At 43.3% G+C, this 1,145,799-nt stretch overlaps 6 protein-coding genes and 6 long non-coding RNA genes across 32 annotated transcripts; 8 read left to right on the plus strand and 4 right to left on the minus strand.

The window, feature by feature from the left end:
* The first annotated feature begins 203,471 nt into the window (after nucleotides 1-203,471).
* LOC307199361 lies at nucleotides 203,472-234,136 on the plus strand. Its single transcript, XR_013831925.1, has 3 exons — nucleotides 203,472-203,693; nucleotides 221,088-221,209; nucleotides 234,025-234,136. It is a non-coding gene; the product is annotated as an uncharacterized lncRNA (long non-coding RNA).
* A 17,253-nt stretch (nucleotides 234,137-251,389) lies between these two features.
* DPP6 (dipeptidyl peptidase like 6) lies at nucleotides 251,390-757,490 on the plus strand. Of its 7 annotated transcripts, XR_013831809.1 has the most exons (27): nucleotides 398,853-399,341; nucleotides 594,602-594,716; nucleotides 600,042-600,140; nucleotides 623,280-623,374; nucleotides 624,244-624,318; nucleotides 655,256-655,308; nucleotides 670,775-670,856; nucleotides 685,967-686,087; nucleotides 714,577-714,731; nucleotides 715,710-715,807; nucleotides 719,916-720,039; nucleotides 721,099-721,137; nucleotides 723,326-723,433; nucleotides 724,593-724,684; nucleotides 725,830-725,877; nucleotides 727,584-727,702; nucleotides 739,085-739,132; nucleotides 742,457-742,555; nucleotides 743,936-744,005; nucleotides 749,045-749,239; nucleotides 749,537-749,591; nucleotides 750,803-750,914; nucleotides 751,623-751,681; nucleotides 752,360-752,432; nucleotides 752,546-752,619; nucleotides 754,689-755,857; nucleotides 756,330-757,490. XR_013831809.1 is itself a non-coding variant. In XM_079946663.1 (26 exons), the coding sequence occupies exons 1-26, from the start codon at nucleotides 251,426-251,428 to the stop codon at nucleotides 754,833-754,835; spliced, it is 2,415 nt and encodes an 804-aa protein (XP_079802789.1). In that variant the 5' UTR covers nucleotides 251,390-251,425; the 3' UTR covers nucleotides 754,836-757,490. The 7 variants fall into 7 exon arrangements, 6 of the variants coding, with proteins under 6 accessions (XP_079802789.1, XP_079802791.1, XP_079802788.1 ...); XM_079946663.1 differs by lacking the exon at nucleotides 398,853-399,341 and adding an exon at nucleotides 251,390-251,485 and having other exon boundaries at nucleotides 754,689-757,490; XM_079946665.1 differs by lacking the exon at nucleotides 398,853-399,341 and adding an exon at nucleotides 310,247-310,717 and having other exon boundaries at nucleotides 754,689-757,490.
* Nucleotides 756,756-769,548, minus strand: LOC307199385. 2 transcript variants are annotated; one of them, XR_013831954.1, is made up of 3 exons: nucleotides 769,469-769,548; nucleotides 757,990-758,058; nucleotides 756,756-757,593 (listed from the first exon to the last, which is right to left on the minus strand). It is a non-coding gene; the product is annotated as an uncharacterized lncRNA (long non-coding RNA). The 2 variants fall into 2 exon arrangements; XR_013831955.1 differs by lacking the exon at nucleotides 769,469-769,548 and having other exon boundaries at nucleotides 757,990-758,862.
* Nucleotides 769,549-769,553: 5 nt separating this feature from the next.
* On the plus strand, nucleotides 769,554-776,767 carry LOC307199306. The gene is made up of 3 exons (XR_013831842.1): nucleotides 769,554-769,654; nucleotides 774,012-774,111; nucleotides 776,056-776,767. It is a non-coding gene; the product is annotated as an uncharacterized lncRNA (long non-coding RNA).
* Nucleotides 776,768-777,287: 520 nt separating this feature from the next.
* PAXIP1 (PAX interacting protein 1) lies at nucleotides 777,288-803,466 on the minus strand. Its single transcript, XM_079996429.1, has 21 exons — nucleotides 803,234-803,466; nucleotides 800,990-801,124; nucleotides 799,896-799,939; nucleotides 798,663-798,726; nucleotides 798,439-798,552; nucleotides 796,470-797,090; nucleotides 794,393-795,143; nucleotides 793,356-793,450; nucleotides 792,799-792,894; nucleotides 791,838-791,975; nucleotides 790,742-790,863; nucleotides 789,661-789,845; nucleotides 789,155-789,198; nucleotides 788,343-788,410; nucleotides 787,278-787,380; nucleotides 783,584-783,752; nucleotides 782,635-782,735; nucleotides 780,388-780,522; nucleotides 780,222-780,297; nucleotides 778,318-778,382; nucleotides 777,288-777,678 (listed from the first exon to the last, which is right to left on the minus strand). Exons 1-21 carry the CDS (start codon nucleotides 803,324-803,326, stop codon nucleotides 777,667-777,669), a joined length of 3,231 nt encoding a protein of 1,076 aa, XP_079852555.1. The 5' UTR covers nucleotides 803,327-803,466; the 3' UTR covers nucleotides 777,288-777,666.
* On the plus strand, nucleotides 777,685-790,937 carry LOC307199327. Of its 2 annotated transcripts, XR_013831877.1 has the most exons (4): nucleotides 777,685-777,826; nucleotides 777,943-778,067; nucleotides 778,478-778,537; nucleotides 790,751-790,937. It is a non-coding gene; the product is annotated as an uncharacterized lncRNA (long non-coding RNA). The 2 variants fall into 2 exon arrangements; XR_013831878.1 differs by lacking the exon at nucleotides 777,943-778,067.
* A 2,837-nt stretch (nucleotides 803,467-806,303) lies between the features above and the next one.
* HTR5A (5-hydroxytryptamine receptor 5A) lies at nucleotides 806,304-832,766 on the plus strand. 3 transcript variants are annotated; one of them, XM_079947008.1, is made up of 3 exons: nucleotides 806,304-806,658; nucleotides 825,042-826,319; nucleotides 832,368-832,766. In XM_079947008.1, the coding sequence occupies exons 2-3, from the start codon at nucleotides 825,576-825,578 to the stop codon at nucleotides 832,698-832,700; spliced, it is 1,077 nt and encodes a 358-aa protein (XP_079803134.1). In that variant the 5' UTR covers nucleotides 806,304-806,658; nucleotides 825,042-825,575; the 3' UTR covers nucleotides 832,701-832,766. The 3 variants fall into 3 exon arrangements, with proteins under 3 accessions (XP_079803134.1, XP_079803133.1, XP_079803132.1); XM_079947007.1 differs by lacking the exon at nucleotides 806,304-806,658 and adding an exon at nucleotides 823,026-823,864; XM_079947006.1 differs by lacking the exon at nucleotides 806,304-806,658 and adding an exon at nucleotides 823,026-823,338.
* A 112,078-nt stretch (nucleotides 832,767-944,844) lies between these two features.
* On the plus strand, nucleotides 944,845-958,016 carry INSIG1 (insulin induced gene 1). 2 transcript variants are annotated; one of them, XM_079947024.1, is made up of 6 exons: nucleotides 944,845-945,017; nucleotides 948,195-948,601; nucleotides 951,578-951,702; nucleotides 953,408-953,574; nucleotides 954,134-954,233; nucleotides 955,019-958,016. In XM_079947024.1, the coding sequence occupies exons 1-6, from the start codon at nucleotides 944,860-944,862 to the stop codon at nucleotides 955,046-955,048; spliced, it is 987 nt and encodes a 328-aa protein (XP_079803150.1). In that variant the 5' UTR covers nucleotides 944,845-944,859; the 3' UTR covers nucleotides 955,049-958,016. The 2 variants fall into 2 exon arrangements, with proteins under 2 accessions (XP_079803150.1, XP_079803151.1); XM_079947025.1 differs by having other exon boundaries at nucleotides 945,011-945,149.
* Nucleotides 958,017-958,597: 581 nt separating this feature from the next.
* Nucleotides 958,598-1,055,613, minus strand: LOC307199337. 3 transcript variants are annotated; one of them, XR_013831894.1, is made up of 4 exons: nucleotides 1,055,546-1,055,613; nucleotides 1,048,076-1,048,169; nucleotides 1,046,501-1,046,782; nucleotides 958,598-958,918 (listed from the first exon to the last, which is right to left on the minus strand). It is a non-coding gene; the product is annotated as an uncharacterized lncRNA (long non-coding RNA). The 3 variants fall into 3 exon arrangements; XR_013831895.1 differs by lacking the exon at nucleotides 1,055,546-1,055,613 and adding an exon at nucleotides 1,055,021-1,055,357; XR_013831896.1 differs by lacking the exons at nucleotides 958,598-958,918; nucleotides 1,055,546-1,055,613 and adding exons at nucleotides 960,481-960,710; nucleotides 1,055,021-1,055,357.
* EN2 (engrailed homeobox 2) lies at nucleotides 1,022,957-1,029,549 on the plus strand. Of its 2 annotated transcripts, XM_079948121.1 has the most exons (3): nucleotides 1,022,957-1,023,029; nucleotides 1,023,339-1,024,596; nucleotides 1,027,376-1,029,549. In XM_079948121.1, the coding sequence occupies exons 2-3, from the start codon at nucleotides 1,023,975-1,023,977 to the stop codon at nucleotides 1,027,690-1,027,692; spliced, it is 939 nt and encodes a 312-aa protein (XP_079804247.1). In that variant the 5' UTR covers nucleotides 1,022,957-1,023,029; nucleotides 1,023,339-1,023,974; the 3' UTR covers nucleotides 1,027,693-1,029,549. The 2 variants fall into 2 exon arrangements, with proteins under 2 accessions (XP_079804247.1, XP_079804246.1); XM_079948120.1 differs by lacking the exon at nucleotides 1,022,957-1,023,029 and having other exon boundaries at nucleotides 1,023,285-1,024,596.
* LOC307199343 lies at nucleotides 1,046,777-1,075,187 on the plus strand. 4 transcript variants are annotated; one of them, XR_013831903.1, is made up of 5 exons: nucleotides 1,046,777-1,047,536; nucleotides 1,049,239-1,049,327; nucleotides 1,066,949-1,067,134; nucleotides 1,072,305-1,072,408; nucleotides 1,074,911-1,075,187. It is a non-coding gene; the product is annotated as an uncharacterized lncRNA (long non-coding RNA). The 4 variants fall into 4 exon arrangements; XR_013831904.1 differs by having other exon boundaries at nucleotides 1,066,949-1,067,055; XR_013831905.1 differs by lacking the exon at nucleotides 1,074,911-1,075,187 and adding an exon at nucleotides 1,073,661-1,073,986.
* Nucleotides 1,075,188-1,075,858: 671 nt separating this feature from the next.
* Nucleotides 1,075,859-1,140,374, minus strand: CNPY1 (canopy FGF signaling regulator 1). 4 transcript variants are annotated; one of them, XM_079947084.1, is made up of 6 exons: nucleotides 1,140,204-1,140,374; nucleotides 1,134,516-1,134,637; nucleotides 1,111,081-1,111,196; nucleotides 1,086,685-1,086,888; nucleotides 1,084,930-1,085,026; nucleotides 1,075,859-1,078,899 (listed from the first exon to the last, which is right to left on the minus strand). In XM_079947084.1, exons 2-6 carry the CDS (start codon nucleotides 1,134,619-1,134,621, stop codon nucleotides 1,078,862-1,078,864), a joined length of 561 nt encoding a protein of 186 aa, XP_079803210.1. In that variant the 5' UTR covers nucleotides 1,134,622-1,134,637; nucleotides 1,140,204-1,140,374; the 3' UTR covers nucleotides 1,075,859-1,078,861. The 4 variants fall into 4 exon arrangements, with proteins under 4 accessions (XP_079803210.1, XP_079803209.1, XP_079803211.1 ...); XM_079947083.1 differs by having other exon boundaries at nucleotides 1,140,200-1,140,374; XM_079947085.1 differs by lacking the exons at nucleotides 1,111,081-1,111,196; nucleotides 1,134,516-1,134,637; nucleotides 1,140,204-1,140,374 and adding an exon at nucleotides 1,087,471-1,087,729.
* Nucleotides 1,140,375-1,145,799: the final 5,425 nt, after the last annotated feature.

Consider the following 1,145,799-nt stretch of genomic DNA (forward strand, 5'->3'; position numbering starts at 1 on the left):
CAACATCTTCAGGTCGGGCTAGGAAATATTCCTTGTCTGAAACTCAGCAGACCGTGCTGAGTATTTTACCGTATTTTTTGCTCTATAAGACTCACTTTTTCCCTCCTAAAAAGTAAGGGGAAATGTGTGTGCATCTTATGGAGCGAATGCAGGCTGCGCAGCTATTGCTGAAGCCAGAACAGCAAGAGGGATTGCTGCTTTCACTGCACAGCGATCCCTCTTGCTGTTCTGGCTTCTGAGATTCAGAATATTTTTTTTCTTGTTTTCCTCCTCCAAACTAGGTGCGTCTTGTGGTCTGGTGCGTCTTATAGAGCGAAAAATACGGTAATATTCTGTTGGAAGTCACCCAGAGTGGCTGGGGAAACCCAGCCAGATGGGTGGGGTATAAATAATACATCATCATCATCATCATCATCATCATTATTATTATTATTATTAGCTGGATGGGCCAATGGCTTGATTTGGTACAAGGCAGCCTCCTAAGTAAGAGGCGATGACTCAGAAAGCACCTAGTTCAAATCACTGCCTTTAACTAGGGGGTAAGCCACTCTCTCTCAGACTCATTAACAAATACCTTGCAGCAGGGATGGGGAACCTGTGACCCTCTAAACCAGGCTTCCTCAAACTCGGCCCTCCAGATGTTTTTGGCCTACAACTCCCATGATCCCTAGCTAGCAGGACCAGTGGTCAGGGATGATGGGAACTGTCATCTCAAAAACATCTGGAGGGCTGAGTTTGAGGAAGCCTGCTCTAAATGTTGTTGGATTCCAACTCCTGCCAGCCCCAGCCAGCCTGGTCTATGGTCAGGTATGTTGAGAACTGTAGTCCAACAATACCTGGAGGGCAGCAGATTCTCCATCCCTGCATTTACAGGGTTGCATTGAAAGGGCAATATACCGTGGTGCCCCGCAAGACGAATGCCTCGCAAGACGGAAAACCCACTAGACGAAAGGGTTTTCCGTTTTGGAGGTGCTTCGCAAAACGAATTTCCTATGGGCTTGCTTCGCAAGACGAAAATGTCTTGCGAGTTCCTGAGGGTTTTTTTTCCTTCCCCCCCTTTTTCTAAGCCGCTAAGCCGCTTATCTGCTTATCCGCTTATCCGCTAAGCCGCTAAAAGCCGCTAATAGCGCTAATAGCACTAATCCGCTAAGCCGTCAATGGGCTTGCTTCGCAAGACGAAAAAACCGCTAGATGAAGAGACTCGCGGAACGGATTAATTTCGTCTTGCGAGGCACCACTGTACTATTCTTCCTCTTATGCTACCAGTTTATGCACAATGTTCATGGGTGGGTGTGGCTGCTGATATGCATATCCATGTCCTCTATTCAACTCTCGTTAACAGAACCATTTGGACCTCTGGAAGTAGTTCTCTATAGTCTTCTGGCTATAATTCAAATTACTGGTTGGCCTCTGCATTTTCACAGTCCCATTCCACTTATTTCCGCCATGTTGGATCATGTGGGATAAAGCAAGGGTATGCTCGAAACACTACCTCCTGTGCACCTGGGTTCAAACTGCAAGAGCATGTAGCCAGCGATTTCCAGGGATTGTTCTCAAGCATTGGTGTGCCCTTCCTTTTGCATTTATTTCAAATATAAAAGTATCCAATTGATCACCATTGACAAATCTTACACAGATCTGAGCTCCTCGGTATTTTATTCTCCCATCTAATTTCATGGCTCTGGCACACAATTAATAATTAACTCCTGCAAATAAGTGGCCTTTTACCATGTTCATTATACTTCCCATTGCAATGGAATTCGTGCAGCCTTAATCAACAGACTCTTTTTATTTTGACATTACAGGGCTGTGCATGGACTTGCCTCAAAGAAGGAATACTTGACAAGGGCCTGGTTGGTTGATTTTGCTGGATCAACATTATATAATAGAGTGGGCGATGGACAGGAACTTCGGTCACTAGGATAGGAGGACATGAGAGTCTTCAATGCCTGGGACTGATGGTGCTCAATGTGGGATGGAACAAAGTAGGATGACATCCTAGGCCTTTTTAGCCAGACCTAAAACCATCCCACTTTCTTTCAACAGACAACCATCTGGCCTCATTTGCAACCAAAGCACCCCACATCCTTTCCCCAGGTTTTGGGGTGTCCCTGTCCTTCTCCGTGTCCTAGCTGAAAGGGGCACTTGCTTTTGCACCTGTCTTCTTTCTCTGGGCCACAGAAGCCAGTGTGGTGTAGTGGTTAAGAGTGGTAGACTCGTAATCTGGTGAACCGGGTTCGATTCCCTGCTCCTCCACATGCAGCTGCTGGGTGACCTTGGGCCAGTCACACTTCTCTGAAGTCTCTCAGCCTCACTCACCTCACAGAGTGTTTGTTGTGGGGGAGGAAGGGAACAGAGAATGTTAGCCACTTTGAGACTCCTTTGGGTAGTGATAAAGTGGGATATCAAACCCAAACTCTTCAAGCACACCTGTCTTCTCTCTCTGGGCAGCGTGGCGATGCAACACAGAGGAGGGGACACACCTATACAAGACGGTTGAAACCTCCTATGTGCCTCAATGTTCACTGCTGATGTTGGCTGCTTCTTCTACTTCTCTTTCTGTATGCCATTTCTTCATACTTTCTAAAAAGTCTATGAGAAAAGTCAGCAAAGAAAACAGAAGTGTCAAACACAACTGTTTGGTATTTCTTTTTGGATTTCTTCTGTGCACAAGAGATTCAATACAATACAACACAACATGCATCTCTCACATTAGTGTTCAGTTTGTGTGCCATTATCCAAGCTCTTGCACATAAAATAAAGCCATTCCACATATCATAAAAGTCACCCGATTGCTTATTGATTCTGTGTGCTTTAATTTTATTATTCAGTTTCTCCATCAATGTGGCAAACCACAATTGCTGGTACCAGTCTAACATCAAATCACCTGACCTGGACTCCCAGTGCTTGACTAGCATTAGTATGACAATGCTATTAGTATGACAATGTTCAATACCAGATTGTGATTTTTGTCCCCCACCCAAAAGAAGTGCTTGTGAAAATTTGCCAGCATTTTAGTGTGACTGTCTCCTAATTGACACATATTTTTTTTTAATGCAATGCTGCATAGTGTACACATCTGCACACTTGCAGCCTTGGTTACAACTTCTTATAAAGACAGGGACTTGCAGCAACATTGCAATGTCAGCCTTTCGCTATTGAAATCGGGAAGGTCAGGGGAAGCATTGCAGATTCAGCTTTTCTTTGGTCCAACACCATACTTTTAAAGTGATGGGAAAGGAAGCCAAACTTCTGAGCTGAGGAATTCATTCAGCAAGTTCTCCCCTTCATCACAATCAAACCAGATTTCTATTAAACCCCTCTCTATGCTTGACTGCTCATGCTCCAGTGGCTGTTTCCAACAATTACATCAAAATTGGCCTTTTTCTCTTCTCCTCCAGTCTTCTTTGCGATGACCCTTCTAATCAGTACAATATCCGCTGGATATAACTAACTGCAGTCCACACACTTAATCTTAAAATGTAATTAAAACAAAGGAGTGTGAAATGAAAGCCCATCAGACAGAAAATCACAGAATTCACTCAAAGAGGCTGTGCCTTTCGCTCAGGGAATGTAAATGTGCGTGGTTATGGAAAGGGCATCTACAGCTAGTTACAAGGCCAGCAGCAAAGCTTTTAACAAACTCTTTTGAAGTTGCAGGTGTCTTAATTTCGCCTGTTTTTCAATCAAAAAGAAGACAGCTCTTATTTGGGAGAGCTTGCCTTTCCACCACTCTTTCCTGGCACAGCCTGAGCTTTAAAGCTCTGTGTTAAAGCACACTTTCTTTTGCTCAGTCAGAGGAAATGGCAATCTGCAGGAAACCCAAATTGATGTTTGCTCTGATTGAGGGTTAAAAAGCAGGTTTATACGATGAAAGCTCCAGGGTGAACAAACCCCAAATATTCGTGTGCATGCACACTTCTTCAGATACACTGAAACAGAAGTCACCAGACCCTTCTATATAGTGAGATGGTGGGGAGGGGTATTACTCAGAAGAGTGGTGGGATTGGGTGATTGGCAGATAGATGTGATGAGCCTGTTGACGACTCTTAACGACTGCAATAGGTCTTACAGGAAAAAGCAAGGGGTGGGAAGGTGAAAAATGGCTTTGTCATGTATAATGAGATAAGAATCTAAGAGAAGCTGCTGAATTGCAACTTATTACCAAACTTAAAACCATGGAGAGACCTGATCTGAACAAAGACATTGGATTCTTATCTCATTATACATGACAAAGCCATTTTTCACCTTCCCACCCCTTGCTTTTTCCTGTAAGACCTATTGCAGTCGTCACCTATTGCAGAAGTCACCTATTGTGACTTCTGTTTCAGTGTATCTGAAGAAGTGTGCATGCACACGAAAGCTCATACCAAGAACTAACTCAGTTGGTCTTTAAGGTGCTACTGGAAGGAATTTTTTTATTTTGTTGACTATGGCAGACCAACACGGCTACCTATCTGTAACCCAAATATTCGGAAACAGAGCTTTCTAAGTGTGGACCTGTGTCTGGAAAGAACAGGGCAAAAGTGTGGGTAAGCCCCCAACTATTTTTGTTGGTGTTTTGATAATTTGGTTAAAGAATAAAATGAGACTTTCCTGGATGCCTAGATCCAGGTTTGGGGCAAGTACTCTTTGATGAGAGAGCCCCACAATATATTTAAAACCAAAAAACATGCAGCAATGTAAAGCATGGCAACATAGGGTGTTAAACCTTTAAAATACCCCCTTCTAAATTCTTTCCAAAATTTCTCACTTCCCCTTAGCACAGAGACCACACATTTCTATTCCTAAATGATTCCCTACCCAGAGGCCCCTTCCAGTCTCATCAGGAGAGTGTAATGTTGGCTAAACGGCTCAGGACCGTAATACCTCAAGAAGAAGAAGAGTTTGGATTTGATATCCCGCTTTATCACTACCCGAAGGAGTCTCAAAGCGGCTAACATTCTCCTTTTCCTTCCTCCCCCACAACAAACACTCTGTGAGGTGAGTGGGGCTGAGAAACTTCAAAGAAGTGTGACTGGCCCAAGGTCACCCAGCAGCTGCATGCGGAGGAGCGGAGATGCAAACCCGGTTCCCCAGATTACGAGTCCACCAATCTTAACCACTACACCACACTGGCTCTCCTCAAGGACCGCCTCTTTCCATATGAACCTACCCAGACCCTGAGGTCATCTTCTGAGGCCCTCCTTCGTGTGCCGCCTCCTCGAGAGGTGCGGAGGGTGGCAACACAAGAACAGGGCCTTATCTGCAGTGGCTCCCCATCTGTGGAATGCTCTCCCCAGGGAAGTTCGCCTGGCGCCTTCATTATACAGTTTTAGGCGCCAGGCAAAAACATTCCTTTTTAAACAGGCCTTTGGTTGTACTGATCAACATCCCATATCCTTTTAAAATGTGGCTTTTTGGGGGGTGTTATTGCTTTTATTTTTATTTTATACACTGTGATCTTTTTATGTGAACTACCCTGAGACCTCCAGGTATAGGGCAGTATATAAATTCAATTAATCACCACCACCACCATCATCCCAGCTCAAAGCAAAACAGTCTGAGGATATCCCCAGCTTCTCCACCCAAAGACAAAATAAGGACTGGTTCACCAGGGGCAGATAACAAAAGCAAAAGGAGCGGGCCCAGGAAACTAAGATAATAGGAGTGTATACAGTACAAGTCCTTTTCACTTTATCCTTTCTCTTGCCATAAGATCTACCTTTGGCCTACCAGCGGTGGACACCAGCAGGCTCATTCTGCAATGTCTGAGGAGTTCAATTTCTTCCAGAGAAACTGCTTGCAGAGTAATTTCTTCCAGAGTAACTCAGTGAACACGTGAGGACATGTGGAAGATGGACAACTGTGCTTACACAACTTCCCTCACAAATGAAAGGCCCCAGTCAGTGAGAAGAGAAGTTCCCAGGCAAAAGTTCAGTAGCCTGCCTTGTTTTGATGTAACTTCCACATCGCCGGGAAACACCAGGAACAGAAGGTGTCATCTTGAGCCTGCTCTGGATTTACGAAAGCAGTAAACCTTATTCTGCAGGGTGGCAAAAGGTGAATCGCCATTAAAGCGAATGACCTGGACTCCAAAAGGAGCCTGTCAGGAAAAGAATTGGAAACCTGAAGCGGCTGATCCCCAAATTACAGCTACAAGATTGCTTTGAAAGGGGGAAAGCCCAGAGGCAGAGGCAGAGGTGAAAAGGCGCCGTGTGTGAGGATTGCAAGGCAGATCCTTCTATTACTTGGCCTGCAAAAAAGAAAAGAGAGTGGGGAAGTTTTAGAAAACCATTAACAGTGATTTAAGTCATGAGCATCAGTGTCTGCTAGACAAAGTGAAATGAGCAGGTATGGCCAGGCCCTCCAACATTTCTCCAATGAATATGGGGGCATCCTATTCCACAATAATAATAATAATAATAATTTTATTATTTATACCCTGCCCATCTGACTGGGCTGCCCCAGCCACTCTGGGTGGCTTCCTACATATATAAAAAAACAGTTTAATGTCTTCTAAAGGTTGTATAGTTACTTATCTCCTTGGCTTGGACATCACATGACTCTATTCCCTTCAACATTTCTCCAGTGAAAACAGGGACGTCCTAAGGAAGAGTGGGACATTCCAGGATAAAATCAGAAATTGGGACGGCTTCTGTAAATCTGGGACTGTCCCTGGGAAATAGTGGACCCTTGGAGGGACTGGGTATGGCACTCACCTAAATGTGTGGCACTGCTAGACCTAGAGCAGGGATGGGGTCCAGTTATTGAGGGACCACAACGCCTGTCATTCCTGACCTTTGGCCATGCTGGATGACTCCAATGGAATTTTTAGTCCCACAACACCTGGAGGACCACAGGCCGCAGATTTCCCATCCTGACCTAGAGAGAAATCAACAAGTCATCTAATCTAAACATCCGGCTTCAGACAAAGAAACTCATATCTACTACCCTGTGACAGATGCCTGTCCAATCCTTATCTGTAACTATTCAGGCAATAAATCCTGCAGCTTGCCGAAACAGTTTGTTCCACAGATTACCTTTGCAATGATGACATGTCTCACCAGGCTAGGGATGGGGGAATATAATTTTCATTCAGTTGTCATGGAAAGGCAAACTTACCTAACTGGGGTGCCTTACCAATGTGGGGTTTCCCAGTCTTGATGTGTATTTTATAATATTTATAAAGCATTTAGAGGGTTTCTTTAAATGTAAGCAGTATATTTCTGGTCGCTTTGAGATTCCTACTGGGAAGCGATTCATAAATAAGATTAATACCACCACCAAGAATAATACTAAAATGAATAAAAAGCCTTCTTTCCTTCCAGGGAGACTCACCTGCAAGCATGCCTTCTCACATTTTGCTGTCCTTTTATTCACCTGGGCTTTTAATGCCTGCTAGACCTTTGCGGGTGGCGCTGTGAGTTAAACCACTGAGCCTAGGGCTTGCCAATCAGAATGTCGGCGGTTCGAATCCCCGCAACAGGGTGAGCTCCCATTGCTTGATCCCAGCTCCTGCCAACCTAGCAATTCAAAAGCATGAAGTGCAAGTAGATAAATAGGTACTGTTCTGGTGGGAAGGTAAACGGCGTTTCCGTGTGCTGCTCTGGTTCTCCAGAAGCAGCTTAGTCATGCTGGCCACATGACCCAGAAGCTGTACGCTGGCTCCCACGGCCAGTAAAGCGAGATGAGGGCCGCAACCCCAGAGTCATCCGCGACTGGACCTAACGGTCAGGGGTCCCTTTACCTTTACCTAGACCTCTGCTGCTGCTCTTTTAAAAACCTGCCCGCAGCTCCTTTGCATTTTCATTTTTAAAAAATGGATTTTAATTCTGGGCTATAAGCTTTGGGAACTGTAAAACTGAAAGGTGGAGGTAGCAAACATTTTATTAAATAGATACATTTCGCTTGATCCTCTCAGAATATGCTTAGACCAGCCTTACAAAAAACAAAACAGCCTATCCTAGATTCCCACACACAGCCACAAAGGGATGGTCCCATGTTTAGTGGAGCTCTGGCCAAGTGGCCTTTGGCGATCACCTTCCTATGGTGGTGGGCTCCTCTTTCAGTCCAGTTCCAGAGTATGAAACCTCCTCTACATGGTCACATAAGTGCCTTTCCTCCCTGTCACAGGTAAACTGGGTGAGTAACTAGCCAGTAGCAGCACCTGTGTTGGTGGTGGAGCTGAGGATTCACCCTCCTGAAACAGGCACCTGTGCTGCTTACCTGGAAGGGGCGGAGTGGCGATGTCAAGGCCAAGTAGATGCTCTGGTGGGAGCACTGGATTAGCAGTGATGTTCCTAAGGCAGCCGTGTGCGTCACCACCCAACCCAGCCCTGATCAGGAGAGTAGCAGCTATCCCTAAGAAAGGGTCAGGAGAGCAGTTGCATCTGTACCGGGCTGTTTACCAGCTTGCCTTCTGTTCTTGCCAGCAATTGTAGACTGTTGGCTCAGTTCCACTGAGCACCTCACGTTAGAGGATGCTGTTGTTTTTCCAGTGGGGCTTACTTCTGACCTGCAATTCTCACAGAGTGCCTCGGTTCAACAGCATTTCAAATGGATATTCCAAGCCCCTGCTTTCAGATGAATAATATGCATATAAACGGCAAATTGTTATAATGAGCAGAACTGATGCAAAGCCAATGGCGTGTCACACAATGCGGTTTTATTCCCAGCTAATTTTCAGGAATTGCACAAGATGTTATACACCATTCTCTGTGCAGATGAATTACCTGATCCTGAAGTGAACCCAATGCGATTTGTAGATTTAAGAAAAATAAAAAAACCCTTGTATTTTAAATTTCTGAAATGTACATTATTATTACACTGGTTAAACAACAAATGTACAACAAATACTACAAATAAAAATATTGCCAAGTTCAACATTTCTTTTAGCAGTTCATAAAGTCAGATTTATAGGCTAGTCCTGTTTGTTTGTTTCAGGTCTTCTCTGGCAAATCAATTTTCGAAAATGCTCTTTCCTTAAGTGGCCCATCACCTATCAAAAATATTTATGTCCATTAGGAAATATACTTGATTACATCTCTAGTAAACTGGACACAGTGGCAGCAGGTTGCTAAATAGACTTCCTTCTGCTTTGCCCTGAAGATGTAAATGTTAAGGTGATTTCTTTCATTCTCTGGTCTGGAGTTTTTCAATGCTTATTCCAGTGTGGCACTCTCCACCTGTCGTGGACTGCAAATCCCATAAATCCTGATCGTTGGCCGTACTGACTGAGCCTGATGCAAGTTGCAGCCTACAACATCTGGAAGACAGTCTCTTAAAGCAATTTCCCCCAGAAGTTTTTGTATGCAGTGTTACTGAGTATTCACCCTTACTGTATTACCAACAATCTTGAAAATCTATGCATTCTGAATCACCTCTCAAGTGCTTTCAGATTGGCCTCATCTACATTATTGAGTTTTTGGCTGCTTTTGTTTGCTTTGCTTTATGAAAGTTTATACCAACTGTAGAGGCGATTTGCATACGGATAAGCCAAGAGTGTTTGTGGAAAGTTTGCTGGTATAAATATTTTATTATCATTAAGTGTCAGCTCTCCCTTTAACAAGGCTACTTAACTATTGTGCAAAACTAAATATTGCATCAAGGTACACCAGGGAGCTGGGCCAGAATTAGGGTGTGTGTTTTTTTTTTAAAAAAAAGTTTTGCAAAAAGACAAGAATTTGTGCAGATACATAATTTCTTATTGTTTGAAGTAATTAAGCACATGGTGCAAGTGAGCAATCTGATGAAGATTCTATGGAGGCTTTTAAGCAGAAGTTGCATGCCATCTGTCATGTAAGCTTTCATTGAGATTCCTGCATTGCAACATGTTGGACCAAATGACCCTAGGAACCCCTTCCAATTCTACAGTTTTGTGATTGCACAATTCTAAGAAGGTCTGTTTTAAGCAAGCTTATGCTTGTGAACTTTCATGACTGCAAAGTTGTGTTATATAACAACAACAACAACAGTAGTTTATTATTTCTACCCCGCCCACCTTGGCTGGGTTTCCAACAGAAGGTTGGAAGGTTGGGCGGCTTCCAACAGGAGGTTAAAAATACATTAAAACTTTAAGGATTAAAATATTAATAAAGGAGAAGAGGATAGTAAATGAAAGGAGTTAATATTATTAGAAATATGAATTTGGAGAACTGTTATAAGGTGATATAATGAAATTCAGTTAGAGGGGATTCAAGAAAGTCAGTTATCAATGTAATGAGAATTAGGTAGATGAAGAAATAATTTTTCTTTGTGTTTAGTTTATTGTAGTGTAATGTGTTTTTCTTTGTTGTGTGGTTTTTTTATGTCATTTTTGTGATAAATGTGGAAAATCAATAACATTTTTGAAAAAAAATACCTTAAAACATCAGTCATTAAAAACATGTGCATAGACTGGGTCAGTTTGTACACCCGTAATAAGCTAGACCATCTGTTACCTAGATATGTCAGAAAATGAACCATGTTTTTATCTGCTATTGCTGAGAGAAGAGCTAAAGACAAGCTACCTTTGAATAGCATGAGCATGAATAATAGATCAAACATCCTCAAATTTTCTGGATCCAGAAGAAACTGTTATGGGTACCACAACATGTCCATTTCTCAGAAGAAAAACTGACAGTGCTCAGAACCTTCCTGAATCAGGCAAAACACCTGACCCTATGCCAAAACAAACACAGACAAACCCCCCAAAAAACTTCAGGCATTCTGCTCCCACAAACAAGCAACCCCTCAACCAAAAAATATAAAAAGCCCCAAACCCCTAAAAAATGGTGGCTTGGGGGGGGGAGAGGGGTCTTGGTGGGCACCAAGAGCACCATGTTGGGGACCTCAGCAGTATATGATACTTATAACAGTAGGTGATTCATTTTTTAGCTTTACAGTGGAACCTTGGTTCTTGAACAGCTTAGTTGACAAACGAATCGGCTCCTGAACTATGAAAACCCAGAAGTAAGTGCTCCAGTTTTTGAATGTTTTTCGGAAGCCGAACGTCCAACACGGCTTCCACTTGAGCTCAGGAAGCTCCTGCAGCCAATCAGAAGCCGTGCCTTGGTTTTTGAATGGTTTTGGGAGTCGAATGGACTTCTAGAATGGATTAAGTTCAAGAACCAAGGTTCCACTGTACTCCATTAGCTTATTTGGAGTTGATTTTTATTCACCATTGGCAGATAGTGTACTGCTTATGTAAGTAAGATCTGTTTGCTTTGCTTGACTCAACTGCTTTGCTTTTTCGAAAACAGTTGCCACCTCAAGGTCTAGGGTGATCTAGTGCTGGGGTGAGGGCCCCCCCCCACCTAGGGCTGCATTGTCCAGTGCACTCCAGCTCCCACCATCCATGTACAGTCAATAGTAGGGGCCATGTCTATTTGGAATCAGGCTCTAAGGAGCCAGAGTGAGACCACTCCCAGCCTCATGGCTGCAGGTTGTGGAAGAATGGGCTTCGCCACTGAATTTGTGGCTCCAGGTTTGTGTGCAGCATTCACTGCAAACCTTCGAAGAAAGTGAAGCATTAAAAATGGCATCTTGCCCCTGTAATGTTCACATTAATGTGATTTAATTAATTTTTATGGTACATTATATAACCTCATGCGTCAAAGTCGCACAAGTACAGTAATAAGGCAAGTGGAGTAGAAGGCATTTGAAATACTTCATACGTGTAGCCCCCATTTTTGGAAGCTTGCTCGTAATTCATGTCTTTGCACATGGTAGTTCTCAAGGAGTGGTGAGTCTCCTTTAAAATTATTGAATGAATACTCATTCTCTCCCCTTCTGTGCTTTTAATTAATTTTGCCACTCCTCTATCCTCCCTTATTTACATTCGATTTGTTCTCTTTTTACAATCAGGCAGCTGATTGTAAACAAAAGGTATGCAATGACTGGCTTGGAGAAAGAAAGCAGATTCTGAACTATGAGGGTTACTGATTTTTCTAAAAATGCTCAGGATTCTGAACAAGATGCTTGACTCATAGCAAACGTCACAACTTTGTAAGGTTTTGCGGTTAGGCATTGTTTGACCTTATGATGGGGGAGGGGAGGTGTGGCCATCACCTGCCCCTCCAAGCTTAAGGGTATTTCGTTAAAGGAATCTGGGGGTGTTCCTCTTGTCTGAAGCCCGGGGCGGGGCTAGGGCCATGACAAGACCCCGATGGGAACATCTGGGGGAGCTTGAGTTGATCTAAATCGATGGGGCTCCCCTTTCTGGTGGTTTAGCCTTACTGGACTTCCTGCGCAGTGGGCAGGAGTCAGATATAGTTGGGTCCATTCAATGCCTAAGCCAATACCGCTCACAGTCTGTAATCAATAAAGTTGTGGCCAAAATTTGCCCAATAACATAATATCTGTGTCCTGGTGGACAAGGGGGTGGTTGCAGGGTCTCAACACGCAAATACTTTCTAACCGTAAGAGCAGTTTGACCATGGAACAGTCTCCCTTGGGAGGTTGTGGATTCTCCTTCCTTGGAGGTTTTTAAGCGGAGGTTGGATGGGCATCTGCCATGGATGCAGAGATTCCTGCGTTACAGGGGTTGGACTAGATGGCCCTCAGGGTCCCTTCCAACCTCTACAATTCTATGTTCTATGATTCTATCACTGCACTACTAGATACTAGTGCATGGGTATAGGTTGATGTGTGGATACTTTGAAACCAGTAGGAGAAACCAGTAGGAGAACACTTCAATCTCCCAGGACATTCTATACAAGATCTCAAAGTAGCTGTTCTATTACAAAGGAATTTCAGAAATAGACTGGAAAGAGAAGCTGCTGAATTGCAACTTATTACCAAACTTAAAACCATGGAGAGACCTGGTCTTAACAAAGACATTGGATTCTTATCTCATTATACATGACAAAGCCATTTTTCACCTTCTCACCCCTTGCTTTTTCCTGTAAGACCTATTGCAGTCGTTAAGAGTCGTCAACAGGCTCATCACAGCTATCTGCCAATCACCCATTCCCACCACCCTTCTGTGTAATACCCCTCCCCACCTTCTCACTATATAGAAGGGTCTGGTGACTTCTGTTTCAGTGTATCTGAAGAAGTGTGCATGCACACGAAAGCTCATACCTAGAACTAACTTAGTTGGTCTTTAAGGTGCTACTGGAAGGAATTTTTTTTCTTTTATTTTGTTTTGACTATGGCAGACCAACACGGCTACCTACCTGTAACTGGATACTTTGAGACTGTCTTGCTTTTCTTCTGCCTGTCCTCACCTTCTTCAAGGAATAAATATTCACATGAACAGCATCTCTTTTTACTTGTTGGGGGAAAATGTGAATAAATGTATGAAGGCAGTCAATAATTCATTTATCCTGAAACTTGCAGACCTAAAATGGCTCAGAAACCAAAGCTATGATCCTAGGTAGTCTTAATAAAGAGCAAGTCACATTGACCTCAGAAAGGCCAGGCAAGAAGCATTGCTTGGGCATAAAATTGCATTCAATAAGTGGCTACCAATGTTATTTTGCAGTTTTCTCATACAGCATATGGCACAAAGTAGTCGTTTCAAAAAGAGACTGCTGGGTGGCTATTAAGTGAAATGCGAGCAGATGTGTTTTAACCATAGAATTACAGCTTTATTATTTTCATTTTCATTTTAACGGTTGCATAATAAGCTGGTAAGCAGCCAGAATTATTTAAGTACTGACATTCTATCTACCTATAAGTTATATTTTTAAACTTCCAGGCTGTTTTAGCACTTTTTTTTTTAACAACATCTACTGTTGCTGCTTCAAAAACAAAACACACAAAAAAACACACCACATGTTTCTAAGGTTGGCTTTCCCAACTCAATCCTGGCAGAGAACATTCAGCTGCAATTAAATATTATCTGCATAATATATTTGCACACACAAACACTGGGGACCAATCCCTTGCGCAAGCTGAGTATTGGAAGATTCAGAACAGACAAAAAGAAGGACTTTTTCACACAGAGCACAGTTAGACTGGGGGATTTGCTAGAACACGACGGCCGCCAATTTGGATGGCTTTAAAAGAGGACTGGACAAATTCATGGAGGAGAAAGCTATCCACAGCTGTTCGCCACAATGGCTGTGTTCTGCCTCTGATCTATGAGGCAGTATGCCTCTGTATGGCAGCTGCTGGGAATCACAAGTGCAGAACGTACTGTTGTGCTCACGTCCTGCTTGCAGACTTCCCACTAGAGCAGCGGTTCTCAACCTGTGGGTCCCCAGATGTTGTTGGACTACAGCTCCCATCATCCCTGAGCTCTGGCCTTTCTAGCTAGGGGTGATGGGAGTTGTAGTCCAATAACATCTGGGGACCCACAGGTTGAGAAAGGCTGCACTAGGGCATCTGGTCGGCTACTGTGAGAACAGCATGCTGGACTGGATGGGCCATTGGCCTGATCCAGCAGCAGGCTCTTCTTATGATGGCTTCTTCCCAGTCAGAAGACTATTCCAGAGGGGTCTTGATGTTAGTTTCTGTTTGCCACTGTGCAGTGCTTTGGAGTTACAAGACTCTGTTTACATTCCACACTTCCATACTGTTGGAAGTCTCACGGGAGGCAGATGTGATGTTTACTGGTTTCCTGTGCCTTTGTTTCGGTTGCTCTCGGCTCTCACTTGTTAAACAAGAGACAATTGTTTAACAACCAGCTATGATAAACAGGCATTCACTAACCATAAAGAAACATCCTTTTCCCACCACCATCCCTCACCTCCCACCCCACCCTGTGCTAGACTTCCGATCAAAAGGAAGTATGTGCGGGATTAAATGTGGGTATGTATGAATATTTTTAAGGACTGTATGAAATGTATGTTTGTTTGTATATCCGTAATATGTATGTATAAATGTATTAATGTTGAATTATCTCAATAAATTTTAAAAATAATAATAAATTACTTTTTTAAAAAAAACCCAAACAAACCATAAAGAAACATCAGCCTTTGCCATTCTTTTGTTTGACAAAGGATATGGCCAGAGGGCCTGGCGCAGGCTGACCCGCTCTCCATAACAATATGATTCTTAATTTTTTATTTATCTATATTATATAGTGCCATAAAGCCTTTTAAATGCGTGGCCGTGGTGACCTTCTGTGAGAGATGGTCTTCCTCTTTGGGACTGAAAGGGGTAGGGAGGCTATAAATATTTTGTAGAATCCTAGAGTTGGGACGCAGGTGGCGCTGTGGGTTAAAGCCTCAGCGCCTAGGGCTTGCCGATCGAAAGGTTGGCGGTTCGAATCCCTGCGGCGGGGTGCGCTCCCGCTGCTCGGTCCCAGCGCCTGCCAACCTAGCAGTTCGAAAGCACCTCCGGGTGCAAGTAGATAAATAGGGACCGCTTACCAGCGGGAAGGTAAACGGTGTTTCCGTGTGCGGCTCTGGCTCGCCAGAGCAGCGATGTCACGCTGGCCACGTGACCCGGAAGTGTCTCTGGACAGCGCTGGCCCCTGGCCTCTTAAGTGAGATGGGCGCACAACCCCAGAGTCTGTCAAGACTGGCCCATACGGGCAGGGGTACCTTTACCTTTACCTAGAGTTGGAAGGCACCACCCAAGAGTCATCTGGTCCAATCCCCTTTCAATGCAGGAATCTCAACTAAAGCACCCAAGACCATCCAACCTCTGCTTAAAAACATCCAAGGAAGGAGAGTCCACCACCTCCCGAGGGAGACCATTCCACTGCTGAACAGCTCTTACTGTCAGAAAGTCCTTCCTGAAGTTTAGTCTGTGCGAACGATCAGGGAGGCAGGAGAGGATATATTGTTCATTAATATCCCTCCTAACTTGCGCTAGTAAGTTCCTTTACTTAGCAGAGTTTCACATTCCCTTTTTAAACACACAGCGGTAGCTGGTTGCAGGCTTGTGTAAGCCTCTCACCATTTGGTTCCTGATAAGTTCCCTTAAAAAGGTAAAGGGACCCCTGACCATTAGGTCCAGTCGTGGCCGACTCTGGGGTTGCGGCGCTCATCTCAGTTTATTGGCCGAGGGAGAAGGTGTACAGCTTCCGGGTCATGTGGCCAGCATGACTAAGCTGCTTCTGGCGAACCAGAGCAGCACACGGAAATGCCATTTACCTTCCCGCCGGAGCGGTACCTATTTATCTACTTGCACTTTGACGTGCTTTCGAACTGCTAGGTTGGCAGGAGCAAGGAGTGAGCAACGGGAGCTCACCCCGTCACGGGGATATCCCTCTTAAAAGAATAAACACGCCACAATCTTGTGTAAAGTATATAAAAGTAGTTTACTCACATTCAGTCCACAGTTGGATCCCTGAAGGCAGACTTAGTTACAAAGTATATACATGTGGAGCTATCCCATATGGGGATAATTTTTTTTTTTATAAAATATTTATTAAAATTTTCCAAAATAATACATTGTAAAACAAAAAGAGAAAACAACAAAAATACAAAAATAGAAAAGTAAAACAAATAAAAACACATAGAATTTCCATTTACTTATTTTCTTTTACTTATTTTCTTGACCTCCCCACACCTCCCATTTCTGTATTCAAATTCAAATTTTTATTTCAGCAAGTCCTTTCAACCTTATTTTTTAACTTAATAATTTCTTTTAATATGTTATTATTTAACTTTCTCTCTTTCATCCATTTCCTCGATTCATTTTTGCTTAATCTTCTATATCTAATCATTTTCCCTATATATCCTTCCAGCCTTATTTTCATTTAATTTAGTTCATTTTAAAAACCACTTTTACTTTATCCAATCTTAACTCTCATCCAGACTTATACTTCAATACTTGTTCTTAAACCATTTCTCTAAGGTCGACCAAAATTCCCTTCCACGAATTTCCCAATTATCATACAAATAACAAGACAAAAAGAAAAACAAGTTATAATTATATACCCTTTAAGTTCCCAATTTCTATTCCACCCATGCCCCCTTCCCGGTTTCAGTCCCCAACATGTGTCCATCCGTCTCAATATACAATCAGCCTGGAGATCTTAAGTCCGAGGCTCTTAATTCTCTCTCACTTCCTCTCTGCCGGTCTTTTTGATAGTCCTTAATATTGAAAACCAAATCTCGGGGAAGCTCCGGCCCAACAGGATCCACTTTACTTCCATCCAGGCCTTCATACTTAAGGATAAAGCCTATGGGGTATTCCAGATCTTGTTTCATACTCCTTTCAAATCCAAATGTCCCCAAAGCTCCATCTTCCACCTTAATCAAATTTGTAATCCTTAGGTCTTCAGATCTCCACATAAGGAGATCTCTCCACTTTTCTCTCTCCAATTCAGGCCGGACTTTCCACATCAGATTTTTATTTTCCTTTGTTGCCATCATGTCAGGCCTCGAATTACAGTTCTCCTTTAACATCTGCAAAATTACAGCTCCCCCTTCCTTTTCTTCAGGGACAACATATATCTCCTTCTCCAAATTCTCAAAGCTCTCAGATTCCTCTATTTGTCCAGTTGAGTAGGCTTCCTGCGTCAGATCCTTGTCCTTATCAAATTCAATGAAGGTATTCACTGTTAAATCCAAAGTTGTAGCATTTGTAGCCAAAACATCAATTTGACCTTGCAACTTTCCCAAGAGAACAAATGCTCTGTTCAGTTCAGCCTGTTTTTTTCCTCCACCAGCCATTCTTTGTAATGTCCCAAAACCCCCTCTAGGGGGTTTTAGTTCCTTGATGTTACTTTCAGCACAAATCCAAAAGTCCAGTTAGTTTGTATCAACTCTTCCTTTTTCAGGAACAAATTGTAACAAAATGTAACCAGCAGAAGCAACAGAAACAAAGTCCTCTTTTTATGTCTTGACAGCTAGCTTGACAGCTGTCAAGATCTTCTTTACCTCATCGCCAGGCTCTCGTGGAACACTCCCAGGTCCGGAAGTCTCTCCATATGGGGATAATCTCAGTGTCCTCTGTTGGCTAGAAGCCAACAGAGCATCTCCAGCTAAAAAGCTGCTCCAACGACGGAGGAAGTCAAAAAGAGAGAGGGTGGCAGCATGCCTTGTCCTTTTGTTACCTGGACAGGTAAGGTCACGCCCACCTCTAGTCACATGCAAAGCAAGTATGTCCCAGCCAGGAGGAAACAGGAAGTTTTTGACTGGCTGGACCAAACATTCCCCTGCATGTCCACTCTAGGAAAATAAGGAATGTTGTACTTGACTGCTACTTATGTATCACATCCCACATAGTCAGAATCTCCTTTCTTGTAGCTTGAAGCCATTGGTGCAAGTCCTGCTCTCCTGAGCAGGAGAAAACAAGCCTGCTCCATCTTCCATGTGACAGCCCGATCTTTGAAAAGAATCTATCGTCCTCTTGGGTATGGCAGTGCTGACGTAGAACTCATCTGCTCTGATGGACTTTCAGTATTTTGAACACCTCTGCTTATGCAAACGAATGGTTGCACAGTCCTCAATCTGCTGCCCCATCCATGGAAGATAATGCACATTAGAGAGATAAGGGCCATTTCTGTGTGTGGTTGAGAAACATTGGTAGTCATCTTGTTTACCTTTGAAAAAACCGCAAGCTATTGTATGGTTTCTTCTGTTTGGCTCTCATTATGAGAAAAAATCCCCCAATTTCTTCAACATTTCCTTCCTTTAAAGGGAAACTCTTTCTCACCCAATCAGGCTTCCTGATTGCCTCTCTAACAGCATAATACAGAATGCTTCCCATTACATTAATTAGAATGAAGGCCGGTAAAGGACAGTAATGAAGAATAAAAGAGCATGAATACAAAACACACATTGGCTATCCCCCCCCCCCCAGTTAAGATTAAATTAAATGTGAAATTCAAATCAATAAATTGTGTTTATATCTATATCTATATCTATATCTATATCTATATCATCTATATCTATATCTATATCTATCTATCTATCTATCTATCTATCTATCTATCATCTATCTATCATCTCACAACTTATTGATTTGAATTTCACATTTAATTTTATATATATATATAATTTAATATGTATATATTATCCATTATCTAGTACAGTGGTACCTGTGGTTATGTACTTAATTCGTTCCGGAGGTCCGTTCTTAACCTGAAACTGTTCTTAACCTGAAGCACCACTTTAGCTAATGGGGCCTCCTGCTGCTGCCACGCTGCCAGAGCACGATTTCTGTTCTCATCCTGAAGCAAAGTTCTTAACCCGAGGTAATATTTCTGGGTTAGCAGAGTCTGTAACCTGAAGTGTCTGTAACCTGAAGCATATGTAACCCAAGGTACCACTGTAATAGGGCAGTATATTCTAATGCAAGTTTTCCCATACAGACAAAATAATGACCATGGAATGATCCGGAATTATCTGACTTTTAATTTACACTGAGTACTAAATGGCGTTGCTTTTGCTTTATGCTCCAAATGTGTGGGATGCCACCCTCACTTCCAGACATAATGGATATGTGATCATTGGCTCTCGGTGGATGATTGAATTATTGCTGCTGCTTTATTCATCCCTTGAGATTTCTGGTTCCTCAAAGGTTTCCAGATTCAGTTGGAAACTCAGAACAAGGGCACATGAATCCTGCTAATGACAGATAGCATGGCTGTTTCCAAATGCACTGGATTTATTTCAGTGTCAAGAACAAGGTGATAAAATAGTCCACTTCTTTCATGCACCTGTTTGTGCATAGAAAACAGGCATGGGGAACAGACTCTCAGAACATGTTTATTCCAGGAGCCTTTTAATGATTAATTTCTGTTGTATGCTGACTTGTTTTATTTCTTATAAACTGCTTTTTAAAATGTGAGTTATTGTTATTTTGTGTTTTTAATGATTTTATTGCTGCATTAGTAAGCTGCCTTGTAGATTCTTTTTTTTAAGCCAGAATACAAATGTGTAAAATTATTAACAAAAATAAGTTTTGAAATATGCTGCTAGGCTGCAGTTCCCAGACTTCTTTGTGGGAAACAGTGACAGTTAACATGGTGTAAACCCTGACATACATTTAATAATAATAATAATAATAATAATAATAATAATAATAATAATAATAATTTTTTTTTTGTATCCTGCCCTCCCCGGCCAAAGCCAGGCTCAGAGCGGCTAACAACAAGTAAAAATAGCACAGTGTACATAAAATCACACAGTCAATTAATTAAAATACATTCTAAAATCAATTCAGAATCAAATTAATGGCAACCATTGGGTTAGAGTTCTATGAGGATTACAGAAGGAGAGAGGGGGTCAGACTGTGCCTTGGCCAAAGGCCTGGCAGAACAGCTCCATCTTGCAGGCCCTGCGGAAAGATGTCAAGTCCCGCAGGGCCCTAGTCTCTTGTGACAGAGCGTTCCACCAGATCGGGGCATATCCACCCCGTTGGCATAATTGACACCATGGAAGAGGAGTAGAGCTTACCCTTTGATTACCAAAGGATCCTGGGTGAAATCCTAGCATCTCCAGAAATGGCTAGGAAAGATTCCCTGTCTTAAATGCTGGTCTGCTTCCAGTCGGTGTTGACAAATACAGGGTTAGATGGACCAATGGCCTGGTTCAATATAAAGATGGCTCTCAATGCTTCTGTGACAAACTACTTCAGCAAGAGTTGGAGGTGGGTAAATTAGGGCACGAATGGCATTTCATTGTACCTTGGACGATAAAGAGACTCCGCTCTCTCATTGTAGAATCTTATTGTTGCAACCGGATTCTGAGCCTCCAGAAAATTTGCTGTCAGAAGAAAGGGAAAATGAACTAAACAAAGAAATACCTTCATGAAAAGGCTCAGGCTACTGTATCCGAGATTCTGAGTTGGGAAATAGCATCTTCAGAAAATCCATTATACTCTAATGATCCATAACAACATAAGAGCCTCTTTTGTATAAGAGACAATAGCCTCACAATAGTCTCGTATCAGGACAGACAGCATCTTCTGCTGAAGTGTACTGAGCCTATCTGAATTCGGAGGGAAGAGTTGAAGCAGACATTCTGAATTTGCTTGCTGCTAAGAATGAATTGATCTGGTGTCTGTTTTTATGAGAAAATTGCATCCAGAGGTGACAATTCAGCTGCAACTGCTGTGTGTGTGTGTGTGTGTGTGTGTGTGTGTGTTCCTGCCTTCCCTCCTATGGTGAAACTGGGATGTAGACAAAATAAATGCAATCGCTGAAAACCGATGTTGAATTTCCAGTGGGAAAAGGGCCTTATTTGGTCCTGGAACAGCTTTCTAAGGGATCCTCAGTTGGTGGCATTTTTGGGGTCCTTTTTTGGTCACAAAAGCCACATCCACCCAACTTTATGCTTCCTGAGCCTTTGTTTTTAAACCCATGCTTTTAACTTGGGTTTGGCTGTAATGGTTGAATTCATAATGTAGCGATATTTCCTGAGTGTTCATAAGTCGGTCATTTGAGGACTTGCCCCCAAAGCACCTGATCAGACTTCTTGTTTCCTGTGCGCCAGGGGATGGACGCCTCTGCTATTGGAACCATTCTGGAAATCAATAAAAACATTATTATTTTAAAGAAGAAGAAAGAAAAGCACCTGATCAAAGGAGGTCCAAAGGCCTGGAGGTTATTGCATAACTCTGTCTTAGAGGCTATTGAGAATAAAGTGGTTGGATGGTCATCTGTTGTGGATGCTTTAGTTCAGGCATGTCCAACAAGTAGATCACTGGACATCTGTGGTAGATCACTGGTTAGATCAGTGGCTCCCCCCAAAGAAGCTGAACAACTTTGGCTCCCCTAAAAGAAGCTCAACATTTTTTCAGCAACTGTGACCTGAACCCCAACAAACAGGGCTTTCCTTCCTACAAAATGCTCAACAACTTTGACCTGAACCCCTCAAAAGGGGGTAGATCACTGCCAGTTTTTAACTCTGTTGAGTAGATCTCAGTCTCTTGGGAGTTGGCCACCCCTGCATTAATTGAGATTCCTGCTGACCTCAGGGTTTCTTCCAGCTCTACAGTTCTATGATTCTATTCTATGAATAAACCACTTCTGGAAATCTGGAAGTTTAGCTTTCATTTCTGTGTTAATTGTACATGCAGCAGCCATGCCCCCACTCTCTGCAATTTTGGCTGGGATGGATGCTTGTGGAAGATGGATCTGGCCCACATGGCCCCATAGACCCCACACACTTTGTTCATCCCCCTCTCTCTGTGCATAGAGGGGTTGTCTTAGTTTCCCCAACCCCAGAAAGCAGGTCTTTCAGCAAAAACAAGAAAGAGACAGTACTAGCTTTATGCACCCTGGCACTCTCCATATTGATTGGGGCTGATAGGAGTTGTAGTCCTGAACATCTGGAGGGCACCGGGTTGGCGAAGGCTGATTTATACTAAGCAGAGGAAAACCACGCTCATTATGCCAATGCAGCCCATTAATTACAGAACACAATTCTCCTCTGTTCCACATCATCTACCCAACTAATGCTGCTGCTTATTGCTACCTAGAAATATTTTGTTAATTACAGTGAGGTTTACATTAGTTTTAGGTCACATGGTTTCAGTTTAATCTATGTCCCACCCACCCCCACTCCCCACAGAAAGTGATTTTAGTAGATAATGGTACCTGAGAAGCACAATGCCGGCCTGGGGAGAGCTCATTATCCTCTTCCCAATTTATGATAATTTCACAAGTCATTAAATCTATTTACGCCTCCATGCTGTTACATTGTTCTTTGAGTCTCTCTTTATTTTCCTATTGTCAATAACATCTCTCTCCCCATAGCCCCCCAGTCTACAAACACTGGAAGACAAAAGTTCCTCCAGCAGCTGTTTACAATGTACGCAGTGCTCGAAAAAACGAGATTCACAGCTTGTTACTCACAAAAGCCAAATGGCCCTTCAGTCTAGCCACTCCAGGGGAAACTCAGTTTCTGTCTCTTCCTGAATCTATTTTTGTCAACAAAGTAATCCTATGGATCAGGCCTGCCCAGCATGACCTGATGGAACCAAATGCAGCCCTCTGGTAATCCTATCCCCAAAGCTACTGGGCAGAAGACCTTTTGTTTTGCCAACAAACCAACCAACCAGGCCATTATCAGCCTTTCGTTTCTTCAGTGACCCACCCCAGCGACAGAATTTGCCTTCTTGCAGTGAGGGAACTGCCAGAAGGCTCTTGCTGCTGAACCTCAGTGTCTGGGCAGAATGATGGGGGTGGAGACGCTCCTTCAGGTATACTGGACCGAGGCCGTTTAGGACTTTAAAGGTCAGCACCAACACTTTGAATTGTGCCCGGAAACATACTGGGAGCCAATGTAGGTCTTTCAAGACCAGTGTTATGTGGACTCGGCGGCCGCCCCCAGTCACCAGTCTAGCTGCCGCATTCTGGATTAGTTGTAGTTTCCAGGTCACCTTCAAAGGTAGCCCCACAAAGAGCTCATTGCGGCAGTCCAAGCAGGAGATAATCAGAGCATGCACCACTCTGGCGAGACAGTCTGCAGGCAGTTGGGCCTCAGCCAGCGTACCAGGTGGTGCTGGTAAACAGCTGCCCTGGACACAGAATTGACCTGTGCCTCCATGGACAGCTGTGAGTCCAAAATGACTCCCAGGCTGTGCACCTGGTCCTTCAGGGGCACAGTTACCCCATTCAGGACCAGGGAGTCCTCCACACCTGCCTGCCCCCTATCCCTCCAAAACAGTACTTCTGTCTTGTCAGGATTCAGCCTCAATCTGTTAGCCGCCATCCATCCTCCATCCATTCGGGGGGGGGGGGGGTCTGCTGCTCAAAAAACTCATAACAATACATTCATATGAGAGCCTGCGTGGTGCAGTGGTTAAGAGCGGTGGACTTGTAATCTGGGGAACCAGGTTCACGTCTCCGCTCCTCCACATGCAGCTGCTGGGTGACTTTGGGTCAGTCACACTTCTCTGAAGTCTCTCAGCCCCACTCACCTCACAGAGTGTTTGTTGTGGGGAAGGAAGGGAAAGGAGAATGTTAGCCACTTTGAGACTCCTCCTCCTTCTCCTCCTCCTCCTCCTCCTCCTTTTCAGTGACAGTGAAAAAGGCACACAAAATCTTGCTATGTGAGGGTTGTTTTTCATTTTTAATGACTTAAAGTGAGCCCTATTATTATTATTTTATTTTGGGGGATGAAAGATTTGGCTTATATAGGCTATAACAATTGAACGCTTAAAAAACAACAACAACTTACAGTGATATTAAAAAGCTGTCACTCCCCAAATAGTAAGATAAGCTGCCTAGCTTCAAGGAGCCCAAGTCATGAATGGTGAATACACCAGAACTATATTTTCAGCCAGATGGATGAAAATTTACTTATTTATTTCTATGGACATTCCAAATGAGATTAGTGGTATACAAATAATTTAATGAATTAATATATTCTTATCCAGCAAATAGCATTTCCTTTATTACTTGCATTGCCTTCAATTCAGTATATATGTATACACAATAACATTTTCCCATTACTGCATTTACTTTGAGTTAGTTAATGTTTATGCATCAGACAACATTTCAATAAATTGAAGTCAGCGGCTGCAGAGCAAGTGAGCGAGGGCGGGAATCAATTTTCTAAACCCCAGGAACCTGTGCGGGTAATTGGAAATAGTTGCTGGATATTCCTTTTGCAGTCATTATTTTGAAGATTAGCCCAGGTTATTAGGTTTGATTAAAGGATTTTAGATCTGTCTTGTTCAAGAGCTGGGGATTTAAGCAATAAGGAGCTTTCGTCTCTGGTGTGTCCCAGAGTTTATCAGTTCTGTACTGCAGGACATTGATTACGCACTCATTGTTGTAAAACATGCCAATTTCATTCATTCATTTGCAGCTTTCAGATCAGCCGGGATTATTTAGCCTGCTGGGTGATATAATTACCTGACAATTTCACTCATGTGGAGCATTAACCGTTACATCTTGGTGAGATCAAAGACCAAACCTTACCTGACTTGTTACTTCCAGTAGAAACCATTGAGGTGCCCATTTAGTCAATAATTGGGCAATGTAATTGTGGATGCATTGCTTATGGGAAGATGGCAAGGGATATGCCAGTTTGGGCGAAGGGAGTTTCCCCACTTTCTTGCATTCTGCTTCAATTCATTTTCAGCACCTCTGTGATTTCCAAAGCACCAGCTGCTGGAAGGCTAAGGATGGATTTTAATAGCTTTTGATAATCTGATTTTCCCTCACCCCACCTCAGAGGTTCAAGGTTCCTAACAATATTTCTACGTTTACCGTATTTTTCGCACCATAGGATGCACTTTCCCCCTCCTAAATAGCAAGGGAAAATGTGTGTGCGTCCTATGGAGCGAATGCAGGGGGGAGGCAGGCAGGAAAAGCCCCCAAGAGCCACACACAAGCTTCGTGCGCTCTTGCGGGCTTTTCCCCAGGAGGGAGAAGGGACTGACTGGCCACATCAGTCCCTTCTCCCTCCTCGGGGAAAAGTCCCCAAGAGGCGCCCCCTTTAAAGGCTGCACTCGTGTAAGCAGCTCCTCTCCCACTTTCCTGCTTCAAAGCAACTACGGAGGAGGGAAGGAAGGGGACCATGGATCCTCCGCTGCTGACGGCTGCAGTGGATTCCCTCCTCCGTGATTGCTTTGAAGCAGGAAAGCGGGAGGGGAGCAGCTTACACTTGTGTAAGCAGCTCGTCTCCTACTTTCCTGCTTCAAAGCAATCATGGAGGAGGGAAGGAAAGGGACCATGGATCCTCCACTGCTTGCGGCTGCAGCAGATTCCCTCCTCCTGGGCTCCCTTTGAAGCAGCAAAGTGGTAAGCAGCTCCTCTCCCACTTTCCTGCTTCAAAGTGGAGGGAATCCACTGCAGTTGCGAGCAGAGGATCCATGGCTCCGCTTCCTTCCCTCGAAGCAGGGTGCGGGGGTGCAGGGGGGAAAGACGGCAGGAAATAGATGCCGGGCAGGAAGACACAACCACACTTTGACCACTGAAAGTCCACCCCAGCCTTCCCAGATTTCCACTGAGACAGCCAGGCTAATCTTGATGGCCATAAGTCTGGCTCAGCATTATTAACTGGACTTAGATAAGCCACGGTTCCCCTTACTACCTTCCTCTGAGGCTCGATTTAAAGCAGCAAAGCGGACAGGAGCCGCCCACTTTGCTGCTTTAAATAGTTTAGTGCAACATTTTATTCAGAATATTTTTTTCCGTATTTTCCTCCTCTAAAAACTAGGTGCGCCCTATGGTCAGGTGCGCCCTATGGAGCGAAAAATATGGTAATTAATTTTCACAACAATCCTATGAGGTGCATCACTCTTAATCCCACTTTACAGATTGGAAGTTTGACAGGTTCTTAGACAAACAACTGATCACATGGTGAGACCATGCTTGGAATACTAGACTTGTTCACATGCTTCACTGAACTCAGGTACCAGCCACCTCTGCACATGTGCACATGTTTGTGTGAAAGAGTGATTTGTACAGGTCAGCTATTGTGTACCCAGCAGTGATACCAATACAACAGCAAAAATACCTATCAAGACATTATTGTAATGAAAAGCCTAATAACAACAAATTTCACAATGGAACCTCACCATCCAAAGAAACATAATCCTATTTTGTACATTCATTTTAGAACAGGCAATATAAATAATTAAAACACATATCAATTGATATATTTTTTATTAAAATACATAAACACCAGTCAGCTGTGACGAATTTTTCCAGTGCATGGCCAGCTATCAATAAATATTATAACTAGCAACACAATCCTCAAAAGTGGTTGGGGGTGTGGCTAGTGGGCACTGTGCATCCTGACCCGCCCCTCCACACATCAATTTACATATAATTAGATGCATGTCAAGACCTTCCTTTGCACTCTTATTCACTGCTGAAATGTCGCTACGACTAACACGTGTAACTTTTCCTATTTCCTGTGGTGTTATCTTCCTTTTGCTTTAGGTCCCTTGGCTTTTGACCACGAGTTCATCCTTTCCCCTTCCCTCAGTTCTTCTAAAAAAATAAAAATCAAAGCACTAAAAACCCTTCATCCCATATTCTTTTTATTCCCTGAGGTGAGTTTATAATTCATGCAGCCTATTAATTTTGTGTTGTATCATGCTTGGCTTATCTCCCTTCAAACAACTCATTTGCAGTAGCTGCAGTCAAAGCCGGCTATTAAACTTTCTGGTGCTGGCTCTAATTTAAAAAGGCTTGGAGGCAGATTCAGCAGAAAAGTACTTCCGTAGCAAATAACCCATGGGAGTTGTGTGTGTCTCTTTGGTTCCATGGCCAAAGGCTACTTATTATTCCAAGGCTGTGTGGTATGTGAGGTTGTTTGGAGAGTAACCTTTCTCTGTCTCCATCCACACAGTTATATTGGCAAAAGTATTCTAGCCAAGCTTCTGCTTGGGCATAGAAGGCAGGATTCAAAACAGCAAATTGCATGCCCAGGCACTGCTGCCCTCCAGCGCCCTGACTTTAACATTTAAGAACCAGACAGACACCATAGATTGGGTTGAATAAGGCCAGAACTTTATTGATTACAGAAGTCAGTGGTTTGGCATAGGCATTGGGTCTAACCATTAAACCACCAGTGCACCTGCTGGCAGTACATGAAGGGATCGACTCCAGCAAGGAGGTCCTATGACTTACACCAAATAGGATCGTCCCCACATGATCACTGTTTTGAGGACTGCTAGCCCCCATCTAGGGACGCAGGTGGTGCTGTGGGTTAAACCACAGAGCCTAGGACTTGCCGATCAGAAGGTCGGCGGTTTGAATCCCAGCGACGAGGTGAGCTCCCGTTGCTCGGTCCCTGCTCCTGCCAACCTAGCAGTTCGAAGGCACATCAAAATGCAAGTAGATAAATAGGTACCGCTCTGGTGGGAAGGTAAACAGCATTTCCGTGTGCTGCTCTGGTTCGCCAGAAGAGGCTAAGTCATGCCGGCCACATGACTTGGAAGCTGTATGCCGGCTCCCTCAGCCAATAAAGCGAGATGAGCGCCGCAACCCCAGAGTCGGTCATGACTGGACCTAATGGTTAGGGGTCCCTTTACCTTTACCTTAGTCCCCATCTGGGTGTCCAGACAGAAGCACCTCTTCCCAGATGCCTTTAATGGGATGCCCCTTTCCTTCGGAGGGGCAGGCAGAGGCTTACAACCTCCCCTCCAACCAAGACAAAGGCCAACCCAATGCCAAACTGCCAAAGTTGTGACAATTGCTATGAGGTTGGCAAAAACCCCAGACCGGGCCAATTTAGTCTGGAGGAAAATTCCTCCCTGGCCCTGAATATGGTGACCATCAATCTCCATTGCAAGGTTAGGCAAAATAACACAGAAAATGCAAGGGAGATTGGGCGGGGGAACTGCACAGAAGGGGAGAGGTGAGCCTCCTTAAATGTTTTGGACACAGACCCAAGTGAAGCTCAGTTGGGACTGCCCCTAGCAAGTGTCTACCTCTTAGGCTGCTGGCCATTGGCCAACTCAGCTGGCAGATTTACAAACCACTTCCTGACCAACAGGGAGGGCTGTTTTGGTTCCCCATCAGTCAGGAAGCTTTCTCGTGCAGTTGCTGCGTTGGAAAGCATGGAGACAAAGTGGCCAGCCTGCAATGCCGTCGCACCCAAAATGCGGCAAGAAGACACACTTGGGGTGCATTCAGACATGGGGATGGTTGCATTGGTTTTCCTGATTATAACGCTAGCACTTTTAGCTCAGAAACCATTGTTTGTTTTCACATATTGTTACAGAAAGTGCAAATTAGGTAGGTTCATCTTTAAGTGTGGAATCAAATCCCCCCCCCCCAACCTGCTAGTCATTGTAGACAACTGGATGGACCAACTAGACAACTGGATGGACCAACTAGACAACTAGACGGACAACTAGATGGAGTTGTTGCAAGGCAACTTTGTCTGTTCCAGTGGAGACATTACCACTTCCAACACATAGAGGGTAAATGTAGACTGTTGGGTTGTATTATTGAAATGCAAGGCAGCTTTCGGTAGATTAGCTTTGCATTCATAAAAATTCCCAGTGAACAGTACTGACGGTAAATCACGCGCATGTTGTGCTATCTGCTGCTCTAAAAATTAAATCCGTGCCACACAGAATGTGTTTGACTGTTTTATAGCCATTACATCCGGCCCCTTTGCAATGTTCTCATAAAAGGTGCTCCATAAATTTTATATAGTCTTCTATTGTATTATGTTTTATTGTAATAATTCAGGCTCTAATGAAAGTTCTCCCTCTTCTAAGCAGGGTTAGAATGCACAGGTGCAATTCTAGTAAAAATATATATGTATTCCTGAAAATTGCCACATTCCATGTACTCAATAGCATTGATTTTCCTTTTTTTACTGTAAGACCTGCAAAGGGAAAGTGTTTTAAAAGGTTATATTGGGGGAGCACCGGGGCCCATGGTCGATTCTTTTTCTAAAAATATTTTTCTTTCTTAGAAAAAGTTCTTAGAGAAATAAATATGGGTTAGGAGCGTTTCCTTCCTACATGCGACTCTAGATGTGCAGAAAGAATCCTAGTCACCAGCTTCTTCCTCCACTTCTCTCCTCCCTGCTATCGGTCCTGAGCTAGATGTGCAATTAAAGTGAGAGTTTTATCGGGAACATTATTAACGCGAATGAGCTTCCATGCATTTTGCCAGCAAGGCAGCTGGCCTTGGGGTGCCTGGTCTGCTGACGCTGCATGCACAGAATCTCATTTTTCATTCCAATCTTGATAAGAACTTTTATGGGGGAACAATGCATGGTTTGTAATTGTTGTTGGCATCTGTCTGTCTTGAGAGACAATGGAGTATACCTCTGGGGGTAGTGTCAAACCTCTGCATTAGGAGCACTGAAGTGATCTCTCTGGGGTGGAAGCTGTGGCAGTGTGTGTGGAGGTTGTGGGCTGCCAAGACAACAAGAACCACCCCCCTCGGTCTCGCTGAAACCACAACACAAAAGAAAACTTATTTTTGCTTATTTTGTTGTGGATGTGGCAAAGTGGTCCAAAGGAAAGGAGAGTGATACGTTTGGTATCAGCTTGGCTGCAGGGTTTATAAATAATAATAATAATAATAATAATAATAATAATAATAATAATAATAATAATATTTTATTATTTATACACCGCCCATCTGGCTGGGTCTCCCCAGCCACTCTGGGCGGCTTCCAACAGAATATCAAAATAAAATAACCTATTAAACATTAAAAGCTTCCCTAAACAGGGCTGCCTTCAGATGTCTTCTAAAAGTCTGGTAGTTGTTTTTCCCTTTGACATCTGGTGGGAGGGTGTTCCACAGGGCAGGTGCCACTACCGAGAAGGCCCTCTGCCTGGTTCCCTGTAACTTGGCTTCTCGCAGCGAGGGAACCGCCAGAAGGCCCTCGGCGCTGGACCTCAGTGTCCGGGCAGAACGATGGGGGTGGAGATGCTCCTTCAGGTATACTGGACTGGTTTGGCAGAAGAAGGCATACAAGATGCCATCCAACCATTTTAGGGACTCCTCTCCGGATTTGTGGAGGGTTAACCCTTAGCCTTTTCTTCTCCCAAATATATCCCACAAGGCAGTATAAGTTTAGGATCAGTTTTCCTTCTCCTACATGGGTTACCTTCCCTGGTTGACAAGCTCCATCTACCCCTCACTACCCTCTAGAGCACATGCAGAAATCACCTTCTTGACACCTATAATTTTGGAATATTTTGGGGTGGATAGGATTAAGAGGGAAGAGTCACAGTAAGGCTGGGAATTATTCCTTGCCTGAAACCGAGGAGATCCTGCTGCAGGCCAATGTAGATACTGGATTAGATGAACCAATAGTCTGACTCAGTACATATCCTCTTCCTACGGGATTCTTCTTCCAGCCTGTTTTTCTAAAACAATCCACGGTGCTTAGTATTTATATTCTCACTGCTCCTGCATTCTTTGCTGCTTATCGGAAGTTTCCACCCTTGTCAGCCGTTTTAATCACAGTGATGAAACTGGATTAAGTCTCCTTAAATATGCTAATATTCTGACAGGCCACAAAAATGGGCTTGTAATAAATGATTCAGAAGCTAAGGTAGCTGACTCAACCTCACGCAGCTGCACCTGATTAGCTTTGATATTTCTGCTTGTCAAGTACATTAGAGCGCCACTTACTTTGCCTGCTAACCAAGGCATCCTTTTGGTTACAGCAGATTTATTTCACATCCTTTGCAAATCGCGCCACTGTCCTTCTGCCCTTGTGAAGGTGCCTTTTGAAATACGGCATCGCAAACCGGGCCTAATTGCATTTCACATAAGTTGTGTTGCCTAGGTATGCTGTCCATCAGACAACCAGGTGAAAGGCTGGGGAAGATTAGGCAACTGAGCAGGAGGTTCATAAAAGAAGGAATTAGCAAATTATATAGACTGCACTTCTGCACATACTTGGCAGGGAAAAGTCCTATTGAATTCCGTGAGACTTACTCTGAGCGGAGAGACGTGGGACTGCATTGATAGCCTCTGTTGGATATTAAAATAAGTTGATCAGTGAGCTGCCAGACAAAAGGAGCTGTGGTTAAAATGACTTCTTGATTAAAAGTACAGGATTTTACCTTGACATGATGTCACTTACCTCACCCCCATCCCACCAGTCAGTGTTCCTGGATGTCCCACAATGAGGACAAAGGTGGGGGAAGAAAGTCAAAAGGCCATAATGACCCCTGCCATGTTATCAGCTTGAGATCTCCCCATATAACTGCCCTTCAGGAAAACTAGCACTTGGGTATGAACCATGTACATAACAGGATGGTGTATGAACTGTCCATATCTCGGTCACGATATGAGAATGAGCTCCCTGCTTTGGTGCCCAGGAATTCAATGCAATCAGTTACAGTGCAATATAAAAGCTCAGCAGATTTTGCCTTCATTTGCTCGGGATTTTCACTCCTCAATACTCCTGAGGACGGACGGCTGATTTAGTGCTGAGGCGTTTACAAAGGTTCAGTAGGAGAATTGCCATGAGTATGAATTATGGTCTGCCTCTTGCACCAGGCTGTTAATAGGTCACTATGCCCAAAGAACCAAGGCCCAGATTTTCTTCATTGCCAAAACATGTGCTGCACAGATTTTCATTGCCGATGGCCACCTATATGCTTGAATTTTTCTTTTTGAGACAAGGGCAGCCTGAGGGGGTGCAGACAGCTCCCAAGTGCTGTAGCTACAGAAAGTGGAACTGATAGCAAAAGGAGCTTGAAAACACACAGTGCAATATGGGATGCCAGCTTTAAAGTGGCAAAAAGGACCCAGCTCCAACAGCTGGATCTGTTTTGCCACTTCAAAGCTGGCATCCTGTATTGCATTGTGTGGCTTCAAGCTGTCACACAGAATCTAAGCTGACTTGGAGACAGGCAGTCCAAAACACAGGAAGTCGGCTTACACACAGTTACCATAGCTGTCAACGTTTCCCTTTTTTAAAGGGAAATTCACTTATTCCGAATAGGATTCCTCGCAAGAAAAGGGAAAAGTTGACAGCTATGACAGTTACTGGGACACAGGTGGTGCTGTGGGTTAAACCACAGAGCCTAGGACTTGCCGATCAAAAGGTTGGCGGTTCGAATCCCCACGACGGGGTGAGCTCCCGTTGCAAGGTCCCTGCTCCTGCCAACCTAGCAGTTTGAAAGCACGTCAAAGTGCAAGTAGATAAATAGGTACCACTCCAGCGGGAAGGTAAACGGCGTTTCTGTGTGCTGTTCTGGTTCGCCAGAAGCGGCTTAGTCATGCTGGCCACATGACCCGGAAGCTGTACGCCGGCTCCCTTGGCCAATAAAGCGAGATGAGCGCTGCAACCCCAGAGTCGGCCACGACTGGACCCAATGGTCAGGGGTCCCTTTCCCTTTCCCTTTATGACAGTTACAACATTGGCCCATCTAGTTCAGTATTTCCTGCTCCATGTGTGTGTGTGGGGGGGACCCTTTGGCCCTCCAGACGCTGCTGAACTACAACTCCCATCATCCTTGGCCATTGGCCACATTTGCTGGGGTGGATGGGTGTTGAAGTTCAGCAAGAGTTGGCAGGCCAAATGTTCCCCACGCCAGGACTACCCTGACTGCCTGCAGCTCCCCTGTTTCAGACAGAGTTCTCTCTCTGCCCTTCCTGGAGATGCTGAGGATTAAACCTTGGAGCTTCTGAATGCAAGGCAGATGCTCTACCACTGAGCTATGGTCCTTCCATAGAAGTGCTTGGCTACTGCGGAATCAGACCAAATATTTATCCATCCATACGTTCCTGTGTTGAGCACTGGCCAATCAGATGCTTCTGAGCAACCCCACAGCTATCTGTGAAGGAAACAACAGTCCACCCTTGCTGTGGTATTTAGAGAGTAGGGGTGTGTGTGTGTGTGTCAATTTAATCAGTAAAGCCCAGAGTTAAGGTAAGACTAGAAGGACGCGGGTGGCTCTGTGGTCTAAACCACAGAGCCTAGGACTTGCCAATCAGAAGGTTGCCGGTTCATATCCCCGTGATGAGGTGAGCTCCCATTGCTTGGTCCCTGCTCCTGCCAACCTAGCAGTTCAAAAGCACGTCAAAGTGCAAGTAGATAAATAGGTACCGCTCCGGTGGGAAGGTAAACGGCATTTCCGTGCGTTGCTCTGGTTCGCCAGAAGCGGCTTAGTTATGTCGGCCACATGAACCAGAAAGCTGTTTGTGGACAAACACTGGCTCCCTCAGCCAGTAAAGTGAGATGAGAGCTGCAACCCCAGAGTCGTTCGCGACTGGACCTAACGGTCAGGGGTCCCTTTATCTTTACCTTTAAGGTAAGACTTGCTAAAAAGAAATGCAGCTAATTTTGCTTCAGATTTGTTATAACAGAAAATGAAAAATGAAGCATTAAAGGTGACTTTGAAAACAAATAAATAGGGTGGTAGCTTTTCTTGCTCAAATCAAAGTGATTGCACACTTTCTTCAGCATGTTTAAATGGTGCCAAAATGCCCACATACATCCTTGACCACTGAGCTGTCCAAAGTGCTGAAGTTCTTCATAGACTATGAGTAAGTTCTGTTGAGTACAGTGGTACCTTGGTTTACGAACTTAATCCGTTCCGGAAGTCCATTCTTAAACCAAAGCATTCTTAAACCAAGGCATGCTTTCCCATAACAGCAAGGGACTCAATTTACAAATGGAACACACTCAACAGGAAGCGAAACATGTTCTGCTTCCAAGGCAAAGTTCACAAACCAAAACACCTACTTCTGGGTTTGCAGCGTTCTTAAGCCAAGTTGTTCATAAACTAAGCTGTTCTTAAACCAAGGTACCACTGTAGTGTGTATGGGGATCAGGGCAGGGCACCTCTTTAAGGCCAAGGGCTGCATTCCCTTCTGGGCTACCTCTGAGAGGGCCTTTATCAGTGGTGTTGGTGGCACAGGGGCAGAAGTGGGCAATGGATGTGAACTTTACCTTTGTACAGTAGGCTCGTTTGTACAAACACCCTCCCTCTATCCTCTGTTCAGATAATCAGGAGGCATTATTAGAGCTCAAGGACACAATCCAGCCAGCCAAAGACATTCAAGTAGGGTGTGACTGAAGAGTGGGTGTTGAACATGCGGCAGAGGAGGCTTTCCTCTGTATGTTGGGTTGCATGTCTCCCTGCTATGTAGAAGGTCTGACCTAAGAAAGACAAATTCTCTCTGTTTATTTTCCCAAAAATTATATACTGTTTTTGTTCTGTTTTGCTCAGTAATGTGTTGTCAGGGCTTTTGTCTCTGGACTCCACCTGCATTATTTAAATGACTTTGCTAATGCTGGAAAGAGTCCTGAGAGTCAGACAGGTGCTTGGAGGGCTGCATTTGAGCTTCCCCACCCCACCCTAGATGTTTATTATAACATGTTGGCATGGATATGAGGCAGAAAAATATTATGGTGGGAATTATTTGGATCCACAGACAGGGTGCACAACACAGGGCTGCCTTGAATTCCCCCCCCCCTTACATACCTCTGAACACACTAAGGTGTATTCCCTTTGCTGATGGTGTTTTAATTAGAGTACAGCTCAGTGCCTTTTTTTAAAAAGCACAGCAAACAGGGTGAGAAGGCAGCAATTTAAAATGAAAGACAATTAACAGCAATCAGCAGCAGCTGCACCAAATCAATCAAGCAGCCGCCCCTCTTCTTTCCTACACAATTAGTGCCAGCTGTAGCAAAATGCAATAATAAAAGGTAATTGGGGAGAAGGAAAACAAACGTTTTAAAAAGCTGCACACCTTTATGCTCTTAAGGGTTTGTTGTTTTAAAAAGAATTAATCAATATCACCTTCTACACCAGTCTTTGGGAAGGAAGAGCAACAGCCACTTCTCCGCTTGGTCGTATGTGTATTCACGTGACGTGCTCCCTCCTTGACGCTTGGTCTTTGCGGAATTATTTGTTTATATTCTAGGGCACTTTTGGGTTCGCTCTTCAACCAAGCCCCCTGCCCCCACCACTCAGAACTCCTTACATAAAAATGGGCTTGCAATCTAAAACGTGACACAAAACTATAGGGAGAGGGAAGAAGGAAAATACTGAAAGCATTGTTTTTCCCTTACATTTGCAGTGTTTGATTTGCACTGGCTTGATTCTGCAGTCAGGCCATTAGCAGTGAACCCATCCTTTGTCACTGCTTCCAGTTTTTCAGTGTCGTTCCCCCAAGATCAGTGGTTCTCAAAGGGAGCGGCAGGAGAGGATGGCAAGTGTGGTGGGAAGATTCAAGGACAGCCAGTATTATACTTTTGGGAATGATTCTTGTCCTACTCTAGCTGCATTTTAGTTCTGCATTTAATACTATTCTTCCACATAGATTGGTGCGATTTTGGTTTTAAACGCAGTGTAAGACCGAACAACGGGAGCTCACCCTGTCACAGGGATTCGAACCGCCGACCTTCTGATCAGAGCCTAGGACTTGCTGATCAGAAGGTCGCGGTTCGAATCCCCGCAATGGGGTGAGCTTCCATTGCTTAGTTCCTGCTCCTGCCAACCTAGCAGTTTGAAAGCACATCAAAGTGCAAGTAGATAAATAGGTACCGCTCCAGCAGGAAGGTAAACGGTGTTTCTTTGTGCTGCTCTGGTTTGCCAGAAGTGGCTTAGTCATGCTGGCCACATGACCCAGAAGCTGTACGCCGGCTCCCTCGGCCAATAAAGCGAGATGAGCACCGCAACCCCAGAGTTGGTCACAACTGGACCTAATGGTCAGAGGTCCCTTTACCTTTACCTAAGGAGTCTCTATGGGAGTATATTGTATTTAAAAATGGGGTATCAGTGTTTTTAGGGGGCTAACCAGGTTGGGATAGCTGGGATAGCAGGCTTGTTGGTTTTTGAATGTCTTATGTAGATTTTTTCAGTTTCGTTGTTCTGTGTGGGACAATGACAATAAAGATTATTCTTATCGTATCGTATCGTATCATTGTTAGATACTTTCTGGATGCCCCATGATCATATTCATAAAGTAGTTGTGTTCTGTGTTATAAATCAAGCAGGCCACTACAGCAGCTGCCTCACCATCCATGTCTCCTGGTCCTACGTACATGTGAGACAGCACTTGGGCTTCTCCCTCAAAACACCCTCACAAATCCCCGTTTTCAAGTCCTGATCATGAGCTTCCAGAGGTTGCAACCAGCAAAACAGAACTGCTGCTGGCTCCTAACTCTTTCCCAACTCACTTCCTTGTTCAGCCTGGCTTCTGAAAGGCCCTTTCAGACAGATTTCTGTCAGTGGTCCCAGCAGTAATTCTGCAGTGTGGTGGGTGCAGGGAAGCAGTTGGGAGAACGAAATAACAAATGGATTAAAGATTCATAGTGTGTGCCTGTTTTTCTTTTTTTAAGGCTCTCATCATCTGAAATGCATCCAATAGAGTCCAATTAGAACCCCTCCCACATCTTTGTATGGCTTCCAAAATCTCGTTAACGCCGAGCCCTGGTCAATTGTGATGGCTTTATATAATAAGATCATTGAGAAATAATTATGCATGTGTTGCTGATGTAGAGGAAATCCAGGAAACGGCAATACATATAGCTGCCGAGGGATTGCTGCTGGCTGAATTCTTGGAAACAGAAGTCAGAGAACATTGAGAGTAATTCATTACCAAATGGACCTCATTGTCATTAGAAGGTTATACATATACAGCTGCCCTTTGTGTTTCAAGGCGGGTCTGCTTCCTGAAAAAAAGACATCTGAAGGAGCTCTTTCTGTCTGGAAGAGAAAAAGAAGCACAATTTCTGCCTGCTTCTCCAATTGACTTCTGATGGTCGTTGTTGGAAACTATTGTTTAAGAGAAATCGATGGAGAAAAGGTGGGTTTTCAGTATCTTTCTGGGGGACCTGTAGTGTGGAAAGGAGGAGACAGTGGGGATCCTGGCATGGTGCAAATGCATGAATTGGCTCCACTGGTGCATTTGCACCATTGCGGGTGGCGCTGTGGGTTAAACCACAGAGCCTAGGACTTGCCGATCAGAAGATTGGTGGTTCGAATCCCTGCAATGGGGTGAGCTCCCATTGCTCGGTCCCTGTTCCTGCCAACCTAGCAGTTCGAAAGCACGTCAAAGTGCATGTAGATAAATAGGTACCGCTCTGGTGGGAAGGTAAATGGCGTTTCCATGTGCTGCTCTGGTTCTCCAGAAGTGGCTTAGTCATGCTGGCCACATGACCTGGAAGCTGTCTGCGGACAAACGCCGGCTCCCTTGGCCTGTAAAGCGAGATGAGCGGCACAACCCCATAGTCGTCCGTGACTGGACCTAACGGTTTGCTTTGCTGCCTCTCCACTCCCACCTGCAGGGAAGCCACTGCTGTGAATGTGCTCTCCACCAGGCTTAAGCCCCTTCTGTCATCCACAAGGACAACCAGTGCTGTTTATGCCCCCACCCCAACCCAAAGAAACAGGCCAGAACCATTCTCTGGGTTGGCTGACATGCCCACGGCTACTTACTTCAGCACCAGAGAACAGGAAGGCCACCATCAGCACCATAAAAATGGGTTCGCCTCAGCCCAGCTTCATAGGTTTCTATGTGAGTTGCTAAGAGGAGTCTCTCCACAAAGTATTGCAGCATCACAGACGATGCCACAAGGACATCTCCACTCAAGTGTTATTCTTTTGTGAGCTTTTGATGACATTTTTTCTAAACAAAATGAAGCTAGGCCACTCTTCTTGGATGGGAGCACAATAGCTGCCTCCTTTTTCTTCCCATCTTCTTCGCTGTTGTTTGATGTTCCTTCTTAGATAGAAAGGGATCGCTGGGAATGCGCAACTAAAAAAGTAAAAATCAAAACAACATATTTCTCTCTCTGCAACAAAGAATACAGGACTATTTTATTTCAAAACTTTCAAGTGCCTCTTTGCCGATGTGCCTTAGTTTTCTTTCTTTTTAAAGCTCTCAGCAATCCTGAAAATCAGGACACACACTAGAACAAGTCAAATGTCATTGTTTGAGAGGGTATATATGTTACTCACTTGGTGTGCTTCCTGCAAATAAGTCACTTACCTCTTCCTTGCATACTTTTTATGGCTCCAGCTAAATTCTCATTTTTCCTGTATCAACTGGGGATATATAAAGGTCCCATTGATTGATTCAAACCATCAGTCCATCTAGGCAAGTAACCTCATGAGTAACAGCAGAGTTTAAGCTGCTAGCCAGGGGTGGCAAAGCGGGGTGGTAGGTTGTGGAGAGTCTGAGGGGCCAAATAAAAAGTCTTGGAGGGCCAAATTCAATCCAGCTTTCCCAATCTCACTGCCAGAGGACCTGAATTTGAATCACTTGGGATGTATCTAACTTTTCTATGATCCTTTAATGAATGCAACCCTTCAGCAAAGGCGCCATTTTTAGGATCCTGGAAGAAAGAGGATAGTTTCTTGAAAGTGCAACATTTAGTTGCCATCACTCAGCTGAATGTTGGGATTACTGCAAACATTACCTCTGGGGACAAACAGCAACCCAGGAGGTGATGATTTTCCGCAGGAAACTAATTTATGACTCAAATCAGAAGCATGTCCCAGATTTGAGGCCACACTGCTGCTTTCCCCCCCAAAATATAAGTGTCCAATGTAAGCATGCTTTTAAATACAGTTGTACCTTGGTTGCTGAATGCCCTGAAACTCGGACGTTTTGGCTCCCTAATGATCAAAACCCAGAAGTGACTGTTCTGGTTTTCGAATGTTCTTTTGGAAGCTAAATGTCCGACGGGGCTTCTACGGCTTCCAATTGGCTGCAGGAGCTTCCTGCAGCCAATGAGAAGCTGCAAATTGGAAAGTCGAATGCTTTGGAAGTCAAACGGACTTCCGGAACAGATTCCGTTCGACTTCCAAGGTACGACTGTAAATGTAGTAGGTTTGGACCTTACTGTCACTGGTAGAAGAAAAGACCATTATGCTAAATGTTTCTTTGCTGTGCTACAAAAGTTGGGTGCCACTACAGCTCTCTGCCGAGTGGTAGCAAGATTCTAGGGGGTTCCAGGCACTCACACAGGGTCTGTGTTCCTTTGGATATTCGAGACACAGTGGAGACCGTAGCTTTAAGAAATTTGGTTTATTCACCTATTTACAACTTCCATCTGCATGGAGTCCAGAAGAAGAAGAGGAGGAGGAGGAGGAGGAGGAGGAGGAGTTTGGATTTGATATCCCGCTTTATCACTACCTGAAGGAGTCTCAAAGTGGCTAACATTCTCCTTTTCCTTCCTCCCCGACAACAAACACCCTGTGAGGTGAGTGGGGCGGAGAGACTTCAAAGAAGTGTGACTAGCCCAAGGTCACCCAGCAGCTGCATGTGGAAGAGCGGAGAGCGGAGACCCAGTTCACCAGATTATGAGTCTACCGCTCTTAACCACTACACCACACTGGCTCTGGAGTCCAGATGTTGCAGCATGGTCATTTCAAGAGGGGTTTGTTCCCCACAGCTCTGGAGTCAAAGGCATACTTTCCAATCAGCCTTCAGCCAGCCTGCCCAAGATGGATCCTAATATTTCTTCTCCCCAGCACACCTTGCTAAAGACTCTCCCTTTCCTGTCACCTTACACCCAGTTTCAGCTGGATCCAGTTAGGTGTTATTTTTGATATCATCTTCTTTAAAATGTTTGTGCAAATCAGCTTATTTTCCTCTTTGGGGTTTGCACAAGAGAGACTACGTGTGTGTGTGTGTATGTGCATGGGTGAGTTTGTGTATACACATGCTGAGAGTGAGGGTTATATCTGCAAAATCTTTTGGGTTGTTGTTGGTTTTTTTTTGCAGCAATGGTAAGGCAGTTTTACAGCCCCGCTATGGGAAAAACATTGTGCACACCTTGATTTGTGAGATATATATCTAAGATTCAGTACAGTTATTCATACCAGTCAGTTCACAGTGCCCAATAAACTCTCAATTCTGCCTCATTTATATTGTTGAGTGAGGTAGCCCTATGATCTTCTAACATTAAACTACAACATCCCATGAATAAGGGACAATCTGTGCACGAAGAATTAGCAGTCGAGTAGAGAAGTAATTAAACGTTGCAGATTGGGGTGATGAAAGTGTAACAGTCTGAATGGGGTTGGGAAAGGGCATGGAAATGTTTTGATGGAACTACTCTTTAATCATCTAGGAGCTGATGATATGGTGGTGGGGTGCCCAGGATCTAAGACCTTCATCTTAGAGCCAAGACTGTGTAGGTCAAGGAAACAACAGTTAAGCTGCTGACACAACCAAGAAGTAATAAGGGCTTCTGCCTAAATCGATCATATTAATGCTTCTTAATTAGCCGGGTATCAGGTTATAACTCATTTTTATGGGAACCACACAGAAACTACAAGTTGATTTATACATTATTATCCCAACAAGGGGAAGATTTGCCTTCGGCAGGGCTGGCCCAAGACATTTTGGCACCTGAGGCAAACCCACAAAATGGCCGCCAACACTGGGTGGGTGCTGAGCCCAGGAGACCCCTTAGGGCAGCCCCTGCCATTTTCTCCCTAGGGATAGAGGGAGACCAGGAACACTCCCAGTTTGCCAAGAGGTTGCCATAGAGGCAGAATTAGAAGGGCTGCCAAGGAGGCAGCCTACAACGAGTATAGCAGCAGCAGGCAAGGCCAGTTCTGCTGCCCTGTGGTTCCTGCTACCTGAGGTGGTTACTTCATGGGTGGGCCGACTCTGGCCTTTGGTATATTGCATTTGTTTCTGAGCATGTTCACAGTTATTTAGGTGCACTCTTCCCACCTTGGATCAAATCTATGCTTCCAGGTGCCATAAGAAAGCTGCTGAGATAGTGCAGGATAGTGCACACCCTGGAAATGATCTCTTTCAGCTTCTGCCTTCTGGAAGAAGGTACAGGGTTATAAAGACTAGGACTAGCTGCCCGAGAAACAGTTTCTATCCAAATGCAATTTTGGTTTTAAACACAGTGTAAGGAGTCTCTGTGGGAGTATTTTGTATTTAATTATGGGGTACCAGAGTTTTCAGGGGGTTAACCAAGCTGGGATAGCAGGCTTGTTGGTTTTTGAAGGTCTGATGTAGATTTGTTCAATTTTGTTGCTCTGTATGGGACAATGACAATAAAGATTATCGTATTGTATCGTATTTGGGGATGCATGGTCCTTCTCAGGCATAGGCATGGAGAAAGTAACATGATAACATAGATATAGCATATCTTGTGTGATTCAGATTCATTTCTGCTTTGGTGAAGCATTTTTTAAAAGATGTCACAGTTGCGGAAATTGTTGCACATAAGCAAGAATGTTCATATGGGGAATAACACAGTCAGATGAAAACGTATAGATAGATTGGCTTTTGGCACTCAAATGCCCCAAAGTTTTGTGGGTTTGCACTGGAATGCAAAAGTTGAGGGACAGAAATGTTGCTGCTTGGCAGTCACATAGGCATTTTAGCTCAGTTTTAGCTAAATGTCCCCATGGGACTGATGGAAGTCATGGCTTTTGTGGTAACTTATATTATTATATGATGATGATGATGATGATGATTTCAGTTGGTATTTGATAGTCATGGACAGGATGGGATTAGTTTTATAATTTTAACATATTATTATTAGGGATAGAGGGACATGTCTTTTTCACTTCTCTCTGTTTCTCATTTTTCCAGTCTTAAATCCAATTCTTCACATTTCGCAGCAATTTTCAGATCTTTTATTTAACTGTACGAAAATTCACCAGCAATTTAGCGTGAATTTCTCTTAACAATGCACCTTTTGCATGCAGTTTTGACCGATGTACACATTTTGACCGATGTACACATTTTGGCAAGCATTTTCCCCAATGCAATATACTTTAGTTTGTTACTATCACCAACAAAATCATTTTTATTCACACTTATATGGATTTTTAAAAACACTGGTTGGGAAGCTGCATAGCAAAAATGGGATAAGTGTGACTTTCCAAGGATAGCTGTGTTTCAGTTCATATATTGTATCAGAAGGCAGAGCCTAGGTGATCTTGCGCCCCTGGCAGAACCATCTAGATTGCGCCCCCTAGCCACTGACAAATTAGCTCTTCTTTCCACCTCTCCTCCACCCCCTTCAATTCACCCTCTATTTAAAACCTCTTCTTATGAGGCAATAATCAATATATTTATTTATGGACATATTTGTAGCCGATTTTGTGTCCCCCCGCTTGCCTGCGCTCCTGGCGGGGGCCCACCTCGCCACCCCTTAGCTCCAGCCCTGTCAGAAGGTGCAAATTTGATAGTTTCAGCTTCAAATGAGACATGAATTGGATTCCACTCCTTCCCTAATTTTTATTCATCCACCCCCAAGTCCTTGGGATGTGGGGGTGGGCTAAAAAGGAAAGAAGCAGAAGAACAAGTGCACTACTTCAAAATGCTCAATGCACAGAGAAATTGCTTTGCATTCTATCAAGTCCTTTGCACTGTAACCAGATCTGGTACAGAGTAGACTAAATTTTCTCCATGAAATGTGTGTTAAAGAAACCACATACCTTAGGGAAGAAGAAGTTCATAAATGCAGCCGTAGAAAGTGTTAGGAATAAACATTTTTAAAAAGAAAGAAAGAAAGAAAGAAATAAGTATGTCAACAGTAGTTTGATTTGATTTGGAATGAGAAATCATGCAGACTGTTAAGAAGCTATGTTTTATTTAAGCCATGCCAAACATTTGAGGACCATGATAGCACACCTTGCCTGATCATTTATTTATTTTACTTATTTCAGCACCAGCATACATATGTTAAAACTCAGTGATTATACTTAAGCTCCAGGCATGTTACCAGATTTTCTTTTTAAAGTTTAATCAAGCCACAGCAAGGAAATAAAATAATTCCAAAACAATTCTAAAAAATGTCCTTGCTGTGGCAAGTGCTCCCCACCTGTCAGGAGTCAGTGTGAAAGACGCAAGGCTCTGTTGTCAGTGAAGTTAACTCTCTTTATTTAAGGAAATGACATACAACTCAGCAACACTTCCCAGCAGGTCTTGCCCCTACGGAGCAGTTGCCAGGACTGAAAGTCCTTGCCGTCCACTCTTTCTAAGGCTCCTCCTCTCCCAGATGTTTCCCAAGCAGTCTCAATTTGCATCTGTGCACCTCTGGTCTCTGTTCTGCCCTCCTCGTTTTTCTGCATGTTCTTGGAGACCAGGGTGGAGGGGAGATTGTCACAGCAGGAGAGGGAGACTCCCTGGATTTTTCAGCAGTCTCTTGACCCCTCTCCACTGCTTCAGCCTCAGAGTCTGAACTGCTCCCTGTCACTGGCTCTTCCTGCTCACTAAACTCTGTTGCCTCTTCAGCATCTAGTCTTTCCTCCCAAGCCTCTCCCTCTGTCCTCTCCTTAGTGTCCCCTGGCTCTGAGCCTTCCTCCTCTGGGGTTCCCCTTGGGGGTTCACTGGCTAGTGCCTCCCACCACTCCTGGTGTCAGAGACCAGGCTGAGGAGTACTGCTCTGATGAGGAATGGTGGCAGCCTCCCCCTCCCCCTGCTCCTGACCAGGATACTGAAGCTGCCCAGGAGCAGTGGAGCAGTATAGATTTGGAACAGTGGTTTGCAGAGGGACATACTTCTGAAGACAAAAGTTGGGATGAACTTGGGTGGTGAACAGGAAAGCGAAGAAGAACTGGAAGAGAGAGAGAGCTAACAGACTCACTCTCACTGTGAGGTGTCCAGCCTACCAGTACAAGGTCAGGTAGAGAAGATTAGGTGGCTACACAAAAAGCACAGTGGTTGCGACATCAGGTTGCAAGACGGAGGTAACGGGGGGGGGGGAAGTGGGTGGAAACCTTAATTGGGAACACCTTCATTCCAAGAATGGCTGCTTTGTTCTTTTGCTGTGATCATTAAAGACTCTTTAAATGGTAAGCAACTCTTTTCACTTTGTCCTGCTTATCTACGGCCAAATGGGGGGAGGAAGCCGGGTCCCTGAAGCCTGACACTTGGTCATTATGCATAGAACAGTTAACATATGAAACCCTACAATTATATTAAAATTTCCATTCTCCCTCTCCATGCCCCAACCTTCAGAGTTTGCCAGGTACATAGACTGGAGGTGTGAAGGTTCATCATGACATGATAGAGCTCCACTTGGCAAGCATACCTTTGTGTTTGTGCTGGTCCCGGGGGGCGGGGGGTTTACTATGAGGCATGGTCAGAGTCTGGTCCTGGGCCAAGGGTCTGGAGACTGTCCACCAAGGGCGAAGCGGGGTCCAAAGCAAGAAGCCAGGCGTGGTCGGGAACTCCGGAAAAACAGGTCTGGGTGCTGGCAGAAACAGGTTTCCAACGTCATTGCTCCCGCAACCTGGGACTGGGCTGACTGGCCTTTATCTCCTCTGGGGCCTAGGGTGGTCCCGGCCCCCAGGAGACCCGCCTCTCCTGGCCTTAAGGCGAGCACTCCTCCTGAGAGAACCTAGTTCCCTCCGCCTCTCTGCCCTGAGCCTCTGCAGCTCAGGAGAGGATGGAGGGTTACTGGACCCAGAGGCAGCCTCACCTTCTCCTGACAGAGCTGGGAGAGGAGCACCTGCAGGCAATGGGTCCTCAATCACCTCCAGAGCCAGAGTGGATTCATCTGGTGTCTGCTCCTGAGGATCTGGCACAGGTGCAGGCCCTTCAGATTCAAGGCCCTGCCCCGGCTCAGCCGGCCCTGGAGGTGGGGACTCCTGTGCAGGCTGGGATTCCTCCAGTTCAGCCTCTGAATCAGATTCCCAGGCCATCACAGTGTTACAGCCAGCATGTACAGCTCACTCATCGTGTGGAGCCCATTCATATTGTCATCAGCATCCCTCTGGCAAAACTACCTAAATCTCTGTATCCTGGTCCTTAATGAAGGGCTTTCTAAGGGATTGAGTCTGACTGCAACGTCTAGGATCCAAAGCAGCCCATGTGCAAAGGGGAAAGACACAACTCTGGGGTAGACTAGCATATCCCTACCACCTCCAGTTAGAAGGATCTCAGATTTCAGGAGAGCAGCTGCCCATCAGAGTAGACATTACAGGGATAGATGGACAAATAGCTCTCTATTACACAATACACTTCTGTGCATGCACAGCTGAAATGTGCTCTTTTTAAAAAACTACACATGGTATTTATTGGATTTTTTTCGATACAAAAAGAAGTAGTATATATGGCTAGATGCCATCAATGACAAGATAAATTAATCTTAGCAAGGAAAATAATGCATAAAGCAATTGCTAAAGGAACATCATGAAACAAAACAAAACAAAATAAGGAAATGGAGCATAGATTCCTTTCACGTTCAGTTGTGGCAAGCAAAATACATTGTGGAACAAGTAAAAGGAGGTTCTCCATTATAAAGTGTTTCATCGCACAACACTAAGAGGGCAGTAAATAATATTAATAAGGACAGCAAGGTAGAGATATTGTAATGTAGTCATCCAATAACATCCCTCCCTAAAGATGCACAAGTAGGGGGGAGGGTGATTTTGAGGGGCCTTTGGAGGGGTAGAGTGTTCTCCATTATTGGGTTCCATTTTGGATGGTCCACAGACATTTAAGGCTGCTTTTTAGGGTTTAGTCATTTATTTATAAAAGTAACTTACTTACTTATTTACATAATCAATTGTCATATCATGTAAAAGATCAAGGTGGTGTATAAAACTATATAAAGACACACCAAGACTTATCATACCCTGCAAAACAGTACAAAACAATCATTAAAATGAATGGGAGGACTTAAAATAATGTAAACAGAATAGCCCGAATCTCTGCTGGAAGAGAGAGCAGAGCTCTGCCTCATGGGACCAGCAACACTAAATGCCTGAGATTTAGTTGAGGCCGTTTGGGCCTCTATAACATGGAGGACAACCAACAGCACTCCTTCAGGTGGTCTCACTGATTGAGATAGGTGGTCCTCAAGATACCCTGCACCCAAGTGGTTCAGGACTTTCTTCATACTAATACAAGAGCTTTGAACATGGCTTGATAGCATACAGGTAGCCAGTGCAGATCTCACATATTATCAGCCATCTTCCGCACATCAGCAGTCTAGCTGCTGCATCCTGCACAACTTGAGTTCCTGGATCAGGTCCAAGGTCAGCTTATCCTTCCTGCCTTTCAGATTGATAATGTGAAGTAGGGCAAGGGTGAGTCTCCTCCCCGTTGGCACTCTGGGCTGGGCAGAAAGGAGATGAAGAGGAAAATTGCCCAGTTTAGTCTTCCTCCCCATTGTAACAATGTGGGACCCGGCCTGTCCCAGTGCCACCATATTGCAATGGATCAACAGGGAGGAAATCTTTTGACTGAAGGCAACCATCACGGCTGCTGCGAAGGGTGACTCCTCAATGTCTATCTTCAGTTTCTGCAATGAAAGAAAGAGGATTATCCTAAAACTGCATCAGCTGTCTTAAATATGATTTATATATGTCATAAAGCAAGAACAAACTTGCCATAAAGTTGTATAGCATCCCACTCTTGAGAGAGCAATAATTGTAATGCTAAGGCGTCTGAGAGTATTCATTATTATAACTGGATTATACATATGAATAATTTTAGGGGCAACTAGTAAAACATTTGTTTGCATGCTTGTTTATTGCCCATATATTTTACTTGTGGGGGCGATAAGTCTACACTTGTCTTTTTAAAAATTAAATCTGATGGCCATTCATCTCTTATTAAAAATGTTTATGTGCCATAATTTATGCAGTTGTCACCTCAGTATTCGCATAATGAAAAAATATTGCGCTTGATTAATCTTCCCATATTCTCCAGTTAAGCAATGGTACATAAGTGCGTGGGCAATCTCACACTGTGCAGTAAAATGCAAATTAATCAAGGCTTTTAACAATGGTGTTTTGAACGTATGGATCCTAAATGAGACGGCTGCAGTTTGCTTGCAAACCAAAGCTACTGTCAGCAGAACTTTTTTCTTTTCTTTTGAAGACAAATAGCAGGCTGCAACTGAGGAGCACTAGGAACACAAATTGTAATTTAGAAGTAGCATTTGTTTTCATGTGGAGGTCTGTTCCCCTGGACTGGTGGTACAGGTGAGAGCCTGTGCTTCTGGGCTCAGCCTGCCTGTGTACTTGGACAACCTGTCTGAGGCATGAACCGTCTGGCAAGAATGAGGGCTGACATCATTTCTGGGCATGGGAAGCAATGTGTCATGTCATCGGTTGGCTTGCTTTTATATCAATCAGAACATAAGAAGAGCCCTGTTGGATCAGGCCACAGGGCTGCATTATCCTTTGATCTGTTATCACAGTGACCAACTAGATCTCCCAATGTCAGGGCCTGGACTGAGGAGGAATGGTGAGGACTGCCCCCCCTTCTCCTGAACTTTCCCAAGAACAGGAGGAAAGTATAGATTTAGAACAGTGGTTTGCAGAAGGGCATAGTTCAGAGGCTGCAGACGGCAGAAGCTGGGAAATATTGGAAGAGGAACAGCAAGAGGAAGGAGAAGCACCAGGGGAGAGACAGCTGACAGACTCAGTGTCCTTGGAAAGCATTCCTGAACCTCCCTCTCCCAGGACCAGGTGGGCATTGAGGGTATTAGCACAGAGAGCTCAGAGGCAGAAAGCTCAGATTAACTGCTGCAGGAGTGATGTCGAATAGGGGAGACGTAGGGGGGTGGGACTTTACTTGGAGCAACGCCATTATTAGGGAAGGCTGCATTCCTTCGTTGTTCTCTCTGAATTATTGAATAAAATGCTTGCTAAGAACTTTTATTGTTTTGCTGATTGTGGGCGGCCACCATGGGAGGGATCTGATTTCCCAAAGCCTGATACCCAATGGGAGGCTTGCAAAGAGAACCTGAGCGTAACAGCACTCACCCTGCCAGTTAGTCCGAGCAACAGCAGAGGTCAAACACAGCTGCCATGGCCAGTAGCTACTGATAGCCTTATCCTCCGTGAATTCCTCTAATCCTCTTTGAAACCCATCCGAGTTGGTGACTATCACACATCTGTCACACAAGCTGCAAAGCTGGCTGTATATTAGGGCTGGACCAAATGGGCAAGGACAATTAATCAGTTGTTTCGCCCACCCTGACATTGTTTCAGTAAATTTCCAGGGTTTAAGTGAATCTTTTCTGTGGTAGGAAGAGAACCAGAGCAATCTCCATGCCTGCTCCACACCCACCCACCCAATTCTGAGATGCTTTTTGAATTTTGGAAAGTTCAAGATGGTCATCACAATGAAATCGGCTCCTTTTTTTTGCTGACCATTGGGGGCTGGCATTGCAACGGACAGATGTTGAAATACAATGTGTGTGTGGGCTTCTCATTCTCCACTCTCAGGAGCTAAAGAATTGAAGCAGGCTTGTTAGAAACATAAAGTCAGAGTGTGCCAATCCGTGCCACCCTATTTTTAATGTTTGGATTTGTTTATTTTATTTAAAAAATAATTGAAGCATGTCTACCCCGCAAAACACAAAGATACTTCATTTGAATGTTTAATGCCATTCTGCACATTTTCTCCCTTAGTTTACACCGTGAGTATAGGAACTGCTATGACTGCTCCAGGCATGCCATGTTTATTTCAATATAAAAGCAGTGGAGCTGTATCATTGAATTTAGGAATGCTTAAGCTAAGGATGGCTACAGACTCCTTAACATTCACCTTGCAGTATCTTACATTTCTGGTAGGAAGAGAGAAACTGCAGTCACACACCTCATCTGTTACTGTTTGTAGGGCGAGCAGCCTTGCTAATCACTTTTCCTTCAACTATTAATTCTGCAAGAATCTCTGCATAAGGTTATGTCAGTGTGGCCATAAATCAGATCAGCAAGAAATCAATGAACACCAAAGCCAGGTAAAACTGGACTTATTGAGCTATTTAATGATGCCCAGGTTTCTTGCATATTGCTGAAAATAGGAATCTCATAACTGAAGTATACAATGATTATAAAACTAGTTATACAAAAAAAGAAAGAAAAAGAGAATTTTGCATAATAGACTAAAATTAGCATTTGTAACAAACAGACACATCTCAATAATAAAACAATAATAAAATCCATCACAAAATCATTTTAAACTTATGAAAATTGGTTGGCGCCCAGTGTCTAGGCAACCATTTCCCCCGAATTGGTACTATGATTAGTCTTCAGTATTTTTCCAATATCAGTTCTGCTACTCCTAACAAAAACCTGTGTGTCTGTCTGTCTATCTATCTATCTATCTATCTATCTATCTATCTATCTATCTAATCTATCTATCATCTATCTATCTATCTATCTATCTATCTATCTATCTATCTATCTATATCTATATCTATATCTATATCTATATCTATATCTATATCTATATCTATATCTAATCTATCATCTGTCTGTCTGTCTGTCTGTCTGTCTGTCTATCTATCTATCATCTATCTATCATCTATCTATCATCTATCTATCTATCTATCTATCTATCTATCTCTATCTATCATCACAGGTTTCCTGAACCTTGGCCCTCCAGATGTTTCAAGACTACAATTCCCATCATCCCTGACCACTGGTCCTGCTAGCTAGGGATCATGGGAGTTGTAGGCCAAAAACATCTGGAGGGCCGAGGTTGAGGAAGCCTGATCTATCAGCTCCTTCGAGAAATATTCACAGAGCAATCAAAACTGCAGTCTACCCTATTGGAGGGGTATGAGTGGAGCAGAGATGTCTCTCCACTCAGCCCAGTCTGACTCCACCAAATCGGCTGGCAAGGAGTGCCCCAATGTACTCACCCATACAGCAGGCACTTGGATATCACTGGCTGCCCCATTTCTGGCAACCAGCAGCACATTTCAGGGGCAGGGCTGGGCTGGGACTGTATCGTTTGCATTCTGAGCTGCTGCTGCTGTTATCCTATGATGGCAACATGCCTGATCCAGGCCTCTTTGCTTTGCGAGCCGGGGAGCTGGTGCAGCGAAGTGGCATGTTTGTCCTGCCTCCACCTTCTACCCTGGCAGTGAGGCTGTGGTGCTGGCTGCATTGCTCCATGAAGTCCTAGCATTGCTGGCCAGGGTTTAGGGTTGCAAGTCCAGGGTTTAGGGTTGCAAGTCCAGGGTTTAGGGTTGCCTGTTCCTGGAGAACAGGCGAAGTTCCTGGAGAACAGGCGAAGTCCCGGCAGACTGGAGGAGGGCAAATGTTGTCCCTATTTTCAAAAAGGGGAAAAGAGAGGACCCAAATAATTACCGCCCAGTCAGTCTGACATCAATACCAGGGAAGATTCTGGAGCAGATCATTAAGCAAACAGTCTGTGAGCACCTAGAAAGGAATGCTGTGATCACCAATAGTCAGCATGGATTTCTGAAAAATAAGTCATGTCAGACTAACCTGATCTCGTTTTTTGACAGAATTACAAGCCTGGTAGATGAAGGGAACGCAGTGGATGTAACCTACCTTGATTTCAGCAAGGCATTTGACAAGGTGCCCCATGATATTCTTGTAAAGAAGCTGGTAAAATGCGGTCTTGACTATGCTACCACTCAGTGGATTTGTAACTGGCTGACTGACCAAGGAGTCTTGGTTGACCACAAACTTGACATGAGCCAACAGTGTGACGCGGCAGCTAAAAAAGCCAATGCAATTCTGGGCTGCATCAATAGGAGTATAGCATCTAGATCAAGGGAAGTAATAGTGCCACTGTATTCTGCTCTGGTCAGACCTCACCTGGAGTACTGTGTCCAGTTCTGGGCACCACAGTTCAAGAAGGACACTGGCAAACTGGAACGTGTCCAGAGGAGGGCAACCAAAATGGTCAAAGGCCTGGAAATGATGCCTTATGAGGAACGGCTAAGGGAGCTGGGCATGTTTAGCCTGGAGAAGAGGAGGTTAAGGGGTGATATGATAGCCATGTTCAAATATATAAAAGGATGTCACATAGAGGAGGGAGAAAGGTTGTTTTCTGCTGCTCCAGAGAAGCGGTCACGGAGCAATGGTTCCAAACTACAAGAAAGAAGATTCCACCTAAACATTAGGAAGAACTTCCTGACAGTAAGAGCTGTTCGACAGTGGAATTTGCTGCCAAGGAGTGTGGTGGAGTCTCCTTCTTTGGAGGTCTTTAAGCAGAGGCTTGACAACCATATGTCAGGAGTGCTCTGATGGTGTTTCCTGCTTGGCAGGGGGTTGGACTCGATGGCCCTTGTGGTCTCTTCCAACTCTAGGATTCTATGATTCTATGATTCTAAGTCCCACCATGCCACCCCCAGCTTTTTAACCTCTTGTTAACAAGTGGGCATTAAAATAAATCGCTAAACACAGCAACGTTTTGCAGGCTGAATTATGTCAACATCTACTTTTTCAAGAGTAAGTGTACAGGTGGTCTGGAAGAACTGATCCATAACTTGCAACAAGCCCTTGTAACGGAGAACAATATCCATTCTATTTGCATTGCTTGGGACAGAGAAACAAAGAATAAGCGAGGTCCTTGTTACTGGTAAAGTGGAAACTGAGGTACTGCCACAGTATTCATCCTTAATCTGCCTGGTGCAGAAATCCAAGCCTTGTTATCTATAGTCCCCCATTTTAATGTGTTTTTAATTGCCTATTCAAATGCACCTATTGCAATTAAGGAGAAAATATATTTCCTTTTGAAAAATGTATGAGCTTTGCAATTAGAAGTAATTGCCCTTGTTAATTAAAAAGTGCTCCTTTATTTTCTGTTGATCGTATTCCCCCCCCACCCCTGTATTAAAAGAGTAGTTAATGGCTTTGGAAATTCCATTACAGGGCAGGTTTTGCCCTTGCAAGCCTTTATAAGGTTGGTGCAAAGGCTCAGTATCATTCTTGAGCTCCAAAAACGTGGCTTGGGAAATCTACGTAATTTATGGTCAATTTGGCCTCATTCAAAGGTATCCCTTAATCTCAGGAGTCCTTAGTCTTCAGCAACATTGCATCCATTTTGTTGTTTTTGAATGCAAGCAGTGTTAGCAGAGTTATTTAGATGCAGTCGGAGTCTAGAGAGAAAAGAAACTGTTAATATTTTACTGGGTAAACTGAAGAAAAACAGTACATAATGCAAGGCGAAATAATAAAGAAAGACAAAAACGCTCTGTTTACTTGTTTATGGCAGGCCTTGTTGATAGTAGGAAGAGACACAAAGGTGAAAGGTTATTGGGAAATGATTTATAATGAGTTTAAAAAATGTTTAAAGTGATGATTCCCAAGAAACCTGAGGCCTTTCTGTTATGTATAATTTGACCAGAGCTTCCAAAGGAATTGTTTAATTTGTTTATGTATGCTATGGCAGCGGCAAAAATAGTCTACCCACAAAAATGGGAAGACGAGGAAGTCCCAACGAAAGAAGAATGGCTTATGAAGATGATGGAATATGCTGAGATGGCTACACTAATGGTGAGAATTAAAGGTATTAGAAATAAGGAATGGTGTAGATTACGTGGTGCTTCACTCTGTGGATCCTTAGAAATATGACATTAAGGAATTCATTTTGAACCCTGATTACCATTGTTACATGGTGTAAATAAGGTGTGACACCCAATGTAACAAGCAGAGTATTGTTGTCAAATTCAAACTACTAAATCAATGACTCCCTTCTGAATAATAATAATAATAATAATAATAATAATAATAATTTTTTATTTATACCCCGCCCTCCCCAGCCAAGGCCGGGCTCAGAGCGGCTTACAAACAATAATAAAAACAAGAAGAATGATTACAAGTTAAAAACAAAAATAAAATACAACATTAAAATAATGGAACATTAAAATATTAAAATGTAGCCTCATCGCAGAAGGAGAAGGAAAAGAAGAAAAGAGAGAGAGAGAGAGAGAGAGAGAGAGAGGGAGGGAATCAAATTGGCTCCAAGCCAAAGACCAGGCGGAACAACTCTGTCTTACAGGCCCTGCGGAAAGAAATCAGATCCTGCAGGATCCTGGTCTCATGAGGCAGAGCGTTCCACCAGGCCGGAGCCAGAGTTGAAAAGGCCCTGGCTCTGGTCGAAGCCAATCTAACTTCCTTAGGGCCCGGGACCACTAGGGTGTTGTTATTTATGGACCTTGAGGCTCTCCGTGGGGCATACCAGGAGAGGCGGTCCCGTAGGTACGAGGGTCCTAGGCCATGAGGGGCTTTAAAGGTCAAAAGCAGCACCTTAAATCTGACCCTGTACTCCACCGGGAGCCAGTGCAGCTTGAAAAGCACTGGGTGAATATGCTCCCATGGCAGAGACCCCGTGAGGAGCCTCACTGCAGCATTCTGTACCCGCTGGAGTTTCTGGGACAGCTTCAAGGGCAGCCCCGCATAGAGCGAAATACAGTAGTCAAGCCTGGAGATGACCGTCGCATGGATCATGAATAAGAAAGCATTAATGGCCTTACCCTAGTATGGGAAGTTGTGTACAATATTTTGCAAGCTAAAGTCAATTATTTGATTTGCCATCTTCCACACTATGTATCTTCAATACAGTTTTGCAAACTGCCTTTAAATTGATCATCTTCAATCTGGGAAACTGTGCTTGCATTTGATTTAGTTGTATCTTTCCAGGTAAGAGTGCTGTCAGTCACAGGCTTATTCTCCAGTGGAGGCAGCTAAAGGGTTTTAAAGACTTTAATTGGGGCAACTATCTTTGAACTTGAGGAGATCAATACCCAAGAACTGTGGGTGTCCAATATCCATGCAGGCTTATTAGAATTGAATTAGATGTAGGAGGTGGATGTTTTACCTGGGAAAACAAACACATATCTGATTTTATCACTGAGAGCCGGAGCGATGATCTGGAATATATATAACCCCACCTTGCCCTCTCCTGAAGAAAGACAAGGGAGCCTTATGCTCATCTCTCTTCCCATTACCACATTCTCTCATTAATGATTAAGAAATTGTTACGGCCGAGTATGTGCAATATAGTCTTAAAGGTCAGATCAACCATTCAGTTTCTCGTGGAAAGAATGGCACTAATCGTTTCTTTACACCCACAACACCAGTAATGGATCACAGACCATTGCCCTGAATATGAAGATGCATCTTCACCATGACAAATCATTAATGACGCTCATTGTTTGCAAACTGGTACATTCTGCCACTGGATGAAACACAATACAAGCTGCAACAGATCATCCTGTTCCATGTCCCCTGCTCTACTCCCTCCCCACTTGCATTTGGCTAGTTTTCTAAAGGATAGCACAGACTCAGGGATAGCTCAGAAAACACTGTGCTATCACTTACCTTTGTGTGCCTTGTTCAGGATTCTGCTGCTATAATTAGAGATAAGTATGTTCTCATAGACAAAACAAATCTTTCCACCTACTGAATGGGTGCACAGTGCAATGGAGCCCTATCGTACCACCACCAGGACTTGCATTCAGGAAACGATGAGAACATATGGACAATGAGAGCAGCTTATCCACCTGTAGAAGACACTGTGTCCCTCTGATCCTCCTGTGCTTTCTTCTACCCCTTGTTTGTGTGTGAGGAATGTACAAAGGGGTGTGGATGGAAAGGTTCCTCTGGCTTCTTCTGTTCTGCTCATGGAGTCACTGAACTATTGTGGCCATTGCATTATTTACAGAGCTCCATCAACATGCTTGGGTGCTTTACTAAAGATTTATAAGCAGAAGACAAAAGACAGGTTGAAATCTACGTTTTGACCATAGGGAAGACAATGGAGAAAGGAGGAGGGAAGGAAGAGGAAGGATAGCAGTGAGGTGTTGTAATGTTGGATTCAGGCCGTGGTGGAGCAGGGTTCAAAAGTCCTCTCAACCATGGAGCTTCTTGGGATACCTTGGGCCAGTCACCACCTCTAACTGAGTTGCCTAGAGCAGGGGTCAGCAACCTTTTTCAGCCATGGACTGGTCCACCATCCCATAGATTGGGCCAGACTCTATTTTGGAAAAAAATATGAATGAATTCCTATGCCCCACCAATAACCCAGAGATGCATTTGAAATAACAGCACACATTCTACTCATGTAAAAACACCAGGCAGGCCCCACAAATAACCCAGAGATGCATTTTAAATAAAAGGACACATTCCACTCATGTAAAAACACACAGATTCCTGGACCGTCTGCGGGCCAGATTGAGAAGGCCCCAGGCCTTAGGTTGCCTACCCCTGGCCTAAAGCGTGGTGTTGATAACGCCAAGGTTGCAAGTTTGATCCCTGTATGGGATCATAGCGGGTTGAACTAGATGGTCCTCAGAGTCCCTTGGACTTTACAATTCTATGATTCTATGATCTACCTCACAAAGTTGTTGTAAAGATAAAAGGAAGGTGGAGTTGTGTATAGGGCCTTGGATTATTTCCTAGAATGACAGGTTAAAAATGCACTTGATAATAATAGCAAGGCTTGAATGTGAACAAGTGCTAGCACACACTTGAAACGTGATCGGAGGAGGGCAACCAAGATGATCAACGGTCTGGAAACCAAGCCTTATGAGGAACCATTGAGGGAGCTGGGTATATTTAGCCTGGTAAAGAGGAGATAAGTAAATCTGCTCTGTCTTTCAGAATGTTGTTTGTCTGTGGACCCCTTTTAAGGTATTTTCTTTTGCATGATGGCGCCCAAGATCAAGGAGCAGGTTTTCATCTATGTTTAGATACAGTTGGGAGCCATTTTGAATCAAGATGGTGGACAAAATCTTTCAAAACTGCTCAGATTTTTTTTGTTTCATGGAGTTCCCAAGCAATGCCAGGTTTGAGGCTCCTAGTGGCACAAGGATTTCTTTCACAAAAGGCCCAATAAACCACCTGATTATGTTGCTTGGGACTGCAAAACAGGAGGATTGTCAAGTACAGTGTACACGGGTCTGGCTTGGTGGTTCTAGCTGGAGTATATAGTAAATATACTGTAAATATGGTGCATGAATGTGTGTGATGGGGAGGTTTGTGGCATGAATAGCCTAGCTTTGCTTCAGGTGGTTGAATTTGATATCTATTGACCTCTGTGAATCTGTGATTCTATCTACCTATATTAATACAATATCCTCAATCAGTATATCTGAGTAGATTTTTTGGGATAGGAAGACAGAAATTGATTAACCTCTGTGATTAACAACTTCAGTGTTAGCAGGTTAAAATACGTTGATTTAAGTCAAATTTTAATTGGAATTGCAAAGTCTGAACTTTTCATTTTCTTATTTTTATTGCATCGATCCAGAAGATGTCTTATATATATTATATTTTTATTAGTTTTCAAATACAAAAACAAATGTATACATTCCATACATCTTAATTACATCTTACTTCTCTTTTTTGACTTCCCTCAATTTGTCTGCATTCCTTCCTATTGTTACTTTTTACACATTTCTGCCGTTTTAACCCTTTCCCCTCACAGAGCTTCCTTAAAGCTTACAAACGTAATTTTATTATCACTCAGTTTTTGCATATATTGGATAAACTTTTCCCAATCTTCTGTAAATCTTTGATATCTCGATTCCGGATCCTTCCTGTCATTCTGTCCAGTTCTGCATAATCCATCATTTTAGTTCTCCATTCTTCTATCGTAGGTAATTCCTCCTGTTTCCATTTCTGGGCCATCAATATTCTTGCTGCTGTCACTGCATATAAAAATAACTTCTTTTCTTTCTTGTAATGCCTAGTAAAAATGCTTCTGGTTTCTTAACAAATGTATATTTCAACATTTTCTTCAATTCATTATAAATCATTTCCCAAAAGCATTTTACCTTCTTACATTCCCACCACATATGAAAAAAGGTACCTTCTTTTTCTTTACATTTCCAACATTTGTTACTTATCTTATACATTTTTGCTAACTTCACAGGTGTTACATACCATTGGTACATCATTTTCATAACATTTTCTTTTATAACTGTGCATGCAGTGAATCTTAAACCATCTTTCCAAAGTCTTTCCCAATCCTCCATTTGAATATTATGCCCTATATCTTTGGCCCAGTCGATCATAACTGATTTTACCTCCTCATCCTTCGTACACCATTACAGTAATATCTTATACATTTTTGCTAAATTCTTATAATCATTATTCAATATTTCTGTCTGAAATTTTGATTCTTTGTCAGCAAAACCCCTCTGATTTAAATCTTTTATAAACATCTCATTAATCTGAAAATAATGCAGCCAGTCATTCACATAGTCCTTAACTTCTTCAAATGGTCTCATTTTCCATTTTCCTACACTTTTACACATTAATTTCTCATATGTCACCCAACCCCCTGTCATATTGACTTTCTTCACACTTATCGCCTCCAACGACAACAACCAATATGGAGTTTTTTGTTCCAACAAGTTTTTATATCTTTCCCACACTTCAATCAAAGACCTTCTTATAATGTGATTTTCAAAACCTTTATGTACTCGTCTCTTGTCATACCACAAATACGCGTGCCACCCAAATCTATTATCAAAACCTTCAAGATCTAACACATCCGTGTCTTCTAATTTCATCCATTCCTTCAACCAACAAAGGCAAGATGCTTCGTAATACAATTTCAAGTCTGGCAGGGCGAAGCCTCCTCTTTCTTTTGCGTCCGTCAATATCTTAAATTTTATCCTTGGCTTCTTACCCTGCCAGATATACCTTGAAATTTCTCGTTGCCAATTTTTAAAAATCGCTGCCCCTTTGATTACTGGAACTGTTTGAAACAAGAATAACATCTTCAGTAGCACATTCATTTTTATCGTTGCAATTCTTCCCCAAAATGACAATTTCATTCTTCCCCACACCTCTAAGTCCCTTTTGATCTTATTCCATGTTGGAATATAATTATTCTGAAACAAGTCAATACTCCTGGGGGTTAACCAAACTCCTAAATATTTAACTTTCTTTACCACTTCTATTTCAGTTTGCTGCTGTAATCTGTTTACATTCTCCAAATCTATATTTTTAGTAATTGCTTTAGTTTTTTTCTTATTCAGAATGAATCCTGCCAACTGACCAAACTGGTCCATTTCTTTCAACACTTCTGTTACCGTGTTCATGGGGTCTTCCAAAGTTAATGCTAAGTCATCTGCAAAGGTTTTAACCTTAAATTCTTCTCTACCCACCGTTACCCCTTTTATCTGATCATTACTTCTAATTGCCCTTAAAAACACTTCCAGGACCGTGATAAATAACAGAGGTGATAGAGGACATCCTTGTCTTGTTCCCTTAGTTATCTTTATATTTTCCGTCATCACATTATTAACTATTAATTTAGCTCTTTGATCCATATATATAGCCTTAATACCATTTAAAAACGATTGTCCCACCTCCATCATTTCAAAATTCTTTAACATAAATTCCCAAGAAGATGTCTTAAAGATAATTTTCTGAACAATTGATTTTCCTTTTTTATTTGGTTGATTATGTCAATGTACTTTGCAAACAACCTCATATGATCACCTATACAGAAACACTGTATTGATCTTAATTGTAAATGATAAGGGTCAAGTTGCTGAGAATCTCCTCCATTATTTGTTTAGCCTTCCTGTTTATGAAAGTGATAGAACAATTAATTAAATGAGATTTTGACTGTTGTGAGCTGCTTGTCTCTGCAAGTGAAAACAGAATATTTACTTGTTTGTCTCATAACACGTGTAATGTGAAATGTGCTCATTTTTTGCTGTTAGAATGGCTAAACCCCATTAGAAATTCTAATATGCAAACGGATAATGAGAGCATAATGAAAATTGGTTAGGTTCCCCGTTTAGAGAAGCTTTTAATGTTTGAAGCATTACTGTATTTTAATATTTTGTTGGAAGCTGCCCAGAGTGGCTGGGGAAGTCCAGCCAGATAGGCGGGGTATAAATAAATAAATAAATAATAATAATAATAATAATAATAATAATAATAATAATAATAATAATAATTATTATTATTATTATTTTATTTTTGATGCCTTTTGCTGCCTTTCTAAAGTGATTTTCCTTCCTTCCTTCATTTCTTCTACCATAACCTATTGTTTTGGGGTTCCTTGCTTGCCTCATGGCAACAACACATGAACTAGGAGTTCCTTCTGCAGTGGTTCAGTTAAGTAACTTTTTGACTCTGGAGTTTGTGTGTGTGTGGTGCTCTTTAGAAGATAATGTGCATTGTTTCACTTCAAAATGTGATAAGCATCATCCCTATTTGTTTGCCCATTCCACTCCTGCTCATTCTGCTGATTGAGGCCCTGCGCACCTGCCCCAAGGAGCAAAAAGAGTAATTAAAAAAAAAAATATGGAAATCATGCATAGGCCCTTTGCTATAGCATGATCTGAAACTTAGCTTTAGATAGACCTTGCAGAATTGCTTTGTTTAAAAATATCACTGCAGCTAAAAAGGATGTGTTAAATGGAGAATGGGTATAAAGGCTAGCCACTGGACGTGTTGATCAGACATGATGGAAGATTTGCATGAGTGAATATCATTAACTGTGGATTTTGTATATGTACTGTCTGGTCGGTGTGCAGTCTCTAAATGATTTTGTGGAACATGTACAACTTGACAGCATCAAACAGACAATTTCATACATTTCCCACTCTCTGCACATTTTTTTCTTGGATGCTACCCACATTTGTTGATCAGCCTGTGAAATATTTACATTCTCCATCACCACTTAGCGATGGCGCAGATTGATTGGACAATGCGCCCAGTTCCCTGTTCATGCTACTAACAGACACATAACTTTTTCCAAAGCCTTTGGGTGTGCACAATGGCTAGTGCCATTATCAATTCTTCATTTCACTCACACTATCCCCCAAATTTACATTACACACGGCAACATTCTGGCTGCTTCTGTATAGACTTGTGACACAAAGGGAAGGGGGAACCAGCAACTTGAGTGACTGACTTTCTGATGTGCTGTGAACAATATGCCCTGATCCAGACATAGAGAGAATGGTTCAATCAGGAGTTCCTAACATGCAACAAATTTGGACCATGGTTTGTGGCCAAAAAAATCACACATCCAATTTTGCTGCCGCTGGTTGCTGCTGCTGCTGTCATCTGCAGTACTGGCCAAGCAACAAAATCAATAGCTTTCTTGAGCTCTTAGAGGGAAGACATCATACTTTGGCTTCAAGACTTGTATTTGACTTGGTGGGTCAGAAGTTGTGCAGACTTCTAGTACAGAGTTTGGTAGCCACTGCATAGTGAGGGAAGGTCCTTTCCTTATATTCTGCATCAGGAATGTATTGGGGCTCAAAAAACCCCACCTGGTTGTTTTTCTGACCTGCTGGCAACAGTTGATGGCCATGCCCCTAGTAGGCTGTAGTGCATAGCTGATGTATTCAGCTTGATAGATCATAAGAAGCCATATTGGAATCTTCCCAAGTAACTGCTTTCCAAAAAGTAGGCTAATAGAAACCGCCAGAAACCAGCAGAAACCATCACCACCCTGACCCATATCCATTTAAATGTTAGCGATTTTTTGAAACTGTGCAAAAGAATATGTTTGTCACGTAAATCTTATGCAAGGAGTTGCCGTCATGAACGATAACAGCAGCACTGCTAATATATGCAAGGAAGTGGTTTGCTTAAGAACTATAGCAGAAAAGTCAGCAAGCAAGATAATTTATGGCAAAGTGAAGTCATTTTATCGATTACTGCAGAAGGAACACATTTGCTTTCTCAAGCAAAATATGTTTTTTCGGTGTTTTGAGATAGAAAGGTATTTCTGTGGTGTACGTTTTTCTATGAAAACCCCCCAGCAGTTGTATAGAAATCAAAGTTTGTCACAGGAGGCCAATTATATGTAGTGTCCAAACAGAAGAACTTGGGAGGAATGAAAATGTACCGGTACATCATGTCACTTAAAATACACACACAGCCTTGGTACTTACAAATATATTAAATGGGTTCATTGTTGGATACTGAGTATGGTAAGCCTTCACTAACCAGATGGAAGTGATGTTATTAGAAGCAGCACAGGGCTGTAATAATAAACTATATAATACAGCTACTCTTTTTAGGTTGGTGCTATTATCACAGGTATTCTGTTCTGTATTTTTGTCCTCCCCCCAACTTTCTTGAGTAGCCACAAGGTGGCAGATGAGCTACAAAGATAGCAAAATGGTGGGGGGAGACACAGCGATTTATAGTGAATATATATATTACAGATGCATTTATCTACTTCACTTTCCCCCCCTACTTGTGGGTGGGGGTGGAAGAAGAACCTTCTCTTTTAAATCAGAACATGAACCCAGCAAATACGTACTACAGTCCATCAGTTCTAGTGAAATTGCTGGTGCAGAGTTTCTCTGCATAGATATTTCAAGAGGTATCAATTGTTGGAAGAAAAAAAATTGCATGTGATTTTCTGCTTTTCAACGAGAGGGGAATTGAACTGCCCTGGCTATCAGCAGAATACAAGGAAAGTGTGACTACAGATCCCTTCTGTGGTCTCCCAGGAGTCCGTTTTGTGACCTTTCTAGTGTCCTTCATGCTTCAAATTCATCACCATTGAGATATTTTCTGGTGGGGGTGACATATTACCATAGAAGGCAAGACGTCTGGGGACCATTGTGGGTGCTTCTGAAAGCTATGCAGCAAGCCATTGATGAATGTTCTGCATCAAAAAAAAAAAAAAAAAAAAAGGGGGGGGGGAGATCCTAGATCCTAGATCCTAGAGCAAGACACAGAAAGTTTTTGTCTTTACGATGGCTAGTAGCCTCTAGCCTTTTCAGCGATGGTCCAAACAGGCATTTTAGGAACCAGTTCTTAATGTTTTACAATATATTGGTGAAAGTGCTGCTGTTGCAATCTTCCAGCTTAGAACAGGTCACATCACACCAGATGAAAACCAATGGAACGGGTCACCTGTTGATAGTTTTATAGTAGACATAATACATTTCATTGGCAATTCACCATGAAAGAGTGCTATGCAAGCTAAAGATGCGCTGATTTTGTGCATGCTGTGAAGTTGTCTGGTGGTTGCATTTTCACGTGCAGATCTTGATTTCTTAATGCTTGTCCCCACTTTAGCATACCAGAGAACAATCTGGAAGGCACCAACCCCCTTCCCTCTCAGCCTGTACACGACCACCAGTTATTGCTGCCATGAATGGCCACTGTGCTTACTTTGTGTGCCTAAACTACTGTCACAGATGGTACTTTTTGGGGAAGCTTTTTGTTGCCATTTGACTTCCATTTTTACATTTCCCCCCTCTCCACCTGCGTGTGTACATAAACACACACATACTGCGTACACATAAATCTGCAAATTTAGTATAATCCTCCATGCACCTGATGAAGTGGACACTGGACACAAACGCTTGTTCCTTAATAAACTTACAAGTTTTTAATATGTGACAAGACACTTTTCAGTTTTGCTTCAAGAGGCCAACATGACTACAGTGGTACCGCTGGATGTGAATGGGATCCGTTCCAGAGCCCCATTCTCACCCTGAAGCGAATGTAACATGTGACTGTGTGTGCACAGGTTGCGTTTCGCCGCTTCCACGCGTGTGAGTGATGTCATTTTGAGCGTCTGTGCATGTGTGAGTGGCAAAACCCGGAAGTAATGCGTTCCATTACTTCCGGGTCGCTGTGGAGTGCAACCCGAAAACACTTAACCTGAAGCGTATTCATCCCAAGGTATGACTGTACTCTTCTAGAAGTCTCTTGGAAGCAGCGGAGGAGCATATGCCCATGCTTCTCAGGGTGGGCGTGCTCCCGAGGGGGGCGTGGTGCAGAGGGTGGCCTCCCAGGCATGGGATAGCCACTCAGGTGCCCAGAGCGGCGTGCGCACCCTGCATGCAGGGATGGAGCAAGCCACTCATGTCGGACATTCGGTGTGCTGCCTGCCCATGACTTCCAAGCCTCCCCCAAGCTGTCAAAATGAAAGGGGAAGGGGGGAGTGTCGCTGGCAAAGCAGCACAGCTCCCCCCCTTACCCTGATGGCTTGGGGTAGGCTTGGGAGTTGTGGGCGGGTGGCGCGCCAAATGTTACCCCCCTCAGTGAGGGCACCCGGGGCAGTCTGCCCCCACTGCTCCCCTTCCTATGCCCCTGCTTGGAAGACGTATTTGTAGCCCAGTACAGTCTTACCTCATGTTGTGTCCACTTCAGGTTGCGTTTTTTCGGGTTGTGGACTGCCGAAACCTGGAAGTACCAGAACAGGTTACTACTGGGTTTCGGCAGTCGCGCATGCACAGAAGTGCTAAATCGCACTTTGCGCATGTGCTAATCATGCTTTGAGCATGATCAGAAATGCCGAATCGCAACCCGTGCGACGGGTCTGCACGGATCACGTTCGCAACCCGAGCGTCCACTGTATAATGTGTCCAATGCTATACATTCTTCAAATGTTTTTAAATGGCTCCTTCATGCTTTGGGCAGATTTCAGTGCTCCATCCCTCTGCCTGCCACTTAAAAGCTGCACTGGAGAACTGCGTGAAAAGTAGGCAAATGAACGAACCTTCATTGCAATGGAAAGCCTAGAGGGGAGGCTCCAGAAGAAATCACAAAGACCCCGCTTGCCATATTGGTCAGCTTAGCCTAGGAAAGATGCCTTCACCTGGTCCATCCAGTCTCTTTTGCCTTAACAGGTGTTCAACTTCAAGGCCTCACTCAGGGCTTCTTCCCATCAGCTCCAACCTGACCCTTTTAACTGGAGATGCTGTGGAAGTGAACTTGAGGCTCTGCCCCTGAGCCACGGCTCTTCTCTTAATGCAGTTACTGCAAGGACAAAAATGTAAGGTTGAAACTGACCCCAAACTGGGCATTGCTGCTGCTTGATTACCCTTCTAGCAAAATGTGCACTTGGAGGATAGGAAATTGTCTAGAGAGCTTATTCTCTAGAGAATAATGCAAACAGCACATCTAATGCTGCCTGCTTCCAGGTGCAAAAGGTGAATATTGCAATTACTAGGAAGCACTGAAGAGGCATTTCTGTGAAATATTGCCAAGAGCTGCAAATTCCCCCTTCTTCTGTCACGCATCTGTATGGCATTTGTATGTAAAGAGAGCTATTTTTTCCTAGTATCTCTTTACTCATTTTCTCTGTACATTCCACACATGATTTAACATGGTATTATCATCACAGTTCTCCATTCCAACTTGTCAGCAAGTCATCACATTTGAGTGTAGTCCTCCAGACAAGTTCTTAGCCAGGGCTTAGCCAGGAATCCTTTCAGTTTCAGAAATGATCTGCTCATTATGCAGTAGACAGGACAAAGTTTGATTGGTTTCTTCTCTATGTGGCACTTTCTGCCTCATTCCTCTTATATGATTTAGACGGCCTGTTCCTACCTACACTTTTCTTCCAACTCCACTCAAAGGTGCAAGTCTTATGGTTGTATGCTTCAACCTATCATTTATCCGTCATTTTAGGATGATGAACTTTTCTGTGTCTGCATTGCCATGTGGTCCTGGAAACTTTGGATCTCTGTTGTGTGGCAGATCTTGCATGGGTTCACTCAAGAAAAAGAATATTCATCTGTGCTCCAAATGTCCCCCCCCAAAAAAAAACCCCTGCCTCACACCTTAGAGGGGGTCCAGTGACTCCCTCAAAGACCTAAGTTAGGGCTAGCCCATCCATGAGGTAGACTGAGGCAAGTATTTTGGTTGGTGGAATCCCACAGGGGTGGTACTTCTGTGGGAGCTACGTCCACCCCTTCTGCCAGAGAAGTTGCAGCTTCCAACAAGATGTCACCACAGCTGCCCCTTCTCCTTACTTCTCCCATGGCAGGGGGAGACCTGCCCCCATCACTGTTGCTGCCAGATAAGCAAGGAGAATTGACTACAGCTTCTAGCAAGATTTTGTAGAGCTCTTGTGAGATCATGCTGGAACCCAGAAGCCACAGCCACGTGACCCCATAAGCAAGGCTTCAGGAGGGGGTAGTGGTAGGGCAGTGGGTTTGTTTGTGTGGCACCTTCCCACCTCAGGCAGTGAAATGGGATGGGCTACCCCTGACTAAGGTCTTTGGTTGCTGATGAGAAGTACATTAGGGTAAGGAGAGATGTGATATCCTGAGCCTGCAAGCTTCATGAGGGATATGCTTCATTATGGAGACAACGTCTGTGGGCAACAAGCAAACGTTTATGTAAGAGCTGGACACTGAGGTCCTCCTCCAAGAGTCTTCTGGTGGTTCCCTCACTGCGAGAAGTGAGGTTACAGGGAACCAGGCAGAAGGCCTTTTCAGTAGTGGTGCCCTCCCTGTGGAACACCCTTCCATCAGATGTCAAGGAAATGAACAACTGTCTGACTTTTAGAAGACATCTGAAGGCAGCCTATATTGGGAGGTTTTTAATGTTTGATTTTTCATTATGTTTTATATGTATATGTTTTTAATGTTTGATGTTTCTTTTTTTAATAAATGATATTTATTAAATTTTCCATTTTAACAATCCAATCAAACCACATTAAACATTCCAAATTATACAATAATCAAACAATCCACATGTTATGCCAAATTATAAATTTTTAGGTGGACTTCCCATGCTCTGAGGTTGGGGGGTGTGTGTGTGTTTTCTAATCATCTCATATTTCTGCTGCTTTTCGTAGTCATTTCAGATAGTTCCCATAAGTCACTCTGGTGTTAATCCTTCATTGTTTTCAACAGCCTCTGAGTTCGTCCAGCAAGCGAGATAAATCAAAACAGTGTGTTTCTGTGTGGGTTCTTATGTCTTTAATGTTTGATGTTTCATTGTGTTTTATATGTATATGTTTTATATCATTATGTTTTTAATATTTGATGTGTCATTATGTTTTATATGTTTATATATGTTTTATTTCCCCAGAGTGGCTGGGGAAACCCAGCCAGATGGGTGGGATAGAAATAATAAAATTATTATTATTATTAAAAGTAGAGGCCAGTCACTTAAGAAAGGGGTGGATCAACTCTGAGGCTGCCTAAATCTGCTTGTTTGTGACTCAATGGCTCCTTGATCTGCCAGCTTAGCTCCCAGAAACACTCTTTTCAAGAATGCTAGCAGTCTTGACACATTGTGCAGTGATATTATCATGTTAGACATGACACCATAAACAAGTTCTGAGGCCCTGATGATGAAGCTCATCTCACCCATTCCTTGAGCCTTCTAAATAACTTCTAATGGAACAAAATTATATGATTCTGTTGTTCAAAATGGAGCTTGAGTCTGGTCCACTCTTCTAGAACCGAGTTCCGTCATTTAACTAGGTCAGGAGTCCTCTTCCACCTATGCTTTTATGTTGAGATATTGGTAAGAGGCTTCCTACAAGCTCAGTCCATCACCCATCACAATCTCTTCTGTTTCTTAGGACAATTGTCGGGGAAATTGCGATTCTTCCTAATTTGTTCAACACACAGAGAGAAAACCTTGTATCCTGAGAAGCCTTGCTGTAATGACTCAGAATATATATGTTGCCTTTCTCCAGAGTATTTATGTGAGGGGATTGATTTGGGCTTCTTAATATAGTTAGTGTCTAATCACAGGTCCTTAGAGTAGAAACAGAAATAATAATGAAGTAGCACAAATTAAAAATGCCAGTTGTATTAATGTAAATGTTAATAACAGTGGTGCGGCTTGCTTTCCTTTTAGCTAGATAATTAAACAACAATTTATTTTCTTGTGTTGTGGAAGCCTTTATACCCTGCATAGTTCATTGCTGTGCTTTGATTATGGGATTTCTTATCTGATCTGCTTGTTTGCGACAAGAAAGATGGATCCTGGGGCACTCTTTAAAAAGAGGGAGAAAGAAATTAAGGGCTAAATCTGTATCCCACTCTCTAGTCATAAAATCAGTACAATTTTTATAAACAAACTCGTTCATAAATAATTTAAATGGTACTAATTAAAAACATTTTATTCCCAGATAGTAGGTTGACGGCAAAGGTTTTTGTTTGTTTGTTTAGCCACTCCTTTATTCTGTTACCTAATGCATGGTAGTCAATGAAAGCATTTCATATTTGCATGTTTAAAGTTGAACAGGCAAAGAGCTTGGATGCCATGTTGTGGTGGCTTCCTGGCTCCTTTTAACTTCCACTTTTATGTACGCTGCCCAATTTCCTCAAATATTTAAGTGCCAAGTATGAAATGTACAAAACAGTTGTGTCCAAAGGTCTGGCAGCCTATTCCACCCCCCCCCCATTTTCACACACACTATTAAGCTTTGTAGCCGCCATCAGCCCACCTGCCCGCCCCAAATCCTGTGGTATGGTGGTACATTTTGGAGTGCAGGAATTTGTTGTGGCAGCCTTTGCAGCCATGTCTCTGAGGAAAGTCTAAAAACGCAGATAGCTATGTAGATCTATTACTTATAGATAGATAGACAGACAGACAGACACAGAGACACAGACACAGACACAGACAGACACAGAGACACAGACAGACACACACACACACACACACACACACACACACACACACACACACACACACACACTTTGCTATGGCAAAGAGCCGAAGGGAAATGCTGACCTTATATCCTTTCCTGGCTCTTGCCACCAGGTGCTGTGAGTTACCAATCGGCCTCACCTGTGCGGCCGCGCCTTGCCTCTTCAGAACAAACTTAGCAAGGCCCCAGTCCTGCAAAGGCCTACTGGTCACAGGGCCTGGCTCCTGCATGCACTCCTGACACACACATTTCTGTCAGTCACTGAGTTCCCTGTGTGACCTTGAGCTAACTATTGTGTCCACCTCATAAGGTTATTCTTAAAAGGATAAAGTGGGTGCCCCAGATGTAAACATACTGTCATTGCTCCTGCTCTGAAAAAACTCCCAGAGCTGCATTCTTTTGTGTCCCCCCTCCACTGCAAACAGTTAATCTCACCAGTGATCCTGCAGTCCATAGCTTCGCACTTTCTTAGGTTCTCTGCTCTTAGGGTTTGAATGCATTGCTTTTAAGGTTTCAAAATTCTGGACGCTGCCACAAAGGCCCATAGAGAAGACATCTGAATCGCAAGGTGCAAGTTCGCTCTGGCTCATCTTGCAAATCTGTTAGGCTTTGAGGGGGTGTTGTGAGCGTTCAACAGAAGTGTTTGATTTCTGAGCTGGTCCCTTAACTTTCCCCAAAGAGGAAAAAAGCCTTCCTATGGGGAAGGTGGGCAGATGAACAAGCAAATAGAGGGTTCACTACAGGAGAAGACCTGTAAAGGCTTCTGCGTAGTTGCAAATGATGTTCAGAGTATTGTTTTCCTGCCAGGGATAAAGGGACTTGTAGTAAAAATAACCCAACTGACATTCGGAGGAATGCTGCAAGCCACAATGAAGGCAGAATGTGGTCATCATAGCAAGAAGCCATTGATAGCTTTATTGTCTTTCTGTGAATTTGTCCAATTATCTTTTAAAGTTGGTTGCCATCACTACATCTTGTGAGAACAGATTCCATGGTTTCGTTACATACTATGGGAAGAAGATATTTCTTTTGTCAGTCCGGAATCTTCCAACATTCAATGTAATTGAATGTCCCTGAGTTCTAGTGCTATGAGAGAGAGAGAGAGAGAGAGAGAGAGAGAGAGAGGAGGAAACTTCCTTAAATTCAGTTTCTCCACACATGTATAGAACTGCAGTATTAGTTATTGGTTTATCAGTCTTCCCCTTGCCCTGTGTAGAAATGACCAATATCGACATCAAAATCAGGATTTGAAAAGAAAAATGGTCAGATCTTGAATACTTTAAATGACCAGTTTTGGAATTCACTTCAAGGATCCTGCAAGCTGCACTTAAACTGAAGATTGTATCATTTATAAACATGTCTAAAGTTAATTTCACAGCTCTGTGCTTACACACACACACACACACACACACACACACACACTGTTCTAAGCACCCACAGGCAAGTTCTAATAAAGCAGGTGGATATACAATTACAGTCTAGTTGTTAGATCCGGGTGCTTTTGGAAGAAACTGATTTTCTGGATCCATTTCAGTTGGGGTTTAGGCCCGGTTTTGGTACAGAAACTGCTTTGGTCAACCTGTGTCGAGAAAGACAAGGGAAACATGTCCCTGTTAATTCTTATTGACCTCTCAGTGTCTTTCAATACCATTGACCATGGTACCCTTCTGGAGCGACTATCTAAACTAGGGGAGGGTGGCACCACTTTGCCCCTTCAATGTGGGGTTCTGCAAGTCTCAATCCTATCTGCTATGTTGTTTAACATCCACCTGAAACTGTTGAGAGGGGTTATCCGGAAGTTTGCAGTACATTGTCAATAGTATGCTGATGAAACTCAGCTGTATTTCTCATCTACATCTGCAGCTGAGGCAGTGGAAATGCTGGACCAGTGTCTTGCCTCGGTAATGGACTGGATGAGAGCCAACAAACTGAAGCTCAATCCAGATAAGACTGAAGCACTGTTAGTGGGTGGTTCCCTAGACTGCATGGGTGGGAGATCACCTGCTCTTGATGGGGTTACACTTCCTCTGAAGGAGCAGGTTCATCGCTTGGGGGTACTCCTGGATACTTTGCTGTCACTTGAGGCTCAGGTGGCATCAGTGACCCGGCGTGCCTCCCACCAGCTTTGGTTGGTGGCCCAGCTATGCCCCTATCTGGACAGGGATAGCCAAATTACTGTTCTCTGTGGTCTGGTAACCTCAAGGTTAGATTACTGCAATGCGTTCTATGTAGGGCTGCCCCTGCCTCTGAAGACAGTTTGGAGATTTCAGCTAGTGTAGAATTCAGCGGTTGGGTTGCTCACTGGAGCAAGACAGTTGGAGCATATTACACCGATCCTGGTCTGACTGCAATGGCCACCAATTAGTTTCTGGGCCCAATTCAAAGTGGTGGTTTTGACCTATAAAGCCTTAAACGGCTCAGTACTGTAATACCTGGGACCGCCTCTTTCCATATGAAACTACCCTAGTTCCATAGGAAACTACTACACTGAGATCATCTTCTGAGGCCCTCCTTCGTGTGCCACCTCCTTGAGAGTTCTAGAGGGTGGCGACATGAGAATGGGCCTTCTCCACAGTGTTTCCCTATCTGTGGAATGCTCTCTCAGGGAAGTTTATCTGGAACCTTCGTTATACACCTTTAGGCACCAGTCAAAAATGCTCATTTTTAACCAGGCCTTTGTTGATTTGATTGACATTCTATGCCCTTTTAAAATGTGGGGTGTTTTTTTAAGGGGGGGAGGGCGTTATTAGGTTGTTTCTTTTCTTTTGATTATGTATTTTGTGGTTTTTAATTTTGATTTTATTCTGTGAACCACCCTGAGATTTCTGGGTATAGGGCGGTATATAAATTCAAATAATAACAATAACAATAACAATAATAATAATAATGGTTGATTTCAGCTCAGACATAGAAATTTTCTGACCTCCATAGTAAAACGAGCTCAGAAAGCAACAACATGGTATACAGCTAATTTTCCCTGGGAAATGTTATTATTACTATGGGGCAGATGGGGCTTGTCAACCTGGGATGGTAGCCTATCTAGGAGAAACAAAACTCTGAGCCTAAACCTCCACTTGCCTTGCAGCTATACTTACTCATGAGAAAGGTTTTGAGAGTAAACCCTGGGGAGCAGTCTGAACCCTCTGCCTTGCCTTCATTGCTACCTTCACTGCCACTAAGTAGGCTCAATGATACGCCCTCACTAGTGTTCAATCGCATTCGATCAGAGTTTCTTTCATTCATCTTCAAGTTGCCTCCCAGCTTGTTTCCTCACCCTAAGCTCGAGGATATCAGGGAGCCAAGTGGGCTCCATGAAGTGGGAGAGGACACTCAGGAGTGATCATGTCAATGGTCCCAGCCATCCTGATATTTCACAGGTCGGCCAGGGCTCTGACAGGAGCACTGGAAAATCCCACCCCCCAAGCTCTGTCGGCTCAGGCAGGGAGACTGCTGGGCAGCAAGGCAGGTGGTAAACCAGCAGAATCCCTAACCTGTCCTGATTGCCCACTGCCAGGAAAACACAGTCTAAATCCCCCCTCAATTGGAGAGAGAGAGAGAGAGAGAGAGAGAGAGAGAGAGAGAGAGAATCTCTATAGAATACTGCAACTTCCTTTCCCCAACCCTCAAACCTACCCTGATGCTGCCCCAAGTACATACATGGGCACAGCTGGGTAAGACCAACCCCACCCTGTTTACTACCCAGGTCTTAGTGATACAGACCACACTGGCTTCCTCATCCAGAATGGCTGGGACAATCCAGTCAAATGAGAGGGGAACAACCACCACCACCACCACCACCACCACCACAACAACAACAACAACAGATGTGGGAAGTCTTCCTCAAACCTGACCTGGCATTCAACAACAGCAGCCACAGACCTGAGGGCTGGCTGATATGACAATTGGGATTCCTAGGGTTGGAGGAGTGGTTGGCACACCAACTTCCTGTGCCATGTGCCCCTTTCTGGCCTGCCCACCCCTCCCCCACCACCCCTCCCCTTGCCCAGAACCAGTGAAATTGATGTCACCCCTGCTCTCCCCAGCTCCTCTTTCTCCAGGCACATCTTACATCTCTTAATCTGAAAAACAACAAAACCGCCAGATCTTAAAACACGTAAGTTAGCAGCCTCAGCCTTTGTAGCTGGAGTCAGTCCAGGCCCTGCCCTCCCAGGCCAGGTGGAAAAGGTTTGCAACACAGGGATCATGTCCTCCAGGATGCACAGCCAAGTTGATCTATTCTTGACTGGGGATGCTGGGAGATGGATAGGAACTTGTGTTACAAATCAAAGGGTGCAAATAATCACCCAGCTAAAACTTCAGCACCAGCCATAAAATCACTGCAGGGAAAACAAAATGAGCTGCTACACTGGCTATCAGCTGGAAATAAAACCTCCCACAGTCTCTGTGGTGGTCATTAGAAGATAGAATGAAATGAATTGTCACCATATGATATGCTTCCCTGGTTGACAGTCTTGTAACACTTGAGCAGAATGCGCAAGAATCTGAGACCTACAAGAAACTGAGCCTTTCGCTTCAAAACAAAATAGAGTTCAGCACTCAAATACACTGGTTTGCTCCAAGGATCGCACCTTTAGCCACAGTTGCAAGCCAAGACAGCTTTGCTTGTACGTTCCCTGTTGATTCTTGAAGAACTGGAGGAGCAAGTGGCCACATGTTCTCATTCTATTGCTACAATGCATTTTTGCATGAGCAATGCTTGGATACTTCGGGGAGGGTGGGGGAGGAGATTGTACTCAGTCCACCAATATACAGCAGAATTTGCCCCTCCCTGAGATGGACTGATTTAAGTAAAATATGTGGGGGAAAGATAGACTTCTGTGCGATAGAGACAGAGACCAGAATTTAGAGAGATCTCACTGAAGTGTCTGAAATACCCTAGAAGAGAATTAAGAGATCCACTCAAAATCTTCTTGCTGGGAAAGAGTGATATCAATCTCTGCAGGTCTTTCCTAGCATATATCCCTTCCCTCTTCATCAGGCCAGTCAATTTTAGACCCTGTATTAATGGAGAAAGGCCTTTAGATGGCTGTGTGTATAACTTTAGATGTGACGTGAGCATCCTTAATTACACACATTCCTGGTAACCACCCCTTGACTATGACATGTTTTTTTCTAAATTAAGAAAGCTGGACTCTGGCATGTCCATACTGTCTTGGAACTCAAGGCAGCCAATTTGTGGTTCCAAGGCAGTCACACATTCAGGCATTGACCAGACACGGACCTGCTTAGCTTCAGCTATCTATCTCCCTTATACTGAGCCAGACCATTGGTCCAGCTAGCTCAGAATTGTCTACACTGATGGCAGAAGCTCTTCATGGTTTCAGACAAGGGAGAGTTTCCCAGCTTTACCAGGAGATGCTGAGAATTAAAGCCAGGACCTTCGGCCTGCAATGCTGAGGCTTTACCACTAAGCAGGCTTCCCATTCTACACACTCAGGTGAAAAAGTTGCATATGAAGTAACCCAAAGCATTGCCAAGAAGAACAAGAGTGGTTTGCTAGAGAGCCTGCTTTTTTTTTTTAACACCACTCTGCTGAATGATTTCATTGCTTTCCTTTCTGCCTTTCTGCGAATGTCTCTAATAAAATCATAGGCTGCCTTTGCCCTTGTCTTCTTCAAAGTGTTTACATAATATGCCCTTTAAAACACACACACAGAATGAAACCCTGCAGCAAGAGGCTACTTCTATTGTTCACATCGGATCTGTATTCTCCTCATCTTTTTCCAATACCCCTTTCCAAAGCCCAGGATTAACAAGCTGCTAAACTCTTTGATTTTTTTTTTTTTATGTTGGTGAGGCAAAGCCTCCATTGTTCAGGAGGCACTCTAACAGAGTGTGAAATAATAATGTGATGCTACAGAAACAATATTAGGAGTCGATGATTAGAGGCACCCGAGCCCTTGCTCTTAATTGGATCGTTACAAATGAAACTCACGGACCATTAAAAGGGCATCAAATATGGTGGCTACCATTATTGCGCGAGCTGTTTTTGGCAAGGACAAATTGTTCATTAAGACCATATGATGACTCTAAGTAGGGGTCGTTAAAACCAAATTCTGTTATAATGGCAGTGTTCTTTGGGGCACAGTTAATTGGTCTCTTCGTCTTCCATGAAGATTGTCTTTCAATCTCTCTGTGTCACAGACCTGTCTCATTGCTTGGATATCTCCAAGAAGCCAGGTTGTTGTCCCTCACTTATTCTCACACAAGTATATATTTTTCTTGCAAAAGAAGTAGCTGCACAAATGAATGCAATGGCTTCTATAGGAAAACTCAGCAATCCTCTTTAGTCTGATGTGAAGGCTTCATTGCACCTAATGGAGTTCCATTGTTCTGCTCATCCGTCCACATCTGAGCTTTCAAAGGAGGCACATGCAGAAGTTCCTAGTGAAGAGCAGCAATTCCTCTTCCCAGCCATCACACCAGCCAACCCTGACCCACACATAAATGGAAAGATGAGAAAACGAGCACAGATACTTCAATATTTGCAGATATCTCGATTGCATCCTCATAATAAACCTCAAGGAAATAATAATAATAATAATAATAATAATAATAATAATAATAATAATAATAATTTATTTATACCCCGCACATCTGGCTGGGTTTCCCCAGCCACTCTGGGCGGCTTCCAACAGAACACTAAAATACAATAACCTATTAAACATTAAAAGCTTCCCTAAACAGGGCTGCCTTTAGATGTCTTCTAAAAGTTTGGTAGTTATCTTTCTCTTTGACATCTGGTGGGAGGGTGTTCCACAGGGAGGGCGCCACTACCGAGAAGGCCCTCTGCCTGGTTCCCTGTAACTTGGCTTCTTGCAGTGAGGGAACCGCCAGAAGGCACTCGGCGCTGGACCTCAGTGTCCGGGAAGAACGATGGGGGTGGAGATGCTCCTTCAGGTATACTGGACCGAGGCCATTTAGGACTTTAAAGGTCAGCACCAACACTTTGAATTGTGCTCGGAAACGTACTGGGAGCCAGTGTAGGTCTTTCAAGACCGGTGTTATATGGTCTCGGTGGCCGCTCCCAGTCACCAGTCTAGCCGCCACATTTTAGATTAACTGTAGTTTCCGGGTCACCTTCAAAGGTAGCCCCACATAGAGTGCATTGCAGTAGTCCAAGCGAGAGATAACCAGAGCATGCACCACTCTGGCGAGACAGTCCGCGGGCAGGTAAGGTCTCAGCCTGCATACCAGATGGAGCTGGTAAACAGCTGCCCTGGAAACAGAATTGACCTGTGCCTCCATGGACAGCTATGAGTCTAGAATGACTCCCAGGCTGCGCATCTGATCCTTCAGGGGCACAGTTACCCCATTCAGGACCAGGGAGTCCTCCACACCTGCCCGCCTCCTGTCCCCCCAAAACAGTACTTCTGTCTTGTCAGGATTCAACCTCAATCTGTTGTATTATATTATATTAATACAATACAATACAATACAATACAATACAATACAATACAATACAATACAATACAATACAATACAATACTACAATATAATATACAATTTTCTATTTGATCTGGCCCTTCCTTTAGATGCCCAAGTGGTCTCAGTGGCATGAAGCGCCTTTCATAGAATCATAGAATCATAGAATCATAGAATCATAGAATCATAGAGTTGGAAGAGACCACAAGGGCCATCGAGTCCAACCCCCTGCCAAGCAGGAAACACCATCAGAGCACTCCTGACATATGGTTGTCAAGCCTCTGCTTAAAGACCTCCAAAGAAGGAGACTCCACCACACTCCTTGGCAGCAATGTCGAACAGCTCTTACTGTCAGGAAGTTCTTCCTAATGTTTAGGTGGAATCTTCTTTCTTGTAGTTTGGAACCATTGCTCCGTGTCCGCTTCTCTGGAGCAGCAGAAAACAACCTTTCTCCCTCCTCTATGTGACATCCTTTTATATATTTGAACATGGCTATCATATCACCCCTTAACCTCCTCTTCTCCAGGCTAAACATGCCCAGCTCCCTTAGCCGTTCCTCATAAGGCATCGTTTCCAGGCCTTTGACCATTTTGGTTGCCCTCCTCTGGACACGTTCCAGTTTGCCAGTGTCCTTCTTGAACTGTGGTGCCCAGAACTGGACACAGTACTCCAGGTGAGGTCTGACCAGAGCAGAATACAGTGGCACTATTACTTCCCTTGATCTAGATGCTATACTCCTATTGATGCAGCCCAGAATTGCATTGGCTTTTTTAGCTGCCGTGTCACACTGTTGGCTCATGTCAAGTTTGTGGTCAACCAAGACTCCTAGATCCTTTTCACATGTACTGCTCTCAAGCCAGGTGTCACCCATCTTGTATTTGTGCCTCTCATTTTTTTTGCCCAAGTGCAATACTTTACATTTCTCCCTGTTAAAATTCATCTTGTTTGTTTTGGCCCAGTTCTCTAATCTGTCAAGGTCGTTTTGAAGTGTGATCCTGTCCTCTGGGGTGTTAGCCACCCCTCCCAGTTTGGTGTCATCTGCAAATTTGATCAGGATGTCCTTGAGTCCATCATCCAAGTCGTTGATAAAGATGTTGAATAAGACCGGGCCCAAGACAGAACCCTGTGGCACCCCACTAGTCACTCTTCTCCAGGATGAAGAGGAACCACTGATGAGCACCCTTTGGGTTCGGTCAGTCAGCCAGTTACAAATCCACTGAGTTGTAGCATAGTCAAGTCCGCATTTTACCAGCTTCTTTACAAGAATATCATGGGGCACCTTGTCAAATGCCTTGCTGAAATCAAGGTAGGCTACATCCACTGCGTTCCCTTCATCTACCAGGCTTGTAATTCTGTCAAAAAATGAGATCAGGTTAGTCTGACATGACTTATTTTTCAGAAATCCATGCTGACTATTGGTGATCACAGTATTCCTTTCTAGGTGCTCACAGACTGTTTGCTTAATGATCTGCTCCAGAATCTTCCCTGTTATTGATGTCAGACTGACTGGGCGGTAATTATTTGGGTCCTCTCTTTTCCCCTTTTTGAAAATAGGGACAACATTTGCCCTCCTCCAGTCTACCGGGACTTCGCCTGTTCTCCAGGAATACTCAAAGATGACTGCCAGTGGTTCTGAGATCACATCTGCCAGTTCTTTTAATACTCTTGGATGCAGTTCATCTGGCCCTGGAGACTTGAATACATCTAAACTAGCCAAGTATTCTTGTACTATCTCCTTAGTTATTCTGGGCTGTGTTTCCTCTGCTGAATCATTTGCTCCAAATTCTTCAGGTCGGGCATTGTTTTCTTTATCGGAGAAGACTGAGGCAAAGAAGGCATTGAGGAGTTCAGCCCTTTCTGTGTCCCCTGTTTGCATTTCACCATCTTCTCCTCTGAGTGACCCCACTGCTTCTTTCTTCTTCCTTTTGCTACGAACATACCCATAAAAGCCTTTTTTGTTGCTTTTAACCTCTCTAGCAAGCCTGAGTTCATTCTGTGCTTTAGCTTTTCTGACTTTGTGTCTACACGTGCTGGCTATTTGTTTGAATTCCTCTTTGGTGGTTTCCCCCCTTTTCCATTTTTTGTACACATCCTTTTTTAATCTTAACTCAGTTAAAAGTTCTTTAGATAGCCACCCTGGCTTCTTTAGGCACCTTCCATGTTTCCGTCTCATTGGTATTGCCTGAAGTTGTGCTTTTACTATCTCCCTCTTAACAAACTCCCAGCCATCATGAACTCCCTTTCCTTTTAGTATTACTGTCCATGGGATCTCACCCAGCACTTCCCTAAGTTTTATGAAGTCGGCTTTCTTAAAGTCAAGAAATTGAGTCATAGTATGCTTGGCTGCTCCTTTCCGCTGTATAGTAAACTTCAGAAGAGCATGATCACTTGCGCCTAATGATCCTTCCACTTCTACCCCACTAACCAGGTCATCAACATTGGTTAGGACCAGATCTAAAATGGCTGTTCCTCTTGTTGCTTCTCCCACTTTCTGGACAACGAAGTTGTCTGCAAGGCCAGTGAGGAATCTGTTTGACCTTATGCTCTTGGCTGAGTTTGACATCCAGCAAATATCCGGGTAATTGAAGTCCCCCATTACTACTGTCTCCCTTCCTTTTGCATGCTTGGCCATCTGTTCCAGGAAGGCATCATCTATGTCCTCCGTTTGCCTTGGGGATCTATAGTAAACTCCCACAATGAGGTCCCTGTTATTCTTCTCTCCCTTAATTTTGACCCAAATCAATTCATTAATTTTGACCCTTTTCACCAGAAAAGGATAATGCACCAGTTCCAGCCTCTGTTGGACACTATTCTACACAATTCTACACTCACATGATTCTATGAAAGTCTTGCTGCTGTATTTTATGTCTGTTAACCTACAACAAGTTGGGCCCCTGTACTTCACCCTGACTACAGGTGTTCCCTCGCAGGAAGCTTAGAAACTGCAGGTGGTACAAAATTCAACTGCTGTGCTACTAACTGGAATCAGGCATGTGTTATGCAACTTGAAAGTCTTAAAACAACTGTATTATCTCTTGGTCGGTTTCCTGGCTTAATTTAAGTTCTTCACATTTAAACTCTTAAATATGGAACCCGAAGGCAACCTGAAGGACCACCGTTCCCCTTATGAACCAGCCCATAAGGGGAACCAGCCCACTGTTCCCCTTATGAACCAGCCCATTATGAACCAGCCTGGGAGAAGAGGAACAGTTTTGCCTGGTACCTAACAATGTGTAACAAAGGTGCTAGGCGAGTCTCCCTGGAGAGAGCATTCCACAAATGGGGAGCCATACAGAAAAGGCCAGTTCTTGTGTTGCCACTCTCTGGACCTCTCATGAAGGAGGCACATGAAGAAGGGCCTCAGATGATGATTGCAGTGTCCAGGTTTGTTCATATGGGGAGAGGCAGTCCTTGAGCACTTCCCTGCTCTCCAGATGGGTGAGGTATTAATAATAATAATAATAATAATAATAATAATAATAATAATAATTTCCCAAAGGAGTCTTCCTATGCGCATGTACCTGGGAGCAAAGCCCTCTGAATTCAATCAGTCTTCTCTCTGAGTAGACCAGTGGTGTCCAAACTTTTTTCAAATAGGGCCAGATTTGATGAAGTGAAGGGCCGTGGGGGCCGGCCAGAGTTGTTGACCTTCTTTTTTAGGATTGAAGTTGTTGAGCTTTTAGCCCAGGAAATAAACTGCCACAGGGGTGAGATTAAACCGACCGATGGACTGGATTAGGCCCCCAAAACAGACTTTGGACATGCCTGGAATAGACATTCCTAGGATTGCAATGTTCATGTATGATTATATTGTTTTCATTTCGAGCTGATGTGAGAACTCTTACATACTAAATGTGGAGACGGAGGATAGAACTCAAGCAAGCCAACATATCAAATGGCACCATCAAGGCTTAAGATGGAAATGACACTGGGAACAATCCACTCATAAATGCTGCTGGGGAAGCTCCACTGAAATGGGTGGAAGAGCTTAGGACAAATAGCCTATGAAAGCTATTGCTGTATCTGCTCTTTTGAAAGTTCATTACTCAGTATAAAGCTGCCTTTCCTACCCAGTGCCTTCCAGATCTTTTAGACTCCAGCTCCCTTCAGCCCCAGACAGCATTTATATTTTATTGGGTTTTATTGGATTGTTTTTATCTTGTTCTGAGCTGCCTTGCCAGTGTTGTAATTAAAGGCAGTATAAAGAAGTCAAACAAATATGTAGATAAATAACAGTAAGAAAATCCACTGCACTCTTGTTTGCATTGATCTTCCCATGCCAGAGAATGGCAGCATTATATTATATTGCTAATTATATTACATAACTCGGTTGGGTCAGTTTTTATTGGCCCAGACACTGTCACCGTGCTGTAATGATAACGCTCCGTTATGTTGCCGTGGTTCATTGTTTGCAAGCCGCTTTGGGATTCATTTGAATGGAAAGTGGCGCAGAAATACATTCAATTAAATCAAATCAGCTCATTACGGCTGTGCCTGCTGACTCTCCTGACCTTAAAAGGAGATCAGGTCGATGGAGGAGAAAGCAATGACTCTCCATCTCTTAGCTCAAGACCTCATGCTGAATTTGAATGCTACAGCAAGTGGAAAGTTGGCCCAGCCATGCCCAGCTACTCTTAGCAGTTTGCTTCATAAATCCCTCCTAGCATGAATGCAGAATAACTGAGGAGGCAACAGGTTTTTCCTTCTTGGGTTTGCGCTTGCTCCTTTGGTGGTTTGACAAATTGTTTTGTTACCAGAGCAAGCCGTCGGTGCTTTGCTCGTGCCTCTGTACACTCTGAAATCTAATATTTGTAATTACTCCCAATTATCTCTCATGATGACATAGGTCATTGTAGCCTGGGAGACTTATTGATGTCACACTACTTGCTGGCTGCTCATGGAAAAATAAAGCGAAATAAAACAAATTAAATAGCTCCTTTTGTTACTGATCTACTTGGCTCATGGCACTGAGTTTCCTTTACTGTTGGTGGACTAGTGGTGTTTTCTTTGAGGAATGCTGAAGAGATGCAGCCATTTCTTAGCGCAGGGAGTCTGGCGGAAGAACTATGTCCTTTTCTTTGCAGCCAGGGATTCTGCTCACGCAGATAAGTAGCCTTGTCACACTCACTGCTGCTGCTGATGAAAGGCTGTTACAACTTTAGCTTGCAAAAGCAAAAATATTTTGGTTGCTCTCTCTGGAGCCCTCTCTCCTTTCCTTGTTTCCAAGAAAAGAAATCCTGTTAAAGGGGAAACACTGAAAAATAATCCCGAATTTAAGGGAGAGGTCAGTAAAAGCTGAGCTGAGAGAATTGGCTCTGGAAAGTTCTCTTTTCCTGTCTTCTTTTGGGCGTCTGCCTTTGACAACTGCCACTGATCAACATGGAGCAGCTTGTGAACCCATATCTCAGCCAGCTAATTTCACTGTATGACCCTAGATCAGGCATAGGCAAACTCGTCCCTCCAGATGTTTTGGGACTACAACTCCCATCATCCCTAGCTAACAGGACCAGTGGTCAGGGATGATGGGAGTTGTAGTCCCAAAACATCTGGAGGGCTGAGTTTGCCTATGCCTGATCTAGCATTTAGGGGTGAATTAAGTTTTCTCACAAAGCACCAGAATTCAGGGTCACCATCATCCCTCACCGGTGCTTCAGAAATCCCCGAGCACCCCTTGAAAATAGTTTCCATAACTGTTTACCCTTCACAGAGCTACAGTTCCCAACACCCTCAACAAACCACAATTCCCAGGATTCTTAGTGGAAGGAGAATGTGCTTTAAATGTATTGTATGTAAACAGCCTTAGATGGCCCAGCCAAGCTAGTAAGTTGCAGAGAAGATTGAGATGGGATGCACATCTAAACAGATAGGTCCAAAATGACAGAGAAAGATAAGTGACTTCACTACATTAAATTGGCTCTTTCTGCTGAGTAGTTGGCATGTTTTCCAGCAGGATTTGGTTAAAGAAAAAGGAAGGAAGGAAACCTTTTCCTTCCAGCTCTAACTTGAGCTGTAATTGATCCCAAGAGTAAAACAGAATTAATCTCTGAACAAAACACAATTATGGTAAGTATTTTGGAAAATTTAATGACTCTGCCCTTGGGAATCCACTGCTGTTAGAAGTGATCTAATTCGTAATAGGCCTATTAGGCCTAATTCGGTAAAAGAAAGGGGCTGTTAAGGAGATAAATAATGCTTTGATTCTCATAACAAAACAGGCTTTAATTTTTACCATTAAAATAAATTCACCAAGGGATATGTTCTTCCCTAAACTATAGTTACTTAATCCAGACCTTGATCTTTGCCTTGATACATGCAAATCTATGTTTTATCCTTAAATATGCCCTGAGTCCAGTCAGGATTAAAAGTGGGCAGTACTTCATAGTTCCAATTGTCAAAAAAAGGTTTGGCAGACACAGATGGTCTACCAAGAAGTTGGCTGAAGTCCTAGTTCCACTGATGAAGTTCCTGGAATCAGAAGAACATCTGGTACTGGGTATAATCATTGATGCACAAGAAACTGAGGTGGTGCTCCAGAAACTGCTAAAGGGCAGGAAAGTACAAGAAGGGAGCAGCTGGAGGATATGACTTGTGGTTTCAATAGTCTCTACACTAATACATAGAGTATGGGAAACAAGCAAGATGAATTTGAGCTCTTAATAATGCTTTAGTTGAGATTCCTGCATTGCAGGGTGTTGGACAAGACCCTCGGGGTCCTTTCCAACTCTACAATTCTGCGAATCTGTATTGTAGACCAGCCTTGAATGGGCAATACAGATAGCATAGAGATAAACAAGAGTAGCACCCAGCCCTCACTTCCTCCTTCTATGTGAATGGTGCTAGGATTACAAAGCAGCTGAGAAAGCCACGCTAACCCTACATCTCTGTGGGACAATTGACCTCTGTGCCAGTATTGGTGAACATGCTCCATAAACAGTCACAATTTGACCCAGTTAATTTTGCAAAGGGTTGTTGTTGTTTAGTCGTGTCCGACTCTTTGTGACCCCATGCAACAGAGCACGCCAGGCACTCCTGTCTTCCACTGCCTCCCAGTCCATCAAAACTTTAATGCTAGTCATACAACCAGGGGCACCAAAAACACCAGAAAAGGAGATAGTTGTTGACTCACAGCTTGGTGAGGCTTGCCACATGCATTTGGGACCATGCGCCGCCTTCAGCTTTGCCAGGCCACCTCAAACACACAAGAAATGGTATTTGCATCACTGTGCCAAAAGCTGAATCCTGCTGGTGCCAGCAGACACAAACAGGATTGCAAAAGCACTCGGGGCCAAAGTGTGTCAGCTTTCTCTGTGGTTACTACACAAACATCCAGATGGTTGTGTGAATATGTCCCAAGCCAGCCTTTCAGTAAGTGCACATTTTCCACTTCACCACTGTGGCCTGCCCCACCCTAAAATGTAGTGGCACCCATGTTGGGAGGGTGGCGCTGCTACACCACAGCAGCTGCTACTTGAGAAAAAATGGCCAAAGCACCTAAGAGGGCAAAGGGCTCCACGAAACCCCTGCTGCTGTTTACACTGGGAGAAATAGGGTTAAAGAGCCCTTTGCCTGTGTCTCAGCTGAGCAGAACAAAGTGGCTGCAGGAAATGACAACAGGTTTGGCTGTCTGGAGCTACACTGGGCGACACGTGGGAATATGCTGGGAGCAAAGCTTAGCCCTTGAGCAGCCAGATGTGTCTCCTACCCCTTGTTCCATCCATCTCATCCCTTGGGTTTAATTCTGGAAAGTTTTATAACCCAAATTACCCTTCTCCTTAGTATTTGTTTCTCAATCCCTGTATGTATTTTCCCCATCGTGTTTACGCTTTTCAAAATGTTTTGTTAATGGAGATACTATTCTATTATTCAGGATGTTGCTTCTGTATTCTCCTATTCTCTTTCAACTTCTTGTTTTTCCCCAACATCCCCCCTCCTCATCACAGAGGCATCCTATAATCTGTCTGTCTTATATGTTGTGAAGTGTCTTAAAAATCACTTTCTTCCATCTACTAGGTTTATAAAATGATTCATTGGTAGTTTGCCAAGAACAGGTTTGTTTGATGCATTAAAAAAAACAAAACCCAAACAGAAAATTGACTTTTGGAGATTGTGATCCTGGCAAATTGTGTAGTTTTCCATGTGTTGAAAGATACATCACTGTGGACAAAAATATCCTTATTAGGCTGGAGGGAAATCTACGGGAAAGAAGAGAAGAGAAAATAAAAGAAGTTATGCAGATAAGGAAGGTTTGGTTCTGTGCATCTAATAGCTGTGTAGAAGAGGGAATTTTGTTTGTCATGGCAAATAGTAAATCTTCCTTGAATTTCCCTAATGCTTCTTATGGGCCAACAGAGCTGTTCTCTTGCCTCAGCCTCATGTTTTCTGAGGTCATAGAGAAAAAGGGGAGCACTTAAAGGAGAAGATTCGCCTAGATGAGGGAAGCCTATCTCTCTCTCGAACTTACTGGTTTTCTCTGCAACTGTTCTCCTGAGTCCATTACCCCACCACACCCAACCAGTTCCATGCAGAAAGCATTAGAGGGAAGAACTGGCAGAGATGCAGAAGCATTCAGAAAACATTCCTGCCAATTGTCTCCTGAAAATGCATGATGTGGAAACCAGGCCTGAGCCTTAAATAGAACTGCAGCTTCCTTTGAGCAACAAGGTCCATCTCTGACGAGTGGCGCTTCTACTCTTAAAGGTGTCCAGCCTGCTGTAGGAGGCACTGATTCTGGTGGCACAAAGGAGGCCAGGGTTCCATGATGGCTTCTGATCTGGAGACAATGCAACCCTCAGGAGCATTCAGAAAGGCACTGGTGCCAGGGGCTCCTCTGCTGCTGAAACTCTGAAGGGTCTTGTCTATAGGCTCCCTGCTGACACTTGACCTTGATCTCTTGACGCCAGCCCTGTATTGTAGCAGCACCTGAAGGTCCCATGTTTACATGGCAAACAACTAAGGAGGCTTGAAGTACCAGCCTCCAACTTTTCAAGCTTTGATCCAGGGAGCCAGGTTCAAATTATTTCTTTGCTATGCTGCATAACCAGTAATAAAGGCTTTCCTAGTGAGAGATTATTCTTCTGTAGGTGTAACTGAGTGTATAATTTGAAGATGAAAGAGTTGCACACTTGATTGACTGCAGCAGCTTTCCCTCCCAAGCACAGCATTACACTGCCATCTCCATGACCTTTATTTTTACTGCACAAGGTAGCCCTTTAATTCATGGCTGGCTCACTCCTTTGCTACTTACAATTTCATGCCATCTTCAGAGCAGGCTTCAAGTTGCCTTCCAGTTCTATTCCTGAGCCCTCTCATTGGCGCAGTCCACAGGTAGTGATTCTTAGATGAATAACTTAATTGATTCAGGGCTGAGAAACAATTAATTTCTTAAAAGTCAGGATTCAACATAAACCTGTTCAGAGAGAAACAGGTGGAGAAAAGGAGACTGTTATGGGCTGTAGGGAAGTTATTGGAGGGCTAAAATCAATTCCATGTAGGTCATAAATTGGCGTTTCTCAGAGTGGCTTTCAATTGCTACCTGGAGGCAATGGTACCTGAGTCTTCAACTAAATAGACATTGCTGCTGCCTCCTAGAATTCTGCTCAAATGAACTTTTTAACCTTTTCTCCTCCTGCAGTTTGTGGCTGAAAAAACAGCCTGCCCAGGCTGTCACACTCTAGGCAAGAAAAAGAAATCTGTGTGTGATTTTCATAACAAAAACACACCCTGGAGGTTAGGACTAGGAAGCCCTCACCCTTGCTCTCCTTGTGGGTCTTCCACTTTGGACTGCAGCCTCTACATCTGCATTTCATTTATCACACACACAGAACTTCAAAGAAAAACTGTAACTCTATGTCTCATGCAGTTTGGCCCTAGGGTTGGAGACAGGCCATAGTTTTCAACAAAGCTGGAAGAAATAAGAGAGTGGCATGTCTCACCCCTCATTCCTGTTATCCTGATACTATTTCCCTGGTTTCACAGCCCTAAAAGCACCCACAAAACCTGTTAAACCCAGAGGATATAGTAGAACTGAAAAATGGTGTGTGCTTTCTATGGGCAACAATCTGTATATCATCAACCCCCTTCAACTTCCCAGGTGTGGGGCGGGGTGGAAGATACTCTATTTCATGCCTAAGTAAGCATAGCAGCGGCTGAGTTCCATGTCTCTAAAATGCAGCAAGTAATCAACCACCTGTATTATTGCAAGCACCCGCCTTTCGTGCCATATTGTTTTCCTGCATTTTATTATTGTGATGAGAGTACCTTCAGTGCAAGAATAGAACCTGTGCAAGGTGCAGTTCAAGAAATTCCAGCGGCAAGCATTTAAAGTATGGATACTGCAAAGTGGTTCTATACCACTTTAACTATTGCAGATGTCCCCAAGAACTCCTAGTAGCTGTCCTTTGCTTTAGGGTGCTGAAAATCTCTGTCCTTCCCTTGCAGATCTAGAGATCCAGGGTTTTCTGAGGGAAAGGGAAGACGATTAAACCAGTTTCAGCCTGTAATGCAACCATTCCATTGTTAACTGCATGTTTTCCAACATTCTTCAAGGACCTCACGGTTCTTCCCCCACTTCCCCTGTCATGGCAACCTTGTAAGGTAGGCAGGGTTGGGGGGGGGCAGGCCCAAGGAGTGAGCTTCTTACTGAGTGGGGATTTGGCTGCAAGTCTCTCTGGTTGCTCAATATGCAACGAGTAGTAAGCATTTTTAAACCACTTACTTTTTGTATGTGAAAAATGACTAACAATCTGAGACTCCCCTTTACAGTTTTGCCTCAATCCCATTTTCTCCTCTATTAACTTCATGCATATCTTTGTTCCACTCTTTTTCTTGGAAAAACTGAGACTTTATGAGATGACCTAGGGCTCATTTAGAAACATTTCCTGCTGTGCCTGATCTCCCTATGTTCTACACACACACACACACACACACACAGAGAGAGAGAGAGAGAGAGAGAGAGAGAGAGAAACAGATACACATATTACTATACTATATTATGTTGTTGTTGTTTAGTCGTTTAGTCGTGTCCGACTCTTCGTGACCCCATGGACCAGAGCACGCCAGGCACTTCTGTCTTCATACTATACTATACATATACACATTTATAATATGTTGTTACAGAGCATCCCATAATTTAAAAACTCCCCCCCCCCCCACCCTATGATTCTTTGCCCCATTTAGGGAGAAGCAATGCAGACTTTAGCCGCCTGTCACAAACATTGCTGATATGACACTGGGAGCAACTCCCTTGATTTGTGTTAAGATGACAAGATGGTCTATGTTGGTTCACATTGGGGTTAGAACCAGTGCATTCTATTTATGTTTACCAGAAATATGTGTTAGTCTTAATGCCCCCAGCTAGCATGTAAGGAAGCTTGGAGGAAAGCACTTGATTTAATAAATAGATACCTGAAAAACTATAGGCAACCATTCAGCGTGAAGTTGTTTGCCTTGCCATCCTGAACAAAATTTCACATATTTCTCCTATCACAACAAAGCTGAGGATGTAATTTTTATTGTGGAGGGAAACTGTGCAGTTTTTAATAGGACACACACACATAGCTGCTTCTTCAGCTTTCACCCTGTCCTTAAACTGAATTCCAGGGAAAGCTTCACCTGTTGAATTTCCGCTCACCACCTGTGAAAAGGGTAGAACAGATGGAGCCCCCAAGCCATTCTCCACCTCGCTTGCTCATCTGTGATGGCAACCGTGATGGAAGGGGGTACTTTCATGCTGTCACGATTTGGGGACACGAATCAATCACATACCAGAAAAACCACCATTAAAGTTGATTTGGAAGTCTTCTGTAACGAACTCATTTCCCCCCCAAACACCAGACTTCTTGCAATAAGAAACATGACGGTGAATTGTGCTGGAAAATGTGGGGCAGATTTGCTTTCATGCAATGCCATCTAATGTCCCACAAAGAAATGAGAAGGAATGCTAACTGTATGGCTAACATAATCTACTCTTGCTGCAAGCAAATCAAGATGAATGCCCCAAAAGAGGTGGTCTGGAAGCACCCTAGCCGCTGATCAGTAGTGGGTGATGTGGTTGGGTGCCACTCTTTGCCTGAGCTGTGGTTGGTCATGTTGCTGCTGCTCACCGGGAAGTAGAGTTATGAAAGATATCATCATCATCATCATCATCATCATCAATCACCATCATCATCATCATCTATTATTTATACCCCACCCATCTGGCTGGGTCTCCCCAGCCACCCTGGGCAGCTTCCAACAAAGTATTAAAATACAGTGGTCTGTTAAACATTAAAAGCTTCCCTAAACAGGACTGCCTTCAGATGTCTTCTAAAAGTCTGGTAGTTGTTCTTCCCTTTGACATCTGATGGGAGGGCGTTCCACAGGGTGGGTGCCACTACCAAGAAGGCCCTCTGCCTGGTTCCCTATAACTTGGCTTCTCGCAGTGAGGGAACTGCCAGAAGGCCCTCGGCGCTGGACCTCAGTGTCTGGGTTGAACGATGGGGGTGGAGACGCTCCTTCAGGTATACAGGACCGAGGCCATTTAGGGCTTTAAAGGTCAGCACCAACACTTTGAATTCGGTACTGGATGGGGAGGTGGGGGAGGCAGGAGTGCGGATTGGCTCTGTTTGTATATTTGCACTGCATTGATCTCACCGTCAACTCCTGGAGCTACTTCGGATTCAGCTCCCAGTCTGTGGGGCTGGCTCCTTGGAAGACTGCAGGCTTCATCCCTTTCCCTTCCCAAACAAACTCCCTATTGAAAAAGCAGCTGACCTGTCTGTGTATTTGCTTACTGTTGTGCAGAGGGACACAACAAAAGAGGGCACAAGGCAAACCCCAGAATGGCAGGCGTGTTTTGTGTGTAATACCATTTCCTGGGGATCTCATTTCTGTAACTCTGTGTCTGCAGCGCACAGTATCAAATGTTCTATCAGGTGAACAAGCACTCAGGGATGTTCACTGAGAGCCTGAGATAGTCACAGAGGGAAATATTTCATTAGCTGTTCAACTAAGTAGGATTTATTTCTGAAGGATACTTCATGGCTGATGTAGTTTAATTAGGGATTTCAATAGTGGCCAATTGGGATTAGAACACACACACCCTTTTCAGTTCATTCTGATTCCCCCCCTAGAGCCCCTTGATTGCAATTAAAGGAAAAGGGCTTATAGTCACAGGCAACCATGAAGATTTATTGGGTGATAAGTCAGAATGAAATTCCATGTATCTGTGTGTGCACATGCTTGTTCACCTGTTTGTAAAATCCTAGACCTTTCATCTGGTGATTGGCTTCTGGGATTGTAAGTGACAGCCATGTGCTCTGCTAGTCCACAGTGCATAAAGATGTTCTGGGATCTGTGAAATGTAAGCAAAGTTTACATTTAAATTCCCAGTGTATCTCCGTAAGCTGCTATATGATAAATATTTGATCAGTCTGAGATCAATAAAGCTCATATCCTATCTGCTGAGGTCTTTATAAAGGAGCATTGCCTTGGGAATAAAGACCATTGCTGTTTGTTTACATACTTTAATTTATGTGGCAATCCATCTGCAATCAATTTACCTGACTGCACAAGTCTACATATATGTCATCACAATCAGTTGTTCTGGCACAGAACCCTGGGCAAGACTTTATTATTATTATTGTTATTGTTATTATTATTACTGAAAGCATTTGCAAAATAAACCCCTGACAGCTTAGAAGTATAAAATATGTAATAAAAGATCATGGCAGGCACAGCAGTAATGAAGCAGATGAAATAATAAAACATGAGATTATAAAGGCAACAGTTGAAACCACAACATAACCAGCAGATAACTGAGACTCCAGTATACTTAAAGGGCATTAAAGGCATCTGAGAACAGGACTGGCTTTGACTGGCACCTAAAAGACCTTTGTGAAGGGAATTCCATAAATGGGTGCCACCACTGAAAAGGTTCTTTCTTCTGTGGTCACCCACGGTGCTTAAATGGTAGGCAGGTTCATAGGGTAGAAAGTGGATCTTTAGATACCCAGGTCATTTAGGGCTCTGAAGTTCAAAACCAGCACTTTGAATTGAGCATACTAGCAACACTTAAACTAGGAAGCAGACCAGCAATCAGCTATTTCAGTACTGTTGTAGGTATAGTATGGATGCAGCAGGAAAACCATATTACAATACAAGCAAAAGGGTGTGTGTGTATGTGCGCGCGTGTAATTTTTTTAAAAAAATGTTTGGTGCTTGCAAGAATCTACTATGCAGCCGAGAGGACAAACATGTCAAAACTTAATCACAGCGCACCTAGAGATGTTCATTTTTGAGTATTCAGCATTTGAATCAAGTAAGGAAAAGAAAATTATACGTTAGCAATATGACATATGATGTTCTTTCCATGGAAGCAACTCACAGATCCTTCGTATATGGGAATCCAGCTTCTTTTAACAGGAGATGTCATGGATTAACTCTGAGGCATCCTGTTTGCAAAGCATGGGTTCAACCCTGACCTCTGGTCATTGCTTTCGGAAGCACCTTGTGGAATTCTGTTTGTGAATAACTGCTGCCTTTCACCTCCCCCATTAGATTATATCTCTTACCATTTTATTTTCAGGAACATGTTTTGAATGGATAGAAATCCTTGCACACAAGAATTCAAAAGCATACTTGTGCCACAAAGCCTTCTGTTTCTCAGTGGCTTAGAGATGGCGGGGAAATCAAATGCCTTCGAAAGAGAAGAATAGCAACCTCCAAACTCGGATCGAAATGTCAGGGACTTGAGAGCGACTTGGATCCCAGGGATTGTGTTTGTTTCCTCCTTCTCTGCTGCTTACCCAGCTGTGAAGATCTGACAGGCAGTCAGGCACCCTGGGGGATACCCCTGGAGCAATCAGTTTCAATAGACACCAGTAGAACATCAGCAAACATGCGCCAGTCACTGCTCTCTCTGATGAGGCCTGTTCCCAAATGGCAGCTCCCAAAATCAGAGAAGACAGCACAACACAGACCAAAGGGAGCCACAGTATGGGGCCTGAGGGGCTGTCAGAGTCAGAGTAAATGGAGGAAATTATTTTTGTTTGTTTTTTAAGGGAGAGAAACTCTAATAGAGATTTGAGGGCAAGCAGAGGAGGGGACCAAGACAGCTGTTGGTCTGTGAGGGGGAGTAATACAGTTGCATCTGGTGCAACTGTTGGAAATGCAACTACAGAGATCTTTATTTGAAAAAAATTCTGTGTGCAACTTAAGTGTTGATTCTGTTAGTGTTACAGTCAACTAGCCAAGAGGGAGATGGGTGCTCTGATTGGTTGTGTAGTTCTGAGGATGTTTTCCTCTTCTTGTTTTGTTGCTGTGTGGTTGTCTCCTTGCTATGTACAAGGTCTCTCTGTTCCTTCCTCCTCAAATTATACATTTTTTTTGTTTAGTCTCCTCAGTAAAGTGCTACTAGGATTTATTTTTTCTCTGGACTCCATCTGCATTATTTTAGTGACTTTGCTAGCAACAGCACGGTGCCTGTCCATGTACCCAGTAGCAACCAACTGCTATTAGGTTCCTCTCCTGCTATTAGCTCCATCAGAAGCCATCTCACCGGATTGTATCTTATGAAAAGAGGACATAGCAAGGTCTCCTCCGTTGGCTTAGCTAGAAAGGCTAAAATTTGGTTTCACTCCTGTAGCCATTCTACCTCTTTAATTTGCAGCTATAAGTTTCTGAGGCTGGTGAACACTTACGCAATGAAGTAACTTTACTCACTCCTGCTTAGATTCTCGTTTACCAATAACACACCCACCGACATTCTGTAGGTGAAAATATGTCTGTCCTAATGATTCTCCTATTGTTATACAATGCTCCACCCTCTCCAGTGTCTCCATTTATACCTGTATGGATTTAAAGGCCAAGGGGGTGAATGGTTCTTTTGGTTCAAAATGTTAGGAAAAAAGATAATTGTCCTACAATTTGTTATCCAGTATTTATCCAAGCAACTGGAGCCAATGAAATGGCTGACTGTGCACAGGGAGTACTTTGATGTTTCTAAGTATGCATTTACCTTGATGCGTAAAAGATATCAGGTTTATTGACCCACCCACTCACTTAGAAATCCGACATCCCTGGGAAGGGATCTAAACCAGGCATAGGCAAACTTAGCCCTCCAGATGTTTTGGGACTACAATTCCCACAATCCCTGACAACTGGTCCTGTTAGCTAGGGATCATGGGAGTCGTAGTCCCAAAACATCTGGAGGGCCGAGTTTGCCTATGCCTGATCTTAACCCTGCTTGATAAACAACAATAGCAACTTATCTACTAAAAACCCCTGATATAGCCAAAAACGTCAGTAGAGACAGAAGAGCAACTGTGATCTTGCTGGGACAAGGAACAAATTAAAGACCACAGGGGAAGAGCCACAGGATCCCAAGGAGTGGTTTTCTATTGAATCAGACCATTGGTCTCTCTGGCTTAGTACTGGCCAGTGGCTCTTCAGTGTTTTAGATAGCAGACACTTCCAACTCTCTTCGTAAACCTCTTTGATGGTTCTTTAAACAACAACAACAACAAAGTGGCGTATAAATTTTATGAAATAAGGAAACAATAAAACCTGGAGAGGCTGAGCATTGAAAACGAAACCTTCTGAGTGCATCTGGAAACCAAGCCTTATGAGGAACGGCTGAAGGAGCTGGGTATGTTTAGCCTAGAAAAGAGGAGAGTGAGAGAAGATGTGATAGACATCTGAATGGCTGTCACATGGAAGATGGAGCAAGCTTGTTTTCTCCTTCCCTGAAGGGTAGGGCCCGAACCAATGGATTCAAGTTACAAGGAAGGAGGCTCTGACTACACCTCAGGCAGAACTTTCCAACTCTACAAATCTATGGTTCTATCACCTGCTCCCCTGCCTTTTAAATACTGGTAAATATGACTAGTCAAGCTGTATGTGTACTGTGATAGGAATTTTGAGGTCTTAGATATATGGTAATGTTCATAACCGCACGTACATAGATCAGCACAGGAAGACCGACCTGAAGACATTTTGATTCCTAAACTGAGCAAATGTTTTCTCTGCAAGGTCAAAGTGGAAAAGCCTCCCCATTGTCTTTTCCTTCACAAATCCTGTCTTAAGGGTATGTCTGTGTTTGAATAAGGTGTGAGCCTGTGACATGGCCCAGGAACTAAGAATTTATCACTACAAAAGACTGGCCAGGCTCCCCAGGCAATCCAATCAAGTAACCTGCCAGACAGGAGATAAACAAGGACAAGAGAAAAACAACATTTAAATTTCTGTTTAGACCACCTTTTCTGTGATGTAGGTATGATGTATCTGAGGGGTGGTCTTCGGTTACACCCCTTCTGTGATGTATGTATGCTGTTTCTGGGGGTGGTCTTGATCTACAGGGTGGCAATTTCAAAAGTCTTTATAAGGCCTTGCACACCATTTTTCTGGGTCCCCTTTCCTGCGTGTGAGGGGAGTACCCTGTTGCAACAGATCAACAAAGATCAAGCTTACTTGCTGCTTTGCTTCTCAATATTCTCTGGTTGGCCTCTGTTATTCTCTCCTACCAATAGGGAACCTATGTAAGGACTCTATATGGGCTCTTGGATACCCCATAAGGGAAAAGGGCAATTTTTGTTTACAACAGTACAAGCCCAATCTCACCTGGAACAGCTGCAGTAGTGAGGCATCTAATCATAAGCCTGCATTTTTATTGAGGCCTGATCAGGGCCTGTATTTTAAAATGAGCTTAAAGATCTTCAAATGTTTCATGCCAGGCAGAAGAGCAGCTGCCTAAGAACCTTGGCAAAATGTTTTTCCTCCTAGACAAGGGGGCCCCCTGATTTATAGCAGAAAATAATTCTCAAAGTCAAAGGGAATTACAGGCTGACAGCCAAGGTTACACTGACCCTACATATTACAGAAGATAAAAAAGCAGAGAAAAACATAATTAAGAGTGGGTAAATAGTAAAATAAAACCATGTGCCTCCCATTAAACTTAAGCCATATTTTCCTAAGGTTCAAAGGTCAAGAGCAATGGAAAAGCATCTAGCTGGCAGAAAGGAAGAGAGTATTTTGGGAAGTCTTTTTCTAAAGTTGTTTCTTTCTTAAACTGAGATCCTTTTAAGATTTCTTTTCCTTTTAAAAGGTTATTTATGTTATGTATTAAATATATTGGCTTAAATGTAATTATGCAAAGGAATTAGAAGCTAAGAAATGTTAAATCCTTATGCTAGATTCTTATTTCATATACTTGGAAGAGATCACAGGGGCCATCAGCCACCAGCCTAGCCCCCCCCCCCCTGCCAAGCAGGAAACATCATTAGAGCACTGGTTGTCAGGCCTTTGTTTAAAAGACCTTCAAGAGAAGGAGATCTTTCAATGATGATCCTTGACATCTGTTTAAGATAAAAATTTAAGATTAAACCATTTGTTTTGGAGGGCAATAGGGCGAGGTGAGCTGGTAATTAAGGTTCCTTGTTGAGACACATGTAAGATATATTACTACTTATTTGTCATTTATAGATAGAAGAATATATAGCTTTTTGTTTCCCATAAAAGGGCAAAAGGAAATGGGTGTATCTTTTGTGATTGGTTCTAGCAAACAGCCAATAGGAATTTCAACCAGGCTGATTGGACAGAGGCAGCCACAGGAGGAGCAAGGGGGCTGGATTAAGGAAATATAAGTGCTGGCCAGAATGGCAGGAGGCCAGGCCAGAGCTTGGTAACCATATACCACTGTGCCTCATATTTATTTGTCTGACAAATAAATTATTATTTTAATTTCTCTATTGCTGCATTGAATATTTCATTCCAGCTAAGCGTTAACCACAAGCAGGGTGCTACAGTAGCCCAGGACGCAGACTGAGAAGGTTCCAGCAGGACTTCTGCCTCTTTAAGAGCTCTTCCTAGCAGGCCAGCAACCAGCAGGCTCAGCTCTTCCCATCACTGCAGCTGCACTATAAGTAATACCAATCAATCTCTCTCTTGATGCAATGCTAATAGGAAAAGGGGATAAAATTGCTAATATGATATGGAGCTGTTATTTTGATGTAATAGGCCATTTAGGACAAAATTGCTATAGATTTTCTGTCTTTCACCTGATCCATTTCCTTTCTTGTGAGGAGAAAGAGCTAGGAAGGAAAGCTGGCGTATTCTGGTTATACAACTGCCACAGCACTTAGAAACTTCTGCCGCTGTAATGGAAGACACTTGGAATCATTCACTTTTAAATAGCCGTTACCTATTACTTTCACGTTTGTTTCCTGTTACTGTTAGCAAAGCATCCATTTGGTAACCACGGCTCAAATCCTGTGTGCAAACAGCAGCAGGGTGTTTACTATTAGCCAGGGATCAATAGTGCTTGCTCTGACCCTCCTCCCTGCACCTTACTTTTGCTGTTTTGTTTAGCAACAAAACCCTGGTATAAAACCAGACCAATCCCAGAGGCAGTTTTAGGGTAGTGTGACCAATTCTGCCACACTGGGTGCCACGTTGCAGGGGGTGCCACAACAATGCCGAATTTTAGCATCTCACAGGGTCGCCACTGAAATGTGAGAGCTCAGCGTGTGGCACTGCCAAGCCTGTCCTCTGGCCTTGTCCCTAAGATGAAGATGATTTATTTATTTAAATTCTACATATCCCGCCCATCTGGCTGGGTTTCTCCAGCCACTCTGGGCGGCTTCCAACAGAATATTAAAATACAATAGTCTATTAAACATTAAAAGCTCCCCTAAACAGGGCTGCCTTCAGATGTCTTCTAAAAGTCAGGTAGTTGTTCTTCTCTTTGACATCTGGTGGGAGGGCGTTTGACACTACCGAGAAGGCCCTCTGCCTGGTTCCCTGTAGCTTTGCTTCTCGCAGTGAGGGAACCACCAGAAGACCCTCGGTGCTGGACCTCAGGGTCCGGGCAGAACGATGGGGGTGGAGACGCTCCTTCAGGGATACTGGGCCGAGGCCAGATTGAGGGGGCTCAGGGCTCAATGACACCATCATGCCATGCGCTCAGGCCCTGTGACATGCACACATGACATCAGCATGCTTCACGATGTGCTGACGTCACTTGCACATTCCGTGGGGCATACTGCCATGTCTTGCCACCACAAAACTTTTTGGAAGGAGGCGCTTCATTTAAAATGTTGGAGGAGTTCTGGCCCCCTGCCCCTCCTACTTGGCACTGGTGACTTCTAGTAACTGCACCAAATGGAAGCTGAGGTATCTTTGCACAATGCCCCATGATCTGCCATCTTTCTCTCCACCCCAATTCATTCATTCATTCATTCATTCATTCATTCATTCATTCATTTGACTTATTAGTCACTTGTCACCCAAAGGTCTCCTAGCGATTTACAGCAAGAAAAGATATACAATACATATTACCATAGTGAGGGGAGTGGAGGGAATCATATAATATATTAATGTTTCATATATCATAACATCAATTAAAATAAGGTAAAGGTAAAGGTACCCCTGCCCGTACGGGCCAGTCTTGACAGACTCTGGGGTTGTGCGCCCATCTCACTTAAGAGGCCAGGGGCCAGCGCTGTCCGGAGACACATCCGGGTCACGTGGCCAGCGTGACAAAGCTGCATCTGGCGAGCCAGAGCTGCACACGGAAACGCCGTTTACCTTCCTGCTGGTAAGCGGTCCCTATTTATCTACTTGCACCTGGAGGTGCTTTCGAACTGCTAGGTTGGCAGGCGCTGGGACCGAGCAGCGGGAGCGCACCCCGCCGCAGGGATTCGAACCGCCGACCTTTCGATCGGCAAGCCCTAGGCGCTGAGGCTTTAACCCACAGCGCCACCTGCGTCCCAGTCAATTAAAATAACCACACTCAAATAATAAGCGAAGCAGTACTCAGTCCCACTAAGTAACAAATAAACAAAAATAAACAAAACCACAACCTCCCCTTAATCCAAAAATCATTTGCATCAAACCAATAATTTCCCCCCTTTAACACCCTCCCATTCAATTCTCCCACAGTTCCATCATGCTTAGCAACACAGGAAGAAGCTATGTTATATATGTTTTAATGTATTTTTAATCTTTTGCTGGAAGCTGCCCAGAGCGACTGGGGAAACCCAGCCAGATGGGCGGGGAATAAATAATAAATTGTTGTTGTTGTTGTTGTTGTTGTTTTATTATTATTATTATTATTATTATTATTATTATTATACTAAGCCGGACGACTGGGCCATCTGGAGGTTGTTGATTTGCTTTCTGCTTCTTTCACCAAAACGTTTGGCAACTCCAATGTTTGTTCTACCACAGACCTGGTGGGCTTGAAGCTAGTTGCCAGTGAGTGCCATCCACTGAGAACCTATTATACAGCTGGCAGATGTTAAACTGTGCTTCTCTGCTGTTTGGATTTGTCTGACGGAAGAAAAATAAAACAGATGGAAGCTGGTGGTTTGTTTTTCCAGCAGTTGGCTGCATAATTCAGATGTGGGTGTGCATGTAAGAGAGAGAGAGAGAGAGAGAGAGAGAGAGAATTCATATGTAAAGAGATATGGATATAAAATGTCAATGACTTTTTAATGGCTGGTGTGTGATTCACCTACGCAGCATCTGTGAGTGCAGTGGTGCCCTTGAGGTCTTCGCTTGGTGCCTTTAATATGATGGCCACCTTTGTCAAGAGATGGGTGGGTGGGTTTACCTTCTCTCCTCTGAAAAATACATAGAACTGAAGGAGGAAGTTAGATGAGCAACATTCCTTCTCACTTCCTTCAGCTATGTGTGTTTTTCAGTTTGGCACCTGAGAGAGGGGGAATGGTGTGTGAGACAGAAAGTTAGAGAGGCAAGAGCAGACCTTGGTAATATGCTACCCTGTACAAGGCCATTTGACACTCTCCTCCCAGCCCTTGCTGTGCTGGCTTAAGCTAGGCTTTGGGAAGGAGAAGTGAGGCTCTGGCAGAGACCTAGAGCCCCTCTGTGTCCTTTCTAAAGCCCTTAAGCACTTGTCCAGCTTTGGGAAGGAGAAAGGACACTCTGGGACCCTGTCAGAGCCATCACACTCCACACTGCCCTAAATCTGCCAGAGAGAGAGGGGGGGCATGGGTACACATGCACACACACACACACACACACACACACAGTGAATACAATGGATCCCCCTTGAAATTGCATATTCTTTTCCATGGGTCCACCCCCTCCCATCAAATCTCAGAGCATGTCCATCTCCATTGATGCTACAGTAAAAATTGCAGAGCTGGTAACACACACAAAAGTCTGTATCTTGAATTCAATCCACATTAGAGACATTAAGAAATTGTCTTATACCGAATCAGGCCATCTAGCTCAGCAAGCTTGGGTCGAAGGCAGCAGCCAGTCATGGCCTCTGGTCTATTGTTGCAGCCTCTTGCGGCCAGTCCTGCATGGACTTCTCCCTTCCTTCTTGTTCCCAGAACAGCTTGCCAAAAAACCACAACCCTCCACGTAGAAGGACAACTTTTTCTGGTGTGACATCATGCCCATGTTGCCGTGGCAACCTCCCCCTTGGTTACCGTAGGGTCTTTGTCTTGTAGATTCCATTTGCAATGGGTTAATGGCAGAGCCACCATCTCCCTCTGACCCTTTTTATGGCAAACCCTGCCTGTCAACTCTGATTAAACCAGCACACAAGAATCTAGAGGAGAATACCTGGCACCAGGAATCTGGGGATCCCTTTTCCCCACTAACTCATAACAATATTATCCATCCCACTGGAACCTGAAATATGGTGGTTTTGTGCTGCATTGGTTGGGGACATGGTGAAGGTCTATAAGTCATGTCTTTGCTGTACATCCATTGGGGGATAACGGGTTTTCTCCACAGTAACTATCCTCCCTGTTGGGTCTCGCCTATTATTGCAGGCATGGGAAGGAGATCAAGAGCTGTCCTTGGTCCTGCTGTGAAGTTTTGCTCTCGTTTCTCTAAGATAAACATTTCTTTTCTTTTTGTCTTACTCTCTAAGCCACTCTGAACCCTAATATTTTCATCATTGCATTTTTATTCCACCTTTCCCCAGAAAGCCCAGATTCCCCCCCCCTTTTATTCTCACAACAACCCTGAGAGGTAGGCTAGGCTGAGAGAGAATGATTGGCTTGTGGTCACAAAGGGTTTTTTTTTTTGGTGGAGTGGGGATATGTGCTTGGATTGCTCAGGTCAAAATCTAGCACTCTACTCACAACACCACACTAGCTCTCAAACATGAAGGTATTTGTAGTTCATCGAGATGATACAATGTTGGTTACCGCCAATCTAGTTTATATAACTAGGAATTAAAGGTAGGTGGGAAGCATAGGAAGAGATCCATAGCCAAGATACTTCAACATTAATTGATTGATTGATTGATTGATTGATTGATTGACTGAATACCTGATTTATAGATGGCCTTACTGGGTATGTTTACATTTTAGGTTTCATTTCAGATTTTCCTCCTTTTCCTCAGAACATATACTAAAACAAAGGACGGCAGTGGCAATGATATGAAATATGGTATGTTGATGTGGGTTGGAGGAATTTATAGCTGGAAAAGAGAGAGAGCAAGATCTTTCATATAACTCCTTTCTGCCCCAGATAAAACCTGCATATAGAACTCTGTTATTACATTATTCCAAAACAGGAGAGTGGTTGGCTTCTATCACCGTCATTGTGTTCTAACCTACTCATTCTGGAAAATTGTTTTGCTACTGAGAGTGTAATGGTCCAAGAGGAGATAATTATTTTCTCTCCCCGTCTCCCATATCTCCTCTGCAGATGTGAAAGAGAGGAGTTTTGGCAGACGATTTACAGGCTCCACAGCACCCCAGCCTTCAGCAGTAAACATCCTTGTATACCACGGAGGGAGACATGATCTACAGCTTTCATAAGCCCTAAACTGTAGACCTCCACGAATGCTTAACAAATGCTGAATGTGCTCCATTGTATTTATGGAGATTCAAGAAAACGCTGCGTATTTAATTGAAAATTAAGCAATGTTCTCTTATAAATAAGATTTGCATTGACATTTATCCTTAAATAATGCATTATTGTAACATCTGCTCCCATTATCCCAGGGAAATTTTAGAACTCTCTGCTGTTTATATAAATAATCATCACCTCACTTGGTGGCAGTTTACTGTCAACATTTGCATCTTTTCATGCTGTGTTTTTGTCTAAATCGTGACAGCGCTGGCAAGTGGTGTCGGTCGCAAGACCGTTAATATTAATGAAACTGTCAATAACATCATGAGGTGCGTGTTATTCCATTTTATTGATCTGCCGTGCAGAATCTAAAATTAAAACAAAACCACTAATAAAAATGGGTACCTAGGCAGATCAAATCGTTGCCTTCAGTACATTGATCGTAGTAGATATGGGGTCACAGCAACGCTAAACATTAAAAGAAATCCTATACCACTTTAAGAGAATTCTGGGAACTGTAGTCCATTAAGGGTGTTGGCCTCACAGAGCTACAGTTCCCAACACCCTTAGCAAACAGCAGTTCCCAGGACTCTCCATGACTGTTAAAGTGATGGAAGAGTGCTTTAGATTGTATGCTGTGGATGTGACCTTTGCTAAATGAAATGACGTAATAGTCTAAGTTTCTCAGGGGCAGTCTATTCCATGGCCAATGACAGCTGGAAGTGATATGATGGAGCCATTGCTGCCTTTGTGTAAATATACTTTCCTATCCCCTTAGGACGCGGGTGGCGCTGTGGGTAAAACCTCAGCACCTAGGACTTGCCGATCGATCGTCAGGTCGGCGGTTCGAATCCTCGCGGCGGGGTGTGCTCCTGTTGCTCGGTCCCAGCGCCTGCCAACCTAGCAGTTCGAAAGCACCCCCGAGTGCAAGTAGATAAATAGGGACCGCTTACTAGCGGGAAGGTAAACAGCATTTCCGTGTGCTGCGCTGGCTCGCCAGATGCAGCTTGTCACACTGGCCAAGTGACCCGGAAGTGTCTTCGCACAGCGCTGGCCCCCAGCCTCTTAAGCGAGATGGGCGCACAACCCCAGAGTCGGACACGACTGGCCCGTATGGGCAAGGGTACCTTTACCTTTACCTTTTTATCCCCTTGCCCCCACAATCTCTGATCAAACAGGTTTCCATGGCTGATTTGAGAATTTACTATTACTATTATTATTAGTAGTAGTAGTACCCCACCCATCTGACAGGGTTGCCCCAGCCACTCTGGGTAGATATGGGTGGGATGGGGTGTATCTGGGATGTACAAAGAAGTGAGAATGTGAGCAAATGCAGATTGTACCTTCCTGTGTTTTTCCTGACCCCAATATTTGGGCTGAAGAGAAGATTTTATCTAAAGCCAAGAGAAGGTGGGGTGGAAACTGTTGCCTATTTCTTTGTCTTCTATGCCCAGACCTTCAGCGAATGGAGAGAGCGTAGGGACTGACACGCTCAAGGAAGAAGGCCTTCTAAGATAAACGAGGAAGAACTGAAAAAATGAAGTGAGGCTGGGAGGCTTTAAAGAACTGAGAAGCAAGCAATAAAATATTGAAACACACTACAATAAGCAGAATAATGTTCCGATTTTGATGAACATTATTCAGATTTTATGAACCCCTGCAGGTTACTTGAATAGCTTGGCATTGCTCGTTGCTGGTTATGTTTAAGGCTGGAGCAACGAGCCGTAGCCAAATTTAGACCTGGACAGCTCTGTGTCCCTGTCCGCCTGGCCCCTGATGGGTTTGGATGCTCTAGTCTGCAACCGGCAGGAAGAACTGTTGCATGCTGAGCCAAGGAAAGGGGGTGGGGAGACATTAACCCCCCCCTCGGAACAAAGCTTTGCCTAAAAGGAGTGCACAATTTGTCTGGAAGAATAAACGTTCTTCCTAATGACAGTTCAGCAGAAAATAAAATGTGTGCTGCTGACTCCACTAGGTCATCATCAGCTGAAAATCGCCATCAAATCCCAGCAGGGTTTGAGAATAGAGGAAAGGCAGCATGAAATATTGATCAGAGGGAGATTTGCCTCTCTTGTAGGAAACTTTATTTTCAAAGCAGAGCACCTTCATGATTTCAAAGGGAGGTGTAACCCTTGAAGAGAAGCTGATTGCAGTCGGGAGTTGCTGGGAAACTGCTCTGAAGGGCTGGGCAAGACTAGCTGTGACTGGCTTTGGGAAAGGCCTGAGACTCGGTTTCTTTCAGGAAACCTTCATCTCTTTCAAGGGGTTCTGTGATGACCCAGAGTCTTCTGAAACATTCTTTTGATCGCAATGGAAATCACGGTGGAGATAAAGTTTTGATGTAATCCTTTGCTGATCTGAAATAATAGGTGTCCATTTACCTAGGCAGAGACATTTCCCCTTTTCCAGACTTGCATGCTATAACTTTTTGTTGTTTTTTAATGAATAAACATACCATTGGCTCCATAATTTGGACTCCATACGAGCACAACGCCCAATAAGATTCTGGGATTCAGCTGACTGTAAGAAGCTAAAAAAACTAATTTTAAAACTAGAGAAAAGCTGAAATTGGCAGGTGCACCCATCGCTGCCACCCCACAGTGAGTTTTAGAGACGCTTTGCCATGGTCCCCAACCTGGGAAGGTGTCCCAGACTGTAGCTTTTTCTTTCTTTCTTTTATCTTTTTTTTATAAAAACAAATCTCTAGCCCTTGGGTTACATTTCTTTTCGTCATGTCACAACCTCACAGCAACCAGTTTGTGGGTGGCTCTCACAGCACACTCAGAGCTTCCAGGTGTTCCTATTTTCCAGGGACAGTCCCAGATTTACAGAAGCTGTCCTGGTTTCTAATTTGATCCCGAAATCTACCATTTTTCCTTAGGACACCCCTATTTTCATCAGAGAGATGTTGGGGGGTTATGGAGTTATGTGACCCCCAGAGCCAAGGAGATAAGTAACTATACAACCTTTAGAAGACATCTGAAGGCAGCCCTGTATAGGGATGGAGTAAAATGTCCCTATTTTCATTGGAGAAATGTTGAATTTTCTCCTATTTTCATTGGAGAAATTAAAAATGTGCCCACTGTCTCCAAAAAGCTTGTTGACTCCTGCTTTAGAAGATGGAGAAATATATTAGCTCAGCTTCAAACAGGGATTAAAACTGTTTTTATTTTTAAAGTGGAGATAGTTGCTGAAACCATTAAAAGTGCACATGTGTGAGTGAAGGGAGCCCCAAACAGCTGTTTGGTGACATTTGTATGGTTATTAAGCCATTGCTGGTTTTCATCTATTAACAATATACAGCGAACAACACAAACAGAGTCATATACTGTTGGAAGATCAGTGGTTTTAGGCTTCCCACATAAAAGAGAATATAATTGCTCTGAGACTGCAACTGCATTTTAGCTTTTACTCTAGAGAGCACAAACAGTTCTATTATATTTTTGGCTACAATGAAGAATGAAGAGAAGGATTTGCCATTAAGAGCACCGTTGATCAACTAGGAAGGAGGAAATTGTGGTAAAGACTGATTGAGGAACCCAGTTCAGAGGTTTTGACACAGGGCAAGAAGTCTAGGGCTGTGATTCGAATTTGTGAAATGGACGCAGTAATTAGAGGAGAAACAGTTTTGTGTTGCTGAATCATTTCACCCATTTGTCAGGATGTTTACTTGGGAGTAAGTCCAGGGGTTTACTTCTGACCCCCCCCCCCCAAAAAAAAGGTGGCATGGGATATATTTTAAAACATTTGTATCTGCTTTTAAATAAAGCACATTGGTTTTTTTGCAGAACATTTTATTTATTTCTTTAAATAAAAGAAATCCAAACATATCGTAGCATTTCAGGCTTAAAAATTTGCGTTGAATGGCAGGCTATTACTTTTTAACAAGCCTACTTCCATCGCTGCCCTTTCTTTTGGAGTAGTTTTTAACACGGCACCTCTTGAATTAAATAAACTGCTGGAGGTACAATCTGCTGGCTCCACTCACGTGGGCACAAGCAGCCCTCCACATTTAAACTGGGCCTTGAAACAAACAGGCAGCCAACATAATTGGTACAAAATTGGTGTAATGTGTTCCGAATGCTTAATCCCCTACAGGCGTTCTTGCTGCCACATTCTACACTGATTCCCAGCCATCTTTAAAGGACAGAATGCATTACAATAACCCAACCTGGATATGGTGGAAGAACACGAACTGGGCTCAGTTTCTCCAGGTAGGGTGACAGCTGACAAACCGGTCAAAGCTGGTGAAAAGCAGAATTAGCCATTGAAGCAGCCTGCACCTCCTTTGAGAAAGCTGAGTCCAGCTTTTTGGGTGGAAAAAGGTGAATTTGAGATGCTTGGGATTGAAGATTGAGAAAACAACACCAGGCAGATTGAGAGAACAGCTGGGCATTAATGCAAACAGAGGTTATCCTTGAGTACATACTTTGACTATTTTGAATAATTATCATATACATAATTGGCTTAGACAGAAAAACGGAAGTCCTTCTTATTTCTTTTCTTCTTTTTACCATCTTCCCTTTCTATGATCTCCAATTCTTGATTTCTTTCTGTTAATCCTATGTACATTTATGCTTTGTTTTTTGAAGTCCCTATATGCAGAATTCATCATGCGAAAGGCTGGGCTGGATAAATCCCAAGCCAGAATTAAGATTGCCAGAAGAAATATCAACAACTTCGGATATGCAGATGACACAACCTTGATGGCAGAAAGTGAGGAGGAATTAAAGAACCTTTTAATGAGGGTAAAAGAGGAGAGTGCAAAATATGGTCTGAAGCTCGACATCAAAAAAACGAAGATCATGGCCACTGGGCCCATCACCTCCTGGCAAGGGAAAGAAATGGAGGCAGTGAGAGATTTTACTTTCTTGGGCTCCATGATCACTGCAGATGGTGACAGCAGTCACAAAATTAAAAGACGCCTGCTTCTTGGGAGAAAAGCAATGACAAACCTAGACAGCATCTTAAAAATCAGAGACATCACCTTGCCAACAAAGGTCCGTATAGTTAAAGCCATAGTTTTCCCAGTAGTGATGTATGGAAATGAGAGCTGGACCATAAAGAAGGCTGATCACCAAAGAATTGATGCTTTTGAATTATGGTGCTGGAGGAGACTCTTGAGAGTCCCATGGACTGCAAGAAGATCAAACCTTTCCATTCTTAAGGAAATCAGCCCTGAGTGCTCACTGGAAGGACAGATCCTGAAGCTGAGGCTCCAATACTTTGGCCACCTTATGAGAAGAGAAGACTCCCTGGAAAAGACCCTGATGTTGGGAAAGATGGAGGGCACAAGGAGAAGGGGACGACAGAGGGCGAGATGGTTGGATAGTGTTCTCGAAGCTACCAGCATGAGTTTGACCAAACTGCGGGAGGCAGCGGAAGACAGGAGTGCCTGGCGTGCTCTGGTCCATGGGGTCACGAAGAGTCGGACACAACTGAATGACTAAACAACAACAATCTTAGATTAGCGAAGATACAAACATGAAGGTGATGGATGGAAGATGCAGGGCCCTGTGTGAGAGGCAGGACAGAGAGAATTTCCCAGGGTAGAAGGCTGGCAAAAGAGGTGGAAACTCTGAGGTGAAAGGGTTTCTCTTCTGTGTGTGGAAAAGGGGGCCTTGTATTCTCCTTTTCTCTTCTTTTTCTTCCTTATTTTCTTCTGTTTATTATTCTTGCTTTTTTCTTACCCCCCCCCCAGATTAGTTTGGCATTTTTCATATTTTATGTTGAAAACTTTAAATAAAAATTAATTATAAAAAAGAAGAGAATGCTGAGTCCAGAAGCTCCCCAGACTAGGTAAGTATTCAATGTCTGTTTGTAGTAAATGGGATCATCTTAATAGATGGTCCTGGTTGCGGGCAAGCTCTCAACCTGGTTCCCCCCACCCTGGCGTGGGTGGAGCTATCGCACGCACGCCGGGGTGGCACCACAATCACCCAGGACTATTGCCCAATCATGTCAAAGGGTGATAGTGAGGGAAAGTGTAAAAGCAGCAGCGCAACGTGAGCTTGGTTCCTGCTTCGCATTGCTGAACATCCGGCCACCCTCCCTTTAATTTAGATCCTTTGGCCTTGCTCTGGACTTTGGTTGGTTTCTATACATTTCCGAGCACAATTCAAAGTGTTGGTGCTGACCTTTAAAGCCCTAAACGGCCTCAGTCCTGTATACCTGAAGGAGCGTCCCCACCCCCATCATTCAGCCCGGACACTGAGATCCAGAACCGAGGGCCTTCTGGTGATTCCCTCCTTGCGAGAAGTGAGGTTACAGGGAACCAGAGGGCCTTCTCGGTAGTGGCGCCCGCCCTGTGGAACGCCCTCCCTTCAGATGTGAAGGAAATAAGCAGCTATCTTCTTTTTAAAAGACATCTGAAGGCAGCCCTGTTTAGGGAAGTTTTTTATATTTAATGCTGTATTGTTTTTAACACTCGATTGGGAGCCGCCCAGAGTGGCTGGGGAAATTCAGCCAGATGGGCGGGGTATAAATAATAAATTATTATTATTATTATTATTATTGGTTGCCCGGCTTGAGTCAGGGGCCGGGTAGGAATTTTTTCCATTTGGCAAATTGTCTCGGGCCACTTGGTTTTTGCCTACCTCTTAGCAATCATCACAACTTTGTAAGGTTTGGCGGTTAGGCATTGGCTTATGGTGAATGGGGGAGAGGAGGTCGGCCATCGCCTGCCCCTCCAGTGTCAAGGGTATTCTGCTAAAGGAAGCTGGGACCTGGTTCCTGTCCGAAGTCTTCTTGAAGGGTGAGGGCCATACCAGGCCGCTGGGAACACCAGGGGAGATGCAGGTGGGTTCCCCCGAAGCAATTTCCCTTTGGGTGGTTTACCCTTACAGACTTCTGCAAAGCTGGCAGGAGTCAGATATAGTCTTCCCAATGCCTAAGCCAATACCAATACCAATACAGTGGTGCCTCGCAAGACGAAATTAATCCGTTCCGTGAGTCTCTTCGTATAGCGGTTTTTTTGTCTTGCGAAGCAAGCCCATTGACAGCTTAGCGGATTAGCGCTATTAGCGGTTAGCGGCTTTTAGCGGCTTATCAGTTTAGCGGATCAGCTGATAAGCGGCTTAGCGGCTTAGAAGAAGCGGGAAAAAAACCCGCAGGAACTCGCAAGACATTTTCGTCTTGCGAAGCAAGCCCATAGGGAAATTCGTTTTGCAAAGCGCCTCCAAAACGGAAAACCCTTTCGTCTAGCGGGTTTTCCGTCTTGCGAGGCATTCGTCTTGCGAGGCACCACTGTACCACTCTCATTCCTGTAATCAATAAAGTTGTGGCCAAATTTTTGCCCCAAAACCTTAAACAAAATATCCGTGTCTGTGTGAATTTATTTATCTTAATTGGGGGTCAACTTGAGGGTCTTGCCACGCAACATCATCGCACCTCAACAGGAGGACAAGTCATGTATGCCGTTACACACCTCTGCTGGAAACAAACTTGGTGGCATTTGAACTGGAAAGCTCATAAAGGCAGGCAGACACACACTACAGATTTGCTTGCAGTCAAGATTAAACAAAGTAAATGCCAGGCATGTGCACATACCCAGTAACACCAGTCTTGGTGAGTGTTTCTGGCTCAATAAATGGACTTCCCCACCCCCTTTTAAAATGGAATCTAGTCATGCCAAGGTGCTCAAACCTCAATCAGCGTGACTCAAACCCGGTTTGTTACATTCCTATCTATATAATTGGCTATTATGTTCTGACAAAGCACCGGGTTGTGATTATAGGACAAAACTCCTCCTTTTAAATGGGAGATCCTGTGATTTTCCTTTGTTAAATGTTGGCAACTACTGCAGGATTGATCAATATGGGCTCATTCCCCGCAATTTATGAAACTTTTGCCCAAATAAAGCTTTCATTGGCTGAACTGTTTACAGCCGGGCTGCCAATTTCCTCCACTTTTGTTTTGCCATATTTCTTTCCAGAGCAGAAGGACTCTAAATTTTTAAATTCTGATCAATGAAATAACATGCCTCTGAAGTGCTGTGCAAGCATTTGCCAGCATGATGTGTATTTCTAAACAGTTCCAGGCAGTCAAAGATATAATCTGCTCGGATTCAGAGCTGAGAATGTGATGCATCCGAGCGCCGTGTTTACCCTCTATGTGCAGGGAAATGTACAATGTTTGAATTTAAATTCTTGTTCCCATCAACAAGTGGTAAAGGGAAGATCTCGCAATAGAATTTCTGACTTAGTTAGAAGGAGGAAAATTAATCTCAAACCCAATGGCAGGGCAATTCATTCATCAGTTTATTCCCCAATCAATCAGCCAACCCACACTCTCCAAACTGCAGGGGAAAGATGGGGGTGAAATTCTACTGAGTTTGCACTTAAAAGCAAAACAAGTCAATCCACTCTTTCGGAAACAATATGCAAACCAAAACACAGCCACTGTTTGAACTTTGCATTTATCTGAATTTTGCAATGCAGTTCTCCAGCCAAGTACTGCATATAGAAGTACTTATACTAGGGGGAAAGTGTGTGTATAAATACACGTATCAGTGAAGATAGCATGAAAAATGCATTATGTTGGGGGAACATGCAGCATAAGGAAGCCACGTACTACAGGGCAAGGCATTCTGTTCCTATAGGGTCTTTTGCTAGTCTGAGGGCTCTTCTTTAACAGTGGGCTTTTCCCACCTGTGTATGAGGGAGGTCTCAGGGGAAGTCCAAAGTTTGCAGAAGTACAAAGAAACCCAAAATCATGAAGTGGAGGTGGCGGCGGCGGCAGTGGGGCAGAACCTAAGGAAGGAGGAGATAAAAAATAGCCTAATGGAGGGCAGAGCAGGGCCTGGAGGACAGTGTGATTTAATGGCTAGAGAACGTGCACATTTTTTTTTCAGAAAAAGAGGGCTAAAAGCATGAAAAATGTTATGTCTAGTTTGTCCCTGTGAGCCCCTCTAGCTTGGAAGATCTCCAGCTTGACTGCAACTGCTGAAAAGAATCTCTCAGTGGCCAATCAAAATTAATCCTAAAAAAAGGAAAAAGTAGAATATTAAATTAGATGTAAGCAGAGACCAATTAGGCTTAGAATTTGTATATTCTATTTTACATGAAGAACACCAGGAAATTGTTGGGAGCTTGTTCATATGAAAAGGAAAATTATAAAGGTGTCAATCAGCAAGCTATTTGGAGTGTTTCAAGTCAGCCAACAGCCGATGTCTCCTAATTGATAAATACCACCAGGGCACATTTGGAGAATGGTAAATACATCTGTGGTTGTCCATCTTCCAAAGCAAGGAACTTGAAAAGCCACTGCTGTAATGAGAAGATTTATGCCTTTCTGTGCTTTCCATCTACCTAAAACAAATTAATGTCATGCTGCTGCTGCAATAATGGAAGTAATCAGGGAAATGTTAATCAAGGAGAATATAACACTCTGAAGCAGTCTGAGAAATGAATTACCTTAAATGAATGTTTGAACTGGGTAATAATTTCATTGCAAGATTTGCAAATGAGGAACTCGACAGACACTTTATTTATGTATCCATCTATCTTGTCATTAATGAGTGCAATTAATGTGCTTCAGAATGGATCTTGCCAGCTCCCAAAGATCATGGGTGTTTAGAATCACGTGCCTGGCCCCTTGACTCTCCATGTGGCATGGACTGAATTTCCTTAGGGATGCTTAAAGTAGTCATGTCTGGATGCATTGTCCAATTGTATTCAGAATCTGCATGCCTGCACAGGCATATTTCTAGACAGCCCCGGCATGTGCACTGTTTGCATCAGTTAAATGTTGCCAATTCTGCATGCGCCACCACCGTCAATTAAGGACGTTGGGCAGTCTGCACAGAAAGGCAACGATAGCTACTCCTGCCTTATCCTATCAGACAGGAGGCCTGTCCCATATGACCACTGCCTGTCAAAGTCTGCCACTCCCACCCCAGTCATCTGGTTTGATTTCTTACCACAAGCTGCATTTCAAAGCAACGTGACCCTGAAGACAAAAATAGCAGCAGAGAAGAACACGGAGGCCTATTTGGCAAAGCATATCCCAGCCCAGTCACCCTTGAGTTTTAAAATCATATTAAGAAAGAATAGCTATTATGCCCTTTCAAGCTGTAGTCCTGTCCTCTGCCTACCTGAATATCTGTTACATTCTGGTGCATTCTGATAGTGCAGATGACCAGAGGTCAGGCAAGCACTGCCTCCCCCACCATGATGACCGCTATTGATTACACTGCCAATCTCTCACCCCCCTGCCCACCAGCCTGGAAAAGAATATAGGAGGGTTCGCTTTCAACTAAAGCATCTTGGGGGGGGGGGGGTGAGGTTGCAAGACATATTAATAGCTTCCCGGTAAATTAGGGCTGGCTGGGTGTGACAATGATCGTTCTGAAGCTGTTTCAGTTACATCAAAATGGTTTTCGCCAAAAATTGATGAACTGGAGCAAACCATTTTAATGGGAATGGAAGAACTTTGAAATGATTGCTGCCATTTCAAGCCAGCTCCAGCTCCTCGAGGAGATATTAATATTCTCACAGTGATGCACTGAACATTAAACATCTATACGTTTACGACTTGTAAATGCTAAAAAATGTGCTTTTGAGAATGGTTAAGAAATATATGTTTCGAAATTAATGTCCTCAAAATGTACCAGAAGAGGACTCACTGGGAACATCGTGGACCTTCTGCCTTGGTGCGAGATGCACAACGGACCACTTGCTCACTTAATTTAAAACCCACATGCCTGTAAACTGTTCAGAGATTTTTATTGTATCAAGCAGCGTAATTATGATTTTTTAAATAAATAATTAAAATAAAATAAAAACAATGGGCTCGGTGTACAATTCCAGCTGTATACACAAAAGGTCCCAAGTTGAACCCTTGGCATCCGGGTAGTGGTAGCAAAGATCCCTACCTGAAATTCTGAAGAGCTGCTGCCAGTCTGTGTGGGCAGTATTGAACTATATGAACCCATTGTCTAATGTTGAACAATATGCAGCATGGCCAGAACAGAATGCATAGGAATCCTGAGCCATCAGAGCTCATGTACCAGCAGGTTGACACAGACGCGATCCTTTTATACCTTGTACTGAATGTAGGGAGAACAGGACAGAGCTTAGAGACATAACCCTGCTCTCTTCTTCCCTTCAGTGTGAAGGGAAGGTGTGAAAGGCATCAGCACGGTTTTCTTGAACTTCGTCTATGCCATGGTCACATCCTTAAAAGGTAAAGGTACCCCTGCCCGTACGGTGCTAGTCTTGACAGACTCTGGGGTTGTGCGCCCATCTCACTTAAGAGGCCAGGGGCCAGCGCTGTCCGGAGACACTTCCGGGTCACGTGGCCAGCGTGACATCGCTGCTCTGGCGAGCCAGAGCCGCACACGGAAACGCCGTTTGCCTTCCCGCTGGTAAGCGGTCCCTATTTATCTACTTGCACCCGGAGGTGCTTTCGAACTGCTAGGTTGGCAGGCGCTGGGACCGAGCAGCGGGAGCGCACCCCGCCGCAGGGATTCGAACCGCCGACCTTTCGATCGGCAAGTCCTAGGCGCTGAGGCTTTAACCCACAGCGCCACCTGCGTCCCCTCTGGTCACATCCTTACCATATATTTAAAGCACCCTGCTTTCCCCAGAGAGTCCTGGGAACTGTGGTTTGTTAAGGGAATTGTAGCTCTGTGAGGGGTCTGCTACATTTCCCAAGACTTTTGGGGAAAGCCATGTGCTTTAAATGTATGGTGTGTGTGTGTGTGTGTGACCTTAACGGCAGTGGACAACTTTCTGGGCTCTAGACCAGACAGTGTATGAAGAAAACCATACCCTTCAATATTTCTCCAATGAAAATAGGGACGCCTTGTTCCATAATGATAATTTTACTATTTATATCCCACACATCTTATTGGGTTGCCCCAGTCACTCTGGGCAGCTTCCAGCATATCTAAAAACATAATAAAACATTAAACATTTAAAAAGCTTCCCTATGCAGGATTGCCTTCAGATGGCTTGGGGGGGTCAGATAACTCCATACCCTCCAACATTTTTCCAGTGGAAAAAGGGACATCCTAAGGAAAAGCAGGGATGCGGGTGACACTGTATTCTAAACCACAGAGCCTAGGACTTGCCAATCAGAAGGTCGGCGGTTCGAATCCCTGTGACAGGGTGAGCTCCCGTTGCTCGGTCCCTGCTCCTGCCCACCTAGCAGTTCGAAAGCACATCAAGTGCAAGTAGATAAATAGGTACCACTCCGGTGGGAAGGGAAATGCCATTTCCGTGCTCTGCTCTGGTTCGCCAGAAGCGGCTTTGTCATGCTGGCCACATGACCCGGAAGCTGTCTGCGGACAAACGCCGGCTCCCTCAGCCAGTAAAGCAAGGTGAGCGCCGCAACCGCAGAGTTGTCCATGACTGGATCTAATGTTCAGGGGTCCCTTTACCTTTACCTTTAAGGAAAAGTGGGACATTCCAGGATCAAATCAGAAACCAGGATGGCTTCTCTAAATCAGGGATGTCCCTAGAAAATAGGGACACTTGGAGGGTCTGGGAAAACATAAAAGGGAATATGGCATGGGGACGGGGTGGTCAGTGAGTAGGATCAACAAGTTCCATCACCGAATGCTATAAGATGGTTGTATCCTTTAAACTCTCCTGTTCATTTATTTTTGTCAAGAGCTAAAGGGTACAGAGACCCAGGCAGTCATCCTTGTGATAGCTTTAGTGTTTCATTTTCAGAGCATTTGTTTAACTACAAAAGTTAAGATGATTTGTGGGGAAATATCTTATAAGGAATAATCATCTCTGCCGCACAATCCCATTTTTAATACTTGCCATTTCCCCCCTCAAGGCACTCTCCCTCTCATCCAGAGGTTTAGCAAAAGCTATTAAAATTGGCATGAAGCTGTGTCGAGGTAAGTAATGTGGATGTGTATAAAAAGCCCAGCAGAAATATACGAAATTTAATATGCTGTGCTTTTTTAAAAAACCCACCCACTTTCAATTCTAATACTTTGTTCTTTTTTTTAATTAAGTGACATAATTAAGTATTAATGTAATCAGGCATTTGTGCAAAATGACTCTTTGCCTCTTAATATTTCTTGCTGCACATACACAAATCTAATCATTTTTCCAGGACACGCAAAACACAGAAGTTTTTATCTTTTGGTGTTCTATGAATCAATACAGTTTTCATTCTGAATTCCATTTCAGTGACTTATGGCCCGATCATAAAATTTGTTGCAGCAAAAATTGAATCTATTTGCTGAGATGTTTGTTGTCCGCTATGTCAGACTGAGAACAATGGCACAAAGCAGGATGCTAAACTTGTGTTGCTTGATAGGTGTGAGGGTAACAGTGAAAATGCAGACAGATGCGCCAATGCTGAACTATTAATGTTTCCACACATAAGCTATGCATTGTTTTTATTGGAAATAAGTCCCCCTGGGACTTCAAAGTGAGCATGTACAAAGTCTTAAAGCTAGCTTGGTCCTATTAATCCAATGTAGCTATGACTGTGCAAACGGGGCTGGCAGGTCCTTAGCTTGCGCCTTCATTTTGAAACCCAGACCCCCAAGTGAGCCTACAACAAGTTGTTTGAAGGACCTTCTGTACCCAGATGAACCTGCCCAAGCCTTAAGATGGGCCTCTGAGATCCTGTTCACAGGCCTGCCATCCAGAGCCTTCAGACTGGTGGACATTAGCGACAGTGCCTTCTTGGTAGTGGCCTTGTATCTTTGGAACTCTCTCCACAATGAAGCACATACGCCCCCATTTTCATTAGTTTTTTTTTAAAAACAGACCTTAAGACGTTATTTGCTCGAACCACATTCTATTAAGAGTGCTGCAAGTTGAAGGGCTTCCTCCTGAAAGGGCAAATGTCAGTATTCTAAATTAAAACAAAAGGGATAAATATTAGTGTCCCCTCCCTCCACTGATAGCATCACCTGCCCATCTTCTGACTCTCTTCCTCCACAGTTAGAATCATAGAATCATAGAATCATAGAGTTGGAAGAGACCACAAGGGCCATCGAGTCCAACCCCCTGCCAAGTAGGAAACACCATCAGAGCACTCCTGACATATGGTTGTCAAGCCTCTGCTTAAAGACCTCCAAAGAAGGAGACTCCTTCTTTGGAGTTGCTTGTGATGGGACTCTTTTTGTCACATTTGTGAAGCCTCCCATTGAAATTAGTGGTTGTTCTGCTCATGACATAGGCCCCATCCACACTATTCACTTAAAGCAGTGTCATTCCACTTCACACAGCCATGACTTCCCCCAAAGAATCTTGGGAACTGTAGTTTAGGATGCTGAGAGTTGCTAGGAGAACACTATTCCCCTTACAGAGCTACAATCCCCCAAGTGGCTTAAGCATCGATCCCTCTTCCTAAGAAACCCTTAACGTTTATTGCGATTGCCCTTCTCCTGAGTAGTACTTGTCCCTCTTGGTGGGTGATACCTGGAATATCATTATTATGTTACTGGAATTCCAAGCCTGTTTTCCTTTCTATGAATCAATTTGCATTCTTGGCTACAGTTGTGGTCTTTGTTGTCGTAAACCACTTTGAATGGGCTTTGCCTGGGAAAGCACCATATAAATCCTTTAAAATTAATTTCCCCATTGCAGATAGGCATGCAGTTGGAGAGATTGCATCATACACTGGTAGGAGATGTCGGGGGAGGCTGGGAAACATCAAGGTGCATGAAAATGTAGATCCGGAATCTTTTTTTACGGTTGTGTAATGATCTAAACCACTGAGCCTAGGGCTTGCTGATTGGAAGGTCAGAGGTTCGAATCCCCACAATGGGGTGAGCTCCCATTGCTCACTCCCTGTTCCTGCCCACCTAGCAGTTCGCAAGCACATCAAGTGCAATTAGATAAATAGGTACCGCTCCCGCGGGAAGGTAAATGGTGTTTCCGTGCCCTGCTCTGGTTTTTCCAGAAGCAGCTTCGCCGTGCTGGCCATATGACCCGGAAAAACTCTCTGTGGACAAACATTGGTTCCCTTGGCCAGTAAAGCTAGATGAGCGCCGCAACCCCAGAGTCGTTCACGACTGGACTTAACTGTCAGGGGTCCTTTACCTTTTTAATGATCTCATTCTCCATCAACTGTATTGAACTGCCCACTCTTCATTCACTATCAAAGACGCCTTGACTATTTACTTGTGTATTTAGCTAAAGTAATGCAAATCCCAGAGAGTACAAAGTGCAGGCATTACACACAAATGGGGCACAGAGGTGTCCCCCACTCCCTTGCATTGTGCATATGTTATGTACTGAGTCAATTAGGATCCAAACTGCAGCAGTCTGATTGGTCCTAGAACAATAGGATCCAAAAGGCAGCAGTCTGATTGGTCCTAGAACAATAGGATTCAGAATGCAGCAGTCTGATTGGTCCTAGAACAATGCAGCAGTATGATTGGTTGGCAGGAACCACCCAGTCATGCTCCAGATTGAAGTGAATCCACAACCTGATTGGCTTACAGTAGAATTCCGGAATTAGCCAATCATGTGCAGCCCATTGTGTAAATAATGTATATAAAGCAAATACTTTGAGGGGACATTCATTCCTCCTCACCACTATGAGCTGAATAAAGAGCATGAAATCACTTTGCGACTCTGAGTATATTTCAGCATAGCTATTTTCAGTAGCATTCATGCCACCACAGCCAAGAAGAAGAGTTTGGATTTGATATCCCGCTTTATCACTACCCTAAGGAGCCTCAAAGTGGCTAACATTCTCCTTTTCCCTTCTTCCCCCACAACAAACACTCTGTGAGGTGAGTGAGGCTGAGAGACTTCAGAGATAAGTGTGACTAGCCCAAGGTCACCCAGCAGCTGCATGTGGAGGAGCAGAGACGTGAACACGGTTCACCAGATTACGAGTCTACCACTCTTAACCACTACACCACACTGGCTCTCAAGACTACAGTTCCCTCCAGCACTGCAAATGTTCAGGGATGATGGCAGTTGTAGTCCAACAGCATCTGAAGGAACCTGAGTTGCCCATCGCTGGACTTTACAGACATGTGTACACAAGTGTTGAAAGAGAAATGCATGGCCACCCACATTTTACTGTTTCTGCTGCAGGAAACACCAGTGCAATGTCAATGGGTCGCCTTCTCTCAGCTCCTTGTAAAGAACCAGTGTAGTGTGTGGTTGGAATGTTGGGAGACCAGGGTTCAAATCCCCATTTGGATGGCATTGGGCCAGTCACCGCCTCTCAGCCTAACCTACCTCACAGGGTTGTTGTGGAAAGCGAGAACCGTGCATGTCACCTTGAGCTCCTTCCAGAAAAAGCCAAAGGCTTCACAATTGTTGGAGCGAGACACGTCTGATTCCCCTAACTCTCCCTTGACATCTCTGTATTAAGGATGCAGCACCAAAACCAGGGGGATGGTGTCGCCCATTTGTTACTTTCCTGAGGCACCACGGGATCAGGAAATAAAAGCACGTACAGAAGACTCTGCAAGCATAATTTAACATTCCCATATGACTGCCTCAATGGATACCTGCAAATGAGGCAGCTCCCTCTCCCTCAGCTTAATATCACAGCTCTCTTGGAAGCATCCAACTCAGAGAAGCTACCGGAAGGTAATCTAGCAAGCCTACCTTTACCACAGGGATATTTATAAGGAAGTAACACATAAATTAGACCCACCTTTAGTAGGTCTATAAATATGCTTCAAGGCGTAGACACCAAGGCGTCTCCACCTCCGCTAATCTGCAATATGTGATCTGATGTCTGCAGTTATTTTCAAACATCCTATTTCTGGCTTCACAAAGGACCAAGGGTCACTTGTGGAGACGATCATAAGGTGGGGAGAGTGTTGTCTGATGAGGCATTGGCTTGACATTGGATAACAGAGGTCAGTTTTCACAACCTTGGTTGACCTTTGGACCAGTCATGTTGGATACTCTCCAGCCAATGTTTGTACATTGGTTAGAGTCCTAGAGGAAGGTTGAAGAGACTCACATTTAAACTCACACTCAGTTATAAAGCTCTCTCTCTCTCTCTTTTTCTCTCTCTCTTTCTCTCTCTTTCTCTCTCTTCTCTCTCTCAGTGACCATGCTCTCTCAGTATGCCAAGTCATTCTGAGTGCCTTGGATGAAGGCATTTGTGATATCACTGTGCCTTCATTTGCAAGGGGTGATTAACCTGTGGCCCCTCAGATGTTGCAGGATGACAAGTCCCATCACCCCTGACTATTGTCCATGCAGTCTGAGGCTAACTGGAACTGGGATCCATCAACACCTGGATTCTCCACCCCTGTCATAGGCTGTTGCATGACATGTCAACAAAATTAGCTACTGTATATGTAAAACATTTGCCAGGAAGGCAGAGCTGACTCTAGCCAGCAAATATCAAATGGTTAACATGCAATTCAGCCTTCCCCAATCTGGTGCTCTCCAAAATTTTTGGGAGGGAGGTACTACAACTCCCATCATCCCTTCCATTGACCATTCTGGATGGGGCTGATGGGAACTGCAGTGCAATCACATCTGGAGGGCCGCATCAGGTATGGCTGCCTACTTTACATGATCATCACCAAAGTCCTACATAAGAAGATAATCGTTAGGACAGGCAATAGGCAAGACTTGCTAACCACCACAGCAGCACCGACTCCAGGTTGGGCAGCAGGGGGGGTGTTCAGGACCAGGCCACCAGGATAAGGCACTCATGGCAGATAGGCAGGGAGTGGTGAGACTTATTGGGGAGGGAAATGCTTGTGAAAATTGTAGCAGCAGAATCTGAGATTGTCAGGGATCCATTGTCAGGAATTCCTCACCAGACTTTGCACGGGAGCAGGCCACAGATGCTGAATCAGGTAAGATAACAGGCTTGGCTGCAGTGTTCCAAAGTAAATTTGCTGCACCCCTTTCTGGGTATATTGCAAGCCTGGCTTTCCTTTACACTTTGGATTCTGCAGTTCAAGGGACTTGCATATTTGTCTCCAAGGCCCTCATTTGTCTCCAAGGCCCGTCACTTTCAAAGTTTAATTATAAGTCTCCATGACCCCAAGCTGAGAAGGTAAATGTAAATTTCATGGCAATGCAAATGCAGAATTCCGATTTCATGCTGGAAGGAAGAAGAAAGGATTGAGGAACCTGATCTAATTTCCAGGCCTTTCCTGAACTAATAGATCTGATCTGATTTGGGCCTCACTGTTACAGCATCTGCGCCTATCAAGTCATCACGATTTCCTGTGCCTTTTCCTGAAAGTGCCCCCTTCCCTATCCTTTCGAACCAATTCAATTTCTGATCCTCTGTGGCTTCCTCTCAGGTCTCTAATCCAATCTGTCAGTACAGTGGTACCTCGGGTTAAGAACTTAATTTGTTCTGGAGGTCTGTTCTTAACCTGAAACTGTTCTTAACCTGAAGCATCACTTTAGCTAATGGGGTCTCCTGCTGCTGCTGCGCCGCCGGAGCACGATTTCTGTTCTCATCCTGAAGCAAAGTTCTTAACCCAAGGTACTATTTCTGGGTTAGCGGAGTCTGTAACCTGAAGCGTATGTAACCCGAGGTACCACTGTACCTTCCTACCCGGTTGGATATCATGGCTCTTTGAAGCAGAGCAGGTAAACCTTTCCTGTGGCTTTTCCTACCTGTCATATTTATGCACTCTGCTCATCTCCCCATATGAGCCGCAGGAACATCTGGTCGCACTGTAGGAGCTGAGCTGGATAGCGCTCCATTGCTCCAACTGCAGCTTCTAGAGATCAATTTTTAAAGAATGAATGGATGTTATTCATTCTCCCTGCTGTCAGGGCTGCTCCCACTATCTTTCAGACTGCCTGCTGAAATCCTGGCATTGTGCTTAGCTGGCATCTTTGTGCATTTGCATTCACACTACTGACTGGCAGGAAACAGAATGTCAGCTGAGTAGGACTGGGCTGACCCCTGTGCTGTGCATCGCACAGATTAAGACGAATATGAGAGCCTCGTCATCAGATTGGCTCTGTATGGAGGACGGGTATAAGGATTTCCCTCCCACCTTCTCCCACCAACAAGCAATGGGGGCAGAAGTGGTAGCCCATCGGCCATCGCCTTGGGCACTTCCACCGCCTGAGGCAGCTGCTTCACCCCGCCTCATGAGTGGGCCGGCTCTGAAGCTAGCCTACTCCTCAAAGATAAAACTGTTTTAACATTGTGTTTTAACATTGTTGTGACCCACCCTGGGACTTTTTGGTGAAAGTCGGATAATCAATCCATCTCCGTCATCCTTCACATGCATTACCTGGCAGGTAAGATGCAGCAGGTGGCATTTTGGGAAGTGGTACCCTGGCAGTGGCTTGCTGCCCCCACAGAGACTTCCCTGGTGCCTTTTTTTTTGGGTGGTGCTGGGATTGTTGTTTAAGTGCCAGGTTAAATACCTCTTTTTAATTTCCCTGGCTTCCTACATATTTTTAAATTATTGGTTTTAATTCTCTGCTGCCTGAAGGTTTTTTTTAAGCAGCAATAGATCCGCCCCCGTCCACATGTTTATAACTGCATTTTAATGCTCATCTTGCTGTTGCAAAATTCCTGGAGCAGATAGCCTCTGTCATTAGGTGCCATACAAATATGGTAAACATAAAGATGAATAGATAGATAAATAGATAAAAGGACAGACTTCAAAACACAAGGAAGTTGTCCCAGATGACTTATAGTTGAATTTGACTGACACAAATGTTAAGATTTTAAGCTACATGTTTATACAATTGCTGCTTGCCAAAAGTCACCTTTGATTTGAAATTTGCTGTTTGATGTACCAGTTACATACGTTTCTGCAGTGATTGCAAAAGCACCAGTCAGAGCTGGGGATGATTGCACCGATAGATGTTAAAGGTTACAAAAAATGTCTCCAGCAATCTAATCAATGTGGGCAGCCTTAAGGGCCAATTTATACTTTACTTTTTAAATCTCTGTAGAAAAAGCATATGAATTTCAGTAGCAAAACTATGTGTGCTTCTAGCATACTGTTCTCCCTCTTTTTATGTTTTAGGGTAACTTCTCTATTGCTGTTTTATCAGATGTGCCGTATTTTCTATTGCAGTTTTATTGTTCTTAGCCTTTGGTTTTTAGCTGCCTTTGCGGGGTTCTCATTTGTGAGAAGAAAAGTGGGTAGAAATATTTAAGTAAATAAATAAAGCAAGCAACACATTTATTGCCTTAAGTGATGCATGTACTTTTACATGCGTCTCTCCAGCTATAAATACAGAAGCATGAAGCTGGTCCTTCCGATTCACCAGTCCCCTGTTTATCCTGGGGAAATCTAGCTGTTATAAACAAGTATGTGCCATTCACAATATTTAAACTCACTCCCATTTTTTGTATGCAGTTTTTTAAAAAGCGAAGTGTAGATTGTGGTGATGACTTGTGTATCTGGCTCTATATCCCTCCCCCGCAAATTATAGACTAAATGCATCACCTTGTTTATTTGTTTAACTTCATTTGCCACAAAGGATGGGCAAATCCTGTCAATTTCAATTTATTTCAATTTAGCTTTTATTTAGAAATTCAGACAATTTTACCAAGATGTGTTACCATGTAAACTGATAGCATGGAGTAGGAACTCTATCAAAGAAAATAAAAGAAGTATCCAGTCTTTGTTTGGTTATTCTCTGAAATTCTCTATGCTAATATGTCACAAACAATAGTAAAATCTGCAAGCCCATTCACTTGCCAGAACCAACAGCTAACCTGGCTGTCTAGTGGATGGCATTCTGCTCTGAAAAAGTCTCCCCCACCCTTTTGGCTCCACTACATTAGCAAGCCAAGCTCAGGGCAGCTAATAAGATAGCAAAAGACCCTATTTAGGCAGCAAGGTCCCTCTTGAATAGCTGCTGTTTGAATTGTGTTGTGCTAATGAATCTTCCGCAAGTACCTGAAGAGCATGCCAACTTTTCCCGATGACTTTGCATGTTTTCTGAATTGCTACCTCCTCCAGAGACTCGGGGAGCTTAGCTGCTTAATGACAGGAAATCAGTTTTGTCCCCCCCCCCCCCCCCGTTTTCTTCTGTAGTTTTCAATTATTTGCAAACCTGCAGCTTCCCTTGGGGAAACCCCTTTGGAAAGAAAAACCAAATAATGTTTACTGAGTCATTAATGTTGAGTTGATAACTGTGGAAACCCTGACTGTCTGTATTACAGATCCCAGGAGATAGGAACATAAGCCAACCCAAAAATCTTTCACTTGTTTCAATATTGTCAATCATTCAGAGGTCTGTGGACACAGTTTTAAAACCACATCTTGAGGTGGAAAGAAACTGATCAGCATAGGCAATCATAAGTGGTGATAGGAGGAGAAAACATTAAATACAGGAAAGATTTTAGTAAGAAAAAATGAACCGTTTTGAGGTAGATGGAAGTCTACAACAAGTAAATACGAAAAGAGATTCAATCCATATGGAAGGTATTATTTACGAGAAATACTAATATAGGAATGAATTGTATTGAATAGTATCTAATAAAAGATACATAAGGACATTTGTGTGTGTGTGTTTATTTTTTGTTTTCATAGAATCATAGAATCATAGAGTTGGAAGAGACCACAAGGGAGACCACAAGTTTTGTTTTTCTTTTTTAGAAAATGCATGTTCTTGTCATTATTTAAGTGTTATCTTTTTTCCTTTCTTGAATATAATGTAGAGATGTAAGGTTTTTCCGAGTTTGATATTATTTGATTTGGTCATTGTTATTTGAGTCATACAGAAGTTATCAATGTATGTATTTGTTACCTATGCATTATTTGTATATTTGTATATTTTGAAATAAAAATGTAATAATAATAATAAAAGGAGGTGCCTGGGTGGAGATGCCTGCGTCAGCAACACTGGACTTCATGCCTGCTCTTTTATGTCCATTAAACCTTCCTTGCCATCATCTTCCAGCACAAACTGTTCTGTATTCATGCCCCGAAGAAGCTCCTTATGCAGCTCTGATCCACGACAGCCAGAGCACACTATTTTAAAAGCAGCCTTGCATTCTAGCTGACAAGCATCTACTTCCATAAAGCTAAAAGCATTAACATAGGTGAGAGTGTGAAGTGCACACAGGTGCCTCCCAGCACTGCTTGCTGTTCTTGATATTCTTGCTGTATTTTTTGTCTGATGCCTGCTGCTTGAGTCAATGTGCCTTGGGTTGCGCTATGACCAGAACACTGGGCATTTACAAGACTGTACCCAGGCGCTGTGGGTTAAACCACAGAGCCTAGGACTTGCTGATCAGAAGGTCAGCGGTTTGAATCCCCGCGATGGAGTGAGCTCCCGTTGCTCTGTCCTTGCTCCTGCCAACCTAGCAGTTTGAAAGCACGTCAAAGTGCAAGTAGATAAATAGGTACCGCTTCGGCGGGTAGGTAAACAGCGTTTCCGTGCGCTGCTCTGGTTCGCCAGAAGCGGCTTAGTCATGCTGGCCACATGACCTGGAAGCTGTATACCGGCTCCCTCGGCCAATAAAGCGAGATGAGCGCCGCAACCCCAGAGTCGGTCACAACTGGACCTAATGGTCAGGGGTCCCTTTACCTTTACCTTTACCTTTACACAGACCTAGGGCACTCTGGGCAGGAGAAAGAGAAATCGGCATCAGAGATCAGCATCTTTGAAGTCTTCCCACGAGCAAGAACATCCTGGTTACACAAGCAATGACTAGAGCAGGGGTTGGCAACCTGTGGCCCATGGGGGTCATTTAACCAGCTTATGGGCCCCCGCCGCCTGCTCGGGGACCCCCGCTGCCCACTCGGTCGGCTCCCATGCGCCGCGCTAAACCGGCGCGGGGCACATCGAGGACCGCCTTCCATGATACTGGCCAGCTTCCCATTGGCTGCAGGAAGCTCCTGCAGCCAATGGGAAGCTGCGCAAGCCTCCTCTGCGCCGGAAGGAGCGCCAGAAATAGTGTTTGTGCATGCGCTCGTGCGCATGAACTCCAGCCCACCACGGCATCTGTGGGACCGTGAACCGGCCCAAGCCAGAAAAACTTTGCCCACCCCTGGACTAGAGCAAGGAGATGAAGCAGCATCGTTAATTTGCTATCTGCTCATGCTCAGGTGTGCAACCTGATTCCTTGCAGGTGCCAGCGGACTCCAGCTCCCATCATCGTCGTCTAGTGTAGGCTCAGGCTGATGGAAGTTGTAGTCCAAGAAGTTTGAAAGTCACCAGTTTGGGGAACGCTGTGGGGTTTGTTTGTTTTTTTAAGTATAAAATAAAATGCAAAACTGCATTGAATATTACGGTAACAGCAGGAGAGACAATCATTCTTAAAATGCAGATCCATAAAACCAACCCAAAGCAGACAGGATTTTTTTCTTAAGGAGATTAAAAAAACAACACCAATCTAGTGGTGGCCCATCTGTATCCCACCTAGGGAAGGTATTCCAAAGATAGCAGGGTCACCACAAAGAAGGCCCTTCATGTGATACTCACTAACCTAATAATAATAATAATAATAATAATAATAATAATAATAAATTTTATTTATATCCCACCCTCCCCAGCCAAAGCGTGGCTCAGGGCTGCTAACAACAATAAAATAGTACAACATTCTAAAATCATTTCATTATAAAATTAATTCAACTCAAATTGATGGCAACCATTAGGCTAAAGTTCTGTGAAGATTGCCAAAGGAGGGAGTCAGGCTGTGCCCCAACCAAAGGCCTGGTGGAACAGCTCTGTCTTGCAGGCCCTGCGGAAAGATGTCAAGTCCTGCAGGGCCCTAGTCTCTTGTGACAGAGCGTTCCACCAGATTGGCACCACAGCTGAAAAAGCCCTGGCTCTAATAACTCCTCCTAGTGTACCAGAAGACCTCCAATGATGATCTTAAGTTATGGTGAGGTACATATGGGTATAAGCAGTCCATCAGATACCCTTTTCACTCCCCTGAAGGAATCTAATGACTCTGCTCTTCCCCAAGACTGTTTATGTACAGTTTTCATAACTGATTTCTGTAATATCTCTCCCCCTTGAATTTTTTTTTTGAGAAACTCCTTACTCCCTTGTCTTGTTGCGCCTCCATCCCTTACAAGGTTGTCTTTGGATTGTTGTTTTGGGGTTTTAACACTCACCCAGAAAGTAGTCCCTTTCTCCAGGTCCACTTCTCCAGGTAAACCTGGCCATATCAACAGGTAATGCTGTGAGGATGAGCACTCCAGACCCGCAGGAAAGAAAGACCCAGTGAGGGGGACCATGTAGGTATGTTTTGAGAACAGACCACAGTGTGTACAATTTAAAAAGCAAAAATAAATAAAACCCCAACAAGCTAGACTATGATGTTTCTGGGCAATGAATCAAGAATTTCTAGGGGAAATGCAACGATTTTCACACACATAGAGATTACAGGAGACTGGAGGCACAGTGCCCCCTATAGGCAAACTAGCAGTGCTGTGCTAATCTGATACCTGACTCTCTTGGTGTGTTTTTTTAATTGATGGAAGTGGTATTCCAGTTTACAAGAGGGCTCTCTCCCTCTCCTCTTTCTCCCCCCTCCTCCCCGTATACACACATTTTGCTTACTGGCCCTTTGAAGAGCCACCATCCAAACCTTTACCTCTTTTTAACATCACCAGCCCCTTCTCTTTTTCTAAAAACGAAGTAATCCACTTTTAAGACAGCATTGTAATTTGATCTGTATTGAGATTTTGAATTCGTAGAGCTGGAGAGTATTTACCTCTGAAATTAAAATTCTCTGCAGAAATAAGATCTTTCTTGAGGCCACAGGAACATAGGAAGCTTTTTGTATTTCTCCAAAACATAGGGTTTCCCCAAGCATGCAAATACCTTGCTTTTGAGCATGAGTGGTGCTGTTACATAAGCAACACCACTCTCCCATAGAAGGTGGGAAACAGAGGGAAATGACCTATTCTTTTCAAACTGTTATGACTGTGGTCAAGTTGTGGGCCGATGCAGCATAAGTCAGTGTAGCCGCCACTTCATCTCTTCACTCCTACTTTCCTTATTCTCCATGTTTCATATTGTAACTTCCCCCTATGTCTAAGCAGGGCAGTGCCTCTCAAAGCTGCCTAGCTGGAAGACTTACCTGTAACTGCAGGCAAGCTGCTCTGAGCAATTTGTGCGAAGAGCGGGGTCAAAAGGTGCGACAGGTTTTCTTTAGATGTAAGTTTGTGATGTGCTTTTCAAAGGCAGCTTCCTTGATGCACAAAAGTTTCAGAGAGGGGTTCCTATTTTTTTATCAGGCCAAGACGTGCGTTAGAAATAGTTCATTCAATGTGTGACAGTTTGTGGTTGGAACATTTAAGGCCAACTTCTTTGTGTTGATGATATTTAATTCACCTTCATTAAGTTCGCAAGCATTTTACTTACTTTTATCTTGCTATGTTAGTTGCTCTGCTTTCTCCAAATCCTGAGAGGAAGGTCACTTCCTCCCACATTCTGGGCTCTGAGAGAAGAAAGGAGCTGGAAGGTCCGTGTCAATAACTGCTTTAGGAAATGCATACTGTATTTGGAAAGGTTAATCCACTTGGCAGTACTTCTTCTTCCCCTGAGGCCAGAATTGAAAGTTTCACATCTTTTGAAGTCTTCTGCAAGGATTATAAGTTCCCAGTGGCAAGGCTTTTCAGTTAACACTGCACAGCAGAATTGGGTGATTTCGTTTAATCATTTAAATGTGGACTTCAAAAAACTGCAAACTTTCCTAAATTGTCCCGGGAATCTGATACTTTAATTTGCTAGCAAAGTTTAGTTCAAGAGATCAAGCAATATGGTGATTTGATTTATTATGGGAGTTTAACCAAGAGACCGAAGGTGTTGATAATTTGATTTTATTCCCAAACTGCAAAGTGTCCAGAACCTGACACATTCCTCTTAGCAGAATGTGGACTCTAATACAGTGAACTTTGGGGGAATCTCAGTTATTCACTAACTTCATTAAGAGTCAAGTTCCATGTCCTCATTAGGTGCTAAGAAGAAAAAAAAGTTGAGAATTGTGAAAGCAATTAGCTTAGAGAGCTTCAGAAGATAAGAAAGGATAGTTTTTCACATGTTGCTGAATCCAACGCATGTAGGAATAACCTTACTGTGTTCAATGAGGCTTGTTCACAGGTATGTGTGTACTGGATTACAACTTTACATTGTAAGGTGTTTCCTATAGTCCTTCATCCCGCTCCTTCTGTTCAACTATAATCCTGAGATATTATGACTTTCAATCTTACTTTTGTAAGCTGTGAAAAGTAATGATGATAATGGCACGAAAGCTAGACGGGATGTTTCTTTTATAGTCTGGCAGGCTATTATACACAATAAGATCAGTATTGTGTCCAGTACTGATAAAGGCTAATGCATTGCTTCTTATTTCTCAGGGGAAGTAGACCCCTGTCATGCACAAATTAAGTGTCCTTGCTGGGTGGATGATAGAAAAGCTTAACCAGCCTGCATTGCACATGTTGGCCTAGTCTCAGATTGGCATTCTGGCTTCCGGTTTTAACAAGCCTCCCATTCCATTCTGGGGAATCAGCAAAGCTGTCCTGGCTTTGAGGTATTCTGTGTTTGTCACACAACAGAAGAGCCCCGTCACATCTTTTCCCCTGAGCATGGTGTTCCAGAATGTGACTGTGTACTGTGTCCGTCTGCTTGATCCCTTGTTTTATCCAACTGAAGTGTTCATCGGCGTGGTTTACTCAGCAGAGAATGTGGTTGCTTAGCTGCAGCTGCATGACATCACATTACCTTTCTCCTGTTGAGAAAGTCTTCTCACAAGCCCCTGCATCTTGCCCTTTGTACAACAGTCATTCATTCATAGAACCATGAGGGTGAGCATGGTTTTGCTGGTCACAAAGATTTTCCTTTTTAAAAGGTGGGATGCTTGTTCTGAAGGAGCATCTCCACCCCCATTGTTCAGCCCGGACACTGAGGTCCAGCTCTGAGGGCCTTCTGGCAGTTCCCTCACTGCGAGAAGTGAGGTTACAGGGAACCAGGCAGAGGGCCTTCTCGGTGGTGGCGCCTGCCCTGTGGAACGCCTTCCCATCTGATGTCAAGTAAATAAACAACTATCTGACTTTTATAATAATAATAATAATAATAATAATAATAATAATAATAATAATAATAATATCTTTATTGTCATTGCCCCCTCTTGGGGACAACGAAATTACTTGGCTGCTCCATCCACCCAGGTAGGGCACTCCACTCAAAATCAGAACAACTATAAAAACACTAATTAAAACAATATCGTATAATACAGCAAGGAAGATTAGATGACTTTCAAAGTCCAGGTTTCCCATTCAGGGCCGAGATCGCTCTGGAGAAGAAGCTGTTCTTGAGACGGCTCGTTCTTGTCTTCATCGTCCTGTATCTCCGTCCCGACGGCAGGAGCTCGAAGAGACAGTGACCAGGATGTGATGCATCTTTTACTATGTCCAGTGCCTTCCTATGGCACCTTGTGGTATAAATCTGCTCTAAGGTGGAGAGTGGGCAGCCAACAATGCTCTCTGCTGCCTTCACAACTCTGCACAACACCATCCTGTCCTGGGTAGTACAGCTTCCGTACCACACACATAAGCCATAAGTGAGCACGCTCTCAATGGCACAGTGATAGAAGGCAAGCAGCAGTTTCTGCGGAAGATGGTTTTTCCTTAGGATTCTCAAAAAGTACAGTCTCTGCTGCGCCTTCTTCACAAGCCCCCTTGTGTTGACACTCCAGGACAGATCCTCTTGTAATTCAATACCCAAAAATCTGAACGTTGTTACCCTCTCCACACAGACCCCATCAATCAAAAGTGGCTGGACATTGCTCTTCTGTCTCCTGAAGTCCACCACAAGCTCCTTTGTCTTCCTTGTATTTATGAGCAAGTTGTTAGCTCTGCACCACTCTGTCAGCTGCTCCACCTCATCTCTATAGTCCGTTTCACCCTCCCTTTCAGAGATGAGCCCAATCACGGTTGTGTCATCTGCAAATTTGACAACCCTATTACTAGGGTGAGCAGTGACACAATCGTACGTGTAGAGAATATAAAGGAGCGGACTAAGTATGCATCCCTGTGGTGTTCCTGTGTTAGTCTTAAGTGTATTAGAGGTATAAGGGCCCAACCGAACCCTCTGGGTGCGGTCTGACAGAAAGTCCAATATCCACCCACAAAGTGATAACGGAAGCCCCAGATCTTCCAGTTTAGACATCAGACGTTGTGGTAGAATGGTATTAAATGCCGAGCTGAAATCTAAAAAAAGCAGTCTGGCATAACCCCCCCGCTGCTCCAAATGTGCAAGAGCGGCATGGAGGGCAATCGCCACAGCGTCCTCTGTCGATCTTTTAGAAGACATCTGAAGGCAGCCCTATTTAGAGAAGTTTTTAATGTTTCATGTTTTATTGTGTTTTTAATATTCCGTTGGGAGCCACCCAGAGAGGCTGGGGAAACCCAGTCAGATGGGCAGGGTATAAATTATTATTATTATTATTATTATTATTTGAGGAAAGTTGAACGTCAGATTCAGATGCAATTTGAGTTTGCTGCTGTCCTTGTTTCTTCTTTTGAAGAACCATGTATTTTAAAACAATGAGGGCTAGTAGCTTTTCAGTCTGACTCTGAAATTTCATTTTTCCTATTATGATACAATGCCATATAGTTTCTCTTTGCGAAACCTATTTTCCTAAACTATAAGCCTTCTTTACATCTTTCCAGGCTGCAAGCCTACACTCACTTACTACAGGGGACAAAGCCCCATTGAACTAAATGGGGCTTCTGCTTAGGCACACATAGGATTTCACAGTTCAGCCCTACTTTTGTACTCATGGTTATGGACAGATATATGGGGTGGGGGTGTGCACACACATAACAGAAATAAATAAATGAGGCACACCCAAGTACCTAAACGGCAGATTGAAAAATATTAATTTAAAAACATGAATTATTAAGCATCCATTTGGAGCACTGGCAACAGTTACTACCATATACATAATTTATTTGCTTCTTTAAAAACTAAGAACTGGATGAAGGTGCAAGACGAGGAGGTTAATAAATCCCAGATTTTATCCAAGTCCCTGAAACACCCCTCTTCGTTTGAGAAACTTTGTTCTGTTAGAACAAAACGCAGCTTAATTTTGAACAGCAAGTGCAGAAATATGGAATTCTATCAGGTGATTACTCTTCACCACTTACCATCCATCTTTGACTTGCTGATTGACAATTTCTACTGTCTCCCTTAAGCATCTGAGAGATGAGCAAGATGCAAGTTTTTGATTCCTTTCCTAGACAACATTATAATAAGTGCAGAACTTTTCTTAATTCCTGGCACTGCTGTCCTTTAAGAGGTAAATTCATGCCTCCTGTAGGCAGGAACAGATCTTAGCAACACAAGAAGCTAGGTGACTTCTACAGAGCCAGATCATTGGTACATCTGCCTCAGTATTGCCTGACTAGCAGCAATTTCTCCAGGGTTTTGTTATTTTATTTATTTATTGATTTGATTTATATACCGCCCTTCATCATAAGATCTCAAGGCAGTTCACAGAATAAAATACAGAATAAGAACAAGTAAATAATTAAAACAAAACAACAATACAATAACACCCCCTTCCCATAGACAGATTTAAAGACTGTAGAATATTAATCAGCCAAAGGCCTAGTTGAAGAGGAATGGGGTTTTTTTTTGCCTGATGCCTTAATATATGTAACGAAGCTGCCAGGCAAGCCTTCCTGGGGAGAGCATTCCACAAATGGGGAGCCACCACAGAGAAGGCCCTTTCTCGTGTTGTCAGCCTCCAGACCTAACGTGGAGGAGGCACATGAAAAAGGGCCTCAGATGATGAACACAGAGTCCAGGACAGTTTATATGGAGAGAGGCAGCCCTTGCGATATTACGATCCTGAGCCATTTAAGGCTTTATAGGTCAAAAGCAGCACTTTGAATTGGGCCCTGAAACTAATTGGCAGCCAGTGCAGTTGGGCCAGGATCAGTGTAACATGTTCAAACCATCTTGCCCCAGTGAGCAAGGTTTTTAGACAAACCTAGACAGCATCTTAAAAAGCAGAGACATCACCTTGCCAACAAAGGCCCATATAGTTAAAGCTATGGTTTTCCCATTAGTGATGTATGGAAGTGAGAGCTGGACCATAAAGAAGGCTGATCGCCGAAGAATGGATGCTTTTGAATTATGGTGCTGGAGGAGACGCTTGAGAGTCCCATGAACTGCAAGAAGATCAAACCTCTCCATTCTGAAGGAAATCAGCCCTGAGTGCTCACTGGAAGGACAGATCCTGAAGCTGATGAGGCTCCAATACTTTGTCCACCTCATGAGAAGAGAAGACTCCCTGGAAAAGACCCTTATGTTGGGAATGATGGAGGGCACAAGGAGAAGGGGACGACAGAGGACGAGATGGTTGGACAGCATGAGTTTGACCAAACTGTGGGAGCCAGTGGAAGACAGGAGTGCCTGGCATGCTCTGGTCCACGGGGTCACAAAGAGTCTGACACAACTAAACGACTAAACAACAACAACAATTTCAGCTCTGAAACACGAGGGAAGGAACCTGGACATTTTGCATACAAAGGCAATGTTCTACCACTGAATGGTAGTAATCTCAGTCAATGACTTTGCCTAGCCTTGCTATTTGAAATCCAAATGACACTCTCCAAGGTTTCCCACCAGATCAGATATGCTGGACCATAATTTATTTATTTTTGCTGGAGATTGCTCAAGTGTCTGAAACTGCCCTTTGTTCAGAGGTAGGATGGATCATTCTAGAGCCACATATGGGCAAACCACTATGGCCTTGTTCAAAACACTTACCACCACGATGGCCATGCAAATAATATGTGCAGTGCAAACTCATTACCTCTTTGAGGAGAAGCTGCTTGGCTGCACTTGATTTGTACAGGCCACATCTAATGATCTTTAATGTCATAATCCCGCGATCTACAAGCTGGTGTTTCTTTAGTATGCAAAAAGAGCTGCATTTTTCTTTAAGTGGAAGGATAGAAACCTTGATTTTAGGGCTTTTCTGGGAACCAAAGCAAAGGAGAAAGCTGCTGAAAGTGTTGGCAAAATGATGTACCAATGACAAAGAGGTAAAGAATACCCGCAACCCACAAGTGCCTTTCATCAAACCCTTCCCAATCAATATAACACTAAACGTAATCCAGACCGCAAGGGTAAAAATAACGCATTCAAGATCACTTAGGAAACTGGGCTAAAAATAAAGATTAGCTTTTAGTACTGTTTAGAGGGCTTTGCTTTAAAAAGAATTAAAAAAAAAAAAGAATAAATGGAGAGAAGCTTAGTGGCCCAGCAGCTAATATCCCCCAAGGGATCTCTGTTTGTTAAACAAAACTTAATGGGAAAATGAGTGCAAGTGCAGATGAGAATTGCCATTTTCTTCTGCAGTCCGATTCATTTGCATTGCTTATCATTGGATAGTCCTCTCTAACAGATAGATATAGCTACAGATGACACATGCACACAGTAGAGCAATGGCCTCATTAAAATGCAATGCTTGATGCATGTGTGTGTGTGTGTGTGTGTGTGTGTATATATATATATCATTAGGTCCAGTCGTCACCAACTCTGGGGTTGCGGCGCTCATCTCGCTTTATTGGCCAAGGGAGCCGGCGTACAGCTTCCGTGGCCAGCATGACTAAGCCGCTTCTGGTGAACCAGAGCAGCGCATGGAAACGCCATTTACCTTCCCGCCAGAGTGGTACCTATTTATCTACTTGCACTTTGATGTGCTTTCGAACTGCTAGGTTGGCAGGAGCAGGGACCGAGCAATGGGAGCTCACCCCATCACAGGGATTTGAACCGCCGACCTTCTGATCAGCAAGTCCTAGGCTCTGTGGTTTAACCCACAGTGCCACCCTTCCTTTACTATATAGTATATAAAATCACACATTATTTTTTTTAAAAAAAAACATTTGCAGAGTTCTATAAGCAAGGCAAATTCAGGCATGCTGCCCCACTGGAGAGGCAGTAAATACAATGGAGGGGTTAGAAGCAAAGAAGGAAGGTGAAATGATCGAAGCAGAATGTGAACAAGTTGCAGCTGCATGCATTTAGGCATCATTTCTCTTAAGGATGTTACATGCTCCAGATGTCCTTATTTACTGGCAACAGATACGGCTGGCAGATTGGCAGCCAAACCTAACAAATGCATATTCTTGCTAGTTGGCATGAGAAGGGGCTAAAACTACAGAGCTGTATTGCTGAGAGGCAAATACTCAGACCATAAAAATACAATTGGTAGAGAGGACTCTGTGTGATGCATGTTCCTCTCTCTCTCTCTCTTACTTGGACATGCCTCCTCTTGCTCCAGCTTTAGGTACATTCCTGAAGTTGGTTATACTGTAAATATAAGTATTGTGCCTGCATAGTTTTTACTGCTGCTGCCATTGCTGTGAACTAATGCAAGATTATAAGTAAGTAAATTATATTTTAAAACTTACTTTCCAAGTTGTTGCCTGATCAGAGGGGGTGGCGGGGGGCAGCGAGGGGTGGCTAGGGTCACATCATGGGGGCAGCACTTACTATGGAGCCTGCAGCGCACCCAAGCCACTGCATCTCTCCTGGGAGTGACGCAGTGGCTTTCAGAGTCAGGGTTGGACCAAGCTGATAAAGCTCATCATCCTCTGGTCGAGTCCTCCAGAATCGCCTCTGACGTGATTGATGACCTGAGCCACTGATAAGGCTCCAGGCACATCCCATTCAGCAGAGAATCCAAAACAGCATGCGGAAGTGATGAGATTTATGGCTACATTGCTATGCTTTCTTACTACGCAGACAGCAAAGAAAAATACATCCTCTCTCTGTGAGAGCAGAGAGCAACTGAAACAAAGGAACAAAGGAACAGGAAGCCAGTAAACATCAAATCCGTCTCCTGTCTTCTGTGAGACTTCCAACAGCCTGGAAGGTCTCTGGAATGTAAACAGAGTCTTATGACTCTAAGCAGCTGCACAGTGGCAAAACAGAAACTAACAGTGGCTGGGGCGCCTGCAGGCTCTATGTTGCCCGAAATGGCAGTGTGGGGCTTGCGTCTGCTGCCGCCTCCCCACACCCAATGAGCGACTTGCCCCACCCCCATGGGCGGCTCGTCCCGCCCCCAGGCACAGAGCACATGCGCCGCCCCAGGCGCCCGAGTGGCTAGCTACACCACTGTGCCTAATTCCTTGTAAAGCAGGGTAGGAAATGGGAGACAGTTTACTCCATAGCTGGACTTGCTCAAAACAAGGCTTTCCAGCCTATTTCCCATGCTTATAATTTTTTTGCGGCCAAGGATGGGATTTTGAAACTGTTCAAACCACACATGTGCACCTGGAGGGATGAATTCCAATTAATATATCCTCTACTACCCATTAAAATCCATCCCACATTCTGGACATTGTTTCTGATTAACTGTTGCCTATATGATACCCTTGCTTTTCCTAGTGGGGAAACCTTGTTCATATTTGATGTCAGTTGCTACAGTTATCATTTTTCAGAGTCATCTAGTCTCTAGTGTACATGTAAGTAAATGCATGGGCATGGGCAGTAAACCACCATGCAGTGCACAGTCTGGGCAAAAGACCCTGGAGGGCAATAATAGGGTTGCCATATTTCAAAAAGAGCTTCTTCTTCTTCTTCTTCTTCTTCTTCTTCTTCTTCTTCTTCTTCTTCTTCTTCTCCTCCTCCTCCTCCTCCTCCTCCTCCTCCTCCTCCTCCTCCAAACTTTTATTAAGCATTACAAGTACAATAAAACATCCACAGTGAAAATCTCGACAGAAAAGTTTTTAGGCTTTTTTGGCCAAACCGCAAAAGGAAAATTGACAAAAACGACACTGGACATTTAGCCGATTTCCGCCCGCACTGCTTTTGACTGCGGTATTCCGAGTATGTCCAGGAAATTCTGGACATATGGCAACCCTAGGCAGTAATATTTTCCTAACACAACTTTAAGCATAGCAACCCTTATTCCACTGACCATTTAATCAGTGCACAACAGTAATAAATGAGAATGGGAGACAAAATTGGCTGAGATTATATTTGACATGGATATAGGAAGAATGTTCCATGTTTAGGGTTTGAACTGCAATGAGGACTATAACTGCAACAAGGTATTGCAGTACAGGGTATTGCTACAAAGTATTCCCATCAGCCATTTTTTTCTTTCAGGATGGTCCATTCCATTACCCCTCTCATCTAGTTTCCCACTTTTCCTCTAGTCAGGCAGCATTCCATGGCCACTGATCATACTCAATCTTCAGTGAACTTATTTGGGATCACCCCCCCCCCACTTTAGGGTCAGCACAGGGCCTTCTTGGTGGTGGTTCCCCATTTGTGGAATGACCTCCCATGTGAATTGCACCTGTCCCCCTCTTTATTAACTATAAGGAGGGATTTTAAAACACTCCTGTTTACCCAGGCATTTGATGACTGAAAGTTTCCATTCCTGGAAACCTAGAAATTATCAGCTGTGAGAGTACGTGACTGCTTTTTGTTGTTTTTAGATATGTTACTTTACTTATCTTGTATTGTTTTAAGGCTGATGTGTTTTCCACCCTGGGCTCCTTTTGAAGGAAGGATAGGATAGCAATTACTTGTGCATTTTTGCAAACCTTCCAGTTCCTCCATGCCTGCTGAAATCTCCTTGTTATGCACGGATAAGATTTTGAGTACATGAGGAGTGGCAATTGCTCACCTCTGAATGTTGGAAATAGAGATACTTGTCTTCAAATAATTTATCTGGTTATGTTCTGATCATGTATACACCAGGGTGAACCCCTCCCACTGTTGTAAATAGAACCAATGTTTTTCTAGTGTCAGCTCATCACAGTGTTTCTCAGTGGAACGGCTGAATCGGCTTTTCATTTTGATTTATGGAGATAAATGCAAGCTAATTCATTTAGTCAATGGCGTACACTTTGGGTATATGATGTCAAATCTCACTCCCAACCCTGGCAAAAAAAAGCAACGGGTTACTTTTCTCAAGCTCATTATAGCTGAGTGACTATCCAAGAACACAGGTCTGCATGCTTAATATTTCCCCCCTCGTTCTGCTGCAAATGTTGATTGGCTTCCTTTGTAAAATGCTGTATCATTTAAGCAGATTGTTTTCACCATCTTATCCCATGGAGCTTCCTGATTCAGAGCTCTTTATCTAAAGCCAAGCTATCTCATCCCACTCATTCAAGGAACTCTTATCACTTGCCGCGTGAATGAAGTTATCTTTATAAGCCCCCATTTTTGCAAAAGACCCAGCACTGAAATATATCCCATTTAAGTTATATGCCAAATTGCATTGTCTTATGCTAATATATGGCTGGATGGTAATAAATAATCAATGTGCCAAACTGAAAGGGGATGCTTCAGAATCTATTTAAATGATTGCCAGCAGTTCTTGAGAGAGCAACAATTCTGCATAGCTTGGAGGAGGAGGCATAAAATCTGCTGGTGTGCACAGTTTGCCGTTTGAGTGCTCATTTCTGCCTTCCTGTTTGAAACAGACATTATGTAAAACATTCTAGTAATCCCCCCCTTCGGTCTGAACGGAGTTTAAACTGCACATACACAGGGCTTCAGTGATCAACCCTCACTTCCCCCAGCAAACATTGTTCTGTTCTTCCAGCACATATCCATATAACTGTTTATCAATATCTATATGTTGTTGTTGTTTAGTCGTGTCCGACTCTTTGTGACCCCATGGACCAGAGCAAGCCAGGCACTCCTGTCTTCCACTGCCTCCCGCAGTTTGGTCAGACTCATGTTTGTAGCTTCGAGAACACTGTCCAACCATCTCGTCCTCTGTCGTCCCCTTCTTCTTGTGCCCTCCATCTTTCCCAACATCAGGGTCTTTTCCAGGGAGTCTTCTCTTCTCATGAGGTGGCCAAAGTATTGGAGCCTCAGCTTCAGCTCCTTCCAGTGAGCACTCAGGGCTGATTTCCTTCAGAATGGATAGGTTTGATCTTCTTGCAGTCCATGGGACTCTCAAGAGTCTCCTCCAGCACCAGAATTCAAAAGCATCAATTCTTTGGCGATCAGCCTTCTTTATGGTCCAGCTCTCATTTTCATACATCACTACTGGGGAAACTTTATACGGCTTTAACTATACGGACCTTTGTTGGTAAGGTGATGTCTCCGCTTTTTAAGATGCTGTCTAGGTTTGGCATCGCCTTTCTCCCAAGGAGGAGGCGTCTTTTAATTTCGTGACTGCTGTCACCATCTGCAGTGATCATGGAGCCCAAGAAAGTAAAATCTGTCACTGCTTCCATTTCTTCCACTTCTATTTGCCAGGAGGTGATGGGACCAGTGACCATGATCTTCGTTTTTTTGATGTTGAGCTTCAGACTATATTTTGCGCTCTCCTCTTTCACCCTCATTAAAAGGTTCTTTAATTCCTCCTCACTTTCTGCCATCAAGGTTGTGTCCTCTGCATATCTGAGGTTGTTGATATTTCTTCCGGCGATCTTAATTCTGGCTTGGGATTCATCCAGCCCAGCCTTTTGCATGATGAATTCTGCATATAAGTTAAATAAGCAGGGAGACAAGATACAGCCTTGCCGTACTCCTTTCCCAATTTTGAACCAATCAGTTGTTCCATATCCACTTCTAACTGTAGCTTCTGTCTGTAGCAGACAGATGAGGTGATCAGGCACTCCCATTTCTTTAAGAACTTGCCATAGTTTGCTGTGGTCGACACAGTCAAAGGCTTTTGTATAGTCATAGTATATCTATATAGTACAGCCCATTTGATATATAGATCGAACGTGAAACACAAAGATACTGTGATCAAATTTTTTATGGATGTCTCTTAGCCTCAGTTTCCCACTTGGAAACTGGCAATCATTTTATGGGTCTACCTTACAGTGTTGCTGCTGAACAAACATAATGAATACTACTAATGAGTGTAATGCATTATGATGGCACTTTAAAAAGCTGGGGCTTCCCCTAAAGAATTCTGGGAGCTGTCCTTTGTTAAGGGTGCTGAAAGTGAAACCACCTATTCCCCTTGCAGAGCTACAATTTCCAGAGCTCCCTGTGAAGGATTGTTTCTTTAAAGCCCTGTAGCTTTGGGAATAGGGGTCTCTGAACAACACTGTGAACCCCTAATGAACTACAACTCCCAGAGATATTTGAGGAATGTTAAAAGATGTATCCTAGTGCTTTAAATGTGTGGAGGGAATGTGGCCACAGTGTAGTTTTTCAGTATTAGGATTGTTTAATATTTATAATCCTGGAATCGTATTTCCTGTGTTTGAATTATTTTTTTTCCCATTAACTGGGTTTTGTACGGTTTTTTAAATAATAAAAAAACATGTTGCACATAATCCATTTTGTGTAGCAGCTTAAATCCCACAACAGCTATGTGTCTGCATATTTTCTGTAAATGGAGTATCCATGTCTGTTTGCTGCCACAAAAACAACAAAGTATCTTGTGTCACTATAAGGACTAACAAATATTATTTTGGCATAAATTTTCATGGTTTACATTCCATACATCTGATCCCTAATAAAGGTTGCAATCCTAACCCTATTTACCTGGGAGTAAGTCCCAGTAAGGGACGCGGGTGGCACTGTGGGTAAAAGCCTCAGCACCTAGGACTTGCCGATTGAAAGGTCGGCGGTTTGAATCCCTGCGGCGGGGTGCGCTCCCGTCGCTCGGTCCCAGCGCCTGCCAACCTAGCAGTTCGAAAGCACCCCCGGGTGCAAGTAGATAAATAGGGACTGCTTACTAGCAGGAAGGTAAACGGTGTTCCGTGTGCTGCGCTGGCTCGCCAGATGCAGCTTGTCACGCTGGCCACATGACCCGGAAGTGTCTGCGGACAGCGCTGGCTCCCGGCCTCTAGAGTGAGATGAGCGCACAACCCTAGAGTCTGTCAAGACTGGCCCGTATGGGCAGGGGTACCTTTACCCTTTTAAGCCCCATTGAACCCCATGGGACTTATTTCAGTGTAGTCATAGGAATTGGTGCTACAAGACTCTTTGTTATGTCTGAACATGTATAGTTTAATTGAAAAATAAATGAAATATAAATTAATTAAGCACCTGGTATAATATTGTTAATATAATTGACAGAATTACTGGAATGCATGTATCTTTGAAACCTTTTTGGCAACACATGTGGAATCAATAAATAATAGACAGAATCAGCTTTATTTTATATGATTCTGAATGCTAAATATGTGGGAATACCAGAGCTTTTCCCCCAGCTGGAACTCAGTTCCGGCACCTCTCAGGTGGGCACCATTGCCATTATAAGAGAACACGGTGAGTTCTGGCACTTTTTCTTCCAGAAAAATAGCACTGAGAAATACTATCAATAGAAACATGAATATGCAACTGCAGCTAAATTATCAAATTATGTTTGAGCCAGGCAAAAGTGTAACAGTTTTAATGAAACATTTATTAATTTCTGGAACAACAAAGCAACAAATGTAAATTTATTTTAGACTCTCAGTAATACATTCCGTGGTCAAGGAAATCTCTGTTCCTTCTTGCAATCCATGTTTAATTTACACTTTTCTTTTAAAAAATTGCTCTTGTGGACAAAAGGCTATTATCTTAACGTATGTGGAACCAATGTGCCTTATGAATATTTAAGTGTTCGAAGTAGGTCATATCATAACCTCTAAAAGCAGTAAACTTTGAAATAACCCTGTGACATAGGCCAGCATTTATATTCTACCCTAATAAAATTAGCTTGCAATCTGCATGCCCAGATGAGAACAGGGCACAACACAATGGCAGGACACTTGTTTTGCATGCAGAAGATCCAAAGCTCAATGCCAGGAAGGGCTGGGCAAGGCTCATGCCTGAACCCAGTTAGTGTGGCCCAGAACATTTGGCCCTGCAGCTGTTTTTGGACTACAGCCCTTGTGTAGACAATACTGAGCTCCGTGGCCTTAAGCCACACTGGCACCACACATCTGAAGTACTATTCTACTGCTTTAAGCAATCATGGCTTCCCCTCAAAGAATCCTGAGAACTGTAGTTTGTTGTTAGGAGACCCTATTCCTTTTACACAGTTACAGTTCTCAAACAATAAATCCCTTTTCCCAGGGAGCTTTCGGAACTGTAGTTCCATAAGAGGAATAGGGGTCTCCTAACAAGCAAGGCATAGCCTTATCTTTCATGAATAATAATAATAATAGTAATAGTTGTTGTTGTTGTTGTATCCCACCCATCTGCTGGTTTGCCCCAGCAGCTTCTGGCAGCTTCCAACAAAATATACAAAAACATAACAGAACATCACACATTAAAAACTTTCCCCATGCAGGGCTGCCTTCTGATATCTATGGAAGGTCCAATCCCCTTTAAAAGTTGCCTAAGTTGGTTGTCATCACATCTTATGATAGCAAATTCCAAATGTCTAACTATGTGTGGAGTGAAAAAGCTCTTTGTGTTCATTGGGTGACCCCCAGATTCTCATATTGTGAGAAAGGGAGAACATTTCAGGTTAATAGCTTGTAGAGAAGTGCCATCGTAATCAATCAGCAATCAATTAGCATCAAAGGCCTTTCTTTATACATAAAATGACATATGCCACCTAAGTCTTAGAGATAGCAGGTTGTCTAATGCCATTGTATAAGTTGTGGGTGGGCTGAAATTTGGAACCAGGGACTTTCAGCTCTTAATTTAGACTCTTCACAAGCACTGCACACACATCTGAGGCAGCCCATTCATGCGGCCGTTTCCTTGGTCTGGTGGCAATATAAACTCTCTTACCCTATACTTCCAACATGGCGTGTGCTTTGGATCAAACATTGCATGACAAGTGTGGGGAAATGTCACTTTTAAAGCAGCCCTCTGTGCTGAATACTATGGTGACAGTTGTTTAGATGAATACATTGTTGTTGTTGTTAAGCTGTTAAGCATGAGCCCTTAAGTGAGACTAAGCACAGCAGCCTTGCTTATATAATTGCACATGATGCGCTGACATAATTATTGCTTTTTCATGAAAACTGTGTGCAGTCATGCACTAAGTAAAATTCCACCTTGGTTATTTCAGAATTACATTCTGAATGAGCTTTAGCTCAGCTTTTACACCTCCCCTCTTCTGTGAAGGAGCTTTACAAAGTGTAATTTACTAACTCATACACAGTTTATAATTATCGCTTTCCCCTGATAAAATGCTTGTAATAAAAAAGTGTTGTGCTTCTTAATTTGTCCAGCCTGAGATTGGGATGGTGGCAGGATCAGGTGAGGATGAGGATGGAATTAATATTTCCTATGGGTGAATGGCTGTTATGTACTGAGTTGAATAGGATGCAAAAGGCAGCAGTCTGATTGGTCCTAGAACAACAGGTTTCAGAATGCAGCAGTCTGATTGGTCCACAGGAGCCACCCAATCCAGCTCCAGGTGGAAGTGAATCCACAAACTGATTGGCCTACAGGAGAATCCCAGAATTAGCCAATCACGTGGGGCCCATTGTGTAAATAATGTATATAAAGCAGACATTCTGGGGGAACTTCCATTCCTCCTCACCACTATGAGCTGAATAAAGAGCATGAAATCCACTCTCGACTCCGACAGAGCTTTTTGTGGACTAAATATTTAGGCTGGATACAAGCATAATTGCACAAAGGTGAGCAAAGAGATGCTTGATGAATTTGGTCTTTATGAATTTCAGTATGAACCAACCTGATCTGTACATGCCCTGGGAATGCAAAGGGTGCTTTTAGAATAATGTATGGAAATGCCCTCAAATATACTCTGACTGCCTTTTCAGTCTGAGACACTCCAACACTTCCTGGAGTATGTCTGAGGGTTTTTCTGAGTACATCTGAGGGGTTGAGTAGCATAAGAATGTGCGTATGTGAGAAAGGGGTGTGGTATCAAGGAGGCATTTAATCTTCAAATATTCACAGATATCCATGTGCAATAGTGTCTGTTTATGTCTCAGAATCTGCATTCTATACTCATGTATGAAGCATAGAACTAAAACATGAAAAGGTCATAGCTATGTCTGATGAATAATCACATTCAATGGATGTTTGACAGTTATGATTACATGCCAGTTGGTTTCTTCTTGACCTTGTAAAACATGAGGCCCAAGATGATATTCACAATTCTATGAGACATTTATTTATTTATTTATTACATCTCTATAGCAGCCATTAGCTCAGTTCTCTGGAGGATTAATGTTATTAAAAATAAATTTTAAAAAATGCAAGATTAAGACGTTTTAAATCAAAACCAAACTCCAATTATAAATGCACAGGAGACGGAATTCTTCTTGTAGGCTAGGATTCTACAACAGCTCCAGTGCATTGTGGGTATTGAGAAGTGGGAAGCCTACTCACTGATGAGAACTTACCTGCCAAAGTTCGTCTATCATTAGGAATTTTCATGCAACACTACTGTGCTTGTCATTGGGTTGGTTGGTTAAGGATGACGCTGAGCAGCCCAAAGAAATTTCTGCATCACATAAGCAACATACTTCTGTTTACACTGCACACTGAATTCCTCTTGGAAATGTGGTTTCACAGGACCAGATATGACACTAAAATGTTTGCCTGATGAGGCACATCTTTCTTCTAAGCTGAAAACTAACAACGTAATTCACACCATGCCTCTTATTAGAAATATTAATGCTCTCAGACAAGCAGAATTCTATGCTCAGTCTCTAAATTAAACTGTTAATTAGAAAACCAACAGACCATATCATCTACGTTGATTGACAGAATAAAATCAGTCATTAACAACTGATAAATCACTCCACTGTGTTTTTTTATAGTGAATATTTTTAACTGATGTGCATTGTGCCATTCAGCTACCTGGGCTAGTTTATGTTAAGAATAAAACTTGAGAAGTATTATTTACTGTTTGTAATAACAACCTCTCCTACTCCAAACCTTGCTGTAAATAAGAGAAATAATATGAGCTCAGCTAACCGCTATCTCTCACTGACTAGATAATGAGAAAAATACCTGCATTTGGGTAGATAACTCACATTTATCCCTCCAATTAGGTGTAGAAATCAGAATTTTTAATCCCGTCATGGTGCAGAACGGATTATAGTCTTAATTTTTAATTGCATTGTCTTTAAATCCTGATTATGTGATTCACTGTACAGACAGATATTTAGGATCTAGTGCTATAATTGTAGTACCAGCCTGTGCCATTAAATGAGTATCCAAAGCAGATTTAAATTATTATACCGGCACAGTTGTGCGCCAGCAGTAGTAAAGGTGTTTTAAAACAGGGAGATTTAGAGTGATTAATCTACATCAACAAGAGACAGCATCTTAAAAAGCAGAGATATCACTTTGCCAACAAAGGTCCATATAGTTAAAGCCATGGTTTTCCCAGTAGTGATGTATGGAAGTGAGAGCTGGACCATAAAGAAGGCTGATCACCGAAGAATTGATGCTTTTGAATTCTGGTGCTGGAGGAGACTCTTGAGAGTCCCATGGACTGCAAGAAGATCAAACGTATCCATCCTTAAGGAAATCAGCCCTGAGTGCTCACTGGAAGGACAGATCATGAAGTTGAGGCTCCAATACTTTGGCCACCTCATGAGAAGAGAAGATTCCCTGGAAAAGACCCTGATTTTGGGAAAGATGGAGGGCACAAGGAGAAGGGGACTACAGAGGACGAGATGGCTGGATAGTGTTTGCGAAGCTACAAACATGAGCCTGACCAAACTGCGGGAGGCAGTGGAAGACAGGAGTGCCTGGCATGCTCTGGTTCATGGGGTCACGAAGAGTCGGACACAACTAAACGACTAAACAACAACAACAACAATCTACATCAGCCTCCTGCTAACCTTATGTTCTCCAGATATTTTGGAGTACAGTTCCCACTGTCCCTGACCATTGACCATGCTGGCTAGAGTTGATGAGGATGCTAGGCCAAAACATCTGGGAGACACCAGCTGGGGGAAAACTGATCTACATGATTCAGTAGTCATGTGGACTCCTTGCTTCTTCACATAGGCTAATGAAAGCAATGAAATAGACTGGTTCCCATAGGATTATTCTTCATAGGGGTCTTTCCTTCACATACCTTAAATGCTGGACAAAGCTGCTAGTCTCAGAGGATCTAAACATATATGCAAAACCCCTTGATTGGAGGATCATAGGCTTTCCTGGCCATCATGACATCTATGGGTCTATCTCAGATCACCTTGAGTTTAGTCTACATATGTTGCTGGCCATGTTGTTCTTCATCTGGTCTGGGCAATATGACAATGTTTGGGAGAGATTTCTGTAATGTCAAGGATGGATCATTGTCTGATACTGTCTCCTGATTTTTTGAGCTAGCTGCCCCCACTGCTCAACACATCAAACCGGATTTCAGGTTGCTCTGGGATAATTTCCTGATGGTGGCTGGTGTTCCTGTCAGCAACATGGTTAATCCCACTTGCAGCTTGGTTTATGTATAAATTTTATTTATTTTCTTAAAATTCAGGTGCTGCCTTTCTTCTGCCATGGAACCTGATGTGCAGGTGCTTACCCACCCAGGCACTGATGAGATGCTGACCTGCTTAGCTTCAGCAAGGAGGTGGCCTCATGTATTACTTAATTTGTGAATTTTGCTGCTCTGTGATAAAAGCGCGATATAAATATATTACATAAATAAGTAAATACATCAAAGTAGACTCAGCCAATTGAAATGCTCACTCAGATGCAATAGGCTCCTTGATTTTTTTTGGCGGGGGGGGGGGGACTTTAGAGACAATGCAACAAGTGAGGGAGACAAGCAAAAAACAAATGAAGGAAAACTGAGAATGAGTCTGACTAAGGTGGAATCTACACACATATAAAAACGCTGTGAAAATGCTTTTTAAAAAAATGTTTTGAAAAATGTATTGGATTTTGTATCACCACATTTGTACATTGCACTTTACAACACATTTTAAACATTTTATTTGCTGAGTCGTAAATATTGGCTAGATCCTGTGAGAAGGTCTTTTCAGTGGTGGCAATGGTGGCAAAGAAGACTTACTACTTTTACACCACCCTTGTGTTTATGAGTGCAGTCCAGTGGAACTTTTCTGAGCATTCCTTTTTATCTTGATTCCCAGGAAGACTCAGCTGAGTCTTCAGCAGTCTTCTGTAGCTCTTTTGTTAAACACTTCAGAGTGAAAATCACTCACATTTCCTCTGACTGAGTCTTTGGTTTAGATACAGTGCAAATTCTGAATGGTCCCACAGCAGCACTGAGTAAGGATGGGTTTCAGTTCCTGCAACAATGTGGATACAGGATGGTTGAAGAGGACTGGCCTGCAACCCATCTGATTGACTCTAGGCCTATAAAGAAAAGAAAAAAAGTACTCAGGGGCAAACATGGCCTGTAATTATATCATCCCTGGTTCCACACCACCTGATCTCTCAAAAGCTATATTCTTGAGAAGATGTGTATTCTTAACAGTTCTTCAAAACAAGTGTCAAATTAACCGTTATTCATGAACTGTGATGCTGAACTTAGAGGGCTTTTATCTTCCTTGACTGTTATCTTAAGCATTCAGTGCTTAATGTAGGTCACTGTTAATCCTTAAATTTCTTAAACTTGATTACGGTTTTCTTTATCAACATAGCAATTCTTTTCTGTACCTAATTTTAATCGTTAGAGGAATGAACACCCACATTCCCCCACTCTTATTCGCACAGGGTTTGGCAACCCTGGAAGTTCAGAATTTATTGATCAACACCTTGCTAAGAATTTTAATGCAACCACAAGGGCACCATGAACATTATGGCTCTGATCTTTTGCATTTGCAATGGATATACACAGCAAATGAGGTTAACCTTGACTTTGGTCCTTCCATCATTCCTTAGGAAAATAAATGAAATTATGTTGACTTTGCAGAGTTGTTCCCAGTCATTTTTGTTGTTGTTCAGTGTTCTTGTACTCATGGATGTCATTCTAATTAAATTCCTAGACTGACAGCTTCCAAATGAGGGAACTTAGCATTGCATTTGTAAGTGACTACAAAATGAAAGTCCATTAAAACAATCATTAGCTTCAACAGCACAACTGCCATTCAGTGTTTTGTATTAGATTTTGGCAAATATAGGACTGAGCATAGGGTTATTTTATGGTTAGGTGTTGATCCACCATGTGGACATATTCTGCATTAGACCATGTTCTTGTCTGGAGTGTTACAGGGCAACAAACAGGAGGGACTTACATTTTTTTCCCCACAGAAAACTAACTTCACCAATACACAGCCTTGCATAATTTTTCAGTCTTGCCGAGGTTATATAATAATAATAATAATAATAATAATAATAATTTATTATTTATACCCTGCCCATCTGGCTGAGTTTCCCCAGCCACTCTGGGGGGCTTCCAATCAAGTGTTAACAACAATACAGCATTAAATATTAAAAACTTCCCTAAACAGGGCTGCCTTCAGATGTCTTTTAAAGAAAAGATAGCTGCTTATTTCCTTCACATCTGAAGGGAGGGTGTTCCACAGGGTGGGTGCCACTACCAAGAAGGCCCTCTGTCTGGTTCCCTGTAACCTCACTTCTCGCAAAGAGGGAACCGCCAGAAGGCCCTCGGTGCTGGATCTCAGTGTCCGGGCTGAACAATGGGGGTGGAGACGCTCTTCAGGTATACAGTACCGAGGCCATTTAGGGCTTTAAAGGTCAGCACCAACACTTTGAATTGTGCTCGGAAATGTACTGGGAGCCAATGCAGATCTCTCAGGACCGGTGTTATGTGATCCCGGTGGCCACTCCCAGTCTGTTCTTATATACTTGAGTACCACTGTGTTTTTTTGGATATTTATTTATTTGTTTTTTCAGTCTGTCTACTTCAGAGCTAGCCCGCCCATGATGCAAGGTGAGGTAACCACCTCAGGTAGCAGGATCCATTTGGGCAGCAGATCTAAGATGTAGATCTTTATTCCTCTCTTGTTCCTTCTTTTTTTGGCAGGGAGGTGGGGCAACATTTTGTGGTTTGCCTCAGGTGCCAGAATGTATTGGGACAGCCCTGGCTTACCTGCTGCTGGCATCTTATGTTGTGATTTCCTGTAATGGTTCTAGGGGTTGCTCGTGCGTAAGTCGTCGCCACACCTGGCTGAGTTACCTGGGTGAACCCGATTCTGTCCGGACAGCCACTCACCCATGGCTGTCTCAGTCGCTGGCAGAATCCGTCAGTGGGCATTTCTTGAACTTCTTCCAGCAAAGAAGCTCTTTGACGCCTAGTCTCCGCCTATTCTTCCTGCGCGGAAGCCTTCTGCGCAGGGAGGGTGTGGGCAGCGGAGGACCCGTGCTCTCCCCCCTGGTCTCCGGCGAGGAGTCATGGAGCCACCTCGCCAATTCCCCCATCTGCCCCCCTTCTCCACTGGTGTTACGCTGATTTCCCTCCCCAATAGCTGGGCTGCTTCTCTCCCTCCTGGGACACTCTCCGTAATCCCTCTGGAGCCCTCCCTCTCCCTCTGGCTCCGATGGCAGTTCCCTGACATTTCCTTTGCAAGATCCATTTTGGTGGTGAAACTTTGCACCACTTCCTGTAAGATGGAACAACTGTAAAAGGGTTAGTCTGGACTCCTCGAAAGGGACTGTGTGATCTTTATGGTTTAGTCACCGTTAGCAGGAAACTGGTATATCTCCTGTCTGCGTGTGTGTGTGTGTGTGTGTGTGTGTGTGTGTGTGACTTTATTAAGCAAACCTTCATACTCCTCTGATTCTGAACATAAGATCAAGACAAGTTCAGTTTATCTAACAGTTTAGTAAGTACAAAGGATGGAAGAAAGTGAAGATTTCTAGATTCAAGGAACTAAAAAATTGCTACATAAGGATTTTCTTGCTGGAAAGGGAGCTGTTAGAATTGGTCTTGGTTGGGTGTGCTTGTATAATAAAGGGCTGCAATTGGATTTAGAAAGTGTGGAAGTCTGAATAAAATTGGATTAGGTTGGTTTTAGTGGTCCAGAAAATAGAACCTTACATCAATAAATGGCCCTGCCTTGTAGCTGGTAAGTTGTCTAGTTCCCTTGGGTTTTCAGAGCTAGAGCAGAGGTCTAACAGGGATGTCACCAAATAAATCATTCTTATAGTCAGTGATTCCTGTCCGAGCCATAATGTGTAGAATGACTTTCCCTATGGATCAGCGCATTATGTATTACAGTATGTATTGCCATTCTCCAACTTAGTGGCCATCAGGAATGTGGAAAAGAGGTGTGGAAACTTTTAATGTGTGACAGTAGTGGTCATTCATTGCAGTGGCAAAAAATAATACAGCTGATTAACATTCAGTGGCTTTATTAATGTGTTTATGGGAGTGGGTTATTGGTTTTTTGTTGTGTTCTGTATTCTCATTTTGTGTTTTCCTGTTGAGAGGTATTCTTGCATCTTCAGATGAAGGGTGGTATACAAATTTAATTAATTACTTAATTAGTTAGTTAGTTAATAATATTACTAATCCATGTGCCAGGCATTTATCACATTATAGTGTCTACTTATATATTTTTATTCTGTCCATTTGAGACAGTCCATTCATCATCAAGTGATCAAAACAACCAGCCGTTGCATTTGAAATGATAATAAAAGCGGTTTGTTTTGTTCAAGACCTGCTATCTTTTGTTAAATTCCTGTCCCATCACACATTCAAGATATCTCTATACCAATGTATATGAGAATGATGTAACATGCGTATGGGAATAGATACCAAGTCAGGACTTTAGGGCTGGGGGGGGGGACTGGGAATAGAGAAGTCCAACTGCTGCAAAATGAGTCTTGTGAACTGAATGATTTATTGGCCATAAAACCTAGATTGCAACATTCTAGCTACGGCTTTGGAACGTTTTCAACATTCTTGCATTTTCCAGATGAATCCTTGAGAAAACAAGGAGCGTTTATTTGTGAACATCATTTTCCCATTCTTCTTGGAACTTGGTTTTAATATTTTAGTTTTTGAAAAGACCTAATTGTAAAAGCGTTTTTCACCCTATGCCCACCTGAATTGAAAATAAATCTCAGGAGATGCCGACATGCATCAGAAGGCAAATAAATAAAGGCAGCATATTAAAAATTATGACCGAGGGAACCTTATTGGGGAAAAAATAACAAAGAGCTGAGAAATGACCTGCCATTGTTTAATGTGGTCCCTAACTCATATTGTTGAATTGAATGCTCTTTTTGATGTAAATCTATCATTTTTAATGAAACCCACACCACTCTGGGATCTTGGAATGCTGCAGGGGCTGTAAAGCTAACAAACAGCAACAATAATCATTATGATAAAATATGGCCAATTGTGCTAAGTAAAAAGTTTTGTCTGCATAAGATCTGGGTTCTACTGGCACAACGCCAAACCAAGTTTTTAATCCCGTGCCTGAAAAGAAATGGAATATAATTATTGTTCCACCAAGCCTTTGGCCAGGGCACAGCCTGACTCCCTCCTTCACAGAACTCTAGCCCAATGGTTGCCATCAATTTGATTTGAATTAATTTTATAATGAAATGATTTTAGAATTTTTTAATAATATTTTTTTATTAATTTTAACATATAAATTATGAAATGTACCACAAAACCTATCACTTATACAATCTTTTTAGACTTCCATCGGCACCTCTGATGAACCACCGTTTTAACCACTTCTTATGCGTTTCTTAACTTTATATTGCCTTTACATCTCTTAACAAATCATCTTCCCCCTTGTCCATTTTTACAATACTTCTAATAATACTCCTCACAAAACTTCTTGCAACCCTACAAACGTCGTCTGTTCTCCACAATTACTTTTCAAATAATCCGTAGATTTACTCCAGTCTTCCGTGAATTTCTGGTCTCATCTCGCCGGTTTCAAATCCTTCCTGTTAGTTTATCTAATTCTGCATAGTCCATTAACTTCATCCTCCAAAATGATTTTAGAATGTTGTATTATTTTATTGTTGTTAGCCGCCCTGAGCCCGGCTTCGGCTGGGGAGGGCAGGATATAAATAAAAATTTATTATTATTATGAAAAACACAGGCGCCATTCATTACATTGCCTTTCTGGTGGTGGCATCATTGCTTAAATGACTAGGTCATGTCAGAGCTGCTCATTCTGAAGCTCCTCCCTTCACCAGTATCACTGGTATCACCAGTAACTCCATGCCCTCCAACATTTCTCCAATGAAAATAGGGCTGTCCATGTCCTAAGGAAAAATGAGACATTCTGGGATCAAATCAGAAACCAGGATAGATTCTGTAAATCTGGGACTGTCCCTGGAAAACAGGGACACTTAAAGGGCCTGTGATTTATTGTTAAACCACTCTGGTTTAACTCTATGAGGTGAAGTTCCCAGGATTCTCTGGGGGAAACAATTCCTGTTTAAATTAGTATAATAGTTCTTTAAATGTTTGGGGCAGATGTGGCCTTAGTGCAAGAAAGGGTGGCACTGGTCTCAGTGTATGGACATACCTTGGGTACAACTTGATGTAATTCCAGTGGGTTAGCTGTGTGTTCCTGCAATGCAAACCCTGGCTAAGCAGAGCTGGATTGTAAGAGAATGGTGGAACCATGGCTGTTTTATAGGGCCCATTGTTCTTGTTGGCTGGGAACGAAGGTGGAGGGCAATCAGGCTCAGTTCAAGCCCAGTGCTGCCAGATGATGGCAGAAATACAATAAAAAACACCTTGAAATGATAAAAGAAGCCCACCAAATAGCTCAATGAAGATTGAGTAGGCTCAATGGCAATGGAAGGCTGATTGACTGTTGGTGGTAGAAAAGGGGAAGGAAGAGGGATGGGATGGAGTAATCGGGAACTTGAAGAGCAGCACTACATTCTGCAACACTCCCACTTATTTTATGTACATTAAAGGTAAAGGTAAAGGTACCCCTGCCCGTACGGGCCAGTCTTGACAGACTCTGGGGTTGTGCGCCCATCTCACTTAAGAGGCCAGGGGCCAGCGCTGTCCGGAGACACTTCCGGGTCACGTGGCCAGCGTGACAAAGCTGCATCTGGCGAGCCAGAGCCGCACACGGAAACGCCGTTTACCTTCCCGCTGGTAAGCGGTCCCTATTTATCTACTTGCACCCGGAGGTGCTTTCGAACTGCTAGGTTGGCAGGCGCTGGGACCGAGCAGCGGGAGCGCACCCCGCCGCAGGGATTCGAACCGCCGACCTTTCAATCGGCAAGTCCTAGGCGCTGAGGCTTTAACCCACAGCGCCACCTGCGTCCCAATATTATGTACATTATGTACATTACTTATTATGTACATTACTTATGCCTTTATTATGGGATGTCCGCTGCTGTATATTTTACCCACCTAACTAGCTAAATAAATAAAAGAATGTCATTGTCTTAAATGAAAGGAAAGCATTAAAATTAAAATGAAGAATAAAGATAGAACAGGTTCTGATATGCAATTCGTATTATACCGCCTAACTCTGAAATTGAACGGAAGGTAACCAATTATCTGCAAAGAAGCTTTTACACAAAATCCCCTAATGCAATTTAATATAGAAGCTTGGTTTTCCCATTATGATTGAATCCCAATTACTTCTTAACCATTCATCAGTGGAAAACTTTTCTGCACACTTCCAGTTTTCAGCAATTAATAATTTAGCAGAGAAAATCAACCACCATATTAATTCTCTATTCACTCTGTGTGTGTGTGTGTGTGTGTGTGTGTGTGTGTGTGTGTGTGTGTGATGTCTTTCCTTCTCCCAAGTATTAATAGAGCAATTTCATGCCTTTTTAACTAACTTTTTTGCTTAGTGATTGTGAGGGTGGAAAAGTTGCTGTAGCATATTATGGAGTTCTCAGCATCTTTTATAGAAAGTATAATAGCAAGCAGTTTTTGTGAGCGTAGCCTACAATGCTTACAGCTAAACGGTTTTCAAACTTTTTAAAAAATGAACAATACTAAGTTTTTTAAAACTAAAAAACTTGGTAGAGGGGGGAATAAAACTCCCAGAATGTTTCTTATGCCATTGTTCGATCTTTCCCACACTTGAGTCTCCAGATGTTTTGGGACTACAACTCCCATCATCCCTAGCTAGTAGGACCAGTGGTCAGGGATGATGGGAATTGTAGTCCCAAAACAGCTAGAGACGCATATTAGGGAAACCCTGTGCTACCCTAACTGGCAGCAGCTCTCCCAGTCTTACCTGGAGATGCTGGGGATTAAACCTTGGACCTTCTGCATGCCAAGCACATGCTCCCTCACTGAGCTACAATCTCTTTGCCAATGTAAGCAGAATTTCCACAGGCTTTAACATACTGCATACTTTACCTCATGCTCTTGCCATTCTGTCCTGGCTAACTATCTTCTTGGGGTGAATAGAGACAAGCCACTTTTTCTCCTTCTGGAAACACTGGCTTTGAGTCACTTCCTACTACAGTGGTACCTCGAGTTACAAACACCTCAGGTTACAAACACCTCAGGTTACAACCTCTGCTAACCTGGAAGAGTTACCTTGAGCTGAGAACTTTGCCCCAGGATGAGAACGGAAATCGTGTGCCGGCGGCGCAGCAGCCGCAAGAGGCCCCATTAGCGAAAGCACACCTCTAGTTAAGAACAGTTTCAGGTTAAGAACGGACCTCCGGAACGAATTAAGTTCGTAACTAGAGGTACCAATGTATTGCAAAAAGGGTGCCACATTGCATTCCCATAAGTGATAGGGAATTTCAGGGTTGCCCTCATAAATCATAGAATTGGAAGCAACCTCGGAGGTCATCTAGTCCCATGCCCTGCAATGCAGAAATCTCAGCTAAATAAACGAGACGTAACCAGCTGTGTTCTTAGATAAATAAGGTATACTATTCATTGTATCAAATTGTAAATTTCAACAGAAGTAACTCATAAAGTTCAACAAACGAACAAAGCAGAAGACCCAGTGGATCAGATCATTCTCTAGTCAGTTCATGCATAAGGTCCAACCGTGTAATGGATGAATGGACGAACCTGTCTGTTCATAAAGTTTCAAACCGTCCACATGAAAGTTTGTTACAGTTCCACAAAATCCTTTCGCAGAGTCTAAGACAAGGATTTCCGGAATATTGGCCTTGTTTGGCCGTCTTGGGCTTCATCAGTAGTTAAAGCTCATATGTGATATTACAGGACAGTGGCTCTTATGGCATAGTAGTAGCTGCGGTCTGATGAAGCCCAGGACGGCGAAACAAAGCCAATATTCTGGAAATCCACCCAGCCTTTGCTTAAAAACCTCCAAGGCAGTCCATCAAACAGCTCTTACTGCCATAAAGTTCTTTCTGATGCTTAGCTGGAATCTGCTTCTTGCAACTTTTGCAGACTGCTGGTGTCCTTTAAAAAGGTAAAGGTACCCCTGCCCGTACGGGCCAGTCTTGACAGACTCTGGGGTTGTGCGCCCATCTCACTTAAGAGGCCAGGGGCCAGCGCTGTCCGGAGACACTTCCGGGTCACGTGGCCAGCATGACATCGCTGCTCTGGCCAGAGCCAGAGCCAGAGCCAGAGCCGCACACGGAAACGCCGTTTACCTTCCCGCTGGTAAGCGGTCCCTATTTATCTACTTGCACCCGGAGGTGCTTTCGAACTGCTAGGTTGGCAGGCGCTGGGACCGAGCAGCGGGAGCGCACCCCGCCGCAGGGATTCGAACCGCCGACCTTTCGATCGGCAAGCCCTAGGCACTGAGGCTTTTACCCACAGCGCCACCTGCGTCCCATGCTGGTGTCCTTTAGCACCTCCTTATTTAGGAAAAACATAGGCAGGGCAGTTTGGAAGCAAGCAGACCGTTGAAGCAGGCAGCAGAATGGCTAATCCTGCACGAGATTCCCAGAGATGAAACTCTGTGTAACCTTGCACTGAGCATTCAGTTCATGCCAACTAAATTCCAATGTTTTCATCTGATTCGCCCCTCCCAAATTCAGACTGCAACCAAGTAGCATGGAGTGGCTTTCCAGGAGCCCTCCAGTATGACACCATTTAACCTCTCAACATCTTTATGATGTAGGAAATCTGGTGTTCTTAATCACATTTTTACAAATGGAGCACTGTATGTGGGAGATAGCAGCTTGCCCAAGGCCATTCAGTTAGTGCACAACCAAGCTGGGATTTATTTGAGTCCTGATTTCAGAGTCCTTTACTCCAGCTTGGAGCATGCCAATTACATACAGCTATTTATAAGCATGAAAAGGTTCTCCATTATGTTAAATCCCTTAAACTGGCTGATGCTTTGATCATGCCTAATCTCTCATTGGTCCCCCGCCCCATTTACTTCCTTGCCTGCTCATGAGTTCCTTGGCAACTTTAAGAATCTCCATGATCTTTCTAAGCAAAATGTTTCTTGGTACATCCTTGCCCGTAAGTCTATTTTCTTCAATTACTCCAATGTTTAATGATCTCTCAAGCAAACCTCCACTAGAGAGAAAGCACAGCTCTGAGACTTTTTGTTTTTTCCAGATTAGGAGCAATGATATAATCTATTGGAGCAAGAGGACAGGAGGCTCTGGCAAATGAATGAGATGATAGTTTGTGCAGGAGCAGCTAGTGCCATAGAGCCACCCTTCTGATAGTCACATCAATGCCACTTACCTGGACAGCATGTGAGCAGGATAAAGTGCTGGTGAGCTCAGGGCTGCACAGGTACACCAGCGAAGCCAATCAGGCACTCCCATTCAGTGGCGTAGCGTGGGTTGTCAGCACCTGGGGCAAGGCAAGTAATTTGCGCCCCCTAACCTGTGGATTTGCGCCCCCTAACCCTAACCCCCAGATGTTGCGCCCAGTGCGGCCGGCCCCCCTGCACCCCCACGCTACACCACTGCTCCCATTGGTGAATCCATGCAGCTCAAACTCATCACAGCCCCGCCCCTGCACTATCCAGGTAACTAGCAGTGGCACTGTTGTTGGGACAGTGGCTCTGCAGCAATGCCCCATCAAGCCATCAGCACCTGTGTTTTTGATGCATTAGCACAGAGGAAGTCAGAAAAGGAGGAGATTTATCAAGCTGGGTACTTCTTTTCTTTTATGGGGTTCCTGCTTCATGCTAGCAGTTTAAATTATAAAACTTCAATGCAAGATGCTTTGCACTGCTAATTAATTAAAGGCTAAATTTCATCAGGTCGAAAATCTTTTATTAAAGCGGAGTGTGTTTAGCAACTTAAAAGCTTTGCAGTCAGAAGTATCACTGAGTTCAATGGAGCTTACTCCCAGGTAACTGTGCCCGGGATTGCTGTCATGCAGGTGCCAATAAACTGGATAATATATACTAAATACGGATGCTTTTACTGTGCATGTGTGTATATCTATGGGGCTCCTCCTTGTTGCTCACTCTGTTGGCCAACCTTCCACCACTCATCTCTGCCCCTGTAAGACCCTAAACCTTCTCATTCCTCTCTCATGCAACTACTAAGGCCCCCTTTCACCTTCCCCTGTGTTAAAGACTACAGCTCCCATCATCCCCGATCACTGGCCGTGCTAGCTGGGGCTGATGAGAATTGTAGCCCAAATCATCTGAAAACACCAGATTGATGAAGGCTGCTGTAGACACTTTCTCCTGGCCTTGTGCTCCCACCTCTAATAGAGCCTACACAACAACAGTCCCCCCAACCTGGTGCCTTCCAGATTTCTTGGACAACCACTCTCAACAGCCCCGGCTACCACGGTCAACAGTCAGATAGAAATCCAGTGAGATTTGGAGGGCAGCAACTGGGGAAGGCTGTTTTACAGCCATTCAAGTGAGCTCATTGCCAAACTGAGATTATTAATTCTATATACTGATAGAAGCAGAGGGAACCTACGCTGGTATTTCTATGGTGTTACATGGTTGTTAACAATTACTGAAATAACATATCGCACTCTGAGCACTTAGGAGAAATTCCATTAAAATGCCAAATGCTATTTTAATATCCCAAAATAGTTACATTCTGTCACCTCTTTTTCACCTCTCCTGCCACCAGCATGTTGAATGAAGAATGGTTAAAAACATTTATTTCACATTTCCATGGCATTTTCCACATTGAGTGCTCTCAATTATCTCCACGGAGCAAAGTGTGAAATGGTTGGAAGTGAGAGTCAAGAAATTGGTCCAGAAGCTTTTGTTCAAGCCCACCATCCTGATTTGTGAAGCATTGCATTAGAAATACACCACAGTCAATAACATCATTTCAAGGCTCAGTAGCATCTTAGCTCTCCTAGAAGGAATGTGTGACATTTATGAATAGGGGTATTGAAGGACTGCATTATTTCTGAAAGCCACCTGATTTCATGAGCCAAAGTACCTCTCCTTTGCCCATTGATTAAAGTTCTGCTTTCTCTAGTGATGACGGATTTCATTTTATTTTGTTGGCAAATGAAATAGTCATTTCCTCCACGTAATTCTCCCTAGTCCTACAGGCAAGGCCAGTCCCCAGTCCCAGGGAAAACCAAAACCCACCATTTACCTTTCCAAGCACATCTGTTCCCATTCCCTCTTTAGTCCCCCCCCATTTATGAATTTAATTTATTTGCACTATTTATACCCCACACCTTCAACACAGATATGTTACCTTAGCAGCTAACAGACACGCAAGAAAATAAGTCCAGTATTATACTGCTGCTCATAAGAATTGTTAACAGGCATGGCCAGCACAGTGGGGTGGTGCTGTGGGGGTCACACCCACACAATACCGGCATCGCTGCCACAAACTGGGACAGTGCAGGGGCAGGCAGGGAAGTGGCAAAGTTGGGGCAGCATGGGCACACTGGAAGGAGCCCCAGATTGGCTGCGTCAGTGCACTTGCAAAACATCAACCCTGCACTATCCTGGTAAGCAGTGGTGACACCAGTTTCAGGAAGGTGGCTTCAGGAACTACCCCATGGCACTGGCAGTGCCATGGGCCTCTTTGTTTTGTCAGGATCTGGTGTAGTTTGGCAGCCCCAGGTAGGTGAGGATGAGAGGAAGGAGGTAAAGCAGGAGCAGTATGGGTCTGTCAAAGGCTGGAGGACACAGGCTCTCTCCATTTTGACTCCAAGTGTCCGTGTCCTGGCTCTATGAAGAACTCAAACTCAAGGTGAGGTTTCTACCGAAATCTCTACTGCTCAAAGTGAAGCATAGGAGAGCTGCATAGCTCAGTTGGTTAGAGCGTGGTGCTGATGATGCCAAAGTTGCAGTTTCAATTCCCTGTATGGTGTGGGAATGTTCAGGGTGGCAGGAGAGGATATATTTATTAATATCCTTCCTAACCTGTGCTAGGAAGTTCCTTTACTTAGCAGAGTTTACATTCCCCTTCTCACGCACAGCAGAAATCTGGTTGCAGGCTCGTAAGAACCTCTTACTATTATGCAATTCAATCTTCCTCATTGAATTGTATGTTCCTGGTAAGATCCCTTTTTAAATCCCTCCTAAAAGACTAAAGACACCACCGTCTTATTCATAAGCAATAAAAACAAAGTTTACTCACGATCAGGCAGAGCACAGTGTGATCCCTGAAGGCAGGCTTTAGGCTTAAAGTTACAAACTTATACTAACAGGTTTACCCCATAAGGGAGATGATCCAGGAGACTGCTTGGCTGGCAGCCAGCCGTTCATTCCAGGAAGTTTGCAGGATGAAAAAAAGATGGAAAAGAGAGAGAGAGAGTGGCAGCATGCCTTGTCCTTTTACCAGGTCTGGAAAGGTCACGCCCACTCACAAGTCACATGCAAGGAAGGATGCTCCAGGCCAGGAGGAAGAGGAAGTTTCGACTGGCTGGACCAAACATTCCTTTGCATGTCCACTCTAGGAAAACAAGGAATGTTGTACTTGACTGCTCTCAGAGGATTACATCCACATATGGGGCAGCTACACATTCCTGCATTGCAGGGGGTTGGATGAGATGATCTTCAGGGTCCCTTCTAGCTTCACAATTCTATGATTCTATGATGGTTCAAAGGCACAGCAGATGCTGCCCATGGCTACACAAGCACAGACACTGATCCAACAGCAACACACACCCTGCAACCCTGTTATAAGGGGAAAGGGTGGGCACAACTTAACATGGCAAATGGTTCTAATCCTTAGACCAGGCAAGCAACTTAGCACTTTCCCAAGAAGGCTGAGCTAGTCCCATCAGTTCACGCCTCCCTGACCTGGGCAACAGGTTTTACTGCCTCCTCTGAGGCAGGTGGGGAAGATGGGGTAACCTTATGTCAGGTTTAGTGCTTCTCCCACACAAGACATGGAACGCTGGCAGTTTAAGTAAGGTAAAGGTAAAGGAACCCCTGGCCATTAGGTCCAGTCGTTGCCGACTCTGGGGTTGCGGTGCTCATCTTGCTTTATTGGCCGAGGGAGCCGGCGTACAGCTTCCGGGTCATGTGGCCAGCATGACTAAGCCACTTCTGGAGAACCAGAGCAGTGCATGGAAACGCCGTTTACCTTCCCGCCGGAGCGGTATCTATTTATCTAATTGCACTTTGACGTGCTTTCGAACTGCTAGGTGGGTAGGAGCAGGGACTGAGCAACAGGAGCTCACCCCGTCGCGGGGATTCGAACCACCAACCTTCTGATCGGCAAGTCCTAGGTACGCACGTCCCAGCAGTTTAAGTAGCTGAAGTTTATTTCTCAATAACAGGCTTACAGCAGTCCAAGCTTCCACAACTCATCCTTCGCCATCGGAGTCAGTTGACTTGACTGGCTTCTGACCCCTCCCAAGGCCAGATATATGCCACGTCCTCACCCCCTGCTGACCTGCCTCTGCTCTAATCGCTTGCTCTGCCTACTTCTTGGTGACTCAGGTGCAGCCAATTCCTCTTCCTCTGGAGATTCCTCTCTGCTGGGTGTGTCCCTGACACCTTATGGCTTTCCTAAAGGCTCCTTCACTCTGTATGGCTCAGTCACCCTATAGGTTGCCAAAAGGTCATGCAATATTCTGGTCCATCTTCATTTCACTAAGTGGATTGTGGGCTGTGCATCACTCCTTTGACGACACTAGAAAGCTTGAACGGAATGGAATAGCTTGGAGTTATTGTGGGTTGTTTTGTGTTTTTCATTGCAGCAGATGCAATGGGAGAGGAGAGAAAGCAGAGAAGATAGAACCTTCTCTCTGCAGCTTGGTTAGGTGTGGGAGAAAGCAGGTGTGCCTGAGGTCATGTCTGCCTAAGCTAAGTGGGTCTCTGTGTCCATATATTTTTATCAAAGGGGCAAACAGCAAATTCCTGAGTCGGGGTATCAATTGGGGAAAGAATGAAGCCCTCTCTCCACACTGTGGTCCTGATCCAGAACAGAGACCCCTAGAGGCTTCTATATGCAAAACCTTTAAAGAGATTGCATTACATTCATGCTTCCCTAGCCATCTTAATCTAATGCACAGTTTGACCTAATGCACACTTTGTCACCATGGCAGCTAATGCATATTTATAGTTTTAGATGCAAAATACTTGGGCTTTTTACATACCCCCTTTCTTTTCAAAGCTAACATTTTTTCAACGGGTTGCTTGCATTTCCCTGAAAGCTTATGTTTGGTTCGTAAGCATATTTTGCAAGGGGACGGAACTGTTTGATCAACACTTATTTTAGTTATGCTTTTTTTTTAAAAAAAAAAGTAGATTATTTAATAAGATCTAATATTCACTAGGAACTGGATGCACTAATTCAATGAACAGTAATTAAATACTAATGACCAGCTGTCACAAATTTGCAGTGTAATGTTAGTTTGTTAGATTATTGGTTTTTAATGATAGCAGCATTTGAATTTGAATCTGTTCAGTCATTAAAAGTTTATCCAAGCGTTGACTTCAGCTTGAAAGCTAAGCTAACAAAACTTAAGCTTTGGGCAAATGCCCCTGTGACACTTCAAACTTTTTGATAGCACTCTGAATATTAATATATATATCCAGACTCTCCAATTGTATGTGTATTGTGTTATATAATAATATGCCATTTTATCATCATCATCATCATCATTATCATTATTTTAATTAGTATTATGTTTTGCTTTCAGTATATGTCCTGCTTTTCATAAAATATGAATACCCATAAAACACTATCACTCTACTAATTAAAACTATGTAAGTATGATAAGCAGCATCCAATTCACAGTACTACAATTAAAACTATAAAACAGCAGTATTAGATAAAAACAACTCTAAAAACAGCAAAGTAGTAAACATTAAGGTCCTCTTTGAATTGGTAGGTTTTCAAAGACCACCTAAGGGCCAAACCATATGCCAATGTATTTTTTTAAAAATGTGAAAAGTTAGCTTCAACTGACTATTATTATTATTCTCCCCAGTCTGGAACCAGCTTGTTCCTTTTGCCCTTAAACTCTTCTGTAAGGATCATCTTCCTATCTCTTGGCTTCCTAACTCCCTGTTGTTGTCAAGACAGGATTCAAATGTCATTAAAGTCTTTGACTCTCTCTGCCTATTATACACCCCCATTCTGCTCTTTCTTATGCTGGTTGAACAAGCAATCCTGTCAAAAACCACAGGAGAGTCCATGCCTACTGAATGCTCATCTTCTATGAAATAGATATGATAACATTGACACTAGTCAACGAGTACAATATCATCCCTTGCTTAAAAGCATTGGTCTTGAACAGAGAGCACAATAGGAGAAAAGATACCATCACAGATTTGAACAGATGTCATACAGATGCCGAGAGGAGCATTTTTAGCTTAGAATTTCTTTACTCCTTCCACTGCAAGACACGTCTCAGTCTCTCTATGTAGTACTGTGGTTTTCAAAGTTCAAGATAATTTAACATCATCATAATTTTGGTGCTAAAAATGTACACAGCCTTGCATGCCCCATTTTTCAGATGCTTTCAGTTACTCTTACAACCTGCCTGAATACTATATGTTGCTACTGAAGTGCACAGAATCTTGAATGCCAAAGGGGTGCTTCCCTTTCACATAGGGTTGCTGCCACCTGGCCATTTTTCACCCAGATAGTGTGGGACAGCCTTCAGCAATTAGGGGCCATCCAGAGGTTTTGAACCACAACTCCCATCAGCCCCAGCTCTTCAGTTCCTTTTTCACCCATTTCTGTTCTCAGGGAGTTGGCTATGTGGTTCAAATTCCAAGCTCATCTCTCCAGGAGCAAATGACTGGTGTAGAATAGGGAGTCAGTAGGGAACTCATTTTACCTCAAGGTAAAATCTTCCTGGGGTCACATGATAGGGAGGGAGGGGCCAAAGTCAAGCATGGATGTGGCTGGAGGCAAAAATCCCAATAAGTTGGCAGAGAAACAGGTGTGACTCTTACCTTTGTGCAGCAAGTTATTTTCCAGTCTTGCAACAGCCAACAAGCGCTTTCTACATGCACACACAACACATTCCACCATCAAGGGATGTAAGAGGCAATCTCACAATTTAAGGATGTTTCCAGCTCAATACAATCATTCAAGCAGCACGTGAAGTGTGGAGAGAGGATGGACTGGGAAGAGGACTGGAGAACAGCCTTCTGCCTTTGTGCCTGAGATTTCCCACCAGTTCCAAAGAGAAGAGAAACTCAATCCAAGGCACATTAATATTCCTTCCAGCCTTTCAAAGACATCTTTTATGCCCCTGGGCTTATTTTCCCATTGTTTTTCTGTTATTTCACAGGCAAGGGGCACTATATGTGCTGACAACTCACCTCCCAGCTACACAGTTTTCTTCCATTTATCTTCGTTTTTGGTTTTAACACCCTCTTGCGGTCCTTGAGAATGTGCTTATCTTTCCATCCAATTTGCCTGCAGCGGGTGACTGTTGAGTTATATCCACTATCATGCTTCACAGTAATCTTTCCTTCCCCCTCTTTCCTTTCCTTTTTTTTTTTTTTACAGTAGTGAAATATCTTGAAAGATGGACACATTAATCAGAGTAAAGAATCTTTGCAAAGGTCATTAGGAAACAAGAGCTCAGCCACCTAAATTGGTTTTCTCACAGCCTGGCAATTAAGGTACAAGCCAGAGAAACATCAAAGCAGCTGCTCTCGCCACAGTGATGAAATGAACGGTTCTTGAGGAGCTAATAATTGGCCTCTTTTATCTACTTATTAAATAGATTATCACTGTCTTATTTTTATATCATCCTTGTGCCACTTTCTCATCAATAAAAAGGGATTTAGATAAAATACAGAGGAACCGATTTCTAAAGACCACCATGTTATGATCTGTAGAAGTTATTTGGCCCATAACCTGTTAGATGTGGGCCCTCCATCTGTTGTTGACACTACACCACACACGGACCAGTGTGATCAGCAATGTGTGCACAGCCCCAGCAGAGTCTTCCAGCAGTTCATCAGTTTTCCTGCTTTCCAGTGGTCAGCCTTTTCCATCCCCACCAATTTTTTTTGGTGAAAATAGGGACGTCCTATTTCATCATCATCATTTTACTATTTATAACCCACGCATCTGACTGGGTTGCCCCAGCCACTCTGCGTGGCTTCCAACATATATAAAAACATAATAAAACTTTAAACATTAAAAAACCTCCCCCACACAGGGCTGCCTTCAGATGTCTTCCAAAGGTTGTATCTCCTTGGCTCGGGGGTTGCATAACGCCCATACCCCTCAACATTTCTTTGATGAAAACAGGGGTGTCCTAAGGAAAAATGGGACATTCCAGGATCAATTCAGAAACCAGGACAGCTTCTGTAAATCCGGGACTGTCCCTGGAAAATAGGGACACTTGAAGGGTCTTGCTTTTCCAAAGTTCCGGGTTAAGAAAACCCCTTTCCTACTCAGTTTATTTAGAGCATAAAGTGTTTAATGCATGCCCTCCAAGTGTCCCAATTTTCCAGGGACAGTCCCAGAATTACAAAAGCCACCCTGGCTTCTGATTTGACCAGCTTAGGAAAGGTCAGTGTTTAGTGAAAATGGCTAGAGGCCTTACCTCTTCACCAGTGTCTACAGCACCAGTTCCCTATAGAATTGTTTGTTATCTGTGTGATGTTTGTGTGTCACTGCTTTTTGGTAAAAAAAAAGAGGTGCCAGTACTTTACTCATACTATGAAAAGTGCTGTTGGTGCCTCCCCAAAATGGCCGACATGGACAGCAAAAGGACAGGTGCTGGTGAGCACTGTCAACAAACACACTGTATGTATGTATGTATGTATGTATGTATGTATGTATGTGCCATCTATCTATCTATCATCTATCTATCTATCCATCTATCCAGTGGCGTAGCGTGGGTTGTCAGCACCCGGGGCGAGGCAAGTAATTTGCGCCCCCTAACCCGTGGATTTGCGCCCCCTAACCCTAACCCCCAGGTGTTGCGCCCGGTGCGGCCGGCCCCCCTGCACCCCCCACGCTACGCCACTGTATCTATCTATCCATCTATCCATCTATCCATATCTATATCTATATCTATATCTATATCTATATCTATATCTATATCTACCATCTACCATCTACCATCTACCATCTACCATCTACCTATCTACCATCTACCTATCTACCTATCTACCTATCTATCTATCTATCTATCTATCTATCTATCATCTATCTATCTATCTATCATCTATCCAGCTATCATCTCATACATGCTAGCATATAAGACTACAAGGATCAGAGGACTCAAGCCCATGTCTCCAGAAATGCGTTAGGCTAACATGCCATGAGATTATTTGTTGTTTTTCTATTTAGACTTTGATCACTACCAAACAGAACAAACTTTTTCATAGAAAAGAGTTGGGTTGTGTGTGAGTTTGGGAGGGGGCTGTTTGCTTGTACAGAATCTCCAGCTAATTTAAAGTATCTTCTTTGACAACACAGGTGGGCGCAGCTTGCATTTCAACCCTGAATACCTGCAGTATCGCTCGATCAGTTCAGATTCTGAAACTGTATAACCTTAACACCTTTTTTTTTTTTTTTTTTTTTGCTCACAGGGCTTGTAATAACATTGAAACTTCTCCATCGTGCCAGAAAATGCATCCTTTCTAGTTGGGTGAGCATAAAAGCGTATTACACCTCCAAGGCTGCTTAAACTGGCAATCGTGAACATTCTGGACAGTTGTCTCCTGGCTGCACTTCCAGGCTCTGCAGGTGTAATAAAAAGTGCACAGCTCCTTTCATTCATTTGCCTCCTGGGTATGAAAGATGGCTTCCTAACAATAGATCCTCACTCTGGCTGGGGATATATGGTTAAATCTTCAGCCAGGGGTGTGTAGGCAAGTTATTGTACACTGTGTAAACTTGATTGATCGTGTACTTTGCAAGGAAAGGACACAATACTCTTGCAGAATGCGAACATATTAAGCTGCCTCATACTATCAGATCATTGTTCCATTCAGCTCTCTACTGTTCCCTGGCTTCGGGAAGTTATCCAAGATCCCAAGCAGAGTGAAGGCTTTCCCATACCTGCTCTCGGAGACCTTATAACTAGAGATCTGGGATTAAACCTTGGGATCCCCCTGGGCAGACAAAGCAGATGCCCAACCCCTAATCTGTGGGCCCTCTCCAAGACCTGCAGAATCAAGCCAAGGCATGCAAAAAACAGCGATGTGTGAGAAATGTGTATAACTTGCGCAAAAAAGGCACCAATGAAAGACTGCAGTGTTAAGTATAATTGTACACTGAAATGGAAAATAATTCTGTATGTGTACTGCTGAAAGCATGGTATGGAAACTTGCACTGAATCTAAACATTAGAACAGCAGAGTGCCTAACAAGTTCATGATTAGTGTGATTGTATCTCTGTTAGATGTGTGTTTAACTTAGATCACATGAAGTATTCAGTTACAAGTCTCCAATTTGGGGGTGTCAGCTAGGTTTTTGTTCTGAAGCACTAGAGAAGTAAGGATGTGCAAATGATTCTCCAGGAGAACACAGCCTCAAGCTAATGGAGTCTGTGCTGGAGAAGCAGGGCTTTGATTTCAGCTCTGGATGAAGTTATTTCATATTTCTAAGATGTTTCGCCTGTGCTGGGATCAGCACATGATATTACGCAATTATCTGAACGTACCATTATTTGTTTTATGTTTGTTTTGAAGCAAGTTCAGGTAGTAAAGCTTTTAAACCATATTTTTGGACTGGACAATGTTTATTTCAAGAAGAGTCTGTTTTTATTTATTCTATTGCTTCCTAATCCACAATATGAAGTCACACAGAAATCCTGGCTGAATTTTTATGTAAGCATAGAAAGGCCCAGCAGGTTTAAGTCCCTTGCCTTAGAATGCAGCAATAAAAAAGGTCATTTGAGGAGCCAACTATGTAATGATAATCAATCTACATATAATAATAATATAATAATAATTTATTATTTATACCCCGCCCATCTGGCTGAGTTTCCCCAGCCACTCTGGGCGGCTCCCAATCAGTGTTAAAAACAGTACAGCATTACATATTAAAAACTTCCCTGAACAGGGCTGCCTTAAGATGTCTTCTGAATGTCAGGTAATTCTTTATCTCTTTGACATCTGATGGGAGGGCGCCACTACCGAGAAGGCCCTCTGTCTGGTTCCCTGTAGCCTCACTTCTCGCAATGAGGGAACCGCCAGAAGGCCCTCGGCGCTGGATCTCAGTGTCCGGGCTGAACGATGGGGGTGGAGACGCTCCTTCAGGTATACAGGACTGAGGCCGTTTAGGGCTTTAAAGGTCAGCACCAACACTTTGAATCGTGCTCGGAAACGTACTGGGAGCCAGTGCAGATCTCTCAGAACCGGTGTTATGTGGTCCCAGCGGCCACTCCCAGTCACCAGTCTAGCTGCCGCATTCTGGATTAATTGCAGTTTCCGGGTCACCTTCAAAGGTAGCCCCACGTAGAGCGTGTTGCAGTAGTCCAAGCGTGAGATAACCAGAGCATGCACCACTCTGGCGAGACAGTCCGCGGGACGGTAGGGTCTTATTTTTTTTTTATTTTTTATAAATATTTATTGAGATTTTTTAAAATACAAAATGCAAAAATAATAAACAATATAACATGGATCATAACACATTTTTCAGAACTTCTTTGGACTCCCTCGCGTCTCCCACTCCCACTTACATCGTTGTAAATTTTTTCCAGCAATTTATCATCTTGTTTATATTCTTAAATTTTATTCAGTTAATTTAATCTATTCTCCACAAATTTATGTTTCCCTCAATCTCACTTATCGTCAAGTTCAATCTAATTCAGTGGTAGGCAATTATTTATGATCTAGCATCCTTCTTAGCATTCAACCAAATTACAATACTTTTGTAGATAAATCTTGAATTTCTTCCAGTCTTCTTCAACCCTCTCTTCTCCCAGGTCTCGGATTCTGCCAGTCATCTCGGCCAGTTGCATATAGTCCATCAGCTGCATCTGCCATTCTTCCAGTGTGGGTAGATCTTGAGTTTTCCAGCTCTTGGCAATGAGTATCCTTGCTGCCGTTGTTGCATACATAAAAAATGTTCGGTCCTTCTTTAACACCTTCTGGCCGACAATGCCCAGAAGGAAGGCCTCTGGTTTCTTAGTAAAGGTATACTTAAATACCTTTTTCAACTCATTATAAATCATTTCCCAGAAGGCCTTCACTCTAGGGCAAGTCCACCAGAGGTGAAAGAATGTTCCTTCATGTTCTTTACATTTCCAACATTTATTATCAGACAAATGGTATATTTTGGCAAGTTTAACTGGGGTCATGTACCATCTATATATCATTTTCATTACATTTTCCTTCAAAGCATTGCATGCAGTGAAGTTCAGCCCAGTGGTCCACAACCTTTCCCAGTCCTCAAACATAATATTATGCCCAATATCCTGAGCCCACTTTATCATAACCGATTTAACCATTTCGTCTTGTGTATTCCATTTCAGCAGCAAGTTATACATTCTTGATAAAACCTCAGTTTTTGGCTCTAACAATTCTGTTTCCAACTTCGATTTCTCCACCTGGAACCCTAGCTTTTTGTCATTTTTAAAAACTTCTTTAATCTGAGCGTAATGTAACCAGTCTCGCACTTTATCCTTCATTTTCTCCAAACTCTGCAATTTCCAATTGTCTCCATCTTTTTCTAATATTTCCCAATATTTTGGCCAGTTGGCCTCCATATTGAGTCTTTTTCGGGCCTTAGCTTCCAGAGGTGAAAGCCACCTCGGAGTTTTATTTTCCAATAAGTCTTTGTATTTTGTCCAGACTTTAAAAACTGCTTTCCTGACAATATGGTTCTTAAAGACCTTATTAATCTTAACCTTATCGTACCATAGATATGCATGCCAACCAAAGGCATTATTAAACCCTTCCAAGTCCAATACGTCAGTGTCCTCAAGAAGTAGCCAGTCTTTTAGCCAGCAAAAGGCTGCGGCTTCATAATACAACTTTAGGTCTGGCAGGGCAAAGCCCCCTCTTTCTTTCGCATCAGTTAGTATCTTGAACTTAATTCTGGGCTTTTTGCCCTGCCAGACAAATCTAGATATATCTCTCTGCCACTTCCGGAAACACTCTGTCTTGTCCACAATCTGCAATGTTTGAAACAAAAACAACATCTTTGGCAATACATTCATCTTAACAGCAGCGATTCGGCCTAACAGAGAAAGCTTCAATTTTGTCCAGCTATCCAAATCTCTCTTAATTTCAGACCAACATTTTTCATAATTATCCTTAAATAGACTCAGATTTTTTGCTGTTATATTTACCCCTAGGTACTTTACTTTTTTAACCACAGTTAGTTCCGTTTCTCTCTGAAACTGTTCCGACTCTACATCTGTCAGATTTTTCCCCAACACCTTAGTTTTCTGTTTATTTAGTTTAAATCCTGCCACCCGACCAAAATCTTGAATCAGTTGTAATACTCTTTTTGTACTAGATTCTGGCTCCTGCAGGGTCAAAACTAGGTCATCTGCAAAAGCTTTAAGTTTATATTGTTTCACTCCGACCTGAATCCCTTCCACCAACCGGTCCCCTCTAATCATATTCAAGAGCACCTCCAGAACTGATATAAATAACAAAGGGGAAATCGGGCAGCCTTGTCGTGTTCCTTTTTCAATTTTAAACTCTTCAGTGACCACATTGTTTACTATCAATTTAGCCTTTTGTTCTGAATATATTGCATCAATCCCATTCTCAAAACCCCGACCCACTCCCATTTCTTTTAAATTTCCCTTCATAAATTTCCAAGAGATATTATCAAAGGCCTTCTCCGCATCTATAAAGATTAACACTGCTTTTGTATTTATATCAATTTGCAAAAGTTCCAAAATGTCAATAATGTTCCTTGTATTAGCAAACATGTGTCTACCTGGGAGAAAGCCTGCCTGATCTTTATGAATTACTTCATTTAGAACTTTTTTAAATCTACTTGCCAAAACATCTGCAAAGATTTTGTAATCCACATTTAAAAGGGAGATGGGACGGTAGTTCTTAAGTTGTGTCTTTTCAGCTTCCGATTTTGGTATCAATGTGATGAAAGCTTCCTTCCACGATTCCGGCGCCCTCCTCCCCTCCATAATTTCATTGCTAACCTCCATCAGTGGTTGAATCAAATGGTCTTTTAATATCTTATAATACTTGGAGGTTAGCCCGTCTGGCCCTGGAGATTTGCCCGGTTTCATGTTTTGAATGGCTTGTTCAATTTCTTGACATGTTATTTTACTGTTCAGGAGAGATCTATTTTCTTGTGACAGCCTTTTAAGTCCATTTTTCTCCAAAAATTGTTTTATCTCATCCTCATTCTGCGGCCCTTGAGTATATAATTTTTTGAAGTATTTCTGGAAACACTTTCTAATCTCCGTGGGGTTCTGAATATTTCTTCCTTCAATTTCCAAATTTGTAACTGTATTCAATTTTTGTCTCTTCTTCAACTGCCAAGCTAGCAGTTTCCCACATTTGTTTGCCGATTCAAAAGTTTTTTGTTTCATTAATTTAATCTTCCACTCTATTTCCTGATTTATCAGTTTAGAATATTGTGCTTGATAGAGTTTGATTTCTCTCAAGATCGGCAGGGACTTCGGGTTTGATCTTAACTTCTTCTCCAATTCTTTTATTTTCTCCAAAATCTTATCTTTTCTGTCATTTTGTTTCCTCTTCCTTGCCACGTTCTGTTGTATCAAGAACCCCCTCATCACAGCTTTACTTGCATCCCAAATAATTCTTTTTTCCACCGCAGTGTTCATATTTATCTCAAAGTAATCCTTCAATGCTTTCTGGGCCTTCTTAGTAATCTCCTGATCTCTGAACAGATTGTCATTCATCTTCCATCTAAAGGAGCCAGTTGGTAATAGTATCATATCCATTTTCAATGCATTATGGTCGGAGCAGGTTTTTGGGCAGATTTCCACCTTTCTGACCTTCGGTGCCAGACCTCTAGTTATCCATATTTGGTCGATTCTTGTCCAAGTCAGCTGAGCTTCAGAGAAGAATGTTCCTTCTTTTCCCAAGGGATTCTTCGTTCTCCAAATATCTATCCAGTCCATATTGTCAGTCATTTCAAAAAAGGTCTTTGGTAGTCTGCCATCTTTAGTGACATTCTGGCTTTGTGACTTATCCATATTTGTTGATACAACCCCGTTCATATCTCCCATCATGATGATGTTGTCATAATCCAGATGTTCCAGCATAGTCTCATGCAACTTCTTGAAAAATTCCGACTTCCCTTCATTTGGTGCATAAATTCCTAATATCAGAATCTTTTCTCCTTGATGTTGTATTTCGATTGCCAAAATTCTTCCATATTCATCTTTAAATAAGAATTTGGGTGACAGGCTCTCTTTTGCATATATCACCACGCCTCTCTTCTTTACTTTGTCTGAAGATATAAATTCCTGACCAAGTCTTTTGTTTATTAGTACTTTCCGATGGAGCCTAGTCACATGTGTTTCTTGTAAGCAAATAATGTCCAATTGTTCCTTTTTCAATATATGAAAAATTTTCCTTCTTTTTTCCGGAATGTTACAGCCATTTATATTCCAACTCAAAAGTTGCAGAGACATCCTGGATAAGTCTGGTTATTTTTCTAGGGGTAGTACCTTGTTCGCTGGGTCTTCAGAATCCGAGGGTGCAGGCACCTCTGGTACTACAGGCCCCGAGGGTAATTCCAGTCCTTTTTGAAGGTCCTCTCCGTACGCAATCAGAAATTTGTCTCTATCTTCCAGTGATCTGATTTTAATCTTCTTCCCTCTAAAAGTAAAAGATAATCCTTGAGGAAAGTCCCACCTGAAGATAATTGTGTTGCTCCTTAACAGTCTTGTTAGTTCCAAATAGTCAGCTCTAAGATCCAACAGTTGTTTAGGAATATCCTTAAAAATTTCAATTCTTTTATCCAGAATGTCCAGTGACTTTCCGTAATGTAAGCCCAAAATCTTATCCCTTTCCTCCTTTGATCTCAATATTATTAAACAGTCTCTGGGCTTCTCTCTCTTTATAAGTCTTCCAAGTCTGAAAGCTGATGTAATTTTGAAGTCCTTTTCCTCTAGGTTCCAAAACTTGGAAAATTCTTTAGTCAGGAACTCAGCTAAGTTGCCTTCTTCCACCTCTGGTATCGACCTTATCCTTAAATTAGTCTGTCTATTCTGTAGTTCTATCATAGAAAGATAGGTCTGGTGTTCACCTACTTGTTTGCTGAGTGGTCTTACCTCTTTCTCTAAATTTCCCAATCTTTGGCTGGTATCTTCAGCCAATTTCCGATTTTCACCTGCAGTCTCCTTCAGTTCTCCAATTGCTTGCACATTTTGTGCAACTTGTCCAGTTAGTCTATTTAAACATTCAGTATTTTGTTCAATTTTAGCTGTTTGTTGATCAGCTTTTTTATCCAAAGATTCCACTTTTTTTTCCAAAGATTCCAGTTTTTCAAGAATTTTCTCTAAAGTAGAGCTGATTCCTCCTGAGGCCATCTCTTCCAATTGAAATTCCTCAGTTTCTGCCCTTGGCAGAAAAGCAGCTTCTTTCTCAGAAGTCAGAGTAGGCAAAGTAAGCACAGTAGGCACAGATGATCTACGTGCCTGGGAGACTGCGGTTAGAGTTGTTTGTCTGGTTCTCGGTCCCTTTCTTCTTGCGCCACTCATTCCAGAGTTATCTAAAATTCAAGGTCAAGCTGAGTTGTTCCCATGAGAGAAACAGCGGCCCAGATGGTAATAATCAAACAGGAGGCCGGGAAAGGGAAAGTAAAACAATGTCACTGCTATTAATCCCAAATCCTCTAGGGGGAACTTAAAATGTCTTTAGAAAAGAAGACAAATTTCCATAAAAATATTGTAATCCCATTTAATGTCCGAGAGCCTTCAATAAGGTAATTTTTAGCAGAGTTAGTGTTTAAAAAGTCACAGTGTTTCAGTGTTTCAGACAGTGCTTGCTGGTATTCCAAAAGATGCTTCAAAGTAACCAGTTCAAACTCCCTCAGATTGTTTCAAAGTTTAAGTTCAAAAGTATCCAGCCCTGCAAGCTGGCTACTCAATTACTCAGGCAGTTCCAGCACCTGGGTTTCTTGCTTTAATTGTAATCCAAATAGAAGAAAGGTATCAAAGTCCACATAAAAGTCATATAATCAATTACTTAGAGTCCTTATTCAGCTTAAAAATAATTTCCATGGATGCCCAGATCTGTTAGGTTAAAAGTTCACTCTTTGCCTCCACTCCTCCGGCTCTTTGCTTAATAATTCAATGACAGCGGAAGACGGACTTCCTATTTTTCGTCACTCCGCTTTCAGCCAAATTAAATACTTAAAGTCCCGAAACTTTTAAAGTCCGTTTACTCACGGGTTGTTGTTTTCCGAATCTGTAGTTTAGGAAGAAAGGACAGCGCTCACCGACAGCAGCAACGCGGCTTCACTCCGCCGATTGCGGAACGATCCTCAGCGCCGCAACCCCCTCCGCGGTCCGGAGCCCCTTACGGGGCTCCTTCAACGTTTTGGGGGCTGCTCCTGGCGCCCGCCGGACCCCAAGACCACAGGCTTCTGCTGCCTGTGGTTTTCCTGAATGGGTCCCCGCTTCGCCGCAGCGGGAGACCCTTTTTCGGCGGAGCTTCCCTTTCCCGACTAGGAAAGGGCAGCCATTGCCGTTCGCGCCGCCTCCGGAAGTCCGGGACGGTAGGGTCTTAGCCTGCATACCAGGTGGAGCTGGTAGACAGCTGCCCTGGACACAGAGTTAACCTGCGCCTCCATGGACAGCTGTGAGTCCAAAATTACTCCCAGGCTGCACACCTGGTCCTTCAGGGGCACAGTTACCCCATTCAGGACCAGGGAATCCTCCACACCTGCCCGCCTCCTGTCCCCCAAAAACAGTACTTCTGTCTTGTCAGGATTCAACCTCAATCTGTTAGCCGCCATCCAACCATGCACACATACTTCTCTGAGCTTTGTTTGTACAGTCATAGCCAATGCATTTGAAGCCAATGCTAATCCCCTCCCTTTTTTGAAAATTGCAGTCACCTTAGCTCCCTCCACAGTGACTGCCAGCAGGCCAAAATGGCTGCCTACTGATTGATAGCCTCCACAGTGACTGCCACTGTGGAGGCTATCAATCAGTAGGAGGTCATTTTAACCTCCAAAATAATCATGCAGATAAACAGGAGGAGGAGTTATGCTGCTGACTCAGACAAGCTTCAATGAAAACGACCGTTTGACAACCAGGAAGGTGCTGTTTTGCCTGATGCAAGGCACTGCAGCCAAATATGCTCATGTTCCTATTTTAATGTAAACATGACTTCCCCTACCCCTGATGAACAGGCTATTTATTTAAGTATTTACTTTAGCACTTTACATCCTCACTTTCAAAATGGTGTGTTCTTAAGGGGGCTTACAGTTAATATGAGAACAGGAGAACAGCTGATACCCTTTAGAAAATATTGGCTAGGCTATCCCTTTCCCTACAGAAATTCTGCTTCATGGAGCTTTAAATCTGAATGTGGCTCTTTAAATTTTAATTTAGTTCTTTGAAGGTTGTGCAACCTTTCTGTAGCTGTGGAACAAATATGAGCGTGGTGGGTGGGGTCCCCATATACATGCTACGGATGCAATGAATCATATATAATTGTAGAGTTGGAAGGGGCCACAAGGGTCATCTAGTCCAACCCCTGGCAACGCAGAAATCTTTTGCCCAATGTGGAGCTCAAACGCTTGACCCTGAGATTAAGTGTCTCGTGATCTACTGACTGAGCTATCTATCATATAGCACCAAAATGACCCAAACTGAGAAATCTTTAGGTGTTTGTTCCTGATGTTGTTGTTTAGTCATTTAGTCATGTCCAACTCTTCGTGACCCCATGGATCAGAGCATATGAAGCACTCCTGTCTTCCACTGCCTCCCGCAGTTTGGTCAAACTCATGTTGGTAGCTTCAAGAACACTGTCGAACCATCTCGTCTTCTGTTGTCCCCTTCTCCTTGTGCCCTCAATCTTTCCCAACATCAGGGTCTTTTCCAGGGAGTCTTCTCTTCTCATGAGGTGGCCAAAGTATTGGAGCCTCAGCTTCAGGATCTGTCCTTCCAGTGAGCACTCAGGGCTCATTTCCTTAAGAATGGATAAGGTTGATTTTCTTGCAGTCCATGGGACTCTCAAGGGTCTCCTCTAGCACCATAATTCAAAAGCATCAATTCTTCGGTGATTAGCCTTCTTTATGGTCCAGCTCTCACTTACATACATCACTACTGGGAAAACCATAGCTATAACTATACGGACCTTTGTTGGCAAGGTGATGTCTCTGCTTTTTAAGATGCTGTCTAGGTTTGTCATTGCTTTTCTCCCAAGAAACAGGCATCTTTTACTTTTGTGACTGCTGTCACCATCTGCACTGATCATGGAACCCAAGATTAATGTTCATGTATCAGGAACCCATAGTTCCTGATACATGAACATTATTTGTCCTTTGTAACCATTTGATAACAGCCGGATTGAATCTGCATTTTTCTTTTTACAAGGGAATTCACATGGCCATCTCTAGGTAGTGGGAAGTAGGCCTTAAATTCTACTAAATTTTAAACAGCGTTCTTAAAATCTAATCTGGGGTCTTGACAATCTCTCCCTTCCATGTTCTTTCAGCAGAAGGCTGCGTGCCTTTAGTGCCGCCATCATAGCTTTCAGAGCATGGTGACTTTTATTTGAATGCCATGATAAAGTGTCACACAATACATGCTGAAATAATTATTGATGCTCCATTTCCCTCAGAAAATCCCATTACACCTGACTTCAAAAGACAAGGCTTCATCAGATATGCTGAGATGGTTATGTACTGCCAATAAATCCCATGTCTAATAGTGCTTCCCTCTCTCTTTTTAAATTGAAGTCTAAATTATTATTTCAATTTGTATTGTGAAATGGCATTTTTGCACCCGCACACCTCACATAAATATGTGCTGTTCAGAGGCCAAGTGAAGTCAAGGGATAAAAGTTAAGCTTTATATTGTCATTTACTAGAATCCAAGCTTGTCATTGGCTTTCTGTCACAGACTTTAATGGCAAAGTTCCAGGCTCTTTTCTCAATTATTCCAATGTAAATGGAAACAACTTCATTACTTATTATTGCTTTTGTTCCTTTAGCCCCTTGATTGCTAATGAAATGAATTCTGCTACCATGGATTCAAACATCAGATTATTTTAACATGAATTTATCTACCATCTTTCTGCAAGTGCACTCAAGGCCATTTTGAGTAAGGGCTCCCCCAAACTGATTTGCACCCTCACAGCATCTGATCAGCTTGACAAACAGATCAAGCTCAAGAAGCACCTGAGCAGCTCACCGCACATTTAGGCAAAAGGATTGCCTTATACAGGAATCACCTGTTCCCCCATCCGGGGGGAGGGGAATCACTGACTTTCCCCCATCCTAGCTGAGATCCACAAGCAAAGTCAGATTAAGACCAAATTAATCCCAGCAGGATTTGACAACAACAACAACAACAACAACAACAACAAAAACAACAATAAAAAAATTATTTGTACCCCGCCCATCTGGCTGGGTTTCCCCAGCCACTCTGGATGGCTTCCAACAAGGGTTAAAAATACATCAAAATGACACACATTAAAAACTTCCCTGAACATGGCTGCCTTCAGATGTCTTGCAAATGTCAAGTAGTTGTTTATCTCTTTGACATCTGATGGGAGGGTGTTCCACAGGGTGGGTACCACTACCGAGAAGGCCCTCTGCCTGGTTCCCTGTAGCTTTGCTTCTCGCCAGAAGGCCCTCAGCACTGGACCTCAGTGTCCGGCCAGAATGATGGGGGTGGAGACGCTCCTTCAGGTATACTGGTAAGCAGGAAATAATAATTATTAATACTACTAATAATAAATTATTTATTTATTATTTTTACCCTGCCCATCTGGCTAGGTTTTCCCAGCCACTCTGGGCGGCTTCCAGCAAAATACTAAAATACAACAATTCATCAAATATTAAAAGCTTCCCTAAACATATTAAAAGTATTCCCTAAAATGCTACCTGTCAGGATCTGGTACCTGAAATGCTACCTGTAAACCCTCCTCTAGCTGCCTCTCTGACAGCTGCCTTTCAAACAGACCCACAGGGATGCACAGGACACAGGAAGTTGCCTCATACCAAGTCAGGCCCAGTGGTCTATGTATCTGAGCACTGTCTACATTGACTGGCAGCAGTTACACAGGGTTTGAGGCATCCCTGCTTGGAAAGGCCAGGGTTAGATCCTGGGACTTTCTGCAAAACCCTTTCCCTCTTCTTAGGATCTCTGCTCGACCATTTCATTCTCTGCTGCAGGAAATAGCAGGGGGCTGATGGAACTATGCTCCCATAGAAGAGTTGTAAATTTGTGAGATACTTCTTGCAAGGCACAGAAACAGCTTTTCACTTGTGCAAAGTTATTTAAGACTCACAATTGGATTTTGGAAAGAGCAGAGAAATGAAATAATCTTTTGTTTTTAAGAGAAGAAAGAGAAAATGAACACTCTGCATTTAGGAGCAAAAAGTCCCTTCTTAAAATATTGATAAAAATAATTGTCAACGGTGTGACTATAGAGCTTTTAACGTGTGTTCCTCTGGTCCTTTGTTCTCCACTAAGAGATTTATTTTTGCCCAGGACAGATTGTATTATGAAGATAAAAGCACTAGGAGGAAAAGCAATACAAATAATGGGCAGACAACAAACAGAGGAAATGGCACTTTTTGGATAGTTATCTTGCCTGGGCACTGCACTGTGCATTTGATCAGCTCCTCCCTCCCCCGCCCCTCTGCTTGGGTCACTAAAATAATAATAATCCACTCTTCTCACTAGCAGTGCATGCTTTTGTGCCTTGTCAGGCCTGATAAAGGCACATACAATGGACTGCTCTGTGGTCATCTGTCAGTTGGTGCTGGCATGGTAAATATTAGCTCATGCCCAGTGAATAGTCATTGATGCAGACCTAAACCAGCAAGATGCTTCAACGAAGATAGACTGATACTAGGTGCCCCCAGGACATCTAAGATGCATATACATCAACCATATAAACATATGTAAAGTACACATACAGTACACCCTAACAAATAGTACTGGGAAGTGTTGTTTGCCCCTCACAGAGCTATAAACTACAGTTCCCACAATTCTTTGTTTTTTTAGGGGGAGGAATGCTTCAACTTGGGGTTCCTTCCAACTCTATGATTCTATTAAATGTATGGTGAGTATACAGTTTTAGTCTTAAGGCACACATGGCACAGCAATTTGTTCTTACCTGTGCTGGTCCGGGGGGGGGGGGGGGGTTACCGTGAGGCATGGTCAGAGTCCGGTCCTGGGTCACGGGTCTAGAGACAGTCCACACAGGGTGAAGCGGGATCCGAATCAAGAAGCCGGGTGTGGTCAGGAACTCTAGAAGAACAGGACCTGGTGCTGGCAGAAGCAGGTTTCCAGCGACGTTGCTCCCGCAACCTGGGACTGGGCTGACTGGCCTTTATCTTCTCTGAGGCCAGGGGCAGTCCCAGCCCCCAGGTGACCCACCTCTTCTGGCCTTAAGGCGAGCACTCCTCCTGGGAGAAACCAGTTCCCTCCGCCTCTCTGCCCTGAGCCTCTGCAGCTCAGGAGAGGCTGGAGGGTTACTGGACCCAGGGGGAGACTCACCTTCCCCTGACAGGGCTAGAAGAGGCGCACCTGTAGGCAATGTGTCCTCAATCACCCCCGGAGCCAGAGTGGATTCACCTGGTGCCTGCTCCTGAGGATCCGGCACAGGTGCAGGCGCTTCAGATTCAAGCCTCTGCCCCAGCTGAGCCGGCCCTGGAGGCGGGGACTCCTCTGCAGGCCGGGATTCCTCCGGTTCAGCCTCTGAATCGGATTCTCAGGCCATCACATTACCAAAATAATAACCCGGTTTGCATGACACAGTAAACTATGGTTTGCTTGGTCTGTCCATACGTGCAGGATCCCAGAGAGGAGCATGCAGCTGCTTTGCTACTCCCTGGTCCTTAGCCTCTCCTGTGTCACATGCAACATGTCTCCCAAACTGGGGCTTGTGGTTTTGATCTTGTTGGTTTCTGCTTTCTTCACTGTGCAGCGAAGTGCTTGTCACGAGACAGGTGTTTACATTCCACAGTCAGCGTACTGTTGGGTTTCCCACGGGAAAGGGAGACTGGATGTGACGTACACTGGTTTCCTGTTTTTCACAGTTCTCTCGGTGCTTCCGAAGAGAGAGGTTGCTTCTCTGCTCTCGCAGAGGCAAGATGCATGTATGTAATCTCTCAGCATTGAAGTGTAAATAAAGTAGATTAAAGTATGTGGCACGTACTACTCATCCTTCCGCTGTGCAGAAGAGCCTGCAAATACAACAGATCTGTCCTCACCAACCGCAAGCTGTAGCCAAGGTTTGACCTTGTGATTAGTGAGCAGGGTGCTGAGTCAGGAGCCTACGTATGGATGATGTGCAAAGCCAAACTTTAGCTTAACTCAGTGTTGCACAGGAGCAAAAGGGGCTCATGAGGAGCAAAGCAGCTGCAAGCATCTCTTTGGGAGCCCACGGCTTTATGCTGTCCCAGCAAACCCTGGTTTGGCTGAACCCTGTTGTACTTACCAGGTCTACCTATCAGGGTAGTTTGCATTTTGTGTGTGTGTCATTGTAAAGAGGTAGATGTACAGGAGAACATTCAAACACTCAATTCCCCCCTCCCTGAAGTATCTCAAGCATACATTCTGGCAAAGGGGCTGCAAGTATCTCTCTGGGAGTCCGCACACTAGCACAGTCTTTATAAACCACAGTTTGGCTTACCATTTTGTGCACACTAGGCTTATATGTCAAGGCAATTTGTGTCTTTTAGAGACGCATTCTCCTTGCCCCCTGCAGTCTCCCAAATATACATGCTGCCAACAGATCCATCAGATGGTATCATCTTCTGATTGTGTCTCTTTAGAAGATCTTAAATGAAGCCTGGGAGGGTTTTATTTTTAACCACTGCGGTTTGGTAATTGACGACGAGATCTCCTGTTTGGGAATGTTCAAACCCAAGGTGTGTCATTTCTAGATGCGTAATACTGACTGATCCATTAATGCATAAAAACTATAGCCAGAGTTTTGTGGTTTGGAGATGAGACAAGAAGGCTGACCTGCTTTAGAAAGCACATTGTTGTACCATTAGAATAGAGGGACATATTTAAAAAGGTTGACATGAGAAACCAATAAATGCCTTCAGAGCCAATCCTACCACTAGGTACACATAGGTGGTGTCAGGGACTGGGCAGAGGAGGAATGGTGGAGACCACCTCCCCAGCCTGACCCTTTCAGAGAAGAAGAAGACAGGGGTTGGAGGGAGGTCACCGCTCAGAGGCAGATGAGGGGGAAAGATGGGAAATAATGGGAGAGGAGGAGGAGGAAAAAGAAGCACCAGGAGGGTAACAGCTGACGGACACAGTGTCTTTAGAAAGCATTCCAGACCCCCCCTAACCCAGCAAGCCTTGAAAGTAGGAGAGCAAAGAGCTCAGAAGCAAAGGGCCCTCAGTGCCACCCACAGGGGGAGATGATAATAATGACGAATGAGGAAGTGGGAGAAAATAGGGGTGGAGAGTCACTCAGAACAATGCCATTATCCCAAGAGGCTGTGTTCCAAGCCTCTCTCCGTAAATATTGAATAAAAAGCAGATGATAAGAACTCTTCCTTGACTTGTACATTCCTGGCAACTGGCCGTGGGAGTTGCTTACTGCCACCTGATAGGTGCATAGCTTATTGCAGGAGGCCACATTGAGTGAGCTGAGTATTGCACGGGTGCTATTCCAGCATGCATCCATCACATTTTGGGGATCGGTGGAAGTTATGGGCACATGGTGATTGAATCCAGGAAAGAGCATCCAATTGGCAGTTGAGTCCAGTGGTTCCAGGAAACCTTAAGGGAATAAATATAGACTGCTTCCAAGTATAGAAACTCCATTTAGCACCTAATAGAGATAGGTTGTTGTTGTTGTTGTTGTTGTTGTTGTTGTTGTTGTTGTTGTTGTTGTATTATGTATAGAAAGCTAATAGCTTTGTACTGAGAAAGCCATCTTAGCTGGGGGACACACTACAATCACATGCCAAAATGCCTGGCTTTGAATTAGGGGATGCAGTACTATCAATTTACTTTTTTTAAAAAAATAATATTTATTAAGTTTTTAACAAAAAAAGGATTACAAAACAGTGAACAATAAACAAAGAACACACAAAGAAAATACAAAAACCAAAATTTAACGTAAAAAGAAAAAAGAAAAAAGAAAAATCCCTCTTTCTAATATCTTACCACTCATTTACTTATTTTCATGACTTCCTCACACCTCCCTTTTTTGTATTCCATTCTGCAGTACTATCAATTTACTGGACACAACAATTTCAGAACCAAAGTTAGGAAGGAGTGACAGAACCTCCTGGCCCAAATCCTGCCACAGGATCAAAAAATGCAACCATTCCTCGTGTTGGTTTTGACCAATTGGCAGAACCCACAGCCTTTTCGATAAAGAGAAACACACTGAATTGTTAAGCTGAAGACAGTTAAAAATATCTAGCCAATCCCAACAGGAGGACTGGGGCCCTGTTACTGTAAAGCACGAGAGCCAGTGTGATATACTGGATGGGGATACCAGACTCTAGGAATGGGGAGATCTAGGTTCAAATCACTGCTCAGCCATCAAGCTCACTAGGTACCCTCGGACCATTCACTCCATGTCACCCTAATTTAGCTCACAGGGTAGTTGCAATGATAAAATGCAAAGGGAGAACCATCTACGCCACCTCAAGCATAGGAACAGTTTCAAAGAAGCTACTTATAGCAGAGGTCAAAAAAGGCAACACCCACAGAAGTTCCCTTTCCTGCCCTACTACCCCTGGTCCTATCACAAGGCAGAGAGAAGCCACCACCCCAGGCATCTGATTTGGGGTATGATGGTTTGCAAGGTTAAGTTAGTGCATATTTCTGCTGATCAGGAGGAGAGGTGGCCGTGCGGTTTCTGCTTCAGATGCCCAAATAAAGGTGGCTGGCCTTAGACACAAGGCACCTTGGAGGCTGGCACCATTTGCTACTCAGCCTCCAGCAGCAAAATGTCTTGAGATGCCCTGCTAGTCAGTCACCCTGCTTAAGAGATGTAGAGGGGTGAGAAAACATGGAATAACAGGCCTGTGGTTGTCAAACTGTGTTCAGGTGACACCCAGGGGGTGCCTGGCAGGGGGAAGCTTATCGGAGCCTGCAGTTCCTCAGTGAGAAGACAGCAGAAACAGATATGCTCCTGTGAAAGGCAGGCCACCTGTTTATTACTGAACCGCTGCAATGCACAGGTGCAGAGGACCGTTGGCTGTGCTGCAGGGTAGATTTATAATTCATACAGAGCAAGTCTGGTGCCCTGAGCAAACTGAGGGTGCCCTGAATAAACACGTCCTCCAGAACCTCACCCCTGGCAACAGGCCACAAATTTTGTGGCAGATGCTGGAAGGGGCTCACTGGCAGAGCAGAAAGTGTCCCCCGAAAGCAGAAGGTTTGAAAACTGGACTAGGCAAGTTGGCTTCCTTATTTACACACACACACCTTGTTTTGTTGCCAGTGGCACACAGATGTCCTCATAGCTTCTCTACGCAGATAGGCTGGAAAACCTTTGACTATCATTAAACATTTGTTCCAGTTTCTTCCCCAGCACTCCCTCATCAGGAATATTTTCTCTTGGTTTCTTACCACATTTCCCCATCTCTTTTGTGACTCATTTCCTTCGGCTTTGCTTCTCTGCCCCACTGTCAGCAAATAAGAAGCCTTCTTTATTTTAAAGCTATGTTTCATTGTGAGCATTGTTTCGTCTGCATTGTTTTCAACATCTGCCTCGAATTGCTTTGTTTAGCGGAAGCCCCCTCTCTCCCCCACACCCCTTCTAGCTTAGCTCTGTGCTCATCTCAACGACCGATTCTTTAGGGATGTTGCCTCCTCCTGCCTCATATGCTTCGGCTTTCACGTGATTGCTCGTTATCTCTGCAATTCAGTTTTCCTCTGTGTGCATTTTCTGTGTGCAGTAGAACATCTTCCTCTTTCATTTGTAGCTTTGTGGAGTACTTATCCCCCTGCCCATTTGCAGAAAAGTTTACATTGTGGTTGTCAATACCCGTTTTCTCTCCTCCATCATCTTCTGCTTTTTATTCATCTGCTCCCATCCTATTTTTGGTCTCTTCTTATCACTCTGGAGTTATTTGTTCTCTTATTATAGTGCATTTCCAATCCTCATTTCTCTTTCCTCTCATTTTGTATCATTTTTTCCCCATTTTGTTTTGCAGCTTTTCTGTGAGCTTCAGTACTGTATTCAATCCCTTTAGCTGGAACACTTTTTATCTTTGATTGCCATCACACCTGAAAGAAGACTAGAGACAAACTTATGGGGAAACAGGTTATGTTTATTAAACGTAACAAATTAGAGGATCTGCAATCAGCCAAATTAACCAGTTAACTATGATTGGGCAGGTGAATTGAAATAAATGGTAGCAGATTCTGTCCCTCCCATATCCTGCACAGGTTTACAGCTAGATGCTAAAGACAGGTTTAGGAAGAATCCTACCTCCCTGCTGCATACATCCTGGGGGTGTGAGACTCCATGGCCCCACCAGCCAGCGTTCACCCCTGTGAGATTGCCAGGCCTAAAGGGCATGTCCAGGACCCACAAAGGCATTGGCCAATGGTAGGTGATTAAGGAGAACCCTTGACTCCAAATGGCTCAGGTATTCAACAAACCATTTCTGAAATCCTGTCACCTGCCTGGACAAAATGCCACTGGGCCAAATTAAGAGAAGTGTGAAACAGGCAAAAAGAGGTAGTTCTTACTTTTTCACACTCTAAAAAGGCAACTTTCTAGGATTGAAAAAGTAAGCTGTGCCTCCCATTTTTGTTCAGGGAGAAGAAAGGTCTCTAAGCTCCATGTGAGAACTTACTTTGGAAGCCCTGCTCTACTCCTTATGCACACCTCTATTTTTGTTTGCCGTACTCTAGAAATCCGCCATCATTGCTACTTCAAATGTTGCTGCTTGAAGGATGGAAACTGTTATTTTTGCTTTCAGATTGTTCCAATTTCTCTCCCTTGCCTGCTCTGTAATTCCTTTGTGCAAGGCTGACTGCATAGTTAATCAGCATTTCCTTACACAGCTGTCAAAAAATCCAGGATAGTGATCATCTTTAATCAGCGTACCAGGCTGGTATATGTGGCAATAGAAACTGGAGGGGTTTTTAAGCATTAAAGAGTTGCATTCATGTAACGCAGTCACTGTGTGTTGCTGGGAGGTCCTGTGCGGCAGGGATGTTGACAGAGGTGGCAAAAGAATGACTTGCTGAAGAGGAAAAGATTGACAGCTTTGTCCTGTGTTCCTGCTTATCGGCTGGTAGTTCCGCTGTCGAGAGCCTGTGCCTTAGAATCAGCCTCCCTTTTAAAGGGAAAGGCCTGTGGCTAAATTGCAGATAAGATGAGCACATGGTTTGCCTGCATAAGGTCCCGGGTTCTATCCCGGATATTTCCAGCCTTTGTCAACTTGGCAGCCTCTGGAGGTCTTGGACTACAAGGCTCATCTCCCCAGCCAGCAAAGAGGTAGGAAACATCTACAGGACATATGAAAAATTTAGAGGCAGGTGATGGGTGAGCTAATGAGCCACCAGTAGCCAGGGGTGGAATATCCCTAGAGCAGGCATAGCCAACACACTGCTCTTGTTGATAGGAATGCTAGCTGGAGCAAGGGAAACCAGTAATGATCTGTATCTCTGGAGTATCAGCTCTACTGATAGGGGCTGGAGCTCAGCAACATATGGAAGGTCACATATTCCTCCTTCTTAGTCCAGGCTGAGAGCACTTGGCTGATCCAGCAGTGAGAATGTAAATGAGGCTCAGATGCCTAAGACTCTCCGTCTGATAATTTTCATGGAATCATAGAAGTATAGAGTCGGAAGGGACCTGAACTGGTGCAATGCAGGAATCTCAGCTAAAACAATCATTACAGATGGCCGTCCAGCCTCTGCTCAAAAACCTCCAAGGAGGGAGAGTTTTGTTTGTTTGTTTAACAAGATTTATATGCCATTTAATAATATATATATATATTTTAAAAAAAAACCCTCAAAGTGGTTTACATAAAGCAGTATCATTATTGTGGGCCTTGATTTATTAATTGCCTTCCTAAAGGCAGTTTCTGTATATGATAACTAAAAACATACGAAACAACAAATACCTTTAAAACAACACTACAAAAATATTCATTATAAAATACAGTTTTTAAAAACAAGTGGTCATAAAATTCGTCGTAATGTAGATAAAATTGCAAATGTATGTAGTAAAGGTTACACTTCTGTGTAGGCTTTCCTGTTTTATTTATTAATCATTTAATAAGCACCCATAAGGCGGACCCAAGGCATGTTGCTGACCCCATAGTCCCATGGCTGCTTCCTAGGAATCCTTGCAATGTCACAGATGAAGTGGTGGCACAGCTCTTGGGTCAAGTGTGCAGCTGGGGGTCATATGAGCATTGTGCCCTCAGCATCCTCTGGGTCAGAGCAATTGTCAGGTCACATAGTAGTTAAATTGTGCGTCTTATAATATATACTTGGGATTCTCATGTGGTTGGGTTGGCCTTGAGCATGGATGAAGCCAAGCTGAACAGGGCTGCCTAATAATAATAATAATAATAATAATAATAATAATAATAATAATTTATTATTTATACCCCGCCCATCTGGCTGGGCCTCCCCAGCCACTCTGGGTGGCTTCCATAGAAACCAAAAATACAGTAAAATATCACACGTTAAAAACTTCCCTGCCTTAAGATGTCTTCTGAATGTCAGGTAGTTGTTTATCGCTTTGACATCTGCTGGAAGGGCGTTCCACAGGGCGGGTGCCATTACCGAGAAGGCCCTCTGCCTGGTTCCCTGTAGCTTTGCTTCTCGCAATGAGGGAACCGCCAGAAGGCCTTCGGCGCTGGACCTCAGCGTCCGGGCAGAATGATGGGGGTGGAGACGCTCCTTCAGGTATACTGGACCGAGGCTGCCTAAAGGTGCAGAGTGGCTACTAACTGGCCAAGCCAGCCAGATAATGAAGGTGAACTCAAGAGAGTCAGCAAGTAAGCAGAGAAGGATGGCAATTGATCTCTCAGTCTCCAAAGGATCAGCCCAAGAACAATGGCTTTAAACCTCATAGAGATACAGGCTGAGCGTTAGGTAAAGTTCCTTATTGCAGCTGTTTAGCATTTGAACAATAAACTAGCTAAGGTGGTTGTGGAATATCTTTTCCTAGACTTTGTTTTTAAAAATTGGGCAGGCGCCTGTTCCGAAGGTTTGGGGTACAGGATAACTTGCTCTAAGGCAGATGCTTGCAGCTATAAGAAATAGTCTGCCCCTCGCTGTCTGTGAGCAATGCCTTTCCCCCTTGCCACTAAATCCCAAATAGAACTGGATAAAATGGATGAAGGATGTCCATCAATATATGGTGTGGAGGGGGTGGATTTATGAGCGACGTATTGCAATTGATAAGTAGCACCATCTGTAAATGTGAAAAGCTATAATTGCTTGGAATAAGTCAGCTAATGATATAATGAGATCGGTCATTATACATCAGCCACTTTTGCTCTCCATAAGGGCAGCCCTTCTTTCACACGGTAGCATTTTCTATTGCATCACTAAGCAACCCTGTAAAAATAGATCAGTTAGCAGGCAGATCTAAGTACAATAGTACTATTATTAAAGGTAAACAGAGCTTCAGAAATTATTTATTGACAATGATGTCTGTTCCTTGGGGGTGAGGGTGGGGAGAGAAACAAATCTTTCTACAATGATGAAATATAAACTTTTTGTTGCATTTATTGGAGGGTTCAGAAAGAGGAGCTGGGTCATTTTAAAGTTTTAGTGGCACCATAAAATGAACCTCTGAGATTTGACTGTTCTCATCCATCAGTAGCTTTACTATCAAACCTGTTAACCTTTCTTAATAGCAGCACGGCCCAATTTCTCATGCACAGATCACATCATAGAATGAGTGAGGCCTTTGCTTCTCACCATAAAGACCCAAAGTACCTTCGGTATGCTAAACCAAATAATCTATGGCTCACATCAAAGACTTCCTGAGGGCTGCTGCCCAAGCCTATAAATCTTTCAAAATTATTCTAACAATCAGATATTTTTGCAGGACAGGATGACATAGCAAGGAAGGAAGGTTTCCCTCCACACTAGAAGTTGCACTCCTTCCCTGGCAGTTCCTGATCTATGCAGGGATCAATTTTCCAACACATTGTTCAGGTCAGAGAGAGGAGAAATATACAGGTCTATGCAGCGCTGGATTTAGGGCAGTGAAGTCGGTTCTGCTGCTGAGCTGAGGAGGCACAAAATTGAGAAGCCCATAATGAGAAGCCCATAATGGAAAAGATCCATTTGGAGGCGCCAAATTTTGGCCTCACACAGTGGACATATTACGAAAGACTACTGTCAGAGCTGCCTCTAGGTCCCAGCTTACAGAGGACCAACGCTAGGTTGTAGTTATGTACAAAAGTCTTTATTGAGGTTCAGTTTCCATTTTAAAGCCGCAGTGCGCAGCTCTACGTCTCAACCCTAGACCGGCGAAGTCCCGTCTGAGTCTCCGCCCCTTCCACACCAGTTTAAGACTCTCGCTTTGCTCCACCTCTTCCTAAGTTCCTTTCTCCTCTGGGCCCTCCTGCCTGCTAGGGTTTCATCCTTTCTGGACTCCTCTGACGCTGACCCTGATGATTCTTCCCCCTCCTTCCGGCGGGCTTTAGGACCTGGTTCCCTATCCGGGCTACCTTCTGTGCCACTCGCCTGTACATTTGAACTTGGCGCGCGCGCCCAGCCTGCAACTTTCCTCTTGACCGTTCCCTCGCTCTCCGATGGAGGCGTGGCCACCCCTGACTCATCTTCTCTCGCTGCTGGTGAATATGTGGGCTCTGATACCTGGGACTCCTCCCCCCCACTACGCTCTGGTGGGGAAGCTGGTCCTGATTTCCAACTGCTGCTCTGGGAGTCCCCGCTGGCCCCTTGTTTCTGGGGTGTCCCCCTTGGGTCCCCCCTTGCCCTGCCCATCGGCGCCCCCTTCTGTGAATCTTCCGATTCGCTGGAGAGGCTCACGGAATCTATCGGGCTGCTGTCATCCTCTCCTACGCTGCCCTCGGATTGCTCCCCCTCGCTCTCCATCTCCTCTCCTCCCTGCGCTCCCGCTGAGTCCCTGACATCCATCCCCCCCTCGAAGCCCCCCCTTCCCCCCTCCCCCTCTTCTGGCGTGGGTTCCGGGTGCTCCAATGCTGTGGGGGTGCATGCCGGATACAGTTCTTCCCCCCTGGCTTGCTGCCAGTCCGTGACGGGTACATCAACGTCGATCTCCTCCTCTTCCATCTCTTTGCCGGTGTGCTCGAACCCAGGGTCCTCCCCCAACCCGTCCATGCCCTCCTGTCCCCCCATTTCCTTTGGGGAGTCTGCGTGCCAGGGCCCTCTTAGCAGTCTCCTGCACCACTCCTCCTCGGGTTGAGTGTCCCACCAATAAGAGCGTTCCGTACCCAAGTCTGAGATCGACCCCTCCGGCGAGGTAGTCTCTGGAGCCGTCTCCTCAGCCGAGGAGAACCCCTGAAACGTACTGGCTGATAGTGTGGGGGTGAAAAGATATTCGTCAAAATAATCCTCCGGCATGGGCCTGTGTGGGAAAAGTGCGTGGAACTCGTCTTTGAGGTAGTGCTCCTCCACCGCATAGTACGGCACCCAGCTGTTGGCGCTGGCCGGGGCACCTTCCCTTGCGAGGAGATATTCAACCCCCTCTTCCCCCCATCTTGAGTCCAAAATCTCCGTTACCTCGTTGAGTGGCTCCGCCCTCGGCGACCCCCCTGTCGTGGGTGCGTCTCTAAGCGGACTAGGAGCTGTCCCTGGCTCCTGAAACCCGTGAGGTGCCTTGTAGGGCTTTAGCACCGATCTATGAAAGACCGGGTGCATTCTGGAACCCTCCGGTAGTGTCAAACGGAAGGCCACTGGGTTGATCTGTGCCTCGACAAGGTAAGGGCCTAGCTGCTTGTGTCCTAGCTTCTTCTTAGCTGAGGATCTGGCCGGCACTGCCTGGGCTGCTAACCAGACCCAGTCCCCTACCCGTATGTCCTCCCCAACTCTTCTGTGTTTGTCTGCCTGCATCTTGTATACGTGTTTTGCTAGTTCTAACTGCCTACGGAGCTGTTCATGGACCTCCTGTAACTCCTCTGCCAATGCCTCTGCTCCCTGCGGCTCCCCCTCCCCCTCTTTCTCTAAGCCCGGGAAGGTCCTGGGATGTCGCCCATTGTTGGCGAAAAACGGTGTCACCCCCGTGGACACGTGTTGTGTGTTGTTGTAGGCAAACTCGGCCAGCGGCAGGTAGTCCACCCAGGTCGAGGGCTGCTGGTTAGCGTAGCATCTCAGGTACTGCTGCATGATGGCGTTGACCCTCTCCGCTTGTCCGTTGGTCTGCGGGTGTCTTGCCGACGCTAGGTTGACCTTGACGTTCAGGATCCCCATCAGCTTCTGCCAGAAACTCGAGATGAACTGGCGCCCCCGGTCGGACAGGATAGACCGTGGCAGGCCGTGCACCTTGAACACGTGGTCTATGAACAGCTTGGCTGTCTGTTCCGCTGTGGCCACCTTCGCGCAAGGAATGAAGTGCGCCATCTTGGTGAACATGTCGACTACCACGAGTACTGCTGTTTTGCCCCTCGAGCTGGGCAGATCAGTGACAAAGTCCAAGGCCACCCTCTCCCACGGTTCGGACGGGGTCTGTAGCGGTTCCAACAGTCCCGCCGGCGGTCTGTGTACTGGCTTGGCCCTTTGGCATGTGTCGCACCTCGTGACGTAATCCGCGACTTCTCCCCGCATCTTGGGCCACCAAAAGTCTCTGGCTACTAATTCCACCGTCTTGTCCTTGCCGAAATGTCCGGCGCTGGGTGCGTCGTGTAGCTGTTGCAGTACTCTCGCGCGGAGTTCATCTCCCGGCACGTAGATGGCCCCCTTGCGGAGGAGCAGTCCGTCGCGTATCTGGAACTTGTCGTCCTTCGCTGTGCCGCTGCGCACCTCCTCCATCTTGGATCGTGCGAAGGAATCTGTTCGCAGCTCGCGCCGTATTGCTTCCAGGTCCACGGTGGCCGAAGCGCATGCCCACGCCTTAGGTGCGAAAATGTGTTTGGCCGCTACCGGTGCTGCTTCCTCCAGATACTGCGGCTTCCTGGATAGCGCATCAGCCATGATGTTGTTGTCTCCGGGGATATATTCTATCCTGAAGTCAAAATCCGCAAAGAACTCCGCCCAGCGGATGTGCCTCTGGTTTAGGAACCGCGCCGTGCGCCAGTATTCCAGGTTCTTATGGTCCGTGCGAACTTGCACCGTGTGTTTGGCTCCGATGAGGAAGTGCCGCCACGCCTTGAAGGCTGCATGAATGGCCAGCAACTCTCTGTCCCAGATGGTGTAGTTCTGCTCCGACTTGCTGAGTTTCCTGGAGTAGAAAGCACACGGCCTCCAATCCCCTTGCGGGTCTTGCTGCAACAGGACTGCCCCCACGGCTCTGTCGGAGGCATCCGTCTCCACCCTCATGGGTCTGCTGGGGTTCACATGTAGCAGTTGTTCCTCGGAAGCGAAAAGACGCTTGAGTTTCTGAAAAGACTGCTCCGCCTGCTCTGTCCAGATGAACTTCTTCTTCTTGGAGCTGAGGGTGTCCGTGATGGCCGCCATCTGCATAGCGAAACCCTTGATGAACTTGCGATAAAAGTTAGCAAAGCCGACAAACTTCTGGACCTCCTTCCGATTGCGCGGGCTTTTCCAGTCCAGTACTGATCGTACCTTGGCGCTGTCCATGGCGATTCCCTTATCGGACAGCTTGTAGTCCAGGAAATCCACCTCCGTCATGTCGAACTGGCACTTCTCCAGTTTGGCGTAAAGCCTGTGCTCCCGTAGTCTTTGCAGGACTTCCTTGACATCTCTCTCGTGAGCCTCCTGCGTTTCCGAGAAGATCAGAATGTCGTCCAGGAAGCAGACGCACTTCTTGTAGAGGAGCCCCGCTAACACGTGATGCATGAAGGCTTGGAAGCAGTGGGAGCCATTTTGTAAACCGAAGGGCATAACCCTATACTCATAGGTGCCCAAGGGCGTAAACATGGCCGTCTTCCACTCGTCGCCCTCCCGCATGCGTATAAGGTTGTACGCCCCTCGTAGATCCAACTTGGTGAATATGCGTCCCTTCCTCACCGTCGCGAGCAAGTCATCGATCTTGGGCATCGGGAAAGCCGTGGGCTTGGTTTTCGAGTTTAAGATTCTGAAATCAACTACCAGCCTCTTTTGGGGCGTGTCTTTTTTCTTCACAAAGAACACAGGACTGCCCCCCACTGCTTTGGATTCTCGGATGAATCCCCGCTTCAAATTGTGATCTATGAACTCCCTGAGCTCTTGCAGTTCGTCTTCAGACATGGAATACAGTTTTCCGGTCGGCAGCGTCGCCCCCGGCAGGAGGTCAATCTTGCAGTCGTAGGGTCTGTGGGGAGGCAGCTTGTCCGCTTCCTTCTCGCAGAAGACCTCCAAAAACGCCTTGTACTTGTCGGGTACCGCTTGCAGCATGCCCAGTTGTAGCTGTGGGTCATCCTCTTGCCCCTCGTCCTCCTGGTTAGTCATGATGCAATGTTCTGCACAGTAGGAGGAGCAGAAGGTCAATTTACGCTGGTACCATGCCAATGCCGGGCTGTGCCTGTCCAACCAGCTCATGCCCAACACTATGGGCATGTCTGACAGTTGGGTGACATTGAAGCTGATGACTTCGCGGTGATTTCCAATTCGCATCACCATTGGCGGCGTTTGCTGTACCACCTGTCCCCCCAGCAATTCTCTTCCATCGACTGTCACCACTTTTAGGGGCATCGTGGCAGGCAGGAGCGCTATGCTATGTTGCTTGATGAACTCCACTCCTATAAAGTCTGCATTGCTACCAGAGTCAATAGTAATAGGGACTTCCATGGTGAGCCCATTGGGAAGCTGGAGTGTTGCTGTGAGCTGCACCACTGGTTTGGGCGGGAGGGGGTCTGTGGGCTGTAAGATTCCTGGGGACTGCTTCACTGACTCGTCTGGCTGGGCCCCAGTGGCTCTGCTTCCAGCCAGACTTCGTCGTTTCCCTGCTGTGGTTCTCTCTGCTGAACTGCTTCTGTTACTTTTGCTGAGGCTGCATTGTGCTTGTGGAGCCTCTGGGGGCACACTTTTGCCATATACTGAGCACTTTCGCAGATGTAACACTTCCTGTTCCCTCTAGGAGGCTTCACTTTGGCTGCTCCTGGTGCTAGGGCTCTGGTTGCTGACTGAGCCTTGGCACCACCTATCTCCATCGGCTCCTCTCCCCCTCCCAGTGGAGGCGTGGATTGAGCACGCGCTGAGTCTCTGGGAACGAAAGGAGGTGCTCTTGCTGGTGTGCGTCCCCAACGCCCTTCGTCTTTGCTCCAGGGACGTTCTTCCAGCCGCACACCAATCGTCAGCGCTTTCTGGACCACTTCTTGAGTGCTCCGTGGTCTCTCCCCCCTTGCGATTTCGTCTTTCACAGCCCCATTCAGCCCCTCCCAGAACAGGTCTCTGACGTCCGCTGAATCTTTTTCCCATCCCAGCGCGTTGACCAATGCAAAAAAGCGGGAATGATATTGCCTTACAGTGGCTCTGCCTTGTTTCAAACCATGAATCTCTCTTCTAGCGACATCCACATCTATCTCTGATAAAAAACAAGCGTCCATTGCCTTAATGAAGGCTTTTGCGTTTTGGAGGGCTGGATCATTATCTCTCCACAGATTGCGCAACCACGCTTTAGCTTCTCCATGGAGATGCGTTAGTATGAAGCCTACTTTCTCCTGCTCATCTCTAAAGTCCTTCTCCAGCAACTTTAGCGCAAAAACTACGTCTGCTCTGAAGTTAGGATATTGCTGCAGACTCCCATCAAAATGAGACACAAGGCTCCCTCCTCTCTTCCCGAGCCCAATCCCCTCTGATTTGGCTCCCGGTAGCCCCTGTTTAGTCAACATTTCCAACCTGACTTGCAGATCCTTGCAGACAGCATCTGATTCCTCTTCTCTCCTCCTGGCCGCTAGTATTTCTGTGTTAAGTTGTGTCATGGCGTTTTGCAGAGCTGCCAGTTGTTCTTCGGTAGTCATCTTGTGCTGCTTTTGTGAGCTCGCGAAGCACCAATCTTCGCCCCTCGCTGCGTCCTCTCACGTTGCGAGGTTCTTTGACGAGACGGGACTTACTGTCAGAGCTGCCTCTAGGTCCCAGCTCACAGAGGACCAACGCTAGGCTGTAGTTATGTACAAAAGTCTTTATTGAGGTTCAGTTTCCATTTTAAAGCCGCAGCGCGCAGCTCTACGTCTCAACCCTAGACCGGCGAAGTCCCGTCTGAGTCTCCGCCCCTTCCACACCAGTTTAAGACTCTCGCTTTGCTCCACCTCTTCCTAAGTTCCTTTCTCCTCTGGGCCCTCCTGCCCGCTAGGGTTTCATCCTTTCTGGACTCCTCTGACGCTGACCCTGATGATTCTTCCCCCTCCTTCCGGCGGGCTTTAGGACCTGGTTCCCTATCCGGGCTACCTTCTGTGCCGCTCACCTGTACATTTGAACTTGGCGCGCGCGCCCAGCCTGCAACTTTCCTCTTGACCGTTCCCTCGCTCTCCGATGGAGGCGTGGCCACCCCTGACTCATCTTCTCTCGCTGCTGGTGAATATGTGGGCTCTGATACCTGGGACTCCTCCCCCCCACTACGCTCTGGTGGGGAAGCTGGTCCTGATTTCCAACTGCTGCTCTGGGAGTCCCCGCTGGCCCCTTGTTTCTGGGGTGTCCCCCTTGGGTCCCCCCTTGCCCTGCCCATCGGCGCCCCCTTCTGTGAATCTTCCGATTCGCTGGAGAGGCTCACGGAATCTATCGGGCTGCTGTCATCCTCTCCTATGCTGCCCTCGGATTGCTCCCCCTCGCTCTCCATCTCCTCTCCTCCCTGCGCTCCCACTGAGTCCCTGACAACTACCCAAGTCTGTAAGTCAGAGCAGGGCTTTCAACGTGGCTGCTCCTGTTCTGTGGAACAGCATTCCTGGCGAGATGCAACAGGCACCCACTGTTTCCACTTTCTGGAAGAGACTACTTCTTCACCAGGGCCATCATTAGCAAATTTAGTTTAGTTGCTCCCAAATTTTTTAGGGGAGGAGGAGAACTCAAAGTTGTTGAGCTTTTCGGGGAGGAAAATCATTCACCTGTAACAACGGTGCAGAGGAAAAAACTGCAGGAATATTTGACACTACAGAGTAACACAGTGGCAAAGGGGTGGGCGGTGACTTTCGCTCCATTGCTTTTCACTGCCACCGATCAAGGGGGACCGGTATACAGTAGGCATACATTTGGCACCCCTCAGAATTCAGCATGCTTCCAAGGAATTGGGGGCATTTGGCAAGCCCCCAGCTGGCTCCAGCCTACCAGCTGATAGCTGAGCAATCTCCATTTCTTGGCTCAGCATGAAACAGCGACCCGCAGCTTCAGAAGCCTTCAGAAGCTGGAGCATGCTGTAATCAGCAGAGTAATTAACACGCAACAGAAGGGCAGATAGAGGTTGTGTAAAACATATTTACACAGGACAAAGGAAAAAACATGTCTTCTTCCTTTCGTGTCCAAGAGCAAGCAGCCTAACCAAAAGCTATAGACCCAACCGGAAGTTCCCAGCAAGCTGTGCTGGAGTGTAAACAGACATGTGACATACAGCAATTCCACACATCTGTTAAGGTGGAACGGAACATCAATATCCTAAAACCTTGTACCCCCAGGTAAAGATGGCCCTGTTCTTCACACAGAGCTAGTTAAACTATAGAACTAGCTCCCACATGAGGCAGCAATGTCCAGCAACTTGGATGGCTTTAGGATTAGTCAAATTCATGGAGGACAGAGGGCTCTCGAAGGCTACTAGCCATGATGCCTACATTCTGCTTGTACAGCAGGAGGCAGCAATGCTTTTGAATATCAGTTGCTAGAAGCCACAGCAGGGGAAAGTGTGCTTATGTTCAGGTCTTGCTTGTAGGTTTCCTACAGGTATCTGGTTGGCCACTGCGAGAAAAGGATGCTTCCCTCGATGGGCTACTGGCCTAATCCAGCAGGCTCTTCTTATGGAAACAATTGAAGACATTTTTCTTCCAACAGGCTTTTCCAGAGGGATAAATGGGTCCTTGCCATGGGCAAGTTTAGTTTTTAATGATTCAGCTGTGTGTGGTTGTGTTTAGCAGTTTTTATGGTACATTTGCCTGAAACAATTGTATAGGTGATTAATAAAAAAATCATCAGGAATACTTTACATATTATGTGCCTGCATATATGAAAATGTGGTGTAGGAATCTGACCTTGGTGCGAAGTCTTTCCATCAACTGGCTGAAAAAGAAAATCATTTTCTGTATTAAGGTAAAGGTAAAGGTACCCCTGCCCGTACGGGCCAGTCTTGACAGACTCTGGGGTTGTGTGCACATCTCACTCAAGAGGCCGGGGGCCAGCGCTGTCCACAGACACTTCCGGGTCACGTGGCCAGCGTGACATTGCTGCTCTGGCGAGCCAGAGCCGCACACGGAAACGCCGTTTACCTTCCCGCTAGTAAGCGGTCCCTATTTATCTACTTGCACCCTGGGGTGCTTTCGAACTGCTAGGTTGGCAGGCGCTGGGACCGAGCAGCGGGAGCGCACCCCGCCACAGGGATTCGAACCGCCGACCTTTCGATCGGCAAGCCCTAGGTGCTGAGGCTTTTACCCACAGCGCCACCCACGTCCCATTTTCTGTATTACTCACCCCTAATAAGCCACACAGCACAATTCTTTCTATGATAACCTAAACTATTGTTTTGGGATAATCTCTGCAACTAGACAGAACAATTGTCCTGTACCTGAAAGGCTTGTTCCACTATATATACACACAAGGACAAAAGTGATGTCCTTGAATCCTTTGTCCCATAATTTAGATCCAATCTTTTAAAAGAGGTTGGGCGCCATTATACTATTGAAATCCTATTAGTCTGCAATGTCAAGGGTGAGATGGAGCTTAGATAGATTGTACAAACACAAATCTCCATTTTTCTTAGTGCAATTAACTCCCCTACACTCCACCTTCCTGTGAAGAAGGCAAACGCCTTGATGAAGTACCAAGAAAATGCAACATTATTTAGCACCCTTCATTGGCACGGAGGCATGGTCTGAAGGTGCAAAGTATATGGCAGCGTTTCTGAAACTAAGCAGTGTGGTCAGTGCCTGGATGGAAGCTCAAAGTATGCCCTATGCCTCAGGCAGCAAAAATCTTAGGCTAATCTTGGCTAATTCACTCCTAGTCTTGCAGGTGGTCCACCTCAAATTCTACAATCTGAATAAATGGTGTAAAAAAACGAGGTTGTTTTTTTCTTTTCATGCTAATTTTTTCCAGTTTAAAGGGTGTGATATTATATTATGTGGAATTGGTCATCACAAAATCATATAACTGAAGAGTTGAAGGGAACCCAAGGGTCATTGAGTTCAACCCCATGCAATGCAGAAATCTCAGCTAGATCATACAGGACAGTCAACCTCTACTTAGAAACCTCCAGGGAAGTCTACAAACTCCCAAGGTGGCTGAACAGCTCTTACTGTCTGAAAGTTTTTTCCGTATGTTTAGTCAGAATTTCCTTTCTTGTAACTGAAAGCCATTGGTTCAAGTCCTACCCTCCAGGGCAGGATATGACAAACATGCTGCCTCCTCCATCTAAAAGCCCTTGAGATATTTGAAGATGGCTATCATATCTCCCCTCAGCCTCCTCTTTTCCAGGCTAAACATAGAATCATAGAATCATAGAATCGTAGAGTTGGAAGAGACCACAAGGGCCATCGAGTCCAACTCCCTGCCAAGCAGGAAACACCATCAGAGCACTCCTGACATATGGTTGTCAAGCCTCTGCTTAAAGACCTCCAAAGAAGGAGACTCCACCACACTCCTTGGCAGCAAATTCCACTGTCAAACAGCTCTTACTGTCAGGAAGTTCTTCCTAATGTTTAGGTGGAATCTTCTTTCTTGTAGTTTGGATCCATTGCTCCGTGTCCACTTCTCTGGAGCAGCAGAAAACAACCTTTCTCCCTCCTCTATGTGACATCCTTTTATATATTTGAACATGGCTATCATATCACCCCTTAACCTCCTCTTCTCCAGGCTAAACATGCCCAGCTCCCTTAGCCGTTCCTCATAAGGCATCGTTTCCAGGCCTTTGACCATTTTGGTTGCCCTCCTCTGGACACGTTCCAGTTTGTCAGTGTCCTTCTTGAACTGTGGTGCCCAGAACTGGACACAGTACTCCAGGTGAGGTCTGACCAGAGCAGAATACAGTGGCACTATTACTTCCCTTGATCTAGATGCTGTACTCCTATTGATGCAGCCCAGAATTGCATTGGCTTTTTTAGCTGCCGCGTCACACTGTTGGCTCATGTCAAGTTTGTGGTCAACCAAGACTCCTAGATCCTTTTCACATGTACTGCTCTCAAGCCAGGTGTCACCTATCTTGTATTTGTGCCTCTCATTTTTTTTTGCCCAAGTGCAATACTTTACATTTCTCCCTGTTAAAATTCATCTTGTTTGTTTTGGCCCAGTTCTCTAATCTGTCAAGGTCGTTTTGAAGTGTGATCCTGTCCTCTGGGGTCCTTCAACCATTCCTTCAACCATTCCTCATAAGGCTTGGTTTCCAGACCCTTGATCATCTTGGTTGCCCTACTCTGCACCCATGCCAGCTTGTCAACATCCTTCTTAAATTGTGGTGCCCAGAATTGGACACAGTATTCCAGGTGTGGTTTGACCAAGGAAGAATAGAGTGGGACTATCGCTTCCCTTGATCTGGACACTAAACTTCAGCTTTGTCACCTTCTGCAGTAGCACTGGGACTCCCACCTTCACCACAACTGGATAAGGACATTCATCACAAACCCTTAAGCAGTGAGTGTAGTGGTTATAACATAACAGAAAACAATGTTACAGAATATCAGAACTATTCCACCCACATTTATCATTAGGAAAGGGCCATGGATCAGGGTTAGAGCATCTGTCCTCCAAGCAGAACATACCAGGTTCAATCCCTGGCGTCTCCAGGTACGGCTGGGAGAGAACTCTGTCTGAGATCCTGGAGATCCGCTGTCAACCAGTGTAAATAATACCAAGCTATATGGACTTTACTTGTGATGATTAGTCATAAACGGAACTCAGTAACTTTAGAATCTGTGCTGAGTGATGGGGATTTGGGGCTAATTCTGCCTTCTGGAAATTATGACTTAAATGGATTAACAATGTAATTCTCTGACCTCAAGCAGTACGATCCCTTAGCTCCATTACTTTCCTGTCTATAACTAGATTACTACAGTTGCACATGGTTCTGACAGTTATTGAACAGAGCTTCTTGTCTAATCAGTGCATCTGTTGCTACCCAAATGGAGTGATGTTTCACTAATTCTGAAAATTTTGACTTAAACATCAGTCTTACCGAGCCAGCCAGGCTTACTTAAAAATCAATGGATCAACAAGCAGACAGCATATTAATTTATTTTGAGAAGTATTTAATCTTGTCACTGTACTATTGCCAGTGCAGAAAAGAAAAATGAGCTGTGTATCTTGGCTCCCATGAATGAAAAATGAAATTTATAAGCAGCACTATTAGCCAATGCCAGAGACAACCAACCTGGGACCCTATAGTTTTTCATATGATGATGATGATGATGATGATGCCATTTTTTCTTTAAAATACTGGCTTTAAAAAAATGGTGTTTTGCAACAGTCTAAATTTTAAAAGTTTTCATTTTCAAACGGTCACAGTTTGTCATAAGGTTATTTTGAGCACAAGAAAGTCACATCAATCTTTAGGCATATATGAGCAGCAAGTTTTTTAATACTGAATATTAATTGCATGGTCTCTGTCTATTTGCTGAGTATTTGTAAATAGGAGTTTCACATCTGCCTGCTTCCACTTGGTTCTGCTTGAATATTTACAGATAAAACAAATATTACAGAGATCTATAATATTACCATAAATCTCCAGTGCTGTCTCATTCAAAAAGCAATTCTATACACATCTTCTCAATTCAGTTTAATAGGACTTACTTGCAGGTAAGTGTGTTTAAAATTGCAGCTTGAACCCTTAAATGCTGTTGTTGGAACTTATCAGTGCTCTGTGAAATATGAAGCCTATCAATATTCAGTATCTGATTATTTTCAATAGCTGGGTTAGCATGGTATTTAGTTTTCAATAGCAATTGACAGTCAGCATGTAAATTTATTAGTATTCATTACCTGACAGGATCTGAAAGATGACATGCAGTGGTATATAGGGTTTGACAACTAGCAGTTGCTGAGATTACCTGTTTATTGCCCACCAAAATCAAAACAATCAAGAGATACCAGCCAGTCTAAATTGCTTAGGTTTCGAAGTTAAATATTACATTAAAATTTGAAAATGGAAATTTGGGAAGGCATTTTTAAAAGTGAATATTCTTTTCTAGTGGACCTTGCTTCAGGTTTGGTGGTAGTTCAGAATCTCTGTCCCTCTGTCTGTGTCGCTGTTGTTCCCTGATTCATGAATGCAAACCTGTAAGAGTTGGGGCTGCACCTTCCCCCTGCTCTATTGTAAACACTTTACAGTTTCTTGGAAGGAGAAGGAGAAGGAAAATACGTGTTTTCATGTTGTGCAGAATCTTCTATGAAGTGGCTGTCACAACTTCAAAAGTTGTAAATGTTCCTTTCATGTTCACACCTAACTGACTATATCGGGAAGGAATTTATCTCTGTAAAAACTGTGTGGTGATGAGTTGGTTAATGTAACTACTCAAATAGATATATCATCATGAAATGTTCCTCAGATTAGTGATAGATATAGATATAGATCGATCGATCGATCGATCGATCGATAGATAGATAGATAGATGATAGATAGATAGATAGATAGATAGATAGATGATAGATTATAGATATATAGACCCTCCATATCTACATGCATTCTCTTCCTTGCTACAGACTTTCTGCAAAGAAAGCTTGCAGAAATATAGAATTTGTGCAGCTCTCTGGCCATAAATCTCAGAATTATAACATCATGAATTAACTTCAGTTCCTGTGTGGAATTCCGGAGCACAAAATATTATGAAATAGACAAAAAACAAAAACAAAAAACTGCTAGTTGAATCAAGTTCCAAAGTACAGCACAGCATAGAGAACGGGTCTTTTAACAAACGTCCCCTTTACATACAAATTTAATTACATCTTGGTATTCTGCATAAAGGAATAGCTACTCAGTGAGTCTCACCTTTATAGCATTCTAATACAATGAATCTCCAATGTGAAATACTGTTAACGATTTGTATAAAATTTCAATATTTTTAGTGCAGCGGTAAATCAAATTTTATTTCTGTACTTGAATTTCAGGGAAATATATTATCAACGGGTTGTAAAGTAGGCAGGATTTGAAGAGCCATTTCATTGGTCCATAATGAATTTTTGTGTCCATGACAACCCTGGTCGAAACTTATTAGCCAAAGTTCCCTCCCTCTTATCAAGGTGCTCATTAAATATTTTTACAATTTACTGGTTGGAAAGCTGTTTTGATTATTTTGCAAATGGCCATTTGAAAGACTGCAAGGCTGCAAAGATCAATTATAGCTTAAAGTGATGATGGATTCTCTCTGAAGGTGTCCTCTGTTGGAGAACTATCCAGTCCAAGTCTAGATTAACGGTAAGGAACCATAAGAAGGCAGAGGAGGAGCCTTGAAGCTATCCCTCAACCATTATTTTGCAGCACCAGATCCTCAGACTGAAGAGGCACATAGCTCATGCCTTCCCCAATGTGGTGGAATTTCTTTCATTTCTACTTGAATTATAGTCCTTATTTCTACATTTGCATCTATACGTATAAATTGTCATATATTCTCATTTTATGCAACTTGGTGTCCCATTTTGTCCTAATGTTTTCGTAATGTAAACCCTCTTTTTTTTTCTTTTTCTTTTTTTGCAATGCCGTATGGAAGTGAGAGCTGGACCATAAAGAAGGCTGATCGCCGAAGAATTGATGCTTTTGAATTATGGTGCTGGAGGAGACTCTTGAGAGTCCCATGGACTGCAAGAAGATCAAACCTATCCATTCTGAAGGAAATCAGCCCTGAGTGCTCACTGGAAGGACAGATCCTGAAGCTGAGGCTCCAATACTTTGGCCACCTCATGAGAAGAGAAGACTCCCTGGAAAAGACCCTGATGTTGGGAAAGATGGAGGGCACAAGGAGAAGGGGACGACAGAGGATGAGATGGTTGGATAGTGTTCTCTAAGCTACCAGCATGAGTTTGACCAAATTGCGGGAGGCAGTGGAAGACAGGAGTGCCTGGTGTGCTCTGGTCCATGGGGTCACGAAGAGTCGGACATGACTAAATGACTAAACAATAACCAGACAAAACAACAACCAGACACCATTGAGGTAGACTTGAAGGGCAACCTGCTCCCATTTTGAGATGATTAAGGTTGCATGAATTTGAGCAAAAACGTCTGCAGACCAACATTTTCTGTACTGGCTGTTGCTCCTCTATCATTCCTGATCTTGCCATAACATATCTGTGGAAAAGGCCATGTGATGCAAACATGTGAGTGTTGGGTCTGAATGTGATAAATCCAGCTTCAAAACCCGGCGGAGCTATGGAATTGCCTTGGCCAAGGCATCGTCTTTCATCCTACCCTACCTCACAGGGTTCTTGAGGGACTAAAACAGTTATCCTAGCTCCTTGGCGAAAGGATGGGCAGATATATGTTAAGCAAGCAGATTTTCTTTTTCTTTTCAAAGGTACGAGTTCCTGGGCTGCCTGGACCCTAGGAAGGCCACTCTGGGGCTCTCTGTGCCCAAGTAAATGGGTAACAAAATGATAGTAAATAATGATGAACTAGCCCAAAGCACAATCTGTCTCCTACCCCAATGCACACCCCTGCTTCTTCCATGCAGATAAATCAGCTTAAATGTTCTTGCCCTTGGCACCTTCACTTTACACATTGCCTCTTGCATTTTTCTATCACCATATGCCAGCCTGGCATGTTGCCCACTCAGAAGCAACTTATATACCCTTGCCCCTAGGTAAGCAGAGTCTTCATATCGTAAGAAACCTTCTGGTACCTCGAGGTTACCTTTCCTCTTTGCCTTGCTGTTTTACATGTGGCTGATTTTGCTGTAGGGAATGAAGGCAGATGTAATAGCTCCCCCCACCCTAAAAAATAAGAAAGAATAAAAAAGAATTGGGAGATCACTGGTTATTTTGAGCATATAATTATTCTGCTCTCCTAAATCAAAATAAGAGCCATGTAAACACAGGTAGGGAACACCATTGCAGTGATATTCTGCAAGCACAGCACCTGAACATTGAACCATTGTACTGGTATTTTTTTAGAAGGATTGGGTTGGGGGCAGAATTGGATGAAATTCGCAGGAACGGTCACCTCTTCTGAGCATACGAATCCTTTAAAAAACCAGCAGGATAGTGGCAATGATAATTCCACAAAGGCAGTCATTGCAATTTTGGCATGGATGAGAAGGGAAGCTCGTGTTTTGTGAGCAAATGGTCAGAAAACTGCAAAGATTGCCAACAAATAGGTCCAGGGACTTCGGTGCCAGGCATCTTTAAAGTTGATTTGGCAGGGTGGGGGAGCCTCAAAAGGAATTTACAAGAGATTCCCCACCCCCGCCCTCTCCCCATCTTGGTACTGTATTTGTTCTTCCTCCCCATCCCTCTGCCCAGTTTGACTTCTGCCACCTCATATAGCTGCTTCTTCTTCTTCTTCTTCTTCTTCTTCTTCTTCTTCTTCTTCTTCTTCTTCTTCTTCTTCTTTTTCCTCATTCTGCCTGGACACTGAGGTCCAGCGCCAAGGGCCTTCTGGCAGTTCCCTCGCTGAGAGAAGCCAAGTTACAGGGAACCGGGCAGAGGGCCTTCTCAGTAGTGGCACCTGCCCTGTGGAACGCCCTCCCACCAGATGTCAAAGAGAAAAATAATTTACCAAACTTTTAGAAGACATCTGAAGGCAGCCCTGTTTAGGGAAGCTTTTAATGTTTAATAGGTTATTGTATTTTAGTGTTTTGTTGGAAGCTGCCCAGAGTGGCTGGGGAAACCCAGCCAGATGGGCAGGGTATGTATAAATAAATAAATAAATAAATAAATAAATAAATAATCTTCTTCTTCTTCTTCTTCTTCTTCTTCTTCTTCTTCTTCTTCTTCTTCACTCGTAGCCAAGTAAGAGTGTTTTCCATAAACACGGTTTTAACAATGAGTCTGTAGGTGACTGTGGAGGCCAATTCTGGATCCACACGTCCTTCCACAGTGGGCACATCCTGCTTTGCCACTGACAAAACTCCCAGTTCAGCTCAGCATTCATTCGAGTCAGATGTAAAACCCTCCTATTAACTATCTGGGATCGCACATGCATACAGAGTTTTAAATCAGGGTTTCTGAATCTCTACCAGTTTCTGAAGATTATTTCTCACAGATTAACGGACTATCCAAGAATAATGCAACAATGAATCAAACTGAAGCCAGAGAAGAAAAGCACACCAATGTCATTGCACTGCTGCTAAAGCCAGCTGTGCAGGAGAGCATGAGCTGAGTGAAATAATGTTTATGCGCTTTGATACTATAAATCCTCCTCAAGCTCTCCGGGAAAAACTGAATGTCATCCTTCCCATCTGTTACAGTCTGGTACAGAATGACCCAGTCCTCTAAGGGCTCCTGATTACCTGCCCCCAGTTGCAGCTGCTTCCTAGGAGACCTCCTTGATTTCGGCTATTTAGGCTAAATGAAACAGCGTTTCCGTGCGCTGCTCTGGTTCGCCAGAAGCGGCTTAGTCATGCTGGCCACATGACCCGGAAGCTGTACGCCGGCTCCCTCAGCCAGTAAAGAGAGATGAGCGCCGCAACCCCAGAGTCGTCCACGACTGGACCTAATGGTCAGGGGTCCCTTTACCTTTTAGGCTAAAAGAACCTTAAGAACAGGGCAAAACAATGTTTTAAGATCAGTGAATTTGTAGAGCAGCCCCTATGCAACAACAGGCAGAGGGTTAAGGCTGCCACCTTTTCTCCATGCCTTTAAGAGCAGTTTGAGCTCAGCAAATTTGGGAGATGTGGTTTCCGATCTAGGCACTGACCAGAGTCAGCAAGGTGACAGACTCATGTGCTGTCAGATCACATAGCATATGATAGAGAATTGTGGTCAGATGCTGATCATTCAGGAAAGTACAGGATGAACATGAAATCCACCCAGGAGATACAAAGCTTTCAGGGCTTGAGACTACTACTACTACTACTATTATTATTATCACCATCATTGTCATTGTCATTATTATTCTACTGATCTACTTAAAACTAAATACATATATAATGTTGTTGTTGTTGTTTAGTCGTTTAGTCGTGTCCGACTCTTCGTGACCCCATGGACCAGAGAACGCCAGGCACTCCTGTCCTCCATTGCCCCCCACAGCTTGGTCAGACTCATGCTGGTAACCTCGAAAACACTATCCAACCATCTCGTCCTCTGTCGCCCCCTTCTCCTTGTGCCCTCCATCTTTCCCAACATCAGGGTCTTCTCCAGGGAGTCTTCTCTTCTCATCAGGTGGCCAAAGTACTGGAGCCTCAGCTTCACAATCTGTCCTTCCAGTGAGCACTCAGGGCTGATTTCCTTCAGAATGGAGAGGTTTGATCTTCTTGCAGTCCATGGGACTCTCAAGAGTCTTCTCCTGCACCATAATTCAAAAGCATCAATTCTTCGGCGATCAGCCTTCTTTATGGTCCAGCTCTCACTTCCATACATCACTACTGGGAAAACCATAGCTTTAACTATACGGACCTTTGTTGGCAAGGTGATGTCTCTACTTCTCAAGATGCTGTCTAGGCCTGTCATTGCCCTTCTCCCAAGAAGCAGGCGTCTTTTAATTTCGTGGCTGCTGTCACCATCTGCAGTGATCATGGAGCCCAAGAAAGTAAAATCTCTCACTGCCTCCATTTCTTCCCCTTCTATTTGCCAGGAGGTGATGGGACCAGTAGCCATGATCTTCGTTTTTTTGATGTTGAGCTTCAGACCATATTTTGCACTCTCCTCTTTCACCCTCAATAAAAGGTTCTTTAATTCCTCCTCACTTTCTGCCATCAAGGTTGTGTCATCTGCATATCTGAGGTTGTTGATATTTCTTCCGGCAATCTTAATTCCGGCTAGGGATTCATCCAGCCCAGCCTTTCGCATGATGAATTCTGCATATAAGTTAAATAAGCAGGGAGACAAAATGCAGCCTTGTCGTACTCCTTTCCCAATTTGGAACCAGTCAGTTGTTCCATATCCAGTTCTAACTCTAGCTTCTTGTCCCACATAGAGATTTCTCAGGAGACAGATGAGGTGATCAGGCACTCCCATTTCTGTAAGAACTTGCCATAGTTTGCCATGGTCGACACAGTCAAAGGCTTTTGCATAGTCAATGAAGCAGAAGTAAATGTCTTTCTGGAACTCTCTAGCTTTCTCCATAATCCAGCGCATGTTTGCAATTTGGTCTCTGGTTCCTCTGCCTCTTCTAAATCCAGCTTGCACTTCTGGGAGTTCTCGGTCCACATACTGCTTGAGCCTTCCTTGTAGAATTTTAAGCATAACCTTGCTAGCATGAGAAATTAGTGCAATTGTGCGATAGTTGGAGCATTCTTTGGCACTGCCCTTCTTTGGGATTGGGATGTAGACTGATCTTCTCCAATCTTCTGGCCACTGCTGAGTTTTCCAAACTTGCTGGCATATTGAGTGTAGCACCTTAACAGCATCATCTTTTAAAATTTTAAATAGTTCAGCTGGAATACCATCACTTCCACTGGCCTTGTTATTTGCAGTGCTTTCTAAGGCCCATTTGACTTCACTCTCCAGGATGTCTGGCTCAAGGTCAGCAACCACACTACCTGAGGTCTATGAGACATCCGTTTCTTTCTGGTATAATTCCTCTGTGTATTCTTGCCACCTCTTCTTGATGTCTTCTGCTTCTGTTAGGTCCTTTCCACTTTTGTCCTTTATTATGGAAATCTTTGTACGAAATGTTCCTTTCATATCTCCAACTTTCTTGAACAGATCTCTGGTTCTTCCCATTCTATTGCTTTCCTCTATTTCTTTGCATTGCTTGTTTAAGAAGGTCTTCTTGTCTCTCCTTGCTATTCTTTGGAAATCTGCATTCAATTTCCTGTATGTTTCACGATCTCCCTTGCATTTTGCTTGCCTTCTCTCCCCCGCTATTTGTACGGCCTCATTGGACAGCCACTTTGCTTTCTTGCATTTCCTTTTCATTGGGATGGTTTTCGTTGCTGCCTCCTGTATAATGTTACGAGCCTCCATCCATAGTTCTTCAGGCACTCTGTCCACCAAATCTAAATCCTTAAACCTGTTCCTCACTTCCACTGTGTATTCATAAGGGATTTGACTTAGATTGTATCTTACCGGCCCAGTGGTTTTTCCTACTTTCTTCAGTTTAAGCTTGAATTTTGCTATAAGAAGCTGATGATCTGAGCCACAGTCAGCTCCAGGTCTTGTTTTTGCTGACTGTATAGAGCTTCTCCATCTTTGGCTGCAGAGAATATAATCAATCTGATTTCGATGCTGCCCATCTGGTGATGTCCATGTGTAGAGTCGTCTCTTGTGTTGTTGGAAAAGCGTGTTTGTGATGACCAGCTTGTTCTCTTGACAGAACTCTATTAGCCTTTGCCCTGCTTCGTTTTGATCTCCAAGGCCAAACTTGCCAGTTGTTCCTTTTATCTCTTGACTCCCTACTTTAGCATTCCAATCCCCTATAATGAGAAGAACATCCTTCTTTGGTGTCACTTCTATAAGGTGTTGTAAGTCTTCATAGAATTGGTCAATTTCAGTTTCTTCAGCACCAGTAGTTGGTGCATAAACTTGGATTACTGTGATGTTAAAAGGTCTGCCTTGGATTCGTATCGAGATCATTCTATCATTTTTGAGATTGCATCCCAGTACAGCTTTTGCCACTCTTTTGTTGACTATGAGGGCCACTCCATTTCTTTTACGGGTTTCTTGCCCACAGTAGTAGATATGATGGTCATCCGAACTGAATTCACCCATTCCCGTCCATTTTAGTTCACTGATGCCCAGGATGTCAATATTTATTCTTGCCATCTCATTTTTGACCACCTCCAACTTACCCATGTTCATGGTTCTTACATTCCAGGTTCCTATGCAATATTTTTCTTTACAGCATTGGACTTTCCTTTCGCTTCCAGGCATATCCGCAACTGAGCGTCCTTTCGGCTTTGGCCCAGCCGCTTCATCAGCTCTGGATCTACTTGTACTTGCCCTCCGCTCTTCCCCAGTAGCATGTTGGACGCCTTCCGACCTGAGGGGCTCATCTTCCAGCGTCATAACTTTTATATGCCTGTTGTCTTTGTCCATGGAGTTTTCTTGGCAGGGATATACTGGAGTGGCTTGCCGGTTCCTCCTCCAGGTGGATCACGTTTGGTCAAAACTCTCCACTATGACCTGTTCATCTTGGGTGCCCTGCTCGGCATAGTTCATAGCTTCTCTGAGTTCTTCAAGCCCCTTCGCCATGGCAAGGCAGTGATCCATGAAGGGGACATATATAATATGTTACTTTAAAACATACAAATAATTACAATAAAATCAGCATGACACCACTCCTTTAATTAAAAGCAGTCAGTTCCCAAAAACTTAGTCCATGCATAGGCAAACTCGGTCCTCCAGATGTTTTGGGACTACAACTCCCATCATCCCTAGCTAACAGAAACCATTGGTCAGGGATGATGGGAATTGTAGTCTCAAAGCATCTGGAGGGCCAAGCTTGCCTATGCCTGGCTTACTCATTCTCAGAGGGCCAGCCCTACTGTTGGACAGAGGAAGGAAGCTGCTGCAAGCTGCTGATTCACCCAGCAGCGTCACAAAAGAGTACTTTATTTTATTTATTTATTTTTACTGCCAGGGAGGGGAAGAGTCTTTCTGCCTCAGGTGCAAAAATCACTTGACCAGTTTGCTGAAGGGTCATTTGCTGCTCCACTTCAGGCAGCAAAATGTCTTGAGGGTAGCTCTACACTTCCTGTGTTTGTCTTTATGGAAATGACCGCTTGGTAAATCCTGTTTGCTGAAGACACTTTCTCTTTCTGCGCACGCAGAAGGCAAAAGGCAAAGCTGGCATCAAAACGAATGGGTTAGCCAGGCAGGTAAGATTCAATATGAGTTGCTTGTCTTTAGGATCTAAACGAGCTTTGCTTACAAGGGCTCATCCTCTATTTCCCCAATTAGCATTAGGAGTGAAGCCAGGCAAACAGGGGAGGATGCAAATGGCTTAGCTGGGATTTCTCAAGCACAGCTCAGTGTCACTCAAAAGTGCCTTTAACCATCTCTGTTACAGGACTGAGATTTCCTGATCTTATAGTGCGGGTGAGATTTATTTCTCTTTGAAACAATCTCTCACTTTACTGTGGATGTATCACTATGGATCTGGATAAAACTATTGATGAAAGGAACAACAACTTGCAGGGACAGCATGACTACAGTCTGGAGTCAGATAAGCATGGTGACCATTCTCAGTTGAAACAGCTGGTGACAGCACAATCATCCTAGCCTTGCTATGGTAATTGACTCCTCCTAACGTGACTACTCTTCTGAATTGTCATTGTGCTTATCTTGAATACAATTAGGCTTGATAAAGACTCACTGAAATAAATGGACATAAGTTATTTTATTTATTTATTAAATTTCTATGCTGTGCTTCACCCGAAGATCACAGTGTGGTTTATGATTTAACCCCCCCCCAACCAATACATAACACAGTACAAACAGAACAATACTTAAAAGCCTACCCTAGAGATCCACCAGGAAACAGAATTAAATAAAACTTTGGTTTTTATGCTCATGGGATTGTAAGGGACAAGGAGCATATCAGCAGATGTGATGGGTGTGTAATTATGTATGCAAGTTCTTGGAAGCGGGTTGTAATGGAGATTGACATTATTGTTGGCAAACTGATGACCTTTGATGCTAAGCATCTTATACATTTTTGATGGTGCCAATGTTGACCTTACTTCTCAAGAATTATTTCTATATCTGTTGGTTGCTGCTCATCTAGTGATCTCTCAAGTGTGGAAAAAGTTCACATATTTATTTATTTATTCTTGCAATCTGCAATTCAGACTAAGTTTAGCAAAGTTAACTTCCATTGAAATCAATGGGACTTCATTTAGTCTTGGCTAACTTGCCCCATTGATTTCAGTGAAACCTTAGCTTAGCTTGGATCCAACCCCATGTTTCAAAATCCCTGCACTGTTTGACATCCCTACCAAAGTTGAATAATATGAACACACCCCTTTCCCAAATTCTGACTATTGTTTGGTAGTATTAGATGAAGCCTTGCAGCGGGATAATGGACAGCCTACTGAGAGTTTGTGTTATGCTTCCTTTACATTAGTGTTGATTGATAAAGTTGCATAAGAACTCCAGATATGCTGCCAATTGTTTTATTGCTGCTTTAAATTTGGCTAAAGGCGTGGGAGGAAGATGCTTTGCATGACAAGCCATTAATCTAAGCCATCACTCACCATGCAGAAACTCTGATTCTTTTTACACCAGCCTGCTGCAAACTCTCCCAAAATTAGTCACAATCAATGACCATGGGTGGGTAATAGACATGTCATCAATCAATGATTCTCCCAGGGGTAGACTATTGATGAAACTTAGTACTGTGTACTGTGCACCAGGTAGAGTTCTCACTTCTCTGATTTACCAAGGAAGTAAAACAATCGTGATGAATGAAGCAGTGGGGAGGACATAAGTGGCATTTGTCTATATGAACCCTATGGGTTCTTGGAAGGCCAGAAAGAAACTGTGAGACTGATACCGCCAGTAAGATAGCAAACACATAACAAAGACTTGACTATATTATTCCCAGGTGCATTTGATAATAGAAAGTAAGTGTGTGTGATGTGTACATATGTATGGATGTGTGTGTCAGAGTGTGTGTTGATGTTGCCCTGATTGCTTTTTGCAACCATCATCTGGCTCTTGGAATCATGGCCATGAAGGAATATGGCCCTCAAGCTGAAAAGGTTCCCTATCTCTGTTTGTGATTGTGGTAATGTAGGGCCCTGACCACAATGCGTCTGAGGAAGGCAGCAAAAGCATTTTAACATTTGTGGGTGTCCCCACCCTTAGCCACTAAGTTGTTTTTCCTAACTTATAAAAACCAAGGGCAGGCCAATGCTTCTGGCAATGCATTTCAGTTCCTTTGTGTGTGAAAAAGCCTGTCTTGGCTTTGGGAGGTAATAAATAAACAAACTGATACTTTGTCCCCTAAGCCTCCTCAAATATTTCCTTGGGAAGAAAATTACTTTCATCTGTTCTGAGTAGGTTGTTCTAGTGAAAGATAGACCTATTTGCATGAAAATAAGTGTCCTTGTTGTTGTGGCTAACCCTACTGAGAATCTTGTCTAATGCCACAGTTGAAGCAAAGTTCACGAGCGGTTCTCTGCAATGACAGGGTTATGATTATCTCCGTAGAATTACCTATTTATTTATGAGCTTGGGTTATTTCATCTTAAGTAAATATACTTGACAGTTGCTGTTGTTTGTTTGGATTATAAAAAATCCATTTCTGCTGGTAAGGTGGATTCTGAGTTAATCCTGGAAGCCCTCAGAAGTTAATATTCTCAGTGTATTCCTTTCTTCACCAACTGCGCTCCCGGTCTTCTTGACACAGAGCTCACCCAGACATTTATAATGAAAGTTGTGCTTGACTGTCACAATCCTGTGCAAGCACAGAAAAATCACAGAATGTGGCACTGGATGCAGAATGGAACTCTGGGGACATGGCAACATTTCTATACAAATAGTCACAATCACCCTTTATCCCACTGGTAGCAATAATGAATTCTTCGTGTCACACCTAGAGACCTCCACTCCACTTGTCGATGTTATTCTCGAAATATCATCACATTCTTCTCTGTGCATCATCACAGCATATGCCAGAGAGTCGGCTTTGTTTTTAGTTACGTTCCCCCCACCTTTTTAATCCAATGCTCCACCGCAGATTTCTGTGTTTCAAAATAGAGAAGAAATGGAGGTGTTAGAATCAGCATAGTTTATTGAACGTAAATGCTATGTGTGATTCATCTGTATAAACAAAGCTTGCAAGGAAAAATGTGGAAGGCTCCTGTGGGTGTTTTCATTTGTGAGATGCTAAGCTCTGAAGTGGTTCATTGTTTTCTACCTAGAAAAAGAAAAATGTAATCTTTTACTTTAGGGCCAGGATAGGGACTCTCCAGATGTTTTTGAACTTCCTGCCGGCATGTTCAGTAGTCAAGAATGAAAGGGGACTGAGTATGACAGATCACTGATTCTTCACTCCGTGTATGTGTGTGTGTTAATTAGAAAAGGCTGGGGTCAGTACTTTAGCCCAGCTTGGTTGTATATCCTGGCTACAAAACTCAGGGTAGAAACTCCATGGCACTTTATAGTTTACAACAGGTATCCCCAACCTTTGGGCCTCCAGATGTTTAGGACTACAATTCCCATCATCCCTGACCACTGGTCCTGTTAGCTAGGGATCATGGGAGTTGTAGGCCAAAACATCTGGAGAGCCACAGGTTGGGGATGCCTGGTTTACAACTTCCAAATTTATTTTGCTTTTTCTAGAATTTGCTATTTTACCTCTTGAATGCTTCAGAAAACAGCTTACCACCTCAAGCACTTGTAATTACGCTCCCTATCCTATCCGCTTCTCTTCTGTTACTTTCATATTCTTATCCATCACAAGCTAGGTTCTGGGGAGTAAGGAAACAACTCACACTTGCAGAGACACCAACCGTGAAGTTGTATATATATCAGGGCTAGCCAATAGGGTTTCCTCCAGATGTTGTTGAACTACAACCCCACTACCACCATCTGTGGCCATTGGCCATACGGGTGGGGGCAGCTAGGACTACCATGAGGCTACCCCAGAGAGGACTACCATGAGCTGTAAATCCTACTGAGTTCATTAGGGCTAACTTCCTGATAAGTCTGCATACGACTGCAACCTAAAGCAGATTATAGGATCATTAAGGACGATCTCTCTGAAGATAAGAAGATCATTAATCTCCAGAAATGAAATGTTTGGCCATTTGACCACACATTTTGGGGGGGCGGGGACACTATTGCTTTTTTTTAAAAAAATGGACACCACAAATGTCTGGACAATCTCTATATTTCTCTATATTGTTGCATGCCACCCCAATCTCTGAGCATTGTGAGATTCCATGGGTTCCAGGCGCTTACCATGTTTCCTTCAGCATGAGACACAATGGAGGCTGTGGTGTCTTTAAGATACGTGGTTTATTTACATATACAGTCGTACCTTGGAAGTTGAACAGCTTAGTTCTCGAATGTTTTGGCTCCCAAATGCCGCAAACCCGGAAGTGACTATTCTGGTTTGCGAACTATTTTTGGAAGCTGAACGTCCAGCGGGGCTTCCACGGCTTCTGATTGGCTGCAGGAGCTTCCTGCAGCTGATCAGAAGCCATGCTTTGGTTTCTGAATGTTTTGGAAGTTCCGTTCGACTTCCAGAACGGATTCCGTTTGGCTTCCAAGGTACGACTGTATACACAACCTGATCCTATGATGGAGAGGCTCACAGCATTAAAAACCTTGCTTCCCTGGGTAGTTCTCTCCACTTTGACTAGGATCTGCAAAACCCAGTTCTCCCTCTGCAAAGTGGGAGGTATGGTTTGTAAGAAGATTAGGCATCACTACCCTCAGGCCTAGTCAAAATGGGCTGGTTTTTATAAATGTTTTCTGTAGCATTAAAATGCACCCCAGTGTTGTTGTTGTTGTTGTTTTGGGGTGGGGAGTGGTGTCTACTGCTCTCACACTCTCAGTCAGCTTTGTTTTTCCTCAGTAAAGTTCTTACACAGCACAATCTGGTATGCAGTGCTGTGATATCATCACTTCCTCGGTGTTCACTGATTGCCTGGATTAACATCAGGAAAGCAACATAACTAGAGGTGGGGTTGCAATATTTTGAAGAGCAAAAAAGAGGACACATTCTACTTTTAACTATAGATCTCTATGACAACTCTCATTTTACATACCCATGAAAGAGAGGGTGTGTCCTGGAAAAGGAGGACATATGGCAACCCTATAAGGAGGACAAACAAATAGTGGAAAACAGGCAAAAACAAACAAACAAGCGGATCTCACCACCATTCGGGAAGGAATTTTAGGTGAACATTTTAACTCCTCATCAGTGTATTTTCAACTCAAAAGGGAAGAATATTCTACCCAGCCCTAATTTCAAATGCTTCTGTAATGAAATGGAAAACTACAAAGTACTCAGATATCCATTAAGCTCCCAACACAATTCTTCAGTTGCTAATTAAAATAATAAGAAGACACAGTCATGGAGCTGAAACGCATTAGCAGAGATCTTTAAAAATTAGCTAGAGCTTGAAACAGAAAATCCCTTCTGTGCCTGCTTGTAAAAGACTGGCTGATAAATGTTTACAAGGAATCAACACGGGACGGACACCTTGGTTGATATTGTTTGTGCCACCATCATGTACAATGATGCTGGAATCCAGGTTTTTCCAGGTTTGTAAATTACGCTGGGCCCCAGCAGATGAGTATGAGCTTCAAAATGGGACTCCAAAGTCATATCTTATATGGCAAATATAATTAAGGATGCATAAACACAGTGCAATTGGTCCTGGAACGAAGTATTGAAAACAGGAATCACAGAACAAATATGCACAGGTGCTGATTGCCAAGAAAAGAGAATTGGGAGGAGGCAATGAAATCAAATTCTGTCTAGTGCTGAAGAGAGTTTCTGAAGCTTTATTAACGAAAGCACACCATTGAGCTCACCTAATATGCACTAAATCAAAGGAGATTATAATAAGCAGCACTGCTGTATAAAGGCACCGGTTCTAGGTCACCTAGAAAAACTCTCGCTTTGCAACACCTTGGAAATAATACACCGTATTTTTCGTTCTATAAGATGCACCAGACCACAAGATGCACCTAGTTTTTGGAGGAGGAAAACAAGAAAAAAATATGCTGAATCTCAGAAGCCAGAACAACAAGAGGGATCGCTGTGCAGTGAAAGCAGCAATCTCTCTTGCTGTTCTGGTTCCTGTGATAGCTGCGCAGCCTGCATTCACTCCATAAGATGCACACACATTTCCCCTTACTTTTTAGGAGGGAAAAAGTGAGTCTTATAGAGCAAAAAATACGGTAGTTCACAGTTTGGCACAAGCAGGCACCTGAAACACTTGCGAATGTTGAACAAAGCAATTGAAAGGGAGTTGTGTGTAAGTGTTTTTATTATTATTATATCTTAATTGCCCCAAGACTGCATGGTTAATAAAGTTGAAGGGCATTCTCCTCAATCAGTATTGATGAAACACCTCAAAACCAACAGTCCCTGTAGGCTCAATAACAGACAGGGGAAAGGCATTCCATTCAGTAAGCTCTACTTCAAAGAGAAGCCTGCACTGCAGGAGAAGAGGGTGGAATCACTGCAAATAAAGATACAGTGGTGCCTCGCAAGACGAAATTAATTCGTTCCGCGAGTTTTTTTGTCTTGTGATTTTTTTGTCTTGCAAAGCACGGACTTTGGAAAAGCTTCAAAAATCACCAAAGTCTTCAAAAACCTCAAAAAAGGCTATCACACCGCGTGCTATGAGTTGCTCCTCGAAGTGAATGCACGGTTTTAAGAAAAAGGAAACAAACTTGCAAGACAAAGGAAACAAACTTGCAAGACGTTTTCGTCTTGCGAAGCAAGCCCATAGGGAAATCCGTCTTGCGAAGCAACTCAAAAAACGGAAAACTCTTTCGTTTTGCGAGTTTTTCGTCTTACGAGGCATTCGTCTTGCGAGGTACCACTGTACATCAGTTCTGCATGTTGCGTGTGAGAGAAGTGTGCAACTGGAGGTTCCCAACAGGGGACAGCTGGCGGTCATGCAACTGTGAAAAGCACACACCAGTGGTTGACAAACCACTGGACAAGGGAGATCAGCAGTGTGGAGACCCCAGAAACAGGAGGCAGGAACTGTGGGTAGGCGGGCATAGGGGTTGTGTTTTACTATTTTATCCAGGGTGCCCCGAAGCCTTCTGTTAACAGAGTCCAGTGGTTGGCCTTGTCCCCATTGTGCCACCCCACCTCCGAATGGGTGAAATCCCATGGGAGAGGCACCATTGGCCTTCCCCTTTGACGTCAGGGGCTAGCAGGATGCTGAGGAATGTGTAATGGGGAAAGGGGAGGCTGGAGTTGGACTCAGAGAAAGGGGGGCAGTGGTTTGTAGGGGCCTGTACCAGCCAAGAAGCAAGAGTTGGAGGCAGGGGAAGGTCAGAGCTAGAGGGTGGAGTGCAGGGTGGGTTGGAAGAAGGGGAGGAAGAGGCAGGTAGGGCAAGTGAAGGGTCAGGTGCTTCCCCCACCTTCTTCATCACTGTATCCCAGATCTAGGAGGGAACTGAAAAGGGAGGAGCAGAGGAAGTTTCCATGCAGATGCAGTCTCTATGTGCTGGTCCGGGGGGGAGGTTACCGTGGGGCGAGGTCCAGGACCTGAGTTGAGGGTCGGCAGACAGTTCTCCTTGGGCAAAGTGGGGTCCACAGTGGGGAGCCGGGCAAGGACAGGAACTCTGGGGGAAACAGGACTGGATGCTGTCCGAAACAGCTCATCAACGACGTTGCTCCCGCAACCTGGGACCGGGCTGACTGGCCTTTATCTTCTCTGAGGCCAGGGGCGGTCCCGGCCCCCAGGAGACCCGCCTCTCCTGGCCTTAAGGCGAGCACTCCTCCTGGGAGAAACCAGTTCCCTTCGCCTCTCTGCCCTGAGCCTCTGCAGTTCAGGAGAGGCTGAAGGGTTACTGGGCCCAGGGGGAGACTCACCTGCAGGCACTGAGTCCTCAACCACCTCTGGAGCCAGAGTGGATTCACCTGGTGCCTGCTCCTGAGGATCCAGAACAGGTGCAGGTGCTTCAGAATCAAGGCCCTGCCCCAGTTCAGCCGGCCCTGGAGGCGGGGACTCCTGTGCAGGCTGGGATTCCTCCGGTTCAGCCTCTGAATCGGATTCCCAGGCCATCACACTCTAGCTGCCCATCAAGTAAACTGGTGGGGGTGGGAATGGTCCCCTGCGGCTGCAACTGCTCCATAGAGCGTGGACCTGGGAATAGCTGCCTAGCTGTCAGATTGATGCGTGTAGATGCCCAGAGCTGTAGAAGCGACTGTGTTGTTTTTGACAGTAAATACTTAACTATCTGCTGTGCGCATTCCTTTGACTGGGAAGCACCCTTGACAGTTGGGCTCAGATCATACATCTCTCGGATTGCAAAGGAGCCACTCTGCCATCCAGGTATCCTAGGAGAGGCATGGGGGGGGGGGAGAGTCGCAGTGGAGCATATCCCATGAATAAATCAGGCTTGACATTAGAGGAGCCGTATGAAGTGGAGATGCATCAGAATCAGCAACCACACCACTCATTCCATGCCATGATATATATTTTTTGCTCTTTTAAGAACACTTTTTGTTTATTTATTTCACAAAAGTTTATACCCCACCCAAAGCAGTTTACAAAAGAATACCTCAATAAACTACCAGTAAAAAAAAAGTTTTAAGAAACTATTCAAAACAAGAAAAAATAATTAAAATAAAAAATAAGCTAAAAACTGGGGCAGTTCAGCCAGCAGAGCACGAGACTCTTTATCTTAGGGTCATGGGTTCAAGCCCCACATTGGACAGAAGATTCCTGCATTACAGGGGATTGGATTAGATGACCCCTGTGGTCCCTTTCTGTACACCCTTGTACAGCCCACGTCGTCAGCGCCTGCATGGGTTGGGTGTTGGGAGCACCTTCTCCGACCTTCCAATCACAGGTACGTAGGAACAGCAACACAGCATTCCTGAGGAATAGGTCCTGGTGCAGTGGACTCACATTTGCTCATGTGAGCACCTCAAATGCAGCAGAGTAATGGCAACAAAGCTGTGGAGGTTTCGTTGCATACCTAATTTATTTCTTCTAATTAAACACATAAAAGAACATAACAAACATGTATGAGACAAACAGCTCTGTCATACTGCCATCTTGTCTCTAGACAGCTCAAAGAAGAACCAAACAGTACTAGGGACAGAAGTCTGGAAGAGTAGCTTCTGCTCCAACCTTTCTCTCAGACAGAAAGTGAAACAAACATGATCTGGTGACCTTGCAATGGGAGGGATGAAAATACTGACAGTCCCTTCCAATTCTACAGTTGTATGATTCTACGTTGCATGTATGAAAACATACGGCAACATTCTGCGTGTTTGGAAAATGCTTTTAGCTGGCCGCAAAAGAGTACAGTGAAGGAGCCTGCCTGACGTCAGTAGGCAATGGGTTCCAGTTGGTGCAGCCACGCTAAAAGATCAGTTTCTTATGAATCCAGAACGAGTGTTCTGTGTCACCTGCAACCGTGCCAACCTGCAAGGCAATCTTGCAGGTCATCTGGTCCCAAGCTGTTAAGGGCTTTATATACTGATTGTAAAGGGATGCGGGTGGCGCTGTGGGTTAAACCACAGAGCCTAGGACTTGTGGATCAGAAGGTCGGCAGTTCAAATCCCCGCAAGGGGTGAGCTCTCGTTGCTCGGTCCCTGCTCCTGCCAACCTAGCAGTTGGAAAGCACGTCAAAGTGCAAGTAGATAAATAGGTACCGCTCCGGCGGGAAGGTAAACGGCGTTTCCGTGCGCTGCTCTTGTTCACCGGAAGCGGCTTAGTCATGTTGGCCACATGACCCAGAAGCTGTACGCTGGCTCCCTTGGCCAATAAAGCGAGATGAGCGCCGCAACCCCATAGTCGGCCACAACTGGACCTAATGGTCAGGGGTCCCTTTACCTTTATACAGATTGTAACACCTTGAGCTTGACATAGTAGCATAGTAAACTGCTCCATGTCTAGTCAGATCATTGATCCATCTAACTCAGTACTGTCTGCATGAACTGGTAGTAGCTCTCTGGGGTTTAAAAGAGGCGTCTTTCGCATCTCTAACTGGAGATACCAGGAACTGAGCTTGCACTGTGTTGCTAAGCCAAAACCCTTTCCCCTGTTGCACACTCCCTCATTAAGGGACCTGCCTCCTTCTCTCAACCCCAGCGATATGTTCAGAAAGCAGACAAGTCTATTTGCGGGCTCATTCCCAAAGTATTCCCCATTCTTACTTTCTGGGCTCTAATTGCATTTCAGATTGTGTGTATACATCACTAATATTCTGTATCTTCATTTTCTGGCCTGTGTAGTAATTGAGCATTCAGTCATTGTTCTGCCCTCTTTTCTGTCAACACTTATTAAAATGAAGCAATTAGCTATTGTCTTAAATGGAGTTTAGAGGTATGGCTCATTAGTTTTAGGCTCATTACAATTAACAGAGATGATAAATGTAAAATCCCTTTATTGCGGGCCCCTGTGCAGGAAAGTTGCAAGGCTTGATTATCTTGCGTAAATGTTAATTCAGCACAGAGTGCGCTGGAAGTAGCGTTTTCTGCTGGGCCTGCTTGCTTTATGGGGGGGGGGGGAATGGTTCTGTAACACAAATGCTATTAAAAGTACTAAATCTCAGGTCCTCCTTGCCAGGGCTAATGTGCACATGGCAACCAAAATTCCATGTGCTGTACTTGGGGATTGGGAAGAAATTCAGTTTAGTTTTAATTTTATTGTGAACCTCCTCACTTCCTGAAATGAGGCATGGGCCAAAAACACAGCTATCCTTCGAAACATGAACTTTCTTGGCTTTTGCAATGCAGCTCTCAGGCCAAAAAAATATGTGAGTGCAAATATGTACATAAGGGGAAAGGGAGCATTTTAAAAGATTATATTTGTGCAGTGGAGGGCACAGAAAAAAGCATTGCATTAGGGTACGATTGCCATATTTCAAAAAGTGAAAATCCAGAAACAAATTCCGGATATGCCTGGAAGATCCTAGATGTATCGTAGCCCAACATTGCTTGCAAAAATCTCTATGCTAGGAGATACGACCACTAAAATCCTGATGAAAATTTGTGAGAACTTTTAAAAAATAAAACAAAATCACAAACTAGTGAGGAAATGTGGGTGATGGAATTAAGACTGGAGAAATGAGAAACTGAGACAAACACTGTTAAGTTGTGGGTGAACATATCAGACGACACAGCGATTCTTCAAACAGCTCTTGTTTATTCAGAGGCCAGAACAGAACTGAACTGAAGAGCTCAGTCTGCCTGCTTATATAGAGCTCCAGTACAATGTTACTGTAGCAACTTTCTAAAACTATCCAATCACTGAACGTCACTTTCGATCCTTCATTTGCATACAAACTATCCAATCACTGAACATCACTTTTGATCCTTCTTTTGCATAACTATCTACAGTATCCCCCTGCTGGCCCAGGGTGAGAACTTCAGTACATAACAAACACGACTGGCACATTTGTCCATTCCTAACTGCTAAGACTTATATTTGAGTCTTCTGGCGGCATTCAGTCTTTTTTATCTCCCACTTTATTCTTTGCTCTAATTACTCTGCATTCTATTTTCTGTTATTTTATTTTTTAAAAAACTGAATTATTTTGTGGTGGTTTTTTTTTTGCAGTGTTCTTGCATAATATTGCAGGTTATTCGTTTATAGGATTAAACTGGTTCCTGGGTATACCAATGCAAAATGTCTACCTTGATCTCCTGAGTTATTTGGAGCAGATTAGCAAGGCTTTCTTGTCTCAATATTTTAAGTACTTACTACCCATTTTTGGAGCCTTCATTGAAAGCCTTTTTGGCTGAAGGGTCAGGATATAAATCCTGAAAGGAGAGAGAGAGAGAGAGAGAGAGAGAGAGAGAGAGAGAGAGAGAGAGACGGAAGCATAAGAGTCTACTAGATCAGTCCTACGGCCCCTCTAGACCTGTTCTCACAGTGGCCAACCAGATGCCTATAGAAAATCTGAAAGTAAATTAGTAATACCAGGCTGCTCCCCCCCCCGCCTTTTCTAAACCAGACTGCTGTTCAAATGTGGTTTCAGATCTTGGTTAGCAAAGTGACATTAAGCCACAGCTCCCCATTTCAGGTATAAGGTGGAAACATGGCTTTAAAAGTCCAGGACAGGAGTGCCAAAGCTGGCAAACAAGGGGAGGATGGGGTAGAAAGTACAGTGGTACCTCAGGTTAAGTACTTAATTCGTTCCAGAGGTCTGTTCTTAACCTGAAACTGTTCTTAACCTGAAGCACCACTTTAGCTAATGGGGCCTCCTGCTGTCGCCGTGCCGCCAGAGCAAGATTTCTGTTCTCATCCTGAAGCAACGTTCTTAACCTGAAGCACTATTTCTGGGTTAGCGGAGTCTGTAACCTGAAGCATATGTAACCTGAAGCGTATGTAACCCGAGGTGCCACTGTATAGGTCCAGAGCTCAGACGTTATGTCTGAAACAGAAGGAAGCAGGTAAACTGACAGTATGTAAAGGATGCATATATTGATTTGCATAATTTATAGGGCTGCAACTCGATTAACTGAATATTCATGTGAGTTTTAGCTGGTGAATCTAGCACACCGTTCCCATCCATTTGCATACAGATAAAAACAGTATTCCTGGAATGAAAAAGCCTAGGAGCCTAGGAAGCTGCCTTATACTGAGCCAGATGACTGGTCCATCTACCTTAGTATTGTCTACACGGACCGGCAGAGGCTCTTCGGAACTTTCAGGCAGGGATCTTTCCCAGCCTTACCTAGAGATGCCTTGGGCCCCCTCAAAATTTTCAAGGAGGGGCCCCACAGCAACGTGTACACGCTGTTCGTTCACACCACCCAGCATGCTCACTTCGCTCACACATGCTGCACAAGCCACAGTGTGCACACAACACGCAAGCGCGCCTTGTGGCGTGTGCACATGATGCGAGCAAGTCACATGGCGCAAGCCCCCTCAATCATGGGGGCATGCAGGTTTGCCTGTGTGTGTCATAGCTGTCAACTTACAGATTTGAAAATAAGGGATCAGCAGCCTCGAAAATAAGGGATCAGCAGCCACAATAAGGGATCAACAATTACTTTGATAAAATACATATTTTGTTGCATGCAAATGGCTTTAGATACCTATTAGGTCCATAAATTACCATATAGCATATATTCAACAACAACAACAAAACCAGCAACAATTTGTTGTTGACAAAGGACAGCTGGACATAGAAAGGGCCCCATTACCTTCAGTAGCTTAAGGGACATTATCAATAAGGGACAGCAGCGGGACATGGCGCTGGGATAAGGGACTGTCCCGCCAAATAAGGGACGCTTGACAGCTATGGTGTTTGTGTGTGTGTGTGTGCGTGTGTGTGTGTGTACACACACTCCAATTTAATCGTCTTTATACTTATACTTAAAGTACTCTATCCCAATGCAACAAAATAGGCCTCTTAACTTGATTTTCTGAAAGAACTAAGCAGTGCTGAAGATGTGAATGAGATTTGCATATTTTCACGTTAACGTTTCTGGCTGCAATCTTGCCTACATTAAGGCTTCCTAAATCTCAGCAAAGTCTCTGAGATTTAAGCAGTCAAACTGTGCTCTGGGTTACAACCAATTCCTCATTTCTATAGCACTGGTACAGTGCAATTCCGCTGCAGATCCATAACAATCTCTGTGTGGTGCATTTAACCAGGAACGACAGTCACAAGGCCACCCACAAAGTTTAATTGCTGAGCATGGATTAGAGCCTAAGGCTGCAATCCTAAACACACTGATGGGAAAGTCAGACCCGTTTGCATCCCTTATACCAGCTCAGACTCTTGGTCCTTTTGCCCAGTATTGTCTATCTTGGCTTGGGTCAGCAGCTACCCAGAGGCTCCATTAGACAAAAGTCTTTCCCAGCACCTGCTCCCTGCCTCTTTTAACTAGAGATGCCAGGGCTTAAATTTCTGCAGGCGAAGGATGTGCTCTACTACTGAGTGTTGGCTGCTTCCTCTAACGTGGAGTCCTTCTTTTTCCCTAGTGCCTGGGTTTGTCTGGAAATTGAACCCAGGACTTCTCACATCCATAGTGAGTAGCATGCCCCTAGATGAACAAATGGGATTTACTTCTGAGTAGTAGGGTGGCGATGTGTCCTACTTTGCAGAGGACAGCCCTCTGTTTGAAGCTCTCCTCTCACGAGCAGGAGCCTGGCAATTGGCCATCAGTATAGTGAGAGAGAGATGACAGCTATTATTTCCAGTGCTATTTTTCTAGGAAAGAGGATGCTGGAACTCACTATGAACACCTCCCTTGTTCTCTTATAATGGCACCCACCTGAGAGGTTCCAGAACAGCTGGTGACTCCCAGCTGACAAAAAGCCCTGCTTATTTCTAAGTTTGCCCAAAAAGCACTGGTTATTTCTAAAGTACCATGTGCAAATCTCTTGCAAATTGGTGACATCTTTTGTCTGCTTTTCTTTTGGTGGTAATAATCCTTTTTTTTATTATTTTTTGGAGGCAATACAAAATGAGCCACCTTACCTTTATGTTCCATGTGATTTGCAGAAGATTCTGATCATGCTTTTTCGGATGTAATATTTGAGCTGTAGTGAATAGACTCCACTTCAGAGCAGATATTAGCCATTTGAGCTGGTCAAATATTCCCTCCTCCTCAAAGACAACTCTGTACAAATATTTACCTTTCAAAAGGTAAATTGCTTTGAGCACAATTGCTTTTCCTGGCTGCTGCATTGCTGGCACTTTTTCAAATGAGTGTTCCCACCCAAACAGGACTCACATAGTGAATGGGGTATTAATTGCAATGCTATGGAGAGTTCACTTGCACCACTCAACGTGTCACTGAGAGCAAGTGATGGCAATTGAAAGCAGGTGTAAGTGAGGGCAAAATGATTGAAGCAGTGCAGAAGGTTCAAAAAAACAGTAGAGAATAGCCACAGTTCCTGCTAATGATGAATACTGGCTCTGCCAGAATTTGACCTTCCGTAGCTAGTGAAAAGGCAGATTTAGACATATTTAGAGCATCAAAGCATCGTTGCGTTGTTTCAATTATGCATTAGCCTCGACTTTCTACAGGGTCTATTCAAGCACTCAGTACTGAAGTGGACAGCCTGATAGCTTTGAATTGCTATGTGCTTTTGTGAACTCCTAAGAGCTTGTCCCGGGGGACGCAGGTGGCGCTGTGGGTTAAAGCCTCAGCGCCTAGGACTTGCCGATTGAAAGGTCGGCGGTTGAATCCCTGTGGCGGGGTGCGCTCCCGCTGCTCGGTCCCAGCGCCTGCCAACCTAGCAGTTCGAAAGCACCTCCGGGTGCAAGTAGATAAATAGGGACCGCTTACCAGCGGGAAGGTAAACGGCGTTTCCGTGTGCAGCTCTGGCTCTGGCTCTGGCTCTGGCCAGAGCAGCGATGTCACGCTGGCCACGTGACCCGGAAGTGTCTCCGGACAGCGCTGGCCCCTGGCCTCTTAAGTGAGATGGGCGCACAACCCCAGAGTCTGTCAAGACTGGCCCGTACGGGCAGGGGTACCTTTACCTTTACCTAAGAGCTTGTCCCATAGGTATGTGTGCACAACAGTCTTCTAAGAACATGTCTGTTTAATGCAGGCCCGTGCCTGGGTTTGTTGCATCATTATCAGATAATGCTGTTTCTTGAGATGTGTATTGTCCATTACAGTATTCTGTGTGCAAGACTAATGGAATGTAGCCCTGATGGTGGGGGATGTCCCCCCCCCAATGGAAAGGAACTGGAACATGGTGGACATTTCAGAAAAACACATAACTAAAAGGCCCTTTTTATAGCCATAAGTACCAGAGGTACTGAAAAATGATCTTGGTTGCTGGGATCCAACTGCTGCATCCTCACTGGAAACATGATCCTTGATCATGTTTAAGCCCAGTAGCAGAAGCTGAGCCTTTGGTCATTCCCAAAAGCAAAGGCATCATCTATTGCTTCATCATCTCCAAGGCTGCCATTGGCTCCCACTTCTAATAATAATTTGTTATTGGATTTTGTATTTTCCTTATACTTCTGATTTCCCAAGCTCTTCTAGCTCAAGCCAGTCCCAATGCTGATCGTTTATGCTGAGCAAGTGTGGACATCTCAGCCCCAATTCGTCTGATCCTGTCCACCATAAAAAAAATTAATGAGTGCCCCATTCCTTCCCTTATATAAAATGCAGACTAAATTGTTGGTACCTCTTTGATCCATGATCAACCTCTGAAGCAATGCAGAACCCTTTCCTCTTTGCTGGGAATCCTCTTTGTACCAAGTGAACGAAAGTCCCCAGAGCCAGTTTCACCTGTAAGCTTCCACCTGACATGTCCTGTGTTGACTACAGAATGCATTTCTGAATGCCCTGGGAGTTCCTCCCCTTCCCTGCCTCTTGCACAGGGTGACTAAGGAATGTATTTCAACAGATATAAACAAGAGCCTTCTTTTTTATTTATCATTACCAAAATATAAAGACAAAAACACAACACAGGCAAATTTACAGCATGTAACCGCTAACAGAAGGTAATGTTCTGGAAAAGAGGAGCCCCTGGCTCTGTGTGGGTGGCAAGAGTTTTCAGGCAAAAGACTTATCGCACCCCTTCCAGAAAGGGAGCTGTGTTATGTCTGTTGCAGCAGAAGCAAGAACACATTTATTATGGCCCAAGCTTTTATGGACTAAAGTCCATTTCATCAGATGCATGAAATATTGTCAGATGCATGGTTATCCCTCTGGAGCAGTTTTAGGGGAGAGGGGGCTCCAGCAGGGAGGAATCACTGAAAACCTGCTTCCTTCTCCACTCCACTGATGGAAGTCTTACCGTCAGCCAAGTGACACTCCGGCACACAGTGCTTTATCCCAATTCAAGCCACATTCATCTCTTCATAATATTTGCATGCTGCTTTCCCACAAAACCAAATCATGCTCAAAGGAAACAGGAAAGCATTTCAAACAAACATTGCAAAAACAACTTCATAATAACATAGCAAAACAATAGAAAATATAATAATGTGCAATAGAAACCACCCCACATTGCAATACTATTGATATAAATAACATGATACATTCAATTGCAAAAACAACAAGGGAGCGTTGCAGTTTCACCTTAGTCCAAGAAACAGCCTTCTTAGGATGTTGCTCACAGTCCCTCTCCTGCAGCAGCTACAGGTGCGGACACTGAACCACTTGATGAATCGCAATTCAGTAGTTTATGGACACAAGGTGCACAAGACCTTATGCTCTGATATATTTCAGGGCTGGGGAATTTCAGGCTCTGAAGCCAAATGCTGCCGTCCAGGCTTTTCTGCCTGCCCCTTGGGACTCTCCCCAGGCCAGGCCACACCCCTCATGGGCCTGGCTCCACCTGCTTGTCCTTGAAATGTGATCATGCCTCTTACTTGAGGTGGTGTAGTGGTAAAGAGCAGTAGACTCGTAATCTGGTGAATCAGGTTCGATTCCCCGCTCCTCCACATGCAGTTGCTGGGTGGCCTTGGGCCAGTCACACTTCTCTGAAGTCTCTCAGCCCCACTCACCTCACAGAGTATTTGTTGGGGGGAAGGAAGGGAAAGGAGAATGTTAGCCGCTTTGAGACTCCTTCAGGTAGTGATAAAGCGGGATATCAAATCCAAACTCCTCCTCTTCTACTTGCCAGATGGAGAAAAGTGTGTACAGAAACCTCTGGATTAAACATGGGTCGAATGTAGTTTACGTACAAAGGGAAGAATTGCACCTGTTGCTCCAGCCACTTCTTGCCACTAGCCATACCAACTACAGGTATGTGGCCCCTGGAAGCTTGCCTGTGTTGGAATGTGGCCCTTGAGCTGAGAAAGATTCCCCCCTCCTTGATATATTTGTTAGTCATAAGATGTACAAGACTCTTGCCAGATTTGCTGCACCAGGGCAACCCCCCTGGAGATAATTCCTATAGATATTTATTTCACTCCTGAGAGTTTCTTTTCCTTGCACGTCTGCCTTATTCTTTTCATATGCAGATGCCAGGAACTACTTTGTTATTATAATAGCCCACATGTGCTGTATTTACAATATATCCCCATACAAATGGGATCCACTGATTTGCAGGATTAGATGGTGACCCTGCTTCATATCCCCTTCTAAACCAAGCGAGTGAAAATCATTACCGACTATCCGTGAGATGTCCAAAGGGAATTGAGTCTTAGCAGCCTCATCTGAGTCCCTAATGTACTCTAATCCCTAAACAGGAAGGTTGAGTTGCATTGATATGACGCAACACTCTGGATAAGTAGGGAGATCGCAGAGGCAGAGGACTTGCAGAGCAAATCCTACATCTCTTGTGGAATATATTTAATCAAATGAAGGAGAAAAGCAGCGGCAGTAATTCACTTTTCCTGCAATGTTTCTGCAAACTGCCGTGATTGAAATAGAAGGGAATGTTGGCTTCTCCCCCCTCCCTCTTTTCTGATCTGACTCTCACAGGGCCATTTCACACTTTGCACAGGGCAAACCCGGGTCTGCCACAGTCAGCCAATCCTAGTTTCATAACAACTGTGTTTATATATGTGGCTGCATACACATCATACATTTAATGCATATTTAAAGCACAAACCACCACCCCTATCCTGGAAACTGCAGTTTGTAATTTTACTCTGTGGGAGTTAAACTACAGTTCCCAGGATTATTTGCATGGTTATGTGCTTTGAATGTGCTTTACAGTGTGTACACAGTCTATGTTTGTCTATAGACCCTTGCAGATTGTCTATTAAGCATTCATTCTGATTTGCTTACAAAAGCTTATGGAGAGGTAAGATTATGTCTGATCTTTTCTTCTTCTTGATCATTCATTCTGATTTGTTTGCATGGTGTTTATTTGACTATGAGGCTGCATTTATCCCGATTTGCCTGTGGAGAGTGTTCACACATCTTCCTGTTAGTCATTTGCTCACCCTATAACTTTTCAATGCATTTCCCCATCACTTTCCAAACTGCAAAAAGTCCAGCTTTTTAAAATGTAGATTTGTTGTGCTAGGACAACAGAGCACCTTAATCCACTTCAAATGCACAGACTGAAAGCTCTGGTGTGCACTATTGCAAATATTAATATTGCACATCTTGAAGCAACTGGATGCATAAAAACTGACCGCTTTTTGACCGAAGCATTGTCCAGACCCATTAGATATTATTCAAAACTTTACTTGCAGAACTTTCTTCAAAATAGAACACAAACATCAAAGATGCATCCAAATAATTCCATACAATTTCTTGTGCTGTCCAGCAAAGGCTCAGCATTTTAAAAATAAAATTAAATTCCAAATTGACCTATAAACAAAGGTGTCTCTCCTTACAGCCTCCATTTTGCCTGAAGTTGCATGCTCTTGGAGTGAGTTCAGTTATCACATCGTACTCTCACAGAGGCTGAGAATAAAGACTAAAGGCAACTATAGATTTGCAACCAAATACCCTTGTTCCCTGATCTAAGGTTAAACACTCACATGTTATCTACCAGAGAACAACAACAGTTAGTTATCAACCCATTAAGGAACTCAGAGACCACTTCTTGCTTTTCTTTAGTTTCAAGGGTATTTTCCAATGTCAAACCTTTCAGCAATACACATAGCTATCCCCCTTTCAGTGTCAGTTAAATAATTACACTCTACGTGTGCTCGGATCCCTCCTGCAAAATATTGACAGTCGGATGGCACTATGTGTTTGTCAGGATCTTTCCCCACCAACAGCTCTTTTCCAGGACTTTTGATAATGTTGTTTTGCTGTCTGTGTTCTACAAAAGCTTCCTTCTGCTGTTCTTGGAGTGGAGGGGAGACTTTTGTGCATTTTTCTAAATTCCATATATGTTTATGTGAAAGTGTCCATGTTATAATCTAATATTTACTTATTCTTATTCTTTTGAAATATGCTGCAAGTCATTTGTGTAACAAGCAACTAACTAGTTTTATAAACATATAAATAAATTTCAATTTTTGCCTTTTAAGATGGGCATTACATGCCACATTTTTCATTATTTTATATTTCACCTTAAAATATTGCTGTAAGCTGCCCTGAGCACTGTGCATGCCGTGGGAGGGGAGGACATAAATAGTCTGAAACAGGCATTAAATAGTCTGTGAAGAGGCTCAAAAGCTTAAATTGAAAGAGAGAAAACTGCAAACTGATCTAAATTTTCCCAAGTAAGGCTAGCAAAATATCTCAGCAGGGAAGGGGGAGTTGTTCACATATCGCAATCTGGGACCCACTGAAAACATGGAGGTTCTTTCCATAGTCACGGCTAGGCTCTTAGCATCCCCTTTCTCCTTCCTACCACCACTGGGTTTATATTTGAGAGTCTGCTGCTGGTGAAGAAATTATCCATATCGTGTGAACAGCTGGCGTACCCTTCTGGAACTAGAGATGCTGTTAGCACCTAAAGGGGAAATTGGAAGCAAATTTAGATGCACCTGCTTAAGGAAAAATACCCCAGGATTTGCAGGGTTTGGGGCATTCCACTAAAATTAATGAAAATTTTCAGGAAGTTCTGCATATCTCTTTGACTATACAGGAAGGCTCCAGCATTAATGATTCCCCCCCCCCCTGCATTCTTTCCCTAGAATTGTTCTCTTTTGAGGCAGGAACAGGATGCTGTTCCATGGCATATATTGCTGCTCCACTGCATGTTTGTTTGGGTTTATTTTATTTTTTTTGCTCTGTATCAGATCCAAGATTATCTGCCTCCATCTGCTATCTATCTATTTTGGCAACATGACCCGTACATCACCCTGCTTTTCTTTTACTTCCTAGACCAGCTTTCTTCCATTCAGCGTCTGATGCTTCTCTCTCTTTCTAAAAGAAAAAAAAATACACCATAAATTCCCCACAAGCCATGGAAGAAGCATGCTAGAAAGGATGATGTGGAAAAGGGGAGGACCAGACTCTCCCATATAAGCAACAAAGTGTAATGTGGAATAAGTTACCTAAGATGGATTTTGCAGAAATCTGGGAGAATACATGGGGTGGTGAAGGAACTTTAGGGCAGACCATGCACATCTGCAACAAGAAAAAATGTTTTAAAAAATTAAAAGAGGCAAATTTGCTCTGGATCTTAGTTAGCAGGCCCTAGCATTGCTGAACTTTATTATATTTGTTTCATTAAATTTGTAGCCCACCCCTCTTCACAAAAGTCTCCAGGACAGCAGACATAATGGTAATTTTTTAAAAATACAGTTAAAACTAAAATACAGTAAAAACAATTATAGCATTTCTAAAACTGTTTAAAACATCTTTAAAACAATAAAACACAGCAGAAAATCTAAATCAAATTTAAGAACAAATGTAACCCAAACACTTGTTTAGTTGGTCTGGCAAAATTCAGCAGGAATCATTGCAAACTGGGCCACTGAACGTCTTCCTAGACATGTGCTCTCTTAAGTCCTGTTTATTTCAAAGGAATGAATATGCAACAAGCTGTCTCTGGCTTATCGTTTTTCTGCTTAAATGTCTGCTCTTTTTGCTTGTGTCTTCTTTTGATGGCGGAGGTGAATAAGTGATTAGGCATCAACAGTAATCAGAAACAAATTGTCAAGTGTGTTTCTCGGAGCAGGGTGTGTGTGTCTGTGTGTGCGCGCACGCATGCGATCAATTAACCCCCCCTGCACATTCATGCAAACAGCATTGCAATGCTGCTTTGTGGGTACCTGCGCATCACTTGGGTGAAAACATTTTGCTTTCCTCTCTTGCTCTCTGGCTTTTCATTTCACCTCCCACCAGCATCTGCATTCTCTGAAAAGTTTGAAAGCGCAATTGTAGCCTCTCTCTCTCTCTCTCTCTCTCTCTCTCTCTCTCTCTCTGCAGATAAGGCGGATGGATGTGCTAGAGAGAGGGAGGGAGAGAAGGTAAACAGTGCTGTGACTTGCTCAGTCAGAAAATCCCCCCCTCCCCTTTCACAATACAAGGATAAATAAGTTAATTGTCATTACCTGGGGAGAAACATCTTTTGCACAGGGCCTCCCTCCTGCTTCTATTCATACGGAGCATCTTTTGCCAGAATGTGGAATATAACCTGTCACTGCTTTTTCTTTGTAGTATGAAGAGTATGTTAATAAAAGGGAGCAATTCTCCAGACACAGCTGCTGTATATCCACCACTTGCTTGTGCTGGTGGCCTGTTTCATGGGAGGGTACTGGCATCCCCAGCAGGCCAGCCTAAGCTTTCAATGACACTTACTGAACTGGGGACAGACGTTTCATGGCTGGAGGATCACAGCCCATGACCTCCATGCACCCTGCCCAAGCTTGTGGTCCAGGAATGTCACTTAGGTGCTGCTAATGCAGATGGATGCCAACAGTTTCTCCCCTGGTCCTTATTTTAAAAGGGGTTAATCTCCTCTCTGTTTCCCTGCTCCAATCTTTCTTGGTTGTTCGTTGTCTCTGTAGCTGCTTCTTGAATACTTACGGCTTTATCAAGGCCCTGTAGATGCACAAGAGAGCCTCTCAAGGATGATCTTCAGTCAATTATTATACATTGTGACTGATTAGGGAAAGGTAAGAAAGAGTTTAGATATCTCGTATCCTCCACAGCAGGAGAATTTCTCATCTTGCCTTTCCACCAATGAGCTCAAGGCAGCAGTGTTCAGTAGAAGTTTCTACTCTTTCCCTTTTGGAGAAATTTAAGTAGGGTGTGGTCTTGATTGGTGGTGATCTTCATCATACCTTCCAACATTTCTACGATGAAAATAGGGACATCCCATTCCATAATGATAATTTTACTATTTCTACTCCCAACACCTTACCATGTTACCCCAGCCACTCTGGGCAAATTCCAACATATACAAAAACATAATAAAACATTAAACACTTAAAGAACTTCCATATACAGTGGTACCTCAGGTTAAGAACTTAATTCGTTCTGGAGGTCTGTTCTTAACCTGAAACTGTTCTTAACCTGAAGCACCACTTTAGCTAATGAGGCCTCCTGCTGCCGCCGTGCCACCGGAGCACAATTTCTGTTCTCATCCTGAAGCAAAGTTCTTAACCCGAGGTACTATTTCTGGGTTAGTGGAGTCTGTAACCTGAAGTGTCTGTAACCTGAAGCGTCTGTAACCTGAGGTACCACTGTACAGGACTGCCTTCAAATGGCTTGGGGGTCGGATAACTACATACCCTCCAACATTTCTCCAATGAAGATAGGGGCATCCTAAGGAAAAATGGGACATTCCAGAACTGAATCAGAAACTGGGACATCCCTGGAAAATAGGGACGCTTTATATGTCATGAGGGTTTGGACAGGAAGGGCCAGGAAGCCCTGATTTCTCCATCTAGGGAGTGCAAATTTGCAAATCTTTTAGTCTCTCATGGCTTGATGGCAGGTGAGACAGCCTGATGGTCCTGGTTTCACTTACTGTTCCTCTCACTATGGGTCCCTTTCCAGAAAGGATTATGCCCTATTCTTTCCAGGAGGGCTTGAAGGAGTCCTGGGTAGGCCTTAGGAAGATCTTGGACCATGCACTGGTAATAATTAACCTTTTGATTCTGGGCACTGTGGCCAGTGAACTATAACACTAATGCGTCCATGCACACACAAACATCTCCATCTCTAGGGAAATAACCTGGCCTCTTTAAATTAATTACATAAATGTACAAGGCTGTAGAATATTTTCAGGTTTGAAGTTGTCAGGAGTTGATACACCTCAGCTGGATGTAGACTGGCAAGGATTAACAGCCATTATCTTTCTGGACAAATGAAAGTTCCCATAATTCTTTGGGATGATACTGCTTTTAAGGTATAGTGCAGATGAGGCCTATGGTTCTGTGTCTGTATGGTGAGGTTTTTTATGTTCCCTCACATAAAAAGCTCCCTCTGTGTAAAAAACAAACAAACCCCTAGCACCTCTGGGAGAGGATTACATTAACTTCATCCTTTTCCCACACATATGTGCTATGTTTGCTAAAATGTTGATTTAATCATTATTATTATACATAATCATACATAATTAATCAGGATTATTGTACATAATTATATGTAAATCGTAACTACAACACATTAATTCCTACCACTATGTGTTAGAAAACTTACACTTATTAGAAATATAAATCTGAGGTAAGGAACAATTTCCAGGGCATAAAATGTTAAGACTTCTCTTAAATATTAAAACATGGTACCATTAAAAACACAGATGCTTTTTAGACAGCATTAATATTTACCTATAATACACTAAACGTAAAATGCTGTCGTTTGCATATCATACTAAGGACACCAGCAACTTAATTCTAATTCCATCTGTGAACGCTTGTAAAACCAACTACAAATGCGACTTCCAAACATATATTGTGTATTTCTTTAATTTAAAGACTACATTTCACATTATAATAAAGGGAATGGATTGCCACTTCCTACAGTTTTCTTAGCATTCCAAAAAACACTTAAAGGCATTCCAGTCCCATTCGGCTCGATTTATTCTGTCTGTTTTCCTTTTTTGTTACCCAAGGAGACTGTGCAATTTTGCTCAACGTTACTAACATCAAGGGGGTCAAGGAGGGGCAATGGGAGGTGGGGGAAGGCACATCTACTGACATACCCCAAGCCCTGCTGGTTTGTGCCAACCAAGGCAGAAGACATGGCTGTGGGAGATCTATGAAATTATCCCACTAGAAGGTTTCAGGATCTGTAAGAATCCTGGGAGCTGCTCCCTCTGACACGAACCCCTCCGCCCCGGATAACTTCCACATCTGACTGCTGAACTGGCAGAGCAGGTAATATCATTTGCTTGTGGCAGGTATATGGCAGATAACTATTTTAGCAGGCAACCATTTCCATTGCCACTAATGAAACCATACACATATTACGTATTAATTTTTAAGTATCAGTTGGGTGATTGGTTGCATTGTTACCAAGGAATATTGCGGCTATTACTTCCAAATAAACATGCGTAGAATCAAGCTTTCAACTAACTAGCTTCAACTAACTTCACATAGTCTTGCAAGACCAACTCTGCATGTGGCTGCTGTAAAGGGGTATTATTAAGTCCCTGGAGCATTTTAAAAATTAACTTCTTGCCTATTTAAGATAGAATTTTTAAGATAGCATTATAAAGCTTAAAACACAACAAGGTTTAGTTTTAATAGCATAATGGCAAAGACTAACTCAAAGTATTATTATTATTATTTCAATTTATATACCGTCTGAAACCCCTTTGCATCTGCATCATCATTATTTTTTGCTACGCTGCCATATCATAAAATATCAGGACAGTGTATAGTGTTAAAAACAGAACACAATAAAAACATTATAAAATAAAAAATTATAAAATAAAAATACAGTGGTACCTTGGGTTATGAACTTAATTTGTTCCGGAGGTCCGTTCTTAACCTGAAACTGTTCTTAACCTGAGACACCACTCCAGCTAATGGGGCTTCCTGCTGCCACCGCCACGCGATTTCTGTTCTCATCCTGAGGTAAAGTTCTTAACGCGAGGTACTATTTCTGGGTTAGCAGAGTCTGTAACCTGAAGCATCTGTAACCCGAGTTACCACTGTACATAAAATGTTTAAGGTGACTGGCTAATCAAATTGAAAATTAACAGCTAAAAATGCCTATTGGGGTAAAAAGGTATTTAAGAGATGCCTGAAAGTCCACAGCAAGGAAGCCTGCCAAATCTCTGCTGGAAGAGTGCGTCCCACAGAAGAGAAGAAGAAGAAGAAGAAGAAGAGTTTTGGATTTGATATCCCGCTTTATCACTACCTGAAGGAGTCTCAAAGCGGCTAACATTCTCCTTTTCCCTTCCTCCCCCACAACAAACACTCTGTGAGGTGAGTGAGGCTAAGAGACTTCAGAGAAGTGTGACTAGCCCAAGGTCATCCAGCAGCTGCATGTGGAGCAGTGGAGATGCAAACCCGATTCACCAGATTACGAGTCTACCACTCTTAACCAGAAGGGACCAACAACACTAAATGCCCAACTTCTAACTGAGGCCCTGCAATGTGGGGAACAACTGACAGCACTCCTCTGGATGATCTCAGTGATTATACGGGTTCAGGTGGTCCTTAAGATATGCTAGGACTAAGTTGTTCAAGGCTTTGTATATCAACACAAAGACATTGAACTTGGCCCGGTAGCATATGCAGATGTTTTAGCAGAGGTGTCCCATGCTGCCGGCTGTTTGCTTCCGACAGCAGTCTAGCCCAGAGCTTTCCAAACTTTTCACGTTAGTAACACACTTTTTTAGACATGCATCATTTCACAACACAGCAATTCAGTTTTGCTAGCAAACTGGAGGTTAAACTGACCCCTTTCAGCCGCAGGAGGAGCGCCGGGAGCATTTGCAGCTGACACACTAACGTGTTGCGACACACAGTTTGGAAAGCTCTGGTCTAGCCACTGAATTCTGCACCAGCTGGAGTTTCCAGACCAGGCACAAGGGCATCTCCACATAAATGTGACTGACCTATGTGAAGTGCTGTAAATGCTCTGAACATATTTTATAGATGTCAAGTATTTTTGCCCCCAGTTATTCTACAAAGCATTTGCAAATGAAGCTGCAAATCAAAAGGGCAGCTGTCTAGATCACGCAGCACCTAAAATCAAGATACTGTAGGTTTCAGCCTTTGCAGAATAGGGCCCAGTCGCTGAAGGACTAATGAATTACAGAGGCACAATTTTTGAAAGTTCAGCAATATGATATTCATAAATACGGAAAGTGTTCTTAATTAGTCTAAACCCCTCAAGGACTCCATGCAGAAAAGAATAGGCAGAGTAGGAATAAATTTAATTAATTAAGCAGTGGGACTACAGGAATTGGAGGCATAAACAATTCAAAACTACTATTGTAATTGTAATGGTTACAGTGACAATTTTTAGTGCATTGAACTCTTACACAGAATTGCAATTACAGTGTCATCAATCTTTTTTAAAATAATAAAATAAAATAAGTGAACCACCTTTTTAGCCGTATGTGACTACATTCCACTCCCCACACAGGCTGGAATTCTGATGTCACTTTTCAAAATACAGAGATAGAGGGCAAAGATCCATGTAGGACAAAACTAAGAAACAAGGTGGAACAGGCCAAATGCTTATCTGGTCCATTAACCTGTTCTCACATTGGGAGCCTGCAAGAAGGAACTGAGAACAGCAGAATTCTCACTGTTTGTTATACCCGGAAACTGGCTTTCAGAAGGAGACCACAGGTCTCGTGGCTAGTAGCTACTGAAAGCCTTATTCTCCATTAACCTGTCAAACATCCTTTTAAAGTGATCCAAGTCGGTGGCCATTGATACATCCCATGGAGAAAATCCCATAGTCTGCACTGAGTGACGTTTGTTGGCTAAGAAATGTAACATTTCAGCAAATTACATGAGAACCCAGAAAGGACTCTGTTGGATGAGGCCAAAGGTCTTTCTAGGAGTTTCCCCACTGTTATCTCCCTGCGAATTGTATCCTAGTTTCATATTGCATGTAGCCATTCAAGATTAGCAACCATTATCTTCCATTAATGAAGAGGATGGTCCTCCATTCCTACATTTTGCCTTCACAGTGAGACTCAGGATCCCATCCTTCTGTCACTGGGTTAGAGAAAAGGAAAGATGCAGTTTCCATACTGCATATAAAGCATATGACTTGTTGGGTCCCCTGCTAGGTTTTTTTTTTTTTTAATATTTAGAGCTATCATCTAATTATGCCTAATGCAACATTTTGAGGAAAATGCTGAGATTTTGCCTTGGGCAAAGTAGGTAATGAAGGGGGGGGGGAACCAGAGAAGGCTAGCCCATACACCTCCAAGGGAATGTTCACATTTTCACCTTAGAAAGCAATAAGTCTGATTTTACCATTGTGCTGAAAAATATTCCCTCCTCCTCCCCCCAAATCACCACATGTTCCCCAATGCAGGGGGCATTTATTTATTTCTTTATACTGCCTTTCATCTGAGGATAACAGAGTGGTGCTGTTTTTAACTCATCCGTAGCTGATGTGCGCTTGTAGCATTGAACTCACCTGTGAATCGTTCAACAGTAACAGTGGTTACCTGGATATGACATTGCAGGGAAATACTAGTGGGCATCAGGTACATATCTGAGCATGTGCAATCTGACTGCCCTTCTTGTGCCTGTGCTCTGGAGAGGCTTTTTGAATTTGGTCCTTTCACTCCCACAATGACATCATCACTGTAGGACCCCTCCCCCCCCCCCCACAGCAGAAGAGGTGGCTTTGGTAAAGGGGCTCACAAGGAATAATAATAATAATAATAATAATAATAATAATAATAATAATAATTTATTATTTTTACCCTGTGCATCTGGCAGGGTTTTCCCAGCCACTCTGGGCAGCTTCCAACAAAAGATTAAAAATACATTAAAACAGGGCCGGATTTAGGTTTGATGAGGCCACAAGCTACTGAAGGGCCCTTTATATGTCCAGCTGTCCTTTGGCAACAACAAATTGCCGCTGTTTTGTGTGTTGAATATATGCTATATGGTAATTTATGGACCTAGTAGATATCTAAAGCCATTTGCACATAACAAATAGGAGCCTACACAACACACAACACTGTTACTGTATGTAGGTTTTTTTTTTTTTTATCTTATATTTTGGAAATGTACATCCAGGGTTTTTTTCCTTTAATTTTTTTGGGGGGGCACAAGAGAGTGGGGCACTAAACTATAGCTTGTTTAGCTTATACATAATCTGGCGCTTCATTAAAACATCAGTCATAAAAAACTTTCCTAAACAGGGTTGCCTTCAGATGTCTTCTAAATGTCAGATAGTTGTTTATTTCCTTGACATCTGATGGGAGGGTGTTTCACAGGGTGGGCGCCACTACCGAGAAGGCCCTCTGCCTGGCTCCTTGTAACTTCGCTTCTTGCAGTGAGGAAACCACCAGAAGGCCCTCTGCGCTGGACCTCCATGTCTGGGTTGAACAACGGGGGCAGGGGAGACGCTCCTTCTGGTATACTTAAAGGTGTAGGGTTGCCATATTTTGAAGAGCAAAAAAAAAGGACACATTTGCCAACTTCTACTTTTAACTATGGATCTCTCCGATGACTCTACCCATGAAAAAGAGAACGTGTTGAGGAAAAAAAGGACACATGGCAACCCTAAATTGCATGGGCTTGTGGTTTCTAATTGCTGTAAAGTTGGTTTGAAAGGGGGGGGGCAGAAACAGGATGTGCGCAGACATTACTAAGAACGCTGTGTGAACATGGCTTTAAAATGCAACACTAGAAACACATTAAATGTAAGTGTGAACATACTCTAAGTAAGGAGGCAACTATTTCAAAACCCTCAGTCAAGGGCTGGGGGTGGGGTGGGGGGATATCTGAAGAATTTGAGCTAAAAGGGAACTGGTCCAAAGCTTCAGATTAATTGGAACTTGCACAGGAGAGGGGGGAGTTAGTAGTTAGCTCTCATTACCTATTGCATATCCTTTGTTTTGTATCTAATCAAATTTTTTGCTCAGCTTAAATCCCCAACTGTTGTCTCGTCTCTTCATTGTGGGCGTCGCGGTGCAGAGCGCTAATTGAGAACACTCATGCCCATTCCATGCATCATCTAAAGCAGCTTATGAAAAATATGTTTCCGAATAAAGCAATTAGTCTGTTGCTGGAGCTCTACCTCAGCTTTCTTTGTTGTCTCGAATTGCCAATGACAATTTTAGCTATGGAAAATGTTATATGAAAAATTTTAGGCTGGAAGCTGGGGCCATTTCCTTTTTAATATTAATTAGAATTAGATACTATCTGCTCCTTTCCCACACCATCATTTGGATGTGTTCCCCTGAATGCTTTATACATCTTAATGCAAATTAGTCTTTATTGATCTCTGGTGCCTGGGAAGAAATCAAGATTGAATTTTGTGTAAAGCAGCTGCTGTTTAGGGAGCTGATACTCTGAAATCAGCAAGTGTTATGGATAAGGATGCAGATGAACCAAACCTGATCTTCTACAGAATGCATCTGCAAGGGGTTTCTTTCCTTTAATACACAGGAATAGATGAACAGATGAGAGAGAAAGTGCAAATTCATCTCTTCTTTCCATTTCAAAATAGCAAGTAACAATGCGACACTTGATTAATTCCACTGATAATATAATGGACTTTTCAGAGATGATCACTACATTTAACTCACCAGGAAGGGGAGGCACTGTCTGCATTTCTTATAATAGCTTCCATTCTCTGTTCTAGTTCTTTGCAACTTAATGCTGAACACCTTTATAAAATACCCTTAACCCTCCCACAGTCTATAGAAAGGCTCCATCTTCCAGGTGCCTTTGAATTAGTCAAGAAATGTTGTTTCTGACTTGCTGTAATTCTGAACTTTGTGAGCTTTTGCAAAATGGGTTTAGTGAATCGTGAAGCGTTACAATGCATATATAATAAACACAAGCACAATAAAGAACCAAGCCAATGACAGAATTCATTCACATAATAATACCTCCATAGGTCTTAAATAATTTGTAGATAAACATTTGCATGCATACCTGCAGAGTATGCATAGCTATGAATATTAGCAATGATAATTGCAAATGCATACCTACAGAAATTGGAGCAAATTCGACATGCACAATGTTCTAAACAAATGAGATAAAAGCCAGAACAATTCTTAGTGTATCATTATTATTTTTCTTCCATTTCAGAAATGAGACCATTCAGGAATCCAACACCCAGGGAGAAATTTGGATGTGAAGAACTTTGAAAGCATCCCTGCTAAGGTTGAACAGCAGATTTTCTGTTGTGTTTACAGAGGCTACCTAATTTAATACCTAACTGATTTGCAGTTTTTTTTAAAAAAGGCACTGGGTTTTGGGGTTAGTTACAATTCTTAATGTCAAAATCTTGTATTCTGTCATCTTTTAAAAAGCCTCAGTGGTAAGCCACACTTCTTGTTGCTTTCTGCACTACAGAAGAAAAAAGTCAATAGTATCTCTTAAGATAATTATGAGATAAATTATGTACAACCCAATGCAATTTGTACCACACTCTGCAGAGTAAAATACTTAAGATACACGGAAGGCAATGTATTTCTCTGCAATTATTGCATGCATTATGTGGTAGCATATAGGATATTACAGCTAGAAGGGAGTCTTAAAGGCCAAAGGTTATTGCTCCTACCCAGTATATGAAAAATGAGGATTAATTATAGCCCAACAGATTTGTATTGGGAATCCATTCCTGAGTGAGTGCAATTGCTTATGGAACCAAAATGGTGCCACCCTTTGACCAGATGGAGGGATCAGGCTTAGGGGAGCCCCCAGATTTTCAGAGGTACAGACCTATTTAGCGGGGGAGAGCTATAGGAGCCCCCACCTCAACAGTCCTGTGAAGACTGAAGAAGTGTGCTTCCTTGGCTAGAGAAGCTGAGTCTGGCATGTCTGGAAGGGAGGTGATGGGAGGCGAGAGCCTGAGTCTACTTTGGAGAGTGGATCTCCATATTTTAACCAGCTGGGACCTGCCCAGGATATAGCATGTATTGGAGCTCAGAATCTGCTACCCCCATCTTGCTGCAACCCTCCACAGGGTCCTCAAGGTCTCCAAGCTTCTCTGACCATCCCTCCATGACAGGACTCAAGACATGCTGGCAAAGATATGTTAGCAAAACAGCTAAAACCAGGTGTGGTCATGGGTACGTGGGCAGCATGAAGGAAGAAGACAGTTGCACTGTATCTTACGGCCTCCATGGCCATGCCCCTGTCAATGGTAGCTTGAAACCTGATGCAAAAAGAAGTCCCTTCCACTGACTTTAAAAAGCTGCCCTACCCACATTGCCACATAGTCAGCATTCAATCGCAGTGCACCACTGCCACAATTCAATATGACAGTCTGTGCTACATGAGACTATGGGTTGTACCCAAACCAGCATGAAGTCATGGTTTTGTCGGCACAAGGTTTTCCACTTGTACAACAGTGCAGATCTGTTCTAGGGGTCCCCAGACTCCCTGGGACAGTGTTGAGGAGAGTGCAGGGCATGGGCGGGTAGGAGAGGGGAAAAGTCCTGTTGCACAAATGAAAATCCTTGTGCTAATGGGATACATACGTTAGCTGGATACTGCCCAACACCTCTCTTCACAAGGTTGCATTTTGGTGATAGGTTTTTGTTTTTTTAAAAAAAAAGCAAGCAAGCAAATATACAAAATACATTCTGCACAGAATAGCCTGACCTTAACAACAAATGAAACTGAATGCATTGCATACACCTCTCTGCCTAGGATGCTAACAGGGTACCTTGACTTGGCATTCTGGGACTTCCGGGTTGGCGCCATCGCCGAATGGCGGACTCCCTCCGAGCTCCGGAGGGAGCCTGCTCGGCAGGGGCTGGGTTCTACCGCGTCGGCGTCGCGGGGACCCTCAAAAACCATGGGCGCTGAAACCCATGGGCATGGTGACTCGGCGGGCACCGTTTGCGCCCCCCGACTCACGAAGGAGCCTTTTTAAAGGCTACGGAGTGGGTGCCGGGGGGGTGTGTGGTGCTATGAGTCCTCCGCTTCCCCTGCCGAGCGAAGCCGCATGCCATTTGGCGGAGAGCGCTGACTTCTTCTATTGAAAATTCGGATTAAAAGAACAACCCGTGAGTAATTGGAAACTGGACTTAAAAAGGGAAAAGATTTTAAATTTTAAATTCGGAGCGAGCGGGGGAGGTGCAAAAAGGAAGTCAGCCTCCCCCCTGTCGTAGAGGAGTCAAAGCAAAGGATTTAACAACTAAGATCGAGTGCTACCTAAGTTTGATAAAGTTATTAATTTCACGATGGAAAATTATAAGACTGGGCTGGAGGAGAAAAGTAGAACCTGAGCTAAAATGCAACCCCCCCCCCGGGAACCGGGAGCGGACCGTGAGAGTGCCGGGAGAGGAGAAACAGAGGCTTTGACAGCTGTCAAAGGAGCTGTCAAAGCTGAAGAATAAAAAAAAGAGAACTTTGTTACGAGGACTTTGCCGGTTACATTTGTTACAAATTAGATATAAATTGTTTAAAACAAGGAATAACAAGCTATTTTGACTGTTGGGTGTGATCTGGAAGGAAACTGAGTTATTATAATCCCTCTAGAGGGGCTGTGGGACATTACAAGCATTGCTGGTATGGAATTTGAATTGGACTTTTTATCTCCTGGGAAACTGCAGAAATGGAACACTATTTTGTCTACAGAGGTCTCTACACTAAAGGAGACAATAGACTTATCTATTGAAGAATGGAAGGGACTTGACGTAAAGTTTTGTTCCTGAATAACAAAGCCTCTGTAGGGGATTTAGAAGCTTTTGGAATTGGAACATTTTTGCAGGAGAGCAGGAAAAGAAATTGGAGAAAAGTGAGGAGAGAGAATAATAAGAATAATATGAACAACAAGAATTGGATAAAGCTGGAAGTGGGTACATTTGGGACATCCAGATTTGAAAGGTCTAAAGAAATAAAATTGGAGTTTTTACTCTTAAATATAGAGATCTGGATGGAAGAAATGGTCCTTTTTGAGATAAAGTCTTTCCAAGATTGGATGTTCGAAATTAAAGATGATCTAAAAGACGGCAAAGACTATTAAAAAGACGGCAAAGTGGACTTGGCAAGGATCTCGGCCTAGATGTGGGATCTCCAGGACGACAACAGGCATTGATGGACATTGGGGAACGCAATCGGAAAAGGGGGGAGGGAAATTTGGAATCCAAAGGGTGTTAAATTATACTTTATTCTTTTTTCTATTTTCTTTTAATTTAATTTGTTCTGCATATTTAAAAGGGGAACTCGTGGAAGGGAGCGAGGTCGATTTTTAGGGGAGGGAAAAACATTTTTAACATTGGGTTAATTGTAATAAGTTTAAAATTTGGGGTAAGAACTTGTTGAATTTATTTGAAGGAATTGGAATACAAGAGGGGGTGGGGAGGGGAAGTCCTGGAAGGATGTTAATGAAAATAAGGATATAAAACTTCTTTCTTTTTTCTTTTTTTTCATTTTTCTGTTATATTTGAAAATGTTCAATAAATATTATTAAAAAAAAATGACTTGGCATTCTGGACACACCCAACTCTTCCCTATTTAAGTTGACCAGCTAAGTATATTTATACTCTACCTTTCAGCCAAGATTAGCTCCTGGAGCAGCTTACAATGAAGGTAATTCCACAAGATGTGTATATGTGTGGCATGGTGTGGTTAGATAAGCAGTAGGGGTGATCTAAGGCACTTTCCCAGCTATTTATGCTCTTGTATTTGTGATCAAGTTGATCTTTCTATAGCGACATGCCCTAGCAGTTGCATTGCATTTTCATCTTCTTTCCAGGCAACAAATGATATAATTGCGTTTTTTTGCTTTTTTTGTTTAAAAAAAGACAGCATCTGCAATGATAAAATACAGTCTCCAGCAGATGGCAGGATTAGGACTCTCAAATTTTATGACCAACTTTTTCATATCTTCTTGTATCATATTCATGACACACACACAGGATCCAGAGTCCAAACTGCTTTTTACTTTCCATCAGAGATTAAGATTTCTAGTCTCAGAAGCAGAGAACCCCACTTCATAAATACCCCAATCCCGCTAGAAACAATATATGTGTTTTCTGTGCATGTGCCCCAAACTCAGCAGAGGGCCCTGCATGCACACCAATACCATGCAAATGGATCCTGCCTGATATAGCAGCTGGCGCTGTGCATATGGAGCCCTTTCAAGGAGGTTGAACCATACCAGAGATCAGGTGTTTGAGAGGAAGAGGAGATTGCATCTAGATCCTCCTGCTCCCTGTCTGACAGCTGATCAAAAGGACTTCAGTCTTTTTTCAAAGGGCTATTTATGCATTCTTTTGGACTGAAATGCTAATGTTCCTTTATGTGCCTCCAATCGTTCCTTGCCAGCTGTGACTAACCTGGAGAGATCTTATGTGCCCTGCGCGTGCTATCAGGTGGGGGACAGAGTTTGGTCATCAGCAGTGCTTTTTCTAGGGTACTCAAGGGTTCACAGTACTGGCACCTCCCCCCCCCCCATGTTAAAAGCGTGGCGCTTACTGTAACAACTTTATGGTGAGTACCGGAACCTTGTTTTCTTTAAAAGAAAAGCATTGGTCATCAGAAAACAGTCACATGGTCCCTATTGGTTGCTGGGGTTGGTATAATTTGTCCCACAGGCTAGTTAAGCTAGTTGGTAGATCTTTTACGATTACATGTCAGTAGATTTGCGTGAGCCTTGGGATTGAGGCGACTGAGCATTAATCCCCAGGAAAGGGTTTATAAAGTGAAAGGTATTTTATCAGCAAAATATATTACACTATGAACATTAGCTAAATTTAGTACAAACCGCTGGGAATGTTTCTTGTGCAAACCCTACTAAAGTAAATCAAAGCTGAGCAATAACATTATTGCAATTCAGTGGGGCTTGCTTGAGATAAATTCCAGGTGGCGCCTGAGATCACTGGTCTGTGTGGTTCAGTGCTGTCATCTCTAACTGCCAGTAATTTTTGTCATGTATGTGGCAGAGGGTTTTCCATAGCCATCTCTATAGGAGCCTTTAAGTGAAAGTACCAACCAGCAACTTTATACGTGCAAAAGCTTGTGCTCTTGCACTGGTACTTTACACGGCACATGCTTAAACTATGGAAGTTTCTCCCACAAGATGTGGTGTTGGCCACCAACTGGCTTTAAGCAAGAGAATGAGACAAATTTATAAAGAATGTGGCTGCTCATCATGATGGCTACAAGGCCGGCTCACAAGGCAAGGGGAAGTGCAGGATCCACAGGGGCAGCAGATACCAACGTAGATCTTTATTCCCCCCTTGTGATAGTTTTTTCACAGATCTTCACTCACCCCTTCTTACCTGGCATGGATGGAGGGTGCCATTTTGTGGTTCACATCAGGTGCCAAAATGCCTTGGGCTGGCCCTGGATGGCTATATACCACCTCAGCTAACAGAGACCTACTAATCGCTGTAAGTACTCACTCTTGGCTCTGGGCACACCCACCTCTGCCATGCAGCCCCCAACAGATTGCCCTTGCAGAAATGCATCCCTTAATGGGAAGGGTGGGGGGATAACATTTTGGATAATGATGAAAAAGAAAAGAATCCAAAACCTGCTCCATATTTTTGAATAACAGTAATGAAAAACATCAAACCTAGGTTTTCATCAAAAGGCTTTAAATAATTCTTTATAAGAGCATTGCTTTGGAACTCTGGTGCTTTATTTATCTGTGTATAGTATTTAGATTTATTACTCACCCTATCACTGGGGCTCAGGATGAATTACTACATTTTAAAAAGGTTAGACATCAAATATTCAAAAACGAAATGATCTTGCATGCATTCAATTCTCTGTGTAAACAATAGATGGAAAAGGCCTTTCTTAGCTTCCAGAAAATGCTCAGACTTTAGTGAATCTTCTGGGTTTCAAAACTGTTGAGGGACAAATGAGAATATCCATGTCTATGACAGGGGTGTGCATCAGTTCTATATGGGGGCCAAATAATTAGGTGAATCAGGATAATTCAGGGGTCTTATCCACCTTGTGCAATGTCAATACTCCACCACCAGCCAGATCAGGACTCCTCTAAAGCCTTGTCTTTCTGTTGCTGTGGGGTTTTTTCCTGTATGTTTTGTACCTTATAGTGCAAAACAGCTGGGATAGCTCATGAGACTTTTAATCTTAGGTTGTGGGTTCAAGCCCCACCTTGAGCGAAAATTTCCTGCATTGCACGGGGTTGGACTAGATGACCTGCGTGGTCCCTTCCAACTCCAAAAGGACCTGTGTGTCATTCATCATGCATCAGTTGGATGATCCTAAAATGGTCACCACCTGTACAATTCAATTCAATTCAATTCAATTCAATTCAATTCAATTCAATTCAATTCAATTCAATATAATACAATCCCTAGAGCTTTCCAGCTCTCTGTAGGAAACATTCTAGACCAGACCTTACCAAACTTTTCAAGTTGGTGACACATTTTTTGGTCATGCATCATTTCAACACACAGTAATTTGGTTTTATTGGAGGTTAAACTAACTGGAGGCTAAACTAACCCTTTCCTGCCCTGGAAGGAGTGCAGGGAGCGTTTGTGCGATACATCTACACACCACAGCCAACACACTGTGTCGTAACACACAGTTTGGAAAGCTATGTTCTAGACAGTCTCACATTGTAAACTCTATTGGAAGCCTGTACGGCCTAGTACTGGAAAGGCTGGTGTGAAACAGCAAAGGTTTTTTTAATGCACGAGCAAGAATTTACATGACTTGGCCACTTAATAATTATTTTAAGGTAAGAAAGAGAAAGGGATAAACCCCCTCTTCCTCAAAGATATGAAACAATGATGGATAATGGAGGAAAGTGAATCTCCTGAAAAATCTCCTGTACCTACTTGTCTGAAATTCTAGATGAGCTCTCATGCCTGCAAATTTCATACACTTTAGGCAACGGGGGGTGGGTGGGTTACAACAATTTTTAGATTTCCATTTTTAGATTCCCATTCCCATAGTGAATGGGAATACAGACTGAGGTGGAGAAAGCAGAGGGTGATTCAGAAACAAACTGGACCTCACAGATAAAAGAAAAATATTGGGGCCTGTGCCCACTCTTAGTAAATGCCATCATTATTTGGTCACAGCTCACCAAATATATTGGAACAGCATCTAACAAGAATGCAGTTTTATGGTAGGTAGGTCTTAAACAGGACTAACCATAATTTCTTAACACTATGGACGTGATTCTATGAAATGTGTTCTGATGGCATTCCTGAACAAATCCTAAACAAATATCAAGGCCAACACCTAAAACTTCTCCATAGGTATTTTTTAAAATAAAATATTTGTAGGCTGACTTTATAGGTGCCTATACTTTATAGGTACATCTCATGGAAGCCAGTTCAAATAATAATAATTCAATACAATATCTATAATACATGATATATAAACACAACATAATTCTACAATACCCTCAAAGTTACTAAGCCCTCAGGAATAAAAAAACCCAGATCCAGCTCAACTATGCCATAGCTCAAGCCTGAGTTACTAGTTGCTCAGAAATTCTTGATTTATAGATCATGCCTGCTGTTAAAAAAAATCACCCAAAGCAGCACAGAAGCAACAATAAAACAGGATTAGACTAGACCAGTTGTAGAGGAACTTAACATGTCCAGGGGCACATTAATCTTCAACAGCATAAGAACGTATCCCCCCCAAAGAGATGTGGGACTAGATGTGGGGCTACCTGGTATGACAATTACCAACAATTTTAGACTGTTTGGCTATGGTTGGAAGTCATAGACTTGAGGCCATCAGCCAAATATACTCTCTCTCCCTGTTTGTCATCAGAAAGCAGGATGACAATGGGTTCAGGCAGCACCTGATGTTGTGTACTTGGGATTCCTTCCAACCATAGGCAATATAAATGGGAACTAAGTTATAAAAACAGGAAATGGCTGAAGTCCTCTGTGACTCATATTCAACAGGCAAGCTAGCTGTTTTGGTTTGGGATGTAAAAGCCACCCCTGGTATCATACAGGTTATTTGGACATTCAAAGAATGTGAGTAGGAATAATGCTTAGAGCAGGTGTGGAGAACCTTTGCCACTCCAGATGTTGCTAAATGACAACTCCTGTCATCCCTGGCCATGCTTGCTGGGGAAATGGGAGTTGTTGGCTAACAACATCTGGAGGTTCAAAGGCTCCCCACACCTGGTGTAGAGGGAACATGTGGAGCACACACCAGCCTTGCTCCCAATGTTCCCATTGGCTAAATCCCCTCACTCTCAATCGGAGGGGGAATGATTTGTGTATTCAGATGAGCATAGTCCCCATAGTCAGGGTTCTCAATGTGTTTAGCTAAAAGTGCAATTAATTTTCATCCTGCTCCTCCCAAAGAATGAGCAAAGGTCAGAGGTGAAGCTGTGGAGGGGATATTGAGGGCTGCTGGCATGTTTTCACACTCGGTTTCTAAACCCTTGATTAGGGATCATATTTCTCTTAAAAAATATACGAAAGACAGCAGCTTACATTTAGGAGGCCGTTCAGCACCTGGGACAGTTCCAGCAGCAGCAGAGGTGAAAGCTAGCATTATTTTAAACCCAGGGGTCAGCAAACTTTTTCAGCAGGTGGCCGGTCTACTGTCCCTCAGACCTTGTGGGGGACCAGACTATATTTTGACAAGAAAAAAGAATGAATTCCTTTGCCCCACAAATAACCCAGAGATGCATTTTAAATAAAATCACACATTCTACTCATGTAAAAACACGTTGATTCCTAGACTATCCACGGGCTGGATTTAGAAGGCGATTGGGCCACATCCAGCCTCCGGCGCCTTAGTTTGCCTGCCCATGTTTTAAACAAATCTGTGTATGATTTTTAAAGCTTTCATATAGGCTGAGTTTAACTTGTGCTCTAGCCATTGATCCTGTTGCTCCATTCTTGCTGGGTTCCAGTGGGGTATGCATTTCCTTACTGGTGGGAAATGAAGCTTTGGTGCCATTATATTGTTCCACCAAGGAACAATATGTTTCCGAACACAATTCAAAGCGTTGGTGCTGACCTTTAAAGCCCTAAAGGGCCTTGGTCCAGTATACCTGAAGGAGCATCTCCACCATGGTTCAGCCAGGATGCTGAGGTCCTGCTCTGAGGACCTTCTGGTGGTTCCCTCACTGCGAGAAGTGAGGTTACAGGGAACCAGGCAGAGGGCCTTCTTGGTAGTGGCACCCTCCTTGTGGAACGCCCTCCCATCAATGTCAAGGAAATAAACAACTATCTGACATTTAGAATACATCTGAAGGCAGCCCTGTTTAGGGAAATTTTTAATGTTTGATCTTTTATTGTGCTTTTAATAGTCTGTTGGGAGCTGCCCAGAGTGGCTGGGGAAACCTAGTCAGATGGGCAGGGTATAAATGAAAAATTTATCATCATCATCATCATTTTACTACCTGATGTCAAATCTAGTCCCTGACAATACCACAACAGCTATAGACTATTGAGAAAGTTCGCTCAGAAAGTTCGCTCGTTATATTTCCCTAAGGATTCTGGAAGCCATCTTGTTCCATGAGGTTCTGGAAGTGACCCAGCTAAACTGAAACCTAAATGATAAATAATATAACTTTTCCAGTCTAACACAAACCATGGAACAGATTTGCTTTTCCTTTAAAGTTTTATGATTGTGTAATAATTTATGCTATTATTTCATCCTTTTGAATTATATAGTGCTAAGGACTCATCACTTGTAAAATTATACTAAAAAACCCACAAAAAACCCACACTCAAATGACTCAAGAGCTAGAAACTATACTAACAGCTAACATGTTATTTTCTAAAATATTTAAAGAAATGGGCATTTTCTTCAGAAATCTTTCAAGATTTTGGAATACGTGCTCTTTTATGATATGATTTATTTATATGTTCCTCCTCTGGCCCCCAGGCCAGGTGGTGAGCAATATATTCAAACAAAAGAAAGATGCATTAAGAATGCAACACACATAATCAATCAATCCAAACCATAAATGATAGCAAAATCACCAAATACCCGCCAGTCACATTGGACATGTGTACATGAGGTCCATGCGTGTTCATACCATAATTGCAGCTCACCAGGATCCCATGAAACAGGCAGCTCTGCTTTTATATAAGTTCTGAGTTTTCTTGGGGCTGTTATATATAATTCTAGCTGATCCTTGAACTCTCTCTTGTAAAATGTTCCTTGCCTCTGCTTTAATATTGCTTTTAGCTGAGCCGATGTAAAACCCTTTTCACAAAATATAATGCCTTAGGATGTTTGCAAGACAAGGTATTCTAGAGAGCACTTTTCTGCTCTGCTCTCTTGCACTTTGCTGTTCAGCCAGCCTGTGATAATTGATAAATTATTCTACTTCTTCTCCTTTTGCCTGTATGGGCTGATCCAAACAGCAGTCAGTTTTTCAAGCAACCTGTGAGTGATATTTATGTGATCGGAACTAAGGAAGACCATTTGCCCATCTAAATCAATATTGTCTGCCATAATTGACAGCAGTTCTCCCAAGTGTTCAGAGAGGAGTTTTTTTCAGCCCTACCCAGAAAAGCTGGGAATTGCAGCTGCTACTTCAGCTTCTTCTTCTTCCTAATAATAATAGCAATAGTAATGATAATGATAATAATTCCATTTATGAATTGCTTCCCATGAGGCATGTCAAAGCATTTCACAATATACAAACAGTTACAGTTAAAACAATTGCATATATAAAACCATTTTTAAAAACCACACACACACACACACACACACACACACACACACACACTAAAACAACAACAGCACAGACATAAAATCAATTCATATTCAATCCAGAAACTAACTGGAATAAAGATTGCCATTTACAAGGCTTGTTAAAAGAGAAATGTTTTCAGCACAGGCACCCAAAAGCAATAGAGAATGTGCCTGGATGATATATAATAGAAGGGAGTTCTTTCTACATGTGAAGTTGTTGCTCTTCCAATGAGCTAAAAGGCTCATGAGAAAGCTCAGTCATTTTGGGATCTGCCTCACCTCCTTAGATTCCTTACCCTGAAAATATTGAACCTTGTTGAAGAGGGACAAGCTTGGAAGACTGAGCTGAACAAAAACCTCCTCATACTGCTCTGAAGATGTCTGATACTTCCTAAAGTTATATAATGGCTTGTAGCACTTGCTTTATACCCTTAATCTGCATATACATTTTAACAGCAATCCTATACATCAGGGGTGTCAAACTTCCAAGAGACTCCAATCTACCCCCACTATAAATAAATTGTCAGTGATTTACCCATTGGATTGACCAAAGTTGTTGAACTTTTTTTTTTTTTTTTGAGGAGACTGACCAGAGTTGTTGAGCTTAGGGAAAGAGGCCAGAGTTGTTCAGTTGTTCAATTTTTTTATGTTGCTCAAGGAAGATCACCAGGGACATCCTGCGATCGACTAGACCGTGATCGACTGGTTGGACAGGCCTGCTATACATGATTATTCAGAATCAGAACGGTAGGATTAGGCATGAGGGAATATTGCTGTTGCCCACAGGGTTTGCCTGCGGGGCAATGGTATGCTTGAACCCCATGCACACCATGTCTTGTTAAAAGCAGGGTTTTTCCCTATAAAATAATTAGCTTCTACCATAATTAAGCCTGTGGGGAGAAAGAGGGCAGTGAGGAGAGGAGAGGTGGCATTGAGACTTACACTGCAAGACTTTGGGACATTGTCTAGCCTGAAGCCTCATGAGACCCAAGACTTGCCTTTGAACTTTGTGACGAAAAGTGTGAAAGGGCCTGTGCCTAAGCTAAACAGCGCTCTGGGCAGACTTCTGCCATGTGCACAAGCATATGGTCTGAACGTCATGATGCCCTGCAGTCTAGCATCATTGGCTTTCCTAATAAAAGGCAACTCTCCAGTTTCCAAAGCTCCCTAGTTTTCTAAATACAAAGTCAAAGCTAAAGAACCTTGTCAGAAAATCAAAGTCAAATACAAACCTGTGAAAGGATGTGCTTGTGTAAGCAAGGAAGCCTGCAGATATGAGGATAAGGTATCCCTGGTTGCACCTGCCTTTTTTATAGGAGTTGTTAACTATAGATAAAGAAAATGGATGATTTTAAAAAGCAGGTGCCCATGATAAATATGGGAGAGACACACACCCCGCCCTGAGTATTGGAGGTGGCACGATAAAAACATCACTACTCATAGTGTATTCCCTCATTCTACTATCACACAGATTTTGATAGTAGGGTTTCGAAGTGTTTCAAAAACACCTGTCTGACCGGAACTCACAACGGGGTTCTTTTACCAGGGTTTGTGTTGCTCGGCATGCACCAAGGTTAAAAATGCCTCTCTGGCGATTTCCAGCTCTTTTAAAAGCATTTTCTGTCTCTAGCTTATATTGTGTTGTGATCAATATTATGACTATTTGGGAGGATTGGAGAACCGTTATGTACTCTCAAGGCATGGATATATTTAATTATGCCTGAGCCTTAAGTACGACACCAGCCAATTAATGTTTATTCCTTTCAGGAATGGGTGTGGGGGACCCTTTTGAGTCGGCATTCTCTCGTGGGCAACCATCCAGAGGCTGCATGCTGGTGAAGGGGAAGAGCTAGCGTGAAAAGTAGGCAGAGCAATGGATACAGCTCTTGACTTGTGCAGCAGGCTATCCAGTCACAGAAAAGCTGGCTTCTGGACTTAAGCCCCTCCATCCATTTAAGAAAGAGCCATTGTCACAGTTCACAGACACATTCCTGTCTAGCAAAAAATAAGGCCCAGGGTAGAGCCAGTGGGGTGTGTTGCCTCAGCACAGTCCTGAGGACCACATTTGGCCGCTGAGGTTCATTACCTCTGTCTTTCACTGTCCCATATCACATTGCAGAGTTAAGGCTACTATTCTAAACATCAAGGGCAAGGCCTTGTTCAGCTTCTCATTTCCTATTGTGATTGTTGTAGCCTTATGACTTAACCCAGCATGCACAACAGGCATGGGGGACCTTTACCTGTCCAGAAAATGCTAATCATCCCTGGCTGTTGGCCATTCTGACTGGATTTGATGGGTGTTCCTGTCCAACAACACTAGGAGGGCCACGGGATTCCCTACCACTGATGTACAGCCTGATTCCATAAATACCTACTCAGAAGCAAACCCCATTTAGCTGAGAGTAAGCCACAAAGCGCTAAGTGCGAATTCATTTTCTCAGCCATAATGGCTATCCTGCCCGCCCTTGAAGGCATATTGTATTTGCTTCTTCATGGTCAACAACCTCAACCAAATAATATTTTTTTTAAGATGTGCTGCTCACAAAGTCCTGTGGCTTGATTTACTGCCACGTAACCACCTTGCTCAGTAAAGTATGGATACCAAACCACTAAACTATGAGTCCAGAGCAGCATACTTTAAATCTTGGGTGATGGCAGATAACTAAGATCCGACAACACTGTGTACAAAGAAGGGAGGAACCGCCAAATTTATGGCACAGTCTTTCAGTTTGTGTATCCCACCACTGGATTTATTGGTCAAAGTGTAGTTGCTCGGGTATTACTGAGACTAATAATACTTTCCCAGAAGAGATTGACAGTCATGGAAGGCTTTGACAAAGCCCCCTTGTTTATGAGTAGTTCCTCTGTTGAATATTCTCATAATCACTATTGTCTCTGGAGATGTTTGGGAATATGAAGTGGTGGATGTTGTGAAGATATAGTAATTTGAATATATATATTTAAGTGTGTAATACACTGTTCACAAAAAAGAGGACGGCCCATCATGGGCCCATCACTCAAACTATGGTGAATAAATGAGGTGGGGCAGATTCTGTTTGGATGGAGAATCAAGCCCCAGTTGTGTGAATTGACCAAGGTTTTCATGTGAAACTTATGTTTTCTTTTAACAAGTTATAGCAGGCATGGAAACATGAAACTGTAGAGTTGGAAGGGAACCTGAGGATCATCTAGTCCAAGCTGCTGCAATGCAGTAATATGCAGCTGTCCCATATGGGGATCAAACCTGAAACCTTGACATTACTAGTACCCTGCTCTAACCAATTGGGCTATCCAGGCATGGCTAAATATTTCCAGCCTTTCATGCCATACCCAGTGGTTTTACCTTACAAAGAGATAATTTCAAGGTGAAAATTAGCTTATTTATTTAGAAGTAAATTTCACCAAGCTGGATGCAATTTTGCTCACTAGTAAGTGTGCTTAGTGCAGCCTAGAGAGAACTTTCCAACTGTAAAAGCACTTTCTGCCCCAAGCTATCAAGGGACTTTTGAGTCAGCAACTGATGAGTTGAGTTGGCATCTGTCTGTATTGGGGGACAATGGCAACTTGAATGTTTTAGTTATGGGAAGTCAAGGTACTGTATTCTTTTTAACTCAACTTTTCAACTCAGCTCTTCAAATTGACACTTATTCTTCTCAACTGGAAAAAAAGGCATTTTGTGGGCAGTTCAGAGCAGGCATTACCAACCTGGTGTCCATAGATGCATATATTTGCTACAAAGGCCTTCTCCCTTCCCCTTGCAAAAATCATGCTTGAAAGAAGCATTCTACTGCAGCTAGTAGAATAGGTTGTGGTATGTGCTTGGTTGTTATGTGTATGTGACACAACAGTTTTTCTGCTTTACAAATTTGCCTGTGGGCCCCAAAAGATTGACAACCCCTGGCTTACTCTCAAAAAAAAAAAAAAGGAAAAAGGTTCAATGTTTTGTGGTGTTGGCGGGGTTGGAAAGGGTTCTATGCTCTCATGGTGAGGGAACGCAAAGGAGAATGGGATTCCCATGCAGGAGTGCTAAACAGGGCATTTCAGCAGATGCAGTTTGTCATCTAGGGTTTAGAAAATCTGCTGCCATTAGGGCAACCATCTGGGAAAAGAGGATTTCTGTTCTTTCAGTGGTTGCACAGAAGATGCAGCTTTTCCTCAAGAATCGTCCACAGAGTATGACATACTGAGTTAACAAAATCATGACAAGGTAGAAATGTGGGCACTGGCTGGAATGGGGCACAGTGTGACCTGGTGTGTGTGTGTGTGTGTGTGTGTATTAGGGGTCACAAGGGTATTTAACAATACGTTATTATGCACGCATACTTGGAAATAAGACCCACCACTGCCCCATTAATCAGAATTACTCCTAAATAAGGGTGCAGGCAAAAGAATGTGACATACTTTATGAAGCGTTGCTAAACCTGGCACCAGGAGGGAAAACTCTTGCTTGTGACAGGATGTGCCTACCTACATCTCATATTCTGCATAATGCTTGTGACAGGAGCCTTCTCTCTCTTTCACAACTGATCACCCTGCAGTACCATCACCAGGCCTTGCAGGATGCACCTGTGTGGACATGGGAAGTCAGTGAGGAGATGCAAAGGAGCCTCTGGGCAATACTGAGTGAGTGGAGAACATGCCAGTCTTGATAACTGCCACACAGCTGTTAAAAGTACAGGACCCTCTGTTTGGGTGCCATATTGGTATTCCTGCCCCCCTGCATTTTTAAATGAAAGGGACCTTCTGGAACAATATACATGGAAAGCTTCCTTTTACAGAGTCCATCTAGTTCAGTCTTGTCTTCACGGGCTGGGAGTGACTCTCCAGGGTTTCAGATAGGGGAGATACCAGGGATCGAACCTATAGGACCTTCTGCATACAAAGCAGGTGTTCTACCCCTTTGTTGTTGTCGTTTAGTTGTGTCGGACTCTTCGTGACCCCATGGACCAGAGCACGCCAGGCACTCCTGTCTTCCACTGCCCCCCGCAGTTTGGTCAGACTCATGCTGGTAGCTCTGAGAACACTGTCCAACCATCTCTTCCTCTGTCGTCCCCTTCTCCTTGTGCCCTCCATCTTTCCCAACATCAGGGTCTTTTCCAGGGAGTCTTCTCTTCTCATGAGGGGGCCAAAGTATTGGAGCCTCAGCTTCAGGATCTGTCCTTCCAGTGAGCACTCAGGGCTGATTTCCTTCAGAATGGAGAGGTTTGATCTTCTTGCAGTCCATGGGACTCTCAAGAGTCTCCTCCAGCACCATAATTCAAAAGCACCAATTCTTCGGTTATCAGCCTTCTTTATGGTCCAGCTCTCACTTCCATACATCACTACTGGGAAAACCACGGCTTTAACTACTGTATACGGACCTTAGTTGGCAAGGTGATGTCTCTGCTTTTTAAGATGCTGTCCAGGTTTGTCATTGCTTTTCTCCCAAAAAGCAGGCGTCTTTTAATTTCGTGACTGCTGTCACCAACTGCAGTGATCATGGAGCCCAAGAAAGTAAAATCTCTACCCCTTAGCTAGAGCTCTTCGCAAAATCCAGCTCTGCGCATGCTTGCAGGTTTCAAAAACCTGTTGCCACGCGCACACGTATCTGGGAATACCAAATCCCATTGAGCCCAGCAGCATTTATTCTAATGCAACCCTGCATAAGAAAAGCACGCTATAAGTCTTTGGAAAGTGTGCTGGAAAAGATTAATAAATAAGATTTGCATGGGCCAGCATGGGAGGGCTGAGTGCATGCGCGGGTTCTAGTTCTTAGGGCAGGTGGCCAATGTAGCCCGAGGAAATTTCTTCCTGAACTCGGTTGTCTCTGCTCCTCGTCCCGCCTCGGCGCCGTCTCGCTTGACTCTGGCCAGCGCTGGGTCTGTCGCGCGCGAGCCGCTCATTGAGGAATTCCTCCCGCGGGGAGGGCTGGAAACCCAGAGAAAAGGGCGGGAGAGTTCGAGGGAGAGTGCGCGCGCACACACACACACACGCACGCATTAAAGTAGATAGGAAAGGGCTGGCTGTACAGTAGCAGCTGCTGATGTTCCCACTAATATCGCCTCAGCCCGTCTCCCTCCCGCGCGCGCCTTTGGCAGAGGCGCCGCCGCCTGGCAAGGAGGGAGCCTCGCGCGCGTGCCGCCGCCTCCTCCTGACAGTCCCGAGGAAGCAGCCTCGCCTCAGAGGCAGCGGCGGAGGGAGGGAGAGCGAGTGAGTGAGAGGCAGCGCCCCAAGCTGAGAGAACCGCCCGCCGGGGGGGGGGCACACTTGTTTAACCCTCAGAGCTTCCGCGGACATAAAGACTCCTGTCTGGGGCGTATTTTATTTTTAAGAGGAGGCGGAAATGGCGCTGCCCCGAGGGTGGGAAATGGGCCCATTTTCTTGAAGAGCGTTCCTGAGGCGCACGTTTCTGGGCCTCAGCTCGGCTTCCTGAGGAGACGAAGGCAGCAGCTCGTCTCTCCCCCCCCCCCCCCTCGTTCCCCTCCAAAACTTCTGTCATTGGTCCCTGTGGAGGTTAATCTCCCCGCCACCTCCACCCCCACCCCAAAGAGCCGGCAAGCCGTTTTGCTGGGCGAAAGAGCCCCCTTTCCCTGCAGTTCTGAGGGACGACTCGCTCCCTCGTGCCAGAGAGCGCCTCCGGTTTTTCCATTCCCGGCGCGCTGAAAGCGTGCGGCTCTCCCTTCGGGCTCGAGGAGGCAGCTCGGCGGCGGCTGCGCCGGTTGCGACTGCAGATTCCTCCACGGGGTGGTCACGTTAGACGGCGAGAGAAGGAAGGAAGGGCTGAGGGCCAGCAGCTCTCCCGCGAGGAGAAGAAAGCGCGCCGGGAAAACTTTGGAGCAGCGCGCGCACCTCCCCCCCCCCCCCAAGCGAACTTGCCGAGATGAACCAGACGGCCGGAGTCTCCAACAGCGTCCGCTGCCCCAGCGGCAAAGGAGCCAAGGTAGGGGGGCAGCGTTGCCTTGGGAAAGTTGTGGTGCAAAGGCAGGCGAGCGAGGTTAGCGGGCGGGGGGGGGGGGAGAGAGGAAGGAGGGCCGCCGCCCGCCGCGTAATGGTCTTCTTGGCCGCTGCCACCTTCTTTGCGGGACGGCGCAGGGCTTCTACGCCGCCGCCCTGCTGTTTCGCCTGCAGTTTGGGCTCGCCTTTGCCAGAATGTGTTCGGGTACCGCGCAGGTCGGGATTCTCTGCCTGCGCGCGGTCGGGGCGGGGGGGGGGGGAACGCCTGTAGCCGTAGCGCGTAAAACAGCAGTGTCAGGGGCGGGGTGTGTGTGTGTGTGTGTCTTCGAATCGATTCCTCGTGGAGAGTTTGGAAGAGCAGACCGGGCAACCCCAAGATCAGTGGGCAGTGGCGTAGCGTGGGGGGTGCAGGGGGGGGGCCCGGGCGCACCGGGCGCAACATCTGGGGGTTAGGGTTAGGGGGCGCAAATCCACGGGTTAGGGGGCGCAAATCCATGGGTTAGGGGGCGCAAATTACTTGCCTTGCCCCGGGTGCTGACAACCCACGCTACGCCACTGTCAGTGGGCGACCCGAATTCGGAAGCTTCTGGGGGTGTTTTTGTTGCTAGGGGTGGGGCTCCTTGCCTTTTAGGACTGGACACCCCTCTCCCCCTCCCCCACTTTGTGCAGAGCACGCTCGCCTTCCACCAATCTGTTTGCGATCATTTACTAAACCAGCCGATTCAAGGGGGGAACCTTGAAATCGATACATCGCCTACATGAGAACACATGTAATAGTGGAGGCTCAAAGAAAACGACCCTTGGGGTTTTCTGCTTGAGTGTGAGCAGAGGACGGTCTAAGACGTGCAAGCGCCTTATCTGTGCAATTAGAGGTGTGCTTCATCTTATAATCGGGGCTTTGTTGCACGGCACGATTGCAAGCACCCGTTTCTGGTTCCCTAGTTAACTTCTGAAAGTTCAGCATCCTGGTTTGCAATGGAGCGCTCTCTGCGTTCGTGCACATATACCACATCATGTAATGAATTGTTGTCAAGCTTCATCTAGCCTTCTCATCTTCCAAGTCCCATGACTGGACAGAATCCGTATTCACACCGTTAGTTCTGCTCCTCGGAGTGTAATCCTCTGCACTTTTACTCTGCTGAAAATCTCAGAGGTAGCGGAATCTTAAGCCCTGTTAAGGAGGGAAGAAATGCATTGTATTAATTTACACCTTTTAAAATCTTGGGCTGGGGGCATTAATGCTTCCAGGCTTGCAAGGCAGTGTAAGCAAAGCTATTCCTGTCTAACTCAAAAGTTATTGTTGCACTTCCTGCTCAAGCAAGAAGTGGGGTTAAAGTTTGAGTCCCAAAGCCACATTTCCCTACCTGAAGGCATTCCATACTGAAGTCCTAACCCCATTTACCTAAGAACAAGCCCTCTTGAATTCTGTAGTACTTACTTCTGAGTAGGCACAGCTAGGATTGCCGTGTTATTTTTGTGCCCCGCCATCCATTTTTGAAAGCCAAGGCCTAACCCTGGAATAAATGATGAACATATGAAAGTGTACATCTCCCTTGTCACTGAGGCAACTGAGAGCTCCCATAAACTGGGATTAGGGAAGGTGCTTCCAAACTGAAGGTGATACTGGCATCTGTTTTTATGTATGTATTAAGCACGGTGTATAATTTAGTCCTCAGCCAAAGATGATAGTGCTAGCCAATAGTTTTGCACCTGTGTTCCCCCCCACCCCAATATCCACATGCAACCCACTGCTGTTGAGAGAATGCACACAGCCTTCAAAAAAACACCAACAAGGTAGCCTTGGTGGTCACCTTTTAAAAGTTAGACTTTGCTGCTGGTCTAAAGTTAAATGCATTTTGGATGTTTGCTTTAAATGTTATTGTTATGCTAACTGTAAGGCATGTTGAGAGAAGTCTGCTTTGAAAAGTGTCATATAAAATAAAATAAGCAAACAGAAATGCAAAGATAATACAAGCAGAACCTCACTACAAGGGTCAGGTCTGTGGCGTCTAAAGCAGCCTTCCCTTCCCCAGCCTGGTGCCCGCCAGAGGTTTTGGACCACAACTCCCATCAGCCATCAGCTGGGGCTGATGGGAGTTGTAGTCCAAAACTTCTGGAACGCACGAGGTTGGGGAAGGCTATTCTAAAGCGTTTAATAACTGTATATAAAAAGAAAGCTAAAGAGAGACTGAAATGGTGCAGTTAAATTACCTGCCACCATTCTTATCACAGGTCATACATACAAAATGGATATATTTATCCAAAATAAGAAATAGGAGCTGAATGCTATTCACATTAGCAAGCCACAAGACAGGTGTAGTTGTTGCGCTATCTGGGAAAACGAACTGCAATTTCATTAGTACACAACATTTGCCTTGGAATGCTGGAAAAGTGGCAATGCCTCTTCAAATGGAACACAACATGCCCCTTTTTGTTGATATTCCTGGCTAGCTACCAGACAGTTGTTGGATGTGTAAGACATTTCACCATCTTTAGGTTAGATCTCAGCACCTGAAGAGAGCTTTATGAGTCTTGAAAGCTTGTGACTCTTGAACAATTTTGATAGTCAAAGGAGAGAAACAGAGGGAAAGCATTATGTGCCTCTCATTTTGTGAGCCTAGAACACTATTCTGATACTTCCACCCATCCCAGAAAAAGGCAGGTTCTGCTCAGTAAGTCATACTCATAGCTAACACATGCACACACACACACTTTTGGTATTTCTTCATTGCTCTGTATAAAAATATTTAGTTACAGTGACACTGTAACATTTATTACTTCAAGTGTGGTCCCATTGTTTATTTTTAAACTTCCTACAAATAGAAATATGATGTTGGGAATAACTCTTGTGTAACTTTATTGAAGAAGCTCATTTTGGTACATAGGGGAGCATTCTGAGTTTTGCAGTCTAGGAAAGCAGTTGTCATGCAGTTGACAGTTTGGCTTTGGATATTTTTTGATGATCATGGTATGTTTAAATATGCAAATACACAAACTTAAATAATAATTTGATCAGTAACTCTTGATGTGAGTAAAACTCATGAACTCCCTTCCCTCTTTTCAAGACAAAACCAGAACTATTAAAATAGTTAGGTTTGCAATACTTAGCAAACCTAAACTTAACTCTGCTACGCTAAGAACATTAAATATATTATGCATAGCTTGGTTCATAAAATGGTACTGTTTGGTATGTTTATGAAATTTATAAAGACAAGTTCCTTCAAAAGGCAAAAATAGGAATTACAGATGCATACTTATTTCATTTTATATAATTTATACACTGCTTGATTGTAAAAAAACAAAACAAAACCTTCGAAGTGGTTTACAAACAATAAAACAACAATGATGTAATATATAACTGGTGTTAGAGATGAAGCTATTTTGTGTGTGTTTTCCACCAGCATCAAACTTCATGTTGTGTGAAAATTGGGGTTGGCTTACTGAAGTAGGCTTCAGTGCTCTACAGGTGGAGTTGCTAGCTTTCTGCCTTTCCCAGCCCACTCCTGCCTTATTCCCCCCCATCTGTGTTATTTAATTCTTTTGCAGAAATAAGATAGGCAAAACCTTGCTTTCCATTCACTGGGAAGCTGCAGCAGCTAAGCACTATGTCGCATACTTTTTTTGTGTTTGTACAAGTCCCCAGGGCCAGTTTCTAATGTCATAGATGGCTGGGGCGGGGATGACCACTGTCTGGGACCTTAGGATGAATAAGAGTCTGTTTATAATAATAACAACAGAACACAGTGAAGCATCCCAATTTGCTATGCAGTGTAGCAACTTAAAGTTCAATGAAAGATTGTTTGAGAAGAGTCATAGTAGTCATGGCTTAAATGTCAGCATTCCAATTGAATTTGTTAAGTGAACGATTAAATCCCTACAACAGCTGCTTCTACAAACGCCCTAGCTAGTTACAATTTCTATTGAAAAAGTGGTTTACTTCCTCCCCCTTTTATAATTTAAGATACTTAATTAAAGACAAAAGCTTTCTGTATGACTGAATTTGCTGCAAAGAAGCCTGTCAAAGTTCAGAAATAATACCATACAGCAAAGGACTGAAAACAAAAAGAGATGATCCAGAATGAGTAAGAGAATGAATACTGTAGATATCATTGTTGGGTGGTTCTGCACCACAGAACAGAAAACAGCTATTTTCCAACCAGCCCACACTGCTTTCATAATGGATTGAGCACATCTGTACACCTACTGTCCTAATTCTCCATTTGTTCCAACCTATCACTGGAATCTCAAGTAGCTTCTTGGCTAGAAGTGTTAATACCCAGCTTAGACTAGTTCTGCCCTTGAAGACTGTCCAGAGGCTGTAGCTTGTGCAGAATTCAGATGCTGGGTTGGTGAATGGAGGCAGCATGAGAGGATAATGCATCACTGGTCCTGAATGCACTGCCCTGGCTGCCAGTGAACCCAATTCACGGTGTTAGCACTAGCACATAAAGCCCTTGGGACTCAAATACCTACAAATGTCTTCCCCAGTATCAGACATCTTGGACTCTATGGTTTGCAAGTAAGGCCTTGATGGTGGTGTCACCATTGGGCTTTCCCAGTTGGCATTGACCCCATGACAGAAGCTTTTAAGTGTTGATTCCCTATTTGTGCAATGATCTCCCTAGTGAGGTGCATCTATCGCTATCCTTATTAACTCTCAGGAAGAATCTGAAAACATTCTAGTTTGCCCGGGCAATTGGTGGCTAAAGAATATTGTTTATAGTTGTAACTGCTTTTAGAATATTTTTAATTAACTATTAAACTATGGTTTAATTAACTATTAAACTATGGTTTTTTCCCTTAAGAAAAAAAATGTGGATGAGTTTGCTATCCTGGACACCTTCAGGAGGAAGTTCAGGATATAAATTCAACAATTAACATACTAAAATTCCCATCCCACCAAATAGATCCATCATAAGAACCCTTGGACGTGAATAACAATAAAATTGGGATCAAAGCATACATACTAGAACAACAACACAGCAAAGCAGCAAGGCTATGCCATGAGAAAAGTGCCAAGGCAAGGGATGATGATTATGATAATTATAATTTTATTATTTATACCCTACCCATCTGGCTGGACCTCCCCAGCCACTCTGGGCTGTTGGGATATCAGTGTCACTGCAGCCCCTATTTGAAAAGCTGCAGGCAACTCTCTCTCTCTCTATAAGTACCAGCTCTGCAATGGACCCTTAAGAATTGCCTGGGCGAGTCTCCTTGAGTAGGCTTGTGGTTCTCAGCATCCAGTCATGATAACTTCTCTTTATTTATTGGTGTGCACTGCAGTATATCACCCATGCTTTTTTATATTGACTGCAAGCACAACCATAATGTATTACCTGTGGAGGCTAAAGTAAATGACAGACGGAGCCAACTAATTCTAGTTTTGTCTCTATTCCCCTCCCTGCTGTTCTACAAGGGGCAACACCAAGACTATGGAGGAGGGTGCTGATGGCCAGTGCTGCTTCCTAGACTAAGGCAGTAGACAGGTGGGGGCTCACTGAAGGCAGGCTGAACTTGGTGGAGTGGTGCCCAACTTGCCCTAGTGGACCATCCTCCCACTTTTACACAGATCTTAAGGAGCAATAGGTCTCTCTTGCCAGGGTAATATACTCTTTTGCAGGCCCAGTAAGGCATTCAGGATGTCTGCTTCTGGAGCACAGCAGAGCAAAGAAAGGCGCAATTATATTTATTTCTTGTACCTGTTATCTTCCAGCGGGGAAATTCTTCTGCATTACAATGAAAAAAATGCACAATAAAATGTTTGGGGGGGCACAGAGATGATATATTGTAGGCAACCATGGGGAAATGGATTTGTGAGTGAGAAGCGTCTGGATCAGCACTGGGAAGGGTGTGTGGTAGATGCTATGCCCATCTCTCAATCCACCTCCAGCTCACTGTCGTCCTGCTTTCCAAGCTTTGAAGAGCAAGTGGCAGATTTGGCATTTTCTTGAGAGCTGGACTTATAACCTTCTTTTTAAAGACCCAGGGCTGAATGTTCATTTGAGGCATCCCTTAATTTATTTGAAAGCACTGGCGATGTCTTATTTTTGGGTCTGATATTGCTACCCACAATGCCCTTTCTCAGATTTCTACTTCGTTGGACTCTAAGGAGTTGCTTGATGCATTACATTATTGGCATTTGTTATTTATTAAATGTCTATACTGCCCTTAAAACCAAGGATCACAGGTAGTTTACAATATAAAAATACATACTGCAGGGACAAACAAAAACAATATCACCACCCTTTATTTATTTATTTATAAAGTAACACCACCCCCAGTACACTCCGTCCTATCCTTCCTCCAGAGATAACTGCGTCTCATTGGTCCCCTCCATTCTACCAGGCTTCCATTATGGCAACTATATCTGTGCTCTCTAGCTTTCCCGTCTTGGTTTGTAGGCTTCTAGTATTTGCATAAGAGCACCTATACACAGCATCTCTCTCCAAATGTGTCTGACACATGTATCTTTCCCTAATGCACTTTGGCCTCTTTTGAATCACTGTCATATCCTACTGTACTTTTATTGCCTACTTCTACCTCTCTCCTATTTTAACAGTCATAAACATTTCCATCCTTGTCTTTTAGGGATGATTTTGTCCAGAACTAAATGCTCGTCAGTGCCTATCAACTTTCTCAGAATGATTAGTTTAAAAGCTGCTCTACCATCTCTCTCTCTCTCTCTCTCTCTAAGCACTAACAGTCTGGTTCCATCCTAGTTCACGTGAAATGTTTTGAATTGGGAAGGAGGGAATCCCTACCATGAGAGCGAAATAACAGACCTGTCACTCGGACTTGCTACAGAGTTTCCTTCGCTCCTTCTGACAACTGTGACTAATACTAATGACTTTTGTGAGTGGTTCTTGCAAGCTCATTTTATTTCACACTTTATGATTGCGTTCCAGCAATTCTCTGTTCTGCTGCCAGACCTCCCCATTACCTTGTAGGAGAGCAGTGCGTGATTCTTTCTTTAAAATTCTAGCCCATTCTAACCCAATTGCTTGGGGGCAGGTAACCACAATCTAACTGAGAATGCTGGGTACTTTTTCCCCACCCCCTGAAAAAGAAAAACTGTTCTTGGCAGTTCAGTTAGATTGAACTTGGTTACTTGGCAGTTTGCTTTTTTAATTTTTTAAAAAGGAAAGTTTTTAAAAGAAAGTATTAGCATCTGACAGCTGTGAACACCTGTGTGATCAAAGCATACCGTATTTTTTGCTCTATAAGACTCACTTTTTCCCTCCTAAAAAGTAAGGGGAAATGTGTGTGCGTCTTATGGAACGAATGCAGGCTGCACAGCTATCCCAGAAGCCAGAACAGCAAGAGGGATTGCTGCTTTCACTGCGCAGCAATCCCTCTTGCTGTTCTGGCTTCTGAGATTCAGAATATTTTTTTTCTTGTTTTCCTCCTCCAAAAACTAGGTGCGTCTTGTGGTCTGGTGCGTCTTATAGAGCGAAAAATACGGGTACCTTGTAAATCTAAAAGGCTCATAATCTAATCTGATACAGTACGAAGTTGCCCTCTTTCTAATGGACACCTGATACAGACTCCCCCTCCTTAGCAACATAAGACTGAACCTTAAAAAATAATAATTTCTCAACCTCACCTGCCCATCATCTTTAAAGAGAGTTGATGCTTGGAGGGATTGCTTGAAAATGGGCGAAGGTTGTTAGGGTGTGTGTTTATCTTCAACCCATAAATCTTGCTCTCTGTACATGCACCATGGAAGCTTCAGTAAAGCTGTTAAGCCCACCAACACAAAACACTTGTTTTAAGCAGAGTTGTTCTACTTGGCACACATAAAACAAACACTCCATAGTTACACACTATATAGTGGTACCTTGGTTCTCAACCTTAATCCATTCTGGGAGTCCATTCAACTCCTGAGACTGTTTGAAATCCAAGGCGTGGCTTTCGATTGGCTGCAGAAGCTTCCTGCACTCAAGCGGAAGCCGCGTTGGATGTTCGGCTTCCGAAAGACGTTTGCAGACCGGAACACTTATTTCCGGGTTTGCGGTGTTTGGGAGCCAATTTGTTTGGGAGCCAAGCCGTTCGAGTACCAAGGTACCACTATATACAGGTTACAAGAAGGCTTTTCTCCTTCTGGTCCAAGAGGGGTTTCTGTACTCCAGTGTTCACTTGCGAGTTCTAAGACAATTTGCACAGAGTTCTGCAACAACTTAGAGTCTTGAAGTCTGGCAACTCTCCAAGTCTTCTTCTCAGATGAGCTCTTCTCAAAGTGTTCAGATAACTCCACAGTTCTGCCACAACCCCCTTTTTCCTGATAATGACCAGTGGCCCATTTCCAACAACTTACAACGTGCTGAAATCTGGGTCCTTTTATACACAAAGTTAAATGGCTAACTGTGCTCAGTAACACTAATAAGGAAGTCACCAGATTCAGCCAGGTACATACTGGGAATAAGGCAGCTCTTTCCTCGCAATAGAATTAACCTGATAACTGCTTTCCTTAGCAAAGCTTGCTCCTTTTTCTAGCATTGGGGAAAGGAAGCTCAAGGGTTTGCTCTACTGCCTATCCAGCTAGGGGATTATGTTCTCCCTTCCTGCACTGTACTGTAAACTGCAGCACAGGATGGGAAGTGAGAAGAGGATTGCCCAGTAATAGGGTGGCATTTGCTTCTGTCCTAGCAATCTCACTCTTGGAGTGACTATCCTTATTCTCTTGTGCCTTACAGCATTGGTTGGAAGAACTATACAGTCAATGTAATGTTATATCTTAAGTTTATGTTGGGCTCACACAGTTTTGCATACAAAATACCGTATGTACAATCCCAGACAATTTCCAGTTAGAGCTGTGAATGACTCTTGCCTGAAAACCTGGACAGCTGCTTCTTGTCAGCATAAGCAAGGCTGAGCAAGATAGACTAATGTTCTGGCTTGGCATAAGACAACTTTCTGTGTTCCTCGCAAACCGGATTCTAGATAGTTAGTAATCTGGTTATTTGTATTGAGTTGGAATTGTTTCCAGGCTGAGACACTTGTTATATTTGAAGGTAGTTGGTGTGATTCTGTTTTTCCCCAAACCGTTGATGTGTTGAAGATGACTGTCATCAATATGTTCAGGTATCCTAAGCTGTTCGTGGTCTGATCATGATTCTGGGAATTATTTGCAAGGTTACATAGTTTCTTAATAGAAGCATCCTTCTTGTGCTGTTACTGGCATCTCTTGACTAGCAGTGCCGTCACTTCTATTGAAGTCAACAGAAGGAAACAAACTCAGTACAGTGGTACCTCAGGTTACATACGCTTCAGGTTACAGACTCTGCTAACCCAGAAATATTACCTCGGGTTAAGAACTTTGCTTCAGGATGAGAACAGAAATCGTGCTCCGGCGGCGCAGCAGCAGCAGGAGGCCCCATTAGCTAAAGTGGTGCTTCAGGTTAAGAACAGTTTCAGGTTAAGTACAGACCTCTGGAACGAATTAAGTACTTAACCTGAGGTACCCCTGTATTTGCAGCTGCCAAGCCTCTCCAATACAGATAGAAGGCTTGAAAGAAAGGCAGAGCCTTCTCTCATTTGCACTGTTGCATGCAGAACTTAACAATGGGAGAGATGAATTAAGTACTTAACCCGAGGTACCACTGTACCATAGTCCATGTTCTGTATTTTAAGTAAAAGGATATCTGAAGGAAAATATGCAGGAAAATTATGATCCCCATAATGATGTAATTTATACAATATGTGGTACTTGTTGAATGTGGGCCAGAACCTGGAGTTCAAATTGTTTTAAGGGAAATGATTTCTACCAATATCATCCTGTGTTTCCCGTGTGACTTGAACACAGCCTGCTTGGTAAAACTTGCAGCCAGCCTCTCCCAACTATCTTTCCCATTGCCAGCTCTTCTCTTCTCTTCTCTCCACTCTCACTTTTTTTGTAGTAACAGATAGCAGAAATAGGTGGCCCTTGAGGTTTCAGCTGGGTTCCAGTCTGTTATGTGAACCATAAATTCAGTTGGTGCCTGTTCGTTCCAGGGAAGCTAGCTGTCAAACACACAAATGCCACTATTATGTTGGTTTTCAGTCATTCAAATAGTACTTAAAAACAGTGTTCAGTGAACTGTAATTTTGCCTGTGAACAGACTGTTCCCCTTATTGTACATATCCAGATCATATCTATTTGATATTGGAGATAAGGATGAGGTCTATAAGTCCAAATACAGTTTTGGTTGTGTTCTGACTTTTGGTTGTGTTCAGACATAAGTCCAAATACAGTTTTGGTTGTGTTCTGACTTTTATTTTTGGGTAGTGATCTTTACTGCTGGTTTTCATCTTTAATGAGAGCTAAACACATAGTAAAATTTTATTGGATGTTCCCATTTAAAAAATCAAGTTAAATTTGGTGCTTTAAAAACCAGGCAGAGTCACTGAATAGTGCTTCTCTAGCACATATTATAAAACTTTAAAAAACACACAGGGTATAATGTAGTTGCCCTCTACTGATGTTTGACCTCAAAACAGCAATTTAGAAATGAGCAGTGCATTATCTGAATATCAATGTTGCTGTACTCTAGGATGTGTGACAGCAAAGTTAAGAAAAGCCTTACTTTTTCTCTGTGTTAGTATTAGCAGAACAATTAATTTGGTTGCCATATGACTTTATTCTGATCCCTAATCTCCCGTGATTGAATTGTGAAATGTGGCTCTGCATTGTAAGAGCACAGCACTGCATAAACTAGCTTGGAATCAAAACCAGCCAAGCTAAGGCATTCTAATCTGGGTCTTTCAACTTTTATATGGAATTCAGTTGTGATACCCTTGTACTGGTTACATTTGTGCTGGACAAAATCTTGAGTGTGTGTAGAGTTGCAAAAGAGGAATAGCAGTGTTAATATTAAGCATTATTGGGTGTTTGGGGAGGGGGTAGTAACTCTGGTGGGGGAACACATCATGCTCCTTCTGAGGTAGTTTGCCCACCTTTGGTCCCCATCCTGCACACGGCTCTCACCTGTGGCTCCTAGAAGGTGTTAGCATGTGATAGCAGTCAAACCACGGGAAATGGCTTCAGCTGGCTGGCTAAACCAGGTGAGGGCAGTCAATGGGTCTCAGAAGTAAACCCTACACAAATCCAGAGTGGATTCCCTAAGATGGTTGGATGGTGCCTTTATGTACTTCCTTCCAGCAACTCCTGCAGCCAAGCTGGTGCCAAACGTATTTCTCTGCTTTCCTTTGGACCACATCAGCCAGGCCGAGAGGGGGGTCTTGTCATCTGGGCAGCCCAGAACCTCCATACACATTGCCCAGGCTTGCACCCTAGGGAGATCACTTTGGCACTGCTAATGCAGTGGTTTTACTTCATCCCTGGAGGTGCAGCCCATTGCCTCTTAAGACATATGGGTCCCAGCAACAATAGATCTGTGTGGGAGAGAAGGAAGCAACTTTATAATTTATCCTTGCTTCTAGCTAGATAAATTTAATCAGAACCTATCCTAGTCTAATCTAAACACATTTTTTAAAAAAATCAAAATTATGTTCTGCTTAGTAGTAAATAAAACCTATAAGTAGTTTGTCAAGAATAAAACCAATAATTAAAATTGTCGATAAAAAGCAACACTAGAAAAGCAACCCTTATGTTTCCCTTCCCTTATGGTCTTGATCTATCAGCTACTTTTTAAATGAGGCTGCATTTTAAATTGCATTTTAACCTGTATTTTAAATTGGTTCCCCCCCTCCCCTATTATGTTTTTACTGTGATTTTATTGGTGTCAGCCTCCCTGAGCCCTGCTCTGGCTGGGGAGGGCAGGATATAAATAAATTTTTTTATTATTATTTGTAGTAGTAGTAGTAGTAGTAGTAGTAGTCGTATTAGAAACAGTTTAACCCCCCCAAATGAATAAAACCAACCTTTAAAAATATACATTGGAGGCTTCAATTATAGATTCAAACACATGCCAACTTTACATACTACCTTTACATCTGCTTGCTAGCTGGCAACAAGCAGGATTCGTGTTCCCACCATGAAGTCTCATTTACATTGTGCTTTGAAGGTAAGAAACAGCAGGAGTCTCTCCCATTGTTAAGTTCTGCATGCAATAGTGCAAATGAGAGAAGGCTCTGCCTTTCTTTCAAGCCCTCTATCTGTATTGGAGAGGGTTGGCAGCTGCAAATAAATGGTTAGCTAATAAGCAAGGCTAATGTTTTGTGTACTAGTCCTCTTGGTATCCATGCTTGCCTACCTATGCATGGAACTGTAACTGGAAGACTAATGTGCAAACAGGGCTGGTCCTTCATTGGACAGAGACATCCCTGTGTCTTGATTCTGTTTCTGAAGGTTTACCTTTGCATGGGTCTCCTCATCAAAGGTAAAGGTGCTCACTTCATAAGCCTGCCCAGACACTTATGTACATTTTTTTTTACAGATGAGATTTTTGAGTTTAAGCCTGTGAGGAGAGTTCCTTAAAGGTTGCAATTGAAAGAATTGCCGCAGCATTCATTTGTGGTAATATATGAAGCGAGCTATTTCTTACATTTGCACCAGAATTTACTGCTTCATTGCAGCCTTGGAATCAAGTAGAATTTATGAAGTCCTCATTTTATCTCCATATATATATATATATATATATATATATATATATATATATATAAATATATCTTGTTTTCAACACCAGAGGACATAGATATTGGCCTCCTTACATTCAGTATCTTCTTGCTATAGTTGTGTTTTCTGTGTAGTGAAATAGTTTCAGAACATGTTCCAGCGAAGCCTGGGAAACTTACCTTGCATAAGCTCAGTTGATCAGTAACAGCGTATACCCTCTCTGAAAGACAGCTTATGTATTGCTACTAATCTTTCCTGGCAGGGCCAAGTCAGTTGCATTCTAAGGTGACTCTTGGTACCTACAAGCTGATAGGGAGCCTCATCAGATGTGGCCAGTGTCTCATGTCAATGCACACATTCAGGAGTACTTTGGCCCATCAGTCAATATAGACAAGTGCCTTGGCACTCCCCAGCCAAGGAAAGCATATGTCTGATGGTTAACTCTTTGCGTGGACAGGCTCTGGAGCCAATTGACGATTCCCAGGTAAGATCCTCCCCCTATTGTGTGGGCAGGTAGTCCCTCCCCCCACCTGGCTCATCACTTTGGCAACGCCTCCCCAGCCGGGATTGGACAACTGACTGAGGTAGGCAGAGACCTCCAGGTATCCCACCTGGGGGGAGGCGAAGCCAAGCCTGTGCGAATGGTGCCACATAGGGTCCGGGGGGCTGTGCGCGACCATGCAAAGGGCGCCCCCCATTTAATGTGGGGAGTGGTCATTATTGACAAGAAAAGGACTTTTACAGCAGCTTCCACAGTGCTCTGGATATGCATGCTGCTATCCTCCAGGCAGTGGTCTACAGATTGAGGCCCTGCAGCACAGCTGCAGAAACATGGAGACCCTGCCCACCCCCTGTTGGCTTATGTATCCACTCCTGATGGGTTACATACCTATAGTCTTAGACTTCCCCTATACAGAAGTTGCTGCTGCTCTTCCTGCTTTAAGCCCCTCCTGGTTCTAGGAGATAGCGGGGAAGTGGGGAGTCTATTGACCTGTCTGTTGGCTGAACAGCTTCTTCTTCTTCTGCCACATCTGGTGCACCTCCATTGCTTACTGCCCCGACTCTCCCCTCTGTCTTGGCTCTCGTCTAGCAGGTGGTGTCAGTCTCCATATATCACTGACCCCATCTCCTGGATCACTCTCCTGGTCCCCTGCCTCCACCTCACACTCTTTGGAGCCCTGCCAGTCCCTGGCAACAAGTTTTCCTTGGGGTAAGGCTGAGTTGTGATTTGTATTGGTAGTTTGCTAGGAAAGGTAATTCTGGTGCAAAAAGCAGAAATACCATGCTCAATTCCAGTAAAAGTTCATGGTAGTAAGTGTAACATCTTGTGTGCTAATGAGCATGGACAATTGCCCTCTTTTCCCAAAAAAGTAGGAATCGTCAAGTTTATGGAAGGACCGAGTAATGAAGGGCCATGTTCTTTGTGCTTAAGCTTTAGTGATTGTAGAAAAACCTCAATAGCCGGCAACACCTTTAAATTATAGCTTTTAGAGACATTAACACTTTTCATAACTTTTCATTCTGGCTTTGAAATCTGAACCCAAGACACGATAGAAAACCAGCAACTGGTCACGAATAATTGCATTATCATTCCCAGTGTGTGGTGGAGCTTGCTTCAGAATTTTAAAAGTGGGTGAAAAAGATTGCTTTGATATCTTAAAAGTGGGGATTATTAAATGAATGGGGTAGCAATTAATTAAAATCTTCAAAGCTTTAGCTTGTAGAAACTTAGTAAATCCTGAGGGGAGGACTCGGCAGCTATTTTTTTAAACATGTAACTAGGAAACCAATATTCTTTTATTTGAACTATGGACATCGATAAATTGAGTATTCAAAAGAAGAACATAAAGGGATTAAAACATGAAAGAAGGGGCAATGGCTGGCTGCTGTGGTGGAGAGAATTAGAAGGAGAAGGTTAATAGATTTATTGATGATGGCAGCAACATTTCCTTGTATGGCAAGGAGTATTAAATATTTTGACCCTCTCTTTTGTCCATACTATTCCAATGTGGCTTCCAACTCATATTTTAAAAACCCGATTAGTATTATTTTGAATTAACTCTTCACAAAACACCGCAGGAGATAGCATTACTACTACCTGCCAGAGTAGGCTGGATGAACCTGTGGTCTGACAGCTTATTTTGTTCAGTTGACTAATACAGTAAGGTATTTGTCCACATATTTGTCCAAATGTGCCCCAGTAATTAAGGATGAGCTGACATCCAAACTCATGCCTTCCTATACGTAAAGGTAAAGGGACCCCTGACCATTAGTTGCAGTCGTGGCCAACTCTGGGGTTGCGGCGCTCATCTCGCTTTATTGGCCAAGGGAGCCAGTGTACAGCTTCCGAGTCATGTACCTATTTATCTACTTGCACTTTGACATGCTTTCGAACTGCTAGGTTGGCAGGAGCAGGGACCGAGCAACAGGAGCTCACCCCGTCATGGGGATTCGAACCGCCGACCTTCTGATCGGCAAGTCTTAGGCTTTGTGGTTTAACACAGTACTTAAAAGACTGCTAAAGCCACATATTCACAGCAAACTTCTCCATAAAGAAATGGGGCTGCTTTGGACAAGTCAGTTCCTCTAAGTCAAACTTTCCCACTTGTAGAACATGAATAATAAATGGCTTGCATCATGGGCTGGTTGTGAAAAGGAGGAATATTAACAGGATTATAAAATACGCCGCACATATAAATAGGCCAAGATCTAAGGATCTGCCAAACTACTCTGTGTACTCGGGAGATTTTTTGGACTTGTGTTATTTTAAATAATAGTTCCCAAGCTATGTAGGAAACTTTAAGAAAAAGAAAGAAAAATGGAGTAGAATTTCAGAAAGTATTTTGCATTACAGCACAGTGGTAGAGAGCCTGCTGTTCAAATGAAGAAAAGTTTTTGTTTTTTTTTTTTAAATCCCACAAGGCCAAGTACAAGCTCTTGGGTGAACCTAAAGTAGCTTCTTGGATCCTGGCCACGGCTGGTAATTAGCTGCACACAAGTCCTGTGTTTAGCATAAGCACTGTCATTATTGGATAATACTGAAACCTGAAGGCAGAATGGTTAAATATGCAGCAAAGCTATTTTCCAGATTCTTATGCATATGCTGCTCAGGAGAAGAGGAGCTCCTGGCCATATGCAGCAGATGGGAGATTCCAGGAAAGAGACTTATTGTACCCGTTTCAGAAAGGTAGCTGTGTTAAAGTCTATTGCAGCAAAAAAATAACACCTTAAATGCTTTTTTTTTTTTTTTTTTTTTTAAAGCATAAGCTTTCATGGGCCCCTTTATCAGATGAATGGACTCTGGTCCATGAAAGCCCATGCCATAATAAATTTGTTTGACTTTAAGGTGCCACCATATTCTTTAGTTGTCTTTATTGTGTGCCATGTCCTTTAGAGCAACTGCTAGAAACAATACAGAATTGGCCTTGTTTATGGTGAAACAGATGGACTTCAAATATTTTCACACTGCAGCATCAAAGAAGAGGCATAGAAACTGTGTCCCTGACCTAGTATGAAGGATAGGGAGGATATTAAAATCCCACGAGGAAGTGGAAGTGCGTCTAATGCTCACACTGGTTCTCTTTTAGAAGAATGTGTATGGAGTCTCCTTCACTAATAGTAAATACTTGATCTGATCTGATTTCTGTCCTTTCCAACAGCAGAGGATTTTTGTTGTTGTTAAAATAGGAAGGAGCTGGTGACTGACATGTGCAAACATGATTCAGAAAATGTGTGTTAAAGTTTACAGAGCAAACTAAACTGAAGAGCTTCCTCAGGCAAGGGTGCAGTTCTGAAGGCAGGCCCTTGGAATACAGGTGCAGTTGGTCAGGACCTGCAGTTAATGGAAGATGCATTTTAAGCCATTCCTAGATAAGTAGTCGGAGGGACGCGGGTGCTGCTGTGGGTTAAACCACAGAGCCTAGGACTTGCTGATCAGAAGGTCGGCGGTTCAAATCCCCACGACAGGGTGAGCTCCCATTGCTCGGTCCCTGCTCCTGCCAACCTAGCAGTTCGAAAGCACGTCAAAGTGCAAGTAGATAAATAGGTACCGCTCTGGCGGGAAGTTAAATGGCATTTCCGTGCGCTGCTCTGGTTCGCCAGAAGCTGCTTAGTCATGCTGGCCACATGACCCGGAAGCTGTATGCCGGCTCCCTTGGCCAGTAAAGTGAGATGAGCGCTGCAACCCCAGAGTCGGTCACGACTGGACCTAATGGTCAGGGGTCCCTTTACCTTTACCTAGATAAGTAGTCAGGTAGCAGAAGATGGGAAGGACTTCTGCTGTGAGTTGCTTCCAGTTAGAGATGGCAAGACTGGGCAAAGCCTGAGTTGGTATAATCCAGAGCAGCAGCTGATTCATATACCCATTTCTGCTGCTTTATAATTAGGGTTCCAAGTTTTAATTTGGATAAGTCAACTAAAAGTTCAGAGTTAGGTATTAATCTTGATGGGGCTTCAGGTATTATGAGCACATGCCTTCTTCTTTACATCAGTAAAGATAAGTTTAAGAATGCCTTTTAACAATAAATAGAAAACTCAAAATAGCCTTTGAGAAAATTCAATTGCATTTGTGGTAGAGAAGCTTCCCCACTAATAATTTGTGCATTAATCTAAAAGAAGGTGAGTGGAGAAAAGAGCCAGACATGGGACAGATACTTGGTTATAGGTCATTCTTATGTAAGCTTACTTGAAACCAAGTTTCCATGAGTTCTAGAGGATTTACACATATGCAACTGTGTCTAGGATTAAGACTTTCACTCTTCCTGCCACATGTTTTCTCTTCGAGGGGGTTGGGTGCCTGCAGCCCTTAAGACTTGCATTTCAGTATGTCAGAAAGGCACCTGTATTGTTTTGGTGGTCATGAACATCAAAAGTCAATCAACTATTAGCTTATAAGTGGATATTGCTAACCTAAAAGTCTTGTAATGGGTTTGCAGGTCTCCTTGTGATAGAGGTGTCCATGGTGCTGAAACTGTAATCAGAACACACTGTTGCAGTCTTAACTACACTTTAGGGCATCAGATCAGACCTCTCATTTCTCAAATAAGGGTCACTGTGGATAGTATGAAGCAACAAGGTTAGGTTAAGGCTACTTCAAGCACTGCTGTGGTTAACAGAGGCTGCTTTAATCTCCATGTCCCAATGGTCTAGTGAGCAGGCCAGCTATACACACTTTATACTTGTTTTTGGCACTACTTCCATTTTTCCTTCAGCCCTTGGCTAGGGGAGAGGCCAGAATTAAGGGCTGTATGTTTATTTGGGTTGAGGTAATAACAAGCTTGCTGTTCTCATACTTTCCAGTAGGCACAATTAGAAGGTTTTTTTAAAACCAAGAATAGGATCTAATAGGTTAAAAAAATAATAGTAGAACAGTACTTTATTTTCTAAAGGGGCTGCAGAGAGCTTGCCACCTGTAGGACTAATTTGACTTGCAAGGTAGAGGAGTATTTTTTCCTTTTCATACAGTTTGAATTTGAGCTAGTCTACAAAGGACAACACTTTAGCCAACATGATGGTGATGTCAAGGGGTCTGACAGGCAGCACCTGCCAAAGTGGCCAGATCAGCTCCTCACTCCTGTTCTAAAACAATCAAGAAGCTAACCATCCTACAGAAGATCATTGAAGAGAGTCCTAATCACACATGTAGGGTTACTCAATGTAGATTTGCTGTTGGATGGTCAAAAGGTGTGACAAAGAATAGGGGTACAGTACTACATATTTATGGTGTGTGAGCCCAGAGGGACTTGAAATGACAGGTTGCCAGGTGCCACTGGTCGGTTGACTTGCTTGTAGACAGGAAATCACCCTTAACATTTTTTGGAACCCAGGGATGAGCCTGGAATGGTGTTAATTAAAAAGTAGTTTGCTTGGACCAAATCAGGAATGGGGAGACAATTGTCCTCCAGATGTTTATGTAACAAAATTTATATATGACTTGATTGTAACAAAACATAATTGTGGTTTAGAAATATTACAATCATAAATGAAAAACATATTTGGAAACCTCATTTTGTACTGTATTGGCTTATTGCCAGCTATATTTCTTTTACCCCTACTGTGCTCTAGCAGCCCTCTTCTCCCACTGTCAATTCTGTTGCTAAAGTGGTATTGTTGAGCAGCCTTCGCCATCAGAAATCCTCCTGAAGTTGTGATCCACTCTTTGGCAACTCAAGCCTTGATAGTTTTACAGGTGCATCACTAATACAGCACACAATAGTGTGCACACGGATTTTGAAAAAATATATTCTTGGCTCATCAAAGCATTTCCTGAATGTTAGCATTGATTTGTGCTTTGGCTGGAGGCACTAGCCAAATTAAAACTGCATTTAATGCTGAGTATGTACAGTGTTGCATTTGCTAAAGACTGACTTTCAGTGCTATGCATAATCCTAATGTCTAAGACAAGAAGCACTTGTGACCCCTAATGCGCATTCACGTTGCAGGGGCAAGGAAGCTCTGGTTCTCCAGCTGTTTCAGAACTCCAATTCCCATCACTCCTGACTATTGGCTATGCTGTCTGAGGCAGATGGCAATTGAGAGTCCAACAATATGTGGAGGGCCACATACAGTGTTTCCCTACCTTGATATAGAGCTAAAATTTAGATAAGGTAACTTCTCATTGACAAGCTTTGGTGGGTGGGAAATTACAGGAAAGTCACTATATATAGCTTTCCCCCACATGGGTGTCCTAAGGAACTTTTAAGCGGAAGAAGCATATGATATTAATGTGCTGCTCAGATAATAATGAATGGAATATGAGAGAACTTTGGGGTGACTCTCTCCTCACCTCCTGTAAGTCTTTGCTTCCATATTGGCGATGGACAGATACAGGTCTGTCTCATCTCCCACAGCTTACGTAAATGCAAATCCACATGTAACTCACAATGAACTTGTGCTTGTCTCTTGCATATATTCTTCAGAGCAACCAGGACAATACAAGGTGACATTGCACCATCAATGTATATATCAATGACCATAGAATCATAGAATTGTATAGTTGGAAGGGACCCCAAGGGTCTTTGATGCTGATGATCTTTCTGTCATCTGTGTACCATATGGACATAAATCTGTTAGAGTGTACATTAGTGTTTTCTTTCTTTAACGTGGCAGCAGGGAGTCCCTTCAACCTCCTAGGGTCTCTCAACACAGCATCAGCCTCTTCCACAAGTAGCCATACTGAGATAATTATGAGGACATGTGCATATAGCTTGCTTTTGTGTGTAAACACCTGTTGATTTAGTAACAGATTAGGTTTAATATTTACACCCTGTGGATCTATTACAATAACTTTCAAAGCAGCCAATATCTCTCAAAGCTACATTAAAAGAACAGGAAACTTCCAAGAACTTCCTGAAACCATGCACAGAGAGAGACAAGGACAAAGCAAACTCTTTTTGTAAAGCACCTTCTTGGGGGGGGGGAGGGTAGAATGATGGGACACACTGAGATGCCCTTTCAAATCCAAAGTGGGTCAGTGAGGGTCCTCTGGCAGGAAGCATTCAGTTCACTTGGGTATTGCTTGTTGGAGGACAAAGGCACCAGCTGCCTCAATAATATATTTCTGCCTAGAAGACAATGACGTCTGTCCAGGTACTTCAGGTACACAGCACAGTTTGTGAGCTTAGTAATTTCAACACCACTTGCATTCAGTGGGTATACCTTTTCTGTTAATGGTGAACTGCACGAGCGGGAACCAGAAAAAAGGGGGTGCATTCCCGCCCGCAGGCTGCTTAAATGTTGCATTCCACACCCCCTGGCTGCCTGGATTGGTTGGCCTAGGGAGAGGACTCCCTATGATGTGGGGGCTAGCCACACCCCTGCGCACAGGGTGAGATTGTGTCCATCCTGCTACAACATTTCCCCAGGGAAGGGAAATGGCTCTCTGAATACATGAGCTGCATCAGAATGGTACTTAAGCTCCGAAAAGTTGGCTGCTCAGCAGTATGGTGAGTGTTAGAAAGGGAAAGTGTGAGATTCCAGTTCTGAAGCAGCTATCATGCTTGCCAGTGCCCCAGGCAGTCAACATTAGGGACTTGAAGTCCGTATCTAACATGACATCTCACAAAATTGATTTACATGACAAAATCCTGAACCGCATGAACTCCTGAGTCCTAGTTTAAGTCCTCTAAGAATCTGGCCCTTTGACTTTTCTTAATATGGCTTTGCTATCTGGGATTCATGGTAGCACTTTGGTTTCTGTTATAATCTCCCAGTGGGCTTGATTTTTTTTCTTGGCATGTCTGTTGCAATTAAATATGTAATATCCTTTGGACTTGGCATGGAGAAAAGTAATTAATCAGATCTTGATGTTGGTGAGGCTGCTAAGCTGTGGCCAGGTGTCACAAATTAGTTTCTGAAGCCATGACAAATGGGATGAACACCTTCTTGCACTATCCTTCTCTGTTTCTTTTACTTTATTAAGTGTACAAGATACTGGTGAGCATACATGATTCTCTGTGAAAAGGTTCAGTAAAACCAGATGTCCTGCTTACGATATTTACGTAAACTGGAAAGTGGGGGACTGACAAGTACAGACCTTCCAAGTCTCCTCCTTTTCCAAGGACAGTCCTGGATTTACAGAAGCCGTCTCATTTTCTAATTTAGTCCCAGAATGTCCTGCTTTTCCTTTGGATGTTGGCCTTAGAGTTGGCCACCCCGCTCTAGTGGAATGGAGATTCCCACCCCCCACCCCCACCCCCTGCAGCCTCTCACTCTCAAAATCCTCTTGGGAGTTGGGGGGGACCCTCCAGAGAAGATTCTGGCTGTGCATAGAGATTGGCTTTTCTAGTATAGAGATTGGCTTTTCTAGTTTTTAAATGGCCTGACAAACTCATGAACAATCAATATCAGTAGCTGTAAACCAAGTAGCGCTCTTCTCTAAACTTTAGACCCTTGGAAATCATGCCAAGAAACGAGAGTACTCTAATATTGCCCATGTGCGTTTTGATTTTTTTTTATATAAATATTTTTATTAATTTCCAATTTTTAACAGAAACAAAAAACAACAGAGAAAACAAACAAACAAAAAACTCATATTTTCATAACCTTATTTTCATAACCCTCTTTTCCCGGACTTCCCCATACCTTTCCCTTTTTGCATCCTTAGTTTAGTACCATTATTCAGCAACCTATCTTACCCAATTAAATAAAAATTTGTCCTCTTTCTCTATTCCACCCTAAATTTTAAACCCAATTATCGCTGCAATTCTACGTCTTCTTTTCCCTCAGCATTTTAACACTCCTCAGTTTTATAATAATTCTTAAGATACATCTTAAATTTCTTCCAATCTTCTTCCACAGTCTCTTTCTCTTGGTCGCGGATTCTGCCGGTCATTTCTGCCAGTCCCATAAAGTCAATCACTTTCGCCTGCCATTCCTCCAGCGTGGGTAGCTCTTGTGTCTTCCAATACTTTGCTAGAAGAATCCTTGCTGCCGTAGTAGCGTACAAAAGAAATTCTTATCCTTCTTCGGCACCAACTGGCCGACCATACCCAAGAGAAATGCCTCTGGTTTCTTGTTAAAGGTGCACTTAAGCACTTTCTTAATTTCATTATAAATCATTTCCCAGAAGGCCTTAATCTTTGGGCAGGTCCACCAAAGGTGGAAAAAGGTACCCTCAGTCTCTTTACATTTCCAGCATTTGTTATTGGGCAAATGGTAAATCTTCGCAAGCTTGACTGGGGTCATGTACCACCTATAAATCATTTTCATAATGTTTTCTCGTAAGGCATTGCATGCCGTAAATTTAATACCTGTGGTCCATAACTGCTCCCAGTCAGCAAACATAATGTCATGACCTATGTCCTGTGCCCATTTAACCATAGCAGACTTCACTGTCTCATCTATTGTATTCCACTTCAACAGCAAGTTGTACATTCTTGATAAATTCTTAGTATTGGGTTCTAACAATTCTGTTTCCAATTTCGATTTCTCCACCTGGAAACCAATTTTCCTGTCTTGTTTGAAAGCCTCCGTTATTTGAAAATAATGGAGCCAATCTCGTACCTTGGACTTTATTTTCTCATAACTTTGTAATTTAAATTCACCACCTTCTTGTTCTAAAATCTCAGAGTATTTCGGCCAATTGGTTGTCATATTAAGTTTCTTTACTTCCTTAGCCTCCATAGGTGAAAGCCACCTGGGAGTTCTGTTTTCCAGTAAATCTTTATACCGTATCCATACATTATATAGTGCTTTCCTGACAATATGATTTTTGAAACCCTTATACACTTTAACCTTGTCATACCAGATATATGCATGCCAACCAAAATTATTGTCAAATCCTTCCAAATCTAGAATGTCTGCATTTTCAAGAAGTAGCCAATCTTTTAACCAGCAGAAAGCTGCCGATTCATAGTAAAGTCTTAAGTCCGGCAGGGCAAACCCCCCTCTTTCTTTAGAGTCGGTAAGTATCTTAAACTTAATTCTGGGCTTTTTGCCCTGCCAGACAAATTTAGATATGTCTTTCTGCCACTTCTTGAAACAGTCCAGTTTATCAACAATTTGTAATGTCTGAAACAAAAATAACATTCTAGGCAATACATTCATTTTGATCACAGCAATTCGACCTAACAAGGAAAGCTTCAGGTTTGACCATATTTCTAAATCTTTCTTTATCTCAGTCCAGCACTTGTCATAGTTGTCCTTAAATAAGTTCACATTCTTAGATGTCATGTTAATCCCCAGGTATTTTACACTCTTTGCCACCACTAACCCAGTTTCCTCTTGGAATCTTTCCCTTTCAACATTTGTTAAGTTCTTTTCCAATACCTTGGTTTTTTGTTTATTCAACTTAAATCCTGCGACCTGGCCAAATACTTGAATTAATTCCAAAGCTCTTTTGGTACTAGTGTCTGGCTCTTGCAAGGTCAGTACTAAGTCATCTGCAAAGGCCTTTAATTTGTAATGTCTGGCTCCGACCTGAATCCCTTTTACCAGCTGATCTCCCCTAATCATATTTAACAGGACCTCCAGGACCGATATAAAAAGTAATGGGGATATTGGGCACCCCTGACGTGTCCCTTTTTCTATAGATAGTTCATCCATAACCACATTATTTACAATTAACTTCGCCTTTTGCTCAGAATAAATTGCACTTATACCATTTTCAAACCTTTGGCCTACCCCCATCCCATGGAGATTCTTTTTCATAAATTTCCAAGATATATTGTCAAAGGCTTTCTCCGCGTCCACAAAAATTAAAACTGCCTTCGTATTAATGTTCACTGTCAGCATTTCTATAATGTCAATTATATTCCTTACATTAGTAGATATATGCCTACCCGGGAGAAAGCCTGCCTGGTCTTTATGAATCTCCTCCACCAGCACCTTCTTTAGTCTTTTTGCCAAAATGTCTGCAAAAATTTTGTAATCCACATTAAGTAGTGATATAGGGCGGTAGTTCTTGATCTGTTTTTTATCAACCTCAGTCTTTGGTATAAGTGTGATGAAGGCTTCTTTCCACGTCTCAGGTGCCCTTTTCCCCTCTAATATCTCGTTGCAAACCTCCTTAAGTGGCTGAATTATCCAGTCTTTCAAAGCTTTGTAATATCTGGAGGTTAGTCCATCTGGCCCTGGAGATTTCCCCAATTGCATGTTTTGAATGGCACCCTCGATTTCTTGTTCAGTTATTTTCTCATTTAAAAACGCTGTACTTTGTTGCGAAATTTTTTGTAATCCATATTTCTTAAGAAATTCTTCAATATCTCTTTCGTTTTCCGGCCCTTGTGCATACAGTCTTCTGAAATAGCTCTGAAAACAGTTACTGATCTCATTTGGTTTCGAAATATTCTTTCCATCTACCTCCAAACTTGTAACTGTGTTCAATTTCAATCTCTTCTTCAATTGCCATGACAGGAGTTTCCCACATTTATCTGCCGATTCAAATGTCTTTTGTCTCATTCGTTTAATTTTCCATTCAATCTCCTGATTCATCAATTCCATATATTGCTTCTGATACAGTTTGATTTGTCTCAAGATCTCATGTGACTTTGGGTTGGATCTCAGTTTCTTTTCACTGTCTTTTATCCTTTCCAAAATTTTATCTTTCTTCTCCTGTTGTTTCCTCCTTTTCAAGGAGTTCTGCTGTATCAAGAAACCCCTCATCACGGCCTTGCTTGCGTCCCAGATCACTCGTTTCTCCACTTCTGTCCTTAGATTTATCTCAAAATAGTCCTTCAAAGTCTTTTGGGCCTTTTGGTACACCTCTGGATCTTTAAATAGGGTGTCATTCATTCTCCATCTGAAAGAGCCAGCTGTTGTTGTTCTCATTTCCATCTTTACTGCATTGTGGTCGGAGCATGTCTTTGGGCAGATTTCCACTTTCTTTATCTTAGGAGCCATCCCACTAGTAATCCATATTTGATCTATTATTGTCCAGGTCATCTGTGATTCTGAAAAGAATGTTCCCTCCCTCTCGAGAGGATTTCTTATTCTCCAAATGTCGATCAAGTCCAAGTTGTCAGTCATTTCAAAAAAAGTCTTAGGTAGTCTCCCGTCCTTGGAGATCACCTGTCTTTGCGCTTTGTCCATGTTTGTAGAGACAACCCCGTTCATATCGCCTAATAAAATCACCTTGTAATCCAGATAATTTGTTAATGTCTCATGTAATTTCTTATAAAATTCTGCCTTCCCTTCATTTGGTGCATAAATTCCAAATATCAATTTTTTTTCTCCTTGGATCTGTATCTCAATTGCCAAGATTCTGCCCTGTTCATCTTTAAAAATCTGTCTTGGAGCCAATTTCTCTTTTGCGTATATCACCACTCCTCTTTTCTTGACTTTATCTGATGAAATGAATTCTTGTCCCAATCTTTTATTTATAAGAAGTCTTCTGTGTGCTCTTGTCACGTGGGTTTCTTGTAAACAAATCAGATCCAATTGTTCTTTCTTCAAAATATGAAAAACCTCACGCCTTTTCCTGGGAAGGTTCAGTCCATTACAATTCCAAGTTAAGATTTTCAGAGACATTGTTAATTAGTTACCTCCAACTGCACCCTGCAGCTGTTCTTCGTCCGTTGGTGATTTGAGTCCAAATGTCAAGTTCCCCAGGTCTGTGTCTGCAGTTGAATTGAGGACCCCTTTCACCAGGTCTTCTCCGTATATATGTAGGAACTGTTCTTTATCTTGTATAGTTTTTATCTTGACTTTCTTTCCTTGGAAGTTGAAAGACAAACCCTGTGGAAATTCCCACCTGAAGGGTACGTTGTTCTTTTTCAGCAGGTCCACCAGAGTCTTGAACTGAGTTCTCACCTCCAAAATGTATTTTGGAATATCCCTGTAGATTTGCACAGAGACGTTTTGAATCTGAAGTGTTTTCTGGTAATGCAAATTAAGTATCTTGTCTCTCTCCTCTTTCGACCTCAATGTAATCAGGCAATCCCTTGGAATCTTCCTGCCTTGCCTTCTACCCAATCTGAAGGCGGTTGTAATCTCAAATTCTGTTCCCTCTAGATTTTCCTGCCAAAAGTCTGAAATTTCTTTTGTGAGAAAGTCCACTAGGTTGTCCCCCTCACTCTCAGGAACCAACCTAAGTCTTAAGTTCTTCTCCTTACGCTGCATGTCCCATAAAGAAAGGGTCGCCTCATGCTGGTCAAGCCTCCTACAAACAGGAACTAAATTTTCCTGTGTAGATTCCGCAGTAGATTTAGCCTCTTCTGCAATTTTCCTTATTGTGGCGTTCTCCTCTACCAACTGTTGTATAATCTGTGTATTAGACGTTACGCTCTTCGTGTTTAATTCCAATTTTGCCGTTAGATCTGCCAATTGCTTGGTATTTTCTGTACTCTGTTTATTCAGTCTTTCTAAAGATTCATTTATCTTCAATAATGCCTGCGTCACTGACTCCATGAATGCACTTATTCCCTTTTCCTGTCCACCTGGGCCTGTTGGCAATAGTCCTGATAAAGAGCCCCTTTTCTTTTGTGCTGCCTTAGCCTTGGATCTTGTTGCTATCTCATCTACAGGGCCGCTCATGTCCCAAGGTCGTTCTCACAGGAACGGGTTTGAATGGAAAAAGCCAGTGACTAACAATCGTGTTGCAACTGTTACTTCCAGCCCTCTAGAGGGAGCTGAGACCTTCAAAACAGCAAAGAAACAATGAATCCAAAAGTCCTCAGAGGGAAAAGTTACTAAAAACTTCTCTCAGCCTTTTAGTTGCAACCATATAATTTTTACAAAGTCTCAATAAATTGTAGCAAGTAAAGTCTCCTCTTTGCAATGTCTTTGACAGCTCCCTGTCAAAATGTATCACTCAGGCAGTCCGTTCCCAAGGATAGAGTCTGCGGTAGATTGTCCTTTAAAAAGTTTCCCTGCAGGTTTCCTTTCTTTTTCACCCCCCCCCCCCGTTCCTGCTCCCTAGGGGGGAGGACTTAAATCAATGCTGGGGTTGATCCTTTTTTTTTAAAATTCCCTTAAAAGATATCAATTGCAGCTTACCAAGTCCGTTGCTTTAGCAATCATGCAATCTGGGGAAGGCAGACTTCCTTTGTTTACCGTCCCCACTTTCGGCCGAATTTTAAAAGAAGTTGAATTTAAAGTCCCGAAAGGGTTGCCAATCCTACTCACGGGAATCTCTTTCAGTCCAAATAACAGGAAGAAGTCAGCGCTCTCCGCTAATGGCGATGCGGCTTCACTCCGCGAGCTGGGTAGCGACTCTCAGCTCAGCGCTCCCCCGATGCTCCTCCGGAGCCTTTAAAAAGGCTCTTTCGCAGTAAAAGGGGGCGCAAACGATGCCCACCGAGTCTCCTTGTTCACAGGCTTCCGCGCCTGTGATTTTAGGGGTCCCCGCTTCGCCGCAGCGGTCAGACCCGAACTCGCGGAGCAGCTCTCTCTCCGGAGAACGGAGAGCGAGCCGCCATTAGCGCCGGCGCCAACCGGAAGTCCCGCCCATGTGCGTTTTGAATGCTGCTTCTTTAGCATGCAAAAGCCTGTTCCCACATGCCAATATTTTACAAGGGGTTCCTCCCCTAAATGAAGGGAAAGAGACTTTGTGCTGGCCACCTGGCAATGGCTTTTTCCACCTGCCTTGCCCCACCCTCCAGCCCCAGGAGCCTTTCCCAGACCATGATTTTTAAGAACAGCAGAAGTGGCTGGGAAGAGAGAAGAGGAGCTCAGGGATTTTTTTAAAAAAATAATTTTATAAGTTGTGTGTCTTTTGTTTCTCAATTTAATCCTTTTACATGGTTTTGTATGTATTGTGGTATTTTATGTATTGTGATGCTGTTATTTTTATTTACTATAGCTTAGTAATTATTTATAGGGATGCAGGTGGTGCTGTGGGTTAAACTACAGAGCCTAGGACTTGCCGATCAGAAGGTTGGTGGTTCAAATATCTGTGACGGGGTGAGCTCCCGTTGCTCAGCCCCTGCTCCTGCCAACCTAGCAGTTCGAAAGCACATCAAAGTGCAAGTAAATAAATAGGTACCATTCTGGTGGGAAGGTAAACAGCGTTTCTGTGCACTGCTCTGGTTTGCTAGAAGCGGCTTTGTCATGCTGGCCACATGACCCAGAAGCTGTACATCAGCTCCCTCGGCCAATAAAGCGAGATGAGCGCTGCAACCCCAGAGTCGGCCACAACTGGACCTAATGGTCAGGGGTCCCTTTACCTTTAGTAATTATTTACAGTATTGTAATTGGTGAATTTATGTTTAATTATTTGCTGATATTTTATTTTATTTTGTACTATTATATTTTAATGGCTTATTGGATATTACTTTAATTGTTACATGTTGCAGGCAGTTTTCTAACCATAGACTTATGTCAGTTGTAGAAAACCTGTGTGTCTATATGTTGTTAGACTTCCAGTTCCTCCCATTAGCCCCACCAGCATGGCCAGTAGACAAAGATGATGGGAGTTGTAGACCAGCAACACCTGGAGCTTCACAGGGCCTTGATTCCTGCTTTAGGATTTCAAGTGGTGTATTCCGATATTGGCTAATTTTGCTGACACCATACTGGTATCTTCCATTATTATTTCCTAAGAGTGAGTCTATAGAATCTAAATTATTTTATGTGAATCAATGGACTAGACTTACTGTTGCATTAGTGTAAACAGAAACTATCTTCCACCCTTCCACGTAAGATCTTGGGAAGGTCAAGTTCTCATTATCTTAATTTGCAAGAGTGCTTCTGTTGCCCCTATGATGAGCATAAGAAGGGAAGGATTTATATTGCCGCTGGTTGTGCTGAGCTAAACTTCATATTCAGCATTCGCACAGCAAACCTGCAAGTGGACACTGGTTTTCATCCTTAACATGTTATGATTTCTGTCATGGGAGTGATTTGCAGGTTAAATAATTTGCACATTGTAGCTGATACTGCAGAAAATTTGGTATCAATGATTATTTCCCTGTGTTGTCTTCGACCACAGGGTGTTGCTGTTACCATGTGTGCACCCCCCTCCTTTCCTTCTACAAATTTGCAACTGCTGTGCTTTTCCTTGATGTAGAAATGTCTGGCAATAAAAGCCTATCGCTCGGTGATTTTGTAGACAGTGTGCTTACTCTATATAAGTGTTTGCTCAGTATTGTTGTGGTGTGTGAGCTGAATTTTAAACCACTCCGGGAATCGTTGAATGGTGTAGAAGCTCCTTCTGCGCCAAAAGATGGGAATTGCTTACGTGTGGGATGGGAAAATGTCATATGCTGATCTGCACAAGCATGGCCCACAGCAGAGTCTGCAGAAATGGGGAGAGTCTTTGTTGCCTGCACTGTGGCTTCACGTTACAAGGCTGTTCACAGAACTCTCTCATTAGCCTTACTCTCCCTTTTCACTGGTCCCAAATCGCTCCATAAAAATCTCAGTATTCTTTTCATTAGTAGCATGGAAAACGTCCATTGAATTTTCTTGAAGTAACTGGTATGGAGATGTTTGGAGATTAGCCTCGATGGAAAAACTAACCCATAATGTCAGATAAGTCAAGGGTCGGTCTAAACTTGGTACATTTATATATGTATGGCTTCCATTTCTCACATTTTATCTGTTGCTCATCTGTGGGTCCGAAACAACCCAGCCTTTGCAGATTTCTGGAGAGGTTTGATAAAATAATGTGATCCCCTTTTTTCACATTCATTATTTTTGTCTTCCCTATATATCTATTAGTTTATGGAACAAATTGCAAGAGGTCTCTATTTATTTTGTTTTAATTACTGTTTATGCACTATTCAGATTGTAGAACACTCAATATAATACTTTTTTTTTAAGTGCCCGAGAAGGCTTTGCATAGGGGCTGGGGGAACCTGTGGCCACTAGATGCTGCTGGACTACAACTCCCATAATTCATGAACATTGGCCATGCTTGTTGGAGCTAACAGGAGTTAGGAGTCAATATCAGGAAGGCCAAGTTGCCATAGGATTGCAGCCTTGTAATGTTTACATTGACTATTTACAGTCCATGCTTCTGGGTTCTCATTTTCAAACCCTGCCTTCCCTTCCCTGAAAATATCTCCTAAATTCCTACTAGTGGATACATAATTAACATTAACGTGAAGGTTTGAGACTTGAAACTTCCTGAAATTTGTTTGTTCATTTATTTGTTTATTTATGGAGTGGTTTTAAACCACTTGACCAAAAAAGATTCTAGAGCTTCTTATGTGCAGTCTATTATAAAGAAAAGGCAGTCCCTATTCACAGGCTAGCAATCTCTCCATGATAAATTTATCCTGAAATCATGGACCCATCCAAATAAATATTTAGACACAGTGAATAGTCTGTCCCATATTTAGATATGGGAGGTCTGCAGTTTAATTCCTGTTTGGGCTGTGATTATGTGGCCTTCTTCAGATGTGGTGGGGTGGTTATGAGACTCCATTCTTATTTGTTTATGGGAATATTTTATGACAATGAGCAATTCATCCTGGTTTGCTTGTGAGGTGTTTGTCTTTCGGTTTACTGTTTCTGCATTCCACACTGCTCAATGCGTCTTGCTGTCACTTTCCTAACCTCAAAAAGTCTGTTTCTTTTTTTTAATATGGATTTGTTGCAGTAAGGTGATAGAGCACTTTATTTTCTGCAAATTGAATCCCTCCCACAAAATGCTGACAGTCTGGAGGCACAATTTGGCAGCGCACATAAAGCCCACTTTGTGCAACTTCTTGCTGTGTTAACTAATTTCATCTTACATGTTGAAACTTCTGATCACAGCTATTGATCAAATACTGCATTGGCAAACAAGTGTTGTGATTTAACCTTTTGAAGAAAGAGGAAGAAAGGATTTTAGGTGTTGCTGTTTTTACCTGTAACAGATCCATAACTTCCATGCATCTATTTATTTGCTCTGTCAATGAGGTAGCCTTGATCACTGTTGATCATCATGACACAGTTTTGCTGACAGTCATTCAGTTTGCAGGCTGTGGAAAATAGGCTCTACCATGTCATGTGTTGGAGATATATATATATATAGCAACTGGGATATGGGGTGGGGCTATAAAAAACTGAATATGCTATACTGGGTTTCAAGTACTGACTTGGAATTTGCAGACCTGCTAAATAATAATAATATTTTTAACAAAGCAATGTTTGATTTGGTAATTTCAACAGATGTCACAGCTGGTTTTCAGCTGTGAAACTGGTATCACAACTGTGATAGGTGGTTAGTAATTGGTTCTTTTTCTGAGACTGCTATTTATGCTTCCCTTGCTTCTGCAATTTACCTTTCAGTCATTTTTAAAGTGTTATGTATTCAATGGTGAGCAAGAGAAATTGCAATTTTAGACTATGAACCCCAACTGGCTGACTAAGGTAAATGCAGGAAGCCTAGACATTTGAATGTTAAAAATGTATCTTAAGATGTATGTATTTAATAGCACATTGCTTGAAGGAAACAAACTACATTGCAGTTTCCCTTCTCAATGAGTTTTTTTCCTCATTAAAAACTAAGATAAGGATCATAGTTTCCTAAAAGTCAGGAATCCATAAATAGTCTCTGCAGTGAAACAACTGTTGCAGTTCTGCTTTACCGTAGGGAGGGGCAATCAGCAGATTCTTGTACGCACAAAAGTTTCTTAGTCTAGCATCTGTTACTTTAAATTCTACCTCTGTTGTTGTGCATGCTTTTTATACCTTGTGGCAGCTGCTGTTAGCTATCCTGCTCAAGGCCTGCACCTGGAATCTAAGCACTGTGAAATGCACTTAGCAGAGGTGTTTGGCATGCTGCATGCACCAGGCATAGGCAAACTTGGCCCTCCAGATGTTTTGGGACTACAATTCCCATCATCCCTGACCACTGGTCCTGTTAGCTAGGGATGATGGGAGATGTAGTCCCAAAACATCTGGAGGGCCGAGTTTGCCTATGCCTGGCATACACTGTTCCTTGTTCATACAAAGTCACAAGTGGGGAGAGGGCTGTTGTGCTTTTGTGGGCTTCTCGTTGGCATCTGGTTGGCCACTGTGAGTCCAGTTGGCTGGACTAGATGAACTTTTGGCCTGATCCTGCAGGGCTGTTCTTAAGGTCCTAACAATTGGGCTTCTTCAAAAAATCTGGAGTCTCATAAATTAATAGAAAGTTAGATCTGATTTACCATAGTTGATAATATCAAAGTCTTGACCATAGCCACTCATACTTATCCTTGTCCAATACTTTCATATAGTAGTCCTAGAATTACTGTAATTCTGGTGGATATTTTATGCTTGAAATATTATTATTTCCCCCTTTTTACCAGCAGTAACAAGGGAATTGAGAGGAGCTGCCTTGAATACAGAGCCATTAGGGAAATACTTGCCTATGTGTGCCTTCCTCTCCTGCCCAAATAACTTTGAGCAAGCTTTGAAATCAAAATTCATATTTCAGAACCCAGAGGGGATGTTGTATTGGTTTTGAACATGCCTTCAGGGAACTGTGCATCCTTAAAGCAATGAATGAATTTTTTTTCTTCCATCAATGTAGCTCTTCAGTGTGACAGAAATAATGTGGTGACTTTGTTCAATAAATTATCTAGACTTAATAATTCAGTGTGTTACCAAATGGAAACTGAAGATGGAGCTCTGTGGTTGAGAAGTTTTCCATTGTACAGGTTAGAGATGGGTTCAAAAGACAAAAGAAAACAACAACCTTTAATCAATAAACTAGAAAAAAAGCAATGGACTCAGGTGTGGACTTGCTACTTAATATGATAAAAAGTCAGGTCCTAAAATATAACACTAAAAGGGCTAGTCTCACCTGTCTTGGGAAGGAATTTTGTAAATGGAGTGCTGCCACCAAAAAATCCTTCTCCAATTTGCACCCCTCTTGGCAGTGTAGGAATGTGAATGTGCAGCAGGGCTTCCAAAGTTGTCTGCAAACTGATAGGCAAGGCTCATGGGGGAAGAGACAGTCTTTAAAACATATGGGTCCCAGTCTACTTACAGCTTTGTTGATAATAACCAACACTTTGAACAGGACCTAGAAATGAACTGGAAGCCAGTGCAATTTAAACAAGGCAGGTGATAATGCTCAGAAAATAAGACACCACAATTTTTTCTGACCACAACTCTTTATTTGCATCAGCTGTATTTTCTAGTGGTTCTCAGGAACAGCTGCATGAAGAGTGTTTTGCAGTCATCCAAGGTGTGTGTAGATCCATTTTCTGCCCTACTTCCCCACAATCAGAAATGCATAAATGATGGCTATCATTAGAACAACAGACACAATTCACAATATAGAACACTTCTAAATCTGCAAAATATTGTGGTGTTAATAAACAACATGGATAAATATTTCCTTTTATTTGCTTATGCTATTGAGACACGAGCAAAATGTCTGAAATTTAAAAAAATGTAGTTACTCAAGAGAGAATGATGTGAGATGGGTGGTGTGATGTAGACAATGGATGAGATAGTAGCCAACTTGAGAACATAATATGAGAATATAAGAAGAGCCTGTTAGATCAGGTCCATGACCCATCTAGTCCAGCATCCTGTTCTCACAGTGGCCAACCAGACACCTGTGGGAAACGCTCAAGCAGGAGCACTCTTATGGCATGTGAGAAGGCTGCCTGGAAAGCAAGGGAGAGTTGCAGAGGGTGAGGGCAGATCTGGGGTTCCCCCACGCCCTGGCAGGCAGAGCCCATGCCCATGCCAATCACTTGCTGTCACTATGAAAGTTGACCCTGCAAATGAAAATTCAAACCCGGCCATGTGGGGCTTGAATTTACTGCTTATTACTCATGAGGAGCTCAGTAGCACAGCCATTCCCACAAGGCTTGCTTTCGCCATGTATGGCTGTGACACTTAAGCCCCCTTGCCAATGAGCAACCAGGAACACACTTGAAGGCTCCTGACTCTGCACGTCTCTATCTGCCCCACACCTGATGTCAGTTGTGGGGCAATGAGTGTGGTTTTAGCCTGTCTTGCAGGCTAAACTGTGGAGAGTCTGAACCTCCAATCCCTTTAAGTTGGCTCCTGATCCAAGGCCGTTAAGAGGTAAGCGTGTAACGACCTTTCTCTAACTCAAATGAAAATGGTCCTCACAAAGCGTGTGTTAATGCACAGTGTGATCTGAATCTAAAGCTTCATTCTGTGATTCCGAGAGAATATTTTATTCGGCTCCTTCTCCCTCTCTCTCTTGCATAAATTTCTTTGGGGGCTATTGAAACTCTCCACGGATGCCTTTATCACACTGATCAGCCAGTTGGCTCTAGGACTTATGTTCAATACATTTATGATGTGCTCCTGTTGTAGCAAAAGAGACCTTGGCAATTTCTGACTCTTAATTACAAGAAAATATCTGACAGCAGCCCCCCCCCCAAATCTCCCACCACTCCTCCCTACAAATTAGTTGTCATTCTTCTTTTCAAGGCATGGCAATGAACTTGTCAGAGTATGAATATGCATCTTGAATCCAGCTTGATCACAAATCTGTAATAAGCAGCCTAAAATAGACTGGTGTAAACAGAAATATGAAACTTCTGACATGTGTCCTCAAACTGAGGATAGGGAACCCCCCCTTCTTGTTCTCTTGGGGATATTGAGCTGGGAGGCTGCATGCTGGTGGTGCTTGTGGCTGGAGCAAAAATGGTTGAATCACTCCTTATTTCTCTCTGACCCAACTCATTTTCCTTCCTTGCTAGTCTCTCTCTCTCTCTCTCTCTCTCTCTCTCTCTCTCTCCCTCCCTCCCTCCCTCCCTCCCTCCCTCTCTTTCCCTCTCCCTCTCCCTCTCCCTCTCCCCCCCCCAAGTTTGCCATGCACATGAAATTAGGGCAAGATCCATATACAGTGGTACCTCGGGTTACATACGCTTCATGTTACATACGCTTCAGGTTACAGACTAACCCAGAAATAGTACCTCAGGTTAAGAACTTTGCTTCAGGATGAGAACAGAAATCGTGCAGCGGCGGCGCGGCAGCAGCAGGAGGCCCCATTAGCTAAAGTGGTGCTTCAGGTTAAGAACAGTTTCAGGTTAAGAATGAACCTCTGGAACAAATTAAGTACTTAACTCGAGGTACCACTGTATGTCCTTTGAGCCTCTCCTGACTTAAATTCTTGGGATTTGATATTCTTCTTAAGGCACTGTGCCATAAATAGCCAATCAAAATTTCCGATAATCTGGAACATGGATATGGAATATTATTCCCACTCAGCTTGCCCACTTGGCCCTGTTGGGATGACTGTTCGAGGTTTCAGGAATCATAGTTAATGATGCCATGAAATGTGCTCCTCCCATCACCCTCTCACATGTCCTCACAAGGACTCTTACTATATCTCAACTTGTGATCTTGGTTAGGGTTATGGTGGCTGCCACAAGCAACTTCAAAAGCTTTCTAATTTTACCCAAGTGGTTTTTCTGAACGTATCCCAAAGGAAGGAGGGTCAAAGATTTCAAAAGCCTCTGAAAATTTTCACTATACTGGCCCCAATATTCGTTACCGTAAACTCATATAAATTAGTAATAAACTCTATTTTTTAAAAATGTTGTGGGTCACCATTCTTAAATATGAGAAGATATTACTTATTTTTGTAGCTGAAGCCATTACAGGAAATACTACAAGTTGCTGACATGTATGGCCTCCTTTCAGGCATTCTAAGCTTATTAGACTTTGAGATAGCATTTCACAACATGTAATATTACATTTTAAAGCATGAGTTTTGTGCCAATCACACTGCTGCCTGTCTGCTCAAATGTGTCTCTTGGTATGCCAAACTACATTCGGACTCCTTGTTCTCGCTATGTAACCAGCACCATGAATGTCAAATGGAGAAAATCCTTTACAGTCATGCAATTCCAGTCTATGCACTCCGCCATAGTTGTATGAAGAGAGTGTTTGCCCATGCGTGGATGTAATGTTCTTAAAGGTTTACTCCACTACTTACTGGTTTGCCCAATCTACAAGGACTTAAGAGCAGCCTTGGTCAGAGATTTAAATCTCCCAGTTGAGAGATGGATTCGGTATCTGATTAACTCTTTAATGGGACAGGTTACCCTACACTTCTGTAGGGTGGTCTGTTTTGCCTTTAGAGCAGCAATTTTAAAGAGAAAAGTTTGTAGGGAAGTTTTGAGTTTAGGGAGAATTTAGCTTATCTATCAGAATTCTGTTCTATGTATTCCGGTTTTTGTAATGTCTTTAGCTACACAAATAGATAATATTTGTTTGTTCTGTTCTTAAATAATGAATTGTCTTAATTCAATTTTATCACTTACATGTCAGCATTCCACCTGAGGTTCAAAGTAAATACTTGACTTGAGGTCAGGTTTGAATGACCCTCAATATACCGTATTTTTCTGTGTATAACACGCCCCCTATTTTTGGAGACTCCAAATTAAGAAAATGAGAGATTGCCCAGGGTTGTTGAGGTTTTTTTTTTTTGGGGGGGGGGGAATGCCCAGACTTCTTGATCTTCTTTGGGGGGGGGGGATTGCCGGCAATCATTCACATGCCTGACCACAGCTGCCAATCACACGCCTCACATAAGAAAAGAATCGTCTGCCCGATCACCGCCAGCAACCACAAATCGCCCGCCCAATTGCTGCAACAACACCCAACCCCAAACAGCCCTTGGCCACATACACCAATCACATGGCCAGTCCCCGCTGTATATATCCTACTTGTAGCTGCCAACAATCGCCCACAACCCCTATGCACTTATACCTGTGTATAAGTAAAGGTAAAGGGACCCCTGACCATTAGGTCCAGTTGTGGCCGACTCTGGGGTTGCGGCGCTCATCTCGCTTTATTGGCCGAGGGAGCTGGCGTACAGCTTCCGGGTCATGTGGCCAGCATGACTAAGCCGCTTCTGGTGAACCAGAGCAGCACACGGAAACGCCGTTTACCTTTCCGCCGGAGCGGTACCTATTTATTTACTTGCACTTTGACGTGCTTTTGAACTGCTAGGTTGGCAGGAGCAGGGACCGAACAACGGGAGCTCATCCCATCGTGGGGATTCGAACCACCGACCTTCTGATCGGCAAGCCCTAGGCTCTGTGGTTTAACCCACAGCGCCACCAGCGTCCCTACCTGTGTATAAGACGACCCCTAATTTTTAACAATATTTAATAATAAAAAACCCTCGTCTTAGACACGGAAAAATATGGTAACTGCTTTGAAGCTCCTAAAATATTCCCACTATGTGTTCATCTTGTCATGTTAGCAAGCAATACCAACAGTACCAGCTAAGAAAACAAAAAGATTAAGGAGGGAAGGAGCAACAACAATATCAGCTGAACTAAGTTCCTTCCACTTAAAGTCTGTCTTTACACTTTTTGGGAAACAGGAATACAACAAATATCAAGCAGAAACTGATAGAAGATAGCTGAATAAGCCAGGGTAAAAAAAGCAGAAACAAATGGTTGTCTATATCAAGGTAAATGTAAGAATGAATGTAACTTATATTTTCATTCTCTCTGTTAATAGTTCTATGAGATAAGGTAACAATCCAGTCGTGTAGCAAATACTACTGGGCAGGCTGCTTAGGCAGCAAAAAAATTTCCCAAGTACATTTACACTAACTGAAATGATGCATTAAGTACTAGTGCAGAGATTTCTGGGATTGACCTAATCCCCCATCCCAATGTCCACAACAGGGCAGAACGTGGAAGGAAGGCAATTTTTATGATTCTCCGTTCATCCTTCAGATTTGCAGACATCCCCCCCCCCCAAAAAAAAAAAATCTTCACATAGTGATGAGAGGTGTTTAGAGGAGGTGGCGAAGGACACATAGCTGAAAACTGCTTCCCCTTCCCATTTTGCAGATGGGTGTCCTCCATTTTTGGAAGAATAAACAGTTGGACACCAACCAGTACACTGTAATTATTTACAACAATTGTATACTGCCCAATAACTTAATGTACTCTGAGCAGTGAACAGTAAAACTTACAAGCCATAATACATATTTTTTAAAACAAGTAATCACAGTAAAATAGAAATAAAATATCCACCAGCAAGCCATGTACTACAGCATAAAAAAAGTGAGTGAAGAGTTTAATTGACTGGCATGTACTTCAAGGCACTGGGAATTTAACAGAAGTATTGTCTAAGCCTATGCAGAAGCTAATGATGGGGTTGTATGGTGCCATCTCTGTGTGCAGAAAACAGGTAATAAAACAGGTAATATGAAGTCCAGAAAACCTAAAATTCCAAAGGGTAGAGAAAGGGAATGGTAGGGCCTGGCACAAAAGAAGAGAGACAATATATGGTTGTTTCAGTTAGATGTGTTTATGTTTAGTTGCAGTAAGACAAATGCAACATGAAAACAACCTAAATTCTCCTGCTAAATTCTCCCTCTAACAAACTTCCTCCATTCTGTTCTAAATAAAAGCTTCTCTTCTGTTGCAAACCCTTTTAAGAAATTAATTGTACATTTCACTCTCTAATGTAAACAAATGTGAAGTACACTTATCTTCTGTGTTTGTCTCTGCAGTTGAGACTTTCATTTATTACGTTTTCATCCTATATTTATCTAGCACAGTGCTCTGTTCTGAAATCAAACAGCTCTTATGGTGACAGAGCCATCTGGAGGTGGCAGAAACTCTCTAACTGAATTTTTTTTTGTTTGACTTCCTATTTATAAAACGTTTGTCTCACACACATTTATGGCCCATAAAATACACACCATGTGTTTTTCTTTAATATCAGATTTCTTATAAATAGTAATTATGGGCTAGAATCCAAAGCATTGCCTTGGCTTATGCATGGGCTCACATTAGCTTAGCAGAGCCATTTCACTGATCCATTGAAAAGCTGCCATAACACAAAGTGCTTTTTAAACTCTTACTCAGTGTCAAAAGCACTTTGTCATACACCTTGCTAGGAGTGAGGGCGTGTTGGTCCTTGACTTAATATTTTGCATCACAGTTCTCTGCATTGCATTTATTTAATATATACTGTACCTTAATCAGCTGACATCTGGGGGTGTGTGTGTGTATAGTATAAACAAACATTCCAGTTAGGACATTATCAATAAAACCCCATACCAATTACACTAAACAGAAGAGCAGGAAAAGCACTATAATGCAAACCGCCAGTATTTAAAATGCAGAGTGGGCTTTACACTGCTGGGAACAAAATAGACAACTAAGAAAATACCATTTCTTGCATAACGACGGGGCTTCCTCTGCACATCTTAATACACAGGCAGCCTGGTAAAGGGAAAGTTTCTCCATCAGGTGTTTAGGTATATATTAAGTTGTGTAGGCCTTTATTAGTCAATACCAGGCATCCCCAAACTCAGGCCTCCAGATGTTTTGGGACTACAACTCCCATCATACCTAGCTAGCAGGACCAGTGGTCAGGGATGATGGGAACTGTAGTCCCAGTACAGCTGGAGGGTCGAGTTTGGGGATGCCTGGTGAATACTATCACATTAAATTTCCCTTAGAAGTATGTAGGCAGCCAGTATAAATTCTTCAGAACTGGTGTTACACGATTCTGGCCATAGTGAACCTTGCTATACTGTGCATGTTCCCCAGCAAATTGAGAACTTGTTACACATGCTGTAGTGACCTCCTGCTTAGGCTACTGTAGGTAGGGCTCATCGCTGTACCAGGAATATCATTTTCTCTCTTTCTCTCTCAGCACCATTTCTATCCCTTTAACATCTTGCCTGAAGAAGAGTTTGCAAAACTTCACTTGACTTAGGTTTGGGTCTTACATCGCTACACTGTCACATCAATTCATTCATTCGTTCATACAATTTATTTGTCGCTTGTCAATTTGTTTTGTTTGTGCTTGGTTCTAATACAGCTGCACTGCAGTGTCTGGGGTGTTGTTGTTGTTGTTGTTGTGTGTGCCATCAGAAATTGTCCTGGGCATCTTGCCTTGAGAGCCTTGGGTCCTGGGTCTGGAACTTAACCTAGTGAGCTTACGGGGATTGTTTGCACACTCAAACCCTCAGAGGCACAGAAGGAAACAGCACTGTCCAACGCTGGTTAAATTGGATAGATGTTGGTGTGGAATGCTGAAAACACTTATTTGAGGCATGGCTATGGCATGTCCTCTGAGATTTTCCTTTTTTGGTTGGAAATGATTGCTCGTTTCAGCTTTGACTTGGAGAAATCCTTGATATTTGTGAATGCTTAAGCACTCTCAAATTATATTGCTGTGGTGTGGAGACAGCAAAAGTGGATTTTGTGAGCCCTTATGGTGGCTTACCGGCAACTGACTTATACCGCAAAGCTGGGAGGATGAACACCCACCATTTACTATCCAATGGTTTCAGGTTCTCAGTGCCCTTTTTGAGTTTGAATGCAGTTTCATTTAGACACCTCTTTGGCCTGCCTATATTAATTCATATGTTTGAAACAGGATCGAGGGGATATTTTTTATTGCCACTGCTCAGTTAGCAGTAGTTCTTTGTTTTTGTTTTTGAATCCCTGTACTGTATAGGGAAGTTTTTAATGTTTCATGTCTCACTGTGCTTTTATGTCTTGTTGTAAGCTGCCCACAGTGTGGCTGGGGCAACCCAGTCAGATGGGCGGGGTACAAATATTATTTTCACAAATGATCATTATCTTAATTATAATTCCTGCTTGTTTGTTTTCTCTCTCTTTCAATTGCAAAGAAAAAAGAAAATGAGAATGAGAATGACAACAAGAAAACTCTGGCACTTGCAACTGGCAGAGGTTGGGGAAGCCTCTGGTTTTATCATGTCTGGTGTAAATACTAGAAAGCTGACTATATGCATGCCTGGCTTCATTTTCTCCCAACTCAAGCTGCAGATCTTGGAATGTGGTTGGTGGGTGGGTATGGGCATCCATGAATGTAGGTCAACAAGTCTAGGTGCTAATGAATTTTTGTCCATTTCACAAAACTTATATTCCACTTGCCATCGGATCAGGGGTGGGAAACAGAGGGACAGTCATGTTACAGGGAGCCTCTGAAAATCTTGCGAAGCAGTTCTTCCGCTGATGAGGAAAGCCCCACCTCCAGTTGGGAAGAGGTAAAAGGACCTGAGGATGCTGCAGGAAGCCTTAGCACCGCTCCTGGCCAAGCTGGCCAGGAGGGAAGCACGCCCCTTCCGTTGCCCACCCTGCGCAGAGGTCTAAAGCACAAAGGGGAAGGAAAAGGCTGGGAGTAAGAGACTTTTATGTTGGGGGAGGTCCAGGAAACAACTACTCCCGGATTCTGCTAGCGATTGAGGCAGACATGAACTTGTGGCTCTGCACTGTAAATAGTTTGCACCAAAATAAAACCTGCAAAAGACAGGTCTGAGTCCTGCCTGGTTACTCACGAGCAAGCACCATTGCCATCTGACACCACTTGATTGTAAAGTGGTGTACAAAAGGATAGAACAATTAAAATATCAGTAAAAGAAACCCCAAAACCCCATTACAACAACTATTTGAAACATTTTTTTTGGGGGGGGAACAATTAAAATCAACAAAGCTAAAAACTAGATTTAAACACCTGTCAGTGTTCTACCTGTCTGTATAGGCTTGCCTTAAACAAAAATGTTTTCTACAGGCACCAAAAAGAGTACAGGGAAGGCATCTGTCGGGTGCTAATAAGCAAGGAGTTCCAAAGTGTGTTGCCAAACTGAAAGATTGATTTCTTACAAGTGCAGAACGAAGCAGTTGAGTGGGCGTAAGGGGCAAGGGGCTCTCACTAGCGAACTGAACCCAAGCTGAACACCTTCAACTTGGCCAGGTAGCAAATTGGCAGCCAGTGCAGCTCTCTGAGTGTAGGTGTTATATGCTGATGGATCTCACCAGAACCTAGAGGAGCGTTATGGATAATGACATGACATGCTTAGTAATTTCAATGTTTAAGGCACTGCAGCAGCTGGTAAAGCCCAAGGTGTTAGAAAGCTATTAAAACGTAGAACCAGATCATGACCAAATTAGCTCAGAGGCTTCTCATTGCCATATTCAAATCACTGTGGTTAAATCCCGATATCTGGCAATCTTAGGGTGTGTGTGTGGGTGTGGGTGTGTGTGTGAGAGAGAGATGCTTCTCACATTAGGGTTGTCATTATAACTTGATACCTTGGATACAAGCAATAGCTACTTCAATATAGCCACCATAGTTAGAGGAGGTTTCTTATCTCATGAATGCAGTAGTTATCACTGAGAGGAATGCTGGGATGTGATAAGCTTAATACTTGATAACTACAACTTCACCTGGTTGGGAGATCTCACCCCAAGGAGGATTCATGCTAGCAAACATACAAAAGGGCTTATTCTAGTGTGTTTTCTGCAGCAGGTAACTGATCAGCAGGTAACTGATGATTGGTGTATGATACCTCTGTGTGTGTGTGTGTGTGTGTATTCATTCTAGCAATCAAACGATATCATCTCCATTAGCATGTGGAGAAAGGATGGATGCATACTTTCAGATGGTGTTTTCTTGAACACAGAGCATGCAAGCTTTCAGTTATGGGGAGCGGGGAACAGTTACCAGCAAAGCCTTTGGTTATATTTCCCCATATGTTGGTGGTGGCATCTTTCAGGATTGCTTTTGTGCATTTGCAATTACAATTTGCTGTAAAAGCTAAGATGTATTTTAGCCATTGGCTTGGGGTGTGGAATAGAGACACACTTGTTTTGGTGCACTCAAGGGTTTGCTAGGGAAGCTGGATGGGGGGGTTTGATCTCTGATGCAAATGCACTGTTATTGTGGTGGTGGTGGTGGTGGTGTTATTATTATTATGAAACAGTTCTTGCATTGTTTGATTTTGAAACGAATTCCTGTTTTCTTTGTTGTAAGTTGCTTTCAGCATGATACTTTTTGTGGATAAGCAGCATACAAATAAAATCATTGAATGGCAGAGTTGGAAGGGGCCTCCGAGGGTCATCTAGTCCAACCCCTTGCATCTTCAAAATACTTAAGTGTGTGTCTCTGAGTGGATAAGGTAGCAACATATGTGTTACTCCTGGATGTAGCTGAAATTTGAAAAGAGAGAACTCGAGAGGACCCCTCACCTTTTTAAAAGAAGTGTTTTGAAGGGAGAATAAGTGAAGGCAGGGTGGAAGTAACTAGCCTAAAAGAAAAGTTCACTCGAGACTTGAAACGTTTCAAGGGATAACTTTCATTTGCTCTAAGCAAGGTCAAATAAATGAAAGAAACTGATGGCATATAAAATAACTGAAGCTTCCTAGAGAACAAAAAGCTTTTTAAGAAGGAGGGCAAAAAGCCTTTAATTCTCAGATCTCAGAACTTCACTTTTTTTTCTAGGTCAGTCAACTTACTGGTATGTTCAAATTCTTGAGTTTAAAATAATCTTGGGCACGTCTCTAATCAGGTTCAGGGGATACAAAACCTAATTGGGATCCAGTTCTCAGGGCTGTAAGTAGTGCTGTGGGAAAATCTGTCTTCCCGGTTTCTTAAAAGTTTTCTTTGAAAAGGTATTCCATTTTTGTGCCTCATTCTCAGGCGGTTGAGCTTGGTTCCATGTGCATTCCTTTTCAGGAAACATTTACTCTAGGAAATTCCTGGCTACCAGCACTTCCTGATCTGAGGAAGGCTCATGGGTGATTTTATTGAATTGCATTAATTGTTTTGTTGAATTCGCTGTTGTTTGCTTTATATGTTGTTGTGTTTGATATTACAGTGATTGCAGTGGTTTTGTTTCTTTAAATGCTGTTGTGATTATCATGAGCTGCTTTGAGCTCAGCATTTCTTGTTGGAAAAGCAGGATGAAATAATATTAAATCAACTCAACTCTTAATCTTCCACAAATTGCACCAAATCCATTCAGTAGTACAGTTAAGTAGTAATAGATTTTGGACTTTCGGCACAATTTTTCTCACTGCACAGGAAGCACTGATGGGAAGAGAGGAAATGGAATTTTCCTTCTATAATCTTTGTCTCAGCCGTGTCAACATTTTTTTTTAATGCAATACATATTTAGAGATTAATGTAAAACACTTCTGATTAGTTTGTTGGAGATGACAGAATGCTTGCTGCGTTAAGTCTTGTCACTCAGGAAATGATGGATCAGATAAGAAATTTGGACAGACAGCACGATGCCTTCAAGAGGGGGCGGTCGGTGATTTGAGAGGTTGATGAAGACCATACCGCTGCCTTAATTGAAGGATGGAAGTGACAGCTTTGTGAGCTGCTAGACGGAAACCCAGCAGCTGAGAGCTGCCCATATTTGTAAGGAAAGATGCCATACCTTGTAACTCCATCTCACTATCAGTGGACCACTTGGAGGTTACCTGTGAGATCCTTTAGTTTTTTTAAAGTATCGTTATTCAGGATACAGTTTGCTGCTCTGAGATCTAACAGGTGGGCTAAGCGAAATGTGGAAGGTAGTAGCTCAGAGGTGGAACATGTGCTTTGCATCCAGAATGTCCCAGGTCCAATCCCCAGTATCTCCAGGCAGGACTAGGAATGCTGAAACTATGGGCTGGGTCCTGCCTAAAACCCTAGACAGCTGCTTCCAGTCAGAGTGGACAGTTGGCATCCCCAACCTTCGGCCCTCCAGAGGTTTTGGACTACATTCCCATCATCCCTGACCACTGGTACTGTTAGCTAGGAATTATGGGAGTTGTAGGCCAAAACATCTGGAGGGCCACAGGTTGGGGATGGCTGAGTTAGATGGACTAATGGTCTGATTCTGTGTTCCTAAGATGACATTGTCAATTATATAAGCTGATACCTTAAATTATAAAGCATAATAGATGATAAAATAAGCAATATTATATGTTTTCATTGTATTTATATTCATGTGTATTTAGATAATTCAAATCTAATATAGCAGTATAAAGACCATGGTGAAATAAAACATATTGTTCTTAATGAGACAAAATTACTTTGCATCGAGTTTCCTTGCCATCTTCACCCTTCAGATTTGTAGGTTGTAATAATTTTTAACTGGGTTTCCTGACAGTTGTGATTAATGCTGATACATTTTGCTGTAAGATAAGATGCAGTATATTTGCCAGGTGTCTGTATTGGCTATTGGATAAAAGATAAATATGCAAAACAGTTGCTTGTTCTGACTTCCAGGGTGAACACACACAGAGAGAATATGCAGACTGAGTTTGCCCTCTGCTGGTTTGCCACGTTAATATCCTGGCATAATGACCATTTTGAAAATAAACTAAAACCACCAACAAAACCTAGTATCAATATACTTGCTTAGAGGAGGATAACATAGGTATTTCTTAGATTTTGGTTGCTTATAAAAATGTAGTATGGCACATGACTTAATTTTATTAATGTTGTATGTCTCTACTTGATTTGAAATTCTATTTACATATAAAATTTTACATATAAAATTGTTCCGACTGCTTTTACTGTTGGCATTTTTTATTGTTAAAATAACTTTGAGGTGCAGGAGGTGAACCAGAAGTGCAAATAAATAGATATTTAAAGGGAACGGTCTTTTTACCATATCAAGGGCCCTGGTATCAACTGAAAGATAGCTTATATTGCACCAGTTTTTAGCTAAACCTGCTACTCGGCATATGCAAAGACAATAAGACAAACTAAACTTGTTCACTAGACACATACAACTTCTTCCTGCTTTTAATAATCGAAATGGCACCATTGTGTGTGTGTGTGTGTGTGTGTGTGTGAGAGAGAGAGAGAGAGAGAGAGAGAGAGAGAAATTGCAGCTTACATTGTATAAAAATAAATTGAATCACATCTCCCAAGGTTTAACAATTCCAACATTCATTAAAACACTAAAGTAATGAATTACAGGCAATGACTGATTTACATGTGTCCAATTGATGTATGCCTGGGCACATCACGGTGACCCGGAAGTGGCGGTGTAACAGGCTTATGTGTGTTCCCAGTGTTAGAAACTCGGGTATATAACCTAGGTGCCAAATAGCACCTTGAATCTAGGTAGGTTGCATTAACCACAGCAGATTGTCTATTCACCAGGGGATTGGACTAAATGACCTTTGGGATCACTTCCAATGCTCCACTTCTACAATTCTCTGATCTCAACTACATTGCTTGACTGTTGCCTTGCTCTTACAACAAATCACTTGTCCCAGTGCAAGAAGGAGAAACACACAGGGTGAAAATGGAAATGGTATTAACGATGGACTAAGACAGAGGTTTTACAACTGTGGTTGCCAGCCTGGTTCCAAGAAATCTCCACATAGTTGCAATTGGACTTGCACCAGTAGCAAAATGTGCCTGGTGCATTGTGAACACTGCATGCTCCGCCATCACATGTGATGGCGCGGAATGCAACCCCTGCATAAATTGTGGGGTTGCTTGTCTTAAAACTTTTAGTAAAAATGGCAGTTTGCTGTTGGATGTAGAATGACAGCTGTGCAGTTGAAGGATAGTTATACTTGGTCAATGAATTGTGCACTGGAACCCCTTTTTTCAGTGAAGGTGCTTGGACAAATATCAGTCAATAATTCTGTTCCTAGAACCTTGGTCTGCAGCAAATTTGTAAAGCATGGACACCATGCATGCATTCTGTCCTCGCATTACAGAGGGGCAATTGAAGTACAAAACCACTTCCCCATGCCTGCCTAGTTTTTGTCTTGAGAGCCGTTATTATCCCCTGAATTACGCACATTGTTTAGAAAGCAGTGCCTAATTTTATTTTAGTCATGCTTCCTATCAAATGTAGGAAAAATACATTCATATCCCTTATTGCATTAGGGTAGCCATGAAATGAGTACACAGGAAATGCACAGGAGGGAATAAATGTCTCCTCCTTTGGTCATAGTCTTCCTTCATATCTATTTTTTTTTCATTCCACACAAATTCACACACAAAAAAGTTGCCAGCTGGAAAATGCAATGGACTGAGCATTTGTTCTGAAAGAGTGAATCACAATCTAGGGACACAAATAGTAAGACCAGAAGTGGAGCCTGTGACCTTCCAGACGTTGGATCCTCATCATCATCTCCCCAGCCCATGTGCCCAATGGCCACTGATGATGGGAAATGTAGTCCCACAAGATCCAGGAACCAAAGATTGTGAAAGGCTTTTCTAGAGAGTATTTGACCTTGCCTGAGCATTTCCAGTGAATTACTATTGGATAATAAAGGTAAAGGTAAAGCGACCCCTGACAATTAAGTCCAGTCGCGAACGACTTTGGGGTTGCGGCGCTCATATCGCTTTACAGGCCGAGGGAGCCGGCATTTGTCCGTTTCTGCAGACAGTTTTTCTGGGTCATGTGGCCAGCATGACTAAGCCGTTTCTGGCGAAACCAGAGCAGCGCACGGAAATGCCATTTACCTTCCCGCCGGAGCGGTACCTATTTATCTACTTGCACAATGATGTGCTTTCAAACTGCTAGGTTGGCAGGAGCTCACCCTGTTGTGGGGATTTGAACTGCCGACCTTTCGATTGGCAAGCCCAAGCGGCACAGTGGTTTAACCCACAGCGCAACCTGCGTCCCTTATTGGATAATAGTAGAGAGCAATTTAACGTGGATGTTATCTGCCACTATTAATGCTCTCATGGAGAAGCTCCAGACAGGCTTCCAAGGGAAAACCAGAATTCTTTAGAATGCAGCATGAGAACTAGTAGATTATACACTAGTGCTAGTTTAGACTATTCCCTCCACCCCCTGATCAGGTGGAGCTAAGTCACACTGCGCAGTTTGCAGTTTCTCGCTATAGAAAAGCAACAGCCGACTGGTGCAGTCATTTGCTTTTTTTATTGCACATTGTTTTCAAATATATTTTAAAATGTAACCAAATAATCCCACATGTGTGAATAATGTACATGTTATCCAAATGTATAGGGCTTTTGCTTTAGAAACAGATTTATCCTGGAAGCATAAATGTAAATTTGTGATTCATAAACTTGGAATGAAACTAGCTCTTCTGTCTTTGTAACTCCTCCTAATTTCTTATTCTAAGGGTTGGTTTTTTGTATCTGTTCCATTTCCCCATATTTGCATGATGTCATTGCCACCCATCTTTAAACATTGTTAAAGCATGTTCTTTGAAATAAGACACTTACTACATTTTAATACAGGGGAAATCCATGCCCACAGAAGCATACCCTCTAATGTGGGGTCAAGGGACCTGTGGCTGTCATTGGACTCCAGTACCCAACATCCTTGACCATTAGCTATGCTGTCTGGGGCTGATGTGAGTTGGAGTCTGAAAATAGCTAGATGGCAACAGGTTCCCCAGCCCCTGCCGTAATCATACCTCTGCCGCATTAACACTGTGCTGTGTGTATATGTGAGCCTGCACAGTTTCAGCCTCTTCTCCAGCACTGGTCATTTCTCCTGCTCAGTTGTGGATGGCACAGTGAGACTGTGGCACTTACCTGGTCTCTCTCTGGCTGAGTTGCCTGTTGTATACAATGATGGAGAAAACAAAGCAGTGCAGACACACAAGTGGAGCCAGTACAGTGCTCCTGCCAGCACATTTACATCACACCAACATTGCTGTTTCCATCCCCTCCCTTTCATGGTAGGCAGCCAGGTAAGTGGTGCAACCCCACTGTGTGTCGTACACTGCTGCACCTGTTCTGGCCTGACTCCAGCACTTGCATCCTTCCTCTTGCAATCCCAGTGGGGTGAAGTTCCAGGAGACCTATTGCTCTGATCCTCCAGTATGGTTGGTTGTGATCCATATACCTTGTGTTGCCTTTGAGTACAGGGATCAGCCTGTATGCTCCTCTGCACATACATTCACCATAGCATTTGAATTACTTCCTGGAAGATGCAAACATCTATCATTTAAATTTAAAAAAGGCTCCAGTATGAGATCAGTCACAAATGTTGTATCTGTCTATTTGGGCAGCAATGCCTGAAGGCCAAACTAGATGTGAAGTTGGAAGATCTCAATATTTTTTTCTAATAACAAATGTAAATGGGGGTATAGTTTTTGTATTGGTGTCATGGGGCTGGGAGTCTGGGGGGCATGGAAATTGCTACTTATCCTATGGGACAAAACAGACAGATAACTCCATGGCACTTGTAACGGTTTGCTCTGAGCAAACAGTAGCTTTTAGATAGGGTTTTAATCAAGAAAATTGTTTAATTTCCCTGGTCCCATGGCCTTCAGTCTTTTGAGACTTACCACCTGATATGAATTAGTCTTGATACCCTATGAGTTCTGTTTAGCAAAATCCTACCTGCTCTCCAAGTATGGTTACAGGAATAGTTGTAATGGGCAATTTATACAGTCGGGTGTCTGCAAAACCAAAAGAGGCAGGGCAGGAAAGATGTGGAAGGAAAAAACTCACCATTAAGGTAAAGGCAGATGTTGCATCCTACATTAGGTTTATTCTTATGCAATTGTTTTGTGGCCTTTTTTGGCAAGGGAGCTGTCTTGAACGAAGCATTACATAAATATTTTTAACCAGCAAAATGTGACAGGGAAGTCGTGATGTTTTAATGGAAACTTAAACAAATCCCCTGCAATTTCACAGAAAAATGTTCTAAACATAGGCGGAAACTGTTCCTTCTGGACTAGAGTTTGGCTGTGAATGGATGGGAATTGGCAGGCATTGAAATCATCTGAAGATATACTGCATAATATCTACAGTACAGCAAAACAAAAACTGTACTGAATTCTGCAGACTTCAGATGGAGCTGTCCGAGAGCAAAGTGTGCTGCATTCACCAGCCTCTCCTGAAATGATTTTTTAATGATGTGCTGCTGATGTTAATGAGCATCCCTTGATGAGATATCAATTTGTGCTAATAGTAAATAATGTCTTTAGGATACTTTGAAGGGCACAGTCAACCAGCATATCCGGAGTACTAAAGCACCCTTACTTCTTTGTTTGCTAAAGCATCAATCTCTTAGGGTAGGAAGATGAAACAGTTGTTGTTCTTTAAATAGTAGTTTGAGGGTAGAGCCGTAGGAAACAGCCACAATAGGTTAGCAGTGGTATGCTCTGAAATCATGGCATTGAGTGAACACAACAAGCAGTGGGCTGGAGTTGCTACGCAGAAATTGTTACACAGGTTAGCCTTTCCCTCTTTGTCTAGCACAGGCATAGGCAAAGTCGGCCCTCCAGATGTTTTGGGACTACAACTCCCATCATCCCTAGGTAAAAGGACCCAGTGGTCAGGGATGATGGGAGTTGTAGTCCCAAAACATCTGGAGGGCTGAGTTTGCTTGTGCCTGGTCTAGCACAAGGGTGGGTAAACATTTCCAGTCAGAGGCCTGCATTCCATAAAAGCCTTGCCATCAGTGTTCAAAATTAACCAGTTGTCAGGTTGCTTTTTGTGACTCAGCAGTTGTGACCAAGTTGAGATGGTTTGTATGGTTTGCGACCAAGATCTTCCTCCTCCTGAGCTGAAGAAGAGGGGACCTTTCCGTTGTTGTATGAACTGCATACAGGTTGTTTCCAAGCAGTGTTAGAAACTGGGACAGAAAAGCTAGTAGCCAAATGGCACCTGGGTTCTGGGCGCCAAAACAGATTGTCTAGTTGCCATTTGGGGGTGCATGCACACAAAACCTTATACCAAGTACAAACATAGTTGGTATCTAAGGTGCTACTGGACAATTTTTTCACATATTTTGACTGCGTCAGACCAACACATCTACCTACCTGCTTAATTTGGTGTTTGCAATAAAAATATTGGTACCACACTTCAGTTTTCAAAACACTCTACTCTTTATTGTTAATCTCCTTAACATAATGTCTATCTTTAACATATGTTTTGAGGCTTCAAAACACATGCATTGCAGTAATCCTTGACTTTTTGAGGTGCTCTCAAATGGAGATTCTTTAGGCGCAAAATGTGCCTGGCGCCCTGCTAATTTTGAACCCCTGCAAACATACTGTTTCAAATAAGCTCTTTCACACAGTTAAATGGATTGCTTCTTTCTTGCGAGAGAAGCAGGAGGGTATATCTGGCTGTTCAAAGAATCACTTTGGAGAAACGCCCTTTAAACTGGTGCATATTCTACAAAATATTACGGCAGGGACAATGCCCTAAGCATTCATGGATTTGCATCATGATGATGATAATAATAATAATAATTCATTATTTATATCCCATCCATCTAACTGGGTTGCCCCGACCACTCTAGGCGACTTCCAACAGAGTATAAAAACACAACTATGCATTATTTGCTGCTAAAAGCTCCTAACAGTTGAATGCTCTCACACATTTGTAGGCTCTTTATACCTGGAATTTCTATAGGATGAGGCCATTCTTCTGTGCATCCTTCCAGCCTCCGCTGTGCATGTTAGCTCAGCCAGACAATTATAACCCTCAGGAGTGTTGTCTGATGTCTAGGATCTTAGAACAGCATAATGGACTTCCAGAATTGCTATCATTATTTCTGTGCATCGGCAGGCAATTCATTGCTATTTTATCCACATTGCAGGCTCTTGATGATTAAGAATTGGGTATACCTCACCTTGGAAAAGAGCATGGGAGATGTTTACTTTCCCCCCAATAGAATCCATATTAAAGGAAATAGCACTCAATTGTGTATTCAGCTAGTACCTATAATCATCGTTGCTATTCAATCCAGCTTTAAATAAACGATCTGAAGCTGTAGCATCTATTTAGAATTGTATTCAGGACATAACTGCAGGACAGATCACTATTGCCAGCAAATCTGATCCCTTTTCCTTTCATTATTTTTATTTCTTGAAGATTTAGCTCACTATCCAATCTCTGCAGTGTTCACAATTAAATTCTTGTGGCTCACAATTAATTAAAACCAATATCTAAGATGCTATCATAAAATGAACTGAAAATTTGTTACTCATGCTTTTCTCAACCTGGTACTCTCCAGATGTTTTGGAATACAATTCCCAGCATCCTTGACAGTCTGCCACTCTGGCTGGGACTTATGGGAGTCATGCTCCAAAATACAGTGGTACCTTGGTTTGCAAACTTAATCTGTTCTGGAAGTCCGTTCTTAAACCGAAGCGTTCTTAAACCAAGGCATGCTTTCCCATAGCAGCGGGGGACTCAATTCACAGGAAGCAAAACATGTGCTGCTTCCAAGGCAAAGTTCACAATCCAAAACACCTACTTCTGGGTTTGCAGTGTTCTTAATCCAAGTTGTTCATAAACTAAGCTGTTCTTAAACCAAGGTACCACTGTATCTGGAAGATGTCAGGTTGGGGAGGGCTGCTGTAAAATATCAGTACTTGCCTGGATGAAGAGGATTTTGTCAGTTTTCTAGAAGTCTTGAATTTCTCTAACTTGGTAAAGCCATGGGGAGAGTGTAGCCACTGAGTGGACCATGGACTCTTGGAAGGGAGGACCATCTGAAGTAGGACAAAGGAAGCATGAGGAGCAACATCCGGGGAAAGGCATTCCTTCAAGTTAAGTTAAATTTTGTATAGCGGTTTATCTGACACCCACAGTGTGAAACAGTGGCCTTCCCTGGTCTTTAGTCCAGAGAGGGCTGGCTTCAAATCCCTGCCTGGCCACAAGATCCAAGGCCTAACCTACCTCAAAGGGTGGTTTGCAAGGATAAAAGGAAGAGGAAAGAGACCATGTATGCTACTATGGACTTTGGGGAGGAAATATTAGAGGAAAAGGTAATAAATAAAGGCTTTTCTCCTTTTGAGTGTATTACACATTGTTTGCTGTACACTTAAAAGTTAATATTGTGGCCATCTCTCATTTGTCTACCCCTTGCTTGAATTCACTAAGTAGCCTTCTGGAAGGCTCAGAGGCCAATAAAAGTTGATTGCTGATGCAGTTCTTGCAAGAATTGGGCAGTGAGTTTGAATATTTTGGCTCTTAAGCTGTCATTGATGGTGAGGTGTTGACTCATTTCTGGTATGCTCCAAGTCCCCCCCCCCTTTTCTTTTCTTAAGAACAATTGAAATAATGGATTGGGGAAAGTGACAAAGCAGAATAGGGCCGTTTGGGGTATTAAATCAATCATGTCACTTTTCAAGACATCAGTTGCTGGTGGAAGACAACTGATGTCTTGAAAAGTGACATGATTGATTTAATACCCCAAACGGCCCTATTCTGTTAAGAATACACAGGTGTGTGTGTGTGGGGGGGGAACAGGACGATGGCCAATAACCCCATCCTCCAAACATGCTAGCCTCCAGAAGTTGTTAGGCTCTGCTTTCCACCAGTCCCAGCTTGCATGCCCAAAGGCAGTTGGACAACTTCTGGAATGCACCATGAACAGAATCTGAGCATGTCATTTTTTTTTTGTCCATAGGCTTGTCTGGATGGGCAGGAAGTGGAGGGAGGCCAATCAGTGAAATTTTACACATTCCTGAAACTCAAAATGTGTCACATATATGGTATTTTGGTGGGTATGCTACACCATCTGTTGAAATCATGGGTGGGGATTTGTAGTACAAAGTTCTAAACTTATTTTCCTGCCTTAGGCCTCATCTGCACTATGCATTTAAAACAGTATTATACCACTTTAATGCCCCAGCTGCAACAAAACTGTAACTCTTCAATGGTTTGACTTCACCCTCAGAGAGAGCTGCGCTTTGCATTGTCACCCGAGACAGATGGATGCCAACTAAATACTACTTTAAACAGTCATGGCATACTCCAAAATCCCAGAGTTGTTAGGAAAGCCCTATTCCACCCCAAGATGGCTGCAATTCCCAGATTCCCCTGGCAAGATGAATGGATTGTTACTGAGAATTGTAGCTCTGTGAGGGCAATGGGGTCTTCTAACAACTCTTGGCACCCTTAACAAACTATACCTCCCAGGATTCTTTGGTGGGGGGAAGCTATAATTGCTGAAAGTGGTATAATAACCACTTTATGTGTATCTTGCACATAGGGTCTTTGCTTTGTCTTCCTCTCAAGTCATGGGTCTCTCCCCCATCCCTGCTTAAGGGTATGAGCTATGAAGTTCTTGATTCAATGTAGAAGGATAGATATACAAATGGTCTGACTGTTACTTGAGCTTTAGACTTTCTCTTCCTCTCCCCCCCCCCCCCGCAAATGTAATGTAGGGATAATTCTGGACTAGTTAAACCTTACTGTGTTATTGTAAGAAAATAAAAAAGGGAAATAACAATTGTGATGACAAGTTATTGATGCCTAAAAATTATCTCAGGCTTTAGTTGCAAATGCCAGACATTGTGTTGTGGAATGCAAAGGGTAGAGTATCCAGTTGTGAGAAGCGGAAGAGACATTTGTAGAGAGAGAATGCTTTGGCCCAAACGGAAAAGAGAATCTTAAACACAATGACAAACATCTAGATAGATAGATTGATGGATGGGGTTAAAAGTGATAGCAAGTACTTGCCAGCAGCCTGGAGATTAGAACAAAATTCTTTTTAATCATAGCAATTGCTACTGCAGTGCCAAAACCACATTAAATTAAGTGAAATAAGATACAACCAATGACTCCATTAGAAATAAACCAGGGTGGGGGTGGGGTAGGGAGAAGAGGTAGAAGACCTACGGCATGTGTTATGCAAAAGCATGCAGGGAGCAAAAGAATACAAATTTGCTAAAATGTTTTATGTGGTTGAGGTTACTAGGAGACTACCTTTCTTACAGTGGTATTTACGTTGGCGCATTCACTACATGGTATGTAGCTGTGTTTGCTCTTGTGCGCCCATTGTTGGCTGTTTCATTATATTTCCCCCACCTTTCTGTCAAGGGGCTCACGGTGACTTACAGGTCTCTTACTCCCAGCTACTGGTATTAGAGGTAGAACATATCCATCATAGCTATATTCTCCATGATTTTGCCTAATCCCCAAGTCCAAGTTGGTGGCCAGGCTAGGGCTGTGCAATAAATTGCACAGTACCAGTATGTGTAGAACATTGTGATAAGTGTTTCAACAAGGCAATATACCTGTGAACAAAAGGTGGAGACTTAACAGCTTCCCAGGGGGTGTCTCTAGCTATGTTTGCTCTCTCCTTTCTCCCTCCTAACCCATGAAAAATGACAGTAAGTCCTCACATAAACCAGCAAACTCTTTCGGCTTCACCAGTATCTTTTCACTTAAGAGCTCAGCTAATTATGCAGAGCCTGCTAACATTCCAGGAGGATAGACAAAGAGGCAATGTGGTGTTTATGTTGGTTCCATAATAATAATAATAATTAATAATAATAATAATAATTTATACCCTGCCCATTTGGCTGGGCTTCCGCAGCCACTCTGGGCGGCTTCCAACAAAATATTAAAATACAGTAATGCATCAAACAATAAAAGCTTCCCTAAACAGGGCTGTCTTCAGATGTCTTCTAAAAGTCTGGTAGTTGTTGTTCTCTTTGACATCCGGTGGGATGTCCACAGGGTGGGTGCCACTACCGAGAAGGCCCTCTGCCTGGTTCCCTGTAACTTGGCTTCTTGCAGTGAGGGAACTGCCAGAAGGCCCTCTGTGCTGGACCTCATATTAAAAAGGAAGAATTTTTAAAAAAAAATTGAAAGGAGACTACCTGTTTGTTTGTTTGCTTGCTTGCTTGCCCTCCCTCCCTTTGATAAAAAGGTAGAGACTGGTGGTATGGGGACTTCTGGGGGAGCCCTTCTGGGGAGGGGATGGAGGGGAGACGATTTATCTGCCTGCCTTATGCTGAAATGGGAGGTTAGGTACTGTGTGAGAATGGTGGTGAGGGTGTTTTTCGGTAAGCAGTGCAAGGAAATGTGTGTCTACTCACAAGCAAGCCCTATTGAATTCAATGAGGCTTACTCCCAGGAAAGTTGTTGTTGTTTAGTCGTTTAGTCATGTCCGTCTATTCGTGACCCCATGGACCAGAGCACGCCAGGCACTCCTGTCTTCCACTGCCTCCTTCAGTTTGGTCAAACTCATGCTGGTAGCTTCGAGAACACTATCCAACCATCTTGTCCTCTGCCGTCCCCTTCTCCTTGTGCCCTCCATCTTTCCCAACATCAGGGTCTTTTCCAGGGAGTCTTCTCTTCTCATGAGGTGGCCAAAGTATTGGAGCCTCAGCTTCACGATCTGTCCTTCCAGTGGGCACTCAGGAAAGTAGAAGTAAGTTTAGTTGAATTCAGTGGGGCTTATGCATGTATAGATTCCACTTAGAGCTCTGAGTTGGGAAGAAGATGCAACTTGACTTGTAAATCACTTAAACTACTGATAAATTAGTTGAAAATATATTAGATATAATATATGGAAGTTTATTTAATATTTTTTATTAAAACTACTACTTCCCTTGCATTTTAAGGCCTTTCACCTTGTCAAAGCCCTCTGCTGTTGTGGGTAAGTTTGGTGCACCCTCTATCACCAGAGTGGCTGGGGAAACCCAGCCAGATGGGTGGGTTATAAATAATAAAATTATTATTATTATTATTTATTAATGAGGTGTGGCAGGACCCTCTGCTGCTGTGGGGAGGCCCAGGAAGACCCTCCGCCACTGCAGACATATATTGTGATATATCGAGATGTTGTGATATTTAGCTGGTGATATACTGTGATGTTGAAAACCAGATACCTCCCAGCTCTAGTGGCCACACCACATATTTTGGTACTGAATTCCATAATTTAACCACATGCCGTGTGAAGAAGTGCTTCTTTTTGTCTGTCCTGAATGGTCCGCCAAAAACTTCATTGGATGACTCCACTGGGGAATTGTGAGAGAAGAAGAAAAACTCTCTTCCACTTTCAAAAGAAGACAGTGAATCAAAATTACTGTACTGTAGTTTCATGTTGATTGGTTTCAACAAAGTTTATCTCAGTTTGGCTCTTCTTGGAGGGAGTTGGTCTACAAGGCTCTTAAGCCAATGTATATCGTTGTCATGAACTCTCATGTGACATTGCTAACTCTAATAAGGAAGTGAAAAAGAGAGAACATTCATCTTCTAAGTGATAAGTTCATATGTTTTATCACATCAGAAGGGCAGACCATTTCCTGTGGTTTTATGCACACAGATTTGGGTCAAAAATGCACTTTGGTTACTCTGTTGATTCAACCCCCTCCCCCCCCCCCAATTTTCTGATTTCAGTAGGACCACTTGATTGCAGCTGCTCAAGATTTTGTGACGGTTGGGAAGTGGTTTTACTGTTAAAGATGATCAGGTGTTTTTTTTTTTCATCTGGAAGGTTGACTGAAAACTAAGCTTTAGGCCGGGGGACCTGTGGCCCTTCAGCTCTTGTTGATAAAAACTCCCATCATGCATGACCATTAGCTGTGCTGGCTGTGGCTGATGGGAATAGGAGTCATGTTTTGACTGGACTTGAGTCCAACTGAGGACTAGTCTAGGGGTTTCCCATCTCTGATTTAGGTGACAAGTTTGCAAGCTTTTTTGTGAAAAAATGTTAATACCATAAACCTACCCAAGTGTGTTATGATTTTAAACTCTCGGCCAACCTTTCTCCTCTAAGCTTCTAGCAGAGAATATAGTTTTAAAAATAAATAAAACTAAAGCCCTCCTCTGCGAGGCTAAGTGTGGTCCCGCAATTATCTCTTGCAAATCAGTCGCTTGTTTTCCTACCTTCTTGGCTCAGTTACATGCCAAACAGCTAAAGGACCCAAATACACTTTCAAGGGTAAGTGAATTGTGTGCGTGCGCGCTGCAACAGGGGAGCTGTAAGTCGCGTGTCCTCCCATTTGCTGGCGGCGCCTGAAGGGGAAAAGAAAACTGCAGTCGAAACGTCTTCTCCTCGCAGCATTTTCTAGCTATTGGCGTGACTAGACTATCAAATGAACCCCGCTTTGTTTTTAAGGAGAACAGAGCGCGCTTTTGAATAGCTGGACGCTCAGAGAGTGTGGACAGGGGAGGAATAAGGGCAGGAGCAAAGCGATACGCGCGCTTTCCAGCCCTATCGATGACTTCCTAGCTGGGGGCGGCGGCGGGGGGGGGAGTGGAAGAACTCAAAGAGCGACCGCAAGACCATGGTGGTGATTGATGAATGGAAGGGATTACAGAAGCAGCAGGGCATCCTGGGAAGATGGGGAGGGAAGACTGAACAGTGCGTGCTGTAGCAGCAGCTTGTGTGTGCGCAAAGGTGAAGTGGGTCTAGAGACAGGGTTTAGGGTGTGTCTCCGGAGCAGCTGGGAAAGGCCTGTGAGCACCGTGTGTGTGTGTAGGTGTGTGTCCCGGAAATGCAACAACAAAGAGGGATCCTGGAAGTGGGCGTGGCAAGCAGCTCCAAAGGGATCCGAACTAATTCTTGTTAGAATGAAGGGAGGAATCAGACAGGGATGCTGCGGGAGAGCAAAGTGGGGCGGAGAGGCAGCGTAGCAAAGATGTGGCTCAGGAGTAACTGGAACAGCATCTTACCCGGGGAGTTTGTAGGGAGGGCTGGCGGCGCACGGGCACCTCGGGAAGGGTGCTGCGGAGAAAGTGCCACGCCTCTTTCCCTCCCGGGCGGTGGGGACAGCAGCAGCTGATTTAGATGCAGACCCAAACGAGTGCAACCATGGAAACGTAGCGGGTGTCCCATAGTAACCTGCAACAACAACGTTATTGATACCAGTCCTTCCCTCTCTCCTCGCTTGCAGCAGACGTGGCCCCGCTTGCTCCTGGCTGTTCGCTCCCAGGCTGATCAGGGCGGCCAGGGAAGACAGAGGAGGAAAACCGCGATGGAGGGGGGCGCTCCTGCACCTAGTGTCCTAGTGTCAGCTTCATGTGCAGAAAAAAGGGGGTTTGTATCTTCTTCCCTGGCATGACACTCCTCAGGGTGCAAATGCATAAATAGAAATGCGTTCGGAGAAGAGTCAACCCATACATACATCACCCTTTTTATTCTTTCCATCCGAAAATCTGCTTAACCTTGATTAAAAAATAAATAAAAAGCAGCGGCTCTCATTTCTTTCTGCCGATGTCTGTGGTCTGTGAAAGAGAAAGAGAAGAAAGCGTTTAGCACGTGCACCGAGGCAAGCCTCACCAGATTATCACGACAGCGACGCTTTCCTTCCTCGCGACAGCGGTGTGTGTTTGTGATGTGGCGGCGAGTGTGCGATAGGGAACGAGCTTCCTCTCTCTCCTTCTCCCCCCCCCCCGCCAATGTTTACTCAGAGTTCTCGCAGGACGTGATTCAAAGCTGGGCATCTCCCTCTTTTTCTTCCCCTTAAATATTTCTGGAGTCTTTGTTGCAAGGGGAATGGGGAGAGCGGAAGAATGATGAGGACGGCGGGTACCACTACAACCCCACCAAAAAAAAATCCCATGTGAATGTTTTTTTTTTTTTTAAAGGGCGTTGAGCTTAAATGAGGGGGGGGGGAAAGGGGTTGGAAATCAGAACTCTTTTCCCTCCTCCCCGCTCCCGTTTCCTCCCCCCCTCCCCACGAATAAACATCTCCTCGCAAGTGTAAAAAGCCGAGCTTCCTGACTAAAGTGACCAAGCCGATGGATTATTAAGTAGTAAGCCTGTATTGTAAGGAGACTGGCAGGCACGCGCTTTCCATCAGCACCGTCTCCCCATCCAAAGGCAAAATGAAGGAGAAAGCAATGATTAAAACCGCTAAAATGCAAGGCAACATGATGGTAAGTGACGACGACTCCCGCCGCCGCCTGCGCCTCAGTAACTCCGGGGCGTCTTTTCTCGGCGTTTGTTTGATACTATATATATATGCAGTGCTTCTTCTTAGGGGAAGCGTGATCTGGGCAGTCCACAGGATCTCCCCCACGCCTTTTGCATTTGGAGCCCACCTCCTTAAATACTAGATGGGTCTGCCTAAGGTGGATCCCCCCCCCCAAACCGGATGGCGATGATCTTTGTCTGTGTAGATGCTTCTATTGTGGGCTTGGAAACCCATTCTCTCTATATATTTATATCAAGATTGATGGAATATATAAATATTCTATCTAGCTATCGTAACGGGGAATATGGGAGAAGCAGAGTGCGCGGAGGTTGAACTTGAACCTCAGGATTTGAAAGATCTTGCTTCTTCCTCGCCCCCACCTGCTTACTCCTCCTCCCAGTCTATTGTTTCCAGTTTGATAAGCGCTCTGGCTGTTCCTGTTTTTTCCCCACCCTCTCTCTCTCTCACTCGGACTTGGCGGAAGGTACAAAGCGAAGGGTTCAGTGCCTGGTCTCAGGTGGCAGCGCCGAACTCTTCCCCGGGGATTACAAGATGTCTGGAGGTGTTGAATTTTGGGGGAATTGAAACCAAGATCAGCAGCAGCGCCTCGTTGACAACTTTGACAACTTGAGCACCGGAGTGTGTGTGTGTGGGGGGGGGTCTTCCTCCCCACCTCCCGTTTTCTGCCTTTATTTTAAGCAACAATTCTCCCTTCCTTCCTTCCTTCCCAATCCCCCTCCCTCCCATCTATTTATTCTTGGTCGGGTACTTTTTTTTAGCAATAAAATTTGCTGAGTTCTCCTGGGGAAGCGCCGGATGCCATCTTGGCGCTGATGGAAACGCGTTTGTTTTGCCTTCCTTCGATCGAGGGAGGGTTTGGTTTGTTTAGTGGTTCGTTGCGGGGGGGTGTGTGTGTGCTTTATGGGCTGTACTGGCTGTGGGTATGCTGATGGGATTTTTGTGAGAGTGTGTGCCCTTGTGGCTGTCTGGCTTGTTTGGTGGCACGTGATGTCTCCATAGGTGATATGTTTCTTTTAACTTAATAAAAAATTATTGATGTTTTTTATATAAACACTTAGAAATTACCTGTTAGTAGCTGCTTTTTTCGGTAAACTATCTTGCACGCTCATTACTTAGGAAATGGCTAATGCTTAAGTGAAAGGTGTGCGTGCGTGCTTGGAGGTCGGCCTCTGTCTCTTCTGAGGTACTTAAATACAGCGATTCAAGTACTTTGCGTCCTTTCAGCGAAGCCCCTGTTGGTGACTCACAATCCTCTTCTTTTTTTTGTTGTTGCTCTTTCTAGCACAATCGTGCTCGCTGCCTACCCCCCTTTCTTTCAACAGGAAGGTGCAGTACTATGTGACCTGCGAATCCAACGAAGGGGACTGAACAGGAAGTTATGGAATCAGTTTTCAAAATGGAACATTGCATTAAACATGACTGCTGCCGTCTCTATTGTCAATCCTTCGCAAAATTCTTGAAACAGAGGTTCTTCTGCTTAGGATTTCTCCCACCTACCCTTTCCCTCTCTAAAGGTCACTATAGCTTCTTTTGACTTGGCTGTGACTAAAAGAACAGCTAGCCTGCTTGACATGCTTTCCAGCTGATTATGCTGCAGCCTTAGCCTGATTTGCATGTACAATGTTGCAGTATTAATAAAGAGAAACCTATTGCTCATTATGTTTTAATGAACTCTTTAAAGGGAAGGAATAGGTTTCTCTGCTCCTGCTGAAGAAACTGATCTGTATTATTTCTGGCAGGGGTTTCCTCTTTCCCTGTTAGTTGCCATAAGTTCTGCTAGGTGCTAGAGTGGAACAGATCAACACACTTAATTCTAGGTCACATAGTGAATGAACTAGGAACATAGCTGTAGAGCAAGAGCTAAGCACTACCCGATCAATTTCTTTCATTGAAATCAGTGCTAAAACTGGCTGCGATCCACAGACACCATTAATTCCACAGTTGTCTGTTCTGAAGTCTTGTGGGGCTGTTCTGAGTGCGTGCAGATGTCTCGACTTTAGTGGAGATCTGTTCAGCCAAAATTGTTGAGTCACAGGTCTGGAGTACTGACACTTAGCTTTAAATATTACCCCTGATTTGTCTGTTACGCTTTGTCTTCGTTAGTAAGTATTGTATTGGTTGTAAGGGGAGTTGGTGTTTGGCCATTGCAACCTGTAATCTGGTTTGTAGCAACACGTGTCCTAATGCATTTGAGCACTACTAATGGACAGTTGGAAAACATAAGACATAATAGCTCTGCTCAATGATGTTTTCAAGGTACTGTGCTGCTGGTTTAATTTTGAAAGGGCATTTTGCCATGGAATCTATTCTTTGTTAATGTTGACATTTCCAAAGTGGCTAGACTAGGAGGAGAGAGCCTTTCTTTCCAGCCTAAGGGCCACATTGAATGCTGGGCAACCTTCAAGGGGACACATGCCAGTGGCACTAGACCCCAAAGTGGGCAGAGCAATAGATGTGTCTCTTACTTTGTACAGTAGCCTACATTTCAGCCATGGCAAAGCTATACACTTCTATGTCCCCCCCCCCACAAGCACGCACAAGCAATTTCCGCATCCAGGGAAGCAGCGAATGTTCAAGGCCACATTCCAGTTAGGGAAAGGCACTTGAGGAGGGTGAGACAGAGCCAGTAAGGAGACCTGGCCAGAGGTGAGTCCTGGGGAGAGACATCAAATTTGGTCTGTAGGCCAAAGGTATCCAACACATGCCTTGGGCCATTGTGTTTCCGTTCTACGCCATTCTGAACTTTACTCATTCCTGTTGCCCACTTAACAAAACTTTCTTCTTCCTTTTGTAAAACAACAACAACAACAACAACACACTCACTAACAATTGTGCCCTTCCAGGATTTTTCTTATAGACATATGTCATAGTACATTTATCTTGAAAAAAGTTGATAGGCAAAATTACAGCAGAGATTTGGTCTATCAGCAATGCTCCAGTTACTCTGTGCAATGTTTGGTGGCAGGTGATGAACTGCTTTTCTCAGGGGTGGGGGTGGGGTCCCTCCAAATTCTAAAGTGTGTATCCGTCTTTCATTCATAAACACACTGCTACCTGCTTGATTGTGGAAAGTAATCAAACAGCTTTCGGGTGGTATTCCTATGAGCAATTTGATTGTAAGTTTCCTGACAACTTGCTGTGTATTTATTGATCTCTTTCTCTCATTGAAAGGTTCTTGTTAAATTGAACTATTTCATTCATGTGTGAAAGACAGCCTATGAAAACTCTGTAATGCAGCCTGTTGTCTTGTTATGAAAACCCTGTAACTATATTTCAGTGCCCCTACACCTTTCTGATGTCTTAAGTTTTTTAATTAAACCAGCTTTTGTAAAAACTAGACCTTGTGACACACGGATAAAAGTTGCATTTATTTTTGGTTCCCCCTCCCCCCTCACACACATATTGTGCAGCCTGGAAAAGCTTCTATTTTTACTCTGTTGCATTCCTCATTCATCAAACTAGCAGAGGGAATATCATGAAGGAGGCAAAGCTCCCAGGCACTCTGAGTATGTCAGTTCATTATTTCAGTTGAATGCTTTGGTAAGTGGCATAGGTTTGCTTCCATATAATCACTTATTTTTTAAAATAAATTTGCATATGCTTCAAATGGAGAACATAAATAGCTCCATAATTGCTGTGTTGTGGTAGAGACTATTCTGTTGCATAGCTCAGGTTGCAACCTGATACACCACATGCCTGGGACTAAGTCTAATTGAACTCAATCTAGCTTACTCCTGAGTGGACATGGACTCTTACTTCTCTCTGTGTGTGTTTATAGGATCGAACTGCCATTGGTGCTACTTGGGACTAAGGCTGTGTACACACTCCTGTTTATTCTGCATTCAGTTCACTCCCACGGCTGGTTTGTGATACCATGTACACAATCCACACATATCCTGCAGTTCCTTGAGAAATACTGTGTTTTGATATGTTCCCCCTTCTGCCAAAACACTTTCTATTCAATTTGAAAATGTAACCATATGTATGAAGTCTGTGCCCATTCACCGCCCACTGGTGTAGACAGACAGATGGGCAACTTGGAAATAGTAAAACCGTAGAATGGTATGGTTGGAAGGGACCCCAAGGGCCAACCCCCTTCAATGCTAAAACTTCTGTTTTAAAAACCTCCCATGAAGGACATACATCCAACAATGTGATGTGTGCAATGACATGCAAATGTGTTTTGAGTACGTAGCCCAACTGTTGGGTGGGAGAATTATGTGCATAAAAAACTCGCCCTAAAAGAAAGAAAAATGCAGAAGCTTCACTCCACCCTACAGCAAGAGATCCCAGACATGCCGAAGTGATTTGAGTAGTGAAATTTAAGAAGTGTTTGATTGCTCTCGAGTAAGCATATGTGTTTCCTTTAATCGGTTGTGCTAGGCACTGTTTTCATTTTTACTCTTTTTTATACAAATTTTTATTAGTTTTTTTAACATACCATGTCAACAGTAGTTAAACATATTTTTTACATCTTATTCAATATTTTGACTTCCATCAGTCCAGTCTAAAAATTTTCCAATCTAATCTCTTAGTATACATTTCTTATTTTCCCTGTTACATTTAAAACTCATAACCAATATCTCTATTCTTTATCTATTTTGTAGCACTTCATATATTTCTCCCTACAAAACTTCTTGTAATCCTACTAGCGTAATTTGATGATTACAATTGCTCTTCAAATAGTTCATATACTTCTTCCAATCTTCTGTAAATCTCCGTTCCCGCAGGTTTCGAATCCTTCCTGTCATTTTGTCCAATTCTGCATAGTCCATTATTTTCATCTGCCATTCTTCTTTAATCAGAATTTCTTCTTGCTTCCATTTCTGGGCTAACAATACTTTTGCCGGTTTTCATTTTTACTCTTAGTGGGTCTGGCAACTGTGGATTTTGAGAAATGCAGGGAGGCAGATATAAGGCTGCCACTAGCCACAATGCCTATGCTCTTTCCCCATGTTCAGAGGCAGTAATGCTTCTGAATACTAGTTCTGAATACTAGTAGGGGTAGGGGTAGGGGTAGGGGTAGGGGTAGGGGTAGGGGTAGGGGTAGAGAGTGCTCTTGTGCTTGGCGCCTCCTTATGTGTTGCCTACAGGCATCTGGGTGGCTGTTGCGAGGACAGGATGCTGGACTAGATGGGCCATTGGTCTGATCCAGCCAGCTCCTCTTGTGTACTTACGTTCATCTAACCTCAGTTCCTAGATTAGGGGTTGGTTCCTTCCCTATCTCTATAATTATGCTCATAGTTCAATCCATGGAATTGTTAGCAATGAGGAAGCAAATACTTGTAAAAATAATAATAATAGATGGCCACTGAATACATTTACATAGAGTATTACTGACTTTTTCTTTGTTTAAATCAGAGTGATCAAGAACAAGAGGAGCTTGTACTTGGATCCTTGATGTTGTGGGAAATTATCGGGGTGTGAGGATTTTGGTTTCCCCCCTGTATATAATGGGGCACAGAACCTATGTCCCTCCTGATGTCGTTGGGCTCCAACTCCCATCAGCCCCAGGCAACATTGTGAATGGTGAGGGACGATGGGAGTTGTAATCAAGCAACATATGGTGGGCCAGAGGATCCCCACCCCTGGCTTATAGTTTTGGGCTGGGGTGTTTTCCATGCCGTCGTCTCCATTGAAGCTTCACTACTGCCAGTGGTACCCAACATGATGCCCACCAGATGTTGCTGGGCTTCAGCTGTCATCCTCCCCAGTCAGCATGGCCCAAGATGGTTACTTAGAGCCGTAGTGCAGCAACAATTGCAGAACATCTTGTGCCTACCTCTTGCCTAAGGTAAGGGTGATTTCCCTGAGATTTAATGTTCAGTTTCCTAACTTCTCTGAGTTGATTTCTTGCTGAATATCACTGTAATATATAACTACTAATCTCGGGAGAACTCGTGAACAATTGCTCACTTACTTCATTTTCATATTTTTTCAAACATTTAAAACTGTTGCCGTTGTTCCTCCACTTCAGACGGCCCTTTTGGTATAACTTAAATGCTCCCTGTTCAGCTTTTGCATTTTAGATACTCTTTTTTGTCAATGTGATCATCTTCCTTTAATTTGACTGTGGGTAAATTTAATTTAGGGACGCAGGTGGCGCTGTGGGTTAAAGCCTCAGCGCCTAGGGCTTGCCGATCGAAAGGTCGGCGGTTCGAATCCCTGCGGCGGGGTGCGCTCCCGCTGCTCGGTCCCAGCACCTGCCAACCTAGCAGTTCGAAAGCACCTCCGGGTGCAAGTAGATAAATAGGGACCGCTTACCAGCGGGAAGGTAAACGGCGTTTCCGTGTGCGGCTCTGGCTCGCCAGAGCAGCGATGTCACGCTGGCCACGTGACCCGGAAGTGTCTCCGGACAGCGCTGGCCCCTGGCCTCTTAAGTGAGATGGGCGCACAACCCCAGAGTCTGTCAAGACTGGCCCGTACGGGCAGGGGTACCTTTACCTTTACCTTTACCTTAAATTTAATTCAGGAAAGTAGGCAGTTTTTTGTGCTTGATAACTGGAAGGCCTTCATGTTGACAGTGGACATCTCCACTTGCATACATATTCTCTTGCACACATGCACACCACAAGGAGGAGCCAGTTACGATTTGTGTGGTGAGATGAGTATTACGATGGTAATAAACCCTACGTGACCAAATACTATCCTTTCTGACATTTTTGCAATTCAATGAGCCACACTTCCAAAAAGGCACAATTGCACTGGAATTTATGCAGTTGTATCTACTTGTAATGAGTTATGAGTTTGGCACACAAAGAGGGAATACTTTTACTGAAGTGAAACAGACTTAATTGAGGTCAGAATTTAGCCTAATGGCTTGTCTCTCTTTCAGTTAAAGGCATCTCTCCAAACTGTGAGCTGGTAGAATGGCAGTTACTACAGAGAGTGCATTCATTCCCAGTGCTTTCAAGTAAAAAATTTGGTGTAGCTATTCCATCACTCCTACTTCTGGTAACACACGAAACTGTACTGGTTCTTTGGTTCCTGAATCTTACTATTTTGGTTAACTGTAAAGAGGGGACGCAGGTGGTGCTGTGGGTAAAAGCCTCAGTGCCTAGGGCTTGCCGATCGAAAGGTCGGCGGTTCGAATCCCTGCGGCGGGGTGCGCTCCCGTCGTTCGGTCCCAGCGCCTGCCAACCTAGCAGTTCGAAAGCACCCCCGGGTGCAAGTAGATAAATAGGGACCGCTTACAAGCGGGAAGGTAAGCGGCGTTTCCGTGTGCGGCTCTGGCTCTGGCTCTGGCTCTGGCCAGAGCAGCGATGTCACGCTGGCCACGTGACCCGGAAGTGTCTCCGGACAGCGCTGGCCCCCGGCCTCTTGAGTGAGATGGGCGCACAACCCCAGAGTCTGTCAAGACTGGCCCGTACGGGCAGGGGTACCTTTACCTTTTTAAAGGGCAAATAGGGACAGCATTCTAGTTCTTGTGAGTTCTCATTTTCTAGGGCTTCTGTCCAACTTACGGTTGCATCTCCTATTGCGGTTGCTAAATAAATATTAAATGGGCAGAAATCCTGTAGAATTTAAGGAAGCTGTGCACGAATATGATGGGTCATTAGTCTTCTTTTAGCTTAATTTGGGAGCCTTTCCCCCTCCTTACTATCTTGCCTTATCTAATGTAAATATTAAGTCCTTTTCACGAGGTCCTAGGATTTTATTTTTTATATGATGCCTAGGATGCCAGCATTTAAATAAACATTGCATTATGATAAAAGTAATGCAAACTGATCAACTCAAGCCATATCTTAGTGATGGTAGCTTAGGAATTCTAGCTGTATAATTGGTTATCTTGGATTAACAGCCCCATGCTAATTTCCACTAGGTTCCAATCTACTTGAATTCAAAACCTACTTGAATTTTCTTTTGTGGGAGGTAATTGTTTTCTTTACATTATTGTATAAAGGGCAACCAGGATACCCAGAACTGATTTACATATTCACTTATAATTCTCATTCTCAGATAAGATGTTATTTTTTGCCAAATCCTGAATTTTGTTAAGTCATTATTTCCATTCTTTCCTTGCAAGTCTTTGTATGTATGTATGTATATATGTATGTATGTATGTATGTATGTATGTGTTGTTGTTTGTCTGTTTTGATTCCAGTATCAAGAAAACAGCACCAGAGTTGCCCTCTGGGTACAGGCAACATTTTTTGTAGGCGACTCGGGGATTAATGGCAAAGGCTATGTGACTACATAATGATTGTTTCAGGTCTTGATTATATTGTTGATACCGGGCTCAGATTCCATCTAGATTACACACTGAATAATGTAGTTGATTCTGTGTTTATGACCTGTGAGAACATATAAATAATCTTTATAATGGCCTATTTTTTTTAAGTTCCATTATTCTCCAAAGATTGTATAAAATGTTTGAATTCATTATCTTGTGGCTTTAATGGCTAATGATGATTGAATAGTGGGGAAAATATGGGGTTGGTTTTTCTTTCATTGTGCATGAAGAAACATTACCCCATCCCATTCTATTTCCTAATCACATGGAATCTTACAACAGAACACCAAAAAATCGATTAGCTGTGCCCTGTTACCTTTAATAGGACTCCACAAATTCCAGAATTAAGACAAGTCATATAGTAAGCCAGGGCTTTGTTTCAACCGGAACTCACAGGATCTCAGTTCCAGCACCTCTCATTGTGGGTGCCATTGCCATTATAAGAGAACAAGAGAGGTGTTTGTGGTGAGTTCCGGCACCTCTTTTACTAGAAAAATAGCACTGAGTCAGACATGACAGTATGCATTTCTTACACCTTACACTTACATTTCTTAGAAAACACTAGATACAATCATCGTATGTTGGATATAAACTGAATACAATCATTGCAAAATATTTCTGGGATTATTTGATGACTGAGAGGTGCATTTCTCATATGACACCCCCACCCCCAACATATCTCACTAGTTAAGACTTCTTGGAAATACTTGTACACTGTGACTCTGCTGGTTGTACATTTGCTAGTTGTACACTTGCTTTTTGTAACATCTCTTATTGCTTCCCCTTTGCTCCTTTTGCACTCTGCATCGTGCTTGGCTGTTCCATGGAGTTACATTAGGCAGGTTTGAGCTTAGCATATTGGCCACTTTCTTTCCACCCAAATAGCTCGTATGAGAACAGTTCCTTGCAATTACACTAATTGTTTCAGCTATGCAAAAGAACACGTGGGCGATAACATCCGAAAACTGCACAAGAGGCCTGTCCACTGTGGTATTTGTGCCATTTTGAGTTGTACATATGTTTGCACAGGCTGTGGAAATCAGGACATCCCCCCCCCCCCCTTTGACATGATTCCAATATTCAGTTGGGTAATGCATCAGTGTGGAAAACGAAGGGCAGTCGCATTGCACTGTGGTGAGGAACCTAAGGCTTAGGGACTGAATGTGGCCATCCAGGGATCTTTATCCAACCCATGGAATGGTCCTTAAGCCAAACTCTCCTTCCCACACTGGTCTTGCTCTGAACCCTACTTGAGTGTTGTTGTTTACATTTGTTATGTTTGTAATGATGTAATTTTTTATATGTTGTAAGCCGCCTCGAGCATGGTTTTAACTTTGGAAAGGTGGCGTACAAATAAAATGATTGATTGATTGATAATTCCTCTTGCTTACTTGGATGTGTAGGGGTGTGTGTGTGTGTGTGTGTGTGTGTAGAAATAACTGTGCAAAGGTAAGAGACACATCCATTTTTGCCTTTAGCCCTGCCCACCACCTGTATGTAGTCCCCCGAATATGCAGAACATACCCCTTGGGTTGTTTACAAATAACACATCAACAAACCCAGTTTTGCTATAGAGTATGTTTGGCTATTGCCCCTCTCACAATGCCTGTTTTCTGTATTCATGATTTATATTTTTGGAGTATTGGCATCCATCTGTTTCAGAAGACAATGGAGGAGTGTGACTTTTGGGGGTGAAGTCAAACTGTTGGTTGGGTGCAGCACCTGCTGTGGCTGTAGAGACTGATATGGGAGAGACATTTTGTTGTTGTTGTTGCAGTTGGGGCAAATGAAGGCGTCTGGTTGTGCTGCTGCAGATGCACCAAGGAGTTTCTCCTCTCTGTGCTCCTCGCAGTGGTCATTCCTTAAGATTTCATATTTGGTGTGCACCTAAGAACAATATGTGGAACACCCTTCAAATCTGGGTGAAATTGGGTGAAGGGTTGATGCCCACATGAAAATGGAAGGGGAATTTTTTTGAAATGGCACTTCATCATTATTTCTTTACTACATATTTATTGACTAGGCTTCCTATAAGAGATAAAACAACCACAACATCCCGTGGGTGGGTTTGGTTAGCTTTTCCCTCCTCCTCCTCCTCCTCCAGCAATGAAAACCTAATTACGAGAGCATGAAAAATGCTTTTGCCTTCTTATAATATGCTCTGGGGGCTGGAAATTATTTTTGTGAGGATTTGGTAGGTAGAATAAATATTTGGATGGAAGAACTGTTTCTTTTAATGAACTGTATATACTCATGCTGTTAAAATAACATTTTGCAGGAAGTTTGGCAAAAATAATTATTCACAATTTGGAAAAAAGTAAATAAAATAAAAACACCAAAGACTAGATCTTGGAAAGTTTGCAAAATATACTAGGGAAAAAAATTCAGTGCAAGACTATAAATAGCTACCCACATTTTAGTAAGAGTCCCTTCCAAGTGGCCAGGATATGCCATCCACACTGCTATTTGTCCCATGATTTTCTTCTGTAGTCCCACTTTCCCCAGGAATAACCAACGATTACTAGCGGGAAGGTAAACGGCGTTCCGTGTGCTGCAGCTTGTCACGTTGGCCACGTGACCCGGAAGTTTCTGTGGACAGCACTGGCTCCCGGCCTCTAGAGTGAGATGAGTGCACAACCCTAGAGTCTGTCAAGACTGGCCCGTACGGGCAGGGGTACCTTTACCTTTTTACTGCTGTATTGGAACAAACATTGATTGGGCTTTTTTTGGCAGATTGATGTTCATTCCAATTCAGCAGTAAACAGTGGGTTTTCCTTGGGAAAGTAGAAGGGCAAAAACAACAAAACAAAACAAAACAAAACAAAAACACCTATTGGGCCTGTGGCAGGAAATCACATGACAAGCAGAAGAGATCACATAACAAATGAAAGTGTGGACGAGCCCTTGTTTCTTCTTTCAGCCATGTGCATGTACTAAGGCTGGGCGATATCTGGTTTTCAGCATTGCAATGTAACACCCACTAAACATTGCAATATATTGATATATCATGATGTCTTAAATAAGGATGGAACTATGTAGAGGTGGATTGTGGACTGATTAACCCTTGCTGGTGCTACGTAGTTGTCCTTGTACAACCCAGTTGCTGTATTACAGGAGGGAATCACTGATGGCAGCCTCTGCATCCTCAGAAGAGTTCAGGCCACCTCGCGCCTTAACTGTAGGAGCATTGCTGGGCAGTCGCTCATAGGATCAGACTGCATGAATTTCTAGTTAGCTGAAACTGTAACTTAAGAAGAAAATGCACCATAGACACAATAGTCTAATGCTAATCTGCCCTTCTGTATTTAGAGCTTTCTAAATAGCATCCACTGCTAAATTTGTGGTGTTAAATATTCTGATGGATTGTTTAAGCTTGCATTTATCCTCTTCAAAGCATTGGTTTTTGCCCTATCTGCCTTGGATAAATGCAACTTCCCTCTGCTATTACTTGTTTACCTTCCCCCACCGTTATCATGATTTTCACTAAACTTTAATATCTTGCTTCATTTTTTGTCTGTAAGCCCCACTTTGCAGGGATCTTATTCACCATAGTTCTAATACACTGTGGCCTTTCTCTCTCTCTCTTTTAAAAAAGAATTTAATAGTACTAATGTTAAGGAGACTGTACTAATATTAATGAGACAGCCTGGTTAAACACTTTTCAGGGAGAGTAATTAGTCTGAGCCAGCATGTCCTTGTAGGCGGGAAGCAGAGATGGTGTGAAGTATATCAAATTAGTTTCAGTGGACATTGTAAGACACTTATCTGGAAGCAAAAGTGATTCATGCTGGTGACATGAAGCAGGGGGAGATTTATATAAATGATGCTCTGGACATTCATCAATTCCTATTTAAATAGGAACCGAAACCTGAACCAAAACCCATAGCTTTAATTTTCTCCGCCCCCAAAGCTGAACTATTGTTTAGAACCCTTTGTTGAACCTGAATCAGAAGAGGACCCTAAAAACAGTTCTTGGGTTATTCGTTTTAAATACTGTAAGCATTTGTATGAAAAGAGAATGGTGTTAATGGTGTCAACAACCAGAGTGAATCGCGAACATCGCACACTAAATTTGGGAGGATGTTGCATATTTTGGCTTGGTTTTTGCACTCCACCCCATTCCCCAAACGGTGCAAGATTCCAGGGGTTCCAGGCATTTACCCAGGGTCCATGATTCCTTTTGTAAATGAGGCACAGAGGAGACTGTGGTGCCTTTGCGATCTATGGTTTATTTACACACATACACAACCTGAACCTGCGATGGAAGGGTTCAGAGCATCAACATTCCAAAAGGGTCTTGCTTCTTCCTATAGCGACAGCCTTTGGATTCAAACAAAAAACCAAACACTGCCCTCAAACACTGTTCTGACTAGCTCTCCAGCTTGCTGCTTTTCTTCTAGGCCGCATCACAACTGGGGGCTCACCTGCACTGCCATTTGTCCCACAATTCCTAGTTATGGGTCTGAAAGGTTTTAGTTTTGACCTGCTGCTTTCTGGAGGAAAACCCACTGTTTACTGCAGAATTGGACTGGAAGTCAATCCACAGAAAAGTCCATTGACATTTTGTTCCGATTCAGTACGAAACAGTGGGGTTTACCTGGAAAAACTGCAGGACAGAATTAAAACCTCTCAGACCTGGGCCTAGAAATCATGAGACAAAGTGAAGTATGGAAGGGTCTTAAGACTCATGTTTAACATGTGTTAGACCACAGCCCTGAGATCCTTTTCATATATACCACTGCCCAGCCTGGTATCCTCAGTGTGTAGCTGTGCATACTTTGCCTAAATGTATAGATTCTGTTAACAGTAAAATGTATTTGTGTTTTACGTTTTTTTAAATGTATTGTAACATGTTTGGAGACCTTTGCATAACAAATGATTAACAAGTTTCATAACAATAAATGCAGAATTTTGTAACTGTGTCTGCTGAATGTAACTGCTAGTTTCATCCCTGTTTTCTGTTCTATCAAGGTTATTTGGATTTTCTTCCAGTCTTCCGAGGTGTTGGCTATCCCTCCCAATTTGTGTCATCTGCAGATTTAATAAGGATTCCCTCCACTCCATGAGTCATTGATAAAAATGATTGTGAACCCTACTCAAAACCTCTGTCCAGTTTGATTAATGGAAGATGCTGAGTACTATTTTCCAGCCACCTGCGAACCCAGCTGGCACTGCCATCATCTACCTTGCATTTAACCAGTTTGCTAACCAAAATATTGTGGGGGATTTTGCCAAATGCTTTGCTGAAAGCAAGCTTAAACTATGTCCGTAGCATTCCCACAGTCCACTAAACTGAGAGAGGAGATCAATCTGACAGTAGTTATTCTTGAAAATCCACAGTGGTTTGTACTAATTATCTTGATAACTGATTATTATACACATTAATCTTATGTAACCTGCTGTAGTTTACTCCTTGCCTCGATCTCAGGGGCGGGGGGGGGGGGGAGCGGTGAGCAGGATATGTCTCTAGTTCTTCGGCATCTATTCCATTTTCCAGGATTTGTACAGGTAGACAGTGTTCCTTCGTATCCCTAAGGTGCAGTTCGTCTGGCCCTGAGCTCACTCAGCTAGGCATTTCCTGACCAACTTTTTAACTGGAGTCCTGACCTCTTGGCAGCCATGCTGCTTATGAGAGGTTGAAGTTTCCTTCTTTGGGAGAAGAGGAAGCAAAGCAGGAGCTGAGCAGTTCACCATCCTTACTGAGCAGCAGGTCTACCATTATCCTTAGTCTTCCTCCTACTTTCAGCACACCTGGAAAATCCCTTATTGTCATTCTTGGTATCCTTTGGCATCCTGAGCTTTAGTTCTCCTGACCTTGTCCCTACAAGCCAAGGCTCTTTGTCTGTATTTGTCATTGGCTGCCTGTCCCTTCCTTACATTTGTTCTACATGTCTTTAAAAAAAAAACAAAAAACCCAACCCAAACAGCTCATTACAAAGCTTTTTGTGCAGCCACATTGAGTTTTCTTAAAAACGCCTCCCATTTTTCTTTCTTATTGGAATTTTTTGTGGTAGTGCTTTCATTGACAACCTTCATCAAGACTATTCTCCTTCTCCACTATTGTGTCCAGTCATGAAATTCTGCCTGGAATTCCTATGTGTTTATTTCAAATCAGTTTTCCTTTTGATTGACTGAGACATGAAATTGTCTGTATAAAACAGCTTCTGCAGACTGAATGTCTCCAATGCACCTTTGGCCTCTGACACAATACTATGAAATGGAGGCGTTTTGTGCATCCAGTAATGTACAGAAACGCGTGTGTGAATTGGCTTGTAGAAAATTGTCTTAATTCACAAACTGACTACTACAGTTATTTAACAGGCATTCAGTGCCAGCAGGCACTGAGGGGAGCACAAGAAGCAACACAGATCCTGCCTAGGGAATTTACAGTCTGCCAAAGATACTGGGCAAAGAGGCTGAATGAGTCGGAAGTGGAAGATCTGCGAGGATTAAGGGGGTAGTTAGAGCAGGGGTGGGAATCCTGGGGTCTTCAGATTCTGTTGGACTACAGCTTCCATCATCCTCAGCCAGTATAGTACATGCTCAAGGATGATGGGAGTTGTAGTCCAACAACATCTAGAGGGTACATCTCTTGGTTAAAGCATTGTCCAACTGGTGGGCTGGCACCTATTGCACTGCAACCCAGCCTAAGGTGGGTCATAACAGCCTGGGGTTCCCAGGCCTTTTAAAGCTATGCTATATGGTCTTGCAACAGATTATTTCTGCTGGATTTTAAATGCTGTTTTGCTTCTTATGCTGGTTTTTCATCATTAAATTGAATTAATTCGTTGAACGAGTTTTGATTGTGTGTTGTCTTTAACTCTGTGTGAACCAGACTTTGTTGACTGGGCAGCGAATAAATGTTCTAAAAATAAATAAAATGGTTTTGAAAAATTAAGAACCAGGTCACCAAATGGTTGCTTTGGCTGAAGGTGGGTCTTAGGCCTGAAAAGTTTGAAGACTACTAGGTTAGAGCGAGGTTAGCTGGCAATGGTAAAGGTGAAGTGATTGAATAGTCAATTCCCCTACCCATTAGGTTAACTTTGAATAGTTGATCAAGATTAGTTCAAACTGTAGGTTGATACTGTACAGGTTAATGATGCTTTGGATTAATAACTACATGGTATGTTAAATGTATTTGTACTGAATGCTGATATTGAAGACAGAGGCAGAGCATCTCAGCAGGAAAATCTTATCAGGCAAGGGCAGAAAACTGAGTTGGAATTTGCTTGAAATAAACAAGGCACTTGTCAAGCAAATATTTGTGCAAAGGATGTTCAGTCTGATTTCAAACCCATTTGATGGTCTCTGTGTAAACAACACTGGGCTGATCTGTTCAAGCAGCTGAACGTGTAGTTGGAAAAGTTTTGCTAGAGCCTGCAGTGGAAGTTGCTTTAGCCTTCTCTCGTAAGAGTTTTGCTATTGATTTAATAGGTTTTCTGAACTCTGACCTATGCAGGGAAGCGTCTGCTTGCATTAGACCCAAGGGCTAAAATCATTAACTATCTGGAAACACAAATGTTTCAGCGCATGCTCCGTATTGACTTGTAATTTGTATTTTGTCCTGGGCAGATTTGGCATTTGCAACGGTTATTAGCATTTTCTGAACAAATTTTGCTGCTGTTTGGAAAACTTGCTGCGTTGCAGAGCATGGGCTTTATCCCATTAATATGGAGTACAGTACTATTTCATGTATGGATTTAGAAGCAATGCAGATTAAGGGCTCATCCAGACTTTCTTTTGTGCCACACTTGCCAGGCAAAGGCCTGCACTTTCCACGTCTGTCTGTGTGGGTATTTTTCATCCTGTCACTTTCCCCAAGAAAACCCACTGGTTATACCACTGAATTGAAACAAACAGCAGCTGGGGTTTCTGTGGATTACAGTGGTACCTCGGGTTAATAACTTAATTCGTTCTGGAGGTCCATTCTTAACCTGAAATTGTTCTTAACCTGAGGTACCACTTTAGCTAACGGGGCCTGCAGCGCTACCGCTGCGCGATTTCTGTTCTCATCCTGAAGCAAAGTTCTTAACCCGAGGTACTATTTCTGGGTTAGCGGAGCCTGTAACCTGAAGCATCTGTAACCTGAAGCGTCTGTAACCTGAGGTACCACTGTACCATTTGTTCCAGTTCAGTGGTAAATAGTGGGTTTTCCTGGGGGAAGCAGTGGGAGAAAGAAGAAACAGCTTGGACCTGGAAAGCATGTTGCAAAAGGAAGTCTGGAGAAGCACTTAGTTCGTGGGCACTGTTCCCTACCCAGTGGCGTAGCGTGGGGGGTGCAGGGGGGGCCGGCCGCACCGGGCACAACATCTGGGGGTTAGGGTTAGGGGGCGCAAATCCACGGGTTAGGGGGCGCAAATTACTTGCCTTGCCCTGGGTGCTGACAACCCACGCTACGCCCCTGTCCCTACTCAGATTTTTATTTGCCACGCATCAGATTTCCCCATGAATTTGTGTGGTCACCTGCTGCTGTCTCCTTGAAGCGCCACCCTAAGCAAGCCAATCAAACTGAAGCAGGGAGCTTCAGTGTGCAAGGCAGCTGGTAATCATCCAGCCTCTGTTTGTTTTTGAGATGAACCACGTCAACCACATACATATAATATAAAAACTACCAAAAATTTCCATTATGGGAATTAACTCTTTAAAATGTTCTTAGTTTATCCATTTGTTGTGTGAGAAATTTAATGAATTGGTACTTTGGAGAATACATGGATTTTTAAAAAAAAATTTGGATGAAAGATGCTGTATAAATGCAAATGATTACTCTTCTCAAATTCCCGTTCCTTTTAATTATCCCATTTTAGCTATGAGACTGTGATTGTGGTGGGACAGTATGGAAGTACAACAAAAACAGTTGCGGGTTATGCAAGGCGAAAGTTTTATTAAACAACAGGAATTTGCTGACCAATCTAGGAAACAGGACAGTCAACACAGCCTTCACTTTGTAGGAAAGACCACTCCACACTTTGGAAAACTGTGACCTTTTCTGGTTTTGAGAATGCATTTGGCTTCAAATTTAAATTAAACACATTGGCCTGCTTAAACACATTCTACTGAGCATTAGTTTACATTTGTCAACAAATAAAGAATGCAAACATCAATAAACTAAGGGACAATGTGGTGTAGTGGATGCTGTATTGCAGCACTTCTCAAATTTCCCATCACTGCAGGCCACCTAGAAATTGGTGGATGTCTTGACGGGCTCCTCAATAAACTTTTTTTTTGTTCTACAGAGTGAAGCACATAACTCACACTTTCATAACATGTTTTCCCTTCTATGCCAGCATGATTGTCAAAACTACTGCCACCAGAGCCTTGTTAACTTGCTTGGCTACTCAGGTCCTGGCCAGAATGGCCCCAATATCTGCTGTCAAGAGGGGAGGGAGGAAATCAAGTGTGGGGCAAAGTACAATAACTATTGATTGCTCAACAGCTTTTCCACTGACCAGCTGAATGGAGGTCGTGGACCACAATGGGATGAAGCAAAGCACAAACCACAATAGTCCTTTTGAGATTGTCTGTCTATGTATACCGGGTTCACCAAAAGAGAAAAATAGTTTTGCTCCCTTTCCAGAGGACTGCACCAACTCTTCAGTGCTGAAGAGCCATGTCTGGCAACCCACACTATTACTACTACTACTACTACTACTACTACTACTACTACTATTACCTAGATGGAATACTTCCTAGAAGCCCTACTTATGCAGCCTTGAGTTCCATGACAGAAGAAAGTCAGTATGTGTGTATATTCATCCCCTGGCAGTTTCATTTATTTGTTCCCTTATCCCTCTCTGCTGTCAACATTCAGATAAAAAAAATATCAGGGCAGAGTTCTGCTTTGTTCTAAACTTACTCTGTAAAAGCGCCCTGGTCACTGCCCACATTATATACAAAATAAATAATTGGTCGGCCAGCCACCTCAGATATTTCATTTCACTTTCAAACCTTTCTATATTACTATACACAAGGCAGTTTACAACCTGAAGAAGCAACAAAATAAACAGCAAAGATAATACAGCTAATAATCTGATCCAATAGGAAAATGTCACAATAAAAACATAACTCAACATAATATATCATAATGTGTTTTACAACTCCCCTCTTTGAAAACGTGTGTGTGTGGGGGGGGGGGCAGGGAATATCAATCTGGGCTTTGTGCTTAAAGTGGTGCCTTGAATGTGCATCAGAAATTTTCATCCCATCAGTGTATTAAATTGTGTGCTGAACCCGCCCCCCCCCCACTTTAAAAATGTGTGTGGTATTCAGACTTGAAGCATAGAACTGTGTCCTACATGTAAGTACCAAATCTCATTGAGAACCCAGGCACAGAGTGCACCCCCGCCACCGGACAGAAGATTAGTGTACTGATAGGAAAACAGATTGAAACAGAAACTTTATGGGATTAAAAATTGGCCACAACTTTATTGATAAGAGATGGAGGTAGGCTTTGTCTCAGGCATTGGGTGTATATCCTGAATTTGCCCTTGTCCTAAAAGCAGGAATTTTTATCAGGGTTGTGGTTGGGTTAAGGACCATCTCAAGATGCAGGTCAACTGAGCTGGACCCCTCCAGGCTACTATTGGAAGTTCTGTGGCTCATCTGTGCTCCACTTGACTTCAGGACAGAACTTCTACCCAGACCCCTTTACTGTGATATTGTGCCTGCATGGGGTTGGAGTGATGCACCAAGTCACCCACCACACCCGAAACTAGACTAAGGATTCCACACAATGCCTTATCCATCGAAGGTTGTGATGATTGTTATGAGGAAGGCAAAACCCTCAAAACAGGTCCAATTTGTTTGGAGGCAAATTCTTTCCCGGCCTCAAATACTGTGAACATTTTGAACCACATCAGAGTCTAAGAGCCACAGAACAAAGAGAACGGATTATAGGGTGGGCAGGAGGGTGGGGCCAAGTGAAGACTTCTGCACTCTGGTCCACCGCTCTTGCCAGGACTACTTAATTGGCCAGTTTAAATGCAAGCCCCTGTGGCTGGCCAAGGCGATTCCAATGGCCAACTGCAGGGGAAATGGTTTCCTCCATGCCCCAAGGAGAAAAGCTGGGCCAGGCCGCAACTGCCACCCCCTTGGAACTCGGTGAGCAACCCTTCTGCAATGTCACTGTCCAAGAGAGGAATAAAGAAATGGAATGCTGCATGGACTGTTTAGACCAGAGGCCTTAACTTACCTTCAGCCAGAGCCAGGGAAACTATAGCACTTCAGCTCAGTCTAGCTAGCATACCCAGTTGCCAAGGATGATGGGAGTTGTAGTTCCTTAACATTAAAAGTTCACAGGTTTTTGAAAATTGCATAAGCCATGAAATTCAGTGAAAATTATTGGTTTAAATGTGTATCTGAAGAAGTGTGCATGCACACGAAAGCTCATACTAATGACAAACTTAGTTGGTCTCTAAGCTGCTACTGGAAGGAATTTTTTTATTTTGTTTTGACTACAGCAGACCAACACGGCAGGCTACCTACCTGTAACTAGAATTATTGGTTTAAGACACTTTCTAGAATTAGGACTATAGTTTGCTAGTCTATATCACGCCCCCCCCCCAACCATCCAGGTAGGTTCAGGACATGTAATTTAAAGAAAAGGGATCGTGAGCACTCTTTCTCACTAATACAATATCTCAGTTCCACCCCCACCCTTGAAATTATACATCAGAGTAGAGATGATACAGTATTTCTGCTGAACTGAGTCCTTAGTGTATTAGAGCTGCTATTGCAGAAAGCAGATTACTTACTGATCACTGCTTTATTGCAGGCTGTGGGAGGATTTTGAAGTGACCCCCCATTTTTTTTTAATTAAAGTTGTTTATTACTTATTCATTAAGGCCATCTTTAATCTGCTGCTAGCATGCATAGGCAGCCTTTCCAGTAGTGTTTTTTATTATTAAAAAAATTGCTAACATACAAATGGCTATCAATAAAGGAAGCCTTCATCATGGAGGAGGCTGGGGGGCTGACATGCATTAATAGTGCTATTATCCCCAGGAAGCAAAAAAAAAAAAAAAAAAGGCTATTAATGTATTTCACTGCAACCAGCAGTAATGATTTTCCATGGAAGTAATGATTCAAAAGTGTCCTCTTGCCACCCTAGGGGAAATCATGACACTTTGTCACATCAAACATCTCATTCAGATACCTTGGTAGTTTTTGCGGGTGGGGACAGTCATTCTGTCATGTAGGGCTGCATTCCCCCAAACTGGTGGCCTCCACCCAAAAAGAATATGCTTTGAATTATCATTTCAGTATTTACAACTTCCACATGCAAGGAATTGATTTCCTGACCTTGAATTCAAACTGTTATTGTAGTAACAAAGATACGTTTTAGCTAGTTCACTTCCAACAGATGCTAAAGATGGGAGAAAGTAAGTATGAGCTATGTTTTCATTTCCAGCTGATGCTTGGGGCATGAATGAACTGAAGGAAGGCTAGAAGCATGTTACAATACAAAACAAAACAAAACAAAACAAAACAAAACAAAACAAAACAAAACAAAACAAAACAAAACAAAACACCATAGCAACTTGTATATACAAGTCACATTGGAAACCATCAATGAAGGTTGTAAGTTTTCCTCCATTTAATGCCTTGGATTATCATGGATAATAGTAGTTTTCTGTAAAGCCAGCAGAAGAGGAGTTACAAAATACAAGGCCCACAAGATACATATGTTAATAATGCAATAATGATACACTATTAATGCAATCTCTTAATTCCTAAAAAAATAACTTTTTTTCTATAGGAGGTAAAGGAGATAAAACCCTTAGTTAACACCATGTAGCCAACTTGATTGAGGGCGAGTCCTTTTCATCAAACACTCAGCATATCATAGAATCATAAAATTGTATAGTTGGAAGGGGCCACAAGGGTCATCTAGTCCAACCCCCTGCAGTGCAGGAATCTTTCACCCACCGTGGGGCTTGAACCCACGACCCTGGGATTAAGAGTCTCATGCTCTCCTGACTGAGCTATCCAGCCTCAAGGCAAAGCTAGAAATGTGAGGCCATTGCATAGATGTCAAACATATGTTTGCTACATTCATACATACAGCCTTTCTCTTTCCACAAGCATGGAATACATGCGGCAGAGAAGTACATCAACCCAGGGATGAGTAGATTCCTTTAGTTCTGATCCATTATTTCATAGTTCTTTGGTTCTGCTCCGGTTTCCATACAGCAAGAAAGTAGAATTTGGGAATGTCCTTGGTAAACCTGTAAAAGATGTTGTGTTCATTCTTTTGATGTATAAATAGTTGAGAGCCCAAGAAAGAGAGAGACTTTTTTGTTGTTGTTGCCTTTCCAAGGTCTGAAACATAAAGTAAAATGTAAGACAGCAAATCTTGAATAGAAAATATCTTGAATAGAAAATAATAATTGCTTTGCTCTGAAATTTTACACACACACACACTGATTTCCTGCGGACACTCTGGAAATATAACCCTAGAGGAATGCCAGAATCTTTGGAGAAATTGAGTAGATCTTTGTAATCATCCTCACATGCTGGTTGGGACTTTTCGGTGCTTTCGGTTCTGCTGATTGAAACTCCAAGGTTCTGATTCAGATAATTGGTTGTTGGGTTTTTGTAGGTGTTAAGGGTTTACTTTGGATTTAAGGCAGCTGAGAGATTTTAAATTCCACTTTACAGCTGAATTGCTTGGGGAGGGAAAAAAACCCTCTCTGAAAATTTTTTTTTGTGTGTCTGGGTTTGGGGTTAATTTCCTGATAGAAATTGTCAACACACTTTATAGAGGATGGACTACTGGTGACTGGAATTCATAACAGGTACAGACAAGAACATCAGATACCTGGGGAAAGAGTTTGGCTTCTCAATAATGTGGCAGATCACTTCTGAGGAATCTGAAGTTACTCAGGAGAGAGAGGTGCAAATATACTGACTGTCTCCGGCCAATGGCTCTTCATCCCCAAAGTATTTGTAACTCTGAAATTGTACAGCATTTCATTTGATGTACAGGTGCATTGCTTAGCACTTACCTCAAAACATGAATTACTTTACCCTTTTTGTTACTGTATTCTTGTGGAGTGCTGTTTAAAATAATTATCCTGTCATTTGTAACTGAGGCTCTCAGTGGCTATAAGTGCAAGCAGCTTCGCTCCACAGTTTAATATTGTATCCTGCATGCATAAATACTTCACAGCCATATTTTTCTCCCATATAAATTGGAACTTTCTAATATGCTGTTCCTGAACATTTATTATAGCTCCGAGCAATGCATTTCAATTGGTTTTACAAACATTTTTATGGAGATACCCTGAAGAGCAAAGTCTAAACAATTGGTTTGTAGATTTTTAGTATCTCAATTATTTTCTTCCACAAAGACCCAATATTCAGTAGAAAATACATAAAGCATATTTGCGTTTCAGGCTGGCTATTAAAGTTGGAGGAAATTTATGGGGAGAAGAGGAGAAAAAGCTGAGTCAGTTATCTCACTGTGGTTGGGATATTGCTGATTTGATTTGCAGTTATCGTAGGAGCACAGAAATTGGCATATATTATCCTTGTCTCATTTTCTAGCTCCTATAATAACCAATATCTAACATTATGCAACATTAGGAAATGGACAGAATAAACCTCTTCAGTGTATCATGATGCTGATCTCTGCTGTTTATAGAGTTTTCAGACTGTATAAAAGGTCACTGTTCATACTAACCAGCCTAGTGAAGCTTTTCTTCCTGAATGTGACCTCTAGGTGATTTGCCACATGATGGCAGAATAGGGCTGTGTAAATTGGGGTCAGGAATCACTGGGAACAAAGGTGTGTCCTGGGTACTTCAGCATCCTCTCTTTATGAACTAGAACAAGTGTGTGCAGAAGGTAGACTGGGTGAATTGCCACAGATGGACAAGCATTTCTAACTTCAAACCATAGCAGCAACAAAATTCCTATTTATCTGCAAAATTTGGGCTGTTGAAATGAAGAAAGCTAACCACACACAGAGAGAGACAGACAGACAGACAGACAGACAGACAGACAGAGACTGACTGACTGACTTTAACTCCATTTCATTTCTGGTACTGAAAACAAATGTCTAGGCTCAAGATGTGCTGAAAAACACAGAGTTCTCTCATTATGACTCTGTGAGTCTGGTTGGAGGACTGTGAGTGCTTGACTCTGGTTGGTGGACTGTGGGGGTCTAGGAAAAGAACAAAGTAGATCTCACAAGCCTGAAGTCTGTCCACCCCGGCCGGTCTAAAGATTGATTTTCAGACAGAACATTGACTTAGCCAACACTCAGGAATTGCTGTTTGGCAAGCCTCATTAATTGTTATTAGACATATGAAGTATGGTGACAAACAGGGGTATTAAAATGACATTTATATTTGGTAGGAGGAGGGGGTCTGGTGAAAGCATTCTTCAGTATATGAACACACCAAATGTGGAATTATGTGCCTCTTGAAATGTTCTCCATTTTCATCGTAAAAGGGCTGTGAAACCTTCCTTATTTCATTGGGCTTTTGAGATTTCTCCCTAGAGCAATTTTCACAACAAGGTGGTTCATTTTGTAGTTAGTTATTGGCTTTTTAATTTTTAAGTTGGTTTTATTATTGTAGTGTTTGTTTATAACCACCTATATTGCAAGATAGAACACATGCTGGAAAAGCAGATTGTATGTATCTTTTTTCCTATAAAGCAGTAAATGACCACAGGGTAACTGGAAACCTGTAATAATCGGGTTGTTCAAAGTCTTCATTTCAAATTGAGTGTCTTGTGCTTGTATACATTGCTTTCTCCCTCATTTTTAATTATTAGCACACAGCAATGCTTTTTACATGTTTTGATATTGTGCTAATGATGCATCTGTTACCCATGGTTGGATTTTTGTATAGGCAGTTTGAGTAATGACGTAGGAGTGTGTTTCAATCACTTCATGTATACTATCTCAGTAATTCTTACAATTGTGCAATAGGTCTGTCTTATCCATGTTTTACTTGCGGAGCAGTGGAGCAACAGTGACTTGCTTAAGGCTATTTAGTGAGTACATGACTGAACCAGGATATTAACCTCATCTTCTTGGGTTGCATGCTTTAGAGACTGCATGCTGTCCCCCCTCATCTTTTGGAACTCTATTGTGAAAGAGGTAGACCCACATGACCCCATTTATATCAATTTTTAAATGGACCTTAAAACCTCTTCTGCCTAATTGAGGTATTCATTGACACATTTTTAGCTTGCTGTTTTTAGTTTCAAATTGGATTGTTGTTGTTGTTTTTCAACCCCTGTTTTAGCCAGTTTTTATAAACTACTTCTTGAGAGCTTTGACCTGGAAGGTGACATGAATCCCACAAGTACGATACAGACTTCATTTGCGTGCACAGTGATTGCATATGGGAGAATGTGGTATTACAGTGACAGTATATAAACTCCCAGCTTATATACATTCATTTAGAATATATTTGTAAAGTCTTCACTCATGCAGCTGTGCATGGAGAGATCCCTCTCTCCCTGTGATGGATCCTCCTGTTCCAGAGTTCCTCATTGGGTGGAGAGAGCCCTCCATTGTGTACATGCAGTAGCAGCTTCCAGGAGCTGCAGTTATTGCAGATGCTGACCAGAGCATCCTCACATGCCCCCATATAATGCCATTCATGAAAGAACTTCACTGGCTGCCATTATGCTACCAGGCCATATTTAAGGTTCTTCTATTGACTTATAAAGTCCTAAACAACATGGGACCCAGCTACCTGAGGGAGCATCTTCCCCCATACTGAGCTGCCGAGCCACTGATATCAGCTAATGAGGGCTGTCCAGGTGTGGCACAGCCTGCTGAAGTCTATTTTGTGGAGACAAGGAGAAGAGTTTTTTTTTTCCTTCAGTGGCTTCCTCCCTATGAAATCATCTCCCTTTTTAGTTGCGGCAGGAACTGTTGGTTTAGGCAACTCCTGCAAACAGATCCTTTGCCCCAGACCTCCTCTGGCTTTTAGTACCATTTGGTTTAATTTTTTTGTCAGGTGGGACATTTTGCCGTTTTGTACTTCAGTGGCTGGTGTGGTGGGGCTGTGCCTCTTACTTGACCTTTCTGTGCCAACCTCACTGCTGCTGCACCCTTCTCCATCCAGGTTTTCTTCAGTGACTCATCTGGACAAAGATCAGGTGACTGGCAGAACCCCACCTTGCTATCCACTGCTGGTTCTGTGTGTGGAGTTTATTGTTGGGTTTTGAATGCTATTGCTGTATACCAGGGGTCAGCAACCTTTTTTAGCTGTGGGCCAGTCCACCATCCCTCAGACCATGTAGTGGGCCGGGCTATATTTTTTTTGGGGGGGGGGGGGGGACTGAACGAATTCCTATGCCTCACAAATAACCCAGAGATGCATTTTAAATAAAAGCACACATTCTACTCATGTAAAAACACGCTGATTCCCAGACCATCCGTGGGCCGGATTTAGAAGGCGATTGGGCTGCATCCGGCCCACGGGCCTTAGGTTGCCTACCCCTGCTGTATACCATATTGGGATTTTATGGCAGGCAGCATAAAATACACATGTAAATAAACAAACAAAGTTTTAGAATTATCTTTAAAAGTGAAATGTCTGAAAATGTCTTGGTATTTGAAAAGGTGCAACTGCGAAGAGAAAAAATAAAAAAATCTAACCATTGGGGTTAGAGTTCCTTTCCTAACAGTTTGTTCCCATTTTTAAAACGAGGACATAAAATGTGACCATTAGAGAACCAGTTTATTATTATTTTCCATATGCTTACACAAGGAGCAGAAATAAATGTATTTTGGGGTGTGTGTTTTTAGGAAGAGTCACAAAATTTATTCAATAGAATGCCCTAAACTTCTTAAGTCCCCTGCTAGGCCTAAATTTCCAATGTGTTTTCTTTATTGTTATCCCTCTATCATTTGCACTGTGTCTAATACATTATTGGAAGCATGCAAGTAAATTTAATTTCCGTACCAGCTGTGGTCTCTTCCTTTTGGCACACTTTGATTGTGTGCCTGTGTTCAGAATTAAAATAGAAATGGCTTTTCACGGTGTCTTCCTGATCTGAGGGATTCTGCTAAGTACAGTACTGAGCGACAGAATGGCAGAGGGTCTGGTTGAGTCAGGAAGGGATTGCATCCCCAAGACACGTCTGCCTGCCCACACATAATGTGGGTTTTATAACTGTGGTAGATAGTAAGACAGGGGAGGGCACACCTGCACAGGTGATGGTAGAATCATGAGCGTTCGTGGCTCTGGTCCAGCCACAGCTTTTCTCTTAGCATCGGCTCACGGTGGAAGAAGTCTTGGACAGAGATGCTTGGAATAGCCGAGGAGGACCATTGAAAACTGATGTGGATATACGGAAAACTGAACTTAAGATTGGAAAAATGAGAACCCAAGATCAACTGATTTGCCCACCCCTACTCTTAACACGGGACGTGGGTGGCGCTGTGGGTTAAACCACAGAGCCTAGGACTTGCCGATCAGAAGGTCGGCGGTTTGAATCCCCTCAACAGGGTGAGCTCCTGTTGCTCGGTCCCTGCTCCTGTCAACCTAGCAGTTCGAAATCACGTCAAACTGCAAGTAGATAAATAGGTACTGCTCCAGTGGGAAGGTAAACGGCGTTTCTGTGCTCTGGTTCGCCAGAAGCGGCTTAGTCATGCTGCCCACATGAGCTGGAAGCTGTATGCCGGCTCCCTCGGCTAATAAAGCAAGATGAGCGCCACAACCCCAGAGTCGGTCACGACTGGACCTAATGGTCAGGGGTCCCTTTACCTTTACGCTTAACACATTTTTAATGGTATATGCCTAGAGGCAAGTGTAAATTATGAAAGCAACAAACCTGCATTTGCAGACAGGTTCCTTTTAGGAGTTGTGACTGGGAGTGTGACTCTGTGTTGAATGTAGCAAACTTGGAAAGTCTCTGTGTGCCTCTGAGTATTGAAAATCACTCAGTGACGAAAGCAAAATTAAAATCTGGCTGATTTTATTTTTGGTGACGGTGGGGAGGCATTAAAAGCTAACTCCCATTGACTTATAAGGCAGCCCAGGGAATGGGGAAGCTAGCTCCCACATCTTCCTTTGAAAAATCCCTTTTGAGCTACAAAGCTGGTGATAATCTCTAAATATTGACTCTTGCATAAAATCTTAGTATGGTTTGCTGAACAAAGCCAAATGGAAAGCGTGGAACACAGAGCCAGGCAGGCCAGCCTATCTGATTGCTGTAGATACGTGGATGGAGGTTGGCTTACAAGGATTATATTTCCAGTGATAAATGTCTGTGAAGGCTGATTTCCCAAGACACAAAATAAACCTTTTTTTTAAAAAAAAAAAATGAAATAAAATCCTACTGAAAATAAAATGCACAGATAGGCAAAGGGAGAAAAATCATGACTCTGTGTCATGGCTGGGTCTTGGTTAACTGTTGTTAAATGATGCCCCTAGAGGTCTCTGCAAGTGTCAATGGTTGAAATGACATTCTCAGATAGATGTTTGCTGCTGAAAAAGTATATAACTGGAAATGTCTATGTCAATTCCAGTTTTTAGTATCTCTCCCCCCCCCTGACTCCCCCGGAAATGTTACTTTACCAGTTTTGTTGCCTGAAATGTTCCATTGCATGTGGCAGCAGTGAAGTATTTATTTGGTTGGTTATTAATAACACTTGCGTGCCACTCCATAACACAAGGTTCTCTGGGTGGCTTACAATAAACAATTATTTTATATATCTATATGCAGCTCTCCAGTGGAATGGTTCCCCAAACAGTAAACAACAAGACAAAATCAAATCAAAATCAGCTTGGTGCCACAGATCGATCATAAAAGAAATGATAAAAACCTGCAATTAGGACAGCAGATTTGAACAATTAAAACTCAATAAGCCTCAGAGAATAAAAATGTATTGCTTGGCACCAACAAGGCAGCAATGTAGGCGCCAAGTAATCTTCTCTGCAGAGAGAATTTCACAGATGAGTCATAATTGAAAAGGCCCTTTCTCCGGGTACAAACCATCTTGCCTCACAACGCAGGTGCACTCAGAGGACAGCCTCGCTTCTTGTTCTCAATGCATGTGTTAATTGATGTGCTCTACTGTACAATGGACAGCTTCTGACATCCTTGCATTTCTAGCACCCAATAATTCTTCCAACAGGAACTCTGAGCTGCCTCCTTGTGGTTCCCACACAGGATGCTATATAGCTGGAGAACTTGCCATGGGTTTTGGACCATTCTTGAGTCATTCACAGAACAAATGCAAAAATTCTGGGGAGGGGAGGAAAGGACAGTTTAAATTTGATGCACAGGCAAAAAACACACGTGTTATGTTGGAACATTACTGTAATGAGAGGTTAACGATGAACAAGTAAAAGAGGTAATGATTAAATGGGCTATGGACATAGGTAAAACTATTGAATTTTCATCGTGGGGAAAATTATGGATGGAAAGTTGGAAATTTACGACTTGTGAAGTGACAAAGGAAAATCTAATAAAGATGTTTTACAGATGGTATTTAACACCAACCAAAATATGTAAAATGTATTTAAAAAAATCAGATCTGTGTTGGAGGTGTAGTCAAGTAGAGGGGACACTCATATATATGTGGTGGACAGGTGATAAAATTAAAGGCTTCTGGGATATGGTGTATGAAGAGCTAAAGAAAATGTTTAAACAAAACTTTGTTAAGAAAACACTGAAATACAGAGAAGTTAGTTTCAATTAGGAATAATGAACTGTTGTGAGATTGACAGAAGCCCAAAGAACGAACGAACAAAAAACAAGAAAAAAATGAAATATTTAAGAAATGTCAGTTTATTAAGAAAATGGATGACACAGAAGAGGTAATTGTTTAAAACATATGTGTTTGATCTGTAAAGTATTAGTTTAATAATGAATGACTTAATGTCATTTTATTTAAGATTTTCTTTTTTCTTTATTAAGATTTAACTGTATCAGTGTATGATATTTATGTTTCTTCTTTTTCTTTTTTCTTTTTTCTTTTCTTTTTTCTTTTTTGTAATCTTTCTTAATTTCTTTTTTCTTTTTCAAGTTTGTCAGATTTGATTTGTATGTATTTGCAACAAAACAAAAACAAAAAGAAAAAAAGCTTTTTCTTGGGGATATTAGATACAGATATAGCCAGAGTTAATAAGAAAATATTCCTTTACACTACAGGGGCTGCGAGAACACTAATTGCTGAAATTTGGGAAAAAGAAACAATACCAACAAAAAAAGAGTGACAAGATAAAACTATTTGACTGTATTGAATTGGCTAGATTGACAGAAGGCATTAGGGGTCAGCCCAAGCAAAATTTTCAAAAAGAATGAGGAAAATGTAGAGAATGCCTTAAAAAGCAGTGCCCTCTAATTAATACTTGGACTAGTTTGATTAACTCCTGCAAAATAAATTATGGTATAAAAGTTAAAAACAGAAAGAAAATGGGGTAATAATGAATTAAGAAGGTGGCAGTTTACCAAAAATGAAAAGAGAACTGTGTTGAAGATGAAGGAAGTCAACTGGAAGAAAAGAAGAATTGAAATATGATACAGTACTGTATACATATATTGTTGACTATTTGATCTGTGTAAATTTCCGTATGCTACTATGTTTTATTTGTATTTCTTTGATTGTGTATTATTATTTTTATGTTTAGTTTTATGAGTATGTGTGTATGTGATGTAAAATTTTATATATATATAACACATGTTAATGTCTTTAGTAGAAGGTAGGGAAGCTATTGATCTAAGAATCTCTGTGTTGAGCAGAAGAAAGCAAAGAGGCAGCTACACACCAACAAAACTGGGCATATTGATTTCACAGATGGAGAAACCTTGTTTTTCAATTCTTCTTTAACACTCTCATTTTTGCACTTGGAAAAAAAGATTCCACTGAAGGAGGTTTATCCTGTTACTGGTGTAGCATCAGGAGAATGACATCAGGGATGTGTTGTAAACAGGCTGCCAGTCATGTTCTGGAAAGAGAGAGAGAGGGGGGGGGTAGACAAACCTCACAAAACAGCTAGTGAATTAGCAAAATACATTCTCCCCTCCCTTCCACACACAATCAGGACCCAGAGTGGGCTAATTAAATCCCACAATCAACAAGAGGCTGCAGATGCACAAGCTCACTTCAGCTTGGCAAATCCTTCTAATTCAAAACTCTTAAGGCTTTTCAGGGAGTGTGATTTGTGTTTTAAAGGCTAAGCACGTTAATCTCTCCTACATGCATCATATAATTTAATCTTATTAAAAGGAAATCCACTAAACATCCTGTTTTCCCTATCAAAACTTCCCCGTATAAGCAGCTATGTGCAATGAGCGGTAAAGGTACACTCACCACCTGTGTAAAATCAAAATACAAAGCCACTCTCGCAGAAGTAATGTATGTTGAATATACTGCAGTTGCTTCTTTTCCTCTTGTGTGGTGCCTATCTACCATGCTATCTCATCATAACTGTGTTGCTGCTAAGGTTTGGCTTAACATGTTTGCAGAACTTCGGTTATCCCCTGCCACTATGAGCAATAAGCAGGCATTGTGGGATATGTAGTCCAGCAATACCTGGAGGGCCAAAGGTTTTCTAAGCTGTTGCAGTCCAGCTCCACTTATCCATATGTCCTGGGGAAAGTGAAAATATTTACATAATAAAATGTGCACGCACTCAGGTAAATGAGGATGTTCTTATAAGGAGAGTCATAGTGCCCTGGGCCTACATGAGCTTCACATAGGCTTGCTTAATTCAATACAATTTTGGGTGGTTATGTGTTATTCATGTGAAAACTAATTTATTACACAACTTTTTCGGCAGAGGTCCCACACTTATGGAGCTCTCTCCCCTAGAAAGATTTAGGATTATTCTTTTTTAAGTACTGTAAAACTCTTTTTTTAAAAAACAGGTTGTTTTTATTAATTTCTGCTGCTTTTTTTTAAGTGCAGCCAATGTTTTAACTGCTGTTGTTCAGTTTTAAGGGGGTGCAGTGTGATTTTAATTGGATGGTTAGTTTATTATACTTTACAAAACTGCTTTTGTTAATTGTGCCCTAAAATGTGGTGTACAGTATATATACACCAGTTATAAATAAATACAGCCTTTTAAAAATCAAGCCTGTGCCCATTAATACAGGCAAACATTCCTGTGGGGGGAAGCGGGGACCACAAACAGTAGGGTTGGCGCCATCGCCGAATGGGTTGGCGCCATCGCCGAATGGCGGACTCCCTCCGAGCTCCGGAGGGAGCCTGCTGGGCAGGGGTTGGGTCCCGCCGCGCCGGCGACGCGGGGACCCTCAAAAACCATGGGCGGTGATGCCCATGGACTTGGTGACTCGGCGGGCACCGTTTGTGCCCCCGACCCGCGAAGGAGCCTTTTTAAAGGCTGCGGAGCGGGTGACGGGGGGGGGGGTGTGGTGCTATGAGTCCACTGCTTCCCCTGCCTAGCGAAGCCGCATGCCATTCGACGGAGAGCACCGACTTCTTTTTTTGAAAATTTGGATTAAAAAGAACAACCCGTGAGTAAATTTATCGGACTTAAAAGGAAAAATTTGCTTTACGAATTCGGAGCGAGCGGGGGAGGTGCAAAAAGGAAGTCCGCCCCCCCCCTGTTGTAGATGTTTTAACGCAAGGATTTGACAACTAAGATTGAGAGAAGAATCTGTTTATTTGAAAAAAGTTATTAACTTCACGAAGGGAAATTACAAGTAATTGTGCTGGAGGAGAAGAGTGGTTTGTGAGAACTAAAGTGTAACCCCCCGGGAACCGGGAGCGATCCGTTATGAGAGACTTGTGAAGAGATATAGAAATTTTGACAGCTGTCAAAGTAGCTGTCAAAGTGGGAGAATAAAAGAGAACTTTGTTACGATGACTTTGCTGGTTAGATTCGTTACAATTTGGATATAAATTACTGAAAACAAGGGCAACAAGTTAATTTGACTTTTGGGTGTGATCTGGAAGGAAACTAAGTTATCATAATACCTCTAGAGGGAGTTCTGGGACATTGCAAGAATGGCAGCAAGTGGAAAAATACTCATGGAATTGAACAGGACTTTTTATCTCCTGGGAAAGCTGCAAAAACGAAGCATTATTTTGTCTACAGAGGTCTCTACACTAAAGGAGACAATGGATTTATCTATTGAAGAAAGGAAGGGACTTGACGTAAGTTTGTGTTCCTGAACAAATAAAGCCTCTGTAGAGGAACTAGAAGTTTTTGAATTAGAAGGTTTTTGCAGCGGAACAGGAAAAGAAACCTGAGGAATAAGAACTGGACTAAGCTCGAAGTTGGAACATTTGGGACATCCAGACTTTAAAAGGATCAAGAAACAGAACTTGAGTTATACTCTTAAATATAGAGGTCTGGATGGAAGAAGAATGATCTTTTCTGAGAGTTTCTTTAAGATTGGGCCTTCTGAAATTAAAGACTACCAAAAAGACGGCAAAGTGGAATCGAGAGAGATTTAGACATGGACGTGGGATCTCCAGGCCGGCAGTAGACAGATGGATGGATTTTGGGGATCGAAACCGGGAAAGGGGGGAGGGAGATTTGGAACCCAAAGGCTGTAAAATTATATCTTTTTATTTTCTCTTGTTTTATTTTGTGTGACAAAAAAGGGGAATTCGTGGAAGGGAACTGGGGTCGATCTTAGGGAAGTACAAAAAAATATAAAGAGAAATGGTTATACAAAATAAACTAAATTTGAATAATGGGCTAATTATAATTATAATAAGGTTCTAAAATTTGGGGTAAGAATTTGTGGAACTAATCTAATGGAAATGGAATACAAGGGGGGGAGGGGTGGGGAAGTCCTGGAAAGATGTTAATGAAAGCAAGGTCTTAAATGCAAATTTTATCTTTTTCTTTTTTCTTTTTTCCTTTTTTATTCTGGATTTTTTGGAAATTTTAATAAATATCATTAAAAAAAAATGAATGGCAGCCATTGACAAAAACAACAACAAATGTCAATCGACTTCCATCTGTGACCAAATAGTTTCTAGTTGACATGCAGCATATGCTGAGAACACTGATGCCATTATTTCTCAGCCATTGCATTCAGTTTATTCTTAATACGTACAACTAAAAATAGAATCTCCTTTTTCTAACAGGATTGCATTGCTGACTCTACATTAGTAGAAATGTCGGATGTCTTGTCAGATTTCCCCACACTCTATGTATTCAAACATTTCAGCTTTTCTTGCCATATTTCAGTTAGGTCACATACGAATTTGACGTTGTTCCTTCCAACTGAATGCTCTAATTTGTCAAACCCATCATGCATATATATATATATATATATATATATATATATATATATATATTCTTATCTTATACAATGTTTTGGACTTCCATCAGCCACATCTGAAGTTTTTTCAATCTTTATCACTTTGTCTACATTTCTTAATTTCTCTATTACTTTTAATCGTCCAACTCTCTTCATAGTCTTCATTGCAATATTTCGCACAGTCCTCCTTACAAAACTTCTTGCAGTCCTACTAGCGTAATCTCTTTATTACAATTGCTTTTCAGATAGTTCAAATATTTACTCCAGTCCTCTAAGAATCTCTGGTCCCGCAGGTTTCGGATCCTTCCTGTCATCTTATCTAATTCTGCATAGTCCATTAATTTCATTTGCCACTCTTCTTTCGTGGGTAGTTCTCATCATGCATTTTCACCCTCCAGAGTGTTTTGTTTCCTTCCAATTTTGTTCGAATAATAAACACACACCCAGCTTATTCACCCATGCCATTTTGGAAGGTGTTAAATATTTAGGGTGGCCACTGGAAACTTCCAGCTGATGAGGCTGGAAAGAACTGGCATCTGTTTCATAGTGTTCTATGCCTAGGCAGCATTCTGAAATAAGGACTTTTCACCAAGTTCTATGTTACACCATGATGTAATGTATTAAGGCTCCCCCGGTTCTCACTATTGATTAAAGACTCGCTGACCATTTTTCTAGCTCACACATTCATTTCAGCACTGTAAACACTGGCACAGGGCAGTGTAAGGGTTAAACAGGCTGGGAAACAAAATCCAGACCACAGAAAGGAAAACACACAACTAGTTTTGTTCACCGATGTAGAACTACAAGTGCAATAAAGGCTATTAGTTATTTACTGCTTCCCATGAAGCATCCTAAAGCGACCAACCCCCAAAATACATTAACAATAAACACATATATAAAAATAAATTGAAGTCCAATGGAGGCACCCAAGAGATAGAGACAGTGCCCATCCTAAATGTAATGGGATGATGTTTCAAAGAAGGAACTTAGGCATCCTACACTGCTGTGAATTTGCCCATAAGAATTCAACCACCATAGCTGATAACTCCCAAACAGCAATGATTCATTGCATCTTCTGGACAGCTGTAACAAAAGAGGATGACCCGTGTCTCTCGTTCTCAGGTGGAAACAAGATCTAGACCTCTCCCAGTAAGTCCAAAGTGAGGCTTCACTGATGGGACAGGCAGAGCATCCTTGAATCCACCCCCCCCCCGAATTATTTTTTAAAACATTGTCACTTTGTCTTCAATCAATAAAACTCAGGCTAATTGCCTTAGATAGTTCTCTCTTAGAAGTCCCCCTTCTGCCAGCTGTTCTTTCATGCTATTTTCAGCAAAACCAGCAGAATCAAGCTACTCCCTGTGCTATCCTGCAATAATAGTATCCTAATCAACAGGTTGACAAAAATTCAGCCTCATGTCCTGTTGCCACAGTTATATATAGATCTTAAGCTATATCTACCCTTTAGTAATTTTCCGTTCCACTTCCTCACAGATGATGTCCTCCAGTCCTTCTCTTCATGCTCATGTTCATGGCCACCTGGTAATGCCAACAGTGGCTAAATTATATATATTTGTCTCATCGCCTCCCTCTCTATTCACTGTAACAAAGCCAGCATGGAATTCACATGTGTTTCGCAATAACTCCACTGTAGTTATGAGACACGGGTGGCGCTGTGGGTTAAACCACTGTGCTGCTTGGGCTTGCTGATCAAAAAGTTGGTGGTTCGAATCCCCACGATGGGGTGAGCTCCCATTGCTCGGTCCCTGCTCCTGCCAACCTAGCAGTTCGAAAGCATACAGTGCAAGTAGATAAATAGGTACCACTCCGGCGGGAAGGTAAATGGTGTTTCCATGCACTTCTCTGGTTTCACCAGAAGTGGCTTAGTCATGCTGGCCACATGACCCGGAAAAACTGACAGCTCCCTCGGCCTGTAAAGCGAGATGAGCGCCGCAACCCCAGAGTCGTTCGCGACTGGACTTAATTGTCAGGGGTCCCTTTACCTTTTAGATAGGCTGGCTACTTACACATGTGTCTCCAAAAAGAGAATGTGTTAGCAAAAAGAGGACACGGATTTGCTTAATGTTTGAATATGCTATAGTTTATATGCGTTTGTGCAAATTTAGAAATAGTTGCTACAGTCAAGTAGAAACACATTTCACTGAAGTGGGAGATAGATGTGACCGAACTGTGATCAGGTGGTTTGTATGTTTCATTAACCTGCTGTCTGGTTAATGGTCAATTTCAAGGCCCCCTGAGCACCCTCATTATGGTTCTTTAAACTAGACTTGGAATATAGGAGTGCCATTTGTAAAATAAGAAATATGGCCTCTCTAAACGGTATATGAGGGGGCTGCTTTCTTGGTAACATAACATGTATAAATCTAACCACAGAAGGCGGCACAGGTGCTGAAGTCTGACCTCTGTCATCCAATGACTCAGGCAAGGTTCAACACAAAAACTAATCAGAACACCACAGCCAGCAATGTGAGGGGTCTACTTACTTATTAGTACCTGCCATCCCCAGTGCTACACTGCATCCCTACCATTTCAAGTTCATGAATAAATTTTGTGAATTATCTGGAGTGGGGAAATTCATTGGAAACAATGTCCTATAAACCTATTCTGTGTTATATCTCTGAAGTATTTTTTTTATCCCCCACCTTTCAAACTCAAAAACTGAGTCACTCAAGGTCATTACCAGTAGTCAGCTCTGTCGGTTTATTTATTTATTTATTTTTAGTTTCATCAAGGCTTAACTTTGGCACTTCTTTGCAAATGCGCAATATCAAAATGCAGGCTCTGGACCTGTGAAATGATTATGATAATAAGGAGACTACATTAATTTCAGCAAGTGGAGAGGTACTTACTTGTGAACAAATCAGGACTGAAGTAATCTCCCATATGCCGGGAATTAGGGGCAAGCTTTTTTAGTACAGAGGATGGGATTTTTGTAGTTAGGTTTTATCCCCACTTCTTTTGTGGGGGCTGTTCTCACACGGACACTTTACGGCTGTATCCTCTACTGAATGCACTACTGCTTAAAGGTTTTGTACATTTCTGGATGCTGATTTGCTGCTTCAAATTGCTCTTGGAAGATCTAACAGTAGCTTATTGCTAGTTCTCCTGGGTTGATTGAAGGAGACAGCTCAAACTGTTCAGGAGAAAGGTGTAACTAGTTCTGTTCCCTTGGGCAGAAACAATTAGGTGGCATCTCCTTTTTTCAAAAGGCTGCCGTGCAGTCCCTTACTCAACTGAAAGGTTGCTGCTGCTTTTTTCTTCTCAGCCTGTGGACAAAGCAGATGGGAATTTACGTAGCAGTATCAATTAAAGCAGGAGTCATCTAGTTCATTGCTTACTCCTGAGCATCCAAGAGGTGAAAGGAGACGGGGAAAAGGCAGCTAAAAGAGGAAAAATCTAAACTGAAAAACTGCAGTTGCTGCTAAGCATCTCCCAGAGAGGCTAAGCCAAATGCATCTGATCACTCAACTCCCAAGTACTGTTAGTTGCCATGAAGCTTATTGTATCTGTCTGCAAACTTACCAGTCTTTAAAAAGCCATTTTCAGTTTGAGTGTAGGAATGAAGTATTTTACTGCTAAATCTTAGAGTGGAACTAAGCTACTTTGAGCCACAGTTGCTTTCCACACATGGCCTTTTCCTGAGGTGGGCAGGTCACTCGCCTGTCGCCGCCTGCCTTCTTGTCCCCAAAGCCAGATCTCTGTAAGGTAGCCGTGCATCCGACTTTACAGAGGAGTTGTCTCTCTGTCAGAGGGCATCCTTTCTCTTTAATATTGCATAAGTCCACTTTAAAGAAAAAGAAGCACAAGGGGAGAGAGCCTTGAAATTGGCCAGTTAACATTTAGCATCTCAGACAGCAGACACAAAGGTCAGCAGATCACAGTCTTCCACACTATGGCACAATGTATTCTGTTCTATTTGAATTACAGTTATTTAATCTCGACAATTCATATACCACTAAATTGTGGTCATCTCTAACCTAGTGCACAAACAACTCTGCACAGAAAGGATAAAAATCAGTCAAAATATCAGAATTAAGGAGGTACAAGGGTGATCATGGGAAGGAGAAGCTATCTTCTCTGCAAGGCAACCAGCTTTTGTTTTGCCTCTGAGTAAAACAGGCAGAAGAAGATAAAATAACAAGCAGGATTTGCCCAAAATATGGAAGGCTGCTCAGTTCCTTTCGTCCTACATGACATTGGTCACTAGGACCATTTTTAATGATGACAGTGGCTACCTGAAACTCCTGTGATTTATAAATATTTGGGGGCTGGGCGGGCAGAGGGAGAATGCATTTTAAAAATATCAGTCTGGCATTCAGAATGCCACATGATACCCCACTCTGCGCCTTGCATTTTTAAAGAGATGCTGGAAGGCTTAGCAGTAGTCCAATAGAAAAGCCAAGGGATTGATAACAGTTCGAATGGCAGCTCTGACGGCGATTACTTCTGCACTTTAGAGAAAGTCTCTTAGGAAGACAAGGCTGCAAGATCAAGTTATTAAAGATTACTTTGGCAGTGATTGACAAGAGCACCCTGCAGACATCGCCACAGGTAGGAATCCTTTTGGATCTAGAGGTGGCTGAAGCACCAAGTTTATTTAAAGGTAAAGGTAAAGGTACCCCTGCCCGTACGGGCCAGTCTTGACAGACTCTGGGGTTGTGCGCCCATCTCACTTAAGAGGCCAGGGGCCAGCGCTGTCCGGAGACACTTCCGGGTCACGTGGCCAGCGTGACAAAGCTGCATCTGGCGAGCCAGAGCCGCACACGGAAACGCCGTTTACCTTCCCGCTGGTAAGCGGTCCCTATTTATCTACTTGCACCCGGAGGTGCTTTCGAACTGCTAGGTTGGCAGGCGCTGGGACCGAGCAGCGGGAGCGCACCCCGCCGCAGGGATTGGAACCGCCGACCTTTCGATCGGCAAGCCCTAGGCGCTGAGGCTTTAACCCACAGCGCCACCTGCGTCCCACCAAGTTTATTTAGGGACCTTTAATTTTTTATTTTAAAAGGAAAAAAAAAATGTTGATGTCTACAAATGTGATTCACAAACCAAGTAAGCCAGAAGAATGCTTGGTCTTATTTATTTAATCTTAGTCTGAACCACCATTCACTGAGTGAAGCAGTAGAATGGTTCCATCCTTTAGACCAATATTAAAACAGCATAATAATCAAAACAACCATCAGAACCGAGTACAGAACTCAAGAAAATCCAGGTAATAAGAAAACTTCAGTTCAGCTTCAAGTCTGGCCTGTGGTCCATCTAGTTCAGTATTGTCAACACTGACTGGCAGTGGCTCTGCAGGGTTTCAGGAAGGACCAAATGAAGGAGAAGCTTTCCCACAGCTCTACCTGGAAGGACAATGAACTGAACCAAGGATCTCTTGCATGCAAATCACTGAGCTACAGACCTCCCACAATTGACAAAACCAAGTAAGCAAGAACATGACAACAGTTTTTACAGTCCATGTGAACAACGGTTGTACAGTCTAAAACTATGGAAGCTAGTGTATTTCCTTTTAAACCAGATGTGCTGGAGGAGACTCTTGAGTGTCCCATGGACCGCAAGAAGATCAAACCTACCCATTCTTAAGGAAATCAGCCCTGAGTGCTCACTGGAAGGACAGATCCTGAAGCTGAGGCTCCAATACTTTGGCCACCTCATGAGAAGAGAAGACTCCCTGGAAAAGACCCTGATGTTGGGAAAGATTGAGGGCACAAGGAGAAGGGGACGACAGAGGATGAGATGGCTGGACAGTGTTCTCGAAGCTACCAACATGAGTTTGACCAAACTGTGGGAGGCAGTGGAAGACAGGAGTGCTTGGCGTGCTCTGGTCCATGGGGTCACAAAGTCGGACATGACAACAATATTACCTGAAAGTGGCTATCTAGACACGATGGGGCTATTATGCATTCTAAAGATACTGACCTACCAGAGTAGTCTGGAGAGGAACCTCAGGGGTAAAACCCTTTGTATGCAGAAGTTTCTGGGTTCAAAACCAGGTACCTTCAGATGCAAGGATCAAGTTGCGGGTGGTATGAAAGACATTTGATTGTGATCTTGGCGAGCAGCTGCTAGTCACTGTAGACTAGGGGTGGGGAAACTGTGGCCCTCCATATCTTGCTTGATTCCAACTCCCATCGTACTTTATCTTTGGCTATGCTAGCTGCAGCTGATGAGAACTGGAATTGGAGAACATCTGGGTGGCCACAGGTTTCCCACACCTGTAATTGACAGCACTGGGCTAGATGCACCAAGGAACTTAGTCTAAGGCAGCTTCATATGTTCATAATGGGCATGCTTTCCTTCTTCAGAATAGCACAACTGTGAGGGTAGAGATAATTGGGAATGGCCAGTCAATTTGTTATGCACCAAGCTGCTAATGTGTCAATTTGTTCTGATGAATGAACCGTGCGAGGGTCCTGTCCTGTGTGAGACTAAGTGAGCAGAGCCATTTGAAATATAAGGCACTCAAATACCATAGCAATTCAACATGCCAAATAAGTAATACAAAACTGGAAAAATCAAGTTTGTATTATAATTATGATTATCCTTTCCCCATTCAATACGGCTTCATTTAATGGGCAGCTTATATGCATAAAAAGCATAGGATAACTGGGTATTAAAATAAATATATTTCTCTTTGGGTGGAATAGCTCATAAAACTGATGATGAGTTTTATTCTGTCGGAGATATTTTTTTCCCCATGCTGCATTTGTGCCTCATCTGGAATGTGTTGGTTGGTTGTTTGGAGGCGGAAAGTATTTTGTGAAAGGGTTGTGGTTTTATGTTTTGCAATGTTTCATTCAAATGTTACACATGAGATTACTTTGATAGATTGTGCCTTCTGCAAATGTTGCTCTTGAAGTTCAGTTTTGTTTCATATTAAGGAATATGATTTATTTTATCGCATTTATATATTGCTTTTATTCTATGAGGGAACTCACGGAGCTGTATATCAGTTTCCCAGGTAGTCTCACATACAGTTACTGACCAGACCTAGACCAGGTTAGCTTCAGCAAGCTTGCAGCACCATGTCCCTTTGTGCTATACCCTGAGGCTGTATTTCTGTCAACCACATACAGTGGCATAAATTTTATAATCCTTGTGAATTCTTCTTTAAAGCTATATATAAGAGGAAGCACATACTCTTTAGAAAAGTAACAATTGGTATTGTGTTTTGAAAGTAGCCGTTGCAAATTTTGGGAGTGGAAGATTTCGGACACCACATGGTGGAACAGAGTCTCAAACAAGCTCTCCCAAGCTTACATTCCCAGCATGTTCACACTCCTCTCTCGGTGACGTCTATGCTGGCTTGATCATGGCCGCAGAATGGAAGATGGCAGGATCCCCAGGTCTGTTGGCAGACCAACTCTGTGTTACAAAGATGTTTGCAAATGAGAAGCCTGGCAGCATCAATCCCGCTGTGTGAAAATCCCTTGCAGACGAGCACAGTGCTTAGAGACAGACAGTCAGGTCGTGGATCCACAGCAGTGGCCAGAGGAGGAGCGCAGAGAGAAGAAATGGCATGGTGCATCTGCATCAGCAGAACCAGACGCCTTCATCTCTCCCAGCTACAACAAAACATGTCTCTCCCATATCTGTCTCTAAAGCCATAACAGGCGCTGTAACTCTCCAATGGTTTGACTTGACTCCCAAAGGCACACTCCTCCACTGTCTTCCGAGACAGATGCCAGTTTACAACAAAATATATTATTGTGGTCAGGCCGACTGAGCCATGCCTTTTGAGGCAGGGCTTTGAATCCCTGGGGTTGAAAACCTTTTAGGAACACAGGAAGCTGCCTTATACTGAGTCAGACAATTGTTCCATCTAATTCTGTATTGCTTACACTGACCAGAAGCAGGTTATCAGGATTTCAGAGAACAGTCTCTCCTCCCTGAGCTATGGCCCCTCCCTGATCTATTCCTAGCTATCTGACAAATTCCTTAATTTGCATCCAGACCCGATTCTTCCTATTGAAAGATAGAGACGAATAAGAACAAATCCTGATCCTAGTGCACCTATTGTTCTGGAAAACAAGTGAAAGTAATTCCTTTCAGATCTTAGTGTGCTACACATGTTTTCTGTATGACCCAAGTAATGCATTGTGCAGTGCGAGTTCGCTCTAGCCATGATAGCCTGGTATCATGCAAGCAAGAGGGCAGTATTGAACTATATGACAGCTCTATAATTTGCATTCACACCTGTTCTGTTACTGAAATAGATAAATCAAGAGGAATTTACCTTGGTCCTTGTACTATTTTACAAAATGTTTCTAGAGTAGGGCTTTCACCCCACCCTTTATTACAGCACCACAACTCACTACAGAAAGAATTGCTGTGACATTTATTGAGATCAAAGGAAAACACCGTGGTATCTACTCATTTCAGCTGAAAACAATAAACAGTAATATTTTGTTAAGTTTTTATTTTGCAAATGAGACAAAGTACAGCTATTAAGGAGTAATTAAGCTCCACCTTCTGCCCACCTCCGAACATCCAGCAAGCTTATAGCTCCCCTTCATTTACCAGTGACAATGTGTGGTTTTCAAGAATTAAAGAATTAAAAGTAAGAAAGAGCAAAACTAGAAATAAGCCTGCTTCTGAGAGCTGCTTCCCACAAGACTATTTTCCTGTATACATTGCTATTATTGGCTGCTGAAAACCACAGGAGTGGAGAATGCCTGAGCTCTACTTTAGAGTTTCCCACAGGATAACCACCATGAGAGCAGGATCCTGGCTTAGGTGGGCCAGCAGGCGCTTCTTGCATTCTTACCATTTAAAGAACACATATTATGTAGGAAACATGCATGGCAAAACATTTGGGCTGCATGGTAAACTTGATGGGAATTCATTGCCAGTTGTGGCTTCCTGCTGCCTGTATACAACTGAGAACAGACAAGTGTCTGCATTGCATGCTACAAAAGTGTGGTAACCTGTGTAGGAAACCTTCCTATGAAAACAGCAGTCACTTTTGTGGTACTTCATAAGGACTAGCAAACTGTTGTGGCACAAGCTTTCATGGGACAAAGCCCACTTCATTGGATACATGGAGCATTTCTCAAGTTGACAGGTGTGTGTGCACATAGCTGTGGACTCTGCAATGTAGAGTAAAATATATATCTGCTTAGGAAAATATTATGAAAATGGTATACAGATGGTATATCACTCCCGTAAAATTAGCAAAAATGTATAAGACATGTAACAAATGTTGGAAGTGTAAGGAGAGGGAAGGGACATTTTATCATATGTGGTGGGAGTGTAAGAAAGTAAAAGGCTTCTGGGAAATGATATATAATGAGTTGAAAAGGATGTTTAAATACACGTTTGTGAAGAAACCAGAAGCCTTTTTGTTAGGAATTACAGGAAGAGAAATTAATAGAAGTGATTATAAACTTTTTCAATATGCGGTGACTGCGGCAAGAATTTTAATGGCTCAAAAATGGAAACAAGAAGAATTACCAACATTGGAAGAATGGAGACGGAAATTGATGGACTTTGCTGAACTAGATAAACTGACAGGAAAAATTAGATACCAGAAAGATCACAAGTTCACACAGGACTGGAGAAAGTTTACGATTTATCTGGAAAATATTTGTGATGAACAGACAATGCTAGTTGGATTTAAAGAGGCTTTGTGATGAGAAAGGGTATTGTGAGAGGGATAAGAGTTGTAAAGATTTATTAACTGGCAATACAATTATAAAGGAAATATGAAATAAATATAAAATTATGAGGATTGTGGAGGGAGCGGGGGGAAGTCCAAAAGAATTTGGCATTATATTGGATATGAATGTGTCATTTAAATTTGTAAAAGAAAATTTTTCTAAAAAATTAATTAAAAAAACATAATATATATATATCTGCTTGCCAGCGTAGGATAGTGCATCATACATCTGGAGACGTGGACTCTGTTTCATGAAAACTTTATGCCATAATAAATTTGCTAGTCTGCATGGTCCCACGAGGCATTTAGTCTGTTTGCAGCAAAACCTGCAAGCACAACTACCTTTCTGGAAATGTTCTTGCATGAAGCTGCTTTCAGAGGTGTCTTGAGTGCATTTGGAGGCGGTTAGGAAGTTGGTCTAAATTGCCACCTGAGTACATCTTCAAACCCATCATAATATGGAACCAACTGGTAACCCTCCAACCTTTCTGAGAAACTCAAGCTCAAAAAGATATACTGACTGTAAAGGTAAAGGGACCCCTGACCATTAGGTCCAGTCACGGATGACTCTGGGGTTGCGGCGCTCATCTTGCTTTATTGGCTGAGGGAGCCGGCGTACAGCTTCCGGGTCATGTGGCCAGCAGGACTAAGCTGCTTCTGGCGAACCAGAGCAGCGCACGGAAATGGCGTTTACCTTCCCACCAGAGCGGTACCTGTTTATCTACTTGCACTTTGGCGTGGTTTCGAATTGCTAGGTTGGCAGGAGATACTGACTGTAGCAATATCCTATTTGGTTATCCCCCATTGATAATGCACTACCCATAGCAGAGACTTAACTGAAATGTTAATGGTGAGTATCCTGCCCACTCCTTCTGATATATAAGAGGCACACCCCTATATTGCAACAGTGATATTTTCTCACCTGCTCAACAGTTTATTTAAATCTATTTGTTATTTCAGCACTTTGAAAAGGAAAGACCTAGTGACTTGCTAGTCTCCCTCCCTCCCCCTTTCTCCTTCCTTGTAGCATTGATTTGTTGTCTTATTTAAATACAGAGTTCAGTATTCAGGTATGTAAGTGCAACATAAATAAAATGGCATACCCAGCAGAGCCAGAGGGGCTATCTCTTCCTGGGAGCTGAAATAATTTACGACAGGCTAAGGCAACAGCATAAATATTGTTGGGGGTTTATCACAACCAAAGACTATAAGCCGCACTTGGAGCCGGTGGGCTTGGGGAAGAGGAGAAAAGAGAGAAGGGGGAGAGACGGTGGGTGGGTTGTAAAATAGCTAGCTAGCTAGATATCACAGAGAGAATTTGCAGAGCTAAGTTGGGGTGAAGCGAGCAGTTGTGCCTGTAAGTGGCTTGATTTCATCTTTGTGCAAACCATTCACAAAAATTTCCTGTGGACTTGCTATTGGGAAGGAGTGGGAGAGAGGTTACTTTATCTTGGTGTTACAAAGCCCTGGAGGAAGAGGAGCAAAACCACATATGAGAAAGATGTTGGATTATTTGGGCATGATTTCCTAATGGAAAGGAGAAGGCATGCTGAGTGCAAGAGAGGATCCAGAAGCTTTTTGTGTGGTGGAAAGGCAGAGCATGGCTTTGATCTGATTTAAGAGTAAAAGGGGATCTCTTGTCATTTTTGCCACCATGTCAATGATGATATCAGCGCACCAAAAAGTGACCACTACTACCAGCACCACCTTTTCTTCAGCAGCCTCTGCCATCAGTAAACTGGTAGGTAACTGTTCTTCCATTGGTTTGCATGTTTCCAAGGCACTACATCCAGAAATGTCCCTGTTGAAACAAATAAATAAATGTTGCAAAATAAATTCTGTGTTCTCTGCAGTCTTAAGAATGCATATCCTGAATGCATGGGTGTTTCCTTTGGTCTGCATAGAGTTGTAGTAACCGAGTGCACGTTACACAGAGTTAAAACTTTTCTCTTTTTTCGTTAAACTTGTGGGGGTTTTTGCCTTTGCATTTTCGCATTTGCTGATGTCTGTAGTGTTGCACAGGAAAATACAGCAGCAGTTTGGGATGGGTGGCGGAGGGGGGAGTGGGTGTGGTGGGCATGAGAGAGAAAAGCCAGGGGAAAGGAACTTTGCTAGAGACACAGGAATTATTCAAAATTCAATTTGTGTTTAAGTGCATGCTAATAAGGTGGAGGACAGAGTAGGAGCGAGGAGCTCGCAAGAACATCATGAAGGAATAAATTAATTTCTAGGCTGCAGTTGTTCTGTTTCAGCTCAGCTACAAATTACTATGGAAATTCATTTTCCCCCTCCCCCTTTTCTTTCCTTCCCCATTCTCTTTTTCTCTCTCCTCCCAAGGCTTTAAAACGAGGAGTCAGCTGAAATTTAGTGCATGATGTATAGAGGTGTGCTGAGCAACTGGAGAGGGGAGGTGGGGAGAGCAGGGAGAGATGAATTACTCAATTCATTTAAACTAACAACAGCAACAGCCTTCTTTTTGTTGTAAAGCTCTGGATCAGCAATTTTGCTCTGTACTTCTGCAAGGCTGCTGCTGCTGCTGCTTTGGCGGGTGGGGAAATCATTCCTTTTAAACATGCACACACCCTGGAAACAAAACCACAGAGAGGGGGCTTCTCATCCTTTGTGATACAAGAGCATGCACACGTATGCAAGCACACACATCGTCGATTTGGGGCTCCTCTCTTCTCATGCAACATACGTAAGGCAGAGAGGCATATATAGCTTTTCTTTGAAACCTCTGCTGTCTTCTCTAACAGCTCTGCCAGCAATTTAGCTCCTGGGTTTCTGAAGTCAATTACAGTCTTCCTTTCTCACCTGATAAATCATCAACCCAAACCTATTTGTTTGAGGCGCCAGCCCTAGCCTCCAGTCTGGAGGCTGCTAGGAAAAGATCTGAGGCGCACTCAGGACAGGAGGGCCCAGGGTCACATAGCAGGAAATCAGGACCCAAGGACTGGCCAATCCATCAGAAGGCGGCACTGCGGTGAGTAGTCCTTTGGCCAAGTCCTAAATCACTTCACCAAACACCACTCCCCTAGACCTAAAGCCCAGCACCTTTATTGACTGCATCACCACTTAATTAATATTGATTGCTCCTTTGGATCAGGCTAGGGGAGCACAGCCTTTGCCTTTAAACTGAAAGGTCACCCCATCCATGCACCCTCCCTTGTACTTCCCCTTTACATTTGGACACACATTTCCCATCTCTCTTTGCAGCAGGCTAAGCTGGAGGCTAGTACAAAGGAACTCTCCAGAGCCGCATTTGCTGCAGGGATATATTAATCCTTTCCTTACCTGCTGTTTCTGTGAAATGAACCCCCAGGGGCATATTTTTTTAAAAAAGCTTCCCTTGGCAAAGTAGTTCACAGCCAATAATTTGAAATTACACTGAGGTAGGCAGATAGATGATTTGACAAAAATCATTGCCAGTGTATTTGTGTCGCTGCAGTGCAGCCTAAAACGTGGTTATTGTCTCTCTTTACTCTAGTAATATCCCCTGCTATCAGCAGGTTTGCTTTATTACTCTTGCAGCTAATAAAATATTTTTCTATTGAAGGGGGAGAGGAGGGATTTCTTTCCCAGATCACTCTCCTGCTACCTGGTATAGATCTGAAAGTTCCTTACTTCCAGAAGTTGCATTTGTCACCTGCAGGTCTAATTGCAAACCAAACCAAACCAAACCAAACCAAACCAAACCAAACCAAACCAAACCAAACCATTGGATTTAAAAATACAGTGGTACCTCGGGTTAAGAACTTAATTCATTCTGGAGGTCCATTCTTAACCTGAAACTGTTCTTAACCTGAGGTACCACTTTAGCTAATGGGGCCTCCCGCTGCCGCCGTGCGATTTCTGTTCTCATCCTGAAGCAAAGTTCTTAACCCGAGGTACTATTTCTGGATTAGCGGAGTCTGTAACCTGAAGTGTCTGTAACCTGAAGCGTCTGTAACCTGAGGTACCACTGTACCATTTTAACCACTGTACTTCCCAAGTGAAAGCTAGCAGGTAGGTTTGTCAGAGGCAAAAGTAGCATGGCGGCGGGGGGGGGGCGCAGAGCATTTTCCAAGTTAATTTCTCCCTTGTACACAGAGCTGATTCAAAGCTATTTCCTGTGGGCACATGGTTCACTCCTCACATGACTGTAGTTTTGGAATGCATATTACAACTTGCTTGTTGGAAATGTTACCTTATGACAGAATGTATCTGCAAGTGGAAAGTTTAAAAATTGATGAGGCATGTTTTAGCATTCAGCCCAGGAAAGCAAAGCTTTATAAACAACACTGACTTTGTTTTTAATGAAGGTATGTATTTTGTTTGCTACCAAATGATGTGAGCTACACTTTTGCAAGCAAACCACCTTAAACCACAACTACTCATGAATATTAGCAAAGGGGGCTTTGTATTGATTTATAGATTGGATTTATTCCCATCCTTTCAGAGCTAGGATGGTTTCCAAACAGGGAGTCATACAAAACACTAACATAACGTTTCAACATTAAACATCAGTAAAAACAGAATAGGAGCAGAGAGAAAAGGTGCAGCTTAAAAGCCAAACACATGATATTGAGTACCATTTACAGCATGAGAGAACTGGATGGACTTTTGCCTACCAGGTGGATAGGCTGAAGAGACACAGCTTAGGTGCCAACACAAAAAAAGGCACTACTTTCTTTAATTAGGTAAAGGGTAAAGGGACCCCTGACAGTTAAGTCCAGTCACAAACAACTCTGGGGTTGTGGCGCTCATCTCGCTTTACAGGCCAAGGGAACCGGCGTTTGTCCGCTCTGCAGACAGTTTTTCTGGGTCATGTGGCCAGCATGACTAAGCCGCTTCTGACGACACCAGAGCAGCGCATGGAAACGCCGTTTACCTTCCTACCGGAGCGGTACCTATTAATCTACTTGCACTTTTTGGCGTGCTTTTGAACTGCTAGGTTGGCAGGAGCAGGGACCGAGCAACAGGAGCTCACCCCATCACGGGGATTTGAACTGCCAACCTTTTGATCGGCAAGCCCTAGGCTCTGTGGTTTAGACCACAGTGCCACCCGCGTCCCACTTTTGTAATTACCCACCCTCTAAAGGTGTCTCTAAAGGTGAGGACACAGAGAACAGCATCTGATGGTGTTCTCACTTGATGGACAGATTCATGATGACAGACTGCATATTTCATTTCTGTCAAATAAATCAATGGGAGCTATCCATTCTGTGGGAGGAGCTAAATTGAGTGCATACAGGAACACAGTCAACTGGAGGCAAATTACTGCACTAGATAACTGTGGTCATTCATACTGAGGGTAGGAGGAAGGTTTTCCGCCTTGTTGATTATATCCCCTTTATGTTCCATGTTATGTGGAACTGTGAAGCAGGTTCTAACTGTTAGAAAGTCAAGCCACAAAATAATAATGCATGACATGTGTGTAGTGCCTTAGATTGTTCAAAGCAATTTGCATACTTTCTCAGTAAGTCTTGCACCAGTCCTGTAAGCATTGATTCCATTATTGTGGGTTGCCGGGAAGCCGTGAGAGACTTCAGATTTGTCTGAGAGAGATAGCACCTTGTCTAAGACCAGTTTGTGAGTTTGCTGGAGTGGTAGGGCTTCTGGAGTACTGCCTTCAGGTTACTAACTTCTGTTTTTTTTTTTTTAATAATATTTATTAACTTTCCAACAATTTAAACACTACAAACAACAAAAAGGAAAAAAAAATACAATACAATACAAAAACACTACCTAACACAAACACATTAAGCTAACAGAACAGAACAAAACAAAAACAATTTAAAACACATCAAACAATTTCAATATCTTATCTTTCATTCACTTATTTCAGCAACCTCCTCACACCTCCCTTTTTGTATTCCACTTCTATTAATTGTTTCAGCAATTCCTTTCCATCTTCCTCCGTTTTCTATCCTATAATTTTCTTAACACATTTTAATCTTATTTTTCCCTTTAATACTCTATTAATCTGTTTATATTTGATTCCTTATAGCATTTCTACTAAAGCCATATAACTTCATTCTAACATTTTTCTAACATTCATTAATTTTACAGTATTTCTTTAAATAGTCTTTAAACTTTTTCCAGTCTTCTTCCACCGACTCTTCTCCCTGGTCTCGGATTCTGCCAGTCATTTCCGCCAATTCCATATAGTCCATCAACTTCATCTGCCATTCTTCCCGGGTGGGTAAATCTTGTGTCTTCCAGTACTTCGCAATGAGTATCCTTGCTGCTGTTGTTGCATACATAAAAAAAGTTCTATCCTTCTTTGGCACCAATTGGCTGACAGGTTACTAACTTTTGGATGCAAACAGAGTGCTTGTCTAATGTTTCAGTAAAGGCATCACTGCTGCATATTTGCAAATGCAAAATAAGTATTTTGCTTCTGTATGAGAAAGTAAAGGTGGATGCGCATGAAGAAAGGACAAAATTGACTGCCATCCTCACCGGAAACAGTGAATTCAGAGACACATGCTTTGCTTTTGCCACAGTTGTTTTTTCCTGCTGCATTAATGTAAATTTCTCATAGGGAAGTCAATGAGAGCACTGATCTCTGTTGGAAATGGAGGTGGTAAGAACTGTGCAGGGCTCTGTACAAAAGGTGGAGAGCAACACAGAGAAGGATTGTGTTTCTCAGCCCTTGTCACACAGAACTTCTGTGTTTATGCTCTCTACAGTGGAGGAGGGACACTGCACCAGGACGAATTGTGACTAAAAGACAAGCTATTAGGCAAGCACTTCTTAAGAAAAGAAACAAATATTTCATCTCATGAGATTTTGAGTTGACATTATATGCATTAGGCCATGCCTGGGTAATGTGTAGAAATGCTTTTTAATAATATTTGATGGCACATTTAATTATTTTGATGGTGATACGAGACCTGTCAAGGTATTATCTATTGCACAGCTGTGAACAACTATTGGATGTTATTTATCATTAGTAATTGTCATATTGGTCCCAGTGAACATGAGACGCAAAATCATGTTGTTGTTTGCTTGTCTTTTATAAGACTTGCTTCTGGATGTAATGGAGTAGGATGATAAATTATTACGTGGGGGGGGGGGGCTGGTTTCATTCAGCTTGTTTTGAGAAATCATTGTGTGTATTGAGAATAAATGTTCAGTTCTTAATATATTATGTACTTCCCCAACATATTATTTATCGATTAAAATGTGTTGCCATTGCTAGAATTTTGTACTGGCCAATTAGAAATAAGGAAAATAATAGAGACCGGGAGCTAAACAAAATTAATTAAAATTTATTACAGATTCAAATTCTGCTGAAACAGAATTTAATTCTGTGATCTGTATGAATTATGCAAACATGCATACTTTACATAATTGCATTAAATATGCATTATTCTCAAAGAGATACACAGAGCACTTTTGCTAGGCCCGTTGTGTTCATCATAAGAAATCATGCACATGTACAATATGCACTTGCTTTTACCCATCAGCTTCTGAGACTTCACCAGACATTTGACCACACACTTTGAAATCTTTCCTTGTAGTCTTAAGGACTAGAAACTTTTAAAGGCTGAGAATGAGATTGTTAGGTTCTTGTGGTATGATCATAGAATATATATATAGTCCTAGAAATAGATTTGAAGACCGATATGAGCATTTGATATGGATGTCTGACTGGAGTACTGTACATATAGTCACTACATAAAATATGCTTCAGAGCACCTGAACTGCATGAGGGGGAAAGATAATTCCAGTTCCATGTAAAAAATTGCAGCAGAGAAAAAACCTCTCCCAACAGCAGACTGCGCCATTAGATAAAAAATAGCTCCATGCTAGATACGTCAATATTGATTTAGGGAGACAATTTGTGTAACCGACTGCAGCAAGTAGAGAAAGTCTTTCAGAAAAATGAACTTACTTTGCTAGCTTTCTTTGAAGTCTTCCCATCTGTTTGAAGAAGACAAGTCTACAAACCTGTTAAGTCAGGGATAGAGGTTCAAAAAGGCTAGCTCCTCAGGAACGTAAGAATGGTTCTCCTTGGTCAAAGCGTCAATTTTGTCCAGTATCCCATTGTAAATGGTGACTCTCCCAGTACTTCTAGGATGTCAATAGGTGGATCAAGAACACAGTCCCCTCCATTGTTTGCTGTTCAGCAGCTAATATTCCAAGGCACACATCTCTGAACTTGAAAAATAACATATGAAGCTGTCTTATACAGAGCCATGCTAGTCCTTTCAGCTGTGTATACTTTGTTCTGATTTTTTTATTTTTGTTATTAGTTTACCAATATACCCCCACTAATAGCCAAATTATTTCACTTCCCAGCTGTTGTTTTCTCACATCGTGGCTTGGGGCAGATTTGAATCTCAAAGTTTCTCAGAGGTCCTATCTCTCCATCCCTTACTTTGATGTATTGGAACAGGCAGCAGTCTGCTAGAAACCATTCTGTCTCACTAGTAAAACATGCTGCAGATCTTTGCTATTTCCCCCTCAGCCTAGGAAAAGGTGGGCAGTTTTCAAAAGATTTGATACTCCCTTCCAACTCCCAGAATCTCTGCAGCATTCTTATCACAGCCCCCAAATTCTTTTTCTTCCAGCATGAGATGTATGGCCCAATTAAACTTTATCTTAGATTACATTCTGTCAGTAGCACACACAAATCTCACTCTCTTTTTCCTTGTCTGTTGTTTTTAAACAGAGGTGAGGGGAATTACTCTCTCTTTCCAACACAGTCGTACTTGAGCTCCCCTCCCCCTCCTTTCTTCATTTCAGATCACACACAGTTTCCATTTTTGCTTGCTAATAGCTATACTACTCAATGTCCCTTCTTCACCTGTAAATATCTTTTTATCTTATATTCTGGAGAGGGTTGCTGAATCATAAATATATAAAAGAAGCTTAGAATAAACAAACCACAGGCTTCCCTCTCCCCAACTGACTCTCACACCAAATAAAATCTAATCTCAGTTCAAACCTTTGATTCATGTAGCTGGTATATTTGACAGTATGTTGTTGCAACCCTTTCCCATCACATGCCAGTATTTCAAAGCCAATTAAATATCCAATTAAACAGAGAGTCCCTGCTTCTTAATGGCGGCGTAGGACGGTTTTCGCTAGGCGAAGTGCTTTTGCACTCGGCGCTTCCCTTTCCATTCCAGAGTGAGAGCCAGGTACAGAGACGGACTGAGAGTGAAGCCTATTCCCCATCACTGGTGGAAATTTGCAAGGATGATTTACCCTCTGCTATTCTTCTTTTTCATTTGCCAATGATCCCCCGCTGTTGTGGGAGCTGCCTCCATTAAGGCAGGTGGGACCGGAAGCCATAGCTTGTTCTTATTGACAACTGTCAAATAGGTCTTTCTTGGCCTATTATTCAAGGAAATTCCAAGGACTGAACCCTGTCCTTCATTCATGCCACGCATGAGCTATAAGTTCTTTTAGTGCAGCTTCCAGATGTGTGTGTTTAGATTTGTTGTATTGCACCCTTGTCCTACACATGTGTACTATAATGCCATCTGTGTCAGGCTGATGGGGGAAGCTGTGGTTTATGTAGCAATAATGCTTTCAGGGCTGCCCATGCTATGCAACATCCTGCTCTCTCTGGCACCATGAAGGGAACAATACATGAAGGTAGGAATTGGCTTCTGGATGATGCAGCAAGACTAGTATTCATATTTGCAGCAGGGAAGGAGGTTCATTTCAGCTCTTCCTAAGGCAGAGTTAGCACTATCTAACTAATGCTTCAGGCAGCTAAATATCTTGGGTTGACATTGAATATCTTCTAGCATAAGCAAAAGAGGGGGCGGGGACAATTGCTGCTACCTGGTTGGTGACAGGGTCTTTTCAGTGGTGGGTCCCCAGTTTTTTTATGCCCTCCCTGTTTACCCAGGCATCTGATGGCTGAAAGTTTCTGTCCCTGGAACAGAAATTATTAGCTCTGAGAGTGTGTGATTGCTTTTGGATATTTTGTTGTTTCACTGCTATTGTGCTCTTTTTAAGACCCATGTTCTTGTTGATCGGGGAGGATGGTGTACACATTTCAGCAACACTTTTGAGAACAAGGTTTAGCCAGCCCGCTCCCCACCAGTTTTGTTCCTTAAAGCATAGAGAGTATGTTCCCAAGTGTTTCTTCATGCCTTTTTACTAGCTCAACAACATTTCCCCCCAAAGCATGAAATTGGGAGAGATGACTGTGGCTTGCATTTTTGTCCTTCTCCCCACAAAGCAAGGATCAAACAGCTTGTGCTGCTTCTGGCTACATTGTATGAAGTTTTATATTGTGGACATAGTTAGAATCACTTTTCAACTTGGCTCTGTCTGCCTATGAAGTGCAGTGGAAACTAATTTGGCTGCCATTACAGGGTCTCATTGGCTGTACCTTTCCAACAGTCAGTTACAGAGGAGGAAGAATATAAAATTGGGACAGTACAATTAATAAGCAATAAAAATGGAAAGCAATTGTGAATCATTTGTGTGGGATACTTCTGTAGAAAACATGAAATTGTGTTTTCTGAGGCAAAAAGTTTCAGTACTTGCAAATGAGGTACAGCTTGACAAATGATGTACAGCTCCTATTAAAATTGTGGCTGCACAGTCTTGAATTATCCTGTTTTACATCCCAAACCATACTTTTTGTCTAGAAGGGACACAGATTATGCTCATTAATTGAATGTCACAACTGGTTTCAAATTCATATTCAAATTTCCCCTTGACTGAGCCTAAGACTAGGCCCTGACTCCAGCTGCAAAAGCTGAGGCTGCCGAAGAGTCCAGAGACCATCTTGGCTGTGAGTTCTGGAAGACCTGCTGCCTGCCTGGCAGGCCTTTCCCCACCTGACTTGGTAGGGTGGGGCCTTGACTGACTCCAACTACAAAAAGCTGAGGGTGCTGGGCTTGAGCTGGGATAATGTTTAGGGGGTCTTGTTTTGTGGAGTGGTCTTGCTATTCTTCTTCTTCTTCTTCTTCTTCTTCTTCTTCTTCTTCTTCTTCTTCTTCTTCTTATGGTATTCTTATGATTTATGTGGAAAGTGTTCAGTTTGGTTTTGTACTTTTTGATGTTTATTATTTCCACTTTTGCTATGTTTGTAATTATGTAATTTTTAAATAAATTGTCAGGTACCTTGAATATGATTTAGCTTTGGAAAGGGGGCATACAAATAAAATGACTGATTGATTGATCGATAAGTGAATGATTATAATAATACTTCAGCATTCATATGCTGTGTGTTTTACATATACAAATGTTTCACAGATGTTTATCTCAGTGATCCTTAATTCCACCCCCTCTGCATGGGACACTGTTGTTTTCTCCATATTCACAAGCTTAGTGATACTGGTTTATGACAGGCATAGGCAAACTCGGCCCTCCAGATGTTTTGGGACTACAACTCCCATCATCCCTAGCTAACAGGACCAGTGGTCAGGGTTGATGGGAATTGTAGTCTCAAAACATCTGGAGGGCTGAGTTTGCCTATGCCTGGTTTACAAAGCCCTTAGCACAGGGAATCTCTTACCCAGAGACTTTTTGATGCATGGCTCACTCTGTTTGCCATCACATTACACTACCTCTGGATTATTATGCAGTATATTTCTCTAGCTGAATGCTGAAATGAAAGGTAGCTATTCTCTCACACATGTGTGCATGCACCTATGTGCACATTAAAGTAGGGTCTAGATTGGTTAGAAAGATAGTGCCATGGTGGTGGGCTAATCCAATGAAAAACCAAACCTGTTCTCTGCTTTCCTGATGAAATTCTGTTTCTGCATAAAGGTGTTCTAAAATGAGGCACTTTGCTCTCCTTCCCAGTCCTCCCTACACCCGGTTTCCTGTGGAATTCTTAATGTGGCGTTTGTGCAGTGGAAATTGGAATGAAATCACAGAAGTCAGTGTTTCCGAACTATATTAAGGCTTTTGATTGAGGTGCTTGAAGTACATGGGTTCCCCTCCTTGTTTCTGCAGTGCTGTGCATAATGAGGCAGAGAGATCTCTGTGTATTGGAGAAGCGCAAACAGTGAATATAGCACTTATTCAGTCAAAAATTATATGAAAACATTGTGTGTGTGAAATCTTGCTTATCTACTCATTCCTCAAAGATTCTTGCTATCCATTTTGAAAGCATGCAGGCTAAGCACAGAACCATCATGAGAACCCATGTGATATTACTACCAGCAACACAATACCATGCAATAAATATAAAATGCTAAGAATTAAAAAGCTGCAGTCATTCATTTCTTTTGCAGCTATTGGCTAGAGCACTTGAAGGCATGAGGTTTCCTTCTTGATGAGCGTAGGTGGAATATTGCCTACATATCTCTTTTTTGTCTTAGAAAGTTCAAGGACTGGAGACATATAATGTGTGTGTGTGTGTGTGTGTATTGCACACTCGCAATTCTCATCAGTGCATAACTTTCTCTACCATGGCACAGACTTCCAGGGAAATTGTGTATGTATGTGGGTTCTTCTGAAAGTTAGTCAGCCACTGTTTCATCAATGATATGAATACTCTGCATCCACCCTAGAAATTTTCCCCTAAGCCTGTAATAGTTGCCAATTCCTCAGCATTGCATGTCTGCCCAGTCAGGAGTGCAGAAATGTTGTGGGTGGTTGTTTTTTTTGGGGGGGCGGGGAGTGAGTCCCAGGTCTTTTGTGCCAGCCGCTAGGTCTCGCTTCCACCATTTTTAAAATCACAAATGATCAGGGTGCATTGCAAAATTATTTTGAGGATGCATAGCTGATCATGGATACAAAGCACAGACCAAGTGAATAATCGTTGCTGTGGAGATGGAGAGGAGGTAAACCTGGTTGTGACAATGCAAATGCCATAAGCCAAGGGTGATAAACCTTTCTGGAGCGAAGGGCCACATTACTCCAGCGGAAAGCTGTTGAGGGCCACATTCCAGTAGTGGGTGTGTTCAGACCCACACACACAGTCACACACACTCATACACACATGCACAAAGCTATTTACCATAGAAAGAGAGGCATATATTTAATTCTTCATAGACTTTTTAAAAAAGGCACATATATATATGCTCCAACATCTTTATCTGTCCTTACTGAGTAAAAAGTGGGCAAGTCTCAGTAATCCCAGCTAAAGAACATGAATAAGGTCAATGCGCAGCAGAACTGCAAGTCTTATCCTTGCAGCTATGGATATCCTCAAACGTCAGAATGCAATTGTATTCTAAAAATTGCATGCATACAGTTACAAGCTGTGTAGACTACTTCCTGCAAGAAACACAAGCCTATTGAAGCATTTCCCCCCTCTGCTTAAAGTTTTTGCAGAGAAGGGAGCTGCAATTACACTTTTTGCACAACATCAAAACTTTTAGTCTCTGCTGAGCAGCTGTTGGGACCCAGAGGACTGGATGAAATCTTGACTGTTGGCAGGTGTTGCTTGGGGGTTATGCACTCCTCTTATAGGCCATCAAAGATTAGTGATGGAGCAATATGACAGACAGCTGGAGGAAGGCAAAAGGAACTAAGCTTGCTGCTAGAAAGTTATCAGCCTGCCTGCTTTGACAACAGACCTCCATTATGGCTGCCCCAATTTACCAAATGAGGAAATGAAACCTTCAGTGAATACCAGTGATTGTGCACCTCAGACTGATAAGATGGAAGTGACTTCTTCATTCAGTAATAATAAAAAATCCATCTCCATGCTTCCTGGTCCAACCAAGCCTGCAAAAAAGGTTTGAACACATGTCCCCAGTCATGGCATCTATTTCTTTAATATTTTATTTACCATAATTCTATGGCTGTCCATTAACATATGTTCTCTGGGAGGTGTACAGAACAAAAATAAAATAAAATACAGTAATAAAATAGAATGCAGTCTAAAACTTTTTCTATCTAGAACCAGAAAATTAAAAAAAAATAAAAAAAAATTCCTTCCAGTAGCACCTTAAAGACCAACTAAGTTAGTTCTTGGTATGAGCTTTCGTGTGCATGCACACTTCTTCAGATACCTGAAGAAGAATCTGAAGAAGTGTGCATGCACACGAAAGCTCATACCAAGAACTAACTTAGTTGGTCTTTAAGGTGCTACTGGAAGGAATTATTTTTATTTTGTTTTGACTATGGCAGACCAACACGGCTACCTATCTGTAACAGAAAATTAAAAACAGTGATAAAACTCATGATCTAAGATGAAGGTAAACTCAGCCTTGAAATATGTTCTAAAGGCTTTTGAAAGGCCTTGGTGAACGGGAAGGTCATCACCTGGTGCTGATATGACCATAGAGAAGGTACCCAGAAGAGCCTTTCCAGAGAGGTGATTCTGTAGCTGGGGTGACACCACTGAGAAGGCCCTCTCCCTTGTAACTACCCATTTCACTTCACTTAGCAGAGGCATATAGAGCTGGGTTTATGAAAAGGATCTTTATGTCTGTGTATGTAAATAGGGAAGGAAGAGATCTTTCATACTGGGCCAAAGTTGTTAAGGGGACTCAGCTGTGTAGCCAGTTCCTGTCATAAGCACTGTTTGAAGATAGTGGTGATCAGTTATTTGGCAGTGACTTCAAGTCTGGCTTGGATTGGGTTGGATCTTTCTTTGCAGCATGGCTAGAACTCACATTGCTCTGCAAAGGAAAAATGACATCATGGCTTGTTGGAAGTCAGAGAACTCCCTATCTCTGAGTTAAGGATTTTAAAGCACTTTAAATCGAGTCATCCGACACACTGAGACTGCATATGCACCATGCAAAGGACTTTAAAAATGCATCTCTTTCAAGAATCTGGGAGCTGTAGTTTATTGCTCACAGAGCTGCAGTTCTCAGCACCCTTAAGAAGCTATAGTTCTCAGAATTCTTTTGGTGTGGGGGAAATGTGCCATAACCGTATGGTCTGTGCTGCTAATAATGGAGTGGTGTGGTATAATCCAGATTGCCCTACTACCTTCTGCATAAAAGTTGCTTCTGTTCCAGGAACAGGTCAGGAAGATATAGTTGCTTAATAGCATTTCATGATTATATTATAATTTTTCTGAACAAGCGGTCCAGTATTTCATCAGTCTCTAATTAATGAGCCTTATGACACCAGTACATACCTTGGTTCTCGAACAGCTTAGTTGCCGAACTAAGTGTTCCGGTTTGCAAATGTTTTTCGGATGCCAAACATCCAACACAGCTTCTGCTTGACTGCAGGAAGCTCCTGCAGACAATCGGAAGCCACGCCTTGGTTTTCTAATGGTTTTGGGAATCGAATGGACTCCCGGGAAAATATTAAGTTCGAGAACCAAGGTACCACTGTAATTGTTAATTGGTCTGGAGGGAGGACAATTATTATTTTTTAATGTTTTAAGAAAGTATATTTCTTGTAATCAAGCACCGATGTACCAAACTTTGTACAATGGTTGTCATTAACTGTTATGGAAAAAAAATTAAAAGGACGCATAAATATGCAGTCATGTTTTATTTATGGAAAGGGGGCTTTTAGCCCTACTAAATATCATATTTTTTATTTCTGTTTCTTAGCTTTTTAAAAATAAAACGTTTAATTATACAAAACAAACATTCCTAATGCATAAAAATATATAGTAGTTCTTTGGCATTTAGAAAGCCCATTATGATGCCCACAAAGAGTCCGCTTTTGTTGTTTTTTGAGTGCTTATCTTTTCAAATGAATATTTGATCATGCAAAACAAAGGAACCTAAGGGATATTAAGAATGATTACATGGACACACCAATCATTATTAGACATTGTAGAAGACCTCTTTGTTGACCTCACATTCTCGTATCTCAGTTTTGAATATTTAATTTTTTGTAATACAGTGATAGGTTATGAAAAAGAGGCTGTTAAGGCAATATAAGAAAAATAACATAGAAATGTTTAATTATTAAGAGCCTGCTTTTTTGTAGCCATGCACACACTACATTTATAAAGGAAATGTGCAAATTAAAGTTTGTATATATGCTACAGTATCATAAATGATATTTAATTTCAATGGTTTTAAGTGCTGCTAGTTGTTGCTGAATTGTGCTACAAATTAGACTAACCCCACCCCCACCCCAAAATAAAACACCCTAGCACAAATTGGTTAAACAACTCCGTTCCTGGTTTCTTCATCCTTCCGGGCCCACTAATGTGGCAGCCTGCGTGTAGCCTTGGGCAGGCCAAACTGCATTGACTGCCTCTGCCCCAGCGGCCACATATACAGTTAGCTTGCAATTTAGCCATTTTTAACTTGCTTGAATTCAACTTTAGGTGTCTGGCCAAAAAATAAAAGGGTGCGAGCACCCGGGGGGCAGCTGCACTACCCACGGAAGAACATTTGAAGGCACAGGGAGAGAGTGTGTTTTGAGTATGTGCGCTATCCCTGGGATGTGTGTAAGTTGAGAATTACCTGTACAACATAAACACCTACAGGAATACAGGTACACACTCAGTGATTCCCTTCCTGCCGATGTCTGTGGCATGCATGCAGATGGCAGGGGGTTGAGCTAATCAAGAATGTGTGATGCCAGCGGGTGGGATTAGACAGTGCTGCTCATGCATTGATAGGACACATGTGTGGTTTGCCAGAATAGGGATTGTTCCATTGTCTGATTAAGCATCTTCATGATAGGTTCATATGTACATACGTAAAGTTATTTAATCGCAACAATTCATATACCGCTAAATTGTGGTCATCTTTAACCTAGTGTAACTGTGCAGCTCTGCACAGTAAGGATAAAAATCAGTCAAAATATCAGAATTAAGGAGGTACAAGGGTGTTCATGGGAAGGAGAAATTCTCTTCTCTGCAAGGCCACCAGCTTTTATTTTGAGTAAAACAGGCAGAAGAAGATAAAATAACAAGCAGGATTTGCCCAGAATATGGAAGGCTGCTTAGTTCCTTCAGTCCTACATGGCACTGGTCACTCAGAGCATTTTTAAAGATGACAGTGGCTACCTGAAACTCCTGTGATTTATAAAAATTTGGGGGGTGGGTGGGCAGAGGAAGAATGCATTTTAAAAATATCAGTCTGGCATTCAGAATGCCATATGCTACCCCACTCTAACCCAAGGTGCTTGTAACCTGAAGTACCACTGTATAGTGAGTAGCTATAAACCACATTGATATGAATAAATCTTACTTCCTCAGACTTTTCTTCTTGTTGTATGTATGCAAGCTTTTCTGCCTAAGCTATGTGCCATATTCTTTCAGGCCATTCCCAAATTGTCAGCCCCTTGGCATCCTTCCAAAATTTCACAATTTCCCTCTTGGTGGCAGCTAGAAATGTTTAAAATCAAAGTCTTTGTTTACCAAGTTGTCACTAGGAGAGATAAGTAGTGAAAGTGTAGCCAATGTCTGTGCGGCTTTAATGTTCTGTTTAGTTATACCCGATGTAATTTGAAAAATGTGTTTCCCAAGAGTTCCCAGCCTTGTCACATTGCCATATGTGGCTTCCAATGTATTTGTCACAGTAAGATAGTCTAGTATTAAATGCCTTGCATTCACACTCACTAAAGATTAAAAGGCAGAGTAATTTTGACTGAATAATAAAACACATAAAATAAAAGTTTTTTTTTTAAAAAAAACCCTCAAATGGGTCCTGCAATTAGCAGTACCTCTGAGCATGTATAGCAGCACCTTGGGGAAGGAGGTTTTTGGTGCTCATAATTCCTCTAAAAAACAAGGTAAGGAAGCTCTGCCATCTGTCAGCATGAGAAAGAGAGCCTGTCATCTGGTGATTGGGGGTTGGACAGCTGGTTGGAGTTGGATGGTCAGAAAGCTGGGGGAAACCGTAATTGTATTCTGTAACCTCCCAAAGTTACCTAGTGTAGGAAATACTGGAGTTAAAAAGCAGTTTGTATTGATTGTCTTGCATGTTCTCGGCTTCCTGGAGTGGGACACCATTGGATATATTGGGTAAGGGAAGATGGGTGGCTGTAGACAGACAACATTAATGCTTTATAAAACTGCTCCCTGCAAGTGGTCCCCAGCTTTTAATATTCATTCTTCTGGTCACAGCCTGCCTATGATCTTTCCTTATAGTGATGAAGTTGACAAGATGCTTTAAAATTGCCCTTCCTTCTCTGTAGAGCTGAAACGGACCTTTCAAGGTTTGCTGTCCACCTAGAGTGGGGGTAGCTTGTCTGATTTCTCAGTGGAGCGATTCACATTTCCCTGCTAAAAATGCTTCCATTTCACAGCTCCTCTTTTTAGCTAGAGATAATGTGCAATAAATGCTGAACTTCTCATGACTGGTGGCTGGGTATGCAAACGTTGCACAAGCTTGTGGGAGGAGATGCACACAACCACACAGATGATATTAGGAAATGTCCTATGGAAATAGACCAGGGTTGGGGAACCCCTGGTCTTTCAGGTGATGTTGAACTCAATAGTCCCTGGCTATGAGATGTGCTTGCTGGTGCTGATGGGTGTTGGAGCCCAATAACACCTAGAGCAGGCTTCCTCAAATTCGGCCCTCCAAATGTTTTGGGCCTACAACTCCCATCATCCCTAGCTAATAGGACTAGTGGTCAGGGATGATGGGAATTGTAGTCTCAAAACATCTGGAGGGCCGAGTTTGAGGAAGCCTGATCTAGAGGGCCGTCCATGGAAGATGGATATATATATATAGATATAGATATATATAGACACACACACTTCCTTTTCCCAATAATAATGAGGTCTGGGGGGGGGGGAGGGAGTGTGAGAGATATGAAGATATTCCTCTTAAAAGGAACCTGAAAGTCTTCACTTGGACAGAGCAGCTTTTTCCCCAAGAGTTCACATCAGATATCTGCATGCAACTCCTTAAACATGCATCTTCTATCAAATACTTATATTTTTATATCCACAGGAGGCTTGCAGTGGTGGTTAGCATAATTGACAAAAGAAGATTAGGCTCAATGGGTGGGATGGTGGAAGGAGAACAAGTGTATATGCAGTAGTCATTGACCATCTTAGTTATGGATCCATATTTAGCAGAAGTTTAACTCTTAATTATTGTGAAATCACTGCAAACAATAATGTTCCTTCCCAAACTGCTTGTGAGTTTTCTCTGTGGTATCTGACTGGACACTTATTAGAGACAGAATTCTGGCTGGATGGACCTTTGCTATAAAGCCAGTCTGGGAATTTTGAATTTTATTGAAGCTTAGGTTTCAGCCCTTCACACAGTTATATAAGCATCAAGTTTAATGAGTTCAGTTAGGTCTGAAGCACATATAAGTGGAAGCAGAATTATTCTGCAGCCCATTCTTTTTGGTCTTTTTCCAGTCTGATTTTCATGCTAGTTCAGATTGCTAGGAAGGAAATGAGGAACCACAGGGCATATCTCATGCATCCAGCTTCCAAGGCACTAATGAGTAGCATGGAATTGGTTCCAATTTCTTTCTCCATCACTCCCTCCTCTCCCTTGCTTGGTTAGGAAATATTTAATGCCTGCCATCTGGAGGGAAAAAAATGTGTGGGGGAAGAAGCTGTTAAATAGATTGGGAGATTAGGGGCTGCACAAAAAAAAGGGATTTATAAATGGAAGTTTCTTTGGAGATGGAGATGCGAGGGGTCTGGTTTGGGGAGACAGCACGCTTCCCACTATATCACTCACCCACAAGCAAGCATGCCAGGCTACAAAACAAAAGAGCAACCATAACTGTGCTTACTGTTTCCGTAGCATTTTTTTCCTGCACACATTACCCAAACCAGCTGCATATGTGTCAGTTTCCTGGATTCAGGCCTTTAATGTCTGTTATCAGTTGGAAAACAGAACAAATTGCCTTTAAAAACACACATAATATATAGAGTAAAAAACTGAGGCTTGGCTGCAAATATCCTGCTGTGCAAATGGGGAGTCAGACTTCCTTCTCTGTTTGTCTCCAAATAAGAGCTGAGGGAACTGCCAGCACAGGACTGCAGGTAGGGGAAAATAACACATGTACACCTGTCACATATGAGTGGAAGAATCTTCTATTTACTTAGTGGGATCTTGGATCTAAGCATAAGGGTATAGTTTGGGAAATAAATCCTATTAAACTGAATGGGACTTAGGCTTAGGACTGCATTGTGAATCTGTTAGTCACCTTTCTATTCAAGCTAAGTGTTCCCTAATATTTGTTAGATGAAAGTCCTAACTTCCAAATGCTGCCAGACACAGACTCACAATGTAGCGATTTACATCAGGCATAGAAGCATATTTTGGAAATAAGCGGTAATAATAAGTTTACCACAGGTTCAGAAAAAGTGGGAGAATATTTCAAGCACATAGGACACTGTTACTGACATTGAAGTGATCATTCTTGAACAGAAGACCTTCAGAGGGAGACTTTAGCATGAAACTGCTGAATTATAAGATAAAGTTCACCAATGCCAGGTGGTTTGTGTTACTATCACCAGTGGTTTTTTTGAATGAACACTGTAATTATATTACATAGATATTTCTCTGGCTCTAACATTTGTTAGACTTTAAGGGTCCTCAAACACCTTGGTGGATTTTGCTGCCACAAAATTGGTTATCTCACTGGAAAGTGTTACTGATGCTGCTTAATTAATTTTTTAAAAACATATATAATCAGTGTATATAAAGCTTTAAAAATTATCAATAATACACAGGGGGGGGGGGAATCAGAAAATAGTAAGAACAAATATACATTACTAAATTATGGCTGTGGGTAGGCTTGCTGAACTAAAAAGAAAAGTTTCCGCAAGCATCTAAAACAGTACATTGAGGGCATTTTCCTAGTGTTAATTGCCAGGGAGTTCTATAGTATAGGTGCTGCCACACTGAAATATTGACTCCTAAAAAAACATTATCTGGCACTTGCAGAAGTTCAGGTTTTGCAGATCAAAGCAGTCAAGTAGGCACCTATGCAACAAGACATTTCTTTCAAGAAGGATGGTAAAACCTTGAATGTGGCTCAGTAAGAAATCGGCAGCTAGTGCAGAGGGTATAATATTCTGCCCTGGACAACTTTGGTGGAAGGTGTAGGGTGCGAGTCAAACAAATACAAACAAGCTGCTAAGATCTCTTGCCTGTCTGCTGTCATGCCATAGCATTCTGCACCAACTGAACTTTCCACACCAACCGCACAGGGCGGTCCACATAGAGTGCCCTGCAGTAATTCAATTTTGTAATTACCAGTATCTGGACTGCTGTGGTCAGCTTATTCCAGTTCAGGAACAGCTGCAGCTGTCATGCCCACTTAACCAAGTTTAAGCAACTGGAAGAGATTTACAAGATTTCATGTTTCTTCCTTTCTGGAACATGAGTCTCCTTCACCCCAGTGGCTAACCGCATTTACCTGTTACATCAACAATCGCAAAGTGGTCAGTGCTCCCAAGTTCTGAAAGCTGTTTCAAAAGTGTGCATCAGTTTTTAAGCTCTTCCAACCTGCACTTGACCTTTAGGGTATGTTGAAATATCAATATTTTATTTTATTTATTTATTTATTTATTTTAGGGAGAAGCTGTGCAACTTTCTGGTTGCATAATTAATGCAGTTATTTTCTCCCACATTTTATCCCATACTCTTCTAACAGTGTAGTTCCATAATTAATTCATCAAGAGAGGATTTTTTGTGTGGAGGGGGGGAAGAACCTTTCAATAAATCACAAGAATGAACTTCATACATTCATTGATAGGAGCAGACTTAGGGCAGACTTCGGTGTTCATTTTTATTCATATTTGCAGGGTTTTTGGTGTGTTTAATTGGTGCTTTTTCCAGTATATACTCACAAGTGACACTATCTGCTGGTTAGTAACATGCTGCCATATAACACATCTAGAATAAATGCACACATCACTTCAACCCCACCCAATCCCTAGTGTTGAGGACTGAAATTGTATCTTGGATTCTCTTTGTATGCTTGTGTGCACTATCATAACAATAAGCCCCCCCCCCAAGTGTGATCATATTGTGACTGTACAAACTTTTTTAAAAAAACCGATTTAATACAAAACAAAGGCCTGCTTTATTGAAAAGTGTGCTGAATTGTACTTGATTTACCTGCACTTAAGTAAATGCTGCAAGAGTGGTTTTTCAAACTGCTCTGTCTGTGTCCACAGAGTTGTGCTGCAGTTGATCTGTCTTTTGAAATGGTGTCAGGAAAAGCATCAATTGCCAGAGTGTGCTGCTCTCATCAAAGGCCTTTAAAAAGCTCTTTATCAACACTTATGCTTGAAACCTAGAGGGCATCAGCAGATTGATTGTCAGTATGTCAAATGGCAAAATTGGCATCCTGTTTGCATAATACGGATAGATTGCACTTAAGCTTAATATAATTCTGTATTTATGCTAATAAACAATGTGCATCAAAAATATGCAAAAGCACAAATAAAATAAATAGATCCAGGATCTGATTTAATAGGAGCTTATATAAAGATCTTCAAGGGCAGGTCACTGAATTTGATACGCCCAGGTGACAGCTGTGGCCATTAGCCTCCATTACATCTGTAAGTGGCATCTCCTGACTAGAAGAGGCTGCCCTAGAAAGTGGTAAAGCCATGGTCAATGGAAAGAGCTGGGGTCTTGAAATCTATTGGGTGGAGAGAGAGTATTTTTCAGCTTCTCCTGTGTGAGCCTTACTGAACTGCACACATGCCAACTTCAATACAGTAGGCCAAGGTGGATGCTTTTATTTATTCTTTGCCTGTCTCCCTTCCAGGCCACCATGGTTGGTGAGAATGTAGCAGAGTCTGCCTACCCCTTATGTGGTCAATGATGACAGCACCCCCAATAGTGAGAAGAAGAGTTGTCCCTCCACCACCCACACTTAACAGTCGCTGTGAGATTGCACCTCACAAGTCAGGATATAGCCATTTCAGCTGTTCTAAGGAGAGGGTTTGTAGAGAAACTAGAGTATGGGTTGAGGAATTATCTTGCTCATTCTCTCAAATTTTCCTCATGTCCCTTTCAGTTTGCATGAAATTGTGCCCAAGCTTTCAATGGGCTTTCAATGTCACAAGCAGCACATGGAAGCATGCTTGGAAACTAATCTGAAACTTTTTGCAACAGAAGAATAATATTATTTTGCAACAGAAGAATAATATGCTCTTAAGAAGAAGGGGGGAAAAAAGCCAACAAAATGGCTTCAGCATTATGGGTCAGCTGAAGTTTCTGAATGTTTTCCCAAGATGGCCCTTGTAGAGCACATTACAGTAAACCAGGGATAGGGAGACTGCGGCTTTCCCAATGGACTCTCAGCCAGCATAGCCAATGACTAGGGATGATGGGAGTTGTAGTCCAATGATAGCTGGGGGTGCAAAAGTTCCTTGCCCCTGCAAGAAACCAACCAAGATGTCATGACAGTATGTGCTGTGCATTAACAGTTCTGCCTGTGCACTAGATTCAAAGAAATTACTAACACCAGTGGAGGATAGAAACATCCCTTTAATTCCACCTTCACAGGACTTGTAACTTCTAATACTTGGATGTACTAGGAGAACTAGTTCATCTACAGATGCATCAAGAGCACTGGGCCCCACTTTTCTCTCTCAGATTATATCCAGGGCAAATCAGGGTGAAATGGCAGCAGAGATGGCCCAGAGTATCTAATTGAAAACATGATTTTATTCTGCCCGCCCCCCTCCCAAAGGAAGGCCACCATTTTAAGAGACGTGGTTGTGCATTATCTTTAAATGCCCAAATTGACCACGTTTGTCGGTAGGAGCTAAGAATGCTTCACACTTCATAGAATGCAGCTGCGTCAGTTGTGTTTTCTAAATAGACAACCTAGATTGTGTCATTCCAAAACCATCTTGTTAATACACAGCAGATAGTGTGTGACAGTGATAAAAAAAAACCAGTATGTCTAAGCTTTCCATGGAAAGGTATTTTATAAATATTTCTCAAGCTCCAGGCAAACTGGAGGTGGGGAAGAGAAAACACAACTCCCGCCTGCTGCACCTTCTATAATACTATTATCTGTAGACAAAATCAAGGTGAACTCAAGACCATCAAATACAGTGCTGCAGGAAGAAATTCATGATGAGAATATGAATTTAGGCTGTAAGGAAACTGCATCTCTCTGAAAAGAAAGCCAGAAAATGAAATGAGTTTGGTTTCCAAAGTGGTTTGTTTTGCCTATGCACACAAAATAGAATTTAAATGGCACGCCCGACTAAAAATGGAGTGGATCACTACTCCTGTGCTTCAGTCTCCATTTGGATTTGAGGTGCATGTCACAACTGCTTAAAGGGAATATTTCACATTGGTTTTTCAGTATTTATTAGGGAACATTAAATGTGTCTGCAACTTATAAATATGAGGGGTGAGGAGATTGTACTGTGCTTCCAGCTAGATAGATACAAAGTCTCCTGTGCACTCTTGCTTTTGAACATGGTTGTCCTTGCCAGGAGTTGAGGAAGCAGCCTCCTTGGGCAGCAGATTCCAGAAGCAGTGCCTTTTTCTTGCCTTCTAATCTCTGTGAGCTGTATTGCATATTCAAACCAGACCTGGAAATTCAGGATTCATTGTGCCTGTTGCTCAAGGCTTGACCTAGAGCAAGGATAGTCAATTCCCATCATCCCTGACCAGCATGGTCATTGGTCAAGGATGGTTGGAGTCATAATCCCACAAGATCTGGAGGGCACCAAATTGGCTGCTCCTGAGCAACAGTCTAAACTACAGTGGGCAGAAGACTCTGTTGTGTTGATCAAGCAGAAGGGCAGAAGACCAGTCCCATGGTGTTTGTATAAGGCCTGGGCAATCTATAGCCTTGAACTGCCAACCACAGACAGGAGTTGAAACTGCACATCCTTAGTTCCACCTGTTTCTGAAGAAGCCTCTGATCCCTATTCACTAAAACCACCATTGCTCAGGTCATGTCTCTCTAACACAAGCATGGACTGCTTTTCAGTGTTAAGAATTAAGCCATTCAGATACATGGATGGTTTGAGGAATTTAGCTCAAATGTTGTGGTAGGGGAATTGCTTCTCAGTGGAGACTTGACACCATTCCAGCAGAAGACAGAGTGTTTTTCTATCTGGTTGAACTGGCTCAAAGCTAAGTTGTTTTAATAAAAATAGGCAGCAGCTAAGTGTGCATAAGAGGGGTCAATTAATTTGGAAAGCAGAATTCCATCACCCCCAAAGGGGGGCTACAGAGACGACCTTCCCCTTCTCTTGCATGTGTCCTGTGATTAAATATTGCCCATTCATACAATACTCTTAAGTCAATGGAGACATACACTAAAACAAATTTTTACTAAAATGTTGGGGATTTTTACAACTTCAGGCTGAAAGTTTTACTATAGATTACCAAGGAGGTTGGCATACAGAAGACTTACTGTGCTATTCTTCAAAACCTCTGCGGGCAATATTTGATATTGATCTAGCCACAGTCTGCAAAGAAATTAAACCATCTCTGCTTATTGCAGTTCTTTTCTCATAAACCCATCTGTGGCCAACAAAATATGGAGCTCTATTAAACCCAGTGTTCCTGATGGTCACATTTTTAAAAAAGAAAAAAACCTTGGGAAGCTAACTCTTTCTCCCTAACATTGGCTGTATACATACTAACCTGTCTGTAGCATAAAAACTTAGTTTTTCTGCAATCCAGAATCATTTATGTTCTAGCTCCTACCATGTGCAAGAGTGGGTGCAGTTACTTGAAAACTCTCTCCTTGATTAGGTTATCCACACCTTTTACTCCCTGCACATGCTCCAGGTGAATGAAGAAACAAGTGGTGATTGTGATATTGGTATACACACATATATAGAAAGTCACTGGGCAGGTGTGTATACACAAACACCCACACCTACTGCCAGAACCACCTACATCTGTTTTCAAATGGACACACTGCAGAGTTATGCAGAATCAATCTGCAATTAATGTTTATTTTTGGAATGAAACCAGTTTCTCAATAAGCTCTTTTCAGGGGCAAAATAATATGCAACAGTAGACCTAGATTGTGTGTGGACTATGTAGAAAAGACAAGTACTGTACTCAGTTTCTATTGATTCTAGGATGAAATGTCATGTGACCATAATTCCTTCGTCTTTTAGCAGAAAGATAAAAGGCGCGGAGTTCCACCATTGTAAGTATGGTGAAACACTTTCCCTTTTATCTTGCTGTTAAAAGACTAAAGAATCTATAGTTTCTTAGATCACACGGCTCTAGTTCAAGATTGCACATTCAGCAAATTTAACACCTTAAAGTAGACTTTGTTCTGTATCGCATACTTGATTCGTCCCACCCTCACCTGCTCTAATGTGAGTGATACCCACTGTTAGTCATGCCCAGTGCAGACCTATTGAAATCAGTGGATTTCAGAAAATCACCCTCTCAGTTCTGCAAACTGATATGTCTTCGCTCGGAGCAATTATATGACAGATTAAGCATTTACCATTTCTCTTCAGGACCCTGGACAGCACACAGCACACTTTTGTCCTTGCTATAGTTATGCTCAGATATTTAACTGTAGTAGCATAAAAAATGTTCTCAGCAAATCCCCCGTGTTCTTTTGGGCAAGCTGAGGCTTTCCTTTGTGCAGGTGATAGCATGTGCAAAAATAATGTACATGGATATAGCTCAAGGTCTAATTATAATTAGCTAAAGTAAAAAAGGCACATCCTAGAAAGTCAGTCTTGCTGACCTGAAATCAAACCTGAAATCGAAATAAAATTAAAATGGCTGTGGAAGATGCTAAAATGTAGGGCTTGTGAATTAAGGGTGAGGAAATTCCATAGTTGCCCAGCTGTGGAAGCTGCAACAGATGGCTATTGGAGCCATCGTTGTTTTTTAAATAAATGTGCTGCAGGTCAGCTTTGCCACTTCCTTGTTCCCTGCAGTGCATACACCCCATTCACTGGGTTTGTGATTAGAATCTATTCTAGGGGTGGCACCCATTAAGTCTTCCATCAGCACCCACAAAGCCTGAGCACCCCCACTGCCCCTTTGGTAATGAAGTTGGGCAGGGTTGCTTTTCTCTCTCTTGAAGAGTGCATTAGAGCTGAAGGAGGAAACTGGAAGAGTGCTGCTCTTTCCCACTTCCTCTCTCGCCTTGATGTGCTTTTCAATGCTCAGCTAAATTCTGTGGACCCACCTTTTACCCTGATCCCTTGGAAAAGCAAAGTTGCTATATTCACCTTTTCTGTCCCTTGGTTGGTAGGTCTCATCTGTGGGAGGAGAAAGAGAAAGGAATAGAGGGGAGGTGGAGCACAGGCAACTTGCTCAACAGTTCACATGTGCCCATTGGCTTGAAAGGATTGGTGACCCCCATGGTCTAGTTTAGACCTTGGGTTTAATTGCATGCAAAGGGGAGTCAGTTGAACAGGGTTAACTACATGGCACAGCCAGGAAGGAACAAAGGAAGGACAGTTAGACACTGCCACCCCTAACTTCCTTTTCCACTTCAGCCACTCATCCATTCTCTGCATGACCTAACTTGACATTAAGATGGTATTTTTAGCAATGTCCTCTTGGATTTTTGACCATCATGGTGGCATGAGAGTTGTTGTTTCCCTTGGTTCCTCTTTTGCTTCATTTTTGCCTTGCTAGATAAATGGTTCTGTGTAGTACACTGAGACATTGGATGAAAAATAGTTTAATACCAAAGTTTTAAAGATAAACTATGACTACAGTGTTATTATTCCCCCCATTGGGGATTTAATACTTTGGGCCCATGTGGGAGGTCTGGATTTTGTTGTTGATGATGATCATGCTTCTTTTCCTTTAAATGAGTTGTTAAAAATATAATTAAACTTCATATCTGAGCATTAATTATGGATGGGGAAGTTAGGCGATTAGCAAAGGGCAGCCTATCATGTTTATGAATTATAAATGTCTTATAAATTAGAGCCTGAAAGCAATGAAAATGCTGATAAGTAATAAAAAGGGAAAACATTATTTCCTTTCTAAGATTAGCTCATGTAATTTTTTTCCCTCCCCACCCACTGAGTGGTACTGCTTGAGAAATGTCCCTGTTTTCAATCCGGTTTCAAGTACCAGCTTCCACCATCAAATAAACACATTTTAGTTTGGGTTCAAATGCCAACTCTCCTCTGGAGTCATCCGGTGCTCTTGCTTCACTTTGCTTCAGTTCACTAATCTGTAAAATGGGGGAAGATTTAGAGTGCACGACTCACTAAAATATTTTAGGAATAACTGAAACTTACCATGTTTTAAGTTAAGGAATATGTAACCTGACAAACTGCTGGCATCATCACAGAATTGTACATTTCATGATGAAGAGCTCACCATGAGGTGTGATACTGGAACCCTTGGACAACCTTTGCAGCCAATAGAGGGAAGGGGTAACAAAACATAATGGGAATGGGGAACCTGTGGACTGCCAGACATTTTTGGACTTCAATTCCCATCAGCCCCAGCCCCCATGGCCATTGGGAATGATGGGAGTTGGACTCCAGCAACATCTAGAGGGTCACAAGTTCCTCATCCTGGCATTAGAAGAATAGAAGAATAAATACGTTTTATGCTTTCATAGCCTTATGACTTCATACTCCAGGAATAGAGAAGGCCTCTTTTCTACAAATGAGAAGAGCAAAGAGCAATACAACACTTCAGATTCATGTTTATAGCTGTGTTAGCTAACCACATTGGTTGTCTTAAGCGAGATTTGGTGCTCTCCGTTCTTTCAAATTCACGGTGCCTTGAGTAGAAGTTATGCCGTGCATTGTGCTGAAAATGTGCAGTGAATTTATCAACTAATTTGGCCTTCTGCATTATGATTTCTAAAGTAGCTTGGCAACTAACAATAAGCGTGCAGTCAAGGGCAGCTAGTAATGTAGCTCCATAGATTCAAATTCCTGCTTAGCCATTAAACTCATTGTGTGATCTTGGCAGAGGGAGATAAAATAAATACACACACTAAATAAATAAATACTCATCGTAGTCATGTAGAGTAAAACCCTGCTCTGGTGGCTACTGCATGCATAGGGGGTTCCATAGGAAGCTGCAAGCTAGTTGATGTAGCCTTCAGTGAGCTACAGAAATATATCCACACAACAAATTTGTACTAGTTCTATTCCTCTTTAAGTGTCCTGGCATTGATCCCCACAGAGAATTTCAGGAATTATAATTTGGTGAGGGTGCTGAGAATTCTCTTCTGGGGAACTAGCCTTCCTTGCAGATACACAGTTCAAAGAGTTATCTGCTTAGAGTGACTGGTATGAAATCTGTAGTGTGAATATGCATTTCGTTTCTCCAGACAACAATTAAGATCAAAAGAAGTGATCAAATCCTTAAATGTCAGTCACCATAAAGAAGGCAAGAATACTTTTCAGCACAAATGCATCGTCAGTGGGCAAGCTATTTAATGTGCTGACATTAGATTGATCTTGGTCACATTAGGAGACCAGAATAATGATGCCATTTGCTTTTTAAATGGTAGGAGCACTGAAACTTTAAGAGCTAACAAATGCTAAAAATGCCTATCACTAATGCCTTCCATTACTTAACTGATCATCCTTGTGTGAGTGTCCATTTATTTTTATAGTACCTTTTGCAAATTAAACTATATGTTTCTGGCCATGAGATGGCGTGAATAGTGAAGAGTTTTTGAAAATAACCCTTCACATTTTGAACCAGAGTTCTCTCCCCCCTCCCATTTTCATGTACACTCCTGTGTCTTTAAAATATTTATAGACTGCCTTTTAATAAAATCTTTTGAAGTCATTTACAAAAGGAGCAAACCAATAAGAAAATAAGATAAACCAGCACGCAGATAAAATGGACATGGGATGCACTAAGTAAGAGTCATCAAAAGACGTTAATAAACGACAACAGAGGAGAGTAGTTTGAGTGGCAATAAAACAGTTAATAAAAGCTACTGTGTTGTTTTTTGTTTTTTGTTAAACCTATTGTCTTTCCTATGTGAGATGCAATAAAACATAACTATAATTACAAGGATAAATAGCCAAAGCAAATTAATCAGCTGTGTGAGTTGCCTTAATAGCGGAGGATGCATCATGTTTTATTATAATGACCTTTTATGTAATCAGTTCTGTTTACGACATTGCTTGGGATCGTTTGTTAATTGTGTCACCTGTGTGATTCTTAAAGTTTTATCTGGATGTATTGTGTTAAATCTTGATTCATTGAAATAGGTAGTGCATTTCTGAGGTAATTTTTCTAGTCTCTTCCCATCCATTTGTTTTTCTAGGGGAGAAGTAGGACGCATAATCATAACAACAGCAGTGTGCAAATGATTAAAGACAGATGCAAAACACCTAGCTGAGGACAATGAAGTAAAGGCGGAAGAACACTGAGAAAACAGTGTTATTTTAAACCCTTACCTTCACCTTTCAGTCACGTTACCTGCCACTGCTGCAGGCAATCTCCTCTTGTTTTCCCATCTTGTCCTCTTTAACATTCTGTATTTCTTGAGAGTGCAATGTTAGATGGTTTATTATACTTTATTGTGCTTCAGGAAATGCAGATTACTAATTGGCCCAGTCCTGTGCTCTGGTGTGCCCTGGTGTTGTCTTGCTTTGCATTCTGAGGGTGGATATGATCTGTTTCCCTGATGCTTGCAGAGTGTTTGCACTGAGAGAACATTGAATGTTCTTTTGAAAGCAAGAAAGGCAGAGAGGGCTAGTGGCTTAGCAACGGGAATAACTCAAGTGAGAAGGTTGACGTTGGAGCTGCTCACTTACCTCCTGCCCTTCTTCTTTCCCGAATTCCATCCTCTTTCAAACAAGTCCTAAGCTTCATGAATCTGAAGAAGCCAAAATGAGAGGCATGACGTATCTGCTGTGGTGAGCAAAGCAACGAAGCGTGGTTCTCACCTTTGAGCATGACCACTGAGTCCTTGCTTTGCACAATTATAGGGGAGTGAGACACTCAGCTAACTTGTGCTATTGCTATACTGCTTTATATTCAGGCATGTTGTGTAAGAGGGGGATTTTTATCTCCCGTCCCCCATATGGGACTTGCAATATGGGTTCAGGGCTCCTACTGGTACATAGAACTTGACACAGGGAGAATTTTAGTTTCACGTTTTGGAAAGATGGATAGAAGAATCTTTCCGTGTTCTATTTCTCATGCACATGCTGCCCTACTCTCTCTTTGGCCTACATCCCATGAGAGATGATATCCTTGGGAGTGGAGTTTTCATACTGAGCACATGTAAAATTGGTTTCAAATTTACAGGTAGGGTCCTGCAACAGAATGTTTCTGCGTGGGGCGCTTATGCATTTTGTTCCCTTCTCCACCCCAGTTTTCCAGTCTACTCTGTAACAGCATTCCTTGTTCAGTCTAGGCACGATTGGTCCTTATTGAAATCTTGTTGCGTTTTGTGGGGAGGCAGGGGGGGAATATGAACATGCTGGTGCCCAACCCCAGCTACATTAATTTCTTAGATTTCTTCATTGATCTCTATAGGCAGTGGTTACTGCCGTCCCTCTGGAAATAGCTTTGCAGTGTGGAACAGGAAATGACCTGTTAGACACCAAGATGGTTCTCTCTGTGCTTTTAAATCTATGTGTCTCTTCCTCCATTCTCGCTTTTCCATCCTCTTTTAACCAAGCCCCTTCCATCTGGGTTACAGCTTCCCTCTCTCCATAGCCAGCATTGTGGTCACTGAAAATGCTTAGTCCTTGCTCATCTGGTTTTTTCTTTGCGGGGTGGGCAGGGCTTAGGGTTTGCTTCATATAAATTTTTGCACTTCCACAAAAGAAAGGCATTCTCCTGGATTTTGTAATACCTCTTTCTTGTCTTTGACTGTTGTGTTTTTGACTACATGAGGCACAGTTCTTAAATAACTGAATCAGAATTAGAATATAGATTCAAGGTGGGCATGTTTGCATAGATAAAATGCAAATTATTGTGCTTTAGTAAAAATTGAATGCTTCCAATAAATTCTGTCACAATCCTCAGAAAGGCAACTGCCCCCAGAACCCTGAAGAACCAGATTCAGAACTTGCTTAGATATAGTCTAGGTGCACCATTGGTCTTGGATGAACAAACCCCAATTTCCCCTTTAAAGCAAATCCTCTTAAGAATCTCTTAGCACATTCAAAGTCATCTCTGGAACTTATCCTGTAATATGTTTTAATAAGATCATCACTCCATCAGGGTTGGGGAACCTTTGGTCCTCCAGGTGTTAAAGGTAAAGGGACCCCTGACCATTAGGTCCAGTCGTCGTGGCTGACTCTGGGGTTGCGGTGCTCATCTCGCTTTATTGGCCAAGGGAGCCAGCGTACAGCTTCTGGGTCATGTGGCCAGCATGACTAAGCTGCTTCTGGTGAACCAGAGCAGCGCACGGAAACGCCGTTTACCTTCCCGTTGGAGCGGTACCTATTTATCTACTTGCACTTTGACGTGCTTTCGAACTGCTAGGTTGGCAGGAGCAGGGACTGAGCAACGGGAGCTCACCCCTTGCGGGGATTTGAACCGCCAACCTTCTGATCGGCAAGTCTTAGGCTCTGTGGTTTAACCCACAGCGCCACCCACATCCCTCCAGGTGTTGCTGAACTACAATTCCCATTAGAAAGCATGGCCAATAGCCATGGATTATGGGAGTTGCTTTGGGTGTTTTCTCCTCCTCCTTGGTGTAGTTTGTACATCTTCCCTGTTTCTGTGCAAAGATAGATGCACTAAGCAGTTTGGAAGATAACTGAGACAATATAAGCAGTGTGCACTTGCCCTGTCACCATAGCTTCTGCAAAACTGTTGCCTTGTGTGCTTGTACTTCATATTTTGTGCCATTTATTTATGCCTATCCGTAGGGACTCATGCTGTGGGTTTTTCCTGCTTCTGGCAGACACTATTCAGATGTCCCATTGCCACAGAATTGCTGCCAGCAAAAAAAGGCTGTAATAGCAAACATTTTGTTTTGTGGGATTCAGAGGAAATGCTTGCATGCAGCCTGAGTTTGAATTTGTGATCAGCTACTGCAGATCTTGCGACAATGGTCCTCCGTTTTTGGGAGAATCCTGAAAATTCCCCTCTTACTCAAAACGACAACACATGGACAGCTCAGCCAGCAAGAAATGCCTCCTGATTTAAATTCTTCTTACCTGAACCTGCCTTGCTCAGAACGTTTGTTTGCTGAGAGCATTTTTCATTCTAAATGTTAGGGGCATAAATTGGCTGAATTAACTACTGCAGTGCAATTCTGCATGGAAAGAAGCGTAGAAAAGATAATCTTTGTGTTCAAATTTAGGAACTACAGGAGCACCCTCCAGTGGCGATGCTAATCTGTATGTACAGTTTTCAGTAGTACGTTTTAGAGGGGTGAAAATAAGATTTTTTTTTAATTTATCCATACTGACCTTAAATACTTGTGTTCTTCTTTTTTTTAAGGTTTATTTGAAAGAGAGGGACCAAAGCTCAGTGGTAAAACAGATGCTTTACATGCAAGAATTTCGCTTTACACCCAGCTTCAGTCCCCTAGAATTTCTAATTAAAAGGATCTCAAGTAGCAGGTGATGGGAGATATTTCTGCCTGAGACGTTGGAGAGCTGCTTTGGAGAGCAGGCAAAGCTGGCAAAACAATCAAAGATGAACCAACAGTGTGTTAAGACAGCCTCCCATGAAAGTAGCTGTTGTGGAGCCTGGGGCATTTTTCATGTGAAGCCTGTTATTAGAAATTGTTGCTTGTGGAGTTGTAGACCTAAGGCTGAAATCCTCAACACACTAATAATAATAATAATAATAAATTTATTATTTATACCCCGCCTATCTGGCTGGGTTTCCCCAGCCACTCTGGGCAACTTCCAACAAAATATCAAAATACAATGGTCTGTCAAACATTAAAAGCTTCCCTAAACAGGGCTGCCTTCAGATGTCTTCTAAAAGTCTGGTAGTTGTTCTTCTCTTTGACATCTGGTGGGAGGGCGTTCCATAGGGTGGGTGCCACTACCAAGAAGGTCCTCTGCCTGGTTCCCTATAACTTGGCTTCTCGCAGTGAGGGAACCACCAGAAGGCCCTTGGCCCTGGACCTCAGTGTCCAGGCAGAATGATGGAGGTGGAGACGCTCCTTCAGGTATACTGGGCCAAGGCCATTTAGGGCTTTAAAGGTCAGCACCAACACTTTGAATTGTGCTCGGAAACGTACTGGAAGCCAATGTAGGTCTGGTGTTATGTGGTCTCGGCGGCCGCTCGGCGGCCGCTCCCAGCCACCAGTCTAGCTGCCGCATTCTGGATTAGTTGTAGTTTCCGGGTCACCTTCAAAGCCCCACGTAGAGTGCATTGCAGTAGTCCAAGTGAGAGATAACTAGAGCATGCACCACTCTGGCGAGACAGTCCGTGGGCAGGTAAGTACCAGCCTGCGTACCAGATGGAGCTAATAAACAGCTGCCCTGGACACAGAATTGACCAGCGCCTCCATGGACAGCTGTGAGTTGGTCCGTTGGTCCATCTAGCTGTGCACTGTCTATGATGACTGGCAACAGCTCTTCAGCATTACAGACATCCCTACCTGGAGATGCTGGTAATTGAACCTGGGACTCCTTGAATAATTATGCATAGGATTTCACTGCAGGTGCAATGCAGGAGACTATGCATCCCACCACTTCTGTGCAAGGATGAAATGTGATACTGCCTACAGTACCTGTCCCTATGAGAAGTCAAGCCAGAAAGGTGTTTCTTCTTTTTTAAAAAGCAAGTTATCTGACCCTAATGAGTCTGAAGATAGGTTTGCCTGTGTATGGGCAGGATCTCAGAAACCCAAACAGGTGACTGGATTAGACTTTATATTGGCCTGAATATCTTCACCCTCTGGATAACTAGCAAAAACAGAATAGAGTAAGCAGACTTGGTTAATTTGCATAATTTGTGTGTTGCAGAATTCAGCTGTTTCTTGCTGTGGAATTTAGGTTCCCTTGTGGATGAGTTTTAAGTGGGACAAGGCAAGAGGGGAGAATAGCACAGAGCTGTAACTGTGCCTTTAGTGAAACAGATCTGCAATTTTTGTTCTTTTCAGTTAGCTGTTCCATCAAACTTCAGCAGTGCTGCACCATGTTGTGATGCCGTGGTGAGTTCAAAAGAAAAGAATTCAGAAGTTGTTTAGGTAACAGACTTCAAGGGTACCCAAAGCAAATGATAGAAAGACGGAAGCCTTAAATGGTTTACTCCCTTTACTTATGCAAAACTGTAATTCTGGTTTTCTTAAAAAGACCTCATGTTCTACTTCATAAACAGCAAATATGTGTGTATGAAATACTTCTGTTCCCTCCATACCTGCCATGATCCACCTAATGTTTTCTGCTGTGCCTTCAAGGACAGAAAATTTGTAGTCAGTGACTCATAAATTCTAGACTACATTCTGAAGGACATATTCTTTTAGTATCAATTAATTAATGTATAATAAACATCACTGTCTACTTTTTTGCCCAACACCCAGAGTAGAATCACTCTGCTGGTCTATAACCATAAACATCTTGCAAAAGTAAAATGAGGCTCATTTCCCCATTTATCACTCCAATTATGTGAACAACAGGGTAGATACAATGTGCTGGGAGGGTTAAATCATTTTATGAATGAAAGCAGTGTGATGGAGAATATGTTTGTGTAGGCTTTGGTTACTTCTCCCTCCCTGGTTTCTCTTCGCTGTAGTAGTACTGATGCGTAACAAGCTGTGTTGTGAGGGCCAACAGATGTTTGCTACTATGAAGGGCTAGCTTTTCTGCCACCCTCCCAGAATGCCAAAGTATGGACATTTGGTCCTGACATCCTCAGCTGAAGACACTTCTTTTTGTAAATCACTGCTATGACAGCGAGTATATCTTTGCATAGCCACCAGAATTATAAATTCAAAATTTAGGAAGAGCTTTTTATCCACATTACCTGACATTTTCAGGTATTTTGATATTCTCTCATTAGATGTCTCAAGTTCTCTCTGTCTCAAAAGAAAAGAAAAGAAAAGAAAAGAAAAGAAAAGAAAAGAAAAGAAAAGAAAAGAAAAGAAACTTCTTCCCAGAAGTTGAGAGTCCAGTTTAAATTACAGTGCAAATCCATGGTCCTGGATATACCACTGCATTGAAATGGTCCTTAGATCACTTCCAGAAAACGCTCAAACTCAGACTTCTCTGGGCACTTATTAAGAATTCCTGTCTGCACTGTATGGATTTAACATATAGAAAGAATAATTAAGGAAGTGTTCTTGGCAGTTTTGAGACATTGTTTTCAGAACATAAGTGGGGAGGCAGTGTCTAAGGCATATAACATCCCTTCCCAACCTGGTGCCCTCCAGATGTTTTGGATTACAGCTTCCACCAGCTGTATGGTCAGTGATGTTTAGAGTTGTAGTTCAACAATACCTTGAGGGCATGAGGTTGGGGAAAGCTACTATACATTTTTTTTTAAGACATTGAGGGTTTTGCAGTGTTAGATCAATCAATGAAGTTTGGCTACAGGATTAAGGATAATGAACTTTGCTGTGAGCAACAATAAAAGTGAAGGTGACATGGGATAAGGGCGAGGGTGACATTTGATGATTCATGTACTGCTTTGGCCACAAAGAACAAAGTTGTGCAAAAATGTTCTAACATGTGTAATCTCAGATGGCCAGAAAAGCAAGATAACTGCTACACAAGCTGAATCTAAAGGGTAAACAACTATTTCAGCAACGTGTTCCAATATTGCTTTGAACTTTTCTGTAGTATTCCAATACGTTCGAGGAAGTTAGTCTCTGAGCTTTGTCTGACAATTGCTATATAAATATTATGCACTTTGTAATGTGTTCAGAGGACTCTCATATGTTTGAGGCCTCTCCCAGGTACAGTTGTACCTTTGAAGTCGAACGGAATCCGTTCTTGAAGTCTGTTCGACTTCCAAAATGTTTGAAAACCAAAGCATGGCTTCTGATTGACTTCAGGAAGCTCCTGCAACCAATCGGAAGCTGCAAAAGCCCTGTCAGTAAAAGGCGAAAGATTTATACGATCTGAGGTGAAACCAGAGTGTTGGTCAGAAGTGAAAAAAGATCTTGAAATTTGGACAAACTTGAAACTTTCCTTACTGGGTAGAATTGCTGTTATCAAAATGAATGTATTGCCAAGAATGTTGTTTTTGTTTCAGACGCTACAAATCATTGACAAAATGGACTGTTTTGAGAAGTGGCAAAAAGAAATTTCTAGATTTGTCTGGCAGGGCAAAAAGCCCAGAATAAAATACAAAATTCTTACTGACGCAAAGGAAAGAGGGGGGTTTGCCCTGCCGGACTTCAAGTTATATTATGAAGCAGCAGCTTTTTGCTGGTTGAAGGATTGGCTACTTCTTGAAAACACGGATATTTTGGATTTGGAAGGATATGATAACGTTTTTGGGTGGCATGCATACTTGTGGTACGGTAAGGCTAAAGTGTACAAGACATTTAAAAACCATATTGTCAGGAAAGCATTGTTTAATGTCTGGATGAAATACAAAGATTTATTGGAAAATAAAACCCCTAGGTGGCTCTCACCTATGGAAGCAAAGGCCTTAAAAAAGCTTAATATGGAATCTAACTGGCCAAAATATTGGGAAATTCTGGAGCAGGAGGGAGATAAAATAAAATTGCAAAGTTATGAGAAACTTAAGGATAAGGTGCGAGACTGGTTACATTATTTTCAAATAAGAGAGGCCTATCATTTGGACAGGAAAATTGGTTTCCAGGTGGAAAAATCAAAGTTGGAAACAGAATTGTTAGAACCCAATGCTAAGATATTGTCGAGAATGTATAACTTGCTGTTGAAGTGGAATACTGAGGATGAAACGGTAAAATCTGCTATGATAAAATGGGCACAAGACGTTGGTCATAACATTATGTTTGTTGACTGGGAACAGTTGTGGACCACCGGTATGAAATTCACGGCATGTAATGCCTTAAGAGAGAATATTATGAAAATGATATATAGGTGGTACATGACCCCAGTCAAACTTGCAAAAATCTACCATTTGCCCGATAATAAATGTTGGAAATGCAAAGAAACTGAAGGGACATTCTTTCACCTTTGGTGGACGTGCCCAAGGATCAAGGCTTTCTGGGAGATGATTTATAATGAACTGAAAAAGGTATTTAAGTATACCTTCTTGAAGAAACCAGAGGCCTTTCTTCTGGGCATGGTCGGCCAATTGGTGCCAAAGAAGGATAGAACTTTCTTTATGTACGCTACAGCAGCAGCAAGAATACTCATCGCAAAGTATTGGAAGACACAAGATCTACCCACTCTGGAAGAATGGCAGATGCAAGTAATAGACTATATGGAACTGGCTGAAATGACCGGCAGAATTCGAGATCAAGGAGAAGAGCAGGTGGAAGAGGACTGGAAGAAGTTTAAAGTCTATCTACAAAAACACTGTAAAATCTTTGAATGTTGAGGACATTGAAAAGGAAAGAAGGGGTTCTAGTGACTGAGTTAAATAAGAGCACAAAGGGAGGGATCAAGAATCAAAATGAACAAAGATTGAGCTTGCTGAACTAATTATTAAATAGAATACAAGATCGGGAGGCGGGTGGAAGTAAGGAAAATAAGGTTTTGAAGGTTATAATTGGAAAGTGAGGGATTTTTTTTTTGTTTTTATATGTTAAAATCTCCTTTTTTCTCTTTTTTTTTTGTCTATGTTTTCTTTTCTTTTGTAATGTTTGTGAAAATTTTTCTTTTTGTAATGTTTGTGAAAATTTGCTTTTTTGTTCTTTTTTGTGAAAAATGCAATAAAAATTATTTAAAAAAAAAAAAAAAAAAAAAAAGCAAAAGCCCTGTCAGACATTTGGCTTCCAAAAATCGTTCAAAAACCAGAACACTCACTTCTGGGTTTCATTTGTTCAGGAGCCGATTTGTTCAGGAGCCAAGGCGTTCGAGATCCAAGGTACAACTCTACTTGGAATAAAGAGGAGCCTCAGACGTGAAACAAAAGTTGTATTGTGGTTAGATTTCCACAACAGTAGGTTGAAGACCATCCTTCGGCACCAATGGCACCATGTTCAGCAGGACTAGTCGTATTGACAAATGGGCTAATGGATGAAAGGTGAAGGCTTTTAAATAGTTTTCCTGATGGCTAGAAAGGCTTGCTAGTATTTAAAGGGGCAATTTGGAGCAGCTTGCGGGCCATTTGGGAGTATATTCTTGTTGCCCCAATTTTGTGCATGATAGAGTTATGCCATCAATACTGAGGCATATTAGTTTTATTAGATTGTCAATTTAGTACATGTGTTTCCCCTGTAAAAAAACAAGGGGGGAAAAGAAAGCTCTTTACTAAGTCAGAACGATGAAAACAGGAAGCACATTTGGATCCATCCAGCTGCTTAGCTAGATGAATTCAATCTGTTCCCTCTGATATTAATTTTTATGCAATAAACAAGGCAACACCTCATTGCCAAGTTCAGAATTAGATAGAGGCATAAATTGCCCAGAAAGAGAACACACAAAGCTTTCTATTCTGTTTTCTATGCTTGTAGTTAGTCACTGTGTAAAATAATCATGGAAATTGGAGAGAGAATTCTGGTGGGTTTTATTTTCCTATCTGTTATTTTTGGCAAGCCTTGTTCAAAAAGTGAGGGGTGAGTTTGCATTTAATTTTGCAGTCAGTCTGTAGGGTTGGGATGTATCATTCCCCTGTTCCCATGCAGCTTGGTGATCTTGTGCCCCTGACAGAATCATCCAGTTTGTGCCCCCTAGCCACGGACAAATTAGCTCTTCTTTCCACCTCTCCTTCAACCTATAAATATTTATAGTTGATTTTGCACCCCCCCTCACCTGTGCCCCTGGTGGTGGCCCACTTCGCCATCCCCTAGCTACGGCCCTGCTCCCATGTCAGTTAGATGGCAGCCCAGGCTTTAAGGCTGAAATCATAAACACACTTGTTAGTCTCTAATAAGGAATGGGAAATAAGAAAAGAACAATTTAAATAAGGTGCAATGGGAGAAATTGGTGCAAATTACCATTGCATTATTTAGGGGACGCGGGTGGCGCTGTGGGTTAATTCACAGAGCCCAGGACTTGCCGATCAGAAGGTCGGCGGTTCGAATCCCCACGACGGGGTGAGCTCCCGTTGCTCAGTCCCTGCTCCTGCCAACCTAGTAGTTCGAAAGCTCATCAAAGTGCAAGTAGATAAATAGGTACCACTCCAGCGGGAAGGTAAATGGTGTTTCTGTGTACTTCTCTGGTTCGCCAGAGCGGCTTAGTCATGCTGCCACATGACCCGGCTCCCTCAGCCAATAAAGCGAGATGAGCGCCGCAACCCCAGAGTCAGCCATGACTGGACTTAATGGTCAGGGGTCCCTATACCTTTACATTTACCTTTACCATTGTGTTAGTGTGTAAGCCTGTTTTGAGCATATTGGAACTCATTTCAGAATAAACATGCATAGAATTGCACTGTAAATTACTTTTACAGAAGGAATCCAAAGAAGGAGGGACCGTTAAGTTGATGATGGATTGGGGGACCATTGGGGAAGACAGAGTGAGAGACAGACATTTATGGGGTAAAATGCAAGGAGAAGTTGGGAGAAGGAGAAGCTCGTGTGCAATTCTTTCTGACCGCAATCAGGATCTTGGATGAAAATAATCTTTTGGATTGTGCCCTGCATTAACTATGACCTTTCTAAAATGTAGATTTTGCATGTCACAGACCAAAATATCTTGGCCCAGCCCTGCAGGAAACAAATGGAAGAAACTAGTACATATACCAGAATGTTTGCTTTTATGCAACTGAAAATCCCCAAATGTTATTAATTCTGATCCAGACTTTATTGTGCTTAAAATAAAGAACTTCATAAGAAGATCCTTGTGGAGTTTGGACTTACAACATTTGTACCCTCTGCGAGGGTGAGGAACTGATTAAGATGGTCCACCGCTGGAGATTTGTGGATCCTGGGGGATTCCTGAGTGCTCTGGGGACAAAGCAGATGATTCTGGGAAGGATCTCATCTTGTTATGGAATGGCTAATGTGGAGGGTTGGTGACACGATTGCTCCTGAGTGCACTCTCCACTTCTATTCTAGAGAGCTATGGGCAGTGAAATAGATAGGATGGCTAGAGCACTGGTGTTGTAGATCTTGGTCCAAGGCCATCTGAGCACTGATTAGAGAGCATCATTGCACCTACCATGTGGCAATAAGGGCAGTGAAGCAGCACATCTTCTCAAATGAGTCCACCTTGCCCTGCCTTAAGCTTATTGGCTGACACCTTTCTTTGCATGTTATTTCCTAGAGGAAGTTTGCTGTGTTTATATAAAGGAAATGGCCTTTGCTCTGATGCCACCATGACTTTGAAATGTCTCTCTCAGGGAAGTATGATTGACACTGTCCCTTTTGGGTGAAAATAGCAAGTTATGGCATAGAAGGTGCCAAAGGTCATTTCAAGTCCTTTTTCAACCCACAGAGCCAGGACCATCCATATCCCTTTATTTATTTGACTTTTTAATCCCAGCTTTTTGCCAAGGAGCTCGAGGTGAGGTACATAAGTTCTCCCCTTCCTCATTTAATGCCCGCAACTACCGCGTGATGTAGCTTGGGCTGAGAGGCAGCAACTGACCCCAGGTCATCCAGTGAGGCTCATGGCTGAGTGGGGATCTGAACCCTGGTTTCCCAAGTGCTAGTCTGATACTCTGACCACTACAACATGCTGCCATAAGTTATCCTATGCAACTCAGACCATACTATGCACAACCAGAGGCATCTGTTACTGTGCAGGGAGGTACAGTGGTACCTTGGGTTACATACGCTTCAGGTTACATACGCTTCAGGTTACAGTCTCTGCTAACCCAGAAATAGTGCTTCAGGCTAAGCACTTTGCTTCAGGATGAGAACAGAAATCGTGCTCCGGTGGCACGGCAGCAGCAGGAGGCCCCATTAGCTAAAGTGGTGCTTCAGGTTAAGAACAGTTTCAGGTTAAGTACGGACCTCCGGAACGAATTAAGTACTTAACCTGAGGTACCACTGTACCTGCACATCAAATAGTGACAGATGACCTCAGCAAATAAGCAATGCTATGCACTAGGGAGAGTCGATGGACTTCCCTCCTGTAATCTTGTTCACCTAGAGAAATATTGTTGGGTTTTTTGCAAGGAGTGGGGTGGTGGAGTTGCTTGCAAAAGTTCCCATTTGTCATTCAGTTGGGAGTAGATCTAGCTGGCTAGAACTGTGTGTGCACAGCAGCACCCGAGTTACTTGGGAAATGAAAGGCTCCACCGTTAAGCGTGAGATTTTAGCTCTGAAAATCTGCCCCCTTTAAGACATTGCCTTCCACCTCTGACTCTTGGAAGCAGAAAATGAGTGACAGCCAAGGGTTATAATTCTATAATTGCCTCTGGCTGCATCAAACAATTCAGTCCTTGGCACTGTCTGGGAAAGGAAATCTGAGGTAGATGGGCCATTGGTCTGAATTACCATGGCAGGTCCCCTTCTCTAATTAAATGATTAAGAGGCTTCCAGCTCCAGATGAGCCTTGCATTTTCAGCTCAGTGTGGAATGAGGCATAGAACTGTAGAATAAGAAAGAACCTCTTGGATTTAGGTGCAGGAGAAAATAAGGAAGACTGCAGTTGTAGCCATGGCTCTGCCTTCCACTTCGTTTGTTTTACTAAAAAGATTGTTGCGTTCAAAGGCACATGTAGAGGCTAATTAGAGTTGCGGGTAAAATAAGGAGAGCTGCAAGCTTTAATTCTCAGATTATTGACTTAATATGGCCTTTAAGTCAAGAGTTTTTTGAGTGTAGGGCTGACTTGCATTCATAGGTGACCCCATGAACAGTGCTTTCCCATTGCTGCTGCAGTATTGTCCCTCCATTTATAGTTGGAAAATTGTTTTTCTGGGATCTAGTGCCTTCTTTAAGAAAGTTCAGGGTTAGAGCGAGGTGTGAGCCCTGTGCTTCTACACAAAAACGCAACAATATTTTATTCACTGGCCCTCTTCAGCCAAAATGCTTTTTATTATTATTAAATGAAGGGTATGACAAGAATTCCTCACCAGTGTGTAGTCTGTTCAAGGCACAGCCACGAATCAATCTCATGGGCCAGTGGACTGTGGAAACTTGCAGTGGTTTATGTTTAGGTGACAGTCTGTGCACCTTGTGATGGGATGCCTGACTTAATACTTCGGAGAGTCACAAGTTGACTTTCTAGCTTTCTTTTAATTAAATGTCAAGACCTGAGCTCTGAAGATCAAAATGATCGTTCCTTTCTTTCAACTTCAGAAAGCAGGACTGCAGGGGCCCCTCCTGAGGGGCTGGTACTCCGTTTTCTTCTAAATGTTATGGCTTCCATCACCAGCTTTGAAGGTTGCAGCAAAACCAGCAGTTTGCGGGGAGGGGGGGGGGTCGTTGGAGTGCAAAGAGGGAAAACGCTCCGTCATTAAGCAGCTTGTTTTGAGGAAGGAATTTTGCAGTGACGAGCAAATAAAATGTAAGAGGCTTACAACAACTGATATCATAGAACCATATTGCTGGGCGTTCTTTTTATTTGAAAAGGAAGACAAAGTTCAAGGTGGGGGGGGAGATCATTTTTTATTCTATCGGTCAGATTTTATTACGATACTTTTCTAGTGTCTCTCTGTGTGAGAGAGAGCATGAGAGAGAATCACACACTTGCGCATTCTGTAAACAGGAAAGACGTTCGCATCCAAGGGGCCAACTTGCGAACTTAATTTTCATTTCCTTACAAACAACAACGTATGCAGGAGGCGCCAAGCAGAATGAAGGTCGAAGCTTGTGTGTGTAACTGATATCTCGGGCTGTTTTCCTTCTCTCCGTGACTCCTGACTCTTAAAACAATAAAATAAAGATCATAAGCATCTGTTGCTATGGAAACCCAGCAGCAAGACCGGGGGAAGGCCTGGGAGTGGGCGCCCTTTTTCTCTCCAAGTAACCTCGTTAGCTGCCCATCGCAGGACCAGTCGCGCCCCCAGTGCCCTGCGCGTCCCCGGCTTCATTAGCCCCGAGAGACCATCCGTTAAGTACTGGGTGCCCAGCTTGCTGCTGCCCAAAGCCAGAGTCTCTCTCCTCAGCGGCTAAACTGCAGCCGCGCAGGAAAAGAGGGCAGAGCCTCTTAATCTGTTTTACCCGCCGCTGCTGCCAGCACCCTCGCGGGTCCCAGTATCCCCAGCGGCGGGCTCTGGGCTGGAGGTTCCTCCGTCTCGCATTTTGTTTATTCCAGAGGATTACTCCTGGAGAAACAGTTTGCTTGTGTTTCCACAGAGGGGCGCTGAAGCACGTTTTAATGCAGCAAAATGAATTAAGAGCGAAATATTACGAGGCACTTTGGTTGATTAAACAAGCGAGTTGTGGGGAGGAGGAAGCTGGGGGGGGGGGAGAGGAGAGAGAAGAGAGGAAAATTGGGGGACAAGAGAGGATGAGGAGGAAAGCCGCTCTGGAAAATCCCTGATGCCCCAAGGACCGGTTCCGCGTCTTGGAGGGAAGGGACCCGGTTAATTCCCTCTTGCCAGAGATCAAAAGACAGGCATTAGACACCGAAACAAAGCTGCGGGCTTTGGGTTGTGGCTCTGCCTCCCCTCCTCTGTGTTGCCTTTTAAGCCCCCCCCCGACCCACCCCCTTCAAGCCCTGCTTGGCCAGTGACTCCCAACCTTACCCCCTTGCTTCTGGTTCCCTTTTCAAGTTCTCCAAGGGGAAGGAGACTCAAGCCCCGCTCCCCAGGAAAGCCTTACAGAGAAAGCAGCAGCAGCAGCAATCTCCTCCCTCCTTGGTGCGCGCCTCGGATTCCTCTTCCTTCTCCAGGGCGAGCGGCGTGCTCGCAAGGAGGTCTCTCCCCTCCTGGTGTTTCCATCGCCCCCCGCCCGGCCCCTGATCGCGCGCACAACACCCTCGCCACCCCTCCCCACCCGCCGCCACTTTCGCCTCTCGGACGCGGCCGGCATGAGACCTCGCAGGCGGCTGCTCCGTCGCCTCCGGGCGAGCCAGCCAAGCCCCCTTTCCCTCCACACCCCCATCTACCGCTAATTCCGCTCGGCTCCGCCATCTGGGGACATCTTTTTTTCCTTCTCTCTCTCTCTCTCTCTCTCTCTCCCTTTTAGAGGAGGGGGTGTGAAAGCAGGATCTCTTCCGGATTGTACGGCGTTCCTCAAGCGGGGGCTCCCCGGCGTGTGTATATGTGTGTTTTGGGTTATTCCATCAACTATTCTCTCACCCCCCACCCCGCCTGGGTTTTCTCCTAATGCTGTTGAAGGAAGAGGCAGCGCGAGGGAGGGAGCGCGCGCTTCGCCAGCTCCACTGATCTGTTATTGAGGAGGGCTTGACTCGACGTGGTAGAAGGCGATCCGAGGCTAGGGGAAAAGAGAGCGAGGCGGCGCAGGCTCCAAATCTGCCGATTACAAACAGCCTCTCCTTATATGCATGGATAGTAATAATAGTAATTAATTAAAGAGAGGGAGTGAGAGAATACCTCCCCCTCTCCGTCCTGGATTGACTGAATGGCTTCCTTGTACCAGAGATTCGGCGGGAAGATCAACACCTCCAGATCTTTCCCGGTGACTCCCGAGGCGAGTCACCTGCTGGGTCCCCAATGCGCCGAAGAGGACAGTTCCGCGGCGGCGGCGGCCGCGGCCAACGCAGCCGGCGGAGAAGGGAAAGCGTCGCGTCCATTGCAACAAGACAACCCCCGACCCCGCTTCCAATACCAAGCGAGGAGGAGTGACTGCGAGGAAGAAGATGTAAGCCAGCCCCTGCCTACCTGGGTTGGGTGACGCTCGGTGGATGAGGGTTCGGGGTTGCTGCTGCTGCTCCCCATCCTTTTCCTTTTTTGGAATGGTGTCCTATTTTCCTTTTGTCTGGGTCGCGTTGTGATGCCTGCTCCCCCCCCACACCCGGGTGTTTTGTTTTGGCTCATCCCCTCCATATGGGATTCGAGGAGGTGATGTGCGCGCAGCCTCTGGGGCTGCCCGAGTGGCCGTGCGCGGGGGGCGCGTTCCAGCACCTGCCACAAGTAGCGCGGGAGCTCGTGGGTCTTTAGGAGGGGAGTCCTTAGCTGCCTCGATGGACACGTGTGTGTGTGTGTGTGTGTGTGTGAGTGAGAGAGAGAGAGAGAGAGAGAGAGAGATCTTTCCCTGTCTTCTGAACCTACTTTCTGCTGCCAGCCACCACTCTTCCGCTTCTTTTGTCTAAAAAAATAAGAAACCCTGTGGGTTTTAATTACGTTGTGCACCTCAGAAAGGGAATTCCGCTCTCCCTTTCGAGAGTGAAGATATGGTGGAGACACATCCCCCCATTGATCTGAATTGGCCATAAACTTCCGGGGGGGGGGGAAGGCAGTCCCACTGAACTCAGCAGCAGCACAGAGTCAAAATGCAGACGGCTCGGGCTGTTTCCTACCAAACTGCCCTTGTAGGTTGTTAGGAAATTCTTCAGTTCTTCCGGTGATAACTTTTTCTCGCCCCTTGTCGAAGCCTCCAGCTTCTCTTCCTCCGCCCTTTGCTGCTTTAAAACTGCCAAGAAACAAAGCAGGGAACTGGAAGGCTATATTAAGCTCCAAGGAGGTGCTGAAGTGTAAATTGGAGCAAACACGTTTCCCTTCCTCTTCCTCTCTCTCTCCCCACCCTCCGCCCCACCATCCCCTCTTTCCTGCTGATGGGAGCAGAGATTTCAAAGAGTTTGTATTTGCATATTGCCTTAGTAACGAGTGACTCATCCAGGGTACTTGCTTGACTGCTTGGGGTTGATGATGGCGCGAACGGGGAGGGGAAAAAAAGTTAAAATCCTCTTGGATTGATTTGGAAGAAGAGAATTAGACAGGTTGTGTACCATCGCCACCGTTAGCCTGTAGTGATGCCCTTATTATTAGGTTTCCTATTCAGATGCAGCTCCGTGGTAGTGTGTGTGTCTTTGTGCATGTTAAATAAATGTGTAACTTAAAAGTTTTTTCGGGGGTGGGCGGCGGCGCACCATAATGACTCTTCGCGTCTGAGGTTGTTTCGCTCCATCCGCGAGGAATACGTATTTCTCAGCATTGTTTCATCTGAAGTTTCCATTAGAGCTGCAGCTGTGCTCAGCCTTTAATTATAGAAGTCACTAGTAATTATCACAAACTGGTGATTGCCTGGAACTTGGTGGGGGCAGGAGAAAAACAATTCCTTTCGGCTTCGCTCACTTAAGATCCCCGTGGAGAGAGAGATTGCCAAGGAAAGTCGTAGGATTTTCTTTTGTGCCTGTTTATTTCCTGATCGAGAACGTGTTTTGTGGGAGGTAGCGCGAGGGATGGGCTTCTCTTTTCCCCTCCTCCCAGCAAGGAGATAAGCACAAAATTCATGGAAAGAGTCCACAGAGGAGGAGGGTCTGTTTCCTAAGAACCAGTAGATGTAAAAGGGGAGTTAACTTCCACTACCTTAAAAAAAGGATCCTAAAGCTAAATCCTATTTAGTATCACTGTAATATTTAGTGGAGGGTAAAGAAAGATCTAAATTTAATTAACTCGGAATCCCAGGGGTTATCCTTTTGAAACAAAACGATGAAAATGTTTTTGTGTTTGTCTGACGGCTGTCCATCCTATCTCAGGCTTTAACCACTAGATGGCGGCATGATAAAGCAAAGAAATGACTTTTTTAAAAGGAAAGAAAGGAAAGGTACTGTATATCCCTCCACTGACTGTTTCTCCCTGTTTCTCTCTCTCTCTGTAATACTTTGCTTGAAGCTTATGTTTTTTCCACCCCAGCCCCAGTTCTGAATATGACAGATGTCTGGAGCTGTCTCTGATAATCAAAAACTGTAGCACAAATAGTTGATTTATCGTGTGCATGACATTTTTGTTGACACTACTTATCCTCCCAAGTTGCTTCATTAAGGCTGAGATTTTGAACACATTTACTAGTGAGTAAGACCTGTTGAGCAGGCACACACACACCTCTCACCTAGTCTATTCCTTCCATTTCCTAATAGTCTACTGAACTGTAGAAAGAAAAGGAATCAGAGCATGAAACACAATTTCCCTGAAGGCTTAAAAACAATATGGTGGGAATTAATTTTAAGCTGTATTTTAAGCCGTATTTTCATTAACTGTTTGTTGTTGTTGTTGTTTTTTCTATTACATTTTATTGTAATTTATATTTGGTGTTAGCCGCCCTGAGTCTGGCCCTGGCTGGGGAGGGCTGGGTATGAATAAAATTTTATTCTTATTTATTAATGAGCATATGCACCCTCCTTTACTCCTATAGTCACAGATATAACAACTGTATACTAGATGGTTAGCTGCTTCTGTCTGGTTTTACCCTAGTCGCTGTTTCAGCTCTTCCCCAAAGTTAACAAATTCTAGGATCTGGGAGACAAAAGCAGACCTACATGTCTTCAGAATATGTTGCATTAACATTCAAATTGTGGGTAGAGGGGTATAGAAAGTGTAGAGCCAGGCTTTTGAAAATAGAACACTCCAACATATAAGCTTATAAGAAGTTTAGATAAAGTGGGAGCTATTTAGAGTTACAACATGTATTAATCTGGCAGGGTTAGGATGAAGTCATTTTATTTTTTAAAGAGCTGTTTAAGTGTTCAAGTGCTAAGTGACAGCAATGTGGAAATCCTGTGTTTTTCTTCCTGTCTCCAATCATTCTGAAAAGTGCTTCTCTTGGGGAGCTGTCTCAGGTACTGAAACCTTTCCAGCTCTATCACTGGGAGATCTTGCTTGCTGGCATACTTTGCATTGGGTCATTTAAAGGGAACTGGCGGCTTTATTGGCCTTCAGTGGCTTGCTGTCAGCTAGTGAAGAGTGTTCAGCTTATGAGCCAAGGCAGGATTTCTGACCTTGGCAACTGGTAAAAAATGGCAAAGAACAGAAATCAAAGTTCTTCCTTGCAAAAGCAGTGCTCAGAATAGTGATCCTAGCAAGGACTTTTAAACGTAGATTTAATGTAAATTAGTGCCAATTTTAACATTAAGAGGGAAGGAAAGGTGATGTGCAACAATAAAAGCAGCTAAATGATGTGCAGAGATCTGTGATTTTGGTAGGTTTCTACAGAATCTGCTTTGCACAGTAGCTGGAAATCCTGGCTGCTGAAAATCCTGCTAAATCCTGCTAATATTGTATGCAATGATGCTTGATAACTGGCTGCTCTGTTGGTGATTGCATTATGAACCCCTTTCTAGAAGGATTAGACTTCTAATATAAATTTCCTATTAAAGGCTAAAATTGGGTAAGGGAGCTCTTGTTTTTAATGAGAGCATTCCCATAAAAGTGGGTGAGCATTTGTCACACAGGTTCAGCCCAATTAAAATATATTGAGACTGATATTTAACTTTGAATATACAGGTTCTACTTCATATAAGGGAACACCTTAAGAGTACATTGTTCCACAAAATGCCCTGTTCACTAGCTCAGTATTTGTTCAATTCACTGAGTTTTTTAAAAAGAGCCCCCCCCCCCCCATGATTAAGACATTTAAAAATACATCTGCAATAAGTATTGGGTTAGGATGCCTAGAGCAGGCATGACCAAACTCAGCCCTCCAGCTGTTTTGGGACTACAGTTCCCATCATCCCTGACCACTGGTCCTGTTAGCTAGGGATGATGGGAGTTGTAGTCCCCAAACAGCTGGAGGGCCACGTTTGGCCATGCCTGGCCTAGAGCATGGTCCCTTCTTTGTTTTGTTACACCAGAGGTATGTGAACCACTGGCTCATGCCCTGGGGACATCCCCATCCAGCATGCAGCATCTCCTCCTTGTAGCAGCTACACATTATTTTTTTGATTGTAATTCCATTATATGTTGGCATAAAAAGTACCCCGAACAGTGAGAGAGAGACACGGGAACCCATTTGTTTATTTCATTTATATCCCACCCTTTTCTCCAGTGATCTCAAGGTGACATACATGATTGCCCCACTTCTTATTTAATCCCTGTGAGGTCGGTTGGGCTGAGAGGCGGTGACTGGCCCAAGGTCACTCAATGAGTTTCATGGCTGAGGGGGGATTTGAAACCTGGTCCACCAGATCCCAGTCTAGCCCTCTAACCACTACAACACATTGTCTTGTTCATCATTTGTGCCCTGCTATCTAGCCTTTCTCACATGGCGCACCTGGAGAGCAAGTTGGCATAATTGCTGTCAGTGTGAGCTAGGACGTTCCCAGTTATTTTATTTTATTCTGTTTTTTATTTGTGCTCTCTTTCCTTCTGTGGTGTAGTGGTTAAGAGTGGTGGATCGTAATCTGGTGAACCGGGTTCGATTCCCCGCTCCTCCACATGCAGCTGGGTGACCTTGGGCTAGTCACACTTCTTTGAAGTCTCTCAGCCTCACAGTGTTTGTTGTGGGAGAGGAAGGGAAAGGAGGTTGTTAGCCGCTTTGAGACTACTTAGGGTAGTGATAAAGCAGGATATCAAATCCAAACTACTACTCCTCCTCCTCCTCCTCCTCCTCCTCCTCCTCCTCCTCCTCCTCCTCCTCCTCTTCTTCTTCTTCTTCTTCTTCTTCTTCTTCTTCGCACTCCAATGAGTTGTACATGACTATCCTCCTTTATCTTCACAGCCACCTTGTTATGTTACTCCCACTCCCCAATTTCTATCCTCATAACTAATCTGTGAAGTAGGTTAGGTTGAGAGGGAGTGACTGGTTGAAGGCGAGCTTCATAGCTGATTTGAGACTTGAACTCATCTACCCACCCCTGCTCATTCATAGTCTGCACCACAGTGGCTTGTAAGAATTATTATTTTTTAAAAAAATTGCTAGCTTTGCAAGGAAGCTTATAATAGTAGCTAAAACAGATTCAATGGTGGGCAAAAAAGAGAGGAAAAAATGAAGCAGCACCCGGACTGAAAAATAAACCAGCTGTCTGACCACAACAAAGGCCAGATGTTAGAGATTTGTTTTGCACTCTTCTTTCTCCCCCACGGAAAATTGATAAGAGAAAATAATGCAGCATCACAGGCGTTCATTTCACAGTCTTGGAGAGGTAATTGATGTAAAGGCTCAAGCAGTTCTTACTTTGTGAGAGACTGGAGTCTGAAGTATGGCCTGCAAAGGTGATAGCGGCCAGCATGAGAGAAAGGAAAAAGAAAGGTGCACCTTTGTGATATGCGAAACCCAGGCTCACTAGGCAGCCATTAGGCAAAGCCATCATTATCTCAGCTATGGTCTTATCTCCTTCTCTCCCCCCCCCCCCACCTGAGAGAATAATGCCAGTCTATTTGTTGTAAGGATACTAATAACAAACTTAGTTGGTCTCTAAGGTGCTATTGGAAGGATTTTTTTTTTATTGAGGTACTGTAATGCCTGTGATTCTAAAATTCTAAAAAGTTATATAAATGGTAAGCAGTATGAAGCTTTGTATGGCACAACACGTTGTATGGCACAACACGTTCACTTCAAAACTTGGGAGACTGCAAATACACATACTGTATGTGCAAAACATTCTCTCTTAGTTGCAGACCTGCCTGCCCAGATTAATTGATATGGATATGATATAGTATCTGGTGAAGAAATGTGAAGTAACTGCAGAACAGTGTAACAGGAGAACATTAATTTATAATTTTGGCAGCACACTCATACTTTTTCCTTTTGAGATTAATGTTTTCCATATTGGAATATAGTCTAATGGTTTTCTCGATATTGGCTTTGAACATTCCCCCCCCCCCCATGAAACAGAGCTTTTTTTCTGTTGCTTTCCCCAGCTTACTTTTCTTTGTGGTCAGGGTGATTAATGAGCTTAATTTCTGCAGGCAACTGCCAAAGGTGCTGAGTAAGATGTACATGCTGATTGTGTATAACCCTGTTACTTTTAATTACTGGGATGATAATAATGCATTAATCAAGTGCACGAGAAATTCAGCACTTCTCTCTAATGCAAAATATTGATTAATTTCATAAAACATTGAGAATAAAAGTGATAATCACAGTAATCCTTTACAATTAAATTCACAATGATAAGTTATTTCTGTTAAAGGGGATTGAATGTCAGAGATCAGGTCTATAAAGTTAGCCAAATACTTCAGCCTTCTCTTATTCATCATTTGGTATAATCTGCTCTTTTACTGCTGTGGGGATTTTCCCTGAGGAAAATATGGTCCAAAAATACAGTATTTTTGTGGCCTCTTCTAAAACTGGGGGACTGCTGATTGGCATAGGGCCACAGAAGATAAGAAGCTGATGATGACCTGGATAAGATTGGCCTTCATTTCTGCACTCTTTTAGGGCCAGTTGGATGGGATATTATGTGTATCTTTGCATTGAACATATAGGTTTTTTCTTCTAAAAATGCTAATACCATCAGCTGCATGTATGTATTTATAAATATTGGGATCATGGCCAGTATGGAGTGGAAATTTAACCTCCTCCTCCTCCTCTCAAAGCAAATGGGATTTCCCATGGGACTATAGCAGGAGTGGAAATGTTTACATCCCTGCTAGGCTTGCTGGCTGAACAGGAATTATAAACTTCCCCAGCAGATGCTCCTTATATTGCACCACACCTGTGAATCTGACGCTAGTTACATTTAATGTATGGTAACGTCCTGTCCAGTTTGGCCCTTACCTTTGCATACATAGTTGGCAATAGCTATCAAAAGCTATAATAATGTGAAACTAAGTAGCCACTCTAATAGCGCTTCCGCTCCTTCTAATAATGAACTCGGGTGCCAAGTGCTAATGAGTTTGAAGTTAATTCAGTATTGCATAACAGTGTATGATAACACGAAGCCATCTGGCCCCAAACGGCTAGTGAGAATACAGCACATGGAATGAGGTCCCATTCCAAGATGCCACTGGCTACCAGTTGATGAAAACTACTGATGTGGGAAAGGTCATAGCTCGGTGGCAGAGCACATGCTCTGCATGTAGAAGATTCCAGGTTCAATCACTGTTGTGTCTAGGGAGTTCTGCTGAAACCCCTGGGGACAGCGGTGGACTTTGGGCTCTCAAATTCCAGTGGCATCCTGTGTAGCGCTAAAATTCAGCCCCCCCCCCTTGCTCCGTTCTACAGCATTGTTGTGGCTCCCACTGCAGAACGGCACCCGGTGCAGCCAAACCAGTCATGCTATCCTAAAACTGCCTCTGCTGGGAAACCACAGATAGTCACTGTCAGCAATCCTGAGCCAGATGGGCCTTCCTAGGTTCCTAATTGTAATGGAGATTAAATTTCACTAAGGAAAGTGGGGCCACTTTTGCTAAGCGCTGATTATAACCGATTGGCAGAACACTTCCGCTTGGGCTGCATTTCCATATATTTGTTCCTCGTTTAGCAGGGCCATCCCGGGACCCTTTGCCACAGTAGCCAAAATGTCCTCCATGCCACCGCCACCACCCACAGATCCAGTAGCAGTGAGGGCAACAGCAGCTCTGTGTCAAAGGTGTGGTCAGCCCCAGCAGGGCTGGCAGTGGCACAGTGGCAAGGGAAGGGTTTAGATCTGCCACCTGAGCCAAATGGCTTCACCTCGCGTCATGCACAAGTTGTCCCTTTAACTGTGGATATTTTACACTCGCTTATAAAAGCGGTTTCTTGCTTTGAGGCTTAAAGAGATGGGCAGGTTATGAATCAAAGAAATAGCTGCCAATAGCTCAGGCTGTTGATTGGGGGTGTTTTAAAGCAGACTTTAAAGTCAAAGTTGTGTAGACTGTGTAGGTCCTAAAAATGTGTAATGTGAAACATTTAGGATGCCAAGAGAAAAAAGACTGCTCGCTGCTTTGGAGTTAAGCATTGTTCTACAGTGCTGGGTTTTATCGGGTTCCATACAAGAGACTGCAGTGCCCAGCAGATCCTCTCACACATAGCCACCTCCCCTCCCAGTGTCAGCAGAGAGTCAGGTGGCCGTGTGGAGAACCAAAGACCCTGCAGAGTGAAAGAGCCCTGACCCAACAACCAGCCAGGAGAGGAAGCAAGCCAGTTCTAGAACTGCATGGGTCTGAGCCTGTGTAGCGCTCAGGCAGTGGCCAATTCCTCTCCTCTTCCATTCAGCTGCACTACAGTGGCAAGAAAATGTAAGTTATATATGATGGTGATTTAGAGGCCATTAGTGGGTTCTCTAGTGGGGCATATGCCCTGGTAGGCAACTTTGCTACTCCCTAACCCCAGGCATGATTTTTTTTTTAAAAAAAGTTTTGGCCTGGACATTTGAGCAACCTAAGTAGGTCATTCATTTTCTGAACTATTTATTTTTTTAAAAAAGCATTTTGAAGCAAGACCCTGATCAACACTTATTATAGTGGTCTGAAAGCTAGGATAACTGGTTTAATATCATAACCGAATTATGCCTGGCATTGTGGAAGTCCCATTGTGCTTAATGTACTTAAGCTTTCAAGTAAAGGTGTATAAGATAGAAGTCACTGGTATCACTTCTGCTTCCAAGGCCCTCTGAATAGCTTCCTTTTCCTTCATGCAGCCTCTTTCTGTGCAAAAAAGTATAGCCTGCACTTTACTTTCCAACTGTGTTGTTATCCGATCTTCATTTAACTTCCTTCGCTGCCCTCTGTTTCAGCTTAAAATCATCCTCACCTTGCCTCCTCCAGCTTTATTTTGACCCTGGAATCTGCCCTCTTCTGCCTGATTAGCCCATATATGGTGCTCAGGTTAACTAGCCTTCTAGGACAACATACTGTAATGTTACTGACTTCACCAATAATCTGTCTCACCAGACATTCCTCTCTGTAGTGGTAAAACTCAGTGGCAGAGCAGTAGAGATCAGCAAGCAAACTGTAGTCAACATTGGATGAAGTCAAGTCTTTCCGCCACTCAAAATCAATTTCATGGTCATGTTTCTTTGTTGGCTTAAAAATAGCACACCTGTTCATGCAAATCTTTGTACAGTAATAGTAATTAGGTCTTTATTATTTGCAATCTCTAAAAATGGTTGTGTGTTTTTTTGCAACTCTTATTTTAAGCATGCATACACACACCTCACCCTGTGAGAAGCTAACTTGTCTATGCAGTGGTTGCACAGCACATCCTAGCAATGGGTCCCCAAGTTAAATAAAATATAATATGCAGACTTTACCTTGTACTGGCAGGAGAACATAGGAAGGAAATATGGTCACCCCCAGGCAGAAGCAAATTGGAATGTTCTTCAAAATTCATTTTTCAGCAGATTGAAGGAATGATTATGGACAAAGTGTAAGTGTTAGCAACCTGGCATTCAAGGGTCTGAGAGTGATTCTTGGGGAAATTGCAAGGAAGATGCAGGTTTTATGAAGGACAATAAGAAAATACTTCCCTCAGGCTAGCAGTCTGCTGCAGTAAGCATCTATATTTTCAGTAAACAATCAAGAATAAAAAAATACACATAAAGGATATGAAACATTTGCATTGGCACATCTCTCTGTAGCACTGATGTAGCATCCTTGCAAATGGCATCATAACCTCTTTATTTGAATATTTACTAGATGGCTCAGCAACTGTATTAGTATTAAGGAGAAAAATCTTCTGAATTTGAAGCAGTGCCATGAGATGCTTCTGTCTCCACAGAGATCCACAGAATCGTAGAATCTTAGAGTTGGAAGGGACCTCAAGGGTCATCCATCCCAACCCCTCCATGTAGGAATCTCAGCTAAAGCATTCATGTCAGATGGCCACCCAACCTCTGCTTAAAAACCTCCAAGGGAGGAGAGTCCACCACCTATTGGGAGTCTGTCCCCTGGTTCAACAGGTCTTATCATCAGAAAGTTTTTCCAAATGTTTAGTCAGTGTCCCCTTTCTTGAACTTGAAGCCATTGGTTTGAGTCCTACCCTCCAGGTCAGGAGAAAACAAGCATGCTCCCTCCTCCATGTGACAGCCCTTAACATATCTGATGATGGCTATCATATCTCCTCTCAGTCTCCTTTTTTCCAGCTTGAACATACCCAGCTTCTTCAAGTGCTCCTCATAAGGCTTAATTTCCAGACCCTTGATCATGGCTTAACATGAACAAGCAAACATACAGGCTCCCAGAGAGAAGATTGCAGCTGCTTTGCTCCTCTATTGGTTTTGTTTTAGCATGTTATCCAAAGCTAGGCTCCTGTTTTAGCTCTCACCAGACATACCATGAGATGTAACAAAGGTTTTAAAGCTCATGGTTTGTCTGGGAGAGCTAAACCATGAGCCTAGGTTTGGATGACATGCTGAGTCAAACCGTGCCTTAGGTGGGTCCTTTAGGCCAAATTAATTAAGACTTGCCTTTGGGAATGAGGCCAAGGTCCATTTAGTCTAAGAAGGCCCACATTCTGTTCCCATCTTCTTCCATGCATGGAGATTCCATTTAGTCTTCATGGCTAATAGCTATTGATAGACCTATTTGAAGTGAATTTGTCTAATCCCTATTTAAAAAGCCATCTAAGCTACTGACTGTCACTAGTAGTGAAATGCAACACAGCATTATTCTTCAGTGCCCAGAAAAACGAGAGTGATAGAAAACTAGTTACAGAGTTAAGATTATAGAGATTTTGTTTGTTTGTTATGTAACAGGATTTTTATACTGCACAGTCATTGTAACCTCTACATAAAATATACATTAGAAATACTGATAAGATCAGATGTTAGAAACAAGCTGACCTAAAAAAAATCATAATAGAAATAAAATCAGTTATAACACACATTATGAAATAAAATTACATATTAAAAGACAATGCACACTGGAGAGAAATAGCACTTCTCTTAACCTTCAGAACTGATGTACCCCTGATGTAACTTCTTTTTAATACGGGTTAAGAAGCTTTCCCCAATCCTTAATCTGAGATAACCACTGTATATTGTTTATAAGTATATAAGTTTATAAGTATTGCAGATGATGCTAGTCTTTCTCTTCCCTTCCTTGCATGCTACGTAGTTCAGGGGTGCTCAGAAGCTACATTAGGATCAACTGGTTGATCTCTGCGCATAGATGGCCAGGAGTTTCTCACTTGTCTAACAATGGCAATAACGCTATTACTCCTGCAAAACTATAGTGCTAAAGTGAAGGAAAGCGGTGGGGGGTGGGGTAAGCAAGCATAGCTGAAGAGTAGACCCATTGAAATGAATGGAATTGAGTTAGTCCTGTCTGTTAATTTCAATGGGTGTACTCCGAGTAGAATTTGCATTGGATACAATCCTAGGAGTGGATTTTTGTGTGGAAAATAACATATTCCTGATCTTTAATTTTTTTAATTCCAAGCCCACATCCATCCCATACATTTAAAGAACTATTATGTCATTTTAACAGCCATGGCTCCCCTCCAAAGAATCCTGGGAACTGTAGTTTGTTAAGGGTGCTGAGAGTCGTCAGAAAACCCTTATCCCCCTCACATTTCCCAGAGTCCCCTGGGGAGAGAGATTAATTGTTGAAACCACTCTAGGAATAATTCGTTAATACTGAAGCTGTGTTGATAACAGGATCCCAGATGACGCGCCCCTTCCCTAGATGAAATAAGCTTCAGTATTAATACAGCCCTGCAACCCTAACCTGACTTTCCTGGGAGTAAGCTTCACTGAATTCAATAAAACTTACTTCATTGTTAGGAAGGCAACAAAAACCAGCTAGTTTTTTTTTGCCTTACACACTAGGTGGGCGAAAGGTTTCTCCATCTGTTACAGCAAGTCAGGTCTGGGAACTGATAATCACTCTAAATACAAGCGTTCTTTTATCTAACAAGAGCTAATAAGCATCTGCTGTTTGGAAAATGTCAGATAGAGCCAAAGTGCATGCAATTAGATAAGGATAATATAGCAGATAGCGAGGACATGCATGCTGCTGCTTTTCCCCTAACCCCACCCCCTTGTAGAAGTGTTCTGTTACAAAAGCAAGTGGCTTTCTGGCTCTTCAGCACAGGGCCAGAGATTGTCAGAGATGGAAACAAGAGCTAATGTGATGAAGTGACAAGGTTAGTCTTGGGGGAACATGCAGGCTGTACTTTTCAGGCACTTGATGGATGGAGGGTTGCCTGGGCTACAAGTCGGATATTTATAGGGTTAGAGAAAGTCGAGGAGGAATGAAATTGCAAAAGATTAAGAATATATCTCTGGCAGCATACGTGTCCTTTCTTCAAGTTATAAATGATAAATTTGGAGTTGTGGTGTCACCTTATTGTCATTGCTCATCTTGGGTCAACTGGTAGCTCTCTGGTTCCCAGGAAAATCACTGCAAACAAGTTTTGCTTCTTCACTTCTCAACTTTGTATGCTCATGGATCTTTCCAAAACTGGAAATGTGCCAAAACCAAACAAACCCCAGTATATGGAAAGGACATGAATTTGAAATTATCAGCGATTTTCACTGTGCACAAAATGGTGCGTGCTTGCAATTACCATACAATTAATGGCAAACTAGACAACTCGACCAATGTCCAGGCTTTTGTTATCTAAATAACAGCAATGGGGTGGAGTTTTAGAGTCTAGACCCATAGAAGGTGCAGGTGGGTGGGAAGGGGAAGGTTTAACTCTTTTTTTCTCCCTACTATGTTCCAGACAATGCCCATCTAAGTTGCATTTCAAGAAGTTGCATTGCCAGGTTTGTTTGTTCTGGTTGAAGACAATAAGCAAATTGTTTGTCACCACAGCTGTTAACACTAAAACAAGAAAAGACAAGGACGCTCTGTGCCATTAAAATACTTTACTATCTTGGTTAAACTGGTTTAAGGTGAAACTGCAAGAGCGGATGGAATTTAGATCCTACTGAGTCTTCTCTTTCTTATCCCCTGCTACCTGGATATACCCTAACTTTTATACCTAATATATATCCATTGAAGGGAGGAGGACGATGACTATGTGCTCCTGTTGCATTAATCCATGTTACAAGAACCCCCTGTTTACTTGATGATCTGAACTTTTAGGAGGAATACAATATTCAAGAAGGCCCAGAGCTGTAAGAGGGACTTCACTGCCAGCTCCTTATCCTGTGATTTATTGTAAATTAGATAGTGCTGCATTGTGCATCTGGAGTTCGCTCTCAATATTCCCCAAAGGATTCTTCTCTTGTTAAAAAGCACAGTGTGCCTTTCCAACCTGAGAAAGCCCTAATTTAATTTGAAAGTCGTTATTTTGCATTTCTTTCATTTGATCTGCCTACTGGCAAACCGTAAAATTTCTCTTTGCTCTGCTGGAGTTCAATAGGAGACAATTTCTGTAACTTCATAAAGGGATTGATTAAAAACACTCCAAGTGTATATTATCAGAGAGTATTCTGAAGGAGGGGGTGGGGGAAATCTCATTCACCAGGCTTTCTGTAATATTATGAGGTTATATAGCCATGGGTTGAATTAGAGATTACTAAGGGTTTGTAAGGGAAGGTGATGGTTATCAAAATCCAAAGCTTGAAACCTGCACATTTGTGTGGTGCAGGGAGAATTCTAAGCCTTCTGTCAGTGGATTTATGGTCAATTTACATACCTGAATCCAGAGCCACGAATTTAAACAGCCTCTGCTGCACTTCCATTCCCCCTTTCAAATTTATTTAGTTTGTGATCATCAGGGCCATTTCACTTGTTGCCTGAGAAATGACTAAAATGATTTTGTTATAAAGGTAAAAATAACAAACATGTAAATGTGGATACTTAGGTTAAAAACAACATACAAGCTTGACTTTCTGGCAAACAAAATCCAGACATTCTGAGATTTCATGCTAAACTACTGGAAAGTAGACATTTCTGCAACTGTTGCCTCTTCAAGTAGTCCTAAAGTCTCAAGGAATTTCCAGATGTAATTGAAGAAACAAATGAAGGGTTGTTGTTGTTTTTTTGGTAAGGTGAAGTGAAAATACAGCAAGATTTTGGTTCAAATCACAGCGAGTGTTGTTTTCTTGGACATTTTTGTCTCTGTAGCCATGTTTTCCCCCGTAATCACCATGCTGTAGGCTCTAGAGTCTAGACTATTAATCATGCTTTGTCAGATTTACCAGCAGGTTGACAGTATTTCTCAGAAATTTCTCTGTGTGGTCTTTTCCTCTGGGACAAATGCTGCTCTTGTCAGGCATGTTCTTCAGTGTGGTGAAAGAAATCTTGACCACAAAGATGTTTTGCATGTTTTCCATGCCTTGTCTTTCCATAGTTCTGTATGAGCAGAATTTTGATCTCTGGACATTCCCTTCATTTATCCCTCCAGTGTGTTAAGAGAACTGAGTGTACTGTATAGGTCTGTGGGATGTTCGCTTTAATGTAGAGATCCTTCTCTTGCTTTCAGTTATGTGTTAACCTTTATTATTCTATCTGCTTCTAGAGCTCTCTGACGATCCAGCCCTCTGTTAATTATAGCTGGGCTTAGGTGACTCAGTGCTGGGCACTCTTGTTAAGTTTTTGTTTTAAAGTTGTGCTTCTGTACTCCTGTCCAGAATTGTGTCCTGCGGCATCAGAATGCAAATGCAGAGACCCAAAATACATTTCCCTGCATTGAGTGTACCCTATTTCTAATAATGAGCTTGCAATTGAAATTACAGATAGGTAGCCGTGTTGGTCTGCCATAGTCAAAACAAAAAAATTCCTTCCAGTAGCACCTTAAAGACCAACTAAGTCAGTTCTTGGTATCTGAAGAAGTATCTTCAGGTATCTGAAGAAGTGTGCATGCACACGAAAGCTCATACCAAGAACTGACTTAGTTGGTCTTTAAGGTGCTACTGGAAGGAATTCTTTTGTTATGCAGTTGAAATGTCAGCCTACAGGCAGCACCTGATGCTTTAAGCTGATGCAGAACACACCATTTTTTTTTAAAATGGAGGAACTTATTTAGTCTGAGGACTACATTCCCTCATAGACAATCTTCTGAGATCCACATGCCAGCAGTGTGCAGGGCTTAGAGGTAAAAGTGGCTTGAGCAATGAACAAGACTCTTAATTTTCTAAAGCAGGATGCATTCCAACCAAGCAGAAGTCAAAGGTTTCCATACCCATCCCATGCCTTTAAAACATGCAAATAAAGGTATCACCTAGTATGCATGCGTCAGTGCACACATGCATGTTCAATACTCGTTGATTTGTGGAGTCAATATGTGGGTTGCATGTGTGACAGACTTCCATGCGACCCAGTCACTGTTATTTTAGTTGCAATGTGCCATTCAGCCACAAGTCGTGATGTGCTAAGTGTCTGAGTGACATGCTTTTGTGATGAACCAGGCCTAAGAATGGATTCAGGATGTTCAACATTATCACCATCACTTTTATTTATATCATGCCTATTTCCCTGATAGGAACTGTGATTCATGGCAGGCGGTGGCTGCTGAAGCTCAGGCTCAATGGCCTGGGTCTGCACCAAGCCAAGATGGTCTCTCATGACAGGTGGGAAAAGGCCTGCAAGGCAGGGAGCAGGTTTTCCAGGAATCACAGCCAAGATGGTGTTTAGTTCAATATAGCAGGAAGGCTTTGCAGAGAGGTGGGAGAGTAGGATGAAAGCATGCCAGATGTGCCAAATGACTAATTTGTAATGCAGCTGCTTGGGAATATGGGAAATGAGCAAATTCATCCTTTAAAAGTGTAACATGAGCTCTGTCGGATCTGGTCAGAACAAGAAGCTCCCTCCTGGATAGTGTAAGAACATTTTACCCAATAGTCAGGAATAAATTGCCCACCTTCAGTGTGTATATCAGCAAAGTGTCCCTTAAACTGACAGAGAGAGCCATCTTGGCAAAGTACTTATTTTGATAGTTGCTCTTTATGATGACTGCTGGGAAATGCTCTGTTCTAGTATCTGCTTGGTGACAATTTATGTACTTGGGGAAACAGGAGCACTCAGATAAAGACGGGAATTGTTTGGGAACCGGGAGAAACAGACTCAAAGCTTTGCCAGGCACTGAACCGGGAGAAACAGACTCAAAGCTTTGCCAGGCACTGAAGAATCATAGAGATTTGGAAGAGAATAATTTGTAAATGCTGATGGGCTGCAGCAACATTACTCTCATACCCTACTCCTTGTACCAAAAGAATCACATCTTCATGAGAGGCACACATAGAAAAGACGCTAGCAATGTGTGAACAACCTCTCCCCCCCTGCTCTCACATCTTGTTTGGGCTGCTAATTACAAGCTTCCTCTGCAAATTTTTTTTTGGGGGAGGGTTAATTGGCCTGTAATGTTTTGGCACATGAGTTCTTGCATTGTCATTGTGGAAACAAAGTGCAGAGAGAGCCACACCTGGTTCATTGTGCACCAGCCATGATGCCTTGATTGGCTGCTGGAAACTGGAGCAGGTGGAGATGCCAGAAGCTCTGCCAGTTCTGACTGTGTCATAATTCATTTTCATTTCTCCAGAGTCTGGAAGTTACCCAGCTTTTCATCTGGCCATATTTCTGGAGTGCTTCATGGGCACATGTGTCATCAAGACCTTCCAGAACTTGCAAATGGGTTTGATGGGTTTGTGCTGAAGGACACACTGAATGGGATGCTAGCAAAAATTGTGCTAGCTGAATGGACAGGTGTGAGTTGCACACACACACACACACACACACACACACACACTTCTGAATGAAGGGATTCCCATTTCATGGCTCATTGAGCTTTCTTTTAAATAAATACAGTGGCACATCACCTTAAACCACAATTAAACGAAACTATGGCTTGAAGGTGGACACACAGCTAAACTGCTGCCTTTCTGCCAGAAGCCAAGCCATCATCTAGATTAGTGATGGGCTTCAAGTCAAAGCAAAGCCAAGAACATACAACAACAGGACCATGGACAGCTCTAAAGGGATTCTGCAGGTGGAAGCATTCTGCTAAGTGAGCTAGCCACAGATGCTATGTCTGCAGAGAGCTGAATCCAATTGAAGCCCTGATGTAGGCTGAGCAGGCCTGGAGTGTGGTGGGCTCTGCAACCCTGGAGAAGCTAGGTGCATGGCTAATGGGCCCTCACTTTATTCTTCAGTCTTTAGTTTCTGTGCTGCTTGGGAGCTGGGAGATACTGCAAGAGATTAATCCTCTCAGTCAGAGGATGGTAGCAGGGCTGTGTCCTCTGGTCAGGAGGCCCTTCATTAAGGTACTATTGGCTCTTCATCTGTGGAAATAGCTTGAACCTCACCCTCACCAGAGTCCTCTACTGTGCACTGCAAGGTCCCTAGGTCATGGCACTGATCTTTGAGTATGTTTGGCGTAACAGTAATGGAACAGTGGGAGGCTTCTACAAATGTACTTTCCAGTGGTATAATTCTATGATTCGGTGTATAAGTGCCCACTTCGTTGGCTTCCCATATTTTCAGTTAAAACTCAGGCATAAATCAAGACTCTCTGAAAAGCTGATGTCCGAATGTGCGCTTAAGGCTGCTTTCCTCCATGCATTTACTAGAGAGTTAGTTTTCTTGAACTTAGTAGGCCTTCCATAAAAACAAGTGCTTGAAATGCATGGGAAGAGATGCGTGCCAAAGGCTAACTTGTGCCTAATACCGCACAACTTGCAGCTGGTTCTGCCTGCAGCTATAATAAACTTAAAAACAGCACATGCATAAAGTTCTGCATCTGTTACCATAATTTCCATCCTTTCTCCCTGAAATGGTCCAAATTAGATTGCCAATAATGATTACACAATGCTAATTGTGCTCCTGTTCCTTGCATGTTTACCAAGGACAATTTGTGCATTTGTCTCTGATGCTGTTCTTCCTTGCTTCCTTTGATTCTTAACACTTCTTCCTGTTCACTGCCTTCTTTGCTTTTAAAATGTTTCCCAAGTCATAATATCCCACATCTTCTGCCAACCCACCCACCAGTTTGCAAACTCATCACATTTTGATCTTCTTTTACCCTTGCTTTTAAACAGGCATATAATCACAAAACCCAAAAGAGCCTGGCTTTACCATTCCTGTCTGCAATGCAAAGCTGCAGTAGCAGCAAAAGTGGTTCAAACATTACATTGGGTGATACTCGTACCTTCCTGCACTCGTACAAGTGAGGGATACAATGCATAGTGTGAGCTGTGAATATTAGGACCTCAGCTGCAGGTTCTTTTGTTGTCTCAGGTGCTCCAAAATGCCTTGTGTGCGACTGGGAATGGAAGTGAACTGTTGACCTTTCCTTCTTATTAGATCGTACATTGCCACTGCTGAAATCTATGAAGTCCAAGGGCACCTATTATTGGTATTGAGAATAAAAATCCAATTAGGATCAGTTTGTTTGCTCAAAATGCAGACATTTATGAACAGACCCTATGCGGATAATGACATTATATGGGTGGCACTGGATTTACTTGCATCTGTGTGGAGCCAGGACTTTTTTGTTACTGTTCCATTCTTATTTGAGAGAGATGTTAATATTCTTGCCTTCTTTTTGGATTAGTGTGTCTTCCATAGCCTTCCATAACAGGCCCAGCACCACAACTGGTTAAGGATGTGTGAAGTACCATTCCCACCAGAATCCAGGTTAGAACCATATTTTTGGGTGCAGGCAGAAGCATTTCCATAACGCACCCAAACCCAGTGCTTTATGACGTAAGTCCAGCACCATCACTCTACTCTTTTAGACAACTGCTGAAAACTTTTCTCTTTTGTCAGGCTCATCCAGACATGTGATTTGGTTATGTTTGTTCTTAAATTTGTTTTAGTTTTAGTGTTCCATTCTATTTAGATGCTTTTAATGGAATTAAAAATGTTTCAAATATGTTTTGCTTTCATTTTTAATTGTATTTTGTAACACAGAAGTATTTATTGCCCTGGACTCCTTTGGGAGGAAGGGTGGGGTATAAATGTAGCAAATAAACAAACCTCACCTGGGTGTTCCTCCATGCCTGTGAGACTCCAGGGTCAGGGTTCATGCTTAGGTAGTCATTCTGAACTTCAAATAGCAGAGCTGAGCAATTCCACCCATTCCTACAACCAGCATGGTTGGCAGAACTCTATGATAATGCTTCCCCAGAGCTACTTGCACTTCATAAGTACTGGCTTCCCAATCCTTTGGTTAGTACCCAAGCATTGCAATTAGACTTAAGGAAACTGCTGTCTGGATATACCCTTAAAACACTACACATGTTTACTGTTTAGTACAGTGGTACCTCTGGTGGCGCTGTGGGTTAAATCACAGAGCCTAGGACTTGCTGATCAGAAGGTCAGCGGTGAGCTCCCATTGCTCGGTCCCTGCTCCTGCCAACCTAGAAGTTCAAAAGCACGTCAAAGTACAAGTAGATAAATAAATAGGTACCGCTCCGGCTGGAAGGTAAACGGCGTTTCCGTGCGCCGCTCTGGTTTGCCAGAAGCGGCTTAGTCATGCTGGCCACATGACCCAGAAGCTGTATGCCGGCTCACTCGGCCAATAAAGCGAGATGAGCGCCGCAACCCCAGAGTCGGTCACGACTGGACCAGGGGTCAGGGGTCCCTTTACCTTTACCTTTACCTCGGGTTAAGAACTTAATTCGTTCTGCAGGTCCGTTCTTAACCTGAAACTGTTCTTAACCTGAGGTACCACTTTAGCTAATGGGGCCTCCCACAGCCGCTATACCGCCACCACGAGATTTCTGTTCTCATCCTGAAGCAAAGTTCTTAACCCAAGGTACTATTTCTGGGTTAGCGGAGTCAAGCGTCTGTAACCCGAAGTACCACTGTAACTCATACTGTCAGGGCAAGGATTTCCATGTGCAATAGGACTGTTCCCCCACCTCCTCCCCCTGTGTGTTCCTTGCACCCTGCCCAAGTTTGCTCCAGAGAGTTGGGGGAAACCCCTAGAACACATCTAGGGGACATGTAGCAGGGCAAGAGGGGGAGAATGTTCTATTGGACCAGCAGAAATCATTGTGCTGATGGAACATCCACATAGCGCAGCATTGGATACAACCCTTTGCCCTACTGAACTTAATGGGGTTGCATCATAATAAATATACTTGTGATCATGCTGCAAGTAAAATGTGCTGTTGAGGTGTCCTGTGTGGATGCATTTGAGTAATAATGGGGCTGTGCCCATTGAAAAAAACATGACAATGCATTATAGACTGCCCGTTCTCTCAGTTTCCTATAAGATTCACATCATTTCCTCACATACAATAATGTGCACACAGATTTTTCCTTTCCTCCCCAAGTCAGTAGTCCTCAAGGATACTTTTACATTATAGGTACTTCACATTTGATTAAGAGGTTTTCTATGAAATCAGAGACATGGAATAAACAGTTCAGTCTGATAGCTGAAGCTCTATAATAAATCCATATTAATATCAAATATTATTTTAAATCATTTCCACAGTCCCTCATTCCCCAACAAGGACAACCTTTTGAGCACGTAAACATTATAAACAGAAGTCTATTTTTTTGTAATCTGTTTTGGATATAGTTCTATCCAAAAGCAGTTTCATTCTTAATAAATAAATACAATTGTATTTTTAAATGGGTCTTTAGAAAGTTGGAAGTACTAAGTTTCTTTTGCTCTTGTTTTGTTTCCATTGAACTATTTTTTCCCCCTACTTCAGCAAAGTTTTTAAAAGCATTTCGTGTTTATCCATACTTTTTGAGCAAATCAAGGGCACAGGGATCTCTTTTTTTGGAGGGGCTAGGATAAGATGTATGAATATGAAATGCATAATTTGCATATGAACATCTCAGTGCCATATTCATCACTTTTGTACTGTATAATGAAACTGAAAAATTGATTGAAAAAAGCATCTTGTTTATTATGCCTGATTAAGGCCCCGCGAAGTGTACCATACGAATTTCCCACGAAAGCATTCTAAATAGTGCCAGTGTTTTCATTGCAATCTAAATGCAAATATAGGGTCCAAAACCACAGAACTGAAACAGATGCAGCTTTGATTTTATTTAGCCAGCAGAGGGCAGGGTTTGCTGTGCAGAAATCAGTAATGGAGTGAGGAATAAAGTCTTAGAAAATAGCAGCGTGTGAAAGAAGGAATTGCTATGGGCAATAAGCAAATCCTCCCCTTCCTCCTCCATCACCATCATCATGCCATGTCATTTCCTGCATTTTAGGTGAAATATATTCCTCATCTGTAATTCATTGCATGCTGAATTAGCAATATATTACCATGAAAGCAGTAGGAGGGATGTGCGTTGGCTGCAGGTTATATTTACATGAGGACTCCCAGGCCATTTGATAGGACTACAGCTCCTATCATCCCAGGCCATTTCCCATGCCAGTTGTGGCTAATGAGAGTTGGAGTCCAACAACACCTGGAGGGCCATGGATTCCCAAGGCCGCTCTAATAGAAATATTAGCTATATGTAATTAATTAGGGACGCGGGTGGCGCTGTGGGTTAAACCACAGAGCCTAGGACTTGCCAATCAGAAGGTCGGCGGTTCGAATCCCGCGCCGGGGTGAGCCCCCTTCGCTTGGTCCCTGCTCCTGCCAACCTAGGAGTTTGAAAACACATCAAAGTGCAAGTAGATAAATAGATACCGCTCTGGCAGGAAGGTAAACGGCGTTTCTGTGTGCTGCTCTAGTTCACCAGAAGCAGCTTAGTCATGCTGGCCACAGGACCCGGAAGCTATATGCTGGCTCCCTTGGCCAATAAAGCGAGATGAGTGCCGCAACCCCAGAGTCGGTCACGACTGGACCTAATGGTCAGGGGTCCCTTTACCTAATTAATTAAGTAAAGGGTTGCATAGACAGTCAGACCAATCCCCGCCCCTGCTATGTGCTGATTTTTTTCCAGTGGCTTAGAGCAGCAATCAAAAGACCTGAAGGCAATGGTCTTTCCTCTGGGATGTTAGCATTCAAAATGCACATATGTAAACTGGCAGTTATGGCAGTTGGTACAGTTATGACAGTTAGTAGAACAGTCTTAACAGTTAGAGTAGCAGGTATGCAGTCTGTTGTGCTGCCGTCTGCCTCAGAGTCAGAGTATCAGCTGGTCTGTAAAGGTTTGTTAGTCTTAGATACAAATCTATGCAAGAAGTTTTAGCAACTGAGGTATCACCTACCTGCATTGTATATTTAATCTGCAAATGCAAGTATAGTAAGTAAAAGTTAGTGGATACTTATACTCTAAAAGAGAGTGTCTAGCGCAATTTTTATAGGAGGGAAAGAGAGAACTAATTAAAGGGTCAAACGACCCTTTGTGCTGACTTACACAAAACTCTGCGAAATGGGAACTAGAGTTTAATTCCCACATTTCCCAGTGTTCTTTTAATTGGAGGTGCCAGTGATTGACCCTCACACTGTAGGGGAACTTGAACCTGTCCAAAATGTAGAAGAGAGAGCTTGTGCCCCAGAACTAATTTGTGCTCTCCAGATGTTTTTTAAACCACAACTCCCATCTGCTGCTTGAGGATGGTAGTTCAAAACATCTGGAGGGCACCACATCATTGAAGGCTGCTCTAGAAGACTCAGGGCTGGACAAGGTACGGCGAGACAACCACTTAATAGTTATTGTCGACATTCTGTTCAAATGTAACTCTATATGTGCCTAATGCATGCATAATTGTCAGCATTGCATTGCATTTGCAAACAGTCTCTGTCCTCACTTAGAAGTGCCACTAACATAAACGTATTAAATTATTGCCATTGCCTTTAGTGGAACGATTACATTTATTTGTGGTGGGCGGGGTGCCTAAAACAGATAAACGATGCATGATTAGAAAGTTAACGCAGCTGGCTTTATGAGCAGAGTACAGCCAAAGTTAAGCACACAGTTAAGCTGAAATGATTTTAACTCTCAGATTGAAATCAGTAGGTCTTGCAAGTGCCTAACTTGTCCGGATTGTGCTCTATGTTTCTGTTTGGCTTGCTCTTTTAAGAAAGTGGTTCGTATTACATATCCATCAATAATGAAATGGTACTGGGAAGAAGCTGAGGAAGACACTTGGTGAAAGCCAGAGGGAGCCATCCTTGTTTTTATGAAGTACCAGAAGCTTAGAAATGTGCACCGTTTATATATATATATATATATGAAAACCCCTATAAAAACCCCTTCGTATATATATGAAGGGGTTTTTATAGAAGCCTTGTTGTTTTAAAGATGCAGATTTGATGTTTGAATGCTCATTTAGAAGACAGTAAAAGGTGTATGAAAATGTGCTATATGAGACACGTGGCTTGCCCTTCCTCCTCCGAAAACACTAGCTATCAGGGCTAGAATCACTGCTGAGGCCCCTATGCCAAGGGGGACCCACAGCTGACCACCAGAGATCCCCCCCCAGCCCTGTTGCTGTTCCTTCCCCTGCTCACTGTTCACTCCCTCTGCCCCCCCTCACAAGCTGTTTACTTTTTTATTTGTTTTTCTCTGTTAGGCTAAAACTATGGAATGCAAACCAGAGTGGCAGTTTCATTCTCACACACCAAATATATGGAAGGGGAACAATTTAAAGCCTCTTTAACTGTAAAAGGATTGTGATCAAGAAAATAAGAGTTCGGCCAAGGCTCTAGAGATTTACAGGGGTACCTCTAGTTACGAACTGAATTCATTCCGGAGGTCCGTTCTTAACCTGAAACTAGAGGCATGCTTTCGCTAATGGGGCTGCTAATGGGGCTGCTAATGGGGCTTGCGGCTGCTGCACCGCCGGCACATGGTTTTCGCTCTCATCCTGGAGCAAAGTTCTCAACTCGAGGTAACTCTTCCAGGTTAGCGGAGTTTGTAACCTGAAGTGTTTGTAACCTCAGGCGTTTGTAACTCGAGGTACCATTGTATAACAAAAGATTTAAAACACTAAAATGACAATCCTGGAGGGTGGGGTGCAGGAGCTGAGGGAAAGAAAAAAGTTTAGCAATGGAGAATACATAATGTAATAAAAATCATCAGATAAAATCATATGCAAAGGAGCCAGTAATAAAATAAACAGAAGGGTTTTTGAATGTTTTATGTAGATTTTAAATTTCATTGTTCTGTATGGGACAATGACAATAAAGATATCGTATATCATAAAAGGTAAAGGGACCTCTGACCATTAAGTCCAGTCACGGACGACTCTGGGGTTGAGGCACTCATCTTGCTTTACTGGTTGAGGGAGCCAGTGTTTGTCCGCAGATAGCTTCCAGGTCATGTGGCCAGCATGACTAAACCGCTTCTGGCGGAGCTCATCCCGTTGCAGGGATTTGAACTGCCAACCTTCTGATCGGCAAGCCCTAGGCTCTGTGGATTAGACCACAGCGCCACCTACATCCCTTATATAGCAGAATATAGCAGAGCTTAAAGGCTGCAAGGGTGGCGCTGTGGGTTAAAGCCTCAGCGCCTAGGGCTTGCCGATCGAAAGGTCGGCGGTTTGAATCCCTGCGGCGGGGTGCGCTCCCGCTGCTCGGTCCCAGCGCCTGCCAACCTAGCAGTTCGAAAGCACCTCCGGGTGCAAGTAGATAAATAGGGACCGCTTACCAGCGGGAAGGTAAACGGCGTTTCCGTGTGCGGCTCTGGCTCGCCAGAGCAGCGATGTCACGCTGGCCACGTGACCCGGAAGTGTCTCCGGACAGCGCTGGCCCCTGGCCTCTTAAGTGAGATGGGCGCACAACCCCAGAGTCTGTCAAGACTGGCCCGTACGGGCAGGGGTACCTTTACCTTTACCTAAAGGCTGCAAGAGTGGGATTCAAACAGAGTTCTTAGGAATTCTGTAAGTGTGAGCCTACTAAACAAGCACAGAAGCACCCAGGCCTTTCCATATACCTCCTGCTTCTAGGTCTTCTGCATCATCTCCTCTTAATGCTTTTCATCCCTGCACCCATTAGTCTCCAGAAGTGGCTTTGAGTGCACTTGGGGCCGGCCCTATCATGTCTGTGCCGAGCCACTTGCCTCAGACAGTGGATTGGGAGAGGCAATGGAACAAGCATATACCACCTGCTGCAGCAACAGTTGAACCCCTGTTTCACCACTGGAATGCATCTCCACTGGCCTGAGCACTGCTGCTCAACCAGTAGCTCGATGGCTAGATACCCCACCACACAGCTTCTTCCTGTGGGTGGGTCACTTCCTCTTACGATTGGTCTAAGAGCCACCACACTTCAAATGCAAAGCAAAGCAGTAGCTGCTGTCTGGCCAGGCAATCCATAGCTGCCAGTATCTGGCTAGGCCAGCTGGTGGCTAGAGTGCCAGGCCAGGTTGCAGCCACCTGCAGGCTGAAGCTGGGCCACATGGAGAGAAGTCTTGTGTAGGCCTCCTTCACTGGATCATGAGACATTGCTACAGGCTCAGTAAAGTCTCCCAGGACCTGAGGGTGCTTATCTGTGGTACCGGCAAGTAAGGACAGACTGCTGGCAGCGCTAAGGGAGGGTGGTAGCAGGGGCTCCTGCTTCTGTCTCTGGCAGCAGATTGGCTTGGCATGACCCTGAGAACACTTGTTTTGCTAAAAAGAGAAATATGGATATGAAGCAGGGGGAGTTGGGAGAGATGGAGGACAGAGTGGTGGGGAACTGCAGCAAATTTTGGAGTGTGGCTTTCCCCTGTGCAGGATACTCCATTCCAATTCCCCTCCTACCAGATTTCTATTCCTCCTTCAACTTTCAGTCCTCATTCTGTTGGAACCGAGCATGTTAAGTTTTTCATGGAGCTGGTGTGTGCGTGTGTTACTTGAGAATGTGACGGGGGGGGGGCTGAAAAATAAATATTAACATCAAAGACAGGAGTCCCTGTTGGGAGCTGCCCAGCGTGGCTGTGGCAACCCAGTCAGATAGGCAGCATATTATTATTATTATTATTATTATTATTATTATTATTATTATTATTATCATTAATTTAGTGTCTGTCTTAAGGTGATGTTTATTTTTTAAAAATAAACACCTACAGCCTGAAATTGAACTGTGGATTACATTGAAGGCTGCTGTAAGCTGCATTCTTTCTCAGCACAGCCTTTCAACCTGCAATAAGGGTATAACTGAATTATGCAAGGGTTCTATGCTACTCACTCGGGTTCTATGCTACTCACTCGGGTTCTAAGCTACTTACTCAGATTCTGCCCAACCCCTGACCTGCAGTATGTGTGTGGGTGTGATGGGTAGGTATCTCGTGCATAAGCACATGTACAGGATGACTCAGATCAGTATTTATTAGTATATAGATAGCGATGATGAACAGTGGCAGGGAAATGCTCGGTTTTTCATATACATATTACAGTTGCAAATGACCTCCATTTCTGAGCTACCTGAGATTCTTTGCATCTGATTTAATCAAAATATTTTAGATGTTTTCCCCACCCCGCATTCCATTTTAGATTTGCCTGAGGCATCACGGCAATAAAGCCTTTCTAATAGAAGGGAATGAGAGATGTGCATTAGCCAGTATATTTGACTCAAACCGTGTGCTGGGAACTGCTTTCAAGAAGTACATTGGCCATTTTGTTAAGAGTCATTGGGATTATGGTATTCAGCAGTCTGCTAAATATTTAGAGAAGTGTCAGAAAGGAAAGCTCTGTGTACAATATAAATTAGGTATCTCTAGGGACTAAAAAGGTACATTGGCTGATTTTCTCTTATTTTTTTTGGTAAAAAGTATCTAGCTTAGTATGGGAAAATAATGAGTAATTGCCATGGCAACCTCCCTCTCATAGGGTGCTCATATACTGCACACACATAAAGAGAGAATCGTATCAAAGAAGGTATCACACTTCAACTTCTTATTTAGATATTTTTTTTTTCTTCCACAGGATAGCCTACTTGCCCCCAAACCATTCAGCAAGGAAAAAAATCAAAACTAAATTATGCTTGTTGGCATAAACAATAATTTTCTTTTGAAAGGGGACAACGGGGAGCTCTAAGACTGTACAGCAAAATGGCAAAGAAAGATAACGACTCGTTTTTTTAATAATGGTTTGTACACTGAACCAAAGCAGACCCAATTCAGCCAGTCATTGTTGCTGCTTTACTCAATTCTTTGAGCTCCAAATATAAGCAGAACGTCACATCACTCCTGAGGTGTTGGCAAACATCTGTATGCTGCCTATTATTATATCAAACACTGTGTAGGTATAACTATGAATATGGATATAGATAGGTGTTATTAATGCCTGCTTATATTGGTTGGAGATTTTCAAAGTTAAACTTACATTTGTTGAGTTGTGTACTGAAATTCATTGTTTTCTTCAAGTGAAGACTGACTATAGGTCCCTCGCCTAATTCTATTATCCTTGACTGGCAGCGGCTCTCCCACATCTCAGGCAAGGATCTTTCCCAATCTGGGGTCCTTTCAGCTGGAAACTGAACAAGAGATCTTCTGCACACAAAACATGTAATATATATATTACTGATCATTCAGTACTGAGATTTAAAAGGCACAGCCTCCCTCATTCCCTGAGCCGGACAGGAATGTCTGGTGTGGTGGCACAGAGCCATGTAGCTGCCTTCCAGACATCAGAGTCACTGCAGTTTACCTGGATGGGAATGGAGTGTAATGAGGCTAGGGCGCATGTATGCATCAGCAGCTGCCAGATTAGTCCTTGTGGTAGATCCACACTGCCCCAACCTTGCCCCATCCCTATCAGAGTAAGCTGCAGCAATGCCAGGGTTGAGATGGCTGCTCCATGGCTCTGCCCAACAACACCAGCTGCTGCTGGAACTGAGTTTATATCAAGAGTCTGACCTGTGCCCAGAGTGACATGTCATGTGCATGCGCACGCATGAGAGAGAGAGAGAGAGAGAGAGAGAGAGGGGAAAGACCAGATAGCTTGCAATTTTCTAGCTTCGCTGTTATAGATATTTTGGTCCAGACCATGGTAGTGGGTATATTTTATTCAGGGGAGAAAATGTTCTCAGTTGAATCTTAATGACACTGAATGGGCTATGGAGTGTGTGTGGGGGGGGGGGGGAATAAGGGAGAAAATATAATTACAGTGGTACCTTGGGTTACATACACTTCAGGTTACATATGCTTCAAGTTACATATGCTTCAGGTTACAGACACCACTAACCCAGAAATATTACCCCGGGTTAAGAACTTTGCTTCAGGATGAGAACAGAAATCGTGCGGTGGCGGCGCAGCAGCAGCAGGAGGCCCCATTGTGGTACTTCAGCAGTGGTGCTTCAGGTTAAGAACAGTTTCAGGTTAAGAACAGACCTCCAGAACGAATTAAGTTCTTAACCCGAGCTGCCACTGTACTAGAAAAGTAAATCTCACCTAAGCCTTCTTCCCGGGAGCTCAGAGCAGATGAGGCTGACTGAAAGGACATGCTATGTTCTGTGCTGAATCACTCTTTGCAGTTCCGCATCTCTGGCCCTTGAAGGCCAGTTCTCACACTTATCAGTTGGCACTTGCAAATAGATTCTTGAAATGTTTCTGTGTGCACATGCCCCTGGAACAGTTTCATGAGTATAATCATCTGACATTTTCAAGAATTGAATGATGTACAAGAATTGATATAATTCTCACAGGCTATTGCCAGCTAACTTCCTGTAAATATGTGAGGACTGAAATGGATTCAGGGATCATGGAGAGCTTGACTACAACTATCTCCTTGCAAATCTGCGATGGCTGAAAAGGATTCCTGGGTGGAGAGCTTGACTTGCAACCCAAACATTAGTCGGCTAATATGGTGCTATAGATAGAATTGATGGTGGACATACAATGAGAGTCCTGGGTTTAAATCTTGTTAAGCAGTGAATCTTACCAGCTAACCCTTTTTCTGGTCACATACAGTTTTTTTGGAGTTTTTTTTTAGAGAGGTAAAATGAAGAAAATTCTCTGTACAGCATACTGAGCTGCTTGCAAAAGTGTGGGATGCTAATGTGTTAAAAAAAGAACACAAAAAAATGCAGAGTTAAATCCCAGCAGCTCTCATTTTCAAAACTGAGCAATGGCAACTTGCCAAGCCAGAGTTTTCCTCTATAACTGCTTCTTAAACCAAGAAACTTCCCAACATCCTTTCTATTCTATCTGCAAAGCATGTCATCAATCACAGGAGCTATTAAATATTTAAAACAACAAAAAAGCACCCATGAGGACCTGACTTTTTAAACTCACAAAAGCAAAATTAATAGGTGAGGCCAAGCCGTGCTCTAGCCTCTTATTAAAATTGTCCAATACTTCTCAATGTGCTATTTAAGGCCATGCCAGCCTACTTGAGAAACGTCGCTTAATGCCAAATGCTAATTATTAGTGGGAATGTGTTTTTCTGTCGCCCCAGGTTTTTGCAGAAAATGACAACTCCTGAGGTTAACAAATAAAGTAACATGCTATTTCCCTCGGGGAAATTTGGTGCATGCTACATACAGTATAATAATAATAAGAGATTATTAAGGTCATTACAAATAACCCCTCTGGATAATAGAAAATGTATCTATTTATTTGAGAGTGGTAATATTTTCTACCTGACAATTGCACCCTAGTCATGTGAATTGTGAAATTCTATTATTATTATTATTATTATTATTATTATTATTATTATTATACATATATTCCAGTAAATAATTTCACACCAGGACAAAAAGGAACTTGCATTAGTTTCTCTCTTTCCACAAGTCTTCATATGGCTCATATTGTTCAGCTACTCATTCCCTGTGATATTTTTTCAAACAGCAAGATACTTTTACCACCACCTGCTTCCCTGTCCCCAAAATACCTGAAGCCTTTCATAGAAGAAGACAAGGGTTACTTAATTGGATATATTGATATCTTCTTCTTCTTCTTCTTCTTCTTCTTCTTCTTCTTCTTCTTCTTCTTCTTCTTCTTCTTCTTCTTCTCTTTGGCGATCACTTGTAGCCAAGTAAGATTGTCTTCCATAAACACGGTTTTAACAATGAGTCCGTAAGTGACTGTGGAGGCCAGTTCTGGATCCACACGTCCTTCCACAGTGGGGACATTTACCAAGCGGGCTTCCTCTTAGCACGTTTCTCCCTTGTGTCCTGAGTTTGAGTGTCTTCAAAGCCCATGACACCTTTGGTAAAGGCTATTCTCCAACTGAAGCGCTCACAGGCTAGTGTTTCCCAGTTATCAGTGTTTATACTTAATTTTTTTAGATTTGCCTTGAGACAGTCTTTAACATATTTTGTTGACCACCAGCATTACGCTTTCCATTTTTAAATTCGGAATAGAGTAGTTGCTTTGGAAGATGATCATCAGGCATTCGCACAACATGACTAGTCCAATGAAGTTGATGTTGAAGAATCATTGCTTCAACACTGGTGATCTTTGCTTCTTCCAGTAGTTTGCCTGTCTTCCCAAGTGATGTGTAAATTTTTTTGGAGACACCATTGATGGTTAGAGATGGCTTTTATAAGTGGTCCATGTTTCACAAGCATAGAGTGGTTATTTTGTACGTGTTGGTGCAGCACTTTGGTTTTTTGGATGTTGAGTGATAGGCCAAGCTTTTAGTAAGCTTCTGCAAAGATATTTAGGATGGTTTAGAGGTCATCCTCTGAGCATGTGCACACTACGTTGTCATCAGCATACTGAAGCTCTATGACGGAAGTTACGGTAACCTTTCTCTTTGCTTTCAGCCTGCTCAGATTGAAGAGCTTTCCATCTGTTCAATATATGATTTCTACTCCGGTGGTGAGTTTCCCTTTGACAAAGTGTAGGATCATGGCAATGAGAACAATGAATAGAGTTGGGGCAATAACACAACCCTGTTTAACACCTGATCCCACTGTGAATGGTTCACTTTGAGAGCCATTGTTGCTGTCATATTATCATGGAGGAGCTGAATGATGTTTGCAAATTTATCTGGGCAGCCACTTTTCAGAAGGACAGTCCACAGGGCATTACGATTTACTGTGTCGAAAGCCTTAGTCCAATGAACGCCATATACAGGGGTTGGTTTTGCTCTTTGTATTTTTCTCTGCGTATTTTTGTCCACATATTGAAATGAGCCTTCCTTTAAACAGTCTTCTGAAGAATAATGAAACCCAGGAATGGAACACTGCCCACATGGGCTAAAATAACTGTAGGCCACTTCTGCAAAGTTTAGATGATGAGGCAGAATTCTGCTGGTGGAAGGTGATTGTCATGTCAGTGTAGAACGCAAACTTGTTTGCTATACTTCTGCGTTCTCAGTGGCGGGATTGTGCTTTCAAAGGGTTATCTAAGACAAGGAGGCTCATGCCTGAGGAGAACTTTGCTATCCTGGAAATGCTTGTCACTATCTACACATGCCTTAATGTTTCAGAGATGTGGGTATTAGTCATGGCCGCATCTTCCAGGATGCATGCAGTATCTGTAGGAACTGAACATGGCGGGATGGGCTGTTGGTGAAGGACCCTGATCTCCCAGGGTGGAAGCCTGGGAAAAGAAAGGGAAGCTCCCAGGTGAGAGCTGGGAGGGTCCACCCCTTTCTGTTTGTGACATGGATTAAGTTCTACCTTTGAAAGAGGGCTTTGCATTTTCTTCCCTCTCGAGCTGCTTTGGACATTCCAAGGTCAGACATTATAAAGTGGCTTCCTCAGTGCTCCTCTCAGTCTCAATATGATTTCCGCTTCTTTCTGCTGCTTTTGGTGCATCCTGAATCTGGTGTCTACAAATCCTGATACCAGAGAGAAGTTGTTTTTCTTTCTTCAAAGTTGTTGCTGCCGTTGTTGCCCAGGGAGCGGGAAGAGTCTTTGAGCGAAGAAACCTTTGAAACCCTTCACAGAGTTGTAGGGTAATGAGCATTAAAAAAACACACACAAAAAACCCCAAGCAGAAAATTTCTGGCTTGTTTTGGGATGTTGTTGCTTCTCATGTAATTAATTAATTTAAATAAATATTACATAATTTCTACGTATGTCCTGTTAGTTTGAAGATGCTGGCTGTTCTGCCACTGCAATTGCTGCAGCAGAGTTCCGCCAGCTTTTCTGGTCTCCCCAGTTCCTTTGGCTATGGAGTTCTTTGTTGAAGGGATAGCTCCTGTTACTTATCAGGTAGGTAGCACATCCTGGGTCTTTAGCACAGCTGAGGAACCTAAAACAAGTAGGCCAAGGTAAGAATAGCTAGGAAACATTTCTGTTTGGTCATTTACAGTATAGCATGCTGCTCTGTGCATTGGGGGGGGGGCGGTTCTTTCATCCACAGCATCCTTCTTTTATAATTCATAAAATGTTGCCTTTTTTGCCACCTTAGGCCCTTTATCTTGGTAGTTTCCCTCTTCTGGAGGGTCTTGGACTTCTCTTGAAGGAGCATGTTCAAAACTTTTGGGGTGTTCCACAATACATATTTCTGATGGAAGGCTCATGTGTCCTCAGAGACTTGAAGTGCCTTTCACCAGCTTGGAGACAGTAGTTTTTCATACCTAAAGTTTATACTGGATTTTGCAATCCACTCTGTGTGGGGCTTTCCTTAGGGTCAGTTTGGAATCTGTATCTAGTGCAAAATGCACTGTTTAGGATGCATACCGAAACACACTATCATGCACATATTGCACCAGTGCAGAGGGAACTATGTACTCTTTACGAAGCTGAGTTAAATATTTTGTTGTTGACTTATAAGATACTGGACTGCTAAAGAGTCGTCACATTTGGTGACTCGAAGCGCCTTCTCTGCAGTTGCCACCACATGTCTCCCCTTATATATATGACAGATCCCGAGGGTGCAGGTTTTTACATGAGCAAGTCGCCTTCCTGTTCACATGACCTTTTCCAGGCACTGGTCCTTAGGTACCTGCATTACTGAATTCTTCATATTATGTTTTAGTGTTACTTTAATGCATTAGTTTCATTTTGTAAACCACTCTCTTGTTTTTTTCATAATGACACGTAGGCCTATAAAATAAATATAAGTAAGTAAACCATCATTTTAGCTTTCCAGTTTGTCAACATCCCTCTTGCGTTGAACTCCGATTTTGTTCCAGTGTTGAGCAGCTGATGAAGCAGTAGGATCAACTGGCGTCGGTCTCTGTGAATAAGTACGGTGTGTTAGTATGCTATGTGCATAGGGTAAAACAAAATTGTTGCCACATAGAGACCAACAGTCACAGAAGAGCAAGAAGATTTTAGAAGGTAGGGATGAGGGAGACGTTCAGTCAAGTATTCATTGAATTGCAAACAGAGAAATTAGAATATGTGTGTAGTGGGTGGTACAAGGGTGTAGTGGACCTCAGTGAATGAGAAACATATCTCAATATAAATTGGAGAGCTTCTTGATGTCCAATGTTTGAGTTAGCTACTTTTTCTCATGCTTCCATTGTTCAGTGACCCTCACTACATTCCATGCAATGCAAAAGATTGAGTGCAAGCATAATACATCAATGGAAGGTAACGATACACTTAGAACAGAGAGAATCCTTACCTTTCCTTACTCTCAGAGCTACTCAGAATTTTGCACTGAACTATTTTGCCCACTCCTGCCCATGAGTTTAGGCCATGCAATACTAGGGAAAGCTTGCAACAATGGGCTTTGACAAGATGCTTAAAAAGAGTATTGATATTTCCAAGGAGCTGTGTTTGGAAAGTAATGGGAGCAATATTAATAATGCATAGCCTTCAATTTAAATAATGGGTGTATTTTTTTATAAACACATTAGGGATTCTGTTCTACTTTACCGGTAATGTATACAGGGCTTTGTTGATGCTTGAATAGCCCTTGAAAGCATTAGCACAGAGAGATTGTCATCCACCCTCCTTCCTTGGTGGTTCCTCCCCACTCATGCTATCAAAGTGAGAACGGCTGAAATCGCATTACTGAATTCCGCAACAGATATGTATGTGCCTAGAGTGAAAACAAAGCAATGCAGATGGTGTGTCTGAAATAATGTTTAGCTTGTATAAGTGAATCTGAAACTTTTAGAAATGCCTTAGAGAATTAGAAATAAACCCTAGATTTTCCATACTTGCATTGCAGCTCTTGGCTGTAGCTTTTTTATATAAAGGGGTGGGGGTTGATATAGCCTTATACAATCTTGCCTGTTTCTAAAATATAGTTATTGGTGTGTGTTTTTCTTTTTGTAAATCTACCAAAGAATAAAATGAAATAAATTCAGGATTAAGGAGTTTTCTCAGGACAGTGGAGGCTATGTGTGCTGTGTCCCATTGGTGTACAGGTGGCACAAATGCTTTGTGGGGTAGGGGAGACAAAAATGGGGGTGGGTGGGTTTGAGGAGGGTCAGTGAAGGGGGGTGGGGAGTGAGAAACATCCCTATTTTCATCTGAGGGATGTTGGAGGGTATAAAAATAGCATCCTGCATATCAGGTCTGTGTCACTTTGGCACATACTCATTTATAAGTCCATTCTATGCCATTTCTGTGGGTTGTTGTTGTTTTTTAATACACATTTTCAAATGTGTTCTGTCTTGAAATGCATATTTCTAAATGTATTTTCTCTCTAAACATGTGCTTTTAAAATACTTCTGATCCAAATGCTGTGTTGGAACATTTGGGAAGTAGGAAAGCTGGTAGATCACTAGGAGTCAATCCACACATTAGTCTGGCAGGGGCAGATCAGGTCAGTTCAAACTGGAATTCGCAAAGCTCAATTTCCTCAAGCATTCCTGCCTGCAGCTTTGCCTTAACAGGAACGGTCTCTTCCTTAATCCCCCTCTTGCCATTTAGTTAATGTTTGTGCATTCCCTCATTACATGTGCATTATTTTATGTTGAAAAAGGAATATACACTGTAATAACATAAGAATAGCCCTGCTGGATCAGGCCAGTGGCCCATCTAGTCCAGCATCCTATTCCCACAGCAGCCAGCCAGATGCCACCTTGAGAAGCCCATAAGAAGGACCTCTTGTCCTACCTGTGGTTTCCAGCAGCAACTGGTATTCAGAAGCATTGCTGCCTCAGACCATGGAGGCAGAGCATAGCTACCATAAAATAGTAGCTATTAAGGTCTGTGATAGCTTAGTCAGCATGAGATCTTAATCTCAGGGTCGTGGGTTCGAGCCCAAAGTTGGGCAAATGATTCCTGCATTGCAAGGAGTTGGACTGGATGAGTCTCATGGTCCCTTTCAACTCTATGATTCTACAATAGCCTTATCCTCCATGAATTTGTCTAATCCCCTTTCAGAGCCATCCAATAAAGCAGTAAAGGAATAAAGAGTGGAGAGGCAACACCTCTTCCCATCTCTAGTAGGAGGAATATTTCTCCATACAGAAAGAATAGCCCTGTTGTATATGAATGGGGAATTTGTGCAACTGCTTGCCCAAAATGGCAAATCTTGATAGCTTTTCTGCTGCCTTGGAGGGCCCTGAGTATCTGAAAGGAGGATGAGCTGCTTTGCTCTGCTTCTTGAGGAAAACATCAGATCACACAGATTGGTAATGAACTGCAAATGTCTTTAAGCAGATTTATTTAAGTGATTTAGATAATCTTGTAATTCTCACGCCTAGGGCAATCAAATGTTCCTTGGCTCATTTTTCAGCTGCGTTCACGTGTGTGCGCTTATGGTAGGTGCTAAGCAGGACAAGGCTTCACTTTGATGGAGGTGTATATCAGGAAGATAGGGTTTTGAAATTGCAGAAGTATAGCCGCTTTGAAGAATTGCTCACTTCTTACGTTAGGGCTCAGACTGCCATTGAGGAAGGAATTAACCATAGCTCTGCTTATCTCTCCTTTGCTCTGTCAGAAGCTGATATAGAAGTACAATAAACTGGTTACTTGAGAAATAGAGCAGGTAGGAAGGAAATCCGTGGGCACATTTTATAGCTCTTCTCTTGAAATATAGCCTGGGAACTCTCCCTTTCTTTCTTAAGTATAGGGGCCAAGATTCCAGTTGGTTCCCATGCCCATTTCTTACTTAGCAGCTTGGCTTTAAAAGCCCTTGGTAGAAATGCCACGCCGGGTATGGTAGAGCAGCCACACTAGCTTGGGAGCAGGTGGATTACTGTTGCTTAGTGGGAGGGAGAGATGGCAAGGGAGGTCAGCGCAGTGCAGACATACTGGCAGAGCCAATCTGGAAGACTCTGCCAGTGAGTTTGCACCATGCAGACCTCTCTGCCACTTCTTCCATCTTCCTCCCAGTATCCAACAGTGACCCATTTGCCAGGAAGAGGGTGTAGTGGCTCTTCCATGGCCATTTGATACCAGGTGAGAACATTATTATTTTCCCAGTCCTTTCAACACATTAAAAAACATTTTTAAAAGGTTTAAAATATTGGTGCTTTTGTTCGAGAGTTTGGGGCTGTTGTTTTTGTTATCACTGGATAGCTCAGTTGGTTAGAGTGTGGTTCTGATAATGTCAAGGTCACAGGTTCGATCCCCAAACAGGACAGCTGCATATTCCTGCACTGTAGGGAGTGGGACTAGATGATCCTCAGGGTCCCTTCCAACTCCACGATCTGCTGCTGGAGTTTTTATACTGCATTTTATATTCCTCCTATTGTTTATTGTTGTATTTAAATTTGTTGCTGTTGTAAGCACCCAGAGAACTTGGATCATTGGGCTGTGTAATGGTTCTAGGGGTTGCTCGTGCGTGCAAACACCTTGCTGGGTTGCCAAAGTGAACCTTTTCTGTCCGGACAGCCACTCACCCGTGGCTGACTCAATCGCTGGCAGAATCCGTCAGTGGGCGTTTCTTAAACTTCTTCCAGCAAAGAAGCTCTTTGACGCCTAGTCTCCTCCTACTCTCTCTGCGCGAAAGCCTTCTGCGCAAGGAGGGCGTAAGCAACGGAGGACCCCTACTCTCCCCGCTGGTCCCAGGCAAGGAGTCATGGGACCGCCTCGCCGCTTCCCCCATCTGCCCCCCTTCTCCACTGGTGCTACGCTGATTCTCTTCCCCAGAAGATGGGCTGCTTCTCCCGATCCCTGGACGCTCTCTGGAATCCCTCTGGCTTTTGCTCTCTCCCTCCGGCACTGATGGCAGTTCCCTGACAGGCTGCCTGTAAATACTGTTCATAAAAAAAAAAAAAAAAATGACAAGTCATACAGGATATTTGTAACTTGATCTCCCAACTTTATTAAATAGAAACAGCCTTTGGGGCGAGGGATTAAATGAGGCAGCATTGGGGAGCTGCCTTCAGTTTTAGGGCCAACCTTCCTTGGTCTATATTCCAGTAGTAGGTGGGTGGGAAATAGGTAGGGCAGAAAACCCCCCCACAAAAACCCCCTAAGAAATAAAAAAATAAACAGTTCCTGCAACCATCCATTTCATTCATCCATACATGCCACACACCAAGTTTCTTCATGTTCCTCCTAGCCCCTTGTAGAACATATTGGAAATTAATCTTGTTGAAGTTTGACTCACCAGTCTTCTGTTCACTGCTTTTGCATTTGGGAACCAAGAGTAGGAACATGGCTTCTGGCCACTACGGGCACAAGGTGGGTGGCATTTCAGGTCATTAGCAGCATCCTTAGAAACATGGATCAGCCAGGTAAGAAAACTGAAATAACCATCTTCCAGGAATTCTGCTCTCCAAAAGAGAGAAATGCATTTTGGTTGCTCACTTCATAAACCTGCAGTCCAGTTTAGAATGAAACAATCATTTTAGTCCAGGAGATAACAATTTTGCTTAAGATTTCACAGTAAATCACAAGGCAAACTGGTATTTGAAAAAGCAGGGATCCATTATGAATCTTGCCGTATTTCCCCCCAGTCCTGAACCTTTGGAGGATTTGCCGTGTGAGAAATTTAGTCATTTTTATGGAGATAGCTTGTTAGTGGTTTGAAAATTGGACACCCTAGATTTATAGCTCTGGGAGACTAATGATCTCTTTCTTTAGCGCTTTGTCAAAGTCTGGTACGCTGCCCATAAGCCAGTCCCTGCATCAGTAACTTGGGTCGGATGTGCTCCAGTGATTAATAAGTGAAGTCTGATTTTAAAATGATTATACTCACTAAGGATATTGGGAGGGGGCGGCCTTCATAAATATTCAATATGTTCCTGTATTCTATACAGGATGATATATTTGCTTGTACATTCTTCTCATTAGTAAAAAGTATGCAATCTCATTGCTTCCTTTCAAAACAAAGGTTTATTGCTGTTAGAGGAAGCCTGAAAGTTTCTGCACAGATGCATGCTGCAAGGGATCCTCTCTGCGTTAGCTAAAAGGAAAGGTTTGAATAAGATCATTTGCAGTTGTTTTTCATCTCCAGTGGATGAGGTGTAGAATTACTACAGTCCATTAAGAAGGTGCACTAAAAAGCAATGCATAACATTTTGAACATGGAACCGCGGCAACTGAAGGTCCACAGTGACTCGTGCAATGGTAACCTCAGGACTCAACTGGGGAGCAGCCATAGCTTAGTGGCAGGACATCTGCTTTGCATGCAGAAGGTCACAGGTTCAATCCCCAGCATCTGCAGGTAGGGATGGGAAAGACTCATTGCCTGAAACCCTGAAGAGCTGCTTCCAGTCAGAATGGACAGTACTGAGCTAGATGGACCAATGACCTGACACTACGTAAAGGCAGCTTCCTATGTGTTGTTTTAGGAAGCGGGGGTGGAATGCCTTCCACGTCATGCCTCTGGGTGCTGTGTGTGTGTGTGGGGGGGAAAGTATGATAAAGAGCCTTTTCTATTGGGGCACCCTGGATATAGAAAGCCCAGCTGGCACCAACAATGGCTATATTTCAGTGCCAAGTTTGGCCTGCTTATACTGTTTTGTTTATTATTTCATGCACTTATTATGCAACAATTATTCACATTTTAAAGCGGTGTATGTAACAAAATCCTCAGAAAATGGGGCAAGAAATAAATGTACATCATAAAACTGCCTGCTGGACAACAGGAAAGTCTCAGTTCTGAAGTTTAGCAAGTTCATGTTGAATATTTTAAGATTTTTTGCTGAATATGATTTTTATGGGGAAAGAACATACCTTGGTGGCTTGGCAATCTGCTTTGCTGTCAGGAATGAGCCAGCTCTCAGTGAAGGTTTGCAGACAACTGAAGGGAGCAGCCAGGAACAGAGAGGATTAACTTTCATACAGGATGAACAGCAGAGAGAGCTAACTCCCCCACCCTCAGGAATGCCGGCTGATAAGAGAATGAACCCAGTGGAGAGCGGAAAGGGAGGAGGGGGAGCTGATCCAATACCTCCTCAGAGTCGGCTCAGGGAAGGGCTGTTAGACAGGAAGCAAAACAAGAGACGGCAGGTTCGTAAGTGCAATATCTTCTGTCGTCATAAGAAGGAGACTTCAGAAGGGTCATCGTGAGTAATGGGGGCCGGAGCTTGTCAGAGCCGTCCGGAGCTATCTGTTTATTTTTGCAATAAATCCTCCTTTTTAATTAGCTATGCTTACTGTGTTATCAAGCTGGGAACCTGGACTCCTGACATTTGCATACTGGGAGAGACCTCATCCTGAAACCCTGCACAGTCACTGCCTATCGGTGTATACAATACTGAGCCAGATGGTCCAATGGTCTGACTCAGTATCAGGCAGCTTTCTACAGGAGTCAGACCATTGGTTCCTATGGTCCCATGAGATCCACTTTCCATCAGAAGATATTGTGATGTAACTCATTTTTTATGTGACTCACTATTAGGTAACACCTTCCATCCAGGATATGAACAGTCTCTATGACCACATGTGGTGTAGTGGTGTAGTGGTTAATAGCGGTAGTCTCATAATCTGGGGAACCGGGTTCGCGTCTCCGCTCCTCCACATGCAGCTGCTGGGTGACCTTGGGCCAGTCACACTTCTTTGAAGTCTTTCAGGCCCACTCACCTCACAGAGTGTTTGTTGTGAGGGAGGAAGGGAAAGGAGATTGTTAGCCGCTTTGAGACTCCTGAAGGGGATATCAAATCCAAACTACTATTCTTCTTCTTCTTCTTCTTCTTCTTCTTCTTCTTCTTCTTCTTCTTCTTCTTCTTCTTCTGGTGCTTCTCCTTCCACTAGTATGTGCAGGAGTTCATTGGAAACCACTGGAGTTCATTGGAAACCTCCTTCCACCAGTGCTTCTTTAGATTAAAGGCAGATCAAGAATAATTTTATTCCTGTCCCCCGCACTGAAGTAAGCCAATCCAAGCTGTATGGAAACCTTTTTAGTTATCTCATGTAATCTTCAGCTGTCCATTTTCTGATCATGCAAGACTCCCTTTTTAAGGAAGAGTGGCAGGTCTTAACATCTCATGACATATTCTGTGCACAGATTTGAAGACCAATAAAGCTCCATTCCTTTTTTAAAGATTTAATTCAGCTCTGTTATTGTGCCATGGAAATTAGTCGCGAGAGCCTAATCTCTCGGTTTTGAATGAAGCTGTGGTGTGTGTTGGGGATATCTTGTGACGATTTACTCATCTATCAAAAATAATTACTTGACCCACTTGACTGATTTGGGTAACATGTGGGTGACTTTGGAAAACCGCTTTAATGGCAAGGAATTATAGGATATTCTAATCAAGTGTAATTCTTGTTTTGAGGGATTGCACTGAAGTGCTACTTCATGCACTAGAAATGGGTGGGGAAATAAAATATTTTCTGCTTTCCTTCCAGCTCTGCCTCTTCTGTCTGTCCACTCCATGTCTCTGGCCAGGACCAGAACTGTAAACACAACACAACACAACACGACACGACAATTCTACACATCAGTTATAACCAAGCAGTAATTAATGCATTGTACAGAACTGGGGTGTTGAGATACACTGACACACATATTAAGAAATAGGTGTTTATCATGTTATAAAGGTGTTTATCATGGATTAAGTAAATCAAAGTATGGTTGGAAGGTGTCAGCTGGTTAGAGCATAGTGATTATAACACCAAAGTTGCAAGTTCGATCCCCAGCTGTATATTCCTGCACTGAACCAGATGATCCTCAGGGTCCCTTCCAATTCTACACTTATATGTGCACAATGAAGAGTGTGAAAATTAGACCTTTGCCTTCAAAATTGCTACATAATCTGTTTTTTTGTTGGCTAAGTTAGGTGATGGTGAATCTGTTGCCTAAGTAGGTGGCAGTGAATTCGGTTTTCATGGCTTTTCTTTTAATTTGATACAGAAGGTTCTTGACTTAATACAAGCTTAGCAGAGGGTGTGATTTTAAGCTTGTTTTGTATATCCTGACTGCCAAACTAGTGTTAGACTATCAGAATTTAATAAATGCACATAAGGAAGAATTCCATTAGGCTTCCAGATAACAGTTCTGGTGGGAAATGTAATCCATAATTTTTGCTCCTAGGTCTATGCAAGAAATCATTACTCGAGTCCCCCCCCCCCCCACTTAATAGAGATTGTAGGGTAAGAATTTTTTCCTACGCTGCTCTGGGATTGTGAAGATACAGCAACCTAATCAAATAAAAAAACCAAACATGGAAGGAGACATACACACAATAGATTTTCACAAGCCTTATACCTCCTGTTATACTCTAAAACTATTAAATCTGCAACAAGCATAGGACTAAATAAGGTAGGCTGCAATCCTAACCCCACGTCATCTGAAGTATAAAATGCTTTTACGTGAGGGAAAGAGAGGGAGGGAGGGAGGGAGATTTGGTACAAGATCCAACATGGAAAGGCTAAGAGTGAAATACAGAAACCTGTCTGCATATTCAAGTGATGAGATGATTTTAGACCATGTTTTAATGAAACAATAGCATATTTATAAAAGATGGGGAACATATAAAAATGTATGGCAGATTGTTGCTTTCAGCATTTTCTCATCTTCAGTTCAGACTGAGTTTTAAAAGCTGCATCTAGCAAGGACATGGCAAGGAGTGCAATTTTTAAAGGCCGTACCAGTTGTACTTCTAACTGAAATGCAGGTTAATCATCTCAGTCTAGCAAGGGGATAGATCAGGGGTCAGCAAATCTTTTCAGCAGGGGGCCAGTCCCTGTCCCTCAGACCTTATGGGGGGCCGGACTATATTTTGGGGAAAAAAGAACAAAGTCCTGTGCCCCACAAATAACCCAGAGATGATCTTACTCATGTAAAAACAAGCTGATTCCCAGACCGTCCGCGGGCCGGATTTAGAAGGCTGGATCTGGCCCCCGGGCCTTAGTTTACTTACCCTTGGGATAGATGTACACATTGAGAGCATCTGCACAGCAGTATTCTTAGCAGGCTCAGGAACACCATGTTTGCATGTGTACTCAAGACATCAAAGGCAGCTCTCATCTGTACTGGGAGAGGTGGGTGGGGCTGTACTTTCCCACTGCACTTGGGGGGGGGGGTGACGTTCGCCACCATATTTTGTCTACAGCCACTGATGCTCAACACCTTGTTGCATCTGACTGTTTCTGGGCTGGAGCCAACCCCTTAGCTCTTTCATTGAGAGCTGCTAAAGTAAGTAGAAAACATAAGCTTTGGTTACAAGAATGACCACAGGCATATAAGTATTATATCATATTACTAAAGTGACGGTGGAGTGAGTCCAGCTTCTTAAATATTTTATTGTCCCAACATCAATGAAATCTCAAAGCATGCGTAACTATATTTTCTTCCACTCGCCCCTTATTCACTTGCCTTTTGCCACTGACTCCCCTCCCTGTGCACTCTTTTCCCCAGTGACAAGCATTAGTTTGCAAGTTATTTGGGGCATAGATCCTTTTATGTGCTTAAGCCTGTCTTCTGTGGCACCTTCTCAAAATTACAAGTGCTAGCAAGTCTGGCAAGAACATCCTGGTTTAATTTATACAGGGAACTTCAATCATGCTATTCCGTGACATTTCACCTTTTTCTGCTGTGCAGGGGAGAATCCAGGCCAGGGTTCTGCAAGAGCTAACCATTGAATATAAAAATAAGAAAACCGACTTGCCAAGTGTGAAACTGGAATTGTAGTGAAGTAGCGCAGCTCTTACAAAGAGCCAAAATGTGAGAGAGGTGTCATATAGCTTTCTTCCATTAAAACAATCAAATAGGCTGAAATCCCCTGAGAGATTCTTACTGAGTCTCAGGCTCTTGAGTTATGAATAACACAATTGAATTGGAACCTCGGGGGAAATGGAGCATTACATGGGAACTGAACTCCACTAGGCTGAATTGCCTTTAATAATTCTCCTTAAAGTCTATTATATTGGTGCTACATCAAATAATTACATGGATTAAATAATAATATCTTCCTCTCTTCCACCCCAGCCCTCTGTTTTGCTCCTCTGCCTTTGGCTTGAAGCAACTGTGGCTATTCTATCCTATCCCCTTTCCTGAGACTCCCGTTCCCTTAGGCTCTATGCCTGGTGTAAGTGCTTACACATAAACACAGTGCATTGAAAATGTTCTTGAATAGTATTTCACTTGGTACAAAAACACTGAAACATTTGTTCTCAATGCCCACTGCACTTATTAGCTTATGGCATACATAAATTTGCAATGTGTGCATGGCAGATGAATACTCTGCGACACCTGGGAGATGAGTGTGTGCTGTGGGGGAAATATAAATACACCCCCCCCCCCGTGTAGGGTAATCAATAAAAGACTTGGCTGGATCCTTGCATCCAAAGCACGGGGCTAAACCCACTCTCCAGCAAGAGAAAGCCCATAGCAGAGCTTAAAAACACAGAATCATGCAGCACTGTGTATCATGGGAATAATAGACCTTTTAAAGATTCCGTTCTAGCCACTTAAAGCACTCCTCCATTTCCATTCCTCTTAGAATTGAACTAACTACACACCTTAGTAAGTTTTAAAATGCTTTACTTCCAAAATTCCAAAGGTCAAGTTCATGCATTTATCCATGCAGCAGCAAAGAAACGTGGACAGAAATACTGGGATACAAATATTGGTGAAATAGCTTTAAGCATATGGTCTGAGCTTGTAGTGAGCAAGCCCATGTGCGTCCTATCTTGGTGAGTTCACATGGTGAAAGAGAATGAATAAAGCAGGAAACTTAAATTCCTTCCTTCCAGGAAGTGGAGGGGCATGACCTATCTGATTCTAGGAATACAGATCTAATGTCCTTTGTGCATTAACTAGCCCTAAGTTTGCTAGGTATAAGTTTCCCATCTTTTATCCCAAGGATAGGGGAACCTAGGCCCAAATGTCTCCCTCTTAAACTTCCCCATTTGTGCCTTGAGAGTCTAGCCAGACCACACCCCTCACCCAAACTTGCACTATCCTTGAGTGTTTCCACCTTGTTGAAATGCATCTTTGAACTGCAATAATGTCTCTTGCTTGCCTGGATGGAGGATCATCATCATCCTTCGTATTTATATCCTGCTCTTCTTTCCAAAGGAGTGATGCAGTTGTGTGTGTACTACTGTACAAAGGTAAAATTTATATTCTTTGCTCCGCCCACTTTTGCCTTTGGTCCTGCCCCCCCCCTCTGGCATGTGGCCCTCAGAAGCTTGCCTACAAGAGCATCTGGCCCTCCGGCTGAAAAAGGTCCCTCACTTCCATCCTTGGCAGCAGGCCTTATGGTAGGCTGTGGTGTATTAAGACAACAAGGCACCTTCTGAATCTGCACTGTCTCCTTCATGGTGGAAATGTTTATCTGCCAATTCAGTGCAGAATTACATCTCAAATTCCTGTTCTTATAGCCATTCCAACCATGGCGAAGAAGCGTCTTTTCTTCAGGGTGGTTGTGTGTTCCCAGCTCCCCATTACTGCGCTATTCTGCAGGTGCTCTTAGCAAGTCATAAAGCACAACTGGCACAACAATATCACAAGGTGCAATCAGCTTCCATCTCTGCAGCAAGCAGTCTAAATTAACAGTGTGAGGAAAAAAAGATAAGTCTCTTGGCAAACGGGAAAAAATACAGTGTTGAGTTTGAGGGGTTTGTTGCTGGTGTATACGTTTTTTAGTGTGGCTGTGGTAGCTTCAATACCTGCTTTTAACGACTTAGTTGCCCCTTTCTGTTTTATATCTCCACTAAATGCTATTATATTTGACATTTAGATGTAAGTACATCATCAGTCGTATCACTGATATAAAAATGGTATTCAAATGTGCTCCTTAAAGGTAGCTCCTTTAATGCTTCTTTGTGGCTTTGGCTCACTGTGGTCTAGCTTAGAAAAGGCTTGGCAAATGTGCAGATGGGTGCATGAAAAGTTTAATTGCATTTTAGAAACATGGCATAGATATATTGAATACTCTCTGTGATCACAGACATCTCCGCTCCTAAATGGTAAAGAGCTTGCATAAATGATGTCAAATATATTGCTAGTGTATTTCCCCCCAGAAATAAGATTCCATGGACAAGAGTGAACTTTGTCAGACGTGTGGGATGTTATTCTCATTAGGTAAAGGTAAAAGGACCCCTGACCATTAGGTCCAGTCGTGGCCGACTCTGGGGTTGTGGCGCTCATCTCACTTTATTGGCCAAGGGAGCCGGCGTACAGCTTCCAGGTCATGGGGCCAGCATGACTAAGCCGCTTCTGGTGAATCAGAGCAGCACACGGAAACGCCGTTTACCTTCCTGCCAGAGCGATACCTATTTATCTACTTGCACTTTGACGTGCTTTCAAAACTGCTAGGTTGACAAGAGCTGGGACCGAGCAATGGGAGCTCACCCCGTTGCAGGGATTCGAACCGCCAACCTTCTGATTGGCAAGTCCTAGGCTCTGTGGTTTAACCCACAGCGCCACCTGTGTCCTGTTATCCTCATTAGGCAGGTAAATAATGTTGTGAGCATGTGGGGTGGGCAGAAGTCTGCATGATGCCTGAGTCCTTTCTAAAACCTGGCATTCTAGATCCAACAAGGGTTAAAAATCTAATAGAAGATTCCATTGCTGAACTAGTCAGGCAGTTTTTCCAGTCCTGGATATAATAACGAAACAATGGAGAATGGTAATGTTTGCATTGGTTATATAAAAGGTCTTGTATTATTTAATGAGTTTCCTTTCAGAACTGGTGGTTCCCATATGATTTACATTCTCCTTTTTGAGCTGCCTTTGTGTCTAAAGGAGGAAAAGGATGTCTCTGCTTTCCCAATATTTAACATCTTTGAGAGGGGACCACAAGGATCAAACATAACTCTTTATGAGATACAGCCCCCTAGTTGTACATGCTGCTGGTAAGTGTATTCCCTTAGTAGGAACTATTGCAGGAGCTAGACAGACATTTAATTAAACTGAAAGGAAATAATGTTTTTTTATTAACAAGCTAGTGGGATGTGTAATATTTTCTAACTGTAAAATTGTTAGGAGAAAGCAAAAGACCATTTCCCCCTTGGACTTCTCTGGAGTGACCTTGTACAGAATAAATTCCTCTTTGATAAGCCACAAGCACAAGGTATACTATGGGGATACATACCAGGTAACATTTAGTCATGCACATGGTGGTTTTCAAATCTTGTTGGGGGTATTCTGGAAGTTTATTGGGATTATTCAGTGAGAAGGTCTGTAATTCCAGGAAAGCTTCTGCAGGGTAGCTAGCCCACAAATATCAACTTCCTCTGAAATATGCAGTCACACAAAGGAAAGTATTGGATGTTTTCTAAGTCTTAGCTCATGAATGCCAGATAAACGCTGAGGCCCAAGAGGCATGGCCCATGATTCTAACATCCTAACACCTAATAACCCAGATCCTTTGACTCTGAATGAGATTCTGTATGTACAGTGTGAGTCTGTGGCAGAAAAGTGGATGTAGAGAGGGTGTGGCAAAGGAAAGCCACACACAGAATTGAACCATCCTTCTCAGCATGTCCACAAAATGTAAGAGTTTTACTAGCATACATATAGCAGTGCCAAGCATTTATGCCACAACAATGGTGGACCAAACTAGTTCTCTTCTAGACTGCTGTGTGCATTCATTTAAAAATGCAAGTGTCCTCTCCCTTCCACTATGCATTCATTTTATGCTTGTTTTAATGTACAGTAGTAACAGAATTATTATTTTTTAATCTGCAAAACAAATGTTTTGTTGCACATTGGTTTTGTCCAATCTTGAACTTTGGCAGGACTAGTGCCCTGAGGGGAAATTCTGCAATGTTCGCAAATTTGGAAAGAAAATATCAAAATTAGAAGCAGTGGAAAACCAGGTGGTGGGTCTTTACTGAATGTCACAGAAAGCTTTTAGGGTGGCACTCTTTTTAAACTGCTTCCACAGTGTGCACCCTTTGTTGAATTTGCTATCTGATATATGTAATGCCTCAAAGGAGCAGTACAAAGTATGCAAATAGCATGCTATGCAGAAAATACCGAAGTTACAGGCAGCAGAAGACAGGGTGGATGTTCTTTGAAAGCCCTGGGGGAGGGGATCAGAGGTAAAATGAAAATGAATCCAGGATAAGCCAGGAATTTGATGGTTGATGGAGTTGTGGACAAATGTGGCTTATAAGCTGCAAATCTCTGAAACAACAGAATATTTTCAACATTCATAAACCACAAATACAGCAAGTAGCTTTGGCTTAATCCTAATCTATATAGTATCAAGATAAGGCCCCTTTTAAATGTGTTGTGGGAGGGGGTTTTTGTTCTTATTTTTATTATGTATTTTGTGTTTTATTATACTGTAATTTTATGTTGTGAACTGCCCTGAGGTCTGCGGATGTAGGGCAGTATATAAATTTAATAAATAATAAATAATAATAAGATATATGCACTTTTTATAAATGCTGACATGTTTTGATCAGCTATGACTGTTCCATTATGTTACCATTCCTTTCAGTTTCTTGAGTCGAAAGGCTGCCCATGAAAATTACTTCGATCAAAGAAATAAAAGGAAAGGGAAATAAATGTGTCTTTGAAGCTAAAAATGAAATGCAATGTTTTCCATTGCCCACTCTATTTCCAGTTGATAGGGCAGAAAAACATTTGTCAACCCCAGGTAATTCTTTATTGCTGTGAAGAAGTGCTTTCACATGATACATTTTTTTCTATTCATGTTCCATACATTTGAAAAGTTTGAATAGATTCATTCTTGTTATGACAAAACATAGCAAAATTCAGCAACTTGCTGGATTTTTTACCTACTGTTCACCACAAGGTTCCGTGATGGGTTACAACAATATAACAATACAAGATGAGAATTTGCTTACACAATTTGCAACCAGAACAACAGGTTGGACCCTCAAAATACACACCTCAAGTGTCAAAGTCCAGGGTAACACAGTGCATGAAGAAGATTTTACGATCTCCAGTGGTACATCTTGAGGGTGGTCCAGAACACTTCCTTGCGTGTATGCTAGTTCCTTTGCATAGCAGAGTGACGGTCGCACAGCTTAAGCGTTGAAAGGATCAAGTTGCACAGGGCCAATGGCAATAAAACACTCATGAAATCAATCAAGCTCAATCCAGCATTGCTTACTTGAAAGGTATTAACAATATTGTTGGTAGAAGACTATTTACAACTTTAAAACCACACAGATAGTCAGGCAAAGTTCAGTCCCACATGCTGCCTGCACACAGGAATCCCCTGCAGGAATCGCGCATTCCCTTAGATAAGTGCTCATCAGCTACTCGTAGCTGCTGTAGACTAAACAATCTTGCCCCTCGATGCTTCAAGAATCTTCAAGAATCTTCTCACAGTTTCTAGAAACGAATAGTTCTTTCTCACTCTAACACTTCAGCATGTGATGAAAGCTATGATGTTGTTGTTTTTATACCATGGTTTTTAGTAATACAGGAAGCTCAAGGGTATGACAATGACAGCATGATCCTCCTGTATTTTCTTGAGACACTTTTTTTAAAAACAACAACACCACCATGCTTACTCAAGTGAAAACAAAGTGATATGTCCTGAACTCAGTTTAATTAAAGGGCAGTGGATCATTGTATGGTGCCCGAGGGTAGACATAGAAGCTCCTTCTGTGATATCCCTAGTCTTGCCAATTCACTTTTTGGGTGAAAGGGCACCATAGGAAGCTGCCTGAGTCAGATCATTGGTTCCTTTAGCTCAGTGTTATCAACACTGGCTGGGAGCCATGCTTCAGGGTTTTAAACCCTGTGGCAGCTGCAATGGTCTTTCCTCAGAGTGAGGCCTTTGTGATGCTGAGAACCCTGAAGGAGTGCAGCTAGCCACTTTGCTGGAGTGGCAAATCAGTTTGGGCGCTTGTGGATTCCTAGGCAATCAGTGACTCCCACTCCACCATGGACCAAGTATATACACATGTGTATGTTTGTCTGGAGGCAGCTGGCAGTAACATGCAAGTGAATGAGCAAAACATCAGCAGTGGGTGGCAAGAGACAGCATTAGCTGGGCTAGGGGTGCTGATCTGCTGTTCCTCCCAATTTCCTACCTGAGACAAGGTGGTCACTTCAGCTAATGGTAGGGCTGGTCCAGTTGTTCTACTCCTCACATTCTAACTGAAGCTTTCGTTCATTAAAAAGGGAGTCTTGGAAAAGGCAGATGGTATCTAAGTGTTTTCCTCCCTTATATTTTAGTTAGGAAAGATTCTCTGACCTTTTGTGTGAAGGCATTAGATAATGTAAACAGTCTTTTTCTACACCATATAATGCAGTAATTTAAGTAAAGTGCCCTTTTTAAATGGCTAAAGCTATTATATTCACTGAACACCAATAGCTGCAATGTGCAAAAGCTATTTTCAGTGACTGAAAGCTATTAACAAGCTCATTGCTTAACTCATTAGTTCAATGTGACACTTGAGTCAGGTATGTAACAAGCCCAGCTTCACAGGCTATGCCAACCTATTCTGATTGTTAGGAATTAGCTGATAGGGACTTCACATTCAAGCTTGACTTTAACTAACCCATGCTTGATTCCCCTTAAAGAACAACGTTTTCTCACTATGTACTTTTGGGAGTTGCTTGAGAACATTGTTTAAAAATACTAGAGGCACCAGTAAAGCTAACCAATATTCCCCATTAAGTTTCACTTCATTCATTTTTACGAGGCATTTTGACGCGTCTCCATTCAAAGTATTTTGTCACTGAATGCTGTAGCACCAAGGTGTTTAGAAATGAGCTTGCAATCTAATTAATTTTGAAAATGCACAGTCCCAATTATTCCCAGAAGGAAAAATAAAAATTTAACAGGCAATTAACTGTATTCACAATGAGAATTTATTAGTAGTAGACATGGAAGCTTGGGAAAAGGAAGTGGAATGCAGATGTCAGAGTGGCTGAATCCAGGCATCATAGCCAGACTAGGAAATGGGACTCCCTTAATGTCTTCAGGTCCTTCCTGTACTACTAGGAATCTTACCTGACAGGTAGGAGCAAAGGCAGTCCCAGGCAACACACACACACCCCTGCAAAAAGAAAAAAGTGCACAAGTTCCACATTCAGATCAAATGTAACCAAGAGATTTATCAGCATCAACAAGGAAGTATCTCCCCCAATCATTTCCCAATACAACAACAGTAATCTCAAACCAAGACTGGGCACAAACCTAATACCATTTAGGCGCAGGGCATCTACAGAGGAAGAGCCATGACTCGGTGTTAGATCATCTGCTTTGCATGCAAAATGTCCCAGGTTCAGACCCAGAATATACGTGTAGGGCTGAGAGAGGACCCCATCTGGAACCCCACAGAGCCACTGCCAGTTAGAGTAGGGCAGGCAGTATTGAGCAAGATGGGCCAATAGTGAGACTCAGTAAAAAGCAGCTTCCTACAGGGCCTTGGGCTTGGATGGTGGGCAGCAGAGAGCCACACTGGAGAAGTGGCCCTAGAGATGCTTTAAAAAATATTCAGTAGCACAGCTGGTACTGTTTCCTGCCTCTCTAGTGGAGCTTCCTTAGCATTGTGTTGCTTTTACCAGTAAGAAAGGGAGAGGCTAGAAAAGACAGCCCTGTGGTGGGGAGAACAAATATGAAGATGTCCAGTTCTCTCGCCATCTCCCTTGCTTTTGCAATTTGACTTGTGGATGGGGCACTGCTGGGCTTTCTGAATGATTTCTCATAAAGACTGGCCTTTGTGTCTCTGGGCTGATTTTCTGAGAGGGTCTCTTGTGGTCCAGCAGCTTAATTTTCTGCCGTTGTTGCCACCACTTGCCTGCCTGCTTGGCAAAAGGATTTTGGGACCAGCGTAGCAATGGCAAAGCTCCCACCCTTTCTGTGTCCTGGGCTGCCCATATGACAACCCCCATCTTGGCCTTGCTGATGTGGTCCAAAAGAAAGCAGAGCAATACCTTTGGCACCAGCTGGGCTGCGGGAGTTGTTGGAAAGAGGTGTCCAAGGCGCCACCCAACCACTTTAGGGACTCCACTTCGGATTTGTGTAGGGTTTACTCCTTAACCTTTTCTTCTCCCAAATATATCCTGCAAGGCAGCAGGGGAAGACTGAACAGAATAGCCACCAGTAAGACCCATTCATGTGTATTTGTCTAATCCTTTTCTAATAGTGTGATTGTATGCATGTTTACATAGAATCAAATCCCATGTATTTCACTGAATAAATAAATGCATTACTCCCAGTTATGTGTGGATAGTGCCGCAGCAGGAAGCCATTAATGCTAGGAACCATCGTAACATTCAGTGGCAATTAATTATGTAAGTTAATTAAGTGTTGTGTGAAGAAACACTTCATTTTCTTTGTCTTAATATTATAATCTAGAAGTTTCCAAGGCTGGCCACCCAAGCTTTGCAAGTCCTGGAGGGCCCATACAGGAGAAACGGATCCTAAACATATGCAGAATTCAAGCCAGTTAAGTCTTTAGTAGTCAAAATAGAGCATATTACTTGTACTGGCCAAAATCAATACAGCTAATGATGTCTCAGCTACAATTTCCAAATACTGTAGTCTTCAAGCTTTGCAGCTGAGATGTTATGGGGGTATGTATTATTCCAGCAGCAGCCTGATCCTTCAGGAAGGAGTGTGTGTCTGTATGCTGATCTGTAGCCCACAAGTGTGCTTGCTGGGGTTGTTGGGAGTTATAGCGCAGAACATCTGGAGGGCATCAGATCTGTGAAGGCTGCTTTAGGCTATGACCAGAACGTGTATCTAGGAGTAAAACCAGAAACTGACCTCTCAATGGGAACGTGGATTCTCAAGGGGGACATGGATTAAGCTTTTAAAATATTTTCTCATTCAGCCCATAATAGTGTCTGCAAAGCTTTTCATGAATGCCATAGATGCTCTTGGCTCCATTCATTTATTGATGCCATCATAAAGGTAAAGGTAAAGGTACCCCTGCCCGTACGGGCCAGTCTTGACAGACTCTGGGGTTGTGCGCCCATCTCACTCAAGAGGCCGGGGGCCAGCGCTGTCCGGAGACACTTCCAGGTCACGTGGCCAGCGTGACATTGCTGCTCTGGTGAGCCAGAGCCACACACGGAAACGCCGTTTACCTTCCCGCTGGTAAGCGGTCCCTATTTATCTACTTGCACCCGGGGGTGCTTTCGAACTGCTAGGTTGGCAGGCTCTGGGACCGAGCAGCGGGAGCGCACCCCGCCGCGGGGATTTGAACCGCCGACCTTTCAATCGGCAAGGCCTAGGCGCTGAGGCTTTTACCCACAGCGCCACCCGCGTCATTGATTGATGCCATCATAGCAGAATTTTATTGATAAACAGATGGAATTTTTTCTTTCGGTTTATTCTGCAGTGTTTACACCAGTGCTCAGTGCAGTTTACACGATTTCAGGGGAAAAGTAACAAGCATCATTAAAAGCAATAATTGGCAAATGCATTTTAATTTCTACCCCTCACCCAACACTTTTTCTAAGTATTTTTTGTTCACCTCAGAGAAGGAAAAGAGTGTATTTTAAAAGGAGTGTTGTGACGCACAAGTGATTTCTGCTAGGCACTTCTAAGTGCACTCCACATGTTACCAGAGCCTTACTTATAAAATCCACCCGAGCTAGGAAAGAAAAGCTTTGAATCAGACTGTCGAAGTACTTTTTCGGAGAATCACATAGAATTTAGTAAATTCCGGATTACACTCTGCACAGGATTTGTCAAAAAATGCTAAAGCTATGTAGGCTTTTGCATAATGCATGTTGTTGTAGTCTGCCTGCCTGCCCAAGATTTGTCTAAAATGATACTTCATGCATTCTCTAATCTGAGCTGTGTAATGATGATTGGGTTTATTAAACACAGACACTGAAAAATGATCTGCCTTCTAACTACCTACCTACTTACACTCCTATTAAGTATATAGGTTGCTGGTGTGTTTCAGATTTCTTTCTCTTCCTTCTCCTTTTCCAGAGAGGGCGCTATTTTGACTGACAGGCGGAGCAATCTGAAGTCCTGCTTCTCAGGGCAGAAGGAGGCTGGGGACATGAAAAAAATCATGTCTTTACAGAGCAAGCTCCAGGCTGATGCCACAGAAAGGCACATTTGCCTATAGCTTCACCTGCTCAAGATTCAGTGGAACCTTGGGCATTGTAGCTCTGCACTCTTCTCATCCCCAAATATCCCATATTTGGGGTACATACTTGTTACTGCCATGAGGAATACAACTGGGGTTACTTCCATCCATCCACAGTTTGGTCAGGGAGCTTCACAAGTGTGAAGCCCTGCCACCACTGGTAGAACCAGACACAGCAAGACACTGGGACACCTTGGCCTCATAAAAAAAAACCCTCCTCTACATCGGATGAGACATTTGGACTGTTCTGTTGGACTGCAGTCTGAAACTTACGCACCTGGGCATAAGCCAGGGGTAGGCAACATAAGGCCCAGCCCTTCTCAATCCAGCCCACAGACGGTCAGGGAATCAGCGTGTTTTTACATGAGTAGAATGTGTCCTTTTATTTAAAATGCATCTCTGGGTTATTTGTGGGGCCTGCCTTGGTGTTTTTACATGGGTAGAATGTGTGATTTTATTAAAAATACATCTCTGGGTTATTTGTGGGGCATAGGAATTTGTTCAATTTTTTCTGCAAAATATAGTCCAGCGCACCACATGACATGAGAGATGGTGGACCGGTCCATGGCTGAAAAAGGCTGCTGACCCACCCCTGGTGTAAGCCCAACTGAACTCGACAGAACCTAATTTGGAGTCAGCATGATTCTATTGTGATGTTTATTTTTTATTTTTTATTATTTTATTTATTAAATTTTGATACTGCCCTTCATCCAAAAATCCCAGGTAAGGTTACAGTATAAAAACACACAAATATATAACACAGTGACAAACAAAACAATAACCCCCCACCCCAAAGTAATGTTAGGTACTTATTGCTAGTATGGATTTAATTGTGAAGTCCTATAGTGTTTTAATTTGTAGAAAGTAAGATGTGCTGCCTCAGTCAAACATGCACGTTTGTGACATCCAGATATCAAGTGGTACATTCTGGGAAATGTATATTTTGAATTTATGGTTTCAGATAATGTGGGAGGCTGTGCAAGACTAATGGAAGTGGTTCACTTTGTTGAGTTGATTAATTCTCATGACTTGGCAGTCTCTTGTAGGGATGGATGGTGTCCTTATAATCCACTTCCAGACTAATGTGGAATATTTGTATTCCCCCTTGATGTCTGGAAAGTTAGCATAGAATCCAGAGAAGAAGAGAGCATGGTTTATTGGAAGTGGGAAGCCAGGAGAAAATGTTTTCAGGGTCTCTCGTTATGTAGGCTCCATTCACATGCCATTCATCTTCCAGGCTGAAGACAAAAGTTCTAGACACTGCTGCATCTAGACATTTGGAGGTTTCACCTGAGAAAGTTCTCATCCATGTTGTGAAGATCACAACATGGCCTGAAGCACCTAGGGCCCAGGCTGTGGCATGCAAGTACTTGGAAACTTCAGCTAGTCCAAAATACATCAGCTAGGCTACTGGAACTGTCACAAGAAAAGACGTATTGTACATTTTGAAATGACTACAATGGGCTGCAGGGCCATTTTGAACACAGTTCAGGTGCTGTTGCCAGTGCTGGGTTTACATATAAACTAAACAAACTATAGCTTAGGGCCCCACTCTGTTGGGGGCCCCACAAAAATTTAAAGGAAAAAACCAACCTGGATGTACATTTCCAAAATATAAGATAAGTTCAATGATTACTTTGATAAAATACATATTTTGTTACGTGCAAATGGCTTTAGATACCTATTAGGTCCATAAATTACCATTTTGCATACGTTCAACACACACACACACACACAAAAATAGTGACAATTTGTTGTTGACGAAGGACAGCTGTACATATAAAGGACCCCATTATCTTCAGTAGCTTAGGGCCTCATCAAACCTAAATCTGGCCCTGGCTGGTGCTCACCTTTGAAGCACTAAAACTACATTTGCAAGCAACCAAATTTAGAAATGGGTTGGAGCCTACATAACGAGAGACCCTGAAAACATTTTTACTGCATCTGCTGTTTTTATATACTTTTATTCATTGTTTTGATGTCCCATTTCAATTTATTTTTTACTTTCTGCTGTTAGCTGCCATGGGAGCAGACATGCTGAAAGGCTGTGGTATGAACGCTTTAAATATATACACAACATAAATATTATGCTTTAGAATTGCTGTTTGCTTTTAAACCCCTGTCTTACTGGTATTGTGCTTTTGACATCTCATAATGGTTTCAGCACTTCATAAATAGTTCTTAATCAGCAATGGGGGTGGGAAGAACTAATAACTTCAGTACATGTCGGAGTTGCCTTTGGATTTTCAGGGGCATTGAAACTAGGGGAGAGGCTTCCATTGATTAAGCTGGAACCTGGTGACACTACCATGCACATTGACACGATGGGAGAATGGAGAGCTCTGTAGACCACCAAATTTTCAGTGGGTGACACAATAGATGGCTAATTCTATGAGCCTGCCTCGGACAGTGCAGCCAGCCAATAGAATGGGTTGTAGTTAGGATACAGGACCATATGCGACTGCCGTTTGATCAGCTCCTGCTTAGTGCAACACTGGACCATCTGACATGTGAGATCAAGAGGTGTGAATCACCACACGCATCCTGTATCTGGGACAGGGAAGGAATGTCAGGCAGTGTCTTGCCTAGTTCTCTGTAATAATATTATGCAACAGTGTTCTGCAAAGGTTACAAAGCTGCAGCTCATTAATCTCCCCTTTGCAGAGAGAAAAACACCTGCCTACCATCTCCCTCTGCTGTTTTCAGGGATTATTTGGCTGGTGTGTTTTATACTCACTCGTCCGGGGTTCTGCGTGTGTCAGATGCAGAGCTTCTTTCAGCTTTTGCATTTTTTAACATGTTGCTGATTGTCAGGAAACATAGGCATTGCCAGTGCACAACCTCGTATCTTTCCTGAGCGGGAGCCTATTATCAGCTGCAGTGGAATATCTGCTTCAAATCAGCCTGTTCTCCATGATTACAGGCCGTGGTATTACAGCACTGCATTGTCAAGCAATGTTGGATATTTCCATTTTCTGTGCAACCAGCCTCTGGGTGAGTTGTCAGACCCAACTGACAACCCATGAAGCAAACTCCTTATTCCTGTATTCCTTATTCCTGTATTCCTTCTGCAGCCTACGCTAGCTGTAGAGTTGTTGTTTTTACTGCATACAATATAATCCACTCATTCTATTTTTGAGTACAGACTTGTAATCATCCAATTGATTAATTAAAAAAACTCCTTGCATAAGGAGAAAGAAAACATTCCTTACAAAAAAAAAAAAATTAAGGTGCAGCTTTGACTTTGCAGCCTGCATTTGTCTCAGAATGTTATCTCAATTGACACAAAAAGAGGCAGAATTGAATATTTTGACTGATAATTCAGTTTCTAGCAGGTGCCATCTGTTTGTGAGGAATGAAGAAACTATATTGTTACTTAACCAATCCCTTATCCACCAATTTAATAAACCTGCAGTTGTCATGATATCAGTAGCATAGTGAAGGAGGCATTCGTGGGGTGGCACTCTGGGATTACCCCCCTCCAGAGCAGGAATGATGGCATTATCTGCAGGAGCCCCAAGATAGCTGACAAGTGAATGAAGTTTTAGGAAGGCTTTCAAGTTTTATTATTGTTTGTGGCAGATTCACACAGAAAAAATCAGAGAATGAATGAAATACTCAAGCAGAGGCTGGCTACGTCTTCCCTTCCTTTTTGACGTGGTTCCTATTTAATGCTAGCAGTTTAAATTGTAACACTTTATGACTGTAAAACCCAAACTTGGGTCTCCAGCTGCTTTTGAAATACAATTCCCGTCATCCCTGACCACTGTTCTTGCTAGCTAGGGATGATGGGAATTGTAGTCCAAAAACAGCTGGAGACCCAAGTTTGGGAAACACTGATACAACTGACTAACAGCTTGCTGGATTTTGTGATTTTCCTTGGAGGTGAGACTGTGGGTTCTCCTTAGGGGCATATCTGTGGGGGTTGTCAGAGTGGGCTCCTTTACTTTCAAAACTTATCACAGAATAAACTGAGGTTATTTTGCAGCATGACTGAAATATTCACAAATTATTTAAACCCACTATTTTCCACAAGTGGAACTATTGTGCTGAACAGGTTGCGGTCTTAGGATACAGTTACACTAAGTACACCTCCTGCACAACCCACGACAATTTAGCTGTCATTCAATATTATTAAAAACCATCATGTGGTCATTACAAATGGGTTCCATAATTGAATTCTGCATTGTGTGAAGGAAGAAGTGCTTCTCCTTGCCAATTTGCACATACTACTGCCAGTCAGTTTCACTGAGTGGCCCGAAACTCAAAATACTTCATGAAAGAAAGGAAATTCTCAATTTCTCCACATTGTTCATAATGTTATTAGCTTCTATATGCCTTCCTCACTTTGTCAACTATTTTTTAAGCTAAAGCAGGACAGCAAATTACCTTCTTGTACAGATTTATCTGTATTTTATTGAGCCATTAGCATTGATTCTATACCCAGTTGACGTAATTGTGACAGATAAGTACCAGGGGGGAAACATTTTCAGGTATAGGGGGTGGAATTACCCCACATAGCAGCTGACCTTGTGGAAAAGACATTAAGCATCTATTTGTGTCCAGGGCATCTTGAGAATAAAACATATATATATATACCTCAGTGCTGTTGCTTCCCACCATACCTCAGACCCTGCAGAAATATAATATGAAAACAAGGCCTAAGCAGCTTGTTTTAAAACCAAACCAAGATGCTGGCCAATACACACATAGGACTGGCTCAGAAAGAATACCAAAACATAACTATTGCATGCACAAGACATAGTAAATATCAGGGCTGTCTTGTGTGTGTGTGTGTGTGTGTGTGTGTGTGTGTGTGTGTGTCCTCTTTTGCTTTTAAAATTAACTAGAGTTTGCAGTTGCATCTGAGCTGGAGTAACTCTGGTTGGTTTAAGCATTTGTTAGTTCAAACAAGCCAAAATCAAATCTATGGGTCTATGATCCTGGCATTGTCATAGCTGGAGTTTAAAATTATCAGATCTCCCCAAGTCTGAAGGTCAGCATTTTAAATGGAAAACAGATGCTCCTGTTCTCCTCTGTTGCATGCAAGAGGAACAAGCGAGCCTGTGGCTCACAGTGGCTCAGGCACAGAAATGCTAAACGATGGTTTGAACTGCCCCCAAATGTCAAAGTAGCAATAGTTTGTAAGGCTTGTAAATCTGTCAATGTCAAAGACCAGTAAATATATGTCTACTGGATTTGATAGGCATGCAAGAAGCTGCCTTATGCTGACATGGGTTTATCTAGCTCAGACAGGGATCTCTTTCAGCCCTACCTAGAAATGCCAGGGATTGAGCCAAGGGCATTCTGCTGCACATATGCATGTGTGTGTGTGTGTGTGTGTGTGTGTGTGTGTGTGTAGTATATTTGTGTAGGTTTTTAATTTGTTTGATAGTGTTTCGTAAGCCACCCTTGAAGGCCCGGGTAAAATAAAGAAGCATAGATAAATAGTGCATTCTAGCCAGGCTATGAGAAAGTGAACCCATGGAGCCTCTAGTTCATGGTGGAATCAAAATGGAATTGATATTGGAATTCAACTGCTTTAAAACAAACAAGCAAGCAAGCAAACTATGGTTAAGAAGATCAGGTGGTCCAAAGTGCCCTGTACGTACTGTCTTGACTTAAGGAAGTAGCCCTCAGTATCATATAAACATATATAAGCATGACTTTCCCATCTTTCAGGACAACATTCCTTCCATGATTGTTTGATGGGGTCCAAAGACAGTTCATTTGGAAAGCTGACCGTCATTCAAAAACACACTTTTATTGAAATCCTTCTTGAAAGGATTGGATTTTTTAAAAAAACCTTCTGACTTGCCTTCTGGGCTCCTTGTGCAGCTATTGCTTGATTTTGTTCTCCTCGTTTGTTCCTTAGATATCAAATAAAAATTAGAAATGCCATCTCTATATAGCTGTGCTGAGGGCTGATACAAATAGTTTGACAACCATGTGGGCGTCTGTTGAAAACTGCTTCATCTTTGCAGTGCTTCACAGTGGGCTGTAACATTTGCAAATGACTCACCAGGTTGATACCATCAATCATATGGAAAGTCTCCACATGCATATTCCTTGCATTGTTGTTACCTGGCCCTCTAGATTGCTTTGATGATTACCTTAAGACATGACTGAATATACCAGAAGGTTAAATTACCAGGGACTGGCAGCTCTGACCTTTTGGGTCTGTAGTCTGAATCAGACCAACAGTCATTCAAGACTGCTTGCTGCCCTAGATATTTCCTTTTGAAAAGGCAATAAGTTATCAAACAATGCTTCATTGCTCAGAAAAAGTCTGATCTCTATGACTTCACTCAGAGAGCAAGCTTGTTTTCTCCTGCTCCGGAGGCTAGGACATGAACCAATGGATTCACGTTACAAGAAAGGAGATTCCGACTAAACATCAGGAAGAACTTTCTAACAGTAGGACAGTTGAACTATATGACCCTCAGGGTCCCTTCCAACTCTACAATTTCATGGTTCTGTAAAGAGCTGTTCGACTGTGGAACAGACTTTATTGGAAGGTGGTTGCTTCTCCTTCATTGGGGATTTTTAAGCAGTGATTGGGTGACCATCTGCCATGTATAATTTAGTTAAGATTCCTTCATCACAGGGGGTTGGGCTCAGTGATGCTCAGGGTCTCTTCCAACACTATCATTCTATGATTCAATGACTCTTGACAGGCATCAGGCTCTGTTCAGAGACAAATATTCAGCTGGGTTGGTGAGAACAACTCCTGATGTTCCTGGGCGTTCTTCAAGGTCCTGAAGCCAGTTGGGATAAAATAAGGATTGGGGAACCAGTGGCACTGCATAAGTTGCACTACAATCCCCACCCACATGTTCCCTATACCTTGTGTAGTGGATATTCAGCCTGGCCAAAACAGGACAGCTCCTGGTTTAAAGCACAAGTGTGGGGGTGTGACTGCATCATAACTCCTGTTATTCCTGACCATTGCCCATGCAGGCTGGGGCTGCTAGGAGTTGGGAGTTCAACAACATCCCACACTCTCCATCTGTGGTTTAGAGATCCTGTACAGGCTAACTCAGAAGTAAGTACCATTGAGTTCAGTGGGGTTTTCTCCCAAGTAAGTGCATATAGGACTGCAACATGTATGTAATCACAGTTTTTCTGTATGGTAAGTCACTTGCAAACATTAAAGCCCACAAGCACAGGATCCTCGCGTGGACACATGCTGTGCCAGTCTTTGTGTGGGAATGTAATATTTGAATGGGCCCTAAGGATACACAATGTAAGAATGGGAAAGCACTTAGTATTCTACATACAACCTTTTTTTAAAAAATAAAAATATACACTTCTAACTGAAGCACTGAGTTGTTTTCCTGGAGAAATAATTAGCCCCACTCGCTCATTCCATGCTCTCGTGTTGATAGGTATTTAATACATTTTGCTTGCCTGTAGTGGGAGGCTAATTTACTCCTAGGATTCTTAAACTTGATCAAAGCTCAAACAACTCTGAAATAATAATGCCTCAGCTTGAAGCCTATTAACATTCATAACAAGCTATGCCTGCAAAGTGCAATAGACAGGTAGGAAACTAAAGGACATCAGATAAGAAACATTCTACTTGACTCTGATCAGTAGGTTAAGTTATTAAAACAACACACCATACAGAAAACTCTGCCAAGAAGGTGCAGTGTAGGGGAGAGCAGCCAAATAAAATATTTGATCCTTTTTGGCAGTCGGAAGTATTGAAACAAGAGGTGCCTGGTGGAGTTGGGTGGGGAACATAAGCAAAGTGTGAGAGCCAGTGTGGTGTAGTGGTTAAGAGCAGTGGACTCATAATCTGGTGAACCGGGTTCAATTCCCCGCTCCTCCACATGCAGCTGCTGGGTGACCTTGGGCTAGTCACACTTCTCTGAAGTCTCTCAACCTCACTCACCTCACAGAGTGTTTGTTGTGGGGGAAGAAAGGAAAGGAGATAGCTAGTCACTTTGAGACTCCTTAGGGTAGTGATAAAGCGGGATATCAAATCCAAGCTCTTCTTCAAAGTAAAATTGAGCTAACGTTTGTTGGAAATGTTGAAGATCAGAATGTAATATCTCATGATGTGGAAGCTTGCAGAGCATTGTAATCTGTGCTTCATTGAAATGATAAAGCAGACTAGATTATCATTCTAGCTGCACATTCCTGCCTTATTGTTTCCACTAACAGTCAAATTAAATTAGTAAAAAAGGGTCATGGGAAAGTGAGAGATTTGTATTAATTTTCCCTTTCTCTGTACTTGCCAGCTTAATGACAGAGATTGTTCTAAATGACCTAGGTTGCATACACACCATGCAAATACAGTGGTACCTCGGGTTACATACACTTCAGGTTACGGACTCCACTAACCCAGAAATAGTACCTCGGGTTAAGAACTTTGCTTCAGGATGAGAACAGAAATCGTGCTCCAGCGGCGCAGCGGCAGCGGGAGGCCCCATTAGCTAAAGTGGTTCTTCAGGTTAAGAACAGTTTCAGGTTAAGAACGGACCTCTGGAACAAATTAAGTACTTAACCCGAGGTACCACTGTACTCCCAAGAGTCCTGGGAACTCTGGTTTCCCCTCACATAACTACAGTTACCAGAACTCTTAACAAACTACAGTTTTCAGGGTGTATGTGTGGTTTAAATGTTCTTTTAAAGTATGGTGTGCTGGTTCCAGACAACAATATTGTACCCTCCAGTTAAGGCTACTGATAAAATGCCACCTCTTCCTGAGTTGCCAACCCCCTCAGCTGCCCACAGCCCTCCCCAACCTCTAGTGAGACTCTCTTCCCAGACAGGAAGTCAGGGGAGGAGCCAGCATCCCTGCTCCCCCTTCTGAAGCAGCTAAATCCAGAATCCAAAGCACACAGGGTAGAGCCGTCTGCCCCCACTCAGCTTCTTGCCAATCAGCCCATGTCCTCTGTCTCTTTTTCCTCCTGTATTGGGATCTGCCAACCTTAGTCTGATCCTGACAGAGCTGTGGGACTCACGACAGTTAAGTATGATTACCTAGTGATGTTAAATTCTGGAGAATAATCTTTTGGAGAATATTCTCAAGAATATTCTCAATTGATGAGAATATTACAGAATTTTAATTTAAAATAGGAGAATATTCATTTTAATGCATTGAAAATGATGTAATAAGGTGATGGCACCAGTAATTGTCATGTTAAGGTTTGGTATAAGGAAACTCAGTAGTTAAATCATTATTTTATTCTTCCATTAGAACATGTTCATGTTATAGGACAAGTCAAAAAATACAATTGGCATGTTAAGGTTTGATACAAGTAAATTCAGTAATAGGCTATCTTGTGCTTCTAATAGCTCTAACACTTAATAACTGTTTTGGTGACTAAAACACAGTATGATAGACAAAACTCTATGTATACATATAAAAAAGAAGCCATTAAATATATTATCATTATACGATAATATATTTCACTATAGCAATCTCTGGTAAATGGCACCTTGCATCATTGAATGGCACTGCAAAAAACAATTACTGGCACTGAATAAAAATATACTGTTTAAATCAAGGCCACCGCACATGCTGTTACACATAATTGTATAGGCCTAGGTACTTTAAGTGTATAAAGCCTTAAAGCTACTTTCTGTTAAAAAAAATCACACTGTATGGCCAAGAGTACAGAATTACTAAGAATAAGGTCACACCAAAATAGAAAAAAGGCTATTACATATAGTTGAAATACATACAAATTCAAATGTTCATCAAATTAAATGAATAGCAATTTTAAAACTAAAAAAAAAATGTTTTCTGTAGCTCACATTTCAGAACTGCCAATGGTGAATGACACAATGCCCAGTAATGTAACTGGATAAAAAAAAAATCATTATTCATTACTTACACTGGCAATATCACAGCTTGACTTATTATTTACTAGATTTTTTTTTTTTTGAATGTGGGTTGTAAAACTGGTTCTTACATTAGAATTTACAGTTTGTGGGGAATATTCTCCGGAGAATTTTCTAGCAGAGAATATTCTCATTCTCAAGAATATTCTCCAGAGAATATTCTCACCTCACATCACTGTGGTTACCCTACTCGTAATTCTTGAGGAATCAGAGTGCAGGGTAATGTAGTGCCACCTATGCAGATGGGAGTGGGCACTTGCAATCCTGACATTTTCGCAAAGTGAATGAGTGAGCATGTCATGCCTCATCTTTAAAAGCTTGGCAGGCAAGGCAAGGCAAGATTGGGACACCTTCATTGCTTCCATCCAGTTTGGAATGTCTTGCATGATGCCTGAACTCCTAGACCATGGCTCTCCAAACTCTCTGTCCGCTGCCAAGCCACTATGGTTACTTGCCTGGATAAAGATCTCTTTCGTATATGTAAGAGTGTCTGGCTGCATGTGTTGAGTGTGAGGCAGAGCAAAACAAACAAACAAAAAATACCCGTTACCACTCTGCAATGCTTTTATGTAGAGCCAGGTTGATTTCGTTCCTGAGGATCCAGTAAACTTTTGTTATTTACTTTAGGTGTCAACAACATCCATTAGGACTTCCTTTCTACAGGAAGTCCTAATGGATGTTCAAACTGTACCTGCATGCTGCCTGTACTTAGGGTAACTGCAGACTGTCTTAAATTATTTGGTTGTTTCACAACAGAAGTCTGAAAATGTTAAAAATGCTTATATTGCATTGTAGTTAAGAATGATGTGGGTTTCATCATCACTCTGTCTACTAGAACTAGAACTTAGGCGTGACTGTCACAGGCTTAAGCATAACTAACCTGCAACTTCATCCACTATTGTATTTTGGTTTCCCCGGTATCAAAAGGATATGAAATACATCCTTTCCCCCATTTCCCCGCCCCCAATATTTTTTTAATGAGATGCAATGGAATGACATTTCTGGCTTAGTGACAATTTAAATGTGGACCCCATCTTGAACAAGCAATGAGAAATGTTTGGAAACTCATTATTAATGTGAGACAAGGCATTTAATGAAATGTAATACTTTTGCTCTGCCTGAGGTGGGTGGGTGGGGATCCAGCTATATTAAACCTGGCTCCTATTATAACTAGAGTTAATGAAAAACTTCCGTAATCATCAGGCATAACACAGAGAGAAACTTATCAATAAATAAGTAACTTTATAAAAGCAATCTGGCTCTTCTGGTCACATTTTGATCTTGTAATTGCATGAAGTTTTGTTTTTCCACTTGCCTTTTCTGAGTGAGCAGTGGGGAGAGTTAGGAGCATGTTGCCTGCATCTGCCAGTGATTTTTACATATGTAAGTATTTATATTACATTTCTGTCCCAAGGAGTTTAAAATGGCACTCTGCCTTTCCATTTTATCCTCATAACATCCCTGTGAGGTAGGGTTAGGCTGAGAGGCTGTAGACTGCTCCAAGTTCACCCAGTGAGCTTCATAGATGAGTAGGGTTTTGAACCCTGGTCTCCCAAGATGAAGCAAATACATAAACCACTAGACCACACTGGTTACTCCATAATTCTTGAATCATCATTGCTGGTGGCTAACTCATTTCTGCAGGTATGGGTAAAGGCAGTGAGATCTTGAGCCTTCTCTTTGGTCGCACCTTTGCTTTGGGTGTGGTTATCTGACTCCCTGACACTAGCTTTCTATACTAGCAAGTAATTCCCTTTTAGGAAAACCTTTGGCTTATAACCTCACTGGTTGCCTAAACACTTTGCCTTCTGCTGTAAAATATTAAACTATCAATTTTTAGTTCCATCAACATTGCACACACAGACTATTTTACTCATAGTCTTTATATTTTTGTCATTTCTTGGTTTCATTTTTAATTGTTGGAGCTGGACTCTGTACAGCTAGGAATGTAAAACGTTTGTAAATGTTTCCAACTAATCTCATAGATAGCCTCCATCAGATTTTCTAGGCTTCTGAAACTGCTAGAAATGAACCCTCTTCCACAAGGCTTTCACATGGCATTTCTGTGCCCACGTTTCTTGGCATTCCTCTAGAAACAATGGAATGTGCCTGGGGGGGGGTAGTCAAACCACTGTGTTAGTAGCCCCAAAGTGACCTCTCCAGGGTACAAGCCTGGACAGTGTGTATGGAGGTCCTGGGGTGCCCAGATAACAAGACCCCCCTCCCAGTCTTGCTGCTGTGGTCCAAAGGAAAGCAGAGCAATATGTTTGGCACCAGCCTGGCTGCAGGCGTACAAGGCGCCATCCAACCGTCTTAGGGACTTCACTCTGCGTTTGTGTAACCTTTTCTTCTCTTGAAGATATCCTGCAAGACAGTGGAAGTTTTCTTTCTTATTGATAGGTTACCTTCTCAGGTTGACAAGCCCCTCCCTTCCCTCTACAGCACATACAGAAATTGCCTTCTTGACCGCTGCACCTCCTAGCGCCTGTCTTCACATGCAGGGGAAGTCCCTAACTCACCAAGGGTTTGTAACCCACCGGCTACCCTCACCTAGTTTAGCCTGCCAATTGAAGCTGTTCCTGGTATTAAGGTAAAGGTAAAGGGACGACTCTGGGGTTGCGGTGCTCATCTCGCTTTACTGGCCAAGGGAGCCAGCTTCTGGGTCATGTGGCCAGCATGACTAAGCCGCTTCTGGCGAACCAGAGCAGCGCACGGAAACGCTGTTTACCTTCCCACTGGAGCGGTACTTATTTATCTACTTGCATTTTGACGTGCTTTCAAACTGCTAGGTGGGCAGGAGCTGGGACCGAACAACGGGAGCTCACCCCATTGCAGGGATTTGAACCACTGACCTTCTGATCGGCAAGTCCTAGGCTCTGTGGTTTAACCTTACCGTTCCCTTAAAACACCCCAAATAGGTGTAGACAATAAATGTGCACACAATCATCCTAATTGGTGTTACTGTCTCAGTTCTCACATGTGAACAAAACCAAGTCCAGTTGTTTATGATGGTGTGACATATAGCTGAGTATATTTCCATACAGTAAGAAGAAAGTTGTCATGCTGCAGTTTGCATGACCATCTATTGGGAGGGGGGAATTTTGGGAATTGACATCAGAGTAGGGTTGTCAAATATACCATTGAAGGAGCTGTGGGGGGAGGGGCTTAGGTTGAGGTATAAGGGGAGAAGGTGGGCAAGGGGGGTGGGGGTAGGTGGGGTTGGTGAGCAAGGCCAGCAGCCCCTGTTATGTAATACAGTGGGTGGATTCCAGTCTCCACAGTGGTTGCAGAACTGATGGGCTTGCGCACCAACTCTGTGTTCCCAGTAATGCTGGTGCAGGTGTTCAGGGTGAAAGTAAGCAGGCCTTTAGCTCAGGGTAAGCAGATGGAGGGTAGGAACACTTACTGTGGGGAGAGGCATGCATTCATAAAACAGACGCTCTAAAGTGGTTCCAGTTGGTTTCAAGGAACTGGAAGAAAGAAGGAACAGCTCCGTTCTGTGCTGATCTGTGCTGCCTTCCTTGTCGCAATCCAGCATTTGTAAAGCCTTCCTGAAGCAGGGCAGATCACACGCAGCCCCTCCCAATCTGATGCAGCACTGTTGCAGGGTCACCCTTTTCTGGCTAAAGTGGATGGCCAGGCAGTTTAATTTCCTATGCAGGAAATGGCTGGTGAAATAGAAATAGCTATGTTGTTGTTGTTGCTGCTGCTGCTGTTTTAAAAAATCAATTTATAATGCTCTTAATCCCTTCATTTGCCATTTGCTGAAATTAGGGCAAGGAACATTAGCAACATGTAAAACCCTAGAAGCTACCGCATGAGGAATATATCCTTATCATCACTTTATTTCATTGCAGATTATTTCCAGTGTTTCTGTAATAACTTCTCTTCATTTCTGTATGACTTGAAGCAGATTTGCATTTTTTTTAAAAAGCAAAAAAAGAGAGCAGGATTAAAACAGCCCCTAAGTAAGAGCTCAGCTTGACAGTGTCTGAAAGCTACATCATTTCAGTTCATGCCTCTTCTTAAGGTTGGATGTCTGGCACAGGGACAACTTTATCTTCCTTCTAACCCAATCCTAGTGCTGGTCGGATGAAGCCTGCTGCCCCATGCTCTCCGTGGAGGACTTTCGTCCCCCCTCCCCTTAATGCCAAGTTCAGTTATTGGCTATTTTATGCTGAGCTGTGAACTGCATGGCTATTGGAAGGAGCAGTAAAAGCTAAGGGTATGCCTTTTATTTTTAAGAATATACCTATCACTCTACTGCCGTGCTTATTTTCCAAACAGTATTGACTGTAGAACAAACTTCCACCTGTATAGGATATATATCGGAACTGAAGACGTTTGGGATGAACAGAGCAAAATTGTCCAGAGCTAGCAGAATTAAACAAATTTGGAGGGTGAGTTAAATTATAACGTTTTTCTTTTAACAAAATAGTTGTAATGAAATAGGTAATAAATTACAATCAAGGGGTTTTTTCTTCGTGTGTGTATGGGGTGTTGTTATCAGAAACCAACGTACATGGGTTTCCTGTTATTTTATACAGATGCCTACATCTTTGCAAACTAGTTTCATTTTTTTTTTAATCTGCAAAAATGACAAACAACAACAACAACCCAGTGTTTAGTGCTTTAGGTGTTATATGTGTCCATATTCTTATCTACCACAGAGAATCCTTTGTAGAGTTTGAAAGAGAAGCACATTATTCAGTGTGTTCTTGTACAATTTTGTGTGTGCTTTTTAAAAAAAATCGACTACAAAATGATTTGTATTTATTTTTATTTTTTTAAAAAAGCAACAGTCAACTAAAAATCCTACAGGCAATCTCATTCTCCTTGCCAGATGCTGTATATTTAATTATTAAGGGAAAGGCTGCTAAAAAAAGATAAACCTTATGTGTAGTTGCATTTCTCTTCTTATCTCGTGGGCTGAAATATAACTAATGGAAGGAAAACTCCGAACGTCTGGAGTATTGTTGAAAGGTAGTTACTCTTGAAGTATCAAGTGACCTAGGAAGATACTCTTTCCCTAGGTAGGCTTATATTCTTCTTCACTGCATTCAGAAGTTTATTAGACTTAATATGATGAGCATTTTAATCCTAGCAGCTCTTTTTTTATGGCTTCCGCATTGGAACCGATAAAGCTTTATCATACTGAGTCAAATTACGGGTCCATCTGGGTCTGCACTGTCAACCATGACTAGGAGTGGATCTCAAAGGTTCTGGAGTCCTCACAACCCTGCTTGGTAGGTGCCAGAGAATGAACAAGAACCTTTTGCATGCAAACCACCACTAGACTACAATGAATGAAGCATACTGGCCATTTTTTTGACAGAAGAACCTTTTATATTATGCAAGCAACAAGTGAAATGGCTGGGTCTCTGTCCCTTTACGGTGATTTCTTTCTCTTTCTTTCTCAACCCGGAACTGGGAAGTTTTTAAGCTGATACTCCATGCAGTATCGTTAGAAATTATTGCCAAAATACTGGAGCAAAGCCATTGCTGTATATGTTCCAACACCAACGAGCAATTGGTTCCCAAAGAGCTATCTACTCCAAACTCCTAGCTTAAATGAAGATGACTCACAGCATGAGAGAAGCAACTTAAAGGATGCTAATGGGTTGGACCAGATGCAGTTGTTCAAAATATGAAGGGTATTTTAATATATATATATATATATATATATATATATATATATATTAGCTTAAATAGAGTGGAATTCAGCTGATAACTTTTCAGACCCCACCCCTCCACCTCACCATGCATTGTTCAGCCTGACATTTAAATTTGCAGTGTGACAATGTAGAATGTGTGTTGTTGCATGCATGGGACCCAGTTTTTATGTAGCAGGGCTCCAAGATGGCTTAATGCTATATGTTGACATTATTTGGCAAGGTGTGGTACTGGAAAGTGGAATGTGCTCCTATTATAGCCTTGCATTCCTGGAAAAATGAGGGTGTTGAGTATTGTGAGGTGTCATCAGTGGCATGAATGCAGCTGTTTTATTTGACTTCATAGCTAACTGCAGTTTAAAAATATGAAAGCAAGTGTTCCCATTTTGTTGTACGAATTAGAAAGATTGTTTGGCTTTGATTTGTTTTTTGTTGTTGTTGTTGTTGTTGTAAAAAGAAGTCTGTTATGGCTTCTTCAAACATTGTTTTAATAATGCCAGATCTTAGTTGTGTAAAACAAAATGTAGTTTACACAGAAATTAAGACATATCCATTTCCCATAAGTAGATACTATATCATATCAAGTGACAAAAGATAATTACTGCTTGCCAAAGAATCTCTCTTAAATAGGCTAAGGGAGCAATTAGGTTCTCAGGTTTTCTTGAACAGAGTAAAAAAATTTTTTGCCTGTCTAGCTTTCTTAAGGTGTTCTGCAGTTGAATACTTTGCCTTTTCAGCACTGAATGCAAAAATTTCCTTTGTAAAAAGCAAATGCTGAATAGTTGAGAGTGCTGTATTTCATGCTTTTTCCTGCATGATTTTCTAAAGAGGTTATATTCTGTTCATTGCCCTTGTTATATGCCATGCTTAAGTTAAATAGGTTAACTTCTGAAAGATGGGGGAAAGTTTGGTGATACGTATTTCACTTTTTCTCCCTTAAAGGGAAAAAAGTTGAACCGAAAATGATTTTAAGAGCTGGTGTTAGAATAAAATATATTGTCACCACCACGATATGTAGTAGAGGAGCAATTGGGCATAATCTGCTGTAGAAGCTTCAATGTCTGTACCATACAGCTTCTTCAACCACTTAAACTCTGAGACTTAACTTGCTTGGGAATTATAACTGCAAGGCACAGACCTTTTCCAAGTAAAGTGTTTTCAAATTCGTTTATTTTAAAACTGATTTACCGTAATAAGGCGCTCAAGGTAGCTTAGAGCAAGTAAGCCAAAACTAATCTATTGTTTCATGTTATCTTCCCTGTGCAATTGTTAGTCCAGGGCAGCTCTTAAAGTAAATTTCCTTTGAAAAAGAAAACATTGAAGATTTATGGTCCCTTTGGTGATATCTGCTGATTTGCAAATGTACATGCTGTGCGGCTAATATGGGGTTGCAGACATAATGACACAGGCTTGTTGTTGTTTAGTCGTTTAGTCGTGTCCGACTCTTCGTGACCCCATGGACCAGAGCACGCCAGGCACTCCTGTCTTCAATGACACAGGCAGACAGTGTTAATCCCAGCATAAGAGTTCTGTCCTTAAAATCCAAACAATCTCTTTGCTATATCCCTCCAAAAAGCTGCTGTTTTGTTCTCTGCAGATGTTATCAGTGTTCAGACTACTTGAACTTGATTCTGCACCTTATAGGTGGGGTATGTTCTGATGTTACGACAAATAACTGGAACTACCTAATGAGGTCCACTGTACATCAGTAGCCAGGAATTAGAGCAAGTGGCAGCCTTGTAAAGCGCATTCAGATTTTGGGGTTGCCACTTCGGCCTCCAGTCCTTCTCAGATACCTTCCTTGATCTAACTAAGCAGATATGTGAATGCATCATCTGCTCCAATCAGAGGCCATAGGTGTAAAACAGATACACCTTGAGAAGTTTCATTGAAATGCGCATTTGAGCATGGATGCCATATATTCATTTTTTTCCAGTGGGGTGTGAATTATAATTTTAAAATGTGCAACTCTACCCTCTTTCTGGCTCGGATAGTTGCCATCTTAAAGTGCAAGCTAGCTCAGAATTGGGAGAGCAACCTTAAAAAAATATACAGATTCCATGTGTTTGCTGAGTAGAGGATGAAGGAGCGATGTGGAAGGAAAGGGGTTGCCCAGGGCAGCCATTACCTCCTTCTTGCCTCTACAATGTGACTATCAGTAGCAAAGGCAAACTGTGTGAGTACAAGACCTGCAAGATCAGGATGGCAGACTAGATGTTCCTTGGAGAGAGAGAAGTGTGTACTGGTGCTCTTTCTTCAAGGCCCACTGATTTCTCTTACCCAATGGCCCACAGCAAACATACTGAAATTTGCTTTCTAAATGATTAGCAAAATGCATTACAGTCATAACCTCGGGCTACAGACGCTTCAGGTTGCGTTTTTTCAGGTTACGGACCCGCCAAACCTGGAAGTACCGGAACGGGTTACTTCCGGGTTTCGGCAGTCGCGCATGCGCAGAAGCGCTAAATCGCGCTTTGCACACATGCAGAAGCACCGAATTGCAACCCACGCATGCGCAAATGTGGCGCTGTGGGTCGCAAATGCTGCGGGTTGAGAACGTGCCTCCCACACGGATCACGTTCACAACCTGAGCATCCACTTTATATGACATCATTTGAACCTGTTAAACTCATAGTTAGTAAGTTTCTGATTACCAGGTGCTGGGGACAAAGAGGGGGAAACTGTTGCCTCCATGTCCTTCTGTTAAACATATAGCCGTTCAGCCTCTGCTTCATGCCTACTTGGACTTAGCTAAGGGAGGGAAGCAGCTGCTTTGAATGGTTGTCTCCCTCTCCACCCTCCTCTCATGTCACTTGATTCAGCCAGGGCTTCTGCTAGCGGAATTAATTTTATAATGAATGATTTTAGAGTGTTGTTTGTGTTGTACTTTTGTACTGTTTTATTGTTGTTAGCCGCCCTGAGCCCGGCTTCGGCTGGGGAGGGCGGGATATAAATAAAATTTATTATTATTATTATTTATTAGCAAGCTTGTTATTTTTCTCTCTTATCACAGACTTTGGCTCTCAAGTTCAACAGCATGTGCCCTGGGATGAACCAAATGGTAGGCCGAAGAGGTATATGGGGTTGTTGTTGTTTTTTTAAAGGACAGGCAGCATATTTTCTCCCCAGGCACTTATTAATGTGCAAAACTATTAGTTAACCCATTTTCATTTCTAGGCTCTATTTCTGCTACTTCTGTCTGCAACGTGTTGCCTTCTGCTCTTGCTTCCCATTACTTTTCCTGGCTCATCCAGACCACTTGCATGCTGCTGCATCCAAGAATGGAATGGCAGGAATGGCAACCTTTTGAGATGCAACCACTGCCTGCACTCCTCCTTTGTTCCCTGGGCTTCTTGCCACCTGCAACTTCACTCTCCCAGCTTGATATACTTGGGGCCAAAGTGGGAAGGTGACATTTGTATTTGTTGTTGCCGTGCCTGCCCTGTTCCTCTGTACCGTCATCCCTGTCTTTGCCTGGTTCCAAAACTAGAAATGAGCCAAGCTTGAGGGAAAGTGCCTGATACGATGGGCCATGAGCTGGTGAAGCAGAGGGGAATGTCAATTTCTCTTGCTTGTGCCCTACCTTTGATGTTAAAAATTATCGTCTGTGCTTGACTGGCACAGACACATTAAAATTGGCTGGGTTGGTGAGACCACGGCTGTGTACATACTATACATTTAAAGCACACGACTCTCCCTCCCCCAAGAATCTTGGGAATCATCGTTTACCCACACAGAACTACAGTTCCCTACACCCTTTGAAAACTATAGTTCCCAGGATTCTGTGGGCAAAGTAGTGTGCTTTAAGTGTGCATTAAATATATAGTGTGTATACAGCCTCTTTGTACTTCAGAAAAGGTGATAGTTTGCTTGTTGGCTTGGGACTACTAGACTCCTCATACCGCATTGCATTGATTCATTGACATCCCCCCCAATCTATTCTATTATCCCCTGAGAATGATAGGGACCTTGCTGTCCCAATCAGTCGTTTTCCTGTCTTTTGAGCCACTCTCACATGTTGCATCAAAAACCTGAGGCTAATGTTATGCATTATTCTGTATAATAATATTTATTTATTTTACAACATCTTAAATAATATTTTTTGAAGTGATTGAGGTTTGTTTCAAAGGCTTTCAGCTGTTTCTTTTGCAGTCCAGCTTGTGGTTACTCATGAATTCTTTATGGCTTCAAGTTTTATTTCACTGGCAGCTTGTCCCTAATAAACATATTTTTAGGTTTTGTTTGAATTTGAGTTGTCTTTGCTTGTTACTGTACACTTCACAATATATCTTATATAATGGGGATTTTCGGCATGTTGTAAGGAGCTTTAGAAATCTGCCTGGTGATTCTGTAGCAAGGGTGGGGTATGTGGGTGAGGAATCCCACAATTGTTTGGCAGTTTTGGCCAAAGTGTCTACACTAGCATAAATCCATAATTTGATTTTAAACGTAGATATACACAGCCGGCTCACCCATCTGATTCACTATGCCTCCTTGGCATAAGACATGCCCCACTGTCCACTGTTGTGAACACTGTTATTAGCATATACACAGCAAACCAGGTTCACATGGCCACTTGCTGTACTTCTTTCCCAATCTGTGAAACACAGAGAAACTGGATACATGGCATTGTGTCTTTTCTTTAATTGAAACTGCTCCTTTCTGCTTTACCTATTCTATTATCCCCTGACTCCTGAGAATGATAGGCATCCCCCTCCCCAGGTTTTTAATGAGATAACCATCCCAGGGTAATGTGCGGATGGGTCTTACTTCAGGATGGTCTCATTATATAGTTTAGTCACTAGGTGGCAGAAGACTTAGTTGTATCAGGGTGGAGTTTCCTGGTGCTGTTCTTTTTCTGGTCGGAGGAAACAGTAAAATTCTTGTCCATATTCTGGACTGCTGTACAGTGGTATCTCGGTTTACGAACTTAATCTGTTCAGGAAGTCCATTCTTAAACAGAAACCATTCTTAAACCGAGGTGCACTTCCCCTAATGAGGCCTCTTGCTGCCGGTGCCCTTCCACTGTTTGGATTCTGTTCTTAGACCAAGGTAAAGTTCGCAAACCGGGACACTATTTCCAGTTTTGCGTAGTTCGTAAACCAAATCGTTCGTAAACAGGACTCTTCTTAAACCAACATACATTTAATGCACATTGCTCCCCCCCCAAAGAATTCGGGGAGCTGTAGATTTCCCTTCACAGAGCTACAGTTCCCAGTTCCCTTAAGAAACTAAGGTACCCGGGATTCTTTGGGGCAAGCCTTGTGCCTGGCTCTAAATGTATGTTGTGGGTGTGACCCAATCTGTCCTGTATCCTTCAAGGGATGCTGATGCAGGGCTTATAGGAAGAAGTGGATGCAAGACATCTCTGTCGTAATGCATTGTTTGTTGTCCTTAAATGCTTGAGTCTTTCGAAAATTAGTCATAACCAGGTTCCTTGGGGTATTCCCAATTGTTCTCTATCAGATCCTCCCTGAGCTGCCCCCATAATCACTCCAATGTGAGAGGGGTGGGTGGGGGGGTTTCTTTCCTCCTCTGCTTGCTATTTTCACGTAAAGACTCTGCACCTTCACTGTGCTCTGTAAATGAACAGTGGAAACAAGTGGAGAAGATATATGTAGCCAGTTTGCCATGTCTGGTTTGTCCTGATTTTCAGTGCAAGTCAGATGGTGCTTGTGGGCTACTTCAACATGAGATGTGGGCACAGTAAACTACTAATATGGATAAGCTTATTTTGAAGGACAGAGATATTTTAAACTAACAATCCAAGTTGTTTCCATGGAGAAAGGACCTGTTTACTCTGAAACAAGGTAGTTTTGGATAGTGCAAGTGTGTTAAAGGGGCAGTCATGCTCTAGTTGCATGAACTCTGGAGGAAGAACAGTCTCAAGAGACATGAACTCTCTGTGGGCTACAAAAACCTCCCTGAAGAGTGTGGAGCCCTTTGAAGTAGAAACTTAAATAGTAAGAGGAAGTCTTTGAAGTGTGAACTCCACTGTGGATGTTCGAAGTATGGAAAAGGATAAGCATTAGTATCATGGAGGTTTGTGCATTATTCCCTGCTTGTTCATGGTTCTGTAGGCCGTTTCTTCTTGAGGGTGGGTCTTGTTATATTGCAAGCTCGCCTTCTCCTGAACCTTTTTCAGCCTAAGGTTCAGATCAAGAACTGGTTTTCCCCTCTGTGGGCCATCCTTGATAGGTGGGTGGGGTTGTCCATCTGTCGGTCACCTGATGTTGTCAGGTTCCACAGGCTAGAAAGTCCCATTTGTGTCCTAAATTCTTCAGCAGAATTGACAAAGAACCACCTTCCTTGGTGGTAAAGGGAAGGATAGTTCTGGAGAGCCAAGGAAAAACTCTCCTTGTGCTCATAGGTAGCTACAGGATGGGGAGCAAGATACACTCCAACCTCAGACTGCCAACACAGAAGAGAATAGTTCCATAGACGCCATTACTTCCTTGATAAGTTGCATAAGTTCTTTGCTTTGTGTATTGTTTAATGAAAGTAATGCATGCATTTTGTTCTAAACAGTGTTTAAGGGAGTTTGATACACGAGTTACTGCAGGGGCAAACTTAATTCTTACATGAAATTTCTCTCTCTTCCTTGATTTCTTGCTCTTGAGGTTAAGCCAAGACTAAAAAGAATTTTTGCTAAAACTACATAAAAGTCAAGAACAACACAATATTACAATATAACAGTGATAGTTTACTACCATTTAGACATAAAATCTGTAATTATAAAATGAGACTTCAAAATACAATTTCTGAGCTCTCCTTGCAGTATAATATTCTTATTGCAAGACAGTGAGTAATAACTATAATAACCAATGTACATGGTGAATAGCAATTTCAAATATGCTTCAACTTTGTGGTCATCTTCAGTGGCATATAAATTACAGTTAGTGGTTAGTAGTTGCTCCAGAATCCGATAATCAGAATCAGGCTTCCATAAATCAGGAGTCATTTTCGTGTACATCTTTGAGCAACCTTAATAACTGCCAACCTTCCACCCCTCAGACTCTCTGAATCTGTACAAGAAAACCTGATCTAATTACAGTTTGTGATGGTCAGATAAAAGTGAAAATGGCCCATCAAAATACAAAGGAAATAAAATGCCTGTTGTAAAGCTTTAAAAAAATCAAGTCTGGGGAGTGGAAAATAGTCCATAATAAGTTTGTTTAAAACATTTAAAATGTTGTTTTAGTTCAAAAGTTATGACACTTGTGCAACAACTGCATATTGTACCATGGTGTGGTTCCAGCAGTTCTTGTGTGCCGTCCTGTCACCTGGTTGATTGTTACATCAATTTATAGAGCCAGTCCATAAGAAAACTGCAGTTTGATAAGCTGTGTGGTGGACATCTTATTCCCTTAGCAGGAGAAGCAAACAAATGATTGCAGGAAGGTATACCCCAGTTCTGTTTTAAGAACAGTTTGTGAATTCTAGTAGGTTATGCTCAGCTTTTAAGTTTAGATCTGATTGATGACAAACACGAACACAAAGGGAACTGCCTTATACCAGTGGTTCTATGTAGTCCCACGATTTCAGACAGGAGTTCCTGGGGATTGAGCATGGGAGCTTTTGCATGCAAAGAAGATGCTGTACCACTAAGCCACCCCCACTCCCATTGTCGCGTCTCTGTTTTCCCAGGCCAGCCAGGCAAAGGAGCTTTTGGAGTTGTGCTGTCTGCCGATTTTAATGGACCAGCACAACATTTATGTTTATTCACAATCATGTGGGGCTTCTTGGATTCAGGAAGAGAGTGTTGTTGCTTTTACCCTTGTGCAGAATCTTACCAACCTGTCTGTGTCCTCAATATCCCCAGGGACTTCCATGCCTAAATAATAATAATAATAATAATAATAATAATAATAATAATATATTTATTATTTATACCCCGCCCATCTGGCTGGGTTTCCCCAGCCACTCTGCATGGCTTCCAATAGAATATTAAAATACAATAGTCTATTAAACATTGGAAGCTTCCCTAAACAGGGCTGCCTTCAGATGTCTTCTAAAAGTCAGGTAGTTGTTCTTCTCTTTGACATCTGGCGGGAGTGCATTCCACAGGGCGGGTGCCACTACTGAGAAGGCCCTCTGCCTGGTTCCCTGTAACTTGGCTTCTCGCAGCGAGGGAACTACCAGAAGGCCCTCGGCGCTGGATCTCAGTGTATACTGGACCGAGGCCGTTTAGGGCTTTAAAGGTCAGCACCAAGACTTTGAATTGGGTTCGGAAACGTACTGGGAGCCAATGTAGGTCTTTCAAGACCGGTGTTATGTAGTCTCAGCGGCCGCTCCCAGTCACCAGTCTAGCTGCTGCATTCTGGATTAGTTGTAGTTTCCGGGTCATCTTCAAAGGTAGCCCCACTTAGAGCACATTGCAGTAGTCCAAGCGAGAGATAACTAGAGCATGCTCCACTCTGGCGAGACAGTCCACGAGCAGGTAGGGTCTAGCCTGCGGACCAGATGGAGCTGGTAAACAGCTGCCCTGGACACAGATTTGACCTGTGCCTCCATGGACAGCTGCGCACCTGGTCCTTCAGGGGCACAGTTACCCCATTCAGGGAGTCCTCCACACTTGCCTGCCTCCTGTCCCCCCCAAACAGAACACTGGGTGTCAATGCTAATCTGGAACAGAAGGGGGAGGTTGAGAGAGAGAGAAATATGATGGCCCTTTGCTAGGTTTTCAGTCACAGAGCCCGTGTCAAATTGGAACTATTTATTTTCAGTCATTAAAGCTCTGTTTAAAGGCTAAGTAGAGAACAAGCCAAATACCTGTTTAGATAATGGAAGTGCTCAGAGTACTGTTTGCTGTAGGTGGGTTATGGATATGTGCCAGAGAAGAGGGTCCCAATGGGTCTCTGTACTAGAAAGAGCTTTCCTGGCAGAGAGAATGTGAATAGCAAGAAGATAAATGGTAAGAGACAGAAGCATGGAAGAAGTCTGAGAGTGAGTGAAAGAAAGAAAGAAAGAAAGAAAGAAAGAAAGAAAGAAAGAAAGAAAGAGTCTTAATGGACAGAATATTCTGTTACAGAATACAGTAGTACTTCTCACTGAGCTAGCTAGATAAGCTGCCGGCCGTTGCGATTTGTGTACAAAGTACAAACATACAAACACAACTAAGCAGATAAAAAACAGCCAAATTAAATTTTATACACCAGAACCAAAAATTGGAATGGGTCAGAGGAGATTAGCATGGCTCCTGTGTAAGGGTTGTCATGGAGCATGCTGCACCTGGAGGCATTTGTTAAATTGTGTATTATTCACTGAGGCAGTTTACATGCGACACTTCAAAGCACTGCAAAATGCAAACACCAGCCGGCCTCCGTGAAGCACAAGGCGGGGACAACTGAATAAACAAGCTACATAATTAAAAACTGAACAGGCCGGCAGTGTCCTCTTCCCTGAAGGATTAGGGGGGATAAGATTCTGACGTACTCTCACAAAAGGTTGTTGGCCAAGGTACTGAGTACCTGTTTTGGAACATGAGTCACAATTCCATCGTGCAAAAGGAGAATTATTATATGGGTACGCTGGCCTGTGTGCAGCTCACCTTTCTGACGGATATGATGGAAAGATGCTGGCAACGATCAGTAAACCATGATTTAAAGGGCAGGTAGGATGAAAGCTTTCTGACATTCAACAGAAGCATCAGTGTTGCTGAGGCATCTGCAGTGGAAAACCTGGACATTGATTGTTTTTGCAATGCCCTAGTAGATAGCTGGGTCCCCCCCCCCCCGTCCTTCTTTTAATGAAAGGCAACAGCCTGGTGGACATATTTAATCATTAAAGATTCATGGTGTTTTTGCTCAGTGTTATCTGCCAGTGCCTGATTTGAATTGATACATCTCTTCAACGGGAAGGTTTTGTGAGAAGAAACCTTTTAATTAAAAAGAGAAGGGATATGAAATTAGACAGCATATGTATAAAATCATTCTGTAGCATCAACAACTGCTCTTTTTCATTAAAACACATGCACATGGTTTCCTTATCAAAAAGGCTATTCGCTTCCAAGCCAAACTTGATAAACAAAACAGGTTGAGTGACGTGAATTACGGAACACTGGTTTATCTTATTTAATTAGGAATTCTTGCATGCACAGAAATCGGGATTGAGAGCTGTGGTATAGTGGAAGGGGAAGAAGCTCCTCCACACACACATACACACAATCTCAATACAAATGGGATTTGGATGGCTCTGACGGTGAATCAGAGAATGTGTCCAGTTTACTATTCCGTTACTAAGAGCTTACCACTACACCACTGGTTTAGAGATTGCTTTGGGGTAACAGCCTTGACGCTTCGCTCTCCGCTGTCTATAAGGAAAAAGTATTGTAACCCATCTTGTTCACTTGTTGACCTGGATTCAGTTTGAGAAAGGGAATTTGCTTGAAAATAGATTACCATACATTTCAATTTATGCCTACTGCTGATTTTTTACTTGGCTGCTGCTGCTGCTGCTGCTGCTGCTGCTTCTTCTTCTTCTGCTTCTTCTTCTTCTTCTTCTTCTTCTTCTTCTTCTTCTTCTTCTTCTTCTTCTTCTGTATTATATATACCCACCTATTGACTGAGTTGCACTCTGGGCTGGAGGAAGCTGCTCTGGCGCCTGGGGAGGCGTGCCCAGGGATGGGGGGGGGCGAGCAGTCCATAGGGGCGGGGCACACCACAGGGCCTCCAGAGTCTGCCTGCCTCCTCCCACTCAGCTGCCCTACAGTTGGGGGAGAGGCAGTGGGTGGACCATTTATGCAGCACGGAGCCTGCGCGCGCCCAAGCCACTGCGTCTCTCCCAGGAGAGATGCATGGCTCAGGCATGCTGCAGGCCCCGTGGTGAGTGCCACCCGGCATTTTTTCACCCGCCTCAGTGGTGACACCTAGGGCAGTCCGCATCCACTGCACTGCAGCCCCTTCCTCCGCTCCTGCACACACCCTAATTCCCAGAGGAATTGATGTCTGGGGGAAAGGTCACAGCAAGTCAATTGAAAAATCGCTCAACAGTATTGGGGATCTTCCAAAAGCTCAACGACCTTCAGTGTGTCCTGGTTTTTAATTTTTGAAATATGGCAACCCTACTTCAGATGCCTTTGGAAAGTTGTGTAGTTGTTTATCTTTTTGACATCTGATGGGAGGGCATTCCACGGGGTCAGTAGGCAGGACTGGGTGCTGGTAGAAACCCAAACTCTCCAGGCTTTGGGCAGCTCTCGGCAAGCCTTGGAAGCCCAGCGGAAGTTCCCGCCGGGCTCCCTAACATAGCTGTCAACTTACAGATCTGAAAAAAAGGGACCAACAGCCATAAAAATAAGGGACCAGCAGCCAAAAGAAGGGACTGCAGCCTCACCTGTTCCAGCCACTCCAGTCTTCCTGTCCTCCTGCAGTCTGGTCAAACTCATGCTGGTAGCTTCAAGAACACTGTCCAACTAGCTTTGTAACCAGAGGTTCAACTGAATAGAATTTGAATCACATGCACCACAAGGCCTATGCAGCCTCAACCAAAGATGGCTCCCTGGCCTGGCTTTGCACTGCAAAGTTTGCAGCAGCACGTGCAACAAAATGGCGTCCAGCATTCAAAAAAACCCCTCAGCTTGCATTAACTAGCCACACACACACAGCCTCCCCCCTCCCACAAGATCTCCTTTCCTTTTCCCCCACCATGTGCCCCCGCTCCAGACAGACTTTTTCACCGGCAAGGGTGAGTGGGCCTTCAATGACGTATCCATCCGATTCCGATCCGAGCACTCAGCACAGGTATGTTCAACTTCTGAGCCCCTCTGAGCCAAAGGCAGAAAGCCCAGCCAGCAGCCAAACGAGGCCTCAAGGAATACCACCGTCACCTCTCCACTGGGAAGCGTTGGGCAAAGGTGAGTCCCCAGGGAATGCAGCCGATTTGATCAGCACAAGGCATGCAAGCTCCACCCCCCAGTCGTTCTTAGACTTCTTATTGGGTGAGCAACACAGCCAAGCAACACAGTTGGAGCCTCCCTCCTCCCTGGCCGGCAGGGAGGGAGGGAGAGGAGCTGCTTCCTTTGAAATTTAAGGGACATCATTTAAGGGACATTTAAGGGACCTCCATCAATAAGGGACAGCAGTGGGACATGGCGCTGGAATAAGGGACTGTCCCTTCAAATAAGGGACACTTGACAGCTATGCTCCCTAGGCTTGCGGATAGCAGCCTGCATTCCGAAGCAGCGCGCCCCGGACTTCGGGCAGATATCCGCAAGCCTGGGGAGCCCGGTGGGAACTTCCCGTGGGGCTCCCAAGGCTTGCGGATAGCAGCCTGTTCTGGGGGCTGGGGGGAAAATAAATTCCCCCCCTTCATCCCCCCCCCCAAAAAAGCCTAGGTGCGCCCTATGGGCTGGTGCGCCCTATAAGGCGAAAAATACGGTATTTAATCAGATGTTTCCCTCTCTTTTAAGTCTATGGGGACATATTGGACAAATCTAGTTCACATACTGTATTTTTTAAATCTGCCGTGTAAGATTAAAATTAAGCACTTCAAGAGAGAGAAAGTGATTCCGGGGCAAAGGTCATACCAATTGCAGTCAAGTTGTATAACATAAAAAGCCTTTGAAGCCATTCACTTGATAGTATGAGATCTTGAAGATGGCTGATTTTTTTAGGGGTTCAGAATCATGTAAGTGGGATCATTGGGTGGGTGGATGGATAGATAGGATTTGGAAATATTTGTGTTGAAAAGTATGTTGAATAGTGATTGTAGCTTATTTTATGTATTTGCATCCCATGTTAACAAATGGGATGCATTTGAGGTTTTCGCTATGTCTCTTGTATTTGTTTTATGATACAGTGATTTCTTTTAAAAACATAGAGATTGACACAGGAAGCTTCACTATGTTATATGATTTGAGTAATTTTTTAGCCCAGTGGGTTTTTTTGGAGAGTAGAGGAGTGTACCAGTTGGCCTTTTATATTTATGACCTTCTGGGATCTGGTGTCACCAAATTCAGCATAATGTTTCTTTATTTGGAGCAAGATGTGATGACAATTAAGCATTCTTCCAATTAATTTCTGTGGTAGATCCAGCCATTCCCCATTATTCTGTCAAGTGCTCTGCTTGGCATTTGATTGAAAGCAGTCTGGTATCGTTTAATTGATCCAAGATTTTATTTTTGCAATAATTAGCCAGCTCCCGCTTTGAGGGAAGAACGTGTCTGAGAATAATGAGCATATCCTGAATATGAAGTTCATAGTTACCAAACCTCACCTTCATTGATGACCCAAAAAATTGTAGGGAAATAAGCAAAAACGTCAGCTGTGGGTTTTCCATTTTGTTCAATATATGCTTATGTAGAATTCTGAATGGTGATTTTTGGATGAAACCCCAGCCTACCACTTAATTAGTGCCCTTGCTGACTAAGTCCTGGGCTGGATCTAGACACATCAAATAAACGTTTCAGTTTTAAGCATTGTAAATTTAAACAGGGAAAACAGGTAGAGAAAAACAGGACTCCACTTTGCCATCTGGTGGCACAATGTTATATCACACATGCAATGCATATAAATCACTTTTTCTTTATCAGTCTATCTGACTGAGTCCCTGAAAGAATGCCCAGTGCAGTTCTCTGGAATACCAATCAGATGTGAGCTATATGTGTCAGCCATGAGTGACCTACCTCTAACAAAAGTGGATTCCCATTCAGTTCTATGGAACAAAGTCATCTAGAACACAGCTGAAGGGGCCAAATCTACCCTTCAACCAAGACACTGGGAAGATTTAGTTGTGCCTTGAACATTCCAAAGAGACCCTTTTATTTTCTCCCATACAGATACATTTGGCAGATAAATTCTGCTCCAATGGAAAAAGTGAATGCTTGTGATAATGTGCCATCCTGCATTCCACCACTAACAGGATCACCAACTTAGATTGTGCGGAGCAGCATGCAGAAATACATTGCTCCCCTACTCCTGGGGTCTGTCCACAATATTGAGCCTCTTTGTAGAACGTGTTATGTATCCATAATGTTCTGGAATGGAAAAAAAAAAAAAGATCTATTACACTAGTAAAACAAAAGGACTCTGGTGTCCATTCTGATAATTTGCTGTTTCTTGCTTGAGCTGGTAACTTCTTGTTTGGAGAATGACAGTTTTTTGGCAATAGTACAGAGTCCAGAAAACAATTGCTTCGTGAACTGTGTCCTGTACTTATTGAATGGCACGGTGTTTGATAGGTCTTCATGCCAAGAATAGCCAGCCATATCTGAATGTGAATGCCTACAGTTGTTTAGGCAATTAATTTCAATTGACACACAGATTAGCTCTTGCACAGCCTGCTTTCATTTCTGCAGGGTTGGCAGGAAGGGGATGAAGTCCAAGAGATGGGTCAGAAGTAAGCAGACTACCATCTTCTGCCTTGATTCCAACTTTGAACACTGCGTGCTACCAGACTCCATTCTGCTGCAGACTCTCTCCCACCACTCCTGACACCGATCCAATTCAAACCAGCTGTACACAAATTACTGTCAGCGGAAATTGAGCAAGCTTGCAAATTGCCTTCAGAGTTATCCAGGGAAAGCAACTTTTATCCTTCAGAGTAACTGAAATAATATGTTGATATTGTATACAATTATTCTGGTAATTTGTCAGGGTTTTTTCTTCTTCTGCAGGACAAGTTAAGTGCACTTTATGCCTTTTTAGCGAGACAATTCTTAATGCACGGAATCCTGAATTATTCATAAGTTGCTTTCTGATTTTCCAGGAGTTCTCCATATAGATTTTGTTTGCTAATGTACTTGATGGACTGCTTTGTGCGCTAAAGCATATATATATAGGTGGTGCCAGCAGTAATATAAATGCTAAATTATACATTTTGAAGTTCTGCATTAAGGAGGATATTATTCATCATTCTACATTCCTATTTACAAATCCACACATAACTTCACACTGTAAAAAAAAATAAAAATCCATCAGCTCAGCTCATGCCTGCCAAGGTTGGTGCAATTTATCTGGGTGTGACAACGCTGGATCTTCCTGAAGCAAATGTCTTGGGTCCCTCAGTCTGAAGCGAGATGAGTGCCACAACCCCATAGTTGCCTTTGACTGGACTTAACAGTCCAAGGGCCCTTTACCTTGCTTTTTTACCTTATTTCTGTAGTAGTGGTGCTATAATCTGAATTTAACAACACTGCACATGCTCAGAGTATTTCTTTTTAAAACTGAGGTTGGCATACCTTTTCTGTTGTCGAAATGAATATGTCTTCAGTTGTTTCCAGAAAGTAGAGATAGTAGGTGCTTGTCGCACACCCTCCAAGAGTCCTTGTTTTCCAGGGACAGTCCTGGATTTACAGAAGCCGTCCCGGTTTCTGATTTGATCCCAGAATGTCCCACTTCTCCTTAGGACATCCCTGTTTTCATTGGAGAAATGTTAGAGGATATGGAGTTATGCAACCCCCAAGTCAAGGAGATAAGTAACTATACACCTTTGGAAGTCATCTGAAGGCAGCTCTGTATAGGGAACTTTTTTAAATTTTCATATATATATATATATATATATATATATATATGCACTGGAAGCCTCCCAAAGCAGCTGGGGCAACTAGTCAGATGGGTGGGTTATGATGATGATGATGATGGTGATGATGGTGATTGAATAGGACGTTCCCTGTGTTGGAGGGCATGTTGTCAGATCTCAACAGGAGTGCTGTTCCACAGAACAGGGGCATCCTCAGTGAAACCCCTCTTCTGAATCACTGTGGAGCAGACTTTCAATATTTTTGTGACTTGAAGGAGAAAATACTGGAGAATGCAGTGACCTATTGGGTACATAAGGGATTAGGTCATCTCTGAATTAATCTGGTCCTGAGCTATATATTAGCACCATAACCTCGAACAAATAAATTTTATATAGCATTGGGAACAGAACCGTACCCTGTGGCACCCCATAATACAAGTGACCATATCGGTTACCATCCCCCTGCTTGCTCCAGGAAGCTGTCTCTCTTCTTAATAGCTGCAGCAGGTTTCCAGTAGCTTAATTTTCCCATGGTAGACATGCACTGATGGAAAGGATTTCACGTTTTGAATTTCTGCCCATCGTGAAGCTATTAATGGCCCCTCAACCTTGCCAGGAAAAATGCAAGCAAACCTGTTGCTATATCACCCTTGTGTCATCTCTAACACAACAGTTTTCAGTAAAAGAATTGAATTAATGCATTCAGCTGCAAGTCATTGGGTAATGAGACATTGAGTGATGTACAGACATTTATAAATTAACTGTGTTGTCTCAGTCTTAGGTGGGGCTGGATAATATGAGTTTCCTGAGCAAGGCAAATCATAGGGCAGTGCTACATGTTAAATTGCAAGAAGCACCAATGATTTCTATAGCAAATACACTGTTTGGTGCGCATGTGAGACTGCAATCCTTGTTGCATTTCCTGTAGCACCAGCATTTCCTCCAGCAATGGTAGCATGCATTTATGGAATTTATATATATGGTTTTTAATATGTTTATTCATTCCATGCATGCATATCCCACCCCACCCCTCCAAGGAACTCAAGTTAATCTTCACAGCAACAAACTTGTGATGTAGATTAGGCTAAAATATACCATCTGGTCCCAGGTCATACAACAACCATTATGGCCGATTGGGGATTCGAACCCACATTTCCCCAGCCTTAGTTCAGTATTCCAGCCACTACATCATACTTGCTGCAGCTGACAAAATGCATTACAGTGGTACCTCGGGTTACATACGCTTCAGGTTACATACGCTTCAGGTTACAGACTCCGCTAACCCAGAAATAGTACGTCAGGTTAAGAACTTTGCTTCAGGATGAGAACAGAAATCGTGCTCCAGTGGTGTGGCGGCAGTGGGAGGCCCCATTAGCTAAAGTGGTGCTTCAGGTTAAGAACAGTTTCAGGTTAAGAACGGACCTCTGGAACAAATTAAGTACGTAACCAGAGGTACCACTGTACTTCTTTTTTAAAAAAGGCTTATTAGTCACAGAGTAAAATCCTATGATATATCTTATTTTGAGAACTAATGGCCCATCTGTGCTTTCATTTGTCCTATGATTTCTAGTCATGGGTCCAATTGGGTTTTTGTTTTTGTCCCAATGCTTCCCCAAGGAAAACCTGCTTTTTAGTGCTGAATTGGAACAAACATCAATCAGGTTTTATGTGGATTTGTGTTTGTTCTGATTAAGCAGTAAACAGCGAGTTTTCCTGAGAAAAGCAGTAGAACCCATGACTAGAGAGTGTAGGGCAAACTATAGTGTGAGTGAGTCCTGAGTTCAAAGGAAAGACCATAGCTCAGTGGCAGAATATCTGCATTGCATGCAGAAGGTCGCAGGTTCATCTTTGCCATCTCCAGGTAGGCCTAGGAGAGAACCCTGTCTGAAATCTTGGCCAACTGCTGCCAGTCAGCACAGACAGTACTGAGCTGGATGAACCAGTGGTCTGACTCCTATAAGGCAGCTTCCTATAGGAGTCAGACCATTGGTTCCTGTGGTCCTATGAGATCCACTTTCCATCAGAAGATATTGTGATGTAACTCATTTCTTAATGTGACTCACTATTAGGTAATACCTTCCATCCAGGATATGAACAGTCTGTGACCACATGCGGGGCTTCTCCTTCCACTAGTCACTAGTGTGTGCAGGTGTTCATTGAAAAACCACTGATACATTTTCTCCTTCCACCAGCTCTTGTTTAGATCGAAGCCAGTTTGCTTAATAAAATGTTATCATCTTACATGTTGTGCGTTCCTCATTCAGACTTGTAGAGAGCAGCTTTTTCTTTTAGAACAGCAAATAATTTGAACAGAATGATGTTTTCATATCAGTTCAACTGTTTGACGGTTTCCCCAGAGGAAGAACTGTAAGTTCAATAAATGCCAGACGTCAGATTGGCATTAAATCATTGTTGCATCGTATGGTCCCTTCTTTCTGCATCTTGTAATTTGAATAGCTGAGTCCTTCTTCTGTGGCCTCTGGCCTCATCCTATGCTACCTCTCTGTGTTTGTATCCCCATGTGGTCACATGCACGGAGGCAGAAAGATAGAAGATGATTCTCTTCTAGTGGCCAGTCCAGTGAAGATGATTCCATAGAATCTTATAATTGTAGAGTTGGAAGGGACTATGAGGGTCTTTGCCAACAAAGGTCCTTATAGCAAAAGCTGTGGTTTTCCCAGTAGTGATGAATGGAAGTGAAAGCTGGACCATAAAGAAGGCTGATCGCCGAAGAATTGATGCTTTTGAATTATGGTGCAGGAGAAGACTCTTGAGAGTCCCATGGACTGCAAGAAGATCAATGCCATCCATTCTTAAGGAAATCAGCCCTGAGTGCTCACTGAAAGGACAGATCATGAAGCTGAGGCTCCAATACTTTGGCCACCTCATGAGAAGAGAAGACTCCCTGGAAAAGACCCTGATGTTGGGAAAGATAGAGGGCACAAGGAGAAGGGGACGACAGAGGGTGAGATGGTTGGACAGTGTTCTTGAAGCTACCAGCATGAGTTTGACCAAACTGAAGGAGGCAGTGGAAGACAGGAGTGCCTGGCGTGCTCTGGTCCATGGGGTCATGAAGAGTTGGACACAACTAAACGACTAAACAACAACAACATGAGGGTCTTCTCTTCCAACCCCCTCCAATGCAGGATTTCTCCAAAGTTGGGCTCGAACTCATGACCCTGAGATTAAGAGTCTCGTGCTTTACTGACTTAGCTTTCCCAGCAGAGGAATGGTAGAGTCTGAAGTAAGCAGGTATGGTAGTGGTCTGAAGCACGTCTATGGTAACATAAGAATATGTTATAGCAGATAAGACCATTGGTCCATGTGAATGACTTTTACTTGCCTGCTCATTTGGGGGGGGGTGTATAGGGTTAACTAAATATTTGGTTTACAGCTACGGATAAAGTTGACTATAGAGAGGTCAGGCAACCTTTCAGAGTACCATCAATCAGAGGGTTCTTGTACTGAAGATGAATGACAGCACACTCTCCTCCAGTGGCTCCGCATAAGCAGTGCACCACCAGAATAAACTTGATATGCAGCTGCAGCTGCTGTGTTGCTATTCCCTAGCAATGACTGAAAGTTTATTGCTTTTCAGTTAACCACTCCATGATATCCTTGCCGGGGTTCTCAAAAATATGGAAGTGGCCAGAGAGGGTATTTTCCAGCCACATGTTAGGCACTGTCCATTACTTTGATTGATTGTATCATCACATGTTTTTGCAGAGTACAAGTCCCTGATGCTAGTTTACCACCTAAAATTCAGCACAGGAGAAACATCAGAGCAAATGAAGGAAATGGAGACTGGAGCAAACAGATTGTGCTGTTACTTCAGTTATGAATACTTTGGTTTAGTTGTATGTAGCAGGAAGATCGGAACTATGGCAAAGTACTGTGCCAGGTTTCATCAACCTGGTGATTGAGATTTCACATGGTTTGGACTAAAGCTCCCATCAACCTCAGTCAGTGTGGCTATGGGGCTGGGAGTTGTAGTGCAAAACAACTGGAGGGCACCAGGTTGCTGAAGACCATCCCATGGGTTTGTACCACATAATAACCTTAGCAGGACTTAACACAAGGCTTAAGGTTAAAGGACCTCTGAAAAAGAGGGTGTGATGACTGACAAGCACATCTCTTTTTAGAAGTCAGTTGGGTTGAAACAAATAACGTGTGTAAGAACCTATCAATAAGGGACATGGGTGGTGCTGTGGGTTAAACCACAGAGCCTAGGACTTGCCGATCAGAAGGTCAGCGGTTCGAATCCCCGCAACGGGGTGAGCTCCCGTTGCTCGGTCCCTGCTCTTGCCCACCTAGCAGTTCAAAAGCACGTCAAAGTGCAAGTAGATAAATAGGTACTGCTCCAGCAGGAAGGTAAACGGCATTTCCGTGCACTGCTCTGGTTCGCCAGAAGCAGCTTAGTCATGCTGGCCACATGACCCGGAAGCTATATGCCGGCTCCCTCGGCCAATAAAGCGAGATGAACGCCGCAACCCCAGAGTTGGTCACGACTGGACCTAATGGTCAGGGGTCCCTTTACCCTTTACCTTTTAAGAACCTATCAATATTACTTTTAGAACCCTCCTTTCAACCAAACTGCTCATCAGAGCAACTTAGGGTAGAGACAACTTTTTCAGAGAGTGGAAAGTGTTAATGGAAACGGGATCATCCCACTTTCATCCTTAATAAATATGTTTCTTTTTAAATATAATAGACATATACAAAAAAGCGAAATCGAAACAGATTTCCGTTTTTCAAAAGCTTCCAAAGCCCTTTTGATCAGAGATGACAATGAGATAAAAAGGGATGCCTCTCTCAAACCATTTCCAACTCTCACAAAAGATGTTGTCTGTCTCTCATCTACAGACCCCAGAGCATGCCTCCAGTTCCATTAGCCATGCAAACAAGAAAAGCCTTGCTGGTTCAGGCCAAAGGCTCATCTAGTCTAGCTTCCTGTTCTCACATGGCCTATGTGAAGCCTGAGCATAACAATGCTCTCCATTAGGAAAGAACTGGATCGGCGTGTCCTCCTGGCGACAGCCAGAAGCAGTCTTATGTCACAGCATTGAAATAATTCATTTGGTGAAATCATAGGCAGGATAGGAATGAAAATCTCATAGACTCTATGCAATGGACTTGATACTAAGAGTCGTGTTCTGTCACTACTAATCACACACACAGAATTTAAGATGGCTCTTCCTCAGAGGACAGGGAGGGGGATCTGGTCCTCCAGATGTTGGGTTTGCATCACCTCTGACCATTGGTCATGCTGGTTGGGGCTGATGGTAGTTAGAGTCAAACAATATCTGGAGGGCCTGAGGTTTCCCAGCCCCAACCTTAAGCATCTAACCTCCCCTTGAATATTCTATTGTTGCGTTTTTAAGGCAAAGTTTCATTTGGTATTATTCATCCCGATCAATATCAGAGAAAGGTCATTTGCTATTTTCCAGGCTGACTTTAAGTGGGGAAAGTATACTTAAAAAAACCCAAGCAAATGAAGTAGAAGGGTAGCAAAACCAACTTTTAAAAAAAGAAGGCGAGAAAGCAGACACTTTGTAGAATATGGAAAGAAGTGATAAGGAGCAACATACTGAATATTTTTAACAATTTATTGCAACAGAATGAGCTAGGGTTATTGTAATCCAAGATGAGCCCCGTTCAACCTGCAGGAGGGGTTTGTCACTGCCGGTAACGAAATTTGCATCATATTTTACTAGATTTCCCGCATATGTCCAAAAATAAGTAATTGCCAATTACTTTGCTCGGAAGAGCCAGTAGGATACAATCATTTCACTTAGAAAAGTGTAAAAGCAGCAGAGACAGAAGGAACCAGGGTAGGATCTGTGTTACAGAGAGATAGAGAATGTCAAGGAACAGGTGCTGAGAAATTGAGAGAGGATGAAATAAGGCAAAGGCCAAAGTTAGCAAGAGTTTGTAATGCAGATGTTGGAATTGAGATGTCAGGCAAGGAGACACACACAGCGGCAACTAATCAGTACTCAGACTTGGGGGGAAATGACAGGAAGGCAGGTACTTAGAACAGCATCCTATTGCTTTGTGAATCGGGATGAATGGAAGGGTTGTGCAAAAACACAAGGAGAGTCTTTTACTTTTAAAGTTTAGAATCTTTCATGGCTGGTGGGGATGCAGAAAGGGGTGTGAGGGGTGTGAGGGTGTGTGTAATGAAATCAATAAAACATGTAGAGTGAATGAGCAATGGGAGGGTTGCAATTTTCTTCTCCATTGAGACGAGGCTTAATGAACAGGACCAGCTCTTGGCCATGGGACGCGGGTGGCGCTGTGGTCTAAACCACAGAGCCTAGGGCTTGCCGATCAGAAGGTCGGCGGTTTGAATCCCCGCGACGGGGTGAGCTCCCGTTGCTCGGTCCCAGCTCCTGCCCACCTAGCAGTTCGAAAGCACATCTAAGTGCAAGTAGATAAATAGGTATCGCTCCGGAGGGAACGGTAAACGGTGTTTCCGTGCACTGCTCTGGTTCGCCAGAAGCGGCTTAGTCATGCCGGCCACATGAGCCGGAAAGCTGTCTGCGGACAAACGCCAGCTCCCTCGGCCAGTAAATCAAGATGAGTGCTGCAACCCCAGAGTCATCCGTGACTGGACCTAACAGTCGGGGTACCTTTACCTTTACCATAGCTCTTCGCCAGGACCTGCACTTAAGATAATTTAGGACACTGTTACAAAATTCTAAGGAACTGAACACTGAAATCAAACAATCCTTGGTCCATGGCAATCTGGGATAAATGACAGCTATTAACTAGACTGGCCAAACCGTGTTTACTTAACTGTACACCTAGGTATGCCTGTCAGCCAGTAATCTCTCTGTGAAAATCTAGCATGGTATGGCAGCCCTGGCCAGTAGAAGAGATGTACCAGCCTGAACTGTCAGCATGGACCTGTAGGAACAATGGATGTGCCTTAAGCCCGGTCCATTAGTCTGGTATTGTCTAATCTGACTTGCAGCAGCCCTTCAGACAGCAGTTATATGCATCAACTTCTATCTAATTCTTTTAAATGCATGCAGTTTCCAGCATAAAGGGGACAGTTAACCCTGATTTTCCTAAAACATCTGCTGCTTTCCTTTAACTGTCACATTAAAAATGAGGAAGTATGTAACTAATTTTCATTGCCAAGAGCCTGCCTCTCGATTGCTTTAAGGAGAGATTGTTCTATCTTTTATAGGTTCGTCTCTGAAAGATTCCCCCGGTGCCTTTTAAAGCTAATGTTGCTGTCTATCTCTGCCCTTATCATATCAGTGCTTCTTTAGAGACAATGCAATTAATACATGCATGGAGAACTGAACTGCAAAGATTTAAACCATCATCAAAGGACAAAAATTTGGCAAATCAATCTCTTGTTGGAGCATCTTGACTTAGGGTTTAGCCACACTTCCTCTTGTCCCACTGCTTTCCCTTGGGGAAAACCGCTCTTTAGCGCACATTCAGAGCAAACGGCAATTTGGGTTTTCTCCAGATTGACGCTTGCTCCAATTTAGAGCTAAAGAGTGGGTTTTCCTTTCGAAAGGAGCTGGGCAAGTCAAAAACCACTTGGACCTATGCTTTCTAGGCACGGGAGAAGCAGAAGTGTGGATGAACCCTTAAAAGCTCTGTGATGCCTTAATTCTAAAAAGCTGGTACCTGGAAACTGACAACAGAAGTCACATAAAGTACCCCATATGTGACCCATCAGCTCAGCTAATCTGCCACAAGCGGGTATTCTTTGCTATGCACATTTCTGTATAATATCAGCTATGGTGGCATTAGACCTGATTGTACATGAGTAGACACTGATAACAGTGGAAACATAACAGAAAGAAGGGAGGAAAGGCAGTCGGATGGAAATGATCTGCTTGCTCCATTCTTCACTTTCTGCAGCCATTTCACTATTGTTCCATAGAAGTGAAATTGATTAAACCAGGCTGTGTGCAGCTGCTAATCTAGTCAATTTCAGTTCCAAGAAAAAAACCCCAAAACATTCTTGAATGCCTGGAGAAGGGGAGTGCGCATTGTTCAAAAATAGATCAGCTGGCAGTACTAGCTGCTCACCAGATACTTAAAGAAACAGCTAAACTAGCCTGAACAGCCTTCAAAATTCTATATGAAGGAGAAGTAGCAGGCAAATTCATAGAAAAATGCTGTAATGGAAGAGACAGCTGAGAAGACAATATAAATAAACCCCTTTAAATTATAACAATCTTGAAAGTGTTGCAAGTAATAGGCAACATTCGCGTCTTCCAAAAGAGAGAGATGATAGCCAAGCTCATTGCTGTGTTAACTTCATTTCCCTCCACTGCTTTTCTCTCACAGGAGCTCAGATGCAAATTTGATATTTCCCCCCACCTTGCGTAAAATGTATGTTGCTTGAATTTTTTTTAATAACACCATCTGTCACTGGAGCACATGCCAAAGTGCAATATTGATCTTGCCACTTAGGGGAATGGTATGATATTTAGGATTATAATTAACATTTTTCATTGCTGTGTTGGAATTGTAGAATCGTAGAATTGTAGAGTTGGAAGGGACAATGAGGGTCATCTAGTCCAACCCCCTGCAATGCTGGAATCTCAACTGAAGCATACGTGACAGGCAGCCATCCACCCTCTGCTTAAGAACTTCCAAGGAAGGAGAGTTTACCACCTTCCAAGGGAGTCCATTCCGCTGTCAAATAGCTCTTACTTTCAGAAAGTTCTTCCTGTTTAGTTAGAATCTCCTTTCTTGTAATATGAATCCCTTGGTTCGAGTCCTCCTCTCCAGAGCAGGAGGGAAAAAAGCTTGTTGCATCTTCCATGTGACATCCCTTTAAATATTTGAAGATGGCTATTAGGTTTTATCTCAGTCTCCTCTTTACCAGGCTAAACTTACCCAGCTCCTTCAACTGTTACTCATAGGGCTTGGTTTCAAGACCCTTGATTGCCATCTTGGTTGCCCTCCTCTGCACACGTTCCAGTTTGTCAATATCCTTCTTAATTTGTGGTGCCCCAAACTGGACACAGTATTCCAGATGTGGTCTGACCAAGGCAGAGTTAAGTTAAGTTTGTAGTCTACTATGACCCCTATATCCTTTTCACATGTACTGCTGGAAAGCCAGGTGCCCCCCATCTTATATTTGTGCAACTGGTTATTCCTGCCTAAGCACAGAACTTTGCATTTCTCCCTATTGAAATTAGTTTTGTCAGTTTTGCCCCAGTTCTCCAATCTGTTAATGTCATTTTGAATCCCATTTCTGTCTTCTGTGTCATTGGCTACCCCTCCCAGTTTGGTGTCAGATTGGATGAGATATTGAACAACAATGGATCCAGGACAGAACCCACAGGCACCCCACATGTCACCTTTTCCAGGGTGGTGAGGAACCATTAGTGAGCACTCTTTGGGTTCAGTCAGCTATAAATCCACCCAACAGTAATCTCATGCAGCCCACCATTTATCAGCTTCTCACAAGAATATCATGAGTGTTCATGTCCTTTTGTTTTATATATGGTGCCAGAACTCCAGAAACCAACATCCCACTGCTGTCATTCGGGATCTCCAGCAGTTGCATTTAGAAAAATAAGTATAATAGTTACATACAAATATTTGTATCATGATCTATTGGGAGTCACCCTATTTGCTCAGTTTTGCAGAGAAGAAAGTCCTTTTGACCCCATGGCTAAGCAGGGAACAAACATCTTTAGCAAGTGTGGAGCCCTTTCATTCAATTTGGGGCCACTGTGTGTACTTTTGGGGTGTTACATTTGAAAACTATGTGGTGCCATGATGACATTCAGTGCCCTTTTAAAATGTGTTGGGGAGGTTAATTGGGTAGGTGAGGGGTAGTAACTCTGGTGAGGGACACATTGTGCTCCTTCTGGGGTAGTCTGTCCACCTTTGGTCCCCACCCTGAACTCAGCTCTTACCTGCGGCTCCTAGAAACTGTCAGCATGCGATAGCTGCCACACAAAAAAACTATCAGCAGAAAAGTAAAGCCATAAACTATACACATGCCTTATACAATTTACATTTGTGTCAGTGTGCTTTCATTGTCATAATGCAGCAGTTAGAGCATTCAACAAATATGTTCATTATTGTCAGTAAGAAGAAGGTTTGCTGTTTGTTGATATGACCAGGTCTTTATTGAGGAAGCGTTGCTGCGTGACTACCAGAAGCAGGGCCTTTTTGATAGTGGTGCTGACTTCCCCGGACTGCTTTTTCCAAAGAAGCCTGCTAGGTCCAGACACCAACACTAGGCTTAATCCTTGTTTCTGCAAAGTACGGTACCCTTTGGGGTGGATTGAATTTTTGTTCATGCATTTTGGTTTGATTTTCTGTTTGGTCTGGCTGCTGTGGATAATATTGATCCTATTAGTGTTCTGGATTTGTCTTTGATGGCTGCCTTGTGGTTTTTGTGAGTGTGTTTTTGTGGGTTTTGCATCTTGTTCCAATGGATGCTATGCATTTAAGGATATGTTTTTAACCATCATGAGCTGCTTTACAAGATAAGGCAGGGTATGCATTCTTAAACTAGACAAATGGGAGGGTGGGTGGATAGATAGATAGAATGGTGCATCGAAACAGATAAGGTTGCATCTAATGTTGGTCCTAATTCAGAGTAGACCCATTCGCATTAATGAAGATGATAACCTTGCTTCATTAGTTTCAATGTGTTTGCTCTGAGTGGGACTAGCATTAGATGTCATCTATAGTACAGAATATTGTTTCTATATTCCTCACTTCTGATGCAGTGAATAGCTTGGAAGACGCATTACTATATAATCCACTAAACACCAGAGAAATTGCTTGCACACAAATCTGGATAAATCAGTAAAATAATACTCCTGTCCTTGATGAAATTCAAATTTTTGGATAAATAAAGAGGGTGCTATTTAAATGTTAACTATTAAAGCTGAATCATGCTTAACAAAGATATAGCTCAGCCTGGTTTTAAATTCCAATCTGTCAAGAGATACCCTTGACTTTAAAAAAAAAAGTGGAAAAACCACATTGTTGTATCTGTTGTGCTATTGAGGACTGAAGTAGGGTATTTTTTTTTGGGGGGGGGAGTTAATTGAGCTAATTAAGTGTTCTGTCAATATTTCCCCATTTATTTTTTCCCCTGCTGTGATAAATCATGGTTTTCGCTCTTTCTTTTTTATTGCACTTTAATATCCCCCCCCCTTTTTGGTTGAGTAAATCAAGATAAAGTTTTGAGTTTTACAAATTAGAATGGAATGACTGTTGGATTTTTTTCAAAAAAGGAAAAAACCTCCCCAAAGTATATTAGTCTTCAGCTGTTCCATTTTGTTCGCAAATTGAAGGTATTGTAGCTTGTAAGTATTATACTTTAATAGATTCTCAGTTGTTGTCATAAAACATCTTTCTTGAAAAGGCATTTATACAAAACAGCCAATGATGGCGATAAAAATAATCCTTTATGATTCCATTCCTCATCCCTGATGGGCTTTGAAAATTGATTTCACAAGAAAGTAGCAGGCACCGTGAACACAACAGCACTGGCTTGACTGCCTTTGGACTTTTTTATTTTTTATTCTTCTCCCACTGAAGATATTTTTCACTGTCATAATGCAGCATTGGTGGAAGCGCGAAGTCAAATAAATGGATTTCCAATTACTGTATTTGGTTGCTAACAGAATGGGATAGATTTTAAATCATTTATAACGATCGTTCAGATATACCACTGTCAGCTCTCTTTTCCTTTTCTGGCTCTACAGTGAAACCTGGATCAGCTATTAATATATTTTAAAGCAAAAACTGTCCATCAAACTCCTTTGTGATAGATACTGGATCATGGGTGTGTTGGTGGTGGTGATTGTGCATTTGCAACTGACCGAAAACAGGAGAGATTCTTACAGGTTATGAGCCCAGTACCCCTCTTGTTCTGTTCTGGCCCAGTAAACTGTACTTGTTCCTTAAGCAGAACTCATCCTCCAGATTCTCCAGCCTCCCCCTATCCTCTTGGCCTAGGAGAAACCATGCTCTGCCAGGGAGCTGTAAAACCCCTCTCAGTAAACGTCTCTGGATCCTGAATTATCTAGGCAAAGTTCAGCAGACAATAGAACACCTAAGGTTTTCTTTAATCTTGACTCTGGTGTCCAGAATGCCTGGAGCAAAATCCAACAGTGACAGCCACAGCTCAGTGGTGGATAATCTGCTTTGCATACAGAAGCATCTCAAGGTAGGACTGGGAGAGATTCCTGCCTGAAATGCTGGAGAGCTGCTGCCAGTCAGTGTAGACAGTATTGAACTAAATGGACCAGTGGTCTGACTTGGGAGAAGGCAGCTTTTTATAGGCTGTGGGGGCCAGCCACACTGCAGCCATAGAAGGCAAGGTTTATGGGGTTGAGCCTATCCCTGCCCCCAAATGGGCATGGTTGATGTGCCAGCCATAGCTGGTAAAAGCCATTCCTAGTCGCTGAGGCTGTCTGAGCTTCCACTGAGAAAGACAAATCCAGGAACACCCCCAAACACTTAAACCTGTTCCTTCAGATGGAGTGCAACCCTCCATAAGTAGAACCACTGAAAAACAGAGCTGGTCCAGGAGAATATCATGCTGTTATCTATGGTATCAAAAGCCACAAAGAGAAGCAGAAGCAGAGCGCTGTGGGTTAAACCACAGAGCCTAGGACTTGCCGATCAGAAGGTCGGCGGTTCGAATCCCCGCGACGGGGTGAGCTCCTGTTGCTCGGTCCCTGCTCCTGCCAACCTAGCAGTTCGAAAGCACGTCAAAGTGCAAGTAGATAAATAGATACCACTCTGCCAGGAAGGTAACGGCGTTTCCGTGCGCTGCTCTGGTTCGCCAGAAGCGGCTTAGTCATGCTGGCCACATGACCCAGAAGCTGTATGCCGGCTCCCTCGGCCAGTAAAGCGAGATGAGCACCGCAACCCCAGAGTTGGCCACGACTGGACCTAATGGTCAGGGGTCCCTTTACCTTTACCTTTGATACAGGTTATCTATCCATCAAGGGACTGAGACTGATTGAATTCAAGATCTGCACCTGAACCTAGACTGAGATGGGTTCAAGTAATTTGTAACCTCCAGCAACTGCTTGGCCACCACCCTCTCAACCACCTTACCCCAAAATGGGGTATTTGCATCCAGGTGGCAGGTTTTTTAAAAATAAATCATAGGATACAGGGTGGGTTTCTTTAGGCGATGGTTTAAAGGCAGCAGGCACCACTCCATTACATAAAGACCATCCACCACACCGTGGGCCCATCCCCATCAACTCCTCCCAGCTGGCTTTCGCCAGCCAAGATGGACAGGGCTCAGGAGGACAAGAAGGCAGTTGCATCATTATTCTTACCACCCACTCAACTTCTGTGTTCTAAATTACTCTCTTTATGGAACACAACTCCCAGCTCAGTTGGTTAGAGCATAGTGATGATAACGCCAAGGCTGCAGGTTCATTCCCCATGTGGGACAACTGCATATTCCTGCATTGCAGGGGATTGGATGATCACTAGATGATCCTTGGGGTCCCTTCCAAATTCTATAATTCTATGAATTTCCAGTCGGAACCAATTTTCTTTTTTAGAAGAAAGCATTGGGGGCTTTGCAGAACATGTTTCCCAGTCATGTGTAGTTTGCCCTTAAGAGTCCTGTCAAAACAGGAATCCTTTTTTCAACCACCATTGCTTTTCTAGCCCCATCTGCTTTTCCTTCTAACACATTTTTTTTTAATCTGAGGTATGGATTTTTATGTTATTTCCCCTTCTTTCAAGGAGAGTTGACCCCCCCCCCAAAAGCTACTAAGGTACCAATTTTCCCATGCCTACCCAGAAAATTTCCTAACTGAGCATGAGATTGATCTGGGTTTCTGACATCCAAACCAAGCTCTCTAGCCAATACACTGCATTAGCTCTCCATTAAGAAACAAGCAAAACTATATGTGCAACTATATGTAATGAAGCCCTAGGGGTGGGTTTTTTTTTTCCTTTTAAAGGAAAATTGAGCAGAGGAGTGGTAGAAAGTAGAGGTGCTTGATACTTTCCCAGGTTGGTTGTTTTCAGATCAAAATCACCCCCTAAACTGTCCCCCCCTCCCTATGGTGTTCCAGGTGTTTGTTTGCTATTGTGAATATGCATCTGGAATTTCCGGAGATAAAAAGTTAGTGAGAGGTGACTTGTGTGGGGAAATGGCCTATGAGGCAAGGACTAAGCACCCATTCCCTTTGCTGGTGCTTCTCTCAAAAGTGCAGTCCATGCAGGCTGATTTTCATTTAAAACTGTTGTAGGATCTTCATCGCATGCACTTCTGTTTGATGCTTAGATTATTTCATCAGTGAAAGAACATGAGAAATCCAAGTGTCCTATGCTTAGGAATAATCCTTTCTCTGGGGATATTCTTATCGCAGAGAGGCATGTTTTTGCCATTTTTTGCCCATTAAATAAGCTCCGAGGATATGGATAATTTTTTAAAAAGTAGCATAGCAGCTACCACATGAGGGATGCTGCAGTAATATGAGCAGTAGTAATCCAAGAGCATCAGAGAATGGCATGAAATGAATCAATATGATCTGAGGATGGAGATCTTTTGTGCAATAATAGATCTAGTACAGTTAAAGAGGCCACAATAAAATACGTGACTTAACTTGGGCAATTCTGTGTAATTAGAAATGAGCATAGACAATGGGGGAGCAAGCAGCTTTCAAAAGCACGTATTCTGACATGCAGATGGGTGTATAAAGAACACTTAATTTCTATCAAGCATAGACTGTATTACAGCATGGAAAAAGAATGGGGAACTGACCCCTGTATCAGGTAAAACAGAAGCCATACTTTTCAGATGTGGTTGCTGATATTGCCTTCATATGTGGATAATAGTTTGCCTACGTATATGTGTGCAAGAACTGATTGCAAAATAATGACCAAACATAATTAGCTGCATGCTTCTGGTAGGGTCTGTGTTCATTTTAGCTGTGGTTTCAATGCAAACTGCTTGTTGCCACTGGAGCAAGGAGAGCTCCCTCGCCCATCAGCTGGTGAGTGGGACTGGAAGATTGTGTTGTTCCAGAAAAGGAACAATTAGGAGCTCACTTTAAGCTCCCGATGTTCCTCTGTAGCCACGTCAGTAACTGTGCCACACCGCATATCACATATGATGTCAGGAGGGTATGATGTCAGGTGGGTATGGTTTAGATAAAACAGACTCAGGGATTCAAATGGGAGAGGTCTGGTGGGTCAAAATTGGGCCATGGTCCAGAGTTTCTCCACCCATGGTCTACACCTGTAAGTATGGCGAGTCTCATGAGAAGCGTGTACACTATATCATTCGAACACCTGAAGTTCCTGTGTGGGCTTCTTCATCATTGAAAGGAGAGCTATTCTATCTCAGTGTTGTGTCAGCGTTTAAAGATGAGGAATGAAAGGAGGAGCACCCCAAACAATTTGCAACGGAGTTTGGAGAGAAAGGACAGAAAGTGGTTCCCCCTGAAGGTGAATTCAGTTTGACATACGTTGGACTCAATAATAATATAAATACTTCCCTGCATCTACAAAGAGCCCGTGGTCCATGCACTGGGTGAATGGAAAACCATCCACTGCTACCATAACTAGAACGCTCATCTGTGCCTATACCTCATTAACAACTGTGTGTGCATTCTTAGGAAATTAATAAACTGCTCAGAACAATTTGCATCAATTATATGCAACTGACCAGTATCAATATGTGTAGAAAAATCTACAATGGAACATCTCAAATACAAGCATATCCATACACACTGGGGAGGATATTTATAACATTTTGGCTCCTAATTAAGAGGGGGGGGGGACTAACTTTGATAACAGTAGTAGGATAAGTTGCCTAAGGCTGTGTGTAGAATGCAGCTTCCCTGTGGCTGATTTAGTGATGGCAGTACTAAAGCAAAAGTAGGAGGAAAGGCACACTGAGAAAGAGATATCAACTAGAGTGATAGCTTAAAGTCATTCCCCCCCCCCCTTTACTCTGTCATCCATGCTAATCCTGCTTTGGGTTAACAGCAATTGGTGCAGTTCCCAATGTGATTTGCAAGTGTCAGGCATGCTGATTCACCATGCCTACTGCTCGGAAAAAAACTCTTGTCAGGAAACATTCCAGAGACCCACTGGCAGCCCATCAGCCAGGAGGGCAAAGGGGCCAGGGCAGCTGAAAGATCTGGTGAATGCCTCCCCTTCAGCATTTGCAGAAAAACTGAAGGTCACATCTGCCAGCCCAGAATACATTTTCCTCTGGGCAATGGAGAATGTGAAAAGGTTTGCTGATTATGCCGCAGCAGATAGTCAAGCAATTAGAACTGTTCGAAGTTGACAAGGCAACAGGTCCAGATGAATTACATCTCAAGAAGTGATGGTTGGAAAGCAGCAAGTGAAACTGAAATCCACTGGCAGAATTTTCTAATCACTCTCCAAGTACAAGGTTCCTCAGGAGCATTGGGAGGGAAACTGGCTGGGGAAGAAATAGGATAAATGTAGTCTCAATAGTTACTTAAGATACAAGATACAGTAAATTCTAGTCATTGAATGCCTGGCTGATCAACTGTAGGCAACAGTTCAGAAATAATTGGTCATGATTCATGCCAAGTTCATCGGATGATAATGATTATTAAGATAATAGAGGTTTACCCCGTTCTATTTTAATGGATTCCTGATTCACAGTAGGTGTGCTTAGCTTTGCTGGAGACTCACCCAACTTCACAGTGTTCCCTGCTTTATCATGCTTTCGTTCCATTTCTCACTTCTTGGCCCCAGTCACCATCACTCCTTGTTTGTATGCTCCAATGGGTCTTCTCTCTATCCTCTTTTTAAAAGTACCATGCATATGTGCTTCTTGAAGTAGCATTGGCCAGATTTGGACATGCTTGAATGTTGACCACTGCTCCCAACATATTCACAAAGCCACTAAGTGAAACCACTGGGTTGACGACACCCAGTCTGCTCCATCTTCCATTATTGGGAAAACAGTGCTTACATTTCTGAAGCAATGCTTGGAAACAGTGCTTAAGTGAATGAAGGACAAGGAGCCAAGGTTGAATCTAGACAAGCCAGAAATTATGTTGCAGGGTTAGCTGGATGTTCTTGGGAAGAGGAGTTGCTCTTGATGGGGCTATAGTGGCCACAATAGATTTGGTGCATGTTCTGGATGAGTTCTGGGGCTCCAATTTGCCCCTTGCTAGCAGCTAATGTTACAGATAATGCTATATTCTGTTCTGGTGGTGAGGAAGAGGAGCGTGGGGCAAGGCAAACAAGGTTGGCTGTCACAGCACCAAGGACAGCTCCTAATGATGAAGGTGAATGTGAACCAATACACATTTGTTATGTTCTGCCTCCTTTGCTGGATCATTAGAGGCCAGCTCTTTGGCCTAAAGATGAGCGAATCTCCTGCACTCCATGGCCATCCACCTGGATTGCCCCCTACATTGCTGAACTGGGGAGGTGTAGAAGATACTCAGTTTCTTGAGTGTGGGGAAAGATGCCTGAAAAAGTTCTAGCTGTGGTTCAGTGTGCCTGCTGTTGTTCAGTAGGCTTTTGCCAGCCAGCCTTGAGTTCACCAGCAGTAAGTTCAGAGCCATGGATGTGTCTCAGTTCCTGAACAAACTGACTTGGTGTCCTGGACACTGCTGGACTTTGAAGGTCAGGATGAGCAGTAGGCTTGAAATAGTTCAGCAGGCATTAGCAGTGGACCCTCACAGGAGCAGCCCAAATATGTTATGTGTTGATGCTACCTCATAAAAGCCTCACATAAGTGAAGATAAAACACTCTTGTAGTGCCATCCTAACTCCCTCCCCCTTGCTTGTGAGGCATGGTGGCGAGACAAGGTGACCAGCATATCTGGAGCTTTGCTACTCATGGTGGCCATATAAGAAGGATGATAGAGCTATGAGACTGGCTCAGGATACAGCCTATCCTGGGTTGGCTCAGCCTTGCCTCCCCCCACCCTTCAAATATTCTGTTTCAAGGCTTTCCGCTGACCTCTGCTGGCAGAGATAGCTGCCAGTGGATGTGCTGCCCACACATTCAGTGGCCAGCAGAGCCCAGCTAAGCCAGAAGAGCTGAGCTGAGAGTCTTTGGCTAATCCACCACCACCCACAGTATAGTGTGTGAAGGGGTTTGATTACCCTGCCCCATATATCCACCCCCCCCCCCTTGGCTTCTGTTTTTTATATGAAACCTGCAATTCAGGACATCTAAGCAGTAAATCTCCTTCTCTGAAGTACAACTGGAATATTGTCCTTGTGATGCCCTCTGGTGACAGGAGGTTATTTCATGACACATGGCCTTTTTATTTTTGCAGGCAACAACAACATTTCATGTGTTTTTTCTTTGGTTGGGCTGTCAAAAAAGAACCTATGCTTTAAAAATACTGAACTGTTAAAAAAAATTGGAACAAACCAAGCACTCTACAGGAGAGTTGACACATCCAAGAGAGAGCATGGTGATTATGGCTCTCTATGACACTTAGGGTACCCATAGTGAATCCCTGTGATGGTTCTGCTTATCCTTCCATTGCCTTCAGATTCCTTCTTCCAGTTCATGAGGACTACAAGCATTTCCCTTTGAAGTGAAGGCTAAGCTTTGCAGAGGAGTGCTGTGTAGATCAGGAATGGCTGGGAAATGCTGAAGGCTACATGTGGACAAGAGCTGATAACAGGCTCCTTGTTCCAGACCTTTCGTTTACTGTAACTTGCACTGAATCAATTTGCCACTGAAATTAGTGGCATGAGAAATATGAAAAGTGATGAGGTAGGGTAACCTCATTGAAATTATCCGCATAAAAGAATCCATCCATTTGAGAGCCAGTGTGGTGTAGTGGTTAAGAGCGGTAGTCTTGTAATCTGGGGAACCGGGTTCGAGTCTCCGCTCCTCCACATGCAGCTGCTGGGTGACCTTGGGCTAGTCACACTTCTTTGAAGTCTCTCAGCCCCACTCACCTCACAGAGTGTTTGTTGTGGGGGAGGAAGGGAAAGGAGAATGTTAGCCGCTTTGAGACTCCTGAAGGGGAGTGAAAGGCGGGATATCAAATCCAAACTCTTCTTCTTCTTCTTCATCTTGTCAGGTCAGGAAACTAACTGTGGTGAAGAGCATCTTGAAAAATGACAAGGCACTCCATCACTGTGTATGACATGCATTGTGCTGGTTTCCCCACACCTCTCTTCATTCCTCTGCATTACTGGCATCATAAAACAGTAGTTAGAAACTATGGCTCTCAGGATGGGATGTCAAGATCTCTTATGAATAGTTACCAGTAAAATGACAAGAGATCTAATTTGGTATGTTATACATAATCAGAAATTTAAAAGATGCCTGTTGCTGTGGGTGCAGTAACCAGAACACCTGCTGCTCAATTCTTAGAGACACACTCTCTAACCTTATACAGGGGCAATTCCAAAATCGTATCGCACCAATGCAGAGAGTTGGTACAGGATGCGAGAATGGAACACCCTGAAAATCCCAGCAGCCATTTAAACATACACAAGTTCATAGGCCTTAAGAGGGCAGTGCTGGTTGTATATGCATTGTGCACTATCAAAGAACATTGTGGAGATAGGTTTCAAAGTGCGCATGCAATCATTGTCCATTGAGGTCTCAGAAGGAAGGGGCTCAGCAGGATATTTTTCAGTGATCATCAGGGGGCTGGGTTTAACTTATACATTATGCTAGAGTTCCGTACATTGTAGTGCAAAATTTGAATCTGGTACATAATTTTAAGTTTTTTTAAAAAAATGAGTGTCCATATTCAGTCATGAGTAATATGAATGAACAGGTGGCATTTTGACGCTTGATACAACACTAGTAAAACAGCATGTGGAATATTAACCAAATAAACAATGACTATAAGTTGCTAATAAGTTGAGCACAAAGCAATGAATGTTGCTGTGATCAAAATAAACTAGTTTTTAGGGATGCTTTTATTGAAGACAATGTTTATCTTGGTCCAAACTGCCTTAAAGCAATCCCTAACTAATCTGTTCCACTGGTCCATCCTAGCCTATCTATGGTGTTGACAGTTTCTTTTAGATTTTTATTTGCTAACTACAGGCAAACCTACATGCTTTGAGTTTTAGTGCAGCTTCAGTTTGGTGTGACGCTGGCCACTTTCAGGTTCTATGTCAGGTGATGTGGAGGAAGTGAGTGCTGCCAACAGAGGCTCACAGCTGAGCTGGCTAGAAGCTGCTCCATGCCCCACAATCTGTGTCACTTAGCATTTTGCTGCAGATCTTCCACCTCTTCTGCTCTGTTTCAAGATGATTCCTTTAGAGCTGTCAGAAGTTGCTTGAAGGTACAAGAGCTGATAAGATTCTGCAGCAGGCTTTGGAATTAAGGTTGAATGCATGCTTGAAATGCAAAGGAAAGATTTCTGGTAATGATTTCCAGAATATAGTCTTCTGTGTGAAATAAAAAGCAGTCCCCACTAGCCCTAATCTGGTCCTGGCTAAAGTGTGGAAATCTGTGCCTCCCAGCCTTAACCTTCCATCCTTACTGAAACAAGGCTTAATGAATTGTTCGTTTTTGTTTTGTTGATGAGGGCAGCAGTGAACACATCCATGATCAAAGTTTATAAAGTCATTAATGATGGGAATACTCTGAATCACTCAAAATACTACGGGTGGATTCAAACTGCTGCTTACTATGCAGTTGCCACTGGAAAGCTTGCGTGTTATGGCTTCTATGTGGACTCTCTGCAAAACACTGACAGAAAAGTAAACTGAGAAACACAGGGCAGCGACAGAGGGTGGAGGGCATGGCAATGCTGTAGGAGCTCCAACCAACCTCATCTTCATATGCTTAGAGCTCCCACAGCTATCATCAGTAATTGTCCTACAATATATTATCATAATATTTAATTCAGCAGCTGTAATGTGTGAAATGTCAGTCTGTTCACTGTGTTGTTTCTTAGTGTTGATGTACATGCATTCATTTTCATGCACACCTAGGGACCTAATGTTTCCAACCTCTCACTGTGAGAGGTGTAGGAACATAGGAAGTTGCCTTATACCAAGTCAGACTATTGTTGCATCTGGTTCAGTGCAGTACTGCATTAGTTGCACTGACTGACAGCAGCCCCACTTACGCTCTAATGGCTATGTATAATTTTTCATTTATGTCAGATGCCTTTGCACTGGCATCAACATGGTGCAGGTAGCTTCGTTGCCACATCCATAAAACTGCTGCATTTACCTAAACCTTTTAAAGCTGTATTTTTTAAAGACAGGAAACGAAAAGGCACCTTTAAGTTGTAAAAAGGAAAACAATTGCTTATTGGGAGGGGGGGAAGCTTAACATTGTTGTTTTGGCCAGGTGTCTTCTGTGAACCACGGGAAAATGTGCTTAATTCTTTTAAACTACATTTAATTGCATTTCATGCTGTTTCTTCCCTTCTACCTGGAGGTGCTGTGACTCAAAGTGCTTTCTGCCTTGTACCTTTGAAACTGAAAAGTGGACAGAAATATCCCACATGAAATATTTGTGTGCTATTCCGGTTGTGAAGCAGAGTTGCACATAACACAAAGCTATACTTGCAGTTTCCTGCCCAGCTTCTAGTGAAGGGTAGCTCAGTGGGTACAGCATGTAGGCTCTTAATCTGAGGGTTGTGGGTTTGAGCCTCACACTGGGCAAAAGAATCCTGTGTTGCAGGAGGTCGGACCAGACAAACCACATGGTTCCTTCCAACTTTACAGTTCTATGATTCTTTGATTAAAAGTTTCTCTGGACTTTTAGGAGGGTCATGTGGTACAGCACTCAGAGATGTGTATGCGTAGGGTGTGCATGTCACGTGTTTTAATCTTTCCCCATGTCAAAACACCCCTGTCTTCACAAAGCTAGTCTGAAGAGGTGAGTTCTAGCCTATTCTAATCCCTGGCATGCTTGATTTCAATGTGCCCAGTTCCTGGAGGTGTCTGATCTGGCCATGCTGATACAATGAGTTGCATCCCCCTTGGATTACTGTAACATGCTCTATGTGGGGCTGCCTTTGAAAAGTTGCTGACCAGAGCCAGTTACAAGGAGAAGAGAAACAGTTAGCAGTTAGGAGCTGCTGAAAACTATAAAAGGAGAAGCTGGCATTTAAACTTGCCTACTTTCAAAATATCACAACAGCTGGGTAATACCATTATAAAACTCTCACTATGGGTCCCTCCTGCTGTACCCACCCTTTCTCCTTCTGCTGGTTGACATTCCAAAACCTTTTGTGTCGTATTCATCAACTCTGTGACATTCAGTTACATTACCGTAGCCCCAAATGCACAGAGTAACTCAGTGCAGAAAGTGGGCTGCTGCTGCTGCTGCTGCTGCTGCTGCTGCTGCTGCTGCTTCTTCTTCTTCTTCTTCTTCTTCTTCTTCTTCTTCTTCTTCTTCTTCTTCTTCTTCTTCTTCTTCTTCTTCTTCTGTGCTAATTGTGGCTTTCTTAGAAGAACAACTTTAACAGGAGGGGGAGGAGAAGGGATTATATCCTAAACCTTGAGGCTTAGATTAGTAAATTCCACATTGACATCAGGGATTCCACTGCAGTAGGAACTCTAAGGCCAATACAAACATCTGGCACAATTGCCAAGCACCTGATCCGTAGCAGAAAATATCAATCAAGGGAAGAAAAGAAAATCATTGCTGCAGCACTTACCATTTCTGCTCCCTGCATTGTAAAGTGCTGTGCAATAGCTGATCTTGTTTATGCAATTGCATATGCACTATATGTAATTTCTCTTGTTAAGATCTAGTTTCCCATGCCATATATTCTGGCTGTGTTGAGCTAGAGGTTAATAAGAAGCATGATCCTTTATTGGCAGGGAAGTAGATTGGATAACGTCAGTCCCCACAACCATCAAATTTGAGACACAATTTACAGGTTGTAGGGTAGGCAGAGAAAAGTGGGGAAGGGGAGGACAGCCCACCTACCCCCCCAGTTAGAATGAAATTAAAGAATTATATTTAGGTTATAATACAAACTCCCAAGGTCTACAACATGATGATTATTGTACATAGTGCACTAGAAGAATAATTATGTTGACAATAGTCCCATGCTAATTCAAACTCTGTTGTATAGGGTCTTTTTATTATTTTATTTTTACATTTATTCCAAGAATGCTGTCATCGGTGATTCTTAACTGGCAAGAGCACAAAATGGTTCAATAAATGCAATAAACTCAGATTTAAGATACTGAATTTCTCAAGGGAGGCAAAAGTTTTAATTTCCATGTACAGTATGCTAAAGCCGAGGCTTGTTTAGAATGGGAATTAATAACTAGCAGCTGGATTACTCTTCCTAGAACATATTGAATGAGATAAGACATCACATCAAAAGAATATCAGATTGAGCACAGATGAGTTTATATTTCACAACTAATAACTCTAATGGATGTCTGCAATGAAATCGGACTGAAATGCCCAGATAAGTGTGAAACCAAAGTTTTTGTTCTTAGTAAACGATGCTGTAAATATTTTTATCTCAGCCTTTTCACTGCCCAAAATAGATATGGGTTTCAATTATGTGCTCGAACATTTTCATCATGGTATTTTCATTATAGAATCAGAGGCTTGGAGTCAGCTAAACTTTATCAAAGTCTCCTCCCCGCCTTCTCAGTTAAACATTGCTGTTAGGACCATGTATCCATCAGTCTGCCGCAAATTTACACACACACACGTACATTTCAGAGCACATCATGGTTCTCTCCCCAACTCTCCCCCTATGCTCACCTAGCGCACCAGCAGCCACCCTGTCAGGCCTATTGGAGGCGGTGGCTGGCTGGGCCTTGGAGTTCCCTAACCTATTGGTATTGGGGGACTTCAACATCCATGCTGATGCCACTCCCTCCTCACAGGCTCTGGACCTGGTGTCTTCTATGGCGACACTAGGGCTCTCCCAGTTTGTTTCGGGCCCCATACATCAAGCAGGGCACACGCTGGATTTGATCTTTGGCGTAGGTATAGATGTGATCATGTCTCCTTCGATGAAGGTGCCATGGTCTGATCACTACGCTCTGAAAGCCAGGGTTGACTTTCCACCCCCACCCTGCTTAGGTGGCGAGCCGATTTGGGCTCGCCCGCAGAGGCTGATGGACCCTGATAGATTCCGCCAAGCCTTGCGGGACCTTGCTCCCCCTGGCGACTCATTGACTGAGCTTGTTGAGGGCTGGAATATCCAGCTCCTGGCAGCCATCGATGAGATCGCACCGAAGCTCCCTCTGCGACCCCGCAGAAACCGGGCTCCCTGGTTTACTGAGGAGCTCCGGAAAATGAAGTGGGACCTCAGACGGCTAGAGCGAGTATGGCGGGGTGCCTGTGACGGAGCCTCAAGAACATCTTATAGGGCTTTTATGAAAACCTATGAGATGGCGATGAAGGCTGCTAAGAAGTCCTACTTCTCGGCCTCCATTGCATCCGCTAGCTCTCACCCGGCACAATTATTTAGTATAATCAGGTCTTTAACGTCCCTTGAGGGACAGCCAAATTTAAATAACAATTTGAAACACAGCTGTGAGGCATTTGCGAGCTTTTTTGCGGAGAAGGTCTTGTTGCTCCGCCATGACCTCCCTGCCAATTTGGATACAATAAAGGAACTGGAGGCCCCTCGACTGTCCTCGGGTCCAGTATTGGACCACTTTGACCGGATATCCCCAGCCGATGTGGACAGACTCCTCCAAGCTGGAAAGCCCACCACCTGTCCTCTCGACCCGTGCCTGTCTTGGCTGATTAGAGCGTGCCCAGACGAGGTGCGGGCCCTCCTGGGGGATATCATCAATTTATCCCTTGGCACGGGGACATTCCCAGGGGAACTGAAGGAGGCAGTGGTGCGCCTGCAAAGAAAACATCATTAGATCCTTTAGATCTATCCTATTACCGCCCGGTTTTGAATCTTCCGTTCCTGGGTAAGGTGATTGAGAGAGCGGTTGCTGAACAGCTTGGTGGATTTCTGGATGAAACATCGGCTCTGGATCCATTCCAGTCCGGCTTCCGCGCTGGTCATGGGACCGAGACGGCTCTGGTTGCCCTAACAGATGATCTTCGTAGACAGCTGGATCGAGGCGGGTTGGGGCTGCTGATTCTTCTAGATCTGTCAGCAGCTTTCGACATGATCGATCACGAACTTCTGGACCACCGCCTTGCCAACGTGGGGATCCAGGGCACAATCCTTCAATGGCTGTGCTCATTTCTCTCTGGTCGGGGACAGAGGGTGGCGCTTGGGGGGGAATTGTCATCCCGCCACTCCTTGGTGTGTGGAGTACCTCAGGGTGCGATTCTCTCGCCGATGCTTTTCAACATCTTTATGCGCCCCCTCGCCCAGCTTGTCCGGAGTTTTGGGCTGTGTTGCCATCAGTATGCCGATGACACCCAACTCTATCTGTTGATGGATGGCCATCCTTTTTTTTTTTTTTTTTTAGGTAAAGCATCGTTTTTATTTTAAACATAATTCATTTTTTTTAAATGATATTTATTAAAGTTTCCAATAAAAACATATAAACACAAACAACAATAAAAACATACACAAACAAAAAAACAGAAAACAAGTATAATTTCAGACCTTATTTTCTTAAACCTAACTTCCCCGACCTCCTCGCACCTCCCCCTTCTGTATTCCAATTTCATTATCAAATCAGCAAATCCATTCCCTTATTTCCCATAGTTTTTGATGATTCTGTTCTTTTTCCTTAATCAGCGCCCCTGCAAACCCCTAATTTTTAAACCCATATCTTTTTAGCCTTCATTAATTTTATAATGTTTGTTAAGCTAATCTTTGAACTTCTTCCAATCTTCTTCCACTGTCTCTTTGTCCTGGTCTCGGATTCTGCCAGTCATCTCTGCCAGTCCCATATAGTCTATCATCTTCATCTGCCATTCTTCCAGAGTGGGTAGATCTGGTGTCTTCCAATACTTTGCGATGAGTATCCTTGCTGCTGTAGTAGCATACATAAAAAAGTTCTGTCTTTCTTTAACACCACATGGCTTACCATACCCAGGAGAAAGGCCTCTGGTTTCTTCAAGAAGGTATATTTAAATACCTTTTTCATTTCGTTATATATCATTTCCCAGAAAGCCTTAATCCTTGGGCATGTCCACCAGAGGTGAAAAAATGTACCTTCATTTTCTTTACATTTCCAACATTTATTATCTGTTAAGTGGTAAATTTTTGCGAGCTTGACTGGGGTCATGTACCACCTATAGATCATTTTCATAATATTCTCTCTCAAGGCATTACATGCCGTGAATTTCATACCGGTGGTCCACAACCTTTCCCAGTCAGCGAACATAATATTATGACCAATATCTTGTGCCCACTTAATCATAGCTGATTTAACTGTTTCATCCTGTGTATTCCATTTCAACAGCAAGTTATACATTTTTGAAAAATTCTTAGTTTTGGATTCTAACAATTCTGTTTCCAGTTTTGATTTTTCCACCTGAAAGCCAATTTTCCTGTCCAACTTATAGACCTCCAGTATTTGATAATAATGAAGCCAGTCTCGCACTTTATCTTTTAGGTTTTCAAAACTCTGCAATTTCCACTTATCACCCTCCTGTTCTAAAATTTCACAATATTTTGGCCATTTAGCCTCCATGTTAAGTTTTTTCAAAGCTTTTGCCTCCATTGGTGACAGCCACCTTGGAGTTTTGTTCTCCAGCAAGTCTTTATATTTAGTCCAGACATTATACAATGCTTTCCTGACAATATGGTTTTTAAAACCTCTATGAACCTTAACCTTGTCGTACCACAAATATGCATGCCACCCAAAGAAATTGTTAAATCCTTCCAAATCCAAAATGTCTGTGTTCTCGAGAAGCAGCCAGTCCTTTAACCAGCAGAAAGCTGCTGATTCATAATAAAGTTTCAAATCTGGCAGGGCAAATCCCCCTCTTTCCTTTGCATCAGTTAAAATCTTAAATTTTATCCTGGGCTTTTTGCCCTGCCAGATAAATTTAGAAATATCTTGCTGCCAACCCTTGAAACAGTCCATCTTGTCCACAATTTGCAAAGTTTGAAACAAAAACAACATTCTAGGCAATACATTCATCTTTATAACTGCTATTCGACCAGACAAGGAAAGCTTCAAATTTGACCAGATTTCTAAGTCTTTTTTCACTTGTTTCCAACATTTCTCATAGTTATCTTTAAATAAATTCATATTTTTAGCTGTCATATTAATCCCCAAATATTTTACACTCTGGATGGTTACGTGGGAGCCGGTTGAAGCTAAATCCTTCGAAGACAGAGGTCCTGTGGCTGGGACGGGACGATATGGGATTGGGGGGGCAACTCCCATCTCTTGCGGGGGCGCAATTAGTGCCAGCACCGTCCGTTAAGAGTTTGGGTGTAATCTTCAACACCTCCCTTTCCATGGAGGCGCAGATTGCAGCTATAACAAAGGCGGCATTTTTCCATCTCCGCCAAGCTAAGCAGTTGGCTCCTTACCTCTCTCGCCCTGACCTAGCCACTGTGATCCACGCAACGGTCACCTCCAGACTGGATTATTATAACTCGCTCTACGTGGGGCTGCCCTTGAGGCTGACCCAGAAACTCCAGCGGGTGCAGAATGCTGCAGCGAGACTCCTTATGGGGTCTTCACTGCGAGATCACATTCACCTGGTGCTATACCAGCTGCACTGGCTCCCGGTGGAGTACAGGATCAGGTTTAAGGTGCTGGTTTTAACCTTCAAAGCCCTATACGGCCTAGGACCCTCGTACCTACGGGACCGCCTCTCCTGGTATGCCCCACAGAGAAACTCCTGGTATGCCCCACAGAGAAACAAAAACATCTTGAAGGTCCCAGGCCACAGAGAAGTTAGGCTGGCCTCAACCAGAGCCAGGGCTTTTTCAGCTGTGGCTCCGATCTGGTGGAATACTCTGTCACAAGAGACTAGGGCCCTGCGGGACTTGACATCTTTCCGCAGGGCCTGCAAGACAGAGCTGTTCCGCCAGGCCTTTCGCTAGGGCACAGCCTGACTCCCTCCTTCGGCAATCTTCGCTGAGCTCTGGCCCAATGGTGGCCAGTGGCTTGAATTTAATTAATTTTATAATGAATGATTTTAGAGTGTTGTTTGTGCTGTACTTTTGCACTGTTTTATTGTTGTTAGCCGCCCTGAGCCCGGCTTCGGCTGGGGAGGGCGGGATATAAATAAAATTTATTATTATTATTATGATGCACCTCCTAAATTTGTATGGGGGCAGGAAAGGGGGAAATTCCTGTTGCACAAGCATGCCAGTTGCACAAGTCGTGCCAGTTGTGCAATGTGATACATAGCACCACTAGTGAGGTATTATGCAAGACATTTGGTTCCTCGGGCTCATGGGAAGGCATTTGTGGGGGTCTTGGCTCCCACTCTATGGTCCTTGGTGCTGTGGTTTCTGGTTCAGAGAGTGTCTGCCATCCAGCCTTCAGTTCAGTGGTTCACTCACACCAGCATCAGGCTGGGAAAGGTAACCATTGTCTCTAGTCAAACCCAATGAATAGAACTGAACTTCTTGCTGAACTGTAAAATGTTTTATTTAGTTATTTCTTGAGCATTTATTCGCTCAGCAATGTTTTTGAACCATGTCCCTAGAATAGAATTTGACATAATCCCTTGTGGGTTTTTTTTCTTCCTAATATGGTTTGACTGGGGTAAAAATAGCCTTCCCTTAAAAGGGGGTGTGTGTCTCTTTGTTCATGGTCTCCAGGCATTTGAGACTGCAATTGTAAATGCACCGGCTAGGGAGTAACACTCACTACATATAGTAGGGCTACCTCTGAGTTGCTCTGAAAGTGAAGATGAAGCTCTCTCTCGATAAGATGTGGTGTGTATGTGCATTGCAAGAATCCATGCAAAAAATAGAACCTCATCATTATAAATAGGTTAGAAGTTTGAATCCACTCTCTTAAGTAGGTCACTTTCACTGGCCCTTTAAATATTGAAATAGTGCTTACAATGCTTGTACATTACCACTAGGTGTCACTATGATGTTTTAGTTTGGTTCCTTTGCTCAGCTAGTGGTTGTTGTTTAGTCATTTAGTCGTGTCCAACTCTTCGTGACCCCATGGACCAGAGCACGCCAGGCACTCCTGTCTTCCACTGCCTCCCGCAGTTTGGTCAGACTCATGTTGGTAGCTTTGAGAACACTGTCCAACCATCTCATCCTCTGTCGTCCCCTTCTCCTTGTGCCCTCCATCTTTCCCAACATCAGGGTCTTTTCCAGGGAGTCTTCTCTTCTCATCAGGTGGCAAAAGTATTGGAGCCTCAGCTTCACGATCTCTCCTTCCAGTGAGCACTCAGGGCTGATTTCCTTCAGAATGGATAAGTTTGATCTTCTTGCAGTCCATGGGACTCTCAAGTGTCTCCTCTAGTACCATAATTCAAAAGCATCAATTCTTCAGCGATCAGCCTTCTTTATGGTCCAGCTCTCACTTCCATACATCACTACTGGGAAAACCATAGCTTGAACTATACGGACCTTTGTTGGCAAGGCGATGTCTCTGCTTTTTAAGATGCTGTCTAGGTTTGTCATTGCTTTTCTCCCATGAAGCAGGCGTCTTTTAATTTCATGGCTGTTGTCGCATCTGCAGTGATCATGGAGCCCAAGAAAGTAAAATCTCTCACTGCCTCCATTTCTTCCCCTTGTATTTGCCAGGAGGTATGGGATCAGTAGCCATGATCTTCGTACCTAGTGCCAAAAGCACTAAGGAACACAATCAAACCTTGGTCGTTGAACGTAATTTGTTTCGGAAGCCCATTCAGCTTCCGAAATGTTTGACAATGAAGGTGTAGCTTCCAATTGGTTGCAGGAGCTTCCTGCACTGAAGCGGAAGCTGCATCAGACAGTTCTGCTTCCGAAAAACGTTAGAAAACCGGAGCATGTACTTCCAGGTTTTTGGCATTTGGGAGCTGAAATGTTCCAAAACGGAGGCGTTCAGGAGCTGAGGTTTGACTGTACCACTGATCAGTAGGTGCCTCCACACCCGTTAATGGGTTGCAAAGGTAAGGAGGCATTTTTGTGCCCCTAAAGTGGGGAGGGGACTTGTACATCCCTTCATTTGAGTGTCAGGAAGGGCAAAAATTGAGAGAAAGAGTGCTCCTCACCAATTCTCCCCAGAATGTTTTTCCATGCCAGTTTTTCTCTTCCCCCAAATGCCAAAAATGCTACGATGGAGCCATCCATGAAAAATATCTGTCATTCATGTTCTCTGGTAGAGTGGAAACATTCTAACTCCAGTGCACAGTTCAGTAATCAGTATAACACCTTTATTAGAGCCTGCTAATACTCAGTGCTGGCTTTCATCTTACTTCCAAAGGGACAACTGCCATTCCCAAGAGCCTTTGGTACAATCCAGAATTGGCTTTGCAGGTAGCAGGTTCTCACCTAACAAAGTCTATGTTATGCCTCCTGTTCTCCACCTTGTTATAAGCTGCAGGCTGCGGAGCTTTGTCATGGCCAGAAATATAATATTCCCTCAACATTTTTAAACGCAACATGTGTCCTGGAAAAGACAGGTGGGGAACTTGAAAGGTGGCTCATCAGAAATGGATGGATCCATCCATTTCCAGTCTGTGCAGTTTTTCTACGTGTTAATTCATTACACTCCATTTAAATATTAATATGTAGGATTGGGTTTTTTAAAAAGAAAATCAGATGAAAACTTACAATTGTATATTTTTGAACTTTTTCTATAACAAAATATAAATTTCTCTCAAAATACGCATTTCTTAAAATTCCATCCCAAATAAATGCATTTTGATATGGTTCAGGAACCAAAAACTGCATTGAAAATTTGGAGAAGTTATCAGAATAAGGTCATAACAACATCCTGGCTCTCACAATTTGATCCAGGAGGTGAAGTGCAGGTCACCTTGCACCAGAATTCACAGAAATCGTATTCCTGAAGCATCACTACCTTTTGGTCATAATAAAGGCATTATATGACAATTACCCTTTGAATTCTCCCCCCTGCAGTTTGTATGGCTGCCAGTGAATTTGTAAGATGCCTCAGAAGTCTCCCTAGCATAAATATGCAAGCCACAACTAGACTCCTGTTGTGTTACAGCTGTCAAGGTCATACCAGCTGGAACAGACACAGGAAGCCGAGAGGAAGCTGCCAGCTTGGTCTAAGCTACCAGCATCGGAAATAGTGCATGCCAAGTGCATATGGTAGTTCTGTATGGGGGCATCTGTGCATTTTACACTGAAGTGCTGAAAAGGATCGTGTTTAAGACACAAATTCTAAATAAAGATGTTTGGATGTGTGGAGATTTCATTTGGTATTTTCTATTAACCTTCCTCTTTCCCAAGCGAAGGTTCCAGTAAGCCCTAGACACCAGAGGGATGCATGCATCAGGTGGGTCGTAAAGCTGGGGGGCTTCTGGGAGAAAAAAAAATGTGAGAAATAAATGGCTACCTGTCTTCTACATTATGCATTTGCAGAGGCTTCTTCCTCAAGGAAGTGGAATTATTGTGACTCAGTTGATCTTGGCTGTGCTAGTGGTCCAGCTAATCAAAATCCCCGAGGTCAAATTTTGCGTGAACATTTATATGTGCTGTAATGAACTTAATGGAATATTAATGAGAACATGTATTAACACATCATTTATTTAGTGCCAACTTCTTGCCAAGGTGCTTTGCAGAACACTCCCATTTGCATATGGTCCCTGCCCACTGGAGTTGCAAATGTGGTCACAGAGGGGGAGAAATGGAGAGGACTAAGAGAGATAAAGGATGAGGGAGAAACAGGTAGAGGAGCTGTAGCAGAGAGCACTGGGATGAGTGAATTAATCATGGTGTGGGAAACGCTTTGCAAAAGCAGTGGATATTGAAAGGCTTAAAGAAACAGGGGTGTAAATACAGTTCTGTGCACTGGAGTGAAGAGCACTGAAGAAGGCAATGAGTCAGGAATGTAAGAAGTAAACAAAGGTGTTATCAGATTTAATCTCCGAACCAGAGAGGGCTTGATTCCTTCCCCTGCCCTATTATACTGAATCAAGGTATTTCAGAAGCAGAACCAGGCAGAATAATGAATGCGTATGAAGGGGCAAGGCTAATGCAAGATAAACCTCATTAAATCGTGCTGCGTTTCTCCTCCTTTAGAGCACAATATACTTACTTAATGGAAACAAAAGCCCTTAAAAATAGCCACACATGTTAATGGATGGCTATGACTTTGTGAGTCTGGATAAATGTTTATTAGATGTCTGCTCCACCAGCATGAGTAAGATTTATAGGCTGGCAAGCTGAGTGGGAGGTAGCAGCTAGGTAATAGCTATGAATACTTGCTGCCTTTCTCAGGTGTGAAGATGTGTGTGCACGAAGCTTAACACAAAGTATTCCAGGCTTTCTGTTGCATCCACATGTTATTACTGTCATATTTTTTTATCTGTAAGGTATTGTTTCTCAAACGGTGCAGTGGGTCACCATTGGGGGTGAGTAATACATGGGGTTATTTGGCAGGGAGGATACAAACATTCAAAGAAAGATAGGATCTCGAATCAAATGGATGAAGGCTCCCTCCTCTCAGCAACCAAAGACAAACGAATGACTGTCCCCTAGCAGCAGATTCTCATTGATTCACACTGTACTTGCGATAGTGACACTTGTCCTGTCATCCCGATCTGATTTTCAAGAGGGTTCCTTTATACAACGATACATTCCTGTGTGTTGTTTTAGTTGGCGTCATCCATGTCCTGTTATGTCATTTTTCTAATTCCATTGTTGGATTCGTGACCCAGTCCACAGATCTGTAAACAAAGCTGCATGCACTGAACCACATGCAAGGATTTCAACCTGGTCACCTATGGAAGTGATGAATGGGCCCTGTCAGGAGTTCAGCCTACACTCGAGTAGGACCCTGGCAGAGACACATGCCTGACTGGTGTGTTCTCTCCCTCCTGGTCGATTGTTCAGGAGCTTCATAAGCTTTCTTTAGCTCGAACATCACAGCAACTGATACCAACCGACACCAGTACACTTAGGGATCCACAGAGTTTGCGCACCTTGCATGAGAGACCTCAGTAACTCAGCATTTTGGCTAATCTACTTTATTTACATATAAACACACACAGAGCACTGCAACGTGGCTCCCTCTCTCTCTCTAGCATCAGCAAAGAGAAAAAGGACAAAGGACAATAGTCCTACATCACGGAACACCATAACACAAACATCCTGTCTCCATCACTTCCCACTCTGTGGAATCAAAACATATAACGTCATGTGAAAGACAAAAATCCCATGACTGCAATCATGATCAGGAATTCTAACAGGTCTCCCCAAGACGTAAGCTTAGGAGTGGGTAGAGCACCCAAGTCTTCAGAATACGGGAGATCTGCTGGATCAGGCCAAAGGCCCCTCTAGTCCATTATCCTGTTTTCACTGTGGCCAGTCAGATGCCTCTAGGGAAAGCCTGCAAGCAGGGCATGAGTGCAATAGCCCCCTCCCAGCCGCTGGTATTCAGAGATATAGTGCCTTCAATACTGGAGGCGCTTCATGACTATCATAACTAGTAGTCATATGAATTTATCTAAAAAGCAAACCTTGCCATGGGGCAGTAAAGCATCTGGAGGAGGAGAGGTGAAGAAATAGCTGTGAGTGGAGGGGGCCCCTCTTCCCATCCTTTGGACCCCCTGGGAAACTCAAATGTGCTGTACCTGGAACTGAGTGTGGAGGGTGCAGCTGAATGGGACATAGCTGTGGGCAGCCTGGGGAAGTACCATCTACCCCGGGCTCGCCCATAAAAGGCAGATCTTGAGAGAGAGGCTAAGGTGATGTCTACTGCTTCTAGGACCTCTTCTCATTGTGAGACTTTTGTGGATGAGCTGAGAGTTTGTTTGGACCCGGAATGAAAACCCGGAGACTGAGAGGGAGGGTGTGTCAAAGGAAAATAAACTGATATGTGTGTGTAACTTTGTATTAATGCAGCACTTTCATATGTGTGTATTTTGTAATATTTTGTAAAGTTGTCTGTACACCACTTAAGTTTTTTTGTATATTTTTAATATATCAAGCAGTACAGAAATTAACTAATCAATCAATCAATCAATCAATCAGTCAATAACCCACCAGTTGCTGGTCATCACCACATCTTGTAGTAATGACTTCCATAGTTTATGTGCTATGTCAAGAAGTACTTCCTACTGTCTGTACTGAGTCTTCCAAAATTCAGCTTTATTGGATGGCTGAATGTTCTAGTACTATGAGAGAAGGGGAAAACCTTCCCTAGCCACAGCATGAATAATTTTATACGCTTCTGTTATGTCCCCTCTTATTCACCCCTTTTATGCACCATGAAACCTCAAACATTGCAACCGTTCCTCACAGGCAAATTACTTTAGCCTCTTGGTGATTTTTGCTGAACCTTTCAGCACCTTTCCCAGCTCTACAATATCTTTTTTGAGGACCAGAACATGGTGTTCCAAGTATGGCCTCATGAGAGATTGAACAAAGGTAGTATGACTTGAGATGTTTTATTTTTCATCCCTTCCCTAATGAAATTTGCCTTTTCACAGCTTCTGCAGACATGGTCAACATTTTCATTGAGCTATCCACCATGATCCCAACATCTCTTTCCTGGTCTCTCATCACCACTTCAGCTCCAATCATTGTATATGTGGATTTATGATTTATTTATGTCTTGTTCATGTGCTTCACTCTCCATTTGAATCCCATTGAATCCCATTTGGTATTTCAACGCCTATTTACTTTGGAGACATATCCTGATGGCTCTTTCTTGTTTTTACTGAAGTGTCATCAGCAAACTTGACTGCTTGTTGCTCACCCTTAACTCCAGTTCATTTATGAATAAGTTAAAAAGCTGCAGCTCTGATATATAGAACCTATTTCTTATGTCTGTCCATTGTGAGACGTGTTCGTTTATTTATGCTTCCTGCTCTTTAACAGTTTGCTGAACTATGAGAGTATCTTTCCTCTTATCCCATGTATTCTCAGTTTATTCATGAGCCTTTGAGAAGTACTGCAATAATGCCATTCCAGTCTTAGAAAAGTGCAGGGCTAGCATTGTATGTTCTCAAAAGCAGAACGATTTCTCCCCCTTATTATTGTTTTCTTCAGAGAAGGAGCTAAATGAAAATGTTGCTGTGGAACAAATGGAAAGCTGAAAGAATATACGGGAAAACAATCATGGAATTGTTTGCCTCTCTCCTACCTCCACCATGACGCAGAAATCATTTTGCACACTGAATAGCGGTAACTGTAAGACCTAACTTACAATAGGAGCCTCACTGTTACAGTATAAAGCACTTCATGGGGCTCCAAGTCCCAAATCACAATGCCAGTTAAGGAATGGCCTTTTGTTTCAAAAGTTTTCTATGGCTTCGTTCGGCTTTACAAATAGGTCCATGAAAGCAGCTAGCCCCCCAAAGTGGTTCCTGGCCTCTATACTGACATTTCCAATTGTGGTATGTGGTACATGGAACAGCCAGGATAATCCAGTTTCTTGCGCAGAAGTAACGCTTTCTAGAACTAGCAGAGATTTCTAGATTGGTGAATGGCAGTAAGGTAAATGAACAGGATCAAATGCTTTGCTCTGCATTTGGGAATTTCAAACGTGTGTTTTAATAGTCACATAGTACCTTGCCTTCAAAATAATCAAATTGGTCATACAGTGGAACCTCGGGTTACACACGCTTCAGGTTACATACGCTTCAGGTTACAGACTCCGCTAACCCAGAAATAGTGCTTCAGGTTAAGAACTTTGCTTCAGGATGAGAACAGAAATCGTGCTCCGGTGGCACAGCAGCAGCGGGAGGCCCCATTAGCTAAAGTGGTGCTTCAGGTTAAGAACAGTTTCAGGTTAAGTACGTACCTCCAGAACAAATTAAGTACTTAACCTGAGGTACCACTGTACTTTTTAAGAAAATATATGAAATGCTCAGAATTCAAATATTGGGACTACACAAAGCAGTACTGCTTTGTATGCAGAATATCCCTGGTTCCACCTCTGGCATCTCTAGGTAGGGCTAAGAGAGTTACCTGCCTGAAACCCTGGAGAGTCACTGCTTGTCAGCAATACTGGAGCAATCTGGCTTTTGGTATAAGACAGCTTCCCATGTTCCTACTGTATAAAGCAGTACCTCCTGCCCTTCTGTTTAAGCTTCACCCTCCTGGCGATATTAGATACAGGCTAAGCTTTGCAAACACCTTTCTACCTGTTACCACTCCAACCCTCCATTCAGATCTCACTGTGCGGGTCACACCATGAGGTGGCTAAAGCTGGGTAGGATGTCATGATGTTAGACTACCATCTGCTTTGAAATATAGGCATTCGATGCCTCTGGAATTGCACCTATTTAGTGAGTGCAGTGCTCACCCCCCCACACACACTTGTTGTACATTGTGTCTGCTTAATGTGTTCCTAATACTGGAGCTTATCTTCTAAAATTCCTTATTTACCACTCAGTGTTATTGGGAGTTGGCTATGTGGAACCCTCTAAATATAATAACACACATGCACACACATGTATAAGCTAAGGGCTGTTTTAGTCAAATGTTAATGGTGGCAGGTCTGTCACATGTCTCTCTGATGAATACAATGAGTGCATGTATTAATCCCTAAATATATATAGGCCTCAACCACATTGCCTTTTCTGGAATTGTGTTTGGGTTATTTATTAAAAATATGTATAGCCCACTCTTCATTGCCCAGAAGGCATCCCAGAGTGGGTTAAGAACCAAGCTGTTTGGGATTTATTCTTATTAGAATGAGATTTAGTTGATATCATGTAAATATCCCCTCTCCCTGCCCCCAATATAATTTTGAATGCAAGACTAACAGAGTCGATTAATACTCAAAGAAATGCGTAGCTATGGCACTAGTGCCAGGAGTTGGCATAACTGGACAACCTACTGAAACCCACACCTTTGCAGGCGGTTCACTGCCAAGAGTACCCTATAGCAGTGTTTCCCAACCTTGTGCCTCCAGCTGTTTTTGGACTACAATTCCCATCATCCCTTGCCACTGGTCTTGCTAGTCAGGGATGATGGGAGTTGTAGTTCAAAAACAGCTGGAGGCACAAGGTTGGGAAACACTGCCCTATAGATCCATTGCCACTTGCTCACTCCCCCTGCCAACCCTTCCTTTTCCTTGGTTTCTGGAAAGCTCAGTAGCAGAAGAAGCAGAAATAACTGCTGCCTACTTACTTGCCAGCTTCCTTCCTGGCAAGCAAGCAGGCACTATTAGTGAGGAGAAGCTGATGGCAAAGGACCTCCTAAACCTAGAGCCCATGTCCGCTTTCTAGAATTTATTTGCATCTACACAAAAGTGAGATTCTGGAGTAAAGGAAGGCCAGTACTTTATTTAAGCCGATGTAGCACTGAACAGAGTAACCAGCACAAAGTGCTCATGACAACTTTGTTGAAGCATTGCACCCAGTGCATGGATGCCCAGTAGGCTTAGAGGTGAGAAGGACATTACCTGTTGGCTTATAGGCTTCACAGACTAGAGTTTGATGCATACTCAAAAATAAGAACAAACAAGCATAGGCAATGGGTGCAGAAAAGTATCATTGTTGGCATCCATCTGTCTTGAGAGAGAATGGAGTGTGCCTCCAGGGACAACGTCAAACCACTGAGTTAGCAGCACTAAAGTGACCTCTGTGGGGCACAAGTATGGAGGTCTTGAGCTGCCCAGATGACAAGATCCCCCTCTCAGCCTCACTGATATGGTCCAAAGGGAAGCAGACCAATATGCCTGGCACTAGCTTGGCTATGGGAGATGCTGGAAGGAGGTGTACAAGGGGCCATCCAACCGTCTTAGGGACTCTACTCCTGATTTGTGTAGGGTTTGCTTCTTTGACTTTTCTTCTCCTGGGTATATCTCAGAAGGCAGTGGAGGTTTAGGAGTTTTTCTTATAGCTGGAAGGAGTTTTCCTTCATGCTGGCTGGAGCTTTAAACCACCCATCCCCCTGGCTTTAAACCATCCATCTTGAGCTCAGTTTCAATTCTCCAGCTGGTGGTACAGAAGCCCCAGAGGCCAGTACCTCCTGCAACAACTCTGAGCTTGAGGCCAGGGCCATGACAGTTAGAGATGCAGGTACTGACTGACTACAAAACAGTGGTTTGTGGCAATCCTGTGATGCCGTCCAGTTTCTTTTGTGCACTCAACCACCACGCCAGTCCAACAACCACTGCATAGTCTTCACAATTCAGTCTCCACTTCCACCCCTCACACTGTAACTCACACTGCCTTTTACCTGGAAAAAATCTGCAGAAATTGCTGGTGTCTCCTTCCAGTCAGCTAACATCACTTATCTGATGGGGGACACTACTGCTGATGCTCTGCCCCCGGAAGCTACCATGTTGTACATGGCAGAAAAGGGAGTGTCAGAAGGTTACCTTAGACAAGGTGCAGTGTTCCTTTTCCTTGCACTATAATTCCAAAGTGGTGTTGCAAGAATGTGCATCTTTCTTGGAAATGAATTGCAAGTGCACAATAATTATGAGCCACTCTAAAAAAAAGAAGGGGAAAAAAAGGTCTTCCACCCCCCCAAAAAACATTTGTATTTGGCCCTTGCTAGCAAATTTACAGTTCTAGCTGAGGAGGACAGGGTGGAATTTGCCAGACCTAATAATTATAGCTACTGTATTCAGTTCAAGCTGCATATGACACTCAGTTGTGTGGATCTTTACATTATCTGTTTAATAAAATTAAAGTGTTTGCGAACCAGAAGATAAGTGAGAGGAAAGGAGATGTGTAACTTTCCCCCCTCTTGTCATTTGTCATTGATTCTGGTCCTGGACCTTGGCTTTAATTAAGTTCTGGGAGACTTCCTTTACCCATCTCCCTTTTTTTGCAATAGCAATGAAATAGAAGTATGGATATTATTTGGGCACTTCCAATGCATGCTTATTGGTTTCATGGAGATTCTTCTCTCTACTAATTGCCATGAATACAAAATAGTCCATAGCAGTTCTGTTTTTATTAATCCAAAGTAAATTGGCTTAACTTTATGTACATGACTGTTTTGAAAGGGAGAACTTGTTCTGTTGCTATTTTTACAAAAAATCTTTAAGAAGTTAGATAGGGTCTCCCCCCCCCCTTGTTGCTTTTCTGATTAATCATCCTGTGCTGTGCATGGTACTTTAGTGCATACAGTGGTCCACAACGCACGTAACGCTTACCACAAGGAAGTCATTGAAATTGGCATTGCTACTGTGTGAGTGACCCCTGTGGGGAACTGTAACATGTGCTCTGACTAGTGGCAAGGTGAAAACAGCTGGGTGCGCACAAACAGATCACTCCATGGGGAATACTCCATGTGGCTTCTTTAAAAGGAGCCACAGCACAGCTGCTTATTCTGTGTGATCAGGCTTGAGAGTGAGTGAGCGTAATAATGGGGCAGCTTATCTGAGGTGCCTGCTCAGCATTTGTCCCTATTGATTCCTTATTGCAAATGCCGGGAGTTTAAATTGGCTGCTGGAGCTATCCCCTGCACATTTCTGCTACAATGCTAACCGTGAGCATGCGCAGCACCAGTCCTCAACTGGCTGTGGAGGGGGGGGGGGAGAGGAGTACCACATCGCGGTCTTCTAGCTCCGAGCTGCCAGTTCCTGGTTGCCAAGCAGTTATTGTTTCTGTGACGATTGCGGAGGCTGTTGCTAATTGAAGAAGCCTTCTCAGCATCCTCCTTTCTCCTCTTTCGCTCTCCTCATTTAAATTTTAGAGGCAGAAAGAACAGAGGAAGAGAGAAGGGGGTAGAGATTAAGGGTGGTATATATTTTGGCGGTATTAAATTTTTAATTGGGAAGGAGAAGAGAGCCGCTCTCTCAGCTGGTGATTAAGTGATGGGCTAGTTACTCATCTGTATTCCTTTAGCTTTTGTGACTCGAAACACTTGCACAGTTGAACGCACACACGCACACACATTCTCTCTCTCTCTTTCTCTCTTTCTCATGCACGCACACTCAAGCAACCACATACACACAGACCTGTGAAATCCTGTTTGCCACTGCAGTGGGCACAAGTAGGTGAACATGACAACAGCTAAGGAGCAAAGTGCTTCAGGGAAATCAGTCCAGCAACAAGAACAGGTAATGCTGTTGACTTTCTTTTGAGCAGCGTAGAGATTTGTATGCCTCTTGGTTTGTTTGTTTGCTTGCTTGCTAGCTTTTCATTTATGGCAGAGGGTGACTAGTGTTTCTATACAAGTCATCAAGCCAGTGCTGTTTTCTACTTATTCTGTTATGTGCCTATTCTCTATAAATACGTGTGTGTGTGTGTGTGTGTGTATTAATATGATGCCTCTAGCCCCATGTTATGTGTAGAGCAGGAGCATTTTGTGCAGGACCTTACTGGGTATTTTGTGTTTAACTGTACACTGCCAGGCGGGACAAAGGGTGGGGAGAGGGTCTCTTCCTGTTAGAATCAACCCAGTTCTGCATCTGCAGCTTGCTAACAAGGGTAGACATCCTAACTACTTTATTTCTCCTTTCCCCAAGTTGTGCCTGGACTAACGAAAGCATTTTCCATGCATTCCTTGTACCTGTAAAACCACCACCTAGCATTGTTGTTTCTGTTCAAGAATGAAGTGTGAGCAACTATAGAGATACCCTGTTCCAATCATGGTCCAAATTTAATTAAGCTTTTCTTAATGGGAAATCACAGACTATTTAAGCCATCCTGAACCCCTACCTACATTCTATATTTGTCTTCATACACTCAGCAGGACTGCCACATCCCCACTCCCTGGCTTCTCATGTATAGTGATACAGCAACCCTGACAAACTGGAATTTAGCAGGTGAAGCTTCTCCTTCCTTCCCTTTGCTATTTAGCTTCATGCCAGCTGTTTAATTTGTGTGTGCCTGGGCCGTTGTTAAATGCACAGGAGAAAGGCCAGTTGAAGAAGAAGAAGAAGAAGTCGTCAGACCTAAGAATCGCCTCCATATACTTGTACCAGCAGATGGATGATTGTTTTTTCTGGTCCACTTCATAAAATGAGTATTTCTCAGCTTGACTTATTGACTCAATTGAAACAACTTTCACTGCTGGTAAAGCAACAGCCACTTCATTGGTCCTGAGTAATAGGCAAGGATAAGGATAGCTGACATATAGGAAAAGACACCTGAGATGCAGCTGAATGTTGCAAACATTTCAGAGGGGGCTTCTGTACAGAAGCAGAACAGAGTAGAGTTTCCTCTCCTCCCCCAATAAGCCCTGCCATCCCTCACTGTGTTCACATGTAGCACAGTCTCCACTGGAAACTGAAGGATTAACCCATCTGTTCCAGGTTTCACATTCTTACATTTTCACTGACCGTGTTCAGATGTAAGGCATAAACCATGGTTTAGCACCAAGATGCTGGAACCTGCAGCCTTCCAGACGTTCTTGGACTTCCATGAGCCTAGTCCACCCTCCCAAGATTTTGCATGCTCCCCCTACCCTCTCCTGTGCAGCTGCAAAGGGATCAGAAGCGTCCATTTCCATTTTAGGTTAACCACAGTTTGACCTGTCATCCAAAGTCTGAACTGTGGTTATCTTTAATTACAGTTTGTTGAAATAAGCCAGCTTCAGAAACTGTGGCTTGAAGTTGGCTTGCTTCAATTAATCAGCATTAAGATTAAGCCACACTTTGTCTGGGTTCACAAATTGCAGTTAATTTAAAATGGGAGTCTAAGTTTACAAACTCTTCCTTGAGGCTGCACTGCAGGAGGTGTCGGGGGGGGGGGCGCATGAGCCCCAGGCTCATTGCAGTTCACTCTTGTAATGTTAAAACATAGTTTAGGGTTACGTCTGAACCAGCACTTTGTCACTGAGATTACAATGCTGCTTTAGTCATTGACTAGGATAGCACAGGGGACCAATTAAAATAGATCTCCCCAGACACAAATTAATTCTTAACATAGTTTTCTTCCGGTGATATGCTGAGATTTGCAATCTTTTCTTTTCTTCTCTCTCACTCTCTCTCTCTCTCCCTCAAATGCATATGTCTGTATTTGAAGGTACGCTGGAAAAGCAGATGGTTGGATCCTCATTAGGTGCAGTGCAATCAGAAATAGCACACAAGGACCTGACTTTTCAGGGTGACATTTTGTTGAAGCAAAAAGCTTTATCAGCTTTTCTGCTTTAGTGGGAAGCAATCCTCCTCCACCATCCCTGTCGCACTTTTGTTTCTCTGAAATTCCACCTTTCATTTAAACAAACAAAAAAACTTTCATTGACTTTTTTGCTCTCTTTTAAAATATTGTTTCTTTGTACAACAGGCTTGCTGTTAGATCAAGTGTGCTGAAAATCTTGAAATTAAGATTATTATTTTTGTCAACAACAGACAAAAGGCCTTGGACTGTGAGGTTTTGTTTTGTTTTTGTTTTGCAACATTTCTTTAACCTCCTGCTGCTTAATGGACCCTCTCTCCTACTGCTAAAAGCTTTGTGAATAAGCTGCCACCTAAAGTGACTCAAATGAAATAACATTTGCATCATTCATGGACTTTGCCTGTGTGCCCTTCACTTTAGATTTAGCCTCATTTCTGTTATACACGCTGAAGAATTCTGTGTCTGTGCAAAGCTTCCATATGCTAACAGGAAGCAGGAGTTGGTCCAATCCTTGAGATCGCTCATCCTGTTTCCATGGCAGTGAAATGGTGTGTAGGCCTTCTTCTGAGAGTTCTGGTTTAAGAAATAGGCAGCCAACCCCCGCTCCTTTATGTAAGTTGCTGTTCTTATATAAAGGAAGCTAGTCTCTCTATATTTCTAAACAGACCAAAAACTGTATTTCTGTAAGGGCGGATCTGCCACGACTCATTCCCAGACTCAGACTGCAACCCTGTGCATTATTTTAATGTCTCACATTTTATTATTATTTTTTATATTTTGCTGGAAGCCGTCCAAAGTAGCTGGGGAAACCCAGCCAGATGGGTGGGGTATAAACAATTAAATTGTTGCTGTTGTTGTTGTTGCTGCTGCTTTACTTGGAAGTCCTATTGAAATCATTGAGATTTACTTCCAAGTAAACATGGATGGGATTTGGATGGAAAAGAGAGATGTTGTTGAAATTCTTAAATGAAAACTGTTTGCTGAGCAACTGAGAAACTGTACTGTAATGTTCCAAGTAAAAGTACTGATAGTTATACTCTCTCAGCTATGATGTTACTGTCACATCATTATGTCAAACAAACATACAAATAAACTAAGCATTAGCCCTTGGTAAGAGTTGAGAGCCCCATTTCCCAGTATTCACATCTTCTTTTTGGGATATTCCCCCTTCATGAAAAAAAGCAAAGATTAAAAAAAAATATTTTGAATGGTATTATACTTTAGAAGTCATTTGTAGTGGTCTACAGTTCAATGTTTTCATGTGGATTTGTGCTTGTGTGTGCATATGTGATGGGGGGGTAGATCTAGTATTAAAGAAATGGCACTCTCCCCTTACATAGAAATTAATTGAGAAGAAATTGCCTGTCATGCAATGGAAGTACTGATGTAACTGTGCTGAAGATTATGCCTACTTTAGAAGCCCCTGTTACTGTCATATAAGACATTGTGAGCATTTCCCTTTTTGCATTCCCCATCATGCCATTACTTTTGGACTAAGGCATTACAGTTAGCTAAAGTATAATTGGGTTTTCTGCAATACAAAAAGGAAACTAAAAATGGCCAGTAAGTAGCGCCAAGGGGGTGGTGTGATTATATTGTCCTTCTTAATTCTCCAAATGCTTTTGCATAAAAACCCTTGATCTGTCTTAGTAGTTAAACATGAGGGTATGCATTGAAATGTAAAGATCTGGAGCTTCAGCTCCAGATGACTCAGACCACTAGTTTAATTAAACATGCCTGATAGTTTAAACCGTTGCTGATCTGCAGTTTTCTTGTTCTTAACTTGGGCAGAACATTAAGAGGCCCGCAACCCCATTGTTTGGTCACGCAAAGCCCTCTCTATACGACAGTCACCCAAGTGAAATCAGTAGGGCTTACACAAGTGTAAGTGGCCTTGGAATTTAGAGGTGAATGTCTCATCATGCTGCATGCAAAGCAGATTGCATTGCAGGAAAAATATGAGGAATACACTGAAAGCAGAGTTTCCTTCCTCCGGACTCAGGACTTTGGAAGGGATGGCATTTTCCACTCCATTTTTCAGTAACCCGTAGAATTTATCTTTTGCACAACACATGAACTACGCAGACCTGCTGTCCATAAAAGAAAATGTATTTCAGTTGTCAATGTATGTTCCCTGGACTCCACGGGTTGGCCGGTGGTGAATGTCAACTTGGTTAAGACATAATGTGTAACCATGGTTAGCTGAAGGTGAAAGCAAAGGCTGACATAATGTGTAACCATGGTTAGCTGAAGGTGAAAGCAAAAGCAAAATGACTGTGCTGGAGAAGCGTGGTGGGGAGTGCAGAAGTCTCATGCACATGACTGTCATAGCATGTCCAAGATAAGGAAGGCACCCATCTAGTTAACTCTTTGTTGGCAAGAGAAACACTTACAGCAGCTTCCATAATGCTCTGGATACATGCACTTCTAGCCTCTAGGCATTGGTCCACAGGTCTGAGCCCTATGGAGTAGTTGCAGCAATGGAGGGGGCTCCCCTCCTCTGGCTTATGTACCCCCCTCTGACTTCTCCTGCACGGAAGTCATTGCTGCTCTTCCATTTTCAAGCCCCTCCTGGTTCTAGGAGACAGTCGGGTGTTGGAAGTTTCGGAATCTACTGACCCATCCCCAACCTGACCCATCCCTTCTTCCTCCCCCACATCCTGCACCCCTTCCTCTGCCTTGGTCTGCCCTGACTCTGCCTCCTTCCCTGGCTCTTGCTTTGTGGGTGTCATGACACCCCTTAATCTCTGGTCCCGTCTCCTGGGTCAGCTCCCTGATCTCCTGCCTCTGCCACACACTCTGTCAATGACAGTGACTAACTATAGTTTAGTATTATGTGCAAACTAGGCCAGTGAGTTTAAAAACCCACATTCTGAAAAGCAGAAACCAAAAGAGGGCACAAATTTGCATAACATTTGCATATTTTGATTTATACATATAGATGCAAATTTAGACACAATTGCTGTACACCTTACCAAAATGGAAAATATTGTGACCAGGTGATATGTGTGCCCGCTTACTCCGGGTGACTATTGATGGGCAACTTCAAGGAACTTGTAGCTCTCCCTTACAGTTCTTTATCCCTAAATCTAAGTTGGCCCAGACAGCCCTTCAAATAGAGGACTGTAAAGCAGAATTGTGGCCACCTAAATCCACAGGCCCTGACAAAAAAAAAAAAAAAGGAAGGAAGGAAGGAAGGAAGGAAGGAAGGAAGGAAGGAAGGAAGCAAGCCTTGGTGACATAATTTCTGCAAACCATAGTGACATGTATTTTCATTTATTGTGTTGAATTTCCAGTTTCTGCAAACCATAGTGACACCTGTAAAGACTACATACTGATCATGCCTTTGTTAGGAACATTGGTTGCTAATTGCCCAGAATAATTAGCTGATGGGAACTAATTAGGAGAGTCTTGATACAAGGAGATTTCTATCAGGGTGTGCAGAAGGAAGAGCAATTTGGAAGAAGCAAGCACAGAGAGATAGAGAGCTATAAGTAATCAGGACACATCTTTGGGTGCAGGGCTTCTCTCTGGGATACCTGATATAAAGTAATACATCGGCTGCCTGGTAGGAGTGTCGGATGTGTGTCTTCCCTTATGCTCTGCTTAAACATTTGCAAATGTTACAAAAATGCCTTAGGTCTCCAGTGTTCACTAGTCCAAAGGAAGCCAAAATTCATTGCAAGTCCCTCTGACAATTGTGGAAATGGGGGACATGCAACACATCCCTGAAATCTACACAATCATAATGAGTCCTTCTCACTGAAGGCATGCCCTCCAACATTTCTCTGATGAAAATAGGGATGTCCCATTCCAAAATGATAATTTTACTATTTATACCTCACACATCTTACTGGATTGCTCCAGCCACTCTGGACAGCTTCCAACATATATAAAGAGATAATAAAACATTAAATGTTAAACAAAAACAGCCTTACCTTTACAGGATTGCCTTCAGGCGGCTAAGGGGTTGGATAACTCCATACCCTCCAACATTTCACCAATGAAAATAGGGGCATCCTAAGGAAAAGTGGGGCATTCCGGGATGAAATCAGAAACTGGGGTGGTTTCTCTAAATCAGGGATGTCCCTGGAAAATAGGGACACTTGGAGGGTCTGGGAAGTTCTGGCCTAGGGTTGTGTCTAGGCCTCTATGGGGCTTTTTAGTTGAATGACTGTGAAGGGAGAGAATCCTGCTGCCGGAATACAGTGAACCTTCCAAGAAGTTAAATTGTGGAATGGATTTGGGGAGTGTCTCCTGCTGGTCAAACCAAACTGCAGTTGAAAGTAGGTAGGATGCACCATGTCTTGTGGATTTCAGGAAGGTGAAGCCACTGTATGCCCTTTCTGTAAACTGTGTAGCTTGCAGTAAGTATTGGCTGATCACTTTATTTTAATCCCTTGCACTGTCACAGATTATGCTTACTGGGGCATATTTACTATTTTTCTTCAACAGTTTGAGAGCATCCTTGCATTTGAGCAAGCAGGGAGGCAGCTGTTAACTTTGTATATACCCTTAGGAGTTCAGCTAGTAGTACCCTTCTTTTTTAAAAAAAAGAAAACAAAAAGCAGTGTACTGCAAAGATTAGCACTGTTTATGTAGAATAAATAAAAAAAAACTGGTCGCTTCATCCCATATGCTCTAAGCAGGCGGCAGCCAAAGTCATTTTGCTACCCTGAGCAGCTGTACGGCTTGTTACATATATTTGCAGTTCCACAGATAAACTCTGAATCACAACTTTTTGGTCGCTTTGTGCTTTGTTGGCACCTTTAAACATATTGCCGTCCCAAGCAATTGCTTGGGTTACTTCTGCCAGATGGGCCTGGTTCTAAGGCAGCAATATACGCATGTCCCCTTTTTCCAGCAAGGCTAACTGAACTGTATAAAAGTCTTAAGTAGAAGGCTATGCGAAATTGGTGCTTGTTGGTTTTTGTTCCTACCTTCTAATTGCCCATATTAGAGTTCAGGTTAAACAAACAGAGGAATGGAAGACAGCTACATATCTCTCCCTCTTCCCCAGTATGGTAGAAAAAGTGAGATTTAAATTACTATCCTTCTTAACAAAGAACATTTCTTGTCTTTGTGGTAACAGAATAAAGCCACATGAAGTGGCAAGGCTGCGTGCCGAAAGTAGGGTTGCCATATATCCAAAGGTGAAAATCTGGACACCGACACAAAAGTTATTGAGCTTTTCTTTGGCAAAGTTGTTGAGCTTTTTCTGAAAAATCCCATACAAGAGAAATGTTTTAAAGCTATTTTTAAAGGAAAATTGCCAAAACCAATCAACACTTCTGATATGGATTGCCATATGCCCGAGTTTCCTTAGACATTTTATCCTATTTTTGAAAAATCTGACACCATTTTTTATGATCCTGGCTATGTCCGGGAAATTCCAGATGTATGGCAGCCCTAGAAAAGCCAGAGGAACTCGGAGCATGCATTGCAGTGGGTTACAATAACCAACTTATTCATTTGTTCCCTGAAAAACTGCAGAGGCTATGCATCTAGCAAAAGCATGTGACAGTCCTTTCAGTACAATAATGCATCCAATGAAATGGGTTGCATTTTGGGATGGCCACACACACAAAATAAGTCCCTGTATCACAGTGCATGTTTTTTTTGTACATGACCAGAGTTTTATGGAAGGAGGCAGCGAAAACTGTGACTCCCCTCACCTACAGTTTCAAGTGGTATACCAAGGAATTTAGCATCATTTTTGCTGAATCACTGAGAGACCAAGGAAAAGCTGGTTTAGAGTCAGGTGAGGTAGGTGGCCCAGAAGGATTGCTAAGTCAGTGTCTCTACTCCTGACAGCTTACGATCTCAGGGCTCCTATTGAATATTGCCTTGAATCCGAGGCTGTCCTCTCCCAGAGGTGAGTCCCTTCCTATGAGTACCAAGTTTCTTTGCCAAACCCACATCCCACTTTTGGCTCTGTTTTAATGTAGTTATGAAACAGAGAGGTGAATGTCCTTCTGGAGATGTTGACATTCAGAAGGGAAGAGGGGGAGAAAAAGGCAACATTGCAAACTGCCCATAATATGTACAAAAAATTAGAAAAAAAATCAGTGTTGAGGAAAGCAGAGTCTAAATGTGATTTTTAGTGGCGGGAGGGTTGCATATTCCTTAGTTTTTGGTGCTCTCTTGACTTTGCCACTTGGTCAAGAAACATTTCTCGCCATTCCCTGAATTGATAGAGCTCCTTTGACAACCAAGCCTTTAGAGTCACGGGCCAGTCCTGTGGAACATCCTGCCATTAGAGTTCCAGCAGGCACCTTCAGTGCCAACATTTAAATGCTTGCTGGAAACTTTTCTGCCAGGCCTATGCAGGCAATTAAGAGTGCATCATCCACAAATGGCCTACTGGTGCTTGTTTTTAATTCCTTTGGTTTTAACTTGCTTTTAACTTTTTATGGTTTTGCTGTATGGTTTTATGTTTTCATATTGTTGTAAACCGCTGTGATATATTTTAATGATACAGCATTATAGAAATATTTTTGTACCTAAATAATTAAACTACTGTTGACTACTCAAGTTTATGTAGCTCGGTGAGAACTGACAAGGATAAGACACTCATTCTATTTTTCCTATTCCTGCACAGGGCTGTGTGAAGTTAAGGATAGGCCAGTGCAAGGCCATAAATAGTGATGCTGCACCTTTGAAAACATCCTATCTTTCTGCTCTCGTGGCCCGACATATCACTGCCCACCACCTTCAATCATCTCTCACTTTGACCTTCTCCTTTCGTATAACTCCACTCTTTTTCAACTGCTGCTCTTTGTGCCTCACGCTTTCTCCCACAACATCTCTCTTCCTCAGCTCAGAAGTAAGCCCACTTCTTCTGTGAAACCTTTAGTCTTGATGGGAAGAGGCTGTAGTGGAGAACAGGTGGGAAGACAAAGGGATAATCATCTCATCTCACCTGTGATTCTCACTGCAAGTGGCTTCCTATGCTAACATGAGCATCATAAGGCAAACACAGGGCTGGGAGCAATACATTGTATCCCAACTCTAGAGCAGACCAAGTGAAATTAACGGGCCAAAGCTAGCAATGTGTTTCCTTTGTAATGTGTGCTTGCACCCTTAGTCCTCCTCCTAAACGAAATCTAAGGACACAACAACTGCACTTATTCACATTCATCCCTTGACTTTGTGGGAAATTCTAGTCAAACACGACTAGCAATCTTACGACTAGTTAATCCATTGAGGGATTAAGATCATAGATCTGTACTTCCAGACTCAGCTACAAGTCACAGCCCCTCACCTCCTGGAAGGAATGAAGTTAAATTTCCTCCTTTGTTCTCTGTCACCATGTGAACTCACCAAAATAGGACTCGACTGAGCTTCCTCACCACAAGCTCAGCCTGCATGCTTAGAGTTATTCCATTGCATTCCATGACAAAAGGGAGTATGCAGTTTACCAGATGATTTATTGTTGATATAGTTCTGCAGAGATACCATAATGAATGTAGAGTTGAGTGTGAATGCATGCTGTGCTTATTACACACAGCCCATAGCATAGCTTTAATTTTGCATAATCCCTGACTTGTAACTATCTCTCATCTCTTCCAATAATATTTTGCTTCAGAATCACTGTTTATTAATATGCAAACTATGTATTTAATTGATAAAAATGCATTAACAAAACATTTATTGGATAAAGAAAACTTCTAATAGTAGATAGGAGTACTTTTTCTGAATATCAGATGGTGATTTATTAGTAAGATATAAAGCCAAGGTTTGTTTATAATTATCAATTCAAATTAAATATATTTATATATTAGCTAGCTACCTCAATAATAGGCAACATACAGCAATTTCTGTTCTCATCCTGAAGCAAAGTTCTTAACCTGAGGTACTATTTCTGGGTTAGTGGAGTCTGTAACCTGAAGCGTATGTAACCTGAAGCGTATGTAACCCGAGGTACCACTGTAGAAGCCAACTGGAGTAGCAGTTGAATCCTACTTCAACATTTGTGATGGGGCAGCATTGCTCACCACATCTGAGGGCAGGGGCGGGGCTAAAGGGCAGGTCACATGGCACACCCATAGCTCTGTCCTCCCACACATCCACCACCACCGTGTGCCTCCCCCCATCCACTGCCTGAGGCAGTCACCTCATTTTGCCTAACAGTAGGGGTGGACCTGTCTGTATTACTGGAATTCACATTGCAGTCTCCTTCAGAAAAAACTATTACGCTATTAGAAAATCAGGTCTTCCTTTTCACTCTAGTGCGGTTAATGAAAAAGTTCAACATGCTGTCATTTCTTAGAATGATGATCTTCTGAAAGTAAAGGCTTAGAGATTAATCTTGACAAAGCTTAATCAGTACAAGATTCAGGAGAATTACGTCTGTTTCTTTCCTGTGGTCTTTTCCTCTTAAGGTGTAATGCAAGGTTTTACACAGCCAGCCTTTCGGGTTGCATTTCTTTACAGTGGCAAGTTTTATTGTACCATGTGCACAGTGGCAGCAAGGTGGGAGGGGGAAGAAAAACAAGTCATGAATTTGCAAGGAATAAAATCCAAGGAGAAATTGACTGAAATATCCTCTGAAAGTATTTAGCACATAAGGCTTGTCCATTAGTAAAATGTTTATTGATTAATGGACCTTTCCTGACTTTCACTGTAGGAAAGGTCGTGCATTTCTCAGCTCACCATTATTGTTTGAACACTCAGCAGCCTCTCAGAAACACTGGTTGTCATTAAAAAGTACAGTATTTATTTAGCCATCTTATATTGGCAAATATGCATATTAACTTCAGTGTCACTTAAAGGCAATAAATAAGCACATAGTCAGCATGCTTAGTGGTGCTTGTTTTATAAGCCCATGAATCAAATACTGGATAAAAGTATTTGCAGGAAGTAAATATCTAGAATAAAGACTGATGCATTCGTTAGTTCTGATCATAGATGTTTCCAGGTAAGAGGAAAAAGTCTTTCAAAGGTAGTTGCTGCTCAAAATATCTATCTATCCGCTATCTATGATCAGACAACCATGTTAAAGGAGATCAGTTGTTTTGTGTTCTTAGAATTCTGCAGAACAATTCTGTGCATGTTCACTCATAAGTCCCACTGTGGTGATTATTTCAAAATATGTTTGAATACAGACTGCAATCTTGGGTTTGAATTGATTGAGGAATCAGAAAATCAACAATAGCAGGCAAGGCACCCTCAGAGACAATTTGCCCACCATTTCCAATCATCAGCCGGAGAGCGCTTCTTGAAGATAAGGATTGTGAACAACTGAAGTAGATGAGACCTTGCATATCTCTGAACTAAGTCATATATCCTTGGGCCAGCTAGAAACAAAGCTTTCCTCAACCTGCTGGCTTCCAGATATTTTGGGCTAAAACTTTCAGCAGCCCTAGTCAGTACAACCATGTTAACTGGGACTTAGGAGAGCTGCCTAAAATATCTGGCAGACACCAGGTTGGGGAAATCCATTCTACAGTTTCAAATACCAAAGCAAACTCAGTTTTTATTCTAATGGTGAAAATGATTTAGTACTTTGAGAAATCCAAAGATGGATTTGGGGTAAGTGCATGCTGTCTCTGTGCTTTTAAGTAGTCATAGAAGTGAAAACAAATAAGACACAATTTAATGTGAGAACAAGATCCAAACTCTGGTTTTACAACTTCATTGGTGGAGGGATCTATAGATGTGAACTGCAAACACTTTCTTTTTATCACTGGCAGTTGCACACTCATTCATAAAGCCACAGGGCTGAAAATATGAAATGTTTCAGGACAGAACTGTTATCCCCTTCCTCTCTCATAACTCTGTAGAACTCATGGACATCCAGTGAAGTTGAATGTTGGAAGATTTAGGACAGGAAAAGACACTTTTTCATGCAGTGCACAGTTGAACTATGGAACTTGCTTCCATATGAGACAATGAGGACCACCAACCTGGATGGCTTTAAAAGGATTAGACAAATTCATGGAGGAGAGGGCTATCAGGAGAGCCAGTGTGGTGTAGTGGTTAAGAGCGGTGGACTCATAATCTGGTGAACCGGGTTCACGTCTCCACTCCTCCACATGCAGCTGCTGGGTGACCTTGGGCCAGTCACACGTCTCTGAAGTCTCTCAGCCCCACTCACCTCACAGAGTGTTTGTTGTGGGGGAGGAAGGGAAAGGAGAATGTTAGTCGCTTTGAGACTCCTTCGGGTAGTGAGAAAGTGGGATATCCACATTAAAAGAAAATGTTATGAAAATGGTATATAGATGGTATATGACACCAGTAAAATTAGCAAAAATGTACAAAACTTGTAATAAATGCTGGAAATGTAAAGAGAAAGAAGGTACATTTATGCATATGTGGTGGGAATGTAAGAAGGTAAAGGGGTTCTGGGAGATGATATATAATGAATTAAAGAAAATGCTGAAATATAGCTTTGTTAAGAAACCAGAAACCTTTTTGCTGGGAATAACAAGAATGGATATAAATAAGAGGGACTGTAAACTTTTTCAGTACGCAATAACAGCAGCGAGAACATTGATGGCTCAAAAATGGAAACAAGAAGAAGTACCGACTTTGGAAGAATGGAGAACAAAATTAACAGACTATGCAGAACTGGACAAACTAACTGGGAAAATTAGATTCCAAAGGGACCACAAGTTTTTTGAGGACTGGGGAAAATTTACAGAATATTTGAAAACTGTATGTGAGGAATACACAACGCTAGTGTGTTTTAAAGAAGCTTTGTGAAAATATAAGGAATATTGCAAGAATGTAAATGAGGACAGAAATATTGTATTTAAAGGCAATACTAAAATTTAAGGAATGTGAAGATAGAAATTGAACTACGAATGATTGTCAGAGAAGTTGAGGGAGGTCCAAAAAGTTAAAATATGTGATGTGGAAATTTGTATGACTGGAGTTTTTATGGAAAAATTTAATAAAACATTTTTTTAAAAAAAAGAGAAAGTGGGATATCAAATCCAAACTCTTCTTCATCAATGGCTGGTAGCCATAATAGCTGTGTTCTGCCTCCACATTTGTAATTCTTCTGAATATTAGTTTCTGGAAACCACAGGAGGGGAGAGTGCTTTTGTGCTCAATTCCTGCTTGCAGGTTTCCCACAGACATCTGCTTGGCCACCATGAGAACAGAATGCTTGACTAGATAGGCCATTGGCCTGATCCAGCAGCCCTTCTTATGTTCTTATCTGCTAAACAGACAGGAGCAAGAAACTGTGTGTCACGGTTCTTAAATTCCAGTTCAGCCAATTCCTATCACTATGGAGCATAAGAGTCAGAATCCTGTTGATTGCTTGGTTTCTTTTCCAACATGCCTTTATTTACTTTATCAAATTTACAAAAAAAAGGGGGGGAAACCCCCACAAAACCTTCTCTGTCCAAATGCTTGAAACTGGTGTAGTTCTGCAAGATCAGTAATAACACCAAGTAACATCACCCATCTAGAAATGATACCAGATGAGGATAGAAACACACCACAGACATTGCGAAGGTAGGGGTAGACCTGCACCCAGGGTATATTTAGAAATATTTCTGTAAAAGTTCTGCTTAAGAGCAGAAATACTGTATTTTTTGCCCCATAGGACGCACCGGCCCAAGGACGCACCAAGTTTTTTTGGGGGGGGAAATAAAGGGGAAAAATTTTATTCCCCCCCCCAGGCGCTTGTGGGGCCAGCAGCGGGGAGAAGCGCTCTTCTCCCCGCCGCCCGCCTGCAGACCAGATCCGGGGACAGCGGGAAGATGCGCTGTGCCTCCCAGCTGTCCCCGGAGCTTGCGGGGCTGGCGGCAGGGAGAAGCACGCATCTCCCCGCCGTCAGCCTCCAAACCACATCGGGAGACAGCAGGATGGCGGCGTTCCGCCTCCCCGCTGTCCCCCGACCTTGTGGGGCTGGTGCTGCGGCTCTCCTGAAGCCTGGAGAGCGAGAGGGGTCGGTGCGCACCGACCCCTCTCGCTCTCTAGGCTTCAGCGAAAGCCTGCATTCGCCCCATAGAACGCACACACATTTCCCCTTCATTTTTGGAGGGGAAAAGGTGCATCCTATAGGGCGAAAAATATGGTACCCTTATACTTGGTGGCAGAGAACTAACAATGGTAAGTTCCAGAATACTATATTTTCTGTTAGAACTTTCAAGACACAAGGTGGAAGGGTGTGTGCGTGTGTTAAAACACCTTCTGTGAACAGGCTTCTTCTACTAAGAATCTAGTGCAATATGAACTACTATCTCTGACCTGAATAACTCAGAGGTGTGGAATGGGCTGGTTATCCTGCTGCCTCTTGAAGATTCGTAAAGCAGGGAAACCACTAGGGACCTACTAAAATAATATTCAAATATTTGGCTGAATGTTTCAGTGTGCATGCCTGATACACACATAGAGGCTGGTGCTGCCCTAAATATCCCTAAATATCCCTAAATGCTAGACTATTGAAAAAAAATGGCAGTTGTTTTGCAAATATTGGAGTCATCCCTTAGTGCTCTTACAGGGTGCACCTTAAATGTCACACCCAGTCCTGGCCAATGTTAAGAAGCTGTCAGTCTGGATGGGCCATTGTTTGTGTCCCACTGCAGATGCTCTCCATGTGTGGCTGTAATGTATCAGATGGTGTGCAAGGATTTTGATGTTTAATAATGCAGGGGAAAGCAATGTATGTGCATAGGGCAATGTGCAGCACAAGCTGCTATCGGATGGAAGTGGCAGCTGGATAGGTTACACACCAGAGAGTTAGGTTCCCCTTTTGCTTTACCAGCTCAGACAAACTGGAATTGTAAATATTTCATGCAATGTGGGACAAGGGCAGAATGTTCCAGTTTATTAACTGTGGGGTGACAAGCCTGCCATGCTGAATCCTGAACATTTTGGCTTTTGCTGCAAGAGAACATGCTTGTTTCTTTCAGCTCATATTTGTGGCATTTTCTCATATTGATTTTTTAAAAAAAATATGTTTGCTTATAGGAGTTTTAGTGGAGGAAAGGAATAAATTTGTTCCAAGTGTGTTAGCAAATCTGTGGGTAGTTTTATCCCTTCCCTTCCCTGGTGACTTCCAACAACTTTTCTGTTATTTGTTTCCTACCAAAGCTACTTGATAGAATAGATGTGAGTGACCTTGCTGTGCTTATATTGCTGCTCAACATTTTGCCCATAGTATATCATTTTATTCAAATGCCTGACTGCTAAATTAACAATAAACTAAACCTATATTTCATTATTTTTGATTACTTTGAGAGTTTCTAGTCAATATCTTTACATTTTAATACCCCTGCCAAAAATAGGATTAAATATGGCTTCAATTAATTTTAGGGATTAATAATAATCCTAACTTGACCATTGCAATTGATTTAAGAAATGTTCACATTCTGTTTTACATGTCTGAAGAGCCAAAGATGAATGTAGGAACAGAAAAAGGATGTGACTTTGCAAGGTCCTTTCAGCAATCTGTTATAATCTTCCAGTATACAGTATATTTGCAACCCATGGAGATTTGGTATCCATGGAGATACCCAAATTTAAGTGGCATATCCATTCAAGGTATAGTTTACTTTGCTGCTGCAAAGGACCGAGTAGGTATTATCAGAGAGACAGTGCTACTACCAGTCTCTTGTTGTTATTATCTATTCATCCTTGTGACATCTAACAACACCCGAGTGATATGAGATATAACATCATTGCGCTGGGCATCTCCCCGACCCTTCTTCCACCAGCTAGCCCAAAACAGGTTATTTGTATTAGAAGTTGAAGAAGAGAGTGGGGAGGGAGAAAGAAATATCTTGGCCCTAATGCAATTCCTGTACTACTGCAGATCCAGAGGTCAGCTGCAAAGTGATTGAATAAACGTGCCACCCTACATTATCAATCAGCCATCAGTCAATTTGAGTTTATGCAGTCTACAGACAATAAATACAGTATTGGGTTATCAAAAACCAAAGCACAGCAGAATAATATCCATGCACAGATATTGTGCCTTTTAAAATAAGAATGCAACAGAACACAAGAACAATCAGAAACAGTTTTTAAAAATACACACAATATTGACTCTGATAACTCATTGTCACTTTAATAACTGTGGCCTAGTTTTGATGGCTACAAGTGAGGAATTTGGCTATATTTTCTTGACATCTCAGAGCTGCAGTTTTCCATTAAAACTGAAACAAGGAATTCATCCAAGTTCACCAAGTGTAGAGAAAGTACTGGGGCTGTAAAATGGGGTCTTACATCCTTATAAAACATACAGTATAGGAGAATATGGACTGATATGTAGACAGGCCAATTGTTGTTCTGTGCTGCATAGAACAGGTCTTCAGACATGATGGCACATAAGAATTAGGTTTTAGGCATCATCTTTTGGTTCTCTAGTACCAAGCAGGAATTGTGGGAGATGCTGTCAATTTATTATTATTTAAAAAAAATATATAAAGTGGCTTCAGAGCAGTGGCGTAGCGTGGGTTGTCAGCACCCGGGGCAAGGCAAGTGATTTGCGCCCCCTAACCCATGGATTTGCGCCCCCTAACCTGTGGATTTGCGCCCCCTAACCCTAACCCCCAGATGTTGCGCCCAGATGTTGTGCCCGGTGTCACTGTCTGCTGGGCATATGTGGGCTCAGTTCAGATTATGTGTGGCTTGCAAAGATCAGGGCATCTAGTCATCAGAAAGGCTTTATGCAGATGCACCTCTAGACCAACAAATTCCAGTTCAAGGAATGAAAATATCTGACCGCAGGAAGCAAGCTGAGCATTTCAGCATTGAGTCTTTTTGCTGCCCTCCAGAGAGTTGACAGTGGCATGAAACAGGCATTGTTGCCATTGGTGTTGCTATATATTCCTTCCTTGATCCTCTCAGCTAAACAATATTTTGCAGTGCTTCAAAAACATACAAAATCTTTTTGAACAGAGAAAACAGTGGAACAAAAGAATCAAGTGTGTTCAGCATGGGTAATGATGTCCACCTCACACGACTTTTAGCTGTCTGCACAACTAAAGCCTGCCTCCAGGGTCCAGGCTTTGTGATGCTAAAGATCTGGGTTCAGTTTCCCACTATAACATAATGTAACCCTTTTGTGTTTAAAAAAGAGCGAGAGCGAGAGCGCAGCAGTACAACATAGGTTAACCTCTAGTACAAACGTGCAACTTTCCCAAAAGCCAGCGACCTTTATTCTGTCGTGATTTGCAGAATATGGAATGCTGAAGTTCCCATTATAATTCAAAAGAAGAAAACTCACAGACGCATATGTAGATATCTGGAGTTTGGCCCAATTAGTTTCAAAAGCTGGGCAAGCGGGGGAGACACAAATAGCTGTGGGAAATGTAGATGGTAACAGGCAAGAAAAGATTGGCTGCAGAATCTTGATTTTAAAACAATAAATTAAAGCAGCCAAAATCAACTTGCACCTCAACTTCAGTGATAGGGAGCGAGGAATATGGTGTGCAGGCGTTGGGGGTGGGGTTGTCTGGGCAGCTCACACACTATTTCTTATTGACAGGGAAGAAAAAATCCAAAAGGGGGGGAAAACCCCACACTAATTAATCATTCCTTTCCTTAACCTTTACTATAAACTTATTGGTCTGACATTTGAATCCCAATGCTCAATGTTGATTTGCATAGAATACATTTAATATGAAGAAGGTTGTCCATTAACTAGATGGAAGATATTACTTCTGTCCCTTAGGTTTAGGGACCTTGGGGAGAGATTGCTTTGAACATTTTCGCATGCGCCTCTAAACAGCACGTTTGAGCCTCTGTTGCAGTTTTTGTGCCACGCAGGATAGAATGTGGAAGTGGCAGCGCAGGTACGTTTTAGCCCATTGCAAGGTTAACATTCACATTATAGATTGATTTAAGCACAAACCAGTGTAAGGTTCGTGTTTGAAAGCACTCTTGTTAGTATTTATATTGTGCCAATAAACCTCATGTTGCTTTACAGTGGGGGGTGGAGGAGAATAAGCAAAGCAGATGGGTCCCTTACTCGAGGGAAATGACACAAGTTTATAACGCTTTGCGGATTCATGGGAATTTTTTTGAAAATGTAATAGGGGAAAAGGTTGAACAGTAAGAAACTTGAAATACCATCCAGAAGAACAGCTTGATGTTCTTCACTTCTCTTGATTTCTAACTAGGAATTATAATAGGTCTTTTATTCCAGTGTATCTGGAGCATCGTAAGAGCACATCCACTGTCTTCCATGGGCTGGATTACTGCAGTGCGCTCTGTGTGGAGCTTCCCTTGAAGTTGGTCCAGAAACTGCAACTAGTGCAAAATGCTCATGGGGCACGATACCATGGCCATGTTACGCCACTGCTAAAAGAATTGAACTCGCTGCCAGTTAGCTACTGGACTAAGTTCAATGTTCTGGTTCTGATGTATAACAACCTATACAGCTTGGGAATGGGATAACTGAAAGATTGTCTCACCTCTTCCATACACTGTGTTCTGAGATAGAATGCCTGCATTTGAATGGCCCAGAAAATGTTGTGCCTTCATTTTTGAACTACTCTTTGGGCATGAACCACAAGTGGGAGAAGTTCCAGCCCAGATGTTCCCACAGTCTAATCCTGCATCTTATTGCTCTGTCCCCAAGGTAGGCTTCCTGTACCAGCTGCATATGGTTCCATAAGCACCAGTGATTATGGTTGCTAATCCTCATGCATGTATACATCAGGTGATCAAACTGGCTGCCCAGGAGTTAGTGTAATCACTTCAACCCACTGACAATATTTTTATGGTATTGAGGTATGACTTTTACAGTTCACACTGTAAATACATTGTACATACCATGTTAAACTTCTTTTTATTTACCATTCTCCTGAAGACAGTAAGTAAATTAATCAGCTCACCTGCCCTTCAGCCCATGGCAGATTCCTGGTGAGGACCATTATTAATTAATTAATTAATTAATTAATTATACCCCACCCATCCAGCTGGGTTTCCCTAGCCACTCTGGGCGGCTCCCAACAGATTAAAAATAGAATAAAACATCAAATATTAAAAACTTCCTTAAACAGGGCTGCCATCAGATGTCCCTGGCCACTTTCCCAATCAAAAGTATACAATTTCACTTCATCAAGGGACTTAAGGGACTTCTGGCTGTGTGTGCAGGGCCTGGTGAGGTGTTACAGGAAATAGTTTCAACCCTACGTGTAGTCCTTAGAATGTTGTTTTAGCTTCCTATACTTCCCTGCTGCTGCTGAATTCATCACTTGGAACTGGGATGCTGGCTATTGCAGACACATTTCTTCAGAGGTGCACATGGGTCGACTTTCACAAGAGCCAAAGATAGACCCCAGAGCACAAAATTCAGCCAATTAATCTGCAGTGTACTTGAGCATTAGGAGTCATGCTTCTTGTAGAATCTGCTTCTGATGTGTGGCTGAATAAAGGAAGGATATCCAAAGAAGTCAAACGTTAACGAAGACAAAGGAAGTCTAGCCAACCTTTTTTATCAGCATTTATCAGCAGGCATGCATCAATGCATCCCATTCTCCGAGTGAAATTTGCAGATGGGCTTGTGCTTTATAACAGCTCATGACCTGAGTCCCTCAAAAGGGGAAGAATTGAGCTGGATACACTGTTCACCATTGTCTGCTCCCTGCTACGTGGGCTGTTCTTGCACCCCTGTTACGCACAATAAGAGTCATTTGACAGCAGGCTTCAGTATAAACCTTGCTTTTAGCCAAAGTCCTCTCCAAACAGCAAACTCAAGGCTAGATCATTATAAAAGACAATTTTTAATCCTAGGAACTAGGACTGCTTGGCATTCAGCGAGAAAGATAATGCCATTTAACCAGTAATTACATGTCAAGTCTCATCCAATGACCGGATTATTTAAAAAGCATCTACACTGGATACAGCAGAAGACACTTAGCCTAGCTATTAGTAAGAATGCTCTACTTTTAGTGGCATTGATTTCTTTACTTGTCTTGGTTTCAGTCCTGACTTACTTCCATTATTTACTAAGGGCTGCTTTCTTCTTCCATGGAGTAATGCAGATAGACCTGGGATATTCTTCCCTTCCAGGCTTGCATCAGATGGTGGGTAATTTTCTCTCATCATGTTTTTAATCCCTGTGTTTCAGTTGCCAGTCTATCTTAGGGTCCAGCCACACTTTCCCTTAAATCTGTACGTCATTGCCCAGTTTTCAGTTTGGTTCATGGCTGGGTGATTCCATTTGTGATTTTTGCCTCGGATTTTACTTGAGGAGAGACTCCTGAAACTCCATATTTTCCCATTCATTCTTCCTATAATCAGTCGTCCTCTTTTTGTGTTGTATCCAGCTTCAGCTTTGCCCACCTGTGGCAGAGAATCAGAAAACCAGAAAACTGAGGAGCTGGGACCCTTCCAATACGTATTATTAAAGACAACAACAAACCTGTAGTCATTGAGCCATTGTGATATATGATTGAGCTCTCATCTGGAAGTACCCTCACTCTGATGGGGCAAAAATCCAGCAAACCCCCCCCCCCCCAGTATTTCACAGATCACTAGAGAGTGATTCATCCTCACTCCATGGGCCATTCTGCCTTTACCTATTCCAGAAGACACTTTTACACTTGCTGCATATCATATTTCATTTATTCTGTGATACCCTGGCCTGGCCTGCTTTCTGAAACTATGCCATAATCTTTCTATTTCTTATGTTCGAAGGTTAGCCCCAGTTCTTATGTAGCAGAAACAGCACATAACTAACTGATGGCGGTGGTGGCAGTTGTGTGGAAAATCAGTAGTGGGAGGACAATGGAATGGAGTGTTCTGGAATTGGGCCTGGCTGCACTAAACAAGAACACTCAAGACTTCAGCATTTCATTACAAGCCCCACTCATTCCCTCTTTATCTCATGTCCAGGCTGTGAATGTTGCTGCTTACAACCTGTACTGCCCATGAACAAGGGGGAGATACCAGCAGGCTTTAGGGAAACTGCAGGTTTGCAGAACAAAACATCACACACACACACACACACACACACACACACACACACATTATATATATATATACACATCACAAAAGAGTGAGAGCCAAAAAGAGCTCACTGAACATGCTTTGTAGCTGCAGAATGCTAAATGTTTTAGGAGTGGGAGAAACAGAAAACGGGGAAGTGTAGTGGAATTGAGAATCCCCAAGGAAGGCGTAGGTGGTAACCGTGGATGTGCAGCAAAAATTTGTTGCAAGTCCCTCACCTGTATTGTAAAATGTTAAATTTCCCATTGGATCTGAATACATTTATCAATTAATGAATATACGCAACCTGAACACATGAGTTTGCACCCCAGTATAACTATAATTGTGAGTAAAAATGATATTTATACAGGCTAGGGTTGACGTACTGTATGATTCCAGCATGGGCTGCCATATGTCTGGATTTTTCTGGACATTTCAGCAATTTCTGCCCAGATGATGTTGTCAACGACCGAATAGCGGCCATGTCTGGGAAATTCTGGATGCATGGCAACCCAAATACAGGCCTACTTGTGTCAGAATGTGGCTAGGAGTGTATATTCAAAATGTGCATTGGAAAGTCATGAAGTATTATGGATGGACAACATCCACATTCAGATGTAAATATGATGCCCCTCTGCGTTTTGCCTGCTGTTTCTGATCCAGCAAGTCAGGGGTCACCAACCTAAGGCCCAGGGGCTGGATGCGGCCCAATTGCCTTCTCAATCCGGCCCACGGGCGGTCCGGGAATCAGCGTGTTTTTACATGAGTAGAATTTGTCTTTTTATTTAAAATGCATCTCTGGGTTATTTGTGGGGCATAGGAATTCGTTCATTTCCCCCCACCACATGGTCTGAGGGCTGAAAAAGGTTGCTAACCCCTGGAGCAAGTAATACATGAGGCATGGGTCTCCTTGCTTGGATTGGGATTGTTGCCATGTTAATAAGTGGTTAGTTGAGTTGCAAAGGCCCCCTTGGTTTTAGGAGGGCTGTCAAGCACTTGCTGAAATCTCTCCCAGGGGGCTCTTGCAGGCTCCTACGCAGTGTTACTTAAGAGTTTCATATGATGTGTCGTTCGATATTGCTATTGTTTAGACCCTGTCATCTTAGAATATATTAAATGATTGCAAGGTTGTTCTTCATGCTACTGCTCCTTGTTTCATGTTATGATTCTATGAAGGAGGATATTTATTTAAACAAATCTGCAATTGCATATGTATTACGGGGTTGTTGTTTCTTCCCCTTTGCTTTTGTCTGCATGGGATTATTGCACATGATATCTCCGGCTGTTGTCTTCATAGGATTCTTCTTTCTGCTTCTTAAAACTTTGATGGCTGCATTCCCCCCCCCCCCCAGTTGTTTGTTCTTTCTCCTTGGTCAGTAGTTCCGCAATATCCTTTGCAGGTTATTTACCATGTATGCCATTTATTCCTGGAGGCTGCTGAAGGATCTTTAAATCACACACTGTGTGTTTTGATTCCAGGGAGCCGGGTTGTCGATGTGGGAGAGATGGATCTGCTGAAAGAGGCAGCAGCTGTTGGCCTCGGGGTACACACTGAGCTAAACTGGCAGGGGAGAATTGGATGCGGTTAGGTGACAAGACTGGGTCCTGGTTTGCATCTTCTTGTATTAAGGATTTGTTTGAAGAACTCCCCCTTTCCCTCCCCCATGCATTTCAGGCTGGAAAGCTTCCTTCTTTTCTCTGCAGGGGTGTTCTCTGCCCTAGCTGCTGCCTCAAATGCAGCCTCCCACCAACCTTATCCCTGCGGGGTTCCTATTAATCAGGCTCTTTTCCTCCAGTTGAAATATTCTCCTGGATGATCAGTTACAAGATCTGTGACAAAGGTGTGATGTCCTTCTCCATGTCATCCATTTGCTGGAAACAAAAGAGGTCCTGATGAAATTAAAGAAAATGGATGTGGAATGACCTTGGTGGGGGATGCGGGGGAGGGGAGAAGAGTTGCTGGCCCCGCCCCTCTTTTTGAAGGTTGAGAGAAGCAGAAATGTCACTCAAAAGCCCTTGGTCTCCCTGCTGATGAATAACTGGAGAAGGTGTGTGGTGCTTGCAGCAATGAGCGTGGCGTGAGCACCTGCGCATAATGGGCATTTCTGGCACTGCAGAACCACCCCACTGAGCTGACACAAACGGAGCACTTTTCATCAGAAATTAGGAGCATTCGGAAGCATTTATCCAGCAGAGCAATTATAATTTTAAAAAATTAGGACTACTGCAGAACTAGGCTTTTAGGCACAATGCATAATCAACATGTGGAGAATGCTGCCTTGGAAGGTCTTATTAGGCAAAAATGAAGATTTTTTTATTTTATTTTAAAAAATCATTTTATTATAGGTTACCTAATTTTTTAAAAAATTAAATCGTTTGATGCAGTAGCAGCGGTAGGTTAGCTGTCCCTTCTTAAAAGAAAATACAGTATTACTCTGGAAATCATAGAAGATATAATCAAGTTTTGTGTAAAGAACCCTGGTATATATAATAGGATGAAAGGTAGAATGTACACAGCCAAGGGTCTATGGCACCCTTTACACTTCAATATACTGCAGTCTGGAGGCAAGGCTTCCCTGTCCCTCCATGCATCAGCCAAAGGACATAAGTAATAGCACTACTCTGCTCTGCCTTGGTCAGACTCCACATAGAGTCCTGTGTCTAATTCTGGAGACCACAGTTTAAGGATGTTGACAAGCTGGGATATGGGCAGAGGAGTTCAACCAAAATAATCAAGGGCCTTATGGGGAACCGTTGAGGGAGTTGGGTATGTTTAGCCTGGAAAAGAGGAGACTGAGAGGAGATATGATAGCCATCTTCAAATATCTCAAGGGCTGTCATGTGGAAGATGGAGCAAATTCATTTTTTGCTGCTACAGAGGGTAGGACCGAAACCAGTGGATTCAAATTACAGAAAAGGTGATTTCAGCTGAACATTAGGAAGAACTTTCTGACAGTCCTGTTTATTGCAGAAATACAACTGCACTTACATAGACTCCATTCAGAACATCTGTGAAGTTTGTGGAGAACGGAAACAGGTCTAGCAGGCAAAATTTCTGCTTCCTTTATGCATTTTCTCTGTACATCCCATTCCATGTGAACAAGGCTCCTATGAGGTTAGTTAGGCTAAGACAGTAGTTTACCCAGGAGCACCCAGTGAGCATCATAGCTGAACAGCATAGCTGAACAGAGATTTGAATGTACCATTCCACATCTAAACATAGCATTCTAGCCACTGCTACACCAGCTTTTTGGAAACATACAGTAGGTACAGGGGAGCATATGCGCTGCCAGGGTGCAAAGATCTACCCAGCGCCTCCAAGTCTGACAAGCGCTGCCGATGTGAATGACAAGTGCCACCGCTGGGGCAGCGCATGTTTGGTAAATGAGTGCACAAAGTCGAAAGTCCTTTATTGAAAAAGTAGGCATACATTTCGGTAATACCTAGGTATATATGTATTTTGTTTTTCTAGCTTGATCAAAATTACTATTTCATAAGGAAGATAGTTAAGAGCTTAGGTGGCTTCAGCGGCAGGCGCCCGGCGCCCCCCAGAATTCGGCGCCCAGGTGCCCCACACCCCTTGCACCCCTGGGTTAAGACGGCCCTGCATAGGTGCATGTGGAAACTCACTCAAGCGTTGGAAATCCCTGGGCTTCTGTTTTAGGATTTGACTTACTGTGAATAATGTGCTACTCAAGGAAACAGCTATTTTCCAATTTATCTTTGTGCGAGTTGATTAAATTGCTAACATCAGTATTAGTATGTATGGAAGAATGTGACTGAGAAAGTTTGTGTTGGAAGCAGGAAATTGGGAAATGGATTATTTCTCTTCTCTTTTTTGAAACACCAGCTGTAATTATTTTGAGAGTGCTGTGAGTCTCCACATTTAGGGAACATGTTAAAGGCTTATTACTTGGATTGCATTGCTGGGTAATTTCCCATGAGGCAATGTCCATTATAGCCAATTATAGCTACCACACATGTTTGAGTAAGTCATGAGTAAGTGCAGCTAGCATGTGACTTACTTTTATTTTGAGAACTATCAGGAGTCTAGAAGACAGGAGTGCCTGGCGTGCTCTGGTCCATGGGGTCACGAAGAGTCGGACACGACTAAACGACTAAACACACACCATCAGGAGTCTAAACTTACTGTGTGACAAGCTTTCAGTTTCATAACTAAGCCCACTTTATTAAGTGCTATTAAGGTGCACAAGGGTCAGTGGGAAGTTTGTGAACCATTGGGCCAAATTGCCATAAGTGTAAAAGTTAGTAGAAATTTCTGACACATTTCCAAGCTAAATGATCCATCATACCAGCATTTGGAGGGTGATATCTAGTTGCGGTGTCTCTGTTCACACAAATGAGACTTATGCTTCTACCACAACCCCTGGTCTGCCACAGAACATTGGGGGAAGAAGAAGAAGAAGAAGAAGAGTTTGGATTTGATATCCCGCTTTATTACTACCCTGAGGAGTCTCAAAGCGGCTAACAATCTCCTTTCCCTTCCTCCCCCACAACAAACACTCTGTGAGGTGAGTGGGGCTGAGAGACTTCAGAGAAGTGTGACTAGCCCAAGGTCACCCAGCAGCTGCATGTGGAGGAGCGGGGAATTGAACCCGGTTCACCAGATTATGGGACGCAGGTGGCGCTGTGGGTTAAAGCCTCAGCGCCTAGGACTTGCCGATCGAAAGGTCGGCGGTTCGAATCCCTGCGGCGGGGTGCGCTACCGCTGCTCGGTCCCAGCGCCTGCCAACCTAGCAGTTCGAAAGCACCTCCGGGTGCAAATAGATAAATAGGGACCGCTTACCAGCGGGAAGGTAAACGGCGTTTCCGTGTGCGGCTCTGGCTCGCCAGATGCAGCTTTGTCACGCTGGCCACGTGACCCGGAAGTGTCTCCGGACAGCGCTGGCCCCTGGCCTCTTGAGTGAGATGGGCGCACAACCCCAGAGTCTGTCAAGACTGGCCCGTACGGGCAGGGGTACCTTTACCTTTACCTTTACCACCAGATTACGAGTCCACCGCTCTTAACCACTATACCACGCTGGTTCTCTGGGAGCAAGTTGGGGTGCAGGGACACTGGGAGCAAGTTGGGGTGCAGGGAGAAGGAAAGGGAATCTTGCCAGCTTCACTGGTAGAACATTGGATCTTGTTCAGTCTACTTCTTATATTTATTAATTTAGCATCACTCAGTTGTGGGAGTGCTACTCCCAATCTTCTCTGAGTGACCCCTGCCTTTGAACAGATTGCGTATAGTTCCCAGGTAGTCTCCCATCCAATAAACTTACATGGCTTTACCTGCTTGATTTAAACCAGGTGTGCGCAACATTTTTGGCCCTCCAGAAGTTCCTGAACTACAGCCTCCATCACCCCTAGCCATTGGCCATGCAGCTGATGGGAGCTGTCGTTTTAAGCAACAGAGCACCAGCTTGTGCCTTCAGCCTGTTCTCTGTGTTAGCATTATTTAAACTGCTGTGCTGTGTTTTACAGACATCTTCCTTAAAGAAGCCTTGTTGCTCTCATCCCTGTTTCCACAGGTGACCTGGAGCTGATAATTAGCCGAGGCCAACCTGAGGCCATTGCTATTGTTACTCAAGTGTCAGTATTGCATGTCCAAGGTCAATGCTGTTCGGGGGCCCTCTATACTAGCTTTCATGACTGAATCTGAACTGGATTTTTCTTGCCAATGGGGAAAAACTTACTTTCCTTGTGTAGTTAAGAACAATAACTTTTTTTAAAAAAAGTATTCAATATTATAACATGGCCAGCACTGGGTGTGAGGAGCAACAGAAGAATTCACACTGTTAAACCTTCTCTGAGAAGCCACAATATCAGCATGCAATGAGCCATAATTAATCTTGGATGGCTGCTAATTACCTGTAATATCTGATTAGTGAGAAAACTAAATTTAACCACAGTAATTACTGATGATTTTTGTTCTTGGGCACTGCTGGTACACAAATCTCTGTAGCCCCGGCTTGCTAATTTGTTGCTGGTGCTGTTTTGTGAAAGTTTCATTTCCCTTATTCAAAGGTTACTGAGGCTGAAGGACAAAATTAGAATAATGAATGTTTGTTTGTTTATTACAGCAAGGAAACAAATAGTGTACAGGCATTTTGTAGACTCCAACAGTATGATACTGTCAGACAAAAATAATATTTCCCAGCGTATTAGCATAGAAATAGCTTTGTTTTCCTATTACTGGCAATAGTTTTCCTTGCTCCTTCTATGTCGTTCAGCTGTCAGAAGGAAGGCAACAAGCCTTCACAGTGAATTGACCCCTATGGAAAGGTCTGACAAATGGGTCTTGAAATATGCACATAATGAAATCTTGTGAGCACACATATTTCAACAGACAAAGGATTTTTAAAGGCGGGAGAAAGGAGCCCAAATGGCCATGTTCTGTGTGGAATGAAATGTACAAAGTGTAAGAGCATTGCTGTGTAGGAGCAGGAAGCAGGTTACACACCTCAGTATTTGTTTTTCTGGTAGTATTCCCCCCCTCCCCCCCCCCCGGCCACCAGGCACTATTTTAGCAGTTGCTATCTCCTTGGCCTCATACAACAATCCCTCTCAGTCCTGGGATCACACTCAATGAAAACAGAGCATATGAGTCCCCATTTTATTTTCTCTATAGTACAGTGGTACCTCGGGTTAAGTACTTAATTCATTCCGGAGGTCCGTTCTTAACCTGAAACTGTTCTTAACCTGAAGCACCACTTTAGCTAATGGGAGCAAGATTTCTGTTCTTATCCTGAAGCAAAGTTTTTAACCTGAAGCACTATCTCTGGGTTAGCAGAGTCTGTAACCTGAAGCGTATGTAACCTGAAGCGTATGTAACCCAAGGTACCACTGTACTTGTTAAGTGTTAATGGGCAGAGCTGGTCCTATCATTAGGCAGAGAGGTAGTAGCCTCAGGCATCTGATTTTGGAAAGGTAAAAAAAGGCAGCACATTGTTAGTAATTTAATTTGTAGTTGTGTTTTTACTGCCGTGGAAGGAGAGAGGTGCTTGTGGGATTTTTATTTTTTTTTGTCTGATGTGCAAAAATAACTTTCGACATTATGCATATTGACTGGGGGGAGTGAGGCGTAATTTGTCCTTGTGCCTCGGGTTGCCCTCCTGATGGGCCATGGCTTTCAGAAAAATACTCCACATCTACAAGGCCCTGGAAAGCAAGCAACCCTTCCCCAAAAGCCAAATTTTGGTACATTAAAATAAAATAAAAAAGCCCTATGCTGCCCAAATAAGCTTCCACAATTTCAAAGCCACTGCATCCTTTTCTCAGAAGGAAAGTAGAATATTGTCTCTCCAAGATATCCTGGCTTACCTTACAGAAGCAAAGGTACCTGTATATGCAAATCCTGGATGAGAAGAAACCTTTTTCAGCCCAAGTGCCACATTCCATTCCGGTCAGCTTCTCAAGGACCACATGCCAATAGTGGGTGGGGCCAGAACCCAAAGTGGGTGGAGCAACAAATATAATTTTTACCTTTGTACATGTCAGTAGTTTCACTTTCTATCCTCCACCCAGACAAGCAAAATTATTTCCAGAGTTCCACGCAACCAGGGCCAGTGTAGCCTGGGAACTGTTCTGAGGGCCAGATAGAGAGGCCTGGAGGAATCCCATTTGCCCACTGCCCACCCCAGCCTCAGCTTCCCCAGTGCTGAAACAAACCTTTGTTTTTTCACATGTGGTGCAAGAATGTTATTATAGTTTCAAAATCAGCTGTTTCTCACTGAGTGTGGCTTCTTAGGAGGAAAAAAGATGATGGCCAGTTATTAACCCATCAGTGAAAGCCATCAATGAGGCAAAAGACTCTTCCAGACACAGAGGGGGAAGACCCTGTCCTGAGCTCTGGACAATTAGCAAAAAACAATCCCAAAGTTGGGAGGGGGAAGTTTTCAGAACTGCAGTGTAACGAACAGGAAAAAGTGTCCCTTTTGCAAGCTGGAGAGAGTGCAGAGCTCCATGTGGGTCATCTGTTTTATGCTGGAGTGAGAGTCAGGCATGATGTTTGGGGTTCCTGGAATCTGAGGCTGCCACAATGGCAGGAATAGGACCCTCTTGGGATGTGAATGTTCTGCACTCCCTCCATCTAGACTAAGGTTTTATATTTGTTTACATAATACCGTATATCATAAAGACACCATGGTCTCTTGCTGTGCCTCATTTCCAATGGAAACACAGACCCTGGATAAACGCCTGGAACCCTTGAAATCTCTCACTGTTGTGGAAATAGGGGTGGCTTGTAACACTACGAATTAACATTGCGCCCAGCCCAGTGTGAATTGCAAATCCTGCAAGAGAGATTTCTCCTGGAGAGAACTAGGAGAAGAGGTACATATTTCCACATCAGGGGGAAGAAAAGATTTCATAGCATTTCTGTCACGGTGTTTAGCACAGCAGTCAGGTACAATAACAATGGCTTTGCTAGCCTGTAAACTAGTATTTGGCTCATGCTGCTTCTGTATCTCTAGGGTTCTACATGCTGAGCAGTAATGACAGCAAGTTTGTTCTCCCAGGGCAAAATTCTTTCTGGGGACAACTGAGTGTTTAGATGCTGAGATCAGAATAAACCCTTTGTCTTGCTTTCATTTTTTAACCCCCAAACCCACAAAATCCAGAAACACATTCCCAAGAACAGGAAGGGTAAAATAATCTTGAAACTTCTGAAATTCTTCCATGTTGCAACAAAGTCATGAATGGAGTTTAGCACATCACACACGTTGCTGATGCAAGCTGGATGATCAGTGATCTTCAGAGTGGATTTTGCTGAAGCTCAGGTGGAACATCCTGTGGGTGGGTGTGCAGTTGTACTACTCTCACATTATTGTACACCACGACTGCAGGGCCTTCTGTTACCTCCATGCTTTTATGGCTGCACAGTGGATCAAGAATCCTGAGGATAGGACGGTCTTATCAGTGGCATTTATAAATCGCTCCGGAAGCCTCTTTTGACTGAACAGTGGGGATAAAAATGCTTTAATCAATCAATCAATCAATCAATCAATCAATCAATCAATCACTTATTTTCATGCTGATTCTATGGCCTATCTGTTTTGAGGTGGGGCACCATCATTTCATTGTACCTACACATTTTATGCATGTATATATGTAGTCACTATGTTGACTATGGATTATTTGTAGCCAACAAATTTCTGCATCCTCTTTTAGAGATGAATGGAATGTGGGTGTAGACCACTTAAAAGTTAGGGGGCTTGTAAAAGCGCAACTCTTGCCCTCCTTCTGACAGCTTGCTTGGCTGGGTCTATGGAGCTGGACGACTGACAGGTGAGATATCCCAGACTGTCAATATTAGCAGCATATTGCCACCCAGCTCTCCCCACAGGCAATTTAATAATGGTAATAACAATAATCAGACACTCTGCAACTGCAGTGTGTAATTAAACTGAAATAGCCTTTCATTTCTCCTGATAAGAGCAGTAGCAATAATATAATTCAACCCCCGCCCCCAATCTCATTAGGAAAAATGAATTCAAAAGAGAGGGTGTCATTTCCATTGATGTGGCAATTAGAAATCTGCCAAACATTTGGAAACTGCAATTGATGCCCAGCTATCCTTCATGGATATTCTTAATTGGTGTCACATAAATGTGTGGTGTTGGGGTTTGTGTGTGCGTTTCATAGTGGAAAGACTTTAGAATAGCAATTATCTCCACTGAACAGTTAGATCAGGTCTTCATACTTTGTGCCAGCCAGATATCAAGGGCAGCACACCAGCAATGCATTGTGGCCTTCCTAGTGCTTGACAGCCCCCCACACCTTCTGCCTTTTGCAGTCCTTCAAAAGCAGCAAATATCAGAACCCTTGATGGTGTATTTTTGGCTCATGATTAGGTAAGGTACATCAGCCCTTTTCTGCCTGGGTCTTATGACAGTCCTTTCATTATTCACTGGATAGTAGATCTCTTAGACTGGATCGTTCTGCAAAATGGGCATTGTGCAATACTGTTGAATATGAAGAGCATAACAGTGTAAAGGAAGCCCCTTCTTCTCATTTCTGAGTAGGCCAGGATGAAGAACCTGTGGGTCTCCAGATGTTGTACTCCAGTTCCCATCAGCCCCCAGCCACCATGGCCAATGATCAGGAATAATGGGAGTTGTAGGCCACAGGTTCACCATTCCTGGAATAGATGCTTGTTTAGCACTTTGGAGCCTTTATCACTGTATACAAGAGGTAAGTATACTTGTTAATTAGCAACCGACTGAGGTGTAAAACAATGCCAATATTTACATAGTGCAATAAACTGAAGCATTAATAAGAAGTTTTCTGTACTCATGTTTAAATTCCATTTCCTGCATTGCTGAGCTCAGCAGAGCATCTGAGGGCACTGTAAAAATGTGTAGGAGAGACTAAAGCCACCGTCTCCTTTTAAACTTTTAAATAAAATGAGTGTTAGCAGGCCCATCTGCTCACTGCCAAGCTTCACAAAGTAGACACAGTACTTTGAAGGACTAGGGAGGCTGCTGGAATTAGAAGCCACAGATCAAAACTATAGGACTGAAGCACCTCAGACATTGCCCTGAATTTTGTGCCTACCTTGTCAAATTCTAGAAGTCATTTAAATAAATTGATGTTATATAGAGGAAAGAGGGGAAAGCATAAGCTCCACCAATTCCTGCCTGCCACCACCTCCATCTCAAAGGATCCATGCTGGAGAAATCCAGTTTGGTGCAACTTTTGCCTGCCTTAGTGGTAGGGAACTGTGGAAGATGTCAGGCTTTCTACATTTTACAATTGCCAATATAATTATTTGTATATTAATCATTGTATGTCTTACTAGCCCTTCACCAGGAGGTCCTAGGGTGGGTTAAGGGTAAAGGGACCCCTGACCGTTAGGTTCAGTTGCGGACGACTCTGGGGTTGCGGTGCTCATCTCACTTTATTGGACGAGGGAGCTGGCATACAGCTTCCGGGTCATTTGGCCAGCATGACTAAGCCGCTTCTGGCAAACCAGAGCAGTGCACGGAAACGCCGTTTACCTTCCCGCCAGAGTGGTACCTATTTATCTACTTGCACTTTGACATGCTTTCGAACTGCTAGGTTGGCAGGAGCAGGGACTGAGCAACGGGAACTCACCCCATTGTGGGGATTCAAACCACCAACCTTCTGATCAGCAAGCCCTAGGCTCTGTGGTTTAGACCACAGCGCCACCCATGTCCCTATAGGGTGGGTTACAACATATAAAAACAAATAAAATGCTTTTTCAAAAAAATCACAACCAACCAAATCCCCCCCAATCAGTCATCTGTGCAACGCATTACAGGGAGGAAACCAAAATAAATTCTTTGGTTTTCAAAGGTCACAGTAAAGAGGTGAATAGTAGCACTTGTATGTAGGATAATGGGTGGGGCGGCAAACAAAAGCATGAGTGTTTCATATGCCTTGCAATTTTATGCTTGTTTACGTGGAAGTATATCCCACTGTGCTCAGTAGAACTTACTCTCAGGTAAACCCCGCTGTTTGATTTCTGGTCACACCAAGCCAGAGGGCAGGGCTTTGGGCCAGAGGTGCCGGGTCCCACTCAAAAGAAGGAACAGAAGGGCCACAAAACACTGTTGGGCTGCTTTGCCACATTTCAAAGTAATAACACACATCACAATCTAAATATTGGTCCCCTTTAAGACCATTAAATCCAGAGTCTATATTTATCTAACTGAATCATAAGTCACACTGGTTGAGAATAGTTTTCTGCCTTTGGGGCCAGATTGTTTTGATATAGTTTAGCAGTTGTTCTGTGTTGCACTTGGTTCCTGTTTTGTTTTTGCTGTTTTTAAAAAATGATTAGACAGATTGAAGTCTCCACCTCGGGCATCTGGTTTTGAGTGTCATGAAAGGGCAGCTGTCTGCTAATTCTTTATTTTTTCCTAATGCATTGTATTTTTACTTCATGGGAGGTGGTGGAAAGATTACTTGTGGATTTTTCTGCCTCAGGTGCCAAAGTACCATGGCAGGTCTTGGGCACTCTGCATCTTGACTTGGACCAGGACGGGGGACTCAATTTGCTGTTCTGCATCAGGCAGCAAAATGTCTTCGATTAGCTCTGAATGCTTTCAGAAAACTCCCTCAACATTTTCCCAACTGCTAATCTGAGACTTGAACAAAAGTACAGTACAATAAAATACAGAAACACTTTGGATTTTCTCCTAATCCACATATATTTGCTCAAGATAATTTTTTTTATGTTGAAAACTTTTAGTTTTTACATATATGTCCTTGACAAATAATGTGTTAGATGAAATGCCAGGACTTGATTTCTTTATTCATTTAGAGATGTATTTGCTGCATAAAAAGTCAACTGGGTTGTTGTTTTTTTTAAAAAAAACCTCAGACAAAATACAAATGGGAAACAAAGGCAGAAGATTAGAAACAGATAACAATAATATTTTCAAGCTAGTGAGACAATTATATTTAAAACAAAAATATGTAAAAATGGGAACCAGATATGATAAAAAGCAATCAGATACCATGAATACCATCAGTTCTGTTTTCACAGAGGAGTCCATTGAGAAAGGCAGGTTCTTTGTGTCAGCACCATGAAGAGGTCCTTGTAAGGCCTTGTAGTGAATTGAAGTCTTGCGCTTCTGCCTCCACCTCTCTTAGGCTTCAAGCCTATTGGAGAACTAGAGTCTCTTACTGGGTCAATGCTGTGGCCTGATGGTGGATAGTTATTTAGCATTTCATGCTGCTGTCCCTGTGTATTGGTTTGTTGCAACAACAGAAATATAGTGTCCAGATCAAAGGAAGTAATAGTACCACTCTATTCTGCCTTGGTCAGACTATACCTGGAGTACTGTCTCAGTTCTGGGCACTACAATTTAAGAAGGATATTGATAATATGGAACGGGGGCAGAGAAGGGCAGCCAAGATAATCAAGGGTCTGGAAGCCAAGCCTTATGGGGAACCGTTGAGGGTGTTGGGTATGTTTAGCCTGGAAAAGAGGAGACTGAGAGGAGATATGATAGCCGTCTTCAAATATCTCAAGGGCTGTCATGTGGAAGATGGAGCAAATTCGTTTTCTGCTGCTCCAGAGGGTAGGACCGAAACCAATGGATTCAAATTACAGAAAAAGAGGTTTCAGCTGAACATTGGGAAGAACTTTCTGACAGTAAGAGCTGTTCAAATATATATAGGGCTACAAGTTACAAGAAAGGAGATTTCAGCTAAATACAGTGGTACCTCGGTTTTCGAACGTAATCCATTCCAGAAGACCGAAAACTGAAAATTCAATAGCTGACAGCTAGGCCTCAGGAGCTTGCACTCAGAGGAAGCCGTGTGGCATGTTTGACTTCCGAGGCGTGTTCGAAAACTGAAGCATTTACTTCCGGGTTTACGGCATTCGAAAACGAAAATGTTCATCAATGGAGACGTTTGAAAACCGAGGTACCACTTTATTAGGAAGAACTTTTTGACAGTAGAAGCTGTTCAACAGTAGAATGGACTCCCTCAGAAAGTGGTGGACTGTCCTTCTTTGTTGTTGTTGTTTTTAGCAAAGGTAGGATGGTCATCTGTCATGGATGTTTTCGTTGACCCTTGGGGTTACTTTCTACTCTATGATTCTGTGGGAAGCATTCAGTTCCTTGGCTCCAAGGGAAAACACCTGGGAGTACAGGCACTGATAGTGTAAGATCTTGCCTTCTAGCCTCAGGATCGATGTTCACCAGTATCAGGGTCAGAGCCAAGAACCTAGCCATGGACATGGTAGTCTCATATTCAGTGTTGTGGTCACTGCTTGACTTGGGGTCATTACACCTTGTCCTGCCACCTAAAAGATAGAAGAAGAAGAAGAAGAAGAAGAAGAAGAAGAAGAAGAGGAGGAGGAGGAGTTTGGATTTGATATCCCGCTTTATCACTACCCGAAGGAGTCTCAAAGCGGCTAACATTCTCCTTTCCCTTCTTCCCCCACAACAAACACTCTGTGAGGTGAGTGGGGCTGAGAGACTTCAAAGAAGTGTGACTGGCCCAAGGTCACCCAGCAGCAGCATGTGGAGGAGCGGAGACGTGAACCCGGTTCACCAGATTACGAGACTATCACTCTTAACCACTACACCACACTGGATAGCAATGAAGGCAGCAGCTGAACATGCCTAGGAATAGATTTCCACAATTTGGTTGCCACCAGTAAAAAAGGTGCTAACCACCTGTCCAGTTTCAGAAAGAAACTGCTCTTGGAGAAGTTCTTAGTTGAAATGCAGGTCTATGTGGGACTTGCTACATCAAAACAATGAACTGACATGGGAAATACAGTGTGGGTCAGTTCTACTATCCTGACAGTAGTCACCCTTGGTGCAGTGTGTCCTAAATACCAATATGCCAAGCAGTTCACAAAAGGGCTTGCTACAAAAATTAGCATGGCAGGGTGGGTGGGTGCATGTGCAATGGATTATAGACCGGAGATGTGCAATGCATTTCTAAGCACAGAGTCAACATCAGAGCAATTCAACATACAGTTCTGCCCCAGTTGCCTCGTGCAGCTTTCAAGCCAGGCTTTGCAGGTACTTTCCTTGATAGGATTTGGTTGTTTAGAGCTAAACACAGTTTACTTAGCTGCTGTTTTTTTCTGAGGCCAATGACTGAGAAATGAGCAATTTTTGAAATGGCTTCAAAAATGTTGCTTGCGCAAAAGCAATTCACCACTGTGCAAGGTAAGTAGGCAGATGACTGTACAATCAAAGCATCTAAGAATGAATAATTTAGCAATTCTTCTGCTGAACATTTGTTTAAACATCTGAACACATTTACAGGAGCACACCAATTTTTCTTGCCGTTTTTTTCCCCCATTTTGGCTGCTAATAGTGAGGAATTGTGATGTGTCTCGATCGGAACTACTGCTGTAGTGGAGATAAGCCGACTATTTAGTCAAATGGACTGGCATTTGTGGAGGCATTAGCATTTATCTGTAGTAAATATGCGAGGTGTTCATATTGTTCTTGTGGCACTTCTGAGAATCAACTGGTAACTGGTAATTAGCTAGACACGTGAAGCTTTGTAGTGAAGACGGACTGTGAGCAGATGGCTCCAGTGGTAAAGGAAGTCCTGGGATGGATTGTTTCACATGGCTGTTTATAAAATGAAAAAGAGCGAGCGAGCGCAGAATAACCGATTAAGCACTGTAGGAAATATTGCAAGCGATGGCCACGGTTGCAATACATTAATTTTAATTGCATCAATATTTTAAAACCATTTTTTAATTTTAAAAAAGAAAGTAGGAAACCGTACTTTTTGTTTTATGAAGATGCTCAGCTGGAGCACACAAGGGTGCTTATTTATTTGTACTTTTATAGGAACAAGCAGCAGTAATGAAAGCCGCATTAAACAGCAAATGAACAAGATAAGGAGATACAAAATGGAGCTTGGAAGGCAGGACTTGCGGTGTTGATGGCCGTGGTTTTTTCAGTTAATTACTTGCACTTCCCCGGACCACTGATCTAATATATATGCTTGGCAGTTAATTCCATAGGTGAATTATGCACTTCCTTTTCACAGTTCTGAACCCACTGTCCCACAATTTCCTTGGGTGACCCCAATTTCTAGTATTATGAAAATCTGTTTTTATCCACTGTGTTCATACTGTTCACTGTCTTGAAGTCTTCTCTTAACATCTCCCTCTCAGTTTTCTCCCTCTCAGTTGCCTCACCACTCCTCCCTTAAACTAAAAAGGCCCAAATGCCTTAGTCCCCACCCCCATATGGAAGACTTCCCAGTCCCTTGATCATTTCAGATGCCCTTTTCCCATGCAACAATATAGAGGCTATCCAGACCATTATTCCAAATACAGCTGTTCCATAGATGTCAATATAGCAGTGTTCTTCAACCATGGGTCTACAGATGTTGCTGGACTACAACTCCCATCATCCCTGGCGATTAGCTGCCCTGACTGAGGTTGATGGGAGTTGCAGTCCCAACAGTATCTGGGGACCCAAGGCTCTGCTATATAAAGGCAAGGTGCAGGCGGTTTTATGTTCTGTTCTTTTATTAATAAGGAGCTTGCCTTTTTCACTGCTGCTACACACTGAGTATACATGCTGAGCTTCCCACCATGACCCCAGATCTCTGTCCCAGTTAGCGGTCACCAACCCAAACCCATCGGCGTATACAGTTATCATTGCTCGCCTCCATGTGCATCACTTTAACTTACATTTAACATTGCCTGTCATTTTCCCTTCCTGTTTTCCTATGGCTGACCTTGTGGCCAACATAAAGCAGTCTCCAGAGCGCTTTGAACTGTCTCTCAGCTGGAAGCATAGCTGGTGGTGAAGCCTCTTTGGAATCTTGTCTATTGTGCTGACAGATTGTAGACCGTGTAGCAAGCACTCAGCCTTTCATAAGGTTCATGGCATCTTCACCCCAAGTATCTAATTTATGTAGAAATGTCAATAAATTATTTAGAACACTATTCCTGCTGGTGTCAGCAGTTCTGGAGCGACTTTGAGAATCATTGGAAATCTTGGCTGATATTCAGCACTTCTTAAGAGACACTTACTGTTAAAAGTGCAAGAGTGAAAGGGGATATCCCAGTATTGCTTTTTCCTGGCATTATACTGGCACCTCTGCAAGGTAATATCTGCACATGAAGATAATGTGCAAAAAGAATTGTTTGAGGCCAGGGGTTTTGTTTTGCTTTAAAATCCCATGAAACAGTAATGCAGTAATTTAATGTTTAACAGACAATTGTACAGTGGTGCCTCGCAAGACGAAATTAATCCGTTCCGCGAGTCTCTTCATCTAGCGGTTTTTTCACCTTGCGAAGCAAGCCCATTGATGGCTTAGCGGATTAGCGCTATTAGCGCTATTAGTGGCTTAGCGGATAAGCAGATAAGCGGCTTAGCAGCTTAGAAAAAGGGGGGAGGGGAAAAAACCCGCAGGAACTTGGAAGACATTTTTGTCTAGCGGGTTTTCCGTCTTGCGAGGCATTCGACTTGCGGGGCACCACTGTATTTTAATATTTTGTTGGAAGCCGCCCAGAGTGGCTGGGGAAACCCAGTCAGATGGGTGGGGCATAAATAATAAATTATTATTATTATTATTATTATTATTATTATTATTATTATTATTATGCTGTGCGGTCTGGCTATCACATGGGATCCACAAACCAAGAACACACCTGTAGTTACATAAGGATGTCATATTTGCAGAACAGATCCCACACTGCTAGTGACTTCTTCTCTAAAAATGCATGGAAAACAAATTATAATGTAATCTTTTTAAGTCTCCTGCTCAGTAAAATAATTTCACCCATCCTCTCTTGCTGTTTCCTGGAATTTGCTTCCAGCTCAGTTATGAGTTGCTACATCTTCCTTCAAATAGCTCCATAAACCGAACCTTCCAATCAAATCTTTGGGTTAACCAGGTAATTTTTCATCCTCAACTGAACTGAGACTTTAAGTACATAGGATTGTAGAATTGGAAGAGACCACAAGGGTCATACATGCCACTATGTTTTCCCCACAGTGTCAAAATCTTGCTTGCCTTGTGTTTAAGAGGAGTTTATTTAGCTGAGGGGTGTGGCCCCCTGGGCTTCTTCGTCCAGCGCTTGGCGCTGAGTCCCTAGGGCACAGCCTTCAGCAGCCTGCTCCATACGCTCCTCAAGTGCTTTTGCCTGGCTGGTATATGTCCTTGGACTGTTATCAATGTATTTTGCTTGCCTGGGTGGCGGATGAGGAGTTGTGAGCGTGCAAGTATAGGGGCCAACTTTGCAACTGGCAAAAGTGTCAAGTCCCTCCCGCCAAATGGGGTTCAAAAAGCACTGCCCTTTAAGAAAATATAAAAGGAATAGTGCTGTTCTTCCTTAACTTGCTGTGTCACCTCAGGTTTTTAAATTGGTCTTCAGTGGCATATCCTCATTCAAATGATAAAGCAATTTGTGTGGTAAATAATACTGCAAAGGAATATGGCATGAGACATTGATTTTTTTTAAAAAATGCCACTTTGCAGACAGAAAATCTGCTGAAATGGTTATGTAAGTTTATTTTTACCCACGATCCATTTATATAAAACATTTATGATTAATTTTCGTAAAGCCTAATTGAATTTCATAAAAAGGGATTAAATCTTTTAAGCTCTGAAGTGTAACATGGTAATGATTAAGACAGGCTAGATTAACGTAATTTGCCCTAATTCTTGACTAAATGGCAGTGCAAAGCATTCTCTAATGGCATCATTTTGCATGCATCTGTCTTCTTTCTTACTTAGTTATTTCCCCCACCCCTGCTGTGGCAGTAGCAGATGAATGGAAGGCACATGGCTTGTAAAGGCTTCAGTCTCCTTTAGACAGAGCAAGTGAAATGCCTTCTCTGTGCCCTTGCTTAACCCAGAAGCTCTTTGAAAGAAACCTATCAAGAAAACCAGTATGAGCAGGTCTCTTACCAGTGCCAAGTATTTGGGTGTTGTTAGGTAATTTTAAACTCTCAGATTAATTATCCATCCTTTTCCCAATGGAAATCTGTATTATTGCACCTGTTTCAAAATATGTTAAGCCAGCCCCTTCTTTGTTTGGGGAACTTGCTCCTTCATATTCAGCTGTGTATTTGGGGGCAGTCTGTGCCTCTACTCCAAAGTCTTACCTCAATAGCAGCACTTTTAAGGCTCCGAATGGCTCTGGAGAAACCTTCTGTAATTCCTACCTGCTTGTCTACATAGCACCAGAGATTTAGGTATGCTCACATTAGTGGCTTGAAATGTGACAAACACACATGCCTCACTAATAGACCTTCTGAGTGTCCCTATTTTCCAGGGCCAGTCCCGGATTACAAAAGCCATCCTGGTTTCTGATTTGATCCTGGAATGTCCTGCTTTTCCTTAGGACATCCCTATTTTCATCTGAGAAGTGTTGGAGGGATGGAATTATGTGACCCCTGAGCCAAGGATATAAGTAACTAAAAACCTTTAGAAGACATATGAAGGCAGCCCTGTATAGGCCCTGTATAGGGTCTTTTTTAAGTTTAATTTTTTAAAATGTTTTTATTTATGTTGCAAGCCACCGCCCCATCAGATGGGGAGGTTGTTGTTGTTGTTGTTGTTGTTGTGATGTCCCTATTTTCATTGGAGAAATGTTGGAGGATATGCGCTAATACACAGTATTAGCAGACTTGTTTCTCATAGAGGAGATAGAGATGTCTTCACCCAACGCTCATGGTCTTTCGAGTTTTCCCCACAATACATGCACACTCCCAAACTACTGTTCATTAAACTGTCACTTGTGCTTACACAATCTGTGTTAAGTTGTGGGTGAACATATCAGATGACACAGCGATTCTTCAAACAGCTCTTGTTTATTCACAGGCCAGAACAGAACTGAACTGAAGGGTTCAGCCAGCCTGCTTATATAGAGCTCCAGAACAACGTAATTGTAACAACTTTCTGTAACTATCCAATCACTGAACATCACTTTCAATCCCTTATTTGCATATGTGGCCCTGAACTATCTACAGTATCCTCCTGCTGGCCCAGGGTGAGAACTTCAGTACATAACAATCTGTGCATACATGATGGCTGTTAGGGTAAGTTCACATTACTTTGCACCCAGTAGTAATATCAGATTGAAGCTGGCTTTTTTTGCGGGCCGTGTGTGTGCATCGAACAGCAGCAGGTTTTGTAAAAACAAAGAAACAAACATACAAACTGCAGGATCAATGTGGATTGTGGCTAATGTCATGTCAATATGGCTTCAAAAATGAACAGTGGTAACACCCTGGGTGTGTAGTAAGTGGTAATGTGAACGTACCCTCAGGCTGGCAGATAAAATGATAAATATACTCTCCAGGTCTCATTTCCTTTGCTTCTCTGCTGAACTACTGTACATGGGTGAAAATGCGAAAGCTTCAAGTGAATAGCTGCATACCCCCCTGTGAATTCGCCTTGCCAGCTCTGCCTCCTAATGGGCACTGCTCAAGCATGGAATGTCTCATAAGTAGCATTTTTTGGAACTTCAGGCTGCAGTTAAGGGGACTAAGGCATAAGCTCAAATGTGTGTGATTGACTGACCTGCTGTTGTAGGAGCACATTATAGTATACTGTACACATTTATTAGCCACCCCAATGCGGGGTGCCAAGGCATAAGATTCCAAGAGGTCTCGACTTTCAGCTAAGATCCGTGTTCCTTTGGGGCACAAGTGGAGTCTTCAGTGTCTCTGAAACAGGATTTATTCACTCATATTTACACCAGAAGCTTTCAATGGAGAGATAGAATTCACGGCATTCGCACCTCAGGAGGAGCCAGTCCTTCACAGCAGCCAAGCATTGGATTCCTAGGCACCTCCATGCCTCTCTCCCAGCCTGCCTTCAGCCACCCTGCTAAGCTCATCAAGTTATCCCCCTTCTCTAAATTTCAAAAGGACACATTTTTCCTGTGTGACATCACACTTCTCCCATCACCTTGGCAACCTCCTCCGCTCATAGGCAGAGCCTCTTGCCTGGTTGATGGTTTCAATTGATGGGTTAATGACTTGCTTTCAGCACCTTTTCTCATTCCGAACAACTTCTATCCCCAGTGAGGTCCTGGCCTGGAAAAGAAGCTTAGCCTGTATTTCTCACTGGCTTGGTATCTTCTGTTCAACAATCCAAATACTATCTAAATTCTATCATTCATTAATTTCTAACATTCACTAACTCTAGCAGTTACGGGTGCACTTGCACCTCCAAACTCTGTTACCCCACATCTATAGCAATACTAATAGCAAACTCATTCTCTTGGTGAATCCTTTTGTTGCCAACACAGCACCACCTCTGGGTAAGACATCTTTGGATGGTTGAGGAGGGTGACAGCGGAATAGGTTTAGTCCTGGTGGCTATGAGTGACAAGCACTCAATTAGGTCAAAGTTTCCCAGACCTTGTGAGTTCATTGACCCCTTGATGAGCTTACAGAGCTGTCATCCTCCCCAACCCAAAACCTTAGGGATGCACATGAAACAAAGTCAAGAAATGTCAATATTTAATCAACATTTAGTAATCACCATTACCTGGAATAATAAAATGTAGAAATTATACTTATTTATTATATTGTATTAGCCGCCCCTCAACAGAAGTTCCCAAGGCAAATTACAGTAATATAAAACACAGCATTAGAAACTGTTATAAACACATTACAATCGCAACTTGGACATGTATCTCATGTGTCAAATGCTAGGATAAAGTGGTACATCTTCAGCTTGCAGACACTCCTCATTGGCAAGGGAAGTCCACTCTATATACGCCTATGCTCATAGTTCCTAAATAATTAAATTTTTCACACTATACCTTGTAAACTTCTTTTCCACCCCTAGACGCCTTTTGACTCCTCTTTTGACTCATAGGTCTTTATTCACCCACTTCACAGTTCCATCAATCCCAGCAGGGTCAGGGTCAACTGACACTGGGAAACTCTGAATTAGATGGATTTCATGGAGGGAGGGAGGCACTCTTAGCACCCATTTAAAGTAGGAGATGGGGTCAGCCAGCAATAATTGGAAAGGAGATTGGACTGCCTTGGAATGTCATAGAAGCTTTCTGACGGTATATGCGAAAATGCCAGGAATTTTGTGCGCTGGTTTTCTTGGAGAAATGGGGTGGCGGGTAGATATATTGGCTCAGGGGCTATAGTTCTAAAGACACATAGACTGGAATGGCAGATCTGTTTCCTGTGTATAAAATGAACTACTGAGCTGCTGTTACATGATTCTCAGACTAGCCTTGAAAAGGGTGGAAGTAATAATTTTAAAGCACCAGCAAAAGCCATTAAGAAAGAGGAAATGGAGTTTCATCAATTGATATAAAAAGAATATTATTTTTTCCCCAGGAATGATAATGTCTTTTATGAAGTGTTGCACCTGGTGGTTTTTTGTTTTTTTTTGGGGGGGGGGTGCTTCAAAGCATTGTTATGTTGTACATTCATGATGGTGTAATTTCTTTAGAACAAATTAGTATGGTGGCTCATATAATCAATCATATACCACAAGGGTATGCAGTTAATATCAAGGTTGATTATCTGCTGATTGATAAGACATTACAGCATGGGCAGCAATACCAAAGTTTAATTCCTCCTCCCCCTTGTAATAAGATGAATGATATGATGTAGACGTTTAACTATTTATAGCTCCTCATTAGAGCCAAGCAGACGCAAAGCAGGCAAAGATATTAAAATCTCATTCGTTTGCACTCTTCTGACAAGTCCACACAGGAAACAGTACACAGGATCCAGATTATGGCTTGTATCCAGTGCTGGTCCTACTCAGGAGTAGACCACTTGAAATTCAAAGACATAACTAACTTAGACCTATTAATTGTAGTGGGTATACTCAGTGGCGTAGCGTGGGTTGTCAGCACCCGGGGCAAAGCAAGTAATTTGCACCCCCTAACCCATGGATTTGTGTCCCCTAACCCGTGGATTTGCACCCCCTAACCCTAACCCCCAGATGTTGCGCCCGGTGCGGCCAGCCCCCCCTGCACCCCCCACGCTACGCCACTGGGTATACTCTGAGTAGAACTTTGTTGAATGCAGCCTTATATCTATATCATTTAATGTCCTCTGGATGTGGGAACATAGTCTCTGGTTCCGATTCAGCCCCTGCTCCCATGGCTAATCTGAATTTACTCTGATGGCCTTTCCTCTTGCTTACCTAGACATGGTGGCATAACCACAAAGGAGGGTTGGAGCCCAGGTCAAGAACTGTACCACAGATCAATTGTGGCTTCCTCACATATATTTAAAGGTCTGTAAGGGGTGGGGCTGCTTCCAAGCTGGGAAATGAATGTTGCATCAGTCAAAATGCAGGGAAGACTGCCACTTCCCAAAACACCTTGTGGTAATTGACAAAGACTGGGGAGGCATGCTAACTGCAACTCTCTCTAGATATATGAATCATGCATTTGCTTTAATCTCATTTCCAACATCTCACCTCCCCATAACTCAAGGGCCTTTCTGGAACTAAGCACCAGGACCTGGACAAAGCTAGAGTAAGCGTTGGAACATCTGTGAGTCAGAACTCGCTACGGAAACCATTTGATTTTTCATTCCACGGGCTGGATCCCTGCATCACCAGTGCCCTGAAGCCAGCTTCTCCCTGCAACAAATGTTTTTCATAACTGATAGCAAAGGTATTAAGCTGAAAGCAAGCATGATATTCATTCATGCAGCACAAAAGGAGATAATAAAATATAAAAGGGTTGGATCTACCTCTGTAAGACAATAAAGAAGAAACAGTAATGCCTGGTAGTATTCTTCAAGTGGAGTTCGGATCTTCCATCCCCTCTTGGCAAAGCTAGTGAAAAAGCACTGATCATCTGCAGTAGTGACAGATGATTAAGAGGAACTGCCATCTCACATTATTCAAAACTATGCCTTTAGTTTCCTCATCCAGCCATCACTTTAGATGAACTGTAACTGAGTATGGATGCAGAAACCAGACATGTTAAGGACTGCTTTCTATCTTTCCTTTGTATTCCAAAGGGTGCCTCTTGGGTCAGATAGCTTTGGAGCATGTAACCGAATATTACACAGTTGTTCTTGTTTATTGCAAGGGCACCCTTTGCATTTAATTTGATATCAGCTTGACTTCTTGTACTCTTTAACAGTTGGTGACAGCAAAGGTGAATTGCATCCGAGCGTTTCTCTGCTTTTGATATCCCTTGATTGCTTTGCACGGAGTAGGCATACAACATCAGGCACTCTGTTCTCACGCATAGTCACCTCCATGGAGGAGAGGGGCTACACAGGCTGGCCTTGCCCCTGTTGTTGTACAGTCTGCTAGCCCCAGCCTACAACAGCCACACACTCAGGGTTACATCTGACCTTTAAAGCCCTAACGGCTTTGGCCCTGTATCCTTGAAGGAGTGTCTCCACCCCCATCATTCAGCCCAGACACTGAGGTCTGGCTCCAAGGGCCTTCTGGCGAGAAGTGGGGTTATAGGGAGCCAGGCAGAGGGCCTTCTCAGCAATTTTGCCCACCCTGTGGAACCCTCTCCCATCAGATGACAAGGAAAATATCTGGGCCCTGAACAAGAGAATATAGTCATCTGTCTAGCACCAGCCTGATCTTTGGACGTATGCAAGCTCTTCATCCAAACTGAAAGGAGGAAGCCTCTAAGTACTGTATTTTTTGCTCTATAAGACTCACTTTTTCCCTCCTAAAAAGTAAGGGGAAATGTGTGTGCGTCTTATGGAGCGAATGCAGGCTGCGCAGCTATCCCAGAAGCCAGAACAGCAAGAGGGATTGCTGCTTTCACTGCGCAGTGATCCCGCTTGCTGTTCTGGCTTCTGAGATTCAGAATATTTTTTTTCTTGTTTTCCTCCTCCCAAAACTAGGTGCGTCTTGTAGTCTGGTGTGTCTTGTTGTTTAGTCGTTTAGTCGTGTCCGACTCTTCGTGACCCCATGGACCAGAGAACGCCAGGCACTCCTGTCCTCCACTGCCCCCCGCAGCTTGGTCAGACTCATGCTGGTAACCTCGAAAACACTATCCAACCATCTCGTCCTCTGTCGCCCCCTTCTCCTTGTGCCCTCCATCTTTCCCAACATCAGGGTCTTCTCCAGGGAGTCTTCTCTTCTCATGAGGTGGCCAAAGTACTGGAGCCTCAGCTTCACAATCTGTCCTTCCAGTGAGCACTCAGGGCTGATTTCCTTCAGAATGGAGAGGTTTGATCTTCTTGCAGTCCATGGGACTCTCAAGAGTCTCCTCCAGCACCATAATTCAAAAGCATCAATTCTTCGGCGATCAGCCTTCTTTATGGTCCAGCTCGCACTTCCATACATCACTACTGGGAAAACCATAGCTTTAACTATACGGACCTTTGTTGGCAAGGTGATGTCTCTACTTCTCAAGATGCTGTCTAGGCCTGTCATTGCCCTTCTCCCAAGAATCAGGCGTCTTTTAATTTCGTGGCTGCTGTCACCATCTGCAGTGATCATGGAGCCCAAGAAAGTAAAATCTCTCACTGCCTCCATTTCTTCCCCTTCTATTTGCCAGGAGGTGATGGGACCAGTAGCCATGATCTTCGTTTTTTTGATGTTGAGCTTCAGACCATATTTTGCACTCTCCTCTTTCACCCTCAATAAAAGGTTCTTTAATTCCTCCTCACTTTCTGCCATCAAGGTTGTGTCATCTGCATATCTGAGGTCTGGTGTGTCTTACAGAGTGAAAAATATGGTATTTGGTGATGAAAGCCTAGTTTCTACTGAGATGGAAAAGCTGAGAGAGCTGTACCTCTCAGTCAGAATGCCAGAGTTCATAGGATTGCGTGTCATTTCTACAAAAGAAATCCATGCACATAGAAAATTAGCATGTCAGGGAGGTTCAGCTAAAATAAAACCCCTCTTCTTGATGCAATAATTTCCCAACATTCCTGGAAAAGTTGGTCTCTTGAAATCTTATGCCCTTCGCATTATAGTATGCACCTGATCGTTTGAAAGGGGATTTGTTTATTTTTGCTTTTACCTTTTAAACTTAAAGGTTTCTTATCCATGCTACCTGATTTCAGGATATACCAATGACACTCTGTCCACCTTAAGTATCTCATTAAGTAGGCTACTGCCTAAAAAAAGAGAGAGCATGTTGCAGCACTTTTTATTATCCATGAGATAATTGTATTTGTTACTTGATAAGCTGAACATGTAAAACTGCTGCAGGCAATTACTCAGCATGGCCCTTTACAAAGCAGCGCTTCTGATCACCACCACCAAGAATTACCTGGGAAATATAACCAAGCTAAGTGAAGTGAGAAGCCTGCCAGAATTTAGATACTAGCTATAAAGTAATGGGTATCACCAGTGGCGTAGCGTGGGGGGTGCAGGGGGGGCCGGCCACACCGGGCGCAACATCTGGGGGTTAGGGTTAGGGGGTGCAAATCCATGGGTTAGGGGGCGCAAATCCATGGGTTAGGGGGCGCAAATCCATGGGTTAGGGGGCGCAAATTACTTGCCTTGCCCTGGGTGCTGACAACCCACGCTACGCCACTGGGTATCACACATTTATGAAACACACACACATGCAAATTCCAACAAAATACAATAGAGTTTCTGAAGCCTCAGAATCAAGCAATTTTTAATGTTTGTGCTTGTTGCAGAAATTCATATGTTGGTACAGAAAGAGGGAGATTGGTTCTTTACTCATTAATAATCGAGATCAGAGAATTATTAGTTGCTTTTGTTCTTTGGATGGCTTGTAGCATGATCCTAAGCCTAACATTGCCTCTAGTAATTCATAAATGGGATGTGCTTGCTGTCACTTCCGGTTTCATACTAAGGATCACTCCGCAGTGGCGTAGCGTGAGTTGTCAGCACCCGGGGCAAGGCAAGTAATTTGCGCCCCCTAACCCGTGGATTTGTGCCCCCTAACCCGTGGATTTGCCCTAACCCCAGATGTTGCGCCCGGTGCGGCCGGCCCCCCCTGCACCCCCCACGCTACGCCACTGTCACTCCGCAAGCCTCTCTCTAATGTATTGACTCTGGCATGCTCATTCAGTTCTCATTTCTGTCTCCTGTATATTGTAACCATTTGTGGTGCAATAGCCTGTCTTGTAAGCCAAGGGTAGTGGTTGTGATTGTTTTAGTTAAAGATATGCTGGGGAAAGTAGATTAATTGTACTTCAGTTGCATACCTGAGTAGAATGACTGGCTGTGCACTGTACTGTGGCTTCGGTATCCAGAGTTTGTCCTACCCAGAGTAGACCGACTGAAACTAGTTGAGTTTAGTAACTGAAGTCAATTGATTCCAGTCTGCTCTGTGTATAAGTCAGCTAGAAATCACCCTTGCTATCTGTTTGCATTAACACATGTGTACAATAGAGAAAAAATGCATCCACCCTCTCGCTTCCCCTGGGAAAAGACTGAACCCTGAAGAATGACAACAACCCCAAAAGCAAAAATAGGGACCAACTTATTCAGGAGTGAGTCCTGGTTATTACTTTATTCATTTCTATACCACCAGCTCATATAAAAATATATCCATGCAGTGGACAAAAATTCGATTAAAACCAAATCAAAGCAAAATGCATCAAAAGAAACAGGTGTGCAAAATGGGCCACCTGACAAGAAGGTTATAAGAACACCGAATCATTTGCATAAGAAAGGTTGCTAAAATAATGAAGTCTTAAATTAGCACCTAAAACTCATTATGGATGATGCCAGCTTGGTGAGTCCAATGCAGCCCACACGGCCCTAGTGCTGGTACTCTGTAGTCGCTTGCCACTAAGTTTTCTGCTGCTGCTGGTGATGTATGAATTGATCTTTCCTCTGGAGGAGTTTAATAATGGAAGGAAGGAAGTTGAAACTGCCCTGGAATCTCTAGCTTGAAAGAAGTGCTATAACTCCCTGCCTCCCAAGCATTGCACAAAACCACCTTGTCTGTAAGTGTGTCAGGTCCCATCACGATATGGATCTGGGCAACAGATAAAGACAAGACCATTGTCTAAAAGAAAAGGCCTTTGGCTGATAATTATCTTTTGCCTAGTGTTTGGCCATTCTGGAATTACTACTGTGCGCAATATATATATTATATAACAAATGTTTTAATGATGGGAAACCATTTGGAAATTCATTTATATTTTGAAATACTATTTTTGCACATTGGCATGTTATCCTCCTTGGGGTTCTCTGAAAGTACTGTGCTACTTGAGGTTACCAGAAAGAAAGACTCTTGAGTTCCTTGAGTTCAGTGCGGAATATGAATTTTCCTTTCCTTTTCCTTTAAGCATGTGATTGTCTGTATGCCTAGCATTTAGCCCATACAGCATGTAATGTACCACCTGAGATAAAATAAAAGGAGCGGGATTTCTGAATGCTTATTGTGCAGGCTTCTAAGAGTGCTAACCTGAAGGACACTGCTTGAGAGCCGTAACTGGCTGATTTTCCATCAAGGATGTTCCACACAAACATTTTAATATCAAAAATATCCCATGTCGTATCAGTTATTTTATAGGGCAAGGGCAGCAAATTGGAGTTTCTTCAGCTGCTTGAGGATGGCCCCAGTGTAGCTCTTCCCCTTGCAAGATATCTTTTAAAGTAGGGTAAGTGATCTTGTGTTGGAACAGGCAATAACAGAATGAGAATTAAATTAGTCTGCTAAGGATGCTGAGTTTTGTGTGAAAGGACAGCGAGTTCAGTTCACTTCAGTGCTGGAACTGAAAGCAATTTCCTAGGCTCAGAATGTGCTGAGAGAAACCCTGTTCTTTAATTTTAACTTTATGTCTTTTGCAACCGTCTCTGGTTAGTGGAACGTGCAATACTAGGAAAAAATAAAAAAGGGAATAAAACCAGACCCATCAAGTCTGAAATCTGCTATTTAATATTTAATAAACGGCGTTTCCGTGCGCTGCACTGGTGCTGGTTTGCCAGAGCAGCTTCGTCACGCTGGCCACGTGACCCGGAAGTGTCTTCGGACAGCGCTGGCTCCCGGCCTCTTAAGCGAGATGAGCACGCAACCCCAGAGTCGGTCACGACTGGCCCGTACGGGCAGCGGTACCTTAACCTTTACCTTTATTTAATATGCACTCCCAGGTTCATACAGGTTGATAGCTAAGCATCAAATTATGAATAAACTTTAAATGATTAATATTATAATCCAGAATATCAGTAACCATAAATAAACAGTAGAGAAGGGGGAAATGAAAGGAAAACAGAGGAGAGGATGTGAGGAGTCTGGAAAGTCCAGCCTTCAAAAAGAGCAGGAACAGTGCAGCTGATATGAGAATGCTGTCACTGTTGCTAATGTCTGAATGACAACCTTATATGACAGCAGCATGCTGAAAACATGTATCCCCCTTTTAATGTTTGGATCCTTTTAAGGTCTTACATTTACAGCACGGCCATTTATATCAGTGGCTCCTGGAGGTTTTAAGAACAGGTCTCTGGTGAGAAAGAAAGCTTTACTTCCATAGGTAACAGCTGGTTCCCCACCCCGCCCCACAAAATCCCTTGATATAACACAGACATCCCCAAACTTGGCCCTCCAGATGTTGTGGGTCTACAGCTCCCATCATCCCTAGCTAACAGGACCAGTGGTCAGGGATAATGGGAATTGTAGTCCAAAACATCTGGAGGGCCGAAGGTTGAGGATGCCTGAATATAATGCATGATTCATTCTCGCCTGGTAAAAGAAGTCATGATTAGGCACAGGTTATGTTTCCTTCAACAAAGGCAGAGGAGGACTTGGGTTTGAGCCTTTGTATTTGAGCACAGCATTTGGTGCATCTTTCTGCTGTCATTTGCCTATGCAGTGCAGTCAATAATGTGGAATCTTTCTAAGACATTGAAAGGTTGATTATTTCCCACTTTGTATCTTCAGTTCTGAAATGGTCTTTGCTTTGCGACTGACTGAATGTGTTCAGCTCATGAAACTTGCATCTGGACCCACAGCATCAGAGGGATTATGCTATAAGAAATGCCGAACGGTGTTTATTTCCCACAGGAGAACATTGCTGCCGCCACTGTTGTTTGAAAACTGATGGGAAAGGAGATTAGAAATGGGGATGTGGTCAGTCTCAATTCCTATCAGCTTTTCCCTCCACTTCCTCCCTAGAGAAAGTAATAGAAAACTCGCAGACCTCGTTCAAAACAAAACCAAAACAATTTTTATAGGTGTGCTTTTAAAAGGGTATCTGAACTTGACCTGAGCGGTGAATTCTTAAAAAACATTTTTCCTGAGTAAATTTCTGAGAGTCTTTTTTTCTTCACGCCCTCCCCCAAAGGACATTCTCTGCCATTCTTTGCCATAATCCGCACACAGACACACAACCACCCCATAAACATACACGCTGCTCTGGAATTTTGTTAGGTCCAGAGGATTCAGGAGGATATAAATTGTGTGCCAGGCTGCCCATTTAACTGCTGTCACTGCCATTTTTAAAAGCAGCTGCAGCAATGAATATATATATGTAAACACAGAAAAGGGAAGAAGCTGTGCTACTGCCCCTGATCACAATGAGCACCATTCCTGAGCAAGTGTTGGCGAATTTCTCCTGCACCTGGAGGAATTCAGAGAAACAGTTCTCCCAAATTTCTTTGCTCACAAATTGTATAGAAAAACAATTATGAGAGGCTATTGGTACACAGCTTCCATTTAAATATTGTGTGAGAGATATGCTGCTTGACTATAAATTGTTTTAAAACCCACAAATGAATCTAATGGCAGTGGTCAGAACTGGCCTTACCATTAGACTGCTTCAGTTGGCAGCTTTCATTGCCATCAGATTTCCAGCTATTTATTACAGGGCGTGTGGGAGATTGGGGGTTTTTTGCTTTGTTTTTTGGTGGGGTAGGAGAGGTTACCACTAGGAGAAGGGCCATTTGCATTTTTAGAACTTTTTATTTCTTATCCCAAAATGCCTTGGATCAGCTGAAATTAAAGAAATAATCTCTCTCTCTCTCTCTCTCTCTCTCTCTCTCTCTCTCTCTGTGTGTGTGTGTGTGTGTTCGTATTCATTCATTTTCTCTTGTGATTTTTGGATGGTAACTTGGGACCACCCTTATGTCTTAAAGACAGCTTGGAGGAAAGGGTTCAAGTCTGTGAACGGTAGGCCATCGTTTCAGATGGTCAGGTCCCTACCGATGAATGTCCCCTCATAATAATAATAATAATAATAATAATAATAATAATAATAATAATTTATTATTTGTACCCCGCCCATCTGGCTGGGTTTCCCCAGCTACTCTGAGCAGCTTCCACAGAAACCAAAAATACAGTAAAATCACACATCAAGTCTCTTCTGCAGTCAAAATTGCAACACGAGAAGAAACCTGTCTGCTGGTGCATTAAAAACATGGGCATCCCGATCAGCTTCCAGATGCTGAATCAACTAGAGAGTGCTTTGGGGTTACTACAGAAGAGTATCCAGCGATTGCCTTCTCTAACCATCTTCCACTAGCATTTTACTTTTATTTTAGAGAAAAGGGGAAATAATGCCCCTTCAGTATTTCTAGAGAGGTGTTGGTGCCCAGAATATGTGCACCAACTATTTCTTCATCGCACTGCAAAATGAAACAGCTTCTGGTTTATTTTATGGTCTGCTTTCTCTTACAATTTGCCTGAGTTCTGCCCAGATTTCATTCTGTATAGTTGGAGGGTGGAGGAGGGCCACCTAATCCAACCTCCTCCACAGTGCAGATAGTCAAGAGCTAAACTGCTAGAGCATCCTCAACAGATTTTGTGCAGCCTCTGCTTGAAGGGGCTTCATTGGTGGTGGTACAGAAAGACTACAGTGAAACGCCTCTCCTCTTCTTCAAGAGTTCCAGAAATAGGAAGAAGTGCTAAGGCATTACCTGTGCTTGAGAAACATCTTAGCAGAGTGGAGCACTTCTTTCTGTTTATTGAGTTTTTCAGTGTGCTCCAGAGTTTCCCAAGTGCTGGCAGTGATCAGAGTGCTTGGTAAAGGAGATGAGAGACTTCCCTTAGCCTTTCTCAATGATGCAATGCTGGGCTGGGTGGAGAACTTTAAACATCTCTGTCCAGGCCAGTGCCATAACAGGGAGAAAAAATATTCACCCTCTTCCTCTGCTGAGCTGTATGGATCAGCCAGCAAGCTGAAAAATCTGTGCCTGTCTGTGGGTGTGATGTAGGGTTGCAAGACTTCCAGGTGGAGGGCTTGAATCTCCAGGTGGACAAGAGTCTTCTTCTTCTTCTTCTTCTTCTTCTTCTTCTTCTTCTTCTTCTTATTATTATTATTATTATCTGTTGCTGCTGTTGCTGCTGCTTGCAAGCTTCATCCAGGCAGTGCAAATTATAGCATAGGCTCTCTGGGAGAGGGTGGGTCAGATCTTCTCCATTCCCTTCTCCCAATTAACCTCCATCTCCAAGATCCACCCCTGTGACATCCCCAGGTACTGCCCCTGGGAAATTCTGGGATGCTCCTAACCTGGCAACCCTACTGTGCTGTGTGTGAGAGTGTGCTTTGGTGTGTATACGTGTTGTTGTGCATGTATATGTGAGAATGTGGGGTGGCTGGTCCCACTTTTGGGGCCCACCCACTGCCAGCATGTAGTCCTCAGAGAGGTTGTAACAGGGCCACATAGTCCTTGAAATGTGTGTGGGGAGTTAGCCAGCCCTGAGCTAGAGCGTTGGACTAGAGAAGCAACCATCCTTGACAAGTCAAGAATTGCATTCTTGGCAAGTCAACACACTGCATTTACCTTATCTACTCCAGGGGGTGGGGAGAACTAGGAAATTCTCAAAGATAGCAATGTCAGACAGCTGGTCTGTCAGGAAAAAAATGGTGCTGATTTTGCTACCCTTGGATCAGGTAAGCCGATAGCAGTTCCAAGTGAAAGATTTTGATCAGTAGCCTTTCTTCACCGTCTGACTCATGCACATTGCATCTCATTATTCTGCCCTGGGAAAAGGAAGATAGTGGTCCAGCAGATAGGGTGATACCAACAGGATGTGATTCAAGAGTCAGGCTGTCCTAAAATGTTACCCATCTGCCTTCACTGTGATTGGACCAGGGAAGGAAAGAGGTGAAAGCTTTGGACAGGTGTCCATTATTGTGTTTATTTTTTTATTTTTAGTAGATTTATATTTCACAATTCTATTATAGCCAGGCATTTGTTATCTGTTCCTGGCAGCTCCCAGATCATTGGATGGAAGAATGTTTTCAACTGTAACTGCTTTTAGATGGTTTTAATTGCAATTTTTTTTTGAATGTTTTAACTGTTTTGGAACAGTTTTGCTTTGTTTTTGTTTTCAAATTGTGTACAGTTGTACCTCGGGTTAAGTACTTAGTTCGTTCTGGAAGTCCGTTCTTAACTTGAAACTGTTCTTAACCAGAAGCACCACTTTAGCTAATGGGGCCTCCTGCTGCTGCTGTGCCACCGGAGCACGATTTCTCTTCTTATCCTGAAGCAAAGTTCTTAACCCGAGGTACTATATCTGGGTTAGCGGAGTCTGTAACCTGAAAGTATGTAACCTGAAGCATATGTAACTCGAGCTACCACTGTATCTTTTTGCCAATCTGGGAACTTTGGGGAGCAAAGGTGGGATATAAGTTTAATGGATAATAATAATAAACTCTGAATGACGCCCGCTTGGTGCTAAGGCTCTGGGCGTGCTAGGGAGTCTCTCTCCCTGCCCTCACCCACTAGCCATGGGGCAGCTCCAAGCGTCTGATTATAAGTGATTTTTATGTACGCACATAAGTCTTGCAACTGAACCCTCATGTAATATGTGAAATTACTGCCTGTGTTTGCTCAGGCTAAGCTAATGACTGGCATTCTGGCATTTTGAAATGAGACAGCCATTGGCGTTCCCAATTTTATGCCGCTATCCATGTTGTGTCCAGGCTACTTGTACTACTGAAGGTGGTCTCATATATTGCAGTAATCTAGTCTGACTACGATGAAGGCATGAATAACATTTGGCAGATTATCTCTGTGTAGCTAAAATATAATCTGGCTTCAGAGGAGATGTGTGGAATTCATTAAATTAAATAAATAAATCACAGCCCTAGGATATTGCTTCTGGCCTGATCTGAATCTGAAATGTGTTGTTTGCTTCTGTTCTTGTGTGATCTGCCAAACCTAAATCTCCAGCCCACAAAATACTTCAACTGAAGTCCTTAGATTTAAGATTGTTTAATCCATTAGAAATTGCTGGGATTAAGTCAATCCAGCCTAATACTTCCACTTAATTGGGCTGCTACAGAGATTGGAAGTAATAGCCGAGTTTTGTTCTCTGGTGCAGATTGGGTGCAGCAAGAGAGGGGCAGAAAATTAAGGTGGTGTTCTGGCCTTGAAAAGTCTACTGGCCCCAAGGGTGAAAAACCAAATGCCGTAAAAGGGTAAAGGTTTGTGCTGCTTTCCTTGACCCCTCACCTTTGAGAAATCCATGGATTCTTGCAATGTATTTTGGCTTTTTGCTGTTATTGTTGCAACAATATATTGTGTAGTGCTCAACAGTGGCACAGAAATGGCAGTGGGGTCGCTGGGTCCTGGTCCTTGCTCCAGCATGACGCAACAAGTCTGATTTCACACCTTGAGCTCACTAGGTGGTTCTGAGAAAGCCATTCCTTCTCAGCTTAATATGAGGTGAGGTTGCCTGGCAAAATGGGGAGTGGAGCCTCTCTCTCTCTTTGGCAGTGTCTTTTGTCATTTCAGAATAATAATATTCCATGATTCAACACAGTCTTCCCAAATAACTGTGAGTCGTGTATTGCTTGTGATGTAATGGGGGGGGGGAGCAGAGGACTGTGCCATAAAGCCGCAGAATATAGGTCAGTGTGCAGTTGAGGCATCTTTTCTGTGGCTCAGTTACCATCTTTCATGGCTGTTTAAGCACTTTCTGCAAACAGTTGCACTCAAGCTGGAAGGCTTTAAATTCCCCATTAGGATCTGTAGTAGGTTTCGCTGTCCGTAGTGTAACATTATAGAAAATTTCTCAAGGATTTTCTAGGGAACACCCCACATTGCTGCGCCGAAATCCTTCTTCTACATAGAATCATAGGATTGTGGAGTTGGAAGGGGTGCTGGGGGTCATCTAGTCCAAACCCCAGCAATGTAGGAATATGCAGTTGCCCCATACAATTATCTAGTAGCAGTAGACAGATCTTACTCATCCATGGATTTCTCTGTCCTTTTCTAAAGCTACTTGTGCTGTCACAACATTCTGCAGCAATAAATTAGCGACTTTCTTTTGGCTTAAACCTGTCAAACTTGTCACTGGAAGTCTCTGAGTGTTTACATTTTGTTTTTGTTTTTTTTTTGTTTTTTTGTTTTTTTAATATTTTTATTAAGTTTTGCATAACTATATTTCACAGACATACAACAGACAAAAGTAAATGAAATAAACATAAAAAGAAAAGAAAAAAAGAAAAGAAAAAGAACATAAAATACGTACAACATAAACAACACAACTTACATTAATTTTACAACAACATTGATCGACTTCCCTTTATCTCGATTTCGGATAATGTTATCTTAATTATCTTTCTGCTGTATCTATTCCAAAATAAAATTTATAACGTAGTAAGCGTTATCTCATGCCTACTGTGATTTATATATATATATATATATACATCTATATTTCTGATTAACATTTTGATTTTCCCCTTGTCTCTATTTCCATATATATTCTAAATTTATCCCATTCATTACTAAATTTTGTACGTTTTTGATTTCTTATTTTCTGATTCAGAGTCAGTGTTTACATTTTGAAAGATCGTTCATCAAGCCATCATTTTCTAAACTACAACTCCCTTGCTCTTTATGAGTCCTTTCTTAAACAGTGTGATTCATTTTCTGATTCAGCAAATGCTTGTGCCCTGACCCTCGGTGACAATCAAGTGACTTGCATTTTGATAAGTTTAGTTTGCAGGTACCTCCTTACAGATTTGCTGGATGAAGGCTGACAAGAATAATAATAATTCTACAGTATACAGAAATGCCTATTATGGGGCAAAATGTGCATTAAATTGCTTAAAGGGACGACAAAATATAACATACAAAATGCATTGTCTTTAAAGAAAATTGCTTTCAAAAATGTATGTATTAGGCTAAATTGCACAGAAACATGCTGATGAATTTTCATGAAGATTTCACACACACACACACACACACACACACACTGAGTTTGAAACGAGGCAAGCTTACAAGTGCAAAAAATGGAGGGAAACCATTATTGACAGATTTTTCTATCCCTGGTCAGGCACTTAGTTCAGTTTAGGGATGAGGAACCTGTGGCTGTCCAGTAACTGAGCATTCATAACTACCATCAGCCCCAACTCCCCGCCTGCTCCCTCTTCTCCCTCTCTCCTCCCACCACCAGTCCCCTGGCTCTGAGCCTTCATCCCTTGGGGGTTCTCTTGGGGATTCCCCAGCTGGTGCCCCCCCCATCTGCATCCAAGCCAGTCCATGACACAGAAGAAGGCATGAGAGCTTCGATCTAGCTCTAGTGTAGCAAAGCAGCTAATGCCTTGGATAAGGAAGAGCATCTCTATCCATATCAAAAACATTTCCAGCTCATTTAATGAACATCCTGTTGCAGATCTGCATGGGGACTGGAGATAGATAAAGGTAGTATATTAACTCTAGGAGGGATTGTTTCTTAGGGTGGAAAATGTGTCACTGCACATGCTCTAATATTTTACCGCACTGTCTTCTTGCATCAAACTGATTTTGGAGCACTAGGTGGACCTACAAAACCTATGAACAAATGTTTTATTACATTACATTACATTTATATGCCACTTTTCCTCAAAGGAACTCAAAGTGGTATACATGGTTCTCCATCTCTCTTTCTCTCTCCCTCTCTCTCTCTCTCTCTCTCTCTCTCTCTCTCTCCATTTTGCCCTCACAAAAATCCTGTGGGTAGGTTAGCCTGAGAGACAGTGGCTGGGTCAATGGCACCAAGCAAGCTTCATGGCTGAATTCGTATTTGAACCCTGGTACCCTGAGTCCTAGTCCAACATAAGGTTACCAGATTTTTTTTCAATGAATCCGGGGACACTTTTCAACTTCAGTAGATTTTGTGGGGGGACTGATTTGTAAATCTGGAGACTGTCCCCAGGAAACGGGGACATCTGGTAACCTTAGTCCAACACCCTAACCACTACATATGCAGGCATAGTTTACATATGGCAAGTTTTTGGGTGTGTCTCAAGATTGTACCCACAAACACAATATATATCTGGAGCACCAGTTAGTTTTATTGGAACCCTGGTCTTCCAGGTCTTAGTCCAACACTCTAGCCACCACACCTGCCTTCCAGGAGAGCAAGATGAGTTGGCCGTGGGCCACAGAGGCTCCTCTCAAACCAGTGTCACCTCTGAACAAATGCTCATTTGTCATCAGCTCCAGGTATACATCTCTAAGCAATTGCATGTGCAGAACACAGCTTCGCACTTTTGACATTTCCTTGCCGGATTGGGGCAAAGGTACACAGACACTGGCAGGCCTCTTCAGCATTCATTATCCACCTGCCTCCCAGCATAATGATTGTCGCAAGCAAATAGCAAAAAATAACACAGACTCTCTTCTTAATATTCCTGCCTTGATTCTGAGAGGCACTTTTCGAACCTGCAGAAATAAAACGGAGGCCCATTATGCATCCCATCTCCACTGTGCATCGCAATAAGCTCTTCCCTAGGATCAGCACACTGTTGCTTCTGGCTCTGCAGATTTCTGTCTGAAAGGTAGCTGTGAAAACAATTTATTTGGAGATAAAATGAAGAGGGAGCTCTAGATTTGAGAGGGGGAAATGGGCTATTAATATACATAGTTTCTAAAATGCAGATAATCTCCCTTAGAATTTGCAGCAAGTGAACAGGAAGGTATAGACTCTATTTTCCTTTTTTTTCTTTGCTGTATGTGTTTGTGTGTGTGTGTGTGTGTGTGTGTGTGTGTGTAATTTTCAAACATTTTCACAATAATCTTCATATCAAATAATTACGTTGTTTCACAAGTTGACTATCCACCCCCAGCTCCACAGTGTTTTGACTGAAACCTTTTCTACCGCATTATATCTTTACCTATTGCAAAAAGTTTCTCTATTACTGTTATTTTATCATTTTTCTTCCACTGCTTTTATCTTGACTCCTGCCTGCGATTTCATTTGACTAGAGTATTTTTTTATTAATAGTCCGCAAAAGGCCTCCGTTCCTGTATAAAAAGTTCATCATTTTGATCTCTTGGGTACAGATCTCTCTAAGGGAGTCTCAGCCTTGTGTCTGTGAATCCTGATTGGGCTGCATGTGCCAACCAATCCCCTTCCAGTATTCAGTCATGAGCGTAAGTCATGGTGTCATCCAGTTACTGCACTGATTCACTGAGAGGTTGGGGAGAATCTTGTTGTCCCCTCTATTTCTGGACTTCAGGCAGGAGTGCTGCCACTTTCACAGTCATAACAGCACCAGCCATTCACAAGAGGGAGGCGTCAGCAGGTTCGGAGAAACCCCTAAAAGAAATGTTAAGAAAAGAACTCCAAAGCAGACCAATAAGGACTCAGTGGCTACAGAATGCTGACAGATAGTTGAAGGTGGCAAGAGGGGGAATGGGAAATTGGGTGATAGGACAAAGTGAAAGGTGTCAGGGCATTTTGACACCCAGACACACACACTCCACAGATATGGGTCCCCACCCTGTCCCCACCATCGTGCCCGTGCTGCCACCAGCTCCATCACAGCAACTGTACCCTCACAACAGCAGGATGCAGGTGGCACTGTGGTCTAAACCACTGAGCCTCTTGGGCTTGCCGATAAAAAGGTCGGCAGTTTGAATCCCCACGATGGGGTGAGCTCCCGTTGCTCTGTCCCAGCTCCTGCCAACGTAGCAGTTTGAAAGCACACTAGTGCAAGTAGATAAATAGGTCCCACTGCGGCGGGAAGGTAAACGGCGTTTTCATGCGCTCTGGTTTCCATCACTGTGTCCCGTTGTGCCAGAAGCGGTTTAGTCATGCTGGCCACATGACCCAGAAAGCTGTCTGAGGACAAACGCTGGCTCCCTCGGCCTGAAAGCGAGATGAGCACCGCAACCCCATAGCTGCCTTTGACTGGACTTAACCGCCCAGGGGTCCTTTGCCTCTTTACCTTTTTTTACCCTCACAACACAGCGGCAGCAGCAAGGGCGTGGCACAAGCAGCAGTGAGGTTGGTAGAGGGCTGGATCCGCTGCCTGAGGCAAATGGCTTCTCCTCACTTCATGCACAGGCTACTTCTGAGTAATGTATCCTGCAAAAGGGTGTGGCTGACAGTGAGCAGGAACACTTTGCACTGCAACATTCTGTTGCAGGTCCTGTTTGATTGTTTATTATTTTTCAGGCCACCTGTGGCTCCAGGGAGCACTGATGTTCCTCACTTGCTTCGATGTGCCTAAATCTAGGTCAGAAAACCAAGAGGCGGCCATTTACCAGTCAGTCATTTACAGCCCTCTGTCCTATGCCTGCTGTTGAGCTGCTTGCAGTGAAGGAACGTGCAAAAATAGTGTCCGATTCTGGGCAGAAGAACTTGCCAGCGCAAATGTGCACCAGTGCTTTGGGTGGGTGGGGGGAGAGGTTTATGTGCATCACAGCTATGCTAAGATGCCCGGTGGGGTGTTTGTGTGCATGTGTGGAATCTAAAGCTCTGATCTATATGTCCTGCAAGTGGTGCACTGCGGAGATAAGGGCCAGGTTGTTAGTTATCGCTGTGGAGGTCCAGCTGCTTTTTTTTGAATTAAGGGTTTTGCTGTGATAGTGTTTGAAAACCCTCCATTTTAGATCTTTTCTTACCATTTGCAGCATGACCTGTAGCTGCTCCTCACTGGGACAAATGTAAGAAATGTTACAGATGCTTACTGTATTTTTCTATTTATAAGACTAGGTTTTTTTCCTTAAAAATAGTGACCAAAATTTCGGGGCATCTTATACACAGGGGGCATCTCCCCCATTTTCTTAAATCGGAGTCCCCCCAAATAGGGGGTGTCTTATACATGGGTGCATCTTATAGACGGAAAAATACGGTATATGTTTATATGACAGCCAAGTGATACAACAGTGCAGCCAAGTTTACCTGCAGCAGAAGTAGCACTCAGATGTGCCAAAGGTAGACCCTCTGTTTTTAATTCATTTTTCTTTCCATGGGATTGCTAGTGGATTGCCAGTTTTTTAACTGGTTTTGATATGCAAATGACGTTCATTAAATATTTCCCCTACATAAATCCTTTGAATACATCAGAGGTTTGTTAATACTCTGTACTAAGTTGACTTCTTAGCAAGAAGCTTGAGGGCTTTGTTCTTTGCAAATTCTGATAAAAACTGACCTGACCCACTTATTTCTTTAAACAGTTTATATACTGTTTAGCTACAAGCCTCTCTAAGCAGTGTACAATAAATAGAATACAGAAAAGATTTAAAAAATCAGTAAAAAATCTAATGTCCAACTAAAATATCATGGATGAATGTGTGGATTGGATTTAATGTTTCTCCAAATTTTCCGTTGTGGTGCTCAGTTGTTGTTTTTTGGGTTGTTGTTTTTTAAATACCAAACTGCATACAAAATATATATTTGTTGTTTGTTATACTATGGGGGAAAATACATTATCATCATCATCATTATATGTTGCTGTCAGAGCTGCCCAAGGTCCCAGCTCACAGAGGACCAACGCCAGGTCGTCGTTATATACAAAAGTCTTTATTGAAGTTCAGTTTCCATTCCAAAGCCGTAGCGCGCAGCTCTACGTCTTAAACCTTAGACCGCCGAAGTTCCGTCTGAATCTCCTCCCCCCTGACACCAGTTTAAGATTCTCGCCCTGCTCCACCTCTTCCTCTGCTCTCTTCTCCTCTGGGTCCTCCTGTCCGCTGGGGCATTCCCCTTTCTGGACTCTTCTAACGCTGAGTCCCCTGACTCCTCCCCCTGTCTCCGGCGGGCTTTAGGACCCGGCTCCCAATCCTCGTTCTCTGCTGCCCCGCGCGCCTGTACTTTTGAACTTGGCTCTCGCGCCAACCCAGTGACCTTCCTCCTGACCGTTGCACTGCTTCTGTCACTGCTTCCCTCTTCCGGGATGCTAGCCGGACCTGACCTCCCCTCCGTTGCCTGACTCTCCGATGGAGGCGTGGAGAGGCTCATGGAATCTCTCGGGCCACTGTCATCTTCTCCTACGCTGCCCTCAGATTCTTCAAAGACTTTGAGAATCACTGATTTGTGGCCCAATCTTATGCTTCGCAGAGCAGCAACCACATTCCATATTAAACAGAGATGAGATACTAATATGCATATATATATGATTATTTGAAAAAAATATAAAAGTTTAAAAAGGAATGAGAGAGGTTAGTCATAGGTAATAGGTGTGTTTTAGCTGCATGTTTTGTTTATTTTCAAGATGATTTAAAGGGCAAATTGAAGCAGTGATTGGAGAGTATTTGTCTGAAGTTGGCTGGAGATGTATCCTATGGTCATCTAGGTGACAGATTTTTGGCTGGTTGGAGATAAACATGCCAGTAATGATTTCACTGACAGCCTCCTGCACTGGAAGGGTTCCAGACTCCATCCATCTGATCATCCTTTTCACATTGAGAAACTGTGCCATCTTGGATCCGGATAACAGGCACTATCACATTAAAATACAGGCTTCTGGCTCTGTATTAGAAAGTGATGCAGACAGAAGGGAGTTAACACCTGAGCAGGTTGGGTAATGTGGTGTTTTGCAAGCAGACACTAATAAGTACAAATCTGACTTTCTCTTCTTCTTTTTCAAAAAGTGCTACATATGGATGTAACAGAGCTGTGCTCAAGCTTTGAAACTGGTTGTTTTACACATCAAATTCTGGGCCAATTTGAAGCTATTATGTAAGCAGGAGAAAATGAGTCAAGCAACAAAGAAAGCGGAGAAGCTGTGCAGCAAGATTTAACGCAGTTTCGATTAATACGCAAAGGCCATTTAGGCCTCGCTTTAATTATTCAGCATTGCACAAAGTACAAAGCAAGTGTCTAAGAGGATCACTTGCTCATTACATATATCAGTGTTGCTGATGCTTTGTTAAGAGCTGAAACTTTGCACACCCAATTTGTGTGGGGGCTTTTTTCCTCGGATTAGTAGCAGTGTGGACTCCAGTGTCGTTGATAATAAAAGCAAAGTGGGTTCCTTGAAATTAGAAGGTGGGGAATTAGCCCTTCTTTCTTTAGGTTTTGTAGAATTAGATGCAGTCAATAAAGGATGACAGCTCTTCCTCGTGGTTAAGTCTCACTCTTTGAGCCCCACTCCCCAGAAAGCCTGTCTATCAAGAGTCTGGCTGAATCAGACCCAAGTTCTGCCCAGTTCCACAACTTTCTTTTTTGCAGTGACCAGACAAATACCTCTGGGAAGCTCACGAGCAGGACATGAGGACCAAAGCACTCTCTTAACTCCCCAGCAACTAGCATTCAGGGGCGTGCTGAATATATTTTGTAGAAACTAGTCTAGCTCAGTTGCTAGAGCATGAGACTCAGGGTGATGGGTTTGAGCCCCATGTTGGGCAAAGGATTCCTGTATTGCAGGGGGTTAGACTAGATGGTTCTTGTGGTCCCTTCCAATTCTGCAATTCTATGATTCTGTACAAATATAGCTAGTAGCCTTTATTATCCTTAGTCTCCATGAAGTTGTCTAATCCCTTAAACTGGTGGCCATCGCCATGTCTTGCGACAACAGATTCCAGTTTAACTATGCAGCGTGCAGGGGGGAACTTCTGTTGGTTCAAGGAAAAATATAGGTACATAAAGGAGAATTCCTGGATGCCAAGAGAGAACCCGAGCAAAGATTTAAAGTCAATAATATGCAGCACAAGTGAAGCATGGAAAGATAGGCTGATAGACCTTCAAAATAGGCTCTTTAAAGTGAGATCCAAAGTTTTCCTCCTCCCCAGCATATAAAAAGACCACACGTTTGGTAAGTTAAAAATGGTTTACTTGCAAATTCTCAAAAGGCCAGGTTCATGTGCTTTTCCATACGGCAATCAGAAAAAGTTACACAGGCAGTAATGCTTGGCTTAGTTACATTGCTGAAAGTTCCTAAATTATTGGAATAGGAACTCAAGTGTGGCTTGTGAGAGCCATGCAGTCTGAGCTGGAGCAACCAGCTCAAACCTCTTCACATATCAAGCTTCTCATGTAGACTGGGGAAACAATAAGTTTGATTACCCATTTCCTCCCAAGGTAAGGGAAGTGGGCATAGCTAAGTCTGGCAGTACAGCTTATTTTATGATATTAACTCCTTCATGCATTAATTAGACTTAAGCATGTTGGTAATATAAGGCTGGTTATTCCAAAGCTTTTCCCTTTCCATTTTCTCCACACATGGGTGGGTGTTTGTTTTTTGTTTTGCATTTCTTTGATGTCCACCCCACTTACGTATTTCCACCCACCCACCCTAAAAGTCCCAGACTTAGCAACCTTTCCTCTTGGGGTGCTTTTCTAGCATCTTACGAGTTATGATGACCCTTTTCTGCAACTAGAATTATTCTCTGTAATCCAAATGTGGTCACATTTTAGATTTGTCTAAAGGCATTGCAAATATTGTTATTTTTTTTATTCCTTTCCTAATGATCCCTAGCATGGAATCCAGCTTTTTCACAGCTGCTGCATTCTGGGTCGATGTTTTCATTGAGCTATCCACTACGAACCCAGTGATCTTTGGCACAGTTTTTTTTAATGACCTTCACCCAAGGTTGGGGAGGGCTGAGTTCTTGAAGCGTTTAGCCTGCTACAAAACTTTTGCTAGCCAGCTGTTTCGAAGCGGTCCTAAATCTGCATAACTAACAAGTGTGACAAATTTCTTCCTGGTGAGATGTTAGAAGTGACAGCAAAGTGACAACTGAACATGACAGCAACGTTGGAAATGATATCATGCTTGGTCTCACAAACAGATTTTCTATGCGGGGACTTGGGCTGGAAAGACCCTTTCTTAAATTCTGTTCCAGATTATAACACACTGCTCTGGTCTGGCCAGGTGAGACCCTGCAGAAGGCTGGACCAGGTCAGTCAGAGTTAGATCAACCAGGAGCAGAGTGTAACTGCCCACATTAAGGGTTGCCAAGCTATTGGGGTCCTGGGCACTTCTGCAAATGACAGACACAAACCCTCCAAGAGAAGGCTTCGTTTAAACCCCACTTCAGCATGGAGGGCGCAGTGCAAGTGGGGTTTAAGATGGGTGTCAGGGAATGTATCTGTTGACTGCATGTGCACCTATAGGTGCTGCGTTGATGAGCAAAGAAAAATAACAATGGAGTCCCTTTTTTGTCTGTCTCGTTCCTGGGCCTAAACATTTGCATTTCCCTGCTTGCTACCACTATTCTCCATAATTGCCCCCCATATACGTGAGGACTAGATACTTCTTTACAAATGAAGCCTGAGATCCAGATCAGCTCTCAAACAAATACATTAAAAGTGCCCTAGGCACAACAGATTTGTAAGAATATCGGGCCTTGGAATCGTCCGTTTTAATATATTTTATAAAATCTCACAGTCACAGTGCCCAGGAAACTTCCACTGACTTTGAATGCCTTTAAATCAGGCCACCTATAAATACTTTATTCGCGGCCATGAACCCAATTACCCTCAGGTTTTCCGTTCCCCTTAGTGCAGCTGTGGCAGAGAAATTTATTAACTTGTAACTTTTATTTTAAGGGTCGTACGTTGTAGGGGGTGTTGTAGCGTTCAGCTTGGATGCGAGAAACCCAGATTCATACTCCTGTCATCCAAAATGTACATGGTGTGGCCTCGGAAATCAAGCAAAGCAAAGCTACCCCATGGGCCGGAGGTCAGGAGAAAATGAAAAAAGCTGGCCCCTCTTCTTGGTCACTTTCCTTACCAAAAAATAAACTACAATAAAGAAGTATTAACAAGTCATTTAATGCACTGAGATGTACTGTAGAAATTCCTAGCAATAATCTATCTGAATGCTGATGTTTGATTCTTTCGCTTCCTTTCCCCAAAGAGTGTCTAACTAAGTACTTCATTTTTCCATTCTGATAAAAATTCTTGTTCAGGCAGGGAGGTAGTACTTCTGATTGTGCCTCCGGAAATGCATGTAAGGGGAATATTGTGTGCTCTAAATGTTACATAGGAACAGGAGTAGTCAGCAGTGAGGTTGTTTTGGGCTGATGTGTCTTCCCAATACCAGAATATCTGCTGGTTACCAAGAGGAAGAGGGTGGAGGTGGAGGGGAGGTCGGTGGGGTGTGGGGGCAACACCGGGAACGTTGGCGTGGCTGCACCACTGTACTTAAACTGCCCCACACTCTGCCTCTCTCCTTCCCTACCACTCTCCCTCTCAGTAACCAGCAGTGACTCCAGCACTGGGAAACCAAGTACAGTGGTACCTCGGGTTAAGAACTTAATTCGTTCTGGAGGTCCGTTCTTAACCTGAAACTGTTCTTAACCTGAGGTACCACTTTAGCTAATGGGGCCTCCCGCTGCCGCCGCGCAATTTCTGTTCTCATCCTGAAGCAAAGTTCTTAACCTGAGGTACTATTTCTGGGTTAGCAGAGTCTGTAACCTGAAGCGTCTGTAACCCGAGATACCACTGTAAGCAGCCAAGCCTCACCCCGTCCCACTGACTGCTACTTCAAAGCATCCTTCCAGATCAGACCAAAGGCCTACCTTAGGGCCAGTGGGAGGAACTTGGGGGAGATGGACCAGACTTCTGATTATTTCTTTTTGGGTGACGCCCACTTGGAAGATGCTCTTGAGGCAGCAGGCCTTGAAAATGGGTGTGTGGACCTGAGGCGATATTCAAAGCAGCAGTACTATGCATCTGTCAAGGAGAGATTTACAAGGGGAGCAGTGTCATTTGTCACTTTGGGCTAAAAAGCAGTCTATAAATAATTCCACCATACTATACCAACCTTGCGCTCACTGTGTATGCAGTTCGTGGTTTGCGTTGCAGTCCTGAGGTGCATGGAGAGCATGCTAAGCTCCTTCAGGTCTGACCTGAGCAGCCCCAGCTGTGAGATCCAAATGCTGCATGAGTGTAAAGAGCCATTAAGATATGGTTACCAGATGTCCCCGCTTCTCTGGGACAGTCCCCGGATTTACAAATCTGTCCCCGGACAAAATCCATCCCTGGAATGTCCCCGGATTTCATTTAATGTCCCTGGATTTATATTGTAAGTATTGTAGATTTATTAGTAGGGAATGAATGCTGTGTCACTGGTTCAACGGCACATGACACATCATATGGGGACTTCAGGCGAAGCAAAATGGTGGGTGCCACAGCAGCGAGCAGCTCCTGAAACCAGCCATAGCCAACTGCGCTACCAGGCTGGCGAGACTGCTGCTGCTGCCGCCGCCACTGCCAAGGGGGAACCGGAGACGCCTGGCACGTCAACTGGGGGAACCACCGACACCCTCCCCCTGCGACCCAAATCGAGTCAGGAGCGAGAGCACCTGGCCACCCGGCCAACTGCCCAGCAGCGCTCCTGGGCCAGGAAAACCCCAGAGCCGACACAGGGAGAAGGAGGAGAGGAGAAGGAGAAGGAAGAGAAAGAAAGAGGAAGGAGAAAAAAGAGGGGAGCCCCGACCTTGCCGCACCGCTGAGGAGGAGAGGTAGAAGAGCACCAGGATGGCAAGGAAACATGGCTGAGCCCAGGTCCGACCTGAGCCTACTCCACGCCGGCTAGCACTCCAAGAGAGCCCAGAGAAAGGCCGTGTGACAGAGGAGACCACTGAAGAGAAGATATTACTTCTATATTTTTTTTTAAAAAAACAACTTTTTAAATAACCTTTTTCTCTCTCTTTTTTAAAAAAATTGTCCCCGGATTCTTCGAAAAAAATCTGGTAACCTTACATTAAGAGCTCTGCTGGGTCAGAACAAAGGGCTATCAGATCCAGCATTCTGTTCTCACAGTGCCCAGCCAGATGCCTCTGTGAAGCTTGCAAGCAGCACATGGGTACAACGGCTCTCTTGCTATTCATGTTCCTCAGTGATTGGTATTCAGAGACACATTGCAGTGCCTGTCTCCTGTTCATGATTCCCTGCAACTGAGCCTGGAGGCAATGTAGCCATCACGATGCGTAACCATGGATACCCTTATCTTCCATGGATTTCCACAAACATGGACATTTTACAGATTGGGAAGTAGGCAATGCTAGAAATTCTTAGAGATGTTTATGATGGGAACTTTTTACAATTCTGTGATTCTATGTAAACCGAGGTGGTCAGGCTTTCCAAAGAAACAGTTCCCTCCTATGTACTTCATGATGGAACCATCAATGTATATCAATGAATCATCAATGCTCCCTAGATGTTTAAAAGGAGGCCAGAATTGAATTATTGCTGGACTTATTTAACCTAGATCAAAGAATCCCTAATGAGGGAGGGGCACATCAGTTCTCAAGAAGTTGGAGAGTGGATGAGAGCATGATATAATGAATTAACCAGTGGTAATCATGAAATTGAGATGGAAGCCATAAATCTTTGAAAGAATTATTGAGTCATGGAAATTATTTTAAGCATTCTTCCCTACCTTCTAGGATGTTCCTACAGGAAGCTGAAATGATTAGGCTCCAGCTCCAAATATATGCACTGTTGGTTTTATAATGTGCTGTTACCATCTCCACCCATGGCAAATGGCCCATAGAATATAAAAGGGGGGTTTTCAGCATTCACATAGGGCAGATGGAAAAATAATCTGAGCTGTGCAGTTTAAAGCAGCTCAGCCAAATATTTCTTAGTAGAGCTTTATTATAATTTTTCCCCAAGACTTCCCCCCCCCCAACAAATATATTACTGAGCATCGATCTGGCTTCTGCAAGACTTATTTAAGAATAACAGCATGGATTTCTAGATTTGTATGTAAACTAGATGTACATTTAATATTACTTCATTCACCCTGTGAGGTCCCGCCCCCTTTAAAATAATAATAGTAATGATGTCTGAGCATCTATCAAGGCTGGTTGTTTTTAAGCACTGAATTATAGCATTAGGTGCTTAGTATAGCATCACTATTTCTGTTTCTACTGCTGCTACTGTGATGATCTAGGCTACTCTGAAATATCCAGATAAATTTCCTAACTCAAGTGGAATATCAGGAAGAAACTACCTGTGAAGCTAAATGCTATCACTTGTAGTTGAGTGCCTGTTTTGAAAATGATAAATATAATGTAAGGGTGGGATAAGGTCCACATCGTGTTACGGGTGGTGGGTTTTAACCCTTTCCTACACAAATGACATTTAGATTTTCTATATATATATAAATACCCTTCAGATACTCATAGCCCAGGGCAGGCAAACTCCCATTCGTGCTAACTGGAGCTTCTCTCTTCCTTCCAGTGGGTAGAAAAGGGTTGGACTCCACTGCCTTCATTTGATGGTCCTGATCCGCCCACTTCTTCCCCCTTTCAATTTCAGTGGAGGGTGGTTCATTAGGGGTGAATAGGGCACTGACCCACCAAGCTGAGTTTCCCTTCAGCCAGCCCACAACGGCCTTCTTCCGTACAGTACTTAGAACCAGGCCAAGGGGGTGATGGCCCTGCCTGACAGCTTCCCCCTCATCGGTCTCAGTGTTGTCCTTGTAGAGCTCAGCAGAGTGGAGGAGGAGGGGGACAAAACTATAAGAACTTGCCTCTAGTGCCCCCTGCTGTTGGGCTCCTTGCCTTCTGCCATATCAGTCCCAATGGGCCCCACTCACCACTGTTCATTTTGGAAACCTTGCACATGACTACAAATGATGCACCGTGCACAGTTCTCTCCTTATAAGGAATGTGGCTGTGTAAAATGGAGACTATTAGTCCTCTAGTTCCCAAAGTCAGGTTCGCAAATGCTGGTTACCTACTTGGGCCCAGGTGTGTTTCTTGTTCCTTGTTCCTCAGAGTACATAAAATGAAGCGCTCCTGAGTCCACAACTTTTTTGTATTTATTTCATGGCCTTATGTTTATCTTTGCCAATTACCTCACATAAAATGAGGCCTACCATTCCACATGTTGAAAGTTTCCCCCCTAAATGTAGAAAATTGCAATTATTTAGTTGATTGTTGTATTTTTATTACCACTGGGGAGACAGTGCCATTGCCCTCTGGATATTATTATTATTATTATTATTATTATTATTATGGCACTAAAATGTGTTGGATCGACTTTGATTCAATAAAAACCAAATAGGGATAAAACTAGCACAAAACCCTGGCACCAGTTTGGAGTCAACTGAGCAATGTTGGGTTTGGGGCTACACCTATGGCTCCCTGTTTGTCAACTACTCAGTTTGCGGGGTGACACAAAACGTGAGGTTTGTGGCACAAAACTAACACAAAACTTTGGCAACAGTCTGGAGTCTTATCAAACAAGATTGGACTTTGGGACATTAACTTGTGACCCCGGTTTGCTGCATCAATAACTTGGGGGGCAGCACAAAACACGGGGTTCATGGCACAAAATGGCACGAAACTTTGGCATCTGTTTGGAGGGGATCCAGAATTTCAGGGTCACACATTAATGAAGCTGTGTTAGATCTGGTGTTGCTGTCTCATTGTGTAGCAGTAGCAGTCAAAAGGGTTGTTCGGATCTCACTTGGATTGCCTATTTTTCTTCAGTTTGTCCTGAAAGTCACCCTAACCACCCTCTTTGATGTCTCAGTAATAGGCAACCATCAATGCAGGTGAGCCAACTCACAGCTGATTAAGCATTGCCCTCTCTTGATCACGGGGCTGCGACATTGCCTTTGTCCCTGGCTGGGAGGAGTCGCTACATCTAATAGTTTCTGCCCTTCTCTTTTAGATTTTCTGCTAGTTTTAAAGAACCAAAAACAACAGCATGCATGCATTTGGGTCTAAAGGGTTTTTTGATTATTTGAGAAGTTGATTTAGGCTTTGGCAGCCTACTCACATTGGCACCAGCTGCCTCTCCGATTCCCCCTCTCCTTTTTGACCTCTATTGGGTTGTTGTTTTTTAATGTGAAAGGAAGGGTTGGCTGTGAACAGAGATAACAAAACTCACATTGTTTTCCTGACTCTTTGGCTAATATTGGCACGCATTAGGGAAATCACTAAATCTCCATGCCCTTTGCTGCGAGATTAAGATAGTGGTTGTTCTTTGCCTCTCAAGGGTAGGGGAAGGGTGAATCTATTACAATTTTCAAAATGCCTTTACCACAGTGCATAGAATTTGCATATATAAATGCATGTTGCTGATCATTTAATATTTAATTTAATTTAATTTTGTTGCTTTGAGGGTTTCTTTTTAAAAAAAAAAAAAGAGTATGAAATTTCCCAACTCATTCTTCCTCTTATTTTCCTTTTTCAGAAAATTACTTGCTTTTTTCAAAATCTTCCTCTGCTGCCTGCCACCCAAACCAAAGCAACAGAGTAGGGGATAGTATAAGTGATGGGGGCCTCTATTATGCTGGCTATCCAACATGCTGGAATGGAGCTAAGCAAGAAGGATGTGGTGCTTTTGGTCCTCTAAATCAGGCTTCCTCAGCCTCGGCCCTCCAGATGTTTTTGGCCTACAACTCCCATGATCTCTAGCTAGCAGGACCAGTGGTCAGGGATGATGGGAATTGTAGTCTCAAAACATCTGGAGGGCCGAGGTTGAGGAAGGCTGCTTTCAGTGTTGTTGAACTTCATCTCCTATCACTGACCACTTGCCATACTGACTAGGGTTGATGGGAACTGTAGTTCAACAACCTCTGGAGGGCCACAGGATCCTCACCCCTGCAATAAAGGGTTCTCCAAGGTGGAGGGATAAGGTACTATGTAAGTGGATCTAAACTATTATCCATAAAACTAAAGTCTCATTGTGACATCAGAGCAGCTCAGTCAATGGCAGACAGGTGGTCCAAAGCCCCTGCTTGCTGGTCCTTGTACAGCAGATTTGAACCACCAATGGTTAAAATCACCAAATCTCTTATTATTGCAATTCGGTTTGTCCCATGCTGCCTTGCTCTCCTAGTTACTTATGCAAATATATCTTTGCATCTGCAACAATCAAGCTTACAGCTGCCCCTATGGCTACTGAGCCTAATTGCTAATTGACTAGATTCACCTTACATCGTGTTTGGATGCGTTTGTTGCTCATGGCCTCTGCTTAACCGTTCCTTTTTTCTTTTGCTGTTTGCAGGAGCTGGTGGGGAGCAACCCTCCACAAAGGAACTGGAAAGGAATTGCAATTGCGTTACTTGTTATTCTGGTTATCTGCTCCTTGATTGTCACTTCAGTTATCTTGCTGACACCAGGTATTTATATAACCTTTAGTTTTAGTTGCTGCTGTTGTTGTAATTTCAGTGTCTTTGGAAATGCATTTTAAAAAGGCAGGGGCCTGATTAAACTGAACTTGACGGATAGATCAATCAGATGGAGAAAATCTCTCCCCCGCTCTTTTAATCTTGAAAGCAGGGGTGTGCTTCGCTGTGTTTTTTAATGATACAGAACATGGAACAGTGATGCAGTTAGGTAATTTAAGACTAGGATTTAATGGCCTTACTGGGGCAGGAGGGCCCTCTAGATGGTAAGAAAGAGCTGCTGTGTTTAGGGGCTTTCTTGCTCAATTATTTCTCTAAGACAACGTATCATGCACTGCCCAGAAGAAAGGCAGCTACCCAACAGCTACATGGCAGAGTTTTCTCTTTGAGTTGCTGTCTCTCAAGCAGATGTTAGTTGAGGAACCTCAAACCCAGGGATCAAATGCCACCTTCTGCACCTCTCTGTCTGCTTGTTGGGGCATTACGCACACCCTTACCCTTTCCCAAGACCACATCTCTCATGAGCCCTCCTTCAGTATTTTTGCCTGGTTGGAATGTGTCCTTCAACTCTGACAATGCCTCTGTCTTGCCTGAATGGATGCTGAAGAGGGGTGGGTGGGTGTGGGTGTGTACAAACAAGCATACTGTACGAAGGTAAAATGCACATTCCTTCTCTGCCAACTTTTGATGTTGACCCTGCCAACCACTGGCATAAGGTTGCCAAGAATAGAATGTGGCCCTCAGGTTGACAGTTGTCCCTCACCCCTAGGTTGGAGGCATAGGTGCCTTGTCAGGAAAAGAAAGAGTGACGCCCTTATCAGACTTCAGCTACATTGATAAATTACCGTATTTTTTGCACCATAACACTCACTTTTTTCCTCCTAAAAAGTAAGGGGAAATGTCTGTGCGTGTTATGGAGGGAATGCCTACGGGTGGCATGCCTACGGATTTTCCTCCTCTAAAAACTACATGCGTGTTATGGTCGGGTGCGTGTTATAGAGCGAAAAATACGGTAACTCATTCAGCTCAAGTAATTCCTTAGGAAAGATGTTATTCCCTGGAAAGTTAAGTGAAAAAGGCAAGAAGGTTAGGCTGGGTGTTCCCATAAGACCACAGTTTTCTGCTGTACGTAAGAGAAAGGCTGTGGAGATAACCATTTGCCAACAAATAATTTTCTTTAATGCTAGAAAAACGCCATTTTAAACCTAAGATCAAAAGCAGAACAAGGCAGAAAAATAACATAGAGATTTCATGGGAGAGGGGTAAGAGAATATTCCTTGTTCTAACAATCAAGGAGTGGGGGAAAAGGAAGGGGAAATAGAATGAAGAACTATCTATTCTGATGACATATCTTCAGAATTGTCCCATGCAAAAGTAATGTCTGCCCTAACTAGAAAAACATTCCAGGCAGAGAACCTGTGGCTCTCCAGATGTTAGCCCCAGACATGAGAACTGTGGCCCATTAACATCTGCAGGGCTACAGGTTCCACTTTCCTGAAGTTGGGTTGTAACCCTCAACATTGTTCTCTGGCACTGTCAGCTGTAGCAAATGAGCTGAGAGATTTGAACTGAGGTCTCCTTGCCTCACAGGCACAATCTTAGATATGCTGCTCTTTTATTTCAATCTCATGAAGTTATGGCATCACACTGTTCACCGGGGTCCCTTCCATCTCTGCAATTCTGTGATTCTATCCCACTCTCCCAAGCATTTCTGCACTGGCACACTAAGTCTTAGGACTAAACCATTATCATATTGCAAGTGGTAGTTTGTGTGCCTGTTACCAAAATAATGCATGCTTCACTACTAGATCTTAAGTGGCTGAAGTACCTTGGGACCAGTGAAGTAAAAAGCCATTTTCTCCTCCATTAATTGGCTCAATGGAGTCTGTTTATGGCATCTCTAAACAGGGATGTGTTTAGCCTGCATAACAAGTTAGCACTAAACAATGGGAAAGATGTTTAGTGCTGCAAGGCTTCTCTGATGTGCTTGGATATAAACACCCTGATTCTAAATGCATTGGATTGGAATCTGTCCCATTGGTTCCAATTTAGAGCTGTGTGCAAATGTCCTCTCAAAATTTTACACTCTGTTTTAGTACAGAGAACTCGTGGATGGGGGAACCATTTTGCTAAATAGGGTTTGAGTAATTCTCCAACGTTTTTCTCAATGTTGTGCTTGCGTGACTTGCAATGGAAAGAGCATAGCTGCTCTACCCCAACTTAGGCCTCTCCCTGCCCCCCATTCATTAAATACAGTTTGCAAAAGATAACGTAATATAAAAACATTAAAATATATTGAAAAGATACATTAAAAAACTGTTGGCACCATGATCACCATTTTCCATCTTTGGCCGTGCTCTAGACATAGCATTGTCCTAGAACATCGTGGGGTGAAAATGGTCCCTGCTTTTTTAAAAATGTGGTAAATATCTGGAGAAAATTCTGTAAAGTTGCAGTCTTATTTGTTGAGGGAGGAAAACAATTCTCATAAATTTTCATAGAGAAAAATGTCTTTGGAGAAATTTCAGCTTAGTTTTAATTTTAATGAAGCTCCTAGACAAGAAAATGTCAGTATTAGGGTCTGTACAGTGGCAGATTTGGGTAATATTTTGTGGGGTTTTTCTTGGGTTTTCTTGGCTTTTATTCTGTGAACCTCCCTCAGACTCCTGGGTATAGGGCAGTATATAAATTCTAATAATAATAATAATAATAATAATAATAATAATAATAATAATAATAGATGCCCTCTGGGAGGCCAAAATCTGATGCCTCATGCTGCCAAAACCAGGGAAGAGATGCAAGGCTCTGCCAGGGTCCTAGAGCCCTCCCAACTCCTTCCCAAAGAACTAACTAGGCTTGGGAAAGAGGCAAGAGAACTCTAGGGTGCCTCGCATCTCCTTCCCCAAACCCAGCTTCTTGCTTACCAGGCTTTGAGAAGGTGCCCTCCTCAGCTCAGCCTCCTGCACATGCACACTGCTTACACAGCCCTAAATCCATCCCTTGTGTGTAGATAGTGCACTGAAATCCACAGCTTGGCTAATGCCCAGTTTAAGTTGGGTAGCAGAGGTGGTGCAATTAGCACTTTTTTATTTTTAAAAAGAGGAAAAATTGAAAGGATGTGAGCAGCAGGAGAGAGAACCAGTATATGCAATTACAAAATTAGAAATGGGTCTCGCTTAGCATATATGGGCCAAAAGTAGATCTCTCTGATGTGGAAATGATACAGGAGCCAGGGGTCCTGTGCAGGAACTGGTTATCTGCTAGAGGGTCCTGTGCAGCTGGAGAAAACATTTAAATTGGTGCAGGGAACCTATGGTTGCCCAGATGTCAGCCCCAACCACAAATGAGCAGGGCCAGTGCTCAGGAATTATGTCAGTTGTAGTCTTAGGTAGACTATCTGTGTATTATTTCACAGGATCCCCATGAAGGCCAGTCATCAGAATTGGCACTCAGCCAGGAAGGGATGCTGAATCCATGTTATTAGGCCACTGAAGTATTATCCTAGAGTTGCCATATTTCAAAAAGTGAAAATCTAGACAGAAAAGTTGTTGAGTTGTTGTTGTTGGGTTTTTTTAGTTTTGCCAAAAGTTGTTAAGCAAAGAAATTTGACATTTTTGAGGTATTTTTGAGGAACATTGGCAAAAACGACACTACCGACATCAGTTGCCATACACCCAGATTTTCCCAGACATTTAGCCAATTTCCACCTGGACACTGCTTTCAACTGCAGTCCCAGGAAATGGACTTGGGATGGGGAGTGATGCTTTTTGTTGTTGTTCATTAGAAATCTACAGTGACATCAGTGGCCTATTGCGTAAATATGCTATGTAACCACAAGAGGGAAATCATCAGAGTTTATGCTGGACGAATTATTAAGTAGTGGCAAAAAAACTAGAAGCTTCAGGGATTAATCAGGGAGTGTAAACTGTGCTGAGGTCATCCTCTGTACCATTTTGCTGTGACAGCATCTGTACACTTCAGAATTCTGGGCACGTAATTTGTGGTTTGACAGTCAAAGTGTTAATTGATTTTTCTCTCTCTCGTCTGTTGACCTGTCCTTAATGAATGTGAACATTCATTAGAAATCATTTGGTAGAAATCATGCGTGGTGCCATTTTTTGCTTTCAAAAATGAGTCCCTGTGCAATAAAAATGCAGGAATTCAAAATATATAGTTGCATGGTGTTAACATAAAAAAGGATAATTGCCATGGCTGTAGCTAATGTATATTTAATCAGAAAACATGCATCTGGGGGAGGAAAATTGTAATGCTATCACATTATGAGATAAAACCTGAACTACCCCTTGAAGCATTTGCCCAAAATAAAACTGATTATTAATATTTATAACTCATTGCATCCCTGTTCATAAGTACAATCAGCTGCACGGCTGATGTTTGAAATGAATGGGGGCCTCTTCACCATATGGCAACCACCTCAAAGAAACCTCTGGCTCTTCAACACTTCATTTGTTCAGTGTGGCTTCTTGAGCTACTTAAAAGCCCCTGAGCCACAGTTTAATGCAACCCTCTCTCCTAAGATGGAGTATCCCATACCAGAAGCTACCCTGGTGTTCACTTGTCTAAAATCTATTTGGTGTAGGATATCCTTCCCCAACCTGGTGCCTTCTTGGTGTTTTGGATCACAACTCCCACCAGCCTCTCTGGCTGGGGCAGATGATACTGGTTGCATAAAACATCTGGAAGACACCAAGCTGAAGACAGCTAGTTCAGGATAACTTTGCAAGATGGTTTCCAAGAATGAATTATTGCTACTGTGATTTATGGTTTAAAACCTGCTGGCTAGCCCAGTTGGTTGGAGCGTGATGCTGATAACACCAAGGTTGCAGGTTAGAACCTTGTAAGGGACAGCTGCATATTCCTGCATTGTAGGAAGGTGGATGAGATGTTCCTCAGGGTCTTTTCCAGCGCCATGATTCTACTTTATAAATTCTTTTTCCACCCCATATTAAATACGTGGGCAGCTGCATCTGGGGACAGGAGAGACATGGGGCACGATACTCGCACTGTTTCCACTATTGCTTCACATGCAGTCTACTGTGCTGGATCAGTGCAAGAGGAGCTTTCGCTTCCATGCACACTGAGGCCGTTTCCAGCTTGAACTGGACCACAATCCACAGGACCAACTTTTACTCTGGCATAGAAGTCTACCACGCTTCTCATGCACATATTCCCAAATATCGGTCAGTTCAAAATGAAAAGAGATAACTGGTCTCATTTGCTGAATGTGCAGATAAAATTGCAAATTAGCAGTAATCGATGGGCATTTTTCTTCTTCTCCCCTTTCTGGATGCTTTACAGTCGAAGATAATAGCCAGTCTCAAAAGAAGAAGATTACAGTGGAAGATCTGTTCAGCGAAGATTTCAAAATTCATGACCCAGAGGCTAAATGGATAAGTGGTGAGTGTTATAACCATATATGAAAATAACTTCTGTTACCTCTTGCACCATTTCTGTTTCAAATACCTTTCCCGCTGCCCCTTTTGTTTCACTTCCCTGCTATCTGAGCAAAGTTTCACAAAGTGACTCATCTGAATAGCTGGCAGATCAGAGCAGGGAGTGGGGGGATATATTATTGTCATGCCATAGGAAACGGGAGCTATTTGTAATTCTCGCAGGATTTTAATTAAAAAAAGAAAAGAAAACTTACCGGAAACACGTGGGAAGATGATAGCAAGATGAAAGAAGGTTTTTTTAAAAAAAGGTAAGGGACCTTGAGACGCAGGGGAAGGAGGCAGTCACTGATATTGTGATGTGTGCAATGTTGCAATATTTGCTCTTCTTCCCGGTTTGGGGGGGGGAAAGACCCGCTCCCTCCTGATCCTTTGCCCTGAGGCAGAGGCACTTCAGAATCTGGCCCCTGCTGCTGCCACAGGACGAGAGCAGGTAAAGGACCCTGGATGGGTTAAGTCCAGTCAAAAGTGCCTGTGGGTTTGTGGCGCTTATCTCGCTTCAGGCCAAGGGACCCAGCGTTTGTTCACAGACAGCTTTCTGGGTCATGTGGCCAGCATGACTAAACCGCTACTGGTCCACAGAGGACCATGACAGAAGCCAGAGTGCACAGAAACACCATTTACCTTTCCGCTGCAGTGGTACCTATTTATCTACTTGCATTGGTGTGCTTTCGAACTGCTAGGTTGGCAGAAGCTGAGACAGAGTAACGTTGGCTCACCACTGTTGATCAGATTCAAACCGCCGACCTTCCGATCGGCAAGCCCAAGAGGCTCAGTGGTTTAGACCACAGAGCCACCCACACTGTGCCCTAGACAGGTAGATAGAACCTGACTGCACAGGCAGATAATATTTTAATACTGAACATATGAGGCTGCTTTGAGCTGAGTTGCGGATTTAGTTCCTCTAGGAACTGGCAACTGCTCTCCAAGATCTGAAGAAGACGCCGTTCCTAGGACTTTTCAACCGGAGATGGCAGGAACAGGACCTGGGACCTTCTGCATGCAATGCACATGGTCTGTCACTGAGCTATGCCCCCTCTCACTATTTATTATTGCAGATATTAATATTGCACAGTTTTTGAAGAATAAAAACTGACTCCTTTTAGACGAAGTTTACCAAACCCATAAAAATATTACTCAAAGTTTTACTTGCACAACTATCTACACAATATCAACTTTACATTGAAAATATCCATATAATGTCTTGTGCTGTCTAGCACAGGCTCAGCATCTTGCAAAATGTGAAATAATCCAAATAGACCTATAAGCAAAGGTCTCTCTCTCTCTCTCTCTCTCTCTCTCTCTCTCTCTCACACACACACACACACACACACACACACACACAGACACGGCATCTATTTCACCTGGAGCTGTTTTCCTTGGGAGCTTCATTTACATCTTCACTCCAGGCAGTCTTGAGACAAAAGACACAAAAGCTTCTCCTTTCAAAATGGAGATTTGCAACCTTTGTCACCTCACTCACATGTTAGCTAGCAGGAAACAACAATAGTTTGTTTTTGTTTTTTCTATTTTTATTTTAATGCATTTCTTCCATAAGTTGAAAAAATACTCCCGCTTTTCACGCACTGGTTCTCTCGTACTCATGCATTTCTGTATATTCAAACAGGCACTTGGAGTCTGAGTTGATATCACTCAGCAAAGCCTCCATTTCTGTGACTTCTTAGCAGGAAACAACAATAGTTAATTAACAGCTAGTTAACGCTCAGAGAGAGCAATTCTTGCTTTTCTAAAGTTTCGGTGGAATATACGGTTTGAGGCGAATTAGCAGACATGGAGAACCAACCTGAGACTGTTAGATTGGGAAGACACTTTGCTTGGGAGGCTGCAGATTCAGGGGACCTGACGTAACATGGCTGACCCCCCACCCACAATTCCAGACCCTCCCATTACCCCTGTGAACAGGGGCAGTTGTGCCTCCTGGCAGATACCCAGATTGGCATCATCAGGCCTCCCATTCCCGAGTCCTACTTGTGAGGCAGAAGCTCTGTCCACATGTGCTTTGTTGGCACTCCAGGAAGAGCAGCTATAAACCACTCAGTTGGTCTTTCAGTGGGGAAATCTGAGCCACAAAGCAGTGGTGATGGAAATGAGACAGGCACCTGAACCTTTTCTCTCTCTCTCTGCAAAGAGAAAAGCCACTGGGGTGAGGGGAGACAATTTAAAGAGAAAGCAATACAGCCTACAGGAATAGGTCCTCAAATCTTACCTGTCCTTTTTTCTGCATTTCACTGCATCCTAATGTGGGTTCCTTTTATTAAGAAATGGTGGGGAAAGTTACACATAGCTATGGCTCTTGTGTTTGGCTGAAGAGAATGGAGTGGTGTATGGCGGGTTTAGCAGAATGGGATTCATTGACTGAGTTTTCGTTCAGGTTGAAAAGACCAAAGGTTGGTCAAGCATTGAAAAAGATCTATAGCGAACTGTCACTGGGAAAGCCATTATATAAATGTCAAGCAGGTTTTTGAACTGAATGGCTTGGCCTTTCACTGTTGCTGCTTTATATTATGACGTGTCAAATTCTGACTTCAGTTACTTTTGGCACAAAAGCTCAGAGGGTCTCTGCGGCATAGCACAGCATTCTTTCCAATTTATGAGGGCTGTATTACAGGGATGGGCCTCTTGCAGAAAAATATTAAAATGCCATCCTTTTCATCAGAGGTCACTGGAACAATTTTGCAGCCTTAATTAGTTATTGCATCACTCCTGTGGGACTGGCAAGTTTTATTATTGCACTCATTTTACAGCTGGGTAAACAACAAAAACAGAGTGATGAATCTTTAAGGTCATCAGCAAGACAGCAGATGAGGTGGGAATACAATATGGTGCACCAGACATAAGCTGGTACACTGCTCTGTCTCCAGCAGGCTTCAGCTCCTTGCTAACAGTGTTTTCCAGTCTCTTGGATTCATCTTGCAGGCTCTCCAGAGAAACAGTTATGTGGTAGCCTAACGTAGCAGAAAACAATGTTGGAGACTGTGCAGAAAAAAATATGTGCATTTGTGCATGAATTAAAACCATTTTATTTGCAAATGCAAGGAAACAATTTGAAATGGCATCGTTTCAAAGGATTTGAAATGGTCCTTGGCAGAGGTTATATCAAAAAATTCCCTGAGAAGATGTTTGAAACTTTACAAAACCAGAGCATTAAAGCCTGCAAAGACCCCTTCATGGGTCACCATCCACCTAGCATCAGAAGACCAAGAAGTGCTGGGGCTTCTGGTGGTTATTATCTCAATGCACAGGCAAGGTACAAATGGCAAAAGATGAGTGACTTGGAGCTCAGCTAGATTGGTAAAGAAAAAGTGTTTTATATGCATTGTGTATGCGATATAACACTGTGACACCAGATGGCACTGTGGAGGCCTGGATTTCCCTACCGGATTTCCCTGAATGTGTTTACAACGCGTTTAACTGAATCGCTTCTTTGACACGTCTAGATCCAGCCTTGGAGGAAGACTGGGATAAAATGCAACAAAGAAAATGATTTATACAGATGTTTCATTTGCCCTCCCTCCCCTCCAGTGCCCCTAGAAATAAAAAGGGAAAGCAAACTATTACAGTTTTAGTGTTCTCTGTGCTCCCCACCCAGCCACCCCCTGGCAAGATTATTCTATGTCTAGTCATATCACTAGGCTTTAAGGATGTGCCTTACTCTCTTCCACATGATCAACCCCTAGAAGACTTACAGTAACAAACAAGCAAACTGACTACAGCAGTTCAGTAATGAGCTGCAAGTAACTGCTTCTTTTATTTATGCAGATTGCTTTTCTGCCCGATCCCAAGAGCCTTTGGGATAGTCCATTCACAAGAGCTGTTGTGACATAGGCTAAGCTGTGAGATGGCGGTTTGATGAGGATGAGCAATAATTTTAATCTGGGGCATCTATGTCCAAAGATAACATCCCAGGCAGTAAACAAGCTCTCTCTGTCTTTTTAGTGCATTGCTTACTAATGAAATTATGAAGAAGACTCTGGGGGCTCTTTTGCAGATTAATGCGGAGCTTAATGGACCAGAAGCCTCTTCTTCTCTTGCTGTTAATCAGTTCCCAACATGATATTACACATTATATTGTGTGACCAAGAACCTGAACTCAGGATGGGAGGCGCTATAGCTCAGCACTAGAGCACATCTTTGCATGCACAAAGGCCCAGGTTCAATTCCTGTCATCTCTAGTTTGAAGTGTATCTAATAGCACTTGTTAGGATAGAACCTTTGCCTGGGATCTTAGAGTGACAAGCCAGTCAAATGGGATTGTATCCAGTGCAGCGCTAAGTTGAAGTTACTTAGCAGTATACTCGTTCCACTGGCAAAAAATTTTGCACCGGTAGAACAGTCATGCTCAAGAGAATGCATTAGTGGGTTTCTGGTAGCTCTGTTGTGCAACGGATTGTTGCATTGGATTCCTCTGTTGTGCAACATTATAACTCACCCATTCACTAGTACAACAACTATCTGACATAGAACACTGAATGAAGGTCATGGTAGACAACTTTACCCTAGACTTTATCCTAGTCTGACCTAGTATAAGGCAACTTCTTTCTTCGTATGATGTCACTGTGAGGCTATACAATTAAAAACAGGTTTGATTCTTAATTAGTGGGTCGCTGGGGTCAGGGACAGGTTTATTTGACAAATATGGAGTGTGTGCTCACCGGTGGGTGTGGTGGGTGGGTGAGGGAGTCCATCAGTTATTCCACAATAAATGAGGTTATTTATTTTCCATTTCTTCATGTAAGTGCCCTCAGACTGACAGCATGCATTGTGAATTTATTACACTCTACTGATAAAGCCATGGAGGCTTCTCAAATGATGCTCAGAGGCGTGGGCAGGCCATGAATTATTTATGGCTTACTCTGCATAATACTTAAGAGCTTTTATAAAATGCACAAATACTTTCAGGATTTCAAAAAAAGGGGGGGGGAGCCCAAATTAAAGTGGCACATAGACAGCTTGTTTTTCATTGGGGATGTCACTCCATGATGAAATACAGACTTTATATTTAGGCTGGAATTCAGTTCTCTGTGTCTTCTAGTTAGCAAAGAATACTTGTTGACATGCTTTATTTATTTAGCAAATGTAGATCTTCCTTCTGTCATGGGACTCAATGCATTGCTTGTGGGACTCCCGTACAGTTTCCCAAGTGGGAACTGACCAGGCCCAGGCCAGTTTAGCTTTAGCAAGTTGGTTGTGCCATTCATCCTTTAACAGAAGTTGAGACAGAACTGCATTAGCCTTTGTCTTGGGTGGGAGGGATTCAGAGATTTGGAGGTAGTTTCTGGTTAAGCTGGTGTTTGCAACACTTCAAGCTGTACCTGGGCAAAGCTCCCAAAAGCGCAGCAGACCAATGTACTGCTGTTTCGGGCAGTTCTTGGATACAGCCTGTGACATCTTTATCAACAAGCAGCATATTTTTCTTCCCCCCATGGGACTGATGCAGAAGACATTGGACTCAGTCTCAGTTGACAGGTTCACAGAATTGTAAATCCAGAGGGTACCAAAAGGATTGTCAAGTTCAACTTTTCCCTTCTTTTTCTCTACCCTATCAAGCATGGCAGAGCCATCCATACATTACTTTCCCACAGACTGACTTAGATCTATGGTTCCCCCACCCAGGAGATCTGTGGCACCATTCACATAACAAAAACTACCATAGTCAACATTTTCAAAAGTAAGGGGTGCATGGCTTGGCTTTTGCAAAACTAGTACTTAGCTAGTTGGGAACCCCTAACCTAAATTATGAGGACGCAGGTGGCACTGTGGTCTAAACCACTGAGCCTCTTGGGCTTGCCGATCAGAAGGTCAGTGGTTCAAATCCCCACGACAGGGTGAGCGCCCATTGCTCTGTCCCAGCTCCTGCCAACCTAGCAGTTTGAAAGCACGCCAAAAGTGCAAGTAGATAAATAGGTACTGCTCTGGCGGGAAGGTAAACGGCATTTCCATGCGCTGCTCTGGTTTTGCCAGAAGCGGCTTAGTCATGCTGGCCACATGACCCGGAAAAACTGTCTGCGGACAAACGCCTGCTCCCTCGGCGTGTAAAGCGAGATGAGCGCCACAACTCCAGAGTTGTCCACAACTGGACTTAACTGTCAGGGGTCTTTTACCTTTTTTTTTTAACCCAAATTATGCATTTTACATACTGTGTCATAAGCAGTGTGTGAACAACAGTGTGAAATGTACCAAGGCACCTGCTACACACAATTAATTCCAGGTGATTTGAGAAAATAAAGACTTCCACAGGGGGAAGGGGGAACATGTCTGAACTATCTAGCAATTTGTTTTGGGGGCAGGGGAACTCAGTGATAAGTTGACCCAAATAAAATTTCTTCCTGATCCTAACTAACTCAGTTGAACCCCACCAAAGGATGCAAAGCTGAAAAATGAATTGGTGCCCTACATTTAGAACCCAGAAGTGTGCTGTGTTACTTGAACTTGCCTTGTCTTTACATAACATCCTTTGTGGGTCAAAAATCTCCCGTTTCTAACAAGCCCATGCTTTTAGTAGTTGTTTTCGCTGGCAGCAGGGAAAGCAACTCAGGAATTCAACCTAGCTATACCTTTACTATTAGCCCTTTTTTCCAGTGTGGACTGGCAGAGATCAGTGCAACCTGGTGGGGCTTATGGGTGCTGGATGAGTGGAATAAGCTCTCCTAAAAATCCTCAATGTAAAAATGCTTTAAGAGGGTCCTTCCTGGGGATTTTGTCTTTATTATAGACTTAACACTCGTTGCTGTCATCCTGGGGACCTATTTACAAATCTCCCTGGTACAAGGAGATCACTGCAGCAATTCACAGGTACCCTGGCCAAGTTTGTGCAGCTTTTATAAAGTTAGTCTCATAATCCAGAATTTCTGTACCAGGCCTGTTTTGAGAGTCCTGCTAAACCTTGTGCCAATTGTTAATGGTGATGCTGTGTATCATCATTAATCCAACCTTTGCATTGGGTCTGAGATTTAGCCGATTGTCATGCGTTGCCACTATGGCTTTCCAATGGCCAGTTCCCATGTTGCCTCAGTATGGAAACATACTAATTATGTTGTCCATACTCAGACCAGTGTCAGCAGCTGGACAGAGAGAAGAGATGAGGGAGATCGCATTATTCCCAATAGGATCGTAGCTTCCATACATTAATTGAGACAACGTGCTCACCCTTTTCCAGAAACTATCTCACAGTCTCAGTGAGTTATGAATTGGGCCATATGTTCCTTGTGTGTTCCAAAACACTTTAGTTGAAAACGTTTAATGCTTAAAAATAGCCGCAGCATAGATCACTTTTGAGTGAGCAGAGTGCAGCCAAAGGGCAAGGGTGGTGAAGTGAAGGTCAGTTTTGAAAGGCCAGGTGCATGTGGTCACTGACAAGGGAGGTTTTATAGCAGAGGGACATTAACTGGTAGCAAAGTCATTAGCAGAAAAAGTTGTGACCTGACAAAGAGGATAGCAGGTGGATGCACAGAAGTTGGTGAGCTGGGTCATGAGGTTCCAAATTTGATAGGACAGAACTCCTCGGCTGGCTTCTTTGTTTAGTGCCTGTTGAGTTTGACAACAGTTCATGCCTGAGGTTTTCCAAGTTAAGACCATGGAGATTCATTGTGTTTTGGCTTAAGGTTGGATGATATGAAAGTTCTTTGGGTTGTACTTAAACCTACCGGGCTAGCTTCAAGGTACTGGTGTTGGTGTACAAACTCCTATGCAGCTTGCAACTAAAAGATTGCCTCACCTGCTACATACTTAACCAGTTACTGCATTCTGCAGGAGAAGGCACCCAGCAGCAAAATCATTCTGCACAGTGTTGGAATCAGGCCTTTAGTTCAGTGGGACCTGCCCTTTTGAACTCCCTCCTGTTGCATTTCAAAATGTCATTTTGTCACCTGCGAAATATGTTCCTCTTTCAACAAGTCTTCTAAATTATTTATTTCCAGTTGGTATCTGTCCTAAATCTGAGCTGATTTTATGTACATGATGTTGTTGTTTTAAACCAGGCATAGGCAAACTAGGTCCTCCAGATGTTTTGGGACTACAACTCCCGTCATCCCTAGCTAACAGGACCAGTGGTCAGGGATGATGGGAATTGCAGTCTCAAAACACCTGGAGGGCTGAGGTTGCCTATGCCTGTTTTAAACCATTTATATATCTATAGTTGTGGTTGTTTCTAATCCCTTTTACATGTGATCTTCATCGGTTTTTATATACGCAACTGTTTTACATGTCACATTGTAAATAGCTTTAAGATGCCTTGTGGGAAGTGACTCACAAATTAAACAAATAAATAATCTGTGCCTGCATGTCACATAAGACAGTAATGAAGCTTCAGACTAACTCCCCACTCCTCACCTCATCCCCACAAGTCTCTTTATGCAATTTATGCCTCATTATCCAAAGAGCATCCTGATTAAAATGGTCCCTCCATTAAAAATTGTATGACAGATACACTGTCCATTAGAAGCCTTGTTTATTTCAGCAACAGCAGGTCCTCTTGCAGGATGCTACATGTGTTTCTTCACAGCGTGATGGAACACAACCTTAGATTGATTCTTTTCCGTGCCATGCTCCTCCTGAGATTAAAGAGAGCAGCTCTAAGCTTTATAGCAATCAGCTTCATACAAAGGACTTGCTTTCCCTTTCATCTTTTGATACCAAGAAGTTAAGAGTCCTTGTTTCTTCTCCCTGTAGTGGCACCTAAGCTGTGATAGCACCATCAAGTAAATAAGAAAGAAAGAAATGAATTAGTAGAGACGGGTCCATTAGAGTGAATGGGGTGTTGGTGATGTTTGGAAATCAGATGGCACCTCACCACACCGACCAGTGTGATGTATCAGTAGAGTATCTGGAGCCCCAGCAGAGTCTTCAGAGATTTCCTGCTCCCAGCAGAACAACGTCTTATTGAAGTTAAGGGAAAAACTCCCCTCCCACAAGTAACAAAGTGTTTATTGCCTCTAGACAAAGCGAAACACTACTATCTACAGTTCTTCTGGTCTTAGAAGTAAATATACATATGTACAGAGAGATCCGCTAACACTGTCACCATGCTAGCCGATGCTAGCATGTGTAAAACCCACAGCTACTTTCAGAGTCAGACCCTGAAAACAAACAGGACAGGACAGGACAGGACAATACATAATAAAAGCAATGTCCTAGACATGTTATATCTGTCTCTGCATTCCTGAACCAATGGGAGGGTGAATCGCTCAGCAAGTCACATTATTATTATTTATTAAATTTATATACCATCCTTCATCTGAAGATCTCAGGGCAGTTCAAAAGATAAAAATACAGGATAAAAGCACAAAGTAAATAGCCAGTGTGGTGTACTGGTTAAGAGCAGTGGACTCGTAATCTGGTGAACTGGGTTCGCTTCCCCGCTCCTCCACATGCAGCTGCTGGGTGACCTTGGGCTAGTCACACTTCTCTGAAGTCTCTCAGCCCCACTCACCTCACAGAGTGTTTGTTGTGGGGGAGGAAGGGAAAGGAGAATGTTAGCCTTAGGGTAGTGATAAAGAGGGATCTCAAATCCAAAATCATCTTCTTAAAACAAAACCAAGACATAACCCGCTATCCCACAAGTATATTTAAAAGGCCATAGAATATTAATGAGCCAAAGGCCTGGTTGAAGGGGAAAGTTTTCTCCTGGTGCATATAATAAAGTAGCCAGGCAAACCTCCCTTGGGAGAGCATTCCACAAACAGGGAACAGCTGCCGAAAAGACCTGTTCTCATGTTGCCACTTTCCGGACTTCATGTGGAGGAGGCACACAAAGAAGGGCCTCAGAGGATGACTGCAGAGTCCGATTTGGTTTGTACACTTGACCTTGCTGGTGTTGCTGTGGTAACCCAGTGCATGTGGACGTGGGGGGTGTGCTGACTCAAGACCTGAGACCAAGTGCTGTGTAATTTCGTCCATTGCTCGCATCACACCAACATAGGGCACTGCCCCATCAATGTCACTCTGCCCTCAGCCAGCCACTGTTTTCTCACAGCCAGTCCAAGGGATGGCACTGCCTGTCGGCTTCCTCCTTCTCCTGCTCCTCAGCCTCATTGTTGCCTTTGTAGAACTCAGCAGGGAAGAGGACCAGAATTAGTTGGCTCTGCCTATCAATAGCTCTGGCTCCACCTACTGTTGGCCTCCTTGCCTTTCCCACTAGCTGCCTCAATTTGCATCAGCCACCGCTTTTGAGAATACTGGTGAGGTTGGGATCTGTATATAGAATTGGAGGAAAAGATTCATTACATTCTCTAGATCTGCCATCCCAGGGTTGCACAAGTTTTGCTTATCTTTCAACCCTTCGCCATGAAGCCATGTTTTTCAAACTCTGTCCCTCACCTTTGTGTGGTCTTCTTCAACCCTGCTGAAGAGTCCCCAGCAATACCATTATGGGGTAGGAGCCTTGGTGACACAGCATCGCATTTGATTATAGTGATACGATCATTTCTTTGTGTCAGACAAGATGGAATCGTTGCCATTGCTCTGTGCTTTCAAAGGGAGCCTCTTTTTATAAAGGATGACAGTAGGAGTGGAAATAGTGTTTGATGTAGACACTTGAAAAATGTACCTCACACGCATGAGCCTTGGAGTTCAACAAAGGGAATCAAGTTTTTATTTCTTCTTAAGCCTCACTTTTTTTCCTAGCTTGCTTTGTGTGTGTGTGTGCACACATCTGAAATAAACTATAACTTCTGTCAGCTCCAGCAAAGTACACTATACAGAACAGCGATCTATAGTATATATATACCATGTATGCCTCACCTGTACCTAATTGCTTCCATTTTCCTGCTGTGAATTTTAAAGATGGATAGGGAAGCTTCCTGGCAGATTTTGCGAGTCTTATCAAAAGGCTTGCTTACCTTGAAATTATTTGGATGTCTTGCCCAAGCAGGAGTCTCAGGATTTGCCCTGAAATGTTATTGTATGCAAAACCTAGTCACCAGAATGCTGGACTAGGTGGCCATTAGCCTGATCTGGAAAACTATTTTTTTTGCAGATATTCGTCATCTGGTTTCCTATACTCTTCTGATGCCTTTCTTCCCCCTAACATCAAACATTCCTTATCTCCCTCATCTTTCTCAAGCTTCTTTTTTTTATTATTATTAAAATTTTTATTACATTTTCAGTTTACAGAAAAGAAAAAGAAGGGCAAACCAGAAAAAAGAAAGAAAAACAATCCAACTTTCAAAATACATTTTTAGGTTACTAAAAGCTTCTTTGACTCCACTGGAAGAAGTTCATTCTCTGAAAAACCCTCAGAATCCATCCCCTCAAAGCTGTGGTCTCTGTTGACCTTTTGTTCCCCTGCAGGAAACCTTGATTGGTTCTACTTGACCTTTCCTCTCCTATTACTGCTGTTTCCCTTTCCTCTCTCCCTCCCCTTCTGTGCTTCTTTTTCAGATTGTAAACCTGCAGATAAGGCAGGGATTATTTTTTTTAACCACCTAGTAATGTTTAGGCACTCAATAAGGAATAAACATTATTAATGATACCATTACTCCTACTTTATGATAGGTCTGTGCATTTTAAGCACCTGCAATAATTGCATTCAAATTAATTTGAAAGGGCTCGTTTTACTGTAATGTCTTGCAGAGCTTGGACTGCATCCGGGTTTCCTTGAGCAAAGAACGTAAATGTCATTAAGAAAGGGAGGGCGGAATTGAGACAACCAAGCTGGAGTCAATGAATAAAACTGATCTCCCATCAGTTTTGTGGTGGAAATGAGCATGGAGGGAAGCTCTTACAGCTTCTTCCAAGAGCTGCCGAAGAAAGTATCCACGTTTAAACAATAAAATGTGGCCACAAACAATTGCTTAAGAAGCAGGTGACCAAAGCATATGACTGACTGGACATGTAAACAAGTCAGTGCTGCAGCTGGATAAAGAACAGCTCCAGCATGAAATTCAGGTATTCAATTGCAGTGCTGCTGCAGCTGATTGCCCAGATGTTATGCTAGTTGTGTTTTCATCCATCTGCTGTGCTGCTACTCTAGAGCAGGCACTCTGCATCAGGTAGACCTTGGAGGTAATCTTGGGTGACAGCAAGAGGGAAATACCGTATTTTTCGCCATATAGGACACACTTTTCCCCCTCCAAAAATGAAGGGGAAATGTGTGTGCGTCCTATGGGGTGAATGCAGGCTTTCGCTGAAGCCTGGAGAGCGAGAGGCGTCGGTGCGCACCGACCCCTCTCGCTCTCCAGGCTTCAGGAAGCTGTCCGCAAGCCTTGGGAGCCCGCGGGAGTGCCCGCCGGGCTCCCAAGGCTTGCGGGCAGCAGCCTGCAGCCCGAAGCACGGGGCGCGCTCTGGAGCATGCCCCATGCTTCGGGCAGATGTCCGCAAGCCCTGCGCACTGGGCGGGAGGTCCCACCGGCTCGCAAGGCTTGCGGGCGGCAGACTGTTCTGGGGGCTGGGGTCGGGGGAAGCTCGGGCTTCCCCCACCCCAGCCCCGTGGCTGGGGGGGGGGAAATAATTTTTTTTAATCCCCCCCCCAAAAAAAAAACCACTAGGTGCGTCTTATGGGCCGGTGCGCCCTATAGGACGAAAAATACGGTACTGGTGATTTGCCACTCTCAGAACTAACTGCAATGTTTGGTTTGTAATGCAGGGTGGGGGTGGGGGTGTGCTTTTCATCTTTCACATCTTTCAAATTCCGGAGACCCTCCGTTGCCTAATAATAATAATAAAATTTTATTTATATCCCACCCTCCCCAGCCGCAGCCAGGCTCAGAGCAGCTAACATCAATAAAAGTAACACAGCATTCTAAAATCAGAAGCTTAGCTGACATGAGGGGATTCGTGGGGCTCAGCAAGTCATGCATTACATGCACTCTTCTCATTTATTCCAAATACTCTTTGCCATGCTTCATTTTTAAACAAAATTTTCAGCAACAAATTTCCCAATAGCAAAAGGTTTCGGACTTCTGTTGACTGGACAGATAGCCTTGTCTTTGGGGATTATTTTAGCTCATCTTCCTTCCTTGTTTCTCACATTCAATCAGTTGTCAAATCATGTTGCTTCTTCCTGTACACCACTGCAAAAAAAAAATATGTCTTTCCCAACAGCTAAAACTCTAGCTCATGCTTTGGTTATTGCAGTTGTCTACATTTATCTTTAAGTAATAAGCAATATGGGGACGTGGGTGGCGCTGTGGGTAAAACCTCAGTGCCTAGGACTTGCCGACCGTATGGTCAGCGGTTCGAATCCCCGCGGCGGGGTGCGCTCCCGTCGTTCGGTCCCAGCGCCTGCCAACCTAGCAGTTCGAAAGCACCCTCGGGTGCAAGTAGATAAATAGGGACCGCTTACCAGCGGGAAGGTAAACGGCGTTCCGTGTGTTGCGCTGGCTCGCCAGATGCAGCTTGTCACGCTGGCCACGTGACCCGGAAGTGTCTGCGGACAGCGCTGGCTCCCGGCCTCTAGAGTGAGATGAGCGCACAACCCTAGAGTCTGGCAAGACTGGCCCGTACGGGCAGGGGTACCTTTATCTTTACCTAATAAGCAATATGTGCATGCTCTTAAGAAACAGTGGAAAGTGTAATTTTTATATTATTATTTTTAAAAAGCAGCAACCACTATCACACACCTTGTAAATCAACTATTATTACACTTGAAAACAGATAGCATTCCTCTGCAGCCCCACAAATCCAACTCATTGGTGTAACATTGGAAAAGGTCAATCACTTCTCCTACCTAGACAGTTATCTTTCCAAAAGGGCCAACATTGATGCCGAAATCCAGCATCACCTGAGCTCTGCGAGTGCAGCTTTCTCCCGATTGAAGTGCAGAGTGTTTGAGGACAGGAACATTTGCAGGGAAACCAAAATGCTTGTTTACACAGCTATTGTACTACCAACCTTACTGTATGCTTGTGAAACATGGACCACTTATAAATGCCATCTCCAGCTCCTTGAAAGATTCCATCAACGGTGTCTCAGAAAAATTTTACACATCACTTGGGAAGACAGGTGAACTATCAGTGTACTGAAAGAAGCAAATATCACCAGTGTTGAAGCAATGATTCTTCAACATCAACTTCGTTGGACTGGTCATGTTGTGTGGATGCCTGATGATCGTCTTCCAAAGCAACTACTCTACTCCGAACTTAAAAATGGAAAGCGTAATGCTGTTGGTCAACAAAAGAGGTGTAAAGACTGTCTCAAGGCAAATCTTTAAAAATGTAGTATAAACACTGACAACTGGGAAACACTGGCCTGCGAGCGCTCCAGTTGGAGAACAGCCTTTACCAAAGGTTTCATGGGCTTTGAAGACACTCAAACGCAGGACACAAGGGAGAAACGTGCTAAGAGGAAGGCACGCCTGGCAAATCCACACTGTGATCAACTCCTGCCCGGGAACCAATGTCCCCACTGTGAATTGGCCTCCACAGTCACTTACGGACTCATTGTTAAAACCGTGTTTATGCAAGACAATCTTACTTGGCTATGAGTGATCGCCAAAGAGGAAGAAGATTTTAAACAGACAGTTCACCTAACAAGGACTCCTGCTTGCACAATGAGGCTTCTCCCTTCCATCTTCCTTCTTTGTGCCCCCCAAAAATAGCTCCAAGGAGGGGTCAAGCGAACCCCCAGAACAGCACTCAGGGTGAAGAGAGGGAAGCTGGAATGTGCAGAAAGAATGTTAATCACAGCACAACATTGAATTCCACCCTTTACAATTTATTTCGTTTTATTACTTTAGCCTTGTAGGGAGTGGAAGAGAAGTCAGAAGTGCACAAATTCTGGGTCATGAGCTGCATGGCATTGACATCCCAAGAGTGCCATTTAATATTTTCTATAGCTCCAACTTCCAAGAGTGTGCTGTACAGAAAAGAGGCGACATGGTCCTTCCACAGGCAGCTTACATTCTACAATAGATGAAGAAGAGGTAACAGGAAAGATGTCAATAACTGGCAAATCCACAATGGAGGTGACATAGAGAGGAGCAAGATGATGGTAGAAATGTTAGGCTAGGATGCTGTTGTCTTTGCTCCCTGAGAGCTTTGATATTAGCCAATCGACCTTCCTCTTAATAGCTTCTTAATCCTTCTTTGGCTGGCTCTGAAGAACACAAGGAACAAGATACAGAATCATAAGAGGGGTTGATTTTAGGATTGCAACATTTAATCAATCAATCAATAGGCGAGACGCACAGGTGCATGAGGGACCAGGAAAATTGAACTAGAAGCTTCTTACTGGAGAAAGGGAGAAGGGTGGAAGGACAGAGAAGAATGGGGGGGGGGAGGTGCTTGCAAGGCAGGTTTCTGGGCAATAATCTCAGCAGCAAACCAGAGTAGTGTGTGAACTACAAAGAAACCTCCCAACCCAAAAAAATCCATTGATGAGCCAGGGATAGGTACCCACCAGGCAAACCCTGTGGAAAGGGAACAAACACACCTTTACTAAACTTATGACATTACCACGTGCCCTCCCCTGGCTGCTTCTTTGGTGATACAAATTCTCCTTTTTGGTAATACATAACTAGCCACACTAAAGAAGTGTCCATTTAAAACTAAGGCAGAGCAATATATATTGTCAAGGGTTTGTGCACTGCCTCCAGCTGCTTTTTGGTAACATTTCAAGAGGCCATAGCCTTTGTAATCTCCCTATCTATTCACAAAATTAATTCTAAAGACGCTATTGCACTCAGACCTAGCATATTGTAACCACTATCAAATTATATCCTAGATTGTTGTTGTTTCTGAAGCGCACCCAGTCTTCTTGCCGTCCTGGTGAATTTGCATCCTGTATTTCTTCATGGTGGGAGAAAGAGCTTGGTTGTGGAAAGGCCTGTTTGGAGTAAATGTGTGTTGCTCTTGAATGTTCTTGGCACAAAACATACTAAATGCAAGGGTCCGTGCTGCATTAAAGTAAAGAGTGATTAAAGCTACTCCTTGCATAATAAAGCACACTAAGCCATGTTATGCTGACTTAATGTACCAATGTGATGAGATGTTCATTGTTTAGGTAAATTACAGCAAATCAACTGCTTAGAGGGGTGTCCCAGCCCCCAGTCATATTAAACAGGAAGGAGAAGAAGCTCTACCAAAGGGAAAAGGAGAAACACTAAAAGATAATGACCCATAATGTCAGTGAGATAAAAAAAGATTTCACGTGTCTCCAGGAATTAAGGGCTCTGTTCCTAATGTTACAAGCAAGCTGTTCCCTCTTACAATCTGCTTCCTCATACTAATAAAATGGAACTGTAAGAAACTGGAGTTTATTTCTGCATTGCAGTAGTCTGGGTTGCACAAGCCTCCCCCCCCCCCCCCACCAGCCCCAGGTACAGGCACAGCGCGCAAGACCAGGGGCTTTTTATATGCAAGCAACACCCCACTGAGGCCAGAAAGGAAACTCCGTAAAATTGCCACACACCAGACATACATTGCAATCTGCTCCCTTCCTAGCTAGATTGCTATTATGCATGAGACTCCTCTTTCTGCAAAATGTGCTGTTTTCTCCCTTTGCTGCATTATGACTTAGCAAGTGGACCCTGTTGAAAATCCCTCTAGTAGAATAGGTAAAGGTAAGGCAAAGGCAGCTATGGGGTGTGGCACTCATCTCGCTTTTCAGGCCGAGGGAGCTAGTGCTTGTCCACAGACAGCTTTTTTTGTCATGTGGCCAGCATGATTAAACTGCTACTGATGCATGGAGGACCGTGATGAGTGCTGGAGCTCATGGAAACACTGTTTGCCTTCCCGCTGCAGCTGTACCTATTTATCTACTTGCACTGGCATGCTTTTGAACTGCTAGGTTGGCAGAAGCTGGGACAGATGCAACGGGCGCTCACCCCGTTGTGGGGATTCGAACCGCCGACCTTCTGATCTGCAAGCCCAGGAGGCTTAGTTGTTTAAACCACATCATCACCCGCGTCCCTGTTTACCTTTACCTTACTAGAATCGTGGCTTACTGTTAAAGCTACAGGTTCCATTCCTGTCTTTCTTTTCAGCTAATTCCTCTGCAGCACTGGCATTGAGAAGTAAGACTCTGAATAGTGACCTTCTTCTGAGCAGGAGAGGTTATTTGGGAGTTCTGTAGCAGACGGCATTTAATGGGAGAAGCTTACACCTGTGGAACTATGGTTGTTGCTGTGCTCAAAGCTCTTGAATGGACAGAAGTGCCATCCCTTTGCGGAAAGCTGCCATCCTTCTTTTGATGCAGGGAAGCCAAAGTATGCTTGGACACTGGAAGAGAATGGAAACCACAAAGGAGAGAAATTATTTATTGTGTGCAGCTTTCCCTTGGCAGTTCTGGGAGCCCTTTGCCCTGTGTGCTACCTTGCCACAGGGTAGGTTTGTCTGGAGAAAGCATTGGTATAGACATGGCCTAAGGCAGAATCAAATCTCCAGTTTTGTAAATAAGGAGGTGGAAAGCTTTGCATGCAAACTGAACCTAGCATGATTATCTAAACTTGACTGTATTGCTTTGTCCTTACTTACTTACTTACTTACTTACTTACTTACTCCCAGCAATTCCTATCCCACCTTCCTACACTGAAGTGTATTCACCTTTGATTCATCTATTCTTTTCTGTGTACATCTGTCTCGGATTTCCCTCATCTGCTTTAGTTTTGTCCTTTTGCTACCAGACCTTGTCCTACCATTAGTCTGCTCTCTCAAAGCACTCCACCTTCCCTTCCTTGCTACCCCCATATTCTTGGCACTCATTCCCTGCTGCTACCTCTCTTACTTCCTTCAAATCCCTCCTCAAAACCCACCTTAATCATGAAGGCCTTGGCATAACTCCATAGTCTGCATATCCTACTGTAGTTCAGTCTGTAACTAAGCCCAAGCATGTGCAACCAAAACAACTGCACACTGCATCCTCGTTTACCCCTGCCTCCCATTTCTTTTCCTTCCTGCTCTATTGCTTCCCCTGTGAAGAATTTTAGATTGTAAGCTCTTCAGGGCAGAGGCTTGAACTCTTATACCATACTTCTCTTCAATGTGCCATGAACACCAATAGTGTTCTGTAAACCACCATCGTCATTGTCATTCTTTAGTTCCTTATTATATTTTCCCACCACCATGGGGGTATCAGGTGCATTTTCTGCCTTGGGCACCAACATGTGTTTGGTCTTTCTCTGTCCACTGTGATGCTTTTGGCTCTCATTTTCTTGGGTCTCCACCAGCACTTGCTCTTGCTAAGCCATTCCATCAGCGTCTGTCTTTGGGAGTTGTGCTAGCTCAGTTTAGGGCTTTTGCCTGGCATTAATTGCTGGTGCAATTTGGAAATAAAACCAGATTGTTCTCGTCCACCTGTCGTGGGCTTCTCTTCTATCACTCAACAACGGCCTCTCTTAACAAGAATTGCCTCCATTTCCTTCACCGTTCATATTACATATGGGACTTCAAGAACTTGCAGGCAAATGGCTTATTTGTTCTTAATCTGTAAACCTGCTACACATTCAGCCGTTGCAGCCTGCTGCAACACCTCGGCCAAATGCCTTTTATGTGAAAAAATGGTATGTTGTGAATACACATTGCTAGGCAAGAGCCACACGGAACATACGGCTGTGATGGGGCGACGATTTGGATGTGCTGCTGACAATCTGGCATCTTTCTTCCTTGGGTCCCTTTTGCCACCTGAATGTTAGCTTCCATTTCTCATTTCATAGGAAGAGATGGGAGATGTTGAAGAGCGAGGCCATAAAATGCTGGTTTAATCAAACACAGGAAGCTCCCGTATACTAAATCACACCCTTGGCATCTCTGACTCAGTGTTGTTGACTTTCCAAGGTTTCAGACAAGGGATATTTCCCAGCCCTAATGGCGAACACTAGGGAGTGAACCTGGGACTTTCTGCAGGCAACAGAATTGCTCTACCATTGAGCCATGCCCCTTCCTTGTGTCACCATTCAATTTGTGCATGGGCCAAATACATGCATTGTTTAGCCAATGGGGTATTGTGCAGCTCACCCATGTTTTAGCTCACTGACAGGCAATTGGTGGCCCGTGGGTCACATGCAGCCCCTAGCCTAATTTTAGATGCTACTGGCCCCAATGCACCATTGTACTTTATCATAAGTAACACCTGCAGGTTTTTTATGGTCCTGACCATGTTTTAGTGCTGTGGGGTCAGTAGTTAATTCATTTTTGAACCCAGTCTCCTAGAACTGAGCTCTTGTGTAACAGCCATGGGATACTTCCATCATCCAGATCCATAGAGCAGCATATGAGCTGCATGCTGGAGCAGAGCAGACTTGTGGCAATGTTTTGACCACACTTCCTTGGGATATGTGTCAGCAGATTGCCTCTCTGTGGCCAGGGAACGAGCCTTTCCAGACAGTTGGGAAATGTAACTCAAATGCTGCATAATGCAAGTTTTAGAAGTGCAGGAGCTCAGCATGACAGCCCCCATACCAACATCCCTAAAGAGGGGCCCAAGCTGCTGGCATATTTATTGATCTACATTTCTTATGTACACTTTTACTATTAGTATACAGGACTAGGGTGGGGGAAGGGATTTATCAGTTTGTGGGTATTATTAATAATAATAATAATAATAATAATAATAATAATAATTTGTGTTTTTATCTTGTATTTTTACAAGGGAAAGGATTTATCAGTTTGTGGGTATTATTATTATTATTATTATTATTATTATTATTATTATTATTAATTTCATGTTTTTATCTTGTATTTCTATGTTGCGAACCACCCTGAGATCTACAGATGAGGGGCAGCATACAAATTTAATAAGTAATAATAATAATAATAATAATAATATATACACACACAAAATCTAGCGACTGTCAATATATAAATGTTTGCAATTTCCGGAAAATGTGATATAAGGTATAGAATATACGTTGTTTGATATTTATATTCATTTGAGACTGTCAGCATTCACTGAGCGCATTATGCAACACATAGTTAAACTGTGGAGCTCATTGCCACCAGAGGCAGTGATGGCCACCAACTTGGATGGCTTTAAAAGAGGATTAAGACAAATTCATGGAGGAGAGGGCTGTTGATGGCTGCTAGTCCCATTGGCGATGTTCTGCCACCACAGTTGGAGGCATCAGTGCTTATGAATACCAGTTGCTGGAAGCCACAGGAGGGGAGAGTGCTCTTGTGCTCAAATCCTGCTCGCAGGTTTTCTGCAGGACCCTGTGAGAATGGAATGGCAGACTAGATGAGCCACTGGCCTGATCCAGCAGGCTTGTATGTTCTTAGGAAAACCACAAACCATCAGTGGGCAAGATCTGAAGTGCTGCAGGTAGAGTTCTGCCTGCATATAAGGGCTTCTCACCCTCGGCAGATCCATCTGCCGTCCAAAATGCCCCCTTCAAGCCCCCATAATCAAAGATCTGCAATTGGAATTGTCACTCTTTCCTGACGTGCATGCATGGAAGAGCTTTATCAGGCAGATTCCCAGAAATCGTAAGCGAGGGAGATAGTTGAGTCAAGGGATTCCAGGATAATTCTTTATATGTATTTGAACAAACAACTCTTTGCTTAGAGAATTAGGTATTTTCAGCATTGTTTTGGCTGAAAATAGCCCCCTATAAAACTGGAAACATTTTTTTAAAAAATGAGATTCAGTGGTGACCTTTATCAGCTCTGATGACAGCTATAAATCAGGCTGAAATTCTCATCAGCTTGCTGGACAGAATTCATTACAGACCAAGATTGCTGTGTTATTTTCTGTCTTTGATTGAGGGACGCCCTATTAAAATGAATTCAGCTTCAATAATATGAATCACACATTTCAAAACACAAAAGGAGGCCTATTACTCATTGATTCCTAGGACGACGATGATTACAGGACTTGGAGACTACTGAAGCCTTATTGTGTTTTGCTTTGGGTCACAAAGCCAATCAATTTCTGCTTCTTTAAAGCAAGCCAATTTGCTCTTCATTAAATTTCGACCCTTTGCTGATGGCACGTATTGACTGTAGCAGCAAGATCTAAAGCCCCAGCAGATCATTGATGGTTCACTTTTTTTCTTTTCTTCTCTTCTTTTCAGTAGGGTCCGAATTTCCAAAAAGAAGTGAAATCCTTCAAAGATGGTTTAATCATTCAGAGTATAACATGCATAAACACATTGTCTCAATTGCCATGGGAATAACCATGTGGCTTGATTTCTCATGTAGCTCTAGAACAGAGAGGGGAAACATGCGGACCTCCAGGGGCTGTTGGACTGCAGTGCCCATCATCCTTTGCTGTCTCAAGGTGATGGGATAACTAGTCTCATATGATCAACATGCCTAAATCCAATTAATGCAGGAAGGGGTTAATGCCATAGAGTAAGCTGTCCTGCCAGGCTTAGCAATGTCTATTTCCCTTCACTTTGGGAAAAACTAGGAACTTCCCTGTTTAGGGAAGTTCTAATGACTGATGTTTTAATGTATTTTTAATCTTTGTTGGAAGCCGCCCAGAGTGGCTGGGGAAACCCAGCCAGATGGGCTGGGTATAAATAAATTTTTGTTGTTGTTGTAATCAAGTCTTTGTTCTCCCCCTGTCCTCCCAAGAAGCTCAACATGTGAAGAGGTTTGAGCTGGTTGCTACAGCTCAGACCACATGGCTCTCACCAGCCGCTCTTGAGGACCTAAAGCAATAATTTAGTAATTTTTCACCAGTTTGTGAAAGCTAAATTTTACTATCTGTGCAACCTTTTCTGAAGCACGTGAATCTGACCTCTGGAGAGTTTTTAAGAGGGGATTTTGGAAGTCACTTTAAAGGGCGTATTTTAAAAGTCTAACAGCCTTTTACTTTGCTGCATATTCTGTGACTTTAAATCTCTGCTGGGATTCTGTCACCAAAGTGTTCTTCCCCTAAACTTGGATCTTGGTATCCAGGAATTTTCACCAACAATCCGGAGGGTCACAGATGGTGCCCATCCCTGCTCTAGCATGCTTGTTTTTCTTCTATTGGAGGCTGCATTTCAGATGGATAGTGTTACATGCATTCAGAAAAGAATCACTTGACATTCAAAAAATATTTTAACTATACCTAGATCTGTGGCCCTTGGGGATTTGTTACACATCTGCAGTAACATGGATTTAGTTACCTCTTAACACACAAAGCCATTTTATTACGCAAGCAGGGCTGGCTGAAGAGGGACAAATTCAGAGAACATTTCAAGGCTTCCTGTGGGAATCTGAATCTACATTAGAGATAATGAAAACAAATCCTACTGCACTTTAACTGCCAACAAAAGGATGGTCAACTAAAATCCAGGCAGGGTGGAAGTGGAAAGAGATATGTTTAAAATCTCTGGTTTTGATCATAGGAATTCAGCTATTGCTAGTATATACAGCAGTAGTTTGCAAACTTACTTTCTTTTTTAAGTGGACAGTTATTTATCACATTTGCTGCAGTGCTGTCTTTTCAGTCTGTACCAGTTGCTTTGAGTTAAATTGCCTGGAAACAGTACTGTTGTGCATTTCAAGGCAATAGAAGTTCATACATGCCGTTTTCATGGAACTCTTCCAACACTGACCTCTGTGCATCTGCCAAAGCCCCAAATGCTGCATGAAATTCTAGGTGTAACCTAGAGGTTCTGAGTTAGTTCCCATTCATGACAAACGCTGGCTGGGCCTATTAGGAACCCAGGAAGTCTGGGTTCAGACTATTTGCACATCAAGCACAATGTGCTAGTTCTTATTGACAGAGGTTCTCCAGCAGGGAAGTCATGAGAAATTGGATTCAGTTCAAATTTGAAGGTGGACTTGCCTGGTTTGCACTTTCCAAGGCAATAGGCAAACTGTAACACAGCCCTCCTTCGAATTTTGCACTTCTCTGAATTTTGCAATGCAGTTCTCCAGCCAAGTTAAATCTATAAAAATGCATATAATAGAATAAAGTGTTCATATGAATGCATATATTGATGAAAATAACATAAAACCCACATTATATTAGTGGAAATTGCATGCAAAAATGTGTACTAGGAGAAAACACCGATGAATGTACAGGAGGAGGAAGAGGAGCAGCATAATAATAATACTAATACTACTACTAATAATAATAGATATATAAATGTAAAGAGCCAAACAGATTTGCCCATTCCTGCTCTACAGGGTCTTTCTTCCAGGATCACCTTCTACCTAATCCTTCACACTGTTGTTCTGTTCTCTCTTCTCGTCTTTAGATACAGAATTCATTTATAGAAACCGGAACGGCTCTGTGATACTGCACAATGTTGAAACAAACAACTCAACAGTGTTAATAGACAACAAAATAATTGTAAGTACCACATTTAATGGGCAGGTTTATTTCACAGTTGTCCGGTTTTCAGACCAATAAAATGGCTTTAGTTTACTTCTTGTACCACCTTCAATAAGTAGTACACTTATTAAATATCTTGGCCTTGGCATCAGCAGAAAATGCAAAACACAGATCTTTTAACATACCTAGAGCTCAGATTCCATACTTGCTGCAGCATTTTGATCTTTCCGTTTCTAACTGTTTAATGGTCTGTGTGCCATATGAGACACGTGAGCCAAGCCTAGCTCAGTAATAATGCCAAGTTCCATTATGAAACACACAGGCAATTTTATCTTATCTTCTTTGTCAGGGAACTGCCATCGGAGCCAGAGGGAGAGGGAGGGCTCCAGAGGGATTACGGAGAGCGTCCCAGGAGGGAGAGAAGCAACCCATCTTTTGGGGAGGGAAATCAGCGTAGCACCAGTGGAGAAGGGGGGCAGATGGGGGAATCGGCGAGGTGGCTCCATGACTCCTCGCTGGAGACCAGCGGGGAGAGTAAGGGTCCTCCGCTGCCCACACCCTCCCTGCGCAGAAGGCTTCCGCGCAGGAAGAGTAGGCGGAGACTAGGTGTCAAAGAGCTTCTTTGCTGGAAGAAGTTCAAGAAACGCCCACTGACGGATTCTGCCAGCGACTGAGACAGCCACAGGTGAGTGGCTGTCCAGACAGAATAGGGTTCACCCAGGTAACTCAGCCAGGTGTGGCGACGACTTACGCACGAGCAACCCCTAGAACCATTATATTCTTCTTAAAAGAAGCAAGCAAATGTATCATGGTCATGTTCTTGGATTCCAAATCTATGCACATGCATTCAAATGAATTTATTTGTGATTTTTTTTCTCTCTCTTTAGGTGTCCATGAAAGCTATTCGATATGAAGTTTCACCAGACAAAAAATACGGACTTTTTGCCTATGAAATTGCGCCGGTAAGTAGACAGACTGTGTTACAGACAAATAATTAACCGCATTTTCCTATTTGACATGATGGCCGTAGCTCCAGTCTACATTTTACCCAGATATTCCTACAGAAATGGTACACTTTGGTTGCTAAAGAAGTTTGAGCTTGTTCAAACATAATTTTAGACAATAAAAATATCAGCTCAGTTATATCTTAAAAATTGAATACTGCAAAATGGAGAGCAAGAGGGAATAGCTGTCAAAAGCTATTAAAAAAGGAGGGATGGAGTATTAGCTAAAATGACATTGCATTCTTCTTTCAAAGTGGTATATGCTCAATGCAGGGAGAGGCAACCTTTGACCCTTCAGATGTTGTCAGACATTGGACATGCTGGCTGCCATTGATGGGATTTGGCACATATCCCAGCAAGCGGTCACCGTTTAAAGACAGGGAAATGGTCATTACTTACTAGCACACATTATGAATGTTAATTGATGGTTCTTCCATTTGACCAGTGTAGTGCCGCTGATTTTATCTGCATGAATGAGCATAACAGCCAGTGCTGCAAAGGCCACAATTATCTTTATATCTGCTGTGGAATTAGTTGGGCGCATGAGAAGGGGCCTTGAGATCCCAGATGCTGGATCTCCTTATAGACCTGGGATTCTTCCACTTTTGTTTCTGTACAACTTCCAACACCACACACAAAAAGGTCAGATATTTCCTCTTCTTTTTAAATACTTGAAGGATTTTTAATTTTTTTTGAGATAAAAATTTGCATATGCCAATATGAGAGGGAGACCTGAGTACTGTCACCAGCTGCAGTATAACACAGCATGAATAGAAGTGTTTTTAAATGCAATGAAATCCTGGCTCATAGTCAGTGGGCTTAGAAAAGGGGAAGCAATACCTTTTAATAATTACACTGTTACCCCAGGGACCTTTTCTCCTCTTCGCATCACTGGAATGTAGATACAGAAATGGAAGATTATAGTGTACTCCCAATTGTCAAATGAAAAGTTCTGAGAGAAGGTGTTCACTACAGAAAAGCTTCATCACGAAAAGGTTGTGGCAGTTCTGGAAAAGCTTTGGAAAGGGGCAACTGAAAAGGGAGGAGGAATCCACACACCCCCATGAAGAAAAGTTACCGTTTGGAGCTAGGAATAAGGTGTGCAAGGAGGGACTTGAAATAAAATTGCTCATGAAATTATACAGGATGTGAAGAGAGACATTTTTGCTGCAAAATACTGGAGCCTGGGATCATTCAGGGAAGCTGAGCGTTGGAAGGTTTTGGACAGACAAGATGAAATACTTCTTTATGAGAGCCGGCCCACCCATTTGGTAGCATGAAGCAGCCGCCTCAGGCAGTGTAAATGCAAGAAGCTGCCCCACCACCGCCAGAGAAGCAACCCAGGTCAGAGGAGGCAGCAGCTATAGCAGAGCAGCACAGCCTTCTGCCTCCCATTTTTGCCTCCAGTCTTCCCTGCCCCTAGGGGGTGTCCAGGGGCAAAGCTCTGTGGAACAAGGACACCTGCTATCTGGACAGTTCACATGCTTCCAGTAAGCTCCCAGCTGCTATAGAGTCTGACTCTTTAAACTCATTATAGGCCATCAATGCCAAGAAATCCCATAACAAGCCAAGAAAGCTAGAAGTCCAGCCAAGTGCACCAGGACCTGGACATCTGGTTGAAGACACTACATGTAGCAGATTTAGTGCTTCTGCGCATGCGCGAGTTCCGAAACCCGGAAGTAACCTGTTCCGGTACTTCCAGGTTCGGCGCTGTGCACAACCAAAAAACACGTAACCTGAAGCATCTGTAACCCAAGGTACCATTGTAATTTGCCTTCTAAACCTCCTTCCTAAATCACTCTATAAATTTAAACAGAAGGTAAATGTCAATGTCTCTCACAGCTGAAATAACACATTAATTCTAATCCTTCTGCTCCCAGTGCTAGAGTTAAGGATGAACTATTAACGTTTATTACTACTGGATTCGGTTCCTCAGATGTCCAAAGATTTTGGACATACAAATTGGGTCCAGATAACAATATTCTTCTGCCCATTGCCTCCCCCAACAACCTAAGCGACTTAGATTCAAGATGGGGTTTTTTTTTAAATTAAACAAAAACACCTGGGCATAAAGATGCTTGAAAGTGCCTGATAAAATATTTGGCAGTAGGGCTAAGTGAAATTCTGAGGGCCGAGGATAGGACTTTAGTCCTTTATCCATCCCTAAGAACAGCCAAAGCAAAATAAATTGTGAGAAATTGTGCCTGGCTTGTATAATTGATATGGGTTGCATCATTTATTTAGGTTTGAAGTTACTTGGTGCAAGCTTGTTATCCCCACCCTGTCCCATGTGAAATAAAACATATTTTGCAGCTGGAATATGGCTATCCTTCTTTTGAGGAGTTTTAACATTAACACCAAAATAGCAAGCAATCAGCAGAGTAAACTTCTGGACAAATAAATCCTTACAAATTCTTTTCTTTTTTGGCACATTTTGTTGAAAAGCCAGACTACAGAATACAGCTGCAATGCCGTGCATTCTTACTCATGCATAAGTCCCTTTGAAGTCAGAGTGGTCTGCTTCTAAGCAAACGTGCATAGAATCGATCTGTAGAATAACCTAAAAGGCCAGTATATTCCCTCACCTTATCACAGGTGCATTAGGCACAATGTTTTCTCTTACCTGCAGAGCAAAAGAGACTTAAGTGGAGTTGCAGGTCTAGAAAGAGGCAGCTCTACTGAATATCTAAAAAGTGGCAAAGCAAAGTTAAACATGCATTTTCTTTTTATCCAGCTGGAATTCTAAATTTTCAGGATTGTGTGATGATTCAGAATTTAGCAACAAGGGAACTAAGCAGAGCATCATTCCACCAGCACGTAAAAGAACTGCACTGGCTGCCAATATTCTTTAATTTAATTTATTTGTTATTACATTTATATCCCAGCTTTCCTCCAAGGGATACAAGCTGCCACCATTTCCATTTATTTATATCCCTACAACAACCCTCTAAGGTAGGTTAGGCTAAGAGACTGTGATTGTCTCAAAGGCACCCAGAGAGAGCTTCATGGCTGAGTGGAGATCAAATCTCCACTTGTTTCCCAAACCTTGGTTTCCCAAGCCTTAGTCCATACTAACCACTACATTGCACTGGTTACCATACCAAGGTTAAGGTTTTGTTACTATTGTACTTAAGTCTTGAACATCTTGAGCTCAGAATGCCTAAGAAATTGCCTTCTCCTCCCTACATGCCCATTTAGTCACTAAGATTGTGGTCCCATTGGCACTATACATTTGGAACAGTATCATACTACATTAGTAATGAGGGTGGTGCTGTGGGTTAAACCACAGAGCCTAGGACTTGCCAATCAGAAGGTCGGCGGTTCAAATCCCCACAACGGGGTGAGCTCCCGTTGCTCGGTCCCTGCTCCTGCCAACCTAGCAGTTCAAAAGCACGTCAAAGTGCAAGTAGATCAATAGGTACCGCTCCGGCGGGAAGGTAAACGGCGTTTCCGTGCGCTGCTCTGGTTTGCCAGAAGTGGCTTAGTCATGCCGGCCACATGACCCGGAAGCTGTACACCGGCTCCCTCAGCCAATAATGGTCAGAGGTCCCTTTACCTTTACCATACTACTTAAAGCAGTCACAAAGAATCCAGAGAGCTGTAGTTTGTTAAGGATATGGAGAGTTGTACGGAGATACCCTATTCCCCTCAGAGAGATACAATTCCCTGAGTTCCCAAGGAAGAAGGATTGATTGTTAAATCCCTCTGGGAATTTAGATAGATGATAGATGATAGATAGATAGATAGATAGATAGATAGATAGATAGATAGATAGATGATAGATAGATAGATAGATAGATAGATAGATAGATAGATAGATAGATGATAGATGATAGATATAGATAGATAGATAGATAGATGGATAGATGGATAGATGGATAGATAGATGATAGATAGATAGATAGATAGATAGATAGATAGATAGATAGATAGATAGATAGATGATAGATAGATGATAGATAGATGATAGATAGATAGATAGATAGATAGATAGATAGATAGATAGATAGATAGATAGATGATAGATATAGATAGATAGATAGATAGATAGATAGATAGATAGATGGATAGATGGATAGATAGATGATAGATAGATAGATAGATAGATAGATAGATAGATAGATAGACATGTACATACCAGCTGGACAAAAGCCACTGAGAAAGGGAATTTAGTGAAGGAGTGTGAAGTGAAGAGTTAAGAACCCTTCTTCTTCCTGTCACTTTTTTCATTTAAAACAGAAATCTTCCCACCCCTTCTACTGCTACAGTTCCTTTTTAAATTTTTGGTGCAGAGCCTGGGTTTTCCATCCCATGCTTCCCATTTTACAACTTCTTAAGTCCAAAAAATCCATTCATAGGAGCTGTTTTGTGCACAGTGCCCTTGTGCATTGCTAAGGGTACCGGAGGCCTTAATCTGCCCATTAGTCGGGTGATGTTGCAGTGGAGACTTCTAATATGATGTCGTTTAATGCTGGAGGGCTCCTGCTGTGACAGAGCCTTCTGTGCATGGTCCACAATGAGTGCCTTTGCAATCTTACTTAACAGTGTGCATTAGCCAAAAAGATTATTCCACCTCTGAGTGAAAGTAGGCAGCGCCTTTGAAATGAATGTTTTGGAGCTGTTGGTTTTTCCATTTCTCCCCCCCCCCCAGTAGTTTTAATAAGCCAAGTTTTCTGCTAGCTTATGCAAGTGAAACCTCTCCCTCAGATCTCATTTTTCAAAAATGTCTCTGATAATATTAAAAGATTCATGTAAGAGGAAAGGAATAGAAACTAGGTGAGAGCAGCTTAGAATAGGCTGCCTTTGTGTAGACAGTTGTTGCCTTCTGAGTCACAGAGACCAGGAAGAAGAAAAAGAAAAGCAGAGGTGGCATCTTTTCATTTATTTATATTTATTTCAAAAATGTATATTCCACCTTTCAGGGCAAAACCTTCCCAAAGTGTCTTATACCAGCGCCATCATCCTCGATGCATCAGATACAGCAGCAGAGGCGTTCCTGTTAGGCAAACAGGGTGCAGTTTCACCAATCCCTTGCGAATTACGTATTTTAGGGCTAGGGAGGGGGTGGTCTGTGTTGAGCTTTATAGTTTTATCTGCTAGTTTGTAGGTGGGACTGTTGTTTTGTGTGTTGCTTGCATGCCGCTAATGTTTTCTGTCTCTGTTATGGGGGAAGGCTGTTGTTTTGGTTTTGTTTTCCCAATGTGCCGTATGGAATATCAATGTGTTATATAAGTACACACACACACACACACACACACACACACACACCTTTTATGGTATGCAGAGGAGGAGGAAAATTCATGGAGGAGAGGGCTACCAGTGGCTACTAGCCAAGATGCCTAGGCTTTGCCTCCACAGTTGGAGGCAGTAAGTACTTCTGTCAGGGAACTGCCATTGGCTCAGGGGGGAGAGGGGAAAAGCCGGATGGATTACAGAGAGCCCCCAAAGATCGTGGGAAGCAGCACCTCCTCAGCGGAGGAGAGTAACCACGCCTCCAGTGAAGAGGAGCTTCAGGGCTCGGAGGAGACGAGACGGTGCCAGGACCCCTTGCCTGGGGAAAGCGGGGAGGAGAGAGGTCCTCCGTTACCCACGCCCTCCTTGCGCAGTAAGCTTCCGCACCGAGAGGGGAGGCGCAGACTGGGCGTCAAGAAACTACTTTGCTGGGGAAGGTTTAAGGACCGCCCACTCTCAGATTCTGCCAGTGAATGAGCCAGCCACGGGGGAGTGGCGCTCTGGACAGATAAAGTTTATTTTGGCATCACAAGCAAGGCTTCACAGCCGAGCAGGGAGGCATTTGCCTGCTTGCGCTCGAGCAACCCCTTGGAACATTAACAGCTTCCGAATACCAGTTGCTGGAAGCCACAGGAGGGGAGAATGGCTCCTGTGTTCGAATCCTGCTTGCGGCTTTCCCATAGGCATCTGGTTGGCCTCTGTGAGAACAGGATGCTGGACTTTAAGGGCCATCAGCCTGATCCACCAGGCTCCTTTTATGTTCTTAGTGTATTTGGGCATATTTTTTCAATGGAAGTCGCTTGGAGACCTTTTGGGTGGCAAGCGGCCAGTAAGTTTAATAAGTAATAAACAAACAATGTTGGTCTCCTCTGAGTCAGCCCCCCCCCCATATACCTTCCTGCCTTACTTACAACTAGTCTAAGGGACTGATGGCCTTGCCTGTCAGCTTCTCCGTCATTATTCTCAGTGTTTTCCTTGTAGAACTCCACAGCAGGAGGCAGATGGGGAGAAAATTAGAATGCTATGTGATCTGATGGTGAATTTGGGGTGACCCAATGCAAAAATCCTGAGGATCCGTGTGGATCCGTGCTTTGTTACCATGTTTTTGCGCCATTGTGGCCCCACAAACAGTGGGTGCGTGATTTCTTTGGTGCAGGCTGTAGCCATGGACATGCTATGTGATCTGATGGTGAATTTGGGGCGACCCAATGCAAAAATCCTGAGGATCCATGGGCTTTTACGTCCCCACTCCCAGGCAGCCTCCTTTATCTCTAGCATCCCTTATCTCCTTCTGATCGCTTGCTGATCAGCGACTTTGTTTCAACATCCACTTCCCTTTTTCAAAAAAAAAAAAGCATGATCTGCTTTTCGCCCCTGGGCAATTTGGCTCCAGGGACCACACATTTGCTCCATAAGAAACACAGACATTTCCCCTTACTTTTTAGGAAGAAAAGAGTGTGTCTTATGGAGTGAAAAATACAGTACTTGCGCCTGGTTATTATTGGTACCAGGTCCATCCACTGTTGAGCTCCTTGCCTTCTGTCATTCCAGCCCCATTGGGCATCAGCCACAAATGCAGAGTCGATCACACACAAGTGTGGGGAGGCCTGTATATACACATTGATCTTATTCTATTAAAATGTGCATAGGGAGTGCCTGTGTGTTTATTCTAATGAGTTCATAATGCATGCTTGTTTTCTGCTTTTGTTGTTGTTGTTTAGTCGTTTAGTCATGTCCGACTCTTCGTGACCCCATGGACCAGAGCACGCCAGGCATTCCTGTCTTCCACTGCTCCCGCAGTTTGCTCAAACTCATGATGGTAGCTTCAAGAACACTGTCCAACCACCTCGTCCTCTGTCGACCCCTTCTCCATCTTTCCCAAAATCAGGGTCTTTTCTCATGAGGTGGCCAAAGTATTGGAGCCTCAGCTTCACGATCTGTCCTTCTAGTGAGCACTCAGGGCTGATTTCCTTCAGAATGGAGAGGTTTGATCTTCTTGCAGTCCATGGGACTCTCAAGAGTCTCCTCCAGCACCATAATTCAAAAGCGTCAATTCTTCGGCGATCAGCCTTCTTTATGGTCCAGCTCTCACTTCCATACATTACTACTGGGAAAACCATAGCTTTAACTATACGGACCTTTGTTGGCAAGGTGATGTCTCTGCTTTTTAGGATGCTGTCTAGGTTTGTCATTGCTTTTCTCTCAAGAAAGCAGGCGTCTTTTAATTTTGTGACTGCTGTCACCATCTGCAGTGATCATGGAGCCCAAAAAAAGTAAAATCTCTCACTACCTCCATTTCTTCCCCTTCTCTTTGCCAGGAGGTGATGGGACCAGTGGCCATGATCTTCGTTTTTTTGATGTTGAGCTTCAGACCATATTTTGCGTTCTCCTCTTTCACCCTCATTAAAAGGTTTTTTAATTCCTCCTCACTTTCTGCCATCAAGGTTGTGTCATCTGCATATCTGAGGTTGTTGATATTTCTTCCGGCAATCTTAATTCCGGCTTGGGATTCATCCAGCCCAGCCTTTCGCATGATGAATTCTGTATATAAGTGAAATAAGCAGGGAGACAATATACAGCCTTGTTGTACTCCTTTCCCAATTTTGACCCTGGAGCAGGAACCAGCAAGCCACTCCAGTATCCCTGCCAAGAAAACTCCATGGACAAAGACAACAGGCATATAAAAGTTGTCTGCTTTTAGAATAGCTAAAAAGGGTGATCGACACACTTTTTTTTTTTCCAATCAAGCCTGAGGGAGAACTTCTCAAGTAGGTTGGCATCAAGCAGTGCCATTCTTTCCCATATTTTTGTGAGAGACAGACAAATGCTGGGTTTATAAAGATGAAACTGCCGGTATGAGGGTTTTGATTGAGGGCCACCTCATCATCTCAGTGGGATATAGAAGCCCAAGTATAATTCTTCAGGTCAGTTTCTCTTTGGCTGCTTTGACAGACAGGCATAGATATATATATATATATATATATATATATATATATATTCCATTCACTATCTTTCATTTAAAGTGCCCCAATCTTTAGGACATGCAGGAACCAGCCAGGAATTAATTGGTAACTAAAGTGATGAGGTGGTGAAAATCTACCTGGAATCACCTGCTTTGATGTGAAAGCTTTTCCCCTTATCTCAAATGGTTGCCCACTCACAGGTTTTTTTGTTTTGTTTTGTTTTGTTTTGTCTTGTTTTGTTTAAAGGGCATCCTTTTCATGCTCAGAGATTTTACACCTCTCAGTTCCTGAAAATGATTTAAGTTCTACCTGATCGTCTTAATTTTTGCAGTTTTTTTTAAAAATAAATCTTTTAAATATTCTTTACGTGTTAGTGGTCATTTTTGTAGGTGATTTAATAGATGAATCAGTTAAAATTTGGGTTGACTAAAAGAGGCTTTGTTTAATTTTGCAAGAGGGTTAAATTTCTTTTTTAATGGAGCTGTTTATGAGCATGGCAGGTGGCAAGCCCCATTTTTTTTAAAAAAAAAAGGAATTCCCTTTCTGAGATAAAACTTCCTGTAACACACATGCACACAACTACTGATTTGTTCATTTGCTAATTTAATTGGTCAATGGAACGACTGGACCATAATAAACAAAACCAAGCACTAAGAAGCAAGGGCTCTGATTATTTTATTTGGGGAACTGACTTTTGGGTGGAGTGGATTTTCTCCCTTGATTTTCTCCCATAATATCTTCCCTGTTTCTCTCCAGCACGTTATCCCATATCACTTTCATTGTCTTCCCGCTTCATAAGGCCACTTGATGCCCCTGAAGCTGATGCTGCAATAAAACAATTACTAATTGGTGCCTTAGGACTCTTTCATTGCATTTCTCCCACATTTGCATTCATATTTAATGCTCGTAGTCCCCTTCTATCTGAATGGAATCCTATTTCTTAAAGAAATGAATATTTTGAAGAAGGAAAGGTGAAGATTCCTATCCTTCAGGTGTCGGTTTTTGGAATGATAAATATTGCTCTAACTTAGCTCCATTGTTGCCGTTGTCATTTCCATTTATATTCCTCCCTCCCTCCGACCACAATGCGGTAAAGATGGTGATGAAGTTAACAACAACTGGTACCTTCAGATGGAGGATGAATGACACCCTATTCAGAGATGAAGAAGTTTGTAAAAAGGCTCAGAAAACTCTAAAAGATTATTTTGAAATTAACATGAGGACCAATGTAGAAAAAAGAATTATTTGGGACGCAAGCAAAGCAGTGATGAGAGGATTCTTGATACAACAGAATGCAATTAAAAAGAAAAGCCAGAATGAAAAGAAAGAGAAAATCTTGGAAAAGATAAAAGAGGGAGAAAGGAAATTGAGATCAAAGCCAAAATCACAGGATATCCTGAAAGAAATTAAATTATATCAGACACAATATATGGAGCTGATGAATCAAGAAATAGAGTGGAGAATCAAGCAAATGAGACAGAAGACCTTTGAATCGGCTGATAAATGTGGTAAACTGCTGGCTTGGCAAATAAAAAAGAGACAAAAATTGAATACAGTTACAAATTTAGAAGTGGATGGAAAGAACATTTATAAACCAACAGAAATTAGGGATTGCTTCCAGAAATATTTTAAACAATTGTATAAACAAGGTCCTCAGAGAGATATGGATATAGAACAGTTTTTGGAGAAAAATGGACTGAAAAAGATTTCTCAGGAAAGTAAAAGGATTTTGAATCAGAAAATAACAGAGCAAGAAATAGAAGGTGCCATTCAAAATATGGCATTGGGCAAATCTCCAGGACCGGATGGACTGACTTCTAAATACTATAAGATTTTGAAAGAGTGGTTAATACAACCTTTGAAAGAAGTATGTAACGAAATTTTGGAGGGAAAGAAGGCACCAGATACGTGGAAAGAGGCTTTCATCACACTTATACCGAAGACTGAGACAGAAAAGACTCAACTTAAAAACTACCGCCCAATCTCCTTATTAAATGTGGCTTATAAAATTTTTGCTGACATTTTAGCGAAAAGGTTGAAAGTAGTTTTGATGGAGGAGATACATAGGGACCAAGCAGGCTTTCTCCCGAGAAGACATTTATCAGATAATGTAAGGAACATAGTTGATATTTTGGAAAAATTGGAAGTGAACATTAATACTAAAGCTGTTCTGATATTTGTGGACGCTGAGAAAGCTTTTGATAATATTTCGTGGAGTTTTATGATAAAGAATCTTCGGGGGATGGGAGTAGGTCAAGGGTTTGAAAATGGTATAAGTGCGATATATTCTGAACAAAAAGCAAAACTAATTGTAAACAATGTGGTTACAGAAGAACTTCCTATAGAAAAAGGGATACATCAGGGATGCCCAATCTCTCCATTACTTTTTATATCGGTCCTGGAGGTTTTGCTGAACATGATTAGAAAGGACCAGTTGGTTAAAGGAATACAGGTCGGAGCTAAACAATATAAGTTGAGAGCATTTGCAGATGATTTAGTACTTACATTGCAAGAGCCTGAATCTAGTACCAAAAGAGTATTAGAATTAATTCAAGAGTTTGGTCAAGTAGCAGGATTTAAACTAAACAAGTCTAAAACGAAGGTTTTGGAGAAAAATCTAACAGTATTGGAGAAAGAAAAGTTTCAGAATGAGACAGGGTTAACTGTGGTTAAGAAAGTGAAATATTTGGGGATAAATATGACATCTAAAAATTTGAATTTATTTAAAGATAATTACGAGAAAACTTGGATGGAAGTAAAAAAAGACTTAGAAATTTGGTCAAATATGAAGTTTTCCTTGTTGGGTCGAATTTCAGTTATAAAAATGAATGTATTGCCTAGAATGTTGTTTTTGTTCCAAACATTGCAAATAGTGGATAAGATGGATTGTTTCAAGAAATGGCAGAAAGATATTTCTAAATTTGTCTGGCAGGGCAAGAAGCCTAGAATAAAATTTAAGATATTAACTGATGCGAAAGAAAGGGGCGGATTTGCCCTGCCAGACCTTAAACTGTACTATGAATCAGCAGCTTTCTGCTGGTTGAAAGAATGGCTACTTCTGGAGAATACTGACATTTTGGATTTAGAAGGTTTTCACAATTTTTTTGGATGGCATGCATACCTGTGGTACGACAAGGTAAAAGTTCACAAGGGTTTTAAAAATCATATTGTCAGGAAAGCATTATATAATGTCTGGATTAGATATAAAGATTTGTTGGAAAGTAAAACTCCAAGGTGGTTGTCGCCAATGGAGGCAAAAGCTGTTAAAAAACTAAATATGGAGGTCAATTGGCCGAGATATTGGGAAATTTTGGAGCAAGAGGGAGACAGATTGAAATTGCAAAGTTTTGAGAAGTTAAAAGGGAAAGTGAGAGACTGGCTTCATTACTATCAGATAATGGAAGTCTTTAAATTAGACAGGAAAGTTGGCTTCCAGGTGGAAAAATCAAAAATAGAAACTGAATTGTTAGAGCCCAGTACTAAGAATTTGTCAAGAATGTATAATTTGCTGTTGAAATGGAACACACAAGATGAAATGGTTAAATCTGCAATGATTAAATGGGCGCAGGACATTGGTCATGACATTATGTTTGCTGACTGGGAAAAGTTATGGACCACCGGGATGAAATTTACAGCATGTAATGCCTTGAGAGAAAATATTATGAAAATGATTTATAGGTGGTACATGACCCCAGTCAAACTTGCAAAAATCTATCATTTGCCCGAGAATAAATGTTGGAAGTGTAAAGAAACAGAAGGAACATTCTTTCACCTTTGGTGGACGTGCCCAAGGATTAAGGCTTTCTGGGAACTGATCTATAATGAACTGAAAAAGGTACCGTATTTTTCCTTCTATAACACGCAGATTTTTTCTTCTAAAAAGGAAGGGGAAATGTCTGTGCATGTTATTGAGCGAATGTGTGGTCCCTGGAGGCAAATGGTGCAAGGGGAGGCAAAAAGAAGCAGGCAAAAATCAAATCGCGCGTCTCCTAGAAGGGAAACCTGAAAATAGGAAGTGGCTGCTTTCCTGCATTCTGCCTCAGGGTCTTACTGCCCACCCACCTCTGTTTCCTTGCTGTGTTTGCTCAAACGGAACAAAGAGCAGGGAAAGCTCCTCCCCTCCAGGCAAGCAGAGGGGAAAACATGCAGGAGGGAGAGAGAGAGAGAGCGCGCGCGCGAGCTGGCTGGCTTGGGTGGGTAGGTGAGGGAAAACTTTTGCCTTCCTTTCCTCCCTCCCAGTTATACCCCTCTCCTGCATTCTTAGCCAGCTGCTTCTCTGCACACCCCTCTCGTGCTCCTTGTCCGTTCTGTGTTTTTCCTTCCCTCCCCACTTAAAATGTGGTTAAAAAGCATGGATCCACATGGATCCTCAGGATCTTTGCATTGGGTCACCCCAAATTCACCATAAGATCACATAGCATGTCCATGGCTACAGCCTGCCCCCCCAAAATCATGCACCCACTGTTGCCTGGGGCTGCAATGGTGCAAAAATGTGGTTAAAAAGCATGGATCCACATGGATCCTCAGGATCTTTGCATTGGGTCACCCCAAATTCACCATAAGATCACATAGCATGTCCATGGCTACAGCCTGCCCCCCAAAAATCACGCACCCACTGTTGCCTGGGGCTGCAATGGTGCAAAAATGTGGTTAAAAAGCATGGATCCACATGGATCCTCAGGATCTTTGCATTGGGTCAGCCCAAATTCACCATCAGATCACATAGCATGTCCATGGCTACAGCCTGCCCCCCAAAAATCACGCACCCACTGTTGCCTGGGGCTGCAATGGTGCAAAAACGTGGTTAAAAAGCATGGATCTACATGGATCCTCAGGATCTTTGCATTAGGTCACCCCAAATTCACCATCAGATCACATAGCATGTCCATGGCTACAGCCTGCCCCCCAAAAATCACGCACCCACTGTTGCCTGGGGCTGCAATGGTGCAAAAACGTGGTTACAAACCATGGATGCACAGGGATTCTCAGGATTTCTGCATTGGGTCACCCCAAATTCACCATCAGATCACATGTCTGTGGCCACAGCATGAAGCACAAAAATGATACATCCACTGTTTCATTCAGAATGTTTTTTCCTTTGTTTTCCTCCTCTAAAAACGATGTGCGTGTTATGGTCAGGTGCGTGTTATAGAGCGAAAAATACGGTACTTAAGTACACTTTCCCTAAGAAACCAGAGGCCTTTCTCCTGGGCATGGTCGGCCAATTGGTGTTAAAGAAGGATAGAACCTTTTTTATGTATGCTACAACAGCAGCAAGAATACTCATCGCAAAGTACTGGAAAACACAAGACCTACCCACCGTGGAAGAGTGGCAGACGAAAGTGATTGACTATATGGGATTGGCAGAGATGACGAGCAGAATCCGAGACCAGGGAAGAGCAACGGCGGAAGAAGATTGGACAAAATTTAATGATTATTTAAAGAAATACTCAAAAATTAGTGAATGCTAGATTGATGCTGAATGAGAAAAATAGGGGTTAACAGCAATAATGGTTAAGTTAAAGAAAATGAGTGTTATTATAATTAAGTTGAAAGTAAGGGAGGGATTTGTTAATTAATTAATTTGACACGAGAATGCAGAAAGGGGAGGTATGAGGAAGTCGGGAGAGTAAGGAATATGAAATTAAGAGTGTAAAATTATACATGTTGTATGTTTTTCTATTGTTATGTTTTGTGTGTTATGATAAAAAGCTGTGGAAAATTTAATAAAAACTATTCTATATATATATATATATATATATATATATATATATATATATTCCTCCCTCCCTCCCTCAGGAGCCCCAAGCTGCAAACCACTTCAATAACAATATCATTAAAAGCATTCCAAAAACTGCTTAAAACAATCACATTCTCTCAGGCAAGGATTTTAAGGTTTCCAGGAACACTGCATTTCAGCCAGCAAATGTCTGGGCAAAAAGGAATGTTTCTAAATTCCTCTTGAAAGTCAGTAATGAGGATGACACATGCACCCATCATTGTGCACTAGAAGAAAGTTTGAAAGTAATGTTCTACCCGTCCCCTGTTTTGGCTGTCGATTCAGGCAAGTAGGTGATGGGAATGTGAAGTGTTTAGAATTTAATCCAACAGCATTGTCTTTTGTGGAGACTTGGCAGCTCGTTTTAGAGTAAGAGCGCAGTCAATTCCTGCACTATTCAAAGCCATTCCCGGATTTTTGGCACTCTCTATTACAAAGATGGATTCTCCAGAGACAGTGTTACAGTGTTTCCTGAACTAAGACTTCTGTGTCTTGGTGGGCACGCTCAACCCACCTAATTGTGATAAGTTGCATGACTGCAGCACCTCTTGCCAAAGGACTCTCCAATGTTTGTGTACAGTAAGAAGGGTTTGTTTTGTTTTGAGCCAGGTTTTGTGCCTAGACTTCTAACTGGATAATTTATAGATTGCAGATTGAATTTTAATCTGTCTGGGCAAACAGAGACGTTCTAACGCTGTGTACAAAGATCCACGGGCTTGTTGAGTGGATAGATCTTAATAACTTGTAAGCACTGTATAGTGCTGTGCAAGGCCTTATGGTAATCTAAATTAACCACTGCAGTTTGTGTAATTGGTAATAAAAGGAACACCAGAAACTAAATGAAGGGGAAAGTAGCTTTGCTGAGTGACAACAGTGAGATATTAAACAGAGAATACTTAATTGCTTTTATTATGAATGGCTAAAGCTGTAATGGTGTGACAGAGATAAAGAATTGCCCAGATCTTCCATAAAGCTATTTGTTCTTTGTTTCTAATTTAGCAGTCCATTATGGTGGGGTTAGCTAGCTAAAGTACAATTGAATAACTTAAGAAATTCAAGATTTCTGTGGGAACATACATAATGCACTGAGACTTTTAGGGCTGCTACAATAGAAGTTATCTGTTTTCTGGTTAATGCGATGTGACTGCGTATTGCTGAAAAACATGGAGGAAATTAATCGTTGCTGTAATTAGAACCAGGCCAATTATTGGCTGGGGAAGGATTGATTTAGGAACTACGGCTAAGCTATGCCACACCCTGTGATTAAATTACAGTTCCTTGCTCAAGTGACCAGATGTAAAGCATCTATGCCTTTAATCACTGTGTAGAAGGTGCTGCTTGCCTTTGAAAGGTGAGGAACGATACATCAACATCACCTTATTTATTGTTCTATGTTTTAAAACAGGTAGTTTTGGAGCAATATTCTGTTCAGTTCTCAGTATATTGGCACAGTCAGGGAATGGGGGAAACCCTTTCTACTGCAAGTCACTTAGAGATCTAGCAGTAGTTCCTGATCTACCTTCTGGCCATTCCTCAAAATCCATGGGTGAATTTTTCTGTTTAGATTGGATAATGTGTGTGATCAAAAGCTGCAATCTACAGCCAATGGGAAATGTATATATTCATCTCTAATTATTCATCTCTTATTGTTGTTAGCCGCCCTGAGCCCGGCTTCAGCTGGGGAGGGCAGGATATAAATAAAAATTATTATTACTATTATTACTATTATTATTATTATTATTATTATTATTATTATATCCAGCTTGTCTGAGTGCTTGTCCTTTACGATGATATTAGGCTAACAAATAACTGCTTGTTTAGATCTGTTGTGAAAGAGCTCAGCCTTCAAAAGCAGGCCACATCTTTGCATTAGCTATTTTGTTTGACTTATGTCTAGACATTCTTTGCCCATCTCAAAGTAAAACAATTTCTCTTTTCTGCCTTCCTCAAAGGCAAACATGCATTGCCCCCGTACTTTGCTTTGTTTGCTTAGCAACAGCTGACCCTAAATATTCAAAACGTGCTGCTTTATTGGGGGATGGGGTGTCTTATTGTTTTATTGTAGTTTTGCTTAACATTGCATTGCTATGGCATTGTAGTTTCTCTGTTTCATTGTTTGCTATATATACATATTGTATTTGTTATTTTGCAAACCACACAGAGACTGACTTGAGTATTAAGCAGTATATAAATATATGAATGGGCGCACAACCCCAGAGTCTGTCAAGACTGGCCCGTACGGGCAGGGGTACCTTTACCTTTACCTTTAAATATATGAAGTAAGTAAATTAACAATATGAAAATCTACCAGCCCTGGATGGAGTTCATACATATAGTGGTACCTCGGGTTACGAACTTAATTCATTCTGGAGGTCCGTTCTTAACCCAAAACGGTTCTTAACCTGAGGTGTGCTTTCACTCATGGGGCCTGCCCCTGTGCCGCCAGTGCGCAATTTCCATTCTCATCCTGGGGCAAAGTTCTCAACCCGAGGTGCTACTTCCAGGTTAGCAGAGTTTGTAACCCAAAGTGTTTGTAATCCGAGGTACCACTGTATTCCAAGAAGAAGAAGAAGAAGAAGAAGAAGAAGAAGAAGAAGAGAAGAAGAGTTTGGATTTGATATCCCGCCTTTCACTCCCCTTCAGGAGTCTCAAAGCGGCTAACATTCTCCTTTCCCTTCCTCCCCCACAACAAACACTCTGTGAGGTGAGTGGGGCAGAGAGACTTCAAAGAAGTGTGACTGGCCCAAGGTCACCCAGCAGCTGCATGTGGAGGAGCGGAGACACGAACCCGGTTCCCCAGATTACGAGACTACCGCTCTTAACCACTACACCACACTGGCTCTCTTTTAGGAATAGCCCATTTAAACATTTTCTTCATTTCATTATACATAACCTATTTGTTTTATCAGACAATGCCTCCTAGGCATGTGGACCAGTGTGATTTGCACATTTTGGGGTAAAATTGTAAAAAAAAAAAAAAAAGCTCGACAACTTTGGAGTAAAATCCTACAAAAAAATAAAAATCAACAACTTCGGGCGGCCCTCACGCATATTCACTTCATCAAATCTGGCCCTCTTTGAAAAACGTTTGGGCACCCCTGATCTAGATCACCCATACAGTGTGGCCCCTGAACACTCCCACCCATGACCCAAGTGGATGCCGTCAGTTGTCTGAAGTGGGCCAGAGCATTCAGCCAATGTGCTGTACATGAAGCGAAGCAGCCTTCGTAATTAACCTGCTGTGAAGCAAGCAGGCACAGCAAACTCTGTTAAGGACCCTTAAGGTGTTGTTGCTTTCTTTGCAGCTGAAGAAAAAGAAACGGAGTAATAAAAAAGAAAGAAAGCGCTTCACCTTTTAGTCACTCTGTCACTGCCAATAGTTTGACTCCAGTGGAGCTAGCTTGGTGCTGTGAGGGACAGGTGGCCGAGCAGCAAAAAAGAAAGCTTTTGTAATTGCTTGGCATGTCAGCTCTGTGCTCGGGAACACAGGCACCAGTTGGCAGATTGGATTAAAGTCCTCCTATGGGTTGGCTTGGGTATGCTTAATACCTGCACTCCAGATTGCCTCTACAAACATTAAAAAGTGCAAACTAAACCCCGTTACAAGGGATGGTGTCGGAGTGGCCACTTATGCATTGCCAGAAAAAAGCAAAAAAGCAAAGACTTCACCACAAAAGGAGACAAAAGATTATGCACATTTGCATTTGAAAAGTGATGGTGGTGATACTTATTACTGCACCCTTCACCGGCAGGGACTAGGACAAGTTACAACCATTTAAAACTCAGTATTAAAAGAAGTTGAAACACATAACAGTCCCAGTAATCGGATGAGTCCTAAAAATGCAAAGCTCCGGTATCAAAAGCCAGGACAAAGAGGTGTGTCTTCAGCATCAGTTGGAAGCTGCGCAGTGATGGTGCCAGACACATCTCTGTGGGGGAAGGAGTTTCGTGGCTTAGGGGCTGCCAGTAAGAAGGCCCACTCCCAGGCCGCCACCACTACTGAACCTCTTAGGGCAGCAGAATTACCAGCCCGTCCCCCCAATAATAGCCAAAAGGTTCTGTAGGGAAGAAGGCAGTCTCTTGGATATTTGGGGTTTAATCCATCTAGGGCTTTATATGTATAGACACATGTTTATAAATAATCACTTTAAATAGAAATACAATTTATCTGACGATGGTGGAGAAGGCTGAGGTCGGTTGAGATTTCTGCTCCTCAATCTGCTGTCCAGGTGCTGACTATGAATCACAGAACTATAGAGTTGGAAGGGATCCTGAGGCTCACCTGGTCCAATCCTCTGCAATGCAGGAATATGCAGTTGTTCCTTACGGGGATCGAACCTGCAACCTTGGCATTACAGTGGTACCTCGGGTTACATACGCTTCAGGTTACATACGCTTCTGGTTACAGACTTCGCTAACCCAGAAATAGTAGTTCAGGTTAAGAACTTTGCTTCAGGATGAGAACAGAAATCGTGCAGCAGTGGCACAGCGGCAGCAGGAGGCCCCATTAGCTAAAGTGCTTCAGGTTAAGAACAGTTTCAGGTTAAGAACGGACCTCCGGAACGAATTAAGTACTTAACCCGAGGTACCACTGTATCAACACCATGCTCTAACCAGCTGAGCTATCACTGTCTGGCAGACAACTGGTCACACAATGATCTGGTCAGACAACTTCAAGGCCCCTGAAAGCTCCCTTCTGATGGCTTATTCATCTTTAAACCAGACTCAGCCCTCCAGATAGAGGACACAGTCCAACAGAGGACAATCTTCTTGATGAACTCGTGTGGGTAGCATGCAGCTCCCTTCATCACTTGATTAGCCAATGCTTCAGCTCTGTTCACTCCAAAACATTTTCTCCGAAAGTGAAGGGGGATCTCACCTGCTGGCTTCACTTGTGCTTGGCCAATGTTAGATGTGAGCAAAGCGCTACATGTCTAGAACTGTATGCGCATAGGCTCTTTGATGTGAAAGGGATCTCTGGACCATTAAGGTCCCCCAACTGTGCATACGGGGAGCACATCCACATGCTGTTAGATGACTGCAGAGCTCTGTTTGTGCTTGCCAATATCCCACTGCTTCCTTCCTTCCACATCTGTAGGCGAGAGCACAGCAAGTTTGACCCAAGCAGAATATGTGACCCATCTTTGTTGAAAGGTGTTCCATTAGTCTGAACCCTGGGTGATGGGAAAGTTTTGTCTGTGTTGATTAATCTTCAGTTGATTTCTGGGTGATGAGCATGCATCTGCGACCTGACCCCATGAAGTATGAAAAGAGGCAAAATTTTAAAGATAGGTAACTCCTTTTAAAAAAAACCTGATTCCAAAGCACATATTTCTTAGAGTAGGTTCAGCTTAGGCCAGCTTGTTATACAGTGAGCAGTTCTGGCTGCTGTATCTCAAAAAGGATATTAAAGAATGGGAAAAGAGGCAGAAAAGGGAAAGCAAAATGATCTCAGAACTGAAGGAACTACCCAATGGGAAAAGGTTAGAATGCCTAGGGCTTTTTAGTGGGGGGTGGGAATTGGTGTGTAAGCGTGGACATGATAGATGTGTGTAAAATTGTACATGAAATGAAGGAAGCAAGAAGCTTTTCTCCCTTTCTCAAAATACTAGAACCCAGAGTGGCTGGGGAAACCCAGCCAGATGGGCGGGGTATAAATTATTATTATTATTATTATTATTATTATTATTATTATTATGCCATCCAAGGAAACTGAATGTTGGAAGATTTGGGACAGGCAACGTACATACCGTATTTTTAGCTCTATAAGACTTACTTTTTCCCTCCTAAAAAGTAAGGTGAGATGTGTGTGCGTCTTATGGAGCGAATGCAGCCTGTGCAGCTATCCCAGAAGCCAGGACAGCAAGAGGGATTGCTGCTTTCACTGCGCAGCGATCCCTCTTGCTGTTCTGCCTTCTGAGATTCAGAATATTTTTTTTCTTGTTTTCCTCCTCCAAAAACTAGGTGCGTCTTTGTTGGGATTTGCAGGATACTGAGTAAGTCTGCAGGCTTCAACAGGCTGATGCAATACTCTGTAAAGTGCTGGGTCAGAGTGACTCAGCAGGAGTGTGATTAATGTGATTGGCTATCACCTGTTTTAAAAGGAAGGCCTGTTCAACAGTAATTGTGGTTGGTGTAATTGTGCTGTGGTGTGGTGGTGCTGTGGTGGAGAGTATTCATTTGCCTTAAGGAGCAGGTACTCTGTATGGACTGTTTTTGTAAATACTTGTATATAGCTCACATTAAAAAGACTGAACTGAAAAGAAACCTGGGACTCTGAGCGTTTCGCTAAAAAGCGCTGCGAGGAATTCGCGACAGTCTTGTGGTCTGGTGCGTTATATAGAGCGAAAAATACGGTAGTTAACTTTGAGTTTGCTAGCACAAAGTGTGGTGATGGTCAACAGTGGGATCCTCTTTAAAAGAGGATTAGACAAATTCATGGAGAGTAAGGCTATTGAGGGCTACAACCTATAATGCATATGTTCCGCCTGCTTGCCTGCCATGAAGGCAGTCATGTCATAATGGCAATATGCTGACATACAAGCTACGGGACAAGGATAACTGTGACTTTAAAGATGAATGGGAACCCTTTACAAAGTATTTGAAGACGCAACAAAGCGAACTGGACTCCTTGGCTGGCTTTGAATAAATATTCACAAACTTTTCTATTGATGATAATCAGCTAAAAAGTTTGAGGATCTATACAACTGTGCAACATGCAGAAAACAGCATTCTTAGAGAAATCAGAGACTGGAACTGAGGGAAGCTGGGGGGTGGGGGTGGGTTTTGTGGGGGAGAGTGGGGGAAGGGAGGAAAAATGGGGGGGTGGGTTTTGTGGGGGAGAGTGGGGGAAGGGAGGAAAAATGGGGGGGTTGTGGGGGAGGGTGGGGGAAGGGAGGAAAAATGGGGGGGGAATAAGGATGATATGTTTCTGGATAATATGTTTTGTTTTAACTTTGAATAAAAAAGTTAAAATAAAATAAAATAATGGCAATATGCTACTGTCAGGATCCGAGGCAACACGCTTCTGAATACAAATCACAGAGGGGTCACAAGATTTAGAGTGTTTCTGGGCTTCCTGGAGCCATCTGATCAAACCTGCAACCTTGGCGTTGTCAGCATCACGCTCTAAACAACTGAGCTATTCTTTTTCCTGGTGCCTGTGGTATGGTTTTAGGTGTACATTTAAAACATTTTAAATATGTGTCCTATAAAAACATAACCTGTGAAATATCTCTGAGGCGACAGGTGGAAAGAAGTGAGGTGAAAAAAGTAATTTATGATAATGTCTTACATTTAAAGTCAGTTCTGTCTGGCGCCAGAACGACCGGATATAATGGAAGGAAGACTATTCCCTTTCAATACTTGGGTGGCTGTCACAAATGCTTTTTGTAGCCTAATAAGTGGAGGCAAAACTTTTCCCTGCCAAACTCCAATTCCCCCCCCCCACCCAATGTATTTATTCATAATTTTAAAAAAATTCTATACGCCATCTCATGTTAAAAATATCAAGGCAGTGCGCAAGACTAGATAAAGAAATACAACAGAACATAAGATACCATTAAAAAAATATACCAAAAATGTATATTAAAATGACTGGCAATCTTAAGAAGATTTAAGCTGTTGAAACAAAAGATTGTCTTCCATAAACACGGTTTTAACAGTGAGTCCGTAAGTGACTGTGGAGGCCAATTCTGGATCCACATGTCCTTCCACAGTGGGGACATTGGTTTCTGGGTGGGAGTTGATCACGGTGTGGATTTGCCAAGCGTGCCTTCCTCTTAGCACGTTTCTCCCGTGCATCCTGAGTTCGAGTGTCTTCAAAGCCCCTGACACCTTTGGTAAAGGCTGTTCTCCAACTGGAGCACTCACAGGCCAGTGTTTCCCATTGTCAATCTGTATACTACATTTTTTACCAGAGACACTAGATAACGGACTTCTAGTTGAAGCTGGTCAGGCTTCTGAAGCCCAGGGGATAATTAACCACACTCTTGCAAGTGATGTCAGTGATGAAGCTGGGCTATAAAAGCTCAGGTGTTTCCTGGACTCAAGCTGCTCAGGGTTTTGAACCTCGCCCAGCAGTATATGGGTAGAAAGTGCAGATGTTTCAACAGAGATGTCTGCATGCTGCCGGCCATCTGCCCCTACCAGCTGTCTAGTAAACCTGCTTATTTATTATTTATTCCATAAAATGTATCCCCCAATTGATTGTAAAAAGGGGAGGGGGGGAGCCTCAAAGCAGTTCATAAAAATTAAACAGTAAAATCGAGAAAAATTCACAACCATACGTTAAAACATGCAAAGGATAAAAACTGGGTTTGTTGTTTAGTCGTTTAGTCGTGTCCGACTCTTCGTGACCCCATGGACCAGAGAACGCCAGGCACTCCTGTCCTCCACTGCCCCCCGCAGCTTGGTCAGACTCATGCTGGTAACCTCAAAAACACTATCCAACCATCTCGTCCTCTGTCGCCCCCTTCTCCTTGTGCCCTCCATCTTTCCCAACATCAGGGTCTTCTCCAGGGAGTCTTCTCTTCTCATGAGGTGGCCAAAGTACTGGAGCCTCAGCTTCACAATCTGTCCTTCCAGTGAGCACTCAGGGCTGATTTCCTTCAGAATGGAGAGGTTTGATCTTCTTGCAGTCCATGGGACTCTCAAGAGTCTCCTCCAGCACCATAATTCAAAAGCATCAATTCTTCGGCGATCAGCCTTCTTTATGGTCCAGCTCTCACTTCCATACATCACTACTGGGAAAACCATAGCTTTAACTATACGGACCTTTGTTGGCAAGGTGATGTCTCTACTTCTCAAGATGCTGTCTAGGCCTGTCATTGCCCTTCTCCCAAGAAGCAGGCGTCTTTTAATTTCGTGGCTGCTGTCACCATCTGCAGTGATCATGGAGCCCAAGAAAGTAAAATCTCTCACTGCCTCCATTTCTTCCCCTTCTATTTGCCAGGAGGTGATGGGACCAGTAGCCATGATCTTCGTTTTTTTGATGTTGAGCTTCAGACCATATTTTGCACTCTCCTCTTTCACCCTCAATAAAAGGTTCTTTAATTCCTCCTCACTTTCTGCCATCAAGGTTGTGTCATCTGCATATCTAAGGTTGTTGATATTTCTTCCGGCAATCTTAATTCCGGCTAGGGATTCATCCAGCCCAGCCTTTCGCATGATGAATTCTGCATATAAGTTAAATAAGCAGGGAGACAAAATGCAGCCTTGTCGTACTCCTTTCCCAATTTTGAACCAGTCAGTTGTTCCATATCCAGTTCTAACTGTAGCTTCTTGTCCCACATAGAGATTTCTCAGGAGACAGATGAGGTGATCAGGCACTCCCATTTCTTTAAGAACTTGCCATAGTTTGCCATGGTCGACACAGTCAAAGGCTTTTGCATAGTCAATGAAGCAGAAGTAAATGTCTTTCTGGAACTCTCTAGCTTTCTCCATAATCCAGCGCATGTTTGCAATTTGGTCTCTGGTTCCTCTGCCTCTTCTAAATCCAGCTTGCACTTCTGGGAGTTCTCGGTCCACATACTGCTTGAGCCTTCCTTGTAGAATTTTAAGCATAACCTTGCTAGCGTGAGAAATTAGTGCAATTGTAGACTTGTTTAAAAAAGAATGTTTTTAGCAGGCGCCGAAAAGAGCACAGCGAAGGGGCCATGGCTTGAGGCAGAGAGTTCCAAAGTAGACACTAAACAATCAAGTTCATACAAATGAGGAACCAAGTAGGATTCTTATGACTATAGTAGCAGGAAACAGGTTCCCTGAGAAAGCTATATCAGTGTGACTCAGAAGCTGGCCATCCGCAACATGGATTTCCAAGGGAAAGAGGCAGGGTGATGGAGTGAAATGCTAAATAAAGTTACCTGCAGAAACTGAGCTGTTAAAATGGTCAAATGTTTAATCTTTTGATTGAACTGGAATTAATATTACTGTTAGCAAAAAATAATGTGCTGGTATATTTGCATTAATAATTACCGTACAATACACTTCCCTTAGTGAGCTGTATTGTGCCAGTGCCCAATGGAATTGCTTTTGCTGCTTTTCTACTATATTCATTGATTTTAATTACTTTTGTATTATTTTAATATGTTGGAAACCAGTGGTGTATTTTCCTATAAATGAAACGTGGCATATAAATGTTTATAATAAATAGTGCCAGACCCTACTAGGCCTTGAGGTTGAGCCATACTGAGTAGCTATGCATCAGTGAGAGAGAGACGCAAATATGAACATATCTGAAAGCAATATGGATACTGCTACAAATCAGGAACCATTACATAATACTTAAGACACATTATTATGCAACCAGCGTGTATTTTTATTTATTGCAAAAAAATTATCCCATTAACCAGCAAGCAGCAGTCCTCTTGTGAGTCCTGGTGGTCATTTTTTCCTGCCCCCTGCCAAATGTCTGTCCGCTCAGGTTCAGTGCTTGTGCCCTGTCTACTTTTGGTATTGAGCACTTTATACCTTGATTTATTTATTTGGGGAGGGGGGAGGAGATGCTCTGAAGATTATTATATTTAAGAAGCTCTTGGATTCTCTTTGCCTTCCACTCTTATTACTGCACTGATTTATTTTCCTATTCCATATATTGCATTTTACCATCCGCTGCAACTTTGCAATTCTGCTGCTACTGTGATCAATCTGTTAGCTTTACCTAGCTGAATCTACAGTATTTACTGGCCCCCCCTTTCCCCTTTTCAACCTGACTGGACATTTGGCACGTTGGTGGTCAGCTGTGATAATATATGGGTAAGGGGGAAGGGGTTTTGTTCATATTCAAGTAGTTTTGGGAAGAAGTGGCAGTGGAGGTACAATAAGCTAGCTGAAGGAAATGGGGTGGGGGGCAGGTGTATATCTCAAAGTGTCCTGTTATTTCCCAGTCCTTGTCCCAGTACAGGAGACCAAAGTTGCTCTGCCAATTTGCCCTCAGTCCTGGTGTTACTGTTGTTACATGCCGGATCAGTCCAGATTAAACAAAAACAAATCTTATACAGGACTTGATCCCACATTGAATGACTGACTTGGCTTATATCACTGTTAGCTGAGTTAGATGATCTGGAGGAGCTGAGCTTTCCCAAATTTGCCCCTGTTTCTTGATGCAGCACAAAACAAAATTGAGGGCCTAGGGTGAGGGGTTAGCAGTGGTCTGTCTCCATTTCCAGTGCCTCTGTCAAGATAAGATCTGGTTATCTGTGAGTATACGTGGTGTTAGATGCATGGCCCAGACAGTGGCTTCTTGACCACCCCAATTTCCAATAAGTTCGCCTACCTCAGCTGACAGAGATAGTCTTGGATATGTTACCAAAGACATCTAGGTTTATGGTTCTGGAGAACCTCAACATTCATTCTAGGACTGCCTTGCCACAGGTGTCTCAAGACTTCATAGCTTTAATGGCAGCCATAGACTTGTCCACACTTTGGGTCTGAGCAGGAAGATGGTGATTTGAGAATGGGGGATTTTTTTCTTGATTCATTTTTTGTGGTCAGAACATTCCCTGGTGAGATTTAAAACTCACAGTGGCCACTTCCTTCCAAAGGAGTAGTGGACCTATCTGTAAAGATTGATTCTCAGAGTTGTCTAGGAGTTTGCAGTAGACGTATTCCTGATAAAGCCCTTGTTTCTCTGTGGGATACTCAGATTATTGTAGGCATTGACACAACAGCTCCCAACTACTCTTTTCCACTGCATGGAACTCCTTAGTTTACCCAGAATCTGGGGTGACAAAGCAATTAGAAATTAGACAGAAAAGATTGCACATGCCTGATGGCTGGCCTGTGTCAGAAGAAAGACAGAGGACTGTAGTCCTACCAATTCTCCTGGACCTCTTGGTGGCTTTTGACGCCGCCAACCATTTTATCCCTTAGTAATGGTGTGTATGTATGGCAGTCTAAATACACAAGCAGATATTTTTTTAAAAAAAAAAAAAACAAAACAAAACCCTCTGCAATGTGGTTGTGCAGAAAGTACTTCTCAGATATTGCTAGAAATACATGCATTTCCACAGTTTTGGGGGCAGAAATAGATTCGTGTGAAATATCTGCCACCAACGCTATAGAAAAACCTATTAATGATGACAGGTGGCAAGGGATCTTCACACAGTCTGTCATCATCAAGAGGAGACGCTAAGGCTGTATAAACTGCCAAAATGGCTTACTTGAAGGTCGTTTGTGCTGTTTTGTGCCACAAAAATAGCTCAGCAATTGGGGAGAGGGACTGTAGCAGCCTATGGTCAGTATGACAAGATGTGTTTCTATTTGTATTATAGTAGTTATATCCAAATTTGTGTATACTTCTCTCTAGCATACGTGTGTGTGTGTGTGTGTGTGTGTGTGTGTATAATACACATAAATTAGCAAATGTTAGGAAATTTCCTCTTTTTTGGTGATGAATTAGGTGCCCACCCTAAATAACAACTTATATAAAAGGAGGGAGTCAGTTGCCTTCAGAAAAGCAGCCGTTTCATATGCACCCGCCCAGGGTACTCAAAAACTTAAAAACACAGGAGAGTCACCTTTTAATCTCCAGAGAGATGGGCGCCAAGTGAAAGTCATCAGGCAGGGCATTCCATAATGGTATGTACATAGACTGCCATGCTCTTACAGTTGCTTCAGCTGATCTTTAGTTTTCAGGTGAATGAGACACAGAGTTGGACCCCCTCCAATGTAATGGAAGAAGTGAGGCATAATGGTCAGACGTGTGATAGAATTCCAGGAGGAGGTGGCTCAATACAGAGTTCTGAAGTTCTTTATTCCTGATCCTGACTTCCATCCTCCCTGGTCTCATCAAATTTATCCATTTGTTTGTTTGTTTTCTTTGCATACCACCCCTGCAAGCAAGTTCTGCGTGTGGTTGGCAGAGACATAAAAGATACAAGCCACAACAAAATGCTCAAACCAGAATAAAACAAATCTTTCTATCTAGCTGTATATACACATGTGTTTCATGCTGATTCTACGTCATGGGGTGTGTGAGAGAGTGTGCATGCATGCATGTGTGCCTAGCAAGACATAAAACCAGCATAAAATGCACAGCTGGTAAAACAGTTTAAACCAGCAAGGGAGTGCTTGGTGCAAAAACTGAGGCACCTGATGACAAGGAGGTCTTCACCTGGAGCCTTAAAGACCATAGTGTGGAAACCAGATAATCCTACCTGGGATTGAATAGATCAGGCACCACCACCCTTCCTGGCAACCATCTGCCACAATTAATTGGGGGAACTTGGAGAAGGGCACCCCAAGAAAATATTGCGGTCCAGGTAGCTACGTATAGGAGAGAAAGAGCCTTCTGGTAGCATGTCCCCAAGTTGCTTAGAGAACCTTCAGGAGGAAGAGCAGAGTATTGGTGGCGATAATGATAGTAGTTGTTGTAGTATCAGTAGTAGTAAATAATGATGTAAAGGCTTTTACAAATGGAAGAAAACCGTATCTCCACATTGTGAGCCTGTATATGTTCATGGCCTGCTTTTGCACTGATTCCAGAAAGGTAATGAAGCCGATTTAGACATAGATTGGTTCTGATTCATTACAGAATGTCATGACCAGGCAGCGCTGAGAGTTTTTCATTTGACAATTAGCCCTTTCAGCCTCGAAAAGATTTAAAACCAGAGGGGGGAAAATAACATCTGTTATTCTGCAATGAAAATGAACTCCTCTAGTGACAGGCTGGCTGAGTGATTGATGGATGATGCAGGACAACAGGAAAAAGGACTGAGTTGCTCTGTGGGGGCTTCATTTTAGAGGTGGTGCCCCGCGATGTGCTGAAGCAACGAAAGAGAAACAATCTAATATCCAGTTAAGTGTGAGCAACCTGGGCCAAGGACAGTTAAGGCTCCAATAGTATGCACACTTACCTAGCAATAAGCTGTTCTGAAAAGATGTGTATAGGAGTGCATTACTAATACCATTCAGTTTTAAAGAGATTTAAGGCCTAGGCTGCAGATGGGCGGGGTACAACAACAACAACAACAACAACAACAACAACAACAACAACAACAACTTGCCACTGCCTCTGAGGTTGCTCCCAGGCCATTCCAAGTATAATTTTCAGGCGCCTGATACTCATCATCATCATTATTTATTAAATTTGTATCCCACCCTATACCCACAGGTATACCATCCAGGTATATTGAGTGCCTTTATGATCCTTCCAAGTGGTAAGGGGAATTCTGTCATGCATCAGCTGCTGATGTGCACTAAAATGTTGCCTTCATGGGCTCATTGTATGGAGGCCCACAAGTTAGCCACACCTGGTGAAAGTGGAACAGGTTGAATTGAATTTTGGGTCTTCTCTTCAGTTGAAGAGGTTTGGCTGTAAACTAGGGATGGGGGATTTGTGACCTCCCCCTAGATGTTTTTGGACTCTAGCTCTCCTCGTCGCTGACCACTGACCCTGCTGGCTCCCATGATGGGAGCTGAAATCCAACAGCATCTGGTAGACCTCAGATTCCCCATCCCTGGTTTAAATCCTTCAGCCATTCTTTTGACAGGTTGCAATCACCCAAACCTTTTTCATAGAGGTTTTTGTGAGGATAAAATTAGGTTGCCTGAGGTCCTTAGGCAAGGACAGGTACAAATGCGAAGAGAAATATTATATCTGTACATCACAATTTTGTTTATACATCAGAAGGGTTTGTTCTTCTCTAAATGATGGCTTTGAAAGAGGAGATGTGGACAGATTTGGTTTGGATTGCCCAGTTAGGCCTACTTATAACTGGCTCATTTTGAGCACTGCAATTTAGATGGCTCAGTAATGTTGCTAATGACTATTGAAAATGCATCATGGCAATTAGAAGCAGGAGTATTTCATTACCAAAAGCTCTGACACTAGTGCACACCGCAAGTACGTTTTAGCATGTTCTACAGAGAAGTTGTTTACAGGGAAGCAATTAGCTCCCTGTTGTTCCAAATCCAATTGAATGTGCATTCTCAGGACAGGCTGGGGAATGAGGAGGAGAAGGAAGGTGAAATGAAACTAGCTTTTCATCCTGGCTCAGGGATTGGGAAGGAGACCACAGCCACTTAGGTCTGTATTTGTTAATATAAGGACTGCCCTCTGGGACTAGCAAACAGAGAGTACCCTTGGCCAAAATTATTTTACTGGGCCATTTGAGGGGAAGCAACCTTTATCTGTCAAAGGCAGGCAAAGTCTATTAAAAATTGTTCCCCAAGCATCTTTGTGCTTTGCCCTCTTAGGTTTTAAATTGTTATAAACCTTGCAGAAGCAACACTATTACTTTCACTACAAACTGTTTAAGCACAGCATATTGAGATACAGATCTTCTAACACTACAAATATTCAACTTTAAGTGATAAAATCAATAAGTAGAGAAGGAAACCATACAAATCAAACATTTTTGAATTCTGCCTTCCATCTTACAAATTTAATTTTAGACATTCCTGTTCAAACCATTGCTATTTTTCTTGTTCCCAATGCGTCACATATAGAATTCTATCAGCTACAATCATGTGCCAGAGATAGCTGATGACCCTCACAGTCCCTTCCAACTCTACAGTTCTATGATTCTGAGGTCTAGAAGACACCATGTTGGTAATCCATGATATATGCAACTGATTCTGCATGGCCTAGAGTTACAAGCCAGGAAGTGAAGCCTGGTGGGAAGTCTGCTTGGAGCAACAATGTCTATTAGCGGACATTTAGCAATGGATGCATTCGCTTTGCATGCAAAAAGTTCAATCCCCAACATCTTCAGGTGAGCCTGGGGAAGAAGTAGACAGCTATGTGACTCTCCTTTAACTGCCATGGCTTCCATCAAGGAAGATGGTGAGAATTCTCCTCTACACAAAACTACAGTTCTTAAGATACCCCAGGAGAGGAAATGACCATGACTATTATAACCTTTTGATCTTTAAGTGAACAGCAATATTGAAAATGTAACACATGCTCTAATATCAAACCCACAATAGATTTGGTTGTTGGTAATCTAAAAAAATTTGTAGATGTTTTTAATGTTTGTAGATGTTCTTAATTGTTTTTAAATGGTTTAGGTTATGTTTTGTTCAGTTTTTAATTGTATTGCTTTTACTCTGTTGTTCTTGGCTGCCTGGGCTCCCTTGGGAGGAAGGGTGGGAGAGATACTTAAAAAACAAAAGCAGCAACAACAACAACAGAGAGAGAGGGGTTCTTTTAAAGTAATAAGCCTCTTAGAAGGACCTGTCTTCCATCTGAATAACTCAGTAAGAGTGAGCAACCTGGTTGTCATTGCTGGTTTACACTTCTCTCCCCACCCCCAGCTTCCTTTAATTTTTAGTTCATCCTTGCAGGACTCCCAGAATTCAGTTCCTGGGGTCAAGAGATTTTGCTTTTTTGACTTGCTGTAAGTTGGTAGCCCTGATAATAAACAGTGAGATCAAGCCTCCAGTTCAGAAGCAAGGCTTAAGCCAATAAACTCTCGCATCCCAGCTGGAAAAGGGCACCATGACTTACTCTCCTGTGCTAGCAGATGTAATGCTTGGGCATATTTACAGTGGGATAGAACAGAGTGATGGACTGTTTGCCTGTCATAGCTGTGCACCCTGCCTCTGCCGGACCAAGGTGTCCTCATTAAAGTTTGTTCCAAATTTAGCTATTGCTGGGAGCATGTGCCCCTAGCATAATCAAAGGCCCTGTATCCACAGCGATGACAGAGAGCATCTGGAGTGATAGGACTCGCCAAACGTTCTAATAAGGTGTGAGGTGGAAAGAATACACAGCCGCGCTAGGTGAATTAATTCTCTCTGCCTCTCTATGACAGAACGAAATTAGTTTTTGTATCTCTCCCCCCCCCCTTTGCAAATGCAATTAAGCACAAAACAAATACCAGGTATTTCCTCATCCTAGAGCTGTAGCGATAACAGAATCTTGACACTTTACATTACTAATCCCCTTTTTCTCTCTCACTTTAATTTCATTCTGCAGACGTATCAGCATTCGTATACAGCTTTTTATGTCCTCCGAAAACTGCCTGATGGGTAAGTGATATGATGTGGTACCTGGGGTTTCTGCAGATTAGGAGAGCTGCTGGGAAGCGAACCGTCCTAAGCAATGTGGGCTTGTGTCCATTGTGTGCTTTAACCATTCAACACTGGAAGAGCCTATAATGGAATAAGGGCCTTTCCTTGAAAAGGGAACACAATGAATCTCAACGTTGAACAGCATGATCCAATAGTGAGCAGCAAAGTGTTGCACTGATTCCAGCTCCACCCACGTTCCTTCCTTCATCCTTCATTTTAGAATACAGTAGTGCCTCGGGTTACATACGCTTCAGGTTACATACGCTTCTGGTTACAGACTTCGCTAACCCAGAAATAGTGCTTCAGGTTAAGAACTTTGCTTCAGGATAAGAACAGAAATTGGGCTCTGGCGGCACAGCAGCAGCAGGAGGCCCCATTAGCTAAAGTGGTGCTTCAGGTTAAGAACAATTTCAGGTTAAGAACGGACCTCTGGAACGAATTAAGTACTTAACCTGAGGTACCACTGTAGTGAGAGAAACCTGCTGAATCAGACCAAAGGTCCATCTACTCCAACATCCTGCCTCCTGTTGGAAGCCCACGTTCAGGACCCAAGCACAATAACTCTCTTCTGCTGTTATTCCCGAGCAACTGTATTCAGTGCCTCCAATTCCAGCAGTTGCATATAGCCATCATGACTATAGCCTTATCCTCCATGAATTTGTCTATTACCCTTTCAAAGCTATCCAAGCTAAAGGCCGTGATCACATATTTTGGAAGCAAGTTCCACAAACTCGTTATGTGCTTTGTGAAGAAACGCTTCCTTTTGGCTGTTCTGAAGTTTTGGAACAAACGTCTTCTGAGTCATCCTCATGTTGCAGCATTCAACTGGCGTAAAAGAAGGATTCACATCCTTTTGATCTTAACGTCTAGTCGTTTGTTGGACCTGATCTTCTGCACTTCCTCTCTGCACATGCCTGCTTTGCCAAAAGTGTGTCTCACAATGCAGTTACACAATTCCACTAGCTGATGTGTTGCCACAGAATAACATCTTAGGTGAAACGCCACCTCGTGCATTGGTTACTGACCTGTTTTTGATTTGCACAGGGGCTGTAACAACAGGATCACATAGTAATATGATTTGGGGCTGGTGCAGCTAGTAGAAAGAGATTTCTTTCTGAAAACAGATGTCCAGAGGCTTATCACATCCCAAAAAAGCCCTTCAGAATAGTATTCATTTAGAACAATTAGCTTGCAGTGTGGACACACACTGAATCATTTGCACATCTGATTCAATCCTTCCATTTGCGTGAGCATCAACCTTGAAAATATAGTTTTAGTTTTACTTATTATCTACTTTATTAAAATATTTTTAAACCACCTTTCATTGGCTTTGGCCCCAAAACACCTAAAGGTATATCTCTTCCCATGATAGACCTTCTAGGGTGTTACGATATGCAAGGAGGCAGAGGTAGACCTTAAAAGTACCATGCAATGCGGCATGGAAGGACCTTTTCTGTGTTGGCCCCACCATTGCTTACATTTTGTTGGTGGGCCAAGATGCACCTTTTTGTATTGGGCTTTTGGTCGAAGGGTGAGTTGAGAGCTTCACTCCCTCTGTATTGTTGCTCGTGGTCTTACTTGCTGTGTGGTTGATACAACCTAACTGATGGATTAGTGTTCTTGTGCACTACTTGGCTTACTTGTTGTTTTAGCCGTACGTAACCAGCCCTGAGACAGCATAGCAAAGGATGAGCTATAAATGCACATAAATAAATATTTTAAACCTCAGGGTGGTTTACAAAATAAGACCCAAAAAAGTCATATCGCCATGAAATATAATCAGAGCATCTTTAAAAGGCAGTAAATCACAACAGGAATGGCTAAACAACTAAAATAGCCAATGAGAACAAAGGGCAAGGTGGTCCACAGTTTTGACGCTATATCAGAGAAGGCACTCTATCTCTCATTGACTTGTAGAAAAACCTCCCCAGCAGATTTTTAGCACATTGGCAGCCTGCTGCTCTACCAACTATATGGTTCCAAGCTGTTTCTTCAAAGCTATTTATTTATGTATTTATTTATACCCCGCCCATCTGGCTGGGTTTCCCCAGCCACTCTAGGCGGCTTCCAACAAAAGTTTTAAAATACATTAAAACATCAGTCATTAAAAACTTCCCTGAACCTTCAGATGTCTTCTAAACGTCAGATAGTTGTTTATTTATTTGACATCTGATGGGAGGGCGTTCCACAGGGGGGTGCCACTACCAAGAAGGCCCTCTGCCTGGTTCCCTGTAACTTTGCTTCTCACAGTGAGGGAACTGCCAGAAGGCCCTTGGCGCTGGGTTCAATGATGGGGTTTTAGATGCTCCTTCAGGTATACAGGACCGAGGCCATTTAGGGCTTTAAAGGTCAGCACCAACAGAGTTCAGCACCTTGACTTGGATCCACAAGCAAATAACCAGTGCAGTTAAGACTTACTTGTTGGTTTCCCTGTTATATGGTGGCACAATGATTACTTGTTGGTTACTGATTGCAAAGTTCAGCAAATAGTAATCCTTGTCCCAAGAGAGAGAGAGAGTGATTTCAGTAGGGTTTTTTTTTTTAAAAAAAGGAGAAATCTAATTCTTTGTGACTGACATACAGTAAATTAGATTCAACATTTCAAACAGCGGCCTATTCTTCCCTGCTGTGAGGGCTTTTTAGATCAGAGCCGTAGTTCACTGCACACTGCAACTCACTGATCTGTTGTTAGATCAGATCTGTGTTCCTAGATTTCTATTGTATTCTTCATCAAAAGACGTTTTGTAAGCATGGGTTGGTCTGTAGATGGAGCAAGTCCCGTCCCCCCCTTTTCGGGGTGACCCAGTGAAGTTGATCAATCAGGAAAGTGGGGGCTGTTCTTCAGGCAATGCACCCAAATTATGGAATGCTTTCCCTGAAAATACGCTAGGTGCCAACTTTTTTTACATTCTTGCACAATGCTAGGACTTTCTGCCCAGACATTTACGAAAAGTTAACCCACTGGAAGGTTTTAACCTTTCATATTAAATTTGCATTTTCCTCTTATTTATTTTATTTTAAAAAATGGAGTGTTGTTGCTGTTTCAGGTATTGTAACCTGCCCCTGAGACCTTTTAATATAGGGAAGGGTAAAAAATAGTCACTTCTGCAAGATTAGGATAGCTCTTTCAACGGCTATCAGTCAAAACAGCAAAATGAAATACTCATGTTTGGAAGCGACATTATGTCTAGTTGTGTTGTTTGCATCTGCTGGTATGCAGAGGGTTTTGCCAAGCCATGAGTTGATCCTTCACATTCCGGTGGAGGCTTACAATAGTTTTGCTGCAGGCTGATGTGGTTAGAAGTCTGCATAATCTGGATTTTCAGCCTGCCCAGAGTGGGTGGGGTACAAATAATAAGATTATTATTATTGCCTTCATGGCTGCCACTTGCTGATATGGTTGTGGCATTGGGCCCCATATCCCTCATCACACTTGTTTCAACCCTGACTCAACCTCACCTGCCATTACAGCCTTTCCATTCCCTTCTCACTCTGCTGTCCATCTCAAGGGCCGATTGACGCAATAAGCAAAATCATGTGATAAACCCATTCTTCTGTTTGAGTTGTTAGCAACTGTCATTATGTTATAATAATAAATAAATAAATATGTTCCTTGTACATTGAGGCCACAGGCCGCAAGAACTATATATTTCAGGTTTCCTTCCTTCATGGGAGAAACCTCCCTGAATTGTGGTGGTGGGAATGAGGGAGGAAAAAGGTTGAAAGAAGCTGATTTTAAAAAACCATTCCGATCCAGAGCTTAACTTTCTTCATATTTAGATGTTCCCAGTTGTGTTGCTTGAGTTGGTTCATCTCATCTACCATTCTTAGTTTATAATTTGTGCTTAGGAACATAGGATGTCATCCTACTAAGTCATCCTCACAGTAGACCTATTGACACCAATGGGTCGAAATGGCTTAAACCTATTGGAGCCAATGGAACTACTCTACATGTAACTAATGTTGAATATCGCCCATAGAAAACTGCCTTATTCCAGGTCAGACTGTTTGTCTGTCTAGTTCAGTGTTGCAGTGAGTCTCTATGGCAGGGCCACCCAGTCTGAAGTGCAGACGTTCTTGGACTCCATCTCCTATATTGTTCAGCCATTGACCATACTGGTTGGTGCTGATGGGAGACGGGGTCCAACACTACCTGGAGGGCCCTGTGTTGGCTATCCCTGCTCTGTAGCCTCTTGCAGAGGTCTTTCCCATCACTTCCTAACTGGTCTTTTAAATCGGTGATGCCCGGAAGCTTCAGCACTCAAATAATGCCTTTCACCACTGAGCTACAGTCCCTCACTTGAAGATACAGTGGTACCTCGGGTTAAGTACTTAATTTGTTCCGGAGGTCCATTCGTAACCTGAAACTGTTCTTAACCTGAAGCACCACTTTAGTTAATGGGGCCTGCTGCTGCTGCCGTGCCGCTGGAGCACGATTTCTGTTCTCATCCTGAAGCAAAGTTCTTAACCTGAGGTACTATTTCTGGGTTAGTGGAGTCTGTAGCCTGAAGCGTATGTAACCTGAAGCGTATGTAACCCGACCTACCACTGTATAGGGATTTTATAAAATCTGAAGAAAATGCTGTGTGCTGCAAACTGCCTTTCACATTCCTAGAATAATAATAATAATAATAATAATAATAATAATAATAATAATAATAATAATTTTTATTTATATCCTGCCCTCCCCAGGCCGAAGCCGGGCTCAGGGTGGATAACAACAATCAAATAATCCCACATTCTAAAAACATTCCATTATAAAGTTAATTAAAATCAAATTGATGGCATCAGTTTAGCTTGTGTCATTTTATTAAAATTATTTTTGAGAAATGGTTAAGGTTTGTGAATTTAAGCCATTATTCAGTTTATTTATGCTGCTAGAGAACCAAATATCCACTGTCTTCCCTATCACACGTCATAGAGCCCTGATTCCTTTTTGCTGGATGTGCTTCTATCCGCAAACCCTATCATTCATATTATCTCTGAGAGCTTTCCAGACATTTGAGTGGAACCTTAAGGTTCGAGCCACCATTATCCAGAAGAACACCTTTTATTATTCTTATTTTGCAAAGGGATGGTCCATTAATGCCCTTGTTTTCAGCAGCAGGTGTTCAAATTAGGGGCTTATTAGCACAGCAAAAAACCTCCAGACTCCCGTGTCCATCTTCTCATTTGCTCCCCCCCCCCCTTTCAGTCCATAATATTGTGGATCAAGTTCATGTTGCACTAGGCTGCCATCTAGTGGGTTCTCTTATTTCTGTAGCTTGGGCTGCTGTTTTGCTGCTCCACAAAGCAATTCACACAAAATGGTTAATGTGGTGTTCTTCTTAACGCCAGATTCCAGTTGTACTGCCCTGTGCTATGCTTCTGAGTTATGGAGAATCTAAACTTTAGGACAAGGATCCTTGTGTAGCTCTCTGTTTGACTGCACGACAGACTGCACATCATTTTTTTTATATTATTATTATTATTATTATTATTATTATTATTATTATTATTTCTTTTATATGTATTATTTCATATGCAAACATTGAGAGCGTTACAAAACACATTCAGCTTTACTCCATCATAATGGTGTTGTGCAGAATCCTGTGGTTCATTTTCTTTTAGCATGGCAGGTTATCATAGTGTTCTTCTGCTGGCATTATAAAATGGTACTGAGGAGGATAGAAAGCCCTGATCACTCCCCCATTTCCCATCCAGCCTCTTGCAAGCATCTTGAAGGCCAAGTGACTCAGTGCAAATTAACAGACTCTGGCACATAACCGGGTGGAAACCAGCCTCCCTTTCAGTACATTCTTTTTTTGGTGGAGTGGTTACTCTGTGCCACATGAGTACAGCAGCAGCAGCAACAACAACAACAACAACAAGCATGATCATTGTTACCATAAAATCGTAGAGTTCAAAGGGACCCATGTCCATGGTGCCTGCCAAAGAAAGCTCAATTCCCATGCAATCAGCAGTTTGTTGTTGTTGTTGTTTAGTCGTTTAGTCGTGTCTGACTCTTCGTGACCCCATGGACCAGAGCACGCCAGGCACTCCTGTCTTCCACTGCCTCCCGCAGTTTGGTCAAACTCATGCTGGTAGCTTCGAGAACACTATCCAACCATCTCGTCCTCTGTCGTCCCCTTCTCCTTGTGCCCTCCATCTTTCCCAACATCAGGGTCTTTTCCAGGGAGTCTTCCCTTCTCATGAGGTGGCCAAAGTATTGGAGCCTCAGCTTCATGATCTGTCCTTCCAGTGAGCACTCACAGCTGATTTCCTTCAGAATGGAGAGGTTTGATCTTCTTGCAGTCCATGGGACTCTCAAGAGTCTCCTCCAACACCATAATTCAAAAGCATCAATTCTTCAGCGATCAGCCTTCTTTATGGTCCAGCTCAGTTTGTACTTCCCTACAAATGGTTCTAGTCTTGCTCTCTGGAGCAGCAGATTACTAGCCTGCTCCAACTTCTGCAGTGACAGCCCTTTGGATCTTTGCAACCAAATCAGCATTCATCGTTTTTGTCAGGGATGCCAAATAAAATATTGAGGGGGCAGGTAAGCCCCACCCCACATAATCAGTTGTATGCCGAGGCTCACCCATACTATTTGAATAGCAATGCCCATCAACTTTGGGGGTAGACCCCTCAAATATTTTATTTGAGGGGCCAAAGGGACCCCAAAGTTGGCTCCTAAGGTTTCTGTGATGAATACCCCTCAACTTCAGTAGTCTTATGGGGAGGCAACAGCATTCAATAATAAATGGGGCAAAATAGCCAGTTTAACAATAGTAACGCAACTCCACAATGCAGAATAAAAGCACCAGAGTAATCAGTAAGTATGATGTAATGAATTGCATGCAAAGCAGAGAACTCCGGATGACAGAATCAGGCGAGGCAAACCAGAGAGGTGGTTGCTGATGTATCCAGAGTGCAAATGGAGCCTGGAAGATTTAGGAAAGTTGTCAGGCACTCTCGCTTCCTTTGCCGTGGTTTTATATTTAACAAGTGATCTATATAATGTGGTGAATTAGAGGTGCATAGAAAGCCCACAGTAGACATGAAGTCTATCGGACTTCTTTGCTTTCATTCGTTGCTGAATCCATTATATTTCCACAGAGCCGAAAGGACAGGATTATACGGGGCCTCCAGACAATGTATTTCTATCAGAGCATTGCTAAATGTGCCCCAGCTGCAACAAAACATGTCTCTCCCATATCTGTCTGTACAGCCACAGCAGGCACTGGAACTCTCCAGTGCTTGGACTTCACCCCTGAAGGCACATCCCTCCATTGTCTCCCGAGACAGATGGATGCCAGCAACAACAACTAAATGTGGATGACAGAATAATAATATGAAGATGAAGTAAGAAACAAATAATGCACTTACGTTCTTCACGTACAAACGCTTCCGGCTTTACTCTACTCCAGGAACATCTGGGCTAGTCTCCTTTTCTGAAACTCTGAAGAGCTGCTGCCAGCCAGTGTAGGAGGACACTGTTACTAGATGGACCATCTCTGTAGAAGGCAGCTTTCTATGCACCGTTCCAACCCAATCTTTCCTTTCCTTTTTAAATTACTCTGTTAATGAAGAAGGAAGGTAAGAATAATTAGGAAGAGGCACTCCAGGCTAATTATGCAGAGCCATCATTTATTTAATGAGGTGCAATCTTCAGTACTAGAAAGAAAGAAACTGGAGCACAAGCAGTGCCAGATCAAGGAATATGGTGCAGATGCAGCCACTTCCACCTTCAGTCTTGCACAAAAAACAACACATCTTTTTACGTTCATCTGGCTGTGCCCTATTGGAGTTACCCAGCGATGCATCTGCTGCCTTTTGAATGTTTGATTTGCTGCTGTGCTTCTGGATGATTAAATTCAAAGTAGTAAAGCTTAGATTCGGAATCTCCAGCTCCATGCTAGTTAAGGTTTGTGCAGAAATTGATTGCCAATAGTTCTTTGCAAGACAATCCTTTTATACCAGTTTGGTCTGGATATCTTTTGTGTTCCACAAAACACAAAAGTGTCAGAGAGTTCACTTCCTCCCAGTAGTGGCCAAAATTCATCTGTATCTCACAAATCAGGCATTGTTGACAAAACCCATCTAAACTCAATAGGCAACCCCCACCCCACCCATGTCTAAACATCTGGATTGCCAGTTATTCCTGCAGCTTTCAGCTTCTTGCCTTCCCTTTGGTGGATAAGGCATAGCTTATAGCGGCTGAGTCAGAAGCTGAAATAGAGAAGCCAAATGAGGAATATGATGCCACCATCTCTTATAGGAAAGGGAATCTTATCTCTGTCTACAGAACATTTTTGGGATGCCAAAGTTATCTACGCTGCAAAACATGCAGCCCTGATCAATGATTCTGTGTCATCCAGACTGGATTACTGTAACTCCCTATTGTTCAGCAGCCCTTGCCAGATTTTTAAATTGCTTCCAGAATTTTTCAAGGAATAGAAGTCTGCCAGCGTAGTATCCCCAGTGGACAAACACTGGCTCCTCCTCTGATCTGAGCCTTGCATGTTGCATAGCAAGCTTGTACATGCTTTAGGACACCAGGCAGCATAGTGTTTGAGGACACCTTGACCGATGCATCATTACCATGATGAAAGAAGCAAAAATGGCCACAAACACCCTCTATGATCCTGGGTGAACGTGCATTATGAAACATTGCTGTGGTCTAAAATTCTCTTTTACCTCTGGAAGACTGTTCTTCCACTGCAGCTACTCTGTGACTGACACTGGCTTATTTCATTATCTCCATCAAGTTGTTATTGTTGTTGTTAAGAGGTGCATCTTCAGCATTCATGGCAGTATAATGAAGAAGCTAGACCAGGCTTCCTCAACCTCAGCCCTCCAGATGTTTTGAGACTACAATTCGCATCATCCCTGACCACTGGTCCTGCTAGCCAGGGATCATGGGAGTTGTAGGCCAAAAACATCTGGAGGGCTGAGGTTGAGAAAGCCTGAGCTAGACACAACTCGGTGGGAAGGGGATTCCACAACTTAAGGGTTGCCACAGGGAACGCCCATTCCTGTTATCCCACCCCCCAACTTTCTGGGGTTGGAAGAACTACCAAGTGCTGATCTTAACATCTGGTAGGGTCTGTAGGAAAGGAGGAGATCTTTCACATATTTGGGACCTAAGTCAACTAGGGCTTTAAATACTAACATGAGCACCTTGAATTGGACCTGGAAACAAATGGGCAGGCAGTGCAGCTGCTTTAGAACCGTGGCCAAGTCATCTCTGTCCAAAAAAGAGCCAGGAAAAAGCACTGCTGTGCTCAGGTGTTGCTTGTGGGTTTCCTGTAGGCATCTGGTTGGACATTGCGAGAACAGGATTCTGGGTTACATGGGCCTTTGGGCTGAGGCAGCAGGGCTCTCCTTACATTCTTAGGAACCCATGTCTTGCCTAAACAAACACATAGGGAATATTACCTTTTTGTTGTTGTTGTTGTTTAGTTGTTTAGTCGTGTCCGACTCTTTGTGACCCCATGGACCAGAGCATGCCAGGCACTCCTGTCTTCCACTGCCTCCTGCAGTTTGGTCAAACTCATGCTGGTAGCTTCGAGAACACTGCCCAGCCATCTCGTCCTCTGTCATCCCCTTCTCCTTGTGCCCTCCATCTTTCCCAACATCAGGGTCTTTTCCAGGGAGTCTTCTCTTCTCATGAGGTGGCCAAAATATTGGAGCCTCAGCTTCACAATCTGTCCTTCCAGTGAGCACTCAGGGCTGATTTCCTTAAGAATGTATAGGTTTGATCTTCTTGCAGTCCATGGGACTCTCAGGAGTCTCCTCCAGCACCATAATTCAAAAGCATCAATTCTTCAGCAATCAGCCTTCTTTATGGTCCATCTCTCACTTCCATACCTCACTACTGGGAAAACCATAGCTTTAACTATATGGACATCATCATCATCATCATCATCATCATCATCATCTCCTTACCTTTTTTTTACATACTAATAATTGCACATTTTGTATCAAAGTTCAATTTATACAGGGTGCATATTATCCTGTCAGGGAGATTTTCTCCCAGTTATAAAACCCTCTGTTAGAATTCAGAATGCTGTTCATTCTCTGAGACACAGTTTCAGAGACTGTGGGTTTTTTTGATTATCCATTCAGGTAAGCTCTACAGTTCCTGTGTTTTTTCTTTCTCCTTGTACTTCTGTGTATCTGCTGGGAAGTGCTTCTCATCCTGTCATTTTTCTCCTTTCCTCATTTGCAAGTGTTGAAGTAAACAAATCATGTGTTTTTTTGTTTTTTTAACAAGGCCTTTACTTCTGTCAAAGTGTCTTGGTGCCTTCTGGAAGCTTATATTTTTCTCAACACTCACCAGCCTGCCACTAACATTAATTTGTTTCTATACTGCCCTCCTTTTTTGGCCATTATATAGGGACATTTCATTTCATCCCCAGTTCCAATGCAGTTGAGAGACTGCAAAGCAGAGGCAGTCATCTGTGAGTTAAACCAGGCAATAAACAACTCCAAGTGCATAGGGAAGAGACTCCATGTTCCATACCTTCCAACTTCTGATGAAGGGCAGTTAGATGCACAAGGAATTAATGGAACAGCAGTGAGCCAGTTTGGCATATTTGACATATTCTTTGCAGGACAGTGGGGGAACTGAACCAACCCATATTGGCTAAGGAACTACAAACATTGATTATATCACATGCAGTTATCCTAATGTGCAGAAAACTGAGCACCAGCCTGCTAGAGTTCAGCATGTCAACTTGATGTACACCCAGTCCCTACTGAATGAATCTCATTAACTGATTGACTCATATATAGGATTTCGGATTGCAGTCTATGTTTGTTAATCTTTAAATTTAAATTTTGCAAAATGTTACATATGCATTCATATACTTCACTGTCCTCGTCATGCCCCTGATAAACCATTCATCAAATCAGTGCATAGACTTGAAGAAACCCAATTCTAAGCACATTTGCTCAGAAGTAAGGCATATATGCATTCAATGAGACTTACTCTCAAACGAATAAGCGTCAGACTGCAGCCTTGGTCATCTTCATGGTGCCTCAGGACTGCAACAGCAGATTAGAGTGCTGGGTGCTCTCTTCCTGGACAGTCCATTGCAAGGATTGCTGTCAGGGCAGGATTTTGAGGCAGAGGTCCAGCAGAATGAATAGAGGGATTCCCAGTCACAGCAGGGTTGGTTTTATTTTTATTTTTTTGTTTGTTTTGCAGAAGGAAGCAATGATCACCCTATTTCAATCACAAAGATGTTTCCAACTACCTCTTATCAGCCATTAAACAGCTATATACTTAACCACTTTAACAACTTGTTATCTCAAAAAGAACACCTTAACTCTTGGCCTTCCCCCGTTAATTGATATCACTTGCAAAAATTAAGAAAGAATGTAAATAAGCCCTTGACTGATCTTCGTGCATGCTGACTTTCATAGAGAAGTCAGCACATCTTCTGGATGAAGATTATACATGAAGCTCACACCTTTTGCACAGTGACAAGAGTAATTATACTCAAAATATCATGGCAGAAATGAAGTGAATGGAAGGCAAATTAATTAACTGAACCCTGGCTGAGTAGTTAAATACTGAAAATAATAAATGATCTGGAACATGAGAGAAAAATGAATGAGATTGTTGGAAACATGGATCTGGGTTCCATGATACAGGGGCATCAATCAATCAAATGTTTATTCGGCTTTACGCCCATCATGAAACACAACACAACAAAACAAATCAAATAAAACAGCGGACTCGTACAAGCCACAAGTAGTATAACACAGTTAACAACTCACAAGGACAAATATCAGCCATTCATAAGAAAAGTTTAAGATACAGGGGCATTTCAAGACCACCTTCCAAATGCTTGTTGATGTGCCTGTGTTCTACAAATAAGACCACAAGGGAAGACTCAGAGAAACAATAGAAGAATGTTTATTGAGTTAAATTTAATTCTTAGAGAATATGCTGTACTTAATACTAAGGTCAGAACCAAGAGAAGAGACAGAAGGTTCAGCAAGTGGTAGTAGCCTCCACATTCTGTTCTCTAGCTCTCACCAGCCCCAGCTAGTATGGCCAAGTGGTCAGGGATGATGAGAATTGTAGACCCCAACAACGGCTGGAGGGCAGAGCAAGGTTGGAGAGACTCCTCCACATGACAATCCATTTCATGGCTTCCATGACTTAGAGCAAGCCCTGATCTCGGCAAGGATTGTTGACTCTGAGTTCAGTTCAACCTCTGAGTCAGTTGAATAGGTATTTTGAAAGAGCAGCACAAGGGGAAGCTGCACTGAGGAAGGAGCTGGGGTTTGACAGTAACTCAGATCTCTTAAGTTAATTCATGGCTAAAGGCTTAGACTCAAGCCTTACTTACTGAATGAAAGAAGAAGAAGCAGAATTAGAAAGCATTGTAGATGGTATCTCACTAGCCCAGGGACAAGGAACCTATGGTTTTGCAGGTACAGTTGGACTTCGCAACTCCCATCAGTCCCAGCCAGCATGGCCATAGGTTCCCTAACCTTGCATTAAGAAAGAATAGTCATTTTCCAGGTGTTGAAATTGGTACAATAGAGCAAAATGTTCATTGTTCTACAGGCTTACCCCAACATCTGCCTGGTCACATTGTTTCTGCAGGTTTTTCTAATGCTTGAAAAATAAAATTCCCTTACTGAGGTTGACCAGAGGCACAATGAATTGCTGTGTACATCAAGAGTAACAATAGTTCTTCTCCTATGAACTTTCAACTCTGTTGAAAACTTTTTTCTGCCTCTAGCCTTTCCAGCTTGTCTAATCATAAATTGAAAAGGAATCGCTCCAGTTAAAAAAATGAGACCAATAAACCATTGTTACCTGCAGTGATGCTGAGCCAGGCATCGCTTGGCAATGTATTATTCACCTGAATGCTGCAATATTATATTTCTCCCTCATCTATTGTTGTTTGCAAAGTCACTGTAGATTTTGGAAGCAAGCCAGAAATGTTTTGCAGACTTGCTTCATCCAGAGGCATCAGAAAATTAACCAGAAGGTAGATCAATAGCTAGAATTATTTCTCATCTTTAAAAATAGATAACAGAGAGTGACAGGGGAGAAAGAGGGAGGGAAACAAAGCTTTTAAAAGCAGCAGAACTTGTATATGGCAGTTACAAAAGGGGGAGCCTTCATTCATCTGTGTTATGTTACCCCTTATCCGTTATCAAAGCAAGTTTGTGCTTCAGATCCTCCTAGTAATAGAATCTCACTCTCCTGAAAGATGATGCAGTGAATGGAACTGACAGGGCCTGTCTGTTATGTGCTCTGGATGATTGCTTATAATTGGGACTATGGCTTCTTGATGCTACATTCGTTCCCTGAAGCTTTAGTTACAAGCCTTAAGTAAAGTGTACAATCTGTTGATTTGGAAAATGGCAGCAAATGGGGGATAGGAGGTGTAACATAACATTTTGTAACATTTTCTGAGCAAGAGGGAAAACGATTGTCCAAATATTTTTATTAGGCAAGAGAAGGTCACATGTTCAGAAAGCCTGTTGAAGATTTTGGGGTGGGTTGTTGTTGTTTTCTGCCCTCTACTAGGGTCACTACCATGTGTCCTACTTTACAGTCCTCTTTTCTTGAAAAACAGTCAAAGGACAGCCGTCTGTCTGAAGGTGTCCTCTGTCCAGTCCAAGTTGGCTTTGATTTTACAGAACCATAAAAAGTTCACAACTTCAAAAGTCAGCAGAATATGTGTGGTATTTCTACACATAATTTTCTCAAATGTGTTAGAAAGGATGAACAATTCCTTCTATGGTATCTGATTCTAAACAGCAGCAGGACAAATGTGGGTGTCTCCCAAGATGCTAGGTAGATATTTCATAGCCAATTTTAATGAAAATATATGGAGAGCTGCATATTTGCAAGCTTTATGTTGACTAAAGCATGGAAGTGTAGAAGGAAGTCTGTGCTCGGAATTTGTGAATTCATGAGGTCTGTGTGGGTACCTAAGGGAAGTGGATCTAACTCTCTTTCATGTCGACAAGGCAACTTTTTCCGACACAACTATTTCATTCTCTCTGCACAGCACGATCTTCATTTAGATATGTTAGAATAGTTTTTAATTTAATTGATAACCTGGTGTTGTGTGCAGTCCTTTGCTGATTACACTTACCTGCAATAGAGTTGGCAATATGAGCATCTACTACAGTTTTAATGCACGTTGGAAGTTTTTTCAGGAATAAAGCCTTAATTCCCCCTCTGTGGATGAAGTGACTGGTTCAAATGAGACCAGCCTCTTAAAAAGGGACAATGAAGTAGAAGCAGGGTATAATTTTACTGTCCCTGTTTTTGTGCCTTAAATTCCCCCCATTGCTTCACCTTCTTGGTAGGAAAAGCTTGCCTGAATTTGTATGTGTTGTCAGCAGCAATAAAAATTAGCAACCTTGGATAGAGAGAGGTGTGTGTGTGTGTGTGTGTGTGTGTGTGTTCCTTCCCTTCTCCTAAGCACAGTTATAATCACAGCTTGTTCTACATTAACACCGTTTAGGGGGTGAACACATGGCTTGTGATTGCTAGCATCAGTTGCTACAGAGTGGGCTGTCACGGTGCATTACTTACTATCTCTGTTTTATCCCTTTCAACCGAGTTGACATACTGAGAAAATGGGCTAAGTGTACAAGAAGAGAGTGGCATATGGTTTCACCTCTGTCTCGCCCAACCTGCCACCCAAGTGACTGCGCTAACACAAAGCTGTTGCTGCATGCGACAGATGAACCATGGCAGACTTAAGACTAGAATCCACGTACCTGGGGCTAAACCTCATAGAACGCAGTGGGACTCCCTTCTCATAGGCATGCATATAATTTCACTGTCCCATCCGTATCATCTGCAAGCCTCTTTGAAACAGCATAGTTTGCCCTTTCTGCGCAAAACATTATACCTGACACATGGATAGCTCAGTTGGTTACAGCGTGGTGTTGATAATGCCAAAGTTGCAGGTTTGATTCCCGTATGGGATAGCTGCATATTCCTGCATTGCAGGGGGTTAGACAAGAAATTCACACTAAAATGCTGGATATTTTTTTTCATGAGAATTTTTCGGGGGTGGGGGGAGGGATATCACAAATTACTGCACAAATGTGGAGAACTGAATCTATGACTGGAATAATGTGAAACCGAGAGAACCAAAACTGACACACCCTCCCATCCCTACTCCTAACACAACACACCTTGCTGCATTGTAATCAACATCATGGAAGCCAGAAGGAAAAGTGTTTGCAAGTTTGTGGCAATAAATGCAGGGAAGGGGTTGTCCGCTGCTAAAAGTGGGATGGTCAAAAGGGCTCTTTGGACACACACAACCTCTCGGAGATAAACCGTAAAGTAATGTTTTGGATACTGGCTCTTGTAAAATTTGATCCCAGGTATTAATGCAGCTGAAATTCTTACTTCTCCCTTTTCTTTTCTTTTTATCTACAGGGAACCTCAAAATTTGTATCCTCCCGAAGTTAGCAACACAAAGCTTCAATATGCAGGATGGGGACCCAAAGGCCAACAGCTGGTAAGGAAACCTTTTGCAAGTGGCTGTTTCGTTACAAATTCATTTGCACCAATGTGAACTGCAGCTGTCAAGCAGGAAGTCGGATAAAAGGAACCTGCTTCCGACTGAGGCAGACCATCCCTCCTCCTATCTCAGTATTGTCTGCACTGACTGACAGTGGCTCTCCAGGCACAGGGGTCAGCAAACTTTTTCAGCAGGGGGCTGGTCTACAGTCCCTCAGACCTTGTGGGGGCTGGTCTATATTTTTTTGGAGGGGATGAACGAATTCCTATGCCCCACAAATAACCCAGAGATGCATTTTAAATTAAAGGACACATTCTACTCATGTAAAAACACGCTGATTCCCAGACCGTCTGCAGGCTGGATTTAGAAAGTGATTGGGCCGGATCCAGCCCCCGGGCCTTAGTTTGCCTACTCATGTGCCAGGGTTTCAGGCTGGCTTCTCTCCCAGCCATACCTGGAGATGCTGGGAACTGAATTTGGGTCCTTCTGGATGTGAAGCAGATGCTCTCTCTCTGAGCTACATCCCTTCCCCAAAGTAGGTACTGCACAACTCCGAATTTCAGGGGCTTTCTTGTGGAGTAGCATGGCTTCCTCATCTTTTTACGTGCCTTGAAACAGGCCCTCTTCCTGCAGACTAAGCAAGCAGTTTCACCACAGATAGAAGCGTGGGGTGGGGAAGTCTCTGTCTTGCACAGGAGGAAGGGATGGAGAGAAGAGAGAGAGAGAGAAGGAAAGGCTGATGGCTCAGTCTGATCCTTTGAGGATGCTCCGTGATGCTGCCAGTCTTCTGCATTGAGTTTCCCCACAGCTCTTGTCGGTTTCCTTTTGCTCTTTGCGATCATTGGATTAACACCGTGTCACATGACGCAGCTGTGCATAAAATAAAGCACTCCTGCAATAACCAGAGACTGCCTTTGGGAGCTCTTGAAGGAGTTAGGAGGGAGAAAATGATTTACTACTATTATTCAGTTCTTTAATTGGCTTGTTTGTTTTTGCTTTCTACGAATGGAGTGCATCTGCAGTTGAGACTGGGTGATTAAATTATGTGCATTTCTGTTTTCAGTCTTGTGCATTAGTTGGGCACGCAGGAAGTCCTATCTGGGTCCCTCCTCCACCAGCAGTTCAGATGGAAACAACTGTACAAACTATAAGCTGCAATAAGCTCTGTGGGGAGAGTGTTCTCCTTTTATTCTGCACAGTACCTGCTTTGGGGAGGAATAAGCCTCAGTTTCCAATTTGGTGCTTAGGGCAGGCAATAGAATGATACACTATGGATGTAGACAGCTCAGAGTTTGGATTTGATATCCCACCTTTCACTCCCCTTCAGGAGTCTCAAAGCGGCTAACATTCTCCTTTCCCTTCCTCCCCCACAACAAACACTCTGTGAGGTGAGTGGGGCTGAGAGACTTCAGAGAAGTGTGACTGGCCCAAGGTCACCCAGCAGCTGCATGTGGAGGAGCGGAGACACGAACCCGGTTCCCCAGATTACGAGAATTACACTGCTCTTAACCACTACACCACACTGGCTCTCATCGACCAATCCTGCATGTATCCCTTTCTGTCCTTACTGACTGCTGTGAAAGCAGCAGGTGCTGCCAGTGTTTACTTAAGGCACTGACATACAAATAGTTCGCGTTCAGTGAAAATTTTCAATCTTTCCTTGCCTGCTTTGGAAACAATGGGTGTTCTAGAAGATTCTGAGATAGTACTCATTGTCCAGGCCTTTTGAGAATGTACCCTGTAACACAGCCAATGCTCACTCGTGGCTCCATATTGCACACAAGCAAACCATCCTAGTGGTGCAGCAGTAAAACTGCTAGCATATTTGCAAAGCTAAGCAGGGTCTGGTATGGTTTCAGATTGGATGGGATACCACCTTTTGAGATTCCTGGAGGTTGGACTAGATAACTCTCAGGGTCTCTTCCAATGCTTCTATGATTCTGTGATCATGCTCGCATATTGCACCATTGGTAATTGTGAACAAGTCTACTTGAGGAAAGTTTATTCCCTGTAACTGAGCTTCTCACAGATAAATCCCTAATTTGGCATGGTAGGGATTCAATTAAGTTTGCATATAAAGGTGAACCTACCAAATTCATCTTTTTCCAAAACAATACACAAATTGAAACACAGTCATCCTTTGAAATTTGCACTTACCATATTTTTTGCTGTATAAGACGCGCCAGACCACAAGACGCACCTAGTTTTTGGAGGAGGAAAACAAGAAAAAAAAATATTCTGAATCTCAGAAGCCAGAACAGCAAGAGGGATCTCTGTTTCCCAAACTTGGGTCTCCCGCAGTTTTGGAACTACAGTTCCCATCATCCTTGACCATTGGTCCTGCTAGCTAGGGATGAAGGGAGTTTAGTCCAAAAAACAGCTGGAGACCTAAGTTTGGGAAACCCTGCGCAAAAATGTTTGTGCATTTTCATGAGGACTTTTATTTAAAAAACCAATTGAAAACTTCTGTGGAAATGCAGACAACTGAACTTAAGATTAGAGGAATGAGAAACTAAGAGTTACCAACAGTGACAGATTTGGTCATCCCTAATAGTTGCTGAATGAACACCTGCTAAGGGCTAAAGAGCTGCGTTCTCAACCAAGTCACAACAGCTGCCTTCGCCCCAGGTGCATCTAACCCCTGCCTATTTTTATGGGCATCAGCCTTCCAAAGACAGGGACGGATATCTCTTCCATGATGCTGCTGTCCTTTAAAGTGAAAATTTATGGGATTGCTCACGGCACCATATACACACAAAGCATGTGCTCTGCCACTGAATTGCTAGAGGCACGGACTCTTACATCTGGACCGCAAGGCGGCAGCGGCACTTCTGACACTTCTCATTCATTATATTTTTCACTGACTTGAACTCAGGCCTGTGGGTCTCACTGAGTCTGAGGAAGTTGTACAGGGCAGTTTTTGGAAGTGGGGAAGAGCCTCATGAAAGGCTCTTTGGTTGCCAATTTCAATCCAGCCAGCTCTTTCGATTTGTGCACAAACATAAATCTGACAGGTGTGTTTGTTTTTGAGCCGGGTTTCACAGAGCCTGCACCATTAACTTTCCACGATTCGGTTCTCTCATATCTTTTCATTTGCGGTGACATCTGAGTCAAAATTAAGCTGCAGTCCGCCATGTGTCATTAGGTTGGTTTAGGTGACTTGTAGGAGGCGAGCTGGAAGCCAGGAATGGAGAATATAATAATATTTAATAGCCATACCTATCTGTTCATTTGGAGGAGATGTCAAAGGGATAGCCTCAAAAGAAACAATCCATTAAGCAATTGGGAAAGGGGAGTCTGTCAGGGCAAAGGAGGAATCTCATTATGGCTACTCTTAGCTTGAGGAAGATTTGAGGAGCCTGGAATTTTGTATAACACCTAAAATGGTAGTTTTCAGACTCTGTGCTAGGGCGGGCAGCCTATGATAAGGTTACCAGACATCCCCATTTCCTGGGGACTGATTTACAAATCAGTCCCCTGACAAAATCCATCTATTTAGTAGGGAGTTGAAAAGTGTCCCTGGATTCATTGAAAAAAATCTGGTAACTTCAGCCTATGGCTGTCCAGAAGATGCTGAACTACAACTCCCATCATCCTTGATTATTAGCCATGCTGACTGGGACTGAAACTTGAGGTCTAGCATCATCTGGAGGCCACAGGCTCCCCAACCTGTTCTAAGGAATGCTGGGGTTCCTCAGAAGCATGTATTTGGTGAAAAGATAAGAAATCGCAGACAAGCTTCTGACAGCTGTACAGTGGTACCTCGGGTTAAGTACTTAATTCATTCCGGAGGTCTGTACTTAATCTGAAACTGTTCTTAACCTGAAGCACCACTTTAGCTAATGGGGATTCCTGCTGCCGCTGCGCCGCCGGAGCACAATTTCTGTTCTTACCCTGAAGCAAAGTTCTTAACCTGAAACACTATTTCTGGGTTAGCGGAGTGTGTAACCTGAAGCATATGTAACCTTAAGTGTATGTAACCCGAGGTACCACTGTACTGTTAACTGCCAAAGTTCATTTATTTTTATTTATTTGTTTCATAAAATTTATGCACCACTTGATTGTAAAAAACAACAACACTTCAAATCAGGTTACAAAAAGATAAGACAGTAAAATCAAGAAAAAACAAAACATTACTTTAAAAGATACAAAAGTTAATATACTAAAAAAGAATAAAATTGCCTCAGCTTTCTAAGCACCTAAGGTAGGCTTGTCTAAACAAGAATGTTCTTAGCAGGCACCAAAAAGTGTTAAGTGAAGCCGCCTGATTGAGCTCAATAGGCAGGGAGTTCCAACATTTACACCCTGCCACACTAAACAACTGAGTTCTTACCAAAGTTCTTACAAAGCTCTCATTTCTTGGTTCAGATTATGAATTTACTATGCAGTGGTCCTCGCATGTGTTAATAATATAACATCATTTACTCAACAAGTTTGTCTGCAATTACAAATGGAGAACAGATGTGGTTTTAAGTCTCTTTTTCCTCCCACCCCACGCCACCTCACTACCCTGAGCTTAAAGCAAGTGAGCCCAAAAGGATTGTTTTTAAACCTCCAGGAATCAGGGATATTGAGGCTCTGGCAGTATAATAAGGTGCAGGCAGCATTACAGGTCAGTTTGGAACTCTCAGAAATAAATCATAATTTAGTCCTGGAACTGCCCAGTGGTGCTCATAATTGCTGACCCAGTTCTGAATCTAGCTCAGCACGGCTGCAAATGTAGTGCGTCCATCATCGCCAACTTTCCCATACAATGTGCAGCTACACAGGAGTGTTGTTTGCACCCCAGGGTGCACTCTGAATTCATGCAAGTCCTAAGACAAGGCTAAGGCTGTCAGTCGGCATGGATTGAGTGCCAAGCTAGACACAGTGTTAGTTTTATGAATATAATTAAATTGCCCACTTTTAAATAGCAGCATTGGGATGGAGGAGGAGGGGGAAATCAGGGCACATAAACCTTCCTTCCTCCACACTATAGTCTGATGAAAATGCCCATGCTATTCTCCTCCAAGCGAAGCTTTTGTCAGCCTCTCACCCAGACACTGTGGTGTCGATCCTCATATTCCCCTCCCTAATGCATCACCGAGTAAGCATTGCAAGTGTGTACCTGGACTCGCCAGCACTTGTGTATGTCCATATATACACTGCTGAGAGTTTTAGGATATTTTGCTGGCATTATGAGGTGTGCTTGTTATGGATGTGTGTTAACCTTATGCCCACAAGAAGCCCTCACACAAAGGAATGAAGAAAGCTTGGTTTATTATATGAAAGAAGACTGACGATATATAAATGCTGCTTCAGACCACAACGTTACAATCTAAGCAGGTAGCAAATCCTGCACTGCATTCACACCTTGATTAAAGAGTAAAAGATCCCCTAACTTATTCTAAAAGGCCTACAGAAATGCGAGCGTGGCAATTTTGCCATAAACCCACACTATGAGTGGAAAGAGGGGCGAAGAGGAAAGTATAACTCTCCTTAAAGTGAAGCTTCAGGGCTAAGTGCTGTCCTGTTGGAACTAGAAGAAGTAGCCAACTACTGGAAAATCTGGAGTTTTAATAATGTTCTTGGCTAATGCCTCCTTAGTAGGAGGGGATTTGAGATGAGCAATTTTCTGTCTTTCCCTCAGAGTTTCTGCCCATTTCTGACCTTGCTCATCCTGGTGAGAAAAGGACAGAAAACTGGCCATCCTGTTTTGCTTAACAAAAGGGTGAGACTTTGATAGCGAGCCATTATCTGAACCCAGGCCTCATAGCAATTCTGTTGTGGGTTCTCCATCTCTCCCCTGGCTTGAACTTGTTGACATCCCACCAGAGGTTGCCTAGCAGGACTGCCAGGGCTTCATTATTTATGCTAACCACGAAGCCATCTTTTCTCCTTATTCTAATGTCCCGTTAATGTAATAAAATATTATCAATGAAGCAGCATGTTTCATTTCACATGAAGAGATCTAATTTACAGTGGTGCCCTACATATGCATCAGTGATATTAGGTTACAGAATACAAGATAATCCATCATGCAGAATTTAAAAGCACAATTCAGGGTTCATAATAAAGGACACATTTGCTGATACATACTTTAAGTAATATAACAAGGCAGTTATCATTTAAAATGACTACTTTAGAAGCCTGGGATGCAAAATTGTATCCAGCCAATATTCTATTTGGACGCATTGAAAGGCTCTTTTTAGTTCTGCAAGGCAGCTGAAATGAGCTGCAGAGATTTCTTTAAAAGTGTCTAAATTATTGCAGCTGCTTGGTTGCAAAGCCCAAGTTATAGTTCTGAAGAGAGAGAGTGTGTACATTCACTGGGGAGAGGAGCAGGGGGCCGCTTTCAAAATATAAATGTGCTCTAGGATGTATTTATAATGCTTGAATGACTGAGCCGTGCAAAGGAGGCCTCACAATCAGTGTTACAATGACATCTGAAAAGTAGATGGAGAATACAAGAATGAAACATCTTTTCTTCAGTGTCTGCTCCGAAAGGAGGAATCTTTGAATTAGAGTACCATAAAATTATTCCTGCCACATCTCCTTCGTATATATTGAGTTTGGCGGCTTACAATTTTCACAGAATAAGCTTGAAATCATATACAAGAGATCGTTCTAGTTTTAAAGAGGATATGAGTTACTCTCACAAACAAAGACCTTTTCCACAACTCACTAACATTACAGCGTAAGCACAATTAAGGCAAGCTGTTAGAACTGGTTGGAATACTGTAGCAGACACATCCTCAGCAAGTAATGTCAGCCTTAATACATATAGGAAGAAGCCATAGCTTAGTGGCTAAAGCAGAGGTTTTCAGTCCTTTTGAGTCCACGGCTCCCTTGAACAACTGCATTCTTTCTGCAGCATCCCTGTGAGGCTCAGGAACCCAGTTGTGTCACCCCTTGCCTGCAGAGCTGGCAGCCTCTCACCCTTTTTTGAACACCCTCCCTTGTGGAGTGTTCCCTCAGCTTCCTCTCCCCTCTCCTTGGAAGTTCTCTGGGCAGCCCCTACTGCCGCCTCTGGCCTCTGAGCTGCCCCCCCCCGCCCCAAAGAGAGGTACCTCCTTGCACTACCCCACAGGGGCTTGAGAAGCACCCCCTGGCCACCCCTAGAGGCACGATTCACCTGGAGAGCTTGTAGCCGGGGCTGCTGCAACAAACAGCTATGTAAGCCTTTGGGAGGTCAAGACACAAGAGGGCATCATAGGAGGGAGGGAAGGAAAGAGGGACAGAGGCCAGTGTTGCCCACCATCATTCAAGGCACCCCAGGGTGCCACGACACAGTGGTTGAAAACCACTGGGCCAAAGCATTTCTTCTGCAGATATTAAGGTTTCAGTCTCAGACCCTTTAATCTCCAGTTAAGAAGTTGGGAACAGACAACAATTATTTTAATAATTCAAAGCGGTTTCAGTAAGATTACCTTTTCCATGGCATGGACATGGACATATCTCCCTGATGCTTCCAGTCAAACAGGTATCTGAAATAATATACAAAACAGCACCTGTTTACCAGATGCAAAAGTGGGATGAATATACAACATCTCCTTCTGCTTGCCTTCAGTTTGGGGAGTGTGAAGGGGGTCTCCAGCCTCAGGTTGTGTTGCTGGGAAATATTTCTTGCTGTATTCCAGTCCAGGCCTAGATGGTTCCAGTGGCAAGATTCTGTGTAAGTTACACCTTCAGAAAGGTCTGTGGAGTAGCTCTGATGGGACTGTACCACTTAAGGAATGTGAGAAAGGGGCTGCATATCTGAGTGACCATCTGCAACTGGAGGTTTCTCATTTAGTATTCTTCCTGCTTTGCCACTCATATATGCTTTGAGAGTTTCTGGTGATGGGAGGCCTGCAACTGTGCCATTAGTACTTTCAAATATGCCGTTGGTTTTCATATGTGAAATCTCTAGGGGAAACCTTGAAAAGGAAGATTGTCTAAACATTGTGCAGAACAAGACACAGGCTGCACCAGCTTTGCCTGATACAAATTATGGAGCATTTCACAATTATGGTGACCTTGCAGAGCCTGTTTTGAAAGACTTGGAACTAATAATTCCACTAACCTGATTTGCTAGTTTCCAGAAGCAGAGTCAGGCATGAAGATCTCTTTTTTAAGAATAGCACATGGCCACCATAATAGGGAAATTGGACTTCTGTTTTACTTTTCCATGTATAATCTAATTTTAAATGTTCGCATATGTGTGTAGTACATATATAGAGTATCTTGCACTGCGGTCCTCAGCATGTTTTCTTGCTAGTCCCCGTGAACTGAATAGCTTTTACTCCTTTGTTGTTGTTGTTGTTTAGTCGTTTAGTCGTGTCCGACTCTTCGTGACCCCATGGACCAGAGAACGCCAGGCACTCCTGTCCTCCACTGCCCCCCGCAGCTTGGTCAGACTCATGCTGGTAACCTCGAAAACACTATCCAACCATCTCGTCCTCTGTCGCCCCCTTCTCCTTGTGCCCTCCATCTTTCCCAACATCAGGGTCTTCTCCAGGGAGTCTTCTCTTCTCATGAGGTGGCCAAAGTACTGGAGCCTCAGCTTCACAATCTGTCCTTCCAGTGAGCACTCAGGGCTGATTTCCTTCAGAATGGAGAGGTTTGATCTTCTTGCAGTCCATGGGACTCTCAAGAGTCTCCTCCAGCACCATAATTCAAAAGCATCACTTCTTCGGCGATATTAGAACTGCAAACTTTGATGACTCCCTTTCATCTAGGGCAGATACCCACATACGTGAATCTCCTTTCTGTTGCTGTGTATTAAAACTGATTTCCTCCAACTGGAAATCCTTCTGCCAGACTTTGTCCTTTCATGGCATGAGCCCATTTAGAGCTTATGCACATGCCCATTCTTTGGCATCGTCACTGAATGTGTCTCTGTGAATATGCCACCAGCCCTCCAAATCTTCCAACAATTATATTGTGCTATATCAGGTTGCTGTATGAGATTTAAATTTTTTTGATACAGTGGTACACATCTCTTTGCTGATATGTGTGTATGGATACACACTCCCAACATTTTGGGTTCTGGTCAACTAATTTTTACTCAGAGTAGACTCGTTTAAATTAATACCCTTGAGCTAGTCACGTCGATTAATTTCAGTGGGACTTAACACTGAATTCCTCACATGGCAACAGGGATCCGGTAACTCCCTGGAGCTGTTTGTCACGGCAAGGGCTATAATTTCTGTCATAAAGGTATCGCTTTATTTGTGTCTGTCTTGAAGATTCAGGAATTGCAAATAAGTTCCAGCTACCTCTTCTGCAGTCTCTCCTTTAGCTTGCTTTTACAGTGGTACCTCTGGTTATGAACTTAATTCATTCTGGAGGTCCGTTCTTAACCTGAAACCATTCTGAACCTGAGGTACCACTTTAGCTAATGGGGCCTCCCGCTGCCACCGCCACGCGATTTCTGTTCTCATCCTGAGGTAAAGTTCTTAACCCAAGGTACTATTTCTGGGTTAGCGGAGTCTGTAACCTGAAGTGTCTGTAACCTGAAGCGTCTGTAACCCGAGGTACCACTGTACTTCCCGGTTAGTGGAATCTGTAACCCAAAGTGTTTGTAACCTGAGGTACCACTGCATTTTAGTGGAGCCCTAGTGGTGATGGGAGCTGATAAAGTGACTGGGATCACAGCTCTGGGGAAGGGGCAGTAACCCTTCCCCCTCCTGTTATTTTCCTGGAGACCACCACAATAGAGGTACAGGTATTAAAACATCAGTACCTGTTGGGGATGGCTAACCTTGGTCCATCCAGGTGATGCTGTGTCAGTAATTTCATTCCCCATTGCTGATGTGACATGATATCCGTGTTTACATTCCTGTACGAGAATGGAAGTAAACTTCTGTAACTTCCGCTCTTTGTTCTTTCTGCTCTCACGCAGAGGAGACATGTGTGTGAAGCACTCGGCTCACACCAGCTATGCTTTGTTGTTTTAATTTACCGTAAAGAAATAAAGAAATTCGGAATGCTACATATCTGAACAGTCTGCTTCCTGCTGAAACTCTGCTGCAGCCCGGAGGGGGGTTTTCTACCTCCCCCTCACAGGGGGGACTGACAACATGCTGGTCTACAACTCCCATCAACCCTGAACATTGGCCATGCTGGTTGGCACGGGTGGTGGTTGGACAATCCCTCCTCTAGCGCATGTTTTAAGATGTTGCCCTGACAATGTTAACCACTGGTTTCATGGACCACATCTGTTTTTCATTAGCTGTCCTGTTTTTCCTTGCATGGGGTTGCTCCATATTCCATACTCCCAGGGATTTGATGGAGAGAGCAATGGTACCCTTTAAACTTTATCCCAGCCATACGAGATCCTCTTATCTGTGATTAGACCTCATTCAGCCAAGGCCTGCATCTGAATGACTCATCTGTATTGGGTGATGACATGGGTTTTCACATAAAACGTATCTTTCTTTAGAGGGGAATAGAGGAAGTAATGGACTGTTATTCAGCATGCATAACATAATGAGAACCAAATGCCTCTTAAAAGTTATATTGCCTGTAATTCATATAATATATTGGCCAGTTCCAAGAATTAAAGCTATTTTGGGATACGCCTGTCCCCTTTTCGATGTCAAAATGATCAAAGCAGTTAAAATGTTAGGAGCATATTTCATGAAACATCTCAAAATGTATTTGTCATGGGTACCCTGAAGAATATAAACCCATTTATGTTGATAGACATCAAAAGTTTAAATGCTTTTAAACATGTTCCAGCTACGGTTTCCCATGGCATCTTGATTGCTGCTTTATTTTCCTTATGGGTTGCCTAAAAGATGCTGGACTTGTTCAGATGTTATGCAAAGCCGTATTATCGCTTCCATTTTAAAATATAATAATAATAATAATAATAATAATAATAATAATAATAATAATAAATTATTTATTGTTTATACCCTGCCCATCTGGCTCGGTTTCCCCAGACACTCTGGGCAGCTTCCAACAAAAGATTAAAAATACATTAAAACATCAGTCATTTAAAACTTCCCTAAAAAGGGCTGCCTTCAGAAGTCTTCTAAACATCAGATAGTTGTTGATCTCCTTGACATCTGATGGGAGGGTGTTCCACAGGGCGGGCGCCACTACCGAGAAGGCCCTCTCCCTGGTTCCCTGTAGCTTTGCTTCTCACAGTGAGGGAACTGCCAGAAGGTCCTCAGCGCTGGACCTCAGCATCCGGGCAGAACGATGGGGGTGGAGACGCTCCTTCAGGTATACTGGGCCATAACAATTGTAATAATTACAATTATTTTAATCTCACCCTTGATCAAAATTCCGAGTAGCATGCATGGTCTTCCCACTCTGCTTTTATCCTCACAACAACCCCGCGCAATGAGGTAGGCTGAGATATGGTGGATCCAAGGTCATCCAATGAGCTTTGTGGCTTAGGAGGATTTTGAATCCAGCTCCAGCCTTCACTCTAATCCTACACTCTGAGAAGGAATATAGGAAACTCCCTTATATATGGATAGATTGTTTGTTCACCCAGCCTCATATTGTCCACTCTGATGGGAAGCAGCTCTCCAAGGTCTTAAGGTTAGATAGTGCTTTTTTTCCCCAGAGATGCTTTTTTTTTTAAGTAAAGATTTTCTTGTTTTACAGAAGTATGTGTAATGTCTCTCGTATTTTTTCCATGTAACATTTTTACAAATCAGTTTCATTTGTTGAGACATTGGGGGGTGGAGGGGGGGAGATGGGGGGGTCAGGTGGCGATGTTTCTATTTTGCTTAATGTATGTAGGGTTTGGTGTCAGCGTTGCTCGTGCCGGTTCTCTGCTGTTCATTTGTGTTCCTTTGGTGGTGAGAGAGATTGGGATCAGCCTAGGGTGTGGTTGTTTGTTTGTGATTGGCTGTGGTGATCTTTGTTTTCATGTGTGAGTGGGATGGGTGGGTGTTTTGGATCAGGTTAGCCATATTGATTTGTATGCTGTTGGTGGATTTTTGTCATTGTCTTATTGGGCTGTGTATGTGATAAATGGTAGCCATGCCGGGGTAAAGGCATCTTCTTCTGTTTGTCCCCGTGTCAGTTTCAGCTTATTGGTTAATTTTTCTAGTAGGGCTGTTTCCCATACTATTTGGTACCATTGGTCCATGCTTACTCCTGACAGGTCTCTCCAGTGTCTGGTTATGGTGTTTCTCGCTGCTGAAAGTAGGTGGGTTGTGAGTGTTTTGTGGTGTAAATGGGCATTGTTGTCTTGGAAGATGTTTAGTAGGGCCAGTTCTGGGGTGATGTCTAATACTTGCTTAGTTATTTTACATATTTCTCGTATGGCTGTTGTCCAGAATAGTTGGATTTTGGGGCACTCCTACCACATGTGGAGGTATGTGCCTGTGGAGGTGCACCCTCTCCAGCATTTTGGTGAGGTTCCTGGGCGTATTAGCACTAGGTTAGATAGTGCTTTTAACAAAACTTATTTATTTATTCCAATAAATTTATATACCACTTGATTGTAGAAAAAACTCAAAATGGTTTGCAAAAAAAGATAAATCTATTACTAAACAAAATTACAACCGTAATTAAAAACATACGTAAGGTTAAAATCGTTATATAATAGACTAAAACAAATTAAAACTTTATAAACATCTGGGTAGACTTGTCTAAGTAAGAATGTCTCCAGCAGGCTCCGAAAGTGCTAATTGAGCTTATTAATTGGAGATAGTTGGGATTAACTGTGGCATCTTCTGCAGGTAAAAGATGTCCTCTACTACTGAGCTACAGTTCCGCCCCTCTAAACACTACATTATCCCGTTTCTCTGGTTTTATTCTGTGTGCCTCACCATACTTTTAATATCTAGGTAAGAAGATGGGGTTTGAAAGAGAGGAAAGAGGAAATTATTTAATGTATGCCGTGGCTTATTTTCTCCCATCAAGCATTCAATTGGACACAGCTCTTTTTAATGCCTTTTTTAAAAACTCCACAAAGATTTGAAATACGTAAAAACAAAGTTAAAAATTTCACTGTAATTTTTTTAGCCTTGGGCAAATTTGCTGGAACAGCTGCTGAAATTAAATTTGGATCTCTCTTCACTTTGAGAATCATTCCAGCTCTTCTCTGGTTGAAATGTGCGCACACACTCACACTGTTATAGTACAGGAAATCTGAGTGAAAAGCAAATCTAATTTCCTTCTCTTGCCTCTTTTGTAAGCAAGATGTGGGGAACTCTGCAGCTTTATCATTGGGGCAGAGGCCTAACTTTATGTCTTCGGATGTCCAATATCCAAACCTTGAGCATCTACTGAAAGTCATACATGATGCACCCTTAAATCTAAATGTTTTGATGTTGACGTGCCTGTTTATTGCATATAGCCCTGGAGCCTTAAATTGGAGAGGTATTGCAAATTTATTATTTGTAAAGTGAGTGTACATTTTCTGCAACAAGAATCAACTGCATTGATTTATACTGTTGGTATTAGGAATCACAGCATTTAGTCAAAGAGGAGGACAGAAAAGTGAGCCAACAGATGAATCCTGACTGGCTTAATTGCTAATCAGATCCTGTTTTTGTTATTTTTATTTTATTTTTTGCTGCAGGCCTTCTTATATAGAAGTAAATGACCAGAATAGGCATAGTCAATCTATAACAAATAATACCTATAACAATAATCTTTTTATTTTCATTGATTTATTAATCACCTTTTAAACCACTACCTCAATATAATTAAAGACACAAAGACAACAGATACATTTAAAACAAGATTAAAACCCTAATAAGAGGACGCTTGTGGTAAAGACCCATTTATACAGCTGGAGATGTGCTGCAAAAATTCTTCTGATGGTGGGACTTGGTCTGATCCTGCAAGATGCTTGTGAACAGGGCCAGATTTAGGTTTGATGAGACCCTAAGCCAGGGGTCAGCAAACTTTTTCAGAAGGGGGTCGGTCCACTGTCCCTCAGACCTTGTGGGAGGCTGGACCCACTGCCTCCCGAAAGCACCCCCCCTCCCAAAAGCCTATGCCACTCATGCCACAGCTGTCACTGTCCACCCAGATGCATCCACAGCTTTTGATTGGCTTCCTGCAGCCAGTCAGAAGCTGTGTCGCATTGTAGAAGTCAGTCTCCATGCGGCAGGGCTTCTGCGCCACGCCTGTTTAGCGTGGGGACTGACCGAGCGGGCAGCAGGGTCCGCAAAGTTTGTGGTCCGGATTAACGAGCCCAGTGGGCCATATCCGACCTGCAGGCCTTGGTTTGATAAACTGTTCTCTAAGCTACTGAAGATAATGGGGCCCTTTATATGTCCAGCTGTCCTTTGTCAACAACAAATTACTTTCAATGGGAAAGCGTGCCTTGGTTTTGGAACGCTTTGGTTTTGGGACAGACTTCTGGAACAGATTACGTTTGAGAACCAAGGTACCACTGTATATAGAAATGAGCGAACCAGTGATATTTTAGGGAGCAGGCTAGCAGGCGGGGCCATTACTTACATCATAGAAGCCTACACAACACAAAACACTGTTGCTGTATGTAGGTTTTATTTTATTTGTTTTTTTATCTTATATTTTGGAAATGTACATCCAGGTTTTTTTCTTTAATTTTTTGGGGGGGCCCAAGAGAGTGGGGCCCTAAGCTATAGCTTGTTTAGCTTATACGTACATCCAGCACTGCTTGTGAAGTGGAGTTCTTTTGCAGCCTGAGATCCTTTCTCTTGAAGATGCTGCGGACTTATCCTGGAAATTTCTGCATGAAAAACATACGAACTTTTGCCTTTCCCATTGCTTACTAAATGATTATCATTTCTGCTAAATCAGATGTGCCAGAACTGAACCACGAATTTCTGCATGCAAAGTACATTTTCTGCCACTAAGCAAAAACCCCTTCCTCAAACCACGTCTCTAGTTTTGATTCAGAAAAGGGTGCGTTATAATGTGGATAACACTTTGCTTCAAAGAGTTGCTCAGGCAGCAGATTTCCCTAGGGGCAGCCTTCTCCATCGCAGTGGGGCGTCAGTGATGGTGCAAGGCAGAACTTCCTCTATTGTGGAACTCGGACAGGGATGGGGGAGACTCATAGCAACACAAAAAGTGGCTCCCCTTATTTCCATGAGTGTACTGTACTCGTGATCACAGTTGAGTCTTATTTGTTGGATCATAATAACCTATTGGTTCTCTCTTACGTTTCTGTGCAGATATTTATCTTTGAGAACAACATCTACTACTGTGCCCATGTGGGGAAGCAGGCCATCCGCGTGGTCTCCACTGGGAAAGACAAGGTTATTTTCAATGGACTCAGCGACTGGCTGTATGAAGGTAGGATGGGAAGTTTTAAAAGCACTGCCGGCCCTTGAGTGTTTCCAATGGGCCTGCCTGTTGACTACATGCACACAGAGAGAATGGGGGGTATTTAATGAATGATCCTGAGCAAAAGCTGTAGTTTTCTGTGAAAGGCAGAGCTTCCTGGATACCCTTGAATTCTACTTAGGGGCTTCATGACACATCAATCTAGAAGTATCATTCCACTCTGGTCCCTCATTACAATTCTGAATATTCTGTGCTCCTTCTGTCTGATTAGCACTGGGTATGCATGGTGTCCTTCCTTAGAGTATTTGGATCTTGTCCATAAACCTCCAGTGGCAAAGGGTGCTGCTGAGTGACACTTACTTTGATATCAAAAAGATTTTGACATTTATATTGAAAAATGTGTGAAGAATCTAATAATAAACTGACCTTTTCCTGGTAAGCTTTTGGGTACTACAGTTGGCCAGTGTGACTGATGAGGTGCTGCAAGATGTTAATTGTGAATACAGTTTTGGCAGCCACTATTTAAAAGCTAATTGCTTTTTTATTTAGATGCATGCCTCTCCCAGACACCACTCTTTCTCTCATGGGCTTTGAAGTAACACAGTGCTTCATTTGGAATGATGCAATCATTCCCTTCAAAGCCTGAAAAAATTGAGAGTAAGTGGATGAAAGGAGAAAAAGATGGGGGAAAGATGGCAAATACGAATATTATGTTATATCCGATTTATATCCCACCCTTACTCTAAAGTGCTCATAGAGTTATTCCACTTTCTCCTCATGGCATCACTGTTTGGTAGGTTAACCTGAGATATGATCATTGGCCTAGCATCCTGCAGTGAGCTTCGCAAATAAGCAAGGATTCCTTGCTCCATGTTCCTGCCCACTGCAGCAGGCTAGCTTTACAAACCTGTCCCCACAGTTATCTGCATCAGAAAGTTTACTTGGTGGATAACTAAATGTCCTCTGAGACTGTATTCTGCCCCTGGAAAACTGCTGATTGAGAGAAATTATAGTGATAGCAAGCTTAGAGGGCAGAGGCTAAGAGGACAGTGTTGCTGACGCCTATTTTTATTCCATTACTGGAATGCTCAAAATGTTCTTTTAACTGTCATTGACTTTCAAGCCAGCCCTTTATGAGGAATTGGCATAGTGAAGCCACATCCATCTGCTGAGATAGCAAAATGGCACTGAGATCCAATGCAGTCTCCTTCCCTAACCCACTTGCCTTCAGATGTCATTGGACTACAACTCCCATCAGCCATGGGCAGCGATCACAGATTAACAGAGTTGTGGGCCAATGATATCTGGAGAGCACCAGGTTGGGGAAGGTTAAAATGCAGCTTGCAGATCCTGATCTGAAGCGGGGATGTCACCAAAAGTTAGCTGTGGAAAAGGTCGCCATCCCACTTTTAATGCTGCTTAAAGGAAAGTTGGAGAAACAGGTCCCTCTTCTTTTCAGATGTGATCCGTGTTTAATTAAAGCAAGGCATCACTCAAGTCTTCAGGCTACCTCTCTTCTCTTCCTTTGGAACACCTGTGACATTTAGAGTGAATGTGGACGTATGCTTTCATTAAATGATGACTGCAGCATCAGCAGAGGTCTTGCGTTTGGGAAAAGGCCATTGCAGAGCAAGCGCTGCAGACAGTGCTTTCAAATCTCCTTGAATCACCCAAACACAAGGTCATTTCACCCTTCCAGCTATATTGCTCCCCATCCATCCAGCTTCAGGCCTGCTTTGTATATCTAGGAGAATCCAGTCATAAAGGTTTTTCACCCTGGTCTGCCCTAGGGCTGAATCGACAGGGCGAGGGGGCTTTTTAGAAAACCTTCCCCCCACACCCATACAATAAGAAGCCACCTTTCAGCAGTCTTTCAAAGCATACAAAGTGGTGAGAAAACATAGGGCCAAAAGGATAGGAAGACACAACTGTGTTGCCGAGGCAACTAGAAAATGATCCCTACCTTCCAGTGCTGTTCTGCATGGACCGTTCAGTCATTCCTCACATCTCCAAAAGTCACAGTTCATCACCTGGTTGCCTCAGGGAAAGGTTTCTTGTCCTGTTGCACTATGCTTTTAGGAATAATGGGTTGTATTTAGCGGAGTCCTACTCAGCGTTGTTGTTTTTATCATCCGTCTGCCTCAGGAGACAATGAAGGAGTTCATCTTTGGGGGTGAGGTCAAATTGTTGGAAGGTTGCAGTGCCTGCTGTGGCTGTAGAGACTGATAATGGAGAGGCACCCAATGAAATTAATGATACTAAGCTAGTCATGTTCATTCATTTCAGTGGGTCTACCCTAAGTAGGGCTGGCACTGGATGTAACCCAATGCAACTGCCCCACAGCCATGCCTCCCCATGCCTTCCTTGTCTTCACACACTGTGCTGGAAGGGTAGTTTCATTGATCCTCACAATACGTTGTGGAAAGCCGCAGAACGTTTTAGAAATGCGGGAACATGTTCCCGCCCTTTGGGGGCATCTGCTTCCAGGGCCCTCAGTGATGAAGCTAGGTAACCAAATCTGATTGGCTAAATAGCATCACGACATCGTTATGCTCGCCCTCCATTGGCTGAGATCACAAAGTGAGAACAGAGAACTTAGCAGCAGGGAAGCACCAAAGATGGGGAACAAAGTGAGTAGGTGTAGTCACTCAGAGCTCCCAACCAGCATGCCACGCAGCCAGCTGCAGCTGGAAACAGGAGGAATCAGTTGCTCCTTAACTCTGTCCAGTTTGGAAGTTTGTATTTGTGGTTAAAATGGGGTGAGTGCAAATGAGCATCACCACTGAAGAGGTGCATGTCTTCATGCGTAGAATGGAAGCTGGAACGTTGCATGTGGGGACCCCGTGATGTGTATAATGCATGAAAGGAGATATTTATTCACGTGATGGGGAAATATGGCATCAAAGATCATACTCACAGCCTACATTTAATGCACTCTCATGTCAGTCATGGCTTTCCCTCCCCCTGCCCCCTGCCCCAAATCCTGGGAGCTGTAGTTTGTCATGTATGTTGGGAATTAATAGCTCTGTGAGGGTTTCCCTAACAACTCTCAGCTCCCTTGACTACAGTTCCCAGGATTTTTTGGCAGAAGCCACAACTGCTAAAGTGGGTTAAGAGTTCTTTAAATGTGGGCAGCGCATGTGACCGTGTGCCACAAACCCTGCAGTGATTTGCCATTCTGCAGCTCCCCTGAAGCTAGCAGTCCTTTTATTGCCTTCCTTACTTTTGCTCTCTTGATCTGGCAGTCCCTGTGAATTTGCACTCTTGTGTTGTTACTCTTTTACCCTGCTATCGCTTTAGCAAGTGGCTGTGGCGAGGTGGGTTGCGAACATATGTTCAACCTTCTCCCCGTCTGTGCCAGCATTGCAGTGCCATATCATCAATGACTATCCTGAGATGAAGTAGACAGCAGCAACAGCACCATCAGAGGCGCCCTTCCTGTCCCCTTTGTGTTCTTGTTGTTCCTGGAGACAGTTTGCATCGCCTTACGCTAGCAGACCAAGCGCTTGCAACCAGCCAAACTTGGCTGATTGCCTTGGTTCATGATCCGCTTTATGCTTTTCTCCCGCGTAGGATGCAAAGATTATTTTTCAAGCTTCCACCTTCAAAAGCAAAGTCAAGCTTCTTTTTTTGCAGGGGCAGGTGGTAAATATATGCTTGCAAGATCCCAGCTTTCTTTTCTGGATAAGGTTGCTTTGCATATGCATATTAGAATTTGCAGATTATGGTCCCAGCATTGCCACCTTGGTGACACAGCAAGGCACTGAGACAGATGGCAAACCCCAAATAGACGGAAGTTGGTTTTTCATCTTTCTTGGAGCACGAGTGCTTTTGTCACAGTAAAGAAAACACGTTCTGGTATTAATCAGACTATCTCCCTTCCTTCCACCCACCCACCTCCCATTTTTTTCGTAAATCCGGAAGCGGATTTAAGGAGTTTTTCTGTTTAAAATGCAGGAGTTCGTTGGTATTCAGACTAATCTTTTTTTGCTTTTGTAAATCCGCCATTGGGTAAACTTTCTTCAAGGTATTATGCTGAACTGTTGACTCCTGATGGTATGGTGGAACAAAAATATATTCAAATCAATCAGCACTGATGTAGTAGCATAATCTACTTAGTGAATTTAGCTGGAAGGTTTGCAAGCTGAGACATAACATGAAAGGATAGATTAAGCCTGGTTTTTGAAGCTAAAATAAACATTAGTATTGCATCTGTACAGTCTGATCTGACTTCTGTTTTCGCAGCAGCATCCTTTGAGTTTTTAGCACAAAAACCAAAGCAACTTCCAAAGAGGGGAGAGCAAAGGTCTATAACCACCTGCGGAGTCAGCTCCAGATGTTTGTTTGTTTGCAATGCACTGTAGAAATCATTTAAATTAGAAGCACAGCCTGGTTGGCAGATACTTCAGGCCTCCAGCTTGGTATTGGTGCAAGGGAGAGAGACAAAGGTTTGTTGACCTTCAAGAGAGGTTTTGTGGTAGTAATGCAGACTGCAGGGTGTGCGAAGGGTGGCTATAGATTTTTGCACGTCACCCCAATCTCTGAGCAGTGTGAGGTTCAAGGGGTTCCAGATCCATATAAATTTTATGCAAATCTGTATCCTCTTTCATGCTTTATTTCTTTTCTTGGTGATTGCATTCCCCTCCTTTTTTGCCACTGTGTAAGTGCCCATGGGGGAATACCAAGTACAACTGCAGGATAGTGAGAGGTGGGGGAGATCATGGCTGCAATATGGAAGTTACTCTCCCTTAGAAAAAAACTCTGTTCAAGAATAAAAAGCACAGAAAACTCATCCTGCACTGAATTTGGCAGTACAACCCAGGCCCACTCAGATGCAAAGGGATCAGAGGTTGGTGTCTAATGATCAACCACCCAGGCAGTCTTTGTGCAATGTTCCTTGCGCATCCTTATTTTTAAAAAATTCTGGGTACCGTTAGTTTGTAGTTGCAAAACAAGCAATTTTGCCCAGAGCAATAATTGAGGAAATATACAATTATCTGTACTACCTGCAACCCCAATTATTAAGCAAAATGCAACTTTATGAGCATCATTCAGATTAAAGCAAGTCCCAAAATATCCACAACCTAAGTGTGGGTACAGATTTTGTACCTGGCCTTAAAAATCCTGTTGTCAGTACTAATTTTTCTCTAACCTTCCATCTCCCAATAGCCACTCGTACCTGGCTGTTGGCAAGATGTGCCTTTCGTAGAGATGCCAATTCTTTGAGTGGGGATGTAAGAAAGCAGCAATTTCCGTTCCAGCGTGTGTTCATCACAGTCATGCTGTTTCCATTCTGCTGCAGTTCAGCTTCTACCAAATGCTATGTTATCCATCAAACTGTCTGCTGTTTAAAGTAACTATTTAAGTAATGTATGTAACTTTCTTTCATTTCAATGCAAAGGAAACAAATGTCCAAAAAGCCATTAATTGCATTCACTGGATGACCTAAAAAGAACAAGAATGTGAATGACTGAAATGTTTCAAGTGTTGAGGCCCGCACATTTAGCGTGCTTCTATAAACAATGTTTAATATTATAAGTCTTTAACATAAGGGTTCCAACAGCTGAAAACTCTTTACTTCAGAAAACTAACAAGCCCTCAGATAAATCGAGGTAGGAACTCACCTGTGGAAACCTGCAAAAGAGCCAAAACACAAAGAGATGAATTTTCATTATTCTCTTTGTAACCTGTTGCTTGGTTAAAAATAATAGAGCTAGTTCAAGAGACCTTGTGACTTACTTAGGATGTGGCACTGGAATGCAAATATCATAAAATCAGTAGCAGCATCAGTTATAGCTTGGCTGAATGAAAATACAGGCTCAAATGCTGAAATGGTGCCCAGTGGACATCTCCTTCTCTGGTGTTTATGCAAAAAGGCAGGACAGAATGCCCCACTGCTTGAGACTGCATAAGCACCGGAGTATCTATCATTTAAATATCTTACGCAAAACAGGTGTTTATACCAACAGTGTTCAATCAGTTCTTTGTCCTTTGCTACCCTTAGCACCAGGTTGTGTCTCAAGCATCATTACTGTGTCATTTTTGCTCTTCGGGTATGGAACCAGAGGGAAGGAACAAAGAGAGATTACCGTAGCACAGCAATGGCTTTTCCGTAACCTCTTAATCCTTATCTGTTTCTGCGCCTCACTTTATCATTATTTGATATTGCAACCTTGCAGTGACATCTGGTGGAAGAGGCCAGAATCTCACTGTTCTGGTTGTTGAATGTGTCAGAACTGTGCAGTATTAGCCAGCCCTGTCCCTGAATTGTTAGAAAATAATGCAGTAAGGAAATTCGTAATTGGGGTGACAAGATGCAAAGGGCAATGGTGTTCCTAACCCACCCTTGCATGGCTGGGGGACATGTGACTCTCCAAATGTCCTTTGATTCCAGCTCCCATCAGCTCCAGCCAGCCAATGGTGAGGGATGTTGGGAGTTGTAGTCCAGCAATGTCAGCACACAGAATTCAAGCACCGAATGGTTTTCTCACCTCTGCAAAACAAGCTTGCACCTTCTGAAGTTTGCTTTTCTGCACATCTGTTCTTAAAGATTCGGGAGGCTTGTCCCACATTGCATGTGGTCTCCATGCTAATAATCAAGCCCACTCAGTGTGAAATATTAAAGTGAATATTTAGAATTTCCCACTGCTCTGTTAGTTGCCTGATCCTTTGCTGTCTTTGTCAAGTCAAATAGCTTTAGTTTCAAGCAACAGCTTTTATGTATTTTGGTAAAGGAAACAGACAGGACACTTTTTTTTTTTTTTACTATCTATATTTAGTGTACTGTCATATGAAGTATTCATACAGCAGCCTGGGGAAAAAGATCTAAGTGTGCAATTTTAAATTTGGGGACAGCCAAGACTTTTGATGATCTTGCTTCCTGTGTCTTTGGGGATTAATGCACATCCCACTGAAGTAAATAGCTAAGCTTCCTTTGATTTCAATCATTCCAAATGCCAGCTTCCATTGTAAATTTTAAAATGCTAGGTAGGTGCGCGCGCACACACACACACACACATCAAAGAGCTCCACATCTGATTGAGACTTGATCAACACAAACAGCGTATATGATGGCAAAACTGTTTTCTGGTGGGTACCATTTCAGCTGCAGACCTTTAAGGTGGGGTTCAAATGCACCTCTGAGAAGCACTTACAGCATGCATAGGAACCGAGCTTTACAGAGAGAAGTATGTGGTTGACCCCTTCTCCCTGACATTTGGATGTTGGCGTGCAGGTGGGAGTTTATATATGGAATTCTGTGATATGATTGCCCATTGACAGTCTGAAGTGGTTTAGTCCAAGAAGAATTTTGTCGCCCCCAAAAGCTGAGCGCATCTTCAGATGCCCAGTTCAGGCCCCACTCCTTTCTGTGCCACATGCTCCAAAGAAAGTGGTTAAATTCTTGATTAAGCCAGCTCCAGCACTACCATTTTTAAATCTGATGAAACCTAATGGCCTGTAATCTGTACTTATTTATTTATTTTTATATCACGACCTTCCACGGAGCTAAGAGTATGACAAAAATCAAATCAAACTACTGTATTGGCCTGAATATAAGCTGCATCCGAATATAAGCCACACCTTTGAAATTCAAGGGAGGGGGGAGACAATACCCGAATATAAGCCACTCCATTAAAATTCTGCAGGCACTCACACCTGTTCCGTTTTACCGTATGTCTGTTTCAGCAGCGATATTGTAAAAGCCAATTTTTGTAAGGTCGCGAATTTAAGCCGCACTTTAACTTTTCACGGTCGGAATTTGGGGGGGGAAATGAGGCTTATATTCAGGCCAATACGGTAAATTAAAATGGCCCTTCTTCTGCCTTCATCTTCATAACAACCCTGTGATTCCTACTATTGAGCCTTTAAGAGGAGATTGTTGGGTTGGGTCTCTTCCAACTATACAGTCCTATGATTCTAGGTAGATGTAGGTGAGAGATGGCAACTGGTCCGAATGGGATTCAAACTCAGCTATTCCCAGGCCAAACCTCTAATCAATACAGCATATACTGTGTACTGTGGACTGCAGTCACGTCCCACAAGCCAAATTTGGCCACCAGACTCATTGAGTGCATTTCCCAGTGCTGCCCTTGGCATCTCAGCATAGAACTAAAAGCAAGATGCCAGTAGAGAAACAGATCACTCTGCTCCCTAGCGCCTGCTTAGCATAATCCAATAAATGTTAGACGTTTACGTCCCATCGATATCAATGGGACTCAGGTGCAGAGTCAGGCCATGTCACTAATGAAGAAGTCAGCCCTGTCAGTCCGCATTTGCAAAGGTTCAGCCCACCATCTTCAGTGCTCATTCCTTTCATGAGTAAGAGTCATGATGGCAGGTCAGGAGGAACAAACAGACGCTTTTCCATTATTCCCCATGGTGGTAAGCACGCATCATTTGCTTGGAGAATTTTAAGTAATATTGCAGCTACAATCTGTCCCTGCTGGGTTTTTAAGCACCATTCAACTGCATGAAAAACAGTAGTCATTGAACACACAGACTTCATTAAGTTTATAGCAGCTGATGTTTCATATTACTGAAAGCCAGAACAGTCTCCTCTTAAAGGCTCAATAGTCCTTCACTTGTCATTTGAAATATTGGGGGCTTTGCTCATTAGAAAATGCTGGCAAATCTATGGCGATTAGCAATAATGAGAACGAGAGGCTTAAGAGCGCATTTGAGAACATATGAGCTTGTCTACATGCATAAGTTGAGGTAAGCAGGTGGCCTTGCTACATTACCAAAATGAGAGGTGCAGAGCGCAAATCGTGCCGTCTGTCCGACTTCCCTATATCTGAATAGGTGCTGTTCAGTGATGAGAGCAAAAACATTTTGTGCACTCAAAGGCACTCTTTTTATTATGACTACTACTACTAATAATAATAATGTTCCTGTCATTGCAGTTTGACTTCACTTGCACAAGACGTAATCTGTGTGCTCTGCATTAATCAATCTGAAACAGGTACCGACATCCAGATTCAATATTCACAATCACTAATGCAATTAACTGGTTCCTCGGCCCATAAGCGTGCACTGAAAAAGTGGACGCAAATTCACCCTTTTCCTGCCTTTGCTAAGAGTATGACCGAGTGATTGAAAAGCATTAAAGGGTAACTAATCTGCATTAAGTGATTTTGAGTATGCACCATTAGATACAACCGTGGAACTGTTTATTCCCTGTTGAGCTATTTTGGAACAAATGGTATATGCAGGTTGGAAACCAATGTTCAATATGCCTTCCAGCAAATGAATGGAGATGCCCTGGATTCTCATACCCTATTTTTTGCAGAGCGAATTTTCTTCTGGAGTAGCAATGGCAGAGCTCCCCTCTCCATCACCATGGTTTCATGGGCTATATTCTGAAGGCTGTATCATTCTTGAGCACAGATTTCTGAATGTTACATGCCACCTTGTGGTAAGACTTGAGCTTTTTCCACCCACCTCATCAAAATAACTTCAATGATACCAAATTTAGAAGCCTGTAAGAAAGCGGGGGAGGGCATATAATGAGCAAAACCAATCAGCGATCTAGTCTTAACTCATTTTACAAGCTCCACAGGCTGCCTTTAGGTTTCAAAGCAAAATATTTTTGTTTGTTTCTTTGGAAAGAAAGTTAGGGTTTGCTTTCTCCTTGAGACAAATCTCCCCCTTGGGTTTTCTGTGTTCTGTAACGGGTTGACACAATGAGTGGTGTATATTAGGGTTGCCAAATTTCAAGAAGTAAAAACCAGGACACTCCAAAGTTGTTGAGCTTCTTTTTACAAAAACACCCCCCAAAAAGGAAATTTTCGATTGACTTGCCTAAGATCCAATACAAAGCGCCGCCTTTCAGAAACCCCCCCCCCCATGCCCAGATGGCAGTTCCACTTTTGAAATCCCAGTAATGTCTGGGGAAATCCAGACCTATGGCAGCCCTATGGATATATGTCGGCAGGTTTCCTTCCTCTATCCCCAAATCATTGTAGAATTTAGCATGAGTTCAGCTGAATGAAATTAATAAAAAGAAAAAAATAGAGTGTGGGAATTTTACCATTTGATTGGATGATCAAAATGAACAGATATATGAGAGCATCCTTTGCCATCATCCAGCACACTAGTAAAAAGAACTCTTCTCCAGAATCCTGCATGTTCGCACATTCATGCTAAGCAATGGTTTGGCAAAGTGCTATATGTGAATTGAGCCAGTGCATAATTACAATGGAAATTACTCCCGCAAGATACAGTGAGGATTGCCAACTTGGATGGCCTTAAATGAGAACTGGAGAAATTAGTGAAGGATCAAGGCTATCATTGGGTACCAGCCATGATGGCTATGATCTGTATCAGGCATAGGCAAACTCGGCCCTCCAGATGTTTTGGGATTACAACTTCCATCACCCCTAGCTAACAGGACCAGTGGTCAGGGGTGATGGGAGTTGTAGTCCCAAAACACCTGGAGGGCCGAGTTTGCCTATGCCTGATATGTATCTTCCACTGTCATAGGCAATATGTCACTGTATACCAGTTGCTGGAAACCAGAAGTTGGGAGAGTGCTGTTGCACTCATGTCCTGCTTGCAGGCTTCTCATACACATCTCCTTGGCCACTGTGACATCAGTCCCTCTCCAAGTGTCTGTGGCACTTACATTTTAGCTTATGGTGCCTTGGCCTCTCTCAATTGCTATTGTGTGCTCCCACACTTAAACTGCCTAATTCTCTGCCTCCCCCAGCTAATTTTTCACCAGTTTTTTCATCTCCTGGGTGAGAGGACATTGTTCTGAATGGAAGCCTCTTCAGCTCCTGTTGGCTTTTCCCCACATTCAATTTAAATTTATTTATTTATATATTTAGAAAGTTTTAACAGTCTAGATCCATCCCCATCCAAGTGGAGCCCAGCTCTCTACGTTCCTAATGATCGGATAACCCACTACATGGATCCCTCAACCCCGTGTTGAAGAATCATCAGCATGAGAGGATAACTGCTCATCCACCAAGGAATGGGTCCTTTCTAAGGGATCGTTTCCCTTTTCCTCAGTGTGAAGCCTTCCTAGGAGCTTGTTGGAATTCAGGCTCGGTCAGAGGTATGTGCCTATCTCTCCAGGCACCGGCTGAATTCTTTTGACCTCCCTCCGGCGACTCCCGGCAGGAAAAACACACGAGGTCCGTTCCGGCGATTTTCCTCAGGCTGTGAGAAAAACACACCAACTGCTCTCCTCCTCCCTGCTCCCTGCATATCCCCAGGGAGGGGAATCAGACACAGACAGAAATGAATCTACATGTTTTTATTCCTGTCTTCAGCAGTCTTACAGTGAAAGATGTCCGCTCTCTTCAACAAACAGAGAGAAACTCCAAACTCCACCCATGTACATCCTGTACAGGTCATATGACACACACTGAGCTCACATCCTGTGCTCAATAAGGAGAATGGACTGCCCCTTTGTTTCCATGGCAACAGTCACATACATCCTGTCTGGCTTTGCAGTCACAAGCAGCTGACTGAGCTGCTAGTGCCTTTGCTTGCTGCTGCATTGCTGCTTTAGAATAACATACTCCCCCTAAAGTATCAATGCGTGCCGCGAGCAAAGCGTCATCCAGAGAAGAAAACAAACAGTTGTTATACTTATAACACTCCCCTGTTGTTTCAGTTCCACCCTTGGAACTACCCGCCACTGGTTTTACCAATGTACCTCTCTGGTTGTGTGACTTCCAAGGAATGAGTGCTTTTGCATTACCTTGGTTAGCAACTCTCTGTTGTGCCTTTGTCTCTGACTCAGACACAGCTTCAATTTGACCTTGGTCGTTTACAACAGCAGCACATGCAATAGCTTGGTTGGCAAACTCTTTTGAATACATCTTGGGTGGTACACCCTTCGTTGCTCTCTCAGACCTACGTAAGAGGTGCTGCTCTCCCTTGCTTTCTGGTTCAGCCTCTGAACTCTCTGAAGAACCAGTACTAAGCTTAATCAGTGGTTCATCCTCCTCTTCTGAGGGTCTAGTCATTATGTGAGATTTCTTCTCAATGACTGTGACAACTGAGCTGTCTGAGCTATCGCTGTCATCATCAGTACTACTGAACTCAATAAGATCAAACTCATCATCATCATCAGAATCATCATCATCTCCTGTGGGAAATGTGTGAACAATCACTCTCTCCTGTTCAGGAGCACTCTCTAGGAATTTTGTGAGAATCACCTGACCAGATTCAGACAAAATTACTCTGTAGAGACCCTTTTCATAACCCACAAAAATGCCTCTGACATTCTTTACTCCACCTGGAACTTCTGTTCTCACACGAGACCCGAAAACCTTGAAATGGGCAACAGAAGGTTTTCTGTGGAACAGTTTCTCAAAAGGAGAACATCCCAATTCTTTTGAAAACTTTCTCAACCACATATAACAAAATGACATTAGTGACTCAGCCCAGTACTCATGTGGCAGATGTGAACTAAGCAATTGCGCATGCATTCCCTTTTGCAATTCTTTGTTCACTCTAACACAGACACATCTGTTCCAAGCTTCTTCGGAAGCTGCAATTTTGTGTCTTATCCCTTTCTTCTTCAGGAACCTCTGGAAATCCTGTAAGAGAAAAATTGGCTTCTCATCTGTGCAAAGACAATCTATGTCAGCATCATGCATATTTTTAACCTTGTCACAAAACTCTTTAAACCTTTCTAAGGCTTCTTTCGGTCTCTCCAAAAGATAAATCCAGACAAAACCTGTAAAAGAATCAACACATATTAGGTAATACTTTGCATTGCCTCTAGATGGTGCTAAAGGACCAATCACATCAGCATACACCCGCTGAAATGCCTTGTCGACCCTTGAGGTGACCTGCTTGGCGTTCTTCTTGGCTACACCTGCAAAAGAAATCATGTTAGAATCACAAGAATTACATTCCATGTAATCACTTTGATCAAAAGTCAACAAATACAGTCCATCTTTCTCTTTGGCAGAAAGATACAACTCTCCATCTTTGTAGATCTCGCAGTGTTGATCATCATAGGACAGTTTTAGTCCCTTTTTGGCAATCTGCGAAACGCTGAGCAGATTGTACTTCAACTCTGGAACCAAATAAACATTGTTTATAGTCAAGTTCAGACTTTTAAGATACACAGTCCCAATTCCGGTGGCTTCCAGCTCTTGACCGTTGGCTTGTTGTACAACGAAGCTTTGCTTCTTAAACGACGAAAACAAATCCCTGCGATGGGTCATGTGAACCGTCGCTCCCGTGTCTAAAACGAAGGAATTCCCCACTTGTGGTGTGGCTTTTAGGGACATCAAAGCCTTTGCAGGCTTCGCCTGTGACTTGGCATGACTTCTGCCTGACGCCTCAGACTTTGTGGAGCTTCCCTTGGCTCCTTTGTTCTGACGTGGCTTCCTGCAGTTCCGCTGAAGATGCCCAGTCTGTCCACAATTGAAACATCGGACAACGTTCAAAGCTACGGCGTCTCCTCCAGTAGCTACAGCAGTGGGGGTGTCTGAACTCCGTTCTTCCCTCCCCCTGTCCTTGACTTCCAGGGCGGCAAGTCTGTCATGTTCACAAAGAACCACGGCAAAGACCCTGTCCGACGTTAGATCTTGCGCTGGGAGGGACCCCAGCTGACTGGCAACCGTTTTGTAAGTCCGATTCAGGCTGTTGATCACCATGAAGCAAAATACTTCCTCCTGCAGACGGAAATTACGTTCCACCATCTGCTGACGCAGAAATTTCATTTCCGTCAGGTGCGCTTGAACATCTCCATCAGGCGCAAGCCTCAGGTTAGTCAGCTTTTCAAAATACAGCAACGCTGAAGAACCTGCATCTCTCTGATGTGTCCTTCTCAGCGTGTCCCAAACATTTTTCGCGTGCTGTAAATCTTGTATATGAATAAGCTGAGAGTCTGACACGCACAGAATTATAGCAGTTCTGGCCTTCACATCCTGTGACTCCCAAGGACGCGTTGGTGCTGCAGGGATGGGGTTCTCAATCACCCCAAACAGTCTCTGATTCTGCAGCAAGGCCTTCATCTTAATAGACCAAGATGCATAATTGTCACTGGTCAAGAGGGGTGGAGAAGGCAGGACTCCCTTCTTGGCATCCATTTTGAGTCCTTGCATTGACTCTCAAACACAAGCCTCTAAAATCCAATAGCTGGCTTGTTTACACTCTGTGCACCTGGCAGCTCTAACACTGGCTGCTTGGAAAGTCCCTTTCACAGTTCCTTTGTAAGGGCCTAGTCAAAACACGAGCTGTTTGTGCCTCTCCGAGGCATAGCCTGACTTCCAGCCCTTATCTTGAAACTGGCCTGCGTTGCTAAGCAACCACATTCCTTTCCTTGGACAGGAAAAACCACAGGAATGTTTGGAATGCAGACTCTTCTCTCTAGGAGCTGTTTTTCCCAAACGTTGCTCCCATGAAGCAGAGAATTAATCCATCTGCATTCACACTCTTAAGCCCGAAAATCTCATACCTGGGCTCCGTAGCTTGGCTTTCAGCTTCCTCTGGTCAGCTTCTGGCTGCAGAGAATCAGCCTCCATCTCAGGCTTCCATGGAGAGGGATGAAAATAGCAGCTCTGCTCCTATTTCTGCAGACTTCCATGAATCGTAGCAACCATCCTCTGCTACCACTGTTGGAATTCAGGCTCGGTCAGAGGTATGTGCCTATCTCTCCAGGCACCGGCTGAATTCTTTTGACCTCCCTCCGGCGACTCCCGGCAGAGCTATCATCCTAGGAGCAGCACATTGCTGAAGTCCTTGTCCACTAATCTCTCTGCTTCTTAGCTTCTCTAGTCAGCCACCATGGCCTCAGAGGAACAAACCTGTTTCCTGAAGTTAAGAGTTCATTGCACCAATGACACACCCACGATTTCTTTCCAGCAAGCCAAATACAAACGTAACACTAAGTCAAACCGTATCTTAGTCATGTGTGTGACATGCAGTTCCATAAACTAGAAAGCCCCCACACTCCTGCTGGCTTTGTATCTGTATAACTATTTTTGTAGTTTATTCAGTTGGGGGCTTAAAATTTGTTTAGGTGAAAGAGACGTGGGACACAGTTGTGTGGCCTCCTTGCTCTACTGCAAACCAATTCAGGAGAGAAGGAACACCTGAACTTAGTGCAGGGAATTTATTTCCACATTGGGTTTGCTGCTTAGATTATGTGAGTCTAAACATACCCATACATTCAACACTCATGTACAGTGGTACCTCAGGTTACATACGCTTCAGGTTACATATGCTTCAGGTTACAGACTCCGCTAACCCAAAATAGTGCTTTAGGTTAAGAACTTTGCTTCAGGATGAGAACAGAAATCGTGCTCCGGCTGCACAGCAGCAGCAGGAGGCCCCATTAGCTAAAGTGGTGCTTCAGGTTAAGAACAGTTTCAGGTTAAGTGCAGACCTCCGGGACGAATTAAGTATTTAACCTGAGGTACCACTGTATTTGACTGTCTGTAACAGATATGCAGTGGCCCTCTCCCACTGTTAAGGAAGGTGGAGATCCCACACAATTCTGCTGGTAATTTGAGCAATTCATGTCAGTAAATGATCAACTACAATATATACAACTCTTATTTCCTACTTTAATCCAGATCATTCTAAAAATCATAGCACCATCTTGTGGTAAGATAATTCCCACACCGTGCTTTTCTTTGAAAAGGTTCCAGCTGAGAATAATATTCTCTAATTATGTGAGAACAGTGTAAATCCAAATAACATGGCTCTAATTAAAAATGATTGTTACTGCAAGCCAAGTTCCAGGGCTTGCTTCTGATCTGTATTTGGGGCAGCCCTGTTTGCAGGAGATGGCAGGGGGATAGGGAAATCTAATTTTAATTTTGAACCATTTCTTCTCTTGAATTAAACAATTCATTGGAGAGAAGCAAGGTGAGCAGGAAACACATGCATTTATTTTTGTTTTTATGGGGGGAGGTTATTTCCTTAACCTATTTTTAAGTCTTTATTTATAGGATGCCTCTTTAGGATTACTCCTTTCAAAGCAACTCACCACATGCTGAGATACAAAAAAAAAAATACTTAAAATTATGGTGTAAAAAGCACGTTAAAAAGTGTAATGACAGCCACAGCTAAAAATAGTATCAACAGTTTTATTTCATTCAAAAGGGACTGTTCAACGTGCTAGAATTTGGATAAAGAGCCTGAAACACTTTCAGACCATCTTATCTAATAATAATTTGCATAGTGCTTTCAAAAGTTCAAAGGGCTTCACGCACAAGGTTTTGTATTTCGCTCAGAAGATTGATAATGAATGTATAATTATTTTGGTAATTATTGTGTGCATATTAGTCACCAACGTTTTTGCATGAGTCGTACTACTAGTCCACTCATGGCAGAGGCAAGACGCAAAGCAGGGACTCCCTGGTTTGTTCAAGGTCAAGGTGACGTATGTGGTTCTGCCTCTGCGTTTTATCCTCACAACAACCCTGTGAAGTAGGTTAGTCTGAAAAACTGTGGCTGGCCTAAGGTCACCCAGCAAGCATCATGGCTGAGCAAGGATTTGAACCCTGGTCTCCCACGTCCGAGTCCAACACTCTAACCACCACACCATATTGTAGCTCTGTTTCCTACCCACTGTGCTATGCTAACTCTGGGCTTTCCATTCTTCCTGAGTGCCATCCCCTCTGTTCAATCACAACATCTCAGATCGGTGGAGAAATGCTGTTGATTATTCCATCCATGAACATACAGATTACTCCTTCCCTTGGGGACATACCAAACTAAAGCAGCTTTCAGAAGCAGCCTTAGATCTTTTTACTTTGGCACTCTTTTGAGGGTTGGAATGAAGCTGTTAGGAGTTTATTCATTCTCTCTTTTTTTCAATTTCTGTTTTATGCACGAGCTTTGTTTTTTAATTAGGATGGGAAAGATATTTAAGGGGGGGGGAGTCAAAAGGTGCACGATCTAGTGATTTCACTTTATTACAGCATACTTTGATTTGGCTACTATTAGTCCTGCTGCAATAGTCACGCCCACACTTTAAATAGCTTTAATTGTCCTGGTTTGCCCCCAAGAATCCTGGGCACCCTACATACTTTGTTAAGGGTGTTGAGAGTTGTTGGGGGACCCAACGTCTCTCACAGAGCTACAATTCCCAGAGTTCCCTGGGAAGAGGGATTGACCACTCTGGAAGCAGATTCCATTGGAAAAGTACCGCTAATGCAAACAAATAATATCAGGGTCCCAGGTGTAGCTTCTGCAAACTAACCTCCTGTGTGAGTCCCTGCAGGTTTCCATTACATCTGAGCTGGGCAACTTTGCTTTCTCGGTTTAACAAGATTTAACAAGGTTTTATGTGCTTCGTTGCACATAATCATTTCAAAGAGAGGAATTTTGAAAACAGATTTTTGCAACAACAAACAGATTTGGATATTATTGCAAAGGGACCAAAAAAATATATGAAACTAGCAAGTTGATTCCTTTGCTGCAGTACTTTTTGAACATAGCAGCAAACTAGCAGAGAATGGTTTGTATATATGCACGCACACACCCTGCCCCTAGGGTAGAAAGGGATACAGGTTGCTTGTAAGCAGCTGCAGCAGCAATTCAGTGAGTTGCTAAATATGCTTAAGCCCCAGTGAAATAAACAGAGCACCAGTGAGCTTGAACACATGCTGGAATTCCAGCCTCTTGTTATTTCCACAGTGGGAAGGTAGGAAGCTGCCATATGCTGAGTCAGACCATTGTGGCCATCCAGGTCAGCCTTGCCTACACTGACCGGCAGCAGCTCCTCAGAGATTCAAGCAAGAGGACAGTTGGACAGTCCCAGCACAGTCTGTCTGGAGATGCCAGGGATTGAACCTTGGGCAAAACAAAGATTCTGTTCCTGGGCTATGTGCCTTCTGGAATTAACCTACTGCCCGCTTTGCTAGGAGTAAGCTATGGGATATGGGCTGGTGTCAGGCAGAATTTTTAAGAGAGTTGAAAGCGGCATGGCAGAGCAAGTCATCTGGGCTAAAAGAAACCACCCCATTGGGCTCCTCTTTTGTGCTTCCAGATGGCTGCCCAAGCAGCCAATTCCTTGCCTTCAGCCCCACGAGCCAACCCTATATGCTTCACTGGCTGGGGTCCTGAAGTAGCCAGGTTTTGTTGGAAAATCCCATTCCACCTTAAGTTGCAGATGTGTGAGATTGTTACATGTCACATGTCTGTTTACGTTCCAGCACAGTATGCTGGGAACTTCTGTTGTGTATTGCTTTTACTTTTGACTCTCTCTCTGAAGAGATGGCAGTGAGAGACATGTTTCTTTTGTCCTGATTTATGCTTAATAAATTAGTATTAGTTGGTATGTTTCCACAAGCCTCACGCCTGTTCTGTTTGCGCAGTATGCTCTGCTGATATAGTGTGCTCAGGCTTTGAAGTCTGAGTCGCTGATTTACATCGCCCCAGAGGTCGGGAGTTCATCACGCCTGGAAGGGCATGATTCAGCTGGGGGCTGGCCAGCTGGCATCTCGACCTCCCGAAGGATGCCAACAGGTTTTACCTTCTGGTGGAAGGAATTGGGCCATGAAAACAACCCTTTGAGCCAGTCTATTTCTTAAAGTGAAAAAGCTCTCGTTGTTGGAGTTCAGAACAATGGCCAAGAAGAGAGACCACATACCCTCTTAGGTGCAGAGAAACTGCAGAAATGCTTGTACCTTGAGCCCTTATGGTGGTTGAAAGACTTGTACTGTGAGGCTGGAAGAATAAATACCCACTATCCACTACCCTGAAGATCCTATTGCCTTTTGGTATGTTTGATTGCATGGCTTATCATTGTCAACCTTGCTTAGATACCTGTTTGTACATAGGGACTGCATATATTTATCCATACCTTTACATTGGGATTGATGGAATATTTGTATTGTTAGTATCAGCTGGCAATTATTTTCTCTCCCCCCCCACTCCCCCCCTTTTAAGTTATATTTGCAAACATAAAATAAAAAAGCTTATACCTTTTTATGACATGCAGGTGTTTCAGTATTATTAATAATAATGCAGAAAAGAAACAAGAATGTCCTGAACTGTACTCCTGTAGGTGTCAGAACTAGATTGCAGAAAAACTACTGGTCTGAATTCACTCATATATTGAAATCTAGAGTTTATAAATGTCTATTGCCTCTCCATGTGAGCTGCCATTCAGCACTGTTGAAATGCATGACCTAGCCATTACAGAACCCAAAGATTATCTGTAATAAATATATCATGCACTACATCAAATCTGAGTGGCAGTTCATGCTGGAAGAAAATTGCAGTGAGACTGGAAACTGTGTAGGTTGAAGGGAAACATGGTTGTTTTTCTTCTCTTTGTAAGAGAACACTATTGATCCTTTTCAATGGCAGACAGGGAGTGGGGAGTCTGATAGCATGATCTTGCTGCAAGAAGGTTAATGAAAGCCTCGCATCAAATGATATTAAGAAGCAAAGACATGAAAGTTGAAGACAAGTGGTGCATAACCAATTCAAAGCTGAGATTCCAGATATATTATCCCCTAGAATAATTCACAAATCCTTGGCTGTTGCAAACCAGCAGTGATTGCTAGGGTGGCCCTGGATTATAATCTTAGGCTTGGATCTGGGTTCAGATCCTGGGTTTCTTGCAAACACTGCATGGCTTTATTAAAAAAAAAAAAAATTCCTTCCAGTAGCACCTTAAAGACCAACAAAGTTAGTTCTAGGTATGAGCTTTCGTGTGCATGCACACTTCTTCAGATACACACGAAAGCTCATACCTAGAACTAACTTAGTTGGTCTTTAAGGTGCTACTGGAAGGAATTTTTTTTCTTTTATTTTGTTTTGACTATGGCAGACCAACACGGCTACCTACCTGTAACTGGCTTTATAAAGTGAGATGATAATAATAACATCTGTTGCCATGAGTAACGAAAACAATAATTATAATGAGCATTCATATTGCACTTTTATAATTGCTTCACACATATCATTTATTAAATTATTTTAAAATATTCATATACCGCTATTTCATTAAAAAAAATAGCAAAGTGGTTTACAACAAAAGAACATAAAACCAAATAGTAAAGGCCATATTAAAAAGTTAAAATCAAGCATCAAAAAGTTAAAATCAGTTTAAAAAATTTAAAAAGTTAAAATCTTAATTCCTGGAACAGGCCTGGCAGAATAGAAAAATTTTCAGCAGGTATTTAAAAGTTTAAACAGAAGATGACTGCCTTCTCTAAACCTTACAACCATCCCTGTATAGTTATCCCTACAGTACAGATTTACATTACGAACTGACACAGATTCTCTCGCCTTTTTTACATTTTTGAAGCACTTGACAGCTTTTTTTGTATTATTTTTTATTTCAAATATACAAATAAATACATAGATAACAGACACATGCATTAATAATCACTACATAAATCAAATAATATCAGACTTAATAACCCTAAAGGTAAAGGGATCCCTGACCGTTAAGTCCAGTCGTGGACGACTCTGGGGTTGCTGTGCTCATCTCGCTTTACTGGCTGAGGGAGCTGGCATTTTGTCTGCAGACAGCTTCAGGGTCATGTGGCCAGCATGACTAAGACGCTTCTGGAGAACCAGAGCAGCGCACGGAAACGCCATTTACCTTCCCACTGGAGCTGTACCTATTTATCTACTTGCACTATGATGTGCTTTCAAACTGCTAGGTTGGCAGGAGCTGAAACCGAGCAACGGGAGCTCACCCCGTCACGGGGATTCGAACCGCCAACCTTCTGATCAGCAAGCCCTAGGCTCTGCGGTTTAGACCACATCTCTACATATAAAAAAGAAGAAAAGAAACAAACAGAAAAAGGACAAAATAAAGACAATGACAAAAACAATATAAGATTCTTCCATTCAATACTATTCAATGTGATTCAGTCCTATAGTAGTATTTCTCATACATGATACCTTTCCATATGGATTGAATCTCTTTGCATGTTTTAATTGTTGTGGACTGCCATCTATCTCAGAACAGTTTATTTTGATTTAATTCCCGCCCCCCCCTCCTGTATTTAATATTTTCTCCTCATCTTGGTATGAGAGAGCGATGTGTCTCTATGTACGGAATTATTGAAATCTTCTTCTTCTTTCACTTGGAATGTTATTTGTTAGAATCCCTAGTAGAATTGCTTCCAGATTTTTATTGAATGTAAACTTTAATATTTTTTCACTTGACAGCTTTCACCAGTCCCCCCCCCCAAAAAAAAAAATTTCATGCACTGATATCTATGTACAAAACTGAACATTCATGTTAGAGCAAAATGATTTTTAACACAGCTGCAGTAGCTAACACCTAAGCTTACGTGAGTACTTAAACAGGCTGTCTTTATGTATAAGTAAATATATTATCATGCTCTTTAGGTTCCTATATAGAGCATGTATTTCTTACATTATTCTCTGTTGAACCATGTTACCAAACACAGCCGTCCCATCCTGCAGTTCTAAAGGAGCAACCAGGGAAATGGAAAACTTTACATCAGTCCAAATGTGTAAAACCCTGAATGCTCTTTTGCTCCCCCCCCCCCTTTGCCAGCATGCAGTCTTAAAACTCATTTGGCATTTACTTCACCATCCAATTAAGCTCTCTCATTTCAAGTTTTCTGATTGCTGCCGCTTGGTGGTGAGATAAGTCGGCTGTTAAAGAAAAGCCATCAACAAAAATATTTGTACCCTCAGAGGAAATTAAGCATTGTTTTAAAATAACAACAATGCAAAGTTTGCAAATACTTACCAGCGTTTGCACTGGTTGCAGATTTATCTGCAAGTCTTGAGTGACACACCATGGCATTGCGTATCTGCAGCTGTTCAACAAACTTATGACGTTGCCTTATGCTTAATCAGATGTTTGGCTGTGAACATAAGAAGAGACCTGCTGGATCAAGCCAATCTAGTCCAGCCATTCTAAGCCAACCTGATGTCTTTGGAAAGCCCACAAGCTGGACATGAGCACAGCAGTTTTATCCTGCTGCTGTTCTCCAGGAAGTGTTATCCAGAGGCCTGTGATCCTGCTGGTAATATGTAGCTACTATGAGTAGCAGCCATTGATAATCCTCCACAAATTGCTCTAATCCCCTTTCGTAACCACGGTTCTCCAAGGCCTTTCCTTAGCCTGCTGCCAGATAACCCTTTAACTTGAGGTACCAGGGACTGAACCCAAGTCCTTTTTCATGCAAAATATAGGAGTGCTTGGTAAGTGCCCAGCTATATCAGCCCACGCATCCATCAAGTAACAGCTTTTCTGACTACAACAGTGGCCAGACAGACCAAAATAATCTCAGGTGCCATTTCGTTGCCCATTTCCACAATTTTCCAGCAGTGATGAGTCCATGTTTGTGGATGATGCTACATTACTAAGGACGCTGGGGGAAATAAACTCCAAGCAGGCTGCAGTCCATCTGGGCTTTTGCCATCTTTAAATAATTTGGTCTCATTTGCAGGCATTACTTCCAGATTATTCATTGGGGGGGGGGGTGGGCTCACTGCTTACTTCCCTCCATTATGAGAACCGTGTTTACTTCTCCCCTGTTGTTTAACCAATTGCTAATCTCCATGGAGTGCCGGTGTATTCTGCTGCAACTATTAAGATTAGAGAGGAACTAATGGTCAAACATTCTTTGCAAGTCCATGCATAATATCCATTAGATTGTTTTTGTCCACACCCTTGCTGATGGTTTTGAAAGACAGTGGGTCAGGATTTCCTTTTGCAGACACCATTATGTCCTCCCCCCACCCCGAATTGAAAACAAGACAAACATAGCATCATAGACAGCACAACTCTTTATTTACTCGAGCAGAAGGAAAGAGTGGGCTGCAAATGCCAAGCTAACCTCTTCACAGTCATGCTGTTTCATTATCAGAGCTTAGAGTCATTTTCTGTTCCATCTGTCTTCTGGTTCTCTCCTGCTCCAACTTAGAGCATGCTACTTACTCTGCAGCATGGAATCCTGGCTCCTCCTATCCTGTCTCAGAATCAGAGGCATAGAAAAGCTATTGCCCAGCCCATTTTAATCAATTAATTGATGAGATTTAATTAATTAATTAATTAATTGCTTGATGCTCAAGCAATGCTTTCAGTTGCCAAAAATCAAGATGAACTAGCTTCTAAACATCACAGCATTTCAAGAGACATTGTAAGACAGCAGCAGTGGCTGGTGGGGGTGGAAGGGTGGAAGGCAGGGAGGTCAACAATAGCACCAAAGGCAATGACAGCCAGCCAGCCAAATAATTCTAGTTTTGTGCCCAACCTCATCTCCCTCCCTGCTGAGCAAGGGGCAACAGTGAGATGGAAACTGATAGGCATTGCTACCTCTAGGTCTCGTTGTAAGTCCTGGTTGTAAGGCAGGCTGGTTCCGGCTGGGAGAGGGTGGACTGAGATTGGTGCGGTAGTGCCCCATTTCCACTCATGGAGCAACCTTCACTGTAAAAAATGGCATAGCCTATTGCAAATAGTGTTCTCAGTTGCCGTATACAGTCTGTTACAGATGTCCTCAACTGCCCTGTATACCTGAAGGAGCGACTCCACCCCCATCATTCAGCCTGGACAGGAAGGTCCAGCTCCAAGGCCTCCTGACAGTTCTCTCATTGTGAGAAGTGAGGTCACAGGGACCAGGCAGAGGGCCTTTTCGGTGGTGGCACCTGCCCTGTGGAACACCCTCCCATCAGATGTCAAACAGAAAAACAACTACAGTGGTACCTTGGGTTAAGTACTTAATTTGTTCCGGAGGTTCATTCTTAACCTGAAACTGTTCTTAACCTGAAGCACCACTTTAGCTAATGAGGCCTCCCGCTGCCGCCGCGCCACCACCATGCAATTTCTGTTCTCATCCTGAAGCAAAGTTCTTAACCTGAGGTACTATTTCTGGGTTAGCGGAGTCTGTAACCTGAAGCGTATGTAACCCAAGGTACCACTGTATACAATTTTTAGAAAACATCTGAAGGCAGCCCTGTGTAGGGGAATTTTAAATGTTTGGTGTTTTCTGTTGGAAGCTGCCCAGAGTGATTGGGGTAGCCCAGTCAGATGGGCAGGGTACAGATAATAAAATTGTTTTTGTTGTTATGTGAACAATCCTGGAACCCTGGCTCCACTCTGAAGCAGTTACTTTGCCATTAAAGATGTGCCACTACATGTTTGTCAACTGAGAGTATTGTTCCTAACAGGCTGTCTACTGTATTTATTTGCAGTAGCCTGCTATGCCCTTTTTCTCCATCTTATAATGAATATTGTACGCTATTATGTTGTTTAGAAGCTGGCTTATTGTAATAGCTGGCAACTGAAAGTGCTCTTTGGCAGCTAAGTTGCATTCACCTCCATGTTCTCATTTTCTTCAGAAGTTGTTTTTATTTTGTTGCTGCATTTGTATATAAGGATATTTTCAGTAGAATCTGCAGAGTTTTTGTCCTGACTTTTAGTCTTGAGTGGTGAGGAATGATCCTTCCCTGTTTCACTCCTCTCACAACATAACTGAGCCAGGCAAACAACAACAACAACACTTTGTTCGATTAGTTGGCATGTAGTAGCAATAGTAATGAGAGAAGCTCACGCCTTCCAATAGCAGTGTTGATGTGGAAGGATAGCTAATTTTGTTGTAACGGCAACAAATTGAAATCAACTGGACTTGTCAATAAAAATTGGAATTTCATCCTGTACTCAACACAAAGTGGTTTCACTGCAGGAATCCCTGGGGATCTGCCTATATGGATTCTATTGCCTTGCATTCTTGGTGATTTAATGAAATGGTCAAGCTCTGGGCTCCCCTTAAGGCATTTTGGTGCTAGGCAACCAAATACAAGCAACCAGATACTAGAGTCACTGGTCCCTCTCAAGCAGTCCTGCCTGGTTCTGTGGCAGTACAACAAAACCTTCTTCAGCTAGGGATGTTGGAGGATTTCAATGAAAACAGGAGCAGAAATTGCTGACATTTGCTTATTTGTCCTCTATCCAAAAGGGAAGTCAGTGCAATCAGTATTTGCTCTTTCTGTTGTTGTTGCTTTCAGTCTGCAAATGATACATAACTAATTACGTTTTCTTCCATTTGCACTAAAGTGAATAGGGGAAATGTAATGGCAATGTAATTTATGTAATTAATAACTAAGTTACGTAATTTTGCCGCAGCAAACAATGAGACAAATAATGTAGTTTTGGGGCAGTAGCCAAGTTGCAGCCGAATGGAAAAGGCGCTGCGTGAGACAAACACAGGGCAGAACAGAGAGTGATGCAGACTAGGGTTGGAGAAGAATGTCATTCTATCTCCAGTTTTAAGTGAATTCGCATTTCCTGGAATAATATCTTCCTTAGAATGTAATCGTCCTTCAGATTTCTTCTGGATTTTACAATGCAGAACTTGATTCAAAGATGTGCCAAAATGCACTGTGAAATTTCTTTGTTAGGATAAATGTGTGCATGAAGCTAAAATGAATATTTTAAATATGCTATTTGTGACAAAATGCATTTTTAAATATGTAAAACATTTCTGTTTGCTTGGGTTTTTAAAATTCGGTTTGATATAAACATATAACATATGAATAATCATATGCAAAATAAATGTGGACCAGTGTGACATGCCAATAGCCTCACACACCCAGACACTGCAATGTTGCTTGTGGGCTATGTTTTTTGTATAGGACCTATAGTAGAGTGACACAAACAGGAAAGGTGTTTCGGGACTCAAGTACGATGTTATGAGTTCAGCTTTCTCCATCAATATAAATGGACCTGTAACGAAATGATTTTGGGTGCAACGCTGTCGTTCGTCTCCTGGTCTCTTTCTCTCTAGCCTTGTGAATGTGATAGACAGCTAGTACTTGTTCCAGTTTTTAATTTGGACACCGACAGAGGCAGAGAGTACTGAGAGGGTTTAAGCTGGAGTTAGCTGGACTGCAAGCAGCCGGAGAGATGCCTGCCTGCTGGAGTCCAACCTGCTGTTTTGTAGTCTGGTGCAGGCCTGTGGTTTCCTGCCTGCCTTTTATTTCTTGCACTGCCCTCTGCTGACACGTTCGTAGGTAGAGCAGATATTACAAAAGCACCATCCACCTGCAGTACTCTTTCTTTCATTCAATGGAAATGAAACACTATAGGGATGAGCCTGAACTTTCCCCACTTCCTGAAGGTGTGGAGCATTTAACAGTCTCCTTATTCTTACTCTCTGCAGTCACTTTGCAATTGCCCCTGTTCTTCAGAAGCATGTCCTTGATGTTTCAAAAGCTAATTGCTTGCTTGCTTTTTTATTATTACGGGAAACGTATGTCCTCCTTATAAATGCAACCCTACAGGTTGAATGATAGAATCCATCCACAACCTTTATCTTAGCTGAAATGCATTTTTCTTTGCTTCATTGAATGTTGTGAGTGCCTTGGAGTTTATCTTTGTGCTGCAGGTTTGTTTTATAGGGCATTCTGCATAAAGTTTTTGCACTGTGTTTTGAGGGAGACAAATAGCTGGCAAATACTAACAAAAGGGCTAGGCAGTCTGTAAATTGGTAGTGAAGCTCAGAATGTGCCATTCGGCTGGTAAGTCATCAAAGCAGGTAGGACTTTTGAAGGCAGGCGGTGACAGAATAAAAAGAAATGAGCTTGAACAAGACAGAGCTGTTGTGTGCTCTGAGCTCTTGGGTTTAAGAGGCTGGCAGGCAACTTGCTCTGGACAAAGTTGTGCTCCCCTGGTAAGAGCAGGCCTGTAGCTTGGGTCTAGCATTATTAACAAAGGTTCAGTAGTGAGTAGACATGCCTATATCCAGTTCCAGTTGTTTCTCCTGTTCCTGCTCCTTTAGTACATAGCTGACATAGCCACTGTACGCCATGCTCTGGTAACTTCAAGACTGGATCAGTGCAAATCACTCTATGTGGGTCTGCCATGTAGGAGAAAGAAAGAAGTCACATTCTAGTTCTCCATACAGGTCTCCCACTGAAACCAGCATAGCATCTAGGTCTGTGCTGCACCATGTCCACAGTCCACAGGTGATGCTTTGAATTCACAAGGTCGCGTGCCTAGTCCTCTACCCCACTACCTGGAAAATGTTAGAGTAGATGGACCAATGTTCTGACTCACCTGGAGATGCTGGGAATTGTACCTGAGGCCTTCTTCACACAAAGCAGATGCTCCACCATTGAACTACAGTCCTTCCCTGCTGTAAAATTATATGACCATTCTGAATACAGTACTGCAAAATGGGCAAGTGGCTGTTCCCATGGTCTTATTAACTTGATTTATATTGCACTGTACTGCAGACACACATACCCATTCACAATTTTCTGAGCATGCATTTGATTAAGCAGGCTGTTGCCTGCAAAGTTATCATACCGGCACACCCATGAGGCAAGGTGAGGCAGTCGCCTTGGGCGGCGGGATCCACAGCGGCAGCAGATCCTGATGTAGCTCTTTAGTCCCCTCCTTGTTCCTTATGTAGATCTTCACTCACCCTGTCTTCCCTGGTGGGGAGGGGGAGGCTGCCATTTTGTGGTTTGCCTAAGGTGCTGAAATATATTGGTTCGGTCCTGATCATACATATGTACAGTCACAAAGATGCTTCCACGATGTTGCTATTTTGGCAGGTCCTTTTTATGTTTGTAATTTTTGCAGGGTGACATGACTCGTCTGGAATTGCTCATGCGAGGGGTCCCCTTTTCATAAGGATCCACCATGCTTCAGTGTCCACAAAAATCTAAGCAGTAAAATTCTCATGTGAAAATGTCCTCCAGAAAGCCTGCATTGGGATCTCACATGATCGTCTCTTGAAGTGCTTCATTAAGCTTGAGAGATCTGAGAAAGATGTTTGCAGAATAAAGTAATTCCTGATTAATGCTGAAGTGTCAAGGACTTGCCAGCCCTCTCGTCGTATTCCTATCAGGCATTTAATTGCTGAGCCGTGCCTGATTATAAAAAGCTTCAAAAAAAGGAATTAAAAGAGAAATTCAAAGAATGAAATGAAAACGAGCCAATAAAATATTCCGTGCCCAATGTTTTTCTTGCAGAATAGAAGCTAACACTACATAGGCATTATCCCAGGATGGAGGACTGATTATATCAAACTTGCTTATTTAGTAGGGTTTTGCATGAGCCCCCCCCTCCATCTGATCTAGGGACCCAGAGAAGATGTGCCTCTCCTTTTCTCCCTACCCACCACATGGGATTTTAAACCCTAATATTAATGTTTAAACATGCAGTTGTGATGGGGGGAGAAGGAGATGCATGCAGACTTCCTACGAGTCTCCTTCTGTGCCTTCTTCTTACTGCCAGGCTCCCCCTCCCTTCAGGTGGACCCAAGAATGACCTTCCCAGAATGATCTGGGGCAACCTCAACCCAATTTGGCCAAATCCCAGGCCTAACTGAGTCAGGATTCATCTGGATCCAGTGAACAGCCCTAATACTTACTTTTACTATGTTCAATGGGGCTTACTCTCATATAAGTGATCACTGGATCGCAGCCTTAGAAACAACCACTTCCAAAATATTTTTCCTCCCTATGATGTGGTGCACATAGAGCTCTCCACCCTGAAGTTCCCACGCTAACAAATTTTTTGGATCTCATGGTCTTCTTTCCTCCTTTTTTCTTATTTACGTAGAGGAGATCCTGAAGACCCATGTTGCACACTGGTGGTCCCCCGATGGCACAAGATTAGCGTATGCAACTATCAATGACTCCAGAGTCCCCACTATGGAAATACCTATGTTCACAGGCAGCCTCTACCCTAAAGTGGAGACTTATCATTACCCAAAGGTAGGATGGATCTGATCTCTTTAACACCTGTATCTTTTCACTTCCACCTGGTCAAAATACAAGAACATGTAGCAACGTAACCAGAAAAACCCATTAGCTTTACACGGAATACTTTAATTCATCCTAGTAAACAAGTCTTCAAAAATTACTAGACTGAAAAGAAATTCCTGGCCTGCTGAGGGCTGCCGGAGAAAAGTTAAAGTACTATATTTCTGTGTTGAGCTCATATCTACACCCCATATTTATGGCCCATGGCTCTCCTCAAAGAAGCCTTGGAACTGTAGCTTACAGAGCTACAGCTACAGTAGCCTCCAGAACTACAGTTCCCAGGATTCTTTTGCGGGAACTCATATGTTTTAAATGTGCATTCAATGTGCTTTAAATGTGTGGTGCAAATATGACCTTTGTTTCTATGCATTCCATTCCCTCTTTATATGCCTGCTCACTTGCTTGCATGGGATTCCATGCCCTCACCAGCCCCTCGTTCCTGCTCACCAATGACCACTTGCCTAGTGATTAAATATAAGGCATCTTTAACCACCGCTCTAATCACTTGAGATCCAGTTGCATGACCATATATAGTTTGTAGATTGTTTCCCCTGCAAAGCCATTCTGTGGCTTCCAGTTGAGCAGAAGGGGCAGAGGGGCTAGGGTGGTGAGAGGGCTGTTTCACCTTTTATTTGTCAACTGTTTTTTTTTCACTCTGGCTACTTTGCATGGGGATTTTTCCCTTCTGAAGCAACCATAATGGCTTTGTATTTTAAAAATATAATAATCGCTGGGGAACAATTTCAGAGCTATAGGTAGCATGACATTTCTGAGCTACATCTGCATTCTCTCTGTTTTTCTCATTCTTAGTCAGGTTCTGAAGTTTGCCAAGTCCAACACTAAAATCCTCATTTATACCTTCTTACTTATAAACAGAATTAGTCATTTATTAAACACTTTTTTATCATTCTGTCTTCTTTTGTCTTCTAGGTTGGAACAGAAAATCCAAGCATTTCCTTACATGTCATTGGTTTGAATGGGCCTACTCATGATCTGGAAATGACTCCTCCTGATGATTCAAGAATGGGGTTTGTGCTGTACTAGCTACTTGTGGCAAAGACCTGAAGTTGTTACCTACCACTCCTTCCATTAAACCTCCTTTTCTATTATTATTGTTTCTAATTCCACTGTCTTTCCCCTCCTCTCTTCTTGTCTTGAGCGCTTATCTGCTTTGATGACAGAGAGGCTTGGGGTATGCACATTTTCCATGGCCCCTCTAGCTACCATTGCAAAAATTGCTAGACTGAAAAGAAATTACTAGCCTGCTGAGGCCATTAAAACATCCGCTTGTTGGCACAGATCAGTCCAGGGGTCTCAGAAGGGTTATTTTAAAATGAAAATCCAGCTGATAACACTCCATGCCTATGGATTGCACTGTGGCTGTAAATTTAAGACAAAACAGCTTGTCTATTTAAAGGCATCTGTTAAAAAAATTATTTGATATTCAATTTGAATCCCGCTCTTCGGCAAATAATAGGCTTTCCCATTTGATCCTCACAACAACCCTGTTGAGGTAGACTAGGCTGCAGCCTGCTAGCCAGCTTCATGGCTCAGCAATGATTTGAACCAGCAACTCCTTGCTGAGTCTATCACGTTGCCCATTACACCAGAACTGGAAAGGCTATGCCACAATAATGCCATGCTAAGGTTGGAAACCTGTGAATGATTGGCTTGGAAATAAATCCTACTGAACTCTTCTGAGTAGAACATGAATTGGATCATACTGACCCACAATACAATTAAGCAAGTATAGCTCTACACACCTACTTACCCCAAATGTATTATATGCCTGTCTAATTGCCGTTTCCAGGGTGGTTACCATACCTAATGTCACCTTTGCCATTACATCAAATGTTTACTCCATTCTGACCTCCATTTCTGACCTTTATTTTTTATTACTGTTATCATTTATTAAATTTGTATCCACCCCTTCCAAAGGAGCCTAGGGCAGCAAACAGCAAAAACGTTAAAACAGTGGCGTAGCATGGGGGGTGCAGGGGGGCCGTCCGCACTGGGCGCAACATCTGGGGGGGTGCGCTCGCCGCCTCCGGAGTCGCTGAAGAGCCTCGGGCGCAGGCTATAGCAGAGCCCCATGTCTCGCGGAACCGACGAGCTGTGCGCGCGTCAGGGCTGAAGGCATCCGGCAGGCAGCGGCTCTCAGCGCTCCCCGTGGTCTCCGCGCGTCAGGGCCGCGGAGGGCACGCCAGGCAGCCCCTCCTCACAGTCCCGCCGCTGCTGCAGCTGCTGGGCCATGTTGCATTTTCCTCGCCTCTCTGCCCTCCTCCTCCAGGCAAGCGGCGTCGTTTGGGCGGCAGTGCCAGCGGCAACTCGCCTCAGATCACCTGACACAGACCTGCCGCCGCCGCCGCCGCCGTGGCTACCTTACTGTAAATACACCAGCCCAGGCAGCAGCAAGAAGAAGCTGGCAGCAGCGGCAGGTTAGGGGTTAGGGTCGCAAATTACTTGCCTTGCCCCGGGTGCTGACAACCCACGCTACGCCGCTGCGTTAAAACAGTGAAATTTACCATTAAATGTTTTGTGCTGTGATTCTAAATACCGTAGTTTTAGTTTGAAAATGAATTCTTTTGAAAGCAGTGGGATTTCATGTCAGGGTAACCTTATGGAAACAATGCTTATCTTCTTTGAAACCCCTGATTAACTAAAAGCTTTGGATACCCTCCAGGGTAGTTGAATCAATGAGCTTGTGCTGTTTAGTGTGTCCAGTATATTGCTAAGGTTAATTATCTGTACTCTGTGGGGTATATTATAGGTCTCAGATTTAATTTAGCACGTTCAAAGCTCACCTTAAAGTCTGCTCAGATGACCTAGGCATTCAAAGGTTAACTATTTGGACATGACTTAGAACTATTTATAAAATACATAGTCCTCAGAATGGTCCAGAATATATGCTGAAATGAGCTCTAATCTCAGACTGAGCAAAGAACAATGTTTAATTCTGAGTTTATAATCTCTGACATTTGCATCCAATTATTGGGGAGCATGAGCCTTTGAATAACAATTACTGGAAAACACAATTGTGCTCATGGGCTTCCTGTAGGCATCTGCTTAGCTACTATAATAACAGAATGCTAGACTAGATAAGCCTTCGGTCTGATCCAGCAGGACTCTTCTTATGTTCTGAACCACTCCTCTGCCATGTGGGTCTCATCCACTGTAACCATTAATCCAACTGAAAATAAATCATATTGAACCAGAAAGTAATATATCATCACCATCATAATTACACAAACCGTATGATCTGGTCCAACATATTCCTTGTGCAAGATTTGGAATCCCTGGTTCTCATCAGTCGTCATCAAACCCTTAGTTTTGTGACCCAGTTTTGGATTGTCTGAATGCCTCTCTCTATTTTGATTTTTTTTAAAAAAAAATAATTCACCACCAAGTTCAAGAAAAGACATAAATATAGCCATCAAACCATGTTGGAAAACCTCCTGATTCCAGCTGCTTTGGGTTTCTAGAAGGTGTAGGAGACAACAATTTGTCCTACTTTCACATTGATTCTTAAATTGTGCAAGCTTGTTATCAATGACCACTCGCCGTGACGGCTGTGCCTCCATAGTTGGAAGCAGCATGTTTTTAGTTGGTGGAACTGCAAGAGAGGAGGGTGCTGTTGTGCTCAGGTCTCCCTTACAGATTTCCCACAGACATCTGGGTAGTCCCTGTGAGAACATGATACTGAACTACATGGGCCACTTGACTGAACCAGCAGGTTCTCCTTATGTTCTTATATTGTGTTCTTAACACTGTCGGAAGGAGTTTTTCATTCTCTGCTTATTTTAGTTTTATTAACAAAAGGAAAACAAGCTGTTTTCCTAGAGCAGTGGTTCTTAATTAGCTTGTTGTTGTTTAGTCGTTCACTCGTGCCCGACTCTTCGTGACCCCATGGACCAGAGCATGCCAGGCACTCCTGTCTTCCACTGCTTCCTGCAGTTTGGTCAGACTCATGTTGGTAGCTTCGAGAACACTGTCCAACCATCTCGTCCTCTGTCATCCCCTTCTCCTTGTACCCTCCATCTTTCCCAACATCCGGGTTTTTTCCAGGGAGTCTTCTCTTCTCATGAGGTGGCCACAGTATTGGAGTCTCAGCTTCAGGATCTGTCCTTCCAGTGAGCACTCAGGACTGATTTCCTTCAGAATGGTTAGGTTTGATCTTCTTGCAGTCCGTGGGACTCTCAAGAGTCTCCTCTAGCACCGTAATCCAAAAGCATAAATTCTTCAGTGATCAGCCTTTTTTATGGTCCAGCTCTCACTTCCATACATCTTAGCTCAATTAGCTAAGTATTGCTAATTCAAAAGCCAAGCTATTGAAAACATTGATACCTCCATGGTACCAACTGTGAACCACTGCCCTAGAGAATATGCTGGTGCCAAACTGTCATGTGAAAGAGAGGGAGAGAAAAAATGTTTATGATACTGAATTTCTAGTGCACCATTATATTACCCAAACTTCAAATGCTAGGCATGGGCAACTCTGTTGTTCTGCCCTGCAGCAGAATGCTTGTGCTCTGTCTTCTTATTTTGCTGGATAATCAGATCGTCTTCATCCTTCTGAGTCCTTCCTTCTCTGTATGCACAGCAAATCTTTTCCAGAATGCAAGCGATTTCTCCGGCGACGCAGCACATTAATCCCAACGAGAGCAACAACTCCTTTATACATATTTTATGGCAAACAAATGAACTCATAAAAATTTTATGGACTGTACACACTGTGAAAAGTCATTGTCTTATAATTTAAAGATGACTTTGACCTGTGCATTCCACTTGAATATGACTTACAACTGCGACACTCATTCATTATCAAGTCATTTACCCCTTTCTTAGCTCAAGGGGGAGAAGTGGCACGCTGCATGCCTCGAGAACATAAAAAAGCAATAAGCAGGCAAGGGGCTGATTATGATGTAGGTAGTATGGGAATTCAGACGAAGTTCAAAGAGAGGAACACAAAAATGAATCCTGGACTTGTTACAATCACGACATATTGTAGTCTCGTTCTGCATCAAGTTTATTAATAGTCCACATTCCAAAAACAAATATTTGGGTCTGTACAGTGAAGGGAAATTGTGTTCTAAGTACATGTAAGAGTAGCACTCACATGCCTTCATTTGTTTTTAGGGAATACTATATAACCATGGTGAAGTGGGCAACCAGTACCAAAGTTGCAGTAAACTGGCTGAACAGGGCACAGAATGTTTCTATCCTGACTCTCTGTGATGCAACAACTGGAGTCTGCACAAAGGTATTCATTTTTATTTACCTGCAGCATGTATCGTCCACGTGCAAGTTCTCAGGGCACCTTACAAGTAAAACAAGTTGAATGTTCAATAGTGGTATCAGTGTTTTGATTCCAGGCAGCTGAACACCCATAGCTTTTCATTTGGCATTTGTAGTCTGCACCAATTTTTTGAAGCCTGAAAAAGGTGAGCGACCCGGGGTACATTTTGTGTGCATTGAAAGCAAAAGATGCATGCAACTGGAATTGAAAGAGGAAACTCCCTAGTTTCCCTGGGACAGATGTGAAGCTAACTGGCTTGTAATTTCCAGGATTCCCCCTGGATCCCTTTTTAAAAGTGTGCCAATTGGGCCAGTACTCTTCAGTCTTTTGAGACTCAGGGTCCAGCTTTAATTCAAACATGCATTTGAGAACTCATTTCTTACATTTTTCACTATGCATTTGTATGGTGGAAGTGCTCCTGTTTCAGCCTAGCTTAAATCAGTCAGCAACCTGCTATTAGCTCCAGAGCCACCAGTTGAAGACTTAGGTCTTTCGGGTGGTTGTGTAGGTGTGGCATACGACCATCCCCTCCCCCATTCAGTGATGTAATATAGGAGCCAACTTAGACCTCAATGCAAAAGCTCCACCTGATGCAGGCCATGTTACTTATCATTATTCATCTCCCACACAAAAATTGGGATGGGGAGAAATTTGACACTCAGGATCCCCACTCAAACAGGTGTTCATATGTGGCCTAGGGCATAGTTTGGCCCAGGTGTGTGGTAGAAGGGGGGGGCGTTTCAGTGTTCCTCCACCAAAACCCTGGGTTGCTTACAAACAATGTGAATAATTATCCTCTTACTGTTATTCACATAGATTACTGCCATGCTTTAAACACATTCACTTGTTTAATCAAGAGCAAAGGCCTTTCAAGTTGCCTGCTCATAAATCATACTCAGATGGGCTCCTCTGTGCTTGCTCAGCCATTGTTGGAATTGAGTCAAATAGCTTTCTGCCCTGATGAGCAAAGTATAATAGATGCAAACTACAGTATAATATTTTAATTATGTTGCTTTGTTTCAGAAACATGAAGATGAGAGCGTAGCCTGGCTGCACAGACAGGTAATAGTGGTCTTTCCATCTCCTTAATAAAAGGTTCCACACTCAAAAGCAACAGAGCAGAACCACAAAGGGGCAAATTGAGAGATGCAAACACACACTTCAATACAGATCAACAGTGACGTAGGAACCTACCTTTCTATAATAAAGCTACTCTTTGTCTAGGGATGCTAAATCTGTGCGCTTGTGTTAGATGCAGCAAAAGAGATGGAAGAGTTGGTCGGAAAAACTGTTGACTGCCAGCTTACGCTTCAGTGTGGTGTAGTGGTTAAGAGCGGTAGTCTCGTAATCTGGGGAACCGGGTTCACGTCTCCGCTCCTCCACATGCAGCTGCTGGGTGACCTTGGGCTAGTCACACTTCTCTGAAGTCTCTCAGCCTCACTCGCCTCACAGAGTGTTTGTTGTGGGGGAGGAAGGGAAAGGAGAATGTTAGCCGCTTTGAGACTCCTGAAGGGGACTGAAAGGCGGGATATCAAATACAAACTCCTCCTCCTCCTCCTCCTCTTCTTCTTCTTCTTCTTCTTCTTCTTCTTCTTCTTCTTCTTCTTCTTCTTCTTCTTCAGCAGAGGCCTTCTTGAGAGGCTCCTGCAGGCCCAGGAGAAAGTAGACTCTATTCCATGAAGCTTATGCCATGATAAAGGGGTTCTTTTTCCCCCAGACCACCAAGTCATCAGGGGCACTGGGGTGGGGTAGGGAGATGTTCAAACTGGAAGATGGACTGCCCTGCCTGAAAACAGGGCAGACGTTTCCTCAGTCAAACAGCTCTTGGTTCTGAACCATGGTTAGCAAAAGCCCATGGTTCAGAGTAATTATAATTGGTGTTGACATTGAGTCAATCAGAATGGCAGTGTTTTGCGAGGGGAAGGCATGTATACAGATAGCAAAGTCTGGATCAGCTGTTCCAGCTTAGTTGGTAGCCTTTGGCAGAAACAAAGTATTAAGCTGTGTACTCTTTTAACAGAAATCTATACGATTGGTGCCTTCTAGCTGTTTCTCTGTAGGCCATTGTATGCGCCTGTGATTTTTTGTTTTAACTGTGCAAAGGGATAATATATTTGAACATCAAAGTGCTGCGATGCCCAAAATCTCCTGAGGGTTATTTCTCTTGATCAGAGTCACAGAGCTGCTTCTCAATGAACAGCAACAGCAGAAGCCTTTGGAATTGCAGGGCTTCAAGTTTCTAAGGATCAGCCAGCTCAGCTGTATGCTGTTTACAAGATATAGCCCTAGACCCTGGAAGAAGCTCTCTGCTACCTTACTACTGCTCTTGTCAGGGGCTCCAGGGTATGACCTGTGAATGCTAAGGCGTAGTTTAGTGGGACTGAATGTGCTCAGGTGTAACAAACGCTGTAGTTTGTTAAGAACGCTGAGCGTTATTCGGAAACCCCTGTTCCCCTCATGGGATAACAGTAGGGGTCAGCAACCTTTTTCAGCAGGGGGCCAGTCCACTGTCCCTCAGACCTTCTGGGGGGCCAGACTATATTTTTGGGGGGAAATGAATGAATTCCTATGCCCCACAAATGACGCAGAGATGCATTTTAAATAAAATCACACATTCTACTCATGTAAAAACACGCTGATTCCTTGACCATCTGCGGGCCAAAGGCGATTGCGCCAAATTCAGCCCCCGGGCCTTAGTTTGCCTACCCATGGGCTACAGTTTCCAGAGTTCCCGGGGAATAGGGATGGGTTGTTAGACCATGCTGGGAATTGCAACTCTGTGAGGGAAAGGGGTCTCCTAAAAACTCTCAGCACCTTTAGCAAACTACAGGTCCCAGGGATCTTTGTGGGAAGCTGTGCCTGCTTAGTGCTTTAAATTGTATAGTACAGATGGGGCCTGAGTTTCCAAGGACAGAGCAGGCAGGCAAGTCAAGCATATAAACAGAAGCAGGTCAGTTTATTTTGCATCTGAAAAGGGGAGCAACCAATCAAGGGAGGAGGGCATTGTGGACCAAGGCAAAAGGCTGATAAAGCTACAACTTGTGCCCACAGTGTTTTACACAAGGATAGCCTAATTTTCACTGAGCTGGATTTCAGCCGCAATCCTAGAAGATACATGGTTTGAATCCACATGTGGCTGAAGGAGCCTGGCAGAAGGATGGGACTGGCACGGTTGCTGTCTTGAGTGGTTTATTTCAAGATTCATGAATATTTATCTGTGCATTCATTTGCAACTGCTTGGTATTTGCAGAACGAAGAGCCCGTCTTCTCCAGAGATGGCAGGAGGTTCTTCTTTGTCCGAGCCATCCCTCAGGGAGGGAGAGGCGAGTTTTACCACATTACCATGTCTTCATCGCAGGTGAGACAAAGCTCTGCTGCTGCTAAACACCTTTTTGGGTGTGGGTGAAAAGTAATATACCAAGAATATTGGCTCTCTGGATGTTGTTGGACTCCAGCTCTCATCAGCCTCTGGCAGCATAGCCGGTGGTCATGGATGATGGGAGTTGTAGTCCAACAACATCTGGAAGACCACAGAATCCCCACCCCTGTAACACACTTACATTGGCAGTTTTGACGATAGAACAAGTCAACACCTAGACATATCACATGCAAAGCATTTCCAAGAAAATGTGCATCTGTTGAAGACAATGACATCTGAGTACTGTAGTGGGTTGATATACAAACAGTGTTTTGCAGGAAATCCTGTGGCTGGCTTGCTATCAGTGGAATCTGCTGGCACTGATACAAAAGGGGTTTAAATGAAAAACATAATTTGCAGACCAAAGAAAGAGGGATTGATGGGCAACAACCAAAGAAAAATGAACTGGTCTCCTTTGATGGAGAATTGGGCTGAGGAACAGCTGCAGCCCCGCAGAGTGAGCAGGTTTGACTGGGTTGCACAGAGAGTAGAGAGGAGGCTCCTTTGGGTGTGAGCACTGAGGGCTTAGGGTGCAGGGTGGGTTAGATCCCTTAGAAGAAAGCATTTCTGTATGTTTTTCAGATGCAGCTTCTGTGACCCTGAAAAGCGAGCATCCATTTGTAGCCAAAGCGCTGGACTTAAGCTAGGGAGAGAGGGCTCAGATTCCCACTGAAACTCACTGGTGACTGTAGGCCAGTCACTGTCTTTCAATTGAGCCTGCCTCACAAGGTTGTAGCCACCTTGAGCTCTTTGGAGAAAGAGTGTGACAGAAGGGCAATAAGTAGAGTTTTCCCAATCAGACTCCGCTCATCTGTCTCTGCTTCATCTTCGCCACTTTTGGAGAGGCTTCAGAAGCCCTATAGCACAATTTGAGAAATTCTGAAATATGGCTATCCCAAGCATGAATTTGGCTCAATTTATTATTTTCACTTCTAGGAGGATAGAAGAAGAATAAATTAGTGTCTTTTAAAAAAATGCATCAGGAAAAGGGACATCAGGAAAACTTGCTCTGAAGAAAATAATGCAGATATACGTTTGATCATCGTTAGAACACCTTGCTCTATGTTTTGAAATTCATCTCTTCCTCCTTTCTCGGCAGCCCAACAGCAGCAGCAACGATTTACAGTCAATCACATCGGGTGACTGGGATGTGACCAGGATTTTGGGATATGAGGAAAGGCACCATAAAATGTAAGGAACACCAAACCATGTCAAGTCAGCTTCCATGTCTTAGAAGTTTCAATTGACAGCACTGCAAGGGTAACTGGATTAGTGGAGCGCTTATGTGTGACACAGTAGGCATTGCTCTGGATTGAAACCTGTGATATTAATGTGCTTAAATACAGAAGCTAGGCTTCCCTCGCATTACTCTGGTAAGTAGGAAAGTCTCCTCTGTGAAATGGGTGTAAGCATAAGAATCAGAGTATTATTGTGAGGATGCTCCTGTTCAATGTTTTACCAACTAAAATGATCCATACTACTGTGGAATAAGTAACTTCAGGACAGTGGCTTAAGGAGCATTTTGGATATATCTTACTTGGCCTTTGGCTTACTGCTACACACATAAACATTTTGCCAATGTAAAAAGAGTATTCAAAGACATTCAACGCTGCTTCTCGGGGGTGGGGACTGTCGTATTGCAAACATGGAATTTCTGAAGCATTTGGGTGCCTTTTAATCCAGCCTTTTTTTTAATAGAACATCCATATAAAATCAGTACAATGGACAGCTCTTTTTCTATTGATTTGTATAACTGCTGAATAATAAAATTTCTTTAGAAATTTTCATCTGACAGCTGGAAGGCTGGGCTAACTTTGTGTATTTAATTGCATGTAGCTAACGATTTTGACAAATGTGTGTTCAGCTGCATTTGGTGACCATATTGCATTTTCTTTTAAAGTTCTTTCCAAATGTGTAACATCTGCATGAGACCATTGGTGCACTGCTGCCAGGATGACATTTTTTAGCAAAACAAATTTGCACATAGGTTTATGATTGGTTTTCACCACTGCCTGCATGACAGGCAGGTCCAATAATGTAGACATGAAAACCATGAGCTTTAGGGGTAAAGTCCCCCCCCCTATAATTTTGCCTCTTTTTTCTGTTCATTTTACCATTCCAAACTTACAGCCACAGGAATAGAGCCTTTCTTTTAAACAAAACAAAAACTGAAATTAGAACTTAAAAGGCATCAGAATAATGTTTCTAGGGTGCAAGGAGTCCATGGGGGCATATCTCTTCCACCTTTCTTCTGAATAGTTTGTGCCTATGCAGATAACCCAGATGAAATTCTGCTCTCAAAAATCTGGTTATAATCTATGTGCATTTTATTCTAGCTATTTCCTCAGCACAGAAGAGTTACCAAGGACACGACATTTATACAGGTATGATTTATTTTCATAGAAGAAACAATGTCCAGACTTTTCCTTGAAAGAGGTTGTTATCAGTTCTTCTTACACCTGAGCAAATTCAGTGCAAAGTAAGGCCAAAAAAAAAGATACAGTGGTGCCCCGCAAGACGAATGCCTCGCAAGACGAAAAACTCGCTAGACGAAAGGGTTTTCCGTTTTTCGAGGTGCTTTGCAAGACGAATTTCCCTATGGGCTTGCTTCGCAAGACGAAAACGTCTTGCGGGTTTGCTTCCTTTTTCTTAAAGCCGTTAATACCTGGGGAATCCGCGCTCCGCAAGACGAAAAAATCGCAAGACGAAGCAACTCGCGGAACGAATTAATTTCGTCTTGCGAGGCACCACTGTACGTGGCATTGTGTCACAGAAGTGAGGGAGGACTCAGTTTCCCAAAAGAACAATCAGTTTCCCAAAAGATTTACAAGTGGTTTTCTAATTTGAGAAATGGCTGCTCACCCCGGTCCGGCGGTGGGCGTCGTTTGCGGCCCGTTATGAGGCTTCCCCGTCCTCCCGCAGCCACACCGTCCTTCTGACCATTGTTCCGCTCCCCTGGCTGTCATGGAGCCTGCTGGGTACTGCCAAACCCAGATTCAAATTCTGGCCTATCCATGGCGGCCTGAGGGAGGCAGGGGCAACCGGAGCGGACCAAGTCGGAGCAGGCTTTACTCTGATCTGCTCCAGTAGAACAAAAGAGGGGCCGGAGCTGCACAGTTGAAAAGTAACGAAGAGGAGATAAAGGCTTGAAATGGTACTGGAGGAAAAACATTTTCAAATGATAATAGTGCTAATAAAGCAATAAAATTCCCAGGTGGTGACCAACTTCCTTAGGGGCATAAGACCAAGGCTCTGCTGTCACAGCAACTATTGCTTTTGGAAGGTACCGTATTTTACGCTCTATAAGACACACCAGACCACAAGGCGCACCTAGTTTTTGGAGGAGGAAAACAAGAAAAAAAATATTCTGTATCTCAGAAGCCAGAACAGCAAGAGGGATCTCTGCGCAGTGAAAGCAGCAATCCCTCTTGCTGTTCTGGCTGCTGGGATAACTGTACAGCCTGCATTCGCTCCATGAGACGCACACACATTTCCCCTTACTTTTTAGGAGGGAAAAAGTGAGTCTTATAGAGTAAAAAATACGGTTTTTTCCAGTACTTTTTAGAAGCCTCTTCTTTTGCTTCCTTTGGTTTTTGATGCTGCTGACAGTCCTCTGCAGGTGCGTGACTTGGGGCAATTTCCTGCTTCCCAACATGAGGAGGCGCCACCCGCCAGCAGAGGAAACGGGGGCCTGCCAGATTCTTCAGATGGGGATGTGGGGGGTGGGCTGGATTAGGAACATAGGAATCTGCCTTATGCCATCTTTCTCAATGTTGCCTGCACTGGCTGGCAGCAGACGCTCTCCAGGGTTTCAGGCAGGGGTCTCTTCCATGTCTACCTGGAGCTGCAAGGCCTTCTGCATGGGAAGGGAATTCTCCTGACCACTGAGCCACTGCCATTTCCCAGTTCGAAAAACCAAAGCTGCTGTGGACTAGACCATCACACCATGCCCAGGGGCAGCTCCAACCCCTAAACACATGGTTGAGAAAGCACCCAACTCTGTCCAAGGTCCTGCCATCCCAAATCCACATCCCTGTTCCAAGCACTGCCAGCTGAATAATCAGACATGTTGTTTTCTCCTCTTTCTCAGTGCCAGCACTAAAGGGTCCTTCAATAGGCAGTGCCTCTCTTGTGACCTGATAAACAACTGCACGTACTTCAGTGCATCCTTCAGCCACAACATGGCCTATTTCATCCTGACCTGCGAAGGTAGGATTCTCGTATTGTCATATAACCATGCGGCAAAGCAGGCCACCTTATTAATAGTGCCGATAAGGAATCACTCTACAGCTGTACAAGGCTTTAAAAGCAGCCAAGCGTGGCTGACTGGGCCAGATACCTCCAACCAGGTGGTCTCCAGGTGTGGCTGGAATACAACTCCCACCATCCCTGGGTGCGTGTCGAGATGCAAGAAGCAGAGTCTTTCGGTGCAGTAAATTCTGTATTCAAGAAAACAGTACACAGCACTCCCGGCAGGTCCTGCCCCTATAGAGCAGTTGCCAGGACTGATGGCCCCCACCTTCAACCCCCTCTAAGGCTCCTCCCGCCAGATGTTTCCCAAGCAGTCTCAAACTGTGTCTGGGTACCTGTAATCTCTGTTCTGCTCTGCACATCATTCCACATGCCTTTGGAGACAAGGGGGAAGGGAAGCTGGTCACAGTAAGAGAGGCAGACTCCCTGTATTCTCTGCTTCAGCCTCTGAGTCTGAGCTGCTCCCTGTCACAGGCTCGCCTTGCTCACTGAACCCCGTTGCCTCTTCAGCATCCAAAAGCGACCACCCCCACTCTTCTCCCTCTGACATCTCCTCAGTGTCCCACCACCAATCCCTTGGCTCTGAGCCTTCCTCCTCTGGGGTGTCCCTTGGGGGTTCCCCAGCTGGTGCCTCCCACCATTCCTCGTCATCCAGCCAGTCCCTGCCACTGGATGACCTTGCTGGCTGGGCCTGATGGGAGCCAAAGTCTGGGTATCTGAAGGGTACCTGCTTGAGGAAGGCTGGACTAGACAGCCAGCTGCTTCCAGGATATATGATGTAAAACATTGGTAATGAGATCCGGGCTAAGCAGCAATTGTTCCTTTGCTTCCTCCCCCCACCCTGCAACTCCACCAAGCATTAAGCCAGATGGAAACAAGGTCCCTGCCAACCCTTCCATTGTAGAATAGCTGTTTGTGGACCTCTCAGCTTCTGGAATTTGCTGCCATAAGAAACGAGGAAAGCCACAATAAACATTTGCCCACTTTCAAGACAACCTGGCTTGGACAGACTTTCGGCTTTCTCATCATTTTAGCAAGCAAAATTGATACACTTTGCTGGATGCTGTAGGGCTTGGCGGCGAAGGTTACAGTTTTACTTGAGAGTATATCCTGTTGAACTCAGTGGGATTTATTTCTGATTAAACATGCATGGTGCAGGGTTGTAAACGTTCAGGTTGCAGCAGGGTCTCTGTAATGCGCAGCAATGTAAAGGAGGGGAGCTGAAAGCTCTTGGGTGTTTGCTCAAGGCAATGTGAATGTGCTGTTTTGATTACTTGTTTCTCACCCATGTCACCGTCAAACTTGTTAGAATTAAATATCACCGTTGAACTTGTTAGAATTAAACCTTGCTGCAAGCTTAGCATTTATAGACTCTGCCCTGCAGCTATAGATCTAAAGCTCTTTAAAGTATTTCCTGCAGAGTTCATTTATTTTCTTTTTACCCTGTTGGATATGCCTGATAGATATAGTACGTGTGTCTTTAAGAATAATATTCAATAATAAAGCTGGAACATGAGACATGCCAGTTATTAAGAGCTGATTCACAGTTATTTACATGCTTTCTCCAAAGCAGAGCAAAACTGAATAAAAATTATACAGGATCTAGCTGCAGGGAGACACAAGCAAGGCTTCACACCACCTGCCTTTGAGCAGATACGCCTAATGTTCCCCCTTTTAAAAATGTTTTTGAATATCCTACCTAAGGAATGTCATAAGTTTCTGACATTTTCCAATGGTCTTAAAGGTAAAGGGACCCCTGACCATTAGGTCCAGTCGCAGACGACTCTGGGGTTGCGGCACTCATCTCGCTTTACTGGCTGAGGGAGCTGGTGTACAGCTTCCAGCTAATGTGGCCAGCATGACTAAGCTACTTCTGGAGAACCAGAGCAGCGCACGGAAATGGCGTTTACCTTCCTGCCAGAGTGGTACCTATTTATCTACTTGCACTTTGACATGCTTTTGAACTGCTAGGTTGGCAGGAGCAGGAACCGAGCAACGGGAGCTCACCCTGTCACGGGGATTCAAACTACCGACCTTCTGATTGGCAAGCCCTAGGCTCAGTGGTTTAGACCACAGTGCCACCACGTCCCATACTCCAATGGTCTTGTTACTGGTAAATATCATTCATGTCTGTACCTACAGCCACACTTTGGAAAGTGCAAATGAGCCAGAGCTAAGTACTAGTATAAAATAAAGTATCAGAAGGCCAGTGCATTGACGCAGTGATAAGCAGGCAACTCAGAAACCTCTGTGTGACAGAATTCCCCCTCTGCCCATCCTGTCGAGAACTGAGCAGTGCATTAACATGCTTCCCTGGGAGGGATTGTAGCTTGCTGTTTACACATTAAGTCACTGAATGTGTTAACTGTTCTGGCCAAGATTATTCCCTTCCAGAAGGCTGATTATGAAGATGTCCTTCTCCCCCCCCCCCACCTCCTTCTCTGTGTACCCCTCCAGCACAGGAATGTAATTAGTGCTGGGGGGCAAGTTGTGACCTTTTGCCACTTTTCCTGTGGCTCGGGAAGCGTAAATTAGTTTCTGGTGTTTTAGAGCACAGCCAGACTAAATCAGTCTTTTGCACATGGCCATCTTTTGCATTTATTTGCTGGTCCCTCTTTCCAGAGGACTAGTGCCCTTAATTCTGAGTGATGGTCAGGTCATGAGCCTCCGCTGTGCATGGCTCATGTTAACTCTTTGAGAGGGAAAGGTAATTTGTTCCCTTTCATTAAAGCAGTACTTTAAAACGCAGGGCAGATTGGAGGTCTTCTGCCCCCAAACCCAAGGCTTCACAAACGCAGCTCCTCCAGATTAAAAGTAGGATACTATTAACTCACTTAATTTTTCTTTTCTTAAGAGAACATCTGTTCTGTCACCCTTTAACAACATAGTTATTAAAGTAGGCTGTGATTAATTCAAATTGTCACTTGTGCGGATGTCGGCATTAAGTTTCTGCTTCCTCTGAGCAGACCAATCGTTTGTATGTTATAAAATATTTCATTGTGGTGTGAAGCACCATTAATTTAACATAAATTACCCTTAATTGTTTGCTGACGTGAAAGACAAATAAATAAAAGGAAATGGAGAAAAGCGATTGGCGGCTTCTAGTTTAACGGTGACTCTTACACGGAGTGAAGGTTGGCCGTTGTGCCTCCGTGTAATTGACCAGAACAGATGGTTCTGCAGCACAGCAGTTTTGCCTCCTTACTGTACTTGCAAATATTTAGGAAAGGGGTATGGCAGAGCACACAGGTACTGAGCTGTGCAATTCACCACGGAGTTCTCCAGCTAGCTACATAACATGGTAATAACTACTCTGAGAGGCAAGTTAGGTTGCGTCCAGATAGCTTGTTTATTGAGCATTCGGCCTATTTTGTTTGCACAGGGTTTATAAGGAGGTTAGATGATGGTGGCTATGTACTGAGATTAATTCTGATTTGTTTGTGGGGAGGTTAGATGACGTATCAGTCGTTATCCCACATTTTCCTATGCATTTCCACATCACTTTCCTTATACAGGCAATGGCTGTTTTGCACGGGGGTTACATTCCTGACCCCTCATTGTGTTGGCAAAGTGCACATAAGCCCATTAGGCCCTGCTCCACCACCTTCCGGGTTGCAGCAATGGACATATTGGACCAGCCAAAAACGGTCAAGGCCTGTGTTGTAAAAAAATAATAATCTAATTTTATGGGAAAGCATGTTTGTTGTGCAACAGCTGCAAAGCAACTTTAGTTGTGCTGCCTGGATTTCCTGGTTTATGATTGAGGTCACATCCACACCATACTTTTAATGCACTCTTATACCACTTTAACAGTTGGGACTTCCTCCAAAGTATCCTGGGAATTGTAGCTTGTTAAGGATGCTGACCTCACCCAGAGCTATGATTCCCAGCACCCATAAACTTCAGTTCCCAGGATTCCCCATGACTGCTCAAGTGGTATAAGAGTGCTTTTAGTGTATGGTGTGAATGTGGCCCAAATCTCGCCCCAAAATAGTGACCGTCTTACCCTTGGGGTAAGAGATAGTGACTGGATTAGGGCTACCAAGTCAACTTGGTGGCTGAGTGGAGATTTGAAGATGGTTCAGCCTGGGTCAAATCCTGAAATACCATTAAAATTCCATGGAACGAGAAGTAATCAACTAGAAATATTATCTTATGGAAATAAACAAAATAATATAAATCAAAAAGTTTAAAATTAGAATTAGAAAAACCTAAAATTGAACAAAGCCTTAACAGGATGCCAGCTACAAACCTCGTTTCACTGAACTATTCAGTTTCCTCAAAAGGAAATAGAGAAATCATAAACCTTAAATGATCAAAATTGTTCAATTTTATGTTCAATTTTATGTTTTTTCCCATAAGATAATATTTCTAGTCGATTACTTCTCGTTTCAGGGATTTTCACAGTATTTCATTTGTTTTGTGTAATTTCCCGGTTGCGTGACTGTCTCTTTTTTTCTCCTGGGTCAAATCCTGAGCTCTAATCACATGGCCTCTGCCAAAGAATCCTGGCAAGAATAGTTGATGGAGAGGGTGCTGATACTTCTCTGTTAGAGATCCCTAGTACCTCTCCCTTCCAGATAGTCCCCAGGTTCTCTGGGCAGAGGAAATCGACAGCGAAACCAGTTTAATTCAGTAGCACAGATTTGCCCTAAATGGTCCAATTCCCCTTTCAAGCAATCAATGATAATAGCAGCTAAATCCCTCTAGTGCCCTCAGTAACAAAGCTGAAGAAATGGAGGTGTCATCACACAGTACTGAGAACAGGAGGGGTGTGTGTGTTTATTTCCAGCTTGATGAATGACCTTGGCTGAACTCATTATTCTTGAGAGTCTAAGTGCAGATGTTCCCATCCCTCAAGATTTAGAGCTTGGAGAAGAGCTGCATCTTTCACCCTCTGTGCCAGCTGGAGTCTTTATTAGGTTTATTCTTTTCTGATTTCAAGAGACCTGTTTAACTTTTTGTGAGCGCTGCAGGAATGTTAAAAGACAGGCACCCAAGAATCTCTTGCTTGCGGGGGAGGGGGGGAGGCTAAAAGAGGGAGAAGCCACCGAATGTAAAATGTATTTTGGGGAAGCAAGTTCTTTCCTTCCCCAAAAATATAAAATGCCACTTTATCAACATTGTTTGTGTGACATGCAGATCTGTTAAAAGAAAACTGAGATCTCAGCTTACTTTTTCATTCCGATGGTTTAAAAAGTAACCATCTAGTCCTCCTGATTGTAAAGAGTGGCTCCAGATAAGAATGAGCAGGAGATTTGCATCTTGAGCTAGGTATTTTCTCCTTATTTACTTAAAATATTTCTTAGCTACCCTTCACTGAAAGATTCCACATCAGTGTATAGAAGTGTGTGTAAAATCAATTCACACAACATATAAATGCAATCTGAAACCAATAAAGGAGTATAACAAAATACAAGATGAAACAAACATTCCGAAAGCTAAAAATAAAGAAAAACAGAAAAGAAACTGTTCCAAAAACCAGACACATGCTAGCAACAACAACTATCATCCAAAATGCCTGGGCCAATGAAGAAGGACTTCACCTGGCTCTGAAAGTTTCTAATGTCAGCATGATGTGAGCCTCCTTAGAGAGGACATTTCACAGTTGGGGTGCCACCACAGAAAAGGCCCCTCTCTTTTGTAGAAACATAGCAGCATGCCTCTGATGAAGAGGGTCCTTGGAGCAGGTCTCTGTCTAGAAGATCTGAACTGTTCCTTCAGGTAAGCAGATTGCTCCACGAATGGGGAGTTGCACACTTGCAATTCCTTCCAGTCATCCATAATGTAAAATGGGATCTTTGAATTAGCCCCTGAACTGCCAGAAGAAATCCATCTTCGTAAATTGCATGAAAATAGGGCAGCATAGGTGGTTATTGTTTTGCTTTGCTGTATGCACACCTGTGGAACAACATGATCTTAATACTTAGAACAGGAGCCCGGCTGGATCAGGCCACAGAAAAGCTTGTCCAGCCCAGCATCCTGTTCTCAAGTTGGCAAACCAGATACCTGTCCGAAAAGCACAACAGCACTCTCCCCATTTGTAATACCCAGCATCTGGCATTCAGAATACCCCCAATAATGGAAACAAGAGTGTAGCCATTGTGTCTAGTAGCGACTGATAGCCTTTTCAAGAAGGATGCATGTGAAACATGGCGGTGGGGGGGGAATGACATAAATGCCTTGGAGGCTTAGGAAAGCAGTTCAATATACTTTTTTTGATATCGGTGATTGCCAGCACATGCCACAAACATCTGTCTCTGGTGTTGAATCTGAACACACCACTGACAGGACAGATCTTTTAATTACAGCCGGTGGCTCCCTAACGCTCCCGGCGCCTTTGTTTATTAGTATGATAATATGGTATCCATGTATGAACTGGGGTGCGTTAAGCTATACATAATGCATGGCTTAGCAAATAAAGAGATATTGGAAGCTGTACGCTGGGGCACGATGGCCGTTGCCAATTATCATACTCCGGCAGCACCCAGGCCCTTTGAGTTCTTCCCGCTTGCAGCTGCCCTTTTAAATCATTCATTGCTGCTTAAAAGATACTCTGCTGGAGCCTGGCAGAGACAATTTCAATTTTCATTGTTTACATAGTGGGAGTTTCACTTGTGGTTTGAAATTATGGGCTGCACATAACTGCGGCTGAGCCAAAGAGAGCAGGTTTTCCTTTAACATTGCGTTTTGTTTCGTTTTGTTCCACTCATCTCCCATGTACAGTTTCTGTGTTTTGGTAGCTGTCACTGAATACAGATTAGTTCGCTGACATGATTTCCACGAGATTTTTAAAAGGGGGAAAACATTGGACGCTCTTTGGAAACAAAACCACGGGTTTCTCCAAAAGCGCTTGGCAATGTTTTAACTGCTTTTTAAAAAAATTGGCTAGCGGTATTGGACATGCTGATTCATGTTTATTAATTAAGCAACTATCTAGAGAGTGCCACAGTTTTAAAAGTGTTTCCCCATTGATATTTGTGACAAAAATAGAGCATGGACCTGGTCTCCCAGATGCACTGTTTTCGTTTGCTTTTACATGACTTAGGCTGGGACTCGAAGAGACTTGTACACATAGACTTGTACGCATAGCACTTCCACATAGGCAAAAGGAGATAAAAATTTTTCTTTAAACTGCCAGCCCTTTCATTGCATAGTGTGTTGCTCTGAGGTCCTCTCACCCTGAGGGGAAGGGGATTTTCAAGGATGGATGATACTGCTGGTGAATAAGTCAGATTAAATCTACTGTGTTTGTGTGCAAAGCTTTGGGTCCCAGCTACTGTGCTTATTGTCTAGGCATTAGCTGTATGTTAGCATGGCTCTGTCTCACCAATGATATAATTTAGTGTTGCTCACAGCTAATAAACTGTGCTCATTTTGCAGGATCATCATAGCCTTCCATGTGATGCATTTAAATTACCGTATTTTTCGCCCTATAGGACGCACTTTTTCCCCTCCAAAAATGAAGGGGAAATGTGTGTGCGTCCTATGGGGCGAATGCAGGCTTTTGTCGACCCCTCTCACTCTCCAGGCTTCAGGAACCTTATCCACAAGCCTGGGGAGCCCGGCGGGAGTTCCTGTCAGGCTCCCTAGGCTTGCGGATAGCAGCCTGAATCCCAAAGCCTGGGGGGCACCGAGCAGCACGCCCCCGGGCTTTGGGCAGATATCCGCAAGCCTGGGGAGCCCGGCAGGAGTTCCCAAGGCTTGCGGACAGCAGCCTGCAGCCCAAAGCCCGGCAGATGTTGAGGTTCTCCGGGCTGTTCCTTCGACGGAGACATGCAGTGTGTTTTGCACGGACAGTGTGTTTTGCTCCTGCTTGCGTTCGCTTTGGGCAGCAAGCAGCTTGTAGCGTCGCCCCTCCCCCATCGCCGCGGAACCTCGCCCCAGATTGGGAAGCTAATTGGCTAGTGCGGTGCTGCTGCGGCAGCTGCGGCTGCTCTTCTTCAATGGGGGATACCGGCAAGCAGCCGGCCGAGGCTCCCTCTCCGCCCTGCTGCCCCAGGAAGCGGGGTGCCGCTGCGCAACAAGGCGAGGGAGCACCGTCGGGGAGCTCCCCGCTGAGGAAGCCGTGCAGGGAGCAGGAGCCGCAGAACCCAAGGCACCACGACGGTGATCTGGAGACGGGCAATGTGGCCAGCCTCATCAGTATCTTTGGCTCGAAGCCCGGGGTGTGCTCCGCAGCGCACCCCAGGCTTCAGGCAGATGTCCGCAAGCCTTGGGAGCCCGCAGCCTGCAGCCCAAAACCCGGGGGGAATAAATTTCTTTTTCTTTATTCCCCCCCCTCCAAAACTAGGTGCACCCTATGGGCCGGTGCGCCCTATAGGGTGAAAAATACGGTAATCAAAGCCTTCCTCCTCCTGTGACTGCAGTGCTTGGACATGGCAAACAGGCACTTTTGATCACACATCCGGGATCCTGGTTTTCATGCTCACACTAAACTGGGGAGGTGAGAAGGAAATGAGTTGCTTATGATATCACAAGCCACCGAAGAAGGAAAAAAATCTACTATTGTTTGCAGGTTTCAATTTATCCATGAGCTCCACCCAGAAGCAACATACGTAGTATTCCTGGATTCCTAACAGAGAGGTATATTACCTAGCCTGGACTTGGGGAGGAACTGAGCAAAGGAGAAACTGTTGCCTTGGGAATGCTTGTGCAAGCACCAGAGAGAGACTTCACCCAGTGCAGTGGCATAAAGTAGGGTATTGTTGGAAGACCTCATTATCCATGTGGAGGCTGCTGTTGGACCAACTCAAAACTTCATGGCCTCCATGACAACCATGGGTCTCTCATCGGTCCAGCACACCAGGCAGGGCACACTCTCAATGGGATCATTGCCCCAAATGCTATGAGGACTGAAGAGAGGGGGAGTGCAGTGCACTTCCTTGTCATGGTTAGACCATTAGAATCATAGAATCATAGAATCATAGAGTTGGAAGAGACCACAAGGGCCATCGAGTCCAACCCCCTGCCAAGCAGGAAACACCATCAGAGCACTCCTGACATATGGTTGTCAAGCCTCTGCTTAAAAACCTCCAAAGAAGGAGACTCCACCACACTCCTTGGCAGCAAATTCCACTGTCGAACTTACTGTCAGGAAATTCTTCCTAATGTTTAGGTGGAATCTTCTTTCTTGTACTTTGGAACCATTGCTCCGTGTCCGCTTCTCTGGAGCAGCAGAAAACAACCTTTCTCCCTCCTCTATGTGACATCCTTTTATATATTTGAACATGGCTATCATATCACCCCTTAACCTCCTCTTCTCCAGGCTAAACATGCCCAGCTCCCTTAGCCGTTCCTCATAAGGCATCGTTTCCAGGCCTTTGACCATTTTGGTTGCCCTCCTCTGGACACGTTCCAGTTTGTCAGTGTCCTTCTTGAATTGTGGTGCCCAGAACTGGACACAGTACTCCAGGTGAGGTCTGACCAGAGCAGAATACAGTGGCACTATTACTTCCCTTGATCTAGATGCTATACTCCTATTGATGCAGCCCAGAATTGCATTGGCTTTTTTAGCTGCCGCGTCACACTGTTGGCTCATGTCAAGTTTGCGGTCAACCAAGACTCCTAGATCCTTTCACATGTACTGCTCTCAAGCCAGGTGTCACCCATCTTGTATTTGTGCCTCTCATTTTTTTTTGCCCAAGTGCAATACTTTACATTTCTCCCTGTTAAAATTCATCTTGTTTGTTTTGGCCCAGTTCTCTAATCTGTCAAGGTCGTTTTGAAGTGTGATCCTGTCCTCTGGGGTGTTATTATCTGGTTAACGTTGGACTGATGATGGCAATTCCCCCTTGTAAGGGTGGTGGCCCCATTCAGATGGCCCACCAGTGGAGACTGATGGAATCCGGCATGTTCCTGAATGCTCTAGGGCAGTGATGGCCAAACTCGGCCCTCCAGCTGTTTTGGGACTACAGCTCCCATCATCCCTAGCTAGCAGGACCCATGATCATAGATGGTGGGAATTGTAGTTGAAAAACAGCAGGAGACCCAGGTTTGGGAAACCCTGATCTAGAACAAGAGTCACTTCTGCTGGGCTGCTGCACAAGCAAAGTAGGAGCTGCAATTGACTGTGTGCTTCCAAAATTCTCCTACTTTCTGTCTGGCCTGTCTCCTCTCAATAGAATGAAAGAGAGCAAACTGTGAAAGCTGATTTCCGACAGAATATTTCACACTCCACGTAATACGTTTAGTCATCAAAGAGCTTATCATTTACATTTCCTGCATGCATTTTGAATGCGTGAGCAGGATAATTAAATTCATATGTGCCAGCGTTTCACAGAAGAAAAGCAGGGACACTTGAGTATTTGTCACACTCTGAGTGGGGACAGATGCACATGCAGATGCCTGCGTTTTTTTTTCTTTCTTCCTTCCTCCTGCCCTTCAGGCTCATTGCAACACATTTGACTGACATGCTGGCATGCAGATTGGTAGGTAGTCTGGTTTGGTAGTCTGTCTTGCCCTTCCCCCATTCCAGGCAGCTCTCTGCTTCTTTATTTTTTAAGGACCATGTGTGATTTGAAAATGCAGCATGCAGTTCTTTCCATTCTGAACTTTTTTGAGAATCAGTTTCTACAACCTTGAAAGACAGCTTCAGATGTGTGTGTGTGTGTGTGTGTGTGTGTGTGTGTGTGTTAGTGACATCACTGGGTTTTTCCAGCCAATCAGTGCTGTGCACAGCTGTGTTCTGGTTTCCCTTGAGCTGAAGCTGGGAATGAAAACTGTATACCTAAACAAAATGCAATGAAGTTACTTATACCACTGATCTAATGGTCTAGATCTGTCTGCATGCTTTCTTTGACAGCAGTGATCACTGCCTTCTCTTCTCCACCTCCAGCACATTGCATTTATCTACCTTGCCGCATCCTGTCCTGCGGTGATTTCTGAAGCCAGGGGGCCATGACAGCTTGTTGTTGTTAGCAGTAAACTATCCAGAAATTTTTGCATCTTTAAAGCTTTCATTTCCCTTGAACCCCATCCATCAGGTGCATAAAGATAGAAATGCTTTGTGCGGCATAAATTGCACGATGTTGGAATCATCTAAAAAAAGCAAATGATTTTAATTGTGTTTGCGCTAATTAAAATATTGACAAATTAGAGAAGACACACTGAGCACTCCATCGGGAAAGGCTGTCTGTCTTACATGTCTTTCTGTTTGGTGGTTGCTAATTATCCCTGGGTGATTTGCTGCTTAGATCAGCCTTCCATGAAATGTAATCCTTGGCTGGCTCCAAGGGATTCGGAATCAGGCTCTTAAATATAATTTTTAGATGCATCTCTCTCTCTCTCTCTCTCTCTGTTTTTTTTAATGTGATGCATTTCTTTCTCTCTGTTTCCAAGGTCCAAGAGTTCCACTGGTAACAGTCCACAACACATCAGATGCACAAAGTAAGTGGTCATCACATGGTAGGAGAAGGCATTTCAGACTTCGGTAATTGAGGAGAGGGGGGGAAATTGGAAAGAAAGGCAAGGTTCCCACCAGAGGTCAAAGGCCTGCTGAAAGACAATATAATGAACCGTGTTTTGGGTTTAGATTGGAAGAAGAGGGGGAAGAGGTTGCTTAGAAGTGTGGAATAATAGTTGGGGTGTTGGATAGCAATTATGTCAGTTGACAGAAAAGGGGAAAGGAAGGCTAGAGGACATCACCTGGAACTTCTCAACACCCTGGCCTAAGGGCCCAAGATTTTCATAATACAGAGCTGGTTTTGTTGATGATGATAGTGGCACTAAGTGGGGGGAGTTATTAAGTGATCAGCTGACATCCCCAGCAAACAGAGCCTTTTCTGCAGCTTGTCCCATACTCTGGAATTCTTTCCCAAGGGAGGTTAGATTGACTCCCTCTTTGTTCACCAGAAGGCTAAGACCTTCCTGTTCAGAAAGTTAGTTGCCAATGGTGCTGATTACTGGACAAACTGTGTTTTAATTGCTGGCTCTAAATGTATTCTGGTGTATTTTAATTACTAGTTTGTTTTTTACTTTTTATTTCATTGTGTTGTTTTTAAATATGTTTTATTATGTTGTTTTTACATGTTGCAAGCTGCCTTGAATCCCAACTTGGGAGAAAGGTGGTTTATAGATGCATTAAATAATAATGATCCTCATTTCCAAGTGGTCCAACAAGTTTGGGAAGTGCTGAGTTTAGGAGATTACAGTGGAGGCAAATGTCCTCTCAAGAAGCACCAGATCAGGAGAACAGATGCAGAATCAATTGTAAAGAAGATTAGGAAGTAAGGATTTTTCACTCACCACAGATGGCTGACTTTCGTGGCAAAACCAAAACCTTTTGAAAGTTCAGCACAGAACTACCTTCGAGAAAATGCATTCAAGCAAGGCTAAAGATGAGGAAGGTGAAGCTGGAGATGGGATAGAGGAAGCCCAAGCCTAAGGAAAAGCAAAATAACCATATAGCCATTGCAATCCTAGCCATGTCTGTTCTAAAGTTCAGTGGGACTTGGGCTGCATACACACAATGCATTTAAACTACATGGCTTCCCCCAAAGCAAAATGGAAATCATAGTTTACCCCCCTCACAAGGCTACATTTCCCAATACCCTTAACAAGCTATAGTTCCCAGAATTCTTTGGGGGAAGTCATGTGCTCTAAATGTATGCTGCATTACTCCCAGATAAGTGTGATATAAATAAATATAGGCAAGCACAAAGCTTTACCAAATTGCCTCGCTTTGCATTTGATTGTCGTATGCCTGGTTCTTATACGGTGCTCTCTTGCCATATTGGATAAAGAAAGCCATTGTGATGGCCTCCTGTTAGCAAAGTTCTATTTACTTCATAATACGAGGCCACATTAAGGGACTATTCTGCAGCAATCAGATAACTGTAAATCCCACCAAATATTATGGTGTGCTTACATTTAATTAAGAGCCGGCTATTTGTACTGCGCAGACAAGAGTTCCCAGCGGTCCCAAGGCAGGGAAATAAATTGAGAATTCTCTGGGAGATATGTCAGTCTCCTCTTGTTTCTCCCACTCAGCTCCCGCCTTCCTCTTGATGCAATTATGTGAGCAAATAGAATGGCTTTTCTGGAGTCCCGGCGTGGCCAGCCTCTTTCTGCTGATAAAGCTAATTGTGCGAGCCATAATTAAATGAGGATCCTAACATTTAACCAAACTTAATAGTCTGCTGCTTTGGAGCTTTCGCTGGGGTTATGATTTCAATAAAGATGAGAGCAGGCTTTTCAGGAACAAGTCTGAATACTCATTGAACCATTAAACCCACCTGCTGAAATAGCAGTGGGGGGGGCACACTGATTGGAATTGGCAGGCTTTTGTGATACTTCTTCTCCTTTTTAATTCATTGGAGACAAACACTTGAGCCCAGAATATGATTATGAGTTGCAGAAACGATACACTTGGGTGGAGGGGAGAAAGAAGCTTTGCCCCCCCCCCGCCCCCATTTTTAGGGTGGTCCAAGCACAGATTATCATAATTCATGCATAAATGAAAATCTCTCCTCCTCAAATTCCCAGCCTGTTAGCTCACTGGCTTCCCTGTCAAATACGTGCATCAATCTCTAGGATGCATCATCAATACCTTGCAAATATGCACATGATTAAAAAAAAAGAGTTACCAACAAAGTAGAGTTTAGCTTGAGGTTATTATGAGCATAAGTAACAGTGGTGTTTCTTCTGAAGAAATGCCAAATGTAGACCTTTCCTTTGCACCACGTGGATTCTGTGTTTGTTGATTCCTGAGTGCAAATCCCTATCAGAAGTATAGATGCTCCAATGCCCCAATCCAGGTAAAGTCATGCATTAGGGGGAGGAGGCATCATTGGTGCTGATCAGCTGCTAAGGAAAGGTGTGAGAAGGGCTGGATTTAACAACTCCCTGCCTCCCTCTCTCTTGAGTTATCTATTGATTGACTGAAGGAATTGAAAAAGAAACAGCACCACACAGTAAAGTCACAATGAAAACCTGCAGCTAAAAACTGGAGAAGCCAGTATTGATCAATGGTAGCAGGAGAAATGCTCCTGAACATAATTAAGATGATAATAAACGTCGAACAGCAGATCAGTATAAGTTGGGTGGTTTTCTGAATGGGCATTGTTGGGCTGAAGCTTCAGAACGGTGGTTATTCATTCATTTATAGATCACTTCCCATGAAGCACTTTGAAGGAATTCCACAATGCCATAAAAGCCGATATAAAACAATTGCACAATAACAATAAAAACCATTACATGTGTAAAAATAGTTAAAACGATTACATGTATAAAAACTATTTCGAATCTAATACAGGTATCGACTGGGATTTCTTTTTTAAAAAAATCTCTTCTTAGAAGGCTTATTTGAAGAGGACAGTCTTCTGCAGACTCAGCAGACTTTTGCTTTGTGCTAAAATAAAAGTTCAGAGATTACAAAATCACAGAATACTAGAGTTGGAAGGGACCAATGCAGGGATCATTGAGTGGGGCTCAGACCTACAACCTTGAGATTAGGGGTCTCATGTTCTGCAAACTGAGCTATGCCAGGAACTTCTCTCATAACACACACCTACGCTGTCAGCTTCCCAATGGCCATCATATTCCAACTAGTTATTGCCCATTTTGCAAATTCTGTACTTCTGTTTCTCCACTTCTCCCACCCTCCAGTTTTGCATAATGGGAAAAAAATATACTGGCTGCTCTTTGTCAGTATAGAATTAACAAATGCATTGTATGACATCTTGGATTATTTTTTTCTCCCTGTTCTTCCAGAACTCTTTGACCTAGAGGTAAATGAAAAGGTGCAGAAGGCAGTAGCAGAAAGACAGATGCCCAAAGTGGAATACACAGAAATCAAGATTCATGATTACAGTAAGGTTTTTCTTTTCTTTATGTCTTACGTATTTTTGTCTCTGCTCTTTAAGTGAAATCCCCCCCCAAATTAAAAAATAAACCCATGGAGGCTCTATCAGATTTAAGAGCATGTTCTGTGGGGAGGAAGGGGGTTAAGCCTTACCCGCCCCCCAGCATGGACTTGACAAAGGTGGCTCCCCTGCAGCTTTTATTTGGCCCAGGAATAATGCTTTATGCCTGAAGCAACAGTAATTTCTTCAGGAAGGATGGTTTTTGCAGGAACTGCAGTAGGATGCAAAGGGTTCCCCAACTCCTTATTTAAAAGAAAAAAACTTGACACGTTAAATGTGATCGGACATATAAATGTATCATCTGCTTTGAGCCTTGGAATAGGTATGTGCTGATGGACAGAGCTATAAATATATACTGACAGTAATTGCACAACTGTTTCCTCAGGACCTAGCTGTATGTTCAAAACCAGTCTTACATGCTGAATTATCTCTGCCTTGGTTTAAATATATTTAAAGCCACGAGTTGTTAGCTGTCCTGTGGCTAATGATACAAATCAGCTATCTATTAGCAAGTCTGATGGAATAAATTAATTAGGCAAGAGTGTCATGAGAAGATTGCAAAGCAAACCGCTTAAACCTATTGGCTAATCTGGCTACTGATTGCCAGGATGTTGTCCTTGTGCACTGTAGTTTATTTTGAAAATAAACCAAGGCAGGAAGAATCTCCTGCAGCAGCCTCTTTATGTCTGCACCAATATGCACCCAAGGGGGTAAAAAACGTGAAGCACCATTATTTGTTCTTCTAAGACACAGTCCTTCAACCAGTGCGCTGTTCCTGCAAATGCTCCTTCTTAATTTAGTTCATCCAATTAAGTCTTTTCTGCTTCGTTTTATTCTACCAGGGCAAGTTGCAATCAAACCCCTGGTGTTTAAAATGCACAAAAAGAACCCTTTGTCTTCTAAAACCCTGAAAGCAGGAAAAGAGGAAAGCAGTCTTCTCCTCCTCGCTGTGGGATATTTTCATTTCATGTAGTATCTCTCTTTCCCTCCCCTAGTGCTTCCAAAATATTGCCTTGCGGTTCTGCAGCTCGTCCACCTGCCTACAGGGGGAAATAATACATATCAGTGGCCACTAATTGCATGTTTGGTGCATGACCAAGTGACGCACCGCGCTTTAGCGCCAGATTCCTTGTCATCTTCGATAATGCTGGGCAGGTTTCCTCTTTGAAGGTGTAGATATTCTGTTAAGGTGTTATTTGCCAAGCTAGTCTATGGAACGCCGTTTTGTTCCTGAGAAGCGCCGCCGTGTTACCAGCAAAAGAAAAATATCATTCAGCATAATGACAACCACCTCAAACTTAAGAGCTTCCTTATGTCTCTTATCTAGAATTGCCGATGCAGATTTCAAAGCCGGCCGTCTTCACCGAAAACATGCACTACCCCTTGCTTCTTGTTGTGTGAGTAAGATTATGAATTGTATCGTTTTCAGTGGACATCTAGGCACCCAAGCCAGGCTGCGCTTTGCTTGTTGCTAGGAGAAACATGGGATTTTGGACATACGAGGTTAGGGAGTGGAGCAGTGCTTGGCAAAGCCAGGCAAAAGCTGACTAGCTGAGGATGGAATAGAGCAGGCGAGGAACAAGGGGCCGTTGCAGCAAACAGGAAACTGCCATACTGGATCGGGGCCATAGCTCAGGGGCAGAGCATCTGTTCTGCCCGCAGAACAGGTCCCAGGTTCAATTGCAGGTAGAGCTGAGATCTGTCTGAATCCCTGGAGAGCCTCTTCCAGTCGCAATGTAGAGCTAGATTGGAGTCTGCCCCATTAGCATGAAGGGGGCACTGCCCACCAACCTCTGTTTTCAACGAGCTCCTATCTGCCTACTTGCAGCCAGTCCAGAGGGTGGCACTGCCTGTCAGCTTCCTCCCCATCCTTATCTCAGTGTTGCCCTTATAGAATGCAGCAGGGAGCAAGAAAAAAGAAGAGTTAGTTGACTCTGCCTGCCATTGGCTCCTGTTCCGCCTCCCGTGGGCATCTCTCTGCTCTGCCCTGCCAGCCAGACACTGGGTGCACCAATGGCCTGACTCAGCATAGGGCAACTACTCCATCTTCCTGCCTTCCAGACGGTTTCCCCATCTGGCCCAGTATTGTCTACTCTGACCAGCAGTAGCTCTCCAGGCTCCCAGGCAGAGAGGAGGACTCTTCCCCCCCCCCCCATTGCCTGCTGGCTGATCCTTCAAGCTAGAGATGCCAGCAACTGAACTGGGACCTTCTGCATGAAAAGTATGGGCTCTGCCATAAGGAGTGGACAAATGTGTCCATTTCCGGTTCTCCCAGTTTCTCGTTTTTCCAGTCCTCAATTCCCTCCTCCACATTTCTGCGATTAAAATAAAGATAAAAAGAAATCCTCATTAAATTTCTTCAGCATTTTAGGACAAATTTATTGTAATAAACTCATGCAGTTTTGAGAAATGTTCACATTTTTGCAAGCAATTTCAGCCAACACAATACATTTTGGAATGTTGTTTCCCCTAAAATACACATTTATATCTGCATGCTTTGGCCTAGTGGGTGCATTTTTCTGCGCATTGCTTGGCTGGAAGACTGTATTTGCAAAATTCAGAAAAGTTGGGGTTTTGAAGGGTGGCTGCTTTTCAGTTCGCTTCTTTCCGGAAGCGAGGATTTGGACAGTTTGCCTATCAACGCAAACTGGATAGAATTTCCCCTCCATCCCTTCCTGCCAGGGCACTGTGGTCCCTCCCTACCTGAGTCAGGGCAGACAGTGGTAGACGCAGAAGTTTACTGGATCTTCTGAGCCAATTGCCCTCTTGTGCATAGTTAAGAAAGAGAGGTCCTATTGATATCCATTGCATATGGTTAAATTAAGCCAAAAATATATATTCTCCAAAAAGCATCACTGCAGATATACAACACAATCCAGTAGGAATTTTCAAACCAAACGCCATTGCTCTTATCCAACTCCCATTCATTTATGATAGACAAGATGTATCTCTCTCTTACCAGCCTTAAATTCACCACATGAAGCAACCGCCTCATTGGCAGGGCACAGTCTGCTCATGCTGGCTGGGTCTTGAGAAATATTTGCTAATTAAAAACAGCAGTGGCACAAAACCACGATGTTCCCATGCATCAGAACTTAGCCACATGCAGAATATAATGTTGGGGTGAAGAGTCACATTATTAAATGCTCACCAATGTTAAGAACTTCCCAGCAAATAGAAAACCAGAGCAGCTGGGGGCTGGGATAGAATATATTCTCCCTTTTCAGTGCTTGCTTTCCATTTGTAGGGAGGTTTGTTACGAATGTGAAGGAGCATTCAAAAGTGGTCTAGCCATCAGCAAACGAGTCGCACACTTCATTCTATGACAGCCTAATTCTCCCGCATATACGGGCCTGATCAGAGTTTGAACGCTTTCCTGGCTGGTCTTACATAATCCTTCCTAGGATGTGACCTTGAGCCATTGTGGAGCTGGCAGGATGAAAAGTAAATAAATACAGTCAAACAATTATTTTTCCTTTGCAAGCGAAAAGAGGGCATGACATTGCCCATGTGTTCCAAAATGTCACCCCGAAGCTGGCTTGAAGGGAGGACAAAAGCTCTGTCATGAAGCCTGCCGTACCACGTCAAAAATTATCTCTGGGGAAATGTGCTTCATTATACAAGTGCTTGAGGAAGATTGGTACTCATCAAGCTAACGACACTTGATTAGACTGCCTCAGAATGAGGGTGCACTGCTGGGCTGTGTGTTGAATAAATGCAAATCAGGAAAGCTGTACGCACAGGAGATTTGGGGGGGGGCACACACAGGATCCAACCAACCTGAAAAGAATTTTCCTGTATCACTAAGTGCTGCCTAATCCAGCAAACATCCCTATCCTTTCCTGCAAGATTTTCTTGGTGGAAGATGCATTTGAGATACATAGCACCATAGAATTATAGAGATGGAAGGGCCCAGTTTGATTTATTACGGCCATTGGCCCATATCGAAAACAATACAACCCTCTGCAAAGCAGGAATCTTTTGCCCAGTGTGGGGCTCAAACCATGACCCTGAGATTAGGAGTCTCATGTTCTACCAACTGAGCTTCTGAGTTCAATTCATTGTGCTAATTTAACTTTCAAAGCCCTAAATTAGGCTCAGGGAAATGGCAGCCCTCTTAAGTAACTCCCATCAGTCCTAGCCATCATGGCGAGTGGTCAAGGATGGTGAAGGGAGTTGTAATTCAACAATACAACAGGTTTGCTGTTCCCGCCCTAGCTAGACTGAGCCCAGGAAATTTCAAGAGTGGGCCTCTTCCTGCACCCTAATACATTTTCAGATTCTGTACCTCCCCTGGGGGGGTTAGACTGATGTTCTTCCTCTTATAGTGTGGCACCATTCCCATCAAATTCTTTCCCCCAAGCTAACAACCTGGCCATTTTCAGAAGTGGGGCCTATTTTATTTTTTTTTGCAAGGGTTTTTTTTGGGGGGGGGAGGAAGTTGCAGTTAGTGGACTGTAAGAACATGCTGGGCTGGCCTAATGTAGATAGAATTTTAATTTTTTAATTTTTAATTTAAAAAAAATATTTGTGATGAAATTGCTTGAGGAGCTGTTGTAACTGGCAGTTGCACACTTAGTTGAGGACCTTTTTTGTCTCTGGGTGAAAGGTGATATGAAAATAATTTATTTTAAGATGAAATGAAATTGCTGCTGCGTTCACACTGCTTTGCCAAAGACCCATCACTGCCCTTTGAAATCTGAAGCAGATATGCTGCTACCACAAGAAGTTAAATGTGCATGTGCCCGAAGAAAATAAAATCTGACATCTTGGCTTGGCAAGGAAACGCATTGTGATATATCACACTTCATGTTGCTGTTAACTTATCTGTTTGGCTGCGACCCTGAAAAAGAAACAAAAAATAAGCTCCGTTACTTTCAGCCATTAAACAAGTAGGGCAACAGGAAGCCTCTGACTTCTTGTGCTTGTGTGTCAGCTCTGGAGGAGGGGCTTTTGCATCTCAGCCAGAATGGTAGTTCCAGGACTAGTCAGCGACATGCTTGGGTATCCATTGAGGCCCATGGCCTGGCAGATCATAGAGTTGGAAGATCATAGAATTGGCCTGGAGAAGGGACCCTGAGGATCATTTCATCCAACCTTCTGCAATGCTGGAATATGCAGCTGTCTGATGCAGGGATTGAACCTGCAACCTTGGCATCATCAGCACCATGCGCTAACCAACCAAGCTATCTAGCCAACGCTGATGTCACCTACCAATTTCCTATAGTAGGGCTGTCTGAAAGCAGCATAAAATGCATAAAAGATGCAGCTGTCATTACAGGGCCTCTGGGGCAATCTCCCACATTTCCCAGAAGAATGAAACCTGGACAGGACTTGTATTTGGGAGTGGGGGAGGCAGGATGAAGACGCACAGTCTGTGTGCCTGCTAGCCCACAAAAACGTGCTGCTGGCCTTTTACAAGGAGGTTCATGAGCTCCAGGTAAAGGGAGTGCAAATGTGAGAAATTGGGATTTTGCATTCACTTGCACTTAGGAAGGAGCAATGGAAGCAGGTCAGACCACCAGGAGTGGAGGAGAAGTTCTGCTCAAAGGTGAATATTTTCCAATTTGCACTTTCCAAAACAGAGCAAGAACTGAAACACAACCATCCTTCAAAAATTCGCAATTCTCCAAATTCTGAAATGCAGTCCCTCCAGCTGAGTAATGTGTACAAAAAATGCATGTTGTGGGGTAATGCGCATGTAGTATTAGTGAAAGCAGTATATGAAAATGCACTATATGGGAGAAGATTGCGCTGCAAAAATGTGCATATTTGACAAAATTGCATATAGACATGCGTATTAGGAGGAGGAAATGCTGGTCAATTTTCATGAGGACTTTAAAAAAATGAGAATAATTGCAAGCTGATATAAAAACTTGGAGAAATGAATTTAGGGTTGGAAAAATGAGAGCCTGAAATTGACAGATTCACCCACCCCTATATCAGACTATTTGTCCATCTGCTTCAGTAGTGTCTACTCCAGCCTTCCTCAGCCTGTTACCCTCCAGATGTTTGGGCTGCAGCTTCCAAAATCCTGGACCACTGGCCGCGCTGACTTGGGCTGATGGAGGGCACTAAGTGGATCTGCTCCAGCCTTTCTCAGCCTTGGTTTCCCAGATGTTGTTGGACTACCACTCCCATCAGCCCTAGCCATTCACGGATGATGGGAATGGTAGTCTAACATCTGGGAGACCCAGGTTGAGAAAGGCTGATCTGTTCTGACTGGCAGTGGCTCCTGAGCAGATGTCTCTCCCATCGCCTGCTGCCTTGACTCTTTGAACTGGAGACCCCAGAGGTTGCAGCTGGAGCCTTCTGCTTTTACAGTGCGTGATGCAACCCTGAGCTGCAGTTCCTTCCTTTCCTGTTGCTTCCCTAAACCATTCGTTGTCACTGTGCATCGTAACGAGATACCACTTGCTTTGTTCTTGTTTTATAGCGACGGGACTCCGGGCACACAGAGCGTGACGGAAAAGTTTGAGGTGAACTGGGAGAGCGTCATGGTCAGCTCGCATGGCGCCATTGTGATGAAGTTTGATGGGCGTGGAAGTGGTTTCCAAGGGACCAAGCTGCTCCACGACGTGAAGAGGCGGTTGGGTGTTTTCGAGGAAAAGGACCAGACGGAGGCTGTCTGGTGAATGAAAGAATCCTTTGGGGGATTGGTTTTGTTTGTAACTGCATCCTGGAAATTGCTGCTGTTGCTTTTCAATGATTTGTACTATTCCGTTTTTAAAAATGTGGTGGCGTTGTAAAAAAACATGGTGTCTGCTCAGGACAGCAAGTGTCGCCTCTGCCTTTTGGCAGCTGATGCTTTTGCATATGAACTTTGAATTCTGCCTGTGCTGCTGTTAATGCATCCTGGCTGCAATATTCAAGGCACCCTCTAACTTTAAGATAATCAAATTGTCCTGCTTTCTTTCTTTCTTTTCAGCACAATGCTGCAAAACACGTATATTGATAAGTCGAGAGTCGGCGTGTTTGGAAAGGTGAGTGCCTTTTCAGCCTTCACCTTCAGCTTAAGCGTTTAGATCTGCATCTTGATTGAGTGAGCGTGTCTGCGGTTTATTATGGTCGTCTTTTTAACAGCAGCACGTTGCTTGTTGATTCTGAGGGGGAGAGAGCCTTGGGTTTTTAATCAAGCCATCAATCTGTGTTTTCTTGTAAATCCTGCCTTGGAAGAAGAAGATGCCAAGTGTTTGGGAGAAAATACTGTGAGGCTTTGCTTTCCCTTGCCCTCTCGCCTTTATTTTTACACATTAATTCCTGGATAATATTCATTCCCTCTCTCTCTCGAGGCCTGTTGAATTGTAAGTGGAATTGATTCAAACCTACATAAGGTTTGCTGGTGTGCATTTCAAAGGGGATGCCACACTGATATTCAGTAAAATGCATAATAATAATAATAATAATAATAATAATAATAATAATAAAAAATCCCTAAAACATTAAATCTCTAGGCGTAATTTCAAGCAACCAACTAACAAAAATGACTGTGGCCCTCCAGAGACTGCTGGACTCCCAACTCTCATCTGCTCCAGCCAGCATGGCCAATGGTCAGGGATGATAGGCATTGTGGTCCAATGGCACCTGCAGGGTTACGCAACCCCTCACCCTGTGAATAAGCAGCATATTTTAATACATAGAGCATACCACAGAAGAGCCTTTTGTTTAATAATAATAATAATAATTTATTATTTATACTCCGCCCATCTGGCTGGGCTTTCCCAGCCACTCTGGGCGGCTTCCAACCAAATATTAAAATACAGTAATACACCAAACATTAAAAGCTTCCCTAAACAGGGCTGCCTTCAGATGTCTTCTAAAAGTCTGGTAGTTGTTGTTCTCTTTGACATCTGGTGGGAGGGTGTTCCACACGAAGGGCGCCACTACCGAGAAGGCCCTCTGCCTGGTTCCCTTTAACTTGGCTTCTCGCAGTGAGGGAACCGCCAGAAGGTCCTCAGTGCTGGACCTCAGTGTCCGGGCAGAACGATGGGGGTGGAGATGCTCCTTCAGATATACTGGACCGAGGCCATTTAGGGCATCTCCCGCTTATTTGGAAAGTTTTCCCTGTTGAATTTCCATTTCCTGAGGTATTAAAATATGGGCAGCATTGTGATATGGTGCGTTCTCTCCATCTGGGAAGGATTGTTTTTACATTCCAGCCCTCATCTTGTTGCTTCTTCCCCTTTCCTCTCAGGATTATGGAGGCTACTTGAGCTCTTACATCCTCCTTTCTGGAGAAGAGAATAAAGACCCTGTCTTCTCCTGTGGCGCTGCTCTTTCCCCACTGACGGACTTCAGATTATATGGTAAATACTGACAGACACAGGGACATGGGTTCATTGGCTCAGCAATCACACTGTGCAAGTGCTCATGGGCTTTGAGAATCTAAATGAGCTTCATGGCTGAGGGTGGGGGCATTTGAACCCGGGTCTCCTGGGTCCTATTCTGGCACCTGAACCTCTACACCGCATTGGGTTTGGATGGCACCCTTCCATACAAATATTCTCAATGTTGCTTGCATCCATAAGCAATAAACATCAGCAAAACAGTGTAAGGATTATGACAGCAGATAAAACTAGCAGCAATAAAGTTGAAGGCCTCAGAAAAAGTCCAGGCAAGCCTCCCTGGCCAGGGATTTCCCTGATCAGTAGCCCACAATTAAGAAGGCCATCTTCTCCCCAGGTGGTGACCTCCCCATGCCTGACTGCAGATGGCACTTTGGGGACAAACTCCAGTTATAATCTCAGCACCTGAGTGGTGTCTGGGACAGATAATTCCTTTCAGTTTTGGCCAGCAACATGCCCAAAAGGATAAAATGGTATCTTTGTTTAAAAATCTTTATTTCCCCCGATAAATAAAGTGAAAAAAATCCTCCAAAATTAAAAAGCTTGCAAGCACCTCATAGAAGAAACCAGGCCAAAGAAAGCACAGTTGGTTTTATTTATTTTTTTTGCTGTTTGAAATATTGGTCTGAGCTTGGTAATGCCTCACTGATTTCCCTTTGTTTGTTTCAGCTTCGGCCTTTTCAGAAAGATACTTGGGATTACAAGGGATTGACAATAAAGCATATGAGGTAATGACTTGGATAACAGAGCTGGCAGAAGGAGCCTCTATTTTTAGCCCAAATGTAACACACAGCTTTGATTTTTAGCCCTGCCCTCTCGGTGCTGCTTGCCGGCACAAAATTTGGATCGCAGGAGAATCCGCTGGTGGCGGAGGCTGTGTGCGTGTTTCATGCATTATCACAGGTGTGCTCATCTGTTTAGGGGGTTTAAATCTTGCCTTCCAATGCAGCAAAATAAATAAATCGCTGGATGGCTTCCAAAAATTTAAGCGTTGGATAATACAAGATCTCAAAAACGGTGAAGCCATGAAACAATTAAAAGGGTACCAGGGCAGTATAAAACATCTGCATTGCCATTCCTTAAAATGCAAGCAGTACCTGAACCTAAACTAAAATAGTGCCAGGTTAACTTGATTAGAGAGTGGCGCTGCCTCTCCTTAGGGCCTTTATGAGTCCAAATTCTAGGTCTGGGTGGGCTTGCAGAAACAGCAACAGTTTTCAGCAGGCGTCTAAAACAGCTGAGCGAAGATGCCTGTCGCATTTCTCAGGAAGGCAGTTCCAAAGCCCAGCAGGTGCTGCCTTGTTGTTGTTAAGTCCACTGGTTAATTTTCATGCTCAGTAAAGTTCTCAAAGAACTATTAGTGCAAGGACATAAAATGCTGAAACTCACCTCTCTTTTAATCTCAGACTACTAAACTGGCACATAAAGCGATGTCCATGAAAGATAAGAAGTTTTTGATCATTCATGCAACTGCTGATGGTAAGGCCTCTGCAAACACAATCTGTTAACAGCACATTTTGCATGTTTAAAATTATTATTATTCAGTTTTTATCATTATTCTGGCACTTAATGATCCTAATCTGATTTTACAGAGAAAATCCACTTCCAGCACACTGCTGACCTCATCACACACCTAATTAGGGCAAAGGCTAATTACAGCTTGCAGGTAAAGTATTGTTATGTGTTCATGTTCTTTTCATTAATACACATTATCTGCATAGGTAATTTTGCATTCAGTCAGTGCGGTGCTTTATAGCGAAATTGCAGTGATGTACTTTTTGACCACATGGACAATCGTGGCTCTTAGTGGCTGCCAGAGATTGATAACCCCACATTGCAAACATGCAATAATATGGAAAAGTAGAAGTTGGGGCATGGAAACTGGCTGCTATAAGGAGGAGGATCAATAGGCATGTTCTGTTCTGTGGTTTGCCTATTGAAGGATGCAGCTTTAAAAGCCTCAAAACGGCAAACTCCACAACTATACCAATGAAGTAGCAAGCCACAGGAGATAGCTGTTAGGGGTGCACAAGTATCTTATAATAAGACCCCAAAGGGCGGGGGTTTTGTGAACATTCAATGTAATAAAAAAGACCTCTGTAGTCCTCTCATTGATTGCCCCCCTCTGCTTCCCACTTCCCCAGCCCCAAAAGACCCAAAATCCACCTTTGGGTCCAGAAAAGTGGGAAGCAGCAGTGTAGCCCCTGAGCCACAACACAGAGTATTTTCCAGTCCCAGAATCCTTGGAAGAAAGACAACAGTGCTTGCCCCACAGGAGAGGGCCTTCATCCCATCATGGGAATGGTCATAAACAGGGTCATTAATCGACCAGCCCCAGTTCTGTGCCTGGTGGAAAAACACACTCTCCCACTGGGAGCACCTCCTCCCACCAGCAATTTCCCTTTAGCCAGATCCAAAGGTAAGTCCTCGTCTAGACTTCATTTGGCTTCCTGCTACTGCTGCCCAGTTAGGCCAAAGGAAGCCTGAGACAAAGAGGTGGCTGTCCAGTTGCCAATTATTTTGACTTTCTTTCTCTTTCTTTCTTTCTTTCTTTCTTTCTTTCTTTCTTTCTTTCTTTCTTTCTTTCTTTGTAAATAAGGCCATAAATTACTTTATCCATTAACTTCTTGTTCTCCCCTTCCATGGTTTCCCTATTTACCATTGAATGTTGCACATTTCACATAATATATACAAAACATCAATTTTAACCTATTTATCTTAATAATTAATGCTGTTGCATTAATTGCTTGCATTTTCATCTCACTATAGTAATTCTTTAGATAATAAAAGGCTTCCAGTCCTCAGTGAATTTTTCATCATTTTGGTCTCTAATCATTGCTGTTCATCTTGCCAGTTCCACGTACTCCATCATTGTCAAAAGCCATTCTTCCTTTGTTGTAACCTCTCCTCCTTTCCATCTTTGGTCATACAGTATTTGTGCTGTTGTTGTTAGATACATAAAAATGTTAACCAACTCTTTGGGTACATCATTATCTATAATTCCTAGAAGAAAAGCTTCAGGTTTCTTGGGAATCTTCAACTAGAACATCTTTTTAATCTCATTATATATCATTTCCCAATATCCCTTGGCTTTTTTTACAAGGCCACCACATACAGAAAAAAAGTTCCTTCTGTCCTTTTACACTTCTAACACATACTTGACTTTGTTTTGTACATTTTGACTAACTTTTTTTGGTGTTAAATGCAGTCTATAAATAATCTTCATATAGCTTTTTCTTAGAGTGTTACAAGCAGTAAATCTTGGGTTAAAAGTAAAGGTAAAGGGTCCCCTGACCATTAGGTCCAGTCGTAGCCGACTCTGGGGTTGCGGCGCTCATCTGGCTTTATTGGCCAAGGGAGCCGGCGTACATGTGGCCAGCATGACTAAGCCGCTTCTGGCGAACCGCCGACCTTCTAATCGGCAAGTGCTAGACTCTGTGGTTTAACCCACAGCGCTACCCGCGTCCCTAAATCTCGGGTTACTCTTCCACAACTTCTTCCACGAAGACATCACTATATTATGTCCCACATCTCTTGCCCAATGAATCATTGCCGCTTACTTCATATTTTTAAGGGTCAAATGCCCTCACCACCTCTGCGTTTAGCCCAGGGGATAGCAAGGCTGCTCTGGATTTGAGAGGATGAGCTTGGATGTTTCTCAAGGTGGATTTCAACTCCAGCTGTGGCACATCTTTACCTGTCCACCTGCTCATGGCGGCCTTCCTTTCTTTTCAGATATACCCCGATGAAGGTCATTACTTCAACAACCCAGCCCTGGAGCAGCACCTGTACAAGTCGGTGGTCAATTTCTTCGCGGAGTGTTTCAAACCCCAGGACAAACCCCCCATAGTATCAACGAAAGAGGAAGACGATGAGGAATAACCCTTCAGGCTTGTGCTCATGAGCACGAGGCAGTTTATAATAAATAATAATAATAATAATAATATGCAACTGAATCTCTCTGTTTCCCCCCCGGAGAAAGAAGCATTACATGAGCATGTATTTAACAAAAACTGCAAAGGAGAAGCAGTCCGCCTGCTGCTTGTACTAGATCATGACTCTTTCCTGAATGGGAGAACATTTAAGCATGAGGAACTCAGCAGAAACTGCTGTTCAAAATGAGAAAAAGAAAAGAAAGGATCTTCTTGTCTTCTCTTGCCACAAAGTGACTTCTGGAGTAAGATGCTCAAATCAGGAAACTGGACTTAGAAGGAGATTCCCCCAAGATGACTATTAAACAAACCCCTTTGCATTGAAAGTATTCAAGTGGTAGGAATGAAAAACCCACCATCCGTCTGTGTTAGGGTTCCCTTAGTTAGCGCCTCATTGTCTCAGATAAGACTACCAACCATGGAATAAAGATTATAGCACAATTATTTTTCCAAGGTACCAATTTATGTGTTGTTTGCCCATTGTCCTCTGCATTTTGGAGAATTGGTCGTTGCTACAGAACTGCTCCGCTAAGCAGAGGTTTCCTTTGTAGCAAGCCCTGCTGTAGTCACACTAACTTTTAATTAAAGTTCATGCACTGTATAGGTCTTTCTGTATATAGTGTTTATCTGCCACTTCCTTTTCCTTCGGCCTTGTACTAATCCTTTAGCTCTGCAATGTATTCTGGGTAAGGGGAGAGGGGAGAAATTGCTTAAAAACAGTAGACTACATGGTGTAGGATCCCCTTTCTTCCTAAAACATGCAGGAACTCTCTTCCTGGAGATTTCTTTGATGCACTGATTACAACTTAGCTTTTTGCTTTTTGGGTCTTGTTAACATGAAACAGGCTTTTAAGCAATCTGTCCAATGCTTTTAAAAAACAACAACCCGAAGTCGTCATGGGGCAGGGGAGGGGCAACAAAATCTGCCTGACAATTGTCACACCACATATTTTAAAGGCCTACCAATGCAAGGTCAAGAACTGCAGCTGTCAAGCAAAACAGCAATCTTCTGGTCCTCATTGTTGTGGAGAATGGGTGGAGCAAATGTGGGGCATCTCTTTGGGACCTAAAGCAGGGGTCGGCAAGGTTTACCTTGCCAGGGTCGGTTCACTCCAGCGGCGATCCCTCTGTGGGCCGAATTGTGTGTGCGCCTGCGATTTCTGGCGTCTGTGCCTGCGCAGATGCACTTTTCAGCACCGCAAAAGCGAGTCCCCGCACCGCGCTGGTTTAGTACAGCGCATGGGGTCTCACCAAGTGAGCGGCTTGGTTTGGGGGCATCTCAGGAGGCGGTTAAACGACCCGCTTGGGCTGCTTGTGGCCCATGGGCCTTAGGTTGCCGACCCCTGACCTAAAGGGTCAGATCTTGACAGTGTTTAGAGGCTAAGATTTCCTACCTTGCTATGTCAGCGGCCTGGCTAGATCAAAGCATGGGTTGCCTACTCAGTTGCAATTTCTTCTCTCCCAACTCTTCCGTGGCTCCAACCTGTGTTGACTGTAATCATCCCAAATCTGCAGATATTACCATCACAATAAGGTATGCATTTTAATCAGTGCTAACAAAAGTGCTTTTTTTTTTTTTTTTTTTTTTTGGTCTTATCTCTTGTTGTGATGATGAAAGCTAGGTTTTGGGATTGCAAGTTTGCATTTCTTTTTTCCTCATTGGCTTCTAAACGCAGCCCTCTTCCTCGCTACAGTTCCCTCCTATTCCCACGCCCCAACCCCTCCTCGCTAGAGTCCTGGGAGAGACAAATATATTTCAAACCATTGTGAACCCCCTCACACCTTTTCTTCTTCCTTTGTCTGTTTTGGCTAATGTAAATTATTCTGACCAAATGTACAGCTAGTATGAATACTGTATAATTCATTTTGTTGTATATAACAGGAATGTAAGTCTTTGATTTGTCGAGTCTCCCTCCCCGAGTCCCTTCTGCAATCCAGTATTATTACGTCTTGTGTTCAGCATGCATGCAATAACACTTGTTTGTTTATTAAGACCCCTTAGAGGTATTCATTCGAACTATATCAATTGTGCGATCCTTTATTATTATTACTATTATTATTATTATTTGGACAGCTTGAATGTCAATGCCAATTTCTACATTTTTACATTGTGGCTGTTGGTAAATTGCCCATCCCAGGCAGCAGTGCGATGCAGATCACTTTCGCAGCATTCCTCGTTTTCCTCTGTTTCGTTTTAGGTTCAGTCTGTTGGCTGTTGGTGGTAATTAGATCACCATGGGAGATAATTCCAGTGGGGAGTGAGGACATTTCTCTTCTCTTCCCTTCCTTCCTTCCTTCCTTCCTTCCTTCCTTCCTCTCTCTCTCTCTCTCTCTCTCTCTCTCTCTCATAATTTATCGTTCATCAGAATTCACATGAACAGGGATTGCAGAATAATGCTGCTTCCTCCGGCCAAATTCCAAATAGACCATGTGAATGCTACATATGTCCAGGTTTCAATAATCTTTTTGTGGCTGGTATGCCTGAAATGAATTTGAGCAGAGGAGCTCACTGACTGCTCTGTTCGTAACCTTTTGTAGAGGGAAAGCCCAGCTGCGCCATAGTAGTGTTTGTTCATCCATAAAATAAAGCATTATTTTACCACCAGGTTGCTGTGCTTACTTTTTGTTCCGTAATACATGGCCGTTCATAGAAGGCACTGAAACCATCCTTGACCGTCTGCATTGTGCAATATGCCTCAGTATTTTCCCTGCAAGCCAAATGGAGGAGGAGGAGGAGTTTGGACTTGATATCCCGCCTTTCACTCTCCTTAAGGAGTCTCAAAGCGGCTAACAATCTCCTTTCCCTTCCTCCCCCACAACAAACACTCTGTGAGGTGAGTGAGGCTGAGAGACATCAGAGAAGTGTGACTGGCCCAAGGTCACCCAGCAGCTGCATGTGGAGGAGTGGAGACGCGAACCCGGTTCACCAGATTACGAGCCCACCACTCTTAACCACTACACCATGCTTCCCTGCTCCTCCTTTGCTTCTTATGGTGATGGGGGCATCATTACAGGCCCCAACTCTCACTCACATTTTCCCCACACTGAGTGCCATTGGCATCAAGGTCCTTTGATCCATCTTCCACTTTCACTTTGTCACATACCTTCTGCACCAGGGATAGTCAACGTGGTGCCCTCCAGCTGTTTTAGACTACAACTCCCAGGACCCCATCCTATGGGAATGGGAGAGAAATGTGATTCAGTTTGCATTTAACAGCAAACTTGCCAAATGCATTCTCAGAAACAATAGGCCAACTGAAACACAGCTACCCTGCGAAATTCAAACTTCTCCCAATTCTGCAACGCAGTTCTCCAAGCCATGTAAAGTATAAAAATGCATGGACTGTGGTACATATAGTGAAAATAGAGTACAAAAGTGCATTATATTATTATTGTTGTTGTTTAGTCATTTAGTCGTATCCGACTCTTTGTGACCCCATGGACCATATATTATTATTACTATCATTTATTAAATTGGTATACTGCCCTTCACCCGAAGATCACAGGGTGCTTTACAATATAAAAATACAAAATTGGAACACAAAATACATAACAAAAACCCAAAAGCAAACTAATAACTACTCTTCCCACAAACACATTTAAAAGGCCATAGGTTGCTTAATCAGCCAAAGGCCTGGTTACAGAGAGACATTTTTTCCTGGCACCTAAAAATATGTGATGAAGAGTTTTGAAAAGCAAATAGCATTGAAGCTAAATGAATCTGAGGTCTGATTCAGTATCAGAGAGCTATTTGAGATCTGTAAATTTGTGATTTTCCAGTTCGTTGAATAACTAGCTATTCCCTTCAGACTGAGCCATGCAAAAATAGTAATGATTGGCTATAATAGTTCTAATTAGTAATACATTATTAATTGTACCCATTGTATTATCATTTAATAACTTCTCTAGCTGTTAGTGTGTGTCAGATACAGTGACTGGATACCACTGTTTGGTACAATCAAGGCACTACTGGGAAAGGAGATATATATATGTGTCTGTGTGCCATTAAACACCCTGTCAAGATCAGTTGGTCTCAATGGGTTAGCAAAGTTTCTTGTTCATTCAAGAGCAGTGTGACTGGAAGAAGACAGTGTGCTGCAGAAAGGGCAGGCAGCAACTAAACGCAAAATGCAGCCCTGGCTTTTTTCCACCCACCCTCACTTCCCCAATGAAACACTCATGTGAGATACAGCAAGCTGTTCCTGCCTCTTGTCTGTCTAGATGCAAGGAGCATCATTCATTTGCTTCGGGCTCCAATTCCTGCGCTCTCTCTCGCGTTCATCAACAGCCCAACCTGTTCTTTGCGATTGTAGCATCTGTCATCCACACAATTGAAATGCAATCTGCTCTGGGTATTTGAACTGACACACAGTTTGTACAGGAAACATGCAGCATTGAATATTCTCGTTACCGGCTTCCTGCAGCAGGGACGTGGCAGCAGCATGTGTGACATGAACACACCCGCACATTTTTCCCCTAGGATTTCAAATGTTGTTGGGCAAAGGAATGTAGGACTATAGACATAAAATCCACACAGAAACATATCATTGCTTGTTTCAACTCGCTTGTGAGAACAACTCAGAGGCTGTAAAAGAAGGAAGGTTAGCAACAGAAAGAATTAGAGGAACCATCGGAAATGACTATGAAAAGCAGTAGAGATATGAGATGATCAGAGCCCTCTGAACTTGAAGCATGGGAAGTCCTATTCAAAAAATTATAATTTGGCAGAATATTTGGATTATTTGATATGTATATGTATAATTTGGAATATTTAATGTGATTTGATTGGATTGTTAAAGTGGAAATTTGAATTTTTTTACAAAAAGGAATGTAGGACTGTAGGGAGCTGCCTTATACTGGGGAAACACAGTCAGATGGGTGGGATATTCTTATTATTATTATTATAGCAGGCCATTTGTCCTCATAGCTCAATATTATCTACACTGACTGCCAGGGGCCCTCCAGGGTTTTAGATCAGGAACCATTTCACCCCTGCCTTGAAGATGCTGAGAATTAAACCTGGGACCTTTCTCCTGCCACAGACAAGAACTAAAAGCCTTCTAGACCTGAATATCAAATATATATGGAATTTATGAAACAAAAAGGACATCCTCTTGCCTTTCAGCTAAGCTCAGCATAGGAAAACAAGCTGGTGAACTTGGGTTTCCCTTGGAGAGGCCAGCTTACAGGGAGCTCTCTGATTAGTGAACCAATAGGGCACACCTGTTTCCAAACACACCTGTGTCTCATTCAGACACTCTCCTTTCATTGAAGATCACGCTGGGGCTTTGCTCAGGATGAATGAGCTTGTAAGGAAACTCACCTAGGAGCTTGCAGTTTGGCCAGTGCTCTGGTCAGTTCCCTCCAGCTGCCGTTCTGGGTGAAAGACCTTAGAAGACAGAGCTGCCCTGCTAGCCCATGGCCTTCCAGGTCTTGTTGGACTACAAAGCCCATCAGCCCCAGCCAGCATGGCCAATGGTCAGGATTATCTGGAAGGCTGCAGACTCCCTACTTCTCTGCTAGGTATAGCCATGGAACAGACTCGGGTGAAGGACAGATCAGGAGAATGGGTGAGGTTAAATGATTTGTAATGCTTTATGACTTCCACACCAAACATTTAAAGCACTCTTATGCCATTTTAACAGTCATGGCTCAACCCTCTGGGGACTGTAGTTTGTTGCAGGTGCTGAGAGTTGTTAGGAGACCCTTAATGAATTTGGGGTCCCACGATTCTTTGGGGAAGACCAGAGCTTTTTAAGTGATGTAAGTATACTTTAAATGCATATGACCTTAACAGGGCAAGGGAAGGACAGTTTGGGAGGCTTGTAGATGCAAGATGGTGAGAATAATGGGAAGTGAAGAACCATGCATGCCACCTTGGAGCACCTTGAAGAAAAGGTGAGATATAAATAATAACAGTAGAATTCTAAAATTAGCTGATTCCAAACAGTGTGGCTGTTTATAGTTCTAAATGAGAGTATTGTTTACAGTCTAAGAAGTAAACAGCTTTGTTCAGTTGGCTGGGTGGGTATGTAAATACTTGTTCTATATTAGATTGATACATGTATTTAGTTAACCTGTGTTGCGTATGTTTAAATCATGAAGGCTTCCCTCCCTCCTATACCACCAGTCTCCTACAAATCTATTTAACATTAGTCAGTTTCCTTCTGAGAAAATAGACCTATTTGTGATTTTTGTTGTTATTTTTTGGTATGTCTCAGTCACTAGCGAGGGCACTGTTCAGATGTTTTACTTAGCCCATTGAGTGGGTCCTCATTCTGTGGGATTTCTGCCCTCTGATAAGGTTTTTAGCCCATTGCACTGCATCCCTCAATAAAGGGCAGTGCCGTCATCCCATTCTGGATGGTCTCTTGCAAATGATACTTTATTAAACTCTACCTTTGAAGTGGTTGGTTGACTGGCTTCTGCCGAGCCGAGCCACTGAATAATTAAAGCAATATTTGTGGGGTTTGCGCCGAAAGTCCTAGCAGCTGTGGCATGTTTTGATATTTATGAAGCCAGATAAATTATGCATTGGCCGGTGCATTGAGCTCAGCGTGACACTTATTAATATTGGAGTTCTGGCCACGACAAGCTACCATTCATTTAATTTTACCCCTACTGCGTTGCAGGGATGACGGGTGTCTATTGCTGGACTTAATCAACCTTGCCGGAAGGTTTCGGCTCCAGCTCCTGGGACCTGGCAGGATTTAAACTGCAGCTCTGCGACACCTTCTTGCAAAGAGAGAAAGAAAGAATAATCATTTTAAAAAGGAATCCCCTCCCCTTGGCAGTATAATGTCTGTTCGTGACATTTAGGAGGCTGTTTTCAGTTGTGCAGAACTGAATGTGTCGGGGGGAGACCAGGTTAGAATAACAACTAATTGAGCCAGTTATTCAGCCTTCCTAAGCATTCCTAAGAGGGACGCAGGTGGCGCTGTGGGTTAAAGCCTCAGCGCCTAGGACTTGCCGATCGAAAGGTCGGCGGTTCGAATCCCTGCGGCGGGGTGCGCTCCCGCTGCTCGGTCCCAGCGCCTGCCAACCTAGCAGTTCGAAAGCACCTCCGGGTGCAAGTAGATAAATAGGGACCGCTTACCAGCGGGAAGGTAAACGGCGTTTCCGTGTGCGGCTCTGGCTCGCCAGAGCAGCGATGTCACGCTGGCCACGTGACCCGGAAGTGTCTCCGGACAGCGCTGGCCCCTGGCCTCTTAAGTGAGATGGGCGCACAACCCCAGAGTCTGTCAAGACTGGCCCGTACGGGCAGGGGTACCTTTACCTTTACCTTTAAGCATTCCTAACTACCCTTTCACAAGACGCCCAAGCAGGTTAGCCAAGATGATCGACTCCTCTGGCTAATTCTTATCTTCATGATGCAACATAGCTCAGGCCAGCCATAGGGTATTTGCCTGGGAATATTTCTGAGCAACCAGCCCCTGTTCACCCAGTGATGCTTCTAGGGGTGGCTGAGGGCAACCCTGACATCACTGAGCCTCTTAATATCCTGCTAGGTGATTTGGAGAGATGACAATGGAGCACTTTTATGGGTCTGAATTTGCACGTCCATGGTTTTCATGCACAATTGCAGAGATTCAATAAGGATAAGCTGGTTTGGTTTTCTTGCGAGCTGAGTTCTTCCTCCAGTGGCTTCATTTACTAGCTGTATTTAGTCCATAGGTCAACCTGTGGGTCCCCAGATGATGTTAGACTACAACTCCCATCATCCCTGAGCTCTGGCCTTGCTAGCTAGGGATGATGGGAGCTGTAGTCCAACAACATCTGGGGACCACAGGTTGAGAATTGCTGCCATAGGTTGTTTGTCAACATCTGAATGGGGCATCAACTGTTTGTCCACAAACCCTCAGTATTGGGGGTGGGAAGTGAGGGAATCCTGAAATATAAGGCAGTTTCTGATTCGCCTTTAAAACTTTGTGCAGCAAGGAAATGGAGGACCCAGTGTCCCCAGAAACACACAGCCTGCAGCTATTTAGTGGTCCAGCAACTATTCCCATCTCCTGTGCTAGTAAAACTTTAGTTTGCTTTGGATGGATCAAGGGCTTTCTTTCCTGGAGCTTGGATGCAAGGAGGAGGCCGGAGCTGCTGTTCTCACAGCCTTCTAGGCAGTTCATCTCCCAGCTTGCTCCAAGGAAAATACAGGAGGTGGCAAGGTGGCCACAGCTGAGGAGCATTGCTCACATGCTGATAGTGGCCATAAAAAGCAGGACACAGGAGCGATGAGGGGGAAGTCACCAAGAAAACTAAGAGCGGAAGGGAAGGGAAGCGGAAGGAGTCAAAGGGAAAAGACAGAGAACCTTGGCATTTCCCATGTTTCACAAGGGCCATTGTGCCACAGACAAACAAAATCTGTGTGTTTCAGTTTCAGAGAACCTTGCAGATAGGAGAAAAAGCAGTGAAGGCAGGAAGAAACCGGATTGGCTGCAAGTAGAATCTGAGGCAAGGGAGCATTTCTGGCTGTTAAGCCTATAGGGATCCAGGAAGAGACCAGTGTGGGACGCTTAAGGGGACCACTAGGCGCTAGGAAAATAGGGGGTAGCTAGGTAGGTATGCCCTACACTATGGAATATGCTAAGGAATTCTAAATATATAGAATATATAGAATATGCTAAAGAATTCTGTAATTACCAATTACTGTAGAATATAAAAAACTAATCCTGTGACAAAAATCTAAGCCCCCTTGGTATACACTAATCATAGACTACCTACAATAGTCTATGACACAAAGAGTCAACCTAGGACCCTGAGGGTCCTTGGGACCAAAAAGGGGGATTTCCCACACATAGCAATGATGAGCCCCTGTCCTTTCTGCCTTCAAAATCCACCCTCCATTCCCCATAGCACTTTTTCTTCTTGTGCCGTTATTTGCTGCTGTCTCTTTTTCTTAGAGATGAACTCAATCACCGTAAGAAAAACTAGTCACATTGCAGTAAAGCAGGCACAGGCAAACTTGGCCCTCCAGAAGTTTTGGGACTACAATTCCCATCATCCCTGACCACTGGTCCTGCTAGCTAGGGATGATGGGAGTTGTAGTCGCAAAGACATCTGGAGGGCCAAGTTTGCCCATGCCTGCAGTAAAGCCAAACAAAGCACTTTCTTTTAAGGACTGCTTTGTTCCATTTCATTTCTAGGTGGCTAAACTGGGCAAAGGCCAATTGTGCATAAGGCCAATTCATCAGTGCTCCCCAAAAGGCATGCAGTAGCAATCTGTTTGGGTAGAATAGGCACAAGTTTCTTGAACCTGCCTCCACAAAATAACATCTTGCAGATTTGCAGTCATCTGGGAGCAGTGTGGGACTTTCAAGTGGCTGGCAATGGCCAGTGAGACAAGGATTGCCATTTGTTTCCTTATCCATATGTTGTTGTTGTTGTTTAGTCGTTTAGTCGTGTCCGACTCTTCGTGACCCCATGGACCAGAGAACGCCAGGCACTCCTGTCCTCCACTGCCCCCCGCAGCTTGGTCAGACTCATGCTGGTAACCTCGAAAACACTATCCAACCATCTCGTCCTCTGTCGCCCCCTTCTCCTTGTGCCCTCCATCTTTCCCAACATCAGGGTCTTCTCCAGGGAGTCTTCTCTTCTCATGAGGTGGCCAAAGTACTGGAGCCTCAGCTTCACAATCTGTCCTTCCAGTGAGCACTCAGGGCTGATTTCCTTCAGAATGGAGAGGTTTGATCTTCTTGCAGTCCATGGGACTCTCAAGAGTCTCCTCCAGCACCATAATTCAAAAGCATCAATTCTTCGGCGATCAGCCTTCTTTATGGTCCAGCTCTCACTTCCATACATCACTACTGGGAAAACCATAGCTTTAACTATACGGACCTTTGTTGGCAAGGTGATGTCTCTACTTCTCAAGATGCTGTCTAGGCCTGTCATTGCCCTTCTCCCAAGAAGCAGGCGTCTTTTAATTTCGTGGCTGCTGTCACCATCTGCAGTGATCATGGAGCCCAAGAAAGTAAAATCTCTCACTGCCTCCATTTCTTCCCCTTCTATTTGCCAGGAGGTGATGGGACCCGTAGCCATGATCTTCGTTTTTTTGATGTTGAGCTTCAGACCATATTTTGCACTCTCCTCTTTCACCCTCAATAAAAGGTTCTTTAATTCCTCCTCACTTTCTGCCATCAAGGTTGTGTCATCTGCATATCTGAGGTTGTTGATATTTCTTACCCCTGTCCTAACACGCATATGTGTTTAGCTAAGAGTCAAGGTACACCACAGGACAAATTGTGCCTAGAGAAGGAGGAATTAGCAGAAACATAACAGGTGAGAGTTTAGAATGAAAGAATTTGCAGTTTATATTGTTGTTTAGTCGTTTAGTCGTGTCTGACTCTTCGTAACCCCATGGACCAGAGCACGCCAGGCACTCCTGTCTTCCACTGCCTCCCACAGTTTGGTCAAACTCATGTTGGTAGCAGTTTATATATATTTAGAAAATGTTAGAAGGATCAATCTAGATGCCAACACGAGCTGGCCTATTAGTCCAGACACATAAACCGTTGGCTAGTCCAAAATCAGTTGCATCTGCTCGTGTCTACAAATACTTTGATTATCTTGGCTGTGAATCAGTCTGTATATCTAGCAAAAGTGTTGTGGTCACTTGACACTTTGTGGTCTGCACAGTGACTCTCTCAGGTCCAGAAAATTGATTCGGCAAAACTAAACTACCTGTACCAGGATGTAAATGGTATTTATAACTAAACAGCTGAATGGCACTAATTTTACTCAGAAGACAGTAGGGAGTGGAATGCATCACATAATAATAAGTTGCGGGAGGAGGGGAATGTTCCTTCAGAATAACTGGAACCAACGTTAATGATAACGCTGCGAAGGAAACTATCCAAGGAAAAGTAGGCAACAATTACCACATGAAGGAAATGAAGAAGTAACCACGCATATCAAGCTAATGAAATTATCCAGTGCACTCACAGCTAGCTAACGAAATTGCCTGCTTGAGTATATTGTCTAAGCAGCAATGCAAATCCACAGTTGGTTGAATTATCTCTGACACATGGATGTTGCACCAGTGATCAAAGACCAAGAGTCGCGTTTCATAGCACTTGAGCAGAGAAAGACACGGCAGAATTATATTAGACCTACTCCAGAGAAGACCCTAAACCACAAGGCTAGAAGTGTGGTTAGGTTTCTAACCACGGGGGAGGGGGTTGAGGTGGCCTCTAAATTGTCTGCACCTAAGGGACTGACCACAGAAACCACAGCTCTGTGTCTCCAGCTAGTGAAGTTGCATAAGCAACTGTCTGAAGCAAAGACCCACAGCGATGAGTTAATGATATACCCCACCACCACCACTTATAAGCATTGCCTATAGTTGGACATAGATGAGTATGATGGAAGGGGTCAGGTTGTGAAGCAGAGAGATCTCTACTGTGCAGGCAGTCATCACAACCTGAGTCTGTGCTGGCGACATACAAGAATCGGTCCTGGATCTGTGCCACTCGTCTTGGAAAGAAGACAGCATGGACAGAAAACTCATAAACACTCAAACAGTTGTCCAGGCTCTTTTCTACCAAACTTAAAAAAACCTGTATGGTTTTCATTTTCTGTTTCTGAGGTTCTCATAGACCTTTAATTAAAATACAGAGGAGAACGCCTACATTAAAGCATCCATAAATAAAATATGTAACAAACAAGCTCATTAACACAGCATGACAGTTAACACAACAGTCAAGGCAGGTGGAAAAGGGAAGAGACTCTTCCCAGGTACTGCAAGCAAAGGGACATTCGGCTTTATAGAAAACCAGCCTGGCTGGATCAGAGCAGGAGATCCTTCCAGGCCAGCAGGACCCCAGGACCTGAGACCAGGGCAAGCCACAGTCATTCAGCCTAACCTACCTCACAGGGTTGTTACTCTGTGGACCACCCTGAGACCTGCAGGTATAGGGTGGTATAAGGTAAAGGTAAAGGGACCCCTGACTGTTAGGTCCAGTCATGGATGACTCTGGGGTTGGGGCGCTCATCTTGCTTTATTGGCCGAGGGAGCCGGCGTACAGCTTCCGGTCATGTGGCCAGCATGACTAAGCTGCTTCTGGTGAACCTGAGCAGCGCACGGAAACTCCGTTTACCTTCCCGCCGGAGCGGTACCTATTTATCTACTTGCACTTTGACGTGCTTTCAAACTGCTAGGTTGGCAGGAGCTGGGACCGGGGAACGGGAGATCACCGGCAGGGATTCAAACCGCCGACCTTCTGATCGGCAAGTCCTAGGCTCTGTGGTTTAACCCACAGTGCCACCCGCGTCCATAGGCCGGTATATACATTCAATTAATAATATTAGCAATAATTAATAATAATAATAATAAAGAAGTGGGATGGGCAGAATCATGCATGTCACTCTGAGTTCCTTGGAGGAGAAGTGGAAGATAATTGCAGGGGGTTGGACTAGATGACCCTGGGGATCCCTCTACAATACTATGAGATAAAATTGTATGGGTCGGGTAGCAGGTGATGGTGGGTGAGGCCTCTCTGCTTAGTCATGAGTAAGCAGGTCTGGGCCAGATGGACAAATGGTCTGACCTGGAACAAGGCAGCTTCCTAGGAAAGGATGAAGTATCACTTAGTTTAGTACAGCTAATCAAGATCCACTTTTGCAAAACTGTTGCATACTGAAGAGGGAAAATATGCCAGGTCAGAGACTTAATTATTATTTGCGTTTTTATCTCATCCTTTGTCCAAGGAGCTCAAAGCAGCCTTTCAAAGTGAGTTAGACTGAGAGAGAGTGCATTGTGGCTGATCAAGGATTTGTATCCAGATCACCCTGCTCTAAGGCCTGCACTTTAACCACTACACCATACTACCTAGGGTGCTCATTCCTCCTCTCCCCTTTCCCTGGCCTACACAGAAAGGCATTGTTGCTTCTTCTGAACATCTGACAGTCTGGCTTCTAATGATGACATCGCTACAGTCCTAATTAAAAAATAACTGGGGCTCTGTCTGCATGTGTGCCACTGTTTGCACATGGCCACCTTTGCTTCCGCTCTCTGTGACCCTGCAGCTTCCAAGCTCTGTGTCAGCTCCAGCAGGGTAGGCAGAGAGCACTTCATCAAGACGTCGGATGCTGAAGGGTGATTTTTATGGATATAATGACTAGTGCCAACACCAGCTGAGATAAGGAGGCTTTCAGTTCCATCACAAAGCTTTATTCCTTCAGTCTTGTACACACAGGGTCTCTCTTCAGCTCCATTTTAGATGCAAGGTGCGCCTTGTAAAAAAAAAACTGCAAAGGCTAACTGGAAGCTTCTTAAACCGAGGAGCAATTTGTAATGCTACCAATTCACTGAGTGTTGCTGCAGTCCCAGTTTTGATGTTTTGTTGTGTCTCTCTGAATGCAGGCATCACTCCCCCTAGCGGAAAATGTGGGCCATCGTTTTTTTTTTTTAAAAAAATTCTCTTTCCTAAATACATTTAAGATTTAGTTCCAAAATCACTTTTGCTGTAACTCACCCCACACCAAAGGGGAACAAGCTCTATTTGAAGTTCCCCCAAAGTAGCAAAGATAATCAAAGACAAAGTGGACAAAATGGTAAATTTTGTCAGCATACAATCAGTGGCGGACTTGGATACCATGGCATCCTGTGTGAAGCCAAAATGTGGTGCCCTCCCCAGCCCTCATGCTGCTTTCCCAAATTAGTTAACTAGTTAGTTAGCTAGCTAGTTAGTTAGTATACTGCCCTATACCCACAAGTCTTGAGGTGATTATAACACAAAATACATAAAAAATAAAAACAAAAATAACCCAATAAACCCCCTTCCCCCAACACACTTCAAAAGGGCGGATAAGGAGGTACCCAGCTTTGGTAAGGAGGTGTGAGGCCCTGGCAGCGTCCGAGAGCCCTCCTTCCTCCTTCCCAAGCTGGAAAAGTGCTAACGAGGGCTGGATCTACACTCAACCTTTTATCAGAACGATATTAAAAATACCATTCCAAAACATCAAGACAGAAAAAGTCCCATTCCACAAAGTCTACCTGGTTTTTGGAAGGGGGGGGGGGTGTTGCTCTGCAGCGCCCTCTGGCACCACATTTTAATAACACATTATCAACATTAAAAATGAACATCACATGGCTATATGGTTATCAGAACCATTCCTGATCTCTCTTTTTTAGAGTTAAAAAACATGAGTGTAGATCCTCCCTAGGTTTTGGGAAGGAGGCGGGAGGACTCTAGGACCCTGTCAGACCCTCATGCTTCGTTCCCCAAGCCTGATGCCTCACTTACCGGGCTTTAAGGCGGTGCCCTCTCGGCTCAGCGCCCCAGTGCGTGCACCCTGATCACACACCCCTAAATCCTAGATCAGATGCAAAAGTGCAAGGAGAGCTCCTTCACCCCTTGGTGGGAGGTCATCAGTGACTAGCTTAGAAAGGGTGGTGTGGCGTTTGTACAGAGCCCCCGGTCGTCTCACGGACTATTGACCCGTCCACCACTAATCCGCTGCCACCAACCAGGTCCTCCCTGGTAAATCACTTAGTCTCAGTCAGGTTCTCAAGTTAACAAAGAAGAGTGTAGTTTATTACAGACACAAATAAACTTTAACTGCATTCAAAACATTGTTACTCTTTACCTTCTTAGTCTTATTTTTATCCTGTCTCTAACTCTTCTACCTCCCCTTACACAAGAACCAACTGCACCAACTGTCTCTCTAATTCCAACTGCATTTCCAACTGCCTTTCCCAACCAACCCACTAAAACCAACCAACTAACCACCAACAACTAACTCAAACCTCGGGCTAAGCCCTTTTATAAACAGGTAGGCTCCGCCTCCGGCTTTCCTATTGGTCTACATTTTAACCCTTTCTCTCCCCCCTGTACAGACATTTTCTAAACGAGCGGGCAAACGCCACAGATGGCTATGCATACCCTGATACATGACCTTTTGGCAAATGGAATGGTGCTTTATATTTCCCTATTTGCAGGAGGCGACCTCATCTGAGGAGGAGGGTGCCTTTGAAAAACAGTGAAAGGATCGTCCTGGCTTCACACAGACTTTAATTTGGAAATATCCTAGGAATAATTATATTTCTAAGATATTGAGTTGTCTTTCAATATAAACTCCCACCCCCCAAAATATTTGGATGGCAAATATCTGAAGAGAAAGGTGTATATAGTTTGGGGTCTCTCTTTTAAGTTGGCAAACAAGTTAAACTTGGCCATTTTTTATTATTATTAATGGAATCAAATCCCTCCCTGTCATATGAATGGTTTTAAGAAGTAGGGCATGGGGGGGTGTTTGTTTTACCAATGTCCTCTGTCTTGATCTCTTGGGAAGCAGCCAGCTTAAGCCACTAGCGCTGCACAAAGCTGTTGACGGAATGACAAAAATATGGAATGACAAGAGGAATTTTAATATGAAGACTCTCTAAGAAATCTGGCTTTAAGGTTGCGGTGGTTTTACTGGTGTGAGCCTGACAAAACTGTCAATGTTAATGCAGGACCACAGAAGAAACAGGAAAATAGTAAAACCACAGGAAGACTGCATCTGACACAGCAATTATAACACAAAAGGACTTTGATATTTTTAAACAGCCCTAGCAATGAAGAACATTTGAAAAACAGTGATGCATCAGCCATTCTTAAAACAAGGAGGTGTTTGAGATGTGATATTAATAATCATTGTACCTCTTTTTTGGTACATTTCATATTTGTGTCAGGGAATAAACAAACTACACCTGGAACCAAAAATAAATAAATAAATTGCAAACTTTTGAAATGTGGCAAAATTTCTAATTTTGTGAAATTCTGAATTGCACATTGGCCAACCAGATACCTGTTGGAAACTGTTAAATTTGAAATTTGAGTAAGCAGAAATTAAGTGCTATTTCATTATGTTTTAATCATTTTTGTTCTTATCTTAAATGGCAAGTCTATTTTCTCAAGTTTTATGGCCACAACTAATATATAGTTATTGTATTGCAGTAGAAATTTGAACATGATATTTTACCTCAAAAACGACATTGCATGTTGTTGGTAAGTCGCTAGACACTATTGAATGCTAGCTTTCAGTATCATCAGCTACTGAACAATACTGTGTTCAGTCTCTCAAATATTGTCAATACAGAAAGTATTATGATGCAACAGTGATCAAATTGTAGTAAATGCTGAATATTATTTCATATCTTTGATACTTGGCATGCTATGATGTCCAGTACTTATTACTGTGTGATGGGTGACACCATAATATTTACCCTGCTTCTGCAAACTATCAAAAACCAAAGCAAAATACCAATGAAGATCAGATATCAAATAAAGTCAGAGTTCATTAAATGTTATTTAAAAAGTGTAAAATATTTACCCTTTAATTGTATATAAAATTATGCACCATTTCTCTATAACAAAAAGTACATTGTTTACTATTGTACACTGCCATCTCTAATGTCAAAATCAAATATTAATATAAAACAGTCAGTTAGGAAGTTAGGAAATATTCAAACTAGAGACTCAGCTAAAGGTAAAGGTAAAGGTACCCCTGCCCCTACGGGCCAGTCGTGTCCGACTCTAGGGTTGCGTGCTCATCTCGCTCTAGAGGCCGTGAGCCGGTGCCGTCCAAAGACACTTCCAGGTCACTTCCGGGTCAGCGTGACGAAGCTGCTCTGGCGAGCCTGCACCAGCGCAGCACACAGAAATGCCATTTACCTTCCCGCTATAAAGCGGTACCTATTTATCTACTTGCACTTAAGAGTGCTTTCGAACTGCTTCGTGGGCAGGAGCTGGGACCGAACGACGGGAGCTCACCCCGCTGCGGGGATTCGAACCGCCGACCATACAATCAGCAAGTCCTAGGCACTGAGGTTTTACCCACAGCGCCACCCGCGTCCCTATAGAGACTCGGCTATACAGCTGCAAATACTGTAAAACGTTTTGAACGTGTCTTAAAGTGCAATATACAATTGTGGTACTAGATGGCGACTTGGAGCTATAGCAAATTCAATGCATTTTTCAAAGCAATTTGAAAAAAATAATTTCAGAACAAGCGAAAGTTTTAAACACGTGTGTAGATTCCACCTAGGTTGATGAATAGGGTAAAGGTAAAGGTAAAGGTAAAGGTAAAGGTAAAGGTAAAGGTAAAGGTAAAGGTAAAGGTAAAGGTAAAGGTAAAGGTAAAGGTACCCCTGCCCGTACGGGCCAGTCCTGACAGACTCTGGGGTTGTGTGCCCATCTCACTTAAGAGGCCAGGGGCCAGCGCTGTCCGGAGACACTTCCGGGTCACGTGGCCAGCGTGACATCGCTGCTCTGGCCAGAGCCAGAGCCAGAGCCGCACACGGAAACGCCGTTTACCTTCCCGCTGGTAAGCGGTCCCTATTTATCTACTTGCACCCGGAGGTGCTTTCAAACTGCTAGGTTGGCAGGCGCTGGGACCGAGCAGCGGGAGCGCACCCCGCCGCAGGAATTCGAACCGCCGACCTTTCGATCGGCAAGCCCTAGGCGCTGAGGCTTTAACCCACAGCGCCACCTGCGTCCATGGGTACAGTATATCAAACTTCAAATAATTGGGAGTTATTCAAGAGCTCAACACAAGATGGCAGCAAAGGACAAATTTGTGTGTTTTTGTTACTCATTGCAAATAGGCAGATTTTATTTTGATTTTATATTTTAATTTGTTGGGAGCCGCCCGAAGTGGCTGGGGCAATCAAGTCAGATGAGCATAATGTCATCATCATCAACAACAACAACAACAACAACAACAACAACAACAACAACAGGCAGCTCATTCCCACCTGGGACCAAAATAGATGGCTGCTCCTGTGATCCTGAGGCAAGAGAGGGACTGAGTTGGACGCACATTCTGCCGACTGTTTCACACTTTCCTCTATCATGGGCAAGTTTCATGGAATCATAGTTAGAAGGGAATAAGACATGGACCTGTGAACCTGGCATTATCAGCACCATACTTTAACCGAACTACCCAGTGGTTTCTGCAATAGCTGGAAGACCTTTTCGTCAATTCCAACTGCCAATAAGACAACCTTGCCCCTCAGATTTGGCCTTTGCAGCTGTCATTCAGGTATTCATCTCCTCCTAGACTACTTGGGTCCTGCAGAAAATAGAGCCTCAACCCATAACATTTGGTTCTGATTAAAATTTTAGTAGCCCGCCATCCCCCTGCGCAGGTCTTGCATTTCATCTGGTTCTGTAGAAAGCTCACATTGCTCCCCCTCCCCTTCCCTCCGCAGCATTGCTCAGCATGCAAACTAGGCTCAGTTCTCATTGAGCTGTTTTGGGGGCCCTCTTAGAGTCCCCACTCCTCTAAAGACTACTTTGTCCTTCTGCAAACCTTGGTGTCTTCAAGTCTGCTGATACCTCTCTCTTACATGTGTCTGTTCCTCTTCTTGAGCAGCATAAGGAAGGGCACTTGGAGAAATTGGAATTACAATATGGAGGAGAACTGGCATTCTGAGTGGGGAAGACTGAGCATTTACTGCTTTTCCTTGAACTGCTTACTCTCCTGCTGAAAGGAAATAGTTGCACCAGCATACCTGGTGTGATGGTGCTTGAAATCCCTTCAGAGCAGTATTAAGGGCATAGTCTCTGTCTCCTGTATTTTTTTGTCCCTTGTGAACTGTTTTGCATGTCCCCGTTAAGCTACATCAGGTGGTGGAGGCTGGTGCTGATATTATGCGCCTATCAACTCTGTTAGGCTACTTTGTTCTAAACTGAAGCCATCTTAACAGCCACAACTTGAAAGACTGTTCATATTTCTGTTTTCTATGTAAGATTTTATGTATACTGAGTCAGACCATTCGTACATCTAGCTCTGTAATGCCTTTGCCAGAGGTTGGGAACGTTTGGCCCTTCAAATATTGGGCCAAAACTCACCTTGCACCTGACCACTGGCCATACTGGCCTGGAATGGTGAGCATTAGAAGTCCAGTTGTATCAGAAAGACCATTGCTCCAAAACTAAAGGATTTCAGACTGCAGCCACTCTTTCCCTACCTGGAGAAGTTGGGAACTGAAACCGAGACCTGTATGCAAAGGATGAGCTCTACCACTGAACGAGAGAGCCTAAATCCACTTGTAATTTCTTAAATATCACACTTCTACCTACATCAATTACTTTAAGTGGATTTCATGAGCAACTAATTGTGCATTTTAAATCTATATTCATAGGAAAACCTGGCAGCAAGGGCAAAGTTAGCCTCCCTGAAGCATTTTGTGAGTAGGCTCTGGGCAAAACAGCATGCAAATTATTATGGTGGCCATGTATGAGGTAAGTAATTTTAGATGTAATCTGCTCTTTAAAAAGGAAAATGTGTTTCATGGGTTTCCTCATGGTAGGCTGCTTTTGTGCCTAAGATCTACTAGATGCAAAACCAAGGATAGATAAAAGGAAGTACTTCTTCATGGAGCACATAGTCAAAATATGGAACTCAACTCTCCCAGGAGGCAGTGATGGCCACCAACTTAATAAATAAAATAATAAAATTGGAAGGCACCACGAGAATCATCTAATCCAATCCTCTGCTATGCAGGAATCTTTCACTCAACATGGGGCTTGAACCCACAGCCCTGAGATTAAGGACTTCACAGCTTTAAAAGATTAGACAAATTCATAGCTATTGGTGGTTACTAGCCACAATGACTCTGCTCTACCTCCAACAGCTTGAGGCAGTAAATCTTCCCAATACCAACTGCTGAAAGCCCAATACCAACTGCTGAAATCTTCCCAATACCAACTGCTGAAAGGGAGAATGTTCTTGAGCTCAGGACGTGTTTGTGGGTTTCCTACAGGCATCCGGTTGGCCACTGTGATAACATGATGCTGGACTAGATGGGCTATTGGCCTGATCCAGCAGGCTCTTCTGACAAGGAACCTTTATTTGTGCAAGCAAAGCAATTGGCAGTACATTATTAGTTCTCCATTATGTTAATTTGGTCATTCAACTGTGTTTCACATTTTCTCATTAGCAACCCATAGAAGCAATACTGCAACTGAGATGAATGTTGGTTTACTGGTGTACAATGTGTTAAGATAGCTTCCTCAAGATTCATATGATCTAAGGCAGCTTGATGTAATATATCACAAGTCCTGGGAGAGGACAGTCTCTGACCCTCTGGGATCCTCCCTAGATTCCTTATGGCACTGGGCTTTAGCTGAAAGGGGCAGTGCACCATGAAGACTGGTTTCTTATTTCCGCTTTCAGAGGAAGAGAAAAGACGAAGGCAAATGAAAGTTGATGAGTTGGTGCTGAAGGTGCTAGTACATGCATACGCAAACTAAGGCCCGGGGGCCAAATACGGCCCAATAGCCTTCTCAATCTGGCCCACGGATGGTCTGGGAATCAGCGTGTTTTTACATGAGTGGAATGTGTGCTTTTATTTAGAATGCATCTCTGGGTTATTTGTGGGGCATAGGAATTCGTTCTTTTTTCTTCTTCAAAATATAGTCCAGCCCCCCACAAGGTCTGAGGAACAGTAGACCGGCCCCCAGCTGAAAAAGTTTGCTGGCCCCTGTGCTAGTACAAGGAGTAATCGTATTTGTTGAGAACGGTCTGTATCAAGCGCTACCTTTGCAGCATAGCTGCTACGTCAAGCATGGAATGCTGCCCTGATAACTTTGAGAACGGAACAAGAGTTGTTGAAAGTGTAGACTGGAAGCTCCATGAATGCTGTGGTGCTTTCGGTTTTTTGCCCATTACAACCTTTAAAAATCTCCTCGTATTGTAGCATGAGCAAGGTGGCACAGGGCCATGTGGAGTAATTAAAATTGGGGAAGAGATAAAGGCTTTTAGGTTCTCAGTGGCTCTTACTGAATTGTGTGACAAAGTACCATTAGTCCAGTGCATTGGCAGGTGCTCAAGGGGAGCCTCCGCTAGAAACAGAGGTTGCAGCAACATGTTTAGGAATTCCAAGTGGTGGACGTTTTGACTACCTGCTTCCCCAGCCTGATTCCTGAAATTTAAAGGCCTGAGTTCTGTATACATTTCACCTACCTGATGACCATTTTACAGTGAACATTTTACTATTTCTTAAACTGAGTGAGAAAGGTGGGTTCCTACCAGATGTTTAGCATTGAACAGGTTCACATGCTTTTTGAATCTGAAAAATGACATGGTTTTATGCCGTGTTCCAAAACTCTTTTATAAGAATAAACATACATAAAATATTCAGTGTAGCAATTATACAGAACATAAATGTGGCAAATGTTTTACAGGCAAGAAATATGACACACAGATGCTGCAGAAGAGGCAACCATCACTGAAAGCCACATGGAAAGCATATTCATTTTAAGGACAGCAGGTATTTCCATATGCTTTTCCTATAAATCATTTCCAATGCCTTGATGGTGGACTTGCTGTACTTTCTGTTCTGGCTGTGCTATTTTCCAGTGTGAGCACATAAGTACAAACACCTTCAAAAGTTATGGTGCCAATGACGTCTAAAAAAGGTACGTTGATCTAGTTGCCAAGTTTCAGCAGTGAAGAGGTTTCTTTAAAAGGCAGTTACGAACCTACTTGGCTAAAGTATGTACTTTCTATACCTTGCAAAAATGTAGTGTGTGAGAAAAGTTCAACTAACTTCCGCTAACATTTAGTGCAGTGGCTTCAAAGTGCATTGCAAGTCTGTCAGTAGTGTTCAGTGTCCCACCTGCCATGTTTAAACATTAAACCATCAGAATTTATACCTGCAGCTGCTCCATATGAATCATGTGTTCTTTTTTTGTCATATATGGCCCTTCATTTTCAGAAACACAAATGCACAAAACATGGCATGCTGTCAGGTGAGACAAATGCTAATTATTTCAACCTATATAAATTAAAGAATTCTGTAGTAACTGCCAAACCCAAATTATTGAAATCCTCAAAATCACTGAATGGAGATATGTTATTGGATTCATAGATAATCCATGGAAGGAATTGTACTTTTTAAAAGAATCTTTGGGAACTGGCTGCACCTTACCCAGACATTGTTCTTGCTGAAACAGTAGTTCGATACTAGTTTTTAAATAACATATACTCAGTTTATAATTAGTTCCATTATGTACAATATAATTTTGCAAATGTAATTCACCTTGAGTGAGTTTAGTTCTGTGAATTCATTTTTTGCATATTTATTTCATTAAAAATTATTTCAAGAAAAATTATAACAGCAGATATGAGTTCAACCTAACTTCAGTAGAAATACACAAAACATTAACAATAAATTCTGCTTAAAATACTTGGTTTTTAATATTAAAACATACCTTGTAAAATAAAGGGAAGATTATCTTACAGCATTTGAAAGAATGATTTAGAGTAATTTACTCTTACCATAGTGCCATAATTGCACAATATTCAAAAGAAGAGGAAAGGAGCCACTACGAAATCTTAAAGAAACATCATTTAAAAGTATATTTATACAAAAACCAGGATATTAGTAATATAAAAGAAACAGAGCTTAATAAAATAAAATACAAAATACTTTATTTCCATAATTTACATACCACAAGCCCTTTCTCTTTACATTCCAATTTTGTGTGGTTAAGTACCAACAGTTGTGACAACTAAAAAAAATTAGGAAAACTAATTTGTGATATAAAAAGTAACCTCTCTCTAGTATAATACAAAGAACATAGTTAATTATGTTTTAATAATAAAATGCTGCACATCTTAAACAGATGCAATTAACGTTTGCTCTCCTGCCTCAAACTGCTCATTGGCCTTCAGCAAAACAAGGGAGGAAGGGGACAAGAACTCCAGAAGTGCCAACTGATCCACAGGCTGAAAAAGCTGGAAGGAAGGAAGGATTCAAGGAGTCTACAGCAATAAGGCATTTTTACTTCCAGTCAAGTGAATTTATATGTACACTTGGGTTAAGGAAAAAGCTATGCTGAAATGTGCAGATTGCCATAATCGGTTTTTTGGTACAAGAAAAGGATAACGTAAGGAGAGAGAGAATCTGTTTCTTAAGACTAATGCATCAACATGGTTTTACAACTTTCTAAGGTAAATATGCACTCAACAACAAAACACTGTAATGTGTATTTTTCAGGCTATACTTTGATTAGAATATATGTGTTTCAACACTTAATTCAAATGTTAATTCCTTTTTTTTTTTTTAGAGGCAGCATATTTTAGAATAAATCATTAAGACATTATTAAAGAGACAGTCACAACAAAAGATTAAAGCATGTGCCCTTAATTTCAGGGAATCCTAGCAAACAATTCTAACTTCCTGTAAAAACCAGTAAGTATTTTTGCAAACACAGGTGAAAACTATTAACCTGTACTTCAATGAGCCTGTGAGAGCAAAGAGGGAATAAAACATGCCGTGGTAAAAGGTGATACCAGCTTACCTGAAGTCCAATTATCTACATTCATTCATTAGTTAGAAACACTACATATAGCTAATAAAGGGAACAGCTGGCAAAGTTCACATAATTTAAGGGAGGCTAGAATACAGAAAACACAATCATATTTTATATAGCATATGAAGGATATGATTCATAATCCAGTGTCTGAGTAAGAACGCCAGTCAAAACAAACTCTGCATTGTGAACATCTGCAAATACAGGGGGGGGGGGGACATAAAACTTAATCAAGACATCCATGGCAAATTAATCGCAACTACTGATCTTTTTATGTTTTGACTAAAAGGACTTGGATTGAGGAGTTGCCAACTGAAAGTAAGAAAGACTGAGGCAGCACTTATTCAAGGTAACTATGAAGCACTGTGTGTATCCTTAAAACATTAATGTTCGAGGAGACTGACATTCTGATTAAGAGGCAGTGTGCATAAGGGATACTTGGCAGTTAGGTGCCAGGAACAGACCTGTGCAAGCTGTGTCAGACTGTGGCACATTTGCGACTGGTGAGCCGGACAAGTCATGGAAGCGGCCACTCATAAGCTGGGCTAGTGCCAAGTTTGACATCTTCAATGTAAAGCTATAAATACACCACGGGTGTACATTGGCTCTGTGTGCAGCCTGAATAACAATGTGATTTGAGGTGATTCAAGGTTGTCTTTCATATTATTGAGTTGGACTGTGTTGTTAACAAGGCATGCTGAGGTGGATCAGTAAGTTGCCAGCCTTCCAAGTAGCACTGTGGTCCTAGTCATTCCATTAAGTTAACTGTTATGTCACACAGACACCGCTTTTATTTTCTCAGAAGTGAAACTAAAGCTCACTGGGGAGCTTGCAGGTGAAAGGGTATATTTTATTCTGACAGAGGTCTGGATTTCAATCCCTTATTATTTCCTAGTACACTTCATTCAAATAAATAAGCAGAACTTTTCTTCATATAAAGGCAAAGTATAAGCATTTTAGACTACTCAGGTTGCCTGCTTCCAACGAGCGCTGACTTGCCCCCCCCCCTTCCACATTGCGGGGTGCATCATGTGAAGCGTCCCACCCCCACCTAGTGCACAAGTGTTCATGCACTGGGTTGGGACACACAGGTGTCCCGCCAATGCTGGCACTTGTGTGCCGGGTGGAGAATGGGGAATGCAGAGCTGGGCTCTGCTCTCAGCCTTCTCCCCCCAGCGCAACATCGGCAGGGAGGAGCAGAGCAGGCCACAGGATTTTGGGGGAGCCCAGCCCTCCCTCCCTCCTTCAAAAATTGGGGGGGGGCTGAGGCCCCCTCAGGCTCCACCACTTGGCACGCCTGCTTCTAAAAAACAGAATAAACTTAGGAGTCCTGTGCACAAAGAAGCCTGAATGGATCTTCTTGAAGTTCACAGTCTTAATACACTCTGGTAGGTTTCCTTTCCCTGCAAATTTCACCAGCAAGTGAAAAGGGGGGGAAAATATAGCCCCCTTTTTAGATTCTCCATTGCAGTGGAACCTCGGGTTGCAGACATAATCTGTGATGGAGGCACGTCCGCAACCCTCAGCATTCGTAACCTGCAGCGCTGCGTCTGCACACACGCATGGCGCGATTTGGCGCTTCTGTGCATGCGGCGAAACCCGGAAGTAACCCTTTCCGGTACTTCCGGGTTTCCCGCAGTCTGCAACCTGAAAACACGTAACCCAAGGTACCACTGTACAGAGCACTTGATTTAACAGAACCGATTCAAATAATGAATCACAATGGAATGAAACTTTCAGAGGTCTTCATTTTGATCCATGCTGCTCCTGTTTGACAGATCCTGTTTCACCTCCAACATTTTGCACTGGGATTTATCTGAACCTGATACTCACCCCTAGCAAAAGGTGTTTTCTTCTAATACTATGCAAAAGCCCATTGTATGTATAAAATCTCCCACAAGCCCACACATCCAGGATTTGATATATATTTCAACTATTTAACCAAACTATTAGACTAGGATACATTTCTTTCCTTAAAGTGCTGGTACCATGTTGCATTGTTAAACATTGTTATAAGTATAAAGAACACATACCTATGCCTCTGGCAAAGTATTCTCGACATAAGTGAAGATCATTTTCGCAAGAAATCAGAATAATCTCTGATAAGCTCTGTATTAAAAATAGTTAAATTGAGTCAGCTCAAATGGACACATTTTCTAAGCAGAAAGGTGTTAGAAAATCAATCAAGATCACACTCACTTTGTTTTGCTTGTGTTCCATGAGCTTACGGAAAGAAGGTTGTTTGTTCAATACCTTTCCTCCTGCACATTCCACAATAGATTTCATAGTGGAAAGGCTTGGGCAAATTCCAGGTGTAATATAGAAGTACTTTCCCTAAAATCAAAACATTTATGAAACACAAAACACATTTGTATGTTTGCATTTATGACACTGACCACATGTAAGGTACCAGCGTGGTCTGTCCACTTCCTTTTAATTAGGATTCCATTTTGTGGTATATTAACTGTCCTGCCTCTTCTCTAATGTTATCATTCCCCCCCCCCCTTAAGCTGATGTTCGCCATGGATACCTTGCTAATTTCTTCTACAAGGAAGGAAGAAGTTCTGACTTGCTATTTCTACAAGATCTCAAGGCAGCCCCACCCCATATTTTTTATACACTGTACTCAAGTAGAAGAAGACTTCGAAGTAGAAGTGGGTGGGTGGGGAGACAAGAATGTTACAATAATTAAAAGTTTGAATTACGAAAAAATAAATAAATGCAGTTTGATACAAGCAAAATAAGACTATGTTTACAGAGGAACCTACAGCAAGTTCTTGCTTTACCACCTGCTTCCTAATGTTTGCTTAAAATAGAAAGTACTCAGCTATCTTATCAGTAACGTAAAGAGAGGCACCAATAAACAGAAGAATAACCAAGTTTCAGCGGATCTTGCAGTTAAAATTTTTAACAAAGGAAGAGAATCAGACTGTCTCTGGGTTCCCTACACAAACTGCAGTATAAAACGACATGGCTGACAGATTATTTCTGTTCTACAAGGACAGTCATTCATTAAATGGAATGTTTTAAAATTACAGATTTAAGAATTAAAATGGTCAGGCATAAATACTCTTCATTATTTGTAAAGAGTTAATGCATGAAGGGATGTCTTTTGGCAATTTCATAATTTGAAATATTACTTTTAAATTATGAATGTCAAACCTTAGTTGCCATTCTCAAAATGATGTTTCAATGAGTAACAAAGAGCCGAGCTTTAGACCATAATTACAAAATTATGGATTTATGAGCTGAATAAAAGAGGCTTGATAATCACTTGTACATAGGAAAACAGAAAAATGTAAAAGAACTGTTAAGATTTTGAACTAGAGGAGAAAAATAACCAACAACTAAGTATCAAGAAATAGTGGTCTTGCAAAGGACTGAGAAGCAGGAATAAAACCAAAGGTTTTGGAGATTTGCGAAAACTAAAAGTAGATAATCTTTGATACCGGCAACTATCCACTTCTCTTAAGTAAGTTCCAAAAGGACACAGAGTCAAAACCAGATTGCAAAGAATCTCATAAAGAAAATAGATAGATAGATATCAGGAGAGAACAATGTCTTGGGAACTGCAGAAAGGGGTGGAGGCGACATGGATAAGCTCCCATTTCTTCCCCTACCAAAGCCAATAAAAAATAAAAAATGTTAAGTTCCAGGACAGTGAGGAACTAGCTGAAGTGACAAGTATAACAAAGGACGCTGATGTGCTGGGAGTTTTATAAACTACATAAGGTTTTACTCTTCTACAAATACAAAAACGAGCTCCACAACTGTTTAAGAACTGATGCCAGTTTGATTTTCTTCTTCTTCCCTCCCTGTGCCTTTTCCCTTGAGTATCATTTTTTAAACTGTAAGCCTGCAGGCAGGGACTGTCTTATTTTATTTGATTGTATGTAAGCTACTCTGGGAGACTTTTTAGCTGAACAGAGAGGTACCAAGGCTCTAAATAAATAGGAATATAACAAGTCATTTACAGGCCAAGTACTTCTCAAAGAGAATCAGTCAATTCAGAAAACCTGCCAAATTATAGTGAAGGAAGAATTATGCTGACTTTTGCGCTGATAAACCAGTTTGTAATTGGCTAGCAAACCATATTCCAAAGTCATGATTTGAATTGGGTTTGCATATCATGGTGGCAGTTGACAGTGATCATTCTGTTTGCAGACACTGCTATAAGCAAACTTACAAAGCAGATGGGAAATGAAAGCACATGCATGATTCTAAATTATTATTATGTTTAGAAGCTACAACCAAGCTGTTGGTGTGATGCCTCAGTGGAATCCAGTCTACAACATTTAGTTATACTGAACTACTTATATTTCAAAATAAAAGCTACAAGTGGTTGGAAATACTTTTTTTCTAGGCTAGCATACATGATGGTAACACTCATGTTTAAACACTTGGTTCAAATCATCTGGATTTAGCGCTTTTTAAAAACTGATGTACCTTGAAGAGCGGTGTCTCCTGTGCTTTCTTTAGAGATTCTTCTAAGCTGAAACAGAAAAGAACTTCAGCTTCTGCATCCCTGAGTATGTAGTTTTGCTCTTCTAAAATGGAGGAAAAATATAACTGTAACTATTCATAACACAAAAAGATGCAAGCATCTACTACTGAGAAAATAAATTGTTATAAAAATAATAATTATTATTTATGAATTTATAGACTATCATATCAGATACTACTACTTTAGTTTGGGCATTTAGATTCAGTTGCCCCACTGTAAGTTCCATCAATAAGGAAGATGCCAATGAGGCAGCTAGCGATTGTCTTCTTTTAAAAATCAATAGCTTAATTTTAAGAATTGCTTGGGACCCTTAGATTAAGCAGCACAACTCAATATAAGAAGCTGGAGTTAAGTACTTGCTTTAATTTTATATTTGTTTACAAATTTAGCACTTGAAATTTAGCACTTGAAAAGAGGAGCTACATTTAAAACCACTGAAAATTTAGAAAAAGAAATCACTCATTAAAAATGGCACTAGAGATGTTAAAGTTCTACATGCATAGCCATAAAGGTGGATGTTGGGAGCCGCCCAGAGTGGCTGAGGCAACCCAGTCAGATGGGTGGCATAATAAATTAACAATTGTAATAATAATAGTAATAATAGTAGTAGTAGTAATAATAATATTTTGTAAAATATTAAGCACTGCTTTGTAAACTGTACCTACAAGTAAAATACAGTACACAGAGCTGGGGGGCATTAACCCTCTTACCTGACTCACTCCCCTGGTCACAGGGGAAAATTCTATTTCAACATTTTTTGATTTGATTGTTTCAGTATTGTCCCCCTGCTTAACAGCAAGAAGTGCACTATTTTGCGCATGCTTTGTTTTTGTGTTTTAAAGGAGAGACTCTTTATATCACTTATACTGACAAACTTTAAGAATTACTTACCTATAAACTTCTGGCCCTTGAAACACTCTTCCAACCATTCTGGGGTTACTATATGCTTTACAACTGAAATAGCTGTAAGGAATTTTACAGTACGTGTCACTTTACTCGCTATTAAGTGAGTGCATTTCTGGGCAGATTCTGCTACTTCACCTCCAAGAATGTAGAGTTTCTGAAAATTGTATTTTTAAAAAAAAAGGTTATAGCCTCCAGCTACATGATGATGATGATGATGATGATGATGATGATGATGATGATGATGATATATTTATACCCCGCCCATCTGGCTGGGCCTCCCCAGCCACTAATAATAATAATAATAATAATAATAATAATAATAATAATAAAATTTATACCCCGCCCATCTGGCTGGGCCTCCCCAGCCACTCTGGGCGGCTTCCATAGAAACCAAAAATACAGTAAAATACCACACGTTAAAAACTTCCCTAAACAGGGCTGCCTTAAGATGTCTTCTGAATGTCAGATAGTTGTTTATCGCTTTGACATCTGCTGGAAGGGCGTTCCACAGGGCGGACGCCACTACCGAGAAGGCCCTCTGCCTGGTTCCCTGTAGCTTTGCTTCTCGCAATGAGGGAACCGCCAGAAGGCCTCGGCGCTGGACCTCAGCATCCGGGCAGAACGATGGGGGTGGAGATGCGCCTTCAGGTATACTAGACCGAGGCCGTTTAGGGCTTTAAAGGTCAGTACCAACACTTTGAATTGTGCTCGGAAACGTACTGGGAGCCAATGTAGGTCTTTCAAGACCGGTGTTATATGGTCTCGATGGCCGCCCCCAGTCACCACTCTAGCTGCTGCATTCCGGATTAGTTGTAGTTTCCGAGTCACCTTCAAAGGTAGCCCCACGTAGAGTGCATTGCAGTAGTCCAAGCAGGAGATAACCAGAGCATGCACCACTCTGGCGAGACAGTCCGCAGGCAGATAGGGTCTCAGCCTACGTACCAGATGCAGCTGGTAAACAGCTGCCCTGGATACAGATTTGACCTGTGCCTCCATGGACAGCTGTGAGTCCAAAATGACTCCCAGGCTGCGCACCTGGTCCTTCAGGGGCACAGTTACCCCATTCAGGACCAGGGAATCCTCCACACCTGCCCGCCTCCTGTCCCCCCAAAACAGTACTTCTGTCTTGTCAGGATTCAACCTCAATCTGTTAGCCGCCATCCATCCTCCAACCGCCTCCAGACACTCACACAGGACCTTCACCGACTTCACTGGTTCTGATTTAAAAGAGAGGTAGAGCTGGGTATCATCCGCATACTGATGAACACCCAGCCCAAACCTCCTGATGATCTCTCCTAGCGGCTGCATGTAAATGTTGAAAAGCATGGGGGAGAGGACAGAACCCTGAGGCACCCCACAAGTGAGAGCCCAGGGGTCTGAACACTCATCCCCCACCACCACTTTCTGAACACGGCCCAGGAGGAAGGAGCGGAACCACTGTATGACAGTGCCCCCAGCTCTCAGCCCCTCAAGACGGTCCAGAAGGATGTTATGGTTGATGGTATCAAATGCCGCTGAGAGATCCAGCAGACCTAGGAAACAGCTCTCACCTTTGTCCCTAGCCCGCCGGAGATCATCAACCAGTGCGACCAAGGCAGTTTCAGTCCCATGATGAGGCCTGAATCCCGACTGGAAGGGATCCAAATGGTCCGCTTCTTCCAGGCGTGCCTGGAGTTGTTCAGCAACCGCTCGCTCAATCACCTTGCCCAAGAATGGAAGATTTGACACTGGGCGATAGTTGGCCATCGTGGCCGCATCTAAAGATGGTTTTTTAAGAAGCGGTTTAATAACCGCCTCTTTCAGCAGGTCTGGGAAGGCTCCCTCACGGAGGGAAGCATTCACCACCCCACGAAGCCCATCGCCCAGTCCTTCCCGGCTAGCTTTTATAAGCCAGGATGAGCAAGGATCCAGGAAACAGGTGGTTGGTTTCACTCGTCCAAGCAGCCTGTCCACATCCTCGGAGGTAACAGATTGGAATTGATCCCACTCAACTTGACTAGACAAAACTCTAGCACTCTCCCGCCCCGGCCCTGCTCCCACGGTGGAGTCTACTTCTTCCCGAATCTGAGCGATTTTATCTGCAAAAAACTTTGCAAAATCATTGCAGGAGAACATGTGGCCCGTACTGGGCCCCGATGTTGTAGGTGGTTCCGCTAAATTGTGAACCATCTGAAAAAGTCTCCTGCTGCTGTTTTCTGCAGATGCAATAGAGGCGGTGAAGAAATTCTTCTTCGCTGTCGCTATCGCCACTTGGTAGGCTCGACGTTGAGCTCTAACCTGTGTCCAGTCAGATTCGGAATGAGTTATCCGCCACCGGCGCTCTAGCCGTCTCAACGATTGTTTCATTGCCCTCAGATCCGTGGAAAACCACGGGGCTGTCCGGGCTCCATGCAATCGGAGTTCAATCAAACTAAAAGCAAGATAAACTAAGCCTAGTTCACACAAGCATACACATAATTACCGTACATTTGATAACCAGTAACCAAGCACATGTACCAGCTCCACCGAAAAACAATGTAAGGCAGCCTTTCTCAACCTTGTGTGTTGTCGGACTACAACTCCCATCATACCTAACCAGCATGGGCACTGGTCAGGGATGGTGGGAGCTATAGTTCAGGAACATCTGGGGACCCAAGATTGAGAAAGGCTGCTGTAAGGTGATAAAACCTATGTTTGTGATGCCACACCTCTGATGTCTTTTATGCTTTTACATTAGCGGGCACTGCAACAAACATAATTGTGTGAAACTACCCCTAGATAACAGAGACACAGGTGGCGCTGTGGGTTAAACCAGAGCCTAGGACTTGCCGATCAGAAGGTCGGCGGTTTGAATCCCCGCGATAGAGTGAGCTTGCGTTGCTCGGTCCCTGCTCCTGCCAACCTAGCAGTTTGAAAGCACGTCAAAGTGCAAGTAGATGAATAGGTACCGCTCTGGCGGGAAGGTAAACGGCGTTTCCGTGCGCTGCTCTGGTTCACCAGAAGCGGCTTAGTCATGCTGGCCACATGACCCGGAAGCTGTATGCCGGCTCCCTTGGCCAATAAAGCGAGATGAGCGCTGCAACCCCAGAGTTGGCCACGACTGGACCTAATGGTCAGGGGTCCCTTTACCTTTACCCCTAGATATACCATATAGTCTAGCAACCAGAAGTCAAAGAAGAGTCCTGTTAAATTAGACCAAAGAACAGAATACTGAACCAGATAGGCCAAACAATTGTCAAATTTTGGGGGCCTCTTGATAGATTTGCAAAGTAAATAAATTGCCATGGGCACCATACAAACACCAAGACTAAACACACACCGCAACCTGTTTTATGAGTTACAACAGAACACTACTTTCAAGCCTAACTTCAGCATGAGGGGGTGAGGGGAGGAAACCCTGTGGGTGCCAGAAGAGGTCTCTACAGACACATGTACCCCTCATTAGCAACCCCCGAGATAGGCCTTTGGTCTGATCCCGCAGGCTCTTATGATGATTTAGGTTTCTGTACAAGACTATAGAGTAGATCTAAAAGAGCTTTCATACATGTATGTTTTGTTGCAGCAACTGGTAACCTGCTTGCATGAATGGGCCACCAGAGGTATAGAATCACAAGACGAACGTTTTAGATTATTTTGCAGGGCTTTCAGTAGAGAAAAATGTTACAAAAGTGTTTGTTCTGTTAAGACAGAGGAAAGTCACCTTGATGTACTGATGCACCTGGGAAGGCTCAAATCCCGTGAAGAGCACTACTGGTGTCAATTCTGATGTCACATTTTTATTAGGAGTTGGCAAGTCTTCAATTCTACAAATACAAAATACTGTTAATACAAAACACGGTATTTTTGGATTTAAAATTCAACACAATTTTGATATACTGTTTTCATGATTAATATCTAAATGTAGAAAAAGTCCATGAAGTGTGTAGAAACACACTGTATGCAACTTTTGTTTGGATTTAGCTGGTGCAGCCATCTTTTGTAGAATATTTCATTTCTGAAGCGCCTACGTATGGCATTATTTCAAGGTTAATGTTTTCTTACATACTTTGACTTAGTTTGCACCCTCCCTCCTCCCTCCAAACTGTTCACTTTCCAAAGGACAAGTGTCTCTCTAAATAATCATCAGCAGAATGATAATATAGAGCAGGGCTGGGGAATGTTTTTCAGGCCATGAAGGGGCCCTCATAGGGGACCTTCAGAGATCAACATGCTAGTGTTGAATGGGCCAGAGGCAAAAGTGGGTGGAGCAGCAGGTGCAACTCTTACCTTTGCAAAGTACACACAAAGGTCCAGCCCAAAGGTTTCTACACACACACAGTACAAATTTCTCAATCTTCCATCAATGCAAGCAAGAGACCTCATCATAGTTCAAGAGCGCATTCCACCCAAGCAAAAGAACACAAGGAAGGTGCAAAGCAAGGTTGAGAACTAGGAAGGCAATATAACCTGTTGTTGTTTAGTCGTTTAGTCATGTCCGACTCTTCGTGATCCCATGGACCAGAGCACGCCAGGCACTCCTATAGACTAGTCAGTATTTCTCAAATTTGGGTCCTCAGCTGTTGTAATCCAACAACAGCTGGGAACCCAAGTTTGAGAAGTGCTGAGAGAGTCCTGAGACAGAGGGGCCCAAAATGCTGCAGTCGTCCCCTAGGATTGCAGTTTGCCGCTCCAGACAGAGAGATTTCCAGAGGTTTTAGCAGTAGTTTTGATAACTTTATTTAATAGACTAAGAATGCGACACGTTGGAGAATGGCCACTCTCTTACCTTGGCCGCTTGCTTGACGGTTGAATTACCGATTCATTTTGCTTTGGTTTTAGTGGTAATCTCACACCCTACAACAAATAATATAGAAATATATAAGCACGCACGCACGCACACGCACGCACGCGCGCGCGCGCACACACACACACACACACACACACACACCCTCTAATAATTATTTACTATTTCACAGCAAAATCTTTTAGCCATAGTAACTAAAATAAAAACAAATTTAGCACACTTAACGCCTCAGCATAGGAGCCTAGATGCAGTTTAAAACCTTTTGGAGAAAGATTAATTAGTTTGTGTATGTGCATACTACACAACCTAGTATGCTTCATCAGTCATCAAATAATTATATTAGAAATTGTCAACAGAAAGCAGTATCAAAACTGAAGGTTGTTCAAGACATGGCCTGGTGTCAGTGCCACGCTAAACTACAGTTTTTAGCATGAGAAAAGCCACAGCCCCAAATGTATGTACTCCCACCACCCTGATGCAGCCATAAGAACTTCTGAAGTTTTCACTTCCATTTTCACTTGTCACTCTTGTCAAACTTGTATTGCTAATATGCCTCTGCAAAAATCCAAACACGTTCAAAGATCATTTAAATAGCAAATCATATTTTGAAAATTGGATTCTTTATTCTTATATTATGTAAGCTGCCCTGGAATCAATTTTAAACAAAGGACAGCATAAGTGTATCTTAAATAAATGAATCTTTTAAGCATTTATATTCCTTTGTCAAAACAGATTTATGATGTCCCCACTGAAATAGCAGTTAAAGTAAATAAATTATTAGCAAATCCACATACCATTAGAAGTTCTGACGATACTTTTAGTGGAACTCTCCAAGCATCTGGGAACAGTGAACAGGAAAGAACAAGTTTTGACATGAGGACATATATTTTCTGCACACTCCACCACACTAGTTCAGTGCATACCGTCTTTTCATGCTAATTACACACACACAGTCTGACAGTATGCATGGAACATACCCCAAAAGTGGCGCAGTTCACATTAGGAAAGTAAATATGTACTACCCTTTATTTCATGTGATGCTTCCAGTTTTGCACAAACATTCTAGCAGTGCAATCCTAAAAGTCTTTAAAGGGAATGAATGTCATTTCCTATGGGGCTTCCTTCTGAGTAAACCTTTCTTAGTTAGAACAGTAAATCAGAAACCCAAGCAACAGCCATACTGACATGTCCCAAGCCATGCAAAGTTCGTAAGTCTGAGCAACATATATATTTATTCATATATTTCTTTACTGCAGAAAACTAACATTTGCTATGCTGTATGTCTGGCAACTCTTCTTACCAAGAAGGTTTAAAACCAGATGTTGATTAGGAGCAAGTGGTTCTTGAAGATTGAATACTGTGTATCGATTGTGCTGTATTTGCCGCAGTGCTTCAAAATTTCCAAGTAATATATCACAGAGCCATTGCGCATTCACACATGGTATCCTCCACTCTTTGGCTTTCTCATACTTTAAACCAGTTGGCCTTGTTACGGATGGAAAAGAGACACAAATGATACTAAACATCTTATTTATTTTCATTTATGAATTGCTTCCCATGAGGCATCCCAAAGCCATTTACAATAAAAACTTGTATAAAACAATTGCATAAATAAAAATTTAAAACAATTGCACATATAAAACCAATTTATGAAACATATATATATATATGTGTGTGTGTGTGTGTTTTTTTAAAACAAAAGATACCAACTGGGATAATTTTTTTAGAATGTAATAACTTCTCTGTTTATTTTGTAATTTTATACTCACTAATATTTTCACAAACTGTAACAATATTATTTATATATCATGGTGACTTGCAATCTCGATCACACGCAGTCTGTAGTCCGCCGGCAGTAGGAATACAATATGGGCATGTCTTTAAGTTAACATCTTACATTAAAAACCTGACAGTACCAAATTATCGAAGGCTTTTCACCAAAGCCAGACTAAATGTCTTTCCTTCTGCAGTGTTGGATGGCAGGTTGAGAGGAGTTCCCTACCAGGACAGACTTTGCTCGTGTGCTCAAGATATCAATTCCATAAAACATATTTTGTTGCACTGTGCAAAATATGAGCAAGTCAGGGCTGAACTGATATTACCCTTGCTGGTACTTTTCCTAGGAAAATCAGAGGCTCACTATGCCAGGTTCCTATTGGAAGACCGGACAAATGCTAGAACATTAGCAGTGGCCAAGTTTTTGTCGGTGGTTGCAAGAACCAACGATCCCTATATTTTGAACGAAATGCTTGTTTAACCTGGAGGCTGTATGAATTGGGTATTGCTTTGTAACGATTTGTTGGGTCTCTGGACCATAATAAAGGTTGATGACGATATATCATGGTTAATAAAAAAAATCAAAATAAATATAAGCCACTTACTCTTTACAGATGAGAACTGTGTTGCTGCGACAAAGATAGCCTGTGTACTTTGCACCTGAGAGGTAGGCCATCAGCTTGAGATCATCTCTGTCACTATCAACAAAACCTGTCACTGAGATTATCTGGAACAGAAGATGATTCACCCATCAGAAATATGAGTAAACAGAAATTTCAAATAAATGCTATCAGAAAAAGTTGTAAATCTCTCTTGGTCATTTGTAGTATGTGTCTCCTTGCCCATCTTTCAATGTCTACCAAAAGTGTCCTATTCTTTAAGTACAAATTATGGGTAACCTTTTCTTCCCAAGTCTTCAGTTAATTTGAAGTATGCTATGAAACAGTAACTCTTCTCATTCTCAAAATGTGGACACATAACTGCAGCTAGACGTTTTTCTATTTATCTAAATCTTTTCGTACTGCCTTTTAGCCACAAAAGATTTCAAGGTTCATTTCGTGGAATTATTAATTGATGTAGGAAGATTCAAGGTGTAAGCAACCCTTGACAGAAAAGGTCCAAACCAAACATTCGAATATGAAGTGGTAAAATCTTCAGGCAGTCACTTTATGACAGGGGTTCATAATCTATACCCCTCCAGATATTGTTGGACTTCCAAATCTCAGTCATGGTCAGTATGGCCAAAGGTCAGGAATGTTAGAGGGGCCCCTGTTCTCCATTCTTGCTTTATGATATCATTTTCATAAATTGAACCATTTGCCTAACTCTCAATGTGATAACCAAATTTACCATCGAACAGAAAACCCTTCATAATGCAGTAATCCTCACATTAAAAGGAGTAACAAACAAACAAACCAACAAACAAACAAGCCAATTCCACACCTGAGATTTAAAGATAACTTAAATTGCACAGCAAGGGAATATATCCCATTTACATAAAGATATTTAGGTGCAGTACAAAAAAATCCTGAATTCAATCATGTAATTTTATTAATTCCAATTAGAGTTGTAAAATATTCTCAGAGACAGGACGTTACATATTTGCTCATTTTTATATCTTCCGACATTAAAAGCTGCTTGAAGTAAAAGAAATAATAGCAACAGCACCTTCCAAGCAAAATGCTAGAGTTAATTTCTTACATGCTGTGAACATGGTTTCCCTCCTGGTGGAAATGCTACAGGAAAATGAAGAGCTCGGTGAGGTGGTACCATTTTCTTCTTTTTTAGCACAGAGTTCAACCAGTGTGCTGTGATACATCTCTTCCTTTCTCTCAAAGCCTGCAACACAAATGCAAAACATTGTCACTGTACATATAAATTTTAGTAGGTATGTATGAAAATATTTTAAATATATATATATGTTGCTGCTTTAGGTTTATAAAGCTTTTAGCCACCCACTTTCAAACAAAAATGAGGTTGGTATGGGATACAGATAAACCAAAGTCCTCAGACTGCAGTGAGTGCCATCTCTGATACAGGCCCACCAATCTTAGGTTAGTCACTGTAGGGAGCATACAACTACCACAATCTACAGAACAACAACCAAAAGATACAATATATATTTATTTCTTGTATTCTGTCTCTTTCCTATTCAAGCCCCCCCCCTCTCTCCACACACACACACAGAGAGAGAGAGAGAGAGAGAGAGAGAGAGAGAGAGAGAGAGAAAGCGCCCTCTAACCCCATCCCCAATTCTTCACAATTGCCTCCTGGGCCTCAGAACAAAGGTGGTGACAGAGCAGATGGGAAGCCCCAAGTCATAGCATGAGTACTCATTTGGCTGCCAAACAGCTATAACAGCAGGGGAATACCTAGGAGGAATGGTCTACTCAGGAGGAGGGAGAAGACCTAGCTACAGGCCATGACTGCACAGAGAATCTTATGTTATTGCTGTTTGAAACTATATGCTTAAAATTGTATTTTACAGTTTTAAGTTGCCTTGAGGTTACTAGCAGCAAAAGACTGGGAGAACATAAATTATGTATCTATAGATACTTTCACCTTTGTAATAAATTGTTCCTGAACTATTATATCATTCAATGTAAGGAAATAAACAGCTCTTACAAACATAGGTAAGTACATTTGTGCCATTTGGTCTTACCTGAGCATACATATTACTAAGCTGACTTTCACAGAGAAGATGTGTACACCGGTTTGTGAATGTGGGATCTACTGTACCGCCATTTGCTTGGATTATCTAGAAAAATAAAAACTAGACACACTTAAAAGGTTTGTTAATCAAACAACACTTATTGAATTTTTTTTGCCATGTTACATATGTGCCATAGTTTAAAACCTGTGAAGGTAATACAGGCTCTTATCTCTGTATTTTGCACAAAACCTAACTGGTAAGCTTGTTACTTGAGAGTAATGGGAAATTTTGGCAGATGGACCTCTGATAAACAGGTAACAAAGAAACGCAGAAATTATGTTTGAAGCTAGTAATAGTAAAAAATCAGTTAAAAGGAGAACAAAGAAGATGAAGTTTTGTGTGCTTTGTTGGTAACATACATATTATAGACATGGAATATATATAATAATCTGGTAAGTCAAAAATAAAACAATTTGTTGGTTTTTAAATATACCTATTTTTGTTTAAGAAACTGAAAAACTAATACACAAAACTGAAAAATATTCACAAACAGAACAAATAATTACCCTTTTCCATGTTGCCAGTAATTGTTTATCAGACATCTGCTCAGGATAATCAGCAATTGCAAAGACACAACCCAACAGAAAATAGTCTTCTGGAACTAGAAGAGTAATAAAAATTAAATTAATACAAAATACTCTAGCATATTTTCTCTTATTTAATGGGCTACCATTAATAGTAAAAAGGTCTTCATTTACTGCTATACTCATCTCTTCAAAGAGTGAAACTTGCTGTAGCTCACAGAACATAAGCACACCTGCAAGGTCCTCCACTTCCCAGCAAACTTTAGATTGGTGTTGGAAAGCAAGTGGCTGAATTTAAAGGGCGTTCTGCAGATGCAGAAACAGTTCTGTGAACTGGAGTTGCATTGTGCACACATCACCTCAGGGACTGTGCATGGGTTATTCCCTCTGCCCATTACCGTACGTACAAAAGTGAAGAAGCACCGCGCAGAGACTGCCCTTCAATAGTATTTGGATGCATTGTGAAAAATGCTTAGTAGACTGTAAACAATGAGAGCACTGGTGGGTCTAATAAAAATAGGCCATGAGTTCATTCCAACAAGCTCTATACTTGAGCACATCCACTGAAATGGAGGACTGACAATGGCCCCATAACACATGTAAATTATCAAATACAAAAAAGTCTTGGAAAATGTTTGAACTAGAAGAATCTCCTACGTGAAAGTTTGTAGCTGAAACTATTTTTTGGCCATGGCACCGTGCTGAGAAACTCACTTCCAGATGTGGTTTGTTCTACCTTACTCTACTCTTGGTTTTCAAGCTGTCAACAAAGATGGTTCGCAATCAGATCACCATTGGTATTTTGTTTGGGGAATTGCTTGCTCTGATCTCAGCTGCTCTTTTACTGCTTGTCTGATGTTTTATATCGTCACTCTTACAGTTTTAACATGAACCTTTTAATTAGATTTGTAAGACACATTGTAGACCCACTGGGTCAGAAAGGGGGCGAGGAGTGTTCTACTATTTAAATAAGTGTAATTACAGCCTCAGCTAACATACACGAGAACAAAATTACTAACTTTCTATGGATGGATCATGCCCAAAGAGCTGCTGCTGCTGCTGCAACTGTTGCTGCTGAGCATGCTGTGATGGCTGAACTGGAACCTGATGCTGTAATGTCTGAGAAGTCTGGGTCAAGAGTTGAGATGCTTGATTTTGCATTTGTTGTTGTTGTTGCTGCTGCTGCTGCTGCATTCGTTGCAAATGTTGCTGCTGTAGTTGCTGCTGCTGTAGTTGCTGCTGCTGTAACTGTTGTTGAAGGTTTTGCTGCTGTAGTTGCAGCTGCTGTTGCTGTAGCTGCTGTTGCTGTAGCTGATGCAACTGCTGTTGCAAGGCATGCTGCTGCTGAAATTGCAACTGTTGTTGAGGACGATGTACTTGCTGCTGAGAATGTATCTGTTGTGTAGAAAACTGTAACTGCTGCTGTGAGAATTGGTGTTGATGAACTTGCTGTTGCACAAACTGATGAGGCTGCTGAGAGAAAGACTGTTGAGTAATCTGAGGCTGCTGTGGCTGCTGCTGTTGCTGCAACTGCACAATTTGTTGGGATGGAAGATGCAAGAGAGGGAGGTGCTGCTGCTGCTGCTGTTGTTGCTGCTGCTGCTGCTGCTGCTGCTGTGACTGCTGAGGTGGATGCTGCTGCTGGTGTAGTAAGTGTGTCTCTGGAGTCAATTTAACTTGACTAAGCAACACAGCATTTGAATGTCCCTGCTGGCTATGGTTTACTTGCTGCTCCAAAGTTTTTGTAGGAGCAGAAAGTGATTGCAAGATCTAGAAAACAAAAGGATGCATGTAAACTTTCCTTCAAAACATTTCACTGAAAACAGAAAAGCATAAATCAAATCTGAAAACTTTCTGAAGCATTCAACTAAAACTGTACTTTATTAGAAGTCTAATTAATAGAGGAAAGCATTTAGTTATTCCACAAAACAGTTATTTTGAATACAAATTAACAGAAAGTTTATATTCATTGGCAAATGGGAGAATTTTCAAGAGGTCCCAATATACAGATCGCACGGAGGTAGGTAAATGTTGTAGGAAGTGTGATTTAAAACATGCAACACAGAATTATGCTTCTACACTTCGCACATTAAGAGAAAGGCTAGCATAATTAAAAAGAAATATACAGTAAAAATTCTCTGTGCTCATTTTTCTCTTCAAGTAGTTTCTTCTATTTCTGAAGTTGAGATGAGCATTGGTACTTATGCAGCCAAATGATACTATCCACACCTAAGAGATGTATCAGAAGGCTAAGGCAGGCAACAAAATGTAAAGAAATATAATTTTTTTAAAGGAAAAAACCCTGAAGGGAACCCCTCAAATAGTAATCATGGAATGATAAGTTACCATGGGGAAAATATTTACTGATCTAAAGAATACTTTCAAATTGCATATGAATTATGTATTTGCTCCTCATTTCCACAGCACTGTCTGATTTGCTCACTTGCACAATTAAGAACATGTTTTCACATTTTCTATCATCTATTTCTTTTTAATTTAGAAGACTTCTGCATGTTGCAGGCCTTGGTAAAGTAAAAGGGCAAGTGGCTCGGCACACGTACAAGCATAGGATAAAATATGAAAAGACTATGCCCAACTACACTAAAGGATTCAAAAATCACCGGAAAGAAAATTTAAACTCATATACAGTGGTACCTTGGTTTAAGAACAGCTGAGTTTATGAACAACTTGGATTAAGAACGCTGCAAACCTGTAAGTAGGTGTTTTGGTTTGTGAACTTTGCCTTGGAAGCAAAACATGTTCCGCTTCCTGTTGAGTGTGTTCCATTTGTAAATTGAGCCCCCTGCTGCTATGGGAAAGCACACCTTGATTTAAAAATGCTTTGGTTTAAGAATGGACTTCCAGAACAGATTAAGTTTGTAAACCAAGTTACCACTGTAATCAATGTACTAAAACTTCTGTAATTGTTTGAGTGCAACACAGCATTTGTATAGTGCTTTCTGGCACTAAAACCACTTCACATGCGTTATCTAGTTGTAATCCTTACAACAATTCTCTTTGTTTTTTATAGTATCAAAGTCATAAAAGCTATTCACTTCCAAACATGTTTTTTAACTTGTACTTTAAGATACTTACATGCGCAACATTTGATGGTCTATTAACCTGCTGAATATCAGCATTATTGGTAATATTTCTTAATGTCCGTACTGCAGGACTCCATGCAGCCATCATTTCGGGACGTCCAGAACTTTGAGGACTTTGTACTGAAGCCATTATACTACTTCTCATCTCAGAGGACAAAATATTGCCTGGGACAGGTGGGACATTGGCACACAAATTTATCAATCCAGAATCCTTGCCTGAAGGCAATCTGCGCTTTGCTGTAGTCTGTGGAACTTCAGCAGGTGTCCAGTTCAAATTTCTTTCATGCTTTTCAGGAGACGAATCTGATGAATCATCAAACATCAGTTCTCCTTTCGTTTTATCAGCATCAATAGATTTAGGTGAAAAAGCTCGATCACCCAAAGGTGAGCCTTCTCGAGAAGATGCTGGACTTGACAACTTTTCATCTGTGCTGGCTTCATTTTGAGAATCCTGATCTTCATTTTCCTCCTCTTCTTCCTCTTCCTCATATATAATTAATCGTGGGTGATAGGAAGCCTCATCTTTTTTAGTTTTATCAGATACAGAATCCAAAACCCAGTCAGGTGTCACAATTTTAATGTTTTCTCTTTTACAGGCGCATTCATATTTCTCCTGAGAAGAACAAAAACATTCCAATTATGAGTCAATTTAGCTTTTAGATAGTGTTAGTTTTGTAAACACTCGTTTTAATTATATTGGTTTACATCAGCTCAACAAGTTACATTCCTGGTTACTAATAATAAATAAAATTATAAACTCCTTCTAAGATTATAAACTCCTTAAAAACTTAGTTACTCAGTCCTCGAAAATGTTAGTGGACAACCTGCAACCCTCAGACTAATTTCAAAAACCCTCTGAAAGCTATCAATCTGACCTCTGACAAGAGTGATCTCTTCCTTTTCTTGCAGCCTGCTGGGCAACAAGGAAGAGAAAGAAAGAAAAAGGCAAAGAGAAAAATTGGCAAAAAGAGATAAGCATTTTAAATTTCTAAATACGAAAAAAGTTATAATGGTGCCAACATCCTATTTTTAGGTACTTTAGTGACCAGGCAGTCCTGATGTGGGGAAGTTTTAACTACCACAGCAATTCTTGTGTAATACAGGCTGAAAAAAGTATTGATACAGTACTTGAGAACACTGAAGGGCTTTCCAGCCAAATAAATGCAACGGAGACTTAAATAGCAGGAATAAATCAACCTTTTATTTAAGCACTAGCCTGGCAGCAATTCACAGCAAGGAATTTCGTGAACATAAGCACAGAGGTGAGTGGACTGGTGAGTGTTCTTTCCCTGTACCCAGCAGAACAGGCTGCTATGCAAGGGGTACACCGACTTCTGATCCCAGTAAAAACATGGCTACTAATTTCTATTACAAGGTAGTAACTTTTGCAGGCTGGTTTACAAGGCTGGAATAAACTGAGGTTCATGTGATATAAGCAAAAAACTAAAGCTGTCTTGGTTCTACATCCATTAACTGTACTACTCAAAATAATTTGCTGCCTGATGCAAGATCTTTATAATTTGCTCACCATTTTACCTTTCTGAATATTTAGTGCAAATTGGCTATCCCACTGTAACCACAGATCATTTATAAAATTAAATACTGGGTTATTTTTCACAAAATAAAAAATAAATAGGTGATTCCAGTCTAACTTCCTTCCACTGTGAAAATTAATTAGCAATTTACTGCTACTCTCCATTCTATATTTTAATCTTTTACCAAAACACAAATGAACCAGTACTTCATGAACATGAATGCCAATTTTCTTTGATTTCATCAAAAGCTTTGTGAAATGAAAAGCTTATAAATCACTCCCAGCTACATATTGAATGGATCCCTCCCAAAAAATGTAAAAGGTTGACAAGGGAAGCTTTTTTTGTATAAATCATGCTGATTCTATATCTCAGAAAGTCAAAGTAACATTAAAATGGGAAAACATGTCCACATAATAAAACTCTTACCCCTTTTGGCTCAGGCACAATCAAATGAGTGCATTTTTTATTGAGGCTCAGTCGGCAATCTCCACCATAAAACGTAATCAAAGCCCACAGTGTACTTCGGTCTTCAGCGGAAACCTATCAGAAAAGGTAAAAAAAATTACCACTAGATATTTAGGGGAAAGCACTTTCTGACACATCATTTGGCTATCAGCATAAACATACAACTATCTGGATAAACATCTTACCTGAGACAGACAAGCAGCAACTCCAAAAAAGATCTGACAGGATTCTGGGGAGAAACCATTTACTCTGACAAAATTAAGTCAAGGATATAATATAAATGAAATATAAAGTGAATAACTGGTGCAAGTTTACCAAAAGCTTCTCAAATAGCTAAGAAAAATCTTATGAATACTTCTAAAAGTATTTTATTCTGTGAACTGCCCTGAGACCTCCAGGTATAGGGCAGTATATAAATTCTAATAATAATAATACAGGTAATAATAATAGGTTGTTTCCTAATCTTCAACTTGGGTCTCACCAATTCAGGTTAGAGTCACACATCAACCACAAAAATAAATGGGTGGTCCAAACATATCACTTAATAGTTTAATCCTATGCATGTTTATCTGGAGGTTTGTCCTCCTGAGTTCCCTAATACTTTACTCCCTGGTACATGTTTATAGCCTTTGCCTCTAACTTTCTAACCTACTACACTGTAACTGAACATACCTAAGTGCTGCCTGTGCACATGTGAGTCCAGGTACATACTTGTAACAGTCCGTTCTCATGTTGTTGCGCTCCAGACCTCTCACAGAGGACGCACAGGAAAAAGGGCCTCAGGTGGTGATTGCAGTGTCTGAGGCAGTTCATATGGGGAGAGACGGTCCTTTTAAGGTATTGCAGTCCTAAGCCACAAGGCTTAATAGGTTAAAACCAGGACTTTTAACTGGGCCCAGAAACTGACCGGCAGTCAGTGCAGTTGGACCAGGATTGGTATGATATGCTCAAACCATCTTGCGCTGGTGAGCAACTTGGCTGCAGAATTCTGCACCTGTTGAAGTTTCCAAACCGTCTTCAGAGGCAGCCCAACGTATTATGTGTTGCAGTAATCTAACCTAAAGGTTACCAGAGCATAGATGACAGAGGTTAAGCTATTGCTGTCCAGAAAGAGGCATAGCTGGACCACCAGCGAGAGCTGATGGAAGGCACTCCACACCACTGAGGCCACCTGAGCCTCAAGTGACAGCAATGGTACCTGTAAACTGTGTACCCACTTCTTCAGAGAGAGAGTGTAACCCTATCAAGAGCAGGCAACCTCCCATCCATCCAGTCAAGGCAATCATCCACTAACACTGCCTCAGTCATATAAAGAAAGAATTAATTCTCTAGAACAGCTGCTGTGCTAGCCAATATTCTGCTGGTATTAAGTTTTAAATAAGCATAACACATGTTAACATTTTAACCAAAAAGGATACGGCAGAAGAACTCCACATCGAACCGACAAAGTCACCCAAGAAGGCTAAAAACAGGTGAAAATAATGCATGTAGTGAGTTGCCAATAGACAATGCACATTACAACCCATAAATATCTGTCTATTTAACAAATATGTACCAAATTTAAATTAACCAATCAGCTATTTAACATCTATTGACAGGAACACAGGAACTTGCCTTATAGCGCCCTGGTTTCACACAGCATAGGAAGCCAAACTAAGCTTACTGAGACCATGCAGGCTGGAGAGGTACTCACCGTCACTTTGCTCTTCCCCAGTACTTTTTACTTGTGTGCTGAACTAAGTCAAGGTATGGTTTAGCATGTCTTCAAAGCCGACTTATGGTTATTGAGGAGACAGGTTTATTACAAGCCCAGGTTTGGACAATGTACTACTAAACCAAACCTTGGCCTAACACAGCACAGTGCAGAAGTAAAAAAATATCAGGGAGGAGAACAGCAGCTGCGAGCCACTCTCTGTAAGACATAGTTTGGCTTATCACGTTGTGGAAACAAGGTCACTAAGTCAACATTGGTTCACTCTATTCTATATTGTCTATATTACACTACAATGGCAGTGGCTGTGTTTCAGAGAGAAGGCTTCCCCATTCCTAACTGGAGAGGAACAGAACCTGGAACATTCTGTATGTAAATTATGTGATCTATCACTGAGCTGTGACCACTCCCTTGTTATTAGCATTCCCAAGCACTGCATAAGAATCATGCAAACTTTTACAAGTTCATGGTAATGTATATTTTTATGTTCTTTTATATATAAAGCAATATCTTTCCCTTGCAAGCCAGATAATTGTTGACAGCAATCTTGCTAGCATTATTCCATTTTGAGGGTGAGAGGGAGTGTGCTGAATTAATATATAGTACTCTCATCATAAGCACACTTACATTAAAATGGATCGCAACATTCACATTTCAGGTTCTGGATACAGGGTTTCCCACATATAGTACTTTTTTTGCACTCAAGTGCTGATTCTAAGATATGAATAACCCTGAAGGTCCTGCACTAAAATTAGGTTTACTGTAGTTAAAACTATCAATTCCAATGTTGTAGGTACTCACTTTTACTACTGGAAGATCAAAGACTTCACGAGATTCACCAACTTCTGGATTGTCTCCATCTTCTGAAATGATGTGTGATGCCAGAGCATTGTAAGAAACCTCCTTCGCCTTGCCATCTTTCAAAAGCTGAATAACCTGCAAAACAAGAGGGCTTTTGGTTTTCACTTTCAGGAAAATGCAGATGTTAGACACTATTGAAGCCAAGTGTTTTTCCCTAGAGGCTTGTTTACATTAAAGCCAGATCTTTCCCCAGCTAAACTGCAACACACAACCATGGGACTCTGAGCTACTCACCCTGGTCTCCTATCATGTCCAGCTCTTACTGTGGCAATACAAGCAGGCACAAATAGGCACATTATAGGCTATTGCAGTGGGAAGTGAAATGCAAGGTGGTGCAAATGTTTCTTTTCATTGCATTTTCCAAATAAGAATTCTTGCATGAAAGGAATCTGAATTCTAAATTCACTTTTGTTTGCTATTCCATTTCATTGTTTTGATGCTGTTGTTGCAGGCTTACCACTGATTGTGGATTGGGCATGCAAGATTTCCAGTAGCAGTGTGAAAATCTAAGTACCCGTATTTTTTGCACCATAACACTCACTTTTTTCCTCCTAAAAAGTAAGGGGAAATGTCTGTGCGTGTTATGGAGGGAATGCCTACGGGTGGCATGCCTACGGATTTTCCTCCTCTAAAAACTATGTGCGTGTTATGGTCGAGTGCGTGTTATAGAGCGAAAAATACGGTATAATGCATTTGCTCACATCTTTATCATATAGGATGATACATATATAGAGGTTTACACCAGAGAAAGGTGACAGAAATGGAGGCCAGGGTGCACAGAGGAAGGATGTTTATTTCAGTTGCATGTACTTAAGATTAGTTGGAACAGGGTATGTAGGCTTGGTAGCCGAGCTAAAGATTTTGCAGAAAATGTGTTTTAAGAATAGGTTTGAAGGAAGAGAGGCAGTGTAACCAAGGTGTTCTGAGAGACATTTTCAGTCAGAAGGGCAGTTATTTGAAGGTGCAAGGGACTTCTGGATGGCTGGGATGGAGCTGGATGAACAAAACTCACAAGCAGTGATGATGTCGGCACAGGAGAGAATGAAACAAGACACTAAAAGCAAGACACAAGAAGCAAGACACAGAGGGTATTGAAAATAAAGGATGAGAACCTTGTCCAGGATCCAGAAACTGATATGGGTGTGTATGAATTTAAGAAAAGCTACCAAAACAATGAGAGTGAAGATAAAGATGAATTATTTTGCCTACAAGGCTGGAGAGAGATAGGAACAAGGGACAAAATGGCAAGAGATGTCAATAACCAGGAGGATCTTGTTAATGGATCTTGTGCCTTGCCTCCAGACAGCTGTGAACACTCTGATGCAGTCAGGGCCAGCTAATTAAGAAGAAAAGCTTCCCTGTTGTCTGTACCACTCCAGGCTGATATTTAATGTTCCCCACACACAGCCTTGGAGGCAGAAAACTACCACCTCAGGGGAAAGGATACAGCCTAGCCCTCTCCCTGCGAACCCTTTTTTTTAATTCAGGGGTAAGTTTGTTTACACGCAGGAACCCGCGCCTCTCTCCCCCCTGCAGCCGGACTACCGTCGGGAAAAGCTTCCCTTCACGGTTAGGGAACTGGCCCTCCTTCCGCTTTCCCTCGGATTTATAAAACGGAGCTCCTCCGGGAAAGGAGGGGACGCCTGCCAGGTGAAGAGGAGGAGGAGGAGGAGAGCGGGCGGAGAAAACCCAGGACGGGGCCTAGTCCTGGCCGCGTCCCCAACTCAGGCCGAAAAAGAGGAGAGCGCGAGTTTGCGCCAGGAGGGAGGGGAGGCAGGGCAGGTCCCCCACTCCGGGGAAGCCGTGAGGGGAGGAAAAGAGCCTCCTCTGCCGCCTCCCTTGTCAGTCAAGTCAGCCAGCCAGGCAACAGAGGCCGCTGTAAGGCCTGCCGGCTTCAAGAGGCGCGCGGGACGCCGAGACACCGGCAACAGAAATACTGTAAGAAGGTGGGGGAGGGAAGGCGGCGGCCGTTGGGAGCCGTTAACGGCCGCCAAGGCGCACGGGGGGGGGGGAGGGGAGGTTCGAACGCGCCCCCCAAATCCCCCCTCCCTTCCCGAGAGGCCGCGCGCTCAAAAAACCGGCGCGAGGCGCTGTCAGCGCGTGGCCCGCGTCGCCTTACGGGGAGGAGGGGGCATTTGAGGCGCCCGAAGGCGGGCGTGAGGGGAGCCCGTCCGAGCAACGCACCTCGGCGCCTATGTCTCCCACGGCGAAGAACTTGACATCTTTGAACATCTCCTCGGGAACCTTCAGCTCCCGCTCTTCGGCTTCTTTCGCCATGGATGGTCCCCTGCCGGCTGCGCGGCTTTTGAGAAAGGGCGGGGAGAGCGGCCGCCTCGGGTCCTGGGCCGAGGCTCCCCTCGCGAAGCCCCGGGTCTCCCTCGCCCTTCCCCCCTCCCAGGCAGCGGCGGCCGCCGAACCGCGGGAGAAGGGCGCGCGCGCGCTGAGGAACGAACCATCTCCCTCCGGCAGGGCAGGGGGGGTGCGTGCGTGCGGCGGGGAGGGACGGGTGAGGAAAACGGCAAGGCGGAGGGAGGGAGCGCGGGGTGCTCCGTCGGCCCCCGCCGCTCGCAGCCTGCCGTCAGCTTAACGGAGAGCTCCCGCGTACAGAAAGTCTGAACCGTCTTTGAAGACTGAGGGGGGAGGGGTTGAGGGAGAGCCGTGCTCCCCCTCGCTAGTGGGAATAATGGACTCTTCTGGATTCCGCCCACCAACAAAGCAACCGGCAGTCAGGGAGCAAGCCCGGGCTGCTGCAGTCCCCGCCTCTTTCCGCCCTTAGCTCCGCCCCCTCGCCTTTTGCTTTCTTGCGCCGCGAAAGGAGCTTCCGCTGCCTTGTGGCTCGCGACGGCCTAGTTCGCTCTTCCTGCCTGGTCCTTATTAAAAAACAAACACCCACGCTAATTTCACCCGCTCTGTTGTAATGACCCTGCAACCCTCTATGCCATAAAGCAGGGATGTGGGTAAATAAGGATGTACTGGTAGATCTGGCTAATTTCATTTCTTTTTAAAATTATTTTTATTTGATTTTATGAGCTTACGAAGCTAGAAAAACAGTTCATGCATAATAAGAAACATCCCGTTTCCCCACCGTTCCACCTCCCTAGCGCTCAGTTGTACAGTTGCAAAATTTAATAATAATAATAATAATAATAATAATAATACAGCTAGGTCGCTAGTCAGTACTCTGTTTCTATACTGCTTCATATTTTAAAGCGGGGGAATCTCAAAGCAGTTTACAACCTACATTAAAACATCAAATGGAACATTTCAGAATAAAATATTACTGTGACTTGACAAGAGTTGGAGTTCAACAGCATCTAGAGGCCACCACGTTGGCTATGTCATACTGTCTGGTAAAGACACACACATTGTTGATGCATCATTTTTAAACCATATTTTATCGAATTGCAGATACAGTGGTACCTCTGGTTACGTACTTAATTCGTTTCAGAGGTCCGTTCTTAACCTGAAGCAAAGTTCTTAACCCAAGGTAGTATTTCTGGGTTAGCGGAGTCTGTAACCTGAAGCGTATGTAACCTGAAGCGTATGTAACCCAAGGTGCCACTGTATAACAGACATATGGGAGCAAAAGATACCAGAATACTGTATCTGAAAGCAGTGTCTGGGGAAATCCGGACATATGGCAACCAATGTTGACAGTGTAAATGCCCAATTTCAAAACTGAAAAAGGCTCAACAACAACTTTGCCCCCCAAAAAGAAAGCCCAACATCTTTACTGTCCAGATTGTGACTTTTTGAAAAGATGGCAACCCTATGAACTAGCCCACAGATGGTTTATAAAGGGAAGGGGACAAAGCGGAATGCTCCATCCATCCCTTTGCCCCCTCTCAACCCACTTATATGTACATAATACACCAACACAGGCTTTTGCAATGAATGAACACTGTGAGTGAGTAGCTTCCCATTTATTATGTGCTGAATAGACTTTCCAAACAATGTGGGAAGAAGCTATCTAGCCTCCTGGGTTCACACAGCTGTTCTTTCGGGAAAGGTGGTGTCCTCCTCAGAACAGATTTCGAAAGCCCCAAGGAAGGGTGCAGGGCTAGGTGTTAGGTTTATGGCTAGTTCAAAGATTGAAGCCAGACACACAGATGTTACAAGAGACATTTAGATGGTGAGCTTTAATTAGTGCTAGGAAGTGCGAGCTGTCAGAGCTGTACATTTTAGACAGAGTATAACTGGCTGTTTATTACTTACTTTTATAGATGTCTGGGCAGGCGCTTAGTGCTTGTAAATGGATAACAGAATGGCCACTAAGGATGATGACCCTACAAAGCAGAAAGGAGGGGCAATAATGAGCAAAAGCAGTTTCAGTTCCAATGTGTGAAGTAGTTCAAAAAATGAAAGCTCGTGACTTCCACAGCTGGTTTGATTAAATCAAATCATGGAAACGGGTAGGAAGTTTTTCTAAAGCAAAAGTTTGACTTGTACAGTATGATTCTGTTTCTCATTTTTTACTCCCTTTTCTTTGCGACCCCCTCCCCCAATAGCTTCAGTATAGCTGTACAATGAGGAACAATCCACCTTAAAGGAGGAGATGCTGTGCTCCCTCAATGAGAAGACCACCCTAGACACATAAAAGTTAAACAACTACTGCAAATATCCCCTTTTGGGGCGAGGTGCTCACAAAGGTGGTGGCGATCCAGCTTTAAGCATCCTTGGAGGAAATGGATTACTTGGGTCCATTCCAGCCAGACTTCAGGCCTAGTCATGGCACTGAAAATACCATGGTCAACCTGTCAGGAGAGAGATTGGGGGAGTGTGACCCTGATTGTTCTTGATCTTTTGGTGGCTCTGGCGCAGCTCAAGGAGATGGGTTGGGCTTGTGGGCTCTATACTTACATGGTCCTACTCTACCTTCAGGGCCATTTCCTGAAAGTAGTTATTAGAGACCACTGTTCAGTGCCATGGGAGCTTTCCTGTGGTGTCCTACAGAGACCAACGTTCCCAGCTGCTTCTCACTTCTCCGCTCGGTGCTGCAAACCGGATTTCCCCTTGTCTCTAGCCTAAGCCAAATGAATCAGCTCTCCCCAGCAAGCCTTTGGCACCAAGCCACTCCACCAGCCTCTCAGGTCTTCCCTTTCCTCCTCTGATCCTCTTCTTCTGCTGTCTTCTTCTGCTGGACTCCACAAACACCAAGCACCAACTCCAAACAACTAACTGTCACCTACTGACCAGTACTAGGTCATATATACTGTTCTTCTGGCCCCTGTAATCCAGCTCCAGCCAATCACGCTGTCTAGCTGAGGATTCTAAACCTTAAACCACCAATCAAAATGTGCATATCTCCCATCCTTCTTTTCCACACTGAGAATTCTAACTCTCAGTTGTCAGTTAAGGATCCACATGACAGTTAAGCTAATGCTGTTTAACATCTGCATGCAACAAACTGAAACTCAATCCTGCTGGGATTGTTTTGCTTGTTGGTGGGAGTGAGCAGTCCCACTGCCATGCTTTGCCAGCAGTTCCCATGCTGTAATGACCATCAGTGTGTGTGACAGAACCATAGAACCACCCTGTCCAAATCTCTGGAAACTTTCTGCAAATATTTACTCCTAAATAAGTCTGAGTTCAGTGGTATTCACTGTCAGGTAAGGATGCAAAGGACTAAAGTACTTATCTGATTTCTAAAGCACCAGATCTTACGCAATGTCTTACCTACCTCAGACATCTTATTGAGAAAAGTGTGTTATATTATTTCCCCACCACCACCTCATTGCTAATATTTTTGCATGAGCTTCTTCCTGATTAGCATGATGGGCAGTGCCAGAACAAACCCCTTTGGTCTTCCAATATTTATTCAGCAGGACAAATCAGGAGAATAAGAGATCCAACTGATATTTAAAATCCCATCAACTTGACAGCCCTCTTTAAAATATCAGATGTTAACCATGCAAGGTCAGGGCACTGCACATGTATAAATCATCGAGAGCCATCTCTAAAGTCAGTTTGCGGCAAGGAAAAATCCTATTAATAAGGTGTCAATCATAACTGAAACTTCACTTCTTGGCCAATTATGATAAAGATCTCAGGGTGAAGTTTAATTCCATCTGGAGCATGGATATTTAATGAGATGAGACAAAGGAGAGAGAAACCCACAAACAGAAATCAGCTTTATAATGTTCACAGCAAGAAGGCAATTTTATTTTAAACAGAGGAGACATGAAAATCAAGTTATTTCCAACATACCTTTTTTTACAGTTCTCTAGAGTGGAACCCTTCCCTTTTAAGGCTAAATGTTGTTATAACAAATTTCTGTGCCAAATAATCTAAACTCCTAACCTGTATGCTTAGAGAATATTTACAGTACAGTATTTCCCCCTAGCAGTTTAAGAAAAAGCCAAAGAAAAGCTTGGAGATAGTGCATTAATTTGTAAGCTGATAGGATACTTCCCCCAGGTAGTGAATTTACATGACTTTACTTCAGCCGTGGTAGGACTTGTGGCCCCCAGATGCTGCTGGACTCCAACTCCCATCAGCCCCAGTCAACATAGTGGATGCTCAGCAATGGTGGAAAATGTAGTCCAATAATACCTGGAAGACCACAGGTTCCCCAATTTAGTTTGGGTCAAACTAAAAAAATATAGGAAACAATCCCCTCAAAGCTTGCCGTGGCTTTCAGCCCTTTTCAAATTGCAGCATTTAGCCCTGGTTCCTACCTGTATTTCCTTTGAAAATTACTTACCACATTTAAGCCAAAATCTGCAATTCTCTCCCCCCCCCCTTTCCCCCCCTTTTGCTGTCATTTTTAATTGCTCAAACAGCTCTCCTTCCCCAGGGAATTCCTTCTAAAGTCATTGAACATTTTGAGTTGCTTGTATCCTGGGCAGAGATTCATTCCTGAGTGTTTGGAATATTGCTTATAAATGTTTCATGTAGCCAACCTACTTCATAACTTTATTTCATAAAATTCGTATACCACTTGATTGTACGGGGGGTGGGAACGACTCAGTGGGGGTTCTCTCGCATGGCAGATTAAAGAGCAGATTTTAAACAGCGCGTGGTCTTTTTTTCCACCCGACCTCATTTATTTCAATGTTTGACCTGAGAATTCTGTGGAAAGCCAACTCAAGAGTACTGGGCCATTCCCAATTCTAAGATGGTAACAGCAAATGTCATAATATATGTCGCTGTGAGAAGCGCTCTCTACTCAGGATTCCAGTCTTTCTATTCCACCACTATTCCAGCTTCCATTTTTAGCCATGACCCCTGAGCAGGCTCAGTTCTCATTGCACTGTGTTGGGAGGCCTCTCACAAAGATTTTCCATGCTTCTGCAAAACTCAGGGTTCCACTGAAACTTCTGGTATCTCCCTGATGTGCATGGCTGTTGCCAGTTTGGCTAAACACGCGATGGAACTCATCAGACTCAGGAAGATGCCTTATTCCATGTCAAACCAATGGTCCATCCAGCTCAGGATTGTCTATGCTGATTGCCAACTACTCTCCAGGGTTTTAGGCAGGGGACTTCCCCAGCCCTACCGAGAGAAGCTGGGGATTGAATCAGGGACCTTCAGCACACAAAGTGGATGATCTTCCACTGAGCTATGGTGCTGTCAGTCATGAATATCCTTATCTTAATGGCTTTTCCACACTGTCATTTCTCATCTCAGATTTGTGTCCATTTATTCTTTTGCACAGAGACTGGCCTATTTGACCCATGTAAAATGTAGCTTATCAGCATTTTCCTAACTGGAAATGGGCCTCCTTTTAAAGGCTAAAAGAACTAGAAAGACAATAGCAAGGAGAGAATTACCCAGCAATTTCATCCGCTCTTACATTGCTGTACATTTGGCAACTTGAACCCACGCAAGTTTATCTGACATTTGGGAGTCACTACAATAAGTCTCATTCCTCCACTGCACAATGCTAAAATGATCTGTGTGCTGCTTGAATTTACAAAGGTATACAGTAATGGGGGGGGGGGGGGAAGAATGCAAACCCACATCATATCACATTCAGCTATATTGGTTTGTGTAGTTTGCCCTCAAAGCTATTCTAACTAAATTTCAGACATAAATTGTTTGTTTCGCTCTAGTGAACATAAGCCTCTACTCAATCTGTGTTAATAATACATAATATCATAGCAAGAGCAGGCATCATTTCACCAATGGCCTTCACTTACACAGCATGCAAAAAAGATATATAATTTAGAAAATTCAGGTTGGTTTGGGGGTCTGTGAAAAACCAATGAGTGACATTTGAAAAGATGGCTTCAGGCTATTCCTTGGAACCATTTCTTCCAATGCCTTTTAAGATTATTTTTCATAAATAACTTTAGCCTAAGACAATGAATGAACATTCCTTCCCAAATATTTATTCGTCCTAGGAAAGCTGTTCCACAGTCTTCTACTCTTATTCCTATTATACTTGCTTTTGTTTCCCCACTACAGTGGAACCTTGGTTCCCAAAAGGCTTAGTTGCTGAACAAATCGGCTCCCAAATGCCACAAACCCGGAAATAAGTGTCTCCGGTTTGCAAATGTTTTTTGGAAGCCGAACATCCAACACGGCTTTTCCTTGAGTGCAGGAAGCTCCTGCAGCCAATCGGAAGCCGCGCCTTGGTTTCCAAACGGTTTCGGGAGTCAAACAGACTCCTGGAATGGATTAAGTTTGAGAACCAAGGTACCACTGTATCATGGAGTGAGGCACTAGGAAGTTTGAAGTCCTCCACTATAGATTTGAACTGAGGGCTGATTTAGCTGAGAATTCCATAACGGTGGTACCTCGGGTTACAGACGCTTCAGGTTACAGACTCTGCTAACCCAGAAATAGTACCTTGGGTTAAGAACTTTGCTTCAGAAGCAAAGAACAGAAATTGCATGACGGTGGTGCAGCAGCAGCGGGAGGCCCCATTAGCTAAAGCGGTACCTCAGGTTAAGAACAGTTTCAGGTTAAGAACGGACCTCCAGAACGAATTAAGTTCTTAACCTGAGATACCACTGTACTCTTTTAATAAAGAATGGATCAGTATTGCTGGTGCTGTGGGAGCCAGGGCACCCCCTCCCCGGCACATTATTCTGGGTACCTGGTACTTGTTGAAGAGTCAGTAAATAGTCTTTTGTTCTTGTTGGCATCCATCAGTCTCAAGAGACCATGGAGTGTGCCTTTGGGGCTGAAGTCAAACCGCTGTGTTAGCAGCACTGAAGTGATCTCCCCGGGGCTCAAGCCTGGGCAGTATATATGGAGGTCCTGGGATGCCCAGATGACAAGACCCCCCTCTTGGCCTCACTGATGTGGTCCAAAGGAAAGGAAAGGAAAGGAAGACATTTGGCACCAGCTTGGCTGCAGGAGTTGCTGAAAGGAGGCGTACAAGGCGCCAGAAGGAGATATAGAAGACGCCATCCAAACAGTCTTAGGGACTCCACTCTGGATTTGTGTAGGGTTAACTCCTTAGCCTTTTCTTCTCCCAAAGATATCCCACAAGGCAGCAAAGATTTCAGATCTGGGTTTTCCTTCTCCTAGATGGGCTCCCTTCCCAGGTTAACAACCCCATCTGCCCCTCACTTCCCTTGACAGCATGTGCAGAAACCGCCTTCTTGACCACTGGATCCACTATTGGTCTCGTCAACTCCATCTGCCAGAGCCTGTCTTCTCATGCAGGGGAAGCCCCTAACTCACCGAGGGTTTGAGACCCATCGACTATGCTCACCTGGTTTGGCTTGAGTGGACACAGCTTGTACCTTTTATACCGAAATGCTCTTTCAGTGGGTGCCCACGGGTTCATGGAGATTGCAACCCATCTTCATTCCTTGCTGCAGAATTAATAAAGGGAAGCCAAGCGGCATAGAAGTTGTCTGCATTTTGACACACACACACATACCCCGCTGCCACCACCACACAACCAGTGAGTTGATTTGACCACAGGAACCACATTCCACATTCCACTGTTGCTAAAGACTTGATTCTTATAGGACAAAGATGGGCAACCTTTTCTCTGTTCTCTTAGAGGCAAACTGTGTCAGGGACCACATGCAGACAATGGGCAGGGCTGAAGGGGGTTTTCTTGGGGCTCTGGCAGGGAAAGAGAGAGAAGCGTGAGTCATGTTACTTGCCCAGGAACACGTCCTGAAGACGTGTGCCCAGTTTTGCAGTGGGAAAAGTTGGAAGCTATGGAATACCAGTTGCTGGGAATCGCAAGTGGGGAACTGTTAACTCTCACGTCCTTTGTGGGCATCAGTTTGGCCAATGAAAACAGGATGCTGGACTAGGTGGGTCATCAGCCTGATATAATAATAATAATAATAATAATAATAATAATAATAATAATAATAATAATAATTTTTCATTTATACCCCACCTTCCCTGGCCAAAACCAGGCTCAGAGCAGCGGCTAACATCAAATGTATAACACATTAACATAAAATCAGACAATCAGTTAAAAATACATTCTAAAATCAGATCAGGATCAGAATAAAATCCAATTAGATGGCAACCAGCAGATTAGGGTTGGGGACCTTAAATGCTCACCAGGTCCAACTGTTTGTGCTGAACTTATATGGGCCTGTGAGAAAAACTGGGAGGCCACTTTCATGCAAATTCTTATGAAAGGGGAGAGGGAGTCAGACTGAACCCCGGCCCAAGGCCTTGCGGAACAGCTCCGTCTTGCAGACGCTGAGGAAAGATGTCAAACCCCGCAGGGCCCTGGTTTCTTGTGACAGAGTGTTCCACCAGGCCGGGGCCACAGCCAAAAAGGCCTTGGCCCTGCCGAGGCCAGTCTAATCTCCTTGAGGCTCAGGACCTCCAAAATGTTATTATTTGCGGACCGTAAGGTCCTCCGTAGGGCATACCAGGGGAGGCAGTCCTGTAGGTACGAGGGCTTTTATGGAGTGATGCTGAGCCTCTGGTGCTATCTCAGAAGTGTGTGAAGAGGCAGAACAGAAAAGAGCAGGCAGGCAAAGGCTCCCACTCCACCAAATAGTGTAAGAATCCACTATGAGTTAGTATAAGCATTTAGAGAAATATTCTGAATCTGCTGCCACAGGGGCATGTGTCTTCTCTACCCCAGCTGGTTCCTAACAGGCCAACAATTGGATTCTTCAAATTTTTGCTTTAGCTTCATTAATTAGGATGGCTATTTAAGAACAAGTCCCTTTTTATTATCTTGTAGGTAGAAAACATTATTCACTTGCATATCAAACACTTTCGGTCCCTAATTAACTGCTAGCTTTCGGTACAAAAATTAGAAGCATTGATTTGGCATCATGAATAAGCCCTTTTAATCATCTCCACACATTAGCAGTAATGAAGAGGCAAGGAAGCTCCAGCCATTTGCAAGATTTCATTTATTCTGCATTTCTGCTGGTTAGATGCACTTCAAGTATATATTTTTGGGGTGGAAATAGTGGATGTGATCCTCAGTTGCTTTTATAAGAACTAGCAAATGAACAGTGGTGTGTGTTTTGGACTCATTCAGAGCAGTAAAAGTATATCTGAGTTTTTAGTTTAGAAGAAAGAAAAGCACATGGGATTGTGATAGAAATGCACCGTGGCTGTTGGCGCACATTGGAACTGCTAGGGCAGAAGGCAGAGAGACCAACAGTAGGGGGAGCACTCCCTGAGAAAATAGTTTCATTCCAAAAATAAAAGCTTACTGCAGATTAATTCTGTATTGCTCTGTTAGGAAAAATTCCAGGTTGAGAGACTACTAAACAGCCCAGCTCATTGGGGTACAAGTCCCACCGAGGGTCCATGCAGTCAGTAAAAGAAGGAAATTCCAGCTAAGCAATTTGGAGCAAAACAGCAGTCAGTGGACTTAGATCAGGGGTCAGCAAACTTTTTCAGCCGTGGGCTGGTCCACCGTCCCTCAGACCTTGTAGGGGGCCAGACTATTATTTTTTTTGGGGGGGGGGACAAATTCCTATGCCCCACAAATAACCCAGAGGTGCATTTTATATAAAAAGACACATTCTACTCGTGTAAAAACACACTGATTCCCGGACCATCCGTGGACCGGATTGAGAAGGCGATTGGGCTGCATTCAACCCCTGGGCTTTAGGTTGCCTACCCCTGACTTAGATCATGGGTAGGCAAACTAAGGCCCAGGGGTCTGGCCCAATCACCTTCTAAATCTGGCCCACAGATGGTCGGGGAATCAGTGTGTTTTTACACGAGTAGAATGTGTGCTGTTATTTCAAATGCATCTCTGGGTTATTTGTGGGGCATAGGAATTTGTTCATCCACCCCAAAAAATATAGTCTGGCCCCCCACAAGGTCTGAGGGAAAATGGACCGGCCCCCTACTGAAAAGGTTTGCTGACCCCTGGCTTAGATCCTCATCAGTACGTCATTGCTACATCACTAACATGTCACAAAAGGGGAGGGTTACAACAAGATTAGCATAGACAGATATGTCAGGTCCACACCCAAGTATAAGATTAGCATAGGCAAACATGTCTTAAGTACCCACCACCCAAAAGTACATTAGAACCTCCTTTGCATGTCTGGAGCCTGAGGCAAGTCTGGTGATGAGATTTGGCTTCCCTTGGAGAACAATGAGCCCAGCAATTGTCACCTCTGGGCATTTTCTGGGGTATGAGGTGTGTATACATGTCTTCAAGCTTGGGGAGATGGCAGGGGAAAGACTCCTTTTTCCAAGGGCAAAATGGCGTTGGAATGGAGGAACTTGGCAAAGGGGTAATTTCCTTAACAGCTCTGAAGTGTGTCAATTGAAAACAGGTGTAGGCCATCCTACCTATTGACACTGGGGGCAGGCAGACACCAAGACCTCGGTCACCACCTCTTCCTTCTTCATTCACCTGGGCTTGTGCAAGGAGGAAAAGACACACGTGACCTAACCAAGGGAAGGGTTTTCAAACATGTATCAAGTAGCCGCACCTGCCCAGGTGGATGGCAGGATATTGCATCAGTCTAGATTGAAAATAGCATGTCGACTGCATACTAAGAAAAAAACACATTTTTTTTGCTACAGAAAGGTTAGTCTGTGCACAGCCCTGTTATTCTATATGTTTCGCAATGATGCCTTCCTCCAATTTTTCTGGAACAGATGTTAAACTAACCAGCCGGCCATTTTCTGGGTCATCCCAGATATCCTTTTAAAAATTCGTGTCACCTGAGGACGGGAAAGCAGCCAATGCAGACTTTGGGAGAAAGCTACATATCTTCATTAGAACCATAGAACTGTAGAGCTGGAAGGGACCATGAGGGAAATCTAGCCCAACCCCCTGCAAAGCAGGAATCTTTTGTGCAACATGAACCCACAACCCCAAGATCAAGAGACTCAGCCTGTACTGACTGAGCTACTCAGATCAGCAGTTTTACATTTGGGTTCGTTAAGAATCATTGTGAGGATGCCATCTGGACCCAGTCATTCAGAAACAGTTGCCTTGAAGGTCCTGGCTTGCAAACCCCTCCCTAGCAACCTACATTGCTCTTCTCCAAGACCTTAACAACATTTCACCATCCAAACATTTGCACACCTACAGGCAGCCTGTAATGGTACAGGCCAACACCAGAGGCGGTTTTAGGGTAGCGCAACTGGTGTAGCCATCCTGGCTGCCATGCTGCAGGGGCTGCCACAACAATACTGTAGAATGGAGTGTGGGTACCACATTTTAGAGGGACCAGGTGGCGCTGTGGGTTAAACCACAGAGCCTAGGACTTGCCGATCAGAAGGTCGGAGGTTCGAATCCCCGTGATGGGGTGAGTTCCCGTTGCTCAGTCTCTGCTCTTGCCAACCTAGCAGTTCAAAAGCACGTCAAAGTGCAAGTAGATAAATCAGTACCGCTCCGGCGGGAAGGTAAACGGCATTTCCGACGCTGCTCTGGTTCGCCAGAAGCGGCTTAGTCATGCTGGCCACATGACCCGGAAGCTGTACGCCGGCTCCCTCAGCCAGTAAAGCGAGATGAGTGCTGCAACCCCAGAGTCGGCCATGACTGGACCTAATGGTCAGGGGTCCCTTTACCTTTACCACATTTTAGCTGCACAGGGCAGAGCTGAAATTTGAAAACACAGATTCCGCCTCTGGCCAACACTACAAACATCAGATTTTGCCACTGTGGGGATGGGACGAATCAGAGCCGTGTGTCCACTTTGGTTTGGATGCTAGGTGGTGAGCTATGGCTGTCTTTTGTTCCGTGTTATGATGCTGCCCAGAGGGTTGGAAGAAGCTAAGGTGCAGCATAAATTACTACTGCTGTGGCAGCAGGAAGCAGGAAGCCAGACCCTTGAGTGTGACATTTGATTGAATATGCAACTGCCGTACTGATCTTCCCTCTGGGTGTCAAACACTCACTGTTTGCCTCCCGGTGCATGGAAGGACTGGAAAAGAAATGCTTTAATGCAGCCTTGTGCTCCATTATATTTCTCTGTCATCTTGCTGCGCCCTTTTCTTCTCCTTTTCTGCCTCCATTCTGGCCCCTCTGCACGCACACGTTGCTGCTCCTCTCTGGCCCCCAGGCTGCTGCGTAGCAAGACCTGGCTGGCCTTGTTGTATTTTAAATGCCCGTGAATTAAATCACATTTTTTTATACTCTTCAAAAGCAGTTATCTCACAGCGCACGCAACAAACAGAAAATGAGATTTGCATTTTATTAGACACACTGGTGCTTGCCTGCGTCTTCACTTCCAAGCTAGACTAACTCACTTAAGCTGCTCACGGGTGTAATTACAGTTCCCTCCAGGATAGTTTCAGAACTGATTTAACCTGCTCAGGAAGGATGGCAGGTGAAGCGTTTTCTTTGGCTATGCTTCCAACTGCGTGTAGAAAACCTGAGTATACGAACATTATGGTTGCCCCCAGCCCAATGGGCTCCCACTGCTGGTGTCTGGAGCCAAGTGCACAGGACATTTAATCCATATATATCCTGGAGTAATACTCCTGTCTGTTGCCTTGAACCAGCTTCCATCCCACTGGAAAACACAAGCTGCAGTTAACCTGAAGTGCATGCAGCTCAAACTGCCTTTGCACACAGAATCGGAGAATCTAGCTCAAACCTCTGTAATGCAGGAATCTCAACTAAAGCATCCATGCAGATGACCACCCGACCTCTGCTTAAGAACTTCCAGTGACAGAGAGTCCAAATGCACAGTCGACAGTGCATGAACAGATCACAGCTTCCTGGGGTGGGAGATGGAAGGGTTGCCAGCATGGGGAAATAAATCAGATAATGCACATTGGGGGAAGACAGACCAATTCCCTCTGTGTGTGCAGCAAGTGCAAATGCCATTTGAAACACAGCAGGAGGAAAACGACATCCCCGCATTTTAAGCTGCTAATAGTTCTGCTTTTTTCCTCTGCAAAGACAATGCCATTTTCCCCACAGCCATTTAAAAAAATGCTCTACAGTACAACAAATCTATTCTTCTTGAAGGTGCCACAAGGCTGTTATATAAGCACTAGATCTCCCATAGCCACAATTATGTTCTTAGCGTCAGAGTGTATACATATGTTCAATGCTATCAGTATGCATAATGTCAATTTGCACTCTGGAAACCTCTGTCAATCACTGAGCAAGTTTGACTTGCTCTTTGCGGCATGCTCTATTCTGTGGGTTGCATCCCGACTAAGTTAGTCATGCTTCACACTGCAATCCTACACATGCCTGCAGAGAAGGAGTGAGACTTTGTGTATAGGGACGTTGTGTATAGGATTGCAGGCTCAATGGGACTGAAGTGTGACAAACCTAGTCTGGATTCAGCCCTTTGTTAAACAAGCAAAAATCACAAAATACAATATATGAAACAAAATCAGTACTACAGAAATAAATGGGGTTTACCTCCCAGTCAGTGAAAGCAGTTCCTGTAAGAAGAACACAGGATCAAGTTGAATAAGACATTTCATAACCTGACAACATATTTTGATAACTTTTCCCACCCCCACCCTCCAAAGAAAACATGAAATTACTTGACTGTAATATTTCCAGCATCTTTTATGTCATCACATTCATCCCAAAGATGGAGAGCAATTCTGCTACCTTATATACCTTCAGATTCCCTATGGACCAGCCCTGGTCTGTGCTTTTTGTTTGTTTGTTTGTTTGTTTGTTTGTTTTGTGTGTGTGTGTGTGTGTGTGTGTGTGTGTGTGTGTTTTGCAGTGGACCAACACACCCAATCCTATGCTTGCTGACTTGCTTGCAGATTGGAATGCAACTCCAAGTCATGTAGTTCTCTAGATGTTGCCATGCATGTTTTGTGCACACAAAAATACACATTTCAATGTAAAAGATACATACACAATGCATATAGTATTGAATAAGCTCTTCAGTCATTTCTCCTCTGGACTCTCTCAGCCTAACCTATGGCACAAGGTTGCCATGAAATTCCTTGTGAGTTCCTGGAAGGATGGGGGTGGATGGGATGGGATTGGAATGTAATGATTATAATACACTTGAAGCAACTGGAGAAATAGTTCTACAAAATTATTTCTAAAGTCTAAGCACACAATTCTCACTATGAAGAAAAGTGGAGGAAAAGAAAAGCTTCTGATGGCATAAAATAGATGTCAAACTAGACCCATGAAAGAGCTGAGTTCAAAGCATTGTAAGGACGACTGATAATGAGGCCATCAAAGCACCTGTATAGCTGCCTCTCCCTTTGATCTTCTCAAGTTAATCATTTTCCATGATGTCAATTGTTTACTGGCTCTGTTGCCAGTTGTCCTCCAAGGTGCCAAAAACCTGGCAATAAACAAATCAGTCCCACATCTTGGCATTAAGAAGAAAGGCTCCCCCAAATCAATGGTAATTGAGTTTTAGAGTGCCATCAGTTTTCTGTCATTAAGGCCATCTGTCTCCTTGGCAGATTCCACAGTTGGTTCTGACAGCATCGCTTTACCAAAAATAAAAAATAAAATAAAAATTGTGTATGACTTTTTAGATACGAAATCCTAGCAGACAATAATTTCTCACTGCATTTTTCAGCCTTCTTGATTCAAGGATTGTTTGTTTTATCAAATGTGTTTATAATATGTTACAGAACCCTTGAAGCAATCTAAACTCAGCAAATCACAAAGCACTGATAAAAACAATCCCCATCATCATCATCATCATCATCATCATCGTCATTTCCCTCCCCTAAACCCAAATATTAATCTTGCACAGGGCAAAACATTTAAAGCATCACATAGCCTGATATGAATTGCTGTGCTTCAAAACCTTATAGTCAGCATTTTAGAAAATAGCTAGGTTCTGAACAGCATATCATTTATTTTCTCAAAAGGTAAGACAATTGTCCTGTATGTCCTAGAAAATCAAAACTACAGAGCGAACTTTTCTAGCCTGTATAAATTATGCAAATTAAACAATCTGCATCTGTCAGGTTTACTTTGCTTGATTCATTGTGCTCCTGCGCGTGGTGTGAGAACATCAAGGAGCTCGCCAATACAGACACTGCAATCCAGCATCAGCAACTGGAGGACAGGTTTGCAGGTGTCATATTCTGGCAGCTCCAAGTGACCAATTTGCTCCAACAGAGGTTGGGAGCAGACTGAGGCCTTCTATGCCTCTGTCTCCAGACTAGCTTCTTCAAGCTCCATCACCTTGAGAGAACTACAGAGCCTTAAAGGGCAACCTTCTGGCCCAAAAATGAACACTCCAGCTTCATTCCATAGCCTCCTGGTGTATTCCTGGATTGATGATGTGTGGTGGGAGGCATCTGGGTCTTCCATATCTGTGAGAGTCCAGGCTCTGGTGGTCTGGAAGGTTCCTCTGGGAGTTCTTGTGCAACCATCTCAGGGGCAATGGTCTCACCATTTCCCACAGTCAGCTCTGAGCCTTGACCCAGAAAGCCAGATGGGGAACTGATGGCCAGTGCTGTTGATCATGTTGTGCATGTTAATTGGTTTCTATGTTTTCTAAACTGCTTAGAAGCCATCTGGGTGTTAAGCAGCCTACATATTATTAATATTACTCCTACTACTATTGCCTTTGAGGGACGCGGGTGGCGCTGTGGTCTAAACCACTGAGCCTAGGGCTTGCCGATCAGAAGGTCAGCAGTTCGAATCCCTGCGACGGGGTGAGATAAATAGGTACCGCTTCAGCAGGAAGGTAAATGGCGTTTCCGTGCGCAGCTCTGGTTCGCCAGAAGCAGCTTAGTCATGCTGGCCACATTGTCTGCGGACAAACGCCGGGTCCCTTGGCCAGTAAAGCAAGATGAGCGCTGCAACCCCAGAGTCTGGGGTCCTTTACCTTTTTACTATTGCCTTTGAATCCACACTGCAAACACCACAGAGCAGTTCCATAGCCGTTCAGCCAGTGAGCCCAGTTCAAAGTGCTGGTGCTTTTCTTTACAGCTAATCCTGGCTTTCTTGTACCTATGAGAACCCTTTGCTTTCATGGCCCTGGCATGTCAATCATCTTGGGGAAGGAGAGTAGCTCAGCGCCTTCTATGCAGAAGCTCCCATGTTTGCCCCCTGCCATCTCCAGGCAGGGCTGGGAATGTCTCCCTGAAACTGGGGAACCATCACCAGTTGGCATTGACAGTACTGACATAGATGGGGTTCGTGTTTCCTTGGAATGAGGGACAGCAGAGATGACGGTGTCTTTAGGACATGTGGTTTATGTTTATACAACCTGATGTGTATAATATCCCCAAGAGGGCTTTGTTTCCCCAATAGCTGCAGCCTTGGATTCAAACAGAACTCAGGCATGGCTCTACTCTCTGACTTCCCAGCCTGCAGCCTTTTCTCTTCTAGCTTCTAGTTCACATCACTCTGCTCTTAACTCTGTCTTTGTCCTTCCAAGGACCTTGGAGCTGAAGGAGGGGGCCCCACCCATTTGTCGTCTTTCACAGAGCCCCTTCCCTTGTTCCTCTTAATGGCCCATCACCCAGGCTATCACATCACCAGGAAGCTAGTCTGACTTCTCCAAGAATTATAAGAGGGCCTGGGCCTTCAGCCTAACCCCAAAAAACCTCATAACAATGCGCTTCCTGTGTCTTCTCTGACTGCCCCACCATCAACAGTGGAAGTGAAGTTGATGATGACTGGGGAGAGGGCAGTTTCTGATATGGCAACCCATTTGTGGAAGCCCTTCTTGGAGGTGGCAGATCTCTCCCAGACACCATTCTCTTTCCAGCACCAGGCAAACACCCTTAATTTTTCTCAGGCCTTTCCCCTCTGTGGAGTTTCATCATTCCATCAATTTCTCTTTGCTTTTGTGATGCTGTTTGCAGAACTATTTGTTGTATTGCAACGAATATGTGTTTTAATGTGTGCAAAAAGAGGAGAGAAGCCTGAAAGCCCTTGGAGAAGGGCTATAGCTGAGAGGCACAGCACCTGGTTTGCAGGCAGAAGGTCCCAGATTCAAATTCCCCACCCCTGCACATTTCCAGGTAGGGCTTAGAAAGCCTCTCGCCTGAAACCTTGGAAGAAGAAGAAGAAGAAGAAGAAGAAGAAGAGTAGTAGTAGTAGTTTGGATTTGATATCCTGCCTTTCACTCCCTTTAAGGAGTCTCAAAGCAGCTAACATTCTCCTTTCCCTTCCTCCCCCACAACAAACACTCTGTGAGGTGAGTGAGGCTGAGAGACTTCAGAGAAGTGTGACTGGCCCAAGGTCACCCAGCAGCTGCATGTGGAGGAGCGGAGATGTGAACCCAGTTCCCCAGATTACGAGACTGCCGCTCTTAACCACTACACCACACTGGAGATGCGTCTGGCCAGATAATACTGAGCAGTCTGACTGAGAATCATATTATGAACATTATTTGGACTGATTTGTGGATATTAACGCAGTAACAAGAAGATGATTGGAATCCCCCTTCGGAACTTGAAATATGGGTCCCCTCAACAAAAATTTAAAATTCGGCTTTGTAATTCGGAATTTATGTGATGTGATTTGATTTGATTGGTCAGTTAATCTGACATCATTAGATCCCTTAGATCTATCCAATTACCGCCCGTTTTCGAATCTTCCATTCCTGGGTAAGGTGATTGAGAGAGCAGTTGCTGAACAGCTTGGTAGGTTTCTGGATGAAACATCGGCTCTGGATCCATTCCAGTCCGGCTTCCGCGCTGGTCATGGGACCGAGACGGCTCTGGTCGCCCTAACAGATGATCTCCGCAGGCAGCTGGATCGAGGCGGGTCGGGGCTGCTGATTCTTCTAGACCTGTCAGCAGCCTTCGACATGGTCGATCACGAACTCCTGGACCACTGCCTTGCCGACGTGGGGATCCAGGGCACAGTCCTTCAATGGCTGCGCTCGTTTCTCTCTGGTCGGGGACAGAGGGTGGCGCTTGGGGGGGAATTGTCATCCCGCCACTCCTTGGTGTGTGGTGTGCCCCAGGGTGCAATACTCTCCCCGATGCTTTTTAACATCTTTATGCGCCCCCTCGCCCAGCTTGTCCGGAGTTTTGGGCTGGGCTGCCATCAGTATGCTGATGACACCCAACTCTATCTGTCGATGGACGGCCACCCGGACTCGGCCCCAGACACACTGATCAGATGCTTGGAGGCTGTGGCTGGATGGTTACGTGGGAGCCGGTTGAAGTTAAAGCCTTCGAAGACAGAGGTCCTCTGGCTGGGACGGGACGACATGGGACTGAGGGGGCAACTCCCATCTCTTGTGGGGGTGCAATTAGTGCCAGCACCGTTCGTGAAGAGTTTGGGTGTAATCTTCGATACCTCCCTCTCCACGGAGGCGCAGATTGCAGCTATAACAAAGGCGGCATTTTTTCATCTCCGCCAAGCTAAGCAGTTGGCTCCTTACCTCTCTCGCCCTGACCTAGCCACTGTGATCCACGCGACGGTCACCTCCAGACTGGATTATTGTAACTCGCTCTACATGGGGCTGCCCTTGAGACTGACCCAGAAACTCCAGCGGGTGCAGAATGCCGCAGCGAGACTCCTTACGGGGTCTTCGCTTAGAGATCACATTCATCCGGTGCTATACCAGCTGCACTGGCTTCCGGTGGAGTACAGGATCAGGTTTAAGGTGCTGGTTTTAACATTCAAAGCCCTATACAGCCTAGGGCCCTCGTACCTACGGGACCGCCTCTCCTGGTATGCCCCACAGAGAAACTTACGGTCTTCAAATAAAAACACCTTGAAGGTCCCAGGCCACAGAGAGGTTAGGCTGGCCTCAACTAGAGCCAGGGCTTTTTCGGCTGCGGCTCCAACCTGGTGGAACGCTCTGTCACAAGAGACAAGGGCCCTGCAGGACTTGACATCTTTCCGCAGGGCCTGCAAGACAGAGCTGTTCCACCTGGCCTTTGGTCAGGGCGCAGCCTGACTCCCTCCTTTGGCAATCTTTACAAAGCTTTAGTTTATGGTTGCCATCAATTTTGATTTTAATTAATTTTTATAATGTTTTATAATGTTGTACTGTTTTAGTGTTGTTAGCCGCCCTGAGCCTGGCTTCGGCTGGGGAGGGCGGGATATAAATAAAATTTTTTTTTTTATTATTATTATTATTATTATTATTAATAAAAATTATTTTTAAAAAGAGAGGGAGAGAATCATATAATGGTAGAGTTGAAAGGAACTAAACAGCCATCTAGTCCACCCCTGCAATGCAGGAATCTCAACTAAGTCACCCATGGCTGATGAGCATCCAACCTCTGCTAAGAAACCTCCAAGAGACAGTCCACCACCTCCCGAGGGAGTCCGTTCCACTGTTCAGCCTTTCTCAACCTGTGGGTCCCCAGATGTTGTTGAACTACAACTCCCATCACCCCTAGCTAGCCAGGCCAGAGCTCAGGGATGGTGGGAGTTGTAGTCCAACAACATCTGGGGACCCACAGGTTGAGAACCGCTGGCTGTTCTTACTGTCAGAAAGTTTTCCCGTATGTCTAGTCGGAATCTTCTTTCCCGCAACTTGAAGCCATTGTTTCTCCGGAAGAGGAGAAAACAAGCTTGCTTATCTTCTATAAGAGAGCCCTTTGGATACCTGAAGATTGCTATTCCTTGGCGCAAAGCCGGCGGCTCCCAGGGCCAAAGTGTTGCGGCGCATCCTGGCGAGCGCCTGCGAGGCTCCCCCGCCCCGGAAAAAACAACGCCGTGGGAGTGGAGAGGGACGGCGCTCGCAGAGCTTCGGCGGGGTTGGGGAGACTTTTCTCTCTGCCTGGAACAGGAAGGTCGGAGAGGAGGCAGGCGCGAAGGCGCGCGATGCGCGGATGAAGGAAGCCGCTCCGGGGACCAGGCGCCCTCCTGACCGCGCGGAGCCCTTGGGGAGCCGGGCGGGCGCCGTCAGCTGATGGGCGCGCCTCGGCTTAGGAGCGAGACAGCGGACTCAGAGGAAGAGGAGGAGGAGGAGGAGGAGGGCGGCTTCCCTTTGCTGCTGCAGCGCAGCCGCTGGAGCCGCAGAGCAGGCGCCCCGCAGGTATTGCCATCGCGTGGATCGGGCGCGGTTTCCCAAATAAAGCGTTGTGAGGGGGAAAGGGCGCAGAGAGAGACCCGCGTTGTAGCGCTAGCCTGTGTGTGGACACAAAAACACACGGTAGGGAGGTCCCACCGAATTCAACGTGGCTTTCAGGCTCGCACGATCCTGTCTTCCTTCCTGGAAGAGAGCCCCGTTGAATCCAGCGGGGTCTTCTTCCTGGAAACGCTGCCTTAAAAAAAGAGAAAGTCTCGTTGCGCCTCTCCGACTTCAGGCTGTTGTCTGGCAGCAAGTGCCATCGAATTCCTCGGGGCTTGCTGAGTGAACGGCGGCATCCTAAACACCCTCGAGGGGGCTTCCTTCCGAGGAAGCGTGCTTAGGACTTGCACGGCAAGGCTGCAGCCCCGTGGAGCAGAGCAAGGGCGCACAACAGCGTTCAGCTTTAGCAGATTTATTGTGGCAATGGCAAGATACCTTCATGCGATGCAAGGTACCCAGTTCGATGAGAGCGAGGGACTCTCAATCCAGGGTGAGTCTCTCAGGTGGTGGTGGGGCTGGGACACACTTGGGGTTCATGTTTGCAGAGTTCTTTGCAGGGTCCATACTTGCCATTTGCTTTTTGGTCTGTTCTGTGTGTGTGTTTGTGCAATCACCCTTGTGTGAGAAAAAGGGGTGCCGGAACTCACCATGAACACCTCCCTCGTTCTCTTAGAATGGCAATGGCGCCCACCTGAGAGGTGTCAGACTTGAGTTCCAGCTGGAAAAAAAGTCCTGGTCTTCACTAACCTGGTGCCTGCAGATGTTTCAAACGACCTCTCCTGTCAAGCCCCAGCCAGGGAAGACAAGGTGATCTCTTGTTGCAGATGTTCCAAATGCTGAGCTTCCCCTGTGGAGTGCTTTGGCGAAAGCAGTGGCCAACATCCTCTTTCAGCTGCTTTTGTGGAAGATGCAAAAGGGATCCCTAAGAGTGCATTTTCACACCCAGCAGAGCTTGTCTTGGTTGCTTTGTAATGCAATATACAGGCAACGTTTGCACTGGCCAGAATGCTCAATTGCATTACAAATGCCCACCGGAAAAAAGAGACAGTATAGTCAGCCTGGTCTAAATTGTGATGGCTGTAGCTATCATTGGCTTTGATCTTTAGAAGTTTCCAAGTTGGGGGTTTTTTATTGCATTCTCAGAAAGATGTCAAAGGTAGTGGTGTCTATGTTTAGCACCTGAATTAAAATTGATAGGGCTCAGGCTTGTGTAGAGAGACCTGCCATCTACCCCGGAGGGGAGACCGAGTCCTTAATTCTGTTTTTGGAGGCTTTGATTTCTCCGTGGCAAATGTGGCAAAGGCACATCAGGATTCCTCCCCCCCCCCCCGTATTGTATAATACATCTGTTTCTGTAAAGCATGGACCTGACAAAGAATAGATGACAATAAATCTAAGATTTCTCAAAGAAGGAGACATACGTGAAGGGAGAGGGGAGAGGAGGCTACAAAGTCAGAACTGTTGGTACAGTATTTGTTAGGGTTTTTTCTTCTTCCTCCTCCACTGCAATGGCATTATCTCTTGCTTTCTCTTTTGCCCTAAACTTCCTGCAACCAATGTGTTAACTTTCTAACGTTGTAAAAATGCTTCAGAAATGCAGAAGACATGGCATTCTCCAATGGAATGTGTATCATTCTTAATGCAGGTTCTCTTTGTTCAATTTACAGATGCGGCAAACTCCGACACAGAATTTGGAATCTCTCACAAATATTTCCTTAGTGTGTATCTCGGGCCTTCACCTGCTGGATCAATGCTTCACAAACCAAGAGTGTGACCGAGCTCTGGAGCCTGAAATATTATTGCTATTATCATTACTTATTAAAAGCATATCACCACCCACCAGTCGATATTGTCTGGGAGGTTTGCAAACCAGGCAGTATTAAAGCTATGACAAATACCACTTAAAAATTGACAATAAGGAATGCAAGACAGCAGCCAAAATGGAAATCCTGCCTTTCCTGGCAATGAAGATTTCATAAACGGATCCCAGCTCAGGTGACAAGCCAGGATATGTCACAACAGCCTAACTGATAAACTCTGGATTGAATAAAAAACCTGGCAAACCCCCCCCCCCCAATGAACAATGGTTTTTCCTTAACTATATAACTTGGGGGATAACAAGGATCACCACCTTTTACAACCAGAAGAAGCATTTCACTCCACCTTGCCTTCTGAAACTTTCTACTGCTCATCCTTGCACAATGGATTGGTGCCCCAACTTCACCTGCTTCTCAGTCACTACTTCAGGAGAATCCAACCGGACAGGCTCCAGCTCCCTCCTGGACCACCCTGGCGCCCGTGGACCCTTGTCTATCTTTAGCGTCCTCGTCTTGACTCTGTTGGCCATGTTGGTGATTGCCACTTTCCTCTGGAACGTGCTGGTCCTGGCGACCATACTGCGTGTCCGCACTTTCCACAGGGTTCCTCACAACCTGGTGGCGTCCATGGCCATCTCGGATGTGATGGTGGCCGCTTTGGTGATGCCTCTCAGCCTGGTCCATGAACTGTCCGGGCGGCGCTGGAGGCTGGGGCGGATCCTGTGCCAGGTGTGGATCTCCTGCGATGTGCTGTGCTGCACGGCCAGCATCTGGAACGTCACGGCCATTGCTCTGGACCGCTACTGGTCCATCACTCGCCACCTAGAGTACACCCTGAGGACCCGCCGGCACATCTCCAACATTATGATTGCTCTGACGTGGATCCTCTCAGCTATCATCTCCCTGGCTCCGGTGATCTTTGGCTGGGGGGAGACTTATTCGGAAGGCAACGAGGAATGCCAAGTCAGCCAGGAGCCTTCTTACACCATCTTCTCTACCTTTGGGGCTTTTTACCTGCCCCTCTGCGTGGTGCTCTTTGTCTACTGGAAAATCTACAAGGCAGCCAAGTTTCGCATTGGATCCCGGAAGAGCAACTCCATCACTCCTATCACACCTGAAGCCCTGGAGGTTAGTTTTTCATCAGGTGCTGCTGTCTGCTCTAGAATTGGACAGCACATTCACAAAGCAGACCTTCTGTTAGGCAGGGTGAAGTGGCTGTCAGTAATTTATTACTGTTGTTGTGTTTTTAGTACTGGGGAGAGGCGCTTGTGGACTTTTCTGGTGGCCTTGTGTACTGTACACCTTGACTCAGGGAGGGGCACCATTTGCTGCTCTGTGCTGGGCACCCAAATGTCTGTGGCTGCCCTTGACTAACAACCACTTTGAGCCCTGAGCACAGTGGCTAACAGCGAGTTGCTGAATTTATTTATCTTATGCAATGGCTGTTGCTGTCTGCTGCCTGAGTGTCTGAGCTCACAAGCCCTTGGCTCATATTTCATCTCAGCCAGGAACTCCCTAGCCATCCTTAGGTAGTCATTGTTCCCTCTGCCTTACTTCTCATCACTTCCCCCCCCCCCCACTCAATCTGAAATAAGAAGGCATTAATCCTGGTTTTCTTTACAGGGTTGTTGCAAAGATAATATCCATGAAGCACTTGGAGCACTTGAAAGTGTCAAGTATTAAAAGACTCATATTGGCTTCAGTGGGCTATCTCCCACTAAAGATATTTAAGTTTAATCTTAACAGTGTTCTTGACATCATTCGGGGCTTTCGTTCTTTTTCTCTTTGGGGCTGGACCAGTGCTGCTTTGTTCAGGATTCTAGCCAGCCAACAAGCCATGCCCTGTTATTCCATTCCATTCCATTCCATTCTCCAATCTGCTACCTACTATCCATTCAGCATTCCTTATCCACTGATCTTGCCCAGTTCTCAATGAGCTGTTTTTTGCCCTCTCCTGCATAGTTCTCCCCCAGCCACGCAAAATATGCTACCTTTCTTGTAGTTCTGCAAACATTGCCATTTCTTGAAGCCTGTTTATATCTCCCTTCTTGTGTGTGGGTGTGCAGTTTTGGTTTCATAAGGTTCCATGCATGAAGAATGAGTTTGCTATGCGTATATCATATTAATCCCTTAATTAAGCAAACAGGGTGAAAACTGAGATACATTTCACACATAGGAGAACCTACACAATTCAAGCCCTTTGTATTTGCTTGTGGATGCATTACCTAAAAGCACTCAAGGGAGAGCTCACAAAAGGCTTTTCTTTTTACACAGGTCTGGGACCGTAAGACTATCCATACAAAATAATTTGAAATTGTAAGGCAGAAAATAAGCGTCAGTATCCTCGGAAGTCATTGGTTCCATTTATTTAGGACACAGCATCCACTGAAAATCTTGTTTGTTTGTTTTAGGGTGTCATATGGACTAGAAACATAAGCAGCCTTAAAAAGAAAAAGAAAATAGCAAGGGTAGGGAGCAGCTGCTAAAAAGACTAATCCTAGAACTGATACCATTTTACAGAAAGGATAGTGTGCCTTTAGGGACGCGGGTGGCGCTGTGGGTTAAACCACAGAGCCTAGGACTTGCTGATCAGAAGGTCGGCGGTTCGAATCCCTGTGACAGGGTGAGCTCCCGTTGCTCGGTCCCAGCTCCTGCCAACCTAGCAGTTCAAAAGCACGTCAAAGTGCAAGTAGATAAATATGTACTGCTCCGGCAGGAAGGTAAACAGCGTTTCCGTGTGCTGCTCTGGTTCTCCAGAAGCGGCTTAGTCATGCTGGCCACATGAACCGGAAGGTGTACGCCGGCTCCCTCGGCCAATAAAGCGAGATGAGCGCCGCAACCCCAGAGTCGGCCACGACTGGACCTAATGGTCAGGAGTCCCTTTACCTTTACCTTAGTGTGCCTTTAACAGTTGTCAGACAGGCAAGCAGGTATCAACAGAAGCTTTTATTGATACAGAGATGTGGTAATGGAGGAACATTTTAAAGACAAAGGAAATGGATTCTAAGTCAGATCACTGGTCTGTCTAGCTCTATGCTGCCTACACTGAGACTTTCTTAACACTACCTGGCACAAGAGCCAACTCCTAGGTGCTTTGCGGGCTTCGGCCCCCACAATAAAATATTTGAGGGGGCTGGGCCCCCACAAAGGTTATGGGCATTCCCATTCAAATGGTGTGTGTGCACTGCGTCATGTGACCGGTTATGCAGAGTGGGGCTTACCTGGGCCCCCACAATATTTTATTCAAGTTGGCATCTGTGGTACCTGGAGATGGGAGGAATTGAACCAGGGACCTTTGCATGGTGCCAGGCTACTTTGAGCCCTTGGCAAGGCTAACTGCTTGCTCACCCGCCTGCCAACTGCTAACTTCAATTTTCAAAAGCAGATGTCTTGCAGAAAAAGTGAACAGCACAAAACCCCAAACCGCCACATCTACTTTAAATTGCAAGAATAAGTAACACAACCATCTTTGGTTGCCTTTCTCAAATGCAATTTAAAAAAAAAAAAAGTTTCAGCACCCAAATCATTTTGAATAATCTTGTGAATTGTGATGTCAAAATTTACATCTCTTTAAAGTTTCAATTCCAGGCACATCAACATCTCACTTTGCATGCCTTCTCCTTTGCAAATTTTGCCACCAATTCCTTCAGCTCAAGGAATTTATTTCACTCCTAGAGCTATAATTCCCTATGAAGAGGGATTGATTGTTAAACCACTGAGAGAACAGTAGCTCTGAGATGGGAATAGCACCCTTAACAAACTACAGTTCCCAGATTTATTTAATTTTTTTTGGGGGGGGAGGAAACCATGACTGTTAAATATGGCACCATAGTGCTATAAACCTATGGTGTGAATGTGGCCAAAATGAAAGGCAATATCTAAATATTGTATGTAAATATTTCATTCCCATGAGCCTTGGCAGTTAACTGAGCTATACAGAAGCTAACACTTTCATTTTAGTGCAAAAATTTAAAACCCAGCCCATTTATGTAGGGTTCCTTTCAGTGTCTCTGCATAAACTCCATAAGTCACCAGTTAACAAATGGTTCATCTGCAGAACATCCCAATTGAATCTTGTCTTTATTAAGAATCCATTTGTTGATCCTCCGCAGCCCTGGCCCCTTAGCCTTCCACGCCTGAGTACCATCTTGCAGCCAACAGCTACATTTGGCAGCTTGACAATACACGACACTTGGGGAGCAACCCACATCAAGGCAGCTGTGACCCACCCTTTGGGACCTGGCACCTCCTGCTTTTTAATCTCGCATCTTCAGCCCCGGCTGTCCAGCAGCACATTATACTGCAGCTCCTATTTTACATTTAATTAGCATCTTTATTGTGCTAGGCATCCTACACCACAAAGGCTTGACATTCTCTCTGCCCAGAGGATAAAACAAAACGAAAACTCAGGCAGGCTTGGTGGAGCAGAGGGGCCGGGGAGACGGAAAGCACAGAACAGGTGAAGCTACAAATTGGGGTGCGGGGAAGGGTTTGAGGAATCAGTGGATGCTGAGGAACATAAGAAGAATCTACTGGATCTAGCAGTGGCCCATCTAGTTCTGCATCTTGTTCTCCCAGTGGCTGGCTAGATGTCCATGGGAAACCTTCATCAGGACCTGAGCATAAGAGCTTAGCCAGCATGGCTAGTAGCCATAGATAGCTTTAAAGGTAAAGGTAAAGGGACCCCTGACCATTAAGTCCAGCCGCGGACGACTCTGGGGTTGCGGCGCTCATCTCACTTTATTGGCCAAGGGAGTTGGCGTACAGCTTCCGGGCAAACCAGAGCAGCGCACGGAAACAACGTTTACCTTCCTGCCGGAGCGGTACCTATTTATCTACTTGCACTTTGATGTGCTTTTGAACTGCTAGGTTGGCAGGAGCAGGGACCGAGCAACGGGAGCTCACCCCGTTGCGGGGATTCGAACCGCCGACCTTGTGATCGGCAAGTCCTAGGCTCTGTGGTTTAACCCACAGTGCCCCCCGCATCCCTTATGGATAGCTTTACGCTTCATGAATTTGTCTAATTCCCTTTGAAAGCCATTCAAGTTGATGGCCCTTACTGCCTCTTGTGGGAGCAAGTTCCCTAGTTTTAATTATGTGTTGCATGAATGGATACTTCCTTTTATCTGTCCCGAATCTTCGGCCATTCAGCTTAATTGGACGTCCTAGTGTTATGAGGGAGGGAGAAGAACTTTCCCTATCCACTTTCTCCATCCCGTTCATAATTTTATAAACTTCCATAAACACACCACCTCCTACTCTTGCCTTTTCTCTAAACTGAAAAGTCCCAAATGTTGCAGCCTTTCTTTGTAGGGGGAACTGCTCCATCCTTTGATCATTTCAGTTGCCCCTTTCTGAACCTTTCCCAACTCTGCCATATCCTTTTTGAGGTGAGGTGACCAGAACGACCCACAGTATTCCAACTGCAGTCACACCAGAGATAATCTCAGTATAAGGCATCTGCTAAGTACACTGCCTCTAGCCATAGATGCTGCTTGTTTATCTAATGCACAGGGGTTCATAGCGTTATAGAAAAGCATGAGATTGCTGCAGTCACAACATAACGTATCAATATGAAAAATACATTGGAGGGCAAAAATAAAACGTTGGAAATCTTATAGGTGGGAAAAAATACAATCTACCAGTGATATAACTTTAGTGTTGTTGTTTAGTCGAGTAGTCGTGTCTGACTCTTTGTGACCTCATGGACCAGAGCACGCCAGGCACTCGACTTTTATATGCCTGTTGTTATTGTCCATGGAGCTTTCTTGGCAGGGATACTGGAGTGGATTGCAGGTTCCTTCTCCAGGTGGATCACATTTAGTCTAAACTCTCAGCTATGACCTGTCTGTCTTGGGTGGCCCTGCACGACATAGCTCATAGCTTATCTGAGTTATTGAAGCCCCTTTGCCACAACCAGGCTGTGATCCATGATCCATGTACAGTCCATCAAATGAGAGGGGCAGGGTAAAAACTTCTTTTTGTAGGGCACCAGTCATCCAGGGCAGGGAATCTGTATCTTAGTTGTAGAGCCCATCTTTTGCATACATAGGGTATGAGGTTTAATCTCTGGCATCTCCAGGTAGGGCTAAGACCCCCATCTGACCCTCAGATAGCTTCTGCCAGTCAATGTCACCAATACTAAGTTAGATGAGCTGACTTGATAGAAAACATCTCCCTGTGGACCAGGTGATCTGGTCAACAGGGAGTGTGGACTTCTCATTTGGGCAGCTGGGCTGCCTGCAGCCCCTGGCCTTTCCCGGCAGTGACAGTGATTGATGGGGAAAAAAGGTCACCCCATTCCACTGGGGTGTTGCATAACTCTCCACTGGTTAGCTTTTGCGTTGTGGTGTGAACTAGAGGTAGTCAAAGGTGGACAACTGCTCTGGAGTGCTGGTGGCCTTGTTGTCGTTTAGTCGTATCTGACTCTTCATGACCCCATGGACCAGAGCCCGCCAGGCACTCCCGTCTTCCACTGCCTCCCGCAGTTTGGTCAAATTCATGCTGGTAGCTTCGAGAACACTGTCCAACCATCTCGTCCTCTGTCGTCCCCTTCTCCTTGTGCCCTCCATCTTTCCCAACATCAGGGTCTTTTCCAGGGAGTCTTCTCTTCTCATGAGGTGGCCAAAGTATTAGAGCCTCAGCTTCAGGATCTGTCCTTCCAGTGAGCACTCAGGGCTGATTTCCTTCAGAATGGAGAGGTTTGATCTTCTTGCAGTCCGTGAAAGTACTTGAGTTCTTTTGCGTGCTCAGCTCTCCCTCTTCTCCCAAGGCAAAAGGGGGGCCCCAGCAGTAAAAGATGGTGCTCTGGGTATCTGTAGGGGGGGCTCCCCACCTCCTCCACCACCTTCTGTAAGGTAAGGTGTGGTGTCTTTTTAGGTAAGAGGGGGGGGGTGGAAAGGTGGCTGTTCCAGGAGTGCAAGCCAAATTGAGGCTGTGACCACTATATATTGCCCCCCCCAAATTGAGGGTATGCATAGGAGGTGTTCAGCTGTGTGCGCGCACCTGCTTGGAACTCTCACCCCACCGCAAAACTCCAGGCAAACCTCTGCTGGGCATCATCTTGCAAATTAGCATGCAGCACACAGGATTTCGTGTTTGGCAACTGGCAGGTGGCAGGCCGGCCAGCAAAACAAACACACACATGCGTCTGAAGATTATGTTTGTCTTTGGCAGGTGAAGGAAGCCTCCCAGCAGCCGCAGATGGTGTTCACCGCCCGGCACGCCACAGTCACCTTCCAGACGGACGGAGACACGTGGAGGGAGCAGAAAGAGAAGAGAGCTGCCCTTATGGTGGGCATCCTCATCGGGGTGTTTGTGCTGTGCTGGATCCCCTTTTTTATCACAGAACTCATCAACCCCCTCTGTTCCTGTGACATACCCCCGCTCTGGAAAAGCATTTTCCTTTGGCTCGGCTATTCCAATTCTTTCTTCAACCCTCTGATCTATACGGCCTTCAACAAGAACTACAACAACGCTTTCCGGAACCTCTTCTCCAGGCAGCAGTAAGTGAGGAGGGCAAAGGAAGAAGGAGGGCCTTTCTAAAAACTTTCCCCTTCCCTACACTATTTAAAGAGACATTTGCAGTGGGGGGGGGGCATGTGAGGCCCTTCCAGATTATCAGTTTATATCACAATAAATGCTCAAATGTCACAGGGCATTCAGACTTCTTTCTTGAACTGCTTGCTTGGTGAAGAGATTGTGTTTTCCCAGCACAAAGAAGCAACATTTTATTATTGGGATTACCTGATTTCCCTTGCTAATGTTGTGTGGAAGATAACGTTTCTGAGCACCATGGAATGGTCTCCCCTGGGAATTTAAGTGTGGCACCATGTGTAATGAGCTATGCCAATTTCTTCCCATGCCCACACCCTTTTACTGGAGAGGAAACATTAACCTACAAAGCCCTTTTTGGCCAAGCCTCACTTAATATCTCAAGAGTTGGCTCAGTTGGTAGAGCACAAGATTTAAACTCAGGGCTGTGGGTTCGAGCCCCACATGGGGCAAAGGATTCCTGCATTTCTAGAGGTTGGACTAAATGACCTCTGTGGTCCCTTCCAACGCTCCAATTCTATTATTCTATCTGCCCCACACCTGAAGTCACATTTTGAGGCCTGGTGGACCTAATTTTGCTCGTGAACTCAAGGTTTCCCACCCCAATCTTAATCTTGAACTTAATGATTAACTGAAAACCAGGTCTCTCGAGACAGATGGATGCCAACACCAACAATTTATATACTGCTTAATATATAAATCTCTAAGTGGTATACAACTTTTAAAAAAGCACAAATTTAATTTAAAAAATCTACAAGGAAACCATCAATTTAAGTTACTATAAACTGCAATAAAATTACAGAGGTGGGCCAGCACTCTGTGACTTGGTCAGGCATGCACAGGGAAGCCTGCCTGCAGGTCAGCCCTTTCCCTGCTTCTGGGCTGTGCAGTATATGGTATTAAAGGGATAGGGATGGAGGATCCAAGAAGAAGCAGCCCAGGACTGCAGGACTGGAGGGGGTGGACAGCTGCTTGGGGTCCCAGAGTTAGGAAGAGAGGCAGGTTGTCTCCACACCCCCCCCCCCCGTGTGAATTATTATTTATGAATCCATGAGCTGCTTAATGCCAAGATAGGCTTCTACGCAGTTTACAAAGATAAAAACATGCTGAACCTCTAGTGGCAGGGAGTTCCACTGAGTAGGACCTGCCACACAAAAGGTTCTGTTCTTAGCAAAGACTGACCAAATTTCAGAAGCACCAGAAGTGCTTTATCAGAGGATCTCAGTGGTTAAGGATTCAGACAATCCTTAATGTGTTTTTGGCCCAGGTTGCTTAACACAAGAACCTTGAACCTGAACCTCATAGCAAGTTGGGAACCGGAGCAGCTCTTTCGGCAGTGGAGTAACATGTTGCCAGTAATCTGTGCCTGTGAGCAGTCTGTTCACTGCAATTTTCACTCACTGCAGCTTCTGGATGAGCCCCTCGTGAAGCATGTTACAGTAAACAAGTCTTGAGGTTAACAATACATGGACTACTGTGGTCCAACTATTGAAGTCTAAGAATGGTCACAGCTGGTATATCAGAAGACACTACTGGCCACAAAGCATATCTGGGCCTTTGGTGACAAAGATGGATCAAGGAGTTTGCCCCAAGCTGTGGACCTCTGAAGGAAAGCAACCCCATCGCAAACAGGTCATTGACCTTTCTCCTGGAAATGAGAATCACCCTGAACAAGGAGGCCTCCATCTTTCCAGGCTTCAAACTCAGTTTATGGATCTTCATCTAGTCCAACACACTGCCTTCATGTACCAGTCCAGGATTCTGACCCAGATGTAACGGAGAAACAGAGTTGGGTATCATTAGCATATTGTTAACACTTCACTTTGAAACTCCCAATGAACACTCCCAATGGCTTCATAAGGATACTAAACAGCACTGGGGGTGGAATAGTGCCTTGTGGCACTCATTAGCATAAACAGCAGAGGCCAAAGAGCAACTCTCCCAGTGATACCCTTTGCTCATGGCCCTGAAAGAAGCAGCAGAGCCACCATACACCCCACACCATCCAGAAGGATACCATGGCCAATGGTATGAAATGACACAGAGATCATGCAGAAGGAGCAGCATTGCGCTTCTTCTGTCCTCCTCTCTATAAAGTACATCTGTCAGGGCAACCAATGCTGATTTGATCCCAAACCCAGGCTTGAAACCATAAATGGATCCAGATAATCAGTCTCATCCAGGAATGCTTGCAGTTGTTCCACCACAACCTACTCAACTGCATACATGGTTCTCCCCCTCCTCAGTTAATCTCCACAACAGCCCTGTGAGGTAGGCTAGGCTGAAAGGCAGTGGCTGGCCCAAGAAGATCACCCACTGAACTTCATAGCTGAGTGGGGATTTGAAACAGGATCTTCCATGGTCCAACACTCTAATCACTACACCGCACTGTCTCTCAAAAAGGAAAAGCCTTAGAAGTGGCCTTAAATTGATATGCGCACACAGATTAAAATGAGAAAGAATGCAAGGCAAATAATAAGTTGGTATCTAGACAAACCTCCTGCTGTTCTAGCTACAACTGGGTAACATTCCATTCTACCTGTCAACTGGTTTCAGCTATGTTGTTCCCCACAATTCCCCTCACGTTTCACCCTTTATTATTTCATACATACTGAAGTGCAGTTGAATGCCATATTAATTCTGTTTTGTGCACATTATTATATATCCCATGGCCAAGCCCTGCTGAGTAGTACAGTGGTACCTCAGGTTACATACGCTTCAGGTTACAGACTCTGCTAACCCAGAAATAGAACCTCGGGTTAAGAACTTTGCTTCAGGATGAGAACAGAAATTGTGCAGCAGCGGCGCAGCGGCAGCAGGAGGCCCCATTAACTAAAGTGGTGTTTCAGGTTAAGAACAGACCTCCAGAACAAATTAAGTTCTTAATCCGAGGTACCACTGTATATACAAATACTGTCCCAGGCATATTCCCCAAGGAGGTGCCGTCTAGGAGAGCAGATTAGTTTGCTAGAGATCAGCACCATGGTCAGCTCACTACAGAGCTCATCTAACAGAATCAGGTCAGAATACAAGGCAATCCAGAGCAGTGAGTATGGAAAGTTGCTCCAGCAACAGCCTGTGGGTTTAAGTACTGTATAATAAGTCCACAACTTTAGCATGGGTTTGGTTCCCAGGAAGGCCCCTTATCCTGCAAGCTGCTCCCCTAGTTCTCAGACCACCTCCACTTGCTCTCTGTGCTCTTGCTAGGCCCGATTTCTCTCTCCAAATCTCCATCTCTCTGACTGTCTGACAACGCCTGAACACTCCCAGGGTGAGTGCAATGGCTGCTGGGATTGCTAACTGCTGTTTCCCACTCTCCCTACCACTCTTTTCCTACCACATACTTTGGTTCTCCCTGTGTTTTTCTGATTTATTTATTGATTTTTTCAATTGCCTTTGTAAGGTTGCGATCACATAAGAAAAGTGAGTGTACGTTGCAAGCTTACTGTAGGCCTGCAATCAGGTTAGTGTATCAAGCTTGGCACCCTAAGAAAAAAAGTCTGGGGACTTAAAGGAGGCCTGTTCTATTTCTCACGTTCTCTTTCTCCAGAGCAGCTAGGTCATTCCAACTGGAATTGGATGGTTAGTGCAGAGGTTGCCTCGAACACTATACAGATGTCTGAGGAGGGGTTCTCTGAGTCAAGAGGAGAGTTAACTCCTCTAGCTCTGCAGCTCTAGCTAATGGGTCTTTCCTCCCAGGGAGCCTCTGGTGAAGCAATGATATTGGAAGTTCTTTCCATGAATGTTTCCTGCAGCCAGTCATTTCTGACATCCATGTTAGCAGACTCATCCACAAATACCAGCAGGTCTGAATCCTGGGCCACACAATTTATGAAGAATCTGCACAATGTAAAGTATGTGCTAATTATGCACTCCATGCATAGGAAAAGTGAACATCATGACTGTATCAGGCTCGTACTAATAAAACATTTCTGGACAAAAATCTGCAGCTATGCAATTTTAAGTATCTGAGGTCTTCTGATGGAGTATTATTCCCACGGAGTATTAAAACTGTGTTATTCTGGCAGGCCCTTCAAACTTGAGATTTTCTGCCAACCAGCTCTTACTGATGTGTTTGATGTTTTTATTGTAATTTTATGTTTTAAACTGTATACCACCTTGTGACATTTTATATGAAAGTGCAGTTTAGAAGTATTGGAGGAAAATAAAATATATGGAAAAGCATGTTTTTCATTCTGTGTAATTCATTGGTTTCCCAGCACCTGAAATGAACAGCACACCAAATTATAGTTACCTTTGGCTAAAGTTTTTCTTATATGCCAGCAGCAGAAACACCAGCAGTGTACTGGAAGAAGCAAAGATCACCAGTGTGGAAGCAATGATTCTTCAACATCAGCTTTGTTGGACTGGTCATGTTGTACAAATGTGTTGTGGTGCTGACCAGACTAAGTCTCTTGCAGAAGTTTGTAGCTGCTGTGCAATCCCAGCACCGACACACAAAACCTAGCACTCTCTGCAAACACCCAGTGTCCAGGGAAATCAAATGGTTCGTATTTCCAAGTAGCCGTATTGATAATAAGAACTAGCAGTCTGGTGCACATTTTGAAAGCATCTTGTCTGTGCTGAAGCAAAGCAGGCAATTGCTGCAGCTTTTTGAGATACAGTATCAGGCTTTTAAATCCAGCGAAGGATAAAAATATATCACTTCAACTTAAGCATGTGATGAGGGAGAATTTCTCCTTTATCCCCAGGACTCTCTGATTTTTGCATGAAGGGCTGGGGAGTGGAACTGATTGTAGCTTGCTGAACAACTGTGCTAAGGGTACATTCTATAGCAGTTCAAGTTTTGATAGAGGAGTAAACAAGAAAAAAAGAGAGGACTACCTAAAGGTGGGACACGGGTGGAGCTGTGGGTAAAACCTCAGCACCTAGGGATTGCCGATCTCATGGTCAGCAGTTCGAATCCCTGTGGCGGGGTGAGCTGCCGTCTTTTGGTCCCAGCTCCTGCCCACCTAGTAGTTCGAAAGCACTCTTAAGTGCAAGTAGATAAATAGGTACCTCTTTATAGCGGGAAGGTAAACAGCGTTTCCGTGTGCTGTGCTGGTGCTGGCTCACCAGAGCAGCTTCATCACGCTGGCCACGTGACCCGGAAGTGTCTCCGGACAGCGCTGGCCCCCGGCCTCTTAAGTGAGATGGGCGCACAACCCTAGAGTCGGACACGACTGGCCCATACGGGCAGGGGTACATTTACCTTTACCTAAAGGTATAATGGGCATGCAAATCCTGCCTATGCACAGACTGAAGCACAACTCAGTTGTTCCAATGTGAAACAAGATGTGTAGACAGAACAGTAAAGAGTGTGTTGCATTCAAGAGAACAGGATAGTTTCTGAGCTAAGGCTAGTGCATCTATATAAACTGATGCTGATGTCTGGACTTGAACTGGCAAGAGTTAATCTTTTTTAAAAAATATAAAAATAAAAACATTGTGCCTCCTGGCAGGGCCAAGTCTGGAACAGAGACTGGACAGGAGCAGGCTCAGGCAAAACTTGACTGATTGTATGTGGATCCAGGCAGATCAACAATAGGTGGGAGCTGGAATGCAAAAAACTGGTAGAGGACTCCAAGTTCCCCATCCAGTGTGGTGTAGTGGTTAAGAGCAGTGGACTCGTAATCTGGTGAACCGGGTTCGTTTCCTCACTCCTTCACATGCAGCTGCTCGGTGACCTTGGGCCAGTCACACTTCTCTCAGCCCCACTCACCTCACAGAGTGTTTGTTGTGGGGAGGAAGGGAAAGGAGAATGTTAGCCGCTTTGAGACTCCTTAAGGGGAGTGAAAGGCGGGATATCAAGTCCAAACTCTTCTTTCTTCTTCTTCTTCCATGAACATTGTGTTGGCCAGGAAGACAGGTCTGTTTTGTGGTTTGCAGTGGCAATGGTGCAACATATTCTTCTCCAGCCTGGTGCCCACTTGTTTTGGACTACAACTCCCATCAGCCCCAGTCAGCACATCTGGAGGGCACCAGGAGGGGGAGGCTGGCTTAAGAATTAATTTCCAGCTAGTGGAGGCTGACTCAAGCACTGCCCCACCCACCTAGGTCTGCCCTGAGCCAGCCCCCACCTGCCTATCTTCTTGCTTTGAACCAATCAGGAGGCAGCTCTGCCTGTGATTGATTCTGATTCCACTCACTGCTGCTCTCCCTGCCTTCCACCCCATCAGTTCCACCACTGTATCTATCTGCCATTTGCTGTTGTCCTTATTATTAGGTAATCACGTCTAACCTTTCCTGTAAACGAATAGCATTGCAATACTCAAATTGTCAGTCCACAGGTTCCGTTCAACAGCACTTTGAAGAGGAGAAAGAATGATTAAGACTGTGAGGCAGTCGTGTTTTTCTTTAACTTAATATCTTGAAAGGGTATTATTATTGCTCCTTCAAAGCTCAAAAGAACTCGAGGAACAACTTAGCTAACCTTTACCCAACTGGGAGATTAAGATTTCTCTTCACATGCTCAGACGGTTCAGTGTAAAAAGTACAGAATGTTACGAACTGAAAGTTAATAGCAAGAGCCTGGAGGGTGTGTTTTGAAAGCTGCCTAGTACAAACCCCCACAGCCACTGAACATAACTGAATGCGTATAATCAAGGCTCAGGGAAACAGCAGCTTTAAGACACAGCTTCTAGCTTGCACTGGCTTCCTTTGTGGAAGAAAAAGTACAAAAAACGGTGCTTAGAGGCAAATGCTGCAAACTAATTCTTGGCTGGCTTTCTGTAAGGGCATAAGAATCCAAGTGGATCAAAGCAAAAGGGTTATGCACTCCAGGATCCCATTTTCCACAGTGGCTTAAGTCTTGGTGAACCCCAAAAACAGGCAGAACTGTGGGGGCAATAGCCCTCTCCTGATATTGCTCCCTGCCACTCATATTCAGCCGCAATTTGGCTCCAGGTAGAGAGGTTTCACTTACAGCACAATCCTATGCATATGTGTCTATTCAGAAGTACAATGGGGCTCACTGCTAGGGAAGGGCTGTTGATCTGTGGTAGAGCATCCTGCAGAAGGTCCTGGGCTCCAGTGGTGTAGCGTGGGGGTGTAAGGGGGGCCAGCCGCACCGGGCGCAACATCTGGGGTTAGGGTTAGGGGGCGCAAATCCACGGGTTAGGGGGCGCAAATTACTTGCCTTGCCCCGGCTGCTGACAACCCACGCTACGCCACTGCTGGGCTCAATTCTCGTTATCTACAGGTAGGGTTAGGTGAGAAACATGCCTGAAACTCTATCCCCCCCCCCACTGAATTAAATCCACCTAAGGTAGTAGACTGAAGGGACACAGGTGGCGCTGTGGGTTAAGCCACAGAGCCTAGGACTTGCCGATCAGAAATTCGGCGGTTCGAATCCCCGCAACGGGGTGAGCTCCCATTGCTCGGTCCCTGCTCCCGCCAACCTAGCAGTTAGAAAGCACGTCAAAGTGCAAGTAGATCAATAGGTACCACTCCAGCAGGAAGGTAAACGGCATTTCCGTGCGCTGCTCTGATTCGCCAGAAGCGGCTTTGTCATGCTGGCCACATGACCCGGAAGCTGTACGCTGGCTCCCTCGGCCAATAAAGTGAGATGAGCGCTGCAACCGCAGAGTCGGTCACGACTGGACCTAATGGTCAGGGGTCCCTTTACCTTTTAAGGTAGTAGACATCTTCAAATCTACTTTATTTTGCCTTCCCTGAATACTCTGCCCATCCATTTTCATTAGATCTTCCTTGAGTGGTAGCAGACTTTTTTACACGGTAAGCTTCCTTGTGAATAAAGTACTATATAGGGAGCCTGAGAAATGCCACGTTTAAGAGGCCTTGTAGCCTGAGACAAGCCCAACCTTTCACCAGAGCTCTTTGGCAGTTTATGGACACTTTGATAAGTTAGTTCTGCACAGATTTATAAAATAGTTGCAACAAACAGCTGTATGGCCATTAGGTATATATCTTTTTTTTCACACCAGAACAATAGTGTGTGTTTTAGAGTCTAACAGAGTCTGCTTTTCTTCTTTCCTTTTTTGTTACGGATTATATAAAACCTGAAAATTAGTTTTTAAAAGATTGATTTTAGAGGCCACTAATAATCTGTGGCCCTAACCTGTCACATATAAATCCAGCACTGGGTGTCAGTTCCCCAAAAGCAACATGTAGCTTATGAAGTCCCCATGTCTCTGCCCAGCCAGGCAGAGGCTGCCTGCACTGGCTGTACTCCAAAACCCAGCTTTAAACCATTTATCTTCAAGCCCCACTCAAGCTGGCAGAGGTCTAGTAGCTAATGACTAGCTAACAACCCACCAAAAAGCCTTGATGCTCATTTTGTCGAGCATCTTCTAGTATCTATTTCAGAAATGCCTTAGCTGCAAAATTGCTGGCTGCCTCTTGAAAACAATAGCATTTTCAATTACTGCATTCTTGTGGGAGAAGGGGAAAGGCTGTTTGAGACCATCTACTCTGGTATGATTTCCTAAGAGGAAAGCCTTCCCACTAGTTGTTTTTATGCTTCTCTGCCAAAGAACTCGGAAAGTTGCCAGTACTCATGGGCTAGATCAGCCTCTGCCAACTTGATGCTCTCCAGATGTCTTGGACTACAACTCCCATCAACCCCACTTGGGAAGTTATAGTCCCAAATGCCTGGAGAGCACAAGGTTGGCAAAGGCAGGGCTAAATGAGCAAATTGTAAGAAACAGTACAAGCAGCCAAGACATTTTGCTTCCTGGAGAACAGTACATGCCACCTCCCCCTTAAAACAGCCCCCCCCCAAAAGAGCATAGTACCCGAGGTTGACCAAGTTGACCTGAGACAGAAAATTCCATAAGCACCCCTCCCAGGGAGTGTAAATACAATCCCAATCATAACAGTAGGAATAATAATAATTATATTATATTATTACTATTATTATTTATTTATATTATTACTAACAACAAGCTGGTTTAACCATTAAGGAAAATAAGCACTTGCCAAGGGCATCAAGGGAAGGGGGGCACTACAGAAATTTTCCACTGTTGGATTTTTAGCATTAATGGTCACAAATTGCTCAGCTAAGCGTTCATTTTCTCAGTTGACGTATATTAAAAATCCCAACAGAACGACTACGCAACAAGGCAGGCTGGATGCCTTATCTCTACTAAGTATAGAAGCCAGTTGTGTAAGATTAGTTTGGAGAATCTGATCAAAGACTTTGCAATCAGAGAAAGTAGTTCCCCCCAAAAAAATATAAATAAAGTGGAAGTATACAAAAATAAACATAATTTTCCACCTTACTGTAGATTTTGTTTCATTTCAAAAAATAAAATGTTATTTTACAGTTTATTATTGTTTATATTTTGAATTAGATATAGATTTGGGGCATCAAAATCAGAAGGGAGTTGCTGCCATGGGCATTATGTGGATGTGCATTTTAATGAACTGAATAGAATGAAGGAGTACGTTGTCATGGGGGTGGGGAAAATGTTTGTATGAACCAAACAGTGCTTAGTTTATCTTTTGGCTCCTATTTTGTTAATCTTGTTAATTTTTTATAGATTGCGAATGCTGCAGTACTTTGCGAATCCTATTGTTGTAATTGTGCTGTTTAGCTTTTTTTGTAATTGTTTTGCCGATGATCTGTTAATTATTGCATATGATTTACGTTGAGTGTGTGATGTCCCATTATGTTGTTGTTATTTATTGTTTGTAAACCGCTTTTCTATTCATGGGAACAAAAAGTTGCTTAGAAATTTGTTGTTGTTGTTTAGTCGTTTAGTTGTGTCCGACTCTTCGTGACCCCATGGACCAGAGCACGCCAGGCACTCCTGTCTTCCACTGCCTCCCGCAGTTTGGTCAGACTCATGTTTGTAGTTTCGAGAACACTGTCCAACCATCTCGTCCTCTGTCGTCCCCTTCTCCTTGTGCCCTCCATCTTTCCCAACATCAGGGTCTTTTCCAGGCAGTCTTCTCTTCTCATGAGGTGGCCAAAGTATTGGAGCCTCAGCTTCAGGATCTGTCCTTCCAGTGAGCACTCAGGGCTGATTTCCTTCAGAATGGAGAGGTTTGATCTTCTTGCAGTCCATGGGACTCTCAAGGGTCTCCTCTAGCACCATAATTCAAAAGCATCAATTCTTTGGCGATCAGCCTTCTTGATGGAAATATAATAGCTCAAATCAATCAGTCCAACGGCAGAGAGACCAGTGGGAGGTGAAGCTGGAGCCAATGGCAGGCAAAGCCAATTGATTCCAGTTTTATCCCCATCTTCCTCTATGCAGAGTCATACAAGGGCAACAGAGACAGAAGAGGAGGAAGCTGATGGGCAGCTTATAAGTAAGAAAGCAGGAAGGTGAGGTGTAGCTGAGGGAAGACTGTGGTTGATGGGACAGAGCCCCATTTTCCCCAGTGCAGAAGCCACTACTGAATAATTAGCTGCCATTTCATGAGACCCAAGTGGTTATCTCACCCTACATAGGGACGCGGGTGGCGCTGTGGTCTAAACCACTGAGCCTCTTGGGCTTGCCAATCAGAAGGTTGGTGGTTCGAATCCCTGCAAGGGGCTGAGCTCCTGTTACCCTGTCCCAGCTCCCGCCAACCTAGCAGTTCGAAAGCACACCAGTGAAAGTAGATAAATAGGTACTGCTGTGGCGGGAAGGTAAACGGTATTTCCGTGCGCTCTGGTTTCTGTCACAGTGTCCCGTTGCACCAGAAGAGGTTTAGTCATGCAGACCACATGGAAAGAAGGATTAAAATTTACAGCATGCAATGCTTTGAAAGAAAATGTGATGAAAATGATATATAGGTAATATATTACCCCTGTGAAACTAGCTAAAATGTATAAAATAAGTAATAAATGTTGGAAATGTAAAGAAAAGGAAGGAACTTTTTATCACATGTGGTGGGAATGTAAAAAAGTGAAAAACTTATGGGATATGATATATAATGAGATGAAAAAGGTGTTGAAATATACATTTACTAAAAAACCAGAATCATTTTTACTTGGCATTGTAGGGGAGGATATTAATAGGATTGTAAGTTCTTTTTATATGCAATGACGGCAGCAAGAATATTACTGGCACAAAAATGGAAGCAAGAAGAATTACCGATGAAAGTAGAATGGCAAATGAAATTAATGGACTATACAGAATTAGATAAATTAACAGGAAGGATTCGAAACCTGTGGGACCAGAGATTCTTAGAAGACTGGAGTAAATATTTGAACTATTTGAAAAGCAATTGTAATAAACAGATTACATTAGTAGCACTGCAAGAAGTTCTGTAAGGAGGATTATTTGAAATATTGCAAGAAAGACTATGAAGTGAATTATTAGTTAAAGATAATTAAAAGTAATGGAGAAATTAAGAAATGCAGAATAAGTAATAAAGAATGGAAAATCTTCAGAGGTTGTTGATGGAAGTCCAAAAATACTGTATAAGATAAGAAGTAATGTTAAATGAATGTTGAAAATGATATGTTTTAAAAAAACTAATAAAAATGTGTGTGTATATATATATATATAAAGTCATGCAGACTACATGACCTGGAAAGCTGTCTGTGGACAAATGCCAGCTCCCATGGCCTGAAGGCAAGATGAGTGCTGCAACCCACAGTTGCCTTTGACTGGATTTAACTGTCCAGGGGTCCTTTATCTTTACCTGTACCTTTTACCTTGTCTCACTCTTCCCAATAGTATAGTACATGAGTAGGCAAACTAAGGCCCAGGGGCCAGATCCGGCACAATCGTCTTCTAAATCTGGCCCGCGGATGGTCCGGGAATCAGTGTGTTTTTACATGAGTAGAATGTGTGCTTTTATTTAAAATGCATCTCTGGGTTATTTGTGGGGCCTGCCTGGTGTTTTCACATGAGTAGAATGTGTGCTTTTATTTAAAATGCATCTCTGGGTTATTTGTGGGGCATAGGAATTTGTTCTTTTTTTTTCTCCCCCCCCGCCAAAAAAAAAAAATATAGTCTGGCCCTCCACAAGGTCTGAGGGACAGTGGACCAGCCCCCTGCTGAAAAAGTTTGCTGACCCCTGGTATAATACATACACTTTCCCTGAGCAGAGGGCACTTAATTTACGGCACTTAATGGCAGACTAGAATTCAACACAGTTACCTGATGAGCCCGTGGGCCTGAGATCAAGGGACACGATGCCATGAAGGAGCATGCCAGCTTCTCCTTTTCAGCTCGATGAAAAGCAAACAACAAGGCTTCCTACTACCAACCTAGTACTGAAAGCGAGGAGATATAATTCACAGCAAGGGGTGATTTGGGCTTCTAGCAATAAGAATCAAAGGAATTGAAGCTGACAGTGTTTGGCTGAGGTCAACAGCAACAGTTCTTGGTCTCCTACAATGCTAATCGAATTCAGCTTTGTTCCTTTTATGGAACTATTGTGCCTCTGGTCCATTGCTGCAACAGGGAATATTCTGCAATCCGGATGTCCAAATAGATGGGGCGGGAAAGAAAATAACAAAAGGCTTCTGAGAAAGATGGATGGCTTCTGCTTATTACATTTTAACACCTCCTGGTAGGGCTGGGAGGGACCCCAGTCTGCAACCCTGGGGGTCTGTGTGGACAATACAGAGCTAGACAGACCAACGTTCTGACTCAGTATTAGTCAGCTTCCTTAAGTTCCTATCCCTCCTGGGCATATATGAACGCTTTGTATGATTGAGTGCTCTTGAATTATTTGAATAAATTTTGAAAACTGGTACCATTGCATCAATCTCTGTGCCCTTATCCTCTGAACTCAGGTGGCATTTGTGACATTGTTCCTGAACTCAAGACCAGAAGACGTACCTATGTAATACACAAGGTGGGCCTTTTGTCTCATTCTAGGTAACGGCCAAGGTCTGCATAGGGGCAGACCAAGCTTTGCCTTTCCATTTCTACTTACTGTTAAAAAAAATTCAAGAAGTTAACACTGTTCTTGCACTGTTCTCTTTTGCTTTCTGCTGTGAAAAGATGAGGCCAGGGCAAAAGTCCGGGGATAGCTGGGCTTGATAAAGCTATTCAGATTAGGTCATGTGAGCTTCCCTATTGCTGGCAGGTGCTGATCTCAGCTCCCAGATGAATGTGCAACTTCATCAGCATGATGTAGTGCTGTTAAACAGATTCACAGAATTGTAGAGTCGGAAGGGACTCAAAGGAAGACCTCAAAATTCAGGTTTTTGGGGGACTGGGGATGTTCAACTGTGTTGTGTTTTAAGCTCCATTTAAAAAAAATTGGACAGGGCTAAAAACTCACAAAAGCAACTGAACAAGAACCTGAGATACTGTTTTAGAAGAAAATTTGGAAACTTTTCTTTGTGGTATGGCAAAAATGCTAACTAGTATTGCCATTTTTGCTGTACTACTCCCATCACTTTTTTAAAAAATGTAGAGAGGTCACAATAAGCAGCATAGATGTACTGTACTTGTCATTGTCCTCTAGAGAAGAAGAAGCAGATACCGCCTCATTAAAACGTATCCTTGTGTAGCTTCGTCGCCCATAGATCCTTTTCACAAATCTGAACTAGTTGCTGCTGCTTGGCTATACATTGTTCATAGCACAAGTCAAGTCCAGCTTGGGTTAGTCTTCCAATCAGCAGCGTGGCATTTCCTGCAGCTCCTTATTATTCCACTTGCAGATCATTGTTTTTGAGAACTTCAGCTCTTCCTTCCCCACCTACGACACAAGTCTCTCGCTTTTTCTGCCCTGTAATTGCCTGCATGTAGCATCAATGTGTCAGCTGTCAGCCAGAAGACACTTGCCGGCTGCCCTTCAAACTATGCCGTTGCTTGGCACCGATGATAGGAAGCTAGTTAAAATGCTCTGTGCACCCTTTGAAGAGGCCAACGACAATTTGGGTACTCCAAATGGCAGGTTTAAGAGGGCATCAATGGCAATGTTCATAATGCATAATGTGGATCTTGACTTTCTAACATAGGCTCCTACAGCCTTTCAAGAACTAAAGTTTGATCAAACAAAAATAGAATGGGAATTAGTCTTAGTGTTTTATCTTAAAATGTGGTGATATGTATTTATCTAGAAGTGTGCAGCTTGCATGTATGTAGCCCACAGGTTTGCTTAGAAGCAAGTCCTACTGTGTTTAGTGGAGCCTACTCCAAGGTAAGAGTGGATAGCAATGCAATGCCTTTGACTTCTTTTTAACACCCATGTAGGATTGTAATCTGGAGCCACCACATAAACCCAAGGCATGATCCATCATCCGACCAACTTTAAGCACAGTTTGCCCGTGCAGGGCCACCCAAGATGGACAGGTCATAGTGGAGAGTTTTGACCAAACATGATCCACCTGGAGCAGGAACTGGCAAGCCACTCCAGTATCCCTGCCAAGAAAACTCCATGGACAAAGACAACAGGCAGCTCACTGGAAGGACAGATTGTGAAGCTGAGGCTCCAATGAGGCATCTAATCATAAGCCTGCATTTTTATCAAAGCTTATATTTTTGATTAAGGCCTGTATATTAAGATGAGCTTAAAGATTTTCAAATGTTTCATGCCAGGCAGAAGACCAGCTGCCTAAGAACCTTGGCAATGTTTATTCTCCTGGACAAGGGGGCCCCCTGATTTATAGCAGAAAACAATTCTCAAAGTCGTAAAAAGGGAATTACAGGCTGAGAGCGAGGACACTGACCTTGCATGTTGCAAAGTACAATTAAGCTGTAAGAGTGGTTAAATTAAGAGTTGGTAAATAGTAAAATAAAACCATGTGCCTCCCATTAAACTTGAGCCATATTTTCCTAAGGTTAAAAGGCCAAGAGCATCTGGCTGGCAGAAAGGAAGAGAGTATTTTGGGAAGTCTTTTTCTAAAGTTGTTTCTTTCTTAAACTGAGATCCTTTTAAGATTTCTTTTCCTTTTAAAAGGTTATTTATGTTATGTATTAAATATATTGGCTTAAATGTAATTATGCAAAGGAATTAGAAGCTAAGAAATGTTAAATCCTTATGCTAGATTCTTATTTCATATAGTTGAAAGAGATCACAGGGGCCATCAGCCCAGCCCCCCTGCCAAGCAGGAAACATCATTAGAGCACACATATGGTTGTCAGGCCTTTGTTTAAAGACCTCCAAAAGAAGGAGATCTTTCAATGTTGATGTGAACTCAAGATCCTTGACATCTGTTTAAGATAAAAAATTAAGATTAAACCATCTGTTTTGGAGGGCAATAGGGCAAGGAGGGCAAGAGGTGAGCTGGTAATTAAGGTTCCTTGTTGAGACACATGTAAGATATATTACTACTTATTTGTCATTTATAGATAGAAGAATATATAGCTTTTTGTTTCCCATAAAAGGGCAAAAGGAAATGGGTGTATCTTTTGTGATTGGTTCTAGCAAACAGCCAATAGGAATTTCAACCAGGCTGATTGGACAGAGGCAGCCACAGGAGGAGCAAGGGGGCTGGATTAAGGAAATATAAGTGCTGGCCAGAATGGCAGGAGGCCAGGCCAGAGCTTGGTAACCATATACCACTGTGCCTCTCATTTATTTGTCTGACAAATAAATTATTATTTTAATTTCTCTATTGCTGCGTTGAATATTTCATTCCAGCTAAGCGTTAACCACAAGCAGGGTGCTACACCAATACTTTGGCCACCTCATGAGAAGAGAAGACTCCCTGGAAAAGACCCTGATGTTGAGAAAGATTGAGGGCACAAGGAGAAGGGGACGACAGAGGATGAGATGGCTGGACAGCGCTCTCGAAGCTATGAACATGAGTTTGACCAAACTGTGGGAGGCAGTGGAAGACAGAAGTGCCTGGGGTGCTCTGGTCCATGGGGTCACGAAGAGTCGGACACGACTAAACTACTACAACAACAGAATGCTGCTTTGGCTGAAATCATGCTCTTAATTCTGGGTATCTTAACATGCTAGTGATTGAATATTTATGAGCAACCAGAAATACTTTTTGTTAGTGACACTGAATGGAAAGCACATGCTTTATAAATATAAGCAAATATTGAAATATTTGCTATGCAATCCCATGTTCCACGGGTGCTCCAAAGCATATATAGCTTCAAGTGAGCAGTTTTCTTCATTCAATTCATTATTTAGGCATTTTCATGCATGAGAGAGGAATGTGTGCAATATAGTTAGGCCAGTGTGGTGTAGTGGTTAAGAGCGGTAGTCTCGTTATCTGGGGAACCGGGTTCGCGTCTCCGCTCCTCCACTTGCAGCTGCTGGGTGACCTTGGGCCAGTCACACTTCTCTGAAGTCTCTCAGCCCCACTCACCTCACAGAGTGCTTGTTGTGGGGGAGGAAGGGAAAGGAGAATGTTAGCCGCTTTGAGACTCCTGAAGGGGAGTGCAAGGCGGGATATCAAATCCAAACTACTACTACTACTACTATAGTCAAACCTGCCATTGTACCGAATGGGGAAGTTCTTGCTTGCAGGGGAGCTCCATGAGTGCACCGGAGCAACGGTGCCTGAAAGGATCCTCTGGGTTGGATTACTGGTCCTGTCTACTCTTGACAGTAAGGAGTAGCAACCAAGTCAAATGGGAGCATTTTGCCCTGAATCACCAAGTGCTGGAAGGCATACTTTCAATGATCATCTATTTCCCCTCTGTTTGCATGACAGAAGTTTCTGCTCACACATTTCTTTCTAGGAACAAAACAAATGCGTCAAACTGTATTTTATGCTGAGAAGGCCAAATAGCAAGAATTGAAATAAGAATCTCATTTTTCAAGGCCAGATTTCTCTCCCCACCACCCCAGCTAGCTCTCTTGCAGCAAACATAAAAAGACCTTTTAGAAATGTTTCTAATGCTTCTGAGATGCTTAATGTCTCTCAGTGGGGCTCTGCTGAGGCAAGAGTCACACTTCAGCAATCAAATTTGTCATCTAAAGAGACAGAGAAGGACTGCTTGCCTCCCACTATTTGTTTGATTGTTATTATGTGCCCCTCTGGAGATGAGCTGCAGGAAAATAAACAAAGCAATTTGAAGAGAGGAAGTTGCCTTCTCCAAAGCCAGTCCATTGGTCTATCTAGCTAGGGCTACTATCTTTGCCAGGGTTGCTGAACCTGATGGACTCTAACTCCCATCAGCCCTAAGTAGCATAGCCAATGGCAAAGGATGATGGGAGCTGTAGTCCAGAAACATCTGGAAAGTCACAGATGCCCCACTTCTGGTCTATACTGATTGGCAGTGCATGGCAGGACAGAATTGTTGGGATTTGCAGGATGATGAGTGAGTCTGCAGGCTTCAACAGGCTGATGCAATACTCTGTGAAGTGCTGGGTCAGAGTGACTCAGCAGGAATATGATTGGCTATCACCTGTTTTAAAAGGAAAGCCTGTTCAACAGTGATTGTGCTGTGGTGGTTGTGCTGTGGTGTGGTGGTGCTGTGGTGGAGCGTATTCGTTTGCCTTAAGGAGCAGGTACTCTGTATGGACTGTTTTTGTAAATACCTGTATATAGCTCACATTAAAAAGACTGCACTGGAAAAACCTGGGACTCTGAGCGTTTCTGCTAAAAGCGCCGCGAGGAATTCGCGACAAGAATCTCAAACAAAGGTGCACTCTCCCAATCCCACATTCCCACTATGTTTGTACTCCTTTCTCAGCGACGTCTATACTGGCTTGGTCCTGTCCACAGAATGGAATATGACAGGATCCCCAAGAACATGCTCTATGGGGAGCTGGCTTCTGGCACCACACCCATGAAGGCTGGCAACATCCCCTGCCATGTGGGAATCCCTTGCAGGTGGCCGCAGTGCCTGGAGACAAGGAGGAATGACTGCTGGGAAGAGTGCAGAGGAAAGATACCCCATCATGCATCTGCAGCAGCAGAACCAGACACTTTCATCTTCCCCAGCTGCAACAAAACATGTCTCTCCCATATTGGTCTCTACAGCCACAGCAGGCGCTGCAACAGACTTCACCCTTAAAGGCACACTCCTCCATTGTCTCTCGAGACAAACAGATGACAACAACTCCAGGCTGTTAGGAGGTTTTTCCCCCAGCCTTAACCTGGAGATGAAAGTATTGAACATAGGACTTTTTGCATATAAAGTGTGTACTCTACCACTTTGCTATGGCCATAGAGTCACAGAGATGGAACATATCAGACCCTCAAATTGACTTCCCCCATAAGGCAGAACACCGTTGATCAAATTGTAGCACCAGTCTCCTTGCCTTTTTGTGATAGATGCCTTAAAAAGGTAAAGGTACCCCTGCCCATACGGGCCAGTCTTGACAGACTCTGGGGTTGTGTGCTCATCTCACTCTATAGGCCAGGAGCCAGCGCTGTCCGCAGACACTTCTGGGTCACGTGGCCAGCGTGATGAAGCTGCTCTGGCGAGCCAGAGCCGCACACGGAAACGCCGTTTACCTTCCCGCTAGTAAGCGGTCCCTATTTATCTACTTGCCCCTGGGGGTGCTTTCAAACTGCTAGGTTGGCAGGAGCTGGGACCGAGCAGCGGGAGCGCACCCCGCCATGGGGATTCGAACCGCCGGCCATGCGATTGGCAAGTCCTAGGCGCTGAGGTTTAACCCACAGCACCACCCGCATCCTGATAGATGCCTTAGCTTATTGCTTTTCTAAGGCTATGTATGGAATGCATAATAATTTAGATAAAACTGGAGCGGGTGTCAAGGTGGTCTGTAGATTTCATTATGGCCCCCCTATTTTTCTCTGTATAATCTGGGCACTGCATCCAGTCAGAATTTGCCATCCATCAATACTGGAGAAATACCCCAAACCTGGGTGCATATAGCCACATTATGGAGCTAACACAGCACAATTCTCTACAGGGAACATTCCATATTATCTCTGGGTTATCTTGTGGGGGTGGGGGTAACATACACCTCCTCCAGCAAGATGTACCAGAATGAAACTAGAAAGCCAAAAAAAAACCCCCACAAAAAGCCACCCCCTCCCCCAAAAAAGAACCCTACTGAGCATGAGCACTGCAAAATTCTTCTTGCTCCACACTTTAAAAAACCTTAAAGGGCCATGCACGTGGGCTGCCAGTGTACAGTGGTACCTCTGGATGCGAACAGGATCCATTCCGGAGCCCCGTTCGCATCTAGAAGTGAAAACAACCCGCGTCCGCGGGTCGCGATTCGTCGCTTCTGCACATGCGTGTGACGTCATTTTGACCGTCTGCGCATGCACGAGCAGCGAAACCCGGAAGAAATGCACTCCATTACAACTGGGTCACCACAGCACACAACCCAAAAATACTTATCCCGAAGCTACTTCAACCCAAGGTATGACTGTTTCTGCAGTGATTGCCAGACAGACACATTATGCATCACCATTCACAAATAATGCCTGGATGTTGACAGTAAAGTGTGAGACTTCAGAATTGAGAAGCCTGTGCATGTGTGGATGTCACATGCCAGAACGGGTTGCCAACTTTTTAATCAACCCTTTCACCTGTGCCCTGAGCCACAGCCTGATTTACTGCAGGAATTACTAAGTGAAGTTTTTCAAGGCATGGATCTAAAACATTTTTACCTGCTAATTGCTGCTAATCGAGTCATTGCTAAAGGCACAGAAGGGAGTGTGGAATTCTGGCAACCTTAGTACCTGGTCTACTTGGAGATTAGGCCACATGCATTTTCCAAACTAAAGATCCTGAGTTGAGCTCTATTTGATATGGCAGGGGAGAGAGAACTGAAATATTGACTCAGACCCTGCCACAAACTATGCTTTCATAAACCCAAAATAATGTAACCTTGCTTCATTTGAATATAGCTCATTTGTAAAAAGTTTTATTCGTAAAGCTGGAAAACTGAAAGGAAATTTGCTCCCAAATAAACAAAGCATTGAATTCCATTTGCCATTTAACCCTCACAGCCTTGATTCAGAAAAGTGCTTAACAATCTGCTTACATAATTTCATTGCTTTCCCACCATCGTACTTTCATGTTTTTCTGCAGTACTGAGAATTCTCAGGGGCTACATCTTGGAGAAAGGCAAAGTGGGGTGGGGAGGGGAATGCAAGCAAAAATGTGGGACTGTATCAAAAGGTTATTGCTTAAAATTCAGAGTTTGGCCTTAACGTTTGCAACAAAGAAGTTAACAGAAGCAGAAAACATGGTATCACCTTAGGCTTTCTGAGAACTTAATTCTATTAGGATTTACTAGGTCATTTGTTTTTGATAGGGGGTGATTTTTAAGTGAAATCATTAGAGTCAGACAAATGCATTGTACAACACAACACTGTCATGTAGAGTGCTCCTGTTTACGTTCGAGCTCCAACCATGCCCTTTTTTCAGGATATTCCATTCCACCCCCCCAGCTTTCCCAAAACAAAACCCCAACAGTCTCCCAGGATTCTATAGGCAGCCATTGAACACGTTCCATCCGCATTGGGGCTCATTTACTCGCCCTCCCCTTAGGTGTATCATCCCCCCCCCCCCCCGAACAAAAAGAGATTTCTCATACTTCAAACTTTGTGGTCCTCCCAGCCTGTTCATATCCTCTTTGTGTGTGCTGGTGTTGTTGTTTTGTCTACACGAAGACTGGCACTTGGAGATTTGAGTACCCTATCAGTATATACGATGTGCAAGAGACCACAAAGGTCAACCTTTGATTGCAAGAAGCATTCTCCAAGTCTGTAACTTCAGCACTGAGTTTAATGGCCTGTTAACTTCATCACTGCCACACGGCTCTGAAGGAGAACCTCCACACATTGCTGGTGTCAAAGCAGCTAAGTGTGCAAACACATGCATCTTACAGGTAGCTTGCCAGGCAGCTGCAGAATCCTGAATAATGGAAGACGGTGGCAAATATGCGACTTTACTTTGTTGGGATGCGGAAAATGGCCTTGTGAGGCAGAGAACTGAGGATCTTCATAAGTTTCTCTCTCGTCATTGGCAGCCCATTTTCTCTATCAAAACAAGCCCTTCGTGAAATGTGAGGTTGTTTAATTAGCTGCCCACACTCACTTAATATAGAATGACAGTTCTTCTTACAACAGCGGAATGACAGTTGTTTGCTAAGACGGCACTCACAAGCTTCTGAAAGGTGTGTGATGGAAAGGATGGGGGAGTTGGTGTCTCTTTACAATGTTTCATTCCACTTGGAACAGCTGTTCCTTCTCCTCCTCTTCCTATTACAAAGTGCCCAACATTTTCTAAGCATGAATATTGAGAAGAAAATAAATAAGGCCCTCCTTGCCTGCAGGCTCACAATCTAACAGAAGCAATACAAATGGAAAAAGGAGTGGGGAGGGAAGAAGAAATCAAGTTTGGAGCTTGATCAATGTGCTGATCAATGGGACCAAGATGGTCTCCCCCTTGTCAGAATGTTCTTCCTGGTAGGCAAGAGGTACAGCCTCAGAGTGAGCCTTGCTCCCCTTCTCCAAGCCAAGAGCCACAGGTCAGTGGAGAGAGCTCTTTCAAGGACTGCATGCCAATGAGTTGGTCTCCTCATTGCAGGGCTGACACAAGATATTTTGACACAATATATTTTGCTGCCTAGGGTGAAGGAGAAGAGGATGCCTGTCCTCACTCCAGGTACAAAAGTTGAACAGCCTGTCTGCTGAGACTTAACTTCACTATACATTTTAGGGGCCAGGCAAAAACCTTCCTCTTCAACCAGGCCTTTGGCTGAGTAATATTCTACAGCCTTTAAAATGTATTTGGGGGAGTTGGGGTTATTGTTTTGACTATTTATTTTGTGCTTCTATCCTGTATTTTTATCTTGTAAACTGCCCTGAGATCTTCAGATGACAGGTGGTATATAAATGATAACAACAACAACAACAGTGGGGTGTGTGTGTAGCAGCATCTTCCATAGCACATGAGGGCATCATTTTTCTCCTGCATTCTATATGATTTGTGCTCGTGATGATATTGGGGTGGTTATGCAAGATCCCACTTGCAGTGCTGTTTGCACTTGCAAAAGCTTTGGGGGCAGCCATACTGCTTCATTGCCAGTTGGTGCCTGTCCTGTCGCAACAGGACATCACCACACAAATGTGCACCTTTAGACGGCGATCATGTGGCAACATTGCAGAAGCATCACAACAACAAAGAACAACAAAGAAAGGGGAATGATGCGTGGATGGTCCGGAATAAACCCACCATTCATGCATGATTATTGTGTCAATGACATGTTACAGGATACAGACAACGAACACCAGCCTTGAGAGGCCGTATGTGGGCACAGAGCAGGATGTGGGGTACACACAGCCCTGCCTGATCCCAGCCATGTGCTAGCTGTGCTAGCTGGGACTGCTAGGAGTTGTCCAAAGCATCAGAAAGCAGAGCTGTAGCTGGGGGGGGGGTGCTAGCCAGGTTTTCTGCCCCAGGTGAAGCTTCCAGAAGAGCACCATTGAGGCCCTTAGACTCTGTGTGTGTGTGTGTGCGTGTGTGTGTGTGTGTGTGTGTGTGTGTGTGTGTGTGTGTGATGGGGGGGTGCCAAACGGGGTCTTTGACCCGGGTGAAATAAAGCCTAGTTTTGCCTCTGCAGAAAGGCACCGGGTTGGCAAAGGTTGATATATAAGTACTTCTCCCTATCAAAAGTTATGGCTTCTTTTCAAAAGTGCCTTACAGAGCCCTCTGCATTATGCTGCATTAGGCGCTTACCTCTTCAGCTGTTAGCAGGCAAAATTATTAATGCTTTCCTTGACTGTACTGTACGGAACAATCTGAGATAAAAATGAACAGCGAACAAGTGGTTTTAAAATGTCAAAGAAACAAAATGGGTAGGACTGCCCTCCAGTTAATCCAAACCCTGGAAAGAATCATTGATTTCAAAGAAGGCAGTCTCACAGCTCAGAAACTACAACAGAGAGGAAGAGAGCTGAAAGATTTTTAAAGGATGCAGATAGTATAGAGAACATGGTTAGTTTTCTTCTAAGGGGAGCACTTAGTGCTACTGCTGTTTCGGAATTACCCAAGGCTCTGCCATTCAGTAGTCTTATTAACATGTCAAACTATGGTCTACCAGGACCACATAAATAAACTTACACAACTCACACTTATATTGCTCCTCTCCAGTTCTTTCAGGTCTGGGGGGACAGCTAAGCCAAAGATTGGTTTAGCCTGTCATCCAAACCCAGGAACTTAGTAAAGGTCTCTCTTCCTTAGCCATGATCTGCAACCATTGGCTAAACCTTGGCTTGCTTTTTTCTTCTTCTTTTTTTTTTAGCAAAGAAGCTTCCTAACATTGTGGTGTTGTGGGGCAGGGAGCATGATAACACCAGGCAACCCCATTCCTGCAGCATGGCCATTGTTCCATTTCCAGCAGTGAACAGAAAATATTTGACATCTTCAGTGCTCAGACCAACAAGAAGTCCTTACCCAGAAGCTTTTATTGCATGCCTGAGCACTAGTTCCTGGGGATATTGGCTACAGATGGGGATATGGTGCTCATGCCCTGTTTGTGGGCTCCCCATGGGCATTTGATTGGTTGCAGTGATAACTGAATGCTGGACTGGCTAGGCCTTCATTTTGATCCAGTAGGATGTCATAGGATTTATGTCACTTAGTTGGTCTGGTAGGGGCTGGTCTACCTGGATTTCTCTCTTTGAGGCAGAGCTGGCTGGGAGGACACAGGCTAAACCCCTGGCCTGACATCCTTCTAGACAACAGTTCAAGACATATTTCAGGACTGAGTCCCGGCGAGCCACCTCACCCAACATGAAGCTGGCAGATTGCAATTAATGGTAAAAACAGTCAGCACAAAATTCTCCAAAGCCTTCCTGCTGTGTACATAATGACTCTCCTATCAGCATCAGCGGGAAAGTTTATTGTCCCCACATAGTCAGGATCTACCTTGGGTATTCTCGTCATATATTAAACTGGTGATTTGTAGCTCTTGCCAGAAGAATAGGGGGAAAGGCATCGTGTTTACTACCATTTAGTAATGTAATGTTCTGTACTTACTTCAGTTGTTTATCTTGCAGGCGGCATTTTCTGACTTGCTTGGCCAGAATGGAGCACTAAGAAAATCCTGGATATGACCTCACCAGGTAGGGATGATGAAAGCTCTCAGAGAGGTGGTAGGACATCCAGTCGTTTGCTTACTTCTGTGATCATTTCAAATGGAGATTCATCCCTATGAAATAGGTTAGTTTTTTATTATTTATTTAAAGGAGCAAAAAAGAAAGACAGTGAAAGGGAGAGGAGGAGGAAGGACAGAATGCAATTGGATTGGGAATTTGTGTCCTCAGAAGAACTCACTGGCATGGCACTGAGCCGAAAGCAGTGCTATAGCTGAGCAGGAGTAGAAGCAGTGGCAGTCGAGCATGCTGGAGGAATTGAGCGGGTGGATCTGTGCCGCTGGCAGCCCTTCCAACAGGGAGCAGGGTGTCGCAAACTTTCTACTCCCAGGGCCCCATATTCCCAAAAGGATGTTGATGGAAGCAGAGTTTGGCATAATTAGAATGCAATTACTGACTCTACCACTATCTTTAGAAATGGCTAAGCTCTTTGCCACAGCATTTTCCTCATGGAAAGCACACTTAGCTTTCCCCCGGCTAAGTGCAACCAGTTGCTCTGGAGCCATTGTGACTCAGCTTCCCTGTTTTCAGCACAATTTGTTCATATAGAAGCTCTAAGCGGAGACTCAGGTAGACAAGAATGCCGCCAACCACCACCACCATCACAACAACAATGCATGCAACTTACAAACTTCAACCCAGCAGGAGCTGGCCACAAATTATAGCCTAGACACTCTGAAGGATCTGCCCTTCTCCTCTCTCATCTCCCAGTTATCCATCATTTCCAAGGACTGCCCCATGACATCAAGGTCCCTAGATCTCAGGTTTGGTCTGGGATGCTCCTGACCTGGCGACTCTACATCCATTAGAGAGGACCAAACAGTTTTAGCCCTTGGATCAGTATCTAGAAATTATGATAGCTCAGAATACAGCTACCTTACTTAAACTCAGAAAAGCAAGTTCAGCCGATAGCTTTATTTCACTGGAATTTCCCACCACCCCCATTGCAAGGACACAGCAGACTGAACAACCAGGAGTGAAAGGTCATCAAGTCTGTGAAAGCAGAATTGCAAGTATCTTTACTAGGGTGAAGAAGCCGGTTGTCCTGCAGGGTTTAGGGTAACTTTTATTTCTCACTTGGCTTCCTGGGGCCTTTGATGTCTAGCATCCTCTGAGTCATTAAAAGAGTTTCATGTTTTCCTTAAGCTGTGTGGCCAAAAATAATGCTTAAAAGAAGAAGAAGAAGAAGTCTTGGTTTCTTTCTTTTTTTCTGATGGTTCAGAGGTTTTGCTCTAATTCTGCTGAAAGGCCAAATATCAGCATGTGCATTCTAGCAAAGAAATATTCATGCTACGTGACGAGGGCGCAAATGTCTCAGGAAATAAACAGATAGGCAAATTTAACATGCAACAAAATGGAACTTTAAAATGGGGAAAATGTACCGAAAGAACAAAGAAATGCTGCAGACATTTGAGATAAAGAATAGGTACAGTAATAGGTGATCTGTCACTATTTGAGTTAGACGATAGGTAATAGGCGATCTGTTACTATTCTACCTGGCTGCAGCAGAGAGATGGATCACCTAAGTCCATTTAATCAGCTTGGCTGACAGACCAGATGCAATTTGGCTCCTTCCTACCTGAACTGGAATAAGAGAATGAGAACAGCCCTCCTGGATCAGACCATTAGTCAACCTAGTTCAGTACCTAGTTCATATATCACTGTCTGACTTGGTACAAAACATATTTATATATTTTATAATTACTTAAAAAATAAAATCTGCCTTTCCACATTCCCATGACTGTAAATATTCATTTCGCACAGCAAGGTGGAAAGCTGAAATGAATCAAAGCATACCATCACACTAATGCTAGAACATAAGAGTGCATCTTCTGACTGCAGCTAATTAAAATCTTTATGGAGTTAAATTGAGGTTTTAAAAGGCACATTCAAAACTTCTGTGCATGGTAATATCCTTTTATGAATGGGGTACGGGAAACAGCTTTGATCACCTCCCTCATTTGCACTGCAGGTACTCAGATATTTTATTTATATGGGCACAGTACAAACAGTCAGCAGGAGGTACATCATGGAAGCATACATGAATTAGATTGAACTTGTCCTCAAATAGATGGCGCATAATCTGTACAATGCAAATGGATGCATGTGCATATCAACAGCAGTGGCCTGCTGGATCAGGGCAGCCTTACCAAGACAGCCTTACTGAGTGCTCCAGTTACCTCCCATGTAGACTACCGTAATGCACTCTACCTTGGGCTACCCTTGAAAATGCTCCAGAAACTGCAGCTAAGTGCAGAATGTAGCAGCAAGAGCATCAACTGGCAACTCAGCATAGTCATACGGTGTTGACTGACACCCATTTTGCCACATCTGACCTGGTGGCATGTATTGTAAAGGTAAAGGTAAAGGGGACCCCTGACCTTTAAGTCCAGTCGCAGACGACTCTGGGGTTGCGGCGCTCATCTCACTTTACTGGCCATGGGAGCTGACATTTGTCCACAGATGCCAGGCAGCTGCAGAATCCTGAATAATGGAAGACGGTGGCAAATATGCGACTTTACTTTGTTGGGATGCGGAAAATGGCCTTGTGAGGCAGAGAACTGAGGATCTTCATAAGTTTCTCTCTCGTCATTGGCAGCCCATTTTCTCTATCAAAACAAGCCCTTCGTGAAATGTGAGGTTGTTTAATTAGCTGCCCACACTCACTTAATATAGAATGACAGTTCTTCTTACAACAGCGGAATGACAGTTGTTTGCTAAGATGGCACTCACAAGCTTCTGAAAGGTGTGTGATGGAAAGGATGGGGGAGTTGGTGTCTCTTTACAATGTTTCATTCCACTTGGAACAGCTGTTCCTTCTCCTCCTCTTCCTATTACAAAGTGCCCAACATTTTCTAAGCATGAATATTGAGAAGAAAATAAATAAGGCCCTCCTTGCCTGCAGGCTCACAATCTAACAGAAGCAATACAAATGGAAAAAGGAGTGGGGAGGGAAGAAGAAATCAAGTTTGGAGCTTGATCAATGTGTTGATCAATGGGACCAAGATGGTCTCCCCCTTGTCAGAATGTTCTTCCTGGTAGGCAAGAGGTACAACCTCAGAGTGAGCCTTGCTCCCCTTCTCCAAGCCAAGAGCCACAGGTCAGTGGAGAGAGCTCTTTCAAGGACTGCATGCCAATGAGTTGGTCTCCTCATTGCAGGGCTGACACAAGATATTTTGCTGCCTAGGGTGAAGGAGAAGAGGATGCCTCTCCTCGCTCCAGGTACAAAAGTTGAACAGCCTGTCTGTTGAGACTTAACTTCACTATACATTTTAGGGGCCAGGCAAAAACCTTCCTCTTCAACCAGGCCTTTGGCTGAGTAATATTCTACAGCCTTTAAAATGTATTTGGGGGAGTTGGGGTTATTGTTTTGACTATTTATTTTGTGCTTCTATCCTGTATTTTTATCTTGTAAACTGCCCTGAGATCTTCAGATGACAGGTGGTATATAAATGATAACAACAACAACAGTGGGGTGTGTGTGTAGCAGCATCTTCCATAGCACATGAGGGCATCATTTTTCTCCTGCATTCTATATGATTTGTGCTCGTGATGATATTGGGGTGGTTATGCAAGATCCCACTTGCAGTGCTGTTTGCACTTGCAAAAGCTTTGGGGGCAGCCATACTGCTTCATTGCCAGTTGGTGCCTGTCCTGTTGCAACAGGACATCACCACACAAATGTGCACCTTTAGACGGCGATCATGTGGCAACATTGCAGAAGCATCACAACAACAAAGAACAACAAAGAAAGGGGAATGATGCGTGGATGGTCCGGAATAAACCCACCATTCATGCATGATTATTGTGTCAATGACATGTTACAGGATACAGACAACGAACACCAGCCTTGAGAGGCCGTATGTGGGCACAGAGCAGGATGTGGGGTACACACAGCCCTGCCTGATCCCAGCCATGTGCTAGCTGTGCTAGCTGGGACTGCTAGGAGTTGTCCAAAGCATCAGAAAGCAGAGCTGTAGCTGGGGGGGGGGGGAGGGTGCTAGCCAGGTTTTCTGCCCCAGGTGAAGCTTCCAGAAGAGCACCACTGAGGCCCCTAGACTCTGTGTGTGTGTGTGTGTGTGTGTGTGTGTGTGTGTGTGTGTGATGGGGGGGTGCCAAACGGGGTCTTTGACCCGGGTGAAATAAAGCCTAGTTTTGCCTCTGCAGAAAGGCACCGGGTTGGCAAAGGTTGATATATAAGTACTACTTCCTTCTCCCTATCAAAAGTTATGGCTTCTTTTCAAAAGTGCCTTAAAATTCAAACAGAGCCCTCTGCATTATGCTGCATTAGGCGCTTACCTCTTCAGCTGTTAGCAGGCAAAATTATTAATGCTTTCCTTGACTGTACTGTACGGAACAATCTGAGATAAAAACGAACAGCGAACAAGTGGTTTTAAAATGTCAAAGAAACAAAATGGGTAGGACTGCCCTCCAGTTAATCCAAACCCTGGAAAGAATCATTGATTTCAAAGAAGGCAGTCTCACAGCTCAGAAACTACAACAGAGAGGAAGAGAGCTGAAAGATTTTTAAAGGATGCAAATAGTATAGAGAACATGGTTAGTTTTCTTCTAAGGGGAGCACTTAGTGCTACTGCTGTTTCGGAATTACCCAAGGCTCTGCCATTCAGTAGTCTTATTAACATGTCAAACTATGGTCTACCAGGACCACATAAATAAACTTACACAACTCACACTTATATTGCTCCTCTCCAGTTCTTTCAGGTCTGGTGGGACAGCTAAGCCAAAGATTGGTTTAGCCTGTCGTCCAAACCCAGGAACTTAGTAAAGGTCTCTCTTCCTTAGCCATGATCTGCAACCATTGGCTAAACCTTGGCTTGCTTTTTTCTTCTTCTTTTTTTTTAGCAAAGAAGCTTCCTAACATTGTGGTGTTGTGGGGCAGGGAGCATGATAACACCAGGCAACCCCATTCCTGCAGCATGGCCATTGTTCCATTTCCAGCAGTGAACAGAAAATATTTGACATCTTCAGTGCTCAGACCAACAAGAAGTCCTTACCCAGAAGCTTTTATTGCATGCCTGAGCACTAGTTCCTGGGGATATTGGCTACAGATGGGGATATGGTCTCATGCCCTGTTTGTGGGCTCCCCATGGGCATTTGATTGGTTGCAGTGATAACTGAATGCTGGACTGGCTAGGCCTTCATTGTGATCCAGTAGGATGTCATAGGATTTATGTCACTTAGTTGGTCTGGTAGGGGCTGGTCTACCTGGATTTCTCTCTTTGAGGCAGAGCTGGCTGGGAGGACACAGGCTAAACCCCTGGCCTGACATCCTTCTAGACAACAGTTCAAGACATATTTCAGGACTGAGTCCCGGCGAGCCACCTCACCCAACATGAAGCTGGCAGATTGCAATTAATGGTAAAAACAGTCAGCACAAAATTCTCCAAAGCCTTCCTGCTGTGTACATAATGACTCTCCTATCAGCATCAGCGGGAAAGTTTATTGTCCCCACATAGTCAGGATCTACCTTGGGTATTCTCGTCATATATTAAACTGGTGATTTGTAGCTCTTGCCAGAAGAATAGGGGGAAAGGCATCGTGTTTACTACCATTTAGTAATGTAATGTTCTGTACTTACTTCAGTTGTTTATCTTGCAGGCGGCATTTTCTGACTTGCTTGGCCAGAATGGAGCACTAAGAAAATCCTGGATATGACCTCACCAGGTAGGGATGATGAAAGCTCTCAGAGAGGTGGTAGGACATCCAGTCGTTTGCTTACTTCTGTGATCATTTCAAATGGAGATTCATCCCTATGAAATAGGTTAGTTTTTTATTATTTATTTAAAGGAGCAAAAAAGAAAGACAGTGAAAGGGAGAGGAGGAGGAAGGACAGAATGCAATTGGATTGGGAATTTGTGTCCTCAGAAGAACTCACTGGCATGGCACTGAGCCGAAAGCAGTGCTATAGCTGAGCAGGAGTAGAAGCAGTGGCAGTCGAGCATGCTGGAGGAATTGAGCGGGTGGATCTGTGCCGCTGGCAGCCCTTCCAACAGGGAGCAGGGTGTCGCAAACTTTCTACTCCCAGGGCCCCATATTCCCAAAAGGATGTTGATGGAAGCAGAGTTTGGCATAATTAGAATGCAATTACTGACTCTACCACTATCTTTAGAAATGGCTAAGCTCTTTGCCACAGCATTTTCCTCATGGAAAGCACACTTAGCTTTCCCCCGGCTAAGTGCAACCAGTTGCTCTGGAGCCATTGTGACTCAGCTTCCCTGTTTTCAGCACAATTTGTTCATATAGAAGCTCTAAGCGGAGACTCAGGTAGACAAGAATGCCGCCAACCACCACCACCATCACAACAACAATGCATGCAACTTACAAACTTCAACCCAGCAGGAGCTGGCCACAAATTATAGCCTAGACACTCTGAAGGATCTGCCCTTCTCCTCTCTCATCTCCCAGTTATCCATCATTTCCAAGGACTGCCCCATGACATCAAGGTCCCTAGATCTCAGGTTTGGTCTGGGATGCTCCTGACCTGGCGACTCTACATCCATTAGAGAGGACCAAACAGTTTTAGCCCTTGGATCAGTATCTAGAAATTATGATAGCTCAGAATACAGCTACCTTACTTAAACTCAGAAAAGCAAGTTCAGCCGATAGCTTTATTTCACTGGAATTTCCCACCACCCCCATTGCAAGGACACAGCAGACTGAACAACCAGGAGTGAAAGGTCATCAAGTCTGTGAAAGCAGAATTGCAAGTATCTTTACTAGGGTGAAGAAGCCGGTTGTCCTGCAGGGTTTAGGGTAACTTTTATTTCTCACTTGGCTTCCTGGGGCCTTTGATGTCTAGCATCCTCTGAGTCATTAAAAGAGTTTCATGTTTTCCTTAAGCTGTGTGGCCAAAAATAATGCTTAAAAGAAGAAGAAGAAGAAGTCTTGGTTTCTTTCTTTTTTTCTGATGGTTCAGAGGTTTTGCTCTAATTCTGCTGAAAGGCCAAATATCAGCATGTGCATTCTAGCAAAGAAATATTCATGCTACGTGACGAGGGCGCAAATGTCTCAGGAAATAAACAGATAGGCAAATTTAACATGCAACAAAATGGAACTTTAAAATGGGGAAAATGTACCGAAAGAACAAAGAAATGCTGCAGACATTTGAGATAAAGAATAGGTACAGTAATAGGTGATCTGTCACTATTTGAGTTAGACGATAGGTAATAGGCGATCTGTTACTATTCTACCTGGCTGCAGCAGAGAGATGGATCACCTAAGTCCATTTAATCAGCTTGGCTGACAGACCAGATGCAATTTGGCTCCTTCCTACCTGAACTGGAATAAGAGAATGAGAACAGCCCTCCTGGATCAGACCATTAGTCAACCTAGTTCAGTACCTAGTTCATATATCACTGTCTGACTTGGTACAAAACATATTTATATATTTTATAATTACTTAAAAAATAAAATCTGCCTTTCCACATTCCCATGACTGTAAATATTCATTTCGCACAGCAAGGTGGAAAGCTGAAATGAATCAAAGCATACCATCACACTAATGCTAGAACATAAGAGTGCATCTTCTGACTGCAGCTAATTAAAATCTTTATGGAGTTAAATTGAGGTTTTAAAAGGCACATTCAAAACTTCTGTGCATGGTAATATCCTTTTATGAATGGGGTACGGGAAACAGCTTTGATCACCTCCCTCATTTGCACTGCAGGTACTCAGATATTTTATTTATATGGGCACAGTACAAACAGTCAGCAGGAGGTACATCATGGAAGCATACATGAATTAGATTGAACTTGTCCTCAAATAGATGGCGCATAATCTGTACAATGCAAATGGATGCATGTGCATATCAACAGCAGTGGCCTGCTGGATCAGGGCAGCCTTACCAAGACAGCCTTACTGAGTGCTCCAGTTACCTCCCATGTAGACTACCGTAATGCACTCTACCTTGGGCTACCCTTGAAAATGCTCCAGAAACTGCAGCTAAGTGCAGAATGTAGCAGCAAGAGCATCAACTGGCAACTCAGCATAGTCATACGGTGTTGACTGACACCCATTTTGCCACATCTGACCTGGTGGCATGTATTGTAAAGGTAAAGGTAAAGGGGACCCCTGACCTTTAAGTCCAGTCGCAGACGACTCTGGGGTTGCGGCGCTCATCTCACTTTACTGGCCATGGGAGCTGACATTTGTCCACAGATAGTTTTTCTGGGTCATGTGGCCAGCATCACTAAGCCGCTTCTGGCGAACCAGAGCAGCACACGGAAATGCCGTTTACCTTCCCGCTGGAATGGTACCTATTTATCTACTTGCACTTTGACGTGCTTTCAAACTCCTAGGTTGGCAGGAGCAGGGACTGAGCAACAGGAGCTCACCCCGTCACAGGGGTTTGAACCGCCGACCTTCCGATCAGCAAGCCCCCCATATTCCTCTTCCTCCGCCAGTGTGTGGTCCTCAGATTGAAAAAGGTTCCCAGCCCCTGTTCTACTGCAGTTTTCTAAGCTGTATATATACATATAAATAATTCTGAAGCTATTCTATCTATGGCTAAAAAAAAGTGACAAGTTCATGAAAAATATAGCCTAGAGATCTCTGGAAAGACGTAAGCTGATAATGTCATAATGATGAGTCAAAGCTAACTTTTTCCCCATGACTATGCATTCACCCAGAATTTACTCAGCGTGAGTAAACTCTTTTATTTAGGAATCTGAATGTATACTTGTTCAAATTGCAAACATGCATGGAATTTCAGTTCTGCTGCTCTGTCAGACCAGGTTTCAGAGGGCAGTGGTGTGCCCTGGCATATGAATCACTCATAACATGTGGCTAGAGAGCCCCTTTCATCTTAGAGCATGGGTAGGCAAACTAAGGCCCGGGGGCCGGATCCGGCCCAGTCGCCTTCTCAATACGTGTTTTTACATGAGTTGAATATGTCCTTTTATTTAAAATGCATCTCTGGGTTATTTGTGGGGCATAGGAATTTGTTCTCCCCCCCCTTCAAAATATAGTCCGGCCCCCCACAAGGTCTGAGGGACAGTGGACCAGCCCCCTGCTGAAAAAGTTTGCTGAACTCTGTCTTAGAGTGACAGGATTATTCCTCTGTGTGCAGAATGCCCTTCCCTCATCCCAGAGCCACCACAGCAACTACAGCCCTGGTCCATCAGGGCAAATGAGGCAGAAGCCTATTCACCTCCCCCATCTGCCTGCCTACATCCAATCAGGCTCTGTCTGTCATTGGCTCCGCCTCAATCTAACAGTCCCATTGGGTACCAGAGCCCACTGCTGGAATACAATAACTGCAGTGAGAGGGAAATTTAAAAAAAGAAAATAACAGAAGGGGAACATGGGGAAATATTTTTATTTTTTTAAAGAAGCATGTGATGTGTGGAGGAAGAACTCCAGTGATGCGGAACAAAAGTTAAAAGCTTGAACTATTAGCCCCACTTCTGGTAAATGATTATCGGAGCGTACCTTTTGTATAACCGCACAAAGGAAACTTAGCACACCTTCTCTTGCTTTCTATGAGATAGTGGATTGTTTCTAAGCGATTGATGGTCTGAATCTATTTGACGCCCGATAATTACCGGCCAGTCACTTCATGTCATGAGTTTCTCGCCATTGTGTGAGTGGCTACACTACCATAGCTTCATGAAAATGTGTTTCCTGACTGCACCTGCAAATATTACTGGGGTTACATAAACAGTTGTGTGTTGACAGCTTTAATAAAGAGGCTTCCATTTTAATGGGACGTTGCTACTAGCCACCAAAGTTATAAGGCAGATTGCCACCTTTACAGAACACTTAAGTGCATGACAGATCTCGTGGGCTGGAAGCATTTATAGCTGGGTCACTTCAGGCTGAGCCCTTTGCTGGAACCTCAAAGAAAAATGTTATTCTCTTCCTCCAGAATTTTCATTCCTGGTGCGCCAAACTCGTGTGTGTTTTGTTTGAACTTGGCTTTTCTTGTCAGCATCTGCTAACATCAGCCCAGCATTTGGCAACAGGTAAAAGGGACGTGGGTGGCACTGTGGGTTAAACCACAGAGCCTAGGGCTTGTCAATCAGAGAGTCAGTGGTTCGAATCCCCATAACGGGGTGAGCTCCTGTTGCTTGGTCCCTGCTCCTGCCAACCTAGCAGTTCGAAAGCATAAATAGGTACTGCTCCGGCAGGAAGGTAAACGGCATTTCCGTGCGCTGCTCTGGTTCGCCAGAAGCGGCTTAGTCATGCTGGCCACATGACCAAGAAGCTGTACACCAGCTCCCTTGGCCAATAAAGTGAGATGAGCGCCGCAACCCCAGAGTCGGTCACAACTGGACCTAATGATCAGGGGTCTCTTTATCTTTACCTAAACTCATTTGAACCAGCTGTGCAGCACATGTCACATACTGAAAAAGCTGGCTTCATTTCCCTCTTTCTTAAGAGATCCAGCAGCTTGGAATAGCATGTCTCCTTGCTGCTGGCTGTGTACACAGTGCCATCTTGAAAGGTGGCTAGGTCATTCTTTTTCTCAGTTCAGATCGAATTGGTTTGGGGGGGAAAGTCGCATCAAAACACAGTGTTTCATAACAAATTATAGGATAGATACAGGATAGATGTGACTTGTAGCTAACATCGCAACCTCTTCCCAAACCAGTGGTGGGAGTGGACTGGATGCAGAGTAAGCAGGAGTGCATACACAACCACTGTTTGAACAAAGGACAACAAACATACAAACGTCCTCTTAAAGTAGGTGACAGAAGCCTTCCTCTGCCATTTAATTTTTGGAATGAAAAGTAAACACAAAGGTGGAGATGTGAGTCAATCAGCTTTGGAACTAATTGCAGAGGACTGACAACTTTTGACAGATTGATTGTTCTAGCAAAGTGTGTGATTTGGAACAAACAGTTCTCTCCCTCCATAGTCCTTAGACAGGTGGGAACAAAAGGAGAGGAATGTGAAGCTTTCTAATTTTATACCAGGTTGCCAGAGGTGCCAGGGCTGATTTCTACCTCTCACTGAGGTACTGCACCTGTATCTAGGCTGTACCACGGCAGGTGAGAACTTGTATGCATGCATGCTTTTCCATACACGACAAAAAATTCTTTTCAATTAGAAAATTTGCATGCCTAAAGCCACCTAAAAAACTGGTGGCTAAAGTGAAATTTGAGCCACCTCTCCTCCAATGCATTCACTTAATACAGACCACAATTTCCTTGGGGTTTTCATCCAACTCCAATCCTTCCTATGTTCACATTCATAGATAGAATAGCAATTGACAGCATCCAGACTGTCAATAATTTGTTCCTTATACACTTTTCAATATATTTCTCCATCGTTTTCCTACCCACAAGAAGTTTTCCTTTTCTTGGTGACCGAGTTACCTTGAATGGCTATGCATGAGCTGGTAAAATTGCTTGAGGACCAGTAACTTTTGCTAACTTATTTGCCAAACACTGCAAAGGCAAGAAGTCTGTTCAAGTGATTTCACTTATCTGTTGAAAACAGCATCAGGTGATTGTTTTGCCCCAGCTGAAGTTTCTGAACATTTCATAATTGCATCTCCATGTACAATGCATTACAATATTCCAGCCTGGATGTTACTCAAGGATAGATAGCCTACGTGTGTACTTCTTGTGACAGAGGAAAAACAATAATTGCTTCCCAGTGACCTCAAAAATTCAAGATGTGTCACCCAAGGACCGCAAATAAATAAAAACAGAACTTTGCAAGACAATGATACTCAGGAACAGAAAGGAAACTTCAAAAAGAAAAAAGAAAAAAGCAGAGAGTAAGGGAGTTGTCAATTACCTCTCTGCCCAGACCAACAGGAGGCATAGTGAGATAGTTAAATCAAGGGGTGAATTTCAGAGTAGGATGATAGAGTGCAGTGTGGAAATTGCTGAGATGACTGCTGTCTCCTCTGAGAAATCTGAAAGGACAAGGCTTGACAGTTTCATCAGGAAAAAATTGTCTCAGGTCTGACCTGAGAGATATTGCATCATTCCGGTGTCACAACAGCTCACACTGAGAGGATATAAAAGTGTGTTTATCAAAACCAATAATGCCAGGATTCCAACAAAAGATAGATAAGAAACTCAAAATCAGATTGCAGCTCGGCTGTGACTCAGACATTTAGGGCTTCGTTACCAGAGCTACTGTGCATAACATAAGGCTTGTCTCCTTCACCCGTCTGATCCTGCACAAACATCAGGGATATGCATTGGTTGGGGGGGATTATTCCACCAAGGATTGTATTCCCATGGTGGTACATGTTCGGGTGCCACATGCCAATGGCAGACAAGACCAGAGCTGGCAGAGGATGGGGCCAGAGCCACTCCAAACTCCCTCTCTAATTTCCTCTCTTTGAGACAGGTCAGGAAGTGGATCTTTCCAGAGAGTTGCATTCAGAAGCACACAGTCTTCTATGTGGGCCATCCAAGAGCAAATCATGTGAATAGCCTGAGCCATCCAGATGTTCCAGAGGTCGGCTAGGGCTTTGACAGGAGCGCCAGTCATATAAGCCAGAAAATTCCCCAGATGGTGGGATGCTCAGCAGGTGAAAGATGGTTTGGAAAGTTCAGCTGGTGCAGAATTGGCCAGCCCGATTGCTCACCAGGGCAAAATGGTTTAAGCACATTACACTGATGCTGGCCTGACTGCACTGGCTGCCAATCAGTTTCTGGGCCCAATTCAATGTGCTGGTTTAGACCTATAAAGCCCATGGCCGCAATACCTCAAGGACTGCCTCCGGACCCTGAGATCATCATCTGAGGCCCTTCTTTGTGTGCCTCCTCCACGAGCTGTCCAGAGGATGGGGACACGAGAACAGGCCTTTTCTGCAGAGCTCCCAGTTTGTGGAATGCTCTTCCAAGGGCAGCTTGCCTGGTACCTTCATTACAAATCTTTAGGTACCAGACAAAAACATACCTCTTCTCCCAGGCCTTTCTTTGGCTAATTAAACAATCTATGGCCTTTTAAACTATGTGTGGTGCTAGGGGTTCTTGTTTTTGCTTGTTGCTACGTTGCGCATTTTTCTGTTTTTATATGGTAAACTGCCCTGTGATTCTTGAATGAAAGGTGGTATAGAAATATAATAATAATAATAATAATAATAATAATAATAATAATAATAATAATAATAGGTTGTACAAACAAGTTTGTCAGGGAAAACTTGCTCACACAGTTGATTCAGCAGGCTTTTTGACACAACCAGGAGTGCACTTAGGACTTGCGAATATGCCCAAGCACCACATCTCTGCCTGATGTCACATATTATGTCAGAGGGAGGGCATGGGCTTGTGGGGAAAACAGCATCACATGCCAAATTTGAATCCCCAGTGGGCCAATTTTCGCCTGCAGGCTAGAGGTTCTCCATTCCTGGGGTAACAGATGGGTAGGGGCTCCTGGTAAGTTTGGGGACCAGATGCCACCCTGCTGCAGGGATTTCAGTGCAGGAGGGGGAAAGTGAACCTTTATGTCACAAGTGCCAAGGACCTAGCAATTGTTCCAGAAAGCTCACCGATTTCAAAATCATTTGCCGATGCTGTGCCCTGCAGTGATCGTGGGTGATTCATTTAAATTCTGGATATGCAAGCACGCACGCAGGTAGCTAATCATGTCTTGGCTTTCGTAAGACATTTCACTATCTAGGTCATGTGGAGAAAATACCAGTGAATCAAAACTGAGAACCATGTTTCCAAAAGAAAGGCATGCAGAGAGAGCACTTGAGAGTGGTGGGATCTGAATATGAATTAGGGAGCGAGAGAGGAAGGAGAGTGAAGTACCTGTAAAATGTAGTTCTTATCAACTTGTTGCCGAGATATAATCAGCTGCTATTTATATAAAATTGGAGAACCTGAAAAATGGGGGGGGGGACACACACCTACAGGCTCCCCCTGCTCCAATGCACACAGCGCTTTGCCGCTAAGCGATTCATTATAATTTAGGTAAAGTACTGTGAAACAAGCATATAAGTGCCAGTTTCCATGTTATGCTGTGCTGGGTTTTCTGGAAGATGCCATAAAAAGGAATGGGGGGGGGCACATGAGGTGAGCCACCAACAGGCAAAGCTGCAAGAGAACAGGCCAAACCAGACATGCTGGTGCAAAGACAGGACACCGCAGGTGCTAGGACTGGCAGCTCAGATGTGGTGTTGGACCCTCACCTGAGCAGCTTGGGCAGCAGTGGGTTGATCCCTGTGCCAGGTACTCCACATAGCTGCTTCTCCACTCATCTCCACCTGCTCACGGAGGTGCCTTCTGGGATATGTTCAGAGGAGGGCAACCAATTTGATCAGGGGTCTGGAAACCAAGCCTTATGAGGAATAGTTGAGGGAGCTGGGTATGTTTACGCTGGAGAAGAGAAGACGAGGAAGTTATGCGATAGCCATCTTCAAATATCGGAAGGGTTGTCAAATGGAAAATGGAACAAGCTTGTTTTCTGCCGCTTCGGAGGTCAGGATCTGAACCAGTGGATTCAAGTAACCAGGAAGGAGACGGTTTGCAGTCCAACTCCCCCTCTACCCTACCCACACATTCCTTAACAACCTTTCCAGATGGTTTGGACCACAACTCCTATCAACCCCAGCCAGCATGGCCTTAGCATGTCTGAAGGAGACTAAAGCTACAGAAAATTTACTGGTGATGAGTGTTACGTATGCAGGTATTTTGGCCAAAGCCAGGCTGTATGCATGCAATGCAAGTCTAGGCCTTCAGGAGCTCTGCGTAACAAGAGACAGAGAGGATTCTAAAACCCTCCAATGACATTGTTAGGAGCTGGAAGGCAGCCAATCCCTGCTGAGATAGGACTAGTGTTGTGATTCGCTAATTGCAGCATTAGGGTGACCTATCACAGGCGGTGTGTGTGTTTTGTCTGGGCCGGCTTAAGGTATATATACTGGGCCAAGTGCCCCATTTGTCATTCTTGTTCTTGTTCCTGATGTAAGTCCTTTTTGAGCTGAATCTCAGTCTTGGGTCACGCCTGAACCCACCTACATGTCAATGAGTACTTTTGCTTTATTCATGCAATTCAATTTTAGAATACAAAATGTGTGTGTTGTGTGTAAAAAAATATGCTAAGTAACATGTGTTGGTCCTGAAGCTCAGCATAAATATCTGCAGGATTTTCATTTAATATTTCATTGTTGTTCAAGAAGCCAAGCAGCATTTGGTCTCCTTGACACCTTTAGATTCCCTTGGCAGTTTCCCTTCATAATAAGCTACAGATAACCCCTTGCTAAAGTGGTCTTTTTAAAATGTTAAGAGTGAAATGTTGTCAAGGCAACAGCTTGGATTTCCCCATCAGGCTGAATACTGTTTGGAAGAAGTGCTATTTCCTCATTTCACCTCCCTCAAATGTGTGCAAATGTGCAATCGGTTTTTTTCAACTCCCCTCAGACACTAAGCTGCAGTCACTGAGCATTGCTCTCTTTGATAAGGTGTCACTGGGTGAGGCTCATATTTATGCTCAGCCAGCCAGCCTAGATAGCAGCAGGTCTGGCTGCATCCCTTCGCTCCTTAAAATGTAGAGCTTGTCATCTTTCCTGCACTCCATCCCACTCTATCCAGGCTTTATAGTAAACACTTCCTAGACTGAAAGAGAATCACCCATCTTTTTTCACAAGCTAGAATTCCCTGATCATCAGTAGCAACAGAGTTTCTGAGTCTGGAGATTTGCCTTATCTCTTTAAACCAGGGGTGGGGAAGCTCAATGCCAGGGGACAAATGTGGCCCTCCAGTTTCAGACATTACAAATCGTTGATAAATTGGATTGTTTCAAGAAGTGGCAGAAAGATATATCTAAATTTGTCTGGCAGGGCAAAAAGCCCAGAATAAAGTTTAAGATACTTACTGATTCTAAAGAAAGAGGGGGGTTTGCCCTGCCGGACTTAAGACTGTATTATGAATCGGCAGCTTTCTGCTGGCTAAAAGACTGGCTACTTCTTGAAAATGCAGACATTCTGGATTTGGAAGGATTTGATATGAGTTTCGGTTGGCATGCATATATTTGGTACGACAAGGTTAAAGTGTATAAGGGTTTTAAGAATCATATTGTTAGGAAAGCACTGTACAATGTTTGGATTCGGTATAAGGATTTATTGGAAAATAAAACTCCCAGGTGGCTTTCACCGATGGAGGCTAAGGAGGTAAAGAAACTTAATATGAGAACTAATTGGCCAAAATATTCTGAAATTTTGGAACAAGAAGGTGGTGAATTTAAACTACAAAGTTTTGAGAAAATAAAGTCCAAGGTACGAGATTGGCTCCATTATTTTCAAATAATGGAGGCCTATAAACAAGACAGGAAAATTGGTTTCCAGGTGGAGAAATCGAAACTAGAAACAGAACTGTTAGAACCCAATACTAAGAATGTATCAAGAATGTATAACTTGCTGCTGAAGTGGAATACAATAGATGAGACAGTGAAGCCAGCCATGATCAGATGGGCACAAGACATAGGTCATGACATTATGTTTGCTGACTGGGAGCAGTTATGGACCACAGGTATTAAATTTACGGCATGCAATGCCTTAAGAGAAAACATTATGAAAATGATTTATAGGTGGTACATGACTCCAGTCAAGCTTGCGAAGATTTATCATTTGCCCAATAATAAATGTTGGAAATGTAAAGAGACTGAAGGTACCTTCTTCCACCTTTGGTGGACCTGCCCAAAGATTAAGGCCTTCTGGGAAATGATTTATAATGAGATTAAGAAAGTACTTAAATGCACTTTTCATAAAAAACCAGAGGCATTTCTCTTGGGTATGGTCGGCCAGTTGGTGTCGAGGAAGGATAAAAACTTTTTTCTGTACGCTACTACGGCAGCAAGGATTCTTCTAGCAAAATATTGGAAGACACAAGAGCTACCCACGCTGGAGGAATGGCAGGCGAAAGTGATTGACTTTATGGGATTGGCAGAAATGACCGGCAGAATCCGTGACCAAGAGAAAGAGACTGTGGAAGAAGACTGGAAGAAGTTTAAAATATATCTTAAGAGCTACTATAAAATTGAGGAGTGCTAAAATGCTAAGGGAGAGGAAGATGTAGAATTACAGCGGTAAATTTTGTTTGATTTAGGGTGAAATTGAAAAGGAGAATGAATTTAAATTTAATTGGTTAAAAGGGTTGTTGAATAATTGTTAAAAATAAAAAAGGATGCAAAAAAGGGAAGGTATGGGGAAGTCCGAGAAAAGAGGCTTATGAAAATAAGGTTAAGAAATTATGAATTTATGTGTTTGTTTGTATGTTGTTTCTGTTGTGTTTTATAAAATTGGAAAACTAATAAAAAATTTATATATATATAAAAAAGCAAATGTGGCCCTCCAGGCTTATTGTGGCCCTTGGAACTCTCTCCAGGCCACGTCCCTCACAAGCCCTGCCCACCGTGAGTGGTTGTGCCTGGCTGGAATGTTTCCTTGAACTCTGATAATGCCTTTTGCGTGTATGAATGGAGGATAAAGAGGTGAGTGTAGAAGCTAGCCTACTGTACAAAGGTGAAATTTGCATTTGTTACTCCAATTATTTATGTCTCTGGCTCTGGCCACACCTGGCATAAGGCCCTTGGAAGGCTTCCCAGAATGAAACGTGGCCCACGGTCTATTAAAAAAAAGCCACCCTGTTTTAAAACTACCGTATTTTTGGCTCTATAAGACTCACTTTTTCCCTCCTAAAAAGTAAGGGGAAATGTGTGTGCATCTTATGGAGTGAATGCGAGCTGTGCAGCTATCCCAGAAGCCAGAACAGCAAGAGGGATTGCTGCTTTCACTGCGCAGCGATCCCTCTTGCTGTTCTGGCTTCTGGTATTCAGAATATTTTTTTTCTTGTTTTCCTCCTCCAAAAACTAGGTGCGTCTTATAGCCTGGTGCGTCTTATAGAGCGAAAAATACGGTACTAATTTATTGTGGCATCTTCATCCTTTTGCTGGTGCCCCTCACTCACTTGGTCCTTGGGAAGGAGCCCATGACAAAAACCACAATTGCTGTTCGTCCCATTTATTTATTTTTTTAAAAAAATAATATTTATTAAAAAATTTAAGGGTTACAAAAAGCAAAAGTAAAAGTAATAACAACATATTAAACAAAAACAAAACAACACATCACAATAAGGGGAAAAAAACACAACTAATCTTCCCAGCTTATCTTTCATTTGCTTGTTTCCTTGACCTCCTCACACCTCCCTTTTTTGTATTCTAATTCAATTAACTATTTCAGCAAATCCTTTCCATCTTTTCCAATTTTTGTTCTGTAATTTATCTCAATATAATGTAACTTTACTTTCCCTCCTTTCACCAATTAACAGTCTATTTTTTCCTAAACCCTTATAACATTTCTGCTAAAACCACATAACTTCGCTGTTCTTCCCATTTAAACCATAGTTGTAAAGGTACAGTGAAAACCTCAAGTTCTGAGCCAGCAAGCTCCATGAGGACTCAGGTCGAATTTAGAGGCGAATTTAGGGGAGCGCGGCCAGTTCCATCGCACTGGGCATGGAGCCTTGGGGGCGCCACAGCTATGATGTAGAATGGAGGGCAAGAGGCAGGGGATGCTGAATATTGGCGTTGCAGGAACTGCTGAAATTTGAGACCCCAAGGTCCCCCACTGGTTATACCTTTTCTGGAAGTCTCTAGCACATTGGCTACCACATTGTTTTCATTCATTTAGATTAGTATTGTCAGGTTTCAGCCCCCAAATCCCGCTTGTTCCATTAAATGTTCAGAGGCAACAGGAGGAAATGAAGCTGTAGGACCCATTCTCTTCACTGGGCCCCTACTGTCTACAGGAATATTTGCCTGAGGCTAGATGAGAAATCAGTGACAGAGTTCAGTCTAGGTTGCTAGGAAATTGCAGTTCCCTGGCCTGGATTGCAAAGGTAACCCGATCAGAGCTTTGCAATGCATTCTCAGCATAATTCAATACAGAGTTAGGCTCAATCCTATGCAGAGCTAGTGTTGCATAGGATCGGAATTTTTGTGTAAAAAGGATGCAGGCAGTCACTGCAGAAGAAACTTGCCTGATTGTTTTGGACCTTTGATGCAGTTTGGCAGGCACCACAGACCAGGAGATGGGAAAGCAAGAGCCAATCTTGTCACTTCTCTTGAGTAGTTCTCCTAACTGTCTTATGCGATTATGCCACTTGCAAATAAATAGCTCTCTTTCTGCAAGCGGCAGTAACAACCTGCACGGAGTGCAAAGCTTTGCTGCTCCCATCACTCATTTAAGTAATTCAGCCCCTGCCCAGGTCCTGCTGACTCAGCAGGGAAAAGAAACACTGGGTTTGGCAGGTAAGGAGGAGATTAATGTCCGATTTTTATAGAAGTGATGAAGCAGAAGCCATAAACTCTCTAACTGTTCTGCTGACTTCAACTACCATTTCCATGCCTAGAATTTTTCCCCCTTCACTGCATTTAGTTCTTTTTAAAGGGCATAACTATCATCTTACAAGCATATAGTATCATAGCAGTAAAACCAAAAATCAAAAACAGTTTTTTGTTAAAGACAGCAGTGCCCTGAATCAGTAATCTTAGGCCTAGAATTACGGATTCATCAGGTTCAAAAACCTCTCCAGAAGATTAACCATGGTATCCTTCTAGAGTAGCTGTCTGAGGTAGAGGCTCTGCTTTGTGATGGATCTGGTCTTACTTGGATGGCCACTTCCAGAGGGTGATGCTTTGGCCCAGTGGAGCCTTCATTGTGGAGTTTCTCAAGGTTTGATTTTATCCCCATTCTGTTTAACATCTACATGAATCCACGGAGTGGGGAGACCATTCCACTACTGAACAGCTCTTACTGACAGAAAGTTCACATTCACACAGCGTTGTCAGGAGCTCGGCCTACACTCGAGTAGGACCCTGGCAGAGACACATGCCCGACTGGCATGTTCCCTCCCTCCTGCTCGATCGTTTGGGAGCTTCATAAGCTTTCTTCTGCCCGAACATCACATCGACCGATGCCAACCGACACCGGCACACTTAGGGATCCACAGAGTTTGTGCATTTTGTGTGACAGACCTCAGCAACTCAGCACTTTGGCTAATCTACTTTATTTACATATAAACACACACGGAGCACTGCAACATGACTCCCTCTCTCTCTAGCATCAGACAGCAAAGAGAAAAAGAACAAAGGACAATTGTCCCACTTCACGGAACACAGTAACACAAACATCCTGTCTCCATCACTTCCCACTCTGTGGAGTTAAAACATATACCGTCATGTGAAAGACAAAAATCCCATGACTGCAATCATAGATCAGGAATTCTAACATCCTACACATGTTTAGCACACATTTTAAGGCCATGGTATCTCCCAAAGGATCAGCAGCATAGCAACTCCCACCAGCGCCTGGAGTGGACCAAAGTTGTTGAGCAACTGTCAAAATTCCATAGCTGTGGATTTCAGGGACAGGAAGTGGCTCCACCCCCCTGCAGCGCCCTCTGCCCCAGGATCTTGGGAACTAGAGTTTGCCAAGTGCTTTGAAAATTTAAGCTCTGTGAAGGGTAAACAACAGATCCCAGGATTCTTTGGGGGAAGCAATGTGATTTTAATGAGCTTTAAAATATATGGGTTGGATGTGATAGTGTTTCTGTACCAGTGATAGCCAGGAGAATGAGTTCTAAAGAAGGACAGCATTCATTATACTTTTTAAAGGGTAAATAGCATCTCATAAGAAATCTGTCTACATTTCCCCTTCTTCCTAGGTCTGTCACTTTTCAAAGAGGCTTCCTTTTGCGACGGAAAACATGTGGTACAAAGAGGGGCCTTTGTAGCTGTACAAACTGTACCAGCTATTTTTCTCTGAAAGCAAAGACCAGGAGAGAAAAACACCACCCGTTGCTCTGAGCTCCTCCGCGAGGCGCAAATCACGATATAGATCTGTAAATAAGCAGCTTAATTAAAATTGACATCCGGCTTTCAGCATGAAAATGACATTTTTATTCCTAGAGAAGCAGCTTAGTGTTTACTGTAAGAGATCAGAACAGCCAAATTAAGATGGGGAGGAAATTGGTTTTCTGTCTCTTTGCATTGGGGTGCCGGGCTGCCAATTGACTGTGATTTCCCAAAGACCAGTGGCACAAGCATCGGCTGTTATGTGCCAGAATTAATTAGCAAAGGCGCTTCATGGCTTATGTTGGGTGGGACAAACATTTTGCCTGTCAAAAATATCTGAGGAGGGGCCTTTGTCATCCTGCATTTCGTACGTGGGTGCAGATATCTGAGAACACTGATGCACAGTGTATCAGTTGTAAAGGCACTGGAGGCTGGTCCATTAGAATGAATGGAGCACTGTGTCACCAACTTCAGTCTGCCCTCAGCTGGCCCCCACTGACCTCAATGACAACCAATCAGGATATGGCCCTCCTGGTCATTGACTGAGGCTGCACTTCCTGTCAGACTCCCTGCCCTCCGCCCTACCAGTCATATTGAGTACCAGCCCCCACTGCGTAAAGGGCACATCCATCTGTAAATAGAACCCCACAATCCCCTTTAAAAAGGAGGGCTGGGAAACAGCCCTGTTTGAGAGATCAACAAATAAACTGCGGTTGACATGTGGACAGATCAAGAAAGATGACTTTACCCCAAAGGGTTAATTTCATAATGTATGCCAGTATTCCACAAAATGAACAATCCTGCCCCCCATAAGCATTTGGCTCAATCTGGTTGATCTAAATTTAAACTTAAAGGTAAAGGTAAAGGTACCCCTGCCCGTACGGGCCAGTCTTGACAGACTCTGGGGTTGTGCGCCCATCTCACTTAAGAGGCCAGGGGCCAGCGCTGTCCGGAGACACTTCCGGGTCACGTGGCCAGCGTGACATCGCTGCTCTGGCAAGCCAGAGCCGCACACGGAAACGCCGTTTACCTTCCCGCTGGTAAGCGGTCCCTATTTATCTACTTGCACCTGGAGGTGCTTTCGAACTGCTAGGTTGGCAGGCGCTGGGACCGAGCAGCGGGAGCGCACCCCGCCGCAGGGATTCGAACCGCCGACCTTTCAATCGGCAAGCCCTAGGCGCTGAGGCTTTAACCCACAGCGCCACCTGCGTCCCTAATTTAAACTTAAACATTGATTATTACCTTCATTTTAAAACCCCTACCACATTCATCAGTATACCACCACTTTATATTGTTTCATTGGTAACATAAGAGAAAAAATGACTATTACTCATATTTAATCTATGCACAACCACAAGGGCTCCTGATTAGGCTTTCAGCTATGCAATGTTGAATGTTATCTGTGCTCTTTCCCATTTCTTTTTGTTTAAAACAATTCATGAACCAATAACTTGTACATTGACCGCTAATAACGAACCATATGTTGTCAATATTACTGCAAAATTATTGTGCTATTTTTGTGATACACAAATGATACGGAAAGACTTGGTCTATTTATTTGTATTGTTTGTTACTCCTATGATACTTGTTTACAAAACCCAATAAAAAGTTTTCTTTAAAAAAAAACCCAATTTAGGCATAAGTACATAAATGCAAAGCAAAAATGACAATAAAGTTTCCGATACTGGTCTTAATGGACTTGTCTGCGTTGTTATGTTATTGGATGATCATTTTAGGTATTGTGCATTTTCTGGATTAGTAGTTTTTATCAGTTTGCGTTCTATTTTGTTAAGTCACTTTGAGACTTTTGTGTGTGTGTATAAGTTGATTAACAAATGTAACCATCACCACCCAGAGAATGTACTATTCAGATTAGAGCGTTGCCAGGCACTTTTCTGTTTTTTGTTACAGACCCTGATTCCATGCATGACCCATTGAACACTGACAATGTAAAACTTCCCCTGGGGTAGAGATAAGAAAATGATGGGTAAGCTTCCCCATCCAAATTACCAGGTATCCAGCTGCTGCTGAAGTCACAGAAGGAGATCTGGTTTTTAAAAAAGGTGCCAAGCAACCCTGCTCATTTGTCAACTGGGGATCTTGTGTGGGGCTACAAACACAAAGCAGTTGCAGCATTGACCTGATGAAGGTTTCGTATGGGGTGGCATTAAATTTGGTGGTAGTTGATGGATCCTCCTTTGTCAGGAATAGAGTTACTACTACAGTGGTATCTCGGGTTACGTACGCTTCAGGTTACATACGTTTCAGGTTACAGACTCTGCTAATCCAGAAATAGCACCTCGGGTTAAGAACTTTGCTTCAGGATGAGAACAGAAATTGTGCTCCAGCAGCGCAGCGGCAGCAGGAGGCCCCATTAGCTAAAGTGGTGCTTCAGGTTAAGAACAGTTTCAGGTTAAGAACGGACCTCCGGAACGAATTAAGTACTTAACCCGAGGTACCACTGTACTTGATTTGAAGAGTCATTGTGAACTGAAGAAAAGAAGGTATTTCCAGCCCTTTGACATCCTAGAATTAAACATACATTTTTCCCAGAAATCATTTGATCATCCACCAGAGGCATCGAAAAAGGGCATGCATTGTTCCCAAATTTTCGTGGAAGAAGAGAGCAATCAAGTCCTTCCCTGTGGACGAAAATGTTTCTGGAGCTAACAGCTGTGGCTTAGTCCGTGCTGCTGAAGTTCATTTGCTACAAAAAGTGGTCTTTAGACAATTGTGTGTCAATGCAGGTCATTGAACAGCTCCAGCAATCCTTCATCGCTTCCTAGCCACTGTAGTTTGGGCGGAAATTGCTTTCACATACCATGAGAATATAGGAGTCTTCTTGTTTTTATGGATGTAATTGTTTGGTCTGGAATGATATCACATCATGCCCACTCAGGACATACCGGTGACAAACACCAGTACTTGACCTGAAGCTGCCAAATTGAAGTTGTTAGCCAGGGTATTTTGAGAACAGATTGTTCTACCTCCAACAACGAGGTGGAAAAGAATACCCTAACAGGATGCAGAGAGACAGTCAGACAGACAGACCCAGGCTCTGTTCAATATCAGAATATGAATCAACGCACAATAACAACAGGAAGCATCCTCTCTCTCTGATATCTCTAGGGCCTGTCTTGTTGCTTGGCAAATGGAAGTTGTTGTGGTGGATTCTGAGTACTGTCAAATTGTGGCCAGATTATCAATTATCTCATTTACTAGCAGGATGCCCAATCATTATGATGGATGGTTGTGGCAGGAGTTAGGCAGGAGAGCACTGTGGGAGCTGTTCTCTGTGCACAAAAACACATTGCATCTGCTTGTAGGATTCCTAATACTATCCCTGCATTACTTACATGTAGGGCATAATTCTGTCTACAGTGTGAAATGAGGCTATGCTTTTTGCCCTGGCATTGCATCTTCTACCTTTGGCAAGAACATACAGAATGCCATTTTTGTAAAGAAATCTCAATGTACTTCCTCATGAGTAGGGACTCTGCGTGACTGGTTGGGCTCAGGCATTGGACTTCGGATAGAGAACCTCATTGCAAAATTCAGAGAAGTGTGAATTTTGAAGGAAGAATGCTTTTCAGTTTGCTTGTTGTTTCAGGAACTGCAAATTAGGAATTACATGGGTTACTCTTTAAATATAAACAGAACCAAGTTCCTCCCCCCTCCCCCCAGTCATAGAGCAGTATTCAACATTTTGATCCTCCACCCAGTGTGAACGATTGCAATCCTTCTACCTCCTCTTTTGATCAGTAAAACGTGCTGGATATTCCAGGTATTCTTGTTTTGCAAGTAAAAGTGGTGGCCTAATTTCCAGGCACAGTATGAGATTTTAAAGCCACAGTTTCGGAAAGGTACCTTCAGGAAATCAAATTACTCTAACCCAGTCCCTGCAGCAGATACAATATCCTCCTCATTTATTTATTGACACCCGTATAGCCAGGCATGTCACAGTGGCATATTAAATCTATAGTCATGCACAGTTCCTACTTACTATGAACACTTAATCTGATGCACTGCCAGTGGGAAATTCGTGTGAGAAATGTAACTATGATTATGGTGGTTCTCAGCCTGTGAGCTACTGAATTACTGTAATGTATGATTTGGTCAGGAAAAGGAAAGAAATTATCAGAATTCTTGTTAAAGAGAGTGGTGGGACAGAAGGAAGAAAACAAGTATGTACCTAGACCCAGCCTGTTCAGGTGCTGTTGGGTGGGAATCTGCCAGTTTCAGTGTCCCATTTTTGCAATTTCACATTTCTACAACATCGCAAAATACAGCTTTGCCACAATACACTAGAACCCTCTGGGATCCAGTCCCATTGCAAGAGACACAGAACACAGCAAGATGCTTCATGCTGAATCAGACCATTGGTCTACCTAGACTGGCACTGGTCACACCAAGGTTTCCCAAACTTGGGTCTCTAGCTGTTTTTGGACTACAGTTCCCATCATCCCTGACCACTGGTCCTGCTAGCTAAGGATGATGGGAGATGTAGTCCAACAACAGCTGGAGACCTGAGTTTGGGAAACCCTGGTCTACACAGACTGCTAGTGTAGGATCTCCAGGGCTTCAGACATACCTGGAGATGCCATCAGCGATTGAACCTAGGACCTTTTCCAGGCAGAGCAGACACTCTTCCACTGAGCTGCAGCCTTTCCCCATGCCTACTGAGCACTGACAATCCCAAGAGTTCCTTTGCAAATGCCTTTTAATGGTGCCGCTTACCTCCCCAATTGCCTTGCAGTTATTTAATTTGCCTCTCCAGAGTATTGTGATCATCTTAATTTCCCCAAGGATCTCCTTTTATTTTGTTTTGCTTCTGCTAGTGCAATCGAGTGCATTTGATGTACATTTTGTATATCACTGCGCACCCTTGAGCTGTCAAAATGCAAGCTCAAATCAACATTGATCCTCCACCCTCAAACACCACACTTTCGGAACGGCTTTTTTTTGTGTGTGCTCTTGAGACAGCAGACTGTTCACATGTTGCAGTTCCTGTTTCTCAAAAATTCTGGTTAAACGTGGGCCCATTAGCACAGATTTCTTCCAGATACCTCACAAAATCTCAGTCTGCACGTTTTTCTGCATGGTTTCTGAGATGAGTCTGCATGGGACTGTTTGCTTCTGCAAATGTCCAGACATCACTGGGAACATAGGACTCTGCTTTCTACGATACAATAATCTTTATTGCCATTGTCCCATACAGAACAACAAAATTGAAAAATCTACATCAGACATTTAAAAACCAACAAGCCTGCTATCCCAACTATCGCAGCCTGATTAGCCCCTAAAAACTCTGATATCCCATAATTGAATACCATATACTCACATAGAGACTACCTTACACTGCGTTTAAAACCGAAATCACATTTGGATAGAAACTGTTTCTCAGGCGGCTAGTCCTAGTCTTTATAACCCTGTACCTTCTTCCAGAAAGCAGAAGCTGAAAGAGATCATTTCTGGGGTGCGCACTGTCCTGCACTATCTCTGCAGCTTTCTTATGGCACCTGGAATCATAGATTTGATCCAAGGTGGGAAGAATGCACCCAATTATTCTCTCCACAGTCTTTACAACCTTGGACAGCATTGTTTTTTCCCTGACCGTGCAGCTCCCAAACCACACACACAGACCATAAGTTAATACACTTTCAACAGTACAATGGTAAAATGCCATCAACAGGTCCTTTGAGAGATTATTTTTCTGGAGGATTCTCAGAAAATATAACCTCTGCTGTGCTCTCTTCATCAGGTCTTTGCTGTTTTTTCCCCAGGTTAGGACCAGATCAGACTATTGGTCCATCAGGTCTATACTGACCAGCAGTGGCTCTCCAGGTTTTCAGGCAGGGAACATTCACAGGCCTTCCTGGAGATGCCAGGGATTGAACCCAGGGCCTTTTGCACGCAAAGTAGATGCACCATCACTGAGCTACAGCCTTTCCCCTACTGGGAGGCAAAACTCAGCAATCAAGGTAAAGGATCCTGCATATTTTATTCCAGTTTATGCCCAGCATGGCAAATGTTTCACCATTCTGGATATATCCATGCTAACAAATTTATATTGGTTTTTGACCAAATACCAACTTGGTTAACTTCTGTTAAGCTTGCCATTCATTCCTAGGGCCTATCCAGATGGTGCTGAGTAACAAATATGTAGTTGTTTACACATTTAAAGCAAAAGATCCCAGTATCATAATGGAAAGTCCTTCTGTTTTGAAGATGCTCCTAGCATAATGCACTGATATTGTCACTAGTAAAGCGTAATTATTTCCTTGGCTGGTGAGGTTATTGCTATTGTTCAAATTAATACTTTATTGCTCCCCCCCCCTTTTATGTAACACATTTAACACATGCGGAAGTAGGAGATGAGGGAGAAGGGGAATAACAGAGGGGATAAAGATTAGGCTATAACAGTACTGTACCTTACAGCTCACAACAATGCTCTACAGATGCTGAGAGTGTTATTGCAGCTTACTCTGGGTCCAAAAGAGAGCAACCTAGGTGTTATGTACTGAGCTGAATCCTAGAACAATAGGATCCAGAATGCAGCAGGATCCGCAGGAGCCACCCAATCCAGTCCCAGGTGGAAGTGAATCAGCGACCTGCAGGAGCAGCCAATCAGGCTCCTGGATGAAGTGACTCAGCAACCTGATTGGCCTGCAGGAGCAGCCAATCAGGCTTCTGGAGGAAGTGAATCTGCAACGTGATTGGCATACAGGAGCAGCCTGGAATTAGCCAATCACTCGGGGCCCATTGTGTAAATAATGTATATGCAGCTAGACATTTTGGGGAAAGGTTCATTCATTGCTACTATGAGCTGAATAAAAAGCATGAAATTCACACTCGACTCCGAGTATATTTCACTAGGCACTATGTTCAACATACACTAATCATATAACCCATGTAGATAATTCCATGTCCCACTACTGAAACATCTGCAAAGGGCTTTGGAGGCAGCTCCATATGTATATTTTTGCTGGCCCAAAATGAACCAGGAAGGGTCTCTTTACCCCAGTGGAGTTCTGGACAAGACTGTTTTCAGTCTGTAAACTGAAGGCAACACATTTGCACTTAAGCCGCTGTGGTGTGACATTAACCCAGATGTTTTCAACCTTTTTGAGTCCATGGCTTCCTTAACCAACTACATTCTTTCTGCAGCATCCCTGTGGGGCTCAGGAACCCAGTTATGTCACCCCTTGCCTGCAGAGCTGGCAGCCTCTCACCCTTTTTCGAACACCCTCCCTTGTGGAGTGTGCCCTCAGCCTCCTCTCCCCTCTCCTTGGGAGTCCTCCAGGCAGCTGCTGCTGCTGTCCCTGGTCTCTGAGCTACTCCCACCCCAACCCCAAAGAGAGGTGCCTCATGCCAGAAGCACCATTCGCCTGTGGAGGTTATAGCCAGGGCTGCTGCAGTAAACAGCTGTGTAAGCCTTTGGGAGGCAGAGACACAAGAGGGCATCAGAGGAGGGAGGGGGGAAGGAAGGAAGGAGGGACATAGGCCAGTGTTGCCCGTGGCACCCCTGACCATCATTCAAGGCACCCCAGGGTGCCACAGCACACTGCTTGAAAACCACTGCATTAACCTATTTTTGGTCTGGTGCTAAACAATGATTGATGGAACTTAATTTGCCCAACAGGTTTGCTCCATTTTTGACATTTCTATGCTCTTCAGTGTGTGCACTCAGTAAATATTTTCTGCAGAATACACATCCAATCTCCAGGCTGCACATCTCATGCTTTGCTACAATAACAGGGGCATTTTTAGCACTGGACGCAAAGGCAGGCTCTCTGTCTTTCCTTCCTGCAATCTGCCATTTCCCTTGCTTTCATATTTAGTTCCATGAAAGACTGAACACCACCGCCCTTGATTAAACACTGGGTTAAGCATGTGGCTCGCTCTCTCCCCAGCTCTGCTCCATTTTCTAATTATCTCACCATTTTGCAGAACCCCCTTGCATTATGTGTTTCTCAAACGGCTCATTAGAGCTTTTGTTCCCACTTTCCATTGTCACAAGAAGTGGTACTCTAATTCCACCAAAGGAACTGAAATGGAAAAAATACGAGAGCTTGTCAGTACTGGCAAAGGCGTGAATCAAATGCTATTCAGCAAACAGAAGCCAAAGGTTACATTTTGCATTTATAAGAATGTTCTTTTTTAATATGAGGGGTGGGAACCCATTGTACTTTTCTAGATTCAGCCAAACCACACTTAGCAATCTATGTTACCTATGATTAGGGCTGTCAGAAAAGTCCAGTGGACGTGGAAGTGGAATTTGCCCATGTTTGCTTATTCATCTCAGGTCTGGAATGGAATTCGGTCCAGCAAATACGTTCGGCACTGGCCATAGCTGTTACTTTCAGCCCATAAATGATACATAATTGATTATGGCTTGCCCCCATTTGCATTGTATCATCTTTGTATGAGTGGAATAACATAATGATAGCATAAGTTACATAAATCACGTAGTTATGTAAATTACATATATTATGCAATTTCAGCATGGCAGACAATGAGACAAATGATGCAGGTTTTGGTGGACAGAATGGGAAACAATGTTTTCTTTCATCCTTCCGTATGACGTCAGATATCTATGGATGTGGTGGAAAACTCCAGTAGCCAGATTATTGATGGGGACATCTGGCTGACATGTGACACCATTGCTATAAGCATCTGCCCATCTACTACTGAGCTTTTTTCAAGGTCATAGAATTGACGAGTGGGAAAGGACCCTAAGGATCTTCTAGTCCAGGCATCTCCAAACTCCGTCCTCCAGGTGTTTTGGGACTACAATTCCCATCATCCCTGACCACTGGTCCTGTTAGCTAGGGATAATGGGAGTTGTAGTCCCAAAACATCTGGAGGACCGAGTTTGGGGGTGCACCGGGCGCAACATCTGGGGGTTAGGGTTAGGGGGCGCAAATCCACAGGTTAGGGGGCGCAAATCCACGGGTTAGGGGGCGCAAATTACTTGCCTTGCCCCGGGTGCTGACAACCCACGCTACGCCACTGGTCACTACACCAGGAATTTTAAATATATAGCACAAGTCTGCAGAAAGAAGGCTCAGTTTGGTCCTGAATGGCCTGCTAATGTTGCAGTATTCTGTTTCCACTTGCTGTTGCAGAGATGGATGGGCTGGTTGGGAGAGTTCCCCTCTCCTGCAGCTGTAGAATTACAGAATGGATCATTTGTTTAGAGTGACTCCTCTGCGGTCTTCTCATTTATTTATAAAAATGTTTATACACCACCAATTTGCAAAAACTGTACATGAAACCATACAGCAAAAACCATATTAAAAAGTTAAAATTAGAAATCATATGTGGGACGATGCATTCTTAATTGCCTGCATAAGCTTGATGGAATAGAGAAATATTCAGCAGGCATATAAAAGTTGGCAAAGACGGTGTCTGCTGAATCTCTGTTGGCAGAGTATTCCAGAGGACTGGGCCAGTGACACTAAAGGCTTGGTTTCCTGATGCTGTCAAATGAGCCTCACCAACTTGGGGAAGGACCAGTGATTGAGCTGAGGCACAAGGGTTTAGGCAGTCCCTGAAGTACCCTGGACCTAAGTTGATCAAGGCTTTCTAAAATAACACAAAGACCTGGATAGCTCAATTGGTTAGAGCGTGGTGCTGATAACACCGAGGTTTCAGGTTCAATCACTGTATGGGACAGCTGCATATTCCTGCATTGCAGGGGATTGGACTAGAACAGGCACCCCCAAACTCGGTCTACCCACATATTACAGATGCTGGGCTAAAAAAGAGAGTGCCTTGCCTGTGAGGCCACCTTTAGAGTTCATAGGAGAGGCAAAAATTGACTTTCTGCTTACAGCTGGGTTCCATAGCCACCACACTGCCAACATGATTACAGGCACAGCTGTGCATTTTCTGCATTAAAGGATCCAAATGGCAGACCAAGGAAACTGAAAATGAGACTCTTTCTCTGCAATTTGCTCATTAAAATGTGTTGCCAAGATTCTAGTTTTCCGTATATTCTGATAGTGGTTGTTGCTGCAAGAACAGTGGGTAGGAGATGGGATAAAGAGGGTCTCTGAGTGGTGAGAGACTGCTGGGGATTCAGCACTTACTCAGAGCTCTGTTTCATTGGAATCAAGGTCACTGGAGGCTGATGTTCTCTGCAAGGGGATGGAGCCCAGAGGAGTTTGTTTTTGAATCAAGAGGCTTGAAAGGCCTCAGTCTGCTCCCAAAGTTCCCTGGAGCAAGCAGCTCACTTGGAGCTGTCCACGGGCTGCAACCTTTGCTTTGCCTCCTCCATGGGATCTAGTATTGAACCAAAACACAGCAGGGAGAAGCTTGCAACTGCTGGGCTTCTGGGAAAGGTCAGTGGTATACACAGGAGGTCAAAGGCATTCTGGATGTCTCCCTCCAGCATGACACAAGTTGGCAGGGGGAGCTGGAAACTCTTGCAAGAGCTCAGCCACACGTTTGGCATAACACATGGAGGAAGGTAGGGTAAAGGGAAGAATTTAGCTGGGGCAGCCTGGAGAGTCACTACCAGTGGCGTAGCGTGGGGGGTGCACTCTCTTTTTTAGCCCAGCATCTGTAATATGTGGGTAGTCACATTGGCCTACCTTACAGGGGCGTGTTGCCAAGCCTGCATGTGTCCCTGCATAAAGATAATACTAACCTGGGTATACTCATGGAAGCAGGATATTTAGGATCCTTTATCCAGAGTTCATTGCATGTGATGGGGATAATGTGCTGCACCTTTAATCACTATAATTACTTAGGAGAATTAGCAAGAATTTAAAAATGTAGGAAAAAATGTTTATTTCTTTCCAGAATCGAAATGATATCAGCAAGTAAAAGGGCCTTGCAGCGTGAAGTGCAGTGTTTGCAGAATTATTTAGACTTTAAGTCAGGCATAGGCAAACTCAGCCCTCCAGATGTTTTGGGACTACAACTCCCACCATCCCTAGCTAACAGGACCAATGGTCAGGGATGATGGGAATTGTAGTCCCGAAACATCTGGAGGGCCAAGTTTGCCTATGCCTGCTTTAAGTGCTGGTACAAATATATTTCAGGCTGCACCAAAGCCACCCTGATTGGACCAAGAGCCAAGTAGATGGACGCAGAGGATCTCACTGTTGATATATAGGCGATAGAAACAGAAGCAATGAAATACTTTCAGTGATTTTCTCCAAGGAGAGGACAAGAGAAGGAGTGAGTTTTGTAAGTTTCACATGACCTAAGAGTGTGGGGTTGTGGCTGTAATAACTGAACCGCAGTGGAATGGAAACAGTGCTGATTATGATCATCAAGAGGAAAACAAGCAAGCAAGCAAGCAAGCAAGCAAACAAACAAACAAACAAACAAACAAACAAACAGCATTTTACTTTAAAAAGCAGAGTGAATGTTAGTGTGAAATGATGCCTTTTGCTCTTAAAGATCAGGCGGCATTTCACTTACCTCTTATACTGACCCTGTCAAAGAGCAACCAGAACTTTGTCTCCTGTCTTAGCACTAGCACCACAACACTGAGATGATGATGATGATGATAGTAAATAATAATAATAATTTATTATTTATACCCCACCCATCTGGCTGGGTTTCCCCAGCCACTCTGGGCAGCTCCCAAAAGAATATTAAAAACATGATAAAACATCAAACATTAAAAACTTCCCTAAACAGGGTTGCATTCAGATGTCTTCTAAAAGCCAGATAGTTGTTTATTTCCTTGACATCTGATGGGAGGGCATTCCACAGGGTGGCTGCCACTACCAAGAAGGCCTTCTGCCTGGTTCCCTGAGTTCAGAGATCCCTTATAGCTGGTGTTTAAACCAAGGTAACAAATCTATCCTTTCCCGATGCCATATGATTTCAGGTGACTGAGATGAAGGCCTGGCTTGTCCAAATTGCAGGTCAAATTCAGAGGCCTGGCTGACCTAATAGTGCCCATGGCTGGAAGAGTTCCCCACTGCTGCTGCAGAGTGAAACTAAAGGAATCCCATAATTCCAGGGCATGCTCAGAATGCCAGTTGAATGAAGTATCTCGGTAATAGTCCGTTATAGTTAAAAATATTGTTGTTGTTGTTTAGTCGTTTAGTCATGTCCTACTCTTCGTGACCCCATGGACCAGAGCACACCAGGCACTCCTGTCTTCCACTGCCTCCCGCAGTTTGGTCAAACTCATGCTGGTAGCTTCGAGAACACTATCCAACCATCTCGTCCTCTGTCGTCCCCTTCTCCTTGTGCCCTCCATCTTTCCCAACATCAGGGTCTTTTCCAGGCAGTCTTCTCTTCTCATGAGGTGGCCAAAGTATTCGAGCCTCAGCTTCAGGATCTGTCCTTCCAGTGAGCACTCAGGGCTGATTTCCTTCAGAATGGATAGGTTTGATCTTCTTGCAGTCCATGGGACTCTCAAGAGTCTCCTCCAGCACCATAATTGTTAAAAATATACTGAGAGAATTGTGTGGCTGGGATGTACTTTGAGCACTTCACAAAACTGTGCAAATGCAAGGTATTATCCTTTCTTCCAACAAAGAGAGACCTGCCCCTCAGCACATGACATATTGGTTAATGGAAAGAACTGAATACAATGTAAGTGCAGATAATCTTGGCAGGCAATTGATTAAGTTTTGGTAAGGCAGGGATTGGGGGGGGGGACTGGTGATAATTCCAATATAATTCCGTGTGCTTTTCCCCTTCCAACATTTGTAAGCAAAAGCTTTATATCACACAGAGAGAGAGGGAGACATTCACTTTCAAATAAAAAACTGAAACCACCATTTCTAGATAATTGGAGAGCATTTGTTATTTACAATGAATCCATTGCTTGGGGGAGTCTCCTTCCCTCTTACAGAGCCTGCAACAAAAAGTGACTTTCAAAAACTTTCCTCATTTAATTGCATCCCGCAAGGAAGCTGAGAATAGAAAATTAGCGCCCCGGCAGGAGACACTCTCATCAAGCCGCAGCAGGTTTACAAAGACCTGGCACTAACATTTCAAGAGATGCTGCTGCTTCACAGGTCAAAAAGAGGCCTGGCAGGTGGGACACTGATGACGTCAGCGCAGTGAGCCTGCTGGGGACCGGTCTCAGCATCACCTCGGCATGTGATTCTCTTCGTCAGAATCCTGAGATGTGTCAGCCTGACAATCTACAGCATTTGGCTTCCATTTCAGAACCCTCTGCTGAACATTTGGCGCAGCATGGCTATGTGGGTTAAACCACAGAGCCTAGGATTTGCCAATCAGAAGGTCGGCGGTTCGAATCCCCACAACGGGGTGAGCTTGGTCCCTGCTCCTGCCAACCTAGCAGTTCAAAAGCACATCAAAGTGCAAGTAGATAAATAGGTACTGCTCCAGCGGGAAGGTAAACAGTGTTTCCATGCACTGCTCTGGTTTGCCAGAAGCGGCTTAGTCATGCTGGCCACATGACCTGGAAGCTGTATGCTGGCTCCCTCGGCCAATAAAGCGAGATGAGCACTGCAACCCCAGAGTCGGTCACGACTGGACCTAATAGTCAGGGGTCCCTTTACCTTTAGTGCTCTCCAGATGTTTTGCACTACAACTCCCATCAGCCCCAGCCTGCTGGGAATTGTAGTCCAAAACATCTGAAAAGCACCAGGTTGGCAAAGGCTGATCTAACAAAAGGGCATGTCCCTTTAAAACAAAAAAACCAGCTAGCATGTACAGAAGTGTTACCCCCCCCCTTACCACTAAATCATCACCTTCTGCCACTTCCCTCCCCCTAGTACCTATGGGCTTTTTCCTTGCTACACGTCAATATCTCATACTTGGGGGCTCGACCTATGGTTTAAGAATGTCTGGAGACCAGCAACTGCTTAGAAAATGACCCATGATGCAGTGCTTATGAAAAGGGAAAAAGAAACCAGACACATTTTGTGCTCTTTGGCGGCTATTTCCTATGTATCCCAATAGATCAGGACTACAAAACACCTTTATCACTGGCATCAGTTCAAATCTGGATGTCATGGCTGGGCTTCCACTGTGAATGCTGCCTTCAAATATCTTAGTTTCCTCTAGCCAATAAAGACAATGACATTGCTCTGACGACATTCTATATAAAGTCTCTATAAAAGCAACACAGAAGGCAAATTACACACAACAGTGATTATATAAGAGAATGAATATAATTACTTACCCGGCTTTTAGTTCAGGTGGAAGAGGAGGTTGATTTTTCTCTTGTTATATTTAGCTTCACTTCTGGTTTTTTTATATATGTGAAAATCATCATCATCATCATCCTTTTTTAAAAAAAACCTCCTTGGAACATTATCTCCCTCTCTGGTCCATGCACAGCAAAATATAATAAGCTAACATTCTCCCCACCCATTCTGTAATCCCGTTTGTGACATATTTAGGTACATTTGCTACTGTGTGATCACATTTGTAGGAAATTATCGGGAATTGAAGATGAACAGAAGGCAGCAGACAGGCAAATCCATTTGTTTACTGCAGAGTATTTGCTGCAATGCTAAGTTTTAAGAAACCTGGGCTGGCTGCCAAGTGCGTATCTGTTAGGGAGCTGCAGCCGGACTTGGTTGCCAAGTGCACCTGTATCACACCTGTTTGCATTTACATACAAAGTGGTTGCATTCACCCCATAATATTTTAGGTGTGCAGCACACATATATCATCAAGGGTGCCTACAGCTACAAAAATGTAATCTGTGAAATCACCCATCGAAAGAGTTTAAACCCCACAATGCATTTTTATACTGAAATTGATGCCTCTTTTCTGTTGCCAGAGAGATATACTTCATGCAGTGGGCTCTGAGTCTGCCTTGAAAGTGATGGTACAGGCATGTTTTTTTCATGAGCAAGCTCAGATCCCGGGAAGCCCAACAGGTTAGCACTGAACAGAAACTCCGTTATGGAGGGTTGGAGTGTCAGTAAGAGCACTCCAGCTTCCACTGCCTAAAAAAAAATAATCAAAAAAATCCTCATGAAACGCCACCAAAGTTTGCAAAGCTAATTGTCCTTGACAGGAAAAAACAATCCTTTCCAATTACTGGGGCTGCTTGTCACATTGCTTTGTGCAATATCTCCAGGGATGCCCACAGGGAAATAAATGCAGGAGTCATGCCCTGGCCTAAGGCAACTCAAATTTGTGTGTCATTTCCCGCCCCGCCCCTCACCGCCCACAGCTAAACTTTCCTTCTGTGCAGCTGGTTTGAAACAGAAGGCGGCAGTTTTGTTGGAGATTTCTGCCTGTTGAGTTCAATCAAGTCAAAGGCACTTCCTTCCTTAAGTTGCGATTGTGTGATATACTTCACTGGCACTGGGATCACTGAAGCAGGAATTTCCAAGTTCTTTTTATTACCTGGCAAGTTCAATTGCCCCTTGGAACTGCTCCTGCCTGAAACCCCAGGAAGCTGCTGCCACTCAGAACGGTCAGTGCTACACAAGTTGGACCAATGGTCTAACATGGTTTGTCTACAACATGGGATCCAGTTAATCAGCCCAATGTTATACATATTTATTTGTTACAGCTGGGGCAGATGAAGGCATTCATTTGTACTGATGCAAGTGTATAGCTAGTGAGCATTTCCTTATTTATTTATTTTTAAAGTATTTTTAGGCTCCCAATTCATGTAAAATATCAAGGTTGCTGTTGGCATCCATCTGTCTCAAGACAATGGAGTGCGCTTCAAGGGGTGAAGTCCAACTGCTGCGTTAGCAGCAGTAAAGTGACCTCCCTGGGGCACAAGCCTGGGCAGTGTGTCTGGAGCTCCTGGGCTGCCCAGATGATACGACCCTTCCCTTTTGGCCTTGCTGATGTGGGAAAGCAGAGCAAGACATTGGTTACTAGCTTAGCTGCAGGAGTTGCCAGAAGAAGGTGTACAAGGCGCCTTCGAACCCATCTTAGGGACTTCACTCCAGATTTGTGTAGGGTTTACTCCTTAGCCTTTTCTTCTCCCAAAGATACCCCCATGGTAGCAGAGGTTTAGGATCAGAGTCTTCCTTCTCCTAGAGGGGCTACATTCCCAGGTTGACAAGCCCCATCTGCCCCTCACTTCCCTCTACAACATGTGCAGAAACCGCCTGTTAGACCTTCTATTGGTCTTGTATGCTCAATCTGTCAGAGCCTGTCTTCTCATGCAAGGGAAGCCCCCAAATCACTGAAGGTTTGAGACCCTTTGGCTATCCTCACCTGGTTTGGCCAGCCAGTCAAGCCTTTCCTGATGTGTGGCCTCGTTTCAGTATATCTGAAGGAGCATCTCCACCCCCATCGTTCAGCACTTCTGGCGGTTCCCTCACTGCAAGAAGCCAAGTTACAGGGAACCAGGCAGAGGGCCTTCTCAGTAGTGACAGCCGCCCTGTGGAACACCCTCCCACCAGATGTCAAAGAGAACAACAACTACCAGACTTTTAGAAGACATGTTTAGGGAAGCTTTTAATGTTTGATGCAATACTGTATTTTAATATTTTGTTGGAAGCTGCCCAGAGTGGATGGGGAAGCACAGCCAGATGGGCGGGGTATAAATAATAAATTATTATTATTATTATTATGGCTGTTGTCACATGCTGACAGCTTCTAGGAGCCACAGGTGAGAGCTGAGCGCAGAGTGCGGTTCAAAGGTAGACAAACTACCCCAGAAGGAGCAAAACCAGGGATGGAGGAAGGGGGTGCGGTGGGGGCGGACTGACCCGGGTGTCTTCCCTGAGCAGCGTGACATTTGGCAGTCGTGGGCGGGTGGCGCGCTGAATGTCTGACATCTGCGGCTCGCTCCGCCCCCATGGGCACTCACTCCGCCCCCGGAGCGGCTATCCCGCGCATGAGAGGGCACTCTCCGCGCCCCGCCCCCCTCAGGAGCGTGGCCACCTTGGGCAGCATGGGCATATGTTCCGCCGCTGAGCAAGACATGTCCCTCGCCAGAGGTACTACCCCTGCCCTAACACCCCAGACACCCCAAATTAGCAAGATAGTATAGTATATATACAGTGGTGCCTCGGGTTAATAACAATTCATTCCAGAGGTCCGTTCTTAACCTGAGGTAACACTTTAGCTAATGGGGCCTCCCGCTGCCGCCACAGTGTAATTTCTGTTCTCATCCTGCAGCAAAGTTCTTAACCCGAGGTAATATTTCTAGGTTAGCGGAGTCTGTAACCTGAAGCATCTGTAATCTGATGCATCTGTAACCCGAGGTAAAAAGGTAAAGGTACCCCTGCCCGTACGGGCCAGTCTTGACAGACTCTGGGGTTGTGCGCCCATCTCACTCAAGAGGCCGGGGGCCAGCGCTGTCCGGAGACACTTCCGGGTCACGTGGCCAGCGTGACAAAGCTGCATCTGGCGAGCCAGCGCAGCACACGGAAATGCCGTTTACTTTCCCACCAGTAAGTGGTCCCTATTTATCTACTTGCACCCGGGGGTGCTTTCGAACTGCTAGGTTGGCAGGCGCTGGGACCGAGCAGCGGGAGCGCACCCCGCCGCAGGGATTCGAACTGCCGACCTTTCGATCGGCAAGCCCTAGGCGCTGAGGCTTTAACCCACAGCGCCACCCGCGTCCCTTAACCCGAGGTACCACTGTACAATAAAATAGAAAACCACATAAAAAGAGTACAAAATAATCACTGAAACAGCTGCGTGGGCCTGTTGACATAAAAAGATTCCTGAAAGTCACAAGCAAAGATGCACGTGCCAAATCTCTGCTGAAAGAGTGTCCCAAAGCATGGAATCAGTGATACTAAATGGCCAACTTCCAGTTGAGGTCAGTCAGGCCTCTGTAACACAGGGGAAAGGGATTCCTTTGCTCATTTAGTGGTGCTGCAGCTTTGGTCAGCAACACATTTTAGCAGAGATAGCCCACCTAAAGTGGCCAGGTTGGCTAGTCCTATTGCCAAAGCTGCCAATCCTCTACAATCCCCTGCTGCTGCCAAGTTGATAAGTGCAGGGAAGGTGTCAAGCCAAGAGACAGATCTGACCCAGGGACCCTGGGACTAAAACCTCAGTGTCATCCCATTGATCAGGCTTAGAGGAGGGTAAGAAACGAGGAAACAACGCTGCGAGTTTGCTCTTTCCATAAAACATTCAGTCAAGCAACCGAGTGACCTCCTGATAAAGCCAATTTGAAGGCACACAGCTATGCAGCAACAGCACCCCCTAGAGTCCAGCAAGGAGCGCACACTTTTCATTTAAGCTTTTGCTACAAGTAAACCTTATGTTAAACCTTAAATGGGATTGTCTGAAGCTATATCAAAAGATATGTTCAGGAAGAGCTATAAATAAGGCTATATCTAGTGTGGAATAATAAAAATAAAATCATTGTTGCTGTTGTTAGCTTGGATGTAGTTCGATGTAGTTTAACAAGGTCTGTGGCCATTAGCAGGTCAAAATATTTCATCCCAAGCTAAAGATAAAGCTTCTCTTATGGAATTTTGGGTTTTTAGTTTAGATAAAAGATAAGTAAGGGGAGTATGATAAGGGGGCAGAGAATTGTACAGGGCCTGATTAAAATCTTTGGAAGCCCGGAGCACTGAAAAGTTTTTGGTGCCCCCCCCCCCCCGATGTAATTCAAAATAAAAATAAAAAAGGCATATGATAAGGTTTTCCTTTTCAAAATGACACAAAATGTACATGTATGCTGAAAGTAAACCAGTTTCTTCCTAGATGTCCTTACTGACTTGACAAAACATGTCCACCTCCATACACAGCAGTGAAAGTGAATCAAGTCTGTCCCAACACATTGTTGTTGTTTTTCTGGGTTGTGGTTTTCTTATTATTTCCAGCTGAGAAAATGAGTGTTCCGTGGAGCAAGTTAGTCATCAACAATGTGACAAAAATACACAGTGTGATCTCTACATTTGGAAAAGCAGTGAATTCCACCTTTCAATATTGTGTCGCTGGATCATCACCTTGTCATGATGAGTGGGCTTGCACGTTCCTATGACCCTTGTGAGCGAAGCCATCGGGAATCTCGTACTCTCAGCAGGGTCACCCAAGGCGGTAAGTCAAAGGGAAGGAGCTAGACCAAGAATGATCCAAGAAGACCTCAATGGCAGAACAGGTGGAAGATAACAAATGGTATGTCAAAATGGCTGTGAAGGCGGATGAAGGCTGCAGCAGATAAGATTCTATCGGTCGTTGGGGGGCCACTAGGTGGCACATCGGAAGATGGCTGACAATAACATCTCTCCGACCCACACGAGGTAATTTGGAGGCTATGATGGGGGTAATTAGCCTCCCTAACCCCCCCCAGGATTATGGGGGGGGACGGCCCTTGCCTGCTGTGCCCTATACCACCCCCGAATTTGTGGGGGTGGGGGCACTAGGCACAAAGCCCTCCTGTGGGATTTTCGGCACTCCTCGACGCCGTCCCCGATTCGCGCCGCTGGTTGCAATGATCTTTAAAAGAAACAATTTGGACGTGATTAATTGCACATACATCAAGGAAAAAGGGGAGTAAATACTGCTGACAGAAGAGATCTCTGATAACAAGACAACAATAAAATACGAGAAGAACGTCAAGATACGGTATGACAAATGACTGAGGGGGGAGGGGGGGAAACCTGCCTTTACTTTTTTTATGTGATTTAACAAGAATCCCCCTCCCCTAATGAGTCAGAAACTAAGGACTTAAGCTGTGGATTTAAGGCTGTGTGGAGATAAACTTTCGATCCAAAGCAATGTTTCAAGATGAAGCTGGAAAACTAAGAGTTTTGGAGTGTCGCACTCAGAAAAAAAATGCCGTCGCCATTTTGTGAGGCATTGTGGGAGCTCTTGGGTCTGGGAGGAGAAAGAGAGAAATAGAGTTGTTTACTGTCAGGGCTGCCTCTAGGTCCCAGCTCACAGAGGACCAACGCTAGGCTGTCGTTATGTACAAAAGTCTTTATTGAAGATTAGTTTCCATTTCCAAGCCGTAGCGCGCAGCTCTACGTCCTAAAGCCTAGACCGGCGAAGTACCGTCTGAGTCTCCTCCCCTATGACACCAGTTTAAGATCCTAGCCCGGCTCCACCTTTTACGCTGCTCTCTCCTCCTCTGGGTCCTCCTGCCCGCTGGGGCATTGCCCTTTCTGGACTCTTCCGACGCTGAGTCGCTTAGCTCCTCCCCCTCCCTCCTGCGGGCTTTAGGACCCGGTTCCCAATCCTCACTCTCTGCTGTCCCGCGCTCCTGTACATTTGAACTTGCCTCTCGCGCCAACCCAGTGACCTTCCTCCTGACCGTTACACTACTTCTGTCACTGCTTCCCTCTTCCTGGATACTGGCCGGATCTGACCTCCCCTCCATTGTCTGACTCTCCGATGGAGGTGTGGTCAGCCCTGATCCTTGGGACTCTTCCCCCCCACTCTGCTCTGGTGGGGAAGCTGGTCCTGATTTCCAACTACTGCTCTGGGAGTCCCTGCTGCCCCCTTGCTCCTGGGATGTTCCCCTTGGGAACCCCCTACCCCTGGCCACTGGCGCCCCCTTCTGTGAATCTTCCGATTCACTGGAGAGGCTCATGGAATCCCTCGTTCCACTGTCCTCTTCTCCTACGCTCCCCTCGGATTCTTCCCCTTCGCTCTCCATCTCCTCTCTTCCCTGTGCCTCTGCTCCTGAACCCCTGACATCCATCCCCCCCTCGAAGCCCCCCCTTCCCCCCTCCCCCTCTTCTGGCGTGGGTTCTGGGTGCTCCAATGTTGTGGGGGTGAGTGCAGGATACAGTTCTTCCCCCGTGGTGTGCCTCCAGCCGGGCAGATCCGGCCAGTTCTCAACGGGCTCGTCGACGTCGATCTCCTCCGCTTCCATCTCTCTGCCGGTGTGTTCGAACCCCGGATTCTCCCCCAACACGTCCATGACCCCCTCTCCTCCTGTCGCCTGGGGTGACACTGTGTGCGTGGGCCCGCTTGGCAGTTCTGTGCGCCACCCCACCCCAGGTTGATCTTCCCACCAATAAGAGCCGCTTGTGCCAAACCCTGAGAGGGACCCCTCTGGGGAGCTAGTCTCCGGTGCCGTGTCCTCCCCTGAAGAGAAACCACAGAACGTGCTGGCTGAAAGTGTGGGTGTGAAAAGATATTCGTCAAAATAATCCTCCGGCATGGGCCTGTGTGGGAAGAGTGCGTGGAACTCGTCTTTGAGGTAGTGCTCCTCCACCGCATAGTACGGTACCCAGCTGTTGGCGCTGGCCGGGGTACCTTCCCTTGCGAGGAGATATTCAACCCCCTCTTCCCCCCATCTTGAGTCCAAAATCTCCGTGACCTCGTTGAGCGGCCCTGCCCTCGGCGACCCCCCTGTCGTGGGCGCGTCTCTAAGCGGACTAGGAGCTGTCCCTGGCGCCTGAAACCTGTGAGGTGCCTTGTAGGGCGTGAGCACCGATCTATGAAAGACCGGGTGCATTCTGGAGCCTTCCGGTAGTGTCAACCGGAAGGCCACTGGGTTGATCTGTGCCTCTACTAGGTAAGGGCCTAGCTGCTTGTGTCCGAGCTTCTTCTTAGCTAAGGATCTGGCCGGCACTGCCTGGGCTGCTAACCAGACCCAGTCCCCTACCCGTATGTCCTCCCCAACTCTCCTGTGTCTGTCTGCCTGCATCTTGTATATGTGTTTTGCTAGCTCTAACTGCCTTCGGAGCTGTTCATGGACCTCCTGTAACTCTTCTGCCAATGCCTCTGCTCCCTGCGGCTCCCCCTCCCCCTCTTTCTCTAAGCCCGGGAAGGTCCTGGGATGTCGCCCATTGTTGGCGAAAAACGGTGTCACCCCCGTGGACACGTGTTTTGTGTTGTTGTAGGCAAACTCGGCCAGCGGTAGGTAGTCCACCCAGGTCGAGGGCTGCTGGTTAGCGTAGCATCTCAGGTACTGCTGCATGATGGCGTTGACCCTCTCCGCTTGTCCGTTGGTCTGCGGGTGTCTTGCCGACGCTAGGTTGACCTTGACGTTCAGGATCCCCATCAGCTTCTGCCAGAAACTCGAGATGAACTGGCGCCCCCGGTCGGACAGGATAGACCGTGGCAGGCCGTGCACCTTGAACACGTGGTCTATGAACAGCTTGGCTGTCTGTTCCGCTGTGGCCACCTTCGCGCAAGGAATGAAGTGCGCCATCTTGGTGAACATGTCGACTACCACGAGTACTGCTGTTTTGCCCCTTGAGCTGGGCAGATCAGTGACAAAGTCCAAGGCCACCCTCTCCCATGGTTCGGACGGGGTCTGTAGCGGTTCCAACAGTCCCGCCGGCGGTCTGTGTACTGGCTTGGCCCTTTGGCATGTGTCGCACCTCGTGACGTAATCCGCGACTTCTCCCCGCATCTTGGGCCACCAAAAGTCTCTGGCTACTAATTCCACCGTCTTGTCCTTGCCGAAATGTCCGGCGCTGGGTGCGTCGTGTAGCTGTTGCAGTACTCTCGCGCGGAGTTCATCTCCCGGCACATAGATGGCCCCTTTGCGGAGGAGCAGTCCGTCGCGTATCTGGAACTCGTCGTCCTTCGCTGTGCCGTTGCGCACCTCCGCCATCTTGGATCGTGCGAAGGAATCCGTTCGCAGCTCGCGCCGTATTGCTTCCAGGTCCATGGTGGCCGAAGCGCATGCCCACGCCTTAGGTGCGAAAATGTGTTTGGCCGCTACCGGTGCTGCTTCCTCCAGATACTGCGGCTTCCTGGATAGCGCATCAGCCATGATGTTGTTGTCTCCGGGGATATATTCTATCCTGAAGTCGAAATCCGCAAAGAACTCCGCCCATCGGATGTGCCTCTGGTTCAGGAACCGTGCCGTGCGCCAGTATTCCAAGTTCTTATGGTCCGTGCGAACTTGCACCGTGTGTTTGGCCCCGATGAGGAAGTGCCGCCACGCCTTGAAGGCTGCATGAATGGCCAGCAACTCTCTGTCCCAGATGGTGTAGTTCTGCTCCGACTTGCTCAGTTTCCTGGAGTAGAAAGCGCACGGCCTCCAATCCCCTTGCGGGTCTTGCTGCAACAGGACTGCCCCCACGGCTCTGTCGGAGGCATCCGTCTCCACCCTCATGGGTCTGCTGGGGTTCACATGTAGCAGTTGTTCTTCGGAAGCGAAGAGACGCTTGAGTTTTTGAAAGGACTGCTCCGCCTGCTCCGTCCAGATGAACTTCTTCTTCTTGGAGCTGAGGGTGTCCGTGATGGCCGCCGTCTGCATAGTGAAACCCTTGATAAACTTGCGATAAAAATTAGCAAAGCCGACAAACTTCTGGACCTCCTTCCGATTGCGCGGGCTTTTCCAGTCCAGTACCTATCGTACCTTGGCGCTGTCCATGGCGATTCCCTTGTCGGACAGCTTGTAGCCCAGGAAATCCACCTCCGTCATGTCGAACTGGCACTTCTCCAGTTTGGCGTAAAGCCTGTGCTCCCGTAGTCTTTGCAGGACTTCCTTGACATCTCTCTCGTGAGCCTCCTGCGATTCCGAGAAGATCAGAATGTCGTCCAGGAAGCAGACGCACTTCTTGTAGAGGAGCCCCGCTAACACGTGATGCATGAAGGCTTGGAAGCAGTGGGAGCCATTTTGTAAACCGAAAGGCATAACCCTATACTCATAGGTGCCCAAGGGCGTAAACATGGCCGTCTTCCACTCGTCGCCCTCCCGCATGCGTATAAGATTGTACGCCCCTCGTAGATCCAACTTGGTGAAGATGCGTCCCTTCCTCACCGTCGCGAGCAAGTCGTCGATCTTGGGCATCGGGAAAGCCGTGGGCTTGGTTTTCGAGTTTAAGATTCTGAAATCAACTACCAGCCTCTTTTGGGGCGTGTCTTTTTTCTTCACGAAGAACACAGGACTGCCCCCCACTGCTTTGCATTCCCGGATGAATCCCCGCTTCAAGTTGTGATCTATGAACTCCCTGAGCTCTTGCAGTTCGTCTTCAGACATGGAATACAGTTTTCCGGTCGGCAGCGTTGCCCCCGGCAGGAGGTCAATCTTGCAGTCGTAGGGTCTGTGGGGAGGCAGCTTGTCCGCTTCCTTCTCGCAGAAGACCTCCAAAAACGCCTTGTACTTGTCGGGTACCGCTTGCAGCATGCCCAGTTGTAGCTGTGGGTCATCCTCTTGCCCCTCGTCCTCCTGGTTAGTCATGATGCAATGTTCTGCGCAGTAGGAGGAGCAGAAGGTCAATTTACGCTGGTACCATGCCAATGCCGGGCTGTGCCTGTCCAACCAGCTCATGCCCAACACTATGGGTGTTTCTGACAGGTGGGTGACATTGAAGCTGATGACTTCGCGGTGATTTCCAATTCGCATCACCATTGGCGGCGTTTGCTGTACCACCTGTCCCCCCAGCAATTCTCTTCCATCGACTGTCACTACTTTCAGGGGCATCGTGGCAGGCAGGAGCGCTATGCTGTGTTGCTTGATGAAATCCACTCCTATAAAGTCTGCATTGCTACCAGAGTCAATGGTAACAGGGACTTCCATGGTGAGCCCATTGGGAAGCTGGAGTGCTGCGGTGAGCTGCACCACTGGTTTGGGCGGGAGGGGGTCTGTGGGCTGCAAGATTCCTGGGGACTGCTTCACTGACTCGTCTGGCTGGGCCCCAGTGGCTCTGCTTCCAGCCAGACTTCGTCGTTTCCCTGCTGTGGTTCTCTCTGCTGAACTGCTTCTGTTACTGTTACTGTTGCTGAGGCTGCAGTGTGCTTGTGGAACCTCTGGGGGCACTCTTTTGCCATATGCTGAGCACTGTCGCAGATGTAACACTTCCTGTTCCCTCTAGGAGGCTTCAATTTGGCTGCTCCCGGTGTTAGGGCTCTGGTTGCTGACTGAGCCTTGGCACCACCTATCTCCATCGGCTCCTCTCCCCCTCCCAGTGGAGGCGTGGATTGAGCGCGCTCTGAGTCCCTGGGAAAGAAAGGAGGTGCTCTTGCTGGCGTGCGTCCCCAACGCCCTTCGTCTTTGTTCCAGGGACGTTCTTCCAGACGCACACCAATCGTTAGCGCTCTCTGGACCACTTCTTGAGTGCTCTGAGGTTTCTCCCCCCTTGCGATTTCGTCTTTCACAGCCCCGTTTAGCCCCTCCCAGAACAGGTCCCTGACGGCCGCTGAATCTTTTTCCCATCCCAGCGCGTTGACCAATGCAAAAAAGCGTGAGTGATATTGCCTCACAGTGGCTCTGCCTTGTTTCAAACCATGAATCTCTCTTCTAGCGACATCTACATCTATCGCTGATAAAAAACAAGCATCCATTGCCTTAATGAAGGCTTTCGCGTTTTGGAGGGCTGGATCATTATCTCTCCACAGATTGCGCAACCACGCTTTAGCTTCTCCATGGAGATGCGTTAGTATGAAGCCTACTTTCTCCTGCTCATCTCTAAAGTCCTTCTCCAGTAACTTTAGCGCAAAAACCACGTCTGCTCTGAAGTTAGGATATTGCTGCAGACTCCCATCGAAATGAGACACAAGGCTGCCTCCTCTTTTTCCCAGCCCAATCCCCTCTGGTCTGGCTCCCGGTAGCCCCTGTTTAGTCAACATTTCCAACCTGGCTTGCAGATCCTTGCAGACATCAGCTGCTTCCTCTTCTCTCCGCCTGGACGCTAGTATTTCTGCGTTAAGTTGTGTCACTGCGTTTTGCAGGGTTGCTATTCTTTCTTCGGTAGTCATCTTGTGCTGCTTTTGTGAGCTCGCGAAGTACCAATCTTCGCCCCTCGCTGCGTCCCCTCACGTTGCGAGGTTTTTAAGCAGACGGTACTTACTGTCAGGGCTGCCTCTAGGTCCCAGCTCACAGAGGACCAACGCTAGGCTGTCGTTATGTACAAAAGTCTTTATTGAAGATTAGTTTCCATTTCCAAGCCGTAGCGCGCAGCTCTACGTCTTAAAGCCTAGACCGGCGAAGTACCATCTGAGTCTCCTCCCCTATGACACCAGTTTAAGATCCTAGCCCGGCTCCACCTTTTACGCTGCTCTCTCCTCCTCTGGGTCCTCCTGCCCGCTGGGGCATTGCCCTTTCTGGACTCTTCCGACGCTGAGTCGCTTAGCTCCTCCCCCTCCCTCCTGCGGGCTTTAGGACCCGGTTCCCAATCCTCACTCTCTGCTGTCCCGCGCTCCTGTACATTTGAACTTGCCTCTCGCGCCAACCCAGTGACCTTCCTCCTGACCGTTACACTACTTCTGTCACTGCTTCCCTCTTCCTGGATACTGGCCGGATCTGACCTCCCCTCCGTTGTCTGACTCTCCAATGGAGGTGTGGTCAGCCCTGATCCTTGGGACTCTTCCCCCCCACTCTGCTCTGGTGGGGAAGCTGGTCCTGATTTCCAACTACTGCTCTGGGAGTCCCTGCTGCCCTCTTGCTCCTGGGATGTTCCCCTTGGGAACCCCCTACCCCTGGCCACTGGCGCCCCCTTCTGTGAATCTTCCGATTCACTGGAGAGGCTCATGGAATCCCTCGTTCCACTGTCCTCTTCTCCTACGCTCCCCTCGGATTCTTCCCCTTTGCTCTCAATCTCCTCTCTTCCCTGTGCCTCTGCTCCTGAACCCCTGACATATCGTGAATCAACTTCTCGGTGGGACTTAAGAGCGACAAATGCCAAAATTTACAATGAAAAAAGTGATGTTATCTACGAAGGAGATATATGGAAACCATCTGGACTTAGTGGAGGAACGGGAAATCCACACAGGATTATTACACTTGCTATCGGCTTAAGGAGACTAACAGAAGAGATCGTAAAGGAAAAAGAGAAATTATACGAACAAGATATGATGTGGCAACACCAAGATAAGACTGGATAGAATTATGAACTTTGTTTGGACTGATTGGGACTGATTTGGACATTAACGCAGTAATAAGAAGATGATCTGAATCCCCCTTTGGATCTTGAAGTATGGGTTCCCCCAACAAAATTTAAAAAATTTGGCTTTGTAATTCGGAATTTATATGATGTGATTTAATTTGATGTGATTGGCCAGTTAATAAAAATTATTTTTTTAAAAAAGAAAAAAAGATTCTATCGGTCGTTGTGATACTCATGCCATCGGAATAGAGCCTTACTGCGAAGACTGTGCGTTGGTCAACATGCACTGATCTGCACACATAAAACAAATTCATGCACAGGCATCTTCCAAAAACCCATCCCAAACCCAAACCCCAAAAGTCCCATGGCGATCGGCAAATGGTAAATGGGGCAGGACTGTGAAATCTGGAAGCCCCATGTCATGAACTGGCACATGGGTGGTGGATACAGATTCAATTGCTCTGACTCAAGGAATGAGACAGTATCCATGACTGAGCAGCTCTATTTAGGATCCACTCTGCACAGCCTGAAAAGGGGGAGGGGCTAGAAAAGGTGCCATAAACATAGTCTGCCTCCCTTTTCCCCCGACTGGATTACCGCGCCCAGTGGGGTCACCACCCAGCGGTCGTAAAAGACAATTGAACTTTGGAACATGGAATATACGGACTTCGTTGAATAACACAGATAATGAGCATCCCAAACGCAGAACTGATATCACTGCAAGAGAGTTGTGATGTTTTAACATCAATATTGCAGCGTGTCAAGAAACTCAAAGGGCAGGTGAGGGACAAGTGAAGGAAGAAAAAGGAGGCTACAGCTTTGGGAAACCAGCTTTGAGTCAACCAGCTTTGGGAAACCTTGTGGATACTGTTCACCCGCTGATTCCACATAGTTTAGAAATGCATCTGGTTGGCCACTGTGAGAGAACAGAATGCTGGACTAGATGGGCCTTTGGCCTGGTCCAGCTGCATTCTTCATATATTCTTATTTCTGCATATCACACTTCCGCTAGAGGGAGGGGAACACAGCCCAGTCCCCGCCCTCAAGCAGCCTGTGAAGTCTAGAAGGTGAGTTGTGGGAGAATCCCTGGGTCCCCCCTTTTTATTTCATACTAACCACCCCAGAAAGTCAGAAGCTAACATCTTAGGGCACCTGATCTGAATGATCCAGTTGAAGAAGCATATGGGGAAGGGGATTGGATGAGGAGGATGATGATAAATTTATTAATTATACCCTGCCCATCTGGCTCCCAACAGAATATTAAAAACACATTAAAACATCAAAAACTTAAAAACATTAAAAACTTCCCTGAACAGGGCTGCCTTCAGATGTCAGATAGTTGTTTATTTCCTTGACATCTGATGGGAGGGCGTTCCACAGGGAGGGCGCCACTACCAAGAAGGCCCTCTGCCTGGTTCCCTGTAACCTCACTTCTCACAGTGAGGGAACCACCAGAAGGCCCTCGGAGCTGGACCTCAGTGTCCGGGCTGACAGCATCCATCCTTTTTATCATTCAGGATGGACGGGTAGGATGCTGGTGGACTCTTGCCTGAGGTGGCTGGGTTAGCTGATAACAATTCCAAAATACGATATATTAGGGCAGTGCGTTTATGGTATTTGGTTGGCCTAGGAAGGATATTGCCTGAATATGGATTTGAAATGTACCTGCTCTTTGGTGCTGACACACATTTTAACAATGTCTTTACTTGGCACCTCCGCTAAAAAGCAGCAGCTGTTTCTCCTTGTGCTGCAAGAAATAACATGTAGATTTATTTATTTTTGAAGCCTGTCAAAGCCACCCCCAGACTGTCAGCCTTTCTCTTTAGCAGAGAACAGCAATGCAATTTCTGAGTGGGTTTCTCATGACCAGTAGAGTGTGCTATCTAGTGTCAGTTCTTTGCTACTGCAGTGTACATGAACCAAAATAGAGAGGCAGCAAGATATACAGGGGGAAAAAAGTGGTAGATGAACTTCATAGCCCAGGGTTAGATTCATAGCCCAGGGTTCCTCTCTTTCTTATTCCTTCCTTGCAGATTCTGGCAGTGCTGATTGGTGCCCAAGGGACTAGTGGAGCAGAAATTAGGGAGGCCAACAGTAGGTGGAGCCAGACCAACAACAGTTGGAGTCCACTAATTCTCCTTGTGTTCCCCATCCTCCTGCTACAAGGGCAGTACTGAGGCCAAGGAAGAGGAACCTGATAACCAGCGCCACCTGCTGTCCCTGCAAACAAATCAATAAACAGGTAATCCAGAAGTGCCCACAGATATAACATCCCTTCATTCTCCCCCACTTTCCTGGTAAGGTAAAAAAAGGTGACTAATGGGGTTGCGGCACTCATCTTGCTTTCAGGCCGAGGGAGCTGGCAATTGTCCACAGACAGCTTTCTGGGTCATGTGGCCAGCATGACTAAATGGCTTCTGGTGCAACAGGACACCATGACAGAAACTAGAGCGCATGGAAATGCTGTTTACCTTTCCTCCACAGGGGTACCTATTTATCTACTTGCACTGGCATGCTTTCAAATTGCTAGGTTGCCAGGAGCTGGGACAGAGTAATGGGAGCTCACTCCATCGCACAGATTCAAACCACTGACCCTCTGATCGGCAAGCCAAGGGACTCAGTGGTTTAGAGACCACAGCCACCTGCGTCTATTTTCCAGGTAACTGCTATTGACACATGTGATGGGTGTCATCACTGTGCTTCAGTTACCTCCCTAGTGCAAGCTAGGTGGGAAACTTTGGTGTAATGAATTCAGGGGTGTTGCTATAGGACCCAGAGCACAGACCCAGAGCATATATTTGCGTAAAATCTAGGTGCAAATTTAGGCCAAATTTCAGAGGGGAAAAACAACCTATGGATCTTGCGGTCACAATGTAAGTCTGAGCAACTGGGTATTTGGGTATACAGTTTCCCCACACCCACCCCAATCTTTTGGCAAGAACGTATGTACATATTAAAATAAAACAAACCTTATCCAAAATCTTGTATATAATCTCTCTCTCCCCTGCCCTCTGGGAGCGTCTAGATCAGATGTTTATTTGAGCATTCATGCTGATCTGTTCACACAGAACTTGCACAGGTTATATGATGACTGTCGATTGACATTGATCCCGATATATCTGCACAGAGGTCCATACAACGTTGCCAACCAGTAACTGTTAGTCTGCACTTACCAGTGCAGTTTTCTGCCACTTTTCTTTCCATTGAAGGGAAAGTGGATTGTGGGTCTGGCATGCAAGATTTGGGCCTCAGCCCCACGAGCCACCTTGTCCCAGCCCCCCTGCATGTCCTATATTTTGTGTCTCTAGAGCAGTGGAGGAACTCGCTTGCTTGGAGGCCGAATTAGGCCCACCAGGCTCCCCCATTCTACCTGCAAGGCTGCTTCAGCCAAGTCACACCCACCTGTCCTACACCTGTTGTCATATATGATGTCAGGTGTGGGGCGGATAAAGATGCGGCTCCTTGCCAAATGGAGGTTTGTAGGCACTGCCGGTCAGCAAAGCTCTCTGCCTCTGCAAGCACCACAAAGGGACAGCAGGGCTTTGCAAGAGGGCAAATGAATCAGAATAGAATAGAATAGAATAGAATAGTTGGAAGGGACCACAAAGGTCATCTAGTCCAACCCTCTGCAATGAGGGAATCTGTTAGCCCAATGTGGGGCTCGAACCCACAGCCCTGAGATTAAGAATCTCATGCTCTACTGACTGAACTATGGAAAATGGAATCATTTCTGTATGGAGTTCCTTTAGTGTGGCACCATCTGTACTTTGGAATTCGCTGCCTATTGGCATTAGGCAGACTCCATCACTGTGCTCTTTTAGACACCTCCTGAAAAGCCTTTTTCTGTTTTGGTGGGCCTATCCAGGCACATTATTTGGTGACATCTGTCCTTCAATTGGTTTGAGATGTGTGTGTGTTTTTTTAAAAAAAAGATTATTCTTTAAAGGTCTAAATGTTATTTTTCATTGTATTTTCTTTTTAATCACAGAAGTGTTTGCTTCTATGGATACCCCTGGGAGGAAGTGTGGGAAAATCAATTTTAATAAATAAATAAATAAATAAATAAATAAATAAATAAATAAATAAATGGTGACATGAGGAGGGTAATGTTGCCCACCAGTCAAAGTTGGCCCAGCAGCAGAGACATAAAGGATCTGGCCAACCAGCTCTGTTTCCAGTACAGATGTATTTTTAGGCTGAAGGCTCTCAGGATACGGGCAAAAACATTTCCTCCCATGTGCTATTTCCTTCAAACTCTTAAGGCAGTTTGAATTTTATATTCTGTCTTTTAAAAATACCACACTCACACATGCTGGATTAGAGTTTATTCCTGCTCAATACCATTTCTCCAGCAGCAGTCCCTGTCCATCGAAACCACCAATTGACATCTCACTACTACACAGGGGAGGGGAAAACATCTTTTTTAAATTGCCATCATCCCTGCTTAAGACAGGCTCAAAATATCTCGGCTCCATCCGCTTGACAGGTCTCAAAAATGCCAATTCTACCCCCCCCCCCCCCAGCACTCCAAGCATCAACAAATCGTTTTTAATATATATCTATTTATTTTTTGGCAGGATTAGGGGGAGGAAATGGTCAGAAGGCAGCACAAGTCAATATCATTCCACTAGCATTGATTCCGTTTCAAGTTTTCAAGGCTTCGGTGCACAGGTTTCAGCTACTTGGTCTCTCCAGTGGGCGAAATCAGAACACTGCAAAAATCCGATTTGATTTTAATTTCATCTGAATGGCAAATAAGAAGCCTTGGGTTCAATTTCACACACCCACACATCTTTACCTATAAAGATCCCAGCTAGTAGGACTGCAAACATGTCTGGCTGAATCCTGAGAGAGCTGCTTCCAAGCTTCCCACAGGCATCTGGTTAGCCGCTGTGAGAACAAGATGCTGGACTCCCACCATAGCTGTCAACCGTCCCTTATTTGGCGGGAAAGTCCGTTATCCCAGCGCCGTGTCCCGCTGCTGTCCCTTATTGATGATGTCCCTTAAATTTCCTGGGTTTCAAAGGAAGCAGCTCCTCTCCCTCCCTGCCTGCCGGCCAGTGAGGAGGAAGGCTCCAACTGTGTTGCTTGGCTGCGTTGCTCACCCAATAAGGAGTCTAAGAACAACTGGGGTGTGGAGCTTGCATGCCTTGTGCCCGGCCACGTTGCCTGGGGACTCGCCTTTGCTCAGCGCTTCCCAGAGGAAGGGTTTCAAAGGAAGCAGCTCCTCTCCCTCCCTGCCTGCCGGCCAGTGAGGAGGGAGGCTCCAACTGTGTTGCTTGGCTGCGTTGCTCACCCAATAAGGAGTCTAAGAACAACTGGGGTGTGGAGCTTGCATGCCTTGTGCCCGGCCACGTTGCCTGGGGACTCGCCTTTGCTCAGCGCTTCCCAGAGGAAGGGTTTCAAAGGAAGCAGCTCCTCTCCCTCCCTGCCTGCCGGCCAGTGAGGAGGGAGGCTCCAACTGTGTTGCTTGGCTGCGTTGCTCACCCAATAAGGAGTCTAAGAACAACTGGGGTGTGGAGCTTGCATGCCTTGTGCCCGGCTGCGCTGCCTGGGGACTCGTCTTTGCTCAGCGCTTCCCAGAGGGGAGGTGACGGTGGTTTTCCTTGCTGCATCCCCTTTGCCGGGTTGCTGCGCTGTGGGAACCACCGCTTGAGGCTTCGTTTGGCTGCTGGCTAGGCTTTCTGCCGTTGGCTCGGAGGGGCTCAGAAGTTGAACATATCTGCGCTCGGAAAATCCCTTATTTCGGCTGCTGATCCCTTATTTTTGAGGCTGCTGGTCCCTTATTTTCAAATCTGTAAGTTGACAGCTATGACTCCCACCAACCTCAGGCATCAAGGTCAATAGTCAGGGATGGTGGAAGTTGTAGTCTCGCAACATCTAGGCACAGGTTTTCCGCTCCTGGTCCATTTTCCTTCCCACTTGGTACAAGACGGTATTGTAAGATGTAAACAAGACCCAAGAAAACTAAATTAGGGATCATTCCAACTATGTGGGTTTTTAAAAAAATAAATAAAAATAAATGTAACCTTTATTCTAAGTGTTAAATGCAACACTTTATAGCAATTACAGAGAAGCCACTGACCATATTACAAGTGTAATAACATTAGCAAAACTGTCACTGTGTACACAGCAGCAGTCGCCAAATTAATTTTCGATTCATTAGCGAAATCCTTATTTGCATGATTAAAATGTCATGCTGGATAAATGCATGTGGCTTATAATGAATCACGGGGAAAATTGCCATCTGACGTGGGGAAGAAATGGAACAAACAGATAGAGTTCAAGACCTCTTTGGGGTCCCCGAGGGACCAGCAGAAAGAAGCCTTCCCACTGACTTAAAGGGAATTGCCTGGGGTTCTAAGTGAGGAAGAGGAAGAGAATATTTCTATGTGTTTCATAGAAATATTCCAAAGGCAGGAATTAGTTGGTTCTGGTACAGCCAGGATGAAAATCTCATATTAATGGTCAGGATAACATGGCTTGAGTGTGGCACTGCACTACAGAAAGTGTGTCATGTATGGAGCTGTGTTTAATATTAGCCTTTCGTATGATAATTTAAAGTTGAGGTTTTGCAAACATCCCCCTTAGTTTTACATCGCCTGCTTCTGATTTCAGCTCATGGGAAAACCAGCTGCTTGGGAGGAATGCAAAACCTAAACAATGCAATTGCAAATCCTGACATACAGTTTAAAAACCACAGCAGTAAAACAATTAGAATCAGCACTACCAAAAATAGACCCAAACCGGTGGATTCAAGTTACAAGGAAGGAGATTCTGACTAAATATCAAGAAGAACTTTTTGACAGTAAGAGCTGCTTGAGAGTAGAATGGTCTCCCTCAAATGGTGGTGGACTCTCCTCCCTTGAAGGTTTTTAAGCCATCTGTCATGGATGCTTTTAGTTGAGATTCCTGGAGTTACAGTCCAACAATATCTGACACACCACAGGTTCCACATCTTTGATCTAGTGAAAGGGAGTTCATAACTGAACCTTGACTTTTGGCCATGCTGGCTGGGATGGGAGGGGGTTGTCCAATGGCCACAAGTTCCTCATCCCCTAAGAAATTGGCACCACTGGGTCTGTCACAAAGGTTGCCCCAGTAAGCCAGCATTAGATATTATATGAACTATGCATGAAAAAGCTGCAACAACATTTCTTTCTTTTTTAAAAAAATAATTTTTATTCATTTTTCAAACACATAATAAAAACAAAGCACAAAACAAAAAGTCAAAACACAAAACAAAAACATACAAAACATTTAAACAAATATAACTTCAAAATTGTATTTTCATACACCTTCTTTCCTTCGACTTCCCCATACCTCCCCATCCCTGCATCCTTGTTTTATGATTCTTTAGCAACCCTTTGGTCAATTTATCCTGATTCCCTTTCATTAAATTTCCTTTAGTTTTTTAGTTACAGCTGTAATTCTCTGTTTCTTACCCCTTGACATCTTAGCATTCCTCAATTTTACAACAGTTTTTAAGGTATATTTTAAATTTCTTCCAGTCCTCTTCCACTGTCTCCTTCCCCTGGTCACGGATTCTGCCTGTCATCTCAGCCAGTCCCATAAAGTCCATCACCTTTGTTTGCCATTCTTCCAGAGTAGGTAGTTCTTGCATCTTCCAATACTTCGCCAGTAGAATTCTTGCTGCTGTGGTAGCATACATAAAGCTGCAACAACATTTCACAGCTCATGAAACACATTATTTGTGGGATGAGATCCACCCAAGTATGGTGTCCTCCAGCCCAATATGAGCCAAATGATCCAGAAGGATCCCATGGTTGATGGTACTGAAAGATGCTGGGAAGTGCAACAGAGAGTACATGGTTGATGGTACTGAAAGATGCTGGGAAGAGCAACAGAGAGCACCATATTCTGTTTCACTTCCAGGGTAGGGATATGTACACAGGACATTTTGTTCGAGAATCAATGGAAACCAAATGCTTTTTTTCCTTGTTTTTCTGCATATTTTTTTTAAAAATCCTGAAAAGTGCTTCTCGATAAACTGGTTTCATTCTGAAAATAAAAACCCATTAAATATACAAGTTTATCTTTTAGTTAAAACAACAGCACACCATAAGACTTTAGCTAATTGGTAGGCCCCAAATTCTGATCCAAACATTTACCATAATTTTCTTGACAAACTTGAAGAGCATTCTGAAGGTAATACAGTGGTACCTTGGGTTAAGTACTTAATTCGTTCCGGAGGTCCGTTCTTAACCTGAAACTGTTCTTAACCTGAAGCACCACTTTAGCTAATGGGGCCTCCTGCTGCTGCCGTGCCGCCAGAGCACGATTTCTGTTCTCATCCTGAAGCAAAGTTCTTAACCTGAAGCACTATTTCTGGGTTAGCAGAGTCTGTAACCTGAAGCGTATGTAACCTGAAGCATATGTAACCCAAGGTACCACTGTACTATTTTAAAGGAGGAGACTTTCCTGGAATCCAATATAAAAGTTTGCATAGAACACCAACAACATCAAAATACAAGTGGTTTACTCCTGGAAACTGTTTTCAAAGGACATAGAACCATAGAGTTGTAGAGTTGGAAGGGACCTCGAGAGTCATCTAGTCCAACTCACTGCAATCTGGAAATCTCAAATAAAGCATCCACAGTACATGGACACCCAACTTCTGCTTTAATACCTCCAGCAGAGGAGAGTCCACCACCTTCTGAGGGAGTCTGTTCCGCCATTGAGCAGCTCTTACCATCAGAAATTTTTTCCTGATGTTTAGTTGGAATCTCCTCTCTTGTAGCTTCAATCCTTTGGTTTATATATCATTGACGCAGGGAACTTCTTTAATATTAATGCTGAAGATTATACATTCTATTCTTGCCCAAACAAATCTTATTCAAAAATAAATTTGTTTGTTTGTTTCACCTTGTTTGGTTTTTTTAAAAAAATCAGTAAGTGAACACCCAGTGAGTGCCAACCCTGATGTAAAAACCCCAATGAAAGCTGGTCAAATATGTGGGGTACAAGTAAGGTAGTTATCAGAGGACTTGTTCTTAAAAAAAAAAGACCTGCTTTTTTAAAAATGAATAAATCCTGGGGATTAAACATGAATAGCAAGTAATTTTACAAATTAAATAAGTATGTAGAACACCAACCAATTTGGAACAAGCCATTACAGAACAAATTAATAGGCCTTAGACAGCAGTTAGATACTAGATATTAAATTGACCAGCAGTGGCTCTCCAGGGCTTCAGGCAGGATTCTATCCCAGCCCTACCTGGAGATGCCAGGGGTTAAACCCAGGGCCATCTAGATGCAATGCAGCTGCTCTAGCATTGAGTTGCAGTCCTTCCCTAAACTAGTCCTGATGTTAAACATGTATTTGACATGCACATCTAAGACACAGGCCCCTATTGATGCACAGAGCATTGGTGCTGTTGAAATACGGGGCAGAGAAAGTGCCATCCCTTGGCAGAAGTTCCAGGTAAAGTCCCAAACATCCCTGGCAACCGGGGACTTTGCATTTCAAGGAGTTGGACTAGGTGACCCCGGTGTCCCTTCCAATACTACCATTCTATGATTCATGGGACACATAAACCACAGAGCCTAGGGCTTGCCAATCAGAAGGCAGTTCGAATCCCTGTGACGGGGTGAGCTCCTGTTGCTCGGTCCCTGCTCCTGCCAACCTAGCAGTTCGAAAGCACATCAAAGAGCAAGTAGATGAATAGGTACCACTCCAGCGGGAAGGTAAACGGCGTTTCCGTGCGCTGCTCTGGTTCGCCAGAAGCGGCTTAGTCATGCTGGCCACATGACCCGGAAGCTGTACGCCAGCTCCCTCGGCCAATAAAGCAAGGTGAGTGCCGCAACCCCAGAGTCAGCCACGACTGGACCTAATGGTCGGGGATCCCTTTACCTTAACTGTGTAGGACAGTGGTTTTCAACCAGTGTGCCATGGCACCCTAGGGTGCCTTGATTGATGGTCAGGAGTGCCATGGGCAACACTGGCATCTGTTCCTCTTTCCTTCCCTCCCTCCCTTCCTCTGATGCCCTCTCATGTCTCTCCCTGCCAGAGGCTTGGACAGCTGTTAGTTGCAGCAGCCCTGGCTACAAGTTTCCCAGGTGAATGGTACCTCTGGGGCTGGCTAGGGGGTGCTTCTCAGGCCCCTGTGGGGCAGTGTGAGGAGGAACCTCTCTTTGGGGTGGGGGGGGCAGCTCAGAGACCGGGGGGGGGGGGAGCTGCAGCTGCCCAGAGGACTCCCAAGGAAAGAGGAGAGGAGGCTGAGGGAACACTCCAGAAGGGAGGGTGTTCAAAAAAGGGTGAGAGGCTGCACTCTGCGGGGGGGGGGGTGGCTTTTTCTGCTGAAAGTTCCCACCGCCACCCGACCCTGGCAAAACCCTCACTGCTATAGTAGGGATTTTTACCAGGAAAATCTCACATGGGTAAAGGTTTTAAAAAGAACATCTTATTCTGTGCTGGCTCTTAATGACTACAGTATTAGGGAATTTTTTTGTTTCGAAAAAGGAGTACTGTATCCCAAGCAGAGGATTTAAAAACGTGGTTGAAATCAGATATAGTCTGAAACAATGACACAAGTTTGAGAATAACTCACTCTTGAGTACATAATTTGAGTTTCTACAATGCGACATTATGCCCTGCTCAAATACAGTGGTACCTCGGGTTACAGACGCTTCAGGTTACAGACTCCGCTAACCCAGAAATAGTACCTTGGGTTAATAACTTTGCTTCAGGATGAGAACAGAAATCGTGCGGTGGCGGCGCGGTGGCAACGGGAGGCCCCATTAGCTAAAGTGGTACCTCTGGTTAAGAACAGTTTCAGGTTAAGAACGGACCTCCAGAAGGAATTAAGTTCTTAACCCGAGGTACCACTGTACTCTAATCTCCTGATACAATTCACAGGGCTCGATAGAAAGAACACAGAGGAAGCAACCTGGTTCCGAGTCCATTTACGATTCGCCCACTAGCTCAGCCAAGCTGCCTTGGGAAGGATCAGGGCTCGCCTTCTGCTCTTTGCAGAAGCGTCCCTGCTTGCAGGGATTAAAAGGATACAACAGAGGGCAATCAAGGCATTTTGCAGCAAGACCAGGAAGGAAGCTGGTTGTGCTGAGAGCTGCCGTTGTAAGCCTTGATTTCAGTGGTCTTTTATTTCTGTCACTTTTGTCCTCTTTCTTCGCTAAAGGACAGGCAGCTTGTAGAATAAAAACAGGCCAAATTAACCATTGTGCAAGGCTGAGCACTTCAGCTTGTAACTTTTAGACAAGCTTTTCAAAAGATGAGGTTCTTTGGAGGGGTAAGAGCTCATCCATAGTCTCGTTTAGTGTGGATAGCAGTGCCAGATTACCAAATAGGCAGAGTAGGGACTGGCCTATGGGCCCCACACCTTTTAGGGCCCCCGAGACAATGGATCAAAATAATATTGATTTGATCTAGAAAGAAATTTACAATCAAGCTTTCTTAGTTCAATGCTATCCCACTACAGCACGAGCACGAAGGGGGCCCTGAGATTTCAACTGCCTAGGGTCCTCCACAGGGTTTAATCCAGCATGGGTGGATGGTAAACTTTCTGTAATTCCACTAATTCTCAGTTGTCCATATCACTGCCTTCCCACACTTTCCCCTCCCTCATTCCAGAAGTTCTCATAGCTTCTCCTTTTTGAAGAACCCCTCCTGGTACAGTATGAGAAAATCCAGATTGAAGGAGAGGAAAGTGTGGGATTTGGGGCCTAGCCACACCTCAGCTTAATGTAAACCCCACCTGATTCCTTTAAGTCCCCCTCGCCCTTACTGCACCCTCCTCTAACTACTGCTGACTCACACTTTACCTTCCAGATATTCCCTATGCTTTGAAATCCAAAGAGGAGAGCTACATTGATTGCATAGGGGACATCCGGATTTAGGGAGGAGAATGTGCAGGACAGCAGTAGCTGGAGGAGAATGCTGCATGGTCAAGGGGGACGTAAAGGAATCCACATGAAGCTGAGGTATGGAGGAGAACATCTTATGGACGATGGATAATTAATGGAGGTGCAGGAAGCTTAAAGGTAAAGGGTAAAGGGACCCCTGACCATTAGGTCCAGTCGTGGCCGACTCTGGGGTTGCGGCGCTCATCTCGCTTTATTGGCCGAGGGAGCTGGTGTACAGCTTCCGGGTCATGTGGCAAGCATGTCTAAGCCACTTCTGGTGAACCAGAGCAGCGCACGGAAACACCATTTACCTTCCCGCTGGAGTGGTACCTATTTCTCTACTTACACTTTGACGAGCAGGGACCGAGCAATGGGAGCTCACGCCGTCGTGGGGATTCGAACCACCCACCTTCTGATCGGCAAGTCCTAGGCCCTGTGGTTTAACCCACAGTGCCACCCGCGTCCCTGCAGGAAGCTTACAATCCACATTAAACAGTAGTATGGATGAGCCCAAAATGTCTGGGGTGTGGGTGGGTGCACACACCTGAGTAGATTTGGTTCAGCTGTGCTGCAGCAGATTCCTGCACTGAAATAATAATAATAATAATAATAATAATAATAATAATAATAATGTTTAGAGGAATACTGTAATGCAGGTGCACTCCAGAGAGAAAAGAAACTTTACTGGGTAAACTGAACACAAACAGCATCCAGCCCCACACCAGGGTTCTTTAGTGTTATATAAAGAGAAGTTTTCAGGAGGGTGAAAAGCAAAGATATTCCTCCTTCCTGAGATTTCCCCCTCTCACACATTCTGTTAGCCCTGAGCTGTAAATAGTGCAAGTGCTGGAGTCCCAGGCTGACTGTGGAGCCCTGATCAGGACCAGAGCATTTCCCATTCGGAGCTAGCATTGCACAAAAGCCACATTCAGAACAGATTGGCAGCCAGCCAGTCAATTTATCCAATTGTTTTAGAACCAGCTTCCAACTAGGGTGGCCACAGTGTCCTATTTTGCAGATGACACTCTTCCCTCGGAAAGGCTGCCAAAGGTCACTCCTCTGTTTTGCCATGTTCTCTGTTTGAAGGGCTATCTGACCCAAATCCAATTTCAGGATTACAATCTATAAGAAAGGAGAGCAGGGGTTGTGAAACTGTCCAGGAACAGTGAATATCTGGGCAACAGGCTGAGCAGGCACATGTCACGTGGTCACAGCCTTCTTCACTATGGTGAGATGTATTTCAGATTAAATTATAGTAATTATTTCCAAATCATCAGCTAAATGAGCATGTGCAAATGTTACACACATTTGTGTCCTCTGTTTTGGGTGATTCATTTCCTCTTTTCTGAACATGCTTAAGGGACCACCTTCTTTCAGCCAATCACACTTGCTGAGTCAAATGGCTTTCTGGAAAGGATGGGCGTCTTGACAGGTCTCCTAAAGACCAGAGGAGATCCAAAAAGTTGGTTTCCCTTGGAAGGGATTTCCTTAAGAAGGGCTCCATTATGGAGTCACCAGCTGTTGTGCTTCAGGTGGCTGATAGCTCAGTTGGTTAGAGTGTGGTGTTGATAGGTTTCAGGTTTGATCCCCATATGGGACATCTGCATATTCCTGCACTGCAGGGGGGTGGACTAGATCAGGCTTCCTCAACCTTGGCCCTCCAGATGTTTTGACACTTCAATTCCCATCATCCCTGACCACTGGTCCTGCTAGCTAGGGATCATGGGAGTTGTAGGCCAAAAACATCTGGAGGGCTGAGGTTGAGGTCTTAATTGGATCAGGTGTTTCTGTTATTTTACAGTCGCTGGACAGACATTGAAATTACTGTAATTACTCAAAACCTTCAATGAACACGTGACATCTAGTAGCTGCAGAACATCCTTGGCGCTATTACTTCATCTCCCTTTTGATTTCCAGTATCGGCCTTAACTCTGGCTTGCAGAACTAAGCTCTTAAAGCCCAAGCGTGGAAAGAGATTCTAGAAATGTTGAGAAACAGGAAGTAAAAGACAAGTGTTTGTTCATTTAGTGCTGAGGCTGCCGAAAAGATGAGGCCAGAAGGAGGGTCGGGTCCCAGCCACAAAGCTCTGCAAACTGGACTTCCTTACCAGGGCTTTCTGCCAAGCCAGTCATGTGAGAATTTTTTGGCCATGATGCACCAGAGAAGACTCAGAGAAGCCTCTTTGCTATACATGTATCTCAAGAACTTCACAGATCTTCTGCTTGTTTCTATTTAAGTTCCTTTTGAATGGCTTTAAAGGGTTAAGCTAATAATGAGATGGAACAGGCTGTAAATGAGAATGAACTAATGAATAAGTGCCTACTTCCATGCGGAAGTAAACTGTTGCAAACATTTCTGGAAACATTCAAATGCTACCAAACTTTCAAAATCTGGGTTTTGATGTGATGTTGAAATTTGACCTCAATATTCACTATATTCTAGAACTTAATTCTGCCTGTCTCAAGTGGTTAAATGAACCGATGTCCATTTCAAGTCAGCCATCCATCTATCAGATAACTATAAATAGGAACACTGGAAACTGCTGTGTACTGAGTCAGACCATTGGCTCCCTCCAGCTCTAGTCTATGGTGACTTACTAGTTTCAGTCTCTCCCAGCCCTACCTTAGATGCCAACAAGATGTCACGAATGCCTTGGAGGTCCTGTGTTGAACCAAAGGTGAACTGTTCCAGAAGCTCTGCTAACGCCATCTTGGTAGTCAAGATAACCTCACAATTAATTGGTAGTTGCTGTAGCAATGAGCTGATATATGTTTATATTCACTTGCTTTGATATAAATTAATTGGCTTGCTTTGATGTTATCCATATCTCTGGGTTTGGGGTGCTGGGCTCTGTAAGGCTGGGCATTTGTCACCTATGCCCTCATCTAGTCAGGTGAAATGATGTACAGTATGCTGCTTTGTATATAAAAAAATGTATGAATGTTTGTTTGGGCAGTAACATGCCTTCTCCTTGCTGTGGTGTCCGTCCTTCATCTGAAAAGGCTGGGAGACCTGGCAGGCTGATTTGCTGTAAGTCTACATCTTTCTTTAATAAAGCACTAGAATTGATCACACTGGTGTTTGAGGCATTTTTCTTTGGTATCTCTGCACCCAGCCACTCCCACGGGACCTGCTTTGAGCCTGCAGTTCAGAACAGGCCCCCATCTTTAGGGAAAGCTATAGAAAGAGTTCCTTAGTGTGTGATTTTGAGCTCTGGAAATGAACTTTAACTGCCTTAAGAAGTGCTCATCTAAAAAGTTGCACTGTCATTTTGACAAGTGGGGTTGAGGGCTCTGATAATCAAGGCTGGCTCCTAGTGTTATTGTACAACTTCAAAGGAGAGGGGAATGTATATTGAATGACATACAGTCAAACCTCGGTTGTTAAACATAATCCATTCCAGAAGCCCATTTGGCTTCCAAAATGCTCGACAACTGAGGCGCAGCTTCCGATTGGTTGCAGGAGCTTCCTGCACTCAAGCGGAAGCTGCCTTGGACGTTCGGCTTCTGAAAAACATTAGAAAACCGGAGCATTTACTTCTGGGTTTTCGGTGTTCAGGAGCCAAAACGTTCCAAAATGGAGGTGTTTGGGAGCCAAAGTTTGACTGTACTATAAAACATTGTCTTTCAGAACGCATGTAATTTGAGCATTCTATGGTAATAAAATACTGGGGAAAGCACCATTGTACTGGATCCCACCACAAGGATACAGCAAATTAATAAAGTACACAGTGATATTTTATTATTTGTATTAATCAACAGTAGCAGAATTGTGTTCATTGTAGGCTTATCAGGTGCAACAGATTCTGTATGAAACTCTGCTAATGATGACTAAGCTCTGCTTTAAACAGAACAGACAATGCTGTTCCTCCGGTTCTTAAAATGAAAAGGATTTAAAACACGCACACACAGAGCGGCAATGAAGAAAGATCCCAAACCACTGGCAAATAATACAAGTAGACCTAATAAAAATTGACTTGGGCTAACAGTACTTAATGTGAGAGGCACTAGAGATGGAGTAATTAATTGTCAGTTTTGATGTAACTCTCTGAACGGCATTCCAGAGCTCATTGGGCTCCCCTGCCTTGCTCTTCATTAATCAAACATAACCCAGAATTATGTTAGCACTGGAGCTATTAAGCTAGCCTTAGCTCCACTCCTACAGAGTGAAATGCTGAGACATCTTCTCGCCATTCATCCATTTGGCAATGCCACCCCGCCTCCAATTAAAATCTCATTATCATCAAGCACATTGCTACTAGTGCTAAAATGCATTCACGGTGAGAACAAGCTCTAGTCAGATCCCCAGATTTTCAAATCACATGTGCAGCACACAGTCAGTGGGCAGCGGGGTGGTGGTAAGTTAGGGCCACAGAATCCTTGAGGATCATCTCCCCCATGCAGAACTCTACAGAGAGCTCCATAGGCGAGAGAAGCTTCATTGCTGATAATGTGTGAAGTGACCTGGAGCTTTAGATATGGAGCACTCTCTTGTTCTGGGGGTTGCTTTTTTAACCAGCATGTGAACACACCCCTTTATTTTCATGACAGCCCTGCAAGGTAGGGAATGTTCTAGCAAGCCTCCTTAGGAGGCATAGGTTTCATATGAACACATTCCAGGAGTCAGGATAAGCTCTAGAGAGAAGACAGGCAGGGCGCTGGCCGAGGACCCACTGACCCACCCTTCCCTCCAGGACCACAACTGTACTGGGCAGGATGGGAGCATCCATCCAGACAGGCCTGGAAGTCTAGGGATTCAAAGGTAGCATGATAGCCATGGGGCAATGCAGCCCCTTTGTTTAATGTGCTGGCCACTCACTCACTTGGCTGCATTCCTTTGAAATAGGACCTGCCCACCATCAAATTACCCAACATGCAATGTGTGTTGGCTATCCCAAGGAAAAAGTATTTGGGGTTATTAGAAAAGACTGTGGGCTGGATAGGATAGAAATTTATAAAATTATGTATTATGTGGGGGAAAGGAAGATATTTTTCTACTCTCATAATACTAGAACATTGAAATGAGTACATGGCAATTCTTAGTTCCTCTTTGTGCTACAAAAAGGAATTTTTTATGTAACTATTATTAAGCAATGAGATCTTGTTGCAACATCTGCATTTCTCAAATGTCAAAAGGAAAACAGCCTTTCCTCTTCAAACTTTTCTTCTTTCTGAATTTCATATATATGCAACATTTGGCCATTGCCCAACATCTGCTGGTATAGTTTCTTACTTCTCTTTTTTTCAGTTTTGTTGAGCTCAGTTGACAAAACATAAAGTTTAGGTAAAAGACACACATACACACATGCATATATATATCAGAAATAAGATTTCATTCCAACCGTGAAATGCTACACTGCACTCCTGAAGCCGAAGAACAGCCCATAAAGGGATATAAATGCATTCTAAAAGTCAGTACAAAGGCCAAAGGCATTTCAACATCAAATCTTTATAAGCAGATAATATTGAAAAATAAATATATATAACTTAAGATTGGCCTCTTTACCAGAGAACTAGAAGACAGCCAATGTAACACTATAAGCTTTAGTATTTAGAAGAGATCCAGGAAATTGAAGGCGGAGTCAAAATAGTTAAACTGGTGCACGCTTCATGAGGGAAGGACACATTTGAAAATCCATCTCTAACTTGTTCTTCTGCCTTGGACTCTGGGATGCAAACAGTGGGAGAGGTTTTGAGGAACAACTGCACTCACACCAATCTACTTGTGAGGCATCTAATCATAAGCCTGCATTTTTATTAAAGCTTATATGTTTGATCAGGGCCTGTATCTTAAAAAGCTTAATGATTTTCAAATATTTTATGCCAGGCAGAAGACCATGCCTAAAAACCTTGGCAAGATATTTTTACTCCTAGACAAGGGGCCCCCCTGATTTATAGCAGAAAACAATTCTCAAAGTCGTAAAAAGGGAATTACAGGCTGACAGCCAAGGTTACACTGACCCTACAAATTAAGGGTGGATAAATAGTAAAATGAGCCATATCTTCTTCCTAAGGTTAAGAAGGTCAAGAGCAGTGAAAAAGCATCTAGCTGGTAGAAACAGAACATTTTCTGGGAAGACTTTTCAAAAGCTGTTTGTTTCTTAAACTAAGATCCTTTTAAGATTTCTTTTCCTTTTAAAAGGTTATTTATGTATTAAATATATTAGTTTAAATATAATTATGCAAAGGATTTAAGAAATGCTAGATTCTTATTTCATATAGTTGGAAGAGATCACAGGGGCCATCAGCCACCAGACCCCCCTTGTCAGACAGAAGACGCCATCGAGCACTCCTGAAATATGGTTGTCAGGCCTTTTGTTTAGAAACCTTCAAATGAAGGAGATCTCTCAATGTTGATGTGAACTCAATCCTTGACATGCATAAGATAAAAATTCAAGATTAATTATCTGTTTTGGAAGGCAATAGGGCAAGGAGGGCAAGAGGTGAGCTGGTAATTAAGATTCCTTGTTGAGACACATGTAAGATATATTACTACTTATTTGTCATTTATAGATAGAAGAATATATAGCTTTTTGATTTCCATAAAAGGGCAAGAGGAAATGGGTGTATCTTTTGTGATTGGTTCTAGCAAACAGCCAATAGGAATTTTAACCAGGCTGATTGGACAGAGGCAGCCACAGGAGGAGCAAGGGGGCTGGATTAAGGAAATATAAGTGCTGGCCAGAATGGCAGGAGGCCAGGCCAGAGCTTGGTAACCATATACCACTGTGCCTCATATTTATTTGTCTGACAAATAAATTACTATTTTAATTTCTCTATTGCTGCGTTGAATATTTCATTCCAGCTAAGCGTTAACCACAAGCAGGGTGCTACACTTGCACACATCTTCTCCTCCAGACATCCTCTGAAGTCAGACAGGTAGTGACTGGAGAGGGAGCCTTTTCAAAGGTGATGTGTGGGAGGCTTACGGGCATTATTAGCTTTCTGGCAACAGGCAAAGACATTTGCATGATTATGCTTACCCTCTCAGGTGATTCGAAATTCAAGTGTTTTCATTGCTGCTATTCTGTTATGACATGGAAACTCATTTTCTCCTGTAGTTTGGGTTTGTTCAAAAGAGTTTATGTGGGGGTGGGGTGTTTAATCTTTATATAAACCACCCTAGAAACATGTTAGGTGGTATATAATTAATTAAAGCACACTCAGTTCTTCGCAGGTGTGTGAAATATCTATCCTTCAGAAATTTCACTTGTTTGAAATTCTGCAGAAATGTTTTGCCCAAACAGAAATCTCTAAATTCACCTCAAGCCCCTTCAGACTGGCATTTTACTGTGGGTATTATTCTGCACTATGTTCTTGACATGACGATAGTGCGTTAGGTGGGGTCCCCCCCCCCCCGCTTTAGGGTGTTCTGCGATGCTTCCCCAGGACTACAACTCTGTTGCAGTCTGGAGAGACTATGGCACAAGAAAAGCAGGGCAAAATTACACCAGAACATTTGTGGCATATAAAGTTACAGGATTTCAGCAGGATATGCACTGACTGGAAACAAAGCAGTCTGACCAGCCGAACACTTGCAGGTGGAAGCAGTAAGCAGCCTTGGAAGCAACATATGCGCACCCAGATAGCATCACAAATCTGCAATTAAAAACGTTCGTCTGGAGGGGCCCCTGCAAGTTTACTTTAGGCAGAATTTAGTGACCACCTAAGGATATGAAGACCCGCATGAAGAATTTTGCTAATTTTAAATCTTTAGGCTTTCAAAAGAATATGTGAGGGTTCAAACCGTTTAGGGCAGGGGTCAGCAAACTTTTTCAGCAGGGGGGCGGTCCACTGTCCCTCAGACCTTGTGGGAGGCTGGACTATTTTTTTTGGGGGGGGGAAATGAATGAATTCCTGTGCCCCACAAATAACCCAGAGATGCATTTTAAATAAAAGCACACATTCTACTCATGTAAAAAACACCAGGCAGGCCCCACAAATAACTCAGAGATGCATTTTAAATAAAAGGACACATTCTACTCATGTAAAAATACACTGATTCCTGGACCGTCCAAAGGCCGGATTTAGAAGGTGATTGGGCCGGATCCGGCCCCCGGGCCTTAGTTTGCCTACCCATGGTTTAGGGAGTCTGGTTGCCTCAGCTACGCTAATTTCATTCCCCTACCTTCCCTGATGACCTTTCAGAAAATATTGTACCTGTCATGTTTATCTAGCATTTTTTATTTACAGCAGTTATATGCCACTTTACAGGTGGTTTACAGAAGATTATGTTTACAAGAAGCATCATTTTTAAAAAAAAACACAGTTAAAATAGAATGTAAAAGACAATTTGTTTATTCAGAAAAAACACTGTATCAACCGCACAGCTCAGTTGGTTAGAGCATGATACTGATAATGCCAAGATTGCAGGTTCGATCCCCAGAAGGGATAGTTGCATAGTCCTGCCTTGCGGGGCGGGGGGGGGGGGGTTGGACTAGATGATCCTCAGGTTCTCTTCCAATTCTATGATTTTCTATTCCCCTCAGGGCAAGGTGGTCCTTCAGACGCTCCTGCAGGAAGAGTTGGGGGGAGGAAGGGGGTACTAATGTTCTGAATGGTCATCTGTATTCACCTATTTTTAATATAAGCCAAGCAGCATGAAGCAGGCGTATCTTGTATTTTGAACCTAATGGATTGTCTGATGGAATAAGAAACATTTCGGGACATCTCCCTCCTTTTGTAACAATCCTGCCGTAAAGTGTTTCACTAAAGAGCGTTAAAAAGCCTTTGACAAAGTGTTAATGGGCGTCCATCTTGTGGGCTGTAATTGCACATGTGCTTGGAAAGAGCAACACACTTTGGCTTGTGTGTCATGATGGCCTCTTGCCAATTCAAACATCCAATAACTTTGGCCAGGATTCGTGTTCTTAGGCCAAGCCAAATACCTGCTGCCAAGTATAAGGATGTTTTATTATTCATCTCTTTGAAAGGGAAATGAGTTTGGAAAAGTCGAGGACTCAGACAAAACTGTGTTAAAAAACAACACACTGAGTAGCATCTAGGCCACATTCACACTATACTTTTAAAGCATTGTGATATCACTTTAAATGGTCACAGGCATTTCGGAAATGGCACACCCATCACACCCAAAGAATTATAATAGAATATATTTAGACTGATTGTACGACTATCATTGGTTATTAGGCAACATGTTTTGCTTCCAGCTAGTCTATGCAAAATGACCTGGCCATTAAACATCTTGCTACTGCTCAGAAGAAAGTGGGTGTGGCGCCCAACTTTTACAGCAACACTTCCATACATGCCATAAGATTCTGACTCAGATTGACCGGACATGAAAATGTTGAGATCCCCAGACAATCAAGCTGCTAGTTTCACTGCGGAAAAGCTGGGGATCAGTACAGCTACCTCCCAATTCACCTTGCTGACATCTTGCCCCATTCAGCAGACTGAAATCTAGGGAGGAAAGACCAGTGTGGGTGGGAGGAACAATGTCACAAAAAAGCCCCTGGGTATTACTATACAGTACTCTATCTGCAAGGAGAAAGACCTCTGGATTGTAATAAAAATATGAGTGTCAAAGTGGCAACTTGTGCCTTCATATGGGTAAACCAGAGTCAAATCTCCTGTCAGCATGAAGTTTCACTTGTGTAGATCCTCTTGGGTGGATCACTATCTCTCCGCCTGTTCTACCTCACAAGAGTGTTGTGGTGATAAAAGTGGAGCATTCCCATACATATTGCTTTGAGGTTGTTTGAGGCAGGACAGGGTGAGGTGCACAGGGATCTTCAGATTTGTCCCAGCCTTCTGGAGTTCATGTGGTATGTTTATAGCTGATGATGATTTAAAAATGTTTTGGTATTCCTGAGCTAGCCAAGTAGGGGAAAGGAGCCTCTCATCATCTTGTGAAACTTACAATGCAGAGCCAACAATTTATCTTCCACTCACTCACTCACTCACTCACTCACTCACTCACTCTATTACTTTGACAAATGGTTCTCCAGAGGCGCAGAGAATCTGAAAAGCTTTCAGATGACAACAGAACGTTTTATTGGTTTCTGGTTCGATTTATCACATTAACCTATATCCGACCTATATTAATAAGAGCTAAAGGGAAATCAAGTAAACTGCAGATTTTGCAGACCATTTGTTGGCTCGTTGTAAGCTGCAGTCACTGTGGCTGCAGTTTGAAGGAAGAATGGCTTTGGGAAGCAGGAGAGGGACTACTTAACCCTTTCCCCTTGAGCCATTTTCTCACCTAGTCTTTCCCCTCACTTATTTTTACTCCTGCAAGGAGAGAACATATATTTTCTATAGCACTACCATCAGATGTCCGAGTGGCTCAACCAGCAATGACCCTGGTGCTGCCAACTCCCGGGTATCCCTCCAGTCAAGGGTTCAATTCCCCTAATGCACCTCAGATACTCACAGACATATATTTTGGTCTCCTTGTGTTTGGATGGTCAGATAGATGATGAGGCAACACTACATTTTGAAGAACCCTTGGTGCAGGTGTGCCCTGGTGGTTAGGTCGCAACAAAACAAAACAACCCCACAACAGACCCAATTTATGAGGGACATTATATAATGTCCAAAAATATGCCAGCAAATTCACACACGCACACCACTTCGCATGCCAGTGGGGTTTGTGTCAGCACGATGCTTTGAGGATTAGTTGCCCACTATAGACAGAGGAAAACAAAATAGAGGCCAGTCAAATATTTGAGGGAGAAAATCACCATAAGATGAGAAACTCAGTCAGTGCAGAGTGTGATGGAAAGAGCAGTCTGAGCTAAGGCCTGGGGGAGGAATTTGTCCCATAGGTGATTGACAGAGGATGTCAATGATAGCCTGCTAGATTATTACTAATTATGGTATGTTTACACAGGAGGAACAGGAGGAACAACGTGTCAGAGGCAGGGAGCAGCCACAGAATACTAATCTCAGGAAGGGAGATACTTTTGTTCGTTTGTTTCCAACAACCCAGGAAATGCTTTCAAAGCAGAAAAGCAACATCTAGCTTTACCTCAGGAATCTCATTTGCTAAAGATAGATAAACAGAGGGGAGAGAGTGTTGGGTTGTGTTTGGCTTGTAGCTGGGAGACCATGAACTCTCTGACCGAGTTTGATCAAATGCCTCTTTCTTGGGTTCTGTCAGCAAAACAGGAGTATCAGAGACTCAAAAGATTTAGGCTAGGCAAGGGCATTTGTTTGTTTGACTGACTGGTTTTGGAAAATAAAATATACGATCCTACCAGCCTAATACGGTAGGTTGATTAACTTCCTCCTGGAGCCTGATTGGTCTTTTCCTGCAAGCCAATCAGTTGTTGCATTCTAGGATCCTACTTGCCTATTGTTCTAGGATCCAAGCTTAGTACATAACATAAAATATGCACAAGGAAGCAAGATACATGCCCCAAAATGAGATAAAAAAATCAAAGCCTAACCAACCAGATCTGATATTCTACTGAGTACAATCTGTTGTCCCCAAGAATAGGGTAATACAAAAATGTATTAAATTAAATGAAGTAAAAGAAGCGAAGGAAATGGTGACTGGTCTCATGTGGAGAACTTCCTCTTTGTCTGGAAAAGCAACAGGATGCTGAGTAGGGTGATCCAGTGATTCGTCAGTGTGCAGATTTTGTGATTCATTCTATTTCCAGGCTGTGTACACTCTATCTATACCTGTAAAGCACACTTGAAACACACTCTATCTCTGAAAGAATTCTGGGCCCTGTGGTTTGCCTCTCACAGAGTTACAACTCCCAGCAACCCTGAACTAACTACAGTGCTCAGAATCCTTTGAGGGAAAGAATGAGCTTCAAATAGGCTTTAAAGATATGGTGTGTACGCAGCCTCAGACTGGACAGCAGCCCTGGGTTGTATTCCCTCACTCTTTGGCCTTCCCATGTGGGGTTCAGCTTTTATGATGACCCCAGTGCCTGGAACACTTCAGAGGGAACTGTGCCGCCTATCTCAGCAGGGCAGGGGTGTGGCAGCAAGGCAGAAGTGGCAGGCGTGTGGCAAGAAACAGAAGCTATAATCCCTGCTGTTTCTGGGGGTCGGAGAGCAAATCTAACAACAGTGTTGCCAGACCGTCGATTTGAAATGCACATCCGCAGCATATTCTTGGGTTTTGCTTAGAACTCTTCTACGGGTGGATGGCGGGACAGGGGTGAATGCCAACCATTCATTTATTACATTTATATTCCGCCTTTCCTCCAAGTTGCTCAAGGTGGCATACATGGTTCTCTGTCTCAGCATTTTATCCTCACAACAACCCTGTGAGGTAGGTTAGGCACACCACTGCCTATTCTGCAACTACTTCCCTTTCGGGCACCTCTGGTGCCTGATACCCTTAGCTTAAAGGGACACAGAGGTAGCTCCTCATCTTGCAAAACACACCCACACCCCTTTCTACTCCATTTTCCCACCAGTGGTGCCAAAAGAAAGCAGCCTGTAATTTGTCTAGATAAACTGAGAGGGAGGGAAGCCTCTTCCTCAATGCCTTTCTGCTGCTGCTGTTAGCAGGTAAAAGCACAGATCCAAACTGTCTGTTGCGCAACACCCACCCACACCATGAGGATGCTAGGCGATGATCCACTACCGACTGTTCTACCTGCTTCATCCCATTCATTCTGGCTGGGTTCCCACCAGCTGAATACTTCAAGGACTCTGCTGAGAAAATGCAGCTACTTGTTCCATCTTAGTTGTAGACAGAATAGAGAGGCCTCTTTGATTTCACGTACCATTTTCATAGTCACAGTCCTTGCCTTTCTTTTACTGAAGAGCTTAGGAGCTATTGAGAAGAGGCTGTGTGTGATCATTCTAGATAATGTTTCCGAGCACAATTCAAAGTGTTGGTGCTGACCTTTAAAGCCCTAAACGGCCTCGGTCCAGTATACCTGAAGGAGCGTCTCCACCCCCATCATTCTGCCCGGACGCTGAGGTCCAGCGCCAAGGGCCTTCTGGCGGTTCCCTCATTGCGAGAAGCAAAGCTACAGGGAACCAGGCAGAGGGCCTTCTCGGTAGTGGCGCCCGCCCTGTGGAATGCACTTCCAGCAGATGTCAAAGCGATAAACAACTACCTGACATTCAGAAGACATCTTCAGGGAAGTTTTTAACGTGTGATATTTTACTGTATTTTTTTTCTTTTTATGGAAGCTGCCCAGAGTGGCTGGGGAGGCCCAGCCAGATGGGCGGGGTATAAATAATAAATGATGATGATGATGATGATGATGATGATGATGAAAAAGCCTCTACAAACTTAACACACTATACAGTGAATTGTCTAAGAAATTAAAATTTTGTTTGTAAGGAAATTAAGATTTTGTATGTTTGTTTGTTTGATGGATGGATGGATAGATTGATGTTAGGCAAGTTGGCAGAAAGGATCACAATCACCACCCCCACCAGCCACTCCAATTTTTACTTTTGTTTTTTTAAAGTGTGACATTATAAGAATAACCACCTTTTTATGCCAAGCTCTGTCCATAGACCCACCAAAAACTGCTAGAGTCTGTCCCCAGACCTTGCAAAAATTGCTAATCTTTGCCCCAAGACCTCTCTCTCCCATTCCCTGAAAAAGCCCTCTATGAAACAGGAAGCTGCCTCATACTGAATCAGACCACCTTGTTCCACATTATCTCCTCTGACTGGCAGCTGCTCTCAGGCAAGTTGGGGTCTTCCTCAGTCTGGAGATGCCTGAGACTGAACCTTAGGATTTTCCACATGCAAAGCATTATTTAAATTATAGCATCTATACATTTTAAATAGCATGTGCAATTCTTATGCATGTATGTGCCCTCTTTTGTGAGGATGTGTTTCCTCTTTTTTTGGCAATACTGTATGTCAATGGCCAGGTAGCTGGCGTACAGCTTCCGGGTCATGTGGCCAACATGACTAAGCCGCTTCTGGCGAAACAGAGCAGCGCACAGAAATGCAGTTTACCTTCCCGCCAGAGCGGTACCTATTTATCTACTTGCACTTTGACATGCTTTCGAACTGCTAGATTGGCAGGAGCAGGGACCAAGCAACCGGAGCTTACCCCGTCACGGGGATTCGAACCGCCGACCTTCTGATCGGCAAGCCCTAGGCTCTGTGGTACCTACCGCCCACTAATGCATCTTTCTTGATGGTAAAATTTCCTTACCGCCCACCAGTGCTCAATGGAAGGAGGATTCAGCTTGTGTTATAGGACCCCTACCACCCACCTAGAGTCCTGAAATGCCCACTAGTGGGTGGTAGGGACCAGGTTGACACAGTGGCGTAGCGTGGGGGGTGCAGGGGGGGCCGGCCGCACCGGGCGCAACATCTGGGGGTGCGCTTGCCGCCTCCGGAGTCGCCGAAGAGCCTCGGGCGCAGGCTGTAGCAGAGCCCCATGTCTCGCGGATCCGACGAGCTGTGCGCGCATCCAGGCTGAAGGCGTCTGGCAGGCAGCGGCTCTCAGCGCTCGCCACGGTCCCCGCGCGTCAGGGCCGTGGAGGGCGCGCCAGGCAGCCCCTCCTCACAGCCCCGCCGCCGCCACTGCTGCTGCAGCTGCTGGGCCATGTTGCATTTTCCTCGCCTCTCTGCCCTCCTCCTCCAGGCAAGCGGCGTCGTTTGGGCGGCAGCGCCAGCGGCAACTCGCCTCAGATCACCTGACACGGACCCGCCGCTGTGGCTACCTTACTGTAAATACCCCAGCCCAGGCAGCAGCAAGAAGAAGCTGGCAGCAGCGGCAGGTTAGGGGTTAGGGGCGCAAATTACTTGCCTTGCCCCGTGTGCTGACAACCCACATTACGCCGCTGGGTTGACAACCCCTGATCTAGACCTTCCAAGTCCAGCCCTCTCACCGCTACATTATACTTGCCCTCCATCCCTTCCACTCCAAGCTTGCTCAGGTATCAGGGGTTGTTTATTATTATTTCAAGAACTGGCAGCCAGTTTGGGCTCAGGTTCAAATCGTCCCTTAATGTTTCTGTGCGTAGTGAGCTCAGGTAGGTTTTTGCTTACATAAAAACTGCACTGTCCGGTTCTGAAAAACAAAGAGCTCTTAATTTTCTCACTGGACGAATAACAACTCCACGTTGTCTGTGGCATGCTTTTAAGCATGATAACCTCTCATTTGACTAACAGATACGCTCTGCATCAACTGCTATGCTGGGTATAAACAAGCAATTCTTCCTATTGTTGTTATGATATAAGAGAGAGAAGATTGGGTGCAGCAAGGGGGGTGGGATAAAAAAACAGCATGGGAAACGGGATGGGAAGTCAACAAAACAAAAGGAAAAAAATATTATGTGAAACTTGAAATTTAATAAACTATAAATGGGGGGTGGGGAGAGATAAACAAGCAATTCTTCCTAAGAACAGCTTCCTTGGATCATATTAGCAGTCTGTCCAGTTTGCCACAAGCCAAAATGGATGTTTCAAGATTTGTTGACAACAATAGACAACCGGGCCACCCTGTTCCCCACTGTTTGTTCTCAGGCTCAGGCAAGTTACTTTATGATAGTTGCATAATTCTCATTCACTGCCACAACTGCCACAATCCAGTTTGACTCACATCAGTGGCTGCTTTTCAGAAGCAAGTCGGGATATTTGTAAAACTGTTAATAAGAGGTAGGATGCTTCCTGCATATTGCACTTTTTTTTCTGGCATGCTGTTTCACTGGAGTGACTAAGCAGTCATTTGCATTTGTCACGCCACTCAGTGGAGAGTGCAATCGCCCAGGTTGTTTACAAAAGTGGTTGAAGGTCTCACGAGGGAAACTGTTTGCCAGTGATCACTGCCACAGCTGAGGTACCCTGTAGCTCTGGTCACCTCTTTTCCAGAAGGATAAAAATGTCAGAAAGAGAGCAATCAGGATGATAAACAGATTTGGAACACAGGAACTGTGTGTTTCTGTAATATTTTGTTCAAGCTGCCTGTTGTTGCTGCTTTTTTGTATGCTGCTTAGATATATCTTTAATATATTAAGGGGTAGAGAAATTAAATAATCAAAATCAAATCCTAATTCAGCAGAAAATATAGATGTGTCTGGGTGCTTTCCTACAAGATAACCAGGAAAGCATCCATGGATCTCCTCCCCTTCCCACACTCCTCATAGCAACCCTGTGAGGTAGGCTGGACTAAGAGATGGGGATTTGAACACAAATCAGTGGGGGTTTAAATGCATTATCTCCCCAGGACTACCTTTTTCAGACCAGGACCTGCATTCATATTTGGGCAGCCTCCAGGTTGTGGGGCACATCCCAGCAGTGGGCAAGACTGGAAGCAAAAGTGAGAAAAGCAATATATGCAAATGTTAGCTTTGGACACTTCCTTCATTCCTACACATTCCTTTCTATCCTTCGTCCAGTAATAATATATAATAATAATAATAATAATTTATTATTTATACGCTGCCCATCTAGCTGGGTTTCCCCAGCCACTCTGGGCGGCTCCCAACAGAATATTAAAAATACAATAAAACATCAGACATTAAAAACTTCCCTAAACAGTGCTGCCTTCAGATGTCTTCTAAAAGTCAGGTAGTTGTTTATTTCCTTGACATCTGATGGGAGGGCGTTCCACAGGGTGGGCGCCACTACCGAGAAGGCCCTCTGCCTGGTTTCCTGTAACCTCACTTCTCGCAGTGAGGGAACTCCCAGAAGGCCCTCAGAGCTGGACCTTAGTGTCCAGGCTGAACGATGTGGGTGGAGATGCTCCTTCAGGTATACTCGGCCGAGGAAATCAAGAGGCTTTATCAGAGCTCAAGGACCCATTCTAGTCAGGCAAAAGCACGTAGGTAATGTATGAAAATGGGCTGGTGAGAGCTATGGCCTAGGGCAGTGATGGCCAAACTTGGCCCTCCAGTTGTTTTTGGACTACAACTCCCATCATCCCTAGCTAACAGGACCAGTGGCCAGAGGTGATGGGCTGGAGGGCCAAGTTTGGCCACCACTGGCCTAGGGAGAGGTTGTGTGGCTGAGGATCTCTTCCTCTTGGGGGGCCCCGGTATAGTGGTTTGAAGGGTTCCATTTGGCCCCTGAGCCTCAGGCTCCCCACACCAGGTTTATAGCTTACTTTTCTAGTTATGAATAGCATTTAAACAAATGTTTCTAAAGATCCCCAAAGTCTTCAGTCTTCTGAGAATGGGGATCGTGAACCTACACGTCTCCTCCAACTCTTCCTCATGGCTTCTGGCCATGTTCATTTCACCATCCTACAGCCAAACACGTAAAGCTGCCTTTCAACAGCATCCGCCCAACTGCCCCCAAACAGTCCACATCTCTGCAACAAGTATAACTAGAAAGTCAGATTTGGAATTAAAATATGCAAAAGCCTTGTGCAAAAGAAAGTATTGGCACACATATTGAATTGTATTGTTTGTTTATACTGCAGAACTTGGATCTCCTCTGCAAAGAATATTCATTAAATGCATATATAAACTGTCAGTCATTTAATTAAAGACATATATATTCTGACTTCATCAAATTGATTCCAGGGTGGTTCACAGGTATGTAAATTCCAAACACAACCACAGTGAAAAATAAGACATCAGGTAAAGGATCACTGCAATAAACTTAAATAGCTGTCATGAGTACAATTTTGTCTAAAAGAAAGCAACACAGGAGCCAAGTGAGTTTTCTTTGGGAAGACATTCCACAAACAAGGCACTCTCTAGTTGCCAGTTGCTTCACTTCTACTAGGTAAGGTACTGAGAAAATAGCATCAGTGCATATTCTCAGCGCACAGGGCAGTGATGTTTTTTGTGATTTCCCTTAAAAATAGCTGAAAAGCTTAAAAAAAAAAAAATTTGCAAAAGCTCAACAACTTTGGCCAAAAGAGCTCAACAACTTTCTGTCCAGATATTCACTTTTTTGAAATGTGGCAACCCTAATTATTATTATAATTTCTCTAGGCTTTTCAACAATAGTTTTAAGAAGTTATTGTTGTGGGTAGTTCCCTACACTGGTTGGGTGCTCTTGATGGGGTTACACACCCTCTAAAGGAGCAGGAGGTGTGTTGCTTGGGGTTACGCCTGGATCCATCGCTGTTACTCGAAGCTCAGGTAGCCTCAGTGGCATGGAGTGCCTTTGATCAGCTTTGGCTGGTGGCCCATCTACGCCCTGATCTGGATAGGGACAGCCTAACTACTGTTGTCTATGCTCATGTAAACTGTAGATAAGATTCCTGCAATGTGTTATATGTAGGGCTGCCTTTGAAGGCCATTCAGCAACAGCAGTTGGTGCTCTTTTCAGCCGCCAGGTTGCAAGACGGTATAAGCACGTAACACCAATCCTGGCCCAATTGCACTGGTCACCCATTTGTTTCCAGGCCCAATACAAAGTGCTGGTTATAACCAATGAAGGCATATGTGGCTTAGGACCCCATATGAACCAACCCAGCCCTTAAGACCATTATTTGAGGTCTTGCTTTGCATGCCCCCTCCTGAGAGGTCCAAAGGGTAGCAAGACAAAAATGGGTGGCTCCTCGCCATTTCAGTGCTGGCTTCTTGCATGTAGATTGCTCTCCCTGGGGAGGCCTGCGAGGTGCCATCACTGCAGAGCTTTCGTCACCAGGCAAAACAATTTTTTTTTGCTAGGCATTTGGCTCTTAATTGCCTGTGGTCTCGAGTGGGCAGGATGTTTTACTCCTTTTAAAAATAGGATTGTCTTTTAGATTTTCCCTTGTTTTTCTTTTGCTAATTTCAACATATGTCACTTTGAGTTACCTTGGTAAAGAAAAAACCAAGCAATTAATTTAATAAATTATGATACTGCCTTACCAAAGAAGTCTTTAAACAGTTTGCAAAATAAAACTGAAAATGATTAAATTGTGCAAAGTTTTTGCTACAGGTTTATCTTCTGTAGGGCTGCCATGTCAGAAGTGGGGGGGGGGGTTTGCAAATTCTTTTTGCTCAACAACTTTGGCCAAAAAACCCCAACACTTTTGTGTCCAGATTTTCACTTTTTGAAAAGTGAAAATAGGCAACCCTATCTGGGTCTCTTCTTCAGACAGGATGTTCATTGTGCCTCATAGGCACCAATGCACAGATGGTTATCAGCAGCTCCTGGCTAGAGAAACTCTCGTGAAGAAACATCAGGATTGGGTTTAAAAATACACAGCAGCTTCTCAGTGCTTGGGGCAGAAAGTTGTTGTCTTTCCAGGACACACATTTCTTTTGGTTCAGCATATCTGATAAGCTTTCCCCACAGGGTGTGTACAGCAGAGGAAGGATCTGCTTCAGCAATGAAGTTGCAGTTCTGGATTTGTGACTGGAAAGTCTGGCATAATATGCCCTTAAAATTATTCCAGTGAAATCTGGAAGAGGGAGCCCACTGATATCTTAGTATACAATGCTGGTGCGTTTTGTTTGTTTTCAGAAAACTTTCCACATCAGCTTGTTTTCTGAGAAACTCCCTCACTATTGTACAGTACTAAGTTTGTTTCTGAGCATATTGTTTTCCATTTTACAGGCCACTGGCCAGGCCTGCTATGCTGTGCTGTTACCTAAGAACAGGAGTACTTTGAACACCCATGTATGTTACACATGGGAATGAGTTCAGAACATGGTTAATTGTTCACTTGGATCAATGCCACACACACACAAAAAGACAGAATAGAGTCAGAAGGGACCATGCAGGAATCTTTTCCCCAATGTGGGGCTCAAATCCACAGCTCTGAAATTAAGAGTCTCATGCTCTACCACCTGAGCTACCCTGCAGGTGCTTTCTTCCGGCTGCCTTATGAACCTGCTCTTCACTGATAACTTTCTATAGGATTTATGGTGTTGAATTTAAAAAAAAAAAAAAAACACAGTGGAGAGACTGCCAGTGGAACCAGACACTGTGTTATCATGGGTGTACAGTTGGAAGTGGCAGACCTATGTCAAGTTCCCTCTGTGATAGACACCCTCACTGAAGATGGGTACTTGGAAACATGACCAATATGTTGGGTGTATTAATTGATACAACTCTCCCGGCTTTTCACACAATAGAGATTTAGACTCAGCTATATGTGGCAATGTTTATGATTTCTCATCAGCAAGATGCTGTACTTCTGTGAAAGCTGCACTGGCAGAAAGTCCTTAAACTGTCAGCATCTAACAAATTCTTCTCTCTCCAGATTGTTGGTCTCACCAACTCTCACTGGTTGCTGAGTCACACAGGGCTAGTCTGCCACACACCTTCCCCCTCCTTTTGCCCCTCCCTTAAGGTGCTATGCATGCTCTGATGCTATGCATTCTGTGCTCTCCCAGGAGTGCAACAGCAGGCATTCCCCTGCCCCTTTATGTTAGCTCCAGAAGCATGGGCACTTCCTCTTAAACCACTCAGCCCAACAAAAAGAAATGATCCTGCTAATATATACATGCTAGCTGTGCACCTCATATTTTTGTAAACAAACGAACAAACCTGATTATAAACATAATAGATACCTGCAATGGTACCAACCACATTATGTTGTCTGACCTGGCATCAGGCCCCTGTAACATAGTCATATTTGCTATTTTATGATACAAGGAGAAAATCTCTACAAGCTGGCACCAGATTCATCAGTGCTCCTTATGATATAAATATGGCGTCCTAAACTTGATGTGTTAGAGTTGCCATCCCTGAAACACGCCAGCAACATTCCTAAGACTGGAGCCTTTAGAAATGCCACAGGTCTCTTAAGATGTATAAATGGGCCAATCTTCTGTTGCTGATGGACTATCTCATTGCCATTGCACAGAAAACCTTAAGTGAGTTTCTTACTTTTGCAAAAAGTTTAGAAAGCCACACAGCCACTCAGAATGACTGGAAAGCTCCAGGATCCAGTATCACGTGGAGAGAGCATTTCAACATTTTGCTAGAGCAGCTTTGCTGATTGCTAATGACATTTGAACTTCGAGGATACAGCAGAGGCAACTTTTCTCGTTCACAGCTGTGTGTGGGATGGTGATGAGTTAATGATACGGGAGTTATGATAGAAATTTGCACAGACGCAGAGACTGAAGCATCTTTTTAATTATCCTTTGTTGTTTTGTTCTGGGGGGGCAGGGAAACCACCAAATGGAACTAAGTACAGGTTTAAAAATAAAGTAAAAGATGTTGAAAACAACACAACAGCAGTGGCAATAAGAAAGGATAACAATTAGCTGTTAAAACCAACCTGTTATTGAGGACAAAAATGATTGCTTCCCAACACTGGGGTGTGTACTGCTAAAGACAATTTAAAATTCATACATCGAGCCTGATTTGTGTAGTGGACTGAAGCACAGTGTAGGGCATTTGGCATGATTGCTAAAGCACTGGATTCAAATCCAAATAGTTAGCTTCAAATCCATACTCGGCCAGAGATAGTGCTGGATTTATGGACCCATTTGCTACAGGAATTTCATGATGTTAGCAAGGCACACCAAAGTTTGCAAATTTCTTTCAGCATATGTGCAAATATTTACAGCAGCTATTGCAGTTCATATCAAACATTCAAGCTAATTTTGATGAAACTGAACAGCAAGCAAAATTTACTCTACTGGATGTTGAGTACAAAACTGTCAAAATAAGGCAGAGTACCAAAAAAAAAGGCCAATGATGTGACAACACCCAAGCCTTAGACAAACTTTCTTCAAGAGACAACTTTAGGGTAAATTCATTTATCCCTGTCATGGCTGCACTTGAGGCCAAACACTAGAAGAACATCATTGTATAGGAGTGTAGCTAGCAATTTTTCCTTTTTGCAAGCAACCAAGGAACAGATTCACAACAACGTTGAGATGTTGATGATGCAAGTGTATCAGAAGGATGCTGACCTTAGTTTAGTCAATGACCTCTTATGCTTCCACTTGCATGTCACCTTGAAAAAGAAAATCTAAACCACCGGGATATGTATCAAATAATATTCAAGGAGGAAATTTGGAAAGTTTATGGCTGAATTGTAACAAGTACCAATTGGGTTTTCTGTGGATTTGTGTTTGTTCTGATTCAACAATAAACAGCAGGTTTTTGTGGGGAAAGCAGTGGGGCAAAAAACAACAACAAAAAATCCTCTTTGACCCATGCATAGAAATCACAGGACATGAGGAAGGAGATGTAGAACAAGCATGAGTGTGGATGAGCTATGCATCCCAGCCTCCTGGCAGCTGAACAGCAGAATGCTGCAATGTACTATATTGTCCCCAATGTTGCTGAGCATCTATTTGCAGCCATTGGGAATGGTCATGATTTGGGACGCAAGTGTCACCAGTAAGTAGATGACAGCTTTATTTTTCTGCAACATCTGAGTCAGGAAGGAGTGTGCATGTCCATGAACCAGTGTGGAGAAACAGGAATGGTTTATGAACTGAAAATGAATCCTGATAAGAGAAAGATCCTGTGGGTGGGTCTGGAAACTGAAGTGCTTGCCTGTTCTGGATAAGGTTGCACTCCTCCACTGGAGAAGTCACATAGTCAGGGAGCACTCCACTGCTGTCATTAGAGACTCAGTTGACCCCACTGGCATGGAGTGCTCTTTATCACCTTTGGTTGTCCCATACACCTACTAATTAACTGACAAAAGCTTTATTTCCAGCACTTCCTGCATTGTCTGAAATAGATCCTAAGCCCATAAGTACCTCAATATAAACTCTCCTACTTGGCGGTGGCAGGGGTGGGGAGGAGCTAATATGGTTCTCTCAAATAGAGAGGGTTTTCTCATATATCAGATACAGACTTGTGATAAAATTATAGGGTTGTATCCAAATAAATTATACTTAGAGTAAACCCACTGAAAGTAATAAACCTAAGGTATTAATTTATGAAGTTCTACTTTCTTGGGCTCCATGATCACTGCAGATGGTGACAGCAGCCATGAAATTAAAAGACGCCTGCTTCTTGGGAGAAAAGCAATGACAAACCTAGACAGCATCTTAAAAAGCAGAGACATCACCTTGCCAGCAAAGGTCTGTATAGTTAAAGCTATGGTTTTCCCAGTAGTGATTTATGGAAGTGAGAGCTGGACCATAAAGAAGGCTGATAGCTGAAGAATTGATGCTTTTGAATTATGGTGCTGAAGGAGACTCTTGAGAGTCCCATGGACTGCATGAAGATCAAACGTATCCATTCTTAAGGAAATCATCCCTGAGTGCTCACTGGAAGGACAGATCATGAAGCTGAGACTCCAATACTTTGGCCACCTCATGAGAAGAGAAGACTTCCTGGAAAAGACCCTTGATGTTGAGAAAGATGGCGGGCACAAGGAGAAGGGGACGACAGAGGATGAGATGATTGGATAGTGTTCTTGAAGCTACCAGCATGAGTTTGACGAAACTGCGGGAGGCAGTGGAAGACAGGAGTGCCTGGCGTGCTCTGGTCCATGGGGTCACAAAGAGTCGGACACGACTAAACGACTAAACAACAACAACAATTCTGACTATTACTAATGTTGGATACAACACATAATCAATATGGAAATGGAAACAAGAAGAATTATCAAATTTATTTTTAGAGAATCAGAAATTACAACAAAGTATTCACGAAAAAAGAAAGGCAAGTCACTTGCATTTGAGCTGAGACATGTGAAAGGAATTACGGTAATTACCATGCAGCCTGCCAGAGGACCAGAATGAACTGCAATGACACATATACAAGAGTCACCAATGACCACAGGATAACGTTCACCTTTACCCAATAAAGCTACTAGCATTCTGAGACCTGGGTTGGGTGAGCCTTAATTTTAACAGATAAATGGTCTGTCCCTTTTAGTGTTCTTTGGCAAGCTTTCCCTATTGCTTCATTGCAACAAAGGGTCACTGAAGTTAAGAACTCTGATGAACTTTGCCCAGAGTTGATGTCTTTACAGTCACGTTTAGCTTTGCATACCAATTCTTTCTAAGTGATGAACTATGTTCTGCCGATTTCCTGTCAGACAAACATTTAATGAAGTAATGGAAAAGCTGGTCTTAAGGAAAAAATGGGAAAGTTAACCTTAACTCTCTAGTCTTGAACTAGAATTGTTTAGAATTTTTGAGTCCTGAAAACTAGTTGAACTATTTGTGTTGTAACCTCAGAATTCCAGATCCCAATTCAATCCATCTGTGTGACAAGGGGAAGAAACATACAAGATGAGGCTGCTAATCTCCCAAGTCCTTGTATTTAGTAATACCTAAATCAGTAAAGTTCCACTGTACAGAAGAACTTTCACCCACACCTTACCACTGCCTCATACGTTCTGGTACATGGGTAGGCAAACTAAGGCCCGAGTGCTGGATCTGGCCCAATTCCCTTCTAAATCTGGCCCACGGATGGTCTGGGAATCAGCGTGTTTTTACATGAGTAGAATGTGTCCTTTTATTTAAAATGCATCTCTGGGTTATTTGTGGGGCATAGGAATTCATTCATATATTTTTTTCCAAAATATAATCCGGCCCCCCACAAGGTCTGAAGGACAGTGAACCGACCCCCTGCTGAAAAAGTTTGCTGAGCCCTGTTCTAGTACAAAGAACATTGGGTAATTTTTATTTATTAAAGAAATATTCAGGCTTTTCTAGGCGCTATCTAAACTCATTTACTTGGGAGTAAGTTTCACTGAACTCAGACATACTCCCAACATACAGGCAGCAACCGTTTTCGGCATGTCCAATATTTGCATGACCACATACATGTACATCATGCCGAACCCAGAAGTCACCTGAAAATGTCACAAAAAGGGGTAGAACAGGGCAGGGCAGGGGCGAACAGGGTGTCTGCAGGCTTTTTTAATGGGTGTTCCAATTATATGCGATTTCACACAAGCACTATAACCCGGAACGCAAATCCCACGCAAACAGGGAGTTGCCTGTTACAGAATAGGTTTGCACTTCTAGACAAACTACTTCAGTATGTGACACCAGCATATACAGTAACATAGAAATCCAAGTGCTTTGAATGAACTATTTCAGTTTAATAAAGTTCACTGGATAAGTTCAAAGATCTCTGAACTACACCTAGAAGTAGTTCCCATAATTGCTGGGTGAACTGAAAGAGAATTACATTCATTTTAGGGAAGAACTTTGAACAATTTCTAGTTCATCTTCAAGTTTGTTCTCTTACATGTTTTTTTTTCACTTTTTAGATACTTTGGCCTTTAAGCTTAAATAGAATAATTGGAAAAAATAAACAATTTTGTGTGTATACAGTATACCTGTGTGTTGATGTATTCTTAGTCCTCTAAAGCATATTTTATACTTCAGCACAGCAGCTTGTAACATTCTGAATGCTGAAAAACTGCCGAGGATCATTTGGATGAACTTGAACTGAATGTGAACCAAACTACAGTACGTAATTGTTTTTGTAAAGGGACAAAAGGGAATTAGTTCCTTTGTGAACATGTTGAACTTGGACTAGTTTATTTTTAAAATGAATTTTCCAAGCTCTGGTATAGCCTGTGGTATTGTGACTAAAAACACAGGTTGCCTGAAAAGGTGCATGAAGAAGCCTCCTATATTGGCACTGCAAACAGATTTCAGGGCTGTTGTTAAAATTAAAAATTGTGTGGATGCAGATGAGCACATGTTAAATGATGGGCATACAACCACATGGGTAACTGACCACCTTTTGCATCTTAAGTAACGAGAATTTAACCATGCATCTGCATTTGGATCAGAAATCTTCAGGAAATCTGAAGAAGTAGAGGAACAGAGTGGTAAAATTCTCATGTCATTACCTTCCTGTTGTGTGCTAAACACAGCGGCATGGGTTTTCCGGTGGCTCTTGGATAGCAAAGCCCTCAAGAGCCCATCCCACATCCACATAGCCCTCTCCCGAAACCTGGGCCAATGCTGGTATAGGAAAGAAGCATATTCTTGATGCCTCCCATATGATCTGAGAAGTCTCAAGTCACCCAGGAGCTGCAAAAGTATCTTCTACCCTGAGGGCACTGTTTGGTTTTGGGGGGATCAGATACAATTGCTTAGTTTCCAATCCATATGTTTAAAAGCAGCAGCAACAACAACATACCCCAGCAACACAACTATCTAATCCAGAGCTCATCTCCTCCACGGGGAGCACAGCCTGCAGAGGGTGCGGGGCTGGATTAACCATTAAACAAAACAAGAACGTGCTTAGGGCATCAAGGGAAGGGGGATACCAAAGAAATTTTCCATTGCCAGATTTTTAACATTAATGGTCTCAAAGTGCTCAGCTAAGCCTTCATTTTCTCATATGAACTATATTAAAAATCCCAATCAAACAACTATGTAACAAGACAGGCTTTATCTCTACTAAGTATAGAATCAGATGTGTTACGTATGATTCGTTTTGAGGATCTGATAAAAGACTTTGCAATTAGAAAAAGTAGGATAAAAACTTTTCTAATATAAGCAAAGTGGAAGTATACAAAAATAAACATTACTTTCCATCTTACTGTAGGTTTCATTTCATTTAAAGAAATGGAAGTTTATTTTACGGTTTATTGTTGTTTATATTTTGAATTAGATCTATATGGGAGCACCCAAACCTTTTAAGTGCTTAAGGCCTCTAAAGGTCTTAATCCTGCGTGGGAGGACAATTTTGGGGAGGGCGATTTTTAGGGTACAAACAGAAAGAAAGCGAAGGTGTTTTGTTTAAAAATAAAAAAGCCTCACAGACTGCAGTTTTAAGTATTTTTAATAAGCCTCAAGGGAGACCCTTGCCTAGTGCTACACCCCAACTCAAGCTGTGAAGCTCATCAGGTGACCTTGAGCCCAGCCACTTTCTCTCTACCTCACAGGGTTATTGTGGTAAGAAGAAGAAGAAGAAGAAGAAGAAGAAGAAGAAGAAGAAGAAGAAGAAGAAGAATTTTTTATTTATACCCCGCCCTCCCCAGCCAAGGCCGGGCTCAGAGCGGCTTACAAGCAATAATAAAAACAAGAAAGAAATCAGATCCTGCAGGGCCCTGTTCTCATGAGGCAGAGCGTTCCACCAGGCCGGAGCCAGAGTTGAAAAGGCCCTGGCTCTGGTTGAAGCCAATCTAACTTCCTTAGGGCCAGAGACCACTAGGGTGTTGTTATTTATGGACCTTGAGGCTCTCCGTGGGGCATACCAGGAGAGGCGGTCCCGTAGGTACGAGGGTCCTAGGCCGTGAAGGGCTTTAAAGGTCAAAAGCAGCACCTTAAATCTGACCCTGTACTCCACCGGGAGCCAGTGCAGCTTGAAAAGCACTGGGTGAATATGCTCCCATGGCAGAGACCCCGTGAGGAGCCTCGCTGCAGCATTCTGCGCCCGCTGGAGTTTCTGGGACAGCTTCAAGGGCAGCCCCGCGTAGAGCGAATTACAGTAGTCAAGCCTGGAGATGACCGTTGCATGGATCACTGTGGCCAAGTCGGGGCGGGAAAGGTAAGGGACCAACTGCTTGATGCGGCGAAGGTGGAAAAATGTTGCCTTAGCTGTTGCTGTAACCTGCGCCTCCCTGGAAAGGGAGGCGTCAAGGATTACACCCAAACTCTTAACGGAAGGCAATGGCACTAATTGGGCCCCCGCAAGAGAAGGGAGTTGGTCCCTCATCCCCATGCTATCCCTACCTAGCCATAGGACCTCTGTCTTCGAAGGATTTAGTTTCAATCGGCTCCCACGAAACCATCCAGCCACAGCTTCCAAGCATCTGGTCAGTGTGTTCGGGGTCGAGTCGGTGTGGCCATCCATCAGCAGATAGAGCTGAGTGTCATCAGCATATTGGTGACAGCCCATCCCAAAGCTCTGGATAATCTGGGCAAGGGGGCACATAAAGATGTTAAAAAGCATCGGGGAGAGAATTGCGCCCTGTGGCACTCCACACACCAAGGAGTGGCGCGACGACATTTCCCTCCCTAGTGCCACCCTCTGTCCCCGACCAGAGATAAAAGAGCACAACCAGTTACGGGCTATGCCCTGTATCCCCATGTCTGCGAGGCGGTGGTCCAGAAGATCATGATCGACCATGTCAAAGGCTGCTGACAAATCTAAAAGGATCAGCAGTCCTGACCCGCCTCGATCCAGGTGTCTACGGAGATCATCTGTTAGGGCAACCAGAGCCGTCTCCATCCCAAAACCAGGACGGAAACCGGACTGAAATGGATCTAATGCCGATGTTTCCTCCAGAAACCTACCAAGCTGTTCAGCAACCGCTCTCTCAATTACCTTACCCAGGTATGGAAGATTTGAAACTGGGCGGTAATTGGATAGGTCTAAGGGATCTAATGAAGTTTTTTTTAAGAGTGGACAAATTGATAATTTTTTTTTTCAAGGGACAAATTGATAATTTCAACCAGGGGGGTCCGTGCAACAACTGGACACTCCCTAATCAGCCAAGACGGGCACGGATCAAGGAGGCAGGTGGTGGGCCTACCAACTTGGAGGAATCTATCCACATCAGTAGGGAGTATCCGATCGAAATGGTCCAACACTGGACCTAAAGTCAGTCGAGGGGCCTCCAGTTCAGTCACTGTATCTAACTTGGCAGGGAGGTCACTGCGGAGCAACAGGACTTTCTCCGCAAAAAAACTCACGAATGCCTTACAGCTGTGGGTCGAATTTGTGCTTAAATTTGGTTGTCCTCAAGAAGAGGAGGAGGGAGGACGAACGAAGAGGAGCCAACCCATTTACTCCCTGAAAGCAGAAAACGGCTAGGTAATAGATAGATAGATAGATAGATAGATAGATAGATAGATAGATAGATAGATAGATAGATAGATAGGGAAACCGAAGTCTCCCCTAGTTCTGAACACGAGAGAACTGCGTGGGCGGGAGGGGGCGCTGCGCAAGGCCCGCCAACTGGCAGTTAGGGATGGAACGTTCCGTGCGGAGCGAACCCGCCTCGCGCCACGGCACGTCGCGAGCGCGCCCTTCGGACACCCGTCCCCGTCCCTCCCCCTCCCCGCGGGAAGCGCCACCTCACCCAACCCCCGTTCCCGCCCTGTCAGCGCGCGCGAGCTGTCAGTTGAGGGCGGGCGGGTGGTGTGTCCCCGACGTCATATGGGCCGCCTGCCTCCCATTGGCTGGAGCGGCCTCACCAGACTGAAATGTTGTTCTCGGGGCTACCCAGGAAAGCTCCCGGTCGGCTTCCCCCCGCCCCTTCGGCCGCCGCCGCCGCCGCCGATACAGTCGTCAGCGCCGCGGCGCCCCCTCCCGCGGAGAGAGGCGAGGGAGGGCTCGGGCGCGGGCGGCCCTGCGGCTGCGGGTAGGTCGGCTGCGAGTAACGTGACTTCGGGGCTCGCCGCTTTATAAGCCTTTCAGCCAGGCGCTGGTGGCGCGCGAGCGGGGAGAAGGGAGGGACCTGTGCGGCTGAGGGAGACGGAGCCGGGCTGAGCAGGTAGGCAGGCGGGCAGGAGCGAGGGAAAGGGGCGGGGGGGGGGCTGCCACCCCCGCCTGCCCGCTTCATGGAGGCGGCTGCGGGTGCCTTGAGGACCGTAAGTCCCAGGCACGGAGCCTCCCTATACAGGGGGAGTCTATCTCCGGGCGGTAGGTGCTGGCGGGGCCGGGCAACCAATTATGGCGGGTATGGGGGAAGGAGAGCAATGGCTGCGGCCTTCGTCCCTCCTTGGTGGTCTTCTCCCCGAGGAGCGCGGGTGGCGGCGTTGGGGATCAAAGCTGGGCTGCATTGCTCCTCCAGCCCCTTGGCTGCGTTTTCGCCGCTGCCCCTGCAGGGGGAGGGATGCCCAACAAGTAGGAGACGCGAGCACGCAGCCCTATTTCTCGCCCCCTCCCGTATTTGTTCTCTGTGCCTTGCACAAAAAGAAAGGAAGGCGCCCTTTTGCAGTAAAATAATCGGCGGTCATCTAGCCTGGCCGCTGCTGGAGGAGAAGGGAGGTGGAAAATGCTCCCCTCGTTTTGATTTCGTCTAGGCGGATCCTCGAAGCAGTAATGAGCCCCAGACGTGGCTGTGTGAAAGATAAAAGCTTGCCAGCACCTTCCCCACCTTGGTTGGTTGCAACAGGCATACCCTGCGAAGGTGTTATGTATCTGGAGAAGCCGGGGAAAGGCTAGGCAGGGTGGGTTTTGTGGTACTCGCACACACAAATCATCACATAGACAGCAAACTTGGCAAAAGGCCTGGGATGGCCACGTGTCATGTATGATTTAGTTGAGATTCCTGCATTGCAGAAGATTGGATTAGATGACCCTCCCTCAGGGTCTCTTCCAGCTCTACAATTCTATGATTCTGTTCTTTGTCTGTTTCCTTGGAAGCAGCTGTCACGGACTTCAGTGGGTCTTTCTTCTAAGTCTGCAAGCATAGGATTGTAATTTTTAGAGATGGAAGGGATGTGTGAATCTCCAGCACTTGGGAATTTTGACCCTGTTGTCATTATTTTACAGGTGAAGATCTAAGAATTCTCCAAAAAGAATGGGTAGCGGGTATTTAAGTCCTCCCCAAGTGTTTTCAATAAATGGGGATGGAAGATCTAAATAGATACTTGAAAAACCTAACACAAGGGTGGAGGATAGAGCATAGAGCAACTATCAGTTGCTCCTGATAGGCATTCAATACTCCTAGCTTTCTGAAAGGCTAGTTTCTCTCTGGTGAAATCTTCCCAGGAATGAAAGCAGTCTAGGTATGCTTGCACTTTTGGTTTGGGTTGCATCCAGCTCTCATATGTGGGAAAGAGAATTGTCAGGCTATTGATTCTAGAGAAAAATTGGACCTGTTGCCCTCCAGCAGTAGGAGATCCCTGGGAGCAGTACAATTCAAGTAATCCCTCCCAGGGCAGGGGACTGTAGCACAAATAACTTTAGCTTCAGGTGGATAAAGTTTAATATCCAGTTGATAAAACTTTTCACTAAAATAATTTCCAGGGGCAGGCATGTTAGTCAGCTGCAGCAACAACAGCAGTCTTTTGACATCTTAAAGACTAACATATTTTATAATAAAACTTTAGTCTTTAAGGTGTAGCAAAACTGCTTTCTTTTAAAAGAAGGCAGTATTGGAAGCTGCTGCCCAAACACGAAAAGGAAGATCCTATCAAGTTCCAATAGGCACGTGTATGTCTTAACAGCAGTATAGGTAGTCTGTTAAAGGTTTTCCCAGATCAGGGCATTGTCTTCATATTGTGTCTATACAAATAACAAGGACTGCTTGTAGCTTTGTATAAATTGCTATGCAAGCAATAGGTTTTTATAAAGCAAAATGTGTTATTTTGATCATCTAGCATGTCTAGTTTTACAACATCAGAATGGATTCTGGATCATGTATGTAATGAATGCTCTTTTGAGGCACTTCAAAGTTTTCTCTCTTCTGAATTGGAAGGGCCAACTCACTGGAGATGTTAGTAATCTGCTGGAGGGGGGAAATCAAATTGTGAACTCTTTAGCTATTAGACCAAGCCATTGAAAATCTGTATTATAAGTATTGATTAACTGTCCCAGGTCACTGATGCTGGGACAGCTTGGTGTTACTCTCTTAATATGTATAAGAATCTAAAGGATCCAGTATTTTTGTCACTATATAAGCATCACTGTTTGTATGGCAATTGACAACTTCATGTGAAATGTCTGAAAACATGCTATTATATGCTTGTTTATATTTTTGTCATGGTGTAGGGGCATGTTTAAAGCTCTAGGTAGATGTTCCTACCCTTCCTTTTAAGAAGCTGAAGGTAGTGCACATGGTCCCCTGTCCCATTCTCATTTTATCATTGAAACAGCCTTATGTGATAGGTTGGACTGTGAGAGGGTGACTGGCCTAAGGTCACACCTTGAGCTTCATGGCTGAGTGGGGATTTGAACATGTTTTTCTCAGTCTGGTCAAACGCTCCAGCTATTACATATATTGTTGCTTAGAATGTTTTGCAATAGTAATAGTAATGCCAAGCAATATATCATTTTCAGTGTTCAGAATGACAGTTACATACATTATGAGAACAATCCTTACAACAATCCTGCATGGTAAACAAGCATTATCCCAACATTACTGAGAGTTCTTTCCTTAAGGTCACCTTGTGAATCATGACTGAGATGTCACTTAAATTAATGACCTCCTAGGTTGCAACTCATTCTCTTAACTACTATGCTATATTAACTACAGTGTATCCTATCCATCAGTGGAGTATTACCTGTATTCAAAAATTGTCTTGGGCTTCCACACCTCACCTGGAAGTGAACTCATTAACTATTCTCTAGTGTCCAAAGCAAGGCTATAGAATATTCTTACTTCCTAAAGTACTGAAGATGACCATAGGATTGTTGGGTTTTCTTCATATGTTGTTCTGACACTGACTTCTCATTTGTAAAGAAAATTCCTATATCTCATGGTAGACAAGTACAAACCATTAGTAGTTACACAGATAAAGCACATGGCATACTTGATGGCTGGCTTTGCAGCCGAATGTTGGCACTAATAACTTCTTGATGCCCCTTTCAGAAATCTCATGGAGAAGCCTGTGTCCAGAACAGAAGATCATACCTGGAGTTGTTCCTGTACTGCCAGGAGAAGGCAGAGAACCCCTTTAGGTGGAAGTGCCACAGGGCTGGCAGCCAAAGTGGGTGAAATGTTGAGCTCGTCTGTCTCGAGTTCTCCTCTAAAACTAGTGAGTCACAGCATGCGGAACCCAAGCAGCTCAAACATTGGCAGTGGCACCAGCAGCAGTTTGAACTTGAGCAGGGACGTAGTGCAACGGAGCCTGGTGCTCTTTGTCGTTGGCACTTTCCTCGCCCTGGTGCTGAACTTGCTGCAGATCCAGAGGAACGTAACACTCTTCCCCGAGGAGGTCATTTCTACAATCTTCTCCTCTGCTTGGTGGGTGCCCCCTTGCTGTGGGACAGCAGCAGGTATGTCACCAGACTAAACTTTGGTTGTTTGGGAATCGTTGTGGAAAGAAGGCATTGGCAGTTCTAGACGTTGGATTGTATTTTGTCGCTGGGTGGTATTTGAGACCCGCAACTTGTTGGGGTTTGCTTCTTCAGTCTGCTGCACTCTTTTCAGGATTGGCCATGACTTAAGAGTCTGCATGCTTTGTTAATGCAGTCTAGCTGCTGAGCAAATTGAGAGAACAATCGGATTAAGCAGAAGCATGTTGTCGTCTAGGAAAGAGCAGGGATGTGTAGCAGGTTACTTTCGTGGGCTGATGCTGCTTTAAGAGTTGGCACTGTGATTAGCCCTGGAATTAGGGAAGAGTTTCCTCCAAGCTATTGTCTGTCAAAGTTTTAGCACAGGCGCTTGCATGACTCATCACCACTCTCTGCCTTATGATTGGTTCCCTTTTGAAACTGGTGAGTCGCGTGTTCTTGCTCCTATTGGTTGCCTGCCTGAACATGCCACATACTTGAATCAAAAACAAGGAAGTCACATGTTGCGGCAGCAGAGGATGGGAAGTGAAGCTTGGCTAGCTGCCTGTTCTGAGAGCAGCTGCAGCAGCTTCATTTGCCAGCAGAAATGTAAGGGGATTTCCTCCTGCACCACCCCCTTGCAAACCTAGGACAAAACGCTTAGTTAAAATAGAAATCTATTTTGTTATATAAAGAAGCAGAACAAATAGCTGAATGTTAAACAACTCCTGCTGCTAACTACACAGTGGATTCAAATGGCACTATAGGGGAGCATTAAAACACAGCTGTATTCTATTAAGTAGAATGTTGCAATGCTTGGCAGAAATGTTTGAAGTGTAAACATAAATCTTTATGTTGGTAAAACTTTTGAAGAGAGCAACACAGAAAAGAGATGAAGGAGAAAAGCCAAAATTTATCAAGCTACCCCAAAAATTCATCATGTCATGGAGGCTTTAGCTGAGATTCCTGCATTGTAGGGAGTTGGACTAGATGACCCTTGGGGTCCCTTCAAACTCTACAGTTCTATGATTTTTAATCCAATGAAGGTTTAACCCAATCTCAGAACCGTACTGGCTACTGCCATTCCTTTTGATTACTGTCTGAATTCGAGATGTTATTTTCTGGCAACATAAAATTTAGTTTTCTAATAAGTTTCTGCAGTACAAAACAGCTCTTGCCAGTGCAGGGTGGCACCTGCCCCTTTGGCTGCAGATGTTGCCCTAGAGCAGGATATATACGTATGTGTTTCTCAAAACAGGTGGCTTCAGTTTTAGCCACCTCTCTGCATCATGAGTAAAGCAGTGAACTTCAGATATTCTACACAGAAACAGCCAGTGTTTGTCCCATAGTATTGTGTGCCCTCTGAAATGAAACAAAACCAAGTTCTAGCCCAGGTGTCGCCAACCTAAGGCCCATGGAGGCCATTTAACCGGCCTACGATCCGCCCCCGAACTGAGCCACCCACTCGGCGAGCCCCCATGCGCTGCGCTAAAGTAGCGCAGCGCAGGGACTATTCCGTGGCACCAGAAATCACTTCTGCGCAGGCTCTATTTTCGGCGTCTGGGCATGCGCAGAATTGATTTCTGGCGCCGCGGACATACGCAGACGTGATTTCTGGCATCGCGCTGCGCCGGTCCGGCCCATGGAGGATCTCTGCGGGTGTGATCCAGCCCATGCCCGGTAAGCCTTGCCGACCCCTGTTCTAGCCTGTATATTAACTGCTGTCACTCAGAGGCCAGTTGAAATGGACTTAACATTTTAATATACAGTGGTACCTCAGGTTACATACACTTCAGGTTACAGACGCTTCAGGTTACAGACTCCGCTAACCCAGAAATAGTACCTCAGGTTAAGGACCTTGCTTGAGGATGAGAACAGAAATTGTGCTCCGGCGGTGCAGCGGCAGCAGGAGGCCCCATTAGCTAAAGTGGTGCTTCAGGTTAAGAACAGTTTCAGGTTAAGAACGGACCTCCGGAACGAATTAAGTTCTTAACCCGAGGTACCACTGTACTCCTGTTGTTGTAACTAAACATGTAGAGCAATAGTTTTGTCTGGCATTAAGAGTTTCCAGCCCAGCATCACTTGGCCATGTTGATAAGGAAACTCTTCATACTGGGGAAAAACACTGTGGGAAAATAGCTTTATATGTGGCAGTGAGTGGGAACCAAGTCACCTGATGAGGCTATTTAAGCAGCTGCTGTGTGTGTTGGCAGCTTACCAGGTAGTATTGGGCTCCAACTTCCATCAGCTTTACTAGCATAGCCAGTGATCAAGGATGTTGGGAGGTGGAGTTGATCAACATTTGGAGGGCCACACATTAGGCACCCCTGGTGTACACTGTCCTGTAACAATCTGAATGACTGGAATGATTGGAAGCAACTTCTGCTAATAAAAACTGGCTGGTTGCTCTAGAATGCATTCTTCAGTGGTGCCTACAGCCAGTAGTTTACCTGTTAAATAGCAAAAGTGCTGTGGAAGTCAAATGCCTGAACTTTGAATTTTTAAAAAATTCAGTAGTACGGTACTTAAATGTGTTCCATGTGGATATATTTTTCAGAGGAAGGGAGGGTGTATGTGTGAAATATCTTTAATAAAAAGTCAGAAGAAATTTGGGCTCTTGGTCTAGGCAGCTAATTATTACTGTTAAAATATTGATTCTGCTTCTACCTGAGGCTTACATTTTCTACCAAGGAACAGAAACAAACTTCTTTTTAATATAAGCAGTGTAGTATATACAGGAAGAAATGAGTTCCTTTTGTAACTAAGATTCATACATGTTCCACCATAGTCCCACATCTTGAAGCATAACATAAGAATATGTGAAACACTATACAATTTGTGAAATATCATTAGCAGACACAACAGTAGGGAAAATTGGTTCTAGTCTGCATAAGACTTTGGCATGTGCTGAATAGATTTATATTTACAACAGCTTGGATATTAAAACTGTATGAACAATTTCTCCTTTTTCTTTTACAGCTGTTATTGGCCTGCTGTATCCCTGCATTGACAGTCATCTTGGTGAGCCTCACAAATTCAAGCGAGAATGGGCCAGTGTTATGCGGTGTATAGCAGTCTTTGTCGGCATTAACCATGCAAGTGCTGTATCCTTAGAATGATGTGATTAATGTCCATATCTGGTGTAATTATAATGGAATTTATTTTTAAGGTTCTTGTCAGTCTATACTTGACCAACTTCAACCGAAATGTGGAGAAATTCAGCATGAATGTGGAGAAATGACTGCGTTTTGAAATCCTTATTTCTGGACTTGTGCCTCTAGAATAGTCACTTGAAATGGATTGTGTGTCTCACAGCAACGTCCTGTACTAGGAAATGCTTTGAAGGATCTGGGATAAGGCTTCTTGGACTGGCACAAATAAACCACTTGTCTGCCTATAGCGAGACAAGGGCTTGATAGTGGCAAGTAGGGCATTGCTGATTGTATCAGCTGCACTTGGTGTTCTTAGGGCTGCAGCTGCTGTTAACACAAATTTCTCCGCTAAGGTAGCTAAAAGGTCCTGAGGATTAGGGTGGTTTATAAGACACATAAAAAGTTAGTAGTGCTGTGAGTAAAAGGAGGTTTAAAATAAAAGAGCAGGCGGAAATGACTGGCAGAATCCGAGATCAGGGAGAAGAGTTGGTGGAAGAAGATTGGAGGAAATTCAAAGTCTATTTACAGAAACATTGTAAAATTTCTGAATGTTGATGACACTGAAATGAAATGAAGGGGTTCTGGTAATAAGGTAAATTAGGTAAAAATGGACTGAAGTTAGGAGAAAGTTCAAAGTTAATGAACTTGCTGAACTAATTTTTAAGTGGAATACAAAAAAGGGAGACGTGAGGAAGTCAGGAAAATAAGTTAATCAAAGAGGAGAGGAAAAAAAGAGGGATTTTTGTTTTCTTTGTTTTTTCTTTTTTCTTTCGTTTTTATGTCAATTGTGAGAATTTTTTGTATCTTTGTATTTCTGTGTTTATGTATTTTTTTGTGTTTCGTTATTGCTTGCCTTGTAATTTTTCTTATTATTAAATTTAATAAAATATCATTTAAAAATAAATAAATAAAAGAGCAGGTGGTAGCCAACTAAATTTTACTCAGAGTAGACCCATTGAGTAATCCTTTCCATTACTCAAATGAGACCCTATGTTAAGTGTGTCCATTAATTTCAAGTGGGTTTACTCAAGAGTAAAACTTAGTTTGCTACAGCCCAGCCTGTTTAACAGAATAACAGATCTGGGATGTTGGGATAGAATTAGATTATGTCACAGACTCCACTCAATCGGTGGTCTGAATTTTTCACACACCCAAATCCTCACTTGTTAGTAGAGTCGAGTAGGGCACATGCATGAATATGTAGCATTTGCCTTTTTCTCAAATAAAGCTTGTTAGTGTTTTTGCACTAGCTTCTCCTTCAGATATGTCCCAGGAGTTCACTTTGAATTTCATTACAAGAAAATTAGCACCTTATTTGAAGAGGCACTAATTTACTTGCAATGGTCCTCGTTATATCTTGACAGAAGCTGTGGGAAAAATTGTCCCCTGCAGGCTAATGGTACCCATTTGCTACTTTTGACCGTTGCTTGAAGTGATTTTTGCATTTGTATACTGCATATACAGGTATACATGTACAAAAGAGGAATGTATGCAACATAAAAGACAAATAAAATGTGAAAGGGGTGATGGTGTAGACACCATCTAACAGCACTGAAGCAGAAAACTAAATCTGGCTATGTCTGAAGATTGTTATGATGAGCAAGAAGAAACTTGTCAGACTTCAAGGCTGCAGAATTTTCCTTAACTTTCTTCTTAGAAATTGGATTTTGCAAACAATATCCAACTCTCTTTGACCCTGGCAGCTTTGTCACTGGGTCTCTGGTGGACATTTGATCGTTCAAGAAGTGGTCTTGGTCTTGGAATTACAATAGCTTTTGTAGCTACTCTGATTACACAGTTCCTTGTCTATAATGGAGTTTATCAGTAAGTATCCCATCTTGTGACTTTAAATTGTCTATTTTAAAGTAAAAATTAGTTAAATTTGACTTGCATTCTTAAGCAAAGGTGTGTGCCCACTCTGCTGCTAAAAAATGAGAGTTATAAGCCACTCTGTCTTAATGATACAAGGCTGCTGCCTTGTACAAGATTACAATGTCTTTATGCTAAGTGGTTGGATCACTTTAAGCTTGATTCTAGGTGTGTTCCATTGAGAAAATAGGAAAGAGACTTTAGTGCAGAGAAGACATGAATTGTTCAATTTCTGTCCCTCTAAGCATTCTGTAAGCTTTCCCTATTTACACAGCATGAGACGTTTAATCCCTTTCACCACCCCTGTGGTAATAATACAGGATGTGACTGTACAAATAGAACTGTATCTTCTACAATCAGATATTAAATTCTGCTGACAAAATGTAAGATGGCAGTATCGAAATTCACAGAACTACCACTTGTTCCAGCATAGCTAAGTGTTCATATTAAAAGACAAACCTTGCACAGATATTAAAACTGCAGGCGTGTCTCACTTTCTTATATCTTTCTTTAGGTATACATCCCCAGATTTCCTTTACATCCGGTCTTGGTTACCATGCATATTTTTCTCGGGAGGTGTGACTGTAGGAAACATAGGACGGCAGCTAGCTATGGTAATTATCATACAATCTGTGTTTAGCCGTTTTTAAAAGGGAAATTAAGTTGATGAGTGTTAAACCTGTATGCAGGACATGTTATTTGGTGACTAATAAGAGTAACTGGTACTTTACAAGGGCGTGACCTACGTGACCTGAAGTACTTCATCCTAGCCTTGGTCTTTTGGGTGCATGGGAACCAACTCCAGGGGACCATGGATGTTTGAGCACCCACAATAATATAATTGTGGGGATCTGGCACCCACAATGTCAATGAGAAAAGGAGGCAGCAGTGCTGCCTCCAAGAGAGAAGCAGTTCAGTTCCACCCTCCACAGCCGGCCAGCAAGGCACCCTTTTCCAGTGGGGGAAGCTCAGGAGTGAAGGCAGAGTCTCTTTGCCCCCAAGTCCGAGCCCCTCCCCGCAGAAAAGGGTGCCTTGCTGGCTGCAGAGGAGAAGGAAGAGGAGCTGCCGCCCACCACAATGTGGATGTGCAATGTCACACACACACACCTGCACATAGTGCACGCGACATCACATGCACTACATGCAGGTGTGTGCGTATGACATCGCACATCCACGTTGTGGTGGCAGGTACCCACATATCTGGCTCCCATATCCTTATTCCAGAGGCATACAGTAACAAAAGGCAAATGTCAGGGAGGGCAGTGATGGTAAGTCTCTTCCCCATTCTCCTGGAAGTACCAACTGCTGGTGCAGGTTTAGCTTGTTTACAAGAATGCAGTTAAGTTTCAGCATAATGTTAAACATTAAACTGCAATAACATTTTTGGTTTTGACCACAGGGTGTTCCTGAGAAGCCTCACAGTGACTAAATATTTGGATCTGCACTGAAGGCAGGCGAAGATCAGTTCTTGAATCTGAACTAGAATTTTTTTCTTCTTGAATAACCTGCGTGAGCTTCCTGCGCAAATGGCTGGTGAAAAGATGCTTATTCACCTTAGAGCGGCCAAGAGGTTACCTTGATGTTTTTTCCTAGAAGCCTCTGGGTTTGACTGTTCTGTGGGAGAAGTCAATACAGACATAATGCATAGCAAGTCCATGCTTGGTGGCTATTCTCCCAAGTGCTAGGTTCCTGTTGGAAGTCATTGAACCAGCTGCCATATTTCAAAGCCTTGAAACAAAACTTACAATTACAAGCTTTGTACAAGTGCCCAAAGAAAGTTGGTTGGTGCTGAAATGTGGAGTACATGGATGGGTTTAATAGGAATAGTATTTATCAAAATGTCCTTTTAACATAGGGTTGCCTTAAAATGAAGGCGATTAGAGTAAAAGGTACAATCCTTCAGATGTTGTACGAAGGAATAATAACTATAGGCACAAATCACAGTTCCCTTGGAAAACATTCTTTGCTTTCTCCACTGAAATAAAGGAGAGAGGTGTAAGGAACTCTACCTATTTCAGTGTGCTTTGCACAGGAGTACTTATCCGAAGTGCTTTGATTTGTGGTTTTTGAAAACCTGTTCTCCTTGGAAGTGGGAAGCAAACTATCTTGCAGACAGAAAAGCAATAGGTCTGTCAGCTGCTTATCAAACTGATAGTGTGGTCCCTTACCACTTCCCTGCTATTGGATACACACAGCCAAAATTGATTTTTGCTCAGTAATGTATGTCACTGCAACTCTGTTGGGCAGGCCCTCAAGTGACTTTACTGATAAGCCTGTCCTCGGAGTGTTACACCAGCCTAAGAGGAGGGCATTCCTATGTGATTCCTGTTAAACTATATAGCAACTGGACTAGTTTCAGGGCCCAAGCAGTAGAGGCCATGACAGGTGCAGAGCAGGCCAACAGTGTTACTTAAGGCTTATCTTAAATGATTTTTGCTTTACAGTGTGTTTTGGAGCAGATCACTGCTTAGTGTTTGTTTTTCGCAACCCTATAGAACTTGCAATCTGTGATTGCCTTGTAAGGAAGAGTGTTTGTCACTACAATACACATTGGGTGTTTCTTAGTAGTTTCATGGTGAGCACAATATTCATTCAAATAATATAGACAGCAGCTGACCTAATGTAAAGTGCAATGTACAGTTGAGAGAAATCTGAGCCTTGTTGTCTCCTCTTTAGTATTTCTTGGTGATATTAAAGAAGAGTTCTGAACTCATTTCAATGCTGCATGGAGGCAAAAATCAGCAATAATTTATCTAATAATGCTAGTTTGTATCGTCTACTAAACCCTGGTCTTAAAAGAAATACTCCAGTCTTGTAGATATGGTGTACAACTGGAACGCTTACTGACTATTTTTCTGTAATAGGCAGTTAGACGTTCTTCTGTTTTAGCTTCTTGCGGCTTCTCATTTGTTTAGGTTCTAAACTGAGTCTAAAAAAAACCCTTCCTCCAGTTTATGTTCAAGGAAACCTCCTCAAAAGCAGTGTTTCTCAAACTGTTTGAACTCTGGTCTCTTTCTTAATTGTCTGCACCTTCCAGGTCCCCCAACCTACTAATAGCCCTTTGATCTTTGGTATGTGGGTGCACAGAATCCTTGTACACAGCAATATAGATGCATCTTGTTGCTGTGGTTCTAAGGTTCTGTGACTGGGGTAGTAATGCTGGCTTTTGAAATGACTAAACATATTGGACTCCCTCCAAAAACCAGGCATCCGGTGAGGAGCTGTCTCTGTTCCAAAACTCCCATATATTGCCCACTATGTGGTGGTGTCCATGGTTACCATAGCAGTTGAGGTGACTGCCACACTATGCTCTGTTGCTGGGAGGAAAGTGGTTCTATCTGCTGCAAGATATTTTTTCCTACTCTGGAATTCCTCCCACCTGTGGTGTGTTGTGCCTTCTCAGGAGCATAGTTTGAGAATCATTGTCCAAAAACTCTAGGGATGCTTAGAAATTTACTTCAGGGGCTTATGGGTTTGTAAAAGCCTACTGCAAAGGAAAGGCAAGATTTTCAAGCTCTGAAATTCTTCTCCTGATGGGATTAAAATCCAAGCTAGAGGAGAATTGTTTTTATATTTCCACTAGCCCTTACAGCGCAGCATTCCTCCAGAGAGCTACACCTTTGCACACTGCAATCAGATATACAAGATAACAGAAGGAGAGGTAAGGGAACAACTTTCCCATCTCGTTGCACACAGGAGTTCATTTCAGATCATCTTGTAGGTGAGCTAAGGAGTGCTCATTCAACTCTCTGAAATATTTTTGGAAAATGCTAAAAAATGTTAGTGGTATCTTTGTTCTTAAAGGGGAGATAGGGAAGACTTGAAGCAGTAAGGTACAAACTACACTGAAGGACTTTTATTACAGTCTGTGGTATTACTGAATAATAAATTGCAGCCTTTATTGGTTTTTAAAAGGTTTGGGAAAACCCTTTCTTTACCAATCTAAATAGTCCAATAAGGTTTCTCAAGTGAATATACCCACATGAAAATGTATCTGCAAGACAAAAGCCACCATATTCTCTAAGTTTAGTTTGAGATACTGTGGCACAGGAGGCAAATAACTACCTTTCCATGTCAACACCTTAGCACCCCATGTAACTAAAGAGGACAATTGTAACTGTAAATATGTAATCATGAAATCAAGAAGTATTTTATTTGTAAATTGGTGTTTTGACAAGACAGCCAAAATATACACTAGAAGTTCAATCTTGCCAATACTTGTAAGTATCTGAACCAAAGTGATCAGAATTTGTGTTATATGGAAAAATATGCATTGGGGGAGAATTGCACTATTCTGGGTTGGAATCCTTTGATTCTCAGACTCGGTAGTTTTTTTCAACAATGTGTGTGAGTGGTGGTTTTTTTAAAAAAAAGAAATTAAAGGTTTCAAACAACCATTTCTGTCTCTTGTTTACTTAGTTATTATAATCCTTTTGAATGACAGCAATGAATGATCTGACTGGGGGAAATGCTAAAACCTTAAATAACGTGTCTCAAACACTTCATTTTAACTGCCTTTTCAGCTGTAAAGAGGCAGGTAGCTCCACAATTAGCATTCTATCAAGCTATCTAATGGCATGCTCTACATCTTTATCCAAATTGGGCAGTTTAGTTATGTACAAATTTCTTACTCAGATGCCCAATGACGGTCTTTCTATCTCGTATTGGCATCTAACTTGTGTACAGTGGTACCTCGGTTTAAGAACAGTCCTGTTTACTAACAATTTGGTTTACGAACTCCGCAAATCTGGAAGTAGTGTCGAGGAAGAGTCCATGGAGGCTATCTTCCTTATGGAAGCAAGCTGAGTGTCTCACCAGGCTAAATAATCCAGTGGTGCTGGCTGCCAGGTATCTGCCTAAATAGCATCTTTCTGAGATAGCTATTCTCACCCCATCAGCTAGGAGCACCATACTGCCATCACTTAAGGAGAACTGGCTTTCTTGAACAGCTAGGAAGAAAACTCACTTTCCACCGCTGTTGCAAAGAAGTTTTATATTCAAGTGCTGATGGAGGCCAGTGGACACAAGAAGCAAACATAGGTAACTAAGTTTGAACATATACACACTAGCTATGGCAACAAATGCTGTAGACCAGGAATAGAAAAGGCTATAGCCTTCCTAACTGAATGCTTTAAGGAAACAGTAGGCCAAGGCCAGATGTCCTAACCAATACCAGTCTCCAGTGGGAGGAACCTGTGGCCCTCCAGTTGTAGGACTGCTGTTACCATTTCTGATCATTGGCTCTGCTGCCAGGGGCTGCTTGAAGATGTAGTCCAGCAATATCTAGACGATTGTGTCTCTGAGAAAAAACCAGCCTTAAGCAGGTGTGGATCTGATTCTTTCTAGCTTGTCCGTCTTGGTTTTGTCAAATACTTTTTACACCCTGAAAAGCATTTGTTGTTTATGAAGTTCACAACTGGTGTGTTTATGAACTTAAAAACCCTAGTTGACATACAGAGCTTTGTCCTTGAACACCACCTCTTAAAGGGCAACCCAACAAAATGTATTCTGGCCTCAGTGCTGTTATCTCATTCCCATTCTGAAGAATTTTGTAATAGCCTGTGGATATCATAATAGCAGGTTGCCCCTTCTGACTGAGCAACTGAAATGGTATGCCCTGCAGTTTCTTATAGTTGCCTGTAGGGTTAACTTGATAAAAATGAAGAGAAACCTTTTGTCATGATCATTCTAATGTTTCTTCAGCTTACAAGAGCTCCCTCTGGTGACTAATTGAGTCCATGTCAGCTTGAAACATCTACAGAGAGTTTGATCCGTGCAAAAGTTCTTCATTCCCAAAATATAAAGGGAATGCTTTCTTTAACGGTTAACCATGCAAAGTCCGTTTCAATCTTTCTAGGCTTCCTGATCAATGTAAAGCTTTCTCCATAATTGCCATTCTAGAAAATGTTTAACCTGTTGGATTCTTGCCTCCCACATAGCTGTTTGAAACAGAGAAAGTGCAGTAAAGAAGGGGAAATGGCAGTTCATTAGGATCCTAGGGCTTCCTGTCACCTGGTGCACAAAGAACTCATACAAAATCTGTCTTCTGCAAAGCACACAATGCTAATCCCTTTATTTTTCAACCAAATGGCTCAGACAAAAACATACTATCACGAAAACCTCAAGTATGAATAGCTTTTCTCCTCTCTCTCTCTCTCTCTCTCTCTCTCTCTCTCTCTCAGGACCACCAAACTACTGGAATGTCAATGTTTACAATAAAACATGAAACGAAGGGGGAAATTCCTAGCTGTATATGACCTAATACTTCCATGCTATAGAGATGAGAGAATGAGTATTGTGGTGTGACAGAGCCAGTGTGGCATAATGTTTAGAATGTTGCACTAGGACCTGGGTTCAAATCCCTGCTCTGCCATGAAATACACTGGGGGACCCTGGGCCAGGCGCTGCCTCCAAGCCTAACCTACCTCACAGACTTCTTGTGAGGATAATGTAGGGAGGCCCAATTGTGCTGTGCTGAAGGGATATACCTGGCTGAAGACCCCAATGCCCTTTGGCCTGGTGGTGCAGAAGTCACTGTGAGGATTGGATTAGTCTCCCTTCACCTTTGCTGTATATCAGCAGCTGAACCGAGCCCAGCCCTAACTGAGCAATCTGTTGGCCTGTCTGAAAAGTCTGGTTTTGAAATTAATTGCAAGTCATTGTGTCCAGGTATATTACTTTAGCCCATAAAGGAGAAAAATAGTTGCTTATTTCAAAGCCTGAAAGCAAGGGACTTTACCTTGGAGACACAGGTAAAGAAGAATGTGGCAGATGTTGTACCTGCTGACTAAATGCGTTTTAACGGAGGCCGTCTGGAAGCAGAAGCTTCAATAGAAAGAAGTGAATAGCAAACATCTGGGAAAGATTACAAAAGGGAAAGATTTATTCTGTACTGAGACTACTAATGGGTGGGGACTACCAGGGGAGAAAAAATTAATTGCTTCAGTAACTGAATTAAAAATTAAGTTTACTTCTACTTTGGGCTCTGGAAAAAAGTAAATGTTTGCATATTCTTCTCTGATCTTTCTTGGATCCAGAAGAAATGTGTCTTGCTTCATTGTACTGGTCAGTTGGAGAAGCAGCTTGAACACCTGGAGTGGGGAAGGAAAATGTTTAAGCTCCAGTATTCCTGAGCTGCCTCTCCAAAGGCATCACATGAACCCCAAACATCCTAGAGGGAAATGGGCCTGCGCCACCAAGGGCATCAACATTGATTTCTGGTGTCACTTTTAGCACCTGGCAAACACCTCCTGCTATCCTGTGGTGGTTTCAGCTTACTGGCAAATTATAGAAATATAAATACCACCAAGCAAACAGCTGCTCACATAGGAATTCAGACAATATTCCCAAACACATCCAAAGGGTGTCCCAGAGCTACTAACCAAACTTAATTATAGGCCTATCAGCTTCTTGTCAATGGCTTCAGAGAACAGAAGTAGGAATTATGATACAGCCCCCCATTGTTACTTAAGACGGGATGAAGTGAACCATGGAAATGGTTAACAGATACTCTCCAGCTGTTGTTTTTTGGCTTTATTTCTTGACTTTGTACCACTGGGTAGACCAGTGGTAGGGTAGCTATGCTATTGTATGCCAACTCTCATCATTCCCAGAGAAGGGGATAAAACTTGGGTTGACTAGATGGATCCAGGGGGATGCTTCAGTTGAGAAGGGAGCAGTACAATCTCCCTTAAAGGAGGCAGTTGTGCATTCCCTCCTTAAGGAGACTTCCCTGCGAGTTAGGAACCTGGCCCTTGATCTGTAAAGGTTTCTCCACCCCTGGTATGTGGCATTTGGATGGTTCTGGGTAATGGTCATGGCTATAGCCCTAAAGAGAGCAGTCCTCCATGACTGCAAGGAGGTCAAGATCTTACCAAGAATAATGATTCCTGCTGCATGGCTGGGCTCTTCTCTCCGCAACCACATGACAAAAATGACTTTGAGTGCCTCAAGAGCACAAAAGCCACTGGTTGCCTTTCTCCAATCATTAGGATGGTTCCTTGCTGGCTGGGGGAAGCAGTTTGCAAAAAGAGGAAGAAAAACAAGCTGGGAAGGAGGTGTGTGTTAGAAAATTTCCATGAAGCTCCTCAGGAAAAGGTCCCCCATGGATATTTTTAGAAAAACAAAATCAGGCAATCTGCTAACGAATATATGACTCCAAATTCCAGTGCCTAATTAATCAGAAGCCAGTGTAGCTAATAATGATGGGAGGGTGGGGCACAACATCATTCTAATTAATCAGCCTGGAAATGAACATTTCAGCTCTGGGAAGAGGAGGGGGGTGCTGCTGCTGCTGCTTCCCTACATCTTCCAAACATCACTCTCTCCCCCCAAGTTAAGGTAATATGAGTTCCGCTCCAGAAGATTTCCCCAGGTGGTCAGTGGTGGGTTCCTTCCTAAGAAGGCCACGATGGGGATTTTCCAGATCACCTTCCTTCTTTAAGGAACAGCTAAATGTGAAAGGGGAGAAGTTCATTTAAATGTGATCATTTCTCCAGAAGGCCCTTACAATTGTCTTTGAGCATCTCTCATAGACTTTTGAATGGGGTTCAAGGAGCTGAAATGAATTTATACCCTGCTTTATCCTTTATAAAGGTTGATACCAAAAAAATTCCATGTTCTTTGAATGTTTTCACAATATTGGTTATCAGTATCATGATGTTTGATTTCACTATCTGATACCTGGCGGTTGATCGTTTGCATTATTTGACTGTGGATATGAAATGGTGTTTAATATTCTAGAAAGGAGGCGTGGTGATTTATGTAAAAGACAAATACAACCCCAAACAGCTATTTAAAGACGAGGATGAAAGAATGATTGCTAATGAGATAACATTACAAGGTTGGGGGGGGGGGGAATTGATAATTGGAATCTACACACTAAATGATAAAATATTGGAATTTTATAAAGAATTGGAAGAAAAATTGTTTGATTTCATGGATCAAAAAATAATTTTAATGGGTGACTTAAACGGGGTAGTCTCATTAGAAATGGATAGGACAATAAGAAAAACGGATTCAAAAGAACGAAGACTACCTCTGACTTTTTTCAATTTGGTGGAGAATTTAAAATTGACTGATGTTTGGTGATTTAGACACCCATTTGAAAGAGAATATACCCATTAATCAGAGCCAAATTAGTCTGCCAGAAGATTGACTTGAGAAGGCTATCAAATGAGTTAACATTGAGAAAAAGAACCGAAATACAACCAAAGACCTTATCAGACCACAACCCAGTGTTACCAGAGTTAAAAGGAGAAGAAAACTCCACATTCAGGTGGAGGCTAAATGAAAGTCTTCTAGACAACCAAGTAACTATGCAAAAAGTGGGGGAAATCCTGAAGGACTACTGTATTTTGAACTGAATTTGCATAAAGGGACAGAACGAAATATTGTATGGGGTACAAGCAAAGCAGTAATGAGAGGCTTTTTTTATTCAGCAAAGTGCATACCAAAAATGAATTCGAGAAAAGGTGGGGAGAAATTATAGAGGAGATGATAAAAAATGAAAAAGAGTTGATTAAGAAACCTGGAAAGGACACAATAAAACATAACATAAAAATGTTACAGGCACACTTTTCAATGTTAGTGAACAAAGAAATTGAATGGAAAATTAAAAGGTTGAAACAAAGAAATTTTGAATTTGCAAATAAACCAAGGAACTTGCTTGCTTGGCAATTAAAAAAGAAGCAAGGACAAAATATGATAAATAAATTGGAGGTAGAAGATAGAATAGGGACGCGGGTGGCGCTGTGGGTAAAACCTCAGTGCCTAGGACTTGCCAATCGCATGGTCGGCGGTTCGAATCCCCGCGGCGGGGTGAGCTCCCGTCTTTCGGTCCCAGCTCCTGCCCACCTAGCAGTTCGAAAGCACCCCTAAGTGCAAGTAGATAAATAGGTACCACTTTATAGCGGGACGGTAAACGGCGTTTCTGTGTGCTGTGCTGGTGCTGGCTCGCCAGAGCAGCTTCGTCACGCTGGCCACGTGACCCGGAAGTGTCTTCAGACAGCGCTGAAGTGAGATGAGCGCACAACCCTAGAGTCGGACACGACTGGCCCGTACAGGCAGGGGTACCTTTACCTTTACCTTTAGAAGATAGAATAATAGATCAACCGAAGGACATTAGATGACTATTTGTGAAATATTATACAGAGTTATATCAAGCCGGCAAAGAAAATAAAGATATAATTGAAGAATATTTAATGAAAAGTAATTTACCTAAAATTCCGAAGGAAAAAATGAATGATCTAAATGTACCTATAGCGATTCAAGAGATACAACAAGGGATCAAGTACTCTAAAATAGGCATCTCTAGGACTGGATGGCTTATCAGCCAAATATTATAAAAAACTACAGGACTTTCTGATACAACCATTGAGGGAAGTAATGAACAAGATACTGATCACAGGGAAAATTCTTGAATAATGGAAAGAGGCATATATAACATCACTCCCAAAACAAGACACAAATTTACTTTTGGTAAAAAAAATTATAGGCCAATATCTCTGCTGAATAATGACTATAAACAATTTGCCAATATTATGGCAAACTGTTTGAAAGGGGTGCTTAAAGAGTTAATTCACCATGATCAAGCCAGCTTTCTTCCTGGCCAACAGATGAAGGATAACACAAGGAATATAACTGATATAATAGAATATCTGGAGGTCAGGAATGAAAAGCATGCAGCATTGATGTTTGTGGATGCAGAGAAGGTCTTTGACAATGTGTCTTGGAGTTTCATGAAAAAAATTATAGAGATAATGAACTTTGGAGAACTTTTTAAGAGGAATTGATGCAATATATACAGACCAACAGCCAAGGTTATTAGTGAATAATGTAATATCAGAAATATGTACAATTACGAAAGGGACAAGAGAGGGTTGTCCCCTGTCACCATTAATGTTTATTTTAGTATTGGAGATACTGTTGAGAAATATAAGACCAGAAAAAGAAATAAAAGGTGTAACAGTTGGGTGCAAAGAGTATAAACGGAGTATACCAAGGGTGTTGGATAAAATGTACAAGTTTGGACAGGTAGCAGGATTTAAGTTAAATAATTAAAAAATGAAAGTATTGGTTAAAAATATGACTGAAAAAAGTATAAATGAATTACAACTAGCAACGCAATTAACAATTTTAAAAGGGTGAAATTTTGGGGTGTATGGCTAACTTAAGAACATAAATATAATTAAGGATAACTATGTAATAACTTGGAAAGAGATAAAGAGGAATTTGGAGATTTGGGGAAGAATGAATTTATCACTTTGGGGGAAAATTTCTGTCATAAAGATGAATGTATTGCCAAGAATATTGTTTTTGTTTCAGACAATACCTGTGGCCAGTGGGGAGGGACACTTCAAGCAACGGCAAAAAGATATAACTAAATTTATCTGGCAAGGGAAGAAAACCAAGGATTAAATATAAATTATTAACAGATGATAAAGAAAGAGGGGGCTTCTCTTTGCCAGATTTAAAATTGTATTATGAGGTGCCCTGTCTCTGCTGGCTAAAGGAATGGATAACTTTGAAAAGCACAGGTATTTTAGACCTTGAAGGTCATGACAATAGATTTGGATAGCATGCTGCTCATTGAAATAAAATTATATGAAAATAATGTATAGATGGTACTTAACACCGGTAAAACTAGCAAAGATGTATAGAACTGCTTCTAACGTATGTTGGAAATGTAAAGAAAAAGAAGGCACTTTCTACCACATGTGGTGGACGTGCAAGGTAGCAAAAGTATTCTGGGAAATGATATATAATGAGTTGGAAAAAATGATTAAAATAACATTTGTGGAAAACCAGAGGCTTTTTTGTTAGGTATTATAGGTACAGGGATTCTGAAAGAGCAGAAAAGACTATGTATGTGATGACAGCAACAAGAATACTACTGGCCCAGAGATAGAAAGAAGACAAAGTTCCAACCAGAGAAGAATGGCTGATGAAGATGATGGACTATGCCGAAATGGTGAAATTGACCGGGAGAATAAGAGACTAGGACGAGAATAAGTCTAGGAAAAAATGGGGGGAAATTTATAGTCTATTTAAAAGAGCATTGTAAACAGTTAAAAACTTTGGCAGGATTAGAGTAATACTTGTAAAAGACAAAATATACTGGAAAAGTTAATAATAGATACAATAAGTTTGGGTGGGGGGGAAGAATAAGTTGAATAAAAAGAGATGGACAATGGAAACCAGAGAAGGGCAGGGGGAAGTCAAGGGATTCTGAGAATCCTAAATGTAAAGGTGATTGATATGTTTAAACTGAATTTTGTTATGTAAAATTTAATTAAAATATATATTTTTAAAAAAGAAAATATGACCTTAACTCCTCTTGTGCACTCAAAAGTTCCAGTGGCACCTGGTCAGATAACTCAGGTCACAGAAACAGGCTGATTCACATAGCGAAATATTTAGCTAAACTGGGCAGGGGTGTGGTGTTCTGGTGAGCAACCAAACAACTTTCTTATTTTATTATTAAGTTATTTAAAATATTTCTAGACCAGCCTTCATCTAAACAGACCCTAGGGCGGTATACAAGGGGCATGGATAAACCTGCTCATGCCATATATACAAATCCAAAACCGTCATCATCAACGTTCACAATGCATTAGCAACATGAGAGGCGTCAATGACAATTAACTTAGCCATTTTAACTGCCTGGGCAAATGAAAAGCTGAAAATATTGTTACGGCAACACCACTGGTTAACTCTCTTGGGAAGGCATTCCAAAGTCAAGGTGCCACCACAGAAAAGACCCTTTCCTTTGTTACTGTGTAAAGTGCCTCCATTAAGGAAAAGGGCCTCAGAGATTTTGACAAGAGTGGGGAGCCCATGGTTCTCCTCCAGATATGGCTGGATTCCAAATCTCATCAGCCCCAGCTGTGAGCATGGACCACCGTCAGAGATTGTGCACTCCTGCAACATCTGTAGGACCACAGGTTTTCCACCCCTGTAGAGGATACTGTGCGGCTCTGAAGGATATTCTTTGGCATTTAAAGATAGGGCAGAGCACCTTGAATTGGACTTGGAAGTGAATAGGCGTCGTCTCCTGGATAAAGAGGGGCTGAAATTACTAGCCAACAGCAAAAAATACCCTTTTGACGCCACTCCTGCAGGTTGGGGAAGAGCTTAAGAGAGGCGAGAACGTTCTGCTTTTCTTTCTAATTAATTGGATTTTTGCGAAACGAGGTGTCATGTCGATTAGTTCAGTCAGAATAACTTTGGGGGGTAGGAGACTGAGTGGATAATTCAATGTTAGCCAAAACGAGTGTTTGTTTACTTTTTAAAGAAAACCAGCACCGGGGGGATGTTCTTTTAACAAATTCAACCTGCGTCCTTCTGACTGTACAAAATTGGACGGCTGGACCTCGCTTTAACTCGCCGGATCCGAGCCCTCTAGTACGGAATGAGCGTGCACCTCTCCGAATGGTTTAACTCTGTTCACCACGCGACTGGGACAAGATGGGGCGACGGGGGGGAAAGGGATCTGAAATCCAGCCGAGAAAATTAAGCGTACAGTTTGACATTTCGATTGGCTAAAGGGAGAGGGGTCCTGCCACAGATAACCCGGCTAGATGCATACAGAGGACCAAAATCTGCTTGGAAGGAGGAGACAGAGTTCCGACGCCTGTTGATGTCCATGCGCGCGCAACTCCCACCAGCCACAGCCAGGCCCAGCAGGGGCCGATGGGAGTTGTAGTCCACTAACGGCTAAAAGGCCCCAGAAGGCTGGGATGTGAGCAATGTGGCTGCACGCCTCCCTCCCTGCCGTAGTTAACCGCTGCAAGCTCAAGGCCTGGCCAAGACGCAAAATCTGGGGTGAAACTGGGTCCCAACAAATCTCCGGTTAAGGGATGCCAGAACCCTGGCAAGCCTAGCAGACTGGAGCACAGGCCGGGTCCTTTGCTCACTGAAGTATTTTGGGGTGCGCTTTCCTTATTTTTAGAAAGCAATCCAGTGAGCGCCACTCCAAATTACCGTATTTACAAAGTAAGCCCAGCCCACGTCGCCATATATTGGACATGTTTTCAATACACATAAATACAAGGCAAGGCTTGGAGAGGGTTCCACGAGCGATGCAAACTAAATCCACCAACATCGCAATCCTCTGCAGGCCCCATGGAGTTCGATAGGGCTTATTCTCAGGTTAGGTGTATAGGATTGCTGCTTAACTGCGCAACCCTACTCCGACCTGAGTAATGGGCGGGAGGGAGAGCAAGACCCTCTTGTCTGAGCGAGGAACTGGCAGGATGTGAGGTGCAAGGCAGGGCACGGGCTTCTGCCTCCAGCCAGGCAGGCACCCCAGTGGAGGAGCCGCTCTTCCCTGCAGCAAAGAGGCAGGAGCCAAGTTGCCGCCTCCTTTCTGCGGGCAGTGATGCCCCCGCTTCCTGGGGTGACTCAGGGAAGCCATCGCTTGCTCCGCAGGCTTCTGGGTTTCTTGCTCTCTGAATGCCCGGCCGTGCATTTCTTGCGCCAAGAGCGGCGCCCCATCCAGAACTGGCTACGATCCTGGGGAGTGGGAGCGGAAAGTGCTTCCACCCAGCCGCCGCCGCCACCACACACTCTCTCTGCGGTTTGGCTGTTGTTGGGCCGCGCATTGTTGCAGCCGCCTTTCCCGACCCAGGACTGCTGAGCTTTGCCGACTCACTAGCTCTGACTGAAAGGCGGCGGCGAGGGAGTGAGGGAAGGGGAGAGATCGGCGGCGCGCTTGCTGCCTCCCAGCAGGGTAGACTCGTATTTTGAAAGCGCTCTTTCCCCTCTCCTCTGCTGCCGGGTGCGGCTGGATCCGAAAGGGGTCAAGTGTCACTTCCTCTCCCAGTCAATCTCCAATATTCCTTGTAATGTTTTCAAATGGACGAATTCATTACGCCGGGCCGGCTGAATAGGGAAGGGGAGCCCTCGCGATGGGCGATCAATAGCTTCCCCTAATAGTTCGTTTTGCACACTGACCTAGGAAAGGATACGGAGCTGGGGCGGGGGGCGGGGGTGGGGAGAGACACAGAAAGAGGAGGGAGGCAGAGGCTTAGGTCACTGGGTTGCTTGGGATAATACCCCCCATCCCCAAAAGGGCCCTTTTCACTTCCCCTTTTGTATATTATAAGAACAGGGATTTTACTAAGATCAGAACTGACGGCTGAGTAGCAAACAAGCCTCGGATTAAAGCATTGCGGGAGTCAGGGCCGTCTAATTTGTTACTCCCGGAAGGGTAAGAAAAGAATCCCTCTCATGACTTATGGGTGTAAACGTAGGTTGAAAGTCGAGGACTAGAAAGTTGCTGTACTGAAAGCGAACCCTTTAAGCACGAAGCAGGTCCCCCCCCCCTCTCCCGTTGTCCGACGTGTTACTCCGGACCCAATAGCAGACGCAGTACGGATTTGGGCAGCCGGCTTTCTCCCCCAAACAATCGCTTTTTAGCCCCTTTCTTCACTGCCTTCGGGAATGCCACTGGTGTGTCACACGCGCCTTGGAAACGAGACACTTGGGCTTAACCGGGTCCTGGATCTTGGCCTCTGCGAGAAGCCGCCATAGCTAGCGAGGGAAGTGGCGCTGTTGGCGCGTAGAGCTGCAAGAACCGCAGCTGCCTGGCATGTCTTGGGCATCTGGCTCCAGTGGTTGTGACTGTATTTTAAAAGCGTCTTAAAACAAGTGCTCATCTCCATCACGGTTGTGCGCGAAGAAGAACGCGCAGTCCGAAAGCTTGCCCAGTAGACTTGGCCAAAGCAAGGGGGTCCCTTGCTCTGCTTGCCGGGATCGGGGTGAGGGGCCCCCAGCATTTGATGACAGCCGCCAGCTTTTGGAAAAGGCCGGTAGAATCGGCTGATCAAACCGGGCGGAGCAGAAAGACAACAGTCTTAAGCAAGTCTTAAGCAAGTCTTAAAAGCAAATGGTTTTCCGGCTTCGAAAAGAATCGACAGTATGGCAGCGTCTTGCCCTGCGGAAAAGGAGGGGAAGACTGGACACCCCAGCCCGTGCGTGCAAACGGAACGGGCATTTTAACCATTTAACTGTTCTCCCCACTCTCGCTCCCCGCATGTGCCCAATATCCTAGTCGAAATGAAGGCACCACTTTTCCTCCTTAGAAACCCTGTTGCAACTCATGGTTGCTCCCGGAGATTCAGAACTGCTGCGCAACTATCAGCAGAGGGGAACCTCTCTTTTCTTAGCTTTTCAACTGGGCTTGAGGTATACAGACATACAGTTGGTGCCGGTGGCGTAGCGTGGGGGGTGCAGGGGGGCCCGGCCGCACCGGGCGCAACATCTGGGGGTTAGGGTTAGGGCGCGCAAATCCACGGGTTAGGGGGTGCAAATTACTTGCCTTGCCCCGGGTTAAGGGGCGCAAATTACTTGCCTTGTCCCGGGTGCTGACAACCCACGCTACGCCACTGGTTGGTGCGTGCCAGATTCCGCCCCAAAGCCCGGGGCCTCTGGAAAATGCCAACAGCGCCATCCGAAGCAGGGCCAGTCAACTGTAAATTACTTTAGTTCAACGAAGCGCAAGCCTTGGAAGGAGTGATTTGGAGAGGAGTTGGTTGCTTCCCAGTGGAAACTTCTACTACTGTACTGTACAATGGTTGTTTGAGTACACAGTAAACGAATTTGTTGCTTTGAAATGTATATATATTGTAGTTAAGTTTAATAAGCAAATCAAGTGTGCAGCCGCGGCCCATTCTTATCAGAGGGAGATTTTTGCCACTGGCCAGGGGCACAATTCAACCGGAATTACTCGTGAGCAGCTCCCCTTCTTGTCCGAAGGGCGCCCAAGCCCTGGAGGAGGAAGTGTCCCCTGAGTTGAGAACCTGTCCACAAGCATTGCTTTTGCATCTCTAATGGCAATACAATACCAAAGCAAAACCCTTACATTTCCCATGCCTCTTGTGCACACCAGATTCGTTCCGAAATTCAAACAAAGCGTTTAAGTAATGTCTTAAGGATGGAGCCCATATTTGCCCAGGAGGTACAGTTAGAAGAGTTCGCCTAAAACGCCGGTGGAATGAGAGTGCCTTTTTGGCGATTTCTAATAGTGAATTTAGGCATTCGACAACCGCTCTAAAATGTTTTAAAAGACTGCCTTTATTCGGTGTAATCTGAGCCCCACTGGATGCAGTGGAAGTCGCCCCTGCCTATTTCCATTTCAATTGGTCAGGATCTCACCCCACAGCAGATATATTTAATCAAATAAATTTCCTGCTGAAATATTTCTCCATAAGCACACAGTCTTGTCCTTTAAACATGTCGAAAATCACAAACCCTAATTAAAAACTAATAGAAGCGGTGTGTTTTGTTAATTTTTCGGACTGGCTATATAAATTTATCAACCTAGCTTCCTTCCCCTCCTCCGCCCTCAATGCGGAAGCAAGTTCATTTCCATTCTTCCCCCCACCCCGCGACACACACGCACACCCGAGATGAGAGATTTCTCCCGGCTGCCAGGATTTTAAATACGATGTGTCAGGATGCGAAGCCAATGTTGTTTTAGCAGACAAGTGGTAATAACAAAACTATTTATGCAAGCCCATTAGAGCAGCCGCAGGAGGAACCCTGACTGGTAGTTAAAATTTCTGAGCCAGAAAATTAAAAACAAATATTTAACTTTGCAATTTTGAACCCACGGCTGCAACCACGGTTAAACTTTTACAGTGCATATTCAATGAGCGACTTCCCCGGCCCCTTTTAGACTACCCAGGGGAAGTGGCTTGGATGCGGTTTCAAAAGGGATTCCTCCTAGATGCGCTCAATCCCCCTCCCTCGCGCGCAAGGGCAAGCTGGTGTGGCAATGTGAAAGGTTCAGGCACTTTAATGATGGAAAAAGTAGAGTATTTGGTGGAACCAGTTCTTTTAAAAATAAATATAAAAATGGGCAATTAAAAAAAAACTTCGGGATCCAAACTTTGCCCCTTGGGTCCCTGAATTGTGTGGGTTTCCGCGGGGCCCCTTCCCCATAAGGGGCAACAAGAAATGAAATGTCATCAGCAGGTTGATGAAAAATTCTGCTCCAACAAGAGTCCTGAAAGTAAGAGCAGCCGGGCTGAATGTAGCAGACATCCAATATTCATAGGTCTCTGGATGTGCACACCCCATCGCGGGTGGGGGGGGGAGTTGGAGTAAGGGTTGCCGTTTGATAGCCCGCGCTCCAACAGAGTCGTCCTTATTACCTCGCCACACACTTGATCGTAATCCCTATTGATAAGTTCTTCGCCCTGCCAAGGCAAACCTACTGTATCGACCCCAGCCGCAGTTCAGTAGTATCGACAGAACCCGCCTGCTGCTCAAGGCAAGCGCCTCTGCTCGGACCGGGTGACCCCCATTCGCTTCTAGACGTTCCCCAACTTTATGGAGGCCCTTTCCCAAGGAGCGGCATAGATTTTATTTTGCTCAGTAAAAGTATCGAGTCGTTATCCTCGTCTCTCTCTTTCTCTCCCTCTCCAGTGCTGTTCAAAAAGCAAAAGAGCGGTTTGGTTCACCATCTTCACAAAATAATGGATTCAAGAGGATGGCACTCGGTGCCTTCTCAAAGCGAAGGTCTTAGATTTTATCTTCTCATAAATGACTACGTTGTACATCTCCAGCCTCTTTTTGTCGTCTCGTGTCATAACACGGTTAAATGCGACCAAAGAAACCGATTTATTTCCAATGAACCGATTGAAGCTGAATCCAGCTGTTTAAAGGGACGATTAACTGTCCGGATGCATACTTTGCATCATAATTTTGCCAAGTTCCACTCCTTTGTAGACAAACGATGAAGGAAAAATCAAAATAAAGAACCAAATCTAGTGAAAGCCAAACACTTTTAAGTGTTTTTAAAGGGAAGGTTAGGCGTTCCCTAGGAGTCCATAGGAGACTCCAAAGTTCCTAACTATCCAAATTTCCTAAGACACACCCTAGCTATCAGGTCAATTGTTATTTTTATTCAGCTTTCCTGCTTTATTAACATGTACATCGTTCGTATTTGTGAATCCAATCAGCAAAAGGAAGCATAAAAGCTGATTAATTTTTTGTCTGAAACAAAGCCAGAGATTCTTCATTCAGCTGAGCAGAGGAATGAAATCGGTTTACTTAGATCAGGAACGATAGGAGGAAATGGGCATTATTTTCTCTACCCTCCCCAACATGAGCGTAGCCAGGATTTATGTCGGGGGGCAGGCTTTATGTTGGGGGCAGAACCTCAGTTAATTATTTTGTATTGATTTGCACTGGGGCAGCTGCCCCCCCCCTTGACTATGCCCATGCCCCCCAGCATGTAGTACCATATTCCTTCCCCATGATTGGCTGATAGTCCCTCCTCTTCCTCCAAAATCAAGGCTGCTGCTGAGCACGGTGGTTACTTCCGAGTAAACCTATCTAGGGTGCCTCTGTGTGTCATTGCCGCACTGATAATAAAGCAGAGGGATAAATCAAAATATGTATGCTCAGAAGCAAGTCTATGGGACTCTATGGGAGTTCAGTTGCTTACTCCCAGGTAAGTTGGTACAAAGTTGCAGGCTGTCTTGAATAAAAAATCAATTATTGGAACTATACAGAACTTGGGAAGTATTGGCGAGGGGAATTCGAAGTGAAGGGGGAAATGCTTGGAAGGGGGGGCCGTGGCATTCTGAAATACTGGACTGGGATCACCTGTGGCCCGGAGTGGCCTCGCCCACACTTAAGCCTTCTCCACCTAACCAGATCCGCGCGTGCAAGCGGCAACGTGGTCAGGAAATGCGCCTAAATTTGTGGCCCAGGAGGGCAGTGAAGGCCAATGAGGGATGGAAATGAGGAAGCCAGCTGTCTGCAGGAGAGGAGAGAACGTGGACTGGTGGGTTCATAGATAGAGGAAAAATTGATCCATCTCTCGTTGTCTCCAACTGCCCCCAAATCCGGGGCTCGTCCGATCGACCCCCGTGTCATCCTCGGCCTGGCTCCTCAGGTAGGGCCTGTCGGGGAGAGGAGCTGGAGCTGCTGGGGGGGGGGGCGGTGTCAGATAAAGACGTCCGTCAATCCGAGGCCTCGGGACGGGCTGACAGAGCAGGCCGCGGCGCCGTGACCCTGGCCAGCTTTGTCCCTGCGACGCGCAAAGCTCCCCGGCTTGGCAGGAGAGAGAAAATTAAAATGTCACCCATAGTATTGAACTTGGAGCCAGGAAGCCGTGCTCAGGGAGGACGGGGGAGATGCGCCCACCTGCGGCAGGTGGGGAGGGGGCTGGGGGCCATCCATTGGGGTCGGTGGGGAAAGATGAAGGGGGCGGCGGCTGGCCTGCGCTATCTGCGAGCTTGCGCGCAGCCCTGACTTTTGCCAAATGTTGCCCCCAGCAGTCAAGCGTCTCCAGCAAGGAAAGCAGCCGGAGGGGGGAGCCACCTAGCCCGAGTTGCTCGAGGGTGTTGTCCGGCGCAACGGAGGAGAACTGCGTCTCTCTCCTTTGCCACAGGCCCCAAGAAGGTAGGTACGTGAGCAGGCACACAGGTCGGTCGGTGTGCTAAGGGAGGCACTCCGAAATGGCGCAAGCCTATGGCAGCAGGAGTTAATAAAGGGGAGGGGGAGACGGAGAGTCACGCCGAGTGATCTACATAAAGTGCCTCCGTTAGATCTCCGAGCCTAGGAAGCCCCGGCACAGTCTGATCTCCTTGCTCTCCACGCCGCCAGTGGCGTAGCGTGGGTTGTCAGCACCCGGGGCAAGGCAAGTAATTTGCGCCCCCTAACCCGTGGATTTGCGCCCCCTAACCCGTGGATTTGCGCCCCCTAACCCGTGGATTTGCCCTAGCCCCAGAAGTTGCGCCCGGTGCGGCCCGCCCCCCCCCTGCACCCCCCACGCTACGCCACTGCACGCCGCAGCAAGTTGGCTGCAAGTTCCGCGGGGAAGTGGGTTCAGGATGGCAAGGGGATACCTATATATCTCTCTTCTTTCCCCGGACTCCTTGAAGCTCTTTAAACCGGATGCGAATTTGCATCAGCTCGCTCCACTCTCCATTTGCGGATGATAACTTTGACCTGAGTTGGCCTCCCCTGAGCTGGCTAGGGAGAATCATTCCCAGGCGGTGGGGCTGGGCCCGTGGTCCGCCTGTGCCGTTTGCACCCCACGTAAATTGGTTTGTATCCCGATCCTACTCGTTTCCTCAAGGCAAGTCTGGAGGAATTAAGCAGGCCTTACTTCCGAGTAAGCGTGTTAATAGGACTGGGCTGGAATAATGTTGACTATGTGGATTATTGGGGTCGCAGCTGAAAATTGAACTCACTGGGTGGTATCCGACAAACCCATTCTCAGAGTAGACCCACTGATTTAAATTGACACATAGATTTCAATGGGTCTTCTCTGGGGTTGACTCTGTTGAATGACACCCGGCATATATTAAAGGCCACTTGGTTTGATTCGCACATTTATTATCCCATATATCATCACAATGTTCGCTATGGAAAATAAAAACACCAGTATAAAACCTTTCTGAAACAGCAAGCAAACGTGTCTTTGTCAGGGTCACTTTTGTACTTTCAAATACATTTACCCTCCTGCAAACATAAATTTTCCATTTTTTTCGCCGCATTCTAAACCATTACTTGGAAGTAAGGCGCAGTGGTTGCAACGGGTATGTGTAAACCGCCCTGGGGTTGTTTATGTCGGCAGGCAGCATCGAAATTTCTTGCATAAAATGAAGAAACAACTTCCAAACAAACCCGCTTACAGTCGAGGCCCAAAATGCACAAGTGTCATCGGAAGTCCCATTTCTTACAGATAAACTTAATTGGAAGCAAAGGTGGGGCTGCCCTAAGGATGTCTACTCAGAAGGAAGTCTCACTAAATTCTTCGTGACTTACTTCCTAGGAAGTGTGAGTAGAATTGCAGCTTCGCCGCGCTATCTTATACAGGCCTACTCAGAAGTAAGCCCCATTGAATTCAGTGGGACTTACTTCCAGGTGACTACAGCCAACGTCACTTTATTTGGATGCAGTTTAAGTTAGACATTTCTTTCTTTTTCCAGAATTATGCGGCGTGAAACGTTCGAAATATTGTTTAGTCCCACATACCGTTTTATTTACGTAAATTCAAACAGAAACAAAGATTATTATTACAGGGGGGGGGGAATTGTTTAAAGACACGAAGTTCTGAAGGAAAGCATCCGCTTTTTCATCTGAGAGAGAGAGGTAGGATATCTCGCCCGCCCGCGACCATTAGATTTCAACGGTCTGCCTTCTAAATTTCCAGCTGGGTGTTAAACTGCAAGCAGCCAAAACAATGACGACAAGTGCGGTGCGGATCCCACTTTGCAGGGTTTCTGGAATTCTTAACTGAAGGCCTCCTCTTGCCCTAACAGCGAACGGCCGCCAGGGGGCAAAGAGGCATCAACAAAGGCCCAACGAGCCAATCCCCTGGGCTCCTCTCTGCAGACAGCGTTTTTAAAAACATGCTCTGGTTGCAAAGGTCTTCTTTTCTATTTGCAAAGGATTTTCCGCTCTCGCTCCCTATCCCCCCCCCGCCAAAATAAATAAAAATGAAATAAAAATATTTTCCTTGGGCACAGAGAAACGCTGTCCTAGGCACCCACAAGCATGTTCAGACGGAAGCAACGCTAGCCACTTTCCTGTCTGCAGCTATATAACACATTAAATAAGAATGATATTCAAATATACCAGATCATATCCCTGGCCATTTATCCTACTTACCTTGTCGAAATATTTAACCTATGATCTCCGTGCATTCTAATGACATACTTCTGAATGGACGTTTTACAGGATACACATATTGCTTTAAGCTTTCTCTCCTTCCTTCCCTCTCCCTCTCTCCCTTTTCAGTCGGCATAGCTCAAGAAAGCTGGGGAAGGGTCTCTTCCTTGGGGCAGTGGTGGTGCAGGCTTGGAGGTCTTAAGAATTATGGAGCCTGCGAGGCTAGACAGAATCCAAATGAAACCACTCAAGGGAAACTTCGCTGCAGACAAAAACACACACGTACGCAGACCACATTCAATTCCCTGCCTCCTCTTCCCCCCCTTGACTTATTTGGTTTGGCGGTCGCCCGTTGCAGAAGCCAAACAGGGAAATATCCTTCACACCAGCTCATAAGGAGCCTGGCTGGAGGAAACCCCGCTTTCCCACCCGTACTCCTCTCCTTCTGGGTTGTTTAAATAAACCATTCGGAAGAGCGTCTTGCAGGAGATGCATCTCTCCTCCCGCCGCCGCCGCCCGGCTTCCTTGCCAACTGGAGCATTACGAGCCAGGCGCATTTTTGCAGACAATGAAGCCCACAGTGCTGCTGAAATGGGCCACCTTCTGTCTTTTCCCCAGGAAGAGGGCACTGCTTTCCTCTCTCCACACACCCCTAACACACACACCCTGCACGTCTCCACTTCCACCTGTCCAGGGGTGCCAAGTGGAATAAAATATTGCGGGGGGGGGGCAGGTGAGCCACGTCTCGCATAATCGATCACATGACGCAGTGCACACCCCCCCCTTTGAATGGCAATGCCCATCAATTTTGGAGGGGGAGCCCTCAAATCGTTTATTGGGGCGGGGGGGGGGAGGCGAACGGATCTCGACCCCTAGGAGTTGTCTCCTATGGTGTGCTTTTTCTCTCGCCTGGCATTTCTTGGTTAACTTAACAGGAAGCTGGGCGAGGTATGAACTTGGAGGTTTCGCAGGGATAGAGCCAGCCGGTGGTTGAATGGTGGTTTTTCTTTGGGAGCGGGCTGTGTGGGGAGGGTTGCCTTGTTTTAAAAGCTGCCCAGCAATGGCGATGGCCAGAGTGCAGCTGGGCTCGGCCTTTTCTGCGTGTTCACGAGGCGTTAAAGCTTTATCGAACAAAACAGCTCCGTCTGACCCCGGCCAGACAAAAGACAACTTCCATGCCCCGCCCCGCCCGCCCGCAAACGTCAAAAGAGCGGGCCAGGAAGAGGGAAGGAGGCGACGGCGACCGACCAGGGACAGGCCTGCTTCCCTTACTGCCTTAAGGGCGACCTAGTCTCCTCCTCCTACTCCGCCTCTTCGCTTCGACTTGAGGTGGGGACTGCGGCCCCTCCTCGCCCTGGGCGCGAGGGTGGACGAAGAGGCTACCTGGCTCCTTCCTTGCTCCTTGCCCAGCCAAGGCTGCCCCACAGCTAGAAACTGTACTAGGTCCAGGTCTCCCTGCCCCCAACAGCTCCCTCACTTGAAGTAATAATTGGCCTCATTAAGGCCAGCCAAGGGGGAGGAAAATGGCGCCAACGCAGCCCTTTCTTCCCGCCTCAGCCGGCGGCCTGAGCGCCAAGCAAGCCCGCTGGGGAGCCTCTTCCTCTGGCAGCCTGGGCTGGGTGTCACGAAAGGGCAACAAATTGTGGCTGCAGCTTTAAGGGAAAGAGGCACGTGTGGTGTTTTCTGCCTCCATCTCCAATATTCTGCGCCTGATGGTGGTGGCACTCAGGTGTGCTGCAATTTATTATTTAAATGTTCATAAACCAGCTTAAAATATTGCCTCAAACGCTTATGCTCATGCTTGTTATCTTTCCATTTTCACACAAGTTCCTGTTTGTTTCTTTTTAAAAATTACTTATTTACTTGTTTATAATCCACGTTTTCATAAAAATATACCCATATAATATATATAAAACATATAATAGTGAAATCGGCAAAAGGCATCCATAAAAATTAGTAAATACTGATTGGCTAAAAAGAGAAAATTCATATTGCAAAGGCCTACCTAAACAATAGGCAGATGTTCAAAGACATCTGAAAGAGGAGACTGATCTTGCCTGCTGCACCTCTACTGGTAGGGCAGGGCCTGCCACGCTAAAGGCTCCGTCCTTAGTGAAGGCCAGCTGAACCTCGGGGTGGAGAACCACCAGAAGTGTCCCTTCGGATTTCAGTGTTTGAGGTGGGGCAACAGGAAACAAGAGGGCCCTTAAGGTACTTTAGGCTCAAGTGGTTAGGGCTTTGTGAATTATCCCAAATACCTTGAACCTGGCCTGGTAGCAAATTGGCAATCAGTGCAGTGCGCTCTCTCTCTCTCTCTCTCTCTCTCTCTCTCTCTCTCCCTCGTATGAGCAGTCTGGCTGCTGCATTCTGCACTGCAGCTTCCTCACCAGATACAAGGGCAGCCCCACATAAAGAATGTTATTGTAATCAAGCCTTGAGGTTATCAGTGCACATGTACATGACTATTTATTTCATTTATTTGCTTTCTAGCTGCTATTTGTTCTACAGCAATGGTTTCCAATTGGTGGTCCATGGACCCCCTCCCCCCCCCCCCCCCGGGCACCATTCACAACAAAAGCTACTATAGAGATATCATTTTTTTGAAAAATGGGGTCGATGGCTTAGCTTTTGAAAAACAGGGGGTCTGCAGTACTTATCTAATTGGGAACCATTGCTCCACAGGAATCCCTGAAGTAGATTGCCTGAAAAGTACCGTAAGTCATATACATTTACACTGGAGCTGTTTTTGATCTTCACCCTCAGACACCTAGCATTGCTCTAGGATAGTATATCCCCAACCCTATTAGGCCATCGTTCCCATCACCTTTTGTTCTGTTACACTCCTATTTTGTGTTCTGTTGCCACACTGCACACTTTTTATTCCCACTTTTTATTCCTATCTGTCTAAGGGCAGATAGGAATGAAATACAAACAGCAGCCATGCTGTTTCAGGGGAGCTGCTGAGTGATAGCAGGTAGAGGTTCCATTGCCTGGCTGTATGCTTCTCATTTACTTCCCCCTCAGGATGACAGGTCTTTTCCCTGTGCAAAAGCATAAATGGAGGAGCCCGGTATAGCGTATACATCTATACATATGCAATGCTAGCTATGCTTCTATAGTCAAACTCATACATAAACACACTATCATGTAACATTTTGCGTCTATAATCCCCCAAGGGTCTATTTTGCAATTCATATGTGTCTGTTACATCATCTTTAAATGCACTCTCAAGAATTCAGCTCAGCTCTGCCGGAGAAGGATTGTGCGGTGCTCTTGAGAGCAGCAGCCTTTCCTCGGGGCTCACATGCCACCTACTGACCCATGCAGAATCTTGGTCCCTTCAAGACCAAGAGAGCTGAAGCTGCCTCCCCTTGTGTGGCTTGAACAGAGGCACCCAGCCTGCCCTAGAGTTTAGTCCAGTTTCTACTGATCTTTGAAAAACACGCATATTTGACTGCAACTTCTCAGAACCAGTTGGCAGTTCTAAACTTTTAGGATGTTTTCATAAAGTATTTGAAATATGCTTGAGAACTGTATAGAAGAGAAGGTAGACATTCTAAGCTTTGTTCTCTCTACAGTACAGGGCTGGCTCTACCATTAAAATAAGGTGGCCACCTCAGATGGCAGATGCTGAGGGATGGAGAGTAGATTCTGTTGTGTGAGCCTTCCTGAACTAAGTCTTGGGTGTGGTGGAAAATTCTGTCCCATTCCTAAGGATTGAAGTAAGATTAATTTGCCAAACTGGTTCGCTTTGTATACAGAATAGAGAGGACATCATTGTCCATTTCTGGCAACAAAATGTGTTGACTCAGCCCTGCCATAGTATATCTGAAGGAAGTTTTTAACCAGGCCAAAATGATGAGTAGCAGAAGTCATAAAGAGCGATGGCAGAGTAGCCAAAGGCTCTAGCTTATTTTGAAGGCAAACAAACTGATTTCTTTCTCTTTTCCTTTGTTTAATCTTATGATCTTTTAAAATGAACAGGTAACTTTTCAATATGTGGGAGATAAAACTCTGCAATCAGTTTTTGTCATCAGGGTTTTAGATCACTGTATCTCAAGCACTTAAGCAAATTAATTTTATCATCATCATCTCCCTTTTGTGCTCACAATCCAGTAAAATAATGAGCTCCAAAACGTTGGTTTCCATTTTGCCCATGTGTATGAGCCAATGTGGGGTAGTGGTTAGAGTTTCAAACTAGGACCTTGGAGACTCGGCTTCAAATTTCCACTCAACCATAGAGCTTACTGAATAGCCTTGGGCCAATCACTACATCTCAGCTTAAACTCATCCAGCAATAGCTTAGAAAATCTCCAAGCTATCCACTGCTCTGTCCAACTATTTCAAGACCCTTTATTTGTATTTAATATCTAAACAATTCCTTGCAGGCTGTGTTCTTCCCACAATTTAAAAAGCAGCACATATGTAGTTCTGTTATTACAAGTTGCAGGGAACACTGTGTTTGTCCCCTGCAGCAAGACTACCCTCAGCCATTACATGGGAATGAGATATTGTGCTACTGGCACCAGATCAGGGCTTGTGAGGGTATCATGCCAGAAAAGCCTTTTAAAAGGCTGGTTGGTGGTGACAGTGTGATTTTAATGGGGCATGTGAAACATCCAACAATGTGCAAGTCGTTTTGAGACACCTTAGTGTAAAAATGCAACAAATAAATATGAACAACACCACTTATAAAATTTGCAACAGAGTCTTGCACACTGAGCTTGGGGGTTTGGATGTGTGGTGTCTTTTACTTTGTTTTTGCTCTTCCTTTTAAAAACATTGATACTGATATTATACCATAATCTGCACTCCCCACGAAGCACAATTGGTTCCAAACTATATCCTAACTATAAATGGTGTTCAACTGAGTCAAATAAGAGGAGCACTGCTCACCACCCAGGAGCTTTCAGTAGAGTTTCCTCAGTTCAGACTCTGCTGAAACCTTCCTGACATCACCATCATAATGTGCTTCTGTGCCATCATTGATTTTAATGGGGTTTTTAAGGCACAACCAAAGGCAAAATATGTCCTGTTGGTCTGATTATATAATTAGACTCAACACTGTCAAGCAGAGTTTCAGCAGAGAAGCTATGTGTTTTTATTGTCAATATCATTGATTTCCTACCCTGGTTAATCCCAGCTCTTAGCTGCACCCTTGGATGCATACTTACCATAGATGCTCTGCAGTGGGGGCAATACCTGTTCTAAAAGCTGCTTTTTATTAATTTAATGGCACTTGGGTGGGGTCTTCAACACAAGATACTTTAGGAAATATAACACACACACAAATCTTTTAATTCTTGAAGAAGTCTCCTTTTTGTGCATCCTTAAAAAGCAGTTAAAGGCAATAGTTATTTAGACTTCTAAACAATGTGTGTTGGATTTCATGGTCTTATATAGGTTTGCCTTCTTTTCCTTTCCCTATACAAGTCTTGTGGATGCATAGTCACTATTCAAATAATGTATGCAAGTTTTTAAGGTACAGAAAAGGCTGAGGGTGGGTGCTACATCTTATTTTTCAAATATATTCAGGAATTGGTAGGAGGAAAACCAGCTGTAACACCAACATCTACAGTCAATGTTTGGTTAAGAGCCCCCTGATGATTCTGACACTAGCAACTGGACCTCCAAAATAGGATCTAGAAATTTGTTGAAATCAACGGCATTCAGAGCAGCATTGGGCATCTGTTTACATGCCACTGGTATTTCCGTGTGTCAGCCTTAGAGTTACCCATCCAGTGCCACATTATGATGGGCTGGGAGAAAAATGTACAAATGCAAGTTGTTTTCATGTAATAAAAGTTCTGTTGAATTCTTTTCAGTGAAACGCATGCAGATGCAGTCAGCGTTACAGTCAGCTGAGAAACAAAAAGCATAACCATTCTTGGAAGACTGCCTTATTTATACAATGTCTTTTTTATACAACAGGCAATAAAATCATTTATTATTATATTAAGGTTAGTAATTCTGTACAATATTGTTTTTTTAAAATCTGGAAAAGTCTGCTCTATTCCCTTTAAAAACAACCATTGAGGTATCAAGTTGTGTTAGCCATAATTCTTAATCCCTTGTCCCTCATGACTGGGAAGTTGTTTATACGAATTTCATTGCTCTGAAGGTGGGTGGGGGGGGGGGAGCCCAGTCTTTCCGCATGGGCAAGGAGGTGATTAAATGAATGGCGTCAAAATAGCCTGAGCAGATCCATTGAAACCAGATACTGATTTAAACAAGCTGAGCAGTCATTTCATAAACTTTCTTTTAAACTTTGGTTTATTTTTTATTATTACTCGATAAACTACACATTTTAACTTATTTACCAAGTGAAATAAAATCAGTGGCTGACATTCAACATTACTTACTTAAGGAAAATGAGCTTGACTAATTATGGCTTCTACCCCTGATGTCTCTGGTAACATCACAGAAATAGTAAAAATTACACAAAGATATTTGCATAATAGTGATGCTTTGCATCCATTGCCTTGAGTGGGTACTTGGGGTGCTGAGTGTTACAAGAGTGAAGGCTTTGCCTCTCCTTCAGGACTGCTGCTCCTTGTTCTCAAATCATTTTTATTTAAGTACTTTTAAAGTGATATTTTTATGACTACAACAATGCAAAACACTCATTCAGCAATGCCAACGCTTAAAACAGTTCTCCTCCCTAGATGAGTTACCTTTCAGCTCAACTAATATTCAGCACATATGGTAGAAAAAGGGTTATCATTTTTTAAAAAAGGAAGCAAGCATAGAGAACTGCAATTCAAAGAGTTTCAGAAACACACCAGGTACTATTAAATTTAGTGCTAACCTCAGACCCAGCTCTAGAGGAAATGGCGCTGCAAGCAAGAAGCAGTTTTTGGCACCTTCTCCATCTGTTAAACTTTTGAATAACTTGTTTTCTATTTCATTTGTAGCCCATTTTACAACTTTGAGTCACAGTTAGCATGCATGATTTATCCCAGTCATTTAAGGCAGGTGTTTGCATGCTAGGTGCTATAATCTGTATTTATCCATGCCATACAAAGTTTTTGTATTATGTGTTTCAGTTGTTGAGTGCATAATAGCCCATGACAGCCCCTACAAACTCTGTATTCCAGGTGGATGCCTGGGTCACCTGCCCTAAATTCCATCCTGGCTAGCACCACACATATTAATACTGCATGCTCCTTAAATGTTAAGTGTAAGAACCCTTCCATACATTTTTTGATATGGTTTTTGAATCATTTTCATAAGATAGTGGCAGTAACTGAAGCATACGTACAGTAGGTACACAGGGTGTACAGTCTTCTTGTATACTGTTTTTGGTCTTGGACTGTTCATAAAGTTGTAAAATAGATGAATAAATAAATATCAAACCTCTACCCATGAATATTTCTGAAAGACAATACATAAGATTAGAACCCTAGACCACTTATCTAGAAGTAAGTCCAATTCATCTCAGTAGGACTTGCTTCTGAGTAGAAATGCATAGAATTGTGACAGTGGTGATAAAAATCTTGACTTCTTTGTACATTAATTAATCCCTTTGTTCGCCTATGAAATTACATACCTTCTTAAGTTATGCCTCCGAACAGACTTAGTCCAGTACAATTCAATACTCATATTTGTGGATACTGCTGTTCCTTAAATAAGTGACAATTCGGTTCAAAAATTGTGCTCTGTTTGCCCATTTTGTCTGTCACATTGTCAGTTTTGTTTCAGGCCCTTCCCTCCTGCAGATCTGCCATCATAAGCAATGAGGGCACATAGAACTGCAAATCTTTGCTGTTTTGAAAATGGCAGAAAACTGGCGGATCAAAAGTTTAGCCTAGAGGCTGCTGTCAGTTTTCTCAAGGAAATAACTTCATACACTTTCCTGCAACCTATAGGATGGATGTTGCAGTAGAAGAGTCCAAATACTGACAGCAAACTTTGTTGTAAACAAAAGAACTACATGCTCCGCCCCCTGTCCAAGCAGGGTAAATGGAATTTGTATAGTTAATACTAGGGCAAAAAAGTGAGAAGGCCATTTAATGCGTGTTTTCAAGCAACTGCTTAGTACATGCACAGTAGTGAAATAATAGCACAGCTTTGTTTCCAATTTTTGAATAAATATTTGTTTGTGAAGTGGTGGCTTTACTATAGTGATGGCACAATTGAAGGTGGTAGTCATTCCAGATCAATTAATCCAGAATTAGAATGTGCTGTTAGGAGCATATGATTACTATTTTACATCTTTTCTGTTTCCGGAAAATGTATTAAGCCATCTTTACTAGCTACTATGGGACGCAGGTGGCGCTGTGGGTTAAATCACAGAGCCTAGGACTAGTTGATCAGAAGGTCGGTGGTTCGAATCTCCGTGACGGGGTGAGCTCCTGTTGCTTGGTCCCTGCTCCTGCCAACCTAGCAGTTCGAAAGCATGTCAAAGTGCAAGTAGATAAATAGGTCAAAGTGCAAGTAGATAAATACCTTCTGGCAGGAAGGTAAACGGTGTTTCCGTGCGCTGCTCTGGTTCACCAGAAGCGGCTTAGTCATGTTGGCCACATGACCCGGAAGCTGTACGCTGGCTCCCTCGGCCAATAAAGTGAGATGAGCGCTGCAACTTCAGAGTCAGCCATAACTGGACCTAATGGTCAGGGGTCCCTTTACCTTTTTTACTGGCTACTATAAGAAATTCCTCTTAAACTGATAAATTGTTTATGTGGAGAAGTAGAGGAGGACTTACTGTATTATTTGTTTGTATGCACCATTTGTGAAGATATAAGATTTAGATACTTTGAATCTCTTCTTTCTGGGAAGGAATATTAGTTCAGTCAGCAAAAAGGATATTTACTTACTTACTTACTTACTTACTTACACACCAGATTACGAAACTACCAAAACAAGCCAAAAACCATTCATTGTTGATAACACAGACATACTGATATTGGTAAATCACTGGTAGTGTGATTTTTAAAATAAAATAAAATAAAATATAAAAAGTGCCCCAATTCAATTCACATTGAACCACTTGATGAATTATAATTAGCAGTCTCCCTTTGATGTTATTTGTTCAAGGATGGCTACCAGATACAGTTGGTTGAAGAGGTTGAAAAGTGCCCCCATTGGTCTTTGGATATTGGCATTTCTGATGTCAAGTTTGGTCCATGTATTGTTTTGTTATTTCTAGAATGCAGAAATAAGACTGTTGGTTTTGTTGCAACAGACTAATACACCTTTCTCTCTCTAGACACAAATGAAAATGTTGCTTTTGCATTTACAGTGGTAAGAGTACATTAAAAAAATGTTATTGGCACATGTAGTTTGTACTAATAATATTTACTGTTTATGTTTGTATATGCCTTTACAAATAAACATGTTTCTGTTTTGCATTATGACACTAGAACACACTTAAGTCATTTTTCACTTCCAGACACTGGCCTATAATACAAACTTGACAAAGAGTTATAACAGTGGCGGCAATTGATGTTGAGAAGGTAAACACTGTAACACACTCCAGTCATTATTAGCAACAATATAAGTAGTGGTAGTAGCTGACAATTAATCACTACTGGTCCAGTTTCTTCTGTTAATAACTTCAGTGAAGAAATATATCCAGCCTTTGGTTTCCACCAAAGGCAATTTTAGTACCTGAGATATATGCTCACTAAGCTAGAAGAACATCTCAGCTAGTGTGGCTAAATGTGTATGGGCTCCTGCATGGGCCTGAAGAAGTGAACATCTGCCACTACTGGAGGTATTGCTATGAACAGAAGACTGCCTTCCGATAAATGGGCATCATGAAGTTTTATAGAGTTGTAACCTCATTGCCTAGTAATTCCATAGACGTCTCTTTGCTGCCTTCACACTGCTCAGATTAAATAATAGCTTTATTGTAATTGCAGTTCTTATCTTCTAATCTCCTTTTGCTCCAAAAGCTCACATTTATTGGCATTGCCATTCGTTAAAGGGCTTGGATCTAAAAGTGCCTTATGCATTTGTGCTGATTCTAGGTGTGCCCCCTGGAATCCCACCATATGACTGTGCATTTCAGTCATAATAATTGTTGACAGCCCTAAGTGTTGAGAGGAAGAAAGTACACTATCTGCCAGCATCAGATCTGCATTCAGATCTGTCATTTCATGTTGTGGGACAGTAAACCACATATATACAGGATCAGGCTTGGAGTCAGAAGGGAAGCTTGGTTTAAATATTGCAACATCGGCCAGGTTTGTGTGATACCACAGGATCAGTTATTATTTGGATGAAGTAGTCCATGCACCTCCAAAGGCATTATTGTAGAACCTCTAGGTAAGACATCATGTGACAATGACTTTTGAAGCTACAGTTCCTTTTGTGTGTGGTTTTGCAGTTATTATTTCTCACATTTCCCCCAGTAGGGAGGATTAGAAGAAAGATGAACTTGATTTCTCTGCAGAATCCCTATCACATCTGTTTGCTTTTGCTGGGGATTTTCTTGTGAGGCCTGTTGGAATAGTATTGACCCAAAGATCAACACTTAGGAAGACACAGGTTTAGGTATATTTGACACAAAACATCTTCAGGTTTGAACTATATCTTGAGCCACAGACATGTGGAATCACTAGACAACAGTGAGACCTAAACAAAAATGTCCAAACTTGGGGGGGGGGGGGGACTTCCCAGACCACTCATTTTGACTCTTGAGTATTTACTACACAAGTGGGACCCACTATAAAATGTTGCAGTGAATGTTCACATTCCAACAAAAGAACCTTTCTTCAGTGTCTTTCAAATGATGCCCCCAAGCACAATGCTCAAATCTATTTCTCCTCTGATTTTATTTTGGACACAAAATATTCCACATATTTTGGTGGTCCCCCCCTCATGTTTAGCTTTTTATGAAACTTTTCTTACAAACCTTGCAGTTCCCTCAGACATGTGACCGCATTTCAGCTATATGCCTGTTGACACTCACCACCTGAGTTTGCTGTAACAGGAGTGAAGCCATTTAATGAAGAGGCATTTTCAAAAAAAATACATATATGTTCATAAGGGGTGTGTGTGTTTTTAGAATAGTATTCAGTATTCTTGGCTGACTCATGACACTGGGATAAGAGGAACAGAGAGTACATTGCTAGCATAATTATAGCTGCCTTTCCTTACAAAGACAAACACGAAGTCCAAATCTTAAGGAAATTGTGGGAGTCTTCTCACTAGGTACCAGGAGCTCCTCATCAAAACCTAGAATTACATACTGAAAATCAAGGTGCTCCATGCATGGAACCAGGAGCATCCCAAGCCTATGCAACTGACACAGAATGGCAGCAAAAACCCATCCCTTCAAATGTGGACATGCCACAATCCTATGTAAAGCAAGGTTAGGATGTAGGATGGGGTAGGCATGGAATCCCCCCCACTAGCCACTCTAACCCTCTTAGATCATCCCCCCAAGTCCTCCCCACCCCTACAGCCAGATTCTGTTAACTTGGGGTGAACTCGCCTAGGAAAAAAGCACATAGAAGGAAGGCAGAGAAAAAATACATAATCAGAGAATGTTGACCCATATCAGTCCTATTCAGATACAAACAGGCAGGTGTCAGTGCACTAGATGCACAGTTGCCACCTATTTGTAGCATACAGTCTGCAAATCGTCCCTCATGCTTGTGTTTCTTTTGCAGAGCTATCTATTTTCCAATACAGATATATTGCACAATTGTAAAAAAGTGGTGTCCCCCCATCTGTAGAAAGAGGAACACAAGATTTGAGCAAAAACTTCCATATTTTATCAGCAGAAAAACAGCAGCTTTTTAGGCATGTTCTTATGGGGAAATGGGAAACCCACCAAGTTGCAAGAGCTTGTCTCCATTACAGCTGTCCTGCCTCTCATGTAACACAAGCAAAGGGTCTTACATGTAGGTAAGAAAGAGATTTTTATTCAGGCAGGCAAGTAGCAGTAGAGGCTTGGCATTGGACATACAGTTCAGGAGTCACAACTCAGGAGTTCAGGAATTGGACATATTCAGAACTGGATTGGCACAACTGATCTCCTAACAGCTCCTGCCAAACTTTTAAAGATGAGGTGTGATGTGCTCAGTTGCCAGATTCACTCACAAGAATGTCAGGATTGCAAATGCACACTCCTCTGTTGCGGGTAGCACCTGTTTCTAAACAACAATGCTGTACTGCACTCACTCATCCAGGCTCTTGATCAGTCCATGCTATCTCCAAGTATGTTCTACTCAGAGTAGACCCACTAAAATAAATGAACCTAAGTTAAGCACATCATTAATTTCAGTGGGTTTACTCTGAGTGGGACTAGCACTGATTACAACCCACTGTTCTATTCTGCTTTGGTCAGACCTTACCAGAAATACTATGTCCAGTCCTTGGCATCATAGTTTAAGGATATCAGAAAACTGCAAAGTTTTCAGTGGAGGACAACAAAGAGGGTGAGGAGCCAAAAGACCAACTCCTGTGAAGAATAGTTGAAGGAGTTGAATATGTGTAGCCTGGAGATTATTAAGAGATGGTGTGATAGGGCTTCAATATTTGAAGGGCTGTCAGATGATAGAGCAAATTTATTTTCTCTTACTCCAGATGATAGGGCAAACCCATGGGTTCAAAATACAAGCAAAAAGAATTTAGTCAAAACCTTAGAAAGAAGTTCCTGATAGTAGAAGCTGTTCAACAGCGGTGGGTTCCCTTTCATCACAGGTTTTAAAGCAGAGGGTATACAGCCACCCAACAAGAATCCTGTAATAGTGGGGCTTCCTGCATTGGACAGGGGTTGGATCTCTGAAGTCACTTCAAATTCTATGATTCTATAAATTGATTGAGTGTCCTCAAAATTATGGTCAGAATTGTTGCCAATCCTAGCAGTATGGCCAAAGTGTAGTATTTTGCGTTTATTCTTTTCTTTTAAAAATTTTATTTGTAATTTTCATTATTACCATTTCCAAAATCACACACACATTCAAGCATACATTTCCACCATTGATATATTTCTTTTAATAAAAACATTCAATGGCTTCCCCTCTTCCCCTTCCCTGGTTCCCTTAATTTCCCTGCCATTCCTGCATATTCTTATATATCCATTTAGATCACTTTCTCCCCTCATTCTTCGATGCTGATGCTGATGATTATGTTGTTGATGATGTATATTATACTGTGGAATTTACCTTAATGCTGCTAGCATTTTCACTTGTTTACAGTTATTTTCCAAATGCTCCACAAAGTTTTTCCACTCCTCCAAATACTCCACAAAGTTTTTCCACTCCTTTTTATATACTTGATTTATTGCTCTCTTATTTTACTTGTTAGACTGGCTAACTCGGCATATGTATTTTGCATTTATTCTTATCTAAATGCGCTGCTTCTTGCCAATAGCACGAATGGAAATTGCATGAACTAATTGTATGAACTAATCCTTGAATCTTGTGATGGGAATTTACTTTTAGAAACACACTCCTGCACGTGGCCTTTGTGCGATATATGTATATATCTCCTATATTTGCTGCTTTGCAGACCTTCGGGGTGAGGGGGAAGACCGAGTATGCAGATTTTGTTTATAAGCCCAAACAAAGCCCTAAGTGTTTGCTACAGTAACCATTATACCCTGCATGGTGCTGAGTACTTAGACACAAGACAACACAAGAAGCCAAGTATGAACGCTTTATCCTTGTATTCAATAATTCAGTAAACCCGGCCAGAGGATTTCTCACCAGCTCTTTATTGCAATTCAGCCCAACACTTTCCCCCCTGAAAAGCCATAGGTTTAATAAACACACAGGGCTTACCCTTGAGCTCAGCATGGATCTTCAGTAAGTACTTTATGACAGATTTGCCACTTTTTTTAAAAAAAGAAGTAGCAGAAATCCCAATTGTTGGAGCTGATACTTATATCAAAGCTCCTCACCTCTAGGGTTTTATGTGCAACCTCTCAACTCCCAGCCTTGGAAATTGGGGACTGAACACATCAGAAGTGCAGAGAGAGGGATGAAAAGACAGCTTTCTCCTAAAGAAACTAATCATGCCATTCTATTTAGTTTGTTTATTTTGAGGTTTGTTTGTGTGTGTTTTTTAAAAAAAGCAAAGCAGAAAGAAAACAGCTTTTATTAATAAAAAATAATCTAATATTAGCTATTTTTATCACACTTTCCTTTAATCACAGACAAAAAGCCTATAGAAAATAATCTTACTTTTTAATGAAAAAGTTATGCATACATGATGCCAGTTTTCATGGGAAGATACTCACTGTTTGGTGCCAGGAGGCAGGTTTTGTACCAGGGATATGAGCCCAGGAATGTTGGGTGACTGCTATCTAAAATCTACATTTTATTATTGGCAACATTAATTTACCTAACATTAAACCCCATGGATCCTATTCAGGCTTGCTTACTTTTAAGTAGACATATATACTGTAAGTGAACTGCAAATATACTATAAAAGAATGTTTGGAACAGGAAAATAGTACTCCATGTTGTTGTTGTTGTTTTAATTTATTACCCTTCATTCTAAGGTTCCAGAGTGGGTTACAACAATTAAAACACACTATTAAAAACAGTTTAAAATAACTTACATTCACAAAAACAAACACATTGTTTGAAATAGAATGTATTCATTCATATTCATGCCAATAAGTGTTTCACCTGCATATCTATCTGTATGCTAAATAGACATTAAAGGCATGGAAGCCTTACGTTTGACATTTACAAAACATACAACCTCTTAAAACGTAAGAACTCCTTTTAAAAGAACCCTTTCCTTACAGCAGAGCTTTCCAAACTGTGTGTCGCAACAAGTTAGTGTGCTGGCTGCAGTGTGTAGGTGTGTCGCACAAACGCTCCCCGTGCTCCTCCCAGGGCTGGAAAGGGGTTAGTTTAACCTCTGGTTTGCTAGTAAAACTGGATTACTGTGTCGCAAAATGATGCATCTCTCAAAAGTGGGTCACCAACATGAAAAGTTTGGAAAGCTCTTAGAGTCTTGAAAATTTGCCACTGTACTTTCTCCAATCATTTACCCTCTTACAGAGCTATCCTGAACCCTGAGAACTGTGTTGGGGTTGGATACAATGGAAGCGTCCCTCCACTAGACTCTGCCAGCAGGGCCCCCACTACTGCACAACCACTGCTTAGGGCACAATACTATGTCACACTTACACCAGCTAAGCAGCATTATGAAGCGGTATGTCATTCTGCCTACACTGATAAAGCTGGATGCTCTGCTGGCAAAGCAGGCAAAGAGAGGGAGGACATGAGTGTGGTGTAGTGATGCCACATCTTAAAGTCCTGCATTACTTCATAAACACCCACAATGGCAGGAAATCCAGTCAAAGGTACATCTCTCAGCAGAGCCAATGAAGGGAACCTTCTTTCCATCTAGATAAAAAGGTAAAGGGACCCCTGACCGTTAGGTCCAGTCGCAGACGACTCTGGGGTTGCAGCGCTCATCTGGCTTTATTGGCCGAGGGAGCAGGCATACAGCTTCCGGGTCATGTGGCCAGCATGACTAAGCCACTTCTGGCGAACCAGAGCAGCGCACGGAAACGCCGTTTACCTTCCTGCTGGAGCAGTACCTATTTATCTACTTGCACTGCGTGCTTTCGAACTGCTAGGTTGGCAGGAGCAGGGACTGAGCAATGGGAGCTCACTCCGTCATGGAGATTCGAACCTTTTGATTGGCAAGCCTAAGCGGCACAGTGGTTTAACCCACAGCACCACCCACATCCGATTTCCATCTAGATAGGTCAATAAAATTGCATGAAAACTAAGCAACAAAGGGTTTCTCCTTCTGAAATCATAATAACAAGGTTCAGGCATAATAGTCAGCCTGGAATAGATGTCAGAGCAGGGAAATCTACCTACCGACCTGCCTCTTTTAGGGAAAATAGATGATAGATTCATCATCAGTTGTAAATACTCATGTGTTTTACCTATGGGGTGGACCACACAGGTGTAATATATTTTCCTAAACAAATATGGTCTCTTTTTAGGTAATAGTGTATGCATCATCACTCACAACTGTCACTGAATATGTTTAGCTATGAGTATACAGCTGGGCAGACATTATTATTATTTTTATATAAGAAAAATCACACATGGAAGCTTCCTCTAATTAAAAAAAAAAACCTATGGGATTATTCATCATTCAGTGATTTTTCTATAACCAAGATACAAGGATCCTTTCTTTGGAGTGTTATAATAAAAACATATGAAAATACTAAGTGGCCTTTAATGCTTCTTGTTTCTCTGCTTCTCTGCCCCTTTTCACCACCCCATAGCATGTGAAATGGCCCTTAGGGCACATACCTTCACTCCTATATTTTATAATTTTGCTTCAAGGACTGTCAAACAGGGATACTAAGATCCCACTTCGTGGGATACACTGGAGTGATAAAAACCTACAGAAGTATTTAGCCATTATAGAATTGTATTTTATGAACTTTTAATATATGTTGTATGCTGCTGCTAATTTTCAAGCTCTGAGAAGTTTTGCTTCCCCTCAAATGCATATGGTTCTGTTATACATCTCACCTGAGGCATTGTAAACCTCACAGAGGCACCTCTGTCTGTCTCTTACTTGGAATGTAACTTAATGATTCACTGTCTTGCTTTGACTAACATGTCAGCTCAGGGAATGTGCCTCTCATGATGGCAAGAATGGTTTAACCTCTTAGGAACAGCAAATATCCTAACTCCTATGTCACACAATCTACCCAAATGAGAGGAAGATATCTGGCCATTGCATCTCCACAGATCCTTTACCTCCACACAACAGCTGTCATTTCTTACTGCAGAAACAGTCATTTAGGGGCTGGTTTGAGGGGGAAATAGTATTCATTAACAGAATGAATTCGGTACATGATTTCAGTATGCTGAACTCTAGTAGTCCTTCATGGAGACTTTTCCCAGAAAGCTGCACAGTTGCATTCCATCACCTATCCTTGAAATGTGTGGCTTATGTTGAGTTTCAATAGTTTTAACATATCTATAATGAGAGGCATGCACTTTCTAGCTTTCACTGAGGCTCTGGGTGTACACGTCTCTTTCCCCCTACACTAACCAGTAAAAAGGGGAGGGGGTAAACATTTTTTGCTCTTCCTCCTTCAGAGCTCTGGATCCATTACAATCCTTTGACTTGACAGATGGAGACTGGCTTCTACAATGTTCTCTGATCATTTTACCAGAATCTGTTTGAGTCTTCCAGCTAATGCCATTTATACATCCACTCTGTACATGCTTCTGTACCAGTTTTCTGACTATCTTGGTATTTTTCGTACATGGCTCCTGCCATAAGCAGGTCATTCTTATTTTCATTTATGAAACAAGCCTAAGGGTTGTTTGTGAATGATCTCTGCTGCAAATAAAATATTCACGGTTCTCTATTTTTAGTACCCTTTGGAAAATGTATTGTGCTCCCTCTGCTGTTTTGATGGGAGCACTGAACTGACCAGATGTGCTACAGGAATTCAACAGCATAGGAGGTGTAACATGAAAACCTGTGGGCCATTTGTTAAATACATCCGTTCACAAGGATAAATAAAATGAGGTGACAGATTCAGTCGTATATAACAAAAAGAAAATGCTATGAAAGTAAATCTAAAAAGAATTAGTGGAACTGGTGCATGTGTAAGTGCAAACACACACAAAAACAAATTAAAACATCAGAAGCTAACAAATAATACACAATGGGTATAATTCCACCAAAGTGAAGCTAAGCTCCATTGTTTTTAATTGAAGATTTGAGCATGTGCTTGACTCTTTTGTTTTGAAATCATTTGGACATAAGATCTATTTAATAATATTTGTATAATGGCTAATTGTTAAAGCCTCTAAATTGTTTACAAAAAAACATAAAATATGTATTAAATTTATCTATAAAAGTCAGAAGTTGAATATAAGTTGGCCTAAAAATGATTCCAGAATATAAAGAAAATCAATGGTTAAAAATGAAAACTATCTATTAAAATACATGTCAGCTTTACATATCTGACTAGGCTAGCCTAAACAAAAAAGGCTTTAGGAGGCACAGGAAACAATACAATGAGGTGCCTGCCATGTGTGTGTGTAATCAATAAATAACAAATAATTGGATTGAAGTATGGGAGCACCAGGGCTTTTTTTTCCAGCCAGAACTTGCTGGAACTCAGTTCTGGTACCTTTCAGGTGGTCACCATTGCCATTATAAGAGAACATAGGAGGCGTTCATAGTGAGTTCCTGCACCTTTTTTTCAAGAAAAATAGCACTGGGAAGGGCTCTATAAAATGCCTTGTTTCCATAAGACTGTTCACTGGCTAGCTTACATTTTGTAACGCATGCATAAAAGAAATTGAAACCAGAGCATATAGCCTGGCCAGTGTGGATGAGAATTATGTTCTGTGCTTCAGAAACATTGGTTTCCAAACAACTGTTCAGAAGCATTTCATTTTCCTAATATCCCAGCACCCCAGCCAAGGAAGGCACACGTACAAGCACACTTACAGCAGCTCCTAAAGTGCAATGGATACACAGCTTTCTAGGCCGCTTTCCCCAGGTCCATGCCCCACAGAGCAGTTGCAGCAACAGTGGGACCAAGCTCCTAACCACCACCTTATGTACCCTTATCTGATGGGATGTGCACATGCAACCTGAGGCTTCTCCTACACAGAAGTCGCCGTTCTTCTCTCTTCAGGTTCTTCCTGATTCTAGGAGACAGCAGAGCAGGGGATGGCAAGGTTCTGACTGGCCCATCTGCCTGAACCACCATTTCCTCTTCCTCTGACATGTCATATGCACCCACCTCCATCTCTGACTGCTTAGTTTAGACCCTTCCTCTCCCCAACTCCTGCTTTGGCTCCTGCCTCGCAGATGGTGCCAAACCCCATAAATCACTGGGCCCCTTTCCTATAGTGAATAATTTGTGCCTATATATGCAGTTTGTGCCTATACATGGGTGGTCCCTTAATGTGTAAGACCTTGTGCAGATGTCCAGTACATGGACAACAGGGATGCCATGAGCAGGGTCAGACAGTGCAATCCTAAGTCCCAAACACATGTAGAAGATGGGCATGTGCATAGGCCAAGTCTTTCAGAAAACGAACTTTCAAAGCAGTAGTTTAAGGCAAGATAAAATAAGCATGATTTCCCTACCAAATGGCTTCCTTGGTGCAAAATCAAAATAAGAGAGGATTACAGGAACTATAAGATTGAGACTTGCAGTGAAATATGAAAAAACACCTAATTTTGGAATGCAGAACAAATTACTTAAATGATAGCCCCAGAATTATGTTTACTGAAACCAACAGATTTTAACATGAAAACGGACTACATATTTACATGTCCCTATACCACAGCTTTTGGCAATATCACCATGACAGTGATTCTTTTTAAAACAAGCTTCCATTGGTTTGACCTTAAGTATCCTCACAGCTGTGCAGATCACATCAAACTGCCTTTTAGGTCTTGTGCTATTCACATGAGACTGAAAGCACTTCTGACTTTAAAAGGGTCTGAGTGAAAATTGGAAGATATCATATTGGTGCTAGTTCATAGTATAATATCATCAAGGGTCCCGAATTTTTTGCTGCCCAAGAGGAATTAAAACAGGGATGGGAAACCTATAGCCCTCCAACAGTTGTTGGACTCCAACCACCATTGGTCTCAGCCAGCACAGTCAATAGTGAGAAATGATGGGGGCTGCAATCTAACAACACCTGAAACTTAGAAAATCTGATGGTTCGAAGGATCTCAGTAACACCTCATTGAATGCAGGAGATACCACCCAACTGATGAGATGCCAAGCAGCATTTGTGCAAAGCACAGGGCCTACACAGTGTGGGGAGCAGATTTCTCTCCCTGGACTTCTTAGAATTCAGCAGAATTCCTGACCTGGACCTTGTGGAGAAATTAATTCTCTGCACCACAAGAATGTGTTTCAAAGCTTTGCCGCAAAACAGTAAAATAAACATTACAAAATAACTAAGCAACACTTTATAAACAAGCAATGAGGTTCAGTCCTTTATATGCAGTTCAGTAAACCTTCCTCTCTCTGGTCCTAGAGGGAGATCCTAAGCTTGTTCATCAGTGCAGAACTTCCCTGCAACTTTTGTTGCTGCTGCTGCTGCTGCTAGCCATCTCCAACAAGCACACACAGGCTTCTCAAGTTTCAGCTCCCCGTTGTGAAAGCTCTGCAGCTCATGTTTTCAGATATGAGCCATCAGGTAGATTATCTCACTCTAATGGAAAAATATCAACCTTCTCTAATGCTTTTGCCAGAGTGGAACCTTTTTGCCTAAGGTAAGAGTTCTACTATATATGAATGTGCAAATATTTACCTAGGGAAAATAATTTTTGTGAATACATCCAAATAATGTCTGGGTAGCTCTTATATCATTGCAGGTATGATGCTACTATTCCTCTATGGGCTGAGGTTGGAGCTTTTGTCCAGCAAATGACCACATTACAACCACAGCTAAAAAATGAAATTTGGTCTGCTGTGACCCAAATGATTTCTTCTCCCCCTAAATCATGTTGCATTCCCCTATTTTGTTCAATTCTGGAGAAATAAACACAGAGTTTTAAAAGAGGAGAAAAAGAATCCGCCTTGAATTTTTTTGTAACAGAAGTAGCATCTGATTCATTCCAACAGACCATACTTTCCAATAAGTTACATTCAGGATTTTGGCCTAAAGCTGTAAACTTTCCTGGGAGCAGGCCCATAGGCCCAGGGAACACATACCTGCTTCAGAATAAATATGTGTAGGATTACTCTGTAAATCTGTCAGTAGAGTCTCAAAAGACAAAGGGCACCAATAGCATCCAATTACTCTGCTGGGCAAGGAGCCTCATTGAATTGAACTGGTCAGGCCCTGTGCCAATAAATGATTGCATCAATGGAGGTAGGAAGAAGCCCCACTTGTCCCTTGCCTTCCCCTCATGGCCTGCCTGGGCCTTTTCAAGCTGGCTTCTCCATTCAGAAAAGATTTTTCTATGACAGGCCAATGAGGAGGATTAAAGAGCAATTAAGCCCAATAAATTATCTTCCTAAAACATTTTTTAAAAATATCCACTGTGCTGAAGCAAAGTTACTGCCGCTTCATTTCCCCTGTGAAGGGGGATCAAGGCAGATCAAACAGCCTGAGACCTGCTGAACCGCCCCTCTTTTGCTTAACACAGGACTCATAGTGGCCTGCAGAAATCTACTCAGCTTCACCCACCCATTCACACCCCTGATCAAATTAAATCAATCTTCTCCTCAGGAAGGGATTTTGGCTTTAGAAAACACAGAATGTGCTTTTAAAGTAAAAGAAGAGGAAGAGAAGACACCCCCAACATTCCTTATGGGTCAATTCCATAAGTAAAGCAGAAAAAAGAGCAACAATACGACTGTTAAGTTGTGGGTGAACATATCCAGTACATAACAACGACCACCTCTTCTCTTCTCCACAACTCCACCTCATGAAGATTTCCTATTTTCTTTCTTATTAAATATGTTTGTGTCTACTTTTTATAATGTCTAAGAACTTTGGGTAGCATTATATATATAGCATCTACTGCTTTTTTCCATCCACTATAAATAAAAGTGTTTGGAAGTTTTATTAGCTGACTTATCACACATATTTTGTACATTATTTACAGCAATGGACGTCCCCAGCATAATCTGTATTTCACATGGATGTTATTGGGACAGTGCACTTTAATAATGGAGCTTTTGTAGGTTGTCAGATAGTGGTCACACAACGTGCAGTTTGAAAAAAGGGGGGTCACATGAAGGGGTGCTATGAAATGTTTCAAGAGTAAGGTAGCAAACGCCAGCCAATATATTTTGGTGCCTCGGACAGAAGATCCAACTGACTCCCCATCCTAATACTGACAAATACAGAACACAGTTTACCAGACTTTTCTCCTGCACACACTTTGCTGAAATGAATGGAAGTTCTTTAAAATCATGGAGCTCAGATTGTGCACTGCAGCTGTTTTGAGTTGCAAAATTATCTTGGACCAACCCTGCTTGAAACCAGGTGAATATTTCAATATTCACTCAGATTTGAAATTGGAATTTGTGTTAGCTCTATCCATGCCCTTTTAATGCATGTTCCCCAAGAGACTGTCTGATAAATGAGTTTCCTGGCAGGAATGTTTGCTGAAAGATTAAATTTTAAGCAAATGTCACAAAATATTAACTCAGAAGTCATTCTTAAACTTGTAAAATCGACACAGGAAGCTGTACAGTAGTAATAGAGAGGAATACATTGTGACCTATGAGTTCAATCACTGCTGCCCAACACACATTTTGAAATAAAACAAAAGACTCCAAACCCTGTTACATAAAATTCCTCATACAGTAATCTGAATCCAGTGTGGTAGTCACAGTAACTTGTGTTAGTGCAGCTCTGTGGCAAGAACTCTACCACTTGCCCAGATCCATGACCTACATTATGTAAAAACTTCCCCAATTCACTTGCATAAACAAGTTGATGCTTGTGCTAAATTTTATGCTGAATTTTAAAATAAAGCAGCTCTGCTGAGGAGGGTTTGACTTCCTATGGAAACATTAAACTGGAATATTAAACTAGAGAAGAATGAACAATTGGAAAGGATTTTGCATACTGAAGTTTAATTGTAACAGAATTGATAATACTAAGATAAGTCCTACCCATGTCTGCATTATTTATTTATTATTAATGTTATTATTAACATTATTAAATATTTATATCCAATCTTTCAACAAAAGACTACAAGGTGAATAACAACCAAGGTATAACTATAAATTAACGTTTTAAAATCTCACTTATCAGCTAGTGTTAAAACAACAGCAAAAACAACAAAAAAGAGATTGCAACAGCAATCAAATTGCATAAAACCAGAGACAGCTGAAACCAGTTCAATTGTTTAAAAAAGTACAATATAAAAGCTTTCATAGGTTTTTCACCAACTTATAAAAGGAAATTGCACATCCACAGAGTGGAAGAAGGTAGGGATTGAAAAATGATGCATAAGAACATTCCGAACTTTTGCATATAATAAGGTATTGGGAGAGGGGTTGTTGGAGAAGTAATTTATTAGAAATGTTGCATTGCCGTAATCTCACTGGTAACTTCTGCAGGAAGACACATTATGTAACCATATCCCACAACACAACCAAGGTAGCAGTTGGTGTACTTGCTCCTTAAGTGCTAGAAGCCCTTCTGGTTGGCACAACTATACTATGAATCATGCTAGAATGAATTTGATGAAGAACATGATCCATGATTAGTGGTGCAGCTAGGGCTGGACCTCGAGGTCAAAGTCCAGGGCTTCTCAGCCCATGGGGGCCTCAAATGACCACCACAAATAAGTGGCAGAGGATAGCATCAGCACCTGAGCCAGCATGGACCTACCTTGCACAGGGACAACTGCTGATGGCTACAGCATGCTATCGTTTAAAAAACAAATCATAGTCAAGCTGCTGAAAGTGGCAATAGTTTGGCAGCTCACTCAGTATGATTGCCTTCGTGGCAAGCTATTTTTAGTATTCCCGGTTTTCCTGGCCTCTGAGGCAGGTCTTGGTGCAGGTAATTGCAATCCATTTCAGAATGATTTTTACTTTAAAAACACACTATAATTTTCCGCAACAAAACTGTGCTCATTCCCAAATAAATATACTTAGAATCAGGACAGCAGAAGCAGATTCCATTTTATTTCTGTAATCATGATGGTACTGTGATTTAAGTGAGTTTAAAATGCACATACTCAGATTGTGCCTTCATCTTTTTTTTTTAATCAGGGAAATGTTTTGTTTTGTATTTATTTCCTGCTCTAATAGCAGCTGTAAAGCATGAGATTTTGGGAGAGTTAATTATTAATTAATTAATTAATTAATTAATTCACAATTGACATAATATGCAAGGCAGTCTAAAGAAGGGACTGGGAAATCTGTTAAATCCAGGGTGTAATATTACCTAGTTGCAGCAATGGCCATTAGTGGTCAGCAAGTATGCTCTCCTGCCATAACTATAACTTCTTCCACCTGAATTGCAAGGAAATGATATGATATCTTTTGCAGATGTAGTGGAGAATTTATTGACCCCTATTTCTTTGAATGACTTTCAGGGGGAGCATCTGCATCTTCATGTCACAGATACAGTCTCCAAAAAAGGAATATTACCGGTAATTTATTTCTTTGCACCAATAGTTAAAGATATCTTACACCCAATTCTGCAGTAACATGGATTTTCCTTTTTGATATATATATAAAAATGTTGTTATCCTTATTATCAAATAAATGTTATGCCCAAATGCACATGGACTGATTTTCTGTCTGCTAATTAGTCAGTGAAACCCTCATTTAAATTGGGACTTATCTATACAACATACATGTGCTACACAGATTAATGCAAGAATGATGCCATCAAATCAACTAAGAGTGCAAATTTAATATTTAGGGATGCAAGACCTGTTGAGTTAATTCCAGGAGACTGGGAAGTAAGGGAAACAGTTTATGAAGTGCTCCCATGCAGTATTTCAAGATATACATGCACATTGGAAGAAGCAAAATTATTCTCTGCCCATCCTGCACCCTTCCAAAATCCCCACAAGGTAGACACTGGAAAGGGTTACTTCTTAATTGGCCTTCAGTGTTTGTGGAGCATGCAATGTCAAACATTCTGCAAACACAAATGTTATTATACCAAGCATGCTTTATGGAAGTCTATAATATTAAAGAATAACTATCTGCCTGAACAGCTTGGGGCATTCATCTGCGGAAATGTTTTGCCAAGGAGCAGACACACCTGTTGAAATTGTTTAAGACAAGAGATCAATAAGTGGGTGCTGCTTGAAAAGCCAATCACACTCTGGAGTTCCCAAGGGCGAGGGTGAGCAAGAACCACTATAATGTAGAAATTGCACTGAGTAGAGCTATTTGCCATTGATTGTAGCAGAAAATTACAGGGAGCAAGGAATCTTAGAACAAGTGGATCTTTTACCCAGACCCCAAAGTTTTCCCACGCAAGTTCCATTGGAAATGAATGAAAATGACCCTGCTTTCTTCACAGCTCCTGTTCCTTTCAAAAAGTCTTGCAAGGAGACACTGATAGATTGTGCTTTCTAAATGTAATAGTTTACCTCATCTTCTAGACTGCTGTCCTATGAGAAACATTAGTTAGCAGAAGGATATGGGTGGCCTCAAGTGCCTAGGGCACAGTACTGAATATTATCAGGAGAGCTGGAATCTCTTACCAGCTTTGCCACTGAGATTACGTGCAAAGTTGTGTGAGCTTATTTCATTCATGATTATTAAATTCCCCTTGATCTATCTGATATAAATTTAAATTGAAAAGGGGATTGAGAATTAGTGTAGCCTTATTCCTCTCTCAGTTCAACATAGTTCAAGTTTACAGTGTCTCATTTCCTTCATTTCTCCCAGTATATTTTATTAATTCAAAGTAGTGCTCAAAATTATGCATGTAAGGCTTTTGAGTTACATAGAGTTCTTCTCAACATGGATGTTAAATAATGTTTTTCCCCTTGTGCATCCAACCTGATGAAAATTTTTATGTTAAGCAAAAGCTGGTGGAACACAATGCCATGCAGGCAAGAGTTCCAACAGGATTTCTTAGTACCAGACACTATGTGGATTTGGTCCTCTGACTACCCACAAAATAGGGTTTGGTTTTATTTGATGCTGTATTATATTTCTATGCTGCTTTTTATTCAAATGAATCCCAAAGTGGTTTACAAACTAAAATAATAATAATGTGATAGAACAGCATCATCATCATCATCATCATCATCATCATTGCTGTATACCACCCTATACCGGCAGGTCTCAGGATAAAATCACTCCCTGTTATGCCTCTGTCTTCATAGTGGGGTACATACACTGGAAAGGGAAGCCAGAGAGTTATCCATCACCATACTACAGAAGCGCTGAGGGTCTGCATCCTGTCCACCACGGTTTTGTCACAAAAGCACAATTGGTGATGTGCTAATAAATTCAAGTCACATGGAGTGAAGGGTGTGTCAGAGGGGTATAAGAAGATATGCTGAGATGATAGCCAGCAGACTCTGGCAACAATCATGTTAATGAAAAAGGTAGAGACATCATTGGACAGTGAAGGGGATTCAGCAAGTAAAAAGGTTTCCTGGAGCATGAAATATATTATACATTTAGTCAGCTGTGAGAGGCTGTTGGTTCACTCTTTCCTGCTTTGCTTCAGATGTGTTTGACTCAGACCTATATCTTGGGTGCTTGTATTAAGGAATAAGTTGCATTTAATGAACTTGACTTGATAAATAAAAACATCAGAGCTGATGGATGAAGAGGAGTTGCACAAGCAGCTGGTTAATAAGATGCCACCCAGTTCACCAGCTGCTTCTAATGGGAGTTGATTTTGTATACATGGGTGAAGGCAAACTTTGAGTTTACATGGGAAGCATAGTTTGTCATCCGTCTCAATGTTTGACTTATTGGGAATGGAACAGTGGGGTGAAATGGAAGTGTGCAAGCTAAAAAAATATTACCAGAAATAATGAAGCTGCTGCTACATAGTTAGAAGCCTGAGTTAGAAGCACTAACACTAATGTAGTTTGTTAGTGTTCTGTGAGTGAGAGTGTAGTGACTCCCACTAAATAAGCTCCATTTTCTTGGTAAATATGAAGGAAGTACACTAATATCATTTTCTATCATTGGAGCAGTGGGTGTCTTGGCAGGAGAAGCCTGAAATGGCATGCCCATTAGGTATGGCTGGCATTTGTACATGACTCTTGCTTTGCACAGAATGACACTGGCAAAGTCTGGAAACAAACAGTGCATACATCTAATGTCAGTAATTCCCTTGGACAATCTAAATGCACATATTTAGGAAAGTAATATCCTCCCCCATGGAGTGTATTCCCTCTCAGTCTCCCTCTCTTCCACTCTCTCTCACACACACACCCTGAAGATCACCGACAATGAAATTGCTGCACTTTAGAGAGAAGAATGACGAGCAGTTTGAGTAACAGAAGTGAGAAGGAAAAGCTGCAGAATGCCAGCTGCATACGTCACACTGTAAATGTCATTCAGCACCTGGGGAGTCTGTTATTCTCTCAGGGCTTGCATTTGACACAGCAGGATTTCATATTCCAAGACTAGAAATGTGAGAAATCAGGACATTATTAGCTCAGAGAAGAATAGCTGAGTATTTAGAACCATTTGGATCCAGACTGACAAAAAGAAACATTTTTCAAAACAGCAGTAAACTTGCAGAGTGGTCAGAGCAAAAGGATGGCAGTCTTCTATGTATTTATAGTCATGCAAATAAATCCACAGAAATTACTAGCCAACATATTTATTTGGCAGTCGTGACCTAAAAGAAAATAGATAAAATTCATAAATCTGAACTATCTTGACTGGTCACCTGGTGAGTGGATATTCATATGCCTACTTTAATAGATGTATTGGGTTAAGTTTTATTTAGGCCATAGACAATAATTAACAAGGAAGATATAATATAAAAAATGATAAACAGTAGAAACCATATCTTACAGATTCTCACAAAGGGTGAAAAGCAGGTCAACAAAAAAGTAATTGTAATTAAAGTGATCATAACAGCAGTTCACAACATGGGATTCAAAAAAAGTAGCAAGAGATAATGCCAAGGCATAAATTGCTGGCTTAAGTAACTTTTGCTGAGATATTTTTTCCTAGCAGAAAGTTCGACCAATTCTCCTTACTCATCAGCAGTGGTGGAAGTCATTTATATATAACTGAGATATGAAAGAGACATTTAAAAACATAATGTATGTTCCTAGGTCCTGTGCAGCAAAAAGCACAAATGAACCTTATATGCAACATGGGAATTCTCAATTTCAAAACTACTGTTAAAATCAGATTACATCTTAATGGGGTAAGAATTCTTCTCAAAGCAACTAATTAAATGAGGACACTCTTCCAAGCAATGGGAGCATTTCAACAGGACAAACCAAAGTGCAATTGTATTGCTATTTATTGCTTCAGATCACATCGGACCTAAATTCCAACAGGGCCATTAATAATTCTGGGGGATAGCATATTATTGTACTTATTCCATTAAACTCTTGCACCAAGCTGGCTGTTGGAATTGAAAGGATGACATTTTCTGCTTTAAGAACGTTTTAGGAAATTGAGTAGTATTGTGGATGCAGATTTTAACTGGTGCAATATATTCCTGCATGACAAGCTGCACCTGCCTAAAACCTCTCTTCTACACAACTGTTAAATGTTTATGCTAACCAAAATAGCCCTGGGAATTTTGCTAAAATCAAGATAATTTACATCTACAGCATTCCCACCATCTACTAAACTGATCAAAACAAAGTTTAAATTACTTTGGCATTATTATTTACAAATTCATGCTGACTTCTACTAACCACTTCATTGTTCTCAAGGTGCTTGCAAACTGACTTCTTTATAATCTGTTCAAGTATCTTCCCAGGAATTGGTCAGAATGAGCTGCCCATAGTTGCCAGATTCTCCTTTCCTCATTTTCGTTTGCAGTCCTGTGGCACTTTACCTGTTTTCTAGATTGCTTAAAGATGATAGTCAGAGGTTCTGACAGTACATCAACAAGTTCTTTAGTACCCTAGATGCAAGTCATCTGGCCTTGAAATCTTAAACTCATTTAAAATAGCTAGATATTTTTTGACAACTCCTTATTAAACTTGAACCGCAATCCTGACTCTTCAACAGTAATGCTATTATGCAGGTTAGCACACAATTCCCCCTTGGGAAAAGACAGAGGCAAAAATAGGAATTCAGCAATTCCACCTTCTTGCTGTCACCCATTAACATTTCACAATTCCTACTGAGCTACATACCCCATTTCCTACCTCTTCTCTTATTCTGAACATGCCCCAAAAGGCACTTTTTCTTGCCACCGTCAATTCTTTCTGAGCTTTAGCTTTGCTGACACTGTTCCAACAAGTCTATGATACTTGTACTCAATGCTTTTTTTCTAGAAAAAGAGGTGCCAGAACTCACCACTCTTTTTTTATGGCACCTGAGAAGTGCCAGAACTGAGTTCCAGCAACTTCCAACTAAAAAGAAAAGCCTTGCTTGTATTCATCCTTGTTAGCTTATCCTTCATTTCTCTTCTCATGCATGTCCTTTTTATTTTCAGCTTTTTGTGCAGCCACACAGACTTAAAAAAAATCCTACATTTTTCATTCTCCTTGGAATTATTGGTGATTGTGCCTTTAGTAATTTGTTATTTGGGAACTGTCACCTGCCTTGGATTTATTTTCTCATGAGTAGAAATAGCCATTTAATTCTACCTAGCATTTATTTCAGAATATGAAAATCGGGGTTTTTTTAAGAACAAGCTACATCCTTCAATTGCTATTTTCTAATCATGTCCCACTAAGTCTCAGTTATGTGGATCAATTTGTATTTACCTTCTCGTTCAAGAAGTTGAAGTTCATCTTGTTCATTTCCCATACTCTACGCATTAGCATAGAAGTTTAAAGCTTTGGATATTCCACTCTGATATCTCTCCTGCTATTTTAGTGTAGGGTTTTCTGGGGATCTCCTGAACTTTCCCAGTTTCTCCTGTAGCAGCCACATCCATATATTTAGTAAATCATTTTGTACTTAGCTTTCGGCTATTGGAGCCATCCCACACAGTATTTGATTGCTCAGGTTTGCCATTCTTCCGCCAGATACATTCCCCAAGGTGCAGCCTACCTTCCTTCTTTAGGAAGCTTATACAATAGTCCAAGAAACATGCTGCTACTTAGGAGAATAGTTCACCTGAACTGTGATCTCTCTGTGTAGTCCTCTACCTTGATGAGAACTTTACCAGAGCCCCAAGATGCTTTATCAGAACTTTGTAGTCAGGTATGTTTTCATAGTAATCCCTGGTGGTGTCATTCATTCCTGCGCAGATGAGCAAAACTATATAATGATGAGTGGGCTTGATAAAACTTGGTAAGTTATCAATCACAACCTGGGTCCCAATACTTGAGATACAGTATACTTCAGAAGTTAACAAATTTACTTGACACAGAAGACTCATCTCTCAGTAGGGAGTTCCCAGCCATTATTACCACCACTTTATTCCTCTTCCTGCATATGGAGATTGAGTCACCTCTGTCCTTAAAGGGTTGAGAGTCTTCCTTCCTAGCTAGTGTAGCCTGCTGCTGCTGTCTTCCACCAGCTCCTCAGAGACACTGGAAAGAGAGATACAGTGGTACCTCGGGTTAAGTACTTAATTTGTTCTGGAGGTCCGTTCTTAACCGGAAACTGTTCTTAACCTGAAGCACCAGTTTAGGTAATGGGGCCTCCTGCTGCTGCTGCGCCGCCGGAGCACGATTTCTGTTCTCATCCTGAAGCAAAGTTCTTAACCTGAAGCACTGTTTCTGGGTTAGCGGAGTCTGTAACCTGAAGTGTATGTAACCTGAAGCGTATGTAACATGAGGTACCACTGTACTGTGTTCCAGTGGTTCAGAATGGCACCTTATACTCATGTTCTTTACAGTCATGGTCTTCAGTGCAGTTTTCCCAATCCTACAGTTCTCATTTTCTTGACTGCTTTTGTCCTTTCTGTAGTACCCCGTGTCCTGCCCAAGAAGTCATTGTCTTCATAAATGAAGAATGGAAACTCATCACTGCTGTCTTCTTACTTACTGGCCCAGCAGGACAATCAACTGACATTTTCTGCAAGTGTAGTCTATGCTGACAGACAAGAAAATAAGCATAGCACACACATTTCAGGGCACCACCAAAGAACCCTCACTGTCTGTCTTCTTAGCTCTTCATCACATCTTAGCCTCTACCACTACTGCTGAAGTGGTCTTTGCTTCTTCCTTCATTTATTCTTTGAAGTTTGCCGGAGTTCCCATGATGTGCTGCTACTTAGTATATAATTTGCAGCATGTAACTATTTATTTAGTACAGTTATTTATAGCCTGAGTTTCAGAATATAACTTCTTCCAATGTGGCTTACAAGAAACTTTTAAACTGTATTAAATACATAAACATAATGACCAATATCAACATATAAAAAGCCATCAGAATCCTTCACACAGGACTGTTGATAGTACATAGTATTCTAGGGCAAGAAAGTCCAGCTGGTGCAAAGTTCCAAGGTAGCCTTTGCCTGCCTCCCTCTCTTTCCTGGAATCCTTTTGACCCACTAGTGGGAAGAGCACTGAGCGGCAAGAAGTCTAAGCCCCCATATAGTTATAGTGACTGATTTCCAGGATCTTTAGCAAAGGCTGCTGAAAGAGTATGCAAGTGAGTTGCCACCTCACAGATCCCAGCCCTGTCTCTCTGAGAGGGGTGTGGGTGGGTGGGTGTATCTATTTGTCTACCTCTGTCTCCAACTGATCTTCTAGTCAAGAATTCGTTTCTGTTATCTGAGAGAAGAAAAAAGTAAAGCCTCAAAATCTGGGGTAGGGGAAAGAATTTCATCCATTCTAGCACCAAAAGAAATCTTATAGGAAATCACAGATGAAGAAGCTTCCAGCATTAGCAGGGAATATGAGGCTCCCACAAGTTGATGGTGGATTCTTCAGTAGGAATAAATTTTTGTAGAAGAGAAACGGCTTGGGTGAGAACTGAACTCTGCAGGTTTAATAGGCTAAACACCTGTATTTGCTGACTACACAACCCTTTCTGCTGCTCTCTAATCTCCTCATTCTCATCCAATGTCAGTGGATTTTAAAACAAGCTTCCAGTCTGTTTTAGGTCCCTTTGGACCTCAATGGATGCAAATGCTAAACTGAATTAAACTCTGGATTCATTGCTTGGAACGCTATGCAGGCATCACATCCAAAATGCTAACTATGTTAGATGTATCCTGGGAAACATCCACTGGCCTTTGTATACATTCTTTCTACTATGTGGTATGCTCTGGTGATAAAATATTATACTGGTTTTTAAAACCTCCTTTATTAATTTTATGTACAACTGACAACCTACCTGCTCTCCTAGCCAGTCTTCCTGACCTTGTAGGCCTGTCGCTGTTGTCTGAGAGAATAATAAAAGCATTCACCATAGATAATTCCTTTGTTTGTCAAGCTAGGACCACCCCTGGATGGGTGGAAAGGATGCCTCTCTAGTCCACATCAGTGGATGATCTTATTGAGGCCTTGTTCTCAATTTGTCTTAAAAATTGTTAAGTCAAAAACTTCTCCACTGCCTGAAACTGTAACATGGGCTCTCTCTTCCTTTCCATTAAAACACTCCTAGAGAATTTTTAAAGTTTTTGTGGTTTTGGCTTACACAGGTGGGTATAACTCTCATGACATATTGGCACAGAGGGTGTAAATTTCATGGAGTTTATATTGCCTGCATCTCAAAACAGATGTGCCCCCCAAAAAAGTCTTTGCTTGAAGTGGTAATGTCCATATTGTAAGATCTGTCAAAGGGCTGCGGCCTTTTCCACACCTGAGGTTATCACATTTAGAACAAGGATATTGTAGACTGATGAGTGTGACCGCTCAAGCGGTTGGAGGTTGGAGTCCTCTAAGATGGCAAAAATTAAATTGATTGTGCAAATCAGTTGCAGCCCCTGAGGCTACCATTTTATCCTCACTTCCTCCTCCTGAGTTGTGCCAGACTCTCATTTGAGGTACTGTCCAGCTCCAATGGCGCGTGAATCTGTGTCCCAGGGGCGAGGATTATGGGTGAAATTTTGGCTCGGCTAAAAAATCAATAGGTGTTTTGTAATTGGCTTGGATGGAACCAGAATTTTAACTCATGGCTCCTTCCTCCTGAAGGGCTTCGCATATTTATATCTGCAGTGAAGAGGAGAAAAAGCGACCCATTCGGCTGCTAAGATGATGCTGGAAATGGTGCCTTGCCTTGCCCAGACAAACAAAAGCTATCCGGAAGGAGACGCAGTGGGCTTCCCTTCACCGTTTATTTGTTGAGCAAGCGAAGAAAGAGAAGGCTCCTGGCGGAGACAGAAACAAAGAAATTCAGCCTCGTCTGTGTTTTCCTTCCTGCCTTGCCTAGGCTACCCCACAGGCCATCTGTCAAGTTGTTCTGGGCTGTGGGAAAAAGTTCTGTCCCACAAAACAGTGCAAGGGGCTATCCCGTTAAGCTCTTTCTCCAGCCTCCTTGCGGTAAGAAGTTCTTAGGCACTGACAGATCTCCGCTTCAGGCTCTCACCAAAGTTTCCTCAGGACTTTGGGATCCTGGCAGAATCAAGCCCCATCAACTCCTGGTCCTTCACGTGCAGAGGAAGACCAGGTTGGAGCTTGAGGTGAAGGCGAGAGTCACTTTCTGTAGCGAGGCAGCCTGGAACTAGCTACGCTCGAATACCCAAAGCGATTGTGGATTTGGAATCTCTACCAGACAGCAACCGACTAGGCGGTGTTGCGGCCTATGCAGATGTTGCAGGTGATTGTGGTGTGCTGCTGTTGTTGCTTTCTCTGCGCTTTCTATTATTTGCAAGCCGCCTTGACAGGTCACTTTTGGAATACACGATTGCAAACAAAGTTAACATCAACCGAAAGGAGAAATCAACAGGACAAGCACTTCAGTCACCAGCACCTTTCTCGTGAAGGAAGTGGCATTGTGTTCATTTCACCCCATTTCTCTTTAGCACTTGGATGGCGACGGGCTATTCAACCCAAGTGCTGTAGCTTAACAGCAACGGACGTGGAGAGGACCGAGGGAAAACGAAGCGATGGGAGCTAGTCCGCAGGGAGGTTTTTAAGCGGCTTGGCAGAGTCTGTGCACGGTCTCCGTTTTTTCATAGTTTTTAGGCCTAAAAGGAGGAAGCACTCCCCACTCCCTCTTTTTAGCTCAGACTCGAGGTAAAGCGTTAGAAAATAAAACCAGCTCTTGCGGCCAGAGCCCAGCCATGTTTCATCCGAAGGAAGTCTCACTGGTTTCAGTGAGGCTTACTTACTCCCAAGTAAGTGTGTATATAATTCCTGCTTTTTAAATGAACCCCCAAGCCCTCTTTCTTCTACACACACACACACACACACACACACACACACACACACACACCGATCACTCACTGAATTTCCTTGGGAAGAGTTCAGGACCTGAATGACACGTCCCGGTTTCTCAGCCGCTTGTCCCCAGACTTCATGTTTTTGTTTTAGGCTGAAAAATCTCCCGTGACTCCCTTTTCACCCTACGTCCCAAAAGTACGGTTTTGATCCCTCCTTGTTTCAGATTTTGGGACGGTTGTCCGGGATTTCGAGACAGGTGGGGGCCTTTAATCCGCCCTCTAACCCCGTGACCTCCTTCCCTTAAGGAGCTTTTCCCCTCCATGTCCCTTCCTATTGAAAGTCTCATTCACAAATAAAAGCAATTTCCTTTTGGAACTATAATCACGACGTGGGGAAATGCCTCCCCCCTCGCTATTTTTTAAAAAACAATCGAGGGTGCGCGGCGGTTCTCTTCTTCTAGCGTTTAGTTTCAGGGAGGCTTGTTTGTTTAGACACTTTCCTTAACAGAAGGGAACTTGAAAAGCTTTAATTAAAAAAAAAAAAAAAAGGTGGGCCGGGCTAGGCTGGGAAGAACGGGGAGAGGGGCGCGGATGGTTGAGGCTTTCCATTGACAGCTACGGAGTGCTGCGTCTCAGACAGACAAGATAAATACTTCCTGAAGAACCTCGAGGACAAAGATTTTTTTTTTTTTAATGAAAATAAAAGCGAATAACCGCAGAGAACTATCTGCTGAGAAACGTGTCATAATGAATGTGAGAGATCACATCAGACTCTTGCAAGATGCCCAGAACGAATCCAGCCAAGTAGCACACAATGTGTTTCTATACCTGCAGGCTGCTATCCTACACAGGCTCATTAGCAGATAAGGAGCTGCGGAGAGGCTTCAGAACTTTCCTGGGCATCCGGCCGCGTCGATATTTGGCTACTCAGCTTGCTGAAATCCCTGCGCGATCAACGTGTGGTTTATCCCCTTTGGTCAGTTTAGACTCTCCTTCTCAGCTTTTCTTCTACATCCGTTACATGGGACGAACCTAAGTACTAAGTCCCATAGGGTATCTGATCAGGCCAATTATTTGATGAGTTTGAAAAGTAGGGTGAATTAGGATTAAGGCTGAAATCCTATACACACTTTACTGGGAGTAAGTCTCAATGGACCCAATGGATAGAGATGCATAGTATTGTGCTGCATATGTGTGAAAACAAAAGCGAAGTATCCCCAAACAACTTTGTGAGTTGGCAACCTTGTTTGCATCGTCTGTCTCTGGAGACAATGGAAGAGTGCACCTTCAGTGGTGAAGTCAAACCGCTGGAGAGTTACAGCGCCTGCTGTGGTTGTAGAGCCCGTTAAAGGGAGAGACATGTTTTGTTGCAGCTGGGGCAGATGAAGGCGTCCGGTTGTGCTGCTGCATACATCCAACATACCCTCTGTAGGAAATGTTATCTGCTGCTAAGACCAGTACGCAGGACATAATATGCATGTATATGCAAGTGTGTGGTGGGTATTTTAAAGATTTATACACTGCCATTCAACAATTGAAGTAGCATTACAAAAATTAGTTGAAAAGGACAGCAAAGCAGGGTAATCATAAAAAACATACAACCAATGAAACTAAGCATCATCCTATTCTTCAGGATGAAGTCCCAGTGTAGGACTTTCTTATGAGAAAAACATGTTTTAGGATCTTACTACTGTGCAACCGAAATTCTAAAAAGAGTTGATGCATGAATAGGATTGTACTGTTAAAAAAAAAAAAAAGTAGAAGGCGGAAGAGCTAATGTTGATCTACCCAACTCCAAGTCATTGTCGCAAGCAAGCCCGCTAGCGGTCTGCAAGTGCACACAGCGAAGAGGCTACGGGTGCAAGCTACTTACTCTACATCATCCCCAAATATAGGGTTACAGACAGCAGCCATAAGATTTATTTTGTGGACAGGGCGGCGAATATGGCATCGCCGGATATAGAGGATGAGGAAGGAAGTCTCGTTGCTTTCAGGGAAATTTACTTCCCATCATTGCTTTTTCAGAAATAATCCTCAATGGGTTCAATGGGACTTATTTCCTGGTGATGTGTGCAGGATTGCAGCCTAAGTATATTAAAAATAAATAAATTAAAATTGCTTGACTTCAGCAGTCGCCCCATATTGCGGATTTTCCTCGGGACAAAACAAGATTTGGGAGGGAAAGGGGTGTTATACTTCTTTGGAGGAGTCTAAGAGTGCAGGCGCGCCCTTTACGCAGCAGCCGAGAGCTCCACCCACTCTAGGAATGGCCTGTGGGGGGGGAGCTGAATTAGGGGGAAGGGCAGGATTATCATATGTCAGCGCAAAAACTGGTGGCTTGTAGCAATGTCTTTTGGCTATGGAGTAGCCAGCAGCTCATGCCAAGTCGCCAGTCCGCCCCCGCCCCCCGACTAATGTGAAAACGTACCCAAGATGCGCCCCCTCTGAAGGGGGGAGTGCAACCTTTTCATTGCAACCTGGCTTTGAAGTCGCCCCCTCCCCACGTTTATCCCAGGCGAGCGGAACTGGCAGGTCTTGAATGAAACCTGCTTTGAAAGCGAGAAGAGATTGCGGCGAAGCACCGGACCAGATCCAGGCAGTGATCTCACTGCTTTCTCTGATCTGTGAGCTGGCAAAAAAAGGAGGAGGGGGTGCTGTGGTTCATTCACAAAAAAAGTGTTGGAAGGAAGAGGATAGTCCTCCTATAGCGTGGGAGGGGGGGCTGCCTCGAAGGTAGCCCTGAACCCGGCAGAATCGCCTGTGACGCTGCGCCATGAATATTGCATTAGATGCCTCTACATATAGGCAAATGCCAAGCCCTCCTCTGCAAAACTTCCCCCGCCAATGGCTGTCTTTCTTCGGGAGAGAAATAGCGATGCTACCCGAAGAGCCTCTCCTCCCCTTCGCCTTCCCGCGAGCTGCTTCTATCAATGAAAGCTGTTTGCACGTGGACTGGCTCAACGCGCCCATCCGCGCCGAGCTGCTGCGGCTTCCAGCTCGCAAAGCAGCGGATCCGCTGAAGTTGAGTCAGGCGGACCGACAAAACCAAAAGATATAAGAAGCAGGAAAGCAAACGTGTTGCATTTAGACCGAGTTCAAAATACACAACACGAACCGCAGCCCAATTAAGACAAAATCAATACGATGTGAAATAACTCCAATACTGGTGTTGTAATTTCGCCGAGTTATGGATCGGCTTAGAAAAGCCGTTTGCTTTTTTTAAAAAAAAAAAATCTCTTAAAATACTGCTATAAAAAAGCGGGCTTATCTGTACCCAAACTTTACCTACTTATAGTGTTTTTATCGATCTTATGTTGACAATTATATAAAAAGCAATGAAGTATCTTATTTTCTTTGCAGGAAAATCCATCAACCCGACCCGCATCTCATTTATATCAGTCTCCCCTTGATTAAACTGGAAGATTATGGCTTAAATACATTGTGGATCGCAGCTCTAGACCGTCTTTGTTTGCTTCCTTGTTTTTAAGTTACCGACTTTTTTCTTGCTTGGAAAAGAAATAGTTTTGTATTTCCCATGATTAACACTCAGGTCCTGAGAATACTTACTTTAGATATTTAATTCATTCATTCGCAGTAGCCAAAGCAAAAGAATAATATATGTGAATATTGTTAATTTAAATATATTAACAATTATTTAAGTTTTGGAACGACATTCATTCACTTTAACGGGCTGCATTTTCTACATATGGACAGCAAAAATTAACAAGAATATTGCAGGATCAAAACTCCATGCGATCCTATACAACTCGATCCTATACAAAGACTGGGAAGCAAAAAATTCATTTGTGTTGAATGAAACATCTTGGGTTTTTTCCAAGCGTCTGCTCAGGTCATATGATAATAAATGAAAACGAAACCTGCCCAAATTTGAGACGATTGTCTGTAATGTGTGGGAGGGGCATATTGGATAAGAGATAGAATTGTGAGTTTTTGAGGAGCACTCTGATAATTATTAACACACCTTCTGTACCAAAGTATTCTATATGAATCCCAGATTTTTGGGTGGTGTGGGGGGTCTAACGACTAAGCATGGGGAGGAGAATAATACCCCAGGGAAAGACCGGTTATTGAGGATCGAATTGAGACTTTCCCATCCTAAACAAATTCCATGGAAGTAAAGAAATGCTCCCGGCATCAGAGTATAGGAAAATGTTTTACGACAGACTGATGGATAACAAACTTAGCTGAAGCAAACCTCAGGGCAACCAGTGGGCCTGTGGGGATATGTTTAGGATTGCAGGTTTAAATGATAGGCAAGCATGGTTCCCTTTGTAAAACTACCGTTGGCTGCAATCCTTTAATGTACTCTGCCTGGAAGTTAGTCGCACCAAACTCAGGGCTAATTTTATCGCTGCAGACTTGCACAGGATCCGGCTGCGCGGTTCATTGGTGCTGAAAAGGATGCAGAAATGGAAACACCAAGCAAGGTGGATGTTGTCATTTCCAGGCGTGAGGATTTAGCGCTATTGGGTTTTTTGTTGTTGTTAGTTTTGCTATCTTCCCTCGCCGTCAAATATCCCCCACAAAAAAGATATTTGGGAAAGTTTGTATCTGTTTGAAAGCTTGCAGCCCCATTCACTATCCTTTGAAACTACGTATAGCGCTTGGATATTAACCACAAGCACTCCAATCCTAAGCATGTTTCTTTGGAAGCAAGCCCCCTTGTGTTGAATAGGGTTAATTTCCGAAATTAGCATTGGGGTGGGTTAGTATCCCTGACTGCAATAGAGCTCTAAGGGCTTAAACCCAGGTCCTCCTGAACCCCCGTCTGCCCTAAATGTGCGCTTTTCAAGCGAAGTCGGGGAGTTAAAGGGATTGTGGGGTTCGTGTAGCAAGCAATAGCGCCCTATCCTAAAGTCGTTTCATGGGACTTTGCTTCTGCCCTTAGGATCGCAGGTTGGATGGATTTGGAAATCCAGCTGGGTTCTTCAGTGGCAGGTTCTTATCGAAGCCTGGCAGGGTCGAGTAGCTTCTTCAGAAACAAGACCAGTTGGGCCGCCACCCCAGTAAAGCGAAGTAAGGGGCAATGTTTCCCTACAGAGAGATTAGACCCATTCCCTGAGGTGAGTGCTACCCAGCACCTTGCGAGGCAGAGAGAGATCTGCCTCTCGGGTTCCGTGGCACTAATGGACCATAGTCTGCGTTCTCTGTAGTACGTCAAATACAATCTGTTTGGGTTTTACTTAAAAAAAATAAAAAATTAACGTGTGGAAAATCACTTCGATTTTTTATACCAGTTGTGGCTGCATTGACGTCTCTAAAAAGCTGCCAGAATCTAGTTCTCATCTGAGCTGTTAGAATTGCGGCAGATCTAATGAAACCGAGGTGCGAATTCGAATTTTCCATTCCAAAACATGCCCAAAATATTCTTTCTATATGTTATGTATATCTTATGAGATGGAAACTAGAAAAATCTGCGAATGAAAGGACAGATCGTGTTACTGTGCAGTGTGTCTACTGAGAAGTCGCACCAATTGAATTAAATTGGATTTATTCCCACATAAGAGGTTTGCAGCCTAGGAGTGAGTCAGCGCCCTTCAAGTCACTAGGGCTTACTTCTGAGTAGACAGGGTTAAACTACTGTAAATCGAGTTGCAAGTGCACAAACCCTGGCTAGAATCCCCCGTCCCCGTCCCCACGGTCTTAAACAGCTGGAAAGTAATGTTTGGAAGACCATAAAAGTTGATTATCTGGTGTGGCAGTTGGAACAGAAATCAGGCCGTTAATGAGAGCAAGGACTGCTTCTGTCTCCCAGTAACTACCGAGGTGTAAATCCAAAGGAGTTTAAGGGAATTAGCTACATTTGTGGGAAGTCCAGGACGAGATTCCTTTTCGTTTTCCAAGACTCTGTTAATACTCCAACTGGTATAGAATTGCTCGACTCTACCGTCACAACAGAAACTGTTGTGTCTATAAGGATTAGTTCTTCTAAACCCTAGGAAAAACACACGAAACTTTATGCAAGACCCTTAAAAATGACGAGCAGGGCGCTGGGAGGATACAGAGTAAAGAGCTTGTGCGAAAGAAGCAAGTTTTGCGCATATTTCAAGATTTCTCTCGCTCTTTTAGGTCTTCGACTAGAAAAGTAACAAAAGAAAAAAGAAATGCAAGTTTCCAAGACTTAAACCAGTCTTCTGCTGTAAATATACTTTAAAAGACAGACGAAATTATTATCACGATTGGAACAATATGATTTGGTTAAGTTAAAAGAAACATAATAGTGTTTCTTTCTTTCATATTTCGCTCGAAAGCAATGGTTCTTCTTTCTGGTATTAAAGGTAATGCGTTACAGTGTTTAACTGAACAGGGACCGTTCTAGCAGTGTTTATGTTCAGACGAAACTTAATAGTATGGGGCGGGAGGACAGAGTTACCCCATATTTTAATTCTGTATCGACTGCTAATGTAAAGTCAGATTATATCCAGTGCACAAAGTTTATCTCTCACTTTACAAGAAGTATCACTATGAAATTATTTCTAATATAGCTACCTTGTTCCACAGAGGCATGTGCCCTTTGAAGATGAATGTGCAATTATATATGTTACCCTTGAACAATTATGTCACACAATATATACTTTAAGATAAGCAAATAATCTCGGATAGTTCTCATTTTATAAGGATTTTTTTTGCTAGAGATGTATGCATATAGACCGAAAGTCTGAGAAGTTGATAAGAACTTCAGGAAGAGGATAGATAGCTAGATAGTTAGCTGGATAGCTAGAGAGCTAGATAGCCAGATAGAAAATTTGATGGACGGAGAGAGAGATTAATTTGTGTGTGAGACAAGGTTACATAGAACAACGTATCAGAAGCTATTGATAGAAATAGCAAGGGATAACGTATTTTGGAGCAAATATAGTTTTCTTCCTTGTTTTATGCCACAGCCTGAAGCTGATTCAAGACTTTATCTGTATTGAAATATGTTCCCCATTTCCTATTTCTCTCTCCCCACAGCCACGGTTTGGAATGACCACATTTCTCTTCCTCATGCGGAGGAAGAATCTAGTGTCCCTAGAAGTCTCTATCCTTCATATCCCCTGTATGCCTTGGGTCAGCAGGAAATCGTAAATATGCTTTGTCACCCCCAAAACGCATTTTGTACATTATCTGTGTTAATAGGGAATTTGCTGTTAATAGCCTTTCGCTACACACTCACACACTGTACATACACACGCACACACACACAAGCGCGCACATGGAAGTCCAAGAGCCACTTCTCCTATTCCGAAGAGAATACAAAAATACTGTAAAAGTGAGCGCAGCTGACTAAGGACATATAAAAATAATCTCTGTGTACCTTTACGGGCCAATTCAATCTTATACACCTAGAACCGGCTGGATGTGGATCATCAAACTTGGAAGGATGGACTGAGAGAAGAAGCAATATCATGCATGTTTGGCACACGTAGAGAAGTATCCTGACCCCCTAGTAGCTGGGGATTAGTTCTCAATTAAAAGTTATTTGCGAAAGAAACACCTGGTCAGACTTCTCCTAAGGTGGATCACTTTTTGAAATGCTGCATTGTCTTGCTAAGACAGTTCCGATTTACCTGAATGAGAATGCTGTTTTACCCTAAATTATATTGTATCCTATGGCACTTGTTGTGCTGTCTTATATTTCCAACCAGTGGAAATGAACCCCAAGTAATGCGTTTAAGATCAATGTGCCTTTGCTTCTTTTGTTTTTGTTTAATGTTTTATTGCATTCTAGTTCCGAATGTTATTGCTGTGTTCTATACTTGTAAGCCGCTTTGAGTATATGACCGTAGAGAAAGGTGAGTTACAAAGCTGAAAAATGAACGCATGGATGGTCTTAAACATCTGATTTACAAATAAAGACCACTGGTATTTTTATGACGTTTTCAGACGAAGGTACTATTTAGGATGAAGTTGTCAAGTAAAGGGGCCTAATTTATTTCTGGACCGGGCTGCTGGACTACACATGCCTACTCAGAAGTAACTCTTATTGAATTCAATGAGGATTACTCATAGGTACCGGTAAGTATAGGAATGCAGCCTCTCTCTCTCTCTCTCTCTCTCTCTCTCTCTCTCTCTCTCTCTCTCTCTCGTGTGTGTGTGTGTGTGTGTGAGAGAGAGAGCGCCCTGAAATACTCTGCAACAGGGTAATAACAATGACCCTTAAGAAAACGATTTTGCTGTTTTCCGTCTTGCTGTTCGACTTCTTGACGCTACATTCACTCTCTGAATTTCTCCCCTCTTGTCTTAGGTACAGAGTTGATTTATTGTTGATTTCGATACCACAGCCAAAGCAATATATATTACTTTTTTTCCAACATACAAAATACATACGATCCCCCCCCCCAACTTCCACTCTATTCTGCTTGGAGTTTTGATTCCAAACTGTTTGCAAAACCGGCTTAAAGTAACTTCTTGTCTTGTAGATCTGTTTCATGGCAATCGCCATTGAGCTGTTCACTTTGAAGGTAACTCCATGGCTTGCCGGGTGCATGTGCCTGTGTACTGGATGTGGATGTTTCCCAAACCCAACATACTTAGCGCTAGATCTGACCTTTCACCAACTACCTTAAAATGTGGGTTTTTCTGTGAAGGTGTTCGGGGTATTCCAGGCATTTTGTGAGATGGAAATCTGATAAAACACTGCGAAATTTTGTATACACCAACTACAATATTAGCCATATTTTCGCGTTTTGTTACAGAAATGGGGTTGCAAAAGGGTGTTTGTGTTTTTTATTTATTTAAAACAATATATGATTGATTCTTGTTTTGACCAGGTTCTCGTTTTCCCCTCCTGAATGTTGGACCCTAAAGGTCCCAGGCTACAAGGCAGATCTCTGCAGATTCTGCTAAGCCTTGCCTTTATTCTCTCCTCAACCCCACTCCCAAAAAACCCTTTTATGAATTAGCTTTCAGAAGGATCAGGGCATCTCCTCTGACGCTGCCACAGACGAGCCCAGAGAAAGTCTGATCTGTCTGATTGCTTTCATTACTTGTAACTTTCGCCACATCAGCCAGTACAAGCTGTTAGAGACAAGGTTAGCGGAGTCACGATACAAATCGTCTCGCTTTAGCCCGCATGTAGGATGACAGTCCAGCGTTTCCCACAGAACTGCAGGACAGTCTGCGATACCCGTGGGTCTCCTCTTCCTTTTTCCACCGGTGGGGCAGTCCTGGCAGGGAGGGAGGTGTTGTTCACCTGGCTTCTCAACTCTTCCGCAGGTCCCTGCCGGTTACCGAGAGGGGGAGGGGCAAGGCAGCGGGGTCCCCTTTCTTTCTTGGTGACCGGCAGCGACCTGAGGCAGAGTTGGGAAGCCAGGTAAGCAACGCCTGGCAGGCCGCTAATGATACGCCCATTGTAAGGCAACTGCAGGGCCAGTGAAGCCTCAACAGTCAAGCCAAGAACGACTTTCACTGCAAGGAATGTGTGCTAGCGAAAGTAAAAACAAACTGTCCCGGCCCAACTAGTTCCTGATTGATATGTTGGGTGTGGCTCATATAAGTTCCCTAGTAAAAGAAACTGCGTTGGTAAAGGCTGCAGCCCTCGACGCCAGTTGATGCCTATATTTGGATTAGGCTCCAATTCGAAATATATTGACCGGAAGGACCTCAATCCCATTGACTCCATTGAAGTGTATTTCCGAGAAATACGGTTAGGGTAGAAGAGTAAATGGTTTTAAAGCCAGATATTCTGGTTTAAGTGGGTTGTGGATTAGTCTAAAAAGATGGCGGTGTGCTCAACACAAATTGACATCAACGTATTTACTGGACAGGAAATACACGTATTAAAAATCTCCACATGAAGATTTGCGTCACAATCACCTTATCTTCTCTTTCGATAGTAGAAACTGGAACAGCTCCAACTTCTCAAAACAAATTTCCTGGTCTCTTCTTATGACAATTTACAATTATAAACATCTTCAACACTTACAATTATATATTATATTATATTATATTATATTATATTATATTATATTATATTATATTATATTATATTATATTATATTATATTATATTATATTATATTATATTATATTATATTTACTTCATTTTGAAACAAAACTTGTTGCAGAGAGCTTTTAAGAATAAAATAGATATAATGTTTAGGTATTTTGGAAAATAGGCTCGACTAATTTTTCCAAGACTCCCCACTGCCACCCCATTCTTTCTCCCAGAATTCCCTATCGTTGCTGTCTTTTTGCGGGGGAGGGGAATAAAACTGGGATTTAAGTCAAACGAAGAGTCCATTGCAATAATTGTTTTGTGTACAGCCTTTGTTAATCATCTGCCTTGGACTTTACCGAAGGAATTCTTCGCCTGTAGTCGAGTATTTAGTACCTCGAGGTAATTTTAGCAAATAGAAATGTTAAACTGTGGTCAGCGCTAAGTGACAAGAAGTGTTACTTGATACGTTGGGCAGCTAATGTTTACTTCAAGATATTTTAAGCTCAAGTCAATAACTTGGGGTCCGCCCTGAAGGGAAATATTTGAAGTGCAACACCTTGGACACGTTTAATTATGGGGTACGAGGAAAGCCAGGTCTTCCCAGTAATTAGAAAATACTTCTTGGGAGACAGCCTAATCGCTTTCCATGGGGCTCTTAAAGAAATTAACCTCAAGGTGCTTGTTAGAGCACAAACCCTTTAGATCAGGGATACTTGATCTCTTTGTGTGCCCAGATACTGTAAATTATACAGGATTTTAAAAATTGTGGTGGGAGCAAAAATCCAAACAGAAATCAGTATCACATTTTGGATTACGCAAAAGCAACAGTTAAAGTCGTAGAAATGAGGCTCTGAGTTACAGAAAGATAAAATCTTCCAGAGTACTTTCCGCTAACTCCAAAATGTTCAAAAATTTGGAGGCTAGTATTGTTTATTTAAACGGGGCTCACTTCCAATTACCAGCGTGTGGGGACTTGATGTGCTCGCCCAATTGAAGCAACCTCTCTATTTTAAAATTTACAATACTGCATTGAGCAACGCAGTTTGCTGAAATGACTTGTGTCTTAACCCCCCTCCCCCAAGTATTTTGCATTCCCCAGTTGAGTCCAGCTGTCGAGCGCTAAAAATAGTCCAGCATTACCAATGCTAAAATGTGTTTGTTTTTTTTTTAAAAAAGCAAGCAAACAGACCCGCAGACAACACTAAACAGCACGAATAAATACTCGATGAGAGCGATGTAGTACGTTAGTATATTTGTGGGGCTTTTTATCTTCTTGTAGTCAGCTGAGACTTCCGAAAGGTCTGCTTGACTTGCTACCCCCAATTTTTGCTCCCTTTTAATCTAAAGCAATTCCAGGATTAATCACCACCACAGGACGCCCCCAAAGAAAAAAGAAGTCCGAAGCCTACCACCAGGGCGAGACCGGTGGAGACTCAGCGAGAGGGGAGTTAGGGACCCAGCCTTCCACCCACCTACCCCGCCGCCGCCAGCTCCTTGCCCTCGGGGCCGCTGGCCTCCCGATCCCGCGTCTTGCTCTCTCCCACCCCTTCCAGGGTTTTCTGTCTCGGCTTTGCCAAACCCTGTTTTCCCTTCTTTCCACCCCGCACTTGCAACGGGCCTCCGGGAGAGAAGGCGAAAAGCGCTGAGTGGCCCGCCTCAGGGTGGGCAACGTCTGCCTTGGAAATCTTAAAAAGGGGCAGGAGCAGCTGCCTGGACGCCGCCGTGGATGTTTTGGCTTCATTTTTGTCTTTGGCGCTGACTGGATCATGTGCCGTCACTCTCCAGCCCCTCCCCCATCGTCAGAGTTTGTTGACAAAAGCTTTTCTTTTGCTTTCTTAAGGTTGTTGTTCTCATCACCATCATCACCCACCATCACCATCGCTTTCTCCTCCTCGGCTGGTTTAAGGTGTGTGTTTAAAGCTGCACTCACCCTCCAGCGTTTCAGTGACCTTTGGGTGACTTTGACAAATTCAAGAGCAGCCAAGCAAAGATCCCGCGGATGGCATGGAAGAGATGGTTATTTTGGTTCTGTCTGCAGGCAGAGTGTTTAGCGGGAGGTTTGGGGAGGAAAAAATCCTTCGCAGGCCGAAGGAGGAGACGCTCAAGGAGAGGGCTGGCCCCGTGGAGGGGGCCTTCTTTGCAACTCCGGTGAGGAGCACTCCTTGCAGACTCTAGACAGACCTTAATGCAACATTTGGAGTTCTTATTATTTAGATTTTTTAAACAAGATTAAAAATGGGAGGGCTGTATCTATTCCGTGTGTGTGTGTGTGTGTGTGTGTGTGTGTGTGTGTTCGTGTGTGAATACCCCTATCGCTTGATTATTTTGATTAGAGCTGCTTGGGGGAAGGGGGACTCTCACGTCCTCCTGCCTGTCAATGGGAAACCTCTCTGTTTAATATTGTTTTTGAAGCTGGAATAAATGATCAAAGGCTCCTGTCCAGTTTTCAGCTGAATGAATCAATTATCACACCGTCTTATGTTTATTGCACTGCAGTTACCAATAATAGCAGCCCCAGTGCAGTCTGGCATTTAAAAAGCCCCCCCCCAACAGGAACCCCCGATATTTGCCCGTCTTTTCCTGCAGGCGAGGCTCCGGGATTACAAAAGAGGGGGCTGGGACTGGTTGGTGTGCGTGCGCGCGCGCGCGCAGAGAAATAGTAAGACAAAAAGACGGCGAAAGAGAGAGTCTGCTTTAAAATTAACTGCCTCTGATTCTTCCTCTCGCTCCCCCCCCACCAAAAAAATAAATCGGTAACACAAAAAGTCCCTTTGTATCGCTCTGGTTCATTTAATATTATTTATGCATTTTGCAAGGAATTGTGGGATTTCGCCCCCTCTCATTCTGTCTTCTTCTCCTTCCCCCTCCCAACTCCAATTGTAAACAATATAGGAACCCCCCCCCACCAGTGTGCACTGGAGCCCTTCTTCAGGCGAAGATATAAAAGGAAACAGATTAGCAAGACAAGGGGTGATGAATCTATCCCTTGTTTAGAAGACGAAGGTATTCCTGCATTCCTTCTTTTTTATATATATTTAAAAAGGCTCTTGAGAAGCAGAGGACGCTGCAGCTTTAAAATCAGGAGGTGGGGGCATTGGGAAACGGGAGGAGGGGGCTGTTCCTGTCATTTACTAGAGTGCTACTGTATCACGTGTGCAAAAGGCTCTTCTGTCATTGGCCAAAGGCACGTGTCTAGGATACCGGCCTTGCAACGTCACTTGAGGAGCTCTATTAAAAATAAGAACAAAAATCCAGAGTGAAAGTATTTCAGGTTCAGTTTAAGTGGCTTCTAAATTTACACCCCCACTATAGGTAGTCAGGGAAAGCGAGTCCGGAAGAGCAAGAGAGAGAGATTCCCCTCTTATCTCCTCCTGTACAACTTGGAATATTTGGCTCAAAGGCAGGGAGGAAGCCAGAGATCGGCTGTGATTGTCCAGATGCCTCTGTGTGTCTCAAGCCTGCGCTTGCCTTGTGCGCTGTAGAGAGGAGGAAGGCACTTTCTCCAGCTCAGCAGAGGGGGCTCCATTGACTTTCCCCCCGTGGAAGGATCGTCACCATTTTTTTTGTCAGGTTGCCGCCAGTCTCTTCTCCACCCTCGGAAGCCGGACAAGAGTGGGGGCGGGGGTGGCGGATGAAAGTCCTAATGATGAATACATTGCGGGGCAAAGAACGCAGGAGGGGGCTGCAGAACTGAAAGGCTGGAAGGGGGCAGAAGGAGGAACCAACTACAGCAGCCGAAGGGAGAAGGAGAAGCGGCGGCAACATATATATATATATATATAATATTTTCAGTTATATCTGGCTCGCTTTGCAAAGTCTGGATTTGGATTGCTCCGCGGACCCAGGCGGGGAAGGGGTTGTGGAGGGGGGTAACCCAAACCTAGCAGCCCCGAAGCGCGCGCAGACAAAAGCGGGAGGGCAACAACATTTGGGGACTCCGCGTTCAGCATGGAGGAGAACGAGCAGCGCCCGGGCGCCGAAGGAGGCGCCGAACAGCCGCCACCGCCACCGCCGCCGCCGGAGGAGTCCAGCAGCGGCAGCGACGGGGAGCCCAACCGGCGGAGGGCGATGCTCCTGCCCCGGGTGCTCCAGGAGCCCGGCAACCATCCGCACCAGCACCCGCCGCACCGAATCACGAACTTTTTCATCGACAACATCCTGCGGCCGGAGTTCGGCCGGAGGAAAGACGGCGGTACCTGCGGCGGTGGCGGCGGCGGCGGCAGCAGCGTTAACCCGGAGCAGCTGCAGCAGCAGCAGCAACAGCAGCTCCTCACCGCCCGGAGCCCCTCGGCGGCGCCAGCCTCCGGTTCCCCGACCGACGGAGGAGGCGGCGGCGGCGGCGGCGGCTCCAAAGCTCTAGCCCCGGCTAAGAAAGGCGGCGACTCTGGCGCGCTCGACGGAGCCTTGAAGTCCCGCGGCAGTGGCAGCAGCGGCGGTGGCGGCGGCGGCGGCGATCAGTCGCTGAGCTCCGACTCGGACAGCTCCCAGGCCAGCTCCTTCCCCAGCGCGCAACCCATGCTGTGGCCAGCCTGGGTCTACTGCACCCGCTATTCGGACAGGCCTTCGTCAGGTAAGCAAACAGCTCTGGACCAGGTCGCTGGCCTCTCGAGAAGAGGGTCTCTGGACCCTCCACCCACCTCCCGCCCGCGAGCGAAAGAGCTGGCGACTTGGCTGCAAGGCGATCGCGGCGAAAGGGGGCGGCGGGTTGCAATCACCCTTTGCAAAATAAGACAGTTTTACAAAGTTATTCTGCTTTGAAACAAACATGGGGAGGCAGCGACAGGCGTAGGAGGGATTTTGATACAGTGAGGACGAAACTCCAGGAGGGCGCGGGAGAAAGAGCCGAAGGCTCGAGCCGCACACAAAGCGATTTCCTTCTTGGCAGCTGGGAGAAATAGCCGGGATCTGAAGCCCAGGAGGCTGTTTGCAAGGTGGGGTTTGTTTTCATTCCCCCTTCTCTCCGTTTACCAAGAAGATGAGATGGAAAAGAAGTCAGTAGCAATCCTTGGAGGCGTCCTATTCTGCCCCCTTCTTTGGCTAGCTCAGCTGCTGGTCGCCAAGGCCCGACCTGTGAAGTTGTCTTCTCCGGCCTCTAGAAATAAGCAGGCCTTGGAAGTATTTTTCTTTTCTTTCCTGGCTTCTCGTGCGGAGCAGCCGCGCTCGAAAAGGCCCTGGAAGTTATTGCAGAGCCGCTGAAAAGGAAGACTTCCTTGCTTGCACGGGTGGGAGCGAAGTGGGGATCTCTCCAGCCCTGCCTCGGGAAGAGAGAGCCGGGACGAGGAGCCGCCGAGTGCCTGGAATGCCCTTTATCGTCAGGGACACTTGAGGGTGTTTTAGTCTTCCTGAACGAGAATTGCAAATTCGCTCAATAGAATTTTCTTGTTTTAAAACAATTGGATCTCGATTTTGGTTTTATTTTTCCGAAAGGACTTGCCACCTTGCTTCCAATATATTTTATCGTCGAATAAATTCATAGGTGTTAAAAATGAGTTAGAGAGACAGCAACCTCCTTCGCTGCCGGATAATATTCCCGTCTGATTCGAAATTTACTCCATTGTTCTCCAGTCCCTTTCTTTGTTAATATTTAATTATCATAGATTCTCACCATGGCCCAAACCACCGAGTAAGTTAAACCCTGTCGAAAGATGCTTATAATACGACGGAGAATATTTCCCATCAGAATAATTACCATTCTTAAGTGTAACATTTGGAGAATACAAAATTGCAAGGCGATCTAGTTTAAAACTAACGTTTAAATTTTAATATGCATTGCACTGTAGAAGAAAAAGGGTATCTCTAAAATGTTGGGGTCAATGTTGTTAGAGGAAAAGAAGAGTTCTAATTTGTAGTTTTGTATGAATGCATTATATTTCTGTTTTTAAGGAAGGGGAAAATGCATTCAGTGTCGCAAAGGCGCCTGTTTACCATTTTACATATGGAGCTGGCAAGAAGGATGGGAGTTGTGCAAGCTCCTGTCTAGGGGAGAATTTAATCCCGAATATTTTTCTGATTACTTTCCAAAGGCAAGGAAAGTAGGGCGGATTTGTGTTTGTGTTGTTTACATTTAGTGCATTCCGGGGTTAAGGGAGGAAAAAACGGGGCAATCTTGAAGAGGCTGTTGTGAAGATTGTTCTCAGCATTCCTTTTTGAAGCTCCGCTTGGTTCACCTTTTGAAAACGTGAGAGAAAACTTCCCTCTCCCCCCTCCCTCCCTCCCTCCCTCCCTCCCCCGTCGCCCCGGGATCTCCAAGTCATTTTCTCAGGCGATTTCCCCTCCCCCACCCCAATCCGCCAGCCTCGTAATTATTGGGGAAGGCCGCAAAGGCGCTGCCCAGAAGCGCCTCTCGGTCAGGCCGGATTCTCCTGCCACAGCCGGGAGTTGAGGGGCTTCCATGGACGTGAGTAGCGGAGGAGGGAGAGCGCCATCGTGGGTTGGCACCCAGCTCGAGAACCAGGCTGTGGCCTAGGCCAGGCTGCGGCGTCGCCCCGGCCCGAGACGGGCCTAGTCGCTGGGGAGAGAAAGCGGGAGCAAGCGAGCTCTGCCCTCCGGCTGACGCGCCCCCAGCAGCCCGGTTGGCGGGGGAGCAGTGCGGACCATGTGTCGTCTGCGCGCTCGCAAACCGGGTTCGCGCGGGAGCCCCGGGGGCAGCAGCCGTGGTAAAACGGCCCCGAGGAAGGTCAGGCGAGGGTGCGCAAAGCCCCCCGGGGAGCGGGCACAGCCACCCGTAACAAAGGGTGGTAGAGGCTGCATGGAGCTGGTCCCCGAAACGCGCCTCCTCCGCAGAGAAAAGGAGCCCCACGCAGGCCTCCCGCAGAAATGGAGCTCATTCCCTGGCCATCTTGGCGCTTGCTGATCTCCCCACCCCCCACCCCTCATCCCCGGAGAAAAACACGCAGTGAACTTGGGGGGTGGGTGCGAGGGCACTGCTCTGGGTAAGGCAAAGGCCCCCTTGTCCTTGGCCTGGGTCCGCCTCTCCCCCTTGGCTCTCCCTCCCTCTTCTTGGACCCCACCTCGCACCCACCCTTGGGATGGTGGCGATCCAGCCCCTTTCCATTTGACAAGGAAGGCCCTGCTTGGAGAAAAAGCGAGAGGGGCATTGGTGGCATGCGCTGAACTTGGTCCCTGAGGGGCAGAGGGAACCAACTGGCACGTAGCTTCGAAAAGCGAAGGACATTTGAGACTCTCTTTCTGCGTCTCTCGCTCCCTCCTCCCCGCCCAAATTCCCTCGCCCGGTGCTGCTAATTGAATTAAGCTTCCAAGCCAGGGCACGTTCTGGGCTCCCTTCCAAAGCGCCCCTCCACTCAACCTCTCTCGCTCTCTGTGTCTCCTTCTCTCGCCACGGACCGCAGGCCCCAGATCCCGCAAGCCAAAGAAGAAGAACCCCAACAAGGAGGACAAACGTCCCCGGACAGCGTTCACGGCGGAGCAGCTGCAAAGACTCAAAGCGGAGTTTCAGACGAACAGATACTTGACAGAGCAGAGGAGGCAAAGCCTGGCTCAAGAACTCAGCCTCAACGAGTCTCAGATCAAGATCTGGTTTCAGAACAAGCGGGCCAAAATCAAGAAAGCCACCGGCAACAAGAACTCCCTGGCGGTTCACCTCATGGCACAAGGACTGTACAACCACTCCACGGCCTCGAAAGACGGCAAGTCAGACAGCGAGTAGATGAGGGGAGGGGGGGGTAAGCCAGGGGAGGGGGGGAAGGGGCGAGTCAGAGTTTATACAATGCAATAATTTAATTAAAAACAAAAACAAATAAGGGCCAGTGTATAAAAAACTATACCAGCATAAATAGTGGGGAAATATTGTGTATTAGATATAATTCTGCAATATTCTGTGTATATATATAATTTACAGGTAAGGTGTTGTAAAAAAAATATCCAAAATATCTGATTATAAAATATTTTTTGATTTTCTTTTTGTTCTATGGAAATTTTAGATGCTAACTTTATCAATTTTTTTAAAAGCTTAAGTTACCTTTTTATAGACTTAAGCACTGTTTTAAATGGACATTGGACACTGTTTTTTGAAATTCAAAATATTAAAGACAACTTTTGCTGAAGTCCAAAGATTTTTATTGCTGCATTTCACGAGGCTGTGAACCGAATAAATAGTTCTCCTATTTGTTCTATGAGTTTTAACGTTTCTTTTTTTCTTTTCTTCCTCTTGTGTTTGCCTTTGGGATGGGTATAGAAGAACTTTAATTATCACAATATAAATTATAAGCTAACTATGTAAACATGCTGCCCGTTTGCAAGTAACACATTCAGAAGTTGGGGGAAAGAAGTACTGAAACATGATGTTAAGCCTTAGGAACGTTTCTTGAATTTATCCTCATTTCTCCATTAGACTGGAGTAAAGGATGTGTGTGTGAGTGAGGGGAGGTAGTATTTAGAGACTCAGAAAAAGTTGGTAAACAAATAGTGGCCGACTTCAATCAAGGACATGTTAATTCGGTAATTATTCCCGCCTAAGGAGCATGATGGGAAAAGTTTAGAATAAAACCTCGTAACTTCCGGGACCGTGTCCTGGGAAGTAAAAAGGGAAGAAGGTCTTTTCTTTGTAGTTTTAGGATGGACATTGCCCAGTGTGAGAAGCCAGAGGGAGGGTAACCCCACGCTTCGGAGCTTGCCTTGCTGTTGTGTCCATTAGCTCATCCCATTCCCATCTGCTAGTTCCCTACATTGTTTTGCTTTGGCGCTTGCTCGTTGCTTCTTTTTAAAGTGCTGCTCAGAAAGCAGCATGGCCTTGCGCTTTAGCTTTGCAGTGCTGTGGACAAATGTACCAGGCCCCTGTGGCATTTGTGGGGGTGGGGAGCCAGTGTGTGTGTATATGTTTGTGCACATAAGAGAGTTGGGGTGAGGAGTCTGCATCACTAGCTTTTGGGCTAGGGAAGGCTTTTCCATGCAACCAGCCTGGCTCAGGAAAAGAACAAATCTGGAGGAGGGAGGGTGGAGAGAGAGTTAGGGCACCTTTTCAGCTTAACTGACTTCTATTATGCAAGAGGATATAAAAGGAGGAGGGTTAGGGTTGTCTCTAAAGTCTCTTGGTTAGAAACTGGCCTTTTCTTTTAAGGGGAAATAATCACTAGCCCATGTTGGAAAAAAGTTGCCTTTCATTCCCGAAAATGGGAGAGATTTTTAATTGAGCACATACATTACGAAGAATTGTGAAGAATTCATAAAAGTCATAATGATTTTTGTGTATTTCTTATCGCCCCCCTTTCCTTGCCCAACATTTTAAAATTTTCTGATTCTAATGTGAGATACAGTGAAGCTAATTATTTGTATTTTATTCAGAATTTTCTCCCACACTTCAACCCTTCTCCTTTTCTTGGGGAAAGGAAAAGTCTCCAAAATATTGGCCAGAGGTCTCGCATGGGAGGATGCTGTACAATTATTCAGGACTATAGTCTTCTTGATTGTTGAGGTTAAACTTCTCGCTTTGCCTTAAAAACTCTCTTTATTTCACAATTATAGTAGACACATATTGTACATAGTAGTATCAACTTTGAAAAGAAAGTATACAACCAATGCTGTAATTTAAAATTCTGTGAATAACCATCAGCTGCTTAGGAGACAGAAATCAATGACATTGCCTTTTAGCAAGAAAACAAAGGTGTTTTTCAGTTTATAAAACATGTGCATTTACAATTCACAGTATCAAATATTTATAAACTTATGAAATATGAATGTTTCTATTTACAACTGTGGTCTCAAAATTGTGGACAATTTCACTGCATTTTGTGTGTTTAAATCTTTGAAGACTGCATTAAATAAAAAAAACCACATTTATTATGAAATCTAGAATGCGTGCATCAAAACTTTGAACCAGAGCAATATATAGTCCTTAAAGTTGATTCCTGAGTCCTAAGGGAATTGTACATAGGTGTAAAAGAGTTGTGAATGTCAAGTTAGAAGAAGAACAATTTTGCTACCAGATGGTTAATCGATTTGTTGAATAATTAAGAAACTTTAGATAATACATCTGTACATGAGAAGGGCAAGCAAACTTTTAAACATTAGAACTTGGAAGCATTCAGGGCTAGTAATATATAACATGACAGTAATATATGTACAATATGTTTTGTACATATAACAAGTTTCCTCTTTTGTGAATATATATACGTTTCAGTGTCTGAACAGCTGGGAAAGTGATTTAGAAAAGTATGTTTGCAAAACCTAAGTTATATAAATTCATAAATACGAATCCAATGACAATAATATCCAATTTGAATTTAATATTCTGGTGGGGAGAGTGAAATAAATGTGGTTCTCATTTGCTTTAGTGCAATAAAAGAGATGTTATTCCCAAATATTTTGGCAATATTTCTTAAGGAGGATTCTTTTAAAAAGAAAAAGAGGCTATAGACCAAAATTATATTACTAGACCTTGTTTCTGCTATAGGAGGTCAATGCTTCAAAATGTTAAACACAAATGGTACTTTGAACTTGCTTTTTCATCATTCTTAAAACATATTTGGCATTTCTACCTACCATACAATAAATAAATAAATAAACAAATAAACAAATAAAGTCCAATATTCTTGGGAGTAAGCCCAATTGAACTCAGTGAGACTTACTTCTGAGTATATAGGATTGCCTTGCATTCTGAATTCTTCTAAACCTCGCTGCAACTTCCCAAAGCAAATACTGTATAGACCTTTAATATACACAATCAATTCATTGCAGTGGCTTTAGACAATATGCCAAAAAAAGCAGGAATATTTGTAAAACTAATATTTAAAGAGACTGAGCAGGCTGTCGTATCCTTTTTGGAGAACATAACAGTCTTGCAGGAAATACTGTCTGCTCAAGATCCAGACAGAAAATACCAACATGAAGCCACTCAAGTTCCATGAGCTGTATACCAAGTCAAGTGTATTGCACGAAAAGGGGAATTATTTCAGCACACCCATCGAGATACAAATACCTTACAGGGCAGCCTTTAGTATGCAAACGCATTGGTTGAAAGGGAGTCTGTGCAACCCGATCCAAAGGGCTTTTGCTTATTCGGAAGTACGTCCCACTGTGTTGGATGGGACTTACGCCCAAGCAGATGTCCATAGGATTGAAGCCTTAGAGAGCAGCCGCAGAAACTACCACAATCGCACAAAGTTTGCAGTTGGAATGGGAAACTGCAAGAACTTAAGACTTTCGGAAAAAATCAGCAGTATTAAGAGGAGGAAAAGAATATGTTTTGAGGCAGCTTGAACTGCAAGCTTACAACAGGCCATCAAGAATTACGTTGCCATTCCGCGCGGAGAAAGAGGCCTTTAACAGGAATGCGAAAGCGAAAAAGCGAACAGGGCCAAGTGTGGGCTGTTCTGTCCAAAGGGGCACGTCCTGCATATTGAAAGTTTCAGCCCTCGTAAAACTGGATCCGGATGAAAGCGAAGGCAAACCACAAAAGCTCTAATTTAACTCGCTTCCCCCTAAAAATAAAGACTCTACAACGACAGATATGTTCATTGCATAAATCACTACTACACTCAAGTCAGCCAAATAACACAACAGTTGTAACTGCTCACATGTAAAACTGCATTAACTCTGAAAATACGGTGTGTTTCTACATCTTAGGAATGCGTGGGCAGATACATAAAGTTAGCTGTACATATGATCACCTACGACCAAGTTAAACCAAAGTGCTTCTATTTAAATCCAGTTTTAGTCCCACTAAAATCAATGGGACCAAATCATCTTAAATCCTGCTACGTAGTTTTAATTGGGTTGCAGTTTAACTTGAGGGTGCAGGATGTAGAAGTGAAGCCATGCATACATTTAAAAGTATCTGCAGGCACACAACCATCCGGATCTTAAATTCCGTAACTTAGAAGGTTTCTGAGACGAATGCGACCAACCTACACCTGTAATCTACTCTCAAACCAATTTACTTGGTAGTAAGTTCCATTGATTACAACAGAATTTACTTTCTTAGCAACGTTTAATTGCTTAAGAAAAAGTTTTTATCATTCCAGGATTTTAACAGAGCACTCACAAATAATGGTATTTCTCATGGAAATAAATTAATCATATCAAACAGCAAGCCCTATAAGAAAGTGATATCCCGTATCATTTGACAAAAGTGTTTTTTGAAAATTAAAAGCATAATAATATGCAATTAAGTTTAATATGGATCTTAACTTCAGGCAGGTAGCTTGTTTTATAAGCAATTTCTTTTTCGACACTAAGATCTGCTCCAGGAACCGCTCCATAGTAATACTGCATTCTATAATGCCCCACACAGGCAATATTCCAGGCACTATATATGCAAATGTGCTTGCCCTATTGTGCCATAGGTATAAGGTAAAAGAGATGGATTCGTTGTTTATTTACACTAGCGCAGTCCTATGAAGGGTAATAAGACTACTTCTGTGCAAGTGGTCAGTGAGTCGCCTCCTCAGAGGGCGAAACTCTTTAGCAAGCTTGGGGTTGTGGCAAAAAGTCATTCTGCATCCCGCTGATTTAATATCCGACCTGTCTATTCCATCCCCGCCCATGCAGCCATACAAAGTGCCCCTGGGATATTATGATTTCTAGACCAGCATCTCTAACTATGAAATGCTAAGTAAGGAGATAATGTAAAGATGGCACAGCTTAATTTGGTAAACATTCAGACTGATTTCAACAAAATAACCAAGCAAAATAATTTTATGACATCTGGGATAAGAAGTAATGCATGTTTTCTAAGATTTCTCTAGCACTTTCATACGGATAACAGCCTAGGAAAATCCAGGCATTGATAAGACCAAGTCGTTTCTTGAAGGCTGGAAAAGGGTCTGAAAGCCCCAGTTCCTGGCTCCAAGCGGGACATTCCCTTTGACTTACTGGTTTAAACACCTCAACTGTGGCCAGGATTTCAGACTCCTGGAACATCCCAGGAGCTCTTTTGTGGTGTGAGAAGGTGCTGGGAAGTCCCCAGGGCTCACCCTCCAGCACTGGGCTAACTAGTGTAGACTCTGGGTGTGATTTTCTAAGCAATAGCCTGCCTTAGGTTTAGGGTAAATTTCGAACTACGGGGAAGTGTTTGGGCGGCGGTACAGCTATGTTTCTGTACAACCATGTGGGAGCCAGAGTGACCTAGTTGGAGTGGAGCAAGAAAAAACTTGCAGATCCAGCTTGGTTGACCCTAAGATCCCGGCCTCTTAGAGTTGACACAGTTTCTTCTCTCCCACTTCTTCACATTTGGTCTTTTTTTGAGTTGCAGACCAAGATACAACTTGCTTTGGAACAAACTGAGGAAGAATGCAACCAATTTACGTAAAATTTCCCATTTAACCAAAAGGGCTACTCCAGTGTAAGTGGCTTGTGATTCACAATCTGGTAGATCGCGTGGGCCCCATTTGCTGCTCCTGTTTAAAGCATCGTAATGCATTTTTCGTTGATATGCCAGTTTAGGCTCGTTTTAGTGTTTTTAACAGTAAAATCAACACCAGCTCATTGATTTATTTCAGCCAAGACAGAATGATTACAGTTTAGGAAGTCTAACATAAAAATAATGCTCTTTCTTCCTAATATGGACTTCCACTCCCACCTTCCTTCTCACTGTTGAATTTGTAGCTTTTGTATTTTTGATATAGTTTAATGCTATAACTTCTGTAAAGCACGGACTTTCCAGGCACACACAAGAGTACCTAGAATCACGCGTGATATTATTTGCCTATGCCTACGACACTACTGAGTCTATTGGAAATACACCATGCATTTGTCCAGTTAATAAATATTTAGGGAAAGGAAGAGAAGCGAGGCTCAGCAACAGACCAGCTGGTCGGATGCAGAACTGTCATTGCTCCAAGCGCCAACACAAGTCCTTCTACAGCATCGGGTCCGCCTACAATACTTTATTTAGAAAAACCTTTCTGGATTTTCTTCTGTGTGGAAAACAAGCTGTTTCATTAGGCCCTTCCTTCAGGTTTTGAGAGACGCTGCGGTTGCGATGTAAATGCTACCATCTTTCCCAGGACATCTTTCCTCCTCTGAATCTCTAGATCCAACTGCCAGGCTGCAGAAAGCTTTCTCGGCGGCGTCTTGATTTCCCTGGCAAGCGACACCGTGGTTTAGCGGCAACATCGCCAGCGACGACGGCATCTACTTGCTGTCTCAGGTTGCTTTACTTCTCCTGAAGAATCCCGATTATTTTCTTCCTCTCCACTTCTTCCAACTAGATGCCAATCTTTTGTCGAACTCTTTGATTTCGTAGAATTGGGATACCTTAATCTGGGAAAGATACCCGTTCATTTCCTCCACGGAATCTCCCAACAGACCTTCTTAAGAAGGAAAAATTTGAAGTTTTGCCGAAGTCCATCAGTTGTGGTCTCTTTTTAAAAGCCTCAGGACAGCCCAGTTCCTTTTTGTCTCATGTATCTACACGATATGGTATCTTCTACAGAGGTGTTTCAGTCAAAAGCAACTGCGTCCAATTCATTATACCTTTATAAATAGTTACAGTGGTTTTTTTTGGGGGGGGAGGGCAGTTGGGATGTTGAGCGTTGTAAGAGATTATCAAGAGCAAGAAGCCAAAATTATAAAATGCATAATTTCAGCTCTGACCTGTTCTCTGCTGCTGTTTCTTGTACACCGGAAAGGTAAAGCAGCCAAGAATCTTTAAAGACCAAATACTAGATTTACTAAAGACTTTACAAATTTATTATAAGTTTTTGTGGATCACAGTCCACTTCTTTTAAATTCCAGTGCAGAAATGAGTGAAGGATCTCCTTCTCTGCTTTCTCATTCGTAACTGCCAGTATCAGGACTCATCTGATGCACTGTTTTAACCCAAAACTTGAAGAAAGTAGTAAACTTCCTAATTTTTCTCCCCTCCAGCGATCCTGAAGCTAAATAAATACAAAAGAAAGCAAGAGAATGCATGCATGCATGTGTGTGTGCATACAGAGGAGCCTATATCATTTAATATTTCTGTCTATCTTTCATCTGCTTGTGAATATAACTGTAATAACACCAAGAGAAGCTATTCTACTTCCCACCCCCCAATGGAGCTGGGTCTAAGTAACCCTTTTAAATGTAATTGGTGTTCCTATAGCTAAAACATAATAGGCTTTGATTACATGCTAAATAGAATCAAATGTAATCCTTGAGTTAATTATGTGGAGATAATTTTATAATTATATCAATTCAATTTAAAAAGCAATGCATTGTAACGTCACATTCTAAATGGGGAGTAATGACTCCAAATAAAATACTCATTAATTTGAAGTATCTCAAACTCACATCAGGCTTTCTTTCTCCCAACTCCCATCTCTCTTAAATAGCAAATGGGAACATACATTTATCTCATCCATTGTCACATTACCTGTCTCTGCTCATATCCAGAAAGTGGAAAACACTGGAAAATCACAGACAAAAGAGGCTGTCTGAGAAGAGCATTTCCCAGCATTGACCTGCTCTCAAATGCTAAAGAAGCTGATCTGCATTTCTATTCTGCCTGGCTTGTATGTGGAAGTAACGCCCAACGGTCACTGACTTGATGAGCTAGAGAGAGAGAATGTGCTTGTGTCTCACAGACACTCTAACTTACTATGAATAGAGTCTGTGGCCAGAAGACTGGGGTGAAGGTCAAAGCCTATGTCACAGCTGCAGGTGGGCTCATTTCCTCTCCCTTTGTCCCCTTCCTCTTCCACAAAGTCATCTCACACCTTTAGGGTAGAGGTGCCCACTTCCCCACTTAAGTTTGAGGGGATTCACATAACAGATGCAATCTACTCTGAACAATGCAGAAGAAATAGAATCAAAATAATGACCAACTCTTGAGAAAATTCTGTAATGACGTAGAATGGAGGCAATGGGAGTGAAGAGGAATAAGTGTTTCAGTAAATATCACATAGCCAATATGCACAGAGGACCTCCATTTTCTTAATATTCTCCCCCCCCCCAGCCCAGAACCCATTTGCCTCTGAAACCAATAGTATTACCAGAGGGGCACAGTATCAGCTTGCTTCCATCTAGTGCAATGGTGCCTTTACAAGAAGCCAAGTGATATGAAAGGACCATGTGGAGAGGCAGCAGCACAGTTTCAGAATGCAGAAAGTGTAAGGTTCGAAACTTAAATGTCAAAGTTCATCAAGGTAAATAATCTGTAGTTCCATGCTACAGTTTGTACCACAATGGCAATAATTTAACAAAGATCAATTTACACAATGCACTACATGCACTAAAAAAAACACCAGGTAAGAATTATTTTATTTATTTATTTATTTATTTATTATTGCTAAGTCAAGGTTTGGAGCTTGCTGCCCCTTTTCAGTAAAGGTTTAAGCATCCTGTCCCTTCCCCCACAGAGTTAGTTCATCCGTACATTTTTTTAAATGCTTCCTAGTCAAACTTGAATATGCAATGAAGCTCCAGAGCTTTGTGGCGGAAATATAATTAAACTGGTGAAAGATGTAAAAGATGAAGAATGGGGATGACATCAGGCCGATTTCACACTTGGCACTCGGATGGCTGGGCCCAAGCCGTGCTCTTGCCATGCAACACAGATCAAAGTGCACTGCCACTGCTAAAAAGGCAAAAGGGGACTTAAGTATGCTAATCCCCAGGACAAATATATTTTAATCTTGTTAGAATACAAGTTAATGCTGCAGCTCAGTGGCTGAACTTTGTCAGAGTGTAGAGATCCACTTTTACTTTAGTTATGAATGAGGTAGACCTCCTGGTTTATTCATACTTCATAAAAAGTAAGTTTGCTAAATGAACCCCCTTATACTGATCACTATGAGTTTCCATTAATGAAAGATGAGGCCCACAATTTTGAATGACTAGCTTTTGTGAATGCTTAACCTGAGATGCCTCAAAAAGACCCCAAATTTTGGAACTGATCAGTACCCCAATGGCTAAAAAAATCAATCTGCCTTAAGGTGTTTCAAAGAGACAGCTAAAAGTGAGGCACCAAAATCAGCCATAATTTTTCCAAATATGGACTGTAAGACTATCAGCATTCCCAGTCACAGTTAAAATAAAGATTGGCATGGAAATATATTGATTCCCAAGAAATAATTTTGATGAATTTTGAGGAGCTTTCCCCACAAATCCCATACAACTGAATTCTACATTTACTCATTTTTAAAAGTGTTGTTAAAATAGCCAGTGTGTTTGAATGTTTAGCTTCAGTATGCACTGGGAAGTTCTCCTGCACAAGCCCCATTGTACTCTTGCAGCTCCCTTTCAATTGAATGGGGCTTGCACAGAAGAACTTCCCAGGGGACTGTGCCCTTTGTGTTTTTATTGTGGTCTGTATATGAGGAATGTATCTATCCTAGGCTGTACCCTAGAAGAATTGGAAGTAATTGCCATTTAATTAAATAAATTTAACATTTACAAGAGTCTTTTTAGGATTGAGGTACTGTACAACTTCTCTTCAGTCAGATTCTGCATCAAGATAACAATTCAGTTCTAGTATGCTTTTCTTTTCCTTAAACAAATTGCCTAGAACATTTATTCAAGAATGTTTAAGGAAAAAAATATTTCAAAGTCATAAAATTAATTTATTGAATTTCCTATCAATAGGAAAAGTTCTAAATAGTGTTTTTTTCTGGGGGTACGCATACCCCTAAACATTTTGTGAATCTAAGTTTGGCCTCATTGAGGGGCAGTATTTCAATATGAGCAGGAAAATGAGAGTGCCCCTTAGCATTTTTAAAGGAAAAAAGCACTGTCTTAAATACATAAAGAAAACCAAATCTCATACAATAAAAACATTGCCAAATGTGATGTGTTAGGCCATAATTGTTTAGGTTTAAGATATATGTTGAGTCGCCTACATCCATGTGGCATATTCAACTGTCAGTATTAGGATCTTTAGACATTTGAAAATGTATCCTTCACTAAGTGTGTGTAACATGGTAACCTACATCCCATTGGTTTGTAATGACTACAAAGTCATACATACTGATATTTTTTATTTCAATTATGATTTTATATATACAGATAGAGAGACAGAGAAACAGACAGACAGATCGTTATTAAAAAACAAGGGACCCCTGCAACAAAATGTTCAGTGTACCCATGCCTAACAGAAGGGCTCCTGTTCAGGATTCTAGCTAGACAACCCTGCTGTTCTCCAGCAGTCCTTTCCATTCCACCTTTTCCAACTGACACTCTACATTCCACGACTACTGAGCATTCTATGCCCTCACTGGGCTGTCTCCACACCCCCAGTTTGGTTCTTTTAGATTTGGAGCTCCCCAAAGTATACTGATATCTTCTTCGTATTTCTGAATGGCCCTGCTATTGTTGTTCTTTTAAAATTCTATTTTTATTGTTTTTAATAAAAGTAACAGTACCAAGATGGAAAATAAACATAAAACCATGTAAACATACAGGAGGAATAATAATATAATAAAGACAACAATGAGGGCACATGGTTTCTCCTGGAGCAGCTGTGGAATTATATTATCTGAACAGAGCTACTCATGAGGTTTAGCATTATGTTGAGCGACTGAGTGCTGGTTGTCATAAGGTGGGAATGGATACCAGTTCTCAATTAAACTGTCAGTATGTGATTGTCCAGTGAATGCATTGATTTGTTTCATAAGGTTGTCCATTAAAGCTAATGTCCAGGGCTTTTAATACCATTGGTTAATATTTGGCATATGGTGACTCCTTCAGTACGAAGATATTTTGAACCTTGTGACTAGCATGATATAGCTTATATAAGGTTTCTGTAGAGAATGCAATCTTGGCTGTTCTTTAAAACGCTACATAAGTTTGGATTACGTAAGATAGGTCTATTTAGGAAGATGCTAAATTCGTTTTTAAAATTTAGTTTTCAGTAGCTTTCAGCCATCTCTCAAGTGTTATCATCTCCCCCATATAAATAAAAATAAAACATCAATCAAAAATATATTACATAATAGAAATACAAAATTCAGAAGCATTAAAACCAAAGGAGTCAGCATAATAATGATAAAAAATGTCTAAAAAGTAACACACAGGAAGACAAGGCATTTGGTGGACTTCTTTACAGAGAGAATTCCACAACAGTGCCACCACTAAGAAAGTCCTGCCCTTGGAATCCCACAATTAAACATTTTCTAAAGGTATATGCCTGATGGCTGAGCCGCATTGGTCTCAAAGCTTGAATAGGTTCATGTAGGCAGTCTTTGAGAAAAACATGTTACTAGACTGTTGAGGGCTTTAGAGGTTAACACAAGCACTTGAAATTGAACCAGGAATGCATTTGTAACCAATGAGTTTTTGTAGGATAGTTGTAATGTGATTAGGGATGTACAAATCTGCCAATTTTAGTTTCTCTCAGTTTCTCATTTTCCCAGTCTTAAGTTCTATTTGCCATATTTCTGCATCACTTTGTGAAATTCATCAGCATATTAGTGTGCATTATACATATTTTTCTTCTCATGTTTAAAGCATTTCCCCCTAAATAATGCAATTTGTATGTGATTTTCACTAATATATGCATTTTTATGTACACTTTCCACTAATATACACCTTATTGTACACATTGGTTGGGAATTCAATCAGAGAATTTGGATATGTGTGAATTCTCAAGGATAGCTGTGTTTAAGTTTGATTACTGTTTCCAGAAGTGTGAATTAAACCATTCCCCACCCCCTCATCATTAAATATTATAAGTTCAACATGCTCCTACCATCATCCTGGTGACAGCATTATTTACCACATGCAGTTTCTGACCTGCTTATAAAGGTTCATTTCAATAGGCCAGTCTGGATACAATTAGTGCATAAATAACTGAGGCTAGATTCTTCTTTTCTACGTTAGGTCACAGTTAGCAAATCAGCTGAGGCTAGCAAGGTGATCTGTCCACTTCTGCATTCAGGGATAATATTGGGACCAGGAACACACTGAGAATGGGATGCATATCTGCACCCAAAGCAAATACTGAAAAATAGGTCCATTTATTATAGATCACTTTTTGTATTTGTCCTTTCTGGCCATTTACATATTTGGTATTTTGCACAAAAATATGATTTAAATGTTTTTACATATCTGTGAAATTCAGTTTATTATTCAAAATGATTTAATAGGCTCTTGTAAAACAATGGCAAGGTAATTGGACTGGTGTTTTAATTTTATATGTATTCCCTTTTGTTAAGTAATTAGATGTCATGAAGAAACAGCTGATTATAATGCTACCCTTTTTGTGATAATTGTATTTCCTCTTTAAAAATATGAATTAATCAAACTTCATATCATGCCACTCCAAAGTAGTCTTCTCCACAGCCCAGTTTGTTTAAATATCTTTAGTCCCATTGAAGTCAATGGTGGAATAAATTGGTTTAAATCCTTGCATATCAGCTTACCTGACTTGTGGATTAGGCTAACATTATCCTAATTTACAGCTGAGTACATTAGAGTATAAAAAGGAATTTGGCTCATCACTCTATTGCTGTTGTGAGAACTTGGCTTAGCGACTTGTACAGTATCATACTGTGTGACAAAACTGGAAAAGAGAATCTCCCACCTGAAACTGTACATTAATTCAAATTAGAGCTAATGTTATCTAGCCATATTAGAAAAAAAGACAACAATGAACAGGAAGTCAACATTAGTGTGAGAAGGCATTTAGTTACTTCTTAGTGATATATTATTTTTATCCAATATTAACTTGTTTGAATTTTTAAAACATTACAAATCAAATTGGTCAAACTGTACACCCATAATTTTATACTAGTTCTTTTTGGGGCTACACTTCAGAAGATTTATGCTTGTATATTATTACATATTAAGTTAAATACATGATACAGCTAATCTATGTTAGTAAATCCTATTAAGGAAAACTATAAATGATGTTATACACTAAATTTGATATACAGATCTGAATTTGCAATTAGAATAATCAACTGAAGTCAGTTTTACAGCTTAATGTTGTTGTCAAAGTAAACCTTTTTCCTTTAAAAATGAAAAATGTTAGTTTTGTATTTTAAGGTTCATTTTTGCAGCTTTGTTTCTTCAGTTTTCTTTTTCATATCTCTCTCCCTCCAAACTACCATTAACTTATCAATGTACAGCTTCTGAATATAGATGGGTTGTTGTTAAACATGGACATTTAAATTTAAATTATTTCACTTTTAAAAAATGCTTGAATCATGTAGGATAAAAATGCAGTACTTCTAATTAGATGATAAAACATCAAACATGGACTTCCAAATAAAAAATGTCAGGATTAGGTAACAAAACTCAAGAAAATAGTTCACCCTTCTAATTCAGAGGAGGAGAGCTACCCACAGGTTTGCCCTACTATGCCAAGAAGGCATGAACTACAAAATGCTGCTTCTTCAGAAGCCTATTAGTTTCTCCCAGACACTAGAGAGACCAGAAGCATCTTGCAGATAAACCCAGTTAGTTTCTCACAGATAAGCCCAGTTAGTCAAGCCCTCTTGGAGACATTGAGCTAGCTGAGATGTCAGGCAGCTCAGACACACCAGAGGACATACTGTGGCAGCTCATGGGAAGAGCCTAGGCCCTACCATACTTCCATCCACAAGCTTATCTGCCCCCCCATATTTTATTCAAGTTGGCACCCTTGCTTACATGCATGATCCTTCAAATGCAGTGATCTGCATCTCCACCCCCAGTTATCCAGTGTGCCATTTTAAAAATGTTTCACTGTGTGTAATCTTGCTCTTTGGGAAATGTGGTATGGACCTTTTTTGTACACCTTACCCCACTAAGTTGACTGAAAGGCTGGACAAGCTGTGGTCATCACAGTGAACACCCTTGGACCAGGGTTGGACTTTGGTCTTTCAAATTTCAGTGGTACCCTGTGTGAAGCCAAAATTTGGCACCTCCTGCCTCTCATCTTCCATTCTGATAAATTCACTACACCATAGTTCTGACCACCTGCAGCACTCACTAGGCATGGCACTCAATGTGGTAGAACTGGTTGCACCATCTGAAACCTGCTTCTGCTTGGAGGACTCCATGGACCCAAATAAACACTCTTGTTGTTAAGTACCCACTATGAGAGGCTGCAACTGAAGGAAGAAGCCCACCAGCCATACATAAGGCAAGACCAGGCCTACCCCAACTTTGTGGGCATTATCAAACCTGCATCTCTAGACCATAGCTGTCAACGTTTCCCTTTTTTAAAGGGAAATTCCCTTATTCCGAATAGGATTCCTCGCAAGAAAAGGGAAAAGTTGACAGCTATGCGCTAGACCTGTCACTCCTCCACTCTGGAAAAGACTTGTGTACCATGCTGCATACTAGTAATTAACTGCAACCCAGCTGCATTTCCCAGTAATGATGTAAACTGCTTCACTGTTTATATCTTAGCTTATAACTTCAGAAATTTTTCTGTTATATTGTAGCCACAATAATCTTCTCATGCAAGCCAAATATCCCTACTCATGTAGAAACCTGTAGAAATGTGCCTCTTATCCTACCTGTTTTACATGGGAGGGTCCTCTATAGATAAACAGATCAACCCTCTTCCAAATAGCCATGCTAACTAGATACAAGATCAAAAAGCTGAGAGGAAGATTATATCTGTAGTTTAATTAGGAACTATCGAAGTATTCAAATGTCCATAATCAATTACATATTCAAAGAGCAAACAAACCAGAAAAATCCATGTTAGATAGTTAGACACATTTTTTTTAGTCATCTTTCATAATAATGCAATGTATTAAAAATGTTACAGAGCTGGTTACTATAATTTTTTAATCACCATATATTTTACACACTTCTATTGGAGCTTTAATTATTGTACAAAATAAATTTATTATTTGTTTGTAAAGATGAAGATTTTGAGTCACATCAGTTGTTTTTCATTGAGAATGTCAAATGCATATTATTATAAGGAATTAATCAAGTTCAAGGACAAAGATGTGTATGTATAGAAACATTTTATGATTATATTATTGTTAATAGGTATGTTATTAAACTAATTGTAATATTTAGTAATAGATTTTTCTGCAATGTTTCTAAGGTACTACCATCTGACTTTTCGCTTAAAGTCCTCATACACACAGATAGACAAATTATTATTAATCCTATACTGCATAAAACAATAGAACCTATTTCATAAGGATATGGAGAAGATCTTCACAATTCACTTATAATTGTTGTTGAAATAAAGGATGAGATAGTAATTAAGCAAATGGAACAACAAGCTATCCTTAAGGTACAACATGATAGCAAAGAAATTGCAAAAACCGAAGCCAAGATTAAGGGCATTGACAGACTTAAGTAGTGGGCTACCCTGCTTGGATGGAGTGAAAATACATCTGTAGTTCTTACTACAATAGCACTGCCTAAAATGATCTTGGCATAGCCACAAGTAGCAATAGAAATAGTATATATCTGATTAGCTGTATGAAATCAAGCAATGTGATCCTACATACCACATGACCTAAGCACCATCCATACAAGATTAAAACAACATTTCTTGATGAACATATCTGAGGTAGGAGTTTCACAACCAGGGTGCCAGCACAGAAAAGGTCTATCTCTAGTAGTAATCCATTTTACTGCTGAAGGTGGAGCCACCTGGAGTGGAGCATGCTATGAAGACCTTAACAATTGAGCAAGTTCATACTGAAGCAGGTACTCTTTAAGATATCCCATTTGAATTGTATCCATAAAAACACTGGCAGCACTTGTGAGAAGTAAATTGTTCTATCCACCCAGTTAATAGTCTAGCTGCTGTACTTGGCAGCACTTGAAATTTCTGATCAATCTTCATCAGCAGCTGATATATAATGCATTGCAATACTTTAACCTTGATGTTATCAAAACATGGATAATTATGATATGATCATGTTTTTCCAGAAGGGACTGCAGCTGGCTCATCAGTTCATGCTGGTAGAAGGCACTTTTTACCAGATCATGCCACTTAGCTTGGGCATCCGTCTGCAATGCATTCCCCAAGCTGCAGACTTCCATTAGGAGGGATGCACCCACATTAACAAGCAGAAAGTTTCTACTAGAAACCCAGTAACCTGAGCAACTGAACTGCCTTTCAACATTTTGTTTCAACTGGGCTTAAGTTTATTAGGCCAGTTATTTACTTACTTGTGGTTCTGGACTTAGATCTACTGTTTCAGTTTCCCAAAGACAAATCCAATTTTCTGATACAGTGGTACCTCGGGTTACGAACTTAATTCGTTCCGGAGGTCCATTCTTAACCTGACACCGTTCTAAAACTGAGGTGCGCTTTCACTAATGGGGACTCCCGCTGCTGCCATGCCGCTGGCATGTGATTTCCATTCTCATCCTGGGCCAAAGTTCTCAACCCGAGGTACTACTTCCAGGTTTGCGGAGTTTGTAACCCGAAGTGTTTGTAACACGAGGTACCACTGTATTTGTTCCTTGTAAATCAGTATACATACTTTTTACTTTTTTGGAATCTCCAGGTAGGACTGGGAAAGATTCTGGTCTGAAACGCCGGAGAATCACTGCCAGTCACTGTATACAGTACTGAACTAGAGGGACTAAGGCAGGGGTCAGCAAACTTTTTCTTTTCTTTTCTTTTCGAATAATTGTTAATGAATGGTTTTATGTTACAAAAACCAATACAGCCATACTACCACTAAAGGATGTGAGGGCGATCTGGCTGTGACATCTGTCACCCCATCGCCAGGGTTGATTCGGCTGATCTGGCTGGCTACGCGGGTGTCCCCTTCCTCCCTCACAGCTCCATATGTGTCCCTCCCGAAGCTGCACGCTCGGTGGAAGAGGACGACCATCCCAGATAGGAGTGTACTGTTCTTCGGTCAAGGGTATATGATAGCTGCGCTCCCCTGCTAGAACCTCCAAACAAGCTCAAGGGGTCAGCAAACTTTTTCAGCAGGGGGCCGGTCCACTGTCCCTCAGAGCTTGTGGTGGGCCAGACTATATTTTGACAGAAAAAAATGAACGAATTCTTATGCCCCACAAATAACCCAGAGATGCATTTTAAATAAAAGGACACATTCTACTCATGCTGATTCCTGGACCATGCACGGACCAGATTGAGAAGGCGATTGGGCTGGATCTGGCCCCTGGGCCTTAGTTTGCCTATCCATGGACTAAGGTGTGACTTGGTATAAGGCAGTTTCCTGAGTTCCATCCCAAGCCTATGTACACTTGCAGATACTCCCAGGCATGCATGCATAAAAGTCCCACTGAATACACTGGGACACATAACTGAGCAGAAATGCATTGGGTTGGACTGAGGTTGGACTGAATGGACATTTTTGATTGGCTACTGACACCAGTCTCTCCACGGTGAGACTGAAGTTTGTACTAACCATTCTACAGTGCAATTATTTTGTTTGATTTTACTTTTATTTGGGGTCTATAGGGTGTAAGGGGAGGAGTAGTATCTCTAGTGGGGGACACACCATGCTCCTCCTAAGCTAGTTTGTCCACCTTTGGTTCCCCCACCCTACACTCAGTCCTCAGCATGCGACAGTGGCCAAACCCTGGGAAACAGCTTTGACTGGCTGGCTAAACCAGGTGAGAGTAGCTGATGAGTCTCAAACTCCCAGTGAGTTAGGGTCTTCCCCTGCATACAAAGACAGGCTCCAGCAGATTGAGCAGGCAAGACCAATGGTCCAATGGTCAAGAAGGAGGTTTATGTGTTGTAGAGGGAAGTGAGGGGCAGATGGGGCTCATCAACCTGGGAAGGTAGCTCATCTGAAAAAGGAAAGTTCTGATCTTAAACCTCCGCTGCTTTGCAGGATATATTCGGGAGAAGAGAAGACTAAGAAGTAAACCCTACACAAATTGGGAGTAGAGTCCCTTAGACAGTTGGGTGAAACCATGTAAGTCTTATTCTGGGAACTCCTGCAGCCAAGTTGGTGCCAAATGTATTGCTCTGATTTCTTTTGGATCATACCAGCAAGGCCAAGAAGGGGGTCTTGTCATCTGAGCATCGCAGCACCTACATACACACTGTCCAGGCTTGTTCCCTGGGGAAGTCACTTTGGTGCTGCTAATGCAGCAGCATGACTTCACCCCCAGAAGCGCACTCCATTGCCTCTCAAGACAGATGGATGCCGACAACAACTTTTATTTGCAGATTTATATACAGCTTCACAAACAAAAGCTACCAGGAGCAGCATACAAGAAGATAAAATACCAAATATTACAGGCCAAGGAAACCAAAAGCAATAAAAGCACTTTTGCAACTATGCAGGTAATATTCCAAAAAATGACCATACCACACCTCAGGGAAAGCCTTTTTAAAAATAGCCACCTAAATATCCATACACTTTTTAAAAGAGGAAACAGTGGTGGTGAGAGAGAGAACAAGAGAGTGGATGAAAACTGGGGTATTTCTAGTATACAAGAGTGTCCCTGATTTCAACTATGAAATATTGAGTTTGTCCAGGCGTTAGTTAGTGATGCTTTTCTTTTTAATCTAGAATGGCGACCACCCTCCTTAGCCCACTTTCTCTTCCCCAGTCCCATTTTCTCTCACACAAAGATAAGAAAAAAGGGAACCACAGAAAGCAGAACAACTGAATTTCCATTCAATAATTAATCAAACTTACTCTGCTTTCATGCCGTCGTCTTCCTGAATCCGCTCATTCTGGTGCCAGGGTCAGCCGTGGGTCCATTCCTTGCCTCACAACTCAGCGCCCTCAGAGTCCTCTGTGTAAAATCCTGTCACAAATCGCTTCTTCCATCTCTCCTCTGCATTGTTGTCCTCCTCACACGTATGGCTTCTCCCACTCTCTCTTATGCTTTCTCTATTTCTCCCTGCCCTTCCCTCACGGCTCCCTCCATTTCCCCTACATTCATGCAAACAGCTACTTCATAGACGAAGAGGAAGTCTGAGGTAAAATGAGAAACAGACGGAAAAGTGGTCTTCACTGTCATTCCCCCCCCCCCCGCCCCATACATGCGTTGTGTATAAATAGTACAGCTGATGGCTTTTGACAGTTGAGGTGTGTATGTTTTTAGGAATCACTTTTTCTTATGATTGTAGGCTGTTTAAAATATGGTTTTAATACAGTGTTTTAATGCCACAACCTTGCTCTGGAACCTTAGGACGAAGGGCAGCTAACAAATGAACCAATGAAGGCACAAAATATCTATATCTACCGGTATATCTATATCTATATCTATATCTATATCTATATCTATATCTATATCTATATCTATATCTATATCTATATCTATATCTATATCTATATCTGAGGGGGACATTTATCAGTAACACCCATGTAAGGCCCTTCTCATGTGAACATACACAGCTTTTTCTATGCAGCTGTAGGAGTCTAGAATGTTCAGCCCAGGCAACCTGGGGAAATTGCCATGGCAACCAACTGCCACAGGTGGTTGGCAGTTAGGTAGCATTAAGGCCCAGGGAAGTCAAATAGACAATTCTCTCTCTCTCTCTCTCTCTCTCTCTCTCTCTCTCTCTCTCACACACACACACACACACACACACACACACCCCTGCTCTATCTCCCTGAACAAACAGGAGAATTCCTGCCCCATATTTTCTTTTTCCTCATTGTCCAGTGTAGCCTTCCAAATTCTGTATGGGACAAGGCTTTGTAGCAGGGTTTCAACACTTGATTGGTGAGATTAAATAATTGCAAAACCATGTATGAAAAGGCGACCCCATTTGATCCAGCTTTTTTTTTTGTAAAGTGAAGATGCACTTTGTAAAAAAATAATAATTCTGCACTTGAAGTATGCTTCTGCTGCTGCTTTTTTACAAGGAAATACTGCTGTAGTCATTAGGTATACTTTTTATAGTTGCACCTGTGATTAATAGATAATGTTATTTCACTTGCATATGGTACTTGCAGGAGTTGAGCTGTAGAGTTTATTGCTGGGATGACATTGTGAATGACTGGACACGCCTATTATGTTATTGCTTATTATTATGAATTGAATTCACACAACTGTTTTTCTTGCTGATGTTGTTCTTCATGTGCATTGTGTTGTTTAATATGTTACTATGTTGTAAGCTGCCCTGTGTCCTTTTGACAAATGGTGGTATATGCAATTTTTAAAGAAATAAAATTAATAAAAATCAATACAAAAAAATCTCTTGATGGCCAGCGCTGTCTTAAAAGAGGTTTATAACGTCGCTCTACCTGCTAGTAACTCACCACTTTTTCCTGGTGTTGACAAGCTGATTTCTTTCTTGTACCTTTTCTCTGTATTTCCTTTTCCTTGTTGCTCTTATTCTTTTCTCTTCTCAGTCTGAGAGAAGGAGATATGAGTTGAGTTCATTTTTCGAAAATAAAATAATACCCTGCCCTTTAGTCAAAAGGCTCTTATAGCGGCTTACAAACATAAGTTCTAGGACAGTCATATCTTGTAATCAAAAACACACACACAACACACAAGGAAAATGGAATGGGAGGGAGGAGGAAAAAGCAAGCTCAAGCACAAGTTCTTCAAGTTACAGTTAAAGTTACAACCAATGTAAGTGGTGGTTCTGGCTATCTTGCAGTCCCTCCTCTTTCTTCCAGATGGGATGCAGAAACAGAGTTGGTAACAACACCCAGGCTAGGAGAACAGAGCAGCTCCTGCCCAACAACTCTTCTGTCAAACATATTAAAAGAGTCATTTTGGGATACATTATTCATCTGAAAAGCATAATAATAAAAAAACTATTGGAACTATTGTTTTTATTTAGAGAGACGTGTGATCAATTAGATTAGATTAGATTAGATTAGATTAGATAAATTTATTGTCATTGTCCGTATATACACAGTATACACAACAACGAAAATCAAACACCCAAGACCGGATTCACATACACATTTGCACGTATCTCCAACACTCTCATCCTATTCAGACATAATCTATTAAAACATACATAATCCAGAATATAACACAACCTATTAGAAGCATAGCATAACAAATTGTGTCTCCGGGGCAGCTTCTCCTGTTCTGCTTTGACCGTTTTCCTATTTTATCATGACTCACTCCTTTTACATCACTTTATGATAACACATTTCAAAAAGTCAGCTCTAAATGCTGTCTAAAAACCTTTGATGTAGCTAGGTGCCAGAACTGAAAAGGCCCCACTGCATAGAGATACGTACTGGACTTCAATTTGGGAAAATATGAAATGGAGCCTCAGATTTCTGAATGAAGTGCTCAGGGACCACCAGAGGGAGAAATAAAGCACTTGGCAGAAGCTTATTAGGATAACAAATTGTGCTTCAGCCTGTTTGATTTTATTCTAATTTTGTTGTTGACAATCTTTGAATTGTACTTTGATTTATTATACTGTGATACTGATGTTTAGGTTCTTTGAAAGACAGAAAAGAAGGATATCATCATCATCTTTTCAGCTGTTAAAGGCCTTCTCCTCCATCTTCATCTTTTCCTGCTCCCTCTGTGTCTTTGGTAAGTGCCTTGACAGCAAAGGTCCCTTGTCAGAAACAAGCCAATTGAAGAGGGAACAGAGCCACCTTCAGAAAGCAGACTTGTGCATCTCAAAGCCTGCTGCTTTTCCTTTCTTGGCCTCTAGCAATTGTAAAAACCCTGTAAATTAGGAGAGTTTGTGCCTGTTGGCCAAGGGTAGCCTCCTGGCTTGTTTTCCTTTGTAAACAAACAAACTGGCTTGACCTTTTGCATACCCTGAAAAGTTTTTAAAGTTTAATTAGCTCCACACTAGATATTTAGATATTTTAAATGGGCATAAATTTGCATGTATTAACAAATGAGCAACAACTGTATGAATGAATAAAATGACTGAATGAATTTTCAGTGTCAGACAAAATGTGTTATGCAGCACTGTATTCAAAGGATTCAATTCAGCTGAATGGGCTGGATAGAGTCTACTGGCGGGCAGTCTGAAATTCTGATGTAGCCTGTATAGTTGTATTGAGGAAGCATGAACTTTGCCTCTTCACTAAAATAATGAGTATACTCTTGGTGGTGGAGGGTGGGGCACAACTGCATATGCACTTAAGAGCCATGACATTGCTAGATAGGGCAGAGCCAAGGCTGGTTGGCAGAGATTACGTATACCAGTAGTTGCATCATATCGGCACCAATAGAATCACTATAAATCATATCATTCAAAAACAAACAAGGCAAAAGGAACTTTGACCAAAGTTTGGAAATTTCAGTTTCTGTTGAGAGGTTAGCAAGAGAGTACAGTGGTACCTCGGGTTACAGACGCTTCAGGTTCCAGACTCCGCTAACCCAGAAATAGTACCTTGGGTTAAGAACTTTGCTTCAGGATGAGAACAGATATCGTGCTCTGGTGGTGAGGCAGCAGCGGAAGGCCCCCTTAGCTAAAGTGGTACCTCAGGTTAAGAACAAGTTTCAGGTTAAGAATGGACCTCCAGAATGAATTAAGTTCTTAACCCGAGGTACCACAGTATACAGTTAGCAGCTAACTATCTGGATGTGGAAAAGTCAGCTTCCATTCCCATTTGGCCATGAAACTAACCACATCACGGAACTGCTTTGAGAATAAGAAACAAGAACAGCAAAGTGTTTTGCACACTGTGAAATATGCTAGGTACAGAGCAAATAATAATAATGTAAGTGCACCAAAATTTCAGAAATAAGGAAAACAAGAAGCATGCAACATTTCTTGTTTTAAATATTGAGCCATATTTATTTATAAACTTCATTTGAGTCTGTGAGACTTAGGATGACAGCACTGCACCCTGATGACTTTAAATACATATCCATACAGGGGGCCAGTCTGTGTGTGTGTGGTTTTTTTAATCAGTTCTGGTAGGTGCTGACTTCCCATGACCCACATGGAAGTCTGTTTCTCAGGTAATAGTAATATTTCAGGTTTGAGCCTTCCCTACAGATGTACACAGTGCTCCTTTATGTATGATGGGAGGGGTAAGAAGGGAGGTCATTGGCTGGAAACTCCCATTCACAGAACAGCACACACACACACACACACACACAGAGAGAGAGAGAGAGAGAGAGAGAGAGAGAGAGCTCTTTTGTGATAGTCTCCATCACCTTTTTGTGCTGGCACCTTTTATCAATATATGACTCTTCATTTTTTACTATAAAAAATTAGCAATCTTCAAAAAGTTTCAATCACTTCACATTTATTATGCAGGGACACTGTCTTTCCCCCCTGGATTCTGGGGTCCTAAGCTGTAATCAGATGCATAATAGGCAGAAATACAATAGATTGAAAGACTGAAGGTTGGGAAAACCTTTCCCAGTCTTTAGAAGTGCCTTTAGCTGTTGATATGCTGCTGGTCAGACAGCAAAAGTGCTCTGTTTGAAGGTGACAACCCTATCCAAAGGATGAGAGCATCACACTGTATCATACATGCTACAGGAGCATGTCAGGTGCAGGCCATAGCCAGAAATAGGGACGCAGGTGGCGCTGTGGGTTAAAGCCTCAGCGCCTAGGACTTGCCGATCGAAAGGTCGGAGGTTCGAATCCCTGCGGCGGGGTGCGCTCCCGCTGCTCGGTCCCAGCGCCTGCCAACCTAGCAGTTCGAAAGCACCTCCGGGTGCAAGTAGATAAATAGGGACCGCTTACCAGCGGGAAGGTAAACGGCGTTTCCGTGTGCGGCTCTGGCTCGCCAGAGCAGCGATGTCACGCTGGCCACGTGACCCGGAAGTGTCTCCGGACAGCGCTGGCCCCTGGCCTCTTAAGTGAGATGGGCGCACAACCCCAGAGTCTGTCAAGACTGGCCCGTACGGGCAGGGGTACCTTTACCTTTTTTATAGCCAGAAATGTGCTGAAGACCAACAAGTGGTGCGGGGCAAATCAATGCAGAGCATCCAAAAGAACCCAAATACAAGTAGATCCATTTGTTCACATTTGATGTATTAACTATTAATAAAAATTAACTTTCATTTTGTACATTTTTAAAATATAAAAATAAGAGCCTAGTTCCTATCAGTTATCCTAGTGCTCTGCAAGATGTTGTCAGAACTCTGGAAGGCAGGAAGCAAGCAGACTAGGGAGCAAGCAATTGTGTCAAATATTATTCCAAGCATTTATCTATCTATCTATCTATCTATCTATCTATCTATCTATCTATCTAGATAATTTGCAGAAGCCACAGGACAGTTTCTAATAGGCACATTTTTTTTAAAAAAAAAACCCTCACAAAATAACCCAATCCTTAAAAACACATAAACAAATCACTGAACATAGTTATTAATGGCAGTGGTGGCAGCAATAAGGTCTCTTCTCCCCCTACACCTGCTGGAAAAGATTACCGTAATCTTGACCTGGGAGAAGAACTGGTGGAGGAGGACTGGAAGAAATTTAAGGACTATCTACAAAAATATTGTAAATTGTATGAATGTTAAGAAAGATGTAAGATTAGCAAAAACACGGCTCCAACAAACTAGTTATAAAGAATATAAATTTAAATTTAATTGGTAGATGAAAAGATAAATTTTGGATAAGTAATATTTTATGATTAAGCTTCAATAAGAGTATGTTCAATCCCAAAATTTGAGACATTAAATATTGGAAAATTATATTATATGAATTAAATTAAGTTAATAATTTGCTGGTAAAATCTATGTTTAGAAAGAAGGAACAAGAGATGTGAGGAAGTCCAAAGTTGAGAATGAAATGTGGATAATGGAAAATATTTTGTTATTATGTATGCTTTTTATTGGTTATACAAAAATTTAATAAATATTATTATTAAAAAAAAAAAAAAGATTACCGTAATCTTAATTAGCTGACTAAAGCTATAAAGAGACAGGGCCAAATGCATCATAATTCCACATATTCCATTTATATTATGTCCTTCTTTCAAGGAGCTCAGGGCAACACACATAGTTCTTCCTTTACCCCTCATTTTATCCTCTAACAGCTCTGGCTCAGCCCAGCCCAGTAAACTTGGTTGATGAATTAGATCAGGGGTCAGCAACCTTTTTCAGCTGTGGGCCGGTCCACCGTCCCTCAGACCATGTGGTGGGCCAGACTAAATTTTGAAAAAAAACAAACAAAAACAAATTCCTATGCCTCACAAATAACCCAGAGATGCATTTTAAATAAAAGGACACATTCTACTCATGTAAAAACATGCTGATTCCCGGGCTGTCCGCAGGCCAGATTGAGAAGGCGATTGGGCCGCATCCAGCCCCCGGGCCTTAGGTTGCCTACCCCTGAATTAAATTGAACCCAAGTCACACTTGGCCAGTGTTTTAACCCATGCATTATTGCCCTTCAGGTTTTATGGGAGTTCCATTAGCTCCAGCCAGCATGGCCAATGGTTAGGGATTGTAATCCAACAGCCAAGTCTAGAGGGATGCAAGTTGGCAGTTCCGTTCTAACCAATATACCATACTGGCTCTTTTAGCTTTCCCTTATATCTCTTTTACTTGTGGAGTTAGAAACTTACTTTTTATGTTTAATGGAAGATGGAACATTCAGGAATATTCCCTCCTCCTTCCCCGAGGCTACAGCCTTGTTCAAACGATCAGTTATAATTCATAGTAAAAACGCTTTCTCACTTGGAAGCTACTGCCAGATGACAAGGATGAGGATCATCTGAAACCCCTCCCAGTTGAAGTGTGTGTAAATATAATGCAGGATTTATGGGTCTACACTGGCACTTTCCCAACCCACGGCTTTGATCTAACTCTGCCTATAATTCATTCGCACCAGTTTCTACATTTATAAAAAAAAAAGTTCTTGGCAATAATATTTCATCTGTCGATTTCATAAAGGTACAGTAGTAGCCATAATTAAATGCAGTCCTGTAGCTGCTGTCTCATCACAGCCACACACAGCGGAACGTACTATTTCCGTGCTCTGCACTGTGATGTTGGTAGCCTAAAATCAAATTAAATTCTTTTCCTCCCCTGCTCACATTTCAAGGCAAACTCATGTCTAAGGTAGCCTTCACTATCATCCTTAGATCTTTACCAGCAGTACTGCATCTCCATGTTTATTATTAGCATTATCACAGATTGAAAATGTGGTTTTAGATTATTATTTTCATGTTATCCCCCCACTCCCCCTAACCAGAATCTAATTTCCCCCCATCTCTTCATATTCTCAGTCTCTTTGAAGTATATTAACATTTCACCCCTCTAGTATCAGTGATGCCTGGAATTTTTTCCCATTTGGTATTGTTTGTTTCATTAACAGTAATTATTTACTTCCTCCTTGGCTGAATAAACAGGAATAAGCAAGAAGGGAGGTCTGGGTCTCATGTGCAACACCCTGGGCAAAGAAAATGGGGCAGAGACATCTGCTGCCAGCTTAGAGATGATTTACACATTTTTGAAGAGGTTCCCCCTTTGAACAGGGAAACTGAACTGCATGGAATTTGTCTCTTTTCCAAAATTATGATTCTGTGATTCTCTCTTACAATCACTATAAAACAATTTATTGATATCATATATAGGCTGCATAGCCCACCCAAGAAGGTATATAATGTCTCTACACACACACACACACACACACACACACACACGGAAAAAAAATTGGCAGCAGCATTCATAATAATTTAATACAGAAGTCAGTTAAAACAATTATTTTTATTTTTAAAAAAGCAGACACGAATATAAATCACAGCACAGCTAACTTCCTAACAGAATAGCTCAGTTAGGGTGGCGGCGGGGGGCAGAACCTCACTTAGTTAAGTATTTTTATTGATTTACTTGATCTAGGAGGGGTGGGGCAACCATGGCCCATGGCCCAGGGCCCAGTTTAGGAGAAAATGAGTCTGAAAAAGGTGGGTTTTCAGGCCCATTAAAAAACCCTTTGGATGTTATGGACTACAATTTCCATCAACCCCGACCTGTTCAACTCTGTGGGCAGGAGCTATTGGTAGTTGTAGCCCAAAACATCTGAAGGGCACCTCTATGAGGAGTGAGTTCCACAATCTGGGATTTCCACATAAAAGGCCCTGTCTCCTGGGCTCACCAGCTATACAGTATTTACCTAATCACTGGGCATGCACGTGGGTTTTTGAGGCAGACCTTAATACCCAACTCAGGCTCCTATGCATGTAGGCAGTCCTTCAAACAGCACTTTAAATGCCCGTGCTCTCTTCAGATGGCTCACAGTGGCTGTGGAAATGAGAGGTACATATTGCGTCCCTTTCCAAACACTGCAGGACCCTTACTTGCTGTTGCTATACACCTCTGTGGCTGGAAGTCTTTCCCTCGTTCCCCTTGGCTCACACAGAAGAACCTTCTTCCAGAAGAGAGCCTTGCGGCTTTGTGTTTCCCCAGTCCATGAAAGTGATGAGCGATTTCACTCTACAACGACCAAGCTCTCTATTCCTTCTCTGTGTCTCCTGCCCACTTCTGCCTGGCTACTGTCCCTATCCAGAATACCTGGGTTGGCCACCTCCACCCTTCTCCTTGTGTCCTCGGGTCCTTTTAACAGTGCTGCACTCCTTCTTGTAAGTGGATAATGTACCCGTTCCCCAACTTCATCCTTACTGATATTAGGAGGATCTGACCCCTGTTCATCCATGGGATGCTATTTTCAGGCAGCAATGGCTAGAAAATGCCCCTCAGCTGCAAAAGTAGTTTTTCTGGAAGTAGGGGGTGTGGCGTTTGCCCGTTCGTTTGAAAATGTCTGTACAGGGGAGCGAGAAAGGGTTAAAATGTAGACCAATAGGAAAGCTGGAGGCGGAGCCTACCTGTTTATAAAAGGCCTTAGCCTGAGGTTTGGGTGTGGGTAGTTGGTTGGTTTTAGTGGGTTGGTTGGTTGGGAAAAGGGGACACAGGTGGCGCTGTGGGTTAAAGCCTCAGCGCCTAGGACTTGCCGATCGAAAGGTCGGCGGTTCGAATCCCTGCGGCGGGGTGCGCTCCCGCTGCTCGGTCCCAGCGCCTGCCAACCTAGCAGTTTGAAAGCACCTCCGGGTGCAAGTAGATAAATAGGGACCGCTTACCAGCGGGAAGGTAAACGGCGTTTCCGTGTGCGGCTCTGGCTCGCCAGAGCAGCGATGTCACGCTGGCCACGTGACCCGGAAGTGTCTCTGGACAGCGCTGGCCCCTGGCCTCTTGAGTGAGATGGGCGCACAACCCCAGAGTCTGTCAAGACTGGCCCGTACGGGCAGGGGTACCTTTACCTTTACCTTGGTTGGGAAAGGCAGTTGGAAAAGCAGTTGGCAGGCAGTTGGAAATAGAGAGACAGTTAGGGCAGTGGGTTCTTGTGTGAGGGGAGGTAGAAGAGTTAGAGACAGGATAAAAATAAGACCAAGAAGGTAAAGAGTAACAACCTTTTGAATGCAGTTGAAGTTTATTTGTGTCTGTAATAAACTACACTCTTCTTTGTTAACTTGAGAACCTGACTGAGACTAAGTGATTTACCGGGGAGGACCTGGTTGGTGGCAGTGGATTAGTGGTGGACGGGTCAATAGTCCGTGAGACGACTGGGGGCTGCGTATGAACGCCACAGGGAGAAATGGGTTCATCAAATCATTGAGTTGGAAGGGACCCCAAGAGTCATTTAGTTCAACTTCCTGCAATGCAGGAATCTCAGCCAAACCATACATGACAATGCCTTGCCTAATACAATAATCCACAGTCAGTTATATAGTGGCAAGAATATGAGCAACTGTAAAATAAGGAATTTTCTGTAGAAATCCATATATCTATATTTATCTATGCATCTGGATGTTGTTATCAATAGATATTACATACTGTAGTAATATTTTTCCGGGGTATTCATACATTTGACAGGAATATGGACTTTGCAAACATGGCCTGCTTCTATCCAGTCAGCAGCAACATCACTGGGGCTTGCACAGAAGCGGTGCTCACTGGACTGTCCTCACCCAAAGCAAGCTTTGCATTCAGTAAATTCAAAGCATTTTCCTTGGCGGCTGGTTTCTTACTCTTACATCCATCCAAGCAGGTGACAAAAAATCGGCAATTTGACCTAGCTGTTCAGTGACAACCATTGAGCACAGCCTGCTTTTTGAATAATAAACTCTGCTCAACAACAGATACATAGTTTAACTATTATTCACAGGAATTAACTGGAAAGTAATTTTGAATAATGAATATATGAGAGACAGTTTCCCTTGCAATTGCCACACATATGATCTGAAAATGTGAAATGGGCTGAATACACAAACTGAGTATTCCTTTTAAACCAAACACACAAATCATCATTATCATCAATTGTCTTGATTTCTTCCAGTTCCAACTGCAATACTTGATTTTTACAGCTAAAGCCCAAAGTTCCCTAGTTCGGCCTTTTCAGGATTAATTAAAGAAAATCAAAATTCTCAGATCTTTAAACAGTCCCTTATGAAATTGGGCTGGCCAGCTCCATTTTTAAAAAGAACTGCCGCTTAATTATATTTGTTTAAAAAATCCTTTCTGCCACTCACATATTAGACAGCAACCCTCATACTCAATCATTTAATTTCAGCAAGTACTCATACATACATGGTAAGGATGTATGTTTAGAACTACATCTTGTATTTTGGACAATACTTGTCAAAACTTGATTGTTTTATACCTAAACATTAAAGACAGCAATTCTCATATACAATAAGTTCATTTCATCTATCTATCTAGATATCTAGAAATACACATCCACAAAATATAAGAATCCATATTTAGAATTACGTCTTGTTCTTTGGACAATGTCTTTTGATAACTTACTTTTAATAAACTTGAACATTAAGGCAAGTAGTATTACTGTTGTCTACAGATTTCTCATTTGACTGAAATATGCTTCTTCTACCCTTTTTTTGTTGAACTACATCTGACTTTTCTCATCAGCATCCACCAAAGGGATTTTTTTTAAAAAAATGTTATTCTCAACTTTGATGGTTTAATCCCTTACTTTTAGAAATCACTGCGATTTAAAACATTATACTGTTTTTATAGACACTCTTTTTAAAAAATGTATTTTTATTAAAGATTTCCTTGATTTACAAAAGTATGTGCAATGTCTCTCTCTCGTATTTTTTCCATGTAACATTTTTACAAATCAGTTTCATTTGTTGAGACATTAGGAAGAAAAGGGGGAAAGGGGTGGAGGGGGGGAAGATGGGTGGGGGTGGGGTCGGGTGGCGATGTTTCTATTTTACTTAATATATGTAGGGTTTGGTGTCAGCATTGCTTGTGCAGCTTCTCTGCTGTTCACTTGTGTTCCTTTGGTGGTGAGAGAGGTTGGGGTTGGCCTAGGGTGTGGTTGTTCATTTGTGGTTGGCTGTGGTGGTTTTATAGACACTCTTATGGGTTGTTACAATTCCATGGATAATATGGAAAATGCTTCCACCATGAGCATGATCAACACCATTCTCTCACCCACAGAATCTCTATGCTGATTTTTATCAGTACAGAATTTGGCCAGGAGTTGCAAATCTCATTCCTATAGATTTTATATACTTCTGTCTTTGCTTGCCCCCCAACCCCACCATCAGCCTGGCACTGCAAAACACAATGAAATACGGTAGATTCCACTGATTTTAATAGAACTTGCCTCCATAGATGCGGGCTTAGGATCACAACCTTGCAACACAGTCAATGGGACTTACTTTAATTGTTTAGGACTGGAGTGCCCTCCTTGCAGATCCAGCAACAAGAGGAGATCCCCTAAAGTACAAAATAGCTAAAGCCTTTGATGCCCGTAGACAAGATTTATCCAGTTCATGTTTCCCAACATGTTTTGAACTCTGAGTTCATCAGAAGAAAAACTTATCATGAAAATAAACTGTATAATTGCTAGAAAGTTTAGCAACTTTGTGGTGCAGTTCTTCACTGAATAAGTCTTCTGTATATCCATATATGTCTTTTGCTCTTTTGGCCACTCTTATCCAGCCATAATTTCTTAATGCATTAAAAAAAAGGAAAAGGAAAAGGAAATGCCAGGTTGTTATGGAGCCAATTTAATATTTAGATTTCCATTTACAAACCACGACTGACGCATTTACTGATTTTGGAAATTGTGTTATTAGTCAATCAGGGAGCTGTGAATGGCACTCTCCAATGACTGCCATTCAAGTGCCAGTCTCAGCCTTTTGCTTCCTTATTGCGGTGACCGTCTGTTGCACCTTCCTTCCCGCTGCTCAGGCTCAAAAGTTAGATTGGACACAATGGTTTTCTAAAGGTAGCCATTGCACTGAACTAACTCTGGTCCTTCTCGAAAATTTGACTCTTTGTGGACTCCCTGCATATCTTGCTAATATTATTCATGCTCATTTTAGACCCATTTAGCCATGTCACAAGTTGTTTGATGTGCTTTGAAACTGATGGCCAAGAAGAGCTTCTGCTGGCAGAGATCGCTTGGGCTCCAACGACCTGAATGGAGTTCTGCTATTTTACACTAGAGCGGGTCAAGGAAGCCCAGTCGGGTCCTCCCTATAGTTCTGTTTTGTCATCTCACCAGCCTAGTGTTCCTGGAGCTTTTCATCTTAAAGCTTTGCCCTGCACTCCCCCCACCTCCCCGTCACTGGCCTGCTTTTATGCCACTACAGTTTGCCGGAACATTTGTTCATACTCAATAGCCAAACATTAGGAATGCTGAGATTCTTTCCTTCTTGTCAGGACAATTGTTTAGACTGTTTGCCACTTAACGCTCTGATGATCTCTCTCTCTCTCCCTCTCCTCTCTGTGCTGCCTATAATTCCTCCTTTCCCCTCTTAGCCCTTCAACTCTTCCTCATTGGCTGAGTCACCCACCAACTCCCTCTTTTGACTTACTCTTTGGTGAGGCTATCCTCTGCATTTCCCACAGTTTTCTTGCCATTTGGTGTGTGTGTGTGTTTCCCCCCTTGTCGTTTTTCTGCTTGGTGGTGTTTGGAGCATTGCCGTCGAGAGCTGGTGTCGTACTATGGGTTACCTCATTATTGACTTCCAGTCCTCCTGGACTTCTATTTTATTTCATCTCAGCATTGGCACCATATGGCAGCTATGGCAACTGAATATATCACTGTACTGTATTCACTTTCTGGTTCTGGTCTGAATTCCTGAAGGGCTCCACTCCCTGGCCTGGAAAAAAAATGTAGCTGTAGCTTATGTAAGAGGAGCCAAGCCAGAACTATGGAGAGACTAAATTCACACTTGCATTTTATTTCTCAGACACATAATATGGAAACCCAAGAAACAAATCTATTTCCCAAGAATTCTGAGAGCACATACAGTAGCAAGAAATGGAGGCCTGGTAATGAAATAAAAAATGAACCCCACTATGCCTGCATGCCTATCTGTTGATCTATCTATCATCTATCTATCTATCTATCTATCTATCTATCTATCTATCTATCATCTATCATAATCTATCATACTTTATTGACTTTGAACTCAACATTTGTTGTTGGAAAAGCTATGTTCTATAAATCTCATGGCCTACCTAAGTCAACTCACATTCTTATAATAAATAGAATCCCTTATTCTACATCTCTACTATCATAACAGATAAGGCATTTTGCTAACATAGGGGAGCTGTGAAGTGCCAATGTGGATGTGAGGTGGATTAATTTCAGAGTGTTTGTCCTTACTTATACAGAGACAGAGATGCCCAAGTTGTTTCTACCATATGAAAGATCACACACACCACCTCTTGTATTTGATCACAGGTCATAGTATCACACTTAACAGAAATTAAAATGTTGTACACACCAGATTCATGGTGATCAGGTTTTCGAACTGTTACAAGTTCTGATGGCCTGTGGAGTATGTGCCTTGTGGCAAAATGGTGCATTTGGAACCAGTTTTCTTTCAAGCCTTGCAGTCATGCAGAAAGATGTCATCAGCTATTTTCAAATAAATCTCTTAGGCTGCAGTCATATTGCAGACTTATTGAAGAGTAAGTCCCCACTGCTTATATGGGAATAGACATTGGTTTTTTACATGAGGGAATATGAAGCCTCATCACTCTCAGGGGTCATGCTATTCATCAGCTGGATGCCCTATCTTTTGAAATTTTAAAGATTTTTTTTAAAAGAAAAAAAGAGCATGAAACCCTTGGACTGCTTCATAAATACTTTTTATGATTTAAGAAATGTGTGCTTCTATGTTTTTAAATGATTTTCCATTAAAAAAATCTACCCAGAAATGGGAAAAGACATTTGTATTCCCATCTTCACATGGATCTGGAATGGACTGGACTTTGATGGGTCGATCCATACCTAATCTGGGTCCTAACCCTTTCCCCACCTCTACAATATCCTTTTTGACATATGGCACCCAGAACGGCCCACTATATTCCAAGTGCAGTTGCACCATATACAGTATTTGTGTCATGACATGATATTGGCAGTTTTATTTTCATTCCCCTTCCCAGTGATCCCCAACATGGGGTTCAGTATTCCTCCCCCCACAACTGCACTCCTGCCCCAGAGTCAACATTTTCACTGAGCTATATACTGTGACCCCAAGATCTATTTCCTGGTCAGTCCATGCGAAGCGAATAATTCTTATTTTTGCACCAATGCTTATGTTGACTTAAATTTGCAGTTTTAATGCCCCTTCACTTAATTTTGAGAGATACCTTTAGAATTCTTCAGCATTCCTTTTTGTTTTTAACCACCCTGAACAATTCGGTGTCATCAACCACCCTCAGCTCCCCAGAGGAAGGACAAAATGCAAATAATGTTCATTTCAACAAGTGCAGCCTGCCAAGACCTTACTATCTTCACAGCTCTAGACATTGCAGAAGCACTGCAGCTGAAAGATGTGCTCTCTAATTTCACTGTCTACAGAGCTACACTATCCATGGAACTCCACTGACTGTGGACTTCTTCGTCCTCAGTGAAGGGCTGGGCCAATGATCGTCTACAACAAAATTTGTCTAGAGATCCAGATAGCCTATATCTATGTAGCTCCATTTATTGCAAATAAATGGGGAAAGGGACATTGAAGTTGCATATTGCTCACTTCAAACTAATACCCTGTTTGTCATTATGGCAATAAAGTTTCATTTAGGACAAAAAGCAAATCGAAGCTTAGAAGCTGAGAAATGCACAAGGCCTGGGAAGCTGTTTATTTAATTTTCATCCAAGTGTTATAGCACCACCGGGCAATTCTGGCTGTAGCAAACTTTAGGTCCAATTTCCCCCAAGGCAGAACATATCAGTGAATACAGAGCTGAAGGCTGAAGTCAAACTGAATGCAGAGTTCTTGTGGCTTATTCTCCGTCTCAGAGTTCACTGGCAGATGTTGCAAGAAGTCTAAACAGCCTATTGCATTAACACTGCCCTCAAATGCTCTCTGTCCTGCAGGGACAGGTGTATATCTTGACATCCAATATGGGCCACTGCAACTTCAAGGCATTCCATGAAGGGCAAGCATGGATCTATAGAGTATTCAATTATAGGAAAAGACTTTCTCCAGGCTGCGAGCCCAAATGAATCTTGCGGTTTAGTTTGTATGAGGAGCTGCTAGGGGCAGAACTGGAAAACCGCACCTCTGTGGGTAGCTGCTCAGAGCTACTGTTTAGAGCAGAAGGCTCATCAATATGGTGTCCTCTGGATGTTGTTGGACTACAACTGTCACCAGTGGCCTCCAACCATGGCTAATGGTTAGGGATGTTAGAGTTTAGCAACATTTGAAGGGCTACAGACAGACGCGTACCTAGAGTCCCTTACACCCTTGGCAAGAAGCTGTATTGGTGCCGTCCCGAAAAACATCACTTTACCAAAGTGAGAGAAGGACAGCAAGCTTCTCCCACATTTGATCTTGCCACAACATCAACAGCACATCACCACGCACATATACATTCAATAGTCTGAAAAGTGATTTTTTTTGGGGGGGGGGGAGCCTACTCCCCCAGTGGAGGTCGATTTTGCCAACCCCTAGCTACACCTCTGGCGACAGGTTTCCCCTTCCTAGATTATATATTCATGTTCGAGTTGATGTGGCCACCTATTGGCAGCCATGTGAACTGCAACATGATAACATACAATGTTAATGTATATAGATCTATAATGTATATAGATGTATGAAGATAGATGTTTCACCTACCTTTCTGGTTATATCACAATTTATAATATCTGGTGAAGCTGTTGCTTAGCCATTTCATTTCAGAGCCATGCAATTTAAAGTTTTCTACAACTCCTTAGTCGTTACATGGTGATATAACAGGTCATCTCATTTCAAGATGGGCGTCAAAGATTTTTGTTTTGTTTTGATGCTTTTTTATTGTTACAGTGAGGGGTTTGTTTGTTTGTTTGTTTGTTTGTTTGTTTGTTTGTTTGTTTTGATCCAGCTTTAGTTTTTCGCTCTTCTTCGACAGCCAAGCCAAGATACTTAAAAACATATTGTTAGTTCTATTCATAGCCATCCTGCTACCAGAGACTGGGCTCTGTCGAGATCCTAGCCATGCTCAGTGCTAAGGTTTATTTGCATTTGTGCTTTTTTCAGTCAAAAGGACATGGGAAGAAAGACAAGTCTGACCTGTAGCAGATATGTACCTCTTCTGGCACAGTTCTCTGCAAAAACTCAGAATTTTCCTGCCCCCATACACACATACACCTACATTTACACCTTATAAACACTCCAGGGAAGCAGGAGAAAGGTAAAAAAAATGAACAAACCTCATTGTGTTTGGCAGGATGTTATAGACATTCAGATTGCCAGATTACAACCATTTCACAATAGCTATAAAAGATCACTGTTAGAATGATTCCAAAATCCATACTATCGCATTATCTTTATTAGACCAATCAAGATATCACAAAATAATGAGCAAGCTTTCCACAATCTTCAGAACCCTCCAGCAGACTGGGTGTCAAACAAAACAGAGAGTTAGAAGAGAGAGGCAAAACATAAAGTCTGCCACGAGGTCTGCATTCCTATCAGTTGTAAAATGGAGTGTGTAAAAAGGCAGCAGACACAGTGGCGTAGCGTGGGGGGTGCAGGGGGGGCCAGCCGCACCGGGCGCAACATCTGGGGGTTAGGGTTAGGGTGCGCAAATCCATGGGATAGGGGGCGCAAATCCATGGGTTAGGGGGTGCAAATTACTTGCCTTGCCCCGGGTGCTGACAACCCACGCTACGCCACTGAGCAGACGTAATCGATGATGCCAGCGGTAGTCAAGGTGGTGCCTTCCAGATGTTGATGGACTATAAATCCCATCATCCCTGACCATTGGCCATGCTGGCTATGGCTGATGGGAGTTGCAGTAGAACCACATCCAAGCTGTAGTAGGACCACCTCCAGAGGTTACACCATTGACCAGCTCTAGATTAGGTTATACCTTGAGATACTGGGATAAAGAAACACACAGTGGCTGATTCTCCAGGTCTCTAGATCTTTCTCCAGCCTTAACTGAAACAGGTTCCTTGCAGTAAAGGTGCTTTGTATAGCTTGCTTTCTTTGAATTATTACATTACAAGCGGGACCTTACTCTGCATCTAGAACATATTCAAAACATTAGCCACAAGCTACATCTATCTACATCTGTCCTGTAGTTATTTGAGACATGCTACATGTTGGTGCATAACCCCGCCAACCAGTGTGGTGTAGTGGTTAAGAGCGGTAGTCTCGTAATCTGGAGAACCGGGTTCGAGTCTCCGCTCCTCCACATGCAGCTGCTGGGTGACCTTGGGCCAGTCACACTTCTTTGAAGTCTCTCAGCCCCACTCACCTCACAGAGTGTTTGTTGTGGGGAAGGAAGGGAAAAGGAGATTGTTAGCCGCTTTGAGACTCCTGAAGGGGAGTGAAAGGCGGGATATCAAATCCAAACTCTTCTTCTTCTTCTTCTTCTTCAAGGTGATTTGAAAACGAAGGCATATTAAGACATCCATGCTCACTCTTTGCATGCTAAATTGTACCACAGGAATGGCTGGAATTCCTCTTTGTAGTTGTGCACAGCTTTACTTGGGAGTAAACTCAACTGAACACAGTGAGATGTATTTACAAGGGTTCATGTTGCAGGATCAGTTGCAGGACCAAAATACCAATGATATCGTATGTATACAATAGGGGCTTCTCTGTTCATTCATTTATTTCCATGAATGGCACAAGAGCGACAGGCTGCTCGGTAGCCATGATCTGGCTTCTCTATTCGGAAACGTGCTAGCAAAAGAGCTCCCATTTAAATCATGTTGGTAGAAAAGCATCCGAATGAGGTTTGCTCTGCATCGCACCTCTCAGCCCCTGAACTCTAAAAATGAAGGGCAAATCTTCTGAATGACAGACAATCACAGACAAAACACCATGAAATGAGGGACACAATGAGAGACATCAAAGTTTCTCCAAGCAATGAAAGAAAGCAAAACTTTGTGATGAGCTAGAAGGCGATCCTTAGAGTAGGAGAGAGCTCCACTGATGGTTTATGGAGCAAGGAATGTCTGCTTTATGGGAGAACACAGATATGAGGGCTGAAGCCTTTCATAGATTTGTTAGATTAATTGGCTACAATTTTAACTGGTAAATTGCTGAGGCTGAAGGGCATACAGTGGTACCTCGAGTTACATATGCTTCAGGTTACAGACTCCGCTAACCCAGAAATATTGCTTCAGGTTAAGAACTTTGCTTCAGGATGAGAACAGAAATTGTGCTCCGGCAGCGTGGCAGCAGCAGGAGGCCCCACTAGCTAAAGTGGTGCTTCAGGTTAAGAACAGTTTCAGGTTAAGTACGGACCCCCAGAACGAATTAAATACTTAACCCGAGTACTTGTATTTGTTTTTGAAGTTTTTTGAGCCTGGGTATTACTATCATGAAGCATTAGAAGTGAATCTGGCTTTGGCTGGGGAGGGCGGGATATAAATAAAATTTATTATTATTATTATTATTATTATTATTATTATTATTATTATTCCTAAGCTCACTATGCCCCATTGAATTCTGTGGGGCCTACTTCTGAGTACTTAAGAGTGTGCATGCCATGCACAGGAGCTATCTCATACGTTCACACCACTCTAAAGTACCAAGTGAATTTGCCTTATGTTTTCTAGTCAGGCTGAAGCTGGTTTGAGAAAAAACTGCATCAAACGTCAGAAGTTGTAAAGGAACTACAGGATTGTTATGGTTTGCATCAGACGTCGTGTGAATGGGGCTGCGAAAACTACCAGTGGGAATGCACTAGATGTGGAGCAATGTGAACATACTCTAGGTCAGTGTTTCCCAACCTTTGGTCTCCAGCTGTTTTTGGACTACAATTCCCATAATCCCTGACCACTGGTCTTGCTAGCTAGGGATGATGGGAGTTGTAGTCCAAAAACAGCTGGAGACCAAAGGTTGGGAAACACTGCTCTAGGTCATCTACTGACCAGACAAAAGGCCTGCCAGAATGTATTTTTTTTAAAAAAAATCAGCAAGCAGTGAAATGCCATTAGGAAGGAGGGGGTCTGATGGATCTCTTTGTTCAATCAATCAATGAACTGATTCACGAGTTGATAACTGGACAGTAAACAAACTGAATTAATTAACCAGTTAATCAGTTAAAAAAACGAGACAGTTAATCAACGGGGGTGGGGAGCTTAAATCTGTTGGCATTGCAAACAGCAACCCACCTATAGGACAGGAAGGAAATATTAAATGAAAACACCCACACACCAGAGTATTTGCATATTTCTCTCCAGGGAAGTCACTATTTGTACCACTGTGGAGAGACAGAGGGATTGGTGGAGGCAGGTTAAATCCAGGAGCATAAGAGAAGGCAGATTTTTGCCCATGCAAGGCTCCAAGGCCTTTTCTTCTGGCGCATTTATAACCTATGAATTTGACAGTAAGGTAGTGAAATGTGTAGCTTACCGTATTTAAGCTTTAATATTAAACACAGCTAGCTTCAGGCACATAGGACTTGGGGGCTAACACAGGGCTTCCTGCTGGTCCCCTTCCATGCATCAATTTAAACGTAAAAAGAAAAAAAAATCTCTCAAGCTCAGTTCCTTTTGTTACGCGATGCTTTGTCTGAGGCTAACAGGATAACTGTGATGTTGTTCCTCAGGGATCCTTATTGACTGAGCCAAACGCAGGGCAGCACTGCTCAAGGGCATTGCAACATTCAGGTTGGAAACCACATCCCACATACCAAGGACAAATCTACACACACACACACACACACACACACCAGGCCCTCCCCCAAATGTCAACCAAGCCTTGTCTTGCCATTGTCTGTGTTTTTCGTCTTTCTAGGTCGCAGTCCCGTGCACAGTTTGGCGGCTTGAATCCCACAGAAGTAAAATGGGATCTAAGAAGCCTTAGAGGAAGCAGGATCACAACTGCAGTCTTCTAAGAAAATGGTAACAGCAACCACGTGTCACAATGCCAGCTTGTCAAACATCCTGGACAGTGCAAAAATAGTGGCTCATCTAGCAAAGGGTTGGAGCAGCTTCTTTTAGGTTAAGCTCCCCTTGGACATACCCTTAGTATGACTGCCTTATTCTCTTATGCTCTGGAGCAGTGTTTCCCAATTAGCTAAGTACTGTGGACCCCCTATATTTCAAAAGCCAAGCCATGGACCCCCTGCTTTTGAAATTTTTGATAGCTCTATGGTAGTTTTTGTTATGTGAATGGTGCCATGGACCCCCTGGGTGGGTTACACAGACTCCCCGGGGTCTGTAGACCACCAATTGGGAACCACTGCTCCAGAGTCTAAGTGGTGAGATGATGTGCAAGACTGAGATCTATGTTCTTTCTTTCTTTCTTTCTTTCTTTCTTTCTTTCTTTCTTTCTTTCTTTCTTTTCTTGAATTTATATCCTACCTTTCACTATGAACAGCCTCAGCAACAGCTTTCAGCAACAAAACTAATGAGAGAGAATTTTACACAGCCACAAAGACAACAGAAGTAGCAGATAAAAGTTAAAAAACAACCATCCAAAGTATCTCAGGCACCTGTGAAAACCTGGGAAGGGAGGAAAGACCTTGCCTGGTGCCTGGAAGAGATGCTTCCAGGTAGACATATCTGGGATGTTTCCTCATTTGGGGGCCAGCACAGAAAACACTCGGTTCCCAGTAGCCGCCTATTGGACTTCAGAAGAGAGGGGCAGCTTGGAAGGGCTTCTGCAGAAGATCTTCATTGACTGGTAGATTTAGTGGATATTGGTATTGGATGTAACACCCGTAAAGCTCAATATCCATTTTGATGGGAGCTGTAGTCCAACAATATATGGAAAGCCACAAGTTCCCCATCACTGCCCTAAAGACTGCGAAGATAGGCTTGGAACCAGGTGGGAAATACCTGGTAAAACCTTGGGAGCCAGACACCAGGTTGATCAGTTTTCCCCCTATGAAAGTAAGAAGTGGCTGTATCCCGAGTTATGCCACTGGTTCATCTATGTCCTGCTGTCTGAACTGACTGGGATAAACTCCTCAAGGCCTCAGGTGGAGTTATTATATTAACAACAACAACAACAAGTTGTAGTAACAGTAATAGTAGTAATATTGGGGTGGGATGGGGAATGTCAACAGGCCGCCATATGAGGCCAAGGTCAGAGTAAACACAATGAGGAATCCTGTAAGTTTTGTGGTCCAGCCGTTCATAGGATTGAGCTCACTTTATCAGATGTATGAAGATTTTGGACATATGCAAGGATTCATAGAGAAGGTAACTCAAGTCCCTCTTTGCTCCCAGTACCAATAAATGTCACAACCATGATAATCTGAGCAGAAGCCAGGAATTACGTACCTCTGGTTATGTACTTAATTCGTTCCGGAGGTCCGTTCTTAACCTGAAACTGTTCTAAACCTGAAGCACCACTTTAGCTAATGGGGCCTCCTGCTGCTGCTCCGCCGCCGCCACACGATTTCTGTTCTCATCCTGAAGCAAAGTTCTTAACCCGAGGTAATATTTCTGGGTTAGCGGAGTCTGTAACCTGAAGCGTATGTAACCTGAAGCGTATGTAACTCGAGGTACCACTGTACTGTTATGCTGAAGGCACAGAGGAGAAATTGTGTACGATCACCCTTGGTTATTTTGCCTGGCTCCACTTCTCTTTCTCAGCTAGGCCCAAAAAGTATCCTGAGAACAAAGTGCCTATTATTACCTGTCTAAATACAGCACATGAGTTCTCAGTATTGTGGTTCACCTGATTTATTTGGCCTTTGCTGCAGACCTGAGCTGCGGCCCCTCATAGTGGCTTTATAGCTTGTGCGATGGGCACACTGGTGCGAGCTCACTGCTGGTCAATGGGTAAGAGAAGGCAGCCAGCCCAAGACTACTTGGGACCTGAGGCAAAAGACCATGTATTTCTTGCTCCTCTTCCCTCTACACTGACAACAACACATGCACATTGTCTGCTGGAGAGCATGCCTTGGTATGGTGGCTTCTCTGTCTGCTCACACTCAGTCAGGGACTTTTCCCATTGGCACTTCCTGTGTTGGAAGAAGGCAATTAGTTGAGACAGCTTGGCCTTTTGCCATTGGGGCATCAGATCAGCAAGTGTGGGCGCTCAGGGGGAATGGGCAGCAATTGTGTGTGTGAGAGAGAATAATCAGAAATATATACCAATATTTCTCCGATGAAAATAGGGATGTCCCATGCCATAATGATAATTTTATTATTTATACCTCACCCAACTTACTGGGTTGCCCCAGCCACTCTGGGCAGCTTCCAACACATATAAAAACATAATAAAATATTATTAAACAGTAAAAAAGATTCCCTATACAGGATTGCCTTCAGATGGCTCAGGGGTCGGATAACTCCATACCGTCCAACATTTCTCTGATGAAAACAGGGACACCCTAAGGAAAAGTGGGGCATTCTGGGATCAAATCAGAAACCGGGACAGCTTCTCTAAGTCAGGGATACCCCTGGAAAATAGGGACACTTGGAGGGTCTAGAAATAGCTCTGGCAGGACAGTCATCTCTACCCAGAATCTTCAGCCTGAAGTAGCTGCCTCATTCTACCTAATGGTAGGGTTCGGCCTCAATGGAACAAGCCAGAAGAGCTAGTTGTGTGCTTACTTTCGAAGATGAAGAAGCTGCAATGCTGAACTGAATAGTAAGTTTTACTTTTGGTCTCGAAACTCGTGAGTTTCAGAAAATCCACCTGAAAATGTATTATATGGAAATATTCATTTTTTTAAAAAACAAAAACCTGCTCAGGAACACCATTGTTTCCCTCAGCTGTTGCTTCTTTGGCAACATTTTCTTACATGGGTATAATAGTCAGGAATCTGACTAAGAAATGACAACACTATGTATAAGATGGCATCAACAGTAGTCTCTCAGACCCTTCAAGTGTCCCTATTTTCCAGTGACAGTCCCAGAAGCCGTCCCAGTTTCTGATTTCTGATCCCAGAATGTCCCTCTTTTTCTTATGACGTCTGTAATTTCATCAGAGAAATGTTGCAGGGTATGGTGTTATGCAACCCCCAAGCCAAGGAGATAAGTAACTATACAACCTTTAGAAGACATCTGAAGGCAGCCCTGTTGGAGGGTATGGAGTTATCCGACCCCTGAGCTGTCTGAAGGCAATCCTGTACAGGGCAATTTTAAAAATATATATTGTTTTATTATGTTTTTATATATGCTGGAAGGCACCCAGTCAGATGGGCTGGATATAAATAAAATTAATAATAATAATAATAATATAGGACATACTTATTTTCATCTGAGAAATGTTGGAGGGAATAATCTCTCTCTCTTTTTCTACACACACCCACACCCACCCGGCTATATAGTGGCGCCCGCCCTGTGGAACGCCCTCCCATCAGATGTCAAAGAGATAAACAACTACCTGACATTTAGAAGACATCTGAAGGCAGCCCTGTTTAGGGAAGTTTTTAATGTGTGACATTTTAATGTATTTTTAATCTTTGTTGGAAGCCACCCAGAGTGGCTGGGGAAACCCAGCCAGATGGGCAGGGTACAAATAAATAATAATAATAATAATAATAATAATAATAATAATAATAATGGAGTTCCTGAGGGCAGAAAAGAGCAACTGAGAATGAGGATAAAGTGATTTCAATTTAAACCCAGGAGTCAACCTTTGTAAGGGGTGTCAAATGTTGCCAACCATGGAAGACGTTTTACAACACTGTTCACCATTAACCCCCCAAAATAACAACTGCCCCTTAGAGTAGCTATGTGTCAGTCTGATACAAAGTCCAAATTATGGGCAACTGATCCTTTATTGTGTCCCAAAGTTCTTAATATCCTCACTTATCTTCTTGATAAAATTAGGAAGCTGTAAAAAATAGTAATAAATCTAAGAAATATTGCCTTCCTGGAATTTTTTCTCCCTTTCCTTCCTTCACTAATTTGTGTGTCACCTCCAGGTTTGCTATAATTCTTTATTGGATGTTCTTCCAGTATGTACTTAAAATAAATAAATCTCCGGCAGGTTCAGAATACTGGCAACGTGGTTGGCTAGCAATATCAAATGTCACCCGACTATGGGATGTATTCTCGTTCTTGCTCCTCTCCCACTAAGCTGGCTCCTCGTAAAGTTTGAAACCAATATTAATATTTAACTTTTAACGCACACTATCTTTCAGGGTCTCAGCCTGACTTAATTAGCTGACATTTAGTTCCCAATATTTCACTGCACGCTCTTTAGAGTCCTTGGGTACTAGTTTATTAACATTCCCTACAGTAGAGTGGAGAAGGCGGTTTCTAGCTTCTTTATCAATTGTTCCTAAAGGCAAAAGAATTCATTGTTGAATGCCATTAGATGGGCCTATCCTCCAAATATGTTTGCAGGCACAGGGAAGAAGACCCCTGCTTTTCCATTTCATTTAAATGAGCTTTGTGAATTGCTCTCTCTCACTCTCCTTTTGCTGCATTTTCCTTGGTGCAAAGCCTCGGTAAAATATGCCTCCAAAAAGTGCCACCCTTACCTTTATTGTAAAAATACATAAAAGGTGGTTCTGCCATTAATCAGGAACCTTGCAGCAATGTGTGGGGTGAATCCCTCTTAAGCAGGGTAGCTCAATACTTAGGTCTGTGCTTCCTTGCCTTAGGTAATTTGACCTTGCTCTTTAAAACAAAAGAAAAACAAAACTGAACCTCTGGAAAGGGCAGCTGAAGATATATCTGGGTTTGGTTTTGAATGTATATTTGGGCAATGCAGATGAGTAGCTGGGCTTGGGGCCCCTTTCTGTTCCCCTCCTAAGTGATTAGGCCGGATTTGTAAGCTATACTTTATTTCCTAGCAGAATAATGCAATCTTAAACCATGCTTAGCATTCCTACTCCAGTGTGATAAATCAAAGGTACCGTATTTTTCGCTCTATAAGACGCACCAGACCACAAGACGCACCTAGTTTTTGGAGGAGGAAAACAAGAAAAAAAATATTCTGAATCTCAGAAGCCAGAACAGCAAGAGGGATCACTGCGCAGTGAAAGCAGCAATCCCTCTTGCTGTTCTGGCTTCTGGGATAGCTGCGCAGCCTGCATTTGCTCCATAAGACGCACACACATTTCCCCTTACTTTTTAGGAGGGAAAAAGTGAGTCCTATAGAGCAAAAAATACGGTAAATCAAATGACCTTCTCTCCAGCCCAGCTCCGGGCCCCAATGATTGACTTTCCTTGTCTTGCAGGACAGTCTTGGGCACTCAAGAGCCAGGAGCTGAAGAAATGTACTTTGTGCACCAGGCTTGTGATCTGTGATGTCGAATGTCCATCCACTGGGCATCTCACCCTGGTACTTCCCAAATTAGCTGCTGCTCAGTTTGTGGAGCCTGCTACAAGGAGTTGAGTGCATAATGGGTGACTTTCTGTGCAGCACCACAGAAAACACTGCTGTGGGCACTGATCTCTCTCTCTCTCTCTCTCTCTCTCTCTCTCTCTCACACACACACACACACACACATTGTATGCACCTGAATAGATATATAGATACCATTGTGCTAACACAGAAACCCTGCAACATTCTGCAACATGAGACTCTCAGCTGTGGTATTTCCAAGGTCAGGACTGGAGTTTCTCAGCGCAATCCTATGCCTGTTTACTTGGAAGCAAATCCCCCTGACTGAAATGGGGTTTAGGGCTACCGCTTCAGTGTGCCACACACAGCTCCCTTCTCCTATCTAAAATCACCAGAAGCAGAATGATTTTTGCAACCCTGGAGACCTGTTTACTCAGAAGTAAGGCCCACGGGGCTTCCTCCCGGGTAGCTGTGCATGTTGAATCCTGTTTTTCTTTGCACAGGATACGGTCTTCCTTGTCACATAGGTTTATTTTCTTTTTCAACACCTAAGCGCACGCAGGCCTGGGTTTACCCTTCAGCAGTAGCATATCAGCCCCGACAGAGTTGTGTTAGAGATCTACATTTGATATCCAGCAACTGAATAACTTTAGCTCTAATTATCTAATTAAGCTACCATAACAAAACATGCTGTATATGGTTGTGTTCAGTATAATTACAGAGTATTTCACAAGAAGTGCGATTAATAGTATTTCATTACATTTCGATGCGGCTTCCCTAATTTGCAATGAACTTAATGCGTGCAGGATGTCTCCTGTATGAGTTAATATTCTACCTATCGTATGTTGGTGCACTGAATGTGTGTGTGTGTGTGTGTGTGCGCGTGTGTGTGTGCATGAGAGAGAGAGAGAGAGAGAGAGAGAGAGAGAGAGAGAGAGCGCTCACCAGGAGACAAATATGAGTAGAAAAAAAAGACTTGTTATTGAACAATCTTGTTTTTAGGGCTTATCTTAGTAAATAAAGTATTGATCTTTTCCATTGGGGACTCTTGGTTCAATTCCACTATCCGTCCCTCAGTGATATGTAGTGGTGGCAACTCATTCCTAGCAAACAGTATCAATCCACATTAAATATAATATCAGTCACAGCAACCTGAGCTCTATGCCTGATAGACCTGATGCAGAAAATGAAATCAACCATTAAAAAATAAGTGTATAATTCTAACGCTGGTGCCATCTTTGTTTTGAAGGAAAACGGAGACTGGGAATGCGGCCGCTGCAAATGCATGCTGCTCCTTTGAGTTTAGCACAATGATGGCCCTTGTTACATCATCCTCTCTTGCCTTGAACAGTTCTGTTAAAACAGCAACATAACAAAGCCCTGGTGGATCAGGCCAAAGACCAATCTAGACCAGCAATCTGTTCTTATAGTGGCAAACCAGACGCCTATGGGAAGTCTACATGCAAGCCCTATGCACAAGAGTACGCTAACCACTTGTGATTTCCAGTAACTGTCTTCAGAGGCAAATGGCCTCCAACAGTGGAGCTAATAACAGTTGATAGCCTTATCATCCATTAATTTATTTAATTCTCTTTTAAAGCCAAATGTGGTAGCCACCACTGCTTCTAATTTATAAATATGTGCATCACATATTTTGTATATTTTGTACAACTAGCTGATTTTTTTCAGATCATCTTTCTAACATATATATTAAATTCTCGTGAATTAAATGGACACACATATGTATGCCTTAGTAAAATAAATACTGTCAGAGTTCAAAACCACCTTCCCATCTGCAACAATTATAGCGGATTGCCCTTAAGTACTAATTAAGCAGAAATCTTTCGCAAAGCAGTGGCATATTATGGAACTGAACGCTACACAAGCCAATCCTGAAAATATTCACTTGCAAGTGAGTAACTGCAACTGTCACAAAGGGAACTTACTTTCAAATAAGTGTACTTATAACCCTGATCCTAAATATATGGACATGAAAGCAAGTCTGCTTCCAAGGAAGTGTGTAAAGGGCTGCAATATTCAATGATGACTGAGATTCACTAAGTAATGTTGATACGTCTTTAGCAAGCATTTTATGTTGGTGAAGTGTAACTCCCCCCCCCCCCCCCCGATTAATGCAGCTTTAAAACAAATGGCTCCAAGATTTTAATTTACTTCTCTATAATGCTATCTGAACAAACATTCATATTTATTTATTTTTTAAAAAATCTTCTCTTGAGATACTCCTAGTAATAATGCTGTCTGATGTACTTCTGCCATGGAGTTATATATATTATTTTTAGAAGCTCTAGGCACGTCCAATCAAAGTTTGAAGATGCATGGAAACAGAAGCTCAGTGCTTTTATTTGTAAAAAGTGCGTTATCGAGGTACTAATATCTTGATAACAGTGCCCTGTGTGCCAGCACACAAGTACCATCACACACACAAAAAGCACTGGTTACACTATTTATTTTTGACCTTTTATTTTTGTCCTTCCCTAGTCAGAAAGAAACCTGGTAACTCTTCTATGCAGAAGCCTTATTAGGGACACAGTTTGTCCAGATTCTTCATGAAGGCAAAATGATGCGAACAAAACAAGCTTCAGTCAACCCTGCCATCAGTTTTGAAAACATGTTTGACAACAAGAGGAGAAGCAAAGAGCACAAGCGTTTCAATCACTCCTCCTCCAAGCTCTCTCTCTCCCCCCCCCCCATTAATGGTATGTTGTTTGGTAGAAATATAATGTGCTGTATAGTGTAATAAAAGGCACTGATTATCGTTAAGCACCGAGCCATTTTCTAACTCTATATTTATCTAACAGTATTTTTAAGTGTCATATTCACGCTGTTGCAATGGAAGCTTTTGGGTGCTCTTTTGTCCCTCCATCATTTACCTGGTTTAAAAGTCCCAACCTTATTTAAGGCACATGTGGGCCCATACTCATGCCAAGGCTCCCATCACATACCCACTTACCTCGGAGTAAGTCCCATTGAAAGGGTCTTGGTGGACTTGTATAGAATCGCTCTGCAAATTATGCAAACCAATTTGGCTCAGATCTGTGCTGGAGTAACGTCGACTGAATCAATGGGTTTGTGATAATGCCCTTTTATACACTTCAGCATATAAAACTGAAGTCGTTTAGTAAGGTTTCAAAAGGGGACATGACAAAATTATCTTTAAGACACAACCATCAGTTCTAAATAGCTGGCCACAAGTTCTTGCCTTCTAACCCAATCAAAACTGCACCAACTTGTCACTGGAGGCCTGGCTTCAAGAAAACATATGGGTCCCGGAGACACAACAAAAAGCAAAGCGGGCGCAGTTAGATTTCCTCCATATCCGGTGAGAGTGCCAGTATAGCATAAAAGATTATTTACTCAATAAACGAAGCATAAACCCAGTGTCAAAGTGCTAAAAGTAGGCGTTCAAGAAAACACAAACAAAAATACTTCAGTCAGATACAGTTTTACTGACAGCTGTAACTGAAATGTTGACGATTACTAGAACAGATGGAAATAGGAGGAAAAAGTAGTGTTTTGAAGTGCTTACACTGTCAATTGGTTAACTTTGTACCAGAAAGTCTGAAAGGACTTTTGATGTGCAGTCATATATACTGGATTTTTCCATAGAGGGTTTTTTTTCAACTAAATTTTACTCAAAGTATACCCACTGAAATGAATGTGTGTAAGTTAGTAATGTCAATTAATTATGATGGGTCTACATGGAATATGACTAGCCTTGCATACAACCCTGAATCTATCCCTTGGCATCTGAATAGTGCATGCAAACACCGGACCTATTTTTCTTTTCTTCTCTTTGAGAGGGTATATATATGATTTCACCATTCCCCAAACTAATTGGGATATTGAGACCACTTCTCACTAATTAAAATAAACTGATGAGATTTGAAGTTGATTATGCCCCCTTTTAATATATATAAAGTATAGATTTTGGGTAAGTTCTTTCCTTATCTTTGCCCTAAAAATCAATAGGATTCCATGAAGTGTGAAGGAAGCAATTTGACCCTTTCCATTTAATTTTCCATCCACCATGAATAGGGACGGAGTTTCCAGCTCTATTTGTCTAAATGAAGCCAACTGGAAACCTCTCTGTTTCATCTTCATATTTGGGGTGTTTGCTAAGCATAATAGTTTCATGTCAAAATGAAAGTCCTCAAACTGACTGGTATATTCACCTTTGTTATTCAACAGACTAGAAACCATACTAATTAGATAAAATGTATTATTTAAATGAAAGAAAGAAATTTAATGTCATTTGCTGAGGTAGACAATAGACTGTTACTACTCAACACAGACAAAGGATGAATATAAAACTGAGGAAAATCTTGTTGATAAAACATGCTGCTAAAAATAATATTTAAGTACCCATTGTGGACCCAGTGATTTCTGTTTATGTGGATGTAGGTAGAGGTTTACAGGCAATCTTCCCGATTCTAAACTTATCTATTTGGAAGTAAGTTGCAATGACTTTAATGGATTATAATTCCAAGTAATTGGACTTTGGGTTGGGGCTGGTGGCTCTGATGTTGCACAATCCAGTTAAGCTGCGATAGTCAGAATTGAATGTAAGCCAGTGTGGTCATATCCACTGCCATGAGACTAACACATGGGCCTAAGCACATTACTCAGAAGGCTATCCATTGATATTGATGGTGTTTACTTCCAAGTAATATCAGGGTCAGGTTGCCAGTCATTGTAAATCCACCATCTGTGACATGTAAGGCTTGTGGAAAGGAACGTAAACCACACAACAAGATATAAAGGGAAAGATATAAAGGGAATTGTTGACTCCACTCAAACAAAATTAATAAAAATTCACAATGACCAAAAAGCGTCAAGAGTTTTCTCCTGGCTGAGATATAACATGTACATTCCACTCCTAAACAAAAAAAGTTGTTAAGTTCTGTTGGTTTCAAAAGAACTCATTAATTTTGAAAACAATGAAAATGTGTAATAGTATGAGAGGACAGTTGATGGCTTGAATAAACCATGTTTAAGCTGGGAATATATAGGTTTTTCATCTTACTACAGTGTGACATTTTATACATCTCCCTTACTAAAATTTAAATGCCGAGCTGTTTCCTTTTAAGTATGCACTGTTTTAGGGATGACCATTTTCTTTTAAATCCCTTTATTAACTGTTTACTAAGTTTAGAGGGAATGGGTTTTGATTGACTTTCCAGTGGCCTCAAAACAAAACTGTACACAATATATATTTTTGGAAGTTATTTTTCCAATGTGGGAAACTTTATACTTCAAAACCTCATATTTCAAAATATAGACAATATTTTTGCACACTAACCCTTCTATTTAAAACTAAGGGAGGCCAGCATGTGGTTTGATCCATGAGTAGAACAAACTTCAGTAAGAATTTACCAAAAAGTGAAAAAAAGTTTGAGAGTAGCTATAAGTAACAATTACTGAATGAGAGAGGCTTTTATCATTATAAAGTGTTGAAAATCATAAACAAACATATTGTGCAAGTTAGTAATAAAATACCATCCAATCAAAGAAAATTATTAGACACGGTTTACTGGTGCAAGAAGCGTCAGGGGCACACTGATATTTCCCCATTTTGAAGCAACCTCTTTACAATCTGATTGCAATTTACGGTGATCACATTAAATTCTGCCTTTTCGTTTGTTTTGAGTGCAAGGAACAGAAGCAACTGCCTTATGGGCTGGCTGGATTCTACCCCTAAACAAGAGATTCTGCTATTTGATAGACTTTTTGCTCAGTGATCTCTTCCAATACCTAGAGCACCCAAAATGCTGTCAATGGTTTCTACTACACAAAGAAAGTTTCTTTAAATCAGATCACTTCTAAAGGATGGTATGTTGAGAAAGCTTCTGCCAAAGAGTTGATTTATAGCAACAGGAACCAGTTGACATTTACTTAAACCGGCACAGTTCTGTTGACTTCAGTGTGACAACACCAGTGTCATTAGCAGTCTAAGGTGAGCCCTGAACATCATCATCATCATCATCATCATCATCATCATTAAAACTGGTTCATATATTCACAATGACTTGGTAAAACCACACCAGCTAAAACAAGAGATTAACAATACACAACGCCATAATTTTGCTTCAATCCACGTGGCCATCTTCTGTTAAGCAAGAGTTACCATTCTACCAGTGAGCTAACAAATTCTCTTACTACCAGGCATTGGGGTTCTTGAAAAAGAGCATGACTGACACAACAGCCTTGGGAATAATTTTCACCACTGACCATTCTAGTCCCAGTCCAATGTCCTCAATAATTGGTGCAGATGGCAACTTTAAATTATCAGTATCAAGGTGGATGTCTTTTTTTAAAAAAAACACCACAACAACCCACCATAAACAAAGATAAGGGTTAATGGAAGGCAGAAATTGTAGGGATATTTCACTTGATGTTCTTCATCTGTAATAGCAGCAGACTCCAGTTGTTCTAGAGCTCACCATGCATCTCGGGGTTTGGACAAAGACCTGAACGAGAAAGGACAATGTTCCGTGTCATTAAAGTATTCAACAATTCGATTCTCTTACAATTACAGAACTTTCTCATTTTTTTCATGCTGCATAATCTCTTGGCCACGACTATGCAATAAATTGCTTGCCAGGGTTACAACTATGTAGAATATGCTAAATCTTGACATACATTTTGATCAAAGAACAATGGCAGGTTATAGGTATCATAGAAATCTGGCAATGTTACTTTGATAGCAGACTGATCTTTTTGCCTGATTTGGCTTGGCTCCACAAAACAGAGCAACCCGGTTTGTATATTGATTGATTCATCTTGGCAAATCTTTACAACCTTTTTACTTTTGTTATGGGTATATTAATAAATGAACGACTTCTAAAGGTGTGTAGCTCTCTGGAAGTTTTGAGCTTTGAGCAAACGGCAGGTGAAGGGATGTATCAACAAACTCTTTTAATTTGACGATGCAATCCTCATTTGAGGTGGGGTTCCCTCACTCCGTTATGAACTCTACAGCATTGTCCCATTTGTGTTTTCCCACTGCACAAACTTCTTCAAGGAAAATAATTGCCTTGAAATACATATCAAGAAGATACTCCAAGCTTAGAAAATGAACAGTTTCCTGGATGTGGACATATCAAAGTTATCTAAAAATTATGACTGCAATCCTAGACACACTTACCTGGGATAGGAAAAGAGATTCTTTTTGGTTCACATTTAAAGGTGAACCTGCCTAAATCTCAGTTTCAAAAAAATAACAATAATACAATAATCGAAACATAGCCATTCCTCGAAATTTGTACTTCTCTGAATTTTGAGATGCAGCTGTCCAGCTAAGATGTGTACAAAAATGCATATACTAGGGCAAAGTGTGCATAAAAATATATACAGTGAAAATAATGTATAAACATGCATTATATTAGGGTAAAGTTCTTTGCACAATGTGCATATTAGGAGAAATTCACTGATGAATTTTCATGAGAACTTTTTTAAAAATTGCAAACTGATATGGAAATATAAAGATCTGAACATAAGACTGGAAAAAGGAAAGCAAAACCAGAATTGAGAGATTCTGGGTATCGGTCCCATTGAACTCAACGGGGCTTGCTTCTTAGTAGGCATGTATAGAGTTGCACTGTGAACCTAATTATTTGGAATATTTCCTATTGTAATTTGGGCCTTTACTTCTGAGTAAATATAGTTAAGATGGAGTTCTAAGCCTATTATTTGACAAGAAAACTGGGCCTAGGTTACTTGGCAACAGGTCCTCCAGCGAACTACAGTGGGTAAGTTTGGTTTACTGAAGCAAGCAAATTTCCCCTGTAAGAACTCAAAATAGAAATTTCAGTGTCACACAATAAGTGAATGGTTACCAGTTCAAAAGAAAAGAAATGAAACCAATTACAATGGATTTGTTGCTCTACTAAGGTCTTTCAAGTAGGACCGTAATGTTTGTTCCTGCAAAGCTTGAGTTTGCAGAACCCCACCATACAACAGGACTATAATTAAACACTGTATTTATTTTCTGGCCATTTCCAAACTGTTTTCCGAAAGGTGAGGGGAGATAATTATGAAACTCTGTAAAGTTTCATTAAAAAATTACACCCATGAAGTGACTACATCTTCTTTATTTTCCGGTCCCAGAGAATATTACAGTGCAGCGGAAACGCTAACATAATTCAGGTACAAAAACAGAGCTGTATTATTTAGAACTCTGTTGTACTGCTTTGGACTTGGCAAATCATCCTGAAGAGCAACTCTCAGTGAGGACTAGTCACCTGGAAAGCATCAACTTTCAAAGCTCTGCTGTTAGAGGGATAATAGACATGTTGGAATGAGGTAGAGAGAGGGGGAGTGGAAACATCCAGCTTTCGTAGCAGAATGGATGTATTTTTCTACCCTTGTGCAATTCAAAAATGCATGAATGGTTTCTGCTCAAGCTTTCTACATACATAAATATATTCACCTTTGGGATGAGAATGGAAAACTCCAGCCAAAGAGAATAATTTTGCAGAGCTATGAGCATGTGAAGGCGATTATTACAACGGAAGTCTCTATGTTACCTTAATGATAACTTTGGGGGGCAATTGAAATCTAGAGTAGTGTATTATATTGCCGTGGTAAATCTACTGATGAAAGTCCATACCTTAACCTAGAGAATATCCTTGGCCAATCTCCTAATTTGAATTGCAATAAACAGTGTAATTAGCTTGGCTCCCTGTAAAGGGGTAAACAGGAAAGCAAGGATATGACAAAGGTTGTCGTTTACGTAAATCCATGCCCTTCCATCCACCGCCTTCCCAAAATCTTCTAGACTGTGATACATAAAGGGACAACTACTCATTGCAAGATAAGATCATAAGGTCCTATAAGATCATTGGTCCTGGGGCAAATCTCAGCTTCCGGCTTACGAAAAAAGAAAAAAAAAGTATTAATCTGAGAAACAGCTCCCAGTTGCTTAAGTAGAAAGTAAAGGCAGACCAAAAGAGGAAAAAGAACACACACTGTGTGTTTCATTCTTTTTAATTCCCTGTCTGTGAAAAGTGTAGTATAGAGATTTTGAGTGAGATCAAAGAAAACTTTTGACAGATAACTGATCCACGGTTGTCTATATCAAACAGTTTCATCATTTTAACACACATCATTAAAAGTGTGTGGTTTTTTTTGCTCTTTAGTCAACAAGGAACACAAACGTCATGTAAACATGCAAAGAAATGCCAGTATATCTTTACAGCAAATGTTTCTTGAATCTGACATATTGGTAGCATCAGCTGGACAAATTCTTAGGGAGTCTGTGCAATTTCCTTCTTCACCCCTTGCAACAAGACTGAGGACCCTGAATATTTTCCATTCATACAACGTAAAAGATAACACAGTAATAGCACAAGCTATTGTTCCTATGAGCCCCTCAAAATAACATCATATTCTCTGAATTTTGCTTTGTGCAACACTTCAAAATATTTCTGCACTGTCTTTCTGTATTTTGTATTTTCCAGTGAAATTTACAGCCCCACGAACTGCCATGGGCAAATTCTTTTTGTGGGCCATTTGGTTGACTGAAAGCGCTCATCTTTCACAAAGCTCTGCACACATTGAAAACAGTTTCTTGAGTATATACCCCTACACAAGCTGCAAGCAGATGGGAATGGCTGCCAACATCAAAACAAATTTATAACAAAGTTGTAATGTGATAATAGAGCTGGGGGAAAGCATAAACAAGGATTTCCCCATATTTTGCCACATAGCCCGGTCTATGTGGTGCCTCTGCGCAGGGATTCCTGGAGAACTTTACTTTTATACTTCTCTGATTGCCAGATGTGATTCTCCTGCCAATTTGGAATCAGATTCCCTCCCTACCAGAAGCGAAGTTGAGATGCTTCTGGCTTCCCTAAAGCTAAGCAGTTTTATCTCCCTCCATTGATAGTGTTGTAGATCTGAATTAATCTGAAAGCTGAATGTCATGGCTTCTCTTATTTTCTTTCTTTCTTTAAAACTAAACGTTTTTCTCTAGCAATGTGTTTGGATGCTCTCTTTAATGTCAAACTTCTTTTTCCCTTCCCCATATGGAAACGGGAGTCAGATAGTGTGGGTGGCTGCTTTCCTTTCTCCCTTGCATTTTGTGGAGTTTCTCTTTAACATGTCTGCCATGTTTGTAGTCCTGTGAGATTTTACAAGGTCAGGCACAAGGACTGCTCTATTCTAGCACTGTATTTTCCTGTTTCCTCTCCAGCCACGTCCAGGCAAAAACAGCAAAACTACTGCTGCTGTTCTTATATATTTATTTAAGAAAACACCTCTGATAGTTATTTGGTTCCACGAGACCCAAATGTTTGAATCCCTCCAGCCGATGTGAAGGCCTGCCCCTTTCCCTTCTGGCGTTGGTTGGATTTTGTCACAGTCCCAAATGTGCCTTCTTTGAAGACCCATTGATTTCAGAAGAAATTGCTTCCAAGTAAGCCTGCTTTGAATCGCAATCTAAAGCCACAATTCTAAACAGGATTATGTGGAAATGAGTCCCATTGAGTGTGATGATAGCAAACCCAAGTTCTCATGAGGCAAGTCAGTTTCCCGGGGGTTCTTTTAAGGAAATCAGAATGCCGAGGGTAACTTTATACACTTTTATTAAAATGAAATAAAAGTGTGTATACATATACATATTCATATACATATAACTGACCAAGGAGGCTGTGATTTATGAAATTAGCCAGGAGAGACAAGAAAGAAGACGAAAGACTAACTAACCCAATGCCTAACCTGGTGCACGTTTTCTTGGAAGTAAATCTTACTATGTTCAATAGGACTGACACCTGTGTAACTGTGCACAGGCTGCAGGTTTACTAACCTACTTTGGCGTGGGTTTTCATAAGCAAAAGCTTACTTTGCCAGTTGTCCCAGGAAACAGAATTCATTACACACAACTTCCAATATGCTTTTGGCTTCAGTGTGACGGCAGATTACTTCACCCTAAAACTACGGGCAAGTTTGAGAGTTAGATCAGTGAGTCGGAGAAAATCTGCTCAGATCGTTCACCCAGTTTTTCCTTACTCTTCAATGCCATTTTCTCTTCGCCTCCATATAGTTTGGGGCTGGGGAAATAACAGACTATGGGAAGTGCATGCAGAGTTCTGAAAACAACCTTCAATCTTTGCCTTTTCAAATATTTTAAGAAAAGCAATATAGATGATGCCCTGATCAAAAGAAACATCTTGGAATACTTTGTTTTTAAATGATTTATCTGTGGGTGTCGCAATGGAGGCTTTTTAACAGTTACACTTTTCCAGTCCTCCTACATATTATACTTAAAAACAGAAAATAAACTTCTATGGACACTTCCTAAGTTCCACCAATGTTTAACTTTTAATATCCCTTATTTTGGAAATTAATAATAGTTATTTTGAACCTTAAAAGCCTATTAAATATTATAGTAGTGATTGTTAGATGTACATTTCCACCCATACTCTTTCACTCACTCTTTATTCCTAAAATGTTTTTATCCAAAGGCGATGGTCTATGTCACCTTTCCCAACCTGCTGCCCTCCAGATGTTTTGGACTACAACACCAATGAGTCCTGGAGGGCACCAGGTTCGTGAAGCCTGGTCTAAATCTATTTAGAATTTGACCGAAATGGATTAAGCAGAATGGCCTTCTTGCTCTTAAATATTAATATGTAAAACTAAAAGCAAGGTAGATGCATGACAAACATGAATGAATATTCCTAATAGGGAATAATTTATCTGGGCATTATTTCAGTTAGAAACTTCTGGATCACACTACAGAACCACGCATTTGCTATTTAAAGGATGAAGCAAAAGTACCAATTCTTTTTTGGGGGGTGGGGTGGGGGTAAGGAAGTCCACAAAACGTGATTTGAGCAGGAATCAATCTTGAAACTGCTTAAGGGCACGTGGCCTACCAAAATACTTTTGGAAGCGTTGCAATGTTTATTTGTTCTCGCTCCTATTTCACTGCCCGCCCCCCCATTCCCAGGATATCTCAAAAGGAAACAACTGCTAAAGATAAAATCTGGGTGCATCCCAGCACCATTAAAATCTGGGGCCATTGGCCTCAACCGGCTCACGATGGCAACCTCAAGCGTTGTATGTAAGGAATATGTTGTGATGCAAGATGTGGTTATATTTATCTACACACACACACACACACACACACACACCCACACACCTGATTGTCTATTTATTACATACGCAGGCACACACATATACACATATATATGTCTACGGAAAAAACCTGGCACTTGCAACACTTGACGAAAATTCGTAGCACATGCGCTTGGCGTTTTAAAAATGGGTGGCATGACAGAATTTATGAGCAGATTTTCAGTCTATTTAGAGGATCCCACTTTCTGCCCCCAGTTCACGGCAGTGCAATGTCAGTGCCTCTTCCATCTACAGAACATTCTCCCCCCTCCCCAAGTGCTTTTGCTGCACCCGAGCAATACAACTGGGTGGAGGGGAGGGGAGGTGGGGGGGGAGTTGCTGTTGAGAGAGAGCAGCACATGTTACATCAGACACAGTACCTGATTTTTCAATGCACAGCTTGTCAGCCAGAAAGTCTGCCTCCTGGGCGATAAGTGAGTATATTTCATCTTCATACTGTTCTATGATAGTTTCGCACTGAAAGGGAGAAAAAGAGCAGCTCTCCAGCAAAGAACTAAACAAGACCATTTACACAGAGCAGAAAAAGGAAGAACCGCCTCACAAAGACTGTTTGGGATTGTTTGCTTGTGCAGCACCCTGATCAATTGTTCTATTCCCTCCCCCCATATAATTAACAGTTATATTGAATTTCAATATATGCTTATTTAAAAAAGAAAAAAGAAAGAAAATAATGCTTTGCATAATGATATTTTGTTAAGGATTATATTTTACTGTAATTGTTTCCTCATAATGCAGGCTGCTTTAATGGCGATACAACTGGTTTAAATTAAATGTATATTTTTAAAAAAATGATTATATCCGCATTCCCGCCATGGGTGCGTACATGTGTGTGTTTGTATAGATGCACACACGTATGCACACACATATATTTGCGCGCACGGTTTTCCATTTTCGCAGAATGCTAATGTTTTGCAAAATGGTACAAAAGTGACAAGGGCGCTGTGCTTGAAAAATCTCTTCGGGTGGTAGGCAGTTAAGCTCTCCTCGGCCATTTTGTCTGAAACTTACAGGTGTAAATGCCTCTTACCCCAAAACTCCAAAACGGGTTGTGGCAAAAGCGGAAAGAACCCCATCATATGCACTTTTATAACAACAACAAATGGGTTTAATCAGGACCAAACATTGACTGTGGAGGATAGCCAACTCTTACCCAGCGCCAAAGGTTAGAGTCGGAATACGCCATAACGGGGACAGGGGGGTAAAGTTTTAGCACATTAATTTAAATCTTAAAATCCAATAATTTGCTTCAACTTGTCACAGGAAACAAGAGCAATTCAACTGGACCACAAATCATATTTCTGGATTCACATTAGTGTAGCTACTACAATTGCACATGCACCCCAGATCTAAAGACATTGGTACTTATAAGCAAATTCCTTTGACAACAATGAGTTTTACTTCCACATGCTAAGTTTTGGATTGAGGTTCCTGCTTCCCGCCGCTGCCACCACTTTGCTTTAAATACTTTAAAAACAAAGGAGAACAGTGAGCATTCTCTAATGTACAATGATGCCTGGTACAGGAAAAAATTATGTGCTCTTTCACAAGCGAACAACTAGGCGCTAGGCCATCTTAGGACCTTCCCTCTTGCTCCAACACACTCTAGGTCCTCAGAATATATGTGGACCCTGTCGACAAGGCCCAAGGAAAAGAGAGGCGGAGACGTGACCTTTCCCTCTCTGAATAGCAAATAAAGATTTGAAATTACATTATAATTAATTTGGATTGTTACCCTACCATCACAGTTGCCTACTTCTTAAAAAACAGAGCCGCAATATAGTATTGATCTATACCACTGAAAAATAATTGCCAGTAAAGCAGATGATATATATTAAAAAAATATATATTCTAGTTTAAACAACCAATTACACAGAAATGGAGTCAACAGCATCTATCTATACAACACAGGTGCTGTGTGTCATGATTTTGCATCTTTAGACCATGCCATACCATTTGTTGTTATAAATTACAAAGTACTAAAGAGCCTACAGAAACAGCGTAGCATTATCAAAGCCCTGGCTTTACGTTGAGTGAAGTGATTTAATATACAATATCAAACATTATGCTAATAGCAATTCAGCCCGAAATGTCACCAGTTTATTATGTTGTCTTACCGCATATTTCAAGGGCTTATAAGCGTCAGAATAAAAAAAGTATTTTTTATATTCTGCGTAGATTGGCTCATCTTTCCTAGGAGCATATCTCTTGAATATCTTTTTGTTAGTGACTGGGTCGTCTTGAAGTTGATAGTCGTTCATTCGATCACATATCTTTTCCAAAACGTCCGTTAAGAAGGTCTCTGACTTTGTAAAAGCAACCTAAAGGGAAGGAGAAAATTACATCTCTCTCTCTCTCTATATATATATATCTGTATACACTGAAATTTCCAAAAATCACAAAGGCAAAAGGCTACAAGCACAGGGCTCTTACACAGGTCAAGGAAACAGAGCAATGTCAGCAGATCTCCATATCTGCATAATTGTTGACCCATATTATATTACACACATAATTAAAAATGTCAGCTGAATCTACGATGACACTTGTAAAAAAAAAAAAATTAAACATCTACAGTTCTCATAAAGCGTTCCTTATAGACTAATGTGCCATTATAAGCTTTTAGATTTGCAAGCACATTTTGCTATTAAAAGAAGATGTATAAGACTCAGCAAATCAAAAGAGAAAAATCATCTTTCCATGGCCCACGTTTTCTGGACGTACCCTTGAAAGATTTCTTGTTGGAATCAGCTTTGCTTCTTGAACGGGAGCAGTTTCTAAAAAGTCTCTCTCCCTCTCCCCCCCCCCCAAGTCCTTTAGTTGGTCTGTCTTACTTGCTGTTCGTCAACTCAGATGCAGCTGTTTAATGCCTCCCAGGGGTTTGCAGAAAGAAAATAACCGCTTACAAAATTTAGCTTCTCCCAGATTCTACTGTTACGAGCTTTATTTTCCAGCAGCTGGCCCATGTCTTCGCCCATGCCTCTTCCTTCAGAATTAAGCAAGAATTCGGAGGGGGAAAACATTTAGACGCTACCTACATACTTAGTGAGGGTCTCAACAGCTAGTGCTGCAGAGGTCAAAGAGCAGCCCTCATCCCTGGAAACCGGGACAAAAAACTTCTCTCCCGTCTAGACAGGTCAAGGTGCAAGATGCGCCTATCCCTGTTGCTTCTTCCGGAAGGGGGCGTGAATTGAAGCCAAGTGCACAGTAAACAACAGGGCTGCATCCTTGGGCCTTTAGAAGATCTTTCTCCCCCCCCCTCTCCACCCTCTGCTGATCAAAGTAGGAAGTTATCATGACAACCATAGTCAAAGGGACTGAATCACAAATGAACTCGATTTCTGCAATGTTGATATATCCAGTCTCCATTGTCTCTTTTCAGGCGCGGTATGAAGCCTTCCGGTCTCAATGATTACATTACAGAAGCACTTTCATATGTGTGCTCCGTTTACACAAAGGAGTTCCTTGCTTCACCACCATCTGGCTACAAATCAGATAAATAAAGGCAGAAGAATTAAAATTAAAGCTTAGTGTTCCTTCCCCCTTCTCCCCCTCCGCTCCCCACCTCTTGTGCTTCTTAAACTGGGCCCTTTTATGAGATGTTCTCCTTCAGCCTCAGCCTCGTTTTGCATTTGGAATCTAAACTTTTTTTTATGGAAACTGGGAGCAACAAAAAAGGTAAATGATGTGGGTTTTATCCTCCTGCAAATGTTGGATGCAAATTTTCAAGCGCCATATTGAAGGCCAATTCGTAAATTAAGCAGATTATCCCAAATGCGGTTCTCCGCGCACGTGGAATTATACTTCCTCTCTCTCTTCCTCTCTTGTTCCCTCTCTCACACACAAACAAACACTTGCACATAAACAGTGACCAAGCAGCATGGTTCCCAAAAGATTAAGTGGAATATGCAATTCAGCATCACTGCTCCCCCCCGCCCCCGCTTATGGCTTGGGGGTTAGAAAGTCAAATGCGCTGACATTATTTGGAAGTAATTTCCATTTATTTCAATAGAGCTTCCTTTATTATGTTTAGAATCAAGATGGATATAATAAAACAAGGAGTTGCTTGTCTGCTTTTCTTTTCTTCTGCTACTTTCACATCTTTTGGAAATCTGCAATGTCTTCATTTTCCAAGATACAACTTTGCCTAAAACTTATTACAGAGCCTAAGGATTTGACCAAAAGTAGCACATGATGAGTGTTAAAGTTCAGGGAGTTTTTATGATCTCTGATGCAACTATACCATCATATAGCTGCCATGGCTACAGTCTCATACAGGGTTAAGAGTGCTCCAGGTCATTGCTTTCAGTGCTTGTTTAACTCTGTGTTGGATTATGAGCAAAGGGCATCATTCAAAATAGGACGTAGGATATGAAACTAACTTTGGGGCATAGTTAGTGTTCAAGCCTAAATAAAAATGCAGGACAATTAAATATGACAGGAAGAATTATGCACAAGTTCTATCTCAGCAGACTGATTGAAAAATGATCTGTAGCATTTTCGTAACAGCAGGATGGGTATTTTGCGAAGCTTGAAACGGGGGAAAAAGTTATTTCAGAAGATATTCCTCTATTCCTCAGTTGGTTAAATCCAACCCAATGAAGTACCAAAAACACGCCTCAGATAAGCAGCAAATGCCACAATGGACTGCGAGGGGATTCGGACTGAAGATATACAAATTAGAATTTCGGAAAATATGAAAGTCAACAACTCAATGCGAGCATAAACATATTTCTGTCCCATTGACACCAGTGACAGTTAAGCATGCTTAGCCATGTGCTGATCTGTGCCCTATGACATTGGAATGCACTTCTTATGACATAACATTTTTTAAACCAAGTGTACAACAAATATGATAACAGATGAAACAATCAGCTCGGTTACCCCCATTGCCTGTGTGTGCAGATGTTGCCATACACAGTGAGACTGGCTCAGAGACATAAGTATTTATCTTGTACTTGCAGCATACAACTTATGTAGAGTTTGATTCAGGTCAAGCCTATCGGATGCTGTGTGAGATTTCAAACCGAAACCAATGAAGGACTCATGGATTTCATGTGCATTTCAATACCCTCTTTTTATATTTAGCAAAGTAATAATGATAACAAGTAGGATTGGCACAGTGGCTGATCACAGTTACTACAAACATTTCCTTTTCTCAAACCACTTTTCCCTCCCCACCCCTTTCTGAAATGAACAGAGTTCAGTCAGTGCGAGACTAGTTTCCTTACCCCCCCCCAACTGTTGGGAGATTGAATCACCCTTCCATACAGATGTGGGTGCTATTATTATATAGAAATATACAACACACACAAACACAAACACACACAGAGAGCATAAACCCCACAAATGAAATAGGTATAATTTTTGCCAGTTCTTTAGCTAACCAGGTTTGATTAGTAAGCAACAGCAATTTGCATTTCAACTAAATGTCTTTCCCTGAGGTATATACTTTCTCTACAAATATATCCCAGCCACGGCCACTACCAGTGCAACATCCTTCCCCCCCCCCTCCAAAGTTAAGGATGCTTTAAAATTGCCTCAATAATAAAAAGGGGGGAAGCATTTAGGCATGTGGCAGAAAATGAAAGCCTTTCTTTGGAGACTCTGAAGATTTTGAATGGTACTTGTCAATAAAGCAACTCCCATTGTAGTCACACCGGAGATGTGGGCCTCACTCCATCCCGAAAAAGCTGTCGCAGAGATAGTAAGCTCATTAAAATATGAATAACAAGGCAGCCATCATTGTAACAAGAGAAAGGCATCTTACTTTGTATCAAACTTTTAGCTTATCATTTATTTATTTTTTGCAAAACAACAAGATGGTATATCCCCCCACCAAAATCCCTCTAACCCCCGTTGGTTTTTGTTGTTTGTGCAAATTTTAGCACTGCATGGACTTCTCTAAGCTTTTTCCAGTTTTTTTTTTAAAAAAATCCCACAGTGCTGCTGATCATTCAAAGCATGTCTGACATTGGGGGGGGGGGGGGGAGTAAGCTGATCTTTCCAATATTTCAAAATGCTGAAAGCGAATGAGAGAGAGAGAGAGAGAGAGAGAGAGAAAGTTAATATCTGCTACAACACACATGGCCATGTGCACGTAGAGAGGCAAATCAGTTCCAGAATATTTTAGCCAATTTTAAGCCCCACGATGGAGAATTCATTACAGGCTGCAGAGATGACACCTTCATAACAGTCAATTACAAGGAAGCTCATGAGCCAGTTCATTACTATGTCTCTGCTAATCTCGTTGTAAATTTGTGCCTTGATAGAGACCATAACCAGCCAAGAATGCAATTGGGTTGTGGGCATGGGATAAGAAAAATAAAAATGTAACGGCTGCAGATGGACATCTTCCAAAATCCAGAGTGCCAATCAAGTATTTTCCATGTGAAAGCCATCCTCTCTCTCTCTCTCTCTCTCTCTCTCTCTCTCTCTCTCTCTCTCTCTTTTTTTCCCCTCCCGCCTTCCTCTTCCTCCGTCAGTGTTGCAGTATGTATGAATTATGCAAGCATGTTTACGTATGTTCAACCACCCATGTATATGAGTAAGTTCACTTCTAACAAGCGTTCAGAAGTTAGTGACTTAACTGTGTGGAGGAGTGGGATTCCAGGAATTTGGAAACAAGTGTTTTAAAAAAGTGTTTCATGTCATTTAATCACAAGCTTTATAATTGACAAAAGTATTCCAATCATTTCCGATATTTATTAAGAGTCAATATTTAAAAGTGAGAACTCCAAAAGCCCCGTTCCCCCTTTCCCTTTGCTCTAGGCTAGAAGAGGAGAAACATGAATGCCGAACTACTCAAAAGGCTGATGGGATATATAATTAGCTATTATGTTAATTGAATCCACTGTGAGTTTGTTGTATGAGATTTCTTCATATAATATGCAAATGATCTCCAAGGTTTAGTTTTATTAGACAATATAATTAGAAATCCTTTTAAAGGAGAGAATTCTAACGAGGCATAATAAAGGTTGGAAAAATGTGTTTGCTGTGTGGATCTACCACCTGGGCTTGCTTAATTAAGAGAGAGAGAGAGAGAGAGAGAGACTTTATTCACCAACAGGAAAATTTCAAAGAAAGTTATGCTTTTAAAAAACACAAGCTTATTACGAAAATGTGACGTTGAGCAGGAAACATTCATTCGCATGGAAACACAAATCCTGCCCCCTGTTTTAGCCTGCAAACATTGTTCACTCAGATTTATTTATTGTAAATTTTTTTTTAAAAAAGTAGGAGTTTTCCCAATGGAAAACTGTGGTCACTTGTGTAGAGATGTATATAAGAGAGGCAAATTCATGGAAAAAGCCCCTCCCCCATCATCGTTATTAAGAGTCGTGATCCGAGCAGAGGAAGGTACTTTAGCTTTTGTGCTGTAACTAATCAGCGTAACTTCATTTACAGTAACAAACACTGACATTCTAACATCTGGAATTAAAAGCCTTCCTCGATAGTGAAGAAAGGCAGGCTCTGTTACTCTAGAGCTGGCTGCGTAAGCAACAGTTGCGTTCCACTTCATGTGAGACCACCACCAACGCCAGCCCTAAAACAATTTTTTCCGTGGTCCATTCCCGAATGCTCGCTCCTTGCACCAAGAAACAGTGACAGAATATCCAGTGTGTAATTCTAGGCTCATTCAAACAGCACAGCAGCATCAACCACCACCACCATAGGCTATGTTATATTGAATATTGTATTCTTTCATGTAAAACAATTTTCATGTAAAACGATTTTCACGATAAAAATGATCAAGTTAACAGAGCACCGATCAGCCTTTGTTTTTACCTGTACTAAACCTCTGCAATAGTGAGATGGCCGATTTGGGAGTCGGGGGATGGGTGGGAACCTATGAGAGTCAGACTATGGAGGGAAGAGTTGACTGATGGTCTAGTGTCCTACTTGATCAACTGCGAGATACAAACACAAGGTTATGTCCAACTCCGTTATACTTAGAGTAGACCCACTGAATTCATTAAGTTACGTTAGTCATGTCCATTAATTTCAATGGGAGTAACACTGGTTACTACAAGCCACAGAAATTAGAATGCAACAACTGGATCATTTAATTATCAGCAAGGAGCTGATGATTCTCAGCATAAAATGAATTTGTTGCTATCCGTTAGAAATAGAAAATAGAAAGGATTGAACCTTTTGCTTTGGGTGCTGCTGCCAAACCCCCACACAAATAAAACATAGAGGTAGACTCGTACTACACTTTGCAAAGCAATGTCTGATCTTTCATTACCTACTAGCAGCCTCGTACCCTGCGCCACTTGGAAAATCTATGACACTGAAAAATATCAGTGCCGTAAACAAGATTGGTGGTTAAAATCAGGGAAGTTCTGAAATGGATCAGTACATCATGTTGATTCAAAATGGTGTCCAATGGTATCCAAACAGAGATTAAAACCTGCTCCTTGATCTCAGGAACCATCATGCAAAATTTGGTTACAATTCTTAAGAGGCGTCCAAATGAATAGTGAACAGACAAGCAACTTTCCAAAATATATCGTATTTGTATGATGATGCATAGCTTGTTGTCTTTTGGTTAAGAACAGTGGCCTGAAAAATGTTAACCTAAGGCCCAACCCAAAGCATATTTATTCAAAATAAAACTCCATGTTCAGTGGATTTTTTCTCCCTTTTCCTTTTACAGTGGTACCTCGGGTTACATACGCTTCAGGTTACAGGCTCTGCTAACCCAGAAATAGTACCTCGGGTTAAGAACTTTGCTTCAGGATGAGAACAGAAATCGTGCTCTGGCGGTGCGGCGGCAGCGGGAGGCCCCATTAGCTGCCTAAAGTGGTACTTTAGGTTAAGAACAGTTTCAGGTTAAGAACGGACCTCCGGAACGAATTAAGTATGTAATCAGAGGTACCACTGTACTGATTACTTGGATGATGCTTGTTAATATGGCTGTGTGTGGTTTTTGTGTACTTTTAGAAGAAAAGGATGTGGGCAACTGATAACAGAGCTTCATCCAAGCCTGCTTGGCCACTGTGTTCTGTGGGGCTTAGTCTCATGTGAATGTGCAGAGGACTGTAGCCATGCAATGCTCTGCGTCCACTTAGAGCCACCTATCGCTACTCCAAACATCTGCTGTCCTGCCCTCTCTATGCCACCAGCCTCAATGGACATCATCAGTCGCCACTGGCCTGCTGTTTATACCATCTTGGTCCTGCAGGTTCCTTCTCCTTGGCTGTTCCAACTTTTCTCCAAGGAAAGCCATCCTCAGCATGCCTTCCTTCCCAACACTGTAGCCACATCTTCCCATTCTGTGGTGATTCTCCTAGATGCCAGCTTTGTATATACAGTGGTACCTCGGCTTTAGAACAGTCCTGTTTACGAATGATTCAATTTACGAACTCAGCAAAACCGGAAGTAGTGTCCGGTTTGCAAACTCTACCTCGGTCTACGAACGGAATCTGAACGGTGGAAGGGCACCGGCGGCAGGAGGCCTCATTAGGGAACGCGCGCCTCAGTTTAAGAACAGTTTCGGTTTAAGAACGGACTTCCAGAACAGATTAAGTTCGTAAACTGAGGTACCACTGTAGTTTTGTCGGAGCACACTGCTGACTTTTGTTCCTTCTGTTCATGTGGATCATTTCCAGTCTTGCTCAGTAATAAAATGTTGATGCAAAAGGTACTAGATTCACTCCTGAAAATGCTGCAAGGAGAGCTAGTGTGAGACAGTGTTTTGAGTGCTGGACTTGGGAGACCTGGGTTATGATCCCCACTCACTGGGTGACCTTGGGCCCAGTATTCTCCCTCAGCCTAACCTACCTCACAGGGTTGTGAGGACAAAAGGGGGGAGGGAAGAACCATGGATGGCACGTGAGCTCCTTTGGTGGAAAGGTGAGATATGAAGGTAATAAAAGGCAATGCTGGGGGGGGGGGAACTCCCAGCTGAAACCTTGAGAAGCTGCTGCCAGTCTGTGCAGACCACAACAAGCACAATGGAATTTGAGTGGTCTGAATCAGTATACTTCCTCTCGTCTTCTGGAGGAGAGCTGAACAGCTTGCTTGGTGAAGTGAATCAAGCTCTCTCAGCCCAGTATATCTGAAGGAGCGTCTCCACCCCCATCGTTCCGCCCGGACACTGAGGTCCAGCGCTGAGGGCCTTCTGGCGGTTCCCTCACTGCGAGAAGCAAAGCTACAGGGAACCAAGCCTTCTCGGTGGTGGCACCCAACCTGTGGAGCGCCCTCCCATCAGATGTCAAAGAGATAAACAACTACCTGACCTTTAGAAGACATCTGAAGGCAGCCCTGTTCAGGGAAGTTTTTAATGTGTGACATTTTAATGTATTTTTAATCTTTGTTGGAAGCCACCCAGAGTGGCTGGGGAAGCCCAGCCAGATGGGCGGGGTACACATAATAAATTATTATTATTATTATTATTAGGCAGTGTGAATTTGTTCACAGGGAACTCACTGGATGCATCTGTAAACCTTTTTTTTAAGCCTTCCTAGGTGACTAAAAATCCACTCAAGGTGTGCCTCTGGAAGTGCAAGCCGTCTTGGCAGGGCTGCAGCTCCGTAGGGCACACTTTGCAGGCAGGATGTTCCAGGTTGACTCTGCAGTGTCTTCAGTTAGGGTTGGACAACAGTGGCCCAAACCTTGGAGAGCTAATGCCAGGCGATACAGACTACCACGTCAAACAAGCCAGGAGGTGGATTTTCAGCATTTTCTTGCTGCGCCAGCGCCAAGCTATCATAGCACAGGGGCCCAAACTGGGCTCATCTCCAAGAGTCTGCATGGCCAGCTCCCTTCTGCACCACCCTTCTGGAACACCCTTTACTGGCAGTAGTGTGTCTGTGTGTCTCTGTGTGGGGGGCAGAAGCTAGGATTAGGGTTAGGATTGCCTCCTTGACATTGTTGTTTTGAGTCAATAGCAGTTATGGAGGCAATCCAGATCAGGCCCAAGGGAAAGGAGAAGGGGATTTACTCCTTGATGAATTGGGACACCAGCTCCCACCTTGCAGCTATTTACTTTGCGGCTGGGGGAAATGCAGTTGCTAATTGTGTGGCTATCATCACAACTGTTTTAGCACAGCTGCGCTCACCGAAGGAAGTCCACAGAACATCACACATGGCTCCAGAAATGGTGTTTGTTAGTCGCCTACATGGGGAATGGGGAACAGCAATGTCACCACAGTGATAATGGTGCCTTCTGCTGTGCCAGGACTCGCACTCGGATTCAGCCACAGCAGAAACACAAGGACTCTCCTGGTTTCTATGAGTCAGTGTCCCAGTGTGGCGACCGATAGGATCAGGCTGCCCATGCCAGTTTCAGAAAGTGGCGATAGGCAGCTAGAAGTGAAGTTTGCTTAAATCTTCTTGATCTCAACTGAAGAAAGTCATTTTTACGTCCCCTGCAGAAATCGTTGAAACTTAAAGGTGCTTCCCTTTGACTACTTAATACATTTACAGTGGTACCTCAGGTTACAGACGCTTCAGGTTACAGACTCCGCTAACCCAGAAATGCTACCTCGGGTTAAGAACTTTGCTTCAGGATGAGAACAGAAATCGTGCTCCGGTGGTGTGGCGGCAGCAGGAGCCCCATTAGCTAAAGTGGTGCTTCAGTTTCTGGTTAAGAATGGACCTCCAGAATGAATTAAGTTCTTAACCTGAGGTACCACTGTAGTACATTTTCTTAACTTGTAGCTAATCTTATGTATTCAGTCACTGAAACCCCCCCCAAAGTATTGTCCAACACAACCTCCTACCTCCCCCAATTAAATCATATGCAGCACTGTCTACTTCAGCTAAAAATCAGTTTAGTTAGCGGCTCCTTTCCTGTGTGTTGTACACTGGCTGATTAACATATTGCTTACATTCTCTAATGGACATTCTAAAATTGCCCAACATGTGAATAATAAGCAGACAATCAAAGGAAAAGCATAGCAATCAAAATACAAAACTATTCCCTGCCCCCTACCCACCCCGCTTCTGACTTTCCTCTCCTGGAAGTATAACGGTGAACTTCTTTGAGAGGCCTGGAGCAACCTTCAGATGCAGGAAAGTGCTTTTTGACATCTTGAGATCCTCCTCAGGGTGCTTCCATGCAGAGGCTTCGGGGGAGCAGCAGATGTGCCAAATCCCTGGGATTCTTCCGAGTGCCTAAAACTGACAGTCTCTGGTGTGGCTGTGCCACTCCTGCATCCCCACAAAGAACTGCTGCTAGACCAAACCTGCCCCCCAAGCAAGGAAGTTCGGGAGACGCAGCACGTGATGTGTAAAACCAGCAACAGGAAAATCACGCACACATCACATCTCATTATGTTTCAAGTAGCTTTAGTTTTAAACAATGGCACACAAGTTTTTTTTTAAGAAACCAAAAAGGTTTTCCTTTTCGTCGTCTTTGGAAGCTATGCAGAATACCTGTTGCCCCTGAATTTGTATTCCCTGAAGATGAGAAGGTCCCGTGTGGGCAGAGCAGGCTGTCCGTGCAGACAGACCGCGGGACAGAACAGGACAGCTCAAAGGGAAGTCGCTGTGCCTGTTCCCACAGACACTATAGCTCTACCCCCAATTTCTTCATTTTATAGTAGGAGGTTCTGGAGCATCCTCTCGGTTTGTATAGGGATTCATTTGGTTCTTCTATAATAATAATAATAATAATAATTTATTATTTATACCCCGCCCATCTGGCTGGGCCTCCCCAGCCACTCTGGGCGGCTTCCAAAAGAATATTAAAATACTATGATACATCAAACATTAAAAGCATCCCTGAACAGGGCTGCCTTCAGATGTCTTCTAAAAGTCTGGTAGTTGTTGTTCTCTTTGACATCTGGTGGGAGGGCATTCCACAAGGAGGGCGCCACTACCGAAAAGGCCCTCTGCCTGGTTCCCTGTAACTTGGCTTCTCGCAGTGAGGGAACCGCCAGAAGGCCCTTGGTGCTGGACCTCAGTGTCCGGGTAGAACGATGGGGGTGGAGACGCTCCTTCAGGTATACTGGACCGAGGCCGTTTAGGGCTTTAAAGGTCAGCACCAACACTTTGAATTGTGCTCGGAAACGTACTGGGAGCCAATGTAGGTCTTTCAAGACCGGTGTTATATGGTCTCGGTGGCCGCTCCCTGTCACCAGTCTGGCTGCTGCGTTCTGGATTAGTTGTAGTTTCCGGGTCACCTTCAAAGGTAGCCCCACGTAGAGTGCATTGCAGTAATCCAAGCGGGAGATAACCAGAGCATGCACCACTCTGGCGAGGCAGTCCACAGGCAGATAGGGTCTCAGCCTGCGTACCAGATGGAGCTGGTACACAGCTGCCCTGGACACGGATTTAACCTGTGCCTCCATGGACAGCTGTGAGTCCAAAATGACTCCCAGGCTGCGCACCTGGTCCTTCAGGGGCACAGTTACCCCATTCAGGACCAGGGAGTCCTCCACACCTGCCCGCCTCCTGTCCCCCAGAAACAGTACTTCTGTCTTGTCAGGATTCAATCTCAATCTGTTAGCCGCCATCCATCCTCCAACCGCCTCCAGACACTCACACAGGACCTTCACCGCCTTCACTGGTTCTGATTTGAAAGAGAGGTAGAGCTGGGTATCATCCGCATACTGATGAACACCCAGCCCAAACCCCCTGATGATCTCTCCCAGCGGCTGCATGTAAATGTTGAAAAGCATGGGGGAGAGGACAGAACCCTGAGGCACCCCACAAGTGAGAGCCCAGGGGTCTGAACACTCATCCCCCACCACCACTTTCTGAACACGGCCCAGGAGGAAGGAGCGGAACCACTGTAGGACAGTGCCCCCAGCTCCCAGCCCCTCAAGACGGTCCAGAAGGATGTTATGGTCGATGGTATCAAACGCCGCTGAGAGATCCAGCAGAACTAGGAAACAGCTCTCACCTTTGTCCCTAGCCCGCCGGAGATCATCAACCAGTGCGACCAAGGCAGTTTCAGTCCCATGATGAGGCCTGAATCCCGATTGGAAGGGATCCAAATGGTCCGCTTCTTCCAGGCGTGCCTGGAGTTGTTCAGCAACCACTCGCTCAATCACCTTGCCCAAGAATGGAAGATTTGAGACTGGGCGATAGCTGGCCATCGTGGCCGCATCTAAAGATGGTTTTTTAAGAAGTGGTTTGATAACCGCCTCTTTCAGCGGGTCTGGGAAGGCTCCCTCACGGAGGGAAGCATTCACCACCCCACGAAGCCCATCGCCCAGTCCTTCCCGGCTAGCTTTTATAAGCCAGGATGGGCAAGGATCAAGGAGACAGGTGGTTGGTTTCACTCGTCCAAGCAGCCTGTCCACATCCTCGGAGGTAACAGATTGGAATTGATCCCATGCAATTTGACTAGACAGGACTCTAGCACTCTCCCGCCCCGGCCCTGCTCCCACGGTGGCGTCTACCTCTTCCCGAATCTGAGCGACTTTATCTGCAAAAAACTTTGCAAAATCAAACAGGAACAGGAACAGGAAACGAAAATACCACTTGATGTAGAACACTTAAAGGGCCCTCCAGCTGTCTTTTTTATCATGCATACGCACTTGTGATGGAATCAAGGAGGTGATACGCAGTTCTGCTTTCAACACTGTTTGCATCTGCAAAGGTTTTGGGGCAGACACACTGCTTCGTTTCCATACCCTCTGACACTTCTCCAATGAAAATAGGGATGTCCCATTCCAGAATTTACTATTTATACCCCACACATCTTACTGGCTTGCCCCAGCCACTCTGAGCAGCTTCCAACATATATAAAAACATAACAAAACACTAAACATTAAAAAAACTTCCCTATACAGGATTGCCTTCAGATGGTTCCAGGGCTGGATAACTCCATACCCTCCAACATTTCTCGAATGAAAATAGGGACATCCTAAGGTAAAGTGGGACATTCTGGGATCAAATCCAAAACCAGGATGGCTTCTCTAAATCAGGAATGTCCCTGGAAAATAGGGACACTTGGAGGGTCTGTGTTTCCAGTCACTGCGTGTACCTTAATTTCCTGCTAAAATTCTGCAATGTCTTAAAGCATGGATGTTCCAGGTTTGTATTGGTGGGTGGCATGGGCTAGTCCTGTTTTTGTTGCAGTATAGTGCTTGTATAGGGTGGCACTATGGTCTAAACCACAGAGCCTAGGGCTTGCTGATCGGAAGGTCGGCAGTTCAAATCCTGCAACAGGGTGAGCTCCCGTTGCTCGGTCCCTGCTCCTGCCAACCTAGCAGTTCGAAAGTACATCAAAGTGCAAGTAGATAAATAGGGACTGCTCCGGTAAATGGCGTTTCCGTGTGCTGCTCTGGTTCGCTGGAAGTGGCTTAGTCATGCTGGCCACATGACCCAGAAGCTGTCTGCGGACAAATGCCGGCTCCCTCGGCCTATAGTGCGAGATGAGCATGCAACCCCAGAGTTGTCCGCAACTGGACCTAACGTTCAGGGGTACCTTTACCTTTACCTTTATAGCGCAAGGTTGCCTATCCAGGTGGCAATAATGCAATACCACTGAGGAACCATCACAAAACTAATAAAAGTGGAATGTGTGGACAGTCTTAGTAGAAGAAATCCACTATCAATGCACTTTTCCATCAATGATATCTTGTAGAATATTCCCACAAGAAAACTATGTCCAGAGGGGCTCTCTCATGCTTTCCCATACTACATCCATTGTACCCATGTCTCCTATTTAGCAAAAGCAGAAACACAAACACAAAAAGCTTCCATGCAGAGGTAGCCTTAGGTCTTGCCTACAGAGCAATGGTGTCGCTTCAGAGGGTTGGTGGTGCCTGTTGGTTTGTTGAGCTGCCGCCAAGCCAAACGTAAACCTAGTGTTTGCACCATCCCCGCCCCCCACAAAAGAGGCTCCCCCCAGGTCTTGCTTGGTAGTGCTTGCCTGTCATTCTCAGAGACTGTCCTTTATAAAATTATTTTGTTTGACTCTCACAGGAAAAGATACAACTGTGCAAAAATGAACGCTGTATGTTTGTGAAACTGCAGGAAGAATCACTTTTGAGGGACTTCAAAGGAAGAAGAGCTGGTATTCAGGAAGGAATACTATTTGTGTCACACCAGGAAAGTCTTTTTGCTTTCCCAACATTTGACAGACTACAGACAGGTAAGCACAGAGTTCTGGTGGAAGTGCTAGCTATTCCTAGAACCACAGTTCCTTCTCCCACTTTTCATATTTTTTGGTATCGCATCCAATTTTAGCTGGGATATTTACTCATCCTGGAAGTGGTGCAAATTAAGGACTCCCCCAGCTCCCCCAGCACATGAACACCATTTCTGGTGGTAATTCCCAGGTGCTTTTTGCATCGCAAATGTTGCACATCGGCCAAGCTCTCTAATTCAGCACCTATATGTGGTGAACAAGGAGTGCACAGACTAAACCACATCAAGGGTACAAGAGATACCCAACAATTGTAACACAGTATCTCCCAGTGTGGATGTTTCATCCCTTTTGCAACCAGTCCTTTGATACATTGCATTCTTCTTATGAGGGACGCGGGTGGCGCTGTGGGTTAAACCACAGAGCCTAGGACTTGCAGATCAGAAGGTCGGAGGTTCAAATCCCCGTGACGGGGTGAGCTCCCGTTGCTCAGTCCCTGCTCCTGCCAACCTAGCAGTTCAAAAGCACATCAAAGAGCAAGTAGATAAATAGGTACCACTCTGGCAGGAAGGTAAACGGCGTTTCCGTGCACTGTTCTGGTTCGGCAGAAGCAGCTTAGTCATGCTGGCCACATGACCCGTAAGCTGTACGCCAGCTCCCTCGGCCAATAAAGCGAGATGAGCGCTGCAACCCCAGAGTCGGCCACGACTGGACCTAATGGTCAGGGGTCCCCTTTACCCTTTTATTCTTCTTATGCCACTGATAGAAACAGACAGCTGAAATGTGTTATTTATCTAAAATACTCAACCATTATTTTATAAATAAAACTCCATTCTAGCAGCTGACTAGTACTGGAAAACCAGCATTCTTCAGAATCCGTTTCTCTCTCTCTCTCTCTCTCTCTCTCTCTCTCTCTCTCACTCTCTCTCTCTCTCTCTCTCTCTCTCTCTCTCACACACACACACACGTATGTATGTAGACTCCACCCAGACCTGACTGGCCTAATTCTGACAGGCTCAGCCTGGCCTTGCCCTATCCAATTCCACCTTCAGCCTGAAAGGAACACTATTTTGGAAATCAAACGTCTGCGCTGTAACGATGTATGAGCGGTCACAGGCACTGCCTTCTAAAACACAAGGGGGGAGAGGCCAGACCTACAGTGACTTGCACCAAAGTAGAAATCTCTGCAGCTATGGAGTCCAAAACGTGCCGGGCCCTGCCAAGAAAACTCGCAGGCATTATGCAGAAGGAGCCAGCTGGCCACGTATGTGAAAACCAAGCCAGGAAACTTTGTATGGCTTGTGGGTATGAACACAGACAGCTGAAAGGAAGAGGGATGAAAGGTTTGCTGACATTCCACTCAACCTTAACCATCCTTTATTCACCAAAAATAATGGTTAACTGCAGGGGACTTGGCGCATGACCCCATTCATCCGTCCTTCTATACTAGCCGGGGGTGGGTGGAGGGAGAGACAGATACAATAAAGTGCAGTGCAGTGGACTCTGTCATTTAATGCTATTCTGGATGGATGGAAAAGGGCTTCAGGTGGAAGAACAGAACAGGGTGGAAAAGAGAATACATATCCCATCCGTAGACATACATAAATACGAATCGGCAACAAAGGGGTTCTTCCACATTCTAAGCCAGGAAGGGACCTTGCAATGTATACCACTAACTGGAAGAGGGCAGATAATGTGCATACTTTAAGACTAATCTGTAACCTGCGTTCTTCACCAGAGCCTCAGATTCCAAACACAGAGTAGATGCACATTTTTTGCTACAATATTCTCATTTGGAACGTCTCACCATCAAATGTGAATGCCAAAAAACGCCAAGAAGAATAAGTATGATCTAGAAAAGTCTTCAGGCGTGGACTCCGAAACTATCACACTTGAGAAAACAGAACGAATCTGCGTCTTAAAAAAAATCCCAACAATAGTCCTTGGGAACTAATTCTCAGCTGCTTCAGGCAGGCAGTTAAAGTGACCCTTCTCTGCACACACCTTTGCCCTGTGCGGAGCATGGCAGAGGCATTTTCCACCACGCCTAAAACATCATGTGTGTCAAGGACATTTGATTCCTACAGTCCTTCCCTTTTAAAAAAATGTATGTGTTTTCTTCTAGCAGCAGCTATTCAGGTAAACACATTGCTGTGAGGGGAAAATGGCAAAAAAGTCACTTTGCGTTTACTGTGGTACATTTCGCTCCTAGCCTCTCTGTTGAAAGGACTTTTATTTTCCAAAGCAGGCCTGTGAACCTCTTTTTTCTCTCTCTCTCCTCCCCCCTTCACTTTTAGCTAAACCTGATTGAAACAATGACTCAACTCCCTTCCAAAATAAGTTCTTTTTTGAGGGAAAATCTTGTATTTTTCCACATTGCCCCCCCCCCCCGGAGTAATTTAACCTTGTGGAGAAAGAAATACAGCAAACAAATTCTGCACAGACTTATCAGCTATCACTTAAGAGAGACAAAGGGGATTATCACCACAGCTGTCAGGAAACCCAGCTTTCTTGCACAACATTTACAGGTACCAAAGGTCATGTTCGTATCCTAGCCTTTGGGGACCAGGCACATATCTCCGAAGAATTAAGTCCTTTGCTGAAATAAACAGAGTCAAATGATTGATTTAAACATTGAAAACAACTTCATGAAGGAGACAATGAGAGGGAAGGACAGAGGGAGAGAACACTGGTAAATGGACAAACAAATCATTTTCTCTATTTATTTCTTTTTAAAAATATGCTTTAATTAAAGGATTCCTTAGGTAACAAAAGTACACATGGTGTCTCTGTTTTCAAATAATAGAGTCCTTTCACACAGGTCGGTTACATTCAGAGTGAGACATTACTGTTATAGGTAATATGGATGCGCTTCCACAAGAGAAATGGACTATGAACAGTGCTATTTTTCTAGACAAAGATGTGCTGGAGCTCACCATGAACCTCTCCCTTGTTCTCTTAGAATGGCAATGGCGCCCACCTGAGAGGGGCCAGAGATGACCGTCAGTGAGCTCTGGCTGGAAAAAAAAAGTCCTATTAGCAGACTTGGGAGAATTCTACCATTTGCTGAATTGCAAAATTATAAAAACAAACTAACGAAAACACCCAACATTTAAGGGGAAATGCCCTAAGGGTAGAAAACCCTCAAAACAGCCCAATGAAGACCAAGTACAGAACCCACCATCACAAACAGCATTACTTCTGTTCCCTATTGATGGTTGGGGTTGGGGTCTTGAATCCAGGGATCCCTAGTCATAGTCCAAAATTACAACTCCCACATCATATTTTCCATGGGAGCGAGTTGTGTTCTTAAAAGTACAGTGGTATCTCTGGTTGCGAGTGGGATCCATTCTGGAGGCCCGTTTGCAACATGAAAGGAACGTACCCCACAGCGGCGTGTCTGCGCATGCGCAGGTTGTGATTGACCGCTTCTGCACATGTGTGTGACGTGATTTTGCGTGTCTGTGCATGTGCGAGTGGCAAAACCCGGAAGTAACCCTTTCTGGTACTTCCGGGTCACCGTGGGACGCAACCTGAAAAAACGTAACATGAAGCAAACGTAATATGAGGTATTACTGTATACGGTAACTCACAAAGGTAGATCCTAGCCTCAGACCATGAAGTTTCTGCTTATGTTCTGGAATCTCTTGCATATGGCCACCTCTGGCTTGTTCACACAATACACTGACCACAGGCGCATGATGTTTGCATGATGAGAACTGCAATGGACTGCAAGTGCAATGGACAATTGTCATGAACCGGAAGGACAACAGGGAGGAGAAAGAGGATCGTGGCGAGGGGTGTGGCTGGGACTGGGACACACCAGGGAAAACTGGAAATGGGGGTGGAGAGGTTGGTGTAGGAAGTACTCATGTGGTGACGGAGGATGACAAGGGCCACGCCAACCACTCAATTCCACGCCACCCACCAGTCAGTGAGCATTCCCCTTGCCCACTGAGCATGCTCAGCGCCCCCCCGGCTGTTTTGGGTTCTTCCCACACTTAGGGGTCTTGATGTAGAGTATTGAGTGCTCCTGTTCAGCTCACTTGCATGATATTCCATTCCCTCCCTCCTTCCTTGAGGACTGCTACTCAAAGAATTGATATTGGCATTAGTAATTTATGCTACAAGATAAAATGTTGGTTTGCCTCATCACTCCCCAAAATGCTGAAGTTTGAAGCGAGCCCTTTGGGAAACTCATGTAATAGAACGTGGGTGGTAGAATTTGAAGTGACAGGGGGATTTCATATTTCCCAGCAGATCCAAATGTTCATTATTCTTAATAAATACCTGGATTCAAATGTGTCTGAATTGCAGTTGTTTTTGTTTGAATACCTCCTGTGGGGATAAGGGTTTAATAAATTAGGAGAGTTAAGCAACTTCGAGTAACTTACTAGGAAGACAAAATATGCTGTTTGTTCAAATTTGAGTTGAATTAATCTACACTGGTTTTATTTGGTAGCTCATTACAGTCAGGTGCTGTCATGTGTGTCTGTTATGTGGGTTTGCTTGGGTTGTTTTGGGGGTTTTTTGCTTTAAATGTGCTTTTAGTTGTGATGAATCAGCAGCTAAAGATGTCTTATCCACTCATTTTATCACCGGAATGATTTAATCTGCTTTTATAATTGTATATTTAATTGTTATAATCCACCTTGGGGCTTTATGGTGAAGGACGGGGTGAGAAATATTCATCTGCATCTTGTGAAAACAATTTTTAAAAATAGAGTTAGATCCCTATATGTCTGCAACCACAATTTTTTTAAAAAAACAAAACACTTTCTGGCTATTCTGGAGCACACCAAATAATTTTAAAAACTGGTACCACTGAACTGCCTTCAAGCATCGCAAGTGGGTTTTATCTGAACTTCAAAGTGAAGAATCACTTTCACCACTAGTGGGAAGCACTGGCCAACCCATTTGCGACTTGACCCTGAATGTCAAGCAGCGATGGCCTTTGCTACATCTCCTGTGCTAGGAGACTGAGGACTCGGGAGTGCAATGAGCCCAGATGCTGAAGGCTGACAGGCAGGGGTTTTGCTCAGTGGTCTTCAGCAGGTGGGACCTGACCTCAGGTGGGCTGCATGACGGCAATGGCTTCACTTTATTTTCTGCTGCAGTTTACAGTTTTTAAGAAAAAGGAAAAACAGAGAAGAAAAAAAAAAGAGGAGAGAGGGAGAAAGAACCATAATCAACATTGATTATTTCTAAAGAACCTCAAAAGAGTTACATTGCGAAGGGAAAAAGTTACCGAGAGAGATGTTAGGAGACCCTACAACTCCCAGCGCCTTTAACAAAGTATGGTTCCCGGGATTCTCTGGGGGAAGTCATGACACTTAAAAGTGGTATGTATAGTGGAAAATGTGCAAGGACAAATTGAGGTGGTGTAGGTTTGGCCTTATACAGCCAGCCCTTTCTGTGAGTCCTTGCAGGAGCACTCCTGCCCTTGAGGGTGGCCCTGCTGGGCCTTGATTGCCCTGATGAGGAGCCCCAATTGCCACAGGTGGCCCACCTGGTTGAGGCAGGAACAGATAGTGAATGGCAATGTGGTCAGGAGGAAGAGGATGATGGCTGTGGCTTCCCACGGTTAGATCTGGTGTTGTATTTGGGTCAAGGTCTGGTGGGGGGAATTGTTTCTTTGAAAATGTTCCTTTGGGGTTATTTCTTGGTGGTAGAGGGTTTTGTATTACCGTGTAAGAAGGTTTAAGGAGGTTTCCTGTTTGAGGGGTTTTGTTTTTGTTACTGTTTAAGAAGGTTGTCCTACTCGGTTGAAATAAAAATATCTTTTCCCTTGACTACTGAAGATCCTTTAAAGAATCTGCAGAGTTAATTGGCAAAACAGTATGCGATTGCTTTAAAAGATGCTACTTGAGTGATAGGTTGCATAGACTGGCCTTTGTCCTGCCATACCCAGGCTCAACCTGATTCTCTCTTGAGGGAAGAGAGGGACAAGGATAGATCAGCAAAAGGGTGCATGCTCTGAATGCAGGAAGTCCCAGCTTCAGTTCCTGACTCAGAGAGCAGGTGATGGAAAAGAAAGATCTGCCGAAGAGCCACCATCAGTCAGAGGAGACATTTGTAGGTTAGATGGTATGATATATCTCCCTATCAGGAATGCTGAATCTGGAGGGGACAATCATAAATGTCACTTTGGCCGAGGTGACTAGATGGGCAGAAACTAGATTTGTCAAACTGCTGTCTTTCCCTTATATCTCACAGACGTATTCATTGGGCAACTTGAAATGTATTGCTGGAAGACGCTTCCTGTTTTAAAGAGATGTTGTTAGCCCTGTTGCAGATGCAGCTTCATTCTCAGCTTTCAGTTTCATCATTTCCTGCCTGCATGATGCAATCCCACCCAAACACTAGAAACAGAATACTATGCCCAGGGAAAGGTTTCACAACCTTGATGGCAGAAAGTGAGGAGGAATTAAAGAACCTTTTAATGAGGGTGAAAGAGGAGAGCGCAAAATATGGTCTGAAGCTCAATATCAAAAGAACAAAGATCATGGCCACTGGTCCCATCACCTCCTGGCAAACAGAAGGGGAAGACATGGAAGCAGTGAGAGATTTCACTTTCTTGGGCTCCATGATCACTGCAGATGGTGACAGCAGTCACGAAATTAAAAGACGCCTGCTTCTTGGGAGAAAAGCAATGACAAACCTAGACAGCATCTTAAAAAGCAGAGACATCACCTTGCCAACAAAGGTCCGTATAGTTAAAGCTATGGTTTTCCCAGTAGTGATGTATGGAAGTGAGAGCTGGACCATAAAGAAGGCTGATCGCCGAAGAATTGATGCTTTTGAATTCTGGTGCTGGATGAGACTCTTGAGAGTCCCATGGACTGCAAGAAGATCAAACCTCTCCATCCTTAAGGAAATCAGCCCTGAGTGCTGACTGGAAGGACAGATCCTGAAGCTAAGCCTACAATACTATGGTCACCTCATGAGAAGAAAAGACTCCCTGGAAAAGACTCTGATGTTGGGAAAGATGGAGGGCACAAGGAGAAGGGGACGACAGAGGACGAGATGGTTGGACAGTGTTCTCAAAGCTACCAGCATGAGTTTGACCAAACCGCAGGAGGCAGTGGAAGACAGGAGTGCCTGGCGTGCTCTGGTCCATGGGGTGACGAAGAGTAGGACACGACTAAATGACTAAACGACGACAAAGGGTAGACCCAGCAACATTAGTGGTGATGACCAACGTAAGTCCATTAATTTCAATAGGCCTGCTCTGAGTAGAATTTGGTTGGATGTAACCCAAACTCTCTCCATCATGTCAGCATTTAGCTATCAAGCTGAGTTCAAGGTGCTGGCCCTAATGTGCAAAGCCCAATACAGCTTGGGGGCAGGATACCCCAAAGAGTACTTTGCCCTATATATGCCCAATCAATCACTGTGCCCTACAGGAGTAGGTCTCTTATCAGGAGGTCTGCCCCATACAATGTTGAAACTGGGCCTTTATTTTATCCGTATATATTTTATTCTTATAGCACACCCTGGGAGCTCACTGTGATGGGCAGGTACAAAATCTAATAAAACAAAACAAACATTTATTTAAAGAGGGCTCGGTGGATTGACAGGTAGATGGTGGGTCCTGGGCAGAAGAGAAAAAACACAGTTCCATGTGGCTCTTTTGCATGATTAATATTGGATTGCAATCTCTTTTGGGGGACACATAATCTGCCAGACATGTCACACAAACTTATAGCCATATTGGAAGTAAAACAACAAGACCTGCAATAAGTTACCTGACCTAGTGCGGAAAGAAGGGGCAGACAGCAAGGCAACTTATTCCTCCCCCACTGATTTATTCTACCTGTAGATTATTTTTCTCAGGTTTTACTTCCTCCCTCCTCCTCCAGCCAGTTAGTATCAGACCTTTCTTTGGTTAACCAACATGACTCCATGATGGCCACATGTGAGCTTGTATACATACACACACCAAACTCCAACCACGCAGACACGGAGTCAGTTGCTACATGCTTAGCTTTTGTCAACCATCCCCTGCCACCCCAGTTCAGAAGATAATTTCTTAAATAGCTTCTGCCCCCTGGTACAACCTCTGGTGATTGGGGAAGGACCATAGGTCAGGGGTAGAGCAGAAGATCCCAGACTCAGTCCTCAGCATAGCCAGGTAGGGCTGGGAGAGACTCCCTCTCTGAAACCCACCCACCTCTTCTGATAAAAAGAACCAGGCCAGGAATGTCACCAAGGAGCCACCAAGAATGTACCATAGGCCTACAGAGTGCTTGCATCATTATAAGGGCCTGGCTGTTCGAAGAATAATAATAATAATAATAATAATAATAATAATAATAATAATAATAATAATTTAAAAATATATTATTTATACCCCACCCATCTGGCTGGGCTTCCCCAGCCACTCTGGGCGGCTTTCAAAAAAATATTAAAATACTGTAATACATCAAACATTAAAAGCTTCCCTAAACAGGGCTGCCTTCAGATGTCTTCTAAAAGTCTGGTAGTTGTTGTTCTCTTTGACATCTGGTGGGAGGGCGTTCCACAGGGAGGGTGCCACTACCGAGAAGTCCGCCTGCCTGGTTCCCTGTAACTTGGCTTCTCGCAGTGAGGGAACCGCCAGAAGGCCCTTGGCGCTGGACCTCAGTGTCTGGGTAGAACGATGGGGGTGGAGACGCTCCTTCAGATATACTGGGCTGAGGCCGTCTTTGTATTCCCATTGAACCAGCAGGGACATAAAGGAGGAGTCACGCTCCGATGACACTTGGCTGAGTGTCAGGCCTAATGAGCACAGCAGCTCATGCTTGGTAGGTCTTGCCCCATGAATCAGTTGCCAAGACTGAATGTCCCCACCTCTCCACAGCAGTCTAAGTCCCCTCCTCTCCAGGGTTTTCCCCAAGCAATCGGAGACTGTGCCTGCCTAAAGCCAACCTCTCCTCCACCTTTTTTTATGCCTCTTCTGGTTCTGGAGACAAGTGGGGAGGGGAGCTTGTCACATCAGGAGGGGGAGACACTCATGATTCTTCACCAGTCTGACCCATCTCTGCCTCTTGGCCTCCCCTGCTTCAACTTCTGCCTATGATCCTTGCCTTCTGCCTGCCACAAACACTCCCAGCTCACTAAGCCTGTTACCCCTTCAGCTTCTGACAACCCCTCTTCGCAGTCTTTCCCCTCCTTTCTCTCTGACCACTCATTGTCGTCCTACCACCAATCCCCTGCCTATGAGCCTTCTTACCTTGGTGGTTCCCCAGCTGGTTCCTCCCACCATTCCTTTGTGTCCAACCAGTCCATGACATCATGGGACACAAAGTAAGACTTTATTGCCTTCATCTCCTGTCCCTCTGGCAACTGCTCTCAGCAGCTGAGTGAGGGACATCAAGGCAGGCCTTTGCCTCCTAAGGCAAAATTTGTAGATCTGGCACTGTATTTATTTATTTCATAAAATTTATATACCACTTGACTGTAAAAAAAATGCAAAACAAAACCTCAAGCAGTTTACCAAAAGAATGAAACAATATAACTATTTTAAACATTTGAATAATAATTAAAATCAGTGATAAGCGAAAACTGATATTTGGAATTCATTTCTATAAACACTGTAATAGGTTAAATAACAATCTTGCAATATTTATAAGTCCTGGGTTTTTTTGTATTGTATATGGGTGTCATTTCTTCCCTTTTCCTTTTTCTCTGCCACCCCTTTTCATGTCTTATTTGACCCTGTGCACTTACAATTATATACACATTACTTTTTATCTTTCAGTAAAGAATACACACACACACACACACACACACACGTAAACAGTCTCCATGTCTGGTTAGGCTTGTCTCAACAAAAATGTTACGATGGGCCATGTATAATTTTCTTTTGATTTCCTTCGATATTGTTGCTATTCTTACATCTTTCACAAACTGAAATGAACCAGCCATTTGCAACTCATTTTATAAACTGGTCATAACCCTCTTGCCCACTGGGACAAATTCAGGGCCTTGCTTCCAGTTCTCAACCAACGTTCTTCAAGAGGTGCATGAACAGAAGACATTCATGGTGAGCAGAATAAATTGAACAAATTGCCCAGGGATAAGATCTTAAGACTCTCATGACTGGGGAAAACTGCCCATGAGAGCTGACTTTGAGTAGAGACTTCTACTCCATCTCATCCCTCCTCCACACACTCTCTCAGCGCCTTGTATGGTTCTGATTGTCTATATTAAAAAAGAAAAAGAAACAGTCTAGCAATGGAACAATACTACCCTCTCAACATTTAAAAGCCCACCTCCAAAAATAAAAGGTCCTGGAAAAAAATACCTCAATTTCAAGCTCATAGATTACTTTGGCTCCCAGAGGAAAGAGAAGCAATTTACTGGCTGCTGGTCTTACCAAGGAAAAGGTTAGAAGATTAAGAGACCAACCGCTGTTTGGATAAGTGGTTGGTAATTGCACATGCTGGCAATTATTACGTACCTCCATGCCTCTCCCTCTTACCTTTTTCTTTCCTCTCGTGCCATCAGGGTTGAGCCGAAATGTCCCCGAATTCACAGTCCTCTTTGGACCTATTTTCTTGATGTCGTAGGCCAGCTCATCAGCAAGGGCCTTGCATGCTGGGGTGGGAAACAGAAACACACATAAAAAGGACACATCACTACCACTGTGGAAACCGCAGTAGTAAAAATACAGCATGCACATTTTTGCAGAGGAACAAGGTCTATCCAAACAGAAGTTTCCTGTTCTTGCCCATCTATCCTGGACAGTTCCTTCTCCTCCTTATCCTTTAAGCAGTCCCTTCCTTTTGGGACCTGACCTTCTAGCTAGCCTTGTCTGTGTACCTGTCTCATTCCCCTCTGATGTTTGTGGACTGCCCTGGACCTTGAGTCCAGCTGTATCTCAGTGGTACCTCGGGTTAAGTACTTAATTCGTTCCAGAGGTCCGTTCTTAACCTGAAACTGTTCTTAACCTGAAGCACCACTTTAGCTAATGGGGCCTCCTGCTGCTGCCGCGCCACCGGAGCATGACCGCCGGAGCATGATTTCTGTTCTCATCCTGAAGCAAAGTTCTTAACCTGAAGCACTATTTCTGGGTTAGCGGAGTCTGTAACCTGAAGCGTATGTAACCTGAGGTACCACTGTACTCACCTCTGGCCCTTCTAACTGGATGGTGGCTTACAATCTTGACCCTGGACTGCTCTAACAGTGACCACCTATTTGTGTCTGACCTACTAGGGGTTTGTTGCATGTCTGGCACCATGAAAGGAGGGAGGTTGTCAAGTAAACAGCCCTATAATACAAGTGTGATTGGCTGCATTTGCCTTGATAGACAACAAGCTATGTAGGCACCCACTATTGTAATCAGACCATCTGAAAATTATCACATTGTGCCAGCATTGCTCAAATGTTAGGAATAGAAACCTCTCCGCTAGAATTGAACTTCTTTGCCTTCTCAAGGAGAGATTTACAGGCATGTCCAAAGTCCAAAGCACATATTCTACTCATGTAGAAACACCAGGCAGGCCCCACAAATAACCCAGAGATGCATTTTAAATAAAAGGACACATTCTACTCATGTAAAAACATGCTGATTCCCGGACCATCCATGGGCCGGATTTAGAAGGCACTTGGGCTGGATCTGGCCCCTGGGCCTTAGTTTGCATACCCATGCTGTATAGGGAGGTTTTTAAAAGAATGTTTCATGTTTTTATATATGCTGAAAGCGGCCCAGAGTGGTTGGGGCAACACAGTCAGATGGGTGGGGTATAAATAATAAAATTCTTATGGAATACGACATCCCTCTTTTCATCGGAGAAATGTTGGAGGGTATGCTATGTCCTTATGTTTGATACGTTCCTAGAATATCTCCCTAGTTTTGAATGAGCTGAATTAGCTACTAAGTAGTTTCCAGGCACAATTGAAGGCTTCTTTTATTTTACTCTGCGAAGCTCTTAACATGATCTGCCTCAAAGTTCCCCAGTCAGAGGCGCCATCCCAGCAATGACCAGGTGTTGGGGATAAACAATAGTGAACGACCATCTTTCTCTCCCACTTGCCAGCAATATTAAAAATTCACTTTTTAGACACAGAACATATATCCATAGTTTTCTGAAAAAATTATGGGGGTAAGAAATATATCCCTCTCTCTCTATGTGTGTGTGTGTGTGTGTGTGTGTTTAAAGACATAAAAAGGAGGAATGAAATTCTCACAAAACAAGATACCTCTGCCAGCTGTGGCTGTAGGAGAAATACAATATCGTGGGGGTTGCCAGCAAGCTGCGGACTCACAGGTGTTAAGGATGTTAAGGACTATGGACTCTCTTCGTCATTTGTCATCCCCGTTTAAACAAAAGCCTAATGCAGAAGTTAGAATTAAGAAGCTAAAGAAGCACCGCCAGGCATGCAAACCGGGCTTTATGGCCAATTCTGCCCATGAAATAGCACACCAAGGCACCGAATCCAGTGTTTGGATCAGCCAAAACATTTATTTTTACAGCTCCCAGGGCTATGCTGGAAAAGATTCAGCTGCACCCAGAGGAAGGATGGATAATTCCATTGTGGAATGGTGCACTCAATAATTCCTTTAAATGCATGGTCTTTAACATCCCCTCCCCTGCAACGAATAATCCTTCGAAATTAGGGTCTCTCCCACTCCAAGCCTCAGTACAGAGGTGGTGCATCTTTTCCCAGGCTATTCCATCATGTATTTGCGTATCATAAAAAAAATTGCCCGTAGAATGCATGGGGGGGGGGGGAGAAAGGAGGGAGATGAAATATTAAGAGAGTTGTTTACATGGAAAGTGCATTCCAAACTACCATACATGCAGACACACACAGAGAGAATAACACTTTGAGATTATAAAATATTAATATATAGCTGGGCCTGGGTGTCTCCATAGTACCTTCTCCTGAGAATAATTCTTGGAAAGAAGCTATGAGCATGAGAATAGTCTCATGCGCAGCATCTGAAAAGTCTACGGCACAGATGACAACAGCCATTTCATTCAAGGGCTTGATGGTGCAAATTGAGAGAAGCCAACATTTTTACCGCTGCTCGGGCCTGTGATGGCAGCACTTGGGGACTTTGTGTGCCGAATGTAGAGGCAGATAAAAAGTCCCACTCACAATTTATTTGTGTTTGTTTGCTTTTAAAAATGTTATTTACAATTTATTTGCTCCGCCTGCTTCTTCTGGTTTCAGGGCCAAAGAAGACAGGACAGGGGCCAGCTGGGATTCTGTCTTCCATGGCTTGTGAAGTTTCTTTCTAAAGGCAAAGCAGTTGGGGGAAGCAAGTAACTTCAGGGAAGTAGCACAGCAGAAGTGGTTTTTAATCCACTAGCACCCAAAGGTGCTGTTTGTCCCATGGAGGTGATGGTCAATCAGGGATGGTTGGATCTATCGATTTCTGGTTTTTCTCATTTTTCCAGCCTTCAGTTTTTTTCTCCACATTTCCACATCACATCACATCACTTTTTTATTTTATTTTTAAAAACACCTCATGAAAATCAACATTTCAAAAATAATTGTAATAGAGAGACTTTGGGTAATAGGTAATATTATGCGGTAGAAAAGGTTTGAGTAAAAATGTTGTGGTGGTGAGGATGGGAGTCAACTTATGAAACAATGTATTTGATTTGAAGGTTATTGTGAGAATGTTTGGAAAAAGTAATAAAAACTTACATATATGCAAAAGAAAGAAAGAAAACCAGCATTTCTGTGCAAATTTCTCCCAGTATACACATTTTTAATGCAACTGTGCCTCCTATAAACATTTTCACAAAGCAATTTCACGTAACATAACACATTTCTGTACGCAATTTTCAGTAATATATGAATTCATATGTGGACGCTACACAAGCATAGGCATTTTTGTACAGGTTTCTCGGTTGCGAAACTGCATTGCAAGATTAGGAAAAGCATGAATTTCTCCTGGCTGCTTCCTCCTTGTTCTCCTCAGCTCAGAACTTTCAGACCTGATCTCCCCACCACATTCCAGTAGAATGGAATGGCCGAAATCCCAGCTTGTACCACTTTAGACCAGGCTGTACCGCTTCATGTCTTTGAATGGCTCCCCAAGTGAAAAAGAAATTCCTGCAGGTTGCAAACTAGCCTTTTGCAGAGGAAGGTTTGGTGTGCATGATGTGCTAGTGGTGGCTTGAAACTTGGAGCCCCGGTGTGTGTCAAAGATCAAGCTTGCAGTGGGACCTGACCCTTGGGAAAGCCAGCCTGCACACCACCCCCACCTCTGGCCAGAGGAGGGAACTACATGCTGACCAACTGGACCAGCACATTAGCCTTTCCCCGCCACAACAGTAGTTGTGAGTCCAGTGACGCAAGTGGAACAGGTTAGTGGTAGAGCATCTTCTTTGCATGCAAATGTTTCCGGGTTCAATCCCTGGCATCTCCAGGCTGGGAAAGATCCTGGAGAGTCACAGCCAGTCAATGTAGACCAGGGATGGAGTTACCTATGGCCCTTCAAATGCTGCTGGACTCCAGGTCCCATCACTGCTGGGCAGCAGGGCCAGTGCTCTGGGAGGATGGGAATTGTAGACTGAAAGTGAATTGAAATACTTTATTGTCACTTGTACAACTTGTATACAGTGAGATTACACGAGCACACCCCCCCAGCTCTATTAGTCTTTTTTTTTTTAATAAATATTTTATTAAATTTTCAAAATACATAATACAAGATCCCTACACCAAAAAGCCAAGACAAATACACCAAGAAACCATATAGAAGGAAAGAAATAAAAAATAAGAAAAAATAAAGAAGAAAAAAGAGAAAAATATAACCAACCATTCAATATAACTTTTCTTATATAACTAACTGGACTTCCTCACATCTCCTTACCCTGCATTATTTAAAATCAGAATGTCAGCAAATTATTACCTTATTTCATACCTTATTTTGTACTTTCCACATATTATACTTCTAAATTTAAGATAATTTTTATCAATTGCTCATACCTTAAAATTAAACAAAATATTGCCTTAAATTTTGACCTTTTCTTATAACTTAATTTTCTATTTTACAAAGCCTATTCGCTGGAGCTGGTATTTTCTAAATCATGCAAATACTTAACATTCATACAACTTATAATATTTTTGTAGATAATCCTTAAACTCTTTCCAGTCCTCTTCCGTTGTTTCTTCTCCCAAGTCTCGGATTCTGCCAGTCATTTCAGCCAGTTCCATATAGTCTATCAATTGCGTCTGCCACTCTTCCAGTGTGGGCAAGTCTTGTGTCTTCCAGTACTTTGCAATAAGTATTCTTGCTGCTGTTGTCGCATACATAAAGAAGCTTCTGTCCTTCTTTAACACTTTCTGGCCGACAATGCCCAAGAGGAAGGCCTCCGGTTTCTTAACAAAGGTATATTTAAATACCTTTTTTAGTTCATTATAGATCATTTCCCAGAAGGCTTTCACTTTAGGGCATGTCCACCAGAGGTGAAAGAATGTCCCCTCAGCCTCTCTACATTTCCAACATTTATTATCAGACAGGTGATATATTTTTGCAAGCTTGACTGGGGTCATGTACCACCTATATATAATTTTCATAATATTCTCCTTCAAAGCATTACATGCCGTGAATTTTATTCCGGTGGTCCATAACCTTTCCCAGTCCTCAAACATAATGTTATACCCTATATCCTGAGCCCATTTTATCATGGCTGATTTAACAGTCTCATCCTGTGTATTCCATTTAAGCAGCAAGTTATACATTCTTGACAATACCTTAGTCTTTGGTTCCAACAGTTCTGTCTCTAATTTCGACTTCTCCACCTGGAATCCTATCTTTTTGTCCAATTTAAAAACCTCTTGAATTTGGGCGTAATGTAACCAATCTTGCACCTTATTCTTTAATTTCTCCAAGCTCTGCAACCTCCATTTGTCTCCAATTTTTTCTATTAATTCCCAATATTTCGGCCAGCCGGCCTCCATACTGAGTCTCTTCCGGGCCTTAGCCTCCATTGGTGATAACCATCTCGGGGTCTTACTTTCTAGTAAGTCTTTATATTTTGTCCAAACGATAAATATTGCTTTTCTGGCAATATGGTTTTTGAACATTTTATGAATCTTTACCTTGTCGTACCACAAGTATGCATGCCAACCAAAAGCATTGTTAAACCCTTCCAGATCTAGGACATCAGTGTTTTCAAGAAGTAACCAATCTTTCATCCAGCAGAAAGCTGCAGCTTCATAATATAACTTCAAATCTGGCAGGGCAAACCCCCCTCTTTCCTTTGCATCAGTCAATATTTTAAATTTTATTCGGGGCTTTTTGCCCTGCCAGATAAACTTAGAGATATCCTTCTGCCATTTTCCAAAACATTCCACTCTGTCCACAATCTGTAGAGTCTGAAACAAAAACAACATCTTTGGCAATACATTCATCTTTATAGCTGCAATTCGACCCAGCAAGGAAAGATTCAATCTTGACCAAATTTCTAAATCCTTTTTAATTTCTGACCAACATTTTTCATAATTATCTTTAAATAAATTCAAATTTTTAGCAGTCAAATTAACCCCTAGGTACTTCACTTTTTTAACCACATTTAACTCTGTCTCATTCTGAAACCTTTCTGCTTCCGAAGATGTCAGATTTTTTACCAAAACCTTAGTTTTTTGCTTATTCAATTTGAATCCCGCCACCCGACCAAACTCATATATCAGTTCCAAAACTCTTTTCGTACTAGATTCTGGCTCCTGTAATGTTATTACCAAGTCATCTGCAAAGGCTTTCAATTTATACTGTTTCACTCCGACCTAGCTCTATTAGTCTTAATTCCTCTCATTTACTGACGCACACCCACCAAACCCAAAAGTCAGTTGCCCTGTTGTTATCTTTTCATTCAGCAGCCCAACAGCCCACGGACAGAGGCTGTTCTTTACCCTGTTGGTGCGACTAATCAGGCTTCTATATCTTCTGCCCAAGGGCAGGAGATCAAGAAAGTGCCGTCCAGGGTATGAATCACCCCTGAGAATTTTCCTCACTCTCCTGAGGCAACGTTCTTCCGCGATGTCATCTAGTGGATTCATGGGACAGCCCATACTATCTTGTGCTATATTCACCACCCTCTGTAGGCACTTCCTAGCAGTTGATGTCAAACCAGCGTACCACACTGTGATGCAGTATGAAAGGGCACAGGCCCCCTGTCCCCCCTGATATAGACAACAGGACCTTGATGGACCAATGGTCTGACTCAGTACAAGTTACACATCACACAGCTTCCTACATGACACTCCATGAGCCATACAAAAACTAGATTGTCACCAGCCTTTTCTTTTCTCTTTCCAGCAACACTTTCCAGCATCAATTCTTTGGCGATCAGCCTTCTTGATGGTCCAGCTCTCACTTCCATACATCACTATGTTGTCAGGTACCATCTCCAATTGTCTCTGACCATTGACTACATTAGTTGGGGCTGATGGACACTACAGTCCAAAACATCTGATGGGCATCAGGTTGGGGAAGGTTGTCCTAAAAGCCTAGTGAAATACTTCAGCATCTTTGCAAATATATAGCACCTAAAGCAAATATATTCAACTCAGCAGTTCTACCTTGTGGTGAAGGGAGAGGTGCTATAGGGAGAGGGGCAGTCCTTTCCTGGAGGGGAGGGGAGGATTTTGTTTCCTGTCTAGTTAGAGATTTGGCACCTTTCAAAAGGGAATACCATCTGTTCCAATACAAACACCCTTTTCCCCCCTCACAGAAGAAACTGATTTCCCAATAAAGCGTCAAAACATAACAAAGTCTGTTCCAACTAAGCTCATCTGTTTAGTGCCTGGGGAGCCCTTGGCTGATAAGGCATTGGCTGTTCCTGCAAGGAGGGGCCCCTGTTTAGTCAGCTATTCACAATTTGCTACAAGTCAGAGCTGCTATTGGCCGCCTGGCTCTCATTTATACAGAATTGCTATAGGAGTTAAAAACAAAAGTGGTTTACAAATGCCTGGCTATTTTTTATTTTTATTTTTGTACCCTGGAAGTTATACCTGTTCTATCCCACAAGCATGGAAGTCTAGGATACGGAACCTGCAGTCCTCCAGATGCTGTTGGACTCCAACTCCCATCAGCCCCAGCCAGCATGGCCAAGACTCAAGGGCGGTGGATGATGGGAGTTGTAGTCCAACAACATCTGGGCAGCCACAGATTCTCCACCTTGATACAAGCTCTGTATCTTCTTTTAAAAAGGGTGAACTCCTCACATACATAGCTGCTGCCAGACAAGGTAACTCTGTCCTAAAAGCTGTCTATCAAGAGCTCCACACAAATCTCACTAAAAACTTCTTAGCTGCTGCCAAGAAAAGTGGCTCCTCCTCCTCCTCCTTTGCAGCTCTCCAGCGATGAAACAGCTTGCTAGGTTCATGCTTTCAAGATGTATTAGCTGTTCTAATGAACTCGGGGAACTCTGTGTATTTTTGTCTTTAAATTCTTGCAGCTAGGAGCCGCAGGATAACCATATGGCTAAAACATTTCTGACAAATTAAGATCAAGTTTCTGTTCAGTCAGGATTTACTTATACTTGATGTTAATTAGGATATGGACTGCTGCTGCGGGTGGTGGAACTACCAAGAGATCGTCTCCTGCCAACCTTAATATCCAAGAGGGTCTTCAGGGAAGGAGATGGCTTCGTTCAGATATTACAGCCTTGCACCAACATGAAGAGCATAAAAAGAGTTTGCTGGATCAGGCCAATGGGCCACCTGAACCAGCATCCTGTTCCCACAGTGGCCAACCACATCCTTGTGGGAAACCTGCAAGCACTGGTCAATTCAGAGGCATTACTTCCTCTGACCGCTGAGGCAGAGCAGATCCATCATTGGCAGCGACAACTGACAGCCTTATCCTCCATAGATTTGTTCAGTCCTCTTTTAAAGCCATCCAAGTTGGTAGCCCTCAGTGCCTCCAGTGGCAGTGAGTTCCACAGTTTAACTACGCGCTACTTTCTTTGATGATGTTCAGTTGCTCCAGCGGCCCTCTAAACACCACCTTAAAGATTGCTTCTCCTTCCTCTCTTGCTGGAAGGAACGCAAGGCAAGCTGACTGCAGGTGACCAGAATAAAAGAGCTGGACACTGCATTGCTCAGTAGCAGTGGAGGCTGGTCTGTTATCGAGTGAATGGGACTGTGCCCAGCCAACATCAGTTTCTTCCCAGGCAGCCAACATCCAGCCTTCCTAGTGATACCAGAGTTTGGTCCTGGCTGTCAGCATCCTCTGTCTTATTTCTTGGTGTTGCCCTTCTGGAACTCAGCAGGAAAGAAGATGGGGTCAAGACTCTTAATCTCAGGGTTTGGGGTTCAAGCCCTGCATTGGGCAAAAAGATTCTGTGACTTCAAGTCCTCCTCCACAGTGGACCTTTGCACCCAAGGAGACCCCTGGCAAAAGGGCCAGGAGGCCGCTCCTGCAGAACTCTGTGCTTCCCATTGGGTCTGCTGCCACTGTCGCATTTGAGGCCTGGGTGGTGAAGGGAAAGAGTTGGGAATCAAGGCTGTGCTCAGATGAGTCACTGCGGTGTTCAGACATACCATCCATGCACAGAAGCACTCCAGGCTACCTTGAGATGGTTGGTTCTTGGAGATCAGCCTTTGTCAACCATATAGGAGCAAACGCCTAGGGGCCGAGGTGTCTTCACTCCCATAATAAAATACTTGAGGGGTATGGGGGCCCCCCAGTGTTGATGTGCATTGCCATTCAAATGGTGTACAAGCACCACATCATGATCAATTATTCAGGGTGGGGCTTACTTGAGCCCCCAAATATTTTAGTCAAGTTGGCACTCCTAGTCAATCAGGTGCCCTCTGGATATTTTGGGCTATAGCTCCCATCAGCCCCAGCCAGCATGGGATAGGAACTGTAGTTCTTGGCGGGTACCAAGCTGGAGACGGCTGTTCTGGGTCCTCCAGTTGTGTCAAATGTCTCTGTGCGGTCCCACATCACTGCCTCCAAAGAGAACTGCCCAGGGTCTGAGATGTGCAGGATCCTGGCACAGACTGGGAACCAGTGCTTGATGCAGAACTGGGACTATGTTTCTGGTACTCCCTTGCACCAACAGCAGAGGGCGCTCTGCATGTTTCTTTTGCCCCACTGCCTCAGTGCCCCCAGAAGACAGATGAGGCCTATTCCGTCTGAACGCTTGTTCCAGTCCTCCTCTAAAATTAATTAAGTCCGGAGATCAGGCGGCCGGGAAGGGCTGATGAAGCTGTGAAATTTTCAGTTGAAACCATCTTTCAACTCCTGCCAAGGCCTTGTGTGGGAGCTGGAAATGATTTAGAAAGGTTGAGAGGAGGCCAAACAGCCAGTAATTGAATAATCCAGCCCAGATAGGAAACCAAAGCAGAAGCAAAGGGGGCTTTTGCATCATGACAAGTTAGCACTGGTTCAGAAGCCTGGAAATAAATACTAAAATAACAGGGTTATTCCTCAAGACAGAATGAGCACGTCTCTCAGTTGTCATCCTGAATGGAAGATAATTGCCTCGATGCCTGACTCACTCCCAGGACCAAATATGCAGCCGTGTAACCTGCTGTCACACATTTCTTCACTGGCCGGCAATTCCTTTGATAAATAAAGCAGTTGCCTTGAATTTGCCAAAGCAAATATCCACACAAAGGCATCATATTGCAAATGCAAATTCTGGAGGTACCTAGTGATGCAGCACAGAGGGACACGGGGGGGGGGGGGGGGGGAGCACAGCTCCAAGAGACTTTTGCTCCAGAAACCCACAACCAGGAAGCTGAGAACAAACCTTAGCTGCACGTTGTGTTTTGTTGCCAGTGAAAACCCCACAATCCCATTTTTCGGGCATAATGCTAAATCAGAATTCGGTGTTTTCTTCCCTCCAGACTGGAAAGATGCAATCACAACTGTTAAGTTGTGGGTGAACATATCAGACAACACAGCAATTCTTCAGACAGCTCTTGTTTATTCACAGGCCAGAACAGAACTGAGCTGAAGGGTTCAACCAGCCCGCTTATATAGAGTTTGCGATCAGCAGGGATTGGGCCCACTCAGCTCCGATCAGGAACTTCCAAGCAGAACCATTATAATTTTTAATAATAATAATAAAAAGTATTTATATGATGCCCATCTTGACTGGGTTGCCCCAGCCATTCTGGGCAGTTCCCAACAAAACATTAAAAACACAAAATTCCCAGAGGGGCTTACATTTGGCACCAGATTCATTATTTTATTTATTGAATTTGTAGACCGCCTTTCGTCCGAAGATCACAGGGAAGTTCACAACATTGAAAGGGCAGCAGGCACAAATCCCACTTGTGGAAGAACAATCAGGAACACCATGGTTCCCCTGCAGCCACAGCTTTACCTGCCCCACACTTGCCATCAGTTGGGGGCAGGGGTGCCAATGAATAAAATATGGGAGGGGGGTTTCTGGTAAGCCCTACCCCACATAATCTATCACAAACCATTTGAACGGCAATGCTCATTTATTTTGGGGAGGTGGTCCCTCAAATATTTTATTGGGGGGTGAAGGGACCTCAGCTTCTAGGAATTGGCTCCTATGGGTGGGAGGCAGGTGGATATGGCTGTGGCGGGGGTGGGAATGGCCTGGCAAGCCAAATTTGGCCACAAGCTGGAGGCTCCCTTCTGTGAAGTGTGAACAAGGCCAGGAGGCCTTGAGAAGGTTTTGAACCTTAAATCTCCCTAGGCCAGGCCTGATACTTTAGCCACTACCCCATAAGCTACTTTTAATATTCACCTTTCCCCACCTTTTACTATTAGAATCGTCATTAGGTAGCTGAGGTGGGTGTTAAGTTGTGGGTGAGCATATCAGACGACACAGCGATTCTTCAGACAGCTCTTGTTTATTCACAGGCCAAAACAGAACTGAACTGAAGGGTTCAGCCAACCTGCTTATATAGAGCTCAACTACAACGCAACAGTAACAACTTTCTATAACTATCCAATCACTGAATGTCACTTTCAATTCCTTATTTGCATATGTGAACCTGAGTGAAAACTATCTACAGTATCCCCCTGCTGGCCCAGGGTGAGAACTTCAGTACATAACAGTGGGTTGGTTTGTTTTTTTAAAGGAAGGTCACTTCCTTCAGTACTTTTCAGGCTCTGCAGGACTCTGTGATTCCAAAATGGCAAACCGACGGTCCAAAATATAAAACTCGGCACCAGCGGCAACACAGTACAGACGTTCACACATACATTGCAGATCCTCAGCCCTGAACTAACATATTTTACAGATAGATTATACCCGATTCACAGTGCGATCCTAGACACAGTTCAGTTGGTGGATGTATGATTGCATCCCAAAGCAGTGTTTCTCATCACCTGCAACCAAATTCTATCCCTTTATCACAGATGCTGGTTGCCCACCTTAATATTTGAGAGAGGCTATTAATTTTACCTTTCTCGTTCCTTCCTGGACTGGATTCAGCCACTCCTATCTGGAAAGCCTAACAACTGCCTTCCAATGCGCAGCATCCCCAAAGGGAAGCTTGACTGTCATTACGGATATTTCCCTGCAATGTTGCAGTGTGCAGACAGTGTTGGGCACCTTCTAGGGAGCCCTTTCAGACTCTGCAACTGGCTACCGTCCCCTTGCATGAACTGAATGTGAATACGCAGAACTGGCTGCAACCTGCAGACCTTCCACTCCAGATAAACGCAGGTGCCGTGGCAAAGGAATCGGCTGGAGAGGGTGCCTTGAGGGGAATTTTGGCTCCTCTGCTTCACGGCACACTGCTCCAACCTGTGTGTTCCTTGGCTGGTCTTTTTTTTTTTTTTAAATAGTTTTTACTGGTTTTTCAATATATACATCCGTTATGAAATATCTCTCTAACAATTTTCCATTTTTTCCTGCCCCCCTCCCCTGGACTTCCCTCATAGTTCCACTTTGTTTTACTTTCAATTTATTCATCCTGCGTATTATTTCCCCAATTAATTCCTAATACATTTACATCTATCATCATCATCATCATCATTATTATTATTATTATTATTATTATTATTATTATTATTTACATTTGTGAATGTTTACTCAAACCCTGCCAATGAGTCCAGCTCTTCATGTTGTCTCTTCATATATATTGTAAATGGTTCCCATTCTCTTTTAAAGTCTTTGTTGTCCCTTTCATGTAATTTATCTGTTAATTTGGCTAATTCTGCATATTCCATGAATTTTTCTTGCTATTGTTCTTTCGTTAGGGTTTCTTCTGTCTTCCAAGCTTGTGCTAGTAGAATTCTTGCCACTGTTGTTGTATACATAAATAATTTCCAGTTGTCTTTTCTTATTTCTTGATCTAAAATCCCTAGGAGGAATGCTTCTGGTTTCTTAACGTAAGTCTTTTCAAAAAAATTTTTTTTCATTCATTATATATCATTTCCCAATAAGTTCTGACCTTTTTTCATTCCCACCACATTCCCACCACATCTTTCATTCCCACCACATTCCCACCACATCTTTTTCTTTACATCTCCAACAAGTTTTTGATCCCGTCTTATACATTTTAGCCACTTTCCCTGGTGTAATGTACCATCTAGACATCATTTTCATATAATTCTCTTTCAATAAAATACAGTCTGTAAATTTTAAATTCGCCTTCCACATCCTTTCCCAATCTTCAAATTGTATATCATGACCTAAATCTTGAGCCCACTTCCTTGGCTGGTCTTAAGCACTTTTGTTTATACTCAGCACTGAATGCTCCTTTTGGTGGAACATTTTTAGTCTAAGGAAAAAGCTGGATCAATTCTATGCCGTGGCATTTGTCAATAAATCAGTGGGATGCCCGGCTTCATTAGGCAGCCTTGCAGGCTGATATCTGACATGCAAAGCAAGGTTGTTAGCAATGAGGTTACACAGAACCAGAGCCCTCTTGTCGAGCACAAGGCGGAAATCTGCCTAGTCTGGATTCTGTAAAGGTCTTAGCAACCATAGCCAATCCCAAGTCATCCGAAAGGCCGATGAGTTAAAATAACTTGGGTCTCGTGCAAATTAACCATTATGCTATGGAGAAGGCATCCAAGCCTGCAATGAGGGGATGTGGCTATGGGGTAAAATAGCAGTGAGGACCCTCTGTCCCATGGGGGGCCTAACTAGGCATAGAAGGGGTCCTAATTTGGCCCACATGCCTGTTTCCCCCAAACCAGGTCCACCTGACTTGCCCCTGACATCATACATGACTTCAGGTGTGGACAGGTAAACAAACAAGATGGTTCCTTGACAAGCAGGGATCCCTCTCAGCTGACTGCCCCAAACACAGAGCCCCACTTGGATCAGCACCACAGGATCCTGCCGGGGTTTGTCAGAGGGGGGAAAGAGAAAGGGGAGGAGATCTTATGAGCCTAGACTCTGTTGGCAGTTTAGGATGAAAACATAGGCTTGAGGGTGGAGCCAGGAAGTGGGATCCTGTTTTCTCCCTTCCCCATCCATGAAGTGCCTTTGCTCATGGATGTTTCTCTGGGTGGCACTGTTTTTTTCTTTATTTTATGTTATTTCACTGAATGGATTGTTATTGATTGCTTTGGCCACAACCAATGTTGGAATGCTGCCTCCAGAAGATTGGCCATGTTTAAATACGGCCCTTGGGCCAAAAGGGGTTCTCCATCCCTATCCTAAGGGAGAATTAAATAGCAATGAAAAAGAAGAAGAAGAAGAAGAAGAAGAAGAAGAAGAAGAAGAAGAAGAAGAAGAAGAAAAGTTTGGATTTGATATCCCGCTTTATTGCTACCTGAAGGAGTCTCAAAGTGGCTAACCTCCTTTCCCTTCTTCCCTCACAACAAACACTCTGTGAGGTGAGTGGAGCTGAGGGACTTCAAAGAAGTGTGACTGGCCCAAGGTCACCCAGCAGCTGCATGTGGAGAAGCGGAGACGCGAACCCGGTTCCCCAGATTACGAGTCTACCGCTCTTAACCACTACACCATACTGGGGACACAAAAATCTTTTCAAAAGCATCGTCTTGGGAATTCTACAGCATTTCCCTTCCCACCAGTTCCATCTGCAGCAGACCAGTGTGTGTCAAAAGGAGATGGTGAAATTTCCGTGGGGTGGTGGCATAGGAAACACTGTACACTGAAATGCACTCCAGAGTAGAGTCCGGAAATTAACTGGAGAAAAAGAGAACTGCTGCAACCTGCTTTCAACCACAGCAGGGAAACACCTCTGTTTCTTGCGTAGATCTCATTCTGGGTGGGAGAACGATGGCTGCTACAGCTCTTGGTCCCTTTAAATCCATGCGCATCTGTAAGCCACATCAATTGCCACCTTGTTTCCTTCTGCTACTTTTCAGGAAACACAAGGTGGTCTGTCTCTCAAAACTGCCGCGCTTGCATCACCCAAACCAGACTTTTGTCAAGGGATCCGGGGACTGACGAGCGGCGGCTTTTGCAGCCACCGACACTCATAAGGGAGGGTTTATTTCAATATGTTGCTGAAACTACTTCGTGTCAGGTTATCCGTCTCAGGGGGGAATGCACGTTTCTTATAGCTCATTGTGCCATCTGTTAAAAGACACAGCCACTTGTCTCTCTGCTCGGCGACCACAGATGGAGAGTTTTCCCCTCCTGCATGCAACTGTCAATAGATGACAAAGCCTTGTTGTTTTGGAGCCAGGAGGAATTGCAGAAGAGGACGAGAGGGCAACATGGGTGCTCCTGAATGGACCGACTCCCTGCATAGAGGTATTAGGTTATGCAGAATGCGCTGTGCCAGCCAGCAAGGACAAGTTCTAGAAGGATTTCAATATCTTCAAGCTGGTTTGATATTAAGAGCTGTTTATAACTGAAGTATCAAATAAAGTAACATGGGGAATGTTAACTGTGTTCAACGGCCCTGGCTCCCAGAGAAATAAATATAGGATTGCAGCCTTATTTGCACAAATAAAAGGGTCAATATGAACGTATCACTTACTTTTGGTAGTAGTATTAAACTTGCATGCTTTATTCATCGGCAATACTTTCCTTATAACTACTAAGACCCAGGCTGGTCATGGAAAATAAATCCTAGGAACAGATCTTCATATTCAGAGAACTCCTATGGTACAGTGTCCCAGCAACGGAGAAATTGCAGTTTGAAGGTGGGTGACTGACTTTATTCTTGAATGCTTCCCTGCATCAAAATCTCCCTGCCCATGGAAAATCAGCAGGCCAGGGAAGGGAGTCCATCTTAGCCATGTTTTCTATGTGTGTGGGTTTTAAAATGAGGGAGCTCTCAATCATGTAGCCTCTCGCCTACAGCATATTGGACTAGAAGATGGTGTTTGATTGGCCCTTTGAAAAATATCTTTGGATTTACAATCATACCTCAATTCGGGTGGGGGGTTATTGGGTTGTTTTTATTTTGATTATGTATTTTGTGGTTTTATATTTTGATTTTATTCTGTGAACTGCCCTGAAACCTCCTGGTATAGGGTGGTATATAAATTCAATTCAAATAATGACAATAATAATAATAATAATAATAATAATAAGAAGAAGAAGAAGAAGAAGAAGAAGAAGAAGAAGAAGAAGAAGAAGAAGAAGAAGAATAGTGTGTGATGCACCTCCACGTGTGAATCAACTGCAAGGGCCACTCTTAAGGCATCTCTGCAGCATTGGTGGTGCTTCTCCACGGTGCATCTCACACCACTGCCCTGGAAATGCACGCAACAGGAGATTATGCGGGAAGAGTAGCTGAGACGACAGCAAAATAAACAACCAAATTCTGCGCCCCTAAACAGGGTCTTTCTCATTATGTTGCTGGAGCAGTGGGAGAAGCAGCCAAGTGAAAAACAAAGGGTGGGACCTGGAAAATGGAGTGGTGTTCAGCATTTTACTCAGCTTTAGCTAAGTTTTACTCAGTGTGTTGTTGTTTAGTCGTCAGACCTGATCTCCCCACCACATTCCAGTAGAATGGAATGGCCGAAATCCAAGCTTGTACCACTTTAGACCAGGCTGTACCGCTTCATGTCTTTGAATGGCTCCCCAAGTGAAAAAGAAATTCCTGCAGGTTGCAAACTAGCCTTTTGCAGAGGAAGGTTTGGTATCGCCTCTTGCATGATGTGCTAGTGGTGGCTTGAAACTTGGAGCCCCGGTGTGTGTCAAAGATCAAGCTTGCAGTGGGACCTGACCCTTGGGAAAGCCAGCCTGCACACCACCCCCACCTCTGGCCAGAGGAGGGAACTACATGCTGACCAACTGGACCAGCACATTAGCCTTTCCCCGCCACAACAGTAGTTGTGAGTCCAGTGACGCAAGTGGAACAGGTTAGTGGTAGAGCATCTTCTTTGCATGCAAATGTTTCCAGGTTCAATCCCTGGCATCTCCAGGCTGGGAAAGATCCTGGAGAGTCACAGCCAGTCAATGTAGACCAGCGATGGAGTACCTATGGCCCTTCAAATGCTGCTGGACTCCAGGTCCCATCACTGCTGGGCAGCAGGGCCAATGCTCTGGGAGGATGGGAATTGTAGACTGAAATTGAATTGAAATACTTTATTGTCACTTGTACAACTTGTATACAGTGAGATTACACGAGCACACCCCCCCCCCAGCTCTCTTAGTCTTAATTCCCCTCATTTACTGACGCACACCCACCAAACAAACCCAAAAGTCAGTTGCCCTGTTGTTATCTTTTCATTCAGCAGCCCAACAGCCCATGGACAGAGGCTGTTCTTTACCCTGTTGGTGCGACTAATCAGGCTTCTATATCTTCTGCCCAAGGGCAGGAGATCAAGAAAGTGCCGGCCAGGGTATGAATCACCCCTGAGAATTTTCCTCACTCTCCTGAGGCAATGTTCTTCCGCGATGTCATCTAGTGGATTCATGGGACAGCCCATAATATCTTGTGCTATATTCACCACCCTCTGTAGGCACTTCCTAGCAGTTGATGTCAAACCAGCGTACCACACTGTGATGCAGTATGAAAGGGCACAGGCCCCCTGTCCCCCCTGATATAGACAACAGGACCTTGATGGACCAATGGTCTGACTCAGTACAAGTTACACATCACACAGCTTCCTACATGACACTCCATGAGCCATACAAAAACTAGATTGTCACCAGCCTTTTCTTTTCTCTTTCCAGCAACACTGCTTCTGTGGTCCTTGACTGCTGTTTGGTCTGCAGACATGGGCAGACCATGCTTATATCTCCACAGCATGGAATACTTCACCTGCTGATCGCTGCAGATTGTTGGCGTATCGATCTGTCTCAAGAGACGGCGCCTCTGGGGGTGAAGTCAAACTTTTGTGTTAGCAGCACTGAGGTGACCTCCCTGGGGCACAAGCCTGGGCTGTGTGTCTGGATGTGATGGCCTGGGATTCCGATTCAGAGGCTGAACCAGAGGAATCCCAGCCTGCACAGGAGTCCCCGCCTCCAGGGCCGGCTGAACTGGGGCAAGGCCTAGATTCTGAGGAGCCTGCACCTGTGTCAGATCCTCAAGAGCAGGCACCAGGTGAAACCCTTCTGGCCCCAGAGGTGCTTGAGGACTCAGTGGCTACAGGTGAGCCTCCTCCGGGGCCCAGTAACCCTTCGGCCTCTCCTGAACTACAGAGGCTTAGGGCAGAGAGGCGAAGGGAACTGGTTGCTCCCAGGAGGAGTGCTCGCCTTAAGGCCAGAGGAGGCAGGGCTCCTGGGGGCCGGGACCGCCCCTGGCCTTAGAAGAAGATAAAGGTCGGTCAGCCCGGTCCCAGGTTGCGGGAGCAACGTCGTTGTTGGCTTCAGACCTTCCAGTGTTCCTGTTCCCTGCTCGGCCTCCTGTTCCTGACCTTCCAGCGTTCCTGCTCCCTGCCCGGCCTCCTGCTTCTGATCTTCCAGCGCTCCTGTTCCCTGCCCAGCCTTCTGCTTCTGACCTCCCAGCGTTCCTGTTCCCCGCCCGGCTCCCTGTTTCGGACCTCGCCTCTCATCTTGTGAACTCTGACTACGATCACGGTACCTTTCCCCCGGGACCAGCACAGTTTGCTCCCGCCACCTCCCGCACTCCCTCTTTGTTGGGGTGCGTTCGGGAAGAGCCAGAAGCCATGGCCGACCAAGCGGCTACGCTGCTGGCAATAGCCCAGGAGAACCAGGCCTTGACTCACACCGTGCAGCAGCTCAGCAACGCGGTTACGGCACTTCAGCAGCGCTTGGACACCCTACCGGCTCCTGGGGCCGACGCCCCGGCTCCTGGCAAGTACCCAGTGGCTTTGCCTGAGAAATTTGATGGGGCCCCGGCCAGCTTTCCCATGTTCCTTGCCCAGGCCAAGCTGTATATTCAGGGGCAAGCCCGGAACTTCCCTGACGACCGCACCAAGGTGCACTTTTTGATTAGTTTGTTAAAGGACCAGGCGGCCAAGTGGGCGTTGCCGCTACTCAGGCAAGACTCCCCCTTGCTGGCAGACTATACGGGGTTTTGCAATCTTTTGGAGGCCGCGTTCGGCAACCCCCAGAAAGGGAGTCAAGCCAACCGGGTGATTCGGTGGTTGAAACAGGGCAAGTCCACAGTGGCCGCATACACCACGGAGTTTCGGCTGTTGGCACAGGACTTGACCTGGAATGACTCGGCGCTGCGGGACCAGTATCTCGAAGGGCTTTTGGACGAGATACTGGACCAGCTGGCCACAATGGAACGCCCCACCACGCTAGACACTCTCATTCAACGGAGTCTACAGATAGACGACCGGCTGGAGGACCGTCATCAGGCCCGGGGCCGCCGACACTTCCAGTTCTCGGCACCAGTTTCTTCCGGCAGCCCTACGGTCACAACTGAGTTATCGGAGGAGCCTATGCAGCTCGGGGCAGTGCGGCCACGCCTCTTCCCCGCAGAGAAGGTGCGGCGTCGGGAGGGGAATCTATGTCTCTACTGTGGCGGAAGTGGACACTACGCCCGGTCCTGCCCTGAGAAACGCCAGCCACAGGGGAAACCGCCAACCCCAGTAGCTGATGGCCCTGGCTACCGGGGGTCCCAAACAGCGCAGAATGGGCCCGCACCAATGGATTTGCAACACCTTATGGTTCCAGTACGTTTATACCCTCCAGGTGGGCCCTGGATTCTTACCCATGCTTTGGTAGATTCAGGAGCAACCCGTTCCTATATGAACGCTGCGTTTGCTGCCCATCATCAGGTGCCACTTCGGAACAAGCCAGAACCGGTACAGGTGGAAGCAATTGACGGACGGCTTCTACGTTCAGGTGCCGTTACTCAGGAGACCCAGCCCCTGGTGCTGTGTCTCCAGCAGCACCGGGAGTTGCGAACTTTGGACATTGCCTCTATGCCCCGGTTCCCCCTAGTGCTCGGGATGGACTGGCTGGAGGCACACAACGTTCAGATTGACTGGGTCAAACGGACTGTGCACTTCCCAGACCCATGTTCCCATGCTCAGTCCGAGATGCTAGCGGCCGCGCCCACGGAGGAGGCAGCACCCATGCTCCCAGCCGTGTACCGGGACTACCAAGACGTGTTCGAGGAATGGGGGGCAGACCAGCTGCCGCCGCATCGGTCTTTTGACTGCGGCATAGACCTCCAGCCCAGAGCGCCCTTACCGGTGAGTCACTTATATTCTCTAACAGAGCCGGAGCGCGAGGCTTTGCAGGACTTCTTGCGCAAGAACCTGGAGCGTGGATTCATTAGGCCTTCTACCTCGCCCACCGCTGCGCCAGTGCTCTTTGTTAAGAAGAAATGTGGGGAACTCCGCCCTTGCCATGATTACCGGGCCCTGAACAAAATTACCATCCCAGACCGGTACCCCTTGCCCCTTATCTCGGAGTTGCTGGAGCGGGTGCAAGGGGCACAGGTGTTCACCAAGCTAGACCTCCGGGGGGGCTACAACTTGATTCGGATCCGAGCCGGGGATGAGTGGAAGACAGCATTCGGGACCCGGTACGGGCAGTTCGAATACCTGGTTATGCCTTTCGGTTTGTGCAACGCGCCTGCTGTGTTCCAACGGTACATCAACCACGTGTTCCAGGACTTGCTAGACAAGTACGTGGTGGTGTACTTGGATGACATTCTGGTTTACTCCCGTGACCCGGCTCACCATGAGGGACATGTCCGGACCGTGCTGCAGCGCTTGCGTGAGCACCGTTTGTATGCAAAGCTCAGCAAGTGCAAGTTCCATCAGCGGTCTGTGGACTTTCTTGGTCACCGGCTCTCTCCAGATGGGGTGCAGATGGATCCTGGGAAGGTGGCTGCGGTTCGAGAATGGGTGGCACCTCGGAACCGCAAGGACCTACAGCGTTTCCTGGGGTTCGCCAACTATTACCGGACCTTCATTGCAGATTATGCTCATCGCACCACCCCGTTGACCCGGCTACTGCGCCCGAAGACGCCGTTTTCCTGGAACAAGGAGGCAGAGGAGGCGTTTCAGGGGTTGAAGGCCTGTTTCCAGAGAGTGCCGATCTTGCAACACCCTGACCCCTCTCGACCCTTTGTGGTGGAGCAACTGCACCAGGCCAAGGAGGCGTACAAGGCCCAGGCTGACCGCCACCGCCAGGTGGGGCCGGAACTTCGCGTCGGTGACCTGGTATGGCTCTCCACTCGCCACCTCCACCCCTCTCGACCTTCGCGGAAGTTGGACGCCCGTTTCACCGGCCCGTTTCCTATCGTGGACCAAGTCTCACCTGTGGCATTCCGTCTCCGGTTGCCCGCAACCCTGAAGGTTCACCCGGTCTTCCACAGGTCCCTTCTGAGTCCAGTGGCCCCACCCGACGAGTTCCACCCGAACCGTCCCCGACCGCAGCCAGTTTTGGTTCAGGGAGAGCCTGAGTACGAGGTGGAACGCATTCTGGACTCCCGCTACCGCAGGGGAAAGCTGCAGTATCTCATTGACTGGAAGGGGTATGGACCGGAGGACCGTTCCTGGGAACCAGCGGCCAACGTCCACGCGCCTGCCTGCCTCCGAGAGTTCCATGCGGCGTACCCCGGCAAGCCGGGTCCGGACCCTCGATTGAGGGGGGGGCCTGGGAGGGGGGATGGTGTGATGGCCTGGGATTCCAATTCAGAGGCTGAACCAGAGGAATCCCAGCCTGCACAGGAGTCCCCGCCTCCAGGGCCGGCTGAACTGGGGCAAGGCCTAGATTCTGAGGAGCCTGCACCTGTGTCAGATCCTCAAGAGCAGGCACCAGGTGAAACCCTTCTGGCCCCAGAGGTGCTTGAGGACTCAGTGGCTACAGGTGAGCCTCCTCCGGGGCCCAGTAACCCTTCGGCCTCTCCTGAACTACAGAGGCTTAGGGCAGAGAGGCGAAGGGAACTGGTTGCTCCCAGGAGGAGTGCTCGCCTTAAGGCCAGAGGAGGCGGGGCTCCTGGGGGCCGGGACCGCCCCTGGCCTTAGAAGAAGATAAAGGTCGGTCAGCCCGGTCCCAGGTTGCGGGAGCTTCAGACCTTGTTGGCTTCAGACCTTCCAGTGTTCCTGTTCCCTGCTCGGCCTCCTGTTCCTGACCTTCCAGCGTTCCTGCTCCCCGCCCGGCTCCCTGTTTCGGACCTCGCCTCTCATCTCGTGAACTCTGACTACGATCACGGTACCTTTCCCCCGGGACCAGCACACTGGAGCTCCTGGGCTGCCCAGACGACAAGACCCCTCTCTCGGCCTTGCTGATGTGGTCCAAAGGAGAGCAGAGCAATATATTTGGCACCAGCTTGGCCACAGGAGTTGCCAGAAGGAGGTGGGTAGACATCCCTAGCCCTAACCTGGAGATGTCAGGGTTGAACCCAGGACCTTCTGCATGCAAAGCAGATGCTCTGCTGTTGAGCTGCTCAGCAAAACTGGACCCAAGACCCTTGGGATGCAGGTTTAAGATGCAGCCAGCTAGGCTCTCCTCAAGCAGCTCTCCCTAACCTGATCCTTGACCAATGTTGTCGGGTGTTGTTGTTTAGTCGTGTCCGACTCTTCGTGACCCCATGGACCAGAGCACACAAGGCACTTCTGTCTTCCACTGCCTCCCGCAGTTTGGTCAAACTCATGCCGGTAGCTTCGAGAACACTATCCAACCATCTCGTCTTCTGTCATACCCTTCTCCTTGTGCCCTCCATCTTTCCCAACATCAGGGTCTTTTCCAGGGAGTCTTTTCTTCTCTTCTCATGAGGTGGCCAAAGTATTGGAGCCTCAGCTTCACGATCTGTCCTTCCAGTGAGCACTCAGGGCTGATTTCCTTCAGAATGGATAGGTTTGATCTTCTTGCAGTCCACGGGACTCTCAAGAGACTTCTCCAACACCATAATTCAAAAGCATCAATTCTTCGGCGATCAGCCTTCTCAGTGTAGGCTCAGCCTTACTCAGCCTTACTCAGCGTAGACTCATTGAAATGAATGAACATTATGTCCATTAATCTCAGTGGGTCTAATATGAGTAAAACTTAATTGAATAATACTGCCCATGGGGTTGCATCCAATTGAGAATGTAAGAAGAGCTTGCTGGATTGGGCCAGTGGCCCATCTCGTCCAGCCTCCTTTTCTCAGGGGGGCCAATCACATTCCTGCAAGCAGGATTTGAGCACAAGAGCGCTCTCCTGCTGTGGTTTCTAGCAGCTGGTTTTCAGAAGCATGGCTACCTTTGACAGGCAGAGCCATCAACAAAGACATACTCAGTGTAGACTATTCAAAATCAACATTATTTGTATTTTTGCTTGTTTGATTTATGGATCGCTTCCCATAAAGCACCTCAGAGCACTGTCACAATACAATAACACCAAATAGAAAACAATTGCAGGCATAAAAACAGTCAAAACAATGAAATATATAAAAACAATTTCAAATCCAATACATAGTCATTGATTTAAATGAGCCTGCTGCAGGTAAGTTGGATCCAACCCACAGTCTCCCATTATGCTGCTGGTGTAAAATGGGAAGCAGCCACACATGAATAGCTGCCCTATTGCTGAGAGCTGGCCATACTCAAAGGTGAGAGTTTTGGGGGATTAGCAGTAACTGACCTAATTCCAGGAAACCACGGCACTTGTGATGTGCTAAGTCAATGAGGCACATGAGGAAATGCCTAGCTGGGCTACTAACCTCCACAGAACAGCTCTGGGTCTCGCTGTCCTTTAGCGGTGTCGCTGAACAGAACAAGCAGCAGCGGCGGTAGCAGGAGCAACAGCGTCACTGGAGACACAGCCATTCCTCAGGCACCCAATCTGAGGGGATAGACAGGGCATCAGCAAAACACAAATGTGCTTTTTATAGGTGGCCATTTATAGCCCCAATCCTGGCACACTCAGATAGGGTTAAATAACAACCATGGGTATTAGGGATGGGGAGAAATTTAAATGCCAGCCGATCTGATTTGCACTTTGCAAAACCGCATGCAGACTAGAGTTCAAAATCTGCCACCTTCTGAATTTTGCGAAGCAGTTCTCCAATCAAATAATGTGTGCATTAGGAGAAGGCTAATTTAGTGGAAGCCTATATAAATAAGTTGCAATTCCATACCATTTTTAAACACAAAATGATCAAGGAGGTGGAGCAGATCCCCTATGGTTATAACATTATAACTCACCTTTTTTCTCATTAAAAAGTTAGTACTGGTGTTGTGTGCATGACTTTGCCTACTCTCCTTTTTTATACCCTAGAGGTCTGTAAAATTTTGCACCGTGTGGGGAAAGGGCCAGAGCTCAGTGGGGAAGCATCAGCCTTGCACCCAGAAAGCCCCAAGTCGAACCCCCGAAATCTCCAGATAGGACTGGGAAAAACTCCCTGTCTGAAACCCTAGAAAGCCGCTGCCAAACTGTGTTGTCATTACTGAGCTGGATGGACCAATAGTCTGACTCTGTATAAGGCAAATGTGCCTAAATTACCGTATTTTTTGCTCTATAAGACTCACTTTTTCCCTGCTAAAAAGTAAGGGGAAATGTGTGTGCGTCTTATGGAGCGAATGCAGGCTGTGCAGCTATCCCAGAAGCCAGAAGAGCAAGAGGGATTGCTGCTTTCACTGCGCAGCGATCCCTCTTGCTGTTCTGGCTTCTGAGATTCAGAATATTTTTTTTCTTGTTTTCCTCTTCCAAAAACTAGGCGCGTCTTGTGCTCTGGTGCGTCTTATAGAGCAAAAAATACGGGTATTCCTTTTTTCCCTCATAACCCTAGAACTACAGGCCATTCAATGAAGCTCAGTGGTAGGAGATTTAGGACAATGAAGCATGCAGTTAAACTTTGGAACTCACTACCACAAGGTGTAGCGATGGGTGCCAACTTGGATTGGAGAAATCCATGGAAGATAAGGCTATATCAATGGCTGCTAGCCATAACAGCTAGGGTCTTCCTCCATGGTCAGAGGCAGAACGCCTCTTTATATGAGTTGCTAGGAATCATAAATTGCACTCAGGCCCTGCTAATGGGCTTTCAACAGGCACCTTGCTGGCCACTCAGGCTTCTGGTTTGGCCTCTTCTAATAGTGTCATATTCTTATCACAAACATTGAAATGGGTTTTCAAACCAGCTAGCCGTTGAGAAGTGCTCTTGTGTTAGATGAATTTCCAGAACATTATCCTTCTGTCACATGCTTTAAACACAGTGCAAAAAAGTCTGCCCATCTTTCCGTATCACTATGCAATGTATTGTAAGATGCACCTGTAACAAGATGTGTTGTACATAATCGATCTGTCACGTTGCGATGATCCATTTCCCTCTGTCTGAGAGATTTCTCTGTATCAGTGCCGCGCTTCTGTTACAGCAACAAAGACATCCTTATTTGATATTTAAATACCCCCTGGACTGCACCTGGAACTCTCCTTTTGCTGAAGAGAGCTAAGCACACCGTTTCGGCCTTGCCACAGCTTGTTTGAGCCTCAGTGCCAGAAATTAAATATTGGGCTTTTGATCCAATCCAGCAGGGCTCTTCTTATGTTCACATGTTGGGAGTTCTGAGTTGGATGTTCCTTACAACATCTACCAACAAGGACTTAAATCTAAGCTATCTTTCAAGCTTCGAGAGCTGAGCTTGCTGCATCACACAGCAAAGCAACGTTTTTCCTGCTTAGCTCCATACAAAGAACCTGAGCTGTAGTGCAAGGGGCTAATGGATTTGCAAAGGACCTGAACTATGTAGAAAACTGTTTTGCAAGCTCAGCTCTTGAACTGCTTTGATTAACATTGTTCTTTCTATACATAAAAAATAAAGACAAGGCAAAACCAAAGGCAAAGTGGGAGGCATCAGAGCTGAAAACAGGAGATAAAGGAGCTCAGTTAGGAATCTTTCGTGAAGTGTGAGAGTTGGCAGATCTGTATCTTTTGCCACCAATGGTGAGAGCAAAGAAAGCCACCCTGCACTGTTGTGTTGCAAGACTTTGGTACTGAAAAAGTTCCCTATCCCCCAGATGATCAAAATTAGTTCCTTTTAACTATTTGCATGTTTGTAAAATGTTATTTGAATCTCATAGATACAAGTAAGCCCCATCCGCTCTTGGGGGCTTTCCAAACTGAGTCAGATTCAAACTCCAGGATACCTTGGCAGCTGTTCTCCCCTCCCCCTTCTAAACTTCATGGGTGGAACCAGTTTCTCTAGTGTGTATAAACCAAAGAATAACAACTCTGCAAAGCCAATGAGGCATGGACCTATGGGGGGACGGGGGGACGGGTTGCCAGCATGCTGGTCTCAGCCAAGTTTCCAAACAAACAGATTGCTTCCTCAGCAGACAAGGAGCAATTCCCACCCAAACTAGTCAGCAGTAATCTAGTGTCACCTGTAATCTAGTGTCAGTAATCTAGTGTCACTTTACAGAGTCAGTAGTATGGTCATTGGGGGGGGGGACTCACCCTGCACCCAGAGGTTTATGATAACTACTGCTTCATCAGTTGCAGGTGCTCTTGGAGGAAAGTGATTATTGGGACCCATTCCAGACTGGATGCTGGTTCAGGTTTGGGATGGAATCAGCCTTGGATGCCCCAATGGATTACTTTTCTTGGGAGAGGGACAGAGGGAGTGCAACCCTGTTGATTCTGCTTAATCTCTTAACTCTTAGCAACTCTCCTTGTCCTTATAACCATGTCCTAAAGCCTTTGTCGTATGGAGTTCTAAGTTAGTAGTCCTGAATAGCAGCTCCAAAGTATCTTTCTTCCAGTTATTTGGAACAAGTCCAAGCCATGCCTTAGCTTCAGCACCCTTGGTTGAAAGTCCTCAGTGGACAGCTCCTTGTTCTTTTCTATATATGAAGAGACCTCAGCTGGTCTGTGCAGCCACCAGCAGAAACAGTGGGTTCTCTGTGTGGCCTTGCTCCTTTGTAAAAGCCTCATCCTCTTCCTGCAGAGCAGTGAATGTACTTTCACTCTCCTTCTGGGTTCCAGGTGGTTCATCACAGTTCACCTTTTCCCTTGGAGAAGAATCCTTCTTCCCTGGATGGTGCTCACCTGCCTTTATCAGGAGTCCTGCTGCCTCCCTTCTCTGAATGAGTGGAGCTGGGTGATAACGCAATACCATTTTAAAAGACTTAAAGTGGCGACTCTTCCACCAGCCAATAACTGAAGAGGTCTCTCTTTGCCATAGGCAGCCTTTGGCAACTGAGTTCTGAAAGATTTCCACTGTTTCCCTCTCTCTCGCTCGTTCTGATTTGTCTTTTGTGTTGGCTGGATATGAACCACTGAATCAGGGACTGGGAACCTGTGGCCCTGCAGATGCTGTTGGACTTCAGCTTCCATCATCCCTGACCTTTAGCTCTGCTGGCAACCCCAACATCTGGAGGGCCACATCCCTTCCTTGAACACATCCACCTATCTCTCATTGCACTTATACATTCCCCGGTCAACACACAGACAAAAACACGATAGAACTGCATGTGTAGTGGATGAAGAACAACAACAGCCACTTACTGAAAGTTTCTGCTTGACATAACTTGAAAGTGTGTGGTGTGTTATGGGACCTCTTCATTCACTCTGTAGCATGTGTGTGTATACATGCAACACTTCCACACTGCATCAGCATAATCTAACAGATGACTAGAGCCCTCATAGTGAACAGCATGGACCATATTGTCAAGGGGGGAAAAGAGCAGGTATTAAACTTGGTCCAGAAAAATCCTTTCCATCTATTGACACTGCCTGGGCAGATAACCACGAGCAACCATTGAGACTGGTAGGGTGGAAGGGAAGGAAGACACAGGAGGTGAAGCGAGAGCCAGTGACAGAGGGAGCCAACTAATTCTCATTGTACCCCCTTCCCTGCTGAGTTCTGTAAGATCAACATCAAGATTAAAGACAAGGAAGGTAATAGGCTTCACCACCCCTTGGGTGCCTTGTGAGTAAGGAGGCAGGCAGGTGAGTACAAACTGAAGGTAAAGGTAAAGGTAAAGGGACCCTTGACCATTAGGTCCAGTCGTGACCGACTCTGGGGTTGCGGCGCTCATCTTGCTTTATCAGCTGAGGGAGCCGGCGTACAGCTTCTGGGTCATGTGGCCAGCATGACTAAGCCACTTCTGGCGAACCAGAGCAGCGCACGAAAACACCGTTTACCTTTCCGCCGGAGCGGTACCTATTTATCTACTTGCACTTTGACGTGCTTTCGAACTGCTAGGTTGGCAGGAGCAGGGACCGAGCAATGGGAGCTCACCCCGTCGTGGGGATTCGAACCGCCGACCTTCTGATCAGCAAATCCTAGGCTCTGTGGTTTAACCCACAGCGCCACCCGCGTCCCACAAACTGAATTTGGTGGGGTCCAGTTTTAGTATATGTGCTGCCAAAGCAAGCACAGGTTGGTGGGGCCATGCCCCATTCACCCTAATGGACCAGCCTCCACTGGAGAAAGGAGAGAGACTTTGTGATCACATAGCACCCCACTTTTCACTCTGCATTATGCTTCTTTGTGCTGGAGCCATCCATAATCTCATTTAAAAAGAGGTGGGAAATAAATGCTCGACATTGTGCATGCAGCCCAGCAAATTTAGATTCGGTTTTTCAAAGGCTGGTAAATATAAGTTCCTATCTGAACATAGTAGAAAAGAGAAACTGGGATTTTTTTTGCCTAGCTTTTCATACTTCAGTCCAGGGACTGATGAACTTCTTAACTTATACACAATTTTAACTTCTAAGATGTGCTTTGCAGAAGCACCGTTTAACTTTTTCTTATAAAAAATCCAAATGTTGCCTTGCCATTGAAATGCAAAACTAAGGTACATTGGGAGGGGGAAGTTAATGTAGCCTGTCCCATGAAATCAAGTGCTATCATTTTTTGATCTTAGATTTCACTTAGTACTTCTGTAAATATATGTGTGGTTATTTCTTTCTGTTTAAAGAACTCAGGACAGTCCTAGGGCTTCAGACATTTTAAAAACTTTACCTTGTTTTTGAGAGGGAAAAGGAAGAGGAGCTGTTTTTCAAAACTAGCTATGGTACCTGGTAGCAGGATGCAGAATAAATTAGTGTTTTCTGTTGCTATGTCCCTTAGCAAATGCAACATAATTCAGGAACCTGAATATAGCTTCCCTCAAGGCTCTTTGGAGTCATGCTGGCAGGAAATATCATTTTAAAATTAAATAAACGTTGTGAGGATGGGGACAGAAGGAGGGCTTCGTTCTGGGCCCAAGGCTAACAAACCTACAGAGATGCAAAAATACCCTAGAGTAAAAAGTCTCTACCCTATATTTCTAATCCAAACTGAACTGGACTTCAGTGATCTCAAACGAAACAAAACCATTCTGAAGATAAGCCCAAAGCTCCTGTGTTTGATTCATAAAATGTTATTCAGAGTCATCAGCTGGATTTTAAAAGCTTACCTACTTTGCAAGATTTCAGCCTCTGTTCAACCCAAGCTGCAGTATGTATGGCTGTAAGTTTCAGACTGGGTAACTTTTAAGAAGCTGATGTTCATCCAGAGATTTTTTTTCCTCCCTCTTCAGCACAACGATCTTCTCATTTCTCTTTCTCAATAAAGCAGTTGGGTCTGTCACTGATGCAGCTGTCACCTCTTTGCTCTCCCAGCACTTCTGTTATCATAAAGTGAAGCGGCGGTGGGGGGGGGGGGAGAAGAGTGAACCAATCACAGGGCACCATGTGGGGAAAAACAAGGTGCCAGGTAGCCAATGGAAAGCTCCTGTTTTCCTGCCCCAAGCAGGTAGCACAGGGGAGAGAATGGAATTCCAGTTGCCATGGTGAGTGAAATCACCTGCATGACACGTGGCCCTGTTTTAAGATTTCCTGAACATGTTGTGGGGAGGCTCATTAGAATGCACATTTTCCTATCTAGCAGCCAGGTAATAAAGTTTTGTAGAGGAATCAAGGATGGCATCCAGGGCCCCAAAATCCAGGAGCTCCCAAAATACTTGACCAACTCTTAGGCTGCCTCAGTCACAGATCTAAGAAGTTTCTGTCCAGCGTGTGTTGAGCGAGGCTGTTGTTTGTTATATACACACTTCTACTCCAGCAAGTGGCAAGCAAAAAAGGTCTTGCTTATCAGCTGTAAAATACAGTTGTGTGTTACCCCGATCTCTGAGCAGTGAGAGACTCTAGGGTGCCTGCTCTTGCCCAGGGTTTGGTTTCCTTGGTCAAGTGGAGACTGTGCTGTCTTTCGGATACTTGGTTTTATTTACTCATGTATGCAACCTGAGCATATGATGGAGGGGCTCACAGCATTCAGTCCCCAACAGCTCTTTCTTTCCCAATGGGTTTCTGGCATAGGAGCCAACTCCTAAGAGATGAGGTCTCTTCAGTCCCCCCCAAAAAATATTTGAGGGGTCCAGGGTGTTAAGTTGTGGGTGAACATATCAGACGACACAGTGATTCTTCAAACAGCTCTTGTTTATTCAGAGGCCAGAACAGAACTGAACTGGAGGGTTCAGTCAGCCTGCTTATATAGAGCTCTAGTACACATAATTGTAACAACGTTCTAAAACTATCCAATCACTGAATGTCATTTTCGATCCCTTATTTGCATAACTATCTACAGTATCCCCCTGCTGGCCCAGGGTGAGAACTTCAGTACATAACACAGGGGCCCCCAAAGTTGATGGGCATTGCCATTCAAATGGTGTGTGCGCTCCACGCCTTGTGATTGATTATGTGGGGTGGGGTTTACCTGCCCCCCCCCTATTTTAGTCAAGTTGGCTTTCTGGGGAAGCCCCAAACTAAGCTTTGGCTCTAGCTCAGAGCAAGATGTGTTTCTGTCTCCAGCTTCCAGCATCAGCCCAACTCTCTCACACATTCTCTCATCCACAGCCCCTCACTCTGCCCATTGTTCTCCCTTCTAGGATGAGGTGGCATGCAGTCAGGAGAGGTGGGGAAAGCCCTCTTGTTTGTCTTTATGGCAACAAAGCAACTCCTTGTTGTTGGGTACTTTAACGAGTGCCCACTGAAATTATCTTGACAAAGGATCTGGCCTGACCAATTAAGCAAGCCCCATGCTATAGATTCTAAGCTCACAGATACAAAATAACAGGTTTGGAAGGGACCCAGGGTATCATCCAAACTGACCCCTGAAACTCATCACTGTATGCTTTAGGCTACTGATTTTCAGGCCTCCATGATTAAACAACAGTGGTGGCTTTCAAAGCAGAGGTTGGATGGCCATCTGTCATGTATGATCTAACTGAGATTCCTGCATTTGGGGGGTTGGACTAGATGATCCTCTGTGTCCCTTCCAACTCTACAATTCTATGATTCTATATCTTCCTTCTATATCTCTGCTGAATTGCTTGTAAAACAAGCCACCATAACTACACTGTTTCCTAAACACAGGAGTACTATTGAATTATATAGTGGCATTATGAAACTTCCATAGGAATATATCAGGAAAGTTGTGATTTCACTCAGTACTCTAGAATAACATTGGGCTAGATCCAGATGACAATCGTGTACACATTTATCTGGGATTAATGCTTTATTGTATCTGGGACTTAACGTCTGTGCAGACATGTATAATATTTTCTCCCCCTCCCATAATTTTACAACTTGTGGACATCAAATGAAGTTGAGGTTTGGAAGATTTGGGATGGTCGAAAGAAAGCACTTCTTGACACAATGCATAGTTAAAACAATGGAATTAGTTCCCACAGGATGTAGTTATGGTCACCAATTTTGATGGCTTTAAAATATGATTAACCAAATTCACTTGGGAGCGTAGGTACCTAGTTGGAGTTCAGATTACCAGATCATCCAAATTGCCACATTTTCTATCTAAACCCAGCTCTTAAATACACTTTGTTTTCACCAAAATCAAGTGAAAAGAGGGGTTATGAGGTGATTTTTGTGTTGGGTAAGCATACTTGCTGACACTTTGTGAAAATGACTGCTTCTGCTATCTTAGACAACGGGACTTTCCACCAAGCATAAGAGAAGACCACCAAGAAGGTAATAGAACAACTCCTATCCTGTACTTCCTATACCGTAGAAGCTGCCAAATTTATAAATTTGATTATTGTTGTAACTCACCTAGTCAAATCGCCTGACTCCACGTCACATCGAGTGGGTGAAATGCACAACAGTTCAGAAAGGGGAGGAGGTGTAGCCCAGGATGTGAGTTAAGGTCGCCAAATTGCCAGCTTCAAATGAAGCAGGAGCTGTTTTGCCACAGAAACACACCTGGAGCTGAAGCGGGCCATATCTTGAAGCGGGCCTAGGACCCAGGCCAAGAGCCCATTCATCCGAGAGCACAGCATTTCTGTGCAAATCACATGTGCCTTGTAGCCATGGGAATTCTCTCTGACTTGGATTGCAGTTGTTTATAACCACACCCACCTGTAAACATCTGTTGCAGGGAATTCCCTTGGTGAGGCTCAGATGTCTGAAATTTGGTGTTATGCCATTATCGTGTGCTGTTAGGCGAGAGACGGCAATTATTGCATTGGGTGTATACGCGGGTGTGCTGCTCAATGGTCTTTTAACAAGCCTTGTTGCTGTTGTTCTCTGTCCGGCTTCCTTGTGCATCTCTCTACATGGCTTCCTGTTTTGTCGACCTCTCCCTGGTTCTCAAGGGCTGTGAGAAATTTCGCTCTGCAATGGCAGGAAAGGTTTTGGTGGAGAAGAACCAGAATGACCAGCTACGCATTGCAGGGGGAAGGAAAGTCTGGGCAGCAGAACACACATGGGAGGAGGCACTACTGAAGTCAACAGGGCTTTCTACTGAGCGTATCCTGCAGGTATCCTGGGGGAGGAAAGGACATCCTGTTTTTTATTGCAAGAGCATGGCATCTCAAGTGTCAAAGGCCAGAGTGAAGAGGTTGCATCTTCTGCATTTGCCATTAGCCATCTAATGAAGAAGCCAGACACACTTCTGTGGGGAGGGAATGCCACCAAGAATGCCCTCTCTTGGGCTGCTGCCATCTCAAGACTCTGGGAGAGGTAGAAGTACCAAGAAGCCCCCATCTGCTGATCTTTTTTCTTTCTTTTTTTTGTATTTTTATTTAGATTTTCCATCATACAATTTAATTTAAAAAAGAGAAATAATACATAACAGAAAAGAAAAGAAACATTAAATCATTATACAATATCAAAAAACAAAAACAAAAAACAAAATAAAATAAACCCACACCTTGTTTAACTTCCCTCCACCGCTACTCATCTTTTCTATAATCAATTTTACACTTATCATTGCATTCTGATTGTTTTTATTTTCTCTAAAGACATACATATGTCATTGATAATTTATTGTTTTGATGCATTTACATTCTTAATCTAAGCATATTAGCACGTCCCCATCTGCTGATCTTAGCATCCAGGTGGATTTGTTGTAGCAAAGGAGATAGTCTTCCAGATATTTCGGGCCGAAGTCATTGAGGGCCTTAAGCCTTGATGTGAGCACCTTGAATTGGGCCAGGAAATGAACCAGCAGCCAAAACAGCTGTTTTAGAACACACACCATGTTTAGAGCATGTTTAGGACTTAACGTATATGGCCTCCCTTTACAGTACCATCATGTATATGTTTACTCAGACATATCCTCCAGCACTTTGAAGCCAAAATCCAGGACGCCATCTTCCCATGGTGTCATGAGACAGTGTGGGGCCCCCAATCCCCACCCCTGATCTGTGCTTTATTTTGCTCGACCAAATGTGGCAACCCTACCTCTTGCCCACAGGCAGTTCCTAGCCACTGGGATTCAGAGGAATGCTGCCTCTGACAGCAGAGAAAAAACATCCAAGTGAGAACACTTTTAGCAGTAAAAAGGACAATAGGTAAAGGACCCCTGGATGGTTAAGTCCAGTCAAAGGCGACTATGGGGTTGCGGCGCTCATCTTGCTTCAGGCCGAGGGAGCTGGCGTTTGTCCGCAGACAGCTTTCTGGGTCATGTGCCCAACAGGACTAAACCGCTTCTGGCACAACGGAACACTGTGACAGAAGCTAGAGCACATGGAAACATTGTTTACCTTCCTGCCATAGTGGTACCTATTTATCTACTTGCACCAGTGTAGTTTTGAACTGCTAGGTTGGCAAAAGCTGGGACAGAGCAATGGGAGTTTACTACCGCCGCAAGAATTCAAACTGCCAACCTTCCAATCAGCAAGCCCAAGAGGCTCAGTGGTTTAGACCACAGCGCCACCCGTGTCTCCTACTTTTAGAGTAATCTACTTACGGGGACCAGGTTATCTTCTTGCTTGGGCATTTCAAATAAAGATTGCCTGGTAGAGATGCCTTTGGTATATGATGGACCATTTTAGGGAAGGGAGTTTTATGCAGGAAGTTTTGTACAGGAAGCTATCCTACCTAAGCCCAGCTCCCAATCCAGTCTGGAGCCTGATCCACCACTTTGGGTCAACCCTGACCCAAGCTAATCCAGGACTGACCCAACCTGGCTCTGTATCCTGAATCACTTCAGTTGAATCAGCATAAACGAGTTTGGAATTCAGCCAACTCAGGCGCACAGCCCTATTACAGATATGAATAGGTACAGGACAGAATCATTGTATTGCTGTTGTGAACCTCCATTCATTTCATCAGAACTTGCACCAGACAATTTCCTGATGGACTGTGCTTGGCTTCCAGAAATACCTAATTTTCCTAATTTTATTTCCTCATTATTTTACTGAACTTATTTCTAGACAGAAGGATCTGACGCTCTGTATGAGCTTAACAGCATAATGAATTCATCTTTTCTAACTTAACAGATACAAATAAATGCTTGGGTTTACTCCCACAGGTAACAATCAAATGGTGCTATTATAACAGCGGATGCGTTTGCTGTCTCAAAGCTATTCTAGCAGGAATTGCAATATGTTTTCCTGTTTGAGGTTGAAAAATACAGATTCATCAGGGTAAATTCTTCTTTCTGTTCTTTGTTCTTTTGTCTCTCTAAATCAATAAACTGATGCCAGATGATTGCATTCCTTATCAGTGAAAGCTTCAAAGGAGCATGTAAATCACAGGCTACAAATCTGTTTTAAAA

Source organism: Podarcis cretensis, assembly GCF_951804945.1.
Source record: "Podarcis cretensis genome assembly, chromosome: 12".
Classification (NCBI taxonomy): Eukaryota; Metazoa; Chordata; class Lepidosauria; order Squamata; family Lacertidae; genus Podarcis; species Podarcis cretensis.

What these genes read in the sequence shown, in the direction of transcription:
- DPP6 (XM_079946661.1), top strand. Translation starts at nt 399,102, where the DNA reads ATGGCTTCCTTGTACCAGAGATTCGGCGGGAAGATCAACACCTCCAGA. An exon ending in CCTGATGATTCAAGAATGGG is followed by an intron (nt 715,808 to 719,915) that starts GTTTGTGCTGTA and finishes ATTTGTTTTTAG; the next exon opens with GGAATACTATATAACCATGG. An exon ending in CAACACATCAGATGCACAAA is followed by an intron (nt 739,133 to 742,456) that starts GTAAGTGGTCAT and finishes CTGTTCTTCCAG; the next exon opens with AACTCTTTGACCTAGAGGTA.
- PAXIP1 (XM_079996429.1), bottom strand. Translation starts at nt 803,326, where the DNA reads ATGGCGAAAGAAGCCGAAGAGCGGGAGCTGAAGGTTCCCGAGGAGATG. An exon ending in GCATGATCCATCCATAGAAA is followed by an intron (nt 793,451 to 794,392) that starts GTTAGTAATTTT and finishes TTACTCTTCTAG; the next exon opens with TTCCAGAAGACTATTTTCTG. An exon ending in CAAGGGCCAGAAGTTTATAG is followed by an intron (nt 782,736 to 783,583) that starts GTAAGTAATTCT and finishes CCTCCATTTTAG; the next exon opens with AAGAGCAAAACTACATACTC.
- HTR5A (XM_079947008.1), top strand. Translation starts at nt 825,576, where the DNA reads ATGGATTGGTGCCCCAACTTCACCTGCTTCTCAGTCACTACTTCAGGA. An exon ending in TCACACCTGAAGCCCTGGAG is followed by an intron (nt 826,320 to 832,367) that starts GTTAGTTTTTCA and finishes TGTCTTTGGCAG; the next exon opens with GTGAAGGAAGCCTCCCAGCA.
- INSIG1 (XM_079947024.1), top strand. Translation starts at nt 944,860, where the DNA reads ATGTTGTTCTCGGGGCTACCCAGGAAAGCTCCCGGTCGGCTTCCCCCC. An exon ending in GTCTATAATGGAGTTTATCA is followed by an intron (nt 953,575 to 954,133) that starts GTAAGTATCCCA and finishes ATCTTTCTTTAG; the next exon opens with GTATACATCCCCAGATTTCC. An exon ending in TAGGACGGCAGCTAGCTATG is followed by an intron (nt 954,234 to 955,018) that starts GTAATTATCATA and finishes TTTTGACCACAG; the next exon opens with GGTGTTCCTGAGAAGCCTCA.
- EN2 (XM_079948121.1), top strand. Translation starts at nt 1,023,975, where the DNA reads ATGGAGGAGAACGAGCAGCGCCCGGGCGCCGAAGGAGGCGCCGAACAG. An exon ending in TTCGGACAGGCCTTCGTCAG is followed by an intron (nt 1,024,597 to 1,027,375) that starts GTAAGCAAACAG and finishes CACGGACCGCAG; the next exon opens with GCCCCAGATCCCGCAAGCCA.
- CNPY1 (XM_079947084.1), bottom strand. Translation starts at nt 1,134,621, where the DNA reads ATGGCTGTGTCTCCAGTGACGCTGTTGCTCCTGCTACCGCCGCTGCTG. An exon ending in CCCAGAGCTGTTCTGTGGAG is followed by an intron (nt 1,111,197 to 1,134,515) that starts GTTAGTAGCCCA and finishes TTCCCACCCCAG; the next exon opens with CATGCAAGGCCCTTGCTGAT. An exon ending in GCTGTGCATTGAAAAATCAG is followed by an intron (nt 1,078,900 to 1,084,929) that starts GTACTGTGTCTG and finishes TTTCTCGTTCAG; the next exon opens with GTCTTTGTCCAAACCCCGAG.